Below are 1,051,760 nucleotides of genomic sequence, written 5' to 3' on the forward strand. Positions count from 1 at the left end.
CGGCCCAGTGTTTCGTCGGTTGGAATCCTGGGTGCGGACACAGCACCACTCATCAAGCCATGCTGAGGTGGCATCCCACATGCCACAAGTAGAAGGACCCACAACGAAGAATATACGACTATGTACTGGGGGGCTTTGGGGAGAAAAAGGAAAATAAATAAATAAAAATTAAATTAAATTAGAAAGTCTGGATAGATGTTTCGTTGTGGAGGCAGAGGACAGCCAAGCACAGAAGCTGGAAAATAAAGTCAAGAGAAGCAAGATCCATTTCTCTCCAAAATCAAAATGTCAAAACCTACCCTGGGAGAGAAAGTCTCTTATTGAGGAAGAAAAATACAGACTGGTGTTTTATCTCATCTAGGTAATCCAGAGCCCACTTGTATTACAGCCCTAAGTGATTGGCTAGCATATGCAGAGAATTCTTATAGCAACGCCTGTTCTCCTTTATGTGTTAAAGTAGGTAACAAAGCAATACCTTCAATACTCAGAACTGAGCATATCCAAATGACAAACGGTCAGTATGTTAATATTCCCTAAGTGTCTGTCTTTTGTCCTCTTATTCCATTCATTTCCATTTGTGATTCTCACCTCGTTTTGAGTCCTGCATCTCCAAACCCCTGCTATCTATTTTCATGTGTGTGTTCCTCAGGTTTTTTGTTTCCATCATATCACCACACATTCAGTGGTAAAGAACATTGATTCTCATGCTCACGAATCTGCAGGCTGACTGCAGTTCAGCTGGTCTAGACTGGCCTTGGCTAGGCAGCTCTGCTCCAAGCTCTGGGTTAGGCTCAGCTCTGCTCCATATGTGTTTGCTCTGGGACCCAGACTAAAGGGACTTTTTATTTATTTATTCTGTGTGTGTGTGAGGAAGATTGGGCATGAGCTAACATCTGTTGCCAACCCTCCTCTCTTTGCTTGAGGAAGATTGTTGCTGAGCTAACATCTGTAGCAGTCTTCCTCTATTTTGTATGTGGGACGCCACCACAGTGTGGCTTGACGAGCGGTGCTAAGTCTGCACCTGGGATCCAAAGCTGTGAACCCCGGGCCTCCAAAGCAGCACATGCGAACTTAACCACTACACCACCGGGCTGGCCTCCTTATTTTTATAGCAGATATTAGAATCTCCTTCCCTGAGCAGAAACATACAATTCCTCTTATGGCTTAGGCTTCATGAGGGCATGCTATCATCTTCATCCACATGCTATCTGTCTAAGCAAGTAATGCAGCCAAACACAATATCAAAGGCTCGAAGTTCTGTCTTCTCTTCGAGGCTGAGAAAGAAGGAGTGAATATTTGCTGGATGATAATCTGCTACACTTCTCCAACTCCATGTCTCCAAATCTCTCATCTGCCTCACTATTCTCTTTTCTTTAACGACTGGCACCATCGTCCACCCAGCTGGAAAACCAGGAGTCATTCTAACTTCGGCCTATCCTCAGTATTTATTTATTACCAAATTTTATTGATTCCCCTTCCTAAATTTTTCAATTATCTGTACTAAATTTAGGCCTGCAGAGAAAGCTATACTGATTTCCTGATTCTTCTTACTATCCTATTCCATAACTGGTTGTTCTATTATCCTAAAATGAAAATGTTAGAGTAATCAAGTAAACGTTTGTTGTTAGTGCCATCAAGTCGATTCCGACTCCAGATCAAGCAAAGCTCTGCTGCTATTCATAGAGTTTTTGTGGCCAATTTTTTCAGTACTGGTGGTCAGGTCCTTCTTCCTAGTCTGTCTTAGTCTGGAAGCTCCATTGAAACCTGTCCACCATGGATGAACCTCCTGGTATTTGAAATACAGGTGGTGTAGCTTTCAGCACCATGCAGCCACCACAGTATGTCAACTGACAGACAGGTGGTATGGTTCCCTGACCCAGAAACAAACCCGGGTCATGGCAGTGTGAACGCCAAATCTTAACCACTACACCACCAAGGCTGGCTAATCAAGTTTATCTAGATGATAATAAAAAGCTCTTTCTTACAGAATTCCAGATAATAAGTGTGGAAGAAATGACAGAATTTGTAAACCCTAATGAAATATTTGGTTCAAGCAAAGATCATCAGTGGTTGAAACCATTAGATCAGGGGTTCTCTAACTCGGCACTAAATACATTTCTCGTCATCAGACTTCTTACTGTCTTTCTTCAATGCACTGATAGCACTCAGCCATCTAAGTTTGTTGTCCTTAAGATTTCACATCCCATGAACTTCTCAAATGCTTGAGATACTGCACCTGCCAGTACATTTCCTTCACTTGTATCCCATCCCAGTTCCCCACCAGCAAAAGTTTTAACAATTGCACAACTGCCGCATGCCAGGGTCTAGCAGAACTGTCCTATCACTAAGCATGGGATCCTTGTTGCCAGCTGGCTGGTGGGTTATTCAACTTTAAAATCCTATTTTATAGTCTGCTTCCTCAGACCAACTTTCTTAGGTTGGGTTCTCTGGGAATAGGCACCAAGAGATAGATTTGTGGAAGATCTGTTTATTGGGGTCAGCTCTCAGAAACAACACCTTTGTGGTAATCAAAGAAGCAGGACTAGACAGAGGGAGAAATTGAACTGCAGTGAGGTTGCAAGAAGGCCACTGCCTGTTCTGTGGGGAGCTCTGGAGGTAGGATGGCTCTTCAAAGTTGTTTCAAATTGTGGCAAAGAGACATTGTACCATCACATCAACCAGTCAGTGGAAGCAAGGAGGGTGTGACACCTAGCACAAGGCAGCTTCCTGCAGCTAAGGACAATTTCCTTCATCTGTGAACCCTCAGTGGCCAACATTCTCAGCTTCTTGGAAATGAGGGCCTCAGAGCTGAGGGGATATGGGGGCAGTACACCATGTTACCCACCACCCCCGAAAGTGTACTCTAGGGTTTGAATAGAGTCAGGTTCAACTGTTTTGTTTTTTTTTTTTTTTTTGGTGGGCAGGATGTGGAGGGCATTTACATCAGGTCAGTTGAGGAATACAATGTCTGTTTGCCCCACCATAACAACTTTTTATCTAATGCAGTTTTTCTCTACAGGGTCAATTTTGCCCCCACTAAGGTACATTTGGCAACGTCTGGAGACATTTTTGGTTGCCATAATTTGGGTGAGGTGTTTGAAGTGCTTCTGGCATCTGGTATGCAGAGGCTAGTGATGCTGCTAACCATCCAAAAGGGTGCAAGACAACACCACCCCCAGCAAAGATTTGTCGTGCCCAAAATGTTAATGGTGCTGAAGAGTGAGAAAGTCAGAGGGCCTCCTTGGCAACATCAAAGAAACCCTAACCCCTGAAACTGGAGGGCAGAAAAATCTGAGAATTAGATCCAGGTCTTAATTTGTAGGCCCCAAAGAAATTTAAAATCTCAACTCTGGAAAGTCCTCTATGTCAGAGTAAGGACACTAGTTAGAAAAGAATAGTATCCTGAGACTGGGAAATGGAACATTTGTTTCAATACACTCAAAAATCTTGAAACACCAGATTCCCTTGACCTTTCTGGGCCTACAGAAGAGGCCTACTCCTCGCTATTAAAGGTTAACATTCCCCCTTCCTTGAAGATGACACAGAGTCCTCTGCCTTGCAAGAAAATACTTTCAAAGATCAAAATTTACTTCCACCTCCCCTCCTAGCCACCAGACCAATAACTAGGGTCATTCACAATATAACCTATCATACAGGGGAAGACCAAACTCTACCACCATCTCCTTTCTGCCAAGATAGTAAATCAAAAACAATCTTGCCTGCTAGTGGCAATGGCAGGATGGTAGTCCTCATCATATTCCCAGCTAATTCACCAGTCTGACCTAAAAAAACCATGTGGATCCTGGAGGATGAAATGAACTGCTGCAGACCCTTTCAATACTACCCCTAAGTGCAGCTGTGGTATCTTTGTTAGAGAAGATTAGCACTGTCTACGCTATGAAGTACGTTCCACTAATATCTAGTCAATGAGCGCTTTTCCATCTTATCAAGACAACAGGTCAGAAACAGTTCAAAATCCCATGGAAGGGACAGTAGTCTACATTTATGATCATGCCCTGAGGCTGCGTTAACTCTCTCCCTCTGTCATAATATAGTGTGAAGGGACTTAGACCATCTGAGAATCCATGGAACATCACTTTAGTCTATTCCACAGATGGCACCATGTTACTCAGCCAAGATGAGCAAGAAATGACAAGTGTTTTGGAGGCCTTGACACACCAGAGGGTGGGAGATGTATCCATGAAGACTCGGAGGCCTGTCTCATCAGTAAATATTATAGGGGTCTAGTGGCCTGGGGGATAATTCAAGCCACTCCTTTACCAGGATCTTCACCTCCCTTGGCCTTTTATCCTTCTACCACAATTCATGAAGACTTCCAATCACCTCTGTTCTTTGTTTCATGAATGACACCAAAAACTACATATCCAAAACAGAACTCACAAGCTTCCCCAGAGACCCTGCTCCTCTCCTGTTTTGTTATCTCTTGCTGAATGTCTCTACCACCCACCCAACTGCCCTAGCCTGAAATCTGGGCATAAGCCCAGGCGTATCTCTCCCTTTACCTTCACATCCAGTTAATCACTGAGCCATAAACATCTCTTGTTTCAGGCTTCTCTTCTTCTCCACTGCTCCTACTTTATTTCAGGCCTTCAGTACCCTTTTCCTGGTCTGCCACTGGAGACAAATATTAGAGAGGAGAGAATACCCGTGTTGGAAACCTGTTGGTCCGTTGACTTGGACTTAATCTCCATTTTAGCTATTCTCTACCTGTATGAACTTGGACAAGTAAGTTAACCTCTCAAAGTCTCAGTTTCTTCGTCTGTAAAACGAGAAAATAAATATCTACCTCAAATGGTTGGTATGAGGATAAAATAAAAGTGCAAAGTGCCTGACATACAGATAAATGTTCATAATAACAGCAGTCAGCAATGTTGCTAGCAGGAGTAACAGTACAAAAGTCTTCCTTACTGACCTCATTGCCTTTAATTTCAAGTCTCTGGTTTATCTGGCCAAAGTGATTATTTCAAGAGGTAGATCTGGTTGCAGTGCTGTGTTGCTCCTTTGCTGAAAATTTTTCATTGATTCCTATGAGCTATCTGATAAAATTCCTTTGTATGATTAAGTCCCTTTGTGACCCGCCCTGTCTTGTCTTTACACTCTCCCTACCCTGTGCCATCATTGTGACATTTTTCATTCAGACAATAATGACTCATTTGTACATCCCTGAAAAACCAATGCTCTTTCATGCCTCAGTTCCTTTGCACCTGCTGGTCCTTCCATCTAAATGTACACCTGCCTAGTTCCTACTCATATCCTATGTCTTAGCTTAAAGATCTTTCCTCTGAGAATCCATCACTGAATCCTTCTAAAGCTCCCATGAATTTTATGCACTGTTCCACTCATGCAAGATCCCACTGTATTGTGACCACAGTCATTCGTTGCTTAATGGTGGGGTGTGTTCTGAGAAATGCATTGTTAAGTGATTTCATCACTGTGTGAACATCCTAGAGTATACTTACACAAACCTAGATGGTACATGGTACTAATACTACTATTATGGTACTAATTTTATGCGACCACTGTCACATATGCAGTCTGTCATTGATCAAAACTGTATTTATGCCATTCTCCTGCACTCTGCTCTGCAACCCTTGAGGTCAGGGAGTCTGTCTTAGTCCTACTTGTACCCTATTCATGCTTGTACTCAGCACCTCACACTTGGTACCTAGGAAAAGTTGAATGAAGGAATGAAGGAATGATGGCCACTGTCTCACACGTAACTAAGTTCATATTTAATACTATAGAAATGATACAAATCCCAGTCCTCAAATTCAAGAGTGTACAAATGCAACTTTCTTTATTTTGTTATCACTCATCTTAATTTTCCTTTTTTTTTTTTTTTTGAGGAAGATTAGCCCTGAGCTAACATCTGCTGCCAATCCTCCTCTTTTTGCTGAGGAAGACTGGCCCTGAGCTAACATCTGTGCCCATCCTCCTCTACTTTATATGTGAGAGGCCTACCACAGCATGGCTTGCCAAGTGGTGCAATGTCCACACTTGGGATCCGAACCTGCAAACCCCGGGCCGCCGAAGTGGAACGTGTGCACTTAACCACTGAGCCACCGGGCCGGCCCCGCATCTTAATTTCTATTTTGTATTCTCATTCCATTACTGGGGGAAATTTAACCTTAATTTAATTCAGGGTTTTCTCAATTAGTTTGGGGTTTCTGTCCCCACCCTTCCCTCTAGTTAAAGCTGAGTCTCTCAGGTTGTGAAGTGTACCAAGGCACAGGGAAGGGAGGAGAGACACCTGGCCCTCAATCTTCACTTGGCCCCTTTGGCATCAACTAAGGCACCATCAGTCCCATCTGGTTTATGGTTGCGGGCCATACGGGACACAGCTACAGTCTCCTTCCCTGCCCACAAGTCTCCTCAAGTTGCACTCTCTCAGCTACTTCCATACTATCCTTGGGCATCCAGAACATATCCAGTTGTTTCACATGCCCTATGGCATGAAAGGAAATTCTTCAAGGTCTTTCTGCTTCACTATCACACACAGTCCTCTCTACTCCACTGCTCCCACACTATGCACAGTAGAGGGAAACTTCTGTAAAACTGTCACCACTCCTGACTCCACTGAGATTGTAAGCACAGTTACCCTCTGCTCTCTGATCCCCCAAATTCATATAGGATTATCATATGTTCCTCCCATCTCCGGACTGGACGTGAAGAAAGGCATGGGAAAGGTCCCTTCCCAGGAACACGCATCAGCACTTAGCGTTCCAGTGACACCACTGCCTTCCATCCGGAGCACATCACTTCCTCAGAGGTGGAAGAGTGATCTAGGCTGGTGTGAGAAACTACCTCCGACTCCTCGTCTACCCCTCCAAATCTATCATATTTGTCTTTAACTTCATGACCTGAACCTCTTGGGACTTAGGCTAGTGAAGCTCCAGAGCATGGGTTCTTAGCATTCAAAATAAGCTTTTGAAACTCAACAGCCAAGAATCCGATTCTTTTCTTCATTAATGCAACAATTGCTTATTAAATACTACTATGAACCCACTGTTGCTTGTTCTGGGCACACCTGAAGATAAGTTCTTTCCTTAAAGAACTTAGAGTCTGGAGGAATCTTTTTTTTCTCCCCAAAGCCCCAGTACATGGCTGTGTATCCTAGTTGTAAGTCATTCTGGTTCCTCTATGTGGGGTGCCGCCAAGGCATGACTTGATGAGAGGTACGAGGTCCACGCCCAGAATCCAAACCTGCGGACCCCAGGCCACCGAAGTGGAGTGCGGGAACTAAACCACTCGGCCACAGGCTAGCCCCTGGTGGAATCTTACCCTCCTGGGTGTCTCCATAATAGCCCTCTCCTCAGACAATAAACATAGACAATCCTATCCGATTGTGCTAGGGCAGCATGCTTCCTGGGCTGATAAAAAGGGGGAAAGGAGCACATCAGTTAATTTTGAACTAACGTTATCTCGCTGAGGTATGCAAAACCCTTCATGAGATGCCCCACTCTCAGACCATCTCCCAGCACACGCTCACAAATAATAGTCTATGTTCCAGCCACACAGTGCTGACAGAAGCCACAATGGGCCATGACCCCTTATCCTTCGTGCTTTACTCTTCCTTTCCCAAGCACCTTTTAAGCTATTTCAACTGGACCCCCCCATCAAGCCTTCCCTGCCCACTAAGACTGAGTCAGAGGCCCCTCGTTGGTGCTGTCATAGCATTCTGTGGTTACTCCTTCCACAGCATGTGTCCGATGGAACTTGCTGTGTGCCAGATAAGACCACCTCAGCACTAACCTGTGAGCTCCTGAGAACAAGAACAGTTTCTTTTATCTCTGTATCACCATACTTAGCCCGGAGTCTAACACACAGTCGATACTCAAAGAATATTCATCAAATGTTAGGTAACTCTTTAAATGAATATATTTTCCATATTAAAAATTATTTAGTGTAGGATGAAAGTAGAAAGAAAATCACTGGAAAGGTTTTAGGAAATGGCCGGATAGTGGTAGGGAAGGGAAGGTGTCTGTGAAAGAAAGTGAAACCATAAGAAAAGTCAGAGATGGACTCCTTCACTAGGCCTTAGGAACCACCTGCAAAAGCATCAAAGGGGAAGGCAAATAACACATAACAGCTTCAGCCCTTCTCCCCTCAAGCTCTCACCAGTGCCCCAGGGGCCTGGGAAATGCAGCCTGTGGGAGGCAAGGCAAAGCAGGGAAACTTAGGTTAGGACTCAATGTGAGGGCAAACCGGGTAAGAAATGAATGTTGTTAACCAACTTCCCAATTGTCAGCCAACACCTTCATTAACAGCTAATATTTTATGACATATTTGTGGATAACAACCAGAGAGCAAGACCCTTTGAGAAAGCAATATTAGATGGTTTGGGGTAACAGAGATGGAAGGCATCATAGTAAGAGGGAAAAAAATTCGATTGTTTTAAGTCTAGCACATTTAGAACTAAGAGGTTCAATAAAATGGCCAGATAGAAAACTGTAAAATATATCAGAAAAAAAGCTAAGAAATGCACAAAACTTATATGAAGAAAACTGCAGCAGTTATATAACAATGTATAAATGTATCAAATTAACGCTTTGTATGCCTTAAATTTACACAATGTTATATGTCAAATATATTCAATAAAAAGAAAACTGTAACTTTTCTGAAGGAACATAAGATAATCTGAATAAATGCTGAGCCATACAAAATTTTCCTAGAAGGGTAGATTTCACAGTGTAAAGTAGTCAAAATCCCCCAAATTAAGTTATAATAGATTTGATGTAATTCCAATCAAAAGTCCAATAGGAATTGGTAGGGAAGTGGATAGAGGGAGAGGCACTGGATGATTTGATTATAAAGCCTATATAAAGAGGAAATGTACAAAATATACCCAAAAAATGACACTTTGAAGAAAAAAGTCATAGAGACGGTTATTAAAATAGAGTCACTAGTCCAATAATAGACAAAGAGATCAAAGGAACAGAAGAGAGTTCAGAACTGAATGCAAGCACCAGGAGAAGTTTAGTCTAAGATAGTGCTGTCCTTCCAAACGAAGGGCAAATTAAAAGATGGCATTGCTTATGTTGTCGTTTTTCTATTTTGAAAGAGTTGTGTTTACTACTGACCTCACACTATATGAGTAGATCTTTTAATCCTTTATGGAGCTAAAACACAATTAAAATTTTATGTTAGAAGAAAATAGAGAAGTATATACTTATAGGGTGAGAGAGGTCTAAGTGTGACTAGAAGCTATAAAGGAAACGATGAATTTGTTTTAAAAAATTAAAATTTTACATGGAAAAAGTTAACAGACAGATGACGCAATGGGAAGAAACATTTGTAATACGTGTAACAGAAAACATTCACACCAAATAAAGAGCTGCTATAAACCAGTTATAAAAAGACAACAGCTTAATTTTTAAAAAAGTCAATTCTACTAGGTAATTCACTGAAGAAGGTATACGAATAGCTACAAATAAAACTAAAAATGAAAGAGTTTAAACTTCAAAAGTAATTTTTTAAGTGCAAAAAAAATTTAAGAGACCAGTTTTTGCCTGCCAGCACTATAAAAATTTTTACAAATGATAATAGAAACAGTGCTTACAGTATAGAAAAAACACACTCTCACATGGTGTGGGTGGGAGTGTAAATTGGTACTTTTCAGAAGGCGATTTGACAATACCCATTTAAAGTTATAACATATGGCTTGTGGCTAGCCCTTCTAATTCTACTTTTTTATCCTAGAGAAATACTAGCAGAAATGGACAGACACGTATAGAAACATGTATTTTTATACAGATATGTATAAAATATAAAGCATTTTTTGGAAACAGCTAAACCTTGGGAGCAAACTAAATATCCCGTAGTAGAGAAGTGACTGAATGTGTGGTGGTGATCTATGCACACAGCCATTAAAACGAAAGAAGTCAGTCTGTATGCATGAAGTAAGAGGACATGTCCATATTGTTCTGTTCACTCGTTCATTCAATACACTCTTATTGAGTGCCAGAATAAAAGTTGTCATGGATCTAATTAGAAAAAATACACAGAGAGGAAAAAAAGTCTAGGAAATAATTACAACAGGTGCTGTAAAGGAAACAGAGTAGAAAATAGTAGGCGTAATCCTTGATTCATCTCTTTCCCATGTACCTGACACCCAATCAGCGGACGTGAAAATGCTACTACAAAAACTTAGATCAATGTTTTCCACTTCCCTCCAATTCCCCTTCTACTATGCTTTTTGGTGGCTTCCCTTACTACTAACAATAAAATCTAAACCCCTCACCCTAGGTTAGAAAACCCTGTCTGATCTGGTTCTCTGCCTACCTCCCCAGCATCATCTCTTCTCATGATGGTCCAGCCACAAGGTCCTTCATCTTATTCTTGTTACATGCCAGGCTCCTTCCTGGTTTAGAGCCATCGCTCTCGGCTGGTTATTTTCAACACTTACAAAATGGAGTTAGTGACACTTGACTTACGGAGTTGTTGTGAGGTTCAATAAACATAAATGTAGGGTGCTTTGCATAATCTCTACAAAAGAGGGAGTCAATAAATCACAACTATTATTTCTATTTATTTGCTTCATGGCTTGGCTTAGAGCAAGAATAAGTCCTGTGATAAGTGCCCCATTAATTTTAAATAAAAAGTTGGTATTCTTACCCATCTTGTGAGTCATAAGATATGACAATGTGAGCTTGGTCATGGGGCAGAAAACACATATCTCATATTCACCTTCCTTTCAAAAGTGGATCCAGCTATGTGGCTGCCTCCCCCCTACTGTTCCTCTCCGCCTACTGTTCCCTTCCCAGAACAGAGCAGTCTTTTCATTTTCTGGAAAGTTAGGAAGAACCAATTAGTGGTTCTAGTCAACACCACTGGGGAACCCAAGAACAGAGTGCTAAAGGAGGTGTGAACCATCTCAATCTTCTGCTTGGCATTCTTCTCTTTGCCACTCTCCCAGACCCCTGCAGAAGCCTCTAAAATTTCTTAGAAGCCAACATAACCCACCCAAATGATGTAAAGAGGATGCTGAGGTTTGAGATGTCTTTCTTTGTAGCTCACACTTTAGAGTTCTGTTTAACACCTTCGGGTCTCTTTCTCACTATCTGAGTCAAGGCTGTTTTCTCTTCTCAATGAAGGCATGAATCCCCAGTTTCTTCAGTTTACAGTCTTTAATCTCTGTCACAAAGGCCTTCTTAGTTCATTTATTTAACATCGAGACCTTTGTAGCTCCTGAATCTTCCACCTACCTTCTCTTCCAACCAGGAACAACTTCTAGAACCTTCCTTTCCAGAAAATGTGTACCAAGTTCCCTTCCACAGACTGGAAGTGGTGCAGACGTGGTATTAGGGTGGAGTATGTGACAAAACTGAAACCAAAACGAAGTGAAACTAAAAGATCCTTGTCCAGAGAAACATTTGAGACACCAATTATATGACTATCCAACTCTCCGGTCTCCTTTGCTAAGGTTCTCGTCTTGTGTATGGTGTCTTACATGTGTGGACACTTTCAGAGGTCGATAACATCAAGGGTATCTCTTACTAACTCACATTGTCTTTGAAGTGGTTCACCCACAGAAAGCCAGGGCTATGACAGAAGAACCAAGAAGTTCTATCCCCTCTGTGATGAGCTGGAGAAGGGGATTCCCTCAGCAGCGCACATCTGCTGAAGGCAGCCCTGGGTTAAACAGAGGGTTTCAGCTACATATAAGGACAAGAAGGGGCTTAGAGTGTTATATTTCACCAAATGTTTAACCATCATCCTATTTAGTTATACTGGAGGATAAAAAAAATGGGCATTAAAATGTCATCACACTATGAATGTAATGAGCACAGAATATATTCAATATATTCAACTGACATTTATAAGAATCTGAAGCATGTCAACTGCTTTCATGTGTATTACTTCATACATTTACCAAAAAAAAAAAAAAAAAAACAAGAGCAAGAGGCATGTGGGAAAATGTTTTAAAGGCTATGAAAATGTAAGATGTTATCCTTTTATTTTTATACCTTACAATGAGAATTACCCATCACTTCTTCCTAATTAGTGTTTTTATGTTTGATGGGATTCATACATAATATGGTAGGATTATGGATGATCAATTTTGTAGAAACTAAGCAGCAAATAAGAATTTTATTAAGAGTGACTTTATCAGGAAAGGTGCTGAGAAACGTAAGAATGCCACTGACCTACCTTCAGGAGTTCTTTTCCAAATCACAAAGTGGCTTCATTCCATCTGGTGTCAACAACATTCCTATAAAATTCTAAGAATAGGAGTCAGCATCCTCATTTTACAGAGGAGACAACTGAATCTCAAGGTAGTCATGTCACTTACTTAAGGTTGCACACACAGCTGGCTGAGTAGAAGAGGCTGGTTTTAAATCCAGGCCTCCTGACCCAAGCTCTTTTCTTCTCACCTAACTAAGACCAGGATGCTGTTCGTGGCAAAGGGACAATGGAAGCAATTCAGGCAGAACAAAGTGGAGAGAAGGAATAAAAGAAGAATCTAAGAGCAAGTCTCACTGCAGAAATTCTATGACCTCGATTTCTAGGACTATATAAAGTATATACATAATATATAATATAATGCAGAGTATGGGTATCAAGCAAAGTGAGACGTAAGTTGAAATGCAAAGAGATGAAGAATCACTGAAAATTAATGGGATTTGGCTCATTTTGAGTGCCATTATATAAGGTATAGTTCTGAGAAGTCTCTTTGCATGTGGTGAAAACCTAAGAGATAGGGTTACACAACTAGGGTTAAGTCGCAGCTCCACCATGTATTAGCCATGTCACCTTAAGCAAGGCTCATAACTTTTCAGAGTTTCAGTTGTTTTTGTGTATAAAATGAGGATAGCAATCTACCTTACAGGGTTGTAGTGAAAATTAAACAAGATAAGGTTCATAAGAGAACTTAATAAGCTATAAAATCCTGTAGGAATATTAAGCAGCAAAGAACTATGACCAGTGTGTGGAAGTCACAGTGCAGAAGATTTCAATTAAATCTAATAAAGAACTTTCCAAAATGTAATATGGTCCAGTGCAGAAATGGGCTCCCTCACAGTATGGTGGGCCCTCTCTCCAGAAAGTTTTCAAAGAGAAGATGCGCTGAAAACATGTCCACCTGTTGAAAGTGTGGCAAAGAGGACTGCTGCCTTAAGAAGGGAGGTTGCCTTATATTATTTCTAAGATTACTTATGAACCCAGGATCTGCAATGAGTAATTTTTGGCAGTGGGGGCAGTTTCAGGTTTATACATGGCAATTTTAATGCACACTGTTCTCCTTCCTTCTTAAGACTGATATGGAGAAGTCACGTTCGTGAGAAAAGCTCAAGCAGAACCCAAAAGCTGGCTGGCCTCTGTGCCTTTGGTCATCAGGTGAGGAGCTAATCCTTCATGGTACTAACCCAATGATGTGCAGCAGGAAATGAAGCTCTGCCTCCATCACAAACTCTGCCTCCTACATAACAGCAGCAAAACCCTAATACAATAAATGGCACCGCCATCTACCCAATCGCTCAGACCATCAGAGAATTATCATTTCTCTCATATTCCACACCCAAACCATCACAAATCTGGTTAATTCTAACATCAAAATGACTCTCAACCCATCTATTAGCCATACCCTGGTTCAAGCTAGCCATCTTTCATCTGGAGTGCTGAAGTAGCCTGTGTATTGGTCTCCCAACTCAGAGTGTGTTCTCCATAAACAACCAGGGTGCTCCTTTCAAATCGTAAGTGAGGTCATGTCACTCTCTGTTCTTGGCCCTCTAATGACTTACTATGACACTTAGAATAAACTCTAGGGTCAGCCCGGTGGCACAGTGGTGAAGTGGGCATGTTCGACTTCGGCGGCCCGGGGTTCACCGGTTCGGATCCCAGGTGCGGACAGGGCACCTCTTGGCAAACCATGCTGTGGTAGGCATCCCACATATAAGGTGGAGGAAGATGGGCATGGATGTTAGCTCAGGGCCAGTCTTCCTCAGCAAAAAGAGGAAGATTGGTGGCAGATGTTAGCTCAGGGCTGATCTTCCTCAAAAAAAAAAAAAAGAATCCAGGTGACAGGTGACAGGTGAGAGCCAGGAAGTCTGCTATAAAGTGAACTGACCAAAGAACAAGGCTTTTCCCTGAAATATCCAGAAATCTTGAAGACTGGACTTTTCACAGAATGTGGGATCGAGGTTCATGTCATTCTATTGAGGCGTAGAAGAAAGGATAGCCCCATAAAGCTGAAGGACCTCCAAGTGGGAGATGAGGGACCACTGCATTGTGCTTTTCTCTGAAGATGTGCCAGCTACAACGGTGGAGAAATGTCTCCCAGTAAAGGGGAAACTTTGGCAAACATGAGGAAGTTATCACTGAGGGGATGCCTTCCTATCATCTGTAAGGAGCTGAATACTCACATAACCGTCTATATTTCCAAGACTGGTTGGTGTCTAGGTGAATTCCAAAGGTCCCTGACTACCATGAATAGTTATATTATTTTGGAATAAGGTTCATTTCTGAGTCTGAAGACCCCAAGGAATGGGGTTCTGAATCTGCTTTCCTAGGATCACCTCGTTCTGTCTCTGGATGATCCAAAGCCCTGGGAAAGAAAAAAACATAGAAAGTAAAAATTTCTCTTTAATAACATCAGAACTTCATCAAATTCTTTGGAAAAAAATGTAATTTAAAAGTGGCCAGAACACTTTCTTAGATAAGGACCAGAGAATATCTACGGCTCAACCCCCTTAAGGAAATCTTATAGTCTGGCTTTGAGGAGGCAGGCATCTCTCTCCAACTCTCCTCTTTCAAAAAGCTAGTGTTTCAAATTAGTCTCTCTCCTGAGGATGGTCCCCGGTAGAGCTCTTTTCCTGTTTAACTGTGGTAAGTCAAAAACTACTTCAGAGAATACAGAGTCACCACTCTGGGGGGCTGGAACAAAAACTATGGTTTTGTGTGTTTTTAGTAGTTTGAAAAGAAAGAAAACCTCAAACTGCTGAACCAGAAGCAACCCTTTGGTTTTTTCTTTGTAAGTGTTCTAGTTTGGGTTTAGCATTTTGTAAAGGAACAATGGCAGATACTATTTTAATGAGCACATTCAAAAGTTTTAGATTTTTGACACTCCTTATGTTCCTACTGAGGTAAATAAGAAATAACTCAAGGTTCCTAAAGGAACTGTTAATATCCCTTCCCTGAAACTAGTACTTAAAACATAGTAAGCTATGATCCTATCTTCAGAAAATCCCAAAGACATCCTAGGACAGCTCAGACTTAGATGGATGAAATTGCTGGTAGTACCACCACTAGCTGGTGGCATCAGGTCATCTCAGGATGCCCCAGTGCAATTCCCACTTCCTCTTTGCTCTGGTACCATTATCTAGAAGGGTCCATTGACCCAAAAAAATGGTCCAGCAAACTTTCCATGACCATCACAACTGGTGTACTTGATGATTGGAGCCAAAAGAGAAGGAAAAGGATAAGGAGGATTTGATTGTGAGGGCTGGGAATACAGACCAGCAGCCAAAAGAAGGGTGGCTACCTCTCTGATTTTCTCCATGAGGTTCCTGGTCAGGAAGCTGATCACATAAAGCAGAGCAGTCAACAGAGGAATTTTAGGCAGAGCAGGTGGCACGCTCCCACCTGGACCATTCATTTTGCTCATTGATTTATTCAACCAATATTTATTCAATATCTTCTAAATGACAGTTTCAGCTCTAGTTCCAGACAGTTTTCTTCAACAGTCTGCTGAATAACTCTTAGTAATGCCAGGAACTAAATTGTTCTTTCCTGCTTTCCAATGCTATGAAATAGGATGAATTATTTTTTTCCATCTGTAGCCTCAAACTACCATTGGATAATCTACTCAATGATGAACAAACACTCATATATATTCATGAGGCAACATTAGTATAGATTCACTTCTCTCAAAAACATACTCACGAACCCAAAACCAGGAGACTTTTGCCTTGTAATTAAGGTTATTCAGTCAACAAATATTTATTGAGTTTCTAATACGTGACAGGCACTGGGTTAGGTGATGTGGATACAGTGGTTAACAAGGCAGAAATGGACTTGCTTTTGGAACTTTTATTCGAGTGGGAAAAACCCAGATATTTTTTCAGTGGTCAAATAAACCATATAACCACAAGTTATGATAACTACTAAGAAGGAAATAAACAGTAATAAATAACGAATAAAAGAGAAGTCTCTAGGATGGTCTGAGGAGGTGGCATCTAAACTAAATCCTGAAAGGTAAGAAGTCAGCCATGTGAGGAGCCTGCAGAAGAGCATTGGTGATTAAGGAAATGGAGCCCCTGTGTGTGAAGACAGCCTTCTCAGATGCTAGTCTCTCCAGGGAAAATGAGAAATGCAACCACTGCTGGAGAAGGAAGAAGGCAAAGAAAGGTTTGGGGGTTTTTTTGGTTTGGTTTGTCTTTTGTTGAAAGGCGATGGTTGAACGTATATACGTGCTAGTGGAACTGATTTCATAGACAGGAATATCTGAGGATGCAGAATAGAGAAGAAAGTTTTTAAAGGGGTAAAGCAGGGAAAACAGAATGAGTCTAGTGCACAAATGGAGGGCTGGTCCTCTCCCTCCACTGTGCAGATGAAAGAAAGAGGTCTTTCAGATACAGGTGGAATTGTGTTTTGGTGGTAGAAGTGAGGTCCCATGATGGGAGGAGGGGATATGGCTGGTTTGCAAGAGGAAAAGATATGATAATTGTCACAAACAGTGAAAAAATATGCTTACCTGGTTCTCAAAAAATTAAAAATAGAAATACCTTATGACCCAGCCATCCCACTACTGGGTATCTATCCAAAGAACTTGAAATCAGCAATTCCAAAAGTCCCATGCACCCCTATGTTCATTGCAGCATTATTTACAATAGCCAATGTGGAAGCAACCTCAGTGCCCATCAACTGATGATTGGATAAAGAAGATATGGTTTATATATACAGTGGAATACTACTCAGCCATAAAAAAGGATAAAATCATCCCATTCACAACAACATGGATGGACCTTGAGGGTATTATGTTAAGCGAAATAAGCCAGATAAAGAAAGATGAACTCTGTATGACTCCACTCATAGGTGGAAGTTAACATATAGACAAAGAGAACTGATTGGTGGTTACCAAGGGAATGGGGGGGGGAAGGGCACAAAGGATGAAGGGGTGCACCTACAACATGACTAACAATAATGTACAACTGAAATTTCACAAGGTTGTAAACTATCATAGTCTTAATAAAAAGAAAAAATATATATATACGCTTATCAGGGAACTGGAGACAAATTTCTGGGCAATGTTGAATGCCCATTTGAGATCTGTCATCACTAATGTAAAGCAGGGCTTCTCAATTGGGGGTGATTTTTCTCCCCACCCCCAGCCTGGCAACATTTAGCAATGTCTGGAGATATTTCTGGTTATCACACATGGAGGAGGGGAAAATGTTACTGGCATCTAGTAGGTAGTGGGGGCAGGAATATACTGCAAAGCACAGGACAGCTCCCTCAACAAAGAATTATTTAGCTCAGGATGTCAATAGAAGCGAGGTTGGGAAACTCTGTGTAAAATGATGTCAAATTTATGTAGAGATCATCTCTGGAAAGCTACATAAGGAGACACTGATCCTCTTTATAGGCAGAAATGGGGCCATGGGACAGGGTAAGAAGAGGAATTATTTTCATCCTACATCTTTGTGTACTTTTACAATTTGTACTATGTACATGTAACACCTATTCAAATCAACCAAAAGATAGAAGTGAATCAGTGAATAGGTAAACAATTAAGTGATCGGTTTAAGCAGATTATGGATAAAAATAAAATGAAATCAATCAGTCTGTTTGGGTAATTTTTCCAGCAACTTCCAGCTGCTAGGATGTCAGCTTAAAGAAAATGGAATTTTTGGAAGAGGATACAGTGAAGGAAGCAGAATATTTTGTAGCTGAGGAAATTTCCAAGGTACTGATGGTAATGACAGATGGTAGAATCTAAGTTGGACGGAGAGAGGAGTAAAGCTAAAGAATGAGCTGATAGATATGTAAGAAAGTCTCAGTGTGGTAAAAAAATATACATATATTATAAGAGAGAAAATGTTGGAGTAATTGAGCTGGAATAATAGGAGATAATGTTATGAGAATAAGATGGCTGACATCAAATTCTAAAGGCGACACTGTAATTTTAATGACGACATAGTCTACGGGGTCCACGGTAGTGGGTGGTTGAAGAAAATAGGAAAAGGTGACTGTGAGCGACAAATGTGAGAATGCAAGAAACCAGATGTTTGGAAGGATCCCCCAGATCAGGGGCTTCTTCTGGAGGATGAAGTGCCTCTCAGAGAGTGGTTTATTAATAATGATAGATGCCATTTTTTGGCATTCTACTTTGTGTCAGATCCTTTATGTATGTATCAGCTCTTTTTTATCCAAAGGAGGTCAAGTGACCTGCTCAGCAACTGCATAGTTAGTAGGCAGAGGAACAAAGATTCAAATTCAGATTTTATAGCCCACAGTCCATGTCTTTTCCACTATGCTATGGCCCTAACTCCAGGAAAAAAACAAGTTGTCATCATATCTTGAAAGCTGGGTGAGCTTAAAACTGGCAATAATATTGGTCATGGAAACTTTGGATAATGGAAGATGGAGAGGGAAGAGACTATAGAGAGGGGAGGAGAGTCTGGCAAAGATGCAAAGATTTGCTTCACAGTTCTTCTCATCCCAGTAAATTCTTTATAAAGTGATCTTAAGTCATAATGAACGAAGAAGCCATGGAGGAAAGAAATAAAAGGGAAAAAATCCAAAACTTCGTGATGTCCAAAAAGTACATTCATAATGTTTATCTGTATTCTAAAATATAATTTTTATTACATGTATTCTTTTCAGTAGAAATGCACAAAATGTATATAAATATTTGTTATATTATAGGAAAACAGTATCAACAGCTAACAATCAGAGTTCTGAGGACTATTAGAGTTGGTTGCCGGGAAGCATACAAACTCTGCCACCAAATGCAACCCATATTTTCCTAACATATCCTTCACAATCTCCACATTCTCTCTACTTATGTACCTCTTCTAGTCACACACACTCACACACACCTACAATTGCACTGGAAATATACACGCTGTGTAGAGAATGGACTGAGTTCCCAAAAGATCCCCTTGCTTCTCTGTTGGCATCACCTGGTGGCTCAGGCTATGCCTTTAGAAGTAAAGATGCTGCCGATGGGACACTGGCCTTCCAGTCTCTTTAGCTTATTATGCAAGCCTAGTTCTCTTTTTCCATTCCTTATACACTCATGTCACATCCATATACCTAAAAGACAGCCTCCCCTGAGGTAGACGTTAGACCCATCCCAAAAGGTGAGTTAATAGGTGTCTTTTTCAATGTGCCAAAATGTTCTTGGCCTCACTTAAGATGAGTGTCGAACATGCTGGTAGCTGCTTTTCCTAGCCTCTGCATCTTCACATGGAAGCCCAGGGTTTTATATTCTTCATTCATATTCCTCCTCCTGTCTGGCTCACGGACCTAAGGTGAGATGAGGAATTGTAGATCTGCTGAACCCTGTGGTCTTGAGGTCTTCCTGGTTCATGTCTTCTCACTTGACCTCAAGTGGGCTTAAGAAGACCCTCATTCAAGACAATATTCTCAGTGCCTATAACAAGGAACCATAATGGAAAGAATCCTAAAGTGCTTTTCTTAGAGCTTATACAAGCCAAAAAATGTCTTAGATTCCTCAAAACTGACCAGAGAGAGTTCAGATACGTTGACATACAAATGGTCAGCACTGGTGAGATTGAACACCGCCCCCAGGTAGCTGCTCCGGGCCCACATCTGGCCAGTAGTGCAGTAATTCATCATCTTCCCCTCCATCAGCACCAGGTCCTGGTGATACTTAGAGTTCCTCATATAGACCTTGTGGTTCAGGGGCTGGTTGTTGCAGGACTGACCCCGGAAGTGTACTTTGGAATACACAAAGTACAGCCCGGTATCATTGATCACAAGGCTGCCCTTCTTATACTTCACCCCGGAAACCAAGGCAATTCCATAGATGTCTTCCCATTCCAGAGGGTTGGATCTTGAGTTGGGTTTGCCTGAAACCAAATCAAAGAGGAACTTTCAGCCAGAAATGTTCATGTAGCCAACAAACTAAGCTTCCAGGGAAAACTTTGGGATCTCCAGAGCAAATGTTTTTTTACCCAAAATGACACAGCACATATAGAACTGGCTGAGGCGTCAGACTTGATCCATCATTGAATTCTTTCAACACCTTTATCAATTGCCTGTCTCAGTTTTACCATCCACATAACTTGGATATACACCCCTAAAAAATTACAGTGAGAAATTATTGAGATGCGTTTAGCTTTCTGGAACGAAGATTCTATGCTCTTCAGAACCAGCACCAAAACTGTTAGGCTTTGAGGTCCCTCCATGAGAGGAAAGGCCAAATCTCAGGAACTCTAAAGTTCCAAAGCTGAGAAGGACCTTAAGGATCATGTGATCCAGCTCCTCACCGCCAGAAAGGAGTCTTCGGTGCCCCCGTTGCCTTTATACCCCCACACCATTATATAATTGCCTTAAGCAGAGAACTGTCTCCAATACTGAAATTATCACTTATGCACCTGTCTTTCCCTACTAGATTTTAAGCTCCTTGAAGTCAGGAACCATTTTTTATTCATCTTCACATTCCCAAGGCTTGGCACACGGCATGTGCTCAATAAATATCTGTTGATCCAAACTGGATCATTCTACAGCCTCTGCTTAAATAATTCCAGGGCCAGCGGCATACCACTTTCTGTGATACTTTTCAGATATTTATAGACTTTACAGTGGGAGTGCCCGTACCATATTGCTATCAAATCATTTCACTCCACTCCATGACCACATGCTGAAAGTCCACTGGGGTCAGGCCTAGACCTCTCTTCTCACTCCACTCTTGGACAAAGCAGACTGAAGCTCTTCCAGAAAACAAGGGAAGCACTCAGTAAAATAATTTATTATTCCTACCTTCCCAGCTCTCACCTCTTGGATCTGTGTCCCAAATTCTATAAGAGTGGAGAATGATCGAAAAGACTGAGCTCCTTATGGGCAGCATCATTTCATCATCAACTCTACTTCTCCAATTTAGACCAGGGCCTTGCCCAGAGCAGGGGCTCAGAATGTGTGTGAGGTTGACCAGAGAGATGCAACTACTTTGGGGTTTCAAACACTGTTGCTGGAAAGTCACAGCTCCCTCAGAGCACAGTAATGGAAAGCAATCAGCTGTTCTGCTTTCTGCCAAAGTCTTTCCCGAGGACCGCTCCCCTGCCACGCCCAGCCCATACCCTCCAGATACAGACCTGTTAAATGGGCCACTTTCCTTGGCTCCTTTTTTTCAGAGGGTGGATTAGGGTGACCTGTATCAGAGAGAGATGAAAGATATAGGTAAAAATGAGATACCAACTGTTCTTTTGGTGGAACTCTAAACAGAGCATTTAAATAAAAGATATCTTTTCAAAGCATAAATGGCAACAATCAAACATATTCTAATCCTGCAAGTCTAAACTGGAAAACTCACAGCTGCCTGTATTTCAGAAACAGAGAGGTAACAAAACGAACCAAATTAAGGTAGATACATGCATAAATTATAATGTTGCGATAAAACAATATAAAGGTTGATTTATACAGAACTGTCCTGTCAGTTACTGTATTTAGAACTTGCTACATCCCTTCCAGATAGAGATTATTGCCCCTCCTTATAGGTGGCAAAATGAGCTTAGAAGTTGGGCGACTTGTCCAAGAAGACCCAGCTACTCAGTGGCAGAGTGGGCCCCACACTCAGGTCTCCTGCCTCCAAATCCAGAGTTCCTCCCGCTCTGGCTCGTCTGCCCTCAGAACTCTACAGGACAGAGGCCGAAGAAGACTGCTAATTCACCTCCTGGCCCCTAGGTCTGCCCCCAGTGGCATTCTACGATTTGCCGCAAATTAATTCATCTAAAGTCTCAAAGACCTTGAATGGCTCCTAGTTGAACGTGTAATTGGGTATAAGTCTCCCCCACCACGTGACTGCCACCCAGCTGTCCAGCCTTATCAGGTCTCCCCCCTCACACTGGACACTGCCACATGTCAGGGGTTCTGGTGTGACCTGAATGTACTCAGCTTTCCTACCTCTGTGCCTTTGCTCACGCTGTTCCTTCTGCCCAGAATGGCCTCCCAAACAGATCTCTGTGTCAAAATCCTATCAACCCTATAAACACCATCTGAAATAGCTCTTTCTTTGGGAAATCCGCCCAAGCCTTCTTAATCACATATGATTTTTCCCTCCTTTGAAATCTAGAATCACCTGTCTTCACCTCTTATTGGCCCTGACACTCTTTTCTGTGGTAACTGTGTGACTTGTCTTAGTTCCCCCAACAAACAGCCAATTCCTTACTGTATGCTTAATCCCTCAGAGTTTTTAGCTCAGTTTCTAACACAGAGCATGTGTCCAGTAAATGTTTGCTAAATTAAATTGAAGGAGTTAAAATAGACAATAGTTCTGAAAATAGACACTATTTCTCTGACATCAATTATTTCAACCAAATAGAGTTACCACTTAGCAAACCAAGACATTCGAGAAAGATTTGTGGACAGGTGTTGGTCCCCATCAGGCCTGTAGTGATTAAGCCTTCCCACCTACAGCACGAGGAGGCCCCAATCAACTGAGAATATCTCCTGAGCAATCATCCCCAGTGTAGCCACCTAAGACCACTCATCATGAATGCAGTGTTAGAGAACAGGAAAGACAAGGCTGCATCTCCTCTCCATTCCTACACCACAAACCCTCTGTGCAGATATCTGGCATTCAGCCACATACTGACAGGAAATGGAACAGAGAACCGCATGTTGCATATCTTTGTATCCTTTGCAGAGCCTTGTACAGTGTTAGTCTCATAGAAGGCACACAGTAAAAATATCTGCTGGGTAAATACTGGAATAAATAAACTAGAAATATATCCTACACTTTGGTGGTGACTGATTCCTGCCCCAGGATCTTTGCACATGCCATTCTCAGTGCTGGATGCTTTCACCTGTCCTCCCACTCGGCCCCACACATATACACACACACACACACACACACACACAAACAAGACCTTCTTAGAGGGGACTTTCCAGACCCACTCTATCTTAGGTTGCACTTAGTGTAATTTGAAATTATGCTGTCCGTTTGCTTGCTTTTGTTTATCTTCTCCAGTGTACTAAAAGCTCCGTGAGTATAGACCCCTTGTCTCTCTTATTCTTAGTCATCTCCCGCTACCCAACACCCAGCCTAGCACATAGGAAGCACTCCAAGAACATTGGTGAATGACTAAAAGATTTAATGTGTTAACTGTGGAAAAATGGAAAATTAAAATGACGCAAATAAGAAAGCTTAATCTATAATAGTACCTCCCAGGGAAAAATTGCTGCTAACATGTTGGAGTATGAATCCTAGTTTTTCACTAAAAATATGCACATATATTTATATAGTGAATCTTAAACTAAACACACTGTTTCATAACTTGTCTTTTTATCTAACAACATAGAACGCACCATCTTCGTGCCATTAAGTGCCGTTCTAATACATAGGTTTTCTATTTCACTAATCTCCTATTAAGAGGCATTAAAGTTTTTTCTGAATTGTTTGTTATAAATAGCCTTATAAGGAAGTCATGCGCATCCTTATATACAAATTCTCAAGCACATCTCTGATTACTTTTTTAAAATAAATACATTGTGATAAGATTACCAGGTGAATTAACAGCTTTAGTCTTTTGATATATTTTTCCAAACTACTCTTCAGAAAAGTTATAGCAATTTACATGCCCACTGGCTGTCAGCTAATGCTTAAGCAGACCCTTTTTCTTACATTTTTTCCACTGTGGCGTTTTTTTTCTTTTTAATCTTTACTAATTTGATGGCTAAAAATAGGTATATCCTTGTTTTAATTTGCATCTATTATCTTATCAGTAAAATTGCTGATTCGATTTCCATGTGATAATTCACCAATTTCTGATCCATCTGGGTTGATCTAGAGAAGATAGTGTGGTAGGTAGACCTGACTCATCTGTTCACTTGACTTTTAATTACTAAAATCACTCCAGAGAGTGGGTGAGAGATGAGTAATTAGGTACCTGTTTCACCAGCCACATTCCACTGATTTTCAAGCTATTTTATTTTAGAAATCCTCCAGGGGCTTTATTTTCTAACAAATATTTCTACTCTGCTTTTGTACATCTGAACTTTCTAACACATAGGAACTCGGATCCAGAACCGGGGACCCAAGCATCCTCAGGATGGCTTCTACAAGAGCTGACATTCTAGGGCGTATGACTTGGTCACATCCTGAGAAATCGGAACAGGTTCTCCTTGCTGGTGACCAGTGCGGCCTTCTGTTTTCTTCCCAGTTTCTAAGGATGAGATTTGCCTATTGTTTTTGCAGAGACATCTTGCTTGTCATTTTTATTTCTCATTCCATAGCCATCAGAGGGATGAGAGTTTCCCTATTTAATGAGGCACCGGTCCATACACTGGAAAGCCCTGTAGTTGACAAGGCATCAAGGCTTGTGTTCCTTTTAGCCCCAGTTCCACACCAGTGGTCTTGGGCATATCACCTAATCTGTCTGGCATTTTGTTTCTCTTCTGAAAAATGAGATGACTAGACCAGATGCTCTTTAAGCTCCCTTCCAACACTTACCAAATCTAAAGTTCAATGAATTAGTCTAATGAGCTGGAGTATCCTAAATCTCTCTGTCCACAGTTTCCGAAACTATATCCTGAAACTTCACGAAGTCACTGTTCCACGTTTTCATATTCTTCTTGTCCTGGATTTCATCTAAAGGATTTTCCTTTATTATCCAAAGTAGTTCACAAGTGCCTTTGTAAGTGAAACTGGGCTGCCCCTTGAATAATGTAAAGTCTTCCCTCATGCCTTCCAGTGACTGCAAAAGAGCCATCCTAAGGTGAATGACTGGTTGCCCACTTTTTAAAAGCTTAGATATATCCTATAAAATATTTTTGGAATAAAGCTTGACTCTTAAAGTCATCTCTTAGAGAGCTTAAAGAGGAGAAGACTTTTCCCGGAAACGTCTTTCTCTGCCCCCACTTCTCCCTCTCTCCCGAGGAGTTCCAGCCACTGCTTTGTATACAGGAACCAGGAGGCCTGAGGAAGGGGACAGGCCTGGAGCCAGCTGCTCAGAGGGCAAAGATCTAACGTTGTATATGTGTGCCTCTTCCCAAAGTCAAGTGGAAATTATTTTTAATCATGTGCAGTACTTAACTACACTGATTTTGAACAATTAACTTCATATTTTAGGGCAGCTCAAGGAAGCAAAATGACCAGAGATTCAGAATTAGCCAGGATTCCTCTTGTAGCATACATATGACCAAGAACGGGATGGAATTCAAGGCATTCCGCCAACATGGTTCAGCCTGGAAGACTATCTTTGGAAACTCAATACACGTGCAGAGAAAGACTCACCTATTTGCTTCTCCAAAGATGATTCTACATGGCTTTGGCTGATGGACTGGTGAAAGAGAAGAAGAAAAGATGGATAATAAATATGAGGTCCTTGAAGCAAAGGAGATAGAATTGTTAAATAAACCAAGCCCTGGAACGGGAATCTAAATACCTCAGAACTTCTCCTAACTCAGACCTTGGCCAACAATTGTGCCTCGCCATGCCTCAGTTTTGTGATGTGGAATAGTTCCAAGATTTTTAAGTATTTTCAAGGAACTTTAGTTGGGCCATTTGAACACACTCACTTCTAAGCAAGACTCAACAGTTCCTTTTGTTTCTTGAATCACTAAGTGTGAGGTGGGCAGTGGCTCAGCAGGCTGACTTGCCCAGTGAGAAAGAATTGATCCTTTACAAGACAGAAAATATTCCTTTCACTCATTTGAGCCTCCATTTCTCTGCCCATAGAACAGAATGACTGGAATGATCCATTTCTAAGACAGGAAAAAAGGATTGAAAAGTACTTGGCAAGCAAGGCTGTGGTCCATATGGACCCCGATACTCCTATACCCTCCACTGTGGCAGAGCTGTCTTACATCCGCACCTCAGGGCATAGCAATCCACGTGCCATCTTACCTCTCTGAGTTCAGCCAGCTCCTTCTGTAGGTGGAAGAGCTGAAACATCCCCAGCCCCACTCCAACTAGGGCCACCAGAACCATGAAAAACATCATAAGGAGGCACAGGCCTGTGTTGTGGTCACTCCTCTTCTTCAGAGGTGGCAGCGGTAGTGGAGGCAGAGGTGGCCGTGGTGGTGGCAGCGGCGGTGGTGGTAGTGTTGGTGGTGGCGGTGGTGGCGGCCTCCTTTGCCCAGGCCTCCCTGGCACAGTGGACGGGCAGGGGAGTACTGACCCTGGAGAGGCCCAGGGAGAGCTGGCACTGCTGTCCACCCAGTAGATTTGGGGGTACGTGTAATTCAGGTGTTGCTGCATGGCCGTCAGTGACTCAAGCCAGCCCTCAGCAAAGGAGTTTCCTTCTTCTCAATCCTGTGCAGGCCTAGGGGGCAAGAAGGGGACTCCTGTTGCTGACTGCTCGAGAGAAGAGAAGCCAGTTCTCTCTTTATAGAGTTTCCATGGCCAAGGGAAACACCTCTCTTTCGTTCTCTCTTTCTTTCTCTTTTTGCTTCTCAGAGAGACACCCACTCACTCTCTGCCTCTGACGCTGAGAAGCCTCAAGAAGCTCAGCGAGCCTCGGGAAGTTTCCGCCCACAAATTTCTGATGAAAGCCTTCAAAGGGCTGTGCTACCTGAAAGGCTGGTAGGGAGGCTCGCCTTTCTCAGGCCCTGCGAGAGCAGGTAGCACTGGGTGCAGCCCCGTGGCCTCTGAACACTGCCCAGCCATGGGGAGCGTGGCTGAGGGGGGCGTGTCAGGCACTGAGGGGCGAGACCCTGGAGTCCTGGCCGGAGGAGTTGCTGCCGCGTCTTACCTTGTGCAGGAGGAAATCATCCCCCTGCGGCCACCCCTTCCCCACACCCAAGTGCTATTTACCCAGACATTGCAAAGCCCGGCAATTTACAGGTTAAAAACCTGCCCCGCCCACTCTCTAGAGATTAGATCAGAGGTTACAAGCCAGTGGCCCATAGGCCTTATGGAACCCACAGACTTGCTTTGTTTGTGCCTCAGAATGTTTTTGTTTTTCATTTGTTGTCCCCTTTTAAAATTGCGATATTGCCTGTAAAAATACATATTTCTATTCTGTTTTGAAACGTTAGAGTATTAAACATCCTCAAGGCCATCTCCGCAAACCCAGTCAGCTGGAGCTGGGCTTCAGCTGCTCCATGGACGAGACATAGGGGCTCCAGGTCGCCCAGCCTGCACCACCCTCCGCTGGTCCACAGCCCACCCGCCACGTGAGCTGACCTTCCCGGTCCCTGTGGACATTTCTTTTGGCAGCCTCTGTTATGGTTGTCAGATGAAATACACGGTGCCCAGTTAAACTTGAATTTGTTTGTTTGTTTTTTACTAAGGATGGCAACTCTACCTCCAGGTAGACCTCGTCCGTCTCTCATTCTCCCAGCAAACCAGAGAAACCTCCCACAAATTCTTATTCTCCACTCTACTGGAGGGCTCTCCTTTTCAGATTCCATTAGTTTTTATACCGTGCTTTGGCATTTCTGTGGCTGTCATTCTGGCTCTGCACCTGGACCAAACGAACAGCAAACTTCTTTTCCTGCCACGTTCAACACACCCCAATGCCATCTGCCCTCCCGACTCCACTCCCAATGCAACCGGTTTCACCTAAGGTCACTCTTTCTGATGACATCTGCACCTCGTCTCTCTTCCTGCCCCCCCAGCATTTAACCAGACACCCAGGACTGTTGCCTCTAGCTGAGACATGGTTCTCACCTCAGCACACCCTCTCCACTCCCATTTTTCCTACTGCTATTGCCTTAGGTCGGACTTTTACTCTCTCTCTTCTGAAACATTGCCGTGGCACCTCCCTGCTCTCCCTGCCACCAGCCTTTCCTAAGCCCAAGTCACCTTGCAAAATGCTGCAAGAAAGATATTTCTAAAAACAAATTCAATTATCTCACATCCTTGCCTAAACCCTTCCATTGGAAGGTCTGATTCCACGAGTGTCCGAACTCCTTAGCACAACACACAGGCTCTTTACAGCCAGACTCCAATGGCCGGCTCTGCCTTCTCGCCAGCACTTCTGCCCACATCCCACTCTCCACTCAGGAAACAGTGCAGCAGAGGAGACCAGAACAACTGCACGAGGGTCTCACTGTCCTCCAGAGGTGGGCGGGGCTAATGTGCTTCTGCACTCACCTGTGGCTTTATTCATAGTTATGAAAAATGGTAAGTTTGAAGTTCATAAGTAATAACCAGGAAAAATAATATTAAGAATTCCACCATGGGGCTGGCCCAGTGGCACGGTGGTTAAGTGCACACGTTCTGCTTCGGCTGCTCGGTGATCACCGGTTCGGATCCCGGGTGCGGACATGGCACCACTTGGCAGGCCATGCTGTGGTGGGCGTCCCACATGTGGGGTGGAGGAGGGTGGGCATGGATGTTGGCTCAGGGCCAGTCTTCCTCAGCAAAGAGAGGAGGATTGGCGGCAGATGTTAGCTCAGGGCTAATTTCCTAAAAAAAGAAAAAAGAATTCCACCATATATTCAACCATAAAAAGAAAAACCCTCAAAATACCCTGAAAACACTCTACCAAAAATTGTATATAATCTATTTTTAAAGTTACAAAAATTTTACTGAAAGTGGCAAAGATTCAAATAAATGGAAAAATACCCCACATTGTGGATGGGGAGGATAGAAAGAAAGTGTTGCATGATGGTCAGGGGTGTTGGATGGTTCTGGAGTTAAACTGCCTGGGTTCAGGTCCCAGCTCTTCCACTTATTAGCTGTGTGACATGGACAGGCCACTTTCTCTCCTCTGTACCACAGTTTTCTCATCTATAAAAATGGGCATGATCACAATAGTACCCATTTCACAGGGCCTTGTGAGGATGGAAGGAGTAAAAGCATTTGACACGCTCCGTGATTGCTGAAGAAAAAAATGTATACATTTGCCTTCAAGAGATGCACTGAATACACAAACTAAAGGGAGACCTACTTCTTCCCACCCGTCCAGTGTTTTGGCAGGGAAGTTGACTCAGTGGACTGGGGCCCAGAGCCCTAGACATGACTTGGCAGTAGTGTAGAGTGGCGCGTGATGAAAATAGAAGCCGATCTTCCCCAGAGATGAGCAAAGGCCCCAGCATACTCCTGGCTGGAGTTTGCTCACAAACATGTACCCTACACATTTTATGCCACTAAGTGTTACAGGCTGCCCATTGGAGTGGCTGAATCTGTTGACACCAAAACCAGTTGCATGACTATCTTATAACATGTCTTCATCTCTGCTTGGTATTATTCACTGTTCTAATTTTTGCCAAGCATTATGGTTATAAAGTCGTATCTCATTTAGTGGTTTTTCTTTTTCTTTTCTTATTTTTTAAAGATTGGCTCTGAGCTAACATCTGTTGCCAGTATTTGCTTGTTTGTTTCTTCTTCTCCCCAAAGCTCCCCAGCACGTAGTTGCACATTCTAGTTGTAGGTCCTTCTAGTTGTGGCATGTGGGATGCCACCTCAGAACGGCTTGATGGGCAGTGCTAGGTCCACACTCAGGATCTTAACTGGCATAACCCTGGGCCGCCAAAGCGGAGAGCGCAAACTTAATCACTTGTCCATAGGGCTGGCCCCTTTCCTTTCTCTGATTTCTCATGAGGTGTAACATCTTGTCATATTCTTATTAGACGTCCACATTTTCCCTCTCATGTATATTTCCTGTTCATACTTCATGCCTACTTTTTTTCTTTCTTTCTTTTTTATTTCTGGTGAGGCGGGTTGGCCCTGAGCTAACATCTGTTGCCAATCTTCCTCTTTTTGCTTGAGGAAGATTGTCACTGAGATAACATCTGTGCCAATCTTCCTCTACTTTATATGGGACACCACCACAGCATGGCTTGACAAGCGGTGTTAGGCCCGCACCGAGGATCTAAACCTGTGAACCCCAGGCTCCGAAGTGGAACACAAGAACTTAACCACTAGGACACCAGGCGGCCCCCTGCATCACACCCATTTTTTAACTGGTTTCTTTTTCCTTTGGGGCTGATTCACAGGATTTCCTTGTACTTTATATCCTAGATATTAATCCATTGTCGCTTTTAGACATTGCAAATACCTTCTCCCACACCATCATGAATTTCATATTTAGGCTTTAATCTATCTGGAGTTCACCTTTGTTTACAATATGAAATAAGACTCCATCTTCGTTTTTCTCCATGTATGAACCAGTTATCCCAACACACGTCATCTTTTCCACCACTGAATTACATTGGGATATTTATCATATATCAAATTTACACATATAGTTTTCTGGGCTCCTATTTCTCTTTCCTTGATCTCTTTCTCTATTCCAGTATCTGCATCACTCAGTTTTTGTAATTACGGCTTTGTAGAATGTCTTGAGAGCTGGTATGGCAAAATTCCTCCTCTTTGCTCTGCTTTTTCAAAATTGACTTGGCTATTTGAGCATATTTAATCTCCTGTATATGTATTAGAAAAAATAACTATCATGTTCCTAAAATGTTCTCCTGGAATTTCACTAATTTTGGAGAAATGTGATCTTTACAATGTTCTTGCCCTATCCACAGTTTTTCATGTCTTTCTTTATGATCTGACGCATTCTTAGATGGATGGATGGTACTTTTAGATGCTGTAGTAGGTAGTCTATAAGACGACCCTAATGACCCCCTATCTCCTGGTATTCATGCCCTTTATAATAGCCTCCTCTTGAGTTTGAGCTGGACTTACTGACTCACTTCTAACTTATAGAGTACAGAAGAAGTGATGGGATATTGCTTCTGAGATTAAGTTATAAAAAGACTGTGGCTTCTAGATTGCAGATGGCCGACTTCTCACTGTATCCTCGCTTGATGGAATGAGAGAGAGGAAGCTCATCCAGAGCTGTTGTTGAGAAGTCTGTGATCAATCAACTCCTACTCCTTTTTAGGTATTTTGCTTTTTCCCTCCAGAACCTTTCCAAATGTTCTCTTTGTGTTATTAATTTCACTGAAATGAATATAGGCCTTTTTTCCCAATATAGCCCATGTGGCACTTCACAAGCCCTCCCAGTCTTTTATCTTTCTTTAATTTGGGGGAAATTCTAGGTCATTATTTGTTTAAATATTTCTTCCCCTACGTTTATTTGTTTTCTTCTGAAACTCCTATTATGAGGATGCTGACATTGCTATTCCACTCTCCTCACCTCTTCGCTTTTCTTTTAAAAGCTCTTTGTCTACCTTCTTGATGCTTTCCAGCTTTCAGGAATCTCCCAGCTCAGTGATGCATTCTTCAGCTTTATCTTTCCTGCAGTTTAGCATATCCATTAAGATGTTTGTTTCAACTATTCTATTTTTCAAATCCAATATTTGCAATTGGTTCTTCTTTGAATTGTTGCTCTTGATTAATGTTACCGTATTGCACTTTTATATTTTTAAGGGTATTTCTCATGCCTGTTTTAATCTTATTTCTTTTGGTCCATTAATTTTTCTTTGCCTGGTATAGTTTGTCCAGTTTGTTAGTTTCCTTTAAAGTAGTGTGTTCTTCTGATGTCTCTTTTCTTTGTGAGCTCACGTTTTCCTGGAAGCCTCAGCTGTCACGGAGGATAACGTGTAGCGTGTGTGTGGGAGTTGGGAGTAGGGAGACGTGAGGATGGTTACAGCCCAGGAATCCAGGAGGAACTCGCACTCTTCCTAGTGAGTTTAGGGAGTTGACAGTGAGATGCTCCTTCTGAGGAAGAGCCTCTGGCATTATAATCTGGGCTCAGTCATTCCTGTCTGTGGCCTACCTTGCCAAGTGAACCTTCCTGAGGTTCTGCCTGGCCTTGCTCTTTTCCAAGAGATTTCTTCCTCAGTTGGAGTCACCCGCCTAGAGCTCTTCTCTACCTCAGCCAAATTCCAGCACCATCTTGATATTTCTCCCCACACACCCCTGCTGCTATGGGGCAAGCACCGCTGTTTATCTGCCTCATAATAACAATCAGGCAATGTGGGAAAGAGACACACGCAGAATCATAAAGCTCTGGCCCAACCTCTCACCCTGTGGCATCTGACACTCTTCTCCTCTGAGCTTCTGCACACATACACCCACACGCACACCAAGGCCCAACCTCCACCCGTCTCCCCTCAAGAGTTTCTCATGTTTATGTGAGTTTCTCAGGCCCATCAAGACTCTTCTTGTTTCTTGGACAGAGTCAGAAACCCATGTTAGTGTGTCATCTTGTCAGCCCTGCTATGTTCTTTACCTCTGTCACCTCTAGCATTACTGTGGCAATTAATTAAATGAGGTAATTCATGTGAGGCCCTTAGAAGAGTGTCCGGGATATAGTACATGCTCTACATCTGTTAGCTGTAATTATTGTTTATCATCGTCATCATTATTAATATGCACAATCATCCTAAAAACAAATGCATATATTATCTTCATAGATGAATAAAGGACTTGGAGAAGAAAAGCAATCCTGGTGAGGGGCAGACCCGGGATTCATTCACATCCTAGTCTGTCTCATCTCCAAAGGGTGTGCTCTTTCTACTATTCATTGTGTATATGGACCATCTCTGCTCCCACCTCACAAGATCTGACTTGAGGTGGGAGCAGATCTGAGGTTGGAACGACATCTGACTGGCTCAGGAAAATTTGCAAGATGTCGAAGCGTTTCTATCTCACTCTAGTAGGTAGGTGGCCACAACTTGCTTTATGCTTCAATTTGATCTCTTGTCCCCCAAAGAAAAGCGACTTTGAGGCCCTTTTCTAGTATGAGAGGACAAGTTATCAAGCGTAACTCTCATTTCTCCAAGTCAAACCAGGTTGAAGGTGGGAAATCAAGAGGCTGTGGATGACAGCAGCAATGGGGTCAAAATTATCCTTCAGCCCTGATACTCCATGCAACAGTATTACTGGATCTCAAGACTACTCCCTTTCTTTCCCTGTTCCTTGTAAATCAGTTGGGGTCTGGTCAGGAAAACAGAAGACACTCCAAGCATGCAAAGTAAGAAAAGGATTAATGCAGGAATTAAAGGCTGGGTGAGCAAAAGTGACTTTGAGGAAACTTTGAAGTGCAAACTCATGCTGCAACCAAAAGTTTCAGCTGCCAGCAGCACTGATGTTGGTGATTCTTGGAGGACACCAGAAAGCTGTGAGGAAACCTCATACTGCCTCTGCTGTCTCCCCAAGCCTTTCAGTAGCTGCCATGAAAAGCAATGGCTTCACCTCTTCTTCCATCTTGAAAATCTCTTGCAGTTGCCTCTCACTGGTGGAATCCTTATGGCATCCCACTTGCAATGGAGTCTAAGAATTGTAATTTTTAGGTTCTATACTCCTGGGCACAGGAAAGAGGGTAAAGAGACAGGGATGGTACTCAGTGTTGACAATTATATGTGATACACTGTGTCTGTCTTTTTCACTGGGCAAAAACTCAACAAATAAATCTTGGCTGAATTAATGAATGTAGGAGGGTCCCAGGTCAGAAACAGGACTCTTTGGTGGGAATTAAGATTCTTCTGCAGCTTCATTCAGTGACACTATGTGCTCCATCTCCTCATGACACTCTGCAGGTGCTATTGGCCTGCTGCTGACTTCATTGTAGAAACATGACAACACTGCATTTTCCCTACCCTTCACTGAGATGGGCCATGTCACTTCTTCAATTGCCACTGATGCAAATGTAGATCTGATCAGGTTGGTCTGCTATTTAAAATAACACTTCTGTGGCTTCCCATTGCCTTTAGAATAAAATCTGAACTCTTTACCATGACTTCCAAGCCCCCGCATTGTCTGGGCTCTTCCTATCTCTCCAACTTCTCTCCTTCTACTCTCTTCCTCTTTCAACACACTAAGACCACACTGGCCTTTCAGTTAATCAAAGGTGGCAAGTTCTTGCCGACTTCAGGACCTTTGTCTGGGATGCTCTTTGCCCGACCTCTGCCTCACTTTTACACGACCATCTCCTAGAATCCTTTAGTCCTAAACTAAATATCACTTCCTCAAAGAGGCCTCCATTGGTCACTACATCTAAATGAGATAATCCTCGTTAGTATTCTCTCTCATAATACTCTGGGGTTTTTTTCCTGTCTGGTCTTATCAAAAATATATATATATATATTCATGTCTATCTTCTGTACTCTATTTTATACCCAGCCTAGCACAGTACCTCACAACTAACATGCACTCAATAAATAAATGTTGAAACAACTCTTAACAGACTCCCCTAACGGTAGGTTTACAGCACCCTCGAGTTACAATTCATTCATTTTCTCAATTTATCATTGATTTTTGGCTCTTAAACCCTGAGACTAGTCAGAAGACATTTGAGAGGAACCACACAGGCTTACTCCCAAAGGCATCCATTCCTGATATTAATCCAACAGGATCCCAGGGCAGTCTTTGGTCTTTCCTGCTTCCAGATGACCTTCTTACCACCCAAAGCGCATCCCAAGAAGCCAGGGAGATATTGTCCTCCCTCCTGGCTCGGCAGTTTTAATATCATTCATTGCATTCATTGTTTCTCTCAGGAGGCTCATCAAGGTCTTTTGTAGTTAGAACCCTAGTGGCTGACCCTGACATGGTAAAGTTCAGGCAGCGGCTGTGCGGATTCACCATGTTTCTTCTCAGTCCTCATATGCAGGACAGTAATACATTGTGCACAACTGGGAGCAGTGTTGGAGGTCATGCATTGCTTACTAAATCTCATCAGTGACTAATTGTCTGAATTTCTCAAACAGAAATGGCTAAACATGAATTCCAAATCTAGAGTACTGCCTGGTATTGGAGATATCCAATAAATATCTGTTGATTAGATGAATATAGATGAGGAAACTGGCATTAAAATAAGTTAAATGACTTGCCTAAAATCACACAGCATGTTGGTGTTTGAGCCAAAACTCTAACCCAGAAAGGACAGAATGTGAGACACAAATGCTCAAACAACCCGTGAGCAGCGCCCCAAGTGCGCAGGGCTGGGAGCCCACCGCCTGCAGGGCAGTGAGGAGGTCCCGTAGGGAGTGAGGTACACCCTAAACAACAGCTACCAAGACTGGAAATGCCTGCGTCTTGGTCTTGTGGGCTCTTTTATGAGCCCCACATTGATGTTTGAAACGCTTCATTGCAAAAACATGTGTCATGGTGGGTTTGCGGGAAAGTCACATGCACCAAAGACTGACTTAAATGTCAAAGTCGTTGCTTTTGTCACCCACTGTTTCCTTTGATGTTGGTCAAGGCTGTGCAGCTGGATGCCTCGAGAGCCTTTCATCCTCGGGGTCTCATGAGAAGCAATTTTGAGTACACAGCCTCTGAGTCTGGGGTGTGGTTCACTGCCTGTCACAGACCTTGGGCCTGCAGGAAAAGGACAGCCTAAGCCCAGTGAGTGAGGAGCCATAGGCCTTGTACCAGTTTGTTATTTTACAATGAAACTCTCTCTCCTGACCCTTAGTTGCTAACCAGCCACATTAGCGTCTTATCAGCCCAAAACCTTCCACGGCTCTAGAATCTCAGTAATGTGGAGATCACCCTGCCACGTCCCTTATTTCACAGGTGTGGATCTGAGCTCCGGAGAAGTGAGAGGATTCTTCCCAGACCACAGCCAGGGGGTGGAAGAGTTAGGAAGGAAAACTGTAATGTCTCCTAGAGCTTCCCACCGCCTCTTCAATGTCTGGAAATGAAAAACAGCAAAGCATCTGTTTCTGTTCAAGTCCATCCCTACATGTCTTGGGTACCTGACCCTGCCAAGCACCATGGAGGGTGCAATTCCTTTAGGAGCTCATAGTTTGGTGGGTCATAACCCCGGCGTCATCTTCACATTTCCTCAAATTCACCTGGTGCCTTCTGTCCCTCATAAACAAAACACTAATTCAATGCTCTATTGGGATGGGTGGGGAGGAAAAGGAGAAGGAAAGAAACATTTATTTAGCAACTATATGCCAGGTTCTGCGCTAAGAACTCTGCATGTTACCATATTTGACTCTCAAGCAGCCTTCCAGGATAAATATTATTGTCTCCATTTTACAAATGATTCAGAGAAGTTGAAGAACCCACGAAGTGGCTGAGCTCGGACTTGAATTCAAGTCTTTCCAACACACCACATAGTCACTCTTTAGCTTTTTCTTCTTCTCACAGCTGTCCTCTGGTCCCCGCATATTCTCATGTGTCTTTAGAACGCCTTTGACAAATAAGTTCCCCTCCCCCAACAAATAACATTAAAACCCTTACTTATCCTGCTGGGGAACCTGAACTCCAAGTTGAAGTTTCTCATCCTCACTTTCAAACCCCCACATTCCCCGTCTCACTCTGCCACGCCTCCTGTCCTTCTAAGGTCTACCTGCCTCTAGAGCCACCCTCTCAACCACTGGCTGTACTTACCTCCCTCGATGGACTACCTTCCAGGCACTGAGGCTTCTCAGACTCCCCCACCTGCCCCCGCACCAAGACAGGCAGCCCAGGTGTTGTCACTTCCTGTATTGACAGAAGGCAACCCTGGGGCCCATCTAGGCTGTATCCTTCTACACAGAAACTCCTGGGCCAGCCCACACCTCCACTCCTCGGGGATCCTGCTCCCAGACCTCACTGTACCACTCTGTGTGTTTTGTTCTCGTGTCACATGACACACTTCCTGAGATTTTTTTCCATTTTCCAGAGCTCCCTCCATCATTCCAGCCCCTTCCTTGGTTTGTTCCCTTCATTCACAGTTGATCCTATTTTATTTTATTCTCACTGCCTAGTTTAGCCAATATCCCCAAGTTATGCCTGCAAATGTCATCTGCCCACAAAGTCTGCTCCTCTTCCTGGTGAACTCTTCCTTTCAAAGTCGGCTCAGACACCACTGTGAAGCTGTCCCCTGGCACGGGGAATTCCTCCTTCCTCAAGGTTCCTGTAGCCTGTCTATTATAACGCTTAATACACCAAATCATTGGAAATCTCTCCCATTTCCTAAACTCAAGCATCCTAACCACTGGGACACTTTTTGGTAATTTTGCAATCTGTATTCTCTAGCCCAGAGGCTGGCACACAGGAAATGCTTAATAAATATTTCCTGAGCATTGCTTGTCTCTGTAGATCCTATGGGGTATAACTAGAATCAAACAGTGGAATGTTCTGCTTCTCTAGACTCTGAGCTCCTCTAAGGCGGGGAAACAACTTCTTCCATCCCTGGATCCCCACTGTGTTAAGAGTCACGTGCTGCAGACACGGAATGAGACACCTGGGCTACGGGCAGTTCCCAGCTCCGGGAGATGTCTTAGTGATGGATAAGTGATGCCTTGGCTGAGATTTGGGCAGGGGCTGCACTAGATGTTCCTGAGGTCCCTTCTAGCTCCGAAGATCATGGTTTCTGGGTGAGGGAGAAGTTGGTTAAAAGATCAAAAGACAGATGGGAAAAGTGGAGGATAAAGGAAGGTAGAAGAGAAAGAGGCACCAGGCAGAAAATAAAGAGTCAGTGAGGGAAAGGAGGCTGGAAAAAAAAAGGGGATTGGAGGGACTGGCAAGAAGGAGAATGAAGTGAGAGAGCGGGGTCTCATTAACCACAGGTCGGTGCTTGTACGCTGTGCTTGATCAGACTCATGAGATCTCCCCAAGCCTGCAGGCACAAAGTCAGAGAGAAAACTAAAGCTGAAAGGCTGAAAGCTGCTACTATTGGAGATCAGTCAGAAATTCACTTAATGCCCATCCTACCCAAACAGGAACCTAAATCCTAAGAAAATCAGCTGCAGTTGACCAAAACCAAGCCACACAGGGACACAGTTAAAGCACTTACTGCCTTGCGCCATGCGGCCCTTCTCCAAGGTGCTACAGCCTGGCCAGCCCTGTGTCAACATGCCAAGAGCATCAGTCCTCAAGCAACAAAACCTGCAGGGAGGGCAGCCCACCCCCAGCTCTGGGCACCCACTGGCTCCTAACCCATCCCACACCCTCTAGCCAAACCTTATCAAACGTCACAGGTGGGGCCACTGGAGACGGCACCAACACCACCCTCTAGGATCAGTCCAACTTCTCAACAAGGCAAATCATAGGACCCTGCACTCCTGTCACCTTTGCTGCGGGTCCTGCTCTAACTTCGTACCTGGTTCTTATCAGCAAGCCACCCTCTGGTGCCCCCAGGAATGTTTACGAAGCACTCAGGAGTACTAATCTTGACAGAGTCCCCTTTGTGTCCAGACACTGAACCAGATCCTTTACACAGATTATCATGTTGACTCTTCAAAGTAACCCAAGGAGGTTAAATATCCCACTGGCAGATGAGGAGACTGAAGCTCAGAAAGCTTAAGTAATTTTTCTAAAGTTACACACACAACTATTCAGTGGCAGAGCCTGGATTCAAACTCGGGCTGTCCATCTCCAGGGCCCATAACACACTGCCCCCCAGGAGTGGAGTCCTGTTCCCCTACCCATGAGCCCCTGCCCACTGTGCCTGTTCCTCTCACACTTGGGCCCTGCTTTGCTTGCTGCTGTCTTCCCCAGGCCTGCTCTCCTCCCGGCGCCGTGCCCCCAGCCTTGACTGCCCTGACAGATGTCCCATCAGCCTACCCAGACACCTCCGCGGCTGTCTCCTGTATCACACCTCGCTGCTGTGGAGGCCAGCCTGCTTGCCCTTTTGCTGCCAGCTTCAGAAACCCGCCCCCATCACATAGCAGAGATTAACCTTTGCATCTTGCCATCCTCATCTGGTCTGTCCTTCCCCTGATGGAACTGGTTTTAACATTTACTGAGATGCCTAAATGCATCCCTAAGACAATGATTGACAGCTGGCTGAATCACCTCCTTTGCAGATATCTAACCCATGAGTACCCCTGATCCTACAATGCGCTTTATTCTTGTCCATCTCATCTTTCACATATCCAGGATTACCTGATCATCAAGAAAGGGAGATCTCAGCCCTCGACCGGGCACTCCCCAGGCTCCAGTCCTCTAAGGGTAGGGATTTCAGCTGAGGGAGCAAATGTACCAAGGTTTCCTTCACCTCACAGCTCTGAATTAACTTATCTTATAGTTCTGCACCTTCCTTATTCCTGCACTGCGAGTACTTCTCTCACATTTGCATTCTGATGTGTGTGTGTGTGTGTGTGTGTCTGTGTGTGTGTGTGTTACCTCCTGCAAAAGTCCTGTTCAAGCTCCCTGCACTCAGGTTAACCAACACCACCACGAAAGGCGGAGGAAGGGTTTGAAGAGGGTCAGGGGCAGAAAATAAACACAGATAATGCCCGGTAATTGTGGTCACTAAAGCACTGCCATTTCCCCAACACACCTTCTGTTGATTCTGCTTCAGCTGCAACTCCACAGCGTGAAGGGTGAGTGGGCAGCGGGGAGGGTGGGATACTGAGGAAGTGGTCAGAGAGCCCCAGCAAGCACTTCCTTTCTCAGCAGTCCTTGGGGGCAGAAGCTAAACGTGATGACCTCTCTTTTCAAAAATCTCTTCTCCTGCCACACAACCCATTTCTCTAGTTTACAGACGCACATTTTCCATGTTCTCCATTTTTTCACATCTTCCTACACCCATGTACTGTTTTCCCTCCTGGTGGGAGATCTCTGTGTTCACAGTCATGGGAGTTAGAACTGGAATTAATCTTAGTACTTAGCCATATGTTCATTCATTCATTCATTTGTTCACTCTGCACCTATCACATGCCCCTGTGCCAGGCACAGACCCCACTCTTGGGTTTCAACACAATGTGATTATTCAGTATAACTTCCTCAGTGTCTAGTTGGAAATCTTGGATGGAAAGACCTTCCCAAACTGAGCGTCATGGCTGGTAGCATATCAGTTCCGATAATGAAATATCTTAGAGCAATTAAATATTAATTATATTAAATTCCAAGGCTCCCTGTGCGTGGATGTCCCTCTCCTTCCCTGTCTCACATTCTCCATATGTCAACCTTGCAGGAGGCATCTGCTTATGGTTGGGGGCAGCTTCACACCACCAAGTGGACACATAGTAGTTGGTTGATCGTGTCCTAGAAACTAAGTGTGGTCCATGCTGGGTCTGAAGACATCCATGTCCTAGCGGCATCTCTTGTCCTGAAAGAAAGATGACCGTTACTGTCACTCACACTCTTCCTCTTGAATCAAGTTGAAAGGTTTTTTTAACTGTTACAATGCTGCTTGGCCACCTACAAACATGGCAAGATACAACCCAGATTACTATGGATTTTGATGTCACCTAAAAACCAAATGCTCTAGAAAGGGAACAAACTATACTAGAAAGAAAACATCTAGCCCAAAACCTAATGCTAAATTTGAGAAAACTGAGACCCAGGAAACAAGTGAATAATTCAGGCTCACCCAGGATGCCGGCGGCAGAGCCAGGGCCAAACCTCCCTTGTCTCAACATCAGTCAAGGCCAGGTGGGTCCCATGGCTGACTCCAAATTCTCTACCCTCCTGGAGATAGGGCTCAAACCACAGGACATTTTGGTTCCATTCAGACAGATCTATGATGTTTGCCTGTCCCCGGATAATTAGTTTTAGAAACTTAATGTTTGTCCTTGTGGAGGAGCGGAGGTTGTGCTTCTTGATGGTTTCGCTTGAATGGAAAAAAGTGAAAAGTTATTTGATCTCTTGATGATTGTCCTCCACAAGAAAATATCCAACTTTCTAAAAAAAAAAATCAGCTCCTATATAGAACTGGGAGGGTAATAGGAAAGAGGAGACCCAATTTTAGAAGCCCAGCTCTTAGAGCTTAGAGGGAAACAAGTGTTTCTTTTCTTTTCTTTTTTAAATTATTTTTGGTGAGGAAGATTGTCCCTGAGCTAACATCTGTGCCAATCTTCCTCTGTTTTAAACCTGCCACAGCATGGTTTGATGAGCAGTGTCTAGATCTGCGCCCAGGATCCGAACTCACGAACCCTGGGCTGGCCAAAGTGGAGTGCATGAACCTAACCACTACACCACCAAGCCGGCCCCCAAGAAATAAGTATTTCTATATGAACGCTCTTACATGTAGGAAGGATACAGAAATCCTTGTAGAGTGACTGCGCTTATTCATTATAATGTAAATTTGCCCTGCTACCATCATCCTATTTTTGCTAACAATAGCCCAGTTTTCTTTGAGGAACTCTGTCCTTCCTCTCTGTCCATGTGGTTTAGACACCATCCTGCTCCAGGGATGGGCAAAGGACTCAGACGCTGTCATTAAAACCATGAGTCTCACTCACCTCAGTGATTGGATAGAGCTGGCCAAGTGCCCCAAACTGGGCCATTACTGAGCAGCTCCGGGGCCTTCGCTGGAGTTTCTGAGAAAGAAGCGCTCTGGTTCTGCTGGGCTTGTTAATAACGTAGAGAGGAGGCCTGGACCTGGTCATCCCAGTCGTCTGCATAAGAGAGCCTGAAGACAGCAGAGCTGAGAGATGGCAAAGACAGATACTTGGTGATAGCATCTGAGGATCTGATTCCAGCAGGGCCTTATCTTGGAGATTTACCTCTAAATTTTATAAATTGTGAAAGTTATTACGTTTTCTTTCTTTCTTTTTTTTTTTAGTATAAGCTTATTTGAGTTGGATTTCTGTCACTTACAACCAAAAGAGTCCTAATAAACCCACAACCAGGACACTGAGTGGATGCTTAAAGAGAAGAAGGGTTCAGTGAAAGGGTAGTGATAATATTTTGGGCAACTGGCCTGAGTCCTGCCAGCTCCTGAGAAGAGGAAAGGCTAACCCCACCCAAATAGGAGTGCTGCCCTAAGTAGGGAGCCCTCGTGGCAGAGCAGAGCTCGCCAGGAGAGAAGGGCTTATCCTGGGCTGACATCTACTCCTCCACCCACCTAACCTTCCAGTGAGATTCAATGTGAGAATGTGAAACTGCTTTGATGAGGTTTCGCCTACCTCTGACTCCCACAATGCTTTCCAGGTCCCCAGAATGAAATTTTTAATTCAGAGGAACCCAAAGATGCCTAAATTGGGGTTCATCACCAGCCACATTTTCTCTATTGCTGAACCCAAGCTTCCACCGTTTATAACAGACATCTGATCTCAAAGTTCTCCTTTCTTTGCTATTGCTGTCCCTCCCGGTGTTCACCCAGCATAAACGGGGAGACACCAACCCTTTAACAAAGGCATAGCATTAGTCCTTCGTGATCTACTGCAGATCCTTCTTTTTGAGTAGATGCGTTGATTTCCTGTTGCCTCTCATCATTGATTTTCTGCAGATCATCAGTCCCTCCTCCCCATCTGGAGTTGGAGAGAGGGGTCAGATCACAGATTAATGAGCCACCACAAAGCCGGGAGCCAATCAGTCATTCTACCAACCCCTACTGAGCATCGGGCACCACATACCATTGTGGGGATACATTGGAACACAAGATATCCACTGTCCTCAAGGAATTTTCACAGAACACCGTCAGTGGCGATCTTGCTTGTAGCTCTCAGATTAGACAACGGCTGTAAAAGTTACAGGCAGTCAAAAGACACAACACGTTTCTGAAGCTCAGGCCGTCCTGTGTGCTCCACCAAGCTGACCTGATCTATTTGAAACATGTTGAGAAGACCTCCTGGCAATCTCCTTCCCAGAATGTGGCCAGGGCAGCCCATCAGTCACCGGGAGGGGGCAAGGAAAAGGGGGAGTCTAGGAGTCCTTTGGTTCTACCGTTCATCAGTGAGCTCTTGCGGGCTAAGCTGGGTGCTGCCTTCCTCAGGGAGGCGAGAGGAGCAAGCCGGTCCTCGCTGTCAGGTTGCCCACGGTCAGAAAGTAGCACGGGAGCAGAGAAGTCCTCAGGCAGCAGTAACTGCCTTATGAGGCCAACTGTGATCAAAACTCTGGGTGCCTCCAAATTCATATTGGGTTAAAAAGGAGAGAAGCCATATTGGGACTGAGGGTGGAGGAATAGACAGATTTGGTTGCTGAGGAAATAGCTCATGGAGGAGACTGAATCTGAGATGAGGCTTGAGAAATTATCTCCATTCATTTCTGTCTAACAACAACAACAAAAAAACTTTGGGCCTATCAATTAAAAAGGTCATATGAAGCAAGTAACCAGTTGGAGAGAAGTTGTGAATCCGATATGCAAGCTGAATCCTCATTGCTCAGTTTGATCAGAACCCAGCCTGGCTTGGCCGGTTCACTGAGCAGCAAGGTTAGCTGCAGCTGCAACCCCGCGCTGTCCGTCCCCGTCCACGACCAGCCCTCCTCTCCCCAGGTAAGGCACACACAAGTGATGCCGGTTAGCGGGCCTTTCCCCACAGCCACCCTTCCAGGGCACAAGCTTCCCAGGCAGCCGCCTGTTCCCCTAGGCTGCTTCTCTCTTCACGCAGGGTTCACGGCTGGTCACTTTCTTTTGGGGCGGCTCTGACACAGCTTGAAAGTCAGGGTTTCCAGAGATGAGACAGATCAGAGGCAGATCTGCCCACAGCACTCTGCGGTCTGCGCTCGAGAGCTCAAGCGTTCCAGAATGCAGTGGAACATGTGCGTGCTCTGCCCGCCGTGCAACAGAAATTCAGCCCTCATCTTGTTCCATGGGGTGGCAACACACAGGCAAAGGGAGCCCCAACCCTGGGTCTTCGAGAAAACCGAGTCAGCCTCCAGGCACACTCACAGGGTTCTCAGAATGTTAGACAAAAGAGGTCTTAACCAGTGAAAACTCAGGCAGCAGGAGCCAGACTGAACCACAGCACACAGCAAGTCAGAGATGCTGGTCAGAGATGGGGCTGCACCAGGAGCAGCCTTGTCAACTGCAAATATGCATCCTGTTTACCTAAGTTGCCTAGTACAACGGCACGTGCTTAAGTCTCAGCCTGTAGGCAAAGGGGATATATTTTTCATCTTCTTATGTGTATGAATGTGTGCATGAACGTGCAAATATGAATGTGCAAATATGAATATATGAATACACAAATACAATGAGTATATTAGCATCTGTCTCACAACCAGGTAAAGTTAGCTTTGGCTCCTTTGACTCACTGGTAATATAAGACAATATTTTATACTCATTAATAACCTGCCCCTAAACAAAAAGGACATAAACAATGTCCTTTAACTTGATTTTCCTAGTAACCACATGCACAGTTCTGTGTTTTGACAGCAGAGGAAAGTACTTTTCTTACTGGGAAAAGGAAAGAAGAAAACAGGGCTGGAGACTCTCTCTCCTACCCAGCAGTTTCCTTAGTAAAGATCCTCACAAAGAAGATGTTCCCCCAAATAGCCAAAGCGATCCTGAGAAAAAAGAACAAAGCTGGAGACATCACACTCCCTGATTTCAAAATATACTACAAAGCTATAGCAATTGAAACAGCATGGTACTGGCAGAAAAACAGGCACACAGATCAGTGGAACAGAACCAAGAGTCCAGAAATAAACCCTCAGATCCATGGACAGTTACTTTCAACAAAGGAGACAAGAACATACAACAGAAAGGATAGTGTCTTCAGTAAATGGTGCTGGGGAAACTGGACAGCCACATGCAAAAGAATGAAAGTAGACCATTATCTTACACCAGACACAAAAATTAACTCAAAATGGCTTAAAGACCTGAATGTAAGACATGAAACTCCTAGAAGAAAACATAGGCAGTAAGCTCTTTGACGTTGGTCTTAGCAGCATCTTTTTAAATATGTCTCATCAGGCAAGAGAAACAAAAGAAAAAATAAACAAATGGGACCATATCAAACTAAAAAACTTCTGCACAACAAAGAAAACTATCAACAAAATGAAAAGACAACCTAACAATTGCAAATCAAATATCTGATAAGGGGTTAATATCCAAAATATGTAAAGGCTCGTGCAACTCAACAACAAAAAACAAACAACTGGATTAAAAAATGGGCAGAGGATCTGAACAGATATTTTTCCAAAGAAGACACAGAGATGACCAACAGGAGCATAAAAAGATATTCAACATCACTAATTATTAGGGAAATGCAAATCAAAACCACAATGAGATATCACCTCACACCCATCAGAATGGTTATTATTAAAAAGACAGGAAATAACAAGTGTTGGAGAGGATGTGGATAAAAAGGCATCCTCATATACTGCTGGTGGAAATGTAAATTGGTGCAGCCACCATGAAAAACAATATGGAGGTTCATCGAAAAATTAAAAATAGAAATACCATATCACCCAGCTATTCTACTACTTCTGGGTATTTATCCAAAGAACATGAAAAAACTAATTTAAAAAATATATGCACCCCTATGTTCATTACAGCATTATTCACAATAGCCAACACTTGGAAACAAAGTGACCATCAATGGATGAATAGATAAAGATGTAGTATATATGTATACAATGGAATACTGTTCAGCCATAAAAAAGATGAAATCTAGCCATTTGCGAAAACATGGGTGGACCTTGAGGGTATTATGCTAAGTGAAATGAGTCAGACAGAGAAAGATAAATACCATATGATTTCACTCATATATAGAAGATAAACAAACAAACACGTAGATACAGAGAACCACTTGGTGGTTATCAGAGGGAAAGAGGGTGAGGGGAGAGTGAAAGGGGTAAAGGGGTACATTTGTAAGGTGACAGATGGCAACTGACTTCTGGTGGTGAGCACAATGCAGTCTACACAGAAGTCAAAATATAATGAAATACTTGAAATTTACACAATGTTATAAATCAATGTTGCCTGAATAAAATAAATAAATCAATGAGAAAAGATTCAGAGGATTATTGTGGGAACTGAATAAGAGGATATGTATTTATCATCCAAAACCATATTTCTTTTTATTTTTTTTCAACCTTTTATGTTTTATTTTAAAAGGTAAAGATCAGGGCCAGCCCTGTGGCCAAGTGGTTAAGTTTGTGTGCTCCACTTCAGCAGCCCAGGGTTTTGCTGGTTCGGATCCTGGGCACAGACCTAGCACCACTCATCAGGGAATGCTGAGGCAGTGTTCCACATAGCACAACTAGAGGGACTTGCAACTAGAAAATACAACTATGTACTGGGGGGCTTTGGGGAGAAGCAAAAGGGAAAAAAGTTTGGCAACAGATGTTAGCTCAGGTCCCAATCTTTAAAAAAAAAAAAAAAAGCAAAGACCTGGGAGCTAGCCTGATAGCCAACTGGTTAAGTTCGACATGCTCCACTTCGGTGGCTCTGGTTCAGTTCCAGGGTGCAGAACCACACCACTGGTCTGTCAGTAGCCATGCTCTGGTGGCAGCTCACAGAGAAGAGCCAGAAGAACGTACAACTATATACAACTATGTACTGGGGATGTGTGGGGAGAAAAAAAGAGGAAGATTGGCAACAGATGTTAGCTTAGGTGTTAAAGCTTAGGAAGAGGTTAAATCTTCCCCTTCAAAAAGATAAAAAATAAAGTTCTTGGTCTCTTTTAAAAAAATAGGATGTTTCTTCAATCAATAAACAGTTAAGGAAATATAGAATCCCTCAATTTATTCACAATCTGGCAGGAGATACTGAAAAGTAAATATAAATTTAAAAAACAGTTATAATCTCATGGTAAGAGCAGGCACGAGTGCCTTGGGAGCCAGGATGAGGGTCACAAATCTTCAGGAACAGAGTGGGGAGTCAGAGAATATGTCAGAGGTCACGATGCTCAAGCTAAGGCTCAAGCGACAGGCGGGAAGCAGCTAAGCTGTGAGGGAGGGAGGGTCATTCAAGGCAGACAGAAGAGCCTGACAAGACAGCAAGGCATGTTCCACAACCTGCCACATTGAGGCTCACCCTGCTTTATTTTTCTCTATGGCACTCAGTGCCATCTGACATTTTGTACCTTTATTTACCTCTTGTCTGTCTCCCCAGCTAGAATATGAGCCCCCTGAAGGCAGAGACTTTGTTTTGTTGCCAGTTGTGTCCCAGTAACTAGACCGTGCTTAGCATATAGTAGGAATTAATAAATACTCCTGAATGCATGGATGTTGGAGAGGAGTGAAAAATGAAGCTGGACAGTCCAGCAAGGTCACTCCACAATCCAGAGGGCCTTATGTGCTATGCTAGCGAGTATGGACATGACCTTCGAGATCTAGCACAGGGTTTACAGACTGTCAGCCGAGGGGTCAAACACAGGAATGTTTTGCCTGACCTATACTGTGTTGTTTAAATTAGGATATTTTATTTTTTAAAAAATCTAGATTTCTGGCTTCCCTTAAAAAATGGGAGGGTGCAGTAATGAGGGCTGTAGTCTTGTAAGGCAAAGTCAGCGGGTGCCGATAGCAGGTGGTCCTCTCAATTGTCTTGCGTCAGGCCCTCCTTGCTCATATGTCACCTGTCTGATCCATCTGGATCAATGAGTTTGCAACCTCTAGCCTGGGATCACAATGTCTGGTTTAAAAATCCCACCATGATAGCAAGTCTCCAAAATAATCTCCCAATGAACCATACCTCCCAGTATTTATGCACTCCCATGGTGGATCTGAGCTGGTCCTGTGTAACGAATAGAACGGGATGGACATGGCACTGGGTGACTTCTAGGGCCAGGACATAAGAAGCTAGTCATCACATCAGAAGTCTGACTACTCTGAGGCCTCCATGCTGTAAGGAAGCCCAAGCTAACAATAAGGAGAGGCCACAGAGACAGAAAGAGAGATGCCTGGGCAGTCCTCAAGGGCTCTAGCCAGCCCATCTGAGATGCTAGACATGTGAAAGCCACCTTTGACATCCAGGCCAGTCGCCATCTAAGTACAACCATATGCAATCATGCAGGAGACTCCAAGAGAGAACCATCCAGCTGCACCCATTCAACCACAGAGCCATGATAAATAACAAGAAATTGTTTTAAGCCAGTGTGTTTTGGGTGATGTGTTACACAGCAATAGATAACCAAAACACCTACATTACCATGTATTAAGAATGTGGCTTAGGCACAATATTCAGCATCTTTAAGCATCAACTTCCTCATATTTGAAATAAGGATAATAGTAGTGACTTAAGAGATTTTTGGAATTCAAATTAGATCACGAATGGAATGTACTTAGCCTTGAAGCTAGCACATGATAAGTGCTCAATGAATGTTAATCATTATTTTATTTTAGTTCTCATTAGTATTATTGTTGAAGTCTGTCTAGTGGGTAGCATCTCCTAAAACCAGCATGCCGAAAAGGGAGCAGAAGCAGTGATGGTACTGACAGACAGATCACGGTCAAGGAGGGTCAGCATGGTGTGTTTGTCTTGCTATCCCAAACTCTGGAGTGCTAGGCAATTGGCTATCTGCCTCATTTTGGTGTCTGTACTAAGGATTCTGGAAACTCCTATTAAGTTACAATTCATTAACTCATAACGCATTCAAAAATATTTATTGAGCACTGAATCTATATGTAAGGCATTGCTCTGGGTGCTGAGGATATAGCAATGAACAAATAGATAAAGATTCCTACGTTCATGAAGCTTCCATTCTAGTGCTGGAGAAGATATCAAACAAATAAGTAAATAAGTAAAATATGTAATATGGCAGATGGTGATAAGTACAACAGAAAAATAAATAAGTTAGGGTGATAATGAGGGTAGGGTGAAGGAAACTTGGTTTTAATTGCAAGTAAGTAGGTCAAGGAAGCTCTCCCTGAGTACAGTGGAAAGTGAAAGAGGTATCTTGGGTCAGGAGGGACCATCATACAGAAAGATCCAAACATAAGAAAGAGCTGGAGTCTCATGTTATTACATCTACTCATTATCAGTCACACTGATGGATATAGATGTTTTCTCCCAATGATTATGTAAGACAAATGTTATTCTACTTTATCCTTAATCTACTCAGTCACCTTTTTTCCTATTGTGCCATATTTCTCTTTAAGCTACTTTAACTTATTTTTGGAACAAGGCAAGATGATGTATTAGTCAGGTTAAGTTAGGCTAAGTGACAAACAATCCCAAAATCTCATTAGCTTAACACAACAATAGTGTATTTCTTGTTCATACAAAGTCCTTAGTGGCTGGGCTCCACAGTGTCTTCATTCAGGGACCCTGGTTAGCGGAGGCACCACCGTCTACATTGCCAATCCCTGTTGCAGGAAGAAGGAAAGACGGAAGATTGGCACCAGCTCTTAAATGTTGCTGCTGGAAGGGACATAAGTTTTCACCTCTCTTACATTTCATTGGCCGGAGCAGGTCATGTGTAGCTCTGTGTGTGTGTGTCTGTGTGTGTATGTGATCGTCCTAAATGCCTAGAAGGAAAAGGAAATAGATATTGATGGATATTTTTTGTCTACCATAGATGGATAGAACAGAAATGATAGATGATAGTAAATGATAAATGATTGATTGATAGAAAGATAGATAAATATAGATAAAGTAGATAAAATAAAACTGAGGCTTAGAAATGGTAAGTAATTTGCCCAAGGTCAAACAGTTTGTAAGTAGCCAAGTCAAGATAAAAACCTAGATCTGTTTGGATTTCAAACTATTAATGACAGAGTACACAAAATCTATGGTGCTGAACACAGTTCTTCAAGATCAGGTCATATGTTAGCAACTGAACATGGCTTTCTGACTGGGTGTTAAGATTATCTCTGAATTTTGTTTTCATGAAGCACAATTTGAGAACCTCAGCTGTTTTTTCAGCAAATTTTAAAAGCTATCATTATTCAACTACCATAACAGAGGACCTCAGTCAGCTCAGCAGATCCTGCTGTTCCACGGGAACATAGTTTGAGAATCACTGTGATGAAAGCCTCACTCTGGGGTATTTTCTAAAACCAACAACCCTTTCTCTGATTCTCCAGACACCAACTTGGTGTTCAACAATTCAATTTTGGGCTGTCCCCATGGCCAAATGGTTAAGTTGGTGCACTCTGGCTCAGCAGCCCAGGATTTTGCCAGTTTGGATCCTGGGCGTGGTCCTAGCACCGCTCATCAAGCCATGCTGGGTTGGCATCCCACACAGCAGAACTAGAAGGACCTACAACTAGAATATACAACTATGTACTTGGGGGCTTTGGGGAGAAAAAGAAGAAGAAAAACTTCAATTCAATTCTGACGATAACTTCCCAGAGTTAGCACAGACCCCTCAGCTTAAGGGCTTAGTCCCACAAGACTGCCCCCTGACTTCAGATGCCTGTTCAAAGTCCTGAGCCTCCTGTACTTCTAACTGACTGCCTATAAATCAGGGCTTCCTTGCCCTGTTGGGGCACACCACTCTCCTAGCTCCTTAATCTCTTTACCAACCTGTCATCTCTCCAGACTCTTTTGTTTAGGTGTTTTTATGGAGGTTTCATTACATAGACATGATAAAGTGAATCATTGGCCATTGGTGATTAACTCAATCTCCAGCCCTTCTCCTCTCCCCAGAGGTCAGAGTGGGGCTGAAAGTTCCAACCCCCTCATTACGCCTTGGTCTTTCTGGTGACCAGCCCCCATCCTGAAGCTATGTAGGGGCCCCCAGCCACCAGTAACCTCATTAGCACACAAAGATTCCTTAGGTTTAGGATAGGAGTGGCGTGCCAGGAACCCAGGACAAGCCCAAACATTTATTTCTATATCACATTCATCATGCTCAGACTAATTTCATTCCAGAATATCCAAAATGTGCAGCTTTGAATGTGGAGACAATTTGTAACTTTCAAGCAGTAGAAACTAGATGGGGTGGGAGACAGCTGAGAGAAACCAATGTCCTCAATATTTCAAAAGTTGTTAAGTTGAATTGCTCCTGGATGTTACTGAAACTAGACATCACTTAAACTGGACGTCAGTACTGGAAAACTTCTACAATGATTTCCTATTAGGTGGTGTGTGCACGGTTTCTACAAAGTATGATATCCGTTGAGTTGTTGAGATGTGTACATGTATATATAATACGGATTTCAATCACTCTTCCATAAAGGTCTGAAAACTGGGAATTTTTCATGACTCATTTGGCAGTGAGCCCTAAATTGAATGCATTTGATGACAATATTTGACCTCAACTGCCATGAGGCTATTTAGATTCTTTATACAGAGTCTTTCTTCCCCAATAGTTTGACTATTCATATAACCAAAATCAAAATGTGAATTTTGATCAAATACTAGCTTGACCATGGAGAGCTTCCCCAGAGTGGAGGTGTTACATCTTAACAAGATACATATCGTGTTACATTTCTAAAAGAAAATATTTTTAAATTTTGAAACACATTTTACCCCACAGATTGGAATCAGCAATTGTGACCTAGATTATCACCTTTCCTGGTGATCAAACTGTCCAGGCATGTCACCCATGGCACCAGTTTAGAGCCAGCCTTCTCCCCTTGGCAGGGATGTCTTTTCTTACTTCCCCAGGCTGAGATGAGATACAACTATTCTGCCTTGTCGCTGGTGTCCTTATCTTGTCTTTGTTTATCTTCCTCTAGAAAAAAAACGTCCCTAGGGTTTCGTGATGCATTTTTGCAAGCTTTGCCTCACAGTTTCCTCTTTCTTCTGATAGTTATACTTATTTGCCACGCTCTTCTGTGTTCACGCATAAAACCTCCCCCTTCTGTACAGGTTCTGTTTGTATCTGAACCAGAGGAGAAATAGGGGCCTCTGTAGATGTTGTCTTCCCATTTCTTCCTCATTAGGATAATTTGTGACGTATTGCCAGAGTTTTGAAAGCAGCCCGATGGAAAGTGTTCTGATGTGATCATTTGTCCTTCAGATCTGTCTTTAGGGAAATGTGATGCCACATTGAAGGGAGGCTCCACCAGCTTTTTTCCTCCCACCACCAACTCCCATCCAAAAAGGAAGGAAGGACTTAAAACACATTGTATTAACCTCAGGGTTTTAAACCTGTTTGGGATTGACAGAGCCCTTTGCAAAACTGTTGAAAGTCAAAGACCCCAGACAAATAAGAGTAAACTCAAAATTTGCATTGACTTTCAAGTTTCTCAGACACCCTATATGGAGCCCGGATTAAGAACTCCCGTCCTAGACTAGTGGTTCTCAAAGGCTAGGGGCCCTGGGAGGTCCATTGGATCCTTGGGCAGCAGGTTCACACTTGACACAACTCTCCCCTCCAACTCTGAGACGCACATGTGGCATCACCATCTGAGAAACCTTTTGCATAATGGGAAATGGACTCCACATGTGGCCTCAGTCATGAGTTAGTCAAGGAGAATAATTTCTCCAGGTGGGTTACCTCTTTGCTGTGAAAGTTTTTTCCTGTAAGGGAAAGTCATAATGGAAGGGGAAGATTTGCCTGAGATAAATACCTATTAGGATTGATTTTGTCCTTGAGCCAGACTTCTGAACTCAATCTCCCTCGTCATTTGTATCTTTAGTTTCTTCCATGCTGATTACTATTTAAAAACTAAATTTTTCTCTTATATTAACTTTGTGATTTTTTTCTATGTCGTCTGTGGAGAAAGACAATGAAGAAAATGAGGAAGTGACTCACTTTTCCCCACCGTTTGCCCAAAAGGGGTTAAAAATTCCCAGGGTGCCCATAGATTTTAGAAACAGAAGTTAATTTATTTGATTAGCCCGGAATAGAACCAACAAGGACCCCTAAGGATCCATAATCAAAGCCAAAGACTACTTCCTTGATCCCAGCCTGCCATCATCTCAAACATAAGCCTGTGGTCACAACAGGGCTACATAGTAGTTTGGAGGCCCCTCACCTACTAATTAATCTCCATGAGTAGAAAAGCTCATGACAGTGGCTCGCAATGGCATCTTCATATGATGCGAGAAAGCCAAGAGGAGATACAAGAATCTGGTGACCTTTGCCCTGGGAAAGAAATTGAAATCCATCTGGTCAATAACCAGTTATGGCTATGAAGCTTATTGTACTTTATGCCTTTGGGCTTTTTAGGGCTGTTTCTGGATGAAATGCCCTCTTGATGCCCACTCCGAACTCCTACCCTCCCCGACAATGCCCATCACCACTGCTTCCAGTGCCTGGTAAACTCCACTCATTCTCCAGGACACAGCTCGAAAGGCAATGACTGTGAAATCTGCCTTGCCAGGCAAAATTACACCCTCCTTGTTCCTATAGCTTTTCATCAGACCATTCCTGGGGCAATTATACATGACATTATATGAATGGTCATTTGTCTGCTCTTCTTTATCTACCCCTGCTCACTAGACTACAAGGTTCCTGAGATGGGGGACTGTTTTTCCCACATAACGTAACACTTAAAACAGCTCTGCCTGAAGCATCTGCACTTGTTTTTCAGGAGGCTTCATAACTGCAAAGTAATCTAGATGAAGATGTTTCAGAAGAGACTTTAATGAGGAATACATTAGTCATGACTTTTAGCTGAACTACACATACCTTTAGGCATTATTCCAGAACTTCAATCTCACAAGAACCTCACAGTTCTAGTAAGGAGGAGTGGATGTGGACCTATAAGCAAATTGTTGTCATCATAACATTATGATTAAATGTTAGAATAGAGGTGTGTGTGGAGAGATGAAGATGGTTAGAACATTTTTTTCTAGATGTGCATTTAGAAAGTCTTTGTCTGAAAGTTATGGTGTTTTTTCTCTTGGAAGGCACGAGCACATGCCAAGCATGTGTGTGGGTGCCGCACGCCCAGGTAGACTTGTCCAAGCTGTGCCCACGGGAGATGGGAGCAGGCCCAGACGGAGGCAGCGGGGTAGGTGGGCCTGACCTTCCCTTCTTCTCAGCCCACACCATGAAAGAAAATGGGAGAAGACTTGACACAACCCTGCAGCACCTGGACTGGGCCTGCTGGACCCCTCAACCCCTTATGAGGATTTTAAAGGACTGGGTTGTGCTACTCAGGAAAAGTTTTGAAATGGGTCAGGCAATAAAAGACCTTCTGTTAGGCCCTTTTTGAACTGATAGCAATAAATCAGTTGCTAACAGTTACTAGATTCCACAGAGAAAGAGCCCTAGGACCTATAAAACGTGTGATGAAAGAAAGCAGATTATAGATTTGGGGGAAATTAGCTCACCTAATTGCCAGTGGAAGTTGGTGCGTCTGTAGTTCCTCTTATTGGAAGTATGAACTATATTAGCAATTAATGTTTCTCAGTGAAAATCTTGACTCCAGGAAATCATTTCCTTAAATTTCATTTGCTGGATTATCTTTTAGTTATGTGACCCTTCTTTCATAAACGTTAGAGAATGGAAATGCAAACCCACAGTCACTTTTCAAGAGGGATGTGCTATTTCCTTGTCATAAACAACAGTTTGTGGATCAGTTTACAGAATCACCATAGGATTGACTAAAGGTGACCTCGTTAGTGCCAGGCTCAGACTGTCACTCCTGATAATACACAAGAGGCTTCCTAATCTTTACAACCGAATAGCCAGGAGGGATGGCCCTCCTCTGGTCTCTCCTCTAGTGAAACATAAATACTCTAAAATGCCCAGTTTTATTTATTTGATGTAACTATAATTAGGTGAAAAGTAGTGTGACAGAGCTAGGCTGGGATAGGCAATACAGCCCTGTGGCAAATATTTCAGGTATTTCTGAGCAGCTTGACAAGCTCAGTGACTCTGGGATACCTAGGGACACGCCGATCAGAGCTAATGAAGCCCGGGTGGGGCTCGTGCCATGCATGTGAAGGGTGCTCTGGGCTGCAGGGGGGAGATCAGAGACTCTTGGGGGAAAAGGAGAGCCACAGTTTCCGTTCTCTGCTGGGCTGGTAGTTGTTATTTTTAAGTAAAGCCGCTTTGATGTGATGAACATTAGCATTTCATGCTCCCTCAAATCAATATTCTTTTTCATGTGGGGATTTTGAGTCATTTTTGTATTTCCTCTTTTAAAGTTCCATAAACCCCATAAATAAGAATTCTGATTGCCTACTCCTGGGGGAGCAGACTTTTCTTTACCGTTGACATAAATACTGTACATTTCTCCTCTTTGCTGCCTGGTTCTTAGAACTGGACTGTGCGGACTTCCTGACCCCTTACGGTTTCAGGGCTGTGGCAGTCTCTGCCGTGTCAATACAGTTCATTAAATACTTATTTCACCTCGTTGAACAAAATACTGCTTTGAAAGAAGGACTCCTATATTTTCATCTGATAACTCTATGCTACATGCCTTCTTGGCACATTTTTTTGGAAATCGCATCTTTTCTCTTAATGATTTTACTTCAGGCTCCCAATTCCATGGACCAATTCAAATTTTTTACTATTTTTCCATTAAGAAATTTGGTACTCAGAATCTGTTCAAAGAGCATTGTGAGGGTTCCTCCCCTCAAGCACTAGTGGAAAATGTAATTTTGGAACTTTCCTGATAACTAACTTTTTTAAAAAGTAGTACTGAGAGAACAGATGCTAAGTGCAACATTCTGTCCCAAATAGGTGTCGAGAGTATAAAGTTAATGCATTTCAGAGTCCTCCGCCTCACCAGGCTGTGACTACCAAATAAGGACTTTACGGGATGAGTTCCACCGGCCTAATGCCAGAAGGTGGTGCTTCTGCAAATGGTCCCCGCCTGCTCCTGAGCTTCTCAGAGGGCTCTCTCTCTGTCGGGCATTCTTGGTAAGCATCCCTCATGTCTCCACCAGGAGGCATTACAGCCTGGTGGTTAGGAGCTTAGGCATTGAAGTCTCACAGACAGCCAGGTTCGAATCCCTGCTCTTCCACTTACTTACTTTGTGCCCTCTCTGTGTTTCAGTTTATTCGTCTTAAGCCTGGGACAATACCAGCACTTACATATGTAGATCGCTAAGTAAGAGTATACCCTGTAGAGTGATTTAGCATAGGCTTGGCACATAGTAAGCATTATTCTATTAGATGGGAGGCTTTTGGCAATAAGTAACTCAAAAACTCACTGAGAATGGCTTACATATAAGAAGGATTTATTATTTCATTTAACAGGGAGTTCCTGTGGGGTGGCTCTGGGATGGGTTGGTTCAGTGACTTAGAGTGATGTCCTGAACAACTTCTTTTCCCACTCCGTCATCTTTACCATGCCAGCTTTTCCTCATATGGACTCCCATTATGTGAGAGATTTACATACATCATCCAGGCAAGAAGTGGTCCAGAGGGGAAATGCCCATCTCTTACTATAATTTGCTTTTTAACAGAAAAGAAAGTTTTCTCAGAAGCCCCTCTCTCATCAGATTTCTCTTCATTTGCCACTGGCCAGAATTTTGCCACATATCCATGCCTAAACCAATCACTGGTAAGAAGAATGGATTTACCATGATTGACTTAACCTACCCAAGATTTACCCCTGATCTAGGAATAAGACCGCCTCCCCCAGGAGTGCGTGCTCCCTGGAGTTAGCGAGAGAAGGAGCACAATAGACCTGTGCCTGAACCTCAAGTAGAAAATTAAAAAGTTGAGAGACTGCCTTGCGAACTACTCTGAGGGTGTGCTACCATGTTGGGATTGGGCAGCATTCCCAGAATTTGTGGCCAAGGATGCATGTTTTCTGTAGACAAAAGATGGGCCACACAGGAGAGCCACCTGGCACGGGTTGGACTGAGTGTTCTCTATTAGGAATGGAGGAAATGCCTGAAGGAGCAGCAGAAAGAAGCTAGAAGTATTGCTCGATTCCTAGGAGCTGGGAAAGGAATAACTGATAACTCAGAGACTAGCATCTCTTCCATATCAAGGGAACACAAGGGAGAAAACCCCAGCAAGGGATTCCTCCAAAATACCCCCCGAGAGTGTCGATGAGGGGAAAGGTCATCTTTAAATGCCTGCCAGATGCAGAGTCTGAAGCCATCAACAGTACCAGTCCAGTAAGAGTTTTCTTGCTCCCTCTACCTCTCCTTTCCTTCGTTCCAATGCTGGAGGTGCCTGAAACTTCAGTTAGCAAGCTGAGGGGGACGGACGGAGTGGAAAAAGGAGACAGAAGACGCCAGCTATGCTCCTTTCACACAGGCTTCTCACCTACCTCATGTCTTACCTGGGAGCAGGAGAGTAGCTCTAAATTTGAATGAAATTGGAAGCTTTGCCTATGATATGGGACTGGGCATTCTAAACGGTAATTTGAGACTGCCTTTTGTAATTTAAAGTGCCCAGAGAAATGATGAGATCTGTCTAATTTTTTATCTAGGATCAAGGACAGAGTTAGCCTCACCAAACAGGTAAACGAAATTGTTGCTTTTAGGATTACATCTGTTTCCGCTTGTTAAATATATTAAACTTAATAATTCACAACTTTTGTAAGAAATGTCAGCTCAATACTTCTCTACAGGCCCAGACCTTTCCTTAGATCCCTTGAAATGGTCAGTGCGCCATTATCCCCAGAAATACACTAGGTGTCCTTCTGTGAGGGTTGGCAGTAACTCCTTAGGAGTCATGTAGGTAAGCGGCCTCTGGCTGCTAATCTCAGAGGCAGCATCTCCCAATATTTCACTAAAATGCCTGTAAAGCTATAGGAGAAGCTAAATATATATGTCTGTTTTACATAAATTGTGTCATTTTATAAATTATATCATTAAATGTATTGTTATAAAATATATTTAAATAAAATTTCTATCTTTTCTTCATACTTTCAAAAACTCATTGGGAAACATATTGAGAGTGGGGAAGCCCCACTCACAATAGCAACAATAACAACAAAACTCTAAGCAGTAAACTTAATACAAATTACAGGATTTCTATGAAGAGAATTACACCACCAAGAAGACTTGAATAAGTGGAGATGTACTATATTCCTGGATAGGAAAACTCAATATTGTAAAATCAACATTTCTCTACAGATTAATTCATTGATTTAATAAAATTATAAACAAAAGTTCAAAGGGAAATTTGAGGAATTTGACAAAGTAATTCTTAACATATTCACTCAGATATAGAAAACTACTATGAACGTTTTTAAAGAGATAAATGTGATAATGAAAACAAATCATTGGCGCAGCAAAAGACAGAAACATCAATGGAATTGATCCTCACTTGAGTTCTGGCTGGACTAATAATAAACCTGATACAAGACCAGATTAACAGGAGCAAAAACCAATTTAATACGTGCACATGGGATATCATGTTAATGATGCTTCAAGAGTGAGCAAAGCAGGCAGTTTATATATCTCTATACAAAGAAACAATAAATTTGTGAGGAAATGACAGGACGAAGAAACTTAGATTTGGGGTACTTAATTAATGAGGAATTTAAACAGTTTAGGCTGGAGGTAGTAAATTACTAAAAGTAACAAGGTTTGTTTATACAGGCTTCTTGGCCTTGAATTCCTTAGCTCTGTTGGTTAAGGATGTTTCTGTTTCCTGGTGCAGGTAGGGTGACTTTCACATGGGAGATTTCTTTCCTGCTTTGAGGGGGAACAGAGGGTGGAGAGTCAAAACTTTAAGTCAAAACAAGTAACTTTAATTCAAAATAATCAATACGCTATTGTGGAATATTTTAGGGTGGCCAGCCCTGGGCTCCAACAGAATGGAGTAGAAAATCCTGGAACCGAGTCATAAAAACAGGAGTACTCAGCACAGGAAGTGGGTGAATATGGACTAGAGATGGTAGAATTGAGCCTTGGGGCAATCTAGCAATGAGAGGACAAGAGAGGAGAAGAGCAAGAAACCAAAAAGGAGTGGCCATTGTTGTAGAAGGGAAACTGCAGTGCCCCCTGAAGACGAGTAAAGAAAGTCTTGCAGGAAGGGAGTGATCAACTGAGTTAAATGCTGCTGATGGGTCGAATAAGATGAGAACTGAGGATTGTTCACTGGTTTTAGCAATGTGAGATCACTGATGCTCACAACAAGGGCAGTTTTCAGTAGAGTAATGAGGTCGATAGTCTGAGTGGATTGAGTTCAAGCAAGAACAGTGAGAAATTGATGATGGTGAGGGTAGACATCTCTTTCAAGTTTCGCTGTAAAGCAGAGAAGAGAAATAGGCAGCAGCTGGAGCGAGAAGTGGGGCCAAGAAGGTTAATAACAGGAGGGAGTAACAGTATGTTAGTATGTTGATAAGAGTGATCTATTTGAAAGGGGAAAAAAACAATGGTGCAGAACAGAAAAAAATGAAGCAATGTCCTCAGAAAGGTTAAATTAGGCATGAAATCCAGTCCACCAACAGAGCACTGGCTTTAAGGAGGAGACAGTTCATCTAAACTAACAGGAGGAAAGACAGGTCACATGGATACTGAGATGGGAGCTTGTGAGAAGGTCTTTGATTACTTCTATACGTTCTCAGTGAAATAAGAAGGTCATCAGCTAAGAGTAAGGACGTGAGAGACGGCATTTTGAGAAGAAAGTTTGAAATAGTTGAGGAGAATCAAGAAACGAACAGGAAAACGTACTATGATTGCCTGCAGCAGTAAGGGGCCTACTTGAGATCAATAATCAGGAACTGAAATGAGAACGGTCATGGCGATGCTCCCTGGTCTGCTGTAGGATGCAAATGTGCAGTAGGCAGAGAATTGAATTTAACCAGTGTTGCGCTTTTGCCTAGCTAGTACATCAAGGCAAGAGAAGGGCAAGGAAGTTGAAGGTGTATGCCAAGGAGCAATTTTAAGGATTGACCACAGAATTCAAGCTAGGTGAGAAGCGGAGTAAAGACTTCAAGGGAGTGAGGGACAGAGCAAAAGTGGTACGACCAATGGACTGTAGGATTGAGTGAGATCAAAGAATTGTTAGAGTTAGGGTGTGAGGGGGCATGAGCTAGAAAAATAGGAGTTGGTGGCCAGAACTGGATGCTTAAAATTGATATTAAGGATTACAGATATTAGCAATGACAAAAACTAGGATTCAATCATGGGAGTAAGTGGCTGATACATACTGAAGAACAAGATCCCTGGAGAAGAGATGGAAGTTAACAGAGAAACTAGAAAAAATAATGTAAGGTAGACATTGAAATCATTAAGAATTATGACATAAGCAGTACTGGATTGACAGTGATCCCAAGAATGAAGATGAGAGGGCTGAGAGAAAACAGGGGTTCATTTGGAACAAGGAGAAATAGTGGATGGGTAAGTTGTCGATACAAGATTCAAAGTGAGGAATTTTAGGGCACTGTAGGTTACGGAGACCATGTTGTCTATCTCCAGGCCTACCGGTCTAACTGGTGTGGAAGAAAAAAGCGACCTCCTAAAAAGTTCAAGACAAGTAGTTTCAACTAGAACAAGGAAGTGAAAGGAAGGCTAAGAGAAGTTACAGATCTAGAGAATTTTACTGATGATAGGTTTTGAGTTCCTGAGGGCACAGTGGACGTGTTTTAGGAGTTGGTGAGGGAATATGGATCCAGAAAGAAGGATGGGAAGAGCTAAACAGGGCTTCTTGTGCTGATAAAATTAACGGAAATCAAGGGCATAGGAAATTTGCCTCAATGGTTTTAAGGCAGAAAGTTGTGACAAGACCTCACATTGAGGAGTAGAAAGGGGTTGCAAGGTCTTTCTGGGAGCCCTACAGAGTTCTGGAGTGGCTTATTGACCCTTGTGATGGAAGCACTGAGGGATGGTCTTACTCAGAGTGCATTGGGCTCAAAACTCCCTGCTCACCTTGCTAACAGTGGTATAGACTGAGGCTGGAGATGACAGTCTTACACCAAACATGAGCTCCTTTCTTGACCCCTGTTGGTAGATGCTCAGAGACCAGGGATAAGATCGAACTCTGAGCATCCAAACGTTAACAGCTAACATTGTGTGCTCTATGCTGGGCACATGATAGTTTTACATGTATTAGCATACTTGATCCTCACGATGATACTTTCAAGTAGGTACTAATATTCCTATCTGAGGTGAGAAATCTGAGGCTTAGTAAGACTGACTGTGATTTGTCCAGTGCCACACTCAGTAAGAGGCAGACAGCAAACATGAACCCAGGCAGTCTGACTTGAAAACACCTGCTCTTAAATCGTATAGTACACCACCTACCTGGGGAATTATTTTAAACCATCGTGGGTTTAAAACTTTTTACCCCTATTCACTTAAAAATCACAAATGCTTATGCTAGCTCAAATAGACATTTATTTTATGAGTGTTTTAACAGAATGCATTTGCTTGGATTTTAACAGCTGATTTGTTAAAAAAACAGAACACAAAGTTCATAGTCAGGGTGTGTGACCTTACAATCACAAGTGATGAACTCTGTTGTAAACAAATATTCTAAAGATTCATTTTGAAAATAATGAATTAACGTGGAGTATAATGTGGAGGTCATGAAGACATGTTCCAATAGGATATTTTTGGAAATGTCCTAATGTGTTAGAAATGAATACTTGTGGATTAGGATAAAATTTACAGTGACAGTATCAACCCATCACAAAAAAGCTCTTAGTGCCCACTTTGGTAGCCCGTACACTAAAACTGTCACGATACAGAGAAAGTAAGGATGGCTCTTACAAACAGTAGACATGCAAAGTCATAAAGCAATTTGAATTCTTTTAAAGAACCTAGATAAATAATATAACCATATGTTGTACTGATTGTCTTGACTTGACCTTGAACCAAAAAAAAAACTGTATGCATGAGGACAACTGGAGAAATCTGACAATGGATTGTGTATTAGATATTACAGAATTATTACCGCTCTTAGGTATCATACTAGTATTGTGGTCATGAAGGTGAACATCATTCTTCTTAGAAAACACATGCTTAAGTATTTAGGGGTGTCCCAACTAACTTTCAGATGGTTCACAAAAAAAACAGTGTTTATTGTGTGTGTGTGTGTCAACATATATACAGAAAACCTAAAAATGTTAACTGTTGAATCTGGGTAAAGGTTCATGAGTGTTCAACATTTCTATGGATTTGAAATTTTTCAAATCAAGAAGGTGGGTAAAATCACGAGGTTTTTGTTGTTCCACGAAATGGAGAGTTAAAAGCAGTATTTCTAAATTGACACATTACTTAATATACTATGATCTTAGATTTGTTCAACTGGGTTAACAAATGTTTACATCTATTTCATCTTCATGCCTACAAGTTTATACATTTATACTGGGGACACATCTCAAACTGGAAAATTAATAAGTGGCAAAATAAGCACAGTAATTGGAGACACAGAGTTGAAAACAGTTGCTGCTGGGGAGCAAGAACTCCAGGGGGTTGGGGGAGCGGGCTGTGTAGCAGGAGAGGAGAGAGAATGGCTGTTTTTCGGTACAACCTCGTACAACCACTTAATTCCTCAAATTATATGTATGTGTAACGATATTTTTAAAGATGCAATTAAAAGGACTGTTTTACTTTGTACCCTTGCTCTCACTGATCTCTCTGTTTCCTCTTACTTCATACTGTTTTAATGCTTTACTTAACATTACAAGAAGAAACAAAATGAGGCTATCCAGGAACAGTGCAAGCCTATTAACTATATGTAGCTTTGCTGCTCCCCAGGCGCAAGTCCACTACTGACAAGAATTGTCACTTTCTTTTCCTCACGTAGGTATAATCTCAGAGGAAAAACAGATCCCAAATTGTAAAATGTTATGCTCTATTTAGATATGGAAAAAATTAGTAGCCTTAAATATGGCACCTAAAAGAGAAAAGCACACACACGTTATTCTACTAAATATTCGAAACTCTCATTTTAGTGTCTGAAATGGTAAAATTATGATTGTATAGGGGACAAAACGTTTATGTGAAAGTTTGTAGTTAGCTAAAATGTGACCAATTATTTAATGGGATGCTGCTGCAAATGGCAAAAATTTAAATCTACGTTCAGAGTAACAAGTTTGTAAGTTCTCTTTCAAAGAACAGAAAAGCCAGTAATTAATAAAGACAAGTGTTCAGATTTATTTGGAAATTCACAGTTTCTAATGGCACTACAGCTCCGTAGTTACATACTGAAAGTCGTCTTTCCACAACATTGGATGCTGCACACAGATGGTGTAACTTCCCGCTCAACCTCTGCTCTCATCTGGACCTCTTTTCAATGGGTTTCTATACAATCAGGCCCTCTTGCTCTCAATGGCTAATTGTACAGACTGGAAAAAAAATTAATCATCTAAAACATACTGTTAACTGAAAGCAGCAACTTAAACAAACAGAAAAGGCTTTAAATAAATCACATTACAAACAATACCTCCAGAAAGGTATTAGACAAGTTTAAAAACAATTACTAAAAGTGCTCAATAAGTTATAACGTAAATCTTATAATACAAAATGGTCAATTCTCTCCCTTTCAAAAAGAAACTTTCCACTTTCACTCATTACTGTACAAAGACATACTAAGAAATCATTTTATTCAAACATAGTTGCTGCCAATTATTTTAAAAGAAAAAAAGACAAAATGAGACAGAAACATTGACATCACACATGTACACCTTTGCACATGTGTAGCCAACACAAAGCAAACATTGAGGAATAATAATCCCTTTAGACTTGACCAGTTAGACAAGGCCTGACAAACTCACTAGCTGGTTCTATGCATATGTACGTAGGCAGTGATTATATCATATGAGACCCAGACCACCGTGACAAACCCTCAAATTTTTCATAGTAACAGAAAACAATTATCTAAAATCTGGAGGATTAGCACTTATTATGAATGTCTGAAATGTAATGTAGCTAAAGAAAACCTTTACTAGTGATTAAATGTGTCTAAAAGGTGAATTTATCAAAAATTTATTTGTAAATACCAGTCACTTGCAAGAAAAGATCCTGTAGTTCTTTTCTCATTGAGTTAGTAACTAAAGAAAACTAGAGTGAATAAGTTATATGAAAATAACATTAATAGTGTCACCACTTACCTAAAAGAATAGATTTTAAAATTCCAGCAAGTGTTTGTTTCAAGTGAGTTTGCTAAACAGAGGTCTGGTGGGCAAGTCTTTAGGACCCTTACATTGTCTGACCCACATTACTGAACATCAGGCACAGATCACCTTAAAGCCTTGTAGTGTTTGCAGCTTCAAAAACTCACAAAGTTTATAAAAGAAATCAAATGACAGAAAAAGTTCCCCCTCCTCTTCCAGTGGCATTATAAATAGACAAAAGGCACATAAATATGGGAAGGTGCGAGAAACAGGAACAAAGCTAAAGGAAGAGGTTTAGCCTTTCATTCCTATCCCACCCCAGGAACCGGGCTTCCAAATTACTTTTGTCCCAGTGATTAATCTGTGAAAAACATCTTTATAAAATGTCTACCATTGGCCTCGTAGGAAGTGATCAGCCTTGTAAAACTGCAGCTTATTAACCAAGATTGACACAATCCCACCTACTTTTTAAAAAGGCAGGAACCATAATTTCTGAATACTTTTTCCATTAATATTTTCTCCCTCCCCCAAACCCTTCAAATACCACAGACTGTTCTTCAGAGAACAACATAAAAGTCCCCGGTACGAAAAGGTTGATTAATTTCAGATATGTCCCGATACCGCTGTAACACCAAATGTTCCCACGGTGATCTCTTTGTTTCCTTTGATTATGTCATGCAGGCTCGGCAATGATCCTGACTTAGTCTGTATTAGAGTTTTTATCAATTTCCCTTGGTCTTGGACTTTAGATCGCCGTCGTTTTAAAGCCCTCTTCTCAGTTTTTGTCTTTTGAGACTGTCCATTGCACAGACTTGTGCAAGCTGAAATGCCACAAAAATAAGACTCTTCTGACTGTGATGAAGTTTCTGAGCTTCCTTCCGATGGAGGACCCTTATAGGAAGAGTGATAAACCTCTCCCATATTAGAAAAGTCTCTCTGGTTCGTAAAGGGCTTCCTTCCTCTTATGTCTCCATTGGCGATGGGGTGCAATCGATCTGCTGGCTTTATGGTCTCAATTTTTTCAGTTTTGTACTTGCAGCGTTTCTTCTATCACACAAGTAAAAGAAAGGGTGGAAATTAGACCTCCGGTAGTTACTTAAGCAAACATCTAGAGAGCTGAGCTAATGGAGGAAAGTGCCACCTCCTGGCGACAAGTTACACAGTATTAGGAACAGCATAACACACTGCTATGTTCTGTGTAGACACCATCATTACCCTCCGATTTTGTAAACACTACTCAATCAAAACGCTTTACTTATCTGCCACCTCTGAACACAGATTTAAGCGTGATAACTAACATCTGAATACCTATCATGTGCCAGATACTACACTAGTTCCTTTCATGTGTATCTTACTTGCTAACTCTGAAAGGTGAGTATTTTATCCCTGGTTACTAAATGAGAAAGCCAAGGTTCACAGGTTTGGTTCCCTGCGCAAGTTACAATGTAGCGAAGTGGCCAAGTTGGGATTGAATCCTGGGCTACCTGACTCTAAAGCCCAAGTTCTTTCACCGAGAGACAATTACCTTTAATCAAAATGAGCACAACTTACTCTGAGAGGCAAAATGGAAAAGGCACAGACTTTGTAATCAGAAAAACCTAAGTACATTCTGCCCTTTGCCACCTATTTAATGGGTCATTTAAAGAAGACACAAACTCTCTGAGTTTCCGTTTTCTCACTTAAAAAATGGGGATAACATCCTCTTCAGGTTGTTGTGAAGATCACAGAAATAGTGCACACACTGTGCCTGACATGCACTGATGATAAATAATGACTATCAGCCAGGGATCAGCAAGCTGCTTCTGTAAAGGGTCAGACAGTAAATATTTTAGGCTTCACAGGCCACATACTGCCTCTCTTGTATATTCTTTTTTATTTTACAACTCTTTAAAAATGGCCCATACAAAACAGGCCATACAAAATGGCCTGTTTAAAAACAGGCCCATACAAAAGAGGTCTGTGGCCTCTTTTTCATAGTTTGCTGACTCCTGTAAACATTTACTTACATCATTACCATGACTGAAAATAAACAGTAAGTTTAAGGATCGCCTGAAGGTTTTATTAAACCTTTCAACCTATTTCTTCATGTACTACCACATAACACACCAATACACTTAAAAAGAAACAAAATATTACCTTTTTTTCTGGAGAGAACTTGAGGGGTTCTACGATGTACAAATCATTTGGGTCTACTATAAAGTAAGAAAAAATAAAAAGCAGATGTAAAATGTAAAGTAGATTATGCTATGATTAAACACTACAAAATATCATATTATCCCTTAGTGATTATCTTCCTAATAGAACCAATGAATTTATATTTACACCAGGTTAACCATATATTTATACATTATTAAATTAGTAAGCCAAAGGCAGCAAGGTGGGAGATGGTGCTATTCTTATCTTGGGCTCGATTGGTCACCTTCAAATAACTTCCCTAAGTTTTTATCTAACAGGTGGCTACCAGCCAAAACAGCAAGGATCCTACTTTGGGCCCAGCCCTACCCTCTTACCTGATGAGAAATAACATTATGGGTTAGGTTAATACCAAATCTACAGATGGTATGAATATTTCCCTAAAAGACTAAACTCTACACTGTGTTGTAAACGTGGGTTAATAATGTGCAACCAGCTGTTGTGACCACGTCTGAAAGCCAGTTAGAGGAACATACACACAAACAGAGGTCGAAGAAATTTTTTCCAATTGTTTTTTACTACGATTTACTATGATCAAAGCTATGAACTCCAAAATCAAAAAACCACTTGAACATGCAATATAAATGACAAAGTAATAATGAATCAACACTTCTGGCACGGTGAGTAAATTAGAAATATTAGTTTTAGGTTTCTAAGATTGCATTACTTTAAATACATTCAAAACAGCCCTATGCCACCCCTATACTGACAAGGTAAATATAAAAGGGGAGCTATGAGACTTTAGTCCTATTCAATCCATTAAAAATAAAGGATTTATGGTCTTGACAGAGGCAAAAGTTTTTAAGTAGTAACTTCACTATAAAACTTCATACACTGGAAATTTACTAACAACATGATTCAATTAATTACAATTTTTTACATTATGTCCTAGAAATTTGTCAAGAAAGCCATCAAATACATAAAAATATCCAAACATTCCTTTAAATAGTCATTTCTATGAGATTACTAATCTCACTCAATGCTTTCAAAAAACATGAAATCTACTTCTGGGAATAGTGGTTAATATTATTCAGATCACCTTCTCCACTGAAAGCAACTAAATACAATGGTTTTTTTTTTTTTAATCACTAAAAACACTGAAGATCTGCCAAGATTAAGTAAGCAATCTCTAAGCCAAAACTGAAGGAAAAGTATGAATCCAGACAGTCAAGTGGAACACAGAAGTCATTTTTGTCCTGAGAGCATTTGTCAATTCAGGAATATGTGATGTTTAGTTCTGATTGTATCATAAGGGAATGGATCAAAAGTCAAACCTCAAGGCCCATCCAAAGTACTAGTCTAATAAGATACCCTCTCTCTCCACACAGTAAGCTGGGACTCCAGAGGTCTATATCCTCAGGGAAAGAATGAACCCATGCAGGGACTTACAGTCCAAATTCCCATCACCAGGTGGTCCAACAGACCTCAAGCCATGAATGTAAAGTATTTCTGAATGTAAAGCAAACACAAATATTCTCTGGAATAAGGACCTACATTCTAGCCCCTAAAATGATCTCTACAAAAAATTTTTCAAAGAGAAGGCCTAGCACACAAAGGTAACCAAAATAACCTACAAATGAACTATTTGAGTAAAACAATATTGCAGTATATAAAATCAATATAAAAACCTAGGGACTTCCAGTTTCCAGTTTGGCATGAAAAAAGCTTAAAAGTTGTCACTCTGTCCTAACAAGTGAAAAACTAAACAAACCGAAAATCAACTGTTCTTAGGTCAGAAAAATGAGGTCACAAGGCAAACTGCTGTCCCCAGACCTGGAGACAAGCAGGCAGACATTGTGAATCATTAGCTGGGCACAACCCTCTGCGGGAACCAGTGACTGGGTACGAAAACCTAAACTGTAACTGACAAACTGCTGGACACTGAGTGTGGACATGCTGTGAGTAAAAACTCCAAGGGGAACCCAGTCATAAGGGGGCCCCACACTTTGTTGAGTTTTACCTCCAGGAGATCCACCAGGCCCTCACCATTTTGAAATACTCCAGAGCATTCTGTTCTTCTTAACAAGGCCCACCTTTAGGAGAAAGTATTTTACCAGACTCTAACCTGCTGGGGATTTACTGGAGCCTAACCTGCGTGGGGGAAGGGGAAACCTGAGAGGCACTGGTGAAGTTCACAGTCAGGGACACAAGTCCACCAATGGACTGAGACCTAATCATAGGACAATAAACACTTTCTCTACCACCACACCTCACCACCACATTACTAAAGATCTGTTTACCGCAGTTCTTTTTACCGAATAAGTCATGTCCCCCCTTCAACAAAAAAATTACAAGGCATAAAAACAGGCAAAAAACACAGTTTGAAGAGATTAAACAAGCATTAGAACTAGAGTTAGATATGGCAGGAATGTTGGAATTATCAGACCAGGAATTTTTAAAAACTATGATTAATATGCTAAGGGCTTTAATGGAGAAAGCAGACAATATGCAAGAACAGATGGACAATGTTAGCAAAGAAATTCTAAAAAAGTACCAAAAAGAAATTCTAGAGACACCTTTGATAAGTTCATTAGTAGACTGGACAGAGCTGAGAAAGAATCACTAGGCTTGAGGATACGACAATACAAACTAAAAAGCAAAGAGAAAAAAGATGGGAAACCACAACAACCCAGAACAGAATGTCCAAAACCACAGAATGACTACAAAAAGTATAACATGTGTAATGAGAATACCAGAAGGAGAAGAAAGAGAGAAAGGAACAGAAGCAATATTTGAAGTAAAATAACTTAGAATTTCCCCAAATTAAAAGTCAGACACCAAAATACAAATCCAGGAAGCTCAGAGAACACCAAGCAGAATAAATGCCCCAAATGCTACACCTAAGCATATCATGTACAAACTTCAAAACATCAAAGATAAAGAGAAAATTTTGAAAAAAGCCAGAAGAAAAACATACCTTACCTATAGAAGAACAGAGATAAGAATTACATCTGACTTCTCCTCAGAAACCATGCAAGCAAGAAGAGAGTGGAGTGAAATATTTAAAGTGTTGTGAGGAAAAAAAAAAATCAAGAATCCTGTATCCTAAGAAATTATCCTTCAAAAGTGAAAGAGAAATAAAGACTTTGTCAGACAAGCAAAAATTGAGGGAATCTGTTACCAGTAGAACTGCCTTGCAAGAAATATTAAAAGAAGTTCTTCAGAAAGGAGGAAAATGATGTAGGTCAGAAACTCAGATCTACATAAAGAAAGGAAAATCATCAGAGAAGAAATAAGGTAAAATAAAAACTTTTATTTTTCTTATTCTTAAATGATCTAACAGATAACAGTTCATTCATAATAATAGCAACAATGTATTTGAGTATGCTTATGTACCTTATGCTTCTGTAGAAGTAAAAAGAATGACAGCAATGATACAAGAGATGGAAGGGAGGGATTAGAAATATTTTGTTATAAAATATCTGCACTAGCCATGCAGCAGTATAATGTCATTTGAAAGTAGACTTGGATTATGTTGGATTACTTGGATTAACGTATATTGCAAATTCTAGGGCAACCACTAAAAAAAAGTAAAAAAAAGAAGTATACATAGTATATGTTATAAAAGGAGAAAAATGGAATTGTATACAATTCTCAATTAAAACCACAAATGGCGAAAAAGTGTGGAAGACAAAAACAGAAACAAACAACAGGGTAACAAATAGAAAACAGTAACAAATGTGGTAGATATTAATCAACTGTATCAATAATCACTTTAAGCATCAATGCTCTAAATACACCAATATAAAGACAGAGATTCTACAAGTGGATCAATAAACAAGACTCAATTCACGTTGTTTACAAGAAACACACTTTAAATATAAATACATATAACAATTAAAAGGATAGGAATGAAGAAAGATGTACCATGCTAACACAAATAAAAAGAAAGCAGTAGTAGGTATACTAATTTCACAGAGCAGACTTCAGAGCAAGGAAATTTATCAGGGATAAAGAGAGGCATTTCATAATGATAAAGGGTCAATATTCCAAGAAGAGATAATAATCCTTAATGTGCATCTGCCTCACAACAAAGTGTCAAAATATACAAGGAAAAAATGATATAACTGCAAGAAGAAACACATGAATCTACTATAATAGCTGGGACTTTAATAGCCCTCTATTAGAAACGGACAGATCCAGCAAGTAGATTATCAGCAAGCACACAGCTAACCTCAACAGCACAAAATCTATTGTATTTCTACATATGAGCAAAAAACACACATGCACGTGTGCACACACACAAGATATCATTCAGAACAGCATCAAAAAATATTCTAGGAATAAAACTCTCAAAAGTTTGACTTTTTTGGAGTAAACAGAGATATGCTATGTCGGTCTCAAACTGATATGTAGAGTCAAAGTAATCTCTATAAAAACGCTAATACTTCTCTTTAATGAAACATTTAATAGATTACTCTAAATTTATTTACAAACATAAGGAGCCAATAATAGCCAGGAAACCTGAAACAACTGAAAGTATAAAAGTTTATACAGGAACCCCTACCTAACACCATATACAAAAACATCCATTCCAGGTAGATTAAGGACCTAAAAATAAAAGCCAAAGTAAACATTTAAAAGAAAATATAAGAGAATATCATCCATAAACTTGGAGTAAAAAATTCTGTTTAAACAAGAGATAAAAAGCACTAACCATACAGAAAAAAAAATTCATAGATTTGATTACATTAAAAGCTTCTTTTAAAAGACTAATTAAAATTAGTAATCAGGTAAATGCAAACTACAACTGCAATGAGGTTAACAAATACTTTAAAACTTGACATTTCTAAGTGTTTGTTGGCAAGAATGTAGAGTGGAAATTCTCACAGTACTGGAGGAAGCATACACTGATATGACCACTTTGGAAGCTGGTCATCATCCTACGACCCAGGAATTTTACATCTAGGTAGTATTCCTAGAGAAACACATGCAACTATTCCAGCGTACAAAGAAATGTTTACAGCAGTATAATTTGAAATAGCCCCAAACTGTAAGTAACCGTAGAATGGATAAATACAGTGGTATTTAGTCAATTGCTGAAATACTATACAATATTGAAAATGGAATGAAATTATGTATACGAATCTTACAAATAGAATGCCAAAAGAAAGAAGATAAAAAAGAATACATATGCTATGACTCTATTTATCAAAAGCTCGATACCAGGCAAGAATCAAATTATATTGTTGAGGAATCCAAACGGTGATGGTAAAACTATTAAGAAAATCAAGAATATGATTATTTCAAAAGTGAAGATAGTTACTTCTGGGAGGAGCAATACCAAGAGTGCCGTGCTGGCCTTGTTCAACCTCTTGATCTGGGTGTTAGTTACAAAGGTGTTCACTTTGTAATCACTTGACAAGTTGTACATTTTAGGTTTTATGTACTTTTTTGAATTTCACTTATATTTCACAATAAAAATGTGTTACAAAAAAAATAAAAATAATTTTGGCCCACCTGGCTGGTCAACCAAAGTGACAGAGTTGCAAATCAAAGTATAAATGTGAAGAGAGAGAGGGAGGACACTAAGAAAGCTTATAATGAATTAAATAATTTAAGTTATTACAACATAGATCATCTAAGTCCACCTATTACACAACCTCAAATGCTTAAGAGGTAGGAGATTATGTAATTTGCCAAATGTATTAATAGATATCAACTTTGTACAAAGTACTAACCTTTATATAAAGACATGAGGAATTACAACCAATGCCACAGAAATAAAAAGGATTATAAGAGACTACTATGAACAACTGTACTCCAACAAATTGGAAACCTAGAAGAAATAGATAAATTCCTAGAAACACAGACTTACCAAGACCAAATCATGAAGAAATAGAAAATATGAACAGACCAGTAACAGGGAGATTGAATCAGAAATCAAAAACCTCTCAACAAAGAAAAGTGCAGGACCAGATGGCTCCACCAGAGAATTCTACTAAACTCTTAAAGAAGAATTAATATTAATCTGCCTGAAATGCTTCCAAAAACTGGAACACTTCCAAGCTCATTCTAGGAAGCCAGCAGTATCCTGATACCAAAGCCAAAGGCACTACAAGAAAAAAAAACTACAGACCAAGATCCCTAATGAATACTGATTTAAACATGCTCAATAAATACTAGGGAACTGAATTCAACAGCACATTAAAAGGATTATACACCGTGATCAAGTGAAATTTATTCCTAGAATACAAGGATGGTTCAACATTCAAAAATCAATCAACGTAATATACCACATAAATAGAGTGAAGGACAAAAATCAAATGATCATCTCAATTGAAGCAGGAAAAGCATATGATGAGATTCAACATCCTTTCATTCTAAAAATACTCAATAAATTAGGAACAGAAAGGAACTACCTCAACATATTAAAGATCATTTATGAAAAGCCCACAGTTAACATAATACTCAATGGCGAAAGACTGAAAGCCTTTCCTCTGAGATCAGGAACAAGACAAGGATGTCCACTCTCATCACTTGTATTCAACATAGTACTGGAAGTCGTACCCAGAGCAATTAGGCAAGAAAAGGAAATAAAAGGCATCCAAATTGGAAGAAAGGAAGTAAAATTATCTCTGTTCTTAGATGACATGATCTTATACGTAGAAAACTCTAAAAATTCCGCAAAAAAACTGTTACAACTAATAAATGAATTCAGCAAAGTTGCAGGATAAAATATCAACATGCAAAAATCAGTTGCATTTCTACACAGTAACAATAAACAATCCAAAAAGGAAATTAAGAAAACAATTCCACTTGTAACAATATCAAAAAGAATACTTAGGAATAAGCCTGACTAACAAAGTGAAGGACTTGTACACTGAAAACGACAAAACATTGATGACAGAAATTAAAGAAGATACAAAGAAATGGAAAGACATCTCATGTTTATGACTATAAGACTTAATACTGTTAAGATGTCCATACTACCAAAAAGATCTACAGATTCAGTGTAATCTCTATCAAAATCCCAACAGTATTTTTTGCCAAAACAGAAAATCGCATCCTAAAGTTCATATCAAGTCTCAAGGGACCTCAAATAGGCAAAAGAATTTTGAAAAAGAAAAATAAAGTTAGAGAACTCACACTTCCTGATTTCAAAACACATTACAAACCTACAGTAATCAAAACAATGCGGTACTGGCATAAAGACAAACAGACAAATGGAATAGAAAAAAGAGTCCAGAAATAAACCCTCACACATATGGTCAAGTAATCTTCAACAAGGATGCCAAGGCCACTCAATGGGGAAAGCACACACTTTTCAACAAATCGTGCTGGGAAAACTGGATATCCACACGCAAAAGAATGAAGTTGGACCCTTATCTCATATCACATACAAAAATTAACTCAAAATGGAAAAACTAGCCTAAACCTAAGACCTAGAACTATAAAATTTCTGGAAGAAAACATAAGGGGAAAACTTCATGACAGTGGACTTGGCACTGATTTCTTGAATATGACACCTAAAGTACAGGCAACAAAGCAAAAATAGACAAACAGGACTACATCAAACTTAAACATTCAGTCCATCAAAGGACACAATCAACAGAGTAAAAAGGCAATTTATGAAATGGGAGAATATATTTGCAAATCATATATCTGATAAGGGGTTAATATCCAGAACATATAAAGAATTCCTACAATTAAACAACAAAAAAATCAAATAATCCAATTAAAAAATGGGAAAGGTATTTGAATAGACATTTCTCCAAAAATAATTTTAAAATGGGCAACAAGCACATGAAAAGATGCTCAACACTAATCATCAGAGAAATGCAAATCAAAATCACAATGAGCAATCACCTCATGCCCATTAGGATGGCTTCTATTAAAAAAACAAAACAACAAGTGTCGGTGAGGATGTGGAGAAAACTGGAACGACTGTGCACTGCTGTGAGATTGTAAAATGGTGCAACTACTATGGAAAACAGTATAAGAGTTTCTCAAAAAATAGAACTACCATATGATCCAGAAATCCTACTTCTGGTTATCTACTCAGAGGAACTGAAAGCAAGGTCTTGAAGAGATATTTGCACACTCATTTTCATAGCAGCACTATTCACAATAGCCAAGAGGTGAAGGCAACCCAATGTCCATCAACGGATGAATAAACAAAATACGGTATAAATGTACAACAGAATATTATTCAAACTTAAAAAGGAAAGAAATCTTGTCACATGCTACAACATGGATAAACCTTGAGGACATTATGCTAAGTGAAATAAGCCAGTCGCAGAAAGACAAATACTATATGATCCCACTTACATGAGGGAGTCAAATTCACAGAAACAGAAAATACAGTGGTGGTTATCAGGGGCTCGGGGGTGGGGATAAAAAGGGAGTTGTTTAACGGATATAAAGTTTTAGATTTACAAAATGAGAAGGTTCTGGAGATTTGTTTCACAACAATGTGAACATACTCAACATTACTGAACTGTACACTTAAAAATGATTAAGATGGTAAATTTTATGTCATATCTTTTACCACAATAAAAATAAACAAAATAAGACAGTCCCTTCTCATAGACCTTACAACTGAAAATAAGGCATGTACAGAATGGCTAAAATCAAAGCAGACTATAACAACTGCCATAAGAAGAGATTTAATTCAAACAGGAAAAGAAATAAATCAATTAACTAACAGGAGAATGAGAATTAAAGCCAGTTTTCTGCCTACTGTACTCAACTTTTTTTAATTGTAAAGATGAACATGACATAGTTGTTTAAAATAGAATTTTATTATCAGGTACAAAAGGCTACTCTATTTGGCCTTGAAGAGTCACATAAAGAGAAGAGAAGAGAAATAGTAAAATAGTCATGATTTCAACTAATTTAAGATGAGACTAGAAATGCTGAGAAGGAAAAAACATCTCTAACATACTTCCTAATTACATGACTAGAGCTCAAATAATTAATGCATAGACACCCACCAGAATGGCTAAAAGACCAAGGATACTAAGGTTAGTGAGGATTTGGAACAACTGGAACTCTCATACATAGCTGACGAGAGGGCAAATTCATACAATACTCTGGAAAACTTTGTGGCAGTATTTATTAAAGCTGAATATGATGACTGAGCAATCCCATTTCTAGGTATATACCCAACAGAAACGTACACGTGTTCACCAAAAGATATGTAATACCCGTAAACTGAAAATACTCCAAATGTAAATGAATACTGTGTAGTATATTTGTCTCATGGAATACTATACAGGAATGAAAATAAACAAACTACAACTATACTCAATGACATGGTGAATGTCATAATCAACAATTAGAAGTCAAAACTGTGGCCACCCTGGGAGGGAATGGCTAGTAACTAAAAGAGCACAAGGAAGTTTCTGGGATGTTGGCTAACGTTCTGCTTCGTAATCTGGGTGTTGGTCACACAGGTGTGTTCAGTTTGTGAAAATTCATGAAGTTTTTACATGTGGTAATTACACATTCTTGCATGTAATACTTCAATTAAAAATTTCACTTATAAAAAGACATAGTCAAAAGAAGAAACAGAGAGAGAGAGAGAAGCAGGAAGGAAGAAGAGATTTACTAATCTTAAGTAAACACACATGTTAATGGGTTCAGTCTGTAAAGCTCTGTGATAACAGTAAACCAGTAAAGCTCTGGGATGATTACTTGAATGATTTAATCAATTCGAACATGCTGCTCAGTTACTAAATCCTAAAGAAGGAGAAGCGAATGATTATTAAGAAAGCACTCCTAATTGAAATATATAATTAATTTGGTTATTTCAATATAGGAATGAAGATAAGTCTCTTAATAAGCACTAACTAAAGCACAACTTATAAAAGTACTAATATAGAAAAATACACATCCATTCATTTAAATTTCAGTATTCACTGAGTGTTAGACAATGGAATGCTATTAGAGACTCTGGGCTACAAAAAAGAAGCAGACCAGATTATTTTTCAGAAAGTGCCTCACAGTCCTAAACGAGAGACAAAAGGAGTCCTACCTGTACAGGAAGAGGAGGCAGATAAGCAGAGGATGCTATGGGAGCACATTCAGGTTTTCCATATCTGCTGAACTTTCTCAAACATCCCTTTCTAAAAAGAAATACTTCTAAACAGCAGCATGTGCAAACCAAGCTACCAATGGCTAATTAAACTAAGCCCTCCCCACCCATCCTCTGGGCTTTTAGGAATGAAGGTAGATACAAAGTATGAAAAGGACAAGGTGGCTCTGACACAGCACAAACACAAAAGTTACATATACCCATTATTCTGTTGCAGATTGTCTCAAACACAACATTGACATTATACTTATGCAAGAAATAAATTAGATTCACCTTTATATATACATATAACACATCCACAAATATCTACCTTCTTTTCCAGTTAACTGCAGAGACTTGGATCTGATGAGTGGGAATGAAGTTCTCCTTTTCAAATTCATATCATCATAGGAAGAGAAACACCTAACATATTAAGAAAATGCAACATTGGGCACAATAAGTAAACTACATATAATTATGGGGCTAAATCAAAGCTATTGAGAATTGTACATGCCACAGAGGACTAATCTCTAAGATAACACTCCAGTTTTTGTTAGTACATGTAAAAAAAAAAAAATTTAAGGCTCATTCTCCAAAACGTGCTATATTAAAATACCTATACCCCTCCCCCTTTGAATTCCACATTTTTCAAGCATCTTTCACAAGCAAAACATGTCAAAAGCTTTTATGCACTTACTATTAGTGTTTTCTCTATTACAGTCTGAGAACCTTCCAGGCATAGGACTGTCTCACTAGGTCCAATGATGTTTTTAACATTTTGGTTTCACGATAATCATATGGGGAAAGAAATTACCTCAGTATCCCTTTATTTGCTAAAATTTCTCAGAAATATAAAAGCATAGTAAAAAAAGAAAATTGTGAAATATAATGTTGATATTACCTTTTAGGGCTTGGATACTGGTTGCTTTTAGGAAGTTTTGAAATATAATCGCCATCAAATGGAGAGGTGTTACGACAACGCTGCATACAAAGCATCAGGCCCAAGACAACACAGAGAACCAAAGATATGACCAGATAGCTTTGTCGATCTGAAACCTGAGATGAGAAGAGAGTTTAATAAAAATTTAAAAATCGCACTAGGAAAAAACACAGTGGGATCTAAAATTTAAAGGACAAATCATTTTAAACATTTTTCTCAATGTGCTTCAAAATCATAAACGCAGGGGATGCTCTTTGAAAATGCACTCCTAAGGCAATATTTCACTTTTTCTTCTTTTTCCCCCAACTCTTTGACAATTTTCAAACCTATGAAAAAGTTTTAAAAATAGTACAATGAACAAATTTATGCCATTCACCGATTGTTAATATTTTGCTACTTTTGCTTTGTCTTTCCATCTGCAGTATCTCCTCCTGGGGGTGAAAGAAAAAAACTGTGCTCTTAGCTAGTCTTTCTCATCTTATAAAACTAAACCACCAAGCATCCAGTCACTTAAGCCAAAAAAAAAACCTGAGGATCATCCTTAATTCCTCATCCCACACATCCAATCTTTCAGCAAGGCCTGTCTTTCTACCTCTTAAATACATTCTGAAGTCAGTAACTTCATCCTGTTGTCCATCTCTAAAATCCTAGTCCAAGGCAAGGTTACCTCACCTAGGCTACTGCAACTGCCCCTAACTAGTTTCCTCCCCACATCTGCACTTGCTGTTCCCTAAGAGACAATTCTCCACAGAGCAACGAATGGGGAGTTTCCTAAAGAGCTGTCAATGAGCTGATCCATGTCACTTCTTTACTTAATACTTTCCAATGCTTGCAATGATTAGAATAAAATTCAAACTCCAAATGGCCTACAAAGGTCTATATGACCAGGGCCCTGCCAAAATCCTGAACTCATTCCTGACCCCTCTCTTCTCTCATTCACCCGCTCCAGCCACACCAACTTTCTTTCTGCCCTCAAACACATCACACTGTTTCTAATCATGGGTCTTGTGCCCTAGTTCTGCTAGTAACAAGTGTGGTGTAACCCCAGGCTCTATGTGGCTGCTAACTCCTTGTGAGCACTCAGTTCTAATGCCACCTCCTCAAACAAGCCTTCCAAGATCACTCTAGCTAAAGCAGCAATCCTTTCCACCACCACTCTACACACACACACATTTCTTTTTCTATCCCACTGTCCTTCATATATATTTACTATATGTACTCATTTGCTGTCTCCCCCAGGAGAGAGGGCCCTATGAGGCCAGATACTATTCACACTGCTGTATGCCCCAACCTCGAACTGTACAGCTCATGCCTCACATATTTGCTCAATACATACTTGTTAAATCAATGAAATTTTTGCTATGTTAAGCACGTTAATGAGCCTTTTTGAACTGAAAATGAAGTGTGCATGGCAACTATCAATGGTCTGCAAAAGGCCTAACAGAATTGCTTTATAGGTGTATTTTAGGTAAGACGAACTACCAAAGCCCTGCTTTCCAAAGATTATGGTAATTAATATATTCCCAAAACTTTATGTCACATTCTGCTGTTCTGAAAAAATTCTCCATAAATGACAGTTTTGTTTGGCTAAAGTTCTTAGATACCATGTTCTTAACAAGACTGCCTTAATAACCACCTCTACACAAGCACTGTGTCTGATAAAACCATCGGGAACACTTACCTCACGTTTGAGTTCTGCTACTGTTGTTGATAAGTTCGACACAAGTTGTGTCATGTTGGTCAGCTGTGCCTGGAGCAACTGGATGGCTTCAGTTTGCCGCTGATCCTATGATAAAGGAAGACCTAAGTATTATTTTTCTTTGTGTTTCACCTGTACATTAACTATTATAAATTCAATCTGGATAATCTAACAAATTCCTCAGAGAAAAAAATATATTACTAGGAAGATTTCATGAATGAATATCATAAACTTTGACCAGAAATTTTAAAAAAACAAAAGATACTTCAAAAGAATCTGAGACTGTCAACTCTCCCCGTCCCTGAAAATACCATGCAGAACACTGTCTAACAGAAGTTAGTAAACGTTCAAATTGATATGGGCTCTGTCTGTATAAACCAGCACATAACCAGCTACATGCAAAAGAGCCACTTAGTCAAATATGTGTTTTAAACCAAAACACTTGGCACAAAGACATGTTGAAAACTTTTTGAAGAATGTTTCTGGACATAAAGCAGGCTCAAGAAGGTTTTAAAGTTCTATTTTATAGTATATTAGGATGGAACTTAGGATATCACACTGTCAAAACCTACAACTGATCATCTAATCAATACTAGAATATCACCAATGAGAAGAAATTCACCAAAAACACCCATCTTCCCCAGCTCTGAATTTTAGAAACTTTTATAATCAACAAACATGTCTTGATTTAAAATATCATTAGCATGCATATTTTGGGGAGTTATGCATCGTACTCATATTTATGAACCTCTATAAGTAGACTGTACTGAAATTCAACTTATTAATGAATTTGGAGAGGAGGAAAAGAGGACAGGAAGAAGTCAAGGAAATCTAACTCTCATTTAGGACCCTATGTGAAATAGCTACATAACCATTTATTATTCTAGATATAGTTTTTTAAAATTTAGACTTAAGTTTTAAGTCTCAACTGTCTATGTGTGTGTGTATGTGGGGGAGTGGATGTATAAAATTGTAACAAAAAAAGTTTCACTTACTTCCCTTACTGTCATCCACTGTACCTTTTATCCTCATTTAGCTTTTTAAAATGCTGAATATGACTTATTAAATTGTTTCTTTTGATAACACATTTGACAAACACTCATAAAGCTTAGACAGTTATAAACATTTAAAGGACAAGCTATTTAAATTTAATAAATTATTATATTTATAAGTTGGTTAACACTTCTAATCAAGATTTATTTACAGTAGTGTTAATAATACACAAGATTATTTAAAAGTACTTTAAACAAGTATTTGAGACATAAGGTATAGAAGATACATATAAAGTAAAGAAAGTATAGAGGGGAAATCATTGTATTAAGATTAATGAAGAACTAAATAAATATTGTGTTCATGGGTCATATGACTTAATACTGTTAAGAGGTCAACTTTCCAAATTGATCTATAAATTCAACACAATCTCAATTAAGATCCTAATAAGTTTTTTTTTTTTTGTAAAACCCGACAAGTTGATTCTAAAATCCATATTAGCCAAACCCAGATTAGCCAAAACAATTTTGGAAAAGAACAAAGTTGGAGGATTCACACTGCCTGACTTCAAGGGTTCCTATAAAACTACAGTAATCACAACAGTGTGGTATTATCACAAAGACAGACAAATAGATAAACAGAACAGAAGAGAAGCCCAGCAACAGGCCCACACATACACACGGTCACTTGATTTTTATCAAAGTGCAAAGGAGGGGCCAGGCCACTGGCACAGTGGTGAACTTTGCACGTTGTGCTTCGGTGCCTGGGGTTTGCCAGTTCAGATCCCTGGTGCAGACCTACGCACTGCCTGTCAAGCCATGCTGTGGCAGGCGTCCCACATATAAAGTAGAGGAAGATGGGCACAGATGTTAGCTCAGGGTCAGTATTCCTCAGCAAAAAGAGGAGGACTGTCGGCAGACGTTAGCTCAGGGCTAATCGTTCTCAAAAAAAAAAAAGTGCAAAGGAAATTCAGTGGAGAAAAGAGTCTTTTCAACAAATTATGTTGGAACAAATGGATATTCATACGTTTCTCAACTCTCTCCCCCCCAAAATGAACTTTGATCTATACCTTGCAACACATAAAATTTAAAATAGATCATAAACTTAATGTAAAACTAAAGCTATAAAACTTCTAGAAGAAACAACATGAAAAAATCTTTCTAACTTTGGGTTAGGGCAAAAATTTTGTAGAGTGAAGAAAAAATGGATAAATTAGGCTCCAACAAATTAACTTCTGCTCTGAGAAAACAAGTAACAGACTGGGAGAAAATACTTGCAAAGCATCTCTGATAAGGGACTTATATTCAGAATATGTAAACAATTCTCAAACCTCAATAATAAAAAAAAAAACAGTCAGGGAGGAACTTTGCATGGACCCATGATTATAATGTGCTGTGAATTGAGTCAGATACAGCTAAACTATCCACAACCTGAGGCCTCCTCACCTCACCTCACCATCCCCTAGTTCCAGATAACCTTTTAGAAAACTGTAAAATTTCTTTATCGTGGTAATGGTCTATAAAAACTTATTAATAAACATCACACTTAATAGTGCAACACTGAAATTGTTCCCTTGAAATCAACAAGACAGGGGAATGGCCACGATTGCATCACTCTATAGGTCTAGGCAAGAGAGAAGAAAAAAATAAAAAGGTATAAGGATTAAGCAGAAAAAAGAGAGTTGCTCTTATTTGCCATTAGTAAGATTATCTACATAGAAAGCCACAGAAGATTTCAGAGTGTAACAAAGTTGCACAAAAGTCCACTGCACTTCTACACACATACACACACACACAAATCTAGAAATGCAATAGGGATAATGCTCAAGAAAATTTTCCTTACAGGACATGTTGATGCTAATAGCTTGGTAAGTTTCCAAACATGACATCACATAACAGCCTTGATAATTAGCTATCAGAGGAAAAAGTGAACCAACATTACTTATCCTTCTTACCAGCGAGATCCTACAAAATTCAATGGAAATTTATGTAAAAAGTAAATAAGGTATGAAGATGACCAACCTGCTCCTCTGCTATTCTTGAAGTATTCTGAAGTTTAACTATTGTTTTATTGAAAGCCTTTTGCATTTCTTCCATTTGTTTTCGGTACCTGTGGAGTAAGAATTGATTTAAATTAGCTTTAATTTCTTATTTATTAATTTATTACTGGAAATACACTTCTGATTTCAATATATGAGATAAATCCACTTTTCTGAAAATGGCTCTTATTGAGGCCCATGCAATACAGGAATACTTACAAAGGTAGACTAAAAAGGTCCCTCAAAGTTTTCGCTACCTCAACATCAACTCTACGCACCTCACTGCCATATAAGATTTATTAGTTACATATATGGTCAATTTATTTACTACAAAGGAGCCACGACTATACAACAGGAAAGGACAGCCTCTTCAATAAACGGTGTTGGGCAAACTCGACAGCCACACACAAAAGACTGAAACTGAGTCACTATCTTATACTATACACAAAAATTAACTCAAAATGGATTAAAGACTTGAATATAAGACCTGAAACCATAAAACGACTAGGAGAAAACATGGAGGGAAGCTCCTTGACAACAGTTTTGGAGACAGTTTTTTGGATTTGGCAACAAAAGCCAAAATAAACAAATGGGAGCACATCAAACTAAAAAGCTTCTGCACTGCAAAGGAAACCATGAAGAAAATGAAAACGCAACTTACTGAATGAGAGAAGATATTTGCAAATCATGTATCTAATAAGGGGTTAATATCCAAAATATATAAAGAACTCATACAACTCAATAGCAAAAAAACAATCTGATTAAAAAATGGGGAGAACGGGGACTGCCCTCGTGGCTTAGTGGTTAAAGTTCCATGTGCTCTGCTTCAGCAGCCAGGATTCATGGGTTTGGATCCCGGGTGTGGACCTACTCCACTCATCAGCTATGCGATGGAGGTATCCCTCATATAAAGTGGAGAAAGACTGGCACAGATGTTATCTTAGGGCTAATCTTCCTCAAGCAAAAAAAGAGGAAGACTGGCAGTGGATGTTAACTCAGGGCAAATCTTCCTCACCAAAAAAAAGCAATGATAATGGGCAGAGGATCTGAATAGATATATTTCCAAAGAAAACATACAGATGGCTAACAGGTACATGAAAAGGTATTCAATATCACTAATCATCATCAGGGAAAAGCAGATCAAAACAACGAGTTATCAGCTCACACCTGTTAAAATGGCTATTATAAAACAGACAAGAAATAACACGTGGGCAAGGATGTGGACAAAGGCAACCCTTGTGCACTGTTCGTGGGAGTGTAAATTGGTGCAGCCACTATGGAAGACAGTATGGAAGTTCCTCAAAAAATTAAAAATAGAACTATCATATGATCCAGGAATTCTACTTCTGAGCATTTATCTGAAGAAAACGAAAAGACTAACTTAAAAAGATATACACAACCCTCATGTTCACTGCAGCATTATTTACAACAGCCAAGATTTCAAAGCAACCTAAGTGTCCACTGATGGATGAATAGATAAAGAAAATATGGTGTGTATATATATATAATGGACTATTATTCAGCTATAAAAGAAAAAAAAAATCATGCCGTTTGCAACAGCCATGGGTAGACCCTGAGGGCATTATTAAGTGAAATAAGTCAAAGAGAAAGACAAATACCTTCTGATCTCACTTATATGTGGAATCTTTAAAAAATAAAAAAACAAAAAAACCCCCCAAACTCATCAATACAGAGAAGAGACTGGTGGTTGCCAGAGGCAGGGGGTGGGCAGTGGATGAAATGGGTGCAGGTCAAAAGGTACAAATTTCCAGATATAAAATGAGTAAGCCATGGCGATGTAATGTAATAGCATGTTGACTACAGTTATAATACTGTATTATATATTTGTTTGCTAAGAGAGATCTTAAAAGTTCTCATCACAAAGAAAAAATTTGTGGTGATGGATGTCAACTAGACTTCCTGTGGTGACCATTCTGCTACATTCGATAGAAACATCGAATCATTATGTTGTACACCTGAAACTAATATATGTCGATTATACCTCAATTAAAAAGAAAAAGATTAGTGATTTCTGTGGTTCCTTTATGGGGATGGATAGGGGTGCAGGTGGGGAGGCAAGAGCAGGTATGAGGTAGCTAAGTGGGCATGCACAAACACACACACACACACACACACACACAATTTGCCAATAAAGTTATGTGTTGATTAGGAAGAAACCCCCTTTAGGATATAATGACTACCTTTGTGACAACTCATTATTAGCACTTCAATTTAAGAGGAGTAGGAAAAGGTAGTGTTTCAGAAACTCTGGACAGAAACTTAGTACCTAGGTGGTTACAAAATCTTGAAGGAGAAGCCCTAAGGACATTGGACGCTTAAGGGATAAAAAAAGAGTTAGGTTTAAAAAATGGAGAACTGTGCCTGGGGTCTTAATCACTTTACAAGCACACTGGCACTGCCTCTGGCACTTACGAGCACAAGAGCATAAATTATTACAACTAGAACTAGGATTCCAGGATTTGTTTGAAAGAGTGCAAATGTTCTCTAATTATCCAGTTCAGTCTACTCTACTCTTCACTTATTTAAACTCTTAAAATGATATCTTGGCAAGTTCCACCAAGAGCTTTAAGATCTACAGACTATAATTTTTCCCATGAGCTCTCTGGGAATCAAGCAGAAAAAGTGGCTAAAGTTAAACAAGAGAAGAAAAGGAGAAGCTGATTACAGATAATTCAAACATTATAAGCCTAATAATAAAAGTGTTACATCCCTTAGTACTTTTAAAAAAGAAAAACAATTCTTTAAGTCACTGATTGACATCCAAGTAGCTTACTTTCTCTCTCCAGCTAAAATAGCACTTACTACTATTATATCATGAGAGAATTAAATCCTCTCCTCCTCTAGTCACAGATCATATGCTGCTACTTAACTCACTATGCAAAGTAGATTGTGCTAATTCATAATACACCTTACCTTTGGCTAAGCTCCTCCAGATAGCGACCACTGAGAGACATATTAACTTCTAAGGCTTTAATACGATTATTAAGTCTCATAAATACTGACTCCTTTTGATTTGATCCATGTACAAGATTTCCATTAGCATACCCTAGATCTGTAGAATTCTGTAATTCAGCATAAAAATCTGTAGCTGTCCTCTGTAACCCTCTTAAAAGGGCATCTTCTGGAGACTGTTCTTCCTCTTTTACTTCAGGTACTGAAGAAGAATCTACAACAGGAGTCAAAATTTGCTTTGGTGTGTCAGCTACGCTCATTTTGGCTTCTCCATCTTCACTGTCTGGCACAATGGCTGTGTTTACAGGTGGCACTATTGTTTCAGTTAGCTTTGTGATAATTTGCATGGAGTTTAAGTCTTCTTTTACAATATTATCCATTACTTCATTAAGTTTATTTGTTTCATAGATCACAGTTGGCTTCTCTACAGAACTAAAACTCTCAGACTTCTTTTCTGTTTCATTATCAACTTCAACAGAACTCTCTTGGGTAATCACTTGTGATGGTGTATGTCCTGCCTCATATTTAATAGGCTCAGATAATTCTGTTTTAGATAATGAATTGATTTCCGGAGTAACATCCAAGAGAACAGACTGAGAAAGAGTTTGAGGATGGCTTGGTTCAAGTTCAATTGCATCTACTGTGTGATTAATCAAATCACCTTGGTGCATATCACTTAAGTCACCCAGAACAGTAGTTTCAGTTTCCTTTTCCTTACTTTTACCATCCAATTCTCCACTCGGAGGTTGCAATACTGAAACGTCTACTGATTCTGCAGGCAGTAATAATGGTGGTTGAGCTGACACAAGATAATCTTTTTCTTTACTCACATCAGTTCTGCTGCGTTGCCGATAAAGAGCAATTCTGACTGAACACCATTTATATATGTATTCCGCAAAACTAGAAATACAACAAATTGTGGTCAATTCACTGCAAAATATTTGCGTCTCTGACTCAAACCAGGGTGATGATTCATCCTCCTGTTCACCGCTACCCAAAAGGGTCACTGTAGATGGACTGGCCTCCTCTTCTTCTTCTTGCACTAGTTGTACAATAGGACTCTCTTTGGGAGTATCTGGTGATGATGGCTCTGTGTCATGTACATGTCCTTCAGTGGTTACAAACCTAGAAATACATACGATAATTACAAATCACTTTAATTAGAACTCTAAAGCTAAAATTATGTTTATGGAAAATAAATGTATCATACACAAAAAAGGCAGGAAATATAGAAGAAACTCAATTTTTTTTGCATGAATTTTTCCCCTTCAAATCATTTTCATTATAAAAACAAATATTCAAAAATGGTAACAGAAAGACCATTTATCAAGTGACCAGCCAGGTGACTCAAATGATCATATTTACCAAATCAACCTTGCTTTTCTTTAATCTCTGTTTAAGAACCATTTGTATGTGAATACTTCTACTTACTGAATGTATCGTGTACCTTTCCTCCCACAAATAGTCACTAAATCTTTTTCAAGCCTCATCACCCATTACATAGAAATTGAGCAACCCAAGGACTATAAAGTCTCAGAGCTAGAACTAGAATCTGGGATTCTTAATACTTATGGACTTTGTGCTTGAATATGCAGCTAGATTGATCAAAGATAATTTTTCTGTGGATGATTGAGGAATTCCAACGTGGCATTACACACTACACACACTACACACACACACACTCACACACACACACTCACGATTATCTGCTTTAGGGAGAAGAAACATATCCCTCCACCCCAAAATAATCTTAATATCATCTGGGCTAGTTTTTCATTATTTAAAGCCAAATACTTAACCACTTTAGTGAAGATCTTGACTAATAAACTTACAGTGCCACTAACTCAATCCCATCTTTGGGCTCCAGAGTATGTGTGTAGGGTACGGAAGAGTGGGGAATAGAGCTAGTGGGAATAGTGCTGTAATTATGTCTGTGGTTCCCTCCAAGAGAAAGAAAATGAATTTCTGGGTGTGGCCCTTACAGCACAAAAGGTACAACCTGGAAAAATAATTTGAAAACTAAAAAGAAACATCTTCATATAAAAATTTTCCTACTCTGAAAAATTACTAAGAATGCCAGGAAATGTCTTCAAATAAAGACTAATATCACAATAGCAAAGGTAGGAATAAACTAGACAATATCCAAAAGCTGGACTTTCATTTTGTTGACAGGAATAGTAAATAGACCAAACTAAAACATAATTAGGCTACGTTTCTCCAAAGACAATACAGATATATACACAAGATCTCTAATAACATTTCTTACATACTCAGGTGGTATGTAAGGTGGTATGTAAGAAAGGTGCTTATTATCTACTAGATAACTATGACAGTAGAAGGAACAATGTCTGAAGAAGGGGAGGGAGAAAAACTAAATTGAACTAATTTGGTAAAAATTAAGTTATGTAACATCTATGTACAACCTAATTGGAGCCATACTTAAAAAAAAACACATCAAACTTGGGAAAAGAAAGTCAGTCATCTTTTCCTAACTTCATCAGTGACACTCTACCATGGATTCTTTTATTTTCATTTATTTTCTTTAAAGGATTGCCATATAATCATCAAAAAGAATTTAAGACAAACATACATGAAGAAACATTAAGTAAAAACATAAACAATTATGTAAAAGTATCTACTAAAAACCAAACTCTAACATAGAAAAGTAAAAACTGCTACATTAGCCTGATGTGTTATCTTTCAACAAATATTCATACATACATATATATATATATATATATATGTGCTGTGTATATGTATGTATGTGTGTGTGTGTGTATATATATATATGTAAAATTAGTTTCATTTAGTTTTGAAAAGTAAGACATACTATGTGTTAACTGAGGAAGCATCCAAAACCGGGACTAGCAATCACAGCTCCACATAATCAAAAACACCAAGAATGACTCTCCCAACTAGATTTCTTAGGACCTTCTAAGAATGACACATAATGCTACATAATCTCTCTAACCACCCAATAAATGCCTTTAGACACTTTCAGGATTAACATCAGAGAAAACAAATTTGTCACTGTGCCCATCAAAGCACAAAAAGCTCATTTTTCAATTAGTATGGTACTTACGAATTACAGCTCAAAGATGTACTCCACATTGCAGATTTCAGTACATATTACCTTGCACTAACTGTGTCATGTTCAAATATCTTATCCTCTTGAATAGAGCACCTCTGAGAGAAGGGCTTTCAAAGTTTTACAGGGCTATATCTAATGAAACATACACAAACTAAATTTACAATAACTACACCCAATTACCCAAATCATTATGAGCTTATCTATTATAAATTAGAAGTAGAGGTGCCAAAAAAACCTTACATCATCTCTGGTAAAGAACAAAAGATGAGGATATTTTAGACACTACCTACCATACACACATCCCTGCCCAAAGTGCCCCGCTGCAACCTAGGGAAAGACCTATATCATTCAATTTGAGAAACTGAGCACTGTACGAGTTTGCTGTGTGACCAACACATTATATACGGATCACTGTTCTAGCTATTTCAGGTACCCTTTAGAGCTTTTCTAGGCATAGCAAAGATACTTAACCAATGTTTTTAAATTTGAACTTAATAAAAACAGGCCTTTAAAATTTGTCCTCAAACCTAGACCTGTAGAGTTAGGTCAATTATTTGCAATAAGGAAAAGATTCAACGTCATGAATAATAAAAAGTAGTACATAATATCAAAACAACAAACATTTGATCTGCAGTGAAGTATATTCCTAGTACCCAAAAAGCAACTCAAAGATACTTTAAGTAGCTGTGGAATGTCTGCCCTATGACTCAGAGCTTTCTATAGATAATCATTTCACATGCAAATCACAAGTATCTTTTTATGTACTCATATACTTAGTTCTCCACTTTAATAGAACTCTAATATCACAATATGACTTACTCAGGTGATGGAACAGGAGTTGGAACAGGAGCTGATTCAGGCATTTTAGGTGCAGTTGTGGCAGTGGCATTCTCAGATATACTTTTATTTCCTATTTTAAGAAAGATGCCCATGTTGAGTTTAATTTTAAAAAGCTATATCATGAAAATATTTTACTATAACAAATGAAAAAATCTTTAGTTTCTCAGGGGAGAAGAAAAAACTCGAAGAGGTTTGCTACTGCAGACTTTGGATTTTTCCATCAAAGTTCTTTAAGAAAGAAACAATCGTACCAGGTCACAACTACTAGTACTGCATACTTTCTCAGCTTCTCAGATAATTAAAGCAAGTCAGGTGACTATGAATTCTGTGTAATCTTATATGATTAATGTCTTGTAGACACCTGAAAGAGTTACTAAAGAGAATGAGAAGAAATAAATGGGTCATTTTAAGTTGGCACTTGGAATTAAGTATTTTTTTAAAAACAAAAAAGGCAAGATTGTTTCTCTTTGTTAATAATATTATTTGGCATTCTGTAAGGAAAAAATTGTTTTCTATATCGAGTAGCTATTTGATACATAAAAGAAAAGGTTACGTGAAGTATCATTAGGGCATCAAAACCTCAGGAAAGAGATAAGGGATAAAATCATTACTTCTACAGCAAGGAAGAGTCAAAAAACAAATTCATGAATTTTAGACAGACAGGATCCTATTATAAAAGAGAACTTGTGAAATTCAAACAATGAATTAACAGAAGATTAGAAAGTTCCTCTGGATCATTCCTATATTCCTAAATGAAAAATCATATTACTTGGCTTATTAATTAATTTTCCTAACTAGAAAGACCCCCAGAGTATGCGATATTTAAAAGACCCATAAAATGATTAGGTACCTTCCATCAGGTCTTCAGTTTTTGCTCCCAGAATATTAGCGGCAATATTCACCATATTTAGAATGGCATCTAAAACAAAATTCAATCAGATAAAATACCAATACTCCTAAATATTCTCATATAACTTAATATCAGATAGTCAAAAAACCATTGATAATGGTCTTTGAATTTTTTTGGACTAATTACCTTTTTATTTATTTTACTATGTAAGTCCAATATAGGACACAAATTTTGGCCAAAAAGTATAAAGCATAAGTCTCAATTTTTATATTCAGAAGGAACTTAAAATTTAAATATACTTTTTTTGTAAAGCTTCCCCAAACATTTTATCAAAACACTATCTTCACCATATTACAAAATTCAAGTATAATTCAACGCATCGCCTATACTGAGACCAGAAAGAAATGTGACAACCAAAATTTATATTTTACAGAAAGTCTGTTTTTCTTTAAAAAAGGTTCTACAGTTTAGGGGCCAGCCTGGAGGCACAGTGGTTAAGTTTGCACGTTCTGCTTCAGCAGCCCGGGGTTCGCCGGTTTGGATCGCAGATGTGAACCTACGCACCGCTTGTCAAGCCATGCTGTGGCAGGCATCCCACATATAAAGTAGAGGAAGATGGGCCTGGATGTTAGCTCAGGGCCAGTCTTCCTCAGCAAAGAGAGGATTGGTGGCAGATGATAGCTCAGGGCTAATCTTCCTCAAAAAAAAAAAAGGTTCTACAGTTTAAAACAAAACAAAAAAGCTGGAAGAAACAAAAGCTTTTCCTAAACAGGTGATGATAATGGGCAAAACTAAACAAAATGAGGAGATTATTATCCAAAGGACAGCAGAAAGATTTTGTTATTTTTAAGTATGAACATGTAATATCTACTGGTAATATGGTTAAATCCCAAATTGATACTGAATAGAATCAGATTTCTTCGATGACTTTTAACAATGTTTTATGGATAATAAATCACACAAATTCTTCTGTGAATTGGGTGGGTATGGGCATGGGCAGATTAACTAAAAGTCAAAGTCATAAAATTCTAAGTGTTGTAGGTAGAGCAATCTGCAAACTTTCTAATTATGCCTCTCTTTCCAAAGAGGATATTTGGAAGATGAATAAAGTGGTACAAACCTTAGTATCTACTTAAATAGCTAAAGGTACATGAGGACCACAAAACAGCAGAACTCCAGGAAAGGCTGGTGTTGGGAACAGGAAGCTTCTTGATGTAATTTCAAGGAAAATTAACTTCCAATCCCAATCTAATCTCTGAAATTCCACCAGAAGCAAATTCATCAGTCTCAGATATTTCTCCTATTAAAATACTAAAATCTGGCTGGGGATAAATATTAAGCCACATCAATTATTTCCATCTTAGTCTCCTTTCCTAAAAGGGATCCATAGGGTTTTCACCACACTTTCAATAAAAAACAACAAATGTGACTCAGCCATAAAAAAAGACAAAATGATCCCATTCGCAACCACATGGATGAACCTTGAGGGCATCACGTTAGGCGAAATAAGCCAAACAGAGAAAGACAAACACCATATGACTTCACTCATATGTGGAATATAAACAAAGTTACGGGCAAAAAGAATAAATTAGTGGTTACCGGGGGAAGGGGGATGGAGGGTGGGCACAAGTGGTGAAGGGGCATACTTATATGGTATATGATAAACAATAATGTACAACTGAAATCTCACTATGTTATAAGATATTATGACCACCATAAAAAACACACACACACACAACAGATGTGAAAAGTAGGAAAGGATCTAAGGGGGCACAAGCTAACACATCAAGAAGGTTGGGAACAACCCAAGCACTGTCACCTGGAGCTGACCCTGTAAATACAAGCTTTACAGTAGGAGAAAGTAGTAGGAGATTTTACACTGCTTTAAAAGTGGTAACTAGTAGACAGTTATTAATTACAATCTTTAGATAATTATGATTCTATAATTTGAAAGACAACAAAGCAGTGGTACCTTGTTTCCAATCATTAGTATAACACACAAAAGCTTTATATTGCTTTTTAAATGTCTAGGATTATAGGTCAACCTTGCCCTTTGACCCAGCAAATTGATAAATAGAGAAGTGGCCTTGGCTCTTAGGCTAAAGAGATGCCTCAGCATGAGATAAAAACAAGAATGGAAACTCCGTATTTCCTCACAAACCAAGATAAAGTAGCAATGGAAACTCTGTTATTCCCTCATAACCCCGCTTTTAATGCCAACCAACACAGCAATGGTAGGATGTGATCTTCTACTTAGCCCTCAGGCGAAAGTTTGGTCAAAGCTGACTGCTTCACAGATCCCAAATTTTGGAGTCAAGTCTATACTCTCAGATTTCAAATTTTTTGGCATTTATTATCAAAGAATTCAAGAAAAGAACATATCTATTAATCTGAGTAAAGAAAGCAGCTTTAGAGTATTATTTTTTAACCTAAATTTTAATACTAGCACCTACAATAAGGAAGATTTACACTATTCATCATTTTAAAATATTATTTATTATCACCATTTCAGGGGGCCACTTAGTAAAAAAAGCAAAATTTGGCAAATTTCTACTTCTCAGCCTATCTAACCTATAAGAAATAATTTTGTCAAGTTCACAGAACACTGCCAAATGTAGTCTAATTTTTCGTCTTTTGAGAGAAAGCAGCTTTTTGAATATTCTATTCTTACCATTCTCAATTTGCATCTAAACATATGACAGCTTGTCATGATAATCTGCCCACTAATAAGCATTCCAAATAGGCTAAGGTAATAATCTGGAATATAGTGCCAAACTAGATACCTGTCCCTAATTTCTCCTGGATTAGCCAACATCTTTATCTTTGAGTTGGGCAACTATTCATTCCACCTCATTCCTTCAGGAATGAATCCTCCTAGGGACCAAATATCAACATGCTATACTCAGTTTCCAGCACACCAATGGGTCTTTTTGAAACAGAAAATGAACCACCTATGCTACAACATAACAAGACAAAGCAACAGGAAAACTACTTCCTCCCATGTGTATTCAGCTACCTCTGCAACATGTCCACCTTCATTCTCTCTTCTTTCTAGGACCTTAAAATACATACATTCATAAGGAATACTTTGACTTAAAAGAAAACAAAAGGATATTTTCTTGTTACATGTCTTAAACATATACACAGAATCCTGGTGTTTAGTAGATCTGACAATTCTAACAAAATGCAGACCATATTTAAGAGTAAAGGTAGACTTCCAAGAATATCAAAGTAGAGCGTGATCTGGAAAATCCACACGACAAAGCACAAGGAAAGCAGTCATATGAAGAATTCTTGTTGATGTAAAATATTTAAATGATCTGGTTAAAGAACGTAACAAAAGAATCAGGCAGAAGCATTGCCAAAACTGGCATACACACAAAGCCAAGAATGCTGCTCTCTCCAAGACAGTTTCTCCCTTTTGGCAGTTAAGTAAATTATATAATATCAAGAAAGTCTACATCTACAGTATGCATGCTTCATGACAACCAAGTCCCATCAGAAGCAACCTACTCTGATAACATGTATTTCCCATAACCACTAACTGCTCAACAGCAAAAGGAAAAAGGAGTGTCATTAGGATTAAAGCCACAGAACTCTGTTTGGGAGACACCAGGTAAATATTAAAAGCAAAGTAAAAATTGGTCCAAAACTGACCAATTTCAAGCTAATTTAGAAAGTGGTGATGATTGCAGTTAAACTGGGACATTCAAGTGCCAGAGACTAGCTATCTGGCTTGATTCCACTCTGTCATGTACTCCTTACGGTTACACTACCTTGGAGGCAGTAGCAAGCTCGGGCTTAAAAACAGTCCCAGACCCTTCAGAGAAAACTAACAGGATCCAGGTATAGAAAGCTGCAGTGTTAGGTCATGCCTGTAGGCTTTATGACAGCAAAGTCATATCACTCAGCTCCTACTGCCTCTCTCGCTCTAAAACTTCAAGAGATGGAGATCTTTTTAAACCGCATCTTCCACGCTAGGGTCAGTAGACATCCTCCCAACCCATCTTGTCTCACTGTATAAATTCTTGCAAGACCTAGAACACTGGAAGGTAAATGACTGCCTTCCCAGAGATCCATAGAAGAGATTTTTAGTTAACAAGAAACACACCATCAAGGAGAAAGAGCCAAAAGGTAGAATCTAAAGAAGATTCTATGTCTAAGTAATTAAAACAATAGCTTGGTCAAAGACGTGACTACAAATAGGGAAATGTCCTCTGCTGAAATATAGCTAGGTTTTACTGGTGTCTAGGAGTTAATCCCAAAAGAAAAGAGAAAAAGAAACCAAGAATATCAATAGCGTTTTCCTTTACTATGGTAAGGCATTACTTCCCTAAGGTGCCCCCACCCTTCCAGTAACCACAAGAAGCTAGAGATCTTTTAGTCTGGGACTATTTTCTGGCCCCATAAAATAAAGATGCTCCCTCACAGCTAATTCAGCATCACTGAGCTATGATGACTATTACATAACAGAATTTTTTAATACAAATTTAAGGACACCAACAATAACATAAATATCCAGATAAATAAAATAGCACCATTTTTCACTCCTAAAAAGCTACATCCTACAGCAGTGAATGACACATCTATTTTTAATGCCATCACAAACTAGATAGCTAAGGACCCTATTAAAAGTAATCAGTAACAGGGGCTGGCCCGGTGGTATAGTGGTTAAGTTCCCGTACTCCACTCTGGCAGCCCAGGGCTTGCAGGTTTGGATCTGGGTGAGGACCTACACATTGCTCGTCAAGCCATGCTGCAGCTGTCCAACATACAAAATACAGGAAGAACGGCACAGATGTTAGCTCAGGGACAATCTTCCTCAAGCAAAAAGAGCAAGACTGGCAAGAGATGTTAGCCCAGGGACAATATTCCTCACCCAAAATAAAATAAAATAAAATAAAAAGTAGTCACCAATATCTAAAAAGGTGACTAGCAATAGAGTAAAATAAAACACTGAGCTAATATGTAACAAAATTAAATCAAAAAAAGGATTTTCTTTTTAACACTCTTCTTCCTGTTCCTTAAAAAGTCTACCTAAGTCTATAGCCTTTCATGGAGGGGAAGAGGAGAAGGAGAAAGGAAAGGGGAAAAAGAAGTGACTCTTAACTCCATATACCATAGCTCAGGTATATAAACCTAAGCACTACTGGTTGAGTATCTGCAAGAGACAATGTGCACAGTGAGACTGGGATTCAAGCAGTTCAACTCACTAAGTCAACAAGGGAAATGCACAAGCAGCTAATCTTCAATTTTACTAAAATTTACTTACATTAAATTCAATTTAAAAAGAAAACTTCTTCTAATAAGTTTTATATTCTTCAGGAATAACCAAAAATAACAAACATTAAATATACCTACCCACATTCCAACTGTAATAATATAAAGTACCAGTTGGTAATGGTCTTTCCCGGAATCTCCTTAGCTAGCCGACCACTAGGTTCGGATACCAGGTTGGAATGACAAGAAACTAAACCACTAGTATCTTAGTCATTGTATCTTTAGTTTACAAGGAGTATATTATTATTACTATCATTGTTATTGATTGGGAGTCATTATTATTATAGACAAGAACAGCTGTTATATTTTGTAATTAAACAGGGACCAAATATCCATAGATTAAAGAATCCTCATTTTCTAGGATTTCACTGATACACAGCACCTCTGAAACTACCGTCCAAATTCCTTTCCCATCCAGTATGATTACCCAGATGCTCCCATTCACATGGTCTAGGACCTCTTTAATAATTCTTTCCCTAAGTAAATTCACAGCCTTTCTTCACTCTACGGAATTTGCCAAAAAATATGAGCATCTAATTATTGTAGAAGAACCAACTTATGCCTTTTTTTCCTCTCCTCATTCTTTTCATCTACTCTTCTATTTTATTTCCACAGAAATTCTTTTGAAAAGCCACTATCTTTGATTTCAACTCAAGTTCAACACTGGGAGTAGGAGCCTCCTAAACTATACCACAACAAAATGTCCACATGTGTCAGGAAAAAAAGTTAAATACTTAATTGTTACTAGGAAAACCCCAATATACTCACTTGTAGCAGAACCAAGAAGATTTTTTGAGGATTTATCCTCCCCATTATTATAATCCAGTGGATAATCTGTTTAAAGAGAAAATGAAGGTAGTGATGCTGAGAAATATCTCCAATAATATATTTAAAAGCTCCAATTATGTCCTGTCAAAGTTAGCTGATGTTTGGGGCCAGCCCCACAGTGTAGTGGTTAAGTTCGGCACATTCCACTTTGGCAGCCTAGATTCACGGGTTCAGATCCTGGGCATGGAACTATACCACTTGTCAGCCATGCTGTGGTGGTAGCCCACATATAAAGTGGAGGAACACTGGCATAGATGTTAACTAAAGGCTAATCTTCCTCAAGCAAAAGAAAAACAAGGAAGACTGGCAATGGATGTTAGCTCAGGGCTAATCTTCCTCAGCAGAAAGAAAAACAAAGTTAGCTAATGTTTAAGACAAATTTTGTAATAAATATTCACTATAAATCTAAAATATGTTCACATTAAGAAAATGAGATTCCGAAGCCATTTATCAAACAGATGTAAACCAAGGAAAATAATTCTGCTGCTTACCAAAATTTTAATCCCTTTTATAAGATTTTTATTCAAACTCTCAATGTAATTTACCAACCCCTAGTAAATATCTTCATTTCACTTACGGGAAATCTAGGGAAGGGAAAATTTAGATTGTCTAGATTATGATTTAAGATATTTTAAAACAAGGACTTGATAAGTAGAAATGGAGGGTGTCATAAAACATTCTCCTATCCCCTCAACCTCACAAGAGTTTCTCAAAGGCTCAGGCCTCGATGTGCTTGCTCTTGGGCTCAAGACAAATCAAAGGAATTAATGCTCAATTCTACTATTTCAGTTACCTTATGAGTTTAATAGGTTTTCAGGCCTGGCATAGGGATACAATCATAATTTATAGCACTGATACTATGGAAGGAAGTTCCAGTTACAAATAACTGATTGATAAGCTTGGAAAGCAACTCAATTTACAAAGCAGAAAATCATTTTAGAAAACAGGTTTAAGAAAAACTTAGTCATTAGGGTTAAAAACAATGAAAAACTGGGGCCGGCCTCATGGCCGAGTGGTTAAGTTCACACGCTCTGCTTCGGTGGCCCAGGGTTTTGCGAATTCAGACCCTGGGTGCAGACCTAGCACCACACATCAGGCCATGCTGAGGCGGCGTCCCACACGCCACAACTAGAAGGACCCACAACTAAAATAAACAACTATGAACTGGGGGGTTTTGGGGAGAAGAAAGAAAAATAAATAAATAATTTATTTAAAAAGAAAAAGAAGAAACTAAAGTCTAAAGACAATCATCATAATGATTTTTTAAAGGCACCTATACTTACCCATTATTATTCAACTTAAAAAAGCAAAAATACATACATAGTAGTTACCTGTTTGAAAGCCACTTACCATAGTCCTCATCAAATAGTTCTTGGCGTTCTGACTGATACTGGGAATCAGCAATCTCTTCGTATTCTTCCACCATGCTAGTGCCAAATACCCTGTTAACAACAATTTTATTAAAGACTTTCAAAACAAAACAGAGTTCCTACGACTCACCTCTTCACAATAAATGACAAAATACAGTAACTTTGGTCATATTTTGAGGGCCATTAGCTTTTCGACTCCAAAATAATGACTGCTCCTTACACTGAAGTCATACACTTTTCCATTAAAATGTAAAATTAATCTATTTAAGGCATTTAAAAATATAATGACCAAGTACTGATTTCAGTTAAAATGTTTACATATATTATCATGACAGCAAAATAGCAAGCAAACTAAACCAAACACATAAAATGATGATTATTTTTTCTCAGAGGAAATTTTGGCATTTTTCTAAAATGTATTCAAGAGCAAGAAAGGCTTAACAGCTTACATTTCTATGGTATACATAAATTTCATATAATGGAAAATTATTTCTTCACTTTAAACAAACTGGGATTTTTGTGTATCACTTTTTTTAAACCCACTCAGTAGATGTATTTTGTTCTATATTACCTTATAAGACTTAATGGACAAAAGTGCTCTGATCCAAAATGTGATATCAACTCCACCTAAAGAATAAAATGACATGAAATGGGAAGCCAGCACCATGCATGTGAGATTATCTAACAATATATTCAGTTTTTTTCATTACAACATTTATAAAAATAAAGTCCTATTTCCCCCAAAATCAATACTTGTAAAGTTCTGCTTTTTTGCCATGCAGTAACATGCCACGCCCTGTTATTTAATATTGCAAAACAGAAGGTTGCTAACCTTTATGTACTTGATGAACATCTGAAGCAAGAGAAAGGAAAAGAAAAAGAAATCAGTTCCAAAGTCTGGATAACATGCCATAAGCAACATTTAATATTCGTAAATCATATTGCATAATTAGAGAAAGCAATGTACTGTGATGGATAACATTGTAGTACTCTTAATTCTTTGCAGACATCAAAGCAATGATTTAATTTTTACCATCACAACTAAAAAGTATAGTCTAATTGTAATAAAATAACTTTTTGGTTAAGTTAAATAACCTAAAACTCAATTGCTGCTGTTTTGTTTATCTGTTAGATAAGAAAGCATTCTAAAAGTAATTAATAAACAGTATCTAGAGACAACTTGCGCATTATATAACTTTAAATATTATTGAGATGTATCACGTTTATATCTATATATGAATTTATATATTGATATATGTGGATATACCCATGTACATACATACTGATGAAAAGATTAGCTAGCATAATATAAAATGGTATTTATTCTTGTATAACATTGTATACAAATTGTTTTAGGGAAAGCATGAGTTTTTGGTATGCTATGTTATTTCAAGTATAACTCAGAGAACTAGAAGCTGGATATTAATCCACTTTTAAAATACAAACTATTAAAAAGTAGTTTGTAGATTTGGGTTTAGTTCTTTTGGGGACAAGGAATACCCAGGTCAACCTGTATAGCATTTATTACTATAACATAAGAATCAGAAGTAATTAGTTTTTGCTTTTAGACTTAATCCTACCAAAAAGGGCTTTTTAGAAAATTAATTGTCAAAATGCTCTAGTCTCTCACCATAAAAGGGAAAAGGTACAGAGGTTTATATGGCATTTTTTTATGCCACCAATAAAATGTTCTTCCATTATTAACAAAGTGGATGCTATAAAGAATGATCCTTGAAACTATTTTGTAACATGTGAGTTGTCTTATTTGTAAAATTAAATGCAATTGTATCACCTGCCAAATAATTTTTAACAATTGTTTCCTATAACTATCCTATATAAAAAGGTTATTAAAACAATTGTTTCAGGGGTCACTTTGAAAGGAACTAAAAATGTACCTTCATTTTTCTGAACATCGTTGAATCATTAACTGAGAATATCAATTGCATTTTAAAAATAGAATTTAGCATGTTTATACTGAGACTAGGAATACTACAAGTTTACCCATTCATAGAAGCCAATTTAACACATGCTTAAAAAAGACACAGACAGTAAAATCCCAGAAGACAACTAGATAAGTTGTAAGTTCTCACATGTGAAGAAGAAAAGACAGAAGTTAGAGCTGCTGTCATTCCAAAGTTCATATTATTAATGCAGCAGTACTTTAAGCTGTGGCTATTATTTTAAAGAAAAAAAGGAGGGGAGGAGAGGAATAGGAAATTCCCATATTTTGTCTAAATCCAATTCAAGAGTAACAATTCTACTTGATTTATCAGTGGAGGAAGCAGCAGAAACACTGAAAATAAATGTCTAAAAGTTTACTTTATTTGAAATTGGTATTTTTTTAATTGAATATACAAAGAAATGGCAAAATCTATAATAATGACAAATAATTGGACACTAAGATTGAAATGATCTTAGAATCAGGTTCTAATCAATATGTTAAGAAATCAGACTTACTTCAAAGACTTCAGTGACTAACAATGATTTGGGTTTTGAAATAGAGAGAAATATAACATTATGAACATTTTATATAAAGACTCAAAAAATTAAGAGTTATAATGTGGAATTTCATCAGAGCCACAAATATCAAAAAACTGGCCTCGGTTTCTAGTTAAGCAGAAGGGAATGTACTGATATTTATAATATTAATAAATAATAATTTGCCTCATAAAATAATATATCCAAGCAAGAATTGTTTTACTAAATTGTATACTGCAGTAAATTTCCTCTTAATTTTTCTGATTTCTGAACAGGTATGGTGAGGTATAAAGGATGAATAACACGATAACACGTGTATTTTCATTACAGAAGACAGTCCTGTATTTATTAACATTACCTTCACATATTTTGCATACATCTGCTCATCTAAAGGGAAACTCTGGACATTCCTCTCATCTCTCCCGTGAAAAGTACCCAGCTTAATCCACTTATTTGTAGGGTATCTAGAAAACATAAAATATATTCTTTTAAAAAAATCATAAAACATATATTGAGAGGTTCCATCTCATGTGCAAAATATATCCAGTGTATCTTTTTTTCTTCTCCAGGTGAACACACTGCCATAACATAGTTTAAATCTGAGTTAAACATTGAGTTGAAGAAATACATTTTCTTTTCCAATTAAAACTAACAGGTTTCTCTTTGCAAGGAAAGAATATCTTGAAAAAATCACACCATTGTCAAATGCAACGGAAAACAGGAGAAGACAAAAGTAGGAGCAAGACGTCTTCCTGGGGTTTGAGAGGGCTTCCTAGCAAACTGGAGGGTTTAAGACAGAAAGTAGCAAGAGATTGTTTTGGAAGAAGAAGGTACTACTCTTCACGTACTGACAAGTGTCTGATGATAGAAAGTACAAATAAAACTACTGGTGGAAAGGAAAACAGAAAAATCTCTCTAACATCATATTTAAATTTCACAGATCTTACAGAGCTACTCCCCCTTTAAAAGGGAATCTAAAAAAAGAAAACCTAAATATTATTTTTGTTTACTACAGCATTTAAGAATTCCTCAAGTAATGAATGCTCTATCACATTAAAAAAAATACACTTCACTTGTCAGATCTGGATATGTCCATTGACATATTACAGCTTAGAGAAAAGGAAGTGATCTGAGAAGCTTAGTGGAAGAAAATGGAATTCTCAAGAGGTCTTGAAAACTAATTTCAGAAACTATACACATGAAATGCTAAGTGTGGAGTGGGGGAAGAAACACCTGGAAAACCTTTAATGATCAATGATAGAAGAATGGTTAAATAAATAACAGAATCCTACACGGCATATCGTGAGCACTCAAAAAGTACTTATGGGGGCTGGGCCTGTGGCCTGGTGGTTAAGATCAGTGCACTCTGCTGTGGCAGCCCAGGTTTCACTCCCAGGCACCGACCTACATCACTTGTCAGTGGCCATGTTGTCACAGCGATCCACATACAAAATAGAGGAAGACTGGCACAGGTGTTAGCTCAGGGCGAATCTTCCTCAGCAAAAGAAAAATGTATTTATGGAATGAATAAACACCTCCACTGAGGGGGAAATATTAAGTACTCATTTAAAATATGTGTTTAAAAGACAACAGGATATTCTCAGGATGTAAGCCATAAAAATTGAATATTTTTGGTAAGATTAGTAAATAAATATAGAAAAGGCTGAAAGGAATATATTAAAATGCTAATAATAGTTATCTTTGGTTGATAGGACTATGGTTCTTTACCAAATTCCTTACAATGTATGTTTATTCCTTTTATAATCACACACCCACATAACACAGTTTTAAAATACACTTTAACAAAAATATACCTCACGATACAAAATGAATGTTTGTTTTTTACGTTTGTTTGTTTTTAATGACTCTCAGAAGAAATATTTGGAAGCAACAGAGCATAGTAACTAAAAGTAAGGACTTTAAAGCCATACAGATCTAGGTTTGACTCTTGGTTCTCCAAATCACAAGTCACGTGACTGGGCAAGCTAGCTAACCTCTCTGTTTCCTCACTATAAAGTAATAATACAATATGGTTGTTAGAAACACTATATAAGCTAATGAAAGTAAACTGATTAACAAGTGTCTAATTAGAGTAGTATTATTAGTGTTCTTACAAATTGATACATTAAAATGAAAAAGAAAATGATTAAAGTCTTAAAAAGTGACTCAATTTTAAATTTTTATTCTGGAGATCCAACATAAACTCGTAGAAATCAGCTTTAGAATTTACCTGTCACTGATAGAAACCAGAAAGTCTTTAGGAGTAGAAGAAAATAATTCATAATTTGCAATATCAAGTTGTTTTACTTGAATTGGTTCACAAAGTTCAATAACAAACCTTCAAAAAGAACACAAGACAATTATTTAGATAAACCAACCAAAATAACAGTTCACATTAAACATGACATTAATGGTTTGTATGAACTAGATTTCCATTAAGTGACTCATTAAAAAAGGAAGGAGGAGGATTTTCGACCTTAGTTACCCATAACGGAAAGATGACCAAGATATTTTTAAGCCAAAACTTAATTCAAGGTGAAAAATAGTGTGTATAACATACTAACTTCTGTGAAAAGCAAGAGATAAATAGAATCCATATTTGTATTTGCATAAAGAAATCTAAAACTTTAACACTGAATAGGAAGACAGATGACAGACATTAGAAGGACATTTCTCACTCTAACTCCTCTACCCTTTTTAAATACCTTTTTGTATTTGAACCATGTGAATGTATTACTTATTTTTTAAATTACATACTTAATTTAATTTAGGATTCATATCTGCCCACAGGCTCAAATGATTTAGAGTTGAGTTCCAAACTTAGAACATGTCTTATGATGCAAGGTTAGAAACACTGTCTTCAAAATAAGGAATAAGATGAGATTGCCTATCACTATTTCTACTCACAATTTTCTCAAGGATCTAACCAGCATGTGATGACAAAAAAAGTAAAATATAATAAAAAGGATTAAAAATTTTTTAAAAGGAAAAAAACAGAGAGAGAATCTATAATTTTCTACACAGAAATCCCAAAGGAATTTAGAAATAACAAGAGAATATAAGAAGGTAGCTAGATATAAGACCCATGTATAAAAACAACTGTGTATCTGTAACAACAAATGTAATTTTTTAGAGATATTTACAATAGCAACAAAAAATAGCTGGCTACAAACAGATTTAACAAAAGATATACAATACTTTTATAAAAATTTTTAAAAATAATAATAACCTCATTGAAAGACATTAAAAACAACTTAAAGAAATACAGACCCTATCTACAGATAAGAAACTCAGTATCTGAAAGTCATCTAAAGATTCAATAGAATTCCAAACAAAATCCAACACGACATTTGGGGAATTCAACAGGATAAATCTAAGATACATAAAAAAAAGCAGAAGCAAAAGAATAGCCAAGTTAGTCCTTAAGAATATGGTACAAAAACTTGCCCTACGAGATATTAAGATGTATAAAGCTAAAGAAAATGTGGTGTTACCGCAAGTAATGATAAACTGACCAATGGAACAGAACAGAGTCCAGAAAGAAACCTATGCATACAAGGGAACTTTATGATAAAGGCAGACTGTAAACCAGAGGGAAAAATGTGAAATATTGAATAAATGATTATCTCAACAGAAAAATGGGGAGGGGAGAATGAATCCCCCCTAAACATCATATAAAAAACAATTCCACTGGGATTCAAAAAAGAACTAAATGTGAAACACAAAACTTTTAAACTCTGGAGAAAAGGTGAGATACTATCTTTTTTTAATATCAGAGAGACGTGACTTAAAAAATCCAAAATTATAAGACAGATAAATTCAACCACATTAAAATTAAGTTTCTATTCATCAAAAGACCCTATTAAGAAATTAAAAGGACAATTCACAAGCTGTAAAAACTATGTACAACATATATAACTTATATATCCCATACAGAGTTAAGATAAGCTGTTACATTGTATCCATTCTGTAAGGTAAACTGCTAAATCATATTCAGACTTTTACTAGACTAGTAAGAAAAAAACAAATATACCAAGAGAAACCATGGGAAAAGACAAGCATTTCAGAGGAGAGGAACAAGTGGTAAACATTAAATTATGCTCAATCTCATAAGTGATCAGGGATTGACACCTCTCTAGGATGTAAGATTCACAGCAGCAGTGATCTCAGTCTATTTTTTAATGTTACTCCAGTGCCAGCAGCATCACATAATACGTGCTGAGTAAACACTGAATGAATGAATGAACGAACGGACAGACTAACAAAAGAATAGGAAGACTCAAAATCCTATATTGTAAATTCTCCTGAAATTCATCTAGAGATTCAATACAATTCCAACAAAAATGCCAGCATGAATTTTTTTGTAGACCTTGACAAAATGATTCTAAAATTTTAAAAGAAAAAACAAAGGGACAAGAACAGTGAAGACACTTATGACAAAGATGAGGTATATAAACTTATTCTACCAGATATTAAGACTTACAAAGCTACAGTGAGACTGTGCGGTCTTGATATACCTTAGGTGGGGTAACCCACTTAAATCTGGTGAAGTGAGTTAAAATTGCTCTGACGTTCTTTAATTATACAGTGAAGAGACACACATATAAATGAGCAAAAAGTAAAAGACACAGTAAACACACGTATACAACTACATGCTGCTGGGCAGAAATGTTAAAACACAAATGGACAGCTATGATCACTTATTCTGCAAACCAGAATAAAGCAAAACGATTGTTTCAGAAACTTCATTCTAGCATGTCTTTGCTCAAAATACAAAATTTTGCAGCATAAAAAAAGGAGTTGTTACTGACTATAAAAGCTTTTACAAATAAAAACAAAAACTCAAAAATAACATTTTGATTATGATCTCAGACAATCATTTTCCTCACATTCAATTTACAGACCAAAAGGCAAGAGGAAAAATTAAGTTTTTTAAATTATCCCCTAATACTCTTAAATAGTTTTAGTGTTAATTTTCAAATTGAATCTAAATGTACATATTATCAAAAGGGGTGAAGGCCAAGAGTAGAAAAGAATAAGCATTATCTTCCATTAAACTAAAATAATAATAATTTTATATATACATACACATACATATTTTTTTTTTTTAGTAAATCAACATGATGGTGATTTACCTCAGTTCTTTTTTTTTTTTTTGAGGAAGATTAGCCCTGAGCTAACTACTGCCAATCCTCCTCTTTTTGCTGAGGAAGACATGCCCATCTTCCTCTACTTTATACGTGGGACACCTACCAAAGCATGGCTTTTGCCAAGCAGTGCCATGTCTGCACCTGGGATCCAAAACGGTGAACCCCGGGCCGCCGAGAAGCAGAATGTGCGCAGTTAACTGCTGCGCCACCAGGCTGGGCCTCCTACCTTAATTCTCTTTTAAACAGCGGCTTTTAAGCAATGAAATCAAGTAATCTAATAAAACTTCGGTATATCAAAGCATTATTTCCCGCCCATAAATCTGTTCCTTTGCCTATATTCTTAGTTAATGGCAGAATCATAGATCTAAGAAGTAAAGTCAAAATCCTGGTAGATTTCCTCCATGCTTCTCTCTTGTTCATATCCAATTACTAACCAAGAGCTGTCAAGTTATCTGCTATAAACAACTTTCAGATAAATCCCTCCCTCATCTGTATCCAAATTGCCAATGCCTTAAAGTCCTCATTTCTCACCTGAGCTATGACAACAGGTTCCTAGCTGGTTTCCCTGCTTTCAAATACACTCTGCTGTAGGCCACCCTTTGAGGACAAGCCTCTTAAAATTCCAGTGGGATAATGTCACTTCCATACTTAAAGGCTACCCCCCTCCTTGGCCTTTAGATAAACTTCAAAAAATTCTAAGCTGGGTATACACAGCATCGGATGGCCTGGTTACCGCTAAACTAACTCTCCTGTCCCATCTTCCTCAATTACTCTAATTTTATCTTTATTCTTGTTATGACTAAAATAACTTTTTCAGGCTGCTTCTACTTATAGTTGCCCAGAACTATGTTCCTTTTAGCATTGTCCCCTTAATCTTACAGTTCCTGAATCTCTCTGTCTCCCTCAATGCCACTTCCTATGAATCCTTCAAGACTCAGCTCAGAAATTACCTCTTCCAGGAAGCCCTCTTTCACTCTCTCGTAGTCCCATATCATCTGCTCCTATAAAACCTTTTCAGCAGTACTTTTTACACTATTTCATAATAGTTTGACTAGATCTGTCCTTGCTTTTTTTCACTTTCTTAAAAGGAAAAACATTTTGTCTTCAGTTTTGCATCTTAGGATGTAAGTACAGTACCAGCACCAATCAATCATAAATGCTTATTAAGTGATTAGATGAACAAATCAATCTAACCCTTACATAAAAGTTTAACACAATATCTACATACACAAAATGTGCTTTATTAAATTTTATATTACTTACCAAATTTTAGTGCTGCAAGGATTTAACATATAAAGATCCATATTTTCTATAAGAATAGCAGATGTGCTCTGTTTTAAAAAGGGGGGAGGGAATAAATTACTTAAGGAAAAAATGTCTATTTCAATTCTTAAGCTTTCTAGAATTTCTATATTTTTAGATATTAAAATACACTTAATACTCTGAAAAACTCATTTGGCTAAAATTTACCAGTTATGGTTATAGCATTGTTAGCTTTATAACAAAACATTTAAAATTAAATTTCTGTTAACATAAAAAATGATTTTCTATTAACTATTTCCTTTTTAAAATTTCACACAGGTTTTAAAAGTTAAAAAACAGGGTGTATGACCTTCAGTAGGTAAATGAATACATAAAACCGTGGTACATCCAGACAACAGAATATTATTCAGTGCTAAAAACAAATGAACTATCAAGCCATGAGAAGATAGGAGGGAAACTTGAATATTACTAAGTGAAAGAAGCCATCTGAAAAGTATGATTTCAACTATATGACATTTTAGAAAAGCCAAAACTATGGAAACAGTAAAAAGTAGTTGCCAGGTGTTGCAGGGAGGGAGGGATGAATAGGCAGAACATAAAGGAGTTTTAGGGTGGTGAAAATAGTCTGTATGATACCATAATAATGAATTCCATGGGTTTGGACATCATTATACATTTGTCCAAACCCATAGAACACACGCGTGAACTCTAATGTAAACTATGGACTTTGGGTGATAATGTGTCGATGTAAGTTCATCAGTCGTAATAAATGTACCACTCTGGTGGAGGATATATTGATAAAGGAGGAAGCTATGCAAGTGTGAGGGCAGGGAGATATGGGACATCTCTGGACCTTCTTCTGAATTTGCTGGGAACCTAAAACTGCTCTAAAAGAATAAAGCCTTTAAGAGAAAAAAAGAAAAGAACAAGGTGCAATGTATTAACCAATATAAGAAAGAATTCACACAAGAAAATGTTTTCAAAAGCATAATCTTGCATAGTTCCCAGCAAACCACTGCCTATATTTAATAAAGTCACTGGTTTCCTATATACATAGAAGAATTTCATACTTAAGTACCTTGGCTTCTGGATTAGCTGCCAAAATTTTGGCACCACATTCTACTGAGGCATAATTATTTCGATTTTTCTGGACCTTTTTTGTGGCATGTAGACCTCCATTAGAAGATGGATGCATTGACTGACCTGCAGATAAACCATATTATAAACATATATAGATGATAATTATGATTGAAAATATCCCAGCAACACAATGATCTCAAAAGTAACAGGCTGCCACCTAGAGAAGAACCAGTTTTAATGCTTAAGAAAATATTTAAAAAATCCATTAAGAAATTCAAAATGCTTATCTCAATAGCTTTAAAATATCCCTAATAAACAAATTAACTACAAAAATCCACATTACTTGAATTACGTCTAAGTAATATAACTCACAAAATGAAGCTTATCCATAAGAATCACAGCTTTTAAAATATAAAACATATATTTTATTCCATTGAGTCTGAATGTTATCCTTCTATCTCTAACCCCAATATTAAGAATTCTTAACTCTGAGAATTACTCTACAAAAGCAAACAGACAGTGTAATACTTTAGCTCAACTCTATTTAAAGTCTTATGACTCAGAACTTTCCATGCTTCAGTTTTCCTCTTATAAATCGTGATGAAAATCACTGCTCTGCCTTCATCTTATCCTCATATTCTAAGTTACAAGAACGGATTTGAATAACATTAAAACTATGTATACACAGGTAAGTTACATATGGTTAATCAACAGCATCTTGGTAAGCTTCACCTTTAAAAAGTTTTCAAAAGTTTTATTTTATTTTATCAATTAAATAAAGAGAACAGCATATTTAAACCAGTCCCTTCAAAAAAGAAAAAAATTACAGTGCCTCCTTACTTTTTTCTTTTTCTACTTCCATAACTTTCTTCTTCCATTCATCAAATGTTGGTATATCTTCTGGGTCTTTGGGACTTGTTACAGATGTAGGGTCAATTTCCCCTGGTTTTGTATAATCAGAACTCTAAAAGGAACAAATAGATTTCAACTTTCAAAGAATACAGAGAAAAGAGATTAATAAATTACAAAAGTAAAATACAAAAGTAAATAAACTGCTTCTACCAAACTAAAGTTGAATTTTATAATGAATGATATATAGTATATTTAAAAAATGAAAAACATAAAGAGAAAAGTTTTGGTTTACTAAAAGTTGAGTTTCTTTTGAAAGAATTAAAATCTTCTATCTTAAGCACCACAGGATGTATTCCCTCACATGTTAGCAATATAAGCACGGGTTGTAGAAAACCCTATATTATATCCTAGGCAAACAGTTACTCACACATAAACTGTACAAAATTAATAGATAGTATAGTTGTAGTGCATCCACCTTAAAATGTAAGTTAAAATAACATATATACATTAAAGCAAGTGAATTGATTTTAGACATAATATATTGTATCTACAAAATCCTTAATAGAAATTACCATTTACATAAAAATGTTAAGGTGGATTTAAAAACTTAAATGTGATGGCTGGCCCGGTGGCACAGTGGTTAAGTTTGCATGTTCCACTTTGACAGCCCAGGGTTCAGTGGTTCGGATCCTGGGTGCAGACATGTCACCACTTGTTAAGCCATGCTGTGGCAGGCGTCCCACATACAAAGTAGAGGAAAACAGGCATGGATGTTAGCTTAGGGCCAGTCTTCCTCAGTTAAAAAAAAAAAATCTAAATGTGAAAAACAAAGCTTTAAAGAAAATATGTATAGGAAAATGTCTTTATGATTCAGGCTATAAAAGGATTTAACAACATGAAAAAAGCATAAATCATTAAAAAAAAGGTGATATATTTGGCTGGATTAAAATTTAAAAATTATATATATCAAAAGACCATAAACTATATGGTACAATAAGCCACAGACTGAAAAAAAGTAGTATTTGCAACACATTCAGCCAACAAAGGATTATTACCAACTATAAAGACTTCCTACAAATCTCTAAGGGAAGAGGGGGAGAGGGACAATAAATTCAGCAAAGACAAAATACAAGATGTTCAATTCCAGTAATAATCAGAGAATGCAAATAAAAATCAGAGATACCAAATAAAGTAAATCATTCTGATAGAGGTTAAAGTGTGACAGTCTGTCACCAAGTGTGGCGTGTCTGTTGGGCCATGGGACATCTATTAGACTGCTGCAGCAAGTTTAAAATTTAGCAATATTAAGTAAAGGTGTGCGTACCCTATGACCCAATAACTCCACTCCTATGTATAAATATCAGTGAAAACACACCTAAGACAATATGCATAAGAATGCTTATTGCAGCATTGTTTGTAACACAAAAACATTAGAAATCTAAATATCCATTAACTGAAAAATAAATTGTGGTAGAGTTGAATACAACAGTGAAAACAATGAGTAGACAAATCTCAAAAACAATGTTGAGTAAAATGATACTTAAGGCAAGAATGATACCATTCTATGTTATTCCAAAATATGAAAAATAATAGTATATATTGTTTATAGTAATGCGTATTTAGAAAAAGTTTAAAAACATGCTCTAAAATTTTTTTTAAAAACACTAATTCAAGATAGTGGTTATATCTGAAGAGGAGAGAAAACTGGGAAAGGGTATACAATTCAATCTATAATTTTTTCCTTAGGCTTAATAAACTATGCAAGGATGTTCATTCCATTACTTAATTATGTTTGTCTTCCTAAAATAATGTATAACGTGGTGCACTGAGAAGTGCAGAAAATCTATTTCGACAGCTCACGCTGGTAAACAGCACAAGTCTCATACGGTATATATTTGGATCTTAGGGCATGTTTTTGAGTATTAATACTAATGCTAATTTAGTGCATTAGTGTAATAGTAATACACTAATACAAATACCCAAAATCTCCCCTTATAGAAGACTTAGCAAGTTGGTTCCCATACAACCCCCACGTTGGAGTGTTTTGCAGAACAAGTTAACTTACTAAATAAACTATGTGGTTATTGAAAATAGATTAAAGAGCTAGTATTAACATTAATTTAATTTAAAAATTAAATGATAAAAATCTAGTTTGAATATAGTGAGAAAATAAACAAGAAATATATATTTACAAAAATTAACCTAGCTGAGATACTCAAGAGTAAAGCCCAAAATACTAAAAGAAATGCAACCAAAAGTAAGAACATACACACACTTTGAGTCGCATGGAAAGCAATCACTATCAGCTCTTAGCGATAAGGAACTAAATACAATAGAATCACTTTGTAAAGCACTGTCTGTGAGCGTAGTAAACAGTGTCTTGCATATCCTTAAAGGAACAGGCACAGCACAAGATCTACCGGCATCAGAAAACAAACTCGCTCCTGCTCACACAAACTTAACTGGGCAAAATTATCCTGAACTGGATAATACACAAAAGTACTAGATACTTTGTAATATATTCATTATCGGAAAATTTTTCTGAGATATTAATTTATTTAGGAGGTAATTAATTCAGTTAAAAATTCCACCTTTCTACCTGTGAGCAGACTCACAAACCATTTAAGTCTCTTAGTTAATGAAGAGCAGTCTCAGTCTGCTAATGGTTAAGGAGAACAAGTGAATCTAGGACAAAACCAGCTGCCACGCTTGAATCTTACATTTGATACTTAAATAGTTCCAAAGAAGACATTTTTGTACCGTGTGCCTAATTGTATTTATGACTGTAGTATTTGGTTTCATTGGGAAAACTAGGTCCTTCAGAAAGATGTTGGACTATGAAATGCTGAGCTCCTATATTTACAAGAAACATCATAGAAAAAGCTGGTTCAGTGACAGTAAAAGGCTCCAGAATGAAGTTTTGCTAGGTGTGAGTATAGATTCACCGAAAATACATGAAAGAGAAGGTGAAAAACAGAAGACCCAAATTAAAAACGACAAATGTGGATGTGGTACTTGGTACTTTGAACTTCTCTCTGAATCCACGTTTTATTTTTGTTAAGTTCATGGAGTAGCTTTCATCTCTTTCACTTAGTTATTTCTTACCTGAAGGGAGCCTACACTTCTCTGTCAAGATTTCTTCAGGAAATTCTGTACTGGCCTCTACATGAAGTCAAAGTAGAATTCAGAAGGAGAAAAGAAAGTAAAACTGCTACACTGGGATAAGCCCTACCTTTATTGTAAGAATCATATTCTTCAATATAAGCTGGTCTAAGTGTATTTTGCACACAAATAATAAAAGGCAAAATGTCCCTTTAAAATAATTCTGGTTGAAGAGCCTAAATTTAACCTTGCATTACTGAGATAAACTTACATTCTGAAGATACTTAAATGTAATGATCACAGCTGCTTCTATATAGCTCCCTAAGAAATTGCTTAAATAAGGACTTTATGTATCTGGTATCAAATAGTTGACAGTGGCAGAAAACCATTTAATTATATATAACCAAAGAGAGTTCATATTGGAACAACTTTATGTATAAACAGTACACTGGTAACAGTACCATGAAGTAACCACTTGCTCTCAGGGAGCACAGCTCACCTCAGTTCCACATTCGTCATTACCTACTTAATCCCTGATTTCATGGCAAATAGGGTTAGCAAATTACAAGATTACTAATAACAAAACTGCAGTGTATCATAAAGTAGGAGATATTGCAAGTTATATACCCACCTCATTTTTTAAATTATCTGAAGCATTCAACGCAGATTTTGGATCACCATTACTCTGATCACTTGCTGAAACTTTTGATTCAAATTCTGATTTTGTTATCTTTCCTTTGCCATGCGAAGATGACACATTTTCTATATGCTGGCCAACAAGGCTATTTGAAATGAAAAGACATAGTAAATAAACAAATTTTAGCAGAATAACAAGTTTATACAATCTAAACTGTTATAATTATCACGTGCAAAGTAAATCAAGAAAGGCGCACAAAGGGATCAGCTTTCTCTCAATCATAAAGTAGAATTAAGCCTGCACCAAAGTCCATTCAAACATGACACTGTTGTTATTACAGAATCATACAAGGGGCAAGTAACTGTTCACACCCACCTTTCAGGTGGGTTGACAAAGGCTGGCTGGTCAACTGGAGCATTTGCCTCAAGGGTCTCACCAACATCACAATCAGTTTCAGATTGCTCAGTTTCACGTGGCTTGGCTATAGGAATAGTACCAGATTTTTCTATTTCACTAAAAATAGAAACAAAAAAGACAATCTGGCAATTTAATAGACATAATGTAGCAAAGTTAAAAATTATATTAGTGATTTGCAAAACATGAGCCAGAGAAGAATGCTTTACAGTTCTGCAGACTGTTTTCAAGAATTCACTTATTTTAAATCGTGTAAAGTGAACTGTTTACTCTTGCTCTGTTAGTGCCCCTGGCCTTTAAATAGCTAATTACCAAATTTTAAAACAAAATATTTCAGGTTAATATTCAGTCTTGTCAAAAATAAGATTTTTAAATTATTTATTCTAAATGCATCTTACTCTAACATTTCACTTCTGTTAGTATATTCTACCAATGTTAAGAGTTGTTGCCCGTAGTATCAAAAAAATTATCTCAAAACATTTCACTAAAGCTCTTAAGGCACTTTTAGAATTTAACAAACATATACCTAATATTTCTTCCCTACTTCACTTCTATTTCATTAAGTAGTCACGTTAGATATAATGGGAAAAAAAATGTACCATTCAAATGTGTAGTATCTAGCCTTAAACTCCTTCTGGAATAATTATTTAAAAATTTTAAATACTATCATTATTTCTAAGCATGTCTTCTGATCCCCTGTCCCTTACTGGGACAAACTCCTAAATGGTAACTATAACATCTTTGTGTACAACTCCTTCAACCTGGTCCCTTACATTCCTTTTTTTTTAAAGATTGGCACCTGCGCTAACATCTGTTGCCAATCTTTCTTTTTTTCTTCTTCTCTCCAAAGCCCCCCAGTAATAGTTGTATATTCTAGTTGTGAGAGCCTCTGGTTGTGCCACATGGGACGCCACCTCAACATGGCCTGATGAGCGGGGCCACGTCTGTGCCCAGGATCCGAACCAGTGAAACCTTGGGCAGCTGAAGTGGAGCACGCGAACTTCACCACTCGGCCACACGGCCAGCCCCTCCCTTATATTCTTGAGGAGAATACATGTTTAAAAAGTGCTATGGGAGCCAGCTTGGTGACACAGCGGTCAGGCTCATGGGCTTCACTTCACCGGCCTGGGGTTCGCCAGTTCAGAACCCAGGTGCGGACCTAGGCACCACTTAGCAAGCTACGCTGTGGCAGGCATCCCATGTATAAAAAATAGAGGAAGATGGTCATAGATGTTAGCTCAGGGCTAATCTTCCTTCTTCCCCTGCCAAAAAAAGTGCTGTGGTAGGGGCCCGCCCAGTGGGGTAGTGATTAAGTTTGCACACCCCGCTTCTACAGCCCGAGGTCCACAAGTTCAGATCCCGGGCGTGGAGCTACACACCACTCATCAAGCCATGCTGTGGTGGCAAACCACATACAAAATAAAGGAAGATTACCACAGATATTAGCTCAGGGCCAGTATTCCTCAAGCAAAAAGAGGAAGATTGGCAACAGATACTTGCTCAGGGCCAATCTTCCTCACCTAAAAAAAAAACTGCTGTGGTTAAAAAAAAAAGTAGAGATAATAATAATGATATTAACTGACACATATATTCTTATTATGCATCAGATATTATTCTATGCACTTTACATATATTAACTTATTCGATAAAGGAAATGTTTCACGTAGTATTAAGAGAAGAGAATTTTGTTCTTTGTAGTGTTGCTAGAGGAAGCCAGGAGTACACAATAGATTTTCTAAATTAAGGAAACTTTAAGCCTAGATATCCTGAATATTTATTATCAAGTTTGAAAAAGGCAGCTATTCACACAAAGAAATAACTATGAATGGAATGTCACAGTGATACTTAACGGAAATGAATAATTGAACATTTGAATTTTTAATAATTATAGGAAAGATTATTCAAATAAGTACTGTGCTTCCTAAACAAGTAGAACCTCACTTTACCCACACGATGTAAAGATTTCATGGTTAGGAATCTAATCAGCTTCACTGAGTTAAGCAGCAAAATAAATACTCATTATAAGATCATTACATTAAAAAATAATAATAAAAACACACAACACAGGCATTATAACTTAGGTCTGCTATATTGCCTAAACTTCAAAACTGAGTACCAAGCTGCCTTATCCTGTAAAGAAATTCTTCTATCATTATCTAAAGAGATTCTTTTTTTTTCTTTGCAACGACTTACTCAAGCTTTGAGACCAGAGTGATCTCTGAGGTAGATGAGCTGGAAGTATTTTCAGTGTTTTCACTGCCCACAACTACACTGGAAGAATCTTCATGAAGATCAACTGCAGGGAGCGTCTCAATCACAGAAGGACTTAACTTTTCTGATTCCGTATTCTGTTTTTAAAAAAGTCAGTTATATTAAATGTTGAGATTAATAAATTATCTCTTTAGCTGAACAGGATTTTATAAAATGTCTCAAAAGTGACAATATAAAGAATTCTCACTAAAAAGTACTTTTAGAAAAACTTCTTCCAACATTACCACCCAAAAGAATATATAAAACTATAAAAATACAGGCTCTACATGTTTTTCATGGCATTTCATAAACTAGGACAAAGGAGCTTGTCTTTCTTCTTTCCTATTTCCTATTTTGTATAAGGACCCATAAATACTTCACTTTTACTGTAATTAATTAATGCCAGTAGCAACATAGAAATCCTATGTAAATATACAAAATAGTACAACAGTAGCTCTTGCCTGTAAGCAGTGTAGACCTGTAAGGAGTTTAGAAGATAACGTGTATCAATAAACAACAATACAAGGCATTTACAAGTAACATTACAAAACAATACATGATTCTTGCCTCTCCTTCAGTCCTGGATGCTCTGGGCCAGTCCCTCCTCCAAAACACAACCTGCAATCTACCTAATCCTAAGGCATGTGTGAAAACCCCCGTCAGCACTCCTCCCCCACAATCACGCCTGAACTGAAACAGCCATTCCCGTTCCTCTCTGCCTCCACTGGTCTCTGTACAGACTTGGATGACGGCATCTATGACACCTCAATTGCCTGTATTTACATCCCCTTCTCGTCTTCAACTATGCTATACATGTCTTGAGTGAGGAGTACGTTCTCTTGATCTTCATGTTCCCAGTGTCTAGCACAGTACCTAGCACACAGTAGGGATTTAATGCTTACTAAATGAATATCAAGTGAGAGGTGCTCATGCTCAGTTCAAGGGAAAGAGAGACTACGGACTATTATGGACGAAAAGAACCAGGACTCTGAAGACAGGGAAGGCCAGCATGGGAACAGAAAGGAAACACAAGGCATAGAGTCAGAAGAATATAAAATGTGATCATTTGAAGAATTATTTACACTGGAATGAAAAATTCACAAAGGAATGCAAATAGTTTGTATTTTATGGTGGAGGCCTTGAGAAAAAGACTACTACATTATTACCAAATATTGTATTACCATTTCAACATGTATTCAATATAAAAACATTGAGATATTTTACATTCTTTTTTTTTCTTTTACTAAATCTCTAAAATCTGATGTGTATTCTATACTTACAGCAACTCTCAATTTGGACTAGCTGAATTTCCAGTGCTCAATAGCCACATGCAGCTAGTGGCTACTGAATTGAACAGCACAAGTCTACATAATGCCGTAAGTACTTCAAAGTATTTGAGCAAGAGTACACCATGATAGAAATTCTAGAAAATGAACAATGGCAGGATTGTTCAGGATAGTCATATAATTAGAAGGACTACAGAGTTTATTCTTCTCTTATTCTTATGCAGAAACCTTTGGCAAATGTCTTCCAGAAGCCAATAAAATGAAACTCACTACATCTCCTTAGATAACCCAATTAAGTCATAAAACAGCTCTGGGTGTATTGAAAAAAGAGAACTCTCACTCTCCCTCATTTTGAGCTGAATTTTGTTTTTATTATTTGAGATATTTAGTTTTTCCTTAATCCTTTTTCCTCCAGATCAAATACCCCCAGTTTCTTCATCCATTCCTGATAGTAAACAGTTTCCAGATGCTTCAGCATTCTGGTCAGCTGACATTCTGGTCTAGTTTTTAGTCTCTCTCATAAAATCTGGTACAAAATGGAAAATAATATTCAGGATGTAATATGAGAGGAAAAAACATTTTAATGCATTATTTATTAATTCATATTCCACACTAAGTGATAAAACTTTGATATCAAAAGACTCTGTTCTACATACAAATACTTTCTTTTGTTGTATGTTAGAAAAAATTTCCAGACATCTAAAAAGACAAGACATATTATAGTGAGCCAAAATGGAACCTAAGAAGAAATGATGACTTACACCCAAACTTTTACTACAAATAAAATGGTCACATTTTTTATTAAATGTGTAATTTTGCATTTTCTCCAAAACAGTAGTCATAGCAGGTGAATAGTATTAAGGTGAGTTGCATGGTACTTCAAAAAACACTAACAATACACAATATGTTGACCAAAACAGAGGTTTTCTATCTCATAAAGTAGTTTGAAAAGGCATTATCATTAAAAATTAAAGCAATACAGCTTACTTGTACATCCACAATGTAGTCATCTTTTAATTTATGTTCTTCTGGAGGAATAGGTAAGTTTGAACCCACTTTTCCTGATAATTCGGCATTGATAGGTCCCTCTCTTTCATCCTATATTGCAACAAAGAATAAAGGCTAACTGATAAAATTGTTTCACAAAACAGACCTGAAGCAATATTGAAGACCATCTCTTTCTACACTTCACAACCAAAACACTGTCTGGTAAGCATTTGACTTCAATTGCCTTTATCTGTTTACGTGTTTATTGTCTATCTTCCTGCATTCTCCTCCTTACCACCACAATTAAAATGTACACTAAAGGGCTTTAGGAACTTCATTTGATTTCTTAATAAGTACTTTAGTCCGACCATCCAGCACTGTGCTAGGCACATATTAAGACTTTAGTAAATATCTGATAAATGAGTAATGAATGTACATATGGCTCTTTGTGTCATCTCTCTTTTGACACTCACTTCTCAAGCTAGGATTTCAGATACCTTTATGTCTTTAAAAGTATCTTCTAGAGTATAAGTTTCAGAAAAGCAGAGTTCGTATTCATCTTTGTTTAATCTAAGCCTGTGTAGCACACACTAGATACCTAAATGTTTGCTAAACGAAAATGTTTTCCTCCCCTTAATGCTTTGCTTAAATTCATTCTTCCAACATGTATTCTTCAAATTTCGCAAAGAACAGATTAGATCTAAGTCTTATAGACTGTGAGTGAATGCATAAAATTATACTCTTTATGGAGAGATATTCAGCAAGTCTTCAAAATCCTAAATATATTCTGCATCCCAGAAAAATATTCTACATGACTCAAAAATTTAAATAATCCACTTTAAATATCATGCCAAAAAAAAAACCACCCAAGCATGTAACTATAAGTATGTATGTTTACATACACACACACACAACTGTACACACAACACGCATGCACACACACACAGCTGAGAAACAATGGAAGTCTGTCAACTAAGAAACGTTTTATACATTATGATGTATCTATACAATGGAATAAAAATGTAGCCAGAAGATATTCAGAAGAATATAGCAAGATAAAAAGTTGTCCATGAGATATTATTTGGGGATGGGGGAAGTCAATTTGTAGAATATTTATGACCTTTTAATGAAAATAAAAATACTAATTTGTGAGCTATATAATGGTATATCTATACCCACAGAAAATGGTCGGAAAGTTTTCCAAGAAACAGTAAATTGTGGTTTCTTTGGGAAGGGGAATAGGATATAAATATGAATATTTTACAGTCAGTATAAACTACTTCTCTATTTTACATTGATTTTGCGGGGTAAGCCAAATCTAGTCAATACTCACCTTTTATCATTTAAAACGATAAAATAATAAATGATTTAGAGAACATCAGGTTTTTTGGACTCTATATATTAACTCCACCCAATTATATATGAACAATTTTATAAATGAACTACATAGACACCAATTGCGGACTCTCTCTATAATTCTCATTTCTAATAGTTTTTAATTTATAGGACTGGGGTTTCTTTAGAAATCCTTTCTATTCATAGTAGCATTACAAAGTAAGCCACTAGTTTTCAGTTCTCTGAATAGACGCTATTTTTCTCCCTATTATAGGACTAAGAATGTTATGACATTGCAAATATAAGCAATAAGAATAAATATATAAATATCTGAGAGGTAGCTTAATTGCAGAATTACCTGAGTAACTCCTCAGATTATAGCAAGGAAAATTACAGATCTCCACCCAAAATTATGTCATAGTATTTCTGAAATTACTTTTACTCCAAATGTTTTGAGGAAGTCTTAGAAAACTGACACACAAATTATATCCTCAACTTTATTTAAAGTACCTTTTTCTGGAATTGTACATCTTCATTTTCTAGTGCGCAATTGTCATCTTGAGAGTAATATGATGAAGCTGAAGAACTCTCTTTACAACATACACGCCAACTGGGAAGCCTGTAAAATATCCACCATCACCACCACCAAAAAAAAAAGGAGGAAAAGTTGTTAAGCCAAAATATACCCTACTATGGGCTAGAATTTGAGGCAATAAACAGATGGTTCCTATCCTAACGTCCCTAAGAACTTAACGATTTAATGATGAAGACAAATGTACACAAGAGTTTTTATTTAATGCCCCAAGAAACACATCAACAGTGTTGTTAGCATTCAAGTAAGGCATTATGAATTTCTTGACAGTAAAAGAGGAAAGACTTCAAGGAGCAGAAAAAGTTGTCAGAGTTAACCTCCTCAAAAAGCACCACATACCAATGATATTCTAAATTCTACCAAATGTTTAAGAACAGCTAACTCTAAAGCCACCCAAACTATTTCAAAGCATAGACACAAAGTTTTCAATTATTTATATGGAGAGAACATAACAATGATATAAAAAACTAACAGAAATAGCACACACAAATGAATACTACAGGCTAATAATACTTATGATATCAGATGCAAAACTTCTAAAGAAAACAAAAAAGTCTCTAGGAACATATCAAAGAAATAATATACCACTGTTATGATCAAGTAGAGTTTAACTCTGATATTCAAAAGTGGTTCAGTAATAATAAAATCTATTTATTTAATTTGCCATGCAAAAGTAACAAGGAAAAATATCTTATGATTATCTCCACAGTCACGGAAAGACATCTGATAAACTTACATATCCATCAAGATTTTTTAAGTCAATAAAATAGGAATCAGTAGATATTTAACATGGGAAACATATATGCATAATACACAAGCCTAAAAGCCAGTATCATACTTGGTGAAGAAACCTAAAAACACCCCTATTTAGATCTGAAGCAAGACAAGAAAGTCCATTATCAGTAGTATTGCATAATATGAAGATAAAAGAGGTGTAAAAATGGAAAAGGAGATAGTAAAATTATCATTAATTGCAGATAATGAGTTTATATAGGTGGAAAACTAAATAAAATCACATATTAAAAGTCTTAGGTATAAAAATTATATTCCTAGGTATAAAATTAAGAAACATATCAACAGACTCACTACTCAAAGCATCACCACCAGTTACACATTGTAACAGGAGTCCCCATTTACAGAAGAAACAAAATACTAAATATAAACTTAGCCAGAAATAGTCTATTAAGTAGAACTGTTTGAAACAGTCAATATGTATTTGACAATTCTTTAACTTGAAAAAGAGTCAATTTTACACAATCCAAGGTAATATATGGAAGATTTGAAAAGCACATACTGAAGAGGTAAAAAAGGACAATTTTTAAAATTAGGTAGGCTGACTTAAGAGTATATAAACAGTAAGAATAGTCAAGAAGATTTTAATGTGAGGGAACTAGATGTCTACAAAACCACAATAATTACAACAACATGGTTCTGAGATGAGAGAGGGAAAGGGAATCCCCAGGTGGCTGGAAAGAGAAATCCTAGAATGACAGCCATACACAAAGAACAGAGGACAACCAGTCTAAACTGGATGTTTTTCTAGAAGAGCCTTCTGACAGCACACTTGATGAGTCTTTCAGAATCTCAAGTACAGATTTATATAACTGGCAGATCATTTGTAATTAAATAGAAAAATAAGCAAAACAATAAAACAAATCAAATATTAGTTCCAGGAAGAAGGAAACTACAGAAAAGAAAAAGTAATCATGTTTTACTAGATGGTTCAGTTGTGATTAGCATTCATATAGTTATAATAATATAAATACTGAATACTGATCTAACTCAAATTATGACAGAACTATATTATTACCAGCATGTAGTCAGAGAATCTGATCAGCTGCAGTAGAATAATACTTAAAAATGACATTACAGCAATTATTTTAGAGACGAAGCAAATATAAAATTAATCAGCTAAGAGATGAAAGTGGTTTCCATGAAAAGGGAAAATGAGGAAAAGAGGAACAAGGAATGGCTTCTTTGCAAAAACACACAAAAAACCTTCTAGAGCTATCTGACTTTTTCATATGAATACATTATTTTGACAATTAAAACTAAAAAGAAACCAGAGGGAGAAAAGCAAGGTATATAATAATATATACATATACTATGATACCATGTGTGTACATGTGTCCTACAGGTATTCATATGTGCATAAATTTCTCTGGAAGAATTAAAAAAAAAAAGTATCACCTTGGTTGCCTCCAGAGAGGAAAACTGGATGGCTGGGTGACAAGGGCAGTAGAAGGATATTTTTCACTCTATAATACTCTACGTCTTTTGAACTTTGAACCACAAGAATATATTACCTATTTAAACTTCAAATAGATATATCATTTTTTATTAAACATTTCCTTTATTAACAGACTTTTGCACTGTTTCTCAGCTGTGTGTGTGTGTGCACACACGCATGTCTGTTTGCAGGTACACTTGCGTGTCTGTATGTCTATATTTGGGACAGCAAAAAGTTTTAGATATCCAAAACTGTGAATATTTGAATTTTCATGATTATGTCCCCTTATCTTTTTATCCCTTTCTATACTTTCTAAATTTCCATCATGAACATGTATTAGTTTTATCATCAAAATCTCTGCATGTGTGTACATGTATGTGGGTGTATAAGTCCTAATATCCACAGTTAGTGTGAAGATGGCCAATGGACGTTAACTATCATAATCAATAAATCTCACGATTGATTTTACTATTATAAAATCAAATCCTATTACCCAAAATTCTGAGTTTTTTGGAAATGAGATTAGCATTTGAATCAGCGGACTCAGTAGACTGCCTTGCCCATTGTGGGTGGGCATCATCCAATCCTTTGAGGGCTGGAATAGAACAAAAGGTGAAAGAAGAAAGATTTTGCCCTTTTTATTCCTGCCTCATTGTTTGAGCAAGAACATCTATATCATCTTCTCCTGCTCTTTTACTGGGATTTCTATCTTCAGCTCCATTGATGATGAGGCCTTTGGACTCAGCCTGAACTATAGCACTAGCTTTTCTGGGTCTCCAGCTTTCCAACAGCGAATCATGGGACTTCCCACCTTCCATAATTGTGTGACCCAATGCCTCATAAAGAATACATATGTGTGCATCCTACTGGTTGTGTTTCTCTAAAGAACTCTAATACACCTGTCATTAATATGTTACACATTCTTTACCTATCTACCCTATTCCTCCTCTTAATTACAGCTTTATATATGGTATCACTTAAACACCTCTAACATATTAGTCCTTACTTAAGGATGGATGTGAACTAAGGATGGACCTATAAGAGATAACCTTAACTTTCTGCATAAGAAAAAGTCTAAAATGTATAAAAATTGTCACCAAGAAGTAACTGTCAAGAAATTTTAAATCACCAAACTAAATGAAATACCCAAACCCACTCCAACTCTACTGCAGATGAATGAATCTCTGTAATGGGGTCCCTACTTTCAACAAGTTCCCCCAGGTGAATCAGATATGCACCCTTTCTCTTAAGAATCAGACGATTACACTATAATGGCTGAGGGCACTTTGGTGCATGACTAAATGGGTCTAATTCCATGCTATTTAAGCAACTTCCTAAAATAGTACTACAGAAATTCCAAGCCTGATGAAATGAGTTTCCAGACTTTTAAGAAGTTCAACACCAGAAATTACATCAAGATAAATGGTAATCTGTGAACCCCTGAGACTATCTCTCACTTCAAAACGACTGACAACTCCATAACTTAATACTCTTTAGTTGTCCTACAAAGCTTAAAAAACAAACTCTTTGAGAACCAATTCCATATTCCTAATCACTTTAACTCCTCCCTACAAAGCCAAGACTTGCAAATACAAGGTGCTTAATAAATATTTGTAAAAATGAATGAGGGTTCTGCGGGGAACTGTTTTGTAGCACATAACAGAAAGCAAATTCAGTCACTTTTTATTCCTGTCCCATCACCATCATAACCTCCACCACTACCACTCCGCAGCTCATCACACACAGCTCAAAAGAGAGAATCTGGAAACCAAGAGGATATTTATTCCTTTTTGTCAATTTGTGACAGAGGATTCACCATTCATATAGAAAAGTATTAACTTTTAGAGTAGATGTAATTAAATATCTTGTAAAAATCACATTTGAGCACCATTTAGGATAACAAACTTTTACACATTTTAGTGAAACAAGTGTACCATATATGCTGGTGTTGTGCTTACTGAAAATATCACTAACATCAAGTCTGAAAGTCTTAGTAGTCATAAGTACTAGTAGTTATAAAATGTGTGCGTGTGTGTATGCTTTTCAACAAAAAAATGACCATCTGGTTTTGAGCAAGAAAAATGTTTAAAGGAATTAAAAACAGTAAATCTATAACAAAACGAACCAAAGTAGAGTCTACATGGTTGAAAACTTATCTTTAAAAGAAAACTTATAAAAGAAAAACAATTATCAAACAAACCCAAAACAACAACAAGAAAAAACAGGCAATAAAATCACTTGTAAGGTAAAAGTATAGCAAAGGCAGCAGATCAACTACCTGTGAAGGTAATATAAAGGTTAAAAGACAAATGTACTAAAATTACCTATTTCAATGATAAGAGGGTAATGGGTATACTACACACTAAACAAAAGACTATATATGATGTGAAAAACATATAATGTGGGAGGAGGGGAGTGAAAAAGTAGAGCTTTTAGAAAGAGGTCAAGCTAAAGAGTCTATCTACTCAATATAGACTGTTATATGCATAGTATATTAAATAGGATCCTCATGGTAACCACAAACTAGAAACCTATAACAAGCAGGAAAAAAAGTAAGACAAAAGCAATCAAACATATTACTAAAGATAGCCATCAAACCACAAGTGAAGAGAGCAAAAGAAAAAGAAAGGAACTGAGAAGAACTACTAAAACACCCCAAAAAAAAGAAAAAGTGACAAAATGGCAATAAATACATATTTATCAATAGCTACTTTAAATGCCAATGGATTAAATGCTCCAATCAAATGCCATAGGGTGGCCAACTGGATAAAAAAACAAGATCCATGTATATGCTGCATACAAGAGACACACTTCAGACCTACAGACACTCACAAACTGAAAGTGAAAGGATGGAAAAAGATATTCCATGCAAATGGCAAAGAAAAGAAAGCGGGGGTAGCAATACTTATATCAGACAAAATAGACTTTAAATCAAAAACTGTAATAAGAGACAAAGACAGGCACTACATAATGATAAAGGGAACAATCCAACAAGAAAATATAACACTTGTAAATATCTACGCACCCAACATAGGACCACCTAAATATATAAAGCAATTATTAACAGACATAAAAGGAGAAATAGTAACACAATAATAGTAGGGGGCTTTAACACTCCACTTACACCAACGGATAGATCATCCAAACAGAAGATCAATATGGAAACACTCGCCTTAAAGGACACATTAGACCAGATGGACTTAGTAGATATATACAGAACATTCCATCCAAAAACCACAGAATACACATTCTTTTCAAATGCCCATGGAACATTCTCCAGGATTCATCACATATTAGGCCATAAAACAAGTCTCAATAAATTTAAGAAGATCGAAATAATACCATGCATCTTTTCTGACCACAAAGGTATGAAACTGGAAATCAACTACAGGAAGAAAACCAGAAAAGCCACAAAAATGTGGAGATTGAACAAAATGCTACTGAACAATGACTGGGTCAATGAAGAAATCAAAGAAGAAATAGAAATATTCCCGGAGACAAATGAAAATGAAAACACGACATGCCAAAATATGTGGGATACAGCAAAAGCGGTTCTATGAGGGAAGTTTATAGCAATTCAGGCCTACCTCAACAAGAAGAAAAATCCCAAATAGACAATCTAAAAGTGCACCTAAAGGTACTGGAAAAAGAACAACAAACAAAGCCCAAAATCAGCAGAAGGAAGGAAATAATAAAAATCAGAGCAGAAATAAACAAAATAGAGACTAAAAAAAAATAGAAAAAATTAATGAAACCAAGAGCTGGTTCTTTGAAAAGATAAACAAAATTGACAAACCCTTAGCTAGAAAACCCTCACCAAGAAGAAAAGAGAGAAGGCTCCAATAAATAAAATCAGAAACGAAAGAGGAGAGATTACAACGGACACCTCAGAAATACAAAAGATAGTAAGAGAATACTATGAAAAGCTATATAATCTAGAAGAAATGGATAAATTCTTAGAAACACACAACCTTCCAAAACTGGACCAAGAAGATGTAGAAAATTTGAATAGACCGATCACCAGTAAGGAGATCAAAACAGCAATTAAAAACCTCCCAAAAAATAAAAGTCCAGGAACAGATGGCTTCCCTGGTGAATTCTACCAAACATTCAAAGAAGACTTAATACCTATCCTTGTCAAACTCTTCCAAAAAATTGAAAAGGAGGGGAGGCTTCCTAAATCCTTCTACAAAAGGAAACATTATCCTGATACCAAAACCAGACAAGGACAACACAAGAAAAGAAAATTACAGGCCAATATCACTGATGAACATCGATGCAAAAATCCTCAACAAAACACGAGCAAATCGAATACGACAATACATTAAAAAGATCATACATCATGATCAAGAGGGTTTCATTCCGGGAATGCAGGGATGGTTCAACATCCACAAATCTATCAACATGATACACCACATTAACAAAATGAAGAATAAAAATCATATGATCATCTCAATAGATGCAGAGAAAGCATTTGACGAGATACAGCATCCATTTATGATAAAAACTCTAAATAAACTGGATATAGAAGGAAAATATCTCAACATAATAAAGGCCATATATGACAAACCCACAGCAAATATCATTCTCAATGGAGAAAAACTGAAAGCTATCCCTCTAAGAACAGGAACCACACAAGGATGCCCACTGTCACCACTCTTATTTAACATAGTATTGGAAGTCCTAACCAGAGCAATCAGGCAAGAAAAAGAAATAAAAGGGATCCACATTGGAAAAGAAGAAGTGAAACTGTCACTCTTTGCAGATGACATGATTTTATATCTAGAAAACCCTAAAGAGTCCACTAAAAAACTTTTAGAAATAATAAAGGAATACAGTCAAGTTGCGGGATACAAAATCAATGTACAAAAATCCGTTGCATTTCTATACACTAACAACGAAGTAGCAGAAAGAGAAATTAAGACTACAATCCCATTTACAATTGCAACAAAAGGAATAAAATACCTAGGAATAAACTTAACCAAAGAGGTGAAAGATGTGTACATCAAAAACTATAAAACATTGTTGAAAGAAATCGAAGACACAAAGAAATGGAAAGATATTCCGTGCTCTTGGATTGGAAGAATTAACATTGTTAAAATGTCCAACCTTCCTAAAGCAATCTATAGATTCAATGCAATCCCTATCAAAGTTCCAACAACATTTTTTACAGAAATAGAACAAAGAATCCTAAAATTTATACAGAACAACAAAAGACCCCGAATAGCCAAAGGATTCCTGAGAAAAAAGGACAAAGCTGGAGGTATCACACTTCCCGATTTCAAATTATAGTACAAAGCCATAGTAACCAAAACAGCATGGTACTGGCACAAAAACAGACACACAGATCAATGGAACAAAACTGAGAGCCCAGAAGTAAACCCACACATTTATGGACAGCTAATATTCGACAAGGGAGCCAAGAGCATATGACGGAGAAAGGAGAGTCTCTTCAATAAATGATGTTGGGAAAACTGGAAAGTCACATGCAAAAGAATGAAAGTAAACCATTCCCTTACACCATGCACAAAAATCAACTCAAAATGGATTAAAGACTTGAATGTAAGACCCGAAACCATGAAACTTCTAGAAGAAAACACAGGCAGTACGCTCTATGACATTGGTCTGAGCAGCATATTTTCAAGTCCCATGTCTGACCGGGCAAGGGAAACAAAAGAAAACATGAACAAATGGGACTACATCAAACTAAAAAGCTTCTGCACAGCAAAGGAAACCATCAACAAAACGAAAAGACAACCTAACAATTGGGAGAAGATATTTGCAAACCACATATCAGATAAGGGGTTAATATCCAAAATATACAAAGAACTCATACAGCTCAACAACAAAAAAACCAACAATCCAATTAGAAAGTGGGCAAAAGAGCTGAACAGAGATTTCTCCAAAGAAGATATACAGACGGCCAACAGGCATATGAAACGATGCTCAACATCATTAGCTACCAGGGAAATGCAAATCAAAACTACAATGAGGTATCACCTCACTCCGGTCAGAATAGCTATAATTAACAAGACAGGAAACAACAAATGTTGGAGAGGGTGTGGAGAGAAGGGAACCCTTGTTCACTGCTGGTGGCAGTGCAAACTGGTGCAGCCACTATGGAAAGCAGTTTGGAGTATCCTCAGAAAATTAAGGACAGATCTACCATATGATCCACCTATTCCACTGCTGGGTATTTATCCAAAGAACTTGAAAACACAAAGGCATAAAGATACTTGCACCCCTATGTTCACTGTGGCATTATACGCAATAGCCAAGACTTGGAAGCAACCTAGGTGCTCATCAAGGGACGAATGGATAAAGAAGATGTGGTATTTATACACGATGGACTACTACTCAGCTATAGGAAATGACGAAATCCAGCCATTTGTGACAGCATGGATGGACCTTGAGGGTATTGTGCTGAGTGAAATAAGTCAGAGGGAGAAAGTCAAATACCATATGATCTCACTCATAAGTAGAAGATAAAAACGACCAAAAAAAAAAACAAAACACATAGCATTGGAGATTGGACTGGTGGTTACCATTGGGGAAAGGGGGGAGGGGGGAGGGCAAAAGGGGTGATTAGGGTCACATGTGAGGGGATGCACTATAATTAGTGTTCGGGTGGTGAACATGATGTAATGTATCCAGAATTTGAAATATGATGTACATCCGAAAGAAATAAAAATTAAAATAATTAATTAATTAATTAAAAGAAAACTTACATTGAGCAGACCTTGGATTTTAAATTTCTCTTTACACAAAGTTAGAAATGGAGTTCTTTTTTGGAAATCCTATCTACATACCACCTTATCAAGACAGTAGTGTTGCAAATGTTCTGCCAATCAAATTGTGATTTCCTTTTACAATGTAGTTGACGTTTTAATTTAAATGATACAACTAAACAACATATTTAGAAAACCTAGCAAAGGCACATGGCAAATATTCAACAAATAATCAAGTAAATTCTTCTCCCACACTTTTCAAAAACCATTTTCAACTAAAAGTATGTGTAGGAATACGCTCACACATACTATACTGCACATGGAGAACATTCTTATGCAAAACAAAATCATTTTCTGGGTAGGAATTTTGAGGCTGAGGGTGAGAGGGGTAAAACTACCACTACATCTAGATTTGGTTCTCTAGCTTCTTATTTTCTTGAACAGTGAACCACAAAAAAAGAAAGAGCCTTTCAATGAATGCCTAAGAACTGTGACAAATCAGTTTTACTTACACAAGTAACGATAACTTTTTTTAAAGTTTTGCAACAGGAGACCCAGTTACAAAAAATTAGCACTATTCTCTTATGTTTAAAAACAATAAGAAAAACTCGCAGCAACCATTAAGTTGATTAACAAATTTCATGAAATAATAAAATAAAAATAACTAGATAAAATTTCAGCTGATACAAAGTTAGAATGACCTAATTAGAAAAAATTTATCTAAGAGCTCCAATTTCCACATAACTTCCTCAAGACCTTTAAACAATAACAATTTCAAAAGTTCTGGCCTATAGCAAGTAATTACTGGGGTCCGCTGGTAGGTGAAAAGTAATAAAAATAAAATTTAAGCTAGAATAGCATTTAAAGAACACGCCTAGTGTGAGATGGCTATCTCTCATCAATCTTTTATTCAAATATTTCCTGAAGAAGTGCCTCAAAAAGTTTATGAGCAAATGAATTACTACTACCTCAGCTATGTTATAGTGTAAAATTACAATTACTACTACAATTGACAGGCGAGAGGTTTCAAATCATGACCACTGACATTGAATTTGGTACTCAAAATAATTATTAATGGAAAAACAAAGATAAAACTTCATAAAACGGATACAGCAGTGAAAGTCTTTTCATTTCTTCAGGAGGTCATTTGCACGTGATTTCTAGGTCAATTTACTTGATTGTGTTGTTAAATGTTGGATTCTGGCTTTGACACTAACCGAATTATACTGATGAATTCAAATCAGTAGGTAGTTAGGTTGGTACCCCATATGTGGAAATACCTCCATACAACTGCCTTCAAAAATGTGCTTTTATTGAAGTATTTATAAGATAGGATGTGATAGTTTAAAAATATTCCACCACCTGCCTCTTCCCCCAAAAAATTATTAGGCAAAGAGTTGTAATGTATGACATAAAAAGCATGATGTACCAATGTTAATTTCTTAGTTTTGACAAATGTACCACGGTTATGTGAGATGTAGTATTCAGGGATGCTGGGTGAAGGGTACACGGTAACTTTCTGTGTCACCTTTGCAAACTGTCATAAATCTAAAATTATTCCAAAACAAAAGTTTATTTTAAAAGTACAAGCCATGAAAGAAAAAACTGATAAATTGGATTTCATCAAAATTAAAAACTTCTGTTGTGCAAAATATACTTAAGAAAATGAGAAGAAAAGCTACAGACTGGGAAAAACTATTTGCAAAGTATATCTCTGATAAAACATTTGTAAAGAACTCTCTGAACTCAATAAGAAACAAACTTTTAAATAATGGGCAAAAGATTTCCATAGTCATTTCACCAAAGAAGATATAGGATGGCAAATAAACACATGAAAAATGCTCAACATCATTAGTCATAGGGAAATGCAAATCAAAACCAAAATGAGATACCACTACGTATCTATTACATGGGCTAAAATTTCAAAGACTGACCATACTAAGTCTTGCAAAGACTATGGAAGGACTGGAACTCTCATATGCTGCTGGTGGGTTTGTAAAATGGTACAACCCCCCTGGAAAACAATTTGGCATTTCTTTAAAAGTGAAACACTTACACGTGATCCAGCCATTCTACCCTTAGGTATTTACTCAAAAGAAAGGAAAACAGAAAAGTTCACAGCAGCTCTATTTGTAATGATCAAAAACTGAAGAAAAACTCAAATGTTCACTAACAGGAACATGGATAAACAATTTGTGGTATTCCATACTACTCAGCAACAGAAAGGAACAAACTTGGTACACAACACCGTAGATTAATCTCTAAATAATTATGCTCAGTGAAAGAAACCAGATAAAAAATTAGTATATAGTATATGATTCCATTTATATAATACTACAGAAAAGTGCAAAATAAACCATAGCTACAGAAAGCAGATCAGTGGTTGCCTGGAGGAAGGCCAGGAGGAAGGGATTACAAAAGGGCATGGGAAAACTTCTGAGGGTAATGGATGTGTACACTGTCTTGCTCGTGGTGATGGTTTCATGGATGTATACATATGCCAAAAGGTACCAAATTGTACAATTTAAGTAAGTTCAGATTATTCTAAATCAACATGCCCCCAATAAAACTGTTTTAAAAAGTGGAGCAGAGGGAAACAAAACAAGATTGTTAAAAAGTTCATCATTATTGAAGCTAGGCATTGAGTACACGGGGATTATTATATTCTTTCCATTACTTTTTGGTATTTTTAAGTTCCCATAAGAAAAAGTTTTGGAATTCTGTCAATTTTTAAAATAGAAAAAAAAAATTCAATGCTGTACTTACTCTCTACATATATTATTGTAATACCCTGCACTTGGTTATAGTTGCCAGATTGGAATTCTTTAAAATGGACAAAAAGTAACTGATAAATTATAAACTGTATAAAGCTTAACAGCAATAGAAATATGATTAGAAACTGCTGAGCACTCCTTTTTAATTTATTTATATCACTCAACATTTCACCTTTTTTTCTTTGCTTTCCAAGAACAATGCTTTACATATTAATAGAGATTACACGTCTTCATCTATTTTAATGACAACTATTTGTTGCTTGCCTATAATTTCCACAAAACTTCTTTTAGATATGATCTTAACAGCTATTAGATTAAAAAAAAATACTACAGGTACAGAAGGAATGAACATCTGCATCCAAATGAATGCCTGCGTGCAAAAGGCATACTTTAGAGACTTCAATCTTAAACGTGATTGCTTTCATTTTAGAAATTATATTTCTATATAGCTGTTTCTCGAAGGGAGGTTTTCAACTTGAACGTATAGGGACTCAAGTTTTTCTTGTGGTGGCAACTCACAATCTAATATTGCTAGGCATCCTGCTGGGTTGGTTGGTTGGTTTGTTTTTTGAGGAAGATTAGCCCTGAGCCAACATCTGCCACCAATCCTCCTCTTTTTGCTGAGGAATACTGGCCGTGAGCTAACATCCATGCTTATCTTCCTCTATTTTTTGTATGTGGGACTCCTGCCACAGCATGGCTTGACAAGTGGTGTGCAGGTCCACACCCAGCATCCAAACCAGAGAACCGCGGGCCACCAACGTGGAGCACTCGAACTCAACTGCTGTGCCACCAGGCCTGACCCCATCCTGCTGTTTTAAAGGGTGTGTTATAACTAAATGTTTCAAAAAATAATGATCAAGGTTTAAGTGTTACAGTATAAGGGGTATCAATTAGTTCTTACCAAAGAGAACAAGAGAAGGACACAGGAAAATATTTCTACATGACTTAATTAAGCCTTGAAGGGCCAAGGAAGACTTCATTAAGAAGGGAGAAAGCATTCTTTAATGTGAAAGTGATTGAGGAACCATTTTTTACTATCAACGGCTTAGAATGACAGCATTTTACATCTGTCTACCACAGAAATACTGAACTAGCTAACTTTAACAATTACTTTTTATAATCTTATCAAAGAAATCCAGCAAAATAACAATAATAAATTCCAGGACACATCAATGTGCAATAAAGAATAGGCTAGTATGCAAATGAGCCAAATCTAATATTGCAGGGGAGGTGGGAACTAAACTGGAGTCTGTCAAACTTTCAAATGAGTTACTGCTGTTTCCCTCTGAACTACACTGAAGAAACTATATAAGTACTTAAGACTCTACCCAGTAGGTACCAAATATTATGTTAGATACAGAGCCTTATTAGGAAATGTTAGGCATAATTTTCAATCATTAAAAATCTGAGTTAAGATATATTGAGAAAACATGACAAAAAGGTAGCAATTTTAATTAAGTAGCCAAAATTGAATTTAATTTAAAAACATTATGTCACTAAAAGAGAGATTTATTATCTACTAGTAAAAAGATATAATGAATATAAATATATATGCACCTAACAACATCACTTCAAAATACATAAAATAACCACTGACAAAGCTACAGGTAGAAAGAGAATAATCAAAAATTATGATTGCCTATTTTAAATTACCTCTCACAAAACAGATGGACAAAACTTAAGGAAACATGAGATTCATATTACATATGGAAATAAGCTTCATCAAATATACACAACTTTAAAACAAACACAAATTAAACATTCTTATCCAGCACACAAGGAGTATTTCCCAAATAGTGAGTATACACTAAAGCTTCAAAAGAAGACTCAAAATCTGATAAACTATACTCTCCAACCACACTGCAACAGAATATAAAATAATAAAAGGATAGCTAACAACATCCTAAGCCTGGAAACAAAAATTATGCAGAAGAATCCTTTGGTTAAAGAGAAAACAATAAGGAACACTATGAAGTATTATAGTGGAAAACAACTGGTCAAAATTGGTGTACTGCAGGGGCCGGCCCCGTGGCCTAGTGGTTAAGTTCGTGCTCTCCACTCCAGCGGCCCAGGGTTTCGGTGGTTTGGATCCGGGGCGCAGTCGTGGCACAGCTCATCAGGCCATGCTGAGGCGGCGTCCCACATGCCACAACTGGAAGGACCTACAACTAAAAATACACAACTATGTATCCAGGGGGCTTTGGGAGAAAAAGGAAAAATAAAATCTTCAGAAAAAAAAAATTGCTGTAACGTAGATAAGACAACAGCAGAAAAACTATGCTTTTGAACACATTTGGAAACAAACTAAAAACAAAAGAGCTAATCTTTCAACTCAAAAAGATAAAAGATAGTGTAAATCCAAAGAAAAAAGAAAGGATATAAGAACGGAAATCACTAAACAAAGAAAAGGAAAGAAGATTAAGAAAACCAAAAGTTGGTTCTTTGAAGAAAATATTAAAAAAAAACCTCTGGCAAAACTGATCAAGGAAAGCTGGTGATGTGAATTAACAAAATACGGTATAAAAATATGAAATAACTATGGACAAAAGAGATATTTTAAATTATAAAATATTGCAAACTATATACAAATATATTTGAAAACAGAAGAAATGGATGTTTCTAGAAAAATAGCAAAATATACAAAAATTGGAATAAGCTAATGATAATTAAAGAAATTTGGGTGGATCAGTCAACACCTCACACAGAAAAGGGGGAAATCCCAGCCCAGTTTTTTTCACTTTTTATTTGGAAATAATTTCAAATTTTCAGGAGAATTGCCAGCATAGTACAAAGAACATCCACAAACCCTTCACCCACATCAACATATTAACAGATTGCCCCATTTGTTCCATCATTTGCCATTTGCTCCTGACAAACTCGCTCACTCTCCCTCTCTCCCTGCTCTGTGTAATTTATATCTAAATACCTTAGTATGCATTTCCACAGAATAAAGATATTCTCTTACATAACCATGGTACAGTTATCAACTTCAGTAAATGTTACACTGACACAATACTTTAATCTACTGTCCATATTGCCATTCTGTCAATTAACCCAATAATGTCCTCATAGCATTTCCCCCCCAACACCCCAAGTACAGAATTGAGTCTAAGATAACGTCCTGCATTTGTCATGTGTCTTCAGCCTCCTTTAACCTGGAATAGTTCTTCGCCTCTATCTTACACGGCACTGACATTTTTGAAGGACACAGTCCTTTTATTTTTAAATAACATGGTCCTTATTTGAGATTTCTCTGAAGTTTCATCATGACCAGATTCAGGCTATGTATTCCTGACTGGAATCCTTCATAAACGAGGCGTGTCTTTCTCAGAAGCATACGATATCCATCTGTTTCAGCTCTTGCAATTCCAATTTTAGGTACTTCTCAAGAAAAATGAAAACTGTATCCACAAAACATCTTACACAAAAATGTCTCCAGCAGCTTTTACTCCTAATAGCCAAAAACTGGAAGCAGCCCAGATGTCCAACAACAGAAGAATAAACAAACTGTAGTATAGTCATACAATGTACTACTACTTGCAAAAAAAGGGAATGAATTACTGATGAATGAAACAACATGGATAAATCTTGGAAACATTATGCTGAGTGAAAGAAGCCAGACACAAGAAAAAACACTGTATAATTCCATTGAGATGAAGTTCCAGAATCAGCAAAAGTAATCCACGGTGATAGAAATAAAATCATTGCTTGCTTCCCAGGATTCACCACAAAGGGACATAAGAGAACATTCTGGGGTGATGGAAATATTCTGTATCTAGATAGGGCGTGGGTTACACAGATTTATGCATTTCTCAAAACTGATCCAACTAAATAGTTAATACTGTGCATTTCACTGTATGTACATTATCTCAACTTAAAAACAAAAGAAACAAAAAGGTCAGTATTTTCCTCCCCAGTAGTAACCAAATAGAAAATAAACTATTAACAATAACAAAAATTATAAAATAATTTAGAAATTAACCTAAGAAAAATAATACACAACTCTTATAGAGAAAAATTTAACTCTGCTAATAACCATAAAATGAAGAGAAAAGTAAATAAAAATAAATAGGGTAAATAGGAGTGACACTGAAGATAACAAAGAATAATGATGTAAAATGGAACAAAAAAGTGGACCCATGCAGAATGTGGCATAAACTGAGTATGATCAATCCAATCCTAAGCATCTGATGTCTCTAGAAGAAAAAAAGAGTCATGTTTTTATTTTTTTTAATTTGTCAAGCCCTTTAAAGTATAAACCTAATTTTTACAAATAAAGAAACTAAAGCTCAGAAGTTAACCAGCCCAAAGTCACTTAACTTGTAAGTGCCAACCTAGATCTCTCTCTCCAAAGCCTATGATCTTTCCGTATTATTATGTTTTATATTTAGTATTCTCTGGTCAACAGATTAAACAATGGTGAGAAAACAACACTGATCCACTCACTCAAGAACTGATGATATTAGTCATGGTTAGTTCTTCTGAGTCTCTTGATATGCTGCTTCTGCTCACTACTTAAATTCTGCCGCTTCCAGGGTTCTCTTCTCAGTCTTTCCTTTACACTCTATGCATTTCTCAGGAGATTCTCATGGTTTTCAAAGGATGGCTACCAAAACTTTCATTTTCAGCACTGATTATCTTCCACTAACTGGTCCATTCCATAAAACCCTTCAATGATATCCTATATTAATGTGGAGAATGAATTAAGCTCATTTAAAAGCTGAATCTCTCTTCCTTCATGTTCCAAGATACCTCAAAAACAACAAATTCATGGGCCGGCCCCATGGCGCAGCAGTTAAGTGTGCACATTCTGCTTCAGCAGCCCGGGGTTCACCGGTTCGGACCCCGGGTACGCACGTGGCACAGCTTGGCAAAAGCCATGCTATGGTAGGTGTCCCACATATAAACTAGAGGAAGATGGGCATGAATGTTAGCTCAGGGCCAGTCCTCCTCAGCAAAAAGAGGACTGGCAGCAGTCAGAGCAGGGCTAATCTTCCTCAAAAAAAACCAAAAACCAAAAACAACAAATTCAAACTTGAACACAGTATCTTCCCCTTCCAAATCTCCTCTCCCGATTGATCTCACCACGTGGTACTGCTTATCTACTCAGTCCTCAAGTGAGAAACCCGAAAAACATCTGTACTACTCCTTTTCCTCCACCCTCTTGCCACCATCTCTATTTTACCTGAAATTTCTACAATCTATTTCTCCACCCCTGTCATGACTGCCTTAGCTCAAGCCCTCATCTCTAACCTAGAGCAACCTCCTAACAGAGGTCCCTAATTCCAGTCCTGCTACCTCTGCAAATCAATCCTTCACATCACCGCCAAAAACGTAACACTAAATTGTCAGACTACCATTCCCCTGCTTAAGACCTTTTATAGACTCTACACGACAAAATTCACGTTTCCTTGCATGATACTTAAAAATCTCTAAAATTCTTCTTGGCTTAAGTCTTCAGCTTCCTATTTCCTGCCACTCCCTGCCTCCCACTTTATGCTTCAGGGATACAGAGCTACTTGTACCTGTTCCTTAAACACATACCGTGCTGTCTCATGCTTCTATGTCTCTGGCCCATGCCCTCTTCCAAGAATGTTCTGCCCCTGCTCTCACTCCACACCATTCAAAACCTGACTAAATTCTTATCATTCTTCTTTTCTTTGGGGGTAGGAACTATTAGGGACTAGGAGACTTTCCTGATTTCCACTAGCTCGGGTTTGGTAGCCTTCCTCTAAATTCCCACAGCCCTCAGGTATATCTATCTGAGCACTAACTACAACTCTGAATTGAAAGTAACTATTTATATTTCTGTTTCTCACACAACATTGAGGACCTCGAGGGCAGAGAATTACTGCCCTGTTCTCAGCATAGTGATCTACAGAGCTCTTCCTTTGACTATGGATTGGAACAGCTTTAAATAAGAGCTTAGAAAAGAGAGAGCCCAGTAATCAAAGACTTTATAGTAAAAGAAAGAACTGAACTGGCAATGAAAAAATGCTTCTTAAATGTAAGTAAAAATCTAATCCCTAGTACAGAAACATAGTGCCAGCCATTCAATTAGGGCAGTGTGTTTAGAGTAAGGCCCTGCCCACAACCCCCTTAAACAAAAAGGTATTCCAGGAGAGCTATCTACACGAAACATGGAGGTGTGCAAGTAGAACTTATCTTTCAGGTAACAGTGAAAATTATAGTTTTTTGAACATTACTGCCTGGAAATCTGAAAAAAAATAACAGATATTCTACAGCACTGAGAGACTTGTGGGAAATGGGTGAATAATATGGAAGCCACTTTGGTCAAAAACTGGCCAAACAAGACCAAAAGATCACTGGGTCTCCAGTGCCTTTGCTTACTAAGCACAGTACTTTCTTCCAATCACAATGTATTAAAAGACTCATATTCTTAATTTATTATTAGCTTGGGGGTTCTTTTAAGATTGTTTCTCTTCTGCTAGTTCCATTTGCTGGTACGTAAGAGGTCATCCCGTGCCCCTTTCTTCTCCCACTTTTCATTCTATTTGGTTGCCTCACCAGTCCCCAACCAAATCACATGGAACTGTAGAGCTTGGCTGAAAAAAACTAGGTTCTAGTGTTTGCTTCTAATCAAACGCTTGAATTTCAAAAGTTCTCATCTTTAATCTTTATTCTCATGTAGGACTCACCTTAAATTCTCTTAGCTTAAGTATTCCACATAACAAAATCTATTAGAGGACTATTTCACTAAATTGGCCTATAAATTCACGGATCCAACGTGGGGAAGTGCTTATTAGACAATGTGGTATTTTGGTTTTTATATCTTAACATGCCCTTAGAAATTCAGCCAATACAATTTGTCCTCAAAGCTGCCGGAAATAATTATATACTAAACTTACTCAACAACGGTATACTTTAAGAAATTGCATAAGATGCATTTAGCCTATAAAACTCAAACCACAATACCTTTGCTACCTTAATTTTCAATTCAAAACTACAAAGACAGTACCCAAATAAATTACTTCCAGGCTAACAGGTCAGCCATGCTACAACAGAAAGCCTATCTAAGGAACAGTGGAAAATAAAGCTACAAAGGTAGGTTTGGGCCAGACTTTAGGCCTTTAACACGAGGGTTTAAATTCTTACCCTTCAGGCAAAAGGGAGCCTTTGAAAGATGTTTTAGCAAGGGACTGGCATAATCACAGTTGTGTTAGTGCGATAAATCTAGTGGCACTGTGTAAAATAGGGTGAAGCACACAAGAAAAAGGTTACTCTAGTCTCTTCTATCTCTCTGGCTGCCAAACAAATGTGTGAGAACTCACACCTACCAGCTCTCCAAATATCTTCTATTTCCACTCCCAAAAGCTTATCAATCACTTCCCTCTTTTGAAAACAAGGCCCTTTTCTCAGTTTTCAAGCTTTTCAGCCTTATCTGAGACATTTTATATTGCTGACCATGTAAATTACCTCTTTCCCATCTCTCACTTCAAACTAGTTTCTTCCTTCCCTTCAGAGCTTTACTTTGCTTGGCACCTTTCTTTACTCTAAGGCTCTGCAGAAGCTCCATGTTCAATCAAATTTTCTGTTTCAAAAATGATCCCCTCTGAGGATAACTCCAGCCCAAATCTTACCTGCACCGAAGTCTGCATTTTTAAGTGCATACATAATGTCTCCACTTAGATAATCCCCTCACCTCAACTAACTGCTCCATCTCCTTTCAAACCCTTTGTAACTCTTCCATTTCTTTTCGAACACCTCCAATTCTTCTAGTTGACCAAGTTAAATAAAAAGTTAACTTTTCTTCTCTTTTTGAACTTTACTTCACAGACTCATAATTTTAATTTATTTATTATTTTGAGGAAGATTAGCCCTGAGCTAACTACTGCCAATCCTCCTCTATTTGCTGAGGAAGCCTGGCCCTGAGCTAACATCTGTGCCCATCTTCCTCTACTTTATACGTGGGACACCTACCATAGCATGGCGTGCCAAGCGGTGCCATGTCTGCACCTGGAATCCGAACTGGCGAACCCTGGGCCACCAGCGCCAAACGTGCGAACTTAACGGCTGTGCCACCAGGCCGGCCCCTCACAGGCTCGTAATTTTTAGATCCTAGAATTTATTCTCTTCACCACAACAGGATCTAAGAAGGCAGCCACTTTGTTTTGTCAACCAGAATCCTGCACAGAACGCAGCATACAGAAACCTGAATATCTCTTGACTTTGAGATGAATGACAGAAAGATGGTGTTGAAGAACAAGATCTGGTGAGAGGCAATCTAAAACCCAGTTGTTTTGAATTCTAGCCCACTGCTATTTCTACTACATGGCATTGCTAGCTTGCCAATCTATCACCAAACCAGATCATTTACGTCCTCAAAATCTCTGCACAATGTACCCTCTTCATCTCTACTGCCACGTTAAGTCCTTGTTATGACAAACCTCCATAACTCCAATTGCTTTCTATTTAGTATTCATCCCTCCAAGTCTCTTTCTTGTAAGATACATCTAGCACAATGATCACAAAATAACATTCTCGAAAGACCACTTCTCTTGCTAGATCTTTATTGTCTAACTCCGTTTCTTAGCTTGAAAAATCCCTCACAATCTCCAAAATACAGCTTTTACTTTCTACCCAGGCTTGCCTGCTTACTATCATTCCCACCTATATCAAGTACATTACCTCTTTCACTCATAAGTCTTTTTCTCTTTGACAATTAAGTACTCTCTGTCCACTACACACACACACACACCAGGAGAAAGCCACTATTCCTATTAGCAGCACCAGTACATCTTATTTCAGTTCATGAAGTACCTGCATTCTACAGAAGCAAAGTTTATGAACCACACATCATTCCCCTTAAACCCAAGTCAAGTTTTCCCAGACAACTCCAGTGTAATTTTTCCCTTCTTTAAACACTTAACAAACACAATTCAGCTTTTTGTATTGTTCAAATCAAATTAATGTTCAAATCAGATATCTCAGAATGTTAAAAGTAAATAAAATCGGGGCTGGCCCCGTGGCATAGTGGTTAAATTCGCAGGCTCCGCTTCGGTGGCCCAAGGTTCACAGGTTCGGATCCCAGGTGCAGACAGAGCACTGCGTGTCAGGCCACGCTGTGGCAGCATCCCACATAAAACAGAGGAAGATGGGCAGAGATGTTAGCTCAGCAACAATCTTCCCCCCAAAAAGAAAAAAATACAAAAAAAATCTCAGAATTCATCTAATCTAGTAGTATCGACTAGAATACACAGAATAATATTCCAAATTTACTAAGACAAAATCTCCAAGGTAAGAGTCGTAGGCATGTATATCTTTTTTAAAGCTTCAAGAATAATTCTAATGTCCATTCCTTCTTGAGCCAATTGCAGTCAGCCCCATTTTCAGATAAGAAAACTGACACACAAAGAAAAGGTGAAGAAACTTGCCTAAGGCCACCTACCGCCTATGGGCAGCATAGAGCAGCAGTTAAAGAGAACAGGCTCAGCCTACTTAGGTTCTGGTTCCTTGCTTTAGTAGGTGTGAGAAGTTGGGCAAGTGGGTTAAATTTCTTTTTGCCTCACTTTCTTCATCTTTAAAATGGGGGTGTCTGTCTCAAAAGAGCTGTAATGAAGCTAAAATGAGTTAGTGTTATGTAAATCACTTAGAACAGAAATAAGCACCCACTAAATGTCCACTAATAATAATGTAAAGAAAGTATCACAACCGAGCTCTAATTTAATTTTATGCCCTTTCTACCACACTAGTACCTATATTTTAACAACGAACTGAGGGCAGAGCTCAAGTCTCCTGCTTCTTCAGTATCCCCCACCACACCACTGCTGGTAATCAAAGAATATTTTGAACAAATTTATGGATTCCTATTTCTGAACGCTGATGCCTCGGCCATCCTACTTTTATCAATGTACCCAGAGTAAATGAATAATAAGAACTTAAATGAGCAAGGCATTGGGTTAAGCACTTTACATATTTTCTCCTGTCAGATTACAAATACTCTATAACAAGAAATACAAAATTAGCTTATAACCCATGAGCCATGTTACTGCTACAAAACATTATGTAACAAAGCTAGGTGTTACTTTATGTAAAATATAAAATAATTTTAACTAGTGATTCATTACAAAAACAAAGTTCTAAAATAAAAAAATCTGCATTTATGAAACAAGTTTATCCCAAGGGATTAACATTCTTTACGGCAAATATTCAAAAGCAATTTCCAGTTTCCTTACGCCATGTACAATTTTATTTTTTGAAACTACTTTAAAACATGGCCTTGAAAGACAAAACAGGTAACATACAATTGGCACTAAAGTACAATCTGCAACGCATACATATTATATTTCAAATAGAGAGTATTCTGTTTCTTTCTAGTTATGTATAAACTAATAAACAAAAGTATTTTTTTATATATACAAATATTTCTAACTAAAGATGGCTTGAGAGAAGAATAAAGCACTTAATTTTTTAATAAATTTCTCCCTTGCCTTTCGTTATTAGCACTAGAATGTTAGCTATACATATCGACTGACTTCTCTATTCACATTGTTGAGAAAAGTGAAAGAATTTTAGGAGTTCATGAACAACTGAAAAATGAAACAAACAATGCCCAAAGGTAAGTTAGGCGCTGCTATCTTTTGTATTTTTCGTTGCCTGCCAAATCTACTACCTGCATTCATTCCAATATATCCTCAAATGTTTAATAATCTAAAGAAGTTATTATGAAACACACCCAGCTCTTTTAAAAATAATTCAAGTCTATTACAAATAAATTATTTGCCATTTTTTATTGGACGCAAGCGTTCGAGTTTTACACAAAGACACCGGACCTTCCCATCATGGTTTCTTTCACAGTCTTTTTCCTATTTAGGCAATCTGGCTTCATCTAACTTGTCTGAAGGAGTCTGACACTGTTCTTAACAACCCAATACATCTTCTAAGTACCAGACACTTTCTTTGGAATGTACACCCCAGAGCAAAGATAAACTTTTCTTGCCAAAGTTTTTCACATTAAGTTGCACAAGAAAGATTATTTTTTTATTGAGATATAAATGGCATATAACATTACATTAGTTTCAGGTGTAAAAGATGATTCAATATTTCTATATACTGCAATATGATCACTACAATAAGTCTAGTTACCATCTATCACCACATAGTTACAATTATTTTTTCTTGTGATGGGAACTTTTAAAATCTGCTCTTCTAGCAACTTTCAAATATATAATACAGTATTATCAACTACAGTCACCATGCTGAACGTTATATTCCCAGGACAAGAAAGACCATTTAAAAAAAAGTCATCAGATGATCTGGAGAAGAGTGGTTATTTTATTATTTTATTTATTTTGATTATTTATTATTATATTCAGAAAAGAAATTGATTTAGAGTCTTAAAAAAGTTATAGAAATAAGGGAAAAAATTTTTCCAGATGAAAGATAGTTAGGATTTTCAAGAATATTTCTAATCATTATCTCAAAAAGGAAAAAACTGCTTATATATTTTTCCAGTTTCTTATTTTTCTGCTCACTCATGCCTATCAACAAATGAGCAAGAAACCAGCAAAATTATCAAAGACAAAGCAAAACAAAGGTACAAAGAGAAAATCACAAACCAAGAAATAAACCTCTTAAGTCACTGAAAACTGGGTGACATACTCAGAAAAATTACTACTAAGATTAAAAAGAGCCAACAAAACAGATCATCTTGATTTAGACATTTATCAACTCTCTCCTCTGGTGACTTAAGGCTCACTGCCTCCAAAGTCTGTCCCTTATGATCCACTCTAATCCCCATAGTGATCTAATTAAAAGATCAATCTGACCTCACTCTCCTGTTCTCCTGTTTAAACTACTTCACTGGCTCATCCTCTCAGTCATGTTAAAATCAGAGTTCATCTGCACAATAATCAAGTCCCTTCAAAATGTGGCTTAGCCTCCCTTCCCATCTCTCCCCACTTATATCCTAGATAAGCCACCAGGAATCTTTCTTTGACCTGAAAGAAAATTCTCCCATCTTGAACTATCCATCCTGCAAACCATTTTATGATTGAGAACTGAAGCTCACAGAATAACTTGTCCAAGGACATACAGCTAGGGACAGAACCATAACCAGAACACAAGTTCTTCCCTTGGTGTTGCTAAAGACCTTTCTAACTACCTCCATTATATCTGTCAAATGTATGAGAATAGTTTCAATATCAGGCTCTTCTCGTTAGCTCCAAATACGAGCTTCTCGAAGATGATCCTTTTGGGTTTCAGGAAGAATAGATTTTTATTAGCGTTAAAAAAATCAAACCACTCTGGTGGGGGATGTGGTAATGCAGGAGGCTATGCATGTGTGGGGGCAGACAGTATATGGGAAATCTCTGTACTTCCTGCTCAATTTTGCTGTGAACCTAAAACTACTCTAAAAAATAAAGTCTATTTTTAAAAAATTAATTAAGCTTTACTAAGATTAATATAGGGATTCATACTTGGCGTGAAGGTCAGCTGGTCAGTCATACATCAAAAACAGCAGGGACTATGTAGTCAGAAACCTGAGGAAAGAGCGGAAGTTCCACAAACAGTGGGGTTTGCTTCCAGCACACTCTCATTCACTGCAGTTCACCTGTGCCCAATTAAGTAGATTTAGGGATTATGTATATTATTTAGTTTTAAGTAAATCGACTCTCAGGACAAGGAGGAGTCCTGCAAAGATAACTATGCAAGCACAAGCCAACAAGAAAATGGCAGGGTATAGAATCCCAACTAGTACAAGCTATCCTTCATCCACATTCTGATATAAAATAATCTAGTCAGTGAATCACACAGCTCTCACCAAAAATTATTTCTTTAATGAGAGAAAAAAGGTACTGTTAACAGAAAATATTAGGTTATTTTCTTTCTCATCTTCCTTAAACATCTAATTTGTGTAATTTATTACGTATACAATATATTATTAGTATACTAACATACTAATATCATATTGTATGTGCATAACTTGTATATAACTTATAAACAGGCACATATTAAAGGTGCATGCACAAGGCTTTACTGATTGGGGGATACACTACAAAAATTTTGAGTACCTACTGCTTAAGGCACAGACCAAGTCTATTTCCTCTTTAGGTGATGATCAATGTTCCTAGTTTGCCAGGGCTAAGGGGACTATGTTAGGCTGCATGATGGCCCCCAGAAATGTCTGAGTCCTAATCCCTGAATACGTTACCTTACATGGTAAAAAGGTCTTTGCAGATGTGAGTAAATTAAGGATTTTGAGACGGGGAGATAATCCTGGATTGTCTGGGGCGGGGGGTGGGGGGGGGTGGCCAATATAATCACAAGAGTTTTCGTAAAAGGAGGCAGGGGGATCAGAGCCATTAGTACATGGGAGGACTGAAACAAGACATTAGAATGATGCGAGGAAGGAACCACAGAATGCAGTCAGCCCCTAGAAACTGAAAAAGTCAAGGAACAGATTCTTCCCCTCAGAGCCTCAAGAAGAAACTAGTCCTGCTGATGCCTTGACTTTAGCCCAGTTAAGACTTATTTTGGACTTCTGACTGCCAGAACTGTAAGACAATAAATGTGTATTGTTTAAGCCACTAAATTTTTGGTAACTTGTTACATCAGCAATAGGAAACTAATACAGGTGATTCCTAGGACATGGGGTTTCACCACTAAAATCAGGATAAGTTGGTCACCCTAGTTTTAGGTTTTCAATGCCCCTAACAACATCTGGTACACAATATGCAAGAGAAAAATCTTTGTTAAATGATTTTATGATGAAATATTTACATAATACACCTTTACTGTTTTACAAAGATCTGTCATATGTATATCTCATTTCATCCTATCAACTCTGTGAGGTATGAAAGAATTGGTTTTTCCCACTTTTAGAATATAAGAATTAAGGTTCAAAGAAATTACATAACATGTCCAACGACGAATATCTAGTAGCTGATGGAGCCATATCTACAATACAGGCCTTTTGATCCATAGTCAAAAGATCATGGCGAGCAGGAGCCTATGCTACGAATCAGGTTGCCTAGGTTCAATCCAAACTCTAAAACTTAACAGCTGCTGAACCTTAGCCAAGTTACTTAACTTCTTTACTTCCTCGACTATAAAACGCAAAATGAGGTTAACAATAATACAGTCATCTGTCGCTTAACGACAGGATACGTTCTGAGGATGTCTTAACCGATTTCGTCGTTGTGCAAACATCACATAGTGTACTTACTCAAACCTAGATGGTATAGCCTAATAAAATTAGTACCATATAGTAAGCATAAGATTCATACCACTAATAAGATTGGGACCACCATCATACATTCGGTCCATCATTGACCGAAACGTCATTATGTGGCACATGACTGTACTTATCTCACATCTCATAGGGTTGTTGTGACGATTAAAAGTGCTAAAATGTGTAAAGTACACAGCACAGGCTTAACACAGAGATAGCTGACAGTAAATATTAGCTATCATTATTACTCTGTGTTATAACTATAGTATATTTATGCCTAAAATACTCTGTACTACTTGATAAAGAATCACACAAAGTTTGCAAAAGGAAAAAACAGCAACCAGAATGAATAATAGGAGGGCTTTTTTATGAAAATAATCTCAAGTTAGGACTCTAGGCTGGAAAAACAAAAGGAGAGGGGAGACATAAGATCTATAAAAGTGTGACAGCATAAATAAGGTGATAACAAAACAAAGTAATATCGGTAGGAGGCAGGGGCGGAAACTTAAAAACCAAAGTATTGTAGTATAAGCATATAGCACTCATAAATCTACACAATGGTACAGCTTAAAAAAGAAATGGATCACAAAATCTGGGGACAATTTATGAATGACAAAGACGACACAAATGGCTACTACCAAGAGCTTATCAACGCTCTTCAAAAACCTTCTGTCTAACCCTACAATGGCTTTAGGTACCCATACTGGTTAAGTGGGAATGGAGACATTGGGAAATGACCTAACAGACCAGATTGTAGCAAGAGTTAGACCCTGTGCCAATCACAACCACACACCACTCCTCTTCCCCAATATCACCATCACCCTTCCAAAAAACTCTCAAGCCTAAATATCTTATTTTACTGCCTTTTAATGGCTTCAGTAAAGAATAATTAAAATGTCTCAAATTGGCAGTCGAAACAAATCTCAAAATATACTAATCCAATTGTTTCTTAAGCTAAAATTCCTTAAACTTTTCACACTCTTTACTTAAACCCTCAACATCCATTTTTCACAAATGGAGTCAACAAACTTTACAGACCTTTATAACTATTTTCAATACTAGCCTGACTGATTTTCTCCCTAGTAGGTCACGATCTACTAACTATTGCCAATGAATAAAGGTGAGGAACCATATTGAGATTAGCTTAGGCAAAAGATAGCCAGAAATCACACAAAGTAATAGAAGCATGGTTAATTTAAATCCACAAATGATTTTAAGAACCACATTGTAATGTCTGATTTCATCTCTCCCATCAAATTAAAACACCAAAAAAATCACGTTTAAGGGTACAGACTTGCAACTAGTAGATAAATAAGTCTGGAGAGCTAATGCACAAAATAGTGAAAATAGACAACAATATTGTATGATAATCATTAAACTTGCTAAAAGACTAGATCTTAATTATTCCCATCACAAAAAGAAATGATAATTATCTGACATGACAGAGATGCTAACTATCGATACAACAGCAATCATACCGCAATAAATAAATGTGTCAAATCAACATGTTGTACACCTGCAGTTTACACAATGTTATACGTTAAATACATATTTCAAAAAAAAATCCAAGATATTCGTATGTTTTAAACTTGAATGAAAAGTGTAACCTCTTTGCCCTATCAGCCATTTCAGGAAGTGCCAATGAAGAATGACATGGTCTAAAGATGAGCAAGATCAAGGCGAAAGGGGAAAGAAAAGAAGATGTACAATCTACACAAACAACTAGGCAGCCCCAAGAAAGAGGCAGATATGAATACAAGGTTTCAGTACCTCAGCTACAAATTTAAATTTAAAATGAGGCGCATGCACTCCTCTCCTACACGCACTTCTTGGTGTCCGACATGACACTGAAAAGCAGAAAGTGGGGGATGATGTTGCTCTTATTAAAAGGGTTTGGAATGAAAGACAAGAGGCCAAATTTCTTGTTCTCTAAAACTTCTATCAGCCTTCCAATCAAAATTCCTCAGCCAAGTAAGTGTTTTCTTTTCCTCTTATTCACATATTATCTTATGTGAGCAACAACGCTACAACTTCAGTGTCTTTGGAATCCATTAGTTGCCCATAAAAATGAAAATACTGTTGGTGTTTTGCAGAAGTAAGCTAAACAAGAAACTTAGTTTATCTAGATTTCAATATAACAAACAGCAAATCACTTTGGCTAAAGAAGTTATCTTTTCAGTCAGCAAATGTCACACATTCTAAAGAAATTCCCTGAGAGGGAAAAATGGCTTTTCCAAGTACAAAGATACCAATCCTTTGACTGACAAGTTCTCTTTGCTCCTCAAAAAAAACCCCCAAATGTGCCAGGGATTAAAACAGAAACTCCATAAACTTTAGAGACAAAGCCATCTTCTCACCTTCAAAATACAGGATTTCTCCTCCTATTACTAAAGGGGATTACCCAAGCCACACCAGCAGAAACTTCTGTACACACTACACCTAGGACTCTACTAAACTAACGCCTTCCCATCATCTAGCCCTTGAGAAAGTGCTCCATAACGCTCCCCAAAGTTTCCACCAACAGCAGCCCCATGAGCACTCGAGGCCAAAGACTGTGCGAGAACCGGCCAGGAGAACTACTGCTTGTACATTACTCTCACTCTCGTGACAACTCCCGCATTTCTACTCTCCTGTCGGGAACATGTCACAGGCGACCTGCTTTCTGCCCTACCACACTCTGAAAGCCAGGGGCTGGCAGTAACTGCCGAGCCACTTACCTAGCATCCACGTGCACACCACTCCCACAGCCCACCGCCTCCAGGGCCCGAGGGACTGAGTACAAAGGCATTCGGGCGGTCCCTTTCACCCAGGCACCTTTTCCCCCGACTTGGTCTCTGTAAACCCCGCAAACACCATGAAAATCACGGCACAAAGTGTCGCCAGGCCAGTCGGCGGGAGAGTCTCGGAGTGATGGGTCTGTCGCTTCACAAGGGCCTTGGAGACCCGCACCCCAAAAGCCAAGATGACTTGGGGGTGTGACCTGCGCCCCTCCCTCCCCGCTTCTCCCCTCCCGGGAAACTCCCCTGGTGTCGCAGCTACTTACCAGACCAGGGAGCAGAGAGAGAGGCAGGAGACCAGGGCCAAGGCCCGCCGGTACTTCTTCATCTTCTCCTCCTTCTTCCCCCTGCCAGAAGGCGGCACATCCTCCCGGCAGCCGCCACTGCCGAGGCCAAGATGGAGGAGCCGGAGCAGGAGCGCGAGGATGGGAACGAGAGTCCTACGGGCAGCGGGGCTAGTGGAGCGGATGCTCCGCGGCTCGCGTGCGGGCCGCCCTCTCCGAGGGGCCCACGGCGGCGCCGACACGGACGCTTCACAGGACTCCGGGCACTGCCGCTGCTGCCGCGGCCGCCGGCTCGTCCGCGCTCGCCTCCTCCAGCCGCCGCTGCCGCCACTGCCGCCCCATATCCCCCCCGCACGCCCTGGCTCTCGCTCCGTGCTGCCGGCGACCAACGGCCGCGGCGCACTCGCCTCTCAACAGCCAATCGCCGGCGGGGCCGCGACACCTCACACACCGCTGAGCTGGAAGGAGCCGCGTCACCCACGTCCCGCGGCGCTCGCGCCCCCACCAGCCTCCGCGCGGGCCACGCCCCCTCCGACGTCTCCAGCAGAGGAGCCGGAGGGAGGAGGGCACAAAGCTCTAGAGCCGGCGCTGCCACCGCCCCACCCACCTCAAGTCCCGCCCAGTTAGTAGCTCACGTTCAGGAAGTCGGAGAGGCGCCCCGTGACCCTCAGCCTTCTTGCTTACAACGGCCCGCCCCCTCGCCCGAGGAGCGCCGAGTCCGCGCAAGGCCCCTTGGGAGTTGTAGTTGCCACTCGGAAGCCTCCTGTCCCTTTCCCGGCGCCGCTTAGTGTATATCACAGTTTTGAGGGAGAGGTCTATAATTTCGCTTCTCAACACAAGACTGACCAGCTTTGGAACTGTTACATTCAGTTTTCCTCTTTTGAGCACAGTTCATGGGATAGCCTAGAATGACGGTGCGGAAAAAAGCTATGCAAATAAAATTTAAAATGCTTTTTCCGGGTATCAATCGGCCCGGCCCATCGAGCTAGGTGCTGATTGGTAGACGGAAAGGGGTGTGCCAAGATGTCCCGTCACCTGATTGGTTGAAGCGGAAAGTCTTTTGCTTCCTTTCCGCATCAGGGAGAATTTCGCCGCCCGACAGATTCCTTTGCTGGGGTCGGCTATGTAGGTCTGCGTTTTGGGGAATTCGTGCTTTGGATGCGCTGCGGCGGGCGGAAGGGGAAACTGCGGCTCCGGGTGGGGGAGCGTCAAGTCCTGGAGCTCACCGAAAGCGGGGAAGGCGGTCGCGTACGCGCCTATTGCTACGTTCTAGGGCAAGAAAGTGACTGCTTCTCAATGTTTAGTAACGAGCAGCGTGCACACCCCGGATTTTTATGCCACTGAGGCCCCTAAAGATCTCTCAAAAGCTAGTTTAGGGACACTCTGCCTGAAACGCCAAAATGCTTGACCATCTTGACGTAGCTCTCTCCTCTCAGATGGTGGAGAGTATAGGGAAAGAGACATTAGCTTCTGCTCAGAGAAGACGACGTTTGGTCTCTGGCCTAATGGGTTCCTTTGTCTGTCTGTGGAGATATATTCGTTTCAGACTCACGCTAAGAGGGAAGATAGTTACTACCAAAGCACATTTCTTTTCTTAGATAAGAAATATAAAAGTATAACTCAATGGTGTTTTTCCTTCCTTTCTCAGCTGTCGGGAGACTCAAAAGTATCTTCCCCAGGAAGCAGCCAGAAAAATGGCGGAATGGAGGCTCCAATTGTCTGTGCCGTAGAACATGGCATAATGTTTAGTGTAAAAGATGTTTGAAGCAGGTGTTAATTAAAGCACAGGCCACTCATTGCACATGCGGCCATGGGGGGGAAAACGCAGTAAAATGCCCATCTAACGCCTAATTTTGAGCCATGTAATTTCCTTATGAACCTTCTAAGTTGAGTTAGTTGTTAATTGTATTCCCGCGGAACTGAATGGTTTAACCCATTCTGAAATTCTTCATATAAGTCAACTGGATTTTAGAAAAATCCCACAAAGGATGATTGATTTTAGAGGAGTTTACCCTAAACTAATTTTTCTGGCAATAGTTAGATAACAGTTCCAATGATCGGTGGATGCCACTGAGTATATGACAATGAAATCCTTTCATCTCTGTTTCTCATTGCAGTAGGCAAGCATTTATCCCACCCAAGAGCAGTATCAAATGATTAATATGCAAGTTAAAACGGAGGTAGGGGCATAGAAGGATAGGGATTATTTGACATTCTTTACCGTATTGGGCACCCTGGTCTTTTCACTCCGAGAAGTAGGTTATTCAGGATAGGAAACAGGTGCTCCTCAGCTGTTCCTCAGTAGATCACAGCCACGGGGGTCCTATTAGAATACACGCTCTTCTCAAGCTTGGCAAGTTATCAGGGGCCCCCTCTATCTCCTCTCCTCCTCCACAAGCCCACCCACTGCTTTTCCACCAAGTCCCTGCAAATGATCTTTTGGAATATACAGCTAGTAGATGGAATTTTTGTTTTTCTTTCTTTCCTTGCTTCTTTCTTTCTTTCTTTCTTCCTTCCTTTTCCCTACAGTTGGGACTTTATCGGTACCCCCGTGGTAGGGTTTCCATTCACCTAATCATGATTTAATCATTAGCTTTCACTATTTCGATAAATAAATATCCTTTTCTCTTTTTGCTAGCTTCATTTCCATAATTTCATGTTAAGGTTTAAATTTTCATTCCTCTGAGCATTTTCGTTTTTCTCTTGGATACTTCATACTTTCAGTTCTCAACTACACTGTTGACTCCCAGGTCTATATCCTAACCTCTCTTCAAGTAGTTGCTGGGCATAACATTTAGATTTTCTACCATCACTTCACGTTTTACCTGCATAAAATAGAACTCATCTTCCCCATAAATTAACTGCTTCCCCTGACTTTCTATTTGTGTTAATTCTCCCTTGTTTTAAGACTTCAGATATTGAGAATAAGAGAATTTCCATGGAGCTGTCTTTGAAAAATTGATAGATGTTTTTCTATGTGGTTGTTAAATATAACAGGAAAAAAATTATACCTCAATAAATATAAGAAAATAAGAATTACATAAAATGAATTTAGTATAGGTAAATGTCAGCATACTTAAAAGTATAATGCATACCAAAGAATGGCAAGAGAATAGAAATATCAAAATGTGTATATAATCTTTAAGGTGCAGACTGAGTAAACACCATCTACCAATGCTTAGTTATGCTACAGTGGATTTCAACCAGGGACAGTTTTTCCCCTTGGGGAAAAAAATGGCAATGTCTGGAGACATTTTTGGTTGTCACAACTGAGGAAGTGCTACATCTAGTGGGTAGAGACCAGATGCTGTATACTACAATGCACAAGACTGTCCTCTACAACAAAAACTTATTTGGCCTGAAAAATCAAAAGAGCCAAGCTTGAGAAACAGAACCTCTCAATTCAATAAAATCTATAAAGCACTGACCGCATACGTGATAACTTATGTGCCCTGCAGATCCTTGGATTATTCAAGGGGTTACCAAGGACTAAATTGCATGATGAACATGAGTTCTCCCATTCCTAAAAGGTTAACTACACAGAAACTCAGGACAGCTCAAGACTCTCCCCCTGATAAGGATCAGATACTCATAAAGATCAAATACACTTATTTACTGATGGTGAAAGAGAACAAGCAGATCGCAGAAAAGGAGCCAACCCCTCTGGCCATCTCCTTTGTCCTTTATCTCATATATAAATCATCCTTAAGAGGCCCCAGAGAAGAAATATTTGTCTTATTTAAGTTTGTGGTATTTGATGGGCAAACCTTGACATATTTTGAATTAGTTGAAAAGTATCTGCCCCACTCAGTATTATAAAATGCTGAGAAACTATGTGTCTCAGAGAGGAACAGCTGAGGCTCAATGAAATTAGATGCTTCTAGTGTAAAAGCCAGTTAGGACAAAAGCTCCCTGGAAATCAGCAAATAAAGGTCAGGAATTGAGAAGAAACTAATAGAGAGACAATAACAGGGACCAAACCAGATGGAAAGAAGGATGAATGTGTCAATCAGCACTTACATGTTAACTACATATAGACTCAGTATACACAGAGCTTTCTTACTATTTGTTCCTACTCATTTTCTTCTGCTTCTTTGAGTATGTGTAAATATGTGCACAGAATAGCATACACCTGTTTTATTTACTTAGTTACTCCCTATCTGAAGAGAGCCTAAACTACTTTGACAAATCTACTTTAGCAGAACACTGATAATGTGGCCACTTCAGGAGGTAAAGGTAGAACTCAGAGAGAGATAAGAAAATAAACTGGGGCTGGCCCCATGGCCGAGTGGTTAAGTTCGCACGCTCTGCTTCAGCGGCCCAGGGTTTCACTGGTTTGGATCCTGGGCACGGACATGGCACTGCTCGGCAGGCCACGCTGAGGCAACATCCCACATGCCACAACTAGAAGGACCCAAAACTAGAATATACAACTAGGTACTGGGGGAATGTGGGGAGAAAAAGCAGAAAAAAAAAAAGGAAGATCGGCAACAGTTGTTAGCTCAGGTGCCAATCTGAAAAAAGAGAAAAGAAACTGCTTCTCTAGGACAGCCTGAGAACTCAGTCCCTTAGCAGATAGAAGAATCACAAACTATGATGTTGGCTTGCTCAGTTCTGTTTATACTGTAAATAATAAAAGATAAGATTTCCCTTTTTAAAAAATTCTACTTTATGATCCCAAACTTAATCTTCAATCCTTAGTTAACATATGCCTACTTTGAAGATAAATGAGTTTAGTAGGCTAGTAATGGAATCAGCCAGAAGAAGGATTACTCAGGAAGTGGGCAATGGAGAGGGAGAGATCAAAGATGGTTTCTAGGAAGGTGTGTGGTCGTTACATGAATAAGAAAGTCAGGAGTCACAGGTTTGTAGGGAAGATTAGTTTGGTTTTGGAAGCACAGTATTGAGCTCAAGGTTCTGGCAGAAGTATCTACCAAGCATTTACAAATACAAGTTTCCAAATAGGGAGAGAAAAGTAGCAACTGAAGACAACATATTAGGGGTTCTAACTGCTGTGCCCTTCACTACCTCCTGTACAATGCTCTCAGATGAAGCTTCCAGAAACATTACCTTCGTCTTGTCTTTGCTTTGATGCAAAAATCTCCAATAGATCTTAAATATTTGTGGAATAAAGTCTTGCCTCCTTGACCTGGCATTCGAAGCTTCTCATTATCCAACCTACTTAATGGTTCAAGACTTATCCCCCACTATTTCCTTTTCTGACTCAACGTTCATACCAGACCACACTGCTTGCCATCTCCTGAAACACCTGTGTTCTCAGTTCTTGTGATGTTCTGTCTCCCCAACTAGTGTACAAATTCCTTGTGCAAAGAAATCATGTGCTATAGATATAAAATGTAAAGTTTTTTTATTACAGGGGCCCAAGAAATAATTTTTTACTTAATGATTATTTCATTTGTCTAATGATACTGAATTACAATCTACCCTATAATTTAAATTCCTGGGAATAGCAAGCCCCGAGCATGGGAATGTTTTATGCAATTTGCTAGTCTAGAGCCCATAGCCACTAGCTCTTCCACTACAAATAGCCAAATTAGCTTTTTAGCATAACATTGTTTGACTTGTATGTGACTAGACTTTTCTGAGTTTAAATTACCCTGCATAACCTGGAGAAATAATGTGTTCAGCAAATACTTATTGAGCCTTCATGTATGAAAGGCACTGCAACAGATATTTGCCTCCGAGAAACTCAGTGTCCTGGTAGGTGTCTTATCCTTCTTCTGGACTGCATTCCTTTGGTAATCTGGTGATGCCCACAGACCACTTCTCAGAATGTTTATAAAGGTATAAAATAAAATAATTGGTTACAAAGGTAACCAATTATACTGAAATACAGTTATGGAAATGTTACAAAGCAGATTTGAGATGTAGTAATATATGTACTTTTTTATTAGCACATTAAATAACAAGCCTTAGTCTCAGGCCTAGTAACTTCAAAAATTCCCGGATAGTGATGAGTATGCAAGATATTTCAAGATACCCACAATATGCCTAATGTGATATGAAAAAAATGTGAAAAAAATATGAAAAAAAATTTCTGAGATTTCTATTAGTGAAAAAGTTATAGACATTGTTAGTACCACCAAGGTTAGTTACCTACATTCATGGTAAGAGAGAATTTTAAACTTTAGTAAGAGGTTAATGAAAATAAAGATGTAATTATTTTTCCATCCAAGTTCATCAACAAGTGTGCCAAACTTTAACTGCTAGACCATCAGGGCCAGCTCTAAAATATTTGTTTTAATCTGGGTTGCAATCAAAATAGAGTGAAAGCCATTGCACTATGGGAGATGAGATACATAAGACCTGGAATAAATGCCACAAATAACATAAACCGTGTGTGTCACCAGATTTTAGAGGAAAAGGAAATTACTTTTTTTCTTTTGAAGAAATTATCAGGGAAGACCTAAAGGCAGAGGCAGATTTGAGGTGAGCCTGGAAAGATGAGTAGGGTTTTCATAGATAGAGATGGGAGAGGAGAAACCACTTCAGGCATAGGGAACAATAAACCCTAGAATCTGATTTAAAATTATCTTAACACTCTTTATCATATGCCTTCTAATTTTGGTTTACCAGACACTTTTTTGGTATTCTATATTTGAAATAAACAGTGATAGTGAGCTCGAATCAAACAAAATAAACAAATATTTATTGAATACTCACATAAAATACTTCACTTTAGGTCATGTGATGACTTTAAAGCGGAGGCATTAGAGAAGCTATCTTCTTTGAAGCAGAGTATTCAAGAGCATTAAAATAACAAAATGTGGTACAAGTTCAAAGTGATCAAAGTCAGTTCAAGATAATTAAACTGGGTAAAGATGATGCAAAGATAACGCAGTTGAATGCATGCAATTACCTTTACTCACAAAATCCCATAAAACAACAGGACAGTTTTGTTTGTTGTTTTTTTACATAAAGCCACAAGGATGGAGAAATTAGGTGAGAGAACCAGAGAACAAAACTTTAAAGCTGGAAAGCATATAGGTAAGGAAATGACTTCCTAAAGTGATCGTGTGCTAGTCTTCCAAGGACTGTCCTGGTTTACCCCATTAATAGTTCTGGCATAATGAATAATGATACCAACTTTACTTTCAAATGTGTTCTGGCTGGAAAAATAAATAAGATAGTCATCCTCAAGACAGCAGACATGAGAAAATTGAACACTAGTTTAGCAATGGGAAATGGCAAAAATTGACCCAATTTGTGACACAGCATCTCCAAAGAGCTCATTCAGGAAATGACAGCACCAAGTGCCACTGTAAGCGAGGATAAAGGTGTGTTTGGTGGTGGTTGTAGTGGGTGGTGGTAGAGGGTTGCAAATTAAGAAATGGTCAGAGACCCTCCTCCACTCTACATGGCCAGATGACCGCCCCTCCTCTTTCCCCAGCAAAAGGCTCTAAATTTATTATGAGGGGAGGGTAAGGGTAAACCTAGACTAGGGAACACATAGCATAGTTTAAGGTAGGACTACCATGCAAAAGAGTGTTTTTTGTGACAATTGGTTGGCAAGATTTGAATAAGGACTGGTCATTAAATGATAAATTATTATTTTTTCTTAGATATGATAATACCATTGTGGTTATATAGGAAATGTCCTTATTTTGAGGAGATGTGCACTGAAATATTGAAGAGTGCAGTGTCATGATGATAGTACCTTACTTTCAAATGTTCAGAGAGAAAGAGAGAGAGAGCAAGAACAAATAGGCTATTAACTATTGTTGAGTTTAGATGGAGGGTATCCAGGTAGCCATTGTACTAGTCCTTCAACTTTCCTATTTGTTTAAACATTTATAATAGCAATCTGGGGGGATATGAACACATACTTGATGCTGAGACCCCAGCCATCTTCCTCTGCTGGCAGCCAGGCCCTCATTCTCTAGACAGGAGATTGGAAGAGTCTTCTCTGCGGAGTCTGACTATCCCAAGGGGAGAGACCTAAAAGATACTGAGACCTGAGTTTTCCCAACCAGTTCACTCTATAGGAAAGGTCATAGTCAAGTCTCAGCCATGTACTCAGGGTATCAATCAGCCTTTTGGTGCCCTACTTTTTAAAAGGAGTAGATAACTAATGATTACCAGGCATAACAAAATACTCTAACATGAAAGACAGCGACTAAAACAAACAGGGGGAAAGAAACAGCTTGGAGTAGAGTAAAAAGACCATGCAGCAAGAAGAAAACTTAAAAAAAGAAATTCTAACATTGCCAGATATTGTACGATAAAATAGGAGCAGGATACTATAAAAAAAGGAACCTCTCAAGAAAAACAAAAACAAAAGATCTCCTGTAAAGTAAAGCTATAAAAGCAGAAATAAAAAACTCAGTAGAAAAATGAGAGATAAAGTCAAAGAAATTGTCCAGAAAGTAGACAAAAGGACAAAGGAGTAATCCAGAAGGTCCAGTACGTCTACCATAGAAGGAGAAGAGAGAGGCAGAGTTGAGGAAATAGACAATTTTCAAGACATTTTGCCAGAGTTAAAGGTATGAGTTTCTAAATCAGAAGTGCCCTCGTCTACACGCCCAGCACAGAGGACAAAAATGACTGATGCTAAGGCACATCCTAGTGAAATCGGAAAACACTGGAGGCAAGAGAAGATCACAGATGTTTCAGAGACAGGAGAGAAAAATAGACCATGTACAAAAGGATCAGGAATCATAATAGTTTTAGACTTTTCCACATTTACACAGGAAGTTGAAAGGCAGTGGAACAATGTCTTCAAATCACTGAAGGCAGGTTGTTTCCAACCGTGAATTCTATGCTCAACCAAACCATCGATCAAGTGTCAGGAAGAATAAAGAAATTTTCAGACAGGCAAAACCTCAAAAAATTCACCTGCTGTGCACCATTTCTCATGAAAGGAGATTTTGCTCTACCAAAACAAGAGAGGAAACCAAAAAAGAAGACACTTGATACAGGGAACAGGAAATCCAACACAGAGGAAAGAGGTAAAGAGGATCCCAGGATGCTAGTGAAGGAAGAACCCAGCGTGGCCGCTGAGGGCAGCCACTGCAGGTTGGAGCAGGTCAGAAGGCACTGGGAGAGACCCCTGCAGGAAGAGGACATGGATAGAACATCTACTGCATCTGAGCAACTTGTGGGGAAATTTAGACAGTTGTGAAAAAATAGTTCAATTAGTGAAAAGCACTTAGAAAAGAAAAACAAAACAAAACACTTTAGAAAACAGAACTATGCAGGAAAGATTCGTCTGTGAATAGCATTTACGTGATCTCAATAACAAACAGTGAAAATTAACCAAAATTATGATATAACTACATCAAGAAGATGGGACGATTGGAAGGACTATACGTCTCTGCTAGGGGTTCTTGGTCAGGGAAAAGGAAAAAGCGAAATTTTCAGCTTCTATAGCCAAAAGTCAATCAATAATGCCTAAAACTTACAAAAACAAAAACGAAAAACAGCACATGCTATTTAGAACATAGAGGTAAATATCAAAGTAATTGACTATAAGAGGTGAAATCGGTTGTTTTTTAAATAGGGAGAAATAGAAGGAGGGCAGTAGAAAACTGCTATTTTTCATAACCTTGTTAGAATTATTTGATTCTTATGTGCATACATTGAGTTCAAAAAAATTTAAGTTGTTTTATCATGATGTTTGTGATTTGTGGCAAAATAAGTTCATATTTTTAAGGTTTTAATATTTTTTCCTTCCCCATTTGTCTGTACTGAACATATGGGACAAAGGAAACTATATACTGAGGTGTGTAGATTTTGCAGTCGTCCCATTCAGTTGCTAGACTTGAAAATCTGAAGAGAATGCAAGAAGCTAATAAAAAGTGGAGATGTGGGGCAAATGAACATTTTCCTGAGGATTATTTTTCTCTTTTAGAATATGAAAGTGTTCCTACAACTCTCCGAGTCTCCTTTCAGAACCACCTATCTAGGTTGAAAATGTACTTGTTTCCTTGTCTGAAATTTTCTCCTTCCTCTTGTTATTTGTATCTATTTTCAAACGATCTTTCTAATGACTCTATAAAGTGAAGCAATTACCTGGATAATTGAGGAAAACTGACTTTGCCTCAGTTATTCAGTCATTATGTTGGTTTGAAGGCGGAGTTGTGAAGATCGGTATATTGATCAAGCAATTTCTCCTCTTCGTTTTAGACAGGGAGATAACGTGATACTGAAGAGCATTGGCCTGTAAATTTTACAGGTTCTGCATGCGGTGATATTCAAAGTAAACTGGCATCCAAGAGCCTCTTCCATTTCCCTCCACTACACAACTTTCAGTTCCGTTACACTGAAGTAACTCAATTTAATTGAACTCGTTGGGAAAGTCTATTCCACAGGAAAGCATTAAACACTAATCATTTCACATCACCAAATAATTAATGAAGAGTAACAGCACTGCTTCTAGGGAAGGTTGAGAATACAGCATTTTCACAGAAACTTTTTGCACACTAGCTCAAAAGCCACTTTCTCCATAAAGTCTTTTGCTCTCGCTGAACCTTCTTTGCAATCCCTCCACTTGGTGAACATCCACAGTATGGATTATTACATTCTAACTTGCACTATAGTGAGTGTGTCCTTCACTGGAGGGATGGGAAGTGTATCTTATTTCATCTCTGTTTTCCTTACAGCACTTAGCCTTATCCTTGGCACAAAGGAGCCATACAATCAAGTCTATCTATGAGGATGCTAATGGTGATGACGAGGATGATCCATGAAGTAGGATACTTAAATTCCTTGACCATCTTCTATACACAGAATTAGAGCTTTTATCTGCATCCTTTCACTTCAAACTAAAAAAAATCCCAAAACTACAAGTGAGCAATACAATTCTCATTATATTACCGATGACATTTTAGAAACATTTGATCTTTACTGGGCTTCATTAGGACTGTCAGTAGTTATAGTCCAATCTTCCAAAATACAATTGAAGAGAAAAATTATACTCTGAGAAGTTTTCAAGGAAAAAAGTATTTTATTATTGAAGAACAAGGATGGAGAAGAAGGAGATTTTTGATCACGTAAGTAGAGTTTAAATTTGGAATCCTTTAAAATAATTTTGGTTAATTTTAAGCGTTGCATGTTTTTAACTTTACCTTTTTTCAGAACCTACTTAAAGGCTAAAAAGTTTAATGTGATGTATTTACCTTCACAATTGAAATTAACTGTATCTACTTTTCACTCAGAGACTCACATTTGCTGGAAATATCTTGATAGATGGACAGAATACTTTGAATTAATTTTTTTGGTATTTATTTGCAATGTTGCCAACATAGATTCAGTTAATTTGTGAAAGGTGCACAAAGCATCTAATTAGCTGTGCTTCTGTTTTTTCTTTTACTTGCACAAGCAGTGCTTTGGGTTTTCACTCCTCTTTGGTTAATTGCAATTTCTCCTAAATCTCAGTTTCCCAAATTTTCCTTATACTAGAATTCTCTGTAAAAGTATAATGTCCTAAACCCGCCCTGGAACCACAACATCAGAATCTCCCGGAGAAGGATGCTGAAATCTGTACTTAGTGGATGGCTTTCGTTGTCAGATACGTTTAGAAACACTGTTCTAAAACGCCATTCCCAGGCTGGTCCAGTGGCACAGCGGTTAAGTTTGCATGTTCTATTTCTCGACGGCCTGGGTTTCACCGGTTTGGATCCCGGGTGCGGACATGGCACTGCTTGGCACACCATGCTGTGGTAGGTGTCCCACATGTAAAGTAGAGGAAGATGGGCACAGATGTTAGCTCAGGGCCAGGCTTCCTCAGCAAAAAAGAGGAGGACTGGCAGTAGTTAGCTCAGGGCTAATCTTCCTCAAAAAAAAATTAAAAACATAAGACGCCCTTCCCTAGGCTCATTGAGCCATTATTTTCATAAGACTAAATAAAACATCTCCCTTGTACTGTACTAAAAGTGTGGCTGCGGGGAACCTCGGTAAGCATCATTTCTACCCTGAGTTCATGCAGTGTTTCAGTTGTACCACCACTCTGTTTAATCGACAACTAGTATTCTCATAGTAGAGTGAAAAAGTGGAATATATCATGTATACGCTTCTCCTTAGACTCCCTCACTCCAACAAGTAAACTCCCTGAGATCGGAGTCTCATTTATTATTTCACTTATGCACCTCACAGACCTAAAACAGGCACATAATAGGTGTAAAATACATATTTCTTGAGTGGAAATAAATCAAATGGTGTATTATCGACAAAGTGAAAGCCAATGATAATTATGTTGGCTTTGCCTTTTCTTTATGTTATTCTTGGAGAACATTATGTTTTCTTCTGCTTACCAAGATCCAGTTACTAATAAACCAAGATTTCCCACTTGGCAAAGATGAATGGAAGATGTTAGAGAAGGCCTTCCAGCAATCCTCCCTCCCTCATGTACTCGCATTCCTTCTTCCCTGCTCTTTTTCCAGGATCCCACTGTTGACTCTGTTTTGCCCTTCCACACCCAAGTAATGGCTTTAAATATGTATTTATAAATATAACCTAGAATGTAAACGTCAGTGATACAGGGAATTTTTCAGCAGAGCTCTCTGGTCTTGGTCAGAATATTAATAAAATAAACAGCAGCTCCCGGACTATAAACTGAACCATTTCTTTTTTTCTTTTTCTTTTTTTTTTTTTTTGAGGAAGATTAGCCCTGAGCTAATTACTGCCAGTCCTCCTCTTTTTGCTGAGGAAGCCTGGCCCTGAGCTAACATCTGTGCCTATCTTCCTCTAGTTTCTTTATATGTGGGACGCCTACCACAGCATGGTGTGCCAAGCGGCGCCATGTCCGCGCCTGGGATCTGAACCGGCGAACCCCCGGCCGCCGAGAAGCGGAACGTGCACACTTAACCACTGTGCCACCGGGCCAGCCCCCTGAACTATTTTAATGAGGAAGGTGGGAACTTTCTCAGTGGGAACGCAACTTGAAGCAAATACTTGATATCACTGAACTCAGGGCTCTCTCTGCCATCTAAAATAGCTCTGGGCTGAACATCTGTGGCTCCTCTGGCTTTTTCAGCAATAATTGGGTGCAACTGACTTAACTTCAGGAGAAAGTATGACAATGGCTGTGGTAGACGGTATTTTCCAAAACTCGTCACAGAAATTTGTCCAGTTCCACATGCTCTTCTGGAACCTTGTCATTCCTCCATTGAGAGGCAGAGTCTGTCTTCTCCCCATGAAACTAGAGTATGTGGGGGATGTGGGGAGGGTGCTTTGTGACTGCCTTGACAAATAGAACATGGCAAAAGTGAGGCTGTCTGATTTCTAAGGCTAAGTCGTAAAAAGAGGTAAGGATTCTGCCTGGCTCTCTCTCTTTCTTGGACACAACCTTAGAGCACTGCCTCCATGTTATCAGAAAGCTCAGGCAACTTGGAGAGGTCATGTGTAGGTATTCTGGCTGATAGCCTCAGCTCAGATTCTAGTCAACAGCCAGCAGCCACTGCCAGATGTCTGAGCCAATAAGCCATCAGATAATTCCAGCCTTCAGCTGTCAAGTCACCCCAATCTTCCAGCTGAGGGCCCAGACATTGTGGAGCAAAGACAAATCATCCCCTTGTGCCCTGTCCTTGTACTTGATCCACAGAATCCACGAGCATAATAAAGGATTGTTTTATACCACTAAGTTATGGAATAATAACTGAAGATAACTGGAACAATGGCTAATTTGATGAAAGGAACAGCACACGAAGGTTGCTTAACATACTGAACAAACTATTATTCGTGGAAGTTGCCCCCACATTTCTGTGAGAAAAATAATCTGATGGTCTATGATAAGCATGAGCTAGGAGAAAGAATCCTGTATTCTTACCAAAGATTTATGAGCGAAAGGTCAATAGGAAATCGATGCATGATTTTTTAAGGTTTTGTTAAATGTTATTTTTATTTTTTTAAAGTTTCATGAAAGTTAATTTGGAAAATACAAATACCAAGAAAACAATAATCCCATTGCTCAAAGTCAACTACAGTTAATAATATTTTTCTTTACTTCTTTTCTTTCCTTTCTCTAAGCATCTGTTTTTTAAACATAATTGAGATCACATTATTGATAAAACATTTTAATCCCACATATAGTCTTTTAATCCACTGCTTAGCTTAGTTCCTTCCATGAGAAGGGTCCTGTGCTGCTTTTTTCTGCCCAGCTGAAGCTCCTCCTCCTCTGGGCAGCCTTCCAGGACCACCCAACCCGCAGAGATGTCTACCTCAAGATCATAGCACTAATCACCAACACCACTTAGTTGCTATACAATCACATATTGCTTCATGACATTTTATGCATTTATCTTTGAATGTCTTTTCCATTATGCTTTATCTTCCTAACTAGATTGAAAGCAACTTCAGGATAGAGACCAGTATTTAATTTTTCTGTTCCCTACAACATCAAATAGATATGTGACAGATACTAAAGATTTGTTGAAGAAAAGATAGGAAGGAAGGAAGGAAAGAAGAGAGGAAAGTTTCATTTCTAGTACTTTTGATGTTGATTTCATAATTCTTTCATCTCAAGACCACATAGTTATTGATTATCATAAGTTTGATGTGTACGGCTATGAATATATATAAATAAGAATACAAATGAATATCTTTAGGATTTTATCTGGAAAAGGTATTGCAAGGTCTCCAATTTTTCTATTTCACAAATATGTCTTTATTATAGAAGCAAAATTGGGTATTCAAAATTGCTCTTGAATGTTCACATTTTGTTTACGGAGTATAGTATTATCACATTGTAACGGTATGTGTGTACATGATTAGAAAGCAAAGGTACTTGGGGGTTTTCTTTGAAGTGACAAAGGCCTCGGTGTACTTGCAGATGGCAAGATGAGATGGAGACAGTCCGCAACTGTTGTAATACCAAGTTAGAACTTTCAGGAAAAGACTGGAGAAGGGAAGGGGGAAGAATATAAACTATTCAATTTTCAGTTTTGGTCAAGAAGATACAGAAGGAGCCGAAAGCAGCAGCCCTTAGGAGGTTAAAAGCAATTTAGTGGACATTTTGGAGTTTTGGGTGTAGTGTGTGTGTGTGTGTGTGTGTGTGTGTGTGTGTGTGTAGTGGTCTCTCCAAGTTGAAAAAATGTTTTTATAATATTGAACTGGAGTTTGAGAAGTCTTGTGAGTTCCTAGCATCTATAAGACTGACAGTTACAGGATGAAGGCCAAAGTGGAGAGAGAGAGAGAATTAGCACAGCTATGAGAGAGGACCAGTGAAAATGGCTTCTGTAAGACATGTGATCAGGACCAGAAGGTGATAGCACATTTTCATCACTGCTCTCTGTTTACTCTCTCCGTATTCATCACCTCTTCTCCCCACTGTCTCAGGCAGGCTGACTGTTTGCCTTCAGCTTCTTTGCTAAGACACGCACACACACCACTTTTTTCAAAGCCTGCTAAATTGTATCAAGAGCATCATACCCAGTTTCAGTGCCAGTATGTTTCCATTACAGAGATGAACTCTTGCCTGACACAGAGTAAGAGCTATAGGCATTCAGAGGAGAAAGGGAGGGATGAAGCAAGCTGCAACACTCAAAGCAGGCAAAGGAAGAGATGAGCCTAGGTCTAAGCCTTAAAGGACAAATGTGTTTTCCCTGGCAGAGGGAGCATGTGACCCGTTATGTGCATGCCTGCCGTGTTTCAGGTATGGGATGGCACTTTCCAGGCAGTGGGAAGGGCATACAAGCTAAAGTACGGAGGCGTGCCTCATATAGTAAGGGAAAAGAAAGAGGTTCAATTTACCTTGAGAGAAGGCTATAGACATGTCAGGTGGTTGTAGGAGACGAGGCTGAAAAAGTAGCTTGGGGTAGATTACAGGCAGCCTTGAATGCCCCGTTAACCTCCCCTGACTAGTGCTGTTCCCCTCCTTGTCCAGGGACAGCATCCCTGGGTGGAGTTGTTCCTGTCTCCTTCCGGCAAGGAGTCCACACAGCTTCTCGGCCTTCATCTTGAAAGAAGCACCTAATGCAGCTCTCAAGTCTACAAGTCCAGCAGATGGTTACTGTGCTGGAGAAGAGCTAATTTGCCGAATAGATGAACTTCTAGAGAAGAAATCTTATCAGGTAACTAGGAAGTCCAAAGAACCTTCCTCCGAGGTCATCGGAACAATCAGATATTATTTCTTTGATCTTAATAGTCTCACAATGAAAAACTCGTCCAGATAAAAGGAAAGAGAGAGTGAAGGGAGGAGGGAGAATATGAACAAGGGACAGGGAGAGAGAAAAGGAGGAGATGGGGAGCTGGAGGAAAGGAGAAGAGGGAGTGAATAGGGAACATGGCAGGTCCTGCAGCCTTGTGTTCATCATGGTGACCCTCAGGAAGCTGTTTCTCTGTCCTCCTGCTTGTTCCAAGAAAACAATCTTTGAAAGCTTGACCTATAGTTGATGGAAGCCTCAAGAACAATGAAAGAGGTCCTCTTTTTCCTTTTTTGTGGCTTTTACTGGCAGCAATGAATGTGCAGTTTTTGATGTGACTTGTTTTTTTTAAAGAAAAGAGGGAGTTATTTAAAAATGTAAAAGCTGGAAGCTGAATAATGATAGGAGCAAAGAGCTGAAAATAATAACGCATCACAGGAAATAAGGCCTAGTTCCATGCCTTCCTGTTGCAATTGCTTAAGAAACTGAAAATGTCACAACCAGAGGCACTCACAACTAGAATATACAGCTATATACTGGGGGGCTTTGGGGAGAAGAAAAAAAAGAAGATTGGCAACAGATGTTAGCTCAGGTGCCAATCTTAAAAAAAAAAAAAAGAAACTGAAAATGCATAATCAGGAAGCAGCCCCTGGGTTCTTCCTTTTGTACCAGCAATGACTGAAGGGAGTTGGGACTAGAGAGAAATGGTTCTTGCTTAGCACACTTACTTTGTTCTTGGTATGTTTGTTTGAACATCCAGTGACCACCAGAGAGTTCATAAAAGACAGACAAACACCGTGCAATCATGCTGCGAAGGGCCACGGTCTTGTGAAATAAAATGTAAGGACAGGTATTCCAACTCCTGTAAATTGTCATTTATCAAGAGACCATGGGAGCCAAAAGGATGTATTCTAAAGACAGTGATGTCCCCAGGAAGGGAATACCCAAAAGTGAAATTAGCTTTATTATTAAGATGATGTGTTTAGGGATAATTGATTTTTGTTCCTTAATTATTCACTCGATAACTCTATTTTAATTTCAGGTAAAAATACCAGCATGTATCCATCCTATGTTTCCTAGGAGGACCTTTGTATTTACCAAAAGGACATTTCACATGAAGTTGGCAAATAGTGTATCTGTTGGGACAGGCTGTGCAGAAGGAGCACTTATCTTTAGGTGCCACGTGGCTACGTGACCCTCTGATATCGCCTGTGGGATATCGCTTCTTCCAAGACACAGCTGTCTTTGATCACATGCTACGCTGGTCTTTTGATGAGTAAATAAAATTCTGTGAATGGGGGGATAGCCCACACCTATACACCCTGTAGTTCTAATCTGCTGTGTTGCACTTTCCACACCTTTCTGCAACACAGTGAACTTGTTTGCACTACAAAAACCAAACACACACACACACACACAAAGACATGGGGAAGCACAGATGGTTTTATATCATGCCTCCTGACTACTCAAATTATGGCTTGCTCTATTCTCTGTTATTCCTATGCAAACTGCTTAATTTTTTGTTCATAAAATTAAAATTAGTGAAGAAAGAATATTTTTCCCCTCACCCCCACCCCATTGTTATTTAATATCTAAATGTTGACACCACTTGTTGACTCTGGTAAGATAGAGACAAGGGTCAGTGGAAGGAGCACAGGCTGTGGTATCAGAAAAAACCCAGACTACAATGCCAGAACCCCAGGCTCTTGCTCCGTGCTTATGATGCCTTCGATAAGGCTCTTCTTTTCTCTCTGTCTCTGTAAAATGAGAACAATGAGACTCCTCCAGAGGGGAAGTGAGACTCAAGTGAGCAGCTAGCAATGTGTTGGGCACAAAGGAGTCACCCATGAACATTAGTTGAATCAGTGAGTGGAAGAGAACACAAAATACTTGAAAAATATCCATTAGGACTATTTTTAGTCCTAAAAGCAGTTCTGCTAGTTGAGGAACGTGTTTTGTGTGTTGTACATATTAAGCTGGAGGATAGTAGTAAAGTTCCTTTTATTTTCTCAACAATAAAACAATGAATTATTGAGTTTTTCTCCATGAGTCTTTTCAGCATTCCAGGCTAAGATCTGCACACAGTAAATTAGACATAAGCATTATTCTTTAAGTCCAGCTTTCCTTCCTTCCATGTGTATGTATTTCCAAGAGCTCTGCCTATAACAATAATCCTTATGTTCTGCTTTACTTCTAAGCATTCAATACTTACTTTTCAAATTCCTTTTATTAATGAGGAGAAAAATATCCTGAAGCTGTGTGAAATATGCCAATTCCTTGAAAATATTTAAAGTTGAGAGATAAAAATTGGACCTATGCTCTCTATATTCTAGTGTGTCGAAAGGTCTATATTCTCAGTTCTGGGGAGGAAGGAAGTCCTCACTTTAAATGAACCGTGAAAGATGAAATGATAGCTCAAAGGCTTGTGTTGGCAGACCAGGTGGAGCTGAAGTTTCCTATTCTTTAGCTCATTCATTATGACTCTGCAGGTGGGGCCCTCTCTGAGATCGCCATGAACAACCCAGGGGAAGACAGGCCTGAGGCAAGCAACGGCTTGCTGGCCCAAGGTAAATTTGTTACGAGTATTTTCCTACTGCTTTATATGGAGAAGAGGGAAGCTAATTCTTGAGGATATACCCAGAAATATGAACTCCTAGTCGCATACTGCTATTGGTTTTAACACAAATGCTAGAATAATTTAGCACCGAGATTGGTAAAGAATATCTATTGCCAATTCTGACTCACGGAGACTATGCGTCCATTTTCTAATACCTCTGTGTTTCACTTTCCTCATCAGTAAAAGATCTGACTACATTTATGTAATAGATTTTTATTTGTTTCTGACCATCGCCCCTTCTTTCTTCTGGAAATAGTATTTTCTTCTTCTAGGGGAACTGAACTCCCCTACCTTGCACTTGGCCAAGTGGTCTGGATGGGAGCTGACCTCACCCTCCTGGACAGTGATTGGCCCTACATGTGTGCACATGCCCCGGGTTGGCACATTCTGAGCATTTCCCTGGGATTTTCAAATGGAGTTTGAGAGAAATGCCTTTTTTTCTTTCTGGTAAGGCAGGGATACAAATCCAATCCAGGGACTGCTTGTAGCCTTGATTAGGAGCGAATGAAGTCAGCGGCAGAGAGCAGAGATAAGGGGTAGAGGATCCTGTTGATATTCAAGCCCCGGTCTCCAGTTTTCCCAAGGCTGGCTCCATCCCTGTGCTTCCTGGGTTCTGGCCATGTGAGACAAGGCAATCTTCTTTCACCTAAGCTAGTACAAGTTGGGTTTCTGATCTAGAAATCAAAAGAATTCCAGTTTACATGCCCTACCTTTCCAGAGACAACCTGAAGAATATAATTCCTCAGATGAAAAGAGCAAAGTAAATATTTTACATGATAGACTACTGAAAGATAAATTGTTTCTCATCATTATAATCAGTTTCTAGAAAATAATTAGAAATGACAAGCTGTGCTGTTGCTGACTCTGCTTGACAGCGTGCATAACACATATGAAAAATAACTGAATATTTGTTAACAACTGACTTCCTCTGTGAAATCTAAGTGTTAAAGCTATTTCAAACAAAATTATTTCCTAATCATCAAACCCAGTGACCATTTTCTTCCTTCTCCTATGTCTCAAGTTAACTCATCCAGCTGTGTTTACAATCAGAACCCTTTCTGTTCCCTGGGAAATTTTATCCCATCACTTCCAAGTTTCCACCCATTAGGACTCATTTTTTTGTATCTTCAGCTTCCGTCTCCACTGCTTCTTTCCCACCTTCTCACATATATCTTTATATCTTCCCTGTCTTAATAAAAAGTTCCCTCAACCACATTCTCCTCATGAGATCCAGATAGAACTATTTTTTTCCTCTGAATCAAACCTAGAGTGAGAGGCACAATAACCTAACAGTCAAGAGTAGAACAGATCTGAGTTTGATTTTGAGCTTCATTAGTTCCAGATTGTCAGTAATGTAATGTAGTAATGGCATAAATTACTGTCCAGTCTGTTTCACAATTTGCTAATCTGTAAAATGGGGACAATAATAGTTCCTCCTTAATAGGGTCTCTGTAAGGAGATAATACGCACCAAGTGTTTAGTGGAATACTAGGCACACAGCTAAGCTCCCCAGTAAACATTGATTACCATCCTTCTTATTATAACCCTCTCTCCATTTATTTATGAGCTGCTTTTCTTCCTTAACATGCTACGTCCTGTCTTTTCTCCCCTCATTCTCTTCAGCTCATCAGTTCTAATCACTAAACCCAAGTCTTCTCAGTCGTTTGGCCTACTGGTTCACCATCTCCATGTTGAATCTCCTTCCTCCTTTGGCTTCCCTGTTTCTCTTCCTAGCTCTCTAAATCCTTCTCTATCTCTCGAACAGCTCCATTTTCTTCCTCAATGCAGGACGTACTGCTGTTAACTCACTGGCTCTCTTCTTCACCGGAGAGTAGGGCCACGTTGAAATTGGATCCAGAACCCAAGTGGTGATGGTGTGTGTTGAACAAAGAGAGGTTTGGACCACAGGGTTCTCACCAAGGTACGCAGGTTTTGTTTGGTGCCCAAAGATGCAGTGGAGTAAAGGGCTAAAAGGAGTTGTAGGAGAAGGTCAAGGACAAGTCTTCATCCATTCAACATTCACTGTCACCAGACTTAGTCTTGGGCCAAATTATAATTAGACACTATAAAAGAAGTTTTAAACGAACTTATTAACACATTGATCAAAAACTTGAGCTGCGTTTAGATGTTAGCTTTTTAAAATCTTTTATTGTGATTACCTTCAATTAGTAACATAATTGCTGCAAAGTGAAAACACAGCTTATTTGTTGAGACTGTGCCATGATCTGCCATTCCTCTTCCATTACAAATTCCCCTGAAGTTGCCCATCCATTTCTGTTATTTTCCAGTGTTCTCTCTAGAATTTTCTTTCTTTTCTATGTCTTACTGCAAACTTGATTATTCTCGAAACTTCAGATCTGAGAAAGTTTGAGAGTGAGATCCAAGATATGTCCACAGCAGGCAAGGAGCTCTATGATTCTGGGTGTTGTGTTGTTTCATTCTGTGGGAAATGAGGCCTAGTGCATCTTGTCAAGGGGTGAGAATAATTATTCAGTCTTTGTGTAAATGTGTCTTCTAAAGTTTCTGAATTAATCTTGAAGCTGGTATGATTCACTAATAAAGATCTCCCTTCCTCCATTGTCTGTCTTGTGAACCATTCCTCCCTGTGACCACTTCAAGGGGCCCCTCCACTGTGCAATTTTCCCTGAGAGCAGAGACTGTGTCTTTTTCATCTTTGAAGCTCTATGTCTTTCATGAGGTAGACACTTCATAAATGTTTGATGTTCTGGGCAGAAGCGGGGAAATATGCTCTAGCATTTCTGAAAAAACATGCTGCTGCTGTAACAAAGGCTAGTGACCCACTGAGACTCATGTTCAAGGGGATGGTGGGCAAATGAAACCACGTGATTGCCCTCCTCTTCCTCTCCCTTCACAGGGATTCACCAGAGGAAAGCAGTCTCTTTCATTTCCCTTCCTTCCCTCTGCACACACTCTCTGTGGACTGGGAGGTGAGAAGTGGACTGGTGATGCCGATTACTGGGTAAGGGGAACAGATGGTAACTACATTTTCAATTCTCCTTATCTCCTTTGATCATCTATACCACTCAGTGAAGTAGGTGATTAGATATAACCCCATTTCATAAGCAAAGTCTAAAGCTTAAAAAGGTCCAGAAAATTCCACAAGATTATTCTTAGTGGCTGTATGGTCAGGTCTCCAGACTCAAATCTAATCACATGAAATTCCCCCTGTCATAGATTTTTGAAGTGCCACCCTAAATAAGGTCAATATGTAACAATAACAATAGCTGTATTTTCCATTTACAAATGTAAAGCTACTTTCATATGTACTATCTACTCTCAATACAGGAATCAATCATCAAGATTCTATGCCACTAACTCTACCAGTCAGGAATCAATCTTTCTAATAAGTAGACACGCTTACCTGATGTATTCATTTTGCATCTCAGTAGTTGCTTTATAATTTTCCTAAAATTTTAGGTTAACTTGTTTTACTAAAATCAATGCATGTGTATCCAAACCCCACAGCAGCAATTTGGTCCTCCAAAGTAGGTAACCTCAGTGGTTGAATGTATTCTGATTTGAAATTAAACGAAATGACTTTTTTAATTGAAATATAATTTACATATAATATTGTGTACATTTAAGGTGTACAATTCGTTGATTTGATACGTTTATACTTTGCAATATGATTAACACCTTAGCATTAGCTAATACCTCTATCATGTCACATAATTATCATTTCTTTCTTTGTGGTGGGAACAATTAAGATCTAGTCTCTTAACAACTTTGAAGTTTAAAATACTGTACTGTTGTCTGTAACCGCTATGCTGTGCATTAGATCTCCAGGACTTACGTACTAGTTGCAAGTTTGTACCCTTAAACAATGTATTCCCAACTCTCCCCTGTACCCCCAGCCCGTGGTAACCACCAAATGACTTTTAAAGTAGGAATTCCACTAAACCATGAAGCAAAAATTCCACTCCAGTAGACTTAACCCCCTTGACAGTAGAGAAATTTCTTATTTATCTATATCCTTAACCCCCTAGCATTCCGCCTGGCATATACTACATATTCAATAAATGTTGAACGAATGAATGAATGATTTTAGACACGTTCTATAGAAGTTCATTCTCAGATCCACCTATCAACTGCCTAAGCAACTCCCAAGCTTGGGGTTTTATGATTTCCTGTCATCCTGGAACCCAAATGTAAGATCATTATAACTGAAGAAAGAAAATCTAAGGGAGATACAACAGCAAACTCAGGGGGTAACAGATTAGAGCATTGAGAAAGGATTCACCTCTAACAAAAACCATGTCACAAACACGCCGAGGCCCAGCTCTGACTAGAAAACATGTAATTTATCTAAAGCCACAGAGCATTAAGAGAAGCGACCTACCTTTAGAGAAGACTGGAAAGAGAAGACAAATACTATGACAATAAGTGTGCTCTGAGATTGCTGTGTATTTTCTGCTTGAGAAGAATTGGGCAGTTTCAGTTGGTACATCGCCTCTTATTTTACCCAAGCAGGAAAAATGACATTTTCATGAGTTGTGTTAGGATCTATTTGTACTTAATTTTGATGAAAGTCAATGTTAAAAAGGGGGCTTGGGACCCAGCCAAGATGAGAAATTCAAATTCCATGAAACTGACAAAGATATATTTCTCTGTTATGGGAGGAATTTCCCCAAAGAACAAGAAGAAACGATCTCTTATTGACTGCTCAAGAAGGAAGCTTACTGCCAGGTCCTTGAGGTCTGCCCTCTACAGAGAAGAAGCACTCCTTGAGAGACAAGGAGAACTCAGAGGAGTGGCAGATTCAAGTCTAGACTCTACCCTAATCAACTGGTGGCCGTGGATGGGTTAACCAGGGATGGCTGCATGATGTAGTGGTGAAAATCAGACTTACAGTCAGACAGACCTGTGTTCTAATCCTGACCCTGCCTCTTATTAACTATATAAAAGTAGACAAAGCCTTTCTAAGCCTCTTCTCCTCAGGTTTATTATTTCCACCAAAAATGATCTTTTCTTTCCTCCTACTCCAACAGAGAAACCACTTCAAACCTGTTATGAGTCCAGATCTGCTTCCCAAGCACCCTGCCTGGCTGAGAAGTTTAGTTTGTACTGGGGACCACTTGTTTATTGTGCAAATAAGGCCAAGCTATTTGCCCAAGGCCCTACCTCAGCAGAATTTTAAACTCTGTAATCCCTTTGTGGGAATTCCTGGGAGTAAATACAATTTATGTGTATCTATTTCATCATTGGCTGCTTGACCTGCTTTATATAGCTTTCTGTCTCAGTAACTCAGCCCAGTCCAACATATCTAATATATTCATAGCCAAGTTACAAAATATTCTCTTGCTGCTGTCCTTGACATATCTTTTTACTTCAGACTTAGCTGATTCTCTCAAATGAGTATCTAGGGCCAGGAAATATATACTGAGATTATCAGGACTCAGTTAAAGATAATGGCAATGGCAATTCATTGCCATTCATTCATTGATTTATCAAACACATTTTGAGCACCTACTAACAGCTACTTCATTCCAGTCACTGTGCTAGACACTGAGGATACAGAGATGAAAGGTCTGGCCTCTGCCTTTAGCTTGTGCTCGGCCCAGTGTGAGGCTGCATGATGTAGTGGTGAAAATCAGACTTATAGTCAGACAGACCTGTGTTCTAATCCTGACCCTACCTCTTATTAACCGTATAAACGTGGACAAAGCCTTTCTGAAATCGGGGGCAAACTTGCTTTAACTATACTCAGTTGTCTGTTTGCAAAAGTAGTTAGATACTGCATTACCAAATCCCACCCTTTAGATAACATCTCTGACACTTTGGTCACCATGGTAACAGGTGCTTATGTTTTTCTGAACTGAGAGTTCTGAACTGAGAGTTGACTCCTTGTCCAGTTCAGTCCAGTTAAGACCACCAACTCATCAACTGGGCCTGTGCAGATAGGTGACTGATAGGTGACCCTTTGACATCAGAGGGTCAAAAACTCTACTCTCAAATCATGCTAATGCCACCATTTTGTGAACATGCTTCCCATGAAGTTTGACTGTGCCTGCATAGATCATCAGCGACGTCACTCTTCCTTACCTCCAACAATCTATCCCCATACTTCAGACCATCCTGCCTCTCTATCCTATAAATATCATTAATCCCCGTTTTGGGGGAGGCAGACTTGAGATTTTTTTTTTCCCCCTTCTCCTCTCCCTTGTGAAAAAACTCTTTCTCTGCTGCAAACTCATTGTCTAGGTGATGGGTGTGTCATCTGGCAGGTAAAATGACCCTGGTTTGGTAACATTTCTAAGCTTCATTTTCCACATCTATATAATAGTCCTATTTCACAAGATCGGTGTGATAATTAATGACGTAAAGTATAGTACCTGGAATGTAGTAAGCACTCAATAGATAGCATCTATGTTATCATTGTCATCATCTTCCTGGAGACAGTCAAGTGAAACAATTGCAACATCACATGTCACGTACGAAGATAGGGAGAAGGTACTATGAGAGCATAGTCTGGGTTGGTGATGAGGAAAAAGACTTCTAACGGGAGAGGAATTGATACCAAGCTGAGCCCAGAAGGGTAAGTAGCATGAAGTCAGGCATGAGAAGGCATTCTAGGAAGACAGACTAAGAGCATCTACAAAAGCCTGGAGGCAAAAAACAGGCAGGCACTTTGAGAAAATCGCAAGTAGTTCAGCATGTCTGGATCTTGGAATATATATAGGGAACTGATGGGAGAGCTAGCGAGGAAGGGAGGGACCATGCTGTCATCCTTGCATTTGGCACAGGGCCTTGTACTGCTGGTCTTCTACCACTGCTCCTCCCATTGAAATACCAGGCGAGCGCATGGTTGTGGGGACCATTGCACTTGGCCTTAGGCTTTAAGGATATGTTTCTTTCAGTTTTCCATTTCTTCCTATGCCAATCATAAGGGAGGAACAGGGCTCTGATATGATCTTCAGGAGTTTCCCTAAGAGGTGTGACCCACCCTCTAATACCAGACGAGCCTATAAATTCATTCAACTCCAGAGAATGCTCTATTGGGTAGGAGGAAGGCCTTATGTCTAGGAGAGCTGGAAGAGGAAAGGAAGTATCAACTAGTGTTCAGCTACTGCAGAAACCATTCCTATGGCCAGTGTCTCTTTTTCTCACTGATGGGTTTGACCTAGCTACAGCTTAGAAGGATAAGCTTTAAACTTGCTACAATGTCCTATAAGCAGGTTTAGTCAAATCAAGTCAACAGGCACTAATTACGCGTGTACTATGTGTCTAGGACCCTGCTAGGCACTGTAGAGAAAGACTAAAGCAGTGTACTGAGACTCAAAGGGGTTACCTAAAGGCCAAGTCTGTGGTTATAAGCCGGTAGGCACAGCAGAACCAGAAACCCAGGTCTGCAAGACTCCAGAGTCCCTGCTCTTTCTGATATATTATGCTGCTCTTTGGGCATTAAGCATGACCAATTTAGCTCAGGAAGAGCTAGGAAATAAAGTACAAATCATGCCAATCATGACATTGCACATGTTGTTGACTTAACATGAATGAGCCTGACACAATAGAGGTCTGCATCCAATCAATGGGAGGAATATCAAATGGCCATGCAAAGCAAGAAGAGGCACGACATGACCAGGAGACGCTTAGCAAGCTCAGGTGGCCTGAAAGATGTCAAAGACTGGGCTGATGTTCAACTGAGTTCTGAGCAAATCAAGAGAAACCATAACTGACCCTCACATCTGTCCTCAGAATAAGTAAAGTGGTCTCTAAGGAGCTCTTGGACAGGAGATCCAGTTTGCTACAGTGGGCCGTGAAGAACAAAAGGCAATAACTGGAAGTTAAAGAGGTTTGGGGACCATGCAGTTGCCTTCACTAGATTTGGATCATGTCTTATTGGGGGCAGGGGTGGAGCAGAGGAACAGCATAAAGAGAGAGAAATTGATGGAATTCACAGGCAGAAGTCTCCAGTAGACTAATAGAATGAACCTATATTAGACTAGAAATTCACTATAAGACCCATGTGTCATTTGGCTCTGTTACCTTTAGACACAAAGATTTCACTTTAGGCATCAGCAAGAAATATCTGTGTAACACTAAAAAAGAAGATATACCAGTCCATCTTACTAAAGAACAAGGTAGAAAAGTAGTTTTAAATCCATTTAGTAGTCTGGAAGAGAGAAACATCTATAGACACATGCAGAATGAGAACTGGGACACACATTAACAATGAGGATTGGTCCTAGAAAAGATAGCTGAAATGGAGTGACTGCATTTCAGACCAAGAATTCCACCTGGCTCACTATAGGGACGTGGAACTAAAATACTCTCAGTGCCTCTGTCTTGGTTTCCTTACCTATATAATGGAGATGATGATAGCTTCCCTGAACCTGCCTTATAGAATTATCAGGAAGATGAATAATGCAGCATATCAACATGCTTTGAGACCTTTGAAAGATGCCTTGTGTAAGTGCTGTGTATGATTTTGTCATTATCATTATTTCCTTAGCACCTTATCATTGCAGAAAATCATGCTTGGAGAAGTGTGTTAGCCATTTTGATATCAATTTCTGGCCAACTTCTTCTTCCTCCCTTATTTCTTTCCACATTGATAGACATTAAGCCAATCTAATTGGTCTACTCAATCTCCCTAACATAGCATGAGCATCCTGACCTTTGAATCTCTGCTCACATCATAGTCCCTGCATTTTCTTCCTCTTCCTCTCATTTTACTAAATCCAAACCTTTTCTCAAGGTCTACTCAGATTTATTCTCCTCTGTGAAGTAACTGCCTCTTTTTCTTAAACAGCACTGTATTAGTCAGGCTTCTCCAGAGAAACAGAATCAATAGGATATACACAGATATATGGAAAGAGATTTATTATAAGGGACTGGCTCGTGTGATTATGGAGGCTGAGGAGTCCCACAGTCTGCAACTGTAAGCTGGAGGCTCAGGAAAGCCAGTGGTGGAGTTTTAGTCCAAACCCAAAGGCCTGCAAACCAGAGGAGCCAATAGTGTAAGTCTAGGTCAGAGTATGAAGGCCTGAGAACCAAATGCACCAATGTCCGAGGACAGGAGAAAATGGATGTCCCAGCTCAAGCAGAGATCAAATTCACTCTTCCTCCGACTTTTTGTTCTATTCATACCCTTAATGGATTGGAGGATGCCCACCCACATTGGTGGGGTGATCTTCTTTACTCAGTCTACCAATTCAAATGCTAATCTCTTCTGGAAACACCCTCATAGATATACCCAGAAACTGGGCATCCTTTACCCCTGTCAAGTTGACACATAAAATTAACCATCCAAAGCGCACACAGTCAACAAAAATTTATTGAGTCCCTACACATAATTAGGCCATGCTCTAGGTACTAGGGATATGGCCCTGAAAAATTATACCATCTCTGTCCTCAGAAAGCTCATAGTCTAGTTCAGTAGCTTTCAAAATTTCTCGATATTGTTCCAGTAAGAAATACATTTTAGGGGCTGACCCTGTGGCTGAGTGGTTAAGTTTGCATGCTCCGCTTTGGCAGCCCGGGTTCACAGTTCAGTTCCTGGCTGCGGACCTACACACTGCTCAAGCCATGCTGTGGTGGCATCCCACATAGAAGAACTAGAATGACCTATAACTAGGATATACAATTATGTACTGGGGCTTTGGGGAGGCAAAAAAAAAGGAAGATTGGCAACAGATGCAACAGATGCTCAGGGCCAATCTTCCTGACCAAAAAGCATACTTAAAAAAACCATTTTACATCACAATATATTACACACCTATATATTTGTGGGTATATGTGTGTATATATATGTACAAAAGTTTCACAATATAATACTTAGGTATACTGCATTCTTCTATTTGATTTCGAATGATGCTGGTTGTGACTCGCTGCTACAATTTTACAGCCCCCTCATGAGTCTGACTTACAGTTTGAAAAATGCTGGTCCCACTGAGATATAGGAAGGGAAATAGTCATGTAAAAAAGTGATTACAGTATTGTGTTAGAAGCATATACTTCTTTTTATTGTTTACCATTGTATCTGTGGGGCTCATGTTACCTATTCAATGAAAGGCTCCCTGAGAGCAGGGACCATGGCCTATATCTCTCTGTACTCTTCCTCTGTCCCTCAGCCTTGGTTTAGTACCCTCCACAGAGAATGCAACAGATATATTATTGTTAATGATAACAATGTATTGTTGTTAATGATTGTATAGTTCAGGTCCTCTTAGAAGCAGATCCAAGAGAGGATGATAAGTGGAAGAAATTTATTGGGGCCAATGCCTGTGAAGGACAAAGAGGGAAGGAGGAGGCGAAGATGGGGAGAACGTTCAGACCATGATGCAGGTCTGATAACTACGAAGAGCGTGAGAAGGAAGGAGAAATGGGTAGGAAGAGCCTTGGACTGCAGCACAATTCCAAGAAGGGGTTGGCCAAGCTGATAGAATGTCCTTGAGCCAAAGTTACCTGTTGGAGGAGTCCCAAGTCTTACAGGAATGGGCTGGCCTCAATGCTTCCCCTGAGCTTCATCAGTGGCTGGGAGCAGCCTGTAGGAAGTGTGGCCTCAGTATGAACATGGTGGTACATCCAGAGGGGCAGCAGCTGGAGTTATCAGTCAAGTATGCTCCCTACAGAGTTATGATTATGACAGTTTTGATATCATAGGCTAGGTTTTCCTTTTCAAATGGAAGCAAGTGGTAAACAATTCTAGACAAGTATATGCCATTTTCCAGCTGTAGCCTATTGGCCCCCTTTGGCTGTAGAGATGAGGCCCTCTCCAGTGGGCCCTCCCACCGTCTAGCTGTCCTGCCATGGAAGAAGCTTTAGGAGTTTCTTCTGACCCAGTTGTTCCAGGTTAGTGTTCTTTAGGGGTGGGGTGGGGGAAGGGTGTTAGTGCTCAGGGAAGAGGCTGATGGGAGACGCTTGAGGAAAGCTGCTGACACCAGTGAGTCCTACTCAAAGAGACTGGATCTTTATAGCCCCACACCCAGAGACTTAAAAGAATTATTCCCTCTTAGTGGCAGTTCTCTGCCTCCACTCCCTGTCCTTTACATCCCACTGCAGCCCACAGGGTGGATTTTAGGACCTAGAAGTGGCCTCTCCTCACTTTTTAATTCAAACATTGCAATTAGTGAAATGAAGCTTGCTTATATCTTCAACAGATTATGAAGTTGCTAGGGAGCTGGAGTCAGCTCTATTTATTCTATTCCTTTTGTCCACTGTCCTGGGACAGAGCTGCCCAGGCTGGGGCACTGCCTGAACACCATCTGATGGCCATCTAGGCAGAGAAGGTGGCCTCTCTCCAGCCCACCAGGAACAGGACCTTTTAGCGATCTGAACTTAAATGTGACACAGCCTCTTCATAGCTATCAGAGCAGACTGGCAAAATCTCCGTCTGTGGTTGGTGACTATGGTTTTAGGGAAGAGAGTACCCACGGACTGTTGTGGCTGGATAGCTCATAGCTGTTCCAGTTTTAGGCCTGGTCTTCATGATATCACTACTTATTGAGTAACTATTCAAAGAAATGTCAGTCAGGTTAAATAATGACTACATTCAGTGTTTGTTCTACTTAGCAGGAACTCAGGCCCTGTACAAGCATAATCTCATTAACCCTCACAACAGTTCTTTAAAAGAGTTGGCAGTATGTCCATTTTGCTAGTCTGAGGAAAGAAGACTCTTGCAAATTAAGACTGATTCAATCACTTAATCAAATAATGGTCATGCACCACTAGTGACAGCGTAGCACTTGAGAGACTAGGGAAGAGGGGGGCACTGAGTTTCTGAGTGCCTCCCATCCAGGCCCAATTGGGTTGGCAACTGCTAGACTTTGCCTCTTGTCATTTAGAAAATCATCAAACTGAAATCTAACCCGTAGTTTCTTCACTTGATTTTGATAGAGAATTACTTCCTCTGTCTTGCTGTCTCTGTGGAAGAGTCAGAATTGAAACTGCATATACCCTGTGCACCATTGTGATAGTAATGGGGTGGCTTTGGGCACACCAAGCTTCAGAAAAATGACTGATCTTTTGGATGTGGATAATGGCTGCTGCAGAGTAGAGAAATTGTTTGAACTACCTTCTTCTTCCTGAAGTCAGACAATATCCTGGTTCAGTAACCCAAAAAGTCTGCAAGGAACTGTTTTAACCCAATCTAATAAATCTCAGCTTGGACTTAAAGGAAATAAAGTGATTTGACATTAGTGGGATAAAAGGCTCTATTCTATTCTTTCTCTCCTCAAAGCTGGTTCTCCAGTTCGTAGCCATGGACTTCCTAAAAAATACCCTAGATTTCTCTAAGACTCTTTCTACACCACATGGATTGCAGCATGTAGGGTCACTTCCAAACAGCATGCTCCAGAGACCTGAGCCTGAGACAACTGTCATCATACCACCCACTGGGGGATTTGATGTGGGTTCTGGGTTCATGATTTGGGAACACTTACTTTGGCTTTGCCCAAATGCTACTGAGGCTTGTGTAGCTCATCATCCTGCGCCCTCCCTTGTTCTTTCCAGTTCACATGGCAGACGATGTTGTGTGAGCTTTTGTCAGAGGCTTGGCTGGCTCTTTACACCCCAGGAGAAAGGTGACCTTTTGAGTTTATACCCAAATGTCCTTATGAAAGATGCCTCAAATCTGTCTATCACATTTAGAGGAAACCCCCAGCCAATACTTGAAAGTGCTAAGAAAGGGTCACTCAAGTCCACAGGACAGATCAAAGATGGGGGACAAGAAAGAGAGATAGAGAAGCTGGTGCGTCTTTTAAAATCCTACTCTTGTTCCAAGATCCTTATCATCCCTAACTAAATTTATTTCCCTCTCCTCTGTATTTGTGTATACTTAGTACTTCTCTTAGGACATTTATCACCAATAATTTAATATTTTATTAGTAATTATGGAAATTTTGCATTAGATGATGTTTTATTCAGCTTTCATAATACATACTATAGCATTTGACACTTCCAACACCTTGGACAAGTCACTTAACCTCTGTGAGCTTCATTTTCTTGCTTTGTGAACAGCAATTATACCGCTCTTTCTTAAAGGACTGGCAAATATGTCCATTCTGTCAGTTTTGGAAAAGAAGACTCATCCAGATTAAGACGTACTACATCACTTAATCAAATGATTCTCTCAGGGTTGTGAGGACCAACTGAGCTAAGGGATGCACCAACTGATTTGTAAAATGCAAAGGCACACACAGGTACAGAACAACAAAGACTCTGAGGTTTCTAGCTTTACAACTGAGTGCCAAAACAGAGACCTGAAGCAATACCTGAGAGGCAGAAGATTTTCGTGTTGTAACCGAGTATTTGACAGGATAGCTATCTGTCTGGCCAATCAGGCTTTTGGGCTGGTGTTCAGGGGGAAAATGTCAGGCCTAATAGGTATGCCAGCCAATGGCATGTAAACAATCACTGAAGAAGGAGTGTGGACTACACCCCCAGGGAGAGGGTGTAGCCTGAGAAGAGGCCGAGAGGAACCCTTGGGAAGGCCTGCATTACAGAGTGGAGTACATGGAGAGGAGATGGCTGAGGAGAAACTGGATTGACAGAAAAACCAAAGGCAGGCAGAGATTCCAAGTCAGAGACTAGAAGTCAAATGAATGAAAAGAGACTTTGGATTGGCAGCTTAAGAGGCCACGGGCAGCTTTGAAGAAGGTGGTTTCAAAGATGCAGCGGGTTGAGGACTGAAAGAGACTTGAGGAAGTGCAGACAATTTGTGGAGGATGTGCATTGTAAACTAGCCTTTTGAGAAATTTGGTGAGGAAAGACAATAGAGGGATTGGCTGGTAACTCCAGGAAGAAATAGGACCAAGGAAATGAAAGAAATAATAATAGCTAATGCCTAATAGTTATTTATTTAAATTAACAAACACTCACCTAGCATTTACAATGTGTCAGGCACTGTTCCAAGCCGTTTACAAAAATTATGTTATTTAATTCTCAACACTACAGTATGAGAAAGTTGTTATTATTATTATCCCAATTTCTACAGATGAGGAAACTGAGACACAGAGTGGCTAAGTGCCCAAAGCAACAGTTAGCAACAACAGAACTGGTATTTAAACTATGGGCAATCTGGTTCAAGAGTCCATGTTCTAACAGTTAAATGGCTTGGTAGCAGCTTGAGGAGGAAGTATCAAGATTTTTCCTTATTTTCAATAGAGAAGACTTCAATTTGCTTGGATGCTAGGAAGAGGGAGCCAGTACTTTAAGAGAATGAACAAGAATTTCTGGATAATGAAAAGAATAATCTCCCAGACCACATGAGTGGCCACGGTGGGAAAGTGTAGATGAAGCAGTTAAGTTAGTCCTGGACAAGAATTAGCACTAACTCTTCTTAAACAGCAGAGAGATGCTGAAAATAGAGATTACATTTTGAGGTGATGAGAGGGAAAACTGAGCAAATTCATATCAGATGGACCCTAGCAAAGTTTCTGCTGAGAGAGAGAGGTTCAGAGCTTGAGTAGAGAAAGCCACAGCTTCCCAGAATGGAATGAGGAGTTGACTCTTACAAATTGCACTAGACACCAGGTACGCTTACCAAAGGCGTCCTATATTCAAAACCACATGCTGAGATCTCAGCCTCCTTCTGTCGCAACTTTCAATGCATTGAGAACGGTATAGAAGGAGCACTTACAGAACAATAAAAGACAAGATAAGATCAAGTAGCACTTGTACGGCTTAATGTTTTTCTGTAGCTTAGAGAAGGGAGAGGTCTGTATGCTTCAGAGGAGCTGCAAAAAACCTGGGCTTGAGCTGGACCTTGAATATCAGGAGAATTTAAAAAATAGAGACAGAGGCACAGTTTTTGGTGGTGAAGGAAATGAGAAGAACAGAAGCATCAAAAGAAGAAAAGCAGGCATCAGAAGGAGCTCTTGGTAAAAGTGTAGGGTCGGGGGGGAGGGGAGAAGTGGCATTCAGGCCAAGACAACCCTACCCAAGGGCCTACTACTGATTTGGATCCCCTTGGGTCCTCATGTCCCTATCAGCCTCCTTGGCTATCTCCCACTCCTGTTTTGCTTTTCTCCATAGCCATCATCACTTCCTAATATACCATATTTAATTTTTATTTTGTTTGTTTACATTTACTAGAATGTAGGCTCGTGAGAGCAAGGAGAATTGTCTGGTTCACTGGTATATCTCCAGGGCCTACATCAAGCCTGGCACTTAGAAGGTGCTCTCTAAAGATTTGCTCAATGAATGAGTGTACCCCCACTTCAGGGTTAACCTGGGGTCCTTCTGGTGTAGGCTCAGGAATCCCGGGGCTCCCTGTGCCTGACTGTGAAGAAAATCCTAACAGCCTGCTTCTCAGCTGGGCCATCTCTAATACCCAAGTGGAAAGCAAGCTTTTAGAAATGAGAGGCAGAAAGTTCCGGGAACTGCGGAGTGAGAAAGACTTCTTTCCTACGGAGGTGGGAGAAGGTGTTTAAGGACTGATGGATTTTAGGCTAATTGATCTAGAATGGTTTGGGGCGAGAATGAAGGCAGCTAGCAGGACTCGATGACTTTGGGAGGCCCCACTCCCCACTCTTAGGAGCCCTCAGGTGTTATTAATCTGTTCCCTCAGCTCTCGCTGGAGCTGTGCCAGCCCTGGTAAAAGGGACAGTTATTCCAGAGTCCTCCTCTGGGGAAGGAGCCTTGCCTCAGATCCTGGTCCAAGTAACAAGGGCTGCTTGTATCCTTGCCGGACTTTTTAGATTGCCCAATGGGAGAATCGATTTTTTTTCCTACATATATTTAAGTTTAAAACTGGCTTCAGAAGAGAAGGAAATAAAACACTCTCTGTGCGGAGTCTAGGAGCTACAAGGCTGAGCATTGCCCAGCGATGGAGTTGATCCACGCTAGACATTCCCACATTCAGAAAGCATCAACAGTAATCATGGGTCATGGGTCCCACACCCACCTCAGATTCCCTCAGGCATTAGTGCAGTCAAATGAGTCGGCCCCTCTGTGAAGGGGTGATCCAATTTTCCTATTCTGTAAAGAGGGTCTGAGAATCCTCACTTGCTCTCCATGTCTGCGTCTGCAGAGGGACGGAGATCTGATCCTACCTGTGAAACACCTTGTGTTCCTTAAAAAGAGGCAATTTGCTTTTATTCAGTGGCACTACTGTTTGGAAAGTCCATTCACCATTTGTCAGGAGAGGTCATTTGTCAGGCGAGGTGAGCTGGCAGTTTCCTGGGAACCTTGGCATGTGCCTGCAGTCTCCCAGGGAGAGGCCTGTTGGCTTCCAGCTTCCTTCCCTCTGAGAAAACCAGAGGCAGTCCTCCCTCTCTATAAAGATGCCCAGGAGGAAAGACTCACAGGGAGAAACCTATGCCTGCCTGCTAGGAAAGGGTGGGCAGGCGGGGGAAAACCTGGTTATACCTGTCAACCCATCCTCCCCAGCCTCCCAGCTGAAACGGCCGCCATGGAGCAACAGGTCCCTCCCTCAGGCCAGGATGTCCTGCTTGGAGCCCATTTCCTGTTAAGCAGAGAGGTAAGCAGGGCCTGAGCCAAACTGCTCGTGGTCAGGGAAGCTCTGCTGGTGCCTTCTCGAGCTCGGATCTTGGTTGGGTCAGTGTAACAGCACTGGAAGGCAGGACTTTGATATCTATCTCAGGATGCTCCCTGGCTAAGGACTGCATGTGTCATTGCCTCCTAACTCTGATGAACAAGCCGTGAGTGTCAAACTCCAGCCCAGAAGACTGATGTGGCAGAGTTTGGCTGAGACAGCATGGCTGGGGGGGGCGGTGGGGGGGGTGGGGGTGGGGGCCGTGAATCTGGCTCCAGAATCAGCTGAGGGCCTGGTGTTTCTGATCTACTCTCCTCCCCACTCTTCCTCTTTTCCTTCTCCTGTACCACGGACATAGACTCTGCTGAAGAGGCAGAACCGCGTTGTGGGGCCCACTCTGTTCCAACGATGCCTGGGTTCTGACCCTAGCTCCACCACAGGGGAGCTGTTTGTCCTTAGGCAAATTACTTCATTTTTCTGTGACTCAACAGCCCTAAATCCATCTGTAATAGGAGAATGAAAAAGTGATCCCTACTCCAAGACCTTTGAGAATTAAAAGAGTTTGCACATGCACGATGAATAGTGCCTGGCACAGGGTGTGAGCTTGATAAATGACACATTCTCATGTTTCTTGAGGCCTCCACATGATGTGGCTGGGAGGGCAAATTAATTCACTTTTTTAGATGTCTGTTTCTTCAGAGGACTGTTTCCTTAACCCCTGGAGGGATTATTGGAGGAGGTGAGACCCCAGAAAGTCCCACTGCTATCTGCTCCCTTAGAAAAGATTGAGGGCAGCCAAGGCTTCCGCCGGCCCCTCTGTGACGAGCCATCTGCTAAGCTTTTTCAAAACTTTTATTCCCTGTGTAGGTGAGAGATGGGTTGAAGAGCGTCAACGTGGTGGAAAGACCCTGAAAGTCATATTCATCTGTGGAGCCTAAGCTCATTGCAGGCATGGGACAACAGAGTTGAGCGTCTACACCGGCGCCTCTGGGATTACAGTGTGCCTCGGAATCACCTGGAGGGCTGTGGAAACGGTGTGCTGGGTCTCAGCCCAGAGTTTCAGACTCAGGATTGCTGGGATGGGGCCTGAGGATTCGCAGGTCTAAGAAGTTCCTAGGAAATGCGGAGGATGCTGCTTGGGGAGCAGATTTTGAGAACCACCAGTTTCCCCAAACCAAAGGGATTCTCTAGCTTCTCTCTAGTGACCCAAAGTCGCTGGTTACTTGTCACTCCTAAATTCTTCTGTGGAGCAGAGCAGCTAGGTGGATAGCGCTGCCATTAGGAGTCAGGCTCTGGGGCCAGACTGCCCGGGTTTGAATCTTGGCCTCATTTTATCACCTGTGTGATCCTGGTCAAATTACTTAACCTCTGTGCCCCAGATTCCTCACAATAACAAATACTAACATTTTCTTGAGAGTTTACTCTGTGCCACGCACAGTTCCAGTGTATTTACTACTTACTTGTTAAATCCTAACAAGACCATGAGGTTGGATGCGCTATTATCCCCGATTTACAGACGAGGAAATGGAGGCACAGAGGGCAATAACTGTAAATGCCTCATAAGATTATTCTTTGGATCAAATGAGATAATCTATGTTAAACTTTCATTTGAACATCTAAGAATCTTAGTTATTTTTACTATGGAAAAAACGATCTGAGGTCCTTTCCCTTCTTTTGAGATTTAAAAATCTCAAATGTTTTCCTCAGAGGGTGAACCATCCTACTTCCTTTTGGGTCCTATGGAAAAGATCCACAGATCACATTCTAGTCTTGTCCCACATTTTGGTCCTCCTGCAAGAGATCAAGCTCCCCCCTTGTAGACTTTCTGTCTCCAGAGAGCTGTCACAGTTTTAAGGGCCCCGGGCCATGCGTGGGTGGAGAAGCGGGAAGGCAGGACACAGCAGGAGGAAGTCTGCGCGAAAGCAATGGTACGTGTGCACCTCGTTAAGCAGGGAGTCCTGTATGAGAACTGACAGGGGCAGCTTCCCAGAATGCAGACAGTATGCAAGCTCACCAGACCAAAAGGGGAGAGAAAGAGAGAAGAGAGATTGCCCCAGCCCCCTGAGCTGCACCAGCACATTCCAGCATGATTGACACTTGCTAGTGGCCTCTGTTTTTCTACAGAGGGGGAAGGGTGGGGGTGGAGCCCTGGCTGTTGCTTTCCATGACCTCGACACATTTTAAGCTTCCTTTTCACGGATCAGGATAGAGGGCTTTCATTAACTTAGGCTACACGTGAACACTAATTGGTATTAATCACCATCATTAAACGGAGTGAAAAACTAGTGATTAAACCTTCAGAACTTCCCAGCTGTAAGAAAAATATTCTGATGGGGCTGGCCGGTGGCGTGGTAGTTAAGTTCGCACACTCTACTTTGGCAACCCAGGGTTCGGTGGTTCGGATCCCGGGCGTGAACCTAGCATCACTCATCAGGCCATGCTGAGGTGGAGTCCCACATGCAAAATAAAGGAAGACTGGCACAGATCTTAGCTCAGGGCCGATCTTCCTCACCAAACAAACAAATAAATAAATAAAATTCTGAGATACAAGGACTCATCATTCAGTTCTAACCCATGCTTTCTCTCACCTCCCAGCTGTCACACTGGCTGCTGCACTTCCGCTCTGTCCCCATACCCTGCCCTGTCTTTGGATCAGCTAATGCCTCTTCATCCCTTGGGCTGTCACCTCCCCTATTAGTTCCTTGATACCCTTTCCCAACGCTACCCCTCACCAAGGCTGGAGCAGGTGCCCATCCTCCGTGCTCTCACAGCCCCAGTTCTTATCACACTGTTCTGTGAGGGCTCACCTGTCTGCCTCCCTCCCTCAACACGAGGGCACAAGCATCTTACTCATCTTTGATTTCCCAGTGCCAAGCACATCACCAGGCTGATGATAGATAATCATTAAATGTTTACCGATTGATTTTTTTTTCCTGCACACCCCGCCTCCTTGCCATGCTAAATGTTGTAGGCCCTCCACCAGTGGAAAGCCTGATTCCTCCCCTCAGAGAGAACAATGAGGGCAGGAAACGCTCAGTGAGTCACTCAGCTTGGTTGGTGGTAAACATTGGGGTAAGAACATGTGTGACGTGCTCCAGGGTGAAAAAAATAAAATAAAAATAAACTGGGGGTAAATCGATTGAGTTGAGCAAACAAGAGGTGCCTGCCTGGTGTGCAAACTGGTCCAGGGTGCACAGATAAATGAGAGGTGTGCCCGAGCTGACACAAAAGAGCTCAGGCTCGTGCAGGAGGCCTCACTGTCCAGTTTGCACCTTTCTAGATACGTACTTCCTCCTGTGGTTACAATTCTGATAAGCAAGCAGGTGCTCCGGAAAACCAGCTTTCCGGGGAGCCTGTATCATGCGGATACTGGGGTTCAGTGTGCCACAGGCTGCCAGGCAAGGCATTCCAGGATTTGTCATCTTGTAGGGGTGAGCATTGTTCTCGCCTGAGTCTGAGCCTTGACAATATCCCTCTGGCGGACAAATCTCTCTGTGCCCACTTCGCAAACCTGATAATTGCAGACTTTCTCTTCTGCTCCAGTCAGTTGGTCCCAAATATGTAACCTTGGTCATCAGGGAAACCAGGATAAAAAGATATTTGAGTAGGAGTTGGGGGGAGTACATTTCTTTGCAATGGGACAGATACATGTAAGGTCATCTCCTGATAGGTCAATAGGGTCAGTTTCTGTAGGAGAGAGGAGATGAAGATAACGTTCAGGGTCTGGGAAGGCAGACAGTCTGGGGGCCTACCTACGTGTTCACTTGCTACGGGAGGACTCCACGGTCTCAGTGCTGCTCCTGGTGCCTGGTTGCTCTTGGCCACAGTCGAATCAGTTTTTTGTTCTTACTTCATTGCTTTTGTGCATACAGCCTTCTTAGGATAAACATGTGCTTTTTGAGGGCAGGGTATGTATTCCAGTGCTTCCTGCATATTTTAGCACAGTTCTGGGGACTTGGGGTGGAGGGAGCAAGAGAGGCAGTACTTGTCTAAACGATAAGAAAAATAAAGGAAAGCATTGGGCACAAAGCCCCAGGCCTGTCCATTGTCTTTCTTATCCAAGAGTAGTGCCCCTAAATTTGGTCCCCTGATTTTATTGGCTTTATAAACCTCTAGATGAAAGCCAATGCAAAGCTTCTGTCATATGGAAACAGGCCCCAACAAAAAATGCATTGCTGCCTATCATGGATGCTCAGGAAACTTTTCTGAGGCTGCTAGGAAGCTCAGGTGTTCCTTGTCAAGGGGAGCCCCCCATTTCCCTCCCCTCAGGCTGCAAAGTTAAGCAAGGCCAGAGCTCTCATCCCTGGGACCAGTTCCTTTCTTCCATGAACGATAACATTAGTTTTCTATTCCTCTAGCCCTTCTAGCTGAGAGATCTGACATAGCAAAGTGGGTGATGTTTCTAGCATTCAAGAAGAAACGACTGAAGGAAAATAGAATGATTGTCTTCAAGTATTTCAGAAAGATTTTTTGATCCTGGAGAGGGGTAGTCTGGTTCTGTAATACTTGCTTGCAGAGGGTAGGCGGGGGCGGGTAGGAAAGGAGAAGCCACGGGGAGACTGATTTCAGCTCAGCAGGAGAAATGACCTTATACCAATTCCAGTGTCTGAAATGGAATGGTCTGCTTTGTAGGGTAATGAGTTTCCTCACACTGAAGGCATCTTCAAAATATTTAATTTAACTTGTTTGAATAGGTAGTAAATGCAACAGGACAAAATTCAAAAGGAGGAAAAATATATTATGAAAAGGGGTCTCCTTCCAGACATTCCTTTTTCATCTGAAGAGGCAACTTCTGTTATCTGGTATTTAATCAAAGGCCAGACAACTCTCCGTGAGGAATACTGTAAATGGGCTGTGGCTGCTGGCATGGAGCAAGATGACCTCTGAGGACCTTCCATCTCTTGGACCGCCCCCTTTACATTTGCGGGTTATAGTCCCTAAGGTTCTATCAAAAAACAGTGGGAATATTGAACCAGATCTGAGCAGACCTTATGGCAACAGGCAGGTTCCAGCATGTGACAAAAGAAATATTTGAGGGAAATGGAGCATAGAGCCCTGTTCAAGCCTTGTAGGAATTCTTTTGCCAATTGCAGTCTTCCCACCATTTGAAACTGAAGATAGGAACACAAGTGCAGGTGACTGGGGAGGGGGAACAAGTCAGAGGAAGAGATGTGGGGCGGAGGGAGGAGATAGGCTGCGGACAGAGTGGAATGGAATGGTGATGGCCCATTACGGACTGCTGGGAGTCGTGACGGGTGACCCTGGACAATGGCCTGTCCTGCTCATTGGAAAACCCCAAGTGCTCCTCTTGGCCTTTACTCTTGGCTGTCTCCTGCCTTCTCCAGATTTCTCAAATGCTTGTAAAGTCTGTTGTCAGAGTACCTAGAAAGCGTAGTTTCTTCCCCTGACATACAGGGCTGCACACGACTGCATAAACAGATTCTCTTTTCATGTATCTCAGAAAATTCATTTTTGACCTTGAAGGTAAGCTCGAACTTCTGACCCTAACAGATGAGTTCAGCTACCGCTTTCAAGGGCATCCAGACCTGACGAATCCAGGCAGCATCTGTCCTATTTCAGGAGCTTGGCTATTTCCCCAGAACAAATGGAGGGAAGTGAAAAAGGTAGGGCTGTCAAGCACAGCTCCAGACTGCTGTCTAATTTCAAGCGGTACGAGAGGCCATCTTGCCTCTCCCTGGTTCAGCTTCTTAAAGGAGAAAGAAATAATAAAACCATTTCATTACTGTCATTGTTGCAACGGCCATTACTCATTTTAAAGACCAAGAAGTCAGTGTTTATCAAATGTAAATTGAAGAAAAGACGTGTACTTTCTAGACATACTTTTGTGTCAGCAATAACAAAGCACATGGCAAGCAAAATCAAAAAGTCATCAAGGATTTTCTTATCTAAGACAAACTTGCAGGACATCTCAAGGGACAGATTATTACATGGTTCTATGTTTGGAAGTAGGTTTGGCATCCGTTTCACAAGCATTCTTCCCATTAAGCACTATCAACACTTTGCTCAGGGACCTTGGCCATGGGAATCTCTAAAGGTGGAGCAGAGCTGGGGGGCGGGGGGGAGATGGGCATCACCAGAGGCGCTGGAGGCAACATTGTGCCAGGGAAACTCCACTTCTACTGATCACAACAACAATAAGGAGGCTAGAAGTAACGCTAAGAAGAGATAGCATATCACAGAGACACTTGCTAGGAATTTGACATGCGTGTTCTAATTTTCACCTCGAAATACTCCTAAGATAAGGACCCACAGTGACTTTGTTTTGCAGATGAGGAAGCTGAGGCTTAGAGAGGTCAAGCCACTTTCCCAGGGTCACACAGCCAGCAAGTGAAGGTGTCAAGGCGCAAACCCAGACCATTTGACTTCTCAGATTCTGCTGTTATCTCTTATGCTAAACTGAGAGGAGCCAACCCAAACACAGCAGGGTAATTCCAAAGAAGGATCTTGGGAAAGAAGGGGGAGAACAATTAGCAAAGGGAATGCTAGGAAAACCAAGAGCAGGGTCAAGCAACAGACATGCCAAAAGTAGATTGAGGTGAGTGATGCAGAACTAAATCCGTAAAGAGAAGAATAGGCTGAGACCTGAACAAGGACTGTTTGTGGGGAGGGGAGGTGTGTACCTTAAAGAGCCCTGATGGCCTGGCTCTCACCTTCCCCTGTCCCACTCAAGGCTCCCACCTCCCAGATGGGGCAGAACTGGGGAGGAAGTACATGTGCTTCGGGCAGAAGCTGCGCCCAGGAACCGCCTATGTCAGGGTCCAGATCTGTCCAGGGTGTATAACAAAGAGGGTGTGTTACCTGAAAGGAGTCACACTGGCTGAAGATGCGTGTCTCCAAAGGACATACATCACAAAACACTCATCCTAAGCACTCGTGAGCAGAAAACCCTATTCATTTAACAGCATGATAAGTGGAAAAACTTTCAACAAAAACTTGAATGATATAAATTGTGGGGGAACTGAAAAGATCTATTTGTCTTGATGAAGAATGCTTATTGCCAAACACACGTGAGAAGTATTCTGGTACTGATATAAGTGTTTAGGTAATTAGAAATAACCCTCTTTTATCTAATCTCCACATTGCAAAGACATCTTACATTGCTGTGATCTGAGTACACTCAAAGCTGGATTAGAGTTTTTCACCTGTTCATACAAACCTCAGCTGTGTTGAAGAAGGTTTGTGAACTCTAAGGTTTCTTTCTTCTTTGCTTAGGGGAAGAGACATGCAGCATGCAGAGGAGGGGTCTAGATGTTCTTCTTCCATTTTCCATACTAGGCTAGACACAGAAAAGTATTCTGGCTTTGGCAGTTCCCACAGGACACCACCGATGTGCTTCTCTACGCAAGCGGCCTCATCAGACTGCACAATCACTGTTCCCAAGCTACCTCCCACTGCATCCCAGACCCTTTTCCCTCTGAGGGCTAAATATATTGAAAACACTGAGTACTGTCCTGCCTCTGAGTACAAAGAGAGCCAGGACTGAACTGCCGTAGCACGAGGGCGCTGCAGTTGACTCTGGCTGGTCACGAGAGCCGATTATTAAATTTTTAGACCTTTTGTGAGCTTCTTGTTAAACCTTTAGTAGCTTGAAAATGGCCATGCCAGGAGAATTTACACCACAGAAATTGGCAAATGCTACAAGTCATGGCTTTTTTTCCTTTGAGAACTAAAAATAAGAGACCATGATTCCTTCACCGAACACACCATGCATTCACAATTTTTTCAGCAAAACTTATTGTCTACTAAAAGACAACCCTTGTGGAAAGTATAAGAGCTACGAAGATAGGTGATGCGTGAGCTCTGGACCAGAGAGACCTCATTAAGTTTGAGGAGCTGCTTGACCACTCTTCTGCCTACTGCTGAGACCAGTGAAAAGCTTTGAGTCTATTTGCACCTGAGATTGAAATGTTCAGAAGCCACTCCCGCTTGCCCTGATCCAACATCCTAAGAAAGATATTTCAGAAGCCTGTGACCAATTCATCTCTGAAAAAAAAATCTTTACTGAGTGCCCAAAGAATCAAGCCCCTGCTTCTTTAGAAATATTTTTCTTCCTCTTCCTCTTCTGACCTTTATTTTGGTTCCTTGGGGGGTTTTTCATGCCAACAAAAGGAACATAGGGTAATTCCCTTGGGTAACTTGGGACATTTGCTTTTGCTAGTGCCTTTCAGATTGCTGGGAACAGGTTCATAGGGATTTCATAAATGCGTTTTATCATCTGTTTGTTTTTAAATTGTGTTCAAATATATGATTTTCTCATTAGCTTGCCCCCAGCTCCCGTTTTAATTCTGTAGCTCTGTGTCCAGAATGAAAACTGTCGAAGGAAAAAAGAGCCTGACTAGAGTTATATGACCCTAGTATCCCCGTTGGCTGGAGCTGGAGTCTGACCTGCTGGTTCTGCCACTGATCTGCTGAATGACCTTGAGCTATCGCTTTCCTGATCAATGTGTAACAGGATGGCGTTTCTACCCACACGGGCGTTTAAAGGATTAGCTATGACCCTCTAGGATTCTGAGAAAAGGTAAAGGCAGTTGGTTATTATTTATCCAGTGCTGGCTAGTCCAAAAGACAGGCTCTGCATTGTCTGGATTACGGAAAGCCTTGGATCCCTTACCTCTAAGAACCATAATCAGTTTGAAAGGACCTGAAACAGTGACTGCTCAGAATTTCCTGTTGAGGATCAGAGTCAGTGCCGTGGTTGCTCACAGGAAATGAAGCAGGATCAGGTAGCAGCCTAAAAGACCTGGGTCACCAGAGAACATGACTCCTGACATTCTCTTAAGGGGAATTTGAGAATGGAAAATAATAAAGGAGCAAATCCTGGGCCTTCAAGTGTGAGGGAGCAGGAATAGGTGAGAGGTGAGGAAATTAGACATTTTTCTCTATTTGTTTCTCTTTCTTGAGGGCTTCAGTTCTTTACTTTTGCTGATCCTTCTGGGATATTTCATTTTTAAGGCTCCTCTACTCTAAAGATTCCAAGCATTTTTTGGAACACCTGCTCTCTGATGCATGCTGGGGATACGTTGGAGAACAAGATGCCATTTCTTCCTCTAAAGGGGCATATAGTCCATAGGGTAGGAAGAGAAGGAAGGAATGTCAACAGAGTATGTTAGAGACTGTGTTGCAGTCTAACACAGGTATATAAGAGGGGTCCTCGAGCCAAGCTGGTGGTGTTAGGGGGAACTTTCTGGAAGAGATAGTATCTGGGCTAGGTTAGGGACAAATAGATATTATCCAGGTGAGTGAGCAGAGAAAGGGTGTTTCAAACAGAAGAAAGAGAACATGCACAGAGATGTAAGAGCACAAGGTACTCCAGTGAGCTCTAAGCAAGACTGGAGCTCAGGGTTTGATCAGGGAGAGATGGCAAGAGATGAGCAAGCAGAGCCAGCCCTGGAATGCTCTGTGGGCCATGCAAAAGAATATGCAGTTTATCTAGGGGGAAAATAAGGAGGCATGGACATATTTTAAGCAGGAGATGACTTTATTAGAATTATGATTTAGAAAGCATTTAAAAGTAATAATAGTAAGATTAGTTGATATTTATTGATCACTACTACATGCCAGGCATATTTTGAGCCTTGGTTTGATACAATGCATTTCGGTCTCATGACAGTCTTGCCAAAGCCATATCAGCAGTAAGATATGGTGATACAAAAGCGGTAAAGTGTAGTGTCAGGATGCGAACCCAGTCAGGCCCTGCTCTTAGCCACAAGCTATGAACATAGCTTACGTTGTTGTTTCTCAGTAACAAATGTGAATTCTCGTTGCTTATCTTTACCTTGTTGTTTTCCAATTTTATGCCAGTTTACTCCAGCAATTCTCATGCACAAATAAGCTGTTTGACCTTGTGAAAAACCAGAGATTTTAGTTATTTAAGGTCTAGGGAGGTTATAAGTTGGAAAGACTGCACAGAGAAGTCCGTGCTGACTAGACTCTGCTTTTGCCCTTTTGTGGTGGCTGTGTGGTTCCCCAGGAAGATAATTCTGCAAGGCATTTCCCTTTGTTTCAATTCTGAGCTTTGCTGGGAGTCCATGGGAATCCCTGTCCTACGCTCAGTTTCTGGATCCCAGAATGGGTTTCTCTCCCTTTTCTCTATTTCACTTGGAGCCAGTTTTTTAGAATCAAATTCCTAGTTGACAAGGAAGAAAACTAAGAAAAATAAAATCAGAGTTCAATGAGGGATAGTTAAAAAATAAAAAGAAAGATTTCTTTCATTGCTAGAGGGCAAATCTTGTGCCTTTAGAAAGCCCCAGATTGTGCATAGCTCCTGAGATATGCTCTCAAATATCAAATGTTACTTTTATTCAATCAACCCACACTTACTGAGCACCTGCTGTGTGCCAGGCACCATGCTGGCTAGATATAGAGACATGGCTAAGTCGTGGTTTCTTCCTCTACACCTAATGGAGGAGCTCAGAGTCAGCTCAGATATTCTTATAATGTGGGTGATTATCATCTTCATCTCCCTTAACACCTCCAACTCCTCTGGCACTCTCGCCACACCTGTCTCTCAACTTGCAGGAAATCTTAAGGCACTCCTTCCCCTGAAATGGTCCAGTTCTAGACAGCCACTCTAGTCCAGAGAAAGGAGAGATGGCTCTTGATGTGGGCTGTCAGGCTGAGCCAGCTGTCACCAATTCATTGCTTCCTCCTACTTTTCCATTTGACTAACAAATAACTGGGCACACTCTGGCCTGTGTTGTTGTTATAGGCCTATTAGGGAGTTATTGGGCTGTGGCTATTTTCTAAAGTGAAAAATGAAGAATGTTGATTTCAAGTCATCTGGAAAGAATCACTATTACTATTGAAACCAGAAAGATCTCTAAAAGAAATGTCAGCCCTTTGGAGAATCTCTGCAAAGCCAACTCCATCCCCTCCCCAAACATACAAATTTTTTCTTGGGAAGGTGTAACGTATAAGGGCCCAAATGCAATGCTTGAGGATCAGTTGTCATGGAAACAAGGCTAGGGCAGGCATAGCTCATTCAGTCTCCTACCCACTTTCGGACCAGGCACTGCTCTGGGGGAAATGCTGAGCAGACACAGCCATAGAGCAAAAGAGACAGTCTGTGACCAGAGAGTCCCAGATCAAAAAGCCTTACCCTTGGGGCTGGCCCCATGGCCGAGTGGTTAAGTTCACGCGCTTGGCTTTGGTGGCCCAGGGTTTCGCGAGCCCGAATCCTGGGTGCGGACCCGACACTGCTCATCAGGCCATGCTGAGGTAGCATCCCATAGCACAACCAGAGGCACTCCCAAATAGAATATACCACTGTGTACTGGGGGGCTTTGGGGAGAAGAAGAAGGAAGGGGGAAAAAAAAAGAAGATTGGCAACAGATGTTAGCTTAGGTGCCAATCTTTAGGGAACAAACAAACAAAAAGCCTTACACTCTCAGTGTTTTTCTCATTCCTGAACAGAGAAGACATGGAGAGCTATGAGAAAGTGAGGTTTAGAGTTTGTTTTACATTAATTCCATTAACAACACTCTTCTTCTCCTGTTTTCTCTCTTTCTTTTCTTTCTCTCCTTCTTTCCATCTACTCTGCCTGTTTCCCACTTCATCCTGCTCATCCTCAATAGTGTCATTCATGTTGACCTCTTTTCCAGCTTCTCAAGAGTTGACAAACCAGTTCTTCAACTATCGGCTTTAACTCCACAGTCCTCACCAGGTCAATCTTCTGAACTGGAGAGACAGAGTTTGCCTTTTACAAAGAAAATGGGGGCAGCCCCTTCTCAAAGAGAGATGCCAAGCTCAGCTCCTCCTAAACACGGTACCTGGCTCAGACTTTCTGAGGATGTCACTGACAGCATTTTTGTGTAGTGCTGCAGTGATGACAGCTTGGTTTTACAGGTATAAAGGTTTAGTCATCTTTATCTCACCAGTGTCCAACACAGTGCCAGGCCATAATGAGTGTATATGGCATTGCCTGATCAGCCCCACCCACTTCCTGTGAATGCTCTTTCTCTCTCCCCACCACTTCATCTTTATGGAGTTCTTACTTAATCCCATCCCAATGGTCATAACAGATTGCTTCATGATAAGGTACCTTTCTAAGTTGGGCTAGATGCCTTCTTCTGAATTTTAGGACCTGGAACCACAATAGCCAAAAGCTATAAGGCATAAAGCTTGAAAGATGCTCATAGTCAGGTTTTCCACCAGGTGGAAATAGATAGTCTGCAGCAGGAGAAGGAAAAAGACAACACAAGGAAGAAGAAAAAAGATGGAGAAAGAATCCACACCATATTAGGTCCCTGGCTCCAGTGGTTCCTGGGGTCTGCTGCATCCGTGCCCTTCTTGTGGCTTGGTTGCTCTTGGAGAAAACCCAGGATCCTTCAAGTACACTTCCATTTTTTCTTAAGGTATGGACTGAGTTTCTGTTACTTGAAATCAAAGGATCCTGACTATTCCTTGACACTTAGCAGGCACTTTGTAAATGTTTACTGCATGACGAATGAGCAGTTTTTCAGTGTCCAAATTCAGAATACTGTAAGGCTAGAAGATGTTGGAAAGGCCACTTGGTTTATCACTCATTCTAGGGGCAGATCCACAGGCACTCCAGCCAAGGAGAAAGTGCTCTTATTTTTCAAGCCCTCCTGGAAGACTTCACAACCTTCTTTGGTTGCTTAACAAAGGAGATGAGAGCAGCATAGATGACCATGACATCTTGAATCTCTCCTTCTTTCTTGAAAGTCCTTTCCTAAAAGTCCTTTATTCCATCCCTAGTGTTACTGTGCCAGGTTCGTTTTTGCCTGCCACCCAGAAAGCCAAACACTGAGACGACAAGATTGCAACAGAGAGAGTTTAATCACAAGGCAGCCACGTGAGGAAGCGAGAGCATGAGTCTCAAATCTGCTTCCCTGAAAAGAGGGACTCAGGGGTATTTATGGGATGGGGGCAAGGTGGTCTGAAATGTCAAGAGAGGTGGTTGGAGGTGAGGAGAGGTGAGGCAATTGATGATCTGTGCAAGCGTAGTCAGGCTTCATGCCTCTTCATAGGACCCATGCTCACAAAATGGTGTTGTTACCATGATTGGAGGGTGGAGTTTTTAGCCTCTTGCTGTCAAAAGGTTGCCTATTGGACATCTGTACAGGCCCAGTTGATGAGTTGGTCTCAACTGGCCTGAAGTGGACAAAGGGGTTCTAATGCCTGAAAAACGGCTCACACACCTATTACCATAGTGTCCCAGGCCCCAGGGAGATGCTCTCTATAGGAACCTAGTGGGAGTCAGATAGCATACTGCCTAAAGAGCACAGTTAACAATGGGTGGGTTAAACAGATAAAAGCTGTAATCAGTAGCTGCAAAAAGGAAAAAAACCTTTAGTTCCTAGCTACTTAATCTTCAATGACTAACTCTTTGCCAGTTTCACTAGTCTTGATAATTTTCCAATTTTCCACTTCTCATTTTAAAATGTTATTTTAAATCTTTAATTCTTTCCTCTCTTTAAATTTTTCATATAATCTAAAATCTTTTTGTACTTCCAACTTTCTTTTGGTTAATAACATCATACATATCACTGTTCCCTGATGGTAAGACATCACTTTTCCAAAGAAGAAAAGCAGCTCCTGTTACGGGGTTTATGGCATACATGCTTTCATCCATCAGACATGAGAGCCTTGTATATGGCAGGCACTATACCTAGAGCTGTGGTACAGAAACATTACAGCTAGCTCCAGAGAGAAAATGAATCGCTTAAAGCCTAGTCTAAACCTGATATGGAATTTCATTTGTCTGAAATTGAAATAATTACAGCTATTGTCCTTATTTTCTTCATTGATTCACTTACTATTCACTCATTCAACAAATATGTCGGAGTTTTCTTTTTGGGCCAGGTACTGTTCTGGTTCTGGTTTTACAGAGTTGAACAAGGTCCCTGTGTTCTAGTGAGAGAAGACAGAAACAAAGCAAGTTAACAATTAACTAATCATTTCAAACAATATCAGACAGAGATAATGGCTGTGACTAAAAGAAGCACAATAAAATATTAAGCATACTGGGTTGTAGGTAGGCTATTATACATGAGATAATAAAGGGGATCTTCTGTGAGGAAGGGGCACTTAAACAGAGACCTGAATTATGCAAAACGTGGAGCCATACAAAGATCTGATATGATAGCAGCCCTGCCAGATGGCCTCAGGAATTGGCCTAGATGGTCTCTGGGGTTCCTTCCAGTAGAAAAACCTAGAGTTTTCCCTTTTCACCTAGTTCCTGTTTCACAATAGCTTTCATGGTTCCTCTCAAAACTTTTGCCAGCATCTGTAACTTCCAGCTGTGGAGCCCAGAATTAGTCTCTAGGCAAGTTCTGTCAATAATCAGGACTCATGGCTCCAGCAGCGTATACTCATATCGGTAGATGTCAGCATGATACTTAATAAAAGCTACCATCTAGCCCTCCCTCATTTCAGGAAAAGCCGAAGATGCCAGACACAGAAAAGTTCTGATCTTTCAGGGAAAAAGAAACAGTTCTGGGGAGCACTAAATGAGCATCTCAGTGCCATAGTCAATGTGCTAAAGAAACCTTAATTTCCCTATCTGCAATTTCAGAGTGGTTACCGTAGAAAAAATATTGTCTTCATAATATAAACTCAGGAAGGAGACTATATTCCAAACCCCTACACAATGAAGTCTACCAGATGCCCGGTGTCCTTTGGTTGCATTAGAAAGATACTGATTTTGACTATTGCTGGAGCAGGTGAGCCATCAGATGGGCATTGTGAACCTTCGTTCTGAGGATCTACATTTGCTTCTGCCAGTCACCGCTTCAAATTACATTCTCAGATTGAGAATATTTGGGCCACACTAGTAGCGTGGACTTAGACTACTTGTGTGAGTGCCAGGGTGTAGTTTAATTTCTCAGATGAGATGTTTTTCACCCTCTATCCACTGTGCCAAGATTGAGACATGCAGGATCTTTTGCTGTCTCTCTCTGTGTGGTGAGTTTGTTTCTTGTTTACCTCTGTATTGAAGGTGTAGTCCTTTAGTGTCTTAGCTTTATATAGGGGTCTCCCATTCAATTCTTCATCTTGGACATTTTTCCTTTATTAGTATATAACATAATGGTACATCTTTTCATTGATGGAATCTTAGATTGGGTAACATTAATTAGAAAGTCTAGCACTTTGGGAATGGAATGTAAGATGGGTATACAGAATGAGGGTGCCACAGCAGGGGAGAAAGCCACTGAAAAGGGATATGGCAACAAATGAAAAGACTAGTTCATAATCTACAGTCAGTCAGAAAAAAATCTTTATTGCCTGCAGGGGCATTTGGCATCTGAATGCCTGGGGATGAGATGTGACAGTTCTGAGAACTTGTACCTTAGGGTAGCACATCAAAACCCCAGGCACAGCTAGGAGAGTGGCTCCAAGAGTTTACAAAGCATAAACACAGTTCAGTGTGTGTAGGGCCAAGTTCTTTTCCTGGAAGGGAGGGTGCCTGGGGGCCCTCATGGTCCATGTCTATCGTTTATTTATTTTGTATCTCCTCTACTAAAGGTAAATTCCACTAAGAGCAGGATCTTTGGCTTTCTTCTTCATCAATGTCTTCCAGTGCCTAAAATAGTACCTGACTCATACTAGGGGCTTAAAAAATATATGTGTGATGAATGAATAGGTGATGGGTGATTGTTGGCCCTGAAATGGTGTTCTAGGGGCTCAGCCCTGAGTTTTGCAATACTGAGGAGGTCCAGTTACCAGGCCCAAAGCAAATAGTCTGAGGTTCAGAGATAGTAGAAGTGGGAGCCAAGTCGTAAAGCCAAGTAGGTCAGGAAGGAGGAGAGCTGCTGCCTGAAGACTGGAGCAGGCAGAGGGAAGGATCCTGGAAGAGTGCCCTGAGCTGGAGAGTAGGCTTCTCTCCAGCCCTCCTTGCAGTCCCTAAGCTTCCACTGGGGTATGCCGAGGGCAGGGAAAAGAGCCCGGATGGAGTGAGCTGAGAGATTTTAGGTAACACTAAGATGAATTTAAAAAACGCTGTCAATGAGATTCCTAAACCATGAAAAATACCTTAAAAAATTTCTTATCTTAAAAGCAACTCGTAGACAGACACAAAGTAGTAGAGTGCCTAGGTACCCACAGGCTTGGCTCCAAATACACTCCCATCTCCCCCACAACAAAGACATCTTTTCTTCATCTTTGCATCTCCTCCTCATCACCAAACTTCCTTCCTTCTTCAGCTCACTGCAATCCAGTTTGAATCCCCAAAACTTTGACCAAGGTTATCCCTAACATCTTAAATATGGAATCTGGTGACATCTTTTCACTTCTTTCCTGTTTGACTTCCCTGTGGCATTTGGCACCACTGATAACTTTCTACTTCCTAAAACTCTTTCTGCCCTTGGTTCCTAGGACACCTTCTCCTGGCTTCTTCTCAGTTTAATTTGTTGCCTTCTCTCTCTTGTTCTCTACTTGTTGGTATCCTCCAGGCCTCCCATGTAGATCCCTCTCTTCTCACACTATACCACACCACCACCTCCCTGAATTATCTCATTGATGTCCATAGCTTTGAATACCATCTTTAGACTGATGACTCCTAGAAATGAACCTCTACTCCAGACATCTCTTGATATGGCCAGACCATATATTCAGCTAGAAATTATCAAGGTTTACCAACCTTGTCTGGATTATTGCAAAAGACTCTGTCTGGCCTCTTTCCTACTGATCTTTTCTCATTCTACTCAGCTGCCACTGTTGGTTCCCCCTCAGACCCAGTTCTGATCATGCTTTTCTCCAGCCTACTAGGTATTGCACAGCCAAATAATGTCATGATTTGTATTTTGCACATGCCTATATGATCACACTTATCATATTGTGGCATAATGTTTTATTTCCATGGCTGTATTTCTCATTAGATTGTGAGTTTCTACAGAAAAGTGTTTTGTACAAATCGTCTTTACAAGGCTTCCATAAAGCATAGTGCCTGGTGCACAATAAGAACTCAAAAGTTGAATGAATGACAGCAATTGTTGGGCTGGACGTTGTTTTTAAGCATTAACTCTTTTTAAAACCAACACTGCCACATTTCTAACTTATTTGTCAATTCCTTAATAAATCACCCTTCTTGACCCTTGTGTAATATTCTATAAGTGAAGAAAGCAAAAACCTTAGACCAGCATGGGAAGGGACTTTCTAAGCACAGAAACAACTCTAAATAAGAGCCCTCCAAACACAAATTCAGATCCTTCAGGTTATATTGCATTTAAAATTAGTTAATAATCCATATTTATAGAGAGCTATGTGCTAAGGTGCTATATGTAATTACTTCATTTATTCCTCACAGCAACCCTCTGAGGTAGGTACTCTATTATCATCTTGATGCTATAGATGAGGAAACACAACCAGTGTGAGTGCAGAGCTCAAGCTTGTAACCACAGCGGTGCATCACCTCCTTAGGGGCTGCCCTTCTGCACTAGATCCGGGGCAAATGCTCTTTAAAATTAGCTTGTGGACAATTCTTCTAGGAAACCCTCTCTGCCCTCCCTCACCCCAGCCCAGGTAGAGACCCCTCCTGCTGCTGTGCTCACCTCTATCCCAGCACTTCTCACATTTTACTGTGATTCCCCGTCAGCCTACATCCACTGCCCAGTGAGATTACAATCTTCTCAAGGGCAGAAAATGGTTATATTCACTCTCATATCCACAGCACCCAATGCCCTACTGCTTAGTAGGTTTTCAGCGAATGTTTAATGAATTAAAGTAAAGCAGATGGAGAGAAGCCCTGGGTAACTCATCACCATTGTCAGCAATGAGGGCTGTCTCAGAACTAGACTCTTGATTTCTCTTCTGCTTTCCAAGGGTTTCTCAATATTGAAACGGATGCTCTCTTTGGTTTAACATAAAAATGTCACAACCCATTTGAAAATAACTGATATGGAAGAAATAAATAATTGCTTTTAGCTAGATTTGTTTCTGTACATACTCACCAACTAAGAAGACCTTGTTCAGATGTACTTTCATTATTTTCTATTATTAACACAATAAGAATATTTTAAATATGTATTGATGTATGTATGCAGAACATTTCAGTATTGAATGCAATTTTTAACTGTACCCTCTCCCATCCCCATAGGTCATGATATGGTCCTGCTGAGAATCCCTGGGCTTCCCGCTCTGAGCAGACTCCCTTGGCAGGTGGCCTCTTGACCCTTGTTCAGTGACTAGGCTTTACCACAGATAACCAGGTTTCCAGGGTGATGAACTCCTGCCCTTACATTTCCAAGTATGTCCTTCCCCTCCACACATACACCCCTCCACCTCTGTCCCCACTGCTGCGCTCCTCCACTTTGTTAGGGTTCCAGTTGCTGACCAGAACACCAGGGCTCACTGGTGTAAGACTGTTCACTGACTTTGCCACACTCTTGGGTGTAGTCAGCCTTCCTACCCTCTACTGCCCACATCCAGAGCCTTGTCTGTCCTGGTGGGCAAGTTTCATGCCAGGACCTGGCTCCCTCTAGCCCCTCCCTGCCTTCCCATTCCAAAAATATGACACATTGCAATGACCCTGAATGAGTAACAGGCTGAGAGAACAGACGCCTCTGCCTGGAGCAAGAATGTGGCATTCTCATCCCCCTCACAACCCCCATCCCTGGGAAAACCCAACAAGATGACGCTTGGCCTTGTTTGGGTTGCAGCCAGTTTTACCTATTCCACAGAGGAAATTGCTATTTTGGACCTAACTCCAACAAGGTTGAGGCGATTGGTTGATAGGAAGTCTCAGATATTGTGTTGACTGAAAAATGGGCACCGTTCAGTCAAGAGAGGCTGATAGAGGAGTGAAAGGAGCTTCAGTTTTGTGCTCAGAATGACCTTAAGTCCAGTTTCCCACTTGGTGTGAACTTGGGCAAGTCACTTAACCTTTGTGAGATCCAATCTCCCCTTTCATGTTACGGGGCTAATAATCCTCCCTATTTTGTAGGGTTCTTATAAGATGAAATGTGGACTCACCGACAGCGTTAAGCATGTACTGGGAACACAACCAATGCTCAGCTGAATACCCTCTTGAGCAGCCTACAGTATGGGTTTAATAAATGTTAGTTTAAAGAGTCAGATTTCCAAATGTTAAATGAAAACATGTATTTTCTCCTCTGGTTAGAGATGTTAGATGGAAATCTTGAGTACTATTGTATCAATCCTTATAAGATTGATACAATTTAATATATACAATACAATACAATATTGTACCAATCCTTATAAGAATTTTTTCTTTTTTTTGCCATTTGGATAATTATTTTATTCTTTAAAAATTAATGGGTCATGATAGCAAAATAGGTTTCAAAAATGAACAATTTACAAAAGATATATAAAAATGGGCTTTAAACGTATGAAAACATGTTCAATCTCCTAATTAGGAAAATACAAATTTCAATCATGCAGACATATAATTTTTCATTCCTAATTTTAGTTAAAAAATAAAAATTATTACAATTATTTTTGAGGCTGAGGGAAACAGGCACTTGCATACATTTCTCATGGTAATATAAATTAGAAAACTCTTATGAAGGGACATTTTGCAATATCTAATAAATAGACATATGAGCTTAGCTTAAAAATATGGAACGCTTCACAAATCTGCCTGTCATTCATGCAGGGGTCATGGTACTCTTCCCTGTGATCTTCCAATTTTAGTGTACGTGCTCCTCTTATTATTGAGACCAACACTTTTATCCTGGTTACAGAGCACAGGAAACCAAGACTCAAAGAGGTGAAGTAACTCGGCCAAAGTCACACAATCATAAAGTATCACAATTCTGGGTTTATGCCTGTGATGGTATCAATCCAACATGGGAAGAGTGTTATCTCATGCTTATCAGAAGCTCTAATTGTTAGTTACATGTCAATTTGATTAATAAAAAAGAATTAATAATTACTCAATGAATGCCCCTTACTTAATAGCAGCATTTGAAATTTACAGCAAGAAGAGGGGTAGTATTTAAAGAGGTCTGTGGCATTCTACCAAGCAATTATCTTGGTCTCTTTGATAGGCAACGTCACGAAAAAGGAAGTTGAGGTAAGGTTTTTTAGATTAAAAGAGGCAAAAACGCAATGTGTCGTTTTTTGTTTGATTTGAACAAACCAGCCATAATAGACATGTTGGGGACAAATTGGAGAATTTGAATAAGGACAGAGTGGAGAAAATAATAAGGAACTGTTATTCATTTTTCATTGATAATGGTGTTATCCTTTGAAGGATAATTTTTTTTTCGGAGCTGCAAGTGGTAAAACGAACTAGTAGTAGTAAAATGCCATGATGTCTTTGTTCTAAAATGGTTCAGCAAAACAATATGGGGATAGAGGAAATGCGGCAAAATATTGACAATCGTAGACTCTAGGTGGAAGATAGATAGGTATTCTTTATGCTATTATTTCAACTTCTCTGTCCATTTGAATGTTTTCTTAATAAAATACAGGAAAACAAAGACCCTTAAAATTCCCTGACCTAAAGAGAGGGCTCGAGAGCTGTGCTGTGAGTTTTGGCTCTGGGCTCTGTTTCTTACAACACTTGCATCAAAGACTGAGAGGAAGACAAAAGAGCACAATCAAACTTGGAAGAACTAGTGATTGATGGAATCTAGATTAGGAAAGATGGTCATTGGCTGGAATCCAGCTAGAGGCAAGTTAATAAACAAGAATATAGTCATGCATATAGGTTTTAAAAAATTGGCAGCCTGAGGAACGTTGTCAGAATAGCACTTCTCACTGAAAGGACAAAAAGGGGTTAGTTGGTGGCAAGTCAATGTGAGAGACTGAAGTGACGCAGCTGCTAGGAAAACAAATGCCGTTTTAGTCTGCATTTCTGGAAGCAGTTAAGCCAGAAGGAGGGAGGTTGAAAGTCCCACAGCCACATCTGGCCAGGTCACATCTGGAGTTTTAGATTCCACTCTAAGTGTCTGGTTTTAAGTGGCACTGGGGTGGGTCCAGAGAGGATGACTGGGCCATGTTCTACTGGCTGAAGAATCTGGGGATTGTAAGTTTAAAAAGACTAAGGTGGACATGGGCTGTGCTATCAAACATTTAAAGGGTTTTGTGCAAGAGAGTAGTCCCATGTAGGCAACTCCATAAATAAGAACCAGGTGCACTTGTTACAATAAAATGAAGAATTTTTGTACAAGTGCCCAGGGAAGGACTGCTTTTGTAAAATAGGCAGCATTGTGTGCAACGTTATTGCCCCTGTTTCATGGTAGGAAAACAACGGTAAACGTGAGGCAGAGAGAGAGGAAGAACAAGTGAAAGAATCTGAGAAGTTGAAAATACTACATAAGCAGAAGGCCTCTGATACTATTTGCCAGTACTAGCATTTCAGTAGCAAAACTTCCCAGGGCCAGAGATAAAATTTATCTTCCCACTGGGCACTTGCCTGTGCTTTGTAGTCTTCAAGGATTTTGTTGTCTCTGTATCAGGAAGACAAATAATTATGCTGGTAGTTTATCAGTTTTCCAATTCCAAAGCTAGACAGGCCCCTGGTAACTTTTAACAGGTTTTGTTGTTGTTCATTTCATCTTGTTTTTGAGTAAGTAAAACATTCACGTGGTTTAAAATTCAAAGAGTAAATAAGGGTATACTATGAAAAATCTCCTCCTTCTGCCAATTTCTGTCCTCCAACCACTCAGTCCCACTCCTCCGAGGTAATGAGTGTTAACCAGTATCTTTCTTGTTGTTTTATGTACATTTTACTCTTCAGGCAGTTTTCTCAATGTAAGAGTCCAGAAAGTAAGGGTTTCCTGAATTTCTGGCTATGTGACATCCCATAGGATGATCTTTGCTACACAGGACAGAGTGGAGGCCAATGCCAGGAGGCTTGCGAAGAAGCTTTCCTTGAAAGAGCAAACATCTGCCAATGCTTAACTTCACTATTCCGCATTTCACTGGCCAGACAGTTAAACATCTTGCCAAAGGCTCTGCAAAGAACAAGAGATAACATCCTGTGTGGGTGAAAATGCCTATTTCTCTTCTAACCAACTTTCCTGACAAGCTCACACAATTGCATCTTTGCTCCTGTCTAGAGAGTTGAACAGTTGGTGCTCGTGGTTTTTGCTGTAATCATTGGGTGTTCGGTTTACAGTGGAGAGTAACTCATACTTTTTCACACACTGGCCTGTCCACATGCTTTTCATTTGTGTGCGTGCATGTTATTTCCTCCATTGAAGTGAGAAGTTCCTCAGAGGCGAGGTCCTAATACCTAAACCCTTTGTGTCCTCATAGCCCCAAATTTAGGGATCTCAGCTCATATTTTCTTTGGCATTTTGTTTCGCAAGTGTAGGAATGGATTTTCTTCTGAGTATGTCTTGAGTATGTGTCTGGGTAGTTCCTGTGGGGATATACTGTTAGCATGAGATATTGTTTTCATCCTCAATAAGTTATAGATTTTTCTAGAGAGACAAGAATTACAGGTATGAAACAGGGACAGTACTTAATAAAGTGCTAAATTACGATTCAGGCAGCATCCATGCAGATCTCTTTGCAAGTTTAAATTGAAATGGTGGTATTGGGTTAGTCACATGGAGAAATTGGTCAAGAGCTAGACTGTCCAATTTAAGACATTCTGCCCTCGGTGCCATTAGTCTCCAGGACACGGTTGCAAGAGTAAAGTGAAGAGGAAAAGTGTTGTTTAACAAAGCTGCTAATGGGACATCACTAGTGAGCTAAGGCCATATTGGGTCCAGGTTTGGACCTCAGATTCTGGGAAATGAGTTCATACTAACCAAAAGCAAACAAACTTACAAGCGTTCATATAGACAAATGAGAGTTCAAAGGGAACTAGAATGCTTGTGCCAACTGGTCAACCTACTCTATTCTCACCAGGACACTATTAGAGAAACCAAATTAAGGTTTTTAAGTAGACGATGTGAGCAAAGAGAGGTAAATGATCCTAAAGGTTAATATCATCAAACTCTGAAAACCTGCTACTGCCTTCTTTCTAACACCTCTGTCAAGGGAGCAGATTACTCAGGCGGGAGAGCTAAAGCTTCTGGCCTCCCTTTCCCTGGAAGGCTGGAGATGCACGGGTATCCTACGTATACCAGAAGTTCTCAAAGTGTGGTCTGCGGACCCCTGGAGCCTCTGAAATCCTTTTTGGGATGTCTGTGAGGTCAAAATTATTTTCATAGTAATACTAAGATGTTATTTGCCTTTCTTGCTTTTCTTCTCTCCAGAGGGTACAACGGAGTTTTCCAGAGGCTATGTGATATGTGATAGTCATCACTCCGACAGCTATTGGAAGGCATGCTTGTGTGTTGCTGTATTTTAAAAATTTCTCCATTTTTGATTTACAATATAAATGTCAGTAGATATAACCCACATTTTAAAAAGTTCTTTAGGGCACTCAATATTTAAGAGTGTAGAAGGTTCCTAAGACCAAAAAGTTGAAGAACCATTGATACAGACCATCATTCTCAGTCACCATACTAGGAGACTAGCCATCACCAGAATGTTATTTTTTTAAAGAAATTTTGGAAACACCCTAATAGTCTAGATGAAGACTCCTTAATGAGATTTAGGGAACATTCTGCCTGACTAGGCGCATAGTATTCAGATTACCTCAAAAGCTCCACATATCCTCCTCTAAGGCATGACTATAGGTGCCCCAAACTCTTTTCCTGAATATGTTGATTTGCAAAAAAAAAAAGACAAAAAGGAGACATTGTTGTGTGTCCTTTGACAATTATCTGAAATAAGATCATAATTCACACATACAGCTTTCACTGTGAGATGAAGTGCAGGCTATTTTTGGAGTTCTTGAACGCTAACTGAACTGAAACCAAGAATCACAGCCTACCAGGAATATAGGGCAATCAAGCAAGTTTTTCTGGTTTTAGGGGTTTGTTTTTGTGTGCACGTATGTGTCCGCGCAAGAAATGAGGCCATTTGTTAGGTATTTCTGAAGCCCATTCTTCGAATACAATCAGCACAGAGGTTGGTTCTCACACGTTGGTCCAGTGTCCATTTACTCCAGACCTCGGGGTCCCACAAGGCCATTGCCTCCTATGGAATGAAAGGCAGTGGAAACCCTTTTTAATATGAGCTTTCCTGAAGCTGGACATGGAGCATAGTTGCCCTTAAATATCATATTTGCAAGCCTAGAGTTTTCCTTTGTCTCCCTCACACTGCTGACACATGGACCAGGACAGAACTGGAGACATACATCCTCAAACCAAAGTAACCAAACTGGGAAATATAAGAATTTGGTTTGGATTTGACTGAACAAAGATTAGATGAACCTCTGATATACACAAGGCACTAAAGAGGGTGGCATGAGGAGGGCAAGAGAGACGGTTCCTGTCCTCAAGTGTTGCAACAACTAGTCACTTGCCATTTTCCAGTTATTGCATCACAATACCCTCTGTATCTACTAGAGTTAACTGACAGAGATAAAGAGAGAGGTTGACCTCCATTTCTCTCTTTTATTCTTAATAGGCTGAATTCATGAGGGACCTCCTGGAGTCATCTCTGGCCCCTGCCCTGAGGGAAGAGCTGAAATAATCTTCACAGAAAATTCATGTCTTAGAAACAGCAGGATGTTATCTATTATAACATAATTAAGAATCTTTAACAAAACAAAATGACTGACACTCAAAATGCTCCATTTTAATCAATGTCTTTATAATGATGTAAATTAAACCATTTTGTCTTTACGAGAAGCGAAGTGAGAAGTGAGAAGATAGAGGCAAGGGCTAGCAACTCTTATGAAGGCAAAATGGAGTCATCTTTTTGGTGATAGGAGGAAATAATGAGAAGGCACTAGTGTCAGAAACTGGCCTGGGGAGGTTGTTTTCTCTCTGAGTCTGCAAGGTTATGAGTTCTGATCACTCTCTGCCTCATTGTCTTGCCCATTGGTTCCTTTCCGGATAAGGAAGAGAGATGTGTCTCCTGCAGAGTTTTGTAGGCATCTGACAGCATTCCGTGAAAGACAGCTGTTCTGGGGCCCAGAATGGGCAGTCTGTAGTGAACGCTCTCTGCAAGAAGGAAGGACAAGGGCTGCTTAGATTCTATTTTTAAAGAAACTCAAAATAACCAAAAGTCACCCAAGACTTCTTCAACCTTAAAAACAGATTCAAAATTCACATAAGAATTCCTTTGAATAGAACCATCTTATACCTCACAACATTTAAGCTTTTACAAATCTTGTCATAGAGGCCAGAAAGGAGTGCCTAGAAACAAAACTCATGTGTTAGGAGACATTGCCAGTTAAATTAAAAATAAAGATAAAGTGTGTCTGGAGTTGTAATGTGAGTGGAAGGGAAAAGAGGATTCAGTCCTCAGAAGACTTTTCAGGGACACGTATGTGGTTCTGCTCATCAAACAAACAAACACAGTCTGAGAAAAAGGCTACAGAAGGAAAAAAGTATTTGCATTTCAAAGGAACCTTCATCTTATGAAATAATTTATTTTAGGGCTCCTTAAAATCCTCACCATCCTGACCTCTTCTTCAAATCTGATTTTATTTACAAAAAGCTGGTTAATATTCGACTTTTCCAGAAGACACATTGTGAAGGAGAATAATTCAGTGCATGAAATAACATTTTCCCACCGGAAGTCACTGAATGACTAAGGGAATTGGAGTCCTGAACGCTCTGGAACGAGCTCATTAGTCTAGCTGAATGAGAGCTAAAAGATGTCACAAAATCACAAACCTAGGATCCAGTTCAGTCTCATCACTGTAATGAAGAGAAAACAAGGGTACAGGGTCATAGGCACTAAGGACCGAGGACCAGAACCCACATCTCCTTAATGCTAACCCAGTGCTCTTTGTACCGTGTCACACACTGTGCTACCTGGTAGGCCCAAGTCAAGTGGTTAACATCTCTACCAACATCTATTGACAACAAGAGCCTGTGGGTGTCATGGAACTCTGGACTGAAGGCCAGAGTCAAGATAAACAAATCAAGAAGAAATCCTCGTCACTTATAGAGACAGACTCTTTCCATTTACTTAGTTCTCACTAATAGTTATTGATAATATATAAAGTTTAGCTAAATCGAGAAAAACACTAGAAATCACTGTTGTGATCAACAAAATGAGTTAGACAATCATCGGCAGTAATGTTCACTGGGATGAGTCGGCCATTTGGTATTTGTAGCATGTCCACAGGCAACGCAGCACAGGTGGGTGGCAGCTTCAGCAGTAAGCCACAAGTGCTGCAGTAGGGATGTGTCTAAGCTGTATAAACCAGTGGGGCCAGGGCAGTGTCAGCAGTTTTTCTGGGCTGATCGAAGGCTGCCTGTACTGAATGTGTGGTTCTTGTGGGTGAGCATGAGGATGTGGGCAAAATGCTTCTCTGGTTTTACAGGTGGGAACATGGAGGTCCAGAGAGTTTAAACAATTTGGCCAAGCCTGTACAGCAAAACTAGGATCTGAACCAAGGTCTCCTTGTTCCTAGGCTAGTGCTTTTTCCATAACTTCAGAGAGCACACACACAAGAGCAAAGCGCAACTCAGAAGGGTCACGACTGGAATCGACAGTAGATCTACCAAGCTTTAGCTCCTAGCCAATTCCATAGGGTTCTCCCTGAAGTTCCCCTCCAAGATTACTGTCCTTGGATGGACTCTATGGGTAAGAACCAGGTCTGTGCAAGAACATAATGTGCTGATCTTACGTACACCAAGTCTAGCTCTTATATTGGTAACTGAAACACACTCCCAGGGTTAATAAATTGATGAAAGGCATCTTATCACCCTGTCCTGTAGAATCAGAAAGTAATATTCTTGCTGAGGGAAGGGCATATAATTCTGTGCATGTGTGTACGTGTGCGTGTCGGTGGGGGTGGGGGATGTTCATTCCTTTGTGAGGCAGGCCTGAAAACAGCCAGGTTCAATGGAAATTCAGAATGAGTGTGTGGCTGGTACAGAGAACCCTGAAACCAACTGCACATGCCTGTCACTCTGTGTTCTCTTGGCTTTGAGAGGATGAGGTGGTTGCAGAGCAGAGAATGGCAGAATGGGGAGCTTTTGTTGGGTAGATGCTCCTAGTTCTTGGCTCTCCAGTCCACTTTAGCTAAGAGAACCATGAGCTAGGCCAATATTTTCAGATACATAAGAAGGGATTCATTGGGAGACTAGTAGTCTTTCACTCCACTAGAGTGGATATCTCCAAACCTCAGCTGTTACTTGAATCTCTGGTCCTCCCTTTTATCACCACTTCAAGATACCCCTTCTATCCTCACATTTCCTTTCCTGATGTCTTCTCAGTTCAGTTCTGGCTCTACCTTCCCTGCAACCTCCCAGGACAGAGTTAGACTTTCCCATCTGTATAAAGTGCAGAAAGTGATCTTGATTTTCCCTACTGTGTGTATCAAATGGAAGAAAAACTGAAGGTGGCTTCAGTATGGGAGCAAATGAGAACATGGACAAAGTTACTAAAGTGACAGCCTACACTGCACTAAACCCTTGAATTATATCATCTTGAAGAATGACCCACTCCCACCCTCACCAGCCCAGTGCTGGCTTCTCTCAAAGAGGAGACTCAGCTCAGTGCTGCAGCTGGAGATGGAGCTGCCATCCTTTTTTCTATTAACAGCAACTGAACATAAGAATAGCACTGGGCAGCTGCTGAGAGAAGGCAGGTGTTTCAGGGAGCCTGTGGGGTGGAAGGTTCAGGGCCTTGGGGAGGGCATTCTCAGGGTATGGGGACGCAGTCTCCTTCCCACCTTAATTGGTACTATCAAGACTGCCTGAGAAGGGAATTATCTGTGCCCCATCTCTAAGGAAATTCTTCAGCAAGTGGATTATAGGGCTTTGTAGAAAGAATGGAGCAGAGCCATGTGGTGTGGAGAAGACCTAGGAAGGAACACGACATGGAGAAAGGCAAGTGAGGCCTGAAGAGGGGTCAGGTAGGGCTGGAGAGAAGGGAGGGCTGTGGGCCAACCAAAACAGGTCAATCAGCAATATGTGAGAGAGAAAAAGATGGAGAATGGGAATTTGTTCTGAGAATTTAGAAATCATCTTAAGGGATTAAACTTTTCCTTCTACTACTCTGGAGCTAGCATGTCTCCCACTACAAGTACTCCAAAAGAAAGCAAACCTGTTGGGATGTCACCACGGGAAGGTTTGCGTACTGTCTGGGCTTTTGGTGGATGAAGGCTCATCATTCTGAATGGAAGAAGCAAGAAAACTTTACATTAGTTGTTTGGCTAGGGCTTGGTAGAAAGGAACGTGTCTTTTTCCATTTCAAAACCCAAATGGTCTCTTGAATCCAGCACCTGCGAACCTGGAGCTCAGACCACTTTGCAGCAGGGTGAGATGACAGGGCCAAAGACCACTGCTTCTCAAGCTTTTTCCCTTAGTGATATTTTCATGGATTTTGATAAAATCTTCATTTAAAAAATGTTTTATTTCACTGTCAGAACATATTTGGTCTGAGGATAGAAGGGATTAAGGAAAGAATCCTCTAGTTTCCAGGAAAAAAAAAGCTCTTCCAGATCAGTAATCTACCCTTCGAGTGCAAAACTGAGACTATTTTAGTTAAACCTTCCAATTGTAGAGAAAACGTCTTGGCCGCATACTATTTCTCCTGGGGGCTAAGGCTGTGGAAGTGACCCTCAACCAAAATGTGTCTGTTCCCAAACCATTTCTACACTAGTTTAAGTTGCTTAATTTCTAAAGACTGACAAATATGTAAACTCTGCTGGGCCATCTAAGTTTCTAAACTCATTTTATGTTTTCTATTTCCACAAAGATTTTTCAGGATTACTTTTACTTTGTTACCAAAAACATGGCTAGTCCAACCAGTTTATTTTATTCAGTTGTTGTTGGAGGACTCCGTGGGACTAAGAAAAAGAAAATCCCTTCTATTACCCATTTTGGGCAAACCAGAAGGTCCTTGTAAGGCTGAATAGTTTAAGATCTGTCTACACCAGGGGGCCGGCCCAGTAGCTGAGTGGTTAAGTTCACACACTCCACTTTGGAGGCCCCGGGAACACTGGTTCGGATCCTGGGCGTGGACCTACACACTGCTCATCGAGCCATGGATGGCGGCATTCCACATAAAAGAACTAGAATGACCTACAACTAGGATATACAACTATGTACTGCGGATTTGGGGAGAAAAAAAGGAGGGGGAGATTGGCAACAGATGTTAGTTCAGGGCCAATCTTCTTCACCAAAAAGCATACTTTAAAAAAGGACAAAAAAGATCTGTCTACACTATAATTCAAAAATATGTATCTATACACTCATATTTCCTCCTCCTCTCTTTTCCTCTCTCATTCCCGTCTTTCTTTCCTTCATTCCTTTCATTCAACAAACATTATTTAATTCCTACAATGGCTACAATTAAAGTCAATTTCAGTGAGGACAATTCCACCTGCCTATATATGTGGTGTGAGTTAAAAATTGTGAGGGCAGGTTTTATAAGCTACAAACAGAACCAGGACCCTACTTTATAGTCACACTAGCTAAATCTCAAACAGACATGCTATATGTTCTTTCATTACATTGAAAAAAAAAGAGCAATCTAGTGATACTTCTGGTTGACGTGATTTTAGGATTGGTTCAACTCTTGGTCTTAGCTTTAAAGGAATAAGAGCTATTCATCAAAAATAAAACCAACTGGGCCGGCCCGGTGGCGCAGCGGTTAAAGTTCGCACGTTCCGCATCTCAGAGGCCTGGGGTTCGCCGGTTTGGATCCCAGGTGTGGACATGGCACCGCTTAGCATGCCATGCTGTGGTAGGCGTCCCACATATAAAGTAGAGGAAGATGGGCACGGATGTTAGCTCAGGGCCAGGCTTCCTCAGCAAAAAGAGGAAGACTGGCAGCAGTTAGCTCAGGGCTAATCTTCCTCAAAAAAATAAATAAATAAAATAAAACCAACTAATGATTTTGGATTTGAGACTTTATTTAAATGCCAAATTTGCAAGATAAATAAATTGGGCCAGCAAATATCAAAAGTCTCCCACAGAAGAGTGAACTTTTGCTCAGAAATCTCTGATAGTTGTTCTCTATTTAAAGTCCGTAAAGAATATTTATTAGAATTACTTTTATTGTGATCTAAGAGTTCCTTACAAGTATAGAGTCAGTGTAGGTAAGTGTGATTAGCGCTGGAGCCTGTAGCACTCAAATACCCATTTCCTCCACGACCCTGTCTACGTGGGCCAGATACCCGTACATTGTTTCAATGCATCTGAGTCCACACCTCAGCTTGGAACAGAGGGCCCTGAGGTCATACAAGAAATCATAACCTCTACTGCTGTCCAACAGAAGCTTACAAAAAGACCTATTTTCCCACATTATTGCTTTCTGTATGAGGAAAAACAAATGAAAGATTGCCATTAGATCAAATATAACTTTTTGGATTGGTCATAAGTAAGAGTGACTGTGTGTCTACGTTCCAATCATCTATTGCAAGGCAAGTCTACACTGGTGCCTTATCCAGGGTGAGTCCTTGTTTTGAGTTTTTTAATAAAGTAAAAACTGAGTCCTTCTTCCTTATCTGATAGTGAAATACGGAAAAAGAAACCCCTGATATCCAAGTAATAAAAGTTCTGCCCAGATTTTATTTCTGATATACTTGATCTTGATCAGAAAGCAGCAAATGACAATCAAAAAAAACTGATAAGAATAGTTACTACAAAGTCGCAGAAGATGTCCTGGACTCAGGACAGATTGTGTGTAATGCCCTGTACCTTCTGATTTAGACATCTCATCTACATGGAAATTTTATATTAGTTCTGCCCGAGTTATCAAAGAAATTGCCCATCCTATTACTTGTACTGTGCTTGTGAAGGCGGAAAGGAAGATTATACTTTGTACAGTACTTTCAACAGTTGTTCAAACAAAAAGGTGAAAACTCTTTTGGTCTAACTATTTGGGTTAACCAGAAAAGGAAACCAGTCAAGAAGCCCATTCCCCGAGCATTGCCTAAACATTCTACTTACTATGTTTCTCAACCCACTATCATGTGTCCCCAAACTATATTTAATCAGAATTGAAGTCATGTTGCGCTTTCAATCTTTGACTTACCTTTGATTCATAAAATTCTTAAAGGATAGTTTCAGATCACTTGGGATTATTATAGCTCTTGATTGTACCTGAGGAAGAAAGTCTCGTTTAGAACACTGCCCCAAACTGCATGCTAATTTAAATAAATAATACACCATGTTAGCAAACTCAAGTTGTATTTAATACCAGAGTCATTCATACATCCTTTTGTGATGAGAATGAAGCAGAGGCGATCCTCCGGTCCCCAAGTCATAGGGTCTTTGTTCTTGCCTGGTTTTCAGAGTGTGGAGTTAGATACCTCAAGGTGAGCAAGCCTTCCAACCCTCTCTGCTCAGCTCACTCCCAACGTTCTTCCGGTCTCTGGTTAACTGTCACTTTCTCACAGACACTGCGGACTCCTGGACTACTGTGAGGTGGTCCCCAGGTTCTCACGTTCCCTGGGCTTCTGCTATCAGAATGCTCATAAACTTTTCATTGTATTGACCTGCTTAATGCCTGCTTTCCCTGATAGACTTTCAGCTTCATGAGAGCAGAGACCATGTCTCTGCTTTCATATCTCCAGGTCCTAACACAGTGCCTGTTTAAGAAATATTTGTTGACCAAATTAGTCAATGAACAAATCCACTTTGAAGCTCACTTGAAAGTTTTAAGTGTGTCCTTCATACAGGGCTAAAATCAATTACACAGTTACAGTATTCCTGATTAACAGACATCACTTTCTTGAATTTTTTCAGATTTACTATTAGCACTAGAGGTTGGTTTTCTTTTGGAGATTGCGTTTTCACCAAGAAACAGGATTTTTTTCATTATTTCTCAAAAAATATTATAGCCATGACAATGAAAAGATAAGATTTACTTGTCAATTTCTGCAAGAAAGGCATCTGGGATTTTGAGAGGGATTGCTTTGAATCTGTAGATCAGTTTGGGGGAGTACTGCCATCTTAACAATATCACGTCTTCCAATCTATGAACATAGGGTTATTTCTATTTACTTAGGTCTTCTTTAATTTCTATGATATTTTATAGTTTTTGATGTACAAGTCTTGTATTCTTTTTGTTAAATTTATTTTAATGTTTGGCTGCTATTGTAAAGGGAATTACTTTCTTAATTTTGTTTTTGGACTGTTCATTGCCATATATAGAAGTAAAATTAATTTTTGTCTATTGATCTTGCACCTTGTAACTTGGCTGTGCTCATTTATCAGCTCTAATAGTTTTTTTGTGGATCTTTTAGCGCTTTCTCTATATAAGATCATGTCAGCTGCAAACATAGTTTTACATTCTCCTTTTTAATCTGATGCCTTTTATTTGTTTTCTCACCTTAATTGCCCTGACTAGAACATGCAGTACAATGCTGAACAAAAGGGCAAGAGCGGACGGCTCAGCTTGTTCCTGATCATAGTGGAAAATATCCAGTCTTTCACCACTGAGTATGATGTTAGCTGTGGATTTTTCATGAATGCCCTTTATCAGATTGAGGAAGTTCTTTCTATCTTTAGGAGTCTTTTTATATCTTCCCCAGTGTCTCCATTCAACCCCCTGCTGAGAAAGGAGGAGGTCTCAGTGACTATAGCAGATGTGCCGTCCCCCTCCCCTGAAGGAAGTTGAGGTGCCACTGTACATAGTGAAGTAAGGGTATCTCACACTTATTTTCCAACTTTCTGTAGTTTCCCACTGGGCTCTTTGTGCACCCGATCTGACAGCTGTAGGGTATGGTCCCTGGGCACTTTTGTGTTTGAGGCCCTTCCTTTTGGAATCTGCAGCCAACAATAAAACCATAGCACATGGTTTCATTCAGCGAGGCCTGGGCAAGGGCGAAGGTCAGAGAGGGGGTCTTGAGAAAGAGGACAGCTGCTGAAGTCCTGAGTGAGCCAGCTGGCTGAGGCCAGCACTGGCCCGGGGTCAGTGCACTCCAGATGTGGACATGGTGATTCCAGGAATAAGACCGGGAGAAATCCCAGATTCCAGTCAATGCTAAGAGTGAACACTGTGATCCTAATTATGTAGAACATGAACACAGATTGTAACACCCAGGTACGTCTTTGTCGGTAGCTTCAGTTAAATTTCCAAAGCCCACACAAAAATTTCACAAACCCATAACCCTACTAGTCAGAAGCACTTTCACCAGGAACTCATCAAAGGAGCCTCTCTTCTGTCTCCTGTTTTTCTTCTGCTCCTTGCCTTCCTCTTATTGCACCTCCAGCCCCACCTTCCTCCCTGAGTCAAAGGAGAATCACAGGATAGCACAATTGAGGAGACCCTTCCCCAACCCCTACACTAAACCAAACTGTTGACCTCAATTACCCTTCAACCCAAGCTTGATGCTTACCCTGACCAACCTAACCCTAACCCTTAAACCACCCCAAGTCCTACCTCTGACCTGTACAGCACCCTCCTGAAGCAGGCCTCTTTCTTCAGCAACTCTGACACATGACGGAGCTTTGTCCTTAGTGCCTTCAACCCCTTTGATATCCTCTTTCTTCTCCTCCTACTCCCCTCTGCTCACCATCCCCACTACCAATTATAGACACCTCCACTAGCTAGAAAGTACTATAGAATCTCTCCCTAGTTTTTTCCTGACTGAATTAATGGTAAACCCAAAGATTAAGCTGCTTGCTTCCCGGCTACAGTGGTGGAGGTGGATTGTATTGTGTGCATGTGTGTAGTGTTGAGGACATGTTAAGGGGGCAGAAGAAGCTTCATAACCACCTGCACTTCTATAGCTGCAGTTACCTTAGGAACCCGGAGCAAAGGGGCTCATCTCATCTCTTCCCTCTGGCCCAACGTACCCTGGTTCATCTTTGGTTTGTTGAAAATGGAGAGTTTGTCATACAGTGCCAGATGATGGTGTTCCCAGGGCCAGCAGCTCCTCATTTGCAGCCCTTACCAAGGCTCTCCCTGCAAGGGGCCCCCTTATTGTCTCTCTCCACTGGGCCTTGGTGGGGAAAAGGCAGTGCTTCGCCCTGGGATGCCCATGCCATCTCTGATGTCCCCCTGGCCTACCGTTTTTATTTCTCGACACATGGAGCACAGCTGCTTGTTTCTGATCAGCATGGGGTCACCCTGGTTCCTCCTAGCCTGAGAGGGAAGAGAGACAGACAGAGATGAGGAAATGGTGGGGTATCTGGGGTAGCAATGAAGTGGGAAGGTGGTGGAGCAGTGAGGTAGGTAACAGTCATTCCTTCCATAAAACAGAGGTGGACACTCTGGTCTCAGCCCCATTCTGGGTGGAGGTTGAATTGAGGCTTGACTGCAGCTGGTAGGATCAGAGAGGGTTTGGGCAGGAGGGGGTGAGCCATAGACTAAGTGGAAGCCTCGGGCCCCTTGCATACAATGGTACAGGTATAAGACACCTGGCAGAGGGGGATGAAGCTGGGGGCTGGAATCCAGTGAGGTCTATCTTTCCAACCTGAGCACCCATGTCTGAGGGGCTGCACTGACTCATAGGGGGCACATTTTCCCCATTTCACACAAGGTCTCCACTGTATTGAGTAGCTGAGGACCTCTGACAGTCTAAGAAAAATGAAGAGATGACTTGTCTTCTGCAAAACTCCTTTCACTGGCCTCTCCCAAGCGTTATCCCCTTCTCTTACGCTTTAACTCTGGTCCGACATCAGCTCTCAAGCATACACTGTCCAGCACCACTTGGCCCTTCTGCACCTCCTGAGAGCCATAGATTAAGCCATAAACAGTACTGGAGCTGGTGTGTGGGTCTTGAGCGCCCCCCCTCCTCCGGGGAACAGAGGCTGTCACGGCCAGGGCAAAGAAATGACCAGTGCAGGGAGGCTGGGGGCACCCTGTCTGTTCATCGCAAACGCTGCTTTCTTTCTGACTTTACTTCTGCCAAAGGGTGGAAGGAAGGGCTTTGGAACATTTACACCTGAACATGAGGTTCTCATTCGCATTCTGATGACAGTTTGGTTAGGGAGCAAAGGGGAACTTGAGGTTAATATTCCGTCTGGGGATTCTCTCCGATCCTTCCTCATTCACACTGACATCAGAGTCATGAGATGTGTTCCTAGGAAGCATAGAATATGGGGGAGAGAAGGGCCAGAGGGACGAACAGGTGATCACTCAGAACTGAAGCTTTCTCCTTCCATTGGATCAGCTCGTTGACCTACCACAGTGACATGTGTGCACATCTGCGCCCTGCCCCGTTCATGCTGCCTTGGGACGTGTGCGGAACAGGAGTAGGACTCTATGTGGCGTACAGTGCGTGGGTGTGCCCCTAAGGTGACCTTTGCCAGACTGGTCTGCAAGGAGCTTCGTCCTGTGAGAGACATATGGCACTTGCGTGAGGCATTACTGGGACTTTGAGGACTGAAAACTACGGACAAAGTGGATTCTTTTGACAAATATTTAACATGCATTTCATTTTTATAGGTCATTTAAAAAGAATCAACTCACTATTACAATGTTGTGGGTTGGTATGTTGAAGTATGAGTGTGAATGACTAGCTTCATTCATTCAACAACAAACATTTATTGTGAGGCCACCACGTGGAGGGTGCTGTGATGGGGTCACAAAGATGAATAAGACAAAAGTTTCTGGCCCTAAGGAAGACCAGGGAAGAATACCAATTCATTTGTTTGCCCATTCATCAGGTACTGGGGACACTGAGATAGATAAGACACAGCTTCTAAGCTGTCACCACCAGCAGATTGTGTACGGAGAATTATGATGGTGTGAAAACTACTACGATAGAAATAGAGGCCACAGTGAAACCGAAAGGAGTCTTGAACTCACCTGGGTGGGGGATGGGGCATGGAGGGAAGGGTCTGAGAAGGGTTCGAAGAGCAGGCAATGCTTGGTAGGTGTTGGTGGGGTGAGCGAGGAGTGGGGAGGGCATTCCCACCTGGGAAACACTGTGCAACAACATGGAAGAATCACCTCGAAAATTGGCTTCAGGTACCTGAGGATAGCCTGGAATGGCAGACTCTCTCGTGGGAGGAGGGGTGGAGTAAGAAGAGAGGCTGGAGAGGAAGCGCCCGTGTGTGCTGACTCCTCTGTTTCTGGGCAGATTCAACTTTCTACCATATCTTCCCTGATACTCCGGGGATGGTATCTCCTGGGACCTGGCTCTTCCCTCCATCCCTCACATCTTTGGGTTTCTAAGCCTAAGACACCTATCTGAAACTGTGATTCAAAGTTGGACACACGAGATATCATAGAAGAAGCAATGATACTTCTGGGCCTTCAGAAAAGAGAGAGACCATGTCCCATTGGAGGAATCAAGAAGCGCTTCTAGAAGTGGCATTTGCACTTAGTCTGAAAGGATGAGGAGGATCTGGACAGGCGGAGTGGGAGTGGGAGAACCCTGGTGTAGGGCTGTCTTTAGCAGAGTTATAAGCAGACTCTTGTCCTTCCTGCAGTTGATTCCTTCACCTTTCCAGACTTCCGCTTTCTACATAAGATTACTACTAGGCCCTACAGGGAATGGAATCACAGAGATCATTGCAAGTCGACTAGCAAATATACACCAGAGGTCTCCAAGGTGCATGGCAGGATCTTGCCAGGTTGTTGACAACCATGAATGTGACTCCAGAGTCCCACAAACAAGACGACTGTCATCTTTCAGAACCTGAAGGACGAAATGTTTTCTATATTTCCCTACCTGGCGTTGTCAACTCCTCATCTTTTAAGACATACCTTATGTAATTACTTTCTCAGGAAATCTTTCTCCTGACCCTCCTACCACTTCGCTGCCTCCCGCCCCCCTGAGTTGGGTGCCTGCCTCTCTGAGGCCCTCATAGATTTGATACAGCTTTTTGTACTGTTGTGTTTTTTGAAAAAACATGTTTGTTTCCTCCACTAGGCTGAGAGTTCTTCAAAAGCAAGAACGTGTCTCACACATCTTTGTATTCCTAGAGCCTATCACAGAAGCTGGCACAGAGTAGGCATTCAACACACGTTAGTTGAATGAATGAGTCATTGTAAGCATTTTAAACTATCGGGTATAGATATAGACACACACACACATATATATACACATGGGACACTAGTGTGCAACAAATTCACCCTATACGCTGTGTTGGAGAAAGGCACTGGCTGGGAGCCCAAATTGCTGGGTTCCAGTCCTGGCTCTATGAGCGACTTGAGTGACTTCGGTCAGCCACATAAACACTCTGTGCCTCCCATCCTCTGCTGCTGATGCACTCTGTGGCCAAAAAGACAGAGGGCTCTAATCCTGCCCACGCTTGACATGTAGAGGAGTAAAACAAGTCTTTGATGTGTGGCTTCAGTCATCTCTGCCAGGAATGTGGCAGTGACTCCACCCGAGCCTCACTGTCAGCTGAAGCCCGGCCTCCAGGAAGAGCCACTCCACTCCTCTTCGCTTGGAGCGGAGGGCGAGGGCACTGGGGGGGGGGCGTTTACACAACACGGAAAGCAGCTGTGATGGGCAAGTCCTGCTTTTGACAGTCTACAAAGAAACTGTGCAAATGATTTGGGATTCCATGTTCTCTAGGCCTCAGCTTCCTCTCTCCTGTCTGGTTTCCCTTCCCAGCCCTGAGACCAAGGCCTTTTTCTCCTGGGGTATTCCCTTCCCACTCTTGGCTTCCTTAAGGCCATCTCAGCAGCAGCAGCAGGGATGCAGAGTGAACCAGCCAGTGGTTCAGAGCACAGCCCCCTGGTTGATCATCTGTAGAGTCCAAGTCACCAAGAAAAGAAGCTCTGAAGTGTTAATGGGGTTCTCATTTCCCAAGCAGCTGTCCCCAGGACAGCAGATAACAGTTGTGACAGAAACGTGAGAGCAATCTTTTGTAGCCTGGCCAAGGTATGGTGCGAATTTCAGCCAGGACCCAGAAGCCAAAGCCTGCTCTTCACATTTCACAACTGGAAACATTTTAATATTTGCAGTGAGTATCTGCTAATGTTCCGAAGATATGGCTCACAGCCCAAGTCCTTGGCCTCCTTGAATCTTCGGTAAAGAAATGGAGAGATATGTTTCTCTCCCTCTCTCTCTCTCCACTATTCTTTCTCCCTCCCCTACTCTCTCTCTCACACACACCTGTCTACATACCAAAACCTGAAAATGTAAGCACCAAATGGTGGTTTTAAAAATAGCCATCACAAGCACATCTCGAGGAGCACTGACAGATTTGCCTCCGTGCCTCTTGCCCTTCAATACCTCTATTCCTTTTCTCCCTTCCACTCCTGCATTCACTGACAGAGACCTCGTAGGTCACCTAGCTCAACTCTTTCAACAAACACAACGAGGAAATTGTGGCCCAGAAAGGCTAAGAGATTTGTCCAACAGCACATCTATTTAGTTTCAGTCAGCCAGAAAGTTGTTTGGATAAAGAGTCAAAAAAACACTACCTCTCCTCAGGGGGAGAGTGGACTCTTAGGGTCCATATGAGAGTAAAATGATTCCTATATCCCTTGGAATCCAAAAAGTGGTGCTCAGAAAACTATGTACAATATTAAAAAAAAAAAACCTCCTATGATAATGACACATTTTCCTGCTCTCTGAAAATACCAAACCTCCCAATTGAAGAGTGAAGCTGAATATAGTTTTTAAAATACCCTTATCGTTCACTAGGAAAAATTTCAAACGTACAGGAAATAATCAACAGCCATGTACCTACCATCCAGACTTATTAAACCTGGTTTGTATTACATCATTATCTCAGGTCAGTAGTGTTACTACTTCCCTTTAAACACTTACTTTCTGGTTATATGTGTTTGATCAATATAAACAGGGAAAGGACTTAGGAATATGCAACGTAGTTTCCTTGGTGGTCACGAGCTTTCAAAAACTGAGAGTCAATGAGACAGAAATAACAAAACAAGTTCTCAGCGGTGAGAAAATTGGAGGTTGCCCTCCTCCCCTCTCCCATCCACCTCTCTGCTACGGCGTGATGTCTTTAGCCAGGGCTTTTGGTCACAAGTCTGCTAAAAGCAACATAAATGACGCTCTTATCTTTACTCTGGCTTCTTAGGCTGGAACAACAAACCCAGATCAAAGAGAGTGGAGAGGGAGTGGGGGCAGGAACGGAGAGCGGACGGCATCTTATACTCCACTGGCAACTGGGGGCTCCAGCTCTGCTATCCCCAACCCAGCAAGGAGGAAAGGGGGCCCAGGGTCTCCAGCTGCACTTCTCCAGCTCACCCACACATAGCTGCTCTGCCCTGCTGTGGGGCTCTGACAAGTCCCCTCTTGGCCTCAATTATCCAGTTATGAGATGACACTTTCCTATTTCACAGCATCTTGGGGAGTCATGAGTCGATGCCCTTACGGTGAAGGTTATGTATGATAAAGAAGCGTCCCCACAGTAGATGTTTAGTGGGAGATGTTTAGGCTTCAGTTTTTGGTCTCTGTTTTCTATTTTTCTTATTTGTCAGCTCTGCCTCTCCTCTTCTGTTTCCCTTTTTTTGGATTTTTGGTCCGCCTCCCTCTCTGTGTGTCTCTGAGCTTCTGCTCTCTTGCTGTTTGTCTTCCTCTCCCTGTCTTTCAGTCTCTGAGCCTGTTTCCTCTCTGTCTCTCTGTCTCATCATCAGGGAACACTGCTCCAGACACACAGACACCTGCATCTGCACGGGACTGCTCCAGGGCAGGGGAGGAAAGCCACTTGGAATGCAGATGTTCAAAGTTCTGCCCTTTGACCTGTGACAGTGAGGAGGAAGGGAGCCAGGTGGCAGGACCTTTGCACCTATGACCAGGGGCCAGGACCTCTAGTTGGCTGCAGGGCTGTCGGCAGCCTCTTAGCAGGCCCCTGACTCAGAGGATGAAGGAAGAGATAGTGTCCACAGTACATCCCGCTCCTGTGAGATACAACAAAGCTTCATTCCAGAAAAGAGCAGCCGCTGGCGCAGGCCATGTTTACCTCATACATGTGCAGGCCGTCATGGGCACAGCTGACTCATCTGGGATCTGAGGAGGGCTGTGTGATGGGCAAAGATCTGACTTGAGGCACCCGCCTGGTGTCCCAACAGAATAGGGATCCCAGGTTCCCTATGAAGAGCAGCAGAGTATGCCTCTCCTAAATACGCCACTTCGGCATAAGGGTTATTTTGAGCTCAAGGCACTTTGTAAAAACAGCAGATGCAAGAATGGTGCTCTGACCCGCCTCCTGCTCTTCCTAAACATGGGAGATGAAACCCCATATGGAAGACGTCCTCCTCACACCCGGAGGAAAGCAACATTCTTATCATCAAGGACAAGAAGTTTAAGCCGAGAGAAGTCTGTACAAACAGACCTTGTTTAAATAATTCTTATCTTCCTCTGGCCTCCCATCTATCTGAGTTACTCTTCCACAACTGCCTCTCTCTGCTCACCCCAGTATAAAAACATTTGGGTCTTCATTTTCTTATGAGGGCTCTCCTGTCACGTAAAACTTCTACTAAATAAATGTGTGTGCTTTTCTCCTGTTACTCTGTCTCAGTCGATTTAATTCTCAGGCGTGGCCAAACACCCTAGGACAGCAAAGGTAAACTTTCGCTTCCCTACACCTGCTTGCCTTTCCAAACTGGATGAGCAGCTCTTTCACACACACAGACACACACACACTGGTGGAGGGTCAGCCCCCACAGGGCGCGGGTAAAGGTAAGGGTGAGCTAGCCCGGTTCTCCCTTCCTGGGAGGGGGAATGGATTCACCACCTCCTGGGTGGCCCAGAGACTGGCTCCCGGGCTCAGCCCATTGGTCAAGCGACTTGCTCTCGGCCGCCATCTCGTGGCCACCGTGAGCATTGAAGCCATGAAACGTGAGCCCGGCAGAAGGTGGGCCCCTCGCAGGCCCCGGGCACGATCAACGCCTTCCGCCCGCTCCTCCCGCCCCTCCCGCCCGGCCCGCGGCTGCCTGCAGACCGCGCCTCGGATGCCCGGTGCTCGGAGAGCCAGAGCCCGCCTGGGCTGAGGGGGCGCCCGGGGCGGGGCCGGCCCGCTCGAAACGGGACATCGGAGACCCGGATGGAGGCTGTCTGCTGGCGCCGCGGCAGCTGCGCTCAGCCCCCAGCCTCCCCGGGCCCCCTCGCCTACCGCCGGCCTGTGCTGCCGGCAGACCTGTCGACCGTGCTGAACGCCGGACCGCCTCCCCCGCGCTCGGCCTCCGGCCCTCTGCGCTCTGCGGGGCCCATCCGTCCCCTCGGCTCCCTTCCATGGAAGGCCGGACCCTGATGGCCCTCAGGCACTTCCTGCGCGCTCAGCCTCCGTGTCCTTGCCCCCTGGCTCTGCCCTCCACCTGTGAAATAATATCTTCCAGATCCAGGGCAGACGCCACTCCTCAATCCTTGCATTCCCGCTCTCTGTCTGCTCGCCCCTCCTGCGACCTGCAGGTGGCCCCTTTCCTTCCCTCCCCTCCCCCGCACGCCCCCGCCCCTCTCTCTGATGCTCGTTGCAGCTTGTGCACCTGACCGGTTGGCCCACTCGTTGTGGCCCGCATCTGACTTGCTCACCCCGTCTGTGAATTAAACTAAACAAAAAGGGCTCCGCCAGCATTTGTCCACTGACGTGAGTGACGTGTAACACTGAGGCTCACAGTCCCTGAGCGCGTGAGGAACACGGCTCCATGCACCGTCCGCGGAGAGCCTGCTCCGTCCCCCAGGTCCCTCTCTCCCCACCGCGGGGAGGTGCTGACTTCACAAGCACCGTTAGTGTTGGGGAACCCTCTGCAGCACAGTGTCACAGAGTGTCACTCAGCAGCCAGTCGTGGCTGATTTGTGTGAGGTAGAGGGGACATGAGGAGTTGTTATGTGAAATTCCACGGTCTGGGGGTTGTAAGTGGGAGACAAAAGGGACTTACGGTGGTGCTGGGAGGGGCGCTTCGAGACTCCAGAAACTCGGACTGGTTCTGGACACAGCCTGCCGTCTCAGGGCAGATTCCTCAATAGGAATGTTTTTGGTTTTCCTTTTGATGATTCTAACCTCATGCCTTTATTCTGAGTTCTAGTGGACAGATGCCCTGAGCACTGGGGGCCGGGTGAGGCCTCCGTGACTGATAGTTCATCCAGCAAATATCTACCCAACACTGATGATGTTCCAGGCACTGGGCTGTGCTAAGGAAATAGGAAATGCCTTTGGGGTCACATTCTATGTCATCCTAGCTATAGGTTTCTTTTCAGTTAAAAAGCAAATTGAGTACCTTAGATAAGACATCTGGAACTTGAAACATTATTGGCAAATTCATATCCTTCTTGGATGAAACCAGAAAGGTGGCAGAGGAATGAGGAGATCTGAATAATCAGAACAAGAGCAGGTTAGAACCATCTCCTCGGGTTGAAGAGTCAGGCCCTTGTTTCAGAGAGAACCCAAGAGACACCCTGAGGAGTCAGTCCCCTCCCTTCTGGAGCTCCCAAAAGAGGGCTTTCCCCTCTAAGTCACTCTGGCTTCTTGTCCCCCTTGTGTGGAACTAACCAATGCCGCTGTGGGTCGTCAGAGACAGTGTACAAATTAAGGCAGGAAAACAATTCTTCGTGAAAGCAGATGTGTCACGGGTGGAATGCACCCAGATCTCCCTCTTGAAAAGGCCTGCAGGGAAGTTACTGATGTCTAACAGTGCCTGTCCGTCCATGCCCGGCCTGCCTTCTCGGCGTCCATGTCCCTGCACACTCACACAACCCACCCGTTTCCTCCCATGGAACGTCTCCCTCCAACTACTCTTTTCCCCCCCGGAACATTCTTTCTTTCCGGTCAGCAGGTGAAGCAGTGATGCTGCGGGGGTAACACCAGTTCTCCCCACAGGGTGAACCACCTTGCTGGCCAGTGTGGTTCATTTTATTACGGTATAAGGGGCCAAGGCATGCAGGGGGCTGGTCATCATAAACTGCCTGTGTGTACAGCTCCGTGCATGCCCCTGGCATCCAAGAAATGGAAACTCGGAGTGCGTGCTTTTGCCAAGAACACCTCTCCTCTCTGAAAGATTTCATTGTCCATTGTTCATTTTTAACAAAGGGCTGTGAAGAGGTTCGGTGTCCAGGAGGCATTTATTGTCTCATCTCTCCTCACCACTTCCCTGGGCCCTGGGAGGGTAGGGAGGCAGGGCTGGCTCAGCTCCTTCGCTGCCTTTGACTTGGATGCGTGAACAGCCTGCCTTGGACTTGATACCCAGACGCGACCAGGAGAGACCAGAGGCCCCTTTAGAGCTGCTTCAGCACACAGTAATGGCACATCGACAGGATCTCAGTGCCAACTGCAGGCTTCCGGGACTGACAATGAGTGTGGCTGCAGCAGTCAGGCCAATTTGTGCGAGTCCTCTCCAGGGAAGTGGGTCTGTGCCCACCCCGACCTTCAGAGCCAGGTCTCACCCCCCACCCCGCGGGCTGTTTCCAGAGCTTGCCATGGGGGAGCTCTGAGCACATTTCACTAAGTGTTCCTTTCTCTGTGTTAGGTAATATGTAAAGCACCTTTAGACCCTTCTTACCAAGGTCTCAGAAAAGGGATTTGCCAAAAATAAACAGCTTGGAACCCAAAGCTTTGGCCAGATGAGGAGTTTCTAATCTTTAAGAATTGATACTTCAACTAACTACCCTTTCAATAGATTTTCCATTTCTGTCTTGTCCTTCTGAAAGCTCAGGCACCTCACAGGTGTTGTCCAGTTGTCTGAGAATTCTTGTGAGGTAGGGAAGGCCATTTCTCTTAACAAGGGTTGAAATGGCTGCCCGAATCCTCCCAGTATAGACATGAGCGGAGCTTCCCTGACTGTGTTAGGTAATTTCTCCTTGCAACTAGCTCAAGCTTGGCTGGCTGGAGGGAAAACTTCCCTTCCCTTCCCAGCTGACTGTTGAGAGGCTGTCCCCTCTGACACCCCAGGACCTGGCGGTGAAAGGGAACAGGTTCTGAGGGCACCCAGTGGTGTTCTGGGCCTGCCTTTTTCAAGCTCCTCCCCTTCCCCCAGCCCCCTCCTCACCTCCTACCAAAGGCTTATATGATCAGGGAGCAAGGGAGCAGGAGCAAGAGAGCCATTCACAGGGATGTTTTGCTCCTGGCTGCAGGGCCTGGTCTAATGGGCATGATGGTGGGGTGGGATAGTGGGATGTTACCCTATTTAGATGCCAGACACTAGCTATTTCACATAAAAATTCTGATTTCTGGTATTAGAAGAACCAGCAGATCTGACCACTGGAGTTACCTTCGTGCAAGCCACGTTGATGAGGGTAGAGGGCAGACTGGCCCCTCTGGTGAAGGGAGGTGACCTCCCCTTCACTGCAGTCCCACTCTGGTCAGCTCTATTCATTTATGCCATCCGACTGTCATTGTCATGTGAGTTTGCGCCCTGCCCCCAATTAAAAGATGCTAAACTGTCATTCCTCGTGCTGATCCTTGAAGTGCTAACAACTCTTCATAAGAACTCCATCACTGCGTTTTTACTTAATAAACAAGCCTTTGGGTTTATTGAATCTCTGACTGCCTGCTTTGAACTAAGATGTTACCTAGAGTTTGGATATATTCAAAGTTATGTTAAAACAACAGAACTGAACAACCACCACTTCAAAAGTGCTCTGAAAATACACAAAATCGTCTGGCTGCTTACTGAAAATGTGGTTTTTAAATGGTGCAGCAGACAAAGCAAACGTACGTGTTATTGAAATGAGGATGTGGAGGGAACGTCTCTCATGGAGAGTCACTCATCGGTGGGCAGGAGGATACATGACAGTTAGCAACAGGAGGAAAAACTCGTTTTAGAGTGTGCAGCCTTTCTAGCAGACTGCTGCACAGGCCAGGGAGCCCCCCTTCATCCAGGAGGTGCCCCAGGACTTGCCTCCTGGCCTGCCCATTCCCTGGTCTTCCTCTTTTTTCTCCCCTTCACCTTAACTCACACTCACCCTCCCTCCCATTTCCCCTTCCCAGAGCAGGGTGTATCACCACACCCAGGGACCAAAATGGGGGAGGAATGAGGAAACCCAGTTATTTCCAGGGGCGGCTCTGAGATGTTCCCTACACACAACTCCCTCAATTTTGAAAAACAGGAACATGTTCCATAGCAGTTTGTTAGGAAGGGGTGGGACTCGTGAGATTGGAGGAGATTGTCTCAGGGTTAAAAACAGGCAGGTCCTACTCTATAAAGATGGGAATGTATGGTTCTAGACTTTTGATGGTTAAAATTCGAAAATTTCAAACTTAAGGAGAGAAGAATAGGTAAGATGACAAGGACGATAGAAGAGTTTTGAGAGGTGGTGTCCAGGGGCAAGATTCTCTTGTATTGTTGAGTGGTGGTGGTAGAGAGGGAGGTGAATTGAAATATCTCCTCCAGCCAGGCCTATGCGCTGCTCAGTGTTCTCTGAGAAACCCTGGCCAGTTCTGGTTTGTGAGCACTTGTCTTGGGTTTCTCAGCTGATCAGATGTGCCCCTCTGATAAGCACCCCCTAACCCTTGAGAAATCCTCTTCCGTGAGACCTTTCTTGAAACCCGCACCCTCAGTGGCTGAGCTGTTACCTTTTGGGGAGGCTGAGCACTAATGGCTTGTTGATGAGGCTAGCCTCACTAAACGAAGGAATCTTGCCAAATTTTGGAACGGAAACCTGAAGAGAAATGGAAAGAGATCATTTTACAGAATTCATTGCACTTGGCCATTGTCATCATTACGATGACCAAAGTAAGCCAACAGCAGCTATACAGCAGTCAACCCTTTATAAAACATTTTTATGATTTACATCGGACCCTTTTGACTCTCCCATTAAGAGCAAATAGTGTTATCTCCATTTTACAGATGAAGAAATCGAAATACAGTGTGATTTGCCATGACACAGCTAGTTAAGTGGATTCAGATTTTCTGACTTTTGCGTCCACTATATCTTGTGTTCTACTATATCTCTTGCTTCTAATAAACTTCTATCTGTTGATATAACCTCTAATATTTCCATGAATTCAGCCGAATATTAGCAACCTTGTATTCAAAGTCTCTGGCTGTTTTCAGCCACGGGGCCCTACACCCTCCTTCCTTCTGGGAGACAGAGGAAAGAACCACACTTTGAAGCTACAGACAACTGGATATTAATATTGGTTAATCCACTTCTCAGCTGTGTGGCATGGACAAATCACAACCTCTCTGAGCCTGTTTTGTCCTCTGTGTGAGAGAGGATATCATCACAGGTCATTACAGGTCGATGCACAAGACAGAAAGCTCCAGGAGAGCAGGGGTTTTTGTCTGTTTGGTCACTGCTGCATCACGAGCACTAAAACAGCGCTTGATATTTGTAGGTACTCAGTGACCCTGTGTCCAATGAACACCGGATGCATGGGGAGTCCCTAGCTGAGGGCCTGACTTAAAAATAGGAGCTCAATAAATGCAGCCGTTAGAATCTCTCTTCTACCAGCCTAGCCCCTCTCTCTGCCCTCCGGACGCCAGATCTCGCCTTTCTGCGGGGCATTTGCTTTCCTGGGCTCCGGGCGCTCGGTCCCCGGGGAGGAACCGGGAGCAGTCAGCAGGGGGCAGCAGCGGGCCCGCCGGCCAAGGAAGGACGCTCTAGCCGCGGAGGTTGCGGCGGACCCGGAAGTGCTCGGCCGCCGTCGCGACCCCGGCGCCCCGGATGGGGAAGGATGCGGGAGGCGGCCGTTCCCCGGCTGCGCAACCCTGGGAACTCGCGGGCAGGTGGGTTCCGAGTGGGAACGAGTGTTTCCTGGCCTCCTCCGCCGCCATTCCCCGCAGGCCCACGGCTGGGTGAGGGGCGGCGGCGGGCGGGGGAGACCCGGGACGGTGAGTAGGGCGCCTCGGGAACACCCCGCCCCAGCCCTGACTCGACCCCGCGGACGGCCGTGAGTTGCCGGGGCTGGAGGCTCTGCTGCAGTGAGGGGGGCTCCCAGGGTGTCTGACTTGTGAAGCAAACCTACCGTGGTCTCCATGGAAGAAATAAGGTCGGACGATAGGAATTTTCTTCGCAGCTTTGCTGGATGACGTTGGTGTTTCTGACTCTTAGTTTTCCCATTGTGAAAGAGGGATCATTACCTTCGATCCTCACTAGAGTTTCGCCGCTATAAGTAGGATGATGGCTCTTTAAAGGATGTCAAACTCAGTTAAAGGATTGGGAATCTTTAGTTTTTCTGAGTCCTTGGTTTTGGCTCTTACCTCTCTGTTGTGCAGTTTACTGTTGTCTTTAGACCGTAACTTTTTAAAAAAAATAATAGAGACCTTTGAGAACCCAATAAAAGCTCTGGATACTGTCTCTAGAAATTTGCATAAATTGCCGCTACAAGCGTGCAGAGATAGGGAGGGTTTCGGGGTGCTCTGAAGCCCATCCGTAGACCTCAGGGATATGTGAACCCCTGAGTTAAGAACTGGTTTAGAGGGAGGCATGATGGAGGCACAAGCTTTGGGCTCAAATTTGGTTTGAATCTGGCTCCACCACTTACCGCTGTTAACTTGGGTTAACGTTGTCTCAGCAATTTGAATCTCACCTTTTTTGCTGGTTAAAGTGAGCCACTGCTAACTTGGAGGGTTGTGGAGATTAAATGCAAGATGCTATCTAAGGCACTTAGCACAGAGTAGGCACTCCGTAAGTGGTAGCTAACATGTTTATTATCATCCAAGGGATTATAATTTAGAATCTGAAATGAAATTTGAGCGTCCATAATTATAAAAAGGCCACCACACACATTTTGCTTAGACTGAATAAATTGAATTGGTTTGATTTTGACTCAGTTCTACCTGTGACGTTTCACAACTTGCATAGGTTCATAGTCTCTCTTTTTGCAGGAACTTGGCTGTGTTGTCCTGCCTCAGAGAACAAATTCCATAGCAGGCCTAGCCTGGGTTGCTGCCTTTGAAAGTGAGGGAAGGTTGGTGCAACATCAACCACAACACAGCATGGAATTTCCAGAGAGGTCTTATTTCAAAACTTTATAAAGAACAAGAACCACATGGACTTCTGCAAGGGAGATTGAACTGGCCTGAGTGTGAGAGAGAGGATAATGTACGCCCAACCTGTAACTAACACCAAAGAGGCCAGGTGGCAGAAGATCTTGTACGAGCGACAGCCCTTTCCTGATAACTACGTGGACCGGCGCTTCCTGGAAGAGCTCCGGAAAAACATCTATGCCCGGAAATACCAATATTGGGCTGTGGTATTTGAGTCCAGTGTGGTGGTACAGCAGCTGTGCAGTGTCTGTGTTTTCGTGGTTATCTGGTGGTATATGGACGAGGGTCTTCTGGCCCCCCATTGGCTTTTTGGGACTGGCCTGGCTTCCTCACTGATTGGCTATGTTTTGTTTGATCTCATTGATGGAGGTGAGGGACGGAAGAAGAGTAGGCGGACCCGGTGGGCTGACTTGAAGAGTGCCTTAGTCTTCATTACTTTCACGTATGGTTTTTCCCCAGTGCTGAAGACCCTGACAGAGTCTGTCAGCACTGACACCATCTATGCCATGTCAGTCTTCATGCTGTTAGGCCACCTCATTTTCTTCGACTACGGTGCCAATGCTGCCATTGTTTCCAGCACACTGTCCTTGAACATGGCCATCTTTGCTTCTGTCTGCCTTGCCTCACGCCTGCCCCGGTCCCTGCATGCCTTCATCATGGTGACATTTGCCATCCAGATTTTTGCCCTGTGGCCCATGTTACAGAAGAAACTGAAGGCATGTACTCCTCGCAGCTACGTGGGAGTCACACTGCTTTTTGCGTTTTCAGCCCTGGGAGGCCTGCTGTCCATTAGTGCTGTGGGAGCCATCCTCTTTGCCCTTCTGCTGCTTTCCATCTCATGTCTTTGCCCTTTCTACCTCATTCGCCTGCAGCTTTTTAAAGAAAACATTCATGGTCCTTGGGATGAGGCTGAAATCAAAGAAGACTTGTCCAGGTTCCTCAGCTGAGTTAGGGACCTCCATTCCACTGTTAAGACAAGCTGATAGCCGAGCCTCCCAAAAGTCTAAGATTTGAAGGCAGTGTGTGATTCTGGAAGCAGCATACTGATGTGGGTAGGAGGACAGAGATCAAAAGAAAAGTTCACCAAAGGCTTGGGTGGCAAAGGTGCTTGTCCTTTGTTATTTTGCGGATGAAAAAGCTTTCTGGGGCCCTTTTGAATTATTGCCTCTCCTTTACCATTCGCTGAAACAAATGAAGTGATGTGGTTTCTATTTATTAAAAAAATAACAACACATCCATCAAGTTGTCCATGATTTTTCTGTAAGCAGAGGGCAGACAGAAGGGGCATGAAGAGTGAAGAGAGAATAAAAGTGTGTGTGTGTGTTTGTGTTGTGTGTGTATAAAGTCGCTTCTCTCTGCCTTTTCAGTGGACTAATGCAGGCTCCGTTATTTATCTAGAGCCCGAATCCTAGAGCCCTGGATGCTGGGTCCAGAGTTGTCGCCTGAGGTCACAGAATTGGTCACTTAACCTTCACTCGGAGTTTCTTCTTCATTCTTAGTGAAGCATGTACGCAGCTAACTACAAGGGGGAGAGTGATGTGTCCTGATACGCAAGGTCGTAGGCCAATTTTAGGAGCCAGGTCGGCAATATTAGCAAGTGAAGCTAGCAAACTTTGTGTGACTTATGGCAACTGGGAAACTGGAGAGAGCATGCCCTGTCCAGTGCGGGCAGCCGCTGCTCTGCCCTATCTGAATGTTTCCAGTCAGAATTTGGGCCTGGCTTCGGATCTTTAGAATTTCAAATAAAATTCAAATGAAATCTCATGTAAATGTGATTTTTAATACAAAACTTAATTGTAAATTCTGTCAAGTCGGGCCAAAAAACACACTTGCATGTGACTGCCACTATGCCATGTGTTCTTAGCAGAGCACAAAGTGGGAGTGTTTAATGGGAGTTCAGAGTTGTGGAGATTTGAGGAAAAATTGGAATGAGAGGTTTGAGTAACAATTAGGGGTCTGAATATTCAGGAATTTGGGCTTTATACTGCAGGTCACGGGGAGCAATCCAGCTTATCTAAGGAGGGAGTAAATGATCAGATCGTGGGCTAGTTACAAAGTACTCTGTGTCTCAGCTTTTTCATCTGTAAAGTGAGGATGGAAGTGCTTACCTCTAGAATTGTGATGATTCAATGAGATATATGCAAAAGCTTTGAAGAATGCTGGACACACAGCAGTATTAGTGTTAAGTATTGTTACTAAGTTGATAGGTAAGAAGACTTGAAGAGAGCAGAGACAGTGCAACATGCACCAGGTGCATCCCAGAATAGCTGGTCCCTCATGAAATAATTCATATGTGGCAAGTTCCTGTACCATCCGTTCTCACTAGAAGTTAATTTCAAATCAGAAATTTCATCAGGGCAGCAGTATTCCTAAGTAGTAATGTTTTTTTATTTCTCTGAACATAGATTCTCAAAAATGTGTTGAATAGGATTGTGAACTAGTGTGTTCAGCTCTGCCATCTCACATCCTTTTCTTGTTTTAATTTGGACTGATGAGAATAGTGCTTCAGGATTAGGATGGGTAGTTTTCCCGAAGGCCAATTTGATCGCTGTCACTGTCCCAAGGACACTGGCCGATGGGGAGAGAAGGATTTTGGAGAGTGACTTGTGGAGCTCAAAGCATCCACCTCCTGGCTATGTGGGGTTTATCCTTCTCATGCCCAGAGAGTGGTCAGAACTGGCTCATAATTATTTTATAGTCCACATCAGGAACAGGGCCAGGAGTTAGTGATTGAAGGTAGTAAAGAGTTGTATAAAATTGTGCTTTTGTTTTTTATGTTTTAATATATTTGCCTTATTTGTATGGGTTTCCAATTACCAACTTTAGGGAACTCACATAGCAACTGCATCCATGTCAGTGAGCAAAAAGGTCCCCCAATTTTTTTCTTTTTTGTTGAGTTATTTTAGATTACAATCTTGTGAAATTTCAGTTGTACATTAATGTTTGTCAGTCGTGTTGTAGGTGCACCACTTCACCCTTTGTGCCCACCCCCCACCCCACCTTTCCCCTGGTATCCACTAAACTGTTCTTAGTCCATAATTTTAAATTCCTCATATGAGTGGAGTCATACACAGATTATCCTTCTCTCGCTGGCTTATTTCACTTAACATAATTCTCTCAAGGTCCATCCATGTTATCGCAAATGGAATGATTTTGTTCTGTTCTGCAGCTGAGTAGTATTCCATTGTATATATGTACCACATCTTCTTTATCCATTCGTCTGTTGATGGACACTTAGGTTGCTTCCACGTCTTGGCTACTGTAAACAGTGCTGCAATAAACATTGGGGTGCATAGGACTTTTGGGATTGCTGACTTCAAGCTCTTTGGATAAATACCCAGTAGTGGGATGGCTGGATCGTATAAAAAGTTCCCCAAATTTGAACCACTTTCAAGAATAGTTCCTCCTTGGGGTGAATTAATGTGCCTGTGCTGTCATTTTCAGCTCTTCTCTGTCACACTGTATAGTATTTGGAGGCGCCCAGGGCCTGATTATATTCAACTTCATGGTTGTAGAAGTTCAGTGTGGAGGTGGCAGGGGATGGGGAGTTCTGGGTTGGATGTGAGTGTGAGGTTAAGGCAGTCAGCTCAATTCCGATAGAAAGGTGGGGGCAGGGTGGGAAGAATGCACAGTATGTGCCGAAGTGCACATGATGCATCCTGACGGTGGAGAGAAACATAGACGGGCTGTGGTGGGAAGGATTGAGTTCTGAGAGTGCTGAATACTTTGAGTTATTGTCCCGTAGTCAACAGCAAATTAAGCAGCTTTTGAAAAGGGATATAAAGATTCCCACCAAACACTTTCATATATATATGAAATATGTATATTATATATAATAATTCTGGCAGCTTTGTTCAGGCTTAACTACAGAGGCTGAGCGTGGGGAGCTCTTGTGTCAATAGTGAAAAACGCGGGTCTGGACTAAGGGTGGTGACAGTGCGCGTGGAGATGAGGGGCCTGATTAGAGAGATTTTCAGAGAGCTTGGTAAATTTATGCTGGGAGATGGAAGGGGAATAGAGGATGGCTTTTGCCTTGAGTGGATTTGTGTTCCATTAACTATACTATGAAAAAACAAATGAGGACAGGTGGAGGTGAAGTAGTAAGAAAATAAGAATGGGGCATGTTAAGTTTGTGGTACCCGAGACAGTACACCCAGACTAAGGTGTTTCATAGGTAGTATCTGGAGGACATTGGATCAAAATTCTGGGCATAATCTAGAAGGGTATTGCGATCTAAACAGAATCCAGTGCTTTTGTACTTGGAATTCATTGTGCAGTTGGTTGCCTCACAACCAGGCTATAGTGGAATTAGAAATGGATCACAGAAGGATAACTGGAAAATCAAAATGGTAAGAATCAAAGGGAAAGGAGCTGCCCCATGAAAATGGATTCATCAGGACTACAACACCACAGCCTGGAAGGAAGGCTCAATGGAGAGAGACAGTCATTGCCTATAAAACTGTTAAAGGTGAAAGTTAATGTTGATTTGCTCACCAAATATGACTTATAGGAGGAGAAGACACCCTTTGAAATTTGAGCAGGGCAAGTTTAAGACAAATTAAAATATAATTTTGTATACTTTCTGCATGTTCTTAGAGTTCTAAGAAGTTTCACAGACCAGGAATATAAATGGATTCCAAAAAGATTTGGGAAAAAATGCAAATAAAAAAGCCATAAATGTTTTGAAAGAAGATGTTAAGAAATCCCAAGCGCTGAAGTGTTGCTACGTGCAGCATGACATGGCTCACTGTGGCATGCTTCTTTGGGTTGCCTCTGGCCTGGGGCTGCAGGTCTGGATAATGATTGGTATGACCTAGTGTGAGAGTTGTTGGGAAAGTTACTCATCACTTAAATACAGTGATGCTGTCGGTCTCTTAAATTTAAACCACACTGAAAGGATGCAAGTAGACTATTAATGATTTAGAAATTCAGAGAATATTATGGGGTGTGTGGGGGAAAGGTGGGAAGGCAAGGGGGAGAGGGTTACAGTAGCATTGGAATTAAAATCCCAACCTGTCAAATACTTGTTTGCAGAAGAAGCTGTCTGCCTTTTCCCCTCTGCACCCCTTCTTCCCAGCTCTGCGTCCTGTCATATAACTTGGATAAATTATAGGTAAGGCTGAAGGGTGGATGCAGCAAGTGAGAGCAAGGAGGGAGGAAAAGGGAGGCAGCTTTGCCCATCCCTCCAAAATGGTACCAGGGATTGTAGTTGGGATGGAAGGATCAAGGAGAGGTAGAGCTATAGGGTGGCAGGCGTGCTTTATTTTGTGGCATAATGGGGCTGATAGATGGTTGGCTTGTAGCTAGAAGGCTGGCAGGAATCCGAGTGGTTCTGTGTGGTAACCAAATTGATGTCCGTGTCATGCCTGTATACTATGTCAGTACTGTAAACTTCTGAGCGAGCCTTTGGGCAACTGGCTTAGATTCTGGATTTAAGAATTCATGCTGAGCATATGGAGCTATCACTTATATCTTCTAAGCTAGAGGCTCAAGCTCAAGAAAAACAAAAACAAGCCAGCAGAGGGCATCAGTCACACGAGTTTACAATATTTCAAACCCACTGAATGTGGGGAAACAGGGCTGGGACACAGTGCCATCTTGTGGAAGTTATTAATAATCCTTTTATAATAAAATTCAATAAAGGCCTTGGAATTCTTGCTGAATTGCGGTTTGGGAAATTACACTGAGGTCCCCACAAATTCAGGAAATAAATAGCTCATTGGGATTTGATATAATAGGTACACTTTTGAGCACCCAGTGTGTGCCAGGCACTGCGTCAGGCACTTTATATACATTAACGTATTTACTTCTCATACCAATCCTGTAATACAGGTATTATTTTCATTTTGCAGTTAACGAGACTGAGGCTCAGAGTGAGCCAGTCACTCGCCTCAGGCTATATTGCCAGTGTGGGCTGATACTTTGCTTTTCTGACAGCTGAATTGCATCCAGGGCCAAAGGCTGACTGGGAGGCAGTTTATCCCCTTTATCCCTTCTTCCTTCCCCCAACATTTAACAGAATATTTATTGTCCACTGAAGCCTATCTCTACTCACTTTCTAGCTTCACATTTTATGATGTTTGGCCTCAGGAATTTATTCATTCAACAAATATTTATTGACCACTAACTATATGACAAATGTTGTTCTATGTGCTTGAGATGTATCTATGAATAAAACAGGAAAGGTCCTTGAACTAGTAGAGCTTACACTGTAGCAAGAGGAGACAGACAATAGACAGGCGGCAATAAATGCTATGGAAAAAAAGAAGAAAGTAGCAATGGTATTAAATAAGCGAGTCAGGGTAGGTCTCATGGAAAAGGTAACATTTAACCAAAGACTTGAAGGAGGTGAGCAAATAGTCCAGATTCCCAGAGGAAGAGCGTTCCAGGCAGAGGGAGGACCAGCTGCAGAGGCCTTGGCGGAAGACTGCTTGGCGTGTTTGGGGAACAGCAAAGATGGCTGAAGTGGGGTGAATAAGGAGAAGAGAAGATGAGGCTAGAGAGAGAATGAGAGAGGATGCAATGTACGACATTACAGGCCATTGAAGGGACCTTGGCTTTTACTCTGAGATGGGAGCCATTGGAAGGTCTTGGAGGAAAAGAGGGACGTGATCAGACATACGTTTTGAACGGTTCATTCTGGCTGCTGTGGGGCAGGAGTAAAAGCAGGAAAAAGCATTAGGAGGCTCTTAGAGTCGTCCAAGCAAGAACTGGTTGTGGCTTCGAACAGAGTGATAGCAGAAGAAGTGGTAAAAATAGTCACATTCTGGATATAATTTGAAAGTAGAGTCAAGGACTTCCTAACATACTAGATGTAAGGGAGGTGGGTGGAGATTTTGGGGAGCAGTTCAGCTGGGGGAATGTAGGGTATGATATGTATTATAGACATATAGGCTGAGTGTAGACATGCAGACATAGACAACAGGCTGGAATGTTGAGTAGGGAGCTGAAGATAGGAGTTTGGATTTTAGGAGCAATGTATGTGGTGGAGATATAAATTTTGGACTTGGCGTATACATGGTATTTAATGTTATGAGACTGGATGAGATCACCAAGGAAGTTGATATAGACAGAGAAGAGGACGAAGAACTACAAATTAAAATGTTGGAAGAAGAACAAGCAAAAAGACTTGGAAAGCACAACCACTGAGGCAGGAGGAAAATCAAGAGTTTAGAGTCCTTGGAAACCAAGGCAGATGACTTAAAGGAGAGGGGGTGATCAGCTGTGAGCAGATCAAAATCTGATAAGTCAATAAGACAAGGACTGAGAATTGACCATTGGATTTAGAAAGCAGGAGGTCACTGGTGTCCTTAAAAAGAAGAATCTTTTGGTGGAGTGGTGGGAATAAAAATCTATTTGGAGTGAGTTTAAGAGAGAATAAGAGAAGAGAAATTGGAGCAGCAAGTACAGGCAACTTTCTGTAGGTTTTGTTTCAAAGGGGAACCAGGAAGCAGGACAGAAACTGAAAGGGGAGGTGAGGACAAGAAACTTTTTTTTTCAGCTGGAAGAAACAATAGTGCATTTGTATACTGGTGGAAATGAAACAGCAGAGAGTGATAGTTGATGTGAGAAAGGGAAGAACTGCTGCAGTGATATTCTTGAGCAGATGAGAAGAGATGCGATCCAGCGCACAAGTGGAGGGACTGGCATTAGACAGGGAACGTTGAACTATGGTAACAAGTGGAAGGCGGGGTATATAGATACAGATGCTGGGAAGTGAGTAGATTGTAAGCGGGCAGATGAGGGATGGGGATCTTTGGAAGTTCTTTTCTGATTGCTTCAATTTTTCCAGGGAAGCAGGAGGCAAACGGTCAGCTGAGAGTGCGATCAAGGGAGAAATTGATGGAGGGAGGAGAGAAGGTATGAAGTAGTTTTGGGAGATGCTGGGAGAGTGAATGAACTAGGGATACTCAGAAGAATTGCCCAGCAGCATCAAGGGCTCACTGGAGGGTAGTGGTCATGAATTTAAAGTGAAACCAATTAGTTTGTGTGTCTGTTTTCCAGACCATGTACAGCTACATGGGTGCAAAGCAAAGGAGATGGAGAGTTGAACATACCCAGGGGGGTGGTTTTATCAAATTGAGAGGAGGACAAGGGAGAAAGGTATATATGCATGGGCATGATTATAATGATTGACCCTGGCATTTAAGTTGGGTAAGAAGACTTCACTCAAGGGGGTGAAGGACAGGGAGGTGAGGAACAGGGACAAGGCCAGTGAAGTGGAGGTCCAAGGGGTTAGAAAGATGGAAAGTGAAGCTTGGAGAATAAAGACAAGGTTATGACTTTGGGAGTGAGTGGCTGGGCTAGGGAGCAGGGCAACACCATTGGAGGAGTGAAGTCAAGAAAATGAGAAGCGGGATGGGGTGTGGTGTTGGAGGGATTGCCTACACACATGTGGAAATCCCCAAGAATTAAGACAGGTGTGGTACTGCAGAGAGTGACAGTGAAACAGCAGCTAAAATCATTGAGAAATAATGGAAAATAGACTGGAGGTTGTTAGGTGAAAACAACAATGAGGGGTATGTGCTATAATCTGATGCCATGCGGTTCAAAGCTGAGGGTTTTAGGGAGGAGAGAGGAAGAACGGTCTGAAAACAAATATAAAAACGCCACTTCAGGCTCAGTAGTATGAGGGCTGCGGGAGACAAGCTGCCACCTTTTGAGAAGGCTGCAGGCGAAGCAGTGCCCTTAGAGGAGAATCTGGTTGTGTCAGAGAAAGTAGGTGAGGGACACATCAGGAGAATAAGTTGAAGATACAGGGAATTTTGCTGATCATGGGAAGGGAATTATAGAGGGTGCAGTGTAAGGGTTTCAGAAGCTGGCGAGGGGTAGGAGAGGCGCACAGACTAGATATGTACAGACCTGAATGGAGATAGAGAGCAGAGAAGAAGGCAGCCTAGCAGTGGAGGGCTTAGGGGTTCTTGGATGACCAACATAGGCTGAGAAAGGGCTAATAGTGTAAGTCCCAGTGGGTTCAAGGCAGATGGTGGTGAGAATGTGAGAGCTGGTGGGGTGGGAGGGGGGGACTTCTGGGGCTTCTTCTTTACCTTGGAAGAGCTGTGGTGTTAGTGTGCAGGCTTCCTCATGTCATCATGAACTTACTATAGTTTGCTAATGGAATTAATGTACTAATTTTCTGGGTAATGCACATTTTGACAACAGCCTTTTGGGGATAATGAGACAAACTTCCTGAGAACTGTGCAAACTTCCAACAGGGGACAGTGCGAAAGTTTGATTCTGGGCAAAGTGATCAGAACTTAGGGGAGAGCCAGGGTTTGACCAAGGTCCCATGTCATACTCCTCTGAGAGCTGGGAGGGCTCTGGAGAGCTTAGCTGCAGGGAGCAGCAGAGGAAAAACAGCTGAAGACCTGTTGGAGCCAGCGGGCTTAGACCATGCCCATGCTTTTGGCTTTTTTCTTTTGCAACTCACAGGTGCAATTAATGTTGGTTTGTTTACCTTGAGAAACAATAGCAATCACCAACCAAACCAAAATGCCATTTTCTTTGCAGGTGTATTACTGTGATTAAGGGGAGGATCCCCCAGAGATAGGCTGGTTAGGGAGCATCTGTTTCCCACTGCCCAGCATTTGCTCAGCAGCAGGGGCCTGGCAACACCATGGTGCTGGTGCCTCCTCACGCCCAGCAGGTAATGCAGCAGCCAAAGTGCCAGAGGAAGGGGCTTTGAAAGGCAAATGGCCTTTTCTGCCACCATATGGCACCAATTGGCACCTGGGTTCAAATGACACCCAGGAGCAGCTCAAGGTCTTGTGGCCTAAACAGACCGGCCCTACAATCCCTTGACCATACTGTGATTGGGACGATGGAACAAATTGATTTTACCAAGGCAGAGGTCAAGGGAAACTGTGGTCCCTGGGGCCTCTGTAAAAGCTGGCTCTGAGCTGCTGCTTCTGCTTTCCCAAGCTCCAGCTGGCTCCGTGCTCACCACTCCGGAGCGGCCCCTTGGCCTTGTGCAGGGCCCAAGGAACATTTGGACTCTGGTCAGTGAGAACACAGTGGGCCTCCTACTCCTTTTAAACTGCAAAATAAGCAGATCTTTAGGTCCCAGGCAGCTTTTGTGGATGTAGCTTTTGTCTTTAAAAGAGAAAAAGGCAGTGGCAGAAGGAACTGTCTCCTTGGCTCTAGCTTGCTCTCCATTGCTTTTTGAGACCTACCCACGGAGATGAGAACTGGGAGAAAAAAAATAGAGCCCTTAGGAGCCTGAAAGACCAGTGTTTTGATAGTGTTATATGGAGCCTCAAAAATGTACTCTGTCTGAGAGGTAGAACCCACTTCAGTGACTTCACTACGGCCGTGAGGATCGTTCAGTCTCTTCGGCCCCCTGGGGTTTGCTAAGGCACCCGCTCGTGGCTCCTGTTCATGAGGTTCATTGAGGATGTGAACTGGGGCTGAAAATCTGGACCTGACATCAAGTACTGTAAAATTTATTTTGATTAAAAACCGTATGGGAAGAGCAGTGTATATCTTGACTCATCCAATAGCCTGCCACCTAATCCTATCTTCATATGTCGACAGTATTGCGATTCAATAGTAACTTGTGGTATAAAAATCCCAAAGAAAAGCAGGTGTGTATTATGGCAGTGGAGGCAGCTGGCATGTCCCTTCAAGTGGGACATTCTCATTTAAATGGGTAGTACCATGAGCTCTGTTTGAGTTATTCAGATATAGACCCTGTAGTATTGTAAACGGCTACAGAAGCATTTTCTTTTTCAACCATCTTTCTGTGGGTGAGGTTCACGTTTTTAAAATGGATTCACGGTTGCAAAGGTTTACTTCAGAATCTCATGGACCTGGACTAAAGATTCCAATATCAATTTTCTGAGTTTTTTTTAATCATACTTAATGCTGAGTTATAAAACAGATGTTGGCAAGTACAACATTTTGTTGAACTCTGGGATAAACAGGACTGAGGTATATCGAGCTCCAAACCCACTGAGAGGACCCTTGTCTGTAAATGAACAGCAGAGGCTATTTCCTTACTTCCTTTTGGCTTTCAGCTTCCAGGATGTTTGTTAAAACATCCCGCAGTGTACACGTGGTCCCCAAGGCTTACAGACATTTACTGACCAGTGAAACTCCCCAAGGAAGGGGTTGGAAGTTTTATTTTTCCTACCTTCATTTCTCTCTTCTCCATCTCTTGGATGTCCTGGGTTTTTCTAGCTGGAGACTACTTCAGTTTCAAACTACTATGTCTTTTTCTCAACCAACACTTAGGCGATTCAGCGTCTTGTATTAGACTACTCCATTAGAAATGAAAAGTGTGGTTTCTGATTGGCTGACATGGCTTCCATGGTTCTTTTCTTTGTCAGACGTCAAATCACCACGTTCTAGAACATTAGCACGCGTTGGGTCAAGTGGTTCTAGAACTCAAACAGCTGCTTCAGCACTGAAGTCGGTAACAGTTCTCCCTGGAAAAATGACCAAAATTTCCTCCTTTCATAGCACTGTACCGTAATTGCTTATTTAGCTATTTTGTAAGCTACCTTTATCTTTTTTTTTATTATCTAGCTCCCAGGAACTAGGACATTATTATAAATTCAAGAAATGTTTGATGTACACATAAAGGGGTGAGAATATTTAAGAAATATTATATTTATTAAAGGTGTAATAGTTTGTTCCTCCTGATGATCCTGAGTTATGGTCAACTCTGAAGAACGCTGTACTTTTTCAACCCTCTATCAGATATGGAGGGTGGACCTGGGGGTAGGGAGTGTTGGGGAGGGGTATACTATGAAACACAGAAACACTATGAACAAACCTTAGCGTACTTTCATTTTACTCCAGGCTGCTTCCTTCCCCCAACTTTCCCCCTTTTTTCTCCCCTATCAAATGTGAGGAAAGGACCACACTTTTCTGTTGAGGAGACCAGGGAATCATTTCATTCCACTATGACTTGAGTTTTCCTTTCTCATTGTTCATCAGGTCAGTGTAAGTTTTTAACATCTAAACTGTAACACTGCATATAAAAATAAGTTCATGTTTAAGACAAATTGGAAAAGTACCAAACAATTAGAAAAGACAGCTGGTGAAAACCTTCCTTTTGACAACCTCTGTTTTTGTTTGGGGAGGTGGTATGAAATAATCTGGGAATGCTGCGTCTGTGGGGATGAGAATGTTACTGGATGAGAATGCTATCCAATAAGAATATTGATTTAAAAATCAAATACCTGGACTGACGGTGAAGGGAAGGGCAAAAGACCACAGGCTGTGCATTATTTTGCATCGACTCAGTCCCCCCAGGTGCACTTGAGCTTCAGGGGACCCACTACTTTGACACCTTTGAATTTTCTTAGTTTCCAGTGCTTCTAACGCCCAGTCACTGGACCTGGGATACAAGTAAAAATGGATGTAATTGTGTGTAATGTAAAGTATGAAATTTTTAACCTGAGAAATAAACTAGTTTTGCATTTTTGAGTGGACAGTGTAGTCCTTAAAAAAAGATTTTGATTGTCCAAAGAAAGAGCATTGTTAGTGAGTGGTCTCCATTTTTGAGTTGGGGCTTCCTGCCCACATCTTCTATGCGGCCTCTCTTTGCCCAGGTCAGACATGAAGGAAATGGGACACCAATTCCTGAGGAAGAATTTTTTACTTTCCTGTCCTATAGTTTTCTGTCTTAATATGCTAAAGCAAGGTACATTCAGAAGTGATCTCATCTGAGAGGAGTTACCTTTAAATTCTAATTTAGACCATGTAAATCTTCAAAAAGAAAATTCTAAATTAGATCTCAAACCTTTGGGAAGGCTTCAGAGCACATATTTGGCAGGATATACTATATCACCTTAATAATAAACATTTTATTTGGATAAATCTTTGGGATTTTTTTTAAATGATAGCTTAAAATTTCAATGTTGGAATTACCATTTGAGGATTAAGGTACAAAAAAGTTCTCTTTTCCCCCAAATTCATATAGATCTCACTCTTCCAGTACTTTCCTGACATCATTAAGAATCTTTCTTGTCAAGGTGGCCTTGAACTTTTATTCTGAATAATATTTTTTTCCCTTCATTTCCCCAATAGAATGTGTAAGGTTTATGTATTTAAGACTTACAATTTCTTCCATAATCTTACACATTTTATCTCCTACAAGAGTGTTTAGAAAAATAATAAAAATAGGAAAAAAGGGGCCAGCCCCGTGGCTGAGTGGTTAAGTTCACGCACTCTGCTTTGGCGGCCCAGAGTTTCGCAGGTTCAGATCCTGGGTGCAGACATGGCACCACTCATCAGGCCACGCTGAGGTGGTGTCCCACATAGCATGACCAGAGGCACTCACAACTAGAATACTCAACTATGTACTAGGGGGGCTTTGGAGAGAAAAAGAAGAAAAAAAAAGATTGGCAACAGTTGTTAGCTCAGGTGCCAATGTTAAAAAAAAAAAAGGAAAAAATGTTTTGGTACAATAATAATTATTAATGGGATACCTGGAGGCAAGTTGAAATTATTCAGTCTTCTGTGCCTTTCTAGACACCCAGAATTTTTACTTCATCTTTTCACTCTTCTATTGGACAGACATTTCAACTGAAGATGGATTATTATTCTCCACCAAATAGCATCTTAAATTGCCATGCTTTAAGAACTTAAAATCAATCTTTTTCAATTAAGCTCCTTAAATGATCAAATTATGTATTTTTCACCTTACCTGGTTTTAGCTGAAGCAAACTCAATAAATTTGGGTCTTCTTTAGAAAAAGAAACAGAACACATTTCATTTTTTTTATATAGAATAAACTTTGTTTTTATTATAGACATGGATCAAAAATAAAAGCTTTTATGTACATATGACAATATAGTGCAAATGAGAGGCTTTTAAATACCACGGTAGACATGTTGTTGGAAACAAAAGGAGATGAATGATGGGGGTTAGGATGGTCGTCCTGGAACGGCAGGAGGGGGTCGCCTAGTGAAAACAAAACAAAACAAAACAAAATAACAAAAAGAAAAACACAGATGCAAAGGAAGAAAACAATGCGTAAATTATAAAACAAATCCAAATAAGAGCATGCAAAAATATCCCACAAAAGTCAAATTCAAATCAGACACAGAGACGTGCAGGCATGCAGGGGAAATGAGGGAATACCACACGGCAAGGTCAGCAATTCTCAGGACTTTCCTTGGCTCCCAGCAGGGTGCTAGGTATGATCCATTGGCGCCCACTCCAAAATCTTTTATTTTGTACCATGAAATGATAAATCCATGAAATCATATTCAGGAGAACTGGCAACAGCCCTAGAGCCAAATACCTTTATAACTTGAGTATTTGTTTCCTAACCCTGATTTTGTGACACTGGGTAATTTCCAAAGATTTCAATAAATGTTGTGAAAACTCCATAGGGGGAGAGAGAGCTGATACAGAAGCGTGACAGGTGAAATTTTTTTAAGATGAAGGAAATTAGAAGGTGATGAGATCAAATGAACAATGCAATTACAATGCAGAAAACGTTAAGTGTCGATCTTGGAGACAAGGATTTGTAAATAAGAATTTGCTCCAGGTGAATATTCTCATGTGATAGCCTTTCTAGGCCCAGGGAAACCTGAGCCTGGGTCTGGTCCATGGTGGCCCCAGCATTCTGTGGGATTTCCCTCTGTCTCAGAGTTAGGTGCAACTGAAGTGCTGATTTATTCTGAACTGGGTCCAGGGTAAATAAGATTTGGTTTGCTGGATCTTTCCCCACATCTCTAGCCTGGGTTGCATCTTGTCAGGCCCATGGGTTGTGAAATAAGGGTCCAGAGTTGTGCTTCCTTTTGACCTCGGCCTCTCTGGATGACTTACTGTTAGAGAAGATACAGTAAACTCTCCATTGCAACGAGCAGCTCTGTTAGTAGGAAAACAGCAGGCCAAATGAAGCTTTCCCACTGGGTTTCCAACAGAAGTCGACACTTTAATTTCCTCTTTCTAACTGGACTGGTAATGAACTCAACATTACAGCAAGCCATGGGACTGTGAGGTTAGCTCGGTACCCTACTCTCTGTGGGACTATTTTTTAGCCACTCATCCAGGTGTTCAATGACATACTCACTTCCATCTTACTCTCGTAACACTTCAGTGAGTGGAGCAATGAAGTCTACAAAAAAACAAAAACGAAAACAAACTTCTTGTTCATCTTCTATGAGATGTTAATGGAGCCAAACTGACCGAGCTATTTCTGAGCAGCGGTGACAAACGATCTTACGTGCCCCAAGGTCCAAGACCAATTTTTCTTTGGTCCAATTTAAGCTGGCTACACTCAGGAGGCCTCCCATCCATTTAAATGATGAAGAACTTGTTATTGGTACGTAACCTTTCAACTGCGGGGGGGTCTGCAAGCCTTCAGTTTTAGGGATCCAGGTAATGGGTATCCCTGGTGTTTTCATGAAGAAAGTGTAATTAAATTCCTGTCAGCCTCAATGAGATTTATCACCTGCCCAGCAAACAGAAACTATTTTTGAATTCTGAAGGGGCTTTGGAACACTTTAATTACCTCAGCAGGGTGGGGAGGTGAGCCATTAAACTGAACAGCAAGTCCACAGTGCTGAAGGGACATTCTGTTAGCATATGCCAAAGCACTTTCCTGTTTGAGTGAGTCTGGTGTTCTACTCCAGAAACAGGATCAGAAACTTAATGTCTTGGAATATATTTCACGGAGAGCTACAATGTTTGCTTCAAACATCAGAGTGACATTTATCCCCTCGGACAGCTCCTTTCTTTTCCTCTTCACTTATCCTGTTATCTAACTTTCCTCTCATTGCCAAAAAAGCATTGTTGATGATGGCACCATACAGTGGCTCAGAGTTAGTTCTATCGTGGATCTTGGCAGTTTGGGTTTTTACTATTTCTTTTCCAGAATTTTCTATATTATTTACCGATGCTGAAGTGTTTGAAGGCAGGTGCTGAAAATATTTGGGCTTTTTATACGAAGAGCTACAAAGGTACCTCATACTGTTGCTGCCTCTGATATGAAAGCTGGAGCACTGATTTGGAACATTGACTTGGAACACTGAGTTGCTAACAAATTTTAAAGCTCATCATACTAGTATTCACCATACAAGCAAATCTACCTAATCAAGATTATAATTCAGGTTATACCTTCTTAAGCTTTCTGAAAAATAACCTCATAGAATTGTTTGCCCAAAACAGGAAGGTACGGAAGCACAGAAAGCTGTGTATGGAAAATGGGCATAATTCATATGTAAAAGACTCAATTATGAAGAAGAATGTTGAATTACCCACATTCTCTCGGATCTACCTCAATGCTGCAATCTGTTCCTATGGTGACATTCCTGTGCAAGATCCCTGGGAAGGTCTTCCTTTTAACTTGTTTCTTTTCTGTTGCAATCTCACAAAGCATTCTCTGCTTGCTTTCTCTGCCCATCATTTAGGTAACATCCCAGAGCAGTGGGTGAGCCTAGAGGCAATAATAATAGGCATTCTTCTCAATTGTCTCTGATGATCTTTAATTTTAAATCAACCTGGATCCCTTCCTTTGCAGGAATACAGTGGGGGTAATGTAATTAATTTAGAGGAGCTCTTTCTTGGAGAGTGAGAGAGGAAAGGTAATATTGAAAACTGAGTCCTCCACAAGGCTCACTAAGACTCATGGCATGTGTGTCTCTAATCTGCCTTCGCGCCTCCTGTCCCTATGTGACCTTCCCCTGGGGTCTCAGGTATTACAATGAAAAAGCACTAGAGCTCCAGGATGACAGTCCTAAGCTGGGAGCTCTGGTTGCTCTTACAGTTGAGTTTCTCAGCCAACTTTGTGTTTGTGACAGTCTGTCCTAGGATAATCTTACTCAGTGCCTTTCCCTTTGGCCTGAAGCCACCGAAGTTGTGTTTCCTAAGGCATGTCCCTCAGAACACTAGTCCTGTGAGATGCTCTATGAACAAAGCATTGACGGTCCAATAAGTCTGAGGAACACGTAGACACTAACCCTCTCTTAGGGGGTTAGTGCAATCTGTAGTAAAGCCTCTGTAAATTTTTCCAGTAAAGAAACATCTAATTTTTAGTCATCATTTCCCAAGTATATTTAATCAAGAAATTCTTGGTGTACATGTGTGTCAAGCATTAAAATCTCATAGAATAGACTTTGGGAAACTCTGAATTAAGCTTGTGGTTTTAGCCAATATCTCTTGCGTGTATTGCAATTATTAGCCTGCCATAGTGTGAAAGAACACCAATAAATGGTCCTAGATGTGGCAATGCCTGGTGTATGTTGAAGTACTAGGAAATAGGGTACGAGATCCATCTAACCCAAACACCAGATACATCTCTCAGTATGAAATTTAAAGATTCCAGCAGAAAAACAAGAGTCTTGAAAACTAATTGAGCAGATATTTACACTGATGCCAGAACCATTTAAAAAATATAAATGGAAATTTGCCAAGTAGTTACAATGAAGTCCTTTGGTTTTGGTAATTTCCATTAGAAACTATTCTGAATATAGCATCATGCAGTAAAACACACACACACAACACAACACAACTATACAGCATGGTTGTCATCCTGATTCTCTCTTCCAGTAAGAAGGTTCTTTTGAAGGCACTGATGGCTCCACTCATGGAATATGTATAGATATAGGAAAGAAATTGCAACAAGAAAGTGTGAATTAACACAACAGCCTTCTAATTCATCTTTTCACAATGAGTGTATCTTGAACACAGAGGGAAAATAAGCCAACATTTCTCTCCTCCCATTCCTTTATTGTTTTCTGATTTGGATGGCACAATCTTGGACTGTGTATGTTGATAAGGGGCCTATCAACAAAACTCATGTAACGAAGAGTCTTTCTCTGTTCTCTGGAAACTCAGTTAGGACACGGATGTATGTAACTAGTAATAGCGAACACTCTTCCATTCTCTTAATATTAGAGAAACTGAAAGAGGTAACTTCTCCCCTCAATGCCCAGTGAGTTAAAAATGGAGGCCTACTGTTGAACCAGGAGCTGAATTATTTTCTGCAAGAAATGCCTTCTGTGGACCTAACATTTGGGCAGAGTATTCTTCCTCCTTCTACTTCCGAGGGTATTTCATGAACGCTCCTTTTTCAATAGCAAAATACCACAGTACCTCTTGGAAAGTGTCATATTGTATCTTCCAGGTGTCTAAGGTTTGTGCCCTTTAATCTTGTAACCACAGTGACTTCAGATCAGGCAAAAAATGTCTCCCACTCTCCTGCCTTTGATTTGTCCAATTTCCTTCCTTTAAAAATCTTGTCCTTCCCCAAATTAATGACAGCAATGACAAATGCTATCATTTTGCACATTGGTAATTGTGGGCCAATTTGATCAAAAGAGTTATAAATATTGAGAAGTCTCAGATCTTACTGATGTGCATGGACATAACTCAAACATATGCAAGAATGAGGAAGGGGGAAGTCCTTCAAATGTGATCATTTATTTCAGGTTCAGAAATACAGCTTCACATTTTCACGATAGGTACATGTGACCTTCAAGAATGATACAGGCTTTAGGAACTTGCTTCAAAAATTCCATTCACAGAGTCCATCCACGTATCAGCATTAAGAAATCCTGAAAGTGCTAAGAAGACAGTGAAAAGCATTCTGGCTCAAATTAATTAAAGAATCAACAGAGAACACAAGATTTTGCTTCTGTACACTGCTTCTTCTTAAAAAAGCAAAAGAGGAATTGGATTCAGAAAAGAGAGAGACAAGAAATGGAGATAAGCAAGCAAAACGAAGGCCGTACGTATGACATTAAACTCAAATCAAGTCATGGTGGAATTTCTGCTTGGGAGGAAAAATTTTTTATCAAATTGGTAGCAGACAATACAAGAGGTTAGATAGAGTAATTTTTATCATCATTTTGAAACCATTATATAATCAGCAAAGTTTAACGATTTTGAGGGTAAAAATTCAAAAGAAACGAATGCCTTGAGCTGAGCCATGTGTGAAACCCCAGACCAGAAAGGTGAGACGCCTCACCAACATACTGGTATGAACAGGTCTGAAGACAAACAGGAGACTTTCCCTCGAGTTTCCTCTCTTGCTCTCGCACGTTCATACATTCTTGCACATGCATACAAATAGCAGTGCAAGTACTACATATGCTTCAAAATATTCTTAAAGTTCACAATACAGAGCACCACATGATTTTAAACATACCATTTAGATGGATGACTTAAGATTATCTAGAAGACACATTGGAGCTTTTAGGAAGGGATTGAGTGATCTAGTCCACTAATAATTGTTTCTCTGAAATCATCTAGCTTTATTCTAACTCGGAGCTCACAGCTAGCAGTCCTCTTGTGAAATGATGCAAAACTCATGGCTCGCGTCTCACGTATTGTCTTCTTTCATTGAGTTCCACAGTTCAGAGACTTACTATTTAGGCTTTATGCTCAATGTCAAGGAGATTCCTGTCAATTTCAAATAATCACATTGTGTGCCAAATGAGGAATGTTTACCTGAAAAAGTGGATGGACAACCTACCTCTGAGATATTAGCTGACTTCTCCCCTGCATTTTCAGCAAATTTACTCAGAAATATACACTACTTTTATTACACTGCTGTAAACCTCTACTTGATTTTTTGACATTTACCATAGAGAAAAAATGACTATGTATACCGACTTAGCTTTTCAAGACTCAGCTCAGCAATTCAAGGATAATTTATAATTCTAATCAGAGATCTTAAAGGTTGGTTTCCAGATCTTACTCTTCTTATCAAACTATATTAGCCAAGGTAATTTCTTCTTTGAAAGCACTGCTGTGGATTCAGATAGAAATGCTTGTGGATGTTCTCTAGTGTGTCGTCATGGTAATTCTGAGCTTTGTGCCTCTCAGCATGAACACAATGTGGAGACATTTTTGCATACCTCATGTACGTTATCAGAAATGAACCACTGTTATCACGTCCTACGGCAGATCCTTCAAAGCTACCTCTTGTATTCGCACAGTTTAAAAAATATATTTATACTCACACATACAAAGCACATGTATACATATTTACACCCATACGTAACATCTATGTACAATGCACATACAATCACACTCATGCTTGCAGCATTGGAACAAGTGCTCTTAAGTCCACCTACCCAAAAGGACACAAAGTACAGATACTTACAGAAACAAATTTACTATGTATATACTGTATACATATAGACACATGCATAGAAAATGGGTTTGTACACAGAAAACATCAACATTTATCACATACTGGTATTAGGTCCCATTTCATATTTGAGAATTATGGCTACAGTCTATACTAAAAAGTCATAAAATTAATCTATATGACTACTTTTTAATTCTAAGTTCAGAAGGCTTATAGTTATGTCACAGGTAGTGGTTTCCTTATAATGTTTGGGAATAGAATGAGTTTGTATCTGAATTAGTAGGCAATTTGCTAATCAACAGACCCTACTGCTCTTTTATGTTACAAAGCACAGCTAAAAGCAATATTCAGAAGAGTAATCTTGGGAGTCGATTTCAGGAAATGCAATATATCTGTTCTAAATCAATACTATTTCAATCATCTGTCCACAATTGAGTGAATGGTTATTCCAATTAGTCAATAAGCATGCAAGATATAGCATGTGACAATAAAATAGATTTACCTATCAAATAAACATATACAGTTTATTTTTCCAAATCCTAAAAACACTGTATGTTTTATTTTATTATACTAGACAGGATGGAGCTACATCTATTGTGTAGACAACATCAGAGCAATCAGTTAGGAGGAAGTCACATGGAAGATTAGAAGTGGCATGGGAAATACTTGGAAAGCTCATTAAGCAACATTCCCATCTTAAGCCCTGATATAAACACTGCACTTCAAACTACACACATCCTAGAGCTTCCGACTTCATTCACATAGACATCTCGTTTCAGTAAAATGCAAACTCTTTGGGAAATGGGATTAATACCAATCCTTTGACATAGTACTGCAGAAACTGAAAATATTCTCCAACATGACTGCTGAAATTCCAGGCTGGCTTCTATTAGAAATAACTTAAAAGTAAAAGAGGACAAAAATGGACCCACAAACAGAGACAACTGGGACAGTGACACTGGGATTATAATCTGAGAGCAAAAGCCAAGGATGACAAATGCCATTGTTTATGACTGCATAAGATCAGTGGAAAGAAACTTGGAAAAAATCTCCAATTTTCTTTGACATGATTTGTGCTGATCTGAGAATACACCAGTGGTTATCCACAATATTTTCCTTTAACAGAAGGAAATTTTTGAAATACAGCAAAACGCAAAACCACATTTAGCACGAAGCCAAACCCTGAAGTATATAATCCTTTAGCTGCCTATTGTAGAGAACTCAAAGGAAGAAGCAAAGGGAATCTTAAAAAGAGGGAATTTTGTGAAAAGATCTCACTATAGATTATTTATTATACTATGGATGTTTATTTAACATATTTCCATTTAGCTGTGACATTATTTTTAAAGCCAGTGTGTATCTTGCACATCTGTTCCATTCACAAAAAGTTAATTTTTTTTCCAATGAGAAAAAATAACATATGAGAAGACTGAGGGGACGTGACGTTCTTTATACACTCACTTGTAACTTAAAAGTTGAAATGCCCTTTTCATAAATCTTAAATTCTCTGATTTTTGCCTATTATAAGTGAGTTAGCTGTAACCTGTTAGACTAAGTTCAATACAATGCCATTCAACTTGGCAAGTTCTCTTTTTAATAATGGTTACAAGTTTTTACTTCATACTTTATGAGTGTGTGCTTTGGGTATAAATTACACAGGAAATTAAAGTTAAGTTAACATACAAATCATGTTTGCTGCTTTCAAAGAGAGACATTTCAGTTGGTGAAACCTGATTGACTTCCGTAGAATATGAAATAGTGTCGTGGGACGCCACTGTTCAGTGAATGCTTGGTTTGCTGTCTGGGCACAGTTAACAGACAAAATTCCTGTTGGCTTCAGGCTGTTTCCTACATGCTAATCCTAGGTCCTAGGTAGTCCAAAACTCAGCCTCAAGACTGAACTATTAACCTCCAGGCTAAATGGCTTTTGCAAAATTCAGAAATGGTAGAAATCGCCAATTTGCTTTAGATCTAAGTGTCTTAATGCCATTTTCTGGAATGACCTGGATAGAGACTCTGAAGTGGTATAACTGTGAAAAAGTGAGCTCTGCTCTTAAACCACGGCATCTCTCACTAAATGACTTTTCCTTCCATTCCAGGTTCAATTCTTTAAATATGATTATCCTACAGTAAGGCTCAAGATTTATTCAGAAAGCCTAGAATGGATAGAAAGTTACATTAAAACTGTTTTAAAGGTAGGAAAATTTCTTACATAAAGGAAGTACACTTTAGCATGGAAAGAGAGAAATATTTTTGCTCCAACCAACCAACCAAATAAATAAAAAAATAAAGTAGAGTTAGTTTCAAAGTGTAGTTAGCCATGCCTAAAATTAGGTCAATATGAAAAATGAAACATTTTCCACGTCAGCCCTCACTGTAACCTATGAGGAACTGAGTACAGAAGTGAATAAAGAAATTACCTTTTTCCAGACACTTCTAGAGATGTGCTATTTTGCTTCTTCCTTGAACTCTAAACTAACTAGCCAAATCTTTTGACTGACTACCAAAAAACAAGCTTTGATTCACTGTTGAACGCGCTTCTAGCATGAAGCAAAACACATGGGCATGAGAAGCTCTTTAGAGCAAGCAATGCATTCACTTTTCCTTCGCAAACTACCTTGTGCTTCTGGAAAAGTTTTACTCTTAAGGAATCCTAATTTTAAAAAATCACTTCCTAGCAGTCTTATGAAATAAAGAAGAAGGAAAGAGGCTCTAAATAGGTAATTATGGAGTAGGTGGAAACATTAGCAATACACATAATTTCTGTCAGCCAAAACAGAATGTGGGAAAATGAATAGGTATGGTTTAAGTCTAAGCCCACCATCTCAGATCGCTTAAGAATTACATTTGGTAGGTAAACTGGGAAACTTGTCCAAAGCAATTGCAAATATATGCCAGGGTAGGCAAATGGTCCCCAAAGTGGAGGGCTGCTATACAAACCTACCTTGGTCAATACAACATACAAAGCCTTGAAGGGTCAGCAGTTTTCAAGAGTCAAACTCCAGAGGTCTGACATCCGTGAGCAATGAGGATGAGTGATGAACGCATTAGTAAAACTGGTTACTTGCCTACTGATGTCCACACATGCGACTACTCATGACTTACTGCAAGGGTTATCAAATATTTTGCTTTTGCATAATTCATTAGTAATTAATTGCCATGCCAGATACTTCGTTTAGTCTAACAGGGAGGATTCAAGTGGACGGATTATAGTGGGACGAGTTGGTGATGGGGGTGGTCTCCGGCTAGAAAGAGAGAAAGAGAAAGGTAAAGAAACAAGTAGAATATCTAACAGAAGGCTGTCCCAAAGACTGAGAAAGAGCCATCGTATGACACACATGCTCATGCACAGACAGGCCAGCAGGGGTGGGTGCCATCTGTAATGATTTTAACAATGTCACCTTTTATTCACTCAGCATTTTTTAACAAAAATGAGGTATTTTTTCCTATGCAAATTTTTCTCAAAACTGAAGCCATCCCTCCCAATACTAATAAAAATATTAAATCATTTAAAAGCCACCTACAACACACTGCACATTTCTGCCAGTACAGTAGGATTCCATAGAGTAAACTGCACTGTTACCTTCGCTTCAGAAACTACAGTCACGTACCACATACCAACAACAGGCTGCATAGACGATGGTGGTCCCGTAAGGTTAGGACCATGTAGCCTAGGTGTGTAGTAGGCTATACTGTGTAGGTTTGTGTAAGTACACTCTGTGATGTTCGCACAACAACAAAATTGCCTAATGAACGTATCCCTGTCGTTAGGTGACACGTGATGTAATAAGGTGTATTAGGCCTCAAAAACAGATGGGTTTCGAATTTTTATTTCTCTTTATGAAATATTCTTCCTCTTTTTCTCCCTGTCACGTTATCACTTCTCATTGCCTTTGTTAAAACTTAAAAGTTAAAATCAGAAAATCCAGGTTTTGAGAGTTCTCTACCATAAGTGTAAACAGGCTCAGAGTAAGTGAACTGCGTGAGCTCTAGTTCCTATTTTGGGTCCTAAAAGTTTCCTTAGTAGTAGTAGCCTTGCTCACTTTCTGATAGTAATGGTGTTTCTGAGAGCAGAGGTTCCTGAATAAACAAAGTCCAGAGAATGAAATATCCCTGTACCCAAGTATCTCAACTTTCCCAAGCAATGCTCTCTATTCCCTGAACCTTGACATTTATTTCCTAAAGGGATTAATAAGCTTTTTGTGTGCGTACTTGCCTTCATATGTTAGAATGGTGGGGAGTGATTTTTATAACTAACAAAACTCAACAAATTCTACACATTGAAACCTTTCTTCTTGATAAAACTCTCCCTTGATTTTTTTCAGCAAGACCCCTTCTGGAATTATAGTGATGGCATGGAATTTTCTTCTGTGCTGAACACTAAATGGATCAAATCAAATGTCCTTTCTCAGGTATGAAGAAGTGAAGTTAGAAAAGTTAAAGGAAACGATTATGAAATTGTGTTGAAAAAATCACAAAGCTATAAAATAAAATTAGACAGTCAAGGAAAAAATCAAAGCAAAAGATATATTGTTGATTAATGGTTAAAATACTGACCAGTTAGGCAAAAACGCCTAGACATTAATAGAGTTCCTTTTGCTTCCTGTACCCGAAAAATGTTGCAGAGGCTTCAGAGGAAAAGTTTCCTTGGGAAGGGGCATTCCAACTTAACCTCTTACATTGGTCTCATTTGAAGCAGACACTCCATTTTTGAAAGTAAAATTAGAGATACTTTATAGGCCCAGTAACACAACTAAACCAATCAATACTAGCTTTTTAATTTGAGTAAACAAATAAGTCCTCTTCCTGCATAAAGGCTACTGGCTACTGTGACCACCTGAAATGTTTTGGAATTCCCTTTTGGGAAAAATCCTCCCATAATTTCCTTTTTACTTACGACCAGGCAAAACACACACCCTTTCACTAGCATATTCCTCATTTTCATTTAAAATGACCGTATTTATTTAACTTCTGTCCTGAATCTTGAACCTGCATCATTTTCTCCTTTGACACGAAGGTTCTAGAGGCCAGAGGTCACATCCACTTAACTTGTTTCACACAGTGTTCAGCATGGTGTTACATGCAGTTATGTTCTCAATGTCCTTTTGTTCATCTGCTGGAACTGCTATTCATTCTTCAAGACTCACCTCAGAGAAGTTTTCTCTGACCTACTTTCCCGCATCTTGACCCCGATCTTGATACAGTTGCTTTTATAGCATCTCAATATATTTCTATTAATAATCATCACATTGAATCCTAATTAGGGTTATATGTTTCTCTCCACTGATTAGAAATGGGCTGTCTTACTCATCTTGGTATTCCTGCGTGTCTGGCTCAGTGTTTGTCATTCAGCCACTGAATGTTTGACAACTGAATAAATGAAAGTTACTCCTACAAGTGAGGAACAACTAATGAATGCTCATGATATCCACTGATCTTTACATTATACAAAGGCATTCGTTAGTAAATCACTGCTTTTGCCAAAAAATAAGCTACACTGACGTATAGGATTTAGACCTTTGGAAACTCTACCTACAGAGTATTTGACTGCTCCGTTCTTCAGTAGATGTTTGGAATAGTAAATAATAGGTCCCCCGTCCTCAGAGAGTTTGACAAATAGTCACAGAATCTATAGAAATGTATTCTTAGCAATTAAGCAGTTACAGGGGAGTGACAGTTGGCCAGAATTTGAGCTTGAAGGAGGGAATCTCCACCAGAAGTTTCAATAATGGGATAAGTTTAATTAAGGGATTTTATTTGAAAAAAGTAGAACTTAAACCACAAACACAGTGAAAGGCAGGACACAGCGTGGTGTGGTGGGTTGGGAATTGTCTCATGTGTGTGGGATAGCTTTGACCACGGACTGTAGCCAAGAGAGAAAGGAATGCAAACTGAATTCTCTTTTGATTCTTTTGTTCTTGGCTTAAATGTCATCCCTCTGCCCTTCCTGACTATCCTATAGTTTCTAACCATGCCCCCATCATTCATGATGTTTGTGTTTTTCATAGCACTTAACCCTGTTTGTAATTATGTATTTATTTACTAGATTATTGCCTGTCTCCCCGAGTAGATGGCAAATTTCTTGAGAGCAGAGACCACATCTTCTGTATCTATTACATGTATGCAGCATTTAGTATAATGTGATTAGAAGGCAGTGAATAAATATTTATTAAATAATGGACAAGTGAATGACTGAAAAGTGCCTAAGCAGAGATGTTTAGCCAGGTTAGAGTACAGACCAGGTCAAGGTGAGCAGGTCCACCAACGCCAGGCACGCAACACTTTGAGGCCTTGGTCAGAGGCTTATACTTGAGGCAACAAGTTTACACAGAAAGAGTCCTGGATCAGAAGCCAAAAGATGTGGATTCTAGCTCCATCTGCCAATCTGTACAATCATTAACCAACTAAAGTTCTCTAAGCCTCAGCTTCCTCATCTATGAAGCAGGAGACAGACTCGATGATCTGTAACGTGCCTTCCAGTCATACACTGCATGCATGTTTACTGCATATCTACTATGTACAGTGCATTATGCTACAGGATTTTTAAGAACTCAGAATCTATTCATAGTGGAGGATAAGTGGGATAAGACAAATCTGCAAGTAGTTTTACTATAGCATCCCACTTTAAGTGGAAAAAATAGGGCAAAATTTTGTAATTCAGACTCTGAGAATATATTCTGGGAGCTTGAAAATACTATAACGTGGTCAATGCAGGGGCAAATATGATTTTAACTGCAGCATATAAAACTTGAAAGTCATCAGAAAATATAGGTCTATAATGAGGTTAAAGAAACTAAAAATTAAGTGGTGAGGATTGAAGGGAAGACAGAGAATAGGAAGATTTAAATACTCTGACGGCACAGCAACTCTCAGTAATCTCCTCCTCCAATTCTTGCACCACACTGATGGGACAAGAGCCGGACAAGAGCAGTGGGCAACTGCAGGAAGAAGGCAAAGCAGGAGACGAGAATACAGCTTTCTGCTATGTGCCAGACCTTTTGTTTGTCTGATTCACCACCGTATCAAATAACTTAGGATGGTCTTTGGATCATAGCATTTTTTTTCTCAAGTAAATAAATCAGGAAAACCATCCACTGTGGACTCTTTAAGGGAAGCCCTAAGGCCTTACACTAACAGGCACTGCAAACCTGTGTGGTGAGTTAATGACAGAAAGAATGAAAGATAAAATTTCCATCATGTTCTCTCAAAACAATTATGACATCTTTAAAATATGCCCAGTTTCAGGTTAAAGTAACCCGTAAATGTATTTAGTAATTTCCTAAAGAGTCCCTCAAACCTTCTGGAAGAAACCAGCATCATTTTATTTCTAAAATAATAACCCCCCAATAATCTGTATATAAAACTCTATTAGAAAGCAATTCAAGAGGAGTATTAAGTAGTTCATTGAGAATTTTCTTAATGAGTAATGCTAAGGTGTTTGCCAACTTAAACACCAAAAAACATTTAAGGTTTACTGTTGAGGTTAATTTCATTGGTCCAGTTCCTAACCATTCAAAGAGTTTCCAAAGACATTCAGCTCATAAGACAGTTTGTTTTGGGCAAAGCGAAGTTATTTGTTTTGTACCAAATTTTCCTCAGTTGCTTTGTTTAGTGATGGGTTTCATTAAGTAACCCATTATACTGAAATGGAGCATCTTGCATCACTTAGTGTTTATTGAAACACTGTGTTGTGCGTGGGCGGTTTATGGTTACGATAGAAGGGCCATGTTTCTGCTTTCAAATCAAAGGGAAGGATGTAAGACTTGAAGTTGCATTTGTAGCTGCAGGGATGGACCGTTTACAGTATTTTGGACAATGACAAATTTTCTAAGAAAGTCAAATCCTCACACAGGGTGGGTGGCATTGTGAGGGGAGAAACTGGCTTCACCGATAAGAGAGAAGAATGCATTATTTGTCTTAGCATCTCGTTTGATTGTCTTCTAAGAATGGAAGAACTAAATTTCATCTGCTCTTCTTTGGGTTAGCTGATTCTCAGGACTCATGCCGTGAGGCCAATCTTGACAGGGATTGGGGGAGAGTTCACTAGGGCAAACTGCATTGGTGCATCAGCGGTGGGGTGGGGGGTGAGGGTGGAAATCACCTTTAGCTTCTTGCTTCCTGGTAGCATAATATTGATGACTGAAATGGTTGGGTCTTTCTGCCCCTGCCCTTATTCCTCCTCAGGATGGGAAGTGGGAAAGATCTGACTGGTTAATGTGTGAGTCAGACTGGGTCTATGTAGCTTAGTGTCTTTCCTTTCCTGTGCTTAAACCAAGATCTCCTGATTCCCTGTCCAAGGTTCTTTCTATTGGGCAGTTACACTGGCATGTTCTAAGGCAACAGTTCTCAAATTGGACTGTGCATCAAAATTCCCTGGAGAGTTTGTTAAAACAACTTGCTGGGTCCCATACAGAGTTTCTAATGAGGTGAGACATTGCTAGCAAGTTCCCAGATGATGTTGTTGCTGGGACTATGCTTTGAAAGCCACTGTTCTAAGGCATAATAAATTATTTTGACCTTGCTTTGTCAACAATTCAATTCACCTGCCAGACAAAGTATGAGCAAAAAAGAGAAAGTGTTGGAAAAAATCTTAAGAAAGATGAAGAAATGGTTGTAGGAATATTTTGATACCTTTGTGAATTAGACTTACGTATGGGTCAAATCAGTTTTAGGTTTATTTCGTAAAGACCAAGATACTATCCTATGGCAGTTTTCTTGTTAGTCATCACCAGAAGAGTAACTACTTGCTTAGGGAAGCTTGTATTTGTTTATGAAAATGGTAGTAGGTAAGAGAAAGTAAGCCTCTCTAAATGTCCATTCCAAACTCTCATCTTTGGAGAAAGTGTGACTGAAGTCCAGCCTAATTAGCTAAGTGGACCCAAATTTTTTAAAAAATGAAAACCTTCAAAGAAAGATATACACAGATTCATACTTCTAGAGGAGCGATATCTGTCTTAGATGGTAGTTATTTGCATCAAAAAAGGATGTGCAATATATTTCTTTTATACCACATGTTCTACTTATTAAATATAATTGAAGCTTTAAAATATAACTGTCTCAAAATTCAATTTACGTACAGTTACATTTGGGATCATGGGAGCATTATACATCTCAGGTTTCTAGGAGCCACTAGAATCTGACATCAACTTGCCCAACTTTTTTATCTTATTGATGAGATAGGTCAAAAAAACAATGAAGGGTTTTGTCTACAGACCACAAGAAGCAAGGCACCTCTCTTTTTTTTGGCTACATCTGGCGAATTTCTCAGAAGACTAAACAAAAGAGGACAAAACCCAGAAACTGCTTGTGAGTTTTCTAAAATCATGAAGAGCGCCTCCCACAGTGGGCTCTGCTGAGCTCCTCTCCAGAGCGGCTCCAGGCAAAATGGCTGTGGAGGCCTCAGCCAGCTTGGTCGGCGGGTGCCCACAGAATCTCCCTTCCGGGAACTGAAATGCCTTACTTCTTCACGATCCTCTTGAGTTACTTAATCCTTGCATCATTTACAAAGTTTGAGGCATGTGTACATAGTTTATCATCTGAACAACATTATAAACTTCCCATGAGCTGAGATTACTCCTCATCCTGTTGACAGCCTTCTACAGCACCTGCAGAGGGCAGTGTCCCAACCGGTAGTTTAACGAACATGAACCAGTGAACGGATCCAAGCAAGGAATCAGACAGGAGTGCAGCTCTAGGTGAAATGGAAAGGCAACTAACTATGACCCAGGACTTCCTCTTGAGAACGTCTGCTATGAGAGAACAGATTACGGGACATAGTATTTTACATTTCAGCACTGTATTTGTGCATTGCTTCTTATTTCGAACATTTATTCAAAAAACAGTGTTTATATATCTAGAAGGCATAAAGCTAAGTTCAGGAATATGCTATAACAGTCATGATTTTGTCCACGTGGAAGATAATATTTTGTAATTTATTATCAAAAATACTATAGGATGCTATCCAGCATATTTTTGGCCTTTTCAGCCTTAGTAACAGACTGTCCAAGAATAGTTTGCTGTAGATGTTGGAAAGAACATAGGACTTGGAATTCATTTAAAAGGTTTAAGGAATTCTCTAATATGATTCTTGCTACATGTTAGAGCCAGTATTTCTTTCCCCTGTGAAAATGAACCCATGATTTTATAACATATGTCATTGGAAAACTATGAATCAATTCATGGAATTTGAAATGAGAATATAAGGAGAAAAACAGTCCATAATTCTTAGTTGATGATACAAACATATAATATGCTGTATAAATTAGTCTCTGAGATAAATGGTGATATAATCTGCCTTGCCACACTTTCTTTACATTGTCTTAAATATCTGACTCGGATTTCACCCTTAGAGATGGTACAATATACTCACTTCTGTGGTTGCAGCAAAAAGGCAGCTTAAAGAACGATTTGCCCACAGCGACTGCTCAGTTTATGACTTGTAAAAAGAATTTTACAATAGCATTCATCCAGGCACGGTTTTCAACAGAATAGGACGAGAGAGAAAGCATTTGTGTTTAAGTTGTTTCTTAAAATACACTAAATATTGGGCTAATTTCAAAATATATTTTGATTAAATATTGCACGTCAAGTCATTGTGTCTTCTCCCATCCCCTCAACACACCATGTCTTTGTGCTAGGCGCTGTATGAAGAGTTAGAGGTACAGAAACAAAGCCAGTCACTGCCCAGGAGTTTCCAGTTGAGATGGGGAGAGAAAGTAGACAATGACAACAGTGGGATACGTGCTACGACGGGATTCTGCTTCAGGAGCTTCAGGGACACGGGGTCTGAGCCTGGAGTTGGAAGGAGGTTGGGAGGTCGGAAGGACTTCCAGAAAACAGGGAAAGTTGAGGGGACTAGCATTCCCAGAATAGGAGATCGTATGTGTAAGGGAAGGGAAGCTAGAAAAGTACTGTCAGTTTGAGAAACCAAGCGTTGTCTCATTCTTTATCACAAGTGTCATAACGACTTGTTTTGCTCCAAGTCCTAATTGATAGAACAGACAATTTAGAGGGTTTTTAGTTGGATTAAAACATGGTTCTTAAAAAGCATTACTTTTGAGATTAATTTTTTATATTTTAACCTCTCCACTATATCACTGACAGCACATAAGCTGGGCAGAGGAAAAGACTAAAAGATATGCTGAGAAGCAGAAGGTAAGAGGAATACAGTGTTGAGAAAACTACCGAGAGAAAGGATGTGGTTTTTAAACTGATTTACATGCACATGGCTATTGAATGAGGTTAGGCAGTGTCCTGTTTGATTATTTTTTTTCCCTTCCCTCTCCACTCCCTTCCTTCCCTCTTTCCCTCCCTCCCTCCCTCCTTCCTTCCATCCTTCCTCCTTTCCTTTCTTCCCTCCCCCCATCTCTTTTTCTCTCCTTTGAGAAATCCCCAAAGAGATCTCAGAGAACTTACATGCTGTAGAAACCTAGTCCCACTGATGGTAGCTGGGGTAAAACTATTTCTAACCCTCTTCATCATCTTCTGTCCTCTTCCCTGCCCTTCCCCCTCACTCCCACCCCAGGCACCAGGGGAAGGGGTTGGCCAACTTTACCATTTGGGGGAAGGAGGAGAGGCTGGGAAGGAGGTGCTAAGAACAAGCTACTGGGCGAGGCAAACTTCCACTTTGAGATACACATTCCTTTGTCATCTCAAAGCAGGGAGAAGAAGAAAAAGAAGCAAAGATGGGGAGGGAAAAGGCAACACTTTGAATCTCTGTACAGAAGTCTAACATTCATTTCTGCTTTGGAAAGCTGGAAAAAGACTTCTGCCCCTTTCTGATAGAGAGCAAGAAACTTCCAGGCACAAGTATCTGACCTGGGGCCTCAGCTCAGAGAGGGTAAATATGTAAATAGAAATACTGATGGAAAAGCTCACTTTCCAATTTCTTTTATTTTTGTAACAGAAAAAACAGAGCAGAGGAATTGGAAGACTTAGGGAAGATTTACGTTGCACCAATGTTTCATTTCTGCCTGACTGTGACACCTGGTGAATTAAAAGGCCGGTTTTAAATGCACCATGTGATATTTTCCCTGTCACTTCCGTCAGTCCAAGTGCAAAACGGAGACAGAATTACCGTTTACTAATTACAATCCCAGTGATTAAAAAAAAGATGAAAAATTCCAGCAGGAGGAGCTCTAACATGCCTTAGAGCTCAAAGTTTAAAAACAAAAAAGTTTAAAGCAAACAGAAAAACAGAGAGCCAGTGTGCCTTGCAAGCTGCCATGTCAGTGAACAAATATGCGACTAAGTCCAATTAAAAGCTGGGTGCGAGGCCAAGGGATGACCCTGCGGAGACAGCACAGCCCACGTTTTCTGCGTCCACGAGGCTCCTCGCTCTGATGCTGTTCATCTGAGACTGGATCTGCGGCCTGAGCTCTCACCAAGGAGGGAGCAAAAGGCCGATTTCTGGGCAGGTCCAGAAGTAATTCTTTTCCTCTTAAACTGTCACACTGTTTCTAAACGAGTCTTTGACACTGGCTCAAAAACCGCATTTTAAAACGGAATTTTCATCGGTGGTTGAAAGCATTACAAAAACTGCAGAATGTTCCATCTCCTTTACTCAGTGGCTTCTTGGGCGCTTTTTTAAAATAAGGGAAATGCTGTGTTTGTAAAAATTGGTGCTAAAAGGGCAAGGAATCGTATGTCCCCTGGGCCATGTAAGGAGTCTGCAGAAAGAATTAGAGCTTTCTAACACACACACTCATCCACTGGAGCACAAAGAATTCACACAGGAGAACAGTGAGAAGTATATGAATTTAGCAGTTATCGGATTTTGAGGGTAAGCCTTTCCATTTTGGACAGTGTTATGGGAGTGGAACGGACGAGTGGGCATAAGGGATGATCAGAATTGCTTAACCTGAAGGAAATTTTCGACCAATCCCTTTTAATCTCTTGCCAATAAGAAGTCAAACTTTTTGTTTTACACCTTAATGGTATGCCCACATTTTAAATTTTTATACAAGCTCCTACAGAAACTTTAACTAGACCAATTCAGACCAAAAGTCACTAAATAAAGCTAGTCTAGACGGAAAAAATCTATGAAAACCATATGTCTTTTAGGCATCTGTCTTACAAAAACTGCCATCATCCTGGAGAAATAGCTCAAAAAATATGCTTTTAGGAAAACAATGCTGTAAGGACCTTGGAGCTGTGCTCGAGAAGTCGGCTGAACTCGGGGAAAGTAAAGCCAAAATGTTTACAAATGAAAAGTTCTCCTCTCTACATCCATCTGTCTGTGAACATCACTGAAAGGATCGGCAAAGGCAGATACGATTTATATTTCCATTATTCTAGAAGGGATAAAAAAACTTTACAGCTTTGCTCCTCCACACTCCTACAGAGTATTAGACCAAGGGATCTCAAAGTAACCCTGTTCTCACTCACAGAAAACTGTTTTGAATAATGTTGTGCGTGGATCAGGCCAAAGAACCAGAACATTTTCTTCTGATTATTACCTCATCCTTCTGGCCTGCCAAACACAGCTAGAAGGCAGGTGTCCGGCGTAAGCAACTAAAGCAAGACTGTCCTATATACTTGGGTGCAGGGACCAAATGAGACACGAGGGAAATCAGGAGGATGAGCGACGAAGCAGGAGTGCAAGAGAATGCAGTAAAGAGACGTATTCTGAAACCTTGCTTGTCTGATTTAACATTCTGAACTGGAGACCATGGTCGATGCTACCTTCATTAGTCTAGCTAGAGATTTTTACATCTCAAAATGCACTCTAATACATGGTATGAAATTCACAGAAAAAATAGAAAAGCAAACTTTAATGACAAAAAACAACATTTTAACTGAAAGCTGAACAGTCTATGGAGACTATGAAAATATTTATAAATTGCAAAGATTCCTTGTGACCCTCAAGGATATTTTACTGAGACTTCTTGCTCCGCAGGGATGGGGACTCTGGAACAACACAGCAACAATGGTTACTGGCAGGCGTGCCCCACGTGTTGCTCAGGCCCCTAGAAGACTGCGAATGAACACTATCTATCAGATAGCCACATACGGAGAAAAGGTCCTGGGTTGAAGGGGGGGATAGTAAAAAAGAAGAAAATCTATAAGATGTCATCAGTCACACACCAAAGCTTTAAGCAAAAGTGAGAAACACTATTTCAACATGTTTATTCAAAGACATTGTGCTTTAAAATGAGTTTTCAATATACTTATTCACTTTCAAGTATTAAGTATTAAGATGGTAATGGGGTAATTTAGAGTGTTTGAAATATTAAAACAGATTAAGCAATCATATCAACATCCCCCACTACAGATTCCTAAACTGAAATACAGGGTAAGGTCATCACATTCTACTGATAGTCACAGGGACTTTTGTGGTCTATTAATTTCAGTCCTGAGTAAGAGCTATGGTAAGAGCTAACACTACAAGTTTGCTTTCTTTCAAATGATATGTGTAGCATGGATTTTATTTTGACTTTAGACCCAGATATATGGAGGGAAATTACTGCAGTGGTTTCTCTAGTTAACACATTTACTAACGTTTCCTTAATTTTCCACCCCAAGAGGCAGTAATTAAGGTAGACTTTGCCTCACATGAAGTTTTATTATTTTAGTCATTAAAATATTTTCCAACACTACTAAGAAGCAAAAAGAAATTCTATTTGTTTTAAAAGTAAGTAGACGTTTTCCTTGGTTTTTATAGCTTTTCCTCCATGAGTGGTGGTCTAAAGGCAGAGCAGAGCACAGACTTTCTGACAAAGGCCTTTGAGCACAATACAAAGGGGAGATTTATTTGAGGGAAAAATTTCACTCATTCTTAAAATTGGCTTTGAGAATAATCCTAATATAAAGTTTAAAAAATACATGGTACAGAATATATCTTATATAAATATCCATTCCCAAGTGGAATCATTTCATCTTAGACTCTCTGGGCTGCAAAATACCTTTGAAAGTCTTTCTCATCTCCTACTCTTATAAGAGGTCTCATTCTAGATGAATGTCATATATACTGACCAAAATAAATTTAGAAAATGCTGCCTCATGGAAATCTGAAACCTAATACAGGTAATATTTACATGCTTGAGGCAACTAGTATATTTGATTGTAAAATAAGATCATTTCCCAGATTATGTTCATAGCCACCTGAGATCTTCTTCTCACATGGCCTCACTTCCCCTTGGTTTTCAAACAGAAGATTGGGGATTCCCTTGGGGTGGGGTATCTAGCTTGCGATCATCCAGGTCTTACCTTATTCTCTCTCTCAGTTGGTTCCTCAGCCCTTCCACACAAAAAGCAGGGAAGGAATGGAGCTTATTTCTAAATTTTATATTAACTTCACATTTCTCATAAGAGCAGTGAGAACATTATTTACACTTTATCCTATTTCTCTGTGTTTAAACTAATCCCAATGGGGGAAAATGTTGACTTTATGAAGATTTGGAATTCTCCATGTGTCTGAGGAGTTGAAGTCAAGCAGGCCCAGCCTTGTCATTGATGATAAGTGATTGAGAATTTTGCCATTTTGCTTAGGCAATTTTTTCTGATCCTTGGATGGAATGTGTTCTTTCTACAATTCATGTGAGCTGATAATTTTGACTGGAACACAGGGGTGGACATTTCCTAGTGTTTATGGGAATAGTTAAAAAATAATTCCAGAAATCAGAGCACTTGCTACTTGTGGTTTTGCCTATCATGTGGCTCTGAGACCTGAAAAGCAGCCAGAAGGAAAAGAAAGTGCCACGCCATGAGGAGGCTGCCTCAATTCCTTGTGACTCTAGACTTCGCCCTAGGTAGGAATTCTATTTTTGATCAGAGTCACCCTGTGACCTAAACTTCATCTAAATACTGGTAATGTGGCATCAATACACATGCAGATTCTCTCAAACCCAACTCCCTTCCAACACCACCCCCTCCCACCACACTTAAAAATACTGGCCAGACCAAAAGTGTAATATTCCTTTGGCCACAGCACTTGGTAAGCCAGATGGATTTCATTTGGCAACTAAAGGGTGCAAATATGTGTTTAGATTCAGAGGTTCCCCCAGACAACGATTACAATACGTTGGCTTGAGTAAGCTAAAGGATTTCAATGTTGGGCATTTCAAAATTCTATGTTTAAGCAGCAATAAAGTTATGACAAGCAGCCAAATATCATCAAGCCCTCAGCTAAATCCTCAACTTCTCTCTCATCTTGCTGGAGGTAGGCATTTAAAGCACATTCTGAGTGAAAGATGCAGCATTTCCATGTTCACGTTTAATTTCCTGGCTATTTATCAGCTAAAACAACTCTAGTAAGCTAAATTTCCTTTCTAATCTTTCAGAGTAGCTGATAAATCAGAGGGAAGGAAGAAGCGCCCAGCAGCCTATTCTTGCAGTTTGCTGCTTGGATAAAATTTAGAGCTGAAAGAGCCACGGATCATGTTGTGCCATGAATCTCTGAAGTCATTGATAAACACGCCATCTAACCATAACTGTCTGAGTGAGAAGGTTTTTTCCCTGTAAAATCATTCTTTTCCTACAGCAAGGGAGACAAAAGAGGGCAGCCATGAAATAGAAGTACTAGCCTGGGTGTGTCTGTCTGCTTAAACTGGGTGGAATTTTTTTTCTTTTCTGTTCTTTTCTTTGAGCTGACATCAACTTGTATATAGGAACATTCAGCAGATTCCAACTGGTGACAGTTTGCTGCTGACTTGCCACAGGAAGAATAATAATCATTTACTGTGCATTTTTCACTGGTCAGTGGCTCCTTTGCCAGACTCCTGTCTTGGCTGTCTTCCTCTATCAATCAGGTGAAACTCTGGGCAGGGCTGGGTACCCTGAGACTCAGAAAGCCTTTCCCTGCAATGGTTGAAGCTTGGCAATTTAGAACCCCAAAGAGAACAATGACAGACCCATTTGCTATTATTTGTCATAAGACGTGAAAGCAGTGTGTTTGGTTAACTTAATGCCAGTTACCACTGGTGAACAGCGGCATATTGTTATATTTACGCTGCCTGCCGCCTGCCTGCATTTATGCTGTGTGTACTTTGCCTCATGTAGATCCTTTCTTAGTTTCCTTTTCCTCTTACCATGCGGCAACACTGGATGTTGGGAAAGCAGGATAAGGGACACACTGAAAACGGAAAGACAATCTGAAGTCTACCTTGCCACATCTATAAAGCTCCTAAATTCTGATCTTTAGAACACTTGCAGTGCTGTTCCTGGGCCTCATCTAAACAGACTGCCAGTCATTCTACCTGCGGCAGGATGGAGATGTTTGTGTAAGGTAGAGTCAAGTTTGTGAGACCCAAGAAGGAAACCACCAGACTAATTTTACTTTCACTTAAACCAGATTGAAACCAAGACCTGAAGAATGAAAAACTTTCACGTTAACCATCGATTCACCTCAGTGCAATATTATGTTTCAACCAGCATCACTGTGGAATTTGAATGACTTTTGACGGGATGTCTAATTGAGGGGCTTAAATTAAAGTGGACATTTTCTTTAATGAACAGCTTGTGGTCAAAGTTTCTGTTTTTATTAAACTATAGTAAGCACTATGACAACACATGTTAAAACTTCAAAAAATTATTAATTACATTTGGGATTTCAGTAACAAATCTGAAACATAGTAGCCTCATGAGATGCCTTAAATATTAAGAATCAGAAAGATACCTCAAAGTTGTTTCTATTCTTAGCCATTATACTTTTTTAAAAAAATCTCTGCTTGAGGCCAGCCCAGTGGTGTAGTGGTCAAGTTCGTGCGCTCGGTTTTGGCAGCCCGGGGTTTGTGGATTCGGATCCCGGGCACGGACCTATGCACCACTCATCAAGCCATGCTGTGGCAGCATCCCATATATAAAACAGAGAAAGACTGCCACTGATGTTAGCTCAGGGACAATCTTCCTCAAGCATAAAGAGGAAGATTGGCAATGGATGTTAGTTCAGGACCAATCTTCCTCACCCCCCAAAAAGATCTTTGCTTGAGTTTTAAATCTAGTTACTAAAAATAAAAACTGTTCCCTGAAAAATCAGAATACCTAATCATATATTTATTTATTTGTTCTTTAAAGGGGAAGGATGGTGAGGAAAACAGAAAGCACATGGCTGAAATCAGAAATCACAAGACAAATTCATTTGTCCGCATGACACTCAGCTGCTAAGAGAAAGTACTTTTAGAGGGCTGTTGAGGAAGGAGGAAGCCGGGATGTTTCCAGTACATGATTGCAGGGGAAATCAGACACAGGCTAGTCACATAAGTCGCTTAATTGTCCGTGTACCCTGAGCCCACGACTTCAAGGCTCGGCAGCGTCATCCTTCATGGCACCAAACCTTGATGTTAGGGATGCAAAGACATACTCATAAGAATTGTGGGTTTCTCCTTACTCAAAATTTGGGGGACTGGCTGAAAAAAACAAAACAAAACAAGGAGACCATATCCCTAAGTGAAAGGGATTCTATGTTAACTGTCAATTAAATCAACATATAAAATTTGTAAAAAAGACAGAGCACAGCAGGGCATCAAGGTCAAATGTTTAAAACCAGATTAAACTAAATTGTAGAGAATCAAATGGCTTTTACCTCTGCAAAGAAACCAACATGAGTGCATCGATTCTCTCTTTATGTTGAGGGATTTATGTATCTTTTGAAATGGTCGGTTTAGCAGTGAATTGCTGAGAATGTGGGACTGTGAAGAGACTCTTGAAGCAGGCCATGTAAAGTCAGGGAAACTGCCTAAGTCACGGAACAGGCATAAGTGGGCTGCCCTGGGAGAATCTTGATGCTACCCACGGACGGGCCCTGCGGTGCAGACATCACTTCACCATGGGGCTCAGCAGAGTCTCCTTCAGTGGAGCATTTCTTGGTTTCCATGTTGTGTTTCTGTCATGTGGATGAGCTGGAGTAAAAGCCAAATCCTTTCCTATGATTCACTCTTGCCATTTTTAAAAGACACCATCCGACTTGGTGACAAGGGTGGTTAAAAGAAAGTACTGCTATTTTTCAACATTTTTTTAAATAGAAGACTGAGTGATGAGGTAAATGAAGTTTGCTTTTCCTTGGATAGAGACCCTTCCTCCCACCCTTATCCCCTTTTGACCGTTGCAAAATAGCTTAGTCCAAGGGAAGGGGAGAAGACAAATGAGTAAAATAATGCCAGAGTCGGCTGTTGCCAGGAAAAACACACTCTGATTCAGTTAATTTGTTCTGTTAACGTCAAAGGCTGTGATTCCCAATTAACTAATTTTAAGAAGCTATAACCAAAAATAGCTACATCAGGCCTAAAATTAGTGTTTGATGAAGATTAGGATCTCCAAGTAAGAGAATAGGGCCCCTAAAGAGGTGGTGATGTCTGTTTAAGATCATCTTGCTAAACAAGGCCACAACTGCCTGGGATTTCAAACTGGGTTTTAGCCCCTTCAGAGAAGCTGACTGGGGGTGACAGGGGAGGGGGCAATCCAAATATTCTGGCAACAGAAAATCTTCCACAGATCAGACTTGTGTACACTCAGCTTACTAATGACAGAAGCATCCCTACTGGTGAGTCTCTTTGGGATAGAGATGCTCCCCTAGTTCAGGTGGAATTAATTAAAACAGGCATGCAGTTTGCACTATTTCCAGCTCCCTCTCTGAAAGGCTTTTTGCGCATAAACCAGAACAGCTTGAGCAGCTGAGAGAAGCTCGGCCAAAAATGACTCCACCAGCCTCTCTCCTTCCTCTTCCTTTACATTGGAATGGAAAGATACAATAATTTTTTTAAAAAAGCAGAACACTCATGGTTTCTGTATAATTGCGAGTGTGCTTGCATTACATTTTAATAGGGTCAAAATAAAAGTATATGTGCTCTGAAAAGTCAAAATCGTTAACCTGCTAATGAAGTTGCGAATTATCTAGAAGAAAACTACACACAGGCACAGGCCGAATGGCAGAATCTTTGCGTCTAAAAGTTCAGTTATTGCCTTTGTAATACTAAAGCCCAACAGGGAGCCGGCAGGACATTGCTTGGGCTGTCTTGTCACGTTATGAGTTTCTGGTTTCAGATAAAAGAGGAGAAAGGGCCCTTAAGCAAGCAAAGAACTGAAAAAAAAAAAAAAATCAAACTTCCTTCTCAGAAAGCTAAGAGTTGTTTTCCTGGAGATGATGGATAATGGCATTTCAACTTTTTTTAGTTCTTAATAGAGAAAATGTAGGCAAATCATGGAGGAAAAGAGAATATATAAATAAATAGAACAAGGTGAAGTTTCAGTAAGAGCTGCTCTCAACTCTTTCTTCCTTCCTTTCTTTTTTGTCTCTCTCTCTTTTTCTCTTTCTTTCTTTTTTTTGAAATCTTAAACCCCATTCATTTCTGGCTTGCATTTGGTAGGATTCCTGCTCTGGCTTTTATTGAAAACAGACTTTATGTGGTCAGAATTCTCCATCTAAAGCTAAACTTTAATAGGCATAAGGATCCTGACAGAGTCTTTCTTGCTCTCTCTCAGGTGACACCCCCTCCCCCCAGAGGGATTTCCCTCCCAATGTGCTGAACTGGCCCTGAAAGTTGAAGGCTCAGCACAAAACAACCAACTTTACTCTTTTACTCTGATTTCTCATTTCTGTTTTACATTTGAGACTCTTTGCAAGGCTAGATCAAGTTAAGTCTGGGTCTGGACCTTGAGAATATTCTAGAAATTTTGAAGAACACAACTGTTGTCTTATAAAGTGCAGGCGCATTACACCTGGTGGCTCCCCTTGTCCAGTGTGGGCTACCGATTCCTGCCCGGTTACCTTCTATGCGCCTGCTGGCAGATACCCAGGGCGACTCCACCCCGCTTAACAAACCAGTTTATCATTCAACAGTTGATTTCTCTGAAGGGGACTGGCAAGCCAGCTTATCTGAAACCAAGAGGTAAAGCAGCCAAGCGAGCAGGCAAGACATGCATGTTCATTCCCGAGGACAGGCACCACCAAGTTACTCTGGTTCCTTCTTAGAGCTAAACAGACAAAATAGCCAACTTCAAGACTCCTGGATGGGACTCCCGCCTTCCCACTCCCAACACCCCTCCCTCAATGGCCTCCATACCTTCCTGGCACAATGGCAGACACTTTCCCAGTCAATCTGAGATCTCCTAAAACAATAATTTACTCTTGCTTGTAGTGAGGCTCAATGCCAATACTTATATTTTTTTACACGGAAGGAAAAGTCTTTTTTCTACTGTGGTGCCATGGTTCTCAAGGGGAGGGGGGTTTTATGCCTTCCCCCCAACACTGGCAATGTCTAGAGACATTTTTAGTGGTCATGACTGGGAGATTGCAACTGACATCCAGTACGTAGAGGCCAGGATGCTGGCAAACATCCTACAATGCACAGGACAGTCCCCCACAACAAAAATGTCAATAGCGCCGAGGTTGAGAAACCATGGTATCGTGGCTGGGAGGCGGGGCTCTCTAGTCAGGCTGCTTGAGATTAAAGTCCAGCCCCATTAGGGCCTAGTCGAGCAGCCTTGGGCAAGTTGCTTAACCTCTGGGCCTCGTCTGTAAAACAGATGATATCCTATCCTATTGGGTTGTAGTGAGTATTAAACAAAAATGTACCTGCAAAGCCCTTAGGACAGTGCCTCAGGTACACTGAGAGCACAATAAATATGAGCTTCTGTTTTTACTATTATTACTAGAAATTTAGCTCAAATTTAGTTACAACTAAATGATAAGCCAAACCTACTGAGTTTAGAGAAAAAATATAGATTTCTTTAGAAAATATAGAAAAAATAGATTTGAAAGTACACATGTCCTGTTTGATTAGGACCAAAATGGTGATAACAGCAACAACCACAGTGCTTTACAGTTTATCAGATTCTCCCAAATACCTCATCTCTAATGATTTGGGCAATGGCCTTGCTGAATTTGTCCCTGTTTCACAGATGAGGAACTCCTGGCTCAGAGTTAACTGAGTTGCCCGAGGTCTGTGGCAAACCAGATCTTCTAATTTCACATCCCCGCTATTCCTACTGCATCCCTTGCTTACAAGTCTAAGATGCCCCTTCTTCTCTTCATTACAGCCGACAGCCTGAAGATCAACATCAATGTAAGCTCTGCGGTCAGAGGCTGAGGGGACTCAGGCCTCATGGGGGGCAGAAGTCGCTTCTCTTTTTATGGTTCATGTATATAGCAAGGTTTTCCTTCACGGAGTATACAAATATTTTAACCCTCTGAATTGAATTTTTAAAAAATTAGCTTTCTGAATGGGCTAATCTTCTTTCTTTTTAAAATTCCTGATGTTGAGGAAAAACTCCTAATTCCTTCTATTTTCAAAATCTCTAATTATACACATTGTACATATTTTGACTGCAAATGTATGAAGGTGAGACTACACCTTCAACTATATGAGTTTCAAGTTCCACTTATTTATTAGCTATTTCATTTCACAGTTAAGCCTGAAAATCTGCTTACAAATGCCAAAATGTATTCTTCCAACGTACAGTGTTCTGTCTCATTCATGTTTAGTGACTGCACACAGCAATCATGATGGCTATGTTAAAATTTCTATGCATGGTTTTTACAAAAGCAATGGCAGATTAATCAGTCAGATTTTTCCTCAGCCTACATTCAAGTTAAAATATTGCGTTTAAGGGTCATAGTTCAGAGGGCAGATGGATAACATTCCTTGAAGTCCGTGGTTTTCTAGAACTCCTCTGGTAATGGACAAAGTGAGGCCTCAGCTGGTGATTCTCTCCTGACCTAGGAACACACAGCTTGCAACAGCCCAGCCACGGCTCTTTCCTTTCAGAGCTCTCTGTCACATTCTACAAACAGCTGCCAAATTATCATTCATTTGGACCCAGTTTTCTTTGGTCCCATTTAGTTTGTGCCAAGTTGATAAAGGAGAGGCTTAGACCACGTATTGGTTTTTAAATGGTGCAGCAGGCTCAGCAATTCCCCCACGATCACCCTCCTGGGTGAAAACTGCAAACGTGTAGGAGAATATGTTTGCAATTTTCTTTTTCAAATAAATTTTGTCTGCCATGCTCTGAGAAGAGAACCGAAGAGCATCCCGCGTGTCCGCGGCGCGCAGACCACTCACCTGGGGACGCTGGGCGGGGCCCGCGTGGGCCGGGACGGGACCTGCGGCGGCGCTCCGAGCGCGTCGCTGGCGCTGGGGAAAGGAGGCAACGGGCCGGGCCGGAAGGGGACCGGGGGCGCCCCCGAGTGGGGCCCCGGGGAGGGGATGGCGGGCGCGGGCCCTCGGCCGGCCGTGGGCCGAACGAGCGGGGCGCTGAGCGTCGGCCTCCGCTGGGTGGTGGGGCTGGGAGGGGGCGACCTGAGGAAGAGACGACAGCAGGTTGCCCACTCCTCCTTCCTGTTGAGGTCATCCTTCCAGAAAGATTTCATGACTTCCTGACTGCTTTTTAAAAAATTATTTTTTGACTGGGTAACTCAGATACATGTTTCAAATGTTAAAAAGTACAAAAGGATGTGATGAAAACGAAGTTTCCCTCCCCGACCCCTTTCCTCTGTGGAGACAACCAATAGCTTCCTGCGCATCCTTTTAACTATATTCTACAATATTTTCTCTCTCTCTCTCAATTCCTTCTCTGTACATAATAGAACACAACGTTCTACAACTTTTTTTTTAAGCTTCACATTAACTTGACTATCCTTTCAGTGCCTTAAAGACCTTACTCTTTTTCCTGGCTGTATAACGTTCCAGTGGAAGGGTGTATCATGCTTGTTTTTGAAGGGAGTTGGGGTGTCTGACTCTCTCACTCCTGAGCTTGTCTCGTTTTTCCTCTTTTTTCTTTGCATTCATATTGGTTTAGGGAAGTGTGCTCGGGAAATGATCCTGGACAAGCCTGGCAGGCCTCGGGTGAGGGGCTGACTTCCTACCTGCGGGAGTGCTGTATCCAGGAGTCGTCCACCGGTGGCGGCGCTGGGGTGAACGTAGTGGCGGTGTTGATGTCGCCAATGATCACAAGGGCTTCTTTAAGGGCCTGGTACATTCGAAGCATCTCGTCCCGGCGCTGAGCCTGCTCAGCAGATTCCTCCATCAGAGTATTTTGGTCCTCTGAAGAATATAACTGTGCTAGGAGCTCTGAATTGATGAAATCTTTAACCTGTAAGGTCACCACAGAAAAGTAAAAATGGGAATGAATGAGCAATCGAATGATAAACTGGCTCAGAGCCTGTGGACAAAGTCCACAGAAGTCCACTCTGGGAAAAGGATGCATCACGTATCTGTTTGCTCTTTTCTTTAGTATGCCCCAACCCTCAGTACTGGTACCAGTAACAGTTTTCCCCTCTGTCTTATGGCTGTTGACACTAAAGGAAGACAAAGATTAGTTGAAAAGAGGGCCAAACCCTGCCCTCGCCAGAACAGGGCCTGTTGGCTGTGCAAGCATTTCCACGATGTCTGAGGCTGCTTGGCTTGGAGACAAGGGAAGGTACCAGGAGGTAAGCAGCAATATTTTCAACAGGAAACCATGAGGTAAAGAGACCCGTGCAACAACACAAGTTACCCATTCCTTGACCTAGCTTTTACCAAAATTGCTGCGATACTATCAAGACCCCAGATTTCAACATCATCTCAAAAGGAATTAGCTTCAATAAGTGAATATTTATTAAATACAGAACCTTATATAGTTATGCAAGTTGATTTACAAAAAAGAGTGATACACTCTCTGCTGTCTAGAAATTTACAATAGAAGCTATTTAACAGTGATGAGGACTGATGTGAGGTTCCATAGTTAACAGATATACAGAAACAAACTGAAGTATGAACAATATGTATAAGCCTTCGGGGAGGGGCATTTTGTAGCAGGATGAGAATGGAGTGGATGCATGTGTTGCACAGCACTGATGGAGAGAGCATCCACTGCCATATTTCATCACATCTAAGGCAACATGGATTTCAAGACAGACCCCTATCTTATGTGCCACTAAGAAAGGAAAAAGCATCATCAATTAAACTATGACAGAATGCCAAGATGCCATTGAGTATAACATGCATCATGTCAGAAATACTAAAAGTGAAAAAAGTGAATGTGAGAATCAATTAAATATTCTATGTTCCAAGTGTTTTCACAAGCTATCTGACTTAATTCTCACCAAATACTTAGGAAACATGTATTATTATCCCGATTTTATAGATGAAGATACTGAAGTTCAGAGAGTTTAGGTAATTTGCTCAAAGTCACACAGCCTTAAGTTGAACCCCAAATCTTCTGACTTGAAGCCAGCACTCTTTCCAGTACTCCATTACCCCACTTTTTAGGGGGCTTAGAAAAGACAATTTGTGTTTAAGTAATATTATTTTAGAGTGGCACAGCAAGTATGCCAACTAACGAGCCTAGAAAAATAAACCAACTTGGGCTTTTCAGTTTCTCTGTTAAAAGAGAAACCCAACACTTATCTGGAGTCACTGGATACCTCTAAGAAAGGCCAAAGGCAACAGAATACCTGTCAGATGCTCAGAACTCCTGGGTTGTAGATAAATTTGTAACTCAGGAGAGGACAAGAGTCTAAAACACACAGCTTCATGATTTTTTGAAGGTACAAAAACATGTAAATAATTCCTCTCATCAGAAAATTCAGCTCAATCATAGCTTCACTGTGGTGAAATAAAAAGTATTCTCTGCACATATTTTCGAAACCAAGAATGACTCAAACAAGGAAGTAATCTAATATACAAGATGTAGTCAGGCAACTGTCCGGTAGAGTAGATTTATGTGTAATTGTTGTGGAAGGTAAATTTGGCCAGGTAACCTGGGGCCAGATGTGAAGGCCTTGAACGCCAAGGAAAAGTGTTTGAACATTATCCATTTGGCAATGGGGAGCCATGGAAGGCTTTTAAGCAAGTGAAACAATAAAAGAGAGTTTTAAGAAAGTTAATCGGGCTGTGACGGGACAAGAATTTGGAAGGGTGGTAGTGGAGATAAAGAAATCTGTTAGAAGACTACTGTAGATCATTTATGAGATGATAAGGGTTCAATTTACCAAGTTTGCAGTGGAATAGAAAAGGCGGGCATATATAAATGACATTATAAAGGATGAACCGCCCCGACTTGGTGCTGTTTTCACGTGAAGGGCAAGGAAGAAAGGAGCAAAAACACCTCAAGCACTGAGGTTTGGGTGAGTGGGGACACAGGACATCAGAAGTCAAGAAGGCAAGTCAGATTTGGAGGAAAGACAGTAAATTTGGCTTAAAGAATATTTCATTCCCCTCCCTGAAGATTTATTTACTTCTAAACACACTTGCAGGTACCCAAGGAGTCACGCACATTTGCACAAATCTTCCACCGTTGGGCGTGTGTGTGCACTTGGATAGGTGGTGTTAAGTCCAGACGTCAAACCAGACGCCTTTCCTGGCTGGCATTGACCGTCTGCTGGGTTAAGCTCTTTTGAAGCTTTACATCTTACTGGAGTATCACTTAGAATCTATTAAACACAATTTAAAAGAAGATCCTTCCAAGAATAGATTTAAAGCAGATCTGAATTAAGAAGCAACTGTCAAACAAACCACAAAGTAAAATAAGAAGGCCTGTTTGAGCATTCTGATCAAAGATCTGCCGTGAATCAACTCTTCCAGAGCAAAATGTTACACACTAAACTTGCCACTCTCCGAAAGATTTGGCAATGTTCTAAAAGAACGTGAGTATCATTAGCACGAGAGCAAACGGCAGTACGGCACAGTGGTTAAGAACGTAGCTTTGGAATCGACAGCTCTGAGTTTGAACTCTGAGTTTGAGCTGACTCCAACACTTACTGTTCTTGGGCAAAGAACTCAGCCTCTTTGAGTCTCAGGTTCCTGGAGTGTACAGTGACAATAATGGTTGTAGCTGCCTCAGGAGCTGTTGTGAGGATTAAGTGAAAGAATGAATATAAATTGCCTAGCACGATGCCTAGCGTTTGGTTAGCGCTCCAGAAACAAAAGCTGTTCTTGTTACAGTATAGAGGCTAACCTGGCATTAGGTATGTGGAGGCAGAGGAACAAAGAGGAAGCCATTGCAATGGTGCAGGCAGCAAGTGACACAGTTCAATACAGAGCATGGGCTAACATTTTATTTTGCACTTAAGCAAAATTTTTCCAAGACTGTTCTCTTCCTGCTAACCTAGCTTTGTGATGCTACTGGAACAAAGGTAGGGGCACTTCGGGGAGTTTCCAGACACTTTGGGGACTTTCTGAGCAGTCTGTATGTGAGCGGTACAAATATTTAAATCAAGGATTCTGCAGGACAATTAGAGGCCAAGTGGATCCCTTTTAGATGATAGCATTTAGAAAATACCTAATTACACTTGGATGTGAGATTTGAAATAACATTTATGCTTTTAATTAGAACACCTTAGAACCTATACATCTTTGTAGGGTTCACAAAAAAATTCTCACACACCAAACCTCCTTCCAGTTCAAACTCTGCAGGCTGGATAAACAGGCATTACTGCGCCGTGTCGTTCTGCTCAGTGTAAAGGAATGCGAGGTCATTAAAAACGTTCCACATGTTTTCCTCGCTTGCTGCTTTAACCCTTCTCTAGCAACCTGTAAGATTTTTGCACCTTAAACCTCCTTTGTCTTTATTACTACGACCATTTTAAAGCCTTCACATATAAAAGAGACATTTCTGGGCTTTTCATACAATTAATTCAGTGCCTAAGGAGACCATTGCCTTAAACTCTCTTTGTGTCCAGCTGGGAGGGTCACAGAATGGAACACAGTGATGGCTCTCATTCACAGCAATACACATATGAAAATTTAATTGAGAAGTTTAAACTTGCTTAGTTTTGGAGAGAGGCTTGGTTAGAACTGTGTGATTCTTTGAGATCTCACAATTCTCTCATTTCTCCTTAAGCCTCCGTTCCATTTCCCAGAGATTTAGCTCTGCTAGAGACCAACGAGGTTTTCCTTCTTTAAAAAGTAAAATCATTTGACTCACAAACATAACGTCGAGCAAAACAAGTTAGACACAAAAAAGCATGGCCTGGAGGACTGCGAAGTTCAAGGACAGGCAGAACCAATCCCTCGTGTAAGAACTCAGGAGCGTTACCCTTGGCGGGGAGCGATGGAGGTGCAGGAGCGAGAATGGGCTTCTGGGTCCTGGTCGTGATCTGTTTCTTGAGCAGGATGCTGAATTCTTGACCCATGGAAACAAATCAATGCTCTGGTATTTAAGATGTACTTTCCCCTCAAATAATGAACATTTAAAAGAACACTACTTCGTACACATTTAAGTCATAGTAAGTTTTGAAACGAGGGCACATGTTACTAATTTTCCACCAAAGCGCAAATGGGCAAGGAGAGTGCCTGTGGATCTCCAGGGGTCCAGGGGTTCAGGCTGCAGCCACACGCCAAGTGTGAAATGCCTCTGGGTTTCATATTTGGTTCTTAAAAAGTTTCATAAAAACTTTACATTCTATTTTGTATTATCTGGGTTTGTTTGAGTACGAGGAACAAAGTGAGTGGCACACTTTTAGAATAAAGCTGGATCCACTTTCTCGATTCTCTGATGGAGAGCTTCTGGGGGGGTGAGCTACAGAGAAGCAGCCATCAAAATGTGCTTGCCATGGGGTGTCATGTGTGTGTTAACTTTCAAGTCCTGGACAAAACTCTGCTCTTTGACTGTAGCCCGGCCAGAACGACCGCCTGTCATAAACTTGCTATTTCTTTGTGCCGCTGTTACCTGGTATGTTTAAGCAATGAAACAGCTGCTGCATTTCAATAGACAAAGGCTTACAGTATGTCTGAGGCAAGGCATTTATTGCTGGCTTTAAACTTCTTAAACAATTCCATATGGAGGCTTGAGTGGCAGAACACTTAATGTAAACTTTCAAAGGAAACTGCCCACCGAATTCTGAACTTTATGAAGGTTGGCTGAAACATATTCTTTTTCAGACGGCAGAGTCGCCGTTCCCATATCAAAGAGGAGAGGCCGCAACACGGCTTTCCACAGTGATGGTCCACAAACTGAGGACCCCGTGTGAGGCATTTATCGGTTCTGGAGGAACAACTAGCTTTTTCGCCCAAAGCCATTGATAAAAGCAGCAGGGTTAAGTGGATGGAATTTAGAATGAGGAGTCAAAGTATTCGTTTTCTGGTTGTGATTTGATGATTAATTTCCCTCGCTTGAAGATCTCTTCACTGTAAAGCACCTAAAAATCAGCACACAGGCACGACACAGCCGTGCAGTCGTGTCTCTGTTCCTTGAACTCGACGGGGTGCTTCAGAAAGCACAGAAAGGGCTCTGACGCCCTGTACGTTAAGATGCCACGAGAATATGAGTACGTTTAAAAAAAAGAGATTTCTATTTTTACATATGCATACATAATTATATACATAATTTTAAAATATATATGTTATATATAAAAACTGTATTTTTTACATATATAGTAAAAAAGAAGATAACATAATACGCAAAGAAATGCTGTCATCCTAGATATGGAAAACTATTTTCTGGTAGATATGAACAGTTAAATTTCAAACAAAGGCAACCGTGATTTCATAAGAATCCAGCCTTACAGGATGTTTTTGCTTTCTCCGTATTCCTATTAAGTCTGTGCTTCAAGCTTTGACCTAACTAAGTCTCCTTCCTCATGACTCGGTCTCTCAAGACAGCTCGCAGAGCCTCCCCTCCGTGGGGAGCACCGTGTGTGTGTGTGTGTGTGTGGTGGGGGGGTCAGCCATGTCGCCGTGAAAGCAAGCAGGCACACCCAGAGGACTGCGGGCGCTCACCCCGCCCGTTTCTTTGTGGATGTGTGGATGTTTTTCTTGAGAAGGTGAAAGTAGGATAGATTTGCAATAGGGTCTTTTTTTTTCCTTTTAACTAATTTGTGTCAAGCTACGCCTCACAGCTATAGACAGGAAGCGCGACTTCCTGTGCTGATGATTTAACGCTGTGCAGAGCAGAGCAGCGTTTGAACTGATGGCAGCACTAATGACTCTCGGTAAAGCAGTGAAAGATAAATGATGCTTAATCAGGAGAATGTTTAAATAAGCAAGTGCCTGGATATACCACGGCAAAACAACCTGAACTCATTTAAGTAAAGTTAAGAGGGTAACTTTAAAAATACACAGACTATTTATTTAGTACTTTATATTTTTCAAAATGGCATATAGTCCCATTAATTATGTTCTCTGACATTTCTGTGAGGCAGCTCAGTGTTCTTCCTGCCGTTTCAGAAGTGACTGACTTCAGCTCAGAGGGGCCAAATGATTTGCTTCAGGTCACACAGCAGGCCATTGACCAAGCAGAAGAATACAATTCATGGTTTCCAAATTTCCAATATTGTGCTTACCTGCTGCTGCTATGTCAAAGCATCCTACTAACCTTGTCTGAATACACGAAATGTGCAGGAAAATAGACTTAGTTAAAAACACGACTCTTCACAGGAGTGCTGGGGGCTTCTTACAGTCAAGGAAGGTATAGATCATGAAGAACAAATGGATTTTCATATTTAGAAATACAATTTTGAAAGGAATCTTGAGTTACAGATAAAGGCTATTTAGAGTTCTTAGATAGGTAGCCATATTAGTTTCTTACAATTATATTTTTTATATTCCTTCCACATATACTATTTTCTGGAACAAATCCTTAAGCCAGGTACTTTTTCTATGATTAGCATTCTACATATGGAGGAAATAGATGCAAAGAAGTTAAGTGACTTGCCTTAGGGTCAACAGTCTGTTGCAGAACCAGGTTTAACATCCAGCTTCCTCCCGACTTCTAGGTGGGGCTCTTTTCAGTACTTTGCCATGTAATCTTTATTTGTCCCAAGCAAATGCTCATAATAGATCATTGATTTAAGTAAGAAGGTGTCCTTAGAAGATAACTAGGAATAAAGCTTTTCAAGTCTCAGAAAAGCCTGCTATAAAACACCCCATTATAACCTATCTTATCTAAAAGATAATTTCTCAAATAACTTGTGGTAATTCGTACTTTAATAAAGTAGCCACCAAAAGAACCAAATCTCCCACGTGATTTAAGTATCATAGCCTGACTACTATAAAAATAACCTTGAGGAGGAAGAGATTCTATAGGATGTAGATCAGTCGATGGCTAGTCCAGTAGGACATTTTGAGGTTTGTGGCTATATCATCCTTACCTTAGAAAAGGAAACTTGGCTGACTTTGTATCCAAGGAAATAGGGCAAAAAGTCCTTTCCCAGGCTAAAATAGCATTCCGTAGTTTTAGAAGTGAAAAGTCACATTAACATATAACATATATGTGTGTGTGTTCCCACGCATGTGTGTATGTGTGTGTAGAAGAGAATCACTATCTTTCGCCTTCAATCTTAAAGTCTAGGAGCCAGGGCATCTGGTTTTATTGCTGTTTTTGCAACTAATTTCTACCCTGACCATAGCTATGGTATTTTTGCTTTACTTTAATGTAAGCAAATTCACACCCTTCTAAAGGAAACAGCCAACAGGGAATACCACATTACCATAGCTCGAAGTTTTATGTTTTCTCTCCTAAATTTTCTTTCACTGGTCAGTCACTGACCACTTGTAATGGAAAATGATGAACCTGGATAATAGGTATCTCAGCCATCCAGAAAATAACACAAAGAAACTCAAGAAAATGGGAGAAATTTCCACACTAGGATGGGTTAGAAGTTAAAATGAGACAGTTTACAATCACTTACATTATTGATCATAAGGTGCATTATCGTTTTTGGAATTAGATCTCGGATACATTTGTTGATAATAGACATGTAGGAGTCTACGAGGTTGCGAATGGTCTCCACTTGCCTCTCCAGTTGCGGGTCCATCGAAAAGTTTTCTGCTTGGCCATTCTCATCGCTTTCAGTCTGACAGAAAGGAACGAAAACATGGATTATTTCACATTCGTTCAGAAGAAAAAAAACACCATACATCATCAGATGACCAACTTCCATTTACTGTATTTGGCGTTACACTACTAGATGGTAAAATCTTTATCTCATTGCACATCCGTTAATTCTGAAAAGAGATCAGAAGCATGCGGTTATTATTCTACTTTTCACCTGCCACAATCTAGGAAAAGCAAGTATTCTAATTCTGAATGAATGTTGAGATGAGTATCCAGATAAACAGTGCACTTAACAACATACCTCCAGAGAACAATCTAATCTTAAGCCATTTGCAAGCTGGCCAGAGAACTGAATCCAAACATAGGCTGCAGATGTAAACCTCTGGGAGGTGTCTCCAGGGATTCCAGACCTTAGAAATAACCTTGGTGTTGTTCCGGAACTCCTAGGTCTGTTCTGGAATGGATCAGCATTTGGATCAGCCCAGACTTAAAACTAAATCTCCCAGGCCTGGCCTGAAGCTAAAATAAGAGATCTAGAGGATAATTCATTTCTCCATGCACTTGCTGGAATTTGTTATGTAAATGCATGCTTCTGTCATCACTACCAAAGGCTGGCTCCATTGTGAAAAACCTACAATTTTAACTTCCAACTTGTTATTCTTTGAATAAAACAGAACACATCTATACACAAAGAATTTATTTGTGCAACATGAGAGAAGCATCTGTTTTCTATACTATGGGACTTGAGTTAATTAATTTTGGCTTATCCACCAGAGGCTGGGCTGGAATGGCATCTTCATCATTAAGGGCTGACCTATTGGCTTGGCATTGAAATCAATTTAGAACAAATGGTCTCCATTTCAAGTCAGGTTGAACCATCTAAGCCCCAGAACATGATACAAATATTGTTAGTGGTCTGGCTACTTTCTAGCATTTGGAAAGATTTAATTATGAATGCAAAAAAAAAAAAAAGGAAATAATTTATTGCTTCCAATGTGGACATGAAGTACTTTTCTTTGGAAATGTACCTACTTTGATCTGCCAGGTTCTCAATCATGCAATCAGTTCTAGGCAAGGCACTGAGCTAACAAGCTTAAATGGATCTGTAAATGACAAGCTTCTCCTCTGAATCAATATGCATGTGTGAAAGGCATATCTGTAGGCCACAAAATCAACAACAAAGATAGAAATTGCTTCTAATCATTTATATAGGTTTCTCTTGCTCAGAAACATCCAACGTGTTAAAAAAATGTTGAAATATGTGCTCACTCTAAAAGACAGCAGCCATTTTCCAGTCCTGAGAGTATGACCCCATGCTTCAGGGTGACAGCTGGAGGACATTTTTGAGGCATCTTACTGCTACTAAAGCAAGGGAGAGGATTGGAAGTGTCAAAAATGACAGTTGTTGCCTTACACCATTTCCTTTTAAATGGTCTTTGGTCACTGAAAGAAAGAATTAAATCAAGTCTTGCGTTGTTCTTTATTTTTATTATTAATTTGTGATATAAGCACCGTAGGACCTGGGATAAATAGGAAAAAAGCTAAGACCATAAAGTGGTCAGGTGACAGAAGGACGGTCAGCTGCGGTAATGAAAAAATCAGACCTGTTCCCGAACTTCTTTGCAGAGCATTAGAAACCACTGTGAATGTACGCCACGCTGAGCCCAAATTCTAAGAATCAGTGGTCACTGTGATGTTTTAAGAGTATTGTAGTTGAAAGCGAAAACTTTAGGTTCAAATTCAGGTCTGTCATGTACTGGCTGCATGGCCACACTTCAGTTGCTTGATGTAACTGAGACTCAGCTTCTCCATCTTTAAAATGGGGACACACTTCCCTGGAAAACTTAGGGAAGCTGAATAAGATATATGAAATGACCTAGCCAAGGGCCTCATGGGCACTCCATAAATGCTAGTTTCCTTCTTTTCTTTCCGAATAAGAGTGAGAGAGCTGCTTGATCTCAGCACACATTATGGAAACACCTCCATGTTTTCTGCAAGCTGGTCCGGTTGCCTGGAAGCCTCTCCTCCCACCTGTGAAGACCTTTCATCTTTCAAAGCCTCTTTCGCCATCAGCTCTTCTAGACAAGCTCCCAATGGCCCTCCGACTCTCTATCTCTCCCACGTCTGTTCTTCATCTGTGTCTTGTACTCACTTTTGTTATTTAATACCCAGCCTAGTTTTATGCTTCTCCCCCTCTTAGGCTCCAGGGCCTTGTTTCTCTCTCCCTTCTCAGCACCTAGAACAGAGCCTGTTACACTGGAGAAGGAGGAGAAGGAGGAGCAGTTAACACTACACAAGTGTTTACCTAAATCAAGGAAGCTGCCCCAGTGCATTTCAGGGTCTCCAAGAATGCCTGCTCGTTAGAGAAATTGGAGACCAGAGAAACTCCAAGGTGATGAATTAGAATCCACTACTATTTGATAATGGTTAAGATGATAAAATGATTTTGAAATTAGGTATATAAATGAGAACGGATGACCTACAGCTTTGAGAGGAAAACATCTTTTGTATAAAGCAACATAAACCTCCATAATAGATACAACACAATTCAGTTTGTCTCTCTGATCTGAAATATACTGGGATTTTGCTATTGTATTTAACAGTAGGGGGTGATAGCATTTCAGCATCTACATACTACCTCTCCTAGAAACATTTACTGAGCACCTACTGTGTTCTAGGTACTGTGCTAAGCACCTTACCTAGAAGATCCACACCACAACCTTAGGAGGTGGGTACCATTGTTATTGTCACCCCACAGAAGAGTATGCTGAGGCTCTGAGAGCTGAAATTTGTTCAGTAAATGTAAGAAGAATTCAATATTAAAACAATTTCTTTTTTTCCTTAGGTATAAAAAAATCAAGAGGTATTATGAAACAATGAAACATCCATAATATATGAAGTCAGTTTCACAGATAAAATAAAGTAAAAAGGGTTTCTAGGAAAAAGATGTCATTGAAGTACTGATATTTGTAAAAAAATAATGGTTGAGCCAAAAGAGAAAAGCAGAATAAATAGTATTTATTAAAAGAAACTCTAGGAATATGAAATACTAGGAAAATTATATCACATCTATGTTTTCATATAGAAACACTGATTTGATTTTTTTGCTGAGGAAAATTCACCCTGAGCTAACATCTGTTGCCAATCCTCCTCATTTTTTTTTTTTTTTTTTTTTTTTTGCTTGAGGAAGATTAGCCCTGAGCTAACATCCGTGCCAATCTTCCTCCACTTTATATGTGGGTCACCTCAGCATGGCTGACGAGTGACGTAGGTGCGAGCCCAGATCTGAATCCGTAACCCCCCGCTGCCGAAGTGCAGCACGCTGAACCCGACCACCACGTCACGGGGCCCGCCCCTAGAAACACTGATTTTTCCCACTTCACACTATTCTTAACATTTAGCCTTGCTTTACTTTTTGCATATCAGAATATGCAAAAGATACTTTCACTTTTGAAACCAGATGTAATTAATAAGCAAGGTGTCAGAGTGTATGAAGAACACCGAACGGTTTAATTCTCAACATTTAAAAAAAAGAGAGAAGTGTTCCAGAATAACCAGTAAAACAATTTGAAATTCTCTTCAGCTTTTGGAAATACTAATAGACATGTGTTCGCATTGCAAATCTTAACTATTCTGATTATACCATGGACATGATGGGGTATTACAGAATTCAGAATGCAAATTTAATTTCTTTTCTGATTTTAGAAAGAAATAAGGCAGTAATTGCCCCTTCTAATATGTCTAAGATGGATGGGAAAGATGTACATAGACGCAATTTTTCTTTTAACTGAGAAATTGCAGAGCGCAAACGCTCCCTTCTCTCTAAGCCCACTTCTAAGCAAATTCTCTATCGTGCTCTCGTCTGCCTGTATACTGTGTATGACTATGTATTTTTTCTTTGTTTAAATTATAGGATTGCAACAGGATTCTTTGCAGGCTAAGCACTGAAGTGACAGCTGTTTATCATTATCCTCATCAAGGGAGTGTAAAATAAAAATAGTAATTTGTCTCTGATCTTCGAGGCAGAAAAGAGTGGTCTGCAAACATTTAACCTTTTATGTGCAGATTCATTGATGCTGTTTACAAAATGTGAAGAATATTGTGAAAACCAGCTTTCTTCTGAAAAGATACAATGGACAGGCCTTCCTATTGCAATTTTTTTTCTAAATAGCTTTTGAGAAATCTAATGCAAATTAAGCAATCAAAAAATAACAACTCAGCACTGCAAATGTGAAATGTTTAAAAAATTAATAGAACTTTCTTACGAAACTATTTGCACAGTATTCAAGAAACAGGCTGTTTTACAAGATTTTAAAGACAATACTTTAACAGGTGAGGGAACGAAACAGTTGAATCAGAAATAATTCCAACCATACCTTAAACCACCCATTATACAAGCTCTGGACTTGACTGGGATGTCTGCTTTTCCTATGTTTTGTTTTTGTCTCTTTCCTTTCCTTTTCTTACATCTCTTATTTAATATGTCATAGGCTTCTTTGAGGACCATCGAAACCACCTAAATAAAGCTGGTGACTGTGGCTCTTTAAAAGTGGAATAATAGATGTCCACAGTACCCTGGCAATAATGTGTACATAAACATAGTATAGAACTAATGGTGTTGCTGCGTCTCTTCTCACCAATGGAGAGCACTGGATGATAATCTATAGATTGACACGTCATCTTTCCAGATAACCAATGTTCACCCCTTTTGAAGCATCTTATTATTGTTATGCAATTCTCCACTACCTTAAACAAAGAGTAAAAAATATTATTTAACTTTTTCCTAGTGAGTCAGGTCGTCATTATGAAAATACTGTTACCATGGCACTGTAGCTTTGAATTGTCCAGCCCCACATTACGGAGAATGTTTCACTGAAAACCTTTCTCCACTCCCAGTCATTCACTTCCAATTTGCAGAAGCTGGAAAGACAGGCAACCAAACTTGTAAAAAGCTGGGAGAAACAAGCTCCAGAAAGCCTTTGAGGGTCATCTAGGCTGTAGTCTGGTGCTTCGCGAGAGGTCTTTCATTAATGAATTCAACAAATATTTGTTTAGTGTCTCGGGTGGACTATGAGAGATACAGAGGAAGTCTGAAACACACGCCTTGCTTGTGAGCCTATCCTCTGGCAGGGAGGACACGGTGAGAGATAAGTCAGTGAGTCAACGGATATGCCCATGAGCCCAAGGACGGCGGGCTTCAGGGGAGTCTCACGGATGGCAACGCTCGACATGGACCTTAAGTCTCCTTAGGTTGGATGTGATTTCAAAGACCAGAACTGAGGAAACATGTTCATGATTTTATCTCCAGTGCTTAGCAAGGTGCCCTACATATGGCAGGAGCTTCATGAAGTTGTGGAACAAATGAAGAAGAAAACCAATCCAGGCCATTTCCTGAGGGATTGAGTTTCTGTTTCAGAAGAAACCCGAGACTGAGCTCCAGGTAGCTGGGATGATGCTATACAGTCTGATCTCTCGGATTCCTAGAACTGAGTGCTCCACGTAGAGCCTCTTCTTCGCCTGGGCAGGATCAATAACTGTGGCATTCAGATTGCATTTCAACTGGTATAAAGATATTGGTGACTCTGTCTGAGGGTGCCTACAGATTCAGGCCGTGATTGTAGTCAAAATGCTGGGAAGCAAAGGGGGCATCGATTTGTATCTCCAATCTCCAAGAAACACCCATCATATAGGAGGAAAGGCTGAGCCCAGTCTGACCCAGGTTGGCCAGTGGGGAACCCTAAGTTAGCAGGCAGGACTCTGCTTCATCTGCTTATGTCCTTTTCATTTTTATTCTTCCTTGACTTTTCTCCTTTACTTGTTATTACCTTTTTATTCTCTGTTATTATAGCTTTTAGTCTATTTTCACCTCTAAATAGCATCAAAATAAACATTACAAAACTATGTAAAATTAATGCAGAGTTAAACAGTCATAAAAAAACCCTCAGGATTTTAAAGATACTTGCTTAAAAACAACAACAGGTCTATCTTAATTCTGATGTAGCATTGTATCTTTTTTTCAACTCCCATTCAGCCCAATAGCTACCTCACAGAGCGTATGCCTGTGTCGATGCCAGTGTATGTATAAGTCTAATAAATAACTCGGATGGTGACAGCAAGGAATAACTAGGACTTGGAGGAATAAGGGATGGGAGGACTTCCTTCATATAACTGACAGTCATTGCATTTGCATTTAGGATGTACTGAAACACTTGCTCTTATCTGCAACTAGCAAAAAGAAGTGTGGATAGGAAAATTCTTAGAGAAATCAGAAAACTTACGTACTCTGTCCTGAGGTCCTCCTAGAAGTTATAAAATTCCAATCTAACTTTAAATCTATCTGAAGGCCCGTATTACTTTATATAACAGATAAGAAAAGATTCCCATATCAAATATTTTAAACACATTATTGAACATTGCTATTTAAACAATCTTACTAGGAATTCTTTCTAAAACTATGAATATTTCTTCTTGGGAATTTCAATCTTCATAAACTGAGTTTGCTTACTATAAAACAACAACTTTTCATACAAACATTAAACGGTCTAAACAGAACAATGTAAATGGTTCCTTTAAAAATAACCACTCCCCTCACCACCATTTTTGGTTTTAGATAATATTAGTAATTTTGAATGGGCCAAAATTATTTTTCAAGTATTGACTATTGGGAAAGATATCTGTGTTTGTTTAAAATTTAGCTTTGCTATAAAGAAAACCCTTTTCCTAAAAATAACTGAGATTAGAATCAACTGATACAAAGTTCCTTTTTAGTGAAAAAAAAATCATGACATTTCTTTAAAATAGCAAAACAGGAACTGAAATATTTCCAAAGAGAAAAATCTCCAGAAAATGGAAACAGATAAAATTGAGGCTAAACGTAAAAACAATCTGTGATGGTTAATTTTATGTGTCAACTTAGCTGAGCCCTGGAGTACCCAGATATTTGGCACAAACATCATTCTGGTGCTTCTGTGAGTGTGTTTTCGGAAGAGATTAAGATTTAAATCGGTGGACTTTGAGTACAGTTGTCCCCCCTTATCCGCGGTTTCGATTTCCGCAGTTTCAGTCACTCACGGTCAACCATGGTCCGAAAATGTTAAATGGAAAATTCAGAAATAAACAGTCATAAGTTTTAAATTGTGTGCTGTTCTGAGTAGCATGGTGAAATCTCGTGCTGTCCCGCTCGCTCTCATCCGGATGTGCAACATCCTTTTGTCCAGCGCATCCACGCTGTATGTGCTCCCTGCCCGTTAGACGCTTCGTAGCTGTAGGTTATCAGATTGACCGTCACAGTATCGCAGTGCTTGTGCTCAAGTAACCCTTATTTTACTTAATAATGGTCCCAAAGCGCAAGAGTGGTGTCGCTGGCAATTCGGATATGCCAAAGAGAAGCCAGAAAGTCATAAAGGAGAAGCCTCCTTTAAGTGGAGAGGTGAAAGTTCTTGACTTAGTAAGGAAAGAAAAAAATCGTATGCTGAGGTTGCTAAGATCTACTTTTATTACAGTGTATTAATTGTTTTATTTTATTATTAGTTACTTCACTTTATTGCACTTCACAGATATTGCATTTTTTACAAGACCCTCCACCAGTAAAAAGATTACGACTTGCTGAAGGCTCAGATGATGGTTAACATTTCTTAGCAATAAAGTATTTTTAATTAAGGTATATAGACTGGGTTTTTTTAGACAATGCTATTGCACACTTAATAGACTACAGTATATTGTAAACATAAATTTTATATGCATTGGGAAACAAAAAAATCTGTTTGACTTGCTTTATTGCAATATTCGCTTTATGGCGGTGGTCTGGAGCCTAACCTGCAATATCTCTGAGGTATGACTGTATCATTATTAATCTTTTACTGTGCCTAATTTATAAGTTAAACTTTATTATAGGCAGGTATGTACAGGAAAAAACAGTATATATAGTCATGTGTTGCTTAAGAATGGGGATATGTTCTGAGAATTGTGGTGGTGTTCAAACATCATAGAGTGTATTTACACAAACCTAAATAGTATAGCCCACTACACACCTAGGCTATATGGGCCTAATTTTATGGGACCACTGTTGTATATGTGGTCTGTCGTTGACTGAAAGGTTGTTATGTGGCACGTGGCTATATAGGATTTGGTACTATCCTTGGTTTCAGGCATCCACTGCGGGTATTGGAATGTATACCCAGCAGAAAAGGGGAGACTACTGTAAAGTGGATTGCCCTCTATATTGTGGGTGGGCCGTATCTAATCAGTTGAAGGCACAAATAGATAAAAAAGACTGGCCTCCCCTAGCAAGAGGGAATTCTCCAGCAGACTGCCTTCAGACTTCATTTGCAACATGAGCTCTTTCTGGTTCTATGGCAGGGTGCTTTTGGATTCAAACTGGAACGACAGTTCTCCTGGTCTCCAGCCTGCCAGCTACCCTGCAGATTTGGGACTTGCCTGCCTTAATAATTATGTGAGTGAATTCTTTATAAAAACCATACACACACACACCCCTATTGGTTCTGTTTCTCTGGAGAACCCTGACTAACACACAGCCTCACTATAGATTATAAAGCAGTATGTGATTCAGTGTTACATGGCTTGGTGGAGTGTATAGGTGCTGTATGAATTCAGAGGAGATGAGGAAGGGCTGTGATGGGGAGTTACACTGGTCCTGCTCTAACGATTTATCTTCACTTCAAAGCATTTTCTGAGGGAGAGAGATGAGTCCAAAATAATCCATTGTCATTCTCTCTATTCCATCACAGGGTCTTGCTATCCCTCCTCTGTTGGTAGACCAAATATAAACTTGGGAAGCCTCTTCTCCCCCACTCTCAGTCCTGGTGGTTAGATGAGACTGCTCTGATCGGGCTGAGCTACTCTATATGCCCATCCAGTCTGGCCTCTGTGATGACAGAGATGGCATGTGACCAAGCAAAGCCAACCACAGCACATTTGCCGGAACTATTAGGAAGGAGAAACTTCCTTTCAGCTGGAATGAAAGCTTTTTAAGAAGAAGTCTGAAGACAAGCCTTCTTCAGAATGAAGAGGGGTCGAAACTGCCTGCAAATGAAGCCAGAGAACAGTATAGTTGAGACGTGGAGGGAGGCAGATATTTGAAGACATCATTTGAGGGCCTCGCACTGGCTGTAACAGATCTATCTACCTCTGAATTGTGCAGTTATATCAGCCAGTACACTATTTTGTTATTTTTTTAAAGTTAAGTCAGGTTGAATTTAATTTTTGTTACCTATACCCTAAAGAGTCCAAATGAATAAAATGCTTAGATATTCATGATGTTCTCCTAGCTTAAAACTTTTTTTATTGAAGTATACTTGACATGCAATATCATATTAGTTTCAGATGTACATTATAGTGATTGAATACTTATATACCTTATGAAATGATCACCAAAAGTCTAGTTACCATCTGTCACCATACAGAGTTAGTACAATATTATTGACTATATTTTCTATGCTGTATACTACATCCCCATGACTTATTTATTTTATAACTATAAGTTTGTACCTCTTAATCCCCTTTACTTATTTCACCCACTCCCAAACCCCTCTGCTCTGGCAATTACCGGTTTGTTTTCTGTATCTATGAGTCTGTTTCTGTTTTGTTTTATTTGTTTTTTTGAGTTTTAGATTCCACATAGAAGTGAAGTCATATGGTAATTGTCTTTCTCTGTCTTTCCAATTTCACTTAGCATAATATCCTTTAGGTTCGTCCATGTTGTCACAAATGATAAGATTTCATTCTTTTCTTAGGGCTGAATAATATGTGGTATATATATATATGTATCACATCTTCTTTAGCTATTCATCTATTGATGGACACTTAGGTTGTTTCCATATATTGGCTATTGTAAATAACGCTGAAATGAATACAGGGGTGCACATATTTTTCCAATTAGTGTTTTCGTTTCCTTCAGATTCCACCCAGAAGTGGAATTACTGGATCATATGGTAGTTCTATTTTTAATTTTTTGAGGAAACTCCAAACTGTTTTCCATACTGGCTGCACCAATTTACATTCCCACCGACAGTGCACAAGGATTCCATTTTCTCCACATCCTCGCCAACACTTGTTATTTTTTGTCTTTTTGCCATTTTTACTGGTGTGGCGATATCTCATCGTAGTTTTGATTTGCATTTCCCTGATGATTAGGGATGCTGAGCATCCTCCCATGTGCCTGTTGGCCATCTGTATGTCTTCTTTGGAAAAATATCTATTCAGGCCCTCTGCCCATTTTTTAATTTGGGTTTATTTTTTTGATATGAAGTTGTATGTTTTTATATAATTTTGATATTAGCCCCTTATCAGATATATGATTGGCAAATATCTTCTCCCATTCCATAGGTTACCTTTTCATTTTGTTGATGGTTTCCTTCACTGTGAAAAAGCTTTTTAGTTTGATGTAGTTCTATTTGTTTATTTACTCTTTTGTTGCCCTTACCTGAGGAGATAGGTTCAAATAAATATTACTAACACCACTGTGAAAGAGCATACTGCCTATGTTTTCTTGTAGGAGTTTTATGGTTTCAGGTCTTACATTCAAGTCTTTAATCCATTTTGAATTTATTTTGATCTACAGTGTAAGATAGTGGTCCAGTTTCATTCTTTTGCATGTAGCTGTTCAGTTTTCCCAACACCATTTATTGAAGAGGTGTCTTTTCCCGTTGTATTTTCTTGTCTCCTTTGCCATAGATTAAGAAAACATTTAAACATGGGTTTATTTCTGGGCCCTTTATTCTGTTCCATTGACCTACGCGTCTGTTTTCACACCAGGACTATACTGTTTCGATTACTATAGCTTTGAAGAATAGTTTGAAATCAGGTAGCATGATATCTCTAGCTTTGTTCTTCTTTCTCACGATTGCTTTGGCTATTCAGGGTCTTCTGTGGTTCCACACAAATTTAGGATTCTTTGTTCTAGCTCTGTGAAAAATGCTACTCTTATTTTGATAGGGATTGCATAGAATCTATAGATAGCTTTGGGTAGTATGGCCATTTTAACAATATTAATTCTTTCAATCCATGAGCACAGTATATCTTTCCATTTATTTGTGTCATCTTTAATTTCTTTCATCAATATCTTATAGTTTTCAGAGTACGAGTCTTTCACCTCCTTGGTTAAATTTATTCCTAGGTATTTTATTCTTTTGGATGCAATTGTAAATGGGGTTGTTTTTTAAATTTCTCTTTCTGATAGCTTGTTATTCATGTATAGAAATGCAATCAATTTCTGTATATTAATTTCATATCCTGCAAATTTACTTAACTCATTTATTAACTCTAATAGTTTTTTGGTGAAGTCTTTAGGGTTTTCTATTTATAATATCATGTCATCTGCAAATAGTGACAGTTTTACTTCTTCCTTTCCAATTTGGATCCCTTTTATTTCTTTTTCTTATCTAATTGCTGTGGCTAGAACTTCCAATACTATGGTGAATAAAAGTGGCGAAAGCAGGCATCCTTGTCTTGTTCCTGATCTTAGAGGAAAATCTTTCATCTTTCACCATTAAGTATGATGTTAGCTGTAGGTTTGTCATATATGGACTTTATTATCTTGAGGTACGTTCCCTCCATACCTACTTTATTGGGTGGGTTTTTATCATAAACAGATGTTTTATCATAAACAAATTTGACAAAAAATTTTGTCAAATGCTCTTTCTGCATCTACTGAGATGATCATATGATTTCTATTGTTGTTTTTTTAATGTGATGTATCACATTGATTGGCTTGTGGCTGTTGAATCATTCTTGCATCCACAGGAGAAATCCCACTTGATCACGGTGTACAATTCTTTTAATGTATTGTTGAATTTAGTTTGCTAATATTTTATTGAGGATTTTTGCGTCTATCTTCATCAGGGACATTAGCCTGTAATTTTCTTTTTTTGTGGTGTCTGTCTGGTTTTGGTATCAGAGTAATGCTGGCCTCATGAAATGAGTTTAAAAGTGTTTCTTCTTCTTCAAATTTTTGGAATAATTTGAGAAGGATAAGTATTAGTTCTTCTTTGAATGTTTGGTAGAATTCACCTGTGAGGCCATTTGGTCCTGGACTTTTGTTTTTTAGGTGTTTTAAAATTACTGATTCAACTTCATTCCTAGTAATTGGTTTATTTTCAGATTTTCTATTTCTTCATGATTCAGTCTTTGAAGGTTGTGTGTATCTAGGAATTTATTCATTTCTTCTAAGTTGTCCAATTTGTTGACATATAATTGTTTGCAGTAGTCTCTTATGATTTTTTGTATTTCTGTGGTGTCAGTTGTAACTTCTCCTCTTTCATTTCTGATTTTACTTATATGAGTCCTCTCTTTTTTCTTGATGAGTCTGCAGAAGGTTTATCAATCTGTTTATCTTTCCAAAGAGCCAGCACTAAGTTTCATTGATCTTTTCTATTGTTTTTTTAGTCTCTATTTCAATTATTCCCACTGTGATCTTTATTATTTCCTCCCTCTACTAAATTTGAGCAGTATTTGTTCTTCTTTTTCTTGTTTGTTTAGGTGTAAAGATAGATTGCATACTTGAAATTTTTCTCATTTCTTGAGGTAGGCCTGTATTACTGTGAACTTCCCTCTTAGAACTGCTCTTGCTGCATCCCATAGATTTTGGAATATTGTGTTTCTGTTTTGATTTGTGTCAAGGTATTTTTTGATTTCCTCTTTGATTTCTTCTTTAACCCAATGGTTGCTTAGTAACAAGTTGTTAAGTCTCCACATATTTGTGTTTTTTCTAGTTTTCTTCTTGTAATTGATTTCTAGTTTCATTGTAGTTAGAAAAGATGTTTGACATGATTTCAATTTTCTTAAATTTATTGAGAGCTGTTTTGTGGTCTAACATAAGGATAGATTTCAAGATCTATCCTTGAGAAAGTTCCATGTACACTTGAAAAGAATGTGTATTCTGCAGTTTTTGGATGGAATGTTCTGTATATATCTATTAAGTCCATCTGGTCTAATGTGTTGTTCAAGGCAGATGTTTCCTTGATTTTCTGTCTGGATGATCTATCCTTTAATGTAAGTGGGAGGGAGGGTATTAAAGTCCCCAACTATTATTGCATTCCTGTCAAATTCTCCCTTTATGTCTATTAATATTTGCTTTATATATTTAGGTGCTCCTGCGTTGGGTGCATAAATATTTATAAATGTTATACCCTCTTGTTGGATTGATCTCTTTCTCATTATGTAATGCCCTTCTTTGTCTTGTCTTTTATTACAGTTTGTGTTTTAAAGTCTGTTTTGTCTGATATAAGTATTGCTAACCCAGCTTTCTTTTTGGTTTTTTTTTTTGCATGGAATATGTTTTTCCATCACTTCACTTTCAGTCTGTGTGTGTCTTTAGATCTGAAATGAGTTTCTTATAGGCAGCATATAGATGGGTCTTGTTTTTTTAATCCATTCAGCCACCCTATGTCTTTTGATTCAAGAATTTAGTACATTTACATTTAAAGTAATTATTCACAGGTATGTACTTATTGCCATTTTATTAATTGCTTTCTGGTTGTTTTTGTAGTTCTCTGTTCCTTTCTTCTTTTCTTGCTCTCTTCCTTTGTGGTTTGATGACTTTCTTTAGTGTTATGTTTGGGTTCTTTTCTCTTTATTTTTTGTGTATCTATTATAAATTTTTGGTTTATAATTACCATAAGGTTCATCTATAACAATATACATATATAGTAGTTTATTTAAGTTGAAAGTCACTTCAGTTGAAATGCATTCTAAAAGCTGTACATTTTTACTCACCCCTCGCATGGTTTACGTTTTTGATGTCATATTTTTACGTCTTTTTATTTTGTGTATCCCTTTACTTATCATAGTTACGGTTAATCTTACTACCTTTGTCTTTTAATGTTCATATTAGTTTTATAAGTGGTTGATCCACTACCTTTACGATATAGTTGCCTTTACCAGTGAACTTTTTTCTTTTAAATATTTTCTTATTTCTAGTCATGGCCTTTTGAAGTACCTTTAACATTTTTTGTAAGGCTATTTTAGTGGTAACGAACTGCTAAAGCTTTTGATTGGGAAACTCTCTCTCTCCTTCAATTTTGCTGGGCAGAGTATTCTTGGTTCTAAGTTTTTTCCTTTCAGCACTTTGAATATATCATGCCACTCCCTTCTGGCCTGTAAAGTTTCTGCTGAAAAATCAGCCGATAGCTTTATGAGGGTTCCCTTGTATGTGACTAGTTGTTTTTCTCTTGCTGCTTTTTGACATTTTAATTATAATGTGTCTTGGTATGGATTCTCAGACTAAAATTTTTTCCTTCCAACTCCACCTGTTCATCTTTCATGGTTAGTGTGAATGTAACACACCTTTGAATGCTCCTGCTAAAATACAACATCCTCTTCTCCTCACATCTGAATGTTCGGTTCAGTAGTCTCATCCTTTGTCTTGTGTCTTAGTTAGGTATATAAATGTCCATTTCCCTAGGCAAAATGAAAGTTTCTTGAAGGCAGGGATCATAATGCTTGGTGGCAGATCCACAGTTAATCTCGACAAAAAGGAGAAAGTCATAGAACTAAAATGATGCTCAACTAATTCTTAGGGAATACCATTACTACACTGATGTTTTCTTAGTATATTACTACATATACTAGTTAATGGGCTACATTTTTAATTTTTCTTCAACATAATTAGTAGACCAACTTCTACCATATGGCAACATTTCTACATTGAAAGCTATGATGAAAAAAAATATCACTAAAAACACTTAAATTTCAGGTAGTTTTCAAACTGATTTATCCATATTAACCAATTTAATCCTACAACAACTTTATGAAGTAGATATTATTATTGTTTCCATTTTACAGATAAAGAGCCTGAATCACAGAGAAGTCAACTCTCTTGCTTAAAGTCACTTAGTTAATAAGTGGTAGAGTGAGAATTCAATACAGGTATTCTGATTGTAGAATCCACCCTCTTATCTACTATACAATATTACTTCCTCTCTATTCTTGGTTAGGGTGGGGTTGATGCTCACCCCATCAGCAAGAGTGATCTACAAATACTGTGAAACAAAACGTATTTCCAAATGCTACTAGGTTGACCAAATATAGTCCTGTGGGAAATATCTTATAGACATAAAACAATTCTTCATAATGTTGATCGTGATGAAGGCTCTTCTTTGATTCAGAGTGATTCCTTTGTTGCTGCTAATTCTGCAACATCAGTGACATCACGAATGTTTACATACCCATGCAATCAAATACTACAATCACAAGAAAAAAACCCAGTTGGTTTAATTTGTAAGAGATAATACCTGAAGATTAGGGGAAAGAATGGCCAAGCTCACAAGAGTAATCTCTACTTTAGGAATCCCACTTTTAGTATCTAACAAGGCATAACTGCAGGGAAACTTTAAATCATTATATCTGTCATACTATTTGTTTAGAAGATATTCTTAAAGGTCATCCATTTAGAATCAAGTATTAATAGGTTATAAGGTCTGTGCAATAAAAAACTGGGTCTTGTTATAAATATTGAAAGATGGACAAAAATATGGAAGAAAGAATCATAAATGTTATAAAATAAAATCTGTCAGTTGTTTTGTTCTTCAAAATATTTACATGGATGAGTATAAATGCATTATAGTAAAGTTAATAAAGTCCCAGAGAAAACAGGGGCAATGAAATTCAACTATTATGAAAAAAGCCTGGGAGGTCATAACAGATACACTAGACAATAAAATAACAGCATGGGGATGCAGTGGCTTTAATTTAGTTCTTCTTTATATTATGAGGTAGATAATCCTTAAAGGTTCAATGTCAATACAATATCACTTGATTTACACGCAAACACTTCTTAGTAAAAAACAAAAGAAAAGAAAGCAATGGATTAAAAACACAATGTTACAACTCTATGGGTGGAATCATTACTTCTATCAAGAGCGTAGAAAAAAATGATAAAGACTGTAGAGAAGTAGCTATAGTCAAGGGTTCGAAATTTCTCCAAGGTCCACTGAACACTCTAGTTGATAAAGCTGCCATCTGGATTCAACTGCAGAATTCCCCAAAGGCCTCAAGATAACTTTTTCAGCCATCCCTACACTTGAATTAGTGAGTACCCCTTTGTTAGACATTCCAGGGCCCAACGGCCTTACTAGATGATCCAGATAAAAAAATCTAAAAGCCATTTTAGGAAATTTAGGTTCATCTCTGTTAACAGGAGAGATGAAAGTAAAATCAGAGGAAATCTGCCAGGTTGAGCTGTTGCAAATCTCTTGTTTCCAATATTCAAAGGCAGAACATTTCTTTTTTTTTTTAATTTTTTTTTTTCAGGAAGATTAGCCCTGAGCTAACTACTGCCAGTCCTCCTCTTTTTGCTAAGGAGGCATGGCCCTGAGCTAACGTTGTGCCCATCTTCCTTTACTTTATATGTGGGACTCCTACCACAGCATGGCGTGCCAAGTGATGCCATGTCCGCACCCACCATCCGAACCGGCGAACCCCGGGCCGCCGAGAAGTGGAACGTGCGAACTTAACCACTGCGCCACCGGGCCGGCCCCAGGTAGAACATTTCTGGTGGTAGCACTGGACCAGATCTGTCTGGGTCACCAAACAGAAGCATGTACATGCCTCAGTTGGAAAGCTACTTTCAAAGATGCCAAAACCAGAACATTTGTGTTTGTAAATACTCATTCTCAATTAAGAAATAAACTAAAATGTAGTTTGTCTCAATCTGGGAAAACTTTCAGTTTGCAGAAAACAGAAAGTTATGAAGATGATGAAAATAAATTATACTGAAGATACTGAAACTACTGATATTGAAAATAAGATTGATTGGACAAAGACCTAAATGCCAGAAGTAATAACCATTGAATCTGGAGTTTATTTTCTTTTGTTGCTTCTCTCCACCCCTCTTATGAAACTGTGTGTGTGTATTGCCTCCTTAACAATATGGAGTATGCAATATATAGAAAACAAAGCTTTCTTTGTGTCACCGTAATCCTGAAGTTTGCTCCAGCTATTACATTTTTTCTACATCTCATGAAGTGGTAAAAACTAAGAGAGGGAAGATTACTTAAAGATCAGCAATGTATGGCTGCCTTTATATAAAAATTAAAACTATTCTAAGGTACATTTAATTAAAAAGTGCAATCATTATTAGAAAAAATTCTGTATTATTTTAAAATTTGTATATAGGAGATTGTACTGAGGGCTGAGTTAATAAAACTTATAAATATTATTTGAAGTGTAAGAGGAAAAGTTGATGTGATCTTTTAAAAACGTCCTTCCCGCAGACTCTCGTTAAAGTAGTTCAGGGGCAGAAACCAGACTGTAGCCACTAACAAACACTGATGAGTTTACAATTCCAAACAACGATTCTTATGAGCAGATCAAGATGTCCCTTTACAGAGCAACACAGGAACTTTAGATTAGAGGGGTAAATACTGCTAAGGAAACGTATGTATTCATAATTTCCCCTAAATTTCCCTTTTTCCTGAACATGGCTTCAAAATTCCTAGAAATGTTATTATTAGTGAGTACTATGATATTCTCTCTGCCAATTGTTTATGTCTACTCAGTCCATATAAACACTTTCAAATTAAAATAGACGTAATGATTTCTGAATTAAAGAGTAAAACCACTTTGAAATTCTCATCACAAAATTTCCTACTACGTTGGTGGCCAAATGAATCAAAAAGAGATGTGACAACATTATTCATATAATTCAATGAAATTTCTAGCAATATTCTTCAATCACTTATAAAATATTTGAGAATACGCATAAAATAGAAAGTGCATGATACTCAAAAGTGAACACACGGGGCTGGCCTCATGGCGCAGCGGTTAAGTTCAGGTATTCTGCTTCAGTGGCCCGGGGTTCCCCAGTTTGGATCCTGGGCACGGACCTATGCACCGCTTATCAAGCCACACTGTGGCAGGTGTCCCACATATAAAATAGAGGAAGATGGGCACAGATGTTAGCTCAGGGCCAATCTTCCTCAAAAAAAAAAAAAAAAGTGAACACACATGGCTTAAGGTAGCATAGAAAGATAGCTTCACATAGCATCAAGGTGGTATATGTGATTCAAATGACAAAGGAATTAAAATAAATAAAAGAAATAATCCAGATGGTAATTCCTACCATTTCAATAAAACTTGGTATACTTAGTTATATTTTCCATATTACTATGAATAATATACCAAGTCTGTAGGAGAATTCTCAAATCAAGGAAACTATAAGGAAAATACTTGGATCAAACACACATTTGCAGCATTTCTGCAATACAAGTTAAAAAAAAAATCCACCTGACTCAGATGGATTATCTAAACACCCAATCCACTTCAGTTTGAGTGATTATTTAGAATAGCAATTAGGAGTATGAACTACGGAATCAGATAACCTACATTTATATCTTGGTTCTGTCGCCAATTAGCTTTGTGACTTTAGTGAAGTTAAAGTTAAGAAGTTATTCAGCCCCCCAAGGCCTTAATTTCTGTGCCGTACAAAGGGGTAAGATTAGCACCTTATCCATTTTACAGGGCAGGGCAGGTATAGAGACCAAATGAGATAACGTGGAAAAGGCACTTAGCACAGTGCCTGACATTCATTGAGTGCTCAGTAGAAGTAAACCATTTTCATTACTTGAGATAAATGTATAAATAAGTGACTTAAATGACATCTGAGCTTTACAAAATTCATAAATATGAGCTTAGGTTTAAAACAAATTCAAAAGGTCCCTTGCAGACTCCCTTTCTTTGAGAATGTTTTCTAAAGCAGAGAAAGAAATTGGACTACAATCTTGCCAATAAACATGTGTGGGTTTATGATACCAAATGTATCAGGTCCTTCAGTACGTACCTGAGTATCATAACCCCTGATTTAATCTCCAGAGGCCCTTTCAGCTCTAACATTCTGTGACCCTAAGAAAAGGAAGGTGCATTTAAGCTTACTGTGCAAGCAGTCACGGCTATTCAGAAATGTCACGTGACTAGGGAGCACCCTTTCACTACAAGAATTCAAGCAAAGTCTTCTAGGCATGCTGGAAAATGACAGAGCTCTGATGAGTGAGAAGAGGGGCTGGAACTGATGACTTCCGAGAATGCTTCTGAAGATTCTGTCATTCAATAATGCATCAAAAACCCAGATACAGTCTCTTAGCTCTGAAACCACCAGGCAGTCAAGGAAGATATATAGATTTCTTGGTCAAAAGAGAAAAACAACAGCTTTATCTGTAATATTTCTAGGAAAAAGGACAAAGAAAACAATTAATAGTCAATAATTTTTAAATGAGTTCACATATACCATCTCGGTTGGTCCTGAGAACAATCTCATGAGACAGAAGCACAGGAGGACATAAAGGATGTGATGGCGTTAGACCACTTCGTTCTATTGCTTACTGACTCTGGGACCTTGGGCAGGTTAACTGATCTTTTCAATTTTCTGTCAAATAGAGTACTGCTTGTACCTATCATCATTATTACCCTTCAAAGGGTTGTTGTGTGCATTAAACATCACTAGCGTAGAAATTCAGAACAGTGCCTGGCACAAAGCAAACACTGAATAAATGTCAGCCATTATTATTCTCTCCTTTTTAGAGAGAAGAAATGAAAGCACAGAGAGGGGAAAGGATGTGCCCGAGATCATAAAGACAGTAAGATCCAAACAGGACTCTGACCTAATTTTCCTTGCGTACATATCATGCTCTTTATACATCATCTCACTGCTTTTGCTCACTAGCAATACCTCCGTAAGACTGAGTACGAAAACTGATATTAAGTCGAAAGTGAGAAATTTATTTAAAACTATGCCTTTTTCTTACTCCTTCAACAGGTGATGATATAGCATTTTAACATTCCAAAGATATAAAATACAGTGCTATCCAATAGAAATATAATGCAAGCCACATTTCTGTAGCCACATGAAAAAAAAGTAAAACAAAACAAGCGAAATGCATTTTAATAATGTTTTATTTAACAAAATATATCCAAAATATTATCATTTTGACATGTGTTTATGGGCTGAGTTGTATCTGCCCAAAATTCGTTTATTGAAAGTCCTAACCCCCATACCTCAGAATGGGGCTGCATTTGGAGATAGGGTCTTTAAAGAGGTCATTAAGCTAAAATGAGGGCACTATTAGGGGAGACCTTACTCCAGTATGACTGGTATCCTTACAAGGAGAGGAAATTTGGACACAGGCGCACACAGAGGGAAGACCATGTGATGAAACAAGAGAAGACGGCCATCTACAAGCCAGTTAGAGAGGCCTCAGAAGAAATCAACCATGCTGACACCTTGACCTCAGATTTCTAGCTTCCAGAATTGTGAGAAAATAAATTTCTGTTGCTCAAGCTGTCTAGTCGCTGGCTCTTTGTTATGGCAGTCTTAGCAAACTAATACCACATGTAATTAATATAAAATCATTAATGAGGTAGTTTGCATTCTTTTTTATGTACCCAGTCTTTGAAATCCAGTGTGCATCTTACACTTATAGCACATCTCAATTTGGACTAGCCACATTTCAAGTGGTCAGTAACCACATTCAACTAATGGCTAACATGCTGGACAGTGTAGGTACATGGTATTATACATACATATATATATATATATATATATATTTTTTTTTTTTTTTTGTGAGGAAGATTGGCCCTGAGCTAACATCTGTTGCCCATCTTCCTCTTTTTGCTTGAGGAAGATTGTCGCTGAGCTAACATCTGTGCCAATTCTCCTCTTTTATTTTTTTCTGCTTTTCTCCCCAAGTTCCCCCAGTACATAGTTGTATGTTTTAGTTGTGGGTCCTTCTAGTTGTGGCATGTGGGATGCTGCCTCAACATGATCTAATGAATGGTGCCATGTCCATGTCCAGGATTCGAACCGGTGAAACTCTGGGCTGCCGAAGTGGAGCGTGCGAACTTAACCACTCAGCCATGGGGCCGGCTCCTCTCCTCTATTTTTTTTGCCTGTGGGATGCAGCCACAGCATGGTTTGATGAGTGGCGTGTAGGTCTGCACCCAGGATCTGAACCCGTGAACCCTGGGCTGCCGCCGAAGCAGAGCACATGAACTTAACCACTACACCACGGGGCTGGTCCCTGGTATTATATTTTTTAAATAAAGTTTTTTTTAAGTTCTAAAGAAATACATATTCATTTTAAAAACTTTACAAATGATTACTTATTAACAATCTTATTCTTCAGTTCCAATTCTGCTAAACAATATTGCTGACTCATTCTTATAAAAATATTCATTTTAGATTGATACTCTCAGAACGACTACCTGATAAATCCTATGTTTCCTAGTTAACTGTGCAAAGTTTTATTTCCTTTTGCTTATATTGTCAAATGAAACTTTGAGAGACCATAAAACGATCTCATTGAATTACTCAGTTGTGCAGTTAATTTTAACTTCTGTTGGGATACTGTCAGTGTGAGGGTCAAGTTCAATGAGCATTTACGGCTTCAGGATGACTAGAAGAGAACTACATGCTTTCCAGAAATCCACTTGAAATGATGAACGTATTGGTATTACACTCAATTCTCATTCGTTCACGAATGATTTTTCTAACCTGTGGATTTTCCAGATCTTCAGCTACGATCTGATTTTAGCTTAATGACCATTTTGTTGCTCATGAATATCCTAATCACAGAGACAAGACTCTTCTCCAAATCAGATAAATTTGCTAATAATCAGTGTTTCGTTAAAAGGTTGTCAAAGGGCTAAGATTGAACGTACTAATTAAATTGATATCGGGGAAAGCCTGTGCCGTTTTTTAAAAAAAAATCTAGATTAATCTAATTAATGCCTCAGTGTATATCATTGAAGGCTGATGTTAACTGTAATATAACCAAATGGTTTTTAAAGCCACTATTCTCGTGACAAGTCTGTATGTCTAAGGACTACGACTACTCACGACCCAGTGCTTGGTTATTTCTACTCCTCTGTATGCACTCATCCACAGGATGCACAGCTCACCATTGGATATTGGGGTAATCTTTAGGTAAAAACAGGTAAAACATAGGACAGGCTTTACATAACCTTCGAAAGTATTGTGTCTCAACTTGGGGCTTGTGGATATATTCCCAGGGATAAGAAATTTTTTCAATGACAACAGTTTGCTTTACTATAATTTTTTAAAAACACAATGACCTCAATGACCACATTTTTTATCATTTCATGCATTAATATTTCAGTCGCTATTTCGAAAAGATAAGGACTCTTTTTCAAAAAACATAACCATAATACCACTGTCTCACCAAAAATAGTAAGAATTGTTTAACATCAGCAACTACTTTTTAAATCTTTTTATTTGGGAAATTTTGAATACATGTAAAAGTAGAGAGAGTATAGAGAATAATATAAATGAATCTCTAGGTGCCCATTACTCAGCTTCAACAATTCACCACAAGGCCATCCTTGTTCCATCTATACGCCTCACCTATTCTGAAGGAAACTCCAACATCACATAATGTCATCTGTAAATATTTAAGTATGTATTCCTAAAAGAAAAAGACCCTTAGCAAACATAACCACAATACTATTATCACATCTAAGAATATTAATAATTTCTTAACATGACAAATACTCAGTGTTCACGATACACTTCTTCAATTGTCTTTGGGAAAAAAGTTTTTAAGTTTCTGTGTTTGAATTAGGATCCAAAGAAGCTCATACACTGTGACTATAGGCTTCTCTTCCATCTTTTGTTTTTCCTTGCAATTTGTTGTTATTGTTGAAAAAGAAAAAGGGTCACCTGTCCTGTAGATTCCATCCTACTCTCCAGTCTGCATTTGGCAGAGTGAATCCACCTGGATATCATTTAACGTGCTCTTCCACTCCCTGTATTTCCTATACTTTGGTATTTAGATCTAGAGGCTCAATGAGTACTTTTTAACCGACTCTTTCCGAGTTAGGAGGAGGCATCTACATCAAAACTGATATGCAGACTAGGTATTAATGTTGTAGGGCAGAAAATGACCCCCTTATATACAACGTAAACACTATTTCTTGTTGTCCCTGTAAAGTCTTTATTTTGATCTAAACCAGTTTATTGAAGAAAAGATAATCATTACAATTAGTCCATGCTACATATTAAGCATATAACATAGGATCAGAAACGTACCGGGTCCCTCGGGAGGAAAAAAGGAAGAACACAACACAATTTGTGCTCCTGAGAAGTTTGCCATCGATTTGGGGAGGGGCTGATTAACAGGCAGGAAACAATGTGTCATAATGACAGCATGTAGTAAGTCCTACATGTTATGGTAAAGCTTCTAAGTGTAAGTGGCTTTCCAAGAGAGGAGAGATTTCTAGAATTTTCAGGAGCCAGACAAGGCTACAGACAGGAAGTGTGTGAGACTTGACCTGATTACTATCAGGGCATGCAGACATCAAGAAGGCATGTGGGCAAGGGGAACAAAGGAAATGGAGGTAGAAATTAGCTTAATACATTTGGAGAAATATTGGGGAAGCCATGGTGACAAGCATGTTGAGTTGAATTGAAATGAGGGGGCTGATTGTGGAGAACCTGAGTTAGACCAAAGAGAAGAGATGTGATATGGCAGGCATGCAACATCACCAGAAAGGACATGATCAAATGGTGTTTTAGGAAGATGACTATGGCAGCTGTTTGCAGGCTGAATTTATTTAAGGAAGCTGAGACTGGAAGCAGGGAGACCAATTATTGTCTGTGTAGTAAACTATGCGCGAGGTGATAAAAGTCTGGATCAAGTGGGTGGCTATAAAAATGGAGAGGTAAGAGTGGATCTTAAAGGCATCCTTAAGAAAGAATAATCAGAATGTAAGGACAGATTGGGTACAAAATTGATTGAGAGATAAGTGTAAAATATCACGCTCAGCTTTCCAGCCCAGAAGACTGTGAGATGGTGACTTCGTTAATTGAGACAACTAAAGAGAGGCAGGGGAATTGATTTTCATCGAGAAAATGAGTATTTTCAAGCAAATTGTCTTTGAGCAGATGCAAAGGACATATCTGTTGGAAACTGGAATCACAGAATGAATGTCCAGATGAAAAGTCACAGCAGAAAGTGTAGATTTAGAAACTTTTCATATAGAGATGCAAGCTGGAGCCATAAGAAAAGAAAGCACGCTAAAATCAACGAGCGTACGGAGAGGATCAAATTTTTCTTTGTGTTTAGTAAGGTGCCTGGCCTAGTGCATGTGCTCAATAAATGTTTTCAGACTGAAAGAATGAATGATGGAATGGAACAAGGAGGGAGAGAGGGAGGAAAGTGTTTTGGGATAGCCACAGTTAAGGAAGCGGAAGAAGTGCGAGCAATGGAGATCAAGGTGTGGAAGAGAGATGGGAGCAGTTCCAACATTGTGCAACATCCAAGCTACTTAGATGCAAAAACTTTCAAGACAAATGCTCTCACAACAGTGCCAGATATGCTAAGAGGCCAAACAGAATGAAGGAAGGCTGACCAATGATTTTGTCAGAATGATTTGGGGACCCTTAACAGAGCCTTTCTGTAGGTCCGGGGAGAGAGCCGGGGGGTGGGCTGGGTGAAGGGTGTCCAGAAGCCAGTTAGCAGGGTGAGGTGGGGAATGCAGAAAGAGGAGTGAAAGAAAGTATAAGTCACACTCTGCGAGTTTGGCAGAGAAATAAAGGAAATGGCACAGTATGTATCAAGATATCAGGGTCAAAAATGTTTCTTGTAGGGCAGGGAAAATGTGTATATATGAAGTTAAAAAAGGAGCCAGCAGACAAAAGACCAAAGACACCAGATAAGGCAGTTGTGTGCAGAAGCTTTCAGATGTTGTAAAAAACGAATGAGAGTCAGTGTATTGGTAAAGGAGAAGTATTTAGAAAGATTCACCTTCTACGCCGTATTGCAGCTATACCTGGCTGTTCACTATTCCCAGATGGAGCAGAGCACATCACAACCTGGTACCTTCGGCCATGCTGCCCCTTTGAATTTGAATGCCCTTCTGCCTAATACCTGACTGCTAAAATCTTTCCATTCTTCAAGGTCTGGCCCAAATGTCACTGCCTATGTGAGCTGATAGGCCTCTTTGGTGAGATTAATCAAAATTGATCTCTCCTTCCTATATACTTATAATTTATTTAAGTGATTTTTTTCTTTTTAAGAATTTACACTTTTCCCATGAATTATTGTTAATTGCTTTCTAGTATGTCTTTTCCACTGTATTTTAATGCATTGCACACGGTTGGTACTCTATAGTGTTTAATAAATGGAAGGGGAATTTTTCTTCATGAAGATTTTAGCAACGGATAAGAAGAGAATGGGGGAAGAATGAAGACAAGGGTATTGGGTGGCTTTGTCTGGTTGGCTTCAGTGTTCACCCAAGGAAAGATGTGACACGCCTGCCTGGAAGGAAAGTGAGGGACTGGTGTGAAGGAAGCTTATATCCGGAGAGGTGCCAGGTAGGTCAACGAAGAGGTGAGTAAAAGGAGGGGAAGGTCCTTTAAGTGAAGAGGTGAATAAAAGGAGGTGAAGTTCTTTTAAATCCTTTAAGGAGGTGTAGGTCCTTTAAGTGAAGCCTGGAGCATCTGCATCTTTAAAAGTGTCCTAAGTTGAGAACCGCTCATGAACTTGCAGGCAGCCAGATATTTTCAGCAATTTTTTTTTTTTTTTTTAACTAGGAGTTCACAGTTGGAAGGATAGAGAAAGCAGACAGCATAGAGACCCAGTATTGTTCACAATGACATCATTGACAGTGACCTTCACCATAATGACTAATAGAGACTGAACATAGGAAGGTGGGGGCGTGGCAGAATGAGGTCTCAGGTGACACTGAGAGAATAAGCAGGGTTCAGGTTGAGGAGAGAACCTAACACAACCGGTGAGGCCAGGCTTGCCATGTGACTGCCAAGGACAGCCTGGGATGATTTTGAAGCCCCAGCCACACAGATCGTGACTTATTTGGTCTGGGATGAAGCCTGGAGCTCTGCATTTTTTAAAGTGTCCTAGGTTGAGAACCCCTGCAGTCAGGAGACAGAGATCTTGGAAAAGCAAAGGGGTTATGGGACGAAGATTCTACTGAGGAGAGAGGACAGGATGAAGTAAAAAGGCTATTTATGGTCTCGGGCCTGAAAATTCCCAGGAAATAGAAGGGTCTGCCTTTACATAAAAGAAAGTATCTACGTTTTAAAATCCAAATGTGATCTCAGCTAGTTTCCACTGGACAGACGTCACCATTCCCTAACTGACAGTCATAATTGGCACTGTAGCAGGCAGATGGTTCAACGGTAAAGGAAAAGTTTCAAAAAAAAACTTATTTCAAAAGGAAAGTTGCCTATCCCAGAACAGACTTGGAAAAGTCTGAACCCAGTGAGACTGAGGAGAGACAAGCACAGAGAGGACACAGGACGCTCAGGAAATCCCATCATGGGCCAGACCCAAGGTCAGCCATCTCAACAGATCTCAAGAGATCTCCCGTGGGAGGGCTTGGAGCAACTCTCTGATTTCGATTGTAAAACTCAGGCACAGTCCTGGTTTTCTTAGTAGCCATTTATGGCTCTCATTCATAAATTTGGCTAAGAGGTTTTTTAATTCATTTACATTTCCTGCCAGCACCACCTTTTGGGACTAATGAGTTCCATAGGTTTATAACCCGCTATGTGAGGTAGATTTCCTTTCACTTGCCCTAAACTTACTTCACTCTGTCTTAAAGAGCGCTTTTCTTGTCCTGAAAAGAAAAAGTAAACAGGATTGTAAGATGAGGACAGATTGGCTGAAGTAAGCAGAGCAGAAAAAGAGCTACATGTTATAAGGCGCGGCAGACGACCTGAAATCTGCAGTGTAGTTTTAAAAGGCAAACATGGTTGGAATGCATGACCAAGAGGGGAGCGAGTGTGCCACACAACAATGGCTCCATTGTTCTCCTACTGGTTAGCCCCTTCCAGTGGCTCAGCATACTGTTTGGGGCTTCTCTGCTCAAATGAAAGGGAGAACTTGAACATTTAGCAGATATCATCAAACTGATGAAAACACTGCAAGTGGACCCAGAAGAAAAATGAAACAAATTTGAATTTTTCAAGTTAGAGAAAAGAAAATCATTCTACACAAAAATATCTAGGATACTATGTGTAAAACGGAAAATACTTGTTCTACATTTGAATTAAAACACAAAGAGAAGGAGTCAAGATGCATCACGTGGTTATTATTTGTCGTAAGAAAGAACTTCCTGACATTGGCAATTATATATAAGATCGGGAAAAGTATGCAGTTTATTTTTTTTGAAAATTCATATTTCCAGAATGATTTGGGGTTCATCTCACCTTTGTACCTGCCTCAACGGATTATAAAGACAGCTCCATGAGTTATTCACGCAGAGGGCTATGGTAATATTGGACAGGTAAAGGTACAAAACAGAAGAGTCTTTAAGCATCTTAGAAAAGAAAGGAATTTGTGGTTAAAATATAAATATGTATAATTACTAAAACTATAAGGGAACAACAGATATTTTAAAAACATATGAATTTTAGTGGACTGAATAGTAGACCAGAGTATCTGTTGCATTTTTTCCTCCGAGATCTCAGTATGAAGTTGATTACAGGAAAGTCTTGTGTTTTAATGGAAAATAGGGCAAAGGTTATGTGTAACAGGAATCCAGTCATGTGGAGCTTGCAGAACGCAGGATAGGCTCATAAAACTGCTCATTAAAATGCTCTGTTCTGAGGCAAAAGCAAATAAATGAGCTCAAGGAAAAGAGCCACAGAAATCGCCTAGAAATATTTCCATGAAAGCCTGTGGAAACAGTCCTACCTGGTCACAAGCTACGTTCAGGTATTGCTTATACAAATAGCCACACTTAAAAGACTTTTAAATACTTTCCCTGCAACGCTGGTTTTGACATTCTGCCAAAAGCTATTTAATGGTTTTTTTTAAAAAAATTTCTGAATAGACCGTATGATGAGCAAAAAATAAAAAAGCACACATACCAGACGTTTTCAAAACAGCATGAGCAGAATAGTTTAGTTTTTAACCCCCACCCCCAAATTCTGGTTTAAACTTAGCAAATTTACAAGTTCTACACTGGCTTAAAACCTCAGTCCCAAATTATGGAAGTGAAGACAAAAAAGAGTCTTGATTTATAGGGATACTATTCTCTACACTTCACTCTCTTATAGGGCAGAAAACACAGACTGAGGAATTTTAAATCAGCAACAGTAACGGCTTGCCGGCAAAATAAGGAACAGTGAGAAGACTTCTAAGAAGGCAGTGAGCCCCAAAGCAGTGCAGACAGACCTGCTTACACCACGGCTGGCTGGTCTCTAAGGTCTCAAGCCAAAAACAACACCAACAGCCAGCAGCGCCCATCACTTACAGAGGGAACTGCACGACTTGATGCTGGTTAAGTGTGTGTGTGTGTGTGTGTGTATGTGTGTCGGGGGGGCCAGGGGGAGTCCAGACGTCCATCTGATTTTTAATGTAAATTCAGTGATGCCCCAGGCTCTGTCTGAGTCACCAGAGGCAACCTGGTGGAATGTCACCCTGCCAAGTGATTAACTGGAGGCAGGCCGGCTCACGGAAAACAGACTGCTCCAGAAAGAAGCACAAGGAGTGAGGCATGTGGTCTGAATTCACACCCGACTACTCTATCTGTGGCTTTTTCTTGCACCATTTCCGTAGCCTGTTGGATCCCGAGAGGGAGTCAAAATGAGCATGGAAATTTTGCCTGTCTTTTCTTTCCTTTTTTTTTTTTTTAAAGAAGGCATTACCAATGGCAATATTGTCTTTTTGCTCTAATTTATTTTATCTTCAGAAAAGCAGTCTGGAGCTCCCTTGTGAGAAGCAATGCATCAAACTGAGAGATTCCTTCTAAAAAGCGAGCCTGGATCCCAACGGGCTTCCTGCCAACGTTTGCTCTGCTGTTCCAGGCAGGGTTTGTTGTCGTTGCTGTCTCTCTCTGGTGGGGAGGGAGCTGACGGAGAAGCTTGCAGAGATTTGGCTAAAATAAAAACACAGAGCTCTTTCACACAGCTACACCAAATCTCACATCCTGTGACACAGCCTAGACGTTGTTTGATAAACACATCTTGGCAACAGGCTCCTCTCTTTCGAGTTAACTCTGAAGAGGGTATTTCCTAATCCATCCTGCTCTAAACAAAAGCATCTGCTCTTCTGTTTCCCACTGGCCTCTGAACACCTTATTCTGGAATAATGCTTTCTTTTGCTTTAACAGATTTTGAAAATCAGCAGTAATCTTTCCACAGTGGTAGTTTACATTTTTATCTATACACACACACACACACACACACACACATTCTTGCACAAGTTAGCAAGATTTAAAGCCTCTCATTTTTTATTCTTGAAGCCCCGAAAGGGAAACTGTTATTCACGCGCCAAGGAATACAGCCATTCATTATTTTTTTTCTTTCTTTCTCCCCGTATATCCTCCCAATAGGATTAAAAGCAGTCTGGGACGTGGACTGTGGAGGTCGAGGAAGAGAGAGAGGAATGGGAGGGAGAACAAGATGGCATTTTAATAGCCGCCACCACGCTGATTCAACACAGTAGGGACCTTGTGCTTCAGACTCAAACTGCTTCCTTCCCTTCCGCCTGAGCCTTGCACTTGGCCCCTTCTACCGCAGCCGCGCACTGATGTCTCCGGATAGAACTGGGAGACGAGGTAACGACCAACGGCCTTTCTGAGAATGAGGGAGAATGGAGAGGCCTAGGGAAACGATCATAATTCTATCTTTGATTTTTTAAAAAAATTTCGTCTTGGAATAATTTCAGTCTGATACAAAGGTTGCAAAATTAATACAAAAAAAATTCCCATATACTCTTCACCCAGATTCCTCAAATGTTAACATTTTTATAAAACCACACGACCATGGTCAGTTAGGAAATTTTGAAGAGTATTGACCAGTTATTTTATAGAGTGTCTCTCAATTTGAGTTTATCTGATGTTTCCTCATTATGAAATTCAGGTTATGCATTTTTGTCAAGAAAACCACCTAAATCACGTGTCCTTTTCGCTCTGTTATCTCAGGAGACACGTGATGTCAAACTGTCCTATTTATTGCTGCTAGTGATGTTAACTTTGATCACTTGGTTTAGATGGTCTATCAGGTTTCTCCACTGTAAAGTTTCTACTTTTCCCCCCTTGGAATTAATAAGTATCTTTTGGGTGATATTTTGAGGCTATGTAAATATCCTGTTTCTCATCATGCTTTCACCTATTAATTTTAGCACCCATTGATGGTTCTTGAGAGCAATAACTATTACTGTGGTGTTTTGCCAATGGTGATTTCTATTTCCGCCTTCTCTTCTAAACGTTTTAGTTGGAATTACATTGTAAGGAAGAGCTTCCCCTGCTTCATTTAATTATTTATTCAAGTATTTAAGTAAGGATTCTTATTTTATTCTATGGGTTATAATCCACTACTGTCATTATTTTGTTGCTGAAATTGTCCTGATTTCGTCATTGGAAGCCGCCTTTAGGTTGCCTCCTGTATCCTTTTAACACGTTCCCATCATTTTTTGAGGACTTGTTTACTTTCTGGCACCATAACGTACTCCAGGTTCGTTTTGTACTTTCTCTGCTCCAGTCTTGCAATTTCTTGAAGGAGCCGTGGTTCCTTTTATTGGAGAATAGTATAAATAACCCGATCTTTTTTTTGTTAGAGTGAGTCCATAACTCTTCTAGTGGTAAAAAGCCACCAGCATGTGGGTAGGGAGAAACAAAGGCTCTGAACTTCCAGTGTTATGGGGGTAAACTTTTCTACAGCCATAAACTTTTTTGAAATCTGAAGTGTTGTGAGATTGTGATTGATAAGAAATGTACATCCGGTCTTGGTTCTGTTCTTGGAACAGAGCTCCTAAAACTCTTGAAATTTCCTAAGTGATAAGAGCTATGAAGGTGTCTTTTGTTATTCATAACAAGCCCCTTTCAACGACACCTGAGTTTATATTAATGAGGGGATTTTTGGAAAGCCCCTAAGGATGGGGGCTGGTTGCCAGTGGAACTAATCACATGATTAGAGGGTTGGGACTTTTAGCTCCATCCCCCGACCTCTGGGGAGGGGTGAGGGACTGGGGGCTGGGTTCAATCACTAATGGCCAATGATTTAATCAATTGTGCCTATGTAATGAAGCCTCCATAAAAACGAGAAAGGATGGGGTTTGGGGAGCTTCTGGGTTGGTGACCACGTGGAGGTGCTGGGAGAGTGCAATGCCCAGAGAGGGCATGGAAGCTCAGCACCTCTTCCCACATACCTTATGCATGTCTTCCATCTGGTTGTTCCTGAGTTATATCCTTTTATAATAAACCCGTAATCTAGTAAGTAAACTGTTTTCCTGAGTTCTGTGAGTCACTCTAGCACATTATTGAACCAGAGTAGGGGATTGTGGGAACTTCTGATCTATATAGCAGGTTGGTCAGAAGCACAGGTGACAAGCTGCACTTGTGATTGGCGTCCGAAGTGGGAAGGGGCAGTCTTGTGGAACAGAACCCTTAACCTGTGGGATCTGACAGGCCATCTCCAGGTAGATAGTGTCAGAATTGAGTTAAATTGTCACAGAAGTGTGATGTCGCAGGATTGCTTAATGGGTGGAAAACCCACACATCTGCTGTCAGAAGTGTCATAGTGTTGCAGTAGTGTGAGAGTAAAGGACACCCACAGAGGAGTGTGTTTTCTTCTTACAGATATCTATGGCTCTTCCATTACAAATTCAAAACCCACTCAAATTTTTAATGTTTAGCAAAGATTAACTTGGACTCAAACAAGTAAAGCTTTTACCACAATGTTTAATATTTTTTACTGATTGTTTTATAAGTCAAAGCAAACAAAAGATAATTAAAACTTTTAAGTGGTAATATAATTAAATCAAAAGCATTATAAGCATTTAGTGTTTGTGGGAAAATAAAAGTCACTGTACACATGGCTTTTAATTACTAGACATTATTATTGTTGTTGTTTTTATATCAGCCTAATTTACCTAAACGTTTACCCATTTCTTTGTCCATATTCTTTCTGGATCATTTTCCTTCTTCCTAAAGAACCTCTTTAAGAAGTTTCTTTTGTGTGCATCTATTGGCAGCAAACTCTCGTTTTTGTTGTTTGAAATGTCTTATTATACCTTCTCTTTAGAATAATACTTTCATTAGGTTATACAGTTCTAAGTTTACAGTGTTTCTCTCTGTACTTTTAAGATTATTCCATTATTTCTGGTTTCCATTGTTGCTCTTAAGAAGTCTTAATTCTTGTTCCTTGGAAGTTGATCTCTCCTTCTCCTCTGGATGCTTTTAACATTGTGTTTTCGTCTTTGGTGTTCTGCAATTTCCTTACAATGTATATCTGCATGCTGCCTGTGGTGCTCCTAGATCTTAGAACTCATGACGTATATCAGTTCTGGACAAATTTTAGTCATTGTCCCACTCTCTTCTAGAATGATAATTAAACATATGCTAGACTTTCTCATGCTGTCCTTCATGTCTCATATACATTTCCTAACACTCTCTCTCTCTATGCTGCATTCTGAATAATTTATTCAGCTATACATACAGTCATGTGTAGGAACTGGCTTTTATTAGCTTAAAAACCCACTGTGCACATCTCTTCCCAGGTCTGCATTCATTGTCACCACATTGACAGCTTAAAATCAGCCACGTTAGGAGTAGGTACACTATGGAAATTGGCAAATGCTACATAACATGGCTTTTTTCCACACTCTGGAGAACTAGTTATTAAACATTTATCAGCACTCCACTGTATACAACCCATTTTACTTAGTTTCTCTTCATCTGTTTAATCTATTCATAAAGTTTTAATTTCAATAATTGAACTTTTCATTTCTAAAAATTCTATTTCGTTCTTTAAAAAAAAATCTGCATTGTCTGTTAAAAAATAAAAAAAGGTGTTCTTCTCTCAAGTTGGTGAATTGCTCTTTTATTTCTTTAAACATTTTAAACATAGTCCAAAATCTTTTCTCCTATTTGTTATTCTCTTGACCCACTCATGACAGCTTCTTTTTTTATGTCCTTTACATGCTGGATTGTGTATTTATGTTCAGATGGGCCTTATTTATGTGAATCCTAACAGGTCTGATGTGTTGGCACATACTTCCAGGAGCATTGATGTTTCTACAGACTCCCAGAACTGCTTCCAGCATGGGTCTACTTTAATTTCTCAGCTTTCATTCTGCTTGACTATGCAAGTGGTATAAATCTGAACCCCAAATCACATGATAGGAGACCTGTAAAAATGAATTCTCAGAGAAGACTTTTCTTTCCTTCCACCCGGAACCCAGGCCGAGATATATAACTTTCCTTGATTTCTCCCATTACTGGCAGGTAGATCTTTATTGATCTACTATTTCATTGAAGGTGTATCTCTTTGAGTGTTCTGCTTAGTGCAGGGGTCTTGGTTTTAATTTTCCAACTTGTTCTGGCTGAGGCTTCTTCTCCTACACCCATATGATTATGTAAACCCACAGCTCTTGGGTACAGTAGTGACAAATGCCCCAAGAACAGCTGTGGCTTCACCATAGGCTTAACTCTCTGCTTCCCAGCTCCCTCTTTATTTCTGCACCCCAGGGTTTTCTCATCTTTCTTGTGAGTTCAATTGGGAATTTAAAAGAGCACTTCTCACACTGTCCTCAATATTTCTAGATATTCTGAAATCAAGATAGCTAGTCTAAAAAAATTGCCAGAAATCAAAGTCCACATGTCTTTTAAAAAGATTCTGTCCTAAGATTAGTATAGCTAAGAACAGTAAAGATTTGACAGCCCTGATTGGTGCTAAGTCTTTTCTTTTTCTTCAGAATATCCTATAGCAAAAATGTTTTTATACCACAGACACATACACACACACATCAATGCATTATGTATTAAACTACTATGTGGTAACACTGTTTTTAGCTTTTTCAGAATAAATATTGATCCTTACAAAACATTTTGTAAACCATGGATAAGTGGAATCAGAGGTTGATACTAAAATCAATTTATGTTCTAACTACCATTTTTTTGGGCCAAATTTTATTTGGTTCCCCAGTACTGTAGACTTCTAGTTTCCTTTGATGCTGGTAACAATACTGTGTACTATTTGGATAAATATGAATATATACTTTGTATAAATATAGAGGTATATAATTTTGAAATTGTCTTACTTATATAATTTGTTCTGAGATTTTGACCAACTTTGCAACATAGGTAGACTTATTTCCTTCTTCAGAAATTGAGAGTCAAAAAAGATGCATAATTTTTCCAAGGCCATACAACAGAAGTTGAAGAGCTAGAATTGAAATTCAGCTTTCGGAGCTCTAAGCTCAATGTGTAATGAGCACAAATCAATCATGGAGACTGGGGCATTTTCCTATCTCCATGGGGAAGAAAATCCTAGTGGAATAGAGGGCTCTGTGATTAGGTCAGGGAGCCATATGGACACATATAAGTAAAGCAGTGGCTCAATTTTAGTACAATTTCAATTGTTTATATGCTTTTGAAGTGTTTTTTCCCCTGAAAGTTATGCAGCAATGATTTAGGGAATCTTTAGTTCAAAGAAGTTCTGCAACATAGACGCTGGTACAGAGGACCAGTATGTTGAAGGCCTACTCATTCCTTGCCTTTCTAGTTCCAATCAACATGCACATCAAAAGAAAAAATGTTCACCTTACAAACAGTCAACTAAAAAATATCTATATCAGGAGTTCACTCAGTGAAATGATTTTTCCATCTTGAATGCAGTAACAATTTTAAGACGCAATCTCTCCACCTTCAGAGGCAAATCCTTGCAAACCAATAAACTGGAACTCTTCATGAATTCTTGCACTCACAGTGAGATTTGTTGTGACAGTTTTCAGTTCAAAAGTGCATTCCTGTTCTAAGTGGACTACATGGGATCATCCAGTGGAATGAAGTCCAGTATCACACACACAGCTGTACTCTGAGAAGTAATTTTAGACGTCAAGATAATGTATGTCGAAGCTGTGCAAAACCACAATCCTCCAGTGGATCACGATCCCTTTTGGCAAACTGCTGTTTATTGTATTAGTCTCTGGCTGTACAATGATCTGGGAAGCTGAAGGACTGGAATTTGTCACTTAAGCCATTCATCCTCAGCTGCCAAGAGGTGGGCACATTCTGACCTCCGGAATTAAAGCTGGGCAGAGTTCCATATACCATCCTACTAAGAATGCGGTCACTATAGCTCCAATAAAGACATCCTGTCTCGGCAACACAGTGTGAAGAACACTTCATGACTATCAAATTGTTTAGATGCTTCGCATTCATTTTCGTTGGGTAGAAGTCTGTTTTCCTTTTATCTATGTATAAACTAAAAGTGTGTCTTGAAATGATATATTAGATTTTTTTCTATAGCTCTAACTTAAAAACAGCTGAACTTATTTTCCTGAATACACATGAAAACTCCTGAGCTGAGACCTGATATATCAAGTTTCAGCCTGAAGAATTTTTTTGAGCCGACGGTTTATGCTGAAAAATGCTGACAGATGTCGAACAGCCTCAGCAAAGCAGTTTTTAAGGGAGTCCTGGGCAACAGACCATGTGGCTGCGTTGAAAGTGCTAAATTCTTGTTGCTAAACAATTTACTCAAAAAAAAAAATTCCTAGCATTTATTATATTAAATTTTTAACAGATATTTGGAGAAAGCCATCAATTAGTCCGCAGCTGAGTTTTTGGAACCTTCTAGTTGCCAGTTTGCATTTTCTCTGGGCACAAGAAATCCTATTAGATTTATCATTCTAAAGGGTCAGATAAGAGCCAGACTTCTGGAATTATAACTGTAAAAGCATAAAGTAGGTATCTAAAATTAAAAATTGCTACAGGAAGTCCCTGAAACCGAGAGAATCTAGGTGGTTACCATTTGCTTGCTTTCTGGCACTGATTTTTCTTTGTTGGGATACTAAAATATGAGTCAGGGGAACTACAAACAACATAGGTCTGATCAGAAACAACTGAATGTTTATTAAATGTTCTACAGGGAGTTCAGACTTTCCCAGGAGGGTAATAATTTAAAGGATGTCAGTGGATGCAAATGAATTTCAGCCGTAAGAAGGAAGAAGAGGTGAATGGTACTTTTGTCTTTGGGAGAGCTGGAATTTCAGACAGGCTCCATTTTGGATAATTCTATTTAGCCTGCCTACATTTTCTGATGTTGTTTCAGTTGGAAAGGATAGAATGATATTCCTTATCCCTGCATCCTGAACGGTTCAGCAGTGTTAGGCTATGCTGTTAACAGTCATCAGGTTCCATGGATACGCAGATAGACGAGTTTCCTGCTGATTTAAAAAGATCTTATGAATTGTGTCTTGTGTAAAAGAGAGCAAGACCCTTTTTACAAAGTATAATGTGAGTAAGATCTGAAGCTATTTTCTTCTGCTATTGGTCCTCCAGCATACCCCAGTCTCTGATATTCTAAAAGATAATCTAGATACTTTACGGCATTGCTGTGCTCTTTGGAGAATGGTTCTTACATTAATTTTTCTCCAAGCTAATTATTTCCTTTCTTCTTCTCTAGTCATACCATGATAGTTAAACAATCTTCTAAAAGTCTGAGCGCTACATAAATGATCAAGTGGCACAGAATGTTGGTTTGCAAAGAAAAAAAGAAAATCCAGCTCTGTGGATTCATCAGCAATATCAAGTCATGAGCAGGAGGCATATCCCACCTACAAGAAATACACACACTAATGAGATAAAATGGAAGAGTATGAAAAATGTGCGCAACTTCACAATGTTCTTACCACACCAAAAAGTCCTAAAGAACAGAAGGAGCACGTCAACTGCCACTAATCATGTAGAAGAAGGAAGATATTCTATTATAGCTTTTATCTTCTTCGCTTGTAAAAAAATAGCAGAGTGATTAATTGAAAGGTAAAGTATAAAAATTTGAGCCGATTGGGCTTATCAGGTTTGCAAAATTTGAAAACACAACAGGCATTTTTATTTTCAGACATCTATACCAGTTTAGCATTTCGCGTGTGTCATGGGACACGCTTCACACAATGAACATGTTTGCTGCTTCAGTGTAATGTTTTTCTGCCTCTCCTCCTCCTTCTGGTCTCAGGACGAGTTGTCTATAAACACGCGGATTTGGTGCTGCTGTATTTCTAACTCCCGACAGTATAGTAATCCTCTTCACATATTATTGTGTCATTAAAATGATTGTGCATAACCACTGAATTCAGAAAAATAAATCCTTAAGGCAAAAATATTCTTTGGCCAAACAGACCTAAATAACATGTGTATTCTTTAGAAGCTAAGTGACCGTTGTCTTCATTTATTCCCTTCTAGTGAAGTCAATTCAGAGGATGAACATTTGGGAATTTTAAAAAAATCTTAATTTAGAAATGGATATTTGGTAATGTACCACTGTCTCCATATTACCTTGATGTGAAATTCAGAACAAAATATTTTATAATTATTTTCATATTAAAATGATCTAAAATTAATGACAACTAGGTCCAAGATGATTATCAGACCCCAAACAGTAGACTAAATAAGGAGAGGTCACGTATTCCTACATAAACTAGGAAGGGAAAATGAACACCACTAAATATAAACTCTGTCTCTGTTCCTTCAAAGGGTCTAATAATAACAGCAGCAGTCACTTACTGAGAACTTCTAAGTGTCAGGGACTGAACTAAAAGGGCTTTATTGATTGTATTTTCTCATTTAACCATTACAATTATCTTTGAGGGGTGTGTGTTATTTCGCAGTTTGCATATGAGGAAATCGAGGCTCAAATGGATTCAGTAGTTTGTCTAGTAAGTGTAAATGCCGGGATTCAAAAGCCCTGCGTCATTAGAAAATAGTCAGTATACTTTCAGTGGGTGACCAAACACGTGCTAGAGGAATTGGTAGGGTATCCGGGTGGGAAAGAGGTCTAGAGAAGGGCAAGGGAAGAAATGATATTCCTGGGGACGTCTCTGGGGTCAGGAACCTCTGATATTGGGAGTTGGTCATATTGGAAGGTTACCCAGACAGTGTTCTTTCTGTCTGCTGACACCTTAGGTAACATAAATTACATTATTTATTTATTGAAAATGCTCCTGGGAAGATGGGGGATTGGGCAGGGCTGACGGCACCTCTCCAGAATTGGAATTTACCATTTACCAGCTCTGCGAACTTGAGGAGATTATTTAATCTCTCCAAGCCGTGGTGCCTTCCACCACAAAATGGAAGTAAGAACTGCAATGCATAGATATTAGTTGTGAGAAATGAATGAGATTTTTAAAATACCAGTAACAATGCTTGACACGTATTTAGGCATTAAACAAATGCTACTTCCCTCTTCTCTTCTGTACTTAAGTTTTACTGAAGTTTTCATATGTTAAACAGATTATTACTGTATTTTTTCTGGGTTTTCAAATTTTTGGGTTCCTTGATTCTGTTATTTTTCTGGTTTGCATTCATTACAATGAACAAAATATTCTATACAAGGATGTGTGACAAATTTTGGTAGAATATTAGAAAGAACATGGGCATAGCAATTGGAAGATATGGACCTGAGTCCTGGCTCTACCATTCATCTATCCAATGATATTTGTAGGTTAACCGATCAAGAGTCAGTCTGATTCCCCTCCTTCGTATGAGATCTGTTCTTCCAGCTTCTTTTAAGATCTCTTTTTCTTTGGTGCCCTATAGCTTCTCTGTGATGTGCATAGGTGTGTATTTGTTTATTATTATTTGATCCTATTTAGAACTTACTGTGTTTCCTGAATCTCAGAATTGGTGAACTTCAACAATTTTATAAAATTCTGAGCCTCTTTCTCTCTCTCTCCTCCTACTTCCCTCAATGTTCTAGCATACAGAACTGGATTAACCATAATCTTTGGTTCATGGCAGTCTGTCATCATTGGTCAAGTATGGACCAATTTTATTTATTTATTTATTTAGATTTTAATTGATTATTATAATGTAATAAGCACCTGTTAATTCATTACTAAAAACAAAAGCTAGGATTTTAAAAATAACCTGCATTTACTCGTATGGTACCTTCCACCAACTCATCCCCCTGCTTCTGCCACCCAAGGGAACCATCAGTGAGAACAATCACCATTCCCTTACTTTCCTTTTATGGTTGTTTTATTGAATCTATATATAGCTTTAAAGAGTTATTTTTATCAGTTATTTTTAATTTCATAAAAGGAATATACTGTATATAATCTTTTTTCACTTATATTGCTAATTCATGCATACTGTTGAATGTACTGTAGCTCACTTGTTTGGGATTCTGTATAATACTCCAATGTGAAAATAAACTGCAATTTATTCATTTGCCCCTCTACTGATGGCCAGTTAGGTTGTTTCCAGATTTTCACTACTATAAACAGTGTTGCTATGAACACTCTGCTACTCCTTCTTTGAATACTGCCTTTTCCCCATTCTCTCTACTGTCTCCTTCTAGAACTCTGATTAGATACACGTTAGACCTACTCAATCTTTGGTCTCAACTTTTTTCTTTGTGGGTGGTGTTTTATTCTGATCTGTGCTTTATTCTGATCATGTATTTATATTACTACATATTTTCCAGTTCACTAATTCTTTATTCAGCTATGTCTAATCTGCTTCATTGACTCTTTTTGCTTAAATTTTTCATTTCAATGATTGTGTTTCATTTCTAGAAGTTATTCCCCCCTGAATGTGCTTGATCTTTCTTGCTTGACCTACAAGCTTCTCGTTTATTTCTTAAACATATTAAACATTTTAATTTTATTTCTGTGCCTAATAATGCCAATATCTTTTCTTTAGTGGTCTGACTTCACTGTCTGTTGTTTCTCTTGGTTCCCTGCAGTGGCTTGTTGCCATATGTCTTTCCTTCCTTCCTTTGTTCCTTGTGAGCTGTTCATTTTCCTTGGAACTCCATATCCAAGGGAGTTACTTAAGGCCTGGGTGAAACTTGCATTTTTCCAGAGAGGATTTATGCTTGCATCTTCTGGTTTGTCTGGGGTACTGCTAACCCAGGAAATTTAAATTCTGTATTGATGTTTTTCATAACACGCACACAGCGTGAATTCAGATGAGGGCAGATTTCTGTTTATGTGGTCTAATAGCCTAAAGGCAGATCACCACCACCATCCTCCTTCCGTTTAGTGCCAAGGTTAATAAAGGGCAATTTCGTTGTTTCATCCTTCTTGAAATTGCGTTTATTTCTAGCATACTCTTATACCAAGGTAACAGTTTGCAGTATCAGCCTGTGTGACAGTCTCCTGTTAGCCTCCTTCGGACTAGGAATGTCTGAAGCTTTACATCTGTTCCCCAGGCCTTCTTTGGCCACCATGATGGATGCTCAAGATCTCAGAGTTTGGGTGAAATCCTCGGGATTAAAACCAGTTCTAGCACTCGCTCACTTCCCAGGTTTCCTGTTTTCACTTCATTTTCTGGCCTTTATTATGGATTCTTTCCTTTCGAATCATTTTGGCAACGCATTTGAAAACAAATTTTATATATTACATTCAGCATTTTAACTATAAGTGTGCAGGGTATCCACCAGAGTATCTGGTCTGTCATTCTGTTGAAAATAGAAGTCTATCTGTGCCCACTTCAACACTTATTTTCTATTGCAATTGTTTCTTAAGTCCTCAGTCCTATATCCTAATACATTTGCTCACTCCTAGTATAAAGCTCTTACTAAAATATAAAGACGATCTCAAATTTAAATTTCTTCAAAGGATCCATAGTGGTCTTAGGATAAAGTCCAAACTCCTGTCCACGGCATACAAAGCCCAGTAAGATTTGATCTCTGTCTATCTCCCCTGCTCCTCAGCCTCCTCGGCACACCTTCATACAAACATCATGCTGTCATAGCCATCTACCTTCAGTTCCCCCAAAACACTCTCATTTCTCTGAATTTTTATGTATACTGTTCCTCTGCCTGGGATCCACACCCTTTTACCCAGCCTTCTCCCAGATTCTTACTTGTTTCCTGCAAAATTCATCTCAAAAGTCACTTCCTTTTCAAAGAATTTTAGGTAACTCTCATCTCTACTTCCTAACATAACTGTTATAACAATTATCATACAAGGTGATGATAAATGATTTTCTTGTCAGTCTTTCCTACTAGACTGGGAGCCATTTGAGAATGCGGATTCTTTCATGCTATATACCCAGTATTAAGTACAGTGCCTGACATATGGAAGGTGCACAAAAACACTTAAAAGTTTGGTAAATTTGATAAGCAGGACTTATTCCAATGGTTAACAGGGTGTGTGTGTGTGTGTGTGTGTCTGTGTGTATGTGTGTAGGTGATGTGTGGTTTAGATCATCTGCTCTTTAAAATTATGCATGATTTTCTGACTTCCCATCAATAAACAAAATGGAGAGCTGAACTTCCATTCTCTCTGCCCTACAGATTTTGAAATGCTTGATTTATTACCATACCACCCCAAATGCCTTTGGAACCAAATTAATAAGGAGAAAAATGGTTAGTTCATTTAGGAAGCCTTTAACTCACAGTTGTCTGAGAACTCTTTTGTCCTCTAATATTGTTTTCTCTAGCATAATCAATTTCTCTTTCTGAAAGAACATCAAATAAGAAAGCAAGATATAACTGAGAAAATACTTTTTAAGAAACAAACATTTTAAAACATAATGAAACTAAAGCTTTGTGTTTGATTCCTGTCTATGAAATGGAGAGATAACTAACTGTTAGGGTCTCACTCTAACTCCTCCGAATCTTCTGGAAAGGGAATTTTTATTCCCTCTATGAATAAAAATTATATTTTCTTTTCCAAGATATATTTTAAAAAGATGCCAGTTTAGCAAAAGTTCTAGGCACATCTGATTTGGACATGAGACCCTATGCATTAGTCATCTACAGACAATGGAATAAAACCTTTATAAGGCCATAAAATGTGAAGTATTCCGAAAGCATTGGATATTACTGTACTTAGTGAAATATAATAAAAAGAATGCCAATATCTTTAGAAAAACAGATTTTGTGATATGTTTACACATGTCCTTTTGTGAACACACACACAAAAACACACACACGTGAGCCACAGAATTAGAATTCTGTTGGCTATTTTTCTCAAAATTTAAGCCATCAGCCATTAATATTTTGAAGTAATTCCTAGTCTACTTCCAGTTTGAGCTGACTCCATCATAAAAACACTGTGAGAAAGGAAACAAACTGCCTAGATTCCATTTGGCAAATCCAGGGCCTGTAGATCTAACTGTGGTTCAGCCTCTGGCGCCATCAGTTGGGCTCAAAATCAAAAGCTGTGGAAGGAGGTAATTAGCAGGGACTCTAGACCACTCAGTTGGCAACAGCAGGCTTCTTATAGCCACTGGGAAAGTGGGTGGGAAGGGGTTCAGAAATATTCTCTAAAATAACATTGCTCCTTTAGAACGGAGGATTGCAATTTTGGGCTGTTTTCATGGAGAAAAAGTTGGTTTTGATTAACATTCCTATTGACACATTTGTTAAGGTGTCACTAATTAGAAAGTTAAACTACTAGCAAGGACAATCATTACAGGTTCTTATTCACTAAGAAGACAAGAGTAGAAGACAACGTCTTCTAACCGACTTGCAAAGGTAAAGGATACCGTGACCTGGGCATAGCGACCACCAGCAATTCTTGGCAAGAAAGCATGCAATTCCCCATCCCATTAATTCGAGCAGAAATTAAACCAAAGAGAGGCATTTTGCCAAAGCAATAAAAATATAGTTATGTGGCTCACATTCAGAGGATAGAGTTGCCTGAATCTTGCCTGACTAGGCTGTTGATTTCTTCAACTTCAGTGTTAAACAGAAAGAAATTGGCTACGTTCAAGCCACTCGATTTGGCCATAGACATGATCATTTACAGATGAAGGCGAAGCAGCCCCAAAGTGAACAGAAGATGAGAAGACTGTGTTCCAAATTGACCAGCTGAAGGAAAGTTTATATTTTAAAAAAACAATCACTTGGTCAGTGACTCATGGGGAAAGAATTTCTAAGCTTTCTTCAGGGAAACCCCAGTAAATAACATGTATAATAAAATGGAGATGGTGTTGTCTGTTTCGTTGGGCGGTTCAGTCTGCATAATAAACCTTTTGGCAAAAAAAAGAACGTTCTGAGCACTATTCTCTCTGGGAAACCCCCAAACAGCAAGAACTACTGTGGCTTCCTTACAGTTTTCCAGAATATTTTCTATCTCAGACTTACATGCGAAGTAAAAACTTGGAAGAAATGTGGAAAAAAATCTGCTTTTTGTTATAGGGTTGAGGATTTTTCAGTTGGTTGCTGCCATGATTCACACTGCACTCCACTCCTCTGACTCAAAACCACATATCATAAAAAGCAACACTGACTGGAGTGAATTCTTCCTTCTTTGTCCCGAGGAGCACCAACCGCTCTAAGTGCCTACATGATACACAAGAGGAATGAATGAGAAATTCTCGGCCTGCAGCAGTTTACTGCAATATAGTGTAAATCATATACTTTCAAAGAGATCTGGAGTTCTCCTTTTTTTTTTTCTCCTGTGGGGTTGAACTGACATAATCTATAACAGTTTCAGTTCCTCTCTTTTTAATTAGCAAAAGCTTTTGGAATTTTGTTGTTTTTGGTTTCTAAGAACATCGTGCAAGAAAAAAAAAAAGTCGAGCAAAATAAAATGTGCTTCTAAATGATTAAAGAAAGCCCGGTTTGTTGGGGATAGGAACAGTTCAAGTTCTCTATTCCCCAACCCCCTGCCCAGAATGCTTTGTTCCAGCCACACGGTGTCTAATCAGCATGTCTTTAGATTATTTTATGTTAATTAAAATTATGGTTAGTTTCGGAGGTTAATGTATACATGTGCATGTGGCTTCAAAGGCTTCCCAAATTACTGGCTGAGCTCCCTTGCCTCGGGCAGGCCCGATCTGTGATAAAACTGACCACATTAAACCAAGTTTATTGCTGTGGAGTTTTTTTTTAACTCAATGGAGAAAATACATTTTGCAGGTTTCTTAAAGAATTTCCCATTTTAAAACACTCTCTCAGGATTTCTAAAAAGGTAAGGAAAAAAAAGAAGAAATGTAAAAGGAAAGGAACAAAGAACTGACTCATACCAGAAAAAACCAGCTTTACAGATTACTGAGAGGCAATGGATAAGTCACAGAACAAGACAGAGCTAGATCACGGCTCCTACCACATGCTGGCTGCTGCTTTTTTTTAAACTATAGAAATGTTTCAACACATTGATTTAGTGAGAGGAAATCCTACAAAAGAAAATGGATGAAAAATGATTAATATGATTTAGTCTAATTCATTCTTCACTTTGTCTAATGCAGATGGTAAAGCTGCAGGCAAGCGCTCAATGTTTGTCAGTGACTATAATCAGGAGATGCTTGGAAGAGTGGTCAGCATAAACCTTGACGGTCCCAGGGGCAGAGCAGCCCAGTGGGAGCTGGGTGGGAGACCAGTCTGGGAGACAGGAAAAAACAGAAGTTGAGATCAGCAATGGGGACAGAGAGGTGCTTCCTCTGAGGAGGAAAGGCAACCCACGACTTAGAAGGGATTGTGTCCACCTACATCTGATTCTGATCACATACTAAATTCCCAGAATGAATCTAACCCCCCAAAATTGGGAAGGGGCACATTTTTCAATTATATCATCATCTATTCCTTAAAACTCTCCTTGGTTCAGGCCCTCACCACCTCTCTCCTTGACTACTACCAGAATCTCCTGACAGGTCTCCTGGCTCCCATTAAATTCATCCTTCACACTGCTGCTAGACTAAACAGTCTAAAATACCACTCGGACCTTTCATAGCTTCTTGATGGCACAGGATGAAGTACACTATCCTCAGTGACCTGATCCCCTGCCTGCCATGTAGACATAAGTCCCACCACGCCTGAACTCTACAAGTCAGGTGTTACCCATTAGGATGCCTTCACCACCCATCCCACAGGCTACCAGGTTCTCCTTATGAGCCACTGAACCCTGAACACACCTTTTATCATCCTCTGTTGTAAGTTTCTATTAGGTCATGAGCTCCGGAAGGACAGAAATCATGGCTGACTGAGTAATTTTTGGATCTTGGCACCTAGCAAGTGCTCACTAAGAGCTTGTTGAACTGATGTGAAATGAAAGAAACAATAGATGACATGAAACTCCAACAGATGGGACAAGCAGGAAAGATGTATGAAAGATGACTGGCTCTCAGGCTGCAGTCACTATCAGAGACTGGGAGGTGACCTGGGAAAATCTAGGCAAGTACACTGGCTCCCTAAAGTGGGGGAAGATTCAGGAAGGTGTTGCTCTAAAATATAACTGAACTCTGTTTGTCACATCTCTGGGTGCTTTGACCCCAAAGCATAACATAGGAAAATCTATTTAAAACCATAGTATTTTGATGGAGCAGATAACTTGCCAGGCCAGGACACCATTGGTTCCTGAGCAGATGACTGTCTAATGCTGATAACGGGGCCAGGGCAAGAGTGAATGACACTGATGAGGTTTCTAAGGCAACATAAGGCAATGCAAATGCTGTAGAAACAGACTGGTGTAAAAACAGATGGAAACAGATAATACAGTTTGGGTAAAAAATTTCAAGAAAAGCATCACCCTTTCTGCATCCCCCAAGGACAGCAAATGCAAACTTTCAATACCGTCAGAAGTCAGGAAGGAAATTTAGTAGACTCTAGACTCTAAAGTAAGCCCAAGAATGGAACAGTCTTTTACACATTGAAAAGGAACAACTCTTGACATAACCAAATATTTCACAACCAGCGGTTATCCTCAATTCTCCTTTAAAAGCAATCAACCTTTAATTTTCTATTTAGAAAAACAAGTGTCAATGGACGTCATGGTCACTTTGTAGGCTACAAAGTATAGAAGTATGGAAATTACCAAAGAGGGAAAATGTGAACATACATTTTAACAAGTTAATGTTATTTAGCAGAATAGTTCTAAAAGGGAAAAAGGTAAAAAAAAAGAAGGAAAACTAAAACTATAAACCTGTACAAATAAATTTTCTACTATTTATACGTGTCAAGCTCAGATCCACTTTTATTCTGGATTTAAAACCAAATGAAGTACTGGTTATACACTTAGGCTCATCTGGAAAACTCCCTGGAAGTGTTCAGAGCTCCTCAGCACAAAAGTACAAAGAGATATGGTAATGACTTCCCTGGACAAACAAATATACAGAAAAGAGGGAGGTGGTTTGAGCTCTCAGGGCACACCCGGTGGCCTGTGGCTGCTCTGATCCTGCGCCATGAAGAAATGTATGAGGCCTCTCCAGATCTTCCTTCCAGCCTGGGGACCGCCAACAGTCACTTTCAATGAGGAAAGGGAATGATTCCCCACCATCAGTCTCAGAGCTGCGAACAGAATCCCTTCACAAGCTCCCCAGCTACTGGCAAAACACTATTGCTCACAGCTGACAGGAACTCGAGAAAGGTGTAATTAGAAAGCTGAAGTTCCGGTAAATCTGGACTTAGGACATGATTCTTAACATCACATCAATCTACCTCACAGTAAAATCAAAGGCTGTAGGTGTAAAGTCTTCCTCAATGGTGACAGAGGGAAAATATTAATAGTTTCTGTACCTTACACTATGTCTACTGTTGACACCTAGAGTAGTTAATTCCAAAATTTAGAAGTTATCAAAATTGCCCTGGCAGCTGATTTAAAATGCATATTCCCAGCAGCCAACCTCAGATGTCCAAATTCAGAAGACTTGGGAGTAGCCCAGGAGTTTGCATTTTAACAAGCTACTTGGGTATGTCTGATGCAGGCCAGATGGACCAACCTGAGAAACCCTGTGCTACAGGCTGCTCCTCATCCTTCTGCCTAATCTGCAAGAATGCTCCCCACAGGACACTGATACTACAAGATGGTGAGAGCTATTGTTTACAAAAATGGGGGGAAGGTGTTATTGGCTAAAATCAGTTCAAGAATTGCAGTGTCAAACATATTTACCTGTTTCTTTACCAGTGTCATCAAATTTTTTCAATTGCTAATGTACTCTGTTTCACCGGAAGAGAGATAAAGAATACAACAATCCAAACATTTATAGTCACCAAATCTCCTTCTTCTTTAAATAGGCTGAGCATACTTTGGGAAATGCTGCTATATAGAACTTTTATGTAAGAAAATATAAAAGCAGAGAACTACTGAGGATAATCGGTAGTATCTAGATGGAAATGGTTTAGTAGTAGAGTATACAAGAATATCCAGGAGCAAAGATGCTGGGCTATGAACAAATTCTGAATGTAAAAGCCAACCAGTAACTCAGCAACAGGTAGCCCAATTGATGCCTTTCAAGGTGTTAGCAAAGAGTAAAGTTCTTGGTAAACAGTAAGTTTCGAAAAGAGGTGATATTTGGAGAATGAGGATGATATCGGGGAGGCAGAACAACAATTGGATCCAGAATCATGGTGCTTTAACAAAGTCCATGCAAGTACAAAAAATAATGATATTAAAGATAGCCCACACTTTTTGAGAATTTACTTCGTTCCTGGTACTGTTCTACAGACATCACAAGTGTTAGCTCATTTGGCCTTTGTGAGGTGGGGATTATCATTAAGCTCCATTCAGCAAATGAGGAGAGAGGCTTAGAGTAACTTGCACAAAGTCACGCAGCTGTTAAGTGGCAGAGCTGGGATTTGAGCTCAGACGGGCACTTTAAAACACTGCACTTCTTTGTCCCTTTAATCAGAAGGGTCAATGGGTTTACAGTTAAAGGAGACTATCTGAGCAGCAGGGATCTTTTTAAAAAGGGAAAAGCAAATGATCAAATTGGCAAGGATTAAATAAGAAGGTAAAAGAAAATGGTAATACTCATAGGTTACAGTTAGGCAAGATGTTAGGAATGTGAATTGCTCTAGCTTTGGGGAAAGTAATTTGGTGGTATGACTCAAAAACTGCAATTATTCATTCCCTTTGATACCAATTCCACTTCTACAAATCTACCCTAAAGAAATAATCAGAAATGCATATGAGGGATTATGCACAAAGACGTTCACTGTAAATTTACACAGAATCATAAAAAATTAAATTGAAATGGAGTATGTGTATGTTAAAAGGTACATGAACTTTAGATTCAAAACTGGGTTTGAATTAAATACTGACTCCTTCACTTCTTAGACGTGTGATCTTTGGCCAGTTTGCTGGCTTTACGGAGCCTCAAGTTCTTCCTCTCTAGAATGGAGAAGGTAATGGTTACCTTCTAGCAGGGATTCTCAAAAGCAGTACAACTGACATTTTAGACGGGATAATCCTTTGCTGTAGAGGGCTGTCCTGGGGTTCACAGGATGTTTAGTGGCATCCCTAGCTTCTACCCACTAGATGCCAGTGGCACCCCTCAACCTAGTCGTGCCAATTAAAAATGACTCCAGACATCTCCATGCTAAATGTCCCCAGCTGAGAACCCACTGGCTTACAGAATTTATGATGATTAAATGAACTAATTTAAAGATATTTAGTGGTAAAGGGAAAGGCAGAAACAAACAGACTTTTCGAATGGGAAAGCCAGGTAGAGAAAAGGAAAACAAATATATATAAAATATGTATTATGTATTTTTTATAAGCAGAGCAGAGAAAGCCAGCAGAAGAAGAGAGAATGGAAATCCAAGAGCATGGAAATAACTGATACAGGAAAGCCTTAAATATATGCTAAAGTGATGGCCTTGTCAAAGAAAAGGACCATCCCCTGACCCGAGAGTACAGAAAGGAAGGGTGAAGAAACAAAGCAATTCTGAGGGTTTTCCTCTTTATAGTAATGTTATTATCCCTCCTTTGAAAACAAGTAAGATATAAGGAGTCCTTTTTCCCATGGTATAAAATATGTTGATAGAGCTGGAGTAAAGCTCAATCAGATTTAAGTTACACATACTGAAAAAAAACTCTAATAATCTACTCCATTAGCATTTTGTTGTGTCTAGCCCCGAAAAACATGGTGTAAATAGTCTGGCAAGGTAAAAATTTAAATGTAGGCCGGAGAACTGGTTACACTAATTTCAGGTGACTCAATCATGGTGACCAGGTTAATGGCTAGAGATTTCAGAAGCTACTTCTCCTGTCTTAATGGCACTCTGTCTCTCTTCTCTGATCCTCCTTTCCCCCAATTCCCCTCCTTTGCAATGTCACCTATGTCTCCCCTTGAAACTCTACGCCTAAGTTCAGTTTCTGACTCGTTTCTTCAATCATTTATATTCATTCATTGAGTCATTCCACAAACATTTACTCACTACCGATTATGTCCCAAGTTCCAGTGATATAATAAGTTAAGAAAATCATGGGGGAATCTTATCTTCAAGGAGTCTGAAGTACAATTAAGAAGACAAACAACAAGCAAATAATAAACCAACAAATGTAACAAATAGCAGAATATCACACGTTATCAACAATATACAAAATTCTGTTCTGCCAAATCTGTACCTAATGTTCTCTGTTCAGTATTAAAAATCTAAATGCTGCTTTTTCACATTTGGGAGGCCTTTCATTTGCTAAGCAGTTGTAATACACTGTATTTGTTAAAGACCTATTCCCAGACTGCAACCACCATGTCATTTGATAGAACCCAAGCTTAAATTTTGAGGTCCTCCCTCTCTGAGGGGATATTTGTATTCGATAAATCTATAATAATACTATACATTTTCTACTTTTATACTTCTGCAATTCATTATAATTATAACCCTCTCAGTGCTTCACAGGAATTGGAAATGTAAAATTATGAATAGCCTTCATAAGACTTGGCTTCTCCAGCCGACTTCAGTAATTTTGTCACATTTGAAGAAAATCAAAATATCAAAGTTTATGCTTCAAGGCTTGAAAAACTCTACTTCTAAATGGGCTGAGCAAATTGACGTGGGTCAATTTATCTTTGGGTCCAGCTGTCTTGGCTGTCTTAAAGTGACTTTTTAAAAAAAATCTTGATTGGTAGACAACACATTCCATACTTAGTCGAGAAAGTTTTCTCTTTGATAATCCACGAGTCAATTGTTGGACCACATGTTTGGGCTGGAACATTAGAAAAGATTTTCTTGATAAAGACTCAGATTTTAGCTGTACCTTACTGAGTCTATTTTAACATCTTGTTCTAATGCTCAAATATAGAAATATTTTAACATTTTTTCTATTTTCATGGAATTCCAATATTGAAATAGGCTTTTAGTGGAAGCACATAAAAATTAATAAAAATTGGGTTTTTCTTATTGAATGAAAGACATATGTTCACACAAAGTGTTGATAAAGGCAATTCTTTGTAACACTCACAGTCCCTGTTCCTGTACCCCTTGTCCAAGTATGCAAGCCCAGGACTGAAAATCGCCTCAGTTACTGTCATACTTTCCAAGGCACACCAGCAAATCAAAGAGCAGGGACTATTCTTCATATGAAGCAGATACTGCTGAAGCATAGTGGGAAGTGCGGACTGCTTACAGCCAGAGGTTGCAGTCTGAACAGATTCCAGTTCTTCAACGAACCCTAAGTGAATTGGGCTCAGTTAATGAAGGTCGTAGGTTCAAATCTTTACAGGCTCGATTTTGGTATAAGGGGACCTTGCATGCTGATTTCAAGCTAGGTTAGAGTTTACCAACCTCAACACTACTGACACATACTACCAGATATTCTGTATTGTGGAGGCTATCCTGCAAATAATAGGATGTTGGCTTCTACCCACTAGATTCCAGTAGTACCTCCCCAGTCTGACAATCAGAAATGTCTCCAGACATTGCCACATGTCCCCCGGGGAGAAAAATCACCCTTAGTGAGAACCATTGATCTAAGTGGAAACAATAATGTTTTTCAGTTTCTTACTTGAGGGGACAATTGAAGTGATAGAAGGATTTCAACAAGCTGATCCCTTTTTTAAAGCTCTATTTTGCTCCTTGCATAAAATTGTCCTCTTTTTACCTAATTTCTTGAAGCATCACCAATTCTTCTCTTTGAAGCCATGTGACATAAAATGAGAAAATTTGTGACTAAGGGCTAATTACTTCAAAGAGGAAAATGAAAATGTCTCAATCAGAACTTTTCTTTAATTAAAACTTGGTCAATAATAATAATTTACGCTGAAGAATGTGTGTTGTCATTATGTAAAATTGGTCTTTAACATCTCATTTTGTTATACAATTAGATATCCCCAAACAACATTAGCGTTTTCTATTTTAGAGTTGATTTAATTGTTTGGCATGCAACTCAGTATATTGTCTAAATCCTTATTTAGATACTATGCTGTTTCCTTTTTAGAACTTTGTTTACTAGATTCTCCTTATCCCAATAATTGAGAAAAGTGCCTTCTTAACTCTGGATTAAAATCATATGCGTCAAGTTGAGGCAAAACAAAATGAAAATGCTTTAGAAAAGAACACAGTTTTAAATTTAAATATGCTAGCCCTCTTTGTGCTTTCTTTAAAAAATTAGAGACATAAATAAGTGACTTATTTTAGGTTTTGTTCGGTGATATTTATCTACCTGCTCCACCCATTCAGATTGCTTATTTTTTTTCTTTTTTGTGAGGAAGATTGGCCCTGAGCTAACATCTGTTGCCAATTCTCCTCATTTTGCTGAGGAAGATCGTTGCTGAGTTAACATCTGGCCATTTCCCTCTGTGTTATGTGGGACACCGCCACAGTGTGGCTCGATGAGTGGTGGTAGGTCTGCACCTGGATCTGAAGCAGTGAACTCCAGGCCAATGAAGCAGAGCGCGTGAATTTAACCACCAAGCCACCAGGCGGGCCCCTAGGTGTCCCAAATTGAACATGGTCACAATGAAATTCCATTTTCTCCTTCCCTCATCCTACTCATTTTATTAAATGGCACCAACATGCACTCATTGTCCAAGACCCAATAACCCTTTTTGATTTTACTCTTTCTCTCACTTTCCATATCCAATCCATTAGTAAATCTTAAAGGATTGGCTCTAGCACGAAAACATATCCCCAGTCCAACTGCTTCTTACCATCTCCACGGCTGTGACCCTAACCCCAGCCATCATCCCCTCTCGTCTGCAACAACACAGCAGCCTCCCCACTTTCCTTCTAAACGCCATTCTTCTTTTTTTTGTCTTCATTATTGTCTTTTCTTATTGATCTGTAAAAACTCTTTAAACTTTGGCAAAAATAAGGTATTAACTCCTTGCCCATCATATGTGTTGCAAATGGTCTCTTCAATTTTAATTTGTTTTTTTTTTCTAAGCCCTGTTTATTCTTTAGAGTCGGATAAGGTCACTGGCCTTTATTGCCATCAGCCTTAATCTGTTTGTGCTTAAATATGGTACATAGGGACCGGATACTTTATACCTCTAGGCCTTTTGGTTCTTGCTCCAACTAGAGGTGTCTGGTAGGGTGCCTCGGAAACACATATTAAATATTGCTTAACGGCTAACATGACTTTGAAACCAAAAGGAAGTTTTTTCTCCTCAAGGGGAGATTTCTCAGTAGGGACTCTCATTCTGATGTCAGTACTTCAATTGTCATCCTGCTTTTCAGTTTTCAGATTATACGTTTTGTTACATAAAGGAAGAGATTCAAGGCAAATGAATCAACTTTTCAATTTTAAGAAATTCTTTTCATTAGCCTAATATTATATGTTATCATCTTCAAATCCCAATCAAATTTTTGTGTGTGTGTGTTTTTTAACTTTTATTGGTTTGAAGGAGCTCTTTACATAGAGAGATATGATATTTAAGACTGGTTTTCTTATACTCTGCTTAGTATGGGCCTAAATACTTTTTTAAAAAATTTATTGAGGTCATAATGGTTTATAACATTGTGAAATTTCAGGTGTACATTATTATGTATCAGTTTCTGTATATGCTGCATTGTGCTCACCACCAGTAGTCTAATTTGTATCTGTCACCATACACATGTGCCCCTTTACTGCTTTCACCCACCCCCCAATCCCCTTCCCTGCTGATAACCACTAATCTGTTCCCTTTATCCATGTGTTTGTTTATCCTCCATATATGAGTGAGATCATGCAGTGTTTGTATTTCTGTCGGGCTTATTTCACTTACCATAATACCCTCAAGGTCCATCTATGCTCTTGCAAATGGGATGATTTTGTCTTTTTTATGACTGAGTAGTATTCCATTATATATATACACCACATTTTCTTTATCTAATCATCTGTTGACGGGCACTTGGATTGCTTCCAGATCTTGGCTATTGTGAATAATGCTGTAATGAACACAGGTGTGCATAAATCTCTTTGAATTGTTGATATCAAGTTCTTTGTATAAATACCCAGTAGTGGGACAGCTGGATCATATGGCATTTCTATTTTTAATTTTTTGAGAAATCTCCATACTGTTTTCCATAGTGGCTGCACCAGTTTACATTCCCACCAGCAGTGTATGAGGGTTCCCTTTTCTCCACATCCTCTACATTTATTTTTTGTCTTGTTAATTATAGCAATTCTAACTGGTGTAAGGTGATGTCTCGTAGTTTTGATTTGCATTTCCCTAATAATTAGTCTTATTGAACATCTTTTCATGTGTCTGTTGACCATCTGTATATCTTCTTTGGAAAAATATCTGTTCACATCCTCTGTCCATTTTTTGATCGGCTTGTTTGTTTTTTTGTTGTTGAGTTGTATGAGTTCTTTATGTATTTTGGATATTAATCTTGTCAGATATATGATTTGCAAATACTTTCTCCCAGTTGGTGGGTTGTCTTTGTTTTGTTCATGGCTTCTTCAGCCTTGCAGAAGCTTTTCAGTCTGATGTAGTCCCATTTGTTAATTTTTTCTTTTGTTTCCCTTGCCTTAGTAGACAGTAATTGAAGATACACTGCTATGACTGATGTCAAAGAGGGTACTGCCAATATTTATTTCTAGGAGTTTTATGGTTTCAGGTCTTACATTCAAGTCTTTAATCCATTTTGAGTTAATTTTTGTGTATGGTGCAAAATAATGGTCTACTTTCATTCTTTTGCATGTGGTTGTCCAATTTTCCAAATACCATTTATTGAAGAGGCTTTCCTTTCTCCATTGTATGTTCTTGGCTCCTTTGTCAAAAATTAACTGTCCATAGATCTGTGGTTTTATTTCTGGGCTTTCAGCTCTGTTCCATTGATCTGTGTGTCTGTTTTTGTGCCAGTACCATGCTGTTTTGATTAGTATAGCTTTGTAGTATATTTTGAAGTCAAGGATTGTGATACCTCCAGCTTTGTTCTTTTTTCTCAGGATTGCTTTGGCTATTCGGGGTCTTCTGCTGTTCCACATAAGTTTTAGGATTCTTTTTTCTGTTTCCTTGAAGAATTTCATTGGGATTCTGATTGGGATTTCACTGAATGTGTAGATTGCTTTAGGTAGTATGGACATTTTAACTATATTTATTCTTTCAATCCATGTGCATGGAATATCTTTCCATTTCTTTATATCTTCTTCAGTTTCCTTCAATATTGTCTTATAGTTTTCAGTGTATAGGTCTTTCACTTCTTTGGTTAAATTTATTCCTAAATATTTTATTCTTTTTGTTGCGATTGAAAATGGGATTGTATTCTTGAGTTCTCTGTTAGTTCGTTATTAGAATACAGAAATGCAACTTATTTTTATAAGTTGATTTTGAACCCTGAAACTCTGCTGCAGTTGTTGATTATTTCCAACAGTTTTCTGATGGATTCTTTAGGGTTTTCTATAGAGAGAATCATGTCATCTGCAAACAGCAAGAGTTTCATTTCTTCCTTTCCAATTTGGATTCCTTTTATTTCTTTTTCTTGTCTAATTGCTTTGGCCAAAATCTCCAGTACTATGTTGAATAGGAGAGGCAAGAGTGGGCACCCTTGTCTTGATCCTGTTCTCAGAGGGATGGCTTTTAGTTTTTCACCATTAATTATGATGTTGGCTGTGGGTTTGTCACATATGGCCTTTATTATGCTGAGGTATTTTCCTTCTATACCCATTTTACTGAGAGGTTTTTTTTTTTATCATAAATGGATGTTGGATCTTGTCAAATGCTTTCTTTGCATCTATTGAGATGATCATGTGATTTTTATTCCTAATTCTGTTAATGTGGTGTATCACATTGATTGATTTGCAGATGTTGAACCATCCCTGTGTCCCTGGTATAAATCCTACTTGATTATGGTGTATGACCTTTTTAATGTATCAATGTATTCAGTTTGCCAGTGTTTTGTTGAGGATTTTTGCATGTAGGTTCATCAGTGATACTGGCCTGTAATTTTCCTTCTTTGCGTTATCATTGTCTGGTTTGGTATCAGGGTAATGTCCTCATAGAATGAGGTAAGAAGTGTTCCACCTTCTTCAACTTTTTGGAATAGCTTGAGAAGCATAGGTATTAAATCTTCTTTGAATGTTTGGTGGAATTCTCCAGAGAAGCCATCTGGTGCTGGACTTTTATTTTTGGGAGGTTTTCAATTACTGTATTAATCTCTTTACTTCTGATTGGTGTATTCAGATTCTCTATTTCTTCTTGATTCAGTTTTAGGAGGTTGTATGAGTCTAAGAATTTATCCTTTTCTTCTAGGTTATCCAATTTGTGGACATGTAGTTTCTCATAGTATTCTCCTAAAATCCTTTGTACTTCTGTGGTATATGTTGTAATTTCTCCTCTTTCATTTCTAATTTTATGTTTTTTTGAGCCTTCTCTCTTTTTTTCTTGATAAGTCTGGCTAACAGTCTGCCAATTTTATCTTCTCAAAGAACCAGCTCTTAGTTTTATTTATCCTTTCTACCGTTTTTTTTTTAGTCTCTATTTCATTTATTTCTGGTCTAATTTTTATTATTTCCCTGCTTCTGCTGACTTTGTGCTTTGTTTGTTCTCCTTTTTCTAGTTCTTTGAGGTATAGTTTAAGATTACTTATTTGAGATTTTTCTTGTTTGTTGATGTGGGCCTGTATTGCTATGAATTTCCCTCTTAGAACCGCTTTTGCTGCATCCCATAAGAGTTGGTCTGTTGTATTTTCATTTTCATTTGTCTCCATGTACTTTTTAATTTCCCCATTGATTTCTTCGTTGATCCAATGGTTGTTCTTAGCCTGTTGTTTAGTCTCCACATGTTCATGACTTTCTCAACTTTTTTCTTGAGGCTGATTTCTAGTTTCATAGCATTGTGGTCAGAAAAGATGCTTGATACGATTTCAGTCTTCTTAAATTTACTGAGTCTTGCCTTGTTTCCAAAAATATGGTTCATCTTTGAGAATGTTCCACGTGCACTTGAGAAGTATGTGTATTCAGCTGTTTTTGGATGGAATGCTCTCTATATATCTATTAAGTCTATCTGATCAAGTGTATCATTTAAATCTTCTATTTCCTTGTTGACTTTCTGTCTGGATGATCTATCCATTGATGTAAGTGGGGTGTTGAGGTCCCCTACTATTATTGTGTTGCTGTTAATTTCTCCCTTTCGGTCTGTCAATAGTTGTTGTATATACTTTGGTGCTCCTCTGTTAGGTGCATATATATTCATAAGTGTTATGTCCTCTTAGTGGAAAGTCTGTTTTATCATTATATACTACCCCTTTTTGTCTCTCATTGTCTTTTTTATCTTGAAGTTTGCTTTGTCTGATCTAAGTATAGCAACACCTGCTTTCTTTTGTTTGCAGTTTTCTTGGCGTATCGCCTTCCATCCCTTCACTCTGAGCCCATGTTTGTCTTTAGAGCTGAGATGTGTTTCCTGGAGACAGCATATTGTTGGATCTTCTTTCTTAATCCATCCAGCTACTCTGTCTTTTTATTGGAGAATTCCATCCATCTACATTTAGAGTAATTATTGACATATTAGGGCTTAATGTAGCCATTTTATCTCTTGTTTACTGGTTGTTCTATGTTTCCATTGTTCCTCTTACTTTGTATTTCTGACTGCCATTTCATGTTGGAGGTTTTCTATGGAGATTTTCTCAGTTCTCTCTCTCTCTTTTTTTTTATGAATTGTGACTCTGCTCTGATTTTTTGTTTAGTAGTTACCTTGAGGTTTGTATAAAAGACCTCATAGATGAGATAGTCCATTTTCTGATAGACTTTTGTCTTCATTAGCCTAATCAAGTTCCATCCCTTTCCTCTTCTCCTTCTGAGTTATTATTGTTACAAATTATTGTTCTGTGTGGTGACTTTGTGACTAAGTTGAAGTGTTTATAGTTACTTTTGATGCTTTTCGTTCATCTTTTAAGTTATAATTAACTATTTGCCTCCTTGTTCTGAAATACAAGTGAAGTTTTCTGCTTTTATCTGTCTATTTATCCTCTTGCTCAAAGCTTTGCAGACCTTTGCCTTTTTCTGTCAGGTATGAGGGCATCCTTGATCATTTCTTGTAGGGGAGGTCTAGTGGTGATGAACTCCCTTAACTTTTGTTTATCTGGGAAAGCTTTTATTTCTCCATTGTATCTTAAGAATAGTTTCATTGGATAGAGTATTCTTGGCTGAAACTTTCTGTTTTTCAGTATTTTAAATATATCATTCCATTCTTTCCTACCCTGTAAGGTTTCTGCTGAGAAATCTACTGAAAGTCTGATAGGGGATTCCTTTGTAGGTTATTTTCTTCTGCCTTGCTGCCCTTAATATTTTTTATTTGTCATTGATTTTTGCCAGTTTTACTATTATATGCCTCGAAGAAGGTTTTGTTGTATTGATGTAATTGGGGGTTCCTTTGGCTTCACGTATTTATAAGTCTGGCTCCTTCCTCAGGTTTGGGAAATTCTCAGCTTTATTTCTTTGAACAAACTCTCTGCTCCTTTCTCCCTCTGGAATACCTATAATCCTTATGTTGCTTTTCCTAATTGAGTCAGATATTTCTTGAACAATTTCTTCATTTAAAAAGAATCTTAGTTCTCTCTCCTCCACTTGACTCAATTTTATATTTCTATCATCTGAATTACTAATTCTTTCCTCTGTAAAATCACCTCAATTTTTTAGAGATTTCATATTTTTTATTTCATTAATTGTGTTCTTCATATCCAGAATTTCTTTTTGTTATTTTTTATAGTTTCAATCTCTTTGGTGAAGCATTCCTTCTTCTCATTAATTTTACTCCTGAGCTTACTGAAATGTCTTTCTGAGTTTTCTTGTAACCCATTGAGTTTCTTTATGACAGTTATTTTGAATTCTCTGTCATTTAGACTGTAAATTTCTGTGACTTCAGGATTCTCCTTCTGCTCTGAATTGTTGCTGTAGTTTCTCATTGTGTTGAAGAACTGATTCTTTGCCAGGGCATTTGTGGTAGTATCAGGTCACAGACTCCACCTGCTACTGCTGGGGGAAGCAGGAACTGTGTTTCTGAGCCTACTCCATCTGTTGGAAATTGTGGGGCATTATGCACACTTGCAGCAGCTGGGAGAGCATTCACCTGGGCACACAGATCTGCTGCTGCCTCTTCTTAAGGTTAAGCCAGCCACTGTGCTTGGTGAGTGGGGCTTCCTCACGTGGTCCGAGCCTGGGCCACTCCTGGGGACTGTAGCAGCACTGTGGGCTCCCCCAATGGACAGGAAACCAATCACACAGGGACTCAGAGCTGCCACTGCCTGCTCTCACAGTAGCGCTGAGGCACACTTCCACCTTCAGGGGCATAGTGGTACTATGGGCATTCACACTATGGGGAAATCATTTGCCCGGGCATGTAGTTCCGCCTCCATCTCTTCCTAAGGTTGCACCAGCCATTGGGCTTGGTGAGTGGGGCCTCCCCACAGGGTCCAAGCCTGAGTCACTCCCTAGGACTGTGGCAGCACTATTGGCTCTCCCATTGGACAGGAACATGATCACATAGGGGCTCAGGGCTGCTGTCCCCTGTTCCCACCCTCCAGGCCACAGTGGTACTATTGGTGCTCCAGCTACCCAGGAGAGTGGTCATGCGTGTGCACAGGGCAGCTAAGGGGCCAAAGAGTGCTCACCTATCTCCACCACCTCCCTGGGGGTAGTCCATCCACCTTCAGATGTATAGCTGCTTGGGTCTCTCACGTGTCCTGTTGTGCTGTGTGGGTACCCTTCGTTGACAAATGAATGTCCATTTAGTATTAGTTTGAGAGGGAGAGATAAAGGGAACAGCTCACTACACCATGTTGCTGATGTCACTCCAATTAAATTTTTTTGTTTTGAGGAAGATTAGCCCTGAGCTAACATCTGCTGCCAATCCTCCTCTTTTTGCTGAGGAAGACTGGCCCTGAGCTAACATCCATGCCTATCCTCCTCTACTTTATATGTGGGATGCCTGCCACAGCATGGCTTGACAAGTAGTGCATAGGTCCACACCCGGGACCCAAACCGGCGAACCACAGGCCTCTGAACCAGAGCATGCAAATTCAACCACTGCACCACTGGGCTGGCCCTCCAATTAATTTTTTTAAGTACTGGAAGGTCAACGGCCACAAATTAGGCCATGAAATGATTCCCTGATAATCCTCAGATAATACACATTATTTGTATGATATGTACAACACAGTCAAAGTGGGGTGACAGTGCTGACAAGTACAAACCTAGAATTTAAGTAAGAATGGTCTGTCCAGGAAGATGGGGAGGTTGGATAACAGAGAATCTGAGACTGTGGAATAAAGGCACTATTGAGAGCCTTTACTAATGAAGAAATATGAGTGTTCAAAAACTCATAAATTGGTCCTTCAACAATATGTCATTCAGCAAGGAAAGTAACAGATTTGCATTGCAGGGTAAAGGAAAAGAATTAACAAAATCTACATAATAATTACAAAAATAATAATAAACAGGATTACATAATTATGCCAAGTTTGTAGAGCCTTAGATGCTTAACTTCAACTATTTGTCTATATTATTATCTTTGACTTTCCTATAAAGTTTAATCCATTTAAGCTCTGTATTTACCCTTCTGAATTTTGTTTTCACCATTTTATATTTCTGTTTCTTTCTCACCATCCTCCATTTATATATCTTCCTCTTTTTCATCTTTTTTTTTTGAGTGTGTTTTAAAATCTGTTTTTGAAAACTGTACAGAAGACAGTTATCAAGAAAAATGAGAAAATGACACAAGAACAAAATTGAGGGGCCGGCCCCATGGCCAAGTGGTTCAGTTTGCATACTCTGCTTCAGGGTTTCGCTGATTTGGATCCTGGGCATGGACCTAGCACTGCTCATCAAGCCATGCTCCACACAGCAGAACTAGCAGGACCTACAACCAGAATACACAACTATGTACTGGGGGGCTTTGGCGAGAAGAAGAAAAAAAAGAGATTGGCAACAGATGTTAGCTCAGGGCCAATCTTTAAAAAAAAAAAAATTTAAAGTGCCCATACTGTTAATATTTTGGTGTATATCTTCTCAGTATTTCTACTGTGCAAATATATACATATAAATATCTTCCTCTATAAAATTTTTAAAGCAAAAATGGGATTATATTATCCATGGTGTTTTTTTCAGTTAATTTATCAAGAAAATTTCCACTGCAATTGATATATATTTACATCTTTTACTTTTTTAAATTTGCTTCATAACATTTCATTGCTGTACCATATCTATGATACATGTTGATGATGTTTTTAAACATTGGTAATTATGAACATTATTTCAAAATCATTTTTGAACAAATACCTGTGCACAATTATTGAATTATTTAATAAAAATAAATATTTAGAAGTGGAATTGCTTGGCCAAAAGGTTACCACATACCCAAGGCGTTTGATACGTATCACCAAACCGGCCACCCTTCGGGAAGGCTCTGAGTAGACTCTGGCATATGCAGTACATGAGAAGGATAGCTTCCTCGCTCCCATCTATCAGGATCATTCTTTCACATTTCTCATAATCTGAAAGCTCAAAAATGATGTCTGTCTGGCTACTTTAATTTACAATTTTTGGTTTCTAGTGAAATTGAAACTTTTTTTCAACTATTTATCTTTTTTTTTTTTTTTGGTCTTAAATGAATGTCTATTGATTTGGCCAGCTTTCTTTTTTCCTAATAGGCAGGTTTTTGTTTTGTTTTGTTTTAAATGAATTGAATAGAAACAATTCTATTTTGAGGATATTTAATCATTTTTGTACATTATATATGCTACAAATATTTTACTAATTTGTCATTTAACTGTTTATTTTCTTTTGTCCCACACAAAAGCTTTAAACTGTATGTAGTTTAAGCTCTCATATTTTTCTTTTACTATTTCCTAATTCATTACTTTTTACTTTAACTATTAATTTCTTTCTTTTCTTAGATTTTTTGTTGCTCTCTTTCCAACATTTCAAATTTATTTACTTCCATTAAAATAATAATTCCATTTAAAGTTATTAATTTTTCTCTATGCGTAGCATTGACTATATCTTATAATGTGTCCTGTACAGTGTTTTCATTGTTATTATATTCCGAATAGTTTGTAAATTAAGCATTGATTTCATTTGGATCCACGTTGGAGTGTATTTTCTCATTACTAAGTAGCTAGGTTTTTACATTTAAGGTTTGCTATGTATCTCCAGTTTTCTGTAGTTTGTTAGATATCTAATATTTATATATCTTTTCAATATACAAACATATATTTTGAATCATCCTTATTTCGTATAACAGCCATGTCCTTTTCTATTTTGGTTTTTGTCCAGTTGATCTGCCAACAATAGGGTGAAGGACTTTAAACTCTTACAACTACAGTGGTTCTTATGATTTCACTGTACAGTATGATAACCAGACTAAGATAAATTAACAGAAGAAACAAATTTCCACTTTTTGATAAAAATGATTCTGTAAGGTTTTAAATTTCAAAACAAAACTTATCACAATGAAGCTTCTAAAATCATACTTGATGATAATGTGCTTTCAAAACAGAAGTATGAAGAATTTTATTATATGTGGGCAGTGTTAAACCAATTCCATTCAAAAACATCATGGAGCACACAAAAAGAAAATGTCTAAAATACTCTAAGAGAAAATTTGTCAAAAAAGTGATGATGTAAGACATAATTATCCTCACTAACATCATTTCTCATTAACTAAAGATACAAGAGAGGAAATAAAAATATATAAATAAGCCCCAAGCGCCCTTCAGAAGTCCCTGTGCTGTCACTCCCTGTGAGCTTTCTGAGCAGCAGATCAATTCTTGCTTTTCTATAGAGTCTATTTGGCAAGGTTAATAAATTGGAAACATAATATAGATTCCAAAATGCTTCGCAAAGTTTTCTGCCTCCAGTTGAACTATCCTTTCTTTGAACTGATGAAGGTTAAAGTCAGGAGGTTCAAAACCTAGGCAGTAGCAATGCTCTTTTAAGACTCGTTTGCCAAAAAAGAATCAAAGGGTTATTGGTGTTGCAATGATTGAGACACACAATTCATTTTTATATGCACATGAAATGACAACAACACTTTGAGGCCAGTGAGTTTTCATCCTTTCTTTTAACTTTAATGATATTCTTACTGGGTTATGCATAAATTAAGTGAACCAGATGGGCTCTCCTTAAATCCCAAGGAAATACAGTTACTAAACTTCTTTAAGAAAATCAGGAAAAGTATATACATTATTCAAAGAAAGTAAATAACCCTAATTGAGCTGACTATACCTAAACTGCTTAGAACGTTCTGACTTTCACTAATGCATTTTAAATATAAGAGAGGAAATGTACATTACGACACAATACTGTCGTAATTCTCCTTTCATCTACCACGAGTATAACTCACATCATCAAGACATTTCCATTTCCAGGGTTGATGCTGGGTTTTCACTGCCTGTCTATACTCTCTCACCTACGACCAAGGACAGGAGTTTAGGAGTTGAAGGTCTCGCCTAAGAGGAAGACAAATTAACATGGATTTAACATCTGTGTCCTTCAGTATAGTATGTTTTGGTGACATTTGATTTAGCACACTCTATCTTTGCACATGACTGCTAGAATCCAATGGATCACCAAAATAAGCACTCGAGGTAATAACTGTTTTTCCCTTTCAAGGAGACTGACAATGTTCACTTGTCTTGCTGAATGTGTTGGGAAATCACTAGACAAAGCATTTTTTAAATGTTGTAAAAATAGGTGTTTAAATCTGATTTTCCTTCCTTCTTCTTTTCTTAAATATCAAAGCCCTCCAATATGTATAAAATTATTGCATGGGACCTAACTAGAACTTAATAAAAACTTCGTGATTTTTAAATTGCTTTCGCATGTCTTGGTTCTATTTCTCCTTTTCAAATGCTCCTTCTAGCCAATCAAGGCAGTCAATTTCATACTTCTGCTGGGGGAAATATAAGAATCCTTTAGTTTAAAAAATCATAAGTAAAGTGATAGTAAATTTCTCTTTCAAAGGTAATAAAAGATTTATAAGGGAAGAGATTAAATGTAGCTTTTCCCCATAATTTAAAATTTTTTGAAGTATTCATTTTTGAACCTAGGATTCTTTTTAATTTTCATTTGTGTTTTTGCACCAACATCATTAAGAAATTTGAGAGTTTTACTTACAGAATTTTATTCCTTCTAGTATTTTCTCTACCTATAATTTGCATAATTTAATATCAAAGATATTTAATCAAGAAAAGTCTTCAATAAAGAAATAAAATTAAATGCCTATTAAATTTCTAGAAATGCCTACCAAGAGAGGGCATCATGTTAAAGAAGGAAATTAAATGTCTTCTTCCTAGGACAAAACATGGAGATTACTTTTTACTTGAAGGCCTCAGTTCTGAAAATGACATTGTGATTTACATTTGTGATCAACAAACAAATTAAAAAAAGAAAAACAAACCTCCCTGGTATTGTACATACTTGTTCCCATTCTCAAAACTACTCAGGAAGTCCAAGGTTCCTTCTCATGAAGACACTGACCTGGACTTTGTGGGCCAGGGAAACCCCTCTCAGGACGAGACAGATTCCACCCTAAGCAGTTTAGGGTACCACTATGCCAGCAGAAAATCATTCAAGGGGAAAAAGAAGTAATGGGTCTGAAAGGAAAATTCTTCCTGAGCAACTACGATGTCTTCTAAAACAGAAAATTTGCTTTTTGAGGAGAAATAACAAAATACGTATAATTGTTCAAAGAGGAACATGAACACTGGTGTTTTGTTTCATCATTCATTCGTAATGTGAATCTAAATGTGCGTCTCTTGCAGAAGTTTGTTTCCTTGGAGTTTAGAGGATTAGCTTCCAAACTCTAAGCATAACCTAAAGATGGATGAAGCAGTTCGATTCAGCTGTCACTGAGAAAATGAATAGTAGGGGTGTTTCATATACCTCAGAATACACGTGTGTGTGTGCGCACCACACTTAATGTACGTGGGAAGATGAATCCATTCATTCTGCTCATCTAGAGAAACGCTAATTGAGCAGGCTTCATTCTCTTTAGAGTCTGGTTAGTATCATAAATAATAAAATGCCATTCACTAAATAAACAGCCATTGTGAGTCTAAAATGAGTCACCTTTTACAGCTGGCTCACGTATATGGCAGTCAACAAGTCAGGTATGTTGCCTTGGGGACAACTCAGAACAAGCATTCCAGCATGAGAGGGAAAAAAAGAATCTCATATTCTCCCTTTGAAGACTCCAGATCTATACTCTGGAGACAGCACAGCTTGTACTCCAGTGTTTTCCATTTATACTGAAATTCTAAGCTAAAGGAAAATAGCATGCAGATGTGCTGTTTGTTATTTGATGAGGCTCTTTCGTGCCAGAGTCCTTGGTCAGTATAATAATCATGTTTTAAAAGTACCAGTATTATACTTTTTCACAAACTATCACTTTTTCATAACATAAACAATTAAAAATGAAGGCATACAGGCAATAAATATCAGCACCTCCCAAGCAGCTACTCTTCAATTAAAAATCAAAGTAAGTGCTTACATCTTTGACACTCCAACCAACACTCTAAGTCTAACCAACACCTGAAGCTCCCCCCTCGACGTGTACCAACTGTTCAGGGTGCGACGGTGGCTCCAGGTGCCTGGAGATTCGGAGGGCCCTCTGCATCATCCTAGAGGTATCCTTAATGAGAAGCAGCTTGGAATTTTTGAGTTTTATTGCTCATTGTGTTATAAATATTTGAAAATCAGTCAACTCTATTAAACTGAACATTTTATTACCCAGAAGAACTTGACTACGCAAGACACAAAAAAATGGATGACTCCTGCTGCGGAGAAGTGTTTTCTTTTGGGAATTTTACAAATGCCTTCTAAGTCATCAGTGAATCACTCGAGAAAGAGGCAAATTATAAATGCTTCTCAAGTGGCCTAAGGGTTAGCACCTCCCCAAAATATCAGCAGCTGCTTCCCTCATCTTCAGCATGCACAGGCTTGCTATTAGCTCAGGCTCCTTAACAAACAAACAGAAGATGCAGAACAGGAAACTGTAGACAGGGACTCAGTGTAATGTAAGTAGACCAGGATCAGACACACTTACTACTCCAGAACTGAAACACACTGTAAAGTATAAGAACTAAAATATGGGTTTTTGTATTTTGTCCAAATATTTTTTTCCGATAGTGGTAGTACTAGTTAGAAATATTATCCTTTACTTTGCGTAAGAAATCTTTAATCAATTTCATAAGTTACCTGCTATTTTAAAAAAGTGAACTATTAGTGGGCTGAATTCACCCCTTTGCTCCTTCACAAATGCCTTTACTTGTATTATTTTTAACTTTACTAAATATTATTACTTGGGTCATGAGCAGTTATATCAAGATATAAATTTATAGAGTGACACATTTTCAATACCAACCATCTATGTCAACTTATTCCATAATAGCACATTCCATTGAATTAAACGGTAAGATTTCCCACATTTGTTTTACATTCTATATGTATGGCTTATGAATAGCAATTTTGATGAATTCCAGCTGGTCTAAATATACAGGCGAGCCCTTATATAACCGATTCTTTTCAATTCTTATTGTATTCAATGAGGCCCATTTTAAGTGGGCCACCTGGTAGGATGAAGAACTAATAATTCTCCACAGAAAAAAAATGAAAAACAAATCATCCCGCTAAGCTTAAGACTATCTTCCCCAACTATGTTATTATTATATAACAAATATAAATGAGAGGTAATTCTAATCTTTTGAAAAAGTTGAATTAAAATTTAAACAAGTTAGCAATCTTACAAACTACTAAATGGCTTATTTATCTATTACACAACAACATTAATTTCCACCATTTGTGTGTGTTGCCTAGCTTCACAAATCTATCATACACATTTCAGTCTCCCCCTCATTCCCCACACCCTCCTGCTTCCATCCAGCTGGAATACATCAAGGGCACAGAAGCCAAGTCAAATGTTGACCCCACCCTCCTCCATCCATTTTAAGGCACCTTCAAAGCCAGAGCACTGATCTAGTTCAGTTTTACCAACAAAGCCAGCCATCCTGCTATTTAAGACTCCAGTTTGGGGTTTTTATAACTGCACATTAACATAAGAGCTTTGATTTTTGGTCAAAAACTTCAGCTGCACTGAGTTTCATCAGATTCATCAGAACAGTCACACTGTTTCTGCAGAAGAGCCCCCAATATTAAATCTTCAAAATCTTTGCTCTCAGTGTCAATCTCTTTCCTTATAATATCAACCTCTCTGAACTGCCCAATAACCAACCCTGAAGAACATAATATTTCCCTTCCAAAAGGTCAAAACAGAACAGCCATTATGGTAGTCCAAAGGCATGTTTTTCTGACATTTGCACACCCTATATCATTTGTGCACTGTCACAGACGACAGTCATTTCAACGTGCACAGAAACACACTTGCCAAGACACATGCAGGAGGGCCGTGGGGGCTGGAGAGAAAGAGGAGCTGCAGTAGGTCAAAGAACTTACTTTGTTGTTCCCCTGTGCATGTAGCCGCAAGGAAAAAAACAAAAAAGAAATATGTTAAACATAAATTTATTTTAAAATTATGAGGTTTTTCGTGCTGGAGCAAAATCAAAACAAATAATTTAGCTATTAACTGACATCCCATACACACACATACAGCACTCACAGCTCACGGACAAGTCAAAGAATCCACTTATATTAAATGAAATTATACATTTATGACAGCAGAAAATTACGACAGAGATTTCCCCCTTCTTACTACTCAGAATGCTTGGAGTATGGGAACCCGGCCAAAAAGGATTGGTTTGAATTGGTAATAAGTGAACTGTTAGCATGAAAGGCAAAGTATTTAGTATGTTGGCTTGCCCTTTCTTGACAGCCCCTCCTCCAACATGCCAAGCAGTGGAAAATTTCACCAGCCAATGCATTTTTAAACAAACACTGCATCCTTGGTTTCAAAGAAGGTGGAAAAAAAAGGAAAAGAGAGCAGAGGAAAGGAGTGGGTGGTTCTGGGGAGACAGGGTAAGCAGACCAAGTTATGACCTCCATCTGTACCGTTCTTTTATTTCATAAATAATGAATTTTGTCTCGGGTTGGCATGGGAAGTGAAAACTGTATAGTGGGGATGTGGCCAAAACAAACACTGGTCCACATTCAAGAAAATGGGTCTGGAAAGGCTAGTCACAGAAATGTAGTCATTTCTAAAGGGACACTCTGGATAGAGACACAGAGAGCAGCCAGCGACAGGCAGCAGGCAAATGGCTCTCCTGTTTCAAACTGGAGCTGCAAGAGTATGATTTATATCAAACAATTTAACTCACATATGGCTTAAAAAAATAAAATGGTGATTCATTACTCCCAGGGCAGCCTGAGTCCTCGCAAGGTCAGATCCTGTGAGGAAGACACGATGGGATGTGGGCAGGGACCAGATCTGAATGCTTCTCACAAGGGGCCCAGCAGGAATTTCTCGCTGAGATGTGGAGTGGAAGGGAGCCTTTAGTAAAGTGTGTGTGTCTGTGGAGGAGAGCTAGCACGGAGTGGAGAAACAGGCCGGGCTGGAGATCCGGCATTTAGTTTAAGAGAGGATGTAGAGGGGGAAATAATACACAGAAATTTTCTGGAGAGCGGTAAGGCAACGATTGCAGAAGTGTATTTTCTTGAAAACAGTGCCAATTGGTGACTCTGGGGAAATGTCTAATCCAAGGACCATCACGACTATCATATTTAATAAACATAAATTTAAAGACACTGATAACATAGTGTAGAGAAGCTTCTTGGCATTGTGCGTTGCCGTGATATAACCGTTAACATCACGGGCTTATGTGAGACACAAATAATGGTACAAGAATGAGTGAAGGGGGAAAAAAAAGAGTCTTTTGTAAAGAATATGCTGACTGTTCAATAAGGCAATAAAGATCCCCACAGGGAATTTTATCAGGAGTAAAATAGTACTTTATAGAATAACGGGACCCCGGTTCTCCGAAGAAGTGCAATATTGCTGAAAAGACCTCAAACAGATGGAGTTTATTGCATTCCACAGCAGCGCAGCTTTTGATCTAGCAAATAAGTTTCAGGAGTTCAACCAAGTATTTTTGCACATTAGGGAATGACTGGCTTCCCAGATCGACGGCAGATGGTTCTATTTGTAGTGGCAATAATGATGTCACAGAGTAGGGGGCCTCAATCCTTAAATCCAAGGAACATACAAGAGGAGGACGTGGTGTGGTTTTGCCATTTCTTGTTTCCTTCAGTCATTTCCCAGTTGTCTATTCTGAGAGAGGTGTAACAGTCATGAACGGTAGACTGTAAATGCTTTATAATTCCCTCCACTGTTCTGTGTGGCAGCAATTTATGTGTAGATCCCTGAAAGTACCTCCACTGAAGGAAAGCTAAATGCTTCAGAACTGGTCATGTAGCTGCTCTGAGTTCTGTGCAAAGCACTGCTGAATAAGCTAAGAACAAAGTGACGTGTAGCTGGCCAAGCATGGGCATTTTCAGTCTTGTGTTATCAGATGGCTGAATAAATGCCTATGAGTGGTCACTGCCATATTAATAAATATTTATGGAGGTCTGTGGCCATTCCTATTCTCCCCCTAGAATGATACAGAGACCCTCTCCTCTAAAGGGCATTTGCCACAGAGAAAAGTTTAGTTTTAGAGTCTATCCAAAAGGAATTTCTTCAGCCTCCAAAGCAGTCCTAAAATCATTAATTATGATTGAGAGAATCCTTAATGCAGAGGTATAGTGAAGTTCCAGGGTGTTTCACTTTCTACGGTCATTTTTCATCTCTTAAGAAAGCATACACTATATGGGAGGAGCATTATCCATACAGCTAACAGAAACCTCGTAGAAAGCTCTGAGGTGTATGACTTACAAACATGCAAAACTGAATTTGCTTCAGATTTACTTACAAGGCATGCACGGGTCTGCAGGCTGCTTCTTTCAGATGGCCAGCAGGCCAGCATCTGAAGGCAGGCTTATGAATCCTCATGCTGCCTGACAGCCCTCTGACTCACTCCCGGCTGAGCGGTGGAGCCTGTAAGGCTGGACTGCCCACAGGGCAGCATAAGCCCAAGGCTCCCCTAAGCAACTTGGCTTCCTCAGCCAACAGTTGGGGAAATTCTCCCTCACATGCCCCAATCCCACTGAGAGTTTCCAAAGAAAGGGGAACTACTAAATTGGGAATTACAGCTTCATGGACACATTAATGATTTTCAATAATAATAATAAAGGTTACATGGCATTGAACACATTCACCCAGTTGCAGGCACTGAGCTAGATGTAGTGTGTAATAGCCTTCATTTAATCCTATAAAATCACTCAGAGGAAGGTATTATTATTTTGGATTAAAAAAAGAATAGACGACTGGAGAGTTAAATAAGCCTGAGCCACAGAGCTAATAAATGGAAGAGGAGAGATCCAAACATGAGTGGATTTGACTTAAAGTCTATCTCATTTCACTGCACACAAAACGTTCCAAAGAATTTGGAATTCCTTAATGTTTATATATAATTTGAATCATATTGTATGCTGACAAAACTGTGCCAGAAAATCAGTCATTTGTTATATCATGTTCTTCAGATATTTAATCAAATTCATATTTATCTGTATTCACCCTTATAGGAAAAATTTATGTATGTGTGTCAGTAAAATAATATTTTAAAAGTTCTTTAATTATAGCCTGTTACTACTGATACACCCACACACACAATATACACACATATAAACGTTTTTGGGTTTTCTTTGGTGAGGAAGAATGGCCCTGAGCTAACATCTGTTGCCAATCTTCCTCTTTTTGCTTGAGGAAGATTGGCCCTGAGCTAAAATCTGTGCCACTCTTTCTCTATTTTGTATGTGGGATGCTGCCACAGTGTGGCTTGACGAGTGGCACAGGTCTGCACCTGGAATCTGAACCCGAGAACTCCCAGCCACCAAAGCGGAGAGCTGGAACTTAACCACTAAGCCACCAGGCCAGCCCCCCACAGAAACTTTTTATCTCAGTCTCATCAGTAAAAAAAGCTATTAATTAATTCCATCAGAAACATTATTACTTTGAAACTGTGTAAAATCCTATACCCTTACTTAACAATATTAATTTTATAGTGGTTATAATTTCAATCTAATGGCCAAGAAACAGAAATAAAAGAAATAAAATTGTGCTAAATCCAAATTCAATTTAAATATATTTTAAAATATTGTGGCTGCTCATAAAGATCAGGTGACTGGTAGAGTGCTACATTTGTGACTCAGAGAGGTTATGCCTAAATTCCTGGAGTAAGTCAGTGGCACAGCGGGAAACTGAACCCAGGACTCCTCCTTTCCTTTTGAGGGCCACACACTACACTGTTCAGATAAGATGTCTACATTTTGCTTTGGATCCAGAGAGATTAAGGCACTGAAGGTAATTAGAAAATAGAAGATAACTAGAAAATGAAGATGGAAATATAGTTGGACTGTTCCATTTTATACAGATAGCCACTACAGTTTTTATCACACTGTAATTTGCATCTCTCTGCTCCACTAGACTTTGAATTTCTATAAAGTAAGAATTGTATCTTTTTTGTCTTCGAGTCTCTTGAGTCCACCATAACAGTGACAGCTGAAGGGAAGGAAGGAAGTGGGGGAAGAGGATGGAAGGGAAAGAAAGAGAGAAAAAGAAATGTGTAGAAAACTCCAAGAAATGACCTAAGAGACGGATGAAACAGGGTAGCAGAACATTATGATGAGTGACATAAAAACATTCCATAGTGTGGACGTGATAGGAAAAAGTACAATGGGCAAAAGCATGCTATAAAAAAGTGCAACCTTAGTTGGAAAAAAACTGTCCAGAACACCATTTCATTCAAATTTGGGTGATGGCTGTTTATCTAAATGAAGCATTTATACATTTTTAAAAAATGATCTATGGAGAATTTTTTCCAGTCAAAATAGAGGTATCTTGTGTAGAAAGCAAAACTTACTGAGTTTAGACTCACGTCCACGTATGACACAGAAATATTTCATTGTTAGGGTAGCAATCGACTGATTTGCTGTTGACTCAATGGTTTACTGATAAAAAAACAAAATGACACGCCAGAGGCCTAAAAATTTACTGAGGGAGAGACATCTGTTATAAGTTAATCTGACTTCTTCAGCAAATCTTCCTACGTTAGGAATAACCGTACCTAAAAGTACCCCTTCCCCGAATCTAAGCGTGTTCACAAAATGGAACGTTTAGACAAGCTTCTACTCAGAGTGCTTTCACTAGTTAGCTGCCATTTAAACATCTGAAAGTCAAGCCATTGTGCATAAGAAATGCAAATATTGTTTACGATGAAAACTGAGAAAAAGCAACGTTCCGGGCACACTGCCAAGTTTAATTTCCTGTCATGTCTTTGGTATGTAGTGAAAAACCTCTTTGTCTCGATCTTCCAAGTGACTGTACCAAATGTGTGTTTATAAACAAAACGATGTGAAAAGATCAAAACAGATTGGGTGGGAGAACTCTAGATTTGCTTAAAATTGAGCATTCTGATAAAAAATAGCAAATATTTCATTGAGTATCTTCTTTGTGTAGGACTATGGATACATGAAAATCCAGATTTATAAAAACAGCTCACTGAAGGTTGGGTAATTTTGCTTTTCTAAGACAGTTTTTCCCTCACAAGAGACACATTACATAATTTCTTTAAATAGCAAACTTGTCTAGTGCATTTAAAATAAGTTTAACGGACAAAATCATGACTTAAGAAAACATTTTCACAAACATGACAGTTGCATGTAAGGAAGATACACACACACACGTTGATACTTTATATAACCAAGCATATTTGAAAGACAGAAAATAGCATAAAGTATTTCTAATCTCATTGGGCTATATTATAATACCCACAGTGTTTTAGCTCTCCTCTATTTGTTAAAGAAAGAAGTCTGTGATGAAAATTATTACTATGATTATCATCATCATCACTATTATTATAAATAAAGAGTGCTTCCTTGTGCCCACCCTATTCAGTGCTTTCCCTGCATTATCTCACTTAATCCTGTCGAACCCACTATGTCTAGAGGCCTTTTGTCATCTTCACTTTAGAAATGGGAATCTTGAAACATAAAAAGCCTAGGCAGCCTGCCCAAGATCCCACAGCTTGGACGTGAGCGTCTGGAATTTCAATCCAGGTAGTTTGACACAAAAGCCTGTGCTTAGACCCACACGTTCAACTGCTTCCCGTAAACCCAGCCCTAACGATCTTTGAAAAATGTAAATCTTATCATGTCATTACCTGGCTGGAAGCCCTCTAATGGCTTCCCATCTCACTCAGAATAACACCCAAATGCTCACCACTTCCTTCAAGGCCTACACACTCTGCCTCTGACCACCCTCTTGGAAACCAGCAACCACCTTTGCCCTCCCTCACTGTGTTCCAGACGCACTGACTTTCTCGTTCCTGTAAGATACTGAGCTGGCTTTGCACTTGCCAGTCCTCTGCCACCAATATTCTTCTTCAGACTTCATATCATGTACTCCCTCCCTTACTTCAGGAGCCCACTCAAATGTCAGCTCTCCAAAGGGGCCTTCCCTAGTCACCTTTACTAAAATAAATCTCGCCTGCCCCTCACTCTCACTGTCTGCCCCTTTAACTTACTTTGTTATTTTATTTTATAGAATGTATCACTCCCTTAAATCAGACTATACAATTTGACATTGATTAGTTCACTTGTTTGACAGCTGTTTCTTGGGGGTGGGGCCTCGTTCACCCCTCTGTTGCTAGTGCCTAGAATACTGCCAGGAAAAAAGCGTGTGTGCAACAGGCTTTTATGAAATGAATGAATGAAAAACGAAGTATATGTGCATTTTTAAGATAGAATGTTTGTGAAATTAAACACACTACCATCAATGGATAGGGAAGAGTAATAAGTAATGCTAAGAATTAACAACAAAAGTAGAAGCAGTATTCTAGTTTTTTATGTGTGGTCTTTAGAGCGGTATATATCTATGCAAATATGTATGCACACAATTGGTAAGAACTGGGCAACAATTATGGAAATCGTATACAGATACCTCTGTTCCTGGGGATCACCAGGAAAGGGTCTGGTTTCACCTCACTTGGAGGGCACAGGGCATGTTGTGGGGGGTTCATTGTTTTAGGTGCTAACCAGACAAATGCAGGTTGGGATGGGGTTAAGAGGTCTACGCATGAGCTAAAATAACAGCAATAAGGAGAAGATTTTGGCACAAATCTTCAATCCTTTACCCCTGGAACTCTGTTAAATTCCGAGGTAACCTCAGGGATGCAGTCAGGTCTGAAATTCCCCCAGGGACGCATCAATTGTCCCACATTGCACCCATATCTCAGACTTCCTCTTGAAAAGACTCTATCCCTTTTTGGTGCCTGCAAAGAACCGAACTTGTGCATGATCAGCCCTATATACTGATCTGGAGCCAAGCAAGCACCACAGGATCAAGCTGGACTAGCTCCCCATGGCTCAGTCTCAGGTCTTTAGTTCTGGGGAGTCCTTGATAGTCCAGTGTCTTGGACGAAGCAGCAGGGAAGCGTGAGAAGCATCGTCTGCAGAGGCTGTTTCACGGAGCGTGTGCATATGGTGGGTAGGACCTCTGAAGTTTAACTCCAGACTAGTCTGTGTAATATTACATTTTCCAAAGAACACAAATAGAAGATCTGTTTATTAACTTGAATGAGAGAAGTGTCTCCAAGACACTTGAAGGATATTAATAAAGATAAGTGGGAATAGCAATATTTTTTTTGTTCTTTCACACTCATGATAACATTAAGCAGAGTTTACAGATATAATTATGGGTACAGGTAATACAGACATAATGAAAGGAGGTAGATTTTTATAAAAATAAGTATATTTTTAAGAATATGAAATATCAGTGTTATAATTGATATATATACTATGACTATATGAAGAATGTTATAAACTGCTTGTATTAATACTATAACAACTGTGGAACAGCACAAAAAAGAAAACAAAATTTTAAACTAAAACAAAGAAACTCTCTCTTGGTCTGAGATCACATATATTATGTTTTATGGCAGAGTAGGGTATTTTCTTTAACAAATATATACATAAACTTCTTAAAATAGAAACCTAACAGAGAAAAAGAAATATAAGCAAAGTAGCAGTTAAAACTGTGCCAAATTAATTAAGTCAAAAGAGAACTAGTTTCGTCAGCATATAATATGTAGAATTATGTTTTCTTAAACATGGTTAGTAATTTTTAAGTAAGACATATATCCAACTTACTAAAGATTTATCAGGATAAACCCCAGCTCTTAGTAGAGATGCCTTCCAGCTGTCTACGTCCTCCTGTGAATCACATGCCAGCTCAAGGAAGCGATAGTCTTTGTAAACATTCCTGGAGTTAAAAAAAAATCATGCTTTTAGTTTTGAGCCAAATTCAAAACAGTTTTATAGCACTGCAGACAATGATGATACAAGAGACAGTCCAAATGGACAGTTTTCTGACAGTCATTGGAGAAAAACAAAAACAATTCACTGTATTTAAAATAATTAGCAAATTCCTATGTTTGTGCATTATATAACTTCAAAAAGCCTCTCACATTAAAGAATTCAGAGTCCTCTGTACTGCTGAGCATTCAAACGTGAAGGAAATGCAAATACTCTCAATAGGACACACTGGGTGCCAACTGAAGGGGAGTTGGTCTGAGGGGGATGGATTTGCTATTGCCTAGTAATTAGATCAATTTTCTGAAACTATTCTAAATGGCTCATAAAACTTTAAAACGCATGCCAGTAATCTTACAAACCTCAAATACTATGATAGATTCAAAACAGCAATGCTCATCAATATTGTGAAAAGGAAAGAACATTAACCATTCTTTAACAGAGTGAAATGCCTATAAAGCACATATTTATAACTGGGATAATATTATAATTTTATATTTCTTTTCCTAATAATAAAATAATACATAAGATGCAACACATACACATTTTGAAAACTTTGGAAACTAGATAAAAGTATGAAAATGGTAACAATCATTCTTTTTCCACTGTTTACAGATTACTTCCTTATACTCTTTTGTTCTATGCATTTTTCACACAGCTGAGATTGTCTCTCTCTCTCCTCCTCTATCTCCGTTTTACTATCTCTCTATCAATTTTATGTCTTTGTTTTTCACTTATTATTATATCACGGTCATCTACTTACAGTACATCTTTATAAACATCCAATTTATAATGGCATAATATTCATTAATATAAATATATGATAGTTAATCTCCTTCTAATATTAGATAATTGTCATTCCTTTTTTTTTGCATTCATAAATGATGCTTAAGTGAATATCTTTATCCATAAGCCTTTGTCACATTTATTGCTATTATTTTCTAAGGATAGATTCCTATAAATAGTTGTAGGAAGTTATAATCACTTTTTCAGACACTGATACACATTCCCAATCACTTTTCCAGAAAAGGTAATACAATTTAGAGAGATATGAGAAGTATACGAGATTAACAATCTTTTTCTCTTCTAATGCTCTCCCAAGGTATTCTCATTCATGCCTAACAGACTCAATGTCCACCTAAACCCAGATGGCTCACGTATTTCTATCTCCTGTCCAGACCTGCCCCAGATTCGTACAGCATATTGTCTTCTCCACTTGAGTATCTCAAAGAGACCTTGACATGAATGACTGAATTGGTCCTCTTACAGTGTTTCTATTTCATGCAGCAGCAGTGTAATCCAGATACTTTGGGGGTATCTTTGACACCTTCTACTCTCATACCCCTCTTCCATTTTACCATCTAAAAGTGTACTTCCTGTATATTGACCACCATCTTACTATCACCTTTCCCTTAGATTGCAATGATAACCTTCTCCCTGGTCTCCTAGCATCACATGGCTCCTTTAAATTTGCTCTCCTTGAATTCTCATGATCTGCTGAAAATATGAATCAGATATTTTTACCTCTGGTATAAAACACTCCCACGGCTCCCTGCTTTAGAGAGACCACACTCCCTATGATGGCCTACCGAGCCCTGCATGGTCTGACCCATCGTTACCTTCCTCTCCAGCTTCTCTCACACTCTGCTCTTCCCCAGCCACAGAGGCCTTCTTTTAGTTCCTCACATGTGCCGTGCTGACTCCCAAGGTCTGTGAATATGCTGCTCTCTCTGCCTGTCGCTCTCTTTCCTTCCCTCATTACACAATTAGCTCCTCCTCTTTCTTGGGATCTCAGCTCCATCATCGCTTCCTCAGACATCACTTCCCTGACACCCCTACCAGGTCAGCTCCCATTTCATACATTCTTGATATTTCCATTTACCTTTCCTTCATAGTGCTAATCAAAGTTGTGATTTCAGAATTATATGTGGGTTTCTTCTTCTTTTTTTATCTCGCTTTCTTTCTTATTTATTTTGATACTATCTGACTTCCCAACTAGCCCATAAGCTCCATGAGGACAGGGAATGTATCATTCTTATGTTCATCATTATATCCCCAGGGGATTCTGGGAAGGTGATGGCCTAATTGTGTTCTGCTTCCTCTCTACTTCCAACTCAGGTCAAATACATCCTCTTTTCTTAAGTCAAGCAGACATTAGGACTGGTACTCAGGTAGAGGATGTGAGCTAGATAGCTGTTGTGGCACTTTCTTGCTCTGGGCTGAACAAGAGCATTGGGACCACAGCAGGAGAACTCTAAGGCAAGGACCAGCATGTAGCAGCCCCTTGGTGGAGCTGTCCCTCAGTGATCACAGGACCCTTGAGTGTGCCTGATCCTCTGGCCCTCAGGAAGAGTGGAGTGTCTGAGTTTTCTTTATACTAATGCAGAAGAAAGGCTCCCTTCTGGTGCCTCCATAGGTAACTGGCAACATGCCTTCTACGGGCCTGTGATGACTGAGATGTCTGTACTTTCCCACGTCCATGGGATGAGTCCACTTAAAGTACTCAGCAGGTGCACCTGTGTGGCAATGAACAAAGAAAAATAAAAGGACACCTAAGGAGGTTTAACAGTCAGAGAAAGAATGAAGAAAGCAATCAGAACAGCCCATCAACAAAGGAGAAGTCTTAGGGGAAGGAGAAGAATAATAAATATTTGAAGAGGTACAAGTACAGCACTAAGAGAGACTTCCTGGAACGAAAAAAGAAGATTTTTAAGTTACAATATTGAGTACATAAGTTTCCTTCCGTAAGGAAGGCTGATCAAAGTTGAGACTAGGATTAGTAGATTTCAAGATCTAGTAGAAGTAGAAAAATATAAAAAGAGAAAAGTTATAAGAGTGTGGAGGAAAGACTCCAAGAATCTAACCTGTAAATAACAGGAGTTAAAAGAAAAGGAAGACAAGAGGACAAAAATAATTATAAAAGAGAAACTACTTTTTAAAAAAATTAACATCTTGAATTTTAGGAAGATCCAAATCTGTACTTTGAAAGTGCAGTTTCAGGTGGAATTGATGAGACGAGATACCACTTAGGCATATGCTAATACAATCCTTGAGCTCCGAGATAAAGAAAGCATTTTAAAGTCTTCTGCAAAGAAGCAGCAAGTTGCTTACAGAGGAAAAAGGGTTAGACTGGCACTAGGCAGGATATTCAAAAGGCATGAGGCAATGAAATAACATTCACGGACGCCTAGAGGACTGCAGACTCAGAGCCCCATACCCAGCCAGGACATCACCATGTCACAGTCCGAGGGAGACCTTAAGGCAGGGTAGAGCTACAACACCACCAAATTAACCCGCAGGGAGTGTTCAGGTGAGGAAAGACTAAGAGGAGAGGAAACAGTGGTGAGCACCCAAACTTCCAATATCCACAGAGTCAAAGCAAAATCAATGACAGACCATCTAAGAATGTGCAATACCTGGGCTAAATAAAGACTCAAGTAGAAGAGACTGCAACAGAAATCTGAATAGTCTAAAAGCTGGGGGAGACTGGGAGGAGATAAAAGTGCTCCCAAGATCTTCTCTGATGGGTGTCAGGGTGGAGAGTGGGGAAGCGAAGGGATCCCAGAGGTCTCATATCGTTGGGAGAAGGGGGTGAGGGGAGACGTAGGAGAAGACAGTGTTTGTGGAATGAATATTTGATAATAGCCTCATGGAATAAGAGGGCTGTGTACTGATGATGAACGTAAATATTAATGAAATAAAAAGTACTGTAAAACTCCCAAATTAAAAAAGAAAAAGGAAATTAGACTCTTGATCAAATCAACAAAAAAACAAGAAAAGAAGAAAAAATAAAAAAAGAAGAAACAACAATATAGAGGGTTGGCCCCATGGCCTCGTGATTAAGTTCGGTGTACTCTGCTTTGGCAGCCTGGGTCTGTGGATTTGGATCCTGGGTACAGACCTACACGACTCCTCAGCCATGCTGTGGCAGCAACCCACATACAAAATAGAGGAAGACTGACAGAGATGTTAGCTCAGGGAGAATCTTCCTCAAGCGAAAAAAAAAAAAAGGCAAATCCATAGAGACACAAAGTAGATTAGTGTTTCCAGGGCTGGAGGGAAGGGAGAAGGGGAGGGTGTGGGGTTTTGTAGTGATGAAAATATTCTACATTATGAATATACTACAAATCAATACATTTTACTAAGAGGTATGTGAATTACATCTCAAAACTTATTAAAAAAATAAAATAAAACAAATAAATTTTGATAATATGACAGGAATAAAATCAGGTATATTAGTTCTGAAATTAGTGAAAATCGACTGAATCCTTTCAGCTAGTCAGTTAACTTAGGCTAAAACAAAAAACCTGGTTAAATATTATTTACAAAAATAGAGGAACAGGCAGAGATATCAAACACAAAACAAAGAAATAAAAATGCATGAAAGGCAATACTGGTAATAGACAAGATGGAATTTCAAAGTATTGAACAGGATAAACCAGTTAAAAGCACTAAATAAAATAAATAGAAATATTATATAATGATATAAAGTACAATTTATGAAGATTGGAAAATCTTCCAAGTATCTATTTGCACCAAGTAACATAGTAGATAAGTAAACGAAGCAAATGCTACTGAAAATGCAAGATGAACTCGATATAATTATATGCATATAATTAATTAAAATATAAATATACAAAAATTTTAATATGACTCTTCTCAAATTGGACAGATATAGTGGACAAAAAGTAAGTGAGCACATAAAAGAAATAAATAGTATAATCAATGAAGTGAATTTAAGAGAATCCTTTATCCCTTAATGGAAGATAAAGATTTTTTCATTATCCACAAAACATTTACAAAAATCAGTCATATACTTGGACCTACACACACACACATATACCAACCTTAAGAAACTAAAAAGGAGAGATTGTAAAGATCACACTCTTTGATTACAAACCAAAAAAGAAAAAAAAAAGAATTTCTAAAAAAAAAGAAGCTAAAAAAGAAAAACTTAAGAAATATATTCCTAGATAATCCTTGTATTACAGAAGAAACCAAACCAAAATTATAAATTATTTAGAAAGCAATAAAAAAAAAGACCCCACTTTATATCCAACCAATGGAGCACAGCAAAGCTTGCAGGAAAACTTATGGCCTTAAATATGGTCACCACTTAGAGGAAAAAAAAAGTCAATATTCATCCACAGACATTATAAAATGATGATTTAAAAAAATAAGAGAGAATTAACATAGATTAAAGCCAAAATTAATGAAATAGGAAATATAAAAATAACATAAAGGCTAAAGATATCCACAAGTATTTTCCACTCAGCAATAGATGATACACTTATAATCCTAATTAAGAGAGAAAACAAAAGTATACAAGATGACAAATAAAATAGGATAGGATACATAAGCACAGATATAGAGTAGACTGAACAATATTAAAATCAAATATTACATGCAATCCTATGGCAAACCTAAGAACCTAAGAAGAAACTAACAATATCCTAAAAAATATAAATAACCAAAACTAACTCAGGAGAATTGAAAAATCCAAGTGGCTTTTACAAAACACTACTAGAATTAATGAGATACTTTGTTTAAAAGGCTAACATTGACTGCAAGACAAATACACATAAATCTATGCCTATTCTTAACACTACCAATAACTTAGAAATGGGAATATGTTCCATTCACATTAGGAGAAAGCCTATAAAATAACAGGAAGAAATTTCTGAAAATTAAGAAAGTTATAAAATCTTACTGAATAGCATGAAACAAGATCTTAAAAAATGAAAAGACATATTTGGATGTATTTATTTGATTATACTATCCTCCAGGGTCTTACAAAGCGACTACTGCTAGTAGGTATTCAATAACTATATATTGAATAATGAATATTACTACAATCATAAAAATATTGACTATCATCTTTAAACTATCTTTGCAAATTTTATAATTTGAAAGTGATCCTCCATCAAAGCTTCAATATTTTTGCTAAGAAGGTTGAGCATTTTTTTATATTTACAGAAATGATGTTCTTTGTTCTGATTTCATTATATATTTTTTGTATATTATTGTGAGGATTTCTCACTTTTTATTTGCATTTGCTTGACATATACTTTCTCTCTTCCTTTACTTTTTTACTTTTATCCATTTGCTTTACCTTTTAAAAACACATATCTGTTATAAATGCCAACAGAATAATTGGGTTTTATTTTTCATCCTAATCTGAAAATCACTGCTTATGATTAGAAAAGTTTTAAGCATGTTTATTCCTTGCCACAGCTGTATGCTTGGTTTTAGTTTTGTCACTTTTACATGTGTGCTTTTTTTTCTCTTTTGCTCTTTACTGTTTCCTTTGTGTAGGTCAAGAAACAAACTGCTTTCTTGCTTTTATGTTTTTTTTAGCAATTTTCAGTTCTATAGATAAATGATCACCTAAGTTTTCCAAATCATTCTTGAATTCATTTATTTTTTTTTAAGACTGGCACCTGAGCTAACAACTGTTGCCAATCTTTATTTTTTTTCCTGCTTTTTCTCCCCAAAACCCCCAGTTCATAGTTGTATATTCTAGTTGTGAGTACCTCTGGTCGTGCTATGTGGGACCCCACCTCAGCATGGCCTGACGAGTGGTGCCATGTCCGCACCCAGGATCCGAACTGGCGAAACTCTGGGCTGCCAAAGCGGAGCACGTGAACTTAACCAATCAGCCACAAAGCCGGCCCCTGAATTCATTTTTGTATAAATGAAATCAGGAATAAAGTAAAACTCCTGACTTTTAAAGAATTTAGAAGCTTTTACTTTCTGCCACTTCATCTCATGACATCTGCTAAGCTATCTAGAAATACTGACCTAGAATATTACTTCTAAATTACTGTTCTCACATCACTTTGAATCTGGTTTTTTTTTTACTTTTATAATCAATTTTATTACAATTGAGTAGTTATTTAGATAGAAGTCTATATATTTAACTTAAATAAACATTTATCGTCGGGCATTTTCCACCTGGACTTTCCTCTTTGTAAGTTCTTACTAGGATTCATTTTTTGAATTGGCCTCACAGGAGAGTTGGCTATCTGGATTTCTATTTGGCGCAGTATCCACATTTCCCATGTTGATTCAATGAAGAAGTGTAGAAGTTTCTTTTTGTTGTCTTCCTGTTTGGCCCCATTTTTCTTAATCAGGGTAAGGCATGCACTGGCCACTCATAGAATTGTGATCCGGTTCACTCCATGATTCTTGCAAATAGTTGACCGACATTGCTACTTTCCAGTGCTTTGAGACTTTGCATCTCTGTTGTGTACGATTTTTTGGATACAGCAATGGATAGAGAAGAGTAAAAGAGAAACTTTTAACTTTCCACCATCTTAAAAGAGAAATCATCTTACTTAATCTTCATAGCAACCCTGCAAAGTTAGTAGCAGAGCTGTTTAACAGTTGAGGAAGCTGAGATTCAGAGAGATTATGCGACTTTCTCAAGATCACATAGCTAATAAATGGTACAACCTGGGACTACCACAGTCCTTGGCGTATGGCCTGCATAAAACAAATATTTGTTGAATGAATGAACAAAAGAACTATGGAATGAACTTAGACTGTACTTATTTTTGAAACCACCTTTTTCACTTTTGACTGGGTCCTTAAATTTCTATAGAAAACCTAAGATATAAAAGTTTGAAGAAAAATAAATAAAAGTTTGAAGAGACAAATCACAAGCAGAACGAGTAATTTTAATTAAAAGCGGGACATATTTAAAGGAAATATATTCCCCAACTATGAAAGTTTATTGTTGGAAAATTTGAAAGGTCATATCTTAGCTACAGAGCAGAAAGGATAAGGGAGTATTTTGACAGAATCAAAATGCATCAGTTTTTAATTATCTAATTACCTCTCTACCACAGCTTTTAGCTACCACTTAGGTTTCCATTTGAGGCATTTCCACTGCACAGTGTGAATTCCTTTAAGATGTAAAGGTAAGGGGAAGGCAAAGCTGGACAGACGCCATGGGAATTCTTGGCCAGCTGGAAAGCACAAAAAGTAGAGAGGGTGCAGACTTTCCACATTCTCTAAGCAGATCTGAAGAATTCAGCTTTGGCCCATTCTCATTGACCTTTCTCCAGCGTATTTTCTTTCAGGGGCTCTTCACATGGAAAATCTTGATTTTTTTTTTCCCTCTAAGGATAGCCAAATTCTTGAGAGGGAAAATAATTATCTGGTTGAAACATTAGAACAGGGTCAAAGGCTTCTGGTGGCTTTGGCTCCTTCATTTTTACCCATTTTTGAAGCCTCATCTTAGGCTGTGTCTAGACATCCAAAGAGAGTTGGATACAGGTCTAAAACACTGAACTGAGCTGATTTACTGGAAGGCTCATAAATTCTGTGGATGCAGCTTCCAGGTTCTCACCACACACTGTAGCTATATAGATAACCCACAGCAATTTGTACTGACTGCATTTTTTTGTTTAGTCTATTTCAGCTGCAGTCATGCAGATATGAGCTTCTGAATGATTTCACTATGAAATCAAGCTGAATTATGTGTTTTACAGTTTGAAAAAATAAAAGTCACCTCAATGTTAAAAATGAGCATGAGAAATTTTATCCCACAGGTAAAAGGCTTTTAAAAGTGTTACACTGAAGAGAACCATGACCATATGATGAGTCCACGTTTTGGTTCTATGTGTAACTTTCACTTACATGTCTTTGGGTGTTAAAAATGATGTGGAGTTTAATTTCCTTACCTATGACAGTTCTTCAAACATCTGAGACCAGATAATATGTGTTGCCCCAAGTCTTCCAGGCCCCAAGCCAACCCTTCTGCCAATTTTTTCAAATGTTTCTCATATGAAGAGGTTTCTAGATAACACAGCATCCTTCTTGCCCTCCCATGAATTTTCTCTATTTTAAAAGAATTTTCTGAAAATGAGATGCCAGCAGATGACCACAAATCTCCAGATGCAATATTATCCAGATGCAAGGAAGAAGTTTGGTGGAATTTTTGCCTGCTTTCTGGACAGTAAACTTTCACTGATGTGAATTAAGTAAAATGTAGTAGCGTATATAGTAAAGACCATGAACACCTGTTGAAATCCAGGCTATGCCGTTTATTATCTTGTATGACACTGGTTAAGGCAACCTCTCTGAATTTCAGTTTATTCATCTATAAAATGGGGATAATAACAAAATCTACCTCAGGCTTACTATGGGAATAAAATAAGTTTATCGGTGTGAAGAGCTTGCTTAATACAATGCCCAGCAACAGGTAAATATGCAAGTAACATACACAAAATACAAAAGTTATTATTATGCATTATTCTCACTGCCTTTAGGTTCTTTGCACTTGACCTCCTATAAAACCAGACTTCTCCTATGCTGAATGCATATAGATTTTGTTAAGCATAAGAGTAAAATTTACATTTAGCATTATTACATTTCATCTGGTTACCTTCGGCCCATTTCCAGTTTGCTCAGATGTTCTGAATCCTGATTCTGAGAAATAATATTTTCACAATTCTTCCTGTTTCGCATTATCTGCGTATTCATAATGACATATTCCTATGTCATTGTCAGGGTCATTGGTAATCATATTACAGACCTAAAACAGACCTCAAACAATCCCATACCAGACCTACATGTTCTATTAACTGGTACTCATTGGGTATCAACAGTAAGACTTAAAACTTAATCATAAATCTGTCATATATATACTATCAGGCCATATCTTTCTACTTTCCCTCATGTATATTCCAAAGGGCAATATCAAGGTCTAAGTATATCTACTCAATTCCATTAAAAAATTGGAGGGGCCAGCCCAATAGCGTAGTGGTTAAGTTTGGCATGCTCTGCTTCAGCGGCCTGGGTTTGTGGGCTCGAATCCCAGGTGCAGACCTACACCTCTCATCAGCAATGCTGTGGCAGCAACCCACACACAAACAAAATAGAGGAGGACTGGCACAGACGTTAGCTCAGGGTAAATTTTCCTCAGCAAAAACAAACAAACAAAAAAACTGGAGTTAGTTTGGTTCAACTTGTTTTTCAAGATTCAAAGCAAGTTCCTATTGACCACTGATTTCCTTTCTAAATCATTATAAATATCAATTTAACATTATAAACTTATATAGCAGGGCATTGATGATAAACTCATCAATCAAAATTTCTATTTTATTCTCCTTTTTGAAAATCTGGAAAACAACTTCCAACTGTGGACTTTTACTGACTCACTGATCCTACCATGTTCCCACTCATCATCACCTTCCTTCTGTTTGACACCATAACTACTACCTTGCAAATCTTCAACTCCCATTCCTGTCTTTCCCTTCATCATTTTACTTACCTGACAAACTACAACCAAATTATTTTCTCACTCAGCTCCTGCATTCAAACTGCTAAATAACGCAAGAAAAAAACTATATAATTGTGCTCACTGTACTCACTTCAAATTTACAACTTCAAATATCAAATGGGCACCTAACTTTCCCAGACATCCATACTATGATTCTGTAGTTGATATGCTTTCTCACTCTACTAGATGATTACTTCATCCCTTTTCTTTCCTCAAATCTCTAATACACACTTTGCCACTTATTTGGTAGCTGATAATCTTGTTTCATACTTCATAGGAAGAACATTTACAACCAGACGAGAATGATCTATCTTCTTTCCACTAACTCCACCAGATTACCTGCATTTGCAACTACTGACTCTGCCTTCCTCTTGTACAATGGAAACCCAAAGCCTCAACTTATACACTGGGTCCCACCTCTTCTAATGTCCTCATGAACTTCCTATAAACGTTCCTTTCTCTTCTGCTTCAATAATTTCTTCCTTTCTACTGTTGGATCAGTCATATGGCTTACTAGTAGGCTTTAAAAGCAACCATCTTAAAACATCCCCCCCACCCCCACACACATACACACTTTTTCTCAACCCTTCTCCTCCAGCTCCTATTTCTATTTGCTTTTACTTGCCCCATTTCTATTTGCTTTTACAGCAAAATTCCTTGAGGCATCTCAAATCATTTTCTCCTTTCTCTCCTATCCTGTTCTTTCCTCAATCTACCCCAGTGAGGGCTGTGATCCTGCTACTCTGAAGATACAGGCCTTATTCGAGGTCATGTGATCTACAACTTGCCACAGCCAATGCTCATCTGTCTGTCTTCATATTGCTTGGCTTCACTGCAGCATTTGCCATTGTTGACCTCTCTCTGTCTTCAAACATTGTCTCTGCAAGACTTCTGTGAGATCACACTGCCCTGATTTCCGTATTTCTTAATCTCTTTTGCTGTCTCTTCCTCCTTTGTTAGACCTTTAAATTCTGGAGTGCCCCAAGCTCCTTCAGTGGTCTAGTTTCTTCTGTCTACACTTTCTCCAAGGTGATCTTCCCTATCCAGGGGCCTTAAATATCATTTAAATGCAGGTAACTCCAGATCTCTACACTGAAATATAGACTCTCATATGTAAGCCACCGTCTTTTCTCATCTGGATGATTGTTACAGCTTCCTAACATCTCTTTGACACCTTTCTTGCTCCACTCTCCACACAGAAGCCACAGTGATCACATATTGTATCACCATCATATTTAAAGACCTCCAATGACTTCCCACTGCGAGTAGGAAAAAATCCAAACATCTTGCCATGACTGATCTATCTCTCCAATCTCTTTTTCCCTTGCTCATGCTCCTCCAACTGCAATCTAAGTTAGCTGATGGAGCTTTGAATGTTCATCAAGGTATTTCCCGCATTTATGTTATATAGTAGGTACTCAATAATATTGTTGGTTGACTAACTAGTCTTTTCGTCTTTTCTCAGCATCCAAATTTTTTCAAAGACTACTGACAATAAATCAATGATACAAAGATGTTATATTACCCTAAGTTAAGAATAAAATCTGTGATTTCAATAATATAAATTTAATAAGCTAGGACTATGAATTATTTTTATACCTTACACAGGAGAAAAGCTTTGATTTCACATATCTCTGATAAAAAAGCAGTGCAATAAAACTAGAAATTATAATAAAAGTTAAACAGAAAAGGACTACAAAAAACATAAAATAACAGAAAACTTTCCCCAAAAACTGTGTCAAATAGTAACTCAAAACTATAATTACACTGTATTTACTAAACAAACAAAATAACATTACACACAGGACTGAAACTCAGTACATGTCGCCAAAATTGTATTCAGAAGCAAAATCACAGTCATGTATGTCTTATTATTCAAAAAAGAAGGAAAAATACATTGTCAGCATTGAATTTAATAAGTTGGAAAATTATAAAACCAAGCAAAGCAGAATACAGCATATAATAAAGTTAGCAACTAATTATGGAAATTGAATTATCATTGATAAATTTAAGAGTATGTTTTTTGATGAATCTAACAATGAGACAGAGCTCTGAAATATCTAGTGAATAAAAGATGAGAAAAAACAGTCCAAATTAGAAATGGGAGGTATGATTTAACTGAGAGAAGATTAAATGATTTTAAGAGATCCTAAGTATACTTTTATGATAGTAAATTTATAAGTATCAATGATGAAAACAATTTCTAGGAAAATATAAAATCGGATTTATAAAATCCCACTGACAAATATCCACAGGATAAATTGGGAAAAAATGAAACCTTTTCTTCAAAATAGTTCTGATCTCAGAGAGTTTTACAGGTTTTTCCTTCCAAATTTTAGGGAAAGCTTCTTCCATGCAGGACCTCTCAGAAATATTAATAGGCTAATATACATTGTAAATCTCCAAGAAATGAACATGGTATGCAGGATGTCCCAAGCTTACTTGACCCTAGAATCTTTTTTTCCCTTGAACTTTTCATAGGGCTAGTATTTTAAGGACCAAACTTTGAGATATGTCACTGTAAACCAATCTCACCTATGAATAAAGATTTATAAAACTCCTAAAAAATATATTAGGAAACTTAATTTAATGAAATTACAAAAGATCCAGCCATCACTACCAAGTCAAGATTTTCCTAAGAGAATTTTCTATGAGAAATGCAGTCGGCCCTCCATGTTGGCAGGTTTTGCATCCCTGGACTCAACCAACTACAGGATGGAAAGGCCTAGGATGGTTGCATCTGTACTGAACAAGTACAGAATTGTTTTCTTGTCATTATTCCCTAAACAATACAGTATAACAACTATTTACATGGCATTTACATTGTACTGGCTGTTATAAATAGTCTAGAGATGATTTAAAGTATATAAGAGGATGTGCATAGATTATATATAAAGGGCTTGACCATTTGTGATTGGGTCCTGGAACCAATCCCCCATGGATACTGAGGGACGACTGTATTATCAAGAGACCACTTGCATTCAGCGCCATGTATAAGACGACCACTCACAAATCCCAGACTTCAAGCTACAGTTGCATTCTGGGTAGTCCATTTTCAAAACCTTGATTACTCTTCGATCTTCTCTGCCTCCAAAGGTCCCTCATATTAGTAAATGGTACTTCCTTCCACTTAGGACTTGTGCTAGAAACCTAGGGGTCATTCTTGACATCTCTTTCTCCCTCACCTCATTTCTGGTTAGTCAATTCTGTCAACGCAGCTCCCTAATCAACCTCATTTATTCTGTCTCCACAGCCTCCATTCTAGGCCAGGACACCATTACCTTTCACCTGGATCACCACAAATCTTCCTAACGCCTGGACTTGCTTCACTCCTATCCTCCATTCTGCAGACAACTCTAACCCCTTCAGTGGTTCCCCACTGCATTAGGATAAAGACCAACAAGCCTAACATGGCCCAGAGGCTTGCAAACGACCTGGTCCCTGACTCTTGCTCACTAGGCTCCAGCTATTAGTTGCATGAACACACAAGGCTTCTTCCTACCTCAGGGTCTTAGCATATGCTGTTCATGCTGCCTGGAACAATATTCCTTTCCCCCTTCACTTCATCTATTTCTATACATTCTTCTAGTGTTAGTTTTAATCATCCCTGAATTCTCAAAATGGATAGGTCACTGTACTATTAATTCTCACAGAAGTTGTAATTAATAGTAGTGAAGTAATTATTGCTTGCCATCAGTCTCCCTTACTGTACTGTAAATCCCATGAGAGTAGAGAACATGTTTCTCTTGTTCATAGAACCTAAGTACAGTGCCCAGCCTGAAGAATGTGCTCAGGAAATAACTGTGAGCAAATGGATGAAAGACTGAAGAGATCACCAATGACTGATTACCTTAGTACCTTCCATTTCCTCAAAATTCTTTTCCTGTCCTTTAATATCATCCTCAAAGATCAATGTAACAATTTTAAATTGGAGGCTGGCTGATATTTCCTTTTCTTGACATAGTGAAGAGCAATAAAAAGAGTAAACAAATTTTAAAAATTTTAAATAAAAAAAATTTAGATTTTTAGAAAAAAATATTTTAAAACATAAGAGCATTGCAAAACACATTTACTGTAAGTGTAGCTGCAGAATTAGCTGAGTCACCCCCATCCTGACCTTCTCTGGCTGCCAATGGCCAAGGCGCCAGGTCCATGTCAGTGTTAATCACAGTCACGATGAAAGAGCTGAAAGTATGAGTTTTGGTTATAACTCTGGGGTCTTATTTATGACGAAAAAGACCATAAAGAAGGCAGATTACAATTTAAGTGGTGGAAATTCTCACAACTCAGAATATTTAATATCCAAATATTCTTCCTCACACCCAAATGCTAAAATAATCTCATGTCACATAAAATAAGAAGGTATCTAAATAAAAATAGAAAAGTTGGGAGCAATTAGTCAGTGGGAACTTGATCTCCTGGCTTCTTGACGGGACTTCTGCTCCTGGCCCCTTTGTCCTAGCCGTCATTCTTTCCTCCCCAAAGAGGAAGAGGACTGACTGATTTGAGCGGCGTGTTCTCAAAGACAAATTGAGCAAGCTTGTGCCCACAGGACACACGCATTTCTCTCCCACTCCAAGATGTTCTGGTGAGTTCTGCCCTGCGGGAGAGGCCTGTGGTTCCTCAGCTGTGGCCGAAGTGTTAGCAAGACATTTGGCCACAGATCTAGATCCATTTGTTTCATGTCTTATCTGTTTGTTTCCTGTGCTTCTAAAAGCAGCAGCAACAACAAATTTTAACTAGAGATGGGAGGAAAAGGGTGTGATTTATGGGCCCCCTTTAACTCCAACCGTGAGAGACGGCTCTGAAGAGAGGCTAATGGTTTTGGCTTCAGATGGGTTAAACAGGAAGTGACAGGAGGCCTTCTGAGTGAAAATGCCCAGTAGGGAGTGGGAGATGTGGCACCAGCATGTCAGGATAATAAATAATAACCATACTACATGTGGCTGTGATCCTGGGTGCCATGTGAATGTGTTTATTTTATTTTAACACAGCTTATTATCTTTGTTAAGCATTTTCCCATAGGAGGATTAGCCAAACAGCCACAGGTCATGTGTCTACTTGGACATAACCAATAGCAGGCAAATTAGCCAATGTTATAATATCATTAAAGAAGGTTGTTTTTGCAATCCAAACCTCATTTAGCCCAAAGCGATGAAAGACTCTAGAAGGGAATAAAAGGCAACTGGTAAAGAAAGCAGAGAACGAACCACAGTTAGTCTCAGTCTGTCTCGTTTATTAGGTCAGAAGAGGTTGTGGTAATAATCTGCTTAAGATCAGCATTTCTAAAATCTGAGGAATAAATATAGAGCCGCCATCGGCCCCTCCACGCCAGGTCTTATCATGTGCTAGGAAAAAAATGCTGCCCAGGCTGCACTAGCCTGGCTTCTGTCCCTTCAACGTTCGTTAGATTTGAGAATCCACTGTGTGTGGGATCTTTTATTTGAGTTAATGACCAACTAATAATAATTATTGTTATGCAAATAAAAAATAACATTCTAAAAGTTCTAAAGAATAAGATTTATGAGGAACTATCAACACAGGAGTAACGACATCTAATCCCAGAAGGCACAGTACTGACCAAGAAGCCAAAAAACAACTGTGAGATAACATGGAGTTATGGACTCACGAGAGCCCTGAACACCTAGAGAGAGCGTGACGCATGTCCTTAGAGCCTGGCATTAGCGCTCAGGATGTCTGCATATGTTTATCAGTGCTGAGATGCCGTTAAAGAGAGCAGGGCAGAGGAAAATTTTATAAGAATGAAAGGGACTGGCAGAGTTGTGGTATCATTTGGGTTGTTATACTGGCTCCCCACAGTTTTCAAATGACTTTTAAATTATTACCTGTTGATATTATTATGATTTTAATCATGTCAAGTTATATCAAAGTCAGTTCCTTGAATTCATTTTGGAGAGTTTTGAAAACATGTCTTCATGCCACTGTTCTGTCTGAGGATACAAAAAGATGTCCTGGCTGCATCAAGGAAGTCTGGGATGCTTTGTTATGAGGGCCACCTAAGGTGGGCTCTGTCTGAGCCCTGGCCCGACTCAGGTGGTCAGCAGCACCTCCATTCTGGCTCGGTGTCAGCTCTCCAGTTCCCTTCAGGGAGACCAGGATGGGGCTGAGCAGCATATAACCAGAGGCACAAAACTGTTTAAGGCCCCAAATTCATTCAGACATCACTCGAAGCAAAGTGTAAAAACTCGGTGTGCAGGAAGCCTGGCTCTGCAGTGATTTGTCTGGGAAGCTGTAGGAGGTGCACCCACAGCTTTCAGCATAATATGTATAAGTGACTCTTCAAAGAAAACAAATAAGATTGAAAAAAAAATCAAGTACTTCAGTGGCAACCTACGTGTTATGTGAAAGAGTAATATTTAAGCAGATAGGTGATGAGGAGGAGGATAATGACGATGATGGTGATGGTTCTATGGCCAGGGTCCCATTTCACTCCATTTCATCACACCCTTTCATCCTTCAGGCCTCCTCATGCACTGTTGCCTCTGCCCTCCTGCCTTCTTCACCACCTGGCAAACTTCTACTCATCCTTACAGCCTCAACTCAAATATTCCTTCCTCTGAGTCTTCCCCAGGTAGCATTAATTGCCTAAGTTATTCTCTCCTCTGTGCTCCCTTCATGCCTTACATATACATCCTTTAAGTTGAACTATAACTACTTTCTATATATGCAAGTTATTATTCCAAGAGGTGGTAAAAATATAAACCACGTCAGAGCTGATTTACATAAAATCACAGGTGAAAGATCCATAATGGACTAATGAAAACAGTAGAGATTTTGAGGTATATCTTCAGCCTCAAAGCTTCTATTAAGGAAAATTTCCATGCCAGGTGTCTCTGTAAAAGGTAACAAAAGGATGGATGAATTATGCAACTGGTTACGCGACATATCGTTCTGTATAATGGTTCTTATGTTATTGATTTATTGATTTATTTGTTTAGTAAACATTTGTTGAGAAGCTATGTGCCAGGGAATGTGCTAGGCCCTCAGGAACACATGGTGATTAAGACAGACAAGGTCTCTATTGTCATGAAGCTTATACCCCAGCACTACGGATAAAAATGAGTGGTGACCACCATGCTAAGATACTAACAACCATTTATTTAGACTTCATTGTCAAGGTACCAAGTAAATCCCAGTATCCCAATGACATTTCCCACCACCTCCTAAAATCAAAACAAAAAACAGACATCTGTTTTATTCCAGTAAGTTTCATCATTTTAACAATTACTCAAAAGACTGAAAATAATTCGTAACCCAGATAAAGGAAATCTTTACAAAGCTCCTAGTGGTTTTTAGAAATTGCTGTTTAAAAATGTATGCTACAAAGGAGTTTTTGACCAGACAGCTGTTTCAAAGAACAATGATTTCATGTTTTAAGACTAACTTTAAAATTGAGATGTCTTTGCCTTCCAGGAAAACTCAGCAGCTGTGGAAATTATTTCACTTCTCTTTCTTTCACATTTTACTGGATTTAATTTTAAGGGGAAAAAAAGATATAATAGAGAAAATTGCATGCAACACAGAACAAAACCTATTGCAAAACAACAATTGCACATTTTTAACCACAAGGAAAACACAAAGGCAACCCCAAGTCTCTTTTTTGCTGAGGAAGGAAACAATACAGCCCCTTCTGAATAAGATGTGCCTCCTTCCTTGACAAACTTAGAAAACGACCCCGTAAATCTCAATAAAATTCAGGTTAACTTGGATTTTTATAGGAATAGAAAGGAATAACTACAACGGCTTCGAGAAGTAGCAATGGAGAATCAGTCAAAATCAAAGAATCTAAGTAATTGTTGCCTCGTACTCTTCATTAGTCAAGTTCCGCCAACCACTGTGCCCACTTCTGGAATCCAACTAAAGCCATGGGTCCCACCGGGGAGGGGGCTGGAGACAGCCTCCAAGGTGACTGAGAGGAGACAGATGAGGTTAAAAGGCCAGGGGAAGATGATTTCAAGATGAAACTAGCAGGCAAAACACTGTTTGCAGCAATATGATTCCCCTTGCATTTTAGCCATTGCTACAGAGGTGAAAACTGAGAGGAGACTGACAATGTGGTACAGAGATACGAGGAAGAATTTTCTGGTAATTCAAATTAACTTCTGATAATCAGGTCTCTCTCAGTGACTAGCAAGGATCTAAGGTGGCTGGCACCTGGAAGAAAGACGCTCTGGAGTAAAAAGGTGCAGACTGATGCCATGCTGCTGGAGCTGTGTAGGCATAAACACAGTTCTGACGCAAAGGTGAAGCCTGAAGCCTGAGACAGCCCCCTAAGCTTTCCAGGTGCCTGGACTGGAGTACTGTACTCTTCTTTTCCCTCCCTATGAGGGACACATGTGGGTTTCTACTGGGAGTACAGTTACTAGACAAGAATGAAGAACTGTATCTTCAAATAAGAAATCTGAGACTATCTCCAAGTCTAGTTAAGCCTAGCACCCCAACGATCTAACAAAAGATACTTCCTGATAGAGATAAAGTCAGAGTGACTTTTAAATACATGGAGTAGGTAGATGGTTATATCCTACCCAGAATGTCCTTATCTGCCATCAAAACTTTCACCAAACAGTTATTTTTCTAGCAGTTTCATCCTTCCGGGTCTTGAGAGCTGTAAGTTTCTACAAGAATCAGCATGATGTGACAGAAAGCACATAGACTTCGGAATCAGATGGAGAAATTCAAACTCTGGAAGTTGTTAATTATATGTTAGTTTTGTGACTTTCGGCTAAATTACTCAAGTTCTCAGAGTCTTAATTTCCTTGTTGATAACTGAGGATGGTACTAGCTAAGTCGTAGTATTTTTGAGAATTTGAAATAATGTATGCAAAACATTTGGCACTGTGCCTGGTAGTAATTACTATTAAAAATGCAAATGTTCCTGGAGAAAGTTATTAGCTCACAAGGCAAATTTCAAATGACGTAACTAACTGAGAAAGGAAGACTAAAGAAGGGGGTGGACAGAATGAGCAGCGAGGATGAGCAATGGACGAGATCAGTCACAAACACCAGCGACTCCACAGCTCTGCCCTGAGCTTGGTAAAAACACCGCAATAAACAGTAATGGAAGCAAGTATAATAGATTTTCGTCTTGCTGATATATTTTAGACATGGTCTTGCTTAGAGGTGAAATATGACATCTCTTGGTCCCTTTCAATTCCAACGTTATGTAATTCTACAATTTCAGAGCAAAGAAATGGGATGACCAAAAAGCATGTTAGATTTTTCAAAGTATCACTGAGGAAGAAAGAAATACAATACTGCCAAACAAAGACGCTAACATTCGAGAACAGAACTGTAAATTACGGAGTTGGGTCTGCAAACCAGCTTGAATTGTACAAAGATTAAGCTTGTTAATATACTTTAAAATGAATAATAACTACTTATATTAAGTACAATAGATATTTACAAAGTAATTTACAGTGCTAAGCAATATGCATCAACACTTTGGGCTCTAAACCACTTTGTAGGGGCAAAGGGCTAATCCAAGGAACGTGTCACCTTCTGGCTCAGCAAGTTTTAATTACACTTATATTGAGGAAAATGGAGACACTGGCTCACAGGTTACCCACTCTGTATTTGGGGGTACCATTTTCCTGGTGACTCCCCTCTTGAGATTGACATTGTGATGATTAATTTATGGAGAATGGAGAAAAGAAACCAATTTCAAGTGGATGGTTCATCTGGAACCCTGTCATTTTATGATCTCTTGGAATAGTCCAGCATCCTCCTGGACCCTCTCCACGTATCTCACCTCACCTCCTTTCAGTCCACACTGTGTTTCATTAGAAATATAATCCTCTCCATACTACTGTGAACTCAAGTCGAAAACTCTGGAGGAATTCTTTGTTCCTTGGCTTCAAAACTTTTTCAGACCAGCTTCAAAACTTCCTACAATTTAATTCTGCTAACGTATTCTCTCTCCCCGTCGTCACACACCGAGAAAATCTTATCATATTCAGTTTTCATAATTTCCAGTTGTGAATAGACTCTATCAAAGCAAAACTTGCTGTTCCTTGAACACACTCTTCTCTCTTTGGCCGTGACTCCCCATATTCCAGTCTTCAGATGTGCAATGCCACTTCAGTCTAGTCTTTTCACCTCACTCATGACGACATTTCAGGATAACTTAATTAATAATGCTTGGCTTGAACTACTCCTCTTATTTCTCCCTCTGTGTGTGTGTGTGTAAAACTTGGATACTATTAATTTTCATAATTTGGAGTTTTAGTGACTCTCCTTACAAGCCTTTCATGGATGCTTTTCTGGTTCACTCTTAATATTAACCTGGAATCTCTTTTGGATGGCTTCTTAAACATTTAACAAAATAAAATAATAGATGTAAAATTTAATTGTAGAGTATAAAGTGCTATATAATTATTCAGTACCATTTTTTATATCCTCACAGAACATACAGTTACAATTGAATATATGTTGACTGAAATATAAGACTGAGGGAAAAAATCAGCAAGCAGCAAGCTCAAGGATATTAATAAGCAATACCAAAATCCACTCCCTCATTCACTCACACATGCATTCTTTTTTTTTGAGGAAGATTAGCCCTGAGCTAACATCTGCTGCCAATCCTCCTTTCTTTTTTTGCTGAGGCAGACTGACCCTGAGCTAACATCTGTGCTCATCTTTCTCTACTTTATATGTGGGACACCTGCCACAGCGTGGCTTGACAAGTGGTGTGTAGGTCTGCACTCAGCATCTGAACCGGGGAACCCCAGGCTGCCGAAGTGGAACGTGCAAACCCAACCGCTGTGCCACCGGGCTAGCCCCACTTACTCACTCATTCATTCTTGAATAACTACTATATGCCAGGTGCTGTTCTGGGCACTGAAGATATAGCAGTGAAAAAATGAGATTAGATTCTTACCTTCACAGAATTTATACTCAAATGCGGAAAACAGAAAACAAAAAATGAATAAAAATATCAAAAAGCAATAAGTGTGATGAACAAAATGGAGCAGGAGAAGGGGACAGAACGATGGAAGTGCCTCTTTAGAAGGAGATCAAGACTGATGACACTTGACAACAGCAATTTAAATGGATCAAGGTCATGAGTTTGCTAATGGTTTTGTGTGAATTATTTATTTTTATTATTATTTTTTGGGGGAAATTATTCGAGTGCAAATACCCACACACTCTACTGTGCATATGCAGAGATGTAAAAGACCCTGCCTTGGGTATTATACTAGTCTACGGTCCAAAGTTACTCAATGAAATACCTTCTAAGCTTTTGTATTTCAAATGAACACGCTTCTACCATAAACATCAGTGTATTAAAAGGAATTTTAAAAGCCCGAAATAATTTTTCAGTCCAACATAAAACTATTATCCTCAAGCTTTCTCACGAAGGAATTGCACCCTCCCAAGGTAATGAAGCATCAATCCTTTCCTCAACACTCACACTCATTCATTTCCTACACTGAGAGGAGAAAAATGACATATGGTCTGGCAGGATTATGTTTATAAAAGCAGATTGCAATGAAAAATAGCAAAGCAAATTTCAGCAACAAGTCCCCAGGTTACGCATGGGGAGACTGATCTTATAGCCTAGGGAAAGTCACAGTGATAATAGAAAGAACATTTTAACCTCCAAATTAAATCAATCACTATGGTCTGCTGGGGTTCTTCTCTAGACAGCATGTGCTGGGTTTGATATGGGAACACAGCAGAACATTAAAGGCGGTGAAGTCAACAGTGCAGTGTGACACAGGCTGAGTTTGTACGCTTATGCAATAAGTCACACGCTGATGCTCCTAATTTTTAACTGAAGGCAGGATAAAGCAGAAGTGTTTATGAGGAAAAGAGTTAATGAATCACAGAAACTTGCCTTCTCCACCACGGCATGTCAAAGAACAAGTAGTGAATGTCTTGCTGAAGGCAACCATATTTATTACCTATTATGAGACACTAATGGCAGCATGTACCCCTGAGAAGCAGCTATACATTGTGAATTGTGATAAAAATTTAGGGGATATTGACTCTGGCAAAGAAAAGAGCCATTTATGCCTCTAAGGATGATAGACTGTAGAGCACTTGGCCATTTTAATTCTATTGTACTGTGAACAGAATACAAAAGTAGTTATACTGGGGCTGGCCCCGTGGCCAAGTGGTTAAGTTCATGTGCTCCACTGCAGGCGGCCCAGTGTTTCGTTGGTTCGAATCCTGGGCGCTGACATGGCACTGCTCATCAAGCCACACTGAGGCGGCGTCCCACATGCCACAGCTAGAAGGACCCACAACGAAGAATATACAACTATGTACCGGGGGACTTTGGGGAGAAAAAGGAAAAAAATAAAATCTTTAAAAAAAAAAAGTAGTTATACTGTTTTTGGGTCAAAACTAGGATCTACCATAACAGTATTCTGTGTGTGAGAGAGAAGCAGGAAACATATCAGAAAAGGCAAAGAGGGCTTCCTTGCAATCAGTCTCTGAGCTCACAGATGCTTTCCTTCAGGAACAGGCTAATTTTTGATGCAGCCATAATTTTATATAAATTGTTTGAGAAGTATCTGTACCACCTCTCGGGGCTAATGTAATCTATTAAAGTCTATAATTGACAGAACTGCAGTAGGGTATGCTTTCCTTTCAAAGAAATGATCTTGCCTTTTGTCTCATTTTTAGTTCTCACATCCTTTATTATAATTTACATCAGTTTACCTAATATGAAAGTGAGAATCCCCATTTCTGATTCTGGAAATACTCTGACCCTCCAGTTCATAAGAAGAATCCCAGAGGCAAGTTGAAAGTTTCAATTATAAACAGTGGTATCACATTTGACACTGGAAAATTATAATTAACATGAATCTCACTCATCAAGGACAGTTGAGGAATGCGCAGTCATATTAAGCAATTTAATTTATATATAAATTAGAATGTGTGTAGGTGTGTGTGTGTAATTTCTGTGTTACAAGATTTCACAGAATTACAACCTAATTTACACACACATCTTGCCAAACATAAGAAACTCTAAAGCTTAATAAAGCACTTCAGACTTCACCCTATTTAGGGAATATTAGCAAAATAAGTACTCATAAAAACTGTAGGGAAATAGTTGTGCATAAAACAGGTTCTTCGTAGTTAATGTTGGGATGTGCCACAGAGGTTATCTGAGCCAAATTCCCCCATAAGGCAGGACTCTCCTCTGCGACATCACAACAGGTAGGATGGACCATTCATCCCTTTTCTCCTGGGACCATCTGGGTTTATTCCAGGTATTATTCCAGCATAATTATTAATAGTGCCCCCTTTTACTCTCCAAAGTGATGATAAATTATGATCATCCTGTCAGTAAGTTGCTATTTAGCTTCCGCTCAAAGTGCTCTGGCCACAGGGGAGGCTTGCTAACTCACAAGCAGCCCATCCTATTTTTAAAAACCTATGATAAAGATACAAAATATATAATACATGTAATACATAAAAAAGTAAAAAATATTAAAAACCTCTTTCTGATGATGAGCTGATATCCTTTCCTGAGTCACTTTTACCCATTACTAACATGATGCTCTGGGAAGATAACACAGAATGTGAATCCTTCAACTCTGCAAGACAACGTTCAATGCTTTCCTTAAACATAATTGGTTAACCACAAATGCCAGGTTAAATATGAAATGGCTCAGTAAGGAAATACTCTCTAAGGAGAAGTTTGTTGGAAAATAAAAGTCATCTTACATTAATAGGTGATTTTTAAGGAACTATATTACAGGTGTTCTCATGGGAGCAAGGCTGACAGTTTCCTTTCTCAGGTCTCTGGCTTAGTGCTCTATCTGCATTTCCATGGGCTGGAAACCAGTAATTTGTTTTCGGAGTTTTACACCAGTCAAGTCATGTGGAAGAAAAAAAATCACTCTGTGGAGAGAAGACAGCAGGGCAAAGTGGTTCTAAAAAGAACAGGGAGGTTAAAATATCAATCAGTGTATCTTTCTCAGTAATTCAGGCATAAGAAGCAGCCACATGGACGGGGTAGGGATGCAGAGCTGCGGCAAAATTCACGTATTTTTCAGGGAGCAGAAGAAAATTAGATTCCGTTGCAAATAATTAATACTAAAATAATGTTATTGTCAAATGATGTGGTATGGAGTCTGCACATTCTTGTTCAATAAATACTTATTCAGATGATAGTTTCTTTGTTAAAATAGAGATGTAGTTAATTGCCATGCATTTGATCTATCCAATAATTTGACATCATTTTGTGTTTTATAGGAAAAGCCAAAATCAGCATCCGGACCATGGCACTGAGCTGAGGTGCAAATGATGGATACTTCGAATGACTTTACCTGTTGAGCTCACACTACTGTAACTAGCTCCACTGTGCGTCTAGCAACAGCGACGCAATGATAGGCTACAGCTGTCTAGGCATAGTTACCCTCTCAGGGAGTGTGTTAGGCAAATTCAACTCTATCTTTGTGATGGTCGCCATCAGAGCAGTATGTGAGTTCTGAGAACCGCTTGTTACCAGTCTACAAATACATAGGTAGAGAAACTGAGAAGAAGCAGTTGGAAGCTTTCGTAGCAATCTGACACTGCATGACATCCAAACCATGATCCACGGACGAGTCTTACTGAATAGGGTTCAGACCAGTGTGGGTGTTGTTGAGCTCATAAGGTGAGTCATATGCAGTGCAAGTTGCATATCGCCCTGTATTGGTCTGCAAGAGACTGGTAATTTTTTCTAAAAAGTTCATGACCAAAGAAAGTTTGAAAAGCAGTGCTTCAGGAGTAAATTCTTAAATTCCTGAGTCTTTTGATTCAAGATGAAGGATATCAACCAAATAACCCTTTCCATATATAGCATGTAGTAAAAACTCATCTAAGAGTAGCTCATTATTTCCTGTCTTCCAACACTTCTTAAGCCTATCACAGTGGAGGGGAAGTAAGCAGGGGAATTTGTGATATCTTTCCCCTGGATTACCCAAGGGATTCTCTCATTTGAGACTGAGGCCCTGCGTCCTTTCCCTTTTTGGACAGAATCAGAGAGCAAGTGAAATGTCTATATTCCTGGTCATAGGGCTACTCTCTTTCATCACATCTGCATTTCCACACATGCTTCTTGGAAATCAACACATTTCCAACATCCTTCTCTCCTTTTCAACCCTAAACTATTTGATGATTTCTCTTGCTGGCACCATCTTCATCAGTATCATCACTGATGAAAGAGCCATGGTAGATAAGGGGAATAAACAAATGCTCTGGAAATTCCATGACTGTTTGGGGTTTTATTTTATGGGGAGAGTGGGAGGAGACTGAATGGCATGGCTTTGGATTCCTACAATAAATGTCTCTATCAACTCAGCCTGAAATGAGTTTGACTTTCCAGATGTGTCCTGTCTTCAGTCTTTGCTTTAAGATAGGACGTAGAAGACAAGTAAAAATCAAAATTGGTAATCAGTGGATTCTTGGTTCTTCAGAACTAAGAAAAGCAATCAAGAGACTTACTTACGCAATAATCATCCCCATTATGGCATGAAAATGAACCTTGAATTGATATCACATCACTAAATCATTACATCATGTATTGCCTAATTCTCAAAGTATTGTCTGTAGACTCCTGGGGTCCCCGAGATTCTTTGGGGATTCTCAAGGTCAAAACTATTTTCATAATAATATTAGTTTGTTTTTTTCACTTTCATTCTGTTACGAATCTACAGAGGAGTTTTCTGGAAGCTACATTGCATGTGATGATATCAGTTGGGTAGTTAATGGAAGGGGAGCTTTGTGCACTCATGTTTTCTAGAATTTTCAAAGGTAGGATGTGCATTTTCAGAGATTAACTCATTTGTTCTTAGTATTTCTACTGTGTCTTAATAGCAATTTTCATTTATACCTGCTATAATCTTTGTAACCTCATTATCATCTAATAAATTGTTATTTTGAAATCCTAAAGTTTACCTCACGCCTATGTGGAGACACACAAACATACATGTATACATTTTTGTCTTGTTTTTCAATACTTTAATTAAAAAAAATCTTCTCTAAGTTTTAAAATTTATTTAGATAAATTGATCTATTCAGTTTATTTAAATTTTATTTATGTAAAATATTTTATATTTTTTATATAAAAATTTTATAAATTTATTTAAATTTTAGATAAAATTTATTTACCATTTATCTAAAATTTATAATTTAGTATTTTTTCCTAAAATAAAAGGAAATGTATTTATATTTTTCTTATGTTTAAAAATAGCTCATTGGCTTAAAAAAAGGAAGATTTGAAGATTCAGTTTTTCAACCTTTAGCTGCAACAGCTACATCTAAAGATGCTGAAAAAGATTAAAACTGACATGTCAGAAAGTACTCTGACTCCTAGAAGGAAGTCAATCTAATGCAAAGGAATCCAATGCAAAGAAACAGGACAAAGCTATAAATACAAAACAAAAATGAGATGAAAGCTATTCCTTTCCCTTGGCTTTACAGATGTTTATAATTTAACTTACTGTCTTATGCAACTGAACATTTTTGAATGGCCTTATAATGCCAGTTGAGTTATTACTTTCCAGTGATAGAGTAACTTGTCTAATTAAAGATTTAGTTGCTGACAAGAAGCATGAGTTAAAAATCTTATTTGCAGAATTAAGCTTTTGCCTTAAAATGGACGAAGGTAAAGAGTGACTACACTTGTTTTGATTCTATTTGTCCAGTCCCAGTATCAACTCGTCCTCAAAGAACTTCATTCATACGAATGCTTCTGAACAAACACAAGTGTTGCTGAAATAGTCAACGTGTAGAATAATTTTTTTGAATTTCATGGTTTATCTTGCAACAAATGTGTTAACACTTGCACTGATGGTGCAAAAAGCAAGGGTTGGGCGCCTTAGCAGCCATCAAGACAATGTCATAAAGCCGACGTTTGTTGCCAGGCACATACAGTTTTTAAAATGGCCAGTTTCACTTAAAGATATCCTGATGAAGCAGTCAAAATATTAATTGCATTAAATCTAGACCCTGAGTACACGTTTTTAATATTCTATGTCACAAGATGGGAAGCACATGTAGGCGCTTCTGCAGCACCCTGAAGTGGTGTCTCGAGCAAAGGCACGTGTTCAATTGAACTGGAAGCACAAGTACCTGCTTTTTTTTCACAGGATGCCATTTTTATTTGCAAGTCTGACTGACGGTCAATCCATGGTTTTGAAAACCTGAGTTTTTGGCAGAAATCTTCTCAAAAATGAACAAAATGAGCCTGTCACTTAAAGGAAGACAACTGGCAGTACTTGTGACCAATGATAAAATTCAGCCTTAGAATTTTGGAAAACTGTTATCTCCCACCATGGGCTTGACAGCTTCTCCCTTTCTGATGAAATTGGTGATGATATTAACAAGTGTAATTTTTAAATACTGCATAATGAAATGTAAACATTTGAGAAGATCTGTATAAATTAGTGAACCAGTATTTCCCAAATGACAAATGTATGATGTTACAAAATCATAAGTACACAATCCATTTACAGTGCACGATGGATCAATGGATTAATGTAATAGAATATGAAAAGTTCATTGGTATGATTTCAGATTCCATATTGCAACTAAACTTTCAGAAACTATCACTTGTCGAGCTTTGGTGAGGTATCAAAGAAGAAAATCTGCAATTATCTGAAAAGGCTATTAAAATACTCTTCCCTTTCTAACTACATATCTGCGTGAGGCCAGATTTTCTTCATATACTTCAACCAAAACAACATATTGCAACAGATTGAAAGCAGAAGCAAATATGAAAACCCAGCTGTCTTCCATTAAGCCACACATTAAAGAGATTTGCAAAATTGTAAAAAAAAATAATGCCACTCTTCCCACTGATGTTTTAAGATATATTTTTCCATAAAAACACACAATTTCTGTTAACATGAAATGGATTTATTACATATTATTTTACATGATTTAATAAATGAACACAAAAATTTCTCATTTTTAATTTCTGACAATGGATATAATTGGAGGTGTGCTAATAAACCTTTAACAACTAGCTTTCCATTAAAAAAAAGCCACGGTTTGTAGCATTTGCCAATTTCTGTGGTATAAATATACTCTATAGTCAATTTTAAGCAACAACGTGAAGTCAACTGGTTCACAGAATTCCTGATATAATCCACACAATCCGCATAAACAAAGGCTCTTTGAAGTCTGCAACAATTTTTAAGAGTGAAAAGGGGTCCTCAAACCACAAAGTTTGAGAGCCATTGGCATGGATCTAATGTGGCCAATTTACTTTAAAATTCACAACGTAATCATCAAAACACAGAAATATTTTAACTACCTTAATGCACTGATAGAGTAACCCAAGTCACGCAAGCCACTATCTATTTTCCAAAGTCAAATCATTCTATAATATTAAAATGAGTTGGGGCTAACATCTAATAGTATAATGTCCGTCTCTCATGCTCTGGTCTGTGAGAGATTTATAGGCATGGAGCGAGGTATGGATTTAACAATCTCACTGACAGCAAAGGCAGATGCTCTGTTTGAAGAGTCAAAACCACTGTCCACAATTGCAGTGTTTGAAACTATTCCTTTATACGATAGTACTTTCCTCAGATTCTAAGAAATAAACATACACAGTTTCAAAATTAGAAAAAGAAAAGAAAAGGAAAAAACTCATTCCAGTTAGGCTCTGCAAATATTTTCTTTATGAAACCATGCATCTGCTCAGAGTTAGCTGCAGAGGGTGACTAACATTTTCTACCAAGGCTTGTGCCGTGTCAGTTCCCTTTACTAAGGCTGTGTGTGTTAATTAAAATTAATTACATGTTCCAGTAAATAGTTTCCCTTTGAGTGCAGCAAATTGAAGCAGAATAATATAATTTATATGCAAGGTATATAATTAAAACTTTCACAATATTTTCTCTCAGCAGGTATAGTCACTAAGGACATTCTTTATGGGTAAGTTGGTTCCACAGTAAATCAAGTGAGGAAAAATAAAAATATATTACACATGCACTGATAGGTCACAAAAGGATTCCTGATTTGTAAATTGATATCATAAAAGCCAGACTTATAATTAATATTCTTGAGTACGTGATTTGAGGGAGCTCAGTGATCTTTGTATAGTTTTATGTATCCATGTGTTACTTTGATTTAAAGGCATTTTTGTTTATTTTCCCCCCAAACTCAAGAACTCCTCGGCAAGGTGTTCCAGCTTTAGTAATAAATCAGGACAGTATATGGTAACCCTGGTAATAATGGAAAACAGTGTGTCTGCCAGAGAGGGCCATGGATACACTGTTCAACATAACTAGATCTAAGCAGCAATAGATTTGAACAATAACCCTCTTTGGACTTTTTCTGTTTATTTTCCTATTTGATGTAAGTTTCTCCTCCAACATACAGACTGTTTTACAGTATTCGATAGGTCATCTCTAAAGACCTGATTATTCCAACAGGTAGTAAAATATACCCTTAGTTTTCTTTGTTTGTGTTCTTGGGAGGCCTCGAAGACTGCCAAAGAAATTTAGGTGTTGAGAAATTTCCTTCAGCCTAGACCCAGCTAGGGAAATTTTCACACCTCTGCTTATTCATGTCTTAAGAGCTCTTCCCCGCAGGTTGCTCTCTGAAATAGCTGCACGCCTGCCTGTCTCCCCGCCGGCCTCAGCGCGGGGGCAGGCCGTCACCAAAGCCCACCAAGCTGGACGGGGACGCTGCAGCACACAACTGCCCCCTCTCCATCCTCGCTATCAATAGTGAACTCATCCTTTAGGATCAAAGCCTGAGGCAACCCAGTTAATATCTTTAATCCAGTCATTGAGAATGACTAGTTTTCAAAAAGAAAATTTATTTTTTTTTAACAAAAACTACCAATATAATCTTGTTTATAAACGGTCACATTTTTAAGGATAGTGGATCATTTGTACTAGTCTCTTTTAATGAGGATCTGTCAGACTTTCTCCTGCAACTCTATCGTCACAGCGTCTCATTTACAGACTGCATCTTGGAACTGTGCATATGTTCTTCTGCAGCATGTCTGCAACTAGCAATTGCTCCGCTATCATTAATGAACACAGCTGGGGCTGTTTTATGGTCCCCAAATGGAGGCACACTTCTGTCCAAGCCAGTATTTGTCTGGAGGGGTTCGTGGGGGAGGGGATTGCCCATCAGCACAGAGTTGTTCCGGGAAGTAGGTGGGGAGAGGGCGGTGTGTTTGTTCTGAAATCCTAGAAGAAAAGTAAACTTGCTGTGAAGGAAATAATTTCTTTGTGTTCTTGAACTTTACACAGCCATGTTGGGCTCATTCATCAAGACAGCCCTTGGACAGAAACCTCCTGAACATGAATGCCTCCAACACTGACCAAAATCCTTGCTGGCGCTACTAATGGCTTGAGACACAGCTCCAGTTTAAATCCTTGGGAAGAAAGGCACTGAATCTAGCTTGCTGAGTTTATCCCAGCAATTCTTTTGTTTGAGATACACAAATGCTCCCAGGGAGCACAATGCCTAATTCCCCTAGAAAAATGGACATGGACTACGTTCAGGTGTTTTAAGCATGAAGAATTTCTCCAAAGCCTTTTAATGACATTTGAAAAAGCTTAAAAGCACCAACTTGCTATCTTTCTCCCTCCGAAAAGGCAGAAACAGTCATCCAAGTAGGGCATCATACTCCTATTTTCATTTCAGAGTTTAATCTGAAAACCAATAAGAGGAGAATTTAAACTGATTGCTTCAAGCCACAGACATTTCATACCCAAGCAATTATGTTGTCTTTCAAGAGAATCTATCTTAGCTGTGAAATCAATTGTCACAGAGTTAGTTCACAGAAATATTACCAAATCATATTTGATTTCTGTCTTAGTGTGGTTGGTGAATCAAATAAATCAAATGGGCAGACAATTTTGGTTCTCCAATCCATCTCTCTCCAGGCTCCCCTTTGAAAACTTCCATCCCTCTCCTCTGGTGTACCTAGGATTTCCTAATGATGCTATTTCACAACCAGAGAGACACTCATAGAGGAAAAAGATGCAGTAGTGAGAATTGGGAAACTATTGTAATATGCAGGATCAGAACCATATGACAACAAATATCTTAGCAGTGAGAGACTGGAACAAAGGAAGACAGCGGACACAAAAACAGAGCTCTCTGATTCAAAGATTTGGATTTAACAGCTTGCAAGATATATCGTGTCCTTTCATGGACTTGCTAAACATGTACTCCTACCCAGCTCCTCAACAGGGAAAGCACAGGGTTTATCCTTCCAGATTTATAGAGGCAAATAAATATTACTGTCATATCATGAACTCACAATCAATAACTCTGCGAAAGTCCTCAAATCTCTGTCTGACCCATGTGAACTCAATAGGTCTAGCAGAAACAAGAAGCACCAAAAACTTACGAGCAGAAAACTAAAATCCTGTCTTCTGGCTCTCTGCCTCCCTAACTTTCAAAAGCTCTCTGTATAACAGAAAACCTGAAATTTGTTAATACTTTGCCAGAGCGAAAGAAGTGAAGATTTAGAAAGCTGAGTGTTGATATCCGCAAAACATTTCTGAATGACAGAAGTAAGATCATGAGAACAAAATCAAGAAAATTTACAATAAAACATCTCTATTTTTTTCTTAAAGGACAAATGTCATGGAATTCTGTTCTATTAAATTCAAACAAAATTCATTTATACAGTTTGCATGTAACAACACTCTCAAGTTCTTCCTTTTTAAATGAAATATGTTTTGCGTGTGTGCTAAAACTATTTCCTCAAAGAGTTTTCAGCTATATTTCCAGCTTCAGCCCGCTTGCACCTGAGGCACTAGGCTTCTAGAGCTTACCTACAGAATGCTTTTTAATGGTAATTGGCATTATTTATATCTTCTACACACAGCAGAGGAGAAAAGTTTAATATCCATCCATTCATTCATTTGCTCATGTTACTGAGCTCCCACAATCCCCAGGCACTGTGTTAAGCCCTGAGGATAAAGCACTGAATAAGATAAACAGGCTCTCTCACACAGAAAGGCGTCTAGCAGTGGAGACAAATACCAACGACATGGTTACATTTTAATTAATTAATTAATTTATCACTTCCTTAAAACTGGGAAGAAGTATAAGGTGTTAAAATGTTGACTTAATACATTCCCTTACTTAAACACATTGTTGAAGTGCTCCTTCAGCAAAACCACTGACACTGACATACCCGTTTACTCATGGCTCCTTAGGACAATGCATCAGACTTCAGTTGGTCTCATATCTAACAGAATTATTTTTGATACATTTTGATAAAGTATGGGGAAAACAAACCTTTACATCACACCTGAAGTTACAGAAAGGGTACAATGAACTGGATAAGTCAACTGAGAATAGTAAAGAACTTTTACTCTAAATTGATTTTTTCCCCTCCACCAGGTACTCAAAATTAGAGGGTATTACAACACCCCTATGTGGAAAGACGACCCACCCACACAACACGGGAAAATGCAGGACAACACAAATTTCATTACTCAGCTTGAATTGGAAGACTGGTTACCAATTGAATCCTCATCTGACAAAGAAAACTCTTCTTGCATCAGAGCATTCAGAAGATAACTCTCACTTAGTATTCTATGAGGCAAGAAGAAATATCTTAAACTTTCTTTGGAAAACAGTGGGGTAAATGAAATGAAATAACTTCTCCAGGTGTCTTATTTTCCAAACACAAGCTTAACTGCATTGTATTCCTTACACAGTATTTCATTTCCTTATATAAAATACTCTGTTTTTACTCTACTGAATTTCCAACAAATATGAGCCTCTGCCATCCCTATTTATGGAAAAGTAATTGCTTCCCTTTTAATATAGATTTGACATTCCACCACTTCCAAGTGAGAATGACCTTTTAGAAAGGCATTGCACACCACCTTTTGCCCAGCATATTTGTTTAATTAAGCACTTTTCCAAACAACTTACACTCCAAGCACAACTTAACATAGAAACATAGCCATAAAGGTATATAAATAAAAACCTGACTCCAATTCCTTTCCAGCTAACAAGTGGAAAAATGTACCACTCAACAATGAGAATAAAGAGCCATTCTTCTCGGAACGCCTAAAGAGTTCACACTGGCTACAGGGCAGCATTATTTGACATTTATTGAGTGTCGGCAATGTGCTGGGGACTAAGTGGAGTAGGGAAACATCCTAGAATCACCTTCTGTAGGAAAAGAGGGGAGGAGGGGAATTGGAACACATGGTAATGTTGATAAACTATATCCTGAATTGAAGCTACAAAGCAGCGTCAGAGAAAGAATGCCTTATTTTAAAAGAAAACAGAGCTGGACAACCCCAAGGGGTGCTCAGAAAATACCATGTGGCTGCCCTACAAACCCCCTGGACAGACACGGATCTCTGCTGGCTACCAGAGCTGACATACCTTGGACCAAATGGGCCTTAGCATGACCTTAAAAACGAAGCCTGCCTGGGGAGAGCAAAGACCAGCACAGTGAAGCCATTATCTAGACATGCTTCTACCAGAGAAAACATGGCATTTCTAACAAAATCAAATGGAACAAAAACCTGGGGGGAACATTCCACTCTTTGGTTTAGACGCTGCTGCAAACAAGTTTAGGAATCTTTTAACTCGGATTTTCAAAATGATTGGGTGACGCAGCGAATGTGAGAACAAAGTATTGCAACATGTCAGTCTGCCCAGATATCTAGGACGCCCTTTCCGAAAGGCTCAGAGGAGGGCTGGGGGATGCGTATTCTCACCTGGAGTTTTTGTAAGCTAAATCAGCCTAGGTGTAAAATTCACTCTCCTCGAGAGCTAAAGTCACTGAAACTAGTAACAATTTCTTCCATTTATAAAAATCCTAGCACTAAAACACAGTTTAGAATGGCTTAAAAATCTGGTCACTAGACTCATAAAGATCATATTAATTCACCAGGACACTGAAGGCTTTTTAAAGAAGGATGTGAAAGGCCTCAATTCCCACACACCTGACGATTGGGGACTACGGGATAACTGTTTTAAACTTTATAGTGAAAAGGTGAAACAGCAACTGAATGAGCTCTTAGGAATAATGCAGTGATACAAGTAGCAATGGCTAATATAGGTCTTCAAAAACTATAGCAAGGGGACCGGTCAGTTCCATGTTGGGCTTTTGCAAATGAGACTAAAAGCATTCCACGGAAATTTGTAAGATATAATCGCAAACTGAAATACCTACACAAGAAGTTAAAAAATCGCTCCACTCCTGCTCTTTTAGGAACAATTCCAATTAAAATCACGTGGAATCCCTGTTCCACAGTGAATATCCAAACTATGGTATCAGAGAGAGCCCTGGATCAGGCGACATCAGACCTGGGTTCCAGTTATAGTTCTGTTACTAACTGCTTTTATGACTATACTCCAGCACTTAAGTACTGGAATGGAATACACTATCATATAATGTGGTTAAAGGTTATTTTATACACTATAACCGATTTGTTTCGTGCGTAATATTCTTCAACTAGACTACCTTTTCTTCCTTTTTTTATCTCATCACTGATTTCTTAAATTTTCTGTCTTGAGTGAAAAATGAATGTTGTATGACACTCACTGATGATTACCAATGTCATGCAAAACAAGATCACATTTGCATTTCATTGAGAGCACCAAGTCCGATATGCAGGGTCGATAATGCAGAAATGCCTAACAAGTACTTTGGAATGAATAATAGAATAAATATTTATTTACTGAGAAAATAAACGAGAGAACAGGAGAATGACAGCTGTTTCTCTCTAATTGGTTTGTAAAACATTCATGTCTGTAAACACAAAGAACCCCAGGTTGGCCTTCCAGATTCATTTTTATCACAATTTTCACTTCTCTGGGAAGTTGGAAACACAGTTTTGTGTTTCTACTATGTAATGGTAATAAAAGCCCGCTTCATTTTGATCAAAGTGGCAGTATGGACAATTTTAAAACTCTTTCTTACAAAACATCTAGAATTGTTGAAAAACATTATTTTAAATGCCTAAGCTCTCTCTGAAATGAAAAAACCCCTTAAGAGCCAAAAAAAAGACCCAAGAGGAAATACATCTTCTGTCACATTTGCCACTGGATTGTATCAGTTTCAGGAGCCAAAAGGCTTGGATTTTAGTGGCCACAAAAGGATAGAAAACATGATCTTGGGATTTATGCGAGAGCCAGGAGTTTCCAAAAACCACATCCTCAGAAAAAGGATGGATTGAAAAAAAAAATCTGTCCACTAACAAAGAAAGACACAGGCAAGTTTGTTTTGGTCTGGTCACAGATGGAGAGGTTATTAGTGAATTGGAAGATAGAACTAAAGAAACGACCCAAAATTAGGCACAAAGAGATATATACAAAATAGAGGGTCAAACATATAAAGAACAGGATGAAATAGTCTAGTGCATGTCTAATAGGAATTCTAGAAGGAGATTCAAGAAAGATCAGAGATAAGACAAAAGTCAAAGAGATAATAATACACAGTTATTCAAAATTTACGAAAACCATGAATCCTCAGATTTAGAAAAAAACAATGAATCCTAAGCAGACAACATAAAGCAAAACACACACATAAACATGTTGTATTGAAACTTCAGAATTCCAAAGACAAAAGAGATCTTAAAATCAACCAGTGAGAAAATACAGATTATCCATAAAAAGGAGCAACAATTAGACTGGCAGCTGACTTCTCAAAAGCAGAGTTAAAGCAAGAATATAGGGGAACAACAACGCCAATGTTATAAGATAAAATAACTATCAATCTATAACATCCAATTGCAGTATCATTCAAAAATGAGGGCAAAGTAAAAACATTTTCAGGAAAACAAACACCAAACTGAGAGTAACAACCAAGTAGCACCCACTGACAGGATTTCTACACGGTGCACTGCAGTGGAGGAGCACAAACCAACAGTAAACAGTGGGACGCAAAAGAAAAAGTGAACAAAGAAATTGGCAATCATGTCAATGAACCTAAACAAGCACTGCCTGTGTGCACCAATTATAATTTTTGATTAAAGTGGTAAAAAAGTAAGGTGGAACTGAAATACTGGATAACAATAATGTGGGAATCAGGAGAGATTTATTGGAGCCAAAGTGTTTTAAGGTCACTTTGGAAAGGGAGTAGAAAGACTCACTTCAAATTTTAAGTCAAAAATATTAAAGGGATGTCTAAAAAAACAAAAATAAAGTATATAACTTCTAAGTCAAGAAAAAAATAAATTAACCTGAATGAGAAGAAGAGAAAGCAGGAAAGGAAGGAGGGAAAATAAGTATAGAAAAAGCAGGGTAAAGAGAAAGACCACAAAAAAAAAAAAAAGAGTAAAATAAAAAAAGAGTAAAAAATTAAAAATGGTAAAGAGAAAGGCAAAAATTAAACTTCAAATTAAATTCAATAAATCAGTAGTAACAATAAAAAACGTAAATGGACTAAACTCACTAGTTAAAAGAAAAAGATCTCACAGATTAAAAAGAAACAAACTCAGCTATGAGTCTTTCACAGACAGGAACATTCACAGTACTGTTAGTATACCTGGGCCCATCAGTCTTGCTTAATTTTTTTCTAGTTATTTCATCTATCACATTTTCAAATTTCCAGACTACCCAGATTTTAGAAGTTCAGAGTTTTCTTATTTTGGTGACTTGCTCTTTTTAAAATCCACAGCTGTATTTCATCTACAAAGATGCTCTACCATTGTCTGTTTTTCACCAGTGAGTGTCATACAACATTCATTTTTCACTGATCTTAAGACAGAAAGTTTAATAAATCAGTGATGAGATAAAATAGGAAGAAAAGGTAGTGTAGTTGAAGGATACTTTGTACCAAGTCCTTTTATAACCTTAACTTTCCAGGTTGACAAAGGACTCAACTGTAGTCAGACCTCCTGTGTGGTAGTCACACTTTGCACTCTGCATCTCAAGAAGAAGGCTGAGCACATCTCCGCAGATTCCTTCAGGACCTCCCAATTCTGCCCTGCTCTGATGTAAACAGTACCAAGACACACTACTGCTCCCTCCAGGAAATCTTTTTATCCTTTATCATTTTCAGCATCTATTAGCTGGCTACTCTCAAATAATACTAATCTATAAAAAAATCCCATCTCAGTGTCTGACAGGGCAGTTGTATTTAATTTTCTTCCCCTTGATTCTTTAAATGACTTGCTCTTGTGGTTATTCTGAGTATTTTTGTATTATGAGTCATTCTGAGCAAGTGCCTGGGAATTTAGGAAGAAGGTTTTGTTTTGCTATTTTGATTTACTGTATGATTGACCCTGAGCCAGTCATTGAACCTAATCAAGGAATTTCATTCATTGCTAAATAAAGATAAAAGGCCTGGGTTAAAATTAGTCTCCGCCACCTAATGACTCAGTCTCTTAATAACTGACTCATAGAAATTAATTAGCTTTTACCTATAACATTTCCATTTGGAAAAGATCTCCTTTATTATCCTTCCCTAGTTGTAGCACTTTCACATCTCTCTGTCTGTCCCCTGTTACCTCTCCATTTGTTTATCTAACTTTACTGCTCAGTTTCAATGAACAACCACAGCCCTCCATGATAATCAGCCCAAAATTACGTTTTGATGCTGTAGGTGAGCAGCGGTAAAAATAGATAAATAAATAAATAAATAAATGAAAGGAAAGAAAAAGAAATACAAGTGGAAGGAAAAGTAGACTTAGACACAGAAGCCATGATTCAGGGTTATGCTCTCCATGTGCTAATTTCGTGATTTTAAAAAAGTCAGTTACCTTCTCTGAGCTGCATTTCTAATTTATAGAATGGTAACCACACATCTCCATCTTCTTCTTCTTCTTCTTCTTCTTCTTCTTCTTTTTTTTGGGGGGGGGGAGGAAGATTGGCCCTGAGCTAACATCTGTGCCAATCTTCCTCTATTTTACATGTGGGATGCTGCCACAGCTTGGCTTGATGAGCAGTGTGTAGGTTGGCACCTGGATCCGAACCCGTGAACCCTGGGCCAGCAAAGCAGAGTATACAAACTTAACTACTGCATCACCAGGCTGGCCCCACACAACTCCATCTTCTTACCTCATGAGTGATTGTTACAAAAACCAGACAATGAACATGGACATAGCTTTTAAAAGCCATAAAGTACTATGCATTTGTATTCAGATTAACTGAATAATCCTATCCACTGATGCAAGAATTTAGTCTGAGACTTATGAGAAGGTCTTATGTGATATCCATCCAGGCTAGACAGATACTATTAAAAATTATAACTGAGTAATTTATAAATATATAAACCATAAATTCAGGACAAGGAAGATTTTAGAGTAATGAAATGTAGTTTAAGAATGGAAGCAGCATGATTTTGGTGTGTGCTGGAAATCCAGGGAATAAAGCAATTAATACTTGAAGATCTTCCTTATTTTAAGTTTTAATCATTTGAATCTATAACCAATGGTGGATGCCAAAAATACAAAATGAATGAAAGGAAAACTGAAGAGTTAGGAGATTTCAAGGTGGGACCCAAAGAACTACTGCAAATCTTGTCTCTGGATCATGTAGAAATTCAAGGGAAAAAGTCTGAAGACAGGAGCTGCTTCACTTGCTCACCTTTGTTCAGTATTAAAGAGCGCAAAGATATGCTTGCTAGACATAAAGCTCTTTTCCACATCTCGCACTTTCAGGTTGTCCAAGGGGAGCATATACTTCTTTTCTTTTTCCTATTAAGAGAGAGAAGAGAGAGAATTGGTTTTAATAAAAGATCTTGCAGCATGCCAATGGCAACATACCACCTGAGTTGGCTAATACTTGCTTACAATATCTTGATCCCATCACACTCTATTTTGATACCAGCTACCAAGGAGTAAAAGTTATCTGACAGAGGAGACTCCAGTGATTCTCCACACGTGGTGGGAAGAATGAGGGAGGGCCAGTGCAGAGGAAGGAAGGGCTCGGTGATGGAGAAAACACATGGTCTTCTATCCTTTCTTCCTCATGTGGGTCCCCTTAGATGTTTTAAAATGTTAGTTTGATATTAAGAATTTAGCCATCTGTTAATATTTAACAAAAATGTTCTGGTCCTAATTCAATGAGAAATGCCAGATGGATTTCATTTCATATTTTATTTGCAGCCTAAGCAGTTTTGATAGCCAGTGCTGGCAGGGGACTGAAAGCACAAGGACCCCGGTATGAATCACCCCCTACAAACTATGATAAAGCACAGAAAACACTTCCTTCGTTTGGGTCTAGAATAAAATGTGGGTCCAGAAAAAAAAATGATTCCATTAAATTGTGGAGCACTTTGAGAAAAAAGAATCCATTAGTAGTGGACTGATATTAACCAGAACAAATTATCTTTTAAAATTTACAATTCTTTAGGAAGAAAATTGACATTGGAGAGGGAAAGTCTGCAAATGGGACCAAACTGGTCTTCGTAAAACATACTGAACGGCAAAGAATTATTAGAAACGTTTACTTTCAGGGACTGGCCCAAGGGCAAGATTATCATATGTATAAATGCCTAACAGCCAGTATCATAGGAGAGAGCCAAACACTCAGTCAACGTCCGTTACCAGGGGCATTTTAGCACAGTGCTTGATAAACAGTAGTCTTCTGTATGGTCCCAGCCTATACCTCCAGTGCTAGTCCTGAGAAAAAGCCAGACTAGACTCCAGAGGAGGGGAACATGGAGACTTAGCCACAACCTTTAATAAACACTATTAATGTATTTCCTGTGGGAAATCCATGCACTGTACAGATATGTTTGATATAAGCCTTTTTGTTCCTGCAGCTGCTACAGCAGCTCCTTGAGAACTTGTGGCTAGGCTTCATAGTGTGGAGCAGATTTCCCGTGTCTCCTAGCCAGCCTGTGGGGGCCATGTTGTCTGCAGACCCCATAGAGAATTACTGCAGGGAGTATCCGTGGCTTTGCCACTTCTTACTCCTAAATGAATGAAGGAAAGTTAGGCAGAGCACACGGGAATAACAAGGCAGAGAGAAATAGATGACTAAAGAAATAGAAGGAAGCTAGTTGGAGAACAAAATGGCTGTCCTGGAAGACAATGTCTTCAAAGATTAAAAAAAGATAAAAGAAACTAAATGGGAGTGAGAGAAGCCTAAGAATATGCACGAAAAAGCAAAGCACTGGAAGAAGTTTCCAATGTTTCTTGTACAAAAATTAATAATATATTAGCAAACACAAGGATATTCCAAATAGCAAAATAAATAATTTAAGCAAATGAAGTATCATAGTTGAGTCTAACTTCTTTGAAACACTTGTCAAACTATGTTAGGACAGAATTCTATGAGGCAAGATTGTAGATCGAATGAAAAGCTATCCAATACATAATCAAATGAAAATGCTTGAGACCCAGGGAACGTTTTTTTATTTTTCAATGCCCTAAATTTAAGCAGCTGGATTTTTTAATGCACCATCCTATTCAACCTTTTGAAATGATGGATTCGCCTTTTAATGAGAAATCTGCATTTCATTGTAAAGATGGAACACAATGTCCTTGGCATGTTTTCTATAGAAGTAGGCTCCCTTTTGTACTGCATTCTTTCCCATATAGTGAAGACTGAAAATTCTGCAAGTTTACGTCGGATATTAAACACTGGAGAAATACACACATATGCAGACAGAGGAACATGAAAAATGCAGTTTCATTTCCAAAGTACTAAATGTCATTTACTCAAGGTTTTTGAGGACATTTTGCTAAATTACTTCATAGTCAAGAGTTTTAAGACTGACAAAGGAAGAAGAAAAAGGAGATTCAGACTAACTTCTTTAATTAAAGTTGTAGGTCAAAGGGAGAATTAAATGAGAGAGCAATGAAACAGTACATCATGGATATTTCTAAAATTCTTAGTGCTTTTGGGAAAGAATGATGTTCTGCTAAAAGAACATCTTGAATATGGAATAGCTAAAATAAACAAAAGGAATATGGAGGAGGAGAACGGATAAACTGAATTATAACCTCCAATATACAGGGAGTCTTAGCACCAGCTTAATTGGGACATTTGCTATAAAGTTTCTGTTGGTTCTATTAAACTGTCTAATAATGCACTGCATATGGCAGTCACCAGCCACAGGTGAGGCCTCGAAATGTAGCTAGTTAAATTGGGATGTGCTCTAAGTGTTAAATACATACCAGATTTCAAAGACTTAGCATGAGAGAGAGAACGTAAACTATCTCATTAATACTTTCATATTGATTATATGTTGAAATGATAATATTTTGAATACATTGGAGTAAATAAAGTATTACTAAACATAATTTCATCTGTTTATTTTTACTGTTTGAATGTGGCTGCTAGACAATTTAAAATGACAAATGGGGCTCACATGAACTTTCTATTGACAGTGCCGAGCCCCACGTACTTATCATCACTTTCCTTCCTCTCATCTGTCTAGTTTTTTCTCTTCTGACCTCCCTGTTCCCGCCATCAGGTGTATTTTTCATTCTCCCAGTCACCCAATCTGAAATGCCACTATCTTTTCTGATGTATTGTCTTCCTTCACCTCCTTTATTACAGCAAGACTATGTTGCGTTGCGTTTGAGCATCTGTCGGAGCTCCCCTTGTCTGACATTCCCACTACATTAATCCAAGTCCCGGGCATCTCACAAGCGTGTGATTATAAATGGCCTCTTATCTAGTCTCCTTGCCTTCTAATTCCTCTAACATCACCAGGAAGGGCAACTTTCTAAATCTACTCTGTCAAATTCATTCCAGTCCTTCAAAACTTTCATAGCTCTCCATTATTTATGGAAGAAAAATCCATGAAACTCCTTAATGTGACATTGAAAAACACCTACAAATTGGTCCAATCCTGATTTGTCAATATCTCCTTTACTCTTCCATAGGAAGTCTCCATTTCAACCAAACACACCTCTGCCAAAACTCTTTTCCCAACTTGAGATACCCTGTCAACTTCCTACCATGTCAATGTATTATTTAGAATGCAGCTGAAATTCTACCTTCTGTGCAAAAAGTTTTTCCAAGTTTATAACTGTCTGTCTCTCTGTCATTCCCCCATCTCTCTCTTTTTAATTCGGACAATGGGTATTGTTTATTCTGTTCATTTTGAATTACACCATATTTCAGACATCTATATCTTACAAATGCATTACATTCAAAAATTTTTGTGAAGGTTGTTCATTTGGAACTCAGAATGTTCAGTCAATTCTATTGCTGAAATAGCTCATATTTGCAAACAAAAACAAAAATGTACAGAATGTTTTTTGCAATATTTGTAAATAAACAAGAAGTAAAATTTGATATTTTAAAATTTTATCTTAAACAGGCATTTTGGAGGAAGCACTTGTAAAATTCTGAATAAAAATTTTTTAATGGAGATTCAGAAAGGAACTGCATATTTTCAAAAGCTTCAGAAGTTGATGTCACTGATTCAACATCATTCGTTTCTTCACCTTTCAACATAGTACCTCGTTATAAGACATTACCAGCACTATTTGTATGGAAGGCATCCAGATGACAGTGATTCTTGTTCAAAGAGAGACGGAACATGAGAGAGTTAATGTTCTTTCCTTGCAGTAACTTAGCAAGATTGGAAAGAAAGAGGAGAAATAGGATAAGGCCAAAAAAGAATGCATCTAATGTATGAAAGAGTGTGGTAGGAGGTGGAAGTAACTGAACTTTGAGTGGTAAAAGGTAAGAGAGGAATCAAAGTGGAGGGAGGTGAGGATTATGGTACGTCCACGGTATGTGTTCATCGCTCTTGAAAGGAAACAACAGGATCAGTGAGGGACAGATGTGGGGTCGGCAAGTGCCCAATGATGGCCTCTAGCTGACAGAGCACCACCAAAATAACTTGGTTGCTGGAAGAGCCACAATGGGTAAGAGGAGAGGGTTGGGTGTGTGGAGGAGTAGCTCCTGCATAAGCAAAGGACTGGAAAGTCTGCATACACTTGGTGATTTACATGTAGGGAGTTTCCTAACTTGAGGAATGTTTGAGTGGCGTTACTTTGATGACTACATTGAATCATTTTTTTTGTACATACCTTTTCTCACTAATAAGGCAACAAAATCTTCAAGGACAAGACCATAAGTCCTTCTTCATTTCTATACATTATAATGTCTAGTAAAGCGTGGGTCATTGAAATTTACATAGCATATACCACAAATATTTGTTGAATTGATTTGAGAATGTCTGACAACCAAAGTCGAATGTTGAGTAAGATAATTGATAGTCACACATATTTGAGAACCAAATAAAAATTCTATGGAAAAAAATGACTGCATAGGATGCTTAACTGATTGGCATTGCTTCTGATCACTAAACCTTTACAAAATTTAGATTGACTGCCATGATTATTTCTATCTCTGCCTTTGTTTGTATTGCTTCTCTTTGCTAGGAATGTCTTCTCCCCTGACAGAAGGCAAATACTAGTGGACTTGAATGTCCACTAATACGTCAAGTGTCACCTCTTCCATAAAGCCTACTCTGATTACAGCATGTCATAGACCTCTTTCTTTTATAGGTCTCAAATTTTCCATAATTTTCGCCATAGACTATCTAGGATGCCACTTTATTTATGTTCACTTTGCCTCTTTAAGTAGAGTGGAAGCTCCATGAGGGCAAAGAGTGTTATAACTTTTTGTGTTTACACTTCACAGTTATTACATTGTTACATACACAGATATTACTTAACAGACATTTGATTGTTGATGATGCATCACCCATAAAATTCCAACATGATGTAATTTTACCAGGATGTTGTGCCTATACCATTTTACTATTGTGTCTACCTGTGCTATTATGTTAAAAATGATCTAACAACATGTGATTTAAAAACCTATTTTAATACCTCAAAAGTTGATTTTGAATGAATTTACAGGTTTTTGCTTAGTAGCATACATTTTTTTAGGTAAAGTTTTACTAACCTAGACCAATATACTCGATTTGATTACTATAAATCCCACGACTTAAACATATAAATATACTGTGACAATCCAATACACTTCAAAACAAAACCAAAACCCAAACCAGCAGATATATTGCTCTTAAGAGGTAAGGACTGATGTAAAGTTTTAAAAAATGGTAGTGCTTGAAAGAGATTAGATTAGAAGAGGATAAAGAAAAATATATGAAAAAGCCAGTAATGGCACCAAATATATTTTTGAACTATGTAATAACAGCACCAAATTTATTTTTAAAGCATATGGTATTTGTTGTAATTCTTCACTGGCTTGTACTAACATTTTAAGACATCACGACAGTATTTCTCAGGCTAACAAATAGTCAGATTAGAAACAGCTTCCATGACAGATTAATAGAATATTCTATGCTGCTGAGAATAGCTATGCTTCAATAGAGCAAAGATTCTTGGTTTTGATCACGCCTCATATCATACTTGCACAGTAATATTCCACATGTATTCTGTATATTGCATTTGCCATACTGTATACTCCTAATTTGTTAAACGTCTCCTCTTGTTGAGAAACTGACATTTATTTGTCCTCTCTCAGTACTGCACCGCTTTGCTAGCAATGAATGTAACATTCCTATGACACAACCACACCAACGACGTATGTAGGCCACAAGGGCCATCCTGCTGCGCCAGTCAAAGGAGCAGACTGAATGATTGTGCCACCAAGAACCTGGTCCCAAAACAGGACAGTAGCCAATAGATTAGTCCAAGTTGACAAAATCCCTTATCCAGGGGCTGTAAATGTTTTTGCAGAATACTGAAAACTCACGAAATACCCTGGGACAGTCAATTATTATAATTTGCTTGTTGCTCAAGAGAGAGTAATGTTGATCAACATTTTTCCTGACAAAGTTTTATTTTTTCCTTGATACATTTGTGGCCAGAATGTGTGCAAACAGGGAAACTGAAGACATTATCTTGGGTTTTTGGGTGGGGACCAGGGCCAAGAAAAATGTGATGATCCCATAAATTAATGCAAGCCTTTCATGCTTTAAGAAACTGACACAAGAGTTATGTAAGCATACATATTCATCATGCTCCCCACCCCCACCTCATTCTCCAAGATGACAATGTATTGTCCTTCAAAGTAAATTCAAATTCCTCAACACACCCACTGCATCAACCAGGGACTCCTGCTTTCCAGGAAAGTCAATGCATTTTCATTTTCTACACAGAACACATCCAATTGCGTCTTCCTGTCTTTGTCCATCCTATTTCCTCCACTAGAAATACTTTTGCCTATTTGCCAACTCTGCTTCTCTTCCCCTCAAAATGCCTGCAAAAAAATATTCCATCTAGCTCAGACTTAATGTACATTTTTCCTTAAAGTATTAGATGTTTCATTTTTCTGTCTTCTTTTCCTTCCCCATCCCACTTGCAGTCATTATTTTTAAGTCGGTGGAATCCTTAAAAAAAAAATTCTGACACCAATGCCCACTATCTTAAGCAGATTAAAAAGTGGAGCTCCTCTGATTGGAGCAGGAATGGGGTTATGAGAAAACCTGCCCACTAAGACTCACCGTCTTGCCCTGATGTTGCCTCTAAGAAATGCGGTTGGAACACCTGAGGACTCTAGAACACAGGCTTGGACTGCGGGATCCCTGTTCCAGAGACTGGTCCACGTGCCAGACTTACTCTCCGTGTGTTCCTGCAGTGCCAGAGCTCTGCCCTCACCCCCCCGTCTGCCTGGAACTTGATCTGCCTTGTTCCTCTAGCTCTCCTACACCAAGCAGCCCCGTCCAGCTCCCTGTGACTCCTAACTGAGCAAACATCTTTCAGAACCATGGAGGCAGTTGAGCAGATCCTTCCAGTTCAAACCACCTCTGCTGTGTCCTGCCTGCCTGATGGGGCACTTGGATGTGCCGACCACAAACTCGCCCAAGTGTGCAGTGTTCTCCAGCCATCAGAAACCCCTGCTGTGGCCAGGCACGGCGCTCAGGCCTCCTCGACCATTTCTAGGATTCCTCCCACCCCAGTCTGATCCCGTGACAGCACTCGTGGGCTTGGCTTGTACTACGTTACTTTCTACTTTCATCTTATTTTCGAAGTGTCCAAATGTTTCAGCTAAGTGTGTGTACGCTCTGCCTTTCCAACTACAAGGTAAACTCCTAAGGGAAAGAGCAAATCCATTATTACTATTATTATCTTCATTACTGTTGTCATTAACCATTCTATGTCTCTTACGCCCCTGCACCTCTGACACTATGTCCTGACTTGCTTACCAAAGCATCAACTCTTCGAGGGGAGCAACTGCTTCCTTCCTAGCTTTGGCTGCATAGTTGACATTCAACAAACACGTGTTGAATGAACGTATGACTCAGTCCCCTTGTGGGCTGGCATAGTGCTTTGCCTGGATTAGGGACTCCGAGATGAACACTAACTTACAAGAGAAGAAAAATATCAAAGAAAAAAGAGAGGCTATAAAAATATTGATAATACCAGAACACCAGTTCCACATGCTGTTGAAAACTAAAATCTGGTGTTTATTGCTCTTAAGAAGTTATAACTACAGAGATGTACAAGTATGAAACTCACAATATAAACTAGCCATTTTTTATTTGGGCTCTAATTCCCTGCTTTAATCAGAATTACATTTTGAGTAGTAAACAGCATCTGTGAGCTAGCAGGCTGTTAGTAAATAGTACTTCTTTAGATTTTTCTCTTGGGCAGTGAAGAAAATGCCTGTGTGTGACTTTCATGGGTTGTCCTAGGAGGCTCGAGAAAACTCCATGGTTCATATGCCATTGGCTTCGTGGCTGCCCCCTCTGCACTCACACAGATCCTTAAACAGAGCTCACATTGGCGGATGTCCACTGGGTAAAAAAGATAGTCACGCTTGCCATCACCCAATGGGAGACCTTACTCTTTTCCTGGCTCTTCTCTCTCATCAGAGTCCAAATCAATTCCGGCCATAAAAGCCCACTGGAGGGCTCCCTCCTCCATTCCCATGGCATTCTTGGGCAGTGCCACTTTTTTTGCCCTTAGTATACATTGCCTGATATTTTCAGGTACATCTAATATCCTCAAAATGAGGACTCCTCCTCTCTCCCCACAAAAAAAAGTACTTTTATAATTTGAAAGTGAGAATATTAAGAATTTTATTCTCAAATTTTTATATTTAATCTCTATATCAAACCTTATATTTAAAGAAATATTCATATGTGAGTATTTATACATACAAGACTGATAATGTATGAGACTGATAACGATAAGTACACTAAAGAATAAATATAAAGGCCATGTGGCTAAGCATGGCAGATGGATCATATGCATATATCTCTTCTCCCTCCCCTAAATCCACTATGATAACAGTGAGAGAACAAAAAAATGTTGATCCACAAAGACAAAGAAAACAGGGAGGGGAGAAAAGAGTCGACAAGATTCCCAAAAGCTTTGGAAGAGAGAAATCAGAGAGAGAAGCATTCACTGACTTAGCATACAGAAAGGGGTTATTCGCCCAAATACCTACAGGGGGAGAGAATAGAGGAGGCGCCACCCCAATTGGGTCCTGTCCTAGGAGTCACCTGGGACCCCACATGAGTGGGTGTAGTTGTGGAGATGAACCAGCAGGATCAGGTAGAGTCTGGATACGGAAGTACAGAGAACAATTGGTGACCCAGGGTCACCTCCGCCCATTCCTGCCCTTGCAGGAGACTGAAGGTTTTTTCCCTAGAGAAATCACATGAAAGAAGTTTTGGACCCAGAGATACCAGGCAAGGTGGACAGCAAAAGTGGGATAAAAACAAGATAACTTAGTGAAAGTTCACATATTGAAAAGTTGTTCCTGATCCCCCTTGGCTGCCCTGCCCCAGAATCCAGCAACCAGATGAATTTCTCTGCCCCAACCAGGCAGGACATTGGACTGTTCTCTGTGGAGCTAAACAGACTTAGAGAAAATGCCTTGTATTCTAACTTTTCAATAAAAAAAAAAAAAAAAAAAGTTGCTTCCCTGATCACCTTACAGGGAGGTCCTGTATTCTGCAAGCTCCACCCACACATCGAGTTTCCAAGTAGCTGAATGGCACAGAATCTCAACAGATTGATGTAATCATAGCTATTAACTGAAGCAGATTCTGAGGATGGGTTATCTCAACGCCCACTGCAACCTCCTTGTAACGTTTGAGTTCAATTCAAAACTCTCTTTCCCTTTCCAATCTTGCTCTTCTGGCTAGGGCTCCAGATGAGATATAGCTTCAGTCAATCTGATGTACTTAATGCCAGACTTTGATTCAGAAGTGAGTCATACCAGAGAGCAACAGAATGTGTGGCAACCGTTTTGTTGGCCTGGATGATGGCAGAGCTGGTGTGGCTCTGGATGCAGAGGCTGTAATGTGGGTGGCTGGCTGACTGTGCAGCCTCAGGTTGGTGGAGGCAGCAGCAACCTGGCAACCCCAGTTGTGAAATTCAGTGTGGAGAACCATTCCTGGAAACGCAGGCTACTCCTCGAATTTTGTCCTCCCAACGGTTCTTTGAGCAATTTATTCCCCTTAATAAGTGTTTTTCTACTTAAACTAGCTAAAGTAGATTCTACTTTTGGCAATTAAGAACTCCGAAAATGCAGTAGCAAGATTGAATCATCATATATTATTATGTCTTAGCAAAAATGAATAGTCAGTCAAGCAGAATAACGGCATTGACCAGCAACACTTCATTTAAAAAACACACAGTACATGAACTGATTGTTAGCATGTGTGTGTGTGAGAGAGAGAGAGAGATGGTTACGCTGTTAGGAATTTCCAGGACTTTTTACTCAAGGAAAGTGTCTTTAGCCAGGAAAATATTATATCCATGTTATAAATAGCACGCATGAGAAATTTTAAATAGAAAATTCAAAATGTAGGTGAGAGGGATAGCACTTGAGGAGCTTTGCAAGAAACAAAATAGCAAATGTGAATAAAACAGACAGAAAAACTCCTGGTGGTCTGTACGTTCATAAACTACTACAAACTACCTCTACGTAGCAGTGCACTTCACAGGTTAGATTTTCTCCCCCAGTAGGCTATGTACAGGGACTTAGTTTATGTTTTATATTTTTTCAGTTACTAGGAAGGAAAAAATTTACTCAACGTGGCAAAACACACTGCAAGCCCTTTAAAATTAGCCTGTTTCAAATGCCCATTTTCCTTATTTCTTTCTCTACTCCAAGGCAGCGTAACTTACATGTTTTAAAAAGAAAAACTTTCACCTTTGAAACAGTAACTGGTTTACTTGAAAAAGTATATAATATGACAGGGGTTTTTGGTAGTAATATCCCTCAACTCTGAATTCTGTTACTGCACATTAAATTACAAAGTGAATTTAAGAGACTCCACAAACTCTAAAACCATGCTTACTTTGTAACAGCTTTCAAGTGCATATTAATCATATGAAATTCTACATGCATAGCCCTTTGGGTATACTTGTATTAAATAAAAGTGTTATTTTGGCTAAGAATACCATACATTTGTAAAAGTTCAACTCAATAAAAGTACCTTGTTTACAAATGCCACATAATTTTTACTTCTCTGAAAAAATGGGGGTCAGGAAGGCATGTACAAATAAAATCCTCTGACAATTCCCAGAACTCAGGAGATGAATGGTTTAAATTTTACCCCCATCATTTTTCACCAGGCGACAAACAAAAATCAAAGCTGAGTTTTCCCCTCACTCCCCTATCATTTCAGCAAAGAAACACTCAAAAAGAGGCAGCACCAAGGAGAAAAGCAACAAGACTGAGCATTCGACCAAATTCGTGAGCTTCTCTGAAGTCCCTTCTGATTTTTCCCTCCTCTGCTGGTTTTAACATAACTCAATGAGGTTTCTTCTGAGAGGGAAACAGGCTGTTTGAAAAGGAGAGCTGAGTACTGCCCTTTGTACTTTAGTGAGAGCCCCGCTCCCCATGTTCCAGGAGGGCGGACTTGAGATGGAACAGGGGAAAAGGGGCCCCTTCCATGTGCCTCTGAAACTTAGCCCTGGACTTAGGAGGACTTTTGGCTGGTTTGCTCCGAGCACAGCTGGTGGTCTGTACACCACTATTGGCTCAAAAACGTGTCCACATAGAAACAGGGCCTTGGACAAGAGAAACAGAACTGGAATAGCTCTTATGCATCAATCCTAATCATGGCTCCTAGTCTACCCACAGCTTTCTGGGGAAAGGGTGAAGAAGGAAAAACATAGTTACACAGCGAAGGAGAAAGGAGCAGGTGGAGGGAAGACAGAGAAATGGAGAGTGAAGTGACCTACTCATAACTGGGAAGGAACTAAAGCTACCCAAGCTAGAAGCACTCTCTGATGTCAGTGCCTGTTCAGGTGGCCCTGTTCCCAGTCCCTGAGAGACAAAGACCGCTGGGAGAGGATGCCCACAAGAGGCACTGCCATAGGTGGAAGGGACACAGTTTGGAGTTAAGTCACAGAGGTTCACGTATGAGCTCTGACACTAGCCATGTGAGCCCAGGCAAGGTACTTGATTTCTCTAAGCCTTATCTTATCTCTGTATGAAGTGACAATTCATGCGTCGCAGGGGGGATGAGGATTAAAGGAGGTCACACACATTCAAGATCTCCTGATAAATATTTGTTCACTTTTCCTTGGGGAAATCCTTTTTAGCCATCATGTTCCCAGCCATAAACACAGTGAGGTGTTCTGTCTTCAACACATTTACAACAGGAAGCTTTTACACCTATAAGCTATAGAACCATGAAGGGAAAATAGGAAGTTAATTACGTACATGCTCAGCAGACAAACACACATTATACATGAACAATATCAAGTCAGGAGGGTGACACGTAGAGAAACAACATCAACAACTTTAAACTATGCTTTCTTATTCAAGGAAGGTTTGAAAGAAATCCAGAAATCTGGGACTGTGTCTACAGCCACAGAGAGAGAGAGAGGAAATGTGACTACAGGCTAAGATGTGACATTAATTCCTGTCTCCCACTCCCATGACGGATTGAACAGAACAGATCAAGGAAAGTACTTGGGCGGAGATGCAAGTTCCGAAAGAAATATAAAAATGAAAATTCCACAATTAAAGAACCATCTACCTTTTACCAGAGATATGTTGTTATACTTTAAAAAATAAGCAAGGGGGTTGGCCCTGTGGCCGGGTGGTTAAGTTGGTGCACTCCGCTTCGGCAGCCCAGGGTTTCGCAAGTTCAAATCTTGGGCGCAGACATGGCACTGCTCATCAAGCCATGCTGAGGCAGCGTCCCACACACCACAACTAGAAGGACTCACAACTAAAAATACACAACTATGTACTGGGGGGCTTTGGGGAGAAAAAGGAAAAAGAAAATCTTTAAAAAAAAAAATAAGCAAGAGTCTCAAGACTGGATGGGAGACTAAAAAGTAGGAAAGGTGTGTTCTCTTTCTCCAAACACCTTCCATTCAGGCATTTTTGCTTCTGTGCTGGCTCCAAACCACGATGACCTGGGTTGGCTGCTTTTGGGGCTGCCCAGTTTGTAAGTTTCTCCCTCGGCTCCATCCCAAGAAAGCTCCTTGTCTCCCTGTATTTGTCCTATATTGCCAAGTGGACTTTAAAAACCAAGAGTGGGGACTCTATTTACCTCTGTAGATCCCCGACACTAGCAGGCACTTAACACCTGCTGAATTTTTTTTTTTTTAAAGATTTTATTTTTTTTTCCTTTTTCTCCCCAAAGCCCCCCGGTACATAGTTGTGTATTCTTTGTTGTGGGTTCTTCTAGTTGTTGCATGTGGGACGCTGCCTCAGCGTAGTCTGACGAGCAGTGCCATGTCCGCGCCCAGGATTCGAACCAACGAAACACTGGGCCGCCTGCAGCGGAGCGCGCGAACTTAACCACTCGGCCACGGGGCCAGCCCCAATACCTGCTGATTTTTGATGATATCAAACTCACCTATGTCATGTCTCATTCCACTAGGCTTTGTTTTGTGCATAATTACCTTTATAGTAAATTAATGTTATCTAGAGAATCAATTGTTATTAATTACTCTTCCCAGGTAATACATTTGCATTTAGATTGGGTCCTCCAATCCTCCCATGGGAAAGGACCGAATCATTCAAGCACTTAGGTGACCTGGTAGGCGTGAGATCCTTGGGTTGCCCTTAAACCATCCTAACACGTAGCTGCCCAGTCCAAGGCTGGACTTGAAAACTCTGGCTGCTTCTCCAAGTCTTGAAGCAATAAGTTTAGGGTAGTGTTTCTCCAACTAGAGTCCTCTGACTCTCAGAGTCTGTGAGGTCTTCTGAGAATTGAAGAGAATTGTATGTTGTTATTTAATAAAGTTATCATAAGGGACTTTCTGAATTGTCTGGGGGACCACTTTGTAAGTGAGTGTAGCATTCAATCTGAGTCCCATGGTTGTGTCTGCACCAAGAAGTAGTACTTTTTGGCAGCATACTGATGAAGAAGAGAGCAGAGACATACACCAATACACAAATTACGTACTTTCCGCCAGTGACATCACAGTGCCCTTGGGGGATGGAGGCTTCATTCCAATAGGATATAAGTGGCAGGAGGATGGTGGGGTCATATAGCATAGGGTAGCCCAGGCAGGCCAATCTCAAAAGAGCCAACGCCTGGCAGCCAGAACACATTCCTGTTGACTAGCTAATTATGTTTCCTAAAAGGACATCATCTCTCACATTAATGGTCTTGATCAGCTGAAGTTTGCTGGCAATATAGTGCTCTTTGAATTTGACTTGGTTTGCTTTTGATGTAGAACAACATTAAAATGTATATATATTCATAGGTATTTAAAACAATATATATTTGTAGATATTTAAAATAAAACAATTTTCTTTTTGGACATATTTAAGGAATATGATAAATAAAAATAGTTTGCCCATGCTCATAATTGATGAGGATTCTTTTCCTTTAAAGGGTGTTTGCATGTTACCCAAATTGGAGAAACATTGGTTTAGGGAAAGTGTATTTGGAATTCTCTTAAAAGGGTCGATGTAGTCAAAACAGGTACTAACAAATGGCCTTGACTTATAAATAATTTGGAGCAGAGCTTAGAAATTGCTTTAATTTCTAATTGCCCTCAGCAAAATCGGGAGAAAAACACAGGTCTGGCCCTGAGAAGCTGGGAGGCCCAGCCATGGCTGGAGTACACATTGAGGGTCCTTGGGGTGACTGTTTTCCACTCTGTGCTTCAGTTTCACCATATGTAAAGTAGGGATAATAATACCCGAACTCAATCCTTAAACTGAAAAATGAAAACAAATAAACTTAATTTTATGGGGACAAAGAGGCAAGAGATGCAAAAGCATTTTCATCTTTCGAGAAAAAGAAGGTACTATTTAAAAGAGGTACTCTTGAAAATATCTCAACACCATGTGTCTAATTCATACTGACATGTGTAATTGAACCTGTGTTTAATTTTTGCTGCAAATTATCTGCTTCCTCTAAGTAGCTGGGCTGGTAAAATGCTGAGCTGTATGGTTCAAAAATAGAGCTGTGGAAGAATTAGGAATTCCTGGGAAAAGACACAATAAGGTTGTGCCCTTAACAAAAGAATGAGTGAAAGGAAGACGAAGGGAGAATGCTGCAGAAAAAGCTGGTGCCCAGGGGGAGGAAAGACATCATCAAAAAGCTGGTGGAAAGCAACAGCCAGGAAGTGGGGGTGACGGAGATTTTCACACCTAGACCTCACTAATGATGTGGAAAAAGTTTAGCACGGACAGGACAAGACCAATGAAGACCAAGAGCAACTCAGAGAGAAACAACCTACATATACATACTGAGTTGTATCCCACTTTAGATGACAGAGCGTATACTCTCCTCTTCCCTGCCCCGCCCCGTCCTTCTTTTCTTACAAGCACTAAGCTTAAATAGCTACTGGGTCACCTACAATTAAATTTAATCACTTCTTGTGTTATTATTCAGAATAATTATATTTCAATATGAAAACCTTAATGACTATATAAAATGATAAATCTCAGACTCCCTTCTTATTTTAAGTGCCTGTGCTAACGAGTAATAGCAAGTATTTAAAATGAAACCAGAGTGAGGAGAACTATACTACCTTCTAGGAGTGCCCTCCCATCCTCCCCCCTCTCCCCTAAAACCTCAGTTCTTGAAGTCTAACAGAAATGTTGCAAGACATTCTGTTTTGTAGTCTCATCAGGGAAGCCTTCCTTGACACGAGAATGATATGTATGATTTAAAAGACCACTGGCCACTTCTGTGGAGCATGAATGAGGGAAGGTCAAGAGCAGGAGCAGGAAACCAAATAGAAGACTAATGCGGTGGTGCAGGAAAGAGACAGTGGTCATTCCCACTAGGACAGCAGGTGAGGAGAGAAGTGATTGGGTTTGGTACAGGCTCTGGAGGAGGGCAGTTGTTTGGCAACCTATAGCCCCAAGGGCTAAATCTGGCCTTAGCCTATGTTTATATGGCCCTAATAGCTAAGAATGGTTTTTACCATTTTAAATGATTATGAGAAAAAAGAGAGAGAAGAATATGTGACAGAAATCATATATGGCCTAAAGAAGCCTAAAATATTTACTTTCTGTGCCTTACAGAAAGTTTGACAACCCTTGGAATAGAGTCAGCAGATTCTGAAATCGAACCGGATGGAGCGGGTGGTGAGGGGAAGAGAGCGATGAAGGAAAGCGCCTCCGTGTTTAGCTTGAGCAGCTGGGTGACGGACACGCCTCTCCATTGCAGTCAGTCACACCCTCTTGGGTGCCCCCACTTTATCTTGAACATGTCTTTGTTGTCGTACCTCTTTCACTATCATATTTACTTACTTACATGTCTGCCTCCCCTCCTTGGCAGTGAACCCCTGAAGTAACTCTAATTTTTCTCAATATTTATAGCACCTGGCTTTGTACAAGACACACGCTCCACAACTATTGGATATAATTGAACTAATCATATGTTAAACTCATTTTCAGTAGTGCTAGTAACATCAATTTCTCAATGAATAAAAAATTACAATATCTTTTTTAGAGTATAAGAATTTATAAGCTATTTTTGCAACCCTTCTGTTCCTCACTACAACTCACTATATGGGTATTACCATAAGCCTCAATCATAAATTCCATTTACAAAAAATTATATTTTCTGTTGATTTATTATATTTAAAATTTTAGGAACTATAAGCATCTTTTTAAAAATGAATTGAAATCCATCCCTTTAGGCAGATGATTAGAAAAAGAAGGACAGGATGAAAAGAAAACATTGGCAAAGAGGTACTATGAAAAATAAAAAAGAGAGAAAGAAAATCTGGGTATCAGAATGACAATTGGGGCAGTTGACTTGGGTGTGAGGGGGGTGGTGAGAAAAATAAGAGAACCAAAGGTGGACTTTTAATGGTAGTGCCTGATACTAAGATCAAGAAGACTATGGGTCATGTAGGGTGAGTTCCGTCTAGGAAAGCATAATGTGAGATGTCAACCAGACATTCAAATATCTATGTCCAGAGGGTAGTTGGACATCCAAGCCTAGAGTTCAGAGCTGGAACTATAACTGTGGTAGTCATAGAAATAGACTGTACAGATAGTATTTCAAGCAAAAGGACTAGAGGAGCTCAGCAAGAGAGTGTGTGTGTAGGCAGAGAAAAGGAGAAGGTCCAAGCCACTCTAACATTTAAGATAGGAGAGAGGAGAGAGAACCAATCAAAGGAGACTAAGGAAGAAGAGCAAGTGAGAAAAACCAGGAAAAGAGGAGAATGTATTTTAAGACAGAGGAAGAAGTCAATTGGATTTACTATTTCTAAGAAATACAGAAAGATGTGGATGAAAAGTAACCATCACATGTGTCAGCATGTAGGAAAGTGATAACCATTCAAAGCGCTGTTCTGGTGGAGGGCGGGAACAGAGCCTGCTTGGATTGGCTTGAAGTGGATTAAGGAGAGAATGAGGAAGCAGGGAAAGTACTATAGACATGTCAAGGAAAGATATTCCCATAGAAAATTCAATTCTCAAACTGTAATTAAAAAAAAAAAGAAACTATGTACGGGCTGGTCTGGTGGTGTACTGGTTAGGTTCGTGCACTTGGCTTTGGCGGTCTGGGGTTCATAGGTTCAGATCCCAGGTGCAGACCTACACACTGCTCATCAAGTCATGCTGTGGCAGCATCCCAGATACAAAATAGAGGAAGATTGGCACAGATGTTAACTCAGGGAGAATCTTCCTCACCAAAAAAAAAAAAAAAAAAAGGAAAGAAAGAAAGAAAGAAAAAGAAACTGTATGTACGAAAGAAAATAAAGTTCACTTAAAAAAACATTCTAACTTTATTAAAGCACTCTGTTAGTACATGTATTTTTCCTACTTTTCAAACAGCATGTGTCCTAAAGGATAGTGGATGTGAAGTGGTTAAACAAAGGGTCCTTTCCTGGAGTCAACAAAGCACTAGGGGTTCCATGAGAAGCAATCAATTCCCTGAAACAATATGCAGACTTTTGTAAATACATACTTATTGTGGGGAGCAGGAGGAGGTGATAGCTTTAGTCAAATTCTCCAGAATCAACTGGCTTCAACAGTACTACCATGAGCTCCTGTCCGGCGAGGAAGAGAGGGCTACAATTTAATGGAATTTCATAGGTGTATTCTCACATGCATGATTTCGTCCAATGGAGAAAAGGCAATTTTTTTAGCTCGTAACCTAATCAAGAACTTTGTCCCCACAAAATGAAAAATCTGGCTCATTTTCACATAGGGCAGAGCTCAGCATACACAGTGTTCTCAGTGCAGATGCCGACCAAGAAACATCACAACACAGCAGAGCCATCGCCAGGGTGGTGGGTTGAGCAGGCTCACTCACAGCTTTTACTCCCTCGGTGAAGGAATTAAAGAACAAAACAAAACTAACAATGGAGAGGGAGCTTTTACCAAGTGCAAAAGCAAAGGATAAGAGTTTTCTGTATCTAGAAAGAGTGAACTTGTACAAGAATATGATGTCCTGGCAGAGACCAGCACAGGATGGAAACACTGGCACATACAGAGAAGAATCAGCTCGACTTTGACAAGGGAAGGAGGCGAAGCTAGAAGTTTACCCAAACACTCCAACACGCACGTGTCAGTGGGTGTATTTTATTATACTCCACTCTATTGTAATGCACATACACATCTATGTAATAAACAGGATATTGTTCTTACTCAGAACCATGGACTCAATCATCCTCCCCAAATCTTTTTATTAATCACTTGAGTTTTAAAATTCCAAAAGCTATTCCTAGAGTCAGAAATTATAGATGAGGTAGGCCAAACCTGATGACTATTGACAACATTTTTGTATGTAGAGTGGGAAAAAGAGTTAACAATTGCACCTTGCAGAAACCCGCCCTAGCAGGACATATTTCTGTCTGACTGTGCTATTCATTACGAGTAAGTGCTACTGACGCGCGCACACACACACTTTCATTAGGTATTTAATTGCCATTTGATTGTGATCTCTTATGAGTGTCAGATTTAATTGTTTCAGAACAAGTATTTCAATTGTTTGTTTCATGTCTTGTCTTTCCTCCTAGACAGAGTCACAGGAGAGTAGGGAAATATTTCTAGTTCTAGAACTCTGAGCATAATAGTCTCAATAACTGTTTGCTGCGTGAATGGGAATTAAGCACCATGAATTTAGAGCATCTCTGAACCCCAGTGAGTCTGCATACTCATGGACTTCCTAGTCGTGCTGCTTCTTTAGGTAAGACTAGAAAAATAATAAACACCTAACTCTGAATACGTTATAGCAAAATCTTTGCCAAACCAGCTTTTTATGGAAACTGCATATAGCTGAGAGACATTATTCAGAAATGACCTATTGTTTAGAGCATTCTGAGTTACAGTTTGAGCTGTTTGGGAAAAGTGCGCTCCATACCAGAAAACGGCAAAAGGAAAGGTCTTCGGTGACAATTGTTGATGGAAATGTTTCTTAAATTTGCATTCATGCTGCAGACTCAACCTGTGAGATTGTACTCCAAATCAATCATTAGATGAATGTAGGGTAGTCACGAAAAAATACCCGGGAATAAACCTCATGGGAAATGTGCAGTGCCTGTATAAATAAATGTATAAAACTATGCTAAGGGACAAACCTAAAATAAAATGAGAAACAGATCTTGAATAGGAGTCCCAATATTTAAAGCTGTAAATTCTCCTAAAATTAAATAACTATAATACAATCTGAGGAAAAATTTTCAATATAGTTTTGTGAGAGGAAACTTGATAAAATGATTCTAAATTTCACTTGGCAGAATAAACAAGTAAGAGTAGCCACGAAAATTCTGAAAAAGAGGAAAAAACAATAAAAAATGCAATCAGAAGGAATATGCCCCTCAAATATTAAAATTTAAATTTAATATAAAAATTACAGTGATAAACATCATGAGCCTGTTGTGAAGTCCACCGGCAGATCAGCTGAATAGAAAGGAGCATAGAAAGGATGAAACAGAGCACCAGAATGCAGTTTGTGATAAAGGGGCATTACAATTAGACTTCTGAATAAACGATTTTAGGAGAACTCCCAACTTCCCTCCCAAAAAAAGAAATTTTAGATGAGTCAAAGCTCAAAGACCCAGAGAATAGTTTAAGTGATGACTTTGGTAAGACTGGAGTTAAAAAATAAATGAAAATAAATTTTAAAAAAAGGGGGGTGTCGGCCCCATGGCGTAGTGGTTAAGTTTATGTGCTCTGCTCGGCGGCCCAGGGTTCGCAGGTTCGGATCCCAGGTACAGACATACACATCGCTTATCAAGCCATGCTGTGGCAGGCTTCCCACATATAAAATAGAAGAAGATGGGCACAGATGTTAGCTCAGTTCCACTCTTCCTCAGTAAAAAGAGGAGGATTGGTAGCAGATGTTAGCTCAGGGCTAATCTCCCATAAAAAATAAAGAACCCGATTTTTGATATTTGACCACAAAACCTGAAACTATAAAAGTTTCATGGATATGAGATGCTTCTTCATGGCAAAATAATGGACAAAATTGTAAACTGACAATTTGAGAAAAAGTACTGGCAGCATATATGACTAAAGGTTAATAACCATAATATTCAGAGAGCTTTAAAAAAAATCTGTTTAAAAAAACCAATTCAACATTAACAGAAAAGTGGTCAAGGATTGTTTTTGCAGTTCTCAGATGATGAAAGACAAGTGGTCAATAAGACGTAAGATACTAAACCTCACTAATGATCAAAGAAATGGACATTAAAACTGCATGTGTGTGAATACTTACATATCAGAAGGAGAATATCCCATATTGACCAGATGTGGGGAAACATACATTTTAACACATTTTTGGTTGGAATATTAATTGGCACACTCTCTTGGAGGAGGGAGGATGTGAAAATATCAAAATTTTAAATGTATCTATCCTTTGACTTGGTAATTCCATTTTCCATTTTTAGGAATTTAGCCTAAAAAAATAGTTGCACAAGCGTACATATATGAAATGTTACTTGCTTCATTATTGTTGACAAACTGAATTGTCCATCAACTGGGGAGTAGCTAAACAATTATGGTACAGAAGAATAAGAGCTAATATTTACTGAGTTCTTATTGATCTAAGCGTTTTACCATATATTTAGTCATTTAATCCTTCTATTATCATCCCAGTTTAAAAACGAGGAGCATATGTACCATATAAAAGAACACGGTATGACTACAAAATACAGTGACATATTTAAATTCAGTAGAAAGAGCACTGAGATTTTTCTTGACTCAAAGAATCAAGCTGTACAACAGCATGCATAGCACAATTATATTTATATTAAATTATATAAATTCATAGTTAACATAGTTATCTCTAGTGTCCACAGTTAACAATACTGTATTATACACTTAAAAGTTTGTTAAGAGGGTAGATCTCATGTTGTGTTCTTACCTGCAACAAAACAAAATTTTTAAAAGTGAAATTTTTTTCATTTTGAGAAATGTGACATAATAAAGGTTTTCTAAATTTGATTTGGTCTTCCCACTTAAAAAGTCCTATATACCAAAAGAGAGTTAGATGTCTAAAGGCAGGGTTAATAGTGGTCTTTTTCTGGATGGTGAGATGTTGGAGTTCTAAAAAATTTTCTAGTCCTGAATTTTTCCATAAAAAGGGTTCTTAAAATGAAGTATTCTGACTATTTTAAACACCTCATATAAGTCGAATCATGCAGTATCTGTCCCTCTGTGTCTGGCTTATTTCACTTAGTACTGTTTTCAAGCTTCATCCACATTTTTGCATATTTCAGGATTTCCTTCTTTTTTAAGGCTGAATAATATTCTACTGTACATATATACCATGTTTCCTTTACCCATTCATCTGTCGATGGACATTTAGGTTGTTTCCATATCCTGGCTATTGTGGATAGTGCTACAGTGAAGACTGAGGTGCTAATATCTCTTTGAGATCTTAATTTCAATTCTTTTGGACAAACACTCTTAAGTGAGATTGCTGGATCCACTTATATGAGGTATGTAAAATAGTCAAACTCATAGAATCAGAGAGTAGAATGGTAGTTGCCAGGGGCTGGGGGAGAAGCGAAATTGGAAATTGCTAATCAACAGGCATAATGTTTCACTTATGCAAGATAAATAAGTTCTAGAGATCTGCCGTACAACACTGTGCCTAGAGTTAACAATACTGTATTGTACGCTTAAAAATTTGAGGGTAGATCTCATGCTAAGTGTTCTCACCACAATAAAACAAAATTTTTTTAATGAAATATTTTTCATTTTGGGAAAGCGGAGGTGATAAAGCTTTTCAAGTCCCATTTGCTTCTCCTATTTGAAAAATCCCATATATCTCCCCTCTTTTTATCCTATCTGTCTATTCTGGCCTCAAAATAGAATTTTTAGTCCTTATTTACCTTTATTATCCCGAGTTCCCCTGAATGCTCAAGTGAAAGAGAGTTCTTCGGATTGCCCGTTAACATGCTACCAACTTGTTGACACATTTTTATATGAAAAGAAGGTAAGGTAGCCATTTGGTAATAGTTGCTAAAGAGTTTAGAATAGGAACTATCGAAACACTCAAAGAAGTTCAGAAGGTCTTTTTGTTCATGTGTGCTGCCGCTGGAAAAAATAAAGACTACATTGAGGTGACTGGAAGGAGGAATTTGCCACCAAAGAAAATAGCATGGTGTAATGAGAGGAGAATACTGGATTTGATGGCAAGAAACCTGAATTCTAGTCCTGGCTCCTCCACTGGCCAATACTGTAATTCTGGGCATGTCATGTAACCTCTCTGAACCTGTTGCCTCATGCAAGAAATAAGTGAGAGCAGATCCTTGGTTTTCAACCTTAGATCAATGGCATTCTAGGGTTTCTCCGGATGTGCTTCAGGGGCCACCATGGGAGCGGGCAGCCCCAAGGCAAGAGGGCTGGATCCTGGGCTCCCACCCTTCTTTAACCAAAACAACTCCATTTCTTTATAATGGAATTTCATGGGAGATTTTGGTTGAATAAAGAGTTCTAATGCTTAAAAACAAAAAAACAGAGAGAAGTTTAAAAACCACAAACTAAGCTGATATCTGAGGTTCCTTACAGCTTTAAGTTCTTGTTTTGAAATTAATCTACGCCTCAGAATGTATGTGAGCAAGCACTGAAGAGGCAGTGTGCCCTGAAGAATCATTGAACATCAACCGTGAAGAGCGTCTGTTGCTAACATGCGGCAAGTTGAGTTTTTTTGCTTGCCCCAGGTCAATTTACCATCCGCCTCATCTTCATCAAAACATTAATTTCAGCTTAATCCCCTTTCTTCCTCTCTGGCGGTAAAATGACCTGGCTCACTTGGAAATAAAACAAATAGAGTGCAGCTACGCTTTCATATGCTGGGTGGTTTCATTTGATTATTATGGAACTCTAGAATACCAAAATGAATAAAGTAATTAAGCTCTTTTCTGAGACTTAAAGTCTAAAAAAGTATTCAAATAAAACGTACTAAAATTCATTAAGTGTATTGAGTATTTGCTATACGCAAGGGACAGTGCAAGGTAGGTCTGGTGACGGAGTGTGGAAGACTGCTCTCAAGGAAGGTCTGTACACTCTGGTAAGAGGGAACGTCAAGTTTGTGTGAGTTCAAAGGACAGAATTGCCTCAACAGGCTGAAGGGAGGTCAGGTCAGCTTCGAAAGTCTTGAAGGTTGGGAAGGATTTTGGTAGGCATAAGTGTGGAAATAGAGTATTTCTGTTGAAGAGAATGATAAACTAAGAAGTTTGGATTTAATTCAATAAGCAATGTGGCAAATTGGGAAATATTTATGCTTTATGAGGATTAAGCTAGTATTTGAATACAGTATAAATACGGGGCTGGCCCCATGGCATGGTGGTTAAGTTCGGTGCATTCTGCTTCAACAGGCCAGGTTCACGTGTTTGGACCTGGGGCATGGACCTACAACACTCCTCAGCCATGCTGAGGCAGCAACCCACATATAAAGTGGAGGAAGACTGGCACAGATGTTAGCTCAGGGCTAATCTTCCTCAGCAAAAAAAAATTAAAAAGAATACAGTGTAAATAGAAGAAGGCAGATACTAAAAGTTGGGATGGCAACTGGGGTGCTGGCTGCTCCAATGGCCAAGATAAGGTGATGAAACAGTATGATGGTAGTGGAAATATCAAGAAAGTTATTGATGGAGCTACACTTAAAGCAGACTTCCAAGAACTTAGAGAATGGCCACAGGTAGACAGTAGAGCAGGCAGGAAGCTATTAGAAGAGTGAAGGAAGAAGACAATGGTAACTTGGACTAAGGTGGTTAGAGAGGAGAAGGAAAATAGCATGCATATTTGAAAACTAGAAGTAACTCTAACAGGGACTAGTGACGGACTGGACTTGGAGGTGATGTTCACTGACATAGGGAACAATAGATGGAGATGAGTCATGGGTTCAGTGAGGCTGTGAGTTCCATTTTGGATATTTTGATGCTGAGGAGTCCAAGACATCCAGGAGGACTTAGGGTAATGGGGAAAAAGAGTGCTCTGCATTTGAGATAGTTTTGAGGATGCGATGTTCTCAGAGGAAATTTAGATTTCAATGAATGCAAAGAACTGTAAGGATTAGTGAGTGAAAAGTTACAGGATATATGGAAATTTTTCACAAAAGAATGGGTATACAATGGGATTTGTAGATGTGTCTGGAGAGGTTGCACAACTTAAATTAGATAATTTGATTATGTTCTGCTGATAGAAGAAGAAATTGATACTTAATATGAAAAAACAAGGAATAGGAATACAACTTTTTCTAGATTTTGTTTGTATACTGGTGTGTAATGAATGAGCGAGTTGTGTCTCTTCTGAGATCTTTGACCCGTGGAATTTTCTCTCCATCACATGTTTGAATGTTTAGAACTTGGTTAATGTTCTATTTAGTTCAAGTGGTTGTATGTTGGTTCTTTGGCGCCATTGTCAATAATAAAATTCAACAAAACAAACCTCTAAATATGGCTTTGTTTTTCTCTTTTTAAACATATCTGATTCTCAGCCCAAACCTAGATCCAATTTTTTCTTCTCATGTGGAAGACAAGTGTAAGTGACTGACCACCATTAAAATTACTTTACTTACGTGACCTGGCTACCCTTTTGCTAATCTCTCTCTCTACTCAGCCTCCCAAATCCTTCCTGTTATCTTCCTCCCTTGCCCTTCCTTGTTATCTATTGTCACCTTGCTTGATACAAACCTCTGCCCCTTTACCAAATTCCTGCTATACTCTCATTCCTTCCCAGGGGAGGAGCCAGAGAATCTGTATTTTAAACAAGTGTTTCAGGTGATTTTTGAGACTAGGTAAAGTTGAGAAAATCTGTGCAGAGCTCTTCAGGATGCAGGAGAAAGTCAGGCAGGGCCATGTTCTTTTCACCTGCTTCACCCACACTAGGTCTTTCTTTACCCTTTTCATATGAGGCTTCTATATAAGTTTCCATCTGAAGCAAAGATCCTATTGCTCAAAACACTTGAAAATCACGGTTATGGATCTATTACCACATCTGACTTTCCTAGTCTCCCTGACCATTCCCACTTCAACAACATGTTCACAACCAGTCTAGAATCCCTCAGCTACGTGATGATCAAGCACTGAACATTACTGAGGGTCGAATATGTGATAAGCTCTATTCTATGTGTTAAGTATACAGCAGTAAACAAAACAGACAAAGTCCTTGCCTTCATCTTACTTTCTATTGGGGGATAGAAATAATAAAATAAGTGAAATTTTTAGAATATTAGAAAGTGATGAGTGTTATGGAGAAAAATAAAGCATGAAATGAGAACTAGGGAATTCCAAAGAGCGGGTATATGTGTGTGCACAATTTTAAACAGAGAAGAAGGAAAGCCTCATGACAAGACGACCATTGAGTGAAGATTTCAAGGAGGCAAGGGAAGGAGCAATGTGGACACACGGAGGAAAAGCATTTCCAGACGTAGGAAATGACAGTAGATGCTTAAATAGCATTAGGTGAAAGAATGGATAAAAATGTGCAAATTTCTTTACTACAGTAGTTTTCTGTTCTTAGAGCCATCCCTTCACTTCTGGTTGTTACAGCAAATGCCATTTGCTTTAACTAGAGTCACCACTTAGACTATGGTATTCAAACCAACAAGAACACTCATTTCTGATATGATCTAAGGTCCTCTCTACCACTGAAGAAACTGACAGCCAAAGAGGGCACGTGACTTGCCTGAAGTCAATGCTAAGTAGGGGTAGCCTAGAACTAGCGCCAAGGTCTTCCAAATTCCAGCCTTGAGTTTTTTCAGCTGAAAATATCTTTAATATATGGACCAAAAATTGAATTGATTACATTTCTTATATAAACGTTTTCTTAGTGAATACTTAACTCATATAATAATAATGTGGGTGTTATCCTTTATAACAAATTATCTTTCTTCAAATATCACTTATGAGTTCCCACACTTCCACAGGTCCCAATAAGGAGAAAACATGAAGAAATAAAGGTAAGTGGGATGCGGGGAAAAAAAGTGAATGAAAAGTAACCTAAGGGCCAGCCCAGTGGCATAGTGGTTAAGTTTGCGTTCTCTGCTTCGGTGGCCCGGGGTTTGCTGGTTCAGATCCTGGGCGCGGACCTACATCAAGCCAAGCTTTGGCAGCATCACACATAGAGGAACTACAAGGACCTAAAGCTAGGCTGTGTAACTACGAACTGAGGCTTTGGGAGGGAAAAATAAAAGGGGAAGTTTGGCAACAGACGTTAGCTCAAGGTCAAGCTTCCTCACCAAAAAAAACAAAGAAGGAAAGAAAAGTAACCTAATGTGATCCAACCAACTCTCCCTTAACCCAAATCTTCCTAAACCCTAGTTCTTTCTAATATATTGCAACAATCCTTTCAATTTCCCACCAATTCTGAAATGGAGCAATATACATATCTAAAAATTGAAATTTTAAGTTTCTTATCCTCTATTGCTCTACTTTATTAACAAATAAAGGAAGCACCCACCGTTGTCACCAATTAATGGAATCCCAACCAGCTATATTGTGACAGCTTGATGTTTACTGCCTTAATATGATGTCTCCTCAAATTTCAGACTCACATTCCACCTGGTCATTCCATCCAGTCCCACTTAGACACACTGCTTTCCCTTCTCATCTTATTTGGTAACGCAATCTCCATTTCCTCTACCACTTAATCTTCCCTGAGAAGCACTGCTGTTTCTGACATCTGTTCCCTTCCCATCCGCCTCTGTGAACCCTGAGATAAAGACACAGTTTTCAAGAAATGTAAAGCTCATCTGTCAACTTACTTCCCCTGCCACCTGTCAGAGGCCTCACTGCCACTCCATGTGCACTGTTAACTCTACAGGGACTTGAAGCATTTTTTGTTGAGCTCTCTTTGGAGAGTTCTCCTCATTCTCCACTTTTTTACCTTAAGTCTTTGTATATTGTATGTATTCACAATGTATCTGATCACTTCCCACTGTAATCATTTTGCATACAGCTCCTATGCCATCATCTCTGTTGTTTCAAAAGCCTGGTATTTCAAGAAACTTCAATGTAGTTCCAAAACTCAAAGGCTCAACTTTAGAGTTTAACCTATAATCTGGGTGTTTGAAGAGATACCAGAGCTGCTACGGCTGCCAAGATGGGTATGGAAGCAAGAATCCTTTCTCATCAATGACCTCATCCTAGTTGTTCATGCCCTTAAAATATTTAGGCTGGATTAACGAAATGAATTCTGAGTTTAGGGCTATCCTTAAAGACCACTGTGAGATTTAGTAAGTTCAGCTACTTTGAGATCCTTGTGAGATGAGCCGTGTTTCACTTACTCCATACATTTAGTTTGCAGTCTAGAAAAAGCTAACTTTATACTGAATTTCTTTTCTTTTTCCCCCCGAGGAAGATTAGCCCTGAGCTAACATCTGCCAATCCTCCTCTTTTTGCTGAGGAAGACTGGCCCTGAGTTAACATCCATGCCCATCTTCCTCCATTTTATATGTGGGAGGCCTACCACAGCATGGCTTGCCACACGGTGCCATGTCCATAACTGGGATCCAAACTGGCGAACCCCGGGCCCCCAAAGCAGAATGTGGGCACTTAACCCCTGCGCCACCGGGCCGGCCCCTATACTGAATTTCTTGAAAAATTTTCCTGCTCATGTGTATTCTCCTCAGGGTCTTCTATTTTGAGAGTAAAATTTAAGACAAAGCTTTCCTATGTAAAATGCACCTTCCTCCCCTCTACCCTCCCCCCCTCGAAAAACAGAGAAACAATCTGAACAGCTTCCTCTTTGTCAGGGAAGATGAGTCTAGATTAAGGCGCTGCTGGTTGGTGTGCCCTGGCTACGGAGAAGGCATGGAAAAAAGCACTCTGGATCATGAACTTTTCTCTATCTTCGCCCTCATTTCCATCTCCACCTTCCCTCTCTTGGACTGAGGCCTTTGGGTTCTAACAAGGGCCAGCAGCACTGTGAAGACGTCCCTGACTGACCTCCCTCTTGCTTCCCCCGCAGTTCAACAGGCCCATCACCCCTGGACACACACACACAGTCGTTTACCTCTATTTACACTCTTTCTTAGCTCTGGAAAACAGTAGTCAGTTACTCTCTTCTCTGTTTGTATAACTCTGTTATCACTTATTCTTTTTTGTATTATGCTTCATTGTTTATAGTCTGTTTTCCATATTAGAATTCTTGAAGGTTTCAACTTTGACATTTCCTGACACAGTACCCAGCACATTGTATAAACAAGGCAAATTTGTCGAAATAATTAATTTAATTTTTTTAAAGCTAAAGTAATATATGCACATGATAATAGTTCCACTTTAGACAATAGCTACTGACTCCCCCTATTAAAAAGGGGTTTGTAGCTCACTCGCAATTCCCCTTACGGTTCTCCTCCCAATGTTGATAGTTGCACTCTAAGTCCACAATTTCTTATCTGAAGTCCTTGAAACCACATGTGTTTCAGAATTCAGATTTTTTTTCAGAATTTACAAAGATAATATTGTGTACCTATCACATGCTGCAAAACCCACACATAAGAGTTTCTGCAGTAAAATACGTAAATAGTCACATTAATTGGGATATATAAAGACTACAAATAACTTCATGTTAGTGCAAATCAGGTTTTGCCAACAAAAATTTGCCAAAACTTGTCTTCTTCAGGGTGTCACAATGAATCCACAAGTTACATCAACTGCCCGGTCCTCCTTCCCCTTACTCAGATTAATTTTAGTCTTACCAGATAATAAGACACATAGTTCTCTCTATTTTTAAAAAATTTCTTCATGTACTTACTCTAAACCCAAACCATCCAATTATTTAGTTTCTATCAGTCTTACTATTGAATTCTGGTTGGGCTACACAGCTGTTTTCTTGTTAATTGCTTTTCTTAAGTAAGAGTCTTGGCTCAATATGCTATGTCCTCCTTCTACCCTCCTCCCACTTGACTGCTCACTAGGGTATCTCTCGGTAATGATATGCCACTTGATAATGTCCAAAGAATAGAAAGAAAGTTTACAAGTGAAAGGATACCTCTGATGCCTTCAAACATGCAGGAATCGTTAGCAGATAGCTAGATGTTAGCATTATAATCCTTAATCTGTTTCAGTAATACTAAAAATTATCTAGAAATTTTCCCCACTTCAATATCTAAAATACTCTGAACAAATATAAAATATGATTCACTATAAAACTAGCATATAATTATTTAGGAAATACATAGCTGTTGACCATTCTAGTTTAAAATATGTTGAAACAAAAATGAAGACTGGTAGTTTATTTTTCCAAGTGTGGTCACTGTGATTCTTCCACTACCATCTCATTCATTTCTTTTTTTTCTTTCTTTTTTTTTTTTGGTGAGGAAGATTGGCCCTGAGCTAACATCTGTGCCAATCTTCCTCTATTTTGTATGCAGGATGCCACCACAGCATGGCTTGATGAGCAGTGTGTAGGTCCACACCCAGGATCCGAACCTATGAACCCTGGGCTGCTAAAGCAGAGAGCGTGAACTTAACAACTACACCACTGGGCCAGCACCTCATTCATTTCTTTAAAAAGCTTTGTCTCTTTCTATTTTTTTCCCAAGGGGAAGTCAACTACAGAGAATAAAGTTTGGTTGAGAAGCTGTGGGGAAAAAAGCAAGGGGAGAACAGAACCACTGTCTGGCACATAGTGTATTCTAAAATAATAGATGAATTGGATTTTCAGAAACTAAATTAGGCAGGAGAAGAAGAAGAAAGAATGAATGAAAACAAAACAAACAAGTGATGTAGTAAGAGGCAGTGGGCAGAAGAAAATAAAGTGTGAAGACAAATTCAACCAGGCAACACATCTGTAATGGGAAAGAGGCCTCCAGCATATTTAAAGCTCTGCCCTATTGAATCTTCATTTGCTTCTACACTAAAGGAGCCACCAGGAGCTTTCAAACATCCCGAGGGGAAAGGACTGAGCACAGCTGGGTGGCTCGCCCCAACCACACGCAACACACAGTCTCCCACCAAGCCTATTGGCGGTGGGTCTCTGAAAGCACCTCTTTAGCACAGCTGCTCCTGTAAGAGAGAGTGGCAGCAGCAAAAGAAGAGTTGGTGGGACCTCTGGAGCTTAGAAAATAGTCTCTACGGCTCCATGTTTCAGGGAATAGTGGTGATGTCATAAGAGTGGGGGTGTAAGGAGGCTGGACTAAAATCGGAACATCTGTAAGTATTGCTATATGGGTGACAGTGCTTGTGGACTGCAATTCTAATCAGAACATTGTTTTTCTAGGAAGGATTCCATTTCCATTGGAACAAATAATCATAGATGTGTCACCTCAATTGATAAAGGGAGATTTTTTTGAAGCTTGGAAAGGATTTGGTGAAAAAAATAATAAATTAAGGTTTTCTAATAGTGAAATGAAATTTTAATATCATTTTCAGAATCTATTGTTATGGGAAATATCTAGATATATATCTAACTACAGAGGGAAAATATTTAGGTGGAAACCTTGACTTCTCCTGGACTTGAAATCTGAGCATAAATCAAGAGGACAGACATATTCAATAATTGCTTTGTGTGGCTGGAGCATGAGATTTAATATATATACATGCATTATGCATATATATAGGCACACACACACACAAATATGTGCGTGTGCATGCGTGTGCACACACAGACATACTGTTTCCCTTATTTCTACTCTACATTGCCCCAAAGAAGCTTTGGTGATCACAGAGGTGAGAAGAATGTTACATTTGTTCAAGGACTTAAATTCCATTTATAAGAAAGAAACATTTGACAGGAATTAATCATTTTTCTCTAACTTGGCTTTGAGTGTCTCTGAGTAACTTTAACTCTTTGAACTTAGAGACCAACAAGATAAATTTGTGGCTTGAGATGTAAACTGATGAGTTAAAGCCTTTTGTCTGATCATGATGAAAGCATCCATCACTAATGAGGAAGCCAGGTTTTTGTTCTGCTTATTTTTTAATTGCGAGGATTAGAGGGAGAGAGAATTTTTCAAGAAGCTGATTAATGCCCCCTGGTTAACATGCCATGTAATCACTGGGGAGGTAGAAGATGCCTGAGATAAAACCATTGATAAGGATGTCAAAGCACTTCAAATCTTACTACGGAGTTATCTCTAAACATTTTCAGCGACAAAGTATATAAGATATACATCAATCTTCCAAGGGAATGATGCATTTAAATGGAGAAGCTATTCTGTAATTTGATTTCCCAATATACTAAGAGACTATATTTAGATAAGGTCTAGAATTCTGCATCTATTTTATAACTAAATAGCTAAATTTCTTGATTTTATTCAAGTTCTCCCATGACTCTTTGATTTCCTTGACAGAGTTTGAAAAGTATAATTGTATCTGCAATTTTGTACAAATGCTGGTCTTGTCCCTTCCTTTTACCTACAGTTTTAAGTGTAAATTATCAATTGAATTACCAGGTATTTTAGAGACTATGGCTCAAGGTTTTGTAACTCTGTAGGATTTATAAAAGCCAAAGCTGTTCATGGGGCTGGCCCCGTGGCCAAGTGGTTAAGTTCTTGCGCTCCACTGCAGGCGGCCCAGGGTTTCGTCAGTTTGAATCCTGGACGTGGACATGGCACCGCTCATCAGGCCACACTGAGGCAGCATTCCACATGCCACAACTAGAAGGACCCACAACTAAAAATATACAACTATGTACCAGGGGGCTTTGGGGAGAAAAAGAAAAAAATAAAATCTTAAAAAAAAAAAGCCAAAGCTGTTCAAAATCAGAATTAAGTCACAAGCATGACAATTCCTGTAGGACAGGCACGCGGGCTCCGTCTCACAACCAGTCACAGGGACTAACTCACTCCTAGTTTCTATTAAGAGAAGATGACCGACTATTGAGCCCAACTGGAGGATACCTACAATTTGAGGGGGAAATTTACAGTTTTACCCTTCTTAAAATGTTGTATTATTTTAACTATTATTCTATCCCATTTGGTTTTATTTAACTCATTCTTTAATCTTCCACATTTTGCTCTGGTAACCTTAAGTGTTCCTGATTTTCAACTTTTGGATTGCTTCTTAATCTAAAACACACATACTTAATACAGACTGGAACTTGAAAGCTTCCCTAAGTCTATGACATCCTCTTTGGGTTCGTGCACATTCAGAAATCACTCTGTTTCCCAGTAAACACGCTTTATTTGATGCACATAGAGATCTGTGCGTATGGACACGGGACAAATGCACAGGTGACTTGTAACCAAGAATTTAAGTTTGCACTTCAAAGAGAGGTTACCGGATGCCAACATTTCCAGAGAGCATTGTTATTCTACATGTTCTAAAACCCAACAGGATTCAAGTTGCTATTCAAAACTCTGGTAGAAATGGTCCCTGCCCAATCAGCTTGGAAATAATTACTGCTAAAATAGTCTACTCACATCAGCCAGTTGCCAGGCACACAGGATCAACTTTAAACGTGCTTACTTGATGCTTGTTGAGTAGCTACATTTCAAACTTAAAAATATTTGCATGTCATTTATGAAATTGGGGTCAGTTTCTTAAGAGTATTTAATTCCTCTCAACATAGGTTAATCTTTCTTAGGTATGGATCAGTTACATAGGCACCTTATGCCATCTATATCCTTTCTGCATTTTTGTCTATTTGGTGCTTTTTCTAATCAATATGCCCTCCACTGGAAGTGGGAAACAGAAAAGACGAGAAGACTAACTTCAAAATGTATTGATTTCAGGTATTTTCTCATTTTCTCTTTCTTACTACTGAAAAGAATGGCTGATTTTTAATAATTAATAATAATTAGTAATTTATTCAGCCATTTCTCTATACCTACACTGCTATGCACTTACTTTTTAAATTATATCTCAGTTCTTTCCTTGCCATTTTTTGTATCTGCAGGATATTAACCACAGCAGGTGATAATTAAGGTACTCTAAGATCCTGAAATGCTTTGGACTCATCACAAACACATTTAAATATGTGCAGCGCAGCTTCACTGGCAAATTATATTTACCATATTCCAATTCTCTGTGTTCGTGTTTGGGTGTATGTATACATATCTACGTGTGTGTATATATATAAATATTTCTTTGTTAATGACAATAATCATTAGAACAATATTTTACCTAACAAGGCCAACTTGTTTTATTTTTCTTCATAGGAACTATAATGGGGTACCACAAAATTTTGAAATAAATTTCCCCAATATTTAGACATAAATTACAAATTCAAATAAAGATTAGAAAAAAAGCTTTGAGTTAGCTGTAATTTAGAATAATTCCTATAGTGAGAAGACACAATAAACATCTAACAGATTTTGTTTTTTACATGACTCTTTCGTCAGTTACATAGTATTAAGGAAAGACCCAGCATCAAGAAAAACTTTCTACCTAAAGGAGTACATTAAATTTACTTTACAATAAAAACTGGTCATCCAAACTGATGACTGCTTTTCTTGAAAATTTCCTGGTTTAAATTTTTAAAATAGATGTGCAAAATAATTTCTAGAAGTCTTTAATCTCTTTGATGCCAACACGCTTTCCTTAACAATGAATTTTTAATTGTTCTGTAAATTTTTTTTAACTTATGTTGAAGCATCCAGAAATGCGCAGCTCACAGAATTTTCACAAACAGAATGTTCCTGTGAAACCAGCACCAGATCCAGGAACATGATCAGCATCCCGAATGCCACCCTCCTGTACCCTCTTCTAACATGGCCTTTTGATTCACATGTCGAAGTGGTTTCCACAATACTTCATTTCTGAAGCAGGTATAGAGCGAAGCAAGACTAGCCTGTCATGTCTGGTTCTGTGGGCCTGAAGCACAGTTGGTTTGTATGCAGAGGGCTCCCTCTGAAAGTCGATGTTGCCCTGCCCAGGTGATGGTGGAGTTACTGCCGCTGCTCTCCTCCCGTTCCGGGGAAGAAGTAGGGGGAAAGGGACAGTGTGTGGGAAGAGAAGAACGAACACTGTCCTTTGTAGGCTGCAAATTCACTTCTTAAGATTCAGATTTTCTTCTTCCAAGTAGCTATCTCACCTGGGGGAAGTTAGTTAAACCCTTGTAGGCCTTAGTTTCCTTTATCTATCAAAAAAGATGTTTGTATGATCTGTAAGATCTGTTCCAAGGCTAAAATGTTATGATTTCATATGGAAGGACGCTTGGGTGGCCAGGTAAGGTGAGAACACGTTGGGAGGTAAAGAAGTAAGTACTCTCTTTCCCCTCCAGCCCTAGTCTGATTAGGGGGCCTTCCACCCTTTGTCCGTCCTGTTTCCGGAATCGTGTTCAGCCTGGACTAGAATTACCTGCTCATCCCTTCTTATGTCCTAAAATCAATTTTTGATGTCAATAAATAATTTCTGAGACTATGTTAAATGTATGATTTTTTTTCTTCCTTTTTAGCCTCTTATGACAATATAAAGTCAAAGGTTTTGGCTTCTTAAACAGCATCTCACACCTCCTCCTGTGATAACCTGCTACCGTAAGAATATGAATCTCACCACACATATACGTGAAACATGAAATACTCAGAAAAGTGATGCCTGTGAACGAGTGGATGTTATTTTGAGGTGAGCCTTGTTCAAAGATAAGGAGTAGGTTAATTTTTCTGCAAACCTATTTTACACCATATAAAATATCTTCAGTAATTGCATAACAGTAAAAGACATACACTGGCTGCTATTTAAGAACTTCCAAACTTCTAAGGATTGGCTCACACGAGTGACTGCCAGAAGCAGCCCTGTAGCAGCAGTGACTAGCCCCAGTCTGCTGTCTGCCTGAAGTGTGAGTGACACCAGGACGGAGCAACCTTCCAGCTTCCAGCGAGAGTATGGGCACCGCCGTGAAAACCAGAATTAGAAATCTCCTAAGTGATGTCCCTTCTGTCCTTTCGTCACTAGGATTCCCATATCTTCCCTGCGCTTTCCCTTCTCTGATTCATCAGACTTTTTCTGCGTGACATTCCAATGAGCCTGGTGACAGCTCTGCTACAATTATTTGCAGTAGTTGAATAAAAACCAAATCATTGCCTATTAGCTACGAGTTCACTCCTTCGCTTCACTGCAATAAACAGATAGTATTCAAGAACTTGAACGATTTGATCTCAATTCTGTAAAAACGCTACAACAAGCCCTCTAATTCCCTCCTCCATCCTCATAAACACCATCTTCACAAAGCAGACAGACTCACACTCACAAAACTCCAGGTTCCATTTTCTTTTCAATTTCCACCTGTTCCTTGAAAAGCCATTTCTTCATATTTATTCTCTGACCTTATTTCAGTATCTGCAGCAGGAGACTCGACAGAAACTCAAGTCTTAGAATCAGTATACAAGTTTGTATGTGTAGTCTTCACAGGTCCAGAGTTTTTCCTTTTTCCACTCACCTAACTCACCAATTCGAAAAAATTGTTTCAACTAGACATTGTACATCAAACTCAGAGCGGCAACTTTCTCCAGTCATATTCAGTCCGCAGGAGACACTTAAGGATGTAATAAAATATAAAAAAGCATATTCTCGCCGCTTGCTATTTTGAAAAAGGAAAAAAAAAATCCTTTCAGACAGTAATCAATTTCTTTGTGGTGAAGAGCTCTGCAAAATACATTAAGAAGTTCACGCCTGTGGCGATGGTCACTGCACATATTTTGGAATGTCTCCCAGACTCTAAGACTTTTTCCAGACGTCCAGGAGGAACTTTAGTATGACAGAGATCCTGCCCTGGGCCTTCAAAAAAATGTAGAAGGAAAACTTTTAAAGGTTCAGTTTCAGCTGGATTTTGTTTCTTAGACAGCCGGGTTGCCTAGGTTATGGAAAATACTAGTAATTATGGAGTGATGATAATCAGGAAAGTTTCCCCCTCCGTCCTTGTCAGTCTGCGGCCTTAATTAGTTAATCGAGGTGTTGGTTAAGCAATGATGTGACTCTCTTTCCTAAGTGTCTTCAGGGACAGAGTCCAGTCTCCTCTATCCCCAGACACGCAAATCATGCAAAGGTACTATCAGAACATTTCTTAACTTTCAGAAACAAACATTAAGATGCATCTCCACTTAGTGAACTGCCCTTTTGCTGCAATAGCAATCTTAGATTTGCTCCGGAGTCATGCCTTGAGGAAGGTGATTGAAATCACTGGATTTAGCAAGTGTCCTTTAACTATTTCTTCCCCTGTCGTGTTTAACTTTAAGCTTTTCCCTCACACGGGGCTTTTGCTACGGCTAGGAACGAAATCTGAGGACAGAAACAGACATGGTTTGTATCATAGAACACATACTGATGTACGTGAGAGCCTTAGATTTTCCACAGATGGGTCATCCTCTTTCTTCTCTCTCTCAAACGCAGAATTTTTTTTTTTTGGACATGTTTTGCCTCCTAAGAATCGAATTCTTCTTACCAATGAAATAAATAAATGAAAGAAAAAGTTTCCTAGTCTTTTTGTTTCATGTTATATGTTGGTTCTCTTTAGAGTTTTTTTGATTTGTTCAGAAGTAACCTTATAATTTCTTTATTATTATTGTATTGGCTTAATAGTCCCTTTTTGCTTGAGTTCCGGTTCAGTTTCATTCTGTTCTCCAATCCACACAGCTCCTGGCGTGAGAAACAATATCCTCCTTTGACTCCATTCTTCACCTCCAGTCCTTCCTGCAAGGTCCTTAGGGAGGCAAATGTCATTTCCCTTATCTTACTGACTCTCATGTTTCTTTGTGCAGAACCTAGAGAGGCGAAGAGAGGCAAGCTTGCTCGCTCTCGACTATATATATAATATATTTGATGCCATTTACAGGAGAAGTGGTTTGGGAAAAGCACTAATTTAGGAATGTAAAAAATTGGATTAAGCTTTGCCATTTATCAGCAGGATGACCTTGAGGAAAGTTAACATCTGTAAAGAGCTCAAAATGGTATTTGGTACACGGTAAACACTATATAAGTGCTAGCTACAATATTCATATTACTGTTATATTTGTTGTTAATACTGTTGAGTCGATTCCAACTCCTAGTGAGCCTGTGGACAGCAGAGCAGAACCCTGCCTGGTCTTCTTGACCATGCTCTCACCTTCCGGTGCTATTATCAGACAGGGCTCTGTTGCTATTCATAGGGTTTTCACAGCCAATTTTTTCGGAAGTGGGTGGCCAGGTCCTTCTTCCTAGTCTGCCTTAATCTGAAACTTGTCCATCATGGGTAGTATTTGAAATATCGGTGACATAGCTTTCAGCATCACAGCAACATGCAGCCGCCACAATATGACAACCGACAGAGGGTGGTATGGTTCCCTGACTGGGAAATGAACCTGGACCGCAGCGATGAGAGCACCGAATCTTAACCACTAGACCACTAGAGCTGGCATTATTATAATATAATTATAATCGAAACTGCAAAGCACCAGACAAATAAGCAATCACTGACCAGGGCGTTTTTGATGGTTGTATTATATCATCTCATAATTAGTAACGTTTTTAAAAAATAATTTTAATTTTACAATTCTATTTAGCTATTTAACCCCAGACTTCAGTAAATGCATTTTCCAGGTGATGAAAAAAAAAATGGCCTCAAAACTTTAGGCTGAAAAAAAATCACCGGGCTGTTTGAGATGTCCGATGCCTGAGCTGACAGACTTTTCTGGAGCTGCAGCTGTGGATGAGCAAGGACCCAGACAGGAGCAGTGCAGACCCAGGTCTGTGTTGCCGCAGGGCTCTGGAGAGAGGCCTGAGTCCCCTCCCTGCCTGAATGCGAATGGCAACAACCAGCCTGGCTTCCCCGAAGCCAGTCAGAGACCAACCAGTCCAGCCCACCCAAGGCAGTTCTCGAGATCCACTGACTTGGCTTCGGGGTGAACAGAAATACGCAGTACACTAGAATCACATCCAGCCCTAGGCAAAGCTGAAAAGTCATCAGTGTTCACCGTTGGGGCCTGTATTAGTTTGCTAGGGCCGCCATAACAAAATACCAAAGACTGGATGGCTTAAGCAAGAGAAATTTATCTTCTGAGTTCTGGAGGCTGGAAGTCTAAGATCAAGTGTCGGCAGGTGTGATGTCTCCTCAGGCCTCTCCTTGCTTGCAAATGGCCAGTGCCTCACTGCGTCCTCACATGGTCTTTCCTCTGTGTGCACCCCTGGTGTATCTTTGTAGGTCCAAATTTCCTCTTCTTAGTGTGTCCTCTTATAAGGACACCATTAATATTGGATTAGGGGCCACACTAACACGTCAATTTAACTGAATCACCTCTTTAAAGGCCCTGTCTCCAAACACAGTCACATTCTGAAGTACTGAGGGTTAGGGCTTCAACACATGAGTTTTAGAGGGGACACAATTCATCTCATAATAGGGCCTCCCCTCCCGTTACTTTTCCCACCAGCTACTTCTGTTCTATCAGGGTCCATGTAGTTCAACATATTTCCCCCCCTGGCTCCCTAGAGCTCATCGCTTCTGAATACTTTTATAGGAACAGTTGATTATGCACAAATGTTCAAGTGCTTTGAAATCTATACTGTGATCTGAAATGTTACATTGTTATGACTTTTATGAGCCAAGCCTGGTAGTGTCAAGGACTGGAGACTATGCGGGGCAGCATCTTGCTCCTTGGACTAACATAAGACCAAAAATGTAAACAAGCCAGCTGTACGGGTCAGGGTTCTCTAGAGAGACAGAACCAATAGTGTGTGTGTATAAGAGAGAGAGACAGAAACTGATTGATTGATCTTTTTGCTGAGGAAGATTGGCCCTGAGCTAATATTTATGCCAATCCTCCTCTACTTTGCATGTGAGACATGGCCACAGCATGGCCTGATGAGCAGCATGTAGCTCCGCGCCTGGAATCCAGACCTGTAAACAATGAGCCGTCAAAGCAGAGCACATGAACCCAAGCACTACGCCACTGGGCCAGCCCCCAGAGATTTATTTTAAGGAATTAGTCCACATGATTGTGGAGGCTGGCGAGTCCAAACTTATCAGAGCAGGCTGGCAGGTGGGAGACCCAGGAAAGAGTTGATATTGCAACTCAAGTCTAATGGCAGTCTGGAGGCAGAATTCCCTCTTCCTCAGGGGAAGTCAGTCTTTTTCTTAAGGCCTTCAACTGATAAGATGGGGCCCACTCACATTATGGAGGATAATCCGCTTTCCTTGATCTGCTGATTTAAATGTTAATCTCATCTAAAGAATATCTTCACTGTGACATTTAGTCTGGTGTTTGGCCAAATATCTGGGTACTGTGGGCTAGCCAAGTAGACACATAAAATTAGCTATCACGTCAGCAAAATATGATCTAGATAACAATACATGGGGACTAACTTTGGAAGTCAGATCTTAAACTCAAAGAGCAAAGCCAGTAACTCCACTATGTCTACTTTGTAGCCCCGACTATTTTTGGCCTCCTCTCTTCTCAGCCTTGGGGAAGAACTGCAATTTGTAACTGAGCCAGTCTCAATCACAATTCTCACTTGGGTTTGCAGAAACATTTTTTCACTTGGTCTATCACCTCGTTAAATAAATAGTACGCTCTTTGGACAAGAAAGGATTTTTTTTTCACTTTCTGCATAAAGCTACATATACTTAGCAGTATCATAGTATAGTTCTGAATGAAAATAAATGTAGGGTTGTTTTCCTAAAAAAAACAAGAAGTATGTAATCTCTTTGAATTCTCTAAAAAGCCTGAATCCAATACAGGGTTTAAATTCAATGCTGAGATACCATGCCACACCTTTGTAAATGATGTAAAAGAATGTGATTTTCTTTATTCAAGATGCCTTACTCTGAACCTCGAATTTCTAAACTCCCACTTATTTTAAACACCGGAGAAGGACAACTAAAACTGAAACATCAAAGACAACCTTTACAATTTAAGCTTTCACTCAGAAAACACACTTAAAAACACACCTTAATTCTCAAATTTCAAATTATAGAAAATAAAAGCATCATAATCTGGGGACCAAATCCAAATGCCTTTTCTCAAATTCCCCGACTCCATCACTTTAAGGGGAAAGCCCATGTCCTGCTCATCTTTGTATCCAGGGCACCTAGCACAGCACCTGGCGTGTAGTAGATGCTCAGTAAATGTCCTGAATACATGTAAGCAATAAAAGTTTAAAAGAATATTCAAATAGAGTCCCATCAAAATTATCTAACAGGAGACTAATAGATCCAAAGGTACCTTCAGTTAGCGTGGAGTTACCCAAATTTATCCCTTGACCTGTATCAAGGTTTGGATCAAAGAACACAAGGAAATTGTTCACACACTTATTGAACAGAAGTACTTTTGGTGTTATCCACATAAGTGTCACGATATCAATATTATAACACACTCCTTGAATCATAGCATCATATCAGTATTTCCTAATGCCTATAGAAGTGGCACTAAAGACATATTGGCAAAATGTTCCTGCTTGCCTCAGAAAATGGAGAGCAGGTAATTACTCCTCTTCTGACCCCATGCCAGACTCGAGGGAGAGTAACAAAAACCAGCATATGGAACAGGGTGAACGGGCTTGCTGCTCATTAATAAACCCTGAACATCTACCAGTCATTGTAAGGTGGTAAAGAAATAAGACTCAGCCCCCACCAGCAGTACTGCATGGACAAGGGGAAATGTGATAAGGGCTCTAACAGGAACTCCAAGGAGAAGTGACAAATTAGCCCAGGGAGCTTTGGGAGGCTTCCCAAAGGACATGAGTTTTGAGCTTGATCTTAAGATTTGAATACAAATTATCCGAGCAGAAAATGAGCTTAGAGAAGATTTCAAGGCAGCAGTTCTCAAAGTATGGACCATAGTTCCCTGGGAGTCACAAGACCCCTTTCAGGGGGTCCACAAGAAAGGCCCACATGGCCACAATAATTTTATAATAACACTAATGCATTATTTGTCTTTTTCCCCATGTTGACATTGGCCCTGACGATGCAGCAGTAATGTGGTAAAACTACTGGTGCCTTAGCCCAAATCAAAGCAAGGGCACCAAACTGCATTCACAGTCAGACTTTCCAACACCAGGCACTTGCAGCTAAAAAAAAACCAAAGCCAGATGTACTTAAGAATATCTTTGATAAAGCAGTAAAAATTATTAATTTTTAGAAGTCTCAACCTTTCAGTATGTATCTTTTTAATACTCTGTGTGATGAAATGAGGAAGGAGACATAAAATACTTGTGCTGCGTCCTGCAATTCAGTGGTTGTTTCAAGGAAAAGCACTTGGCGTGATGTTGGGGTTGCGCTTTTTTCACGGAACACCATTTTTACTTGAAAGAATCGCTGACAGACAAACTACAGTAGTTCAAACGTAACACCTGCTCTGAGATTACTGTTCCATGAAACTTTGATTCAGTTGCATGACATTTCAAAGAAAACAACTAAAAGTATTAGTTGTCGATCACCAAATTAGAGCTTTATGTGAAAATTAAAATTTGGAAAACTTCTGTCTGTCACAGTAAGCTTGACAGTTTCCCAATACTTAAAGACTTATTTGATGCAACCCATGGTGATATTAACAAATGTGATTTTCTGATATGGTATAATGAAACGGATGAAAATAAAAAGATCTACAGATCATTCAGAGAATTACTATTTCCCAAATGGCCAGTGCATGATATTGCAAAATCATGCATGGATAAAAGATCCATTCAAAGTACAACTTAGACAGAGTAATAGATTTTAATGTCATACTATGAAAAGTTCATTGGGTATGATTTCAGATCCATATTGTAACTAAACTTTAAGAAATTACCACTTGTTGAGTTTTGGTGTAGTATTAAAGAAGAACATATCTACACAATTATCTGAAAAGGTTATTAAAATATTCAATCTTTTCTCAACCACATATCTGTTAGAGGCTGGATTTTCTTTATAGCCTTCAACTAAACAACACATCGCTGCACATTGAATGCAGATGCAGATATAAAAATCCATCTGTTTTCTATCCAGCCAAACACTAAAGTGATTTGCAAAAACACAAAATGATATCACTCCTTTAATTCTATTTGTTTTAGAAAATACAGTTATATTTCACAAAAATATGTTACTTAGGACAAAATATAATGGGTTTATTATTACTTTAAGTAAACAAATAAATATTTTTTAAAATTTTCCATCTTATTTTATTTTTTATGGGAAAATAACAGGGTTTTATTATAATAAATAAGTAATAATGTCCTCTCAAAAAAAGTAATATTTAAGTTGAAATCTAAATGAAGGATATGCTATTTGAGTAATCAATGAAGAAAAAAACATTTAAAAGTGGAGACAAAGGAAAGACCTTAGCAGATATGAAGAGCTGAAAGAAGGTAAGAGATTGGACTTAACTTGTAAAAAAAGATAATTCTGTAAGGGTAGTTAGAGGCCAAGTATATAGGTCCTTGTAAACTAGTTTAAGATTTTATCTCTTATTCTAAAAGAAATAGGAGGCCCCAAAAGAGTCTTAAAAGCAGGACAGTTCACACTTTTACACAATTATTCTGACTTCCCTTTGTAAAACTGGATTGATGTGGAACAATAGTAGGAGACGAAAAGTCTAGAAGAGGAAAAGTCCAATTAGGAAGCTGTTGTAATAAACCAAACAAGAGACAAATAACGTGGCTTGAGACTGAGCTGTAATCCTGAGGGTGGAGAGAAGGAGACAGCTGCAAAATATACTCTGAAGATAGAGTTAGTAATATTTTTGATAGATTAGATATAGAGATGAAACAAAAACTGAATAGAATATCCAAGGACTGTGGGACAATTTCAAAAGATGTAACATATGCATAATTGGAATATAAACATTAATCTAACTACATCCATATTGTTTTAAGTGTAGTAATCTAAATGCACTATTAAAAGGCAGATATTGTTAGAGTGGATTAAAATAAAAAACAAGACAACTATATTATACTACAAAAAGCCTACTTTAAATGTAATGATCCAAGAAAGGTTAAAAGTAGAGAAATGCACTCAGAGAAGCCCAAAGACAAGAGTAGGGAAAAAATAAGAACACTAGAGCAATTTGAAGCCTCTGGCAGAAACAGATACAACAAACATTAAGCATAACCCAATCTCTAGCCAGATTAACCTAATCCTCACATTAAAGGCCTATTTACCCCAGTTCCTATTGCATATATTCATCCATCAACCAAAAAATTACAAGGCATTCTAAAGGCAAAGGCAAAACAAAGTAAAACAATCAAACAAACAAAAAACAATTTGACGAACTAAAGCAATCATCAGAGCTGGTTCAAATATGACACAAGTCTTGGAAATTGATCAGAGAGGTGATTTAAAATAACTATGATTAATATGCTAAGTGCTCTAAAGGAAAGATTAGACAACATGCAAGAACAACGGAGTAATGTAAGCAGAGACATGGAAACTCTAAGAAATAATCAAAAGGAAATACTTGATATAACAAACACTGCAATAGAAATGGAGAATGCCTCTCGTGGGCTCATCAATAGACTAGACATGGCTGAGCAAAGAATCTGTGAGCTTAAGGATATGTCAGTAGAAACTTCCCAAACTGAAATTCAAAGAGATAAAAGAATGAAAAGTGATGGAGAAAGATATACCACGCTAACAGTAACGAAAAGAAAGCTAAAGTAGCTATAGTAAGTCCAGACAGAGCAGACTCAACAACAAGAAAAATAATCAGTGATAAAGAGAGACATTACATAATGACAAAAGAGGTTGATTCTCCAAGAAGACATAACAATCTTAAACAGTATGAACTTAAAAACAGAGCATGTATGCACCTAACAACACAACAGCAAAATACATGAAACAAAAACTGATAGAGCTGAAAGGAGAATAGACAAATCGACTAATATAGCTGGCAACTTCCATCTCCCTCTGTAACTAATTAACAGACCCATCAGGCAGGGAATCAGTGGATATACAGATGACTCAACAATACTATCAATCAACTTAATCTAATTGACATTTATAGAATTCTTTCAAAAAAATTTATTTTTATTGAAGTACACTTGACATAGAATATCATATTAGCTTCGGGTGTACAACATAGTGATTTGACATTTACATATATTCCAAAATGATCACCATGACAAGTCTAGTAACCATACATCACTGTACAAAGTTATTACAATATTATTGACTATATTCTCTATGCTGTACATTACATCCCAATGACTTATTTATTTTTAACTGGAAGTTCGTACCTCCTAATCCTCTTCACTTATTTCACTCATCCCCCCACCCATCTCCCTTCTGGCACCCACCAGTTTGTTCTTTGTATCTATGAATTTGGTTCTGTTTTGTTTTGTTTGTTCACTTGTTTTGTTTTTTAGATATCTTTTTCCATCCCTTCACTTTCAGTCTCTGCATATCTTTAGATCCGAAGTGAGTCTCTTGCAGGCAGCATCTACATGGGTCTTGCTTTTTATACATTCAGCCACTTTGTGCCTTTTGATTGGAGAATCAATCCATTTACATTTAAAGTAATTATTGATAGCTATGCACTTATTGCCATTTGTGGTTTTCTGGTTGTCTTTGTAGTTCTTCTCTGTTCCTTTCTTGCTCTCTTCCCTTATGATGTGATGACTTTCTTTAGTGTTATGCCTTCCTTTGCATTGTTTATAGTCTTTTCTCTTTATTTTTTGTGTATCTATTACAGGGTTTTGGTTTGTGGTTACCATAAGGTTCATAGATAACAACCTATGTATATAGCAGTTTATTTTAAGTTGATTGTCACTTAAGTTTGAGCGTGTTCTAAAAGTACAAGATTTTTTTTTTAAAGATTTTATTTTTTTTCCTTTTTCTCCCCAAAGCCCCCCGGTACATAGTTGTATATTCTTCGTTGTGGATCCTTCTAGTTGTGGCATATGGGACGCTGCCTCAGCGTGGTTTGATGAGCAGTGCCATGTCTGCACCCAGGACTCGAACCAACGAAACACTGGGACGCCTGCAGTGGAGCACATGAACTTAACCACTCGGCCACGGGGCCAGCCCCTAAAAGTACAAGATTTTTATTCCTCCGTGTTTTATGGTTTTTGTTTGTTTGGTGAGGAAGATTGGCCCTGAGCTGAAATCTGTGCCAATCTTCCTCTATTTTGTATGTGAGACGCTGCCACAGCATGGCTTGACGAGTGTTGCATAAGTCTGCACCTGGGATCCAAACCTGTGAACCCCAGGCTGCCAAAGCAGAGCACATGAACTTAACCACTATGCAACAGGGCCAGCCCCACATTTTCTGTTTTTGACATTCTGCTTTACATGATTTTGTTTTGTGTATCCCTTAACTAATTATTGTAGATATAGATGATTTTACTATTTTTGTCTTTTAACCTTCATACTAGTTTTATAAGTGGTTGATCCACTACCTTTACTGTATGGTTGCCTTTACCAGTGAGGCTTTTTCTTTCATATACCTTCTTATTTCTAGTTATGGCCTGTTGTTTCCACCTAAATTAGTCCCCTTAACACCTCTTGTCAGGCCAGTTTGGTGGCGGTGAACTCCTTTAGCTTCTATTTGTCTGCGAAATTCCCTCTCCATCAACTCTGAATGACAACCTTGCCAGGTAGACTATTCTTTGTTGTAAGTTTTTCCCTTTCAGCACTTTCATGCCACTCCCTCTGGCCTGTGAAGTTTCTGCTGAAAAATCTGCTAGTAGTCTCATGGGGGTTCCCTTGTACATAACTAGTTGTTTTACTCTTGTTGCTTGTAGGATTCTCTCTTTAACTTTTGATATTTTGTTAATAATACGTCTTGGTGTGGATCCCTTCAGGTTCATCTCGTTGGGAACTCTCTGTGCTTCCTTGACTGGTATATCTGTTTCCTTTGCCAGGCTGGGGACGTTTTCAGCCATGACTTCTTCAAAAATGTTTTCTGTTCCTTTCTCTCTCTCTTCTCCTTCTGGGACCCCTATAATGCAAATGTTAGTATGCTTGATGTTGTCCCAGAGTCTCTGAAGCTATCTTTTTTCTTTTTTGCTGTCCCAACTGGGTAGTTTTCACTATCCTGTCTTCCAGATCACTGATCTGTTCTGCATCATCTAATCTAATGTTGATTCCCTCTAGTGTATTTTTTATTTCAGTTATTGTATTCTTCAGCTCTGATTGGTTCTCTTTTTAAAATTATTTTTTTAAAGACTGGCACGTGAACTAACAACTGCTGCCAATCTTCCCTTTTTTTTTCCTGCTTTTTTTCCCAAAATCCCCCCAGTACATAGTTGTATATTTTAGTTGTGGGTCCTTCTAGTTGTGGCATGTGGGGTGCCGCCTCAGCATGGCCTGACGAGTGGTGCCCTGTCTGTGCCTAGGATCCAAATCAGTGAAACCCTGGGCCACCAAAACAGAGCACATGAACTTAACCCCTTGGCCATGGGGCTAGCCCTGATTGGTTCTTTCTTATATTTTTGCTTTGTTGAAGTTCTAACTGTGCTCATCCATTCTTCTCCCTAGTTCAGTGAGCATTTTTATGACCATTACTTTGAATTCTTTATCTGGTAGATTGCTTACCTCCACTCCATTTAGTTCTTCTTCTGGGGTTTTGTCTTGTTCTTTCATTTGGAACCGATTCCTCTGACTCCTCATTTTTGCCTAAGTCTCTGGGTTTGTTTCTATGTATTAGGTAGATCGGCTATGTGTTCCAGTCTTGAAGTGGTGGTCTTATGTAGAAGGTGTCCTGTGGGGCCTAGTAAGACAATCCTCCCTGGTCACCAGAGCCAGGTACTCCAGATGTGTCCCCTGTGTAGGCTGCATGCACGCTCCTGTTGTGCCTGGGCCACAACTGCTGTGGGCACACTGGTGTGTGGGGCTGGCCCTAGGGCAAGAGCTGCTTTGAAGGGGCTCTGGTGCTGACAATGGTTGCCTGCCAGTTGGGGCAGGGTGGGAGCCATTTTGGAAGGCCTCTGGTGCCAGCTGGGGCTACCTGCCAGCCAGGGAAGGGCATGAGCTGCTTTGAGGGGCTTTAGCTCTGGTGGGTCCACAAGAGAATGCTGGGGCAGGGTGAACAGTGCTAGCAAGGTAGATGGAGAACAACAGAAATGGCACCTGCTAGGGCTGGGCCAGCTAGGTAGAAGGAGAGTGAAAAAATGGCACCCATCAGCACTTCCCTTCCAGAGAAAGTTCCAACAGATCACTGTTCCTCCAGCACATGCCCTAAAATTAGTCAATGAATCCCCTTCATAAATAACCCAGGCACTTTTCAAACTGCTGCCTCTGTGCTGGGCCTTGGAGTGAGTAAGTCTGTGCACACGCCTTTTAAGAGCAGAGTCTCAGTTTCCTACAGCCCTCTGGCTCTCCCAGACGTAAGCCCTGATGGTTTTCAAAGTCAGACGTTACAGGGGCTTGTCTTCCCCCTACAAGTCCTCTGGACTGGGGAGCCCAATGTGGTGCTCAGGCCCCTGGCTCATCCGGGAGGACCTCTGTGGTTGGGATATCCCCCTTGATTGTGGGTTACCACATCAGGGGTGTAGGTCCTGACTAGACTGTGTTTCCACTCCTCCTATCCAATATGATGTGGCTTTTTTCATATCCTTAGTTGAGGAAAATCTGTTCCGCTAGTCTTCAGGTGGTTCTCAGAGAGAGTTGATCTATATGTAGTTGTAGTTTTGGTGTGTCCACGGGAGGAGGTGAGCTGAGGATCTTCCTACTCTGCCATCTTTAAATTCTCCACTTGAATTTCTAGTATGTTACATATCAATAGATATAGTCTATAGTCCACATAGACAAAGGCTCTTTGGGAGTATTCAACACTTCTTCAGAGTTTAAAGGGATCCTGAGACCAAAAGGTTTGAGAACCACTACTTCATTTAAAGAAACTAGCTTGTATAAAGGCAAGGTTCATGCAAGGGACATATGGTGAGTTCCTAAAGTGGAAATAGGCATAGGCTTCTCTGAAGAGTTGGCTGGAGATGATGGTAGGAAGGTAAATAGGGTAGATTATAAAAGAAACTATATGCCCTGATAAAAAGTTTGAACTTTATCCTCTATACTCATGGTTTTCAGACTTTTATGACTATAATCCACAGTCACATATACATTTTACATCATGAAACAGTACCTGAACACATGCGTGTTTCCACAGAGCAGAATTTCATAGAATAATGCCTTTACAAAATGTGATGCACTCTGCTATCTTCTTTTCTATTACATTTTAAAAAGTTCAAGGCAAGTCTCTAATCTGACTTCCCTACTCGTGAATAGCTTGCAACCTGTAATTTGTAAAACACTGTTCTATATAATGGAGAATGAAGGCGCAACAAATGTTCTACCCAGGGGAGTGACATGATCACATTTGTGTTTTTAGAATCACAATGTGATGTGAAGGGCAAAATATTCAGGAAACTGTTCTAATTGTCCAGGGCAGTTCTAGTAAGAATATGACCTAAGCCAGAGGATTAAGAGGAAGGGCTGTGTTTGAGAGAAAGAAAGGACCATCAGGATTTGAAGACGAGTTGATGAAGTGCTTGTAGAAGAAGATACATCCATGATGACTGAGGAAGTTTGTCATTTGGGAGAATCGAGCAGCTACTGAGGCCAGTTGACTAAGACAGAACATGCAGGAGAGTAACAGGTTTGCAGGGCTTGGAGGTGAAGGTAGAAATAAACAGACTGAGTTTTTGATGGGCTGGATTTCAGATGCCTGTAAGTCATTCAAGTAGTGATGCCCAAGAAAGGAACAGAAATTTGATTCTACTGAAGTGGAAAAAATTCAAGTCTGGAAACACAGAAATAATTGACCTTAGGTTTCTGTACTGCCATTTGAGGAATGCTGCATTAGCCTTCTCAGTCCTGTGTTAACCCTATAAGGTGTGTTCTTTCTGAGCACAAATAATACACTGTTTGCATCAGTTATGCAAAATAGCTTTGGTCCTAGAAGATACAGTACCACTAAAAACAATAAAACAAAAAACACATGCTAGTTTCAAGTTTCAAATTCACAAAGGTCATTATATTGTGAAGTTTTCTCAACATGGCTCAATTATACAAAAGAAAGGCAGCACATATGGTCCTTGTCAAAATGTGCCATAGCACTGGGAGATGTTACGTACTGCTAAGAAAATCTTTTTCATGACAATAAAACCTCAGCATGCAGAAGGAGATAAACAGTTTATGAGCCAACTGTAAGAGAGTGCTATACTCATTTTTTATAGAGATCTAAGGAGAAAGAACACAAAGGTCCACATCCTGTAAGTGGAGAAATATTAAATTCATAAGCATTCAAAATTTGGGGCACAAATCCCAATTCAATTAGTTTCTTTTTAAACATCTCATGTCAAACTTATTTATTATTACTAAATATGTATTTAATGGCAAAATTGGTACAAGGCATTTCACTTGAAAAATATAAAAGGTCTTTATGACCATTAAAAATGTGGCACACAGTTTATAGTGACGGAAATCAACAATCACACTGGTTGAGCAGCCTGACAAAGAGCCCTGCAAACATCACACACTACATAAATAACCAATTTAGCCATCAAACTTATATCAGAATTTATTCATTACACCACACAGCTTGCAAGTGAGGAACTACATACATTTTATTGTAGCACCAACCCATACAGAACACTGCTACTTAATAAAATACACGGACTAAATATTTTCTAACAGATGTGGATTACTAAAAACACCACCCTGCCGTACACAAGCAAACTTCACAGACTACAGAGAAGAAATACAAACAATTAATGTGATAAATTCTATGAGAAATAACACAAGTGAACTTCACCAGGAAATCTGTTGTTTACCACAATCATCACAAATTTCAAAAATAGATCCATATAGTGTTAAACACAGGCAAAATGTCTGGGATCAGATGTCACATAAACAACTTGCTGCTGCTGCTAAAATGTTGTTCCCTCATAACCTGCTTGGGCAGTTCAGCAACCAAAAACCGCTCCACGACCCGGGCTTGTCAGCACAATGTTTATGCTTTGGTTTCTCTGACCAAAAGAGCCTAAACACATCAATGAGATGCAACACTAAGTCCCAGCGGATGTGGCACTTGAGAGCTTGCAAGCAATCTAAACATGGGGTCTGGGGGGAGCGGCCTGGGGCTCACCCTTTGGGGAACACAAGGTACCTCAGTTACACAATGGCAGTTAGCAGATCAGAGCACAGATTAAGGAGACCCTCCAGCTCATTCTTTGTCCTGAACATAATATTTAATCATGGCCAAAGACTAAGCAGAAGTTTAAATTACAAGTCTAACTTCCTGTTTTGTAATTTTTAATGATCAGTTCTCCCCAGAAGGGCTCAGGTTATACGGTTATTGTGTCTATTCAGGTGTCTTCTGTTTTATGCAACAGATAATTTCTAGAAATACGGAAAGGAGTGAATCACATTCTTATAATTCTATTAATACTTCCTCCAATGACAAATGTCATCATTTTGGGTTAAATTCCTTTAACTTTAGATTTCTCTAACTCCTCATCAGTCAGCCTTGTCTCCAACAGTAAACTGGCAATAGCTCAATGTTAAAATTCACCACAGAACCAAACCAGTTAAAAGGACTTGGTAGATTAGTCCTTTGTAAAGTGGAAAAGTTTATAACAATAATAACCTTATGTTTTTCTTCTTATAGCTGTGATGTTCTCATATATATTTCTTATACCCATTTGATATTTTGGAGAACTTCAGTTCATCTTATTTAATATTCAATAAAAGGTCTCAGTCACTATGCTAAGTATTAGGCATGCAAAATTTAAAAACATGGTCTGCACTCTCAAGAACTCCATACTTTAGTAGAAGGAAACAAATAAATAAACTAATAAAGTATGAAATATGCCATTAAAAAGCAGATACATGGTTTAAAAATACAATATTTGAAAGAGCGATTAAACATTACTTGAAAGACACAATCTATCAAAAGTCACACAAAGAGAAATAGATAATCTGAATAGGCCTAAATCTGTTAAATAAATTGAATCAATAATTAACAACCTTCCCCAAAAAATTAAAGCACTAGACCTAGATGATTTCACTGATGAATTCTACCAAACATTTAAGGAAGAAATGATATCAGTGCTCTACAATCTACTGCAGAAAACGGAGGCAGAGGGAATACTTCCTAACTCATTCTATTAGGATACTATTACTCTAAAATCAAAAATAGATAAAGCCATTACAAAAAGGAAAACTAAAGACCAATACCACTCTCTAACACAGATGCAAAACTCCTCAACAAAATGTTAACGAATCAAATCCAACAATATATAAAAAGAACTATGCAACATAACTAAGTGAGATTTATTCCAGGTATGCAGTGTTGGTTCAACACTCAAAAATAAATTAATGTACTCTCTCACATCAATAGGTTAAAGAATAAAAAAAATACGATCTTATCAATAGGTGTAGAAAAAGCATTTGACAAAATCCAACACCCATTCATGATAAAAACTCTTAGCAAACTAGGAAGAGAAGAGAACTTCAACTCGATAAAAAGCATCTACAAAAAACCTAGAGCTAACATCTACTTAGTGATGAGAAACTAGATGCCTTCTCCTAAGATCAGGACCAGGCAAAATGGCCTCTCATCACTCCTTATCTAATATCATGTTACAAGTCTTAGCTAACGCAATATGACAAAAAAAGAAAATAAAAGGTACACAGATTGGAAAGGAAGAAATAGAACTGTCTTTGTTTGCAGATACTATAATTGTCTATGTAGAAAATCCCAAAGAATTGACCAAAAAACTCCTGGAACTAATAAGCCATTAGAGCAAGGTTGCAAGATAGAAGGTTAATATACAAAAGTCAACCGCCTTCCTATATACTAGCAATGAATAATTGGAATTTGAAAGTAAAAATAAAACACCATTTACATTAATATCAAAAAAGGAGAGAAACACTTAGTTACAACTCCAAAATATAAGAGAGAAAATGAGAAAACATGAGAGAATATGAGAAAAATTAAGAAACTGATGAAATAAATCAAAGAAGATCTAAACAAATGGAAAGTTATTCCATGTTGATAGAATAGGAAACTCAATATTGTTAAGATGTCACTTGTTACAATTTGATCTATACATTCACTGCAATCTCAATCAAAATCTCATCAATTTATTTGGTGGTTATTGGCAAACTAATTGTAAAACTTAAATGAAAAAGCAAAAGACCCAGAATAGCCAACACAATACTGAAGAAGAAGAACAAAGTCAGAGGACTGACACTTCTCGACTTGAAGACTTAGTATCCAGCTACAGTAATCGAGAGTGTGGTAATGGTGCAGGAACAGACATATAGATCGGTGGAGCAGATAGAAAGCCCAGAAATAGACCCACATAAACATAGTTAACTGATCTTTGACAAAGGAGCAAAAGCAATTCAATGGAGAAAAGATAATCATTTCAATAAATGGTGCTGAAACAATTGGACACCCACAGGAAAAAAACTTTGCATCTATTCACTGATCTTACACTTTTCACAAAAATTAACTCAAAGTGGATCATAGACATAAATGAAAAACACAAAACTATAAAACATTTAGGAAATAATATAAGAGAAAATCTAGGCAACCTCAGGTTGGGTGATGAGTTTTTGGATATAATACCTAAAGTACAATTCATGAGAGAAAACATTGATAAGTTGGACTTCATTAAATCAAAAATTTCTGCTCTGTGAAAGATACTGTTAAGACAACGAAAGGACAAGGCATAGGTAGGCTGGGAGAAAATACCTGGAAGAGACATTCTGATATAGGACTGATATCCAAAATATACAAATAGCTCTTAAAACTTAACAATTAGAAAACAAACAACGCAATTTAAAAATGGGTGAAAGATCTAAACAGACATCTCATCAACGAAGATGATACGGACGACAAATAAGCACATGAAAAGAACTCAACATCAAACGTCATTAGGGAATTGCAAATTAGAACAAAGAGATACCATTACATATGTATTAGAACGGCTAAAATCCAAAAAATTGACACTATCAAACAGTGGTGAGGATGTGGAACAAGAGGAAGTCACATTCATTACCGGTGAGAATACAAAACAGTATAGCCACTTTGAAAGACAGTCTGCAAGTTTCTTACAAAACTAATCATACTCTCACAATACAATCCAGCCATCACACTCCTTGGCATTTGTCCAAATGAGCTGAAAACTTATGTTCATACTAAAACCTGCACACAAATGTTTACAGCAGCTTTTTTCATAATTGCCAAAACCAGGAAACATCCATGATGTTCCTCTATAGGTAATGGATAAAAAAACTATGGTACATCCCTACAATGGAATGTTATTCAGTGATAAAAAGGAAGAAGCCATTAAGCCACAAAAAGACATGGCAGAACCTTAAATGCATATCGTTAAGTGAAAAAAGCCTGTCTGAAAAGGCTACATACCATACGATTCTAGCTATATGCCATTCTGGAAAAGGCAAAACTATAAAGGCAGCAAAAAGATTAGTGGTTGCCAGGCATCTGGAGGAGGGAAGTGGAGGAAGGATGAATTGATGAGACATGAGGGATTTTTAGGGCAATGACCTATTCTGTATGATTCTGTAGTGGTGGACACAAGACATTAGGTCAAAACACATATAATGTACAACACCAAGAGTGAGCCATAATGTAAACTATGGACTTTAGTTAATAATAATAATTGTGAACAATATAGCTGGTACTAATGATGTATGAATATTGGTTCATTAGTTGTAACAACTATACCACACTCCTGCAAGATGTTAAAGACGGGAACTGTGAGTGGGGAAAGTGGAACTCTGTACTATCCGCTCAATTTTTCTGTAGACCTAACTCTATTCAAAAAAATCTATTAATTTTTTAAAAATGTAAATACATGGTTCAGGAGTAGAATATTTAATGGAGTGATGAACTCTTAGGGAAGGGGGAAAATAACTGGGGAAGACAGGGACAGGACAGAGACCCCGAGCAGGGTTCTGAAGGGTGAATCGGAGTTCGCTATTCATTTGCTAAAGAACATTCCAGGCCAAAAGAATAAGAAATTGGACTCTAAGTTTGAGTAAACATTTGTACATTAACAACAAATTAGAGAAAGGATTATACTGCAGAAGAGTCTGGAGGCATAATGAAAAGCATACTCGCTTTCGAGATTAGAATTCTGTTCCTGTAGTGGGAGGTGGCACAACGATTCTGGCATCAGGCTACTGGGGTTTTAAGTTCCCTCCACTATTTACTAGCTGAGTGATTTTAGGAAAGTTACTTAACCTCTTCATGTCTCACTTTCCTCATCTATGAAGTAAGGATACTAGTTTGTGCCTCAAAATGTAATCATGAGTTAACTTACATGAAGTGCTGAGACCAGTGCTTGGCCCGCAGTAAATGCTATAAAAGTGTGAGCTATTGTCATTGTCATTATTGCTAGTATTAATTACTAGCTATGAATTTAAGCAATTCCTTTCACCTTTCTGAGCGTCAGTTTGGGTAACAGTAACGTAGGATGATAAACCATCTACCTTGAGGAGTTGATATAAGAATCAGGGCGAGTGTAAAGTGCCCCAAGCAATGTCACATCATTCAACAGGGTTCGTAGCTGCTGGTCTTAATAGTACACCATAATATTGCATAATGGTGAGGTGAAAAGAATAGAAATCCAGAAAGCTGCGTCTTACCCCCAGCTCTGCTACCCAGTATGTCAGTCAGCCTTCCTTGCCTTGATTTCCTTACCTGTGAAATGTGGGTAATATCAGGATTGCTAAGGAGGACAAACTGATGGATTTTTGCAGTGTATAAACGCTTAAGGTAGAGCAACAATATTTGGGGAAAGAAAATGAATTTGCCTATTTAATCACATATTACCCATATATTTTCTACTATCTGAATCAAGTTCAAGGTAATCTAATGCAAGAGTATTTCTATAACCTACAAATAAATGAACTGAGATGCAAGGACTAAGAATCATGTCTCTTATAAGGAAATGGGAGAAGTCACGAGCAAGAGACGATCTAGAAGAATAGAAAATTTAACATAAGCTGAGTTTTCTTCTGCGGAAAGAAGAGAAAAAATAAGAAAAGAGAGAAAGTGGTCTTCTTGAAATTTCTGATAAAAGAGGCAAACTGTCTTTGAGAGACAAGAAGATGGAGGAAAACCTTAAAGTGAAGAAGTGCCAAGAGCCAAGGAACCCCGCATGTGAGCATCCACAGTCATTTATTAAGAACCCCTGAATACTGAGCCAAACATCATGGGACAAACCAAAAGAAGAACAAGACTACTATCTGCTCTCAAGGAACTATGGTCTCACTGGAGAGGTCGGATCTGCACTCAGGAAAAAAATAATAATTTTGAAGAGTAAGAGATAAACCACGCCTGGAAATGACAGGTTACTGCTGGCGAGGGAAGCAAAGGGAAGGGTCCAAGGGCCGTGTAGAAGGTCTCCATTATAACTGGGACGATCTGATGCAAATATGTTATAATACTAAGATTTTATTAAAACAGGTGTTATTTCTATTCTCCATTCACATGTATATGTTTAAAATATTTCATAGTAAAAATAAATTTAAAAATAAGCAAAAAAGGAGAATAAAGAACATCATATGGCTGGTGGCTGGTACCAAGTGTAAGCGGTCACTCTGGGCTGCCGATGACGGAAGGCAGGTGTGAGAGAAGAAACAGCAGGTTGTGAAGGTGGGTAGGATTCCGATATAAAGAAAGGAGGAAGAAAACGAGACCTGCTCAAACCTAAAACTGGAACTTAGCAAAAACAGTGACATGAAACTGTTAGGTCCCTCAGGGGACACCTTGGAGGAGAGGCAGAGAGGGGCAGGATATGAAGAGGTTTGCTCTCTCCATTAAGGTGACTTAATGGCCAAGAGGAGCAGCTCCTCCCTTAGAGAAGACAACCTGGATGGTAATGTTTTCAGAGCTTAGGGAAATTAACTCTGAGGAGCTAGGGCTTACAACCCGTGGTCCATGCAGGAACCTCCAGGCTGGAGAACTTTCGGAAGTCATTTTGTGAATGTGTGCAACACTCTGAGGAAAAGGTCCATGATGCTTATGATGTTCTCAAATGGGTGTGTAACCCCCCAAAATTTAAGAACCATTGGTATAGTTGGAGTGCACTGTGAGGTTTGCAAAGGCTGCCACCAAAACTGTTATCAACAATTGATTCTGATCCTTCAACTGGGTTAATTCTCACTAGAGGGCAAGAAGTCCCTTGGGGAGGCAGGAGGCAGCGACCTTTGCATCAAGAGGCAGATGCCTGCATCCTCAACCTCTCAGAAAAGGCTGAAAGTTTGCTCTAACACCACGTCATCTTCAAAACGGTGGGGAGGCACTGTCCTTCCATATTATTCCCCAGGAAAACAGAAGTAAATGTATTCCATCTTATCTGCGTTGGAACCCCCTTAAGGAGGTCAATAGAATAGAAGCTGTATTTCATCGCTACAAAGTTTAAAAAAAAAACGATACAAGGTCAACATCAGAGTCCACATTCCCAAAGCGCTGCTCAGCTCGCTAGGTCATGTTGTCTTTCTGGTTTATATCTCTACAGTTCTTGGAATTTGTAACCGACATTTAAATTAACTCTTATGCACTCTGCACTTTGAGGTAAATTTGGTTGTAAGCAAAAACAACTTCAAAAGTCTGAAGTCCTCACTCCCTTTTGGACTCTAAGCACCCAAAAGACGCTCTGTCATCCCCCAAACTCTGGAATGTCTTCCCAGAAAGTGAGTTAAAATGACATTTCTGCTTATTTCCATTTTTATCGTAGTTACTGATTAACAATTTTTGGTTTCCTTGCTTCTCACATTTGTGCCCTTTTACTTTACAAATGAGTTCTACTAAGCAGCAGAGCCAATTGCAAAACAAAGTAAAATTCAACTGTTCCTAATAAGACCACTTGGAATTAAAGCACAATTTTAAGGACGGCCCAAACTCCTCAGAGAAAAAAATCAAAATACTGCTTCTTAGACATTGTGACAATTTTATTATGATAGTGCAACCAATCAATAAAGGCTTCCACATTATTTTATTTTTAGTTTCAAAACTAGCTATCAAATTAACGGAGTTAACCCGATTAAATTATTTGATACTCTTTTTTATCTAGCTATGAAGCAGTGTTTGCAATACATTTATAATAGAACCTCACAAAATGGCTAAACAATTACAATATTCTAGAGGAATGATCCCTAAGTGCACAAACACATTAAAAATCCTCTGTTCGGGCCAGGTTGCTATATAATTCTGAACACAGCGCGACCTCGCTTCCCTTGGAGACCCTTTGGAATTTGGCTCTCGTTTCAGCCTTCCCTCTGCCAAGCATATAGAAGGAATTACGTGAAGCTCGGTTCAAATGCACTCCACCCACAATGGTTTCTAGGAGAGAGCTGAAGGTTTTAAGCCCACAGTTTAACATTAAATGTAAAAATGGTTCTGTTTTCAAAGTTGAGTTTCACTTCCCCTTTCCATCTGCTCGTCTTTTTTCTCTTCATTCCAATTTTAATTCCCAGTGAGAGAATAAAATTGGAACAAATGTAAACAGGAAACCTAAAGTAAACTGTCTAAACGCACATTCGTAGTTTTTAATTCCAGGTATTCACACACTGCAGGGGCCTTTGGATCTCCTTGCTGATGCAGATGAAGGAGGACACATCAGAAACTTCCTTCAATTCCATCTTAGCTTGGGTTCCCAGAGCCCACCGAGCCCCCTGAGGCAGAGAGCAAAACCCACTGATCTGCAGGGCCCAGAGGAGCTGCTTCTTTAGGTACCGACTGCCCAGGCTCTCCCAGGCTCCTCTTACTGCTCTCCTGTCTCCTCTTTTATCACCTCCACTTCTATTCCAGATGCTTAGCATGCTCTTGCTGTTCTGATTCTCAGCTGTTAGGAGAAAGCATCCCATGAATGAATTTACTATAAGGTGTAGAGTGTGCGAAGGAAAGAATGTGGGTTTGCAGGCAGACCAACTGGGGGGGGGGGGTCAAATCCCAGCCTGACAATTCAGTCACATAAAAGAGTGGCTCAGAGGGTTACTAAACCTCTCTGAGGCTTGGATTCTGTATTGGTAAAACATGGAAAACACAAGACCACAAAGAGATTGCACATATCAAGAATGCACGTATGGCCCAGATTCAGCACTCAATAAATTTTAACATGCTCTCTACTCCTTTCCTACATCCAGACTTACACCTCTCAGAAGTGTTTGTCTTTTAAAATAGACATACTAAGACAGCAATGTTTAACTGGAAACAATAAATTTCCCCTGAGGGATTCTAGGCCCACAGCACCCAGCCCGGAGAGATGGTATGGGGTATTGCCATGCGCTCCAGACTACTTTGCTCAATGCTGTGCTGAGGGTGATGTTTAGAAAGGAGGATGAATGGTTCCAAATTTTTCAACTTTTACATAAAATTAATTTTAAATTACTATTTTTTCAAAGACCTGCTTCCCAATTGTGGAAAAAATTGCTGTACCTCTGTGGATGGGTTTTATCTTACGTGGTGGGTACGTTTGAGATAAGCTGTGCAATTTAATTATAAATGTAATAATGTTTGCTGTATTTGTTTTGTGCCAGTTTATTTGTTTAATAATTCAGGTTGTCTGTTGCTAAATTTGGACTACGTATCTAAACCCCAAATCGGTATGCTCAGGATTGTTTGAGTTCTTAGCCATTTTCAACATCCTGTAATGGGAGGATTTGAAAAGATTTCACAGAGCTGTGTATATTTGCCCAGCTCACTCTGCACATACTTTATACCGGAAGAGATGACTCAATCTACTCGTTATATCTATTTCTATATTCATAGTAGATTGCAACATCTCCCTGCTACACCCCACATTCTCATTTTGTCCTCTGTACAGATTCTGGAAGACAGAACAACAATCACCAAAAGGGACATGTTTTCCCTCTCACAGGACAGAACCTTCTAGATAGAAATTTTATACACACATCGATGCACACACAGATATACACCCAAATGCACAAAAAAACCTTGAATAAATAGCAAGAAAGCCTTAGTACAAACTAGCAAATTTTCTTGTATAATAGCCTGTTCCACTCTAAATATGTAATGAAGCTCCTGCCTATAAGAGCAGTAACTGATTAACAGCCCGAGTCTTAATGCCCCTTCCAAGTGAGAAATTCTTTAGTCATGAGAATGCTTCTGTATGATTGCTTGAAATATAAATTATTTTCCCTGGTCTTAAAAGTCATTTTTAAAAATCCAAGTAATTCTTGTTCATCTTTCTTTCTCATTAAGCGACTGTGAACTCTTTGAGGCCAGGAACTGTGGAAAATTAACTTTATATTCCCAGCATTTGGCAGAGTGCCATTCAAGAACCTTCTGCACGCCAGGCAATATGTTTCGTCTTCTGGATTCAACAATGAACAATAGAGATAAGGCTCCTGGTCTCTTGGGTCTTACACCAGGGAACAAATACACAAATACGTATGTAATTATATATTGGAACAAGTGCTCAATGGGAAAAGAAGAAGATGCCATGAGAGACTATGACAAGGGAAGTCTAACTTAGACTAGAGGGGGAACTCAGAGAAAGCCTCTCTGAAAAAGGTCACATTTACATTGACTCTTAAGGCTGAAAAGATATAAGCTGTAGAGTGGGAAGGAGCTCTTCTCAAAGGAAGAGTGGAAACAGGACTGGTGTGGCCAGAGTGGGGAGGGAGGAGCAAGGAAGTGCTGATGAAGACAAAGAGGTAGGAAGGGAGGATGAGGCCATGGGGGTCAAATTAAAGATTTTGTATTGTATCCTAAGTGCAGCTACAGCCACTGAAAGGTTTTAAGCAAGAAAGTGACAAGATCTGATTTATACTTTTCAAAGATTACTCTGGGATCTGCATGTGAGAAAATACAGAGGGGGAATGTGGAGGGAGACAGTGACAGGGCATTGCGCCACCTAGATGAGCAAGGACCATGGCTTAGATCAGGCTAGGGGGAGTGGGACTAAAGAGAAGGAGGTGGATTTGAGGTGCTTTTTTTGAGACAGAATCAGCAGGACTTGGAGATAGATTGGAAATTGTGAAATGAGGGGAAGACCGAAGATTACTTCTAGTTTTCTGGCTTGAAGAAAAACACAGATAAGTTGTTGTTTTCCAGAGGGAGAAGACCAGAGCACGAGGTGATTTGGGAAAGAGTGGTGAGGAGGGCTCAAGAACACTGCAGGGATCAAACAGTAAACATAATGACCTTCAGGACATGCGAGGAGAGCAGGGTAGAAATCCTCAGCCTATTATACAGAGAGAAAATAGGCTCATAGAGGTAAAGCAACCAATCCAAGGTCAAACTATTACTAAGTGGTACAACTGAGTCAAGAACCCAGATTTTGCTATTATTGTTGTGGTGGTGGTGGTGAAGTACTACTCCAGTAATTCCTACTACACTGCTCTCATTCTCTAGCAAGAAAACATTTGAATGTACTACCAAATAATTGGCAATAATTAAGCAACTGGGTTTTGCCACTAAGTAGTAATTGAAGGTTTTATCATCTCCCAGAGCAAGGATATCCCTTACTAAAAAAGTCCACAGTATTTCACTGTATTTGGGTTTTGAAATCCAGAATCAGTATATTTTCTTCAAATGGCCACATAAATAATTCTAGAGTATTTATTTATCAAGTTTTCACCGAAGACATCAAAATTTGCATTAATTTAACTGTTTTTTTAAAAAAACGGATAATATAGGCTATTTTCAACATCATGAAATTATATATTCATAAGGTGTGTAAAAAGCAATGTATTTAACTTTCCCAGAAGTTATTTGTATTTGAAGCCCAAACTGGCTAACTAAAATGTATCTCTACTGGATAGTGTGTGGAGATATGGATAATGATAGGCACGGTGTACAGACCGTGCTATATGGATATATACATTTATAAACCTAATAATTCTTTCATCCCCTTTCCCCCTCTGGGGCCATCACTTCCCCCTAACACCTTGGCATCTGGCACAGGACAATGCCTTTCACTACCCTGTTCCCCTTGTTAAAGAACTGAGAAAATGGACTAATTCCTTTTTTTATGGAGGTTATTTACAGTAATTATGATATTAAAATTAAGCTTTAAATTATCTGCACAATTGGAATAATACTAGGCCATTGCTGCTTACCCTCAGAATGAAGTGCTCATACTGTTCTAATATTGAAATCTTATGATAGAAATCTGCCACCAACTGTGGGAACATTGAGAATTGGGGTCTTTAATCCTTCCTAAAATGGGATAAAGGATGGGTATTTAAAATTTCTCTACATTTGTTTTCTCTCCCTGAATAAAATCAGAAATCCAATCTCAGGGCTCTGTGCCTAATGAGGCTCGGAATTCTAATTCCCAGGGCAAGCCTCCGGGACCAGGCAGGCAGAGAGAGGCGGGCATGCAAAGCAGGAGGCCTCACATGCTCCGCTTTACTGAGTACCGCTAAGTAGGTTCATTACAATTTAATTTCATCTTTATTTCTGTTCTTATACAGACCAAGAGAAAAGCAAAGCTAGGGAGAAAAACTTCTTTATTGAAATTAGTTGGATTTATTGTTGGGTTTGGTTATCGTATTTTCAGGATATATTTCTTGACATTTAAGTGAAAAGTATGTCTTATTGATTCCTCTCTGGTACTTTTAAGATACATATGATTATTAGACACCAACATGCAAAGGTTCTTTTTCAGAGCACTCCTGTGCTCCAGTTTCTCATATCCCAGGATGCCAGGTCCTAAATTAATTTCATGCACGCAAGGTTAATATTATCTCCATTTTTATGCCTTACCTAGTGAGCTAAGCATCTTAAAGAGAAATTCCTTTTTTTCTCTTTAGAACCTCTGGCCAGTGTTGAACTACTACAAAAAGAATCCACAAATGCTCTCACATGTCTCTTCCCTCTTAATCAGAATTCACTTTCCATTTTAACAACCTCCTCCACACTAGACAATTGAACGTTGCTCATTTCTAACAGTAAAAAGTTACAGTTCATGACAACCCCAAACTCAAGAAAATCAGCATTCTTGAAAACCTTTACATATTATCTTCAAACGGACTGTGCAAAGTGGCAAGAGCCACCAAGAACAGCCATAAGGCAGACTGATTCCTCAGCATCCAAAGAGTTAATTAAAAGACAAAGACAACCAGAACAGCCACGATTATGTTCAGTCTGGCTCTGCCTATTCGGTTTCAGTCAGAGACCACGACTTCTTCCAAATAACCCCAGTTTATTTTTGAAAAAAAAAAAAAATCCTGTCTTCAGACAGGATATGGGGGAGGAGTTAAGGGGTGATGTTTTACACATGCACATCTGGATACGGTCCAATTATTTCCCTTAAACATTCCCCCAATTGTTTTCATTTTGCTCCATGCTTTGGCATTCATAAATTTGTGAGATTAATTGTGTGTCAGCAGTCTGCAGGCCTGGAGCTGGGCACCACTTTAACAGCAATACAGCTACAGAACAACTCTACAGAGAAATACATTCACATTTTTAAGAAGGAAAGCACAGCCACATATTTCATTTCTGTTTAAGATTGTGGCATTGACATTGTACATAAAGAAAGTAGTGTAATCTTTCAGAGAATAGCCCTACTAGCAAGATATATATATATATAGATATAGATATAGATATAGATATATAGATATCTATATATATGTAAATTCAACTGTTTTAAAGCACCAGAAAGGATTCATCAAGCGCACAATGAAGAGTTCACAGCTGGCATTTGCGTTCCCTGTTTTCATCTGACCATTTTGAGAAGAGTGTCAACAGATTGCGTTTCTTGACCTGGAAATGTGCCAATAGTTAAAATTACCTTTGCCAAAAGAACAAATTTATCTTAAAAATTGTGGAAAAGCATCTTTTTTTAAACTATATTTTGAGAAATCTCATATGATTTCAAATCTAGTTATAAACTGAATGTTTGTGTCCCCCCCAAATTCATATATTGAAATCTAATCCCCAATGTGATGGTATTAGGAGGTGGGGCCTTTGAGAGGTGATTAGGTCAAGAGAATAGGATTAATGCCCTTATAAAAGAGACTCCAGAGAGCTCCCTCACCCCTTCTGCTATGTGAGGACGTCGCAAGAAGACAGCATCTATGAACCAGGACGTAGGTCCTCATCAGACATGGAATCTGCCAGTGCCTTCATCTTGGACTTCCCAGTCTCCAGAACTGGGAGGAACAAATTTCTGTTGTTTATAAGCCACCTGGTCTATGGCATTTTGTTTAGCAGCCCAAACTCACTAAAGACAACTACTATGTGAAAGTGAAACTTGCAATCACTTGCCTTGGTGTTTGGAACTCACAATCTAGATTACGAGTCAGATGAAGAAAGAGCTGTGTTCCCCAGGGCCTGGCATCGCAGCTGCACTAGGTAGGTGTTCAGTAAATGCTGGCTGACAATGAAAGAACTATTTTTAAATGTTGGTAACCAGAGAACTTATTCTTGTTTGATGTAATTTTGCATTACATATATGACTAGGAAACAAATCTAGGAGACGTTGTGACCGTTTCCCAAGTAAACACCACATGCCACAGGCAAGCACATTTCCATGCATATACACAACCCAGCAGAGTGTTCTAGGTCAAAGTTCTAGGACTGGTAACATCACCAAGGGAAGAATACGGGCAGCTTCTCCTTTAACTCTCCACAAAAACACACAGCCATTAGAGAAGTGTGCAGCATTCCTCTGGGTACTAATTAGGGCTCAAATAAGTGGTATGAGATCCCTGCAGAAAAAGGAAGAAGGAAAGTTTTTACACTCTCCTGTTTAAGTATGCTATATGACGGGTAGTTTTACCTCAATCCAAGTATAATTTAGCAGTAAACTCCCAGGTATACGAGCAGTAAGACGTACTCCAGTTACTGCGTTGGATCCACTAGTCCTTAGACTATTTACCCATCAGAATCTTTTTAATTTAAACTTTGCTGAGAAAATCACACTCTCTCCTTTGGCCTCGTTTTCCTCCCCTGTACAATGAGGTGAATAAAATCAGTCCTATCCACTTCACAGGATGACGGTGAGGATCAAATGAATGAGAGAGAGAATGTCAAAGCGATCAGTAAACCACGATGCACAAACAAACGCTGGACTCCACAAAACACTATGACCATCTTACACTCTACTCATGGCTCCATACTGAAAACCCAAAATATGTAACGGCTTATTCTTTACATAAATTAGACTACTCCAGACTAACTGGAATTAGTTGACAAAGACTGACTGGTAACAAGTTCACACAGACGAGATTCCTACGTGGAAACTATCATGTGTTCATGCTCAAGTCAGGTGAGAGAGGGCTGCTGACAGAAGCAACACTGCTTCAAAAACGATGCAAATTTGACTCAGAGGCACGATCAGATATTGGTACAATATGGCAGACACACGTGTGTTTCATCTCAGCAAAGTGACTTTCGCTGCCTGAGCTTATGTCTACCTAAGCGTGGTGCTCCAGTTGTAGTCAAAGCCCTGTTACGTGCATTCAGGCAAAAGCTAATTAATCTCTCGGAGCCTTAACTTCCTCACACATAAAAAGCTAATAACACCTCCTGACAAGGTTATTGTCAAGATTAAGAGATGAGATATGAAAAGTATTTCTCACATAGTGGTCACCCAGTACATATTGGTTATATCCAAAAAATTACTGAATCCATATTTCCAAAACTATGCTGGGAAAATAAGTCCAGAATTAAATGAAGTATAGCATCATTAAAACGCATATAAACTTATAAATATTGCCCATACACATATTTTTCTTAGAAAGTTCATGTAATTTATACAGAAGCTGAAATAAACCATACCAAAAGACTTCGCCTTCTCTTTTCAATCACATCTTGAATTCGGCAGTTGTAATATTACTTTAATAGAATAATACTTCCAATCACTTTAATAATAAGGGTAAACATAATTAATACTCATATGATCATTTAACTTTTTAAAGCATGTTCATATCTATTATTTTATTTCGGTTTCCTGAATGACACTGTGGGAGTACTAATATCATCTTGGAATCTACATCTGATTAAAACCTAGTGGGAGGAACAACCTGTCAAAAGTGAGACCCAGCAGAATTAGTCAGAAAAGCTTTCTGAGACCACCAGTTACTGAATTCCACCTCATCACACATTAACCAAAGGTCACAAAGTGACAATCAGGCACCAGTAGTAATAAACAAAAATTCTGAATTCCAGTCCAGACAGGGGGATGCTTTATATTAATGCAAAATTAGAGGTGACAATCTGAAAGTAGGCTCCACAAACCAACTATTTCAGCGATCAATCCTCAAGTCTAGCTGCATTCAAAGTACGCACTGATAACTACTGTTAACGTCCTGGATTTGCAGTATATTCTCATCTAGCAGCTCAAAGCACTCCTTATATTTTAGGCTAGGAGGAGATCACTACTTTTGCTTTATTTTATGGACTGAGACATAAAGTGATATAGCCAACCCCAGGGAGCTGGAAAAATGACTTAGATTCTGCTGATTCCATTTCAGCTCCAGAAGGTCACCCTTAGCCCCCTACAATCTGGCTTCTATCCTTATCATCATATTGGCAATCAAATCCTAAATATCACTGGTGATCAGCTAATGATCAAACCCTGTGACCGATTCTTACCTCTTATTGATATCTACCAACATCAATTTGAGGTTGTAGTAACCCAGGATATATTTCTCTCTCTCTTTCTCTCTCCTCTCCACCATCGTGGTTTGCACTATTTACTATCTTGCTTCTCTAACTACTTCATCTCTGTTCATTCCCACTCCTTCTGAATTCTTTATGACTTACTGATCAACCTCCTGCTCTTCTCTCTCCTGCCATCTGTAAGATATATATAGATATAGAATATAGATATATAGATACATAATATATAGATATATAGATACATAAACCTAGTAGGACATATATAATTACTATTATACTCTGAGAATTTCACACAGACCCTAACACATAGTATATACTCAATAAATACTTTTGGATAAGTGACTCTCAGTGAAAACATCAATATCTGGAGACCTTCTCAAGATTTAGGTTTATTTTTTATCACTAATGTTTTGGACCTGGAATCAAATCGTTTTTACTTTCATCTAACTATTATACTCAATGAGTACATTAAGAAACATGACAAGAAAAAACATCTTATGAAAATAATTATAGTGTTTACCATAGGGCAATGCTGAGGATGTGAGTACCTTTTAGGAAGACCCAAGGAAGACATTTCTCTCCGTTTTAGTCTTATTGGTACAGAAACCACGTTACTGTCAGCATTGCCTCTGGGTTGGCACTAAGAACACTTAGAGCCAAAGTGTACAGAGCTCTATACATGCAGTTATGTATCTGGTAACATTACATCCCTTATTCTTATTGTCCCATGTCCCAGTTTCATCTCTCGCTTATCTTACATTTCTAAGCCCCTACAAGACAAGTAATGAAGTCTTTTAGCCTAAATTTGTTTTTGAGCATTTTCACTTATCCAACTCAATTTCAGAGAGTATAAGAAACTTTTAAAAACCTGTTCTTATTGTAAATACCCCATTTTCAGAATTATACCATTGTTCTCTCAAACTCAAAACACGCCATCTTCCACTTTTCAGTTGCCCTTTCCCTTGAGTCCATCCAGTCATCAAGTCCTAGTGAGTTTCTTTTGTAGTTTTACCCTCGTTCTTTCCTTTCCCTTCCTATATGCACAGCCCTAGAGCAGGCTTTCATTGATATAGCCAATTTTACTACCCCTGATATTACTAATGCATTTTTCTTCCCTCCAATCTCCCATTTCTCTAATATATCCAAACATACAATCTTGTTATTATTTTGACTTCGTCACTTCACAGATCAAAAACTTTCAAGGGTCTCTACTAGGAAGTCTATCAATACAGCATTCAAATCTTGCACAGTCTCTCCTCAATCTACCTTTTCAACTCTCTACTAGTTATCCTTTGCTGCATAACAGATTGTACCCAAACTAAGCAGCTTAAAACAATGAATATTCATTACCTCTTAGTTTCCATGGGTCAGGAATCTGTGATTGACTTAGCTAGGTGATTCTGGCTCAGGGTCTCCCATGATTGCAGTCAAGTTGCTGGCTGGTGCTGCAGTCATCTCAAGGCTAACCCAAGGAGGATCTGCTTCCAAGTTCACTCAGATGGCGACTGACAGGCCTCACTTCCTTGCTGGCCACTGGCTGGAGGTTTTGGTTCCTTGCCAAGTGGGCCTCTCCATAGGCTTCCTGTGTGTCCTCATGACACGCCAGCCAGCCTCTCCCAGAGTGAATGATCCAAGAGGGAAAGAGCCCAAGACAGAAGCTATAGTCTTTCATAGCCTAATTGCCTCAGAAGTGATATACCTTCATTTCTGACATATTCTGTTAGTCACTGTATTCGTTTCTTATTGCTATTGTAACAAATTACCACAAACTTGGTGGCTTTAAGCAACACAAATGTATTATCTTACAGTTCTGGAGATCAGAAGTCTAAAATATTTGAGCCAGGCTGATTCCCTTTTGGAGACACTAGGGGAGAATCCATTTCCTTTCTATTCCAGCTTCTAGAGGCCACCTACATTCCTTGGCTTGCGGTTCCTTCTTCCATCTTCTTCCAAAGCCAGTAAGGTAGCGTCCTGTCTCCTCTCTGACCTCTGCTTCCATCCTTCTATCTTCTCTCTAACTCTAAGTCTACTGCCTCCCTCTTATAAGGACCCTGTGATTACACTGGGCTCATTCAGATAGTCCAAGATAATCTCCTCTCAAAATCCTTAACGTATTCACAAATCATACACACAAAGTCTCTTCTGCCATATAACATATTTACAGATTCCGGGGATTAGGGCATGAACAGATGGGGGTTAGTGGTTAAATCCTCCAGCTTTCTCATCCTTTGGGTCAGACAACTTTGTATGCTCTACACCACTTCTTAGAGTTGCCCGGTAGAAACGAGCCCCGTTCCCCACAGCACTAACGTAACTCATGAATGCGAGGGGGTGGGATGACTTAGCCTACCACAGTCACACAGGGCAACCCTGGCACAAAGTGGGAGGGGATTATAAAAGAGTGCCTAGAGGGATCTTTGGGGGCTGGCTATCACAAAATTTTTCTTCTATCTTTTCCCAACCTGGAGCACACTTTGATCCTTTGAGCTGGACCTGTCTAAGTTTCACTTATTATTAAAATATATTTCCTATGTGATAAAAAAAAAAGTATAGTAACAATATCAGTGGTAGTGGTGGAGGGTATACTGGTATGCACTGTAAATTGTTTCAACTTTTGAATGTTTGAAAATTTTTATAATAAAATGGGAGAACAGTACACCTCAGCTCCCATCTCCTTCATGAAATCTTCTTTCTTACTATTAGTTCTTAGAGATTCTCCCTCCTCCAGGCTCTTATTTGTACTTATTAACTATACTACTCACTTGGTTTCAAATAATATGGGTTTCTAATGTTCCTGAAATTAAATATATGAATGGATACTTCTATAGGCGACTGTTGGCTCTTCACGAAATATGGACGACACCTTACTTCTTTACTCAATTTTTTCCATAGCACACCCTGTAAGTATAATAAGTACTCAATAATTATTAATAAATGAATCATTATCAAAAGTTTTGAGTCACTAAAATATATGATTTGCCTGCTATATCAGTTTACTTGTAATCACTTTTAAAAATTAAAGAGAAGGCACTCACAACTAGAATATACAACTATGTACTGAGGGGCTTTGAGGAGGAGAAGAAAAAAAGAAGAAGATTGGCAACAGATGTTAGCTCAGGTGCCAAACTTTGAAAAAAAAAATTAAAGAGGAAAATCAAGGTACACACACAACGGGTAAGAGGATTGTTGATTGCAAATGAAGATAGTACTGATTCGCCCTCGGTATATTGTTATTTTTACAAAAGTGGGAATACATTTGTGCTGATCTAGTCACACTCTTCACCTTGCCTCTGTGTGAACAATGACAGTAATTTAGAAGATACCTGAGCAGTATCAGGAGAAAGTGCATGGCAATGAAACACATAGGTTTTATTATGAATATAATTTTTAGTAGTTGTCATATTAGAACACAGCATCTTTAATGAATGGAATAAGATGATAATTTTTAAAAATCAGTACTTCCACAACTTAATGGTGATCTCTCCATTTAAGTATCTCTTCTTGAAAAATATAAAGCAACTTAGGTAAACGGCACCTTTCTGAGCCTTTTCTTGACATCTTATTCAGAAAATGCTCATGAATATCCATAATAAATGCTTATCGTGAGTACCTTTAATATTAGAGAATAAATCTGAAACACAGCAATATCCTTTACCTATTTATGAAAACATAAAACAAAATAAAAAATAAATGCTGTATTTGCAGTCTACGTGCCATCCATGGGACAGTCTACCACCCCTTCATCATTAGACATTGCTCTTACTGGACGCTTTAGCACACTTTCTCTGATATAAGGTAAATTAACAAGTAATATTAAAGACTAAGAAAAGGAAACATTAAGTACTACATTAACTCTAAGTATAACACTAAGGCATTTGTTCAAAATGTCAGCCAAGGAAGATAAATCACCAAGGTGTAACTTGTCAGTCCCTTCTAAACCAAACAGTAAAAATCAAGAGTTGGTGCCCAAGGCTCAGATGCTGCCAAGGAAAAATGTGTTTTTGGTCTCAAATCTTCTCCATTCACTTATGGTCACATTTATTTCAAAACAGAGCATATTCACTTGACAATCAACCCACAGTTAAGCAAGAAAGGTCTCAAAATCTTGCATTTAAAACTTAAACTTATGCTTCATTAATTTATATTTCCTTCCTGAGTTGATGGACTCAAGCCCAGGAAAAAAGAAAAAAAAAAACACAACTCATTCTATATTCAATCATCAAATTTGTTTAAGGTTCAACTATAGTACTTGTAAGAAATATTTTCTAATATTTGAAAGCATAATAGTCTCCCTTCATTTCCCAGAGAGCATATGTTATAAAGAATTGCATCAGTTTAAGTATTTCTAGTCAGAAAAATCAACAGATCTAGTTTTTCTTAGAACATAAGCTTACGGCATCACGATTGCCTCATCACAATTTCAAGTTCAGCGTTTAAGATGCTCATTTCCTCTCAGGTACGTGGACTCCAAAAACTGTTGTGCCAGCTTGGTCCTGATCATATTACCCGGAAAGACTTAAACTGTAGGCATCTCCATTTAAGGACGAATAAGCTTTTATATTCATCTTGTACATATGAAATTGTAGGCCTAGCAAAATTAACGAATATTAAACCTTTGAACGGCAAACATGAATGCTATGAATTATCTTAACTGTTAACTGTAAACTTTAATACTTCTAATCAGAAGTAAATCTAACTACAGTTTTATTTCCTTTTTTAATTTGCCCTGAAATCATTCTTTGACATAAGACTTTTCCCTGGTTAGCTTCAGGATTAAAACGTCTGTTTTGAGACCAAGTCTTATATTTTCAATTGGACATCTTTGCCTGGATGGCTCACATATTTGTGAATCTCAATACATCCCAAACTGAAATAATTACTATCCCTAATATTTCTACCACTGCACCTTCTCCTGGATTCACTGCTTGCTTGTTTATACTGCCTTTCTGCCCATTCGCCTAACCAAAACCTTGGAATCATCCCTGAGTCTTTCTTCTCTCTCTTTCAACTTTTTTTTTTTTTTTTTGAGGAAGATTAGCACTGAGCTAACTACTGCCAGTCCTCCTCTTTTTGCTGAGAAAGACTGGCTCTGAGCTAACATCCATGCCCATCTCCCTCTACTTTATACGTGGGATGCCTACCACAGCATGGCTTTTGCCAAGCGGTGCCATGTCCGCACCCGGGATCCGAACCAGTGAACCCCAGGCTGCCGAGAAGCAGAACGTGCAAACTTAACCCCTGCGCCACTGAGCCAGCCACTCAACTTTCTCATTCAATCGCTCCATCAAAAGTCTGTCAGTTCTGTCATTTCAACATCTCCTTCCTTCCGCTTCTCTCTGTCTACAGTGTCAGAGCCTTAGTTCTGGCATCCGTCATCTTTCACACAAATAACATTCACTTCTTGAATGTTCTCCTTGTCTCCAGTTTTTCCTCACTTCAATCCATCCTCCACACCTCTATTAGAATAGTCTCTAAAACAAAAGCCTAATTACATTGTTTCCTTGCTCAAACCTCTTTAAGATCTCCCCACTACCTATCACTATGGCTTACCATCTTTTTATGTGCATAGCTGTACCCTTCTCTATAGCGCATCACACAATCCACAACTGAGCATAGGGCTGGTAGATATCTGCAGAATAGCATGTGTTCACAGATGTAACAAAAATGGAAAAGTGAAGTCTTGGAAGCCCACCTATGAAGAGCTTGGTTTTCCTCACTGGGCAGCAGCACCCAGTTAGGAACCACGTACCAGAAGGATCAAGTTTCAGGTCGTCAGCAGGCTCCCTACCCTGCCCCTCTTTACATTCCACACACGTTTCCCATCATTCTTTTCAAGATGACCTGTTTATTCCTTCAACAAATATTTATTCATTCATAAATAGCAAGCGCCTCTTATGCACTAGGCACCAGGTGCTGTTCTCCCGTCACATGTGAAGTTCACTGACTACATCACTCTTTCGTGTTCCCAAGCCTCTATGCTTGAGATTTCCGGTGTCTGGAACACAATTCCACATCTCCTCTTCTCAGTCTCTCTCTACAACAGAGAGAATAAAGACTCAAGAACTGCTATTTACAGGATTTTTTTGTTTAACACTGCCCTATTTATTTATATCTATCATCTGGATACAGAAATCAGCACAATTCAAGATGAATATACAATAAATATTGGTTAAGTCAATTTGACAAACACCATTCAATATTGTCATCATCAACTCTTCTATCTACGGTTGAAATGAGCATGTTTTCCAAAGCATGATTGCGTCTCCTCACTCTCCACCAAGGAGAAGCTGGTGCTGAGGTACCGCGGAGTCATGACAGACAGTATCCAGCTCTGCTGCTCAACCATTTTAAATAAGGAAACAAGAATTTCAAATAAAATACACAACCAATTTACTTCCCTTCCTTCTCCAGGGTCATACCTTCCCAAGAGGTAAATTTTGACTCAGGTAACCCCATTCTTATGTTCTACTCATATACTTTTATCATGGACACTAAATTCTATGTCTAAATAAAATGTAATGTTATTCACTAACATGATCATAATGACTAGAAAGAAATCATTCTATGGTTTATGTGTTCCCAGAAAGTCAAAATAGCTAAACTTGAATGAAGAAGATAATACAGAAGAAGTATGAGAGGAAAGAACCAATATCACTAGCTAATTCAGACCAGTTACAAACTCCCCTCTGTCTGAAATTATGTGCTGTTCCTCACAGCTTCCTTTGGACCCATTAGGGCAACTGGAGGTATGTCTTTTGAGGTACAAAACTAATTGATCTCCATTTCTCAGAAGTTATGTCAAAAAGGAACAGAAATCCTAGACAAGGATATAGAAAGAGATTGTGAACTCAATGATGGACAGAAGTTAAAACTCCAGGCTGATGAAAGATAACATCACCATTCCCAACAGTGTAGAAATATCACTTCAGTTAAATATTTTTCTGTTTAGTTTAGCATAAAATGAAGACAGAGCTGGCATGATCCCTAGTAACTCAAAAATTCAATTTTCCTTCTTTATAATTTGGGTACAAAAAGGTACACTGCACCAGCCTTCTTCAAATGTGGACTTTCTAAGGATTCATGTCAGGGTAGATGGCCAGACTAGAGGAGGGCAGACGTAGAGAATGCCTGCTCAAACGCACCCCGGTTCTTTCAGCCAGAAAAACAAAACCAACAAATAACAATGTGATGTGTCATTAATAAATTTTAAACAAATGACCCCAAGGTGACTGTCTTGAGAAAATAATTATAATAATACTGACAATAACACCACCAATTAACACTGAATTCCTTACCATATTCCAGATGCTACGTTATGAGCTTTACATAATTAACTCATTTTACCCTATTTTCACTCACATTTTATAGATATGAAACTGAGGAGGCACAAAGAGATGAAGGCCCCAAGTCTCACAGCTAGTAGGTAGCAGCCTAGCTCCAGAGTCTGCCCCGCTCACCTCTACCTTCCTAGTTACTTGCTGAAAGTTTGAATCCAATATACTCACGTTCAGCTAGCAGCTTTGCCATTTATTAGCTGTGAGACATGAAGCAAGATATCTGACTTCTCAGTCCCGCTTCCTCATCTATCAAATGAGAATATTCACAGTACCTCCACCTGACATGGTTATTGTGAAGACATAAAATTAATGCCTTTAACATATATCAAATGCTTAAAGTATGAGCTTAAAACATAAATAGAACAAAACCGAAAAACTCTCTAGTTTCTTTTCATGTGATTCTTCTACTGTCTAATCCTTCGCCTCTGAAAACGTTTATGGAGAAGTAATTTGCTTTGCAGTACATAGACTCTGGTTTCTTCCAAACCTGCTTCCTAAACATACTTAGAAAAAAATGCCACTAAGTTTATAAACAGAGCTGCAAGGGATTTTTCTTCACATACTACAAAAGTCAACGTATTACTGTAAGTTTTGTTCTCAGTTCTTTGATGCTATTAAAACAAAGTCAAATTTCTTCAAAAGAAGAGCACAAAAAAAAATTATGGGTATTCCATTTAAATAGCACAACAAACCATTTCAAGTTATAGAAACTGATGTTTATATCAAATAACAACTAATCCAATGTCACCCAGTCAGTAAATGGAAAAATAGGAGCCTGCATCCATAGCTGCAAACACATTCTTTCTAGTAAGTCAGGCTGATTCATGGAGTTTTCTCTTAAGTCACCTAAGACCTCCCTCCCTAAGGTTTATTCTTATCCCCAAATTAAACTTAACTATCTCCGAGTTAACTTCCTATCTCCCAAACTCAAGTTAACTAGAACATTTTAGAGGACAACTTGTTCAAGGTTCATTGGCATTAGCGGTCTTTTAGAGAGCTTCAAGCCAAAAAGTCAACAAATGGCTTAACCATTTGAAAACTAAATATCCTTAGGCAAAAAGCTGTTTTTCCTGAGCCCTAAAGCCCAGATGAGAGGATGAAAAGATTGTATGATTCTTCATGATTTCATGAGAATAACACAATGGATGTTTTTCTTCTGAAAAGCAACAGTCACAAAGTAGCTAGGAAGATAGGGCTTTGAGGAAGCAGGGCCCCAGGGGGGTTTGATCCATTCAAGCTCTGAGAGGGTGGAGCCTCAGCCCACTCAGACTGATGGAGAATTAGAAGCGACCTTCTTCTTAAAAGTGTCTGGAGTGAGGGAAATGCCACTTGACACAGAATTTCAACACAGCCAAGGGAAGAAACAGAGAAGAAGTCTGTCTTCTAACAGGAGTTGCATGGTGATGATAACTGAGCATAACATACTATGGTGAAACCTTGTCAGGAGAAACCTAAACTTTGGGGATAATTGTTTTTTTTAAAAAAAAGCTAATGTATAGAGCCAAAGCCTACTACTATTTTCACCGTCTGTGACTTTTTATCAGTCACTTATAAACATTTGCACCACTAGACCTTTGAAAATCCAAACACAGAAGAAAATGTTCACACAACAATGTATGACAAGTTCCGTCTCTTGAAGAAATAGCGTAGACCCTTTATTTGAGGATTCATCCTCCTACGGTTATTACAATTGGCTTGTAGAACTTCATAACCTATACCCGATTTTAAAATGTCTGTACATGTTTATCAACCTGGGTCTCTACAAGCAATAAGACTGTGGGAGGGGCCAACTCACATGGAGCTGGACAGGGACATCTTGCAAACCTAATGTCTGCATTAGGGCTTCCTGCGCAGAGGTCTGCTGTGCATTGAATACTTCCAACGAGGCAAAGAAGGCTAGAACAGGAAGAGAATATTTTCAACTAAGTCATGTCTCTCAGGGATCCCTTATACTTCAATTGCTTTGTGGAGACAAGCCAGGGCATTTGGTTGCTCATGAGCAATTCTCATCACTCCAGCACCCCGTGGTAATCCAGACACATACTTGGAGTTTTTCCAGAGAGCTGTTCTCAATCAAACAATTGTCTTGATGATAGAACAACTGTATACTCGGCCCTACTGAAAGCATCCATCCTGCCACGACCACTCAACCTTTTGTTAAAATGTGTGAGCTTCCTTCTGTCCTCTGTGTTAACACATACAGGAACAAGTGATGGACGGTAATGAAGAAATAGAAGGTGTGCTTCCTGATTCTCCCAGTGCAGTGTAGTCAACCTTTCAAGAAAAGGCTGAAAAAATGACAGGGAGACTGTATTGAACAAATACTGAGAAAAAAACATCCATTCATTCAGTAAGTATTCACCTAGCACCCACTGAAAACTATTGCAGACTGAATTATAATATAGGTGGTTGAATTCATGAGGAAATGTTTGTTTTATTCGGAAATAGAGCAAAGCTGTGCTAATGTTCAGGAAAACAGCATAACATCCATGAAGCTTAAAGAGTATAATTACTCCTGGAGATGGTATGTTCATGTTTGCCCATTGCAGTCTTTTATCTGAAGAACCCAAACCCTCAAAGCATGACGAATGTACCTCCACTTTGCAGGAAATTGCACATTAAAAAAAACCTGACTGTAGAAATATGAGTTATCAAGGCAACGTTTAAAAACTTAGAGTCTCTCTCCTTCAATTTCCTGAGAGATATTTTGGAGCAATGTGAGCTAAACAACTGTAGGTAGATTTACATTTTCAGTACACTGATTTTGATAAGTTCTTTGAAGGTAAACTATGTGCCTATTTGTTCCTAGTAATAAGCAAGGACCCCAATTATGTAAAAGAATCATGAGATTTTCTTTGCTAGTAAGTAATGAACAACTTTCAGTTTAAAGTTCAGAAAGCACTCAATCCTCTGCCATTTCCTTAGACCTGAAAATGAACTTCTGGCTGACATAAGTCTTCGCTGCTCCTCTTCAGTCTCGGAGCTCTTACTTTTAGCCACTTCAGCATTTTAGGCACAAAGGGAGGGAGAGTAGAAGGAAACTCAAATCAGTGCGTTCTACTTTTTAGCAGCTCTGATAAAAACCAAAAGAGATTAAAATGACTAGCAAAAAAAGATGTTGAGTGGGGAGAGGAACTGTAGTTACTCACATTATTAATTCCACAAACATTTATTAAGCATATAGTCTGTTCTAGGCACCTTGCTGTGCCAGATGCTTGGGATACAAAGATGGATTAAAACTCACATTGGACTCCTTGCTTTCAAGGGATTCAGGTCTAATGCTGACTCCATACCTATTGCTAGAGATTACAGGGTCGGCAGCACATGTTCCTAGAATTCACAACACTTGTGCATGTTCATATCTGTAGATGCTATATGTAAAGTGATCGCCATGGTGGCAGATGCATCCACATTACAGTATATATAAATCCTACGTCCCGAGGTGTGCAGGTGATGACACATACATCATGATTAGAAGTATACATTGATCAGAGAAGAACAAGGGCCCCAAAAATCACAATTCTCCAGCAGTTTGCTTGAAAGCTAATGACTTGTTTAAGTGAGGGCCTCAGCCATAACTATCCCAACGATTAACCACAACCTTCAGACTCAGTTTCTTAGCATTTGTCTCATTCAGTGCACGCATACTGAGCACTACTATATGCGCTGTTCTGAGTACTGGGGATGCGATGAAAACAGACCCAGTGCCTGTCCCTAAGGGGCCTGCAGTCTAGAGGAGGAGATAGATACATAACCCAACAAACAAAACAGCATGATACCCCTGAGAAAGACAACGGTAAGGACAGGATGCAATGGAGCCCAGAACAGAGACCCTCTGGCTAAGCTGGCCAAGGGGAAACAGGAAAGGTTTACTTAAATCCTTTTATTTTGCTTCATATTCCAAACACCCAACACAGTGCCTGGCACATAAAAGGTAACAGTTTGTGGAATGAATAAATATGCTAAGCAATGTGGAGAATTCCAGAAATAGACAAAGTCCTGGCTTTAAGCAGCTTAAAAATTCTAGTGGAAAGATGACACATATACACATAAAATTAATATTAAAAATAAGTGGTTTTAACAAATAGAAGCACTGGAGGTTTATATGCAATATTTGCTTTAAGAGAACGGAAGCACAAGGTACTACCTTGGGCCAGGGAAGGCCAGGGCAGGCCTCTTGGAATAGTGAGACTTTCAGGGGTCTTGCAGAGTTGCTGTACATTTCATGAGGTGGAAGAAAGGAAGGCACCCTACAGGGAGATCCCTGTTGAGTGTCAGTGAGGAGACGAGTTTGGCTAGAGATTTGGAGCAGGGTGGGTAACAGGAACTTACAGACTGGGGCTTGAGTGAAGAGATTTTTAAATTCCAAGGCTAAAGAATTTGAACTGTATCCTATAAATTACAGGAAGTCACCACAAATTTTTGAGCAAGGTGGTGACATAAAAGCTACGTATTTTTTGTATATTAAACATGTAGGAATATCTTTATTCCCTTAAAGACATATACTTTTGCCTACTTTTTTTGTTTTCTACTTTTTAAAAAACTTTTTATTTTGAGATAACTTTAGACTTACTGAAGAGCTGGAGTCATAGTTCACAGAGTTCCCACCCACCCTCCACTTAGTAAAGCTGTACTTTGAAAGATGAATCTGGTTAGGGACCAATCAGGTCTTTAACACATGTGTACAAGTAACCGGATTTACGAAGATTGCTTCTTTGGATAGACTGAAAATGGGCAATCATTGACACTGGATCATGAGCCTACCTTGTAAACTTGGTTGAAATGACAAGGTTGCATTTGTGCCAAGTCTTGAGCTTCAGGACAAAGAGCTGCACGTGCTGTTAGCATAAACACGAGGGATGCGTGCCCTGGACTTTGAAACAAAAGCACAGCAGAACTGCAGTGGTTTATCCGCTTCTCCTGCCCTCCCGTCTCCATACAACCTCACCATTGCCAAGTCTGTGGCCCTTAGGAGAAAGTGCTCTTTGACCACTCTGCTTACCATCTTCCTCACATACTGTCCCCTCCACCCTTTCCAGGAGGAGGAGGCGCTGCTGTGGTCTGGTAGACGGGGCCATCCTTGCTCAAGGGTGAACAGGAACCCAGCAGCACGCACGGGCGTGGCTCTCCCTCTGGTTTACGTCTTCCCTGTGCTTGGCATCTTTAGGGTCAAGGTTCATTTCCCACAGGCCCAAACACGTCACTCGAGCCTGATTCTTTCTTACATGTGGTTGGAGCATGATAAGAAGCAAAAAGGCAGATATGGATGTTAGGATAAAGAGGCCTCCCTTGGTCTGAAGCTATCTGGGCCTCAGCACCTCAGGAGAAACGGCTGCTCCGGATAGCTGGTCTGGACCAGCCAGCCAGAGCCCTTACACTGGGGTTTGGGGCCAAAGCCCTGGCAAATAATGAGGTGCTATTTCGCTTTTCTTTGCCGTTATTCCTTCTTCAGAAACCACGAGGGGAGTGGTTGCTGTGGTCTCTGGAGGATTCGGGTACTTCTGGTCCTCAGGCCATAACACCAAGTGACAGCACCCTGAGCTGAACACAATCCTTAACACTGCCTATTGCCTTAACCTGCATTTTATTATCTTGGTACATAGTAAGTTCTCAAAAAAAACAAGAATGCTAGTTTTCTCACCTGCCCCTTTATCACTATAAGAGAAAGTAGAAAGCTACTGTTCAGTTGCTTCTAACCATCTTTTATTTCCTTATTTGAAAAAGTGGTTGATTCAATATAAACTCTCAGGGGCACCTGTTTGCATGAAGAGGCAGAATCCTACCAAATACTTGCTTATGTAAGTGCCTTGAAAAGAACACATGCGTCTCTGTCGAAGGAATATTTAAGAGATTTGACATCTCTAACACCCTCTGCAGCTAGTATTCACGTCACCTAACCTGAAGCCCCGAAAATAATGAAAAGAGTGACATTCTCATGTAACGATCTGAGCACAGGTTCAAACAGATTGAAGTCAATTTATTCTGGGACATCTGATTTTTTTTTCAATTCTAAAGAAGAATTTTTAAGAAATTTTAATTACAAAACAGAAGCATTTTTTAAAATTGTTTAATAAGTTAACATTTTAAAATGAGAAATATATTCATATAGTTCAAAATTCAAAAAACATAAAAAAGTATTCAAGGAAAAAGTATCTTTCTCACTCCTGACTGAAGTAATTTTGAAGCAGGGGAAACACATTAGAAAGCCATCTTTTTTGTCTGTTTTGCATGTTTGTGTTTCTGAATAACTGTCGTTATGACAACATCTTACATTAAGCTACCTAATATCAACGAGGAGGTCAGAATTTATTGCCAAATGTTTGGAAAGCAGCTCTCATGTGTATTATTTGACCCAAAATCATATGTTTTGAACTTAAAAATCATGAATTCTCTAAGGGAAAGCTCAAAGTTGATAATCAAGCAACAATAGATACACCGTTGCACTGTATTAGGTTTGAAGTATTTTCTTTATACTAAATTCCATATAAATAATCAAAAGCAGAGGTTAGGCAAGAAACTACGCATTGTTTTTCACTGACAATAATAGAATATATTGTTGTTTCCCACCATTATAAAAATATTTACTAACATAAGTCAATGCCCAATATATATTTGTTGAACGAATGCTTTGACGTACATGAATAGCAAGAAGCTTAACAAAATGATGGAGACAGAACTAATTTTTCAAGTCTTTTGCAAATATTCTTCAGCCAAAATATTGCCTTAGAGAATCATGCTTTTAGGAAATAAGGTAAGCAATCATCCAAGCAAAATGGATAAAACCCATTTTAAAAAGATAATCACTGAGAGAAAACCCACAAGCTATCACAGTAGTACCTCCCGGAGTTCAACAGCAATCAGTGCCATGGAACTCTTTCTTTTACTCAGTCTAAGTCTCTGGTAGCAATTTACACTAATTTATTTTGTTTACTTTCCCTTGGAAGATGAAGTGTGGCTGAACATCCTTCTCCCATTGAAATCTAATTTACTTAAAGACAGTTAAGTGGATTTTAAGCTTCTTCCCTAGTCAAAACAACACCTTCTTTCTTAAACTCACTCCCCTGTCCCCTACTCTCTACGGCCAGATTGCAATCCAGAATCATTTTATTTGCTCTCCTATGGTACCCTCCTTAAATTTTTCATCTCTCCCTTAAAATGCAGATGCTAAAATGGGATCACATCTCGTTAAACAAACATGACCAATGCCAAGCACAGGAGAAGCATTATTCTTGGTTGACAGATATCATAACTTCCCTTCGCCCCATGTCAGCAACTCCCTCTTGCTTTAGCTCACATCCTTATTATTTCACTCTAATATTGTTGCAAACTTTTTCTAATCTCAATAAGAGTCCTCTAACACTGAAGTTAAGCTGAGAAATAGGCCACGAAAACATCCAGGTCGGTTTATTCTCTTTAGTTCTGTACCAGTCATTCGGTCCTCCTGAACTGCATTCTATTTTTTATTCATTGTTTGACTAAAAAGCAAGTTCTACCTTGCATTTGGATCATACAGGAGGTTAACATCGCTGCCTAATTTAGTGTCACCCAAAGACTAATGAACTTATTCTGAAGTCTGTCATCAAAATCACTGATGAAAAGAGTAAATAATCCAGTCCCCAAACCAAAGCTAATAAATTCATACTGTTTTAAACAGTGTGTTTCAATCTATCAATAGAGGAATTATTATGATTTTTTAAGTATTGCACATTTTACAGCACACAGCAGACTAATAACTCTGTATAGTCCCTTAGTGAAAATCTATTCCGGGCATTAGCTGATATTTTGCATCTATTTCACAGAAATTCTCAGGAAACTCATCAACAGGGAGCAGACACAGTGCCAAACTCCTGCCGCAGGGCAACAGTGAAGTCAGGAATAGAATCAAGTTTCCTAATATTCTATGCCATATCACTCAACTGACAAGCACATCATCTATTTCTTAAAAAAGGTTTCAGGAAAGTCAACTTAGAACTGAATCTCATTCACTTTTGGAAGTTAAAGAAACATGTTTACACATATTGCTAAATTTCTAAGCAGGACCAATTCACGTGAAAAATAAGTTTAGTTCTATGTAAGGCAGGCTATATTCACCATGGCAGTCTTGGGCTATCACTCGGTGTGAGATGAACTTACTGGAGCAGAAACAAAGCAACAGAAGTCATTGGATGATGGAAACTTATTTTCAAGTAAAAGCCCTTCTTCTAAAAAGATTACGTTGAAAAAAAGTATGAGCTAGTTAGGAAAGTCCAATGAATCTAACAGGGTGCTTGTTCTTTCCCATAGGTGCCCTTTTTCTCCATCCCATCACCTTTTTGCACAGCTCAGCATTGAATAGAAAGCTAAAAGAGGCAAAAATTAATAAATAATGCCAATGAGTCTCAAATTGCAAGATAATTTCCAAAGGAGGTATGTAACCATTTAAATGACTTCACTCATTTGCCTTTCTCATTTTGTACCATATTTGTATGTGATTATGTATACATATCAGCCAGCAAAACAATCTTATGTTTAAAGCTTGATCACGGGCATAAAGAAAAGAACCATTAAAACAAGATGCCCATTTTCTATCAACACCAGTATTATTCATACAGAGGATTATAATTTCAATATTTAAAGCAACATCTAGTTTATCAAGCCATGATACTTATAACTGCAACTCACATAGTAGAGTGTTAGAGAATCTTTTCTTTTCTTTTCTTTTGGTGAGGAAGACTGGCCCTGAGCTAACATCTGTTGCCAATCTTTCTCTTTTTTTTCCTTCAGGAAGATTGGCCCTGAGCTAACATCAGTGCCAATCTTCCTCTATTTTGTATGTGGGATGCTGCCACAGCATGGCTTGATAAGTGGTGCGTAGGTCCGTGCCCAGGATCTGAACCCAGGAACCCTGGGCCACCAAAGTGGAGGTTACAAACTTAACTGCTATGACACTGGGCTGGCCCCCCAGAGAATCTTTTATTTAACAGTAAGTACTTTTAAAAAAATTTTCAATATTGTTTCCATCAAAACTATCATTTAAATTTCATATTTTTTATTTGTTTCTGAAAACAAACCTCACATAATTTTATGTATATAATGTATACATGGATTTTAAAGTTGGACTTTGAGATTTTATCATTGGTTTACCTCTATTGACTAGAAACATTTTTTTTAATCATCAGAAACCAAAAGTCCTCTGCCTAGCTTTCGAGGCCCGCCATCATCCAATCCCACTCTATTCATCCATTCTTGTGGTCCCCCTCCCCCACTGCTCGCCTTCTGTCTGGAACAGGCTATCTGGGACGTGTTCCAAGCCCACCTCTTCTGCTCTCTGTGCCTTGGCTCACATTCTTGTTCATCCCCTTAGCATGAATGTTCTCCTTTTTCCATATGTTTCATCATTGCCTATTCATTTTCAAGGTCTACCTTCTCCAAGAAACCTTCACTGGTACATCCCTGATTCCCCTCTCTATGCCTGTCATTGTATCACTCAGATCTTAAGCACATCTCCAGCACCAACCTACCTCCTAATTTTTCTCTCACCCTATTCCAGCCCCACCGACCTCCAGACACACTCTTGCCTCAGGGTCTTAGCATATGCTGTTCCCTCCATCTGAAAGGCTCTTTCTCCAGCAGTGCATATTCACGCCCTCACCACTTGCAAGTATTTTCTCAAACATCATGTTTCCTAACCACCCGATTTAACATTGCAACCCTCTTCCCAGACTCTCTATTCCTTTTTCTTGCTTTAATTTTTTTTCCATTGCACTGGACTACAACAAAGGCAAGGATTTTTGTCTGCTTTATTCACTGTTGTGTTCCTAGTGTCTAGAATAGTGTCTGACATGTAGTAGGTAGTTTAAATATCTGCTGAATAAATTAAGTGACTTTACTGAATGCTAACTACATCCTAGGCACTTGATAAGTATAATAAATTTAATATGCTTATTGAAATTGATGTTCTAAGTGCTTGATAAGTATTACCGTATTTAATCCTCACAACACCCTATGAGAAAGGTTCTATTGTCATCACCCCAATTTTACAGATGGAGAAATGTAACACAGAGATCAAGTGAATTAACTATAGTTAAGCGACTAGTAAGTGGCAGTGTTGGGACTCAGGTGTTCTGACTACAAAAGGAGAAAGTCTTCTGCACTAATGTCTTTGAACTTCCCCCAGAGGCTCTTATTCTACCCTAACCACAAACTCTTGGCCAATTACTGTAAAGAGTGAATTTACTTATGGTATACATCTCTTAAAAAAAAAAAAAAGTGAGGCAATTAGCTTTAGAGATTATTTTCCTCTTATAAGAAGAAGGAAGATGAGGAGGAAGGGGAGGAATGGAAAGGAGAAGAGGAGAAAAAGAAGGAGAAAAAACAAAAGAAGAAAGCCTGCACTATCACAATTACCAACCAACATCAGGGAAAGAAATAGAGAACCCAGGGCTTGGCTCTAGTGTGTTTCTAGCAGTTATTAGCTAAGAAAAACATCCTGAATTGTCTGGAACATGAAAATAAGTCTAGCTACTTAAAAATAAAAAAAGATTTCAAAAATATGAATTGCAGCATCTAGAAGCCCCAGGTCTGTGAGCTCCACGGCCTGGCCCGGGGGCCGTGGTCCACAGGATGGGGTGGGGGGAGGTATAAAGCTTGGTTCAGAAGTTTTAAGTAGAAACAATAATACCAATGGGGGCTACCTGAGCTGATATCCAGACCACACGCTCCAGTATAATCACATCAGATTCTTCCAGCCCACGGCAGTTCTAACTGGTTGGTGCCCCCACAGTACTGGTTGTTAAATATCTTGAAAATCATCCCCGAGACTAACATTTAGTAAGTGCTTAATAAACAGCAGGCCCTACGCTGAGAGCTTTCACAGACTAATTCATGCAATCCTCACAACCACCCCGAAATCACAAGGACGACAAGGAACATTTCCAAGGTCACAGAGCAGAGCCGTAGAGCTGGACACATACCCAGGCCATCCAGCTCCACAGCTTGCACACTCAACCACTACTCTACTGCCTAACTAAGAAAAAACAAAAACAAAAAGACAAAAAAAAACCCTAGCTTCGCACTATTTAGACAGATAATAGAATACTGTTAGATAGAGCTGAGCATTTGTGTAAACATCTATTACCTAAAAGATGCAAAGCATTCTTTCTTCTTAACAATTGTTTTTGCCCTTGAAGTCATCCCAAACAAACTCCTTGAAGGCATGACTTTTGTGTTATCTATCTTTCTATCTCCAGTACAGTAGGAGTCTGATACATGTTTACAGAGTGAATGAGCGAATGAGAGAACAAGTGAATGAAGTGACTGAAAGCTTATTTTTCTTTTTTGTTTTTTTGAGGAAGATTAGCTCTGAGCTAACTACTGCCAATCCTCCGCTTTTTGCTGAGGAAGACTGGCTCTGAGCTAACATCCATGCCCATCGTCCTCTACTTTATATGTGGGACGCCTACCACAGCATGGCTTGTCAAACGGTGTCACGTCCGCACCCTGGATCAGAACTGGCGAACCCCGGGCCGCTGAGAAGCGGAACATGCGCACTTAACCACTGTGCCACCAGGCCGACCCCTGCTTATTTTCTATCTTATGTGAAAAATGGCACTTTCCAAGGACCTGAGACCGCTTGGCTATAACTGTAGCTTAGACGAATTACGAATTAGTTATTAAGTGTGTCCAGCTAAAAGTTTTCAGACTGGAAGTTAAAACAGGAAAAGAACAAAAAACACCATATTAAATACGATCATATAAAACAAACCTTAAATAACTCAGTTTCCCTTTTCCACCACAAAATGGGAAATGAAGCTGTGGAGGAAAAAGTTTTCATATACTCAAGTGTATGATCAATTAATTTTATAATCTTCTTGATCTCACAGGTTTCTCAAAGCGCGAGGCCTGCTGCACTCAGAAGCGCGTGTCTGTTACCCCTACACATGGGTGTGCACGCTCTGCTCACATTCATTAAAGGGAAATCACGGTCTGAATGGTTGGTCTTTAGGTTTTAAATGTTAACATTCTTACTACTCACATTCCATTTGATCTTAATTGGGTTTATTCCTCTTTAAATGCCAACTTCATAACATGTTTACATCGTATAAGGGCCGCTAAATAGAAAACTAAAAAAGAATCTCCAGAATATTTTTCTGAAAATAAAAATAGTTCAATGCTTCCCCTTGAATCTACTCCCCCATACACCTTTTTCCATATAGAGTTTTAAATGGCTAAATTAAAACTAGAGTAAAATTCTCCTAACCTTAGAAGGGATGATGTAAAACTAACAAAACAAGAGGGTTTTCCTGCTCGCTTCCTTGTTCTCACTCTCAAAATAATGTCTGTCTACCAAAGACTAGAATGAGACGTTCGTTTTAATTTTAACTGAAGTAAATGGTACAGTTGTATTACTGCTCATCAACAGGAAGCAAAATTACTCATCCATTCCACTGAGATATCTAAGACCAGAAGACTCAACACATTTTCTCCCTTCTTAAAGGATCCTAATGTGATGGGATTAAATTTCACAAATTCCAAAATACACTTACGATACGGGGATTTTAAAATTTAATCCCTTTGCCATTCGCTTTAGTTTTAAACAGCTTGTTTATCTTCTTCCTGCTAGCACAAAATGCAGTGCAGAAATGGAAACCAGATTTCTTTATGTAGTGAATTTCATGTGGTTTCCACATTTCTCCTGGCAGTCATTTCCCAGCAGACATTCATCTAAAAAATTCCTCCTGAGTGATTTTTAAGTAAGACGGCATCTGTAGCATTTTGTGGCACATTTTAAGCACACTCTCAAATGTACTACAAATGGCCTAGGCATTAGAGATTCGACATTGTAGTTTATCTTTAAAGTCTTTGTAAAGGTAAGTAAAGATGTTAAATATGTAATCTAGGAAGGTGATATTTTTTAGTAGGTTTGATTCTCACTTAAGAAGGAATCCCCTTTCTTTGACTCTTCTCATTCAGGAAAATCTCAGATTGATCAGTACATGTTTATCAATCTGATTCCATTTGGGAAGCCATCATGCAGCAGACAGAATTATAGGCATGGTCTGTGTCCTCAAGGAGCTTAAAATCAAGTGAGAAAGACAAGACATAGATACCAGAACAAGCCAAACAACAGTTTGAGAAGAATCAGCAGACCACAAACAACAAATAGATGAATGAATGGAATGGACAATAAGGTCTATATGGTTACCTGGAAATACTTGGTATGCAGTACTCTTTGGAGCCGTGAGGAAGCTGATTTAAAGTAAAACAGTGCGATCAATCTAAAGCTCCACCATTCTCTCCTCCCCTCTGAAGGCATTTAATGTTTTGTTTTGTTTTTTAAATCAAAAGACACTGGCTTATAGAGAATTATTTTAAAGCCCATAAGGAAGTATAAAAGCAATTTAATTTAGTTTGGGAGCTATTTGTTTTTAAGAAATGCATACATAGAGTTAAATTCATCTGATGGAAAATTTACGGAGAAAAAGCAAAATCTTATTGAAGAGTCTAATACATATCTTTGCTGGTTGCTCCATTCCAATCCCATGTTTGAAGAAGAAACAGGAAGAATTGGGACTGGAGAGAAGACGGGAGAGCTGTAGAAAGTCTCACACTGAGCAGAGGAGGGGTGGAGAGGGAAGATGGACAGCAGAAAAGAGGAGGAGAAGAAAGGAATAAAAGTAAGGAATAAGCCTATTTTACTGAAGGCCTTTGATCACTTGGTGGAGGTATAGCATGGGACATTAATACATACCACTGTCTTTTGACACAATAATTAGTTTAATTAACATTCTCTGCTCACCCTCTCTTTAACCATTCAGGGGCACCACAAAAGTCACCAAGGGTGGAAATGGGATCCGCTAGAGTGCCATAACCGCCTGCCCCTGGCACTGCCATGACAACTCTCCAAACTGCTGCCACAGGAATTACTGCAGATTGTTTTCAGAAACATCCCCGTTTATTTTATCCCTATCATCTAATTCAGGCCTTCTCCTCCCAACCACCTCTCATTTGACGAATTAGGAAACAGCAGAACTGAACTAGAACGAATCAATTCTGGTGCTCCTTCTCTTATACCTCAGTTGTATCCAAAAAAGCAAAGGTTTAATTTAACTTGAAAGAATTGGAATTTGTTCAAGAAAGATTAAATTTTGAAATCCAATACAATTAATTAAATCTGTTCAAACACTAAATCACCAAACATCTTCTACTCTAGGCACTGAGTGACTTGGCTTTGGTGTCTCACTGTGAATGTTAATTCAAAACTTCTATTTCACAGTCACACTACGCAATCATATTACGGAAATTATCGTACATAGTTAGAACCTTTTTTAACATGGCCTTTCCAAACAGCTTCTGTCAGCATGAACACATACAAAAAATTCACTGAAACGTTCTCCTATTGAATGTGAAGGAGATAAGCACACTGTGTACCGTGGGAATGGTAGTTTTAAGTGGGGAATTTGATATACTCAGAAAATCTTGCATATACATAACACACCAGACAAATGCACTGAAAATGATACAGTAAAGGAATGCAACAGAAGTGGCATTCATCGAAATGAGTCTGAACTTACCCCATACAATCTAAACAAAATCAAATTATATGATAATAAAGTTAGAGTTGACATTAACAAACTGGATGCAATCTAACCAGTATTAGTGTTACAGGGTGACTAACATCAATTACTTTATGATTTGAAGGGAAAGATGGAACTAAAATGAAGGTTGATTTAGAAAATAGGGCAAAATTTACTGGAAAATCAATTCCCACTAGCTTTCTTGCACTTTGTTAAAGGCTAAAAAAAAAAGTGAGAGACTCAACTTTCCAAAAATTAACCAGTTGAAATATAGTACTGAAAATTGCACGGTCTAGAATCACAAAAAAAGGGAGGGAAGTCCACTCTCCTCAAACTGGCTTCACGACTGGCAAAGGCAATTACTTTCAGAAAAGTCAAAATATTCCTCTTATACCACTTATACTGGATCTTGTTTTCCCTGTTCAGAAAACTTCATGAAAAAAAAAAAAAAGAGGAACCTTGAGTCCTTTAGTGAGCTTCCCAATGATAACCTCACGAGGCCCTGAACATACAAGCTTAACTCGACGCCCCTCCTCCACTAGCTGACACACACACTGGGCTGGCAGGACCTGAGGCCGCCCCCGAACATTTTCAATGGGGTCCAGATCCCTTAGAGAAAAAAACTATGTAAAAATCTACTGGCCAGTATTTCAAAAGCAATCATGATCTGTTCTGGCCAATGAAATCCAAGACTAGCTCTTTCTTGAAAAAACCAAGGTGAAATGGAAACGAAGTAAATTGTACCAGAGGAAAACATTTATTACAAGGCTGAGGGTTGCGAGTGAACTGATTGTTCCCAAACAGAACTGAACCGAGAGTACAGTGTGTGAGGTTTTCAAATGCAGTCGGGGATAGCTCCACCTGTGTGGAAGTCAATCCCCTTAACATGCTGTGTTTGCAAAATTAGGAAGGCATTTCCTATCTAATTTACACTTGTTAACCTTCCACTGTTGCTGTAAAGCTCTGACAGGCACAAGAAAAAAAAAAAAGGAAAAAAATGACTGAAATGTGCACACACTAAATCTAAGGTCTAAGATTACAAAAAACACTGCACACGCTCTAGCCTTAAAAAATGTTACTTTAAAAAGGGAAAAGAATTGATTTTGATGTTGGTAATTCTCATACAGAGATCTAGTTTAGTTTAAATATATATATATATATACACACACATATGTACTAACACACGCATACACATTTATAAACACACGTGTTTCAATATACATACAAAACCATAATAAAAGCAGATAAACTCAAAGGGGAGAAAGTTCATTATGGGTTTTTCAAAAAGATTCTCCAAAAGGTTATCTTAAGGAGCCAGCTCCCACTACAGTGTTTTAAAAACAATCCTGTTGTCTTTCTTTCAGAATCAAGTATTTTCTCCTATTTTTACTTGTTTTACACACACATGGCTTATTTACCCAATAAGATTATAAACACCCTGAGGAAAATAACACACTTTCTTCCTGGAGTACTCGCCGTGGTTTGGGGTCTGGAGTCACAGGACCTGGCTCTGAATCGGGGTCAGTAACTGAATCAAGGTGGGGACCCGGTTGCCCCTTCACACCACCTGACCTCCATGAGGTCCACCTCCAGGCCAGGCCCTGTTCCAAGCTTTTCTCACACTTTAGCCCATTTAGTCCAAGGAGAAACTCTGTTTTACAGGTGAGGAAACTAGAGCTCAGAATAGTTAAATAATGGCCAAAGTCACATACTAACAAGCTGTGGAGCCAGGATTCAGATCCACGCCATGCAGCTCCAGAACCCTCACAAGGCACCACCTCCTGGAGCTCCCACTTCCTCACCTGTGACTGTGGAGAGAGCCTACCTTTCGGCCATTGGATTAAACTGCATCACACATGAAAAACAGTAGGACGGGGCCTGGTACAAAATAAGTGCTCCAAAAAAGAGGTATCGAAGGAACAAAACAAACCTTTAAAAAAGGAAAACAGTACACTTTCTTTTCTCTACAGCTTTCACATTGTAGTCCTGAGTGTCAGTGATGTTACCTAATCTGATTCTGTACGGCAAACTGAAGCCATTTTTCCTTGATTAATATGCAAATAACACAAGTGCTTATAAAGATACGTGATTAATACTCATTCGCAACATGTAAATAACCTTTCCACATGAACTAATTTATAGCAAGTGCTTTTTCTGGTCTGTAACAGTAAAGCAAATTCCCATGGCAGCATGAATAGAAGTATTTTAATATGGTCTCATACGTCCCTTGAATAAATTCTCTGGAGATTGAAAAGAATTGAGAAGCCAGTTAAGGTATCAATGATATACTCAGCTAAACAGATTTACGTTGGATCAAACCCTTCTAGTGATTTGTATAACTTGTATTTCCCCTTTCGAATATACCAGAGGATTATAAATCTTAAAATAAAGATACTGTGTCGTGCATTACGCAAGTATGCCTATCATCACGTAAAGACTTGGAGTTTCTAAAATGACCTACTGCACAACTGCAGGTATTCTGGGTAAAGCAGAAAGTTCCCTTCACACACAGATTTCCTTGTAGCCAACACGCTTCATGTGCACCCTCAGCCACAGAAAGCATACTTTCTCTACGCCTGAAAAAAAGTGGTTTCTGAGACTTTATGTGATGCACATACAGATTTTTTTTTCCTCTTTGATATCATGCATGCTCATTTATGAGCTGCACTAAGGAAATAAAATATTGGTGATGCCAAAAGACATCAGGAGTCAATATTCTAAAATTGTCAGTGACCCGAGGACACCATATTTCTCCTGTCCAAGTGAGCCGGTGCTCATTTTAAAGTCTGATTGTAACGTGGAATTCAATGGGAGTTCATAGCACATAGCATTCAGATGATGCTCGTCAGCTTTTGGGGGTTGAAGCAGGCAACAGACTGCATTCCTAGTACACTCACTTAAAATCTGCCTGAAAAGGCCAGCACCAATTTTCCAATCCCTTTATCTTGCCTTCCCCTAAAGATTTCAAGACAGTGCTTCAAATTTTACTGGAGTCATAAATCATATATTTACCTTCATATGACTGGTTTTCAATAAAGCCAGAGTCGCCTGCCGGATGTATTTTGTTACTGAAACACAGAAATGGCTGCCGTGCACGTCAGTGGTTAGCAAGACTCAAAGACGTAACATTATCTTTCTGAACTGGTTTGAGGAAAGAATGTTCATAAAACATATACTGCTTTTGGTTAGGAGCTGATTTCTAAATAAACAGACTCAGCAATGGAAATTCTAGAGATGGGCAAAACAAAACATGCGCTAGTAAAGGTACATTTTAAAATCAACTCTCTCACAATCTTTGCCTTCTGCAAGCTTTCTGAAGATTATAAAGTCAGTTGTATTAAGTTTATGATTTATAGCTGTTCTAATTTAACTTCTTTTTCAGTCGTTGAAGGGAAAATCTGTTAACTTTTCTGGATTCAGTGTCCTCCATTTTACAGTCTCTGAAGCTGCATCTCTGGCTAAGAAGGCTCTTCACCGCAGCAGTCTGAAGGCAGCCATTGGTTTGAGAGTGAGGGAACGGAGGCAAAGGAGAAAGCTTTGCTACAACAAATCTCCTGGTCCTTTTGGGCCTCAACAAAATAGGAAATGCTGGTGATTAGGGGACCACGTTGCCTCCAATAAAGAAAGTGCTAATCTAGACAACATAAAGCCAAGCTAAGTGGGGCTATCTTCCCTAATTTGCAATGAACTGAGGTCAACTAGATTCTTATCTCAAAACAAACTAGGAAGGAGAAAACAACAAGAAAGGAAACACCACAACTTGGTTAGATCCTGCTTTTCACACAAGATTGTACTACCGATAGCTACACAGGATGCTTCCAGAAGATTAGAAGGCCAAAAATAAGCAAGGAAATATGGCTGGCCCAGTGTTCACATTTATTTCAAAAAGGACAGTACAATCCAATACACAACTGCAGTATATATATGTGTGTGTTAAAAGTGTACCATGTTTTCCATTTAAGATAAAAAATAAGATAGCTTTAATCCTTGAATTATTATCATGATAAGGGTTTGATCAGAAATTACATGCACACTACGTAGCTTTTACTCATTCTTTCAACAGTTTACTGAATGGTCTACTATAGGCTACCTAAACCAAGTATAAAGATACCACCTCTGCCTCCAGTTAGCTCTCATTCTATTGGGGGAAAAAAGTCTAAATATGTGAGATGGTAAATAGTACAGGTAACATTTCAGTACAAAACTAAGACAAGGTAGCAGATCACTGACAAATTAATAACAGGAAATATAAGTGCTATAAGAATTCAGCGGGGGGAAAAATTTGTCTCTGTAGGCTGACAATATGCTTCTGAGCACAGGCATTTGAGTCAGAAAAAAAGCTAAATTCTGCCATTTCCTCTAATTTTACAAGGTAGTATGTTTCACCTCTCTGAGCCTCGATTTCGTCATCAATAAAACGGGAATTTTGGTAACATCTACGCTTTAAGGTTATGATAAGAAAGTGATACATGTTACATGAAAAGATTTAGTAATGTGTAAAGAAGCCATAAAATGACCCTGGAGAAGGTGGTAAAAGGAATCACACCAAACTGTTACCATTACTTTAGGAGAGCAGAAAGGGTTAGGAGGCTAGTGGGGAAGACGATTAACTTTTTGTTTACATAGTTTCTATTGTCTGAACTTTTATAATGCCCATGCACTAATCTCGTAACAAAAAAATTTAAAGCTATAAAAATACTATCTGAAGCATTCATATCTGGACATCACAAAACGCTCTAATTGTAAACGCTAGTAACCATGTCTCTTTATAATACATCGAAAGAAGTCTCAGTCCTGGTTTCAATTTGAGAATTTCTGAAGTCATAAGAATTCGCCAGGGTTGGGAACGATAACCAACTGAAAGAGTGTTTCCTTTCCCTGACATTTTAAAATAGAGCAAATTTTGTAGTCACTCAAAACCATCCATCGATTCAAACAATCACTTCGGTCAATACCTTTTGAAATAAGCAAGTTAAATAGCATTAGTGCTCAAAGGCAAGTCTTTGTCATGTCCAACTTTGCTTTCTAGGGCCCATCACATCTCAAGTATTTAACTGATAACAGACATTGAAAAAGTCCTTAGACCATTTCCAAATGAACGCCAAGGAACTTTCATAGAGGCATGGCTGACCTTTTAGATTGAACTTGATCACACGTTAGCATTCCTAACATTAGGAGTAAGTGTGAGCTCTTTGAGGGCAAGAATGATATCTTCTTAATCTTTCTATGCCCACTCCCTGGCATTGTGACTAGCACATGAGTAGGCAAAAATAAATATTTGTTGAACTATTTGGGGGAAAGATAACTATAAAACATTTTAGTCTACTGGAAGTCTAACGAGATGGGCACACATGCTAAAGGGAACACAACCTTTATGGTCATTTCTGTAGAAAATCACTTAAAATGCTTCAAAAGTAGTAAGGATAAGTATAAACTTGAATTCCTTGAATAAAACATCATAAAAACCCCTATTTGAGAAAGGGATCTCTCCTATATTTGAGAAAGCATAGATGTGTGAACTAAGATGAAATCATGGAGCAGTCTGATCAGAACCACCTTTCATCTGTCTTACCCAAAATTTCCAAGGAATGTTTCATCGATATAAATAGAAGAGGGCAGAGGAAAGGCTTTCACTGTTTGTGGCAGAAACAAACCCACACCTGGAATGCTGGATTCCTGGCTGACTATTGTCCCATTTGCTCATGGCTCCTCTATGATGACTTGTGAATAAGCATATAGACAGAGTTGGTACCCACATATAATAAGACTATTAGATTGTGTGTAGTCACGCTTGCATATTTCCAGTATTATACAAGCAGTGACCCAAAACAAAGGAGCTGAGGCATAGTGGGCTTGCTCGAGCACTGTGGCCTAGGCCCTGAAGACGCAAGTATGGAAGCACAAGCACAGAGATATGAAGTAATCCCTCAGATTTCCACTGATGATTTAAATCTCTCTGTGAATGATGTACCTACGCTAATCTCTTTGTTCCATCCTAAACTGCTGGATAATTCATTTTTATCTGACTTAATCTTCCTCCCAAGGTGACCAGGGCTTGTAATAAATTTTAAACCCTTCAATGGTATGTTAATTCAACAGAAGACATTTCATGAAGAGCAAATGCTTTAAGACAGTTCTCACTTGAAGCTTTTTGAAATATTCAACTCAACGCATTTAAAAGAAGTAGGTTTTTCTGCTTCTAAAAAGTATTGCAGAAGGCCAGTAGAAATGAATTGCTTTGGCTGTAGTTCTTTAAAGAATGCTAAATTTCTTAGTTTGGCTACTCAAATTAAATTTGGAAGCTACCTAGGAATTTTCTCACATTTTGATCTCTGGAAGGGCAATTAATCAAGCTCTTGTTTGGGGCAACTCGAACTTTAATCAGAATTCTATGCAGAGAAACTCAGAGAGCTGTATACTCAATATTCCACAGTATATATCATTGAAAACAGCAACAACAGGAGAAGAAAAGTAGAAGCCAGCGGGCTGATACGTTACAACCTTTGGTCAAGCGGTACTTGGCAAATTTCAACAGATTTAGTTAACCAGAGATAAAACTAAGCAGTAGAATACCATTAAAACAAAACAAAAGTACTAAGACAGCATCAGGAGTCATCAGTGACAAACAATGCTGTCCCTAACAGTGTGGATCCACCAGGGGCGGTTTGTTAGGAGACTGGAGTCGTTATTTCATAGCAGAGGCTTGAAATCAAAACTTTAAAGTTTCTTTAGGTCAAGCTATAGCACAGCACGCAGAGCGCCAGCCAAAATCGCTGAGGGAAACGAGGAAGGCCACATGTGGAACTAATTACTCATGTAGAGGCCATGACAAAGAACATTTCTCCAGACTTTTCATGGGGGCTTCACTTTCAGGAAGTTGCTATAATTACTGTTCGAGTCTAGAGCAGCCTGCAAGCCGCTGACAGATCCAACAGACAAGGAGGAGGAGGGAAAGAGAGAAAAAAGTAATGAACTTATCTGCCCTCTTTGACGAGTGAAATACCAGAAAATAAAGTACCACAGGAAAGCTCAAAAAAGTTTTCAAATGAGCCCTGACTTCCAGTGTTCAACTTTCTGTTTACGTTTTTATCTACCCGCTATCTTCAAATTACTTTTCTAGCCTGGATCGGACAGCAAATTTGTACTTCTACACTAACTCACTTTCAGTTGGCCACAGCAGCACTGTACATCTCGACTCTTTTTTTACAGCTTTTCCATACTGGGGCCCACTTCCTGCCCAGTTGAGGAAAAAAATCTGGCCTGAAGATGAAATGACTGCTTAACATTACACTAAAACATCTGGTACCATTTTATGCACAGACCCATGTCTGAGAGCAGGCGATTCTAGCGGTCTCTCCAGCGGCACAGCGCATACCCAAACCTCCCCAGGGTGACATCATCCCATATATGGACTCTCCAGCCCAGCCCTCCCCCTTTTCCTGGTCCTAAATTCATTGCCAGTTCCCCAGTCTGCAGCAAATGTGCCACGTCAAGACTGGAAATCACAGCCCTTGAGTGTGTCTCAGTCAGAGCAGCAGAATTCAGGGGGGAAAGCTGAATGCAACCCCTGGTACAGGAAGGGAGGCTTTTCCCAAAGACCGGGAGAGGATTTTAAGTACCTAGATGGAAGCTTCTGGAGATCCTGCTCCGTCGCCCCAGTGTTCAGACTACCTGTTCAGGACAATGCCGTTGTACAGTAGTCTGCACATTGGTTAGACTGGGCAAGGGAGAGCAGCGCCATGGACAGCTGGAGACAGAGTTGCTGTTCCCAAGGAGAAGACATTTGCTTGCTCCTTTTTCAAATCTCACACCCAGTGTTTTTCTTCACAGGTTTTGCACACTAGGGACGAAGAAGCTCGCGCGGACACTGCTGAGACAGGACTGCTTCGGGGAAGAGATGCGGGTAAGGCCTTCTCGCCCGCTCTCCTGGTCTGACCAGCAGAGCCCGGGTGGGGAGCCAGTGATTTGCGTTCACATGCGCGAGAAACAGAGGTAGATGTGTGATGGACAGCTGTGCATTTAGTTTTAAAGGAGCGACAATGGGTGGTATAGAGTGACTTACCAAATGGTATTCGATTTCTGAAGATTTATAAGTCAAGTATTTTCTTAAGTTTAAAGGTTTTTCCCACTTCAAAATGAAAGATGAAAAGACTCCAAACACTTAAGAGTCATTTAATGAGGCTAGTTTTGAATTGTTGAAATTAAGGATGCAGAGACCTAAAAACTTATTTGAATGAGGGCTGTAGTACAACTTCTAACATCTCAGGATTTAATCCATTTTGCCCCAAAGGAAATAATACTTGCTATTTTTAAAATGTTATATTGATAGCGCTTTTCTGAAAATTTACTTATATAAATACCAGGAATAATAGTATTTAACAATAAAAGAAAAGGCTGCCAAGTTTTTGCCCACCAGACAAAGCAGACGGGACTTGCCCAGAAAAGAGCGCTAACCCAGAACTTACTGAGTCAGCAACTGAATAAATGGGAAATGGAAATGTCTATCTTCACATATCCCAATATATACCTCCGTGTTACATTTTCTTTAACAAAAATCCAAGAATGGTTTATAAGTGCTGGTCAGCTGAGCCCTCATGCCTATATTTCACAATGCTTCTATTTCTCTGAGCCTTTAAAATGATAAGGTACTTTGTCTAGAAACCCACTGATAAAAAAGGAATTTGTAAACGAAGGGAAAGTTTTCTTTGGTCAGTTTCCAGCTGTCCTGGAGGTGAAGGAGGGTGGGAGAGGGGGAGGAAGGTGGGAGGGAGGAAAACCCTTGAGCTGAATGAAATCCCTAAAGAGAGAATAATAGAGAAAGTCTGGGTTGCAATATGATCCATGCTGAACTTTAGAGGAGGATCCCTTAAAGAAAGTTCTGGAAAAATCTTACTGCCTTACCCCTAATTCCCTCAACCTCCATTTATATCTACCCCCAAACAATTCTATATAATGAAAACATCTGTTCTATAGGCTTTTGTGGAAAACGAATGTAAATCTCCTTTGTCCTCCTTTAAATTCTTTAAAGTTACAGTGGTTCCTGAACAAATCCTTTTCTAAATTATATATTTTGCAACAATTCAAACATTGTCACAAATTCTCCACTGTAAAACATTTTATTACAAAAGGTTCAAGTTGTCTTTTGTGAAAACAAATTATTTTAAAAATTACCCTTTTTATTATCCCAAAGCTGGTATAAAGAACATACAAGTTTTCTCTTCTATTCACGGTTTTTAGTTAAAATATAAAAAGCAAGGAGAAATTTCGCGATCTTCCCCACTTAGATGATAGAAGAAAGTCATCCTTTTTTTTTTTTCTATTGTGACTTGTAGGCTTCCATATTAATTACTTTTAATGGAACAAGTGAGATTTTAAAAATTTAGTTTCTTTTACATAGGAAAACTGAAAAAAAAAACTATTACAGGAGCTTATTTTTTCAAGAAATACATTTTTACCAGTTGATACACAGTTACTAAAAAAGAAAGATAGCTGTAAGGTATTTTGGCAATGTTTAAGGTTGCTCAAATTTTGGCTTTTGTTTTTTAACTCTGTAGAAATGATTAAATTTCATAACTTGCTTTCATTTCATGTATATTTAATTTGAATGTCTTTCTTCATATTAAATGGCCTTTTTGTTTCAAAGAAGCTAACCACCACCGGTCCCTCACCTATTTTCTCCCTCAGGATGACTTTTAATCTGGAGACAGAGGGAACCCAAGGGTGTCCCTGGTGTAAGTAAAGGAGCAGAAACCTAAGAATTAATTTGCAAAGGGGTAGCTGAGGAGCCGCTGCACGTGCTCGATGGACGACAACCTATTTTTGATGCAAACTTTTAACAAATGAAAAGGAATAGTACTTATTTTGAAACTGCATGAGCTAAATGAAAGATCAAAAGTAAAAGCTCGTTTTATAACCCTCTGCTGACTGCAGGCACGATGGTAGTTTATGAGCTGGTACATATACCAACCTGGATACACACATCTCGTCAAGTAACCTGCTCTATTGCCAGGGTAATTAGAATAATGTTTCATTTTATTTTGATATTACTTTACAAGGAGATATACAAATATTTTAGGGATCATGGGATCTATTCCAGACGAAACTAATCAACAATGAACATCTTCAACTAAAACTACCCCTGGATATTGTGGGAAGTGTAAGTATTAAAATTAAACATTGTACATCATCAAAAAGAAAATCGTTTGCAGGGCCTGTCCGAACTGCACTTCACAGAAACTTAGCAGTTATTTTTCGTTTTAGGGCGGGCGTGATTGATAAACTAGTCTAGGTACTTGGGTTAAAAGGAGCACTTTTTCCGCCACCTAAGAGAAAACAAATTCAGAGCCTTAGCTTCAACACCATCATTTCTTAATTGGAAGAGGATCAATATAAAACAGTTTATTTACATTTTTTGAACCCTCTTTTTTTTTTCAAGCCATAGATCTCAAAATCAAAGCAAGTTTGTTTACGATGGGACAAAATTTCACACTGATCACTTTCTTGCAATTAGTCAACAGGGTTAATATCCTTCCGCCTTGGCCTTTGGACTTTCGGGCCAGATAATGTGTTTATGTTTTTAAAAGACCACAATATACTATCTACCCCCACCTCTCGCCTACAGACCACCCAAGTTTTTCACTCTGTGGGAAAGAGTTTAGGCATAAAACTGCTAATGAAAGCATTCCCCGCCCCTTTTTTTGGTTGAAGTCTTAAAGCTGTTATAAGAAATAGAAGGAAAACACAACTTAGACATGTAAAAAAGTTCACTCATTCACCAGTGTCCACCCTTACTAAAAAGAAGCCAAAGCTTTCAATTATTCTATTAAGAGATTTGCTCTTTAAAAACAACCCACTTTGTCCTTCTCTAAGAAGAATATCCCACCCATCACAACAATGTGGAAATAATAACTAAGAGACCATCACTCAGAAATCCCAGCTTAAAATAACCAGAAGGTCAGGCTTTAACCTGAGAGGAGGCAGGAAATTCCTGAGGAAGGACTGAGACTTTCTTACTTGTTTCTTCTACCTTTTTACCCTGGTGTGCTACAAAATATTTACCCATTTTCCGAAGGTCTCATTAAGAATTTTCATGAGTTTTAATAAATAGAAATAATGAAGTAAATTAAGGAAAATAATTAAATCTTCATTTTGAATTTCCTGACTTATTGTGACAGACAGTTTCCTGGAGTTGCTTTGGTTTAATTTTGCTGTAGGAGACTTATAAGATAATCCTTTTCTTGCGTTTTTTTTCTTAAGATAATAAATAAAAGAAAAAAATAAGGTGTAATAACCATATTAAAAATTACATGGTATGATAATGTAAATAGCTCTTTTATATTTCAGCTAGTATTTTAAGTGATAATGAATTAATATTTACTCTATAGTTTGGGAGACAGAAAAAAGTCAAATTTTTTTCAGCCTTTCATCCTTTTAACAATCTTAGGGGCAGGTTCAGCGTAACTATGAAGTGTGCATATGCATGTACTTACTTTTAAAACTTGTGTTTTAAAAATCTATTAGCAACATAAACTGTCCCAAAGTCTTATGAGTAGAGTAATCACTTTTCAGCAAGATTTTTTCCCCTGAAAAACAGCCATGGTTTTTCAGGCTCAAATATTTTCAGATATCTTGGTTTACTAGAACTGTTTCATATTAAAGGATAACATATGAACTCACATCTATTTCTTTCTATTTTTTCAGGTTGCATGCATCATTCCTTTAACTGAGCAGAGTTAACTGGATCAAATTATTTATGGGAGAGAGAGGGAAAGCTATACAGAATTACAGTAATTTTTAATTTCCATCAATATACTCTTTGTAAGTGAATCACTCTATAAATATTTTCTGTTGCACAGAATTCAGCAACAATAACAAAATAGTTTCTTAAGGTATTTGTTTTGCATACTCTGACCTTGTAATTATTTAAATAGCGGCCAAGTTTACTGATGTTTTTGATTCTGTCAAGGAAAAAAAGAGTCCTCTTCTCAGAACTGATGACCAGAAATAGAATCAGACATTGCTTTTCTTGAAATTAAATAAATAAATGGAAAATTGCACTTATCAACTCTTTGTTAAAACTGTACCATATCTAATCACTGCATAAAAGTTCAGATGCGTAGAAAACTGTCATTTTTTTCCCAGTCTCTAAAAACTGCTTTGCTCTCCATAAAGTTTCTATTTGCTATCTTCTCAGAACTTTACAATTAAAGGGAAATAACAGACTGTTTGTTTTCTTTAAAAATCTTAAAAAATTCCTGAGTACACACTCTTGGAACAATAATGTTTTGTTTTGTTTTTTAAGAAATCCCACTTACTGGAATTTTAACTATCTGGATATTTTGTTTTTTAAAGGACAGGGGAATTTGTTAAATACCTCTACGGATGTGAATTGATCATTTTTATGAAAATAGCCAGAAGAATTATTCTCGACTCATCTGCATTAAATTTTCTATCTGTATACTTAACACCATTAACCCTTTCTTATATGAATTATAAAAGAATTTTCCAGAGGGTCTGGTTTTACTTTTTGGATTTGAAATGGAGTTTCACTTTCTGTGTTTGAAGTTCTCTTTTGCAACTGTATTGCACTAACAATGTCCAAAGCACGCTTTGAGCATCGCCGTGGCTAATGACATTTCAGTGTATACCCTTTACATTCATGGCCCGGCTCTGTAGTTAATTAAGAGGAGAACTTAAGATCACAACTGCTTTTTAATTGGTTTTCACATCCATACTTAAAAACCTTGCATTAAAAAGAATATGGGAAATTTAAATTCCTGTTGCTTAATAAAGTATTGGTAAAAATACATCCCCTTGTAAAATCCCACTATCAAAGCATCCGATACCAAAGTCAGCCAGTTGAATTGCCAAATACATTAGGCTCATTAGTTATTTTGAAAATGGCTGCCGTTTCCATGTAAATGACAAGTTTCTTTTTCATGGGCAAGGTTATGGTACTTATCTACTACAAGAAACATGTATAAACATAGTCTTTATCTTTAACTTCAGTTTTAAAATATGCAGAGTTTCATGAAGAGGAAAAACATCTGGTTCAATTACCCTGAACTCTGACTGCATGTGGGCCAGTAATAATATGAACTGGATTTAAGAATAAACCTTGTGTTTAATCTTTCTTTGTTTTTTCCTTAAAATTTCAATGTGAGTTTTCTGTTACGTCAATTACCCCTGTTAGCACATTTGGAACAAATGTATAAGTGTACTTTCTGAATAAAGTCAAAAGCCTACCTTGTTTTTAGTTCCATAATGTTTTAATGTTTAATTCTATTGTGTGTTTTTCTCCCTTTCCCCTGACCCTCCAAAATCACCAAATCTGGAAAACAGACTGATTGTATCTGCCCATGAGCAAAGGAAACCCGAAGGAACCAAGGGCCTGGCTGGACGGAGTTGTCATGTGTCTGCCTGTCTACACTTGCTGTGCAGAACATCCGCTCACCTGTACAGCAGGCACAGACAGGCAGTCACATGACAACCCAGCCTGAATGACAACCAGCCATTGAGAGAAAGCAGCCCTCACACCATAGCATCTACACCAAGAGCAACAACCAAAATGAGGGGCGCGGGGGCCTGGGGTTTTAATCTGTTGGTTTAATACTTAACTCGTATGTATTATTATTATTATTATTATTATTTTATTTTGATTCAAATATTGAAACCCACCAAAATTAAAGTGAGTGGTGCCTATGAAATATAATAAAACCCATTTCTGAAAATGTTCCTGTGCTTTCTATAGTTCTCTTTTCCTAATTGTTGTCAGTAAATTCCTACCCTTGACATTTATTGCACACAGCTTTGCAGCACCCCATAACCAATATAACACAACAATATAACTTCAGTCTAACGCTTGACAAGAATAAAGGATTCCAATAGTTCTCCAAAAACTAAGCTTAGTTTTTTATATCATGACTTTTTAAGAGAGGGAGAGAGGGAAAAAAGAAAAAGAGGGAAGGGATAATGTTCCAGAGGACCACATATTTTAAGTTAATAAACTCTGCTAGTTTGGATCTGAGTAAAACATAGTGAAGAGTATTTATTTCCAACACAATTTTCAAATGTATTAAAATAACTGCTTCTCCTCGTTTGATATATAGAAAGTTGAAATTGAAGCTTTGACATTTCCAAATGTCATGTTATGCAAAGAGTTATTACTGCATCATTGTTTAAGAAGAGGCCTAGGCTATGGTTCCAGCAGTGGAATTTACAGGGCCAATGCGGTCCCTTGGAATACACACTCCCATTCACTGTAAACTTTCAAACACTTGAGATGCTCAGGCAATTTGATTATTTTCAAGAAGAGCAAGGAAAGGGATTAATAAACATGCAGTGTATATTTTGCCATATCTTTTGAGGAGATGTCAAAACTTCAGTTTACACACTGTAAACTTGAGTGAAATCATCAAGGCTGGCTTGTGTTTAGGAGTTCTCTAAACGCTTAAGGGTAAAAAGTGGGGAGATGGGTAAAATTAGAAATCTGTCAGCTTTGATTTGGCTTACTAAAATGTTTTAACTTCAGCATTTAAAATTAATTTTCATCTTTTTATAAAATTCTGGACAAGCTTTAAAAAAATGTAGCACAAAGCTACCCCAAATTTTCTGCTTTTTAATTTAATTAAACATTTCAAGTATATATTTTGGGCTGAAGCAAACTATTTTTATTCACATATTTCGTTTTTAAAATGAAAGATTTAGTCTTAAGGCTAAAAGCCCCCACAAGGTTAAACATTTCTGCAATTTTGTGATATTTCACCAAACCTGACACTATAGTTTCTTTAAAGAAAATAGCAATCGGGCAAAACTATGAAGTAAAAATATGATTAAAGGTAAATTGTTACATTTAACAATCTGGCCTTATGGAAATATGTCATCGGCTAAAATATTTTCTGCCAAACACATTGTGCAATGAAGGTTTTTACCTTAAATAAAAGTCCCATGACTCGCAAATAAAGTACTAAACAATAGTTCACAAAATATAAACAGGAGGACATTATGCAAATATCTCGCAGAATTTTTACATAGCATCACCCAATTTTAAGTGATTTATGTAACCTGCAGCAAACACCGATGACAGGAGTCCGCATATGGATCATTCTACTGGACCCTGCAAGGCAGTCCCAGGACAGTGCCTGAGAGCCCTCCAGATGACGCAATGGCCAAGTCAGAGCATAAGGAGACGGTTCCATTCCACCAAACTCCAAACGGAAAGCTCGCAGGCCAGCGGAGTCATCCTTAAGTACGCCACTCCGGGATAACGTTTCAAATAAATTTCCCTTAAAACATGAGGTTAACATCTGGCTTTACATTTTCTTACCTAGCTCTCAAAAAATGCTTAAAAGAATGTTATAGATATTTAAATTCATTAAATGAGGTATATTGTAAAATTTTACTCTTCCAGGAAAGAGTAATATAAAGGGTAACATTGTTCTTCCAGAATAAACTTTTGAGTAGGACAAACAAGATATATCAGGGGGTGGTTTGGGGTCTATAAGTGTTTTCAATAAATTTGAAATAGAATTTGCCATTACGGTTTGTTACATAATACTCTATATTTTTCATAATTATAAATCTTTGGATAATGCCCGAACATGGAAATATTTACATAAAATAATCCCACACCGAAAAGCATAACATAAAATAGCTTATTATGTGGGAAAAACACACAATTACGATCATGAAAAATTTTACATAACATAAATGAATAAAAATTCAATATTTATTGGGACTTTTTTTTGGTAAAAAATACCCAAGTTTTGGCTAACTAAAACAACTCACAAGGAGAGTGAATAGTGTTCACAGGGTCAATCCTGACCTCCTCATCACAGGGAACGTGCAGACTTAGCAGGAAACAGGCAGAATCTTGAAAGCACGAGTGAAAATGGAAAGAGCTGAAGATTTCTATAACTTCTTGATCTCACAACTTTGGCCAGGGGATAAAGCTGTCATTTTGTTTCCTATCATTGTAGTTACATTTGTCATCTGTTAGAGCTACATAATAAAAACATTACTAAGTAAATATCCCTATAAGGGAATTATATAATCTCTTTATCAAGCTATCCAAACACTTTAACCCACAAAAATGAGGCCTGTAGTTTTTTAACAGCCCAAAGAATGTCCTTATTTCAATGCAGATTTTAGATTTTCTTCAATAGTGTAAGATTAGTCCGTTTCCATTGGAAACACTTCTGTTGAATTACGCTACTTTCCTATGAGTTTCCCATGATGATTTTAATCTTCATGGTAGACTATAGAAATAGAATAAATATTGGTTATGTACTATTGTTATGCATAAACTAGCAGATCCCTTTCTTTTAGAGATTTTAACTATCATTTACACATTTCTCACTGATATTAAGAAAAATAAGGCTCTTTTCTTCTTGAGTCAGAGTATGCTATTCATCTAAAATTCATATTTTAGACATTTTAAATAAAGCCCATCACTTTTTTTTCCAAATCTGATTTTAAAATATTAATGTAAAATTATCTAAACTCCATATCCTTTTGATTTGATAGTTTCTAGTTTATTGCTGCATTTTGCCCTTTTCTAAATCCCTCCCAAGAACTGTATAAAATATATTTACAGCGTACAAAAATAACATTGAGAAATTTATTTTCTGCTTAAATGATCATCAGTCCAGGAAGTTATACAGTCAGAGGAGAAAAAAAAATCCATTAAGCTGTAAGGATGAAAATTTGAAAAATTGTAAGACAATTTACCTTTAATGGTAATTTTACGCTGTAATTCAATAATTTAGTTTGGGCTCTTGAGATAACAGGTCATGATGAATTATTATGCTGCAATTATTCATTTATTTGCTCAATCACATCTTGACTCAACTGACATTTACTTAGTGCCACCTATCAGTGTCGTGTCCCCTGGTGGTAGAACAGAGAACAAGACAATGGCTCCTGGTCTCAAGAGGCTTCCAGTTTAGCAGAACTCAATCACAGCCAATACTCAGCAGGTATGATAAATTGTCATGTCAATTTTCACCTTCTGAAACAAATCCCTTAAATCTGTCCATTTCTATCACTTCCATCAACCCACCCCAGCCCAAGCTACCAATATCTCTTACACAGGCCACAGCAATAGTTTTCTAACAACTCCCCAATCTAATTTTGTCCTCCTCCAAAGCATTCTCCACACGGCAACCAAAAGGACCTATAAAAAAATTCAAATCTCAATATGTGACTCTCTAGCTTAAAAACTTCAAAGGCTTCTCATCGTTCTTAGGATCAAAATCTTTAATCTTTGTAGAGTCCTTTTCTTTCTTTGGTCCAGTCACACTGGCCTGAATTCAGTTTCTTAAATTCATCAGGCTCAATCTTGCCTCAGGGCACTGACACAAACCACCTCTGACCACCCAATTTAAAGTCCCCTTCACACTGTGATCTGCATCTCAGACACTCTTTAAGTCAAACACATCCCTGGATTTATTTTCTTCATAGCTTGTAATCTGCCTCGGATAGGTTTTCCTGTGTGTTTATATGTTTTCTTTATTGGGAATCATGCTTCATGAGGACAGGTATTATGAATTCCTTGCTAACCATTTTATCCTTAGCGACTAGGATAATGTCTAGTATGTAATAGGTGTTCAGAAAATATTTGTGGGGAAATGTCCACGTGAATAAGAGCACAGCACTGACACTTAGCTTTCTAAGTCACTCATTCTCTTTGAGTCTTGATCTTCATCTCTGAAATGGAGAATGTAAATAAAGTACTGACTTAGCCCAGTGCGTGATAAACTATAAATGCTGGTACTCACTAAATACTAACCATTATGATGATGGTCATCATCATTCAGCTTGAAAGCTGGCCTTCATGAGTTTAAGCAGGTAGAATGAATGGGGGGATGCTACTTAAAACCACAATTACTGTCTAACTGGGGAGCATCTTGTTAACTGCAAGTCCATCTGGTTTGGGTGAACACTTTCACTAGTTTAGATATGCAGAGGTGAGTCTGCAGTGAAGGCCAGACTAGATGCTGAGAAGAGCTGAGCAGATGTACATAATAGAGTAAGGGGCTCATTGAGTTTGGGGCAATCCAGATTGACAGCACTGAGGGGAGAGATGGCAGGGGAAGAGAAAGAGAGAAGCCCATGTACTGTTCTTGGGCTTCGGTGTCACAAGGCTAAAGCTGCCAATGACACACCCAAGTTGGGTGCCCATTGGGTAAAACCTGCTATTCAGAGGGTTATCTAATAGTCTATTGAGGTTGTTTCAATTGTTATATTGCATCCCCAAATCCTTAGGAAAGATAAATACTACAAATATCTTTATGTTATTCTTTTGATAGAAATCAAAGCAGCTAAGTATCATCTATCTCAGATTCAAGACTGTACATGTGGACAAACAAGCCTGCATGTCCAAGCTCTGTCCTCATCCCCATAAATAGCTACCCTTGACTTGGTATAGACACACCAGAAGAACACCCTGGGGAGGATGAACCCAGGAAGAAGCCTATGCAACCCCTAAAAATGTGCTCAGAGCCACTTGTGTAGGAAATTTCAGTCTGGGGTACAGGAGCCTGATCTAGGACAGCCAGGTTTGGGCAAATCCCCTTGGTGAGTAGTTATAAACCATCTAACCTTGTAAAAGATGGTCTATTTCTTTTCATGTTGCAGAAAGCCCCAATCTTGGAGTAATGTTAGAGGATAAAACACAGTCAAGTAGATAGATTAATTATGTCTACTATAACCATGTTGTATTACAAAGACTCCTAGAAGTTGACATGTGGAAATAACATTGCCTGGGACACAGGTGGAAACTTTTCTATTAAGCTCATCTATCAGTAATATTACAAATAAAATTACTGTAAAGTAGAGTAATGGTTCAAAAAGTACAGTCCACAGATGCTTGAGGATGTCCATGAATCCATCCAAAACTCAAAGCTTGGATGGATAGATCCATTCAGGATGGGGAGAAAGCAGGGAAAATGCTGGAGGACTTACTAGCACAGCCATGCCAACTCCAGCTTAAAATTATTACCCAGATTATCACGCCATGGTCTGTGCCAGCTGGGATAGGAAATCCTAAGGTTGATATCATGATCTCCAATTCTTGGCTGAGGTGTAGGAGAACCCCTGGGCTGGAAGGAGGCAGCATGGAAAGCCTCACTGAGGGAATGGGATGCAAGTTCCCTCTCAGTGTCTGGACCCTACTCTTGTCTACTAAAATCCCCAGGTCCCATACATCCTATTGCACAACATGAAATGACAAAAAAATTGGAAATTAGAAGACTGGAGTCAAAAAATGACGTTCAATGGGAGGGCATAGTGTTACTCACGATGGCAAGAATAATACATAAGTGTGATACCTCAAAGTTGATAAAAGTACTTATTAATATATGATTTCTTAAAGTCCTACAAAACCCCTTTGAGGTGATTTGGTCAGCAATAGTCCCCATTAGAGGCTCAGAGAAGACTGATTCAGTCCAATATTGGCAGTTGATCATAGCAAATCCACATCCTCCAGTATCTCACCCTTTCCACTCACTGCACCAAGCATATGGTCTAAAACGTCTTTTGTTCAATTAACGTCATCCTGGAAAACAGTTTAGGCCATTGTTTTTTAATCACAGATACATTTCATAAGTCATTTCTATTTGTTACAAACTTGTCACAAGTTCAATAAAACCATATATATTCATATGACATAATATGTTATTTATTCAACAGCCAATTAGATTATAATGAAAACATACCAGTCTGATTACATAAGAAAGCAGGAGGACAGCAGAACACAGAAGAAAATATGACAATCCTCTACAAAAACTGGAATATAAATTTATCATTGAACAAATGAATCTATAACTAACAATGATATTTACTGTGTCACATTTGCTTGACTAAGAAAGATAAATTGCCATGTAACTGGATTTCCAAAGTGTGTAGGTGCTGATGTGAGTATAGACAGCTACCATGGGAACAAAGTACAAGCACTCAACTTACCAACAAATTGACTCCAAAAATTGAGTTGGAACTCAGGCTTATTTTTCAAAAAGGAATATTCTAAATTTGGGGTTTTCAAGGTAGTTCACAGAGCATGTTTAATCCATATCTAGCTAAACTATGGCAGCAAGACCTTCATGGAATCCAAGCATCATTTAAAACATGGCTGCTAAAGGACGGCTATTCAGGGCGCAAATTCAAGAGGCCAGAGACTGATCACTACCTTTAAGCCCCACCCTCCTGACATTTATCCTTGTCCTCCTTTCCCCATACTCTCCTTCCAGCCTCGGCTCCCAGCAGACACTAATAACTATTTCTTGAATATTAGCAAAGAACAACGAAGAGTGCCATCCCCTCCCTTTTGCCCTGACAGCAGGCTCAGAGGTGGTCTGCAATGGTAGGAAGCTCTGGCAAGACAAATGGAGCAGGGCAGGGAAGACAGTAGTGGTGGCTGAGGGGTAGTCAGGTGGGAACAAATGGTCATGGTTCCAATGGAAAAAGGCTCTGCCCCATGGACACAGACAATTTGAAGATAGGGGTCATTCATGAGTCAGGCATCAACATTTTGAAAAGTTCCTATCTTGTTTCTTGAACAGAGTTTTTAATGAGTAACAGTAGCTAATGACTGCAGCGTAGCTGTACGTGGCCCTCACCCTGAGCTCCTCCCCAACCACCCAGTACAAGTCACCATCTTCTCTTGCCTGGACCACTGCTGCAGTCTCCTAGCTGGTCTCCCTTCTATTCTTGCCACCTCTACGCCTTCCACACATAAACTGCATCCTACACATCATGCTCAACCCAGCAGCCAAAGTGATATTTCTAAAACATAAATCTGATCATGTCACATCCTGTTGGAACATTCCAATGGTTTTCAATTATCCTTGGAATAAAATCCAAATCATTGGGTGGGGCCTTACAAGGCCCCACCAGCTGGTACTTCTGATTTTATTCCCTACTTCTCTCCTCACCGCTCCAACATTCCAGCCACAGGTGCTCTGCTGGCTCCCACCATGGGGGTGGTAATACTATGGTTCCCTCTATCTGGAATGTTCTTCGACAAAATCTGCTACCATCGCCCATCATTCCAGTCTCTGCGCCAATGTTACTTCCTCCAAAACACCCAATCTAAAAATCCCTTCCCCATTACTTTCTAGCTCATTGCCCTATTTTATTTTCTTAGAACACTTAATATTTGGTAATGTATTATTAGTCCACTTGTTAGTTCCATAAAGCAGCAAACGTATCTGTCATTTTCTCTTTCCTGAAATGGTCTAAACTGAGAAAACAAATCTTTCCTAAACTTTCTTCATCTAAATCACTCCAATTTATTTCAAGGGTCACTCCTATCCTCTTCCATACCCAACCACCCTCCACACATGTAGTTTGAATACAATGTTCTCTGGCACTCAGTTAATATTATAACTGCACTCATGTATTTCCTATTTGTTGTAATTAAGTGCTCATGAGGGAGCTTCAGCAGCAAAGATTTTATAAAAAGTTATCCTGAGTTTATAGAGGAGAGGAGGGGATGACTGGTGACCATGAGCTCCCCAAGCTCTCAAGTCTTCTTCCTTCCCTCTAGGGAACATCAGGTGCCTTCCAAAGGGCTTGTTTCAGTACCCACATGGCCAAACAAGAGAACCCTAAAGTCATACTCCAATGGCAGTGGCTGCCCCAGATTCCTCCAAGCTCCTGATACTAACATGCAGGAAAATGCCAGAAGATGCCTGGAACTCATCTCAACAAATCCTCTGTGGGATGAGGTTGACTTGGACCACTCCAGCATCTCTGGGATTCTTGCCTACTTTTGTGGTTGAGAGCATAAGCTCTGGAGCCTGACAGCCAGGGTTCGAATTTCTGCTTTGCCACCAACTAGCTATGTGACCTTGGGACGTCAGTTATCCTCAGCAATACTAAGTGTTCTGCAATAAGGGAAACTGAGTCCCTATAGGAATGACATTTCAGAATTTTTTTTTTTTAAGATTTTATTTTTTTCCTTTTTCTCCCCAAAGCCCCCCAGTACATAGATGTATATTCTTTGTTGTGGGTCCTTCTAGTTGTGGCATGTGGGACGCTGCCTCAGCGTGGCTTGATGAGCAGTGCCATGTCCGCGCCCAGGATTCGAACCAACGAAACACTGGACCGCCTGCAGCGGAGCGCGCAAACTTAACCACTCGGCCACGGGGCCAGCCCCAGAATTTTTTTTTTTTTTAAGTTTACTCATCTGAAAAATGGGGATAATAATAGTACCTACTGTTAGGGTTATAATGTGGATTACATGAGTTAATTAATATATATAGAACACTAGCTATTATCATTATGATTCCTCAGCAAAATCTTTTGCTTTCCCTAGAATAACTGAGAAAGGCCCCAAGAGTGATATGTACATGATATGAAATGTACATAAATGATCATCTAAATCCTTGGAAACAAAATGTATCTAAGAGAACATTTCGTAGGGCAACTGACCACAAAAGAAAAGAATCCATTTACTGATTTTTATATCTAAGGAGGAGTCTCAGAGCTCCTGAAGCTGTGGTCTTTAAAGACTCGAGCTTTCCACAGAATCACAGGGACATCTAAGAGGCAAGAACAGGAAAGAAACCATTGCTAATCCTCAAACTCTCACAACGAGCAATTCCACGTGTGACTGAAGTCAGTGAAATAAATGACATAAAAGTTTAAAACACAGCTTTCAATAGAAATTGTCTTTGGACATTTATAAAGGATTTGATTTCCCTTACTGCAGAAAATTTAGTAGCAATCAACTTATCAGCCGGTATTTATTCAACACATTATAGTGCACAAAGCGCTTAGGAAACGGAAAAAACTATATAAGATGGGAAACTTCTCCTCCAACAACTACAAAGGCACCTCGTAGAGCTTTCAAAAGATAGAAAACCGACTGGAAGGACTTTTAACTCTGAAAGGCATGCCCCTTATAGCCAAAAAGTTTGAGACCATCTCACCTGTACATAGTTTTGCTATCAGCGAGTATTCTTGTCTAATGCTTGCATGCTGCGTTATAAGCACCAAAAACTGCTCAGGGCAGAGCAGAGCTATCAAAATTTCCAAAATATAGTTTAGTTTCCATCCACGCCCTCCCAGTGCCAGCAGTATCACTTTATAGCACTTTAAGGGCTCTGCACAACCGATAGGAGATTTTTTGTGCTTTTATAGTTATCAGATTTAAATGAGTAGTAAGTCACAGGACCAAAAGTTATTAACATCTAACATGAACCAGAACACCATAATTATCATAATTCATGCTTTTACATAGATATCAAATTCTCAAAGAACACAATTCATATGAACAATTATCTGGTACTCACTTGAAGACGAGTGATTTGGACATTTTCAAAAGCCTGTCATTTGAGACAGATGTCACAGCAATAATTTCAAAATGCTTTATCAACTCTGATCAGTCCTACTAATTTTGTTGTTACAATGCTGTTACCTTGAGTCTTTCAACACACTGTTTAACGAAAATAGCTGTCACTGTATCAGTACCTTGCCATTATTACACAGAAGGAAGTTTCTAACTACTGACTCCTAATTCCCTTTTTTCAGGCAAACAAATGTGACTACACCAAAGAAATAAAAGGAATTATTTTAGGGGAATATTGTAAAATTAAAAATCTATGAGGAAAAAACAGTGCTTCTTCAAACAAACATCTCAAGCTAAGCCTTACTGAAAGAGAACCACTGGTGCCTCAAAATTGTATACCACAATAATATCAATTAATTTGAAATTAGAAACACTTTAACAAGAAAACTCTGTCACTCTCTGTGGCTTACCTCATCATCTTTATACCAGGACAAGCTTTCAGCAGTAAGGACGAACCAGTAACCCTTGGAGCCTCCTTTCATGATGCCAATGTTGCTGATGGTTAGCCACCCCTTGCGAATCACCTACGAGAGAGCACAGATCAGCAAAGAGGTTAAGTTCACAGGAGCCAATGGACAGCACCGGTCTTGCCCGACTAAAGTTAAAAACAAGATACAAATGGCAATAAGAACAGCATTGTTTCCCCAAAGCTCAACCTCTATTAAGCTATTTAAGATAATTTATCTTCCCAAACTACAGATAACCAGAGGGAAGTCTCTCCCATCAAATGAATGAAATCAAAATCGCAGGCTTATATGGATGGCAGAAGCAGAGCAACTGAAACAAACAAGAATGAAATGAGGCAGACTAACAGGCTTGTGCCAGACCTATTTATGAGAGTGCTGCTACAATTAAAACATATTTAGTTGATTGGATGAACAATAGACCCTCCGTGCCCATAGCCTCTTCTCCCCTTCCAGCCCACTGGCCCATTAGTTTGCCTGGTTTGCATCTCATTAAGATTTCCACCAGAGACTGGCCACCAAATGATGAAAAGAAGAAACTCAAGCCAACCAATTAATTCCTTGTTAACAGCTCTGAATAAGGCCAAATGAAAGAGAAAGTTGAAACAATAGCTAAAATTAAAAGTTCGGTTTTTTAATGATCTATATTTGTCCATCTACTTCTGGTTGTTATTTGCCATACTAAAAAATATGCAGCATCTTCATAAAAATCTTTAGACAGCTTTTAAATTTTAAAATGTCAACAACTTGGATTATAGATTTGATAGAAACTATCTATAAACGGCATTCAAGTGAAAATCTATTTTTTCTCACAGTTGTTATAAAGTTAAATTCTGTTTTCCATATGGCATGCTTTACCATCTCCTCTGTGCTAGATAATTTTTATTGTCATAGAAGCAGAAATGAAATACTACATGGAATTGTATGATATTGTTGTAAGTGTCAAAAGTCCTATAACTAAATGGTTCAAAATCCTAGAGATCCTAGCATATTTAAAAAATTACTTATTGAATGACAAATGAGTGTAGTTCCTAAAGGAAGATGAAAATCCTAATAATCAGATTTTTCAAAAATATTGATATTAAGTTTTCTTGTTGAAGAAGGAAAGTCAATCCTAGGGAAAACTGTGAAATAAGCCATGGTTGTCATTATTGATCCCCCAAGCCTCTCTCCATACACTTCTGTCCCTGCCTCCCTTGATGCCCTGCCTCAGCATCTCCCAAGTGTCCATTCTCCCCTATCTAATAATGCTCTGCAACTTTTACAGACCCCTGTACAGAACCCCACTCACTGGCAGACCGAGCAGTTCTCACTCGACTAAGCAGTTCTCTCTATTGTTCAAAATTACTCTTTCGTCCTACCCTCTACTTCAGAAAGATGGAAACAATACTTCTCAAAGTATAGTTTCTACCAGCTATATTATAAGCATTTGGATCTTTCTAAAAATACAGATTCTTGGGCCACTTACCAGTCCAAATGAATCAGAATATGTACCTATGAAACCCAGGAATCTAGATGTTAACATGTTCCCAAGGCGATTCTTCTTTTTATTATTGAGGTAACATTGGTTTATAATGTTATATAAATTTCAGGTGTACAGTATTATAATTCAACTTCTGTATAAGGTGATTCCTGTTCATACTGAAGTTTGATGATGATTGCCTGTACACATACAATCGAATCTTCATTTTCCTTAGAGCAAATCTCACCTAATCTTTAGTAAGAAGGAGCTCGTTAAATTATTTCACACTAACATTGCTACCCACCCTACTAGGACTTACAAATAGCATAACAATCACTAAATGAAAGTACACTTATTCCATTTTATCAAGTATCATTGGATAAAAAGGAAGTCTTCCAGATACTCCACAAACCGCAATAAGCAAATCACTACTATTTCACCCACTGGTAGAAAAGGATGGCTCCATCAAGGAGAGCCATGAATTACAAACATTTCTTAAGAAGCTACTATGTATCAAGATGAAAAAGAGCATTATGATGCCACAATCTCTGCCCTCAAGAATCTTATAGTTTAGTAGGGAAGGCAGATCCATAAAGAGATAATTTCAATATAATTGTGTAGTAAGAGATGCATGCCAAGCAAAAGAAGGGGAACTCATCACAACGTAGGAAGCTATAATAGGCTTTCCTTAAAGAGATGGTACTTCAGAAGAGCCTGGAAGAGAAACAGAATTAGTCAGGTCAGAAAGTAGTTTGTTTATCTGTTTGTTTACCTATATGAGGAAGGACAAAACAAGAATAAAATACGAAAGAGCCACTTAGCACGGCAAATGTGAGGTGGAGATGAAGAAGTTGAAGCAGGTGGGGTAGTCAGAGTGAATCCAGTTCAATGAGACCCCAAATGTTAGTGATCTCACTCCCCTGGAAGTACTAAAATAAATTTTAAGGACATATGTAAATTTATTTTTAAATTATATATGACCATTGTATTAATAAATTATGCACATCAGAGAGATATACAGAGAAATTTGAAAGTATGACATGAAGATGAAATTAATAATATTTAATGTTTTTATTTTGTGGGGGAAATCTTATTTTATTTGTTACATTTATCACTTTATTAATGACTTAGAGATACGAGGGACCTGGTATCAATATCTACATTAAATATTAATAAATCTGAACTGTTTTCTTATTTTCTAGATAAAAATACACATAAGTAGATGTTCTACTGTATCCTCCTGCATTCCAGTGGGTTTGCATGCTCCCTGGGGCAGAGACACTAGGTTATGTAAGATACTGCAATAACCCAAGTGAGAAATGACCAAGGTGTGAACTAAAGCCATGATGTAGTAAAGATGAAAATAAATGAACCTACTGGAGAAACACCTAGGAGATAAAATCAACAGGACTTATGACTGGATGAGAGGGAGACTGGTGAAGGTACAGACTCCAGAACTGCACTGTACAGTAGCCATTAGCCACACACGCTCATGAGCCCCAGTGACTAATTTCAATTCAGACGTGCAATGTGTAGAATGCACACTGGATTCTGAAAACTTTGTACGAAAACAATAATGTAAAATATCCTGTTAAATGTTTCAATCTTTATCACAAGTTGAAATTACAATATTTTGGATATATTGGATAAACAAAATCTATTTTTAATATCCATTTCACCTACTTCATTTTAATTCTTTTAACGCGGCTACTAGAAAATTTTAAATAATATATGTGGCTTGTATTATTTTTGTATTGGACATTGTGCTGTTCTAGAATGATCTGAAATTCTTGGGGCTACCAACACAGAAGAAATAGAGGAATAGAACTAAGTTTTATAAAGTGGGTGAGCTGATGGTGAATTCAGCCAAGCCCATGTCGAATCTGAGGTACCTGTGGGAAACAAGCATGTAAGTGAGCTGACCTCTGAAGCAAAATGGAGATGTTAGGACTGGAGCTGCAGACGGCAAGTCATCAGCATATATATATATACATACGGCAATTAAAACTTTGAGTGAAATAGCGGTGGCTCATGGTGGAATCCTGGGGAAATACCAACATTCAAGAGGTGGTCAGAAAAGAGTCTGAAAAGGAATGTCAGAGAAATAAGAGCAATAAGGTCATGGAAGCCAACGCAAGGTGAATTTCAAGGAATATGTGGTTGGAAGTGTCAAATTCAGCACAGAAAGGGATGTGTGAAGTGCAATGCAGACGTGATAGTGTCTTTAGCTATGCCAGCTGCAGTGCACTGGTGGGATAAGTCAGAATTCACCGAGTTGAGAAGTGAATGGGAATTAAAAAAACCAAGACAATGACTTCAAAGAGCTCTATCCAGAGGAGGATGAAAGACAGTTAAAACCAGAATAGACACAGGGTCAAAGGAGGTGTTTTTGTTGCTGTTGTTGCTGCTGCTGTTTTTTTGGTTTGGGGATTTTGTTTTTTTTAGTATGTGAAAGAATTGAGCATATTTACTGCTTGAGGAGAAATAATTGGTAGAGTAAGAGGTTGATGATATACGAAAGACCAAAGACCAAGAAGATGGGAGCAGATGAAATGAAGAGCACAGGTAAGGGGCTGTCCTTGAACAGGACTAAGGCTGCCTCATCTTGCGAGCCTGTGGGAGGCTGGGAGACCGAGGACAGATGTAGGTCCTCAGTGAGGAAGAGAGTAGAAAGTTTAAGAACGTTATATTTGATCTTTCCATCTCTCTTGAGAAGAGAAGAGACTAAATGATCTGCAGGAGAGTGAGGATGAGAAGTTTGGAGAAAAGGCTGGAGGATAATATGAAGCATTGGGACAATTTGTAATTGAAGGAGAAAGTGAACATAAGTAGAATTAGTAAAAAATAGTTGACAAAACACACTAAGTCTCCTAGAAGATAACATAGGAGAAAATCTAGATGACTTTGGGTATGGTGACACCTTTTTAGACACAATACCAAAGACACCCTCCATGAAAGAAATAGTTTATAAGCTAGACTTAATTAAAATTAAAAACTTCTGCTCTGTGAAAGACAATATCAAGAGAACCAGAGAACATGACACAGAGAGGGGGAACTTATTTGCAAAAGACACATTTGACAAAGGCCTATTGTCCCAAATAAACAGAGAATTCTTAAAACTCAATAATAAGAAAACAACCTGATTAAAAAATGGGCCAGGGGCCAGCCCCGTGGCCGAGTGGTTAAGTTCATGCACTCCACTTTGGTGGCCCAGGGTTTTGCTGGTTCGGATCCTGGGCACGGACACGGCACCACTCATCAGGCCATGCTGAGGTGGCATCCCACAGAGCACAACCAGAGGCGCTCACAACTAAAATACACAACTCTGTACCAGGGGGTTTGGGGAGAAGAAGGAAAAATTGAAAAAGAAAAAGGGCCAAAGACTTTAACAGATGTTTCACCAAAGAAGACATACAAACGGCAAATAAGAATATGAAAAGATGCTCCATAACATACGTCATCAGAGAAATGCAAATTAAAACAACAATGAGATACCACTACACATCTATTGAAGTGGCCAAAATCTAGAACACTGACAACACCAAATGCTGACAAGGATGTGGAACAACAGGAACTCTCATACATTTCTGGAGGGAATGCAAAATGATACAACTGCTTTGGAAGACAGTTTGGTACTTTCTTAGAAAGCTAAACATACTCTTACCACGTGATCCAGCAACCACAATCCTTGGTATTCACCCAAAGAAGGTGAAAACTTATGTACACACATGCATATTTATAGCAGCTTTATTCATAATTGTCAAAACTTGGAAGCAACTGGGATGTCCTTCAGTATACGAATGGATAAATAAACCATAGTACATCCAGATAGTGGAATATTATTCAGAGCTAAAAAGAAATGAGCTATCAAGCCATGAAAAGATATGGAGGAAACTTAAATGCATATTACTAAGTGAAAGAAGCCAACCTGAAAAGCCGGCACACTGTATGATTCTAAATATATGACATCCTGGCAGAGGCAAAAGCATGAAGACAGTCAAAAGATCAGTGGTTGCTGTGGGGGTAGGGGAAGGAAGAGATGAACAGGCAGAGCACAGAGGAACTTTAGGGCAGTGAAAATACTCTGCATGATATTATAATGATGGACATAGGTCATTATACTTTTGTCCAAACCCATAGAATGTACAACACCAAGAATGAGTCCTAAGGCAAACCATGGACTTTGGGTGATTACGATGTGTCAATGTAGGTTCATCCCTGGTAAAAAAAAAAAAAAAAAAGAAAAAAGAAAAATGTACCATTCTGGTGAGTGATATTGATAATGGGGAAGGTTATGCATGTGTCGGGGGAGGAAATACATGAAAAATCTCTGTACCTTCCTCTCAATTTTGTTGTAAATTTAAAACTACTCTAAAACAAATAAGATCTTTAAAAAAATGAGAGTTGAAAGTTGAGAACTAAGGCCATAAACTTGCAGGGATACCACTGGCCCAGTTGCATTATTGTCGCCAGCAGCGCCCTACACACTGCCCTGCACACTTGATGTAGAAAAAGAGAAGGTAAATAGGAATTGATCCAGAGTTCTGAATTTCTGGGCCCAAGTGATCTAAGCACATGGGTGTAAAGATGATAAAGGTTTTGGGCAAGATAGTAATTCAAGTAATAATAGATTCAATCTAAGTCAGGCAGAGAAACGAGGCCAGGAGGTGGTTAATAGAGAGGGAGAAAATGAAAAGACGAATGGACGAGAGAGACCAATGAGATCAAAAAAGCAGATACTTCGCAAGGGAAGGCACACAAGAAGTTTTGGGAATTTCAAATGATGTGAGGCAATAAACTGCCTGATCTTACTGGCACCATTGGATCCATCTCTGAAAGACGCACCACTATTTCTAGAAGAATTGAAGGTGATAGCCAGAAAACATATTTATTAAACATCATTTCACCCAGTGGATACATTCAACTGAGCTATATGGAAATTATGAGTTACTAATAAGACTTAAAATGAAATTTGCAAAGAATAGACACAAAATAATTAGATTTTTACATTCTACGACATTATAGTCATTTGCATCGCATCAGGCTTTCTCAGCTGGAGAGAAAAAGAAGAGGATTACAGCTACCATGTTGTGAGTGCACACGGCTCACAACCTTCACAGGCTTCCATGGAAACGTGTTCAGCACCGGATGCTGTCAGCAAGTAAGTTGCTGTCGTAAAAAGCTTAAGATACTCTGGTCCTGTGCCAGCCCTTTCTTTTCCAACAGAAGAAGCATATTTGCCACAAATGGGCTTTTTTTTTCCCAATGACAGTCAGCTCAAAATAAGAATAGAGAAAAAATAATTCTTCATGTACTTTTTCACAAAAGAGTTGAGGGACAGAAAAATCACAAAAACAAGGTAAGACAGTGGAATGAGATGAGAAAAGGCAAGAATTCAGGAAAAATGGTCACAACACAAGAAGTAAGAATGCTAGCTGAGGGGAAATTAATATAATAAAACAAAGGAAAGTAAGTGAGAATGAGAAGACAAAGACAAAATAAAATCTGAAAAGAATGTCCAGACAAATGGAATTGATTGCAGAGTTTCTTCACAGAGAAAGATATCAAATAAAATGCTAATTTTGTATTCAAATTTAAAATTACCACAATAAGTCCACCAACATTCAGCATAATAACCATTGACAGCCTCTTAGTGTTTGAATACCAAATTCTGTTTTGAGTGCCCAAGTAAACAAGAGCAAGCAAGCCCATAATTACAGAACTAGAAGGGATCTTGAGAGCTGAAAGGGCATGTTCTTATTTGTAAGGCTTGAGACAAACCATTTTTTAAAATTTACTGCCATAAACATCACCCAAGCTTCTTTCGCCAAACACAGAAACTTTGAAAGCAACTGCAAGCCCAGAAATGGAGAGAGGGCAAGAGCTCCGCCCCTCCCCTTGGTGGCGAGCCTGCATCAGAGTGTGTGCTCTTGGTGGCTCCCTCTGTGCTGTAAGAAGGCAGGCCTCTCAGGGTTGGCAAAACCTTGTACATTAGGAGTAAGTTTGGTCCTAAACATCTGGCCGGCACACTGGATCATAAAATTAATACACAAAGAATACAATTATGAGGAGAAAAAAGTACATGTGGAAAAGTTCTAATGTAGCCAAGCCTTCAGGCCTTGAACTTTATTTGGGAGCAGGGTGTTTTGACCCTGGCCTGGCTTAAGGCAGACCATGCAAGTTTTTCTCAGCTCTGCAGCTGGCTTTTAACTGCCGCAGCCTGGGGGGAGGTTGTAAACCAGAGACCGTGTGATATTTTTATCTTGGTAGATTACCAACGCTTACACACAGGCTTTATCCGTAGATGAGGAGCTGCTTCTATAAAGGTAGATCACACACCACAGGGCCTCACGGGTAAATGCTGCTGAACAGCATCGGCCCAGCAAAGACACAAGACACAAGCCAGGCCAGTCACTCAGCTGACCGACCTCTGTGAGCACAGGCATCCTCAGGACGCAGGCTTGTCCTTGAATTGACTGATAGAGATTTTCCTAAACAGATGTGCCTGAGGCAAGGATTGAACTATAGCGAAAAGAGTCTTTCCCTCCATGGGCTGCTAGGCTTCAGAAGGGGGAATTCCATTTACTACTCGTAAACCGTAAGGCAGCTGAGGTCCACATGCATGACAGAGCACTCAAGGTTCTAGCTTTAGTTTCTTAGGTCCAGGCCCAGGCAGGAGGCAGAAGGGTTAAGTTAGCTGCCCGCAGTGCCTCGTGCACCCTGGGCCAGGGCAAGGAGGGAACTGGAGAACAGCCTTAACTCATGTGCTTATTTACAGACTCAGTGGTCACCCCCTACGCCAGCACACGTTCTCAAGCTGGTTCTGGACTAACTATATAGGAGGAAGAAAGTCTCCTTAAGAGGCCTAGGCTTCTTAGAGCAAGAAATTATGTAACAAGAGGCAGGAAGGGAGACACAACGGCAAAAGGAATGTAAAATGATGAGGTTTTGAATATGCTACATGAAAGAGGAAAGTAACTCAAATAAGGCCTGGTGACTCGGCTACTACCACTGCAAATTCCTGACCTTCGCAATAGACAGCAAGGTTTCAGGCACTCTCTAAGATTATATGTACAGACGGCTTTCCCCCCTAATGGTAAGTGAACACAGGCAAAATTAACCTCTTGGGAAGAGATTTCCCCCAATAAATGTGTAGGTTCACAGACAGCTAGAAAAAACTGACAGCCTGGCAGGGCTACACCCAGGAAGGTTTTCTCCGCCTACCCTCTCTCATTCAGACACTGCTGAATGTCTGCTGTGTTCGCTGGCTGCACCTAGGAGAAGGGTCTAGGAACATAAGCATGGCCTGGCATGACTGCTTTAAAGCCTAGGGAGTCAATGTGTCTTACTAAATTTTGTTGATGTGGAGGTGGAGCTGGTGCTGGGATTATCTTTTGTGTCCCACTCTTTGCTTTATTTATGAGGAAGGAACACTAGAGACTATTTCACCTTCAGGAGCCCAGACAGAACAACTCATTCCTGTGGAGGCAGCTCAGGGTGCAGCTGCTGAAGGACCTTCCACTCCACCGGGGCAAGGAACCATTCTGGCTGAGGCCAAGAGAGTAAGGCTCAAGGGAGGACTTGACTTTGATGTTCCGCAAGTATCTTTGAATTCGCAAACTCTTTTGGGAGTGTAACATTTGGACTTTAACTTCGGAGAACTTCATAGTAGAAGAGGGTTCATATTCACATTGAGGACATGTCTATTTTGTTGAGATTTTAGTACAGAGTGTAATATACTAGAATGCATTAATGATGTAATTTGACCACTGCAGAATCTCTGATAGGCTATGGGAATAGTATGGCTGAACATAATCTGAAAAAAGAAACAAAATAAGGATGAAACATTTAACCTTGGGTACAGACTGGCCTTGGAGTGAATTTTACTAATGGACTGTTTTGACCCATTTCAGAACCTTCTGTCCACTAGTGGTCCCAGAAGGGAGCCCAAAAAGCCATGTTATCTTTGGAGGAGTGGCTTCAAGAAGGTAGGTGCAGGACTCACAGACTGTTGATCTACCATATGATCCAGCTATTCCACTGCTGGGTATTTATCCAAAGAACATGAAAACACAAATATGTAAAGATACATGCACCCCTATATTCACTGCAGCATTATTCACAATAGCCAAGACGTGGAAGCAACCTAGGTGCCCACCAAGGGACAAATGGATGAAGAAGATGTGGTATATAGACACAATGGAGTACTACTCAGCCACACAAAAGATTGAAATCTGGCCATTTGTGACGACATGGATGAACCTTGAGGGTAGTATGCTAAGTAAAATAAGTCAGAGGGATAAAGTCAAATACCCTATGATCTCACTCATAAGTAGAAGATAAAAACAATGACAAACAAACACATAGAGAGAGAGATTGGATTGATGGTTACAGGGTGAAGGGGAGAGGGAGGAAGGCAAAAGGGGTGATTAGGCACATGTGTGTGGTGATGGATTGTAATTAGTCTTTGGGTGGAGAACACGATGTAATCTACACAGAAATCAAAACATAACGATGTATGCCCGAAATCTATATAATGTTATAAACCAATGTTACTGCAATTAAAAAAAAAGGGCATTAATCACCTGGAAAAAAAAAAAAAAGAAGGTAGGAGGAGGACTCACAGACTGTTGATCTCTTCCTCCAAAGGGGGCTAGTCACACCCCTGGTTAACCACTGGCTTGACCATTAAACCCAATGGAATAAAAGGTGGAGGAGGGCTGGGGAATATTGCCAAGGGGTGAGGGATGGAGAGGCATTCCTGTAGTTTCCTTACTCATTCCACCTGGAGGAGTAAAGTGACTCCTCAGATTGGTGAATCTAGGAGGATAAATAGGGAAGGGTAGTCCAGGGCCATTCTCTCCTGTATACATCTTGGAACCTAGCCTGCCCACAGAGAGCACACGCTGTAACAGGAAGGAAGGGGTTCACGCCTGCAGTTTTGAGGGATAACTTTAATTCAGGTAAGTGTTCAAAGGTGTTTCTCACCTACAGTACTTGATAAGTCAGTCAAACAGTATTTACTGAAAGCCTATGGTGGGCTCAGCACTGTGCCAGCCGCCCTGCTCCTATGATCCCAAAGGAGGGCCACCATGGCTATGGCCAGGTGCGCCTTATCAGTGGGCTGACAACGTAAAAAATAGATTTTCACATCTGATGAACTAATCTTATGATTGGGATAAAAAAGCTATGAAAACAAGCAAACAACATGAAGTATATCTAAAGGAATTTAAAGAATAATCAAATTAAAACACAAAATAATGAAATATTGTTTGTTTTGTTTTCAAGACTACAAAATACTACTATGAATAAATTGGCTACGTGACATTTACTTGTTTGGATGTTCCTTTCATGGTTTTAACTTTCTAGGAAATCAGAGCACAGAGTTTTGTAAGATTTTAAAATAGGTCAGGTTAAGAATACAATTTGACTCCATTTCTAGGAATTCAAAGATAACAAGAACAGCTAACATGTACTAAACGCTACTCTGAGCCAAGCATTGTGCTAAGAGTTCCATGTGTATTATTTCCTTTAATCCACATAATAATCCTTTGAGGGAGGTAGTATTTTCCTTACGTAGCGGATGAGGAAACTGCCATCATGTTCCTGCTTCACTGCCAAGTCCAAGCTGGTAACCCAGAGCCTTCCCCACAGGAGCGGAGGCACCACTGGCCATTTTACTGCACTCTGCAGGGCACGCTCAGAGGACTCGGCCTCTTAGCACTCGAATGAAAGAAAATCTCTCCAGTGGTCTGACATCAGAGCCCAGCCTTCAACCCACAACACATGCAAGGATGTTGGCCAAAGTATTGTTTCTAGTGGCAAGCAACTGGAAACAACCTATTTGCCTAACCAGAAACTGGTTAACAGATCATGATATAATCCTCTGATATTGAATTAAGCTCAGCAAAAACACCCAATACATGATGCGAGAAAACATTTTTGTGAGAGAGTGCTAATTCTGGCTAGGATCTAGAACCAGACTGTCTGAGAGCGCCTCCTAATGCCAGCACTTGCGGGGTGGGTGACACTGGGTGAGTCTCTTTGCCTCTATTTCCTCATATGTAACATGAGGTAATAACATAGAGTTGTTATGAGGATTATGAGTTAATAAATGTAAAGAACGTACACAATATACAAAAATTAACTCAAAATGGATTAAAGACGAATTTAAGATCTGAAACCATAAAATTCTTAGAAGAAAATATAGGCAGTATGCTTTTTGAAATCAGTCTTAGCAGTATCTTTTCAAACACCATGTCTACTCAGGCAAGGGAAACAAAAGAAAAAATAAACAAATGGAACTACATCACACTAAAAGCTTGTGCAAGGTAAAGGAAACTATGAACAAAATGAAAAGACAACCCACCAAATGGGAGATAATATTTGCAAATCATAGACCTGAAAAGGGTTTAAATTCCAAAATATATAAAGAACTCGTACAACTTAACAACAAAACAACAAACAACCTGATCAAAAAATGGGCACGGGAGGGGCTGGCCCAGTGGCATAGTGGTTAAGTTCATGCACTCTGCTTTGGTGACCCAGGGTTCACAGGTTTGGATCCCAGGTATGGGCCTATGCACTGCTCATCAAGCCATGCTGTGGCGGCCTCCCACATACAAAAAGGGCTTAGACCAGTACCTATTAGTATTATTACATATGGTATTATTTCAGTTATATTTGTTAATGTTAGGCTAGAAAAGAGACTGTAATATACACCAAAATGTTAACTATGATTGAAAATCATTGGCAAGATACAAAGTTATATTTATTTCCTCCTTTAATTCTCCTGTACTTTCCATATTTTCCTACAATATTCAAGCTATTAAAAATGCAAGTTGCCATCACATTATTGCTTGCTTAAAACAGGCAATTTCTTGAGATTCCCTTTAACGTGTAATGAACACAGCATGCTGCAAAACTGAGGCAGATTACAAAGAACCGGTAGTGAAATAACTCTACAGCACAACATAAAAAGAAAGAATTCTGGAATATCACTTGGGAAATCACCATGATGAAAGAAGCCTAACTATTTTAAATAAGGAACTGATTTGATTGACTGAAAACATATTAACAGCATGCAATAAAAACTGATCGAAAATCAGGAACTGACATTTAATATTCATATCAAATCCCCTTTTTATTTGAAGATACAGCTGCCAAAAAGATAACAACCTTCTGGTTTCTCTGTAAAATCCAACCTTTACCTAAAAACACTGGTGTAAGTTTAAATCATAACCATGTAAATAAAATTTTGTAAGTTAACTAGAACTCTAAGTTATTGTTTCATAAAATAACCTCACTAGGTAACCTGAGGAGCCCTTTCTACGTTTTTTCTGGACTGCCCAAATCTCTAAATACTATTTCTTTGGTGACTCCATCGTCCTCCATTCATTCTGCCCCATAAAAACACCTGAAACCTCTCCCCACTGAGTCTCACTTCCAGACCGTTAGCCCATGCTCACATAATGAGTGCATTTTTCATGCCTCTGTAGTTCACGAGACTATTATATTATCTTGATTCTCAAAATTACTCCTAAAGAATTTCTTCCCTTCTCATTGTTTCCCAGAATTTTCCCAACTGCCTGTTTATACATTATTTCTGCCACATGCACAGCTATTTCTGAAGAGTTCACTAAGAGTGAGCTGTTTATTCTCAGAGTGTACTCACCTAAACCTCTACAAGATCCAGGCCATTAACCATGATGAAAATCAGGACTCGACTTTTTCCACTTTTTTCCTATGTATCTTTTCCATGTGCAGAGCTTCCTTTGAAGTTAATGGGAGCCCTCCATGTGGAAGAGATTCCAAATGATACAAAACAGAATGAGAACTAAGCCCGTCATCTATTTCTCACATTCAAGGACAAAAATACACACACACAAAGGAAAAGATAACTCATAATTAGCAAGGTCTGAGTAGAATTTGAATATTTCACTAAAAATAATTCAGAGAACTTCCTTAAGAAAAAAAAGCACCTTAGTAAATACTTTAGTCCATTTAATAGAAAATTAGTATCTTACATGTATCAGACAGCACATTGAAAATGCAAAGATAAACCAAAAAAATAAAAAGAAACAAAAAAACAAGCATAGTCCCTGAACTTCACAGAGCTTTTAGACAAATGGAGGAACAGGCATTAAGCAAAGACTCACACAGATAAATGTAAAACTAAAGCTGTAGTTGGTGCTGCCAAGGAGTGGGTCAGTATGGTAAGAGAGCTCTAGAGCCTGCGCCAGGTATAAGAAGTGTGCTTGAAGATGTTAGCACTTGCACTACAATCTGAAGGGTATAGGGTGCGAGTAGGGGATGGGGTGGCCATCACACAGTAAGCAGGAGCGAGTCTTATGCAAGACAAGCCTGGAGAGGAAGCAAATCATGCTTGGCCCTGCGATTTATGTCAAGAAATTTCATCTTTATCCTGAGAGGAACGGGAAGCCTTCAAAGTGTTCAAAGCAGGGCAGCAACATCAGATTTGCATCATGGAAAGTTTCCTTCTAGCTCTGTTTTGGTGAAGAGATTAGAGACAGGAGAAAGGATGCAGGGAGATGAGATAGAATCCTAAGTCGTAGACAAGGATAACTTTGACAAGAGTCGGGGAAATGGACTTAAGAGAAGTAAACAGGTTTGAGGAGTATTTAGGAAGAAAAACTAACCTGTCAATGATAAATTGGAGATGGAAGATGAGAAGGAATGAGGCATTAAGGATGACTCTCAAGGTTTAAGTTTCTGAAAGCGGACAGACTGTGGAGGCACATTCACAGAGAGTGAGAAGAACTATGTACACAGGGAGGGCATAAGTCATGAGTTCAGTCTGGTCATGTCAAGAACACGTGAAATAAATCATTGGCTATAGAGAAATCCCAATCAGATATACAGATTTGTGAATTGTTGATTATGGGTGTGATTCAACCCACAGGTATGAAAAAATGACATAAAGTAAGAATTTGAGTGCAAAGAGAAGAGGATATCAGACTGAGCCTTGAGGAAAGCCAACATACAATGGCTGGATGGAGGGGATGAACCTAAAAAGGAGACAGAGGGGTGGTTAGAAGGGTGGGAGAACAAACAGAATATGTCCACAGAAGTCAGAGGAAGAGAATGCTTTAATACAGCAAAAGGACTGAAAAAATCAAAGGCCATTGTGAGGGAAAGTAAGATTCAAAGTGAAAAACTATTCACTAGTTTGGGTAACATGGAGGTTATTGAAGAGATAATATTCAGAGTATTTAACAACCAGTATGGCATCCACCTGACCAATCTGAAGGGGTGCTGGGGCCACGGTGCCAGAGCAGGACACTGGAGGCCCCCTCTGTTCCAGACCTCTGCCTTTATTTTCTGGATAAAGGGAAAGTTGGAAGGATTCTGAGAGAGAGGGCCCAGCGTCTCAGATAATAGGCAGGCACTTGGGGGAGCAGTCAGTTACTACTGGTATGAAAGCATTCAATATCTGAACCACCACTTTTGCTACACCCATACATGCTGGCCGGGCAATCTTACCAAGCATTGTTTCTGTGGCTTGACGAAGAGGGGAAGCAGCCAGATTGGAATGGGCGGGTGACAGAGTTGAAGTCCCTCATGCAATTCTGATTTCATACAATGAATCAATACCTTCACAACATCATCTAGATGCTCAGAAAAATTCTTCCAAAAGTTCAAAACAAAAAAAAATTAAGAATTGGCCAATGAATGCAGCCTTACTTACAATAGCCAAGACATGGAAACAACCTAAGTGCCCATCAACAGATGAATGCATAAAGAAGATGTGGTATATATATACATATACACACACACAATGGAATACTACTTAGCCATAAAAGAGATGAAATATTGCCATTCGTGACAACACGGATGGACCTTCAGGGTATCATGCTAAGCAAAATAAGTCAGATGGAAAAAGACAAAAACCGTATGATATCACTCATATGCGAAAGTTAAAAAAACAACAAACAAATACACAGATAAAGAGAACAGATTAGTGGTTAGCGGAGGGGGAAGGGAGGTGGGCAAAAGGGGCAAACGGGCACATTTGTATGGTGATGGATGGAAACTAGACTTCTGGTGGTGAAGACAACGTAGCACATACACAAGTCAAAATACAATGATGTACTCCTGACATTTATGAAATGTTATAAACCAATGTCATTTCAATTTAAACAAATGGAGGAAAAAAAAGAATTGTCTAATGAAGAAAACATATATCAAACGGAGAATCTGTTTTAAAGAAGTTCCTAGAAATTTTGGCCCATAAAAAGAAGAAACAAAATGGGTTGTCATTCAAATCATTCAGGCTAAAGTGTTTTGAAGAACAAAGCACCTAACACACTGCCTTACACAAAACAGCCATTGTATAAGTGGTAGATATTATGATATGATTATTAAAAAATCAAATATGCCAGAGAGTGATATGCTGAAGTATAAATATGTATAGCAGTTTCTAGGTAATGCAACACTCTAAGGAGAAAAGGAACCAATCCATGATACTATTTTAAAGAATAACAAAGACGCTCCAGTAGCCCATATGGATCTCTTCCTTCTCTGGACATTTATCGTGTTCATTATCTGAATTCAGCACTTACATCATCTTGTTTTGAAATACTTACAATTGTGTTTGGTTTGCTCCCATCTTCCCAGTAAGCTCATAGCTTGGTTGAAAGCATGGACTTTCAAGGTTTGCATGGAGTCCTGCCATTTATTAGCAGTGTGACCTTGGGCAAGTTATTTAATCTAGCCAAGGCTCATTTTTCTTTCCTCTGAGTATTGGAGCTAATAATCCCAATCTCAAACAGATGTTGTAAGTATTCAGTGAGAAGAATGTATATAATGCACTCAGTGGAATGTCTGGCATCTGGTAAATGTTCAACAAATGATAGATATTATTATCAAGTAGAGACCAACAATCCTTTGGAATACTTATACTTTCCCTAGATCACAAGCAGTCAATAAATTAATGGTTTTAAATGAGGGCAATACCAACACCAAGGGCTTTCTATAAACATGGGGCAGGCAGACTGTACAGTCACAATGTCTGGAAGACATCTACTGAGTGAAGGTCAAGGATGATAAATGAAGAACTCTCTTATCTAAACTGACAATAGCACCTGCTGGAGTCCGAATACAATTCATAATTGGGGGGTGACCTCTAAATGTTAATCAGGTTTTGATAAATTTCACTATAAGATTGGAATTTACTACATTCAGAATCACATTTTGGGGTCTATATGTAATCACTTTTCTGGTGACGTATTTAGGTAACAATTATATATTTAAGACCATTTTTTTTTCCTCTGGATGACCAAAAGCAACATTCAAAATTAATAAGCAGCTTTAATATATTCTAGATGTTCCCTTCTGAATGTTAACATCGCATCTTATAAGTGATTATTTTATAGATCAATTACATACCTGGTCATTTACTTTCAGGTTTTAAAACACATAGCTGTTCATTCAGCAGTCATTTTTTGGGCATCTATCATGAGCAGGCTCTAAGTTAGACACACAGATATAGCAGTGAAAGTGGCAGCTACTGTCCCTGATCTCACAGGGCTTATGAGCAAGTAGGGGAGAAGAATATTAAACAAGGAAATATGCAAACACTGAGTGAGAAAGGTACATGCTCTTACGAAAACATATAGAGGAAGCCTGAAAATAGTGTAGAAGTCAGGGAAAGTACTCCTAAGGAAGCGACATTTAAACTAAGGAGAATGCAATGACGTTATTCAAGAAAAATGGAAAAGAAGATGTTCCAGGCCCAGGAAAGCACATCAAAGGCCCCAGCAAGGAAACAGACTGGACCATTGAGGGCACTGACTGAGGTCATTGTTGCTGGAGCACAGAATTCAGGAGTGCTACTGGCAAGAGAAGGGCCTAGAAGCAGGCAGGGAATGGATAATGGATGTTAAAATCTGGATTTTATCCTAAAGGTAAAGAAGTACTTTTGAGTGCTTGTAAGCAAGGAAGTGACACATTCAGATTTTTTTGTTCGCACCAAAACAAAACAAGAGGAAACCATATCAGATGTTTCACTTGTCTGTAACTTCAGGAAAACGTTTTAGGAGAGAGTGTTGGATTCTGGTTAAAGTATTTTAATTATTTGTGGATTTTAATTACCCATATTCTTCCTGATCTCCTTAATCACAGCTAGTTGAAAATTGGCTGTAACTCAAGATACTCTGTGAGGAAACTTAATAAAGTGAAGTATGTAACAGATGAAATCCTGATTCCTACTGAGAACTGAAGAACGTATAAGTAACAGGCATTCTGATTTCTGATGGGAAATGGAGAGGCCCTGGTAAATATCAGTCATCCAGAGCAGCTATTTTGCTTAATCCCGTAAACTAGTTGCAGATGTTGGCTCAAACAGCTAGGCTTTGCATCTGTAATTTTAAAATTGTCTCATATTTCTAAAACCTGACTCCGTATGCACCGGAAATCAGTGACATGAATTATGATCTTCAGGAAGAGGAGAAGCACAAGAAATGCCAGAAGTGATAGGAGATAATATTCGGAGCGGTGGTCGAGCTATGTGCACAGGATGAGTGAAGGATGACACGGTTCCTTCCTCCAGGACATGGATCCTGCAACTAGGCATTTGAAAATAAAACCCTGCAAGTGGAAGAACCAAACAGAGGAAGTCATTTATAGATAGTTGAGTCCTCAAAAACAAATCCTCCTTTTCCTCTTCCCTGTCTCTACTTTACAGCAGGTCAACAGGAAGACCAGAGTTGCTGGAGAAGGAAAAAATTTTTGAAGAGAAAAAAACTGAGAACACAGAAGTATGCTAAAAATTTCTTACCTTACTTAAGAAGATCATCTTTAGTAGACTGGGGCCGGAAATAATAAAATGACTCGCTATTAAACTAGTGTTTTAGTTATGATAGTGCTTTCTCATAAAAGACATCTATAAAAAGTCAATATAGACTTGAATTAAAACTTAGAAAAGGGGCTGGAGGTGGTAGAACTCCATAAAGACTTTATATTATATTGCAAATACGGAATAATCACAGGCATTAGAAACGACTTAAAGTATGATGATGACTGAATCTCATATTCATATTTGTACTTCCCAAGCTCATTTTTATTTATGTACACTATTCCCAAGTAGTGCTCCATTCAAGCAATATAAATGGTGGCACATCAAATAACCTACCCACAGGGGCCATCCATCACAGGCTGAGTGTAAATAACTTCACGAGAAATCAGGACAAAAACTTTGGCCAATTATTTGGTGAGGCAAGGAGCACAGTGCAAAGCTTCAACAGCTTAGGTTCAATTTTGAAACCAAGTCACTCATTTCCTCAAGAGGAAACATTCAATCCATAGAATTCAGCCTAACTGAATTCCCTGAGATGGGGAATGGGTTGGTTGTTGAGTCAAAGAGATTTCATGGTAACTTTGGAGGTAAGACATTTTATTCCTTAGTTTAGCTAAAGCTCTACCTGTTTACATTTTATTCATGAGATCATTTCTGATAAGTTTCATTCACTTTCTGCACTTACATAATTAGAAGATATATACTGCTAGGTAAATAACATTGGTCTCTCCAGGAGTTTTCAGATAAATCTGAGACACGTATTAACTCTTTCAAGCTACTAGGACTACTGCAATTAAATCACAATCTTCCTGTTCCATGCAAACTACTCCCGAGGGAAAGTTAATATGATTTCACAGAAGCTATGAGAGACCTGCTTATTGAAATGTCTAGAGAGAGAAGAAAAGGGGCAACTTCACAAAGAGGTGGGGGACTTACAGCAAATAGAATTTTCAACTGACATATATAGGTACTATTTGGGAAATCCGAGACCCTAGGATGAGAAGATATATACTTTTTTGAGGACAGAAAGATAAGATTGTTCTCAAATGGGATTATCCTATTACAAAACAAAATCTTTAAAAATTATGATGAAATGTCCCAGCGATTTACATTAATGCGAGAATTGATGCTCTGACATTTGGGTACCTTGACACTGAGACTCAAGATAAAGCCCTGAGTCTGGAGTCCAGAAGGCTGACAAACAGATGCCTAATTGACATGGTCAAAAGGAGCCTTCTTTTCTATGAATATATATCTCAGCACTCTCACAATGAAATATCCTAAGAATGTAAAGATATGTCTGTATTTGGAGGATTCTGGCTCAGGAAAAGTTATGTAACTTTATTGCACTGAGTATCAAAAGACCTGTGCTTTCAGGACAGAAACTGCAACTTGCCTTGGTCATGGTGAATTGGGGACACACTTATGTTGGGTGGATTTGAACTCAGTGTAGGAAGCAATGAACAAAAATAACAAAAGAGCTCTTTTGAAATATATACAAGAATTTCTCAGCTTCTATTTACTTCTATTTTCACTGTGATAGTGAACCAGTGGCATCCTTTCAAAGGACCTTATGGTATAGGACAAGGCCATCATCAATAACAAAAGATCCCATGGCACCCTTGTAGTCAATGAGGTTCTATAATTTGTCCTTTACTAATCCCTTAGTTTGCTACATTGAAAGGACTGGGGTTCTCTCAGTACAACAAATAAAGAAATTAGCATCTCTACAGGAGCCTCAACATGTGAAGTGACGCTGAGACCCCAGCCCAGCCAACAGCTGAAAGCCCTTGGCTTCTCTTTACATTCCACTTGGTAACTACACTGTTTCACCATCTTCTTAAGGCTCCCATCTGACTCCCACTCCCCTGGTTCTCAACAAACAGCCCAGCCTCCTGTTTTATCAAGCAAATTGAGCTAATCAGAAATGAGGCATCCAAGATTCTTTTCTCCTCTGTTTCTGTATCATTTTTCTCTCACTAGAAATTTTAATAGCATTACATATTCATTCACTTTATTTTTCATTTATAAATATATTATTTTATTATTATAAAGAATAACTTCAGGGGCCAGCCCCGTGGCTGAGTGGTTAAGTTTGCATGCTCCACTGCGGTGGCCCAGGGTTTCGCTGGTTCGAATCCTGGGCACGGACATGGCACCGCTCGTCACGCCATGCTGAGGTGGCATCCCACATGCCACAACTAGAAGGACGCACAACTAAGAATATACAACTATGTACCCAGGGGCTTTGGGGAGAAAAAGGAAAACTAAAATAAAATCTTTAAAAAAACCCAAAAACTTCATTTCACAGGCAAGCTACACGAATCTTAAATTAAATAATAGGAAAATTAATTCAATAGCAAAAGAATCATCCCCTAATGACCAAATAGGGCTTATACTAGGAAAACAAGGATGGTTAGTAAATCTATCAATATAATAAATTACATAATTTGTTCAATATGTAAGACCAGAATCATCTCAATGAAATTCAATGCTCATTTCTGAGAGACAATCTCAGTTCCAGAGGAATCAAGGAATTTTTCTTTATCACAATAAATATATTTTAAACCAAAAGCTAACATCAAATGGTTATAAACATTCCCATTAAGACAAAAAAAAAAACAGCTAAGAAAATCCACAATTAATTTTATACTATTCTGAAAGGAGTAATATATGAAAATAGAAATAAAACATACAACTACACCAACAGGTACGATAAAAATTATAACTAAATGAAAAACTACTACAGAATCCAATAAAATCCACTGATACAAAATAAATGCTTAAAAATAAATAGTTTTCACATAGCAATAAATAATTAGAAAATATAATTGAAAAAATATCCTATTTACAATTACAACATAAGGCTATTTCCAGTTATTTTATATCTTAACAAGAAATGTGAATTTACCTATATTAAGGGGGAAAAGAGAAAATTATAATAAACAGAAGGAATCACCGTCTGATTGGATGGGATAAAAGGATGTGAAAAAATGCGACTTCTTGCCATATTAATTTATAGGCTTTATAAATATCTCATCAAAATTCAAATAGAACTGTAGCTGGAACATGATAAATTTTTTTTTTAAAGATTTTATTTTATTTTTTCCTTTTTCTCCCCAAAGCCCCCCGGTACATAGTTGTATATTCTTCGTTGTGGGTCCACCTAGTTGTGGCATGTGGGACACTGCCTCAGCGTGGTTTGATGAGCAGTGCCATGTCCGCGCCCAGGATTGGAACCAACGAAACACTGGGCCGCCTGCAGCGGAGCGCACAAACTTAACCACTCGGCCACGGGGCCGGCCCCTGGAACATGATAAAATTTTAATCTTCGACTGAAAGAATGAGTAATCTACAAAAGCAAACTGCATTTCTGAAAAAGAAGACTAATGAAAGGAAACAACCTAGCAGACATTAAGATGTATTAGACATCTGCAATAATTAAAAGGTGTGTCACCATCCAAAAATCAACAGATGGAGGGGCAGGAGAAATAATCCAGACACAGAGCTTAGTTAAGAGCTTGTCTACAACCTGGACTGAGGCCAGAATTCTGCCACTTATCTATTGTATGACCTAGGGTGAACTATTTAACTTTCCTAAGCTTCAGTAACATCATTTCTAAAACAGGAGAAATAATGTAACCTACCTCACAGGGTTGTTGTAGAACTGCGTAAATTGATGTAAGCAATGCACTTTGTGTAATACCTAGTCGTAAAGTAAGCTTTCAAGATATGTAAGCTGCTATGATTATTACTATCATTATTGATATTATTATATGATCAAGGAAGTATTGCAAATCAATGGTGATGGTATGGATCCTTCAAACAATTATATTTGGACATTTGCTCCTTTGGAACAAAATTTTAATGATAATTATATTATTGTCATTGTCACTAATCATTGAGTTATTACAACGTGCAAAGCACTGTTAGGGCTTTATGAAAACTAATGTGGTTAATCACATTAACCCTAACAGGTAGACACAATAATCATAACACTTTTGTAAATGGAGAGACTGAGGCACAAAGATGTTCAGTAACTTGTCCATGGCTGGCGAGTGGCAGAGTCAGACACTGGAGCCTGGCAGTCAGGCTTGAGAATCCACGCTCTTAACCCCTACACTCTGCTCCCCAAGTAAGTGCCTCACCTTCTACCAAACACCATGATAAATCCCAAATGGATTCAGGGACAAACATCAATAATGGCTTCACATGAGTTCCATAAATACATGGGTGAATTTTTAGCTGCTCTTGAGGGAGACACCACCTTCCTAAACATAAATGCAGTGGAAAAGTGACAGAAAAGACAGCAATAGAAATTACTACAAAACATGTTTTTAAACCTTACCTCAAAAACCTTGTAAGTAAAATTAAAATGCACACAAGAAAATGAGAAAAATATTTGTTAATAAAAATGACAAAAGGTCAATATCTTTATTGCATAAAAATTCTGTTATGAACCAAAAAAGTAAAAAACTTCAAAGAGAATATAAGCAAAGGCGGGAACAGTTAATTTAGAAAAGAATACTAGAGAAGTGAAACTGTCACTCTTTGCAGATGACATGATTTTATATCTAGAAAACCCTAAAGAGTCCACTAAAAAACTTTTAGAAATAATAAAGGAATACAGTCAAGTTGCGGGATACAAAATCAACGTACAAAAATCCATTGCGCTTCTATACACGAACAACGAAGTAGCAGAAAGAGAAATTAAGAATACAATCCCACTTGCAATTGCAAGAAAAAGAATAAAATACCTAGGAATAAACTTAACGAAAGAGGTGTACACGGAAAACTGTAAAACATTGTTGAAAGAAATCGAAGAAGACACAAAGAAATGGAAAGATATTCCATGCTCTTGGATTGGAAGAATTAACATTGTTAAAATGCCCATCCTTCCTAAAGCAATCTATAGATTCAACGCAATCCCTATCAAAGTTCCAACAACATTTTTTACAGAAATAGAACAAAGAATCCTAAAATTTATATGGAACGACAAAAGACCCCGAATAGCCAAAGGATTCCCGAGAAAAAAGAACAAAGCTGGAGGTAGCACACTCCCCAATTTCAAATTATACTACAAAGCCATAGTAAGCAAAACAGCATGGTACTGGCACAAAAACAGACACGCAGATCAATGGAACAAAACTGAGAGCCCAGAAGTAAACCCACACGTTTATGGACAGCTAATATTCGACAAGGGAGCCAAGAGCATACGACAGAGAAAGGAGAGTCTCTTCAATAAATGATGTTGGGAAAACTGGAAAGCCACATGCAAAAGAATGAAAGTAGACCATTCCCTTACACCATGCACAAAAATCAACTCAAAATGGATTAAAGACTTGAACGTAAGACCCGAAACCATGAGACTTCTAGAAGAAAACATAGGCAGTACGCTCTATGACATTGGTCTGAGCAGCATATTTTCAAGTCCCATGTCTGACCGGGCAAGGGAAACAAAGGAAAAAATGAACAAATGGGACTACGTCAAACTAAAAAGCTTCTGCACAGCAAAGGAAACCATCAACAAAACAAAAAGACAACCTAACAATTGGGAGAAGATATTTGCAAACCACATATCAGATAAGGGGTTAATATCCAAAATATACAAAGAACTCATACAGCTCAACAACAAAAAAACCAACAATCCAATTAGAAAATGGGCAAAAGTTCTGAACAGAGATTTCTCCAAAGAAGATATACAGATGGCCAACAGGCATATGAAACGATGCTCAACATCATTAGCTATCAGGGAAATGCAAATCAAAACTACAATGAGGTATCACCTCACTCCAGTCAGAATGGCTATAATTAACAAGACAGGAAACAACAAATGTTGGAGAGGATGTGGAGAGAAGGGAACCCTTGTTCACTGCTGGTGGCAGTGCAAACTGGTGCAGCCACTGTGGAAAGCAGTATGGAGTATCCTCAGAAAATTAAGGATAGATCTACCATATGATCCAGCTATTCCACTGCTGGGTATTTTTCCAAAGAACTTGAAAACGCAAAGGCATAAAGATACTTGCACCCCTAGGTTCATTGCGGCATTATACACAATAGCCAAGACTTGGAAGCAACCTAGGTGCCCATCAAGGGACGAATGGATAAAGATGATGTGGTATTTATACACGATGGACTACTACTCAGCCATAAGAAATGACGAAATCCAGCCATTTGTGACAGCATGGATGGACCTTGAGGGTATTGTGCTGAGTGAAATAAGTCAGAGGGAGAAAGTCAAATACCCTATGATCTCACTCATAAGTAGAAGATAAAAACGACAAAAAAAAAAACCACATAGCATTGGAGATTGGACTGGTGGTTACCATTGGGGAAAGGGGGGAGGGGGGAGGGCAAAAGGGGTGATTAGGGTCACATGTGAGGGGATGCACTATAATTAGTGTTCGGGTGGTGAACATGATGTAATGTATCCAGAATTTGAAATATGACGTACATCCGAAAAAAATTAAAATTAAAAAAAAAGAAAAAGAAAAGAATACTAGTGGTCAATAAGCATGAAAAATATTTCTCTCACTCGTAAGTTGAAGACATAAGTGACTGAGGTTTAAAAGAGAGAAGTATGTGATCAGCAGGAAAATAATTTCATTTTAATACACTTAAATATAAAAAGTCTATAAAATTATTGGAAGAAAATACAAGAAAAATAAAATATAAATGCCACAAAAATTGAAAAATTTGTCTAAATCAAAATTATAAGTTTTATAATATACAATAAAGTTAAAGTCAAGTGATAGATAAGTAGAAAATATCTGCACTATATATAAAATACACAAAGTTAATATCCAGATTATAAAAAAATCCTAAAAGCCAATTAGAAAATAACATAGTCCCCTCAAAATGGGCAAAAGACACAATCAGACATTTCACAGGAGGGGGAATACAAATGTCTATTTCGCATTTTAAAGGCTGCTCTATAACTTACAATAAGTGAAATGCAAATCAATATATTACTCTTTCTATCAGATTATCCAAAATTATATAAAATATAATTATCCAATACTGGAGATTCAGGTACTCACATATATAGTTGTTGGGTCTATAAACTGGTTCACGTGTTTTGGAAAATCTGGAAATGACACAAATTCCTATCCTTACAGAACAGTTAAATTAAGTATGGCACATCTATACTGTGGAATATACAATACTAGGTAACAGCAAAAAAAGTTATGTCGTCTTCAGTCTGTGTACTTACACGGAAAGATCTCCAGGATATATCACTAAGTGGATAAAGTTCAACCTGAAATATATTTACTGAGCATCTACTATACATGAGGTTCTAGATGTTACAGATACATCAGTGAGCAAAAGAAACAACAGTCCATGCCTTTGTGGGGCTTACAACTACAGTGTAAAATATGTACAATTTGTGACCACTGTCATTTTTGAAATCACAAACCATGTGTCTTTATGTGTGTGTGTGTAGATGCGTGTTTGGGCATGTATGTACATATGAATACTCCAAAATAATAACAGTGGTGACATCCACAGAGGTGGGTGGGATTGGGTGGGAGTCAAGGATATAGTTAGTACATTACTTAACTTTTCCTCAATGAAAACGCGTTCATGTATTTCCTGTGTAACAAACAAAAATTACGGCTTGAAAATCATGTCCCATCGATAGTTGGTGTAAATAAGCTACATAGTGCACGTAAGGGAAGGAGTGAAGCAAGAACTAGAGAAAGCTTGAGGAGTGACTTCTGCTGTTTTAGGGTCACAGATCTATCCGGAGCCCCTACTTCAAAGTCTCTGCAGCCAAAGGACTAGACGCTGAGCTGGCTGGCAAGGGACGGAAATGAGAGCGGCCTCACCACCATGAAGCTGCAGCAGACGGGTGAGACAGCCAGGAGGGAAGCACTGGCATTCCCCAGGTCCGGACTCAGGAACAGTAAGGGGGCCCTGGGCAGGTCACTCACAGGTTTGGCCTGTGACAGACCCCCCTGAAGGAGAAAACCAGCAACTTTTGGTGTTGGCTGAAGTAGCAACTTATATGGACCCCCTCCCTGCCCAGATGGCTATGTAGGGATAAAGTGGAAACTTCTTCTCTGAGACGAGGAATGGAGATTAAAGAAGTGGAAATTAAAACAGTGGGAGCTACTCATCCAGGACCAAGGAAATGATACAATCCCAACGTCCACAAACAGTGAAAATAGTCATGAACAGGAAAACACTAAGACGTCGTTTCTCTGTTAGTTCAGGGGGACATTCAGGTCTGAAATTACAGTGGTTAATAAGATAATAGTGGGAGAAGATAAAATTTTTAAACGGTACAATAATTCCAGGGAATGCAAATCATATAGGCATTTAACTTATTTGGAATCAAACAGACCAGTACATCTGAAATAAATAAATAAATAAAAATTAAAAAAATAAAAAATAAAACATTTAGGAGAATTAATTGAAAATTGCTAAAAATAATAAAATAATTTAGTAAAATAGCAAGTTACAAAAATAAAAGAAAGAGACTCATAGATACAGGAAATAAACTGGTTAGTAGGGAAAGGAGGGGTTAGGACGGGCGGAAGAACCAGGTGGAGAGAATTCAGAGGGACAAACTTTCAGTTATAAAATAAGTCAGTCACGGGGATGTAATGTACAGCATAGGGAATACAGTCAATAATATTGTAATAAATTTTTATGGTAACAGATGGTAAAAAAAAACAACATACCACACTTCGTAAAAACGAAAGATAGGCAAAGAGGACAAAAGAGACAGAAGGGAAGGAGGGAAGCAGACAGGGAGGAAGGGCAGCTGTGGGACAGTGGGGGAGAGGCAGGAGGAGAAACCCTTGTCTGCCCAGGTGCCCTTTCCCTGGGGACAAGACCAGTCCTCTGCTACCCCAGGAGGAGACCACAGCTCAAGCGCAGGGCTAGATTCTGCCCATCCAAGGGATTCTTCAAGGTAATTTTGAGCAGATAGGATTTTTCTCCTCACTGATGTTAAGCCCTAAATCCTCAATTAAGATGTATCTTGGCTGTAAAAATACTGTGAGCACATCTTTGCGTTTTCTGGAAAAAAAATCATAAGAGGCATGCATTAAGTGCTATTCCACATAGAAGTCTAGATTTAAAAGATTCAGAACAAATTATCAGGCCATACATTTCACTAATTGTGGCTTTCACAGACTCCAGTTTCTGTCTATTTTATTAAAATAAAGATTGTTGTATTTTATAAGCTATCCATTGGCCCCCTGGAGACATTTTCTTAGAATTAAGGGATAAAAAGGAAATACATTCTAACAGCTCTGATAGTTTTTCATTGTTAATCAGTGCCACGGACTGAATGTTTGTGTTCCCCCAAATTTATGGTGAAACCCTAACCCCAATGGGACAGTATTAGGAGGTCCGGGCCTTTGGGACGTAATTAGGCTTAGATGAGGTCATGAGGGTGGAGCCGCCTTGATGGGGTTAATACCCTTATAAAAAGAGGAGGCAGGATCTCTCTCTCTCCTCTACACCAAGGAAGGCCACGTGAGGACATAACCAGGAAGAGGGCCTCACCAAGAGATGACCACGCTGAGACCCTGGGCTCCAACTCCAGCCTCCGGAACCACGAGGAATAAATATTTGCTGTTTACGTCCCCCAGGCTATGGTATTCTGTTATAGCAGTCCAAACTGACTCTCAGATTAACTCATACAAACCTAAATTCATTCTATTCAGGATCAATCAGCTTTAGATTAAGAAAACATTTAAGTAAGAAGTAAAAATAACAGTGAATGGATTTAAATGATGTAACTTGCCATAATTGAGACTATTAAACGAGATTCTTTTTTTTTTTTTTTGAGGAAGATTAGCCCTGAGCTAACTACTGCCAATCTTCCTATTTTTTGCTGAGGAAGACTGGCCCTGAGCTAACATCCGTGCCCGTCTTCCTCTGCTTGATATGTGGGACGCCTACCACAGCATGGCTTTTGCCAAGCGGTGCCATGTCCGCACCCGGGATCCGAACTGGCGAACCCTGGGCCGCTGAGAAGCGGAACGTGCGCACTTAACCGCTGCACCACCGGGCTGGCCCCTAAATGAGATTCTTGATGCAATTTACAAGTATTAGAGGAGGTGGTTAAACACCGTAATTAAGAGAACGAGGTCCAGAATCAAATTGCCTGAATTCAAATCCTGGTGCCATCGTTTACAACGTGTATGACTGGTGACATGACTTGGCCTCTCCATGCTTCAGTTTCCCTGTCTGTAAAACTGAGATAATAAGGGTACCTACCTCATAGGGCTGTTGGGAGGAGTTAATTTACTAAGTGTAAAGTACCTAAAACCATACCTGAAACACTAACTAATCAATGTTAACCGTTATGTTCCTACAGCATCGGTGGGAGTGGACAGCCATTCATTCCTTTACATCTTTTTTAGTAAATACAACTTTTCTACTCGGTAGGCTTTCAAAATGTAAATTCCCAAATCTCAAAATGGATTTACAGAGCCACACCATGTTTGTGGAGCTTCTCAGGCCTGTCTCTGTCTGCCGGCTCTTTCTCTCTGTCCTCCTCTTCCCTCCCCTGCCCGCCCGCTCTTGAGGGGTGGACTGAGATTGGAAAGGAGACTAGACAAGGCAGAAAATGAACGAGGAAAAAGGGAGTTTGTGTATTGCCATTAAAAAGGGTTAAATATTTCATTTTCTTCTCATGATAAATTATTTGTAAGCTCCAAAATTCTAAAGAAAATAGATAAAATCTCAGGAAGTAATCCTCAAAAAAAAAAAAAAAAACAAACTAATCAAAATATTTTAATGGCACTGTGCACAAGGACAGAATAATACTGCTTTATCTCACTAACAGAAGGTATTAGTATTTTCTCAAAATAGAATAATAAAGAAAATACCTTTTAAAGCTCCAATGGTCCAATTTACAAATTCTTAGTTTAAGAAACAATTAAAGTACATCAGCACATTGTATAGCTAAATCCTAGGTAAAGTCTTATTGTAATAAGCCATTAAAAAAAGAAGAAAAAAGGTCAGGGGCCGGCCTGGAGGCATAGCGGTTAAGTTCCCACACTCCACTTCGGCGGCCCAGGGTTTGTGGGTTCGGATCCTGGGCAGGGACCCACACACTGTTCATCAGGCCATGCTGAGGTGGCATCCCACATACAAAATACAGGCAGACTGTCACAAATGTTAGCTCAGGGGCAATCTTCCTCATTAAAAAAAAGAAGACAAAAGGGCCAGCCCCTGTGGCCAAGTGGTTAAGTTTTGCATGCTTTGTTTGGTGGCCCAGGTTCAGTTCCTGGGCACAGACCGACACCACTCATCTGTCAGTGACCACGCTTCACGGCAGCTCACATGCAAAAAAAGGGAGGAAGATTGGCAACAGCTCTTAGCCCGCATCATATCTTTCTCAGCAAAAAAGAGGAAGAATAGCAATACATGTTAGCTCAGGGAGAATCTTCCTCAGCAAAAAAAAAAAAGAAGAAGAAAAAGAAAAAGAAAATTTGCAAGTAGCCAAAGGGTAGAGAGTTGAGTAGTGTCTCCCAAAATTCACGTCCACCTGAAACCTCAGAATGTGACTTTATTTGGAAATGGGATCTTTGCAGATGTAATTAGTTAAGATGAGGTGCAACTAGAGAGTGGGCTCTAAATCCAATGACTGGTGTCCTTCTAAGAAGAGGAGAGTAGGGGCAGGGAGAAAAGGGTAAGGGGCAGATTTGTATGGCGACAGATGGCAACTAAACTTTTGGTGGTGAACAAGATGCAGTCTATAGAGAAGTCAAAATATGATGATGTATACCTGAAATTTATATAATGTTATAAACCGATGTGACCTCAACAAAAAAAAAAAAGAGGAGCAGACACAGTGGCACACAGAGGGAAGAAGCCGTGGGAGGACGGAGGCAGAGATTAGTCAGGCCTCCACAAGCCAAGGAACGCCAGGAGCCACCAGAAGCCAGGAAGAGGCAAGGAAAGATTCTTCCCTAGAACCTTAAAGGGAGTATGACCCTAAAGACACCTTGATTTCAGATGTGCAGCCTCCAGAACTGCAAGAGAATAAACGTCTGCTGTTTGAATCAACCCAGTTTGTGAAGCTTTATTATAGCAGCCATAGGAAGTTGACACACTCAGTCTCAGAATGAGTTTATAAAGTTACAGAGTAAATGTCAGCCTAAGTGGCAACAAGCAATGTGCTATTATCCTAACAGGGAAGAAACGTAGCTACGAACAATAGATCTCATTTTACACATAAGGCACGTGCTGGAGCAGTCATGAAATATGCATGTATTGGCATGAGGAATTATAATCCCATTAACTTGAATTGCATAACTTCAGAAATATGTTCCCCCAAATCAACCCAATACATCTAATAAAAATTACATTTACATTTCTTTGCTGATAAGGGACATCTATGTAATATATAATGAATACATATAAGCATTGTACATTCCTAAAGGTAAATATTATACCTTGCTACAAATCTTGGAGAATTTTTCATTATTCAGTTATTTCTTTAAAAAAAAAAAAAACACTAACAGGTATAGTATTGATAGAGTTTTCATTAGAATTGGCTACCTTGAAGACCAACAGAGAGATGGAGCAAAAATTTATTCAATTCTTCCTACAAGTAATGTTTTTTAAAGCACTTTTAATTAAAAGAATTTGGTAAAGAACTGCTGAATGGCTCTAAAAATATATAACATCTATTTAAAAATACATGTTAAGCTGCAAGGACCTTTGACAGGCCTTCAACTTAGAATCTGAAGGAACTTATTAGAATATTGGAGAGGGTACATTTTTCTTCTTCTCTGCTCAGAAAGCTGTCCTCAAAAATTAATCCATGAACCATGACTGGATAAATGGGGTCATTACATCATGTTCTGAATAAAGATGAATGTCCTCTAAATGAATAATCCCAAGATAAATTCGCCAACATCATTTTTTAAAATAAGATAGCTATCTTCCCTTGTATATATGACTTTTTAACAAGTGTTTTTAACTCAACTGAAAAATATGTCCTTTGAATCTAAAATTTTGTTACATATTTACCTCTACGTTTGTCGAAACAAGTCATTGAGAAAATATAATTAATAAAAACACTTCACTTTTTATTTATGGATATTCACTCAAGAGTACTTGTTGAGCACTGTCTATCTGCCAGGCTTTGCAAGGCAAATTGGAACAGCAATTACACAGATTTCATTGTTGCTTTGTAGCCGTCTTCCTACTTCCGAGGCGGGGAGAAGGCTCAATTAGAAAATAAAAGCAATAATCTTTCTTGAAGATTAACAGAAATAATACAAATATATAACAACAACAACAATAATAATAGCAAGCAATTTATATAGCACTTACTGTCAGCCAGGCCCTCTTCCAGGTGGCTAAATTGTATCATCTCATTTAATACAAAAACTTTGTGAGGCAGTTACATTATCATCAGTTTATTACAGATTAGAAACTTGAGAAAGTGGAAGGTTACATAATTTGCTCCTGGTCCCCCAGTGGCTTCCCAGTTCCAGCTCTGAAGGACCATTGCACTGTATTACCTGACAACTTAGCACAGTCCAAGAATTATTTTTAAAAAATAAAGAAAGAGGAAGGGGAAGGTAGGAGAAAGTCAAAGGATGAAATGCAAAAAATCATTAAATTTAATCAATAAATGAACCATAACCACAGGGTTTTAATAATGAGGTATTAACCACCTTACATTACTTTAAGAAGACAACATAAGAATCCTATTATCCAAAGCAAATTGTTCTGAAGGCAAACAATGTTCAACAAGAGCCTGCAGCCATCACCTCTGATGCACCTCCTCCGGTGTCTATTCTCTCTTCTTCCAACAATAGCTCTGACTTTCAGGTGGAGAGCAGCCCATCCCCACTTCCAGTCCATGTGATCTGGCCTAAGCCAATCAGTATAACTCATTCTCTGGCCGCAGTGATTGGTTCAGGAGTGAGCACACGATCCAAGTCTGTCCAATCAGAGTGAACCTCAGGAGTTTTCTGAACATTCTGGGAGACTCATTTATTTCTGCTAGACTCAAACTAAGAAGGAAATACCCTGGAGGCTGATGGGTATCATATTACAATCCTTTAGGGCCCAAGAATGGAGCCAACAGCAAAGAATTAGAACCAAAAAATAGTAAGAGTTCATCCAGTTCGTCATGGCTCATCAAAACAGTTCATCAAAACACTGTTTGAGCCATGGATTAAATAGTATTTAACTCTCTCTCGGAAATGTTCAATCATGTAAACTAATTAATTCACTTCTTTCCAAGGTCATTTAAGTTGAGTTTTTCTGAAATTTACATCCAAAAGAATCTTGATATAGATATTGGCACAGGAAGTCATTGGTTTCAGACCATGCACTTGTACAAATTGAAGAACTGGGGAACTTGATAGGAAAATTTCAGGACAGGGGTGTGTTGATGATTTTTTTGAGATCTGGAGGGGGTCCTAAGGAAAAGAGACTAGTGTCTACTAAAACCAGATTTCAGAAAGTAGGGAGGGAAGAAACCCTGTTTTGATAAGAAAAGTGTTTTCTGCTTGCAGCCTACAATTCAAGAAGGGTGAGAATCAAGTTATCCGGAGACTTGTGAGTTTAAGAAAGCCAAATTTCACCCTCCAGTCTAAAGTTAGAGCAACAGAAGACACGCTGGTGGGAAACAAAACAGACAACACGCCCGAGACTAGGAGGTGCACTGATACCTAGCCTCCTGCAAGGACCTGCTCTGCTCCCTGACGAAGGAAAAAAAGTCTTCCTAGTTGTACAACTGCACTTGAACGCAGTCTGGGCCAAGGAGCATGTCAGCCTTGCCATCCTGCTCTAGATTCTCATAACTAGAGGAATGGATTATCAGTTATGAAAATGCCACATCAGTCCTTCTGGCCCTTAACATATTCAAATCCAGCAAATTTCATACTCATTTCTTTTCGGCTACCCACACCTTCTGAAGACAAATAATGTTCCTCAAATATCTGTAGCTATCGTTTACATTCCCCTCCTCCAGTGTCTGCTCCTTCTTAGTCCAATAACATCTCTGACTCTCAGGTGGTGTTCTCTTGCCTCTTAAACCTTGAGATACAGCATCCCACCACTGACTTCAATCTCTAACCCTACCCCCTTTTTCCCTCAATCCTGGTTATTTTCTCTATTTCAGTAAAACCCTCAATGCCCTGGCTTGCCCATTTCCTTTCAATTTCCAGTCAACATCGTCTTTTGTCTCTTCTTTTTCCTGGGCACAAGTCAGATTATGTTTTCCAGTTTCCCTTGCAGTTAGGTGAGGTCAGATGATGAGTTCTGGTCAATGGAATGGAAATGGAAAAGATGTGTGCCACTTCCAGGCTGGTCCTTAAAAACCTCCCTCCCTCAGGCTTCTTTCTCTTTCCCATCTGCTGGAAAAACAAAGAGGATTCCAAAGTCCATGACTGACCATGTGAAGCAGAGATGCCCCCACATCTGGATGACCTTCATTGGATTGTTACAGCAGGGTGACTTAAATTATTATGTTAAGCTACTGAAATTCTGGGGTTGTTTGTTACTTGATTAACTTGTCCTGACTAACACATCAATGAAAACCATTCATACTACATTATACAAGCCTTTATTTCAACCTCTCTCTCTTCAAAACTTTAACTCACAAGCTCTCTTGACATTGCCTCCCTGGAAAAACCCCAACTCAGAATATCAATTCCACTGCTTTCTCTGCTTTCTCAGCTTTATGTTACCTTCCAGCTGTAGGTAGAAGAGCAATTCACAAGACCAAGAGGACTGGTACTACCTCAGGTTGTCACCAACACTGCACAGGACCTTCTACCAGTCCACCTATTTGACAATTTCTCCAATGTTTCTCGAGCTCTCAGAAACATCTAATGCTATTTGACCTTTCCCTCACTGAAATATTCTCTTCCTTTGGCTCTCATTCTACTACTCTCCAAGTTTTCCTACCTCTCTTATCATTTCTTAGACTCCTTTTTAGTCCCTCATTATGCCCCTTCATCCTTTAAGTCCCATATTTCCTTCTATGCTCTAATCCTTTGGAGGCAATCTCATTTACTCCCATGGCTTCAACTACCATGTATACACTGACAGCTATAAAACTTATATCTCCAGTCTAGACAAATCTTAAACCTCAAAACCTACTGATGTCTCCAATAGGCACATAAAAATGTACTTGAAACAAAAATCACCACTTTCTTCTCTCATCTCCCTTGAAATCTGCTCCTCCTCCATCTGCACTTCCTTTGTCAGTGGATCCCCTTAAGCCACAGCCTAGGAGAATGACTTAGCCCCCCAACTTCACAAATATTTATAGCTCTTTCCACTCTCTAAATATGTCATGAATCTGTCCCTTCTCCTACTATCGACATTTGCATTTTCTTACCTTAATTACTTCAAAAACATCTTCACCAATTCCCATATCACTAGTTTTACTCCTGCAAATCATCCCATGTGGCTGAAACCTAGAGATTTCCAACATACAAATCAGAAGATATCTCTTCCCTATTGGAAATCCTTCAGTGGCTCCCTACTACTTTTGGAATAAATAGTTCTCTGTCTCTCCTGAACGCTAGACACTTTTATCCAATCCCACTGGACTTTTTTACTCCAGTCTTCCACAGTGACTCATACCCAACATATCTACCCTTTCTGACTCAGAAGCCAAACCTGAGATTCTCATATATTTCTTTTTCCATGAAGAGCACCCCCATCTCATCTGTGCCTAAATCAGATATGTGGACAGCACTGCTGATGATCCCCAGCCCTCTCGCCAACATCCTGTTCATCACAAAACCTTTAGATCCCTCCTATTTAGTATCTCCTAAATTCTCCTCAAATCCAGCTCAGATGGCCTAGCCCAGATCACTATAATCTCTTGTTGGCAACAACCTCCTAACTAGTCTCCTTTTTCTAATCTTATCCTCCCTTCAAAATCTTTCTTCACACTATAGGCAGAATGATCTTTCTAAAATGTTATGGTCACTGTGCTTAAAACCTTACAATGATACTCCACTGCTTACAGCATCGCAAAAAATAGCCTGAATGGAGCTTAGGTCCTAGTGAAGGAAGATAAAAAATAAGATATAACAAGATGATGGATAATGGCAAGACACTGGGGAGAGAAGGTGACTTTAGATCTGAAGGATCAGAAGGAGCCAGCCTTGAAAAAGGAGGCAGACTCCAATTTGCTTACTTACCATTCACTCCCACTGGGTGGTGAGCTCCCTGAAAGCAGGACCCATTATTTATTCATCATTCTGTTCTAAACATCTACCACAGTTTTGGGCACTCCTAGGTTTTGAATACACTTTTGATGAGTGAAGGGATGAATAAAATTTAAGTTTAAGTTTAAACTTTTGCACAGGGCAACTTGAGGCTAATTGTGTAGTTACATTTTTTCACACATCTGTTGACATCAACTTATGGAACTTCTAAGCAGACAAATTTTCAGGCAGACAAAAATAATGGGATTTAGACTTTAAAGAGGAGTTTAGCTTTCCTTAAATCCTTCTAAAACATTTCAGGACAGATTCTGCACAGCAATCTCTTACAACCAGGAGCTCTAAGAGGATATCAGAATAAATGAACCACTTGCTGAGATAGCACAGGGTATTTCAACCCCACCAACCATAACAGCCAGCATCAGTTAGCAGGCTGGGCTCCAAGGCTCCCTGGCTTTGAGCTTCCTCATAGACAAAAACTGTTTTCATACAAAGCCAACCTCAGATATTCAGATTCATAAAGAAAATAGTTTCAAGTCATTATGGTTCATTTCTGCTAAGCAGGAAAAAACAATAACGGATTCTTTAAAATACATTATATTGTATTTAATTATTGGATTTGATTCTTGAAAATAAAATATCCAGGTTCATAACACCTTACTTCCAAAATGAAAGGTTTTAGAAACAAACAAACAAATTTGGCAGCAAAGCCTGACCTGATGTGAAAATATATCTCTCAGTTAATCATCCTGATGTGACTATTCATTTGTTTCACTGTAGAAAGAGAATGTGTTTAATTACAGGGTGCTGCCTCTGACCGCACGGCAATATTGGGTAATATATGATATATGCAATGTATTGTTCTCTAAAATAAAAAAAGTTCTGACCTTCAAGGCACATCTGGCCCCAAGGATTTTGGATGGGGGATCTGTATTCTATTATAACATTCACCCAATTCTATTATCTTGAATTATAAAACTTCCCATGTGGGCTTTGAAGTACTCAGCAAAAATAAAGTCATAGAAACACAATTAGTATGATTTTAGCATTTGGAAGTAATATAATCGAAAACTGTTCCTTTCAGATCTGATTTAAAGTATGCATTTATGCCACTAATGATTGCTTTTCCAATAAGTTAATACTTCTATGAACTAGAGATGCTTCTGAGCAGGAGTGAAGTTTTAGCGATAAATTCTTTACCCCTTACCCAGCCTTAACCTGGGCATTGAAATCTTCGGAATAATTTGCCACAGCTTCTAATTTTCCCAAGTGTTTCATTGATCTCATTTTATAACTTTTATAATTTTCTTATACTTTATATTTTTTTCTCCTTAAAGTTTCAAGAAACAGCACCTACCTGCTGAGAACAAGATTTCTACTCTTCACAGGGCACATATCCAGTACCCAGCTGCCAAACTCATAGGGATAGTATTTCTGATTCTCACAATCACCCTGCAGAGATATTTTCTATTCTTCTCATCACACAATTGAGCAAATGGGGTTTAATTTGTCCAAGCCCACATGGTTACTAAGTGACAGAGCTGAATTTGAACCCAGGGACGTCTAGCTCCAAAGTTTGTTTCTTCCAAAATGTCATGAGGCAAACAATTGACCCATGCCTTAATCTCATTCTCAACTTGTGCATAGTTGGAAGAAAGACTTTAAAGCTGCTTCATCCATGGTAGAAATGAAAGTGTAATTGTTTTTTCAAAAAATTCCTATACTAGTAAATTTAACAGCATCTTTACACTTCCACAAAATGAAAAGATACAGCATCTGATTTTAAAAGAGTCAACTCTAAAGCCACATAAAATGTCAGTTGATGTAACTTTGCTCTTTAATCTTTTTTAAAAAATAAATGTGAATTTTTGGAATTGGGAAGGCTTATCAACAAATGCATCGAAATCAGATGTTTAACGTTCACCCACCTTATAGAAGCGTCATCTACATTCATTGCACATATTATCATACAAGGGGAAGAGAAAGGCTTACACCTTATAACAACATAGCATCAAAGGACAGAGTGAAGGTCATTAATGATTTTAATTTTTTTAAGGCCCATTAAAATTAGAGAAATATCAAAGCACCAGAGTGTTAAGGGTTTACTATTACAGCATTTTAGAGTTTACTAGTTCATACCTTTCAATCACAGCAAGTTATTAGCAGTGAAGGGGTGAACCCTCTCAAGAGGATTTTTATTTCAATGATAGGGTGTTACGGACAAGACAACCTAAGTTTAAAAAAATTAGTAGCAAGCGCTAGTTGAGTTAATCAGTTAAAGACAAACTGTGCCCTTGGGAAGCTAAATGAAAAAGCAACAGTAAAGCTTACAGAACTTAGCTCGTACAATTTGCCTTGAAGGCGGAAGATTGGTTCCCTGAAATAGCAAAGAATTATATGCTTTAGTTCAGAAAAAAAGTTTTTCAAATAAAGTCTGTTATTACCTCTTCCCCTTTCAAAACAATGGAAAAAATTCTAGAGCAGAGGTCTCAATTTGTTCAATAATTGTACCTCTGAATTAAAAAAAAACTATAAAATCTTCATTGTTTTGACTTGAAAAGAAATAACAATGCAAATATTCATTATCACATAAAACATAAAAGAAACAGCAAACTGTCGGAGTTAATGCAATCTCTGCAGAGCGCTATTAGTCAGAGACAGCTGGTCAGCCCAAAACACAAAACTCCAAAGATCAGATCTTCTTAGGAACTAACATCTTCATTAACCAACAGGAATTTGGTGTGGCAGAGATTAAATCCACCAACTGCCTTCTTTATGAGCTGTCCCTTCACTGTTACCAAGCTGTGCAAATGTGTGAACTAGTCAGCAGCACCAGAAAGCGCATGCAGCTACGCACCAGATTTTAACCTTGAACCAACTCACAGATTCAATGTCTAGTCAAATTTAGGGGTAATGTAAGCAAGCAAAGTAGGACACAAGAAGTCAAATTTGAAAAGCAGAGCAAAGAGCAGAAAAGTTATTTAAAATAAATCAATAGGGTTAACTGCATAAAATAGCAAAAAAAAAGAAAAAAGTGCAATTCACACCAAAAACTTTAAAAGCAAAAACAAAACAAAAAGCTGCATTTCCAGCAAAATTTGCACATGATTAATTTGCATTAAAAAAATAGTCAATCAAGCGATTTAGTTCAAATTCTTTGGGGCATGCATGCACTGATTTGATTCTTTGAACAATTCCTACCTGATTTCCAATTGTGTTTTTCTTGTGAACCTGACTGCTCCTCTGCTGAGCACTGAGAAAAGCAAAGGAGAGCAGCACTGAAGAAACTCATAAGATTTTTTTCTGAACAAGTAACAGATTCTAAAATATTTGCAGGCTTTAAAATTATATCAACAACTGAGGCAGAGCTAATCACAAAAAATCCAGGTCAGTTTAATTCTGGAAGCAAAACCAACCCAGTGGAACTTCTAGTACCAATTAACAATCACAAAGCAAAAATGTAATACGACAGGAAGAAAAGCTGCATTGCTGCATTAATAACAATAGGCGTCAATGAAGTATTCGTGACATTCCACAAGTATACTACAGAAGAGTTGTACTGAAAATTAACAGTTAACATGTATTGAGAATATGCCATGCTCTAAGTGCTTTGCAGATATTAGTGATTTTAATTTTAATTTTAAGCCTGTGAGGTAGTTACTATTCTTCTTCTCATTTTACAGATGAAGAGAGTGAGTCCCCAAGAAGCCAAGTGGCTTTTCCAAAGTTACTCAGCTAATAAGTGGTGGTACCAACTAGTCTGACTCCAGATCCCAAACTCTGGGATATGATCCAATCTCATTGCTTTGAATTCCACTATATTCTGACAACTCCCACAGTGCGTCTCCAGCTTGGACCTGTCTCTCCAACTCGAGACTCACATATGTTTTTGACAACTCGACATCTCCACCTGGATGTCTAATGGGAACCTCAAAGTTAATACGTCAAAATTCAACTCGTGATCCATCCATTCTTCCTCTTCTCAGTTAGTGGCAATTCCAATTTCCAACTGCCTAACCTAAATTCCTTGATTTCTCTTTCTCTTATACTCCGTATCACCACAAATGCTATTGACTCTACTTCTTAAAATGTATTTAAAATTCAACATCTTTTCATCACTTCCACTGCTACCACCTTGGACTGAGCCACCGTTCTCTTACTTGCATGGTTCCGATTACTTATTCTCTGGTCTCTGCTTCCACACTTGTCCCCCTTCTGTCTAGTCTCAACACAGAAGCCACAGCGATCCTTTTACAAAGAGGATCCGGTCACTCTTCTGCTCAAAACCCTCTACTGCTACACAATACCATTCCACTCGGGTTTAAAGTCAAAGTCCCTACAACGGTCTACAGGTCCTACTCAGCTGACCCCACCCTCTGCCTCTTTGAGCCATCTCCTCCTACTCTCCACCCTGTTCACCAGAGAGGTCCAGCCACACTGATCTCTTTTTTCTTTTTTTTTTGGTGAGGAAGATTCACCCTGAGCTCACATCTGTGCCAATCTTCCTCTACTTTGTCTGTGGGATGCCTCCACAGCATGGCTGATGAGTGGAGTAGGTCCATGCCCAGGATCTGAACCCGTGAACCTAGGTCACTGAAGCAGAGCATGGAACTTTAACCACTCAGCCATGGGGCCAGCCCCTCTCTTTTCTTTGTTTCAAACCCACCAAGCACACTCCCACCTCAAAGTCTTTATGCTAGCTGCTCCCTCTGCCTAGAATTTAATTCTCTTATATATCTGCATGGCTCCCGGCATCACCTTCTTCAAGTCTTTGCTCAGTTTTATCTTTTTAGTGAGACCTACCAAGATCACCCTATTCAAAATTGCATCCCTCCCTTCTTTCAGGACTCTCACCCCCTTTATACTGTTCTATTTTTCTGTGTGGCATTTTTCACCTTCAAACACACTATATAGTTTACTGATTTTTTGTATTTATTGCCTCCATTAGAATGTAAGCTTTGTGTGAGCAGGGTTTTTGTCGATTTCATTTACTGCTCTAACCCCAGTGCCTAGAAACTATCTGGCACATAGCTGGCTTCCACAAATATCTGTTGAATGAAAAGTCCCATGATGTTGATATTATTATAACTTGAGTACAGATGGATCAGGAGCCAGATATGACCCTAATAATTTAACCCCAGAGCTCACATATCTAGGCAATATGTTTCTCTATCTCTCAAAAGAATGAAGGCTTTCTTTTGGTGGCTCCATGAGTAAATACCTATTGATATAAGAAAACACAACTCATTTTGGTTATTCTGGGAAGATTAGCAATAGTGAACGGTCTAACCAGTTGTTCAGTAGTTTATAGGAGCTGTTTTGGAGATCAATGGAGTAGTCGATAAATAGAGAAAAAGTAGATTGAAGTCATCAGTCAACTGTTGTAAGTGATGGGACATTATGGTTCAGTAGTGCATCAGAAACTGACACCACATTTAGAGCAGTTGTTCAAAATAGCAACCGTGATGTATTTAAGCTGCTTCCCTTCACTCAAACTCATGAAAAAACATATACTACCTTCAACTGAGGGTGGGGAAAAGCCTCACTGTATTTAATTACTAAAGATATTTTGTGTGTATTTTTGCCTTTCAATTTGCTAATTTCAGAGTTGCAACTTCTTTCTCCTTTCCTCATTTTTTGTTGTTATTTTTCAAGTTTTTAGTTAAATGCTTAATTCCCTTAATCACTATGAAATTCCTCTCTCTCCAATTATTTCTCTACTTAATCCAAATCTACATTATTCAGGTTTGGGGGTGAGGCTGTGGCTGAGGTGAAGCCTGTGTCCGGCTGTGGCCAGGGGTCTGATGCGCCCACACTGCCCTCTGGCTGCCCACCACGCCCCGGGCATGCAGAGTGTCTAAAGCACTGCTCTTCCTGGGCCTTCGGATCTTCCCCATGCTTTCCTTCTCCAGGGCCCTCCAGGCATTCCTCTCTTCTACGAAGAAATAGGAAAACTACTGTTATAACGTGATCATGCCTTCTTCGTGGATATGGTCATCTCTTCCAAGCACCGTGATTGTGTTTTAAGGCTTTTTTTCAAGGGCAAATGTTTTAAAATAAATCACTGATTAGTGGTGATAACTTCAAACTATGACAGACCCGTAGGTGTTTACCCTGGAGTAGGCAAACTATTCGGGACTCTTGAATTATGCATAGGTCCCCTTAAAATCACCTAAGAGAAAAAAGGCTGAATATAAAGCAAAAGACACAGAGATTGTTGATGACTCCTTGTGCTACCTTAGGCAAAGAGTATGACCTAAATTGATCTCCGTTTCTTAGCTGTAAAGTGTCTGTGTGTGTGTGTGTGTGTGTTTGGGTGTGTGTGCGCGTGTTAAAAGACAAAGAGATAGTGAGACAGAAACAGAGACAAAGGGTGGGGAACTGGACTAGCTGTTTCTTCGGTTCCTTTTAGATCCAAGAATCCTTGAGATGCAACGTTACTCTCAGAAACTTCTAAGTTGCACCAGGTGAAGAGACTTTCCATTGAAAGAGTTTTCATCTACTAAATAACGCACATTTACAGTCTACTACTTGCAAGAAGACGCAGGAGGAAAAATAGCTTAATTTTATAAGCCAATCTCAAATGTTAGAGTTAGAACAAATACTAAACTACCTTTACTTTCCACCTACAGGATAATGTTTTTCAGTAACTGGCCCCATAAATCCAAAGATACTGTTGTTAATGACATATTTAGGTACATGAAGTTATTCCATAAGCAACATAATACAAAATAAGCTGCCTAGTTAGAAAACATCCTTTATCATAATTCTCATGTATGCAATGATAATTGAACAGAACATATTTCAAAATACTTATTTTAAAATGTGTTCACAGGAAACCAGTAAGAAGATTTGCAAGTCAATTTGGGCCTGTAGACATATTCTTGGTGATAGGTACTTAACTGTTATCTCTGCAATATTCTAAACGTATAACATTTTAATTTGACATCAGTCAAAATTTTAGGGCACTAACTATCTGTAAGGCCCTCTGGAAGATATACACATGAATAGGGGATGGTCCTTGTAATCAGAAGCTTACAATGTATCTAGTGCAGGTGAGACACATAAACAGAACATAAATAATAAAGAAAGAATAAGCTCTATAAGAATAAATATGTGAGGACATAATAGAAAGCCTCCAAAAAACTGCTTCTGTTTCAAATGTGGGATATAATTTTACCCCATATCTTATCATGTGTGCGTATTTGTTGTTAATCATATAAATTCCTATTACACAAATCACTGTGGAAGGCCTCGCCAGAACACTAAAACACGTAAAACCAAATTGGGCTTATTAGTTTAATGCTCTGAGACATAATGATTTTTAAAGTATATAACAAGAGGCTTACATTTTTGTAAAAATAAGAGCACATTGGAAGACATTCAAAGGAAAAGAACACATGTTACTTCTTAACTCAAATTTTTTTTGCATATTCGTTTCCATCCTTGCCCATGTGCATACACAATAAAAGATTCAAATAACAGAAGTGTGTGTGAAGGGGGTGTGTGACCATTTACTGCATAAATCCTATGCATAGTAATTGCTCTAAATGTTCAAAGAAAGATCATTTTGGTCTGATGTTATCTGAGATTTTCACAGAAAACTTGAAGAAAGGTAAAATTTTAATGGAGGAAGACAACCAACTGCATTCTGAGAGAACGGAGTAGTATTAGCAAAGCCAGGAGGTAGAAAGATGGGGCACGTAGGGAAGTTGGGGAAAGTAAAACTATTAAGGCAAAATTATATAATTACAGACCCAGGTTTGTAAATAACCTTAAAAACCATAGTTTTTAGTATAATAACTATATGTTGAGGCCAATTATGGAGAATTTGGCCATTACGCTGAAGGCAGCAGAAAGTATTCAAAGCTTCCGAGCCAGCAAATAGCACGTTCAAAGCAGTGTTTCAGTAAAAATTACCTCCCTGAAGTGGGCAGTACTGACTCTGAAGCAGGGAACACAGGAAGCAGCTCAGATCCCCTCCCTTTGACGCCTGGAGCTCCGCCTAGCCTTCAAAGTCCAATCAAGCACCATTTCTGGATTATGCCTTCTTAGAAACCTCCAGTTACCTCTCCTTTCCATGACCTCCCGAAGCTCTTAATCTGTACCCATATTCTACAAACAGGATTGTGTGATGCCAGGTCTCTAACTCCCCTCCAAAAATGTCTGTGCCTTGATGGCTGATGGTGTGTTGCATTAATCTTGGTATCTCCACCTCTCTCACCACTGACACTACTTAGCACAATATTTATGGTAGGTTCTTAAGAAATATTTATGGAATCGTATTTTGATGCCAGGGTTATTTATAACCAGATTACTAATGTTTACCTGCAATAAAAAATTAAATAATTTGAAGAAGTGTGTCATAGACATAAGCTGTGGCAAAGTATGGTACACTTAAGTATCCAAAAGTGGCCAGTCTGGCTGGAGCATAGAGTTGGGGGGTGGGGTACAGAGGAACAGTGACAATAGAAGAGGCTGAAAAGGGAAGCAGAAGACAGATCCTACAGGACCTGGGAAACCATATTAATGAGTTTAGATTTTATTCTGAAAGTAAGTGGGAATCCCAGGGGGAATGAGAAAGTACATGACAAGAGGCAAGGAGACTGTTGGAGTAAGCCAAGCAAGAGAGGACTAACTTTAGTAGCAGCAATAATGATGGGAAGAAACAGACAAACCCAAAAATGATCAGAGGCTAAAGAGCTCCAAAATAAGACTGAGAAGGAGTGTCTAGAGCAGAAAGAGGAATGCCAAGAAACAGTGGAGAGTTATTAATGCCAAAGGACAGCTTTTTTTCAACCAGGAGAGGTAATCATGATGCAAATGAAGAACTCAGAATTGTCCACTAGATTAACTATTTTGTCCTGGCCAAAGGAGTCTAAACAGAGTGGTGTGGTAGAAACAAAACTGCAGTGGGTCGAAAAGTGAAAGGGAAGTGAGAAAGAAGGAAGAGGAGTACAGATTCTAAGTCAACCCAAAGAGGGCTCAAATGGACCAAAGAAATGGCGAGTCCCCCAGAGATGCAGATTCCATGGCAGACATCAGGGTGTGCCTCGACCTCTACCACTGCGCTCAGTTTGTAAAGGAGATTTGGAATTAAAAGAAACTTCAGTGGTAACCATGATGGAAACCACTATAAACCAGCAGATTGCTGCGGGTCCTTCGTTAGTGGGCCCTACCTTACTGACAGCTTGGTGTGACCTACAGTGGTGGCCACTAGAAGAGAACAGCAGCTAACAGAGGTGCCTCCTTGTTCTCTTCTAGTGGCCACCACTGTAGGTCACACCAAGCTGTCAGTAAGGTAGGGCCCACTAACGAAGGACCCGCAGCAATCTGCTGGTTTATAGAGTAAACCATACTCTAAAGCTGTGCTGTCCAATACAGTAGCTGGTGGCCAGATGTAGCCATTTAAATTATAATTTTAATTAATTAAAGTTTAATTTAATTTAAAAATTCATTTCCTCTGTTTCACTAGCCACATTTTAGTTACTCAATAGCCACATATAGCTAGTGGCTACTGTATTGGTCAGCATAGATCATAAAATATTTCCATCATCTCAGAAAGTTCTATCGGACAGCACTGCTCTGAAGTAAAGACGCTCTCTTAGAGTGTTCCTTTATATCATCCCAAGAAGATTATGAACACTTGCTGAGTCCCAAGAGTGCAACTTATCACATGTCGGCCTGACTCCATTCAATCAGATCAAAGCCAAGGGGGGAAGAAAACTACACAATGTCAATTCCCCCAGCAGGATCGTCAGTGAAGTCTCAGGCTAAATATTACGCAAGAAAGCCTGACAGAATTCGGAGGTCTATAAAAGAAGGATGATGCATCTCCCAAGACTCATTTTGAGGAGGAAGATGAAGTTCAAAATAACTGAACTGAGAATGAAAGGGAAAAATGGGAGTCCACTTATTTTTAAAATGGTGCTTGGAACATTGGATTGTCTAACTTATTTGAGTAGGTGATACTAATGGTGTCCTTGAAGGTCGCTTAGCACTGTATTTGCGCCTGACAACTGCCCAGTAAGCAACCAAGCACTTAATTCCTAAATTTGCATGAGTTCAAAGACGGATCTTGTCATAATCAAATACCTAAGTTTTGATTGCACAAGAAAGATAACATTCTCATGTGAGAATAGGAACTAGAAACACTATTATAATACAATATGATTATGTATTAGGGGAAAATAAAAGAAGAATGTAAAGGGAAAGTCCAAGATTGCTCTGCAATTTGGTGCCAAGGTTCACATATACTGCCTTTAGTAAAATGGCAACAGAGGCATTCCAGAGGATCAGGAAGGAGATATAATGAATGCTACAAACCATAGAATTTTCATGGTGCTCATATAACAAGGACTGAAATCTGCACACTGTAGCATTTCAACTGTGAGAAAACAGGTGTTGAGACCTACTCAGCAGACTGAAAAACAGACCTCGGTCTACTGCTTGAGGCATAGACATTTTACTCCAAGGGTCCGGATCTGGAGTCCATCTTTCTCTTAAACCACCATACTGCATAACTCTTAGTAACTCAGAAGGAAAATTGTGCCCATGGAACAAACGGAGAAGAGCACAAGAATCTGAAAGTTCACATCCCAAGGCACTCAGCTAACAAGCTTGCCTTGCTGTTCACACAGGAAGATTACTGAGAAAGAGGGGAACTGAATGAAGGAACAACTGGACTAGCTCTTATTTTCTTAAGTAACGAAAACTAGTTATATTGTGTAAAAAAATAGAATGTAGGGTGCTGTTTTTTCAAGAGGGAAGAATGAAAAATTAAAATCTTAAGTCCTGAGGGAAGTTGATGTTTTCCTCTGGAATACTGGACTTGTAGGTTGGGAAACTATTATAGTTGAAAGATCAGGCTTTTATAAGCCAGGAAATCCCAAAGCAAGCCTACAGCAGTGCTTTCTTGGACAAATTACACATGGTACATATTTTACGGTCCATGTTTAACAAATAGCTGGGAGACAAAAAGAAAAGTTCCACATATTCAACATGGCAGAATAAATTCTACAGGAGAAAGAAGAATTTTGAGATGTTCTGAAACTACTCTGAGACTTAGGATATTTCATTAATCTAATTTTAGCATTTTTTTTATTTTTAGAACAAAAATCATCCCAGTTGAAAAAAACTACATGTGTAAAATACTATGTACATCACCATCCTATAAATCTGAGAGGCGGTCCCCTGCTTTTGGCAAGTCTCTAAAAATCTCAAGAAACAAATGCTTATTTTCCTCAACTTCAGACCTTAGTTTTCTATCCTTGGAACTTAAAAATACTTACATAATTGTCTTCAAAAATGGCTTGACTTTTCTTCCTTGATGGAAACAGCATTCCTGCCAACTTTAAAATTTATAGCTACAACCATATTTTTTTACTTTTAAAAGCATAAAAAATACCATAACCCCTCACAGTGATTTTGAAATGAACATTTCTTCATCTTCATAATTATCCCATGTCACAGTGAAATGTATTCCAACTCAGCCTACAAATGGAAAGAACATTTACCTCTGCGTCTCCGCGTAAAATATTACATTTGGAGATAATATCAGCAACTAAAAAATATCCCAGTGGCAGTCATACTCCAGTCATTATGAATTTCATAACAAATAGTGCAGCCAGTAATCAAACTCTTGTATGTGTGTGTCTGTGTGTGTGTATGAGTGTGTATGAATGGCACTTTCTCACTTTTACAACTACACTCAGTTTTCAAAAGCATTTTCACATGACTTCATTAATTTGATCTTCTGACAATCCTGAAAGGTATACAAGACAGGGATTATTTATTAGTCCATGTGACAGGGCAGTAAATTGAGATACAGACAGGCCAAGTGACTCGCCAAAAGCCAAAGCTCATCGGCGGCAAACTCTGGAGAAAGAATGCAGACTCTGACTCTCAGACCAGTCCTTTAGAAGAAAGTGTAGGTGTGCGGCTTAAATTAGATTAGAAACAAGCAAAGCTGCTGAGTTTCTAAAGCAGTTTGAGCAATGCTTCTTTTCTCTCCCCCAACAGCATAAAGGTTCATAGTCTATGTCGCTGCCGGAAAAATGGGGGCAGTCACCTGGGTTACAGACAGTCTGCACCAAAAGGCCAGCTTTCAAAGCATTCACATCTGCAAAATTACATGCCTTTGAAAACCTAGTCAAAATAACACTGTAGTCCAACAGCTTCTGAGGTAGAAAATACTGAAATTTACTGGGGATAATAAACTCTGGACTATTTATCTTTAAAAATAAATAAAAAAGTAATCTAGGGGGAAAATGCTTCAAGAAGAGTACGGGCGTAAAATTTAAATTATACCACTGATTACAAAACATGTTCAAAACTTGAATCTTTCCAAAATGATTATGATTTTTTTCTGTTTCCTCCTTGAATCGGGATACCACAACAAGGCCGCATTGCCATGCCTTTTTCACTTTTAAGTTATGATGTCAAGTTTTCATCTATGTCTGCCACATTTTTATAAGAACCTAACGGGCATTTGTAACCAATAAAAATCAACATGAGAGGCACCATTCCTGTTATTTCAAATGATTCAAGGATTTTTCTTTTAAATTCCTCAAAGAAGCAGTTGGAGTAAATGGAGAATGTGTCAGTTTAAATTTTTACGTGTTTCTCTATACTTTTCAATTATTAGGCAAACTCCTAATTATTTTTGTCTTTTAATTTTTTCCCCCATAGCAACTAGAGTAGAGCTTGCCACAGGCCGCATGGAGTTCACCGACTGTGCTAGAAGCAGGCAGAAATTCTCAGGTCCCCCCTTCCAGGCCTAGGGACAAGGAGGAATACCAGAGTCTAGGTTTCTTCCCACTGGTGATTTTGCAGAGGAAATGAGCAGCGCAGATGGTGAGAGCCGTGGAGCTAGCAGAGAGGGACGCAGGTCTGTGTGAAACGTGTGTGGAGCAAATACCTGTCTAGAAGTTGGAGTGGGCAGTGTGGCTAAAAAGACAACTGACCAAAGGAACAAATTCACCACTGTGTTTTAAGGGTCACAGAGAAAACAGCTAAGAAAAACTAATCTACTACAAATAGTAATGGCCACTGGATGCAAAACATACGTACACTAGTGCTTAGGCCATCACAGCTGTGGGTAAGTTTAGAATGAGAGAATTTTCTGTTGGTTAACTGAGACTTTCCTCCCTAAAACATGGCTATAAATTCCTCAGGCCGCTGTTTAGTTTAGGTCACATGATCTACATATCTGTTTCTTCTAAGTCAGAGTAAAATTAAATAAATTAGTTCTACATTTTGTGGTGTTTTATTTTTCATTTGTCCCTGTTCTTGAATACATGGTTCCAGTAACAGTATATAGGGCCTTTTACTTTATATTTCATATAGACTACATTTTATATACTTGAAGTCAGAACCACTAATATGCCACAAATTTATTTTAGCGTTGGAATTAAAATTCCTTAAAAGCAAACAAAAACTGGTTCTACTAAAGTTCAGGAAAAACGGTGAATTCAGGGTCTTGAAAACGTCACACGATGAATAACCAACCCTGAATAACTAAGCATAATGTCTACGTGACAATATCTGTGAACACAGCAATAGCATATCAGAATATAAAAGAATATATGTATGATAGAATAGCAATATATAAACAAGCTTATATAAAGTATATACACTTTATAGAAAAGAGAACACTCATCCAAAAAGATTACGTCTAAGTTCACAAAGGACAGTTTTAAAAAAAATAGACCTGTGTGTTCTGATTTGGGGATGTTGAAATAGTTTGTATCCCGTGACCCGTGAACTTGATATTTCAAATTTATGTGAGAAATTGTTCCCCAACATACTTTAGATGTGCATCTGTTACTGCTTATCTATGGGAGTTCAAGTACAAACTGTAGATCATCATCCAAAAACAATGAATATCTATGACACATATGACTTCACATGCTGCACAATGAAGGAGCCAACTACTTTATCGAGAGGACAGGACCCTGTGGCCATGAGGCTCAGACCTCCTAAGTAGGTCAACTCAGAGTTAATGTTGACACAGAATGCGCTCCCCAAAGGTGGTAGGGTTGGAGTAGAAATTCACAATGTGTATTCTAGACAAACCCGCAGGAGGAACCCATGTGACCATCAAGTGTTTCACGTACTTTGCGAAGCCGATGAAATCTTCGTGGTTGGTGTTGATGTAGGAGACTTGGATGTCAATCAATAGCAGTACCTATAAGTCAAAGAGAAATGCTTCCATGAAAACCCATCTTAAATATTCTCGAACGCTAAACTTAGTAATTGCCTACGAATTATTTATCTTCATTTAATTTTAAAAAGGATACTTTAGTTGCAATAAAAAGTTGCACTAATTATTTTCACTAGACTCCTGTAATTTTTACTCTAAATTCAGAAATTAAAAAGCTACGTGAAAAGTCTGAGTCCCACATGGAGACAACAGGACAATTATAAGACAATTATAATTGAAGACAATTATAATTTATAATTTATAGGCATGTACTCTTTACCAACTTAACGTAGAACCTAGAATTATTCTACTCTAAAACGTATGCATGATGTTCAAAAGAGGGACATGCTTGTATCAGAAGCCATGTGGCCAGAAGGCCAGTGAGGGGCTGCTCAGAGCTTCCTGTTCCTGTAGACAGCATACATTAGCCACAAAATAGCAACATCTCTTGTTTTTCCTCTCCTCTTCTATCTCTTTAAACTCCCTCTAGGCAACCAAGAGAAGCATCTCATCCACCAACTCAAAAGGCAATATTCAAATAAATAGAAAACCTCCTTGAGATGAATAGGGCTTTATCAGCAAAGCGAAACTTCAGTCGGGTCTCTTAAAAGATCACCTCATCGGAGGGATCCTCCCCGCCCATTGTACCTGAATTAGCACTCTTGTTACTCTCTATCCTTTACTTTGCCTTATTTTCCTTGTAGCACTACCACTAGCTGACATAGTAAGTTTTACATACTCAGGATACAGACCTCATCTGCTGTGTCCACCACCATATCCCCAGTGCCTAGAACAGTGCCTAGAACATCATGTGCATTCAATCCAGATCTGTCCAGGAACGAACTGAATGCGTGTGCCAGTAAACACGAAAATGTTCTAATCATAAGATACTTATAAACTCTAAGTCCAAGATTTGGAAGGTCCCTCTGTAGAAAATATTCTTCAAGGGGAGACAAGGAGACTTAGAGAAAACAAGAGAAAAGTGGAGCAACCAGAAACTGGAAGAAAGAAAATTTTATTCCAGATATATTCAAAACTGAGTTCCCCTTCCTAAGTTTCCTTTTGTTTTCCCAACTCTGCCCCTCGTCTTTCTAGAATGCGGAGACTTGTTGATAGGGAAAAACACTTAAGTATCCCAGCCCACCATATACCTGCAGAGCTCTGTGCTTTGACTTTGTTGAATGAACTTTTGATGACTACAATGAGTATTTTCACATTGCCGCCCTCATTGAAGGTGACATTTGAGTGCCTCAGAGCACTGGTGGGAAGTGTTCATCGACACAGCCTACATGAACGCTCCCAAGCGGGTACTTCCTCGGGAAAGCCTTCCTTGGCCCTCATCCCTCACCTCACCCAAGACCAAGTTGGATCATGCTATTACTCTCAAATAGTCTATATATCATAATTACGTTTTATATCTATGGCACCCTAGACTTTTTATTTGCAGTGTTTACCACAAATGTAATTAATTATTTGTATATATTTTGTTTGATGTTTTGCTTCTCTGCAAGCCTGTAAACTCCATGGAAGCAGGGGTTATGTTTATCTCGTTCACCACTTTATCTCCAGAACTAGCATGATGATACACATAGTAGGTGCCCAACAAATATTTGTGGCTGTAAATTTTATAACTGTCTACCAGCCTTGAAGAACAGTTTGCTTTGAAGGGAGTACTTTTTCCTATATAATTAGGTCATGGACACTTACTATTGTTTCTCACTCACTACCCAATGTTATGGGCTCTGAGGCTTTGCTTTTGTGGCTAATCTCACTGGTCATCTGACCAAATCTTGCTATGAGGCCCAAGGGGACCTGCCAAAAAAGAGTAAACGGGATCACCCCAAAACCACCCCCACTCCAAAACATAAAGTCAAGGCACAGGTGCTATTGGGTCAATAACATCATACTTGCATGAAGAAGTTTCACAACATCAGATACAGTTTTGTTTCTCCTCTTAATGAAGGAAACTGAAGAGTCAGGAGGAGTGACCATTATCAGATTATCTGTGGTATTGCCTCCATTCTCACTACAATAAAGCCAGATTCTGTTAAATGTTATACTCCCAAATCCATTTGGCCAGGAGTTTGTATCAACAAACCACAATATGTAAGCCCAAATAAATTGCTGCCACCATAAAGAGTAAAATATCTACATAATTCTCAACATTGCCAAAGGTTGTCATGAATATCTTGGACATTCACACACATTAACTTGGACTGCAGTATAGGAAAAAAGTGGAAAAAAATAAAAGCTATGGCTGTTCTCATTCATATTCCTGGAAACTGGGAGTCTGTGTTCATCCTAGGAAAAGAGCCAGGTCGCATGTGGGGGATGAAAAGGAAAACAGTACATTTTTTCTCATTTTTTTCACTTTCTCAGAGTTTCTCACTGCCTTTTTCACCCACAGTTATTAAATATTTAGATGAAGAAAAAGTAAAGACACCCCTGGTAGCAGTAATCACCCACAAAGTCAACCACTTCAACATGTATGGAAGCACCTGGAATAATAGCAGGCACACAAAGATGTTCAAAAATACTTGTTTTTGAAAAAAAATTCACAGACAGATTTATGGTTTTCCATATTTTAAATTTTCAAGAATTTTTCCCTCCACAAAGCTTCCAGAGCAGAGGTCAGCAATAATTCCATTTAAATAAAGACCTGCAAGAGCACCTCAAAGCAGGTACAGAGGCCTGAGGAAACAGGTCACTCTCTGACCAGCTACTTCGGAAGTACCATATGGCCCAAACCAGCACAGAGTTCAGAACTCAAATGTGAGATCTGTACAAACTGACATGTTCACATTAGCGAAAAAATGTGTTTTTACTATGCCACACAGGTCCACATTAGAGGCAGCAAGCGCCAGCTTCTTCAGGCGGTTGGTTAACTGTCAGACCAGGCACCTGAGATGGTACCTTAGGAGGGAAACGCCTGCCGCGTCCCTTATCTCCCAATCGGGGAGTGAATTAATCACTACTCAGAGTTGCAGATGGAAGACAACGTCCCTTGCAGTCAGAAAAGGCAGTTGATATCTACTACGTAACAACAGAAACAACTAAAATTAATGAAGAGCTAAAAGTTATATTTGGATTACTTCATTTCATCCTCACAAAATGCCTAGGAGTTACCATTATTGTGCCACCTGAAGATGAGGACACTGAAGGGGAAAGATGTCGAGTAAGTCATGCATTTACACAGAAAGAAAAGTAGAGCTTAGATTCGAACTTGGGCAGTCTGAACTGGGAATCTACCATCTTAACAACAATGCAAAGTCTGAGTATGTCATTTTAATAAAACAAAAACTCTGAAACATGAAACATGAACTGTTTCAACTTACTTAGACATGAACACAAAGGTAATTAAGATAATAATTGTAATACTTTTTCCTCACTATTGTTTTTCCATAGGATCCCTAAGAGTTAAGTAGGATATATTATCATTTGAATTTTATAGAATAGTGACACTAACTTAAAATGGTTATCTTAATTACCTAAGATCAGGAGTAAACTGATACCAGAACTTGAGTTTTCTCTGTCCAGCAGCAGCCACGACATTAGACGCTGGGGGGAACTTCTGGGCTTGGGGTTATATATCTGGCCTAGGCTTGATTTCACTGGCTCATGGGTTAACATTGACTTGTTTATCTCCACAAAGTCATGAGGCCTATCTTCTCCGCTTTTGGCTACTGCGGATATCCAAAAGTGTGAAAGTTGGAAAACGAGTGAAAACTATGAATAACGGTTAACTAACTTCTAACGCACAATGATAAAAAGTAGTAGCAATGAATCCCACAGCTCAAGCACAGAGCAGATTGCTGCTGGAGTGACTCCCAAATATCCCAGCAGGGCCTCCATTCCTCCTCTTCTCTTTCTCCTTTCACTCCCAGCCCTCCCACGCTCACTCACCCCACACACACCCTCTGTCGCATCTCTCTTTCCCTGTGGTTTGTCTCTCTCTCTTTCTCTCTTCTATTTTGCTTTTCTCCTTTTCCCCAGTTCTCTCTCCTTCTTTCCAAATCACCTGAGAGCCAAGGAATCTTGGAATTCTAACTTATAGAGGACTTCAGAGGTCATATAGACCAACATCCCATGTTGTACATGAGAAAACAACAGTCCCCAGAAGTGATTTGCACAAGAACATGCTGTTATTTTGAGGAGAACACATGGCCTGAGTCCAGCGTCCTCTCCATGCTGTCACACTTGCAGCTGTGTCCTGGAATTGAAGAGCATCTGAAAACCTTTGTGCTTTCCATTATCATGATTACAAGTAACTAAGGAAAAATCCACATAAATTTAAGAAGCTTTCATTACTTTCAGGTAGTCCTTAATTTTTTTAATGAATTATCTTCACTTGAAAATAGTCTTTCAAGTTCATAGAACAAGCTAAGATTAGAAGACAATTTAAAGGTCACTCCTTACAAACCACATACATTCACAAAACAATTAGAAATGTCTAAAAGTTCTTATGTTTAAGTTCTTAATGTTTAAATGTTCTTAAACTTTTTTTTCCATCATAGATTCCATGGATGAGCTGATGAATAACCTTGTCCATTCTCCTCAGGAAAAACATGAAAACAATGAACATTTTGCATAATGTTTTGGGAATTTATGAATATCCTGGTGCCCATCTCTGGACCCATTAAAAGTTAAGAACCCCTGTCTTAAGGAAAAAATGTGGTGTGTTTCTGGATTACTGGTTTTCAAAGTGGGGTGTGTACATGCTAGGGGTGCACATAATGATCCATGAAGCATTGAGGCAAAAGATAATGAAACTCCTGTTACTGCTTTTTAAATTTCATCCTTCTAAAGTCTTTACATTTTTTATATTTTTAGCATACACAAGATGTTAGAATAGCAACACATGTATGAAACTTGTAAATAAGTAAAAATAAACATATGTGGCTGAGTCCTCTGTTTTTTTTTTTTTTTCCATTCAGGGATAGGCCGGCAGTTGGAGACCACCAGACAATCCTGGAGAGACCTTGCACTTCTCACAAGGACCCTGTCCACCAGAGGCCTCTTCTCACCTGGTCCTTCGTCTTCCCTTCTCGCTCTCGAATGTGGTTAGCAACAATCCTTTCCGTTTCCTCGCAGAGTCTGGGGAAGTTTGCCAGCTGTCAAGAAAAATAGATCTGAGTGTTAATACTCAAAGTTATACCACAAAGAAAGGAGCAGAGATAATCATTTCACCTTACAGAAAAATGCATTACAATTCTGGAAGCAAAAGTGAAATATCAGGAAATCCTAAAAAAGAATGGCAGTGACAGAAGAGGTGCCACAAATTATAATCAGAAGTAAATTTGTTATCTGAGAAGAAACACTTCAAAACCAGCAGAGAAATTTCCTACAACGAAAAAAGAAACCCAGATACCATCTAGCACTTGCTCTACAGAGTTGGCACTTAATGAAGTTCAAAGATGAAGAAAATGGAAATGAGGATGAAAAAGAGGATAATGACTAACATTTCTAGAGTGGTTACCAGGTGCCAGGCATGTGCTAAGCACCTCATGCATTACCTCACTCAAAATTCTCAAGGACCATAAGAAATAGATCATATTATTAGCCCGATTTTATAAAGAAGGAAAGTGAAGTACAGAGGGGTTAAGCAACTTGCCCATGATAAAGAGTTCAAGATTCCAATCCAAGCCCTTGGACTCTAGAGCTGATGGTCTTGTCTGTTACTCTTTGAGGATGATTTATCCCATAAACCATAGAGAGAAATTTCTTTTAAATTTTCCCTTAACAGATATATGTGTGTGTGCATATTTTGTGGCAAAACTGTAGAAATAATGCATGTCAATGCCTTATCCCATCTAAATTATGCAGATAATTGTCCAAAACTTAGTTCGTAAAAGTGAGTGAATTCATTACAGTTGTTTTCAACATAAGAAAGAAAAAGAACGGGATGCTATGATAATGTTTAAGGAGCCCTAATCTAGAAGGAGAACTCAGTCTGGTAAAGGTGTGTGGGAGTGGATGTGGGGAAGACGAGGCCTGCCAGGCACAGGAACACGTAAGGCACCGGGGCACAGGGACAACGAGTGGGGAAAGAAGTAAAGGAAGGCCAGCGCAGTGAGGAGGATGGTCTCGAGGCAAAGCTAGAAAGGTAAACAGGAGCAGGTCAGGGGCATCCTCGCAGACCTGTTGGGAATTTGGGCTACTGAAGCAATTCAGATGAGAAATGCTGGTGACTTGGACTGGAATGGCAGGAGCAGAAATGGAGAAAAGTAGGCAAATTCATGGCTCATGATAGGCGTAATGTTAGTTCCAATTATTATAAAAAGCACTTGCAAATTCATAAGAGTAACACTAATATCTCATATAAAAGCAAGCAAAAAAAGGTAACATGATTTAAAAAGAAACTTCACAACATGATTTAAAAAGAAAAATATTAAACTTCACAAGTGACCAAAGTAATGCAAGAAAGATAACAACTATGATGTTGACAAGTTCTTATAATCACTTTTATAAGATTAGTGCAGGTGAAGGTATTCTGAGACTAGCACAGTTTAAACCCACTGAAGGGATATCAATGATAACCAGCTTTCAGGAAAACCATTTGGCAACACCTACCAAAAATCCTAAAAACATATATAAATATATATTGCAACAATAAGACAGACAAATAAACGAAACTCTATAAACCACATAAGTATCCAACGATGTTAAACAAATTAAGGTAGATCCACTAATGGGACATAATTAGCCATTCCAAATAATATCTAATTTTTTAACAATATCTAATAACATGGTAAAGACATTAAGGGATGAAACTTAGGCACACTAAGGGAAGAAAATCAGGCTACTAAATATATAATGCAATTATACATGAGCACACACACACATACATAGTAACAAGCCTTCAAGGATACAGCCCCAGACCATACAAATACCAAAGTTCTTGAGTAATATTATAGCAAATAATACTTCCCCAAATTTGTAAGCACTTAGAACTAGGCCTCCCTGAGACGTGGCTGCTCCATAGTCAGCTGGGGTCACTGTGTACACCAATTTTATATCATGCATGGTGCACATGAGTGTCTCAGCAAGATAAACTGCAGTACTTCATGAAACCACCACGATCACAAATCATATATGAATGTTAAATCTCCTAATGCTACAAGTCTACTGTCTGTGTGCAGACAAAGAGCTACACAAACACTACAAAATGTTAATAGTGATAACCTCTTTGAATGATGGGCTTATGCATAGTCTGAATTTTTTTTCTATATACTTCTCTGTATTTTCCAAACTTTTCTACAGCAGACATAGAGTGCTTTTATAACAATATTATAAAAATATAGAAACCCAGCTGCCTTGGTCACCTCAAAAATCATAGTGCAGGGGGCCGGCCCCATGGTATAGTGGTTAAGTCTGGCACACTCTGCTTCAGCAGCCCAGGTTTGCAGGTTCAGAACCCGGGTGCAGACATATACCACTCACTCATCAAGCCATGCTGTGGTGGCAACCCACATACAAAATAGAGGAAGACTGGCACAGATGTTAGCTCAGGGCTACTCTTCCTTAAGCAAAAAAAGAGAATGATTAGCAACAGATGTTAACTCAGAGTGAGTCTTCCTCACCAAAAAAAAAAAAAAAAAAAAAAAATCACAGTGCAGTGTCTCTTCATGGCGTCACCAAACCAGCTCCCCCTTACTGGGGAAGCTGAATGCTGAGATGACTCCTAGCCGAAAGCTGAGATGTATGCTCTTTTGGGGAGTTATTTCATGCATAACTGGAAAACACAAACAGAGCTTCCATTTCAAGTCTTGGAAACATCCTCCACGGAAAGTTCGATCATCCTGGAAGTGCTTTTTACACTCTGCGAATACCGCAAGTCATTTTTTGTGGGGCCTAGAAAAGATTTCTAAGTATGGAATGGATAGCTGATCGATACCGGTCCTTCTTTTTGACTTCTGCAAACCCGGGTGGTATAGCTGGAACCCACAACTACCCTGCCCTAGGCCAGCAGAGCAATGGCTTCCCCTCTGCACTCAGAGAGCATCGCAAACTCTCAGGGGATCAGGGGATGCTTGCTCCTGACAACAGCCACACTAATACAAAATCACACTCCTGCAGAGAAGTGACCACACAAGCAACAGTGGTCAACTGAAGAGGAGAGAAACGCCTTTAGCAGCATTTAGAAAGTGGATTACAGCAAAAGGTTATTTTTAAAACACCAAAGAGTGGCAATATAAATACTTATGCAGAAACTAAATACTTGATAGCTGAAGGACCCCAGGCTAGCACACGGCCATCATTAAGTCAAGGAAAGGTCAAAATGACAAGAGTATCCCATGAAGTAGAAACATCTGAGAACCCTCCAATCTCATGGCCTTCGCAGGAGGTTTGGTTTTGTATGTGTGTCTCCTGATCTTTCCAAGCTTACTACTGATGAGCTTAATTTCACCAGGAAGGAACCTGCCAGAGCCATAACTTTATGCCTACAGTTGAGACAACTGGAAGTAAATGAGCCTAAATTCTAAGTCGATCAAAAGGGAAAGAGAACATTCTAGAAGAACTGCCCTCATGGCGGCAGAGGAGGAGAAACATTGAAAGAGACATTAAGCAGTACAAGACCTAGACATCCCTGAAAGGCAGTAACAAAGCTGGCACGGCTTCTAGCTGGTTGATCTTGAAAGGCTTGCAGGAGCATAAAAATGGCTGTGGGAGTGTAAAAATCAAAATGTTCATTGTAATTGCTGGTCTTCCCAATTCTTCTCATAATACATACAGGAAGAATGTGAAAAAATGTCCTACTGACATTCAAAATGCTTTCTGATTAGGCTTTCTGCCTCTCATTTCATCAGCTCATTCAGCGGGAGTCCTTGCTTAGTTTGCATGACTCTTTAACTTACTTTTAAAAGATACTTAACTCTGATTGCTCAGTTCAATCCCTTGGCGCTCTTCTACATCTCTTACTTAAGGTGCAATCAGTTTCCTCAATGACTTAAATCATTATAATTTTTAAGCTCTTTTGCTCTGGATGCTGACTTAAAAGAGCGCAGTTGCAAGAATGTGTTTCGTTTGTCAGTCATCAAATTTCTCATCATGTATGCCAAAATAATATTGATCTAGAAGACACTATCTTTTGACCTTTATTCCCCATTAATTATTTAAATATTCTGTAATTTGATTTGTATAGGATCAAGGAATTAAGGCTTTGCTATTGGTGATAATAATATTACATTCCTAAATTTATTTCACACCAGTCATTCATTTAACAAACATTCACTGGGCACCTGCTATAGGCCAGCTGTATACCAGTTTATGTTGAAGCACCTGATATTAAAAACCTGGCAGTCTTGAGTGGCAAGTTGACTATACAGCTACATTGTCATACAAGAGATAAATATCTAAAACAGCAAGAAAAAAACACAGGGAAATAAATGGCTAAATCTGCTCTGAGAAGGCGTCAGAGAATCTGGTGCCTAAATAGCGACAGTGAAGCTTCCAGACAGAGCAGGACATCTATTAAATGGTAAATTACCTCTAAATAGTTTATTCTTCAAATTACATAGAATATTCTTAAATAAAAAGGAAGATTTGATGGAAAAACAATATAATAATATAACTTTAGGAATCAAAACTTTAAAAATATAATTTTAAGAGAAAACTTTAACTATATATGTTCTGAGAGAAAACAGCAATAATGCCTAAAAAATACAAAAACATGTTTCAATAAAATCCAATACTTTAAGTGTTATTTAGGGTAAGTTTAATTATTTTGGTGGGATCTCAATATAAAAATTTAATTTTAAGCATGGACTACATTTTTCCTTAGAGGAAAAAAAATCACTTGAAAGACATTTCTATCCAATAAAACAAAAATTGCACACCTATAAAATTTATTAACTATTGATAAATCAGATCACGAGAGCCATGCTATTAGGTTTCTCTTGGCACAAGCACAAGACCAGGCAAGATTTCCATACCTTCGAGAGTAACTAGTTCAATGCCTTAAACAAAGACTCAGGTTATTAGGCAACCATCTGCTCATAGTTTCATACCAAACATCACTGAAAAAATAAACTAAAATCAGAACAAAATTTCTTTCACACACATTACTTGAGTTGTTTGGTTTGGCTCACCTAAAGATATGGGCTCTGTTGTGATCAAAAAGCTATAAACCTTCCATTGTTGGCCACTTACTACAAACTGAGTAGCAATAATGATTTTACTGCTGATAAAAGCATACAGAAAATTTTATTCCATTTCTTCAAATTAAAACCTGCCAAAAAATTCCTAGTAGTTCTTTATTTGTGTATAGCATAATGTTGGATTTATTCAGGAGGTGAGAAAATACTTATCTGGGCACAACACGTATGCTATAAAAAAAGAAAAATATTAGCATTCACATTTACAAAGATGACCAAAGATGAGAAACAATTCTAGTATAAAGAAATCAAGAAATGACACAAGAGTGAATGGGAAAATTTTTTACTGAGTGTTCTCTATTTAGGGAGTGGCGTATGGGAAGTCTCGGAAGACCTAAGTGAAGTTGGTAGGAAAAGAAAGTGAGCTGGGTTCCATCCGGGTGGCCTTGGGTAAAGTGATCAGAGAGAAAGAAATACTGTTGGCCCTCGTTCTCTAAGGGGGCAAATCTCAAATCTCTAAACCTCAAATATTTTCTACAAATGGTGGGAGGAATGGTGAGGTATATGATGGAAGAACATATATGGTATGCTGGTATGTTCTGCCATCATATACCTCACCATACCATTTCTTCTAAGCAGAGAAATGAGAACGCTCATGTTATTTAGCAAAGGCTAAGGAATAAAAACAAAACGTTCAATCTTGAGTGAAATAGAACTGAAAGGTAGTCGGAAGAGACACAGCCTCACTAAGTACTTCAGAAAACACTCACACAGGAGGGCAGAGTGGGGTTGACACTGCATCAAAACAACACCTGAAGATAATAATCAGGTTCTCACCTCCTCTCTTTCCAAGTTTATCTTTGATAGACATATCAACGAGCAATTGAAAAGAAAAACCAAAACAGTAGGTAAGGGGAAAAGCAGAGAGCAGGGTAAATTATAAATTAAGAATTCATCGTAAAGTTCATAAATTATTTAATGAACTGTGAGATTAAAAGGTGAGATTCCTAGAATATTATTCAGCTATAAAAAAGAAGGAAATCTTACCATTTGTGACAACATGGATGGACCTTGAGGGCATTAAGCTAAGTGCAATAAGTCAGATACAGAACAACAAATACCATATGACCTCACTTACACGTGAAATCTAAAACTAAAACAAAAAACAAAACAACTGAGCTCATAGATACAAAGAACAGATTGGTGGCTGCAGAAGACACCAGGTGGGGGGTGGGTGAAATGGGTCAAGCTAGTCAAAAGGCTTACAAAATAAATAAGTCCTGGGGATGTAAGGTACAGCATGGGGCCTACAGCTAATAACACTGGATTGCGTATTTGAAGTTGCTAAGAGAAAACATCTTAAAAGTTCTCATCACAGGAAAAAACTTGTCTAACTATATGTGGTGATGGATGTCATTAACTAGATCTATTGTGATGATCATTTCACAATATATACAAATATTGAATCATTACGTGGAGCATCTGAAACTGATGTAATGCTACACATCAATTATACCTCAGAAAAAAGGTTTAAAAACAGACAACAACCACAAAAAAAGGTAAGATTCCTATGCCTTAAAAGCCCAGTCCCAGGCCTGAGTTCCCTATAAGACCCAATAAGATGCTCAGACTTGAATAATCAGCCCGACGTGAAGCCTGAGCATCGGGGCCTATTACGTGAGGCATCTACTACATGCAAAGCACAGCAGAGTCTGCTGGACTGGACAGGCAGTCATGAGAGGAGGTGAAATGCGAGTCCTTTCGGACAGAGTGAAAACCACAGCAGATCTAGCCAGACCCAAGAGAAAGCCGTATCTGAGCACGATGCTGTGCAGCTATTCTTCATTCCACAAACTCGTGGAAGGGAACCCAGTGGCTACTCCAGCCAAACTGATCGCTACCTGCCAAGTCAACAAGACATGATTCACTTCTTCTTTCAATTGTTCATTCAATACTTATGACTGAAAATCTGGCTGTTTTAGGGTTGTGAATAGATGGATGAATTTAATAAACTAAGTCTCTACTCTCAGGGAGTTTACATTTTCAAAGTCCCTTTATTGTCCAACAACAACAAAAACAAAAGACATATATAGTATAATCCATGTGGTCATGTGTGCCGCAAAGAAAAACAAAGTTTAGTAAGTAGATGAAGAGTGACAGGTGAGTTCGCGTGCGCGCGCGTGTGTGCGTGTGTGTGTGGGGAGGCACGCATAACTGTAGACAGAAAAGTCAGAGCAAGACTCTGATTAGGTGGCATTTGAGCAGAGACCTAAAGGAAGCGAGAGTATGACCCACGCAGACGTCTCGAGGCGGAGCCCTTCCCACACTGAGAAGTGCCCAGGCACTGCCATTATGCCTCCTTGACCTGTCGAAGAAACAAGGAAACCAGTGTGGCCAGAGGGGACTGAAGGGAGGGGGGAGTGGGAGGAGTTTAGAGATGAAAAGGGGAAGATCATGGAGGGCCCTCAAAACCCACGGTTAAGGACCTCCGAGTCACTGTTTAGTTATGTGTATTCAGGGCCAGATATTTACTTACCCAACACGCCACAAAATTCAGCATTTCTCCCAACAGCACTTTTTAATGAAAAATCTTTCCCTATACTTCTAACAGCCAACTAAGGTACTTTTTTATTTTCTTGCAAAGCACTTTTCTTTTTTCTAAGCAAGGGGAAAAAAAAAAAATCAATTAATTGGTATGATGGCCATCCAAGAATGTGGTTTCCCAAGAGGCCAATAAATGGCACAGTTGCTAAACTGTGGTTAAAAAAACAAGGTGTTTCTCTCAGTGCTTCCTGAAAAGAACCTCAGGACCCTGCAACGATGCACTGGAGAAGAGGAGGTAAAGAAAAGCACTGAAAGCTGATGCCCACCAGAAAATTCCAAAGTTGAGACGTCCCTGGAGAGAAGCCAAATAGCTCATAAAGCTCTGTGTCACTGTCTTGTCCACCAGCGCCCCAGAGACAACAGCTAGAGAAGAAATGCATTCCCCCAGGATAGAAGTCGAGCTCTGTGCTTTGTTATTTGAACACATAAATCCCATGTTTTCACTCATGTTTATTTACGTGGCTTAAGAAAAAAAGATTAAATATTTTACACATAAGACATTCAACATGAGGAATTGTAAATAAAAATACTGTTTAAAGTTACATATATATATTGTCTTCACTCCTATTATTCCAGTGAAAGTATTAATAGCTCCCCATTTCAATCTCAAAAATGTCCTGCATTGGACGATAAATTATATGGTCACCTCACCCAAGGCTCATGTTCAAAAAGGGTCAAATAATGAGTCTTGGCATACTCAACTTTAGTTAAGATTATTTTACTTTGCAAAAGATTTTAATTAGACCAGTTTTAAAGTAAAAGAACTTGAAGGTAGATATACTAAGGCCAAAAATCAAGAATATCAAAATGAGGAATAAAAAAAAAGGATAGATATTTGAAAGAAATTTGTCCAAATTTCATCATTTTAAAAGGAATGACTACAATATTCTTTTAAAACCAAGTACAGGTTTCTTTAGCATTTAGGATAACTTAAGAAAATCTAAATTGTTAATAAGTTTTTATGGAATGCCTCTTATGTAGGTTTAGTCATTGTGTTAGGTGCCAGGAATAAGAAGATAAAAGACATAGCTCTTTTTTAAAAAGAGCTTATAATCAGCAAGAGGCAGCATTCACCTAAATAAGCAAATGACAAACAAATCACACCGCAGTATCATAAATCCTATGACAGACATAAACGTAGGGTGCTGACTGAAGCACTGAGAAGGCAGTGAGGATGGAGGTGAGGGAGGACTCACAGAGGCCCGGCAGGAAGATTTTTCTGGGGGGAAAAGATGATGATTGAGCTGGATCTTAAAAAAAGAGAGGAAATGGCAGGTGAAGACAGGATGGAAAAGGAGACATTCTAAACAAAGAGAATCACATGTGCAAATGCTAAAGGCATGAAAAATCTTTGAGGAGAGTGCAAATCACTTAGAATGGCTGAAGCAAGCAGAAAGTGACAACAGATGTAGCTGGAGAAGCATTCAGAGAGCAGATGGTAAACCAAACATACCCGTAAATGATTTGAACTTTCTTCTCAAGATATGAAGAGCCATTGAATAATTTTGAGGGAACAGGCAAAATTGATGTCTGTATTTTAGAAGGGCCACCGTGCCAGCAGTGGGGAGGACGAATTTGCGGGTGGCCAGACTGGAGGTAGAAAGATCAGTTAGGAGGCCACTAGAGTCATTCAGTTTAAAAAAACTGTCCAGGGCCATAAGTTAGGAGAGAGAGTGGTTGCAGTAGACTGTAGAACAGACATTTCAGTGAGGAGGCCTGAGCTGCAGGTCTAGACTGGGGAATCAATGATATTTTAAGTGGTGGTTGAACTGTGGGAGGTTTGATCTGCCAGGGAAAAGGATAATGAGAAGAGAAAACAAGGAGGAAGCTTGCCAGACTCCCATGTTTAGAGGCAAAGGTGGAGGAACTCTTAAAGGAGATGGAGAAGGAATCATAAGAGAGATGGAAGAGGACCCATGAGAGAGGGGCATCAGCTTCAAAAGGAGTGGAATACAGTGTCAGGAATAAGAATGCCATTAGATTTGGCAATCAGGTCTCTGGTTGACCTTTGCCATAATTATTTCAGTAGAGTGGTGGGGTGGAAACCAAACCACAAAGGGGTAAGGAATTCACTGGAGTTGAGAAAGTAAAGACAGCAAGCATAAACTACTTTTTTCCCAAGAGAAAACACAGGTGGAAGCCCAACCCTTGGCAGAGACACTACCTGAACAGAGACAGAGAGAAGTTGGGCATGGCTGGATGTACTCCCATAAGTTTAGGGGTTAGAAGACAGGAAATTAAGATTCCCATTTCTGGCCCCTATTTTCTCTGTGAAATCGTTACTGAAAATAAGGATGAAAGTGATGAGCGAAAGGGCTTAAAGAGAGCATTGAAGGTTTAACATCGCTACTGTGGAGAACACCAAAAGTCACTAACAAATCCTATGCTGAAGACTATGGATATGTTGTGTACTAACGAACACAGACAGACAATTATCTCCAAGCTCTTCAGAAACCTGGGAAAAAGGGGAATAAAGACAAATGGAACATTTGACCAGCCTTGGAGTTTCAACAGATGGCAAAGTTAATCCGGGCAGAATTGAAGTGAAAAGTTAAAGCTGGATGTGCTTGTTGTCAATCTATTGCCTCTCAGTTCCAAATTCAACCTTCATGCCCACTTTGTGAAAACAATTCTGGGCCCCTTAAATAATATTCCTTTGCCGGCTGGCACAATACGAAGCTTTGTCAGGAGAGGCGTGGACCTGGAGACAGACTGTGCGAGGAAAAGGCAGGCTCAAGCAGGCTCCTACAGCGCAAGGCAGCCACAGCCCCTAGCACCCCTGCCCCCTGCTTTGAACAATTTTGTAGCAGAGTTCCTCCAATGTGATACCTCCCCGTGGATGGCTTCTCCCTTCCAGCATGCGCCGGAGGGCAGAATGAATGGAGAGCTGCTGATGTCAAAGATTGCAGAACACAGTAGCTGTTGGGTGTTGGACATGATCTCTACATGGATCTCTACTGCAGTCACCCAAGTTGAAGGTGAATTTAGGATGGAGAGGGAAAATGTAAGCCAGGTTCTAAATATCTTGATGAATGCAAGAGAGTGACCAGGAGTTGATGGTGACAGTGAATAGAAGGGAAAAGGGTAGCAGAGTTGGTAACACCTGGGCCTTAAGGGAAGACTTTTTATAGGAAACTGAAGGAATAATGGAATAGTTTGGAACCCACAAAAGAAGAAGTAGGCAACTGTCATGCCTGATCCACGCCATTAGATTCTTCAGGTTTAGGCCAATAAATAACCTTCAGTGAAGAAAGCTACAGGATAAACAATAATCTTGGGGAGAAAGTTAGGTTTTACATAAGGCAAAATATAAAATGTTTTGAGAAGACAGTACAAATATACAACCATCATTGATCCAGAGAGCACAATGAAAAGGGAGGTTCAAAGGGTGGCGAGCAAAGAATAGAGGCCAAAAAGTGTCCAGGAACAAGCTGTCTCATCCCATGCCATGAGGACCAACTGTTGGTTTTCCAGTAAGTTGGATACAATGGGAAGTGATTTTAAAAAAATAATTCATACATACCATAAACACTTTATATAACTTAAAACATAAATATACACACATGTGCCAACCTTTTGATGTAAGGCCAAGGCCTGTTCTCTGCATATGGATTTGCTGATTGGAGTTATGCGTCTTCTGTCTTACATAAACCACATCCTTCATCTACAATTCCCAGTTTTGCTCTCTTTAAAGTGGAGGGAGAACCTCAAGACACTTGTGAATAATCTGAATGCAGAGCCCATCTAGGCTTTTATAACACCCCCCACATTCTTTTAGCGTTGTCCAGCCTACACCTAGTCAATAGCAAAGCTTTCGTAGCTAACCTTTATCAAGTCTTTCTAAAGCTGAGTTTACAGAACCGAAACTCAGTCTTTTCTGCATCTGATCAGTTTACTTACTCTTCATTTAAACTACATAATTAAAAGAAGAAGTACAATTGGCTAAACAGGTTTGAGGACAAACATAACACAATTGGCCCTTGGAAAGAAGACAGCTTAACTGGTGGAAGCAGAAGTGTATGGGCAACCTAGAGAGAAGCCTTTGGCTGAAGGCATGTGTGTGCTGAGGGTGGCCATCCCTGTGGGTTAATTCTGTAAGGCATTTAAGAGAGCTTTAACTACAGAGGTGACAAGACTGACTGCACTTTGAGGTGTAGGCAAGGACAACACCTCAAGGATTCAAATCTTGGCAACTGGACCTCAGGGGTTGGGCTCTTAACTGCTACACCACATTCTCCTTTCCCAGAATGTCCAGGTTCAAGTAGGATTCATTTAAAATCTAGAATAATTTCCTTATTGGTATACAGAATAGCAATGATTCCTTTCCCCTAACAATTACCCCCATCCATGCGCCACAGGAAAAATTAGGTTAGGGTGATCACCTAATCGTTCTAAAGTGATGTTTACCTGTTTTAAGACAACAAGAAAAAAATTAGCTGACTAAAATAAACTCTTTCTGGTTTAAGCAATCCTATTTGGAATGGGGTGATAAAGACAATATGCCCAACTGTCATGAGAGCGATTCCCACGTCTCATTCACAGGGAAGGAGAGCACGTAGCAGGGCAGGAAAGATGGGTAAACCGAACAGTTACTCACTGGAAAGTTAAACAATTCAAACTTACTTTTTTGGTACACTTCTTGACGGTGTTGATTAATTCTTGTATTACCAGATCTACACTCTTCAAGGAAGGCCCTTTCAGCTTTACGATTTGTTTTTTGACTATTGCTTCAAAGGCCATGTCTGGAGTAAACAACCCTGTCCTGAATGTAAGAAAGAAAGCAGCATGTTAGATTTTTTTTAAGTTGAGCAGGATCCAATGCTCTTTTGAAAAATCTTTTCATTGACATGTCGCTTACAGTAAGCTTGTAATACCCACATTTAAAAGTTACATAATAATTTATGGTATCCACAGAATCATTTGTAATAATACCTTTAATAAGAGTATTCCATAATGACTTCCATTCTATAGATGCTTAACATTACCTAAAAACAGTTCCCAAAATGTTTAATGGCCTATAATGTGGCTTTACCTAACATTCAACTGGAATTTGTCTCATCTCACTGTTTCACAGCAATAAAAAGGAATGCTACAATAGAAATGGTGTCCTAAATTTCAATTTCAATTTCTAAAGTATTCCAAAAGCAATCTTCTTGTCCGTGGAGGAGTAGGAAATGATCTCCACTTTTTGAACAGTGAAATAGCAGCATTCCTGGACTACACAATCTATTCTATCCAGGAGAGCTGTATGATAGTGAGCCAAGTGCTTCCCAGTCTGAGCATCCTGGGGTGCTGAAAGACAAAGAAGGCAGCTAAGTGGAACTAGCTTGAGACCCTGGAGGGCTAAATTGTGAATTTACAAAATAACAAACAATAACCCAAATAGCAAGTATCTTTTCATTTGGCTGGAATTAATTCAGATTGGTCTCATAACAATGCTTTCTTCATGCTGTGCAGAAGCTCAGGAAAGCAGGTGTGTAGGTGTGTTTCATAAAAAGTGAAAAATGATTACTCATATTTAAACAAAAGATCAATAGAGAAAAGCAACAATAAGGAGGACCCTGAATCCTGAGCATCGGCCATGCCTGCAGATTTGCAGGCTCCGGGTGCTGGCGCTTGACTCTCCCTCTTCCTAGACCGTCCTTCCTTCCTCTTCTCACTTCTCCTTCTTCAATTCACTTCTCTTCCTTCAACACTCTAGTCCATGGTACCTCTTTTGGGAGATTTCTTTAACACTTCCCTCACAGCAGCTTTATCCTACATCCCTTCTCATCATTTACTTAGCACCCTATGCTCACCTCTACTTGTAACTGTAGGGATCACACTATATCGTAATTGTAGTTTCTCCATACTGGATACAGAATAAAATCCACACTGTTTAGTCTAACATTAAAAATTTTCCCCCGTCTGATCCTAATCTTCCTTCGTAGTTATTTCCTCCTCCCTTTCATGCACCTGACATCTCAGCCATACTGGGCCATTTGCCTTTCCGCAAACATACTCATCCCACTATTTTATGTCTGTGCTTGCGTCCATGATGTTCATTTCGCCCTCCGCCCAACTTCAGCCTGTCCAAATCCCACCTGTGATTCAAAGCCCAGATCAAAAGCAACCACTACCACAGCTCGTCTGCTCCAGTGCTGCTGCTGCTGACAAGGTCTTCCTTCTCTGAACCCCACACCCTCTTTTGCGTTGCAGTGGTCTGAGCACCTATTTTGGTCCCATTGCTACACTGGGAGGAAGAGTTGCTACTGCAGTCATCTTTGTTTCCCCCACAAGGAGTGTCTCCCTGCCGTGCTCGGCACTGGCACTCGGTGTTAGGAGAACAGAGAAGGACCACCCGGTCCTTAGTGGGCAAAGATGGTTTCTATTATTCAAATACCGAACAGAATCAATTGGGAACAAAACTTTTCAAATTAAGTGCATTTAAGGGCTTAAATCATCACACCATTAGTATGTTTTATACTCAGGACATTGTGCACTTCTTATCGTCTCACAGGCAAATTAACTCCAGAATAACAACTGATCTCTTCTATTGGTATGCATATAAATCAGAAATCTACAACACTGAATTACTGAGCTTTTGCAGTTACATTCAACAAAAATGTATCTGGTAAGGGGTTTTAAAAGCCAAGTAAAAGTACTGTATTTGGCTAAGTAAAAATACTTTATGACCCCAAAAATGTGATTTGGTTTTACTGTGTTTATCAGATAGACATGTTCACATACCAGTTCTGTCCAGCTAAAGAACAAGACATAGTTTCTATACCAAATATGTTCTGGATTTGAGGGAGAAGGAATAGAATAAAGAACTTAGAAATCCTGTTGATGATAAGAGAAAAATATTGGATTTGGTTATAGATGTTTTCTCCTTTTCACTTTGTGAACGCATATTTACCCACACTATTTGAGACTTGTAGAGCAGGTTGTGTAAATTCCAACATGAGAGATAATTCACATGTCCATAATTCCTTTGGAAAATCACCCATTACATGCACACTCAGTGTCAAGCATTGCCCTCTCAGGCTCTGTTCCCAAATAGTCTCAACTTGGCCCTGTGGCAGAAGCTGAGATACAGTTGCCAATAGAGAGGGGATGCCTTCTTCATGTGAGGTAATCTATGAAGTAAGCAACCTAAGTTTTATTACCTTGAATTCAAGACATTTCAATTTAACATATTCTCCATTAAATTTTGTTTAGCCTTCTGTAAATGAACTCAAGACATCTGTGTTTTAAATTCATTTTTTTCTTATCATAGTTCTTTAAAGAAAGTAATTGAATATAATCCCCCTTTATACAAGGGTAAATTCAGGCACAAGTTCCACTCCCAGCCTCACGTTCCTCTGCTCGCCTGTCCACTTTCCCAACTCCACTCACCATCAATGACTCCCTGCTCCAGGAACACGAGCTGTACTGTACCACCTCTGTGCCTTTGCTCACACCACTCCTGCCACTTTAAGCTCTTTCTTTTATCCTCCAGCCTCAGCAATCTCCATCCTCTCACGTCTCATTGCATTACCACCTACCCCATACTCAACACACACGCACACACAAGCATGTGTATGCACACAGCACCTTTGCCTGTGAAATCATTCTTGTTCTCTAAACAGGCAAGGTTTGACTCACAAGTAACCACCTTCATTAATCTTTCCCAATCTTGCTCAACAACTCCCATCAAAATTAATCTGTCCTGTCTCTGTGTAAGTAATGATTGCTTATGAGCACGTCAGTCCTCTCTCCATAAAATGTCAGGCTCTAGAGAATAAGGTCTTACTGATCGGTAAATCCCCAATTGTACAGAGCACAAAGCTGTGAGTGCAGAAAGCGTTTTTGTTTTTTTAATAGAAAAAAATCGAGTATGACAACACAGAGAATTACCACTGAACTCAGACTAGGATTTCCTATTTCTTACTCCCACCTCTGTATTCTACTCTGCTCAGATGATGAAAACGCTACTTCACTGGCCATTTATAAACATTAATTTTCTTTTAGTAGTTTGAACTGAAGACAAGGAAAATGTGAATCACTTGCCTGATACCATGTATGTTTTTGATTGCATAGCTTATTTCTCTTCGCAATTCTTTCTCATTGAACTCCATCTGCAGATGCAAAATGAGCAACAGTTATGACACAATTCCTTTGAATAATAATATTGTTGAATATTAAAGAATGAGAACAACTTGACTTAGTTATTAATAGATGGATACTCGTGTCTTTCCTAACCTAAACCCAGATGGTCAAAACATCTGTTTATATAAAGTTCAAGGCAACACAAACATTAGGGATTTCTGGAGTCTTAGTGAAGCGGATTTTAACTCTATTATAGATACGGAGTGCAATGCATAAAGGATGCCTTCTGGACATAAATCTGGCCATTCATTTGAAATATATAATTCTTCATTCTTTTGCTGAATGTAGTAAATGTCCTCACAGACAAATGCATAAATAGGAGTCTCACCTGATCTGCAACAGCGGTCCAGCTGTGCTGAGATTAACAATGGCTGTCTTCTCTCCCTGGCCATTTTAACCACCTGAGTTCAAGGCCTCTTTGTAAGAGGAAATTAATAATATTTTACTAACCCAAAATAGGATAGATTGCTGCATAAAAACTTCCCAGAAGTTCTAGGTACCTTAAATTTATTTGGAAGTAGGATAAAGTGTCATAGAGCTTAGACCTGGAAGGGATATCAAGAAAACATTTGGTTCAGCCCCTGGCTTCTGACATTTGGCCTCTCCAGACTCAGTGTCTATCCATTTTCCAACTCACACTTGACACCACAGCACAATGAATTGCCTCAGCTCTCAGCCACACCCTGTGGCTCCACCACTCAGCCTTCACCATTCCTCTCTTTCTGTCTGGAACAAGCCACCCCCACCACCACCTCTGCACACCCCCCACCCCTCGCTCCACCTCCAGCTACTTAACTAGCTGCTCACCCTTCTAAACTCAGCTCAGAAGCCAGGCTCCCTCACATACTTGGGCTCGGATTCATGTCTGTGGGCTGTGTTTCCACAGCACCCTGTGCTCAAGTTTATCACTTTACTTAGCACATTTTAATGAAACTATCTATTTACCCATCTGCCTCCCACACCAAGACATAAGCACCCGCCTCTGTATGTGAGGCAACTAGTCTAGTCCCCAAAACTACTTAGCTGCCTACTGGGTATTTCAAACATTCCAAAAACAGAACTCTTGATTCATACCTCCACACAAACACAGATTTCCTCAGTTTTCCTCATCAGATGGGCACTAACATTTGCTCAATTGTGCAAGCCAAAACCTTGAGAGTCACATTGAATCTGCTCTTTCTTGCATCCCCCATATCAATCCAAGTCCTACTGACCCTACCTCCAAATCCACAGATCCATCCACTTCTCTCCATTCTCTCTTCTGAGGCGTTTTTACCATGAAGCTAAAGGAGTTCGAGTTTCAGGGCTTCTCCCTTGCATAAGCCCCTTCCCAAGACCCCGTGCCTAATTGTGTGTTTATAATTTTCTCTTCTTCTTCTTCAAGGGGGCCCCCAAAATTGTATAAGCTTCAGGCCCCACAGAAAGTAGATCCACTCCAGCTCTGGTCCTACTGTTTAACTCACCTTACTTGCCTCCCTGAATCAACCCCTGCCCTTGACAATCCAGCCCGCGTAGGGTTCTTTTAAAAATCATCAACCAAATCAGGTCACGTCTTTCCTTAAAACCCTCCCCTTACTTCCCATTGTTAAACGTAAACACTTCAGGGGCCGGCCCCGTGGCCGAGCGGTTAAGTTTGCGTGCTCCACTGCGACGGCCCAGGGTTTTGCAGGTTTGGATCCTGGGCACAGACATGGCACCACTCATCAGGCCACGTTGAGGTGGCATCCCACATGTCACAGCTAGAAGGACCCACAACTAAACATATACAACTATGTACTGGGGGGATTTGGGGGAGAAAAAGCAGGAAAAAAAAAAAAGATTGGCGACAGTTGTTAGCTTAGGTGCCAATCTTTAAAAAAAAACAAACACTTCACTGCAACTCGGAAAACTGGGCACTTACTTCCTCTGAATTCATCTCATACCCCTCCCCCTCATCAGCTCTGCACCGGCCTCAGCTGTGCTTCACCTGCTGTCCAGGTGCTTGCTGCAGGGCCTTCGCCTTGGCTGCTTCTGCCTATTGAATGACCCTCTTCCCCCAGATCCTTACAGCTGATCTCTTCATGCATTCTGGTCATGCTTTAAAGGCCCCCACTCCGAGAGCCCTCACCTGAACATCCCATCAAAAGTTGCCACCCAACCTCTCTCCTTCGCTCCTCCTCTCCTCTCCTCTCCCCTCTCCCCTCTCCCTCTCTCCCTCTCTCCCTCTCTCTCTCTCTCTCTCTCACATTATGTTACGTAATAACACTTGAGATTTTCTTACTTTGTCTACTTGTTAATTTTCCATCTTTCCCCACTAGACAGTGTCTCTGCATTGATCACTGGCACCTGGAACTTTGGCAAAGAGTAGGAGCTCCAGAAATATTTTTAAACTAATTAGACAACGAACATCATAAAAACTCAATTAGTATTTGTTGAAATAATTTGAAATGTCATTAGATCCCATTAAATACAATCAGAAACATCAGTAAGAAAACACTTCTAAATTTCATTACCTGAGCACGGAGGCTTTTGTTCAAGGAACTATCTTAGCCCTGCACCATTTTATGAACAGTTATGTAGACCAGACTATAGAAATGAAGTGAAATGAAAGGGAAAAAAATAACCTTTGGTACAAACCTTTACTATCTCAAAAGGAAAGCGTTCATGGAAGATACGATTGATCTTAGCACCCCCTGAGAGCTCCAGGGTATCGACCTGATCCCCTGACCCTTCGATTCTCTTCTCAAAGTCCACAGCAAATTGCTGAACCATCCTAGAATTGTGAAAGAGAAATACATTCAAGTTAAAGTTACCAGGCTTTGCATTCTCATTTTAATGTACTGTGGTTAGCCCTCAGAGTCCTTTTCCTGGTGTTCTTAGTGGCCCCTACTGGCGGAGTTAGCATTGCACTCTCTTCAGCACTCAAAATGTAATTATATGAAATACACATTATTAAGATTTACTTTAGACATTTAATTAAAATATATACTTTAAATATCTGTGTCATTAAATGCATTCTGTCCATTTAGTTGCAACCATAAAACGGTATTTAAAGAATGATTAAATTCAGAATTAAAGTTAAGCAATAAAACTTTATATAGAATAGTCCAATGACCCACAGCTGCTATGACCTCACACTCACCTACTGCTCCAACTGCTCCAGCTGAGGCCCCTCATACTTCGTGAGCTACTCCCTTTCCCACCCCTAGCGTCACAGACCTCACCATGCCAGAACAACGCAAATTTGTGAGCCTCATGCTCTTCTGCAAGTAGCTCTTGCCTCGTTTTTCAATGACGCTTCGCAATTTGATAATGAAATTAAAACTCCATAACCCATCATCCAGGAGTCCCCATGGTCTGGCCCTGGATGACCCGTCTCCTACCACTCATCCACACTCACCCTCCAAGCCAGCACGAAGAAGCTGCTCGCAGTTCCCCACACATACCACGTCTCTGTGCTTTTATATTTGTTTTCCTTTCTCCTCAAAGTACCATTCTCTCTGCCCCTTGCCTCTTTGCCTGGCTAATTTTTATCCACCCACTAAGACTCAGCGCAAGCCTTAGTTTTCCCAGGAAATATTCCATGATCCATATCCACCACCACTCCTCATTGCCCCCAGATGAAGGGCCCTTCCTCTGCGTCCTCAGCATATTTTCAGCATAGCACTTAGGAGAATTCATGCCATTGTTCCTCTATCAGTCTCTCTCCTAAGGGCAAGGACCATGCACTTTATTTATCTCCCCTGCTCAACAAATGAGTTACTCAATAAATTCAATGAAGGAATGAAAGACCTTAAGGTGGTTGGTAAAAAAACAAAGAAATACATTTTCGGGAGAAAATAACTATTTGCATTTGTGATTACTAGGTTTAGAAACTAATTTTGACATATTGAAACTACTTTCAAATTCAAAATCTAATTGGAAAAAAATTCAAACCATCTAAAACATGCATCTCTTATTTTCTTTCATCAAAATCATGGGTGATTAAAAGCAACTGCAAATTATTTAGCCCAGAAAATCTAGAATATAATTGGCTATAGCTATGTTTATGTATATGCTAAGGTTAATCTCAATTTTTTAAATACCTGGAAAGGTATATATGCAACATTTGCACTGAAACCCTGGGAAATTTACCTCCAGCCCCTCCTTTCCCCACCTCTGGCCCACTAGAACAAGCTGCAGCTGAGTTCACACTATTCTCTTGCTCTCCTCATTCCAGGGTCTCATTCAAGTATCTCTTTCTCTGTGAATTCACACCCCTCCTCGATGTAAGCGCTTTCTTATCTGGGCTCCCTTAACATTTTATCCTTACCAGAAACAGCACTTATCAGATCTTAATGCAGTTAGTTATATGACTGCTTATATATCTGTTTCCCCTGCTCTAACTGTGGCCTCTTCTTGAGGGCAAAAATCTGATTCATTGTTGAATCCCCAGTAGATAGCACAGAGCCAGATTGCAGACACAAAGAGATAAGAAGATGAGAAGGAAGGCAGGCAGAAAGGGAGGAAGGAAAGAAGAAAGGAAGGAAGAACGGAGGAAGGAGCTGAATCAGCCCCCTTACAAGGGAAGAATCTAGCTATGGAAAATTCTGTAATCTGAATCTAATGGAGTCACAGAGGCAAGATCCAGTCTTTGCAAAGAGAATAGTTTCAGCTGAATGTTAAGATGATGACCTAGGGCCTAAACAGAAATAGTTTTCCTTTCTCCATAACTTCAACAGTCTTTATAGGGGCTTAACCAAAGCTAAGAATAAAAAGAAAAGATAAACCAGGAAAGAGCTGAATCCAAGAAAAAATGATCTTCTAATTTTTCTAAATGGAGGAATATAAGATGATGCATTTAAGATGTTGCTTATATAATTTGAGCATTTAGAAATCTCCCCACAAAGAAAGAAATTATATTGGGCATTTTAAATGCAAAATTAAGGGTATTTCGATTGCAAGACTGCAGAGGGATAAAGGGGCCATAAGAGGTCACAAGCATCATCTGTGGAGATGACTTCGGATGTCCTGGAATGAAGACTGGGCAGCGGGTTCTTCTGGGTGAGAGGGACCTGAGGCAAGTTGCAGCACAGGGATAAAAGGACAGACGAGGCTGGAAGGGGCAAAAGGGGGAATAAATGTATAAGACACAAGGGGCTGGTAATCTCTAACAACTCTGCTATCCCAACCCAAGACCCTTCAGGGATATACCTAGTAACCCAAAGATAAGATGGGAAGATCAGGAAGAGTAACAAGATACTTGGCAGTTTTCACATTTACTATTTTAAAGGACTAAATTAAAATCATGACCAAAAAGGAAAAAGGAATTTAAATGTGGCCTTATCGTCTGTACTTTTTCATTAAATCTTTGGTCCTCATTCCTCTGAAAAATGCACACAGATCACATGAAATGATGGAAATAAAAACATAGTAAGTATAAGTGACATCAATAGAAACAGTTATACAATACAGATGATATTTTCAACAGGAGCTCTGCCCACTTCCGAAGACTAAGGGCAAAAAACCCTACTGAGTTATCACTACTGGTTTCACTCATTTATTGAATCCAATTATAAAAACATAATGAAATTGGGAACGGGGATGGGCAGTTGGTTAAACTTATAAGAGAATAAGACCAAGAATTATGCTTGCAGAAAACATAAAGATTCAAGGCTCACTGGATAACATATACATAGCGTCACATACTTTACTTGTTTCTTCTGTTAAACCTAGAAAGTAACATGACAAATAGACCAAGGCAAAAGCAAGCTGAAGACAGCAGTGAAAACGCGGACCAGGGAAGGGCAAGCGCACTCACTGTAGCAGTGCCTTGGTCTTCCTGGTGGGGTCTTCCGGCTTGAAGTTTTTATAGGCTTCCACTTCATGTTCTATGGAGAGCAACTGTCCCTGTAGTTTGTTCCTGAAGTTTGGCAAGGTATCTCGAATGTGGTTCGTGAGTTGCTAAATAAAACAAAACAAAATCATAACAAAGCACATAACAGACTGAAGATTAACTCATGAGACAAAAATCGGCCTTCACTGTTTTCCCTATCATTCAAAACTTTAGAAACCATACATACATTTGAGACTGACTGTGTAGGTAGATAATGAGAAGCCCCAACTCTCCCCTCCACTGCCCTAAGGTGATGCTCAAAATTCCTTCAACTAGAGTCACTCTCTTGGGCTATCTCTTCACGTCTGGGAATACTCTGTTAAACTGCAGCTAATGTTACTAATGAGGCTGCCTAATAACACCTTAGCATGAACCGACTTATCAGATCACCTACCTCGTAGAAAGGAAGCTTAAGTGAGAGTACGGTAGAAATGAAGGAACTGGAGGGTTACCGGCGCTGCCTGATGTTCTCAGGACCAAATGGCTTAATATTGGTGAAGCTCAGAGGTACCTGTCAGCTATTAATTTCCTCTCCATTCTGCAGCTCAGGCAGGTGCTTCCTCTTGCCTCCACCTCTGGGCCCCAGGCCAACCATGGTTGGTCACTGCCTTATGCCTTCAACAAGTTGCATATAAAAAGCTCCATGAAACTAGCAAGGGAAAGCTCTCTCCCCTGTTGATACCTCTACCTAACCATCTGCTTGACATTTCCACTGAGATCATCTGCTGAGCTACTCAAGCTCAGCACAGTGAAACATTCTCTAAGAGACTGTCTAAGAGTACATGATTAAATAAGAACAAAGGTGGATATAAACCCAGATTCCATAGCTCTCTCCCTTAAGTTCTATTCCAATGCAATTAACGAAAAGTCTGAATTAAAAAGAAAAAAGATAATCTTGAATAGTTTAATAATAAACTCAGAATCAAGAGAGAGAGAGTATAAACTCCCTAGAAATGCAGGAAAAAGAATAATAAATTAAAAGTAAAGGGAATAATTATACCCAGACTGAAGAAACTATTTTAAAGCATTTTTATATTTATCTGAGGTTACCTGAATATATCTATTCAATAAATATATAGTTATTTCATTGCCAATAGTTTACCCTTGCCCACAGTTATGACTTCCTAAGTTATTCCCCTGGCATGTACTGCTACTACGGCTCTGAAGCAGAAAACGAAAGAATGGCCGGCACTGCGCTCCCAGTAGCAATGTCACAAGAGATAAACCCTCCCATCTAAGAGTAACAGTGACTGTGAGAAACCAGTAGCCCCCTGACTGCTATGTGAGGGGTAAATAACAAAAATACTTGGTTTTCATCTTTTGCTTCTCAGATACCTCAATAGCAAAGCGATACTGGACCGCTCTTGGCTTTCTGAAACACTTCTTTCCTTGGCTTTTGTGACCTCAGCTCTTCTAATTTTTCTACTAACCTTTCTGGATGTACCTTCTCCATCCCATTTGCCAAGTCATCCTACCCCACCAGACCTGTAAATATTAACATCAATAGGTCCTAAGCCTCTTGTTTGTTCACTCTCTGTTCTCTCCTGAGACAATCTTATTCCATCCATGGCTTCAATAAATATCCAAACACCTGTGGCTACCAATGTGTTATCTACAGACCAGACTTCTCACCTTTGCTGTAGGCATATGGATGAGACCACTTGATTGACTTCTCCTCTTGGATTGTCAGTGACACCTCAACCTCAGCATCTCTGAAATCAAGCACCCAATCTCCCCTTCAGAGTTCTCCATCTTGGTGACTTCATAACAATCTGGGAACTTAGATGTTATCCTTAACTTCACCTCTCCATCACCCACCAGAGCTAAACTACCACCAAGTTCTCAATTTTCCTAAACATTTCTCAAATTTGCTTTTTTTCATCTCCACTGGCCCTAACCAAGCAAGCAACCATCATTTCTCACTTGGACTCCTAACTGGTCTTCTCATGTCTACTCTTGATCTTCCTATCTGTAACCACCATAATCTTCTTTAACCCACAGATATGATTGTGTTATTCCCCTACTCATATCCCTTAAATGACTGACTCCCCACTGCTCTTAGGATAAGAGCCAAAATCCTTAACTTGGCCTGCAAACATTACATGATCCAGCCACTGCTTAAATCTCCAAATTCACCTCTTATAACTCACTACCTCATTTTTTGCCATCCACCCATAATGACATTCCTTTCAATTCCTCAAAAATGTCATGTCCTTTTCCAGTTTTTGCCATAGAATCTGTCCCCAGGGTCAGAGGTGTTAGTGCACACTGAATCAGCAACAAAATTATCCTAGTTGTAAACATAGTGTGAAGATCCTTGAAGCAACAGAGAGTGCTTATCCAGAAATGAGAGATCTTCAGTACAAAATTCATTCAATTTTCAGTCAACCAGAAGTCAATTATGTCATAATTTAGGGGTCATTTATAATAACCAAATAGTCAATCATATCCTTTCCATTTTTCCAGTATTCACAAGCTAATTTACTTCCAACTTTATCTTTCTAATCATCTTAGTAATTTTTCTCTAAGATTTTTTCAGTTTATTTGTTTTTTTCATAGGCCAACATAAGCATGACAACAGTAATCTAAAAAGAGTTTCACCAGTGCTAAACATATTTGCAGAATATTATGGTTCTTGAATGACAAACCAGTGTTGTTTCTCATAAAACATATTTATCTTTTTTAAATGGCACAACCATAGCACTGCTCCATGGCGTTCAAACACTCAGCTACTCTTAATTAAAAAGTACAAATTCCACGTAGGCGGGACCAAGATGGCAGAGTGAGTGGTCTTCTTTGTCTCTCCCCCATCGAATCTACAACTAACTGGACATTCACCAATTAACAAAGGATATCCAGATAGCATCTCAAGACGCCTAAGAGACTCGTGCTACTATACATCGGAAACCAGACGGACTTCCCCCCGGGAGGAGGTGGAAATAGGTGAAAACTCTCCGACCCCTGACCCCCGACCCCCGGACAGCCTAGTTCCTGCAGGAGGCTCTCTTCCAGTGGACTCCCTGATAGCATCACCACACACCAAGGGTGGGAGTGTGCACTCACCAGCGGAGCGACAGTGGAAACAGGTGACAACAGCCCTACCCAAGCCCCCCATGATTACACCTAAGCCCAGGGGGAATCCCCAGGGTCCTGCACCCACCAGCAGGGAAGGCCTCTGCTCGCCATTAGCAGGGAGGCCCCGCCCAGAAACCAGAATAAAAGAAAACTCCCAGGGAGTGGATTCCCCGGCATGGCACCAGACCGCCTGCTGCTGCTGGGCTCATGGTCTCCAGCGCACGGGTCGGTGCAGGGGGCACCCGGACTTCCTGTGGACGTGCTTGGGGACACTGTTGGAGCTCCAGCGCCCGGCTCTGTGGCCCGGGGGGAGGCTCCAGGGTTCCGCACCCCCCGGGCAGGGAAAGCCTCTGCACGCCATTAGCAGGGAGGCGCTGCCCAGAAACCAAAACAGAGTGAAGCTCCCGGCAAGTGGATTCCCTGGCACAGCACCAGACCGCCAGCTGTGACTGGGCCCACAGTCTCCGGCCCTGCATGGGTCAGTGTAGGGGGTGCCCGGACTTCCCATGGACATGCTTGGGGACTGGGTGGAGCTCCAACACCTGGCTCTGTGGCCTGGGGGGATGCTCCAGGGTCCCGCACCTCCCCAGCAGGGAGGGCCTCGGCTCGCCATTGGCAGGGAGGCCCCTCCCAGCATTCGGAACACCAGGAAGCTCCCTAGAGCAGAACTCCCCACAAGGCAGCAGCTTACCAGCCAACGCCAGACCCACAGACTCTGGTCGTGTCCCAGACAAGGCAAGGGGCTCCCAGAGATCCCATGAGAGTGGAGTAGGGCAGAGTGGAGCTCCGGTGAAACAGCTACATAGCCCAGGGGGAAACTCCAGGTTCCTACAGCAGCCTCAGCGAAAGCCTCTGCACAGCACTAGTGGAGAGGTCCTGACTGGCAATCACAAGGTGGGAAGGCCCTGGGGCAAAAGTAGCACAGCTACGTGAGCTAACGACAGACTGCAGATGTTACCCATAGCTCTGCTGGGACCTATAGTGGACAAATGTGATCTTGCGGGCTCTGTCAGGGACAAAGCTGCGATTATAGGTGATCCTGCTCCTGGCTGCTAGGAAAGCCCACAACACCGCTGCAGACCACAAGGAGGGAGCGCGTCTAAGTGGGCTGCAACAGTAGGCACCAGCAGCCTCAGGGCGCCCTTGCAATTGCCCCCACAACCAATGAGGGACCCCACAGGACCACTGTGACTACGAGGAGGGGTCCAGATCCAGTCAGTAACAGCTGACAGGGTTCCGGGTTGTGCAGTCTAAACAGCTACCCCCCCCCCCACACCAGTCGCAACAAGTGGAAGCAGCGACTAAACTCTATCTCTATGTGGAGGCACAAATCCATACCATCAAGCAGTATGAAAAAATATATTAAATCTACAGAACAGAAGGAAAATGATAAGCACCCAGAAAACAATCCCAAAGACAATGAAATCTATAACCTAAATGATGATGATTTCAAAACTGCCATTATTAAAAAACTCAAGGAGTTAAAAGAGAATTCAGATAGACAACTCAATGAGTTCAGGAGCTATGTCACAAAAGAGCTTGACACTATAAAGAAGAACCAATTAGAAATACTGGAGATGAAGAACACAATGGAGGAGATTAAGAAAAATCTGGACTCTCTGAACAGTAGGGTCAATAATATGGAGGACAGAATTAGTAATTTGGAGGATAGGAATACAGAAATGCTGCAGACAGAGGAGGAGAGAGAACTGAGACTAAAAAGAAATGAAGAAACTCTCCGAGAATTATCCGACTCAATTAGGAGATGCAACATAAGGATTATAGGTATACCAGAGGGAGAAGAGAAGGAGAAGGGGCAGAAGGCCTGTGCAAAGAAATAATAGCTGAGAACTTTCCAAACTTGGGAAGAGAGATGGAACTTCATGTGACAGAAGCCAATAGATCTCCAAACTTTATTAATGCAAGGAGACCAACCCCAAGGCATATAGTAGTGAAACTAGCAAAAGTCAACGACAAAGAGCAAATACTAAGGGCAGCCAGGCAGAAGAAAATAACTTACAAAGGAAACCCCATAAGGCTATCAGCAGATTTCTCAGGAGACACCTTACAGGCTAGAAGAGATTGGAATGAAATATTCAAAACTCTGAAGGACAAAAACCTGCAGCCAAGAATACTCTACCCAGCGAAAATATCCTTCAAATAAGATGGAGAAATAAAAACTTTCCCAGATAAACAAAAGTTAAGGGAGTTCATTGCCACAAAACCTCTTCTTCAAGAAATGCTCAGGAAGAACCTCATTCCTGAAAAATCAAAAAAAGGAAAGGGGTTACAAAATCCAGAACAAAGGAGATAAGCAGAAGGACAATAACACAAAGTAACAGCTCTCCATCAGGACAAAATGCAAAAGAACCGGAAAACAAGTGATAAAATGGCAACAGTAGGCCCCCACATTTCAATAATCACTCTAAACGTGAATTGATTGAACTCTCCAATCAAAAGGCACAGAGTGGCAGGATGGATCAAAGAATAAGATCCAACAATATGCTGCCCCCAGGAGACACACCTCAGCCCCAAAGACAAACACAGACTCAAAGTGAAGGGATGGAAGACAATACTCCAAGCTAATAATGAACAAAAGAAAGCAGGTGTTGTCATACTTATATCAGACGAAGTAGACTTCAAAACAAAACAGATAAAGAAAGACAAAGAGGGGCAGTATATAATGATAAAAGGGACGCTCCACCAAGATGACATAATACTTATAAATATATACACACCTAACACAGGAGCACCAAAATTCGTAAAGAAACTATTAACAAAACTAAAAGGAGACATCAACAGCAATACAATAATAGTAGGGGACCTCAACACCCCATTAACACCAATGGACAGATCATCCAGACAGAAAATCAACAAGGAAATTATAGAATTAAATGAAAAATTAGATCAGATGGACCTAATAGATATATATAGGAGACTTCATCCAAAAACAGCAGGTTACACATTCTTCTCAAGCGCCCATGGGACATTCTCAAGGATAGACCATATCTTGGGAAACAAAGCAAGCATCAATAAGTTCAAGAGGGTTGAAATAATATCAAGCATCTTTTCTGATCATAATGCTATGAAACTAGAAATCAACTACAAGAATAAAGCTGGGAAAGAGCCAAAAATGTGGAGACTAAACAACATGCTACTGAACAAACAATGGATTATTGAAGAAATGAAAGAATAAATCAAATATTATCTGGAGACAAATGAAAATGAAAACACACCATACCAAATTATTTGGGACGCAGCAAAGGCAGTCCTAAGAGGGAAATTCATTGCAATACAGGCTCACCTCAATAAGCAAGAAAAATCTTACATAAACAACCTCAAACGACACCTAACGGAATTAAAAAAAGAAGAACAAACAAGGCCCAAAGTCAGTAGAAGGAGGGAAATAATAAAAATTAGAGCAGAAATAAATGATATTGAAACAAAAAAGAGAGTAGAAAGGATCAATGAAACAAAGAGTTGGTTCTTCGAAAAAATTAACAAAATTGAGAAAGTCTTAGCCAGACTCACTAAAAAAAAAAGAGAGAAGTCTCAAATAAATAAAATTAGAAACGAGAGAGGAGAAATCACAACAGATAGTGAAGAAATACAAAGGATCATAAGAGAATACTATGAAAAACTATATGCCAACAAATTGAACAACCTAGAAGAAATGGATAAATTCCTAGACTCATACAACCTACCCAAACTGAATCAGGAAGAAATAGAGAATCTGAATAGACCAATCACAAGCAAAGAAATAGAAACAGTAATCAAAAACCTCCCCAAAAATAAGAGTCCAGGACCAGATGGCTTCTCTGGAGTATTCTACCAAACATTCAAAGAAGATTAAATACCTATCCTTCTCAAACTATTCCAGGAAATAGAGGAAGATAGAGTACTCCCTAATACATTCTATGAAGCCAACATCACCCTGATCCCCAAACCTGACAAGGACAACACAAAGAAGGAAAACTACAGGCCAATATCACTGATGAACATAGATGCAAAAATCCTCAACAAAATTTTGGCAAACCAAATACAGCAATACATCAAAAAGATTATACATCATGATCAAGTGGGATTTATACCAGGGACACAGGGATGGTTCAACATCCGCAAGTCAATCAACGTGATTCACTACATTAACAAAATGAGAAACAAAAACCACATGATCATCTCAACAGATGCAGAGAAAGCATTTGACAAGATCCAACATCCATTTATGATAAAAACCCTCAATAAAATAGGTATAGAAGGAAAGTACCTCAACACAATAAAGGCCATATATGACAAACCCACAGCCAACATCATACTCAACGGACAAAAACTGAAACCCATCCCTCTCAGAACAGGAACAAGACAAGGGTGCCCACTTTCACCACTCTTATTCAATATAGTACTGGAGGTTTTGGCCAGAGCAATTTGGCAGGAAAAAGAAATAAAAGGAATCCAAATAGGCAACGAAGAATTAAAACTCTCACTGTTTGCAGATGACATGATCTTATATATAGAAAACCCCAAAGAATCCATACAAAAACTATTAGAAACAATCAACAACTACAGCAAAGTAGCAGGGTATAAAATCAACATACATAAATCAGTAGCATTTCTATATGCTAACAATAAACTAACAGAAAAAGATCTCGAGAACTCAATCCCATGCACAATCGCAACAAAAAGAATAAAATACCTTGGGATAAATTTAACCAAGGAAGTGAAAGATCTAAACAACGAAAACTACAAGACCTTCTTGAAAGAAATTGACGACGACATAAAGAGATGGAAAGACATTCCATGCACATGGATTGGAAGAATAAACATAGTTAAAATGTCCATACTACCTAAAGCAATCTACAGATTCAACGTTATCCCAATCAGAATTCCAATGTCACTCTTTACAGAAATTGAAAAAGAATCCTAAAATTCATATGGGGCAACAAAAGACCCCGAATTGCTAAAGCAATCCTGAGAAAGAAGAACAAAGCTGGAGGCATCACAATCCCTGACTTCAAAACATACTACAAAGCTACAGTAATCAAAACAGCATGGTACTGGTACAAAAACAGATGCACAGATCAATGGAACAGAATTGAAAGCCCAGAAATAAAACCACACATCTATGGACAGCTAATCTTTGACAAAGGAGCTGAGGGCCTACAATGGAGGAAAGAAAGTCTCTTCAACAAATGGTGCTGGGAAAACTGGACAGCCACATGTAAAAGAAGGAAAATCAACCATTCTTTTTCACCATTTACTAAAATAAACTCAAAATGGATCAAAGACCTAAAGATTAGGCCTGAAACAATAAGTCTTCTAGAAAAGAATATCGGCAGTACACTCTTTGACATCAGCTTCAAAAGAATCTTTTCGGACACCATAACCCCTCACATGAGGGAAACAATAGAAAATAAACAAATGGGACTTCATCAGACTAAAGAGCTTCTTCAAGGCAAGGGAAAACAGGATTAAAACAAAAAAACAGCCCACTAATTGGGAAAAAATATTTACAAGTTATTTATCCGACAAAGGGTTAATCTCCATAATATACAAAGAACTCACACAACTCAACAATAAAAAATCAAACCACCCAATTACAAAATGGGCAGGGGACATGAACAGACATTTCTCCAAAGAAGATATACGGATGGCCAATAGACACATGAAAAGATGCTCATCATCACTAATCATCAGGGAAATGCAAATCAAAACTACACTAGGAAATCACCTTACACCTGTTAGAATGGCAAAAATATCCAAAACCAAGAGTGACAAATGTTGGAGAGGCTGTGGAGAAAAAGGAACCCTCATACACTGCTGGTGGGAATGCAAACTGGTGCAGCCACTATGGAAAACACTATGGAGATTCCTCAAAAAGTTAAGAATAGAAATACCTTATGACCCAGCCATCCCACTACTGGGTATCTATCCTAAGAACCTGAAATGAGCAATTCCAAAAGTTCCATGCACCCCCTATGTTCATCGCAGCATTATTCACAATAGCCAAGTCATGGAACCAACCTAAGTGCCCAGCAACTGATGACTGGATAAAGAAGATATGGTATATATATATACAATGGAATACTACTCAGCCATAAAAAAGAACAAAGTCGTCCCATTCACAACAACATGGATAGACCTTGAGGGTATTATGTTGAGTGAAATAAGCCAGACAGAGAAAGACGAACTCTGTATGACTCCACTCATAGGTGGTAGTTAACATATGGACAAAGAGAACTGATCAGTGGTTACCAGTGGAAAGGGAGGTGGGGAGAGGGCACTAGGGGTGAAGTGGTGTACCTACAACATGACCAATAATGATGTACAACTGTAATTTCACAAGGTTGTTAACTATCATGACCTTAATAAAAAAAAAAAAAGGTACAAATTCCACATTATGTTATGTGGCTTAAAACAGAAGTATACCACTGCTTTTTATTTTCTAACTTCTTCAATCATTTTGTCTAAACAGTTCAGGTACACTGCCACCAGTAGCCTACTATTGTGTTTGTCTCTACTGACACCTGACACCTTCTAGGCACGAACAATCAGAACATCATCGATAACTACTTGATTGACTGACTGACTAAGTTCATAGATAAAAGTAAAGCATACCTTATGAGACTAGATGTGAGAAAAGCTGCTCAGCACTTGAGTCAATGTAATCAAAACTCAGGAAGGGGGCCCTGCCCTCGATGACAACAGTACTTAACTCCACCAGGGGAAGGAAAATATGCAACCAAGTAAGTGCGCTGAGGTTTTATGGAAGAAGTATGTGCGTGCATGGAGTAGTGGGAGGCAGAGAGCCCAGTTCTATCTGTTGTGGAGCAAGGGGTTATCTGCAGAAGCTTCTTAGATGAAGAGGGATCAATGACTGCATACGAGGATTTATTTTCAAGACTTTAAATTGAGGAACAAATCAAACAAAAAACCACAAAGAAATTTTAACAGAAAATCTAACCTAACCATTGCAGATTGATATTTCAAAAGCAGATCCCAAGAGATCAACTTTTCAGAGATATACAAGTTTAACTTAAGATAACTACATATCATGAATATATGTATGCTAAAATGTCTACTCCTGTTCACTGTTCCTAAATAAGTATGCATTTCTGCTTTGTGCACTGCTCCTTCAATAATATTAAGGTGAATTCTATCACGGAAAATAGTAACAGTGTGGATCAAAGTATTCATATTAATTTTTTAAATTCCTATCATTTAAGCTGAATGTCTTATTTTATTAAAAAGTGAATACAAAAACAAGAATTATGAATTCCAATAGTCACTTACACATTTCATAATTGTTATTTTCCTTGAAAAAACATTTTTACCTGATTAAGGACCTTCTGCAGGTGTGGGGTCCCCATCCGATCAGCAATATGTCTGTAAGCCGGGTGCGAGAGAAAAAATTTCCTTTCTGCCAACATGGCAGCTTTAATGTCCTTCTTTCCATCTATGTCCTTCTGGCTTCTGTTTACAACCCCCACGTAACCTGAAACAAAACACACACCTATGGAGTTTGGGACACTTTCTCACTTATTCTGGGGAGATTTCAAGGCTCCTAAAGAGGCTGAATAAGAAAGGCAAAATTATTTTAAGGCCTGAGGAATGAGTCCCTTTCTAGAACTCAACTTGAGACATCAGTATTTAACAAAGACTGGCTGATTTGGCTAAGGATAATTTTTTAGCATGAACACAATAACGTCTTTTGCCTTTAAAGCTCTGTGCGTTTTAACAGAGTATGTCTCTTAGCAGTTTGGTCATATAGCGGACAAGTAAATAAGTCAGACTTACTACAGTATATATTTATGCAGTCTATGATGAATATTTATACCCTCCCTTCAAACCCTTTCCTTTTCCTGTTTTCTTATTCCTGTTATTTTAAGGAATGGTTCTCCCTCTGGATCATTTTTAATACATCATTTTGGAACATTGTTCCATTCTATAAAAATATAACTAATCATAAATCCATTCCTCACAACTGTGGAGATATTAAAACCAAGCCTCTCATTGGTTACCCAACTGTTTCTCCACCACATCATCAAAGGAAGTCTGCTACAGGATACAATACATTACCCCTGCGAAGAGGCAGCAGCTTGTTCTCTAGAACATCCCTGGCATCTGTTCCTTCATCCATAAGATCCAGTTTGGTAATGACTCCAATGGTTCTTAGACCTGTATCACAAACAAACCCAACATCACACAATTTGCAGAAGACCAACATATTTTAGAGATATGTGCGTCTCCTGCTAACTGTAAAGCACTCATGTTCTGGTCCTTTTCCCATTCCTCTCTGTGGTACTTTGTTTTCTAATCCACTGCTACCCAAGTCTGGTGAATTTCAAGAGGATGAGGCAGAGAGTTGCAAAATCGCCCATCCACAAGATAACTTTTGATTCAACAGAGAAAAAACAAATAGCTGTATCACCAAAATATTGTTAAATTTATGAGTTTATTTTTGTACCATGCATGCATGGAAATTACACATTGAAATTTTCCTCCAAGGTACTGCACACAATATGGATGTTTTCGATTTTTTATGTATTACATTATTAAAAACAAATAAATGAATACGCTATACATGGACCAATGATGAGAGTGTGTCATAAACCAAGCTTATTATTGATCCAGCTGAGTGCCTGAAGTCAAAAAAATTTAAAAAAAGAAAATTAGTGATAGGATAGTGTCATTACCAAAAATAAACTTGCACGTCTAGCAGCATTCACTGGTTTTTAGAGAAGGAAATGCAACTTAATGGAAAGAAGACCCAATTAGGAATTCTGAGGCTGAGATTCTAGTCTCAAGACAAGTCACTTAACTCTATGGGTCTCAGTTTTCCTCATCTGTGAAATAAAGAGTTAGAAATTGTGATCTCCAAGGTTCCTTTCAGTAGTAAAATAATGTAAAAACCTAGACATTTTATGTAGCATATAAGATACAATGTATTTGTCCTGTGCTTCCATCATTGGATAAAATCAACAAGATTTGTCTAGTGATTCATATTTTTAAGTGTATTTCTTTGGACTTCCAATTAAACATGGTTATCTGAGCACAAGCCTTTATCTTTTACATAAAACCACGCTAAAATAATAATGGCTAACATTTATAAAGCCAGCTATGGTTTTAAACATTTACATGTCTTAAATTATTTAATTCTAAAAAGTACTCCAACGACTATTTTTGTAAGATGAGGAAACTAAGGCAGAGAGATTAAATAACTTTCCCAAGGTCATACGCGAGGTCAGTTGAGGCAGTCTGGTTCCAGGGTTCACCAGTTCGGATCCCCGGTGTGGACATGGCACCACATGGCATGCCATGGTGTGGTAGGCATCCCACATATAAAGTAGAGGAAGATGGGCACGGATGTTAGCTCAGGGCCAGGCTTCCTCAGAAAAAAGAGGAGGATTGACAGTAGATAGATGGGGCTAATCTTCCTCAAAAAAAAAAAAAAAAAGAAAGTCATAGGGTTCATAATGCCTAATATTTTCAAAGGTATGAAGAGATTTAGACATCTGCAGGAGAGGCTGGGAATGCATTCGCATTAGATAAACAGAAGACCAGGCAAATGAACAAAAACACAAGAGTCAACTTCAAAGAAGACAGCATCATGCCGGAGAGAAACTGTTATCATAATTTACCACATGGCTCAGCTGTGAGTAATATTTTCAGAGTCACAAACATTCATTTAGCAAAATACGATGGTATAATTATATTAGTAGAATGGGGGGTAAGTGTATATATGCACATGTAAGTACATGTGAGTATGCGAGAGGGACTATAAGCCAGCTAAATCCTTCTCCTCCACAGTAGGAAGTCAAAAGAGAAGATCTAAAAATAAAAAATCAAGAAATAGCAGTATAAACAGATTACATAGAATTACGGAGGCAAATACCAAAAGAAAGCTAAAAGGGTTGAAAGTGGGAGCCTCTGGAAATCAGTAATCAAGAGTCACTGGGAGTGGGCAAAAGACTGATAGGTTTTATTAAAAGTCTTTGGGACTGATTTTTTTCTTAAAGCTATGTACCTTTACAACATTAATAAAAATAAATGTTGAATTTTAAAACTATCTTCTTTTACTACTCTCTTATTTCTGAAAAGGCAGAGGAGTCTGTGCTCAGTGGTGTACCAGAAATGGCAAAGGAAATAAGTTTCTTTTTCACATTTATCGGCAGCTTGAAATAATCAACGACCTCCTGCTGGCCGACGAGATCTATACTGAGAGATCTCAAAAAGCCTTTGCCAGAAGAGATGCAAAGACAGCATGTTTCAAAAGCACTCCACTGGGAATCTAAAGACTTAGATAAAAATAATAACAGAGACCATTTATGGAGTCTGATTAAGTGCCAGTTTCATCCAGGACTCAAACAACAATTCTATGACATAGGTATTATTGTTTTCTCAATTACACAGATGAGGGAAGTGTAACTCGGAGAGGAAAAATAAGCTTGCCTAAAGGCTCCCAGCCTGCAGGGTGTGGAATCCAGGCAAGCTAATTCCATATTTAATCGCTATACTTTTCTGCCTCCCAATTCTTAGCTAGATTCCACAGGTGCTTAGCTGTTATTTGGCAAGTTAGTTACATCATCTGGACCTATTTATATAACTAAAAGTTTAGATGTCTCTTTCAAGTCCAAATTTCTGGGAAGAAGAACTTCCAGATTTAGAAAAGTTTATGTACAATAATAAGTAAAGATTAATTTAATAAAATTGTTGCCCTTCAACTAAAAGGAAAATAAAAACAATAAATTAAGAGCTAACAAATAGTGCATGGTATGGTGTTTCAATCAAGCTTCCCTTCACTAAAGAATAGCCACAATGATGAGTGCTTGTGAGCTCTGACTAAGACCTTGAAAAGAGACAAAAGGCGCTTCAGAACTCTGATTCTTATGTAGCATAGAGGCTAAGAGCACCGACTCAAAGATCAGGCTGTTTGGGTTCAAGTCCCACCTGTGCCCCTTATTAGCTGTGAGACATTAGTTTCCTCATCAGGTGGAACCACACCAATAGAGGAACCACACCACCACGGTTAACATTTGATGACTGGGGTAATTATTAATAACATCCCCCTTTAACTCTCAAAAGACTTCCTATTTGAAGAATAAGTTACATGTTCACTCTAACTTTATATAAAATGAAGAAAATAATAAACCTATGTTTTAATATTAAAAACAGAACTTATGGCTTCTGGTCTAGCACATAAGGAGCCTAGAAGTTGCTGGTGTGTCCTAGCAACAAGAAAAAAGCTGAACAAACAGAAAAATCAACAACCCTTCTTAGATTGATCAGAGAAGTGAGGTCGCAGGGTAAACTGCTGCCCCCAAAATTTGGAGAGACAGACAGGTGAATACAGCGAATCACAACTTATAAGCAGAAAATCCACGGGAACCAGCGCCCAGGTAGGAAAACCTAAACTGTAATTGAGGAATTGCTGGAAGCTCAGTGTGGACGGTCTGAGAGTTAAAACTCCAAAGGAACCCAGCCATAGCGGGTATCCATACTTTTGTGAGTTTTGCCTTCAGGAGTTTGACCAGGTTCTCACAGTGAATATTTGAGAAAAATCCCCTCATGCTTCCAGCAGGGGGAAAAAACAAACAACCTGATTAAAAAATGGGTGAAGACCTGAACAGACACCTCACCAAAGAAGATATACAGATGGCAATTGTATATATGAACAGATGCTCCACATCACACATCATTAGGGAGTCGCAAATTATGCAACAGTGAGATACCACTACACACCTAGAAGAATGGCCAAAATCCAAAACACCAAATGTTGGTGAGAATGTGGAGCAATAGGAGCTCTTATTCTTTGCTGGTAGGAGCAAAATGGCACAGCTACTTTGTAAGATAGTTTGGCAGTTTCTTAAAAAACTAAACATACTCTTACCACGTGATCCAGTAATCACACTCTTTGGTGTTTACCCCAAGGAGCTGAAAATCTATCCACAAAAAAACTTGCACACAGATGTTTAGAGCAGCTTCCTTATAATTGCCAAAACTTGAAAGTAACTAAGATGTCCTTCAGGAGGTGAAGGGGTAAACTAACTGTGGTACATCCAAACAATGGAACAGTATTCAATGATAAAAAGAAATGAGCTATCGAGCCATGAAAAGACATGGAGGGACCTTAAGTGCATATTACTAAGTGAAAGAAGCCAATCTGAAAAGGTATACGGTATATGATTCCAACTATATGACATTCTGGAAAGGGCAAAACTATGGAGACGGTAAAAAGATCAATGGGTGCCAGGGGTTAGGGGAGGCAGGGATGAAAAAGCAGAGCTCAGAGGACTGTAGGGAAGTGAAAACTATTCTGTACAATGTTACGATGGTAGATACATGTCAGTACACATTTGTCAAAATCCATAGAATGTACACCACCAAGGGTGAACTGCAATGTCAACTATGGGCTCTGAGTGAATGACGTGTCAATGTAGGTTTATCAGTTGTAACAAATGTACCACTCTGGTGCAGGATATTAATAGTTGAGGAGGTTGTATATGTACAGGAACAGGGTGTATATAGGAACCCTCTGCACTTTCCACTCAATTTTTGTGAACCTAAAACTACCGAAAGAAATAAAGTCTATTAATTAAAGATAATTAAATGACATAACACATGTAAAGTACTTAGTACATAAAAACCACTCAATAAATGAAAAGTTAGGATCTTACCATAAAGCTTTCTTTCTCACCACTACTCCCACTCTACTCCAATCCTAAACTCAGGTTACACCCAAGGAGTTGCAGTTCTCCACGTGACCATGCGTTCTTGCCTCTTCACTCCATAATGCTATGCCCCTCAGCTCCAAATATCCTTCCCTTCTCTCCTTTTCTTGGCCAACTCCTACCATCCTTCAAAATACCTTTCAGGCCTGTCCTACAGGTCTTAAACAGGCTCCCACAAGCGTAAGTTTGGAGCCTTTCTCTGTGCCTTCAAAGCTCTCTGTGTACACTGAAATAATAGTTCTTATAGGACACTAGGGATCTGCTTATTTGTCTGTCTCACCCGCTGGGTCATGATCTCTTCAAAAATAGGGACTACATCTAATTTGCACATTCCAAGAAATTCATATAGGTGCCAGAGTGGAAACTCAATAAAAGTTTATTTATTAAATGAATGAAAAAGTAAGCATGTTTATTTTTCTTAGTTTCAGACAAGCATTGACATACAACTTCCAGAAAAGAAATATGATACCATTCTACCATGTTACCTAGGTCTGTTGTCAGCACAGTGATTTTCCTGTAAGAACACTGCCATTTCTTCCGTTTACATACGCAACTAAATTATAAGTAGTGTGTTGTTTCATCTAATTAAGAAATGAGACAAAACTAAGCCACGAACCACATTAGCAGTTGCCAGAAAAGTAATCTGGAACACTGTGTACACTGAAACAACAGCAGTGAAAAGAAAAATCAGCGAAGAGTTAGTGTAAACATATATACAGCAAAATTAAAAACAGACTTAGGAAATTAGATGTCCTTCAGTTAACGTATTTTTTTTGTTTTGGATTTTGGTAGGATGTGGGGGGAGTTTGAAGTAAACGTTGTTCTTTCTGTTTGGCAAAAATGATGGAATATTTTATTTCTGAAAGCAATCAGTGATGGATGGGAATAGTTTCATCTTTTTTCCTATAAGTTTTCCATGAACATTATTTTCTTGTTACTTCCAACAATTCTGAATAACAGTTTTCCTTTTCAAAGTCATCAGCTAATATTACTACATGTGATACTAAGTAGAATATTAAGTAAGTTATTGAAAGCATAAAAATTACTGTTGCTATGGTAACAGAGATTTTCTCTTGCTCACCAATATATGCTCAGACTCCAGCAAAGTACTTGAAATATTTAATATTTGTGGAAGCAAGGGAGAGGAGAAAGAGAGAAAGAGGGAGAAAGGAGATGGGGGGGGAAAGGAGGAAGAATTACTCAAAAGATAAGAAAATTTAGACATAGAGTAGTTCTTTCACTGAGAATTTGTACTCCAAAATAGACTAAGGCGTGAAGAAACAGAAGAAAAGCATCCATATATACTTAAATCTCTCTGCTTTTTGTCCCCCTAAAGCCATTTTCTTCTTCTTCCTTGGCATACAGCTTAACTATATTTCCAAATCTCCCTTACAATTGAGTTACAATTGAGTTACAATCTCCCTTATAATCTGCCTGTGATTGAGTTCTAACCACTGGAGGTGATATGTGCCACTTCTAGGCTTGGTCTATATAACTTCCCATATGTGCTCCTGCCTGCTCTTTCACCTTCCACTTGCTGGATCTAACCATAATAACTCCCTAAGTCCCTAAGGGTGACAAATGGAAGTATCTAGTTATCCAAAGTCATAGAGAAGAAACACCACACTACTCTGAAAATCCACGCAGGATGGGCATTTTTACTTTTTGTACCATTACAGGTTCCAGTCTACTTATTACAGTATATTAGTGCAAACAGTGGTCCTTTGGAGAAGAGAGCTGCCTTAATGAAAACCTGGCTTAGCAAGATTAGGTAGTTAGGAAACAAATATTGCAAGTCAGAAAGATGAAGATTCATGTTATGCCATAGGTGTATATTTTGTAAACCTGCCTCATGGGATAGCTAAGACTAAGTGCCTACTGAAGGGAGAAGCTGTTGGAAAGAGCCAGAGTGTTAATTTGTCTTGGCTGTTCCTTGCTGCTTAAAGCAAGGGATTTAAGAAAGATGAGTTCACACAACAAATTTACCATTCTGCAAGCAGAAATAGAACGTATTAGAGAGAAGCTAGAAATTTGGGTCTTTTAATGGTTGAAAAAGCCAACCGTTCTTGTAATCTAAACAATAGAAGAAGAGACTGAAAAGGATCTCAGCAACAAAAGTCCACTAAAAATTTTCAGTTAAGCAAAGGAGCTCAGTAACTTCTGTTTCTGGCTACGAATGAGTAACAGAGTGCAGACATACCTTTCTGTAAACTGCTAGAAAACTGACGATATATACAAAACAATTGTTTTCAGACATGAAACAATGTGTTGCACAGGACTATGATATCTGAGAGATGAGAAACGAGGTAAGTCATACCATTACCCAATTTCTGTCTGGAGGCAATCTCTGGACTACAGCGCAAGGGGGAAAAATCCAAAGAGATCCCAGCAGTCCTGCTTAGTTGAAGAGACACAGGTTGGATTTCAAGGAGGCCAAGGCAGTCAGAATTCACAGGATAGTGTACCACACAAAAGGGGGCTATGACTAGAAAGAGCTCCAGAAATAGACCTAGGGGTCCCCTCGAGTCTTTGAATGCGTGTTTGCCTAAGATAAAACTCCACATGGCTGGGCAAAGCACAGCTTCCAGGGAGCTCTAAACCATCAATTCCCAGAGTTCACATAGGCCTGGGAGTCATTTAAGTTCTCGCCAGCTAGAATGGAGAGACCCTATTGAACTAGAGACACTGGAAGGGTCAAAATTCAGTAAAGGTTGCTGCAGATCCACTCTTTAAAAAAAAAACACTAAAAATGAGCTTCAAAAAATCAACTGATCTGCAAGTAATGTAACTACCGGCTAAAACAAAGTCTAACATGTTTTTAAAGAATATAATAAAACTCAACACTCAACAAAGTAAAATTCAAAATATCCACATTCAAACAAAAGTCACTAGATACACAAAGAAGGAAATGTGACCACGATCAGGAAAAAAATAAAAATCAGTCAAAAGGATCTCACTTAGAAACACAGGAATTCACAGACAACATTAAAACAACTACTATAGATGTGCACAAAATGTTCAGGGATATAAAAGGAAACATGAAAATAACGAGGAAATAAAAAGAATGATAGTTGATGAAAACTATAAACTCACAGATCCAAGAGGCTCAAAGAACACCAACCACCCAAAGACAATCACACCAAGGCACACCATAGTTAAATTGCTGAATACCAGTGCTAAAAAAAAAAATCATAAAAGCAGAGGGGAAAAACCAAGACAGACAAAGATAAGAATAACTGTAGACTTCTCATCAGAAACTATTAAAGTAAGAGGACATTAGGATGACATTTTAAAGTACTGAAAGAAAAAAAAAGAATTGTCATCTAAAATTCTATACCAGTGAAGAAAACATCTTTCAGAAATAAAGGCAAAATGATGACTTTTTCAGACAAACAAAAGATGAGATAATTTGTTCCCAGAAGACCTGCACAACCAGAAATGGCAAAGGAAGTTCTTCAAGCTGAAGGAAAATAATATAAGATGGAGACTCAGGTCTACAAAAAGGGATAAAAATCTCTGGAAATGGTAAAAGTAAGGGCAATACAAGATAGTTCGTTCTCATTTTTAATACCTTTAAAAGATAACTGACGAGGGGCCGGCCCTGTGGCCAAGTGGTTAAAGTTCTGCGGATTCCTCTTTGGTAGCCCACGTTTGTGGGTTCGGATCCTGGGCACAGACCTACTCCACTCATAAGCCATGCTGTGGAGGCATCCCACATACAAAACAGAGGAAGACTGGCACAGATGTTAGCTCAGGGCTAATCTTCCTCAAGTAAAAAAATAAAAAAAGATTAGCAACGGATGTTAGCTCAGGGTGAATCTTCCTCACAAAAAAAAAAAGATAATTGTCTATTTAAAGCAAAAATAATGGTCATTTATAACATATGTAGAAGACATAACATGTTTTATATGTAGAAAGGTTTATAATATATGAAGAAGACAAGTAGTAAAATGATAGACAAATCCAACTACCATCATGTGCTGCACAGCAACATTTCAGTCAACAACAGACCGCATACGTGACAGTGGTGCCATAAGATTAGTGCCACATAGCGTAGGCATGTAGTAGGTTATACCATCTAGGCTTGTGAAAGGACACTATGTTTTTGTACAACAAAATTGCCTAATGACGCATTTCTCAGAGGGTATCCCCATCTTTAGGCAACACATGACTGTATATGGATAATTATACTGAATGTAAACAGCCTAAATACCACAATTAAAAGGCAGAGAGTGGAAGTTTGGATAAAAAAGTAAAGTGAAATTATGTGCTATATAAAAGAAATACACTTTAAATATAAGGACATAAACAGATTAAAAGTAGGAGTATGGGAAAGCTATACAATGAAAACACTAATCCAAAGAAAGCTGGAGCGGCTCTTTTAACATCAAACCTAATAGATTTCAGAGCAAGAAATATTACCAGGGATAAAGAGACAGAAATTTGTCATGATAAAGGGGTCAACTTACAGAGAAGACATAACAATCTTAAATGTGTAAGCATCTAATAACAAATTTTCAAAATACTTAAGCAAAAGTTGACAGAACTGAAGGGAGAAATAGACAAATCCAGAAATATAGCTGTAGGTATAATATTCCTATCTTGGTAACTAAAAGGACAAGTAAATAGAAAAATCAAGAGATATGTAAGACTTAAACAACACAGTCAACAAATGTGACCTGAAGGACAAGCCACCCAACAACAATAGAATATACATTCTTCCCAAATGCACATTGGTCATTCATCAAAATCGACCATACACAGTGCCAACAAACAAATCTCAATAAATTTAAAAGGAACAAAATCATACAGAAATTAATGTCAGAAAGTTATCTGGGAAATGCCAAAATATTAGGAAATTAAACAACATATTTTTAAAGTACCATGGGTCAAAAGGAAGTCACAAGGAAATTTAAAATAATTTAAACTGAATAAAATAAAAGCACAACATATTAAAATTTATGGAATGCAGTTAACTAAGTGCTTAGAGGGAAATTTAAAATATTTAAATATTTTGCTTTAAAATATTAAACATTAATATTAAAATATTGCTTTAAAATATTACTACAGTAGTCCCCCCCTTATCTGCGCTTTTGCTTTCTGAAGTTTCAGTTACCCACAGTCAACTATGGTCTGAAAAGATTGAATGGAAAATTCCAGAAATAAACAATTCATAAATTTTCAATGGTGCACCATTCTAAGTAGCATGATGAAATCTTGGGCCCTCCCTCTCAGCCCACCCAGGACGTGAATTATCCCTTTGTCCAGCGTACCCAGGCTGTATATGCTAGCTGCCCATTAGTCACTTAGTAGCCGACTTGGTTATCAGATCCACTGTCACAGTATGGCAGTGCTTAGGTTCAAGTAACCTTTGTTTTACTTAATAATGGCCCCAAAGCACAAGAGTAGTGATGCTGGCAATTTGTATACGCCAGCAGGAAAAGCTGCAAAGTGCTTCCTTTAACTGAAAAGGTAAAAGTTCTCAACTTAACAAGGAAAGAAAAAAATCGTATGCTGAGGTTGTTAAGATCTACGGTAATTTTTATTACAGTATTTTGTTATAATTGTTCTATTTTACTATTAGTTATGGTTTTCAATCTCTTACTGTGCCTAATTTATAAGTTAAACTTTATCATGGGTGTGTATGTACAGGAAAAAACAGAGTATTTATAGGGTTCGGTACTATATGTGGATTCAGGCATCCACTGGAGCTCTCAGAACATATCCCCCTGGATAGGGGGGGACTGCTGTATTACCAAATAGGAAAGGTTTAAAAACAGTGATCTAAGCTTTGACCTTAAGAAGCTAGAGAGAGAGGAGTAAATTAAATCCGAAGTATGTGGAAGAAAGGAAACAATAAAGAAGAGTGGAAATCAACTAAATATAACATGGATAAAAGATATAATCAACTAAACCAAATGCTTATTCTTTGAAAAGGTCAATAAAATTGTCTATGCTCACCCTTTGTTTTATACTGGAGATCCTAGCCGGTGAGACAAAGCAAGAAGAATAATTCAAACGCATAAGCTTGTAAAGAAAAGAGTAGAACTGTCTTTATTCACAGTCAGCAAGATTGTGTATGTAGAATATCAAAGAATCTACAAAAGGCAACCAGACCTAATAAGTGGATTAATTGAGGCCAAAGCATATAAGGTCAAAATACAAAAATAAATCATACACAGCTATATATTAGCAACAAAAAATTGGAAAATAAATAGTATTTTCAGTAGCATCCAAAAACATAAAATACATAAGGATAAATTTAATAAAATATATTCAAGACATGTATGCTGAAAACCATAAGCTACTACAGAGAATACCTAAATAAATGAAAAGAAATACTATATTCATTGACTGGGGTATTCAATACTGTTAAGTCAATTCTCTTCAAACTGGTCTAGAGCAGTGCTGTTCAATAGAACTTACTGCAATAATGAAGATGCTCTATGTGTGGGCTTTCCAATACAGAAGCCATTAGCCACATGGGGTTATTGAGCACTGAAAATAAGGTGTGACTGAGGAACTAATTTATTTTATTTTATTTTAATAATTTTAATTTTAATAGCCAAATGTGGCTAATTGCTAGCATATTAGATAGCAGAGCTATAGGTTTAATGTAACTCAAACAAAATCCCAGTAAGTTCTTTGTAGAAACTGACATGCTGATTAAAAAGTTCAAATGAAAAGACAAAGTACCTATTATTATAACCAAAGTAATGACAAAGGAAATTTGCACTATTGATTCCAAGGCTTACTGTAAAAGCTACCGTCATTAAGACAATGTGGTATTGGCACAGGGATAGACATGCAGATCAATGGAACAGAATAGAGTCCAGAATTATAGGTTATACACACATGCATATGTACATATACATACACGCAATTGGTTTTGAACAACGATGCCAATTTAACTCAATGGAAAAGGATAGCCTCTTCAAAATAAATGGTGCAGAAACAATTGTATATCCACATGGAAAACAATGAAATCTGACCCTCCCTTACTTCATACCATACACGAAAAAAGGATCACAGACTTAAATTTAAAGCTAAAACTACAAAACTTCTCAAAGAAAACATAGGACAAAAATCTGTGCAAACTTGGGTTAGGCAAATATTTCTTAGAGAGGATTAAAAAAATGTATATCATATTTTTAAAAATTAATAAACCGTACAAAGACATGGTGAAAGAATATTTAAAAAGTAAGTTATGGGCTGAGAGAAAATATTTACATTACATGCTAAAAGATTTGCATCAGAATATTTTTTTTAACCTCATAACTTAATACTAAGAAAACGAACCATTTAAAATAGGCAAAGATTTGAACAGACACGTCACAAAAGAAAATTTACAAATGGCCTATGAGGACATGAAATGATGCTCGGCATCATCAGTCATCAGGGAAATGCAAATCAATTCACAGACATTACCATGACTAAAATTAAAATAAAAGTAACAATACCGAGTCTTGGTGAGCACGTGGAGCAACTGAAACACACATTACTGCTGGGAATAAAAATTGTTCTTTGGATAAGAGCTTGGTGGTTTCTTAAAAATATTAAACATATGGGGGCTGTCCCTGTGGCCAAGTGGTTAAGTTTGAGCGCTCCTCTGCAGGCAGCCCAGTGTTTCGTTGGTTTGAATCCTGGGCGCGGACATGGCACTGCTCATCAAACCACGATGAGGCAGCGTCCCACATGCCACAACTAGAAGGACCCACAACGAAGAATATACAACTATGTACCGGGGGGCTTTGGGGAGAAAAAGGAAAAAATAAAATCTTTAAAAATATATATATATATTAAACATACACTTACCCAGCAATTCCACTCTCAGGTATTTTCCCAAGTGACATGAAAACATATGAACATAGAAAACTTAGAGATAAATATTTATGGCAGCTCGAAACTGGAAAAAACCATAAGTTCCATCAAAAGGTGAATGGATCCACAAAATGTGGAATATCCACACAATGAAATACTTTTTTTAAAAGAATGAATTACTGAACCAGCAGCAGTATGGATGAATCGCAAAAACATTATGCTGAGCAAAAGAAGCCAGGCACCAAGAGTACTTATTGCATGATTCCACTTTATATGAAACACTAGAAAAGACAAATCTAACTTATAGTGACAAAAAGCAGATCAGTGGTTTCCTGGAGCCAGGACTGGGGGACCACAGCAGGAATGACTGGAAAGGAACACAGGGGAATCTTTATGAGTGATGGAAATGTCCTTTATCTTGGTTGGGGTGGTAGGTGCATGAGTGTATATATTTGTCAAAACTCATCAAACTTTACACTTAAAATGCATACCTCCCTACCCAAGCCTGTTGTCTCAGGTAGCCTCAAGGTAACCACAATAAGGTGAAAGAGAGAAGAGGGGTGGGGGAAGAGTATTGGTGGCAAGGAAACAAAGAAAGAAAACAGATTTAAGACCTATATCCTTTTTTTGAGGAAGATTAGCCCTGAGCTAACATTCACCACCAATCCTCCTCTTTTTGCTGAGGAAGAGTGGCCCTGAGCTAACATCGGTGCCCGTCTTCCTCTATTTTATATGTGGGAGGCCTGCCACAGCATGGCTTGATGAGTACTTGATGAGCGGTACTACATCCGCACCAGGGATCCAAACCTGTGAACCCCAGGTCGCCAAAGTGGAATGTGTGAACTTAACCACGGCGCCACGAGGCTGGCCCTAAGACCTATGTCTAAGAAAAAAGCCCTAGGTACAATTATTTGTACAAGGAATTAACCAGAAGCAGATAGTTAAGTTTATTGAGTTTTTTAAGAAACTGTATTCCCAAAGAAACAAAAAGCCTGCCCTGAAAAAGCCTTTGATAGTTTTGAGTCTTAAAACAATCTTTATGGCCCAAGTTTGTACAAGTAGAAAACAGGTGCATATCCCGGAAGCTCACAACCCCCCATCTCCACTTCAGATATGTCATAGAGGATAGTGGACAAGGAAGAAACTCCCAGAAGGTGGAGCCCTGGGAAAACGATGGACAAGAGACAAGGGAGATCCTCCCAGAAAACACACGTAGGATTTAATCAAGAAACTTCTCTCCCTGCCAGGGTAGGAAGTCTTCACAAGGTCTGCCCTGTAGGATTCCATCACTGCTGTGGACCCAGGACTGTTCCTTGTTTCCCACTCTTACCTTTCTCATACAGGAGTTTCCACTGCAGACAATAACTAACAACACTCCACACACAGCCCTCAGCAATCTGTCTGGAATCCTGAAAGGTCACCTCAGACCGCTGACTGCTGACCACAGAATGTTCTGGCCCAGAACACCACCCAGGGACTCTGTCGGCAATAGCGCAGAAACTCTTTTAACTGGAGTTCTAGTTGAGTAACTTAGGACTAGTTAACACCACCATGTCTCTCTCTGTTAATGCCACTCTGCACTCCCAACCAAATCCAAGCTCCTCTGCTCGTCTGTCTTCCTCTGAACAGGAATTTCTCAGACAGCAAAAGTTTCCATTAAGCCATTCGGCTCTGCTGGGACCTACTAAATAGGGAACGTGATTTGCATTACATAGACCACTACAGACAACATTACCAGAAACTGTGGTTTACACACACACACACACACACACACACACACACACTTGCATAGGCAATACAACTGCTTTTTGAGAGGCTGGCTCTGGCTGTGTGCACCAAAATGGGTTATAAAGGTGCTAACAAATGAAGGTACAAGGAGCCTTAGACAAGTGATGATGTTGGGCATCTCAGAAAAGATAGGCAAGAAGGAAGCAGAGAACAAGGGTTAACTTTGCTGACAGATTTAAGTGTAATGGCTGTGCACTTCCTGAAAATGCCACAATTGTCTATTTTTTTTAAAGCCTTTTATAACAGAAATTCCTGCAGGAAAAATAACTTTGCAAGTCTGAAACTCAAGAGCCACAAACCCACTTTTTAACCAAGGAAACAAATTAATTTTATGTAATCCTTTTATGGACCTTATTATGCGCCAGGAAACTTTTAAAGTATTTTGCAGATGTTAACTCATTTAATTTCACAAAAATCTTATAAGGTATTATAATTATCCCCATTTTATAGATGAGGAAACTTGAGGCAGGGAAAGACTAAGTAATTTGCCCAAGGTTACACAGCTAGTAAATGGTGGAGCCAGGATTCAAACCCAGGCAGTTTGGCTCCAGAGTTTCTGCTATTAACCACTAGGCTGCACTGTTTTAAAATGTAATCTTTACATGTCTTATGCTTTTATTCATGTAATTTCTTAGTAAGGCAAAGTTTCTTAAGAATGTTTCTCGGTTATTTTAGCAGAACAGCTTGTACTTTCATTCCAACAGGCTGCCTGCTTCCTCTCTTTGCTGCCCTTCTGCCAATCCTTTAACTCTGCCATCTGGAACTATCTTTACTGTCACCCAATGACTCCAACACACTCCTGCTCTGATCTAAACCATAGCTCTTACCTCCTTCCCTTCATTTAAACCCAGTTCTCTCCTTTATGCCCCTCAGGCGGAGACTGCATATTCTCCCAGGCCCCAAAGAGCCCAGAGGAAAAGAGAGTGGAGGTTAGCGAAGTTTCCTCACTCCTCAGCGCTGCTCCAAACCAAAATCTTCGACACCTTCATATAAAAACATTGCTTGAGAGCCTTAAGGCATCTGGTTGTGGTGCCCCGATTCCTCCTTGTTGCTACTAAATGCCCAGACACCATCTTCAAAACACACACACACTTTATTGAAGGTTTGGGCATCATGGTATTCCTCACTGCCCTTCGTTCCACCATTATCTGTGCAGCATCAATGGATGTGAGGATGATGTATCCAGTTCTCTTGATGTATTTAGTTTCTTGACCTCTTCTATTCAATTATTTTCACCTGCATGCCATTTTAGCAATTTCCTCCCATGACCACATCCTGGTATTTATAACCTGGACTTGTTCCAGCTGTAAATCATAAACTCTAACATTCTCCTCTCTAACCACAAACTCCAATTCTTCCAATTCCTTTACTCACCTCCTATGAATAATGCATTTCTATCCTGCAATCATATCCCAAACTCTCTCCCTGAACAATCTCATTTTCCCCAAAACTTACAGGTCTTTTTTGGCTTTGTTTTCTTCCCTTCTTCCAAAGATTTCACAGTCCATCTTTCCAATTATTATTTTTCCAAAATCCTCAATTCTTTTGCCCACTTTGTCTTCCATCCAACTGATCCTGCAAAATTCTGACCCAAAAGCAATCTAAGTATTTGCCTCTCTAACCCGTAGCTGCTGAGTGTTTCTGGGAATCACACCATCCTGAAGCTTGGTGCGCATGGGCTCTGGCCTCAATGGAGTCCTTTAGTGCTGCCCACTTTCTCCTTCTCCCTTTCCCCACAGTGGCTGTTCAAAATACCTTTCTCCTCAAACGTTTTACACAACCCCCTTCTCTCCTATCCTCCTTACCCTTCCCCCACTCCCAGTTCTTTCTCAGCCTATGGCCTTGCTTCCTACTTAAAGAGAAAAAACTATATCAATAGGCAATAAATTCTCAAATGCCTTTCCAGATATCTGCAAATTAACTTCTATCTGCATGTACTTTCTTACTTCATTCTTGTAACAGTGCAAGACATAGCTCTCCTTCTACTCAAGAATCACAGCAAGCACTCAAGAAATGTTGGAGAGAAAGAATAAAGAAAAAGGAAGGAAAGGAAGAGGGGGAGAGAGAGGGCAGAGGGCAGGGGGGAGGGCAGGAGGAAGGAAGGAAAGAAGAAAGCAAGTGGAGGGAGAGAAGGGAAGAGAGTGGGGGAGAAAGGGAGGGAGGGAAGGATCCTAAAAGCCAGAGAAAATGAAGGTCCTACAGAAATTTAGAAGAGTTTTGTTTTGTTTTAATAGTCATATTTGACTTATACTGTCCACGAAATAACTACACGGACCTGGTTTGGTTAGCTTTATCTGGGTATCTGTAGAATATGTTTCTATAGCAAATTTTAAAAGAGCTACTATGCTAACAGGAATGTTAGAAGCTCGTGGTCATATCAGAATTCAGGAGTAAGATTTAATTGCATAGGTAACTATTGCGTTTTAAATGGCCTTGAATTTTATGAGAACTCAATTGTTCTATAATAGTCAAGTCACTTTAATTAAACACTTTCACCTTGAATAGCAATGCAACACATCCGTATATTAGTATAAAGAGAATTCTTGAGAAAAGATTCCTATCACTAATATGCAATTAAATTAAAGAAATGAAACAATGTTTTATTGCTTTCTCACATATTTTTTAGTCTTTCTTATAAATAGTGTCTCTTTTTCACATTCCAATTTCTACATTGAAACTCCACAAAGAATAACTCAGGGAAATTTTAAACTTGTTCAAGCAACGTCTTTACAGTGACCCCCAGTGGCAAAAGGAATGAACGTATCAGTTTTAGTAATCTAGATTCTAGTGGCCTTTCACGCTGATAAACTTGTGATGACAATAACAAGTTCCATTTTAATAGCATGTTCACTTTTGCCAAAGTACCTTCACATTTTTCTTTTTATTCCTAGTTTAAAAAAAGAATTACAATTATATATATAATTTGAATATTTTATAATTTGATAATATATTTTATAATTTGAATAATTTTATGTATATAAGTGTATATTCATATCCAATTTCTAAATCTACTCTCTTTCCTGGTACATTTTATAATGAAGGTAATTTTATTTTTCCCAATTAAATTAGCACATCAAAAAGTATACAATTTTATTAAAAAGCTTTTTGTAAGCTTTTTTAAGTAAGATGAATATTTTTTGTTGTCATGTTTCCAGTTCTAAGATCCAACATTCTTTTTTATGATATACATAAATCTAGATATAATGATTTATATATGACATATAAATCGAATATCTAATTCTAATTCTATCTATTCTATATATATAGAATATATACAACTCTAAGATATATTCTTAGGTATAATTCAACATACTTTTTTAAAGCTCAAATAGAAGTTCTTCTCTACATTTGGGCGAGCCCATTTATCAGTCTACAGATGAACTACTCTCTTTGCAAAGGGACCAATTTCTAACATAAGATTTAACAAACTTACTTGAGTTGTACATGCATGAAACTCTTAAAATTCAAGTACATACAATGCAACACAGCAACACGAATTTGAAATGTGAGTCTGTAATTCTCAGACTTCAGGGTATAATATTATGATGATGTATTCCATACACTTCCTATCAAAGTTCTGATCACACAGGACTGTAAGTGTGTGTCTGTGGTCCCACTTTCTTTAGAGCAGACAAGTATGTTCAAACCTAGCACACAGTGAACGCTCAATTTAAAAGAATGATTGATTGGGGTGGTGAACACGATGTAATCTAAACAGAATTCGGAATATATTATGATGTACATCAGAAAGCTATATAATGTTATAATCGAATGTTACTGCAATTAAAAATAAATAAATAAAATAAAAGAATGATTGATTGAACAGAACTGACGTAAAACAACTTTTTCAAAGACCAAAAATGTTTTGGTTTTAGCCTCTGTTCTTAGGACTTTCTCTACTTGAAAAAAAAAAAACTAGTTGATTTTAGGAGTCTCATTCATGTTAGACAAAAGCTCAAAAGCCTATCCCTTAAGAAATCAAAACATGGCTCCTATGAGTTACACACTGAGTTATTTCTTCTTAAAGAGTAAGATATCTTCACATATATTGATTGATTTGATTAATATAGAGTAGAATTTGGACTCCTGTTGCAATTATTTAACATCTGTTAGCTTTTTTAATATGGTCAAATATTTAAGCTAATAATTTGGAGGTAAAATGAGGATCCAATTGGGAGAAAAGAATAGCTGCGGAAACAGACATACTGTCTGGAAAATAGGTTTTCTCCATGGATTGCTCTTATATTTGCATTTTATAAACATATTCATCACATTCTGAATGCCAGCTTATTGCCCGGATGCTTGAAGCTTCTGTTTGACTTAAGAGCACCTCCACCACCTGCATGACCAGACAGAAAAGCAAATGTCTGCTAAACGTTGCCAAAGGTCAGTGAATATCAGCTTCCATCACCCATGGACTTTAACTTTTTCCAGACTGGGGAGGGAGACTCGTCAAAAGGAAAAAACTTCAGGAGGTAGGTTGGACACACCTCCATAAAACAAAGAAGTCTCTCTCCTGCTTCGTGGTAAATTCACAAATTTCACCTCAAGAGAAAATGGAGCCCTCTTCCCAACCAGAAGTCTAACACTCCTCTTGGAATGATTTTTATACTCCAGGAAGACCTCTGGTCATGCTAGATTTAGAAATGAAATTCCTTTGCTGTGAAATAAATCACCATGAAAGGAATTTCCAGACACATTTGCCTCCCTAGTGAGGCCTTTGAACAGCCCTCTCTTGTAGACGACAAGCTTGATGGGTAATGCTAAAATACTGCTGTGCCCAGAAGATGAAAGGCACAATGAGAGTCTTCATGGGTAATGAACTCATGCTCAAGTAATAAATCAATACCACTGTTGGAAGTGACTCTTCCGCTTTCTATACAGAAAATGTGATTGTCTTTTTATGATGAACTTCTCAGCTAAGGTATAGCGGTATCTATAAAACACACAGATATTAGTCTCACTTCTAGCCATGTTAAACAGCAGTGTAAACATGTTGTCTTTATTATATGACCATTAGAACTTATGAGGTTAGGTGGATATTACACCATCATAAATAAACTCAATATGATAAAAGCTATCTCCCCACGGATCAATCTCACCAACTAACCTCATCTGTATCCATGTACTCTGCCTTTCCTACTGTTAAAATGGAGAAAGAATCTAATCAAGGACTCCCACAGGTACTCTGCATCTTATCCCCACTCCCCCAATCAAGAATTTTTCTCATCTATTTATCTTGTCTTTATTCTACTTCTCCTACATTTATCCCATCTCTCTCCTTCACCACCAATTTTACATCTCTTCTGGATCATTCTCATTAGCACAGAAACATGCCATAATATCTCCCACCTTTCAAAAACATTCTCTTCATCTTATACCACTAGTGTCCTATTCTTCTGCTTCCATCTATAAAACGAAAGAGCTTCTATATTCTGTTTCCACTTCCTCACATCCAAGTCTCTTTTGAACCTTCTCTAAGGAGACTTTCCTACTAAACTCTTCTTATCAAGGTCACCAATAACTGTCAAGTGCCAAATCCAATACTCAATTCTCTACCCTCATCTCCATTAGATGAGAACATGAAAGTCTGGTTTTGATACAAAGATTGGAGGTAATGATGACTTAGACGCAGTTCAAGGCTGCTTTCCTTTGTTTACTACCGAATCTTCCAGCAAGCAGTAGACAGGATTCATGGGCTAAGAATACAACTGACTGAACGGATGCAGCTTCCGAGCATTCCTTGGTTCCACACAGAGGAGCACTTTGAGTTTGAAGTTGAATATAGCCTGTGAGGACTTGGGAAAGTGTCAAGCCAGAGGGGCAAAGAAATATGGGTGCACCCCTTTGTATGCCATGAGGCTGCATGCACCACTTCATTACGATGTAAGAGAAATCTCACTACCCCATAGTTGCCAACTCCTGTGTTCAGTTTCTCACCATGTTGTTGGGCTTCCTCACAATGTCTGAGCAGTAGGCTTGGCCTTGATCTACAAAATCACCCACCTTGATCTCTCAGCAGCATTTGACATAGCCAATCACTATGTCCTTCCTGAAACCTTCTTTTCCCATGGCTTCTAGAACACCACACTCATTTGGTTCTCTACCACTTCTCAGTCACCTCTGCTTTTTCTCCTCCACCTCATCACTACTAAAACACTGGAGAGCCCCAGGGCTACTTTCTTGGCCTTCCTTCTCTTCTCTATCTACATTCATCTCCTACATGATCTCAACTCAACTAATCTTAAGGAATTAGATACTATGTGAATTAGTTCCCTAGCGCTATCACAAACTAGTGGCTTAAAACAACAGGAATTTATTTTCTCACAGTTCTGAAGGCCAGAAGTCTGAAATTAGGGTGTCAGCAGCACCACGATCATCCCTCAAAAGGCTCTAGAGAAGGATCTTTCCTTGCCTCTTCCAACTGTTAGTGGCTCCTGGAGTTCTTTGGCTGTGGCAGCATAGCTCCAATCTCTATTTCTATCTTCACATGGACTTCCTTGTGTTTCTCCCTCAAATCTCCCTCTCTTTTCTCTTACAAAGACACTAGTCATTAGATTTAGGGCCCATGTGAAATCCAGTATAATCTCATCTCAAGATTCTTAACTTAATTACATCTGCAAAGACCCTATTTCCAAATAACACACACCCAGGTATGGCGGGTTAGGCCTTAGAGATATCTTTTGGGAGGGACACAGTTTAACCTGCTGTATCACCTATAGGCTGATGATACACCCAGATTCACAACTCCAGCTTGAAATTCTCTCTGGAATTCCAGTCTCTATCATCACTACTTAGGTGTCTAATAAACATCTCAAATTTTACATGTCCAAAATAGAACCCTTGATCCTCCCCAAACATTCTCCTCTCCTAATATTCCCAATTACATTAAATGGCATCACCATTTAATCTGTTCCTTTGGTTAAAACTCTTGGAGTCACTCTTAACTTCTTTCTTTTACTCACAGCAAACCGTCAGTAAACTGTCAGCTCTACTTTCAAAATCTATCAAATCTGACAGCTTCTTTCCTTTGTACTATTACTCCCTTATTCCAAGCCATATCATCTCTCTCCCCACTGGACCTCTTTGAAGAAATAATCTTACTGATCTCCTTATGTCTACTCATGTCCCTCTTTTAGTCATTTCTTCTCACAGCAGCCAGACTGACCTATGAAAACATAAATCAGATCTTGTCTCTCTACACTCAAAACCCTCCAGAGGCTGCCCATCACCTTGAACAAAATATAGTCTTTGTCATGGCCTAGAAGACCCCACATGATCTGGGCCCGCCTACCTCCCTGATTGCAGAACCTACTTCTCTCATCCTGTCATTGAGCTCCATCTTCAATGACCTCCTTGCTGTTTGCTAACATGTCACGCCAGATCCATTCCCAGTGCTTTGTGTTTGCTGTCCCCTTTGCCTGGAATGCTCCACCCCTAGATATTCACAGGGCTTCTTCCCTCGCTTAGCAGTTCTCTGCTCAACTGCTGCTTCCATCGACCATCTGTCTAAAGTAGCACTCCCAATCACTCTTTCTTCCTTATCCTGTTTTATTTTTCTTCATAGCACTTATCACTATCTGACATTAAACTAACTTGACATTAAAATAATCATTTATCTATCATCTGTCTGCTTCCCCCATTAGAAAATGAGCTCCATAACGCCAAGAATTTTGCTCTATTCACCACTGTATTTATGAGGTGCAGGTGGTGCCTGGCATATAATAGTTGCTCATTAACTATTTGTTAAATAAATGAACAAGCAAGTAGAATGACCTTTTAAAATTAGTTAAAGCAATGTAGCCATATTAAAAACTGATATTAAAAGTGAAAATCACATTAGGCCAGTTGGAGATAATACTCTCCAAGTGCTTCTGGGTGATAATGAAGATGCATTCACCTGAGAATGTAAAATTGAACTCTTCCAAACCAATTCTTTTTCCAGCATTTTTAATATTTGCTCTAGAAGTTCAGTCTTTAAGTTTGTCAAGAGGTCTGTTTCTTATACAGATTGGTGCAGAGATAGTCTAATTGATCTCTGCCTCGCAAAAGAAGAATTATAAGGCAAAACCTAATTCAACATAACTTTAACAATGTTTCACCATGTTTAGTGCCATGAAACTTCATCAAGCAGGTTTCACTCCAATTCTATAAAATTCTAACGCAAATTCATGATTATCCCTAAACAAAGCGTTTAAAACACAGTTGGTGTGGGAAAGATGATACAATGGCAAACTAGACCTATTGGTATCAGACACACGTGGGCTCATATCATACTTCTGCTACTCACCAGCTGTTTGACTGTGAGTAAGTGCCACAGCCTATCTCACTTCCTCCTACATAGGACTGGGCAATGCCACCAGCTGACAGGATACATGTGGTTATAATATATGACACACAGTGTTATTACACAACTCATTTCACTTGAATTAATATTCTGTGAGCCAAATCACATCTCCTAAACTGTGAAAATGTTCATTGCATAAGGCGGACCCTCTGTAATATCTCTCTCTGGGGACTCCTATGACCTCACACGTAAGAGAAGATGCCATGCAAACAAATAGCTTATTTTTAAAAGTGGTGGAGAGTCACAAAAATAATCAGAAATATGTCCTAAGCATCTACGTCATCTAGTATCCTACTATGTGGTCCAGCATATAAAATTTACACTACTGACCACAAGCACTTGCCTGGCTGAATAGATGCCTGATAAATGTCTGTTGAACAACAAATAAATGAACTAACTAAGAAAGGCATTGACTGAATTCTTAATGTACCTGAGTAGAAATTCTAAATAGCTGGAGGAAGTGTTCCTTAGAGGAATCGGTGCAGTCTCCATGGTGAGACGGTGCTAAGAATCCTAGTCTGCCCCTTACTCTGAATCTATGAGTGGCAGCTGGCACGATGCCTTAAACACATCAAGTCAAGCTAAGGACAGCCCTCCTTCGGCCCTACCCCAGCCCCGACGCCGCTAAGGTCTTCTTTTACCTATAGTTAATCTAGAAATTTGCAGGTGAATTGGAAATTATTTTTACTTTTATGATACATTATTAAAAGATTCAAAATAATTCTATTACAATTCTGTGTTATTAAACTTCATAAATTCATACTAGTGTAGGCAGCAATTTGGATTACAGAATGCTGCTGATTCTTTTATAGGTTTTTTATGACTCTAAATTATGTACAATATATAAAATAACAAGTACTGTCCTTTGAATCTTTCCAAGAGGAAAGTAATTGCTAGCATTTGTTTAGTCATTTAGAGTTAGTCGTCTTTACAGATAAATTTATCTTATTTAATTATCATAGCAAGCTGTTGAGATAAGGTTTATTATAACTCCATTTCATTTTAGAGATGAGGTGATAAGGCTCAAAGAAGTTAAATAACTTGCCCAAGGACATACAACCAGAAAGTGACAGATCTGCCCCCAAACCCTGTGTTCTTTCATCTACACCATTTAATAAAGCAGTTAATTGAGGAGCGGTCTGATGAAGTAGAAAGAGCACTAGATGAGGAGGCCGGGGCTGCCACAAATGCGCTGTGTGGTTGCAGGTACGTTATTCAACACTGTGGACATCACCTAAACAAACTTCCTCACCCCAAAATAGGGCCTCATCCCAACCCACCTCACAGAATTCTGGTGAAACTAAAACCAAAGTACGTAAGAGCACTTCAAAAAGTTAAGACAAACATACAGGGAAAAATACATGTAAAACATTATATAATTCTGATGACTAGGAGTTCGAGCTTTTAAACGGTGTAGGTACTCCCCTTAAAGTTTTCCTAAAAATCCTCATTTAGTCAGTAAAAAGATTTTTCACAAATGATACAAAAGACAACCTTGAGATTTGTCTAACCACAAATTTGTGACATTCTGCATATACTGGGAGAATAATTCATCATGAAACTTGTTTTTATATAAAACATATATAAATAACCAGCAATATAGGAATATTTATTCTGTAAAAGCTTTTATTTTGAATATCATTATGTAAATAATTTATAATTAACATAAAGTTCCTTCCCAAGTATACAGTCAAATACACACAAGTCCTGCTCAGGTGAAAATGACTGTCTATGTCAAATAGGCTTAATTTAGCACAAAGTAGCTGCTGCCTAAAATAGAAGACCTCTCAGAAAACTTAGAATTATGTACCTTCATGGATAAGATTATAATTCAGATACCTGGAATAAAGAATGGTCCTGCATTCTCTAAATAGGTCATCCTCTTTAGCCAAGGGCAAAACCTCAGGAAAGATGTACCTGACGTGATGAGAACAGGCCACTTGCAGAGCCAGCCAAATCAATCCTGAAGCCCAACAGAGTAACAGATGTCACACCCAGATTGCCCTCATCATCCCAATTCAAATCTTTTACATGAAAATTTCCTAATTATTAAAGTTATATAAGATCAGAATGAGAAATAATGGAATGGAATAAGGAAATAGTGGAACGGAAAGAAAGGAATAAGGGATAAGGACCTCTGAAAAGGCCATTCCTCCATAAAAGCAACAAGAACATTGGCAAAAATGGTCAAAATCAACTTTTTCAGAACTCTGGAAATTAACCAAAGGCTTGCAACAAACTGAGGGGCATTTATTCAACAAAATTGGCTGAATCTCAGTAAGAACAGTGAGATTTGTGATGTCTGAACGTCCCCTATTCCCATTCCCCTCTCCTTAGCTCTGCAGTAGCCTTGAAAACCAAAAGTCCCACAATCACAGTGAAAATTAGCAGCCAGCAGCCACTGGAGGGGACAGAATGGGGTTGGAATAACCAAAAATACCATTTTCAGGGAACTGTAATTATTTAAGCTGTCTAGCAGTTCTCTAAAACACCCATTCATAGGGCGTTTCTTTATTTGGTCAGACTCAGAGCTTACTCAGCACAAACAGCCTTTTCCCCCAGGAAGCGCGTCACAAACCATCAGTGGCAGCTGTTTAACGTCACAGATGCCTCAGGCAGCAGTAACGGTTGAGGCAAAAAAAAGAAGCTGACCAAAAAATTTAAAAGGAAAATCTGGAGAGTCAGATAGCCATAAGGGCCTTTGAAGTTTGTATATATGTACAATCTAGAAGGTCACGTGCGTGCCTGGGGCTGTGCACATTCTCAGAACAAAGCCGAGAAGACCCTAAACTCTCAACTCTGCCTGACTTTAAGGCTCTACACAAGCAGGAAGTGAAGGCTAAGGCAGAGCTGTAAACTGCCTTCCTGAGCATTGAAGGCACACTCCAAAACACACACCAAGCGCTTCAGCAAACGCTGGGAGACTTACTGGCTCTGGGCATTTAAGAAAAATCCCTGTCCAATCATTAGCTGACCACTAAGAAAACTGAGCAAAGCCTTTAGTGATCACACACAACAAAGGCTACAAACTTTACAGAATTAGTTCAGGAAAATTACTAAGCAAACAAATAGCAATAGCAACAACAGCAACAAAACAAACACTGGGGGAAGAGAGGAATCTGATTTTGAGTGTTGCCACATTATATTACTTAAAATGTCCCATTTTCAACAAAAAATAATAATTTATGCAAAGAAAGTGTGGCCCATACACAGGAAAATAAGCATTCAATAGAAACTATCTCTGAAGAAGTCCAGACATTGACCTTACTAAACAAAACTTTAAATCAGCTATTTTAAATATGTTCAAAGAATTAAAGGAAACTGTATCTAGGTAACTTGCAAAAGCATGAGAATAACGTTTCACCACATATAGACTATCAATAAAGAGATAGAAATTATTAAAAAAAAAATAGGAATTCTGGAGGTGGAAATTAAAATAAAATAGAAAATTCCCCAGAAAGACTCAAGAGCAAATCTGAGTAGGCAGAGGAAAGACTCAACAAACTTGAAGATAGGTCAGTTGACATTGTTCTCCTATCTGAGGAACAAAAAGAAAAAAGAATGAAGAAAAAAATGAACACAGCCTCAGAGACCTGTGGGACACATCAAGCATACTAACATACATTTCGTGGAAGTCTCAGAAAGATAGGAAAGAGAAAGAAATAACAGTTGAAGAAATAATGCCTGAAGATGTCCCAAATTTGAGGAAAAACACTAATCTATACATCCAAAAAGCTCAACAAATTCCAAGTAGGATTAAACCAAAGAGCTCCACATGTACGCACATCATAATCAAACACTCAAAAGACAAAGAGAAAATCTTGAAAGCAGCAAGTTGTGTATGTTCAAGAGATCCTCAATGAGATGATGCTGACTGTTCGTCATGTCAAGAGATGCTCAGTGAGATTAACAGCTGACTTATTAGAAAACCACAGAGGTCAGAAGGCAGTGAGATGACATACTCAAAGTGGTGAAAGAAAAAGACTATAAACTAAGAATTTTCCTTCAAAAATTAAGGAGAAATTAAGACATTATCAGATAAACAAAAACTGAGAGAATCCTCACTAGCAAGAAATACTAACTGGAGCCTTTTAGGCTGAAATGAAAGGACACTAGACAGTAACTCAAACACACACAAAGAAGTAGAGAACACTGGTAAAGTGTAGGTAACTACGCTTTAGTAGTAACTACTACTAAGTGTAGGTAACTACACTACAGTAGGTAAAGGTAACTACATAGGTAAATATAAAAGAAAATATAAATGCATTTTTGTTTGTAAAATTTTTTTCTTCTATCTGATTTAAAAGACAACTGCATGAACAATAATTACATGTCTGTGTTGATGAGCTTGTGATATATAAAGATGCAATTTGTGTAACAATAATAGCACAAAGGAAGGGGAGGGAATGGAGCTATATAAGATCAAAAATTTTGCACACTGCTAAAATACTGTACAATGATCTGAACTAGATTGTTATAAGTTGTTAATTGTAACTCCATAGCAGCCACTAAGAAAATAACTTTGAAAAATACTAAAATAAATTACAAGAGAACTAAAATGGTACACTAGAAAATATTTTTTAACAGAAAAAAGACAGTAATAGAGAAATAAAAAAACAAAATACATACAGAAAACAAACAGCAAATGACAGACATAAATTCTACCTTATAAGTAATTACATTACATGGAAATGGATTAAACACTCCAATCAAAAGGCAGATATTGGCAGAATGGGTTTTAAAAAATGATCCAACTCTATGCTGTCTACAAGAGACACATTTTATATTCAAAGACACAAGTAGGTTGAAGGTAAAGGATGGAAAAAACATAGCAGGCAAACAGTAACCAAAAGAGAGATGGAGTGGCTACATTAATATCAAACAAAATAGAATTTAAGGCAAAAATTGTTACTAGAGACAAAGACAGACATTTTATAATGATCAAAAGGTTAATCCATCAAGAAGACATAACAAGTATAAATGCACCTAACAACAGAGTCCCAAAATACATAAAGCAAAAAACAACACAATTGAAGGCAGAAATAGATGATTCACCAATAATAGTGGGAGATTTCAATATCTCATTTTCAATAATAGAACAACCAGACAGAAGACCAAGAAGGAAACAGAATATTTGAACAGCACTGTAAACCAAATAGACCTAACAAACATCTATTGAACACTCTATCAACAACAGCAGAACACACACTCTTCTCAAATGCACAAGAGCATTCTCCAAGACACACCACATGTTAAGCCATAAAACAAGTCTCAATTTAAAAAGACTGAAATAATACAAAGTATATTCTCCAACCACAATGGGGTGAAATTAGAAATCAATAACAAAAGGAAGTTTGGGAAATTCACAAACGTGGAAATTAAGCAACACATTCCTAAATAACCAAAGTTGATATCACTGCTTTTTTACCAAAGCTGAAATTATAAGGAAAAGTAGATCTGTGAATCAGATGTTTGGAACATAGCCACAGAATGATCAGGAGGAAAGAGGGCATATGAAGGTATCTATTTGTTAACCCCAATACGTCGTATCTCTATATACCATGTTCCAAACTGGAGTTGTATTGGGTTCTACAGCTTCTTCTTTTTTCTATTTTAATTCTTTTACCACCAATGAAAACACACAATGTGAACCCTATTAGTTTGGGCAAGAATTCACCCTCGTCCTTTGGAGCTTCAGTCCGGAACCAGCCAAAGCCCCAGGAAAACAACATACCAAACTGGGTCTTTGGTGGAGTCTTGATCACCATGCAAATCCTTCCGATAGTTCTCAGGTTTCTCAACTATGACACTATTCAGGAGTTTCAGAATTGCAACTGGGATGCGAAAACAAATAATAAACCTTGAGGTTAGCAAGGAACTTTCAGTAACTAACCCAAGAATCATACTTATTGAGAGCCTTCAGGCAATGAAGCTGTCCTTAGCAATCACCATGCAGAAATCAGCAGACAAAGAAGCGGCACACAGTGCCATGGAATGTTTTCTCTGTTTCTGAAAAATTATCAAATACCTGCAAAATTACCTGCCAATTATCTGCAAAACTTTCAAAAATCTGTTCCCAGGACTACCATGTGCAAGATATGAAAAATTGGGGTAATGAGGTCCTATCTTTGACAAAGCAGGAGTTCTAATGATCCAGAAGAGATGAGGTTCATTTAGGGTAAGTTCATGAAATATATTCTCACTTAACTTTCTGGATATAGATTTGTGGCATACAATTACAGATGCATGAGTGACAGCTAATGCTGTATTTCACTTGTACTATAACAACTCATGTAAATACTGGCAGTGAGATGGCAAAGACTGATTCCTTTCTGGGAAACTGGTGATTCTCTCCACCAACATTAACTGCTCCCACCTGATGATCTGCCATCACGTGAGAGTTATTGCATTGGGTTATAAATGAATCTTCTTTTGAGGAGTCTGAGGAATGAAATGTAGTCACTGCCCATTAATATTCCCTGTCTACACAAGGGGAGTAAAATATAGCATGAATATGTTAAATCAATCTCAGGAAGTAACTGCAGATACTTCCCAGGATATACTAGTTGGCCAATTTTCTTTTAGTTTATATTTCTTATAAAATTCAGAGTTTATACAAATAAAACGTTCCCCATTGGCTTTTCTTCTACTATATTTGAAGTTGTGAGGACGTAAGGCAGAAGCAACTGCAGCCATCTTGCCCCTATGAGGAGAATCTGTCTGAGAAAAAAACCAACTCCAAGGAGGCAGAACCAAGGATTGACCAAAGAGCGATCAGACACTGGGGATAGCATCTGCACTCCTCCATGAAGCTTCATCTGGACTAAGTGTGGACTTCTGAGGAATGTGACGGTGCTGCACTCACTAAAAGCCACTGATGGGCGTGCTCTCTTTCAATCAGATAACCATGGCTTTGTCTCCTGTGGGACAAGAAGGCTGCTGAGACAGTGGTGTTCCAGCATCATTCTTACAATTAGACTCTGGCCCCAATCCATAATCTGGCTCTAATACTGGAGAAGGAGTCCTGGTGATGGTCTCCAGGTAGCCATCCAGAGCGTCTACCTGCTTTGTTCTAAGCCCCAATGTCAGGGATGTTGAAGGAAGCCAAAAAAAAGCAAACCAATGACTATTGCAGAACTCCAGAAAGGTTCAAGAATGGAAGGCAACAAGGCCAGTGTGTAAGAGGAGCTGAAAATAAAAGAATTGGCTGAAAATTTATATGGGATGCTGTTAGATCTCCAGATCTTTTTCCCATCTTGCACAACCAGAGTTACTCCTCTGTAACCTCAGCAGAATATTGAAGATTTACTTTCAGAAGAGGATGAGCCAGAGGGACTTTGCACTCCAGGAGACCTTCAAGAATGCCGCTATGAAAACAGAGGGATTAATGAAAAGTCCACGTGCTGAAGAGTGAGAACCACCCCACCTCCCCCGACCAACTCAATTCTTCCTCTTGGCTCTGAGACCTCTGGACATCAGGCTTATACCAGACTAGCTCAAGAGAAAATATTCATAGAATCTAATAGCAACTGAGGAGGCCTCCTATAAAAAGGCCAGGTCCCAGCCCAACGACCCTACCGTAAAGCCCATTAGCCAATGAACCCCATTCACACAGAGCTTCCACCAGCTTTTTAGTGTTCTACTCTTATGTCCCAGTGGGCAGAAAAAGATCACCAATCATCTGAAAAAGGTCTCTGACATCAAAGACAATGACCAAAATAAACAACCAGAAAAAAATGGACTCAGAGACACTGTAGATTACAAAAGCAAAACCTCAAAGCTTCTCATTAAAATCTTTCGGGAAGATATTACACTTGAGGAACCAAGAGTACAATGCTATTTAAAAAAATAAAAATAACATTCACAAAATAAGAAAATGCTGTTGGGACTTTTTAAATCACACCAGAAGAGAAAAATTAATCAGAGGAGCTAAAGATAAAGTTGAGTAAACCTTGCAAAAAGTAGAACAAAGAGACAAACATGATAAAAGAGGAAGACTAAAAAAAAAAAAAACAAGGATTAATCCAGGAGTTCTAACACACTAATGATAATTCCAGATAAAGAGGACAGAGAACATGGCGGCAATTAATTATAAAAAAGGAGAATTCCCAGAGTTGGAGAACACACATCTCCACATTGAAAGGACACATCACTGAACGCCCTTCCAAAATTACTTTCACGCACACACGAAGGCTAATCACTGGGGTCTCTCAAGATAAACGTTATTACTTGGCTCAGAGAAAGAAAAAACAAAACATCAGCATGAATAAGAGACTTTTTGGATTCTGAAATGCCAACAACAGATAAATCTCTGCTTTTATAATGTGTATTTATGTCAAATAATTATAAGCTAAATAATATCTTACATGCATTAAAAGAACTTCACAAAACAAACAAAAAACAGAAAGACTTTTTATTGGGAGTATATTCAGGTAACTCTTATAATAACTAAGGAGACTATCTGAATTCTGTACCAGAAGTGTGTTTTATTGGCTTTTTAAAATAAGTAGTTCGTGAGGATTAGAAATGTCTATTTTCTTGGATCTCAGTTAATCTTACATTTATTTATATAGGTTCAGGCTATATTCCCCAGTTATTTTTCTTTCAGCATCTTAAATACAAAAGATCTAACAATATTAATAATGGCTAATTTAATTAATAATGAAATCAAGTTATGAGAATTTGTGTTACCTTGAAATATCCCCCAAACTCTTGACATTTTAAATGAATTCCCTTTCACACACTTACCTTGAGGATCGACTTCTTTAGCTAGCTTCAATGCATCTGAGTTTGCAAGATCAGTGTTGGCCGGGGTCACAGCTAGAATCAGACAGTTCTCCCGTGTGATGAACTGCATAATCATTTCTCTGATCTGATACTCAATATCTGGAGGCTGATCTCCCACAGGCACTTTCGTAATTCCAGGTAGGTCAATAAGGGTTAGATTTAACACTGTGGGGAGAGGGAAAAAAAAGAGCCTTACATACACCCTCCATGTTAAAGATATCGACAATGCAGAATCATCTGTCACTGTAGGGGAAATAAAACAAGCTCAGCTGTACATATTGTACATCTAAATAACTCCAGCTCATGTGTAGAATAAAAAGCATAGAATACAAAATGGCTGCAAGTTTTCTCTATTTTTATGATATGCTTGTGCTATGCCAAATGATCATCTTGACATAATTTGAAAGGTACTGATTTGCATGCCTAACCGGTTTCTCAGAGAGCTGTCATATCCATAACTGGGGGTTATAATTAAACACTGAACAATAAGTACATATGCTGTCTGCCAGTCTTGCACATTGCCTTTAAATGGTGTAAAACTTCTCAGGGTAAGAGTAGTCCTGCCCTTCAAATCATCATATGTTATTTACAAGGGGTTAGCCACTTGGCCTATTGGAAAGCTGTTAGCCATTCGTAGTGCCATTAGGTTACTGTGTAGGTGAAACAGCCAGACTCACGGAACACCAGCCCAGATAGCCGGAAACTACTCCTGAGTCAGTTACTCCAGCCCAACCTGGCTATCCTCCTCTCTGCACTCAACAGTGTTGGTGCCAAGTCCTCTTGGGAAGTCAGATTTGAGCTTATGTCATTGATGCTGTGTTTTAAAAGCAACTGAGCTGGGTAGAGGATCGGTGATGAAAATCTGCCCCACTAAAAATTTAGGCAGAATAGAGGCCATTCCATATCACACACCATGAACCAGTTATCTAATTTATAAGTTTCTGCTGATAGTCTGGGGGAAAAACATCACAGTTGATTCCTCAGGAAGAGAATAAATAGGAATACATAGGGCTGCAAGAAAATCCAACAGGGGAAAACTCAACTATAGCACCATATACCTCCAAGATTTTTGCAAAAACAGAAGATGCTAAAAATGGAAGCTTTTATGCATACCTCTTTGGAATTCTAAAAGTTTAAAATAAACATAAAGGAAATTTTTTAAATGACAACGCAATTCTGATCTTCTTAAAAGTCATCTCCCAGGGCTGGCCTGGTTGCATAGTGGTTAAGTTCTCATGCTCAGCTTTGGCTGCCTGCCGTTCGCTGGTTTGGATCCTGGGCATGGACTTATGCACCACTTATCAAGCCATGCTTAGCAGGCATCCCACATATAACGTAGAGGAAGATGGGCATGGATGTTAGCTCAGGGCCAGTCATCCACAGCAAAAAGAGGAGGCGTGGCGGCAGATGTTAGCTCAGGGCTAATCTTCCTCAAAATGAAAATAAATAAAGTCAACTCCCACTGCCTCCCCATAAATAAATCTATGAGCTCTTTGCACTATACCATTTACGGCAGTATCCAAACACTATCCTGGAAACCTGGTGCTTTTTGAGAGAATAAACCATCCTCTATACAAACAATGTATGTTAATTAATGTAGTAAAAATTTTTGAGGACAAAATGAATTCTGTTATTTTACTTACCATGTGGGGAATAGACTCGTAAATTAATGGGTATGGAGGAAATGCCTTTATTCATTCCAGTCACTCGATCTGTTTCTGCTTCAATCTCATGGCGAACTTCATCAAAATCTGTAAATTTTTTTCCTTTACAATGTAGAAATTCAGCATATTCTACAAAAGAAAATTAATACAACTTAAAATTCACGTATTTTTGCAATTACAAGGAAACAATGTTTCTTTAATTACAAGTCAAAGTATCCAACATTGTTTCTTTAGCCATCAGAATGAGAAAACACAGCAGTTACTAAGAAGCACAGCTAATACTTTAGAAATATTAAACATAGTACAAATGCTAAGGGTGCTAAATTTGCTAATTTTCAGACAAGCAATTAAGTACTATAAGTAGTCCTTAAACCATTTAACCTATTAAATAATTTAAAGAGAGTTTTGGCCTTCCAAATGATAAAACAACAAACAACAGCATCCAATTGTCAAAGAAATCAGATCTAGGGCACACAGAGACTACCTACTAATCTTATTAGCACGTCCTTTTTCAATATCACCACTTTATTATGAGGGAATGCTGTTGTATAAATATCATTTCAAAAGGCAAGAAGATTTAGAAATAAAGTTTGCTGAATTCTTTGAAAAGAAATAATATTATGGAATATTTTAGCTTAAAAATATGCTATTCAAAACACCACACCAACTTGTCTAATTAAAAAGATATTTTCTCAAGAAAAAGAAGATATAGAGTATTATAGCAGAGAAAATATTTACCTGTAATCTAAAAACAAAACAACAGTACTAGCAGAAGAAAACACTCTAAAATAACCACATAATAATGGAAAATTATTTTTAAATTTCAATAACATCTTACCAGCTGTTGTACTATCAATTTCTATACCTGCTTCCAGAAATATCACGAATATGATAAACAACACAACTCAGAAAGGAAGCTGATACTATCAGATCTAAAAAAAATTATTATAATTTTAACAAGGGAACAAGTCTTAACAAACATTTTAGTTTCTCTAATAACTAGCTGAAGAACTGCTCCACTGAACTTACACTAAGGCTAAGCATCTTGGGCCCCAACATCAGCTAAGACAATTACTGGTAGTCTTTCTACCATTCCCCACCATAAACATTTAACCATCACCCACTATGGGAAGGCCAATAGGAAGACAACTATAAGATGTGGTCGCCCGTCTCCAAGTGGCTTAGCATTAGCTTGGGGAGCAAAAGATCATATCACAGAGACAAAAAGTTACCACAGGCAGCATAAAATAAGTGTTGATCTGTGCTTAAAGTGATAGGAAAGGTAGAGAGAGGAAAGATGGCTTCAGGCTGTAGTGCCCAAAAAAGGAGGCGGGGTATGAACTGAGTACTGAAGAGTCACGAGGGGTTCAGGGTGCACAGAGAGAAAGCAAGGTTTATCAGGGAATCAGAGAATCTTAACAGCTTCAACAAATCCCTGGCAGGTCATCATCCAGCCTTTGCTTGGACCACCCACTGACAGGGAGCTGAGGCTTTGATCTCTTTGGAAACAACTTATTGAAAAATGTTTCTTAATGTTGGTATGTAATCTGCTTTCTTATCATATTCCTTTGGTCCAACTTTTGCCCTCTGGAGCTACTCAAAGCCTTCTTCCGCATGAAAAGGCTGAGACTAATCTGAGCAGTGGCAGCAGAGTCCATCTCCACCCTGGGCTTCTCTCATGGCCTTCTCTGGCTAGTCTGGTCAGTGCTCAGGCCTCCTGGTGGCAGACACAGATTACCCAGCCCCACCTCAGCTACTCAGGACTGGGAAGGTCATGGGCTCCTAAAGTGGACGAACGAGAATCTGCTTTAATTTACCAAAGAACTGTAAAGACCTAACTTTTCGAAAGTTTGACTGACAGTCAGAGCCTTTATTTAACCTCTGTCTTTCCTGTCAACGTGCATGGACATGAATATTTTTCTTAGTTTCTCTATATAATAATATGTGCTACCTTCTGAAAAAATGGCAAGCTAAGACTCTCGAAATTTCATCCCTCAATGGTGTGAGTATATCCAACAAGAAAGCTTCAATAGCCTTCAGAAGTCTGGCCTCAAGAGATCATTGCATCATTTGGGCATGTTCTTTCACATGTTTACCCTCATAGGCGCTCTTTTTATTAGAATATAAATTCTCAGAAGATATAGTCTTTACTTTATTTACCCACTCAATGGATAGGCCAGGACCATGAGAATGTAAGAATTTAAAGATAAGTAGAGGATAAAACAATAAGAAAAATAAAGACGAACAAAAGATGTTAGAACCCAGAAAACAAACAAAAATTAATAAGTAAAAATGAGTCATAAATAATGGAATAAATGGAACTGTACTTTTTAAATTCTATGTATTCTGTGGCAAATGCACACTTGAGGACTTATGGCTATTATAATTATTGCTTTCATAGAATTGATAAGCTTCTGGATGAGGGACTATGTTTTCAATTATGATACCAATCAATAATTCAAGAAACACAAATGTGGACGTCTCTTCTTGCCACTAGATGGCGCCTACTAGCTTTCTCTGTAGGAAACTAATGCCCTTCCAGAAGGTTGTAAAACGGATGCAATTTTCAAATTAGATTTAAATTTATTCTTAGACTCCTGAAAATGCTTTTACCTTGGAATTGAGAGATTAGAATGTACAGGACCATCTCAAACCTGAGTGTCTTTTTAAGGGTTGGGTCCCACAGAGATTTAGGGACGCCTTTCTTAATTTATTTATTCAACTAACATTTATTGAGCTCCTACTACTTGCCAGGCACTGTTTTAGAAATCAGGAATATAGCAGAGGGGAGAGAAATAAGTCTCTAGGCTTATGAAGCTTACATTCTAGTGACATGAAACAGTACACAATGCGCGTGTGTCAGACAATGAAGTGTTACGGGGAAAATGGAACAGGAGGGGGATAGTAAAGGCTGGGGAAGGTGGGTTGCTTTGCTAGATGCTTTGGTTGAGGAAGGCTTCTCTGATATGATAAAGTGAGATTTGAGTGAAAACTCAAGAAAGGGAGGGAGCACGTCATGCTTCATATAAGGGCATCCTGGCAGAGTGTCTGGAGCATGCTAGGCATATTGGACCAAGAGCAAGGAGGCCAACAAGCTTGGAGCACAAGCACACTGAGGAGAGAGACAGCAATGAGGTCAGGGCTATGGTCCAGACCTGGACTGTGTAGCGGCTGTGGGCCATTTTTAGGACTTTGAGTTTTACTCTGAGTGAATGGTAGACCTCAGGAAGGGTTTTGGGTAGAAGGGAAACATGATGTGACCTAGGTTTTAAACAAATATCTGTGGCTGCTGGGTTGAGGTTGAGAACAGATAATGAGGAGCAAGAGAGGAAGCTGGCTATTGGAATCACAAAGGTGAGAGATGATGGGGCTTGGACCAGGGTAGCAGCAGTGGGAATGGTGAGAAGTGGTTAAATTCTAACGCACTTTGAAGGAAAAACCAACTGAATTTGCTGATGGATTAAAGGTGGGGTATGGGAGAAAGAAAGGAGTCATGAAGAACTTCAAGGAGTTTGAGCTCAGCTAAGGGAAGAATTCTGAAATAGAAAAGACTGAAAGGAAGAGGTGGGGGTGGTGGGGGTTGGGAATCAGCTCAGTTTGGGACCTGTTAAGCTTGTGATGCCCACTACATGCCACCCAAGTGGAGAAACAGAACTGCTGCTATTGGTTGAGGATTACACAGCCACAAGAGATACCATTCACATTCTTAGTCATCTGATAGGCATATATTTATTCTGAAAATTTTCCAGAAGATGGCAGTCAAGTGCTTGAGGAAAATGGCAGCTTTTTCTAATTAGCACAAAAATGCCTTTGGGGCTGGATACATGAGAGCATTTCATCTAGGGATAAGTCTAAACTAGAGATATATATTTGGAATTCATTAAAGTCAGGCATGTGGATGAGATCACTAAGTGAGAAAGTTAGACAGGGAAGAGGTCAGAGCACTGGGCCCTGGGTTTTCCCATGTTTAGAGATCAGGAGATGGAGAGTGAGCAGAAGTGGTCGACAAAACAGGAGAAAAACCAAGAGAGAGAGGTGGAGGTGGCCCAAAGCATAGTAAATAGGGCATTTCATGGAGGAAAAAGACCTTCCACGCCATCAAATACTGCCAACATGTCAGGTGAGATGAGAACTAAGAATAGATTCTATCATAGAATTGGGCAACTTGAGGATCCTTCAGGAAGTTGACAAGAGATCCTTCAGGAGCTGTCACAGTGGACTAGGGTGATAGCCTGATTGGCATAGATTTAAGAGAGAACGAGACGACACGAAGTGGAGACGGTTACAGACAATTCTTCCAAGGAGTTTTGTTGTAAAGGAGAGGAAAGAAGTGAAAGGGCAGGTGGAGGGGGTGTGAAGTCAAGGGAAGGTTTTATAAAGACAGGCAAACGAACAGCACATTCATAGGCTGAGGGTATTAATCCAGCTTAAGGGAATTGTGCTGATGCAGAAGGGAGAAGGGCCGAGTGCTGAAGTGATGTCTTAAGGAAGGGAGGATAGGAGGCGTTAGAAAGGAACATGCCAGTTCATCCATAGGAAAAGGAAGGAAACAGGATAATGAGTATTGAGATGAGACAAATGGGTGGAACTAATGGTGGTGGGAAGACATGATATTCATCAGGTGAGAGTGGAGATTTATCATATTTATCTAAAGCCATTTTATGTCTTTAAAAAACATTTCTGTATATATTCTCACTGGCTAAATCCTACAAATACTATTGTTTCTACCACAAAATACATCATGCACACACACACGCACACATGAAACCAGAGGTGAACTTGTTTTAACTATACTTACTTAGTTGTGGGTATACAAAAGTAGTCAGATAATGCATTACTGAAGCCCACCCTATAGATAACATCTCTGTCACCTGGGTCACCACGGTAACAGGCGGGGTGCTCAAGTTTTTCAGGAATTGAGAGTGGACTCCTTGTCCAGTTCAGGCCAGTTGAGACCACCAACTCATCAACTGGGCCTGCGAGGATGACCAATAAATGACTCTTTGACATCAGGGAGCTAAAAGCTCCACCCTTGGATCATGGGAATGCCGCCATTTTGTGAGCATGCATCCTACGAAGATCCATGAACCTGGACTATGCTTGCGCAGATCATCAGTTCCCTCACTTCTCCTTACCTTCAATCATCTGTTCCCACACTTCAGACTACCTTGCTCCCTACCCCATAAATATCCCTGAGTCCCCATTTTCAGGGAGGCAGATCTGAGATTGAGTCTCCTGCCTCCTCACTTGGCTGCCTGTGATTAAATCCTTTCTCTTTGCAAACTCGTCATCTCAGTGATTGGCATAATTGTGTGGTGGGCAAATGAACTTGGTTCCATAACACACACACACACACACACACACCCCCATAGAGTCATCCTAAATGAGTGGCATGAGAGTAACCATAGCAGAGATGTCAACTTAGGTCTAATCTACATCCATCAAAGGATTCAAACCTGCCCAGCAAATCAAAGAACTAACAGGGCAGTGTGATATTGTGATTTATAATAAGAAATACATATTTGATCTTTGTCCCCATTTCTGGCACAGAGCTCCTAAAAACCTTGGAATTTCCTAAGTGATGAAAGCGATAAGGCGTCTTTTGTTATGTTAATGAGGTGACTTCCGGAGAGCAACTAAGGATGGGGGCTGATTGCCAGGAGAACCACTCCTGTGATTAGAGGGTTGGAACTTTCAGTCCCACCACCCCCCCCACCTCCAGGGAGGGGAGAGGGCAGGAGATTAAGTTCCATCACCAATGGCCAAGGATTTAATCAATTAAGTAAGCCTAAGTAATGAAGCCTCCATAAAAACCCAGAAGGACTGGGTTGGGAGAGCTTCTGGGTTGGTGAACACGTGGAGGCGCTGGGAGAGTGGCACTCCAGGAGAGGGTATGGAAGCTCCAAGCCCCTTCCCACCTACTTTGCCCTACGCATCACTTCCATCCAACTGTTCCTGAGTTGTATCCTTCTATAATAAATCAATAATATAGTAAGTAAAATCTTTCTCTGCATTCTGTGAGCTGCTCTAGCAAATTAATTGAACCCAAGGAGGAGGTCATGGGAACCTCGGATTTATAGCCAGTTGGTCAGAAGCACAAGTAACAGCCTGGGCTTGAGACTGGCGTCTGGAGTCGGGGGCGGGGGGCGGGGGGGGGGGGGGGTGGCGGGGTGGAGCAAGGACAGACTTGTAGGACTGAGCCCTCAACTTGTGGAATTTGATGCTATCTTAGGGTAGATAGTTCAGAATTGAGCTGAATTGTAGGACACCAACCTGGTGTCCAAGGATTGTTTATTGGTGAGGGGAACACACCTCCCCCACAACAGTAGAATTGGTTCCCAAACCTAAAGAGGCAGGAACCACAAAATCCTTTTTTTTTTACGGGTCCCAAAGAGCCTCCTGGGAAATCATTCATCCTACAGGATGGAAAATTCAGGCAAAACCTAATCTAAGTTGTCAGAAGGGGCCTACCTGTAATCCATCCTCTACCAGCTCCAGAGACTCATAGATCTGTGTCCGCTTGTCTCTGATAATTGTCAGACCACACATCCTCCTTTCTTATTAGAAAAACACGGCGGGGCCAGCCCGGTGGCCAAGTAGTTAAGTTCGTGCTCCACTTCGGCAGCCCAGGGTTTCACTGGTTTGGATCCTGGGCGCAGACATGGCACCGCTCATCAAGCCATGCTGAGCATCCCACATGCCACAACCAGAGGCACTCACAACAAGAATATACAACTATGTGCTGGGGGGCTTTGGGGAGAAGAAGGGAAAAAAAAAAAAAAGGAAGATTGGCAACAGATGTTAGCTCAGGTGCCAATCTTTAAAAACAGCAACAAAACATGGCAACCATAACTACAATTCATAGCCACTGGATTATACGGCCAATAAGGTGAGTCTCACAAGCAACAAGGATAGCCAGTCCTGTTAGAGGATCCCTGCCCCGCAGCGAGCACACCATAAACAGGTAGACAGCAGAGGTAGCAGGTGTGGTTTTGAACAATTGACTACAGTTGCTATTGAACAGGATCATCAATCAGCTTATCTCACCACACAATTCCTAAATAAACCTTTATTAGCAATGACAAGTTAAAAAGATCACAGCTTTGCCTCCCTGCTGTCCAAAAATACCATTATGGACAAAAGTCTTGCAAAGGACTATCACAAGAGTAAGGTATTGCCTACTACACTCTACTCTGAAAAAGAGTGTTCACATGAGTTTGGGGATGAAGGAAATTCTAACGCCTAAGCCAAACACTATGGAACAGGTTGTACTAGCTGATCAATAGCAAGACTTTTTAAGAGCAGGTAAACGTGTGTCTTCTGAGGCTTTACTATGGTAAACTGATATGTCTGAAGGTCTAACAAATCTCATCTTACGGTTCTGAGATACATTCTTTCTCACAGAAAGGTACAGTATCTAGGGGCACAAGCTCTCTTGGCATGTTCTCAGTGTTCCTTCCATTCTAAATGTTTGGTGGTTGGGGACATGAAATGATCTCTTTCTCAAACAATCTCAGGCTTCAGCCCAGGGTCAATCTGAACAGACAGTGATTAAACCTCTTAGCCATAAGCTCATATAACGGATGAAGGCTATGTGCATATAAGCACTGAAACCCTGATAATGCATCCAAGAAATTCTACAGTGTGTCAGTATAACCTGTCTTGCTGAAATTCATAGCATGTTTTCAGTTTCACAAAATGAGACTCGCAGTTTTAAAAATCTTTCCTGTTTCCTCAATGTTAAAGATAGCCTACATTTAAAGCAAAGGTTCAGACGCATTTTTTCATATTGAATAATTTGGGGGGGAAAAGAGGGTATTAAAAAATCAGAGCTATCATTCTACTTTATTTTTATTTCCTTGTAAAACATTTCAGGGCTGTCATTTCTACTGGTCATGAAAAAAAATTATGCTAGAGTAAACAACCGACAAATTGTGTGGGGGAAGGATGAGATGGTTTATGCCTGGGCAGCGTTCCAATCATCTGTGAAAAGCACAGCATGACCATAAGAATTTAAATATTTCCAATATGCCCCTTCCATGGGGAAAAACACGCATATGTTTCGATTAATCAAGGTTAAGTAGAAAGGAATAATTATGGAGCACACGCATATAATCTCTTGTCAATCTTTATTCTAAGTGGGGCCCTCAATACTTTAGCTGGAGTCTTATTTCTGAAATGTTAACAGCAATGTTTTCTGAGCACAAGGCCTCAATGAAAATAGGGTACATGGGTCACATAAACAGGCAACAGTTTTCAATGCAATGAGCTGAATTCACTGGCTGTAGACAGCATCTATGTATGACTACATTTAAAAACGTATTTCCTCAAAGGCAGAGGCCTTTGTGTTTCCCTAATGCCTGTCATATTTAGAGTAAAGAACATCTTGTATATTTCTTCCTTCTTCTTTAAAGCAGTCCACTTTGCATACCATTGAGCAAAGCCAGTTTTGGGAAAAAAAAAAAAAGCTTCCATCAAGCCTTCAAGTGATTCCAAACTGAAGGCAAGATCCTAGAACTGTAGTTGGTTAAGCAACAGGGTGAGTTAGACCTGAATTATGCAGACCTAGATGTGAAGCAGAACTCAACGGCATTGCTCAGGTAAACAGGGAAAGTCTAAAGAAGCAAACAATGAACTTAAGGGAGTCCAGCAGTGGGTGAAAGGTAGAGGTCTCAGCAGGAGGGTTAAGAACAATGGGGTGGGGTGGAAAGAAGGGGGCCCAAGAGTTCATAGCAGATGAAAGGGGAGAGCCAGGCAGGTATCAGAGACCAGATGCAGAGACGAGGGTTTAGGCAGAGTAGATCCATACAGAACTCCAGACCCAAGTGAGCCAGACAGTACCAGGTACCAGCCAGACGTGAACTCAGTGGTAGAATGGAAGGTAGAGCCTTTGCCGTTTTCATGTGATACGAAGCCAAAGCCACATATGTAGACTTCAGAGTCAAGAGAGATTAATATCAATACTGCCTTGATGCTTACTGCTCAACGATGGCCTTTACAGTTTTCCTGCCTAAGAGCTGGGCTGGTTCTAAAGCCTGGGTGAGGCTGAGCCTATATGCAAGGATTAAGTGGTCCCAGATAACTAGAGTAGTGCTGGCACATGAGACCAAGGCCAGCATTTGACAGAAACCCACCACCCTCCCCCGCGATGGGAAATTTGTATGGAATATTCTATCACAAGTACCCCAAACAACAATCAGAGAATCAACAGCTGTAATTCCTACTTAGCTTGATTTAGTTCCATATTTTTTCCAGAAGAATTTGAAGTATAACAAAAATCAACTCTATTTCACACTCACAGTTTCCATGTAAAACACAATCAAGAGATAAACTATATTCCAAATACTGAAACCAAATAAGAAGTATGTCACGCAGTTGGCCAAAAATTGCAAAGTGGATAATTATTCTAAGTCTCAGCAGCATCTGACATGATTCTTCTCCTCTTCCTTGAAACATTCTCTTTGACTGATTCCCATTATTTCAACCTCCCTGATTTTTCTTCTTCTTACTGATCGCTCCTTGTCCATGTGCTTTTGCTCACTGTTCCTTTCTTGTCTCTTCTTCACTTTTCAATACTGGGGTACTGCTAGACTTCCTTGCAGACCTTCTTCTCTTCTTTGTCATCTCTATCCTCTCTCTGGGTAATCTCATCCAATCTATTGGCCTTAAATATATATAGTTTATATATAAATATATATATATCTATGTATGTATATCCCCATATTCATGTTTCAAGCAGTCCCCGGAACTTCAGGCTTCTTTATATCTAATTCTAATGCTTCATTGGCATTTTCACATGGATGTCTAATAGATAACTGAAAATTAGCATGCCCACAACCAAACTTCTAATTCCCCATTGCCCTCCCCTCCCGTTATCCATATCTACTCCTCCTCCCAGTCTGCCACATCTCAATTATTGATACTACCATTGAATCTGGTGCTCAAACCAAAAACCACAGCTGCCTTTGCATTCCTTCTTTGCCTCAGCTCTCTCCCAAACATCTTCTCACTGCCTCCACCGCAGCCGTCCCACTTCTAAGCTGGTACCACCTATTACCTGGATTACCAAAAAAGCATCCTAACATCCATTCCCGATTCCACTGTTGCTCCATTGAATCCATTCTCTACCTGGCAGCTGAAAGATCTTTCTAAAACATGAGTCACATATTGGCTCTCCCCTTTTTAAAACCTTTTATTGGTTTTCCAGTGCATTCAGAAAAATCCAAATTCCTCGCCTGGCCTGCAAAGTCCTAGACAGTCTGACCTCTGTCTACGTCTACCTCTAACACTATCACCACCCTCTGTGCTCAGATCACTTTAGCTCAAATCACAACAGCCTGCTTTCTGCTCTTTTGGCACAGCAAGTCCATCCCCACCTCAGGGCCTCTACATGCTGCTCCTCCTCTGGAATGCCCTTCACCCAGACCTCGGCATGTGTGGATCCTTCCTGTCATTTACTTCTCATCCAAAATACCAACTCTTTAGAGAGGCTTCCTTGACCAAGCAAAGTAAAGAAGCAGCTCTTAGTCGCACTCATTCACATTATCCAATTTATTTTCTTCAGTGCACATAATCACCATCTGAGGTTTTTCCTGTTCGTTTTTTATTGCCTGTCTTCACCCATGGGAATGCAAGGTCCATGAGAAGAGAATCTGCTGTAGGCTCAGTGCCTAAAAGTGAATTGCATCTATTAGGCACTCAAGACATATGGGTTGAATTAATGAATAAATAAAGAGTAAGTGAGTGAATGAATCAACACATAAACACTGGAGGACACTTGCGGTTTCTGGGTATGGAGAAGAAAACAATCATAAACATGGCTTTTGACATATTGAGTTTGATATCTTTGAAATACCCTAGTAGAGTTTTAAGCGGTCAGCTGGAAATGTGGGTCTGGAGTTTGGCCCAGGAACTATAAATGTGAGAGTTATAGGTACATAAGTTGTAACTGAAGGCATGATGTAGAAGCGATCGTCTAAGGGAGAACATGAAATGACACAGAAAGGAGCCTTGTAAAGTAGGCACAAATTTTAAAGACCAGGTAGAAGATAAGGTACCAGTAAAAGAGACAGGAAGAGTGGCCAAAGAGACAGCAGGAAAACCACGGGTATTTGGCCTCACAGGAGCCAAAACAATAGAGTATGTTTCCAGAAGGAGAGCGTAATCAATAGCGTTAAAAGCTGTTGAAAGGGCAAGGTAAGGACTGAGAAATGCCTACTGGAATTTATAGAAATTGAGTATGTGTTATACAGTTTCCTGTATCCTTAAACAGTGTTCTACATATAAGTTAAATATTTCTTGTTATTTCAATGAGTTTTGCTATAGATTACTTTGTTTACTTAAAAATTATTTTATCTTTTTTTATGCTTTCTTTTTTGTCTCTTCCCTTGCCATCAAGTTTTCAGTTATCACTCTTGCTGTTAGCAGTGCAGCTATTTTTAAGCCATATTCCCATTCTAACTTGTAGCTTTGTATTTTACTCTACACTAAGAAGTCCAATCAACAACCCAGTATGGATATTCTGAGTCTAAAATAACTGCAGAGGCCCAGAGTAAGGCCATGACCCTGCCACGCATGAACTTTAGACACAGACTTTGTAATATTGATTTTGGCTACCCAACGATCTTTTTGCTTCTTCCTGATAATCAGCTAAGTTTAGAAATTAAAAATATTAAAAAAGTTTCTGAATGAGTTATTACAATATTATTTAAGAATAATTGAATGTACAAATTCAGAAACGACAAATGACTCAATGTCATTTCTTGTTTTAGTAAGATAAAAGATAAGATGATTTGCCAAGTAAAAATCTGTAGAGTAATTAAAAGTGAAATGACTAGACTTCATCAGGAAAATTCAAGTAATTAGATTTCAATACAAAAAAATGCAACAGAAAGCCTAAGATTTATAAAAATGAAAATATTATTTCCCCATAGAATCTTATACACAAGGAATTAAGTTTATAAATGAGATTTAAGTGGTAATCATAGCAGAACTCTAAGTATATAAATATGTAACTAAAAAAATATTCTCAAAGAAAATATCAGAGCTGCAATATACATTTCTGGATACATTATAATATATTAACTGCTTGACCGAAAAAACCTTCTCTATGAGTATGTGCTTTTACGCACAAGTTGTCAGCAACACTATTCCATCTAAATATTTTAACAAGATCTTAGTGTATTTGGCAAACTCTTCAAATGTCTTCACAACAAATTCCTGAAAGTAATTATCAGCTGGAAAGAGAGCCAACTTAACTTACATATATGGGGAAAAGTATGAATAGAAGTTCATTTTTTACATATTAATATTCAATTTTTCCAATACCATTTGCCGAAAATACTACGCTTTCTCTACTGAATTGCCTTTGCACCTTTATGAAAAATCAGTTGTCTATATAACCGTAGGTGCATTTTTGAACTCTGTTCTGTTGCATTGTCCTATTTGTCTATCTTTAAGTCAATGCCACACTATCCTGACTATTGTAGATTTCTAATAAGTCTTGAAATTAGGTAGTGCTCATTCTCCAACTTTGCTGTGATTTTTAAAGTTGCTTTGGTTATTCTGGGTCCTTTGCATTTCCTATGAATTTTAGAATCAGCTTGTCAATTTCTAAAAAACAATTTAATTTTTGAATCTTTATCTACAGCATTCTTCCCAATATTACTCAGAAAAGATTTGCTCCTCCCTGACCCAAGCTTGCACATACACACACATAGACACACACACAGAATGTTCAGCTAAAAGCATGAGAGATTTCCCATGAATGGCTGCTCTGCTAAATGCATTAAACTTTAACAAAATTACAGATCCTTATAACTGGGAGGTACATCGCCTCTAAACTCTGTCTGATTAGAGCAATCACTTCAGTGTTGTTGGAAGCCATAACAAAATATATTATCACCTATGGCCCAAGCACCATCTAACTAGTCAGTACAGTATAGCTTGGTAACAAGAGTATATACTTTTGAAACAAATGTCTGAACAAATAAAAATAAAAATTTTATCTTGAATATATGAAAATTATTGGGCATGATATTCACAATTGACTGTATAAAACTAAAATGCAAAGTATCCACCTCTAACAAGAAGCCTTTGCTTCTTAAATTGCAAAAATTATTCTATGACTCAGACAATAGTCAATCCAACCATTTCTTGAAAATTTAAAAAAAAAAAAGAAAAAATAGAAAAACTAAAAATTGTTTCTAGTATGAATAAAATTCAATTAATAGAACAGATCAATTAATGTGTGAACTATCTAAATGGAGATAAATAAATTTAAAATGTTTTAAAGTCTCCCTTAAGTGATTTTTGTTTTTAATCCCAAGGGATTCTTGTAAGAACATCTAGCACTGAGCAAAACGTAATACGTTATGTGGTCAGTTTCAATGATGCTAACAGAAATGTACCTATAAAGAAAAACAAAATAAAGTTCTGATCTGGAACTCAGTACTGTGGTTTTTCCAACTGAATTTGTATGTTAATTAATGCTTAGCTACAATAGTCACCAATTATCTCAATAGGAACTTAATAGAAAATGCTCTCACCAATTCAAAATGAAAAAACAACATACCAACTCTTATGGGATGCAGCAAAAGTGGTACTAAGAGGGAAATTTATAACAATACAGGCCTATCTCAACACACAAGAAAAATCTCAAACTAGTAATCTTAAACTACACCTAACAGAACTAGAAAAAGAAGAACAAGCAAAGACCAAAGTCAGCAGGAGGAGGGAAATAAAAAAAATTAGAGCAGAAATAGATAAACTAGAGAGATGACTGATTGTGTCAATAGAAAGGATCAACGACACTAAGCTGGTTCTTTGAGAAGATAAGCAAAATTGACAAACCCTTAGCCAGACTCACTAAGAAAAAAAGAGAGAAGGCTCAAACAAATAAAATTAAAACTGGAAGAGGAGAAATTACAATGGACACCACAGAAATACAAAGGATTATAAGAGAATACTATGAAAAACTATATGCCAACAAATTGGATAACCTAGAAAAAATGGATAAATTATTAGACTCATACAACCTCCCAAAACTGAATCAAGAAGAAATAGAGAATCTGAATAGACCAATCAGAAATAAAGAGATTGAAACAGTACTAAAAAAAATCTCCCAAAAAACAAAAGTCCAGGACGAGATAGCTTCTCTGGAGAATTCTACTAAACATTCAAAGAAGATTTAATATCTATCATTCTGAAGAAGACAGAATGCTTCCTAAATCATTGTGTGAAGCCAACATCACCCTGATACCAAAACCAGACAAGGACAACACAAAGAAGGAAAATTACAGGCCCATATTGCTGATGAACATAGATGCAAAATCCTCAACAAAATATTGGCAAATCTAATACAGCCATACATTAAAAGGATCATACACCATGATCAAGTGGGATTTATACCCGGGATGCAGGGATCGTTCAACATCTGCAAATCAATCAATGTGATACACCGTATCAACAAAACGAGGAATAAAAACCACCTGATTATCTCAATAGAGGCAGAGAAAGTATTTGATGAGATCCAACAGCCATTTATGATAAAAAAAAAAACTCTCAATAAAATGAGTATAGAAGGAAAGCACCTCAACATAATAAAGGCCATACATGACAAACCCACAGCCAACATCATACTCAATGGAGAAAAACTGAAAGCCATCCCTCTGAGAACAGGAACAAGACAAGGGTGCCCACTCTCACCATTCTTATTCAACATAGTACTGGAGGTTTTAGCCAGACCAATTAGGCAAGAAATAGAAATAAAAGGTATCCAAATTGGAAAAGGAAGAAATAAAACTCTTGTTGTTTGCAGACGACATGATTCTATAAAAGGAAACCCTAAAGAATCCACCAGAAAACTGTTAGAAATAATCCACAAGTACAGCGAAGTTCCTGGGTGCAAAATCAACTTAGAAAAGTCAGTTGCATTGCTATACACTAACAATGAACTAGCAGAAACAGAAGTCAAGAGTACAATCCTATTTACAATCACAACAAAAAGAATAAAATATCTAGGGATAAACTTAACCAAGGAGCTGAAAGACCTATACACTGAAAACTTATGGCATTATTGAAAGAAATCACAGAAGACATAGAGAAATGGAAAGATATTCCATACTTATGAATTGGAAGAATAAACATAGTTAAAATGTCTACATTGCCTAAAGTGATCTACACATTCGGTGTAATCCCAATCAGAATCCCAATGACATTTTTTACGAAAATAAAACAAGAATCCTCAAATTTATATGTAACAACAAAAGACCCCGAACAGACAAAGCAATCCTGAGAAAAAAAGAACAAAGCCAGAGGCATCACAATCCTTGACTTCAAAATATACAAAGCTATACTAATCAAAACAGCAAGGTACTGGCACAAAAACAGACACACAGATCAATGGAACAGAACTGAAAGCCCAGAAATACATCTATGGACAGCTAATCTTCAACAAAGGAGCCAAGAATATACAATGGAGAAAGGAAGGTCTCTTCAACAAACGGTGTTTGGAAAACTGGACAGCCACGTGCAAAAGAGTGAAAGTAGACCACTATCTTATACCATACACAAAAATGAACTCAAAATGGATTAAAAACTTGAATGTAAGACTTGAAACCATAAAACTCCTAGAAGAAAATATAGGCAGTACACTCTTTGACATTGGTCTTAGCAACATCTTTTCGAATACCATGTCTACTTGGGCAACAGAAAAAAAATAAAAAATAAAGAAATGGGACTACATCAGACTAAAGAGCTTCCGCAAGGCAAAGGAAACCAGGAACAAAACAAAAATACAACCCACCAACTGGGAGAAAATATTTGCAAATCGTATATCCGACAAGGGGTTAATTTCCAAAACATATAAAGAACTCATGCAACTCAACAACAAAAAGACAAACAACCTGATCAAAACATGGGCAGAGGATATGAACAGACATTTTTCCAAAGAAGATATACAAATGGCTAACAGGCACATGGAAAGATGTTCAACATCACTAACTATCTGGGAAATGCATATCAAAACTACAATGAGATATCACCTCACATCCATCAGAATGGCTAGAATTAACAAGACAAGAAATAACAAATGTTGGAGAGGATAAGGAGAAAAGGGAACCCTCACACATTGCTGGTGGGAATGCAAACTAGTGCAGCCACTATGGAAAACAGTATGGAGATTTCTCAGAAAATTAAAAATAGAACTACCATATCATCCAGTTGTCCCACTACTGGGTATTTATTCAAAGAACATAAAATCAACAATACAAAGAGATCTATGCACCCCTATGTTCATTGCAGCACTATTCACAATAGTCAAGATGTGGAAGCAACCCAAGTGCCCATCAACTGATGAATGGATAAAGAAGATGTGGTGTATATATATATATATACAATGGAATACTACTCAGCCATAAAAAAAGACAAAATTATCTCATTTGCAAAACCATGGATGAACCTTGAGGGTATTATGTTAAGTGAAATAAACCAGACAAAGAAAGACAAACACTGTATAATTTCACTCACATGTGGAAGATAAACAAACACACGGATACAGAGAACAGTGCAGTGGTGACCAGAGGGGAAGGGGGTGGGGAGTGGGCAAAACAGGTAAAGGGTCACATATGCTTAGTGACGGATAAAAACTAGACTATTGGTGGTGAGCATGATGCAGTCTGTACAGAAACTGATATATAATCATACGCCTGAAATTTACACATACAATAGTACATACAATAGTACACTTGAAATTACCGCTATGACTTCAGCAAAATAATTTAAAAATTAACCAACTAAAAATAAAAATTTTAAACAGACTGTCTCACAAGGACACTCACCTCCTTTAAAAGGGACTCAAACATGGAGGTAATCAACTACTTTTGCAAAACAGACGAAAGTATAGGAATTGGAAAAACGACAATCAGTAAAAAATATATGAGAAAAAAATCATCGTGCTTGAAAAGCAAGTGCACTCATTTTAGAGGGGCCTCAAATATGGACCACAATGAAAAGTGCAATCTCAATAACAATGTATTAACTACTTGATCATCCAAAGATGTCATCATACTAAAAACTGATGTAAATATATGCTCTAGTACTTGATAACCCCTCTTAGTAGTTTCATAATGTTAGAAGAGCCCATCTAAAACATCTGCATCCTCCCTCTTTCAACCTGGAATTCTAAATGTCAACCATCCAGAGGACAATCTGTTAACCATCCCACACCAACTGCTTCTCACTACTTCACACTCACCCCTCCTCGGAGCTTCCAACGCTCAGCTTTTCACAACTTCTTTGTTCTCAACAGTTCCTTCTTCTCACCTGCCACCCCATGAGGGCATTTGCAGAGTCCATAAGTGCCACTCTCTCTACCATGGGTCATGTTTCTGGGGGCTCTGGAACCATTCCCCATAAAAATGTACAAACTGACACATACACAGAATTTGGGGTATAATTTCAGGGTATTCACAGATAACTCTGCTCCACCCTCTCCCTCACAGGAATATGAGCTTAAGCACCTCGGATCCTGCCGCCTGCATAGCAAACACTCAGTAAATGGTGTGTATCATTACCATGATTACAATCCACGCCTATCAAAATATTACCTAACAAGGCCCCACTCATATATCATTTCCACTAGAAATTTCCTTTGATCACTCCACTGACTGTGAGGAATGCTTTTCTCCTCTGAATTTTTGTAGGCTCTGTGAATGTACTGCTCATGTGGTTTTACAGGTAGAAAAACACCTTAAAGATTCTCTATCCAAAGCACCCTGTTTAAGAATATTCATATAGCATGTGCTGTACAGTCCACAGCGTAGCAACTATTAGCTTATGTCTGAGCTCAAACGCGACAGGGAAAGTACTTAGCGAGTAGAGGCTGTATCTTCCACATCTTGAATTTAACATTCCTTAAGGATACAAGAATGATTAAAAGAATAAATAAGTAAATGAATAATTCTAAGTTAAAACAAAACTACTATTCACCATTTTTTGAAGACTCATGAGACCTTAAATGTCTCTTTCGGTATTTTAGAACTTTCAGTATTTTTTTCCTCATTCAGTAGAAATCAACGCTATGGAGCAAAATCCTTTTGTGAGCCGATCTCTTTAGGATCTTTGTATGAGCCATCTCCTCCCATCAGTCTAATCAGTTTTAGAGACTAGCTCAGCACAAGACTCTCGAGACAGGTTATTGATCTCTGGACTTCATTTTAGTAAGATTTAATACAACAAAAATATTCTATTTTCAGTCTCCCGAAACCTGTTCTGGCTTTTGTGATAAGGTTTTCTATTTCCTTGGTGAGCAAGCCTTCAATTACACATTGTGCCTCTTAGGTTACAGAATTGAGACCATTTTCCACTCTGTAATATAATCTATCCTTTCAACTGGGAGTTTTCCGGCCATACAAAAATCTACTACTTATTCAGGAGCTACTACTGTGGAAGACATAACGTGTTAAGCTATAATTAGCAGTCTTGAAGAACTTAGCCAAGTTGGAGAAAGAAGACAAACTTGTGAAAATTAAGCAAAAGATTTAAATAAGATTTCACAATAGAAAACATCATCATGAATAATTGACAAATGAATGGTGTACCTTGGTGCTGTGTGGATTTAGCAAAGGGAGGGGTCTCTTTAGGCTGGGAATGGTCTGTAACGGATATATGGAAAGATTTGAGTGGGAGCTAGATTTAGGAGAATAGACAGAATTGGGGAAAAGCCAAGAAGAGGAAAGAGAACATTTAAAACTACAAACGGGCCAGCCTGGTGGCGTAGTGGTTAAGTTCGCATGCTCCGCTTCAGCGGCCCGCGGTTCACAGGTTTGGATCCTGGGCACGGACCTACACATTACTCATCAAGCCATGCTGTGGTGGCATTTCACATACAAAATAGAGGAAGACTGGCACCGATGTTAGCTCAGCGACAATCTTTCTCAAACAAAAAGAGGAAGACTGGAAACAGATATTACAATAGATGTTAGTTTAGGGCCAATCTTCCTCACCAAAAAAAAAACAAACAAACAAATGATAACAAAAGCACCAAAGTGAAAAAGCAAAAGGGAATTGGGGATAAATCAGCTGGGCAAATAACAACAATTATCCAATTAAAAAAATATTTGTGGAATGAATGGATGAAAGCATAAGGCGTTACGAATGAGTGTCAGAGACAGAACACACCTCTCTTTGGGGGTAAATGTTAAATGAGATGTTGTACATAAAGCACTGAGCAGTGTCCATTCCATACCAAGACGTAAAAAATGTGGGCTACTGCTATGACTATTTTGACTTTTTAAATGATCAACATAAAGGTACTGGCTGAAATTTGACATGCACTTCCTTCAATTTTTATGACCTACTGGGGAAAGAAGTTTCCACAGAAAACAAAACTAAGCTCTGATAACAGCTACTGGATTCTTCTTTGTTAACCTTCTCAAGGTAGAAATCAAAGAACTAGTTGAGGGCCATTGATAAATGCTGAGCAGTGAAAAGTTAGAAGAAATGACAGTTGTGTACACAACACGATATACATAGTGGTCCTGATGGTGATTTTAACTATAACCCATATTGGCCTTAAAAGCTGATTTTAGAATGCAGGACCTGTAAAAGATGGAAGTGCACTGCATGTAAAACTTTATACTAACCCCAAAGATAATTTGGAGGGTAATTATACATCTCAGCAAAAATCTTCTCACTTATCACATTTAAAATAGAATTTGAATCCAACAACTTACTTTATACACATATTCTTAGGGCATATCTGTTGCATAAATCAGGACATAAATCAAAACACATTAACTCTTGCTAACACCACAACAATCCTGGGAAATCAGTACTATTACCCCAGCTCAACTGTAACTTCTCTGAGCCTTAGTTTCCTCCTAAGTAAAATGAGAAGAAGAAGAACCCAAAGAGCTGACAAAGTCAAGATTTACCCAAAGGGTCACCCCTAAAATTTCTAATACATGTGATCTTACCTTTCTTATTCTTTAATAATTCCGAGCTTGTTATTGGATTTCTTTAAAAAATTGTTTCAAGATATAATGATTTTTTTTGAGCTTCAAAGTAGTCCATCTATAAAGTGAAAATAGGAGTAGGATGCAGAAGAAAGGAACTACACAGGCTGAATAAGAAAAAGTGCTTATTTTTATCTGTTTCAGCATAAATCTGTGGTTTTGCCCAAGTGCAAGCCCCAAAGCCTATACTGATGACTATGATCTCTAGCTTTTGACCCTTAGAGTAAATTTTAAATGACTGAGAATCTCTTATATACTGAGCTTTTATTCACAAACAGACACACATTATCTCCTGTGAACACTCACAACAACCCTGGGAAGTAGGTATTCTTATCCTGGGTGCACTGTAACTTCTCTGTGCCTCAGATTCCACTACGTGAAATGGAAATAATAGTAATAATAACAGCACCCACCTCAAAGGATTGTCGGGAGGATTAGATAAATTATACATACTAAGCACTTCGACAAGTGCCTGGCAAGTATGTACATGCTAAGTCCCATATAAAGGTAGCTATTAAATCGTCATTATTATTATTTCTGTATAACTAGAAATACAGCTTTTCTCCACCAAAGCTAAATGGCCCAAATGCAGGCAGAACCTGAGACCTGTCCCTTCAGGCACCACTTCGAAGCACCAAAGTTCATGCCAGGACATGAATAGCATAATTTTGCATTTGGAACTTGAAATTTACCTTGATATAGTAATCATTGATTTTTTCCAAAAGAAAATTAAAAACAATACTTAAAGGACTCCCATTTTCCTCAGTATAGTTTAGTAAACAAACGTGACATAAGAATGGGCTTCCTCTCCAACTATAATAATCCCTTGAGACTAACATTTTTAGTATCAGAGGGAAAAAAAGGTAAGTTCTGAGTTTCCTGATCACAGAGTCACGTTCATCGGGAGCCTCAGCAGCAGAGAAAGTCTCTGCACTCACAACGGCACATTCCGTGTGTGTACTATAGCACACGTATGTTCTTCAAACACCTTTGAGTGCACTATGTCACTGGATCTTCAAAACCGTCTCGTGGAAAGTGATCATCCAAAAAGCTTAAGTGATTTCTTCATAAAGTCATAGAATTAACATCTGCTTTCTGTCTCCATGGATACGCTATTCTGGACATTTCATATAAATGGAATCACACCACAATATGTGGTCTTTTGTGTCTGGCTTCTTTCCCTTAGCATAGTGTTTTCAAGGTTCCTCCACACATGTATCAGTACTCTATTCCTTTTTATGGCTGAATAAAATTCCATTTATGGACACACTACATTTTGTTAATCCATTCATCTATTGATGGACACTTGAGTTGTTTCAACCTTTTGGTAATTGTAAATATGCTGCCATGAACACTGGTGTACAAGAATCTGTTTGAGTGCCTGCTTTCAATTCTTTTGAGTATATAATCCAGAAGTGTAATTGCTGCATCATATGTTAATTCTGTTTAACTTTTTGAGGTACCACCAAACTAATCTCCAGTGGCTACACCATTTTATATTCTTACCAATAATGCACAAGCATTCCAATTTCTCCACCCCCTTGCCAACACTTATTATTTTCCACTTTACTTTAGTAATGAGTACAGTATAAGAGATGTTAAACATTCACAGATGACAATGGCCATGCTTTGTTAAAAATGTAGGGGTCAAAAGTTTATGTCTCTAGCTAATATCACGACTGCTCTCATTACCACATTCTTTCTTTAAAGTCTCTCACTCTCTTTGCCCTCCAGCTCTTCCTTTCTAGCCAGTCTGGAGTCCACTGCTGGCCATGTGACCCATCCTTTCCCCAGCATCCTCTTATCTTCTCCCTCACACCTCTATCCTTCCAATGCACCCTATTACAAAACCCCAACTCTAGAAGCCACTCTTCTCGCTGTGACATCATGAGTCTGAGCACTGTCTGAAGATATCTCACAACAGCACAGTCCATCTTTGGTACAAATTAATGGTCTCTGACCTGGGCACTGTCAATCATAGGCTGTCTCTGGTCAGCTTCCTCATCCTTAATAACTACTCCAAACCTCCACTCCTTCTTCTAATTTAACTCCCACCCCCCTGTCCCCATCCTCAGCAGAAGAATTTCTCTCTTTAAGAAAATTGAGGTCATCAAGGATGCTATTTCTTTTCTTGTTCTCTGACCTACAAACTTAACTACTGCTCACTCGACCTTGCCTTCTTTCTTCCAGGCACGTGGCACATGGTTTCCTCTTCGATGTTGACTCTCTGCCTGACCCTTGGCCCCTTGGCCCCTTTTCCTGCTGGGACCTCCAGGATTGTGCTCCACCCAGCACTTCCTACTCTTCCTTTAGCTTTATCCTTTCAAGCTCTCCCGATTCCTTCTCTTGTTCTGGTAATGTTCTAAGTCTCCTCCATCCGTAAAAGTGGAACTCCCTCAATCCCTCAATCACACTCTAGCCATCACATTGTGTTTGTTTCCTAGGGCTGCTCTTAACAAAGTATCACAAATTAGGTGGCTTAAAACAAGAGAAATTTTATTGATTCACAGTTCTGCAGTATAAAGTCCAAAATCAAAGCATGGGGAGGGCCATGCTCTTTCAGCAGGCTCTAGGACAGAGTCTGTTCTATGCCATTCTCTCAGCTTCTGGTGGTTGCCAGCAATCCTTGGCATTTCCTGGCTTATGGATGCATCACTTCAATCTCTGCTGCTGTTGTCACATGGTGTTCTCCCATGTGTCTGTGTCCAAATTTCCCTTGTCATATAAGGACACCAGTCATTGGATTAGGACCCACTCTAAACTAGTCTTTACTTGATTCTTTGTCTTAACTTGATTACTTCTGCAAGGACCCTATTTCCAGATAAGGTCACATTCTGAGGCTCTGACATGAGTTTGGGGGGGGGGGGACAGTATTCTACCCAGTGTACTCGTATTTCTGCAAAGACTCCTCTACACTGTCTATATCCAATGTTCCCCCAGTGCAATTGGCTTCTGCCCCCACTGCTCTGAAACAGAACTCACTAAGGTCAGCAGAGCCTCTCAACTCCAGGCCTCACCATACTAAATGGCCTGGCTGCACCTGACATGGATAATCACCCCTCCTTCATGAAACTCCACCCTCTTGGCTTCCTCCATGATGCCCTCTCGAGGTGTTCCTCCTATCTTTCAATCCATTCCTTCTCCACATGCGTTTCTTTTTCTCCTGACACTTAAATGCTGGTGCTCTCTAGGATTTCCTTCTTATTCGCTGTTTTTCTCACTCCTCCTGGATAATTTTATCCACTTTTTGGTTTGAAAGAACTGTACTTTTATGTCTTACAAGTCTACATATCTAGCCTAGATTTCTCCCTCAAGCTGCAGACTTGAATGTCTAACTGCTTGAATGGGCTACAAGCACCTCAGCTCATCATTTTCCTTAAATAAATCTTCAGTTTTTTCTCTTTACCTGACATCACATCACTGAGCCAATAATCCAAGCTAAAATTCTGGAGACATCTTGCTCTTATATCTACATGTATATCTATTTTTCCCTTTATTGTCTTTTTAATATAATATTTAATAATACAAAAGAATAGATATGTAATGAATGACATACATATAATGACTGATAATAAAACCAGTACTCATAAACCCACCTCAATACAAGAACCAGAACTGTCCAATACCAGTCCATCTACCTTTGTACCTTGCCATTCCATATCCTTTTCCTCACCTCCCCCTCCACGAGAGGTAACCATTATCCTTAATTTTGTTTTTAATATTTACTGTTCTACATTGGTTTATTACATACGTATGCATCTCTAAACAACATCTCTAAACATTTTTTAGTTTTGCTCGTTTTCGAGCTTTATAAAAATGAAGTCATTTACTTGAGACTTGCTTTATTTACTCAACACTATGCTTCTAAGATTCATTCATATTATTGTATACAACTGAAGTTCACTGGTTGTATTTCTACATAGTATTTCATCATGCATAATTTTAAAAATACATAATTTACAATATTAACAGAAACTATATGGGACCTAGAAACAAACCTAACAAAAGATATGTCAGACAGGTATATCTATCTGAATTTACTTCCCAAAAATTTCTTGGCTCCCCTCTAAATCTTTCCCCCCAATGCTAAATGAGGAAGTCCTCACCATCTCTCACCTGCTCAGCTCACTCCAGAGTCACACCCTGACTCTCACTCCATTCAGTCTAACCTCCCCATCATCATCACAGCGATCCTCTCAACAGGTAAACCTGACTATACCATCCCCTTGCTCCAACACCTTTGAAGGTTCTCCTTTGTTCAAGGCTCCTCATGTACCACCACTGCCACCACCAATCTCACACTCACACAAACACTATAGCAACCTCACTCCAGCAACCTCACTGTGTTTCTCACCTCCCAGCTTTTGCTCCAACTCACTTCCAGGAATATCCCCACCCAATTTTTTGTCCTTCCAAACACACAGACACCTCCACATACATTCACACACATGCATGCACAAAATACATACACACCCACACACACACACCCCTTCACCTGGCTAGCTTCTACTCATTAAGATTCAGCTTAGGCATCTCTTCAACAGAGAGTTTTCCTTTGATGCTAACCATGCCTCTCACCTGTTAGGTCAGATATCTCTCCCCTGTAGTCTCATAATAGATATAGTTACAGTTATGGTTATTGTTATGGTTATGGTTATAACAGTAGCTTTATCATTTTATTGGCCACATTGTGCTATTTAAGTCTCCAACTCCCCTTCTGGTCTATGGGTTCCTATAGGTCCAAGACTACCTTATATTCATCTCTGATTCCTCTCTATCTGCCATAGAGCCTGAAACATACAATGTACTCATCATGTATTGAAAAAAATGAGCTCTTTTGTAATTGTTCTGTGTAACTCTGAAAGTTAGGATCTTATTTTAGAAAATTATATTCTTTTTAAAATGACCAGATTTATCATGTTTTATAAATGAACATTTGTCAAATTTTCTACAGTACAGCTGTGCATAGCTTCCATGCCATTAAGCAGTTCATTAGCCAACACATTCATGCAGACAATACATTTATAGTAACTTCTCCCTGGCGAAGAGATAACACTTATCCAGAAATTCACTATTTCATAAGAGAATAAGAGCTAAGAGCCCACGCAGCTAGAACCAAAGGTTGAAATTTGCTCTTACATAGTAGTACTACCCATAGAAGTACTTCCAATTTTCACCTTTTAACATGCTCAGCCAGGTGTTTAAAAAAGAGAACATCAATTTAAGATGTTCTAACAGAACTTCACTACCTTCAAATTGTGGTGATATTTTATTAGTTAGCTAAATATCTCTAATTAAAACAGAACAGCTTAGCATCAAATCACTATAATTCATTAATTCTCTGCTGAGAACATATTTTTAGCTCTATCTCAGGAAAAATTGCATAACAAAGTATTGCCCCAGTTTCCTCAATTCTAGTTATCCTACTTGAAATGCCACTATATAAAAATATGTTTCCATTAAAAATCATCCATCTTCTGCTGGTGTTTCCCATTGATGTGATTGAGAATTTTCTGAACTCGTCACCAGGACGAACCCTCCCCTTGCAGGAAGGAGCAAGCATGCTAAGTGAAACGGAAGGTGATCAGATACAAATGCCACTGCCCCCAGAGGGAAGTGCATTTCAACCGCGAGAATACTAAGCAGCAAATCGCTTTCAGAGCATTAGGGTTGACAGTCACTCTGCTATCTTAAGAAGATTTCATTTTCCATTTTTTCATCAAGGAATAATACTAGGTACCCAAAAATCAAAGAAGGGTGAAGAAATGTGTGAGGGGGAACAAGGTCCTGACAAGCACTGTTTCCTCCTACTGATTTGAGTAAGGTTATATGGTAAACTTGGTACAGCCACAGAGGAGGAACTGTAACCAGGTTGAAAAAGAGACTCAGGACTCAAAACTATCTCAACAGGCTGGAATCATCAGTGAAATTTAACAACAAAATTTACTATCATAATAAACGTAAATTTATTATCTGCTCTTAAATCAACAAGAAGTAGAGGATCCAGGCAAAGTGAAAAAAAGAAAAAGGATTTGGCAGCTACAGTGGACTGTAAGTTCAATACAAACCAATAATGAAATACCCCAGCCCAAAGACTAACGTGATCTCAGACTGCACTAAATGCAGGTTAATGTCCAGAACATGCAGGGCAACTGTCCCTCTGAGCTATGTGCTGGGCAGAGCCCGCGTGCATTGTATGCGGTTTGGGATGTCATGCTTCAACAGCCTTCCTGACAACTTGGAATATATGAAACAGGAAATGACCACAATAGTGAGGAAACTCAACCCCACACCCCAAACCTTCCTCAAGAAAATTAAAACAAAAGCTTAACAGGAATTTGATGCTTTTTATTCTGAAGACATTTCTTTCACAGCTATGCCTTCTTGGCATCATTCCTGGCATTCTTCTAGTTAAAATTTAAGAAAAATGAGGAAGCAGAAAGGTATTGTAAATAAAAATAAAGAACTAAGTATAGGGTATATTAAATGCTTCCCTAAGTTCTCATCTACTTAAAGCTCAGATAACTGGTATCACTGAAAGTGCAAGATAATTTGCCTAAACTTCTAAAACCATAAATAATTATCGCAATTGAAGGTTTGAATATGGCATTTAATCACAAAAGGAGAAATAACAGCCAAGTTTGTATCTGTAGATGATAGCAAATATCACAGTCAGCTAACATATGATGTTGGAAAGAAATACATCTTTAGGCCATAAATACGTTAGTCCTCTAAATATCTGCATCTAATACAAACTAAATAAGCAGACCACCTCTTACACGGCAATTTTTATTAGGTTGGAATTTGAATGTTTTCAAGCTTTGAAGTCCTTCTCTCCAAAAAAGGACTATTATGTAAATACCTACATCATCAGCCATTTCTTACTAAAAGCCATGATACAATCACTACCTCTCTGAATGAGAGAACAGAACAAAGTAAAAAGGATTGTTTCATTCATATGTTGGCAGCAAAATCAGTGCTATTAATGATGAGAAACGCAAATTATATCTCCCTATGAGAAAATAATCATAATTTGAAAACACAGATGTATTACTACTATTCCAGTTGTAGAAGGCCCTTTGATTCACATTGCAAAACAACTCTCTTCAAAACAGCAATAAACTTACTGGTCTACCCATTTAGGTTTCATGTCACTGAATTTTCATAGAATATGAACTTCCACTGTATTTTTACCCACTAAAGTTTACACTGGGTGTGATCTCACAAGATCTCAAATTCAACATTCAGTGGAGATGAAGAAGGACCCCTTCATTCATTCCAGAAGCATTTACTCAAATGCCTATCATTTAAAGGGAGCCACACTTAGGTGCTTGGCATACAAATATAATGGGCTCTGCCCTCAAGTAGTTCATTGATTACTAGATAAGACAGTGAGAAAAGCACCACAATAGAGAACAACGTGATTGGTATAATCATAGACATCTATGCAGAGTGCTATGAAACATAAGGAAAAGCACAATTAAGGGAAGGAGCATGTTGGAAGTTTGTAGAAGAGGAGACATCTGAGCTGAAGCTCTTTTCACAAGAGAACAGAAGTGCATCAGGAAGAGAGGATGGCAGAAGGAATTCCACACAGAAAGAACAGCCTGCGAAATGCCATGCTCACTGTTGCTAAAATAGAGGGTTGACTGAACAGCACAAAAGAAAACGAGCCTGGAAAGATGGAAGCAAACTCTGAAGGTTTTGGGAACAAATCTTAATGTCCAGGAACCTAAGCAACACTAAAAAATTTATTTATATTTTAGGTAAAACAGCTACCCCCCACCCTCGTCGACACCTCTATCACCTGAGTTTGCATTGTCATAAGTCTTTTAGATAGGATTCTCAAAATGTTTTCTTAAAACATGATATTTCCCTGCTCAGAAATCTACAACTGCTTTCTGTCTTTCACCACAAAATTCCAAACTCTTCCACCAAGGTTCCAATGTTCTCTCCAACCTGGCCTCAGCCTGTACAAGTCAGCCTCATCACCAGTGTGGAAGGAGAGGTCTGCTCACTGTCTCCTGTGTATTCCCCCTCAAGACCTAACTTTAATCCATTCCCTCCACCTAGACTATCATCCAGTCCACCATCTATTTATCTGAAGGATACATGCCATCAGGGCCTCCACTGCACCTTCTCTAACTACTCAAACTCACTTTAATCTCTTGTTTCCTTGAATTCCTTTTGTACTGAGAGTCACGACCACACAGTTTATCATTGAATTGTCAGTTCCACCCACGCCTCCCCAGTATAGGAGCTTTGGCTTTTACTTCAACTACATGCCCATCAGGCCTTGCAAATACTGAGTAAACTGTGCAAGAAGTATGTGGTGATGTATCAAATAAACAAATAGTTCTGGTTGACATAGGGAACAGAGAACACATTTTTTTAATCTTTTAAAAAAGTATGAAAACCTTGATTCTTAAACACTAACTTTTAGAGGACATCAAATTTTTAATTATTTTAATGTCATCTTTCCAGTTAGACATCATCGCCATTATCATTCAAGCCATCCCTGTGCGGTACAACGTGACATATGGGAAAGAAGAGAGAAGAACATACAATCTAACAACGAAAGAGAGAAAGACTTTGGGAGACTACTGGCCAGGGATTCACAACGCCCACTTATGCTACTATAAGCTGACATCAAATATATTTCAAAGAAGTCAAAACCAAACACCAAATATGCCAAGTATTGGCCAAGGTCACACAATAAATTAGCAATACCATTTACTTATACTAAGTTTTGCTACCTGAGCAGAAAACCTGCCTCTTCAGAAATGTCATTATTCAGAAATATATATCTTCACAAATAAACTAAAACTTTAGAGAATGAGAATGCTTTTGCCAAACAGGAGCACACCTCAGGAAGAGAAAGGCAAGTCGATGACAAATAAGACTTTCATAATGCAAAGCACTGCATGTAAAATATTTCAAAGTTAGATTTCTGTTTCAATACTTTGCCACTTGATAACCAAGGAGGCACTAAGTCCTACATTCATCAAAAGAGGTAGAGATATGAGATTTGCAATATCTCCTTGCCTTGAGATCAAAGTGTCAGTTCTAGCAAAGTTTCCATCATGCTTTAAGTAAAGAACCGGAGAGAGCATCAATCACCAGGATCATTAGAACCTGATAAAGCAACCACCAAGTCTAAGTATTTGAACTAGGAACCTGCAAATATGAGGCTAGTAGAGTTTACAACATCTTAAAGAGAATTTAACCTTAGGAAAATGTATCTGTGACTGTGACTAGTCACACTGTGTTCATTATTTAACATCTTTAGGAACAGAAAGGAGAGAGATCAAAGCATGAGTGGAATGGCATAGCACACTCTCCTTCTCCCAGTCCCCCAAATAAGAAGGAGTTTCTGTATATGACTAAGCCACAAATTCAGAGCAATTAGTTAGATAGACACATAACATTTTAATAGCTTTATTTAGGTATAACTGATACACAGTTTTATAAGTCAAGGCTCACCAGAGAAACAAAACCAACAGAATAGAGATATATACATAGGTATATAGACATATAGAAAAAGATTATGAAGGACTGGCTCACATGATTATGGAGGCTGAAAAGTCTCAGCTTGCAGACCTGCCATCTGCAAGTGAGAGGTCCAGGAAAGCCCATGGTGTAGTTCCTGGGCAAGCCCAAAGGCTGGAGAAAGGGGAGGGTAGGGGTGGGGGGCACACAGAGAAGGCCCGCTAGTATTGGTGAGGGCAATTCCTTTACTCAGTCTACCAATTCAAATGTTAATCTCGTCTCACAGACACTCAGGAAGTAACATTTTACCAGCTATCAGGGCATCCCTTAGCCCAATGGGGTTGACATAAAACGAACCATCACAACAATAAATCACATATATTTAACGTATACAATTTGATAAGTTTTGACATATGTACACCCCTGTGAAACCATCACTATAACCAAGATAAAAAGTTTCCTCATGTCACTTTGTAATCCCTTCCTCCTGCTACTCCTTCCGCTCCCCCTAAACCACTGATGTGCTTTCTGTCACTATAGATTAGTTTCCATTTTCTAGAATTTTATATGAACAGAATTTATACAATATGTACTCTTTTTTGGTTTTTTTCACTCTGCATAATTATTTTGAGTTTCATCCATGTTGTCGAGTGTATCAGTTGTTCATTCCTTTTTGCAGAGTTGTTCCATTGTACGCATGTTACACAATTTGTTTATCCACTCACCCACTGATGAACATTTGGGTTGTTTCCGGTTTTTGGCTATTTGTGTATAAGTCTTGTCAGGACAAATGCATGGGTTTCTCTTGGGCAAATACATATGAGTGGATTGGCTTGTCATATGGTAGGTGTATACTTAACTTTTTAAGAAAGTCCCAATCTGTTCTCCAAAGTGATTGTACCACTTTACATTAGACACCAACTGTGTATGAGAGTTTCAGTTCCTCCACATCCTGGTCAACACTTTGTATGGTCAGTCTGTTTAATTTTAGACATTCTAAAAGGTATATAGTAATACCTAGCTGGGGTTTTAATTTGCATTCCCCTAGTAACTAATGATGTTTAGCATCTTTTCATGTGTTTATTTGCCATCCTTCCTTCTGCCTGCATTGGCAGTTCCACTCTCTCCACCCTGCCCTTGGTAAATTACTGATCCCTGTCCTTGGATGGAGAACCCACGTCTAACATTTCTGTTCACATGTTTAGCTAAAACTAGAGTAAGTTCTGGTGGGGTAATATGCTTCCATTACTGGTATAATTAGTGATATATTACTTAAAATAATTAAAATATATCCTACAATTTCCCATATTAACATTTTATGAATGTAGCAGCTATTTTTTTCATGAAATCAGTAAATCCTTGCGGTTTCCCTATAATTAAAAAAACACAATTTGTTTTTTTAGTAACTTTGATGCTTTTTTCTTTTGTAAAAATCAATAGACAAGAATGTTCTCTTTAATGTAAAGATCAGATAAAATCTAAGTGAGGTAGCTATATTTTCACTTCCTAACCAATATACCTAAACAAATTACATAATTGAGGAAGTCACATAATACTACATTTTTTCAGGATTCTTGGATGCTTGAATAGTAGGAAGTAGAGTAGTTTTCATAATTTAGCTGTAATTTATAAATCTTGACCTTAGTACTTCCTCTGTCTGGATTCTGTTTTAACTACAAAAGTCGCTTAGTGTTTTGGTCAGATTACCATTTAGGAATTTGGCTCCTTCAGGAAACTCATCTGTTTTAGGAATTCACCTCCTCCAGGAAACTCATCTGTTTGAAAAGCATCAAAGTTAACACAGGTTCCAGCAGAATCAGTAACATACTAGCTGTTTTCCTTGGCAGCACTTCTTTCAATCACCCGTGCTATCAGTGAAGAGCTGCTTTCCTTTTTCTCTCTAAAAGTCATCAGATCAATGAGAAGCTCATTCAGAGGTGAGCTTTTATATATATAATGTGAACATTTTCGCCTTGGCATTGGCCATTTGACAGTCTATCATATTACCCTTCCATGCCCAAAGACCCAGAAACCTGAAAAATAAAAATGACAGTTTAACTTAGGCCCTTGAACAAAGAAATATCAGGGTTCTTCACCCAGCTCATTCTTAAAACATCTCAGTATTAACTTCTCCTACCTTCCTTATGCATTATAAATTAGCACCTTGATTAAAAATTTAGTGAGACGGCTTAAATTGTCAAGTCTTGAGCGATTTACCAATAAAAATTTGTACACTGCATTAACACTTTTGCAAGTGTTTTCAAAACACATTAGTTTACTTCTCTAAAACGTTGTATTTGTTTCATCAGCTGTCAAACAGATTGAAATGCTCTCTGTTCACTACAAGCAGTATTTTAAAGACTAGAAATAATTTATAAAGCACTCTGAACTCACTGCAGATGCAGTTACCTTAAGGTGCCAACCTTGGGTGGAAGCACGACTGTAGCCACCCAGGCGATGTGGTTTCAAGAGCTTGAAAAAGCTTCTACAGATTAAAAACCAAAACTTGCCCCCTCCCAACAGGAAATTCCACTAGGAGAGATGAATTTCTGTAGAGTAAGGATTCTCACTTTTCCTGTCAAAATGCAAAGACCTTTGAAATATTAACACTTTAAACTGTATCAGTTACTTGTAGCTGAGCGTAAATGAACTTATCAGATGCTCTTAGAAAGGCTCTCAGGGTGCTAGAGGATAGGAAAATTCAGGCACCTGGGAGGGAGGAGACAACACAGGAGTAAAAGTGAAGACAGATGTGGCAGGTTGGGGCCAAAGGAAACAAATTTAATTTGCTTAAGTATTATTTTATCTCAGAGAAATCATGAAATTCTACATAAATACTAAGGAAAGTTATGGTTATTAATATACCTAAAATTAGTACTGATAAACTTGTGAAATATTGATTTTTCTCAGCTTGTTATCATGAAATCAAAAACATTTAGACTATGAGTAATACTTTTTAAAAATATCTAAGCCCAGTCAAATCAGAGGTCTTGATGCATAACGCACATCCCCTTCCCCAACATACATACACACAAAACCTGCTATAAGAAATTAAACTAAGGATGTATAGCAGACACACACACACACACACACAAAGTCCTATGGATTATAACCCTTTTGAAACTGAGGATAGGGCTAGAAGCATAAAGAGAAGAAATGAAGCCTCAGTCCAAATGCAGCCTCATGATCCCCGAGAACCACAAAGCCCACCTGTCTACCACGACGCTGCCATCAGAGTACCAGTATCTGCTCCCTGTTCCTCTTGTCTCCCTTCTGATAGATGTCATTGCATGGTAATCCCACAACAGCCACCAAGTGAAATGGACACATAATGGACAGTTCACCAAACTGCATAGTCACACACACACTTATCACGAGTTCACAATTACCTTATCATTCAGCCAAGAGCAAATCAGGAGGGAAAGGACGCTTATCAATCAGCATTAGCTTAGCACAGCTCCCCTAGTCTCCCTCAGTGCCGTGGAAATACACAGGTGGGAACCCCAGGTATTAGTAGCCTACACAAGATGGCTCTTATTTAAGTCTGAGGAGTTATTCACTTGCTTCCTCAAACTATGGATCTGAACCACACTCTTACAGAACGTGCTTAGACCTTTAAACAAGTACCCTTGTGAGGTTCTCAGTTTGGCATCGTCTAACATTAAACTCCCACTCCAGTTAGAATAATTGAAGCAGTGCCACATACTTCAGGTAGATGTAGCATCTTTCAGTAAGAAGACGGCCTCATGAACTAGTTTAGCTTCCTGTGCCATCCTTACTATCCCTGCCATTATTCCTTAGAAGACCAGCATTGGGATGGTCTTTTCAACAGCCAAGAGCTGATAAAGCAAGCACCAATAAATACGAAATTCTTCTTAAGACTGGCCTTCCCCTGACAAACATGGCCATATTCATGGCAACCATCCTCAGAGCCTAACAGAGGTGGATTTTAAGGTGGGGTTCTAAAAGTGACAACTATAAATCCAAGTCACTTCTCATTTCAAAGGCCCTGCTGATTCATCTACCTTGCAGCTTGGAAGAAATTCCTTCTGTCACCTAAAAATGTCTGGACTTCACATGCTTCTAGTAGGTCAGAGGCAGCATCATGATTTTAGCTAATCTGATGTCTTTAACTTGGGAGAAAAGGCCTCACTCATTTGGTATTCTGTATTTCTCCGGTAGCTTCTCTAAGTGGGAGACATATTTAAAAAAAGAGAGAGAGAGAGAGAATAGGAGGACAGGTGAAAAACAGTTTGCTGTAAGCTCTTTATCTGGGAAAGATAAATTGTAAGGTTTTCTCATCATGTCAGAGCCATAAACCAGTGCCCCAAAATGACCCTGGCAATCTTTTCATGAGCAGTGAAAATCAATGTTATATCAGTGTTGGTCATTAACAAACAGGGTTAACAGTTAACTAAGGCTCTTCTCTACTTCCAGCCATGACAGAGTATCAGGAATCAGATTTATCCTCCTGCCTCAAAGAATTAGAAAATTGGACCGAATGTATGAAAGAACAGTGTTCATATATTGGACAACAGGTACTACAAGACAGTAATTCCTGAGGAAAGGGAAACCAACAAAGTGAGCACTTCAACTGCTCCAGCTCACTATCTAGAGAAAATGTCTATGCCTCAGCACAGGGAGGGAGAACCCAAACAGATCTCAACAGTCTTACTAAGCTGAAAAGACAGAATTCAGAATTCGAGGAGGCCAAGGCAGCTAGAATTTTGTGGAGCAAAATACTGAAGAGAAGGGTGCTGCACAGAGAGAAAGTTTCAGAGACTAGTAGAAGGGTCCCCTGAGTACTGACCAATGAATGAATCTGAGGATACTACCAAGGCTGGCAGAAAGAACCACTAGAAAGGAGTAGGCGAAATGATACCCAGAGCTCACAATGGGCTTGGAATAGTTGGTGCTCCAATGAGCTAGAGTGGAAATACCTACTAATAATTGGGATTTCAAGTAGAGTCGATAATAAAGTCAAATTTGCACTTGACTAAAGCCTGCTCTGGAGCCATCCTAAAGAATTTTTAAAGCAAGCCTCAAAGAGATCAAACTGATGCCTGTTAACTGCACATCAGAATGAAGTCCGAAATTACTAAAACAAAATCCAGCAAAACATAAAATTCACAAAGTCCAATCTCCAGTGGTAATATTACTAATATTACCAATATTACCACGTCTGGTAATACCAAAATTACCAGACACGCAAGAAGCAGGAAAACATGACCCATAACCAGGATAAAATTCAATTAGTGGAACAGACACAGAAATTACAAAGAGGTATTCCGTATGTTCAAGAAAGCAGAGGAAACCATGTAGTTGATGAGGAGAGAAATGGAAGATATTAAGAAAATGCAAATTGAACTTTTAGAGATGAAAAATACAATATCTCAAATGAAAAATACACTGGGTAAGATTTAACAGCAGATTAGACACTATGATGAAAAAGATTAATGAACCTGAAGACATAGCAATAGAAAACATTCCAAATGCATCACAAAGTGAAAAAAATACTGGGAAAAAACAAACTGAACAGAGCATCAATAACCTGTGGGAAAATATCATGTGGGCAAACAGAAAATATGTGTAATTGGAACTCCTGAAAGAGGGTGAGTGAAGACAGAAATATTTGAAGGAATAATGGCCAAAATTTTTCTAAAAATTTGATGAAAACTGAGTCCACAAGCCTTTCCGCTTCCAGTCTTGCTTCCTTACAATATAGTCTTTGCAAAGCAGAAGAGAGATCTTAAAATGTAAATCAGAATATGTTGTTCCTTGTCTTAAAACTCTTAAGAGTCTTCCCACTGCAATTAGAATAAAATTCAAACTACAAGCCATGCAAGATTCCCCTGCCTCTCTCTCCATCCTCAGAAGGCACCACACTCCTTCAGTCTCACAGTGACCCAGCCACGTTGGTCTTTTTTAAGTTCCTATAATATGTTAAACTCTGTCTTACCTTGGGGGCCCTGACTGCCTATCCTGTTTAGAAGATTCTTCCCCCACTTTCTACATGCATCACTCCTTCTAATCCTTAGGATCTCAGCTTAAACGCCACAGCCTCAGAAGAAAATTTTGATCACCCTATGTGAAATAGTTATCCACCATCCCACTGCCAACTCCCATTGTTTCCAATCTTAGCCCCTTGTTTCAGAGCAAGATAAAAATGAAAATTATTTCAGCAGTTTTCTAACCATTAAAAAAAACCAAAAAACTCTTAGGCCACCAACACAACTTCTATGAGTTCATCCTCTTTGCTTCCAGTGTCAACCTTCTCCATTTCCCCACTGTTGAACAGGATAGATGATAGATCTTAAATTTTTGAAAGAACCCCTCATAATTACTAACTAAGATATTTAAGAAATTGGCTTCAGTAATAAAGTATAGGTTGCATAAATCCATTTTCTGAAATTCTTCCTTATGAAATATTTGAATTTGTCATCTTACCAGATTTAACATTTTAATGGTTAATTCTTCTATTTCTGAACTCTTTGTCCATCTGTCTATATCTGCTATGTATTATTTATACAATAAACTATTACTTAAATGAAACCTTATAAACTAAAAAACGCAAATAATTGGATGTTTTCCAACTTCGCATCACCCTTTTTGGAAAAAGACATAATGATGTGGTATACTCTTATGGGAGACTAGAACTTTAATATAAACCCATACCAAAACAATCTATTTCCGATATTGTGTAACAAGTGATACTCAGACTAACATCCCTTGGGCACTATAAAATCCTATATTGTTTATGAATTAATAAAATTTTAATTGTGTTTTAAACCAGGGGTTGGCAAGATTTGGCCTCAGAGCCTAATCCAATCCACCATCTGTTTTTGTACAGGCCCTAAACTAACAATGGTTTTTCCTTCTTAAATGGCTGAAAAAAGTAAAAAGAATATTCTGAGACACAGGAAGACTATATGAAATTCAATTTTCAGAGTCCATAAATCAAGTTTATTAGAACACAGTCACTTCCATTTATTTACGTATTGTCTATGGCTGCTTTCAAAACACGACGGCAGAGTTGAGTAGCTGCAACAGAGACCATGTATCCTGAAAAGCCTAAAATATCTGGGCATTTGCAGAAAAATTTGCTGACCCCTGTTTTAAACCACTGTTTTCTTAAAATATACTTTACTGAAATTTTATTCTTTGAAAAATCAGTAATATATTTATAGAAGAAATGTTTACTCCTTGTTAGCCAGAATACAATCAACCAAGACACTCTAATTCTTAACCATTATGTATGAAAACAAAAATCTCCCATGATATAGGCTGCACTGGTCTCCCCACTATTCCTCAGTAAGCCAGGCATATGCTCACCTTAGGGATTGGCACTGGCTCTTTCTTTTGGGTTCCTGGACACAATTCGAACGTACGTGTGTGTGTGTGTGTGTGTGTGTATGTGTACGCCTCCCCACAGCAACAAGCAATTCTTGGACACAAGCAGGGTGTCCAAGAATTCAACTCATTTCTGACACTATATACCTGGAAATAGCATGAGATTCCATAGGCCAAGCGTTCAGTCCTACAAAATTAACACCCCAACCCCCCCCCCCCCCCCCACACACACACACACTTCAGACTCTAGTTGCAAGTCCAGGCTGTTATCTGTACTTCTGACAGAATGGCTATAAATCACAGGTTTCCACGACCTCCTCCTTAGGTTCTATTAACTTGCTAGAACAGCTCACAGAAGGCAGAGAAACATTTTACTTACTAGATTACCAGTTTATTAGAAAAGGATAAAACTCAGGGACAGCCAGATGGAGAGATGCGTAGGATAAGGTATGGGGAAAGGGCGAGGAGAGTCCATGCCCCCTCCAGACCCACCAACCCGGAAGCTCTCTGAATCCTGTCCTTTTGGGTTTCTATGAAGGCTTCATTTCACAAGCAAAATTGATTAAATCATTGGCCATTGGCGATTGATTCAACCCCTAGCACCTTTCTACTCCCAGGAGGTCGGGGGGGGTGGGACTGAAAGTTCCAACCCTCTAATCACATAGTTGGGTCTCCTAGCAACCAGCTCCCATCCTTAGGTGTGGTCCGAAAGTCACCTCATTAACATAACAAAAGACACCTTTGTTGCTTACGTGGCATAGGAAATTCCAAGGGTTTGGGGACCTCCATGTCAGAAATGGGGACAAAGACCCATTATCTATTTCCTATTACAAATCACAATATCACTCTTGCTTCTCCCTGGAACGCTCTTCCTCAAGTCAGCCACATGGCTCTGCCCTCAGCCCCTTGAAGACTGTTACATTCAAAACTGGTATGAAATTGCAACCCAGTTCTCCCAATCCCCTTACTATGACCTTTTTTATTCTGCAGCATTTAACACAAACACACTACACAATTTACCTATTTTGTTTTGTGTATTGTATGTCTTGCTTCATAATACCAGGGTTGCCTACTTTGTTCACTATCTGACATAGAAGTGCTCAATAAATATTTGCGGGATGAATGAATATTTTCAGCTAACAGCTAATATTTCCCCTTGCACTGGTACCATCAGTTATTTTATTTCTTTGAGGTCATGTTATTTAAACAAGAGTTTGCGTTTTGCATTTTGCTTATTTCTCTACATAAAACTTTGCTACATATCTCTACTACTTTTACTTGAGCGGCTAATAACTAGAACTTAACATATGGTTCCTTAGGAAGAGGTTTAACTCAATGCCAGCACTTCAGGGAGCAGTCAATTGGATCCCACATCTGAGGTCCACGCTCCAAGCAGAAAAATATTGTCAGATGCCTTATTCCATTTAAAATAAATCAAAACAAAATCAAGCAAGTACATTTGAAAGCATTCACAACCAAAGACATCAAACATCTTTCCCCAATAGCTTACTCAATATCCCCAAGCCACCTTTGATAAATCTGTATTTGTTTTGTAAATCCTTTACCTGCCCATCCTCAATTCAAACAAATAAATGAAACCGGTAAACAGTTAGCCATTGATGATTAGGTAGCTAGTAACTAAAGTCTTTTTTCTTTTTTGCAGTTACTGATTATAGCTTTCAGCTGTTCACCACCCATTATTAACTGTGCTGTTTAGGCAACATGCTATCTGACTCCCACCAGGTTCCTACAGATAACATCTTCCTGGAGCCTGGGTCACCATGGTAATGGGTGTGTGAGCTGTTTTTCAGGAATTAGAATTCCTTGTCCACTTCAGGCCCATTGAGACCACCAACCCATCAACTGGGCCTGCACAGATGTCTGATAAGCGACCTTTGGATGTCAAGACGCTTGCACAGATCATCAATTACCTCACCTCCAATCATCTACCTCCAAATTTCAGACCACCTTTCCCCTCCCCATAAATATCCCTGAGTCTCCATTTTCGGGGAGGTGGACTGGAGACTCGTTCTCCCATTTCCTCCTTGGCTGACATGTGATTAAACCCTCTCTCTGCTGCGGTTTTGTCGTCTGGGTGTTTGGCTTTCTGGGCAAAGGGCAAAAACAAACCTGGTTCAGTAACATAAACAAACACTACAAATATATTTGTATAACAAAAATGCAAAGACATCACCCCCAATAAAAAAAAAGCAAAATACAAACTGGAGTAATCATCCATTATGCGCAAATGTGTGTATACACATGTATTCATTCCTGCCTCCTCTTCTTTCACCACAAGAAACTCAATTTTATTATATGCATATTACAAGTCATTGCTGTTGGGGATAATTAGAAAAAGGCAGCACTGACATAGAAATAGAAAATATGTGTGGGTTGGTGAAAGATTCATTCAATAGAATCATTTTCTTTCCTAATTAGTACACGGGTAAAACAAAGAAAACATCCAGTGTGGCTACTACAGACAAGGACAGGGAGCTTCACACACTTGGTCTGTGCCCTTGAGGAGCAGACATCCTGGCAGGACATACGAGTTCATGATACACCAGGATGAACTCCGTGATAGATGTGTAAATGTGAGGCTGGGGCATCACCAAGAAGACAATGACTCTTCCCATGGGGAGTTGTCTCCAGGCCTACCCTCTTAACATCCACCTCCGTTATTCTCGCTCATTGGGTAGTTGCAGCCAGACAATTCCTTCATATGACTCCTGAAGTTTACCCCCTGCTATTATACTATCCAGGGACTATTTCGGGGTGTGGCTATTCTCATCTATCAGATGCTACAGCATAACTTATTTAGCATAGGGACTGTGTCTTATATATATCTTTGTATACTCCTCAGTAACCTAAAGAATTAGCTTTCAGGGGCCAGCCCGGTGGAGTAGTAGTTAAGTTTGTGTGCTCCACTTCAGCGGCCCGGGGTTCACTGGCAGATCCTGGGTATGGACCTCCACCCCACTCATCAAGCCATGCTGTAGTGGCATCCCACATAGAAGAACTAGAAGGACTTATAACTAGGCTATACAACTATGTACTGGGGCTTTGGGGAAAGGAAAAAAAAAAAGAGGAAGATTGGCAACAAATGTTAGCTCAGGGCCAATATTCCCCACCAAAAAGAAAAAAGGAAAGAAAGAAATAGCCTTCATACGAGTACAAAAGGTGCTCAATAATCATCTGTTGAGATTGGTGTCAAGATGGTGGTGTAGGCGGACTCTGAACTTACCTCCTCCCAGGGACACAGCAAATTTACAACTACTCTTGGAACAATTACCCTTGAGAGAGAACTGAAAACTGCATAAAAAGAACCCCTACAACAAGGACAGTTCTGACTGAGGTAGAAGAGGCAGATATTCCTTTCTGGAGAAAAAAAAGCCACCTTCACATGATCATCTCAATAGACGCAGAGAAAGCATTTGACATGATACAGCATCTATTTATGATAAAATTATGAATGAAATGGGTATAGAAGGAGAGTACCTCAGCATAATAAAGGCCATATATGACAAACCCACAGCTAATATCACTCTCAATGGAGAAAAACTGAAAGCTATCCCTCTAAGAACAGGAACCAGAAAAGGATGCCCACTGTCACCATTCTTATTTAACATAATATTGGAAGTCTCAGCCAGAACAATCAGGCAAGAAAAAGAAATTAAAGGGATTTACATTGGAAAGGAAGAAGTGAAACTGTCACTATTTGCAGATGACATGATTTTATATATAGTAAACCCTAAAGAATCCACCAAAAAACTTTTAGAAATAATGAATGAATACGGTAAAGTTGCAGGATACAAAATCAACACACAAAAATCAGTTGCAGTTTTATACACTAACAACAAAGTAGCAGAAAGAGAGAAATTAAGAATACAATCCCATTTACAATTGCAACAAAAAGAATAAAATACTTAGGAATAAACTTAACCAAAGAGGTGAAAGATCTGTACACTGGAAACTATAAAACACTGGTGAAAGAAATTGAAGAAGACACAATGAAATGCAAAAATATTCCATGCTCTTGGAATTAAAGAATTAACATAGTTAAAATGTCCATATTTCCTAAAGCAATCTACAGATTCAATGCAATCCCTATCAAAGATCCAACAACATTTTTCACAGAAATAGAAGAAAGAATCCTAAAATTTATATGGAACAAAAAAGAACCCAAATAGCCAAAGCAATCCCGAGAAAAGAGAACAAAGCTGGAGGTATCACACTGACTGATTTCAAAATATACTACAAAGCTATAGTAACCAAAATAGCATGATGCTGGTACAAAAACACACACAGATCAATGGAACAGCATCAAAAGCCCAGAAATAAACTCACACATCTATGAACAGCTAATTTTCAACAAGGGAGCCAAGAACATACAATAAATGCTGTTGGGAAAACTGGACAGCCACATGCAAAAGAACAAAAGTAGACCATTATCTTATACCATACACAAAAATTAACTCAAAATGGATTACAGACTTGAATGTAAGATCTGAAACTGTTAAACTTCTAGAAGAAAACATAGGCAGTATACTCTTTGACATCAGTCTTAGCAGCATACTTTCAAGTATCATGTCTGACAGGGCAAGGGAAACAGTAGAAAAAATAAACAAAGGGGACTACATCAAACTAAGAAGCTTCTACACAGCCAAGGAAACCATCAACAAAACGAAAAGACAAACTAACAACTGGAAGAATATATTTACAAACCATATATCTGATAAGGGATTAATATTCAAAATATATAAAGAACTCATGCATCCCAACACCAGAAAAACTAACAATCCAATTAAAAAATGGGCAAACGATCTGAACAGATATTTCTCCAAAGATACAGAGATGCCCAACAGGCACATGAAAGGATGTTCAATATCACTACTCAGCAGGGAAATGCAAACCAAAACACCAAGGAGATATCACCTCACTCTCATCAGACTGGCTATAATTAACAAGACAGGAAACAAGTGTTGGAGAGGATATGGGGAGAAGGGAACTCTCACACACTGCTGGTGGGAGTACGAACTGGTGCAGCCATTATGTAAAACAGTATGGAGGTTCCCCAAAAGATTACGAATAGAAGTGCTATACAATCGAGCTATTCCACTGCTGATACTTATCCAAAGAACATGAAAACACAAATGAGTAAAGATATATCCACCCCTATGATCATCGCAGCATTATTCACAATAGCCAAGACTTGGAAGCAACCTAGGCACCCATGAAGGGACGAATGGATAAAGAAGATGTGGTATATATACACAATGGAATACTACTCAGCCATAAGAAATGATGAAATCTGGCCATCTGTGACAACATGGATGGACCCTGAGGGTATTATGCTGAGTGAAATAAGTCAGAGAGAGAAAATCAAACACCATATGATCTGACTCATAAGTAGAAGACAAAAATAACAATTACATATAGAGACAGAGATTGGATTGATGGTTACCAGAGGGGAAGTGGGGAGAGGTGGTGGTGAAAGGGATGATTAGGCACATGTGTGTGGTGATGGATTGTAATTAGTGTTTGGGTGGTGAACATGTTGTAATCTACAGAGAAATCGAAATATAACAATGTACACCTGAAATTTGTACAATGTTATAAACCAATGTTACCACAATAAAAATAAAAAACAAATAACCATTTGTTGAATAAGTGTTCTTTATGCGCTTACTTTTATGACTACTCAACTTGAACAATCTCAATAGTATAGATACAAAATAATTTAAAATCTTATTTAAAAAGCCAGCAACAGGGGCTAGCCCTGTGGCTGAGTGGTGAAGTTCGCACACTCTGCTTCGGCGGCCCAGGGTTTTGCTAGATCGGGTCCCGGGCACAGACCTGGCACAGCTCATCGAGCCATGATGAAGTGGCATCCCACCTAGCAGAGCCAGAAGGACCTACAACTAGAATATACAACTATGTACTGGGGGGCTTTGGGGAGAAGAAAAAGAAAACAGGAGGATTGGCAACAGGTGTTAGCTCAGGGCCAAAGAGGAGGAAAAAAAAAAAAACTTCAAGCCTGTGTAAAACGTGTACGAAGTGCGAACTGATGCTCACAAGTTGGTGCAGGAATCAAAAAAGCGAATCAAAAAAAAGTAATAAAAAGCCAGCAACAATTCAGACAATAATAAACAATTTAGATGATTTCTCAAGATTACACCTACCTTGTAAATCAAAATAGACCTGTATTATATTTAAGTACATTTGTGTTTATTCTGCATCTTGCACTAATACTGGTCAATGAAAAGCCTATATAGAGTCTAATATGGACATTAGTAGACACATACATAGCAAAATGAAATGATAAAAATAATACAAGGATGAAGAGTTAGATACATCATATACATGTCAAGCAAAAGGGTTTTTATGAGGAATGAGAGGAACAAGGTAAATGGATAACGAAAATGGAAATCACGGTTAATATGCCTTAGATTAGAGACCCTCCAACGGATACTCTCAAATTGCTTGTGACCTGCCTTACAGAGATATGTGCTTCATAAGTCCTAATACTTGTAAAGCACTGCATAACCCCAAATTCCTGTATAATGGAACAACAAAAAACGAAGTTAAGTGAAAGAGACAATTCCATCCAGTGTATTACCTATGCACAGGCTAAATAAAAAAAAATCAGGTCTCTTTAAATATTAGCCAAAATGAGAGTAACAGGAAGACAACTGAAGAAACGTGGTATGCAGAACATAAACTGGCAACTTCTCTGTTGTGTGGCACATTGTGGGCACTCAAATCTGTTTAATGAACAGATGAATGAATGAATGCAAAATAATGAAGATAAAAATGTACTAAGCAAATACACTTTGGGAGGTAATGAGAAAAAATTCTACCAGGCTTGCAGGAGAGTGTTAATATTAAACTAGCACAATCAGTTGAAAAGTACTTAATGTGAATTTAGTTCACTTAGCAAAATAAACACCCTCAGTTAGCACAAAACCATCCTTTAAGCCAGCAGAGTAGCTTAACTATGACCAGTTTTTATGCTATTTAGACAAGAGAACAACCAGTTTCTTAAACTTATAGACCATATCATTCAACAAATGAGATAACCTGTCCTGCCCTGCTAGTCAAGTGGCTACTGAAGTCAAGGTTTCACAAAGAGAAGGATGCAGGTGTGGCAGTGGAAAGATAAAGTATGCCCCACAGAGGAGGAGAAGGCAGAGAAAAATGCATTCCAGACTACTCCGACTCATCCAACAAATGCACATACAGGGAACATCTGTGATTATAATTTCTGTTGCTAGAAGCCCAAGGGGAAACAATGAGAGTGGAAAGGGGTAGGGAAGTAGCAATTGTTGGTTTACAATATCCATGGGCATGATGTAAAACAAGTCTATTCATTTTCTTGCAATAAAAATCACATTTCCTCCTCTCAGATTTGAACAGATATTAATAACTCTACAGCCTATCTTTTAGTCCTCTTCAATATCAATCATTTCAAGACAACTCTTTTTGTAGAAAATGGGAGTGAGAAGGAGGATAGAAAGAAAGAGAAGTCCCCAAATTAAGGAACTTGATATGTCCCCTCCATCCAACCTCTTTAAGCAGACATAGTTCTGGAGTAGACATTAGATGGACTGAAAGGGTCTATGGTCAGAGAACTGTAATTTTTGGTTTGGAAACTCAAGGAAGATACAAGCTTCAACATCTTCTCCTAAAATAGAATGGAGACAGAGCTAAAAAAACAACAAATGATCACCAACTCAAAAGTCATCTTAACCTCACAATCTGGAATGTTAATTCCATTGAAATATATTATTTCTTCATTTTCTTTGAGAAGACATATAATACCTTTAATTTAGTCATTTTCTTCCTAAATGGAAATATACATGGTGTTAAACAGCAGCCATCTAACTGTGAAGAAATAAAACTGGGGTCACGTTTTCTTAGAGTAGCCCTTTGACTTTCTCAAAATTTTGAGAGTTGAGTGAAAATTGCTCTGGACTTTGTATTGGAAGATACATAACTGGGCAACTGTAAATTCTAAGTCTATTAATAAATGTGTAGCCAATCTTTAAGCTAAGAAAAAAGAGTAACAGAAGAAATAGGTAAAAATAACAGTTTCAGAGTATTGTCAACAAGAAACAAAGAAAGAAAAGAAAAGAAATGAATATAACCAGTAATTCACAGTGGGCTCTCAACAACCAAGGATAAAATAAAGACAAGTTGAATATCTTGAGTTATGTAAATATTAAAAGAGCAATAACCTGAAAAACACAATCAAACCAGATTTAAAGTGGTTCTAAGTGAAAGTCCCAAATAGCATGAACTATCTTTTTTCCCCTCAAAAACAAAGTTTTTAAGAATCTTGAAAGAGAACCCTTTTGCCCTCTCAGTGAAATAGGTTATAAATGGGGGAATATTTGGACAAAGTCTTACTTCAATACATGTTTACAGTCTCTAAATCTCTATCCATTTAACAAGAATGTTGTTCTACCTAGGACCTTTGGAAGTCCATTTATTATTACATTGTGTCCAATATTCAAGGAAAACCAACCCAAAGCATCCCCTAGAGAAACAAATCCCTTTGAGCCCTTCTATGCCAGTGATCCTCAACCTTCTTGGAAAACCCAACACCCCATTGTCCAACTCCCCCACCAAATACATTCCAATACATTTTTGATAGTTATACTTTTCAGAATTAAAATGATGTGCCTGATAACTATGTGACATTCCATAGGGTCAATTCCTGGAATTTATCAGAAATCAAGTAAGAGGACCTCAGCTCTGAGGAACGAGCAGATATGCACTTGCTGCTACAGAGCTCTCACCTGGACGATTTTTACTCTCTACATTTAGGCCCACAAGGTAAGTCAGTTATGTAACAACAAAACTAGGGGTTAGAATCTCAGCCTCTGATGGTCTGTGAAGATCCTCCTCGCCCTGTTAGTGATCTGGTGCCTCTGAAACAAAGTTCTGACTTCTGTTACTAAGAATCTTTTTTAAAATCGTCATTTACAGCAACTCCAACCAAGGATCCAAAATACTGAATAGCAATAATTCTCTAATAGATTACAAGTCATATGCAATTTTTAAAACATGGACACGTCTCATTGCACAATAGATGCAATACAAAAGTGGTAAATCAAATTTTGATGAATTAATAATATAGTTGGCATGCATGAAAGGAGGAAGCAGCAAGGAAATCTTTCATAAAAGAAAGAATACTTCTGTAATTTGAACAATTACCTTTAAATTATCCATTTTGTAATTTCTGATTTTTAACATCTTCCCTTCTGACATTAATGTCACAGATATAAGGGAGAATGAGGCAATATAAGAGCATTTAGAGAAATAGTTTAACATAGTAAAGTTCTCCAGGAGACAAAACCATTTGTCCTCAACCGTGACCTACAGGCTTTACTTTTGTGAGTCCTTAACAGCAACTTTTAATGCAAAGAGTGACTGGGATTCTGATGTTTTTAAAGACCACCTCTCCTTCAGGGGCATATCAAATTCCAAATGGATCACTTCTTAAAGCAGTGACACTTTTAATGTTCTCAGTAGTTCATCAAAAATTTGACACTCAGACACATTGGCTTTCTCAGTCTGACATGCCATTTAACCAGTAAACAGTAAGATTAGGAATTTAGAAGGAAACCAGTGGTATGCTGGTAAATGTTTAACAGCTGGCACCAGAGGGGGAAAAAAGTCTGATCCGCAGCATTTGCCAATTTCTGTACTGTAAATCTTCCCACCATGGCCAACTTCAAGCTAGCACCATGATGTCACTGAATACAGAGATAGGAAGAGAGGTGCACAGTCACATCTCAGGAGCCTGCACGAGCCAATTGCCATATGGCACTGGAGGAACCCCCAGGCACTGGAAACTGTCCCCTTGTCTCATGAAGACTCTCTCTGTTCTCCCTTGCTCTTGACACTGCCCCTCATCACACTTGAACAGCTCTTGTCTTCTCAAGCCACACCTTCAGAAATACCTCTCTCTGCAACCAAACTACCACGAACTTATCACTTAAAACGTTTCATTTATTCATAAAACAGAGGTGGTGATTTTTCTCACCTTCCTCACAATACTGTGATTTCTTGGAATGCTCTTCTGTGGTAAGTACTAAATGTCCTAAAACTAATTACAGAGAATAAGGCATAGAGCCTATAATTAATTTGTTGGCTTGGTTTAGTCAAGCAGTTAAATATTACTGAATGGGCATTATGTTGGAAATTAGACAATAATTACGAATTAACCAAACAATTTCTATATTTACTATTCACATCTTTATGCTCCTTTACACAAAAATACCCTATAAAAATATAAAGAGTGTCTTGCAAATATAAAGCAAGCAGTAGAGATTCCGATTTTTAAAATGCAGTATTAACAGTGTCAGAAAGATACTAGTAACAATTCCCCCTCGTCCCAACAGTGTGGCCTTAGACAAATTGCTTAAGCTTGCTGGGGCTCTTTTTCTAAAATGGGAATCACAAAATCTATCTCAGAAGGTTCCTGTTAAGATTAAACGAAAACATCTTCGAAGTGTACAGTGCTGATACATAATTAAAGCTCCCCAAAAATGGCAAATACTCTTTATTATAGCTTTCTACATACTACCTATCTTGGGCCCAGCAATTCTTTTATAAGCGTTTCTAGAGTTATGGCAGGAAAAGCTCTGCATTAGAACACTAAGTGTCCACCTGGTGTAGAGTATGCTCTATGTGCTCTGACAGCCCACACCTGGGACCCAGATGCAAGCCCAGCCTCACGTCTAACTTCACCCAGGCTCTTATGACCCACAGCGCCATCTCTGAGCCCCTGAGTCAAAGGCACAACACCTTGTAAAAAGCCAGGCTAGCAGCCTCTCTTTATTTTATGCTGACTAGTATAGCTTCCATCTGATAACTCAATGACAATAGATCGATGTATACAGAGAGAAAGAAATGTAAATAACCTAAATGAATTAGTGGAATTACTTTAAAAGTACAGTAAAAGAATAAGTTACTATAATCAACTATATCTTAGGAATGCAAGGATGCTTAAATAAGAAATCTATAAAAGGGTGAACATATCAGAGTTTTTTAAATGATCATCTCAATAAATGCCAAAATGGCACTCAATACAATTATATACGTATTTAATAGATTTTAAAATCTTTTAAAAATTAGGGCTAAAATAAATTTGTTTTTCCTTACCAGGAAAAACAGATAGTAAAAAGTACATGCATAATTTAACATAAGAGGCATTTTTATCACAACTAGAAGCAAAACATGGTTCTAGAAGTCCTGGCCAATGTAATAGAGCATTAAAGAGAAATGAGAGACACACTAATGGAAATAAGAAGATAAAATAATCATTATCAGCAAATATCTTGTCTCCTACTTCCTGGAGAAAATACAAATGAGGAATCCCCCAACTCTACCACTAAAAGTATAGACTTACTTTCCCCCACATTTTCCTCTTTCCATGTGGGTGCAATAGAAGAGGTGTCCCTTCATCCTCCTTATGAGTAAAGGAAATATCCTAACCCCCTCTCCAATCCTTGAATCCTCTATCATTTCTTTCTCTTACATTCAATGGCTCTAATCTTCCTACCATTTCCCTTTCAAGGTCCCTAGCCCACAAGACCCTACCCAGTCAGGCTCTTTCCCATTTCAGCAATGCTAACTCTCTTTACCCCATCTCCTACTACGCCTCCTCACTCACTCCACTCTGGCCCTGCTGGCCTCCTTGTTAAACTTCAAACACGTAAGCAGCTTCCATCTTAGAATCTCCTAACCTCCCTCTGCCTACACAAACATCAGCAAGCTTGAATGCTCACTTTCTTCATTACTAACATTCTATGTTTGTTTTGCTTATTGTAGGTTTCTCCCCCACTAGAATGTCACCTCCATGATGACAGTGACATTTGCCTGGTACACAGCAATCACTCAATAAACATTGGTTGAATGAATGAATCTATCAAGAGAAAGTAGTATTTATGGAACTTATTCAGTTAGGACCAGAAGGCAAAAGTAAATTGCATGAGCAGTGACATATATCCCAGCTTGTTTCTCTCTGCCATTTTGTCAGCCCTCCATCAACCCAAGCCTACAGTCACACCTGGGATTTCCCTGTGAATGGTTCCCTTAGGGTGAAAAAGAAAAAAATGAGCCTAGTTCTCAGCTGGCATCATCTAGAGCAGCGCGCTGCATTGCAAAAGCCCCATTTTTGGGGTTCCTGAAAGGTTGTGGGGTCAGTAAGTTTTCCCTGTGGGAAGAATTTCTAGCCCACTTTGCATGAACAGAGAAGTGGGGTGCAAGGGCTGATCCTCACTGATTAATGGGAAGTAACCAAAGAATGATCAGGGGCTTAGAAGGGACAAGACTGGGAGACTGTTGACAAAAGGGCATAAGGGAGAAGCATGCAATGAAACTTCTCAAAGGAGCTCAACATGGAAGAATATTTTTCCCATGTCAATTCTTTCCAAAAAGCCCCTACTGCACTGGAGCTGATTAATATTCTGATCAATAAATCTCTTTTCTCAGCCATCCCAGTATTTGCATGATAAGCATTTGTTGAATAAATTAAGAAATGCAAATGAAATGACTACATAACTAAAATACCCAAGAGAATCAGTTAAAAATATTTTCATCTGTCAAATGCAGAGTAAGATGGTTAATTAAAAAATTAAAATTAAAATAGCAGCTATTACACAAATCAGCAATGAGCAGTCAGAAAATGTAATGGAAAAAACCCTATTCAAACCACAAGAACAAACAATAAATATGAATACCCCAACTAGAAATGCTTAGATGCTATATAAAGACCCTGAAGAATTTTACTAAGAGATACAAAGAAGATTTGAGCAAATGAAAGGAGATAGCATCCAGGTCCCTGGATTGGAAAAAATAGTAAATATTTTAAAGATACTGATTATTCTCCAATGAATCTAATGAAGTTAAAATAATTCTAGTGGCAATAGTTTTGTCTTTACAAAATTATTCTGAACTTTGCCACACAAGTAGAAAAGAACCCCTAAGCAAAAATAAGTAATGGGGGGAGGACTATATCCCTGACAAATAGATATCAAAGCAAATCATAAAGCCATAAAAGTAAAACACTGTGGAACTGGCACAATAAAACAGAAACAACATTCAAAAATAGATTGTGGTAAGAATGCAATATAAGATAAAGGAGACTGAGTGGGAAAAAAATTACTTTAGCATACACAAAAATAAATTCCAGATAAATAAAGAGACAAATGTTAAAAAATAAAGAATGAGGCCAGCCCAGTGGTGTAGTGCTTAAGTTCACCTGCTCCACTTCGGTGGCCTGGAGTTCACAGGTTCGGATCCCAGGCACAGACCTACACACCACTCATTGGGCCATGGTGTGGCAGCGTCCCACATACAAAATAGAGGAAGACTGGCATAGGTGTTAGCTCAGGGAGATTCTTCCTCAAGCAAAAAGAGGAAGATTGGTAACAGGTGTTAGCTCAGGGCCAATCTTCCTCACCAAAATAAAATAAAATAAAAATAAAGTATGAAAAGGAGGACGATTTTGCTGAATATTTACTTTTCATTAAATTTAAATGTATAAATTTTATAACCATAAAGGGTAAAATTTCTATACATTAAAAATAATATAACCAGAATATAAACCACCAAAAGGACAGAGACTTTGTCCTACTCACTGCTCTATCTCCAAAGTTTAGAATAGCAGCTGGCGCACGTAGATTTGTAAGGAATTTTACTTTTTTCAAATGACAGCATTTGAGTCCATTCCGTTGGATCAAACTTAGTATAGATTTTTTTAACGCTGAAAAACAGTTAAAGGGTCAGACCCCGGGCCTAGTGGTTAAGTTGGGCACACTCGGCTTCAGTGGCTTAGGTTCACAGGTTCAGATCCCAGGCACAGACCTACACCACTCATCAGCCACGCTGTGGCAGTGACCCACATATAAAATAGAGGAAGACTGGCACTGATGTTAGCTCAGGGCTAATCCTCCTCAAGCGAAAAAGAGGAAGACTGGCAACAGATGTTAGCTCAGGGCAAATCTTCCTTAGCCAGAAAAAAAAAAAGTTAAAATTATCTGCAATTTCTACAAAAAAGTCAGCTGGGATTCTGATACAGATTGCATTGACTCTATGGTCTGTTTGGAAAGTATTGCCATCTTAACATTAAGATTTCCAATCAGTGAACATGGGATGTTTTTCCAATTATTTAGATATTCTTTAATTTCTTTCAACATTGCTTTGTAGCTTTCAGAGTATAAGTTTTAGTCTTCTTTTGTTAAATTTATTCCTAAGTAGTGTATCTTTTTGATGCTATTGTAAATTGAATTGTATTCTTTCATTTTTTGATTGTGATAGAAATACAATTGATTTTTGTATCTTGTTTGTTTTTTTTATTGTTCTGTTGAGGTCACATTGGCTTACAACACAGTGTAATTTCAGGTGTACATTACTATATATCAGTTTCTGTATAGACTGCATCATGTTCACCACCAACAGTCTAGTTTTTTCTGTCACCACACATATGTGCCCCTTGATCATGTATTCTACAACCTTGCTGAACTCACTTAGTAGTTCTAATAGTTTTTCAGTGAATTCCTTAAGAATTTATTGATCATATCATCTGCAAGTAGAAATAATTTTACTCCATCCTTTCCAACATGGATGCCTTTTATTTCTTTCTCTTGTCCAGTTTCCCTGGCTAGAGCATTCAGTACAATGTTCAATAGAAGTGGCAAGAGTGGATATCCTTGTCTTGTTCCCAATCTTAGAGAGAAAGCATTCAGTCTTTCACCATTCGGTATGACGTTAGTTGTGGGGTTTTCGTACATGCCCTTTATCAGGTTGGAGAGACGCCCATCTATTCCTAGTTTATTGAGTGTTTCATGGTAGGGTGTGGGATTTTTTCAAATGCTTTTTCTAAGTCTATTGAGATGATCCTGTGATTTTTGTTTTTCTTTCTCCTGACATGATACATTACATTACTTGATTTTCAGATGTTAAACCACTCTTGCATTCCTGCAATAACACTGATTCTCAAACTCATATAGAATTTCAAAGGACTCAGGATAGCCAAAACAAGATGAACACAGTAGAAGGACTCATAATTCCCAATTTCAAAACTTACTACAAAGCAAGGGTAATCAAGACAGTATGAAACGCACAAATATAGACATATAGACCAATCGAATAGAATTGAGAGTCCAGAAATGAACCCATATATCTAGGGACAACTGATTTTTAAGAAGGACAACAAAAGCATACAATGGAGAAAGAATAGTCTTTTCAACAAATGGTGCTGAGACGAGTGGATATCCACATGTAGAAAATAAAGTTGGACCTGACCTCATCCTGTATACAAAAATCAACTCAAAATAGATCAAAAACCTAAACATAGGAACAAAATTATAAAATTCTTAGAAGAGAACATGGGGTATATCTTCATGACCTTGGTTTTTACAAATTATGAGGTATGATTTTTATGAGTGCTTAAATCTTAAGCATTCAAAGCAACTGAGAGGAAAAGCAGTAAAATTCTCAAAAAAATGGGGAAAGATAAAAATAGCCAAATCACAAAAGAAGAAATACAAACACCAAATAAACATGAAAAAACTTCAACACATCAGTTACTAAGAAATAAAAATGAAAACAAAGCTCATTTGCCTATCAAGTCCTAAAAAGGACAAGCATAGCTCATTAGATGTAGATACAGATATGGATATAGATATAGATACACATACACTATACATATGCATACAGACATTAAATGGATGTTGAATCTTGCTACTTAAAAATATCCCCAAACAAACACACATATACAAGAAGGAAGTATACCAAAGGAATATTAGTAGCTATGCTATATTTTACAATTATATAGCTGTATTACAATGAGACTATTATTTTCAAGGCATAAAAAATAGATGTTAAAAATCTATATGCAAATGAGGCTTTCCCTTTACTGTACCCAAATGAATTAAAAGAACAATGAAGTAGGGAGCATTGGAGAGAAATTTAGGCAGCTATCCAGAGCAGAATGATCACAAAAACATTTCTGTTGCTACAACCCAACACCCAGAAATGGCGGCAATAGGTACCATGGGATGTACTCATCCATGTAGCAAATACCCTCATTCATTACCTGCTTTGGAAGTAACAAGCTGCAGCACAAGAGGCCGTCTCGTTACGATGCCTGACCCTCGAGGGAGAAAGTCCCTAAAAAAAAAAAAAAAAGAAGGAATAATAGATTAAGGCATTTTAAGGAATTCTGATCACCTACAAATTTATAAGTCAAGTTCCATAGTAATTCTCCTAGTTCCCAGCCTTTCCATGTATCACATGTCTAAAGAATGCTAGATCTGCTCATCTTATATAAAAAGCATTTGCAAAGTTAAAAAAAAAAGAGGGGAAGGGCCCTCTACATTGAATATTAATCCATGAGCATTATCATAATGACCTCATTGGAATACATCATTCATTTAGCTGAAATTAATAAAAGCTTGCAATAAATTATTATGTATTGTCAATTCACTTTTATTTTCAGAACATCAGCATTTATAAAAACATTTGATACAGAAATTAATCCTTAAACTCTTTTTGGTAAATAAAAAATTCAGTAGTCTGTCCAACTTCAGGATCAATATAACACCATTAAATACTGACCATTATTAGTGGTAATAAAGGCACATTAGATTGTATCTTCAAAATATCCTGAATTTTTTCTCCAGTAAAAAGTCACACATAAAATATGGGATTAAGTAGAGGTAAATATTGTGTATGTAGAAATTAACAGCAGAAAAAAAAATTGCAATTTGTGTTTTTGTTTGCTCTCATTCCTGATAGATGGGAGTTTACTAAAAAGGGAGTTTTTAAATAAAGATTGTGTTTAAAATGGTATGTTAATATATACAAGACCAATAAAACTACAGCAAGGACAGTATTTTATAATTACATCCACAATGTCACATAAATCAGTACTGATTCTGCAATATCAAAGAATTCATAAGCATACCTATAAGCTTTTAAACACATTTAGAACGCATCACAACTTTTAGAAGAATCATCATTTTAAAAATCACAAAAGTCCATTGAAAATAAATTTTTGACTCAATGGCAGTGTTTCTGAAATAGTCATTCTGGGACCATCAGAAACTGTTATAACCACGGACAGCCAGGACCCATCCTGAACCTACAGATTCAGAATGTTCAGGGGAAAGTGTGCAGTCTCTGCCCTCTTAACAAGCTCCAGGGGATCCTGTGTTCATCACAATGTAAAAGCCACCTGCCTCAAGTCAGGATACGTTACTCAACAATCAGCATGGGGTGTTCTATGAGTTTTGTAGGAAATTTGGCAGAACAGAGCTTCAACACAGATGGGATTTCAATGAACAGCAGCTTAGGAAATAGATAAAGGCCAATAAGAATACTGCAAAACCCAAGCCTTCAGCTCCCCTGATACTTTAGAATGGAGAGTTACAGAGAAAACAATGATGCAAAATTTCCCCTACTCCCACCAATTTATTTTGCAAATGCTACTGTACATTCTGACAGAGGAAATAATACTGAACAGCATCTTAACTAAGTTAATGACTTTACTCCTTAATTCCAAGGGCTAAGTTTCATTTGGAATGTCAGCGTAAGTGAATAAAATAGAGAATAATGAAACTACGGACTTGTATTTGCTCTAAAAAATGTGACCCTAAATAACTAATATTATTTATTCATCAAAAAAAAAATGTTCTAAGAAACTAAGAAGTGCTAGGGAGATGCTGTGAGCATGGCCCTGCACTAGGTGGGCACCAGGAATTTGAAATCTCATGAGCAGATAAAGACATGCACATAGAAAACCATTAAAGAAGGAAACAGATAAACTACATTGGAGTTCAGAAAAGAGGCAGATCGATACACTCCTTCATATCTAAATAGATATAATTAAATACTCTTTTAATATTCTCCAAGAACTATATTAGAATATGTGCTAGTTTGGATGGTTTCAGTAATCATTTAAAGTTTAATCAAAGCAAGCAGAGCATCTACTCTGTGCCTAGAACCAAAAAGGAAGAAGATAAGTTGAGAAACAAATGGATAAAAGGAAAATAAAACAAAACAAAACTTCAGAGCAAAGAGCTGGAGAACATCTGTTTGAGATTTTAGGAGCGTGAATAAGGTTTTAGGATATATAGATGCCAAAGAGAAATATACAGGTTATAAATGTCTGCATAATGCCCTTTAAAGAATCAAAATATTTTCTTCAAAAACAATAAAAAGAGAAAGAGAGAGAAAAAGAAAGGAAGGAAGGAGGGAAAGAAGGAGAAGAAAGGAGGTTTAGTTACTTAATATCTTCAGGCTGGGATCTGTTTCAACTCAAGCTATGACCATATATTTTTAATGCAGATTTAATAACAATCCCTTTGAACATTATTAAAGCAAAATAGAAGGTAGCAAACATTTTAAATAGCAAATAATCATCATGTGTTTGGCTGAAAAGCCCACAATACATCTAAATATTTTCTCTGCTTTTTTACTAAGTAAATAGAACTTTGCATTAAAAGTGATAAATGGATTCAGGTACCCAACCCCTTTCTTACTAATTCATACTTACTGACCCCCTTCATGGCTCTCACCAGTCCTCCTACCTCCAACATATATTCTCACCAAAAGTCAAAAGAACTGGTAATGACATCTTGCTATTTGGAAGTCTCTCCTGACTTGACAAAAGTCGCTGAAGCGCAACAAAGCACTAAAGAGAAATTTCTCCCTTCTGAAGAGTGAGTGGCTAATCTGGCATCCTGAAGACTCATGTCATTCTACGATCCAGCAGCATGAGAACCACGTGCCCAGCACACTCCTGCTGTGAGGGCTAAGGGGTGAGGCCTCAAATGAAACACAAAGAACCTCGCTTTCAGCCCCAGCTCCACCACTGAGTGGGCAAAATTGTCTCTGAACCTCAGTTTCTTTTGCTACTAAACTGAGACAATCCTATGGGTCAAATGAAAAGCGTCATAAGGCAACTTTTTTAAAAACCCAAGCCTCACAGAAAAAAGTAGTACTATTACTTTTACCATTGTTACAATATAGCCACAGTGTATTTCCCCTATATTGCAGCATTCTCTCATCTTTAAAAAAAGGCTCTACACACAATATTTTAACATTTCACAAATGTAATTTGGAGATGGGGAGCCTCAGACTGCACCTGAACTGTCCCCTTGCTGTTGACAAGCTGCACCGCTTTGGAAAGCTCAGTTTCTTATGCTTGCTCCATCAACAGGGAGCCAAGGCACTGACACAAACAATCATGAATAATTCATTAGCCACTGAGTGCAACCATTTGAATTTTATTATTTTCACTATAATAGGTGGTTGGTTTTCCCATAAGTACATCTTATGGGAAAATTACTTTGCTAAATTAATGCAGAAAAAATAATGACTGTACCTTTAGTATTACTGTGAATTTAAACTATACATTTTTTAGTATATAGTCTAATATATAGAAATAAAAAGAAAATTTGCAGGCCATTTTCCTCCAAAACGGATCTTCAAAGTAAAGGGTGAGAATAGCAATCTGAAGACCAAGCATTATTAAATTGACTCCATTCTATTGCCTGAACGCCTTATTTATGGTTGGACTGCACAGATTTTCAGGCAAGAGGAGTGCTTCCCTCTCTGTCACATAGCAGCTACAACTCAAATGCCTTTCTTCTCTCCCCACCCACCTTAATAAAGCACTAATCTGCACAGTCTTAACAGCTGGTCTTCCAGAAATAAGTCAATGCTTTTTCATGATTTCTTGACTCCTGCACAAAAGTAGAGGACAATTCCCACACTGTGGTCTAAGAACCATCTTGATAATATTTCTTGTTGGCTCTTCCAGAAACTTAGTTACCGAGAAATATTATTGCTCCACTAGAAAATGACTGACCTTTAGAAGACTAAAAAAGGAGAGCACACTTGCTGTATCAATAAAGCTAAAAGGAAATTTCTCCCTTAGCAGCAAAGAAAGTAACCACAGAGATGCTTTTATTCACTATAGATGTAAATAATCCTTAACTAGATGATCTGTTCAATAAATAAATATTTAACATCTGCCCTTGACAGAAGATGAGAGGCATAACTCATACTCTCCAAGGAGTTAATTCATGTAGCTCATTCACTCAAAGATAAATAAGCTTAGTCTTAGAGGAGAACAACATGCACACAATTACAATAAGCGTGAGAGGTACTCTGGTTAAGCTCCACACAAGGAGAAGCACTGACCAAGAGCAGGGAATAATCTGTTCTGCTTGGGGGACTGGCCAGAAACAATTTCAGAGAAGAGACATGTGGTAGGAAGCATTCCACAAGGGATCAGGATGCGCAAAGACATGGAAGATCAAAGCAACACAGAACATTAAGGAACTGTGGACTAAAGAAAGGTCAGAATGAAGTGGAGAACAGTCTGGAGAAGGAAGCAGGAGCAGACCTTGGGGGCCTTCACATGCATTTTTTTCCAAGTACCTAGGAATCATCCATCCTTCATCTTCCTCTGTCTTCATGCTCCAGAATCGTCACCAAGTCCTGCTCATTCTACCTTCTTAATATCCCTTAAATGCATCCTCTCCTCTCTATTTCAATCACCACTCTAGATGTCACCAACTCTCATACAGACTATCACAATAACCTCCCAATTAATTTCCCTGCACCCAATTTGAGCACCCTCCAATCCATTCTCAACAGTAACATAAGTCCCATCCCACCATTTCCAGACTCTAAAATTAGAGTCATTAAATGACTCCCATTGTTTAGTATGAAATCCAAACCATAAACAAAGTAGGAAAACAGCCCTGCACTCTAGTGTGGTCTCTGTGTGCACCTGTGCTCTCAGGCTCAGTGCCTTGGAGCACTCCATGCTCCCCTCATGGGGTGCCCTCCCCACACTTCTCCCTCTAGCCAACTCCTACTTAATCTTCAACACTCAGATCCATGTCATCATGTCTGAGAAGCCTTCTTTGGAACCCCCTGTACATGCCTCTACCTAAGCTCTCAACACACACTTGTCATACTGGTCTAGTTACGTCTGCTCCCTAACCTTGTGTTCCCCCCAGTGTTTCCTTTAGTGCCCAAGTATTAAATATTTTTAATACTTTCTACCTACTCTCTCAGGAAGATTTCTCACTGCCCTGTATATTCATAACAGGGAAGGAAAACAATCCCATGTCTGAGTCCCCGATAGGCAGAAAACTAAGCAGCATTTTACGTGGACAGAAAGAACAGGCAAGATCACTTTCAATTTACCAATAATTTGCTGAGGTCATTTAAATCAATATTTTTATTGTGAATGTTTAAGAGTCTACAGTATTCACTAAAGTACAAAATACAGAACGTCAGATGAGCCAATATTACCGACCGTTTAAAGACATGGAAGAGAATTTGAAGAAAACAATTTTTTTAATCAAAAAGCCAATACACTTTTTTAAAAAATCATTCCTTAAAAACAGAGAAGTATCTTTTTAAAAAACTAAGTAAAATTTTATGTGCTCCAAAATAATTCCTGTCAGATTACTCTCTCAGAGTACTTCAAAATGATAACCCAATTTAAAAAGGAGAGAGAGGGGAAAAGGAAGAGAGGGAAAGGAGAAAGAGAGAGAGAGAACAGAGGCAGACAGACAGGTCACTGCCAAATCCTGCCCACCTTCTCCCCCAAGAAGCAGTGAGGTCATATATTGCACACGCTGAACACAATGGCACTATTAAAATGGCTTTGTGTTTGCGTGCCCTAATCCTGAAGCTTTGCCAACCATTACAATGCCACTTTAATTGCTGAAGGAAGTAATTATGCCAAAATCCATGCATTTAATTGGAAATTTTCCACTGCTGTTTCCTTTTTCCTAATTTCTTGTCACACAGTAAGAATATGAGCACTCACAAATTTGTAAAAGATCACATTTTGCTGCTATCAGTTACTCTATAATTTGAGATATTCAATAAATACCACCATCACTTTGTTTGAAAAACATAATTACAAATCCAACTGCAGGAAACACAAATTTTTGTCTGTTTTTTTTTTAAGAGTTTGAAGGAGGTTTTTATTTTTATTTTTTTTCCTCCCTAAAGCCCCAGTACATAGTTGTATATTCTAGTCGTAAGTCTTTCTAGTTCCTCTATGTGAGCTGCCAGCACAGCATGGCTACTGACAGACAGTGGTGTGGTTCCCCGCCCAGGAACCAAACCCAGGCAGCCAAAGCAGAGCATGCCGAACTTTAACCTCTAGGCTATCACAGCTGGCTTAGAAACACAATGTTTTTATTTTTTTACTAACATCTATGAAGCTTCGATATTTAACTTTTATTCATAAAACATAATTTCTAAGCAATATATTTTCATTAAATCTAACTAATCAATAGTTAATGGTTCCGACTGCAACATTCAAAATGCAGAAGTTCCTGAGTCAGAGATCTGTAAACTGAATGAAGAAGCCAGTTCTCAGTTTACAAATACCATGTGTGCTCCCCACTAAGAAACACTCTCAAGAACTTAATGCCTTCATATTTAATCCATTTTATTTGCTTATTCACAAACCCAGTTTGTTCAAGATTTTAAAGCAGATTAATGAGTCCCAGCTTAAAGCAGAGGCACTTAGCTACCAGCAGAGGCACTTAGCTACTGCTCTATTCCAAATAACAGACTATAACTTATCCTGGGTAGCTGCCATGCAAATGAATGACAAAAGGGACTACTGAAGAGACGGCTACTTGCCTGCCTAATATCCATCTCCCACTTATTTCTTATTAACAGAATCCCAGTTTTGTTGGGAATGGCAACGTGCCCAACTTTATGAGATAACTAAATAGACAAATAAATCTACATTGCCCAACCTCCAGTGCAAATGAAATGTCTACATTTTAATCAGTTTAAGATGTAATTAGAGGTTGTTGAGTGACATCAGGGATATTTAAAAGGGTCTGATTTAGTGGATATGTACCTTTTGCCCTTCCCTATTCTTTCTTCTCTCTCTCAGTTATACATGATAGCAGAGCTGCAGGAACCATCTTAAACTAAAAGACAATCTCGAAGATGGAAGATGGGAGCTATGGGCAAAAGATGGCAGAGCAAAAAAGACAAAGAGTCTAGGATCGTGCTGGTATTATGAATCACTGAACCAGCCTTGTACTTCCTAAGAAAGAGAGTGAGAAGAAAAAGAAGAGAGAGAGAGAGAGACACTATGCTTTAAAACTGTGTTTCTCAACCTTCTTTCTATTATTGTCCTCCTAAGGAAACTTATTAGATATTTTTCACCATTAAATTTCCCCCCATTAAATTTTAATACGCAGATATACCATATATCAGAACTGCACATATATATATCTGTGCTTTATACATAAAAACAGTAAGCTTTTTTGCCCCCAAGAATCAATTTTTGTCCCCTTGGGGGCAACATCACCCTCCTTGAGGACATGTGCTATAGATCAAAGAGGAGTAAGAAAACCCAGGATGCTAACATTCGGTCCTGTCGGGCATCCCTTCCTGCAGGGTTTCTAAAAGAGATGCATGTACAAAGAACAAGGTCTGATGGCTTTTGCCTCAAACTCCAATACATTTCCTCCCCAACCCTGGAAACATGAGCTGGACCATATGGAACCCTTTGGCCTAGTTAAGAGGCAGGCTTAAGGCCTAGTACCAACGAGGCTCACAGGCCTCCCTTGCCCGTTTTCTATGAAGCCCATACATGAATCTTAGACCTCTGTAATTTGACACTACAGCGGCAAAGAAAAGCCCATGTGTGGAAGACCATACCCAGGGAGAAGAAGCAAGGGCAAGAGAAAACATACCCAATGAGGAGGACAGGGCTCGTCCAGCAGCCCACCTCCACCCTTCCGCTACTAAGGCCTGACTTAGAGAATGGCCCCGTTACTGTCCTTGGTGCTGAATGTCTATTACCAGTTCCTTGGCAGGGGGCTGGAAGGGAAGAGCACAGATAAAAGTAGAAGTAAGCTAGCCAACACCGTGTTCTTCTGTTTTCACTTCTTCTAAGATGTTGGAAGAAAAATTAAGTATTTAATTGGAAGCCAAAAAGGTATAGGTCAATTTCTCCACTAAAACAGAGCAGAGAGCCATAGCCACATCATATATTTAAAAAGAATGGGAATCTGATTTTCTAATTATCAAGGAGAGATTTAAGTAGATCCTTGGATCCAGCTCCTCCCTAACACTGTAGAAGCCTCATGTATTATTCCCCCAGGAAAACTTTTTATTCCCAGAACATCTGGTTCCCAAGTGACCTCACAGTAATTTCAGACCTCTGTGTTGATGCCTCTACCATGGAAGCCCTTCTCCACTGCACCCTCCTTTACCCATCTCATCTTTAAAGATAGAATACTGGCACAGCCCCCTGTGGGAAGCATTTCCTGAGATGCCAGTATGTTTAGATGCTCCTCTTCTTTACTCCAGAGTACCAGTCACATCCCCTCCCCTAAGGAAATTCTCTGAGGACAGGGACCTCATTTCTGTAAGGCAGTGTTTGGCACAGCACCTAGCACAAAGAAGGTGCTCAATGGTGACTTGGTGAACAAATAAAGTCAGTATTCTAGGAATTAAAACTTAATTTATTGCGAAAATAAATTTCAAGGAGTGATTTTCTAAAAATAAATATGTAAACATTCCTAATTAAAGAGATAGATATCATATATGTGGTCTATTATTTTACTTTCTTACCTGAAAAGTGTTTTTTCTTGTCTGCTTAATTGATTTTTTTCTATGATCCGATAGCATTGACCACAGAAATTTTAAAGATCAAGGAAATAAAGAAGGAAAAATCACTCAATTAATATCTAATAGATATATATATAGGCATATATATATTTATAATATGTATATAAGATATGCACACACAACAGATATTTAGCTATTTCTTATCTTAAAAGTTACCCTTGAAACTATATTCCCAGTGAAAGTTTAGGAAAAATATTTTAATACCTCCAAGGCCTAAAATGCATTAAAAGTAGCTGGAGGAAGCACATAACAGAGTTCAACATACTCCTGCTTACTACTCAATATATTCTGCTGACTAAAGAAGGCATATTAATGACTAAACATAACAATTACTATCTCTACCTACACCTCTCCGAGTATACCCATTAGACTATATTACCCATTTGTATATGTCAAGAAAAGTATACAAACTACATGTCGACCAATAGTCAGTAAACTCATAGTGTGTGACTAAACTGCTTGGTGGCTTCCTTCTTTATTTAGAGTAGATAGCAACTCAAAGCATCATTTGCCTTAGCAGCAATATTTACTCTTCCTCCTAAGACCTAACAGCATGTTTTAAAAACAAGCACACAAGCTTTTGAAAATTTAAGAAGTCCAAAGGAGAACAGACCATTAGGTTGAAGATAAAACAATCAAGACTGGCAGAATCTACTAAAAAATCAATGGCCATTAGGGTTTAAGATAAAATTTAACAAGGGAAACAGAACAGAAAGATATTAATGGGGTAATTCTACTCAAATGTGAATTTTTCTATCTTTACTGGAGTTTTATTAGGTAAATAACTAATATAATATTTGTTTCTGTGAAATGCTTTTAAATACTTCTTTTTTAAGGCAGTATAGCCCGGTGGATAACAGCACAGATTCTAGCACTAAAATGCCTGGGTTTGAATTCAGAATCTACTACTTAATTGGCTCAGTTTCCTCATCTGTAAATTGAGGAGTGGGGGATAATACAATGCTTCATCTGCTGTGGCCAAATGTAATATGCAGCTTAATTTTTTTCTGATTTGAGAAAGGTAAAATGATGCATAGAACTTATACTGTGTAATGAAATCTGAGGCAGCACCCTGGAATCAAACACACTGATATGTTTGTAGTGTTGGGGCCCAGGGAGACTGCCCCAAAATATGCCACAATGGCATAGTGATTATTTTGAATTAAAGTTACTTGAGAAGCAACCTATGCAAAAATGGCATTTTGACCCTGCTCTCTCTGTTCCCAGTGAAAGCAGGAAATAAATCTCCCATGTGAAAGATGGGATGCTCTTTCCTACATCCTTATCATCAGAGCCAGGGTATTCATGGCCGAGAGGCCCATATAAACAAACCTTGTTATTTTTTTACTAACTTACTACCCCAAACCCAAACTCTCCTTAAACTCTTACTAATTAAGCACCCAAAACTAAGTTTCTTTGTCTTGCCAAATCCTCGCAAATTTGTTTCTTTGTGTAAAAAGATATAAACTGCCTGCTTTGTTAACTCTCTGAGCATCATTTTTTTATGATCTCCCATGTGTACGTATTAAATTGTTTTTTCTCCCGTTAATCTGGTTTTGTGTCAATTTTATTATTAGTCCAACCATAAGAATTCAAGAGGGGTAGAGAGTGGAATTTCTCACGTCCTGACAGCAGTAAAACAAATGAACATTCACACTAACAGAGACAAAGACAAAGTGTATAGCCTCGCATCACTCAGTTCACATTTGCCAGGAAATGAGTTTAGGTCAATACAGGGTTGCCAAATGAGTTACAAAAATAATATCTGGTTTTCAGAGCATTTTGCATTTTGAAGTTGTAGACAAGATTAAAGTATTTATAGTAACACTTGGCACATTGTCAGTGGTCAAAAAATGTTAGCTCACGTCATTATGATGATAATCATTATAGTTATTTTCAGAAGAAATAGTAGTAAGTTACCCTGAAGTTTTAAATAAATTACTAAATATATTTATTATTTCCAAATGTACTTATTATCATTACTACTATATACTAAATGTACTTATTATTACTAAATGTAATTATTTACCCAAATTTATCTCCGAAGCTAATATATCTCCATAGCAACAAGTAGTGATTCTCTTTTGTTAGCCATAGGCATGTGGCTTTAGGATAAGCCAGATCCAGTTTGTCACACTGTATCTAAAGTTTTGGGTGGTGTGAAAAGGAAAATATATCAAAATAAAAATACCTCTAACTTTAACCTTTTCATCCGCTTCCTCCAAAGTCATCAGCTACCTAAAAGCTTTATTTTCTAAGAGCTCTCACTATTGTTCTACTGCCTGCCATGAGAAAAGGTTAATGCAAAATATGGAATGAAAGCTTAAACAAAAGAATCAACACACATTCCAAGCACAGTGTGCTCAACTCAAATAGAGAAAGAAATGAACCCCCTGGCATCTAGAGTATTCCACAAGCGTGTGGCAAGTGTTATTTCTAGCCACTTAAAAGCACCAGTGAAAAGAGCTCAAATACTTAGAAAAGAAAAGATCTCCACTCCCATGAGGAGAAGCATTTATTAGCACTTAATGGCCCTCTTTCATTGCTTTTCCACTGACGCATCTCTATTTGTTCCAATTATAATTTCAAGTAACAGACCCAATAATGGTAAAAGTCTATAGTTCAGTGTGTGTGTTGTGAAAAGAGGTCTTTAACAGCACAAACCACATATGAAAGTATATGACAACACGAGATCTGGGAAAACCATATCACAATAAAGAGACAGGAGGTGATATAGAAAGAGCATGGTCAAGAAACCAGCTTAGGGGCCGGCCCTGTGGCCGAGTGGTTAAGTTGGTGCACTCCGCTGCAGGCGGCCCAGTGTTTCGTCAGTTGGAATCCTGGGAGCCGACATGGCACTACTCATCAAACCACGCTGAGGCGGTGTCCCACATGCCACAACTAGAAGGACCCACAACTAAGAATATACAACTATGTACCAGGGGGCTTTGGGGACAAAAAGGAAAAAATAAAATCCTTAAAAGAAAAAAAAGAAACCAGCTTAGGTTCCAGCTGTGACTTCAACATGTCGTTAAATCTATAGGAGACTCAGCTTCTACATCTTTACAGTGTGAGGACTGAACCGATGTCTTCCAATGCCTCTGCCACTTCCAAGATTCCATCAGTCTCTGATGCTAGAAGTAAATCAAGATACACAGAATCTAATCCCACCCCTGGCTTTCCAAGCAATTTTAAGGCTTCCTGTTTTCACTTCCATAACTGGGGAGGTTATTATCCAGTTTAAGTCCAATAAAGGCAAGGACTATGTCTTTTATTTTATCACCACTACCATGGGGAGCACATTGCAGGTGCTCAAAAATATTAGTTAGAGGGAAGAAAAAAAAAGGCAGGCAAGCAAGCAGGAAGGGAGGCAGGCAGGCAGGAAGGAAGGCAGGAAGAGATAGGCTGAATAATTTGATATTACTGGAGTATTGCATGTAAGAGGACAGTGACGAAAGACAGCTTGGAATACGGGTTTCTTACTTTTAAGAAAGATCATATTAGGAAATTTCAAATTTAGAGACTATACTATATTAGAGAATATTACAGAGATAATATGTATTAAGTGTTTTCTGTGCTCAGAAATTAAGATGCTAAAAAATTTAAATGTGTGTTAGGTTATGCAGTGTTATGTATTAATTATTGTTGTGATACTTTAAAATGATGGATCATAAATTATTTTTTCATTATTATGTATTTTTCCTCATTGTTAGTAGTCAATATCAATATAGGTAGGAAAATAAACACCAATCAATTGAAAATGAAAACACTGAGATTTGAAAATGAGGGAAGAAAAGATAGAAATCTCTTGCTTCACTGGATGGAAAATAGCATTTCTAACACAAGAGTTCTAACATTAGCAAACAATATTAACAAAACAGAAGCACTTTAAGTTATTTAATTACCTACTTATGCAACTAAATCTATATGACTTTTGTTAATCTGACCGTGAATATTGTAAAGTAATAGTCACACATCAATAACTCAAAAGGAAAGATTCAGTTGTCACTCTCCACAGTTTAAATTTTCATGAAGTGAACACACAAGATTCATATCTTATCTCCTGACTCAATGAGATTCGAGATACAATAGGCCTATATTTTTTAAACGATGAGATGTGACCAATAAGTGGGTCATGAAATCAATTTTATAGATCATGACCAACATATTTTTTATAATGGAAAGGAACAGAACTCAACAGAAAATATCTGAGTATACAACATGTAGAAATGCTAAGTATTTCATATAGCTTTCATCTCAGTTTCATAAACATACACTGGGTCACAATGTAAAATGTATTTCTCACGAGACACAGTGTTTGAAAAACACCAAGTGAGTCTTCACTATTCCACTTAAGGCTATGTATGTTTCTGGTATTTTAGATATATTCCAATTCTGTATTTCAACCTGAAAGAAATAGTTATCCTTTAACATAGAAGCAGAGAATTGCAGAATTTTAAAGAATTTTATCAAGAGCTGGAAAATCCTAGATTACTGTATTTTAAGTCCCATTGGGGTTGCAGTTTTAAATAGTGGATCAGGATAGGTCTCAAGGAAAATGAGATTTGAGCAATGACTTGAAAGGGTGAGTGAATTAGCTGCACAGATCTGGGGAGATGTGTGGCTGGCATGCTAACGAGATGAGCAAAGGGAAGAAATCAGATTAGGTCAGAGGGAGAAAGAGGGGCCAGGTCACTGCGGCCATTGTAAGGACTCTGGCTTTTCTCTATATGAAATGGAGAGCTATTGATCTGACTTACATTTTACAAGGATCACTTTGGTTATTAAGAATAAACAGTAGGGGTCAAAGAGAGAAACAGGGAAAACAGGAGATGTTACAATAACAGAGGGAAACAGCATGGACACACTGACCAGCTGGTAGCCGTGGAGGTGAGGAGAGGTGGTCAGATCCCGGGTCTATTTAAAAATAGAGCCCACCTGGAATTATTTCTGCGTTGCAACACAATGTGATGGGACAGGAACAAACTGTTTCCAGAAAGACTTGGGTTCAAATCCAAGCTCTGCCACTCATTAAGTCTGTATTATCTTAACTATATTTTACATCATCTCTACATCTCAGGGTCCAGGTCTGTAAAATAAAAACAGCATCACACCCTCAAAAGGGTTGTTGAGAGGATTAAATAACATGCAGAGAGCACATAGCAGGATTTGATAAGTGTGAGCTTCTTTTCTTCCTCCTATTATGTTTACTTGTTAGAGATATATTTAAAATAGGAAGACCCAGGGAGTCAGATCTGGTGGACCTTTCCTGGAAGTTAAGAATTTTTTATGAAAATAACATAGTTTCCAAAATAAATTGGGTACCCATAAAGTATAAAAGATTAGTGCATTTTATTAAAAGACAAAAATAATAGATTCAGAATCATGTCTAATCCTCGTGTTAGAGGACATCAGCGATGAGATTCTGTGCAAAAGTTTCTTGACCATCTGGTTCATCGTTTCATAAGAAGACCAGTAAACGGCGGAACATGAAGGGCAGCTCTCAGGGACAGCCTCTTGCTCTTTGAAATGGGAAAAGGTTATTTAAAAAGAAACTGTCCTGAGGAAGGAATTAAAAGTGGTTTTTTCAGACTGCAATTGAACTACAGCTAAAAATATCTTACTAATGTTTGACAAGCTACTTCATTCATTTCTTCAGCAAATCTTTGAAAGCTGCAATGTCGCAGGCACTGTGAAGAGACTGAACAATCCAGGAACACTCCCTTCCCTCACAAAATTCACAGGCTAGTACATCCATTCTTCATTCAACCATCACATACTAAAACCACACTCTATCTACAAATTTAGGAGATGGGTCGCCTCCTAAAATTAAAAACCTCCTACTTCCAAAACAGCCCATTATATTTTCAGTCTTGAGCCTATGTTTCAAACCTACTCATGGTTGACACTCTCACAATCTGCTTGTATCCACGTTGATCTTTCTGTCTAGCCATCCTCTTCATCCTTTAATAAAAGTAATTTTGTGTACCACTCCCAAGTTAAATCGACTCAAAATAGCTCCGTCACCTATTAAGAAACTATTTCCTGATAACCACCTCATTATGTTAAAAGTCCTCTTCCTGATTTTCAAGATCCTCCCCTAAATCCAGTCACACTAAGCAAGCATTTTTTGGCTATTGTTTCTGCCACACATACCCAAAAATAAAAAATGGAAAATAAATCTTCAGCTCCATCGAGACAGGTTTGCCTAGGGCCTTGCCTCCATGTATTCCAAAGTCCTCTGCTCCATGCTTTTCCTCCTGTGGCTCTCTCAACCTCAAATACCTTCTGTCTTTTTAGTATAAGTCATTTCGTAAAACTCTCACAACCAGTCTGTGATCCAAGCAAGGCAGGCATTATCTTTATATTGCAAATCAGAAAGCCAGAATTATTTTTAGACTCCCTACTCTCTGCTTATTCAAAAAGGAGAAGTGATATTTGACATGAATTTTGAATACTGAGTAAGCATTTTCCGGGTGGCCAAATGAGGACAAAGACATTTCAGGACGGATACATAAAGGTCAGGGAGGTAGGAAAGAGAAGTATACATGTGTGTATACATGAATTTATGCACATAAAGCTTTGAACTGCTCCACTACACTTGAGATGCAAGAAACATCACATCTTTGTGTTTATCAAATTCAAATCAGTTCAGATGTGAAGGCCAAGACTCAGCCAGGTCAGTAAGAAATCTAATGTCAGACATGTTTAAGGGCTCTTCCCTCACCCCTTGAGTTGTATCAGACCCAAAAGGTGACACAATGAAGAAAAATATAGGCAAGGCCTGTTGTCAATGGCCCATGGTGACCCCCGCTGCTGCCCCGGGAGATACTCATTGTTTAAACCCTATGGCCCCGTTAAAGGTGACTTGGCTACATTTGGTAGCATTCGATGCAGGCCCTCCATGCCACCCGGCCCTGCCTCTGTGCCAAGTTAGCCATGAGGACTTCACTATAGGTGTCAAAGTTGTCTCAGCGCTCAGTCCTTCCTAGCAATCACGTCACGATACCTACCTCAGGACTTCCAAGGCACTGCTTCAACTAGAGTACCAGCTTCAACTACCCATAAAAATGGACTGTCTCTGATTTCCTCACCCTGGAAATTTTTTTCTGCCCTAGAGAGAGAACAGCCAATCTTCTAATGACAACTAGCATTTCTTTCCCAATCTCTTTCAACAATAATGAAGTTTAGTTGTTCTCTCAAAGTCTTTAGACACAGGATGGTCCTAAAAGCCTGAACCACGAAATCTAGGACCATCCAAGAGCCTGTTTAGCTTCCTTGGAAACAAGAAGGATTCCATCTTTAGGAATGGAGCAGACAGTCTTCCATTCCCAAGGAGAGAATGTATGCTTCTCTCAATGCTGCAGAACAAACAAGAAAGTTGTATTTTCCTGTCTTGCTACAGTAAATTCTTGATAAGGTGCCCTGTTACATACATAAGTAACTTTAAGTCTTTCTCCAACCAGATCACAGGCACCTAAGTATCATTGTCACAGTAGGCACACAGATATGTTCTGCATATATTCTAGCTGATTATTATATCAACCCATATGTTTGACATATCACAAACCAAACTGTCCCTTAAAGTATAGCTAAGTGGCGACAGATGTAACAAAGCTCATACAACAGATATAAAGAGGATCCTTTTACCCTAGCATTAGAAGGAGTCTCGTCATCTCTAAGTGTAAATCAAATCTGTGTCCCTGACAGATTCTAAACTTGATCAATAAAAAACCCTCCACAATCATTCTCCTACCAAGCACCAGTTGGTTACAGTAAATGCGGGGCCCATGTACCCACGTCTGGTGGCGAATGAATTCTAGCTCTGTGATTATTTTGCCCAAAGTAGAACACTGTCAACAGTTTTTAAGCAAAATTTTAAAGTGTTTAAGTTCTATGTAGAATTTCCAGCTACTATCTCTTTTCAATTTAAGGTTACTAAGGCCCACTTTTCCAAGAATGACACGGTTACAAGTTAAATTTTGAAGTTCCAAGCTCAAAACCTGCAACTAAAATGTCTTCTTCAATCAAATTCCCACATTAACAATGTGCCACAATTGGAAGGCGATGGATTCCAAAGAAGGAAGGGTTAGGTCCTGGCACCAGCTCTGGACCCTGAACAGATTAGTGAACCCCTTCTACCTGCACTCTCACTTGTAAAATAGTGACAGTACACTTGCCTTGTTCCAACACATCTGTGTCATGATTAGTAAATAAGATAGTGCATGGAAAAGCTCTCTAAAAATTGCAGCATGAAGAAAAACGGAAGGCAGCATTACCGTCAACGTCCATCTTGGAGCATAAATTTAAAGGAAAAAAGTTATCTCCAGAAAAGTAAAATTCAGAAAGATAGCACCAAATACAAAAGAGAAACCAATAATAAAGTCATTTTTGTTACCGTAAATGCTACTCTCCAGTCTATGATATCACACTATATATCTAAGACATTTCTTAAAAGTTAGCCACAATTTTCATCTTGCTTCTCTCAATTAGAACTTCTCCTTATGGTATCACCCCAGTTCAACCCTTTATAAGGCTTTTCTTAACATAACTGTTGTAGGAAATTGTCACTCGGAGCACAGAAAAAGACAAGTCGTCTTTAACCAGTAACAGTAGTTTTATATGTCCAATCCCTGACGGACACCTGACAACCTGTCACCACCAGCATGTAAATCAATCAACAAAATATGTTGCTTCTGACACAATGACTTTGTCTCAAGCTTATCGAATGGTCAGCAAGTAAGCCCCAGTGTGAAAGACAGGAGCAAACATTCACTGAACCAACTGTTAGGAAAACAATAGCAGAGATTTAAGTCTTTGATCAATAAAAAAAATAGTCTCTCCTTTTTAACTAAGATTATCATTCCTGAACACATTTCTACAGAGTCAACAAAATTCCAGGTCACTACTTTGATTTTAAGCCATTGTCCAGATTTCAAACTCTTGCTTATAAAAGACAAAAACATTTCTCACATCAGGAATTTTGGATCTTAGAAAGTTTCAAGCCTATCCGTTCCTGAATGTCAACAGGGCTACCACAATAATGACCATTTTTACTTTCATTTTACAGAAGTCAGATTTTGTTCACTGGCAATTCTCAAAGGATAATTAAAATGCTCAGTTCCTTTAACTGGTAAAAGAAATCTAACGGACCTTCCATATTTGATTGTTTAATCATTTCTACTAAAGGTTACTATTTTAATTAAAGATATTAAATGGAATGAACATTATATCTTAGGATAAAAGAGATGAATATTTGCTACTCCAAAGCTGATGAAGTTAATGTGTTCTCCAGGGCCAGAATACAGTCTTGGATAGGGTTATTTTACTCTTAAAAAATCTTGACTATCTATTAACCTTTTTATGATCCCACAGGGCAATACAGACTTAAAATGTGTTTTTTTAATGTGCTATGGAAATATAAACTTGAACAGAGAATATACAGCCTCTCTGACATTCACTTATCACCAGGTGTTCTATACCATCTACACCTCACAGCTCTCTCTCAGCAATATACGTAAGAAGCACAAACTCTTGGCCATCCTACAAACAAATAATAGAGCGAGACCCTTTGGGAAAGGCCCCAGCTAGCATTTCAATTGTTAAAATTGTATTTTAATGGAAAACTATAAAACATAGTTGATATTTTCTTGTTGGCATTCTTAAAACACAGTATACCGAGTATTTACACATTTCTTGACAGAGTCTTCATTTGAAACATCAATTATCGTATTATGCTAAAACAGAGTGATGCCCACAGTGGATATTAAAGAGGCCTGATCACCCTGCACAAATTGTGAGCTTTTATGATTATTATTATTGTTCCCTTAGGAGGCATTTTACAATGCATCTGTCTCTTCCTTTGCTGTCAGCACACTGAGTGCCATTTCTCCCTGCCATCAGGGTGCCTGCTCTTAACCACTCCTTTTCTCCTTGTTCCTAGTCTGCTGCTCCTACTCGGTAATGGGCGTAGATGTCAGATAAACAGCCCTGTGAGAGTTGTGTGAAGTGAGTGGGCTCAAGGCAATGGCCTCCATTGTTCACCTGAGGGCAATCCAGAGGAGCTTTGCTACATCATAATGGCTGCTCAGAGCCTATTTAATTTACCTCTTGTCTCTCAGAGCTGTCTTCTTTCAGGGTTATATGAAAAATCAAGGATGTGAAAATGCTTTCTACAACATAATGCATGATGTTAAACTGTCAAAGTTACTGGGGACTAATGCACTTTTGGATTTCGGAACTCTGGCCCGGTGAGGTGCAACTAGAAAATGTCATCCTTCACGCGCACTGAACCCTACCCACTTCAAAGCATTGATAATATACATATATAATTGACTTCAGTTCTCTCAACAATAAAGTAGGTAAGTACAATGGACCTGTTACCAGTGAGGAAAGAGACAAGGAGGGATTAAGGGACTCATCCCCTGTCACAGGAGTTCACTAGTGACAGAGTGGGACTGAAGCCTGATATTCTGATTTCTAGTCCTGCACTTTTTCTAAAGAACTGCCTCCCAAAAAAGTTGCCCTCCACATGGAGTTCTCTCTCTGGGGAGCTCCCCCACTCGCAAAGAGCATGTCACTAGTGGGTCAAGAGGAATATGTCAAGAAATGTTATTCTCTACTTTTTACAGAGGTGCATGAGAAGAAAAATATTGGTTTAGATCATAGGTTAAACTAGAGAGAGGAAGAAAGGGTGAGAGGGAAAACTAAAAAGCTCAGATCTTATGGGTTTTTTGGGGGGGTACATAAAAATGTAAAGACTTAGAAACAGGCTAACACTACAAACAGAGAAAGAGTTAAAGTCCCACTTAGAATAAAGTCTGAGTGCTGGTATATGTCTATGTAACATCACTCAGACATCTTTGAAAGAAAGATCTCGGTTCAATTAAGCATTTGTGCTCAGAACTCCCTACCCCCCTTCCTCCTCTGAGACCTCCCTCTTGCCATTTACATCCTCTCAGACTCTCTCCTGCATTTTCAACCTCCCCTCTCAAGTGGTTCCTATAAAAGGGTTCCAGTTTACCATCCTTGCGGGGAAAAACAAGCAGACAAACCACCCGCTCTCTCCACCCTTGTCTCACTCAACCCCTTCCACTTGCTCTGACCCCTCACCACTCCCTCCACAGCCACGTTTCTTCAAAAGGGCTTCTGAAATCATGTTCCTTGCCTTCTAATGCATGCCTCAACCACCGAAATTCAGGACAGTCTACTTCACCCTTAAAGCTGCCCTCACCAAGATCACCAATGACCTTCTTATTTCCAAAAATGATGGAACTCTCAGATAATTTATCTGACTTCTCTCAGCAACACTTAACATTGCTGAAGTCTCTCTCCTCTCCTCAACTCCCCTCCCCTCTCCTGATGCTTTCTCAGCTGAGCTCCCTCACTCCATTCCCTCCCACTTCTCTCCTCCTCACTGCCCTCCATTGTCTATTCCTTCTTGGGTTTTATCAGCCACCTTGTCACTCTACATGTTCTCCCTCAGCGGTTTCATCCACTCCCTGCTAATGCTTCCCATTCATGAACCTGCAGTCCCAATCTTCTTCTGGGCTCCAGTCCTCTACTTGTTATATCAATATATCAGAAGCCCTCCAAACTCATCATGTCCCAAACTGAACACACTGATGCCCCAGTCTACTCCTCCTGGTTTATCTCCTGTAATAGTGAATGGCACCACCAACCACTCAATGAAGCAAGTAAAAGACTGGAGGTCATCCTTGGTTTTCTCCCCATCTCTTACTCTCCTAACCAAAGCCCTCATAAATTATTGATTGCAAATCCTCCTCCACTTTGCAGTCTCTTCTTCTGCTGTACACTGAACTCTTCATAGTGCCCTGCAGATTCCATCTTCTTTCTTTGCATCTTGGCCTTTGCACATGCAGTTTCCTCTACCTGGAGTACCTACCCCTTGCCCACATGTCCTTCAAGACTCAGCTCAAGCATCAGCCCCTACAAGACTTCTGTTATCCTGCCTAGGCTGAGTTATGATATCCTTACTCTGAAGTCCATATTATTTGTAGAAACCTACATTATAGACCCAATTGTATATGTCTGTCTGTTTTCCATCTTCCCAACCATACTGTCAACTCTTAGAAGGCAGGAACCATGTCTAATTCATCCCAGTGTACCCAAAATTTAGTATAATTCCTGGCACATCATAGGCCCCCAATTAACATTTTATGAATAAATAAGAAAACAAACCCTGGGCAACTTCCACTGTCCACATTTCCGTGCTTCCTGCCATCTGTTACTACTCTCAAAATCCTCCCCATTCTTTGTCACCCCATTCAAATATCACTTCATTTATGAAACCTTCCCCGATTCCCACCCCACTCTCTCATTTCTCACCTCTCTCATGGTGAAGAACTGCAACGGAAAGTAGACAAAGAAATATGAGTACTTACTTTTCTATTATACTACTGTTCTATTATAGGAGGCTTGAAGGGAAGGATCATTTAATTCATCTTTTAGTTGCCTCAAAACTAGTGCTTTCCTTACTTAGGATTCTTTAGAAGAAGGCACATTCACATTTGAAAGAAACCAAAAGCAACACGCTAGCAAAAACCTCCTCTGCACTAAAACTCAGCAGCATCTCACAATAGAGCTTTTAAAAGGAGTCACAGATCCTGTGTGTAGCGCTGCTTACGAGCCATCACATGGCAGCAGCGGAGACAACACACCAGCACCAAATCTGAGACAAAGAGCAGAGATGAAGCCTGCTCTGTTCCTGCTGACACTACTGAGGCCACTGCTCTCTCAGCTGGCCTAACAACAACAGGCCCAGGCCAGCCTGCAGCCCAGCTGGGCAAGCGAGCAGATGGGCATCCGGAGCAGCGCTTCCCAGCACTGAGGGCACTGCTGCCCTCCAACTTCACTTTAGCTTCAAATGCAGCTCAGCATCCCTTTCTCCTCAAAAGTCAATACATAACCTCCTGTCAAATTTACAAGAGTTAAAATGAAATTGCGATTGGAAATAATATAAACATCCAAAAAGAGGGGACCCGGTCACACAAGGAATATTAGTAATCATTAAGAATGGTGCAACAGAACAGTTAATAACATGAGAAAAAAATTCACTCTCTACTAGTAAGTGAAAAAACAAGTTAACAAACCCAAATGTACAACATGATCTATATATGCGCATATATTACATTTTTAAATCATATAGCCTGACAGAATAATATAACATAAATCTATTGCAAAATGTTAAAAGTGGTTAACTTCAAGGCAACTAGATTATAAGTAATTTTCATTTTCTTATCATTTTACCTGTTTTCTAAATATTCTTCAATGGACACGTATTTCTTTAGCAAGAGGGAAAAACAAGTTTCAGAAAATGAATGGTCATTCTTGATTAAATTCTAAAAATCTCTAAATTTTCATAAATATATTCAATTTTTTATTTATATCCTAAAGACTTAAATGTTTTATTCTCTCAGTCTCATTGGATCTTACAGGTGAAAGCGCAAGATTTGTAGGATCACTAAGTCCACAAAATATCACCTTGGTATGCTCGATAAAGTGCTCACTTGTGAAACCAGATTCAAACCAAAAATGATAATGAGAAATGTACTGATTTTAAAATAATTTTTTACTCAGAAAAAGGTTAAGACAAAGTCAGAAAACCAAGGTTAAATTCTACCACTGGCCAATTTAGGTAAAGATCATATTTTTATTATGTTCATCTATAAAATGTAGAAAATGCCAGACTATTAACAGTAAAGGAAGTTTGTGTCAGATGCTAGATTCTATATCTTCACATTAATGAATGAGATGACTTGGTAAGACTTTTTTTAATTAATTTAGCAGGTATTTATTAAGCGTTCACTATGGAATAGCATGTGTTAATCTAGGTTTTCAACCAAAGAAGCAATTCTCCACAGCATTTCCCTTACTTAGAACCAAAAGATTGACAAGAGATAGACATGATTATTCACTACTGTCAAATCCCTGACATCTTTTCTATCCATTAAAGGTCTACCTTTGACATCTGTGGAGTAGGATAACAGCTAAAGTTGTTTAAGGAAAAAAGCCTTCAAACAGAAGTGGATTAGGAAAGAAAGGAAAAGCTTATACTAATTAGAGAAAGGAACATAGTATGAAATTTAAATTTGACATTTGGAAGGGGCAAAACAAATTCCACCTGATGGTAGCCTTGTTTGTTGGGTTGCTTATTCTTACTGTCCAGACTTGACAAAATATAAAGGTAGCAACTCTACATCCATGGCCTTTTTTAAAAAAAAATGACTCATGAAATTTAGCAGCCCGGGAGCCACTAGTTCCAAGAGCATTTAGCCACCCAGAAGGTAGCTCATCTACAATTTGGAACCCTGCCCCTAACACAATGTCACACATAGAGAAGATGCTCAAAACACATTTGTTGAATGAAGAAATGTAACCCTGTTTCATACAGAAGATGTGTCTTGGGGATCACTTTAAGATGACTCAAAAGACCTAAGACTCTAAGAAGGTTCAAAAATGAAATAAGAGAAGAAGCAATACAATGAGGTACAATTAAGGGAGATTGGCCCTAGAGAGCAAGATTTCCCTACAAGTTTTTAATTCATTGTTAACACTGCCTAAAATCCTAACACTGGGCAGGATATATTTGGGTTAATATGTACTCTTCTTTGAAAATGTAAATAATTTGGGGAGGATTAAAGATGGTAACCATTTAACATGACTATTTTATCAGAAAAATGACAGGAGTCATGTCATAGTGTTTACTAAGTATGTAAAATATAATTACATATTTAGGATTATGAGAGATCTTTATTATAACTTAAAACTTAATTGAAAGTTTTAGATACTTCATGTACCTGGCTGTAAATTATACACTGGCTTATATTTCAAGTTATACTAGATTGAATCACCCAAAATTGCTGAATTTTTTAGTCAAAATGATCAAATATTAAACAACTAAACATAATTTGGGGTATATGACACCGTAGTGGTGAATACATGACAGTATGCATTGTCAAAACTTATAAAACATTACAACACATAGAATGAACCTTAATATATTCAATTCAAAAAAAATCATTAAGGACAACAAAGAATCCCAGAATTAAACGCAAATGTGACAAAATCTAACTATATTATAAATACATGAAACAACCTCACAGAAAAGGGTGGGGAGGGGGGAGTGCTGACCTAGGTAACTTGGGAAATGAACGAAATCCATAAAACTAAAGGCAAAAGGAACTGTACATAATCACTATAGTCTAGTCGATAAAGCTGTTACCCCTATGGGTACAAGTTAACAATTCTGACACTGTCATACATGGATACTGGAATGAATAATTAAGTAAATAAGTGAATGGTGGGAGCCAAGTTTCTCACTGTTGGAATCATAAGCAAGAGGAGGCAGCTAGAATTATCCACGTGGTAATGGATTCCAGTTGGAGACATCAGTATGAACTCATGTTTAGTTTAACACAGATACAGACGGTCCCATATAGAAATATTTATAGATGTGTATATACACGGGTTAGTATACACATATATATCTCCCTGCTCTGTCAGCTGAGAGAGCCTAGAAGGAACTGTATCCCAGTAGCAATGAGCACACCTAGCGTCCAGATCCCAGTTTCTAATACTACTCTCCAATAAAAGGAACCAGTGTTCCTTGGAGAAATAGATGACTCTTGTACTAGGGTGGGAAATATAAAAGAAGATCCTGAGCATCTTATATTGACAGAAAGTAAGGAAGTGCTCAAAACACAGACACACAATGATGGGAGTATGTCAAAGAGACACAGGAGCAACTGAAAGGGCTCTCAAGGGAATAGTTTGAGCAACAAAATAAATAAAGTAGTATTGGATTGCAACCCAAAATATAAAACGAATATCCATGAGTCCATACTGATTTACATAAACGATTGAATAAATAATTAAGGGAGAACAAACAAATCTGCCATGCAGAAGAACTCCGAGTAATTTATGTAAATAATGCACCCTCAGGGAAGTGGCATGTCACTCCCACTCCTTCAGTGTAGCTTGTACACAGTGAGTTCCTTCCAAAGAGGACAGTATGGAAAGGGAGAAATGTGGCAAACACTAGGTGATATGGTCAACATCGACAGTAACAGGTCATGTTCACAGTACGTACCCCTGACATGATGTGACGAAAATGGGAATTTCCCTCTGTGATCTTTCTCCCCAAAACACATAACCACAAGATAAAAACATCAAAGAAATCTCAATTAAGAAATATTCTACCAAATACCTGACCAGTACTCCTCAAAATTGTGAACATCATCAAAAACAAGGAAAATCTGATAAACTGTCATAGTCAAGAAGAGCCTAAACCGACATGATAACTAAATGCAATAAGCTATCCTGGAGGGGATCCTGGAATGGAAAAAGGGCATGAGGTAAAACTAATGAAATCTGAATAAAATACAGATTTTAGTTAATAAAAAAAATATCAATATTGGTTTTTTAATTATAACAAATATACCACACTAATGTAAGATTTTAATGATAGAGGAAACTGGGTGTGGGTTGTACGGGAACTCTGTACTATCTTTGCCACTTTTCTATAAATCTAAAACTGTCTTAAAATAAAAAGGTTATTTAAAAATAATTTGGGAAGAACTGAGATATTTACTGCATATGATTACCACCAAATATATACCTCCAGCCTCATCTCTAATACCATATATCGGCATCATCCACCTCCAGCTTTCTAAATGGGAAACTCTTAGATCTGATGTTTTGGTCATTGTGGCCTTTTCACTTCGATGCTCTTTCTCTCTTGGGTGGACTATTGGCCATCCCAGCACAATTTGGTTTCAAAACCACAGAAAGTCAATTATATGGGAAGATTTTCAGAAACAAATGTATTTTTAAGACTAGATTTTTCAATAACCATATAGAGTAACTTTTAGAAACCATGTCCATTGTTATTCTACCTTCAATTCAGGATGCAGGACTGTTTCTTTTTTGCTGCTGTGGTTGGTGTCTAATAGTCAAGACCAAAAAGTTCCTCTCAGATAGATTCATACACGCCCTCTCCCTCCACACAAACACAAACGGAATTGGAAGTTATTATTACTACTCTAATATGAACTATGTCACCTTTATAATTCTCAAACTTATTTTGCAGGAGCAGTGTCAAAGGAAAAAAAGGCCAACTTAGTGACTTCTTTCCCTTTTGGAAGTTGCTTATAAGTTAATTCAACTGACATCTAAAACTTCATGTGAGCTCTTTTTAATTCAGAGGGTCAGGAAGTAGCTGGTGGCCATTGCTCAAATTTTTAAACATGTTCTGTTAAATGCATATTTTAAAGCCAATTTTACTACTGGAAAGTCACCGACTCAATTTTAAATAAATTTAATTATGTTTTATCTCTAAGAAAGCATCTGTTAGTTTTCTAGGAAAATGAACCAAGTCATTTTTTCTCCTTGGCCAGAAATTCTACTTCTATATAAATTCATGGAATAAGTACTTCCATATAAGGCTGAAATAGCTTTAAAAAGCCAAATCTTAAAATAAAACCAGAAAATAGGTTCACTATGAACATAATTTTCAGTGTCCTTCTTACAGCACAATTTTCAGTGTCCTTCTTACAGCACAATATCAAACTAAGCTTTCAATATGCCCTCACAAAACGGGTTGCTACCCAGGCTCCAATCTTCTCTTTTGACGTGAGCCATAAAGCATTTGAACATAAAACGTAAATGAGAATGCAGAGCCAAATAAACAGCTCATTTTAAGGCACTACACATCAGCTTCAGAAGAGAGGTTTGACAAGGGGTCCCCAGGCAAGCTAGAGGTGTCCTTAATGTCCAACTACCTCTCTCTTCCTCTGGTCCTCTAGATGGTAAATCCCACACTGCTTGAGAATTGATATCTGAAGAACTGCACCCAAGATCATTGTTTGATTCATTGATCCTACTGCCAATAACTAAGGATGGTTTGGAGAATAGAGGTTGATACATCTGTAGTTTTTGCATCAATTTTTCCTTATACCCTAGTTCTCAGCACTCAGTGTCGCTACAAATTTGCACCTATGGTTGGTAAGTCCTAATCAGAGGAACATAAAATGAGGCTGAAACTCAGATCAGGACGGATACAACTCCAACATATCTAGATGTCCACGCAAGCACTGTGGCCACACTGAATATATTAACTAGTATGCTAGAAACAAAGACACTTAAACCCCAATCTTTCACCTTCCACAACTATCCCTGGTGAGTGTTCAACCAGTCTCTCTTAATATATTTCCAGTAAAGAATAGTTTTAAGGGGGCTGGCCCTGTGGCGGAGTGGTTAAGTTCGCGCGCTCTGCTGCAGGCGGCCCAGTGTTTCGTTGTTTTGAATCCTGGGTGTGGACATGGCACTGCTCATCGAACCATGCTGAGGCAGTGTCCCCCATGCCACAACTAGAAGGACCAACAACAAAGAATATACAACTATGTACGGGGCGGGGGGGGGGGGGGGAGGCTTTGGGAAAAAAATAAAATCTTTAAAAAAAAGAATAGTTTTAAGGAGGCTTCCCTAATCAGTGGGTTTTTCCTCTTCTATCTTTTGGAAGGAGCTTTAATTTTAAAAAGCAAAAAGCCCTTTCTCCTGTCTTTAATCAGTTTTTATTTGCTTGCCCAAATCTTTTCATAAACTTCAGTTTTAGCCTCCCCAACACTATCCTGCCTAAACCTTCATGTGAATTCTTTTCCAGTCAGAGAGTCAGGGAGGAGCTAACAGCCCTTGCTCTAACTTTGAAATATGTTCTGCTAAATGCCTATTTTAAAGTCAATTCTACTACCAGAAGGGCACTGACTCCATTTTAAATAAATGCCACTCTTGTATTTTTCCTTAGTTACGTGTCCCTCTCTTGATGTGTTATATATTTTCCATACACCTTGCTCAGAGAGTTGTCTACATCTTTGGCTTTGTCAAATAAACCACCTGCCCATATACCTTTCTCTCCTGTTTAGATCATTCACAGGTAAATCATCAAGATTTCACTTTTTATTATCAACCATCTTCAAGAGTCACAGTGTGTGCCTTCTAAAATATCTAATTTTTCTCTAAACTTCTTAAAATCTACTTTTAAAAAATGATACCCAGTACTGCCTTGTCTTGACATTATAAACCCTAAAAAGATCACCTTTTCCCAGAACTCCTTTTAAAACCATATCACCAATACATTCTTTGTTAGTCATCGAAAGATATAGAATTGCAATTCTCTCCACTGCTTCTTCCTTCAAAGAGATGACTCTGTTGGAAGGATAAGAGAAGAATGCCTCAGATGCCCTGGCTTTATGCTAACTCACATCTGTACAGCACTGCTTCCAAAATACTTTCACACCTATTATCACATTTGATCCTCACAGTAACCTTAGAAGTTTGGAAAGACAGGTGTTATCATCCAAGGCTGAAAACAGTTAAATGATTTACTTAAGGTCACGTGGCCAAGCAAATGGAAATTGAGGCCTATTTCAGGGTCCTTTCCATTAATACTGCCTTCCTCTTCTTTTAGCAGAATTACACTTCCAGCCAACATCAGGATGCTAGAAGTTCCCCATCACTGTTATTTCTCGTATCTATGCCAGTTTTATAATCTTTATTAAGAACTCTTTTAATTGTTTCTAATAGCTACAGAGTTTGTTCTCTGAGGAAATTGTCATTTCCCCCTTCTCTAAGAAAAAAGAATTTCATATGACCTTGCTTTTATTCCCAGCCCCACTATCTTTTCACTGCATAGCCCTGGGAACTGGTTTCAAAACTCTGTTGTAAATACAGCGTTACTATTTTTTCACACTTTATAGCAAACGATTTTGTAATCATAAAGAAAAATAAAAATTGCTCTAAATTGTTAATACATAGTGATAGTAACCAGCTGGCTTCTAACTATAAAAAATAGAATAAGAAAAAAAAAACAAAGAATGAGGGGGAAAAAAAGAAGAAACCTTTAAGTAGGAAATAACCAAGAACTTCTTGACTATATGGGTGTTAAAATACAAGACAGGTTATAGAGAGCACAAAGGAATCACAACCCATTTTGACTTCCAAAAATCAATCCAACTGTAAGGATTGTTTAAATATATCCTGAAAGTTCCATGTGTCCCTATTGAGAAAAATGACAATGGGAAAAAACTACCTATCAGATGATGCCTGAAAAATAACTTGCTAATTTGATAAAATAAAAATTAACAGTGCATGAAATAAATCCCAAATCTTTCCTAATATTGACAGGTTGCATGCACATTTACACATACGTAGGTTGCATAAATGTGTTCATAAATGATCAAATAAAGGTTAAAACACAGCAGAGATTTTATGAAAGAATTACCTATTAACAAAATAAGTAACACAATACAAATAAATACAAGGTTTACCTTTTTTTAGGGGTCCCACAAATCCCTGGGAAAAGATCCATAAAGAATGGGATGATTTTGCTACTCTGAGATACCCTGGCGATAATAAAGGCAAACCAAAGAACTTGTAAAAACAGGCTAAGAACTGGATCTATAATTACATATCCATGAAAACTACAGAAAACCTTTTATATATTACACATAGACAATTTCTTTAAAAGACTCTGCCTCCAGATGTATATTCAATATGAACAAAGAACAGATACTCTCTGAATTTAGAAATAATGGTCTCTAGTTCAGAACTACGGTCCTTGGCTTCTGACTACAAGATAACCTTGGAGAGACTTTTCACCTCAGTATCCTTATTTTTTTAAGTGAGGGTGTTGGATCAGATGAATTCTAAAATCTTTCTATCTCTATAATCTTGCGATTCTATGAATAACAGCAGAAGACTACTTGCCTGAATCTAATCAATTTTAGATCTCCAGCAGGAAATAGGAAGCTCCTTGTGCACAACCCACAGGTAATTGGGTTTTCCCTCACAGCAATAACATCTCCAGTAATTCAATTGCCTGATAAATCTACCTTCTCCTGCCCTTGCATTTGATGATAATACGTTATTATCTAATCACATCACATTAAAATATAATTCTGCTATAACCAATGGGAAATAACCTTCTAGTAAAGAGATGTGTAATGACTCTTTCAAACAGTAATCCAGAAAAGATGATGACAACTCTGTGTGCCGACTTGCAAAAACAATTTGGCTTTAAGAGAGCTATGTGAATCTGAAGCAATGTTTATAGTGTAGTCATTAATCAAATGCCTTGTAAATGAAGTTACCAGACATGTGTTCACTGCTAATGACTTCTTAACCTAATTCTCTGATTACAAAAACTAAAACTTTTATGTTTGCCCTTTCTTGTTTCAAATTCAAGCCACAGCCAAAAACAATAAGCTTTGATTCTTACTCTTCTGTTAAGGACACCCACATCATTCTAAAATTCCTAAAAGCAAAATATAAACTACAGAGGCAAAGGTTACTTTCCAGGAAGGCAGTGACTGACCATGGAGATACTTTTTTTAAAAAAAGAGGGGAGGGGGGCTTCATTAAAATTCATTTTAGCCACAGTAACATCAGTCCTCTAATAATTTCTTATGTCTGCTTTGCCCTCAAGCTTTCCATTTCTTAAAACTATTTTAAATGCCTCATTACAATGAACCTCTATGATCATCCTCTCTATTATATGCCCATTAAATTGTCATTTGATTTATAAACAAACCCAGAAGTCCCGTGTATTTGGTACTGACTGGATTACTCTCTTCAAGGCTCTATAGCCTAATCACTTGGACCACAAATAAAAGATTTTACCACTTATGAAGGATATGTAGCTTAACAACTTGACGGGTTTCCTAAAAGAGAGACTACAATCTCACACTTTTGCCTTATATTGACAGGAACCAAAACTTCAGTTAACAATCTCACAAAAGAAGTACCAAATTCATTTACTGCCCTAAAATGTAGGAAGTTAAATAGCTATTTATTAGTTTTTAGCTCATTATATTTTCAGAAGTCATTTGATTTTAGCAATACTCCAAGAATTCAAGTTGAGACCAGTCCAGCTCTTGGTCCCCTGGAAGATTCCACTACTGTCAATAGCCTAAGATCCCTATGAGACCATCCCAAACTTTTGTTGTCCAAGGCAAAGTGGCCTCTAGCCTAGGGCCTGTGGGTATCTCATCCCACTCCCAGTTCCATCCCACACCCTCAGGGGCCTCCAAAGCAAGGGTATAGGCACCCCAACCTAAAGTCCAAGATCTATCCATTCCCTAACCCCCTCTATGCAAAGAGTTACCCCTTGGCCATCCCTTGGGCCTCTGGGGTGCACACTGGTGCAGCCTGCCTTTAGGAGAAAACACAAAGAGGCCCAAACAGGTCCTGAAAGCAACGTGAGGCCATTTAAGCAGATGATTTTGGAGACTCAGTTACCTGGAACATGATGTGGGGGTAGGGTGTAGGTTCTATGTGGGCACATCTCTGGCCCCCCGGCACATCCTTGTCCCCTCAGGTCTAGCCCCATGAGGAGGGGTGAAGCCAGGGGAAAGGTAGAGTGAGGCCTTCTAAAATTTGAGGCCTAAAACAAAGGGTCCCCATTGTATACGTCTAAGGACGGTATTATTCCCGGTTATTTGAAATTTCAAGAATTCTTCAGAGGCCTTGACTCTAAAGGATATGGGGCCTAGGCCAAACACAACTATGTGCTCTCGTCCTAATAATTTCACAGATTAAAACCAGCTTAAAATGAGCATCGAATGTATCCTTTGAAAGAAAGATGAAGGCACAACACAACTGTAAAAGTATGTGTGTTCGCCTAGGAGATAAAGAAAGTTATTAGAATTCCATAAAACAATCTCCTGGGTTTTTTTAGTATTGAGTGTTATAGCCACTTTCTCTCCACAGACTTTCCTCATCAATTAACTAATCAACAGTCAGCAGTGGAGTCTCAAAGCTCAGCACCCCAGAGCATTGCCTTAACACTCCCCCTGTACCCTAGAGATCACTCGAGTTTGGAGGGACATTAAGGGAGTTGGACAACTCAGTTCAACATTTCCCAAGCACCTACCTTGTCCCAAACACCATGACAGCAGCTAAGGATAGAAAGATGAGTAATCCTGACATCAAGAAACGTGTAGTGAATCGACTGCAATAATGGTCCCATTTGTTCATACATCCCTGCATCCACACTCTTTGACAGTGCTCTCCCACGCTGACCCTGAGGTTAGCTGTATGACTTGCTTTGGGCAATGGGACAGCAGCATATGTATCAGTAGCACAATTTTTAAAGTCCTTGCACATCAGGGTTTTCTCTCTTGATGCTCTCGGGAACCCTGTGGACATCACGTCAACAAGTCTAAGCCAGCTGGTTGAAGAATGAGAGGCCACAAGAGAATAACTGAGGTGCATCAGTCATAATCAGCCAGCTCCCAGCTGACCCAGCGGCCATCCATATGAGTGAGTCCCAACAAAAATCAGCTGAGCCCTGCTGAGCCCAGCACAAACTGCTGATTCCACAGGATCATGACCTACACTAATGACTGTTGTTCTAAGCCACTAAGTTTTGAAGTGGCTTATTGCAGGGCAGAGACTAACTGACAGAAAACTCAGTGCCTTGTAGGGAAGCCAGACTTGTATACAACAGAACACAACACAGTATGAGGGCCACAATAACAGACTTAAGGGTAAGATTCATGGATAACCCATAGGAGAGGATGATTAACCCCTGTGGGTCCAGTGTAGAGGGTTGGACAAAAGTGTCAGGAAAAGAATCAGAGGAGATGACGCATATTCTTTATTCTGAGGAAAAGAACCTCTTCAGGAGGCGACAGACTTAACCAATCTCTGCTTCTTCCCTCATTGATACAAATCCCCAAAGGGAACACCAGAACCAACCGAAATCCACAGGCTGCTGTTTCCACTGGGAAAATACGGGGAATTCTTTCAATGAGAAGCTCTCTCTTTCTCTCAGAGCCCAAAAAGCTGTGTCAGGGTCAGGACTAGAATTGGACAACACCTTGAAGATGCAGCCATGTTGAAGGCCTGTTTAACTCAGCTGTGTTCAGCTCCCTGTGGTCTCTCAGCTATCAGGCCGAGAAAATGACAATACACTGTCACCACAGATGGTGTGACAAGCACTCTGAGCAGACAGATACAGTGGCATACCCTTACCTAGAGAGAGGCCTCAAGTCAGACTGGGAACGTCGTGAGCTTCTGAAACAATTTAAACGTCCAACAATAAAAGAACATTTAAAAATATGTTAGTGTAACTGTAATAAGGGATATTAGGAAGCCACTAAAAATATGCATCAAAGAGCTTTTAATGAGATGGAAAGTTCTCATAAAATCAGGTACAAAAATTGCATGTACAGAACGATCCCAATTATGCAGAAAAATATATTCATAAGGAAAAAATAGAAATTGTCTAAATGTCCACAGTATCTTTGGGTAGCAGGATCACAGGTGAATGTTTTCTCTCTTCAATACTTCCATGTTTTTCAATTTAAAATATAAAGTCATTTATTTAAAAAATTGAATCAGACAAATCAAAATCAAGGGTCAGTCTATAAAACAACCAGCCTGTACTCTTCAAATATATCAATGTCACAAAAGGAAAGAAAACGCAATGGAATTGTTCCAGACTAAAGGAGATCAGAAATACAGGATAACTAAAAGCAATATGTGATCTTGACTTGGGTTCTTGGTCAAGGGGAAATATGCTTTAAAGAATATTAATGGGACAATTGGCAAATTTTGAATATAGAGAATGTCCTTGTTCTTAGGGAATACACACTGAAGTGTTTAGGAGTAAAGGGGCATGACATCTACACTAACTCTCAGATGGTACAGGAAACACACACACACACACACACACACACGAGAGACAGACAGAGAGATGCAGTGATAAAGCAAATGTGGCAAAACATTAACAGTTGGTGTGTCTGGGTGAAGGGTATGCAGGAGCTTTTTATCCTATTCTTGCAACTCTTCTATTTTTGAAAGTATTTCCAAATAAAGTCAAAAATAATTCTAGATCTGAAAAAAATCTATTTTAAAGGAAAAAAAAAGCTTTGGTCACTGTAAATTTATTATTTTAAAGAAAATTCTAAGAAGATTTGGTTCCTAAAACAGTAGGCAACATTTTCATGCCAAATAACAAAACTGTCCCCTTGGGGAAACTAAGATAGAAGGACAAATCCCTTCATTAACACTGTTCCTCTCCTAACAGATGTCTTGGCTGAGGCAGGAATCTCTTCCACTCAGTACCCACTAGAGGCCAAAGGTGCCTGGCAACACATCAAAGTCGGGCAGTCTGGGTGCCGGCATTTGCATATCTATACTGTACGAAGAAGGCTGCCATTTCAGTGGCATACACAGAACAATATTTCACCCATGGCCTTCGTCCTGAATCTCCAGCTCTCAGACCCCGGCTCTCTGGTGCCGCTTGTGGCTCAGCCTGGCCCTCTGCCTGGAGTCTGCTATTATCTCATCTGAAAATTTCCAGTCCTAAAAATTTTCCCAAGCGTAACTGACAGCCACACTCCTTGCCCTCTCTGCTTAGTTCTCCATGAAGAGACAAAACAAGAAAGAAGAATTTTTAGTTTTTTATTAAATAGCATTATACACTGTCCTTTTCCTTAAATTTTAAGTACCTGAAAGAAGGGGCTGTAATCTTAAGCATAGTCTACATTATACTTAATGTATATTTGATATCATGATCACAAAATTATAGAAATTTAACTGTATCCTGGAAAAGCCAAATCATTAAGAATTAATTCCATCTTATCCATGAATGATAATTTGTGGTAAATTTGACATGTTACTGCACTAAACAAATGTTTTATATGGAACTGATTGAAAAACTAACTCAGTACAAATGAGAATGTAACTTCATTATTACACAATTACGAAGAAATGTCACAGGACAATATCACAACTGTCCTCAATAAAAAAAAATATTATGCTTTGAGATTTGGGTAGGTTCCAACAAAATTAATTTTATTCACAACCAAAAAATAGTTCCCAATAAATTATCCACAAAATAATTCAAGGCTATCATAGATACCTACTCAAATTTAGCAGAGAAATAAGACATGGAATTTTTTTACTTTACTATTTAACAAAAAAATCAACTCTAATTCCACTACTCAGCAACAATGTGCTAACATTTTCGTCTTAGACCTCTCCAGACATTTTTACACATATATGTTTCATAAAAATATTGTTACACCATACATATTGTTTTGTAACTTCTTTGTTCACTTAACAGTATAATGTTCTTCCTTGGCAATAAATACACCTCTTCACCATCAGGTTTACAGGCTGCACATTAATCTATTTTAAGATGTACCAAATGTCTGACATTTAGGTTGTTTCCATTTTCTTCTAACATACATAGATTTATACACAAGCCAATACTGACATCATAAATTATTTCATGGACAAGATTTCTTATAAAAAGAATGATCTTTTCCTACAATCACAGAGCTGCCCACAGTAGGAGCATCTGAAGGCCTCTCTCTGTAGTCATTAGGCAACCATCTTCAACCAACTGTACTACAGCTGGAGTGGGCCACAAACAAGGGGACCTTATTTTTCAGGATTAAAAGTGGAGCACACAGCCTAGCAAAGCATTTTTTCCTCTGATTTGTTATTTGTATATATAGGAAATCTGATAAAACTGTAAAATTAACTCACATATAATTGTCTAATAAACTGCATTTACAGAGAAAAATCAAGTATTGTCTCAATCAGGACATATGGTTATCCTACATTAAGCACATATGGTTAACACAGAGTTTCCTGAATGAGGGCAAATTTTCTGGCCTTAATTAGTTCCTTTCATCTCTGAATGGAAGCATGGCATGCTTAACTTGATCAATAGAACAGCACACAGAAAATTCTTTGGGGCCAAAAAACTAAAACACAACTTCTCTAGCCAAAGTGCACTGATCTTGGATCACAGGATGTCGAGTCTAGAAGGAGCCCTAAGGATTATCTAGTCCTCATCCTTCATCTTGAAATAAAGAAACTAAAGATCATAAAGCTGAGGCGGCCAGAGTCATGGTTAGTTCATTGATTCAACATTTATTGAAAATCTACTAGGTGTCAGGTCCCATGCTTAGCTGGGTGCGTGCAGGTTAAGCAGGACGGATATAATCTCCAACTTCACGAAGCATATAGGAGTCATGCTGATAGGCAGTTAATCTCCTGTTGAATTATAGGGCTGGATCTTCTACCTGCTATTCCAATGCAATTTCACCATTCACTCATGTATCCAAACATTCAGCACCCACTACATGCCAGGCTCTGTTCTAGTTTCTGGGGACAGTGAACATGACAAAGCACCTGTCCTCATGTAGCTTACATACTAAGGCGGTACAGAGATATTTGCATTAACAAATAAATAAATACATAAGACCATGGTAAGCACTATGAGAATCTGTAAGTACAGTTAACAGAACAGAGGGTCCCAGGGAAGAGGTGATGCACCTTTAGCAAAGGAAATGTGGGAGGACCGCTCTGATTCCAGAGATTAAAATTACATAGTAGTTACATTTGCAGCAATGGAATCAATGAACTTTTTTCCTCACTTTTAAATAAGATATTCAACAGATGACCTCAGAAATCAGGACACTTAACAACAAGCATGTGCGTTTCAAATGTTTCATTTTATCTTAGTTTATTCTGCCCTTCTGACCCTGGGTTAGGTCAGTCGTCCTGACAGTACACACCATGGAAAGGAAACTTTACTTCACGGAACGTTCAAGAGGGTTTAACCTTTACAGACTCTTTAATCCATTATTTACTCAACTAATGCTGCTTATGCTCCATTTGCTCTACTTAACGCTCTCTGTACCAAAACAATAATCTCAATTAAACGCACTAGCATAATCACCAATGGGAAAAATTTAATTGCAAAAGATAGCCAAGTTCTAAGGAGAAGACAAATGGGTTTCAAACTATAAATACACAGAGATACCTGAGCTATTCCAGCTGGCACATCTGACTGTGTAACTACTGATTACTAGATGCTCTTCTGGAGACTTAGACAATAAAAAAAAAAAAAAAATCTATTTTAAAAATCTACATGGAGACCTAAATTTAACATACAAGGTTTATATCTGGAAGTCATTTCCGTTATAAATCAGTGAAATTCTAAATTTAAGATTATTTCCTAGCAATCACAGGGAATAACACAAGAGCATTTGGGGTGGATTCAGCAACTGGCTAGCTCAGCCTCTGCTCCAGTCCCCTTACTTGCCTTCTGATACTGCAGAGGCTGCAATGCTGAAAACTTCATTTCCCAGACCTCCTAGTAAGCAGCATTCTTGATGCAATTTTCACCATTAGATGCACTTCCATAGACTTGAATTCAGTCAGTTAAGTGGGAGAGAAGCAGCACTCAAGGCGTCATTTTGCTGATGTAGATCCAGCAGACAGCAGAGAGCTTGGAAGCTAACAGTGCTGCAAGCAGGCTGATTGTGAATCACAGCTAAAGGAGAATGTTCCAGAAGACAACAGTTGCTTTGTGACCCCTGATTGTGGCCAAAGTAGTGAAACCAGCAGTTGGCAAACAGACGTCCTGAGTCCCCAGCTTCCTAAATGTAACAGAGGCAGTTCCCTGGCAGCCAGGTCTGCCGTGTTGTTCTGGGAGCCATTCCTGGAGGTCCAGCCTAGAGTCTAACCCTCCAGCCCTTCCAGTGATTAGTAAGCATCCACTTCCTTATGGTAAATTCTTTTTATTTTTTTGCCTAAGTAGCTAGAGTGGCTTCCATTATCTCCAACTGACCCCTGAGTGACACAACATTAAGACAATTACACGGCAACATTCAACTGCCTGAACACTTTGATGCTTTCAAATATTCAAAGTAATCTAAAGTGGTCTAGACCCTCAGTAGACAGCACTGATTAAAGAATAGCACATAATTCTTCACTTCTTTTCTCTGAGCAGTAACAAAAAGAATGCTAGATTTTAAAAACACAGGTACTCAACACATTAAGTCATTTTTCATCCAAACTCATTATGATTTGATATTTGAAAACTGTAACACAGAAAAGACATTCTAACTACTTCCAACCCTTGCTTCTTTGAACAGCTAAAGCAGCGCCTTTCACATGGCAGACCCTGAATATACGTTAGCAACTGAGTACAGGCAAAATGATACAGAGGAGCCAAACTAGTAGATAAACCAAATGTACATTCGTTTTGATCTGGGGACAGCAGATTAAATTATGAGAATGTTAAGGATAAAATTAAATGCATTAGCATAAAATCCATTTACTTTATTATACAACTACACACACTCTGATAGAAAAGATAGGAGCTTCTGTATTAAAATTTTAGGAAATTTCTATAAAGATAGGAATAGTATAATAATTTCCCAGAACGACAGAGAATCAAATCAGATGGGCAATTTCCTCAGCATATTTCTGTTTTTTCATATATTTATGTTTTTTTCATTTAAAAAAATAGAAAACTTGACCTTAAGGGTCAGAAATGCACCCACTGGGGTAAATAATTGATGAAAGGTCCCAACAGGCCCCAAGTACCTCTAGGAATCAATACAATTTTCTTATTCCCCAGGGGTACTAATGACGTACCTTTTCATGCAAAAATATGATATAAAAGAAATAAAGTCACGGCCACCTGGCTCTCCCCTGGATGATGAATGGTAAGCCTGGGTTCACATTTATGAGGAAAGTGGAATAAATTAGAGTTGCTTTTATCTCTGTCACTTAACACAAGTCTGTTCTCCAATTCACAGGGGAAACAGAAGTAATTCACCAGATCCTTCTACCAGAAGCATGTTTGGTACAGGAGAGAAGTCAGCTTCAGTCACAAGCAATTTTCATGAGTAAATTCCCAGAGTCATATCAATTTGCCAACAGATTCAAGTTTTCCCCAATTCCAAAAAATATTAAAGGAATTTTAAATTAATATTTCCTGATTATTCAATTTGTGTGAAGCGCTTTATTAATTTCCAAAGAGAGAGACAACAGAATAGGAAACAAGGCCCCTATCCCTGAGGAACTACAAAGGAGCAAAGATCTCACCCCTTTTTTTCTCAATCTATGCAAAAAAACAACAAAATCCATTAAAGCTTCTGCAAACTTAGTAATCCTCATTTTGGGGAGCTGTTGTTGGGCATCTTGTCTTTAATACCTATTTCTTCATTCTTCTTAATAATTTCATGTGGCATATTTTTAAATGAAAAACTTACTTTAATTTTAAATTCTCTCAGAACTGCATTAGTCAGCCAAAGAGCATGACGTGTCACCATGGCTGCACTGACAACCATTGTCCTGAGTGCTACAGAAAAGCGAAACGAGTAAACGAGTGAATGAAACAATACAGCTCAGCAAGCGCAGCTCCTCACTAAAGAACACCCACTCTCATTTGCAGCCTGTTCATAACCAGACACCCCGCCTAAAACTTACCCATGACTCGAACCTTGCAGATATGAATGAGGCAATTCACTTCTTGTGAATTTGAATTCTTGAGTGCAGTAGCTAAAGGTCAAGGAACTGGGTTAATGAGAACATGCCACTGGGGTGGTGATGGAGCAGGGAGTGGAGAAAATCAAAGGCACAGACTCTTGACTCTCCACTGCAAGTAAGAAAGTCACGGTAACAATGCCTTCAGGCAATAGAATCCCATTCTAGAATTTTTTAGGAACTTGATCACTTAGTTTACAGAGTATCTAGGTCCTAGGTCCTTTGTCACTTCTTTTTGCTTTCGGCATCATCTTTTAACTACTTCACTGGTGATTAGCACCTCTGTGGAGGATGGGAATGGAAAGGAGACTGAAGCCCAATTTCACCAGTTGGCAATAAGTTCAGCAAAAACGTTTATTGTGAAGAAAAGAATAAGATGAATGGAGTCTTCACCTTGGATAAACGCAACTTATAAAGAAGTAGATTTACAAAACACTTAAATGAGAAGTTAATTATACTTCTGTCCTTTAAAATAGTCCCTGCTTTGTAAAATTATTCCACTTAGGACTATGTTTAATAGACATAAAATCCTTGGGTTTAAAATATGCTTTAACTTACCAAAATGTGTTTTACATATGGTGTTTCAAGAATACATCTAAAGAAAAGCTTACCTGTGTTATGGAGGAGGACTGGGTGGCTAAGATTATAGTTATTTTAATTTATTTCTATGGGTTCAGGGCCTATCCAGAAATAAAGCAAAGTTCCTTGATTTAGGTTTTCAACAATTAACTTTTTCCAATTTCATACTAGATTCTTCTTTGCATCATTAAAGCCTATAAATGGAAAAAATGTGGATCCACAGGTGAAAAAAAAAATCTTACTTTCCATCACCATAAAATATAAAAGAAGTATTACACATGTTCTGATTCCCAATATGCCAGAATTAGATGGGTATTTCTGTAACTTAGCTGATAATGTGGAAAAATATTAATTTTCTAAATGAAGTTCTTGAAAAGATAAAAGAAAATGCCCCCAACAGCAGAAATACTTCAATATAAAGCCACAAGTATTCTTATTTGGAATTACCATTACGAGATCCTAATACTAATCTTTCATCCAGAAACATGGTACTTTAGTAACAACTTTGACACAAAGAAAGCTTTTTTGCTCTTTCTGGATCATAGTCAACAAATGCCACTTGTTAAACAAAGGTTTGACGAGCACCTGCTCTGTACAAGGCGTTTGCTTTGGGAGCTAAAAAGATGACCCCAGCCCACATGGAGGTGAAGCCTACAAGAAGAAAAAGACAGGTGTGGGAATACCTGCAAAGCCACCCAGTGCCCAAGAAGAGCCCAGGGGCCACCTGAGTCAGAAGAGAAGAGATGGGATGTGGCTGGGGTTATCAAGGAGGGCTCCACACAAGGTGGCATTTGAACTACAAAAGACAGAAATGATATGCCAGACTTAGATAAGGAGTGATAAGGAATAGGGGAAAAAAAGAAGAAGAAGGAAGAGAAAATAGGAAATGGCAAGCTGTCCTTTGCTTGCTTTGACTTTTCATTTGGAAAATTTCAAGCTTATATAAAAGTAGAGAGAATAGTGTACCAAATCCACGATGTGTACCTATCTCCAACTTCAACAATTACCAACTCATGGCTAATAGCGTTCCATCTCTTCTCACACCCACTCCCATGTCCCAGTCTCCTACCAGATTATTTTGAAGCAAATCCCAGACATCACATCATTTATCAGTAAAGATTTAAGTATGTTCCTTTAAAAGATAAGGGCTCTTTTATTAGACTTACCGTGGTATATTTATTTTTATATTTATTTAACAAACATTGTCCTAACATGAACTTTTACAAATATAAGCTAGTTTAATCCTCAAAACAATCCTAGAATGTACTTACTATTATTCTCATCATTTCACAGATGAGGAAACCAAAGCACAAAAGGTTAAGTAATTTGTCCAAGGCTGCCCAGCTAGTAAGTGGCAAGGCAGGATTTGAACCCAGGTGTTCGGGCTCAGGTCAATGCTCTCAAACACTACACTACACTATGTTGCCAGCAAATATTTGGTTTACTTCTTCAGAGTCCAAACATAACTTACGCAGGTGTCATTTTTACATTCTGTGTTCCAATTTCTCTTCAAAAAGAGACACTGTTAGTCCTTCTACCAAGAAGGAAAAGTACAACTGCACGCTTATTCCAATGGGATAACACTGGCTTTTTCAGTAGTTTCAGTGCACACAATTCAAACCCAGCAATCAGGAACTCTAGAAGTCACTAAGTGCAAGAACAGCGAGTCATCCAGGCTCACCAGTCACACATGTCCATTTGACAAGTAATGAACTATCTGAACATCACATTTTGATGATAAAAGCACAATGTTCTCAAATTACTTTTGAAAATCCAACTTCATCAACTACACCACTGCATACCTTCTCACTGCGACCTCTAAAAAGAAGAACTATCATAGAAACCACTAAAACATTAAATGATTTTGACTTGCAAAAATGCCACAATTAATTTTAAGGAATCTTTAATTATAAAAACTGATGGTTTCGGGGCTGGCCCCGTGGCCAAGTGGTTAAGTTCGCGCGCCCTCCGCTGCAGGCGGCCCAGTGTTTCGTTGGTTCGAATCCTGGGCGTGGACATGGCACTGCTCATCAAACCACGCTGAGGCAGCGTCCCACATGCCACAACTAGAAGAACCCACAACGAGAAATATACAAATATGTACCGGGGGGCTTTGGGGAGAAAAAGGAAAAAATAAAATCTTAAAAAAAAAAAAAAAAAAAAAAAACTGATGGTTTCCCCAATCTTTCAAATAATTAAGAGATTGATCAAATTAATCTAATCACTAACACGCTTATATGTGTGTGTATGTACATACCCCTACATGATGCACGCACATAGACTAATGGCACCCAATTTTAATATCTGAAAATCTAGATATCTGAAAAACACATATGTGTTTGCATATATGTATATGGATATGACATCCAATTTTAAAATATAGAAAAACTACCATCTCTAATTAGGAACTAAAAAAACTGAGTTCACATTACAATAAGTTTTCAAATGAGTTCCAGGAAAAGAACTGTCTACCATTTACTAAATTTTTAACAGATACTTTAGCTGTGGCAAGAGGCCTTCTCACATTCCTTTCCTGTGGTCAAGTGACACTCAGAAGAAAAATAGAAACATTCTTACTTTTGAAAGCACTCACGGTAATAATATCATATAACAAGAGACTCAACCTAAATGTGCCTCTGGTTTGGATTAGAGCTAAATCCATTAGGAAGTAAAGGAAATAGCTCCTAAGGAAAGATTTGATAATACCATTAGGAATGCTTATTTCACTGTCATTGAAGGGAAAGATAAAAGAACATTATTTTCTTACTTTCTGGAGAAAGGGGCGAAAAGGCATGTGATTTTTCACACGTTTTAAGCTTCCCAGTTAAGAGCATCAGGTATGTTCACAGCTTCCAGAGCTTAACAGCTGTTCTTTAGAACAAAGGGACTGAATACTTTAAAAGATGTCTGCTTCTCACCCCAAAAGGTACCCGTCCTTTGTTTGAGACCAATTTCTCCCAACTGAAGTAAGTTATCCTGCCGTTTGAAACGCAAGGAGGAGACACAATTAATGCAGTCATCTCCAAGTCTTCGCCTCTCCAGAGCAGTCCAGATGCCCCCTGCCCTGCTTTATCTTTTCTTTGGTCCATACCCCTCATCATCCTGTACCCTGCCATATAATCTGCTTATTTATCATGTTCACTGTTTATCCATCTCCCCAGCCAGAAAGTGGGCTCCCGGAAGACTGGAATCTTTGATTCCTATATGGGCTTTACTCTCTAGCTCCTAAAATAACGCCTGACACACAGTGGGTGTTCATTAAATATCTGTTGAAGTCAAGGTTTCAAATAACCTTTTCAATAAGAGTATTACTTTATAGCAAACTTTTATGGAGATGGAACACCATTAAAGAAACTCCCCACAGCCTATGAAATGCAGACCATTTTACTGATGAGAAATGTGTCATTTACAGATATTAAGTAACTTCACAGCAAGTGAAGCTCATTCAAGATCTCTTCACCTCAATGTATGACTCAGCTTGACTTCTTAAAGGACTGACACCATTGTATCTTCAAATATTCAAACCCATCCAATAACTACAACAATAAAATGTGAGTTGACAAAGTTGATCAAGTATCTTCATAAATTACATCAAATACAAGACTCAGACCCTAAGAGTACATTACAGAACGATTTTGTTCCTCCTTGCTATGATTATACTCCTCCTGTGATCTTAGTAACAGCAAAAGAACAATAATTTCTGTAATACTTTACAGTTCATAACGTGGTGTCACAAATACTACCAAATTTGACCTACACTATCAAAAAATACATCTATAATCTTGCTCTTCAACTGACTCCAAAGAGAAAAAGAACATCTTGTCCAAATCAGACCTGAATGAGAAACAGATATTCAGAAAGAGACCTCCTGAGTGGCAATTTCTATAACTTCCAGAGTAGATATTCGCTCTCCAAATTTTCTCTTACCTAAAAAAAAAGGCCCGGGAGAAAAGTAACATAGTTCTACAAACTGAGACACAGCACAATCGGGGCCTGGCCAGCAGGCCAAAACTGGAAGAGCCTGTCCTGTTAGTGTCCCAATTACTAACAGCTTCACTTCACTTTTCCTAGGAAATGCTAACAGGAAAACAAGCAGAAACAATTCCCAACTAAGAATAACTCATTCATTCCCACATAAACTATTTTGACAATATCTAAGGTCCAATATCCACTGAGTGGCTACTCTGTGCTCAGCACTATTGGAGATCCGGTGAAGTGTACGTGCAGCTCCTATCCTCAACCCTAGTTGGGAAGACCAGACACAAAGAGGCAAAGGCAAACAATAGACAAGTTAGCTGCAAAAAGAAAAAAAACTAGAAACGGGGCGATAGCAAAAAAGCTTTATTATTTCAAGAAATATTTGGCATTTGGTAATTCATTGCAAAGTCTGTATAAGTAATATGACTTGAAAATTAAAAATTCAACTTTCTGTTATAAAGTAGTGTACTCTTAAAATCTTGTTAAAATTATACTTATTCTTAAGACCTAACTCAAATGTGACAATCTCTATCATTTTGCCTGACCTTCCCTCAACTCTCTACAAGGCTTTGCCATCTCTCAAATTCTCCACATACCCCTTACCATGCACCTGACTTTCCTTCCTGGTGGGCTACTAGCCAGCTTCATGAGAGCAGAGGCCATAGCTTGTAGCTACATGGTACCTTACCTGGCAGTCAGTAGGGACTTAGCAATTGTTGGCTACATTGAGTGGAATAAAGAATTTACTACCTCTTAAACCCACAGAAGTTATCTTCCTGGAAAAAACACAATTAATACATGACCTCTGACTTATTAGGGGATTACATTTTAAATGTTCTCTTTGGCAAATAAAAACAAGCAAAAGAACAACATCCAAACATTTAAATAAAAAAGTAAATTCGGCTATGTAAGTTACTTAGTCACTGATACAGCAGTAGTGCAGTGGTTATCAAGCAAGTGTGATCTGGAAATTCGTGGGGATGTTTCACGGTGATTGTGGGAGCAGGAACATTAAACATCCTGAATTCTTGGGAGAGGCAAATGGCCCTCTCTGCCCCATCACTTCTGACAATGCCAAGCTCAAACTTGTGTCTTTTAGCATTTGAGGCCATTTAGAATCTCGCCTCCTTTGGCACATACTCAACCCTCTGACCAAGCTATTCCTTGTAAACACCCAACTTTTTCACGTTTTCACGTGTTTATTCATGCCGTTCCTCCTCCAGACACACCTTCCACCTCTCTCTCTGTCTTGCCCCATCTTCCTCCAGGGCCCACCTCAGTGATCCTCCTTTCATAAACTCTCCCTAGACACTCCCTTTCGAGGCGGTTGATTTCCCCTTGGATTACCCATTACAAGACAGGCTGTTCGGATGCCTGATTGCATTCAGTTTAGCATTTTACTTTATGATCTTAGGCTGTTTTCTCATTGTTTCATGTTTTATCTTTTCCCCAAAGAATATAATTTTGAGTGCAGGGACCATTTTATACCTCTTTTTGATACAAAACCTATTTTGCAAAGTGATTGACATATAGAAAGTGTTTAGTAGAAACCTATTTAACTGAAGACCAGCTTCACTTTTTATTTCAAGGAACTGGGCTCAACCTTTTGCAGAACACTGAACAATGCAAGAGAGACTTCAAAGGCTTACAAGCCCCAAATGAGTAAAGGACTCCCTGATCATCAGCTAGCTCACCACAGAAACAAAAACACATTAGTGTTCAGTTGGTCCCATCTAAAATTTATCTTCAGTAATGCCTCCTTAATGAGGATACACTGAGAGTCCATAACATTATATATGCTACCAATTTTACTTTGCATCAGTAAGGAAAGTAAGGAGCAATTCACATCAGATATTATTTAATATTTTCATGATAATGGAAACATAATAGCCAATGTACTAATATTTAAACAGGTCCTGAAGTAAGCCATCTGAACCCTTATTGCAAGGCTACTTCTTCAAGGGGCAATATATCTTCCTAGGCACTACATCAGCACTTCCAGTAGCTCCTACCAATGGTGCCTAATTATGGCTTTACAACCCAAAAGACTAGTGAGGAAAACTGAATGTCATATATGAGCTGCTGCAATTAAAATTATAGAAAATGTGAGCACTTCCCATATTTAAAAACTGAGTCCACATAAAAGTTATCAGCCCCCACCTTTAACTAGTTGAAAGTTAAATTAAACTGAAAGTAACTGGTAATAAGTTGATTTCTGTCTTGAGAAACATTTATTGCCTATAAGCATTAGTTTAATTTTTCAAACAATAAAAATAAGGCAAGGCAGTAAGATCTTTTAGCAATAATAACCCAGCATCATACCTCAGTGAGAACTAATGATTACTAGCCATGACATTAATCTATTTGTAATTAATTAGATGGAAAAAGAAAAAATGAACAGCCAGAAAATTTCAGGTCAAGAGCTTAAGTTTCTATATGGATAGAGCTACGGAAAAACATGGTTAGTATAAACTGGAGAAGAAGAATTCTAGAGTAAACCAGCCCAATTCAACAGCTACCTTTGAATGACAGGTACAACTACCCACTTCCCATATGAGGAAATGCCTCTGAAGAGATAAACTTGAGCAAGAGTGAAAATCACACAGTAAAGATGTTGGGAAACTTGAACTCTGCTAAGACCCTACGTGGCCAAGCTGTGAGCAAGCAGATGACAGGTCCTCAGGCAAGTGCAGGGCAGTGTCAGATGGGGAGGGCAGAAGAAATAGCACTTGGGTTGTGTGCCAGGCGTTTTCACATACCTTAATTCAGAGGGGAAAGCAATAGTTTGTGCCCAAAGCATTCACAAAATGGCCTTCTCCAAAAGACCAAACATAGGATGTTCAGATACACAGCCTTAAAGAAAGCACACGCAAGAACCATTAGCCCTACCACTATAGTTTAAGAAATTGTATAAAGGACATCAAGAAACTTATTTTTCTCCTTCTAACACTGCAATTTCTCTATCAATGAAAGAGAGACAATAAAAAAATTAAGTTTTTCAATAGATAGAGGCTATTCCTTGCTTAATAAAGCAAGCCAGAGTTGTCAAGAAGCACTGACTTAGAAGACAGCTAATTCTCCTCTTTCTGCCTGAAAAATTGTCTAAGTTGTGACATCTTTAACTCAATTATGCATGTCTGTGAAGATGCCATTAAATAGGTGGATTTGAGCATTTCAAATAGATCTGGCATGAAGCTATTTCTTGCTCAAAAATTTCCACTCATTCAAGCAATGCGCAAATTGCAGTGTCAAGGCTGAAAACAGGAAAAATCACTTGGCTTGGCACCAAGTACTTCAGTGCGTTTCAGTTTCTCCCCCTTGGCCTGAGCAGATCACAGAGAAAATGGATGCCTGGCATGCCATGAGCTGTGCTCAGGACACCACTCGACACCCTCACCAGGGAGGGTGGGTTCCAGGGTATAAAGCAAAGCATTCCAAAACTGGTCAGCTCTAAGAGATCTGCCTGTTTGGAAACAACACTACTCTTACTCAAGCAAGAAGCACTTTTTAAAGAAATGTTTCACCTCCAACTCTCTTAACAGCACAGGGGATGATACTGAGTGGAAAAACCCAGATATCAATCATGCATTGAAGAGCAATTCATGAATTTGACCCAAGGTGAAGAAGTTTTGAAATAATTAACCAATTTATTTCATTTACATCTTACAACTCACGTATGCATAGGAGTGACATACAACAAAAATCTATTTCTAAAGTCTGAGAGCTTTTCCAATAAGTATAAAACAAAAATTCTAAGTAATAAGAAAGTTTTGTGCTTCATTGAAGGTGGTTTTCTTTTTCTCTCTTAGCTATATATAAAATAATGGCATATCTTAAAATTGTGGCATCTTTGATAGATAAAATATGGTAAGTGATGGTAAATACAGATATACAAACACATATATACGACATATGACCAAAGGTGCCACTGAAGTAAAACCCACAAATGCCAAATACTAGGATGACAGGGATTCTCTTTGACACTCAAGCATGTGAATTTGGGGCCTGCTAATAATTTCTAAAGTGGATTATAAATAGGAAGTGTACATTATTCCAAGAAGAGACTAGGTTTAAACAAAAGTAGATTCGAAGGAAATGTTGAAAAAATACAATACCATAAATATATGAAAAGTACTTCGGGTGCTTCTAACCTTAGTCTAGGGTTAAGAAATGAAAGGAGAGCCACGTGCCCTGTATCTCCCATGGCACATTACTTGGGTATCTATTAGCAGAAGAACCATAAACTGGATGAACCGTGGACGTGACCCATTATAGCCTAGTACTGACATGACTTCTGCATTCCAAATATTTGAGGTTCAAAGCATGAACAGTCATATTAAAATACTGGTTTTTTTAGGGAAATAAGGTAATTATGATAGGAGCAGGGAAAGGAGTATTCCTCAATTACTTAACCAGTAACCATTTCTACAATAGAGTACACAGCCAGAGTTATACCAAATTTCAAGAGCCATCACCGCTCACATGGATAAAAATTTGCTTCAAATCTGTTCTAAGCCTGATCTTCAGCTCACTTACCCTTTGGGGGGCCTGCCCTGAAGGTCAGACTCCTCTCCTGCCCAAACCTTTTCAGGCTCTTCTGCACATGCTGTGTGGAGTTCCTGCTGTCTTCAAAGGCTGCGCTCCATGTGCAGTTACACCCATAGCCAAAAAAGATTTAAAATGCTTGGTCTTTATTAGAACCTTACATGCACCTAAGCTTTTAAAATAAGACCTAAAAGCACCTTTTAAAACACTCTAAAAATACAACTGAGTGTGAGTGTTTTGACAGACAATGATCTCTACTTCTTAGAATCTATGTGTCATCTCAGCCAACTGACCAGATGTGCAACCTTGCAAAAGTTTACTGAAAACCTATGATGTGAAAGTTATAATACAACATGCACAGAGACCTAAGGATGCAGGTAATATGATGCATAGAAGCTTACAACATAATGGTGCAAATAAAATAATAAGTGATATTTAAGATGTCCATCAGGCCTATATAAGAAAATACAAGTGAGGGCTTTAAAAAGAAAGACATGAAAGAAAATAAAATCAATTTAAGCTGGCAAAGTAGAAAAGCTTCAGAGAGGAAGCAATAGGTAAACTTCGACTTCCCAATTCTACTGAATACATTTGTGAGATCTTTGAGGGAAAGAATAATCATTCTCATCTTTGAATCCACAATAGCCAGCACTATCCTTTCTATATAGCAAACACTCAGTAAAATTTTAATGAATTGAATTAATATGGGACTAACAGGAACAGCAAAAGCATTCTAAATGGAGGAAACAGTATGGGTAATGACATAGGGAGAGAAGGCACAAACAACGTTCCGGAGAATAGTACCTATGGTGTATGAGTGAGAAGAAGGAAAGACTATGTGGTGGCCAGATCATAGAAAGCTTTAAATGTCATGCCAAGAAGTTAGGATTTTATTATGTAGGAAAAGAGAGTGATGATGACTAGAGTTTGGCTTTAAGAGAACTCTGGCAAGAGTAAGATGATTTAGATGGGGGTTGACACTGGAAGAACCAAGGCTATGAAAATAAACTATTGTAATACACTGGGCAAGAGGAAAGTAAGTTCTGGCTGGGACAACAACAACAGAAATGGAAAAGCACCAAAAGAGAGCCAAGTCATCACCGAAGTAGAAGCCACAAAATTTAGTAGGTGCGGGGAGAGGAGAGATGAATAAAATATGAAAGTTTCAAGGTCTGTCAATTACTAGAACAGTAAAGACCGTTGATACACACAGGAAACGAGCTATCTGGGGAAGATGACGCATCTATAGAAAAGTATGAGCATCTAAGCTGAAATCTCAGCATGCATCTGAAAATATAGGAAAGGGATCCAGGCTCAAGATCCCAAAGTCACCTGCCCAGTTAAACCCCAATAATGGGCAAGATCACAGAGAACGGAAGCTACTACTGTTGTTACACATTATGAGAAATTGTTTTTGACTCAGCTCTAGAGGAAACTGTACGAATATGAATGTTTCTTCCTCCTTTCTGATAACAAAACTGTCTAACTGATCATATTTCACTTTTCCTCCTGACTACCAGGGTGCTTATATGTGGTCAACTCCAGCATTGTGATAATCCTTATGTTTGGAAATTTTCTGTTCTCCATTTCTTGGTCCTACCTTAGTTACTTCTTTTTCTTGGTCCTGCCTCTTCACTTCTATTTTACTTTATTGTTTCATTATACCTCCAGAAATATTTGTTGGGAAAAAAATGAATGAATGTCATTTCAGGAAGCCACCTCAAATCCTTTGTGAAAAAGCTGGATATAAATACATTTAAATTTTTAAAAATGGTTTTGTTTGCAGGGATGATACCTAACTTCTTATGAATTACAGAAATGTTTCTCTCCAATTAAGAAGATCTGCTAGATTTTAAACGTCTGTGTTTTAAAAGGCAAATAAAAGAATGATTAATTTCATTATAAAACAATTTAGCCTCACAAAAAGATTCTCACTCTAAATTAGAACTCCAATCTACATGATAAGAAAAAAAATTTTTTCAAGCAAGAATGAGAAACTTTTGGCAAGCAAAATCAGAAAATTAAAGCATCTCTAATATAATAAGGCAAAGCATTAAGAAAACACTATTTACAAACGTTCAATTTATATACCTTTTTTTTTTTTTGAAGATTGGCACCTGGGCTAACAACTGTTGCCAATCTTTTTTTTTTTCTGCTTTATCTCCCCAAACCTCCCCCCGTACACAGTTGTATATCTTAGTTGCATGTCCTTCTAGTTGTGGGATGTGGGACGCCGCCTCAACGTGGCCTGACGAGCGGTGCCACGTCCACGCCCAGGATCCGAACCCTGGGCTGCTGCAGCGGAGCACGTGAACTTAACCACTCGGCCACGGAGCCGGCCCCCTATATACCATTTTTTAAAGAGAGAAGCTACTGAATAAAAAAAACACACAGTGACAACTCAACAACAAATGCTGTACCCATTCCAAATAGGGGTGTTTGTTGTATGCATATTACATATAGATAAACTATGATCTCTTTGTCCTTTTCTTGGTTCCAGCTTCATAGGAAAGGCCCTTTTCCAAGTTCAGGGGCCTCCACTTAACACATTACACTTCCACAGTCTTGTCTGTTCTGTGAACAACTGGGCGTTTGTCCTCTACCCCGGCAAGCCTTATCGTAAGCTCTGTTAGCTCCTTTTAACCAGTTACCAGGTCTTGTCCTCCTCACTGGCACAGCTCCTTAATGCTCAGGCAGCTGGAGACCTTAACGGAAAATACGTAGGGTAGACCCGAATATACATATTTTCCATCTACAACAAATGTATTCCTCCATTCACCCACCCACAGGGCCAAACCAGGAAACCCACAAGTCATTCTGAAGAAATACTATGTTTTGGAAAAACAGCCTTCAGTTATAGGTCTTCATAATTTGTCTTAAATGTTATGCCAAGAAAATGCAGCATTTTAAATAGAGCAGGTGTCGTTGCGATCCTCGCAGTGGTGGCCATCTCCTAGGCATGTTTTGCTACATGTAAATCTTTGCTTAAGCACCATTTTTAAACCTATCATTTATTGAGGAGTCTATGTACCAGACACTTAGAACCCGCTTTTTAAACCACGTAAAAGGATAATGTATATTATCTCCATTCTGCAAACGAGGAAACAAACTCAGAAAGCCACATAAGTTCAAAAGCCCTTGGCTGTCTGTGAATGTGACACTGCCTCTCTGGAGAACTCTGTGTTCAAAGTGCTCATCAGTTCAACAGGGCTCCACGCATCTCCAGTCTCTCAGCACACATTCAGTGACTACCTTTTACCTGTGGGCTTCGTGAAGGCTTCCAAGAAGAGATGACAGCTGTCTTGAAAGGTAAGTGAGTTAGGCAGGCAAAGGGAAACACAAAGAGCCTTCCAGGTAGGGAGGAACACGTCTTAAGCCATGGAGACATGAAAAGGCTTGATGCATTCTAAGAACTCTAAGTAGTTCAGCAGGACTAAACACCAGAGTGAATGGCAGGAGCAGCGGGAGAGAAGGGACAGAGAGGCAGATGGCAGATCGTGAAGCAGACAGTAGATCATGCGAAGAAGCTGGGTGGAGATTTTAGCAGTAGAGTGGCTTAAAACTTGCACTTTAGAAAGTCCATTTAACTGTTTTTGACTTGCAAAAAGGGCACTTTCATATATGTATTTTTACTGTATTTCTCTAGTGAGCTCACATTCTCATTTGATCTGACATTTTTTGGCAACCTTCTCCTCTTTCTTTCTATTCCTTCCTCTCTTTGCCACTCTACCACCAGCTGAGGCTGTCACCTCATCAAACTGGAACTTCCCTATTCTCCCCACATCAGCTCTACGCACCTCTCATGTCTTCACCAGCTTCTTCAGTTCCAATGGATGAGGTACCCCCTCCTCTGGCAAGAGGCCTTCCACCCACTGAGGCTGTGGATCCCTCCGCACTGTGCTTTCTCAAGTCTGTCCTGCTTCTCCTCCTGTCTTTCTTCCCTCGATCACCTGTGTCTCCTGGATCACTCCCACTAGCGAACAAAAATGCTCTAATATCTCCTGTCAAAACGTGGACCCTCCCTGAACCCCAGATCCGCTTCCAACTTCTTCCCAGAAGAGTTGTCTACACACTCGGGCTCCACTCACTCACTCCCATTTCCTGCTCCACTCACCCCACGTAGGCTCCACCACCCCCATAAAAACGCCCTTTCTCTCAGTTCTAACTAAACGGCCTCTGCATTTCCCTCCTACTTCTTTGATCTCTCCTTCCTGGCTCCCTTTCTTCTCCTGCTTCTCTTCTTTTCCCCTCTTTCACATAATCTCTCCCAAAGTGATTTAATCCAGCCCTTAAGGTTTTCTTTTAATTGAGATATAATTCACATACCATAAAATTCACCCTTTGAAAGTGTACGATTCAGTGGTTTTTAATATATTCACAATATTGTACAATCATCACCACCATCGAATTCCAGAACATTTCATCACCCCAAAAAGAACTCCTATACCTGTTAGCAGTCATTCTCCATTCCATAACCCCCTGAGGCCCTGTCCACCACTAATCTGCTTTCTATCTCCATGGATTTGCTATTCTGGACATTTCATATAAATGGAATCACATGATATGTGGCCTTCTGTGTCTGGCTTCTTTCCCTTAGCATAATGTTTTCAAGGTTCCTCCAAACTGTAGCATGTATCAGTACTCTATTCCTTTTTACGGCTGAATAAAATTCCATTTATGAATATACCACATTTTGCTTATACATTCATCAATTGATGAGCATTTGGGTTGTTTCCATCTTTTGGCTATTACGAATAATGCTGCTATAAACATATGTGTATAGTTATGTTTTCCTTCTTGTGGGTATAGACACAGGAGTGGAAGTGCTGGATACTATGGTAACTATGTATAACTTTTTAAGAACCTGCCAAACTGTTTTCCAAAGTAGCTGTATAATTTTACACTGCCATCAGCAATGTATGGGGGTTCCAATTTCTCCACATTCTCACCAAAACATATTATTGTTCATCTTTTTTTACTGTGGTCATCCTAGTGCGTGTGAAATGGTACTTCTCAGTGGTTTTGATTCGCATTTCCTTAGTTACTAATGATGTTGAACATCCTTTCATGTTTTTATTGGCCATTTGTATATATTCTTTGGAGAAATGTCTACTTAAACTCTTCGCCCATTTTTAAATTGGGTTATTTGCCTTTTTATTGTTGAGTTATAAGAGTTCCTCATATATTCTGGATACTAATCCTTTATCAGATACATGCTTTGCAAAAAATTTCTGCGATTCTCTGGGTTCTCTTTCCAGGTTCTTATCGTGTCCTTTCAAGCACAAAAGTTTGGGTTTTTTAATTATTTTATTGAGGTCATATTGGCTTATAACATTGTGTAAATTTCAAGTGTACATTATTATACATCACTTTCTATACAGACTGCATCGTGCTCACCACCAATACTCTAGTTTTTACCTGTCACCATACATATGTGCCCCATTACCCCTTTTGCCCTCCTCCCACCTCCTTCCCCTCTGGGAACCTTCTGGGTACCTTTGGTACACATCTGGAGAGGGGCCTTGGAGAAACTGCACGAAGGAAGCTTTTGGCAAATATTTGGGGCAGGAAGGCAGCGGAGAGCACGTCTCCTTATCCATAAGTTTGTTTATCTTCCACGTATGAGTGAAATCATACAGTGTTTGTCTTTCTCTGTCTGGCATATTTCGCTCAGCATAATACCCTGAAGGTCCATCCATGTTGTCGCAAATGGCACGATTTTGTCTTTTTTTATGGCTGAGTAGTATTCCATAGTATATATATACCACCTCTCCTCTATCCATTCATCCGTTGATGAGTACTTCTGTTGCTTCCACATCTTGGTTATTGTGTATAATGATGAACATAGAGATGCATAAATATCTTTGAATTGTTGATTTCATGATCTTTGATAAACACCCAGTAGAGAGAAGGTTGGATCACATGGTATTTCTATCTTTAATTTTTTGAGAAATCTCCATACTGTTTTCCATAGTGGTTGCACCAGTTTGCATTCCCACCACCAATGTATGAGGGTTCCCTTTCTCTACATCCTCTCCAACAGTTTTTACTTCTTGTCTTGTTAACTATAGCCATTCTGACGGGCATAAGGTAATATCTCATTGTAGTTTTGATTTGCGTTTCCCTAATACTTAGTGATGCTGAACATCTTTTCATGTGCCTGTTGGTCATCTATAATATTTTCTTCGGGAAAATGTCTGTTCATATCCTCTGCCCATTTTTTGATCAGGATGTTTGGGTTTCTGTTGTTGAGTTGTATGAGTTCTTTATATATTTTGGAAATTAACCCATTGTTGGATATATGATTTGAAAATATTTTCTTCCAGTTGTTGGGTTGCCTTTTTGTTTTGTTCATGGTTTCCTTTGCCTCACAGAAGCTTTTCACTCTGATGTAGTCCCATTTGTTTATTTTTTTCTTTTGCTTCCCTTGCCTGAGTAAACATGGTATTTGAAAAGATACTGCTAAGACTGACATCAAAGAGCATACTGCCTATGTTTTCTTCTAGGAGTTTTATGGTTTAAGGTCTTACATGCAAGTCTTTAATACATTTTGAGTTAATTTTTGTGTATGGCATAACACAATGGTCTACTTTCATTCTTTTGCACCTGGCTGTCTAGTTTTCCCAACACCATTTATTGAGGAGACTTTCCTTTCTCCATTTTATGTTCTCGGCTCCTTTCTCAAAGATTAGCCATCCATTAATGTGTGGTTTTATTTCTGGGCTTTCAATTCTGTTCCGCTGATCTGTTTATCCATTTTTGTGTCAGCACCATGCTGTTTTGATTACTATTACCTTGTGGTATATTTTGAAGTCAGGGATTGTGATGCCTCCAGCTTTGTTCTTTTTTCTCAAGATTGCTTTGGTTATTCAGGGTCTTTTGCTGTTCCACACAAATTTTAGGATTCTTTGTTCTATTTCTGTGAAGAATGTCACTGGGATTCGGATTGGGATTGCAGTGAATCTGTAGATTGCTTTAGGCAATACGGATATTTTAACTATTTTTATTCTTCCAATCCATGAGCATGGAATATCTTTCCATTTCTTTATGTCTTCGATTTCTTTCAATAAAGTCTTATCGTTTTCAGTGTACAGCTCTTTCACCTCTTGGTTAAGTTTATTACTAGGGATTTTATTAATTTTGTTGCAACTGCAAATGGGATTGTATTCCTGACTTCTCCTTTTGCTAGTTTGTTATTAGTGTATAGAAATGTAACTGGTTTTTTTTCCAGTAATTTTATTGAGATCATAATGGTTTATAACACTGTGTAATTTCAGGTGTACATTATTATTTATCAATTTCTGAATGGACTTCATCACGGTCACCATCAGTAGTCTAATTTTTGACCATCCCCATACATATGTGCCCCGTTATCCCTTTCAGCCACCCCCCAACCCCCTTCCCCTCTGGTAACCACTAATCTGCTCTCTTTATCCATGTATTTGTTATCTTCCACATATGAGTGAAATCATGCAATATTTGTCTTTCTCTGTCTGGCTTATTTCACTTAACATCATACCCCCAAGGTCCATCCATGTTGTTGCAAATGGGACAACAGAAATGTAACTGGTTTTTGTATGTTGATTTTGTACCCTGAAACTTTGCTGTAGTTGTTGATTATTTATAATAGCTTTCTGATGGATTCTTTAGGGTTTCCTATATATAAATAATGTCATCTGAAAATAGTGACAGTTTTACTTCTTCTTTTCCAATTTGGATTCCTTTTATTTCTTTTTCTTGCCTAATTGCTCTGGTCAAAACTTTCAGTACTATGTTGAATAAGATTGCCAAGAGTGGGCACCCTTGTCCTGTTCCTGTACTCAGAGGAATGGCTTTCAGTTTTTTACCATTAAGTAGGATGTTGGCTGTGAGTTTGTCATATATGGCCTTTACTATGTTGAGGTACTTTCCTTTTACATTCATTTTATGTAGAGTTTTTTTCATAAATACATGTTGGATCTTGTTAAATGCTTTCTCTGCATCTATTGAGATGATCATGTGATTTTTATTCCTCATTTTGTTAATGTGGTGTATCACATTGATTGACTTGCAGATGTTGAACCATTCCAGCCTCCCTGGGATAAATCCCACTTGATCATGGTGTACAATTCTTTTAATCTATTTTTGTATTCGATTTGCTAATATTTTGTTGAGGATTTTTGCATCTATGTTCATCAGCAATATTGGCCTCTGTTTTTCTTTTTTTGTGCTGTCCTTCTCTGGTTTTGGTATAAGGGTAATGCTGGCCTCAGAGAATGAGTTAGGAAGCATACCAACTTCTTCAATATTTTAGAATAGTTTGAGAAGGATAGGTATTAAATCTTCTTTGAACTTTTGGTAGAATTCACCAGAGTAGTCATCTGGTCCTGGACGTCTGTTCTTTGGGAGGTTTTTGATGACTATTTCAATCTCTTTACTTGTGATTGGTTTATTCAGATTCTCTATTTCTTCTTGATTCAGTTTCAGAGGTGGTATGATTCTAACAATTTGTCCATTTATTCTAGATTATCCAATTTGTTGGCAAATAGCTTTTCATAGTATTGTCTTATAATCCTTTGTAGTTCTGTGGTATCTGTTGTAACTTCCCCTCTTTCATTTCTGATTTTATTTACTTGAGCCTTCTCTCTTTTTTTCTTAGTGAGTCTGGCTAGGGGTTTGTCAATTTTGTTTATCTTCTCAAAGAAGCAACTCTTAGTTTCATTGATCCTTTCTATTGTTTTTTTGTCTCTATTTCATTTATTTCTGCTCTAATTTTTATTATGTCCCTCCTTCTACTGACTTTGGGATTTTTCTTCTTTTTCTAGTTCTTTTAGGTGTGGTTTAAGATTACTTATTTGAGATTTTTCTCGTTTCTTGGGTAGACCTGTATTGATACAAATTTCTCTCTTCATACTGCTTTTGCTGTATCCCATAAGTTTTGGTATATTGTGTTTTCATTTTCATTTGTCCCCAGGTATTTTCTGATTTCTCCTTTGATTTCTTCATTAATCCAATGGTTGTTCAGTAGCATGCTGTTTGGTCTCCACATACTTGAGACCTTCCCTGCTTTTTTCTTGTCATTGATTTCTAGCTTCATAGCATTGTGGTCAAAAAAGATGCTTGATATTATTTCAATCTTCTTAAATTTATTAAGGCTTGCCTTGTTTCCCAATGTATGTTCCAGCTTTGAGAGTGTTCCATGTGCACTTGAGAAGAATTTGTATTCTGCTGTTTTTGTATAGAATGTTATATATATAGATAAAGTCCCTCTGGTCTAGTGTTTCTTTTAAAGCCACTGTTTTCTGTTGACTTTCTGTCTGGATGATTTATCCATTGACATAAGCAGAGTTTCGAGGTCCCCTACTCTTATTGTGTTGCTGTCAGTTTCTCCTTTTAGGTGAAATATATTAGTTGCTTTATATACTTTGGTGCTCCAGTGTTAGGTGCATATAAATTAATAAAGTGTTATGTCTTCTTGGTGGAATGCCCCTTTTATCATTATACAATAATGTCCATCTTTGTCTCTCATCTTTTTTTATCTTGAACTCTACTTTGTCTGATATAAGTATGGCTACACCCACCTTCCTTTGCTTGCCATAGGCTTGGAGTAACATCTTCCATCCCTTCACTCTGAACCTATATTTATCTTTAGAGCTGAGATATGTTTCCTGGATGCAGCATATTGTTGGGTCTTGTTTTTTAATCCATCCAACCACTCTGTGTTTTTTGATTGCTGAATTCCATCCATTTACATTTAGAGTGATTATTGATATATGAGGGCTTAATATTGCCACTTTTATCTCTTGTTTTCTGGTTGTTATGTAAGTCCACTGTTTCTTTTCCCTTGTATTTCTGAGTGCCATTTCAGTTTGGTGATTTTCTGTGATGGTTTTCTCAGTTTTCTCTTTATTATGATTTGTGACTCTGCTCTGATTTTTTGTAATGTGGTTACCATGAGGTTTGTATAAAAGATCTCATAGATGAAACAGTCCATTTTCTGATAGCCTCTCATCTCCATTAGCCTAAGCAGGTTCTATGCCTTTCCTCTTCTCCTTCTATGTTTTTGTTGTCACAAATTATTCATTTTTGTCTTCTGAGTTTGTGACTAAACTGAAGTATTTGTAATTATTTTTGATGCTTTCTTTCCCTTTATCTTTTATGTTATAATTAAGTGTTTGCAAACCTATTCTGATAGAGAGCTGCAATTTTCTGAGTCGGTCTGTCTGTTTATCCTCTTGCTCAAAGCCTTGTAAACCTTTGCCTTTTTCTTTCAGGTAGGAGGGCTCCTTTCATCCTTTCTTCTAAGGCAGGTCTAGTGGCAATGAACTCCCTCAGCTTTCATTTATCTGGGAAAGTTTTTATTTCTCCATCATATCTGAAGGGTAATTTTGCTGGATAGAGTATTCTTGGCTGGTAGTTTTTGTCTCTCAAGTATTTTGACTATATTATCCCATTCTCTCCTAGCCTGTAATGTTTCTGCTGAGAAATCTGCTGAATGCCTGCTGGTTCTTTTGTAGGTTATTTTCTTCCATCTTGTCGCCCTTAATTTTTGTCATTGATTTTTTAATTTTTTTTTATTGTGGTAATACTGGTTTATAACATTATATAAATTTCAGGTGTACATCACTGTATATCAATGTCTGTGTAGATTACATCATGTTCACCACCCAAAGACTAATTACAATCCATCACCACACACATGTGTCTAATCACTCTGTCATTGACTTTTGACAGTTTTAATACTATACGCCTTGGCAAAGGTCTTTTTGCATTGATGTAATTAGGACTTCTACTGACTTCATGTATTTGTATGTCTAGTTTCTTCCCCAGGTTTGGGAAGTTCTCAGTTATCATTTCTTTGAACAAGCTCTCTGCTCCTTTCTCCCACTCTTCTCCCTTTGGGTTACCTATAATCCTAATCTTATTTTTCCTAATTGAGTCAGCTATTTCTCAAAGAATTTCTTCTTTTTTTTTTTTAATCTTAGTTTTCTCTCCTCCTCTACCTGAAGCATTTCTAGGTTTCTATATTCAAGGTCACTAATTCTCTCTTCCATAAGGTCTACTCTATTTTTTATGCTTTCTACATTCTTTTTTTTTTTAAAAAAGATTTTATTTTTTTCCTTTTTCTTCCCAAAGCCCCCCGGTACATAGTTGTATATTCTTTGTTGTGGGTCCTTCTAGTTGTGGCATGTGGGACGCTGCCTCAGCGTGGTTTGATGAGCAGTGCCATGCCCGTGCCCAGGATTCGAACCAATGAAACACTGGGCTGCCTGCAGTGGAGTGCGTGAACTTAACTGCTCGGCCACAGGGCCAGCCCCTCTACATTCTTTTTTATCTCATTAACTGTGTTCTTCATATCCAGAATTTCTGTTTGGTTTGTCTGGGTTTGTTTTTTTTTTAAGAGCTTCAATCTCTTTGGTGAAGTATTCCTTGTTCATTAACTTTATTCCTGAGCTCATTGAACTGTCTTTCTGAGTTTTCTTTAACTCTTTGAGTTTCTTTATAACTGCTATTTTGAACTCTCTGTCAGATTATACTCTTCCATGACTTCAGGTTTGGTTTCTGGAGAGTTTTCCTTCTGTTCTGCCATGTTGCTGTAGTTATTCATGGTGTTTGATGAATTGATCCTCTGCCAGGGCATTTGTGGTAGTAATCACCTTTTCTTATTTGGGTACAGCTTTGGTTACCTTGGTTCTGGTCATCTGGGTCTCATGTTCCTCCAGTGGCTCTCCACAGGCTCGGGTCCTGCTGTCCCATGCACCACCTGTGTTGCTGTTCCCAGGTTGTCTTGGGGTTCTGGTTTCACTGCTGCCAGGGGTGCTGGGTTCACAGATGTCACTGTTGCTGGTGGGGGCCTGGGGACCCAGGGACTTGTATACAGCCCCTGTTGCCGGTGGAGCTAGTATCGAAGTTTCTGCCATTGGGGGCTGGGTCACCAGTTTTGCTGTGGTTCCTGTTGCTTCTGGTTTCAGAATCCACCTGCCACTGTTGGAGGGGAGAGGGTAGGCAGGGGCTGTTTTTTCTGTTCCCACCCCATCTGCTCAGAGTTGTGCTGGCTGGCTGTTTTGCATTTGAGTGGGCTGGGCCAGGCCACAGCTGCTTGGTGAGACACCTTCACGTGGGCTGAGCTACCACCACTCAATGGGGAGTGTTCACACAGGCAGGGCCACCACAGCATGGTAGGCACTCCTGTGGGCCAGGCTACTGCCACTCTACAAGTGTTCACACACAGGTAGTCTGCCCCTACCTCCACTCACAGTTGCGCTGGCTGCTGTGTGAGGATCCATGATCTGGACCACTGTCACTGGGGAGGATGAAGGAGCTGCTCCCCGAGTTCCACTGCTTCCCAGGAGTCCAGTCTACTCAACTTCAGATGTATAGCTGCATGGATCTCTCAGGCATCCTGTTGTGTGGTGCAGGGATCCTCTGTTGAATCCTCTGTTGGTTAATGGACATCTGTTTAGTTGTAACTTAGAAGGGAGAGACAAAAGGATCCTACTATTATGCCGTTGTACAGATGAGGAAGCTGAGGCACAGACAGCTTAAGTGATATCCTAAAATCACAGAGTTGTTGAAACAAATTTTTAGGCCCAAGATGGAGTTGTTCCTACCCAGGGTGCCACATCAACAAACCAAAACTCAGATGACTTTTTTGTCCTTGTAAATGCTCCAGTTGACCAGAAACAACGTATATTCAGTCATCCAATCCCCAAACACCAAGCAAACTCTGGGTCTTCTCACCCCAAATAAGGCTGACTATGGCCCCAGCCAATCAGATATTTTCTGTCTGTCTCTTCCTGTTCTTCATTCTTTATCCTATAAAAGCTTCTTGCTTTCTACCCATTTTAAAATTCTCCAAAAGGAGATTGTCCACTTCATGAAGTATTAAATAAAGTTTGTTTGTATCACCTCAATTGTCTTCTTTAATCATTTTTTTAATAGAGCTATTAAGTGGCACAGCTAGGATGTGAACTCAGGCAGTCTGGCTCCACAGAGTACATGTTCTTTACCTCAACACTTGACAAGTTCTGGAGTACATTCTATTCTAATCTACATTAGAGTCTGTTGAGGGAAAATACTTTTTAATTGCCTTTTCATCCCAAAAGTAGGCACTCAAACGTGAGTTGATCGTTTGAATTCCTTTTGGTCACAAAATAGCACACTCTGCCCAGGCCATGCTCATTCCTATATAATCAGAAATGACCACTGTATACACAGAAAAGATGAGAAAAATGAGAGGAAAACACATTTGGGAGGAGTGGAAAACAAAAGCTTGATAGGTAGAACCTTTCAAAAACCAAGTTGAGATTTAAAAAGAGGGTGGTATCTGCAGGTTCTTGAGAAGGACAGCAACATGAACTCTGTGTATTGGAATATTAATCTGAAAGCAGCAATACTAGCACGGAATGGGTGAATGAGAAATGGAGGGAGTGAGAGAGCAGGATGCTATCAGAGTGATCCAAGGGTGAGGGGAGGACCTAGACTAGAATGGTCACAATGAGAATAAAGAGAAAGGATGGACCTAAAAAATATTCTGAATAAGGAAATTACAATATGTATTAGATTTAGGAAGAAGACTTTAAAAACAAAAAAGAAGATGAAATGATGATTTTTTTTATAAGTTTCTAGACTAGTATACCGCTGAAAGAAATGCGATGCTTAGGAAAAACAGACTTTAAAATCAAGCTGTTATTCTATCCTTTTTTCCAAAGAATAAATACTGTTCACCACTAAAACATCCTTCTCCACAGCTGCTTCATGGAATTAGCCATTCTGTGAGAGATTCCAGTTTCTTTACATCCACAACTATTTTTTGAAGGCCTGGAATAACTGGACTCAGGGAAGTCTTTATCATTTTACGTGTCTGCCAATTCTTGTCTACCCAGATATGGCCTAGAGAAAACATACATTTTTTTAAAGCCAGGTTTCTCTCTGACACTCAGCCAGCCAAATAATAGACTTAAGTTAAAAAGGAACCTTCAAAGTCCTTTTGTTCAACTTGCCTCCCATCTACACCACACCAAGGAGCCAGCCAGGCTTGAATCCCCAGCCTCTATCCTTCTGAAGATGGAATACTTACTGCTTCACACGCAACCCATTTCCATTTCCTAACTGTTCTGTTGAGCAGTTTCCCTCACATTAAGTTTAAATCTGTCTGCTTGTGGCTTTCACTCGTTTGTTCTAATGCTGTCTTCTGGGGACATACAGAGTTAATCTAATCCCTCTCCAATTAATAGCTCCTCAAATATTTGGAGACAGTATCATGACCCCACCAACTACTTTCTACAAAAGCCTCACCTAACAATTGTTAGCCAGGGTACTCTGGTAATAACAGGACAGTGCCTATCAATGCTTGTATCCATCTGGGTCATCAGGTTCTTCGAAGGAGCTGCTTGCTACATACATAGAGCCTCATATAATTTCTGGCATATAGTGGACTCCCAAAATATGACTGTAAGTGACTCAGTGAACAAAAAAAATCCATCTGCTAGTAGAATTTTCAAACATATCCTTTCTCAACTGGTTTTATCATCTACCTACAACCCAAGAAGTTTGCTAAACTCTCTTTGCCCTCAAAAATTCAATGGAATGTCATATAAAGAAAATATAAACCCAGAAATAACCTGGCAGGTATGCAAGTAAATGAAACATCTTAATACATAAGAAACCTCGGTGGGGGAAAGACAATTTTTATTGTATACCCTTTTGGAATCTCTGAGTTTTTTATCACATGTACATATTCCTTTTTCAGTTCAGACAGTTAACTTAATCAAATAAAAATAATAAAATTACCTCCATTTAACTCACCTAGTGGAATAGTATGGTATAGTGTGAACTGTACCTTCTATAATATAAAGATATGTCCTACCACTTAAATATAGAATCATCAAATAAATGACTAGAAGTAACATTAGATTTAATGTAGTCCAGAGACATTCAACAATTTTGAGGACAACCATAGTAGGAAATACATTTTCTATTGCAGGGTGGTACACATATACAAATACACAACTAACACAAAAGTTTCAGAATACAGTACTTATCACTGCTAGCTAAAATGTACTCTGATACTTTTTTAAGCCTGTCACAACCCATTAAATTAATATCATGTCCCACTGATAGGTCACAAGCTACAGTTTAAAAAACACTGATCTAGTCTAACATCCACCCCTACTCTCAACCAATTTATTGATGAAGAAGGTATGATTCAGCTTGGATAAGTGGCTTGTGCAGAATCATATAATTCATTCATTCATTTAGCTGCTGCTATATGCTAGCGTTGTGCTATGGGAAATGACAAATGAAACACTGCTCCTGACTTCATGGAGGCTGCAAATAATTGGGCAGACAGACAAGGCAACCAACTGTACAGAAAGATCCCAGTGCAGCAAACTGTGAGCAAGGACCACTGAGACGGGGCCTCTAAATCAGACGGAGCCTCTAAATCAGACGGAGAGAGCTGAGGAAGACCAGTGGGGTGATGGTAAAGACCGAATGACCCCAGCTCTCATTGCTTTCCGCCACGCTGAATCAGCTTACCTGAGGCATTCCTTCAATAAATATCCAGGGAACAGCTAGCATGGGTGTAAATCAAATCCATCTCAAACTCAATAATTCACAAATACTCCTAATTCTCTCAGCAGTAAAATTTCATCTGTATTTTTCCTTCATATCTCCCTACAATATAGTAAACACTCAACTAAGCAAGGCTTCCTCCTTCCCATTCCCCATCTTGCTCTTGAAGCAAGAGACTCAAGATCCTTCCATCACTTCCCTTCTTCATTGACTCGGAAAAAAAAAATCCCTGAGGAAAATATAATATTCAAAGTAGCTAAATCAAACCAAGTATCCCCCCACAATTTCACATTTTTTTTAAGGATTATATAAACAGATTAAGTAGTTTCTTAAGCTGAACCCACAAGGACCACAGTCATTCCCATAGTTATTCTGGCATTTCTAGATGAGAATACAAAAATCTCATCATAAAATGGTTGCTGTCTAGGAAGTAAAGATTCAGAGGATCATGAATGCTAGGATCCATGAAAATCAATTGTGGGCCTCTTCCTCTCTTTTAAATATATGACAAGAATGGATTTCAGTTTTATTAACCAGAAAACAGAAACACACACACAGACTCGCACACACAAAGTTCTATGCCTTCTCTAGATAAGACACCTAAAGCTATTCTTACACAAAGCTACTGAGGCATACCTAGCAGAACAAAGACAATGTAATGTTCCAAATGGAAGCAGTTAACTGGTTCAGAGCTAAAATTGGTGGTTAACAAGTTGTGGAAATGTCAGTCAAGTCAGAATAGGAATCTTTCCACTGAAAATTGAGTCATTGGGCATTACTTCAATATTTACTACAAGAATTCTGGTTCTTCTCTAAGGTCTAATAACACCAGACACCACTATTTTTATGCCTTCCTTCCTGATTCCTTGGCTTTCGATCTTTTCTGTTCATTGGGCTTACTTCATACTCTTGCTAAGCAGTCCTGCTTCTCTAGCTGGTCTCCCTTAGTTGTTTTTCCCATTTCTAGTCCCATCTTTGCCTACAATTTCATCTAATGTTTCCCAAAGATAAAAATACGCTAAGAATGGTTTACTCCATCACAGAATCAAACACTTCCCCGAAAATGTATTTTCTAGGAGAACATCTGAACACATTTTCAGCAAAAATCATTTCAATTCTATTATCTCTATGTTATTAATTCTATTATGTTCATTATCTCCAGTATTCACCATTTAACCCCTTAGCATGTCGCAACTTTTTTCCAGCTCAATCTTCCTCATTTCTAAATTGAAGTTAATAAAACATGCCTTTACTATCCTCTCAGGGATATTGCAAGGATTAATAAAAGAATAAATGAAAAGGTGCTTTGGAATTTTGCAGAGGGAAGAGTATACAAATGGGGTTTATGTTGTGTACATCTGTTTAAAGAAAAAAATACACTATGTGTGAGCAATGCTTTCTTTAAAGAAGACCCAAATACACTCTAAGTTAGTCTGATCTACAGTTAGTATTTTGATGCAGCTGTAATTTTCCAACATGGACAAAAAGGAGAATTTGCAAATACACATTACTATCTATTGTCTCCCCTAAATTTACTTTTCTTTTTAAAATAGTCATAAAATGTCCAGTCTAGATAAAAGACAAACTAATAGCCATTAAATGGGTTCTGGTACCAATTCCAACCTGGGCAGGAGGTTTACCACACCAACAACAAGCAATGCTCGGGACACCAGCTGGGTGTCCTACAATTTAACTCAGTTCTGACACTATCTACCTGGAGATGGCCCCAGATTCCACAGGCGGAGGGCTCAGTCCCATAGGATTGACCACACACACACACACACACACACACACACACACACACACACACACTTGGAAGCCAATTGCAAGCCCAGGTAGTTATCTGAACTTCTGAGCAACTGCTGTAAATCAGAGGTTCCCACACCCTCCTTCTTGGGGTCAATTAATTTGCTAGAGCAGCTCACAGAACTCAGAGAAACATTTTCTTACTAGATTACCAGTTTATTATACAAGGATATAACTCAGGAACAGCCAAGTGGAGGACATGCACAAGGCAAGGTCTAGGGAAAGGGCCTAGGACTTCCCTGCCCTCTCCGGTGTGCCACTCTCCCCAAATCTCCACATGTCCACCAAGCCAGGAGCTTGCCAAACCCAGTCCTTTTGGGTTTTATGGAGGCTTCATTATATAGTCATGATTGATTAAATCATTGACCATTGGCCACTGATTCAACCTCAAGACCCTCCCCTCTCCGCGGAGGTTGGGAGCTGGGACTCCAACCCTATAATCACACGGTTGGCTCCACTTCGCTAGGAACCAGCCTCTATCCTTAGGTGCTTTCCAAAAGTTACCTCATTAACATAACAAAGGACATCATTATCATTCTCAACACTTAGGAAATTCCAACAGTTTGGGGAGCTCTGAACCAGGAACTGTGGACAAAGACCAAACATAAATGCAAAATATATTTTGATCATCTGAATGACCAAATATATATTTTTCTTATAAATCACAATATTACAGTATCATTTATTGAATGCATAACATAGGCCATACACTTCATACCATCTTACTAGAACTCACATGCAGGTAAAAAAAATGAAGTCTGTATCATTATCCTTATCCTGCAGATGAGGAAATTAAGCCCCAGTGAGGTCCAATGCCCTGCTGAGGAGCCGTGCTACTAGCAGGGGTCAGAGGTGGGACTGAAACACCAGTCAGCAAAGCCAGCACTCTATCACCAGGATACGAGGACTCCTTTTCAAATACTTGTAACCACAGTCCCTCCAGGACCAGTTCAACCAACCGCATCCCACCAACAGAGTAATTAAGAAATTGTCTTTCAGAAAGTTTGCAAAGTCACATAGCAAGAGCATGTGCAGAAGAAGAAATCTTGACCTGAAATGACCGCAGAACCAAAGATTCTCCTCCCCACAGAACCAAAGGACTAGGACATGACTGGAATCTAAACCTTGGACTCTTATCAGAAGCGAGGGGTCCATCATTCAGGAAGATCTAGTGTTAAAATTCTTCCCCACCTTACCATAAATGTTTAGAGCCTCATGATAAATGTTTAGAACCTTACCATAAATGCTTGAAGTCCACCAATCAAAACTTGTCCCACCAGTGTTTCCATGTGCCAGCCTATTCTTTCTAACCTCTTAAACTTCACCCCAAATCCTGAATCAGGGAGACAGATCTGATGGCACACGCCCCCTGTCTCCCTGCAGACGGATCTTGCAGAATAAAGCTGATCTCTCTTCCTAAAGGCTGATGCCATAATTAATTGGCTTATTTATGCACATCAGGCAAGAGAACCCCAATTTTGTGTGGTAACATACTGGCTTTCTGAGGATCGAAGAAAACAAACATCATAAATAAGATCAGGCACCATCAAATTACTTATTAAATGGATTAGTCTTTTCAATTCCAAGGCCGTGGAACAATAGATAATGAGACCCTTCAGAAGCCCTCCCACTTCTAATAGGTATGCATGTATTACTCATGGGTGTATCTTGATCTTGAAGCAGTGGGAAATGAAAATGAGACACTATCACAAAACAGCACTGAGGCACACACTTTAAACTCCAGGAAAGAGAGGAGTTTCATCAGCGATATTAGAGAAAAACAGGATCTAAAGCATGGTTATCATTAATATAACTCATGGGTTAAATATATCATCTTTTTCCTCAACAACTATCTTGTCTTTCTTATCAACTAACATTAAAGATTTAATACAATATTAACACTTGTTGAAATTAATTGTTAAAATAATTTCTGACATCAATGGACCTCACTCTAAGAATACAAACACCAAAAAGTAAGAAGATGAAACCGGAAAACTGAAGGGTAAGGATTTACTACCCAAATATATGTTTTATTTTACCAAAAAGTTCACCCATTTCTTTAAATAGTAACCTTGCCATTTATATTATTTATTTGTACACAACTTTTCAGAAGCTTTCCTTGGTTGGAACAAGGCCTATCAGCGACCATCACAGGCACAACTTTCCAGCTTGCCCACCTGGTGGGAAAATATGCATAATGTATGAAAACACCAACTATGCCATTTAGTCTTTTCCTGGGCCCATCTGTTCCCTAAAAGTCACAATTTACTCTACAGTATATTATCTCAGCCAAATTACCTGGTCTAAGCCTGAGAAAAATCCTGTTCCCTATCTCCTTCGACTATTGCGTACGGGGGAAAAAAATGAAATATCACTGCTGGTGTCCTATCAACAAAAGCAATGGAGGGGAGTATCAAGGAGGAGGAAAGACTGGTCCAATGGAAGGGAATGGGAAAAGAGGAGGCCCAGTGAGGGTGCGAGGGAGGCAGGTTAAAACAATAACAGGAGGAAGAGAAGATGATGAACTGATGCAGGGCTCCCAGTTCTGAACACCAAGTTCTAAATTCAACTCTGATTCTGTCTCTGACCTTGAGCAAATCTCTTGGTTTCTCTGTATTCTAATATAGCTCCAGAAAGTTAGCAAAAATTAAGCCAGGAGAAGGTTTCTTACAGAACCTAGTGAAATGCCAGCCCTTGTTACTGATAAAAGAAAAGCTAAGCTAACTATGACCAAAAAGAAAATCACCAACATATCACCAACGTGGTATCAGTAAACCTCTAATCTGTTGGAGCAGTGTTTAACTCAAGAAATGCAAATCATACAGTGTCAACCCTCCACCTTTACTCTCCCCACTTTCTAAACAACACATTCCCTTCTTAGGTTTGCCTTTAGGACATTTTCCTTGACATTTGTCTTCAATTTTCCCCTCTACTTTAAGTAAATGCCTCATTCCTAAAAAAGAAAATAGAATTCCATCTCCCTTAAGTATTAGTGCCTTGGAGGTCCTCATAAAGCAGTTGGTCTGATCTATCCCACTCTCAGCCTTCTCACTGTATCCAGTTATATTTTTAATCTCTCCAACCTCTTTTCTTTCCTGCTACTTATCTCTCCGGCCCTCTCCAATATACAGTGTCTCTTTGTGATAAAGTGACAGCCTAAAATTCAATGCCTTGTTGTCAAGGCAGACACCAAGACACAGATCACTACCTCCCTGCTTTGACATCGATACTTCAGTAGATGCAGCCTTGAGCTAAAATGATGCCGGCTGCCAAATGCACTAGAAACTCATATATTGTCTACTTTCCCCTTATATCCCAATTGAATTTCAGAATTGTAGTTTTTCACAATTAAATAAATTGACATAGTATAAATTATTTTGTCCCAATTAGTTGGCATTATACCCAACTGCCTTCATTTTTCAAACTCATTTGAAAGTTGAAGTCTCATACCTTATGCTGTCAGTTCTCTTTTTATACATACCACAGCCTCTATACATTCATACTTCCTTCTATATTCTTACCCAGTATACTTAGAACTCAGTAAATACATGCTCATCGACTTTACTTGCCCATATTTCTCAAAAGTATCAACAGAACTCACATCCAAGGCTAAATCCCATTTTGGTCACTTACCAGCCACACGACCCTGCGCAAAATTACTTGTTCACTAACCTTGAGTTTCCTCCTCTATTGACATGGGGATGTGAAAACAAGTAATGCCTAGAAGGCACAAAAGCGTTTAACAGCATCAATGCCTGCCACCCGGTGAGGCTAAACCAATACTCACCCCCTTCTTCCTCCCACTTGACATAAATGTGTTCGGTGTAACATACTCCGTTAGGATTTTTAAATTAATGCTGAGAGTGTGAGAAATTGGAAAGCAGACTTAGAGGTAGGCAAAACTTTGGCCATATAGGAAAGTAAACTGGATTATTCCACAGTACCTTAGCTTGAGGCTCTCTGGACTTGGCTTTGGTGGGAGAGGAGAAAACCATCTATTTCCTTGAGCTGCTTGCAGCCATCTCTTAACATTAAATAAATCATAATAAAAAGTAAAACACCATAATTTAACTCCACTTACTAGTCCTACCAAAGGTACTACCTAATATACTAAACACCTAATATACTAAACGTACGTTCCATTAGTAGAGAACCCAACGGCCTACCTTCTAGCATAGCTATGAAGTTTCCGTTCCTCCAAAGTTCTGTATGACTGCGTGCCCAACTTCACTCCTAAAGAAATTAACCAAGTGCATTTTCTGATATCTATTCATCGTAAGTAAGTTTCAAAACAGAGATATCTTATCCAGTCCACTTCACCTAGTTGTATTGCTTCTTAGACATTATTAATAAAAAAAAAAAGAATTAACTTGACTTTGCTAATTAAATCCTACCAACTGTGAATTTGTGATAACCTAAAACATTATGTAACGTTAATTCAGCAAGAATATCTTTGTAATTTCAGTTTTTAGCAATTCACTGTTGGATGAAAAAAGTTCATGTTTTTGATACTTTATTTAAATAGAGGCTTGGGAACCATGAAGCATGATTTTCAACAATTATCACATTTTAATTGTTAGCACCCATTTATCTAACTTTAATACTTGAAAGTTACTTGTTGAAAAATATTCACTAATTCACATGCTTTGATATTTTAAAAAAATCTTTCCCTCAATACAAACCTATTTCTGAATTAAGAAGTTTTACTAATATGAATGCTTCTGTGCCTAATCTCATTTGCAATTAGAGAATTCTTACCTCCTCAATTTTTAAATACTCTCTTGAAATCAGTCAAAGGATTTAAGACTAGATTCGTGTCTATTTAAGCCATATAAATGACTTCTGGGTTTTTTAGAAATTCTCTGGTAATGTCCATTCAACAACAGCATCAAACAGCTCACGTTTAAGGTTCTCCTGCAAAACAACTTTAAGTTGGTGACCAATATATCCATCTTTAGAAAACTCACGACTCAATAAACATATATTATTTGATATTCCCACATTGAAATGATCTCCCCTCAACATAGTCACTTAAAAAAAATCTTTTATTTGGTCTCAATTAATCACAAAACCTATTCTATCTGTGCAAAATTGAAAGTCTATTTACCACTCAGGCTAGAATAAAATAATGTGGAATGCTCTGCCTATATAATTAGCATTAAAGAACTAGTGTTTCTAACAAGTATATCATTAAAAAACATTTGCACATTAGCAACTAGTACAGTTTTCACTTAACACCTCTATAAACAAGTTATATGTACGCTAAACACATACTTAAATAAACAACCCAATTACATACTAGAGCTCCCTTCAAGAATGTCCAACATACTAAAGACAAATACTTATCTTTTAATTAATGTTGTTCCCCCCTAAGGGGTTGCCTCAAATCATCTGTGAAATGAGGCAAGGTAGACAAATATAAATAAATATTAATAAAATCATTAATATAGCAGCTTATTTATTTAGGTGGTACTTTTAAGCGTGGCCGAAGAATGAAGTTAAAAGTATTTATCAGAGGAATTAGTAAATCTCAATATGGAGGGAGCAATATGACACAGAGGTTTTAGAGGATTGGTATAGAGCCCAGACACCTCAGGGTGAATGCTGGCTCTACCACTTTAGGTTAAATTAAACTAGCCTTCAGTCAGTTACTCAAACTCTCTAAATCTCAATTTCCTCATCTGTAAAATGGAACCCATAAGAGCACCTTCCTCTTTGGGGTTTTATGAAGATAAATGAGATTAGCCATGTAAAAGCATCTAGAACAGCACCTGATGCACAGCAAATAAATGTGAACCATTATCATCATCTCACTGCACTGTAAAAAAAAAAAAAAAAAAAAAAAAAGGACGTGAAAGAAGCTGAATAAATTCAATTCTTCCATACAGAAACCAGACCAATGGGCAGACCCCAAGCCAGCTAGTGAACCCCTATATTCAGACCATGAGTCTCAGCTTTTATTCATCAGACATTAAGCTGCCTCTCACTGCCAGCATATATCTCATCTGAACAACCGAAAGAACAATCTGGTTACTCACACTATATCATTAATATGTAAATTTATCACTTCAGCAAGAAAATCACAAACAAGTGGTTCATTCAGGACTCATTTTATTCATAACAATCTCAAACTTGTCACCCCAAAATTGGTTTTATAGCTACAGTAAATGAAGTAAACACATTCAAATCCAAATTCATTCAGTGGTGTCAAAAAAATTAATATAAACAAACTATCTGAGAGAAGAAGACACAGCTAGTCCACTAAACATGGATTGTTAAATATTGAAGAGAAAATGCATCATTATTTTGAAGAGAACAAGCTTAAATGATGAGCAAACACTATTAATTTACACAAGAAATGATCTCTTGTTTTACAACTGCATTCAATAACCGCACATAGGTCAGACTCTTAAAATGAAAACAGCCACATATGAAAGAGGAAAGTTTTATCCTTAAAGGACAGGACCTTATCTTTATTGCAAAATTTCTGAGTAATAAAAAGAAAAAGCTTATAGTAAACATGAGTAGTTTTTTTCGGCCCAGGATGAATCTCTTATCAAAATAGAGAACTCCTTTTTTCCCTAAGGTTGGTCTATAATTAGAAATTAGATTCCTCAATAATTCAATGACTGAAACCTTTATTAAAGTCAAATGACCTTTTTAATTAAATTTTCTCCTAATATATAAGCTCTGCTAGGCAGGTGTCATCTCTACAGATAATAAAGCCTTTATATATTTCTAAAATGAGCTTTCGCTCTATGTTCATCCTTTTCTTTGACATTCTAACACTAATTAATTATTGGTAAAACTTTAAGAAGTATAACAAATTACTAATGCATTCTGGTCAATGCTCTGATTTGTCTAATATTTATAATATCCCTATTTTTCATTCTATCATGAAAAATGTTCAAGCTAAAATATTTCACCCTTCCATATCTCTTTTTTAAAATTCTCTTTACCAAAGAATATAGGCAGTGAGGGGAAATGTGGACAATTTTATTATAGTATTACGTGTGTTAGGATTGAAACCCTGGAAAGAACAACTGAGATATGTGCATAAAATTGAGATTAGGTTCAAAAGCTCTTGCCACAAGCAACGCATTTACAATATAGGCTCATCCAACTAAATATATGAAAGATGCATAAAAATACAGTAATTGCATTTGAGTTATTTAAAAATCTTAATCTTTAAGTTATTTGTTTAAAAAAAGTAATTAAATGTCTATTAAGGCATCATATTAAATGCCCTGGAGCTTGAAAACCCAAAAACACATTGTCATCAAACCTCACTTTCCCTGCTTTAAATTTAGTGAATTTCATTGGCAACAAATCAAAGAAAGTAAAACCCCTAAGTATGTGTCGGTTGTATGTATATTTTTGAAATCACATATCCATCCATCACTTCACCATAAGTCTATGATGACGTCAGCAAAATGCTTTACCATCACTTTTCTCGTCACTCAAAATAAATGACAAAACTGAGACAAAGTGATTGACTTACTCAAAGATGCCAGCCAACTGTCAGCAATTTTACTTTTTTATTAGGTTTCTTAGCTTTCTAGTTCATATGGGGGGGGGGGGTGGACAACCAAGAGTAACATCTGAGAGAGACAGCATGATCTCGGAAGAAAGAATATGCACTTTATGGATACTAACATTCCCAAAGAGATGTGGGAATATCTAAATTTCACACATCATCAAACACTAATCAGATAAAGGAACAGGAACAGGAACCTTCTGAATCCCAAATCACTAACTAGCCAAATAAAAAGAGTACAGCACAATCTCTGGATCGTCCCTGCTCCGGCCCACTCTCTCGGCTGCGGTACATGTCTACCTGGTGTACCACCAGGACAGCTTTCATAACGTTTTCAAATGGTCTTTTCTTTGCAAATGTCTGCACTCCTCAGGCAAGGCCGTAAGGTAACTTAATCCCTCATGAATTGCTCAGTGGATGAAATGCTGATTCCCCATTCAAAAATTAATTCTATATCTTTTTCTGTATTAAGAGTCACGAAGAAATCTATAACTATAATTGAGATTCAGCATGTTATCTTAAAGACTCGCAGGACAAATAAGAGCTTAGGGAACAGAAGACGATGCTGGGGGAGGGGGCGCAGAGAGAGTGCGAGAAAGATGCTGGTCAATTCCGAGATGATGCAGGAATGACATGGCACCTGGACCACATAAGTCCACATCCACCCCCCCTCAGAGTGGCTGCCTCGGTTTCTCTGACATATGCCTGGAGCTGTGAAGAAGTGCACACGCGAACACACCACCTTTTATTCTTCGACTCCTAGGGAGGAGAATGGTGGGGAAGCGTCGCAGGATAAAGCTTCACCACAACAAACGATTTCTTTCTCCTCGCACCCCGCCTCCTCTGCTAGGGGCAGGCGACGACTGTCTCGAACAGTAGACAGCTGAGAGGAGCCGAGAACCAGGGCGAGAAGGAGAGCATCTCCGCGGAGGGCGGGGGGATAAAGCCCCACAGCCTTGCGGACAGCCTCGGGGAAGCGGGGAGGAAAAAACAGGGAGACGTGGAGCCGGGAAACAGGAGAGGGGGACTGGGAAGCGCCCGGGCGCGCTCCGCATCCAGGCTGCCCGAGGCTGGCGCGCTCCGGGCGGGGGAAGTCGAGCCCCGGGCGGACTCCCTCCCCCGACAGCCTGACCGGAGGACGGGGAGGAAATGGCTTTTTATCGCAGGATGAAAGGCAAACAGGAGGGCCACCAGGCGGGGGGGACGGACGATGCCCGAAGCCGGAGGACCGCGCCCGCCCCGCAGACACTGCCGCTGTGCGCTGCATTCCGCCGCAGCCCCGGGTGCACCGTGAGCTCCCGCCGCCGGTCCACGTCCCAACGGCCGGGAGCGGGGCCGCCCCTCGCCCCCCGCCCCCACGCGCCCTGCGCGCTCACCTGCCCACGAAGTTCTCGAGCACCGAGCTCTTGCCGGCGCTCTGGCCGCCCACCACGGCGATCTGCGGCAGCTCCAGCAGGCAGCTCTGTCCCAGCGCCGAGAAGGCGTCCTGCAGACGGTTCACCAGCGGGATCAGCTCCTCCATCTCCCGGTTCCCCATCTTCCTGCGCGGCCGGCCGCCCGCTGGTCCCTGCTCGCCTCTGCGTCCTGGCCCAGCGCCGGGGCCGCGCCGCCCTAGCAGCCGCCGCGCTGGGTTCAGTCGACAGGGTCCAGCGCAGACGTCGGATCCCGCAGCCCGCCCGCCGCTCGGCTCCTGACAGCTAACGGCCCGCAGCGCGCCTGCGCGGGCCTGCGGGGGCGTGGCCTGGCTCCACGACCGCCCCGCCCGCGCCCCGCCGGGCTGCTGCTCCGCCCCAGGGTTCCCAGCCAGACAGCCCCGTCCGCGCGCGCACCACTGCCTCCCAGCTGCGGCTAGATGCCATCGCCCCTGTCTTCTGCTGCCCAGGCTCAGACGCAAAGTTAGGGCACTTGGTCAGGGAATGGCATGAAGTCAGCAGCAGCTGGCGGCACTGTTCCTTTTCAGTGGCTACAAAGCTTAAGTCCAGTGGAGAGCACTACCACCGATGACAACAGCAGTGTCGCCAGTGTAGGCAGCAGCAGCACCTCCGCCGCCACCACCAGGGCGCCGCCGCCAGAGTACGCTTCCCAGAAGGAAATCTCGTGTTCTTAGGCCCTACTCCAGAACCGGGCTCTCCGCGTGGCCGGCCTGTTGGAGTCTAAATTCTTCAATCTGACGTCCGTTTCAGGCCCTGCATAGTCTGACCCTCCCTACTCTACATTAATGACTCGGTCCCCCACCCCGCCTAAGCAACAGTGGAGTCCGTCGCGCTCACCCGCACCACTCCCGCTCTTCAATCTACCACGCTCATTCTGTCCTTCGCGACTCATGCCATTTCTCCTCCCAACCTTTCACCTTCTATAGGGTCTATCAATAACCATGTACTTCGCGCCCATTCTTTTAAATTTAGCAAATTGAGAACTGACTGTGCGGTGGGTCCAGTGCCGGGTGATGGAAACTCAAAGATAAATGGCCATGCTTCTCTTGGCTTCCTTACACGGCTCCTCTTTTCGAATACGATACTCCTCAGGATTTAATTCGTGGGCTTTCTCTCGCCTCCGCTTTGTGCTGTACTGAGGACTTTCCCGTGGCTTTAACTCTACACAATGGGCAGCGACTACAGAAATCTAAATTGCTAGCCCACTTCTCCCTCCTGTGCCTTAGACTGTACTCCAACTGGTCCTGCACCTCACTACCTGAATGAATGTCCCACAAGTACCTCTGACTTAACTTATTCAAAACTGAGCTCGTCTTTTCTAATTTCAGCATTTAATGATACAAATGTCCCTCTGACCCTAAAAGGACTTATGTAAAAATGTCCATAATAACCAAAAAACTAACAACCCCAGTTTTCATCAAAAGGTGAATGAATAAACAAGTATGATATGTGCATACAGTGAAATAGTCTCAGCAACAAAAACAGAAAATTTCTGATACAGCAACAACATAGTTGAATTTCAAATGTGTCATATTGAATGGCATTTGCCATTTGTACGTGGCAAACGGGACTTTGCAGATGTGATTAAATTAAGAACCTCAACTTTTTTTTTTAAGTAGAAGAGAAAGACAAATAGAACTGAACCTATCATCTTCTCCACTGAAGCAGATCCTATAGAATGTCTGCCCAGCATGCCTTTATTAAGAATCACTCCTTCATCCACCACATGGCTGTAGCCAGAGTGATCATGAAGATAGAAGGGCATGAAGGGCAACTAATTGTGCCCTGGCTGCAGCCTTGGGCACCAGGGTGAGACCCGAGCTGCATCAATCAGAGCACTTTCCCAGGACTATGGAATTGAGAGAGAAAGAGAGATTAGTGTTTGAGTAACTATAGAAGAAGGTGTAAAATCTGGAACTACGGTCAGTGACGTTTTCAGTGTCAGAAGGGAGATGCAAAAGATGCTGGTCTTGAGCTGGCCCTGACGGCCTAGCGGTTAAAGTTCAGCACACTCTGCTTTGGTGGCCCAGGTTGAGTTCCACAGTGCAGAACCACACCACTTGTCTGTTAGTAGCCATGCTGTGGTGATGGCTCACATAGAAGAACTAGGAGGACTTACAACTAGAATATACAGCTATGGACTGGGGCTTTAGGGAGGAAAAAAAGAGAGAGAGGGGTAAGATTGGCAACAGATGTTAGCTCAGAGTGAATCTTACCAAGCAAATAAAAGACACTGATCTTCAGAGAAAGAGAAAAATAAAATTAAAAGACAGAAAGAGAAGAGCAGGGGAAAACAAAGAGAAGTCCTAAATAGTACTTGTGTCCTCATTCTAGTTCATTTCTGGTGCTCAGCTATAATCCTGCCATGATTTCCATGAGCTCGCCTCTCCTCATAAACTTATAGACAATGCTCTGCCCTATTCATAGAGTTGTCATGGCCAATTTTTTTGGTAGTGGGTGATCAGCTTCTTCATCCTAGTCTGTCTTAGTCTGGAAGCTCTGCTGAAACCTGTCCATGGTGGGTGACCCTGCTGGTATTTGAAATATTGGTGAAATATCTTTCAACAACATGCAGCCACCACAAGGTGACAACTGACAGATGGGTGGTGTGGTTCCCTGATGGCACCAACTAGGTCATGGCAGTGAGAACACTGAATCTTAACAACTAGACTACCAGCACTGGCTTAATGGAAGAGAGAAATGTAAATCAGAGAATGTGTGTAATGTGCCAAGTGCAATAATGAAAATCTATTCAGGGTACTAATATATGGGAAGCACAGGAGAAGGTGGTTGTTCAATAAAGGATGGTTACAAATGAACATTTTATGATATAGTGCCAGAAGGTGAGTAGATGGCTCAAAAAGAGCACGTGGGGTTCCGCTCTGCTCTACATAGGGTCAATAGAAGTTGGAATACTCTCAAGGCCACTAACAACTCTTCCACTAATAGGATAGGCAGAATAATTCCTCCCCCAAGAATGAATACGTTACCTGACACAGCAAATGGGACTTTGCAGGTGTGATTAAATTAAGGACTTTGGGATGGGGAGACTATGCAGGATTATCTGGATGGGCCCAGTCATAATCACATGGTTCCTTAAGAAAGAGAGCCTTTCCCAGCTGTATCAGAGGGAGACATCACTACAGAAAAGTGGTCACAGAGGTGCAATTTTTCCGGCTTTGAGGATGGAGAAAGGGGGCTACAAGCCAAGGAATGCAGGCAGCCTCTAGAAGCTGGAAAAGGCAAAGAAACAGCTTCTCCCCTAGGTCCTCCAAAAAGACCACAGCCCTGCTTACACCTTGATTTTAGCCGAGTGAGACCTGTGTCTTCTAACCTACAGAACAGTAACGCAATACACGTGTGTTGTTTTAAACCTATAAGCTTGTGGTAATTCATTAACAGCCATGGAAAATGAATATAAATAAGGACAAACTCTTTGAGGGCAAGGTCCATCTTTGAGATTCCCAATGCCTAGCACAGTGCTCAGCACCTAAGGAGACCATAGTCTATTGGAGACAGGCATAAACAAATTATTACAACACAATGTCGTAAGTGTTTCAAGGGTGCTGTAGACTGAATTGTGTCTCCTCAGAATTGATATGTTGAAGCCCTGACCCCCGGTGCAGCTGTATTCGGAGTAAAGAAGTAATTAAGGTTAAATGAGGTCATAAGGGTGGAGTAGTGATCCGATGGTGTAGTGTTCTTATAAGAGGAGACCCTAAAGAGCTGGCTCTCCCTGCCAGGTGAAGACAGAGCAAGAAGGCAGCTGTCTGCAAGCCAGGAGGAGAGTCCAGCCCAGGAACTGAATCAGCTGGCACCTTGATCTTGGACTTCCCAGCCTCCGGAATTTTGAGAAAATAAATTTGTGTTGTTTAAGCCACCCAATCTATGGTATTTTGTTATGGCGGCCCAAGCTGACTAAGACACAGGGTTGGTTTAAAGGAATACAAGATGGAAATCAGGAGGTAACAATTCTGTCTGAAGAGAGCCGTGGAAAGCTTCAGAGAAGAGGCACCTCTTGAGATGGGCCTGAATGAGTACATCCTGCACTCTGCTATGGTGTGAGAAATACACAAGACTCAGAAGGGGGCCAGCCCCATGGCCAAGTGGTTAAGTTTGCGCACTCCACTTCAGTGACCCAGGGTTTTGCCAGTTCAAATACTAGGGGTGGACATGGCACCACTCATCAGGCCATGCTGAGGCAGCATCCCACATAGCACAACCAGAGGCACTCACAACTAGAAGATACAACTATGTACTGGGGGGCTTTGGGGATAAGAGAAAAAAAAGATTGGCAACAGATGTTAGCTCAGGTGCCAGTCTTTCAAAACAAAACAAAGACTCAGAAGCTCTAGCCCTGGCCTGAGTCTCTTGCATTCTTGTAGGAGACAATGCCACCATGCATTAGACAGAGAATGTATACTTATTATTAAATTTGAATTTCTTGTGCACTGAAGCAACGCATGTCATGTCTATTCTCCAGAACTTAGTTCAGATCAGCAAGTTCCACCCACCTACTTCAAGAAGCCATCCTGAGCGCTCTCGCTAATTGCTGTCCTTCTTTACTTCTCATTTCCAGAATCAGTCCTGCAATAACATGGAACCAGGAGAAATCTAACACATAGACACACTCAACACCCTTTTCTCATAAGTTAATCTGAATAAAACAAATAGTAAACAAACAAAAGAGAAAACTTGAGGGGAAAAAGCAGAGGGCAAATTTTGACAGGAAGACAACGTATACCTTCGCGGGTGGGTGTAAAGCTCCAAAGGGGAGTGCGGTCAGCCGCCCCGGCTTCCGGACTGTATCACACCGTCACCTCACCCTGTTTCAGCACCAAGTCATTAATGCCAACTCCTGCTCTCTAACTATCACACTTGTTTCCACGCCACCTTCCTAATAAGGCAGAAGATTCCTAAAGGGTAACAGCCTTTTTTAGGCATGGCTCTCTATCTAAGAAGTTAGAGCTTTTTGTGAACACATCAGAATTCTTATATCTAAAGAGTATTTTTCCTCAGGGTCCTTTTGAGAAGCAACAAACCTATTGCAATGATGCTGCATGTCACACAATATCGGTGGAACTCTGCCTTTGAAATTAACAAACCTCATCCAAAAAATCAGACACGGTATTCCACAGCCACACATCATTTTAGATGAACAGAATATTGTCCATGTTGGTCTCCTACCTTATTCATAGGACTTCGTACCAACTAACTTTTGGCTGATTCTAAAAATTAAATCTATGTAATGTATACCTATATATACACACACACATATATATATATACATGTTATATACATTTTTTTAAATGCTACAGGCTGAAGACAAGCTTTAAGAGAGGAGTTAGAAAATTTTTGAGTAGTAACAAACATCTCTGGAAAACTATTTAACCTCTCAAAAAAGAGCACTTACTTGAATATATGAATTCAGGAATTTATGTTTTTTAAAAATCAATCATAATACTGCAGAGTTACACCTCATATATTCCTAACCCAGTGTTCAATACATATTTATGAAGCAGAACTGAACTGAAACTTGAAGCATTTGTCATATAGACCATGTGACCCATGTGAGTATCACTGAGTAAACACTATTATTACTCTGTGTACAATTTAGGACCTATTCACATCCTTCAGTTCTTTCTCTAAAGGTTATCTCCTGGATGGATTTTAGATCTTGCTGCAAATCAGTTTGTCTGCAGGCATCTTTTGAGTTCTGTTAAACACAGTGAACATCCAGTGTCGACACACAGACTTTCAATGCTGTAGCCATTCTAGCTGACACCCAGGTCTTTCAGGGCTTCTCTCCTTCAGCCTAGAGAAGTGGTCAGAAGGCAAAGACTCCCAGTTTTATTGTCCATATTTTTCATCAGCCGTCATCAGGAAGCAAAACCACTCTGAAAGAACCACTCCAGTCTCCTACCCCTATCACTTCTGTCGATTTGAGACCGGACAGATGGAAACTCACCAGTAGCCTCGTGGAAGCATGGCTAAACCGACACACATGCAGGGCAGAAAATATCAATAGGCAAGCTTAAGATGTGAAAACAGAGAGTTAGGAAGAGCTCTCTGCACCACTTAAGTCTGATTTAGCAGCCAGTTTGTGCTTCCTTCTGTCAAGTAGTACAGCTGTGTTCTGCTGTAAGCATAATCCATACATTCTGAAGCAGAACAGAAATCACATAGGATTCCCTTAAAAGGAAGGTCCCCTGGTGCATTTTAATTCTCATTTGTTGAATTATAAGTCTCTCTCTCTCTCTCTCTCTCTCTCTCTCTCTCTCTCTCTATATATATATATATATATACATATATTCATATATAGAGGAAGAGCAAGATTAATTATATATTAAATATAATTATATATTAATTATCATTAATAATAGTATAATATATTTTATGCATATTAGGTAAGCTGTAAATGACCATTTAAAAATATGTTTATGAAGATTTTTCACTGACACAGAGAAATGCTATGAATAAAATATAAATTAAAAAAGCGGGGTACAAAATTTTACATGTAGTATTGTTGTATCTACACAAAAGACTATGTCTAGGGAAAAAAACTGGAAAGAAATGTGTCCAAAAACTTAATATTATTCTGTATAAGAAAGTCTAGAAAAATTTTGTTGTCCTTTTCCTTTTATTTCTCAAACTTTCTACCATGAACATGTATTACTCTTGCAATTTAAAAAGTTGAGTAAAAATGCCATTCGATTGAACTATAATTAGTATACACACACATCAGCTTATCAACAACAAAAGTGTTGCATAATGTAAGGTTAAAATAACTTTGCAAATAGAAACAGGAGAGTCCACAGGCCCCCTGTCCCCAAGCCTTTGCCACTCACTGACAGCTGATAACTGGCTAATGATAACTAAGACTTTAAAATGAGAAATATTTCTTTCTGACTCAAAGAGCAGAAATGTCACAAGCCCAGGCCACCATGGTCACAGGGACTATCATTAGCCTAGAGTTCATTCAGTATAGCAAGTTGCAGACTATCCACAATTGTAGGAAAGTAGGTACATGAGCTGAACTTTGTTTGTGTAAAGTATATGCCATAATCTATGGCATCAATAAGCCAGACATAAAAGATTACATCTGCTATGAATACATTTATATGACATTCTAGAGGAAGCAGAAGTAATCTGTGATGACAGAAAGCAGTCTGGGGCTGAGGGTGAGGACAGGGGATTGACTGCAAGGGGGCACATGGAAACTATATCTTGATTGTAGTGGTGGTTACCTGGTTTATATGTTTGTCAAAACTCATTGAACTGTACCCTTAAAATGGTGCATTTTCTTGTATGTAAATTACACTGCAATAAAAATAAATAACCTAAGGCATTTATAACATACTCCTGTGTCACATGTAATGCTAATACAGAGTATGGTAATCTCAGTCTGTGGTCAACCTTAGTAATAGGCAGCCGTAATCATGCTGTGTTTTGAGAGTCCAAAATAAAAATATACCCACCCCCTGAGAAGCTTTTAATGACTCCAAAGTTCTGCCAATATAAAGTCATTCTTATGAGATCTCTGAGTGTTATGTTGATGGGAAAACATCACTTGGAGAAGGGAAAGAAACACCTTAAGCCATCATCAACTATCTCTTAGAAAAGATTACATTCCAGCAGTGCCAGCCTGGGAAGAGGTGTCTGGGAGAGGGGCAGGGGGACAGGAGGAGACAGGGCCTCATGAGCACACCGGGGAGAGAGTGTCCAAAGACAACTTTGCCTGCTTCACACGGTCTCCTCTCCTTCATTGCACAGGAGAAATGGAAACCTTTAAAAATTCATCCCTGAGCATATCCATGAGGCCCAACTGACCTCCGGTTCCCTTCCTCCTGGACCTTTTGCCAAAGATGGTGGTGATGAACAACTTTGACAGCTCTTGTATGCCACTTTACGTCCACAGACCACTTTCATTTCAGTTATTTCATTAGATCAACACAGCTCCCTTTGAAGTCATAACTAACAGTCAGAGAAGAATAGCATGCCTGTTTCACACTTAAGGAAACTCAGGGAAATGAGAGGCCTTAGGTGACTCAGCAATGCCGCACAGCTAAGAACTGCCAGAGACGCTCCCTGATGTGCGTCAGTGGGCCATACTTGGATCAGCCCCATGTGAAAACCTTGAACCTGGCAATATATAGGACCTACATTTGCCAACATAATATTGAGATCGAAAAATGCATGGTAAATTATTGTTTGTGAACAAGAGCAAGTTTGATCTTTACATAAATTATTTTAATCGCCATGACCTAGAGTCAGCAGATTGGGATTCAAGTTCCTATTGGCTATAGATTTACCCTCCAAGCCCTTAACTTCATCTGTAAAATGGATATATTAATGTCTATTCTTCCTAATTCATAGAACTATTGTGAAGTCAAATAAATAAGGAACACTAAAATATTCTATAAACTGTATGGTACCAAAAGACTATTAGATGTTTTATTTAAAATTACCTGAATATAATTTATTAATTACCAAATTCTTGATTAATTGTAATTTTTAAATGATTTATGTGATAAAGGTCTATGTAATAAAAATACCTTCAAGTATCTCACTATTCACGTATCTCATCAATTTTAGGATTCCTTCATCTGGCAAATTAGAATTGCCACTCTTAGGAAAAACACAGAAATAACCAAACAGAAAGTGTAGTTGAAAGTAACAATTCACTAGGAATCAAGCATGACAAAGTAATGGACAGCAAGATGAGTTTTCACAAACACGTAAGAACATCCAGGAAGCAGTGAGTTAAGAGGAGATAAAAATGGGCTAAGATTGACTTTGCTGGAGAAATGACAATTAAGCTTAATCCCTCTACAACTTTTGTTGTTCTCCATGTACAGCCCAAAAGGGCTTAAAATAGGATCAAGGTAGCTAACGACGCAAGGATAGTTTCCAGATTCTCAGGCAAAATTGTGCAAAGGATCCCAGTACTTCTGGAGCCAAGGAATTCCAAAAATGCCCACTCCCTGCAGAGGCCTCTTCTTTAGACTTTCCTTGGTAACCGTGTAAAGAGAACTCCCACTCCACCTTGTTTCCCTCAGCCTGCTCCCCCTCCTCCTGGCTACATCCTCATTTGCCTTCCAGAAGTATTTGCAGATCTAAGAATTAGTCCTTTACCAGTCTGCCAAAGAGTAACTCGTTATGCAGAGTCACTATCTCGAAACCTCATAGGTGAACCTGGAAAAAAGGTCAAAACCGTAGACCCTTGATTTTACCATCCAAGCACTATTCCATCCACCAGTCACTCTTTTTGATAAAACAATATCCGTGCTTCCCTACTTGAGCTTCAAAATCTTCTCCTCTTAGAGTAACCTGAGGAAGTTACTTTCTTTTCTGGTTTTCTTCCATCCCCACGTAAGTTATTTGAGGAGTCTAAATGCTGGCAGATATATACTGAGAGAATAGAAAGAGAAAATTCCCATAAAATGTAAAAGGTAGGTTTGACCCCATGTCCTTCTTATGAAATGTATTTATTTTTTGATTGGTGAAAATTGCCAGAAAACACCTTATTGCTGAAGAAATATGTTTTGAAAAATAAAAATTCAACTGGGACGCCTGAGCTCCAACTCCAGTGTACAGCACCTCTGATTCCATTAGGGCACGCTCTACTTATATCCCACGGCAGCACAGGGATGTGCCTCACACGTGCACACACACGCACAGAGTCAGAGTCCCCTTCAAGCCACTGACATCTGCAAAATGACAGCTCCACCAAGGAGGCCATGACAGCAGCAAGAAAACAATTATGTTTTCTGTGAATGAGTGTGCACATTTCTCAGATGAGCCATTTAGCATCTACCCTAATAAAAATCTGCTTTCTTTTTTTCCTCTCTTTCTTTTTAAAACCACTTTTCAGCAGTGGCTAAATAGACAAGGATCTGGCTGGAGTGTTGATGTTGGCTTTCCATCCGCTGACATGATCTCTCTCACAATCCAAAGGGGCTAGACACTGCAGTGGGATGGACAAGTTTCCCATTGCCAAGTCTTTCATGCTATTGAGACAAGCTCTTCAAAGATTTTTCTGTCCTACCCAGATGTCTCAATCCAAACAGAACGAGAAAATCAGAGAAGTCTCTTTTAGAGCCATTGGCTAGACAGTTGACTGACAGTTACATCTAATCTTGCAATATTGGCTGAGGGCTCTTTCATTATCTGCTTCTCTTCTCTGCTCCAGGAGCTAGATCCATTTTAGACAGGAGAGAACTGGGACACACTACCTGCTGCAGGCAGAGCCCCAGTTCATGGAAAACAGTCAGGCAGAAGCAGGCAGAGGAAAGAGCTTTCTCACACCATCATTAATAATCTGTGCCTTACATGTGGCTTCATTATTTTTCATAAGGCTGATTGTCTCTTCTGTCTCATCCCCCACTACTTCTGAAACCCTCCACTGTGTCCTCTGTACCCCACAATCTATTGGCAGTAAATTCTCTTCCATCCTCAACTTTTCTCCAAAGTTCCCAATAGAAACCTGGTTCTCCCCTGAAGACTTGTTTTCACTAGAGGTCTTGAGAGGTAGTGTCGTTTCTCTCATGCCCCTAAATTCCTAGGCCTACGACTGAGATAGGTATACTCTGTGTTCCTCACTGCTGCTTCTAAACCATTTTCTCTCCCTTTCGCTAAATTTTCCAGCTTTGAATCTACATCATCATCTATTATCAGCCCTGCCTTTCTTTGCTGTAGACATCTACCAACCTCTTGGTCATTCTCCCTCGTGTTCAAAGATTTCAGTTCACGACTCACTGCTACTCTCTCTAACAACAGTCTTGTCTTAATTCTTAGTGATTTCAATTCCATGTTGATGATACTTTGAACACTGTCCTCTTTGTTGTTCCATCCTCTCTCCTCCAGTGATTTTTGTCCTCCACCCTATGTCAGCCCATCTCCCCAAGGTCAGTCCTTAGTCCTTGTCATTACCAAAATCTACAACCACTCATAATCTCAAAATCAAACACCCCACACTCAGACCTCCATCCACCCTCTTTCCAGATCATTCTCTATAGTGCTCACCTGCAATAATCCGTCAGTCTCACTGGGAGCTACAATCAACTAATTCTACCATCTGTTCACTGTCCCTCATACCCTTCCTGTCCTCACTTCCATCATCCTATTTAAATGCCATGATCTATCATTACAAACACTCTCTAGCATATACCCTCCACCTTCCTGCTTCTCTCTCAATTTATCATACTTACTTAGCAAAACCCAGCCCTGGGAAAATCCATTTCTCCTCCTGTACCCAAGAAGCTCAACATGGCTAGAAAAAAACCACACCACCATGCTGACAGGAACCATTTTAAGTTAATAACGCTGAACTGCAGATAGACTTGGTAACACCACTGCCTTTCCACAGTCCGTTCACTCCCTCACTCTCCTGAAGATGACAGTTTCATACTTTCTCCTCTATCCTCAGCCTTCCATGTCTCTTCTCCCATCTTCAGTCTTAAATGATGAATTTTATCCTATTTCACTAAGAAAATAGAAATAATCAGAAGAGAAATCACATTAGCTCCCATCATCTCAAATACCAACCTACCAGCTTCTAAGCCATTTACTCTGCCTTTCCTAGTGTTTCTATAGATCGACCAACCAAACTCCTGTCTAAGACAAGATCTCCACATATGCACTAGATTCTACCCTCTCTTCTTTATTCAATTACAGCAATTCTCTTTTCTTTACTGTGTCATTAATTTTTCCCTCTCTATTGGATCATTCCATCAGCATATAAACATGCTATCTTCCCCCCCAGCACTTGATCTATCATTTTTTTCTTACATATCTCAGTTAGTGGAAACTCCATCCTTCCAATTGCTCAAGCCAAAAAACACAGTCATTCCTGACTTCTATCTTTCTCTCACACCATACATTCACTCCATCAAGAAATCCTACTGGCTCTACCTTCAAAATATATCTAGAATCTGATTGTTTCTCACCATCTCTGCTATTACACCCTGATCCAAAACACCACCATCTAGTCCTAGATTATTTCAGTGCCTTCCTCTCTGGCCTCCCTACTTCCGTCCTTACCTTCCCACTAACTATTCCCAATGCAGCAGCCAAAGTGATCCTTTAAAACATAAATCCCATCATGCCACACCTTTACTCACAAAGCTCTCTGCTGGTTTCCCATCTTACTCAGAATAAAAGACCTAAAAGACTGTTCGTTACTGATCCCCACCCCTCTCCTGCTTCCTCTCTGCCTTTATCCCCAACTCTCCCCTTCACTCACTTTACTATAGCCACAGACTTTCTTGTTGTCCTTGAAAATACCCAACACAGTCCTTCAAGGGGGCGTTTTCACTTGCTCTTCCCTCTGCTTGAAGCACTCTTCCTTCAGTAGTCACAAGGCTCATCCTCTCACCTTCTTTTTAAGTCTGTGCTCAAACATTACTTCCCAGGAACACTTTACCTCACCATTCTACTTACAATTGCGCTCTGTCACACACAATTTCTATTCTCCTTCCCTCTTTTGTTTTTCTCCATAGCACTTATGATCTTCTAATATCCTACATAGTTAATATTTTGAGCTATTTCGTATCTGTTCCACACACACACCTGAAAGTAAGCTCCATGAAGAAAGGGATTTGTCTGTTTTGTTCATAGTTATATACCTAGTGCCCAGCAGAGTGCCTCGTGCATAGTAGAGGCTTAAATATTTGTTGAATTAATGATTTTAACACCTTAACTATGTGTCCTATATTATTTTGTACCTATCTGTGTGTGCAAGTCTAATAGTATCACAAGCTTCTTGATGGACAGAATCGTGCCATCTATTTTCCTGACTTCCCTCCACAGCACAAATCATGGCTTCCACAAGATGGGTTTCAACATTAAATACCTACTGAATTGAACTGCACTATAAATATTATGCTGGTCAGCGGAGCCCTTCCCAAATTCCTAACTTACAGAACCTGAGGGAGATAATAAAATGATTGTTGTTGTTTTAAGCCACTAAGTTTTAGAGTCATACATTACACAGCAAGAGCCTATTTGGAGCACTTTTATAGCATCGCTTTTAGAAGTTATAAATAATTCCCATCTTATTAAATTAGCTGTCCTATGTTAAGTTTTCTCTCTATCTAGTAATTTAGTTACCAATAAAATGACTCAGCCCACTGCATATATTTATTGGTTAAGCAAACTACTTATGTAACAAATATAATAGATCCCAAAATGCATAATAGGTCAAATACAATAAAAATTTATTTTTGGTTCACATAATACAGAAAAGTAAACGAATTAACAGGGCAGTCGTGCTCTGTACAGTCAGTCTAATAGAAGCTCTGCTAACTTCAACGTGTGGTTTCCAAAGTTACCCTACCAGCTTTCTCCATTCCAGCCAACAACAAAGGGAAAAGAACATGCAGGAGCACACATGGGAGGTGTTTATGGGCCAGTCCTAGAAATGCCACATCCCTTGCACAAACATTCCACTGGTAGAACTCAGTCACACGACCATACCCAACTGCAAAGAACACTGGGAAGTATAGTCCAGCTAAGTGCCCAGGAAGTAGAGTTGCCAGATTTAGGAAAAATACAAAACAAAACAGGGCACCCTGCATTTATCTCTAATCCTACCAGGAAGAAGAGGAGAACATTTCTGTTGGGCAGATACTAACCAAATAAGAAGGAGGAATGAAATCTCAGTATGTATTCTTAATACATCCCAGTCTTATAATGACATCTGTCTCAGAATGCTCAAAACCAGTTTCCAGCAATTCAAAATCACTGTGATTGCAGATTGCACTTGAGGACTCAGACAGCCACTTATGAAAACATGGAGGCAGGAAACTACAGAGCAAGGGAAACGAAGAATTGCTAGTTCTGCTCAAGATAATGGCCATATCTGGAAAGACCTTGCAACTCATCCATAGAAAAACATCATCTAAGCATCCAAAGCAAATTCACCCAGGGGCAGGCCCCATGGTCTAGTGGTTAAGTTTGCACGCTCTGCTTCCGCAGCCCAGGGTTTGCAGGTTCGGATCCCAGGCATGGACTTATGCACTACTCATCAAGCCATGCTGTGGCAGCATCCCACACAGAAGAACGAGAATGACTTGCAACTAGGATGCACAACTATGTATTGGGGCTTTGGAGAGAAAAAAAATTTTTTTTTAAACCTACTTTAAGGCAAATTCACCGAATGACTATTCATTGACCTAATTTATTTCTCTGGCAAAATGACCTTATGCGCTGCTAACAGGAGATAGAAGATGGCAGAGAAGAGACATCAGGTTTTAGGAACCTTCTCATGACATTCCACCTGGAGACCATCGTCTCTCCTTAGTTGTCGTATCTCCCTACCAAGAAAATCATTTTGACATGGCTTTGCCTCCAGGAAAAACTACTATTCCGACAATTTCCATTTAGGCAGGCACTGCTCAGCCTACAGGGGGCCTCCAGCTAGGACTCTACTGACTAGGTGATTAATTTGGGGAAAGCTGAGTACAGTTGACAGGATAAGAGTATCATTATTCTTGAGAGTGAGACTGAATTTTGTGTGTGTGTGTAAAGATTCAGTCTCAGCTCTCAATTAAAAACATTTCAAAATGTTCCTCATTTGGGAAGGAAAAGTTGAGTATTAGGGATTGGAGGTTGAGTTCTACCAGTAAGAAGCAAATTACTAGCAAGAAAAACCTAATCAGAGACTGGTCACAGACATGACCCCAATACCTGGGCCAATACCAGACCAGCTGAGGACCATGGTGCTATATTATTTAGTTAGTTATCTCTTCTAAACTTAAGAATTCTAGAGAGCTAACCTACTTCTCAAAGAAGGTAGCACACAATATGGTTTCTATTTTCATATCACTTTCCACATTTCTCTGTTTTAATGTAGATCTATTTTTGTAGCTAACAAACCTAACTGTGGTATAAGACTATTCTGGTGATGCTTGATTTTCTCTTTCTCTAATTGGACACACTTTACTCCACTTGTCTCAAGAAGTTGACACAAAAAGAGGTAATGGCCCTGATGAAGGAGAAATCCAGCCCAAGCCAGGTATACTGAAATGGATGGCTTACACGCAAAGATCCTCACAACCTCATCATAATGAGTTCACTTGTGGGTTTCCTCTCGGAGTTTCCCAAGGAACCTGCCAATATTTTCAGAAGCTCATCATCACACACACACACACACACACAAACCAATGGGAAATGAAGCACAGAGTGATGTCTTAACACAGAATACAAGTCAGAAGTCTTTTCAAAGGTCAGAGGTCACTCAGCAATGAAGGCAGAACTGAAACTTACGAGTTTAGGTTGCCCCGACTTAAGAGATACTCAAGCACATGAAGTGGGAGATTTGCTATTTGTCTCATTTGTTTTTCTAGGGCAGATTGTTTTTTTAAGATTTTTTTTCCTTTTTCTCCCCAAAGCCCCCCAGGACATAGTTGTATATTTTTAGTTGTGAGTCCTTCTAGTTGTGGCATGTGGGACGCTGCCTCAGCATGGCCTGATGAGCAGTGTCATGTCCGCACCCAGGATCCGAACCGGTGAAACCCTGGGCCGCCACAGTGGAGCGCACGAACTTAACCACTCGGCCACCGGGCCGGGCCCTCTAGGGCAGACTTTAAAATAAAACTTCAGAGCAAAAAAATTAATGTTCCATTAACAGCATAGTTTCGATAAAAATTGCTTCTGAAAAAGTTCTCCGTCTATTTCCGTATCTGCACCATCACCCAGGAGTGTTTATTAGGCTCTGTTTGAGAATCGTATTCTACTTCATGTGACTCAAGGAGAGCTAAACAAATCTACATGTGAGAATTTACCATCTAAATCATACTACAGATCCACTCAAGTGCAGAAAGATGTAGCTTTAGAATATTTTCATTGGGTTAAAATGCAATAGGGAGGGGCAGGCCCCATGGCTGAGTGGTTAAGTTCATACACTCTGCTGTGGCGGCCCAGGGTTTCACTGGTTGGGATCTTGAACATGGACCCAGCACCATTCATCAAGCCATGCTGAGGTGGTGTCCCACATAGCAGAACTAGAAGGACCTACAACTAGAATATACCACTACGCACTGGGGGTTTTGGGGAGAAGAAGAAAAAAAATTGGCAACAGATGGTAGCTCAGGGCCAATCTTTAAAAAAAAAAAACATGCAACAGGGAATGAAAAGATGACCAGCATCATTAGTCACTAGGGAAATACAAATCAAAACCACAATGAGAAACAACTGCACACACACTAGAATAGCTAATTTTTTTTTTGGTGTGGAAAATTGGCCCTGAGCTAACACCTGTTGCCAATCTTTGTCTTTTTGCTTGAGGAAGAGTGGCCCTGAGCTAACATCTGTGCCCATCTTCCTCTATTTTGTATGTGGGATGCCGCCACAGCATGACTTGAGGAGTAGTCTAAGTCTGTACCCAGGATCTCAACCCACAAACCCAGCCTGCTGAAGCAGAGCATGCCAAATTAACTACTGCACCACTGGGCCAGCCCCAGCTAAAATTTTTTTAATGGGAAATAAGTGTTGATAAAAATGTGGAGAAATTGGAACCCTCATACATTGCTGATAGGAATATAGAGTGATGCTGTTGCTGTGGAAAACAGTTTTGTGGTTCCTCCATAAGTTAAACAGAGAATTAGCACATTACCCAGCAAGCAATTCCACTTCTAGGTGAAACTGAAATTGAAAATAGGTATCCAAAAAAACCCGGAACAAGAATTTCATAGAAGCATTATTCACAACAGCCAAAAGGTGGAAACAACTCAAATGTCCATAAACTGATGAATGGATAAATAAAATGTGGTATATCCATACAATGGAATATTATTCAGCCATAAAAAGGAATGAAGTACTGATACAAGCCACAACGTGGATGAACCTTAAAAACCCTGTGCTAAGTGAAAAAAACGAGACATAAATGGCCACATGTTGTATGATTTCATTTACATGAAATATCCAGAAGAGACAAAACCCAAACTGGCAGTTACCAGGCACTGGGCCAAGGAGGAAACAGGGAGTGACTGCTTAATGGGTATGGAGTATCCTTTTGGAATGATTAAAATGTCTTGGAACTAGATAGTGGTGATAGTTACACAACATCGTGAATGTACTAGATGCTGCTGAATTGTACACTTTTAAATGGTTAATTCTATGTTATGTGAATTTTATCTCAATTAAAAAAATGGAAAAAATATTCAACAGGAAGTGCCCACTTAGGTATACACACACCCCATCACCCGCAGCCCTCGACCAAGGCTTGTCAGTCTTGTGTTTCAGGTTGAGGTGTAGCACAGTTGTTCTTTGATCATTGGAAACCTGACTTCAGCCTTGCGCACCCAGGGCCCTGAACCTGGGGGAGAGCAGAGTTGAAATAAAAATTCTCTGTGGCCCTCAGTCTTCCGAGGAGGTGATGTTCTCCTCTTTCTTCTGCAAGAAGCTGATAGTAGGTATAGGCTGTGCTTTTCTTCCACAAGCTTCAGCCTGTTTCAAGAATTCCTACCAGCTACAGACTCATCTCAAAGCCCAAGAAGGCTTGGCATTGCTCCAGGGCTCTGATCTCTGTGCTGTGCCCCATAGGCTCAGAGCCAACAATTTCTGCATTCATAGCAGTGTTTCTGAACCGTCCCACTACAGTATCATTTCCACTGATATTTGCCCAAAGATGCTTAGACAATGTTACTTTAATGTTTCCTTTCATTGCCACATCCTGAGTCCTTGACTATTACCATTTATGCACCAAGTACTTGAGTGCTAAACACTGTTTTTAAGCTTTGCAATAACCCGACAACTATTTGGGGAGACTATCACCACCCTTACTCATCTCTTTCTATTGAGCCCCAGAAGTGAAGAATAGCAGAAGAAACACGTCTGGCACATCATAGGCTCTTAATAACTAAATATCTTCCAGAGAGCCGTCATTTTCTGTCTGGAAATTTCTAAGATTGCAGTCTATGCACACTCTAATCTTATGCAAATCACTTATCAAAAGCATATGCTGAGCTCACTCACTGTGGCTCCTCCCTTACATGCAGTGGTATTTCAAGTACCCTTGGAAGAATTCTCATAGAGACTACCGCTGCAGGGAGGCATTGTCAGCATATGTATTCTCTTCTCTCCCTTAATAAGGTAGCACAAATACCATATCTTTTTTTACTGATTCACTTAACAAACATTTCTTGAGGAACTTCAGAATACCATGCCCAGCATTGGAGATAAAAGCAGAAGAAACAAAGACGTAAGTTCAAAGAACTCAAATATTTCATCCTGTATTTGAAAAAGTCTATTTCTAAACCTTGAAGGAGAATAGCAAAACAACCCCAACAAGTCAGTAGGCTGACAACTCAAGATCCAGTTTCCAGCTCCACCTCCATTCTTCTGAACACCTTTTCTGATTGCCCCTACCCAGCTCTAATCATTTCTATTCTGTTGCCTCCTTTTGCATAAGTGACTGCGTTACTTTGTGTCTGTGTGTATTCAGATAGCTAGACAGATGGACAGATGGATAGATATCTTCATAGCTTTCTATACATTTCATATATAGATACAGGAATGCACACACACACCTTCACATCTTTCTTTCTAACTATAGTACTGGCTTTTGAGGGAGTAGTGGCTATGCCTTGTATCTGTCATCACCTTTTTTTATATCCTACCCATCGTTGTGTCCGTGCTCACCCCAGCATCAGGTAAGGACTACATACCTAGGAGAGTCTCAAGAAGGGCTAGTGAACCAACTTGGAAGTAAGAAGTTTATTCTGGTCGCTGTCACATTGTAGTTCCCTCTTCCTTGAAAAGTAGCAGCTACTCAACAACGTGCTCCACATTCACAAAGCCCTTTAGGATTTTTCAAAACATTTTACCTACATCATCTCATTCCATTCTCACAAAAAGGAGGCAGAGTAATTTTCCCATTTTACTGATGAACAAAAGCCTGCGTCAACTGTTCCCTTGCTCTCTGCCTGCCAGTTAGATTTGGCCAGTGGAAGGATCTACGAAGGGAGGGTGGAAGGAAAGTGAGGTTGGGTTTTTATTTACTCCTCTAGCTCTCTTCCTGTTGGTTATCTATCATTCAATTGTGACCCTTAAAATGACAGCCACAACTCCTCTCAGAGGACCCTCTCTATTCTTCTACTCCTCCAGCTCCGTCTTCTCGGTAGAGCCTAGTAATGGCTTTGGCCTAGTAATGGCTCCCCACTCTTGCCCTCTGGGGCCCCTCACCATCCCTTGTTGCTTCCCTGAACCCTGCCCACACTCCGGTAAATAGTCTTTCTATTAAGCGCTCTTCAAAGCCCAGTGTGAATGCGCCATCTGTCTTGCTAAGATCCTGAGTGCTACGTATTAGTCCTGTTCACACTTTCTAACTCTTGCTCCATCCTTTGGGGTCCCACTCTAAACACTTCCTCACTGAGCATTGTCATATCACACTGGGCATCCCCTGCTGCCTGTTAGACATCCAGACCTTCCAGGCATGCAAAAGCTCCCAGATCAAGCCTGTTCGCTCTGCTGGTGAGGTCTGGAGCACAAGAGGCTGTACCTGCAGACAGCTGTAGCTTGTGAGGTCTGGAGCACAAGAATCTGTATCTGCAGACAGCTGTAGCTTGCTCTCAGTAAACAAGTCAGCCCCAGACGCTGGGACATTAGTGGAAGCAAGACAATGACTCATCAGAGAAGCTGCAGTCACTTGACCCCCTGTGACTCAGACACATTTTGTTGTCAACAGGGCGCTGAGCTGAATAAACCAATGCGCTGCCTCACCCAGGTTCCAGCAATCAATGAGTTAAAAAGCACTAGGAATATCAGCCTATCTGGTCCTATCCTCAAATACTCTCTCCCGTCAGTCCCCCAGTGTCCCTCTGTCATCCCTCCTCTTTCCACCCTACCTACAAAAACACACGTATTGCTGAAGATGAATCAGATAGAGGTGCACAGGCTGAGCTTCCGAGATAACAAGCATGTAACCTCCAGCCAACACAGAGCTTTGCTTCTGTCATCTGGTGGTGCACAGTGTCCAGGACTCCAAAGCCCTGTTTCTCTTGTCTTTAATTTTAGCTTTAACAAGGAACTCAGCCTGAGAGGCAAGGACCCTCAGCCAACCGGCTTCTAATCCAGTCTCTCTTCCCCTATTCCTTAGTTGAGGCTCCTTCAGGTTTTGTAAGTTTAAGACCTTTACCATTGACCTGGCCTTACAAAAATTTTGACATAATATTATGTTGAGCAACAAAATGTCTGACGAAACAACATTGAGTAACTACTAGGTGTCAAGTATTGTGCTAAGGCCTTATTTTTATTATCACATTCAATTGTCTTATACACCATCTGAGACTGTGTGTGCATGTGTGTGTGCGTGTGTGTGTGAGTGTGTAAGTGCATGTTTTACAAATAGAGACAAGCTCAGAGAACTTCAGTGACTTAGCCAAGGTCACACAGTTAGTGGTGAAAAAGGAATTTGAGCCCAGGTCTTCCTGTCCCTCAATTCCATACTCTTAACCATTTTCTTGCTTCTGTGCATATTTAATCACACCATTTTCAAAATTCAGAGTTCTTTATCTCTACACAAAAATTCTCAAAAGAATTTTTTTTTTCCGATTAAGTTCAGCACTCATTTATTGAGCACATGCTGTGCGCCAGGCACTGAGCAAGGTACCGGAGGCGCAGAGGTGGAAAGACACAGTTTCTGCTTTCCAAGAGCTCACAATCTAATTAGAGGAACAGCTTCTGAATTTCTATTAAGGCTCCTGGTTTCCCTTTGGCCCCAGGATTACGTAAAAGTGAATTTTCTCCTTTGTTTATGTCAACCTCACAGCTGAAGTACTTCTGCTTCTTATTTAATAGTTGCGACTGAGAGACCAGAAAAGGTGATTACCTATATGTGTCTTTTAGGAAGAAAGGAAGAAAGAAGGAAGGAAGGAAGTTAGACGAGGTAGGGGCAGGGGGGCATGTAGGGAGGAAAATCTCAGAAAAGAGGTCGGTTATGCAAAGGCAGGGAGGTAAAAGAGCCCCAGGACTTTTGATGGAACCCATTGGACACATGTCTGAAATTCACACCATTGAAGTCGCCCCAGAACTTCATCTTTTTAATTTAATGTTTTTAAACAGGTAATATAGTGATGGTTCAAAATCAAAACAATGTAAAAGGGCACCCATTTAAAAATCTTGTTCCCAGCCCATCTCCATCTTCCTCTTCCTCATCCTGTACTCCCATCTCCATCCCTTAGGTAACTTACTTAACGATGCATTGTTAGGCGATTTTATGTTGCGTGAACATCATAGAGTGCACTGAAGGGGAACAAAACTTGCCACCCCAAAGTGTATCTTATTAACATGAGGATTATTTTAGGCTGATTATTTTTAAGAAACAAAAGACTGAGAAAGTTTTTCTTGTTACTTCCTCATTAACTGCCTAAAAGAATTCAGGTGAAAAGACCTGTCTCAGGAAGCAAGGTATCACCTTAGCATAACATGAACGGGGTGGTAGACAGGGAGGAACCTAGAAGGGCCTGTTTGTTGGGCTCCCTTCTGTGTTCTTCTGTTTTTGTGTGGCCAAACAAACACTGATTTTCCAACCATTTGCTCCTTTTCACCAACCTGTGAATTGCTTTCCTTGACTTTGGTGTCCCTGAGCCTCCTCACCCTCAACATCTTTGTCTTTAGCTGAGCATGGTACTTAAGGTGAGGGCTTCAGCCATTTTTGGTGAGTTACTTGTTTTTTCCTGGGTTTCTCCCGTGTATACATGTTATTAAACTTTTGCTTGTTTTTCTCCTGTTAATCTGTCTCATGTCAATTTAATTCTTAGGCCAGCCAGAAGAAACTAGAAGGATAAAGGAAAATTTCTTCCTCCCCTACAGTACATACATAAACCTAGACGGTACAGCCTACTACACACCTAGGCTATATGGTACTAATCTTATGGGACCACCATTGTATATGTGGTCTGTCATTGATTGAAATGTCGTTATGAGGCACATGTCTGCATAACAATCTGCTGTATATTCTTCCACTGCTTCTTTATGCAAATAGAAGCCGATACAACTATACATACACACATAATTCAAGACTTTCTGAAGATGCATGTATTTTTTACTACACTAAAGCACTGTATTACTTGGGGAAAGTAAAATGTTATGCATTTTAACATCTGGAAGAACGATTTTCTTGGACTGTTATTATTGTTAGCCTTCATGGGTGGAGTGTCTCCTACATACCAATACATCTAACAGTCACAAGGATTTCATTTTAGAGATGAAGAGCAATGAGACTTGGAAAGGTCAGGTAACTTGTCAAGTTCAGACAGCTAATGAGTGGCAGAACCAGGAGGATGCTCCTTCCTCCAGCGTCCTGTTCTGGAGAAATGGCCCTACCATTCGTCTAATTACTTGAGCTAGAAATCTGAGTCTCCCTCACTGTGCTTATCCAGTCAATCACCAAGTCTTATTGATGCAAAAACTCTTATTATCTTTCAAATCCACCCCTCCTCTCCACTCCCACCACCAGCTCCCTCTATGGGCCTCCTCAATAACCTGATCAATAACAGTGGTTTTCTGACTGGTCTTTTTTCCTCTAGGCTGATGTCACTTCCAGTTTATCCTCCATTCTGCTGCTAGAACGTTCTTTCTAACACACAAATCTATTGGTATCTCTCTGCCTCAAAATCCTTCCATGGCTCCCAACTGCTAAGAGTGTGAGACCTAACTCCTTGCGTGGCATGGTTGGGCCCCAGCCACATCTCCTGACGATTGTCCTCTCACATACCTTATGATATAGAAAAACCAAACGACTTCAAGTTTCTAGAACCCTCCAGCTCTCTCCTGCTCTGGGCCTTTGCCTAGCCAAATCCTCTGTCAAGAACACTCTTCTCTTTCTTGGAAAATTCCACATCCTTCAGCTCACACAATGCCTTTCCTGGAAGCTGTCCCTGTCTCCCCCAGATCTGGCCACTTTCCCCTGCTCTCCCACTGTTTTTGTTCCTACCCACACGAAAGCCGTCGCCACACAGTAATGAATGATCTGTGTGTGTTTCTCCACATTAATCTTCACATTCTTTCAAAGGAAGAACCACTTTCCTTCTAATTTTAGGTCCACTCATCATCTGGTAAGACTTCAATATGTATTTTTGAGTGTTTATTTTACGAATGATTCCAAAACCCAAGCTCTTTTCATTCATTATTCCAGACTGTCTCCCTAAGTAATCCATCACTACTACATGGGTGGGTTTACACGGGACTCAGATTTGAAAGGAATTACGTGGATTTCAGGAGCTGGATCCAGTCCTAATAGAGAGCAACAGTAGGAATGAAGGAGGGTCCTGTGAAACCCTGAGTGATTACAAAGGCAGAGTGAGCCTACAAGAGGAGGAGAACCTGGTCACCCTGAAACAAGAGAAACAAGATCAAAAAGGGCAAATTTTACCTACTTCCTAATTTTGCCTTTGGCAGGCCCAGACTCAGGCAGATGTATCTGAAATTCAGGCTTAATGATCTTGAATACTAATCATGAGTTGACTGGTCTCATGCTACTGCATGCAGCTGAGAAAGGAGCTAAATATTAAGGGCCTGGAATTCTAGAAAAGACTACCATGAGTTTTGGGAATATAAAGAGAAATTCTTCTATCAGTGGTTATAAAACTTAGGTGAACATAAGAATCACATAGGCAGTTTTTTTAAAATGCAATTTTCAGGGCCCCACCATGGAGTTGCTGATTCAATAGGCCCAGAAATTTCCTTTTCTAACAAGCTGCCCAAGTGATGATGATGTAGATGATACTTGCAGTGGTTCCCAAACTTTTTTTTTACTATGCACCCCAAGTATTTAACATTTTATTTAAAAATTATATGTGTTCCTGTGCTTATATATAAAACATACTCAAAATAGAAATGTTAAAAAGATAAGTTGAAAATAAAACTAAATAGAATTTCTAATATTGTCTTTCCACACATCAATGCATCTTGTGCATTCCTACTAGGGATCTGCCCATAATAAAATGAGCATCTTTTCTAATGGTCTCAAGGGCCTCATTTAGGAAGATATCCAACTACAAAAATCAAAGAAACAGCTATTGAGGTCTTTCTGTGTACCAGGACTGTGCTGGACTTCATCCATATTATCTCATTTAATTCTCCCACTAATCCTCTAAGATAGGTATTATTCATGTCAACTGCAGATGAGATTGACATTCAACGTAATTTGCCTCATTAGGCAAGATCCATGTAACTTGCCTAATGTCTCATGGATAATAAATGATGAAAAAGGAATTTGAATCCAGGTCATGTTTTTCACTATATTGTGTACATCCATTAAGAGTGGATTTGGCTGCAAGTAACACAAATTCAAATACAGTGATTTAACTAAACAGTGGTTTATTTCTCCCTATAACAACAAGTCCCCGCGTTTGGAACATGGGCTGGTAAAGAGGATCTAGGATGGTGCCAGAGACACAGGTTCTCTTTTTCTGTCCCATTATCTTTAGCAAGTGGTTTTTGTCACAAAATGGCTAGTCCACCTCCAGGCATCACAGTCATGTTCCCAGCAGAAAACAGAAATTGGAGAGGGGACAAAAAGCAAAATGTAAAAGCTGAAAAGGCACTTAACAGATGACTCAGTTCCATTTAACAAGCTTTCCCAGAAGCCCCACTTGGTGACTTGATCTTGCATCTCACTGGTCAGAACTGTGTCACAAAGCCACCCCGGTTGCAAGCTGAGTATCTCAAGCTGGGCCTAATTGGGGGCGAAGTTGGATTTCAGTTAGGAAAGCGAGGATGGGTTTGGGGGAGGCAAACAGGAACATCTGCCACATTGCTTCTGCCTTAACCCCAGAGCTACTACAACATTGTAGCTGCTGCATAAAATAATACAGTCTCAGCATCCCAGGAAGAGAATATTTTCAAATCACGTAGTCCACGTCCCCATCCAATGCAAGAATCCATTTGTGACCAGGTGGTTATCCAGCATCTGCTTGGAACTTCCAGAGAAAGGAAAGCTCACGACTTGACTTTGTAATCTATTCTAATCGAGGGAAGCTTTAATTGTTGGACCTTCTCTTCTAGCAAAAATCACAACGTATCACATTTGTATTTTTACATTAACTCCTTCGGACCAGGGACTGTTTCTTATTCATCTCTGTACCTGGTACAGTTGATTGCCATAAAGAGGTGACTCGAGAAAAGATTTGAGGAATAAATTGAGAAATCTCTTTTCCATATTGAGATTAAATGATTCTTTTAGCCATTAAAAAAAACCTTTTCTCTCCAAGGCCCATCCTATTCAACTACACTGTCATGTTCAGTTAATAAGCAGTATGAAGAGTGAATTATTAGGGTCACATCCCAGGAGATGGTCAGGATGTAAACGAGGCCCTGCAGAGCTCTGGAAATAAGCACTGATCCGGGAAGAGGCGGACGTGCTTCAGGGAACAGCTTGTGAGCTTGACTCACACGGCTGAGAAGAAATGGGGCTTTCACATGGCAGGCCCCAACCCCAAATTCACCCCCTCCCCTGCCCTCTGCTAATCTGGGTTTCCATCACTGCCTTGGGCAAATTTTTCCGGCCATGACAACCAGAGAATCAAAAGACATGAGGGGTGTGTGCACGTGTGTGTGCGTGTGTGTATCTGTCCCTAGGATTGTAGCCTTTCTCCCACTTTCTCTTGTCCAGGAAAGCGACCTCCCAACCCGAACCACAGGCACCGCATACCCCGTGTATTCACATACACAGTAGTTTTTACTCCAAAGTAAAATATTTGGAAGGAAACAAACTAAGTGGAGATATGAGTTCACAAGTTTCAAGAGAGGAGGACGTAACGGGTGAGAGGTCGGATCTGCAGTCAGGCAGAATAAGGGCTGACTTGTGATTATTTAATTTCTCTAAACATCTGTTTCTTCACCAGTAAAGCAGGGAGAGCATATCGTCCACCTCAGAGGCTGCTGTGAAGATTAAATGAGATGAAGCCTGTAAAATACTTACCACGGTGCCTGGGATGTAATACGTTTGATAAACAATCAGCTAATCACTGTCCCCCTCACCCCACTTGGCCCCTTGGGTTGGCACCGGTTCTGCTCCTTCCACAGGCTCTTTCTCTAATTCTGACCCTCAAGATCGTACCTGTTTCTTGCTCTTCCACCTCACATCCCCCAAACCGTGCTCAGCTCCTTTCAGTATTCTAGACATCTGAAAAAGAGAGTCTTTCTCTCACTGGGACCCTGCCCTGTGCTTAAACTTGCTAGAATCCTCACGCGTCTTCCCAGAAATTGTCTCATTCACCTTTTCTCCCTGACTCTGGATGGTACCTCCAAGTTAGCTCTCATTTTGTTTCTTTTGTTTTACTCTTCTCTGCCTATTTCAGTACTGAAAATAAGGATCCAAATCCTTCTTAATAAAAATAATGTAAAAAAAACATTTTAAAGCACCTTACCATTTACTAAACCTTTCCACTTAATAAATCTCATTTTATCTTTACAACAGCCCTGCAAAGGACTATGATCCCCATTTTAAAGATGAGAAGCCAGATTCAGAGAGCTGACAAAATTGCCCCAGGGCTCAAAGGTAGTCAGAATGGACGAGACACTCAGACTCTGATGCTCTGAAACTCCTGGTTTGGTCTCTCTGCCTGCTTGACTCAGCGCCTAGGTCACTCTGGGTGGGCAAGCTGGGGAGGAGCTACATTACCCAGATCTCCTATCCTGCTACAAACAGGTGTGCTGAGACATACAAGGCCACCCTCCATCCTCTCACTGTCTCTACCATGGTGTGAGCTGGACAGGTTAGTACAAGCCCATGGCACTGGAATAGCGGCTTCTGCTTTCTACTATGACTACAAGAATGACTCCTCAAAGACTCTAAGCCATCACACTCCATCAAGTATTTATAGCAAACCCAGGATGTAGTCAACACCGTAGAATATACAGAGATCTCAGACCTAACCCAATGGCTCCCCAAAGCTTCCAGTCTAGTCAGGGACTGAGACTCAGAATATAAAACAATATATAATGAATTGTTAAATTGGACAGTAGAGATTATAAATGCCGAAGTAATTCAGAGAAAAGGTAGATTCATGAGGTCTGAAATAATAAGAGAAGGTTTTATGGAGGTGAAGCTTCAACTGGAATAAGAGAATACGTCGGAAAAGAAATGAGAACTGTGTGGTTAATAATAGATATCCCCAGTGTATTCAATATGCCAGGCATTTAGACACACAATCCTTCAGAATATTCAAAGCAACAACCCTGGAAGGCAGGTACTTTTTATCCTTAATTTATAGGTAGAGAAACTGAGAGTCAGAGACGTTAAGTAATTTGCCTAAGGTCACAAAGCTTTTAAGTGACGGATCCACGATTTAAAACAAGGTTTATCTAATGCCAAAGTTAGTGCTTTTTCTTCTACCTATGCTGCTTACTACTGACAGGTAAATCCAAGAGCTAAAACAAGTGTTATTGGCCCATAAAGAGGTCCCACTGACAGAAAGGGGTACAGTGAGAAGAGCAGTAGAACTGGAATCAGCAGACTAAATTTTAATTAAATTTCAATTTTTAACTTGTTTGGTAAATGCCTTAGTTCCTCACAGTTTCTTCATCTGAGGAAAATGGAGAAAATGCTAGCACCTTTCTCAAATAACCATTATAAGGATGAAACGAATAAACGTGTGGATATGACTAACACGTTAAACATCCACTCTCAAGTATGAATTTTAATAAGCAATTGAAATACAAATTAAAGCACCTATATCATACTATTTCATTGGATTTACCTGAACTCATTTCTAAACACTGTAGCATCTTCAAGCTTTGCAGGGGATGGAGGCTGGGGAGTATGGGAAAAGGCAGAGAAGCTTCGGACGGACACTGCTCAAACCATCAGAGGCCCTTAAACTATCAGTCTCTCTCCAAAGCTGACCTTTCCAGGCCCCACGGTGTTACTTCTCAGTGTTCTCTCCTCAGACTGAGGAGTGAGGGAGCGAGACCTCCTCGAAATAGAAAGCCAAAGACAGCTTCTACCAGAGCACCCAGCTGGGCACACAGCTTGTGCTCCATAAACAGCGACTAAGTTAAACTGAATTTCCAAGGGCCCTAAAAGCCAGCCTCTGATATTAATCATTCTGTGGAATCAAGCAATGAATGGGGATGTCACCATGTCTGAAGGACCTAGACAGTATGTGTGGGATGGGGCAGAACTTCCTATTCCAGCCCCTCCTCTTTGTTCCACAGCCCACTGGGCTGCAAAGGACCTCCCAGGAAGAGAGTGCTCGAGTCTCCTTGTGATGGCTGAGGGTGCAGGAAGGGGCCTTGAATCACCTCATTACCTGGTCAGCGGGAGTTATTTCAGCCGGAGGTATTTTAGGAAGAAAAGTGTCTGTGTCTGAATTTCATGGCTTTCTTGCTAACAGGTGACATTTACAGTCCCAAACTCATACATCAGAATTTCAGCTTTCAGTTTATGATTTGAAGGAACAAAAAATTACCACCTTCTATTTATGTCACTATGTTAGTGTCTTTTTTTCCAACTGTTCAAAGTATTTGGTATTTATTCCTCTGTGAATTCTTAAAAATTCAGAAATACTGTTATGGGGCCGGGGAAGGAGTTCCAAGAGAGTTAGAGGTCCTGCCTGAGAGAGTGGGGCCAGACACTGGGTCCCTGATGTCAATGTGATCTCACTGGCGTCCAGGGGTCGCAGAGGCCTGGGACCCTCCTGCTGTGGCTGTTGGGAGAAGGCAAGGAAGGGGCCGCCCTCTTCTCTTCAGTCAATCATACATGGGTTCATTTACTTATTCACTCAATCACTTATCAGGGGCCTTTTTGTGTGCCAGGCATTGCACTAAGCCCTTGGGGGAGAAGGGGGTTTTGTTTTGTTTTCTTTTCTTTTTTTTTTATTTTTCATTGAGATTATGATAGTTTACAACCTTGTGAAATTTCAGTTGTACATTATTATTTGTCAGTCATGTTGTAGGTGCACCACTTCACCCTTTGTGCCCGCCCCCCAGTCCCCCTTTCCCCTGGTAACCACTAATCTGTTCTCTTTGTCCATGTGCTTGTTTATCTTCCACATATGAGTGGAATCATACAGAGATTGTCTTTATCTGCCTTATTTTGCTTACTGTAATACCCTCAAGGTCCATCCATGTTGCTGTAAATGGGACGATTTTATCCCTTTTTATGGCTGAGCAGTATTCCATTGTTTATATATACACCACATCTTCTTCATCCAATCATCAGTCGATGGGCACTTGGGTTGCTTCCACATCTTGGCTATTGTGAATAATGCTGCAATGAACATAGGGGTGCATGGGTCTGGGAGAAGGGAGATTTAAAGGAAAATAACTTTATATGATAGAGTTATCACTTTAAAGGGGACAGAAAGCCAGCCTGAAAATATGCGGCTATAGGAAGAGAAGTCAGTCAAGGCCTAAAGAGTAGCCCTGGGACACAGCAATCGAAAGGTTCTCTTGAGTTCCCTGGCATAGAACATTTGCATGACTTGACTAAGCTCACACAGATGACTAAAGTCAGAGACCAACCTAAACCCCAGCCCTGAATGCCTTTCAGACAACTGCATGAGCCTAGCCCAGTGAAAAGAACTCAGGCTTTGGAAAAAAAATTCATCTGGATTTAAACCCTGGGTTTACCTTTAATTAACTTAGAACTAAACCTCTCTGAACCAAAATTTTCTCTTGTGAGAAATAGGGATTAAAAAAATACTCATTGTAAAATGAGATTATTAGGATTAAATTACATGCTATGATTTCAATTTCCAACAAAATGTAGTAATAAGGATCAGATTTTCTCTCCTACTTGAAAAAACTGAAACATAAGACAAAATATACGAAACAATGATTTTCAAGACATTGGACATCAAGCAATAAAGGACAATTATCCCAGAGAAATGGGAAACAAATGAGGTGAGCCCTATGACTGAGCCAGGTTAGTGCCTTGAGAGAGTTTCCGGGCCTTGGACCCAACATGCAGCCTGGTGGACTCTGTGAACTGAAGATACACAGATGAGAGTCCAGAGAGATAAAGTGACTCAAGTTTGCAAGGCAGAGAGTCCCCTCAAGTATTCAGTAGAGGACTGTAAAGATTAGGAAAAATAATCCCACGAGCTCACACAGGACCTTCATAGTTCTTTCATCCTGAGTGAAAAACCATAATTCATGGGGCATTAGGTGGAGTACTCAGAAGGATTTTGCTCAAAAGTGATGTACAAAATCAACCTCACACTAAACACTCCTCTGTGTTTCTGGATAACAAAGCTCAAAAGCAAGACTCAAAAGGATGAAACCGTTTCCAAGCAACTTAACTATGTCCTAGAACAAAGTTCAAGAATATTTATAGATATAAATATATCCAGCACCCAACAATGTAAAATTCACAATGTTCAGTGTCCCATCAAATATTAACAAGCATGCAGAGAAGCAGAAATTAAACCATAATGAGGAGAAAAAAATCAATCAAAACCAATGAAAACACCCCATAGATGATGGAACTAGTAGATGAGGAGATTAAAACTATTATTATTTCTGTATTTCACATGTTTAAGAAGCTAGAAGGAGATTAAATGTGTTTGACATTTGTATGATATTAAAAGACCCAAATCAAACTCCCAGAGATGAAAACTACAATTCCTGAGATTAAAAATACAATGAATGGGGGCCAGCCTGGTGGTGCAGTAGTTAAGTGCACACGTTCTCCTTCTCAGCGGCCCAGGGTTCGCCAGTTCAGATCCCAGATGCAGACATGGAACTGCTTGGCACACCATGCTGTGGTAGGTGTCCCACATATAAAGTAGAGGAAAATGGGCATGGATGTTAGTTCAGGGCCAGGCTTCCTCAGCAAAAAGAGCAGGATTGGCAGATGTTAGCTCAGGGCTAATCTTCCTCAAAAAAAAAAAATGCAATGAATGGCATTAATGGCAGATTAAACACTGCAGAAGAAAACATTAGTGACTTTGAAGACAGAAAAATAGGAATTACCAAAAATAAGACAGAGAGAAAAAGAGAAGGAGAAAATAAAAATGAATAGAGCATCAGTAAGCTCTGGAGCAACCTCAAGAATCCTAAGACGTATATAACTAGAGTCACCAAAGCAGAGGAGAGAAATTCTTTTAAAGACAGAAACTACCAAAGCTCACTCAAGAAGGAATTTTTTTGAAGTCTGAATATCCCTGTATGTATTAAAGAAATGAAATTAATAGTTAATACCCTTCCACAGAGGAAACTCCAGACTCAGATGAATTCACCAGTGAGTTGTACCAAAGATTTAAGGAAGAAACTATTCTAATTCTACACAAATATGTCCAGATAATTGAGGAGGAGAGAATATTTACTAACTCGTTCTAAAAAGTCAGCATTACATTGATGCCAAAACCAGCAGAGAAATTTCAAGAAAAGAAAACTACCAATTCAGATTCCTCATAAACATCAATGCAAACATTCTTAAGAAAACTTTAAAAAATCTAATCAAACAATTTTTTAAAAGATAACACATCATAATCAAGTGGGCTTTATCCAAGAAATGCAAGGTTGGCTTTAAAAAATCAACTAGAGTAATTCATCTTGTTATCATGCCAGCAGGAAAAGAAATCTCAATAGGAACAGAAAAGGTATTGGACAAAACCCAAGATCCATTTGTGATTTTTAAAAAAACACTCAGAAAACTTGGAATAAAAGGTAAATTTCTAAATCTGATAAAGAGTATTGATGACAAATTTACAGCAAACATTATACATAATGGTGAAAGACTGAATGCTTTCCCTAAGCAGGAATAAGGTAAGGATGTTTGATCTCGCCATTTCTGTTCAATATTGTATTGGAGGTTCTAGCCAGTCTAATAAGGCAAGAAAAACACATAAAAGGAAAAAGAAAAAATGGAAAGGAAAACGTAAAATTCTTTATTTACAGGTAACATAAATGTCTATGAAGAATATCCTATGCAATCTGCAAAAGAAAAAAAAACCTACTAGAATAAATGAATTTAGCAAAGTTTCAGGATACAAGATCAATATACAAAAGTCAAGGTATTCCCTATGCTAGCAATAAACAATAAAAATTGAAATTTTAAAATACAATTTACAAGAGCATTAAAATATGAAGAATTTAGATATAAATCTGACAAGAGATGTATAATACTTGTATACTAAAAATTATAAAACAGTTGTGAATGTGACATCAGCATCATGGCAGAATAACCTCTTTCCTTAGTCTCTCCCCACAACACACAATGAGAAGGGCATTCATAAACCAACAGAGGACATTCACACAGCACAACAGATGTCTGAGAGACCCACACAGCCATACACCTGAAGGTGGAGGTGCTGGAGCCCCTGGGAGGGAGTGGAAGGAGGTAAGTGGATCTCTTCTCCCTCCCCAGTGGCAGCGATCTAGGGCATGGGACCTCACATGGTGGGTGGTGCACAACTCTGAGAGGAAAGGGGGAAAAGGCACCTCTCCATAGGAACACTTTCACTCTCAGAATTGCCGCCCAGCCCATGTGAATGCTCCACACCAAGGTGGCGAAGTAATTGCAAAGCTGAACAGCCCAGGTCAGCAGACAGTGAGTGCTGAGCAGCAGCATGTGGGATTGCACAAGTGAAAGAAAGCGCCCCTCCCCTCTGCCTAGTGCACCAGCTCCAGTGGTTGGCCAGAGTAAGGGATCCTTGCCAGAGTGCCTAAAGCTACATGTGTGAAGCAGCAGTGGCCAGTGGGCAAGTTCACAGGGGCCCTGTCAGCACAGCTTCAAAAGGACAGACAAAACTGCCAGGGGTTACAGTGGGCTCAGAAAATGTAAATCCTGCCTCCACCCCAGTGGTGGCAGGTGGAATCTGCAATCAGATATTACCACTATGTGACAGCAAAAATCCACCTCGTGAAATAGCCAGAAAAAGTATATTAAAACTCCAGACCAGAGGAAGATCCAAGATGGCGCCGTGAGTAGTCCTCTTTGTCTCTCACCCTTCAAGTCTACAATTATTTGGACACTTATCGCTTGACAAAGGATATCCAGACAGCATCTCAGGACGTCTGAGACACCCACGCGACTATACATCGGAAGGCGGATGGACTTTCCTCCGGGAGGATGTGGAAATAGGTGAAAACTCTCCGACCCCGACGGGCAGCCTAGTACCCGCAAGCGGCTTTCTTCCAACGGACGCCCCCAGAGGATCCACACACATCTAGGGCAGGAGCGAGAACACAACAGAGGAGCGACGGTGTAAACAGGTGACCAGAACCCTACCTAAACCCCCCGCAATTACTCCTAAACGCAGAGGGAAACTTTGGAGTTGCACACCTGAGCCCGCGGGGAGAGTCTCTCCCCGCCATTGGCGGGGAGACCCAGCCTGGTGCTCGGGGCACCCGGAGGGTCCCAGAGAGAGACACGGAGGGCACGGAGGTCTCCCAGCTGCCGTTGCCCACCCCGTGGGACTAGGGATTGCCGGAGATCTCGGAGAGGACCAGGGCTGGGGGAACTTTCAAAGGCCGGTTCTGCGACCCGGAGGGGAAGCGCCGGAGCTCCACCTGGGCAGCAGACAAAACTCTCTGTCTGCCGTTAGCAGAGGGGCCACGCTGAGCATTCACGGCTCCAGGAGAGGCCCGGAGAGAATCCCAGAGGGCGGGGCGACCCCCAGCTGCCGTTGCCCGCCCCGTGGGGCTAGGGATTGCCAGAGATCTCGGAGAGGACCAGGGCGGGGGGAACTTTCAAAGGCCGGTTCTGCAACCCGGAGGGGAAGCGCCGGAGCTCCGCCCGGGCAGCAGACAAAACTCTCTGTCTGCCGTTAGCAGAGGGGCCACGCTAAGCATTCACGGCTCTGGGAGAGGCCCGGAGAGAATCCCAGAGGGCGGGGCAACCCCCTAGCTGCCGTTGCCTGCCCCGTGAGACTAGGGATTGCTGGAGATCTCGGAGAGGACTGGGGCTGGAGAGAGTTCCAGAGACCCAGCTTAGTAGCCTAGGGGGAAACCCTACAGGCTCACAGCAGCCTTAGGGAAAGCCTCTGCACAGCACCAGTAGAAGGCACCCAGCCGCCAGCCACAAGGCTGGAAGACCCCAGGGCAAAAGCAGCATAGCTAGGTGCACTAACCACAGACTGTAGAAGATGCCAACAGCTCTCCTGCGACCCATAGAGGACAAGTGAGATTTGGTGGGTGCCGACAGCAACGGAGCGACAAATATAAGTGATCCCACCCCTGGCCGCTGGAAAAGCCCATAACACCGTTGCAGACCCCAAGGAGAGAGCACATTTAGGTGGGCTGCAACAGTAGGCACCTGCAGCCTGAAGCTCCCCTGTGATGGCCCCCACGGCAGAGGAGGGAATCCAAAGGGCCACTGTGGCTACGAAGAGGGGCCCAGGCCCAGTTAGCAACTACGGACAGGGTTCCTGGTTGGTGAAGTATAAACAGCTGCTCCCCCCACCGCAGCAGCTGAAACAAGTGAAAGGAGCAACTAAACTCTATCTCCATGCGGAGGCACAAATCAACAACATCAAGCAATATGAAAAAATACATTAAATCTCCAGAACAGAAAGAAAGCAACAAATACACAGAAAACAATCCCAAAGAAAATGAGATATATAACCTAAATGACGATGACTTCAAAACAGCCATCATTAAGATTCTCAATGAGTTAAGAGAGAATTCTGACCGACAACTCAACGAGTTCAGGAGCTATGTCACAAAAGAGTTTGATACGATAAAGAAGAACCAAACAGAAATATTGGAAATGAAGAACACAATAGAGGAGATTAAGAAAAATCTAGATGCTCTGAACAGTAGGGCCGATAATATGGAGGAAAGAATTAGCAATTTGGAAGATGGCAATATAGAATTGTTGCAGGCAGAGGAGGAGAGAGAAGCAAGACTTAAAAGATATGAAGAAACTCTCCGAGAATTATCAGACACAATTAGGAGATGCAACGTAAGGATTATAGGTATACCAGAGGGAGAAGAGAAGGAGAAAGGGGCAGAAAACCTATTCAAAGAAATAATGGCTGAGAACTTCCCAAATCTGGTGAGGGAGATGGATCTTCAGGTGACAGAAGCCAATAGATCTCCAAACTTTATCAATGCAAGAAGACCAACTCCACGGCATATAGTAGTGAAGCTAGCAAAAGTCAACGACAAGGAGAAAATATTAAGGACAGCCAGGCAAAAGAAACTAACCTACAAAGGAACCCCCATCAGGCTATCAGCAGATTTCTCAGCAGAAACTTTACAGGCTAGAAGAGAGTGGAATGATATATTCAAAAATCTGAAGGACAAAAATCTACAGCCGAGAATTCTCTACCCAGCGAAAATATCCTTCAAATACGATGGAGAAATAAAAACTTTCCCAGACAAACAAAAATTAAGGGAGTTCATTGCCACAAAACCTCCTCTTCAGGAAGTCCTCAGGAAAACCCTCATTCCTGAAAAATCCAAAAAAGGAAAGGGGCTACAAAACCAAGAGCAGAGGAGATAAGTAGAAGGACAACAACAGAGAGTAGCAGCTCTACATCAGAACAGATTAAACCATGGGACGAGAAACAAAGGAAACTGAAGAAAACCGGAAAACAAGACACAAAATGGGAGTGGTAGGCCCCCACGTCTCAATAATCACTCTAAATGTAAATGGACTGAACTCCCCAATCAAAAGACACAGAGTGGCAGGATGGATCAAAGAACAAGATCCAACAATATGCTGCCTCCAGGAGACACACCTCAGCCCCAAAGACAAACACAGACTCAGAGTGAAGGGATGGAGAACAATACTCCAAGCTAATAATGAACAAAAGAAAGCAGGTGTCGCTATACTAATATCAGACAAGGTAGATTTCAAAGCAAAACAGATAAAGAAAGATAAAGAGGGACAGTATATAATGATAAAAGGGACTCTCCACCAAGAAGACATAACACTTATAAATATATACGCACCCAACACAGGAGCACCAAAATTTGTAAAGCAACTCTTAATAGAACTAAAAGAAGACATCAACAACAATACAATAATAGTAGGGGACCTCAACACACCATTAACACCAATGGACAGAACATCCAGACAGAAAATCAACAAGGAAATAATAGAATTAAATGAAAAATTAGACCAGATGGACTTAATAGATATATATAGAACACTTCATCCAAAAACAGCAGGTTACACATTCTTCTCAAGTGCACATGGAACATTCTCAAGGATTGACCATATTTTGGGAACCAAAGCAAACATCAATAAATACAAGAGAGTTGAAATAATATCAAGCATCTTTTCTGATCATAACGCTATTAAACTAGAAATCAACTACAAGAAAAAAGCAGAGAAAGGTGCAAAAATGTGGAGACTAAACAACACGCTTCTCAACAAACAATGGCTCATTGAAGAAATTAAAGAAGAAATCAAATATTATCTGGAGACAAATGAAAATGAGAACACGACATACCAAATCATTTGGGATGCAGCAAAAGCAGTCCTAAGAGGGAAATTCATCGCAATACAGGCTCACCTCACTAAACAAGAAAAAGCTCACGTAAGCAACCTCAAACGACACCTAACGGAACTAGAAAAAGAAGAACAAACAAAGCCCAGAGTCAGTAGAAGGAGGGAAATAATAAAAATAAGAGCAGAAATAAACGATATTGAAACAAAAAAGACAATAGAAAGGATCAATGAAACAAAGAGTTGGTTCTTCGAAAGAATTAACAAAATTGACAAACCCCTAGCCAGACTCACCAAGAAAAGAAGAGAGAAAGCGCAAATTGATAAAATCAGGAATGACAGAGGAGAAATCACAACAGATACCAATGAAATACAAGAGATCATAAGAGAATACTATGAAAAACTATATGCCAACAAATTGAACAACTTGGAAGGAATGGACAAATTCCTAGACTCCTACAATCTCCCCAAACTGAATCAGGAAGAAATGGAGAATCTGAATAGACCAATCACAAGTAAGGAAATAGAAACGGTAATCAAAAACCTCCCCAAAAACAAGAGTCCAGGACCAGACGGCTTCTCTGGAGAATTCTACCAAACATTCAAAGAAGACTTAATACCTATTCTCCTCAAACTGTTCCAGAAAATTGAGAAAGATGGAGAACTCCCTAACACATTCTATGAAGCCAACATCACTCTGATCCCCAAACCTGACAAGGACAACACAAAGAAGGAAACTAAGAGCTTGTTCTTTGAAAAGATAAACAAAATTGACAAACCTTTATCTAGACTCACCAAGAAAAAAAGAAAGAAGGCTCAAATAAATAAAATCAGAAATGAAAGAGGAGAGATTACAACGGACACCTCAGAGATACAAAAGATAATCTGAGAATACTATGAGAAGCTATACGCCAAGCAATTGGATAATCTAGAAGAAATGGATAAATTCTTAGAAAGATACAATCTTCCAAAACTGGATCAAGAAGAAGTAGAGAATTCAAATAGACCAATCACCAGTAAGGAGATCAAAACAGAAATCAAAAACCTCCTAAAAACTAAAAGTCCAGGACCAGATGGCTTCCCTGGTGAATTCTACCAAACATTCAATGAAGACTTAATTCCTATCCTTCTCAAACTCTTCCAAAAAGTTGAAGAGGCTTCCTAACTCATTCTATGAAGCCAACATTATCCTGATACCAAAACCAGACAAGGACAACACAAAAAAAGAAAATTACAGGCCAATATAACTGACGAACATTGATGCAAAAATCCTCAACAAAATACTGGCAAATCGAATACAACAATACATTAAAAAGATCATACATAATGATCAAGTGGGTTCCATTCCAGGGATGCAGGGATGGTTCAACATCCACAAATCTATCAACGTGATATACCACATTAACAAAATGAAGAATAAAAATCACAGGATCATCTCAATAGATGCAGAGAAAGCATTTGACAAGATACAGCATCCATTTATGATAAAAACTCTAAATAAAATGGGTATAGAAGGAAAATATCTCAACATAATAAAGGCCATATATGAGAAACCCACAGCAAATATCATTCTCAAAGGAGACAAATTGAAAGCTATTCCTCTAAGAACAGAAACGAGACAAGGATGCCCACTGTCACCACTCTTATTTAACACAGTATTGGAAGTCCCACCCACAGCAATCAGGCAAGAAAAGGAAATAAAAGGGATCCACATTGGAAAGAAAGAAGTGACACTGTGACTATTTGCAGATGACATGATTTTATATCTAGAAAACCCTACAGAATCCACTAAAAAACTTTTAGAAACAATAAAGGAATACAGAAGCCATGGGATACGATATCAATGTATGAAAGTTGATTGCATTTCTATACACTACCAACGAAGTAGCAGAAAGAGAAATTAAGAATAGAATCCCATTTACAATTGCAACAAAAAGAATAAAATACCTAGGAATAAACTTAACCAAAGAGGTGAAAGATCTGTACACCAAAAACTATAAAACATTGTTGAAAGAAATCAAAGACACAAAGAAATGGAAAGATATTCTGTGTCTTGGATTGGAAGAATTAACATTGTTAAAATATCCATACTTCCTAAAGCAATCTATAGATTCAATGCAATCCCTGTCATAGTTCCAACAACATTTTTCACAGAAATAGAATGAAGAATCCTAAAATTTATATGGAACAAAAAAAGACCCTGAATAGCCAAAGCAATCCTGAGAAAAAAAGAACAAAGCTGGAGGTATCACACTCCTTGATTTCAAAACATACTACAAAGCCATAGTAACCAAAACAGCATGGTACTGGCACAAAAACAGACACACAGATCAATAGAACAGAATCAAGAGCCCAGAAATAAACCCACACGCTTATGGACAGCTAATATTCAACAAGGGAACCAAGAGCATATGATGGAGAAAGGAGAGTCTCTTCAATAAATGGTGTTGGGAAAACTGGATGGCCACATGCAAAAGAATGAAAGTAGACCATTCCCTTACACCATGCACAAAAATGGATTAAAGACTTGAACGTAAGACCTGAAACCATGAAACTTCTAGCAGAAAACATAGGCAGTATGCTCTTTGACATCTGTCTAAGCAGCATATTTTCAAGTCCCATGCCTGACCAGTCAAGGGAAGCAAAAGGAAAAAATGAACAAATGGGACTACATCAAACTAAAAAGCTTCTGCACAGCAAAGGAAACTATCAACCAAACGAAAAGACAACCTAACAATTGGGAGAAGATATTTGCAAACCATATATCAGATAAGGGGTTAATATCCAAAATATACAAAGAACACATACAGCTCAACAACAAAAAAACCAACAATCCAATTAGAAAATGGGCAAAAGATCTGAACAGAGATTTCTCCAAAGAAGATATGCAGATTGCCAACAGGCATATGAAACAATGTTGAACATCATTAGCTATCAGGGAAATGCAAATCAATACTACCATGAGGTATCACCTCATTCTGGTCAGAACGGCCATAATTAACAAAACAGGAAACAACAAATGTTGGAGAGGATGTAGAGAGAAGGGAACCCTTGTATACCGCTGGTGGGAGTGTAAACTGGTCCAACCACTATGGAAAGCAGTATGGAGTATCCTCATAAAATTAAGAATAGATCTACCATATGATCCAGCTATCCCAATGCTGGGTATTTATCCAAAGAACTTGAAAACACAAAGGCATAAAGATACCTGCACCCATATGTTCATTGCAGCATTAGACACCATAGCCAAGACTTGGAAGCAACTAGGTGCCCATCAAGGGACAAATGGATAAAGAATATGTGGTATTTATACACAACGGAATACTGCTCAGCCATAAGAAATTGTGAAATCCAGCCCTTTGTGACAACATGGATGGTCCATGAGGGTATTATGCGGAGTGAAATTAGTCAGAGGGAGAAAGTCAAATAGCATATGATCTCACTCATAAGTAGAAGATAAAAACAATGACAAACAAACATAGCAATGGAGATTGGACTGGTGGTTACCATAGGGGAAGTGGGGAGAGGGCAAAAGGGGTGATTAGGCTCACATGTGAGGGGATGAACTATAATTAGTTTTTGGGTGGTGAACATGATGTAACCTACACAGAATTTGAAATATATTATGTTGTACATCCAAAAGCTATATAATGTTATAATCCAATGTTACTGCAGTCTAGAAAAAATTTTTTAAAAAGAAATACTAGAGGTGAAAGACACAATGGAAGAAATAAAATAAAATATGTATTCCCTGAATACTTGAGTGGACACCATAGAGGAGCATATCAGTATAATCCAAGATAGACATGTTGAAATGCTCCAGATAGAGGAGGAGAGAGAACTAAGACTAAAAAGAAATCAAGAAAGTCTCCAAGAAATATCCGACTCAATTAGGACATGCAACATAAGAATTATAGATATTCGGGGCTGGCCCCGTGGCCGAGTGGTTAAGTTCACGCGCTCTGCTGCAGGTGGCCCAGTGTTTCATTGGTTCGAATCCTGGGCGTGGACATGGCACTGCTCATCAAACCACGCTGAGGCAGCATCCCACATGCTACAACTAGGTGGACCCACAACGAAGAATATACAACTATGTAACGGCAGGGGGCTTTGGGGAGAAAAAGGAAAAACTTAAAATCTTTAAAAAAAAAAGAATTATAGATATTCAAGAAGGAGAGGAGAAGGAGAATGGAGTAGAAAGTTTGTTCAAAGAAATAATGGCAGAGAACTTCCCAAACCTAGGTAAGGAAATCCAAACCGGTGAACCCTGGGCCGCCAAAGCAGAATGTGGGCACTTAACTGCTGTGCCACTGGGCCAGCCCCTGTACATTTAACTTTTTAAGAAAATACTAAACTGTTTTCCAAAGCAGTTGTATCATCTTACAATCTCACCAGCAGTGTATGAGAGCTCCAGTTGCTCTCTGTCTTTGCCAACACTTACTCTGGTCAGTCTTTTTAATTTTGGTGTGTAGTGGTAATAGCTAATGATATTGAGCATCTTTTCATGTGCTTATTTTCCATATGTATATCTTCTTTGGTGAAGTATCTGTTTAAATCTTTTGCCCACCATAATGCTAAGAAATTAGAATCAAGTACAAGAAAAAAGCTGGGAAAGTCACAAACATGTGGAGACTAAACAACATGCTATTGAACAACCAACAGATCAATGAAGAAATTAAAAGAGAAATCAAAAAATATCTGGAGATAAATGAAAATAAAAACATACCATAGCAACTTATGGGATGCATCAAAAGTGGTCCTAAGAGGGAAATTCATAGCAATACACACCCACTTTAACAAACAAGAAAAATCTCAGATAAGTAATCCTAAACTACACCTAACATAACTAGAAAATGAAGAACAAACAAAGCCCAAAGTCAGCAGGAGGGAAATAAAAATTAGAGCAGAAATAAATGAAACAGAAACCAAAAAACACTAGAAAGGATCAATGAAACTAAGAGCTGGTTCTTTGAGAAGATAAACAAAATTGACAAATCCTTAGCCAGATTCACTAAGAAAAAAGAGAGAAGGCTCAAATAAATAAAATTAGAAATGAAAGAGGAGAAATCACAACAGATACCACAGAAGTACAAAGGATTACAAGAGAGTACTATGAAAAACTACATGCCCACAAATTAGACAATCTAGAAGAAATGGATAAATTCTTAGACTCATACAACCTCCCAAAACTGAATCAAGAAGAAAAATAGAATCTGAATAAACCACTCAAAACTAAAGAGATTGAAATAGTAACCAAAAACCTCCCAAAAAACAAAAGTCCAGGACCAGATGGCTTCTCTGGAGAATTCTACCAAACAGTCAAAGAAGATTTAATGCCTACCCTTCTCAAACTACTCCAAAATATTGAAGAAGGTGGAACACTTCCTAATGCATTTTATGAGGCCAACATCACCCTGGCCCCAAAGCCAGACAAGGACAACACAAAAAAGGAAAATTACAGGCCAATATTGCTGATGAACATAGATGCAAAAATTCTCAACAAAACATTGGCAACTTGAATACAGTAATACAGTAAAGGGATCATACACCATGATCAACTGGGATTTATATCAGGGATGCAGGGATGGTTCAACATCTGCAAATCAATCAATGTGATACACCACATTAACAAAATGAGGAATAAAAATCACATGATCATCTCAATAGATGCACAGAAAGCATTTGAGAAGATCCAACATCAATTTATGATTTTAAAAAAACTCTCAATAAAATAGGTATAGAAGGTATAGAACATAATAAAGGCATATATGACAAACCCACAGGCAATATTATACTCAACAGGGAAAAACTGAAAGCCATCCTCTGAGAACAGAAACAAGACAAGGGTGCCCACTCTTGTCACTTCTATTGAACATAGTACTGTAGGTTTTGGCAAGAGCAGTTAGACAAGAAAAAGAAATAAAAGGGATCCAAATTGTCAAGGAAGAAGTGAAACTCTCGCTGTTTGCAGATGATGTGATTTAATATATAGAAAACCCTAAAGAATCCACTCGAAAACTATTTGAAATAACAACTACAGCAAAGTTGCAGGGTACAATATCAACTTACAAAAATCAGTTGCATTTCTATACTAATAATGAACTAACAGAAAGAGAACTCAAGCATACAATCCCATTTACAATCACAACAAAAAGAAAAACATAGTTAGGAATAAATTTAACCAAGGAGGTAAAAGACCTATACACTGAAAGCTATAAGACATTATTTAAAGAAATCAATGATGACATAAAGAAATGGAATGATATTCCATGCACCTGGATTAGAAGAATAAACATAGCAAAAATATCCATATCACCTAAAGCAATCTACAGATTCAATGCAATCCCAATCAGAATCCCAATGACATTCTCCACAGAAATAGAACAAAGAATCCTAAAATTCATATGGGGCAACAAAACACCCTAAATAGCTAAAGCAATCCTGAGAAAAAAGAACAAACCTGGAGGCATCACAATCCCTGACTTCAAAATATACTACGAAGAAATAGTAATCAAAACAGCATGGTACTGGTCCAAAAACAGACACACAGATCAACAGAACAGAATTGAAACTCCAGAAATAAAACCACACATCTACAGACAGCTAATCTTTGACAAAGGAGCCAAGAACATACAATGGAGAAAGGAAATTCTCTTCAGTAAGTAGTATTGGGAAAAATGGACAGCCGCATGCAAAAGAATGAAAGTAGACCATTATCTTTCACCGTACATAAAAATTAACTCAAACTGGATTAAAGACTTGAAGGTAAGACATGAAATCAATAAAACCCCTAGAGGAAAATATAGGCAGTACACTCTTTGACATTGGTCTTAGAAGCATCATTTCAAATACCATGTCTCCTCAGGCAAGGGAAACAAAAGAAAAAAATAAACAAATGGGACTACATCAGACTAAAGAGCTTCTGCAAGGCAAAGGAAATCATGAACAAAATGAAAAGACAACCCACCAACTGGGAGAAAACATTTGCAAATCATATATCTGACAAGGGATTCATTTTCAAAATATATAAAAAAAAAAGCTGGGCAAAATATATAAAAAATATATATATAAAAAAATATATATAAAAAAGCTGAGCAGAAGATATATAGATGGGCAACACATGAAAAGATGTTTAACATCACGAATCATTGGAGAAACCAAATAAAACAATGAGATATCACCTTACACTTGTTAGAATGACTATAATTACCAAGAAAAAAAAATGTTGGAGAAGATGTGAAAAAAAGGGAACCCCTGTACACTGCTGATGGGAATGCAAACTGGTGCAATCACTATGGAAAACAGTGTGGAGATTTCTCAAAAAATTAAAAATAGAAATATCATACGACCCAGCTATCCCACCACCGGGTATTTATCCAAAGAACTTGAAATCAACAATTCAAAGAAACTTATGCACCCCTATGTTCATTGAAGCATTATTCCCAATAGCCAAGATGTGGAAGCAAAACAAGTGCCCATCAACTGACAGATGGATAAAGAAGATGTGGTATATATATACAATGTAATACTACTCAGTCATAAAAAATGACAAAATCGTGCCATTCACAACAACATGGATGGACCTAGAAGGTATTACGTTAAGCAAAATAAGCCCCAAAGAGAAAGACAAAAACCACATGATTTCACCCATATGTGGAAGATAAACAAACACATGGACAAAGAGAACAGATTAGTGTTTACCAGAGGGGAAGGGAGTTGGAGTGAGCATAAGGAGTAAAGGGGTACATATATATGGTTACTGACAAATAATCGTGTACAACTGAAATTTCACAATGTTATAAACTATTATGACGTCAATAAAATTAAATTAAATTATAAAACATTGCTAAGAGAAATTAAAGAATACCTAAATAAATGAAAACATATACTATGTTCATGGATTAGAAGATTCAATATTAATTATGTAAATTGTCAAATTGATCTATAGATTCAATGCAATCCCAATCAAAATCCCAACAGATTTGTGTGTGTGTGTGAATACTGACAATCTGACTCTAAAATTTATATGGAAATGCCAAAGACCTAGAAGAGCCAAAAAACTTTGAAAAAGAAAAACAACTTTGCAGGACTTACACTATTTGACTTCTAGTCTTATTATGAAGTTATAGTCATCAAGACTGCTTGGTATTGGCATAAAGATAGAAAAATATATTAATGGAACAAAATAAAGAGCGCAGAAATAGACCCAGACATTTTTGAGCAATTGATTTCAATAAAAGTGCAAAAAGAATTTAGTGGGGAAAAAAAAGAGACAGTCTTTTCAGCAAATGCTGCCAGAGCAATTGGATATCTATATTAAAAATGTTTGATCCACACTTCACACCATATGCAAGTTAACTGAAAATGGATCCTAGACCAAAATATAAAACCTAAAGCTACAAAACTTCTAGAAGAAAACAGAGAAGACAATCTTTTGAACTTGAGTTAGCCAAAGATTTCTTAGATTTGGATCAAAAGTATGATCCATGAAAGAATAAATTGATAAATTGGACTTCATCAAAATAAAGAATGTCTGCTCTTTAAAAGACACTCATAAGAAAATGAAAAGACCGCCCAAAGACTGAAAGAAAATTTGCAAATCTCATATCTGATAAAAGACACAAGTCTAGGGTATATAAAGAATTCTCAAAACTGAATAATAAGAAAAATATCCAATTTTTTAAATGGGCAAAAGATTTAAACAGATACTTCACCAAAGAAGATATACATATGGAAAATAAGCACATGAAAAGATGCTCAATATCATTAGTTATTACCACTACACACTCATTAGAATGCCCAAAATTAAAAAGACTGACCAGAGTAAGTGTTGGCAAAGACAGAGAGCAACTGGAGCTCTCATACACTGCTGGTGAGATTATAAGATGATACAACCGCCTTGGAAAACAGTTTAGTATTTTCTTAAAAAGTTAAATATACAGGGGCCGGCCTGGTGGCACAGCAGTTAAGTGCCCACATTGTGCTTCGGCGGCCCAGGGTTCGCCGGTTTGGATCCTGGGTGTGGACATGGCACCATGTGCCAAGCCATGCTGTGGTAGGCATCCCACATATAAAGTAGAGGAAGATGGGCACAGATGTTAGCTCAGGGCCAGTCTTCCTCAGCAAAAAGAGGAGGATTGGCAGCAGTTAGCTCAGGGCTAATCTTCCTCGAAAAAAAAAAGTTAAATATACAGCTACCATAGGACACAGCCATTCCACTCTTAGGTATTTACCTAAGAGAAATGAAAGAATATGTCCATTTAAAATGTGAACATAGCAGCTTTATTTTTAATAGTCAAAACCATAGGACTTAAATATTCACTGGAATGGATAAAGAACTTGTGGTGTATTCAAACACCAGAATACTCCTTAGAAATGAGAGAATTATCGATACACACAACAGCATGATGATTCTTAAAGTATGCTGAGTGAAAGTAGTCAAACAAAAATGACTGCATTCTGTATGATTCTGTTAATATAAAATTTTAGAAAATGCAAATTAATCTATAGTGACAGAAAACAGACCATTGGTTGCCTGAGGACAAGAAATGGGATGGAAAGATAGGAGACCAAGGGATTAGAAACAGACATAAGAAAATTTTTTAGGGTGATGGCTATGTTCATTATCTTGATTGTGGTGATAGTTTCATGGGTTCACACAAATGTTAAAACTTATTAAACTGTATGATTTAAGCATGTGCAGTTTACACCAATGGATAGATCATCCAAACAGAAGATCAGTACAGAAACATTGGTCATGCGACACGTTAGACCAGATGGACTTAGTAGACATGTATAGAACATTCCATCCAAAAACCACAGAATATGCATTGTTTTCAAATGCACATGGAACATCCTCCAGGAGTGATTACATATTAGGTACAAAATGAGTCTCAATAAATTTAAGAAGATTGAAATAATACTAAGCATCTTTTCTGACCACAACGGTATGAAACTAGAAATCAACTACAGGAAGAAAATCAGAAAAGTCACAAATATGTGGAGATTAAACAAAATGCTACTGAACAACGACTGGGTCAATGAAGAAATCAAAGGAGAAATCAAAAAGTATCTGGAGACATATGAAAATGAAAATATGACATGACAAAATTTATGGGAGACAGCAAAAGCAGTTCTAAGAGGGAAGTTTATAGCAATACAGGCCCACCTCAAAAAACAAGAAAAATCTCAAATAAACGATATAACAATGCACCTAAAGGAACTGGAAAAAGAACAAAGCCCAAAATCAGTAGAAGGAAGGAAACAATAAAAATCAGAGTAGAAATAAATGAAATAGAGACTAAAAAAAAATAGAAAAAATTAATGAAACTAAGAGCTGGTTCTTTGAAAATATAAACAAAATTGACAAACCTTTAGCTAGACTTACCAAGAAAAAAAGAGAGAAGGCTCAAATAAATAAAATCAGAAATCAAAGAGGAGAAATTACAATGGACACCTCAGAGAAAGAAAGGTTATAAGCGAATACTACAAAAAGTTATATGCCAACAAATTGGATAATCTAGAAGAAATGGATAAATTCTTAGAATCATACAAGCTTCCAAAACTGAATCAAGAATAAATAGACAATTTGAATAGACCAATCACCAGTAAGGACATTGAAACAGTAATCAAAAATCTCCCAAAAAATAAAAGTCCAGACTAGATGGTGTCCCTGGTGAATTCTACCAAACATTCAAAGAAGACTTAATACCTATCCTTGTTAAACTCTTCCAAAAAACTGAAGAAGAGGGGAAGCTTCCTAACTCATTCTATGAAGCCAACATTACCCTGATAACAAAACTAGACAAGGACAATACAAAAAAAGAAAATTACAGGCCAGTATCACTGATGAACATCAATGCAAAAATCCTCAACAAAATACTAGCAAATCAAATATGACAATACATTAAAAAGATCATACACCATGATCAAGTGGGATTTATTCCAGGAATGCAGGGATGGTTCAACATCCACAAATCAATCAGTATGATACACCACATTAACAAATTGAGGAATAAGAATCACTTGATCAGCTGCCAGGGATGCAGGGATGGTTCAACATCCACAAGTCAATCAGTGTGATACACCACATTAACAAATTGAGGAATAAGAATCACATGATCATCTCGATAGATGCAGAGAAAGCATTTGACAAGATCCAACATCCATTTATGATTAAAACTCTGAATAAAATGGGCATAGAGGCAAAGTACCTCAACATAATAAAGGCCATATATGACAAACCCTCAGCCAACATCATACTTAATGGTGAAAAACTGAAAGCCATTCCTCTGAGAACAGGAACAAGACAAGAGTGCCCACTCTCACCACTCCTATTCAACATAGTACTGGAGGTGTTGGACAGAGCAATTAGGCAAGAAATAAAAGGAATCCAAATTGGAAAGGAAGAAGTGAAACTTTTGCTATTTGCAGATGACATGATTCTATATATAGAAAACCCTAAAGAATCCACCCTAAAACTATTAGAAATAATCAAGTACCGCAAAGTTTCAGGGTACAAAATCAATTTTAAAAAATCAGTTGCATTCCTATACACTAACAATGAACTAGCAGAAAGAGAAATCAAGAATACAATCCCATTTACAATCACAACAAAAAGAATAAAATACCTTGGAATCAACTTAACCAAAGAGGTGAAAGACTTGTACACTGAAACTGTAAGACATTATTGAAAGAAATTGAAGAAGATATAAAGAAATGGAAAGATATTCTGTGTTCATGCGTTGGAACCATAAACACTTTAAGATGTCCATACTACCGAAAGCAATCTATAGATTCAATGCAACCCCAATCAGAATCCCAATGACATTCTTCACAGAAATAGAACAAAGAATCCTAAAATTTATATGGAACAACAAAAGACCCTGAATAGCCGAAGCAATCCTGAGAAAAAAGAACAAAGCTGGAGGCATCATAATTCCTGACTTCAAAATATACTACACAGCTATAGTAATCAAAACAGCATGGTACTGGCACAAAAATAGACAAACAGATCAATGGATCAGAACTGAGAGCCCAGAAAAAAAACCATACATCTATGGACAGTTAATCTTTGACAAAGGAGCCAAGAACATACAATGGAGAAAGGAAAGTCTCTCCAATAAATGGTGCTGGGAAAACTGGACAGCCACATGCAAAAGAATGATAGTAGACCATTATCTTGCACCATACACAAAAATTAACTCAAAATGGATTAAAGATTTGAATGTAAGACCTGAAACCATAAAACTCCTAGAAGAAAATATAAGCAGTACACTCTTTGACATTGGTCTTAGCAACATCTTTTCGAATACTAAGTCTACCTGAGCAACAGAAACAAAAGAAAAAGTTAACAAATGGGACTACATCAGACTAAAGAGCCTCTGCAAGGCAAAGGAAGCCATGAACAAAACAGAAAGACAACCCACCAACTGGGAGATAATATTTGCAAATCAGTTATCAGACAAGGGGTTGATCTCCAAAATATATGAACTCATACAACTCAACAACGACAACAAAACAACCCAACCAAAAAACGGGCAGAGGATATGAATAGACATTTTTCCAAGGACCATATACAGATGGCCAACAGACACATGAAATGATGCTCAACATCACTAATTCTCAGGGAAATGCAAATCAGAACTACAATGAAATATCACCTTACATCAGTCAGAATGGCTACAATTACCAAGACGAAAAACAACAAATATTGGAGAGGATGTGGAGAGAAGGGAATGCTCATACGCTGCTGGTGGGAATGCAAACTGGAGCAACTACTATGGAAAACAGTATGGAGAGTTCTCAAAAAATTAAAAATAGAAATGTCATCTGATCCAGCTATCCCACTACTGGATATTTATCCAAAGAACTTGAAATCAATGATCCAAAGAGATTTATGCACCCCTATGTTCTATGTTCATTGAAGCATTATTCACAATAGCCATATATGGAAGCAACCCAAATGCCCCTCTACAGATGAATGGATAAAGAAGATGTGGTGTGTGTGTATATATATATATATATATACAATGGAATACTACTCAGCCATACAAAAGACAAAATTGTCCCACTTGCAACAACATGGATGGACCTTGAGGGTGATGTTAAGTGAATTAAGCCAGACAGAGAAAGACAAATACTGCATCATTTCACTCATATGTGGAAGATAACAAATACATGGATAAAGAGAACAGATTAATAGTTACCAGAGGGGAAGGGGGGTGGAGGGTGGGCGAAAGGGACAAAGGGACACATATGCATGGTGATGGATAAAAATTAGACTACTGGGGGTGAGCACGATGAAGGGTATTCAGGAATTGATAAACAATAATGTACATCTGAAATTACACAATGTTATAAACCATTATAATCCCAATAAAATTACTTTTTTTAAAAAAGAAGATATACAGATGGCCAAAAGGCACAGAAAAAAGATGTTCAATATCATTAAGTACCAGGGAAATGCAAACCAAAACTACAATGAGATATCACCTCACTCCTGTCAGAATGGCTATAATTAACAAGACAGGAAATAAGTGTTGGAGAGGATGTGGAGAGAAGGGCACTCTCAAACACTGCTGGTAGGAGTGCAAACTGGTGCAGCCACTATGAAAAACAGTATGGAGATTCCTCAACATATTAAGAATAGAACTACCATATGATCCAGCTATCCCACTGCTGGGTATTTATCCAAAGAACTTGAAAGCACGAATGCATAAAGATACATGCACCCCTATGTTCACTGCAGCATTATTCACAATAGCCAAGACTTGGAAGCGACCTAGGTGCCCATAAAGGGACGAATGGATAAAGAAGTTGTGGTACATATACACAATGAAATACTACCCAGCCATAAGAAATGATTAAATCCAGCCATTTGTCACAACATGGATGAACCTTGAGGGTATTGTGCTAAGCGAAATAAGTCAGAGAGAGAAAGTCAAAGACCGTATGATCTCACTCATAATTACAAGGCAAGAACAACGACAAACAAACACATAGGGACAGAGATTGGATTGGTGGATATCTGAGCAGAAGGGAAGATGGGGGGAGGGTGAAAAGGGTGATAAGGCACACGTGTGTGGTGATGGATTGCAATTAGTCCTTGGGTGGTGAACATGATGTAATCTACACAGAAATCGAAATATAATGATGCACACCTGAAAAAAAATTTGCAGTTTGTTGAACGTCAACTATACCTCAATAAAGCTGCTTTTTAAAAATTACATAATCTTTTTACGGTACTTTCACATAGTAGGTCCTAAATGAACACTAGCTTTCTTTCTTTTAACAACTATGTTTTACAACTATGAACTAATAGGATCTTAATTCCTGGCTAGGGGAGCTCATTTCTCACCAGGAAAAGTACAGGAACAATTTTTGAAAAGCTAAACTGCTCTGTCATCTTTGTTTTCAGTTTTCCTACAGCTGGCAGCTCTGTGTCAGCAGTGCCCCAGAGAGCTGGGAAAAGTGAGAGAGTCCAGCCTGGCTTCACTCCTGTCCACCCTCATCTCCCAGAGCCATCATCTCTGGCAACCTAATCTAATTTGGTGGCTTATCAAAATGCAAGGCTCTTCATTGCGGCAATCCCACTGCCCTAGCATAGTGTTTGGCATGTGGCTAGTGCTTGATAAATGCTGAAAGAAGGGAGAAATGAAGGAAAAGAGCAAAGTTTCTATCCCCGTTCCTGTTTGCCTGCATGGTGACCTCCCGCTCTCCCATCTAGCATAAGCCCGAGCAGAATCTCAATAAAGAGGATTCTGAGGGACCCAAGTATGTCTGATGAAGACATGGAGCTCAAGGTTGGGGGACATCGCTTCGCTTGTGAGGGGAAAGTAGAAGGTCTGTGAGGGTAAAGTCGGTGCAGAGAGGTCAGTGCCCCCTGAGAGTGCTCTAGGTAGATGCTGATGAGCCCCCGAGAGCCCTGGCCTGGACCCCAAGCTGCGCTCACACAGAAGACGACGGGGTACAGTTCAGCACAGGAGAGACAGGAATCCTCCCCATTTCTGCACAGGATCCAGTGAGGTTCTGGTGACAAAGAGGACAGAAGGTGATGCTTGCCATTTTGACATCTCAAGTGTTTTGCAGCTTCATGAGCACTGAGAGACAGAACCTGTGTTCTTGAGGAGAGAATAGCAGCAGTGGCGCAGACGGTCCTCAATGGCACGACTGAGGGAGACCAGAGCAGAAGGTTGAGAGCCATGCTAGATGCCAAGACTGATGGGTGTGGGGCAGGGCTTAAGACTCACTAGGCAAATGAGAGCAAGAAGTTTAGGAAATTTGAGTCATTACTATTAACGTGACCTCATTTGTACCTGTAGACTGATGGGAATTGGGATATATCCACTGGAAAAATTTTGCATCATGAAAAGTAAGCCAAAACTATTATCTCTAAGCATTCCTAGCTCAGACAGGAATTTAAGACAATACACTGGGAAAATAAAAGTTATATTTTATTTTCTATTTTTTTATTATCTTTTATTTTAAGCTATCTCCCCACTAGCTGTAAACGCTGGCTATTCAGGGAGTTCCCTTCTCCACGTATCACTTTCAGATACATTGAAAGTAAGCTTATCTATCGGTTCTTAGTATTTTCCTCAATGCTTACCATCCAAATGCCTCCAAAAAGATGGCAGAGTCCTATATGGACAGTCAAATAAGTTCATTTCAATTACCTGAATGTATTCCTCAGGAAAATCCTAAAGGCCTGACTTTGATGATGAAAGAAGAGCCCTGAAATGCTCCCTTGAAGCCCCAGCTGTGGGTGGGCTGAGCTCTGCTCTGGCGGGTGGCCCAGAGCCAGTGCAGCTCTGGGTCTCCATAATACCTACAACTTTTACACCAGTGCCTTTCCACGACTACTCCACTTCTGGGGCTTACCAAACACCCTGCTCGGGCATCACAGCCATTCTCAGTCCCTCAATCTTGAACTGAGAGCAAAACAGAGATGATATTTTAAGATCTTCATGTTGCTAGGGTTCCAAACTCTCGTGCTCAAGAGAGAAGACGGTTGGCATGGTATGGTAGAAAGAACTGGACTGGAAGCTTAGGGATATCGATTCTAGTCCTGACTCTGCCCTTTCTCACGAGTAAATGACTGGGAATCAGTCCAGTATACACTTGTAACTCATTGGCCAGCCTCGTCTCCCATGGCTGTGCTGTGCCATGGGGAGGCAGAATTTAAGAGTAACATCACCAGCCTTGGGTTGGGGGTAAGACCTGGATCTTCCACATGATGACCAGAAGATGGGTTAGGTGGCCTAGCCCATTCAGACGACCTTTGTAGGAAATTTTTCTGTTGTCCAGTTTCCAAATGGCCTAGGGTTCACTCATTCTCTAAATGGAGAAGTAGATGCTGAGGTGGCCATGGGAAAATAGCCCTTCTTGCAAGGAGAGCGCTAAGTAAGCAAGCACTCAATTGGTGCTACTCCTTAAACTTAACTTGAAAATGGCACTTCATGGCTTCTGTGAACTAATAGCATTCAGTAAGAGGTCAACCTTAATTTTCTGCAGGACCTGTTGGCATAAGTGCCTTAAAAATTAATAAATTAATATTATCCATATAACAAAGCACTGCCACATACTAACGAAGCTATCTTTTCATCATCAAATAGAAGGCTCATGAGAGCAGGGACTTTTAACTTTTATTCACTATGATTTTTCTAGTGCAATAGAACAGTGCCTGGTTCATGGTAGGACCTCAATAAATGTTTGTCAAATAAAAGAATCATTGAATAAGATATTTGTGAAATGAATCTGTATGCAGTGCTTTGGAGAATTGCCAAATGTGTGTAACCGTCCTTGATCAAAATAATGGGAACTTCATATTGCCTGACAACTTTCTGTGAATACCCTCACAACATTTCCTCACTTGTTCCCTCAGGCACTCCACTAGCATCCTCAGGAGACTGGTAGAGATTCAAGCCTTATTTTAAAGAAGAAAGCTGGACACTGTTATTTCAGAGTTGTAGATCAAATCTCAACCGAGCCAACACTATGCCTCCAAGATGGCGCTCTGCAGGTCCACAGCCCCGAAGACCACCTTAGCTTGTTCCCACTCACCACCAAAACAGGGAGAAAAAAGTTCTTCTGAATATATTGCCTAGATAAATAAAATATATCACTGTAATATTAATTAGGCGTTCGTACCTGTGCTTTTATTAATGGAACTACCTTGTTTTGATCCTCTTGGTTTGTTTAAATACAAAGAATCTAATGAATTCAAACCGTTAGCTCCACCAAATATCGCAAATCATTCCAATTTTCTTGAAAAAAGTCATTTTAAAAACAATATGCTCCTAAGATCTCCAGTGGGATGACAAACTCACAGAGCCTCCCTTTTTCAGTCCTAGGAGATAATATCCTATGACAGCTCTTCTAAGACCTGTCTTTATCAGAATTGCTTGAGAGCTTTTAAAAGTACAGATTCCTGGGCTCTACCCCTGTCCACTCCAACACCACACAGACATACCCAAGATTCCAAATGGTACGTCTGGGATATGGTCCAGAATCTGTATATGGAAAATGGTCCCCAGGTGGTTTTGTGGAGCAACCAGATTTCAGAAACCCTTTGTACACTGTGCTGCTATATAAAAATCTCCCAAAACTACTGACTACGAAATCAGTGGTTCTTTTCCTCGGCTCCTAAAGGAGAGGATTGTGTCTCTTAACCCACCAATCCTGAGGCATACAGGAGCTACAAACTCAAATGCCAGCAGGACCAGGCATGTAACATAAATGCACGAAGGAGGCAGACAGGGAGCAGTGGGGACTGCTGCAAATACGAGTATCTAAAAGAGACACACGCTTACCAGTTCTAACCTAGTGTGAACATGAGCCCGGAATTGCCAGAGCTTCCAAGTTTTCAAAAGAAGCCAGAAATCCAGATTTTATATAAAATGTCTTGTGAAGGCTAAACTAGGTAGAATGTGGCCCAGAGGGCATATAATCTCTGGTTCTGTGGAAGGGCACAGACAAAACCCTTTTAGGCAGTGTGTTCGTTCCCTGAGGCTGCAGGAACAAACTACAGGTTTCCCCCGCTATCCAAAAGCAGAGCGTTCCTATGAAAACTTTCATAGGCTGAAATGGCGCGAAGTGAAGAAACAGTTACCATTCATTTATATGGGAAAAATTTTTGAGTGTTCCCAGACCCAAAAAGCAACCTACTAAATCATACCAAATAACACATAAAACTTAAAATAATACTGACATACAGTAAAAGCAGGAACGATATGATAAATACACAGCCTACAGAAGGTAGAAATAACGTGCACACCACGTAGTTTCACTTACCTGAACCAGGAAGGCAGCGAGCACACTGGAAGGCTGAGAGGCGGTGGTGATGATGTGCGGTAGGCTAGATTGTCGGAGGTTGGGTGGTGGGAGCTGCAGGAGACTGGGTGTAGGAGAGAGAGGAAGAGGGTCGTCTGCCAACATCTCATCACCTTCTGAGTCCACCAGGGCAGGCCGGTCACTAACGTCTACTCTTTCTTCCACGTCTGCCTGCCTCACGTGGAAGGTGGAGGTTCGCCGTCTGCTGTGGCTGCTGTGGCTGCTGTGGAAGGCCTGAAATAGGACAGTGTGCTTCACTGCTTAGCCTCTGTAACAGCTCGCTGCAAAACAAATGCTGAACGCTATTTTTGCTTGTTGCATCTTGCCATAAAAGCAAAAATCCTCTGCAGATTTCCCTGGGTTAGCAAAAACAGGTACTAATGTAGGTCTTTCATAAAAGCAAAGTGGGGTAAAGCGAACTTTCGGATAGCAGGGGGAACCTGTACCACAAATTATGCGGCTTAAGACGACTGAAATTTGTTCTCTCATAATTACGGAGGCTGGAAATCCTCAATCAAGGTGTCAGCAGGGTTGGTTCCTTCTGGAGGCTCTGAGGAGAACCGTTCCATGCCTCTTTCCTTGCCTCTGGTGGCTGTTAGCAACCTTGGCGTTTCTTGGCTCGTGGACACTTCTCTCTAATCTGCCTCTGTCTTCATATGGCCTTCTCCCTGTGCATCTCCCCTGTCTCTGTTTCCCCTTCTGTCTTCCCCTAAATCCTGTCTTTGGATCTAGGGCTGCCCTAATCCAGGATGATTTCATCTCGAGGTCCTTAACTGATTTTAATCACATCTGCAAAGACCGTTTTTCCAAATAAGGTCACATTTACCAGTTCCAGGGGTTAAGACTTAAATATTTCTTTTGGGGGGGGCGGGGACACTATTCAACCCCCTACAGGGAGGCTTGCATTAAAAATATATCCAAATCCATTATTACTATTAAATTTTATTTTTGCCAACCTTTTCCCGCATCTACTAATTTACTACTAGGATAGAAATGACTTATGTCTTGGCAGAAAACTTGACATGCTAGCTCAGGCCAAGATGCATATTGTTACATTTCTTTCTCATATGCCTCCCAGATTTACTAAAGTCTTTGGGCTGTGTCTAGCAGTCCTCAGGATGCACTCTCAGGGCCCAGTGATAGCGGGGAGTGGGGCTGCTATGCTCCGTGGTGGAAATCACCCTCTGAAGGAGGTGACCTCCTTGGCAGAAAACTTGACACGCCAGCTCAGGCCAAGATGCATATTGGTACATTTGTTTCTTATAAGCTTCCCAAATTTAAGCTCCTTCACGTCCAATTAGCATTAGCCCATTGCTCAATTTCTAGCCATTGTTTCTAAAATCAGGGACGTAGGGTATAGGGCTCTCTGCCTCCATGCAGCGCTCCACCCTCCTTGACTGGAGAAAAGCATGCTCTCACCACACGCGTGGGAAGGAAAAATGGTGACGGTGAAAGAGCAGAGTGGGCAGGGTATTGGGTGAAGAGACAGAAAAATAGGCCAAGTAGAAGTCTGTCCTCAGACACAAGAGAAAGAAGCAGGAAATGTGGTTCAGGCAAAACAGCCCTTTGAAAGTGTTCTCTCCCAAGAGGAGTTCTGTAGACGCCCCAGAATCTAAATGTGATTTCTAGTGCCATCTACTGGGAAGCCTGGGAACCAGCTCAGACCTGAGCTAGAAGAACAAAACAGTGCGTCCTGCCTTGGATCACTTTAAGGAGGCAGTTTTTATTGAGACTGGCCCCTTTTCTGTCCAAATGAGGACCTAAGAAGACTCTCAGTAAACAACTGACATCTTCTGTGCATTCCTCACACTTTATGCACATGTGGTTCCAGAACTCATCCATGTGTTGCAATTTGTTTCTGAAGCTCGTCAGTGAGCTTTGAAATAGCAGGAGCTGTATCTCTTTCCTTTTTCTTTCCTCAGCACAAGCAAGGTGTCTGGCACAGAGCAGCCTCTCAAAAAAAATGCTTTTTGAATATTTTTTTTAAAACCTCAATTTAAGAATTCTACTTCTTAGCAACCATCACTGCTGACAAATTTGAGAAGCCTAATGGCAAGACAAGCCACAAGAGGAACACTGGATTACCTACGGTTTACTGAAGTCCTCGGGCTGTATTGAGCAGTCCTCGGGAAGTACACTCAGGGCCCAGTGACAGTGGGGTGTGGGGCGCTGTGCTCCATGGCGGAAATCACCCTCTGCAGGAGGTGACCTCCTCACCCTACTGTCACCCGCTCAGAGGGCAAAGATGTATAGGTGTGTGAAATAATAAAAAATATATATGGCTCTCTGACCCCAGTTCCTGACATAGAGCTCCTAAAATTCCTGTAATTTCCTGGGTGATGGGGGCATCTTTTGTTCTAATGAGGTGACTCTTGGTGGTCTCCTGGATGGGAGCTGCTCACCAGAAAAATCAAGCTGTGATTAGAAGCTTGGAACTTTCAGCCTCACCTCCCATCCTCTGGGGAAGGGAGAAGGGCTGGAAATTGAGTTAATGATGGATCATGTCCACATGATGAAGCCTCCATAAAAATCCCCAGAGTACATGTTCTGAGAGCTTTCGGGTGGGTGCACACATGGGGGTGCAAGGAGGGTGGTGTGCCCAGAGAGGCCATGGAAGCTCCACGCTCTTCCCACACACTTTGCCCTGTGCATCTCTTCTATCTGGCTGTTCCTGAGTTGTATCCTTTTATAATAAGGATAATAAAGGATAATAATAAGGATAATAAACTGGTAATCTATGTAACCTGTTTTCCTGAGTTCTGTGAGCCCCTCTAGCTAATTATCAAACCCAAGGAGGAGGTCATAAGAACCTCTGATTTACAGCCAGTTGGTCAGAAGCACAGGTGACAACCTGGACTTGTGATTTTGAGACTGGCATCTGGGGTAGGGGGGTGATCTTGTGGGGTCTGCGCTAAACCCAGGCAGATAGTGTCAGATTTGAATTGAGTTGTATGACCCCTAATTGGTGTGGGAGAGTTGGAGAATTGCTTGGTGTGGGGAAAAAAAAACCCACGTCTGGTATCAGTGTTGTGAGTCTGAGTATGGCAAATACAGTGTGCTTTTGCTAGACAGGGTGGGAGGAGAGCATATTCCAGTTATCAAGTGACTGTTGCTGCTGCATCTCAGAGCCAAGCCAATATTCCTTAATGGCTCCTTCCCCCTTAACTAAGAACATAGCCACTCACAGAACCTCTCTCAGCGGTCCTCCACATTGGCTGCACAACATTATCACCTAGAAAGCTTTTTAAAATTCTGATGCATAGGATGCACCCCAGACCGATTAAATCAGAATCTGTAGGGGTGGGGTCCAAGCCTAAGTATTTTTAAGTTTCCCAGATAGTGCACTGTTGGTGGGAATGCAAATTGGTACAGCCACTATGGAAAACAGTATGGAGTTTCCTCAAAAAATTAAAAGTAGAACTACCATATGATCCAATAATTTCACTTCTGGGTATTTATCCAAAGAAAACGAAAACACTAACTCAAGGGGCCAGGCTGGTGGTGTAGTGGTTAAGTTTGCATGCTCCATCTCAGCAGGCCAGAGTTCACAGGTTCAGATTCTGGGCATGGACCTACACGCCACTCATCAAGCCATGCTGTGGTGGAATCTCACATACAAAACAGAGGAAGACTGGTGCAGCTGCTAGCTCAGCAACAATCTTCCTCAAGCAAAAAGAGGAAGATGGGCAACAGACGTTAGCTCAGGGCCAATCTTCCTCACCAAAAAAAAACCCCACTAACTCGAAAAGACCTTTGCACCCCTATGTTCACTGCAGTATTACTTACTATAGCCAAGACATGGAAATAACCTAAATGCCCATCAATGAATGACTGGATTTTTAAAATGTGGTATACAATGGAATATTATTCAGTGATGAAGAAAAATGAAATCTTTCCATTTGCAACAACATGGATGAACCTTGAGGGCATAATGCTAAGTGAAATAAGTCAGGCATGAAAAAAACAAATATAGTATGAGCTCTCTTATAATAGAATTAAAAAAAACAAGCTCATAGACAGAGCAGATTGGTGGTTGCCAGATGTGGGGGGTGGGGGATGGGGGAAAAGGGTGAAGGAAGTCAGAGGTACAAATTTCCAGTTATAAAATAAGGAAGTCATGGGGATGTAATGTACAACAAGGAGACGATAGTTAATAACACTGTATTGCATATTTAAAAGTTGCTGAAAGAGTAGATTTTAAAAGTTCTCATCACAAAAAAGAAAATGTTTCCCAAGAATATTAGCTTCCTATTGCTGCTGTAACAACTTACCACAAACTTAGTGGCTTAACTAAAACAACACACATTTATTATGTCAATAGTACAGAAATTTGAAATGGATCTCACCAGGCTGAAATCATTAAGTGTTGGCAGAGGGGCCAGCCCGGTGGCACAATGGTTAAATGTGCACATTCCGCTTCGGCAGCCCAGGATGCACTGGTTCGGATCCCAGGTGTAGACATGGCATCGCTTGGCACGCCATGCTGTGGTAGGCATCCCATGTATAAAGTAGAGGAAGGTGGGCACGGATGTTAGCTCAGGACCAGTCTTCCTCAGCAAAAAGAGGAGGATTGGCAACAGTTAGCTCAGGGCTAATCTTTCTCAAAAAAAAAAAAATGTGTTGGCAGACTTGCATTCCTTAATCTAGGCTTTATGGGAGAATTGGTTTTCTTAGCTTTTCCAGTGTCTAGAGGCTGCCTGAGTTCCTTCCATCTTCAAAGCCAGCAACGATCAGCTAAGTTTCACATCACGTCACTCTGACATTGGCTTTTCTGCCTCCCTCCCACATTTAAAGACCCCTGTGATTATGTTGGGCCCATCCGGATAATCTAGGATAATCTCCCCATCTTAAAGCAGCTGATTAGCAACATCAAATCCATCTGCTACCTTAATTCCCCTTTGCTGTGTAATGTAACATAGTCACAGTTTGCTGAGATTAGGACGTGGACATCTTTAGGGACCATTGTTCTGCCTATCATATCAGATGATGCCAATGTGCAGCTGAGAGCTACTGGTCTACCCGTAAGATCGACTCAAGAAGTGGCCCACTTAGCAAGCTGGTCCATGATGGAAGATTGGAGGCACACAATGAAAAACAGGTGTGTGGGGAGATGATGTGGGAGAAGGAGAAACAGCCAGCCTCACCGATTTTACGTTGTTGTCTTGGGAGGGGGGGACTGTCACGTGATTTACTCTCATTCAGTTCTCTTATAGTCTTGGAAAGTTATATTGTACACTATCCCAAGGATGGTGGGACCATCCCCACTCAGGAGAAGCCATGATAGAAAATATGTCATAACACAAGATGGGATTTTTCCAGACTTTTGCGATGGGTAGCCATCAGTTTGCTCCTTGTTTTACGCTCATTCAGAGCCTGGATGCATGCCAGATTCTCAAGCACTCTGTAAACTGTCCCCTAGTGTGCAAGATGCAAATTACTAGCCCACAGGTTCAATACAGCTTGAAGATGTGTTTCAATTGGCCGACATTTTAATATTCACACACACACTCAGGATTTCTGACTTCTTTTAAAAGATCTAGACACGCTGGGAGAGCACTCCTGCCGGACAACGCTCAGCCGGAAGAAGAGCAGCTGGCTTTCGGGGGGCATCTACTCCCAGGTTTGCCCAGAGGCTGCAGCCAAGCCTTTTTGTTTTACACCTGGCTCACTTCACACAGTATGCTACTTGCCTAGTCTGGAAGGTATTCCAAGTTACAAGCTTCTCCCTCCTCCAGTGTTCATATGCCTAAAGTCAGGCAAAATTCTCACAAAGACCCATTTGCCTGTCATCACTGTGAAAAGCTCCTGGATGTTAACTTATTGTGGCGATCATTCTGCAATACATAAAAATATCAAATCATTATGTTGTACACCTGAAACTAATAGAATGTTGTGTCAATTATACTGCAATGAAAATAAGATAAAATGGAAACTACACCTCCCTCCAAAAAAAAGAGAAAAAAAATGACTAGCTCTCCAGTGGGAAAGATGGGATACAGGCCAATGCATTGCCTGTACACACAAAACCCTCTGCTCACAACTCAGCGAGCACACTGAGGGGAGGTAGACTAGGCTTTGCATCAACAGCCTGAGTCACCCCGTGTTCCGGTGAACATAATGGTCTCCATTAGCACAAATCTCTTCATAGGAAATTAAGCTGAAAGCTGCCGGACTATAATTCCTGCCCATTGGTGTTTCTTCAGCCTTTGGAGGCACACGTAACAACCTCGCTCTTCTTTCACAGCCAGAGTCTTTCAGAATTTCTAAGCTAACTCTCATCGCCCCTGAGTGTCTCTTCCCACCTCCAAAGGCTCCTCTCCAGTAAACCTGCCTAATTCCTTGGACTCCTCCTCTGAAGATACAGTTGAGACCTTGCCATCATTCTGACAATTCCCTAGCTTGGCTGCACCACCCAAGTATGCTGCTCTACAGTCTGCAGAGAACTGGAGGGTGATATGACCACAGAGCAGGCAGACGCAATCTCAACTCAGACCCTATGCCTCCATAATCTATCCTAACACTGGAGGAGTTTACAGATTAGGAAACACTGCAGGACTCCCAAGCTGAGGCCCTTCAAGGTGCATGGGCACGATGAGAGCTCACCTTCCCTTTACATGGCTCCAGGGGAAAACCCTCCCCTGAAGAACACCAGCTATTTCTAATGTGTAAGATCTAAAAACACTACCCCACACTCACATCCCTTTTCCTCAACGGGCTGAAACAATTTTGAAAGGATGAGAGCCTAAGTGAAATACTCGAGGTTGGAGTCCATTTTAGAGGCCATGTGGAGAGAAGCCGGAGCGGTGGATGGTGACAAGGCTCATTTTCCATGGCACTGCTCATTAAGTCAGCCTTGGCATAATGAGGAGAGATGAAGTTCAAGCCAGTATCAGAACTGCTGGTACTGGTTTCAATAAACAGATCAGACCGATGTCGCTGGCTCTAGTGAGATTTGGGGTTAGATGTAGTTTTGGTTTAATTATTCTTTATCTCAGATTAAATGAGACGGTGCATGTACATCACTTAGAAAAGTTCCTGAAACATGTTAATTTTTATTACTAATCCATGTTTTGGCCATTCTTAAACATCTTTACTTCACCACAGCTCTTTACACTGGGTCTGGCGTGCAGCCGTCACTCAATAAATGTGAGTAAACCAACACCGGAGACTTTAGTCTCTGACATACACAGTCATGGGGCCAGTTACATCCACTCCCCCGACTGAGAACAGAACAAATGGCTTAGAGTACAAGGTTTGAGTGGCTGAGGAAAGCTGTTAAATAGGGAGTGGGTCAACAGATCCTTAAAACTTGGGACCACATCAGCGGCAGTTCCATCTGCAGGGAGTCAGAGGAGATGTTCTCTCAAATCTGTCTCATGCCTATGGAGATCCTCCTCTGTTTATAGTCTTTTGGCATGGAATGCTCTGCTATCTCTCTTGAGATCATTCCTACAGAACCAATAAAAGGATAAAGCAAAAGCAAAACAGCAATCAGATCCAACTGTCTCCGGTCCTAAGGAGCTTGGTGCATACTTGCTAAGGCATCAACGTCTTTGGGGGCTCCAGCAGGGATCCTACTAAAGGGCACGGGAAAGGAAGCAAGGTGATCAACCCAAGTGGGACAGAAGAGAATAGGAGGGGAAGGACTTTTTTATTTTCCCAGATCCTCAGCAACCTCACCAAGCTGGAGGCCATATGCAGCTGAGTATGAAAGCAAGAAAAACAGGAGGCTCAAAAAGTAACGAGCACTGTATTTCTTCAATCTCTGGCAGCCAGGGCCCCAGGTCAGTCCGGCAGGAAGCTCAGAGGACTGCCTGGCCTCAGGGATCACACAATCTTCACAGTCTTGAGCATATCTGACAGGACATACGTGTCATCCCAGCCCCTCCCAGGCCTCCTCAGTGTCTGCTCCAAGGCCTCGGCCACTTCCAAGAGCTCCGGCGTGGCAAGTGTCTGCTCAGGGTGCAGCTGACAGAACAGGATCTCATTTACTTCACCCTCAATTCGCCGGACATACAGGAGGGGGAACACAGCCTTGAGCCCAGCCAGCACTGAGTCCTTTAGCCCCAGGTCTCGGCACACGAGGTTGAGGATGAAGACACCTGTAGGGTACGAAGGAGAGACTCAGCATGACTACAGATCAGGGGACACGTTGGAGACGAGGTTCAGGTCTGAGGAATGTACCAATCCCTGTCCCAGGGAGGCTGGTGGTAAGAAGCGCACCTACAGCGGCAGTGAGTTAGAGAGAACACACAGCACACCAAGGCAGAAGAATGTGTGGGGAATATGTGAACCGTGAGAAAACTTCAAGCTAATTTCTTGCTCTTCTGTGTTGCTAACAAATTATTTTACCATTCTCCATGTCTCAGTTTCCCAAAGAACTACTTTGAGAAAGAAGTAATTAATACCCCCAAGAAAGAATGTACCAACTCCATACGGATGTTACATTCCTGACACATACATTATGGAGTTTTTATTAGCCACTGAGAGGGTCGGTGACAATTAAAGTGCTGACTCTGTTCACCATAGTAAATGCCTCTGTGAGGCTGGGAACACATGGATGAAGAGCTCCAGCTTTCAAGTCACAAGGACCTGAGTTGGAGCCCCAGCTGTTACTTTGTGTCACATCGGCAAGTCTCTTTACCTCGGTTTCCTCATCTGAAAACGGGCTGCTATGAAGATGAAACAAGATGCTGCCTAGTCCAGGGCACACGGGAAGAATTCGAGTGGTAGCTAGTGGCACCATGCTGGTGAGAATGTTAATCACCACAACCTCTTGGTAAAACTGTGTGGCTGCGTCTACGAAAGCTGAACACACACAGAAGCTATGATCCAGCAATTACAACCTTACTTCTATGCCCAAGAGACTTGCAAACATATTTCCACAAAACACATCTACTAGAATGTTAATGGCAGCACTACTTATAAAAGTCCCAAACAGGAAACAATTCAAATATCATCAGCAGAATGAAGAAACGAATTGTGGCACAGTCATACAATGATACTTCACAGCAATAAAAAGCAACAATGTCAACACAACACTGTGGATGAATCTCACAAGCATCATATTGAGTGAAAGAAAAAATCTAAGGGGTACATTCCCTATGATTCCATTTATATATACAACAAAAGTGGGTAAAACTAAGCAGTGCTGATCGAAGTTAGGACAGCGGTTAACCCTTAGAGGAGGATGAGTTACTGCAAGGAGGTGAGAGCTGGAACTCCAGGGTGCTGGATATGTTCTGTGCTTGGTGCCAGTAAATGGATGTGTTCGATTTGGGGAAACTGATGGAGCTACCACTTATAACATGTTCATTTTTGATTAAAAGATAATTTTTCTTAAAGGACCCATCCCTTCTCCCTTCCCAACCTTTTGTCCTTCATACCCTCAGGAGTCAAGATGCTTTTGACCTTCTGCAGGAAAGGCTGGTCCACAAACGCCGGGGGTGGACAACTCATTCCCAGTGTTGGGTCCTTACTGTCTACATCAAACATTATGACATCGTAGTGAGGCCGTACTGGGAAGAGAAACAAAGGAGTCTTTAGCCTTTGCTAGATAAAACAATGCCATTTACATTACTACACCACATCGCCTCTGTGACCTGTGGTGGGTACTGGTGGCTAAGTAAGAGGGATGACATGGAAGATGTGGTTTGCCTGTAAGGGCACTCACACCACCATCCAGGGGAGTTGCTATTGTCAGGATTCTGCTGTGAGTACCCCACGTTAAAGATGAGGCCTTCATCTCTCTTCTTCCTGCACATTTAAAAGCACCTTCCTAACGCACACACATTATTGGGGTCCACACGCATGATTATTACTTGGTTAGGAGTCCATCTATATCAGTGATTTTCCACTCTGGCAGAACATTTGAGTCACTTTGGGAAGCTTCTAAAGACAGCCACATGCCGCATAACAACGTTTTGGTCAATGACAGACCCCAGAGATGGCCGTGGTCCTGTAAGATTAGTACCATACGCCTAGGTGTGTAGTAGGCTACACCATCTAAGTTTGTGTAAGTACACCCTATGATGTTCACACAACAAGGAAATCGCCTAACAGCTCATTTCTCAGGACATTACCCCGTCGTTAAGTGACGCATGACTGTACTTAAAGAGCCTGGGCTTGCCTCCTGACCAACTGAGTTAAAAACCCAGTTGGGGTGGCAAGGAACAGATGGGAGGGGAGAAATGAGAAGCCTCCAATATTCTTCTTAAGCTGCCCAGGGAATTCTAAATACAGTCAGAGTTGAGAACCACTGATGTAGACAAAGCAGCTGCTAAGCTTTCAAAGGGCTGACCCAGCAAATGGTAACTTTAACTTAACCCTGGAAACAGCAGATGTTTGCCTTGTAGGAGAAAATTTTCTCAAGTTAAAGTTAACACATCTTTTCTAGTTACTTGAACAATAGCTGGCTCAAAAAAGAAATTATTTTGCTAAACGGATGACAAAGAATCGATGATGAACCAGATCTATTCCTTACTATAATGTTAAATAGTTTTTACAAGAGGGTAGGCCTGCAATGCTACTGGCTTGTTTTTAGCAAACTGTGAGATGGTGATAATGATTATTCCATAATTTTTTTACCTAGGACTACTATTTACCTAGGACTACGGCATGCCTATCACTCTTCATAACATAGATCTGATTTGGCTTCTTAGAGAACAGAACATGTTGGCTCATCAAAGTCCAAGGATAACCATGGCTCACATTTGCAGCATGAGCCCTCCAACAATCTGAAAGGTTGTTAGAGATGATGCCAGGGCTGTTCAAAACTGACCTCTAGGGCTGGCCCCGTGGCCAAGTGGTTAAGTTCACGCGCTCTGCTTCGGTGGCCCAAGGTTTCGCCAGTTTGGATCCTGGGAGTGGATATGGCACCACTCATCAGGCCATGTTGAGGCGGCATCCCACATGCCACAATTAGAAGGACCCACAACTAAAATATGCAACTATGTACTGGGGGGATTTGTGGAGAAAAAGCGAAAAAAAAAAAAAAGATTGGCAACAGTTGTTAGCTCAGGTGCCAATCTTTAAAAGAAGAAAACAAAAACCTGACCTCTAGGTAATAACAACAGCAGTACATCATGTATTGAGTACCTACTATGTGCCTGGTGGGGTTTTAAATGCTTCACACGTATTAGTTACCGTTGGCCTGGGCCCCCAAACTGGCCCCAGCCTCAGAGAGTGAAGCTGTGAAACTCTGACAGAGTTAAATTCAGTTTGCAATTAAAATTAAGGCAGCATCTGTCCATCGCACCACCAAAATATTCGTCCCAGGAATCCTGGTTTGCCACATCCTTACTGGAAAATATTCTAATCCAGTGAGAACCAGAGCATCAGCAAGGGAACGAGAAGACCAGGAAGTGTGGGTGGCCTGAGCTCCCCAGGTTCACTTAGGACTGAACCAACCTAACTGCCTTCTCCCTGAGGGACTCACGCTCTGGAAAGCACCTGTCACCAGGAGCCTATATATAAAGTTGCAAAAGAATCAGGGTAGCTATTGCAGAACATAATATGCCTTCTGTCCTAAGTCTGGGATATAAAATATTAGGGCAAAATGGAGCCTTAATTCCAGTAGCAGCAGGGCTATCAGAATTCCCACTGAGCAGCATCTGTATTGGGGTTTCTCAACCTCAGCACTACTGACATTTGGGGCCAGACAATTCTTTATCATCAGTGGCTGTCCTGTGTATTGTAGGCTGTTCAGCAGCTCCCTTGGTCTCTATCCACTGAAGGTCAGAAGCACCCCTACCTAACGGTTATGACAACCAAAAAAAGTCTGCAGACATTGCCGAAAGCCCCTGAGGTTTAGAACCACTGATCTACATGTACACTGCTTTGCTTTATTTCTGGCTTCATGTCCAGCTGAAAGATTTATTAAAAAAAACACTTCCTAACACACACCCCAACTTTTCTCCCCCTTTTCTTCACCTAGATACAGAGTTTAGGTTTCTTCAGTTGGTGAGGATGTGGCAAGTTACAGGGTTAGAAGAGAATCAAAAGAGAAGCCCACTGGTCTGTTAGCACCTTAAGGGCAGGAAAGGGCCTATTTTACTTGCTATTGTACCCCAACCCCTAACACAGTGCTGAGCATATGGTTGGCACTCCATATTTATTGCATAAATATGTCAATAAATGGATTTTTTTTTTTTTGAGGAAGATTAGCCCTGAGCTAAGATCTGCTGCCAATCCCCCTCTTTTTGCTGAGGAAGACTGGCCCTGAACTCACATCCACGCCCATCTTCCTCCACTTTATATGTGGGACGCCTACCACAGCATGGCTTGCCAAGCAGTGCCATGTCTGCACCTGGGATCCGAACGGGCAAACCACAGGCCACCGAAGTGGAACATGCGAACTTAACTGCTATGCCACCGGGCAGGTCCAATATATCAATAAATGAATGAACAAATGAACAGGTGAAAGACTGGGATGATGCTGATGCCGCCCTCTTAGAGAGGAAGTCTACAGGCCTTTGCAGGCCTGACAACCTCGGATCAATCTTCCTTCAATGCCCTTCCAAATTCCCCAGTAGCAGTACCTTCTCCTCCCGCCAGGCTGGTAATATAGTCCAGGCCATCAGCAATGTGGACCTTCATCCGGTCGCTCTGGGAGAAGCCAAACCATCGGGTAGCCACTTCCAACATGGACGGGTCGATCTCCACAGCATCGATGCAGGACTTTGGGAAATGATCGTGGACAAAGAGAGGGAGGCTGCCCCCGCCCAGGCCCACCACTAACAATGCCAGTGGGGTCTCTGGAATAAAGGAAGACAGCACCATTTTACCATCTGCTCGCTGGAAAGTTGTATACCAGTCTCGGGGAGGGCAAAAGAGGGAGTCGGATTGTTGGCTCTGCCCAGGAGATTTAAAGACCTGGCCTCCCTGTCTCATCCCAGAAACTTAGGAGTCAATTTGCCATCTGCAAATGCAACTCTGGCATCACAATCCAGAAGGTTTAGATCCAGAAGACAAACCAGTGTGTTATAATTATGGCCCCTTAAAGGCCCCAAGCACAGAGCTGACATCATATCAAGAGTCCCAGCATAAGCATTAGACCCTCTAGGAAATGGAATGGGAGGGTAAATGGCCAACATCTTGTTCACGATCACCAGGCAATGTAAATGCGATGCCTTCTGCCCAGCTCTCAACTCAAAGGCCACAAGTGTCCTTTCAGACACATCAAGCAAGTGAGGGCAATCCGTCTGAGTAAGAAATCACAGGAAAACAAAGGCCCAAATCCTAGACCTAAGCACAGAGAAACCACAGCAACCACAGGGGGATGGAAGGAAGACAACAAACAAGAAAGAACCATCAATAGGAGACCAAATGTGAGGATCAGATGTAAGAACTGAGACTCTAGGGACATATGTCAACGCCGAGAGAGGCCAAAAGTACCGGGTGTTTCAGTAAGACATACTCAGGGGCTCTGGGCGAAAGCAGTTACAAGCGTAGACAGAAACAGGAACGTTTTTGCTATTCTGGTCTGATCCAAGCCTGTTATTAATGATAAGGCTATGACTGCACTACTTATAATATGGATTTTTTTTTTAAGTAGAAATGCAAGATAGACTTGCAACTAGTGCTCAAAGAAAACACTGCTGAAAATTCAGAAATTCTCCTAAAGTGCAAAGGCATTTCCCTAGAGACGTGATTTTTAAATGTTCCATCTGGTTACATGGGTATATACACCTGCAAAAATCCATCAAGCTGAACTTTGTACTTTACGTATCTCATTGTACTTTACATATCTCATTGAATGTATTTTATTCCTTAATTTTTTAAATAAATGAATAGAAGAAAAAAGTTAGACATCAGCACATGTAGCCATTTCAAGATTACAATTCTAGTTTGAGGGAAAAGTTACCTGGATGTTCATTAACTAAGAAGATGGTTGGGAACAAGAACAATATGAATATATGTGCATTTATTGGCCTGTAATCATTGTTCTTAGACCACAGTAGCTGACGTTGATCACTTCTGTCACCACACAGGCTCCCCACTGTGGCAGGCAGTGGTCTCCCTCACCTAGAAGCAGCTCCGGGTTTCTCAGCAGGGCAAGGCCCGCGATCATGGCTTTGTGGTGTTCACAGCACAGGTAACTCCTATCAATGCACTGCCCCGGGGCTGCAGGGCGGTCCTCGGGAGCATCAGCAGGCCGCTGCTTCTTCTTGTCCTTTTTCCGTTTCTTCTGGGCTAAATGACAGATAGAAACAAATGAAGTCCTACGCTTAGTACACTCATCCTTGGAAAGCAAGGCACACCCCAGCAGCGGCTGCAGCTGGCTGGATCCAACCCAAGAACCCAAATGTTAAATAGGCAGGAATTTTGTGAAACGGTTAACATTTTGGTAGCTTGAAATCTGGCCATGGTGGCCATTTTTATGCCACAGAAATTGGCAAGCAGTACCCATCAGCCCTTTTTTTCCCCAAAGAGACAGTTCTTAAACATTTAACACACACCACTGGATACCAGAGAGTGAGAAAAGGAAAGTGGCAAAGAGACATCCCCAAACCTGAGAAAACTCAGCTGAGGAGTCCTAGTACAAGTCTCCTCTGAGACATGTAAGGCCAACAGGAGAAAAGTTTATCATAAATTCTTTTAGAGAAGGACTTAAAGTTACTAATTACCCCCTCTATGCCAATTACTGTACTAGACTTTTTTTACTCTTTCAGCTCTTACAACAACCCTACTATTCCAATTTTTGGCAGTGGAAAAACTGAGCATCTAAAGAGTTAACAATTAGGCCCAGAATCAGCAGGCGGTGGTGCAGCCGGGATCTGAACCCGCATTGCCCGTCTCCGACACCTATCATCTCTCCACCATAGTGCGGACAGGAATCCGCACCAGCCTGCTGGACAAGGAAAGCACGAGTGTCCACGGAAGGGGAGAAATCCTATAAAAGGCCCCTCCGCTTTCCCTGTCCCTACTCCCTCAGTTCTCTAGGAGACAGATGGTTCTGGGCTTTCAGAGGGACCAGCTGCATGCCACAGCAGCATCAGGCACTGGCATGGGGTGATAGGTGCACTTCAGAGATGTTTAATCACTTTCTAATAGATTCTCCTTGCTCACCTCCACAAGAGAGACCATTCTCATGAGAATAAAGTGATACCAAGAAGGCTAGGAACTTGACAACAGTGGAAAAAGTCTGAAACCCACACTGGAGGGCAAATGTTCTTTGAAGCAATTTTACTGAGCTTTCAGTGAGATGAAACTGAACCAACCCGTAGCCAGAGTGACCAAGTGCTAAGATAGGAACCCCACAAACATGGGTGCAGGTGACGAGGGGGAACCTCAAGAAAAAACCATCCTGTTGAGGGTAACCCAATCCTGAGCTCTGGGCAAACCCACCACCTCAGGAGTTTCTGAATTTTCTCTTTTCACCCGTCCTCCCAGGCGACCTTGCTAACAGAACATCACGGTCAGGCAAAGGGAACAACTGGGAATTAGCAGACTCAATTTCAGATTCCATGCCCAAATCTCTGTGCCTCAAAAGAGAAGTTATACTGGGGGAGGAGGGGGGAAGCGTTCACTCTGTACTCTATACATCTGATATTTGAATTGACTACAATGAGCAAGGATTGCTTTTATAGTAATACGAACAGACATGCCCAGTGAAAATGACTGGGGAAACAAACTACTGCTTTCCCTTTCAGTGGGAGTTTCTGAGCAGCATCTGGGAGACCACTTAAAAGGGATCCCAGAAGACATGGTGTAGATCTATGCTGTCCAGTGCTGTAGCCACTAGCCACCTGTGGCCATTTAAATTTAAATGCAAGTTAAGAAAACTTAAATATAAAATGAAAGATTCAGTTCCTTAGTCACACCAGCCACATTCCAAGTGCTCACAGCGACAGATGGCTAATGGCTACCATACTGGACAGCTAATTGGATATTAAACATTATTTTCATCACAGAAAGTTCTACTGAACAGCACTGGACCAGATGACCTCTAAAGCACCCACCACCTCTAAAACCCTCTGAAACAGGTGCTGGTGGGTGGCACTATGGAGGAGGGCTCACCTGCACCCTCCATGTTTCTGGCTCACCTTACAGAGGCCCACTGAATTAACACATAGATGGAAATGGAGCAACTTGTAAAACAGGTGGCCTCTAAACTGCAGGCATTCAAACGATTATCACATTTATTTGGTAAACCACCACCCCTGCTCCTTATCATTTCAGAGCCAGGCTCTGTTCAAGAAGAGAACACGCACCTCCATTCTGCTTATCGCCATTCATACCCTAAGAGCCCAGAGGGTAAGAGGACAACCCCCAGAGCCATGTGCCTCTGGTCACGGGTATCCAGGTGTGTCCTACATCTCAGCCAAGCTCCCAAGTCCTTCTGACCACTCCAAATTGAGAGTCTATGCCATGTGCACCTGGGTCCCACCACCGTGCCGCCTACGACGCCCCACCTCTGTGAGACACATCCTTCAGCAGCCTGGCTTCTGACTGCACCACGTTCCTGTTGCTGAGGAAGATGAGCCGCCGAAAGTAGCGCTTGTCATCCCCCTGCACGTCCTCGACGACGTAGTCGCCACTCAAGGGGCTGCAGTCTTGGTGCTGAACAGTCCGGACCCCGATGTCCCCACCCACGGACAGAAAGGGCACCTGAAGGTACAACAGAGATGTGATCAAAATACCAACTCAGTTAAGAAATATGAGAAATCATGATCCCTTCTCTTTGTGTATATATGAGGAATCCCAATACCAAGGTTCTGGGCAGCAGTGACTCCAAAGATCTGCCATTCTGTGAAAAGACTTCTCTGGGGCCTTTGGATCGGTCTCAAAAGGTTTAATTCACGTTTTTGAAAACCAGATGAACACATAAAGATCCCCCAAAACATTAGGGAAATGCAGTTGGTTCTCCCCAAGAAAAATATGAGATTCTCAATAGTAATCCTTAATAGGACTTTCAATAGTCCAGAACAATGAAGGCAGGAAGGAACTCTCTATACTTATGAGAGAAGGAACCTGGAAAAGGATAAAGACAACAAAATCCAGGGGAAAGCAACCACTCTAAATTGGGAGAAATTTGTCTCTTCCCCCGGTTATTTTCATCTTTTTTCCCATTTTTCCAAACAGGAGAAAAAATTAGGAGAAAAATACATTTTCCCCCTAAACTTTTCCATTTCCCTTCCCAATTTACATCTCTTTCCTTTTAAAGACCTGCAAGAGTAATGAACAAACACCAGGATGCTGACTTTGTGTACATCACACAGAGATGTAGGCACTGGTGAGAGAAGGTCACAAATGAACCTCCCACAGGATCTGGGTCGGTCTGATGGACACCAACCCCAAAGTCTGCCAAGAAGAATCCAACACACACTCATCTGTAAACACAAGTCAGCCCCATGGTCAGAACCACAGGCTGGGAACCCAGGAGCCTGGGTTCCTCTTTTCAGATCTGTTACTATAGCACCAAACCTCCAGATACTTTGGCTTTCCCATCTATCAAGAATGACAAACTCCTTCTTGGGGCTGGCCCCGTGGCCGAGTGGTTAAGTTCGCGCGCTCCGCTGCAGGCGGCCCAGTGTTTCGTTGGTTCGAATCCTGGGCGCGGACATGGCACTGCTCATCAAACCACGCTGAGGCAGCGTCCCATATGCCACAACTAGAAGAACCCACAACGAAGAATACACAACTATGTACCGGGGGGCTTTGGGGAGAAAAAGGAAAAAATAAAATCTTTAAAAAAAAAAAAAAAAAAAGAATGACAAACTCCTTACCATAAAGTCCTTGCAATAAAGTCACCAGTCAATTACCCCTCTCGTGACCAGGATGGTGCAAGACAGAAGACAGTGTCAACTGATAATACCATATCACCATTTTGGCAAAAACCTTCAGTTTCCTTCCCAATAAAACACAAGACCAGCAATGCCAATATCCCAAAAATTATGCTGCGCTCTTGTGGCCCTTTCCCATTCCACTCTCAGATAACAATGGTTCTAAGAAGCAACGTGGCCAAGGAAGTCCAGCGCAAAAGTGGGGAAGGAGAAACACGGTCTGAGCAATCCACAGTCTGAAGAGCTGGAGCCTGCGAGATGGAGAGCATCTCCTTCATCCTGTCTCTTAGGAGTCCTAGAGGCCCCACAGACACAGAGGCCACTGCTGCTCTCAATAAGGACAACCACTCCCCTTCCCCTCATTGCCTATAATTTCTGCCCACGTAGCTCTTAACCCCTGACATGCCCTCCAGGACCAAACTAAAGTCATAGATCCCAGTCCTCGCTTCTTCCAAGACACCCTCTGCCCTCCTAAATGACTTCTCCAAAGACCTGTGCAAGCTGCTACCAAAGCTCTGTTACCTGCTGCCGGGCAGGCATCCCGGCTGGGGCCAGCTCCATGACTCTGGCCGACAGCTCAGCCTGGATGCTGTCCATGCCTTCATACTGCTGACCTCGGTGAAGGGCCACGGTGATCAGCCTCCTGAAACCTGCGCTGGCTGCCAGCTGCTTCCGGCCCTCCTCCATGCCAAAGAGCCACTCGGTCTCTCGACCCTGGGGGACTACAAAGAGGCATTTGGTGACCGGGAGTCCAGGAAAGAGTGTTCAAGCCCACAACCAATATGACCCACATGGCAGAGAGCCAGCCCCTGCCCAGGCCCAGCATCGCCTCCAACTGTGACTCGCTGAGGGGCTATCTATTCCCTAGTGCACAATGCCCACAGCAAAGCAGCCATCAGACACATGGCAGGACCCAGGCGGATACGAAGTGTGAACGCTTATGGAAGGGGAGGGAGGCAGGTACCCAGAGCAAGAAAAACAGAAATATATTAATGCTTATTACACGCCAGGCATTATTCCAAGCAATTTACAAATAGAAGCTGATTGAATAGTAGCCCAAGATGCAGGTGGTATTATTATTTCCATTTTATAAATGAGGAAATTGAGACAGAGAAGTTACATTATTTGCCCAGGTTCACACAGCTAGTGAATGGTGAAGCTGGGACTCACAAACAGGCAGTCCAGCTTCAGACTCCGTGTCCATGCCCACTGCACTATTCGTTCCCACAGGTGGACAGTTAGGATTATGGAATACTTGGAAAAATGGCTCAGTTGTCAGGAAACAATTGCCAGCATGACGATATCAACCCCTTGCACCTGTCTAGAATTTTCTACTTTTGAAAGCATTTCCTCATACCATCTCTTTTATCCTTAATAAGGTAAATCTGGTATCGTTTACCCCTTTCAACAATAACACTAACATTTATAAAGCACTTTTCATGTGCCAGGCACCATTCTAAGAGCTTTTACACTTCTCACAACTACACAAGACAGTTACGATATCATTTTATAGATGAATAAGCTGAGGCAGTGAAAGAAAAGTAACTTGTCCAATGTCACATGACCAGGAAGCGACTGAGCCAGGCCTGGAACCCAAATAGCCTGGTTCCAGAGCTCACTTTTTTAGCTTCTATTCTGTACTCTCTCTAAATTCAGCAGAGAAGACAGAGACTCCCCAAGTCACTGCAGCTCACAGGCCACCGAACTGGGACTCCACTGCTCCCATTACTCCACGTTACAGAGTAACTAACAACTCTACAGTGTGTGACTTGCCTCAATTTATCTGTATTACTTCTCTCTCCTTCCCTATCAACTCCAGTCTCACACTTCATCAAGCCTTTGCAACAGAAGATGAGAAGAAATAAGCCTCCAATCTAAGCAGGTAGCTGGAGAGCTGCTACCCCCCTTCCTCATGCCTTGGCTAGTCTAACCTCTTGAAGTACCACCCCCTAGAAGATAAAACCAGTCAAGGCATACCCCTCCACCAAAGCCCCAGCCCCAGCAGGCCAGCCCCTCCAGGGAAGAGAGGGAGCAATCCCAACTCACTGATGAAAATGGCAAAATGACTGTCCCGCGATGGTTTCACAGTGGGGCTGTCCACCACGTGGAGGGTGTAGCGTGGCTCCCCCGTGTCCCCATTGCACAAGTCCAGAGACACACTCCCCAGCCCGGCCTTGCGGTACAGCTGGCTGCACAGCCAGGCATACTGCTGCCGCTCCCGCACCGCCTCAGCCAGCTGCTCAGCACTCTCCAGCCGCACAGGCTTGCCCTGCTCCTGAGCACACAGCTCAAAGATCTGAAGGGCAGAGCCAGGGACTGGTCTGAACTTGGTCATGATGAAGGCAAACACAGGCAGGGAGAACCGAGGCTCTGCTTCCAACACCTGGTCCTGGCTGCTGGCCACCTGGTGCACCCTCACCATCCACCCCTCCCGAGAGAAGTGACCCACTGCTTTCTTCAGGACGTGAGCCTGAGCCAGGGAGATGCAGAGGTAGCGACCGCCCACCTGCAGGACACGGCCAACCTCAGCTAGCATCCTGTCCACTTGTTGCAGGGTCTTCTCCTCCTCATCTGTCAGGACAGCATCCAGGGTGCCCTTGTCCAACACCACCTGGAAGGAGGCATCGGGAAATTCCATCTGTGTCATGTCCATCTTCAAGAAGCTCATCTGGGGCCGTCTGCTGGCATTGCGTTCCTTCATTTGCTTGATGACGACCTCACTGATGTCGATATTCACTATATCCTCATAGCCCACATCATACAGCTGCTCACTGAGCTCTGAGTTACCGCACCCAATCACCAGCACCTGGGGAGAAAACCCAACAAGATGGAGGCGATCAAGGCAAAGGAATGAGCTGCAGATACTTCAAGGAATCAAGTCTCTCCTCGGCTGCTGCATGTTTCCTGAAGGTGGAGATGCTATTGTCAGGAGGGAGCACCATTACAGAGCCGATTCTAGGCTGCATCTTGAAAGACCACTGGTTAGAGGAACTCACTAGTGAAAAGCACATTCAGCTACAACAACGCAAGTTACGTGAAAATGGGCTTTCTGTACTGCAGAAACGAACTAATCATGGTTTTCTCTGAATCAAGAATTTATTACTCAAGAATTGACAGGAATTCAGAGAATCCAAATACAGTAGTTACAGTTGAAAGCTATTTGTTTTACTGTTGAAAACCTAGTTCTGGCATAATCCTATTCCACTTATCCCTTTGGCTTCACCTCACGAGAGTCTGCTATTTTCTGAAGCCAAACTTAAAACACAGGTTGTTGCCTCCCTCTCTGTGAGCAATCTCCCACTGATCCTTCCAAATTCTGCCCCATGTCACCATCTCTGGAAAAGCATGGTACCATGAGAAATGCATAAGTTTTAGAGCTAGATGGGCCTGAGTTTAAATTCCCATGTGTCCACAACTAAAAATATACAGCTATGTACCGGGGGCTTTGGGGAGAAAAAGGACAAATAAAAAAATAAATAAATAAAAATTCCCACGTAACCACTTACTACATGTATGATCTTGGGCAAGAAACTGGCTCTCAGAGCCTCAGTTCCCTCATCTGTAGAATGTGTATACCGCCACTCAGAGTTTATTATGAGAATTCAGCAACTGAACAAACACACACACACAGCACCCAGCATAAGGCTTGACACTAAAGCTTCTTCCATGAATGTTAGTTTTCCACCTTCCTTCCTTCCCTACCTCCAATACAACCCCACCTCTATCAAACCTCTTATTATTGTACCTATCTCTTTTCACTTCTGGAATGCACCCAGGGTTTGTATCTTTATGCTCCTGCGCTGAGCCCAGCGCCTGAAATTCAGCGGGCCGCAAAAATACTTGATAACAGATTCAAGTACCAGTAAAGCCACAGGTGCTGCCTGCTCCACAGGGACGCACAGAGACAGAAAAGCACAATTTCTCTCTAGGAGGCGATATCTAAATTGGAGTACTAAAGAAGTCACTCTTCCACTGGGGTTATTAATTCAAGAATGAGCTGGAGGCAGGAGGTCTGTTATTTGAAAACCGTTAAAAGGATATCTTTAAGTTGCCTGTTAGCCGGAAGGATGCACGGAATCTTGAAAATACGGGCCCAGTGAGGCCGCCACGCCTGTCCCTGTCTACCAGGCGGAGGATTACCGTGGTCAGTTCCCACCTTCCCGAGCACACACAGGGCTGCAGGGCCGAGCTCACCTTTTCCCTGGGTTTCATGTATTTGTGGAGCACCCCGCACAGTTCCAGGTAGGTTCCATACCACTCGAAAGCTTTCTTTCCTCGCTGCTGGAAGAACTTCTCCCAATAGTCAACGGAGCCAAACTCCTTGGAGCTTTTAGGTAAGAGATTCATATTCCCACTGCCTGAGCTGCGTCTTCAGGACTCTCCTACTCTCTGAGGTACCATCAGAGGGGCTTCCCCACACGCGGGCTCGGGACACTGCAGTGGGAATTCTGTCCGCGGACAAACAGCCACATTGATTGGTCCCACATTCAAAACCCAAAGGCTTGACACGCCAACCACACGCACGGGACACTGCCCCTAACACAGGTTCAGCCCCTCCTCGGCGCCCACAACCCCCGCCCCACGTGGGGAGCCCCTCACGCTCCAGAGCCGGGTTTCAGAACCCGCAATCTTATCCGGGTGCGAGGCTTCGCGATTGGTCGGCCGCCCACAGCATTCCGGCATCTCATTGGTCCCTGGTTTTCCTTCCTGGCACCTCATTGGCTGCGACGCGCTCGCCTCACGCCGGCGGCTTGGTCGCAGGCGCCGAGCGTTTCTGTACGTGAGGCGGGGCGGGGTTGGACGGGGCCTCGGGCGGGAGTCGCGGTGGAGGCCCCCGGGTTGCCCAGACCCGGGGCTGGTTCGAGCGGCGCGCGAGGGCAGCCTTGGCGGGTTTCGGGTTTCCCGCCGCGGCGACAAGCGCGCAGACCTGCTGGGCTCTGTTCGCTTCTTCTCCGAGCCGGTCTCTTGCCAGCTCTAATCCTGAGCCGCGCAGGGGCTGAGCGCGGCCGGCGGGGGGCGCCCTGGAGGAGGGGGCTGAGCGCGGCCGGCGGGGTGCGCCCTGGAGGAGGGGCCCCCGCCGGAGAGAAAAGCCTGTAGGTTAGAAGGAAGCGTGCCTGGGGAGGGGTAGAGCCAGTCCATAGCAAAAGAAAACTGCCCATCCTAGCTGGATTGTCTTCGGCATCTCCCGCCCCACCCCCACCTTAGTTTAACCACTTTCCTTGTATAATTCAGGTTTAATGTGGAGGAAATGACACTTGGCTATGGTTTTGCTGCACCTCAATACAGGGTCCACTATTAATAATGCAATAACATGAAAATTCAGGGGGGGAGAATAATAACGACTAGGTATTCAGGAGTGCCTCCTCTCTCCTCCTCCCCTCAAAGCACAATATGCACTCAGGACTCATTTTGATAGTTTGTCTCCTTAGCTTGTCATTCTGATGTCATCTTTAAATTGTTGCTACTGCTTATTTTATGTCTTTCATGAACATACTGTACTTTCAGATGCTCACGTTATCCTAATACCCTAAGGAAGTTCCTGTGAAGGATACTGTTTCACAGCCCTGTAAATCGCGGGAGGAATATACAGACTAAGGCGGGCAGATAGGCTTGAAATTGAGCATCTGTAGTCTGGACTATTATAGACCTCTCTTGCATAGATAGCCAAGTAGATTCTATTAATAATTAAATAGGTTAAAGTGGATTGAAACTTTGGTTTAAAAGAGTAGTTCTCAAACTTTGCCTTGCATCGGAATCACCTGGAGGACTTATTAAAACACAGCTTGCTGAGCCCCAGCCCCAGGGTTTCTGATCCATCAGGTCTATAGTGGGGCTCCAGGATTTGCGTTTCTAACAAGTTCCCAGGTGATGCTGATGATGTGGGTCCGGGGGCCATCCTTTGAGAACCACTGTTTTACAATATAATTAAGAGATAAGTCAAAATGGATATGGTTACATCTCCACAATTTTAAAAGGTTAATCTAAAAGTCCTGCACGAGTAACATGAAAGAAAATCTATTTTCGTGTACCACTTGCTGAGTTCACATTTTTTCCTCTCTACCCAAGATAAGGTAAACTGGAAGAAGGCTCTGAGGTGGCTTCAGCAATAGCATCGTGCAGGGTTCCTAATGGGTGAGATGTGGATTCTTTCAGAAAACACTGCTTGAGTGCTGAGGACACTGTGCCTGAAGTGCTGCACAACACCAAAGAAACGAACAAACGAAACAGCCTCGGCCTTCTCCAGGCAAGGATGTGTTCAATTCCACAGATATTTAAGTTGACTACTATGAGCAATCACAGTGGTAAAAGCTAAGGATGCAGCGGTAAGCGAGGCAATCTCATGGGACACACACGTCAACGGTTACAGAAATCGTGTAATGAGGGCTGTGATGAGAGCTGTGGAGGGGAGATATAAGATTCCATAATAGCAGATACCTTTGAGACCTCTTCTGATCTGGCAAGTGACCAGAGAAGGCTTTCCTGAGGAAGGGACAAAAAGAGTCTTTAATCTGAGTGCTTCAGTAAACACTGCACACCTGAACTTGTTCCAGTCGTATCAGGATGACCTAGGTGAGAACCAAGAAGGATTCTCACCACCAGGAGGGCTCTTCAGGAACCTGTGGCTGCTTCTTTTCCCTGTGTCTCTATTGTCCATTCTGTTAAGGGCACGATATTGGAAAAGGTCATAAGAAGTGACTTCTATCACAGCCCAGGCTCCAGCCCCTTATTTGATGGCCTAAAAATACAATCTTTGTTTACACTATGTCTCAGACAAAGAAGGAAAGTAATTTACCTATCTCCATCTGTGCCTGCTCCCTTCTTTGAGCCTAAGAAAGCAGTACCAACCAGAGCACTTAAAGATGAAACATACTAGAGGTTTCCTAAAAGTGTATGAATGACTAATGAAGAAATTTGGGGGTTTTTCCAAAGATTTTATTTTTTTCTCCCAAAGCCCCCGGTACATATTTGTGTATTTTTTAGTCATGGGTCCTTCTAGCTCTGGCATGTGGGACGCCACCTCAGCATGGCTTGGTGAGCAGTGCTATGTCTGCACCCAGGATTCGAACTGGCAAAAGTCAGGGCTGCTGAAGCGGAGTGTGAGAACTTAACCACTGGGCCCCAGGGCTGGCCCCCAGAAATTATTTAGATATAACATTGGACTCAGTATTTTAAAATACTTATACTTGAAATTTGTTTCTCTCAAAGTTTGATTATGAAATATAATTTATAGGTATGTTATTTGTATAGTTAATTTAAGCCAATTAGATATTAAAATACTTTGTGTTTTATTAGGATCCTCAGAGTGGTTACCAGTATGATTTAAAATACAAACTGAGTTTAGATAAAGACATTCAATACTGTGGGATTTTTCCTAAAAATATAAACCCAGACCTCTGAATATATAATTTGCAGTTAGTCTTACTTAATTGAAACATAAAGTTTTTGGTAACAATATTCAATTAATTGATTGTTGCTAAGATAGTAATTGCAAAAGGAAGAATAGATAATTAAAAGCTTTTCTGACAGTTTGGGGGACCGAGGATGGGAGAGAGCATGTCACAGGCAGAATAATATTCCCCAAAAATGTCCATGTCCTAATCCCCAGAACTTGTGAAAATAGCAAAGGGGAATTGAGGTTGCTGATCAGCTGACGTTAAAATAGAGAGAGTAGTCTGGATGATCCAGGTGGGCCCAGGGTCATCACAGGAGTCCTTAAAAGTGGAAGTGGGAGGACCATAGAGGCAGTAGCACGAGAAGGAGTATCTCAGCGTTGCTGGCTTTGAAGATGGAGAAGGGGGCCGTGAGCCAAAGAAAGTGCCTTCGTCTCTAGAAGCTGGAAAATCAAGGAAAGGGATTCTCCCCGAAGCCTCCAGAAGGAACACAGCCCTGTAGATGCCTTGATTTTAGTCCAGTAAGACCCTGTCAGGCTCTGACCTCCAGAACTAGAAGGTAATAGATTTGTATTGTTTAAGTTACTAAGTTTTTGGTAATTTGCTACAGTAGCAATAGGAAACTAATACAAAGCATAAACATGCGAGGGAGTGTGTGGTTGGGCAGAAGGTTACAGCTCGGGGAGAGAGCAAAAGATAAAACTAGAAACTGAGGTGAAGGTCAGGTTTTGAGAAGTCTCCTGTTCCAAGCATTTAGGTTAAACCTGTCAGGTCACAAGAAGCCAGTGAAGAACCAGGGTCACGACAGCGGGAAAGAACTGATATGAGAGATGTGCTCAGGAGGAACTGAAGCATTTGATGACTGATTGTACATAGGGAATAAAAGACTCAAAATGGCTTCCCCATTGGCTTCTGGATGACTGGGGAGATGGTCAAGAGAAAGAAACAGGGGAGGAGAAAGGGCATCGTTTGTAGAACTGTTGCTTGAGAGGCATTTAGAGGTCGTCATGCTAGTAAAGCCCAGAGCCAGAGCTAAGAGCCAGGCTCCCCACCCTGCATGACCCTCCCAGGGCTCACACCCTTCTCAAATTCTCTCAGTGGTATCCAATTGGTGTTAGTGGTCCAAGACATGAAATGCTTCATGAGTGGGATATAAAACTGTTTAAAGGGCATCTCTTTGGTGTACAGGGTGTGGCTCATATAATTCTGGAAACTATTTCATACTGGAAGTCTTCTTTGCAAATAGGTTTGTTTTCCACATTTGAGAAGTTAAAAAATGAATAGTCTCCTGTGTCTTGGAGTAATGGAAAGCAGGCATGACATCCTAGGATAACGTTGTACCATTTTATTAGCTGGCATCAACATTTTCTTGAAGGTATTGTTGACCTGAGAAGTAATTCTCGAGCTGACATTGGATTCCTAAGATTGGAATAATCATAACAGTATTTTTAGTTTGTATAGCACTTGTGATTTGCCAAGAATTTTCTCATACATTACTTTGAATTCATGGGATGGACACATACATGCACACACACATAATTGAGGCAAAACTTCAATTGATTAAAAATAAATGAAAAGTTCTATATGACTGAGTGAACCCAGCCATGCCAGCCTCTGGGTGTTGTATTTGATTCCCAGGATTCTCGGTTCAGTGATTTCCTACTCTGTCACTGTTGACCTCTGTAGGCGCACCAGTTTCCCATATGCATGGACTGCAAGGCATTTATATCCACTTTTATGGGATGAAAGCAAAGGGCATAGCATATGTGGCAAGTTGTTTGCCTTTAGGGTCAGTGAGCAATAACATTTTGAAAATTAGAAAGCCAGGAAAGATGAGGGGATAGTGTGAAGGGCCATGGCCTGGGCCGGGTGCATCGGACCCCTACATGAGGAGACTCACGGGGCCTCCTTTTGGGTCCCATCTTTGTTTTTTACAGCTTGGACACTGGGAAAGATTACAAGGGTAAACTATGTTTTCTTCACAATTTTATTCTAAACTTCAATTCCTTTGCAACAAAAGAAAAAAACCTTGGAAAACAAGCTGTTTTTCTCCTAAATTCTAGCACTCAGCACATCTACCATGAGTATCTCATGTACCCCATTTTATTGATGTTCTCTGTCCTTGGTCCATAACAAATATTTTTCTACCACCAAAGAAAAGGATTTTAAAACGCCATTTAATAAATAAAAAATATTTAAGTGCTCCACCCAAGGTACCTTTTTTAACATTCAGATCCAGAGACTTCAAAGAAACCAGGAGAACAAAGTTCCATTAATCCAACAAAGAAGTTATATGTAAACCTTCTCTAAAACTAAAACACTTGTCTAACCATGAGAATGCAAGAGAGGTCTTTTCCTAAGAGGAATCTCAAATTATGGCGCCAAAATTTTTTACTGTCCTTAATCCATCTCACAGTGTATCTTTATGCTCATTGTTCTGGTACAAAGAAGGAAAAAGTTTTCCCCAGTGTGTGGAAATTTCATCCAAGCAACAGCTCTAGTGTTTGAAGACTCTACAGAGAAAAGTCTTCAGGAAATATGGTGTGGGTACTTCTGGAGATGGCCAGCCCTGGTGGTCTAGAGTTAAGATTTGGTTGTGGCCCAGGTTTGTTTCCCAGTCAGGGAACCACACCACCCGTCTGTGGGTTGTCATACTGTGGCAGCTGCATGCTGCTGTGATGCTGAAAGTTAGGCCACCGGGATTGCAAATACCAGAGGGTCACCCACAGTGGACAGGTTTCAGCAGAGCTTCCAGACCAAGACAGACTAGGAAGAAAGACCTGGCCACCCACTTCCAGAAACACTGGCCATGAAAACCCTATGAATAGCAGCAGAGCATGGTCTGATATAGGCCAGAAGATGAGAGGATGGCGCAAAAGACCAGACGGGGTTTCTCTCTGCTGTACACAGGCTCACTGGGAGTCAAACGATTTGGTGGCGCTAACAACCACAATTTCTGAAGGTATATGGTAGGAAAGGGAACCCTTGGCTAAATTTAAACCCCTGTAACTTAACAGGAAACCATATACCGTAGAGTTTAAGAACATGGGATTTGGAATCAGGAAGATCTCTGTTTCTCAGTAAGTGAATTTGGTCAAACTGCTCACCTTCAGGTCCTTTGCCTATGACCTCCTTTGCTTCCTTTGCTGTTGCTCACCACACTCCATTTACCACACAGCAGCCACAAGGATCTTCTCTTTAAATATAGAACAGCATTTTTACCCATTGAGATATACTTCACATAACAAAATTCACCATTTAAAAATGTACACTTCAGGGCTGGCCTGGTGGCGCGGTGGTTAAGTTCATGTGCTCTGGTTTGGCAGCCCTGGGGTTCATGCGTTCAGATCCCAGGCACAGACCAGCACCACTTGTCAAGCCATGCTGTGGTGGCATCCCACATAAAACAGAGGAAGACCGACACAGATGTTACTTGGCAACAATCTTCCTCAAGCAAAAAAGAGGAAGATTGCAACAGATGTTAACTCAGGGCCAGTCTTCCTCACACACACACACAAAGTACACTTCAGTAGTTTTTAGTATATCCACAATGCTGTTCAACCATCACCACTACCTAATTCCAGAACATTTCCATCACCCCCCAGAAAAACTCCCTACCTATTAGCAGTTAGTCCTATCTTCCCTTCCCTGTACCCTCTCAAAACCACTACTCTACTTTCTGTCACTATAGATTTGCCTATTCTGGAGATTTCATTGAAAAGGAATCATATAGGGGGCCCGCCCCGTGGCACAGCAGTTAAGTGCACACATTCCACTTCGGCAGCCTGAGGTTCACCAGTTCGGATCCCAGGTGCAGACATGGCACTGCTTGGCAAGCCATGCTGTGGTAGGTGTCCCACATATAAAGTGGAGGAAGATGGGCATGGATGTGAGTTCAGGGCCAGTCTTCCTAAGCAAAAAGAGGGGGATTGGCAGCAGTTAGCTCAGGGCTAATCTTCCTCAAAAAAAAAAAAAGGAATCATATAGCATGTGGTCTTTTGTGACTGGCTTTTTTCACTTAGCATAATGTTTTCAAGGTTTATCCATGTTGTAGCATGTAACAGTACTTCATTCCTTTTATTGGCTGAATATTTCATTGTATGGATAAACAAAATGTGGTAAGTCTATTCATCATTGAGAGATAACGTTTGGGTTGTTGACATATCTTGGCTATTATGAATAATGTTGCTATTAACATTCATGTACAAGTTTTTATATGAATGTGTTTTAAATTATCTAGGATATATACCTAGGAGTGGAACTGCTCAGTCATATGATAATTCTATGTTTAATTTTTTGAGGCAAACAATGATCATTTAAAAGTTCAAATCTGTTCATGTCACCCTCTGGTGGCTTCCCAATGCATTGAGAATGAAATATAGACTCTTTGGGTGCCCTAATAAGTTCTTTCATGATCCGGACGCTGCCTATATCTCCAGTCTCATCTTCTACCACTCTCCTCGTTTACCAAGCTCCAGACACACTGGCCTGCTCCCTTATCCTCAAAAATGCCAAACTCTTTGATGCTGAGAAAACTGGATAGCTATAAAACTCCTGAAAGAAAACATAGGGGGAAAGCTTCAAGACATTGGATTTGGCAATGACTTCTTGGATATGACACCAAAAGCAAAGACAACAAAAGCAAATATAGACGAACGGGACAACATCAAACTTCTAGGCATCAAATGAAACAATAAGTAGACTGAAAAGGCAACCTATGAAATGGGAGAAAATATTTGCAAATCATATGTCTGATAAAGGGTTAATATCCAGAATATGTAAGAACTCCTACAACTCAACAACCCCCCCGCCCCGCCACAAATAAACCAGTTGAAAATGGGCAAAGGACTGCAATAGACATTTCTCTAAAGAAGATATACAAATGGCTAACAACCATGCGAAAAGATGGTCAACATCACTAATCTCTAGAGAAATGCAAATCAAAACTACAGTGAGATATTACCTTATACCAATTAGAATGGCTAACAAAAAACCAAAATAACAAAAGCAACAATCACACCTGCATAGCCCCCAGGGTGGAGGGAGCCTAGCCCCTAAAATGACCGAGGAATCAGCTGCAAATTGACAAGTCAGTCCCCATTTGGACTTGCTGCCTAAGCGGTTTGGGAGGCCTACAGCAAGCAGGGCTCCCACATGTCTCTTGTTGGAAGATTCACCAGCCAGCCCCTGCCCTCGCTGGCAAAGCTGTCTAGTATATGCTTGTTCTGTTATCAGGGGGAGTATGCGCATCTGTGTAGTCTGGGACTTGCGATTAGGCACAGGCCTTGTCCCCCATAAGCTCGCTCCTGTGACACAGCCTCTCCAGACCGTTGCCCTTTTCCAGATTCCAGGCCATCCCGGAACTGCTCCGCATTCACGTGCGCAGTAATAACTCTTCAGCAGGCCTGAGAAGATAGTGCCGGCTCCAACGACCTATACAGCCTCCAGGGTACGGGAGCCCACTCCTCGAAAATCACCCGAGGAGACAGCTGCAAAATTGGCAACAGTCAGTCCCCATTTGGACTTGCTGCCCGATGAGGCCCGGGTCTTCTCCTGCAACCAGGCAGCCCAGATGTCTCTTGTTGGAGGATACTCGGGCCTGCCTGCCCTCCCTGGTAAGGCAGTCCAGATTTTTCCAGCTCTGCGTTCGGCGGCGCATTTGTGTAGATTAGGGCCTGGAATGAGGCAGATGCCTTGTACCACCAAGAGCCCTCTCCTGTCCCCAGGCTTCTCCTGACACTTGCCCTGTTCCCGGTCCCCAGCTACCCTGACTTGCGGGGGCATGCGCATGCGCAGTACACCCGCTGTCAGCCGGCCTCTCGCGCCCGGGCCCTTCAGCTCTGTGGACTCCCGCGGGTCCCCAACCACCTGCGAAGCCTCCATGGCGGAGGCAGCCCACCTCCTGAAAATCGTTCTGAGTTGGCAGCTTTAAACTGCACAGTCAGGCCCCAAATGGACTTGCTGTCTGATGGGGACCAGGCTTCTCCAGCAACCAGGGCTCCCAGGTGACTCGTGTTGGAGGCTAACCCGGCCAGCCCACCGGGGCCCTTCCAGGCACGGCAGCTGAATAAGCTCCGCCTCGCCTTCAGGGGAAATATTTCCCTTTGAGTAGGTAGAGTTCACGTTTAGGCAGACATCTGGTATCGCCAAGAGCCAGCTCCTGTGATCTGGCCTCTCCTGACCCCTGCCTTGTTGCAGGTCCCTGGCTACCTGGACCTGCCGTCCCGCGCATGCGTAGGACACACCCCGTCGCTGGCCTTGGACTGCCTGGGTCCTCCAGGCCCGTGGGACTCGGCCTGGCCCCAACTGCCTGCAGAGCCTCAGGTGTGAAGGGAGCCAACCGGTGGAAAATCGAAAATTGTTCTGAGGCAGCAGCTTTAAACTGGCGACAGTCCCCATTTGCGCTTGCTACCTGATCCATTCTTCTACCTAAACCAGACCTCTCAGGTGTCTCTTGTCAGAGGCTTCACCAGACAGCAGTGTGGCCCTAACCTGGCAAGTGCTTGTCACTTAATAGGACTGCCATGAATGATTCTTCGTGGTCCTGAGAATTTTTCCTATAGTTTTGATACTGCCTTGAATCTATAATTATGTAAAGAATAAATCAGAAAGGCCAGGTTGGTCCTTAGGGAAAACTTGACAACATTTTTAAAAAACGATGTTAGGGAAAGATTCATTACTTTAACTTTTCACCCTCTGAAGAAAGTTTGAAATGTGTCTATTTAAAGGTATTTTGATGACATAATTCCATTCCTTCTAAATAACTGCTCATATGCCCCTTGTGACCATAGCTCCTAAGGCAGAGAGCTATGATAATGGATCCCTTGTGATTTGCTATGTTACTGTAACTCAGAGAAGTGTGCCTGTGACTCTGAGCCCAACTTGCCATGCATTGTGTTTTAGGCTTTGAAATGAGTGTGAGCAGAGGATGCAGAATTTTCTTTGCTTAAAAATAAAAGGTTAAAAATGAAAAACAAAAACATTCACAACTCCAATAAACGAAAATAGTATATAGGGAAATGTGTATATTTCATACATGTAAAGGTTTAGATACAGTCTGTGGATATACAGCAATATAAAGTAAAAGGAGACCATTCTTGTCTTTCTACTAACTCTGTGATGTACGGCAGAAGGGCAGGTGGCCCAAATATTTCTGATTAAATGTGCCTTCGTTGCCTGAAGAAACCAGGATCCTCTTCTCACTCTTGCTCACCTCCCAGTCAGAGCCTATAGTAAGTAATGAGCTCTGACTACCCAGGTGTGTCTGGGAGGATGCAAGAAAATCTCCCTTTTGGAAACCCCTTTCTCCCATTTTCTAGTGTAGTCACTGGCAAAAGAGCTTCTCTCTTTAGACTACTTTGAGTGGCTTGGATGTAGTTCTGCTTTCAGGTATGAGGGAGTAAATTGAGACAGACCATTGCTCCCTCTAAGGATAAACAGAAAAGCCAGATAAATACCAAAAACATCGCTATAAAGCATTCGGAGAGTGGTTGAAGCAACAACTGGAGGGCCCAAGATTCCAGAGGAGAAACTGCAAAAAGGTGAGCTGTCCTTTTCCAGCTGCTTTTTCCCTGCTTATAGATTCTGGGCACAAGGCAAGATGGGCTTTGCCTGGGCCAAGGGCCATTGTTGGGGGACAATAGAAAAAAAAAAAAAACCAGTTATGTTTTGGGTCCTCACATGACTGGAGAGACAAAACTGGAATCTTAGAGAGCCAGGATCTCAGGGAGAAGGGAAGAGTGAAGAACTGAGGGACACAGATGGTTTCTCCCTCAAAATTTTGCTCAATTCTGAAGCTGTTGGGGTAGGAGGCTGAGCTGATTAAATCACTGTTTTTCAGAGGCTTTCTGCTGAGCATCTTTGTCTACCCAGTAGAGAGGAGAGTGAATCCTCTTTGGAGAAGGATAACATCACATAGATGTTCTTTCTTACACTCAATATTTTATATTCAACTTTTAACACCCGATTACTTAATACTCAATATTCAATATTGAGTGGATATCAAAAACTGTTAGGTATACTAAGAGAGAAGAGTCATATGACCAAAAACCAAGAAAACAATAGACAATAGAAACAAGCTCACAGGGTAATCCAGGGATTAAATTAGCAGACAAGGACTTTGATTAAAATGTTCAAGAAAATAGATGCAAAGATGGAGAAGTTCACCAGAGAATTAGAATCTACTTTTTTAATGGAAATAGAACCAAAAAATACAATAACTGAAATTAGGAGTAGCCTGGGAAGTCAGGGAGCAGATGTGCATATGGATGCTAACACTGACTCATGCCTCTTCTGTTGCATCTCTGGAGCCCTGTGTCAGTGCCAGAATCCTGAGATCTAGGGCAGACTCAAAGGATTGTGCACACATTTAAAAAAACAAACTTTTAGGGGCTGGCCCTGTGGCTGAGTGGTTAAGTTCGCGCGCTCCACTGCAGGCGGCCCAGTGTTTCGTTGGTTCGAATCCTGGGCGCAGACATGGCACTGCTCATCTAAACCACGCTGAGGCAGCGTCCCACCTGCCACAACTAGAACGACCCACAACGAAGAATATACAACTATGTACCGGGGGGCTTTGGGGAGAAAAAGGAAAAAAATAAAAAATAAATAAATTTTAAAAAAAGTCTTATTTAAAAAAAAAACAAAAACCAAAAAAAAAACAAACTTTTAAAATGTAACACGTATTTTTCTTCAAGAGTATACTCTTAGTACTATGTTGCAGTAAACAGGTTCCAAAATGTAAGGATGAGCTCTTTTGTCAGGAATAATTCCTCAAGAATTCTCCAAAATAATTCTAGGCACAGGTACACTTTTGCTATCGTGACATTTTAGAAAATAGTTGAAAAACTTGTTATTGCTCTATCTGTAAAGGATTGCGGGGGAAATGTGGCAGAGTGATTGCCAAAAAGCTTTCTGAAAATTATTCCATAGAGATGGTTATCATTGAGCTTGAGGCCAGACAGATTTCCTACAGTTAAGCTCATATGCCATGTTTCAGACCTGGACCTGCCTAACCAAAAGATGCTATGAAGTTTTCTGGTTAAATAGTTCTCTTTTTTTCTGTTAACATTGGGGAAAGTTGGATACTTAATAACTCAAAACAGCAACAACATAACCAAAGCCAGAAGGAAATCTGTTTTATTATTAATGATTATAAATAGACATGTGATCTACCACAACATAGGGAAAAATTGGATCTGACATGGCAAGCCATGGATGATTCAGGCAGTTATTTTCCAGTTAACACTTTTTTAAAGTGTTTTGCTTGTTTATACTTTATGAGTAAAATACAAAGATAAAGTGCCTCCAACAAATAGATTATGAAATTAAAGTGTAACTCCAGGTATACTGATGAGGTGAAATGACTACGGAATCCCAATGAATATTTATTTAAATATTTAAAGACACTGATATTGGCTAATGAGGTTTAAAGTAATCAAACTCCCTGTTTCCTTTCATTCCTTCATTTTATTTTTGTAAGTCACAAATTTTCATTGCTCATATTCTTTTTTCCCCTTCTGTTGTCTTGAAATGCCAAAAGAAAATTAATGCCAATAGGCCAAACTCTTGCTAGCCAATCTATAATAATAATAAAACAGGACAGAGAAAAGAGGGGCCAAGCTATAAAAAGGGAGAAATTCTATATGGTTTATAAGGTGACCAAAAGAATCTGTAAATATTATTTTACTAAGAGCTGGTGATAGTCTTAGAAGACAAGGAGGAGGCAGAGATTAGTTTCTGTTTTGCTGCCTGGGAAATGAAACCAGTAAAGTGACTTTCTGAAGGTCCTGAAGCCAGCAGAGTGCTTCTAGAACTCCCATGCCCTGGGAATGCTGACACATTCTCTTTTGCTCTCACTTCCCTTATTTTCTTTTGTCTTTCCTCTTTTCTTTTCATTCAAAAGCAAACTTTAAAAAATTAGAATCAATTAGTAAATATTTATTGTGTGCTTGCTCTGTGCAAGGTAGCAGACGGATCAGGAGTGGAAGACATAGTCCTTGATTTGAAAGAGCAGTTAGAATCGCCGTTCTTCCCTGGATCTTTGCAGCCTCTGAGCCATCCTTCTGTTCGCCATTTTGCTAAGCCAGATGTTCCAAACCTTTACCATTTTCTTTAAGCTCCCAACTCCAGCACTGCTCCCTTGACACTTCACATAAGACCTTGCTTGCCTTTTACTGACCATTTTGAGGCTATCTTAGGAGTTTCCTTAACTGCTCTCTTTTCCGTTTCAAAATCCCGCTTTATCTTTATCCTCAGTCACTTCCTTCCCTCTTGCCTCAGAAAGGATTCTCTCTCCATCTTGCCCAGAACTCACCTCTCCTGCTCTCCAGCCCTAATTTGCCACCTCTGCAGGGACATCACCCCATGGTTGTTGCTTTTTTGATTTGCATTTTCAATCTCACTCTCACACTGGCTCCTTCCTCCCCATTCCTAAATATAATTAGGTTGTTTCTGATGGTACCTTGACCCTACTGCTGCTTTGAGCTGCAAATTAGTGTGCCTTTTCCCTTTACAATTAAATTTCTTGAGAGAGGAATCTATACTCTGCAATTCCACTAAAAATTAACTCTTACAATATGGCTTCCACTTCCATAATATTACTGAAACTCTGGGGCTGGCCCCGTGGTCGAGTGGTTAAGTTCGCGCGCTCCGCTGCAGGCGGCCCAGTGTTTCGTTGGTTCGAATCCTGGGCGCGGACATGACACTGCTCATCAAACCACGCTGAGGCGGCGTCCCACATACCACAACTAGAAGGACCCACAACGAAGAATATACAACTATGTACCGGGGGGGCTTTGGGGAGAAAAAGGAAAAAATAAAAAAATCTTTAAAAAAAAAAAAATATTACTGAAACTCTTCTTGAAGGTCATAATGGTCTGTGAGTCAACAATTCTAAAGGTTTTTTCTAGCCTTCATTCCCACCCTCCCCTCCCTTCCAATTTCTCTGAAGTTTCTGATGCTAATAACCATTCCTCCCTCTTCTTTTACACTGCCCTGTCTTCACTGTTCTTCTGTCTACTGCCGTGACCACTTCTCATTGACTGCTCTCCTCATCTCCTCACCCCTGAAAGCAGACATTCCTGTAAGCGCTGCCCTTGTTACACTGTTCCTTGGATTCTTCTTCACAGAGGTGATAGCTGAAGCTGAGGATTCCCATGGTCTGGGAATACTAAAACACTCTCTCCCAAGGAAAGTGTGTATAAAGAAAAGGGCAGACTTTATCACCTTGCTTTTGTCTTTCCATGGGGTTCACTTAAGTTGGCAAGAGAGGCAGGAGAAGTAGGTCAGGGCTGTCTTAGAATGGCAGCATGCCTCTATCTGGGACCCCGGCTCCTGCCAGGTAGCCCTGTCCTACAACTGTGGCTCCTGCCTTGTTCTATTGACCCTTCTCTTGTCTCTTCATACCTGGGAATAGAAACAGCTTCCTCCTCTTGCCAGTCCTGGGGTCTATAAGCATCTCTACTTGATTCTGTTTGTGGCTTCTATTGTTAAACTCCAACAAGTAATTCACTTTTGATATTATAGCTCATCTGAGGCAATTGTCCTGTTTGCTAAGGTATTCCTATATGTGTGTATATGAATATATATATTCCATTGTTCACTTGAATCTATAATTAACTTCACTCAATTTTCAATAGTTGCTTAGTCTTAGGTTTCTGTGTAGGACAGCAAGCACTGTTTACCATCTTTTACCCCCCAACTTGAACAGAATACCTGCCACATATCTGATGGATGAATTTATTCACTTTGATGTAGCACCCAAGATTAATATTACCATCTTTGGCAAGAAATTAAAGTTGTATTTGACCTTCAACAGACTAAAGCCTCCTGAATCAAAGGAGATCATCGCAAGACATTAAGCCTGACAGACTCCACCTATGCAATGCTTTAAGAATAAGCTGCCTAATTTCTATTTTAGGGCGAAGCATGTGGCCTATTTCAATAAAATATTTATCTCACCATAATTTAAACTTGTAGCTCTGCAATATTTACTAATGTGACCAGCTTTGCCATTCTCTAACCTTGGAAAAATTACATAATTCATCTCAAAACCTTGGTTTCCAGATAGATAAAATGAGGAAAATGATACTCATTATCAGAGAGTTGTGCATAAATAAGATAACATATGCTATGATTAAGTTAGTGCTTAAAAAATAGGCATTTAATACATGGTAACCATTTTAACTTTCAGAGAAGTAGTAAATAAATTTATAACACAATTAGAGCATATTACTACACAGGTTTCTCTGTTGTTGCCATCTTTGTAGGAGGCAATTTCTCCAAGATAAAATTCTTACGTGTCATATCACTAAATAAGAGTTAGGAGAGGAAGACAGCATCTCTGTGAGTCCATCTTATAATGTCACATCTAAAATTCCATGAGGAAAGCATAGGGGGCATTCCCATTTTATTATATATTTTTAACAAAAATTAAACTACAGTAGAATCTGTCTTTAAAAACCAGACTCTACTTAACCCACTTGCTCTTTTACTCATTATTCTCATTCTCTTTGTGAACTATACTCACTGACACCACAAAGGACGTAACTGGGACCATTGGCAAACTTTGAATATGGATGCTTTATTAGAAAATAGTACTGTATCAATGTTAGATTTTCTGAATTTGACAACTGAATTGTAGTTATGAAGAGAATGTTCTTGGTCTTAGGAAATGCCCATTGAAGTATTTAGAGGTAAAGAGGCATGATGTCCATAAGTCTCCAATAATTAGGTGGGGAAAGAGGTGGGGAGGATATGTATTTAAAGAGAATAAAGCAAATGAAGTGAAATGTTAACCCCCCTGAGTTAAGCCATGCAAACTCTCTGGTTCTTTGTTTCATCGTCTACTTGGAGAAAGAGAGACTGGCCTGAACTATTTCAGTATCATTCAGACTGTGAGTCATGAAATCCAATTAGGAGTTGAGACCAGCATTAGGAAAAGATGTTAATAAACTGTGAATCTGGATAGTTTACAAGAGTTCTTTGTACCTATTCTTTGCTAAGTTTGAGATTCTTTTAAAATCAAAAGTAAAACAACTATATTTACATATCACTAAGGCCCTCTGAGGTTAGCTGTATGGCACACCTGTACACTTCCTCACCAGAACATGCTTATCAAGAGTCAATTTGTATTTGTAACCTAAAATATTTACACCTCTCATTATACTTATGGAATTTAAATATTCCAACTAATGAAATACAAATAGTAAGTTGTTTCTGTGAAAACTAAATTGATAAAGGTGAACAAACGAGTTACAGTAGAACTAGATATAGGTAAGAAAAATCTGTAAAACTTTGGGGAAAAAATTGTACAAAATCTAGACTGACTTGGGACTCAAAGTGCTTCAAATGTGTCTAAGTTCTTGCTCTGCTTTGAAGAAAACACTGAAAATTGTAAACAATTTAAACAATGCAATTATAGTAAACACAATGGGGAGCTGCGTCCAACAGAGTCACGCTCAGATTAAAGGTCTTGGCCCTCCTTCAAAGATTAGTGAGTGAGTGTATAATTATACGTTTGAGTCAAAATAAAAAGGCTAGAGTATATCTGCCTTTTTTCATGATATACCACTCTGACTTTTTAAATTAACTGACCAAGAAGTGGTCCCAAATTTAGTGGGAAAAAGAGTCTCTACTATAGTTTTTTTTTTAATTGAAAAAGTGATACACATGTAAAATATTCAAATAGAAGGAAATGCCACACATCGGAAGAAACGTTTCCCTTCTGTATTAGTCTGCAGGGTTTGTTCCAACAAAATTCCAGGGACCAGATGGCTTAAATAACAGAAATTTACTTACTCACAGTTCTGGAGGCTAGAAGTCCAAGATCAAGGTGCCATCAGGATTGGTTTCTGGTGAGACTCTCTTCCTGGCTTGTAGGTGGCCGACTTCTCAACGTGTCCTCACATGGCCTTTTCTCTGTGCCTACACACATGTACACTAGCCCTGGAGGATTAGGGCCTCACCCTGGTGACCTCATTCAATTACCTCCCTAAAGGCCCTATCTCCAAATACAGTCACATTGTGGCTTAGGGCTTCAACACAAGCATTGGGGGTAGGGGGCACAATTGAGTCCATAGCACCTTCCATGCCAGACTCCCAGTCCTCCTGGGTTTTGTGTGTGTGTGTGATGCTCAAATGGAAGCAGAGTCTACATACTGTTCTGCACCTTGCTTTTCTCACCTTACAACCACATCACAGAGATATTCCAAGTCAGTGAGTGTAGATTTAGTGCATTTTAATGGTTGCATACTATTCTATTGAATGGATATACCATAACTTATTTCAGCAATTTCCCATTGCTAGACAGTTCAAGTTCCTCTTTTTCTCCCCAGTCTTGTTGTTACAAAAATCCTTTAAAGAATTTTTTGTTTCTTTGTTTGTTTGGTGAGAAGATTGGCCCTGAGCTAACACCTGTGCCAATCTTCCTCTACTTTGTACGTGGGATGCCACCACAGCATGGCTTAGACAATGGTATGTAGGTCCACGCCTGGGATCCAAACTTGCAAACCCTGGCTCACCCAAGCAGAGTACACAGACTTAACCATTACACCACCGGGCCAGCCCCCCCTTTAAAGAATATTTTTTATAGCGTATCTTTATACAACTTTTGGAAGTATATCTATAGGATAAATTTTAGAAGTAAAATTGTTAGGTCAAAGGAACTTTGTATAAACTTTCAAAATATATTGTCATCCTGAACTTTAAAGAATTTGTACCAATTTATACTCTCACCAACAGTGTTTAAGAAAGCTTGTTCTTCCCACCTGTGCTCTCACACCACCACACACACACACACACACACGCCCCTCCAACACTGTATCATCAAACTTTTTGATCTTTGCCACTGACCTAACACAAAGGATAAAATTGTCAAATCAAACTCACAAATCAGAGGTCTTACCCAATATGAAGCTTTACCAATAATTTCAAAGATACCAGTAGGGGGCTGGCCCAGTGATCTTAGTGGTTAAGTTTGCACGCTCTGTTTCAGTTTCCCAGGGTTCACAGGTTCAGATCCTGGGTGTGGACCCACACACCACTCATCAAGCCATGCTGTGGCAGCAACCTACATACTAAATAGGGGAAGACTGCCACAGACGCTGGCTCAGGGACAATCTTCCTCACCAAAAGAAAAGTACATATATATACACATATATATATATACATGTATACACACACATATATATATATATATATACACACACACACATATATATATATATACACCAGTAATCAGGAGGCACGAACAAAGTAGGGAGTGGTCCAAGACTCTTAATGCTGCTCCCCAGGTCCTTTCTTCTTGCTTTGGATGCACCCTGGCCCTAGACAACAGATGTAGTTTCTAAATAAGGTGTGAAGTCACCTCACATAGGAGCCAACTTGGTTATGAAACATCACCATTTTATGCTAAGTTACATAGCTTATATGGTATTTTCCAGTCATACACCTCAAATCCACATGGATTCCTGCTGTGTTTACTGTAAACAGCCCCAGCCCAGGGGCATCTTGCTAAAGGAATTCTATAGATATGAATTCTCCAGCCAGCAAATACTATTAGTTTGTTTGCCAGGAAGTCCGTTATTACCATATCTATAAGAATCACATGCTGGCTTGCTTTCTAGTATTCCCTTATAAAGGGAGAGAGTGGATTGCAGATCTGGCTAAGGCACCAAAGCAGGGAAGAAACCCTAACAAGCAGATACAATGTAAATGCTATGTAAATAGTTATTATACTGTATTGTTTAGGGAAAATGACAAGAAAACAAAGTCTGTACATGTTCAGTAGATGCAACCATGGTAGGTCTTTCCACCCACGGATGGTTGAATCTGCCCAGGCATATGAGGGCTGACTGCACAAGAAGCTTCCCCTTCTAGGTGGGCCGGTTCAGTCCAAGTCAGCCTGGGTCTTAATAGTACTCACAGAGAGTGAACCAGTCTAACACTAGGCTTTCAGAAGCTTCAGCTGACAATCCATGGCTCACTATTTCCCAACATCCCATGCCATTAAATCAGAATCTCAGAGTGGTGCCCAGGCATCAGTCATTTTTAAAGCTTTCCGGGTAATTCAACTCTATGTCATTAACTTGAGAGTCATTGCCCTAGCCTATCCATCTTTCAATTAGTGTTTGGCTTAAATATGCACTAAGTTGAACCACTGTATCAACAAAGGACCCATAGATATTAGCTAAAAAAAGACATCTAGCAAACAAATGGTAGGAAGAAAATGAGTAAAACAATCCAGCTGGGGCGTGTGTGGCAGGAATGGATAAAGCAAGCAAATAAGAGGAAGCAAAAACGACATTGGAATTGTCTTGGATCTCTATGCCCAGCCACTGCAAGTTTAAATATGCTACTAACTTACGGGGTAGGAGGAGTGACTAGAACGATGGAATGGCCAAGCAAGAGCGAAGCCCAACTGAAACCTGAAGGCGCCCTCGTCGGCACCGAGTTATTTTAGATTAGAACTCTAAATGATACGAGGGAAAGAACGCCTAGACTGCGTCCAAAATCTGCCCAAACTAGCTGCGCAACCTCAAAGTAAATCTCTCTGGACCAGAGATTCCCAATGTCTAAAATGAGGAGACAGCGTTAGCAACCCTCAATATCTCCCTCCTAGTCTAACTCTGATGCTATAAACAAGGGTTTGTAGACACACAGATCTCCTTTCTTCAGAAAGGGTCCTAAACGCTCCTCGGGCTTCGAGCCACACTCTTATCCCTACTGGGTTTCCTCAGCCCGGGGCACGGACTGTGCGCACAGCACCCGCCCCCGAGCCCTCACAGCCCCAGTCGCGGGCGTGCCCTCGGCGCCCCGCCTCGAGGGCCTTCTCCGAGCTTCCTCCACCTCCCCGGCCGCCCTCCGCGCGCGCCCGGGCCCGACTGGGACCTCGGGAACCACTTGTTGCTGTCCCCGCTAAAGCACAACATAAGCTCAAGGCTGCTGGTCTGCACGCGGCGGCCGCCACGGCCTCAGCCGGGCGGAGAGCGGCGGGCGGGATCGACTCGCTCGGCGCTCCCCGCCTGGGCCCGCCCCTCAGCCCCTCCGCCCGGGCAGGCCGCCGAGCGCCGAGCGGCTCGATGAGCGGGGGCGCAGCAGCGGCGAGCGGCAGACCCGGCTCCGCGCCCACGGCCCCCTCGCCGCCGTCCTCCCCCGCCTCCCGCTCCCTGCCCCGCCCGCGCAGCGCCGCCCGGCCCGGACCTCCGCGGGAGACTCACGTACGCCGCCTGCCCGGTCCCGACGGGGGAGCCGAGGTGAGGAGGAAGGAAGCGGAGACGACGCCCCTGCCCAGCCGCCCCCCAACGTGCGCGTCGGGCTGCGGGCCGGGGAAGGGCCCGAGGGGGAGAGGCCGGGCCGGGGTGCCGGGAGGACTCGGGGATGCGGGGGCGGCCGAGGGGAGGAGGGTGGGAATTCGAGGGGCTCTGGGGAGACGGGAGGCGAGCAGAGGCGGGGAGGGGCAGATTGGAGAAGAGCCCCTCGTGGGAGTGGGTGTCTTGGGGCAGAAGGGACCAGACTTGGGAGCAGATGTCGGGGACGTGGCCTGGAGCAGCAGCCAGGGTGAGGGGGAGCGGAGCCGCTGGCTGGAGGGGTGGATTTGTTTCATCATTTAAACGCTCGGGAGAAAGAGCGCCAGCCCCGCGGTGTTTATCATGACCGGAAGGTGAGGTGCATCATTACACTTTAACAGGTTTTGTGAATAATAGCTCAGGTTGTGTCCTTCCACGTCACTTATTTCCGTGGAACTGCACCAGCCGGGACTGCTGATGAGAGATGAGGAAGAGGAGTCAGAAAGGGAATGGAGGCTGGGGAAAAGGAAGCGTCTGCCCAGGTTCAAGCTGGGCATTTGTGAAATGAAGTTCTTGGGTTTTCAGTTCGTTTTTTGCGTAAAGCATAAAAGAAGCCAACATTTATTAAACAACTGGTTAGAAGTTTGTTACATTTAAAGCCATTGACTAGAGAATGTCCTGCCTCTTCAAAAAATACACACCTGAAATTGTAAACGTCTGATGATGGCATAAGAAGCCTACGGTGATGTGACATGTTTTAAGTGAATAGTGTATTGGTGTTTTATGGGGTTCTGCCCTCAGTGTTGACATGCATCATCAAGGCTCTCTTATTTACATATATACCCAGACACAAAACACCTGAATTCCTGTGTATTTTTTGCAGGAGAAATCTTAGGTGGAATATGAATAAGTCTAATTCTGAGTATTGTCTTTCTACTAGTTGTTTAGTACAAATATCATCATTTGCCCTGTGGTTCATTAAGCGCGGTTGGTTAATCTGCCTGCTGCTTTGCTGATGGCTTTTCTGTTTGTCAGACACTGATTTCTTGCCTTCAAGAGGCTGACCCTTGGATTATGGGACCTGAATATGGAGTTTGCTCATCATTATACTTGTGGCTTTACTGTGTATTTCATAAAGATGTTATGTAAGTCTGCCTGTTATTTGCTTTGGGATGTTGAGGCAGCCCATTTGTTGGATTTAAAATATAAATAAAACACAGGTATAAGTAAAAGAAAAGCTCCAGTTCTTCAGTTGCTTCCTTTGTCATCTGTTTTTCCATGCATTCTGTAACATTTCTGCATGAATGAATTACTCTGAATCAAAGGAAGGGGAATAAAATGGGCCAGATGTACGTGACAGAAATACTGTGGAATGAAGAACTCTAGAACTGCTATTTAGGTAGCAAGAATTTGGTTTTTGTTACAAGTGGTTAAGTTTCTGGTTTGGAAGCATTTCTTATTTAAAAAAATGTTTGTCAATTTGTTTTTATGGAAAGTCAACTTAAAATATTACTTTTATCTATGAAACTGGACTCTGGGCTTTTTTATTCTTTTTTTAGTGTATAATATTAACTAGCAAACTGATGTCTAATTATACTTAAAGATTGTAGAGGTGTTTCTTGTTGCGGTAAGGGAAAGAGGGCTGCTGGGTTGAAAGACCAGGGAAGTGGTGTTTTTAGAAAAAACCTGTGAAATCTGGTAGGCAACTAATTGAATAAATATTAGAACTGGTCATGCACAGCTACTGGTCGTGCACATAGACCTTTGTTTCTGCTATTTCAGTTTTTCTCTTTATTAAGTATTTATCTTTATTAAGCCTTAGTTTTTTCTTAGTTTCTTAGTCCCTGCTTCAAAAGAGTAAAAGAAAATGCATGTAGGGGCCGGCCCCGTGGCCTAGTGGTTAAGTTCGTGCGCTCTGCTTTTGAGGCCCGGATCTTGAGTTTCTTGGGTGGATCTTGAGTTTCTCCGGTTCGGATCCTGGGCGAAGACCTTGTACCACTCATCAAGCCATGCTCAGGTGGGGTCCCACATGCCACCACTAGAGGGACCCACAACTAAAATACACAGCTATGTACTGGGGGGCTTTGGAGAGAAGAAGGAAAAATAAAATCTAAAAAAAAATAAAAAGAGAAAGAAAGAAAATGCATGTATGTCACTGAGCACAGTGCCTGCACATAGCAGAACATTCAGTACATCTTAGCTATTCTCATTATTCATCCATCTTCTAGTCCAAAGTCCTGATAACTATTTACGTATGTCAGCTTTTTCTCAAGAAAATTTTTGAATATATTGCATACTCAAGCGTTTTCCTGAAAATCACAAGACTCATTAGCATATGAAAGGCTGAGACTTTCTGTAACAAAAAACACTGGCCTTCTTTAACCTAGTGCTGAGCAAACCTCCCTTTTCGTGGAGCACCTAAGCGCTATGCTTTAGAAGAGGATGTTATCCTTTACAGAATGTTTTTGCATGTATTATCTGATTCGACCATCCTAACTCCATGCAGAAGCCTGGAAATCACTATTTTACAGATGAGGAACTGAATCATTGCTTAAGTAACTAAGAGTGAGAGAACGAGAAGTGTTCTGTGGTCTTCTAACTCCAAGTTAAAATCTTAAAAGCGTTTAATGTCTCATTTTCAGGGGACAACCTCCTATTTGTCCCTTCTCCGGTACAATCTGCTGTTTTATTTTGTAAAAACTTTGTCACTAATTTCCTCCACATGTTCTCTTAAGAAAGTTACATCTATTTTCTCATGGTTTTAGCTGTTTCTTCTGCATGGAGGTCAGGGTCATGGCGGGGAGCTAGTGAGAAGGGAGTGGTTGAAGTCAGAGAAGGGAAGGAGGCCCCATCGTCTAGGGCCTTGTATGCTGTTTTAAGTACTTTCGCTTATACCCAAAGTCTCAAATCTAATGAAATTTATTTTCTCTTTAGGGTGGTGAATACTTACTCTGCTGGGAAATAGGAGAGTACTTCTTGAGTGAAAAATATGCCTCCCAAGTTCAAGCGCCACCTAAATGATGACGATGTCACTGGTTCTGTGAAAAGTGAAAGGGTAAGTTCAAACTCTTAAGCTTTAAAAAAGAAAGATTCACAGTGTTTTCATTCCGTTTGTAAATCATTTGTTTTAGAAAAATCTAAAGTTTATGGCTATATTCTAATCCTATTTTCTTCATAGTAAATATTAAAAAGTACGTTGCCTAGATTGGTGACTCAACTGAATTCTACTTCCATTATTTTTGTATTATTGAGGTAATATTGGTTTACAACGTTATATAAATTTCATCATATTTCGATTTCTATGCAGACCACTTCATATTCACCACCCAAAGACTAATTACCATCTGTCACTGTATACATGTGCCCTGTTACCCCTTTTGCTTACCTCCCTCCCCTCTTCCCCTCTGGTAACCACCAATCTAATCTCGATATCTATATGTTTGTTTGTTGTTGTTTTTATCTTCCACTTATGAGTGAGATCATATGGTATTTGACTTTCTCCAGTCTGACTTATTTAACCTAGCATAATACCCTCAAGGTCTATCCGTGTTGTCAAAAATGGCAAGATTTCGTCTTTTTTTAATGGCTGATTAGTATTCCATTGTGTGTGTATACCACATCTTCTTTACCCATTCATCCCTTGATGGGCACTTAGGTTGTTTTCAAGTCTTGGCTATTGTGAATAATGCTGCAATGAACATGGGGGTGCATATCTTTTTGACTTAGTGTTTTTGTGTTCTTTGGATAAATACCCAGAAGTGGAATAGCTGGAATTTTTTGAGGAATCTGCATACCGTTTTCTATAATGGCTGCACCAATTTACATTCCCACCAGCAGTGTATGAGAGTTCCCTTTTCTCCAAATTCTCTCCAACACTTGTTATTTCTTGTGTTGTTTTGTAGCCATTCTGACAGGCCTGAGGTAATATCTCATCTACTTCCATTATTGATCAGATTATACTGATATCTTCTTTCCAGTCTTTCAAAGGGAATTTTATACGCATACACAATATCTTATTCAGAACTCTGGAGCCAAATGTTGGAATTCAGAATTTTTCAGATTTTACAGAGGTAGTTAAGTGCATTTTATGTAGCAGCCTATTTGGGGTCTGGAGCAGCACTTCCAAACAGATTAATGTTTCTCAGTGAAATGTCTGATTATTCTAACTAAGCATATAAATAAAGTTTATAAATAAATTAGCTAATACCAATTCAGGTCAGATTTTCTTCCAAATGAGTTTTGACTCCAAACTTACGAAAACCTCTTGTTTTCAGAACTTTTTAGATTTTGGAATTGCACGTAAAGGATTCTGTTCCTGTAATTGTCTTAGAGTCCAGAGTACCTTTTACATTATGTTCATTTCTAGTTTATTACAGAATGTTTTATGCAGATAGTATAAATCTAGAAATTATATAGCATTTTGGAAGGCAACATTTGATGGGAATGTTGTAGATAGGTTATTTTTAGAATACGTACTCAATAAATATTTATTGAGGGAAGGAATTGTCATTCCTTTTTATCCAGCAACCTAAAGCCCTTCCTCACTTCATCTTACCATTCCTTCATTTACCGATTCATTCAGCAAATATTTGTTGACCACCTACTGTGTGCTAGGCATTGTGCTAAAAGCTGGAGGACGTGGTCTCTGCCCTTACAGAGCTTATGGTCTACTTGACTTCATTTTACATGCTGCTTTTTTGCACAACCTCAGAACGTCATATTATCCACTCTATTCCAACAGCTTATGATTTAGAAGTACCCCTTAGTACAATACAGGAAATGTCTGTCTTCCCTTTGTTCTAACTCTTTATATAGTTTTTTTTTTAACATGAAGGAGGGTAGAATCCACCAATAGGCTAATTGCTAGTAAGCTTTTTAAAGTAAGCTTTATGTGTATACTTAAAAATATGAAATATATAGTCTCAGTCAGTTTCAATGCTGAGACTGGAACTATGGCACTTTCTCTTTATGTTGTTGGTTGATTACTACCAGTTTATTGTAAAAGTAGGATATTGGACACCAGAATTGAACAAAATTGGCTAAGTAGGAACTTCCTTTTGAATCTTTATCAGATTGTGAAATGTGGTAACTGATTGATTCTAATAATCTATAAATTACTTTTAAAAACTTTTAAAAGTTTTGTTCTTTACTATTAGACTTTTTTGGTAACAGCTTTGTTGAGATATAATTTACGTGTCATACAATTCACTCATTTAAAGTATACAAATCAATGAGTTTTAGTATATTCACAGAATTGTGCAACCATCACCACAGTCAATTTTAAGACATTCCCATCGTTCCAAAAAGAAACTCTTTACCTTTTAGCAGCCATCCCCCATTTTCCTCATCCCTTCAGCCCTAGGCAACCACAGATCTATAGACTTGTCTATTGTGGACATTTTATATACATGGAATTATACCCTATGTTGTCTTTTGTACCTGGCTTCTTTGATTTAGCATAATGTTTTCCAAGTTCACCCACGTCGTAGTATGTATCAGTACCTCATTCCTTAGTATTACTGAATAACATTCCATTATATGGGTATACCACATTTTATTTATCCATTCATCAGTTGTTGGACATTTAGGATTATTTCCATTTTTTAGCTATTATGAACACTGCTGCTATGAACATTCTAATAAAAGTTCCTGTGTGAACTTATGTTTTCATTTCTCTTGGGTAAATACCTGGAAGTGGAATTGCTGGGTATTATAGTAACTCTTGGTTCAGCCTTTTGAGGAATTGCCAAACTGTTTTCCAAAGTGGCTGCACAATTTTTCTATTCCCACCAGGAATGTGTGGGGGTTCCAGTTTCTCCACATTTCTTCTCACTGGCAGTTTCTCCTTGCATCCAGTTTCTCCTCACCAACACTTGTTATCTGCCTAGTGGGTATGAAGTGGTATCTCATTGTGTCCCATTATCCTTTTTTCTGTTGTTGAGGAAGAGCCCTGAGCTAACATCTGTTAACAATCTTTCTCTTTTTGCTTGAGGAAGATTGTTGCTGAGCTAACATTTGTGCCAGTCTTCCTCTATTTTGTATGTGGAATGCTGCCACAGCACAGCTTGATGAGTGATGTGTAGGTCCACGCCTGGGATCCGAACCTGCAAACCCTAGGCCACTGAAGTGGAGCACGTGAACTTAACCACTATGCCACCACTGGGCCAGCCCCTCCATTATCCTTTTTTGGTATTGTATCATTAGCACTTGTGCTTGTTCAATGAATGGGTGTAGAGACATTGGTTTTCATGTGGTTTCTCATTGTACAGCTATAATAAATACACTTTATCTTTAGTATCATCATCCTCTAAGGCAAAGAAACTATTGTAAGTGTAATGATTGTCTGTTACTTGTTAGCTAGAATAGCGTTCAAGAAATATTTGTGAAGGAATTAATGCATCTCCCTGAGTATTAGTGACTTTGAACATCTTTCCATGTGGTCATTGGCCATTCTGTCTTCTCTTGGGAATTGTCTACTCTACTATCTTGAAGATTTTTCTATAATGTGTCTTTTTCTTACTGGTTTGTCAGAGCTCTTTATATAGTACAGATACCAGACCTATGGTGTGAAAGTATGTTGCAGATTTTTTTTCCAATCTGTTGCCTGCCGTTTAACCTTATTTATGATGTCTTATGTTCTTTGTATTTTAAATTTTTATGTAGTCAAATCCATGAGTTTTTTCTTTAAAGCTTCTTGGTTCTATGTTGTGTAGGAATAACTTACCCCCTTAAGAGCTAAATACTTATTTCATATATTTTTAATAAGTGCATTTGTCACATTTTCCTTTAAATACGACTGTGACCATACCCTACAGATTTTGTTCTGTAATATTCCCAGTGTCATTCATTTCTAAATGTCTATTAAACGTCTCTTTACATTTTAATGTGTTAATTAGAAGAGTGTTTTAAAATTTCCTTTTGTTATTTATTTTAATTTCTATTGTGTTATGCCCAAAGAATGCGACCTGTGTTATTTCTAGTTTTTGGAATTTATTAAAATTCTTTTTTGGCTTATCCATTTCTTGGATATTTCAAAATAGAATTTGCTGAGTACAGAGTTCTAGGTTATTTTTTTTGGTCTTCTTGTTTTCTCCATCTCTGAAGGGTATGTTAAATCTTCCCTCTGATTTTGAATGTATCTATTTCTTCTTGTAATTTGAGCAGCTTTTGCTTTATATATTTTGAAACTATATTATATATAAACATTCATTACTGTTAAATCTTCTTGGTGGATTGTGCATTTTGTCACTGTAAAATCTTATTTGATTGTTTAATGATTTTGTCCTAAAATTCCTCTATATTAGTATTGCTAACTCTAACATTCTCTTTGTTAAAATTTGCAGATATATCTTTTCCACCTCTTTTTTTCATCCTTTATTTGATGTTTTAGGTGACTTTCTTGTAAACAGATAGTGGCAGGAATTTTTTGAACTCTAATCATGTATGGTTTTTGTTTTTAATAGGAGCATTCAAACTCTTCACATCTATTATGATAACTAGTATATTTAGGCTTTTTCTGCATTAGCCAGGCCCTCAGCTGGCAGTGAATGCTCTTCACTCTGATCTTTAGTTGGCTCTTTGTTATCATTTGGATCTTAGCTTAAGTTTCACCTCTTGAGAGTAATTTTCCATGACAACCTAATCTCATTTAGTCACCCTGTCACTTTCTTTCCCATCACTGTTTCAATTCTCTGCATAGCATTTATCACCATCAGATATTTTTCTATGAGAGCTCAGACCTTGTTTGCTTTGTTCAGAGCTGGGGCTTGGTACTTAGAACAGTGCCTAGCGTGTAGAGGATGCTCAAACATTTGTTAAATGAATATTAAATACATCTTGTTTTATTTTCTTACTGTTTGTGATATGTTATATACTTATACATAGATATAATAATATTCCTTATGTTTCCCTCTTTTCCCTAACTTCTTTTGCTAGATTGATTATTTTTCCTCATCTCCTCCCCACCCCAGCACTACTAGGCAGTTAGAAAATTTCTTTCCTTTCTCCTTCTTCCCCTCTGTCTTTTGTTAATCAACTTTATATTTTAACAGTGATGTTTAAATCTGTGTTCTCTGTCAGTGCACCAACTACTGTGCCCCGTCCGTTTTCTTACTGTTCGTTCTAACCGTCTCCCCTCTCCCTGCATTCTGCTCCCCACTGGATGCCACAGTACTGTGCTTTTACTTCCTCACTTCACTCTCCCACTCACCGCTTCTGGGTTCTGTTAGGAAAGTTTTAGGCTCTTTTAAAGTTTTTCCTTATATTATGCTTTTTGTTTTTCAATAGTTGTAAGTTATAGTTCACAATCACATTATCTTCATCCATTTAGATTTGACAACACATTTTATCAGATTCATTTATTGTATCACTCTCTGTCTTAAGATCTTTGTTCTGACTTAATTTTCTTTTTGGCTGGTGTAATTCTTTGAGTAATTTCCTCAGGAAAGCTACCTGGATGGTATATTTGTTTCCTACTGCTGCTGTAACAAGTTACCATGAACGTAAAACAACACAAATTGATTACCTTATAGTTCTGACCAGAAGTCCAAATAGGTCTCGGTGGGCTCAAATCAGGGTGCTGGCTGGGCTGCGTTCCTTCCGGAGGCTCCAGGGGAGAATCTGTTTCTTTGCCTTTCCCACCTTCTGGAGGCTGCCTGCCCCCTCGGCTCATGCCCCTTCCTCAGTCTTTAAAGCCAGCGGTGTAACGTCTTCCAATCTCGCTTTCTCTGGCACTTCTGCCTCCCTCTTTTAAGCACTTTTGTGATGGTGTTGGGCCCACATGAATAATGACTATCCCACGTTGATCTTCCTATTTCAAGATCCTTAACTTAATCACGTCTGCAGAGCCCCTTTGACCATGCAAGGAAGCATATTCACAGGTTTTAAGGATAAGGATGTGGAAATCTTTGGGGAGCCATTATTCTGCCTACAAGTTGTATACTGTTTGAGTTGTTGTGTGTGGAAAAGGTCTGGTTTTTGCTCTTTAGCCTGCTTTTGGAACTTTATATCTTCCCCTTTTGGAGCAAGGATGAGACCATCTTCATTTTAAGGAAAATAGTTGCATCTTATAAGGTAAAAGTATAAAGTTGTTTTTGTTTAGGAAGTTCAAATATGTGTAGGTGGACTGTGCCAATTATTAAGCTCTTGTCTCTCCGCTCCAAACCTAGCTTCTCTACTCTTCTCTTTGCTGCTGGAGTTGAACTCCGCAACTTCATTTCTCCTTTGCGCCCTGGCTCCCCATTCAGTTCTGCCAATAGAGGCTGGAAGGAAGGGGAAAGAAGGGACTTTCTCCTTCCTCACTGCTGAAGTCCCTTCCTCCCACACCAGCTTCAGTGACCTTTCTACTTTGAGACCAGTCATAGGATTCTGATACTGTCAGCATTTTCTTTGGAAAGTCTGCAAATATGGTTTCATGTCTTTTAGCTTCCAGTGCAGCACGTGTAATTACCCTTCCCTCTATTTGGGAGCTTGGAGTTAAGAAATTTCACCAAGTTAGAACTTGTTTCCTTACTCCTCCCTGACAGTTTGTAAGCCCTCTGAATCTGAAAACTCAAGTCTTTCTCTTTTCTTGACAGAGAAATCTTTTGGAAGATGATTCAGATGAAGAAGAGGACTTTTTTCTGTAAGTTTTTTTTTTTTTACAGCTTTACTGGGATATAATTGACATACAATAAAATGCATATCAAGTATACAATATGCATTTCGACATATGGACTGTACACCTGTGAAATCATCACCAAAATCAAATAATAAACATAACCATCACCTCAAAAGTTTCCTCATACCCCTTGGTAATCTGTCGCTCTTTGAGTCCCCAGGCAACCACTGATCTGCTTTCTATCACTATAGTGTGTATTTTCTCGAATTTTTTAATAAATGGAATCATACAATATGCCTCTTTTTTACTGGCTTCATTCACTCTGCGTAATTATTTTGAGATTCATTTGTGCTGTGACATGTATCAATAATTTGTTTTATTTCTGAGTAGTATTCCATTATATGAATATTCTGCAATTCATTCATCCATTCACTTATTGGTGGATATTTGGGGTGTTTCTAATTTTTAGCTATTATGAATAAAGCTGCTGTAAACATCTGTGTATGGATTCTTGTGTAGATATGTGCTTTCATTTCTCTTGGGTAAATCCTTCGGAGTGGAATGGCTGGTGTCTGATTATGGCTGTTTTCCAAAGTGGTGTACCATTTTTATGTTCTCGTCAGCTTTGTATGAGGGTTCTAGTTGCTCTGCATCCTCATCAACACCACATATGGTCAGTCTCTGAATTTTAGCTATTCTTGTGGGTGTGTAGTGGTATCTCATGATTTTAATTTGCCTTTCCCTAATGACAAATCATGTTCAATGTCTTTTTTTGTGTGTATTTGCCCTCCTCATATCTTCTTTGATGAAGTACATGTTAAAATCTTTTGCCCAGTTCTGTTTGTCTTCTTAAGTTGTAAGAATTTTTGACATATTCAAGATACAAGTTTTTTTGTCAGATATGTTTTCAAATATTCCCTCCCAGTAGGTACCTTAATCTTTTCATTTTCAGAGCAGTATCTTTTGAAGATCAAAGTTTCGGTTTTGATGAAATCAATTTATTACATTTTTTCTTTTTTTTTTTAGCTTGTTTAAGAAATCTTTGCCAAACCCAGGGTCACTAAGGTTTTCTCCTATGTTTTCTTCTAGGAGTTTTGTAGTTTTGGCTTTTACATTTAGGTCTATAATGTAAAGTTAATTTTTACATATGGTTGAGGTAACGGTGAAGGGTAATTTTTTTCCTTGGCATATGGCTATCCAGTTGTTCTACCCCTGTTTGATGAAAAGATTGTCCTTTCCCCATTGAACTGCTGTGATGCTTTGTCCAGGTTCATCGACCTGATTGATCCCTCGCAGTTATGATTAGAGAGGGCTCTCAGACCGGCCTAGGTTTCTATTTGCCAAGTCAGGAAGGATGACATATTGTTGCAGGAGTTTTCTCCGGAGACTGATGTAGAGGGGTATGCCTGAGAAGAAGCATTTGCCCCCCTCTTTGTTATAATGTTGTGCAGTTTTTTGTAGAGGCCCCCGCCCCCCAAATAAAAACAGTTTATAAAAACTAATTGGCAGCCATGAAGCAATGGACAAAAGAGCCTGCAGGATACAAAGCAAATCCAGTAACAGGAAATAGTATCACTTTTGGCAGGAAGGTCAGATGAAGTGGAAATATAACTTCCTACGGGTGGCAGGATTTCCATAGAGTCACAAGGCTAATTGCTCACAGTGCCAATTATGGTGAGAAGTCTTAAACTAGAGCAGTAGCTTCCTGTCAAAAAGGAACTCAATATTGAAAAGAAGGCCAGATGCTTTGGTTAAATTAGGTGACTACCTGAATGTAAGTTAGATACCCTTGTGAGAAACACTAACCCTTCAGGCCAGCAATGTACCATTGGAGGACCACTCCCAAATAATGCTATACATCTTTCAAAGGGCCTGACGGCAAAACCGGCACACTTGTTCAGGATGCATCTTCCACACACTGTGGTTCTAGCTATGTTCTGAAAGGGAGACAAACCAAATCAAGTTCCTGAAATAACTTTTTTTCTTTAAAGATTGGCACCTGAACTTACATCTGTTGCCAGTCTCTTTTTTTTTCCCTCCTTCTCCCCAAATCCCCCCAGTTCATAGTTGTATATTCTAGTTGTGAGTGCCTCTGGCTCTGCTATGTGGGATGCCGCCTCAGTATGGCATGACCAGTGGTGCCATGTCCACACCCAGGATCCGAACCAGCGAAACCCTGAGCCGCTGAAGCAGAGTGTGTGAACTTAACCACTCGGCCATGGGGCTGGCCCCTGAAATAATTTTTAAAACTTAATCAACACCCATGTTCATAGCAGTGGTATTAACAATAGCCAAAAGGTGCAAGCAACTCAAGTGTCCATCAACAGATGAATGGATAAACAAAATGTATGTATATACAATGGAATATTACTCAGTCTTAAAAAGAAAGGAAATTCTGATACATGCTACAGCAATGGATGAACCTTGAAGACGTTATGCCAAGTGAAAGAAGCTGGTCACAAAAGGATAAGTTTTACATGGTTCCACTTTTTATATGAGCTATCTACAGTAGTCAAATTCATAGAGACACAAAGTAGAATGGAGATTGCCAGGGATTGGGAAGAGGGGGGAATGGGGAGTTAGTGTTTAATTGGTCCAGAACCTATTTTCTTTTGAATTTTGTGGTTTATACTTTATTCTCTATCATCAGAAAATGATAATTACTTAAAATATCCCAAAGTGTTTATTTCTGGAATATTAAAATGGATTGGTCAAAATGATACAACACTTGACTGTAATAGAGAAATAATAATTTGAGAAATGTTGATATTTTCGTAGACTCTTGGATTTCGCTTTAGCTATGTTGGTAAGTTTAAGATGAATAATCAAAAGGTATACTTAAAAAATTTTAGTATTTTGAATGGATTTTTCTCTATATCCATCCCTGACAGTCAGCATTTCATTATAGCCTAAATTCAAGGTGAATTGTACTTTTAGTGTTCTGTAATTGATCTAAAGCTATTCATAGTCACTGGCACTTTAAGTTGTTATGGTATTTCAGAGTTTAGTATATAAACCCTAATTTCTCTGGAAGGTGTAACATTCAGAAGAATTAGGTTAATTGTGGCTAGCACTAAGTACCAGTGAAGCAAAGACATGATTTAGATATCATTCACTTCCAACAATACCAGTGAACTGTGGTTCCTTATGATAAATGATGATCCGTGTTTAGAATTCAGCTTGATTGTGTATGTGTATCTGTGTTCTGTTTTGTTTTGTTTTTATTTATTTTGAGAAAGATTAGTGCTGAGCTAATATCCGCTGCCAATCCTCCACTTTTTGCTGAGGAAGATTGACCCTCAGCTAACATCCGCTCCCATCTTTTTTTACATATGGGACACCTGCCACAGCATGGCTTGACAAGTGGTGCACCAATGCCCAGGTCCGCACCCGGGATCTGAACCAGCGAACCCTGGGCTGCTGAAGCGGAATGTGCAAAGTTAACCACTGCACCATCGGGCCGGCCCCTGTTTTCATTTTTTTAATGCTCTCATTATTAATATGTACTTGGTATTTTGTTTTCAGAAGGGGACCATCTGGACCAAGATTTGGACCTAGAAATGATAAAATTAAGCAGTAAGTCCTGAGATATTCGTTTGTTTAAATGATGATCATATTTCTGTGTGGACCAGGGGTTGGCAAACTACAGCCTATGAGCCAAATCTGGCTGCCGCCTGTTTTTGTAAATAAACTTTTATTGGAACACAGCCATGCCTATTTGTTTTCTTATCTTCTGTTGCTGCTTTCAGACTACAGTGGCAGATTCAAGTAGTTGTGACAGAGACCTTATAGCTCACAAAATCTGAACTATCCATTATCTGTGTGGCCCGTTACAGAAAAATTTGCTGAGCCCTGATGTAGACTAAATATAACTATTGTTGTACAAACCTAGTAATTCTTTTTATTTTCACCAAGCTACCGTTGAATTATAGGTAAGGAAATGCAATTCCTGGTTGTTGATTTTTCTTAACTTGATTACCTTGTAATCCATTTATTTAGCATAATCTCAAGTTCTATTTTGGCTTTAAATCTATGGCTTGATTCCCATCTTCAGAATGATAAAGTAATATGATAGATTTAGTTTTTTGAATACAGTATCTTTTTCATTTACTTCCAGACTTTTTTCATATCTATTACTTGTCCTAATTCATATATTGATGTAGGTTTTATGGCCAATTAATTTTAAGTTTAAAGCTTTTGCTGTATATATTGTTGGTGGTACATGGTGGATAATGCTGTAGTGAATGCATCTCATGTTAGAAGGATATGAGTCCTGACAAGAAGGGAGAAGTAATGGACAGAGCAGATGAAATATCCCTAGAAACTGAGAGCTCTAAAGACTAACCATGGAAGAGAAATGGAATGGCCCAGGTTCAGGGTCTAAGGAGGCATAGTTGCTCTCCTGATTCTGATTCTGGGTGTAGATGGCACATAGTGGGAAGGGTACTGTAATGGGGTATCAAGTTATTGAGATACTTGGGCTTTAGTTAAGTAGCTGTTGGTGTGAAGGAATGTGTTCACACTTAGCTTAATCCTAGCTAAGGGATTGTGAAATACAGGAGCAAGGTACCAACAAATTGGTTTGAGTACTAGATGGGATATTTTTCATTTTCTCTTGCTGCGTAACAGATTACCCTGCATTTAGCAGCTTAAAAACAACACATATTTATTATCTTACGTTTTCCATGAGTCAGAGTTCAGTCTCTGTTTAGGTGGGCCTTCTGCACAAGGTCCCACAAACCTAAAATCAAGGTGTCACCAGGGCTGCAATCTTATTTGAAACTCCTGACCAAGCTCAGGTAGTTGTTGACAGAATTCATTTCCTTGCGGCTGTAGAACTCATCTGCTTGCTTCTTCAAGGCCAGCGGGAGAAGGAATCTCTGATTCTGCCAGTAAAGAGACAATGAGCCACTTAGGTTCTGATAGTTTATTACTCACATAGACAGTAAGAGGAAGAGTAGCCAAAGAGGCCAGCTCCCTGGCTTATTGTCCTACACACCAAAAATGTTGATACCAAAACAAAAGGGACCAGTGGCTGCAATATGAGTAGTGGTATACCTGTTACAAAGGAGCCAATTCTAGCCTGCAGCTAAGAGGTTTTATAGTCTACAGATATACCCTGCAGAAAGCCTCCTATGTCATCAGAACCTGGGAAGTGATAAACTGTCTCCTGATAGTCTCCTAGGGGACAAGGGGAGCCTAGTGCTGTGCAGGGCCTAATGAGTCTTTTGAATATGATTTTCCAGCTGAACCGCAAAACCACTGCCAATTCTACAGAGGGGTCATTGCAGAGTATATATGCATGTTAGTAAGTGCCAAGCACACACACACGAATATGTATACGTACATATTAAATTAGCACAATAACTTTGGTGGTGACAGAATTTAACAGTAAGGGATTGTTGAGTAAGCATAAGGGTTCTTACCCTAGAGCTGAAGGCTTGCCAGACTTAGTTAGAAGGTAGTCATTCATCAAAACACACAAATTAAACCTTGTTGGCACAACCTCATGAATGCTTATCTAAGCAGTGTGAGTGCCGAAGATGACGGAGCACAGCCTGCTGCACAGCTTGCCCGTGGACTAATCCCCAGCATTAGTTTAGTTACCAGAAGTGTTAGCACTGGTGAGTTAAATGAAGATGTGTTATCACCACTTGATTTACTGTAACATTTCCAATACAGGGTATTTCTTGACCACATGGATCAGCAGCATTGTTGCTTTGTTTGCGTTTGATTGGCATGTTGATAACAGATTAATCCTACAAAAAGTACCCAGCATCACTTTTTAGGGAAGATTTTTTTGGGAAATATTTTCAGTATTCACTTGCCTACATAAAATTTATGATTCTCTTTGCAATGTTTCCTTTGCTTTTAAATTAGATAATAGCATTTTAAATGCCACTCTAGTGAATTGTAGACATTCTCTGCCAGGGTTAGGAAGTCTCCTGACTATAGTCTTGGTCCAACCCATTTATAAAGCCCCCAAGGAATGTTCCATGGTATAACAGCAATAGATGTATTTTTATATAGTTCCAAAAATACAAGATAACTTTAAAACTTATTTTGTCAACAGTACCTAAAAAGGCCACAAGATGGGGGTAATAAGTATGAAAATAAATATTTTCTTTATAAAATAAGGGATGAATGTATGTGTGTTTCAGAGCATGAATTTTTTTTTCTTAATGGAATAGCACTGACATTCACATGCTAAGTGTTAATAACTGTGCTAAGTGTTTAAAAACACTGTTACATCTAATTCTCACGAGTGAGACATTATCGTCTTCATGTTGAAGATGAGAAAAAATGAGGCTCAAAGAGGCTTGCACATTGACTTGCAAAGCCACATACAGAGTGAGTGATAAAGCTGGATTGCAAACCCAGGTCTGGGAGAATACGGAGACTGGAATCTCTACTATACCATGCAGCTTCCCTGTTGATAATTAGAGTAGACAGTTCAGAAACACCAGTGCTGTCAGACTCTGAGGAGGATTTAAGACAATGTTGAAAGGTCGTTTCCTCTCTGCATGTCTTTATTTTTTCCTGTGTATCTTCTCTCTTATGTTTTCTTCTACCACGTGACTGTTCTTTAACTGGAAGTTATATCAATCTCCACCTTCTCCTTCACAAACTTGCTTTTCCTTTAAGTTCTTGATTTTCTGTTTCAGTTAATGGCCATCATCTACTACCACTCAGTTGCTCAAATTCTAAATCTAGAAGTCCTCTAGCCTTCTCTTGCCTTAACTCCTCCACCCACATCCCGTTCATCACTTGGTTCCTGAAATATCCCTGCGTCTTACATATATTCCCTTAGCCCAGAACATTCCCACCATCCACCGCCTTCTTTACTCTGCCCAATTCACTCTTAGCCCCCTCAAAACTCAGCACCAAAGTCTTGATGCCAACTCTCGTCCAGGCTGGATTCATCTAGGCTGCATGACTAGTACCATGGGTTTTCTTGCATGATGGCACTTAACACAGGGTAGTATAGTCATAGATACTAGTTTTCCCCCTAGACTGTAATCTTTCTGAAGATCAGGCTCACAACCTTCACATCGGTATCCTCAATGAATAGCGTAATAAGAACTCCTTAATAAATGTTTTTTGACTGAATTAAATATTTAATTCAGATCAGAAAATATTTGTTGAATGCCTGTTTTTTTACCAGGCACCTTTCACATGAGCTGAGAAATAAAAAGATGACTGGGACGGTCTCTGCTTTTAAGGCATTTACAGTGTAATAATGAGGATAAAGCCAACATAAAATACAAATAGAAATCAGAGTATTGTAACTGCTATGAAAATGTAAAAGACCATGGGGAAATACGTTATCACTTGTTTTTAAAAAACTTATTCTTCACATTAAAGTAAATAAGTAGATAATTTTCTTCTATAAAAGTTATGTTCTGAGCATGGAAACATCTTGAAATTTAAAAAACATAATCATGAGATTTTCCATCATTGAGTAAGAGTTATCAGTAGCTGGACTAAAAGTGTTAACACTAGTAGATAATAATATGCGAAGGAGAAAGTAACAATAATTTATTAATCACTTTGTAAAAAAATTAAAATATTAGGTGGTTTCCATTAGTGATAGAGATTCGTTACATGTGTGTCATGTTGTTGGGGAGATACCCTAGGTTTATGATAATCTAGTAAGAATTGATGTGGAATTATGTGGGTTCTGTTCTAATTAATCTGCCTGTATCCATGGAGTCTTTTGCCTGTAGGGATTCTGGGACCATAAATATTTCTTTAGCTACTTTGTTTTTCTTTTAAACTCATATGTAGTATAGGTATATTAATAGTCATAATAGCTATAATCTGATCACATGTAGGAGCTGCAGTCCATTTTGTCCATCCCCACCCTGCTGTACCACCTTACTTTAGGCTGTTATTGTCTCTTGCATATGACAAAAAGTAACTACGTGGGAATTTCAAGATTGTTTGTTGATGAGCAGTAGCTCTGCTTCCATTTTAGTTAAAGGGAGACCTCTACATTCATTACCTTATATCTCTGTCTCAGGGTATGCTTTGCAGGACTTATGCCTGAATTGTCCACTTCTTCCACAGATATTTATTGAATACATACCTTGCCCCAAGCACTGTTGCAGGTACTGGGGCTACAAAAGTGAGCAGAATAGGCAAGGTCTCTGCATTTGTCAAGCTTACCTTCCAGTGGGGAGAGCAGGAAATAAGCGTGTAACTAAATAAATACTTTCACTTAGTGTTAAATGCTGTAAATAGAGTAATGGGATAGAGACAGGCTGTTTCACAACTCTAAAGGTTAATGCACTGCATTCATTGCACAGTCAAACATAAGTTCCATGAGAGCTGGAATTGTCTGTTTTGTTCAGTATTGTTTTCTCAGTGCCTAGAACAGTACATAGTAAGCTCTCATTAGCTGTTTATTGAATAAATTGATTAGTGGCTTAAATATTTGTGCCATTGTTCTTATGTGAAATGAACATCTTTAGCTCTCTGCTTATGTGATTAGGAGTTGCAGCAAGACATCTTAGGGATGCAGGGGCTCTTTTGGACAGCAGAGAATTCCGCATGTCCCATCTTGGTTGTGCTTCAGTCGTTTATCCTTTCGTAGAACACTGTGTGGGAGGTACAGAGCTCTAGGAAGCTATGATGACCCTGAAGTCTGTGTACGTCATGCTTTGAACGTGGGAGGGAGGTGACTATCCTCAACATCATAATTGCTGCTTGAATCTGCGAATACTTCTTCTGAACCCACCTCTGTCTAAACGGGCTTTCATTTTGTTTTTAAAGCAAACCTTTTGAAGATATAGCTCAATAATAGGGAAGGGCTAGAACTCCTTTTCGAAATTACGTATGTCCATGCCTCACCCCCACTCACCGGGTTAGTTCGGGGGTAGTTAGAGTAAAAGGTAGAGAGGGGGTGTATATTGTGACAATTTTTAAAAAGCTTCCTAAGTGGTACTTGATACACTTCCCCAACTGGAAACAACAAGTGCATATCCTTATTTATTTAAAACATATATATACTTAATATTTATATAGTTGCTAGTAATCCAGTGCATTTTAAACAGTTTTTGAGTTATAAAAACCATGAGTTCACTTTATTTCTCCTTTCAAATATTTCACTGACATGGCTTATTTCCTAAATAAGTTTAAGGTATTCTTTTGTCTAATGATCGGAGCAACCAGACCCTTAAAATAATCAAACACTTCTGTGTTTGTGCGCCCTGGAGGTAACTTCTGAATGAAGCAGCAGCTGGGAACCAATTACTGAATTTTGGATTTAGGTTAAGTCTTCATTGAACAGTGTGAAATTTGGTTAGAACAGGCCCTCATCACGTAGCACAAAGGAGGAAATCATATTTTCGTTTTGAAGAACAAGAAAAATTTGTCCTCTTTGCTCCCTTGTGGGTGCTTCAAAACCTACTCAGATGTTGCCAGTTGTCTTAAACCCTGTTTGTTTAAGAGGAAACTGATGAGCAGGAGCCAGTGCTCCCCACAGAGGGTCAGTGTTGTGGCTGTGTCCCTGTGGTACCCCAATAGCCTGTTGAAAAGAAAAGGAAACCAAGGGTTTAGAGGCCAGCTGTTTGACTAAGTTCGGCAGTAGCATTTCGACAGAACATTTAATTTGCAGAAACAGGGCTAAAAATAACTATCTTTAAGTTAAATATTGCTTTTATTCCTATCATGTTGTCTTTAATCGTCTGAGTACGCAAGCCCACAAAAGGAACAGCATTGCTACAAAGCCTTAAACATTTTATAGTTAAATAAGTCTCTGACAACTTGGTATCTTCATACACGCCTAATGAAAGTTTAAAAATTGTAAAATTCTCAGAAGAAGAATAAATAATTTTTAATCTGTTTTTTTTTAAACTAGTGTTCAGAATCAGGTGGATGAAGTTATTGATGTCATGCAAGAAAATATTACAAAGGTAATTGAAAGAGGGGAGAGACTAGATGAACTACAGGACAAATCAGGTACAGATACTTCACTTTTCTTGGTATTATTAACCTGTGTTTTGATAGTTTACTTCTATGATTTTTCTAGCCAAAGTTTAGGAGTCTTGACTTAGGAAAATGGTATTCAGTTCTTAACTTTATGATTTTAATGTTTTAACTTTAGCTCCTTTTACTTTGAATCATCTTGTTGTATTATTTCTTTAATTGATGAGTTGAGAATGGAAAATTTTAAAACTCACTGTTGAAGAGTTAGTTATTTTTTCTTTTGTCTTATGTTGCTGTGCTTTGTATTTCTTATGATCTCGAGGAGAGGTCTAATCACTTCTTTTCAACGCTTATTTCACACTTATCTGATATTTTCATCTTGTGCTTTCTCTGGTAACTTAGTAATCTTTTTTTACTGACAGATGTTACTCTCTGTCCTTGTAACAGTTCCTGGCACGCATTGGGTGCGCACACACTGTCTAAACCTGATTAATCCTGGACAGACTTGTTTAACCAAAAGACTTATTTAACCACTTTTAAAATTCGTATTGTTTTGCTTTAAAATCAGTCACTTTCGGTATCTTCTAAGAATCTAACCTTCTCCGCATGTAAATTTTTTCTATAGATGTGCCAAGTATTTGAATTTTTAAAGAGTATTTTCTTATGAGAATTCATAAGTTTATTTGAAAGCATTGAGGCCCTTGGGAGACTTCTCTTAATCTTGCTGTGAAAATGGATTCAGCAAACTGAGTTGCAGCCATTGTTTGTTTGTTTTGTTTTCTTTTACGGTACAGAATGCCAGAGTTTGTGGATGGAGGAAAGGGGATATATTGTTTTCATGCTTAAAAGGGGATACATTTTCAGAAGTAGAAATTAATATTTTCTTGTCTTTGTGTGACTAGATAAAAGAATCCTGTTATGTCGTTTAATCCTTCTCTCCATCCTCTATGTGATATAGAAAGCTTATCGGATAATGCAACTGCTTTTAGCAACAGATCCAAACAACTTCGAAGACAAATGTGGTGGCGTGGATGTAAAGTAAGTCAGTCCGAAGACATTGGGCAGGGTGGTCAGCATCTCAAGTGGTAGTCGAAGACGTGAAGAAAAAGGACCTCTAGATGATAAGCTCTGTGACTTCAGGACTACAACTGTCCTGCTTATTATTACATTTTCTGACCCTGGGACATGGTAGGAACTCAGTAAATATTTGTTGAATTAGTTAGTAGCTTTTGGGACAGAAATAACTAAAGGAATCAAGCAGTTCCTAAAAGGATGTTTTCATGGATTTCTTCATAGAAAGTTATCCACATTTTATTAATAATTTAGCTACCTCTAGACTTATCTTGTAAGAAAATTAATTTTTCTTATAATTTGTTAGTACCTTTTTGGAGCAACCTATAGCGTTACATAGAGATATTAAAAAGATAGAATGAAGCTATAGAAAAATATAATTTTCTGTTGAAAGAGGAAAAAAATAAAAGCAGTTTATGTGTTAGAATCCATTATGGCAAATGAGGCTAAGAAAAAAAATCCCACTATCCTTCATTATTCCAGAGCAATTTTTAACAAGGAAAAAAATGAGAATCGTTATATATTAATATATTCCTGAAAAACATTTTGCAGAAATGAATTTGCTTCTTAAATCAAGGATGGCTACTATCATTAAACAGAAAATGTTTCTTTTAAGATTTTGTAGCAACTGTCGTGTCATGTGAGCAAATCTTTTCTTTTTCCTCTTGGTTCTGTGTATCATTTTTGGCTTTGTTCAAAATCCTAGACCTAAACTCATTGTTTTTAGTGTCTCATTTCCAAGTTTAATAATAACTTTCTAAACTTAACTTTGACATATGCTAAGGGTTTCTTCCAAGAGTTGCCTTGGATTTACTTACTTTCGTCTTTGTACATTTTGACTCCACCTATTTTCAGAAATAGAACTTAGGAAAGAAATATATTCCATTGCTCCCCTTGTCTAGGATTTAAATTTGCTATTTAAAATTTGTTTTTCTTTAAAGAATAAATTTTCTATTTTCTTTTAATTTTCTATTTCTATAGAAATTTTCTGTTCTATAGACTAGATTGAAAGAACAAAAGGACTGTGAGCCGTTCACCTCCTCTCCCCATACTCACACGACCCATTCACATAGCCACAAAAAGATGACCACGATGTGTGTTTTGCCTAGCTTTTTTTAGTCATCTCTAAAGATTTTCGTTTTGTACTTTATGGGGTTCAGATCAGAAGAGATGAGGGGAGAAGGAGGGGATTGACTACAACAGGACCTGAGGGAACTTTCTGGAGTGTTGGAAATGTCTTATATTTGACTGTGATGGTGGTGGTTGACAACTGTATATATTCGTCAGAACCCATCAAAATGAACTTCAAAAGGGTGGATGTTATTCTGTGTAAAGTATATCTCAATAAATCTGACTTAAAAATAAGTAAGTGAACAAAATTATCCAGTGGATGGGGAGGGACAATCACTGACACCTCTCTTAAGTATCTTGGAGGCTCTGAGGCTCTTATATGTTTAACAATAAACAGAGTTTTGTCCATGTCATTTGGAAGAAGAGCGCTTGGACGTGCATGAATACATCACTGCCATTTTGAGTCGTAAACATTTCCTGGCCAGAGTAAGAAACCCAAGGAAGATCACTCTATTTACTGAGGTGTTTTAAAATTGATGTTGATATTTCCATTCAAATCTTCTAAATGTTAAGCGTGCAACAAATTAACAGGGCAAATTAATGTGTGTTTTGGGTAAAGTTGAAAAACTACTGTAAAATTCCACATTACTTAAAATGTTTTCAGGTTAAAAAAAGATGCAAAGCTTTCATATAGTCTCTGGATCACTTTGTCACTGAAGTACTTTATAGTATAATGTGGACCCAGACACCTACTGAAAATGTGCCTCCTATATTCGTCTGATCTGAGTCTGTTTCTACATTTTTTGGTTATCGTAATTAGAATTTTAATAGGCACCTGGTGTCCAAGTTGCAAAGCTTCGTGTGTGCTTTTGGTCACTTTGTTCTTGTCATGAATGTAATGCCACTAAAATGTCACCAGTAGTTCTATTTTAGAAACATTTCATTAGCTACTTCTGGTTGCTATTGGTGATACTCATCAGAATGCTTCATGTGTTTATAATAATTGAGTATCTTTTTTTCCTGAATGAACAATCTTTAATCAATTATCTGTAAAAAATGTTTCATGAAAACAAGACTTTATTTGAATTCATCAGGAAAATCAAATCAATTTATAATTTATGTATTTTAGGGTTAAATGAAGAATATAACAATTTTATAGAGAGAGACGATGTGAGCTTAAAATATTAAACATGTGACAAAGGACTAATCTTAAGGTTTTTCCTCTCACCTGTGAAACTAACACACAGAATGCTCTTAGGCAAGTTATTTATTAAATGAGGTTATTCATGAGGAATCTAAATTATATTCCTCAAAATGGAGATAAAAATGCCAACAAGAAAGTAAGGGGAGCAAAAACTAACAGAATTCTCATATACTTTGAGAATACGTGCTATGAAAAAAGACTGCCTTATACTATATATGTTGGAACTGTTTGTTTTGGATGCCTATGTTATTCATCATATCCTGACACTTTTGAACAGAGTTGCTAAAATATTGTACTTTTCTTGGTCTCATATTAGAAATAAGCATGAGAGGGGCCGGCCCCGTGGCTGAGTGGTTAAGTTCGTGCTCTCCGCTGCAGCAGCCCAGGGTTTTGCCAGTTCGGATCCTGGGCGCAGACATGGCACCACTTATCAGGCCATGTAGAGGCGGCATCCCACATGCCACAACTAGAAGAACCCACAACTAAAAATACACAACTATGTACTGGGGGGCTTTGGGAGAAAAAGGAAAAAATAAAATCTTTAAAAAAAAAAAAAAAAAGAAGCATGAGACATCGTAGACAAAAATTCCAGGCCCAGAAAGGCTTTGATTGTTACTGTTGACTGTGCAGTGCAGCCTTGCACAATGAAATCCAGGCAAGCAAAAACACTCGAATTTGGGGAACTCTGGTTATTTGTAAGAAGATGCAAATAGGCAGCGAGTTCATATGAAAAAAAATTTGAAAACCTTTCCAGGGATGAGCCTGTTCACTGATCAATTAGTATAATGTGAATAAATAGCACAACAGATAGTCTTTATTAACAAATCAAACATTAATATGTTTCTTATGCCTTTTTGTGTGTTGTAGGTAAAAGCCATCATGGCTTTGGTTGCTGTTATCCTTTTGTTAGTGATTATCAGTAAGTATTTACTGGATTATTAATTTAGGGGGGATCCTTTGTTTTGGAGTTCATTTTAATTCCCTTTTTAATTTATTTTCAGTTGACCTAGTATGACTAATGTCAGGATTGAGTAAAGCCTTCTGACCCAAGTCAGGAGCTCTTAACCTAGAATCCATAGATCTCTGAAAATGCTCTTAAATTGTATGTAAAATTTTATATGACTATGCATATGTACATTTTTATGGCTAGAGAGTTTATATCTATATCAGATTCTCAAAGAAAACTCCTATCCGATGCCCCCATCCCCACCCTGCAAATACAGAGCTAAATGATTTGTCGAGGCCAAATATGGTTATTACACTGAGGGCCATAACACTCATTTTCTATTTATTATTAACTTTCAGGTATGGCAGCTTGCATTTCATAATATTGTGTTTGAAGGACAAATCCAGATAAATTCTCCAGATGACAGTTTGTTTTGTTTTTTGGTTTTGTTTTGGATTTGAGCTTGATTTCAGTCATTAAAGCATAGCACTTTTTAATTTTTAAAGTCAGAATATTTTTAATATCTCCTTTTCTCCAAGGCCTCTTTACCTGTATTTACGGAGATTTTATGAAGATTTGGAAAGTGTCTCAAAATAACCATTTGAAAAATTCCATGATGATACTCTCTTTTAAAAGAGAAAAAAGTTTTGTTGCAAGGAAATAGAGTTGATCTCGTTATCTGTGGATTCTGTGTTTGTGAATTCCCCTGCTGGCTGCCTTGTTGTAAACCCCACCATCAGTGCTTGAGGTGCTTTCGCAGTCATTGGCAGATGTGTTCAGAGCAGTGAAAAATTTGTTTGTCCTGATGCACACGTTCCCAGCTGATGTCTAACGGGGCCATACTCTGCTTTCTAGTTTCAGCTCGCATAAAGTACACAAGTGTCCTTGGAAGTATATTTAATGCCATGTTTCTCACATTTTGTGCATTTTGTTGTTGATTTCACTGTTTAAAATGGCCCCCAAATGTAGTGTGGAAGTGTTGTCAGATCTTAGCATGAGAAGGCTGTGATGTGCCTTATGGAGAAAATACGTGTTAGGTAAACTTCATTTAGCCATGAGTTAAAGTCCTTGTTGGCCATGAGTTCAACATTAATGAGTCCACAATATATATTAAATAAGGTCTCTTTAAACAGAAACCCATATAAAAGAAGCTTATGTATTGATTGGTTGACAAAAATGCTGTGGCCAGAGGCTCACAGGAATTTAACCCTGCATTTCCCCTAGGAGCATGGCTAGTATTCACTAATTCAGCATTCGTCGTGACTTTATAGAACTTGACTGCTGCAGAGACCAAGAATCAGCCATATGTATATATATGGTGGACAATTTGGAAAATGTGGACTAGCATAACGAAGAAAATAAAACTCAACTGTAATGTTGCCACACAGAGATAACAACTATTATAACTTTTATTTATACCTCGTCTTTTCCTGTTAATATATAAGCATGTTTTTGAAAAACTAAGATCATGTACATTTTCTAATAAATATATTGTAAATATTTTCCCATGTTAAATATTTTAAAAATATTTTAGCAGCTGTATGCTATGGTTATGACAATCTATTTGGTCAAAATGCCAACGTTAGACATTTAGGTGGTTTTATGATATTTTCAGTTCTCCCTTCCCGTTTGTTATCTGTCATCTCAGATAAAAGTTCAGGCCTCATTACCTATTTCCAAAAGTGGACACAGCCACATTTATGAATATTGTTTCTCACATAGCATATGAATCTGACTTTTATGTTCCTTTTTCATTTTTTTTCTCTTGCAGTTCTTATAGTTGTGAAATACCGTACTTGATTTGATGACAGAGATCTTCATTAAACAAAATCTGGGACAATAATAATAAAAGATTGCTGCATAATTTAAATGAAACTCATGCATATAACTTTCAAAACTTCTTTTGCAAGAAACGAAGAGGCAAGTATCACTTCAAATTGGAACATTGAGAATGTCCAGTGTCTTCTTCCCTTCTAACAAAATGTGCTTTTAATAATTATGTTTAAGGCAAAGATAGCCAGCCTCTATTTTACCTTTTTTCAAGGATCTAATTTGAAACTAGATACTTGCCAGTTCATTATTTGTGTATATAGTTAAACACTGATAATGATATGTCATACTGTTATTTTAATGGCATAGGGACTTGCATTATTGCATCAAGGTGGGGGTCAGCCTGGTGGTCAGGAAGCCTGTGTAGAGTTCCATCGAATCGTTATGTTAAAAGAGATGCATAACCATTCCACTAATGTTTGCAGGATTCTTCTCACATTACAATTGCTTTGCAAGCAATTTCCACATGTTTATGGGTGTAACAAAAGCTAAATGTTGTAAATGTTGCTGCCTTCAGCTATAACTACAAACATTCCAGTAAACCTATTTTTGACTGCATAAGGGAATGTGTAGTAATTTTTTGACATTTGGAATATGGAAATGGGGAATTTAAACAGTGTGAAGAGCATAGTGTGCGCCATAAAACTGGAGATAATAAAATTATTGGACACTGTCATTGGAGTGTTTGAAAATGACCAACACGTAGCTACAAGTCATGGTCTGTTCTGTTTTCAGTTAGCTTCTAATAAAAGAGACTAGTCCTAGTGTGAGTAAATGAAATCCACAGATAACTTAGTCCCTAATTTGATTTTTGTTAATAGCTTTCCTCTTTAACTTCACTTAGTCCTTTACCAGAATTGCTAAAAGTAGCAAAATCATCTGCCTAGAATTTACTATTTTTGCATTCCCCCATCATCCCCTGGGAGATGCATCTTGTACAATCAAGTGGCAAATTGACTAACAATGAGTATAAAAAGTCAGGAGCCTAGGTAATCTTCAGTTAGTCAGTAACCAAATGCTAGGGTCACCGTTAACCTCCGTTTGTTTTTATAACAATAAAATGTGTTAATAACTTTACAGTGTGCCAACCTCCTTGTGTTGTTTGAACAAGTCACAGTGAACATCCATAGTCTTCGAATGTATGTGAGGAGGAAGCTTCATAATGACATTGGAGGTTCTGTGGAAACTTGTGTACATGGACATCTTGACAATATATGTATATAACTCTAAATTTGAGATAGGGTTATTAATAGAAAATACCAGTATTCAAATAAGAAAAAGATTCCGCATAGGTTTTATTTCTTTGGTCATTTTAATTCAAAATGTATAAAACATAGATTTTTTTAAAATTCTACAGGATTAGTACTAAGAGGCAAAAATGTTCTGTTTAGAATGGAAAGAAATGTGAAGGGAGAAAGCAGATTAAGAGATGCTTAAGACATCTGCAAGTTATGAAGATCTAAATATAATTGCTAAATTTTATAGCCCGCTAAGAACATTTAAAAAGAGATAAAGGTCTTACACACTATGGAGTGTTGTCTCTGGTCTCTCCACTCTTTGTAAATGTCGTGTAATGTAAATAACTAAATCCTTTGACAAAATAGGATACCCGGGAAAATGAGCATCTTGAATTTCATTAGCTAATATAGTTGGAATGGAAATGTTCTAATTGAGTGGACAGAGTCAGTCCTAACGTATGCATATATGTCTTTTATTTGGGATTGGAACTGGACTCGTCAGTGGTTAATTTTCCATTAGTTGATGTAGAAATCTGGTTTCTCCATGATATCAGTAAAGGTGAAGACTATTTCTCATAAAGAATCCACATTTCCAGTGTTTCTTTTAATAAAGTATGCCACTTTTAAAGAAATATAAAAATAAAATTATTTTTTAAAATTTCAACCATAAAAAATAAAGGCAATATTTATATGACAAGAGTGTATATATCTCTTTGTATTAAATATGTTGCTGCTGAGCAGACTGGTGGTGGACATGTCACCCTGTTAGAGCTTTGTACTAGTGGTGACTTGGTTCACAGTTTATCTTTCTTCTTTCTTGGTCTTGATTAATCCTGAGACCCTTAAAATGGCTGGCATGTTTGTGACTTTATTGTGGCAACCTTGGAGACGTGAGCCTTCTTAAAATCAAAAACAGAAGAAAAATTTGTTGTTCAAATTGATGCCAGACCTACCTTCCTTCCCTCCCTTAATCATTCTTTTTCTCATTCAGCTTAGATCATCCTGCACTTGAGAAATGAAGTTTTACCACCATCAAAACTATCATTATTTAACAACAATGAAGATCAACAGAAAAATTCAAGTAGCTTTGTAAATACTATTTGCTACCCAGTGAAATCAGGTCATTGTTTCTATACTGCCTGAAACATACCTTCTGAATTTTGTTTAACTACTGAAGCCTGTTGCGCTGCAGCAATTTTGTTATTATAATACTGATTAATTGGCTCCTCCTTCTGATTTTAGCCCAGTAATACCTGTGATCGTTTGGTTCCTCTATCCTCATAAAGCTCACTGGAAATTGCCCTCAGATTTTACAAACTCAGGGATTTCTTGATTAAAGGAACGTTCAATGTTGAAAACAGAACATTATCTAAAATGGAGGCAGGGTAATTAGTACACATCAGATGGAGAAACACCTCGTGTTAGCGCTCCTGTAGAGGGCTTGTTATCATAGTCCTCCTGTACAGTCGCTCTGCATTAGAGAATTAGAACTTCAGCCTTTTCCATAACAAAAATTGGCATCTTTCAGTTCTGTGTAGCATGTGGGTATCCTGAAATGTACAGACTGAGGAGGCAAGAATAAAAAGAAACTGAAATTTCTCAATGTCACTACACTCTTAAACATGCTTGCTGCCCTGTCAGCACTGTTGCCCACAGTCACGCTTTATCTACATCTGTATTGTATACACTGTGATTAGGAAATACGCAAGAAGTGTTTTTTCATGAATGCCGTTAGAAGATGTGCTTAATTGTATTGGGTCAGAGTTTTACTAAATCAAGGATAACTGACTGTTGTATGAGTCTAATTCTCTGTTTTCACATGGAAACGTGATTGGAGTCAATTTTATTTTTCTGTGAGCTGAGAGTGAGAATGAATCAATCCAAAAGCATTTACACATTTGTTTTAGAATGCAGTATAGTGCTTATATTTGTGCAGGAAATTGCCACAAAGCAATGTCAAGACACTGTGGGTCATAAGAAGCTGAAAGGTGGTCTACTTCAGTTTATCCACTGTTTTTTCCATGTCGTAGACAAATGGAGCCATTCCTTAGACCAGTGTAGGGCTTGGGCCTTCTTTATGTGTTTGGTGTTGGTCTTACTCTGCCTCTTTCTGGAAATCAAGTAGAATAAGGGATGGGGGACACAAACTCTTTTATTCCAGCTCCTGATTTTTTCTAAGAAGCTGCTCGGACCAAGTCAGTCGGAATTGAAAGGAGAGCATGACTGACCCAATTAAAGGGGATAAAAGTGAGCTTGTGAAAGCACAGAGCACTCCACGGTGCTGTGTCTCCATGGCTCCCAGCACGGTGCTGTGTCCCTGGCAGTTGCTAGATGAATGTGGCTAGGAAATCACAAAGACACTGGTGTCTAGTATATAAGCGAGAGTGACTTCCATAGTTCTCACTGCAGAGATGACAGCATTGACATAATAGTGGGCCTTTGGCCTTTACCAGGAGGTAGTAGTTAGTGCTCTTTTATAATAATTGGGTATAGAAAAATTCTGATTTTACATATTCCATTAGGTTCTTTTCATTTGAAGAGGTTTGAAATCAAGTCATCTATTAAATTTTTAAAGCTACAGAGTAAATCGCATAAATCAGAGATTTTAGTCAATAAAATGTGAGAAGTCAGACTATAAGAAAATTCAAGCACTTTCTTTAGCCTTGGGTATGTGTCATTGTTTTAACTTCCACACTCCTTTATTTAAGCATTTGATAAGTGCCTTTGATGTTCAAAGATGTATGGTGAGAGATGAGCAATGTAAATGTCACGTGCCGTGTTCTCTAGCTTCTCAATTCTTCATAACCGTTTTTACACGCGTGGCAAAGTTTAGTCCTTTGTGTTCCTATCAGATGTGCATTTGTAGCCCCTCCATAGTAAACAGTAAAATAAACTATTTCATAGAAAACAAAATTAAGCATTTTGGCTTATTCAATATGAGTCACCTGTTGCCTTAACTTCAAAGCATAGCTGATTTAAAATAACATCTGGCTGATCACCTGATTTAATCCATCCCAGTTTTCCAATAAAGTATATGGAGGAAAAATAAGAGAAAGAAAAGTGTTCTATCAACAAAAACTCTGCCCAGTTTGCAACCTATTGACAGAATCTGGGAGGAATTTCTCAGCATAAAATCCCTGGGTCTCAATTGCGGAAAAACAAGTTGGTGGACTGCTTGTGCTTTACCTCACGGGTGTCCACTTGAAAGAAAGAAACACGGACAAGTTTCTCTTAGACTTACTTGTTCCAATCAGAAAACCTGGCACCTCTCCCTCAGCTGCATGGTGCTGCTTTTAGAGGCAACCAGAGTAGTGTTCATTCTCTCCAACCACCCTCCACCCACACATTCAATTTAAAAATTCATCTATGCTTGCTGTCTCCAGTTCTTTGTTGCTCATTCTCTTAAATGCTTCGGTCAAGCTTTTGCCTCCACACTCCACCAGACTTACTCTTGTCAAGGTCAGCCCTGCCCTCAGCATTGCTCAACCCATTCTCCATCCTCATCCTTGCACATTTGATGCACTTGATGCTCCCTTCTTAATAGATGCTGCTTCCGGGCTTGGTTTCTTCTCTGACTGGTTGCTCTTCCTCTTCTCCCTAAGTCTCAGCATTGGCCTGCTCTTGATCCACTCTCTACACACAGCCCCGTGTTAATCTTATTTAATCTGATAATTTAAAATGGCATTTATGTGCTGACAAATTCCAAAGTTATGTCTCCCACTTGACTTTTGAATTCAGACTCGTATCCAGTGTTCTGTGTAACATCTTCATTACTATACATTTCCTGTTTAGCATATCCAAAAGAAATTCCAGTCTGCTCCCCCAGACCTGCTCCACAAGCGTTCTGTCCCGTCTCGGTTGATGGGAGCTGAATCCTTCCAGTTCCTTAGGCCAAAAACCTAGGAGTCGTCCTGACTTCTTAATTTCCCTTCCAACCTACATGTGATTCTTCAGGAAAGCATTCTGGTTCCACCTTTAAAATGTATCTGGTATCTGACAAGTTCTCATCACCTCTACCAGTGACCACCTGGTCCTTAGCTGTCATCCTCTCTCACCTGGAACACTGCATTGTTCTTTAACTGGTCCCCCTGCTTCCACTCTTCCCCTCTCCTGATAGCCTGTCCTTAACAGAGTGGTGGAAATGATTCTTCCAAATGTAATCAGATCATGTCTTTGCTCAGAACTCTCCAGTGGCTTCCCATCTTTGGAGTAAAAGCCAAAACTGCTTCAGTGGCCCACGGATCTCTCATGATGTGTCCGCAAGTTACTGTTCTGACCTCTTAGCCTGTCTTCTTTCCCTTACTGTGTGGCAGCCCCACTAGCCTCATCGCTGTTCCTCAGACACACTAGACATGGTCTTGCCTTTAGGGCCTGTGCCTTGCTGTGCCCCTGTCTGAAAAGCTCTTCCTCAGGTAGCCTCAAGAACAGCTCCCCGGCGTCCCTTCAAGTCTTGGGTCAAATTTCACCTTCTCAGTGGAGTCTCCCATTCAATCCCCTTACCCTCTCTACTTTTCCAGAACATTTAACCCCTCTAACATTCTAGAGTATCTAATTAATTATGTTTTTTGTTTATTGTCTTTCTACTCCCATCCAAACATAAGCTTTATGAGAAGGAGATTTTTGTTCTCTGCTATACCCCAAGTGCTCACTACAGCAGTGAGTGTGCCATATTGAGTGCTCAAATAGTCGTTGAATGAATGAGTTGGTTATCCTGAAGATGCAAAGAAAGACCATGATTTTGTAAATGATGAACTTCAAGAACTAAATGAATTTTTAGAGTGCTCCGGTATCCCCAGTAGGATGCAAGCCATGGCCGCCGTAATCCAGAAAGTCAGAAAGAGAAAAGGTGAGATAACATTTAAAGGAGTTACAAAGACAATTAGATCAGCTAAAAGGGGAGCAAGTTAAAATAAGTAAGGATTGCCAGGAAACAAATTACAGTGCAGATGTTAAGCCCTTCACTGAGGCACTGAGGAGTAGAATTGACTCAGGAAAATCAGTGATGTGGAAGAGACACTCAAGGAGCTGTCACAGAACACAGAGGAAAAAAACAAAAAATGTGAATGGAGAGGGTGATGATAGATCTAGGAGACCAAAAAAAAGGAGATTACTCAGAATTAATACAGTGTTCTTGTGGAAGAAATCTAAGAGAGTGGACCAGAAGCCGTCATCAAATCAATCAATCAAACAAACTTTAAAAAAGTCCTCTGAGGCAGAAAGGTTTTGTCAGATATAAGAAAAGACACATTATGATACTTTGTGGCAGAGTATATAAATCATAAGTTAAAGGGGAAAGTCCTATAAGTATTGAAGCAGGAAAAATGGGTTACCTATAAGGAAGCAAAAATTAGACTTACCCAGGTCTTCTCTAACACTAAATTCTAGAATACTAGAACTGTGTCTATAGAGTTGAGAGGATGGAACTTTGGCTCAAGAATTTTATACCCAGCCACACACACGCAATATTAGATATGAGGGTTCAGAAAACACAATATCCGTGTTTCTTGAAAAAAAGTTACTGGAAAACTTACATGGTACAGGCAGCTAAGAGAGAAATCAAAATTGAGAGTTTAAAAAAAAATCAGATCATTTCATTCTTCTACTTAAAGAAGATGGGTTCTGAACTTACACTAAAAACTAAACTTCTAATCTTCCTTGATCCCATTGGTTGCTGCTGGCATGAGACACCATATAAGAGTCCCCACCGGTCACAGCATGCTCAAAATAATTCAAGGAGCGTTTAATAAAGAGATTATTAACAAAGGTGTGGCTAGGACTTAAACTACAAGGGATAGTGCAGCACCTGGCTTGAAGGGACAAGGGAAGGGAGAGGTTACAAGGAGAAAGTCAGGTGGACAAGGAGATCTTGACTCTTAGTCAAGGGATGCAGCCAGCCTTAGGTGATCCTCCAGGGAGGAAGCCGGGTGCATAAACACCGTGAGCTTGTTCTCTTTTTCCACGCTATCTGGTGCTGGGGCTCCAATTTTTTTTTAATCCAACTAGAAACCAGAAAGCAAGGAATCCCCAGTGATGTGGTCCGTACTGGTCACCATCCTAAAGCAGGGTGAAAAGTGCAACTGATGCCCAGACCCCATTCCTCAGCTACTGTGAATGAGGGCTGCTAATATCTACAGTTGCCACCTTCTCTGAAGAATTACCCTCAGGCCCTGAGAGCCAGCTCTGGTGAAGGTTATGCCCCACCCCTAAGGATACCCTGGAGTCAGTAACTGACTGATACTGGGTTCGAAAGGCTGACCCCGTGTCTCCAGGTGGGACAACAACTTGTGGTGGTGTGTGCTTCAGAGACCACACGCACCCCCTCGGATTGGCCAGGACTAGGCTTTCCCTGAGACCAAATCCTTGTTTGGCCATTTCCCCTTCCTTATCCTGCATCCTTTAGTCACTTGGAGGTTTTCTCCCGGAAACACTCCCTCAACAAAACAAGTGAGCCTGAATTCCTGTGTCTGGCTGTTTCTAAGGATCCCAGCTAAGGTGGTTGATACCAAGAGTGGTCCTAGAAAACAGATTGTAAGGCTGGGATTCTGCAAGTAGATCACCAGCTGACTGGGCACTAGGGATCTCATCACCGCTGGTAAGGGAGGTGCTGACATTGGTGCTTCCTTACGTGCAGTGGCAGCACAACTGCTCACATGTTCACCTCTGGTGAAGTGGGAGGGATACAGGTGGAAGGGGCTGCATAAATTCATGCGATATCTCTGGCATTTGAGAGGAGCAGGGGATATAGTAATTACAAGGACTTTGGAATGGAGTGCCGGCTGCTAAACACCACTCATAGCTTTGAAAAAGGAAAACGGCAGGTGCAGGGCAATCAATCATAAATTGAAAGCAAAATGTGAGAATCAGAGAATCTCCTTGGAAGTATTTAATGAGACCCTCGTTTCCCTGGAGCTAAAGAGTAGAGAGAGCTGAAGACTGGGCCCAGAACTTAACCACAAGAGCAGCAGAAATTCAAAGAAGGATCAGTTCTCTGCCTGGACAAGTCTCCCACGCCAAAGTCAGGGTCCTGGTGGGGAAGGAATAGGGCCTAGACTTGGGATGCAGATAACTGTGTAGATCTTGTGAAAATCTTGAATCCTCAGATTCCCCAAAACCTCCTAGGCCTGCAGAAGTGGCCCAGTCCTCCTTGTTGAAAGACAGAGCTCCTTTCCCCTTCACTCCTCTTGCTTGAAGGCTATGCAGTGCCCTCCAACGAGGCAAGGCCATACAAGATAATGCTGGCCCATCTTGGGATTGGCCCTCACCTCCCTGCCTGACCCTCAAGGCTCAGAGAGAGATTTACCAATCTGCCCAGCACTTGCACAGGTGACGTATGACAGAGCCAAAGAGGCTGAGCTCCAAAGTGAAAGCAATCACCAGATCCTTTACATCAAAGCTGCGGCCCCTTGCACTAGGCAGCTTTCCTTTAGAAATGAATCTCTCAAACTTCCACTATTTTCTCTATTTCCATAGTCAAGAGAGATGGGCAACAGGTGATCAATAATCTCCTTGCAAAGACGTATCATAAACTCAGATTATTACCTCATACCCAGCCCATCTTATCAATTATTCCTTCTTTTCCATCAGCAGAGCTGGCTGCATGATTTCCGGAACCCAGTGCAAAATGAAAATGTGGGGCAACTTGTTCAAAAAGCAGGGAGAAAGTGATGTTAAAGTATGAATATATAAAGCTTTTTCCTTTAAAAGTGTTTTTATTAGTTATAAAGCATACTAGGGTCAACATCAATAACCATTAGGGAAATGCAAATCAAAGTCACAATGAGATACCACCTTATACTCCTTAGTAGCTACTATCAAAAGAAGAGAAAATAAGTGTTGGCGAGGATGTGGACAAATTGGAACACTTGGGTACTGTTGGTGGGAATGTAAAATGCAGTTGCTATGAAAAATGGTATGGTGATTTCTCAAAAAACTAAAAACAATTACCATATGATCCAGCAGTTTCACTTCTGGGTATATACCCAAAAGGCTTGAAGGCAGAGACATAAACCAATGTTTGTACACCCCTGTTCATAGCAGCACTATTCACAATAGCCAAGAGGTGGAAGCAACCCAACTGTCCATTGACAGATGGATGGATAAACAAAATGTGGCATTCACATACGTGGGCATATTATTCAGCCTTTTTAAAAAGAAAGGAAATCTTGTCATGTGCTACAACATGGCTGAACCTTGGGGACATTAAGTGAAATAAACCACAAAAGAAAAATAAGTCACAAAAGAACAGATATTGTATGATTCTATTTGTATGGGGTACCTAGAGTAGCAGAATTCATAGAGACGGAAAGCAGAATGGTGATTGCCAGGGACTAGAAAGAGGGGAGAATGGGAGTTATTGTTTAATGAGTACAGAATTTCAGTTTTGCAAGACAAAGAGTTCTGGAGAAGGATGGTGGTGATGGTTGCACAACAATGTGAACTAAACTTACACTTAGAAATGGTTAAGATGGTAAATTTTCTGTTATGTGTATTTTACCACAATCGAAAAAATAATTTTTAAAAGCATAGTAGGGATAATTATCATTCTAGGTAAAGAAAAACTTAAATTTTTAATTATCAGAATGGATCTTACCATTCATCTTATATTATTCAATGCCAGTTTTAAATGCAAATTGTGAGAGCTTCTTATCTTGTGTGTAGAATCACCAGCATTGCACAATTTGTATTTTGTAACTCATAAATGCGTATGTTTCATTCTTATCAGAACAGTGAAAATGCTGCCCCAAAATTTTATTTTACTTCTTGATATGTGCACATTCTACCAACACTCTCAACCTGATGATGAGTAAGGAGGGAATAAAGGAAAAAGAACAATGAGTTGCCCTGTTTTTCCCTTCCCTTTTGCATCATCATAAGTAAATGAGGCCGAGTTCTGCTCTGCTGTCCAGGGTCACTAGCATCGGAGTCGACTCAACGGCACTAACGATAAACCCGATGCCAGGCACTCTTCTCTCCTCTTCCAGGCCTCCTCTTTCTCAGTTCTTCACTCGCCTTTCTCTATGCATCAAAGATGAGTGGGGAGGATTATCATCAATGTCAGGGAAATTGCTACCATATTTCCACGCCACGCCTCTGAAATCTCTTCCCATTTGTTCCTAGCCATCTATCCCCTGTGAGTGGCAAATTTGTCCTCTTAATATTCCACCCAACTTGGTATGACCTGCAAGCTCAATGAGATTTTTTTTTTTAATAGAACTTGGTCACTAGCTAAAAGCATTAAAACCACTAACCTGAGCAAGGTAGTATTCAAAATATTTTTAGATACTTGGGAGGGCTGGGCCCAGTGCCAGGGCAGGACCCTCAGGGGCTCAGAGCAGCAGTTGTTTACCAAAGAGAAGGAAGTATGTCAATAATTTAAAATCAGTACAGTTGTATTCACTTCTACCCACTGGCTGATATCAGCCTGGCGCAAGGGCAAGTCCTATTGTCACCCCGAGAGTGCTGCTTGCTCACTGTACTGTTTGCAAAAGCATGGGAAGTATAGCACAGGACCTGTCTTCCTCACTGTACTGTTTGCAGAAGCATGGGAAGTATAGCACAGGACCTGTCTTCCTCGTCTTCGCACTCTCTCTTTCTTCCTCCGTCTCCTCCCTCTCCCTCCCCTCCCTTCTCTCTATCATCTTTCATTATCATCACTAATCTTCTCAAGCACTGAAGCAGAGCCAGACACAGTCTAGGTGCTTTATATGCATCAACTCAACACCAGTTACTTTGTCACAAACACACTATTGTTGAGAATATTAATTAAACAAATAAGCTTCCTTTATTTCTACTGTAGTTAGAAGGTGAATCTTAAGTGGTTTATCTTAACACTATTAAAATAAACCAGTGGTTCACAACAGGGGGCATTTTGTGCCCCTCACTCAGGACATTTGTCACTATCTGGAGACGTTTTTTGATTGTCGTAGCTTGTGGGGAGGGATGCTATTTGTATCGAGTTGAGGGAGTTCAGGAACACTGCTAAATGTTCTAGAATAGGTCCTCCACCTCAAAGAATTATCTGGCTCCAAACGTCAGAAGTGCTGAGGTTGGTAAACCCTGAGATGGATCTTCATAGGGTTTGGAAACAATGTACCACTAAGAGAAACTTAGGTTGTGTAACCACTGACTCTTTTATATCAAATTATACAATTTTTAAAACATGATTAATTTTCACATCGTGCTGCAATCAGCAGAACTGCTTCAAAACATTTAAAACAAGTCAGAGTACTCTACATCTCCATAAAGAGCAAAAAACTAGATTTTTTAGCATTATAAAAAATATAATTTTCTAGGGGCTGGCCCAGTGGCGTAGCAGTTAAGTTCATGTGCTCCAGTTCAATGGTCCAGGGTTTGCTGGTTTGGATCCTGGGTGCGGACCTACACACTGCTTATCAAGCCACACTGTGGCAGGCGTCCCACATATAAAAAAAGTAGAGGAAGATGGGTACAGATGTTAGCTCAGGGCCAATCTTCCTCAAAAAGAAAAAAAGAACAAATATTTTCTTCATAAAAAAATGTGACTAACTCAGTGAACAATAGCTTCTTTATAAGAAAACTGGAAAAAATATCATTGTTTTCATCTCTTTCCCTTTAACCTTCAATCTTGCTGGCAAGCACTAAACTGAACCTGTTTATCATCCTTTAAGGCGAAAGTCTTATTTCTCATCTTACTTTTCTTGAATCAAGGGACTTCTTCAGCATTGTAAAGGCAAATTTAAAGGCAATGTTTTAAAATTTAAAATGAAACTTTCTTTCCTTTCTGGTACTTAATTTCGTACTTTTCTATCTAATTTATCCAATGGACTGTGTTTCTTATTCTGTATCTTAAGTAATCTCAGTTTTTTTCCTGGCGTTCATTAAAAAGCTTACGTTTTCACAAAAGTTTATATTATCCTTGTTTCCCAAAAAGCTTAGGTTGTCTCCTCATCCCGCCTCTATACACAGCCCGATATCCCTTGACGGCTTTCACGTTTGCGCCTCCTTCAGGTCTGCGGCCAGCCCGGGGCTTAGCCGGAGTGGCTTAGTGTTTCTTATATGTGCCTGAAATTGCCTTGGGAGATGCTAGTGCCTGGAACAAAATCCAGGCATTTTGAGCCTCGTTATTTATTTTTAAAGTCCACACTCCTTTTCTTTAAGAACTCCTCTTCCTCTCCCTTCACTCCTGTTTCCAAATAAATCAGCTTTCAAGGCAGGGCTCATTCGAGAGCCACAGAGTCTTGTTTATCTGAGAAACTTGGCCGGCAGGTTTCGAATTCTGAACAGTATGCCCTACTTAAGGGGAGAGGCTCGGGGGGAGAAATAGCTTTCCCAGAAGCATGCAGCTAAATTTTTTACCAATCCACTTTTAAAATTTGCAATGATTTCTTGCTTCCTTGTTGTACTGCAGGAAAGCCTGATGGAGAGCCATGGCTGCTGGAGAACTTTCAAACGCAGCCCGGTCCTGTTTTTGTAAACAGGTTTTCTCTTGCTAAAGGTCCTCATCCTCTCTTTAGCCCTCAGTATCTCCTGCCTCTATCCATTCACCAGTAGTTTATATTATTTCTGCAAGGAAATTGTGATCAGATACTCATTGTACTGTATTAACTGAAAGTACAAGTCAGCTCCAGAGAGATTGATGGCTTCCTTCTTGGCTTTCTGCTTGTGATTGTCGTTGCTATTTCCAAGTAAATGTTGGATCCTTGTATTTGGCAGTGGCCCCCAATTGCAAACTTGCTCCAGATGTGACTGGAATAATCAGGATGCTATAACAACAAAAAGTAACCATATGAACATAACTGTCCCACTTTCCCCATAACTATTTTGTGTAATATAAATAAATAAATATTTGGAGTAAGATTTAAAGAAATACATTTGCCAAGGTGCAAGTGAGGCTGTCGTCTCACGTTACACTCATGCATTAAGTATCACCATTTAACTATTACTTCCCCCATAAAGATTTTTTTTAAAGCTTATTCCATTTAGAGTTTGGAGATCAAATGTCTAAACTGAGCTTTCTGTCTGTCCTGACAACATCTGTCTTCACAGCAACTATATTCATCGTTTAATTACCTTGCTAATAATTCTAATTCTCTGATAACAGACCCTTTCGTGGGGTTGCATCCTGATATTCCTAAGGCCACGATTCCTTCTTAAGATTTTTCTCTGTGTATAGGGCTGGCCCATGGCTGAGTGGTTAAGTTTGCACTCTCTGCTGTGGCAGCCCAGGCTTTTGCTGGGTCGGATCCTGGGCGTGGATGTGGCACCACTGGTCAGGCCATGATGAGGCGGCATCCCACATGCCACAACTAGAAGGACTCACAACTAAAATATACAACTATGTTCTGGGGGGATTTGGAGGAAAAACGGAAAAGACTTTTCTCTGTGTAATTTTCTTTTTTAGTTCTGAAAATGGAGGAAACTAAAGAATTTATTGCCTTATAATATTCTCTTTTCTATCAAGGAAAAACTGCTAAGGAGTCACACCTTAAAAGAACATGTCAGTTTTCCCCAAGCCACTTAATTTCTGTCATATTTTCTATCTCTTTGTTTCTCCATGGTGCAATCTTAGAATATCTTTCAATTTATCTTCCAGCTCATCAGCTTTCTCTTCATCTATATCTGATTGCTGTTAAACCTATATATTTGAGTTTTTGGTTTGACCATATTTGTCAGTTTTAGAAGTTGTATTTATGTTTCAAATTTGCCTGTTTTTTTTTTATAGTATCTTGTTATTTTCTTAGGATTTGAAGTCTTTCTTCCAAGTCTTCAATTATTTTTACAATACCTATTTTATGTTCTCTTTCATGTTATTGTCTTAACAATAAAATGAAGTTCTTGGGCTCTGATCCCCTGTTGTAGGACCTGCTGGTTCTTGCTGAGGGTAGGTGGTTTCTGGGGCCACCACAACACACAACTCTAGGGCCTCCATTCTCATCATTGTCCATGTACCCCTGCTGTGCACAACATACAGCCTTAAGCACATGCCTGTGGTGGGCCTAGGGGGTTCTGCTTTGTTTTAAAATTTTTTATTGCTAAATTATCTTTAGTAGGAATACGTTCTCCTGTAGGGACCCCAGAGAAGTTGCTTTCCAGTTTTACATCCTTTCTACAAGCGTTCCAAAAGTATTATCAGTGATCAATTTTTAAATTATTTCTTACCATGGGGGTTTCTGGACCACTTGGGTAGTATCAGTTCAACCCTCAAATCTGTGCAAGGTGCGAGACAGTTTCAATTTCTCAGGAGACAAACTCAAGCTGCCTTTTCATTTCCTTGAGGAGGTGAATATTTTTTCTCTTGTCATTCTTTGTTGTTAGAAAATACATTTCTGTTGTTTAAGCCATCTAATTTGTGGTACTTTGTTACCGGAGCTGTAGTACACAAATACCTTACTAGTAGTCCAAAAGTGAAAACAACCCAAGTATCTACCAACTGGTAAAAGGATAAACATACTATGGTACATCAATACTCTTGGATGCTTCTCAGGAATAAACAGGAATGAACTACTGATGCATGCAACAACCTGGATGATCTCGAAAGCACTTATGCTAATTGATAGAAGCCGGAAACAAAAGGCTGCATATTACATATTTTCACTTATATGACATTCTTGAAAAGGCAAAACTATCGAGACTGAAATCAGATCAGTGGTTGCCAAGAGCCAATGAGAAGGAGGAAGGGATTAACCACAAAAAGGCACAAAGGGAACTTTTTTGGGACAAAGAAAATATTTTGTATTTTGATTTCTGTAGTGGTGGATACATAACTCTATATATTTGTCAAAACTCACACACATAAAAAGGATGAGTTTTACTCTATGTAAATTTATACTTCAATAAATCTGACTTTTAAAAATTATATTGCAAGGAATACAAAGATGAAAACCAAAATATTATGTATTCTTATCACCTAAATATAATCACTGTGAATATTTTGCTATAGCTAGATCTAGCTTTCATGTATAAAACATATATTTACAAACAGGGTCACACTGTATATGTTTTATAATTTACTTATTTCATTTAATAAAATATTGTAAATGTCAGTATTTTTCCAAAACTTTATTTCTGACTATTGTATTTTATGGTATATGCTTTTTTCACCCAATCCCCTATTGTTGAGAATTAAGGATTTCCCTGCAGTGTTTTACCATTATAAACAACGCTGCAGTCAGTATATTTAAAGCTTAGTTGTTACACATATTGATAAAAAATGGAATAATAATGTTTATTAAACAACAGTAATCTAAAAATCACATGAAATATGGATATAAAACTACTGGCTTAAAAATGGATCCATTTAGAATATATCCCCATTGCTGTACACTTCTGAGTGTTGTCTTCTTCCTGCCATATATATTCCTGTAGCAGAACTTAGAGAGGCTGAGTTGTACGGTGGAAATAACATGGGTGCTGGAACCGGGACCTAAGTCTGTGCGCCAGCTCTGCCTCTTTGTGACTAAGTGATCATTACACACACTAGCTTTCTCATCTGTAAACTGGAGATGAAAATGATACTATGTGGCCCACACTATTCGTTGGCCAGCCAGACTTCCATGCCAGAACACTCCCCTCTTGCCCACCTCCCCCATAGACAGGCAGGAAAAGCTTCGTAATTGCTCTCCCACTCTCCTTTGCAGCTAGGACGGCCGAGGGACATAGTTCTGGCCAATGAAAGGTCTATTTGGAAAGTTTTCGTTTTTCTAGTAAAAGCAAAGACGTCCCAGGTGCCTGCTCCTTCCCTTCCTCCTTCTTCCAGCCTTGAACACAGATGCGATGCCCAGAGTAGCTGTCTTGCAACCATGAGGTGACTTTCTTGAATGCAAGAGGCCAGCATTCTTACCAGAAGGGGGAAGTGGAAGGTCGAAGGAGCCTGGATCCTCGATGACACTGTTGGGCCACCACACCAGTCCCAGAACACCACTTCCCAGCCTCCTGTTAAATGAGAAAAACAACCTCCATCTATTTAAGCCACATTTCCTGTTACCTGTGGAGGAAAGCATTTCTCCCTGATACATCCATTGTTGTTAAGGGCAAATGAGTAAATATGGGATTGTGCTTTGGAAACTGGGAACCAACAAAACATTTCAGGTGACATTTGCTGGTCGATTAAATATGAAATTAATAATAACATGCTGGCTGTCTTTCTACCTGTGATCTTTTTTCTTTCTCCAAGCTTCTCATTCATCAAGAGTTTGTATTACATTTCCTAAACTCTTTGAACATATTTTCAATTATTTACCACTGATTGATTATTTTCAGAAAATTTTTATGATTAAACCAAAATAGACTGTGCATTGCACTTTTTAAAAAAAGAAATGCAATCAGTTGCCTTATTCAGTGAAATGGGTGTCGTAAATAGCACCATGCCTGTGTCATTAAAGCAGGACTAATGGTCCCACGTCTGAAGCAAAGGTCTAATGGTGGGTGTTGTCTCCATCACAGCAGCTGGGTTAAACCTCCTTGGGAGGGTGGTGCAGCCAAACAAATCTGAGTTACTGCTCTCCAGAGCATCATTCCTGAGCTAGGAATTCTCATTCCAGTTCCCTAGATGAGAAGTGCTGGAAACAGATGCTGACAGATGGTTTGAGGATGTAGAGCCCCTCATTTATCATAGTCCATGACAGAGGGTTTAAAGAGAAAAGAGGAAGACTAAGCAAGTTCCTAGCCATGGAGGCTCGGTTTTCCCCCTTTTAAAATGGGGAGATATTTATACCCAGCAAGGGATCACAGTTAATGTAAATAAAACATTTGACATTTCCTAGGTGCTCCTTAGACAGAGCTTGGCTACCCTACCAACCTGGAAAGGCGTCACCTCTGCATTCCTGAGCATAGCAGTTCAGACCCCCTGTATTTAAATCACCCTCATTGAGTGACCTTGGACAAAGCGTCTGTTTTCTCCTCTGTACAATGTCTTGATAATCACAGCACCTACTTTATAAGTGTGTTATGAAAGATTTGTGATGTAATCCTGGTAAAGTGCTTAGCCTGGCTCCCGGCACATGGAAATGCTTAGTAGATGTCAGCTGTTATTATTGTTAATACTTACACTTCTGCTCTGTTGGCTTTTTCCCTTTAGCATATAAACACGTTAGATTTTTTCCATCTTAAAAAAGTAATAGACCTTAGATATTGCCTTTTATTTATTTTGCCTGTTCAGTTTTATTTTTCTCTGTTCCTATCCTCACCTCTGCCCTTGGCTGCATACACATAGACTAGGTCAATGCCTAAGGAGTCAATGCCCACCTGACCCCAGCCCAGGGTCAAGCACCAGGGCAAGGCAAGCATGTGGCACAGAAGAAGAACATGAGGTTAAGAACCAGAGGGTCATCTGTTCAAATCCTGACTCCATAACTTTCTAGGTGTATGACCTCGGGCAAATTTCTTGTCATCTCTCAACCTCTCACTGTTAGGAAAAATGAGATTCAGAGAAGTTAAGTAAAATTATCTAGTCTTCAAGCTCACCAAGTGGCAGAGCTGTGACTTGCACTAAGTCTTCTGACTTCGAATCCAGGTGACTTTCAATGAACTAGGGGGAGGGTTCCATTCTCTAAACAGCCGGGATCTACTGTGGGTTTTTTGAGCAGGGAGTTGACAGGAGGAAAGTAGGAAGTAGGGCAGATAAGCCTGGAAACAGGATACAGGGTGGATGGAAAGAGAGGAACCAGAACTGAGGGGAGGCCCTGAGAAGCTGGTGGAGAGATGCCCTTGAGGTGAACTGAGGGGCAATATGAAGGCAGAAACATCAAAACTTGGCAGCTGATTCTACATGAGAGCAAAGGAGAGACAAGTCAGGGACAGCAAGCACTGGCTCTAGGACTAGGAGGAAGGCGGTACCTTGAAAGGAGGTAGGGGGCCCGAGAGGAGGAGCAGGTTCTGAAAGGCCTGCAATAGAGCTGTTGGGGCTGGAGACCATCTGAGAAGACAGTGTCTCTGTTTTGGCAGGACATTCAGGCAGTTGTGCCTTTGGGACTGGAGTGCAAGTGAGGAATCCGGGCTGGAAAATCGAATTTGGAGGTTGCAGTCAAAGACGTGAGAATGGATGATGGGTTTGTTATCTATCACTACATAACAAATTACCCAAAACTTAACAGCTAAACACAACAAAAGTTACTATCTCACGGTTTCTGTGGGTCAGAAATCCTGGAGTGGCTTAGCTGGGTGCTTCTGGCTCAAGGTCTCTCATCAGGTTACAGTCAAGGTGGCACCTGGGCTGCAGCCTCGTGATCCTGCACGGGGGGCCGCAGCATCCACTTCTATGCTCGCTCACATTGCTGTTGGCAGGAGGCCTCAGTTCCTCACCAGGTAGGCCTCTCCATGGGGCTGCTCACAACGGGGCTTCCCCCCATGTGAGCAATCCAAGAGACTAATCTCAGAGTCACATGCCATCACTTCTGCCAATGCTACTGGTCATACAGACCAGCCCTGGGGCAGTGTGGGAGGAGACTACAGAAGGATGTGAATTCAGGAGGCAGGATCTTTAAGAGCCATCTTGGATGCTGGCTACCATGGGTGAGCCCCCCAAGCAGCTGTGTATATCGCGAGAAAGGTAGGGATCTGTAGAAAGAGCACTGGGGCTCCCATGGACATGGGGCAGAAGGAAGGAAAGCATCCAGCAAAGGGGGAGGAGAAACAACCAGAGGGACCCAGGAGACCCAGGGAATGGCAGTGTGGCTGCAACAAAAATGAAGCCAGGTCCCGGAAAGAGAGCAGAATCAACATAAAAGGCTGCAACGATAGAAATGGAAATAAACTGTGAAAAAAAGCAAGGTTATATTGAACTTGGGGTGAACTCTGTTCTTGGTTTTTGTTTATTTTTAGCAGATTTTCCTTTTCATTCAGTCTTGCTGGTGCTAATACAAAAGCATTCTGACTTCCCTGTCCACAGCTAGCTAGATTTGGGGGGAAGGTGCCTAGGAGAGTGGGAGCTTGTCCGGGAGCTCGCTGGACTAAAACACATCCACAGATAACCTGCAATGCACGCCATTGCCCCCGGGATGCTCAGGGGGCATCGACTAGAACTTGTCTCATTTTCCACATTTGACGTTTTTCCACTTTTGCATAAGGCAAAAAGATACAAAGAAGAGAGCTCTTTCTTTTGAGACAGTTTTCCCCCCAAGGTTTGGCTACAACTTACCAGCACTGGGTTTTTAAAGGACAGACTGTTCTCGCTTAAAGCCAAATTGCCCGCTTTACGTGGATGTGTGTGCTTGCCTCCTGGCATTCTCTCGTCACTTAATTTTGCTGGTGAGAGATCATAGTTCCATCTTTAAAAATAAAATATATTGTAATGCTTTCTTAATTAAAAACCCTTTGAGCCGTGCTTCCTGAAATCTGTTACACGGATTTAACTGGTTGGCGGGGAAGGGATTTTCTGTTCTCTGTGGAATGAAAGAATTCAGAAAGGAAATGAATAGATGAAAATGTCCCAGTAACGAAATCCCTCTCTTTAATAATGCACTTCGCACGGAGTTATTATCTGATGAGGATTTTTAGGCTGCTTAATTTTAAAATGGTTTATGATGAGGATTTTTAGGCTGGTTACTTTTAAAACTGCAGATGAGAAGCAGGCTCCGAGGACTGGAATTTTGCTCACACGAGAGACATTTGCACTTGTGAAGGAAGGGGGGATGACCTTGTAGGGACCTGAAATTGGCCACCCCAGGATATGTCTCTTTGGCATCGGGACTGTTTGGGGCTGATTGCTTTTGATAAACTGGGACAGGGAAGGAGGCTCTGGGGAATGGAACTTGCCCTTGTTGGGACACATTTACATTTGTAAGGTAAATCTCTATCTGTAAAAGGTGCCTCCCTCTCTGTACCAGGAAGAAGAGGAGAGATGACCTTATCCCTAGAAACTCTTAATGGGGAAGGCAAGAACTTAAGTTGGTTGCTGTCTGGCAATCTCATGTAACTGATTTAGGGTGGTGGCTTCTGACCTTCACTTAATCCGATTTGATTCTTGTCTAAAAGTCATGGGATCACCCAATGACCAGACCCCACCTGCACTGATACCATTTTAACTTTTTTTCATGTTCTTTCCTTTGTCTTCATAAAGAGATGACTCACATACCTATGCCTTAAATTTAGCCCTAACCCTCAACTCGGGGCAGCAGCAGGAGCTCTGACTGCCCGTGGGTCTTGTCCCCACACACCAGCTCTGCCTGCCCATGGGTCCTGTCCCCATGCCAGCGGGGGCAGCAGCAGCGGCTCTGCCTGCCCATGGGCCCTGTCCCCATGCCAGCGGGGGCAGCAGAAGCAGCAGCAGCAGGAGCTGTGACTGCCCGTGGGTCCTGTCCCCACGCACCAGCTCTGCCTGCCCATGGGTCCTGTCCCCATGCCAGCGGGGTCAGCTGCAGGAGCTTTCACTGCCCGTGGGTCTTGTCCCCACTCACCAGCTCTGCCTGCCCATGGGTCCTGTCCCCATGCCAGCGGGGGCAGCAGCAGCAGCTCTGCCTGCCCGTGGGCCCTGTCCCCCTGCCAGCGGGGGCAGCAGAAGCAGCGGCAGCAGAAACTCTGACTGACCATGGGTCCTGTCCCCATGCTATTCTACTCTCTAAATAAAAGAGCACTACTGCCAGATCTTAAGAGTCTGAGAAATCTTTCTTTCAACTCCTCGGCTCACCGACCCCGCATCATTATCTACTGGTAAGGTTACTTCACTTCAGTCGAATAAGGAAGAACTGACCAGTCACTCAGGCGCCCAGGCCCCGGGGAAGAGCTGGGTGCACACCCCGGCTCCCATCCCTACCGACGTGTCGTTGAGACTCAGAAACTGAATTTCCTCAGAAGTAATGTGGGGAAAAAATAATGTGGTTGAAAGGATGACAGGATCTATATGTAAAGCACCTAGTGTACAATCAGGACACTATAAATGGTGGCAATTTTATCAAGAAATGATTCTTTTTTTTTTGAGGAAGATCAGCCCTGAGCTAACATCTGCTGCCAATCCTCCTCTCCTTGCTGAGGAAGACTGGCCCTGAGCTAACATCCGTGCCCATCTTCCTCTACTTTATATGTGGGATGCCTGCCACAGCATGGTGTGCCAAGTGGTGCCATGTCCTCACCTGGGATCCGAACCAGCGAACCCCAGGCCGCAGAAGCCAATGTGCAAACTTAAATGCTACACCACCAGGCCGGCCCCAAGAAATGATTCTTAAGCCTTGCATCACCCAGCCATGTCTTGTAAAAATGAATTGAGGGGGAACTTTGCCCCTTGTGGGGTCGCCTTGCTCCACTAGGGGTGAGGATGAGTGGAAACAAGCACTAAAGATCCTGCTGTAGTGCTCCAAGGGCTTCCAAGCTCATTCTGTCATCTGATCTTCACGGGGACTTTCAGGGGCATTTTAAATCTGGAGAAACTGAGGCATGGCCAGTTAACCAAGGACACAAGGAGTGAACAGACCGTGTGGAGATGTCTAGGTCCCATCCTCTTTCTGCTATAGTGTACTGACTCCTAAGAGAGGAGAAATATAAGTGAAAAGTAAGATTGGAAGAAGCTGAATACAATTTTAACGTAAGTTATTTAATAATCAAGACAGATCAGGTTGACTATAAATCTTTCGCTCTTAGACTAAAAGTGATAAAATGGGACTATTTTAACAATCTTTTATCTCTTTCTATGGAAAATATTCTGCTTTTCTGTGAATTCTTCATGGAGGTCATTCTGAAAGTAAAGATCTGCCAGGAAAAATCATTATGAACTTAATATAGATCAGGACTAAAATTTGTGTATCATTTTGATGAGAAGGAACATAGGAGAGTGTGGGAGCCATGATGGGAGGAATGCTGGACTCAATTTTAACCATTCATGGATTGGCAAGTCACTTAATTTCCAGTTTCCTCCTTTGTGAAAAGGGGTGAATGGTACTTATCTCAGGATGATCATAAGGTTCGAAATGAAAATGAGTTAGTAAATGTGGAAATATGTTTGGGTACTAGGGACTATCCAAAGAGCAACATTTTATCCATTTGTAAACTTTCTCAGAAGCCAGAAGTTTTGGTTTGTATGTTTTTACACACCAAGCTCAGTATGTCCTGGTTCAGGGGTATTTTCCAATGTGCTGCTATTGTGGCGTGGGGCTCTCTGAGACTCTTCCTGTCCCTCTACTGAGTGCTGACCATTTATTTAATTAACGGTAGATCAAGGATAGCCTTGACTCCAACCAAAGATCACAAGCGGATTGTGCTCCACCAGTAATTTATAAACTTCCAGCATATGAGAAGCTATTGTAAATATCAAAACATTTCACGGATCCCCATGTGAATAGCTGTTGGGCTGGTCATATGGACTGATTGAGAAAATACGCTTTGGCGCATGGACTTCTGGGCAAAAAAAGCCCCAGGCTCTAACTCCTCTCTGAGCAGAACCACGGCTCATCTTTATTTCTCCCATTATCCCCCCAACATAGCCTTTGAGTGCATTTAAAAAGAAGTATGCTTTTCTTCTTTGATGCCAGCCGTGAGAAGCATTTTCTCATTGAAAAATGTAAATAATAAATAGGGTCTCAGAAAAACCTATAAAGGTCCATTTTACCTAAGCTATTCCTATATGGCTACTATGTATGAATTTTTCTTTTTTTCCTTTGCGTGGGTGAGAAGGGAAGCCCACATCATCCAGAAGTTGTCTCCATCTTCCCCTTAGCCGTTTCCTCCCCTAAAACCTTTACTAACAAACTGAAACATCTTTCCCATGACTAGCATGGTTCCAGGCACACAGAGGTTCTAGAAAAGTGACTTGATGAATGTCCCACAAGTTTTCCCTCCATGGTGAGAAACATTGCCTGTACCTGGTGAGGACCAGATTACTTTGGGGCACCAATCTAGAGTTACTAATCATCTCTTGCCAATTCATAGCTCCGTATAAGGGAGTCTTCTTTGCTCGTAGGCTTTTCTATTCTAAATAGCCCCCTCATCCTCCTGCACAACACCTAATTGAATGGATTAAGGTTGAGTTTCTCTCCCAAGGGCAGAACTGCAATTGACTACTGGACAACTTCTGATGGGTGTGGTCGATTTCAAAGAAGGAGATCAGGCCATCAACCCTCTCAAGAATGTGCTTTGGGAAACAGAGACTGAGTCAGTAAACAGAGCTGAAAGGCCATATACTGGGAGGTAGGCTTCGGCCTGTGGTGACCATAAGGGACGAAATTAAGCTCAAGTCAGTAGAAGGATTCTAGAAAAGTGAAGAATGGAGCAGATACATGGAGAAGCAGTGCCGCCACGAGTGAGATTTTGCAGCTGCTAAGAAGCAGGGAAAACAGTGTGCTTGGCTGTTTTTCTAAAAGGCCAGTTTCAGTTTAGAAGGATATTTACCATATTCTGCTCCTCTACTCCACTTCCCCACAGCCCTACACACACACTTTTTCCTCCAGGAAACTCAAATGAGATGAGAATCTGTGCCTTGAAAGTAAGATGGGAGAACGTCTGCTCCACCTCAAGAAGATTCACACCAGCCCTGGTGCAGCCTCAGGATGAGTCTTAGATTGCCCTCAGGTTCGTCCCAGACTCCCCAGTAACATCACGGTCACACAGCAGCTGCTCATCCTTTCTGCTCTGGTCCCACACAGGGTGGGACACATAATCCCACCCCATGGGGTGAACCCAAAGCGGACATCCCCACATATGTTTGGGCAAATCTAGTCTTCAGGTTGCTGGTCAACAGACTGGGTGGAGAAGGAACATCTGAGAACCTTTATAAAGTTCATTCCTGAGGACTTCCCGGCAACAGCATTAAGTTTAGAGACTAGATGGAATGGGAAGGCCTAGGAGTCACGTCCCAGTCCCGTAGACCAGCTATCTGACTTGGAATAAATCAGTTAATCGCTCTGCTCTGCAGTTTCTTCACTTGTCAGGGAGGAATTATGAACTTTGCCCGGCCTACCTCAGGGTTATTGTGAGAGGGTTATGAGGTGAGCTGTGGGAAAGTGGTCTGTAAACTCTTGGCCGGGGGTCAGATGTGTGTCTTCGGCCGGGTAATACAGAGCTGGGAAGGAGGAGGGTCAGCTCTGGGAAACGGTTTGGGCTGTGTCTGCTCTTGTTTTAGTGACGAGCGTTGCTCCTCACAGAAGCCGTACTTCAGGAGCCTGAGACCCCAGAAGGCAAGTCCATCAGGAGGAGCTAAGAGATGGAAACACGCCTGGCGTTTGCGCTCGTCCATGTGAAAATCCCGGGAGAGCAAACAGCGATGGAAAAGAAACTTTCCCCTTGTTTCTAATTTCAGGAAAAAATGATGAGAACCAAAGGTCAATGAATAAGAAAAACAGCTCAGAAAAAGACATTTCCAAATTGATAATTAAGTACCTCTTCCTGAGGAAGGGACTTCCACGTGAACTTGAAGGAAAAATGAGAAAAACATAAAAAGCACAATCTGGTCAAATCCCAAAGTGCATCATTATTTTAAAAAACAAAAGCAGACAGCATCGCTGTGCAGAGGTGAGCTCAGGAAAGTCAGGCTAGCAAAAGGCATAAAGATAACAACAAAATTCTCCAAATGCAGGAGCAAATGAGGACGGGGAGGCCTTAGTACGGAGGGTGACTAGGCGGTTGAGTGGGCTCCAGCATCTCTGTGTCTGGATCCAGAGACACACACAAGGGACTGGATTAAGTCTGGCTTTTATTTATTTATTTATTTTTTTAATTTTTTTTTTTTTTTAAGGAAGATTAGCCCTGAGCTAACTACTGCCAGTCCTCCTCTTTTTTGCTGAGGAAGCCTGGCCCTAAGCTAACATTGTGCCCATCTTCCTCTACTTTATATGTGGGATGCCTACCACAGCATGGTGTGCCAAGCAGTGCCACGTCTTCACCCGGGATCTGAACCAGCGAACCCCGGGCCTCCGAGAAGCGGAACGTGCAAACTTAACCGCTGCACCACCGGGCCAGCCCCTAAATCTGGCTTTTAAAGGAAAAATGAAAGCACAGAGTAAAACAAAAGACAGTTAAGAGGCACCTAGAACACAGAGTGAGTTCACCTCAGCAGGGCCTGTGGGCAGGGACCCGAAGGCCCTTTAGTAAATCCGGTTTTCTTAAGGAATCTCAAGAAACTCATGAAAGAGAACAAATTTTAATCATTTTAAATATAAAACAAATATGTGGTACATAATCAACTTAGACATGGGTAACAGTTTTGTAACGTCAGGCATACAAGGTTCTGATGGGTTAGGGATCATTCGAAATCCCTGCCCTTGCAACCCTGGCTCTTCAGGCCTCATCTAGGGCGGCCATCTTCACACAGGCCTGAGACTCTCTTTCAAAATGGGCTATTTTTTAGTCTTTTGAAGGGATTTCACTTTTACTTTCCCTGCTTCATTTCATATCTCCATACCTCCCCAATGGCCTGTGGAAGTCCTACTTCTCAATAGCTGGAAGAAAATCAGCTAAATATGCCATATAACAAGGTGTCGTGGGATGTTCATGGGGCTAGTGGTAGAATCTGCAGGCCAAAATTTGCCAACAACATCAGTTGATGATTTAAGTGTGGTTGACTTTAATTAGATGCTAGAGGACACCTGGAGCTCTCAGGACCCCACTGAGAGGGCTGTGGCCATACCCATTCAGGCCTCATGAAAGCCTTCCTCTGGGGCAGGGACATGCTCCTGGCTGTACTACAGGCTGCATCATGGGTCTGCAGCTGCTGGGTCCTGCCCTTGGAAGTCTCTCTCTCAATCCCAGCGGGAAGAGGATGCCCCAGTGCCCACTTCCAGCTCCTATCTGGACAGCACTGGACAACCTCTGGACCAGCGCTGGATGGAAGAGTTTGGACAAGTCTCTCTGGCTTAAGACCCCACCTTCCCTCCTGCTTTGGGCCAAAGTGGGGTGGGAGGCAGCAACAAAGAAAATAGATGTGTTTAACCTGAAAGTGATTCTGCATGCCTTGTCGTTAGGCACAACCTAAACATCAAGAACACAAGGCAGACCTGTAACCAAGTCTACAGCCCAAGTGCCTCAGCCGCTGTTAACATGCCATCTCCTTCAGTCCCATCACAAAGCGCACTTCCCCTCTGAAGCCTTTCCCATTGCCTTGACTTCTCCAGCACTTAGGTTACTCCAACAGCCGCATGCAGTGCTACAGCCTAAGAGGTCCTTGACTGTGAGGTCTTGTCTCACACATCTGTGTATGCTCCACAGCCCTTAGCACATAGTAGGTGCTTAAAAGGAAATCATTTGAATGATGAATCCGCAAAGAAACAGATGAAAGCTGCAGGGTGGAGGACGGTGCCATGAGCTCCCCTGGTCAAGACGGCTCGTTCTCAGCAGTCCCTTCCCTGGACCCCATTTTCATGCTGTTAAATTACCACTTAACGCACCACACTTCGCAGTAAGCCTCCTCATCCGTAGTGAAAACAAGGTCCACACAAAATAATCCCCTTTGGGGCCATCTGCATGTGCCTTTGGGGGAGGGGAGTGTGCCCCCAGCAAAGGTTTCCTCTCCAGCTGGGAGAGGCCTGCAGGCAGCCCCAGGGAGGGGCCCAGGGTGTCCTGAGCAGCCTAGAAGATGGGGCCACTGCTGGCTGGGTTCTCACTCCTTAGGGCCCTTTTGTTTTCTATTTCTGCTTGAATTATGTATGTATACAAGCATCCACTGAAAATTTTTGAGCACATACCTCTGCCAGACACGGGGGACAAAATGGCGAGCAAAGCCGTCACAGCCCTACCTTCGTGGAGGTGGCAGTGTCTCCTGGAAGAAATGCAGAACGTCAGTAGCCAAGCAGCTTAACCCAGCGCTAAAAGAACGGAAATAAACACAACCTCGAACCGAATTGCATAACTGATGTTCCTTCATAACACGGCCTCCCTAGCCCCCTGCTGCCTCCATCTTGCCCGGGAGGCCCCGGCCAGCGCCTGCCCTGCTGGCTCCAATACCAAGCATAACTCTGCGGTGGGCCCAACACACCCATGAGCATCTTCCTGGCTGCCAGGAGCAACTGAGCTGGAGACTCCCTGGCTTCAGGCTCCAGAAAGGAAATGGTGATGGAACACAGTCTAACAGCGAATCTGGAGTGGACATTGTTTCCTCAAAGGGAAAGGGGTCTCTGTCCAGGAGAATTCCAGGAGGGGGGAACCACAGGGGGTGGGGGCGCTGGCGCAGAGCGGGTCCTGAAAGGCAGGAAGGTAAAAAGGGCAGGCAGAAGCTGACCAGATGTTTACTGCTGTTTCCTGGGCTGGGAGTTTCCTGTGTCTTCCAGTGAGCCCTTTTCTCTGTTTTTAGGAGAAAAATTCTATTTTTCTAGGCGGTAGTTTCATAAAATCTCTGTAGAAACTCAAGGGTATGCATGAGTTTTCCTTCACTGAAGACCTTTATTCAATGGGAATATAGGAAGCTAGCTCATTTCCCGGAGCATCAGTTCCTGGAAGAGGTGACTGGAGTCTTTCGTGTGTCTCGAGCAGCCACTGGGCACCTGGGTAGACTCGGCTTATGCAAGAAGGTGGGAAAACTCAGAATCGGGCAACCTCAGTTTTCTTTCTTGTTCTGCCTCTCGTTTGCTGTGTGACGCTGGGCAAATCCCTCTCCTCTGGGCCTTAGTTTTCTCTTCTGCAAGTGCCCTTGCGGCTCTAGCATTCCACGAAGGCTCTGAGAGGGAGATGCTGAGAGGTGCGCGGCAGCAGGCAGAGTCACGCAGCTGAGGTGCAGCCGGGTGGTGGTGGTCAGTCGGCGAAGGAAGGCAGAACGTGGGAGCTTGATCCGTCGGATCACACTAGGCTCCAGGGGGACGAAATGATGGGGAACCACAGTGACTGAGGAAAGCTCAGTCAACCAAACGGCCACATTTTCTGTCCCTACATATATACAATGGCACTTGCCAGGAACTGTAAAGAACATTGAGAATGACCGGTGGAAGATTTCGCCTGTAGTTCAAAAACTAGGCGGGACTTGGGGCTGCCCAGTGGCATAGCGGTTGAGTTCCCCTTCCACTTCGGCGGCCCAGGGTTCGTGGGTTTGGAGCCTGGGTGCAGACCTACACAGCACTCATCAAGCCATTCTGCGGCGGCATCCCACATACAAAACAGAGGAGGATTGGCACAGATGTTAGCTCAGAGCCAATCTTCTTCACCAAAACAAAACAAAACAAACAACAAAAGCACTGGGCTGGACCAAGAGAACATGGCAGGGATTGTTACACTCTTCACCGCTGACCAGCACCCGCGTGGCTCAACAGTGACTGCTCCTGCCATGGACTGGCCTACAGCTTAGGGAGATGAGGAAGAAGTGAGGGGCTGAGAATGAGCGAAAGAGGCAAAGATTCATTAGAGGGCAGTGGGAATGACTGGAGAAGCCATAGGAACTATCGAGCACGTGCTCCTGGATTATATGGGGCCGTGCTGTGCCGTGGAAGGACATCAGTTCAGGGGGAGGCAGAGGACCTGACTTCGGGTCCTGTCTTCTTCCTTTATGAGCTCTGTAATCCTGCAGACTGCAGGCAGGAAGATTACACCCATTTCTCTTCATCTGAAACTCTCTTCCTCCCTGGCGTTGGCAGCCCAGGAGCTACCTTAATCCTTTTAACAGAAAGAAAACATTCCTAAGGGTAAAGCCAGACAGACTTAAACCTAGTTCTTGCTGACGATAAGATATTTAAAAAAAAATCACTTCGATAACGTTTATCATCTGATTCAGGAACTGAGAACAGCACCTTTCAGTCAGCTGTAAACAGACACCCATTTGTAAATGTCTCAGGTTCAGGTCTAACTTTAGAACCAATCAAATAAGAACAGACTCTTTAGAGCAAAATGGGTTCTGTTTTCCAGATCTCGATTTGAGACTGTGGGGCCACATCTGAAATATTTACTTCACAGATATTGGCGATGTTGCTGGTGCCAGATGACGTGCACTTGCTCAGGGGCAAACGTTATTTAGAACTTCCTGATGAGGTCGAGGCACACGCTCTCATTTCCATGGACTTTCCACAGTTCTTCGTATGTTTGGTGAGTTTTTTCAGTTGTTTTTGTTTGTTTGTTTGTTTTTCCCTTTGGGCTGATTAATGTAAAGCAGGGATTATTAACCTAGGGCCCAGAAAGCCTGTGAATTTGGATGGGGGAAAAAGCACATCTTTGTTTTCACCACCCTTTAACTAAAATTGAGGATTAACATTTTATTCCATTATGGATACAGCCAAAAATCCAAAGTTGTATTAGTCACCACCAGCAGAAATCACAGACATCTTACTTTCCATCCCAATTGTTGCAGAGACCATGAGATAGTGTTTACACTCAGAACTACTTTGAAATTATAACCCCCGCTAGACTCTGTAATTTTTTTGTGTGTGTGTGTGTGTGTGTGTGTGGGCGGGGAGAGATTGTCCCTGAGCTAACCTCTGTGTCAATCTTCCTCTATTTTACGTGGGAAACCGCGACAGCGTGGCTTAACGAGTGGTGCCAGGTCTGCATCCGGGATCCAAACTTGTGAACCCGGGGCCGCCAAAGTGGAGTGCATAAACTTAACCACTACACCACCAAGCCAGCCCCTAAACCTTGTTTTTACGTGTTAGTAAAGGACATATATATTTCAAAATTTTTAATATTTTGATAATTATATTTCAACATATGTGTTTCCTTTGTAATCCTATATATTGTTTACATTTGAAAACATCTTCCTGAGAAGGGTTCCACAGGTTTTGTCAGTGGGGGTCATGGCACGCGCATGGTAAGAACTGATCTTGAGGCTAACGTCGGTGTTGACGCCTGAGATGCTAGACTGGAATTGGGAAGGTCTCCCAAAGACACACCCACACTTGTTTGAAGCTAGGAGCCAGGGAAGAGTTCTGCTTCCAACACTTCCAAGGACTGCTGTTCCCTGAAGCCTGGCGGCATTTTGCCCTTGTGTTCTTGCGGCCCGTTATGTGTCTCTGTCACTGCTACAGCGACAGAGGTTTTGTGTCTTAGGCATGTCTGTATCCTACTTCCTAGCACAGTGCCTGACACAGGGCAGGTCCTCAACCAAGTTTGCAGAGTAGATGGAAAGATAAACTAGAAATAAATCCTTGTTGAAATCGACACACAAGCAGTCGTGCTGGATGAGGTAGACGCCTGTTAGTGTGTGTGCCAAATGCAGTGGGGATACAGGGACTATTATGGAGATGTGGGGTGCATAAAGTGGGGACATTCTTTTCTTAAAAGAAATTCAAAACAGACTTCTGGAAGGTTATTTTCTGAGAATCTTATTTGCAGTGTGAAAACAACCCCCCTGTGCATAGCCCCACCCGGCCTCACGTGGCCACGTCTTTCTCCCCCCACGCAGGGCTGGCTCCCCAGTAGATATAAACCTCTGTGGAGCTGGGGCATAAGCCGGCAGGGCCACCCACCCAGACACCTCGCAGCATAGAAGAGCTTTCCAGAAGGAGCCTCGCCCAGCCTCTGCACTGAGGGCTTCCGTGCACGTTGCTGCAGCTGCAGGCCCAAGATGCCGGCTGTCCAGCTGCTGCTTCTGGCCTGTCTGGCGTGGGAGGTGGGGGCCAGGACAGCCCAGCTCCGGAAGGCCAACGACCGGAGTGGCCGATGCCAGTACACCTTCAGTGTGGCCAGCCCCAGTGAGTCCAGCTGCCCCGAGGAGGGCCAGGCTGTGTCAGCCATCCAGGACCTGCAGAGAGACAGCAGCACCCAGCGTGCGGACCTGGAGTCCATCAAAGCCCGGCTCAGCTCCCTGGAGGGCCTCGTCCACCAGTTGACCTCGGACCAGGCTGCTGGGCCCTTGGAGACCCAGGAGGGACTGCAGAGGGAGCTGGACACCCTGAGGAGGGAGCGAGACCAGCTGGAAACCCAGACAAGGGAGCTGGAGACAGCCTACAGCAACCTCCTCCGCGACAAGTCAGCCCTGGAGGAAGAGAAGAGGCGTCTGGGGGCAGAGAAGGAGGATCTGGCCAGGAGGCTGGAAAGCAGCAGCCAGGAGGTGGCAAGGCTGAGAAGAGACCAGTGTCCCCAGGCCCACAGCTCCTCTCAGGACATGCTGCCAGGCTCCAGGGAAGGTAAGAATGGGGGGAGGAGGGGCCCCTGAGTCCAGAAGGTGACATGGTTCATGGTGACCTGTTACAGTTGGCCCAGGCCTGGCCTTCCTTTCTCCCAGAGATAGGGCAAGCAGCGGGAGGCCGATGAGCTGAGGAGGGCAAAGCAATCACTTCCATGCATTGCTAGTAACTTTCCTTCTGAGAGTTCTGTTGAGGTTAGTGGTTCTGAGTTCTTGGCCCAGCCAGGACAAAGTTCTCACAGTGCCCTAGCAAAAGAAGGACTATAAGGACCAGGTGAGATGCGTATGTATATGGTCAATATGGATATGGTAGCAGACAGATGCCAACTGTCCTTTTTAGAAAACTATCCTTTTGTGAAACTTTGTTTGGAGGTTGTGATTTCTACCTTTGGTGCTAAAAATGACTTCTATTTGTGAAATAACAATAGACGAATGAAATGATGATAGGTGGTGGGTTTGTTTGCTTGTTGTTTAAATGCTCTTCTTTGGCAAAATAAAGAGGCGGTAACTCCTTGTCAGTTCCCTCAACATGCTGTTGTGGAAGTTTTCCTGCTCTTTGTCGGATCTGGAACCTCTGCTTTTAGGTTACCAGACAACTCCTTGAGGGGGCTTTGCCCACTGAGGTGCTCTTCCGTTCATCCTGGCCCCCACTGGGGTGAGTCCGTGCGTGTGCGCCCAGGGAGGGTCACACTCTCTTCATTGGTTGGGAAGACAGTATTTGTGTCACTTTTTGTGAATGTTGTACTTCCAAATATTCATTGTTTAATGAGTTTTCTAATTGTGAGGAAACAAGCAAGTAAATCCAGTTGTGGGACAATTACCCAGACTCTTCAAAGATCTCAAAGTCAAGAAAGAAAGAAATGGCGGGGGGGAGGTGCTTAATCTAGATAAAAGGACACTAAAGAGACATGGTGACCAAATGTGGCTCGCCCTGGCTTGGCTCCTGCATCCAGGGGACAAAAGCTTGAAGGGGCAGCTTTGCAATCACTGAGGGTGTTTGAATATGGACTGATTAGATTACGTTATTAATTGATGTTCAATTTCTTGGGTGCGATGGGGTATTGTGGTTGTAAAGAATGTCCTTGCTCTAAGGAGATGCATACTCAGGTACTTAGGAGTGAGGTGTCCGAGTGGCTGCAGTTTGTTTTCAAATAGTTCAGCAAAGACTGTAAATATATAGAGAGTGAGAGTAAGAGAGATAAAACCAATGTGGCAGACTATTAACAACTGGGGTATCTAAACGAACAGCACATGGGGTTTATTGTACCATTCTTTCAACTTTTCTAAAGGTTTGAAAATCTTCCAGATAAAGTGATGGGAAACTGCTTTCTACAAAGGTTTTCTATGTGAAAGGCAAGGTCTGCACAGGTGTGAGACTGAAACCCCAGAGTCAGTGCCTGCGTGTGGCCTTGGGCAAGTCATCGAACCCCTGCACCTTGGTTTCTTATCCATAACATGGCAATTAAATTCTTACTGTGAGTAATCATTTTTGCGGGGTTCAAATGAAATAACTCTAAGATGTAAAGGATTTTTAAAAATCCTCTATTGCTAGAGTTGGAAGAGATCCAATTTTAAATTTTACAACAAAGGAAATTAAGGTCCGAAGACGCTGAGCGGCCCAGGTTGCACAGCTGACCAGTAGGAGAGGTGGGACTTGTTGACGCCGAGTCTCTGAGCACAAAGGAAGGCATCGTTATTAATAGAAGCGTTATGAGGCATTACTCATTTCAGACTGCTAACTAAACAAAGTAACATTCTCTACAAAAACCCCTGTGTGTGTGAAAATAGAGGCAATGTTTTATTCTTTTATTGTCATGTGGTCACTTAACAAGTCTTTGGGAATTTATGAGATGTGTTCTCTGATTTTCTATTCCTTTGTGTCCTTTCCAGCTGCTCCACTTTTGAAATAAGGACAACAGGCCGGTATAGTGACCTCCGGAGTTGGAAGCTCTTTCTAGCAGTGGGGTTTTCATGAGCAGGAAATCACATTAGTACAAGAATGTAGAGCTGGAAGAAGGGGCTAGAGGGCATCCGACATCCCTGGCTCATTCATGCAGATGTGGAAACTGAGGCCCAGAGAGGTTACTCAGCTGGTCCGTAGTCACCTCACCAGCTGGTGGCCAAGCCAGGGCCAGAATTCAGGCCCCTCCACCTGAGGTTCAGTGCCCTTCATGGCTCTGGGGTGACCGACCTGCACTTTATAGAACCTAAAGATAAAAGACAGAAGAGTGACATTTAAACAACAGGGAAAGAAATGTTGAAACAAAAGGTCTGCTTTGAGGTCCCAGAGTTGCGGGTAAAGGGGTATTTGGGGTGGCTGGAATCTAAGCGTGGGTGTGCTTCACACAGTAACTGAGGGGCCAGTGAGGGCTTGTGGGGCTGAGGGAACAAAGGAGAGGCCTGGACTTTTCCTTACACCACCTATAATTCAAATTCTCACTGCCACTGTCTTCACCATGTCACTGTTACATAGAAAAAAAATCTTAGAATTACAGAAGTCACTTGTTTGTACGTCTGTGTGTGTATGTATGAGTTGAGATAAGATATATATATAAAGTTTTGTAGTGAAATGCCTGTAAACCTTTTAAATAAGCTCAAAGTAAAAAAATATACAGATTACTAAAAGGTAACCCAAGTTGGTTATTGGTGTCACGAGAGAAGCTGCACGCTCTGCTTCATTGTGCCTCTGCTTGGGACTGGTCCTCCTGGAGAGCAGGGCCTGGGGCGAGGGCCTGTGGCCAGTGGTTTATATGGGCCCGATCCCAGGGGGAGAGGCGGGGACAGGGGACAGTGAGACAGGGAAGGAAGGAGAGCCAACACGGAGGTGGGGGGCTTCTCCAGTGGGTCACCACGGTGGGGAGCGGAGGCTCATGCCCACCAGGACCTTCTGAAGATCTGTGTAGCATGTGGCAGAGGAAGGGGGCGTTTATCCACGGAGCCCATACTCTGCTGGCTGAGGGTCACCCCTTCCACGATGCACAGAGATGGGCTCCAGGCTGCTTCTTGCAGAGTCAGAGAAGCTGAGGCAGAGCAGTGGAGGTGAGGTCCCAGCAGGGACACCTGCACGAGGCAGGTCGCCACAGCAATGGCTGGAAAAAGGTGTGCAGGATGCACAGGAGGGCACCAGAGATGTTCAACACAAGCACCGCAGACTTTGCTTCCTCACCTGCAGGATGGGGACAAAAATCCCCCGTGGGGGTGATTACGCCTTGGAAGTGACATAAGGAAGCGTCCAGCAGGGTGCCTGGATTGTAACTAGAAAGGGCTTCCTTTGCTTGAGCGCCACTATCGTTTTAAAATATCGTTCAAGATCAAAACACCGGCACGTACATAACATCTCTACAGCACGCGCTGATGCTAGAGACAGTGCGTGTTGGAGCCGCACCAGAACCACAGTCTGCCGGCTAATCTTCACTTTCCTAGAGGGTTGGCGACAACCTGTAATTACGTCTCCACTCTTCTTTTTCTTCATCCTCTTCATTTGTATAATATTGACCTAACTTTTCGGGCAGTGATGGGAAAGAACCACAAAAATCATTACAATGTCATTTGCCAATATGTGTTTATATATACAAAGGTATGCAAGTGAGTTAATAAGTTCAGCCTGTAGATTAAGCTCTCTAGAATGTGAGTCTATAAATCAGAAGTAAGGGAGATACGGCAGAGCATGCAGAAAATTTCCCGAATTTTGTCATAGACATGAACCTTTCAACCACAGAAGGGCTGAATTTTAATAGAAACAAACATGTAAAAGCCCTTGAAAATATGTAACTGTCTGATACAATATAGTCCTTCATATGCTCATAACCTCTTTTTGTTTTCCCCCACATACAGAAGGAAATGTGAGTGATTTTGAAACATTCCAGAGAAATTTTAGTTTTGACACTTCTTTATTGAGAATCGTTTCATTTATAGTTTGAGCTAAGAACACTGAGGCTCCGAGAGTTTGAGCAACTTGCCCAAAGTCACACAGCTGGTACACGGCAGGACTGAACCAGGAAGCTACCACGTCTGGCCCAGATCAGTCCCCTTCACACAACTGCTCCCCTGCCTTTGGGTCTCACATCCTTTCCCTCAGGCTTTGGTCCTCATTCCGGACAGCTTTACTCTGGGAGTCCGGCCATTGCCAGATGCTCCTGGCTGACACAACCAAGAAGAGGCCAGCAGGCTTGTAATCCAACCAGCCCACCTGCCAACTGGCCTTCAGTCCTTCTGGAAGCCATTCCTTGACATTAGGTTTTACTGTGGTTCTTGTTTACTCCGAAGAAAGCGCATAAGGCATAGTTCGTGCAAAAAGTGACGGGCGGGGGATGGCGGGGGAGAGAGAGAGAGCGCGCCAGGAGGTGAAGGGCCCCTGCTCAGAGTCCTGGGGCCGGGGGTGGCACCGGGGCCGGTGGGCCTCCTCCTGGGCGGTGCGGGAGGGAGCCTGGCAGGCAGGCCGGGCTCGGGGTGGGGGTAGGGGGGCGCAGCCTGGGAGCTGCGTGCTGAGCAAGCCGCTGGGATGTGAGCTCCGCTCCTGGAGCTGGTCGCTCCCCAGGGGCCGAGCGGCACCTGGTGGCAGTCCGGTGCCATCCGGAGCCAGAGAGCACACAGCAGGTTAGGTCCGGGACGTTTCATTTCTCTTTATTCACTAAGATGGACGAGCAACTAGGGCTGAGGTTGGCCCTGCAGCAAGGACAGACGCCAAGGGCGGGGCCCAGCCGCCCCGAGAGCGGGGGTGTGGACGGGGGCTGCTCGCCCGGGGGCCGGGGGCGCGGCGCAGAGGGGCCAGGCAGAGGCTGCCGAAGGGCTGCGGCCGGGCGGAGGCGGCGAGGTCACGGACGGATGGTGCTGGGCCGGGGCGGGGCCGGGGCTCCCCGGGAGGCCCTCACGCAGCCTGTCCAGCCGGCCCGCGGGGACCGCCGCCCTCCCACCCGTCCTCCGGCGCCCCCTCCCGAGAGAGCTTCACCCCGGGCTCCTTTCAGAGGAGCAAAGCCTTGTTTTCCAGAGAGTACGTCTAGAAAGGTGTATTTGGCACTGAGAGGCAATGACTTTGTAACTGACACATCTCCCCACTCACTACAGGGTGGGGAAGGTCCACAACTGCCCTGGCCTTCGGAGACACGGGTTCAAGCCCTAGTCCCACCCCTTACCAGCTGCGTGACCTGGGGCAAGTTACTTACCCTCTCTGAGCCTGTTTCCTCATCCGCAAAACGAAGATAATAGTTCCCTTTCAGGGCTATGTGGAATAGAGGTCACGGTATTAATCGCCTAGCACAGTACCTGGCTCCTAGGAGCACTTAAGTGGTGGCAATAATTAAATTAGGTGCAGACTGCAGTCCTAAAGCCTATTCTATTTCTCTGAAACTTGTGAAGGCACCAGATCACATAGTTTATGTGAAACTGCTTTGAAATGTGGAAAGAGCTCTAATTACCTGTTAATCATCTCTTTTCACAGAGAAGCTGTTTTTCAGTATTTTGGTGCCAGGATTTTAACCTGAAGGGCAGGCAGCTGGGGTGTGGCGAGGGAACTCTCTAGATGCCACTGCAGTATTTCTCTCTCCCTCACGTTGCCTGAAACCAGCTCCTGTATTCTGAGAATTAATTGAAACAATTAAGAAGTTTGGATTATCCTGAGGAATAGTCTGCGATGCTCTAAGGAAAGGAAAACAGCTTCCCTTGGGGAGCTTGCTCGACGACCCGATCTTGAGAAATTGCCCAGCCAGGACCCAGCCTCAGGCGTCACATCGGCCGCCCTCCGCGTTGTCCTGCACACCTGGGAACCCGGGCTGGGAGCCAGGTCATCTCCAGGGGCGGAGAACTGATCGAGCGGGTCAGCAAGAGCAGAGGCCCATGTAGTAAGCATGCCTTTTTATTCGGCCGCTTTGACCTCTGGGCCTGCAACCATTGGTGGGACCGCCCCTCGCGGCGTCAGCCGGTTCGGCTCCTGGAGGGAGCACAGGACGCCCCTGCAGCACGCCTTTCACGTGCAAACCCATCCATCCAGAGCCCACCCTGCACCCCTCTCACTACTGGGCTTTCACACTCAGGCCACGGTTCCCCTGCCCTGATCATCCCAGGCCAGGTACCAGACAAATGGGGACAGCTCTATGCCCCATAGCCTGCCCAGATTATTCAAAGTAGCCAATGCTAAAGCTGCTTCCGCTGTTTCACGCGTTCCTTCCCACGGAAACCACGATAAAGGCTCTTGCCCACGCTTCCCCTCTCCCTGACCCACCCTGGTGCTTCCCCGTGTGGCCCCCTGTGGGGTGGTGTGCCCCTCCTCTTGGGATCAGTGAGTATAACAAACTGTCTTTTCAGTGGCAATCGTCTCCTGATGTGTTGGCCTCATCACACTTAAATCATCATCAAACCTACATTTTAAAACAACTAAGCCTGTTCCTTGTGGCTCTTCTTTTTCCTTGTATTCCAGGACTGCCATATGACCATAATCCCAAGCCAAAGGAGCCATGTGTGACACACTGTGATGACTTAATCTCACCAATGTGACCCACACCTCTTCCCTTCTCCATGGCTCAACCCCCCCTAAATTCCCATAGGAATCCTGCACACTCTCTTCCTTGTCCAAAACTGGTCAGAAAGGGATCTGACAGGATATTTCAACAGAGCATGTAAAGATTAAGACCTTACCTCTTACAGGAAAATTTGCATTGTGACAAGGAAAGCAAAATCTAAGTCATGTGGGGAATTGTTAATTGTTGAATTTCGGGCATCCCAGAAGATGCTAAGGACCTCTCCAATATCCCTGAATCACAGCTCACCTACTCATAAATCGACCTTCCAGTGGGAATTCTTTCAACTGTGTACAAGCTCACTTTATTGTATTTTGACTACCCTACTCTGTGCTAGGCACATTGCTATGCAATTTATTTGTGAGCTTTTTATTACGGAATTTTTCAAACGTTCACAAAAGTAGAGAGAGCAACATGAACCCCAACATACCCATCACCCAGCTCTGACCGTTGTCAGCGTATCCAATCTTATTTCCTCTTCCCCTCCTCCCTGCCCCCGTTTATTATCTTTAAACAAATTTCAAACATCATCATTTCTTTGGAAGCCCATTTAAATGCCATCCTCAACATCGTCCATCATGGGTGGTTTTTCCTACCAGTACAATTTTGTCTCTTTCTTTTAACGCAGTTTCTCGATGGAATTTGGAGAACGTGGAATTCCAGGAGCTAAAGTCAGAGTTAACTGAGGTCCGTGCTTCTGGACGTTTGAAGGAGAGTCCATCAGGCGTGCCCAGGAGTGAAGAGGGAGACGCTGGTATGAAGTTAGCTCTTTTCTCTCTTGTACCCATGTGGTCTTTATCCGTGTCTAGCTCTGTGTCAGAGTCGGTCAGCCCACCCTGGGAGTCGGGGGCAGGACAGGTAACTTCCCTGGGAGCAGAGACAGGGAGGGGGAGAGGAACAGACCCCCTTTCTAGGGCATGCCGGCAGGAAGTTGGCCTGTCCCCAGTAAAGCCTGTATCTTATCAGAGAAGGCTGGGGAAGATGCCTATTTCACCTACTCACTTGTTGTATAGAACTAATTACACCTGAAAAGTTACATTTGTCAGCAGATCCTTCATATCTTTATCTGAGGGCCAGATGGACACCATGCACCATCTCAGCACACAGTTTGTCGCTAAAGCTATCTTTTCTGAATTGGAGGTACTTAGGAAAAGTACAATTGTCCCCCTCCAAAGCGTTCCCTGAAAGCCAGACTTTAGGAGGAAGCCTGTGGTTCTCAGAAATTGTGACCATCCATGGTACTGACAATTATTGCTAGCCCTGAAGGGCAGCATGGGGATGGGGAGTTTTGAAATATTCAAAATATGACGCCCTGAGCTGGGAGCAGCAAAGAGGTTCCACCTTCCATAGGGAAATGGAAGGGGCCCATTCAAGTACAGAGATTTGTTGTGATTCACCTAAATCTACATTTTCAACCATCTCTTTATTACATTTTTTAAATTATATTCAGGTTTTGTGGTATTAAAATGATGCTGAAATATGTGGTCCATTGGTTAGGAAAACCTTTATAAATATAAATATAAAACCTTTGTTTTATAGCGATTATTATCATGACTTGGTTTTTGTCTCATTTTTTAAAATAATGAAATAAATCAGACATGACAGTCAGAGAGAGTCATCTAATGAACCCCCACGGGCCCCCTGCAGCTGCAGTCAAATATGACAAATACAGTTTGAAGTTTTCTCTGTGCAGCCCTCACCCTTACAGCTGATATGGCTGGAAGCTCAGTTCATATCACATATTGATCACAAACATTGACTGGGCATTTACTCCCTACCAAGCACTCAACAGGTATCATTACATTTAAAACTTACAACAGCCCTACTACCCCAAACACTATTATTATCCCCTTTTTTACAAATCAGGAAACCGAGGCTTAGAGAGCTAAGCGTCAGTCACACCCCCAGGGGGTGGCAAAGCCCGGATTTAAACCCAGACGGTCTGTCCCTGGGGTTCTCGCTTCTGCTGCCTCTGCCACGCTTCCACGTCGTGGAAAGATGGTGGACAAGTGTTCTGTGTTTTGTCTATTTTGAATTCACCAGGATGTGGAGAGCTCGTTTGGGTGGGAGAGCCTCTCACTCTAAGAACAGCGGAAACAATCACGGGCAAGTACGGCGTGTGGATGAGAGACCCCCAGCCCGCGCACCCCTCCACCCGGGAGACCACGTGGAGAATCGACACCGTCGGCCCCGACATCCGCCAGGTTTTCGAGTACGAGCTCCTCAGCCAGTTCCTGCGGGGCTACCCTTCCAAGGTGCACGTGCTGCCCCGGCCGCTGGAGAGCACCGGCGCCGTGGTTTACGCCGGGAGCCTCTATTTCCAGGCGGCCGAGTCCAGAACGGTGGTCAGGTATGAGCTGAACACCGAGACAGTGAGGGCGGAGAAGGAACTACCGGGAGCCGGCTACCACGGCCAGTTCCCGTATTCATGGGGCGGCTACACGGACATTGACCTGGCTGTGGATGAGACAGGCCTCTGGGTCATCTACAGCACCGAGGAGGCCAAGGGCGCCATCGTCCTCTCCAAACTGAACCCGGAGAATCTGGAACTTGAACAAACCTGGGAGACTAACATCCGTAAGCAGTCGGTGGCCAACGCCTTCATCATCTGCGGCACCTTGTACACCGTCAGCAGCTACTCATCACCGGATGCTACCGTCAACTTTGCGTATGACACAGGCACGGGGAGCAGCAAGGCCCTGGCCGTCCCGTTCAAGAACCGGTACAAGTACAGCAGCATGATTGACTACAACCCCCTGGAGAAGAAGCTCTTTGCCTGGGACAACTTCAACATGGTCACCTACGACATCAAGCTCTCCAAGATGTGAAGAGCAGCCAGGCTGTGTCAGAAAAGGCAGGAGGAGGTGAGGGTCCGGGCTCCCGAGGGAGAGCCAGCCAGCCAAAGCCATGTTGCTTTTCCCTGCTTTCCAAGCTTTCATTAATCCAGAAGAATGTGCATTGTCACCATGTCTGACCGGCCGGGAACAGCAATCTGGGCATTTAAACAGGTTCACAATAGATATTTTTCTTCTGTCAGCTTTTAAAGAGATGTTTAACCAAAACAGCTTATGTTTTCTGGTGATTTGGGGCAAAAGCTATAATACATAGTAGTTTTCTTCATGAAAACCACAAGCCTTTTTATAAATAGCTGTCAGTGGCTGAAGAGGGTAAGTTTGGAGGAGAAAAGTTTGGGACAAACAGGTGGCCATGTGGAATCTAGGGCCACCCCCTGCTCTTGCATGTCGCATGGTTACCATAAGCCACAATAAAACCAATGCTTCTAAAGGACGAGGAAGAGCTCTTGTGGCAGCACCGCACGTGTGTAAGATGGGTTTGCCATGGGTAGCTTCTAATGCTTCAGGGAGAGCCCAGTTGGGTATTTCATAACCTTTGTCCTGTGAAATAAAATTATCTTATACAGCATTCTCTCTGAACTTTGTGGGACACCTTGTTTTTGAGAACAGTACAGATCTCAACGCTCGGATAATTCCTCTGGGTTGGGAGCTGTGATTGCGGGATGCTAAAGTGTGTAGTGTGTAGTGTGTGTGTGTGTGTCCTAATCTCCTCTTTTATAAGGACAGTCAAATTGGATTAGAGCCCACTCTAATGATCTCATTTTGGTTTAATTACCTCTTTAAAGGCCTTGTCTCCAAAGACAGTCCCATTCTGAGGTCCTGGGTGTTAGGATTTTAACATGTGAGTGGGGGAGGGGCCACAATTCAGCCTACAACTGGGGATTGCCGTTCTAGCCCACTGACAGCAGACTCTTAAAGACTAGAAAACCCGGAAGTCAGAAAGCATGAACTCATTCCCCCTTCTAAGCACCTTTCACTGCCGGGTGCTGAATGAGAAGCGGAAGGTGAGGAGCCGCCTTTGGGGGATGAGATGAGCAGTGAGAGCGCGCTACAGGTGAGGTGAATCTGCTTGCACAGTCCTGCCCTTGGCTCCTTTTCTTTCCCTCCGTCAGCTACTGCTTCTGGCTTTGGGATGGAAGAAGAGGGTGAATGAAGGAGGAACAGAGGGAAGACGAAAACTCTCACTTCACTTAGCTTCCAGGACGTTAGTATCCTCCTACATCATTCACTGCTCCTTCCTGGTTTCTCTTGCTGGTTCTTTCCTTTAGCCTGTATTCGTCAGGGTTCTCCAGAGAAACAGAAGTGATAAAATATATAAAAAGATTTATTATGAAGAATTGGCTCATGTGATTATGAATGCTGAGAGGTCCCACGATCTGCAGTCTGCAAGCTGGACGCCCAGGGAAGCTAGTGGTGTAATTCAGTCCAAATCTGAAGACCTGTGAACCAGGGGAGCTGATGGTGTAAAACCCAGGCCAAGAAAAGGAAGCGGGCGGGCAGGATGCGAAAGGCTCAGACTCCTCCTTCCTCCACCTTTTGTGTTCTATTCAGGCCCTAAATGGATTGGATGATGCTCACCCACATGGGAGAGGGCAGTCTGCTTCACTGAGTCCACGCATTCAAATGCAAGTTTCATCTGGAAATACCCTCGAAGGCAACCCAGGATGATGTTTAATCTGGGCTCCCTAGGACCAGTCAAATTGACACATAAGATTAACCATCACATAGCCCAATATCTTAAGATTGAAGTGCCCCTGGGCCCAGTTTAGGGTCTCTTCTCCGTCTGCTCATTCCTCTGGTGATCTCCTCTAGCATCATGGCTGTAAATGCCATCTCTATGCTGGTGACTCCCCCAGTTTCTAGCTCCAGCCCAGACAGTGCTCCTGAACTCGAGTCATATATTCATTTGCCCACTTGCCATCTCCATTTAAATGTCTATTAGGCATAACAAACCAGCAAGAATAGAATTTCTGAGTTTCCCTACCCCACCCGCCTCGGACACACCAAATCTGCTCTTCTTGAAGCTGATGGAAACTCCATCCTTCCAGTTGCTCAGGCCAAAAATCTTAGAATCATTCTTTATTCCTCTCTCTCATAACCCCACATCCAGTCCATCAGAGGCTTTTGTTGGTTCCATCTTCAAATACACAGATTCAGAATCTGACCACATATCTCACCACCCTAAACTGCTACTTGTCCAAGTTACTGTCATCTTTTTCCTGGATCACTACAATAGACTCTGAAGCGATCCTGCTCCCTCCCCGGCATGGCCTATTCTCCAGCCAGCAGCCAGAGTGACCCCACTGAAATACAAGCCAGAGCAGGCCTCTCCTTTTCTGAAAACCCTCCATGGCTTCCCATCTCATTCCACGTCAGACTGCAAAGCCCCACATGACCTACCTCCTTCCCCCATCACTGTGACTTCATCTTCTAGAATGTTCTCTCCTTCCCCCTGCTCCAGCCCAGCTCCACTGGCCTCCTTGCCCTCCTTTGAATACACCAGGCACACTTTTGTCTTCAGGCCTTTGCAAGCTCTTCTCTCTGCCCCAGATGTCCACACACCTGACTCCTTCACTGCCCTCACGTCTTTACTCTAATGTCGCCTAATGAGGCCTACCCAGACCATCCTATTTAAAATTTCAACTGACCTGCTGCTTCCTCTGCCACTTCTAATCTTTCTTACCCTGTCTTATCATTTTAAAATTTCTTTTCCATTACATTTATCATTTCCTGACATATGATATAATTCACTGTTTTTAAATCGTATGTAATACTTTTTGTCAGTCTTCTCCCACTGGAATGTAAATTCTCTCGGGCCAAGGATTGGTTGTTTGGTTCAATGATATGTCCCTAGGACAGAGCCCAGTTCACATAGCAGGTACTCAATAATGCTGTCTGAACAAATGAATGAACAGAGAAAACATCCTGGAACTTGCTCAGAAACAACTGGAAATAAAACTACAAGAGTTAGTCCTCCCTGCTCTTTCTCCTCCTTGATTTTCTATCCTTAACTGGCTGTGTGACCTTAGACATGTCACGTAACCTCTGTTGCAGCGTGTCTGATAGAGCCTTCTGTAATGATGGTTGTGTTCTATATCTGCAACATCCAACATGGCAGCCACCAGCCACATGTAGCTACTGAGCACTTGAAATGTGGCTAGTATAACTGAGGACCTGAATTTTCTATTTTATTTAATTTTAATGAATTTAAATTTAAGTAGCCACATGTGGCCAGGGACTACCCTATTGGACAGTGCAGGTTCATTTCCTCATCTGACGGAGGATGAGGTTGTGTGCATGTTGAGCACCCAGCTGGCAGGGACAGGTGCTCTGTGCATACTCCCCCTGCCCCATGCTGCTGCAGCAGACCCCAAGTCAGGAAGTGGGCTTCCACACCATAGCACAGCCCGCTGGCTGTGTGGGGAGGGGGACCTGAGCGCATTTCAGGGGCAGGTTTGGCAAGAGAACACTCATAAGTGCTCTGTGAAGAAGTGGGTGACAAGATGACACCGAAGGACATTCCCCCTGTGTGGGTTTGAATGATCACATTTTTTATGCTTTCAGACTATCTAGAAGAGCCTGGAAGTCCTTAGAGGCGCTTTGGGGTCCACAAGAGACTTGAGTGTGGGATCTTACAGCACACTTCTCCTCTCCAGCCAGGTCACTCTACACCCGATGCGTCTCAGGTTCGGGTTCTCCTGTTACAGAGTTTGAAGTTCACTTACATCTCCTAGAAGAAAACTTGGAAAATATTGTCCATAAACGTGAAACGCAAGCAGCCTAGCCCCAGCACAGGAGAGATGGGTGCAGCTCAGTCAAACAGGTACAAAGGGCTGCCGTGTCCCAGGCCGAGTTTGGAAAACCCAAATTCCTCCGAGTCCTCTGGAGCTCGAATCTTTAGAGCCACGGAGACCTGGACCTTTCTCTAACCCAGGTTTAGAAACAAACATTGAAGCCTGATAATTTTTTTTCTTTAATTCGAATACAACTGACTACCATGAGCGTTCTACAGCATGGTGTAAATTAAAGTTCAGATATATACACATGTCAGAGACTTGGCCTGAGAACCAAAGATCACTCTAAGTGCCTTAGTGAGGATGAACGATGCTCAACAGTGGTTGTAGGAGAAGAAAAATAGGAAAGAAAGGACAAAGATCTTCCAAACAGTCTTCAAAGACAACCCTAAGGACCTCACAGAAACTGTTTTCTGGAGTTTTATGTAATAGTTCACTTCAAAATGACTGACGTTTTTCCGTGCTAAGAGACCTCAGAGTCCTCGGCTGGAGAAGGGGGTGGGGGTGGGGGTACCGCGGGGCCAGCTGTGCCAGGAGGACCCACTTGCTCCAGATCCGAATCAGAGAGCATCTCCTGGGCTTCGTCACCTTTCTTGGTAAACATCTCTTCTCTGGGAGGAAAGGCACATTGAATGTTATTCAAAGAGAGAGGGGATTCAAAAAAAGAAGAAGAAAAAGAAACTCTCCAGACCCCAGCACCTAAAGAGAACCGCTTAACATTTGGGAGGACATCCTTCCTAACTCATCTACCCATGCCTACAGAGCTGTCACCTGGCGAAAATGAGATGCACTCTATTTACACTTAGCTGTAAGTCAGCTCTTCTCAGAGGCCCCACTGTCTCCACTGGTCCCATGGGACCCCTGGAGCTGGGGTCCACCCTGCCAGCCAGCTCTCCATAGTTTCAGCCTAGGGCAGGCTCTCTCTTAAAGTTTCATTTGCAATCCAGTGGTTCTCTGGCCTTAGCCTCACTTCATCTCTCCTTCTGACTAGTTTACCCCCTGCCCCGGCCTGCCGGGTTCTCCTCCCCTTCTGCTGGGGTGTCCCAGGGAGTTCCCATCCTGTTTGGGGCTGGGCAAACCCTGCCTTCAAGGAACTAGGACCTGCCTGTCATGTGATCGAAGATTCAGATTTAACTGTTCTCTGAATACCCACTATGTTCCAGGGACTTCGAAAATGAACTAGAAACTAACCACATGCAAACCCTCAGCCACACCTCACAGTGTGTTTTGCAGCTGAGGAAGCCCAGACAGAAGGTGATTTACGAGGGTCGTGTGGCCAGTGAAAGGCAGAACTGAAATCCGAACTCAGATCTCCTGACCCCAAGTTCACGGCTGCATCCCCGGCCGGAGCTGACCCCGAATGTTGCTGAAGGGATGTGGGGTGAGGGGGAGCGGCTAATGGGGAGAGGGGCTGGGAGAGGCCCCAGAATTGTGAGATTTCTTCCTTCTTGGCTGGAGGTAGCACAGTGACCACAGCCCCCTGGGACAATGCCCACTCTCACGGTCTAAACTGGTGGTGTCAAATTTGCCATGTACCCAATCAGTAAAGGTTTTCAACACTCCCATATCTATGTTAACTAAGAAATTGTACATAACTTTTTATCGTTTCACTAATATCTTACATCCCAATAAACTCTAAGGTCAAGAAGCATTGTGAACAATATTGGATGGAAGTCCATATTTCAAATCAATTATTTTTATTTTTTGGCTAACTTTTTTTTTTTTTTAAAGATTGGCACCTGAGCTGACAACTGTTGCCAATCTTTTTTTTTTTCCCTACTTTATCTCCTCAACTCCCCCCCCCCCCCCCCCCGTATATAGTTGTATATCTTAGTTGCAGGTCCTTCTAGTTGTGGGATGTGGGACGCTGCCTCAATGTGGCCTGACGAGCGGTGCCATGTCCGCACCCAGGATCTGAACCCTGGGCCGCCGCAGTGGAGCACGTGAACTTAACCACTCGGCCACGGAGCCGGCCCCTTGGCTAACTTCTTATCAGGTTTAATAAAATCATTATTTTTAAGCTCATATTGTACCTGACAAAGAACTCAAACCAAAAGTGTCAGCTCTGCCGCTATTTGTTATTTACTCATATTTGCATTATTAGAATTATTTCAACCCATGTTTCCTGGCAGAAATTTTTAGGCCACTGGTCTCTTTTGAGGGTTACACTCGTTAAGATTAGAAAACATAACTTGTAAATCCACTTAACCAACAAGAGGAGACCGCAACGTGTTGGCATTGGCTGCAAGCGAGTGACGAAGCCCCACTGCCTTCTTCTGGTCTGTAGCGCCCGCCCTCCCACCAGGAAGGTCTCCGTCTCCACAGGACCTCCTGACACACAACAGAAGAGCTGCATCTAGCCAGACATCAGTTTCAACAGAGCTCAGTTTTAATATAAACTGGAATCCTACTGTACACCGTTATATATGGGATGTCTTGGGTACCCAACTGCATGTGGGGATTTCAGACCAGAGAGAGGACAGGCATCCCACAGTGGCCGTCGTAGGCTCGCCAGATTTAGCAAATGAAAATACAGAATGCCCTGTTAAATTTGAATTTTAGATAAACAACTAATTTTTACTACAAGTATATCACAAATTGCACAGACACACAGGCCAAAAAAACTTTGTTTTTCTAAAATTCAGATTTAACTAGGCGTCTTGTATTTTGTCAGCTGACCCTTCCATCAGGGGAAGGTGTCAGGCAGTGGGGGAGTTTTGGAAGTCCCACATGCAGCCCAGGCAGCCTCCTGCTCTGTGACAGGCAAACCCTCTCCTCGGGCCACACAAGCTGCTAAGGTCTCTTCTTCCTAAGATCCTGCTGGAACAGTCCCGGTCACCAGGCATGCAGTGGAGAAGGAGAGAAACAGTGCCTGCCTGCGGGGAGCTCTCAGCCTAGTTGGGGCTGAGGACGAGCTTCAGGGAGTCCATGCTGTCCCCAAAGCTTGCAAGGTCATGCACTGCTATGCTGGGAGGGTACATCAGAACTTCCATCCAGTTATCAAGTGATCCCCAGCCCCAGGTAGGAGCCACTGAGCTCATCACAGCCCCCTCATCACTGCCTGTTGAAGGACCACATGAGAAGGGCCTGTTTCCCACAGTGGGTGACAAAGTGCTTTCTCATCCATAAAATCCGCCTTTACATTTGTAAACCAGTGTCTGCTGCAGTGTCAGGCGCTTGGTGGGGATCGGTGTTCATGCTCCATCCCAACCCCGCCAGGGAGCCAGAGGAGAGCTTGGGTACCTCGTGGTCAGGGTGAATCTGCGCCTGGTCACCTCCAAGGCCAGGTCTCTGATGGGGAGGTCAATGCCCTTGCCTGTGGGGCTCTGCTGAGCCATGGCCTTGCACTCAGGTGACTCAAGGAGTCTAGAGGCACTGCACCTGTGAGTCTAAACACAAGCGCCAGCCACATGCTTCAGGTTTCGGAGGAAGGCTCCACCTGCGTCCAGCAAGGTGTGGTTTGCAGAGGACTTTCACTGCCATGCTCTCAATCCTCCTTACAGCCCCGCCCCCAGCCCCACACTGCCCCAGCCCCACACTGCCCCAGCCCCACACCCGTCATGAGGCAGACATTTCCTCAAATACCTGCTGTGGGGGGGAGAGTGAGGTCCTCCCCACTCTTGTAGATAGGACAGGCGTTATTATTCCAATCCTGTGATGCGGAAATCAAGGGCAGCTGTGGTTACCCCTGCTAACAGCTGAAGAAATAGAGACCCAGAGAGGTGAACTGTTTCTCTCCAGGTTGCATAGCTGGCCCCTGTCCCATGCAGTTTTGCCAGTAATGGGTACCACTACCCGTTACACACAGAGCTTTCCTCCCGGAGCACTTTCCTACTAAAGAACAGGAAAGGGACACAAACCAAGCTGGGGTTTGGGGCCAGGCTGCTTGTTCAGATACACACCTACCGTGGACGCTGGAGGCTTGATATTGATAATAAAAATAACAGTGGCCACCATTTAGTGCCGGACACTGTGGGATGTCCTTTTATATTTTCTTATTTGACAACCACAGTAACTCTACAAGCTAAGTATGATGATCCCCATCGAATGAATGGAGAAACTGAGAAGTGGAGAAATTAGGTGGCTTTCCCAGGGGGCACAGAGCTAGAATCTGAACCTGGGTCTGTCTCGCTTCAAAGGCTCTACTGCAGAGCCAAGCCATTGCCAAAGCAACAGGAGATGAGTCTCCACTCCTGGACACCGGTCACGCTCTCCAGGTGACACTCCTGTTCTTAGAGCATGAATTGCATTGGCCTGAGCTTGCCCGCCTGATCTTCCAGTTGGAAAGATTTGTTCCCGGGAGGATGCCCAACTGACTTGCCTTCTGATTCCAGATCAGCTCAGTATGAGGTCCCTTCCACGCTTCTGCTCAGGGTCTTGTGAAGAAATGCCCTTGTTACAGGCTCTGTACCCACGTATCAGTTACTCCACCTTCCTAGAGAAGGAAAAGGCCAAAAAACCACCACCACCATCAACAGCCTCCCCTTTCATCTTTTATCCTGCTGCATCAATCTCTCTCAGGAGCCTGAGTTAATGGGATTGGTTTGTGCCCTTAGAGGTAGCAGCTGACGTAATTTTTCCCTGAAGAAGTGACCCTGAGAAATCCCCAAAGATGCTGCAGGGAGAAGATGGGTCTGAGTGCAGAGCAGGGGAGGGGCGGCCTGCCACACGGGCAGTGAGGAAGCCCTGACTTAGATGCTGCTAAACATGACATCTGGACTTCTTATCTGTTGACTGCATTTCAAAGAGCGAATTCATGCACACGCCTCCTCCCAGCACCATCACCATCGCTGAGGATTCACGGCCCTGGTGCTGAGGCGGCAGGTGTCTTGGCTTTGAAATGAAAAGAGATGGTTGATTGCATGACTCCCTTTCGAGCCAAGTGGTCTTGGGCAGTGATTTTACTTCGATGAGCCTTGCTTTTTTCTGACTGTAAAAGAGAGCAATACTCTCTTTCTCCTGGGGCAGTTGTGAGGGTGGAGAGAATATTTACAAAAGCCTCTAATTTTACCTTCTTATTTTTCTGTTTGCATCTTTAAATGTTTAAATGCATGTTTAAATATATGCATTGAGCCCAGTAGTGTTTTTTCTCAGAAACTCAATTACAGCCACGTATCGCTTAACAATGGAGATACGTTCTGAGAAATGTGTGGTTAGGCTACTTCGTCGTCATGCGAACATCACAGAGAGCACTTACACACACGTAGATGGTGTAGCCCATTATTCACCTGGGCTACATGGTGCTAATCTTGTGGGAGTACCGTCCTACATGCAGTCTGTTGTTGGCTGAAATGCTGTTATGTGGTGCATGGCTGTATATATTTTTCAAAAAATTTTTTTTACTGTGTATTTACTTCTGAAAAGCAGGAGCCCTATTTTTCCCTCCGCCTATCCCAGGGCTTGGCAGAGTGCTGAGTTCACAGCTGGAGCCCAACACTTCCCTAAATGGAAGGAGAACCTGCACTAGCATGTGTTCCCACCTGGTTCCATTAGCTATATGATTACCCAAGTGCCTCGGTTGTGAAGGGTTTTCAAAGTATAAACAAACTCTGCTTCGTGTTGAATATGTCAGAAGCAATTACTGCATGTAAATTTCAGAAAAGACACAGTGATTGTACTGATTTCTTTGTTTCTTTGAGAGAGAGACTTTTTTTTTTTGCAGAGAAAGATTGTCCCTGAGCTAACATCTGTTGCCAATCTTCCTCTTTATTTTTTTCCCCTCCTAAAGCCCCAGTATGCGGTTGTACTCATGGTTGTAAGTCTTTCTGGTTCTTCTGTGTGAGCCGCCCCCACAGCATGGCACCTGACAGTTGGGTGGTGTGGTTCTGCATCCTGGAAGCGAACCCGGGCCGCCGCAGCAAACTCAGTGAGCACCAAACTTTAACCACTAGGTCATCAAGACTGGCTCTGTATTGATTTCTTAAATGGGCTGTTTTGTGTTTGTTGGTTGCTGTTTGGCCCAATGGCTTTGGAGAACAAAGTGTGAGCTTTCGAAAGGAACCCTTGGGGAGTTTGTTGTCGTTCAGACGTATCTGGAGTGATTAACAACAGCACAACCCAGGAGAAATCCCTGCCTCCGACACGAGCCGTCCTGTGATGCTCCATCCTTATCCAGAATGTGTTTCTGAATCCCGACAACCAAATACGAAGTTCACTTTTGAGACAGGTGAGACGAGGCCCCGGGAATAAAGTGAATTGGCAGTAAGAGAGTCTGTATCTCTTTACATTGACTGTAACGAAACCACAATAGAAGGAAGCTGTTATTTGTGAGATAACATGTGACAAAGCTGGGATTCCAAACATGGTCTATCCAGCACTAAAGTCCATGAATTTAACCACGTTTTTTTAACTTGCAAAATACATATGTGGGTAAAATAAAACAAGAACATATATTCTCTAAAACAACAGGAAAAAGGGCTGGCCTGGTGGTGTAGTGGTTAAGTTCACACGCTCTGCTTCAGCAGCCTGGGGTTCGCAGGTTCAGACCCCGGGTGCACACCCACACACCACTCACCCAGACCTGCTGTGGTGGCGTCCCACATACAAAATAGAGGAAGATTGGCACAGATGTTAGCTCAGGGCCAATCTTCCTCACAAATAAATAAATAGATAAAACAATAGAAAAACATACAACTGCCAACATTATTATGAATTCTAAAATAGAGGCACTGAAACATCTCTGTTAGGCTCTCTCAGTTGCATGGAACATAGATCAAGTGATAAGGGATTGCTTTGAGGATATGCACGGCCAAAGAGGGACAGGGAACTTCTTGGAAGAACAGGGTGGGTGACCCTACTGGGCCTCACAGGAAAACTTGAACTGGAAAGTCAAAGGCACCTCCAGGGACTATCTTATCTTGCCATCACTACGATAAAAGATTATGGCTCTAGCACTTTACCTTGAATGTGATTCAGTTATTCCCAATCTCTGCAAAACTTATAAGCCTGGTGTACTTTTTATAGACATATGTGCACAGCTGAGATAATAGGATAATTAGCACTGACTAACATGGGATTGAGTCCCTCAGATAAACCCTCAGCTCCCTGACCCACTCTCAAGTGGGTCTATCTGCTTGGTTGAGTGCCAGCTGAGTTACTTTCCCCTCTTCCTCTCGACACCTGTACCCATGCAGCTGGATTTGGTTAGAGAAAAACACACAACTGATGACTAGCCTCATTTTGAATCCATGACTGCAACTTCAAGCGGGTGCTTATCCCAGGCCTTGAAACTTTCTCATCTCTCCTCAAAGCTCCAATGCTTCTTCCTAATTCTCATTCTCAGATGACAGAAACTGAAACAATCATCAGAATTTCTAAAAGTACCCACCACCCTCCACATCTACCCACCATCCAGCTTTTGTGCCATATGCTTTGCCTCCCCTCCCGTCATTGTAGATAAACTATTGGCACTGTTTTCAGAGGCCAACCCTTCCACTGGGGCACCACATCCCATCCTCTCTCATCCATTCATGGTCTTTGCTCCAGCCACCCTCCCCTCTTGAATATCAAATTTCCCCTCTCTGCTGGAGCTTTCCCATCAGTGTACAAACATGTTAATTCTCCCATCTTAAAACCCTCTCTTGGACCCGCTTTCCCCACCATAAAACAAGTAAACAAAAATTTCTTGAAAAAGAGTCGTCTATACGCATTGTCTCCAATTCCTTTCCTTTCATTCTCTATCAAATCTACTCCAGTAGTGATTTACCAAAATGCTGCTCATCTCACTCAGCTGTCAGTGGGATTTGAAACCATAGATCACTTCCTTCTCCTTGAAAACTTTTCTTCATTGACTTCCAGGACACTAAACTCCCCCTCTTTTGACCTTGCTGGTTACTCTTTCTCAGTTCCCTTTGCTTCTTCTCATCTTCCTAAACTCTTAACATTAGAGCATCCCAGGCTCAGTCCTGGAATCTCTTCTCTTCTCTACACTGATTTCTTTGGTGATCTCATCTCGTTGCATCACTTAAATACCATCTATAGGATGCTGACATCCATCTGTCTATCTCTCCAGTCCAGATCTCTCCCCTGAACCCAGACTAATACATCAACTGCCCACTTGACATCTCCATTTAACTAATAAACATTTAAACTCAACATGTCCAAGACTGAGCTCTTGATCAACTCCTTCACACCTGTTCCACCAGCGGACTGCCCCGTTTCTGTCAATGGCCATTCCATCCTTTCAGCTGCTTGAGCCTCAAATCTAGAAGTCATCTTTGTCTTCTCTCTGTCTCTCAAACTCACATTCAATTCATCAGCAGATGGATTTTCAGCTCTATTCTTCAATATACCTAGAATCCAGCCACTTCTCTCCTCCTTCACTATTACTCTTCTGGTCCACAGCGCACCATCATCTTTGGCATGGATAATTTCAAAACTCTCCTAACTGATCTGCCTCTTTTCATCCTTGTCCCTCCTTCAGTCTGTTCTCAACACACAGCCAGAGTGATCCTTTCAAAATATTACTTCTCTGCTCCAAACTCTTCAATGACTTTCCATTTCACTCAAAGCCAAAACCCTTACAATGGCCCTCAAGGCCAATACAATCTCCCTCCTTCCCTCACTCCCAATTTCTCTGACCTCAACAATTATTTCTCCCCCTGTTTCTCACTCTGCTCCAACCATCTGGTCCTCTTACTGTTCCTCGAACACCCAGGGACACTCCCTCTTTAAGCCAGGCTTTGCACTCACTGTTGCTGCTGCCTGGAAAACATTTGCCCCAAATATCTGCATAGCTTGTTTCCTCTCTTCCTCCAAGTCTTTGTTCAACGCCAGCTGCACAGTGATGCCTTCCTTGAGCACACCATTTAAATCGTAGAAAAGAACATGGGATTTTGTCTGCTACGTTCACTGCTGTATCTCAACACCAAAGCAATGCCCAGCACATTGTAGCCATGCTGTGGTATGCTATCCAGATCCCCTTTCAGACCAAGGCACTCATTTCCCCAGCTGCTGGGAGAGTTGGTGGCCGATGGAGTCCAGCTGAGTCCCTCACCAGGCACAGCTTTCAGCTGAAGACAGTTGTTTCAGCCAAGTTCATGCCCCTACCCTAGAGATAAAGGCTAGCCCTCATCCAATGACTGACCACTGTTGGAGTATGACTGCCTCGCCCCCTTGCCTTAATTTGGGATGACTCTGTAGCTCCATCCCAGCTCCAGAGCTCCTATAGACTCCACTGAGGCCTTGTAATTGCATTGCAGTTCAACTCCTCTCTCTGCCCAGTCCCACATACTTCACTCTCCCGCAGGGATTGACGCAGAGGGCACTACTCCAGTGAACTTCCTGCACAGAGACCTTCACTTCAGGGTCTGTTTCCCGGGAAACTCAACCCAACACTGTGGGTACCAGCAGGGGTTTGAGGAAGCAGACTCTAAAAAGAGATTTTGGTGGTGGATTACCTGGCAATGAGAAGCCCATCACTGATGGCGAGTAGAGCACTGATAGCTCCTGGCCATTTGTTAACATTTTCATTGGTGCTGAATTGGGATGGAATTCTGTCGGTAGGGAAAGAACCAGCAGGCTCAATATCTCAAGCTTTTGAGAGGTTCAGGGGAAGTACTAATTATAAGGACAACGCCTCTTGCTGAGGGCTGTTGATACGTTTGAGAAAGACAATGAAAGACGGGGGTCATTAATCAGCACTTGAAGGCGAAGAGAGAAAGTCAGAGGCTTGCTTGGAGGCATATAAAGAGACTCACTTCCTGAAGCCAAAGGGCAGACAAAGCGGAGGACTTCATGATAAAAGTAGCATCCAGAGAGGGCTGACTTCTCAGTCCTGGCAGGGCTGGGAAAGAGCAGGATCCTGGGACTTGGGATGAAGACTTGTGGGTTGATACCCTTGGAAACCTGGAAACCCTTGAGGTGGGTAGAAATGGTTTAATCCTCCCTGTTGGAGACTAGCACTCCTCTTGATTGAAGATGCTGCAGAGACCTCTGTCTCATAAGGCAACACATGCTCCCCTTCAGGATCTGCCTTCTAGCTACCACACCAAAATCTAGTGTCAAGTCACCACATAGCCCACCAGGAAAGGGCTGGGCCTGCTAAGGGAGGAAAGGGACTAGAGTAGGAAGTAGCCGCAGCACTTGGCTAACACGTACCATTGGGCCCAGTATTTATGGATGTATGAGACTGGATCTCAAGAGTGCTGGTTCAGGGGGTCTATGAGAGCACTCTCCTGCGACATGTTTTAATTCTCTAGCAAGGACCTGGGAGATAGTGCTCATCTGCTGCTGCAATGGCTCTTGAATCTTGGAGTAAGGGATGGCCCACATTAAATTAAATAGAAATTCCAGAACAGATGGTGGAAGAAGGGAACAAAAGGCTCAGAGAAATGGGCATGCTAGACTGGACTTGCTGCGTAAGGGGGGAAAGCCCACCAGTTGAGTATACTCTGTGGGTGAGCCTGGAAGATACTCACTTTACCAAAGGGACAAGGAATGTAGTGCACAAAAGGGCTCCTGCATCACTGGGAAGCTCAGGAGTGGCTGTCCTCTGTTGGCAAGGGCTGGCAGTGGGAGTGCTGTTATTGGAATTGGCTTCACATACAGCAGCGGGCATACTAGATACTTAATAGAGTCAGGTGGTAGTGCTTAGTGACCAGGAACAGGTGGATAAAATTACCATAACTAGCAGCAAAATCAGAGGGGCAGCTGGGTGGTTTGACACCTCCTCCCCATCCAACCCCCCAACCCCCCGCCCCCCACCGCCCCCCGCTGCCCCCCGCTGACGAGGTGGTTAACAGAACACAGCATTCCCAGGAATCATGGTCAGCAAGTGGTGCTCAGTTCCTACAATCAAATCAACAGTGGATGATCAGGAGGCTGAGGACAACCACCTCAATAAAAAGTCACCATCTCTTGCTCAGTTTCTGGACCAGGAACTCACTGGCTATAAGGGAAATCCAGGCCCCAGGAGGAAGGACGACACAATACTATGGCAAGTGTGTATGGTAATGACTCCCCATAGGGACGTAGGGCCATTTACTCAAGTAACTGTACACTGGGGACAGAGGAATACCCACACATTTGGAAGATATTTGGACACGGGATTCAAGTTGAGACTGATATTCAAAGGGTCAACATGGTCCCTCAGGTAGAGTTGGGGGCACGTGGAGGCGAGGAGTAGAGTCCTGGTCCACTTCTCACAGTGAGTCCACTGAGTCTGTGACCTACCCAGTGGTCATTTCCACATGCTTTTGAGATGTAGTTGGAATGGACTTACTTAGGAGTTGGCAGTACTCCCACATGGGGTCTTGGCCTGAGGTAAGAGCATTGTAGTGGGAAATGCTGAGTTGCTAACTGAGTCTCTGAGACTACCTCCTTCTAGTCAATACAGTACATCAAATCTATGTGGTGGGTGGGCATAGCTGTGATTGGTGCCACCCTGAGAAACCGAAAGGGTGCCGGGGTAGTGGTTCCCACAAGATCCTCATGTAATTCGCTCCTCTGGCCTCTACGAAACCCATACTGAAGAACACTGCAAACTCAACCTAATTGCAGCTGCTGAGTCAGAAGGAATCTATTTGTTGGGGCAATTGATATGGGCCCACCCCATCAGTGAAGTTTTTAGGGATCCAGAGGCTGGGCATGCTGTTCCACCACCTCCAAATCAAAGGACAAAAGATTGTACCTCCCACCTCCCACCACTAAGAAGGAAGCACAATGCCTTGCAGGCCTCTTTGGATTCTAAGGCAGCATATTCTGTACTTAGGAATGCTGCACCAACACCCATACTGAGTGACATGAAAGTCGGCCAACTTCAAGCAGGTTACAGAGCAGGAAAGGCCCCTGTAGGTGCAGGCAGTGGGGCAAGTGGACACACAGCCCACTTGGTTGAGACAAACTAGAACACCCATGGTATAAAGGTATTGGTGATGGAAACACATGTGTGGCAAGCTCCAACAGGAGAATTGCGATGCATGGCCATCTGCCTTTATGCAAGGTTCCTGGGAGAAACAGAGAACCTGACTTTGGGACGTGAAGTGACCAAATGTCCAGAACTGTTCATCTTGAGTTCTATTAGAGCCTCAGATTCTAAGTTTGAGCAAGCCCAGCAACCACTATGTGATGGGTGTGTTACGTCTAGAATTGTGCATAAGTAGGGCCTGAGGGACAAGCAGGTAGCCTAGCCCCATATCTTTCACTAATATTGTCCCAGCACCTCTCCCTAAGCTCATCCCCATGTTTGTGTGAAGGGTCCCTTACAGTCAACTTAGAGAAGGAAAAATTCGTTTGGTTCTGTGAATTCAATATGTGAGTGCAAGCCAAAATTAGACAGCTGCTGCTCTGCAGCTTTTCTCAGAGGTGGCCGTATATGATAGCCACAAGAGAAAATTGTCCCAATAGGCAGAATTTCAGGCGATTTGGACCTGAAACTCTGGTTATTTACTCTGGGTGGAAAGAGATGTGGCCCAAGACAAGAATATATACAAACTCATGGGCAATGGTAAAGAGCTTGGCTGGTTGGTCAGGAGCTTGGAAGGAAAATGACTGGCAGACCATCCAACCCTTTGGTGACTGGAATTGACGCATCCTGTAAATGGGTTTGCCTTTTCTGCCTGCAGAACCTCTGCTAGCATCATCAGAGAGCTTACAGAGTGTTTGTTCTACCTTGATGGTATTCTGCATCTCTTTGGACCAAGGAACCCAACTTACATCAAAGGAGATGTGGCAGTGGGTGCATAACCACAGAGTCTACTAGTCGTATCACATACTGTACCAGTAGACGCTGCCAGCCTGATAGTGGAATGGAATAGACGTTTGAGGATACAACTGAGGTGCCAGCTTGGAGATAACACCCTGTGAAGGTGGTGTGGCAGGCAGCCTCTAAGGTCATCCTTAGTGATCTCTGCCGCTTGAGTATGGACTTACTGGATAGAATACGGCAGTGTGATAAGATGTCACTTAAAAGATGAAGTTCTAAAAAGACTGACTTCTGTCTTGGGTGCTTTCTCACTGTCTCTTGGATTCATCGCTTTGAAGCCAGCTGCCATGGGAGGCAGCCCCGTGGAGAGACTGAGGCCCACCAACAACCATGTGACTGGTCTTGGAAGAGGATTTTCCCCATTCGAACCTTAATATGAGGCTGCAGCCTCTGTCGACAGCTTGACAGAACTTGTGAAAGACCTTGAGCCAGAGGCACTTAGCTCAACTGCACCTGTATTCCTGACCCACAGAAACTGAAATAATGTTTGTCATTTGAGCTACCAAGTCTCGGGGTAATTTGTTACACAGCATTAGACAACCAAAGTAGACAGATAGCCCTTCTAGGAACCAAGGGTGGAATTGAACAGCTTTCCATCACTCCCATGACCCACTTGGGGAATTTTTCTCATCCCTGTAACTCTAGGCTCTGTGAGTTTAGAGGTTCTTGCTCTCAGCAGAGGGATACAGCCACTAGAGACACAGGAAGGGACCCATTAAACTTTACAGCTTAAAGTTACTTTGGGGTCACCTTGCAAAGAGACCAGCAGGTAAGGAAAGTTATCACAGAGCAGAGGTACTTGACTCCAGTCATCAGGAGAGAAGGCAAGGGAAGATGTCTGACACTCAGGTAATCTATGGGGCGTCTCTTGGTACTTGCTTCTCCAGTTTCGACAGGAAACAGACAAATGCAGCTGCCAGTTGTGGAATGGCACGGTGAGCAAGGGCTTGGAACCTCCCAGAGATTAGGGCCTGGGTTGAGCCATCTAGACCAGCAAAGGTGCTAGCTGATAGTGAGGGAAATGTAGAGTGGGTAGGAGAGAAGTGTATCAGTGGTGGCCCAGAGACCAGTTGCAATGGCAAGGTCTATGCTTTACCCACCCGCTTTTCTCCAGGAGGAGACCAATCCAAGTCTGAAGCTGTTCCCAGAGCTGCTTCTCTGAAGCAAGTCTATCTGGGGCGAAAGGGTGGACTATAGTGGATGCTGTGGTGCACGACCTGGATCCCTCTCCTGGACTGCGGTACTCATTTCCCCAGCTGCTGGCAGTGTGGACTCGGAGTGAAGTCCCTTTCCAGGAATTGCCCTCAGCTGAAGAAAATGCCCCAGCCAAGATCATGCGTTCCCTCCTCCCCCATCCAGGGCAGTAACTGAACAATGTGAGAGTATAAAAGGCTGGCCCCCTTGCCTCCAGGCCATGTAATACTGAAGGGATATTCTATCTCCAGCCACCTTTGTTACAACAGGGTCTCACTTCAATTCCTCCCTCTGCCCAGTCCTACGTTTTATCCCTCACAAGTGTTAACCCCAAGGGCAGACCCCAATAAACTTTCTGTCCATATCTTTTGCACTTTTCCTGTGGAACTTAAGAAAACTATGGTAGTTGCTGAACAAATGAATGGACAGTTACTAACAGGGTATTGTGGGTTTTTTTTGAGGAAGATTAGCCCTGAGCTAACATCTGATGCCAATCCTCCTCTTTGCTGAGGAAGACTGGCTCTGAGCTAACATCCGTGGCCATTTTCCTCTATTTTTTATATGTGGGATGCCCACCACAGCATGGCTTGCCAAGTGGTGCCACATCTGCACCTGGGATTTGAACCGGTAAACCCTGGGCTGCCGAAGCTGAATGTGCGAACTTAACGGCTGCGCCACGAGGCTGGCTGTGTATTGTGCTCTTTTTACCCCATATAGAGAGACTACCAGATACTTGCGGGTTTTTGAATGCAGGGGATGATCTGGAGCTGAACTTGGGCACATGCAGCACCTTAGAGTGGGAACAAGGTTAAAACCATAGAATTGGAAAAGATGTCAATGGCCTTAAATTTCTTTCTTCTTGGTAGAGAACCACTTTTTCTGAGGTGAAACCTTATGTGGGACCTCAATACATAAGATGAAAATGGAGAGAGGGTTTAAAATTACCCAAGTTGGCTTCTTTCTTTTACCATTACAGGCCTCTGAGGGATGGACGCCTCCTCCGTAAAATGAGATGAGCAAGAAACCCTGGCCTAGTCCCGTGCTTAGGGAAGTTAACTTCAGGAAACTCCAGCTTTGTGAAGAGCACAGACACTAGTTTAGATTATGCTATGTAGATTTAAGAAGGCAATTATTTTATTGCAACCTACCTATATATATTTTTACTTTATTTCATCGAATCATCAAAAGCCTGTGAGGAAGATAAATAATTGCCATTTTGGAGTCGTGATTTTTCTTCGTAACTTCACGCCCAGAGCTTCCACAGCCGTGTAGCTCAGTGGCAAAGAGCTTGTGCTCGCCAGACTGCCCACACCACGTCCTGGCTCCTCCACTTACTGTGCATCCTTGGGCAAGTTCTTGATGCCTCATTCTCCTCATGTGCAGGTGAGAAAAAACCCACTGCCTGTTATACAGGTGTTGGGAGGAGTCAGCTGAGGCATGTTAATTAGAACAGTGCCTGGCACAGCGGCAGTCTCCAAGTGTTTGCTATTTTGATGCAGAAATAGCAGGACTAGGGAAGAAGATGGACATGTGTGGCCAGACAATATTACCCTTTGCGTTATCACTTTTTTTTTCCTGTGACCTTTGGTCAAAACGCACTTGGGAGAAGCCTTCGCACTAGGGGTGTGATGGGAGGTTACAGAGAATGAGCATGGTCTGGCACTAGAGGCCAGCTCCCGTCCCCTTCAGCAATCTAAACTACCAGGGAAGCACCACTGCTCCGTCTTGGTGGACTCTGACTTACCCGTGAGCTCCTTGGAGATGGAACCAGGCCTTTTTGGGCTTTAAACATTCAGGACCTAGCAAGCATGCTGCCTACCACGTTAAGTGCTGCACAAATGCTTCTGGAATAAGTAGGAGTACCCATGTACTCTTCCCTGTGGTAAGAATGGGATTGCCTCATGTTCCCGGGAGGCTGACTGGGCCATTCTGTGCTTCCTAACTACATACCTTCAGCAGGAAGGTAAAAATTCAATTCCCTGATTCTGGGCTGCTGACAAAAGAAAAAAATAGGTGGGTAATGTTTATGAGTAATTGTTTTTTCCTGTGAGGCTTTAGGCTGACTATAAAATTCTGGTAACTGAGCCATTAAGAGGAAACGTAGTAAGATCCACTTCTAGTCCCAGGTTATAGAAATCCAGTCCCCACTCACTCGCTCCACAGGCATCACTATCAGCTTCTCTGGGGGGTGTGGCTTCACTCTTGGTGCAATCTTCTCTTCAACTTATACTAACCAGTTTGAGAGGCGGCTCCTCTCTGAGACGATTAACTTATTCATCTATTTATATTTTGTAGCCACTGAATCCCTTAGTCAAACAAAATTTTAAAGAAAAACTGCTTCAGTTCACCAGTGTGTGTATTTCCAGTTGGAAACCACAGGCCTAAGTCAGTAAACCGGGTATTGTTCCACACAAGACAGTGCGAAATTAACCGAAACACTTCCCCTCTTAGCAAATCTAACTCCAGAGGGCCAGAATACGTCTGTCCATCCTCTTTCTGTCCTTGAACCTGAGACTTAGTCATCTGGAACCACAGCCTGCTTAATGAAATTTCCTCGCCGATTCTCCATTGAACATTAACGCATTTTGGAGTTCCCTTTTCATCTCAGATGAGGAAACTGTTCACTTCTGCTTCTTTTGCTCAGAAATCAGTAAGACAGATTTACATACAATTGTACTTATTAACTAGTTTGTCAAGAAATGGTGAGAAACAACGATAAAGCAGTACTACCTAAATACCTTTAGAAGATTTTAATCATCACATTTAGAAAGGTAAGCAGTGTAGATACACGGAAAGGGAAAGGGAAAGAGCCTCGACTGGAAGATGGCTGCAGGCACCCAGGAAATAGAGGTCAGGTCTCAGCGAAGGGAACCTGAAAGACATCAAGGCACCGCCTGTCTCCAGAGGCCCCCCTAGGCTCTGTTGAGGGAAGAAACGGTCCTCCACGTGCCCAGCCGCTGACACAGTTGACCTGTGACCCCTTGCCTCGGTATATCAGAGCCCCATCTCTTGCTTAAACTCCCTAGTTCGGGTAAAATCCCCTTCTTCTATGGTACATTAGCTCTCTGGCAAGGGAAATGTGTGTTTTTAAAAACAATTCTTGCATTGGAATATGGAGTAAATTAGTGAGTCTTAACCAAACTTTAACCACTTGCTCTGAGATGATACACACTGACTCATGTCCATAGCGACTAGGCTTTTAAGTCTGTATTATTTGATTTCTACTAATTTTCACCTAAACAATTCTTGTCAAATTAGGTGTCGGGAAAACTGAGGGAAAGTACCGGTAAAAATTCAAAGGAATTCTGTACTCACCACATGTAAGACTCCAGTTTAGCAGACATCTCAAATAAATGGCATTGGCTTCAGCAAAAGACTGGGTGAAAAATGTACACCTAACATCAAGCAATTAAGGTATCTATAATTTTTGATTTCCCACTTTGACCTGCCAGCAGTCCAGAATGGTCTGAGAGCTTCTACTTAAGAATTCAAGTGGCACCGTGTCATGTTCGCCCTACCATAGAAATGAGCTTTTACCCATTGTACCCCAAGAGAGGCTGAAAATTAACGGCAGTCCTGGCCTGAAATCTACTGCATTGTCTTCTGGGTATTTCAGGAAAACCATAGAGAGCCACTGCTTGGAGCGCTGCCAGCAGACTCAGTCCTACACCTGAGGGTGTGAATGGAGACCAGCACAAGGAAAAGGGCCACGAAACATTTCTCTTTGGCCAATGTAAAGGAAGCAACATGCAAATACTAAGATGGCCAGTGTAACATTAAGACATCATCATCCTGTGCTTTTCTATTTCATTTCACAAGAAGAATTTTTATGACTGAAATTTCTTAAAGCACCTGAAATACAACCAAATTAAGATGCCTTTCACAAATAGGTCAAGTGTGGTTAACTGCAGACTACGGGTAGAAAAGAGATTGAAAAGGGAACGTGAAAATACTAAAAATGCTAAGCGATGAAATACGCCTCAATGGCAGCATGAAAAATTGCTGGTAACCTGTTAGAAAAGACCTCCCTAATACATTTAAATTCTGACAGTCTCCTCTCAACTTTTAAAAATCTATGGCACATCCTGATTCTACCTTCTATGTCTTGCCTCCAGCCAAGAGCACGTTGGAGCTTTCCTTTCTGTAATTTGTATTGTGAAAATAAAATGCCTTTTCAATCTATATCCCCTTCTCATTCTCCAGCCCCCCTCTGCATTCAATCTTCTATCAGAAAGCACAATTTGTTGTTAACTAAGGAAAAACATGTCCTCCTCCTCACCAGAACGGTTCAAGGGGCAGAGAATGCTCAGAGGTTGACGTCACCGAATCTTCAGCTACTCACTGGAACACCTTTTGGGTTATCAAGTCATAAGATTTCTACAACCACACTGTGGAGAAGCACTTACACAAATATCTTACTTTCATTGGATACGCTCTTGTTGCCATGTTTTTCATTGTAGATCCCAGCTAGCAAAGGGCCTAAGGTATTAGGGGTGTTTCAAATCAATGCAACTGAGCAGCATATACCTGGTGGCTTACCAAAGAGAACGCAAGCTACATAGCTGGTCACTTTCTAAGTCCTACAATTTAGAAGGACTGAACTTAAGGACTAGAAAATGAAAAAGAGTGGCAATAGGAGTGACTTAGTAAGAAGGCAACTATGTCAAGTGGTGACTACAGCTCTTTGGTACATTTTGTGTTCCCAACCTTACCTATCATACCAATTTAGAGCATATTTTGAGAAAACCCTTAGCCTGAAAAGTGTGGACATCAGGGTAGGGCTCATTAGCACTTGAGTGTTTTTGTGTCTAGGAACCACTGTGTGCCCAAGTAAAGAAGGCACCCAGGTCATCAGTTGCGGAGTCACTCGTCTTCCTCAGGCGGGGTCTGGAAGCATGTGTTCTGCACATGGCATTTGGGGAATTACTATCCCTCAGTACCTCACTTCCCAAACTGAGTAAACGGTAACAAATCCCTTACAGTCTGCTTGTGTGATGACAGTGACGATGAACGCTAGCAACAATAAGAAAAATACCAAGTACTGAGATCTATTTTGGGTCCTTCAATTTCTGCCCAGAAGAATGGTGAACCTATTTTCTACATTCAGCACTCTGCATCAATAAGAAAGAATTCTCTCTTCCTCCTCGATAGACGGTTTCCAACATGCATATGGCCACCCCGAGAACAGGGGCCATGACTGTAATCCTCCATGACAACATTTACTTTGACTAAGCTCTATAGTTTTTTTTTATAATTTTTTTTTTGAGGAAGATTAGCCCTGAGCTAATTGCTGCCAATCCTCCTCTTTTTCCTGAGGAAGACTGGCCCTGAGCTAACACCCACGCACATCTTCCTCTACTTTATACATGCCTACCACAGCATGGCTTGCCAAGTGGTGTCATGTCCACACCTGGGATCCGAACTGATGAACCCCGGGCCACTGAAGCGGAACATGTGCACTTAACCACTGTGCCGGCCCTCTATAGTTCCTGAAAGTCAGAAGTCAAGTCTTCGGATGATAATCTTTTTCTAGAGCATACTGTACTCCTGTTCACTATTTTTGACACGACAAACCCTCTTCAGATTTTAGCAATGGATGAGAAGCTCCAAGATTCATTATTTAGAGAATACTTTATTAGTTCTGTAATCAAACCCATGTAGATAAGACCTTACATATTTAATACAGTGCGTTACCCCTGTACAAATGGAAAAAATTATGTTTAACGTTTCTAGACCAATATGGCTGTTAATTTCTGTACAATGCCAACCCAACACGGTACAACTGGGATACTTTTTCCAAAGTTGACAGCACAGCTAAAGTTTTCAAAAATTCAAATTATATATATATGTATATATATATATTTATTTATATAAAAAGATCAATAGCAGTATGTTATGCATCAATAGCAGCAACAGCTTTTCCAGGTTCTGCAGTCATCTGAACAAAATTATAGGACATCCAGCACACTCCATTAAAAAAAAAAAGAAAAAAAAGGTAAAAAACAAAACCCCAGAAAACAGCAAAGTTCTGTTACTGTTGTGGTACCTGGCACCATTTTTTAAATTAGCTTCTCAATCATCATCTGGAAAGAAAACATTCTAGAATAACATCATTAAAAACAGCTCTGATAAAGCACGGTCACTACTACGTATCATGAAGCAGGTACAAGATATTTTACATTCACAGAGGTATGATACAGTACTGCCCTACATCTATAATACTAGAGGATACAATTAAAAAGGCATTATTTGAGACTTGATTCTACTTTTCCAGCAGAGGGCCCAAAGGATGGTATGACACAGCTCTGGTAAAGAAATGCACCTTCTTAAGATAGGATTTCCGTTCATTAGAGGCACAGTTCTAAGTACTCACTGCTTTTCATGAATATCAGCTAAAAACCGTTTTAAAAAAACCCCAAAACCATTGGATTCATACAAAGATGACCAAGTGGAGGCAAGCAAGACTCAACCTAACTTTACCAAATCTGCTGTTTGAATGGTAAGAGCCCCATGAAGAAAGGAGTAGCACTTCAAAGCTTCGGGCCACGACCCAAACGGCATCGTTTCAAACAGAAGCACCTGCCCACTTGGCTATGTTCAAGGATGCTGATATCAATACTCCATCATCTGCTCACTCATCCAGGAAGAAGGGAAGATCAGTTACGGTACTTTGATTGTGTTCAACTCAATCACCATGTTACAAAAATAGCAAGCTGCCATAATAAAAAATAAGGCTCCTCTATCCAGCACCAGTTATCTTCTTGGTTCTTGACCACCAAGCCTACAAATGCTCTAACTATATCCAAAGAACATAAGGGAGCAAAGAAACCACATCTGATGGATGAGCTGGCATCACCACATTGTTCAGGCCAAGCTATTCCTCTGCAGTGTTATTTTCCTCATACTTCTGGTATTTCACCTAACCATAAGGATTGTAGTTCTAAATTATATGCACTCAAGGAATGTGTGCATATATTTGTATATAAATTCTGACTGAAGATGCCATCAACAGAATGCGTGTTATATAGTAGGTACAAGCTGGCAAAGCCTCATTTTACTGGTGTAGCAGCTGTGTGTCAGTGTAAATTGCTCCTATGTCCCTTGTGCACCTCCAAGCTCTGGACAGGATAATGTCACAGACCGTTTTACCCCTTTGGCTGCTGGCATTATCTGACTTCATTCTCCCTCTTTCCCCTCTCCCCTCCCCCAATCCCTGGCAATAAACCACAGCCTTTAAGATTTTGTTTCTTCAGTTTTGATCGCCTGAGGCTTGATGGGTCCAGTTCTGACAGGTTTGGCGGCTATGGCAGGTGCAGGAGGTGGTTTTTCTTCTCCTTTTTCCTGACAGACACCAGGAGGGTCAGTCAGCGCTTCGGGTTTACTGGAATCACTGTCCACTTTCTGAGCTTTGCCTCCTATCTGTTTGCTCTGTTGCTGTTCAGAGAAGAACCGTTGCGTGGACTGAAGAACCTCTGCTCTCTGCTTTGCCTTAAAAAATGAGAAACGACAACTGAGGATGCTGCAGCGCTACCACCGCCTGTCAATCCATCTCAGGTCACATTCTGTCACCAATCACAAAGCAGTTTTCCCCACGCTGGTTTGGCCCAAACCAAAAGTACCTCATTGATCTTTCAGCTTTTAATGGATAGATTTCTTCCTATCTTTGAAAACATTCCATGTGATTTTTAAAAAACATTTGAAAAGAACAGGACCGCCTCCCACCACCTTTTCAAAGTTTGCCCTCTTATAAAACAATAAAATAGAAATTGCTGTTGGTTTTGTATCATTTCTGGAACAAAGCTTATTGATATCAAATTGTATTTAGGGAACCTGCTTGCAAATTTGAAAACACATATGTAACACTTAAAACTTCTAGTTATCAATATGTGGTCTATAACAAAAGGAAAAGGAAGCACTTATATTGTGGCATTACCAACACCTAGGACCAAATGTCTTGTGGCTGAGTCCTCTTCCCACAGCTCTCTTCTGCAGGGGAAGAGCATCAGAAATTAGTAACTACAACTTCACTTGATCACTAAGTTCTGATAGCTCCTACCACATTCTGAGCTGGTAAAATAATTTCCTAGTTTTATTGACTATGTGACCCAAAGAATATACTTACGTCCATCTGTAAATTATACCATGTAACACACAATCACAACCTAAGTTCCTATACCTCTTGCATATAATAAAACCCCTCCACGCTCTACAGATAACCTGCACTATCCAAAGATCTTATCCAAAGATCTGAAGCAATTTTCAAGAAATCTGTGCCCTCCCCCACCCCATTATTAAGCTCTAATGTCACTTCCAACATGGGAATGCATCAAAATCAAGTGCCAAGGAGCCAGGAGAAAAAGTGGAAACCAAGGTCTAATAGTTTCCCACGACTTCTATACATACTAGCATTTTTCACGTTAGGAACAGACGGAAATCCTAGGCTCACAGCCTTAATAAAAGTAGGTAATATTTAATAAGAGTTTCACTGCAGGGTAGTCTTTAAATTTGATTACTCAGGATTAGAAACAACAGATATCAACCCAGAAAGAAACTTTAGTCAGTCAACCGAATTCTCTAATAGGGTTACCATAAACATGTTTCTAATTCAGAGTAAAGCATTACTATGGACATTTCCCTGTTTGAAAGCATTAAGCTTTTCTTTGTTCTAGTCTGACCTCAGATATATAGTGACAAAATAAGCAAAACTACCGAGACCTCTAAAGTCAAGTCTAAGTACAGAAAAAGACTGATTCAGCTGGCTGTACAGGCAGACAGGTAAGGTTTATGCTATGAAAACTGTCCCCACACAGACTCCTGAAGGCACTCCTCTGCATCAGCAAACCTCACGTTTATCAGTGCCTTTTATCATGAAGGATCCCAAAGTGCTTTTCTGAGTTCTTCATCTACAAACACACACTGTACAGCCACCTCTGGTGGCAGGCAAAAAAGGGTGTGAAAACTGTTTGAGGAGAAAACCATACTTGGATGACTCACGAGGGAAGAAAAAGCAAGACAAGTAACGTGTCTTACCATTCCAGAGTTTTCACATAACCATGATCTACATCTTAAGCTTGGGGAGGGGGGAAGAAAAAAAGAAAAACGAAGAGAAAAAAAAAGAAAACGGGGAAGCCTATAATAATCCATATTACTTTTTTGCTCTTTCAAAAAATATAGCAGCTAAACTCAGATCTCCCTCAAATATTTACTTCATAAGCAATTCATTTGGCCACAGAGTTTAAAATGTTAACTTGTTTGCTGACTACAGTTGCAAAAAAAACCCCAAAAAACAAAACAAAACCAAAAAAAAAAACCATCCCAAACAAATAAAAAAGAGGAAAAAAGTAAGGGGGGAAAAAGAAATTAAAAAAACAAAAGGAATGAATATAAGTAGTTAGCTTGGTTAAACCTGCTAAGACAGTGAATGCCTGGATATATGGTTAGGGGTCCAGAGGCATCTTAGGACATGGTTCAGAGACAGATTCTTGCTCTGTTGGCTGTTAACGCTGTACTAACCTTCATGTCTTGTTCAGCCTTCAGCGCAGCCTGGGCCTGATTACCTCTGACTCCAGATAGTGATCCACAAGGACCCCTGGCTACATGTGGCAAACGAGCATGGCTCATGAGGCCTGTGGTCAGCGGAGGAGGCATCTGACTGGCCAGTGCCATTGGCGGCCTCTGAACAGGCGCTGGGAAGGTGTTAGTATGTGGGGCTCTTACCAATGGAGGGACCAGGTTAGGCTGAGAGAGAATCTGAGTGAAAAAAACAAAACATACAACATTGAACTGTTAAAAAAAAAAAAAAATTGCCAACTAGATCGGGTTGGCTTATCTCAGAGTAAATCTGTGCCCATTGTGCCAGTGAAAGGAAGCGTACAGACTAGTGCCATTCTATTATAGGGACCAAAACTAAATAGGCCATGCATAGAGAATCTGACAGGAAAATCAGGCAAAGCATGCCAGGACACTTCCACTGGTTGTAGCATTTCAGCTACAAATTCGGAAGGGGATAAAGAAAGGTTATTAATTAGGATATTTAAAAAAAAAGGTAGAACTGTAGAAAAGGCACACACCTATACCAAACATAATCTGAAGATAAATAAAAATAATACTAATTTGACAAACACGTGTTTTCTCAGCAACCAATTCTAGTTTGTGAGAGCTCTTATCAATTTTAGTTAGTCCTTCCATATGAGCAGCAAAGGGAAGAGAAGCCAACATTTTCACACATATATTAGAACATCTGTTGGAAATTTTACCTCAACTATACACAGTTATCCTAAAAGACAAAAAAACAACTTTAAACCTAAAACCTTTAAGCACTGGGACCCTTCTCTGAAAAGTCAACTTCTTCAAAAAGATAAACGGAACAGGACTGAGATTAATGATCAGAGCTGTGTGGGGAATCTTCCGACTGTTTCTATTGTCTGCTGTAGAACTACACAGTTACTACCTGTGTCTAACTAAAAATCACAAGAATCTAAGAGTCATAAATTTACTGTCAAATAAGAAACTGTTTCTCATTAAAAACTGTGCTTCTAAACTGGTTATAATATGGCAAGATTAAAAAATTAGAGAATTAGCCAGAGTAGCAATCATTTGCAAGTAACTAATACTCATTTCTCACTCATATCTGCCCACCTGGGGAGCAAACTGTGTAGGAAACGGCTGTGTCATCCTCACAGTGGCAGGGGCTGACTGGAACTGCTTCTGATAGACAATGCTGTTCATTTTGCTGGACTGGCTGTTCGGACTTGTGGAAGTAGCCCTTGGAAAGAAGCCATCACTGGTCAGTACAGTAGTGCCACATAAATAATGCCATTAGATCTTTAGACATTGCTCTGGGTAGATTCATCATACTCGGCAGTTGATGAAAATCTGCCAAGCTGAGTTACCAAACATTATGGTAGTGAAGAGACATTGGAGGGGCAGAGGTGGGAAAGGATACTAGCTAGATTAATTTAATAGCTTAACGTTTTAGATAAAACTATCAGAATGTCTTATGCTTACCACAGGACTGGTAACCTATTAAGTATCTAACAAACAAATGGTGCTCAGTTACGTGGACATTCTAGAAGCAAATTTAAACGCCCATTTTACCGGAAGGGACTAGAGGTTGGTGTGGTGCTTCTACCGCTGATTGGAGGCGTGCCGGGTTTTATATCAATGCCACTTCCAAAGGCTTTGAGTTCCATTTCAGACATCTGAGAAAGAGCATAAAATAAACCTAACATTTCTGCAATTCTATAAGCTAAAGTGCTGTGTTCAGTATTCTATATATAAAGACTAAAAATTTAGCAAAGGGCAGAGACCCTTAGTACAAAAATCCTATTACTAGGTTTCAAATACCATCAAATTACCACGGCCAAATTGTGCCTGAAAAGTCTAAGAGACTGTGTAAATCCAACTCTTCCACAAAATTTGTGAATTCTTTGTTATTAGGTAAAAACCATAGGAGGCCAAACACATTAAAAGTAAGTGATAAAAAATAAGCATATGGGGGTTTGAGATGTCCTGAAGGGTGGCAAAAACTGATGCATTTTATTTTTATAGACTACATAAATGCATATATCTAAACTCAAAGGAACTGTGTACATTTCTCTCCACTTACTTTCCCTGTGGTCGCAATCATGCTGTGCTGTGTCCCAGCTGGGATTAATCCTCTGAAAGGCTGGCTCACTTGTGCAGGACGACTGAGGCCCGGGGCCTGTGCCTGCGGGGTGGTATGCTGTAATGGGGGCTGAAGAGTCTGAGGCAGAGCAATCAAAGGCTGCCCCGTAGATCCAAAATTAGGCAAGGAAAGCTGGGATGCTGGCAAAGGTACTGTAACCTAGAAAACAAGCAGGCAGAAACTGCAGCAACTTGCTTATACCTGTTGTCTGTCTATCCCTGTAACTACACACGCTACTCTTCAAATACTTTTGGGTGAGAATCTAAACAGAATATATCAATATATTAATAGATTTCACAAGAATCTTTTGCTTAGTGACTAAAAGTGCAACAACAGATTAGTAGTAGAGAAGCTATATAACTGAAATAATTACGACTATCTTTGAATTAATCTACAGTACATGCCAATCATAAAATACAATAAAATCATGGGGATACAATTTAAGAAAGTCAGAACTTCCGAAATACACATTTTTATACTGTTTTCAGGTCCGATCAAATGAGCTATGCCAAGAAGAAAAATAACCTTTCAGTTTTCGTACAAACAGTATTTAATTTGAACGTCCATAAGGTAATATAGTTATGAATTGTCAACCCCTAAAACAGCCACCAAAAATATTTCTGCTAAAATCACTGATGCCTGGCCTTACTCCTCCAGCCCTCCACCAACCGTCAAAGAGTAAGCTGATTAATGACATTGCTAGAGGAGATGGTTTCAAAAAAAATACATTTCTCACTGTAGATTATTATTACATTCATACACAAAAAATTGTCCTGTGCGCTCTGTCATACTCTGCACACGGTCCTATGTGTTCTGTTAACCAGTGTGATGGTCTTCAGAGCCTTCCTTTGCCTCTAGCACAAATGGGTAAAAGCTCCTATCACACATGTAACTGTACATCCTAGACAGTGGCTTTCAACCTTTTATAGTCATGGAATCCTTCATTAAAATAAATGATTACATAAAAACCCATGGGAAAAAAAGAGGTAAAAAGTAGAAGCGATTGAAGTGGTGGGGAGAAGGATGTTGTGGGACTGAAGCACATTCCACTACCAGAGAACCCAGGGAATCCCTAGACACCTCAGAGAAAAGTCTGAGAATCACTGCTCCACCCCCCATCTTGCTCCTATTTAAATTCCCAAACAACAACAAAAGCAGTAGTAGTAATAATAATAATAAAGAAAATTGAGGAAATTTACCATGCCATAGTTTACCTGCTGGAGAGCACTCGGTGACTGGGCAGTGTTATAAAAATTTGTCTGACCAGGCTGTTGAACTTGTCCAGAATAAAGATTTGAAGCCTGGGTAAGATTTGCTCTAGCCTAGAAAAAATTTTGTAAGAAAATAGCAATAAGATTGAAATAATTTCCAATTCAGATATCAAGGTTATGCTTCAAACCAATCTCTAAGAATTTTAGTATTAGATAAAAAGGAAGATCTTTGTTTTTTTCACTGTCTTTTAACATTTTTTCTTTATAACCTGTCTGCTGCATAGGAATACAATGACAGTATATGCTATTACCCCAGCCTTACCTGGAGAAGATGTGTATCAATTAGCTGGGAACCTCCCAGGCCTGATGCCTGCCCCAGCTGATGTTCATACAATATAGGAATAGGCTGAGTATTTGACGTTTGTTGAAAGGCAAGACCCGACTGTGCCTTGGCAAGCTCCTGGTGTTGCACTGCTGGAAAGTTGTGGATGGCAGTTCCAGAAAGGACCACAGATGGCTGGGAGAGACTGCTTTGCATAAAGGCTGGCTGAGATCTATATAAGTATTAAAGAGAAAAGGCTTGTATTGGCAGTTAATTCTACTGGGATTTGGAAATCGTAAGAATGAGCATCCCAAATGACCAACTACTCTAATCAGCGCAATTAAGAAAAGCAGCAGAGAACGCAGACTGTGTCTAAGGCACTTGTTTCAAGATTTAGAGCCCCGAGTAGAACAAAGCTCCACATGTAAAAGTTCTGGAAAAAGCCTGCTCTTTCTGAGAAACTGGTAAGATGTTCTCCTCTTGAACAATGAGAATAATTCTCTTTCCTCATGTTCACTAGGAAGCTCAGCACCAAATCCGCTGTTTTTCTCTTCAGTATTGACATTCTATTCAAATTTATAGCACCAATAGCTCTGACTTTTATTATCTGTATTTCATCACTTCCCCTTTATATATATATCTTATTAGAGGCTTCAAGACCTCTATGGAATGAAGCAGAGTAGTTCACATCAGGATTACTCACAAAGTTGTTTGTTTATCCTGGACATAAAACATTCTATTAGTTACACAACATAATGATTCGGTATTTGTACAGACTGCAAAATGATCATCACAATAAATCTAGTTAACAACCACCATCACATGTAGTTAAAAATTTTTTTCTTGTGATGAGAACTTTTAAGACCCACTCTCTTAGCAACTTTCAAATATGCAACACACTATCACTGTCAAAAGGTACAAATTTCCAGTTATAAAATACATAAGTCATGGGGATGTAATATACAGCTTGGTGACAAGAGTTATTAATACTGTGTCGGCATATTTGAAAGGTCTTTTTAAAAAGATAATTACAACACTGGAACCTAATCACAGACTGCTGTCTTATCTCTGGGATGGAGGCTTCCGATCTATACATTTAAAAATGCTGAGATAGGGGGCCAGCCTGGTGGTGTAGTGGTTAAGTTTGCATGTTCTGCTCTGGTGGCCTGGGGTTTGCCAGTTTGGATCCCGGGTGTGGACGTACGCACTTCTTGGCAAGCCATGCTGTGGCAGGCGTCTCACATATAAAGTAGAGGAAGATGGGCATGGATGTTAGCTCAGGGCCAGTCTTCCTCAGCGAAAAAAAAAAAAAAAGAAAAAAAGAGGAGGATTGGTGGCAGATGTTAGCCCAGGGCTAAACTTTCTCAAAAGAAAAAAAAAATAAGCCAAGATAAAGAATAACTAAATCAAAGTGGTGAATTAAAGATAATATTATCAATAAATAACATGCTTTTAAAAAACTGACATATGTGGTAGGAACAAAAGCCATTAAGCAGGAGCACTAGGCTAGGGTCACAAGTAACCTTCACAATGTCTACTTATAATCTATGTTTCAAATATAAAATGGGAAAACCTAAGTATACTGTTATAAATCACCCTGTGCTGCCAGAAATTAACTCAGGGATTCCCTATTAACCAACACTATGCTAACTGGGCTGAGAGGCAAGGAGCAGCAGAACGATGTGGCAGGGATACAAGTTGCTTTCAATGTCGAAACCTGTGCCTTCCAATAGAGCAGCCATTAGCCACAATTACATATATAGCTTACATTACATTTCTGTTTAAATGGCTGAATGGCTATCATATATAAGGAAAGTTCAATAAATATCAGTTTTCATTACTTCCTTAACTGCAAAGATAATTTTCAGTGAATCCTTCAAAAGACTGGTTTCTTCTACACTATACGGCATACTTGTGACCACTATCACCACTACTTCTATTCTCTGTCTGACACTCTACTACTCCTCTTTTATTACATTCGCCCTGGCCTCCACCCCCTTACATACTATTGTTATCTGTCACACTCCAGCTCTTAAACAGAGCAGGATTGGATTTATAGTTGTTAGCAGGGACATACACGGCACTTAAACTTTTAGGACGTTTAGCAGCTATTTTCTGTGACTTCAAATTATTATTGGATTGTTGTTATCATCTTCTTCAACAGGCCAAGGCTTGACTTAGTTCAATGAAGTCTGATTGAAATTACCAGAGGCTGAGGTTCACAACATATAATCAACATGCTTAATAATTTAATATAGTTTGTAACAGGGTCATCCTAGCTTTTGGGTGGAAGGAAAAGGAGCAGCAGGGATATGGCAAGAAGGCTCGGCAATTACATTGTTGCCAAGATCATAAATAACTGTACAGCATGTACCTATATGGTTGAAGGGAAGAACTGAATAATTCCTGAGCCTGGGAAACAGCAGGTCCAGCACCCAGACTCAGCTGGGCTTGATGCTGTCCTTGTAGTGGTGCATAAATAGGGATTGGAATCTGCTGAACTGAAGTTGGCTGCAATGCAATGAAAAAATAATATATGAACACCATATACACAAATCACAACACTTGAGAAAAAGAAAAATTTTGAGATACGAAAACAATAAAAGATTAATGCCATGTTCGGCTCCCTTTTAAAACAAAACCAAATGTAAACATCTAAATTTTCCTTTCAACCCATTACTTATTCTACATTGTTAATCATTAAGCTTTGGCAAACCTGGGAAAGTTTTAAAATTTTGCTAATACATATCAAGGTAATCATCGGTTGTCTGATATTGTTAATATACGATTATAACTTCAAAGAGTCTATTACTTAACAGCCCAAGATAAGTATTACATCATACAAATGCCAAGAAACAAATACAGGATGGAACAAGTCTGTGACACTTACCTGAGAAAGACCTGGCTGGAAGCCTTGCTGCTGAGCCAAGGATGGTGGAGCCAATCGTGCATGTTGGGTGTTGAATAAATGACTTGTGTCCATATAGAAAGCTGGGATTTGAGCTACAGACCATTAGGAAAAACAAGCGTTAATAAGTGTCTACATTTCAGAATTTTCCAACTGGTAATGAAAAACCAAGTTTTGTAGCAGATTTCAAATTAAGTGTGCCCTCTGAAAATACAGTCAAGGAAAAACTAGAAATGTAAAAATATGCAAATACAAAAAGAAGCTAGATTTCTAGCAGACAAGTATATACAAGCTAAAACAACGAAACTCTAGTACTTGTGAAGGTATGAAAAAACAGATACTCTCATATACTGCCAATTTGGTATAAACTAGTAAAATCTTATATAATCTATTAAAACTGAAAATGAACCTACTCGTTTACCAGCAAATCCACTCCAATTTTAAATCTACGTACCAGAATTTTGCAAAACAGTTCAAAAGAATTGACATTTAAAAACTGAAAGAATTTGGTATACATTTCTAACAGATTTCTATGTATTATATATATTATTTTGTGATTTGCTGTTTTTATATAATACTATGTTTTGGAGAACTTTCCATGCTGCTTTTAATTTGTTACAATTATAAATAATACTATAACCAATACTGCTGTCACTCCAGAGGATATTTTTTAGCAATAAAATTGTCAAGTACATCTAAAAATATATATATAAATAAAAAATACTACTACAATGAATGAACACCCTTGTACATACACCTCTGATTAATAACTTTACCTGTATGATGATTCCTAACTATGAAATCGTCACTACAGTGAGTTTGTACACATAAAATATTCTGAGATACTGTTCTAAAATAATTATGCCAATTTATATGCTCAACAGCAATGTACTTTAAGAGCCTATTACTAATACCCAGGATCCTTATAGATATTGGGTATTAAAGATGCTGGGTATCATCAATATTTCTAATATTTCCCTTATGGAAAGACAAAAAATCGCCTCACTGTTCTTTTATTTTGAATTTAAATCATTACTGAGTTTGAATATTTTCACGTTTATTTACTGTTTAACTCAGATGAACATTGTGATGCTTAATAGGACAACTTACCTCACCCCCAATATCTAATTTTTTTCTTTCTTTTTTGCTATTCTTAGGTTTATTCTTCCCCATGAACTTTATTCTCAATTTGTCAAGTTTCAGATAACAAACTTTTCCAATTTGATTGGAATAACATCAAACTCATAAGGTACTTTGCAAATTAGACACTAATTTGTCTAATATATATGTAACATATGTGTAAGAAACAACTGCCAAGAGCCCTACAATGCTTATCAAGGAGAGAGCGCATTCAATTCTACGAGGAAACAACTTTGCAAAGCAGATCGAAAAAATACTTAAACTTCAAAGAGTAACTAAGGAGAGAAAAAATAAGCATTTAAAAGAGTTCATTTTCTAAATTCCTTATATTCCATGCTAAAAACCTTACCTGCTGCAGACTGCGACACATAGACTTGTGGACTCTGTTGTTGCTGGGCAATAAGGGAAGGCATGCAGCTTAACTGTGAAAAATGACTTGCAGAAGGCAGGCTGCTTGTCTGTAATTGTTGGGGTTTCACTTTACAAATATTAGGAGGGTCTGATGTGGTTGTAGATTTTGTACTCAAAGAAGAGGTAGTATATGTGCCAGCTCCTATATTTGGGAGAGGGACAAAATAGGAGAAGATGTAGCATATTTTAAAGTGTTGCTGTTGTTCACAGTAAGATAATTCAAGCACCAACCACAAACAATGTTTATGCCCACCATGTACTTATCACCTACTCATATACTGCGCCTCAGGCCAAAAGTGGCTACGAGGTGGCTTCTAAAAGGAAAGAACACATCACCAAATGCAAACAAGAATATAAAACTCGGAGAAATATAAACAATAGAAAATTAAAACAAGGAGGAAATTAAAAAATTAATCTCACAAAATAAGGAGGCTGAGAGCCTACAAGGTTGTTACAGTTTAGCCTCAACTAATATTTAGTTCCTAATTATCACAGAGAAAAGGATAATCAAGAGCTTCATTCATTTATGGCTAGGCATAAATATAAGAACACAGAAGAACAAAATGCTGAACCTCAGGAATAATTATGAATGTAAATGGGTCTTGAGAGATCATAATTGCTCCTAAAAAGTTATGTAAACTTAAGGTTGGATATTCCCCTTTCCAGCAAAATACCTTACAGGTATTCTTAAGAGCTTCATTCATATATTAACAAATATTTGAACATCTATTAAAGGCCAGGCAAAGACATAAGAACATAGACGGATAAAGTCCTACATCTTAAGAATAATTATTAATATAAATTGGCCTTAAGAGACCCCAGTGGCTCCAAAAAAGTCACATAAACTTACAGGTATATTCCTTGTCCCCCCTCCTTGTATATATACCAGTCAAAACCAGTATACAGTAATATCTTAAAAACAAACTATTAACAAAAAAGTGGAATTATAAAACTTTAGATCTTAAAGGAGCAATTAGTTCTATTGATCAGTGAGTTATAATGACTGCAATACTAGAGCAAATGACGAGACTGATATCTGATTAAAAAGTGAGATACAGTTATCATTATTTCCAGATGTTAAATGATGTTCTATCTAAGAGAGGACCAAGATCAAGGTACCTCTGTTCTTCTACTTGAGTCTCTACCACTAGGATAACTGGGCAAGAAGGTCTCTGTTAAAATTTTTTCCTAGTTGAGGGGAGTGTGGGGAAACTAGACCTGGAGGAAAGGAAGTAGTTGGATTCCAAAGAAAGAACTAGGAACCTTCCCAGTCCCTTTATGTCCTAATCTTCCTACCATACTCTCCTGGTTCCCATCTGGCCCCATCCCCTGCCCACCAAAGTAGATTAGGGCGCAAGCTAGCAAGCACGATGAAGATGCCTTGCAATGGGTGATGAGGAATGCTTGAAAAGCTTTAAAGAAAGACGAGAAATAGGTGGGACATTCCTTGAGTTGAATCTCTGCGTTTGTCTTAATACATGTGATCCCACATAATATCAAAATAACTGTAGTACAACCTAAAGACCAGCTCTTTTGGTACTTAAAACCAACAGAGAACGTCAGAATATTAAAAAACAGTATTGTAATCACTAAATGAGAACCAAAGAAAGTAAATTCTGTACTGGATATATTTTATATCTATTGGAAAGGGGCTTCCTACTGCTTTGGAAACATTAGAGAATACTGGGAAAGCTTGGAATATAATTTGTTTTCAATAGAAACATGGTTATACATACGGTTAAAGGGTGTACTTTCTTTGAGTCAAACATTTTACAAACAACCTCTGTGATTATTTAAGAAACAGAAAGCCCCCAAATGAGATACATTTCAATGAAAGGATCACACACTGGTGAAAAATAACACACAGGTGGAAGAAAACACCTTCTAACTTGGGGTGTTGATTGGTTCTCCTTAAAAACAAATAAAGAAAGACCAATGGATGTCATTTACTCAAATATCAGACACTAGAAATTCTTTACCCCTAACTCTTCACCAGAAAAATAAATGTCAACCCAATAGATTGAGGCCAATAGCTCCCTCAAATTAGATACAGATCACAAAAATTTTAAAAGCGTCACGATTCTGTGTTATTTCTGATTTGGTTTAATTAGCTGTATAATAGTTAAAAAATAAAAATCAAAAGGCGAATTTTATAGAAAAATTTAGAAGAACAAGATAAAAAGGTTTTCACCAATTACTCATTAGTATCTTAGTGAGGAGGGTGGGGGCGGGAGGAAAGAAGAGAAGGTCCAGCAAAATGTTTTAGTAAGTCATCAAAAAATATTTGCCGACCCAACTAAAATTAGGACGGGGCAAAGAGAGGAGAGAGGGTTGAGAGCGGCAAGAAGTTTACAAAACAGCTGACAGTTATCTCATGTGCAATCTTACGTCTTTAATAAACAATACTTTTTTGAGGGACAATAAACAGAAAAAGATCATAAGGAATTTTAAATAATTTAAGATATTTAAAGGAAAGATACAAAAAACTTGTACCTGATAGCGATGTTGTGGGAGTGACTGAAGCAACAGGAATCTGAGGCATCGATGCACTTGAGAAGGAATTGTAATTAGCAGTGCTTGGTCCACTGGCACTGCTGCTGACTCCACTTGCAATTGGAGGTGCTGTGGAAGTTACAGGAGATCCCTTTTCCCTTACATTTGGAGAATTCTCCCATGCCTTACGCGCAGACTCCATCTGCAATAAAATGGACATTTTTGTAAAGCCAAAAAAAAAAAAAATCACTATGCTAACAGACTAATATACACATACACAAAAATATACATACATGTGTGCATATCTATCTAAATTCCAAACATAATCTTTGAAAAACCACAAAAATAAAAGATTAAGATCCTAGGGCTTTTAAACCTTTCACTTTCCTCTTTATCTTTGCTCCTTTACTCAAATTGGGAGGCAGCAAACACTGTCTCTACAGAGCTTGTTGATGGCTCTGGCAAACAGGTCAGTGAAATATATAAAGTCACAGCTCCTGTATCATGTAAATATGATATGGTAGGTATGAGGCCCTACCCCACCAGTGAATAAGGGAACAAAAATACCATGTTCCTTTACGACTGACACTTACGGCTCTGACTCTAGTAGGAAAGGCACTAAAGGCCCTCCACAAATACCCATTCCTTCTGTTTTTTCTTTTTAAGCCAAGGGTTCTCAAAGGTCAGATGAGAGGTACCTTTTGTTTGGTAGCCTTATTTTATGCTCACAGTGTTTTAAAAGGCAGATGTAACCAGATAGGTTCTAGGCTTGGGTGCAGGAGAAACACTTCTTGTTTCAGATTAAGACCTCATCAAGCATTTCAGGTACTGACTGTCACCATTTATACTCGTGGCCACTGGTTTTAGCTGTAGTCTCCTAGTTTCTTAAAAGGTAAAAACGGGTCTTATTCCAAATCTGACTAGAGGAGCACTGTTCAAGAGACATATAAATGTAAGCCACATTTATAATTTTAAATTTTTCTAGTAACCACGTTTTAAAAAACAAAAATAAACAGGTAACTCTAATTTTGATAACATATTTAGTCAACCCAATAAATACAGCTACAATATAACTAAAAGCTATAATCAATGTAAAAATTGAGATGTTTTAATTTTTAAGAAAATATTAGCCTTTCAGATGCAATGTCCAGTTTATCTTACACTTACAGCACACACCTCAACTTGGATTAGCCACATTCAAGTGCTCACTAACTACATGTGACTACTGGATACTGAACTAGAGAGCACAGATTTAGACCCTTAACTATCCTGAGAGTACTTGAACAGGAAGAGAACAGATACACAGATTTTGAAGTTTTTAGTTCTACTAGTACACATACTGGGCTGAGAGGAAAACTCAAGATAATCTATAAAATTCAGCTACAAGGTAAGATTTTTTAATACCATTGTTACGAAGTTTGTAGGTCCTTAGTACCAACTTAAATCACCTTGCTGGTTTCAAATGTATTTTATTTTAAAACAAAAGTCTTCGGGTGGGGTATGGGGGAGTAAAAGAAAACACACTTAGGAAGTTAGGCATAATACAATTTGCTTGTGCTATCTGAAATTTTATGGTTTAGAGCAATTTTATATAGTACAATGCTTTTTATACCAGTTGTCTTGAGAACACATAAATCACAGCTAATCAAACTTGCATAACATATAGACGATATACATTTGGCTTCATTTCATAAGCAAGAAAATTGAGATTTTATTTTTGAAAAATCAAGGAAAATAAAAAGTACAAATACTTAACTATACTCATTTTTCCCCTTGGCAAATATACTGTCGAGAATATCCATACAGTAGAATTTTTCTATACTTTATATATTACCCAAATAAAGAGAGATGTCAGAACTAGTAAAAATAAAGAAACTAGAGGGGCCGGCCTGGTGGTGCAGCAGTTAAGTTTGCAGGTTCTGCTTCGGAGGCCCAGGGTTTGCTGGTTTGGATCCTGGGTATGGACCTACACACCGCTTATCAAGCCATGCTGTGGCAGGCGTCCCACACATAAAGTAGAGGAAGATGGGCACGGATGTCAGCTCAGGGCCAGTCCTCCTCAGCAAAAAGAGGAGGATTGGCAGCGGATATTAGCTCAGGGCTACTCTTCCTCAAAAAGAAAGATTTAAAAAAAATAAAGAAACTAGAAAAAGTTTTAAGCTAATGCACTTTAATTTAAATTAATTTCCATTTGAAATGTGTATTATTTCTTCTTGGAGTGTTAAAAACATTAAGTGAAAGGCCATGCTGAATGTGTTTTCTGAAGAATTAACAACTGGTGTAAAGAATAATGATGATATTATATTTGCTTATGTGAAATTATACTATTGCCTTGAATAGTATAAAGGTAAAAACCACATGTAAGAGAGAGATCGAAACACAAACTGAGACAGTCTGTCAACTGGAAAGACAACAACAAAGGCTGAATAGGAAGTGGCAGTAAACAGTAAGGACTGGGTAAAGACGGGGATGACACAAAGTAGAAGTGGTTGTCTTATAAAATTTTATAGTCTCAAACTTGTAATTTACTAAGCCTCTTACAAAGACATGGAGGGACAAGAGGACAAGTGGTCAGCAGGCTGGAGACTCAAACAAAAATAGTCTCAAAAGGAACACTGGTCACATCATAAAACGACTTAGTTTTCCACTTTCTTGAAGACGATCAAAACATTCACTGTCAATCACTACAGCATTAGGAAGCCCCGCTATAACAGAGGTTAGATACTTGCCCAGATTATAAACTCAACAAACAGCACCAATGAGATAAATAAGTGCACTTAAAAAAAACCTCACTCAATTCCATGTCTGCATTTTTCTTAACCACTGACTAATCTTGAGGTGAACAACTGATTTAAAATACTGTCAAATAACTCAATTATAAAAAAGCATTAGTAACAAAGCCCAAAATTGTAGATTAAAAAAACAAGCCTAAACTTCTTGACATCAAAAAGCATGAGTTGTCTAAAATCTCTTTTGCCCCCTTATTAAAAAACTATCCAACAAAAGTCAAATGAAAATCATTTGCATTAATCAATTACCTCTTCATAAAATATTCTAATTACTACACTGCATTCACTCAATTCACACATCATTTATAAGAAAGACAGAAAAATTAGCATTCTTACCATTATCAACACTTACGATAAAAAAACATGCAATATCAAGCTAGTTGTTTTTTTTGTACACAAACCAGTATATCCAAAGATTAAGATCTCTAAGAGGAACTCAGTACAAACATGGCATATAAATGCTTTCCTGTATTTTTAAGGCAAAATTCACAAGCATAATAGGTCTCACTTTAAATATGAGTCACTGCTAAGTGCTATTAGAAGCTAATACAATTTTAAGGTATAATTTGACATCACTCCATTTCCTCAGCTTAGTATTGTTGCTTACCACAAAACTAGTAAAAATACCAAAAGAATATTGTTAACTTATGTTCCCTTGCATGCAATAATCAAGGCCCTTCAGAGATGGATGCTGTACATACCTTAAAGGTGAGGCTGAAAGTAGTGGGAGGAACTGAAGGTAGGCTGGAGCTCTGTTGTATAGTCTCCCTCTTAGGGAGGGGAAGGGTGTTGGGCAGGGGCACCTGAAAAGGCAGGCAACACATATCACAATCTAACTAAGTCTGCTACGAAAGCCCCATTAACGATAATGCTAATGTACTCTAAGGGTGTTTATTTTTCATCAGAGCCAACAGGAATATTTGATTACTTGGAATTACACCGTATTTACAGTAATCGATAATTTGGGACATCTGAGATAAAACTTCTGAAAAGAAATACTATCTGCCTTTTTATGCATAAATTGACAGAAACAGAGTGTCTCAAATACGAGGTATACACTCGAAGGCAGAGCTTCTCATATTTTAAAGTGCATATGAATTCCTGGGGTTGTTGCTAAAATGCAGATTATGATTCAGTTGGTCTGGGGTAAGGCCTGAAATTCTGCATTTCAAAGAAGCTCCCAGGTGATGCTGAGGCCTGGACCATATTCTTGTGTAGCAAAACTCTAAGGAATACAATTTCTACCATTTATGGGATCCAAACATAAAAAATTTAATCTTTTGGGGCTGGCCCCGTGGCCGAGTGGTTAAGTTCGCGCACTCCGCTGCAGGCGGCCCAGTGTTTCGTTGGTTCGAATTCTAGGTGCGGACATGGCACTGCTCATCAAACCACGCTGAGGCAGTGTCCCATGTGCCACAACTAGAAGGACCCACAACGAAGAATATACGACTAGGTACTGGGGGGCTTTGGGGAGAAAAAGGAAAAAAATAAAATCTTAAAAAAAAAAAAGTTTTAAAAAAAAGATTAATCTTTTTCCTGCAACACAGTCAACTTTCTTATAACAAGATTCAAGAACAAAAGTAATAGCAGGAAAGTATGAAATATTGCCCCCACCTCGTTACACTAAACAAACTGCTTTGCCATAGTAATAAAATGATCATGGCAAATATTGTTACAAACTTGAAGATATTAGAAACTCATTATTCATATCTCTTTCTTTCCTCTAAGTCTCTGAAACTTGCGATTTTATCATGTATTACTATATGACTGATTTTTTGATGGTTCACTCAGTTGTTCAGGTAAAATGACCGGCATGCTTGGGGGTTTTAAGATAATCACTTTGCGATACTATAGACTATCTTACAGAGATTTATAAATACCATGGACTACTTAATGAAGATTACTTTACAAATCTTTAAAATAGCTGTGCTATAATTATCAAAAACACCACCTGCACTGAAATCTTCAAGATTCAAAACGATTGTACTATTAGCTAACACTGGCCAATACATATCAGCTCAGATCCTAAAAAAGTGCAGTAAGCCTCAATAAGGGGAATAAGGCTTAAGTATAATTTTTTAAAAAGACAAAAGTTCTATGCAAGAAATGGGACCCCCAAACAAACTGAATGAAAAAGGAACATTTCACAATGTCTCCCAGTCTTTCCCATGTAGCATATTTGTTTTTAACACCACAGTAAGTTCAGATCACACCACACTTGGCACAAATAAGCAACACTGTGAAATCATTCCACATTGAGGACTATTTATAATGTTGCTTGACCCAAACTGATCTTCCTGTTTTCAAACATACTTTGGATACACTGCTAAAAATCAAACGTAGACTGTTTATACACAAGACTGGCTCTCTCCGCCTCAGCAGTCGTCCGTACACAGGTCACTGTGTCAACGAGCCTCACAGATCACACGGAAATCATTAACATGCTCAGGCAGATATTTTCAATGACTTTTAAGGGTTCTGAGAACAACGAGCTTTTGTTCCTTATACATATTTCATAAATTATATTTTTAGAGAGTAGTTTGGCAGAAAGCATCATATACTTTTTCTTGAAAAAGTAACATCTAAGAAATAGTCTATATTTTTTAAAAATGAGAAAAAAACACCACAATTAAAAGTATAATTAAACTTTGGGATGTTACTGATTTGAAAGTTTGATAATCTACATAGTGAAAACAGCACTTAAATGGACAGGAAGTCTTTTTGTCCTTCCCAAGTTTTCCATTACTTCCTATAGGAAATTAAATAAATTTAAACTTCTCTCCAAAAGGTCACAGGAAAAGGATTTGGCACATGAAGTGAAGTTCTTTAACATCTGAAAACTGGACAAATTTACATCAATCAGCTCCTGAAGAACTTTCCCATGGCAAAGAGAAAATTTGTGACTCACTCCTCTCTCTCCCTCTTCCTCAACTACACATGAAGAGTCCTTCAGCTGGATTACAAACACTGGATTAAATGATCCCTAATGCATCTCACCTCTCTAAAATTCTATATACTTGATGCTAGAGGGAAGAAAAGAAAGCATAAGAAAAACACTCTAAGACAATTGAGATTTTTATTCTCAAAATGAAAAGTCCTTTGTAAGAGACCTCTAAATATATCTGTAAAGGATACTTTTGAAAAGAATAAGCCTTTTTGCTTATTATAAAGGGCTATATTTAAAAATGAGAGCAGCTAACCAAATTTCTACCATACCTGTCCTCAAAAACAAGGGCCAAAGATGTAAATTCTAAAATGCTCTTCCACCACAGCAGGTTAACTAACTTTTTTGGGCTGATAATTTTTCACTTGTCAGTCAGTGAACTAGGCAAAACGAGGAACTGTACTGAGTTTTACCACAATCTTGAATTATAGTATCGTTGCTCTAGGAAACTGGAGACAAATTTATATCACTTAGTATCACCTTTTAATAGCGCATCTAAGAGTTTCTGAAGTACTTACAAATACATTATAGCTCAATCTTCAAAACATGAATGTTGCCAAGGTCCAGCATTCAAAAAGAAATACCTACCTCTGTGTTAACACTGTCTTTTTGTTTTCATTGCGAGCTTTCACTGCACTATAAAAAGGTTTTCATTTAAGAACAAAATTACCAACCAAATAAAATGCTGAATCTATACAATATGAAAGCTAAGAACAAAAATTCTTACCAAAACCAGGTTAATAGGATTAGTACTTATGAAACAGAGCCTAAGCACAAGCCTGGATCTTAATGGAAAGCTGTTGACTTTTGGGGAAAGATAAAAACTCACCTTTGACTACTTTAGCTAATTATATTACAGTGGTCCTAAATACAAATTTATTATCAACTTTTTCCCTGAGAAGAGTAAATATTGGTCATACAGTACATATTAGATAACAATAGCCAGGTTCCTATCCAAACTTGCCAAATCTCAGGTTGGTTACCTACATTATTAACCAAAGTATCCTCCATCTTCGCATTACTGGCAGCCACAGTATTAGGCAGAGAAGAAGAAGGTGTGGTATAGTCTGTTACAGACTCCTGTGGAGTAGGAATAGGGAAAAAATACATTTTAGACTGAGTTATTAATGAGTCACTTTCTCAAGACAGACAAACAGTTATGAAATTGATTTGGAAGAAGGCAGGAGAGGAGAGCAGACCTTAAGACTCAACTCACTCAAATCTTAACTTATCACTCCTGAAGCGGTAACACTTCAACGACTGCTGGGGTTCCGTACATTTTTAAGAATGCACTGCATAGTACCAGGAGGTTGTTGTCAGCACCACGTAGCTATTTTTGTGGATTACTAAAAGAATTCTCTGTGTTGTTCTCATACTCAACCTATAGCTTACTTCAAACTATTGATTTTTTATTCTCTTCAAAATAACACAGAAAAATGAATGTCAAGATCTTACTTGTCACAATTAACTAGGGTTTTAGGATAAACTCGTTTATCATCATGAATCTCTTTAAACATGATAGATTTGGATCAAATGAGCTTTTTATCTACATGCGTTGAGTTGTATGGCAATTAACAAGAAAAATATCCAAATAATATGAAAAATTCCATCAACCTTTCTTTTCAATGAGTTTACGTCCCGGAGTGACCATGAAATGGCAATTATCTATTTGCTTTCCCACAAGTGTTAAGTCCCTATAAGTCACTCAGTGTATCTTGTCTTAATGAGTATTTTTAAACATACGCATCTGTCATTCAGTGTGGCTCCTAAATGCAAGTCCACTACTTCCTCTAGTGCTCAACCAATGAAACAGTGATCCGTTCCAACGCTGCAGGAAAACTGGCTATACTGGAGTTACCAGAAGTTTGCCTTGTTTCCTGACTTCAAAATCTCCCTAGCAGGCAAGATAAGGCTCTACAACTCCATTAACAAAATAAAAAGTAATATAGAGCAATTCTTTCAAAGCCTACAAACCCAACGAAAAGCATTCTAATCCTGTGTAGGCATTTTTTACTTTAAACTATTCAATAGTTCAGAATTAAGAGTAAATTTCCACTGAAAGAATTTACTGTAAGGAATTTTTTTAGATTACATATGCACACCATAAAATAAAATCTTCTCTGTAGAAATAATAACTCATATAGTCTATAGAATTTATAGGCCTCAGGTAAAAAAAAAAAAAAAAGCAAATAAACCCCTATATCCTTACTGTTTTCCCCACTCATTTTAGACATGGTTTTCATCAAAGGAACTGGTAGTCACTGCATGCTGCTTACCTTCACGTTTGTACCATATTCTGCAGACGATACTGAGATCATTGTTCCTATTTCAGTAGACATTTCTGAAACTGCTTTGGTTTCCTTTGTTGTCACAGGATCTGTACTTCTGACTGTAGCAGGACTTGGTTTCTCCTGTCCTTCTGGCTCCACCTGTTGGGCATCTTTTACTTTTCTATTTTTTAATGAACGTTCCTTTCCAATAGGACCAGGTTTATGTTCTTTGTTTTCGACTGGACTCAAATCTGGAAGCTAAATTCATTGTTTATGAAAAAAGGCATCATGATCAAAGACATTCACGGAAAACTAAATTCAATTTTAAAACTGTTATTTGTTCTCCACACGTATTAGTCGCTTTCACACAATTCTATCTGGAATATGAATTATATTCACCTTCTGGGCTTTGATAGGACCTGCCCGTGGCTGCTTCTGCCGCTGTTCTTTAGGTTCAGGTATTTTGTCTGTAGTTTTTTCTGAAAGCACAGGAACAATTTCATTTTCGTTCCCGTTTGAAGCTGGAGCACCAAACTGAATGGTGTCAATTCCAATGTCAACTCCACTTTCTTGACCATTCTTTGTTCCCTAGTAAAGGAATATTTAACAACTTGCTATCAAAGCAAAATGAGATCAAATTTGACTGAATGATTTATGTACTAGCACAAATTTTAAAGGCACAAGAGAAGAACTTTGAAGCAACCTATGTATTAACTGAGATACACCGACAGTGATTATGTTTTAAGAGAACTTTCCCTTAACCACTATTGATCTATCTTAGAAAATAACTGACAAAATGAAAACTAGCACAAGACTTAAGTTTTCAAAGTCCCCTTTAATGTGTCATGACTGTGATCATGGGCAAGTGACAGCCTTAAGTAAGTAATTTCATCATTTAAAACAAATGTAAAAGCAACAAACAAATGAAGATACCACCAGCAACAAATAAACAGATAAATGAATGAATGAATGTATGACCAGGGGAGAGGAGAAAGATAGTAACACCAGTGTCACCCAATTCTAAGAAGTCTGCTTTAAAAATAAAATGAAGTAATATACATTAAAGTACTTTGTGATTGGTAATGGAGTGCACACACCTTAGGAATCCATTCATCAATTAAACAGCTAATATATGTAGCACTTTGTGCTAGGCACCGATCCAGACAAACACTTGCAATCTAACTTGCAGACCTTGCATTATAGCGATGGAGAAAATAAACAACTACAAAGTCAGATAAAGGATATGCAAAAACTAAGATATGGTTATGCCACTTTGGACTGGCAGACAGAGAAAGGCCCTGAGGAGGTCACACTGAAACTGAATCTAAAAATCAATGAAAATGTCTGGGAGAGGAAACACCTGGTATGAATGTCCAGAATAAAAAAGGCTAGTGAGGCTGGAACACAGTAGGTATTAGGAACAGTGGTAGAAGATGAACAAGCGGAAGGCTGGAGGACAGGTGCTTTGTAAGCCAGAGGACATTTAAAACAATCTTTTCATGGGAGAACAAACAAAAAAAAACAAAACTAGGGACAAAGTTCAACTTCAGGCCTTGGTCTTATAATCCAATCACCACTTCACATCATTTTTGGCATCTCTAAACTTGGTATGTCAATCAGTTACTGTGTAAGGTTATTGTCATATTTATCAGTATAACAATGTCAAGAGTATGAATAGGCATGTCATTCATATTTATTTTTAATATCTGAATATTCACTTTCAAATACAGGCAAACACTATCGATGTAACTTAGAATAAAAATCTCTATTTGCTTTAGCCAATGTTGAAATTTTATGGTCAGTTCAGTATAAATGTACGAGTAGTATTAGAAGAGCAATATGGTGTAGTAATTAATGACTGAAAGCTATTGATTTTATGTACAAAAACAATTAAGAACTTGTAAATAGTTAAATAAAATGGAAAACAGATTGACAGTTAATAAGACTATTAGAAGATGTTAGGGCCAGCCCTGAAGGCCTAGTGGTTAAAGTTTGGTGCACTCTGCTTCGGCAGCCTGGGTTCAGTTCCCAGGCCTGGAACCACACACTTGTCTGTCAGTAGCCATGCTGTGGCAGCAGCTTACACAGAACTAGAAGGACTGCTAGAATATACAACTATGTACTGGGGCTTTGGGGAGGGGGGAAAAGAGAGAGAGGAAGAAAGGCAACAGATGTTAGCTCAGGGTGATTCTTTCCCAGCAAAAAAGAAAAAAAAGAAAAGAAAATGTTAGACAAACTAGTCTTAGGAAAAATATTACATCTTTTGAAACCAAAAATGTTCATAAAATATACATAATAAAGGGAAGGATAATAAAGCTTAGATTATAATTATCAATCTTTGAGAATCTATTTAATATAACTAACATTCATAGCATTAAACAAAATAATAATTAAGAACTCTATTTCACTAGAATCATTTAGTAAGTCCCATTAAGGAATTCCTTCCATCCTGTGAATTGAATTAAAAGTCAAATGTCAACTTTGTTAATTCAAAATTTCACCATAACGGAATACTCTAAAATCATGTACAATGAACATCCAACCCGCGCCCCCCACAAAAATCACATCCTATCCAAAAAACACAAAGAACATAAAGAGGATGAAGAAAATGAGATACCAAAATATCTTGCTCCTCTAACTGGCTGAAGGTGAATGTAAACATCCTTTTAGTATTGCAAGCTTGTAGTAGAACGCCTGCAAGAAAAATCTTGCAGCTAAGTGCTGAGAAATTATTATTCCTGTACTTTAACGTCAATTTAAAAACCTGGACCAAACATTTTAATAAAATATTAAATCTAGAGCACCTATCCAAAACAAAGAAGCTTTCCACTTCAGCCTTCATATCAGCATGAAAAATCTTGAACTTTCTGGATAAGAAATACTCTCCATAACTAATCATAATGGCAATACCAACAGGCAGGAAAAAAAATGATTAAACTGAGGACATTAAATATTGAATCCAGTGACTCTTAATTCTTCTTCTACGAAGAGTTCTTTGTAGAACTTCTATTATTTTTCTTAAATTTTTTTTGGTGAGGAAGACTGTTGCTGAGCTAACATCTGTGCCAATTTTCCTCTATTTTGTAGGTGGGATGCCACCAAAGCATAGCCTAATGAGGGGTGTGTAGGTCCATGCCTGGGATCCAAACCTGTGAACCCCGGGCCACCGAAGTGGAGTGTGCAAACCCACCTACTATGCCACTGGGCTGGCCCATGCAGAATTTTTAAAACAGATGATGAGGCCTACTCCAGACCTAAGTCAGAAGGCTGGAGTGGAGACAGCGGCAGCAGGAAGAGGTCTTTACAAAAAAAAAAAAAAATTCTCAACTATATCTCCATCTACTGCTACATTTCTCTGCTGCCTCTGCAGCAAAACTACTCCAAGTTTCTCTATACTCATCTTCCCTCTCACTTTCTCTTAAAATCACTTAACCTGGTTTTCATGCCTACTGCTCCACCAAACACTGCTCTTGACAAAGTCACCAGTGACCTCCACATTAATTTCAAGTGTCAATGCTCAGGGCCTCTCTTACTTAACCGTCCAGCAGTATTTGACATACTTGATTTATCACTCTTTAAACTCATCTTTCATTTGGATTCAAAGACACTTTTCCAATCACCTACCTTCTCCATCTCCCACATCTCTGAGTTGGAAAGCTCTAGGACTTAATTTTTGATTCTCTTCTCTTTTCTAACTACTCTCATAACTCATTCTCCCTTGGTCATCACTTTAAGCACCATCCAATGACTTCCAAATTCATGTCTCCAAACTAGATTATCTCCTCTGAACTACAGACTCTTATATACAACTACTTACTTGACATTTCCACTTAGATATGTAATAAACATCTTAAATCTAACAGGTCCAAAACTGAACTTCCTTATCTTCTCCTCCAATGCTGATTCATTTTATTGCTTCTCAATCTCAACTGATAGGACCTCCATCCCTCCTGATGCTCAGAACTCCAACCCTCCTGATGCTCAAGTCAAAAACTGGAGATAACTCACTCTTTTTTCTCACATACCACATTTAATCCACCAGTAAATTTGTCAGCTCTATCTTTGAATACCTGGGAACCAACTATTTCGCATAATCTTTAGTGCTACATCTTTGGTTTAAGTTATCATCTTTTGATTACTGCAATAGCACCCTAACTTCTACTTTTTGCCCCCTACAGACTATTCTTAACAGACCATCCAGAATAACCTTATAAAAGTTAGCTTCTGTCATTCTTTTTTGGGGGGCTAAGAAAGATTGGCCCTGAGCTAACATCTGTTGCCAATCTTCCTTTTTCCCCTCTCTCCCCACAGCCCCAGTACATAGTTGTATATTTCAGTTGTAGGTCTTTCTAGTTCTATGTGAGCCACGGCCATATCACGGCTACTGACAGATGAGTAGTGTGGTTCCGAACCCAGGAACTGAACGCAGGCTGCTGAAGCGGAGTGCGCCAAACTTTAACCACTAGGCCATCAGGGCTGGCTCCAGATTCCATCATTCTTTTGTTTAAAACTATCCATTGCCTTCCTACCTCTAGCAGAGGCCCTGTAGGATCCACGGCCCTGTAGGATCCACCCCCTATTATCTTTCCAACTTCATCTATTCCCTCTCCATCCCTTACTTTACTCCAACCACATGGATCTCCCTGATCTTCCTCAAACACATGCTCCTGTCTCAAGGCTTTTGTACTTGTTATTCTGTGAACCAGGAATTCACTTGGCCTCAGACACTTGAATAGCATGTTCTCTTACTTCCTTCAAGTCTTTAACTCAAACGTCACAAAATGTCTCCACACCCCTCGGGAAATTCCTTATGTACCTTCCTTGCTTTGCTTCTCTCCTCAGTACTGATAGCATACTTTTAAGTTATTTACTGTTGGTCTCCCCTACTCCACCACAACGGAAGCTTTTGTCTGTTTTTACTGCACCCTCCCCCTGCCCCACCCACCCCATTCTGTAAGCCCACAGGTTAGAATAGTGCCTGGTACATCACAAGTGCTTAACAAATGTTTGTTCAACGATGAATGAAGAATTGCTGACCTAAAGTCATTTACCAACACTGCACATTTGAGAAATTATGTTAGAAACCTCCTGTCGACTCTGCTTCCAAGTAATTATAATGCCTAATTATTCAAGCAAAAAACATGGTAGAAAAATCCAGAAAATAGTAACTGCACTTATATTCTCTATATCACAAGGACTTTTCTTGAGACTAGAATTTAAAAAAATGTTAACCTTAATATGTCTAGAGGTAAGAAGCAATTTATAAATGTAGAGATCCAGCAGCATTAGCATCTCTTGGGAACTTGTTAGAAATGTATTCAGGTCTCAACCCAGACCTAATGAATCAGAAACTCTGGGCCTGGGTTCCAGCAATCTGTTTTAATAAGCTCTCTTGATGACTCTGATGCGTGCTAAAGTTTGAGAAACTGTTTTGAGGAAACTCTGCTATACTAACCCCATCAAGACCATTATTAAGCCAATCCTACCTCCGATGAAGTAGCTGATCCAAACGATGTTAGGGGCTTATTCCATGCACTGACTGAAGGTGGCTGTGGTGGACTAATGGGACCTACTGAAAAGAAGAAGCCATAGGAAATGTGACCATTAAAATTTAGAGGCTAATAATCCCTATTTAACCCTCTCTTTTAATGGTAGCTAGACAATAAAACAATGACTTTTCACAGCACACTTAAACAGACTCTTGCATACCAAAATAAAGTCCTCTCCAAACACTGTGTATTGTTTTTCCACCAACACAAAATTGTGTCCATAAAATACGTCTGTTAAAAGTATAACACACTTCTTTTAGAAAAGGTTTTAAGAAAGGAATCTAAGATTACTATTACTGCTTCCTACTACGAAAAAAGATGGCTATAAAAAAACATACTGACCATATAAATAAAACTGAAAACAAACCCCAATATTCCCATGCCATTCCCCATCCCTCACTTCTCTGTTGCACTTACATTTCTTAGAGATGTCATTCAACACAGCTGTTGGAGCCACCTTGTTATCCCATAATTCAGTTGTCAGAGTGCCATGTGACTGTGAGGTCTGGATGGATTTTCCCGTGGCTACATAGTCTGTGCTATTAGGTGTCTGAGCTGAAGGTAGTCTAATTGAAGGTGGTGGCTGTTTTGAAGACTGTGTTGTAGTCTGTAGTGGACTCTGGACTGGTTTGTGAGTCTGTCCCTGACTCTGGGCTGGGGCAGTGGGGACTTGGGCTGGGAGTGAAACTGGGACTGGGACTAGGGCTGGGGCTGGAGCTGGGACATTTGGGGCTGAGGTGGGGACAGCTGGGACAGAGATGGCTGGGGCAGTTGGGGCTGAGACAACTGGAGCTGGAGCTGAAGTTGGTGCGAGGGCTGAAGCAAGGATGGGAATGGAGGCTGAAGTGAGGATGGGGACAGAGGCTGGGGTTGAAGCTGAGGCAAGGATGGGGGTTGGAGCTGGAGCTGAAGGAGAAGAGGCTGTAGCTGTAGCTGAGGTGGAGGCTGGGACTGGAGCTGAAGATGAGGTTGGGAGTGGAGCTGAGGTTGAGGTTAGGACTGGAGCTGCAGCTGAGGCAGAAACTGGAGCTGAGGGTGATGCTAGAATTGCAGCTGGGGTTGAAGCTGGAACTGGAGCTGAGGTTGAGGCTGGAACAGGAGCTGAGGTTGAAGCTGGACCCGGAGCTGAGGCCAGAGCCGAGCCTGGAGCTGCAGACTGTGTTTGCTGGGTCCCTGTGGCCTGTTTTTTGGCAAATCTTGGAGGAAGCTTTGAAGTCTGACTTCTTCCTTTTTCATTTGCATTCTTTTTGTTCCAGACCTTAAAAAATTAGCAGGAATCATTTTTGTTAATAAAACAGCTGAAATCAACAGTTCAGGAACATAAATTCATAACAAAGCTACCTACTGCTAATTCAACACCATTACTTTTCAAAATAGGTACTTGTTAGGGCAAACATGTCAAAGCTGCCAATGAGATTTTAAATGATAAGAAGCCAAGATGCTATAAGGAGAAAAAGATAAAATAGGCATTATACATCCTTGAAATACTGCTCCATAATCTCTTTTCCAAAATTCTGAAATTCAAAAAATAAACTAAGTTTGCAGTAAATTCATTTGGCAGCAAAATCTGACGTGATCTGATAAAAAGCTACTTATTGACTTCACTCAACTCCTGTTTGCCACAGAAACATTAATTCTGGGAATCTTGCTGGGGTGTTATGCTATATAGGATAAACGCACTACTGTTTTTACTTTGCTAAAAATGAATAAACGACTTCTGAAAATATCGAGTCACAAGGGTTACAGTCAAGTGAATTCAATTATTACCATCCACATAAGATTTTTAGTGTTTCCTGTTTTTAAGCCTTCTCATCTACTAGAGCTCTTTATCACTATGATCCACGTGTTCCATCTATTTTTATCCTGAACAAAATTGGGTTGATTTTAGTGTGATAATTTATCTTGATTCATACTGTGTACTTAAGTGAACTAATTCAGATGATAACACAAACTTCATAGGTCAAGAATCTGCAATTTATTAGATCACAGGAGTTGTGTTCACTAGATTTCCAAGATAATTTAAATGGGACACATAAGATAGCCAGTACTAAAACATAAAATATGTTGCTGAATTAAAGTAAAGATAGTCTACTCCAAGCCAAACAGTGAACTACAGTGATTGTATTCTATTTAAAATATATCCCAATTCTGGTTAAAAACAGTCTTAAGTTGTGAAAATTAAGTCATTCTTAACAGCTGAATTAACAAATACAGCCTTGACTTTACAGGTATATAGAAATCTTGAGTATTTGCTAATATCTTTTGGGCAACAATCTGAATAACTAGCAACAAATTGAAACACTAAACCTGTATGATTTGTTCTTCCTTTTTTCGGCGTTCCTCATCCTGCAAACGTTTCTGTTGTTTTTTGGATACCACTTCAGTAAAACCATCATCATTCAAATTTGACTGGGGGTCTTCAACTACTGTTACTTCAGGGTGGTCATCAATTATAACAACACCTACGGGTATGGAAAAAGGTTTAAAATGACGTTTCCTTTTTTTCAATTGAAAAGGTAAATAGCAATGTAGTCCAGTAGTGATAAAAAAAAAACAGAAAAAAAGACAACCCCCAAAATTTAGTTCTTATACTGCACAGTACAATCCATTTGCCACACTGTAAGATGACCATTTATTAGTAAGATTTGAAAGGAAAAAGAAAATCTGAAAAGATTTCATAGATTTACGAAAAGATTTCATAAACAAGGTTAAAAAATAAGTCCCCCAAATAAAAATTATCCTACTATCTTAGTCAAATCTCTTAACTGTTACCTCTCCCAGCCTCAGATCTGCATTGTGCTGTAAGATTTACAGTCTCTTACTTCATTTGCATATACCGTTTCCCTTTTCCAAAGGATGAAATAAACTCTCAGAGGCTGATCTGCTAAAGGTGAGGTGGTGACTAGAGAAGCTGGTCTTATGACTCAACGCCTCTATTTTATGTAAATCACTGTCTACAATGTGCAGTTTTTGAAAACAAATCAAATATATGTGAAAACTCAACATGAACATAAAGTGGCAGAGATATACATACACAATAACCTAGCAGATGAATAATACAAGATATAGTTTCAACTCACTGTTCAACTAACAATTATTTAGGCAATCTTGTTAAAATTAGCATATATATCAGTGAATATAAGAAGTCTAGATCCATTAAATAATATTTGAAAGAAAAATTAGGGGCAGCCCCCATGGCCGAGTGGTTAAGTTCACACGCTCTGTTTTGGTGGCCCCAGGTTTTGCTGGTTTGGATCCTGGGTGTGGACATGGCACTGCTCATCAGGCCATGCTGAGGCGGCATCCCACATGCCACAACTAGAAGGACCCGCAATTAAAAATATACAACTACGTACTGGGGGGCTTTGGGGAGAAAAAGGAAAAATAAAATATTTAAAAAAAGAAAAAAGAAAAAGAAAGAAAAAATAGTTCAGGCAGTGTGACTGGTGTTGTAGGTATGTTTGTACAATAAATATAAGAAAAGAGTGAAGTAATTCAAATAAATTATTTTAATTTTGCAAACAACATATTTGTTCTCACTGCCATCCAGTGGATTTCACTGCAGTCCAGTCAATTCTGACTCCTAGTGACCCTGTATACAGCAGAGTGGACCCCTGCCTGGTCTTTTTGCAACACCCTCTCACCTTTCAGCACTATTATCAGACCATGCTCCACTGCTCTTCACAGGGTTTTAATAGCCAATTTTTTTTGGAAGTGGGTGGCCAGGTCCTTCACCCTAGTTTGTCTTAGTCTGGAAGCTCCACTGAAACCTGTCTACCATGAGTGACCCTGCTTATATTTGAAATAAGGGTGGCACAGTCTTCAGCATCAGAGCAACACGTGGCCATGGTATGACAACTGACAGGCAGGTGGTGTGGTTCTCTGACTTGGAAATGAACCCTGGCTACGGGTGGTGAGAGCACTGAATCTTAACCACTAGACCACCAGGGCTGGCTAAATAATATGTTTTAACTGGGGAACATATATAACAAAAATAGATATTTGCTTGGGAATATATGCATACAATTCAGGACGGTGACAACTTGTGTGGGACAGCAAGAGGATATGATCAGGCAGTGCTTTATAGGGAACCTATCTGCAAACAATTTTTTTTTTTTAAAGATTGGCACCTGAGCTAACATCTGTTGTCAATCTTCTTTTTTTCCTCCTTCTCACCAAAGCCCCCCACTACACAGTTACATGTTCAAGTTATAGGTCCTTCTAGTTCCGCTATGTGGGATGTGGCCTCAGCATGGCTTGATGAGTGGTGCTAGATCTGTGCCCAGGATTCGAACCAGTGAAACCCTGGGCAGCTGAAGCAGAGCATTCGAACTTAACCACTTGGCCACAGGACTGGTCCCCAACTTTTTTGAACTAGCTAAAAATTTGCATTTATGCAAAAACTGACAGGGAAGCAAAAAATAAATACTAACTCTGGCTTTTGCTTTTTACAAACCGATTGTTCTGTTTTTCAAAAAAACCTGACTGATTTTGATTTCTCTATGACACTTCTACTTGTGCTTTAAATCCTTTAAGAAATTAACTGTAAAACAAAGCATATGCTTGTTTCAATGAAAGGTCTTAGACAAACATTTCAAAGGTTGCCATGCACTCCATTACTTCAGACTGGTGAAGAGACCTTTTCATAATTCTAAATTCATCTCAGTTTTTCACTTAGACGAAAAAGTCTGTGTGTAAAGCTTATCTTCATAGCCATATCTTAATCCAATAATCCAATACAATATTTAGGGAAATTTCTACTCCAAAAGTTCTTTGGAAGAAGGAAAACTAGTAAATAAATACCTGGAAAACAAATCTGCCTCATCTCATGGACATTTTGTAATCTTCACTTGTCATTTTCCAAATGTGGTGTTTACATGGATACTAGTCTCCTTTCTCTTTTGTGGACCACCATAAGGTCAGCACCCAAGCTTCCTATGGGTTTACTTTAACTATTCTCTCTAAATCAGGGCTTTCCAACATCAGCACTACGAACATTTTGAGCTGAATGTCCTGTGCGCTGTGTGATGTTTAGCAGCATCCCCGGCCTATACCCATAGTAAGATGTCAGTAGTATCCAGCCCACAGTTGTCTCCAGACAACCAAAATGTCTCCAGAGATTGCCAATTGCCCCCTGGAGTACAAAATCACCCGTTAAGAACCACTGCTCTAAATAATCTAACTAAAACTTCTTAAATATGCAATTAAGGTAAGTTGATTTCTTTCCTATGTGAATCCTAAAATGGTAGTCTAGAACAGCAGTTCTCAAATGTTTGCGTGATCGGAATCACCTGGAGAACCTGTTCAAACAGATTGCTATACACTCCAAGAGCTTCTGATTCAGGAGGTCTGAGGTAGGGCCCAAGATTTTGCTTTTCTCACAAATTTCCAGGTGATGCTGATGGTCTGAGGACCACACTTTGAGAATCAATGGTCTAGAAATAATAACACCAAGGTCCTGGGCCCAAATCAAGTTAATATGTGTAAATAACCATTTTACAGTCATGCACTGCATAATAATGCTTTGGTCAACCATGGTGGTTCCAAAAGATTAGTACCATACAGCCTAGGTTTGTAGTAGGTTGTATCATCTAGGTTTGTGTAAATACACTCTGCGATGTTCAATGACGAAATCACCTACTGGCACAGTTCTCAGAATGAATCCCCATCACTAAGTGAGGCACGACTATACTAGATGGAAGAAAACTCTCACCTACGTCTCTAACACTGAAATCACAGTACCTGACCTAGGTTTCTCATTACTACTATCTGGTCTTAAACTAAGCAAATCTCTCAATTTTATTCAGTATTTCCAGCTTAAGTCTCATCTGAGTGAATGTCAAATAGCACATTTTTATACATACAAGTGTTTACTCATAGATAGTCCTTGTTAAATTTCTCATCAAGCATGTTCTTATTGCTTGTGTCATCCTTTGCATTTGTTATCTTATCCCTTCACAGCTTTCTAAAAGTATTTATCCATAGCAAAACTGCCTCCCATCCTATTATTTATTCTGTTTACCATATCTTAGATATCGTTTTTATCAAGGTCATAACTCACTGAGGTTAACATTTCTTACATTTAAGACACAGCACATATACCGATATAATTAAGCATCTTCACCTGATTTTCAGTGCTTTCCTACACCTGGATCATCTTTAACAAGAATTTGACCAAGCATTCAAGGCTATGCTAAAAGCTGATGTTATTTTAATTCAAGTTACATCAGTTAGTGATTCATAATCAGCCTCCATCCCTACCTTGTAGTCCAACTCTTTCTTTGGTGACTTTTTTATTTACAGCATCTACTTAAAAGTAACAAACAAACAGGGAGATAAACACATAAATAAAAGGAACCTAAGACATACTTGCATAATTGTTGAGATCAAACTGTGATAGTGCATCTACTTTCTCTTTGGGTTTTTTAGGGCCTGGTTTGGGGTCTTCTCTTTTTTTCCCAGTAGAATCTTTGGAGTTCTTTTGTCCTGTACCATTAGGTGCTCCTTCCTGGTGGTGTGCAGAATTGCCATTGATGGGATCAATGCCAGTTGTGCCTGTAGACTGGTCATCAAATGGCCTACAAAATAATAATGTGAGAGATTACCTCCACATACCTGAACAACAACAAAAGCTACTCTTACTGGCAGTTTCTAAAGTTCAATCTAAGAGAAACAGTAGTGGGCTAGAAGACCTAACTCTAAAACCAACAAGCCTCAGGGACTTCTGTTGAGTATAACTTCATTAAAACTGAGCTTCTCAATACAGCAGACAGACTAGCGCCCCAGAATTCTTTCCAGCAATTAAATTCTGGAACTCTAATTATCCCCTGAAAGTCTTACTGTGTCCATTTGCCTGCCAAGTTATAAATGAGCTAATAAACACTGTTTACAGCAGAAAATCTCTGTGATCCAAGTGAGTCCAAAGAATTCACTATTGGATCTTCTCCACAAGAGGGCAGAATATGAAAAAATTTAAAAAGCATTCTGTGTTTACATGTCTGTGGTTTTTAAAAAGAGTTCAATCAGATTTATACATTAAACAGACAAAAAGCCACTTTTAAATAGAAACAATTCACTTCACAAACCAAATGTATCTTTACAGTTTTTGTTTCCTAACAAATTATATTTTTGGGTTCATTTTATAAAAACAGACCATGGAAAATGGGTTTACTAATTTATTTTCATCTCAGTCTATTGCATCACTCAAGATAAAAGCTTACCAAGTAACTGACAGAAGGCACAACCTCAAATATTTGAAGACTGATTTCATTTCTTCTAAATGGAACTCTTGCAAAACATTCGTTTTAACTACAACCAATAACTGCTATTTTTGCAGGTTCAAAGTTGTTACCACTTATATGGCACAAAAATCAGATCAAGATTTCCCTTGGGTACTATTACTTGAAATTCAATAGTTCAGTTATAGTAAATAACTATATTGTTATTGTAACTACATCTGTTATCTTCTTTTGGACTTGAAATTAAAGGCAGGTTCAAATTCTGCATTAAGCAGGTACTTGGGAAACACAACAGGTCACTTAATTTCTCTGGAACTTTTTCTAAATTATCAGAAAGAAAAATATTTTTGCAGACGGGTGTAACCTGAAATGCTAAGCATATGTAACTAACCAATGCAGATTAATGTAATATTGTCCGAATAAATTTCTGATCAGCTCAGGCTACAAACCTGGGAATTTGGTCAAAAAACAGGGCACAACATAATAGTTGCTTACTATTCACCAGGTATTATGTTAAGTGCTTCAAAGATACCATGTCAGTAATCTTCACATATTTTTAAAGTATTATTACTTCCCCTCATTTTACTAGTGAGAAAGCTGAGTTTATACAACTAGTAAATATCTGAGCCTAGATTTAAAACTAGGCATACTGCTACTTCATAATTTTTCCTAATAAAAGAAATTAACAGTAATTTACTATAACATTTTAAAAGAATAGACCAAATTTAGCAAAATTCTTTAAAAGAAAAATCCAACGACATGGTATTTATGTTATTGGTGGTCTTGGTGGTTGGGCAGGACTTTGCTTTCTTGGCTTCTCTCTAATTATCATTTATCGTAGGTTTGCAACTCGAGAGGTGAACATAATTTACCCTTAAGGTTCAACAATCACTCTCTAGAAACCAGTACAGAGTGATACAATATATGGTTAACACTATTAATTTAGGTCCCAGAGGACACCTGTGACCACCCGAGTTTTGCAAGGAGAAACCAAGAAAGAAAGGAGGGCTACTCCTCATCAATAAGATGACTTACCAAAGTGAGAACATTGTATAGGTCCCTCCCTAGGTGCACAGATTTTCCCAAAGCTGCAAATTCCTAAGAAGACTCTTCTGGAGAATGTAACTTAGCAGGTAAAGACTCCCGAGACACATTAACTGCTCTTCCTCAAGCACCCTTACACTGTGAGAATAGAGAAAAGAATTTGGGAAGAACAATGTTTTGGTCCTCTATCTAGACTGGCTCCTTTGCACAGTTCAACCAAGAAGTCTATACTTTCAGCTTTTTTAAATGTGCAAAAGTAATTACATCTAAAACAAAATACTCACCCTCGCTTCCCACTTTTTGATGGTGGGCCACTTCTCCTTTCATTCCTAGGACCTGAGAAATTCCTTCCCGATTTGGGTGGACCGCTGTTGCCACGCCGATTCTGGCGATCTACGCCAGGCCTCTGACTAGAAAAACTTCTCTTTGCTATTTCCCTTTTTGGAGGTAAAACATTCTCTCCGGCCTTTACAACTGCTTGTGTATTCAAATCAGCATTTTTTTTTTCATCCCTCTCGCGCCGCTCATTGAAATCACTGCTTTCAGAAGCTGTTTCCCATTCTTCATTTGCCTGATCTGAAGAGTTCTGATTAGATAAGTCTGGTGTCTTGTTCCCAGAAATATCCCCGGCAGTGTTACCTGATTCTTGAACCACATTATTAACTGTGCCGTTTGTGGGCACAGCCACCTCACTGGTTTTTGAAGCAGCCTCCCTCTCTCTCAGCCGTCTGAATCGAGGAGGCTTATCTTGCCTTGGTGGTCGAGTAGGACGCTGCCTTCGGGGCCTCTCTCTAGCTGGGTCAAATTTTCTCTCAAATTTTGGAGGTCGTTTATCTGCTGGTATAGGAATAAACTGCTCATGTCTTCTCGGTGGCTCTCCATCATCTGGTTTAGGAGCTTCTGTCTGCCTTGGGTTCCACTGATTGTCCCGATAAGCAGGTCTTCGTAAGGTGGAAGGGCGTGCTGGGCGACCTCCAGGATCCCTTCCACCACGTCTGAATGTTCCCCCTCTGCCTCGCCTTGTAGGCTCTCCTTTAGGAAGGAAACCTGGTTTAGATTTATCATCATCCCTTATATACGATTTTTCTAGAGGTCTATTATCTATTCGGACATGATTTTCAGGCTTGAAAGAAGATTGAGGCTTCACAGGTTTTTTGTTTTCAGATCGTTCCTCTCTTTTGGGAAGTTTACCTTTGCTTAAACTATCCTTGTCACTTGCACTTTCATGAATTTCACTGTCTGTGTCAGTCTCTGAACCTCGTTGTCGTCTTCTTTTGGGAACGACTTCAAAGTCGGAGCTCTCACTTCGTGTTTCACTTTCTTCTCGCTGTCTGAGAGGTCCTGGGGGCACATGCTCTGCTCGTGGCTTACTGTCTCTATACTGAGGATAATCTCGAGTGTGCCCTCTACCACCCCGCCCACGCCCTCCATAAGAGCCTCTATAGCTTCGGCCTCTGGAGTAATATTCACCTCGGCCTCGACCTCTGTATCCTTGATCTGGAAACCAATCTCTGTCTCTAGCTTCTTTCCAATAGGTCCTAGGGGGTAAAGTTGATTCTTTTTTAACTACTGGTCTTGAATCTGGTCGAGGCCTCTCGATAACAAGGTCTTTGCTAATGACTTTCTCAGGCTGTTTTTCCTCTTTGACTGGTGGTGCTGTGACAGTTTGCTGGCTTACAGTTTTAGCTGCAGGCTCTACCTCAACACTACTTACAGGTTCCAAGGGCTTCTCAGTATCTTGAGGTGGCTTTTGCACCAAAGTTGAAGTCTCTGTTGAAGGGCATTTCTCTAGTTCTGGTTGAGGCGGTGGTGGAACCGGCTGTGGCTGAACTGGCGCTGCAGGTGGTGGGGGTGGAGGAAGAGGATCTTTCTTTTCTGTCTTTTCGGGTTTTACAATTTTTTCAGTGACCTTTTCTCCCTTTTCTCCTTCTTTCTCCTTCCTTTGCTCTCGTTCCTCTTTCATGTCTCTAAGTATAGGTTTTTTAATGGGACCTGATCTTCTCACAGGCCTATCATTACCTTCCTCTCTTCTGTTGGAGCTTGGCCTTGGGCCCCACCGAGTTTCTGATTTAGATTTATATAGCTTTTCAGGTTTTGGTCCTTCTGAAGATCGTAGGAAGCTATCCTTTTTTGGTTTTTCCTCTGGCCTTTCTGCTGGTTCTTTTGAATCAATGCATCTGCTGATCACTTTAGGAATGCTTGCAGACGGCTCGTTTCTTTGCTCCTCCGACTTTTGAGTATGGTTAGATCCATGAGAAACACTTCTTTTCCGGGCAGGCTGACTTTCTCCAGGTGAAATCCGCTCTTCTTGAGGAGCAGACACAGTCTTTTGCTCAGTTACATCAAAACAAGCAGACTGATTATTTGTGTCAGTATGGTGAGGCCTAATGTCTTCCACAGATCTGCTTAAAAACTTCTGTACTTCTGTCTCACTTGATTCTCTGACAAAGTCTGCTTTTGGATGAGCCTCTAACTGACTATGTTCTACAGGATAAGCTGCAGGAATCTGTTCCTGATCCAACGGTGCTTCGGGCCTAGGATGATGAGAATTCAAAGGCATAGCCATCAAAGCAAAATCTTTCTCAAAGGTAAGTGTACAGCAAAATAATCCCTCTACTTTTAAAACATAAAACAATGGATCCTAATCATAAAGAGCATCTTTATGTCTCTATAAAAAGTTTAGTGCAGCATTTTTCATAATAGCCAAGAGGTGGAAACAACTTAAATGTCCACTGATGGATGAAGGGTTATGAAAATGTTATCCATATAATGGAACATCATTTAGCCATTAAAAAAAGGAAAAGAAATCCCATTACGTGCTACAACAAGGATGAGGACATTATGCTAAGTGAAATAACAGAAGGACAAATGCTGCATGATTCCACTTATAGGAGGTATATAATGTAATCAAACTCATCCAAGCAGAAATTAGAATGGTGATTGCCAGGGACTGGGAAGAAGGGGGAAATAAGGAGTTGCTACTAAATGAGTATAAAGTTTCAGTCGTGCAAGATGAAAAAGTTCTAGAGATGCGTTGTACAATGTTGTGCTTATGGTTAACAATATTGTACTGTACACTTAAAATTTTGTTAAGAGCGTTGGTAGCATGTTATGTGTTTTCCCTACAATTTAAGGAAGTTTAGACTATGCCTATGTGAATTTTTAATCCATCAAGCCTAATAATTTCCACTTATAATCAAAGGGTATACTAGAGTAGGTCTTTCTCAATGATTCAGAATCATAAAATATGCTCCTTAAAAGGGCAGAAGTTTTAACTTTATGGTTGTAGATTATTAGAAGTCACTATCTGCTGCTTCGAAATATCTTTGTAAGTTAGTATTTGTCCTTATCTTGGCCATAGAAAACTTTCATAAGATATTGATAATTAAACGTCCATCTCTCACTAGTGGAGGAATTACATCAACACTTTAGTCAGACTACATGTCAAGTACCTAACAGGAGAAACTCGCCAATTTTAACATCTAACACTAAATGCTAGCATTTGATTCAGGGTACAGAACTAGATTACAAAATGCCCTAATCAATACAGAAATGCCAGAAAAAAGAAAATAGGTCCAAAAATGAAATGAAGTACACTAAATGGGAGGAAATCAGATTTGTGGCTCAGTCCTAAATCAGATTGATGTTCATGGACACTACATAGTTTTCATTTCATCACAGTATGATATTTGGGCTATCAATAATTTTAATAATCACCTTACATCCTCAGATTCTTCTGTTGCCTTGGGAGTAGTGGCCTGCTGAGGCTCGGTATGAGGATAGGGATCTGAGCCCCACATCATACGAGGCTCAGAAAGGGAAACTGCATGATCTCTTGCAGTTCGAGCTATATGCTCAAATGACTCAGAACTGTTTGGTGACCCTTCCATCTGGTCTCTTCTCATTAATGGCTTAGGAGTAATCATTCCTATACAAAAGGTCAGAGAAAGATGGGGGGAAAAAAGAGAAAAAAACAAAATCATTATAGACATAGAATCTAGGTTACTAATTACCATTTAGAATTCTTTATACGTAAGCTAAGGAAATACTTCTTGCCAAGTAAAACTGTTATCAACAAATGATCAGTGAGATTTATAAGAGTTTTTCTGTGAATGAGATTTTCATTGTTGCTGTTAAATAGACAGATTTAAAAATTGAGGAAGCAAAGCAAAAGAAGCCACAATAGCAGCCTACTTTACTTTAAAGGAAAAAAATATATAACGTCTATAAAAACCAGCTAACAAGCATTGTGACTCTATGCGTGTTAATACAAACATAAAAAGAATTATACCAACAGTGATAAATTTTCAGAGAAAATATTTTCTGTGGAAAAGTCCACTAATCTAGTTTAGCTGATCAATATGTTGTAATAGATTATGCCTCTTAAATTTTAAAATTTCAGCATCAAGATGTGATTCTTGATCATGTTTTTATCACCCCTAAATTTTCCTCTACACCATTTTGGTAATGGCTTTATTATGATAGATTTCATAAAGGACTGCTATTTCATTTGTTTTTAACTAATCTATTAGGAAATTCAAGTATTAGGCTGGTAAATGGTGGAGAAAATTGAAAAGCTGGAATATGTAACATACGGACAAAATTCAAGTGCTGAAACACAAGAATGAAAACAATATAGGAAATAACAGATACCAATAAGACAGTAATTTTATATCTGAAAAACTTTAAATAATATTTACAAAACAGAAAATCACCAGTGTTTTGGTCTTACCACACTGTTGGTACAGTGCCTAGCATTTAACTACTCTGTGCTGAAGGAAAGTTACATAATTCTGTGATTAAAAATCTATGGTACTATTTAAGTTCTTGTAATAATCAAAGTAATTAAGACTGAAAATACGGGAAGAAAGAAAACTTTGATCTTGCATAACTGCAAGTGAACCATGAGACAATGCCAACTTCAACTTACCAGGATGAATGGGTGGAATATCCATAGCAGGTCTACCTGATATCATTCTAGGATCCATGTATGACTGCATCATGAGCCACCTTGGATCAAAACCCATAGAAGCCAAATGCTGAGGGTGAGGCTGCATGGGCTGGTAAAGAGGTCTGTGTGGTGGAGGAGGGACAGCACCACTAGACGGCTGGGAAGGAACTGTTTGTGGAAGTACACCTTGCTGCTGCTGCTGCTGCTGCCACTGCTGCTGTTTCATCTGTTCCTGAAAAAGCAGGATCCCAGTTTCTGCTTTCAGTTCCATGTAATAAATTAATGTAATCAATCATATCAAAACATAAAAGGCTTTTTTTGAACCCTTCAGGGGAAAAAATGCAAAAGACATTTGACACTGAGAGGTAACGACAAAAGACAAGGGTTAAGTTATGACATTTTGCCTTATACTTGACTTAAGCAATTAATCACTCATTAATTATACTGCAGAAACCTAAAAAGGAAGATGATGTCTGTAAATGAGGCAGAGGAAAAAAAGGAATGAAACAGAAGTTCATGGTAAAACTCATATCAACAAACTTTTACTAAAAAGGGAAAAAATTTCAGGGAAAATTTGTGTGCTTTGTGTATTTAAGGTTTATGTCAAATTATTTCGCAGACTACTGAACAATAAAAATTTTCAATCACAGGTACACAATAAAACGTTTTATTGTTACCTGCTGCCGCTGGAATCGTGGAGGCAAAGACTTCTGAAACTGTTTAAAATAGCCAGATAATACAGCAGGCCGAGGCTGAGACCCTGATTCCGGTTCTGTTTCATGTAGCACTTGTGTGGTCTCTTTTTCACTGCGATTGCTGTCTTGTCTAGTGAAAACTGGGTCACCCTCTGCCCAAAGAAAAGATGAAAAGTGATGATATTCATCTATGCCACTTATCAAATACATGATGTCTGTACTGAAGGAATGAGAAGAAAAGCATCCTTAACACTCTAAAATACTGTTTTGTATTCTAATATTGGTAGCCATCAATGAGGTAACATTAAACAAAACCTTAGATTTCCTCAAAGCTGGATTCTTAAGATAGAGATCACAGGTCCAAATGCCTCACCATACAAAAATCTGTACTTGATATTTTGTGATAATAAAACATTTTAAATATTATCTGTTTTTCCACTGTTTCAATAAATATTAATGCCACTGTCAATATTTACTTGTGGTTCACTAGGACTTACATGAAAACACCAATGGTCTATAAATACTTAAAACGGAACACATTTGTTTATTTAAAATTTTTTTTTGATCAAGAGACTATTACCTATACATATATATATATAAAACTAATGAGGGGCCAGCCCAGTGGCATAGTGGTTAAGTGTGTGCACTCCACTTCAGCAGCCCGGGCTTTGCAGGTTCAGATCCCAGGTGCAGACCTATATAGTGCTCATCAAGCCATGCTGTGGCGGCATCCCACACACAAAAAATAGAGCAAGAGTGGCACAGATGTTAGCTCAGGGCCAATCTTCCTCAAGCAAAAAGAGGGAGATTGGCAATGGATGTTGGCTCAGGGCCAATCTTCCTCACCAAAAAAGAACCCCTCCCCCAAATACTAATCAATCTAAGTATGACAATAACAGAGTGATTACCAGATATCTCCAAACATCTAAATTGTTATGCTACGTAAAGGTGTCAAGTATGATACATGAAAATGAGAACCATACACATTCCTCCCCGCCAAAGTTTTCATCCCAAAGAAAACCACAGTCATATTCATTCTAGAGAATGTCATTTGTCACAATTACAAAGCCAAGCTCAGTATAAATTCTTTTTTCAGAGAACTAGGGATGAATTTTAAAAGGATGTTTATTTTGCCAATGTGAAATCATGCTGCAAAAAAATGACAAATCACAGTTTCTGGCTTGCATTTCATTCAACATTAAGGATGTTGTAAAAGGGAAAATAAACTATTACAGGGAAAAAGAGAGCCAGATAGGTATAACACATACAAGTCAAATGGGTACATCTCATTGATAAACCTAGCTAAAATTAAATTGCCATCAGAGAATATATAAACTGTGAATGAAAACAAAGGTGCCACTAAATAATAATTATAAAGAAAAGAATAATTAATTTACATAGATTTAGTCACGACTGACCATTAAAGTAATTAATCAGGGTCAATACATGTATTCATTGACAGAACTAGAGCTAAAATATGAATTTCCTTATTTCTAACCCACAGTCCTTTCTCATCAATTATAAATAAGACTCCCTAAGGTTGTTCTCTCAGCATTCATCAATATTAAAAGTATGCCAAAGTTTTTCATTTCTGTAGTGAGAAATTTTACTTTATTTTTCTTAGTGTTATGAGCAATCTTCTTAAGTGTTTATGATATGTAATAAAAGCCCAATATCAATATCAAATTATCTCTAGACTGAATAATATGAAAATCTATGAAATCTGATAACTCAACAAATGATTGACGTGGGCCTTATCTCATTAACAACAAGTTGAGATAAAACACTCTTACTCTTTTTATAGTTATATTAAGAGCCGAGTTTGAAGGTAACCCCAAGTATAAATAAAAATAGTAAATTTTTAAATAGCTTTATAACAATTTCAAGCAGTAGGATCTTGTAGAAAGGCCATGAGTTTTGAGGTAAAAAAAGTTTTGGTATTTCTATATCAGAAACTATACTGTACCCCTGAAACTATAATATTGTATGTCCACTACACTTCAATTAAAAAAAATAATGAAATAAAACTATTTCTATTTTAAGTCACTATTAACTCGAGCTGTTCATTAAAACTGAACAATACTACAAGTTTGAAGCAAGGTTTTATACCATGTTTTAATTCCAATAATTAATAGTTTTAATAAAAGTAGCTGGAAAAGAATTTTTTTAAAAAGGCATAATTACAGTTTGGTAAGCATATCAGCTACCCTATGGAAGCTTTTATTTTTAAACTGGTAGGAAAACAAATCTGAAATTATAAACTGAGTGCAGTCAATTATGACAATCCAAAATTCCCATTAAGCTCTATTCAACTTAAGTTTTTAGAGTTATCAATACATGTGAACAAATGAGATTTTATTTGGTTAAACAAAATCAGAGAAAAGGTAGAAGAATTAGCATGTGTGACTATGAAGCCAATACCATTTTGCAGACAAAATAGAATTGAAGCTCATCTAATAACCTTGAGAAACACTTCAGAGAGGCTTATTTTTTTTCCCCACTCAAGAATAACCCAACTATCATCCTGCCCCAACCAAATGACCTGTTTCTTTCAATATCTTTTATTGTTAACATAAAATAAGAAAAAAATGGCTTGAGCCCAAGTTTTATACTGTGAATGCTATCTTTAAACAATTTTATATAATACAGAGAGGATTCTGGGATGATGGTGGAGTAGAAAGTACCAGGAATCTCCTCCCCAGCCTAGACAGCAATTGGGCTGGCAGAATCTGTCTGGTGTAACTATTTTGGAACTCTAGAGGCTATTGAAGGCTTGTAACTTCCAGGGGAAGGCTTCGACAATAAATTGTGGTTAATTTCAGTCAATTAAAGATCTTAGCAGAGTACCAGCTATGCATCCTCCACCTCTTACTCAAATACATATTTGAGCAAGCAGAACAAAGTATCAGCAAACTAGAAGATAGGACAATGGAAATTATTAAGTCAGAGGAATACGGGGGAGGAAAAAAAAGTTTGAAGAAAAGTAAACCAAGCCTAAGGGACCAGTGGGACAAGATCAAATACACTAACACACACACTGATGGAGTCCAGAAGCAAGAGAGAAAGGGGTAGAGAGAATATTTGAAGAAATAATGGCCTAAAACTTCAAATTTGATGAAAGATATGAATATAAACATCTAAGAAGCTTAAAAAACTCCAAGAAGAGACCCAACTAAGACACACTATAATCAAACTTTCAAAAGACAAAGAGAGAGAATCTTGAAAACACCAAGAGAACTCACATACAAGAGCTTCTCAATAACATTATCAGATTTCTCATCAGAAACACTGGAGGTCAGAAGGCAGTGTTCAAAGCATTAAAAGAAAAAAAAATAGCAACTAAGATTCCTACGTCAAGCAAAACTATTCTTCAAAAATAAGGGAGAAATTAAAACATTCACAGATAAACCTGAGGGAGAGTTCATTACTTCCTGCCCTGCCCTGCAAAAAATGTTCAAGGGAGTCCTGCAGGGTGAAATGAAGGAGCCTAGATAGTAAATCAAATGTGTATGACAAAATGAAGATCTCAATAAAGACAAATACATGGACAATTATAAAAGCAAGTAGTATCATAACAATAGTGTGTAATTCTACATAATTTAAGAAACTACTGCATTTAAAAGAATTATTAATTATGTTTCTGGGAATACACTGTATAAAGATGTAATTCTGTGACATCAAAAAGGGAGGGAATGAAGCTGTTAAAGGAAAAGGAACACAGTTTTTGTGTGTTACTGAAGTTAAGCTGGTATAAATTCAAACTAGAGTCTTATAGGATGTTAAATGTAACCCCTGTAGTAAAAACAAAGAAAATAGCAACAGAATATAAACAAAAGGAATTTAAAACATTTCACTACAAAAGTCAGCTAAACACAAAAGAAGACAGTAATGCAAGAAACGAGGGACAAAAAGGCTATAAGGCATATAGAAAACAAATACCCTAAGTCCCTTCTAACCCAAACTTACTTTAAATGTAAATGAATTAAACTGGACTCCAATCAAAAGAGAGAGACAGAATGGATAAAAATGCATAATCCAACTATATGCTAGCTACAAGAAACTCACTTTAGATCCAAAGATACGACCATATTGAAAACGAAAAGAAGGACAAATATATTCCACGTAAATAGTAACCAAAAGAGAGCAGAGTAGCTATACTAGTATCAGACAAAAGTGACTTTAAATAAAAAAAGTTTTACAAGACATTACATACTAATAAAAGGTTCAATACAGCAAGATATAACAATTACAGATATTTACACACCTATTAACAGAACATCAAAATATATAAAGCAAAAAACTGACAAAATTGAAGGGATAAATAGACAGTTCTACATTAATAGTTGGTGACTTCAATACCCTATTCTCAATAATAGATAGAATAACCAGATAGAAGAAAAGTAAGGCAATAGAGGATTTAAGACAAACCAACTAGATCTAACATATAGAGAAACCCTCTACACAACAACATACACATTCTTTTCAAGTGCACACAGGACAATTTCCAGGATAGACTATATTTCAGGTCCAAAATTAACTCTCAAAAAATTTAAAAAGATAAATATCATACAAAGTATTTTTCTCTGACCAGTGAGAGAAGCTACAAGTCAATAACAGAAGTAAAACTGGAAAATTCAAAAACTGTGGAATTAAATAACATGCTCTTTAACAACCAATAGATCAAAAAAGAAATCACAATGGAAATTAGAAAATACTTAAAAGATGAATGAAAACAAAAACACAGCATACCCAAACTTACAGGATGCAGCAAAAGCAGTGCAAAGGGGGTAATTTATACCTATAAATGCTTACCTTAAAAAACAAGAAAAGTCTCAAATCAACAACCTAGTATTATAACTTAAGGAACAAGAATAAGAAGAACAAACTAAACCCAGTTAACTAGAAGAAAGGAAATAAAGATCACAGCAGAGATGAATAAATTAGAGAACAGAAAAATAGAGAAAAATCAATGAAACCAAAAGCAGGTTCTTTGAAAAGATTAACAAAATTGACAAACCCTTAGCTAGGTAGATAAACTAAGGGAAAAAAGAGAAGACTCAGTCAGATTACTAATATCAGAAATAAGAATTGGGACATTACTACCAATTCTACAGAAATAAAAAGGATTGTTACAGTGTCACAGACAATTGTACATCAACAAATTGGATAACCTAGATGAAATGGACAAATTCCTAAAAACACAAAACCTACCAATACTAAATCAAAGAAACAAAAAATGCAAACTGACTTAACTAATAAAGAGATCGCCTCGAAAATCAAAAATCTCACGACAAAGAGAAGCCTTGGAACTGATGGCTACACTGGCAAATTCTACCATACATTTAAAGAACTAACATCAATTTTTCTCAAACTTTTCCAGAAAATTGAAGAAGAGGAAGACACTACAAGAGTACAGACAATTATCTCTTATGAACGTTGATGCAAAAATTCTCAACAAAATACTAGCAAACAGAAATCATCAGTTTATTGAAAGCATGATACACCATGACGATGTGGGATATAATCCAAGGATGGTTCAACATATGAAAATCAATCAATGTAATACACTACAGTGACAGAATGAAGGGGAAAAAACCACAATCATCACAATTGAAGCAGAAAAGGCACTTGACAAAATTCAACACACCTTTATGATAAAAATACTCAATAAACTAGGAACAGAAGGAAACTACCTTAACATAATAAAAGCAATATATGAAAAACCCACAGTTAACACCATACTCAATGGTGATAGACTGAAAGGTCTTCCTCAAAGAAAAGGAACAGGACAAGAATGCCCACTTTCACCACTTTTATTCAACTTACTACTACAAGTTTGAGCCAGAGTAATTAGGCAAGAAAATAGAAATAAAAGAATATCCAAAATGGAAAGGAAGAAGTAAAATTATGTTCACAAATGATATGATCTTATATATAGAAAACACTAAAGATTCCACAAAAACTATTAGAATTATTAAATGAATTCAGCAAAGTAGCAGGATACAGTCAACACACAAAAATTACCCGCATTTCCATACACTAGCAATGTTTCTATATACTAAGAATGAACAATCTTAAAAGGAAATTACAAAAACAGTTTCATTTACAATAGCTTCAAAAAGAATAAAATGCTTAGGGGAAGAAACCAAGAAGGTGAAAGACTTGTACAATAAAATTCACAAAATATTGCAGAAAGAAATTGAAGACATAAATAAACGGAGATACATACCATGTTCATGGATTAAAAGACTTAAGATTGTTAACAAGTCAATACTACCCAAAGCAATCTACAGAAACTTGCAAACCTATCAAAATTTGAATGGAATTCTTTACAGAATAGAAACACTCACCCTAAAATTCATATTCATATGGATTCATAAAATTCATATGGAATCTCAAGGAACCCAGAAACAATCTTGAAAAAAAAAATAAAGATGAAGGACTCACACATCCTGATTTCAAAACCAACTACAGAGCTATAGTAACAAAAACAATGTGATCCTGACATAACGACAGACATATAGACCAATGGAATAGAAGAGAAAGCCATGAAATAAACCGTCACATATATGTTCAAATAATTTTAAACAAGGGTGCCAAGACCATTCAACGGGGAAAAGGACAGTCGTTTCAACAAATGGTGTTGGGAACACTGGATATCCACATGCAAAAGAATGAAGTTGGACCTTTACCTAACATGACATACAAAACTTAACTCAAAATAGGTCAAAAACCTAAATCTAAGACATAAAGCTATAAAACTCTTAGAAGAAAACATAGGGCAAAAGCTTCATGACATTGGATTTGGTAATGACGACTTTGATATGACATCAAAGGCAGAGGCAACAAAAGAAAAAATAGTCAAATTATACTGCATGAAAATCAAGAAGTTTTGTGCATTGAAAGAATATCCAGAGTAAAAAGGCAACCTATGAAATAGGAGATAATATCAGCTAATCATATATCTGATAAGGGATTAACATCTACAATGTATAGCTAACTCCTACAACTCAACAACAAACAATCCAATTCAAAAATAGGCAAAGGACTTGAACAGACATTTCTCCAAAGGAGTTATACAAATTGACCAGTAAACACATGAAAAGATACTCAACATCACTAATCATTAGGGAAATGCAAATCAAAACTACAATGAGATATCATTCATAGGCATTAGGATGGCTACGTAAAAAACAGCAACAAAACAAAGTAACAAAGGTTGGTGAGGATACAAAGAAACTGGAACCCTTGCACATTGTTGGTGGGAATGTAAAATGGTACAGTCGCTACGAAAAACAGTATGACGGTTCCTCAAAAAATTAAAAATGGGACTACCGTATGACCCAGCAATTCCATTTCCAGGTATGTACTCAAAAGAAATAGACTTATTCGTACTCTCACATTCACAGCAACATTATTCAAAATGGGTAAAACATAGAATCAACCCAAGTGTCCACCAACAGATGAATGGATAAGCTAAATGTAAGATTCGCCTTAAAAAGAAAGGAAATTATGCAATATGCTACAATATGTCTTGAGCACATTATACTACATGAAATGAGTCAGTCACAAACAGACAAATACTGTATGATCGCACTTATATGAGGTACCTAGAGTAGTCAAAAATCATAGACACAGAAAACAGAATGGTGGTTGCCGGGGCTGGGGAACAAGAGACAATTATTGTTTAATGGGTAGAGAGTTTCAGTTTTACAAACGAAAAAAGTTCTGGAGATGGACAGCGGTGATGGTTGTACAACGTTACGAATGTATTTAAAACCACTGAACTGTACACCTAAAAATAGGTACGATGCTAAATTTTGTTACATATACTTTACCATAATAAACCAAATTATGGAAAAAGCAAACTAAAGTATCCAATAAAATTCAACTTCAATAAAAAAAAACCCAATCACTTTTATTTAGATTATATATATTAAAAATACACAAACATCCACACTGTAAGAAATATGAATCCTTTTGTAAAGCTCATATTAAGAGCAAACAAGAATATCATACCTTTATTACAGTTGTTTTCATTTTCTGGTTTTTCTACCATAGGCTCCAAAGTAGGTTCTTGGTGTTCGATCTTTTCCTCCGCTTTCTCTCTCTCTTTCTTTTCCAATTCACATTCCTTTTCCTGTTCTTTGATCTTATGTAGTTCTTTTTCCTTTTCCTGCTGCTGTTCTAGTTCTTTCTCTTTTTCTTGTTTTCTTTCCTTCTCCATTTCTCTCTGTTTTTCCTGCTCTCGCTCCAGTTCTTTCTCCTTCTCCTGTTGCCTTTCTCTTTCTTTCTCCCTTTCCTTCTCTCGTTCCCGTTCATGCTCTTTTTCAAGTTCTTTCTCACGTTCCCGTTCTTTTTCTCGCTCCCTTTCTCTGATTTCCTCTGGAGATGGTTGTTTGTCCACTATGCCAAGCTTTTCATCCAATCGTTTCAGTTTCTCCGCACATGCTGCCTTCCTTTGTTCTTCCATTCTTCGCTCTTCTTCCTCACGCCGCTTACGAGCACGTTCCACTGCTGCAGAAAGTTCTGACTGTTGTCGTCTTCTTTGCTTCCATATTTCATCTTCATCTGGTACTTGCTGCTTGGGGGGAAAAGGGCCTGGTCTTCCAGGTACTGCCTGTCGGTCTGGAGGAGGATGCTGAAACATTATGATAAATTATCAGATGAGTATGACAAATCTATTTTTGACCAACACTGGTTATCGTAGGCATGAGAAAAGGTCAAGAAATTTTCCTGATGATACATGAACATTAAAATGCAAACAAGTTGCACAATCAGAGGCATTCACAACTAGAGTATACAACTATGTACTGGGGGGCTTTGGGGAGAAGAAGGAAAAAAATGCAAACAAGTAACAACATGGAGAAAATATTAAGTCTAGATAATTCCCAAAACTAAGACCAGAATAATTAATCCTGTCATCTAATATTTACTGAGCATGTACCAGTTATTGTGCCAGATATTGCTGCTCACTATTTGTTGAATAAAATCAGAAGCTGTCACAACATGAATTTCAAAAATCTAAATTTATTAGAGACAAAGGAAATTTAGAATATGAGTGCTTTTGCAGCAACTGCCAGAGACAGAATGCCTAGAGGAGGAGAAAGAAGTACATAAAGATGCAAAATGGCACCACATGAGCCCTGAGACGATTAGGTACAGTTAACCAGGGAAAAAAGCACATAGTCAAAGAAGCTAGGCGAAGAAAATGGGAGACTGCTGCTGCTGGCACTCCAAAGGAGAGGAAATTCCTAGATATCAAGCCTTGGTTGAGAGAGTTCTATGTTTAAGCTAAAAGATCCAGAAAGGCACATCTAGGAACTACAGTGGAGGGTGAGGGGATCAGCTGAGAGATCAAGTTTTAATGATTCAATTTTCAATTAATGTGTTCTAAAACAATTACTACCAAGTCTAAAATCACTGCCAGCAACTATGCGAAGATCACCAGAATAAAGAGAGTACATGAAGGACTGAAACATTAAGGAACTTAAGAAATTCGTTTCAAAAATACTGATTTTTAATAGCTACTACATGAAGAAACCTTAAAGGCCATATCACCAGTCAGAATGCTTACAAAAGAGAAAACAATGGTATGATACAAACACTGAATTAAATATTAAAAAAACATGAATCCAGACTCTGTCATTTACTAATAGTGCTGTCTCAGGCAAATCACTTAATCTCCGTGGTGCTCAGTTACTTCATCTATAGCTCAGACACAAGTTGTAAAAACAAAATAATTATATAAAAGTATCTAATTTACACAGTAAACTCAGAGTAAGCATTTTTTGAAAAGCGACTTCATCGAAGTATAATTTACATAAAATGTGATGCACATATTTTAACTGTATTGTTTAATGAGTTTGCATAAATGATACACTTGTGTAACAACCACCCATCAAGATAGAGCCTTTTCATCACTCCTCCGTCCACTCCCCTGACCCCAAGCAACCACTGATCTACTTCTGGCAGTACAGTGTAGTTTTGCCTTTCCTAGAATTTCATACAAATGGATAAATCCAGCTATACTCTCTTTTGCGTCTGGCTTCTTGTGCTCAGGGTTATAATTTTGAGGTCATTGTCTATATATGCAGTTTGCTCCATTCTATTGCTGAATAGCATTCTATCATAGGTACATTGTTTCATCCGCAGATTGACACATGGATTGAGTCTAGTTTTTCAACTATGAATAAAATAGCTATGGGCATTCATGCCTAAGTCTTGATGTAAATATGTTTTCATTCAGCTTCTTTTCATTTGGATAAACACCTAGGAGTGGAACTGCAAAGTCATATGGCAAGTATATGTTTCACTTTATAAGAGACTGCCAAAAAGTTTTCCAAAGTGATTACTAGGTTTTACGGCTCCATCAGCATTCTGAGGGTGTGAGCTATTTACATCCTTGCCAACATTTGGTGTCATCAGCCTTTTAAATTTTGGATGTATAACAAAATCTCATTGTGGTTCTGATTTGCATTTTTCTGTAACTAAATATACTGAACATCTTTTTCATGTGCTTATTGGCCATCTGTAGATCTTATTTTGTGAAGTGAATGTTCAAATTATTTTGTTGTGCTATTTGTCTTATTGAGTTGTAAGATTTTTTTTTATAAAACATATATATCCCAATAAAAGTTCTCTGTCAAAGGTATTAGTAATGTTTTTTTCTGTGACATATCTTTTCATTGCCTTAGGGATGTTTTCCAAAGCCCAAGTGATCAATTTCTTTTTTCTTTCTAATTCATGCCTTTTGTGTCTTATCCAAGACATCCTTGCTGAAGAAGGTTCATAAAGACTTCCTTCTAGATGTTTTAGTTTTAGCCTGTATGTGTACAGAAATGCTAAAGAGCAGCCAGTGGATAAAAGGAAAATGACCGGTGGAGATGACGGTGATGGTGTGGTATGTGTACCTATTCCAGTAGAGGGATCAGGGAAGGCCTCTAAAGCAGTAATATCTGAGCAAAGAGTCTGATCAGAGGAAAGATCTCAGGAAGAGTGTTCCAATTAGAGGAAACAGTAAATAAATGTCTTGAGGGTGAAATAAAAAACAACTGGAATAAAGCTTGTGTAGCAAGAACAGAGAGAAAAGTAGAAGAAATCAGAAGAGTAGACAGAAACCTTAAAGACCATGAGAAGGACCTGAGCAAGGAACGATCGACCTAAAATATAGTTTAAAAAGATTTTATCGGGGCTGGCCCCGTGGCCGAGTGGTTAAGTTCGCGCACTCCGCTGCAGGGGGCCCAGTGTTTCGTTGGTTCGAATCCTGGGCGCGGACATGGCACTGCTCATCAAACCACGCTGAGGCAGCGTCCCACATGCCACAACTAGAAGGACCCACAAGGAAGAATATACAACTATGTACCGGGGGGCTTTGGGGAGAAAAAGGAAAAAAATAAAATCTTTAAAAAAAATAAAAATAAAAAAAATAAAAATAAAAAGATTATATTTACTATAGGGGAATTTGGGATGGAGGTGGGTGGTGAGCAGGTAGCAAGAGAGGAAAGCAAGATGATCTGTTAAGAACCTACTTTGATAGTTCAAATGAAATATAACAGGTGGCAGTAAGTACTCAGTGTAGGAATATATCTTGAAGGTAGAGGTGACATAATTTGCTGATAGATTAGGCTGGATATAAGGTAAAAAAGAAGGAAGAGTTAAGAGTGACTCCTAGGTTTTAACCTGAGCAAACGGGCGAATGATAATGCTGTTACCTAAGACAGGGAAGACATGGGAAGAAGCAGGACTGTATATGCGTGGGAATAGGGGTTTGCTATGGCTTGGACATATTAAGTATGAGATATCTATCAGAGATCCAAGTGGAGATGTTGAACTGATTGTTGAATGCATGACTTTTGAAGTCAGGGTGGAGCTTTAAGGGGTCGAGATAAACATTTGAGTGCCATGAGCACATGGATGAGATCTCCTAGGGAAAGGATATAGTTAGAAAACAGAACGAGAACACAGCCCTGAGCCCTCCAACACTTAAAAGCCAATATAGGAGGCCAGAAGGAATACAAATAGAAGAAAGAGAACAAAATAGTGTGACGTCTAAAAAGCAAGTTAAAAAAAATGTTTTAAGAAGGATGGAAAGATTAACTATGCAACTGCTGCTGAGATTTAAGCAAAATGAAGATGAGAACTGGATTTGGCAAGATGGATGGTAACAGTTTCAAAAGTATAATGGGAGATGAAAGCATCACTGGAGAAGATTAATGAGAAAAAGTGAAGACAGCAAGTGTAAACAGCTCACTAAAACAATTATGCCATGAAGAACAGAGAAATAGAGTGGAAACTGCAGGGAGATGGGGGGTAGTGGGAGTTAAAGGAGGGTTGGTTTTTTTAAAAAAATTTTAAGACGGAAGAAAACATTACTGGCAAGTGACAGAAGATGGGATCCTGGGAACAAATAGAAGGGCTGTCCTTAGTAGCAAGGACAACAGGAAGAAGTCAGAATATGAAGTGCACTGAAATGGGAAAAAGAGGTGCCTCTTATTTTCTTAGAGAAACGAGGAGGATGTTTATCAGCTGAGAATGAAAAGAGGAAGACATGCAGGAGCTACAAGGTAAAGGCCATAACTATTTCCTAAAAGTTATAAATAAGAAACATACACAGAACGTTTCCATTAAAACAAAGTTAAATAATACATACAGACATAAACCAGAATTTAGTTAAGATGTACCTGCTGTGCAAGCAACTTTGGAGGTGGTGGCAGGTGTGAAGATGGTCCCCGTTCCTATTATAAAGAAAAGGACTGTTACAAAGTAATCAGATGAGATAAAAGACATCTACTGGAAATATTTGCAAATGTACTGATTTTTTTTCAGTGAGACCAAAAGATTGTAAAAAGTAAACCATCTTTATCCTTTTCTCTTTTTTAATAAAACTATACCACTCACTACAAAATAACTTCACGTTCTATAGAATTACTCTGCCACTTCAAGACTTAATAACTGATTCTTATGTAACTGTTAGTCCTCTCCCATATCCAACTACTGAGGACTTGCTTTCCCATACTTGTCTACTCTGAATAGGTTCCCACAGCTTGGAATCATTCACTTCCCTTTGTTTACTGGCTAATTCCTGTTTCAAGTACCAAGTCTCTTGCAAAACCTTTCCCCCAGAATTCTCTATGAAATCACTACGTGCATTCTGTCACAGCACTGACCATGCTGTATTGTAACTGATGCTTGCTGGCTTTCTTTTCCTTTTATAGAGACTGTTAGCTACCTAGTTTTACCTCCCTGAAAGGACTGGTTCCTTCATGTGTTTTCTATGAATCCAACAAATACATGCTGAGTATACCATGAGTTAAGTAGATTCTGTGGAAGGTAGCCCTTCTGTATTCCCAGTTTGCACTGTAGCTCCTGACATCTCAGAAGTAAGATCAAGTGTATCTGTTGCCTACATATTTCTATTCTTTAACAATGTTCTTGGAATTGGCTTAGACTTAGCAGATTTCTCTACTCCCCGTGTTTGATTTCCCTACTCAGATCGCACACAATTTCACATATGAATACTGACTAGTATTCACCAAGCACTGAGTAAACCATAAAGCACTTCAGAAATGTTAGTTTGGAAAAAAAAATTTTTCCTTCCACTTTGCTATGACCAAGCTGTTACAAGGAAAAAAAAGCGAAATTTTAATTTCTACTTGATAATTTTAGCTACTGTATTGACAGTTCCTGTTAATCTGCAATAAAATTATGGTTTAGATCTAGAGCTATTCAAGAAAAAATATGTAGCTCCCTTTTCTTAAGTCTTCTTCCAACTCTACAAATTATAAAATTAATTCATCCACAGTGTTTGCAGTGACAAGGATCGCCCTGAGGCCAACAAACCTGATTAAATGGAGGTCCTTTCCCATAGGGACCTTTTGCTACTGATGGCTGAGCAGGTATCTGAGAAGACGATTTAGTGCTGCAAACTTCATCTGCTTCTTTTCGGTTTTCAGTGTTTTCTGAGGCTTTTGAACCTTGATCCTCACTAAAGAATCAAAATCCAGATGAAATAATAAAGTAGACGAACTCTACCATAAGTAAATGCATTTTCTCTATGTAAAGAAGACCTTATTTCCATACGGTTTTGGAGGGGAAATCTATCAAGGAATGAGATGGTTTTGTGACCCAGTGGCGCTAATTCACTCACTCAATGAATACATGCTATATAATGTGTTGGGGACTGGGCTTGAACAGGTTATTATTACAAAGTATAAAGTGCAATACAGTAGTTATCAAATATGGACCCTGATTCCTCACAGACAACCTGGCAAAGGAATACAATCCCATCATTTTCTTCACCCCCACCAAAAAATTTCATCTGAATGCAACTAATATTACAGATAATTAATACCTATATTCTAATTTAGTCTGATTTAATGAAAAAGATAAACCCAACTACAGTATTTTCAAAAATCACAACAAAGCACAGGAATCTCACAACTGATCATGAAACAGCTGTGTACTACAATGTCACGACTGAAGAACTATACTAATATGTTCATGCAAGCTCCTGTGTATTTTAAGAGCCTAACTTTTATGCTAATATAACTTACATATTCCTGATGCTGATGCCTCTATATTCCAGAAGAAAGAGAAGATTAAAAGTTCCCATTTTCCAAGACTTTAATGCTGCTTGTTAAGTTTAAAAAGTCAAAGACTCAAAGTAATTTTTCTCCAATTTTGTAAATATGTATCAGGTCAAGCAAGTTACAAGTTTTAAATGATCCCTGACACTGTCTCTCAAAATATCTCCAATTAGATGGAAAGCATCTAAACATCTTCTTTTAAATATCTATTTTCTTTAGAAACATCAAATTTTAATTCCTTGATTAGCTGTACTTAAAAAATTTGGCTCATTAATCACCTTTCCACTCACTACAAGTCCTTGGAGTAGAATGTAGAAATTTCTATAAATAAGGAATAAACACCTATTAATGAAGCCTCTCTGCATAAATGGCTAATGCTATATCAACAAATTCATACTATTATTCGTAAAAGATATCACAACAACTTACCTGTTATTTTCTTTAGGACTACTACTTCCTTGCTCATCGTCATCACTGAAATTCAGCTGTTCCGTATAATCTACTTCCATCTGAGCACCTGTTAAATTAAGAAAGACTCAGATTGACTGTTTAAAACATCTAAAAACTAAAAACGCTTAGTTTGCCTCTTACCTGCCCAACCTTCATCAGCTTCAGCATCTAAATTATCAAATTTATCAAGCTCCTTCAGTTCTGAGGCACTAAGAATGGAGGGGCGTTCAGGCTCAGAGGCCCAAGAAGGAGGCGGGCCTCTTCCTCGAAGGCCTCTAATGAACCAAGTTATAAAGGATACAAAGTTTTAATGATATTAAATTAGGAAAACATTAAAAGATTAGAATTTAGTTCATTTCAATTCAACATTAGTGTTTTCTACATCACAATATATAAAATATTCTGCACCTGACATATGTACAAAGAAATTATAATATCAATACACAAATTTAAGAGGGTACATAATTCCTGTGCAAGTATTTAACAACAGATAAGGTTTTTTTAATTGTCAAATATTTAAAATAAAACGAATATATGTTAAAGGATAATATGGTTAAGACTAATATTAATCTCAAAATAAAGAACTTTAAGAAAAACCATCATTCAGCAGGGTGCTCAAGCAAAAAGAAGAAGGGGGAGTCATTAACACCATGGAAGGAGGAAGGGATAAACAAATGTCATCAATTTTTAGGGCCATGATTTTCAGTTTTCAGAATTTTATGACAACTAATTTAAAGTTTTAGAGGAATGAAATATTTTTGTCCTGTCTTATAAAAGTTAGCCAATCACTTGTTAATGGCAATTATACTCTGAGGACAGAATAGTGAATCAATCACCGCAATCCACTCGCCCTCCTGAAAAACTTAATCAACATATATATGCCTTGCAGACTTTAACCATTTAATAGTCTTACTTGTTCGTTTCAGATAAAGAAGGTGGAAACCTCATTGGACCATGCAGAGGAGGATATGCCATCCTTGGATACTGCTGAAACATCTGAATAAAGGAAACAAAGATTGATATATACAGCAACCCAGTTATTAAAAAAAAGATCATCCTGACTAAGCCTGAAATTATAACTTAAAGAAAGAATGATTAAAATAAACAGTACTGGGGGCCAGCACAGTGGCGCAGCAATTAAGTGCGCATGTTCTGCTTCGGCGGCCCAGGGTTCACCAGTTCGGATCCCGGGTGCGGACACGGCACCACTGTCAAGCCATGCTGTGGTAGGTGTCCCACATATACAGTGGAGGAATATGGGCACGGATGTTAACTCAGGGCCGGTCTTCCTCAGAAAAAAGAGGAGGATTGGCAGATGTTAGCTCAGAGCTAATCTTCCTCGGAAAAATAATAAAATAAACAGTACTATGAATAATTAATTTTATCTGCTGGTATAGATCATCATTCACCCTCAATAACAAGCCTTTTGTAAGACTACTGCCTCCACCAAGTCTTCACAAATGGAGGTAATACTAGGGCACATCATATACGGAACTTCTGTTAGCCCATTAACAAAATTACATTAAAATGACTGTATTGACATGAAAAACTAAAAAAGACAACATGCATGCACCCCAGAAAACTGCAAAGCCTTAACGAAGTTTGAATACTTGAAACAAATAATATGAGACTTCATCCTAATGCAGGAGTAAATTAATTGAAGGCAGATTTGTTGGTAATAAAGAGGAACTCAGTTCAGGTAAAAGTAAAAGATAGGGAGCCAGCCCCATGGCTGAGTGGTTAAGTTCTCGCACTCCACTTCGGCGGTCCAGCGTTTCGCTGGTTCGAATCCCGGGTGTGGACATGGCACTGCTGGTCAGGCCACGCTGAGGTGGTGTCCCATATGCCACAACTAGAAGGACCCACAACTAAAATATACAACTATGTACTGGGGGGTTTGGGGAGAAAAAGCAGAAGAAAAAAAAAAGTAAAAGTCTATAACGCAAGGGAGTCAGGGAGGAGGTGAGTAGACACCTACTTGGAGATTTTCTATGGGTAGGGAATAGCTGGATTCTGAGTCAAGTTATTACACAGATGTAATTATAAACTGAGGCCTAAAGATAATGCGCTCCATGGGAACTTAGCTTTGGGAAGCTAAGTTTAGGAAAAATTATAAGCTAGATTATGAAGACAAATAATAAACACCAAGGGATCCATCCTATGACCTGGAAGGGAAGAAATGTCAAGGAGTGCTTGGTTATTTACTATTTGCTTGTATCCAGCTCAAATTATACACATATATAAAAGAAATGATATGACCTTAAATACATAATTTATATCCTACAATAGATTACTTTTCCTAAAAAAATAACTGTTACATGAGGAAATTATTTTATACTTGAAGAAAGGCTATGTTTATATGATTATACTGACTAAAGAAATTTTTAAGCAGGGTTAAAGCAAAGTTAATTAAGTTAAACAGCAGCTGAAAATCAACTGGGGAAGCTTTTTGTTGGGGGAATACTCTGGAGAATTTTCGGTTGCATCACACTTCTGTACTCAAATAAGCAAATACACTACTGGGGGCAAATATTCATAGCTAAAGTTGCATTAGATCCTTCTGCTGATTATTCAGGTATAAAGATTAACTTGACGTGGTATCAAATGTTTAAAATTTAGGAATTCGTCACAAAATTAATTGTAGAAACAATCTTTAAATTCTCAATATACAGTAGAGGTGTTTAAAACATTTTTGCTTTTGCTAATTAGCATAATACTGTATTGAAATAAAATCACTGATGGAATTGGGAACAAAGCTCACTTGGTCTCTCCTCTTAGCTTCCCTTATCCCATCCCATCCCTCCACCTGGAAATTCAGAGATCTCTGAAAGCACAACTTGAAAATTACTAGGAGACAAGCAGTTGGGTGTAAATCATTTATCAAGGCCAGGTTAGTATATAAGACTGATTTTTATACTCCCCGCTTTTTGGGGGAAAATAGTTAATGAGTAATTATATTTAATCTTTTATTTTGCTCTTCTACCCTAGAATAGTTAAATAATAAAGAAAAAATAGAAAATATGGATATATAGAGCTTGAATATTTAGGAGATAAATCATAAGAAAAACAAATATAAGAAGTAGATTCTACTTTCCTTTGAGATTAATGATATCTTGAAAAATGTAAACTTATTAACTTGGGCACATGTAACTTGCCATATAATTTCAAAGTAGGCTGATAGCAAACAAATGAATGAGGGCCCCAAATCTAACTACTAATTTATAGGAAATATACAGGTCAGAAGTATATATTAAATGAAACTACAAAGATGGAATCAGCAAAATCTGGACTATGAGAAACCCTACAGGACAATAAATAAAACACATTGTAACAGATAAACTCCAATGAAAATAAAATGGAGGGAAAGAGGTCCCAGTAGAAAAGAAGATTCCTAAGAGAAAAATCAACCAATCTCAAGGAATGGACATTATCTGGATCCTAATTACAAGACAATCAGGCAAACTGGAATACTGACTTGATATTTTAAAAGAATTTTCTCTTTGGGTGTGATAAGGGCATTGGGGATTTTCCCCCTAGTCTTTACCTTTTAACATATAACCTAAAATAAATACAGATGAAATGATTTATCTAGGATTTGCTTTAGTAATCTGAGGTGGTAGGAAATAGGTGAAACAAGACTGAACACAAATTAGCAACTGCTGAAGATGGATGGTAGACATGGGAGGAGGGAGGTTGATTAAAACTATTATTTCTATTTTTGCAAGTATTTAAAATATTTCACAATGAGGGGCCAGCCTGGTGGCTCAGCGGTTAAGAGTGCATGTTCCGCTTCAGTGGCCTGTGGTTCACGGGTTCAGATCCTGGGTGCAGATATGGCACTGCTTGGCAAGCCATGCTGTGGTAGGCGTCCCACATATAAAGTAGAGGAAGATGGGCACGGATATTAGCTCAGGGCCAGTCTTCCTCAAAAAAAGAGGAGGATTGGCAGCAGATGTTAGCTCAGGGGCTAATCTTCCTCAAAAAAAAAAAAAAAAAAAAAAAGAAAGAAAGAAAAAATTCCACAATGAAAAGTTAAAAAAAATAGAAGTATACTACCAAATGCTTTAGAACTAAAGCAGGTATTAACCTTTTCTGTGCCATGAACAAATCCCTTTGGCAGTCTGGTAAATCCTACTACTACTGATTTGTTCCTTATCAACGATGATGCAATTTATAGTTAGATGTTAATGAAAATAAAGACCTAAACTTCTTCCCATTCTAATTCTCTCTTGGAACCCAGATCAAAACCCTCTTATTTAACCACTCGCTTATTTAACAAAACTCACATAAGGAGGCATCATAGCTCTGTATTGGGAAGCAAGCGCAGGTTGCTGTCCATTCAGTTTAGCTTGTGGGGGACCACAAGCTATCCTCTTTTCCACCACTTTGAGGATATCACTCTGCTCTGATGTTCCAGCTGTGCTTTCATCCTGGCCAGGGAGCTTTTCATCTTGGTCAGATGTTAAAGGAGAACCAGCAGACTTACCACCATCTCTCCAACAAGCAACATCTGGTATGGGGAGAGATAAGAAAGGAGTAAGAAAAAATCTGAAAATGGAACAGAATGAAAGCAAACGAAGCACATTTCCAAGAAAATTTAAGTAACAAGTAAACACAGTGAAGGAACAGTGAAAGTCTAATATATAGGCCCTACTAATGTTTCAACATGTTTAGGTAGTCAAGAGAAGACACTTCCAAAGCAGAAAGGATGTACCTCAGAGGGTATCAATGGGTTTGGGTTGGGGAAGAAAGTATTAGAACTTTTCTACTAAGCTTTACCAATATTTGGTATAGAGACCAAAATCACTGTTATACCTGAGGAGTCCTGAGGGAAGGTCGGGGGGAGTTCTACAACCTGGAAGAGTTGACAGCGATGCTCTCACTCATTTGTTTTCAGTCTACTATCGCTAGTTACATGTGCCCAAGTAAGCAAATTTAGTGACTATATTATCTGGATCAACCACACTTAACCAAATAAAACAGTAAATGATTTTACAAGGAAACCCTGTTTGGTAGGTAGCCTCCAAGGTGGCCCAAATGGTCTCTATCTCCCTCTCACAGGGTACCAGGATCGGTCTGTGTAGCCTGTAGAATAAGGCAGAAGTGACGGCATGTCTGAGATTAGGTTATAAAGGACTGTGACTTCCATCTTGGGTGGGAGATGTCTGTCTGTCTCGCGTTACTTTTTTGGGGAAGCTTCGCTGTGAGTAGCCCACATACAAAACCACCACCATGACTGAGCTTGGAACAGTAGCCCCAGTCAAGTCAGCAGCAGATGACAGCTTCACTGCAACTTTGCTGTGAGAGTTTCTGAGCCAGAACCTCCAGCTAAGTGGCTCCCAGATTCCCGACCCTCAGATACTGTGTGAAATCCTAAGTCCAGTTCAGTTTGTTGTTTTGAGTTGCCAAATTTGTTATGCAGCAATAGATAACTGGTGAAAACCAACTGAACAAGAAAATGGAGCTGACACATTTATTCCTAATACAAAGTCATCAACCACATTATGCCAATTAAAAAATAAGAATAAAAACAGATGATTTACCCAGACTTGACAAGAAACGAGCGAAAGGATATATGAAATGTATAAGGTTATCAGAAACATGGATTTGTAACCATTATTGCGAAGAGGAACCTCCCCATGTATATAGGTCCTTTGAGGCATTTGGTAATAACAATGAAAAGCTAATACAATTAATAAGACATTTTAAAATCTGAGAGATTTTATATTTCTATGTTTAGTTTTTGATTTATAATGTACATAATAAAAGTATCTCTCACTATCCAAATTGATTTGGTTCCTCAGTTTAAGTTCAGAAAGTAAGAGATCCTTGAATATTAATAGAGTAGCAAATAAATGGATATAATATATAAACAAATATTTGCATATTGGAGAAGTTTGCTCAAAAAATTTTACTATTGTAAAAATGACCAAATACTAATGTGCAAGTAAGTCATCCAGGCATCTTGTTAAAATGTAGTTTTGGAGTGAGGCCCATGACACACACTTCCAACAAGTTCTCAAGCTATACTGATGCATTCATGGAAAAACCACACCTGAGCGGCAAGCAACTACAGTTGCTGTCTGCCTTTTCAAACTAGGCAAGTCGTATATACAACAGCAGATATATACAAGTCGTATATACATCACAAGATAAAACACAAATGTAATCTCATTCTGTAATTTTATTACATAGAAAGTACTCTTACTTGGTGGGCGTAAACTGGGTCCAGGTCCATAGTTGTCATCATTTGCTTCTTTTTCTTTTTTTTCCTGATCCCCAGCTGCCTGCAGGCTGGGAAATTCTTGCTGAAAGTGACTATTCACCTGGATTCCTACAGATTTTTTTTAAAAAACATTAACTGTAACTTTTATGCTGAAGGTAATGCAAATACCCTCCCAGGATAGAGCTCTCTGCCTTTTTCTGATAAATTATTCCACATTTCAATGATGACTATTCATATCCATAAAATTTTAAATTTATCTAGAATTAGAATCCCTTGGAAAGTTAATGAACAGCCACGAGGAGATAAAATCCTAAGAAAGGAATCTGCCAGACACTGTCCCAGAGGACTCATTAAAGATGACAAGGCAAGTGAACAGAGTTTCACTTGCTTCTCTTTTATTACGACTGCTTACATTTTCAATACAAGTGAAATTCCTCTGCTAATAACTCTAAGGATCAGTTCAAATGATATTACTGAAATAGAATTTATGAATCAACACTGCAAGTATCACAGTGAGGCTAAAATTCCTGCATTTAATTTACTGCTGAGATGCTGACTGCACTTCACTATTCTCACCCATTCCCCCATCTACCTACCTACCTACCTATTTATTTTTATACTTCCATAAATTAAGAGTTGATTTTAGTAGCTTGAGGTCCTCAATGGGTTTCTCCATACAACGGCTTATAGACATTTCCTGTCTTGCAAGTGGAAAAATCAAATTTTGCGGGGGAGCCCATCATTCCTCAGGGGAAGGAAAATACTACAGCTACTGTGCTTTATGGCTACTCTCTTGCTCTACTCTAACATGGAAATCGTGAGCAGCATGTTTGAAAGAGAAGAGGCTGAGGGGCACAGATGGAGATGAGTATGGTTTCTACCGATCTACCTGCCTGATGCATCCCCACGGGTAAAAGGGTATTTTTATGTCTCAAAGAGCTGAGTATAAGGTTTTGTCTGCTCAAGTAGGGTAAAAGATAAAATAATGAGGGTCAGAGGATATCGTAAAGACTCCTTCTTTAATCTCTATCATTGGCTTAAATTCGGTTCTTGACACCACAACTTAACTAGCCCAAAAATAAAGACCCATTTTTAGGGCCTGAGTACAGTCATATGCCGCACAATGACATTTCGGTCAACAACAGACTGCATCGACAGTGGACCCATAAGATTAGTACCATATAGCCTTGGTGTGTAGTAGGCTACACCATCTAGGTTTGTGTAAGTACACTCTGCGATGTTCACACAACGATGAAACTACCTAATGGCACATTTCTCAGAACGTATCCTCGTTGTTAAGCAATGTGTAATGTTCTCTGCCCTTGCCAAAACACAATAATCTACCCCTTATCTCCTGCGTGGCTGTTCAGTAACTGTCAAACCTAACCAGTTTCCCCAGCTAACGTCCACTTACCATCTCCTTGCCCACCTTGCTTGTTACTGGCCCATGATTTGGGAGCAGGTGCTACTTCTGGGGGAGATGCAACCCCAGGTTTTGGCTGTGCTGGTGGAACTTCTGGTGTTCTTAAAAAAAATATGAATCCATTATTTCAGATATTATATGTTTAAATAAAATAAATATTTTATTTGAGGTAAGTCTGTATACAAATTATTTTGGCTACATGTTTACTCATAGATGCACTCCCCACAAATGTTTTCCTTCTGCAAGATTCCTTTAAACAAAGTACGGCAATTTCTGTCCCCCTTCATGCCTACCTTTGAATAAGCCAAGGAGAAGACGGCTTTGATTTCATTTTGTAAAACAAAACAAAACAAAACAAACCCACTCATTATGGAACATAGCTACCAAAAATCTGCTTTGAAGAAGTGAATATTTATAATTAGAGATAACATTATAGGCATACATACAGTCTGGAGTGGTGGAATTAGCCAGGGCCTAAGGCTAACAAGCAAACTCTCCATTTGGTAGTCAACAGGTTCACCACTGTACTTAATACTGTTATTCAAAGAGGCAACAGCAACCTGCCTGATGCATCCCCACAAGTTAAAGGTGTTTTAAAGGGTCTACAGTTTTGTTCAATCCTTGTAATGAGATACTTAAAAATGAAAAAGGTAGTTAAGAGATGCAATACACTTCTGGTACACTCAGACCTGTAACTGGTTCGCTACGACGAAATACTTCGACAACAACTAAGAAGCAGAGAACAGTAAGTCTGTGATAAGCTTTACCCAAGCAGGCAAATTTACTATATAAAGCTCCCCAAAGAGGAGTACAGAAATTTGATAACAGATATAGGCACAAGGCATCGAGTACCCAATTACTTATTTTTTAAAATTACCACTACTTAACTTGGTCATTCAATGAGCCCTGCATGATCCTTGACACATAGAATGCTCAATATTTCTTGAATGAATGATAATTAAGGGGGATATTATTAAGTATATCCCAGCTTTCTTGCTAATTCTTTATTCATTCAAATAATAGTACGAGAGCACTCCGTGCATCAGGCAGTTTCAGTGAACCAGGCAGACAGAAATTCTCAGTATCATGCAAATTATTTAACAGAATCAACTCTTAATCCTATTAGAAAGAGAATGCCTGATTTGGTAGGGGTGGGAGAGGAGGGAGCCTGACACAATATATAAGAAAAGTTGTGATTAGCAATTCTGTCATCTGTTCTATCTTGACACAGAAACACTGCTACTAAACCCACTCAGAGGGGAAAATCAATCAAGTTGACTATATAAGACTTCAAAGGCGTGAGATGTGTAACGTGTGCAGTACAACACCCAGCACATAGAAAGAACTCAGACATAAGTTCCCTAGAAAGAAAGGGGAATGGCTTCATTCTTTAGTAGACTTTGACTTACTTTTCTTCTTCATGCTGCTCTTGCTTTGATGCCCATCCTGTGCCATCTTTAGGTACAATGTTCACATTTGGATCATTGCCTTTGTTTTCCGCTTTGAGACTTGGGAGGTTAGCAGGTGGAGGCATACGCCGTGAGATACCAACTTTTCCAAGACTCTGTAATCCATGTCGAGCTGCAACTAAAGATCAATAACATCAACTTTCTTAGAACATCTATTTTATTCTTAAAACAATAGAGAAAGAAAACAGAAATCAAGGGGATCTTGAAGTATTATATCCCAACATTAGAATTTTTAAACTAAGCCACACATCTGCAACATAAGCCACCGCAGGAATTATATTAAAGTTTCAAACCGCTAAACAGGTGCTTTGAAAATTCTAACAATGCAATCCTATAGACTATGGAAAGGAAAACACTAACAATGCTGGTTTTGTGATTTTTTTCAGGGAATCTATTCAAAACTCAAAACTTACTATATTAGAGATCAAATATGTTGACTTTATGTTCATAATTAACACTGGTAATGTACCATATATGGTCTAGTTTTCACTTTGCACTATAAACACTGGGTTCAAGGTATCAAAAAACAAGACAAAACAAACTACCACAGGACTCTATGCCATAATTAAAAGTGGTAGTGAATACCCACTAATACATATATAGCTCTATGCCTATCAACCTCATTAACTGAGTTTCCCCTTTGGAACTACACAGTTCTAATTATTTTCTGCTGACAACAAACAGGAAAAAATAAACATTTTAAAACGTATTTATTAATTTGCAATTCTAAGATATTTAATTCATATCCCCTGGAAAATATGCGTACATAAAATGTATACAGGGTTGCATTAACATGGGTTTGACCCAGCTCCTAACAGCGAAAGTTCCAGTGTATCACTTACAGTAACAAAACAAAATCATAAAAAATAGACATGCCACTCAATTTTACTCACCTGTGGTTTTTTGAGTTTCTAATGATTTACCCTTGTAAGTATTAAATAAACTGAGTGTCGCATACTTTTTCCCATCCTTTGCTTTTGTGCTCTGGCCTGACTTCTCCGACATTTCGGTGGAAACTCATCGAGTCCAAAACCTCCTGACACACCCCTTAAAACCAGTCTTTAAAACGCACATGAGAAAGAAAAATAAGAAGGCAGATTTTAGAATTTATTAGCTTACTAAAAACTAAAACATTTAGTAAACTCAAATGTTCACAGAACTTCTGAAAAATAAAAACATTGAGAAATAGAATCAATCTTAAGTAACTCATAATAATTTCACAGACCCATTTAATACTGTCAAATTCCAACAACACACAAAACCAATCAAAATAAACCACTATGCACTCAGTGAATATATTAGTTATTTACGGTTTGTAACCACTTAAGAATAAGAGTTTTAATCCATACTGAGATGAACAGTTCTGAATAGATGAGTAGAAATATATTCAATCTATGGAGACTGTCTATTTTATAAATAAATATTACTCAATTTAACGGGCTTGAGGTGACTGGCATCATCAGCCTATACATACAGAATCCAAATATGATAGGAGGATAACATCATTCCCCTATAAATTGCATGCCTGTGTTTTCAGGCAGTATGTGTCTAACAAAGCTCTACTAATTTAACAGTTTAGAACAGAACACTCTCTTTTCTCTACACTCTGCAAATGGTAAAACATTTCATCATAAACCCAAGGTACATAAAAATACTGTTTTATGGTTATGGATTAAGTGTTCAAAAAATGGTGTGCACTTGTCAAAATAAGTCCCTGTACATATGAGAAGTTATTAGAAGTAAACACTATTTTAATGAACATTCACACACAGAGAATTTTCATCTTTGGAGCTAATGTACCCTAATCTTGGAGGTGTACCCTGAGTAAAAACTAGTCTATTAATAAACAGAGAAGACACAAATTAGCTCTCATACTATTTCCCTTCAATTTAATGAGGTGTACATATATATCAACCTTAGGGTTTTTTTTTCATTGAGTGGTTAGGGTGGGTGTATGGCAGAAGGTGGCAACTTCTACCAAGAAACCATTAGTAGCTAAAAGCATTGAGAACTAAGTATGGGAGTCAAAGATAGTATAGAATAGGTATATCACACAAAAGGCATTCAAAGTCAAGGAACGCCCGTGTAAATCCATCATTATAAAAATCATTTTATCTACTAGTTTTACATTTGTAAATTGCATAATCAGCACCACACGCAGAGACGTGGTTTCATATGCGTATCAAGTACCACATTCAATATCTGTAGTTTCATACAATTTATCGAGAATTTTCACATCTACTATCTCATTTCAGCCTAATAACCTTATGATACAGTTAGTATCCTGATTTTACAGATGAGGACACTGATGTTCAGAGGTGAGATTGGATTTGAAATCAAGGCTTCTGAGGCAGTCCATTACATCATGCTGTCTCCTCCCCATGGAACTGTACATAACCACTTCGCTCTTTGAGTGTACATTTACAATAAACCACTTTTCCTTGAGATAAATTGGGAAACGAACTCACCTGCAATGATAACAACTACACTAATATATAGACAGCTTGCTATCATATGTGGAAGAATATATATAATTAAATTTATCCCAAGGGTGCTAATAATGATGATGGCATGAAGAGAGTTGTACTCCCAGAATCTATCCTGTTGACATATTTTCATCAATAACATGAAAAAAGACATAAGAAGCATATTCATTTACAGTGACAAAAGAGGACAGTGCATATTCACTAGATGGCAACATTAAGATTCAAGCAGATCTTTCTTCAGGTGAAAAAAAGTAACTGATGTATCAAGAAAAACAGTCAACTTGTTCTTTCACCCTCATTTAACACCTAAGAATCCTCAAACCTCTACATCACAACTACTCAAGCAACACTCTCTAAGTGGAGACCCGCGTATGCCTACATCATAGAGACAGCAACATAACAAGAAACAAACTCCTGAAACTTCCTAGGGGCAAACTTACAAGTACATTTGCACTTACATGCATCTTTCCCAAGGGTTTCCTTTCCTCCTTCCACCTATTGTTACAGTGGTTCTCAGCATCATCTAGAAACTCGTTAGAAACGCAAATTTTCAGGCCCCAACCCAGACTATTAAATCAAACTCTTGAGGATGGGCAGCACTCTTAAAGCACTGTTTTAGTAAGTCAGTCCTCCAGGTGATTCTGAGACATATAAAACTTTAGACAGTGGTGCTTAATCCTTGCTGCACATGAAAATCACCTGAGGATTTAAAATACACCAGTATCTGAGGTGCTGGGGTGGGGCCTCAGCATTGATCCTTATTTTGAAAAAAGATCCTCAGGTGATTCTAACACCCAAGCAGTCTTCAGAATCACTGCAATAAAGGGAGTGTGTCTTTCCTCCCATTCCGTCTAAGGCCAATCCTTTCTCCTGTGCTACCTACCCATCCTGTCCTCACTTCCTTTCTCATTCTAAACTCTTCTCTGTAGGGAATTTCATCCATTCTTATGGCTTCACCTACCAATTGATCATCCCAAAGTTACATCTCCAGCCCAGAACTCTGTGCTCCTGAAGAATATATCCCACTGCCTACTTACATTTCTTCTTTGTTTTGAATAAAGTTTCAACTTTACCTAGAACACAGGCACCTATTTCACATTAGGGTTTCAGAAACAAGCTTAACAAATATTCTGCACAGCATGAGAAGAAAATGGTAGTTTAAAAAAATTAAGTTGAGAATCAACGGAGGAAACATCTCAACATTGGACAAAATGTGAATCTTAGATAAGAACTCAACAAAACGAAGAAAAAAACTTGAAGAAACCCAAAAATTGATACTATGAACACACAATTCACTAGAGAAATAATACCAGTAAGCAAATGTATTAAAATGTTCAATTTCATAAGTGAACAAAAATTAAAATAAGATGGGCAGTTCAGCTTGTCCCACATGCTTACACAAGGAAAACAATGTAACATTACACAATTTAACCACAGGATGATAGAATATCTAATTCAATTCTAGCCATCACAAAACATTACAGCTTTGGATAGAACTATAAAATGAATCTTAATTTTCCAACTTAAAAAGAAAAACAAAATTTTTCCTATATATTATAAGGAGTTTCCAAACCCAAAGAAAGAACAAGCAATTGACCAAAAATTGAAGCCACAAAATACAGGCTCTACATATGGTCAAAGTTTCTGTAAACATATTATAAAATTCATATTTGAGTAGTTCTTTCTAAGGTTCAAAATTCTGTAAAAAGTTTCTTCTTCTACTATTGATAAGCTACTGTCTATTTTATGCCCTTCGGTATATGCTCTTTCCAAACAAGAAGTAAACAAAATACATATTGGGTGTAATCTGAGATGAGAAAGATGGACAAAGAATCAGCTTCTTAGCCCACTAGAACAGAGAATAAACTTATGCTCTCATACGCTTATGAGTCTCTCTTGCTATGTGTTATAGTACCTACTATATCAGAAAAAAAGTAAATCATAAATACGTATAACTGACGTTAGTGTAAATGAAATCAGAAGATAATTCAATAAAAAATAATGGTGAACTATCACTTAATATACCTACTGCTATAAAAGAACATGCATTTCTAAAGACAGAATTTGCAGCCATAAATAACGAGACTGGATAAATTGGAAAGGCTAATTCCACTATAACGGTTTGCCAGTTAAATGTGGGCACTTTTAGTTTAAAGCCAAAGTTTAATTTAGCCTACTTGTTTTTGATGTCTTGCTTCTGAAAGGCTTGGAAGACACCTGAAACTCTTAATCAGGCTGAAACTTCATTCAACATATAATGGACAGAAAAGCCAGTGACTTGTTCAAAAATTAAGATTAGTTTTAAGACAAAACATCAAAGGAATCCAACCAATCAAGAATAAGCACCATCAAGACTTAGCTTCACTTTGCATAATTTATTTAAAAATATTTCTAAAAATGTAATTCCTTTTGGATGCCTAAAATGAATCAAAGAATCATGGCTATATAAGAATTTTCTATGAAACTAATGATCAAGACTAACAGGCTCACACTTTCGGCCAAGATGAAGTAATAGGGACCAGATTTACATTCCCAACAGAAACAACTCAAAAACTGAAAAAATATATATATATATATATATATATATGTATAGTCTAGTGCATGTAGGTATATATATGTGTGTGTATGTGTATATTTTACTTATATATAAATAAAACAAACAGCTTAACACACTGAACATAAGGCAAGGAAGGACAGTGATCCCTAACAGATAGGAAACAAATGAAGTGATCCCCACGCTTTCCTGAACTTACTGCCTGGAGAATTCCCAGGTCATGGCACAGAGAAGGGAACTCAAGTGGAGGCTGGCAGACTGCCTAAATTGAAAAAATGGAGGTGAGAGTTCAGGGTGACCAAGATGGTTAGGATATAGTATTGGAAAGAAGAGAGCTACACAGAGAGAAAACGCTACAGAGGATCCCCCTTGAGTATTCAGCAGAGTACCAATCTGCACGTCTCTGAGGAAACTACCTAAAGCCAGGAAAGAACATCCAAAACAAACAGAGGAGAACAGTGCCTGATACTCACAAAGGGCTGGGAATACTTCCTATTCTCATCAGCTAGACTTTTAAAACCTCACAATTCACTGGGCATTGGGTAGAGTATTCAGGAATACCTTGTCTTAGTAGTGGTATATATTAAATTAAAGTACCAACTGCTCTGGTCTTGCCTAACAAATCTCAAAGCCAACACCAAAAGGATCAAACTTTTCCCCAGTAACTGACTCCCAAATAAACTTAAAGAATACTTATAAAAACTGAAAAAGTATCCAGCTTTCAACAAGGTAAAATCCACATTGTGGCATCTAATTAAAAACTATCATGCGGGGATGGACTGGTGGTACAGTGGTTAAGTTTGCATCGTTCCACTTCTCTGCGGCCCAGGGTTCGCCAGTTTGGATCCCAGATGCGGACATGGCACCGCTTGGCAAACCATGCTGTGGTAGGCGTCCCACATATAAAGCAGAGGAAGATGGGCATGGATGGTAGCTCAGGGTCAGTCTTCCTCAGCAAAAAGAGGAGGATTGGTAGCAGTTAGCTCAGGGCTAAGCTTCCTCAAAGAAAAAAAAACCTCCATCTCACATCCATTTTAAGACTCATTTCTGGGGGCCGGCCCTGTGGCCAAGTGGTTGCATTTGTGTGCTCCACTTCAGTGACCCCGGGTTTCACCGGTTCGGATCCTGGACACCGACATGGCACCACTCATCAAGCCATGTTGAGGCAGCATCCCACATGCCACAACTAGAAGGACCCACAACTAAAAATACACAACTATGTACCAGGTGGCTTTGGGGAGAAAAAGGAGGGGAAAAACCCAAACTGTCATGCAAGCAAAGAAGCAGAAAAATATGAACCACATTAAAGGAAAGAATCAATCAACTGTAATCAATCTAATTGACCCTAGTTGAATTAATGGACAGGGATGTTAAAAGTTATTTTCTTATAAGAGCATTCTATATGTTTAACAAGTAAAAGACTGAATACAAATAGAGACACAAAAGATATTAAAAAATCAAAACTTAGAGAAATGAAAAACACACTGGATGATATTAGCAGTATTTTAGACATTGCTGAAGGAAATAGTAAACTTGAAGTCATTAACAGATGAAAGACAGTGAGAAAAAAGAACTTAAAACAGAAGTATTGGGGCCAGTCTGGTGGAATAGCAGTTAAGTTCGCACACTCTACTCTGGTCGCCCAGGCTTCACCGGTTCAGATCCCAGGCATGGACCTATGTACCACTTATTAAGCCATGTTGTGTCAGGTGTCCCACATATAAAGTAGAGGAAGATGGGCACAGACATTAGCTCAGGACCAATCTTCCTCAAAAAAAGCAGTATCAGGGCCAGCCCAGTGGCACAGTGGTTAAGTTCACAGGCTCTGCTTCAGCAGCCCAGGGTTCACAGGTTCGGATCCCGGGCACAGACATCTACACATCACTCATCGAGCCAAGCTGTGGTAGCACCCCACATACAAAATAGAGGAAGACTGGCACAGATGTCAGCTCGGGGCCAATCTTCATCAATCAATAAATAAATAAAAAAAGAAGTTTGAGTAAGCCTTGAGACAACTTCAAGCAGCCTAACCTTTGTGTAATAGGAGTTGCCTAAGGAGGAGGGGTGAGAGACAGAAAAAATAATGGCCAAAATATTACAAATTTGATGGGAACTATAAACCCAGATTCAAAAGACTCAAAAAAGTCGAAGCATAAGAAATATAAAGAAATATACCAAAGCACATCATAATCAAATTGTTCAAAACTAACAATAAAGAGAAAATCTTAAAAATAAGAGAAACAAACATAAGAAGGATAGCATGAATGTTGCCAGAAACCATGCAATTGAGAAAATATTGCAGCCACATCCTTAAAAAGTATTGAAAAAAAAGAAAATTGATAACCTAGAATTCTTTACTTAGCAAAAATAACTTTCAAAAGTGAAGACCAAAACAGAGAGCTTTCTCAGACATAAAAAAGTTGAAAGAGTTCATCACTAGCAGATCTACACTACAAGAAATGTTAAAAGTCCTTCAAACAGAAAAAGTTTTTTTGAGGATACCAGATTGAAATCTAGATCTACAGAAAAGAATGAACAGCACCAGAAATGGAACTGAGTAATATGTGAGTTTTTTATCATCATCTAAATATGTTTATCCCTGGAATGCAAGGTTGGTTTAATATTCAAAAATCAATCAATGCATCTCACCATTAAACTAAAATAGAAATGCATGATTATCTCAATAGATGCAGAAAAAACATCTGACAAAAGCTAGCAGCCATTCCTGATAAAAACTCTCAGCAAACTAGCACTCCAGCTGATAAAGGGCATCTATGAAAACCTATTTTAAAAAGTCTATTAGTAAAAAACAAAAACCTATAGCAACACCATACTTAATGGTAAAAGACTGAATACTTACCCACTGTCCTCCCAAAGATCAAGAATAAGGTGAGGATATTTACTATCACCATTTCCGTTCAACACTATTATAGAAGTTCTAGCCAGTGCAATAAGATAAGAAAAAGAAAAGGAGAATTCAGATTGGGAAGGATGAAATACAACTGTCTTTACTTGCTGACATGATCAAATATGTAGAAAAATCTGGTGGAGTCTAGAAAAAGCTACTAGAACTAAGGAGAGTTTAGCAAGGTGGCATACAAAGTCAATACACAAAAATCAATTGTATCACTGAATAGTAGCAATGAACAACCAGAAATTGAAATGAATGTACAACTTATAATAGCAATTAAAATATGAAACACTTAGAGATATATCTGACAAAAATTGTACAAGATTTGCATACTGAAAACTACAAAACATTAAAAAAGACCTAGATAAATGGAGATATGCCATATTATGGGTCAAAAGATCCAATATAAAGATGTCAGTTCCTGCCAAAGTGATCTATACAAGAGTCAAAGCAGTCTCACATAAAATTTTAGAAGAAAAAATTCTGGAGGGAGGTGGTCAGAATTTGTCAAGCTGATTCTAAAATTCATAAAGAAATGGACAGGACCTAGCAAAAGAACTTTGAAAAAAAGAATCAAGTTGAAGGGCCAATGTCATCCAATTTCAAGACTTGTAAAGAAGCAATGAAGAAAGTGTGGTATTGGTGTAAATTAAACAGATCAATGGGAACACAATAGTCCAGAAATGTAAATATATAAAGGAGTCTGATTTTTGGCAAATGCAAAGAAAATCCAGTATATAAAGGATAGTCTTCTGAACAAATGGTGCTGGAGCAACCAGGTATACATAATACAAAAACAACAACAACAACAAAAAAAACTCTGATCCACACCTCACAACATACACAAAACTCAACTCAAAATGGACCACAGCAAAGCAAACTTGTAGTCAGAAGATGAGTAAGTTTTGGAGATCTAATGCACAGCATTATGATTACAGTTAACAATACTGTATTAGACACTTCAAAGTTGCTAAGAGACAAGATCTTAAATTTTTTTTTTTTTAAAGATTTTATTTTTTTCCTTTTTCTCCCCAAAGCCCCCCGGTACGTAGTTGTATATTCTTTGTTGTGGGTCCTTCTAGTTGCGGTATGTGGGACGCTGCCTCAGCGTGGTTTGATGAGCAGTGCCATGTCCGCACCCAGGATTCGAACCAACGAAACACTGGGCCGCCTGCAGTGGAGCGCGCGAACTTAACCACTCGGCCACGGGGCCAGTCCCGATCTTAAATGTTTTAACAAAAAAAGTATGTCACAAGATGGAGGTGTGAGCTAATGCTACCGTGGTAATCATATCACAATATATAAATGCATCAAATCAATGTGTTGTACACCTCAAACTTACAGAATGTTATATGTTAATTCTATCTCAATTTTTAAAAAATGACCATAGACAAAATGTAAAACCTAAAACGCTAAAACTTCTAGAGAAAAATAGGAGAAAATCTTTGCAAACGGGGGTTAAAGAGTTCTTACAACACTAAAAGCACAATCCATGAAAGATTAAACTTATGAATTGAACTTTTGCTTTCTGAAAGACATTACTGAGAACGAAAAGACAAGCTACTGTCTGGGAAAAAAAATCTGCAAATCATATATATATGATAAAGGACTTTTATCCAGAAATATATAGAAAACTCTCAGAACTTAATAATGAGAAAACAACCCAATTTTTAAAAAGGGGCACAGAATTTGACACTTCACCAGAGACAGATAATTGGCAAATAAACACATGAAAAGATGTCAGCATTTCAGCATCATTAGTATTTGGGAAATGCTATTTTAAATCACAGTAGGATACCTCCATACATCTACTGCATCTAAGCTAAAATTACAAAATGATTATACCAAGTGTTGATTAGGATGTGGAAGAAGTGGAACTCTCATAGCCTACTTGTGGGAATGTAAAACGTTACAACACTTGGGAAGATAGTTTGGTGGTTTCTTAAAAAGGAAAACATCCACCAACCATATGATCTCCCCCTTCCACTCCTAGGGTTTGTACAAGAGGAATGAAAACATAAGTCCATACAAAGACTTGTACTGTGGTTCAGTTTTATTTGTAATAGGGAAAAACTGGAAACAAACCAAGTGTCCACCAGCAGGTGACTGGATAAACAAATTGTGGTATATCCATAAACAGACCATCCAAGCAATAAAAAGGAATAAACTACTGACACATGAAACAACATGGATGGATCTCAAAGTGATTAGCTGAATGAGAGAAAATAGGCTCCCTACATACATACTGTATTTTATATGAAATTCTATAGTGTAGGATTCAGATAGTAATTGCCTAGGGATGAGAATGATGAGGGGCAGAAGGAAATTCTTTTTGATGATAGATACATTATCTTGATTGTGGTAAGGTTTTCAGAATGTGTACAAGCAAAACTTAGCAACTAATACACTTTAAGCATGTGCGGTTTATTATATGTCAATAAAAATTATTTGATCTTTGTCCCCAGCCCTGGCACAGGGCTCTTAAAACTCCTTGAATTTCCCAAATGATAAGAGAGATAAAGGTGTCTTTTATTATTCATAACAAGTCCCTTTCAACTACACCAAGAGTTTATGTTAATGTAGTGACTCCTGGAAAGTCCCTAAGGATGAAGGCTGGTTCCCAGGGAAGCAATCACGTGATTAAAGGGCTGGAACTTGGGGCTGGCTGGGTGGCGCAGCGGTTAAGTGCGCCTGTTCCACTCCGACAGCATGGGGTTCACAGGTTCGGATCCTGGGTGCGGACATGGCACTGCTTGGCAAGCCATGTTGCGGTAAGTGTCCCACATATAAAGTAGAGGAAGATGGGCATGGATGGTAGCTCAGGGCCAGTCTTCCTCAGCAAAAAGAGGAGGACTGGCGGCAGATGTTAGCTCAGGGCTAATCTTCCTTCAAAAAAAGGGATGGAATCTTCAGCCTCATCCACCTCTCCTCTGAGGAGAGGAGCTGGAGGTTGAACTCATCGCCTAGGGCCAATAATTTAATCATTTGTACATCCATAAAAATCCCTGAAATACTGGCTGGAAGAGCTTCCTCGAGGATGGAACACCACCAACTCCATGGAGACAGAAGCTTGGGACCCTTCTGGACCTCACCCAGTGTATCTCTTCATCTGGCTGTTCATTCATATCCTTTAATATCTTTGTAATAAACTGGTAATCTAGTAAGTTGTTTTCCTGAGTTCTGTGAACCGCTCTAGCAAATTAATCAAACCTCTGGTTTACAGCAAGCCAGTCAGAAGCACAGGTAACAACCCGTACTTTCAATTGGCATCTGAACCAGTGAGGGGACAGTCTTGCAGGACTGAGCCCTTATTAACCTGTGGAATCTGATGCTATCTCCAGGTAGACAGTGTCAGAATTGAGCTAAATTATAGGACACCCAGCTGGTGGCCAGAGAATCCAAGAATTACTTAGGGTGGGGAAACCCCTCCCCCCCCACCTTACAGTGACCAGAAATGTCAGAAGTAGAGGTTAAAGAGTATAGGAGACAGACAGGAGTGTTTTTTCTTTATACAAGGGAAGGGGGGATGGGAGGGAAAGAAACACACTGGCAAAGATATTAAATTGGAGAAATCAGCAGTCCTGATAAGGAATAATAAAGAATAATGTAATAATAGAGCTAACAGTGAATCAGGAAAAAAAGTCAGAACACAATAAGCAAAGAATCAACAAATAGTGTTTCTGTTTCTGAAGTTGGTAAGAAAGCACTTTAAGATTCTTGTAAGTAAAAATTAACAAATAGATAAAACTAAGAAATAGGGAAAGAACCAACTGGAAATGAAAAACAAACCTATCTTGGATAAAGTAGGAACTCAAAATCCAAACTGCAAAACAGCTCACATGAAAAACATGCAATACACAGTCATATAATTCAGAGGACTGCTCTTAAGGATTTTCATTACCAGACAAAACAATAAGCTAAAAAGTTACCCCCAAAAAGCAGGAAGGAAAAATCAAATTAAAATAAAAAACAATAAAAATTGATAAATTCAAGAGCTGGCTCTTTTGAAGAAAAATATAAGTTAGCTGAAAAACTCTAATTTTCAGTTAAAACTAAGAATGAGAAAGTTGATATAAAAGACACACATGAAGAGAAGGCTTGAGAAGTAACGGTCTTCTAGGAACACAGAAATTACCAAATTTGGCTCAAAATAAAAAGGTAAAAACAACAGAAAAAAATAAAACTTGTCCAAAAGCTGTCCACCCCCAGCAAGTATCTGGCCCAGGCAGTTTCACAGGGGAATTCTGGCATCCTTTAACTGAGACAATTCCCATGCTATTCACAACGAACTAAACAGGGCTTGGCAAATGAAAGGCTACGGCCAAATCTGGCCTGTGCCTGTTTTCTATGGCCTGGGAGCTAAGAATGAGTTAGAATTCAGCAGTGTAACTTAAAACAAAGTCTAAGAATCTATCCTAAAGAAATACTAACATATGTGTGCAAAATACACATACAAGGATTCACTGCAATATAGTATGCGATAAAATTTACTTATACGTCAGTCACTGCTGACTGACATAAGTGATCCATGTTCTGAAACATATTTATTGAACACCTATTATGTACACTCCTTTGTGGACTAGATAGAGATGTAAGAGACAAGAAGCTGCTCTGACAGGTCTTACTTTCCAGTGTGGTGACTGAAATAACAGGTAAATAAGATCACTTCAGATGTGACAAATGCTATGAATAAAACCAAACAGGACAATATGACAAAGTAACAAAGGGTCAAACTACTTTAGATTAGTTGATCACTGAAGGCCTCTCTGCGGAAAAGGCTTCTGATTTGGATTTAATGGGGAAGGAAGCAGCTTCCAGGCTGAAGAAAAGCAAATGCAAAGGCCCCAAGGCCCTGATATGCTAATCATGCTCAAAAAACATAAAAGCTGGTGAAGTAGAAGCTTTAAAAAAGGGAAAGTTGAAAGAGAAAAGAGAAGGTCAGATGAGGTAGGCCTACAGGATTTTAAATTTTATCCTTGAAGCAGTGGGAAACCACTGGATTCTGAGCAGAGGCATGTCTTTTGTTTCAAAACTATCATTCTGGCTACAATGTGAAGCATGAATTGTAGGGGGCCAAGGGTGGAACGGAGAGACATCATAGACCGCAACAGCCTAGGTGCAAGATGATGTGGCTATGGCTGAAAAAGAGACTAGATACAGGATGCTAGGAAAGACAGGACTCAAAGACAATCTGGGTCTTGAATTTGAAAAGTTGGGCATTAAGTGAGGTGAGGAAGATTAGATTTAGGGAAGATGGGGGAGAAGGGGAAGCAAGAGTTCTGTCTTAGCCATGTTAGTTTGAGATATTTATAAAGACAACCAGAGATCTGTACAGAAAAATGCTCAAAAAAAGCACAGTACGTGATTTTTTAAAACAAACAATATACGCTAAATACAAAAAAATATAATCTACATGTCAAGTATGAAAAACTTTACAAAATCATACCACAAATTATCAGCAGTAGACACTGTTGATCATAAGTGACTCTGACTTTGTTATACATACTGCAAGATCTAAATCTAAAAACTAAGTGTAACAGAAAATTAGGAAAAAATAAACGTTTTAAGAAGCAATAACTTGAAATGAAAAATTAATTTCAAGATCAGAAAATGAAAAAAAAGTGTATGATATATGCTTAAGACAAACAAAAGAATTTAAAAATCTATCCTCACTGGCATTGCGAACATCTAAAATATGTAAAAATATTAATGACTACAGGTAAACAAAAAGTAGTTGACGAACGTGGATTCACTTGACTTCTCCTCATCTGCTTTGTGGTTTATGCAACAAATAAAAATTAGAAAAATCTACAAACACATGCACATAACTACTTTGCTAAGTGAACATTCATTGAGTATAACACCATTGTCATGAATCCTCTTTTCACCATCAATGGTGCTTGCGAGTATGGTAATGCCTCTTTCTTTTGAACACTAGCATGGGAACCTAACCCACATCTATGACACTGTTTCCAAGGGATAACATATCTTCTCTCTTGTGTGCACTTGCCCTTGGATACTAAAACCCTAATGAAACCAATGTCCTCTTAAAGCCTGCTGGAGTAATTAGTACATTCTCTGAAATACAATTTAGCAAAGCAATTCTCTACAGGTTAAACAGAAACAAGCCTTCTAAAAGTACCTCCCTACTGCCACAGTGACAATATTCATTCAACATTTATATAACAAATGTATTGAGAACTAATAAACTGTCAAATGTTGTTTTAGATGTTGGGATACATCATGAAAAGGCAGATGATGCCCTTGCCTTCGTGAAACCTTTAACAAACAACAAACAATAAAAATATGGGAATGAAAAACTCAACCAGGTAAAGGGATAGAGCAAAGAGGGGAAAGAAACTTAGGAGAGGATGGCAAAGGTCTGGAAAACCTCTCTGAAGAGGTGACAGGAACTAAGAAAATCAATCAACAGTTCTCAACACAGGCTGCACAGACTTATCCAGAAAGGTTTTGAAAGACACTATCTGTCCAGGCCCCTTGCTAGGCCAACTAAATCAGAGTGGCTGGAGCTGGGGCTGGCAAAGGCATTCTTTGAAAAGCCACCCAAGTGTCTCTAAAGTATAGCCACAGGTGAGAACCACTGAAAAAACAAACCAATTTTGATCTGGGAGAAGGTTCAACTCTAAATGTCAGGACAGGAAGCCAGGGTAGGCAGAAGTCAGGCTGTGCAGAGCTAGGAGAAGGAATACTGCCCTTGAGTTTATTCCAAATGCCATGAAGAGTCATGGAGGGAAAAATTAACCAAAAATCTCAACTGCTGAATAAATGCATGGCTGCATTCAGCAGACCCACATCTTAAGTAACAAAATGGTACAATTTAGATAATTAGTAATTCAAAAACCCCTGAAACAGTAAGCTCAGTAAGAGCATTTCTCTTCACCTTGACAGTTTCTGATTCCAAAAAACATATTGGCATAGTTATAGGAGATAAAAGAACTATATCCTCTACTTGCAACATTTTTAATTTTGAAAAGCTTTTTATTATGTATACGCTATTAAGAATACATCACCGTCCTGCTTACTATATACCAAAAAATCTAAATCATTAAGGGCTGAGGGTCAGTCTACAAAAATAAAGCCTTATGAATAACACACCCCTATTCTGCTTAAGGGAAGAGAACGTAATCACATTTCTAAATTCAAGGTTCTATGACTCTAAGCATTGCTGATAAGAAACTACCATGTTCTATTGAAATTGATGTACCAAAACACGTGCATCTGCATTTTCCCAATTCTGAACAATGAACATATATTAACTTGTAAACAGGTATTTTTTTTTGGAAAAAAACTTTACGATGAAAGAAGGAAAAAATGAAGGAAAAAAAGCAGCCAGTGTTTTTAAAGCCAAAAGACTGTTTCCCAAAGGTCTACAGGAAATTTGGAAGGCAGCAGTTTATCCTAATATAATGAAAGGATGACAGTGAACAGTGCTAACAAAACGATGGTGTTCATGAGAGGACAGCTATTGTAGGTTGAAAATTTGTGGGGAAAAAATTTGTAAAGGGTTCCTACATCAAGAGATTAGCTGTGATCTTGACAATTCCTTCAGTGCCAAAAACTGTAAGATCCTAAAGTTACTCATTTACAATCACAAAAGGATTTTAAAATATTCAATACGGAAAACATTATTTTAAGTGATAGTTAAAATCTAGTAAATCTGAAAAAATATGTATACTTTTGCAAATTGCCAATTTGTTAAACTCAAATGACAATCATAATCTTTCTGGCCACAATGGGCTTCTAAGTATCCAAGCTCTGTTTACCTCTCCTTCCTCATTATTCTTATAGTGACTGTTTAGTTTCTCTGGAAAATACAGTACAATGTCCCACTCATTTAAATAGTTAACATTAAAAAGAAACCTCAACTATTTCCAGATGAGCATATTGCACACACTCAAGAAATGTTTTATTGAGCAAATAAAGAATGTCTACTAACTAATAAATAACAGTCAAGTATCACAAGTATACAACGCAAACAGCTTCTGTGTAAACCATTTTCTTTGGTTTCTGCGACCCTCTGACAGCTTTCAGTCTGCGACTGAGACTTTTTCCCCTATCTCTCTACATAAATGTTAACAAGCTTTTTCCATCTCTCTTGCCTGCTCTCTTCTCTGTATGCTTTCTCCTTTGGCCATCTCATCTACTGTTCACTTCTTCAGTAAGGATAATTCCCAAAGCTTTCCTTCCAGCTACAATCTTAGACATACATTTGTAATTATCTAAAGAACAAAACATCTTCACTTAAACTTCTCGACGGAACTACAAACTCAAAATGTTTAATTCCCTCATTCACTCAATATTTACTGAGTGCTTACTGTTATCAGGCACTACCAGAAACAAATAAAAAGGAGACATGCTGTCCTCATGGACTGAATGGAGATAGTTTGTAAATGTGAGAAGGTTGGAAAAGGTCTGCAAAGAACTGGGAGGAAAGACAGCCAACCAGGAAAATGAGGCATGGTGACAAGCAGCACTGAAACCTCCACAGGAGCTGGAGATCAGGAATATACAGTACTCCCATGTCTGTGCAGTTTGAAGACTCTCATCAATGTCCAGCAGCACATCCAGGAGTGGGGAGTGGTGGGAAGCACACAGCAGCTGGATCGAATAAGAAATTATAGTTGTGCCAGACAGGTGTTAATGAAAAGCAAGGGAGTTGAGGATACTACCAGGAGAATGGTTAGAGTAACATTCACGGAAGTCTAAGCCAGAGTGAAGAAAGACAAGTTGGAAGACAACAAGGAGGAGGGCAGAAGAGACTGGCAATTTCAATAAGGTTGAATAAAAGCTCTAACAATAGTAATTACTGAATGCTTACTGAGTCAACATTACTATGGACTGCTTTGTTCATTTAGTAAAAACAACAAGAGGAAATGTACTGAGTGACAAAACTGGAGGCACAGAAGCTTGTGATTTGAATTTAAGGTTTCAGGTTATTTTCTAAACCTGAGCTCTAGAGATGCAGTATAATGTAAAAATATCGGATTGGGAATAAGAAGAGCTCAAAGCCCAAGTCACCAAAACTTACCATTGAAGAAACAACCTTCTATCAGTAAAACAACTTGCCCAAAACTCATACGGCTAGGAAGTGATGGGGCCAAGATGAAATCTGGGGTTGACACCAAAGCCAGTGTCCAAGATAACCTTACTGTATGAAAATCAGAATTCAATTTTCATTATAGAAGAGATAAACATCAAACCTTTAATATATAAATAACATGCCATTTGAGGCGAAGACATTCTAAAAGATTCAAATTTTTATTATCAAAACTTATTCTATTACAATACAGAGTAAAATATCGAGGATAAAAAAATTGTATAAACAAAACATAGTAACATCTCTACTAACAAATGTATTCCATCTGTTGCAGAAATGTCATTTTAAAGTATAATCATGTAAAAAGTGTAAGAAGCAACGTACTATAGATTGTAAAAAAAGGGGAGGGTGCTATGTACTGAACTGTGTCCCCTCGAAATTCCTATGTTGAAGCCTGAATTCCTGGTGTGATGGTATTTGGACCTAGGGCCTTTGGGAGATAATTAGGTTTAGGTGAGGCATTGAGGCTGGGGCCTCATAATGGGATTAGTGCTCTTATAAAAGGAAGAGACCCCAGAGCTCTCTCCCTCTGCCCTGTGAAGACAAAGCTAGAAGGCAACCATGGGCAAGCTGGGAAGGAAAACCTCACCAGAACTCAACTATGCTGACACCCAAATCTTGGAATCCCAGCCTCCATAACAGTGATAAATTTCTGTTGTTTAAGCCACCCAGTCTATGGCATTTTCTTATGGTACTTGGAGATGACAAAGACAGAGAGATGGATGAATTAACTTCAGAAAACAGCATTTTGTCTGTCACTCAAAATTTTTTTTTTTTTAAGATTTTATTTTTCCTTTTTTTCCCCAAAGCCCCCCGGTACATAGTTGCATATTTTTAGTTGTGGATCCTTCTAGTTGTGGCATGTGGGACACCGCCTCAACATGCTCGAGGAGTGGTGCCATGCCTGCACCCAGGATCTGAACTGGTGAAACGCTGGGCCACTGAAGCGGAGCGCACGAACTTAACCACTCAGCCACGGGGCCGGCCCTATGTCACTCAAATTTTAACTAAATTTTCCTTTTAAAATAAAAAAGTCAAGACATTCACCATACTCCTCTGAGTTGCAGGCCAATCAGCATTCACAAAATACACACTTTCTGAAAAGTTTACTTTCAGCTTAACTCCCCCCTCTTGATTTTAAACACATTAATTAATCAAAGTACTAGTCCTTACACACTCCTCCTTAAACAAATACAACACAAATGAGAATCACAGAATATCTGAAGTTGAAAATTATTTTATAAAGAATGTGGTCAATATGAAGTAATGTGACCTGAATAACGAACACATTGAACCCTGTCCTTCTCAAAGTCTTTTGTCAAAAACCTGGATAAAATCCTGGAAGGTAGTCATCACATATGATACATACATCTGAAAGAATGCATTCAATGACTTTCTTAATATTTAAAAAGATCTCGAAATGCTAGGCAGAATAAAATTGGATGTAAGAATAGTTATATAGTCATAATTCAAAAATGGAATTTCACAAATACAGAATACAGACTAAGCCTGTTCATATAAACAGGACAGCCAGTGACAGCGAGCAGCATGGCAGCACTGCTTTTACAAAAATGGCTAGTTTATGGGGCTGATCCCATGGCCGAGTGGTTAAGTTCACTGCGGCGGCCCAGGGTTTCACCAGTTCGGATCCTGAGCATGGACACGGCTCCGTTCATCAGGCCACGCTGAGGGGGCGTGCCACATAGCACAAACGGAGGCACTCACAACTAGAATATACAACTGTGCACTGGGGGCTTTGGGGAGAAGAAGAAGAAGAAGAAAAAGAAGAAAAAAAAGAAGACAGGCAACAGATGTTAGCTCAGGTGCCAATCTTTAAAAAAAAAAAAAGGAATTAAAATAAGAAAAAAATCGGCTACTTTAATAGAAATCTAATGCACAGATCTCGAACTGTAAAATGGTTCCACTGATTTTGTGTTTATCACACTTACAGAGTACTGTGCTCAATTCTGGGCTTCATTAAGACAAATATTAAAAAACAAACTAAACTGGATACAAAGGAAAAACTCTGTTTAGTTTATCCATAGGTGGAAACAAGTTATCTTAGAATAAAAAACTCACAGCATACTCTACTTTCACAATCTGCCAAGCAGCCCAAAGAGCTGAGAGAGGAAGTGATTTGTAATTTTGCTGAGGCACAAAATTCGATGCCATGAGGTATGTAACAGAAGGGTGCTTCTAGGAAACCAACTTAGAAATTCCTTCCTTGCCATACCCCCATTTCCAGGGTTTTTCTTTTTTAGAGATACAGTAACTCTTGTGAAGAGAGACATACCTGTTTCTTTGTGGGAAAAAGAGCTCTGAAAAGAAAGCCAAAACCTAGTGCAGATGAGGGAAGTAAAGAGAAAGTGAACAGCATTGAATGCTATTATGGTGTTCAAATATTCGGAAATTTGGAAGATCTTAAGATACATGTTCTGCGAATGTTCCAAAGATTGATTACAGTGTCCTCCTGGTCACCAGACGCATTCAAACAAAAACAAAATAAGCCTTTGTCAGAGACGTTTTAAACCTAATTCTTGCTTTGGGTAAGAGGTTGAACTAGTCACCTTCTAAGGTCACTTCCATTGCTAACTGTTACAATCATTTAGTTATCCTCAAATTAGAGTGACATTAAATATTTTCAAAGATCCATTTGCTTCTATAATAGTAAAGCTAAGAATATCACCATATGCTGAACACTTCTACTACAAATAACACTACAGCAAAAGCATTAAAAATTGTCATTTTAAAAAACAAAGTGTAATATAAATAAATCTGTTGGCGTTCTAATCAGAATGAGAGAAGGGCTCAGGCTGTTCTTAGAAACTGAAACATGAAAATTAAGTTTCTGGGGCAGAAGAAAGCTTTAACAATCAGAAAAGAAATGTAGCTATCAAATTTTCTGTACTATAAATTACTGTTCTAGCAAAGTAAAGCCGTGTGTCTACCATTTACTTGAAGAGGTGACTGCCAGAGCACTCTTTCTGACAACTTACAATATTTTAAAACTGTTCACATTATACAATTACTTCTCTTAAAACTGATTTCGTTTCAATCCCAGCTCTACCATTTAGGAGCTGGGTGGTTTTATAGCATAATTGTGGCATATGCATATTATGGCATAAGCATTTCCCTAGTCATTAAATAGAATTCTGAATTTTTATTGTCTCATCTGTGGGCTGTATCTTCCAGTCTGCTGTGAGACTTACTTCATAAAGTGTTTGTATAAAGCTCTAAGAATAGTGTCTGGCACGCAATAAGAACTTAATAAATGGTAATAATATTTTCAACACTTACACATTACAAATAAAAACCAAAGCTTAGTTTCTTAGTCAACTTTATTTTTTGCAAGGCAAGTAGGTTCGATGTTATGGGAGAAAAAAAGCAGCATTCTCTTCAAGATGCTCATCTGACATGAATTATTCTAAACCTTTCATATAACTAAAAACTGCCTTTCAGGGTTGGAATTTTAAGTTTAAAGTTTGTTAGCATCTCTCCCCGCCAAGTACTGGCTCTCTTATTCTACCACTAAAATATCTGACTTGAGACATGTAAAGCCACCCATTTCTTCCTTTCTCCTACTTTCTACTTTCATTTTTTCCATGTTTTCAAACGTGTCATAAATATAACTACGCAATCAAAATATTTTTTTCTTTCTGGTCAGAAAAACCAAGCGATCAGCAAAGGTGGGCTAGACTTGACTTTTTAGTCCTTATTCAACAGTTCTTTCTTCAGCAGAAGAGAGACTTTCTCCGCCTCCAAAATGTCAGAAGACTCTGGTTCCACAGTTGGGAGATATTTCATCTTTCTACATTCTGTATCCTAACTGTGGCATGTGCTATACAAATCCACACATATTAAAACTCATAGAAATGTACATCAAAAATATCCAAGTTTTCTTATCTAAATTTCAAAAACTCATACAGCAATATAACCCACCTCCGCCTCTCTGTCAAAAGCCTCATTTCAATAATACCCTTTTTGTGCTTTTAAAATAAAATTCCTGTCTCCTTTTCCTAACCTGGAGAAGTAATTCTATACCTCCATATTGTGCTTCTTAAAAAGTTACTTAAAATACAGGCCAAACTACAATGGTCATATTGCCAAAAATCTAAACTTTAATTGGATCTGAAAATTTATAGTGTTTTTCTGAAGATTAAATTGCATTAAGTATAATTCTACTCAAGTATAAATTCTCTCTCTCCTTTGAAATCTGATAATCTATGTTTGATATTTAATATAGTCTGTTCCCCAGTTACTAGAAATATTTAATAAGCTACAATACTCATCTTTAAAATACACTGGATATACTGGAATTCTGTACTTGCCTAACTACTTAACCTTAGTAAAAGTTCTAAGCTTTTTGTTCCTTAGTAACCACTTCTCCAGTCTCCCAATTGTTTTTGATGTTGTTCTAAATGTACCCTGAGTAGGTCTCTTGAAGGAACCTCTCAGAGCATCCACTGGCCTCCACAGGGCCTTTGGGCGAACAGAAAAAACGTATGGTTCCAGGAAGATACAGATACTCCTCTTGGTGAGGGACTGATGCCTTGGGAGAGAGGGGAGAAGTGGAGGCACAATTTCCCCTGGGAGCCTAGCCAGTGCACAGGACTCTGTAAGCAGAACATGGGCTGGATTTCAGTCCTTGTTGCCTCCTTCAGCCCGACATAATTGTGCAGTGCACAAACTGCACAACCACATACAGCAGCCCTGCACTTTCAGATTATACATTAGGAAAAAGGGAGGAAGGAAGATCAATTATTAACTTCTCTAGACACCCATTCTCCATCCATCACGTGCATTCATCTCTTCTACTGCAGACTCGAGATTTATTTAGAGGGGCTCTTCCAACCTCACAGGGAATCTACCCTCCCTTTACCTTTGTTTTCCAAGGTTCTCTTTTCTGTTTTAAACATGGTCAAGACTCATGTGATATCAAAGAATATTAAATTCAAAAGATATATACAGACATTTAATGTGATCTTTGCAACAGTCCTGTGAGACAGGGGGAAGAGGCATTATCCTTATTTCAAAGGTTATATCTAAAATTTGAAGAAGCCAAGTCACTTGCCCCCAAAGTTAAGCTGGTGCAAAGTGACAAAAGAACTAAACCTCGGTTTTTAAACTCAAGAGTCCAGACCTCATTTTGAGTATTCAACACACCTAAAAATCAAGAGGTCTTACCACTTATTCTTCCTGCTGAAACATTCACCCTTATTACTTGACAGAAATTCTTTTAGGGTCACCAAGGATCTCTCAGTGAAATCCAAAGGCTACTTCTCACATATTTTTCTGAACTCTGCTGCTTTGGCTATAATAATCCTAATTTTTAGATTTTTCTCTTCCACCCTGATTTCTGTCATGACTTCCTTCTTCACTTATTCATTCTTGTTCTCCTTCTCTTGCCATAGATTGTTTTAGACATCCTGCTTACATTTCTCGGTCTAAATAAACCCACCCCACTTTGCAGTTTTTCATGGAAATAGTTGTCCCAGGTATGTAGTTAAGGCTGTTATTTATATCTCTGTTCCTGTAATGATGCTGTTTCCTGTTTGATGACTATTCCACTCTAGGCTTTCATCACTTCTGGGCTTTAATTCCAACTGTTGCCTGATCCTACCCAGCATTCATTTCTTATAACAGTTATGTCCCAAAGGGTGGAATATAGAAGACTACTGATGGCATATTTGATGATTTTAAGTGGTCCACAGAGGAATATTTAAAATTATATATTTTAAAACATTTTGGGGAGGAAAATGATAAAATCAAATAATCATGTGGACTTTTCTTTTAAATTCACCTAATGAAAAGACAGTAAGTTGAATTAAAGAAAAACTAACACACAGATGGTTTGAAGATAAAGCAAAAATCATGACTGACTTAAGTTTACAAAAAACTGGCCACTGGGAAATCCATGTAGTATAGAGGTTAAACACACAAGCTCTGGGTCAATGATTCAAATCCCACTTAACTAGCAAAGTAATTTTAAACAAATTACTTAAACCTCTTTAAATCCTAGTTTTCTAGTTGTGTACTGGGAATAAAAAAATCCATCTCATGTTCTTAGCTCAGTGCCTGGCATGGTAAGTGCTCAACGAATATTAATAATTACGATTATTCTTGATCTCTCCTGGCCATCATGCCTTCACTTGTAATCAACTGGGCACTCAATTTATACTACAATTTTTCATTATGGATTTTCTTCCCCGAATTTCCCTTACCTGCTTATATATCTTTAGTTTTATCTTGTGGTATGAATCCAAATCTTTTTTTCCCCCAAGGAAAATCAGCCATGAGCTAACATCCACCACCAATCCTCCTCTTTTTGCTGAGGAAGATTGGCCCTGAGCGAACATCTGTGCCCATCTTCCTCTATTTTATATGTGGGACACCTGCCACAGCATGGCTTGCCAAGAGGTGTATAAATCTGCACCTGGCATCCGAACTGGCGAACCCTGGGCTGCCAAGGCATAGTGTGCGAACTTAACTGCTGTGCCAGCAGGCAGGCCCCAAAATTTCAATAACTTTGAATATTAGTCCTTGAGATTGTGAAAATCCTGGTAGTGGGAACCAAAAGCCAAATTCCTCTGAGTCACTGGGCCTTACAAAATTAAAAGAATCTTTCATGTTTGTTGAATACATCCAATAATTAGGAAGGAAAATCTGATGCAAATAAATCTCATAATGCACAGTACATAAACACAAACTATTTGAAAGCATCTGATACTATTCTAATGGGTAAATAAACAGGAAAAAAAAAAAAAAAAGACAAGAGTATTCTTTGCTCCACTACGATATCTGTCAGTTGAACCTTAGTTGTGGGACTGTTCTATTGTTTCTTAATCTCATTGATTCAACAATAGATAATAAACTCTAGGTGTATGCCAACCATCATAGGGTGATGAGGACCTGGAAACAGTCTAGTAAAGGAAAACAGATTAATATTAGAACACATACAAGTAAACAGAAAATTACCTGACAATATGCTATGTAAATAATACTCAACAGTGTTTTTTCAATACTAGATGTGCTCCACAAATGCTGATTATATCCCATTCTCTTTAATGTAGAGCACCTAGCAGCACCACATGGGGGTGAGTACATTACACTGACAGTAATAATTTTATTGCTCTCTCGTGTTCAGACTCTAGGTATATGCTAACCTATAGAAAATATATGTAATATAGAAAAGTTTTTGCCTGCCAATTAACAACCATTGAAACTCAGTAATAGCCTTTGTTTGATCTGATTTGCCAGCAAATAAGTGCACACAAAGGCCCCAAAACATGACTGGCCTTCTGTTAATCTAAAGCAAAATGACGACTAGAAATATAACTGGGAAAAAGATGAGTTTATATTTAGCCTTTCTCGGGGTTGGGAAAAAACATACAACAGAAAACTTACTGAAGCTACCCTCTCTAGAGAATGCTTTTACCCACAAAGATGTCCTGACTGATAGATCAATGGATTATTGAGAAATTTAAAATGTTATGACTCAGAAAACTAACTTAATTCTCAAGATTTCTAGGCAACGGCTAACGTGGACTGAGATAAGCTTTCGCTGTGTTACCCTATTCATAAGGTGACAAGTCTAGCGTTACTGAAAGAACATTAGTCGTAGTTTAGTCAGACACAACTTTTAGATCTCCTTCACTGCGAGAATAGGGTTCTGCACCAATTTGTGTGACATTTTATCAATGATCAATCCTTGCCTTACACAAATATGGCATAAATAGCATCTGAAACCCAAGTTACTCAACTGACTTACAAACGGAAGCAGTGTCTGGGGAGCAGGAGAAAGGAGGAGACGTAACATAATCTTCAAAGACATTTTACAGTAGGGATAGAGGGGCACGGGAGACGGGGGCAGGAAGGAATGAGCCAGAATTTCTCTATTTTCAGCTACGTGCAATACACTGATCCCAGGGTTACTGAATGGAGAGCATGAAGAAGAAATCTATAAGAAGCAAATCGAGTATGTTAAGTGCAAAAAAAAAAAAAAAAAAAGGAAAGATATTCGTGTCCAAAAAGTCCTTAGAAAAAGAGGGAAGAAAAACTATTCCTTAAATTGCGAAAGACTACATACCCGATTCTGAGAATATACAGATTACTTACAGCTCCAAAGAGAGTATTTTCTTCTCCCAATATTCTGCCATTCTCCCTCCGCTAGATGACCTGTTACTATGTACTGAGCACAGTAATAAGCCCTTTATACACATTATCTTCGTTAATCCTACAGCAAGCCTTGGAGGGAGGTACTATTATCATCATCATCTCCACTTTACGGATAAGGAAATACTGTATCATTAATATATAGGCCAGATTTCGAAATTTTAAAATTATATCTTTCATCCTATAGAGTTAGAGGATTACTCAACTGGCCTTTAAATAGGTAAGGGTACAAAAATTAGCTTCTACCCCATCCCCAAAGCAGCTATAACCCATTTTTTACACCTTGCAACACTTTAACCTTTACATGCAACAATGTTTCTATACTGAAGTCAAAGGGGAAAAAGACTAGGTTAATAATGCTGTATCTTATTTAGTTACCACAGTACCTAAAATTACAAGAAACAGGGAGGCAGCTCTATGGTTTAGAGCATCCCCTTTGGGTTTACACAGTGTGGGTTTGAATCTATACAGCACCACCAGTATCACCTGTGTGACCTTGGGTGGGTTACTTTAATCTCTCAGATTTCATTTCCTCATCTGTAAAATGGGGATGATGATAACAGCATCTCCCTCGTAGGCCTGCTGTAAGATTTAAAAAGATAACGTGTGTAAAGGGCTTATTACTGTGCTCAGTACATAAAAATCAACTAACGGTGGAGAGAGACAGTCACATATACAAGCTCCCAGACCAAAATATAAAAATAAAAGTAAAAAGCCTATATTCGGAAAATTTCACTACAGAAAAGAATTACTATTTGACTACATGCTAAAGATAAAGCTAAAATTCAATCTATTCTTCATTTCTTTCTAGGGGATCAATGCATTTGAGGTGGGCCAGAAAAGATGCTGCAGTGCATCTGTGACACACACCTAAAGATGGCTCCAGTCAGAGAAGCATCTTAATCACCAATAGAGGAGGTTAAATCTACTTTTAACAAACGCTGGAGTTAGGCTTGGTGGGCGCTTTTTAAAGCGTCACCCTATCATTTTTACTTGCAGGAGTAAGCTATCAAGCAGTTAAGAATCTTGATTCCTCTAGTGCATTCCAAACGAAAACCTTACAGCACAGCACAGTCGCCTACTCCTCAATTCCAAGTACCCTAGCGAAGTATGAATCTATGAACTAGGCTGAAGATCGGCCAATGCGGAAATCCGGGAAGCTTTTGGAAGCCAGCAAACATCTGGCATGTCGGAAATCTCAAAAAATCTCAAATCAAGTCAAAAGAAATATACCTCCCTTGAAAGGAATCAGACGCACTCCTCTCGGGTAAAGGAAGAATTTATCAGTGTTCCCACTGGCCCCCACGCCCTTTTCTTCAGGTCCTGAAACGCTGCCTGGACCGTAACACCAAGAATACCATCTCAAAGAGAGACAGCTGCAGAGCGGGATTCCCCGCGCGGGTCGGGGGACGGAGAGGCCTAGGGTGGGAAAGACTCGCCAAATCCGCCTCTGGAGTTGGGGGAGCACGTCCCCAGCGGAAGCAGAGTTGGTCCAGATGCCCCGAAGAGCTTCTCACCGAGTCAGGTCCTCACCCCGGTCTCTCCCACACACGGCCCACTGCAGACTGCACCCTCTCTCCACGCGCAGAGGCAGGCAGGGGCGGCCCCAGACAAGCCGGGAGCAGTCTGGGGAACGCAGCCCCCCGCTGGAAGGAGAGGCCGCGCGCCCGCCCATCCCGCCGGACGGAAACTCCCTCGGCTCGCCCGACAACGCGCGTAATCCCCCCGCAGGGCCTGCGCGGCGGCGCGGCGGGGAGGCCGGCAGGTCCGGAACTGCCGCCGCGGACCACATGGGCCGGGTGTGACTCCGGTTTCCCGCTCCCCGAGCAGGAGGCCGAGACTTCCCCAGACACAGAGACGGCGGGAACCAACGAGTAAGAAGGGGATGCCGCCCCAAGGCCCTCTCGGCGCTGCTCGCGGCCTCCGGGGCCGGGCAGCGCGCCCCCGGCCCAGGCCGCCCTCCCCAGCGGGGCCCGCTCTGAGCGCAGATCCTACGCCCTCACCTCCTTACCGGCCAGGGCGAGCGTCAAGCTGAGTGCGTGCGCACTTCGAGGGCCTCCGCCGAGCTCTGATCGGGGGACGGGGGAGGGGAGACGCGGGGGAGGGGGAGGCTGAAGGACCGCCGGACTGGGAAAGCCGAAGCTGCGGATGGACAAACCGCCGAAGCTGCGGATGGACAAACCGCCAAAGCACTTTCGCTGCTTCCCGGGAGGGAGACAGCGAGCGAGAAAAAGAAGCAAGATGGCGGCTAGCCAGCCCCTACGTACTACGTAATGCCGCGGCGTACGTAAGGCAAATCTCCGCAAGACCGCCCTCCAGCGCAGGGACCGCCGGATCACGTGAAGCCTCCGTGGCGGCCCGACCCCGGCGGGAGGCGACAGCGCCTCCTGCCTGAAGGAGGGAGTTTTTGCAACCCGAGTTCCTGCTGCAGGGTGACGATTTAGCCTGGGCTCTCTCCAGGAACTCTTGAATAGACCACGATTGCGGGTTGGTATGTCCCGGGAAGTGAGCACTCTTGTATGGGTGGCTAGGTGTGTGAATTGGTTAAACCAACGGTTTGGCAGTATGTATCAAAATTAAACTATTCATACTCTTTAACCTTGATATTTGACAATATCTTGATATTTTCCAGAAATGTACATACACGTTATTTATAATACCAAAACCTGTCCGTGGATAAAGATGTAGGTAAATACGTTGACACATCCATATTATGGAATATTTTGACGCCATTAAATTCAGAATAATATTTAATGACCAGGGAAATGCTTATGCCGTAATATGCTTATGCCATAAAAACACACATGTATATGCATATTTATACAAAAAAAGACTTAAAAATGTACTCTGAAATGTTGATAGTGGTAAACATGTTAACAGCAGTTTTCTTAGCGCAATCAGATTTTTAAAAATATTTTATGTATACCTTTCTATAATTTTCAGATTTTATAATCAGAAAAAGTTTTAATGTGTAATGAAAAAAGTCATAAAATTATGAGAAACAAATGATAAATGTATGCATACACGTATATAGTGTGTATTTATATAGTGTGCATGTGTGTAAATATATATGGCGTTGTATTTAAGATTCAAAAAGCATTACATGTTTTCTTAGGCTTTAGAATAAAACAAGAACAGATATGAATACTAGTTCTGCTACTTAATTGCTATGTAGTGTGGATAAGTTACTTAACATCTCTTAGATTCAGTTTTCTCATTTGTAAAATGGAGATAATACCTACTTCTCCAAGTTTGTGTTAGTCGCTCACCAATATTTTTTGAGCACCTATGCTATGCACTAGGTACTGGAATGCAAATAAAAGAACAATTAAGGTTCTGGTCCTAATGAAGCAGTCTAGTGATGCGGATTAAATAATAGATTTGGAAATGTGCAATGAAGGAAACAAACAGGATATCAAGATAAAAAATAACCAGGAAGAAGGGCAGGAGGAATTTGCCTTAGAAAGGATGGTAAGTACCTCTCTGAGATGGTGCCATTTAAACAGGGACCTAAATGATAACAAGCAGCAGCAATGCGAAGAGTAGGTAGAAAAGTGCTCTGGACCAAGTGAAGTGCAACTGCAAATGCCCGGCTTGGGAAAGAGCTTGGAATGTTCTAGAAACTAGGAGAGGAAGATGTGTGGAGCTTAGTTGAGAGAGAGTGGCATAAGATGAGACTAGAAGGAGAGACAAGGGCTAGGTTCAGAGGGGCCTTGGTGGCCAGGGTAAGGAGTTCAGAGTGTCTTCTACGTGCAGTGAAAAGCCATCAGAAGGTTTTAAGAAGGAGAGCCACGTGATCTGATGTTATGTTTTAAGGAGATCACCATTACTGCTGAGTGAAGAGTGTGAAGAATGGATTGGAGGGAGGTAAGAATGGGAGCAAGGAGCCTCACTAGGCAGTAATGAAGTAACTGCAGTAGTGAAGAATGATAGTAGCCTGGACTAGGATAGAGGCAGTGGAGGTGGAGCAGAAGTAGACAAGTTTGGTATACATTTAGGGGCTAGAATATAATTGCTTGAGGGAGTTGATCACTTCTAAATGAGCAGAGTGTGTGAAGAAAAGAGAAGAACCAATGGCAACTTATAGATTTATGGCTTGAACAACTGGGTGGCTGAGAGTGACATTTATAGAGACTATGGAGATGGGAGAAGGAAGGAAAACTGGCTGGTGGAGGAATAACAATTAAATGGTAAAAAGAAAAGTGGGAGAATCAAATTTTTGACATGTTAATTTTGAGATGTTCATGTAATGTCAAACTGTAGATCAAGTATGCAGTTGACATGCATGTCTAGAGTTAAGAGAGGAGGTCATGGTTGGAGATATATTTGGGCTCCATAGACATGTATTTCATATGTATTTCATGCGTATTTCGTAGACATGTGTTTAAAGTGGTGGGAAGAGAGAAGATCACTCAGAGAGAGGGAGTAGAGAAAGAAGAAAGGGCCAGCCCTCAGGAACAACAATATTTAGGGATTAGGTGGAGGAGGACTTAGCGAAAAAGACCGAGGAGAAGGCAGAAAACTGGAAAACCCAAAGTGGATAATGTCACAGAAGCCAAAAGAGGAGAGTATCACAAGGAGGTGTGAGCAATCAACTATGTTAATGCTTCTGAGAGGTCAAGTGATGAAGAAGGAGCCAAAAGTGTCCACTGTATTTGTCAGCATAGAGATTACTGGTGTCTTTTACAAGAAGTTTTGGTGGAGCAGGGAGATCAGAAAGCCGTGTGGTAGTGAGCTAAAAAGGAGGTAGATGTTGAGAAAGTGGAGACTATAGATGAACATTCTTTCCAGAACGTGAACTCTGCCATGCCAGAGAAACAAAGTAGTAACTGGAGAGAATGTGGAGTAAAGAGAGACATTTAAAAATATTGAAGACAGTAGATCATGTTTGTATGATGATGGGAATAATCCAGAAAAAGGAGATGGGAACCAATGATGTAGTAAAGAGAGGGAAAACCAAAGGAGAGAAGTCCATGAGAAGGTGTGAAGGGGTAGGTCCAGAGCAGTGATCAAGAAGTCCTCTCTGAAGGAGAAAATAGATGCCGCTCTAGAAACAGTTGACGATTCGATAGCGGGAACATAAGGAGAATCCTGTTGATGGCTTCTATTTTCTCAGTGAAGTGGGGAGCAAGGTAATCTGCTGAGAGGGCTTGGTGTGTAGGAGTTTTGGAAGATTCAGAAGTTATCTCAGAGAGTTAAAAAGTAAACCTAGTGTGAGAAACAGAATAGGGCTCTGCTGAGAGCACTTTTGAAGTTTGTGATTATGAATGTAAAATATGCCATTTGATTTATTTATGTGATTTCTCAAGCAGTGTTCACCTCTTTGGTACAGCTACAGAGAAGATAGATAGTAAGATTCTCCCATGCTGGGTTTTACCAGGTAAGTGTAATGTAGGGAAGTGAGGGTATCTGTAAGGGAGTGACTACAATGATGATAACATTGTGTTTGAACATATGGTGGATGTGTAGCAAATGGTAACTTGTGTCCACTTTATGAGTTATCTATGGTGTATTTTAAATCCAAGGATTCGCTGCCACCTCTCCTGGTCTGAGCTGTCTTCCTCACCAATATGTTCATGGAATTGTAGTGTAGAAATGTTAGAATAAATAAAATAATAAAAAGAGGTAAATCATAGGCACTTGCTGCACCCCTCCCCGGCCCCCCCCCCAGACATCAATAGTCTTTTGGAGTGGAAAGGCTTGGCTGATATAGGGTCATTGCTAATGGAAGGCCTGCTGACTGTCCCCAAGAGGACAGGGAAGCATTACTCTGGTGAATTTTCTACAACCCTCTAGGATCTGGTCTAGAGTGTCTTAGTCTCAGAAATATCTTTCTTTAGCAATGTAGAACAGCTCTAGCAATCAGATGAGCTTACGTTAACCAAGGACATGAGACTGACATATACAACGAGAATATTAATGTACTAATTTCCAAGAGCTGTAATTTATATGCCTGAATACTCAAGACGACAAAGCCAGCTCGTTTTCTATGTAGACAACCCTACTCAGGAAACCAAAGGCATCATCAGAAGGTTGCTTGGTGAGCACTGATTCAGAACAAGTGGAGCTATGTGTCTAGGCTGTTCTTGATTCTTCTTTCTCCACACAGGATGATTTTGTCCCAAAGATGGAAACACTCAATTTATAAATACTCAGTTTCCAATGGTTGCAACTTTCTACCTTGATCTCCAGTATAGTACAGACATCCTGCCGCATGCTTGATTTGGGCTCCTTCTCTCCTTGGCATCACTTGGATGGGCACTGGCCCTAAAGTGTCCCTGTATGCTCCTTTCTCTGTTTCCATGGCTACCCAAACCTCTCAGCAACATTCTTTCAATAAAAATCAAGTTACAGTCATGTCAGGCCACTTTGTGTTTTAAAGGTGACTTTGCTTACTTCTGCTCTTATCCACGCAATGTAATTAATCTTAGAGTTTAGCTCTCAGAGAGAAGTTTTATTTCCCTTATTTCCAATATCTTGGGGAAAATCTGAATCAAATCTCTAGGTTTTGGAACAATGTCCAAAGCCAAATAATATTCTTCTAAAATTTCCTTTGTTTTGGATTATTTGCAGCTCTCCTAACACGCCTTCAGCATAGATAAATTGTTATAACCAAAATGTTTTCCTGACAGATTGAATGAAAACTTGTCATTTAATTTCCAGTTCTGCTTTTTAAACAATAATTTTAGGGTAACGTTATCAAATTGCCAATTGGTGCTATGAAATCAGGCAAACTGGTTTCTTACTGAAAAAAATGGATTCTCCAAATAATATGACCTGTTTTCTTTGTGATTGCCCAGCTTTATTTACTAATGAGTTTCTACCCTTCTCGTTGGGATTGATTCTATAAGCTGTAGGCACTGAAGATTTATGGAATATTAGGTGAAAAATGAAAGAATCAATGAAGGTATCATGCTTTATTCGTAGTAGTGTTTCTTAAAGGTTTATGTGCACATGTCTATTCTGGTTTCTTTCTATCAATGGTCCAACAAATCATATTTAGTAAAACTGTGAAACATTGTAAGCCTGATGTAATGAAAATCATAATGCCCAAATGCTGTATGAAAATGTAATCTCATTTTATGAACATCAACAGATATCGTAACTTTGCTAATAGAAATAAGAAAAATATTGCCAGTGCTTTGAAAAATACCTTTTGCCAACTTGTAAGAGGTTATATAATAGATATAATATGTATAATATCTATGTTATATATAAAATATTACATTGTTATTTTATTGATTACATTATTATTTACACTACAATATATGTGTAAAGTAGGATAAATATTTTTGTTATTTATCAATCTATTATTAATTGGGTGAGGAAACCCTTTTTGTAATGGAATAAAAGGTATATTTTGGCTAAAAATGTTTGCTTATCACAAGTCATATGTTAATGAAGTTTAAATTGACTGGGATTTACTGTCCACTCAAAAGTTCCCCAGAATTTTCTTAGTATATGTGCTGCCGAAGTGAGCACTGCCCAGAATTTTCTTAGCTGAGAGGAGAAACTAAGTTCTTGGAGCAATGCTCCCAAGTTAAGAAGGTGTAGTTTCTTAACTAACAGAGAACAACATTTGGGAGCATGAGGAAGAAGGGAGGAGAAGATCGAGGAGGAGGAGAAAACAAACTTTGCTGGTAACAGTTTTGCCTTAGGCGGCAAGGTCACCTGTGTCAGGAAGTGAGTAATGATAAAGGACGCATCTAGAGACCAGAGGGAAGTGAGTGGGTCTGGGGAATGCAGAGCAGAGAAGGTTACAAAGGAAACTAGCCAGATGGTAACCGAAGATACAGAACAGGTGATTCCCTAACTTTTTAGACCAGAAAATAGAAACTTGAGCTATTGCTGATAGATATAAATACAGCATTCAGTAATTACCTCCAAAATTGTAACTCTGCCTGCTGCCTGTAGCATTTCTCAAAGTATAAGGCACTTTTTATTTTTTATTTTTTTTTGCTACTCAACCAATTGTTTATACAATGTATAAATCAAACCACCCAGTTTCAAATCTTTTATTGCTCCCTAGTAATTAAGAGAAGTAAGGTTGATAGTACATTTCTTTGACAGAACAGGGACTAGGTATTTTGAATAATTTTTTTTTAAGATTTTATTTTTCCTTTTTCTCCCAAAGCCCCTGGATACAAAGTTGTGTACTTTTAGTTGTGGGTCCTTCTATCTGTGGCATGTAGGATGCCGCCTCAGCATGGCTTAGACGAGCAGGGCCATCTCCGTGCCCAGGATTTGAACCGGTGAAACCCTGGGCCACCAAAGCAGAGCACGAGAACTTAACCGCTCGGCCACGGGGCTGGCCCCTTTGGCTTGCCAAGCAGTGCCAGGTCCGCACCCGGGATCCAAACTAGCTAACCCCCAGCCACCGAAGCGGAATATGAGCACTTAACCTATGCACCACTGGGCTGGCCCCCTTGAATAACTTTTAGGCTTTTGGTGGAAGAGAAAATTTCATGTGTTACAAAATATAAGTAGTCCATTCCTGGTTCAGATTTTGTTTCTTGGTGTTCTCCATTCTCATTTTTGCTGGGGTTAATTAAGCAGTTACTTCAGAAATATTTCTTTGAGTTGCTCAGAGTCTCAGTGAGATAATTGTTTTGAATGGGAATTAGTAGTACAACACTCCAGGGACTGGACCATTGTTAACATCATAGCACAGTCTTGAGAGGAAGGAGAGAAAAGAGGAATAGCGATCGAAAGAGAATTGAGAAAAAGCTTCTCGCAGTATTTAACAACCTGGGTAAATTGCAGTGAAATGAAATGCTCTTCATTTCAATATTCAGTATTAGCTATATTAAACTTTTAATTGGACAGTCTTAATCATTGTAATGATTAATAAGATAGTTCTACCTGTTAGGTGGCATGTGACCAGGCCACCTGCTCAACCTTGAGAAGATGCTGGTATGGTGATGAATCATCCCAGTTGGCATGCAATTGACATGGTTTTAGTCCTGAAGGTCCAATGACCCAGGAAACTTCTCAGTCCAGGGCAAAACTGAACAGTTGGTCACCCTATGCTGGCTGCAGTGAAGTGGAGATGCAGATCTTAGTTCCAAGTCTCTTCTGTGTCAAAATCTCCTTTTGATCTCTACTACCTGCATGAGAAGTCACCCTTGCTGGACATCACTAATGGGAAGTGAGCCTTGTCTGATACCAAAGAAGGTCCTTTTAATCCTAAGGGGTTAGCCAGGCTGCAGAAAACTGGGAAGTTAAGCCTGAGGAGCTCCTGGCAGCAACTGGAGACATCATTGTTGTGGTTCTCACCTGGCTGTTATTGCTGCATTAGCTCCTTCTACCCTGTTATAGCTGCGAATTATCAAATGCTTCCCAAGGGCCAGCATGTTGCTAAGTCCTTCACACATATCATTTTACATGGGAAACTGCAATACAGATTATAAAACTGAGGCTCAAAGAGGATAAGTGACTTGCTTTGAGCTCATGGTCCTAATCAGAGAGCTGGTGTTGGAACTGAAGTCTAACTTCAAACAAAGCCGATGCGCTCATCTACTCTGCAGTCTCCCAGGTTGTCTGGAAGACTTTTTACACGGTTTCTCTGACCTTTCTCTCAAGGACTGTATCTCTTCATCACTTGCTCTGTGACCTGAAGGTACAGTAACTGATGCTGCTGACTGGACGAGCCTCTTTCCTTGCCCATAGAGCATTATGCCCCATGACCTGTGGTGGCGAAATCTCCCTCTACTCAATGACAGAAGGTAGTTTAAAGTGACTCTTTTGGGGCCAGCCAGGTGGCGCAGCAGTTAAACGCACACGTTCTGATTCTCTGCGGCCTGGGGTTCACCGGTTCGGATCCCGGGTGAGGACGTGGCCCTGCTTGGCAAAAGCCATGCTGTGGCAGGTGTCCTACGTATAAAGCAGAGAAAGATGGGCACAGATGTTAGCTCAGGGCCAGTCTTCCTCAGCAAAAAGAGGAGGATTGGCAGTAGTTAGCTCAGGGCCAATCTTCCTCAAAAAAAAGCAACAAAACACTAAAGTAAATAGATTACTGATTTGGAGAGTAAACTCCTCAGTTGCTCTCCCTAAAATTCAAATTGAACCAACAATTCACCATTGCATTAATTATTTATCTATCCAACTTTATCAATGTTATGAAATGAGGCGATAATGGGAAAGCATTTAAGCTTACATGGTACCATGCAAATACAAGTTCTAGTTATTTGTCTGACATTTTGACCTTTATCTAAGAGAAAAGTTTGGTCTCAAGTTTATTATTATTATTTTTGTTCAGCACCCAAATTTGCAAAAGGTAAGCTTTTTCCAGGAACAGCAGAGAAAAAAATGCTTGTGTGATTTCTGGGCCAACCAGCCAGCCCCTGGTACCAGTGAGGGTTTAGGGCTTATTAGGATGAAGGGCATCAGAACAAATTGTAACTAACTATTGTCGTCTTGCTTTAGGAGAAAGTTCTCTTAAATCACCTTAGAGGGAATTTTGCTTTAGAGAATTGGCATCAATCTTGCAAGTAAATATTGCATAAAACTCTATTATCTCACAGAGGTGACAATGACAAGGGGAGAGTTCACCTTTTTCTAAGTGGATCACAGAAAATAAATGGAATTGTCATTCTTTTTTTTTGAAAAAAAAAATTTATTTTTCCTTTTTCTCCCCAAAGCCCCCTGGTACACAGTTGTGTATTTTTAATTGTGGGTCCTTCTAGTTGTAGCATGTGGGACGCCGCCTCAGCATGGCTTGATGAGTGGTGCCACGTCCGTGCCCAGGATTACAAACTGCCGAAACCCCGGGCCTCCGAAGCAGAGTGCGAGAACTTAACCACTTGGTCATGGGGCCAGCCGTGGAATTGGCAATCTTAATGCATTACTCAAATTGTATGTTTGCTATTTGTAAATGTCATGATATATATCATAAATCTGTATTATTTGCTTGTATTTTTAATATGGGACATTTAGCTTAATATATGTTATACTTGATTTATTTCTTTCCTTCCAAAAATATTTATTAAGAACCTGGTAATATACCAGGCACTGTGCCAGCCACAGAGGACAGAGCAATGAGTGAGACAGTCTGAACTCCTGCTCTCAGGGAGTTTATAATCAAGTGTGATGGGAGAGTGCTGAGGTAAAAAAAAAAAATTACAAACAATTATAACTAAAGGTGGTAAATGCTCTGATGAGGAAATTAAAAGCTACCATGAGAGCCAAAAGGAGAGGCACCTAACCCAGATTTGCTGGGAGGGCTGGTCAAGGAAGCAGAACTCTACCATTCTATAGGCATTTAGCTACATGTGTGGGTGTGTGTTAAGGGTGAGTGAATGAGTGTGTCTGTGATGGGGGAGGCATGGCAGTATGTGGTGGGACAGTGTTTGGGAAAAGAGAGGCAGTTGGCTTGCACGTAGAAAGGGGTGAAGAATATTCCAGGCAGAGGAAACATTATGTGGAAAGACCCCCAAAACCAAAGGGAACAAAAGGCATGTTTGAGAATTTTAAAATATTTTAGTAGCTCTGTTGCTTAGAAAATGAAAGAGAAACAACAACAAACAAACAGAGACAGAGACTGGATCGCTGGTTACCAGAGGGGAAGTGGGGAGGGCAAAAGGGGTGATTAGGCACATGTGTGTGCAGATGGATTGTAATTAGTCTTTGGGTGGTGAACCTGAGGTAATTTATGAAGGAATGGAAATATAATGATATACATCCAAAATGTATATAATGTTATAAACCAATGTTACTGCAATAAAAAAAAAAAGAAAGAGAAGAAGGAAGAAAAAAGCAAAAGTACAGAAGTGACCAGAGGCCAGACCACAAAGAGCCTTGTAAACTGAGGCTTTTACCCCAGGTAAGAGGAGCCTTTGAATGGGTTTACATAGTCTAGCTAAAATTTGTGAGTTTTATTAACATTGCACATGAAATAGAGTTTAATGTATATTATTCCTTAGTCACTTTTTCTTTCAACAAGTATTAATTGAGCATGTACTATGAACTGGACACTATGCTAGCTGCAGGGGATATAAATGATTAGTGTACGAAACATTTATTTAGCTGAAATGTAGAGAACTGTTTGCCTGGGCAGAGGAACAGCTGTTTTAGGCTATAATGATCCTCTAAGGACTAGTCAGAGAGGGGTTTGAATCCTGCCATGTGGATGGAGAGAAGTAGGCAGAGCCAGTTTCCTCAGATTGTTTTTATTTCCACAATCTTTTGTTTCCACAATTCCCAGAAACTTCATCATCATCATCTTAAGAAATTGGGGTTATTCTTGCAATGGTGTGATTTCAGAAGGCAAGGATTCTAAAACCCTTTTGTAACCATCAAATTTAGAATTATTAACAAGCTAGTATAGTACTTGACTGATGCTTGTGCCTTAATGATATGTAAAGTTGTTATCAGTCTGAGAAATGTGTCCTGTGTCTCAGTGAGAGGGTGCAGGGGAGGAAGACAATTCCTCTACCCTCTAGGTCCTTCTGGCTGGTCTAAGAATTAAATTGACATGAGACAGAGCAGCAGGAGGAAATCAAACAAAGTTTAATAACATATATACGTTAGAGAAACCCAGGAAAACTGAGTAACTCCCCCAAATGGTGGAAGCCACCACCTTAAATACCATCCTCAGCTAAGGACAAAGGAGGATGTTGGGGACAATGGTTTGGGACTTCAAAGGCGAGGAAGGCAATACACATGGAGATGGAAAAGCAAATGTTTGGTAAACAAATATTGACCATGCCTTGTAAAGACAATGAGAGATGGAGAGGACTTTGACTAAAAGGCCCTTGCTAGGTTCCTCCCTGTCTATCACATCTAATTTATATTATACTGGTTATCTCATGGTATTAGCTCCTTCCTGGAACAGGCCTTCTATGGTAAATTCTTTTAGTCAGGGAGAAGGTCAAGGTTTCTTTTGGAGTCTTTTGTCCTTAAAAATAATCAAGCCAAAGAGACACATTTTGGGGTGGCAAATTCTGATCCCCTACAAGGGCCACCAACTGTGGAGGACCCTGAGATATGCTGCCTAGATCTTCCTTAGGGAAAGAATGACTTATTTTACCAGCTCCTGGCTGAGAATGGCCCTCAAATATGGGCTCTCTTTGGGGACTACCTCAGCCAAAGAGAGCTGCTTACCCAAGGTCACTTGTCCTTCCAGAGGCATCTACCCTCTAATAACTGATTGATGTGGAGGTATAAATGTCTGGCCCTTCCACCTCATCTGAGAACTATTTCAAGGGACTTCTCCCTTCCAGAGGTCCATAGGGTTGGCTGAGGCCTTCCTTGGGACTGCATGGAGATCAGCTTCTCAGTCTGTCTAATTCTCCTTCCTTCTCCCCCTTCCACTCATATTGATCCCCAAAGCAGTCTAGTTAAAGTTCTGCATGCCAATTTCTGTCTGTTCCCCAGGGGACCCTACCTGCTATACCATCATCTACCCAGATTGCTCAAGCCAGAAAGCTGGAAAATCCTCCAGACTCCTTTCTCTTCTTTATCCTGAATTCCCTCCATATCCAATCAATCACCAAATCCTTCTTTTTGTCCATTCCAATTGCCACCTTCATAATACAATTCACCACCATCTGTCATCTAAGTAAACTATTTTTGTAGCTGCTAATTTGTCTTCCTGTCTTTACCTTTGTCTTTATCAAAATGACTTATTTTTAAAAATAGTTTTATTGTTTAATAGATTTATTGAGGTATATGCAATATACAATATGCTGCATATATTTAAAGTGTACAAGTTGATAAATTTTGACGTCTGTGTGTATACCCATGAAACCGTTACCACAACCGAGATAATAAACATATCCATCACCAATTTTAATTTTTAAACTACAGAAGCTGTGTAAGCTAGTTGGAAATATATGTATAAAAGCAAAATGAAAGTGAAAACAGAAATTCTCTTCACCCTTCCTTGGGATAATCTTTCAACTTTGAATCCCAAGTTCCTTTCATGTCTTAAATGCCTTCAATTACCTTTGAATAAAGATAAAAATCTTACCTGAAGACTTGATGTGGTCATCATTCACCTTTCCAGCTTCCTCTGGCAGGCAGGACTCGCTACTTTCCAGCCAGGCAGGACTGGATCTTAAACCAAGTTATGTGATGCCTAGCCCCTCGTTCCTCAGAGCCTTTGCCCATGCTTTTTTCCTCTTTTCTCTCTGCTTCTTTTTTTTTTTTTGCTGCTCTTTTCTCTCTGTTTTTACCCCTGCTTTTGCTTATTCTTAAATATGAATGAATATGCAAAATAATTGCTAATTTATTGAGTGCTTCCTTTTTGTGACGTTCTGTGCTTTATATACATTGTATCTCTTAGCCCTCACAAAGCTTGTAATTGATGTTTTGTTCTTATTTTGCAGATAAGGAACTGTAACTTCCCCAAATCATGCAGCTACGAAGTGGAATTGCTGGATTTAGAAGGATTCAGTTACTTGCTGAACCCTCGGTCCAAGATAAGTTCCTGGTTACAGGCTCCTTTGTAACATCCTCCAGTTCTCCCTTGTAATATGCATTGCACTTGCTATTAGATGTCTGCCTTCACAATTCAACCAGAAGCTGTTTGAAGAAAGAGACCATGTGTGATCTGCACGTATGCCAGAGCCTAGGGCACAGCAAATGCTTACTACATAATTCCCGAGTATGGTGAATGGATAGTAATCTCCATTGCACTATGTACAGCAGTTTAGCAGCAATAGCTTGGATTAGGGAATCAGAAAAAAGAAAAATTGAAATACAAACTCTGCCAATACATAACCCTGAGCTGGTGTTTAACCTCTCTGAGCCTCAATTTGTTCACCTATAAAATAGAAATAATAATATTCTTCCCCCTTACAGAATTGCTCTGAGGAATGAATAAGATGATGTCAAAAAGTTCCCAGCACAGGATGTGACACATCCTTTTGTCTTTCCAACTTTGAATGTAAAATATCCAAGGGCAAGTATCAAACCTTGTAGTCGTTTTGTCTCCTCTACTGTGCCTGGCAGGTATGGGGTTGTCGGGGAAGTGGGAGAATTCCCCCCACTGCTTTTCCTTAAGGTTCTTATGGCTGGTCAAATAATCAAAGAGGCAGGTTAGCAAGAGAAAATCAAACAAAATTTAATAGCATGTATACATGGGAGAAACCCAGGAGAAACTGAGTAACTTGGCCATCTGGCTGAGTCCACCTGTTTAAGTACCCTCAGCCACAGACAAGGAGGACATAAAGATCTGGGACTTCCAAGGGGAGAAAGACAATCTACATAGAGATGGAATGCAAAAGTTTGATAAGCAGGACTTTGATAAGGGTGGACTTAGCAAGGATCCCCCCAAATGTACTAGATAGTTATCTGTGGTGATGGCCTGTCCTGGAGACAGCCTTTATTTTAAATTTCTTCAGGCAGTTTGAGGGGGGAAGGTCGGATGCTCTTCCTGAGTCTTTTGAGGCTTCATTGTCTTCAGCTCGAAATAGTCCGCATACCAGAGTGGCACACCTTGGGGCGGCCAGCCCTCAGCCCCATCAGGGTCTATAGCGGGTAACCAATAAGTAGTTACACTGAATGTCAGGAGGTATTTCTGTGGGGCTAGGGTTTGTGATTTCAGCCCCCTTACCTTACAAGCCAAGGAGTGAATAAAGCAGAGTTTTCTTATCACTGTTTCTGGCTGAGTGGGATTGTTGCTGGCTGCTCAGTGTGGAATTGGGTGAGGCTGCACAGATGAGGGTTGAGTCAGCATCTTTCTAGGCCAGAAAAGGCAAGATGCAAGATTCTTGGAGGATACAGAGACCCACAGACCTTGGGTGTAGTCAGAGTTCATAGGGTTGCTAATTTCCACAGTTTTGGCTCACTTCTCTATTCTCTCATTCATCAAAGATTTGTATGAAACTACTACCTGTAGAGTGCTGCTCTGGGCACTCTGGGCAGTGAGTCCCACACACTGTTGGTGCTGGCCACAGAAAACTCACCTGAGGAATTGTGAAGATTACAGATTCTTGGCTCTCACACTCTGGAGTTTCTGATAAAGGTCTGGGGTGGTCCTTGGTTTTTTAAGAAGTTTTTAAAAAACCTTTTCATGTGATTCTGATGCACTATTCTAAGAAAGCGAACACACTGAAGGCACGGTCCCTATTCACGAAGATGCTTGGGAGAGAAACATAGCTAATAAGGAAAACAGTGAAGTCACATCAATTTTTCCATTTGTTGGTTTGTTTTGGGCTCTGGGTAATACGAATTTATTTGCTCATATCATCCTTCCTGCAAAATATAGTCTAAGCCTTCACAGAGCGGGTCAAGCCATACTGTTCTATTCATGTTCCTGTTGTTGGGAGTGAAGTTGTGCTCATAGAAGAGTATGTGGACTGACAGAATGTGTTTATATACAGGCTGGTATGTAGCGAGAAGCACACAGGACAACATAAACTCTACTTAGGTCTAGCGAGTCCAGGCCAGGAAAAGATGAAATAGAATTGTCTGGAGAGGTATGACATCCTTACCAAGTAGGCTGTCTATCCAGAAGAATCAGTACCTGCCTGATGTATAAAAAGCAGTGTTGATAAGTGTCTTTCTATCAATTTCCAGAAAATGTCCCCGGTATCACCCACACTGTGGACAGACCTCTGGATCCCCTGAAAGTTAGGAATGGGGGTGAAGTAGGAATGCTGGAAGTCTCCACCCACACAAACATAAATTCAGCATGAACCCTGACTACGAATGTATAGATTTGGGACAGCAGAAAAAGCAGAGTGCGAGCAAAGGCATATACAAGAAAGAAGCTTTTTCCTACTCAGTTCCAGGATGTGAAATAATACATACCCATGGCATTTTACATAATCAGGAATTTAATGTTGCTATGTTGTAAAAGTTTGGTTCCAACATTAAATTCAATCAACAAACATTACTGAGCACCTGTTGTATATGAAGGGTCTTTCTAAACATTTCAATAGAAATAAAACTCTGGTGCTTTACTTTGACTCTGCATTTACTCAGAGCCAAATGTTTTACAAGCTATCTTAAAATTCCTCTCATTAGTGTCTGCTTTTAGTATGGAGGACAATGTGACCTGTCACCCAATTGCCGCTTATTTATTTTTTGTGAGTTTTACATTTCTAGGTGTGAGTTTTCTGAGGGTGTTTTGTACTATCTCTACGTGGCAGCTAGTTGAGTCATAGGACAGATTATTAACACAGGACTTTCCAAGTGACTAAGGAAGCACCTCCTCCCGGGTCATGACACAGGCTCTGACAACCACCCTGCTTTAGCTTGAATTTATCTTTTGGTCAAAAATTTCCACTATTTATCTAAAATATTCTCTCCGTGAAAAAAGTGTGATTAAATATATTAAACTGATGTTGAAGTGAAATATCAGGAAGAAACAGATTACTAAAAATAACAGGATGTGATTAACGTTTTGATTCATAGCCTATTTTTATCCTCTTCTGGAATCTGAGTATCCAGATTTGTATTTGCAGAGCAATACAAGAAAAAATGAGGTTGCAATCTTTAGTTTTGAAATTCTCCTCTTCTTTCAAATTCTTAGTCTTATTGAAAGACTATCACTTGAGAACTTGATCCATTAGTAAATACACTCCTACAGCTCAATTTCTCCTTGGCTAGATATTCATCTATTTAAGGATTTATGGTGAATTTTATGGAGTAGTATTATGTTATTGTGGTTATGTTGTTTAAAGATTCTCATCTCTTAGAGATACGTATAGAAATATTTATAGGTAAAATGATATAATGTCTTAGTTTTGCTTTAAAAATATTCTAGCCAAACAAAACAAAGCAAAAAGAAAAAGAAAATGGGGAAATCCATATGTAATAAGAATGGCAGAACATTGATAATTGTTTAAGGTGGGTGATGGGTACATGAAGTTTCATTATATTCTCTTTTCGTGAATTTTTAAAGATTTCCACAAGAAAAAGTTTTTAAAAGGGTTTTTCTTCATGACACACTCTACATCATATCCTTACTTCAGCCTCTTATAGAAATTTTTCTTTCTGCAACCCTTCTTCCAAGAACAGATCTAGAATGTAAACACAATGAGAATAACCCTTGCCATTCTTATTCATAGATTTAAATTTAGCACCCGCTTACTGAATCACCTATGCCTGGTGCAGTTGCTGCTGAAGCCAGAGCATTCAAAAGGAGCACATGATCTGCTCACCATGAGCAAGTCACATTTCTGATCTTCAGTTTCCTTCTTGGAAAATGAGCAGACTAGACTGGATGGCCTCAACAATTCCCTTCTAGTTCTATGTGTGTTTGAATCTAGCTTCTTGAGAATAAGAACCGTGGTGATCTTTTGGTTGAGACGGTGTAAAACAATTAGACTTTAAATACACACGCACTCAGTGACAGGAGACTTTGAACCAGATGCCTGTCCCTTCATATGATAATGGGATACTCTTCATGGCTTTGCTTTCCCTGTCAACCATCTTTTACTTTCTTTCCTGATGCTGCTTTCTTTCCAAGAATAATCTGGGTTTTTCAGACAAATAGCTGCATTCCAGAGCCTCCCCTGCAGTTTTTGTGGTACTTAGGTGAATCTTTGGAATTACTTGGCAATAATGTTTATTTATAGGAAAGGATGACCTGCTTTTTGTTGTCAGACAATTTGTGCTCTAACTTCCAAAATTTATAATGTTGTCAAATATCATAGTAATCCAAACTTTTGGTAATCTGACTCAGCCTAGATTTTTTTTTTTTTTTTTTAACAAGAGTTAATGCATTCTCAAACTTACTATGGTTATTTTCCTTAGCTACAAAGAGTGAGATCGGGAACACACTAACAGGACACGCCAAGTGTCATTTGGTGCTCAGGTATCAGGACATTGGGATGACAAAACTTCAGTGTTGACCTACTATAAAAAGAGCAAATACCAAGGTGTTTTGAAGAAATAAATGTAAAGTAAATGTGGCTATTGGAAAATGTGTTTAGCAGAAGCATGAGCAAAATATGCTTATAGAGTTGAATGTTGCTGTGGAAAATTCAGAAGTTAACTATATATATATATATATATATATATATATTACAACAGAAAAAGATAAACCAGCTCCCACAAAGCCATCTTTCCTTTGAAGCTTTCTGAGCTAAACCAGAATTGTTATATCTTTGGATTCTTTGGTTGGTTTTTGTTGGTATTATTAATTACATATAACAGATACTTCTATTAAATACTGTCCAAGTAGTATTCTACCAAGGGAAGCTTAGAGAGACGTTTTGTAGCTAACAGGACTGTATGTGTATTTTTTTGTGATCTTTTCTTGGGAGATCAGAGTACAGAATGCAACTGAATGCAATAATAATATTTTTATTGGCAGAGAGGTGGGGCTGAGTGGATAGGAACAGATTTACGTAAGTTGGTAACTTTCATTTTTCTTCTGTTTTACAAATATAAGAAAATGCCTGTTTTTTTTTTTTCCTTCCAGCTCATTCTTCCTCTGTCTCTTCCTTCCTTGCACACATTTATTGAGCTATTTCTATGTGTCAGTTTTTAGGGGTTTAGAGAAGTGGAAATGGGGATGTGGAAGAGGGGAGGTTCTGACATTCCAGTCATCAAGGAAGTCATGAATTCTAGGACAGAATTATACACCACCACCTTTCCAACCCATGGCTCTTAGCTCTGATTCTCTCCTCAGCTCTGGAATTGTATTTCCAATTTTTAGTTGGATAGTTTTTCTAGCTGTCATTTGCTGACAATTACTATTGAGCTTTATATGCATTCTCTCTTTACACTCTTAAGAAA

At 39.7% G+C, this 1,051,760-nt stretch overlaps 10 protein-coding genes, 1 long non-coding RNA gene and 1 other non-coding gene across 52 annotated transcripts; 4 read left to right on the top strand and 8 right to left on the bottom strand.

Annotated features, from left to right (window-relative positions):
- Nucleotides 1-17,874: 17,874 nt before the first annotated feature.
- On the bottom strand, nucleotides 17,875-26,869 carry FASLG (Fas ligand). The gene is made up of 4 exons (XM_014852878.3): nucleotides 26,051-26,869; nucleotides 25,439-25,484; nucleotides 21,300-21,356; nucleotides 17,875-20,054 (listed from the first exon to the last, which is right to left on the bottom strand). The coding sequence occupies exons 1-4, from the start codon at nucleotides 26,402-26,404 to the stop codon at nucleotides 19,660-19,662; spliced, it is 852 nt and encodes a 283-aa protein (XP_014708364.1). The 5' UTR covers nucleotides 26,405-26,869; the 3' UTR covers nucleotides 17,875-19,659.
- Nucleotides 26,870-62,435: 35,566 nt separating this feature from the next.
- On the bottom strand, nucleotides 62,436-147,466 carry SUCO (SUN domain containing ossification factor). Of its 3 annotated transcripts, XR_011498043.1 has the most exons (25): nucleotides 146,927-147,466; nucleotides 117,873-117,981; nucleotides 116,028-116,138; nucleotides 113,698-113,852; nucleotides 111,466-111,603; nucleotides 111,085-111,235; nucleotides 107,340-107,463; nucleotides 106,498-106,622; nucleotides 105,420-105,487; nucleotides 101,237-101,344; nucleotides 99,365-99,470; nucleotides 97,361-97,381; nucleotides 97,100-97,155; nucleotides 96,509-96,600; nucleotides 95,099-95,164; nucleotides 89,051-89,119; nucleotides 88,180-88,270; nucleotides 84,231-85,394; nucleotides 81,280-81,367; nucleotides 78,251-78,355; nucleotides 76,531-76,685; nucleotides 75,961-76,052; nucleotides 75,591-75,681; nucleotides 65,555-65,610; nucleotides 62,436-64,465 (listed from the first exon to the last, which is right to left on the bottom strand). XR_011498043.1 is itself a non-coding variant. In XM_014852875.3 (24 exons), the coding sequence occupies exons 1-24, from the start codon at nucleotides 146,986-146,988 to the stop codon at nucleotides 64,022-64,024; spliced, it is 3,756 nt and encodes a 1,251-aa protein (XP_014708361.2). In that variant the 5' UTR covers nucleotides 146,989-147,466; the 3' UTR covers nucleotides 62,436-64,021. The 3 variants fall into 3 exon arrangements, 2 of the variants coding, with proteins under 2 accessions (XP_014708361.2, XP_070353084.1); XM_014852875.3 differs by lacking the exon at nucleotides 75,591-75,681; XM_070496983.1 differs by lacking the exons at nucleotides 75,591-75,681; nucleotides 97,361-97,381.
- A 17,981-nt stretch (nucleotides 147,467-165,447) lies between these two features.
- On the top strand, nucleotides 165,448-186,398 carry LOC139042038 (uncharacterized). Of its 2 annotated transcripts, XR_011498236.1 has the most exons (4): nucleotides 165,448-165,611; nucleotides 168,537-168,641; nucleotides 182,015-182,105; nucleotides 182,988-186,398. It is a non-coding gene; the product is annotated as an uncharacterized lncRNA (long non-coding RNA). The 2 variants fall into 2 exon arrangements; XR_011498237.1 differs by lacking the exon at nucleotides 182,015-182,105.
- A 15,273-nt stretch (nucleotides 186,399-201,671) lies between these two features.
- Nucleotides 201,672-201,779, bottom strand: LOC123280928 (U6 spliceosomal RNA). The gene has a single exon (XR_006520230.1). It is a non-coding gene; the product is annotated as a U6 spliceosomal RNA (small nuclear RNA).
- Nucleotides 201,780-206,541: 4,762 nt separating this feature from the next.
- On the bottom strand, nucleotides 206,542-228,232 carry C25H1orf105 (chromosome 25 C1orf105 homolog). Its single transcript, XM_070497257.1, has 7 exons — nucleotides 228,164-228,232; nucleotides 227,429-227,514; nucleotides 224,139-224,229; nucleotides 216,060-216,134; nucleotides 213,078-213,145; nucleotides 210,141-210,208; nucleotides 206,542-207,076 (listed from the first exon to the last, which is right to left on the bottom strand). The coding sequence occupies exons 1-7, from the start codon at nucleotides 228,230-228,232 to the stop codon at nucleotides 206,868-206,870; spliced, it is 666 nt and encodes a 221-aa protein (XP_070353358.1). The 3' UTR covers nucleotides 206,542-206,867.
- A 224-nt stretch (nucleotides 228,233-228,456) lies between these two features.
- PIGC (phosphatidylinositol glycan anchor biosynthesis class C) lies at nucleotides 228,457-231,085 on the top strand. Of its 3 annotated transcripts, none has more exons than XM_014852868.3 (2): nucleotides 228,457-228,584; nucleotides 229,686-231,085. In XM_014852868.3, exon 2 carries the CDS (start codon nucleotides 229,901-229,903, stop codon nucleotides 230,792-230,794), a length of 894 nt encoding a protein of 297 aa, XP_014708354.1. In that variant the 5' UTR covers nucleotides 228,457-228,584; nucleotides 229,686-229,900; the 3' UTR covers nucleotides 230,795-231,085. The 3 variants fall into 3 exon arrangements, with proteins under 3 accessions (XP_014708354.1, XP_070353406.1, XP_014708356.1); XM_070497305.1 differs by having other exon boundaries at nucleotides 228,513-228,689; XM_014852870.2 differs by having other exon boundaries at nucleotides 228,516-228,847.
- A 12,479-nt stretch (nucleotides 231,086-243,564) lies between these two features.
- DNM3 (dynamin 3) lies at nucleotides 243,565-754,299 on the bottom strand. Of its 13 annotated transcripts, none has more exons than XM_044757590.2 (21): nucleotides 753,960-754,295; nucleotides 679,603-679,676; nucleotides 626,617-626,766; nucleotides 624,935-625,138; nucleotides 593,579-593,677; nucleotides 592,834-592,994; nucleotides 582,353-582,495; nucleotides 579,190-579,325; nucleotides 576,475-576,542; nucleotides 573,067-573,205; nucleotides 560,770-560,856; nucleotides 555,660-555,730; nucleotides 544,744-544,795; nucleotides 543,890-543,919; nucleotides 506,037-506,150; nucleotides 394,768-394,877; nucleotides 355,818-355,929; nucleotides 281,444-281,608; nucleotides 273,701-273,927; nucleotides 272,898-273,134; nucleotides 243,565-243,758 (listed from the first exon to the last, which is right to left on the bottom strand). In XM_044757590.2, exons 1-21 carry the CDS (start codon nucleotides 754,118-754,120, stop codon nucleotides 243,722-243,724), a joined length of 2,577 nt encoding a protein of 858 aa, XP_044613525.2. In that variant the 5' UTR covers nucleotides 754,121-754,295; the 3' UTR covers nucleotides 243,565-243,721. The 13 variants fall into 13 exon arrangements, with proteins under 13 accessions (XP_044613525.2, XP_070354184.1, XP_044613527.2 ...); XM_070498083.1 differs by lacking the exon at nucleotides 753,960-754,295 and adding an exon at nucleotides 700,610-700,802; XM_070498081.1 differs by lacking the exon at nucleotides 243,565-243,758 and adding an exon at nucleotides 248,209-253,148 and having other exon boundaries at nucleotides 753,960-754,296.
- Nucleotides 754,300-816,429: 62,130 nt separating this feature from the next.
- METTL13 (methyltransferase 13, eEF1A N-terminus and K55) lies at nucleotides 816,430-831,154 on the bottom strand. 4 transcript variants are annotated; one of them, XM_014845195.3, is made up of 8 exons: nucleotides 830,679-831,154; nucleotides 828,531-829,290; nucleotides 827,007-827,206; nucleotides 825,114-825,309; nucleotides 822,724-822,891; nucleotides 821,238-821,453; nucleotides 818,085-818,216; nucleotides 816,430-816,800 (listed from the first exon to the last, which is right to left on the bottom strand). In XM_014845195.3, exons 1-8 carry the CDS (start codon nucleotides 830,829-830,831, stop codon nucleotides 816,526-816,528), a joined length of 2,100 nt encoding a protein of 699 aa, XP_014700681.1. In that variant the 5' UTR covers nucleotides 830,832-831,154; the 3' UTR covers nucleotides 816,430-816,525. The 4 variants fall into 4 exon arrangements, with proteins under 4 accessions (XP_014700681.1, XP_070353372.1, XP_070353371.1 ...); XM_070497271.1 differs by lacking the exon at nucleotides 821,238-821,453 and having other exon boundaries at nucleotides 830,679-831,140; XM_070497270.1 differs by lacking the exon at nucleotides 818,085-818,216 and having other exon boundaries at nucleotides 830,679-831,108.
- A 19,542-nt stretch (nucleotides 831,155-850,696) lies between these two features.
- On the top strand, nucleotides 850,697-877,887 carry VAMP4 (vesicle associated membrane protein 4). 4 transcript variants are annotated; one of them, XM_070497003.1, is made up of 8 exons: nucleotides 850,697-851,127; nucleotides 854,095-854,215; nucleotides 860,736-860,782; nucleotides 864,284-864,334; nucleotides 870,621-870,721; nucleotides 871,647-871,726; nucleotides 874,902-874,953; nucleotides 876,752-877,887. In XM_070497003.1, exons 2-8 carry the CDS (start codon nucleotides 854,150-854,152, stop codon nucleotides 876,778-876,780), a joined length of 426 nt encoding a protein of 141 aa, XP_070353104.1. In that variant the 5' UTR covers nucleotides 850,697-851,127; nucleotides 854,095-854,149; the 3' UTR covers nucleotides 876,781-877,887. The 4 variants fall into 4 exon arrangements, with proteins under 4 accessions (XP_070353104.1, XP_044614015.1, XP_044614017.1 ...); XM_044758080.2 differs by having other exon boundaries at nucleotides 850,921-851,127; nucleotides 876,205-877,131; XM_044758082.2 differs by lacking the exon at nucleotides 850,697-851,127 and adding an exon at nucleotides 851,259-851,534.
- Nucleotides 877,888-907,251: 29,364 nt separating this feature from the next.
- MYOC (myocilin) lies at nucleotides 907,252-917,915 on the top strand. Its single transcript, XM_014845193.3, has 3 exons — nucleotides 907,252-907,981; nucleotides 915,121-915,246; nucleotides 916,536-917,915. The coding sequence occupies exons 1-3, from the start codon at nucleotides 907,420-907,422 to the stop codon at nucleotides 917,318-917,320; spliced, it is 1,473 nt and encodes a 490-aa protein (XP_014700679.2). The 5' UTR covers nucleotides 907,252-907,419; the 3' UTR covers nucleotides 917,321-917,915.
- Nucleotides 917,544-925,615, bottom strand: MYOCOS (myocilin opposite strand). The gene is made up of 2 exons (XM_070497253.1): nucleotides 924,385-925,615; nucleotides 917,544-921,752 (listed from the first exon to the last, which is right to left on the bottom strand). Exons 1-2 carry the CDS (start codon nucleotides 924,477-924,479, stop codon nucleotides 921,605-921,607), a joined length of 243 nt encoding a protein of 80 aa, XP_070353354.1. The 5' UTR covers nucleotides 924,480-925,615; the 3' UTR covers nucleotides 917,544-921,604.
- Nucleotides 925,616-942,021: 16,406 nt separating this feature from the next.
- Nucleotides 942,022-1,034,405, bottom strand: PRRC2C (proline rich coiled-coil 2C). Of its 18 annotated transcripts, XM_014845186.3 has the most exons (36): nucleotides 1,034,080-1,034,405; nucleotides 1,007,721-1,007,886; nucleotides 1,006,768-1,006,945; nucleotides 1,005,350-1,005,459; nucleotides 1,003,918-1,004,043; nucleotides 1,001,996-1,002,219; nucleotides 998,623-998,705; nucleotides 997,851-997,984; nucleotides 997,689-997,776; nucleotides 996,514-996,658; nucleotides 995,355-995,408; nucleotides 990,691-991,312; nucleotides 982,654-982,823; nucleotides 981,956-982,208; nucleotides 980,743-980,953; nucleotides 977,310-979,559; nucleotides 975,113-975,321; nucleotides 971,051-971,205; nucleotides 969,161-970,001; nucleotides 968,681-968,766; nucleotides 963,594-963,782; nucleotides 963,201-963,452; nucleotides 961,912-962,004; nucleotides 958,682-958,783; nucleotides 955,192-955,393; nucleotides 952,637-952,840; nucleotides 951,130-951,242; nucleotides 950,614-950,750; nucleotides 948,240-948,471; nucleotides 947,906-948,028; nucleotides 946,647-946,865; nucleotides 946,136-946,239; nucleotides 945,677-945,803; nucleotides 944,552-944,788; nucleotides 942,972-943,024; nucleotides 942,303-942,526 (listed from the first exon to the last, which is right to left on the bottom strand). In XM_014845186.3, the coding sequence occupies exons 2-36, from the start codon at nucleotides 1,007,830-1,007,832 to the stop codon at nucleotides 942,454-942,456; spliced, it is 8,511 nt and encodes a 2,836-aa protein (XP_014700672.3). In that variant the 5' UTR covers nucleotides 1,007,833-1,007,886; nucleotides 1,034,080-1,034,405; the 3' UTR covers nucleotides 942,303-942,453. The 18 variants fall into 18 exon arrangements, with proteins under 18 accessions (XP_044614613.2, XP_014700669.3, XP_014700665.3 ...); XM_044758678.2 differs by lacking the exon at nucleotides 942,972-943,024 and having other exon boundaries at nucleotides 942,022-942,526; nucleotides 968,681-968,763; XM_014845183.3 differs by lacking the exon at nucleotides 942,972-943,024 and having other exon boundaries at nucleotides 942,022-942,526; nucleotides 947,921-948,028.
- Nucleotides 1,034,406-1,051,760: the final 17,355 nt, after the last annotated feature.

This window comes from Equus asinus, chromosome 25 (assembly GCF_041296235.1).
Source record: "Equus asinus isolate D_3611 breed Donkey chromosome 25, EquAss-T2T_v2, whole genome shotgun sequence".
Lineage (NCBI taxonomy): Eukaryota > Metazoa > Chordata > Mammalia > Perissodactyla > Equidae > Equus > Equus asinus.

Coding starts and splice junctions, on each gene's coding strand:
- FASLG (XM_014852878.3), bottom strand. CDS start 26,404: ATGCAGCAACACCTGAATTACACGTACCCCCAAATCTACTGGGTGGAC. Junction 21,357..25,438: donor ATCTTTGGAGAAGCAAATAG/GTGAGTCTTTCT, acceptor TCTCTGATACAG/GTCACCCTAATCCACCCTCT. Junction 20,055..21,299: donor GAAAGTGGCCCATTTAACAG/GTCTGTATCTGG, acceptor ATTTGGTTTCAG/GCAAACCCAACTCAAGATCC.
- SUCO (XM_014852875.3), bottom strand. CDS start 146,988: ATGAAGAAGTACCGGCGGGCCTTGGCCCTGGTCTCCTGCCTCTCTCTC. Junction 105,488..106,497: donor CAGCTAATCCAGAAGCCAAG/GTACTTAAGTAT, acceptor TTTTTAAAACAG/AGCACATCTGCTATTCTTAT. Junction 97,156..97,360: donor TGTTCATCAAGTACATAAAG/GTTAGCAACCTT, acceptor TTTATTCTTTAG/GTGGAGTTGATATCACATTT.
- C25H1orf105 (XM_070497257.1), bottom strand. CDS start 228,232: ATGCATCCGGTGTTCATTGGACACAGGGTCACTGAGTACCTACAAATA. Junction 224,230..227,428: donor GTGCTCAGCCTCCCCAAAAG/GTAACAGCTCAG, acceptor CTGATTATTCAG/ATCTCCTCATTCCTCTGCCA. Junction 213,146..216,059: donor TGTGTCGAGAAATAAAAACG/GTAGGCCAGGGG, acceptor TTTCTTCCTCAG/GTACAATCAAGAGCTATAAT.
- PIGC (XM_014852868.3), top strand. CDS start 229,901: ATGTACGCCCAACCTGTAACTAACACCAAAGAGGCCAGGTGGCAGAAG.
- DNM3 (XM_070498081.1), bottom strand. CDS start 754,120: ATGGGGAACCGGGAGATGGAGGAGCTGATCCCGCTGGTGAACCGTCTG. Junction 626,767..679,602: donor GCTTGTTACTTCCAAAGCAG/GTAATGAATGAG, acceptor TTTCTTTTGTAG/AATATGCTGAATTTCTACAT. Junction 273,928..281,443: donor TGCACCTTATGATCAATAAT/GTAAGTGATTGT, acceptor GTGACCTTACAG/GTTAAAGATTTCATCAATTC.
- METTL13 (XM_014845195.3), bottom strand. CDS start 830,831: ATGAATCTCTTACCTAAAAGCTCCAAGGAGTTTGGCTCCGTTGACTAT. Junction 829,291..830,678: donor ACATGAAACCCAGGGAAAAG/GTGAGCTCGGCC, acceptor TTTTCTCCCCAG/GTGCTGGTGATTGGGTGCGG. Junction 818,217..821,237: donor CAGCCTGGCGGGAGGAGAAG/GTACTGCTACTG, acceptor TTCTCTTCCCAG/TACGGCCTCACTACGATGTC.
- VAMP4 (XM_044758080.2), top strand. CDS start 854,150: ATGCCTCCCAAGTTCAAGCGCCACCTAAATGATGACGATGTCACTGGT. Junction 854,216..860,735: donor GTTCTGTGAAAAGTGAAAGG/GTAAGTTCAAAC, acceptor TTTTCTTGACAG/AGAAATCTTTTGGAAGATGA. Junction 874,954..876,204: donor CCTTTTGTTAGTGATTATCA/GTAAGTATTTAC, acceptor CATTTCCCCTAG/GAGCATGGCTAGTATTCACT.
- MYOC (XM_014845193.3), top strand. CDS start 907,420: ATGCCGGCTGTCCAGCTGCTGCTTCTGGCCTGTCTGGCGTGGGAGGTG. Junction 907,982..915,120: donor GCTGCCAGGCTCCAGGGAAG/GTAAGAATGGGG, acceptor CTTTTAACGCAG/TTTCTCGATGGAATTTGGAG. Junction 915,247..916,535: donor GAGTGAAGAGGGAGACGCTG/GTATGAAGTTAG, acceptor TGAATTCACCAG/GATGTGGAGAGCTCGTTTGG.
- MYOCOS (XM_070497253.1), bottom strand. CDS start 924,479: ATGGCTCAGCAGAGCCCCACAGGCAAGGGCATTGACCTCCCCATCAGA. Junction 921,753..924,384: donor AGATTCACCCTGACCACGAG/GTACCCAAGCTC, acceptor CTTTCCTCCCAG/AGAAGAGATGTTTACCAAGA.
- PRRC2C (XM_014845179.3), bottom strand. CDS start 1,007,832: ATGTCGGAGAAGTCAGGCCAGAGCACAAAAGCAAAGGATGGGAAAAAG. Junction 948,029..948,239: donor TTGATACACATCTTCTCCAG/GTAAGGCTGGGG, acceptor AATTTTTTCTAG/GCTAGAGCAAATCTTACCCA. Junction 946,866..947,905: donor AGCAGGTAAACTATGGCATG/GTAAATTTCCTC, acceptor CTTGTTTTCTAG/GTTACAGTACCTTTGCCAGC.